Source organism: Podarcis gaigeae (genome assembly GCF_964106915.1).
Source record: "Podarcis gaigeae genome assembly, chromosome: 12".
Lineage (NCBI taxonomy): Eukaryota > Metazoa > Chordata > Lepidosauria > Squamata > Lacertidae > Podarcis > Podarcis gaigeae.
In genome coordinates this window covers 6,486,433-7,639,865 of record NC_139688.1, presented here as the reverse complement: position 1 = coordinate 7,639,865, position 1,153,433 = coordinate 6,486,433, and the positions used below count along the sequence as shown (strand labels likewise).

The window sequence follows — 1,153,433 nt, the reverse complement described above, 5'->3', positions numbered from 1 at the left end:
AGAGAGGACCCCGTAAGGAGTCTCGCCACGGCATTCTGCACCCGCTGGAGTTGCTGGGTCAGTCTCAAGGGCAGCCCCACGTAGAGCGAGTTACAGTAATCCAGTCTGGAGGTGACCGTTGCGTGGATCATAGTGGCTAGGTCAGGGCGAGAGAGGTAAGGATCCAACTGCTTAACACCCTAAAAGGGCCCTGCTTCCCCCATAGCTGCAGCCTTGGACTCAAACAGAAATCAAACATTGCCCGGTCTTTCTCAGTTCCCAGTTTTGCTGCTCTGCTTCCAGCTTGCATCACTCCAAACTCTCTGGTCTCAGCTCTGTCTTTGTCCATCTGCAGGTTTGCTGTCTCACACAGAGCCTCTTTCCTTTGTTCTCTTCATGGACCATCACCCAGGCGATCGGCTCAAGAGGAAGCTGGCCTGGCTTATATTTTAAGACTTGCTGGATCCAGAGGTTAAAAGGGTGTTCGGCATACAGTCTACTCCCCCACCCCAAACTCAAAGCAATACGAAAGGGAGATCTTTTACTACTTCTATATTAGGGCTGCCATATGTCCTCTTTTTCCAGGACATGTCCTCTTTTTCACAGGTAAGTATAATGGCAATGGTCATAGTGATCCATAGTTAAAAGTAGAAGTCAGCAAATGTGTCCTCTGTTTTGCTCTTCAAAATATGGCAAGACTACAGGAAGGGGGTTGCCAGATCAGATCAAAGGTCCATCTAAGCCAGCATCCAATTCCACATAGTGCCCAATCCTGCACCTCCAGGAAGTCCAAAAATGGGACATGGGTGCAATAGTTTTCTCCTGCTGTTTGATCTGAGCAGCTGCTATTCAGGGGCATGTGGTGTCAGGCTGTGGCAGTTCCTAATAGCATGGCTGACAACATGAGCTGTCAACTATGGAGACTCGAGTTCAAATCCTACCTTGACTGTGAACAGTGTAATAATAATAATAATAATAATAATAATAATAATAATAATAATAATAATAATAATAATATTTATACCGCACCCATCTGGCTGGGTTTCCCCAGCCACTCTGGGCGGCTCCCAACCGAATATTAAAAACACAATACAGCATCAAACATTAAAAACTTCCCTAAACAGGGCTGCCTTCAGATGTCTTTTAAAAGTAAGATAGTAAGATAGTTGTTTATTTCCTTGACTTCTGATGGGAGGGCGTTCCACGGGGCAGGCGCCACTACCGAGAAGGCCCTTGGGCGCCACTACTGAGAAGGCCCTCTGCCTGGTTCCCTGTAACCTCACTTCTCGCAGTGAGGGAACTGCCAGAAGGCCCTTGGCGCTGGACCTCAGTGTCCGGGCAGAATGATGGGGGTGGAGATGCTCCTTCAGGTATACTGGGCCGAGGCCATTTAGGTTTTTAAAGGTCAGCACCAACATTTTGAATTGTGCTCAGAAAGGTACCGGGAACCAATGCAGATCTCTCAGGACCGGTATTATATTGTTTCTGTGGCGGCTCCCAGTTGCCAGTCTAGCTGCCACAGTCTGGATTAATTGCAGTTTCTGAGTCACTTTCTACAGTAGCCCCACGTAGAGCACAATGCAGTACAGTGGTACCTTGGGTTAAGTACTTAATTTGTTCCGCAGGTCCATTCTTAGCCTGAAACTGTTCTTAACCTGAAGCACCACTTTAGCTAATGGGGCCTTCCACCGCCGGAGCATGATTTCTGCTCTCATCCTGAAGCAAAGTTCTTAACCCGAGGTACTATTTCTGGGTTAGCGGAGTCTGTAACCTGAAGTGTCTATAACCTGAAGCGTCTGTAACTCGAGGTACCACCGTAGTCCAAGTGGGAGAAAAATCACTGCCCAATATCCTTAATCGCAGAACCTGAAGTCTCTGCATAATGCTTGCTTAACTGAGAGCAGTGGTTCCCAACTGGTGGTCCGCAGACCCCAGGGGGTCCGCGTAACCCACCCAGAGGTTCTGTGGCACCATTCCCGTAAAGAAAACTACCATATAGATATCAGGTGGTTGTTGTTGTTGTTTTCCAAAAGTAGGGGGTCTGTGGCTGTGTGAGGCTGAGATTGCTTTCTTCCTCCATTGACAGCCCACTGTGAGTAACTGAGAAGGAGGTGGTGAGAGAGAGAAAAAAGAGGGAGAAGAAGGGAGAGGGAGCAGGAAGAAGGAAGGAGGAGGGTGGAGAGAGATGGAAAAAGGGGAAGGAGAGGGAGAAGGGGAGAAGGGAGGAGATGTAAGTTTAATGTGCTTGCCAAAGCATAGAAGCACAAGCAATTTCAAACACAAAATATAAATCAAGGCATCTACTAAAACAAACAGAACCATCAATTTCCAGCGAGACTATAGCTAGGGAGCCTCCACTTCTACACAAAGTGTATTTCAGATTTAGACCTCCAAATTTTCCTTGCAGTTCACGGTCCAATTCCTTCTTCCTAATCCTCATTGCCGCCAACGCGAAAAGGGCCATCTTGTGAATCACCAAGTGTTGGAGTCACTCAGGAAAAACGGGACCCTCTTCGGTGGATAACTGCTTTCTTGAACAAACAAGATTTCTTGAAAGCGACCCCTTGGGTCAGTGTACAAGGGGCAATGTAACAAATAATGAATAATACCTTCTACCTGCGATTGCCCGCATATGCATAGTCTATCTGTGTATGAAATCTTGTCCAGCATTGCGTGAAATCCCAACTCAACGAAGGTGGATCTTAATGGTACAGGCAGAAGTTTAGACAAGTAACTAGCTCTAAAATGCTCCGATTTCACTAGAGGGAAGCACGGGGAACATTAAGATGATTTAATCGCTTGTGGGTCCCTCCTGGATTCTGTCCAGTAGAGTCGATTCCTTAGTTAGCCCTCGTCCGTCTTCAGAACCTCATTCAGCTCCTGCAAACGATAATAATCAAGGCTACATTGAATGCTTAATTTCCCCCAGTGTGTGCTCCTCAGTTCCATATAGCAATTGGATGGAAAGTGTCCATTGGGCAAGGATGTCTTTCATTTCAGGTAATTAACTCATGCACAGTCGACTCTCACCTTGACCGTTGTCCAACCAGCTTCTGTTCATCAAAGAGCCACTGAAGTCCCATTGGGTGAAGAGAACAATCTCCAAAGAAATGGATTCTGAACCGTTTCTAACCCTTTGATAGCATTTGGGTCATCTCCCCAAATTTCAGCTCCATTCGGGGGATCTCTTCACTACCAAAAAAATTAAATATGGGATCAAACAACTGTTCCCCCTCCTTGGAATAAAGCTTCATCAATGTCCCTGTCACCTTCTGCGTCTTGGCCTGGGTGGTGAGGGAGAGAGGGGAGAGGACTATAATTGTGCAGGCCCAAATCCAACAGGTGCAAATGCAGCCAAGAGGAAAGCTGCACCTGCAGAATTTTGGCCCGCTGGTGCATAAGAAACAAGAATCAACTTTGGTGGCCTTGCATGTGTGTGGTTCCTTAGCTCTTTAAATCCGGGACTTCCCTGCTCCACTTTTCTCACCGCTGTCATCTGATAATGACAAATCACTCTTTGTTTGACCATTGTCGATATTGCGGCTAGAGTAAATATTTTCTATGCGTCGCCTCTGACATCATTTCCTCAGGTTTATGAGATCTGGGTGTTGAATTGGCAGCAGTCTGGCTCGGGCTAAGGGGCCGAAAATGCCTGGAGCCGTGCGATTGGCTGCTCTCTGCGGAAATCCGATCAGGCTCTAGAGGGGTTATGGACACATTTGTGTTTCCAAACATTTAGACTGGGATTATAGCAGCCGAAGGAACAATCATCAAGGGAAGGCAGAGAAGGATGTGTCAACCTTGTTAGACAGCTCTAAGCGAGAAAGCAATCAAATAAGTGACGTGGGCTGGAGATAACTTTACCTTCCCGCTGGTAAGCCGTTCCTATTTATCTACTTGCACCCGGAGGTGCTTTCGAACTGCTAGGTTGGCAGGCACTGGGACCGAGCAGCGGGAGCGCACCCCGCCGCAGGGATTCGAACTGCCGACCTTTCGATCGGCAAGTCCTAGGCGCTGAGGCTTTAACCCACAGCGCCACCTGCGTCCCTGATAGCCAGGTGCAAAACACATCTGGCGGATTCCAAAACATTGCAGACAGGGAGTCTCTCTCCCAACTTAATATGGTGGTGCGAGGGACTGATCCTGGCCCCTTCTGCATGCAAAGAAGATTCTCTACCGCCAATCCGCAGCCTGGCTCCTACAAGATTAATTGAATTATAAAGGCACAAATCTGGGAGAAACCGCAAGGCCATTCAGAGGATAAAGTCCAAATTCCAAGCAACGGCGATAAACTAGACTCTGGTTACCCGAGAGACAGCAAAGTATGTGTGTGTTTTACAGTAGAGTTTATGGACAAACCCAGTGTAAGCGAGCTCTAACTTTATAGGCACTGTTACAAGCTGGTAAGCCCAGATTTGTTATGTTCCATTTCAGACAAGATGGTCTCCCAATACTATACTTTCTTCAGCTTTCAGTTTATGCCAGCAGCATGAGCTTGCAAAGTTAGTGTGCGCTTTGCCCCTGCAGGCTGATTTCTGTGCTAAGATGTGCACAAAACTCAGGATAGTAAGAGGGTGGAGGACTGGGTATCTGCGTGTTTGGCTTATCTGATGAATGGGGAGGAATAGTGAGAAAGTGGCTGCAAGGAGGAAACCAGGGGTCAGCAAACTTTTTCAGCAGGGGGCCAGTCCCTCAGACCTTGTGGGGGGGCCGGACTATATTTTTGGGGGGGAAATAATGAATGAATTCCTATGCCCCACATAGAACCCAGAGATGCATTTTAAATAAAAGCACACATTACATACTCATATAAAAACACCAGGCAGCCCCCACAAATAACCTAAAAATGCATTATAAATCTCAATTTCTTATTCTTCCAGTAAGTTTCGCCGTTTCTGCAGATTCTATAAGTTTTTGTATCCATTCTTCCTTTGCTGGGACTTCTTCTTTCCATTTTGGGGCAAGTAACATTCTTGCCGCTGTAAGGTAAAGGTAAAGGTAAAAGTAAAGGGACCCCTGACCATTAGGTCCAGTCGTGACCGACTCTGGGGTTGCGACGCTCATCTCGCTTTATTGGCCGATGGAGCCGGCGTACAGCTTCCGGGTCATGTGTCCAGCATGACTAAGCCGCTTCTGGCAAACCAGAGCATCGCACGGAAACGCCGTTTACCTTCCCGCTGGAGTGATACCTATTTATCTACTTGCACTTTGATGTGCTTTCGAACTGCTAGGTTGGCAGGAGCAGGGACCGAGCAACGGGAGCTCACCCCATCACGGGGATTCGAACCGCCAACCTTCTGATCGGCAAGTCCTAAGCTCTGTGGTTTAACCCACAGTGCCACCCACGTCCACCCACGTCTTGCCGCTGTACTTGCATACATAAATAAATTTCTATATGATTTACATTGATAGTTCTATCCCTATAGCAACCTAAGTTGTATCGGTCTAATCCAGGCTTCCTCAGACTTGGCCCTCCAGATGTTTCGAGACTACAGTTCCCATCATCCCTAACCACTGGTCCTGCTAGCTAGGGATCATGGAAGTTGTAGGCCAAAAACATCTGGAGGGCCAAGGTTGAGGAAGCCTGGTCTAAATGGATAGTCTGGGAATCTGGAGGTTCCTCAATCTCACCTACTGTGCTGGTTCTGAGGGTTAACCATGAGACAAGGTCCAAGGTCGAGGGTGCGGTATGGAGGCAGTCTGTCAAAGCTGAAGCTGGGTCCAAGGCAGGGAGTCAGGTGAGGTCAGCAGCTCCGGCAGAAGAGCAGGACAGGATGCAGGCAGGAACAGGCTACCAAGAATGTTGCTCCCACAACTTGGGACTGGGGCTGGCTGAATTTTATCTCCCCCGAGGCATAGGGCGGCCCTGGTTCACAGGTGCCTCGCCTCTCCTGGCCTGGAGATGAGCACTCCTCCTGCAGGAACTTAGTTCCCTCCGCCTCTCTGCCCTGAGCCTCTGCATCTCAGGAGAGGCTGGAGGGTTACTGGACGCAGAGGCAACCTCACCTTCCCCTGACAGGGCTAGGAGAGGAGCACCTGCAGGCAATGGGTCCTCCATCACCTCAGGAGCCAGAGCAGACTCAGCTGGTGCCTGCGCCTGAGGATCCAGCACAGGTGAGGACCCTTCAGGCTCACGCCCCAGCCCCGGCTCAGCTGGTTCTGGAGGCGGGGACTCCTGTGCAGGCTGGGATCCTCAGGTTCAGCCTCCGAGTCCGAATCTCAGGCCATCACACTTCCATGCTAGCCCCTCTTTTGCAAACTAAGTTGCACCCAAGCCTCCAATAGATTGGCATTCTGGTTCTTCTGACTGCAGTGTTTTTCTTCTCGTTCTACATGCATGTCCACTGATTCAGAAGAAGTCCAAACAGCCACTGTGAGCGGTAGGCACACAGGCTTGCGATGACCTTCACAGCAAAAGCCAGGGGGAACAGGGCAAACCCACCCTTTGTATATGATAGTGTGTCTCCTTTATATTCCCCAATCCAGCTGTAGCCACATTTCCAAAAATATTTTTATTTTATTTTAAGTTGTGCCAGAATGTAGGTGGGAATGTGTGTTTCAACGTGCATCAGAATGTGCCCTGCGTTGTTTTTTCCAAAGGCATTCAGAGTTAGATGTGTTTTCCAAGGTGCACTGAGATGCAAAAACCAATCTGTGTCTGGAATTCCTGATGTAGCCACTGCTGACACCCACAAAAACCTTGCTGACCTACATAGATCTCCTTGTCTGGTTTGCAGCAACAGGTCTCTTGCATCAGATCAAGAGTCTGCAGTGGTACCTCAGGTTACAGATGCTTCAGGTTACATACACTTCAGGTTACAGACTCCGCTAACCCAGAAATAGTGCTTCAGGTTAAGAACTTTGCTTCAGGATAAGAACAGAAATCGGGCTCCAGCGGCACAGCAGCAGCAGGAGGCCCCATTAGCTAAAGTGGTGCTTCAGGTTAAGAACAGTTTCAGGTTAAGAACGGACCTCCGGAACAAATTAAGTACTTAACCTGAGGTACCACCGTATTTTGCCAGTTTTTCATAGCACCAAGAGTATTGCTAGCAGTCTCCTCCAGGCCGCACCGGGCGCAACATCTGGGGGTTACGGGGTGCAAATCCATGGGTTAGGGGACACAAATTACTTGCCTTGCCCCGGGTGCTGACAACCCACGCTACGCCACTGCCTCCAGGAAATATTACTTGAGTACAGGAATAACGCTTGGGGTTTGCTTGCTTCTCAATCTTTTCTGCAAATCCGGTCTGGTATATTTCCATTCTGACTGAGCATTGCACAGGTATTTCATTTAAGTAAATCATTCCAAAAGTAGGTAAAATGCCGGCATCGTCTTAAAAACCCTTCTTCCCTGAAGACATGATATAAAAAAACGCAGTACCAGTCTGTTTGATGTGGTTAGTCCAAACCTTCCCTTTCCGTCCGTATAAGGGAGCTTCTCAATCTTTCATTTATTCAAATGTATTTACTGCCTTTTGAGCTCTCAAGGCAGTTTGCAGGGTGGTGATGTACTTAAAATGCTTAAGATCAAAGCTGAAGGAAAGTGAAAAGAGGCCGGATGATAATATCACCTGAAACAAGCCACAGCATCAGCGATGCACATAGTGTTTTGTAGAATAACATCAGTGCTTTTTTTCTGGGGGTATTAAGGTAAGGTTACCAGATTTTTTTTTCAATGAATCCAGGGACACTACAAATAAATAAATAAATAAATAAATAAATAAATAAATAAATGCTACAGGTTGAGGAGCAGCCCCATCCCAACTCCTACTTGCGTGTAAGCAGGAAGGGGCGGGGATCCCTCAGCTGGGAAGAGAGGCTTCCCAATGCCTAACTGAGAGATCCGTGCCCCGGGAGGCTGCTCCAATAGACAGCATGAAGCCTCCCTTCACAGCTTAGTTGCTGGGGTCAGGGAAGGTGGAGGCAGCCTGGAAGCTGCATCTGAGACCCCCTGCACCACCATCTTATGGGGACTTCCGAGCAGCTCCTGAAGCCAGCCAGAGCCAACTGCTCCAGGCTGCTGAGACTGCTGCTGCTGTGTTTCCCGGGGACATGAGATGAAATCTGGGGACATTCCAGGGATGGAATTTGTCTGGAGACTTATTTGCAAATCCGGGGACTGTCCCAGGGAAACGGGGATGTCTGGTAACCCTATATTAAGGGTACACAACACTGGCACTTTGTCTTTAAGAAAAGCACTGGTTAAAAGTATGGCACTTACTGTAAGAACTGTATGTTGAATACCAGCACCTATTTTTCTAGAACTTCTGGGTCATGTGGCCAGCAGGACTAAGCCGCTTCTGGTAAACCAGAGCAGCACACGGAAATGCCGTTTACCTTCCCACCAGAGTGGTATCCAATTGATCTGCTTGAACTGTGTGCTTTCGAACTGCTAGGTTGGCAGGAGCTGGGACCGAGCGACGGGAGCTCACCCGTCGTGGGGATTCGAACCGCCGACCTTCTGATTGGCAAGTCCTAGGCTTTGTGGTTTAACCCACAGCGCCACCCGCGTAGCATTCTGAAAATCGATCACAACCCAGCCAAACATTAGCCCTCCTATTGACTTCCCAAAGAGAGAGAAAACCCTAGGCTCTATCAGTTATGCTGGCCACATGACCCTGAAGCTGTACGTCGGCTCCCTCGGCCAGTAAAGTGAGATGAGCGCCACAACCCCAGAGTCGTCTGCAACTGGACCTAATGGTCAAGGGTCCCTTTACCCTTTACCTAACAATTTTGCTCCTGGGCAACCACCCCAATGCTCGCGTACACACACACACACACACACACACACACACACACAGCATGCTATACCACTGCTCATGGGCCTTATCTACATTTAAGTTTCCTCTGATTTTTTTTCTTTGATAACATTTTATTAATTTTCCAAAAATAACAATACATTACAAGAAAAGGAAGGAAAAAAACATCGTGTACAAATTTTAAAACCATAATTTTTTGCTTGACTTCCTGCCGCTCTCCCTTTTGGCTCCATTGATTAGTACGTCCATAAAATCGTATATTCTGAACTATCCAATTTTAAACCTTCTTTGTGTTATTACAAGTGACTTCTTGACATCTGGTGGGAGGGCGTTCCACAGGGCGGGCGCCATTACCGAGAAGGCACTCTGCCTGGTTCCCTGTAACCTCACTTCTCGCAGGGAGGGAACCACCAGAAGGCCCTCGGAGCTGGACCTCAGTGTCTGGGCTGAATGATGGAGGTGGTAATGCTCCTTCAGGTATTCTGGGCTGAGGCTGTTTAGGGCTTTCAAGGTCAGCACCAACACTTTGAATTGTGCCCAGAAATGTACTGGGAGCCAATGTAGGTCTTTCAGGACCGGTGTTATATGGTCTCGGTGGCCACTCCCAGTCACCAGTCTAGCTGCCACTAGTTATACTTATGTAAAAAAATCTATACACAAAGCTTAAAGAGTATGCATTAAACATTTGCCTATATATATATATATATATATATATATATATTAAAAAAATACAAATTCCTCTTTCTTGGGTTTCAAGATAACTACTTTGTCCTACATAGTTCAATAAACACATTTAAGTTTCCTCTGATCTTTCCAGAGACAGGATTCTTGCATTGTAGGGGGCTGGACTAAATGTCCTTTGGGTTCCCTTCCAACTCTTTGATTCTAGGTCTGTGCATTTAGGCTCCACATCCGAGCACTCTTTCTTTCTTTGCTCCGGAGCTTTCCTCATGAAAACATGCTCTTTAAAGCTCATTCGGAGCAAACGTCTGCTGAAAACCCAAATTCCCATTTGCTCTGACTGAGTGCTTAAAAAGTGGGGGTTTTCCGGGGAAAGCTGTGGGGTGGGGAGACCCACTCAGACACGGAGCTTTTAAGTGCAGGCCTGTGCCTGGAAAGCGTGGGGCCAAAGTTAACTGAATGTGTGAACGTGTGAACATGGCAGTTCCAAAGTCCTGGGTCAGTTAAGGTCAGCTCCAGTACGGCGAGTCTTTTTTATATGATCCTGCTGTTTTAACACAGGAGTTTTATTGTGAGTGTTTTATTTTCCTGACTCTAGCTGCCCTGAGAATTTTTTAATGGAAGGACAGCTTGTTTTAAACAAACAGACTTTATCCATGGATGGGGGTTAAAAAAAGTAATCTCTTTTTCTCTCTGGCCTTCCTGCAGGTGTCAAGCATGTCTCCCGAATGCTCCATCATGCTGATCATCGAATCCGAGAGGGACAAATGTTTTGAGCACTCAGACTTTGATAACCAAACTTTAGGTAAGAATTGGGGTTTTAGAATTTTAAACAACCCTTCTGCTTTCTCTGTATCCTCTCCGACTCAGTCTGGTTTGTTTGTTTATTGATTTACTGTATTTTTCGCTCTATAAGACGCACCTAGTTTTTGGAGGAGGAAAACAAGAAAAAAAGTATTCTGAATCTCAGAAGCCAGAACAGCGAGAGGGTTCGCTGCGCAGTGAAAGCAGCAATCCCTCTTGCTGTTCTGGCTTCTGGGATAGCTGCGCAGCCTGCATTCGCTCCATAAGACGCACACACATTTCCCCTTACTTTTTAGGAGGGAAAAAGTGAGTCTTACAGAGCAAAAAATACAGTAATCTGTTGCATTTTTATCCCAACTTTTTCTCCAAGAGGCTCGTAAGTGGCGTAAATCCTTTTGGAAGGAGGTTGCTGGAGGCTTAGTGTGGTGTTTTGCAACATTCGGGTTTATTTGCGAATACTGAGGCAGAAGCGCAGCTTAAACAGACACCCAAAGCCCGTGTCAGACCTTGAGAGAGAGAGGTAGCACTCTGAAAAACCACTAATCAAAAACTCAGGTTTTCTGAGTCTTAGTCTCACTCAAACAGCAATCTGTTGTCAGCTTTCGCCCCATTCAGAAGACTTAAAGAGGAGGTCTAGCAGTTAGTTTCCATGGAAACTCATCACCTATAGCTTCACTAACAAAAGGATGCATCTGACCAAAGGCTAGGCAGTAGTTTGACCAATTTTAAGCAATTCTTCTGGTCCTATTAACTCTCTCCTGCCCAAACCTTCAATAGCATTATTAGGCTAAAGAGCCAGACCAAGAACAGGAAAACTACAAAAACACCTAGTTCCAACTGAGGTGGTCAGTTGATGTCACACACGGATCCCCCACAATATAGAAAACAAGCATGTCAGAAAGAAATTACAGTGGTACCTCAGGTTACAGATGCTTCAGGTTACAGACTCCGCTAACCCAGAAATAGTACCTTGGGTTAAGAACTTTGCTTCAGGATGAGAACAGAAATCACGCTGCGGCAGCGGGAGGCCCCATTAGCTAAAGTGGTACCTCAGGTTAAGAACAGTTTCAGGTTAAGAACAGACCTCCAGAACAAATTAAGTTCTTAACCTGAGGTACCACTGTATTCTCTCTGCCAGGCTTGTCTTCTCTGCATAGAGGGAATTTTTTAAATTTTTTTTTATGAAGGCATTTGGTCATGTGAGCCACCCACCACTACAGTCTGAAGCGGCGCATCCCAGATATAGCTTTGCCACCTCACTGAGAACTAGCCCCTTGCGGGGCTTTAATGTTCCTCTGGCTAAAAATGGCTGCCGCGGCTCCGAAACCAGTGTCATGGGATTCAGTCACGTTTGAAATCCAGGATGGAGGTTCAGGAGAGGGTGGGCCCCAGGTGTGAGCTCCTCAGACAGAGGGGACTTTTCAGGTCCAATTGTTGAGGCAGGTGTGTTTAATTTGCCTTCCTCGTGTTCCCCTTCGGAGTCACCGAACGAGTTCTTTCTGTTTAAAGGAGGCTTAAGGAACGGGGCAGGTTTGAATGCGGCGTAAACAATCGGCTCTGTGAGTTGGCCTCAGCTAACAGGGAGCATTCACCCTTTCTTGTAGTGCAGAGATTCATTTCACTTGAGGGGGAAAGCAGATAACCTTTCTGAATTTAGCAGCTTTAGGAATATCTCTTTCCAGAACACTCTCCAGATCTGGTCTTCCTTTGTGTGGTGTCTGGAGAGAGTTGGGAAGGTGGAATTGGGACCAATTAGCAAATCTCCCTCCAACTAAAAATAAAAATGTTCCTACTCAGGAATCTCCTTGACTCTGAGGCTGGCTATTGGTCCACTTAGCCCAGTCTTCTACAACCTTGGGTTCTCAGTGGTTAGACTACATCACCCATCATCCACAGCCATCTTAGCCCAGTGGTCCAGGATAATGGGAGTTCTGGTCCAACACTTGGGGTCCAAATCTGTAGTCCAACGCTGTTGCAGTCCAGTGTTATCTCCTCTGACTTATAGTGGTTCATCAAGATCTCATGCGAAGGGCTTCCTCAGATCCAAACGAGGTCATTCAGCATCCAAAGCAAATGCTCGACTTTGGGGTGGAGGGACTAGTCCAGGGGTCAGCAAAACTTTTCAGCAGGGGGCCGGTCCACAATACCTCAGACCTTATGGGGGGGGCTGGACTATATATTTTTTTTGGGGGGGGGAGAACGAATTCCTATGTAGAGCCAGTGTGGTATAGTGGTTAAGAGCAGTGGACTCGTAATCTGGTGAACTGGGTTAGATTCCCCACTCCTCCACATGCAGCTGCTGGGTGACCTTGGGCCAGTCACACTTCTCTGAAGTCTCTCAGCCTCATTCACCCCACAGAGTGTTTGTTGTGGGGGAGGAGGGGAAAGGAGATTGTTGGCCGCTTTGAGACTCCTTAGGGTAGTGATAAAGCGGGATATCAAATCCAAACTCTTCTTCTTCTATGCCCCACAAATAACCCAGAGATGCATTTTAAATAAAAGGACACATTCTACTCATGTAAAAGCATACTGATTCCCGGACCGTCCACGGGCCAGATTTAGAAGGCGATCCAGCCCCCGGGCGTTCGTTTGCCTACTCATGGGTAGTCTGTTTCCATCCCATATCAGCTGCTGCGTCTTCTGCACGTTAAACACACACACACAAATACACAATTGCGTCGTACACAGTTTCCCCAGAAAAATGTGCATTTCTCTCTCTCTGTATATTTAACTGAAACTGTATTGCAAAAACTAGAGGTGTGCGTTCAATCTTTCTGTGTATATCAGTGAAGGAACCACAAATTGGGTCAGTTGTCTTTAAATAGTCGCTCTGTGTAGACGGTAGCTACCTAGTAGAACGGTCTGACCTCGTATAAGGAAGTTTCCTTTGTTCCTATTTAAAGCAGTCCCTTTGCTTGGAAGTCATGAGGGCTGGAATATTATGCTGTTTTTAGAAGAGCAGCTACAGTTCAATGGTAGAGCATCAGAATAATTTATTTGTTTACGCTGTTTATAGGCCCCCGGACATCATGTGCCATGTACAAAACCCCCTTGTACTTCCGCTGTCCCTTCACAGAATCATAGAAGCTTAGATTTGGAAGGGGCCCTGGGGGTCATCTAGTCCAACCCCCTGCAATTCTGGATTATCAACTAAAGCAGCCATGACAGATGCCCAGCCAATCTCTGCTAAAAGCATCTGAGGAAGGAGAGTCTACCCAGGCCCGTCTTAAGCATATGCAGCGGCAAGGTGCAAAGATCCTAGGTTGCCCAAAGTTGTCAACCTTTTTTTAGGAAATACCGTATTTTTCGCTCTATAAGACGCACCAGACCAAAAGACGGACCTAGTTTTTGGAGGAGGAAAACAAGAAAAAAAAATTTCTGAATCTCAGAAGCCAGAACAGCAAGAGGGATCACTGCGCAATGAAAGCAGCAATCCCTCTTGCTGTTTTGGCTTCTGTGATAGCTGCGCAGCCTGCATTCGCTCCATAAGACACACATTTTCCCCTTACTTTTTAGGAGGGAAAAAAGTGAGTCTTATAGAGCAAAAAATACGGTAGATGTTTACCTTTGGAACGGTTGTGGGATGCATGGACTCACAGCGCCAACCAACGGGGGTGCCAGCACTCCACACACAGGCGTGTATGAAGGTGGAGGGTAAGGGTTCCATGCTGGGGGGGGGGGGCAAAATGTCAACGTGCTTTCCACCCACTCCCTCTCCCCCTGCACTGCTGCATGGTGGCAAACTGTGTCAGCTGCGCGCGCAGCGCCCAGAGCGCTGTGTAATGTTGTGGGCGCTGTGCAACACATCCTGTTGTGTCCGCCAAGCTGCGGGTTCCTTTATTGGCTTTTCCGCTTTCGGCGCATGCTCCCAGCACCACCCAACATGGGGTGCCAGTGCAGAAAGATTTCCGGATGAGATCAGCACGCTCCTATTTGTCGGGTTTCGTTGTGGCTGTCGGTGCATGGCGGATCCCGCCCGGAGATCTGCTGCCGCTTGCATTCCCCATCATTCTGCGCTGGCACCCCAAGTTGGGCGGCGCTGGGAGCGTGCACCGATAGCGGAAAAGCCAGCAAAGGAACCCACAGCGTGGCGCACACAACAGGCTGCGTCGCGCAGTGCCCACAACATTACACGGTGCACCGAAACACTTAGCCTCTATGCAGCTGGGGCAAGAGCTGGCAGCAGAGTGGAGCAGAGCCCATTGGAGTGCCGCGGGCTCTGTTGCAGGCAGCTCGGTGCAAGTTCGGGGGTGAGCGTTGGAATCCGGGGAAGAGTCGGCCACAACAGAAGAGCCTGTGGCGCTCCAACGGGCTCTGCTTCGCTCGGCTGTTGGCGGCTCTTCTCCAGACTCCATCGCTCAGCCCCGGACTCTCAGCCTGGCGCCCCCAAGAGCCTGGCGCCTGGGTGCCATGCACCCCTAGCGCCAATGGTTAAGACGGCCCCACCACCACCCTAGGGAGTCCCGTCCACTGCCGAACAGCTCTGACTATCAGAAAGTTCTTCCCAATGTTGTTGGAATGAAGTAATGTGGTATTAGCAGAAATGATACAAAAGATTAGGTAAAAATTGTTTTTTTTAATTGTTGAAAGAGCAGAATATAATATTATAATATATTAAGATAAACTATTAGGATAAAAACCAAGTTGGAAAGGATTTGCTAGAATACTTAAGTGAACTAGAATACAAAAAAGGGAGGTGTGAGGAGGTCAGGGAAATAAGTTAATGAAAGATAAGACATGGAAAGCGAGAAATGTTTTTAACTGTCTATATTTTTCTGTATTTTGTATCTTTTTTGTCTTTTTTTTCTTTTCTTTTTCATTTTTGTAACTTTTTTGAAACTTTAATAAATATTTTTTTTTATAAAAAAAAGAAAGTTCTTCCCAATGTTGAGTCAGAATCTCTTTCCTTGTAACTTGAATCCATTGCCTTGAGTCCCGCTCTCCCTCAGCCTTCTGCAAAGCTCCATGTGGCCTGCCATCCAGGCATCTCTGATCAGTTCCAACATGCCTGTCCTTTGCACATACAATGCCCCTTTGCCATGGCAGCGAGCACAAAAATCCTTGCAGTCCCAAATCTAATAGAACAGCTTTGTAGGCAGATACGTGTATTAACTGCTGCAGCCGCTTGCATCCTGTGGCCAGGTGGGAATATCGGTCATTGTTTAAAAAGCAATTTGTTGCCTTTGGCTAATGAAATGAAGGGTGTCTTTTTTAAAAAAAAGAAGGAAAGAGTCAGACATAATCAGTACAAACTGAAAAGAACATTGGATTTAGAAGCCCTTTTATCACTTGCATTGATTAAAGGTGATTAATCTGCTTGGACATGTTTGATTAGGCCGCTGACTAGTCATTACTCAAGACCAGCCCTCTGCAATGCCTCATCCATCATTCCTTTACCTCTGGACACTAAATATACAAGCTGTTTCCTTCTATGAAGCAGGAAGAGCTGGCTGCGATTGGTGGCTTGCAAAAAGCAAACGGGGAAATCATCGGTTTGGCTCAGTTTATTGCTAAGGGCGAAGACAGACGAAATTGTTTAGGCGTGGTAGTTTGGTGGTGTTGTCACTGCCCTCCAAGAAAACCTGTTGCCTGTGCCTTGCAGTGAGTGCTAGCTGCAGGATCTGTGCTCCTTCAAATGTTCTCGGATTCCAACTCTCATTGACCCCAGTCAGCACAGCCAATAATCTAGAAATGTAGTTCATCAGGACGTGGAAAGCTGCAGAGTCCACTTCCCCATGCGGAAAAGGAAGCCAACTCCTGGGGTTTTCAGCTGCCATTTTAAAATGTGCTGTATTAGAGGAAACGGTTTGTTTAAAAAAGCATTTCTGAGAGAATATGGTGGTGCTGACAGGTGTGGGCACCCTCGGTCCAGTATACCTAAAGGAGTGTCTCCACCCCCATCGTTCTGCCCGGACACTGAGGTCCAGCACCAAGGGCCTTCTGGCTGTTCCCTCGCTGCCAGAAGCCAAGTTACAGGGAACCAGGCAGAGGGCCTTCTTGGTAGTGGTGCCCGCCCTGTGGAACGCCCTCCCACCAGATGTCAAAGAGAAGAACAGCTACCAAACTTTTAGAAGACATCTAAAGGCAGCCCTGTTTAGGGAAGCTTTTAATGTTTAAGAGGTTATTGTATTTTAGTGTTTTGTTGGAAGCCGCCCAGAGTGGCTGGGGAAACCCAGCCAGATGGATGGGGTATAAATAATAAATTTATTATTATTATTATTATTATTATTATTATTATTATTATTATTATTATCATCATAATCTGTCCTCACAAATACTGACTGCAGCGGAGATGGCCAACATGGTGCTTTCAAAGCATTGTAAGAACTACAATTCCCATCATCCCCATTTAGAAAGTCATGCATGTTGGGAGCTGTAGTCCAGTGGTAAATGACGTAATGGTTAGCGTGTTGGACTGTGAACTGGGAGATCAGGGGCAGCAGAAAACAAGCTTGCTCCATCTTCCATGTGACTTCCCTTCAGATATTTGAGGACAGCTACCCTATCTCCCTCTCAGTATTCTCTTCTCCAGGCTAAGTATTCCCAACTCCCTCAACCGTTCCACATATGGCTTGGTTTTGAGACCTTGGTTCCCCTCATCTGCACATGTCCCAGCTTGTTAGTATCCCTTCTTGAACTGTAGGGACGCGGGTGGCGCTGTGGGTTAAACCACAGAGCCTAGGACTTCTGATTGGAAGGTCGGCGGTTTGAATCCCCACGACGGAGTGAGCTCCCGTTGCTCGGTCCCAGCTCCTGCCAACCTAGCAGTTCAAAAGCACGTCAAAGCGCAAGTAGATAAATAGGTACCGCTCTGGCGGGAAGGTAAACGGCGTTTCCGTGCGCTGCTCTGGTTCTCCAGAAGCGGCTTAGTCATGCTGGCCACATGACCCGGAAGCTGTACGCCGGCTCCCTCGGCCAATAAAGTGAGATGAGCGCCGCAACCCCAGAGTCGGTCACGACTGGACCTAATGGTCAGGGGTCCCTTTACCTTTACCCTATCTCCCTCTCAGTCTTCTCTTCTCCAGGTTAAGCATTCCCAACTCCCTCAACCGTTCCACATATGGCTTGGTTTCCAGACGTTGGTTGCCCTCCTCTGCACACATTCCAGCTTGTCAATATCCCTTCTTGAACTGTGGTGGCCATAAATGGACACAGTACTCCAAATACTGGCAGAAGAGAACAGTATTATTATACTCCTGTTCATGCAGCCTGGAATAGCATTATTGAGGGGAGAGCATATCAAAGCCAGATAAACAATATGGCAGCTCCTCATCCACATGGATGTAATCTGATTATCTCATTTTAGCTAATCAATTTCCTTCCTAATCACTCATTCTGTTAATACACACACAAACCATAACAAGCTTTTTCAATCTGTTCTGGCTCATTTGCTGGGCTGCTGGCTGCTCAGGCAAAGTGTCCCCCCACTCTGCATGTTTCCACAAGCACAAAACCACCCAGAATGGCACTGAGAAGTAAAGTGGAGACAACGGATCAGAAAGCGACTGGGGTCTTGGGCAGCCTGGTCTGATTCTTTGAAAGCTCTGATTGCTTTAACAAATTGGATGAAGAAAAACCTCTAGGGGGTAAATATTAGAGCAATCAGGATGATCACTGCAGCTCAGGAGAAGCGAAAGGAATTGGGGGCGCGAGGTGGGGTGGGTCACAAATGAAGCAAAAGGGAGCACAGTTTCCGTAGCTTCTCAGCATTGCTCCTACAGTAGTGAGGCGGTAGAAGCGGCTGGTTCTGAAGGTTTGGGATTTTCTCATTAAAACATTAAAGCAGGGGTCAGCAAATTTTTCAGCAGGGGGCCAGTCCATGTCACTCAGACCTTGTGGGGGGCCGGACTATATTTTTTGGGAGGGGGAAACGAATTTCTATGCCCCACAAATAACCCAGAGATGCATTTTAGATAAAAGCACACATTCTACTCATGGAAAAGCATGCTGATTCCCAGACCGTCCGCGGTCCGGATTTAAAAAGCAATGGGCCCAATTCGGCCCCCAGGCCTTAGTTTGCCAACCCGTGCGTTAAGGCGATGGAGGGCTGCCAAGGATGTTTTATGACAGTATTGCAGAATAGAGTTGTCATGCAGAGACATTGCCAGTGTTCAAGGGCATGAGCCATCAGGCAGAATCCAGTGGATTCCCGCTCACCACTGAATCATAGAATCGTAGAACTGTAGAGCTGGAAAGCATCCCCAAGAGTTATCTAGTCCAACCCCCTGCAATGTAGGAATCTTCTACCCAATGTGAACCAATGTGGTGTAGTGGTTAAGAGCAGCAGACTCGTAATCTGGTGAACCGGGTTCGCTTCCCTGCTCCTCCACATGCAGCTGCTGGGTGACCTTGGGCCAGTCACACTTCTCTGAAGTCTCTCAGCCTCACTCACCTCACAGAGTGTTTGTTGTGGGGGAGGAAGGGAAAGGAGAATGTTAGCCGCTTTGAGACTCCTTCGGGTAGTGATAAAGTGGGATATCAAATCCAAACTCTTCTTCTCTTCCTGAACCCATGAGCCTGGGATTAAGAGTATCGTGCTCTACCGACTGAGCCATCCTCATTCAAATCTCAATAAATGGTCATCGTGTTATTCCAAAATGTGTACTCAGTGGTTTTCTTCCTTGGTCTTCTCCCCTCATGTATTCGATAAACAGTATTATAAAAAGAGAAAGGATTAGATTTATCCTTGGGCTGCTCTGAGTTGACATGTTAGCTTTCCAACTAATGCTACCAGGGCCGTCTTAATTGTTGGCGCTAGGGGTGCACCGCACCCGGGCACCAGGCTCTCAGAGGTACCAGGCCAAGAATCTGGGACCTAGCATTGGAGTCTGGGCAAGAGCTGCCGACAGCCGAGTGGAGCAGAGCCTGTTGGAACGCCGTGGGCTCTTCTGCTGCGGGCAACTCTTCCCTGGACTCCAAAGTTTGCCCCGAACTTGCAACAAGCCACCCGCAGCAGAAGAGCCTGCAGCGCTCCAGCGTTGGGTGGCGCTGGGAGCATGCGCCAACAGCGGAAAAGCCACTAAAGGAACCTGCAGCTTGTGCATGCAACAGGATGCATCATGCAGTGCCCACAATATTATACACCACTCCGAAACAGTTAGCCGCCATGCAGCTGGGGGGGGAGAGAGTGGGCGGACAGCATGGTGACTGTGCCACCCGGCATTTCTCCCCAGCATGGAACCCCCACCCACCTTCCTACGCCCCGCAACCATTCTATAGGTAAACAGCTACAGTCATACCTCATGTTACGTCCGCTTCATGTTACATTCTTTTAGGTTATGTCCCGCGGCGACTCGGAAGTACCAGAAAGGGTTACTTCCGGGTTTCGCGGCTTGCGCAGACGTGCAAAATGCCGTCATGCTCATGCGCAGAAGTGGTGAATCGCAACCCGACGCGTCACTACGGGTTGCGTTCCTTTCATGTTGCGAATGAGCCTCCAGAACGGATTCCGTTTGCAACCAGAGGTACCACTGTATTTCCTTTAAAAAGGGTCAACAACTTTGGGGTCCCCCCCAAAAAAGGTCGACAACTCTGGTAAAGCTGGGAGCACCGGGCGGATCTTTGCACCTGGCGCCACATATGCTTAAGATGGCCCTGAATGCTACTCTCCAGCCTTGAACATGCCATGATTCGTTATTCAAACTTTCTGCTGACTTCTGGCATGTGGCTATCTCTAACAGTGCAAGAAGGCTAATCTTTATCAGTCATCTTTTGGTTAAGATAATCCCCAAACCCCAATAATGCAAGTGCAGGAAAAATGCTAGCCATTGCATTGTAGATTGAACCTATTTCAATTGAAACCTTTGACTTGTTGTTGTTGTTTAGTCGTTTAGTCGTGTCCGACTCTTCGTGACCCCATGGACCAGAGCATGCCAGGCACTCCTGTCTTCCACTGCCTCCCGCAGTTTGGTCAAACGCATGCTGGTAGCTTCGAGAACACTGTCCCACCATCTCGTCCTCTGTCATCCCCTTCTCCTTGTGCCCTCCATCTTTTCCAACATCAGGGTCTTTTTCAGGGAGTCTTCTCTTCTCATGAGGTGGCCAAAGTATTGGAGCCTCAGCTTCAGGATCTGTCCTTCCAGGGAGCACTCAGGGCTGATTTCCTTCAGAATGGATAGGTTTGATCTTCTTGCAGTCCATGGGACTCTCAAGAGTCTCCTCCACCTTTGACTAGAAAGACCAAATAAGATTACAGTTCCATTTTCAATCCCTCATCTAGTCATATCTAACGTGGAATTCGCTTTTTTCACAGCTGTCGCACTCTGGCATGACATCTTCATCCAACTTTATTCACTGTAGCGCTTGAGAGAGGCTCTGTCTCCCCAAGCTGTAACACACAGCAAAGGTGTATAAATCCAAAACATTTGATCATTTCCTTCCGACAATGATTTGCAGAAATGTATTCTTGAAAGGGTCTTGTCTTGGAGATCCCAGCAAAGATTTCTTTGTTGTGATTTCCTTTCTGCCAGTCTTTGTCAAAAACACACCATGTGGTGCCTTTCAGGAGGGGAGGTTTAGCAAAGCAGAGAAAATTGTTAAAATAATAATAATAAAAGCTGTCAAGAAAGGTTAATGAGTTTTCAAATGTGGCATCTGCTCTATTCTTCAGCTAGTAGCGTGGCAAGATAAGAAATTAATTAATGCATCCTATTGCTTCCTCTGAGAGGGTAAATTCTTGCCCTTTCAGTCTGGATGACGACAAAACCGCCTGCTGGGGAACCGAAAAATAAATCTTTGAAACTTTTGTGGAAGTTGCATTTGAAGTTCAGAAATGCCATTTCCAGAACCTAGAACTTGATCAATTTGATTTTAATTAATTTTTATAATGAAATGTTTTTAGAATCGTTGGATTATTTTGATTGTTGTTAGCCGCCCTAAGCCCAGCTTCAGCTGGGGAGGGCGGGATATAAATAAAATTTATTATTTATTATTAACTTTGGAAGGAAGGAAGGAAGGAAGGAAGGAAGGAAGGAAGGAAAGCTATTAAATAAAAGTTTCTATATTTGGAGTCAGATACAGAGCCTTCACTATGCAGGTAACTTCCATCTTATAGGAGGGTTTGGTTCCAGGGTCCACACATAAATGCAAAAATGCATAAAGGCAGGAAACAGCCCCCCAATACCTCCCCCCCCCCCCCCGCAAGGTGGAGGGCTGCTTGCCTGGCTTCGGGAAGACAGCATCCCAGAGCCCTCCTTCCACCTTCACAAGGTCCAGTAAAGGAGGCCCTAAGCCAGGCACCCCCAAACTCGGCCCTCCAGATGTTTTTGGGACTACAACTCCCATCATCCCTGGCTAACAGGTCAGGGATGGTGGGAATTGTAGTCCTCAAAACATCTGGAGGGTCAAGTTTGGGGGTGCCTGCGCTAAGCCCTCACACAGCTTTCCCAGTGCCAAGTAAGCCTGTGATCACAGCCGTGTGCAGGGGAGAAGGGATAAAGAAATGGGGACTGGTGAATGGTGGGTTTCCTCCACTCCACATTTGTTTATTTATCCCCCCATCACATACACATACACGTGCAAAGCTACGATCACGTAAAGATAATAAGCGAAAGATGCGAATTACCTGTACAGTGGTACCTCTGGTTAAGAATTTAATTCATTCTGGAGGTCCGTTCTTAACCTGAAACTGTTCTTAACCTGAGGTACCACTTTAGCTAACGGGGCCTCCTGCTGCCGCCACACGATTTCTGTTTTTATCCTGAAGCGAAGTTCTTTACCCGAGGTACTATTTCTGGGTTAGCGGAGTCTGTAACCTGAAGCATCTGTAACCCGAGGTACCACTGTATTTACACCTGTTGGAAATTAACTTGGGGATACCAGTTAATCCTGAGTCCTGGAGTGGGCAAACTGCAAAAGAAAAGAAAAAAAGGCAGACTGCCTGAATTCAAAAAGTACATGGAGTTTCGGTCACTCCCTAGCCAAAAGAGCCTCCAACAGAGATTTATACAAAAGTAGGTGCAGTGTTTGCAAAGCACAGTAAAATACAAGTTGTCAGACCTTTGCATGTCCTAGTACAGTGGTACCTCAGGTTACATACGCTTCAGGTTACAGACTCCGCTAACCCAGAAATATTACCTCGGGTTAAGAACTTTGCTTCAGGATGAGAACAGAAATCGTGTTCCGGCGGTGCAGTGGCAGTGGGAGGCCCCATTAGCTAAAGTGGTACCTCAGGTTAAGAACAGTTTCAGGTTAAGAACTGAACTCCAGAACAAATTAAGTTCTTAACCTGAGGTACCATTGTATTAAGTGCTCGCAATTGTGCTTTCCCCCAACCCCCCACCCCTCTCGGAGTAAATAGACCACAACCTTAAGTAAGTTTAAATGCTTTACTTACAGGAATCAGAGATCTCACTCATGTATCATTCAACACTGCAGCAGAAACAACACAGGCAAGGTATTATTGGTTACAAAATACGGACGTTAGTCTCAAACATACAGTCTGAGATGTCTGCTCAGTTACATAGTTCAAAGAGAAGATGGGAGGACAGGAAACAACAACAAATCACAGCAATTTACAGCTGCCTGGTCCTTAACCCCATCATTTATTAACTAGCATAGGCGTGCATTGTTAGGTTTGAATGCAAAATCTCCCACAATACAGGCAGAGAGCATAATATATAGCGAAATGTCCGACACGATTTTAAGCGCTGATCCATACATGACAGGCCCCAAGTGAGATTTCATTTGGCTGTTACCACTTCTCCCTGAGAGTAAGGTAAAGGTAAAGGTACCCCTGCCCATACGGGCCAGTCTTGCCAGACTCTGGGGTTGTGCGCCCATCTCACTCAAGAGGCCAGGGGCCAGCGCTCTCCGAAGACACTTCCGGGTCACGTGGCCAGCGTGACATCGCTGCTCTGGCGAGCCAGAGCTGCACACGGAAACGCCGTTTACCTTCCCGCTAGAAAGCAGTCCCTATTTATCTACTTGCACCTGAGGGTGCTTTCGAACTGCTAGGTTGGCAGGCGCTGGGACCGAGCAACGGGAGCGCACCCCGCTGCGGGGATTCGAACCGCCGACCTTTCGATCGGCAAGCCCTAGGCGCTGAGGCTTTTACCCACAGCGCCACCCGCGTCCCTTTCTCCCTGAGAGTAGACTTAGCAAAATATTTCTCACTTCCTTCCCCATTTTCCACCTAGTTGCTTTGTTTAGCTTCGGGTTTGCAACCTCGTTCCAGAACCGCATGACATTTTGTTTGCTCAGTGACTGCAGCACGAACACTTTTTGTCTCTCTGCCGTGAAGGCAGAGGCATGCAAGCCAAAGAGTTTGTTTGACTTATAGCTGGAGAGAAAAACAGCTGTCCTCTATCTTCTGGGATTAAGCAGCCTTTTAGCAGCAAATCACCTTGTGCTGTGAAGGAAGAGACATTTTAAATTTGGAACAGCTTCCTCTCCTCTCTCCCACCACATCTTTAGAAAATAGATGCAAATATGCTCAGGATTAGCTCTCCTAACAACTGTCGCAATAAACACAAGGATGCAATTGTTGCTGTGATTAACAGCAATGAGTTGGAGTCATTCATTTGCTATCCCTGGGCCCCTTTTCGCACTCTTTGTCTTCTTTATTTTGTAGGGTGTTTACTCTGGCTCAGATAGGGGGAACATTCTTCAGACTGAGGTCCATATTTCCTCATGGGAAAAGGTTAGAGTTGTATAGACAGTGAAGAGAGCAGAAACCAACAGTATAGATGCAAACACACACCTGTCTCCATCTTCCACCCAGGCAAGCAAGGACCTTGGAGCCAGTGATGGACATGGCTTAGAAATAGGGGATATTGCTCCGTGAAAGTCCTGAGGGCCAGATAGAAAGGCCTTGGGGGCCATATCTGGAGGTGCACACCTCATTTGTCACTTGCAGAAACCTGGTTGCTGTCTTCTTCTTTGGTAGCCAAGTAAGATTGTCTTCCATAAACACGGTTTTAACAGTGAGTCCGTAAGTGACTGTGGAGGCCAGTTCTGGATCCACACATCCTTCCACAGTGGGGACATTAGTTTCTGGGTGGGAGTTGATCACGGTGTGGATTTGCCAAGTGTGTCTCCCTCTTAGCACGTTTCTCCCTTGTGTCCTGAGTTCAAGTGTCCTCAAAGCCCATGACACCTTTGGTCAAGGTTGTGCTTCAACTGGAGCGCTTGCAGACCAGTGTTTCCCAGTTATCAGTGTGTATACTACATTTTTTAGATTTGCCTTGAGGCAGTCTTTAAACCTCTTTTGTTGACCACCAACCTTACACTTTCCATTTTTAAGTTCGGAATAGAGTAATTGCTTTGGTAGACGACAATCAGGCATCCGCACAACATGACCAGTCCAACAAAGTTGATGTTGAAGGATCATTGCTTCGACACTGGTGATCTTTGCCTCTTCCACTACACTGGCATTAGTTTGCCTGTCTTCCCAAGTGATGTGTAGCTGTAATTGTTGGAGGATGGATGGCAGCTAACAGATTGAGGTTGAATCCTGATAAGACAGAAGTACTGTTTTGGGGGGGACAGGGGGCAGGCAGGGGCGGGGGACTCCCTGGTCCTGAATGGGGTAACTGTGCCCCTGAAGGACCAGGTGTGCAGCCTGGGAGTCATTTTGGACTTACAGCTGTCCATGGAGGTGCAGGTTAATTCTGTGTCCAGGGCGGCTGTCTACCAGCTCCACCTGGTACGCAGGATGAGACCCTACCTGCCTGCGGACTGTCCTGCCAGGGTGGTGCATGCTCTAGTTATTTCCCGCTTGGACTACTGCAATGCGCTCTACGTGGGGCTACCTTTGAAGGTGACCCGGAAACTGCAATTAATCCAGAATGCGGAAGCTAGACTGGTGACTGGGAGTGGCCGCTGGCACCACATAACACCAGTCCTGAGATATCTGCATTGGCTCCCAGTACGTTTCCGAGCACAATTCAAAGTGTTGGTGCTGACCTTTAAAGCCCTAAACGGCCTCGGTCCTGTATACCTGAAGAAGCGTCTCCACCCCCATCGTTCAGCCCGGACATTGAGATCCAGGGCCTTCTGGCGGTTCCCTAATTGCAAGAAGTGAGGTTACAGGGAACCAGGCATAGGGCCTTCTCGGTGTTGGCACCCACCCTGTGGAATATCCTCCCTTCAGATGTGAAGGAAATAAGCAGCTATCTTCTCTTTAAAAGACATCTGAAGGCAGCCCTGTTTAGGGAAGTTGTTAATATTTAATGCTGTATTGTTTTTAACACTCGATTGAAAGCCGCCCACAGTGGCTGGGGAAACCCAGCCAGATGGGCGGGATATAAATTATTATTATTATTATTATTATTATTATTATTATTATTATTATTATTATTTTATTATATTAACGGAGCAGTGGACATATTGCAGGCTGGATAGAGTGTTAATAATAAATACTTGGGTTTGGCTAGCAACATGCGCAACAGCATATAGAGGCCCAGAGCTTGGTGGTAGAGATTCTGCCTCGGATGCAGAAGGTCGCAGGTTCAATCCCTGGCGTCTCTCGGCAGGCCTGGCAGAGATGTCCTGTCTGCAACCCCAGAGATTTATTACTTATTTGTAAAAATATTTGCATACCATAAAATATATGTCATTTTAAAAAATCTACCCAAGTGGTTTACAGCAATAAAAACATAAACCATACAGCAAAACTACAAAAAGGAATTTTAAAAGGCACCGGTGGTGTGGGGCTGGCAACACGAGAACAGACCTTTTCTACAGTGGTTCCCCATTTGTGGAATGCTCTCCCTACAAAGGTTTGGCTAGCGACTTTATTATAAACCTTTAGGCACCTGGCAAAAACGTTCCTCTTTACCCATTGACATCCAGTGCCCTTTTAAAAGGTGTTGGGGCAGGATTGTTGAGTTTTCCTTCTTATTTTTATTATGTATTTTGTGTTTTTATACTGTGATTTTATGTTGTAACCCTCTGAGACCTGCAGGTACAGTGGTGCCCCACAAGACGAATGCCTCGCTAGACGAAAAACGCGCAAGTTGAAAGGGTTTTTCGTTTCTTGAGTTGCTTCGCAAGACGAATTTCCCTATGGGCTTGCTTTGCAAGACGAAAACATCTTGCGAGTTTGCTTCCTTTTTCTTAAAGCCGTTAATACCCGGGGAATCCGCGCTCCGCAAGGCGAAAAAATCGCAAGACGAAGCAACTCGCGGAACGAATTAATTTCGTCTTGCAAGGCACCACTATATAGGGCAGTATACAAATTTAATTAATCATCATCATCATAGAATCTTATAGTTGGAAGGGACCCTAGGGTCATCTAGTCCAACCCCCCTGTGATGCTGGAATCTCATAATAATCCTTCAACAACCTGGTGATGTTACTGGACTCCAACTCCCATCATCCTTGACCAATGCCTGGGCCACCAGGGGAAGTGCGGCACTCAATATTTGGAGGGCACCACTTGGGGAATCCTGCTTCGTTTCGTATTTCATCATTTTGCATTTCCCTCTTGGATCCAACATTGGGGGGGAAACCTGACACTTGTCTCTTCAGAAGGGGAACCAGTTGTTGCAACAGCCACTTCATGGAAACATTCCTGTGTCGTTATGCAACCTGATGGATGTGCTGGTCCTCAGCCCGACGAAAATATTTGACTTTTGAGAAAGAAAAGCTTGCGATTTTGGCTGGGAGATGTTGCCTTGCACATACACACACCCTTTGCTTGAACAGCGGCAAGCATTGAGTTTCTGAGCATCATCTGGACCGCAGGATTGTTCCTGTTGTGCTTGCCAAACTTCTCTGGCTATGAGCGGATCCAGCCGCCTCCTCCTTGATCTCGGAAGGAATCGATAGCCGGGTGAGCTGGTCCCAAACAAGAGAGCTATTTATTATGTATTACAAGGAACAAACCTGTATGTGTCGGGTTATTACTGGTGTCCTGTAATAATATTTGCATGCTCAAATATTGATTGGGTGAGGGTTTGCAAAACTGTTGCCTAGATATGTGCTATCCCAAAGCCTTCAGGTTGGTAGCAATGTTTTTCTGCCTTGTTGGTTCTGAATAGCCAAGTTAGTAATGGGAGGCAGCGGTGGTGTAGTGGTTAGAGCGTCAGAAAAGGAGCTGGGAGACGTAAGGTTTGAATGCCCACTTGGCCATGAAACTCACTGGGTGACCTTCGGCCAGTCACTGCCTCGCAGCCTGACCTACTTTGCAGGGTTGTTGTGGGGATTAAAATGAGGGAGGGGGGACTGTACCACCTTGAGCTCCTTAGAGGAAAAGCAACGATATAAATGTTGCCAGTCAGTCAATAACAGAGACCGCTGTCACTTCGCATGCAGAAAATGACCAGTGGGGCAGATCAACTTACCTATGAGGAAAAGTTGGCAATGTTTGGGGTGTTGTGGTTTGGGCGAAAGGAAAGTGGGGTAAAGGAGGGCTCAGTAGACGTGTACAGTGGTACCTCGGGTTACATATGCTTCAGGTTACAGACTCCGCTAACCCAGAAATATTACCTCGGGTTAAGAACTTTGCTTCAGGATGAGAACAGAAATCGTGCTCTGGTGGCACGGCGGCAGCAGGAGGCCCCATTAGCTAAATTGGTGCTTCAGGTTAAGAACAGTTTCAGGTTAAGAACAGACCTCCAGAACGAATTAAGTTCTTAACCCGAGGTACCACTGTATAAGCATATGGACAAAGAAAGTGGTTCAGGAGACTAGTGACGTCATCCAATGAAGCTTAACAGGCAAAACAATGGACTCCTCTACACAGCACTTCTTTAAACTACGGGACTCATTGCCACAAGATGTAGAGATGGCCACCAACTTGGGTGGCTTTAAATGAGGATTGGATAAATTTATGGAGTGTGAGGCTATCAATGGCCGCCAGTCAGTGCTTTCCGTTTGTGTTTTTGTAAAAGAGAATTAGGTGCTGGGACTTACATTTTCATTTAAAAAAAAATCCCAGTCACCAGCCTAGCGGCCACATTTTGGATTAGTTGTAGTTTCCGAGTCACCTTCAAAGGTAGCCCCATGTAGAGCGCATTGCAGTAGTCCAAGTGGGAGATAACCAGAGCATGCACCACTCTGGTGAGACAGTCTGTGGGCAGGTAGGGTCTCAGCCTGCGTACCAGGTGGAGCTAGATTGTAACCTAGAAAACCACATAGAGCTGAAAGAGGAAGTGGGAAAGATGGCCACTCTTGGGCTCCATGATCACTGCAGATGGTGACAGCAGTCACGAAATTAAAAGACCCCTGCTTCTTGGGAGAAAAGCAATGACAAACCTAGACAGCATCTTAAAAAGCAGAGACATCACCTTCCCAACAAAGGTCCGCATAGTTAAAGCTCTGGTTTCCCCAGTAGTGATGTATGGAAGTGAGAGCTGGACCATAAAAAAGGCTGATCGACGAAGAATGGATGCTTTTGAATTATGGTGCTGGAGGAGACTCTTGAGAGAGTGCATTGCAGTAGTCCAAGCAGGAGATAACCAGAGCATGCACCACTCTGGCGAGACAGTCCGCAGGCAGGTAGGGTCTCAGACTGCGTACCAGATGGAGTTGGTAGACAGCTGCCCTGGACACAGAATTGACCTGCGCCTCTATGGACAGCTGTGAGTCCAGAATGACCCCCAGGCTGCATACCTGGTCCTTCAGGGGCACAGTTACCCCATTCAGGACCAGGGAGTCCCCCGCCCCCGCCCGCCCCCTGTCCCCATCCATCCTCCAACCGTTACAGCTACACATCACTTGGGAACACAGGCAAACTAATATCAGTGTACTAGAAGAGGCAAAGATCACCAGTGTTGAAGGACCAGGGAGTCCCCCACACTTGCCCACCCTCTGTGCCCCAGAAACAATACAGTGGACGCTCAGGTTGCGAACATGATCTGTGTGGGATGCACATTCGCAACCCGCCGAGTTCGCAACCTGCAGCGGCGCGTCTGTGCACGCACAGGTTGTGATTTGGTCTTCTGCGCATGCGCAAAGCATGATTTAGTGCTTCTGCGCATGCGCGACCCCGAAACCTGGAGGTAACCCATTCCGGTACTTCCAGGTTTTGGCAGGTCCGTAACCCCCCCCCAAAAAAAAGCAACCTGAAGAGTCTGTAACCCAAGGTATGACTGTACAGTGGTACCTTGGGTTACACACGCTTCAGGTTACATAAGCTTCAGGTTACAGACTCCGCTAACCCAGAAATAGTACCTCGGGTTAAGAACTTTGCTTCAGGATGAGAACAGAAATCGTGCTCCGGTGGCACGGCGGCAGCGGGAGGCCCCATTAGCTAAAGTGGTGCTTCAGGTTAAGAACAGTTTCAGGTTAAGAATGGACCTCCGGAACGAATTAAGTACTTAACCCGAGGTACCACTATACTTGTCAGGATTCAACTTCAATCCATTATCTGCCATCCATCCTTAAAAGCATTAGAAGAGTCCTGCTGGATCAGGACCAGTGGTCCACCTTGCCCAGCATCCTATTCTCGCAGTGTCCAACCGGGAGAGATCAGTTGAGTTGGCAGGTGTGCATTGGCAGCCCCTCAAGCATGGGCTGTTCCCTTCTGCCAGCGCATATTATAAGAGAGGTTTATGGTAGCAAGTCCTCTGCCCAGAGACCAGGCAAGCACAGATCAATTTGCTTTGGAGCACTCTGCCCGGCCTGTTGTTTGCACAGGAACTTGGGCGAGTGCGAAACAGGTTCGGCCACAGCAATGTGCACAAGCAGAGATATTCTAAGAATATAGCGCCAACCCCACTCCCACTAGCAAATAGGAACAAGTCAGGCATTTAAAAATAAGCATGACTGACAACACCGAAAGAAAAGGGTTTCAAAACCAAACAAGAGCTCTCGAGCTTGCATTTAAAGAAACGTCATTATAGGATGAATATGTGAGCAGGATTTGAACTATGAGCAACAGGAGAACTTAAAGGTAGTGTTGCTAAGATATGAAGTAGAAGGCAGTGTGCTGCAGAGGGAGGGAAATCAAAACATCATGGAAAAGGGGATGGGAAGTTGCCAAAAATAACAAGGAAAAAAAATGCTTTACTGTGTATTGAAGTGTATGTGTTAAATTTTTGGAAAGCTTAATAAAAATTTGAGTTAAAAAGGGCTCTCGAGCTTGCGCCTTATCTTGCATGCATCCAGGGGCACAATGCAATTCAATGTCAGAAGGCAAAGCGCTGGATCTTGAGCAGGAAACAGAGAGTGAGAGAGAGTTTCCTGGCAAAGCTAGCTGGGAACCGAAGGAGCCTTGAATGGTGTGACTGGAAAACAGGGGTATACCTAGGGGTAAGGAAAAAGGTAAAGGGACCCCTGACCATTAGTTCCAGTCGTGACCGACTCTGGGGTTGCGGCGCTCATCTCGCTTTATTGGCCAAGGGAGCCGGCGTACAGCTTCCGGGTCATGTGGCCATTATGACTATGACGCCTCTGGCGAACCAGAGCAGAGCACAGAAACGCCATTTACCTTCCCGCCGGAGTGGTACCTATTTATCTACTTGCACTTTGATGTGCTTTTGAACTGCTAGGTTGGCAGGAGCAGGGACTGAGCAACGGGAGCTCACCCCATCGCGGGGATTCAAACCACCGACCTTCCAATCGGCAAGCCCTAAGCTGTGTGGTTTAACCCACAGCGCCACCCACGTCCCTTTACCTAGGGGTATAACTACTCTATTCCGAACTTAAAAATAGAAAGCGTAATGCTGGTGGTCAACAAAAGATGCTTGAAGACTCTCTCAAGGCAAATAAAAAAAAAGTAGTATAAACACCAATATCAGGGGACTGCCGTCGGAACAGGGGAGGTAGGCAGGGGGGCCGTTGGGATACAGAGAGCCTCCGAAACACCTGAGGAGCAGCTCTTCTTCCAGCGGTGGGAAAAGCCACACCTCCAGTGGAGAAGAGAGGGAAGGGGCCAGCCAGGCGAGGAGAGGGCTTGAGGATGCTGCTGAGAGTCCCAGCGCCTCACCTAGCCAGGCTAGCCAGGAGGGACACAATCCACTTCTGTCACCCACCTTGCACAGAGGTGTGAGACGCAAGGAGGGAAGGCGGAGGCTTGGGGTGCCAAAGTTCTTATGTTGGGGGAGAAGCCGGAAGAGGCCACTCCCGGATTCTGCAAGTGACTGAAATGGACATGAGTTTTGTAGATCTGCACTGTAAATAGTTTGCACAATAAAACTTGTAAAAGTCAGGTTGGAGTCCTGCCTGCTTACTCACGAGCAACTGCCAGCAACATCTGACAACCAACAAGTGAGAAACACTGGCCTGCGAGTGCTCCATTTGGAGAACACCCAAAGCTGCCGTGGGTTTTGAAGACTCAGGACGCAAGGGAGAAATGTGCTAAGAGGAAGGCACGCATGGCAAATTCACACCATTATGGAGCTGACTCCACCAGGAGGCAGTGATGGTCATCCAATCATCTTTGGATTGGAGAAATCCAAAGAGGAGTAGACTCTCAATGGCTACTAGTCAGGAGGAGCTACCTCCACAGTTGAGGCAGTAAAGATCCTAAATACCAGCTGCTGTAAACCAACAGGAAGCAAGGCTGCATTTGTGCTCAGGTCCCGCTTGCAGATTTCCCCCAGGCATCCGATTGGCTGCTGTGAAAACAGAACGTTGGTCTAGGTGGGCCATTGGCTTGGTCCAGCAAGCTCTTCCGATGTTCTCAATGTTCAGTCCCTGGAATCTCCAGGTTGGACTGGGAATGTTCCCTGCTTGAAATCCTGGAGGGGCAACATCGGTCAACCCTGAACAAGCTGCACCAATGGTTTAACCCTCTATAAAAGGTAAAGGTAAAGGGACCCCTGACCATTAGGTCCAGTCTTGGCCGACTCTGGGGTTGCGGCGCTCATCTCGCTTTATTGGCCGAGGGAGCCGGCGTACAGCTTCCAGGTCATGTGGCCAGCATGACTAAGCCGCTTCTGGCGAACCAGAGCAGCGCACGGAAACGCCGTTTACCTTCCCTCCGGAGCGGTACCTATTTATCTACTTGCACTTTGACATGCTTTCGAACTGCTAGGTTGGCAGGAGCAGGGACCGAGCAACGGGAGCTCACCCCATCGTGGGGATTCAAACCACTGACCTTCTGATCGGCAAGTCCTAGACTCTGTGGTCTAACCACAGTGCCACCCGCGTCCCTTTAACCCTGTATAAGGCACTCCTAAGTGTCCCACAATGCAACACCCAAGTGAGAGAGGATCGCTCTCTATCATCAAGGGGCACATTTCAAACATCACCTATTTTAAAAGAGGGCTACTTCCATTAAAAGAGTTCTTCAGAACCCTTTCTTTTTGCACTCCATCCCTGTTGAGGGATTAAGATGCTGATAAAATCTAGACTAAAGGCTGAGCGTTCACAGCAAGAGGCTGGCTATATTGCATTCGTGGGCAGACTTCGCAAGTTTTCTAGTTAATAGCAGGCATTTGAAAACAGGCGTTACTAGTCTTTTCAGCAGAGTTTATAAAGGTAAAGGTACTCCTGCCCGTACAGGCCAGTTGTGACCGACTCTAGGGTTGCGAGCTCATCTCGCTCAAGAGGCCGGGAGCGGCACCGTCCGAAGACACTTCCGGGTCACGTGGCCAGCGTGACGAAGCTGCAACTGGCGAGCCAGCACCAGCGCCGCACACGGAAACGCCGTTTACCTTCCTGCTATAAAGCGGTACCTATTTATCTACTTGCACTTAGAGGTGCTTTTGAACTGCTAGGTGGGCAGGAGCTGGGACCGAACAACGGGAGCTCACCCTGCCGCAGGGATTCGAACCACCGACCTTACGATCAGCAAGTCCTAGGCACTGAGGTTTTACCCACAGCACCACCCGCGTTCCAGCAGAGTTTATACATACAGCTATTATTCCATTAGGGACACGGATGGCGCTGTGGGTTAAACCACAGAGCCTAGGGCTTGCCGATCAAAAGGTCAGCGGTTCGAATCCCCGCAATGGGGTGCGGTCCCGTTGCTCGGTCCCTGCTCCTGCCAACCTAGCAGTTCGAAAGCACAAAGTGCAAGTAGATAGGTACCGCTCTGGCGGGAAGGTAAACGGCGTTTCCATGCACTGCTCTGGTTCTCCAGAAGTGGCTTAGTCATGCTGGCTACATGACCTGGAAGCTCCCTCGGCCAATAAAACGAGAAGAGTGCCGCAACCCCAGAGTCATCCACGACTGGACCTAACGGTCAGGGGTCCCTTTACCTTTACCTGTTATTCCATTGCGGGGAGAAAAACCTTAAGTAGCTGAGAGAGTTTTGCTTAGTGGTTGCTACAGTGCCTTTACATGAGAGTTGGTGGAACTGAAAATAGGGTGGTTTCCAGATTTCCTCTTGTACTAAATTAGAATTGCACTTCCGGGCATCGGTTTGGCTTTCGTTCCTGATGAGTGTCCATGAAGGGATACTTCCATGTACGGAAAATCATGTGAATGGGGAACCCTTGAAGATAGGGTGCTGGTTGTCCTCCATGTGTCCTGCAATGGATTATGGCAGGGTCACCAACCATATTGATGGATGAGTGAGTGCTGTGGACACCCTTCTTTGACCTTTCTCTCCCAAAATTTCTCTTCATGGCCACTTTTGATCTCCAGGGGCTGTTCCAAGCCACTGCCCCCCCTTCCATCTCCCTGAATGGTTCTGGTCAGGGGAAGCTCTAACATGCGGAGACTCGCAGCTTTCCAGTTGCACTGTAAGCTCCTCATTTATTTTTTTCTGTTGGCAGATGAAACACAGGGAGAAATTAAGACGCCTCTGCGCTTATCAGATGAACCAAGTTAAAATACTCCCACAGTGGGGAAAGTGGGTCTCTTCCTCTCCCAGCCCCCATACTTCTTTGAAAATGACTCACATCATCAACTCCATGTTTACTTTTCTCGCCCGAGGAGCAAAGATAACCCTCAAGTATTCATGCTGCTTCAACTCTTGCATATGTATAAGTTGTGCTTGAGATCCAAGGACTCTGGAGTTCCTTAGTGCAATTGGGTGCGATCTTCATTCTGCAGTGCAGCTCTGTCAAAAGACAGAAAATGGAGCATGGCCTTTCAGGTGTCGATACCTTTTGAGGAATTGCTGGGCCGCTTGCTCTTTGGTGGTTTGAACTGGCCATCTTGATGCCTGGTTGAAGAGGAATGCTTTAAAAATCCTCGGGCACTGGATGCCTCCTAGTTTTTACCGAGTGGCAGGGAAACTGCAACTCCCATCACCCCAAACTCCTGGCCACGCTAGGAGTTGCAGTTCAGCAATATATAATATATAATATAATTTTTTATTTATACCCCGCCCTCCCTGGCTCAGGGCGCCTAACACCAGTAAAATTACAATAAAATTAAAAAAAAAACAATTTAAAATACAGGTAAAAATATAATTTAAAATGCAGCCTCATTTTAATAGTAGCCCATAGATCAAAAGCATAAGGGGAGGGAAACATAAGGGTCAGACTGAGTTCAAACCAAAGGCCAGGCAGAACAGCTCTGTCTTGCAGGCCCTGCGGAAAGATGTCAAGTCCCGCAGTCTCTTGACCAAGTCAGGGTCAGTACTGAAAAGGCCCTGGCCTTAGTTGAGATCAATCTAACCACCTTGCAACTTGGGACCTCCAAGGTGTTGTCATTTGTGGACCTTAAGGTCCTCCGTGGGGCATACCAGGAGAGGCGGTCCCGTAGGTATGTGGGTCCTAGGCCGCGGCTGGACGGCTGCAGATACCCTATGTTGGAAGGCGGACTTTAGAGGAGCAACACATTCCCCAAACTCTTGTGGGGTATTTCATTCCAAACTCTCCAGAAGAGATCAAAAGTCACCAGGAGACTTTCTCTCCTATCATTGACTCTTATTGGCAAAATATCAACTGGTTACCCTGAGTTACTGTTCAGCGCTCAGCCTAACCAAGGAATAGATTGTCATCAGCTTAGCACCATGAAGGCAAACATACACAACACAGCTTGCCCATTCCATGCCCTCCCAGCTGGTCCTTCTAGTCTCTGTTGTCGCCAGCATGGTGCCCATGGGTACGACAGTTGTGCTTGAGGTCTTCTGGCACATGCAAAGCCTCTTTGGTTGTGAGGTGGTACGGATGGGTGCATTTTTCCTCCCTTGAAAAGTTGTTGTTGTTTAGTCATTTAGTCATGTCCGACTCTTCGTGACCCCATGGACCAGAGCACACCAGGCACTCCCGTCTTCCACTGCCTCCCGCAGTTTGGTCAAACTCATGCTGGTAGCTTCGAGAACACTGTCCTACCATCTCGTCCTCTGTCATCCCCTTCTCCTTGTGCCCTCCATCATTGAGCAACATCAGGGTCTTTTCCAGGGAGTCTTCTCTTCTCATGAGCCTCAGCTTCAGGATCTGTCCTTCCAGTGAGTACTCAGGGCTGGTTTCCTTCAGAATGGAGAGGTTTGATCTTCTTGCAGTCCATGGGACTCTCAAGAGTCTCCTCCAGCACCATAATTCAAAAGCATCAATTCTTTGGCGATCAGCCTTCTTTATGGTCCAGCTCTCACTTCCATACATCACTGCTGGGAAAACCATAGCTTTAACTATGCGGACCTTTGTTGGAAAGGTGATGTCTCTGCTTTTTAAGATGCTGTCTAGGTTTGTCATTGCTTTTCTCCCAAGAAGCAGGCGTCTTTTAATTTCGTGACTGCTGTCACCATCTGCAGTGATCATGGAGCCCAAGAGTGGCCCTCTTGCCCACTTCCTCTTTCAGCTCTATGTGGTTTTCTAGGTTACAATCTAGTTCCATCTGGTATGCAGGCTGAGACCCTACCTGCCCACAGACTGTCTCACCAGAATGGTGCATGCTCTAGTTATCTCCTGCTTGGACTACTGCAATGCGCTCCATGTGGGGCTACCTTTGAAGGTGACCCAGCTACTACAACTAATCCAGAATGTGACAGCTAGACAGGTGAGTGGGAGTGGCCACCGAGACCATATAACACCAGTCCTGAAAGACCTACATTGGCTCTCAGTACATTTCTGAGCACAATTCAAAGTATTTCTGCTGATCTTCAAAGCCTTAAACGGCCTCGGCCCAGTATATCTGAAGGAGCGTCTCCACATCCATCATTCTGCCTGAACACTGAGGTCCAGCGCTGAGGGCCTTCTGGCGGTTCCCTCTGTGAGAAGTGAGGTTACAGGAAACAGGCAGAGGGGCTTCTTGGTGGTGGCGCCCGCTCTGTGGATCACCCTCCCGTCAGATGTCAAGGAAATAAACAACTATCTGACTTTCAGAAGACATATGAAGGCAGCCCTGTTTAGGGAAGTTTTTAATGTTTGATGTTCTATTGTGTTTTTTATATTCTGTTGGGTGCTGCCCAGAGTGGCTGGAGAAACCCAGCCAGATGGGTGGGGTATAAATATGATGATGATGATGATGATGATGATGATGATGATTTCTGCTGGATCCATTGGAAAAGTGAAGTGTTTTGTCTTCCTTTCTGCTTCAGGGTGGGTAATGGTGATCCAGGGAGGGGGATAAAAAGGGTGTGTGGAGCCAGTGTGTGGAACCAGTGTGGTGTAGTGGGTAAGAGCGGTGGACTCGTAATCTGGTGAACCGGGTTCGCGTCTCCACTCCTCCACATGCAGCAGCTGGGTGACCTTGGGATAGTCACACTTCTCTGAGGTCTCTCAGCCCCACTCACCTCAGAGAGTGTTTGTTGTGGGGAAGGAAGGGAAAGGAGATTGTTAGCCACTTTGAGACTCCTTAGGGTAGGGATAAAGTGGGATATCAAATCCAAACTCCTCCTCTTCTTCTTCTTCTTCTTTGACTTCTTCAACACTCACTCAAAAATCCAAATGTTCCCAAAGGCTTGCAGTTGCTGAGTATGATCGTATCAGTTAAATTAGCAGAATCCCCTGCTGCACAAATGAAGTTTGAACTCTCAATCAGAATCAGTTTTGCTTTGCTCTGTCTTTTGCCTTTCGGTAGCCTGACTCACTCCATCCCTTGGGGTTTTAACAAAAATGCCCAGCTGGACTTGTCCCTCCCTAAAGCAGCTTTCTAATACACTTTCTAATGTCACCTCTAGAGAGCAAAACAAGAGGAGATCAGCATTAAATAAATAACAAAGTCAAACAAAATTTATTTAGGGTGCATTGGACCCCTCTGGCAGAGGAGTGCCAAAATGCTGGTGCCACAGATTAGCTCACGTTTCTTTAGCTCAGATGTTGTGTGGGATTGTTGTACAGTAATACCATTCCACGAAGGCATCAGGGGTTTGTTTTTTTCATAGAGCAGAGTGAAAATAGCTTCCTGGAATTGTCTATATTCATGGCTGGTGAAATGTCGAGGGCAAGGAACATTTGCATTGCTATCTCACCCTTTTCTCCAGTGGGCTCAAGGTGGTGGTATACAATACAGCCAGTGTGGTGTAGTGGTTAGAGTGTCGGACTAGGACCTGTGACACCAGGGTTCGAATCCCCACTCTGCCATGATGTTCTCCCAGTGATTTTGGACTGGTCACTCACTCTCTGCCTAATCTACCTCCCAGGGTAGTTGTGAGGATAAAATGTGGAAGGTTGGAACTATTTACACCACCTTGAGCTCCCCGGGAAGCAAGGCGGGATATAAATAAAAGAAATGAAATCGTGAAATGAAATAGGTTCTTCACATTTAAACCCTGCAGCAACCTTGCGAGGCAGGATAGATTCTTATTGCTTGTAGGGGAGAGGAATTCCCCATCAGTTTGCAAACTCTACAATGCATTGTTCTAGCCTCATGCATGCAGAGCAGAAAAACTTTTTGGGAAACAGGAGAGGGATGATTTTGACACCCATTGCTGCTTCCGTGTGCTGCTTCACCTGTGCAAATCACACCCCACTGTTTCACCATATGGAACAGGCAACTGAAGACTCTGGATCAGCAGTTCTCAACCTGTGGGTCCCCAGATGTTGTTGGACTACAACTCCCATCATCCCTGACCACTGGTCTTGCTAGCTAGGGGTGATGGGAGTTGTGGTCCAAAAACAGCTGGAGGCCCAAGGTTGGGAAACACTGGATCCTGCTCAATCACCTTCTAAATTAAGCCCATGGACAGTCTGGGAATCAGCGTGTTTTTACATGAGTAGAATGTGTGCTTTTATTTAAAATGCTTCTCTGGGTTATTTGTGGGGCATAGGAATTCGTTCTTCTACTTCTTTTTCAAAATACAGTCTGGCCCCCGACAAGGTCTGAGGGACAGTGGACCAGCCCCCTGCTGAAAAAGTTTGCTGACTCTAGATGTATGTGGCCCGCCATGCAGTGCTGCCCCCCATGAAGCGTGCAAAGCTTGTCTCGGTTTTGCTGTTTCCATTGAAGTTTCCATTTCTCTTTCTTCTTAGGCTGCGGGAGCATGTGGGATAACCTTACTTGCTGGCCTGCAGGAAGTCTGGGCGAAGTCAAAGTCCTGCCCTGCCCTGCCTATTTCACCTTCTTTTCAAGGACTGCAGGTAAGTGATTTTCCCAATTCAGAGTGTACATGAAGATGGTTTTGTCTATGGGTTTATATCTGCGAGTCTTTCTGATTGAAGGTGAACAGCTATGATAAACCACTTTATAAACGGGCGCCAAGTCTGATGGCAGATGACATCTTGTCATCCTGAGGTGCCCGCCTCTCATTATGGAGAAAGCGGGTAGAGAAAGGTTTTACTCCTTCTAACCTAGAGCCAGCGTGGTGTAGTGGTTAAGAGCAGTGGACTCGTAATCTGGTGAACCAGGTTTGATTCCCTGCTCCTCCACATGCAGCTGCTGGGTGACCTTGGGCCAGTCACACTTCTCTGAAGTCTCTCAGCCCCACTCACCTCACAGAGTGTTTGTTGTGGGGGAGGAAGGGAAGGGAGATTGTTAGCTGCTTTGAGACTCCTCAGGGTAGTGATAAAGTGGGATATCAAATCCAAACCTAGCACCAGAACTCGTGTATATACAATAGAACAGAATGTTGGAAGATTCAGGACAGAGTGGCTGGGGAAACTCAGCCAGACGGGTGGGGTATAAATAATACATTATTATTATAAACTATTATTATAAAAGGAAATGATTCTTCACATAGTGCATTGTTAAACTATGGAACTGCCTCCCACAAAACAGCCATCAGCATGGAGAGGTTGATGTTCCCAGCCTTCGTGTCGTGTTTGCAGACATTTTTGCAACACAGAGTTGGCCTGCCAATGGCCCTGGTGCCTGAAGCCAGCTCCCCATAGAGCACGTCCTTGGGGATTACACCTAAAGTCTTCAAAGGAGGGGGTGCAAAACATTATATCCCAAGAGAGTCTGTCCTTGCCCCTCTCATAGCTTCAGCAAGGTTGATTCCAAAGCAGCAGTCAGTCAGGAGAGCCAGTGTGGTGTAGTGGTTAGGAGCAATGGACTCGTAATCTGGGGAACCGGGTTCGCTTCCCCGCTCCTCCACATGCAGCTGCTGGGTGACCTTGGGCTAATCACACTTCTCAGCCAGCGCCAAGATAGTTCTTCCTACTTGTTCCCAGAACACCTTCAGCTTTCAGAAAGGATACATTTTCCTGTGACATCACACACACCACCACCACCTTGTCACCCTCCCAAATCTCCTGTCTCTGTCCTCTCCTCGAATAAGAGGGGAAGGATAACTTTTTGCATAGCCAGTGGCCCTCAATGACCCAGAACCTGGTTCCCCGTTGTTTCTTAATGGCTCTGCACTTAGCTAGCCCAGCCAGGCTGGTTTTCATAAACTAAACCAAGGAATTTCCTCTCTGGCCCAGTTCTGCAGCTTGTATTTTCCTTTCATATCCCAAACATTAGCTAAATACTACTGTTTATTGCTTTCTACCACTCACGAACAGACTCTGCTACCTTAGATCTATGACAATAAGTTCAGTAAAAGTGGCGCACAGTGAATATTTTTGTAGGGGAACAGTTAGGGCCAGAGCTGCCAGCTTGTGAGGTCAACTGCAGGGGGTGGGGCTGACATTGCGCACATGACATTGCGACGTCCCAAAGTTGCACACGTGAGTTGCAAGCTGGGCACAAGCTGGATGCTGGAGCCCTGAGGCCTCCTGCCCAAAGCCGAACAAGCTTTGGCAAGGTGGCAGAAGGGCTCTTGGACCCTTTAGGAGACTACCCTGGTCCCCCTAGTTTACGAACCACACACAACTGTTCAGTGAGTTCCATAGTTAACTAGGCACTGTGTGAAGAGTAGCTAGTTAAACTATGCCCTTTGCCTTCCTCAATCTCCCAACACTTAAGTTTCATTGAGTAGCCCCAACCTCTAGCATTGTGTTTGAGTCTGCCATCTTAAATGCACCAGGTACAGTGGTACCTCGGTTCTCGAATGTAACCCGATCCGGAAGACTGTTTGAGTTCTGAAATGTTTGAAAACCGAGGTGCAAAGGGCTGTCTACAAATTAAATTGAGAAAATTGAAAAACAAGTAGCAGAAGCCATTCGACTTCCAAGGCATGTTCGAAAACAGAAGCATTCGGGTTCCAAAACATTAGTTAACAGAGACGTTCGAGAACCGAAGTACCACTGTATTTAGTAGTTACTGATTGCAGTGGAACTTGCTTCTAAGGTATCCCTGCCCGTACGGGCCAGTCGTGTCCGACTCTAGGGTTGCGCGCTCATCTTGCTTAATAGGCCGGGAGCCGGCGCCGTCCGAAGACACTTCTGGGTCACGTGGCCAGCGTGACAAAGCTGCAGCTGGCGAGCCAGCACCAGCGCCGCACACAGAAACGCCGTTTACCTTCCCACTATAAAGCGGTACCTATTTATCTACTTGCACTTTGGGGTGCTTTCGAACTGCTAGGTGGGCAGGAGCTGGGACCGAACGATGGGAGCTCACCCCGCCGTGGGAATTCGAACCGCTGACCTTACAATCGGCAAGTCCTAGGCACTGAGATTTTACCCACAGCGCCACCCGCGTCCCTTGCTTCTAAGTAGATGCCCATTAATTGGCTCATGCTGCCTGACCAGTCAAGATATTCCTCAGGAGAGCTTTGACATTGTCTTTTTCTTTTATTTTTATTTTCTTGACACCATGCCAAGAGTTATTTTGAGCACATCTCTCCCAGTTGTGCCTCCATCATGTCAGGAACCCTGTAAATGAAACGGTGATTTTTTAGAATTTTTATTTCTGTTCTGAGGTCCCCTGACTTAAGAGCTTTTTTGGCAAGCGCAGCTAATTTGATGGGCAGGATCGGATCTGTCAAAATGCCTTCACTGGAGATGGGCTGAGATCCAGAAAGCTCATCCCCTGTTCCCCGTCGCCTCCACTCAAACTTTTGTCAGGGCTGGTTGTAAAGAGCCTGTCCATTTCTAAATTCCAGACTTCATGACAGCCCCTTGTTCTGTGGCAGTCGCTGAATGCAGTGAGGCAAGGGCAGAAGAAATAGATCTGTTGATTGCGAAACACTCGCCCTGAACAGCTGATTCACTAAACAGTTCAACTTTCCCCAAGAGTTTACTCACTGCAGTTATCACATCTGTCTTCTGCAGCCTTTTGAAATGTCATCATAAAACTCTGGGCATTTTTTAACTCTACCTCTGATGATATTTGGTAGGGTTGGTGGTGGTCAGATCATAGTATCATCATCATCATCATCATTTATTACTTATACCCCGCCCATCTGGCCAGGCCTCTCCAGCCACTCTGGGCGGCTTCCAACAGGATATTAAAAACACAATAAAGCAGGCTTCCTCAACCTCGGCCCTCCAGATGTTTTGGCCTACAACTCCCATGATCCCTAGCTAGCAGGACCAGTGGTCAGGGATGATGGGAATTGTAGTCTCAAAACATCTGGAGGGCCGAGGTTGAGGAAGCCTGCGATAAAACATCAAACATTAAAAAGCTTCCCTAAACAGGGCTGCCTTCAGATGTCTTCTACAAGTCAGATAGTTAGTTCCTTGACATCTGATGGGAGGGCATTCGACAGGGCAGGTGCCACTACCAAGAAGGCCCTCTGCCTGGTTCCCTGTAACCTCACTTCTCGCAGGAAGGGAACTGCCAGAAGGCCTTCGGAGCTGGGCCTCAGTGTCCGGGCTGAACGATGGGGTGGAGACACTCCTTCAGGTATACTCTAGAATTGTAGAGTTGAAGGGGACCCCGATGATTATTGATCCCAAAAGGGGGATCAAACCTGCAATCTTGGCGTTATCAGCACCATGCTAACCCAGGCTTCCTCAACCTCGGCCCTCCAGATGTTTTGAGACTACAATTCCCAGCCTCCCTGACCACTGGTCCTGCTAGCTAGGGATCATGGGAGTTGTAGGCCCAAAACATCTGGAGGGCCGAGGTTGAAGAAGCCTGCTCTAACCAACTGAGATATCGCTGGCCCCTGCATTGCCAGTTGGTTGTTGCTGTCAGGGCAAGCCTTGGGGTGTGGGCAGCTATCTCCAAATCTATGTGCTAAAAGGGTGTTTTTCAGGTCCAGCTGTCTGGCTCTGTACTGCTGGATCTGGAGTCACTGAAGTGCTACAGGAATGAGATGCTTCTTGATGCACCACACAAGGGCAGCTCCTGGAATGGATAGCAGGCCTGGCCAATCCAGAGGCTTCAAACATCCTGTCAATCGCACAGACAGACACTGCACAACCCTGTTCTGTGCCCAAAGAGGGAACCGGTGCAAAGAGGTTTAGCTAGGATGCAAGCTTAACGTTCTGGGCCAAACTCTACATGGCATTAAATTGCAAGTCTCCCAAAGCCTTGCTTGAAGGAGTTTGGTGCCCTCTAACAGCCTGACTGGGACACGGGTGGCGCTGTGGGTTAAACCACAGAGCCTAGGACTTGCCGATCAGAAGGTCAGCGGTTCGAATCCCCACGACGGGGTGAGCTCCCGTTCCTCAGTCCCAGCTCCTGCCAACCCAGCAGTTCGAAAGCATATCAAAGTGCAAGTAGATAAATAGGTACCGCTCCAGCAGGAAGGTAAACGGCGTTTACGTGCGCTGCTCTGGTTCACCAGAAGCGGCTTAGTCATGCTGGCCACATGACCCGGAAGCTGTACACGGGCTCCCTCGGCCAATAAAGCGAGATGAGCGCCGCAACCCCAGAGTCGTCCGCGGCTGGACCTAATGGTCAGGGGTCCCTTTACCTTTAACAGCCTGACTGCAAGCATGTGGTTCTCCTTAGCTAGCCAGGATAAATGCAGGGGCCAGGGCAGAATTGAGAAAGATCTAGCTGAATCATGTAACTGCTGAGCTGTTTGTCTCCCCCCTCACTGCAGCTGACATCTTGTCCACATCACCAGCTCAGTTTTCCAGGCTTTTTTCTTTCTTTCTGTTTTCCATTCTCCAAGGCACCAGGATTCCTACCATCTTTCCCATGTTTGCCTGCCAAATCCAATTCCAGTAAATCGTTTTGCACTTGCTGTATCCTCTTTTTGCAGACAGGGAAGTCCACTGGCTTCAGATAGTGTCATTTCCCCCACCCCCAAAAAACCCCACGCATTGACTCCAGGCTATGTTTCTACACCTAGAAATTGAATGAGATGCCTTTTCACCCTGGAAGCCCTCTCTAAGTAGTGGTAACAGGAACCAGCAAGTTAACTCCCACAGCTTCCTCTGCAGATCAAGTTCTCCTATTTAGCTTCCTCTTATGGCATGATTTTCCTCTTGTGGCAAGCTAGAGGCTTCTGGAATTATGCCTCAGTATATATATATATAGGGACACAGGTGGCACTGTGGGCTAAAGCCTCAGCGCCTAGGACTTGCCGATCAAAAGGTCGGTGGTTCGAATCCCTGCGGCGGGGTGCGCTCCCGCTGCTCGGTCCCAGCGCCTGCCAACCTAGCAGTTCGAAAGCACCTCCGGGTGCAAGTAGATAAATAGGGACCGCTTACCAGCGGGAAGGTAAACGGCGTTTCCTTGTGCGGCTCTGGCTCGCCAGAGCAGCGATGTCACGCTGGCCACGTGACCCGGAAGTGTCTCCGGACAGCGCTGGCCCCTGGCCTCTTAAGTGAGATGGGCGCACAACCCCAGAGTCTGTCAAGACTGGCCCGTACGGGCAGGGGTACCTTTACCTTTACCTTTATATATATATGTGTGTGTGTGTGTGTGTGTGTGTGTAAGGGTCTCACCCCATCACCATATACATTGGTACCTTGGGTTAAGAACTTAATTTGTTCTGGAGGTCTGTTCTTAACCTGAAACTGTTCTTAACCTGAGGTAGCACTTTAGCTAATGGGACCTCCCGCTGGAAAGGCAGTCCTTTAAGGTCCAAACAGTATTTGACTTGAAAGGTCCAAACCAGCATTTTGAATTGGGTCCAGAAATTACTTGGCAGGCAATGCATTCAGGTCAGTTTATATCATCCAGATGATCTGTTCGTGCTTAATTTTCATAGCCAACATGTTACACACCGGCTATAGTTTCCAACAGTCTTCAAAGGTAGCCCCACGTGCAATGCATTGCAGTAGTCTAACTTGGAGGGTCCCATCTCCCCTGATCATTGGCCATTCCAGCTGGGGATGATGGGAGTTGGGAGTCTGTCCAGAGGGCAGCACAAAAACTACCCCTGAGCTTAGTGACAGAGAGGACTACTTGCGGAGGGTCCCTGATTGAGTCCCTGACATCTCCAGTTAAAATGGGATCAGATGGTGGAAAACATCTGGTGAAGATCTGGAGAGCCAAACAGAGCAGATAAGTCTGATCTAGAGATCAGGGGTGCCCAAACTTTTTTCAAAGAGGGCCAGGTTTGATTAAGTGATTAAGGATTTTTAGGATTGAAGTTGTAGAGCTTTTTTTAGGATTTTACCCCAGGAGATAAACAGATTAGGCCCCCGAGACGGACTTTGGACATTCCTGATCTCGATGGACCAGTGATCTGACCATTTGGCTTAGTATAAGACAGATTCCTGTCTTCATATTACCAAAACACTCTCCAGCATTAATTCTTTTCCATGGAAAAAAATGTGACATGCCAAGCAGAGACTTTTTATTTTTATTTTTTCGACCAAATCAAGGTTTTGGTCTTGTTTCTTGGCCAGGAACATTTATTCTGAAATTGATTGCTGTCTCTTTAGCTCCATTTCTATGTTGGACCACGTACAGGAGAGGGGTTTTTTCCCCCCTTCTCTTTCCTGGATCATTTTGTCCTCTTTTCTGCTTTTTGCCCCGGCAGAATCAATCACACCGCCTCCCAGAAACGAGGCAGCAAACATAAACAGTCCCTTACAATTTCACCGCCGTCTCCTTCATCCGTTGAGCCGTTCCCGGGGAGAAAAACTGATGCATTTTGGACTCTTGCTTACATTTTTAAGGGGAATTCTGGGTAAACACGGAACTCGGAGTGTCGCCAAGTGAAGCAAGCCAACAATTCCATGGAGAATAGAGCACTTGGAATATGAAAGTAATTTTCTTTTCTTTTTTTAATATATAATTTTTATTAATTTCAACATACCAATTATTATACATTCCACAGGACTTCACATCTTATACAATCTTTTTGGACTTCCATCAGCACCTCTGATGATTTTTTTATCATTTATCATTTTACCATTTTTATCATTTCTTCTGCATTTCTTAAATTCCTATTGCCTTTAATTATCTTAACTCACAATCCACCTCTTTAACCATTTTTGCAATAATTCAAATAATTTACCTCACAAAACTTCTTGCAAACCTACAAATGTAATCTGGTCATCACAATTACTTTTCAAATATGAAAGTCATTTTCATCCCATTCAGCTGCGGTGTCAGGCAACATGAACTGTACTCAGTCATTCCTTCACAACAGGGTTAATGAAACTCAGTCTGGTGCTCAAATGTGGCCCTCCAGGCCACTTGTATTTGGCCCTTGAGAATTTCTCCAGGCCACATACCTTCCTGAGCCACACCATTCTGCCCCCCCAGGCCACTCCCCTCACAAGTCCGACTTCATGGCTTCCTTGAGTGTTGGAATATTTCCTTGATGCTTCTTGAATTTCCAGGTGGAGGATATGTTGGAATGTTGGAAGATTCATGACCGATAAAAGAAAGCATGCTACGCATAGTCAGACTATGGAACTCTCTGCCACAAGAGGCAGTAATGGCCACCAACTTAGATGGCTTTGAAAGAGAATTGGACAAGTTCATAAAAGAGGCAACTATCTGTGGCTTCTAGTCATCAAATTTGCAGATGACACCAAACTGGGAAGGGTAGCTAATGCTGCAGATGACAGAATCAGAATTCGAAATGACCTTAATGGATTGGAGAACTGGGCACAAGCTAACAAAATGAATTTCAATAGGGACAAATAAAAGGTTCTGCACTTAGGCAGGAAGAACCAGATGCACAGATATAGGATTGGGGGCACCTGGCTTGCTAGCAGTACATGTGAAAAAGATCTAGGGGTCTTGGTGGACCAAAAGCTTAACATGAGTCAACAGTGTCTTGCAGCAGCAAAAAAAAGCTAACATTATTCTAGGCTGCATCAACAGAAGTCTAGTGTCCAGATCAAGGGAGGTTATTTGTTGTTGTTGTTTAGTCGTGTCTGACTCTTCGTGACCCCATGTGCCAGAGCACACCAGGCACTCTTGTCTTCTACTGTCTCTCGCAGTTTGGTCAAACTCATGCTGATAGCTTTGAGAACACTGTCCCACCATCTCGTCCTTTGTCGTCCCCTTCTCCTTGTGCCCTCCATCTTTCCCAGCATCAGGGACTTTTCCAGGGAGTCTTCTCTACTCCTGAGGTGGCCAAGGTATTGGAGCCTCAGCTTCAGGATCTGTCCTTCCAGTGAGCACTCAGGGCTGGTTTCCTTCAGAATGGAGAGGTTGGATCTTCTTGCAGTCCATGGGACTCTCAAGAGTCTCCTCCAGCACCATAATTCAAAAGCATCCATTCTTCGGCGATCAGCCTTCTTTATGGTCCAGCTCTCACTTCCACACATCACTACTTGGAAAACCATAGCTTGAACTATACGGATCTTTTTCGGCAAGGTGATGTCTCTGCTTTTTAAGATGCTGTCTAAGTTTGTCAGGGAAGTTATAGTCCCACTCTATTCTGCCTTAGTCAGACCACACTTGGAATACTGTCTCCAATTCTGGGCACCACAATTTAAGAAGGATGTTGACAAGCTGGAATGTGTGCAGAGGAAGGCAGCTGAGATTATCAAGGGTCTGGAAACTAAGCCTTGAAGGAGCTGGGTATGTTTAGCCTGGAAAAGAGGAGACTGAGAGGAGATAGGATACCCATCTTCAGGTATCTTAAGGGCTGTCACATGGAGCATGCTTGTTTTCCCCTGCTCTTGAGGGTAGGACTCAAGGCAATGGCTTCAAGTTACAAGAAAGGAGATGCTGACTTAACATTTAGAAAAGCTTTCTGACAGTCAGAGGTGTTCAGCAGTGGAACAGACTTCCATGAGAGGTGGTAGACTCACCATTCTTGAAGGTTTTGAAGCAGAAGTCAACTGTCCAACTGTCATGTATGCTTTAGCTGAGATTCCTGCATTGCAGGGGGTTGGACTAGATGACTCCTTCCAACTCTAAGATTCTATGATTTATAACCTGCCTTTTCCCCTGATGGGGCTCCAGGCAGCTTACAGGTAAAAATAAGAACCACTAAAAACATGGGGAGAGGGGGGAAACCATTAATTTTTAAAAAATAAAAATGAAACAAGTGATAGAAGTAAAACTATTGTTGTTGTTTAGCTGTTTAGTCGTGTCCGACAAGATGAATTTTAACAGGGAGAAATGTAAAGTATTGCACTTGGGCAAAAAAAATGAGAGGCACAAATACAAGATGGGTGACACCTGGCTTGAGAGCAGTACATGTGAAAAGGATCTAGGAGTCTTGGTTGACCACAAACTTGACATGAGCCAACAGTGGGACGCGGCAGCTAAAAAAGCCAATGCAATTCTGGGCTGCATCAATAGGAGTATAGCATCTAGATCAAGGGAAGTAATAGTGCCACTGTATTCTGCTCTGGTCAGACCTCACCTGGAGTACTGTGTCCAGTTCTGGGCACCACAGTTCAAGAAGGACACTGACAAACTGGAACGTGTCCAGAGGAGGGCAACCAAAATGGTCAAAGGCCTGGAAACGATGCCTTATGAGGAACGGCTAAGGGAGCTGGGCATGTTTAGCCTGGAGAAGAGGAGGTTAAGGGGTGATGTGATAGCCATGTTCAAATATATAAAAGGATGTCACATAGAGGTGGGAGAAAGGTTGTTTTCTGCTGCTCCAGAGAAGCGGACACGGAGCAATGGATCCAAACTACAAGAAAGAAGATTCCACCTAAACCTTAGGAAGAACTTCCTGACAGTAAGAGCTGTTTGACAGTGGAATTTGCTGCCAAGGAGTGTGGTGGAGTCTCCTTCTTTGGAGGTCTTTAAGCAGAGGCTTGACAACCATATGTCAGGAGTGCTCTGATGGTGTTTCCTGCTTGGCAGGGGGTTGGACTCGATGGCCCTTGTGGTCTCTTCCAACTGCATGATTCTATGATTCTATGATTCTTCTTAAAGGTAAAGGTAAAGGTACCCCTGCCCGTACGGGCCAGTCTTGACAGACTCTGGGGTTGTGCGCCCACCCCATGTAAAATCTATTAAGCACCAGCTTAATGTGAAGAAAGGCAAACTGATGTCAGTGTACTGGAGGAAGCAAAGATCACCAGTGCCAAAGCAATGATTCTTCAACATCAACTTTGTTGGACTGGTCATGTTGTTTGAATGCCTGATTATCGTCTTTCCAAAGCAACTACAGTGGTACCTCGGGTTACATACGCTTCAGGTTACAGACTCCGCTAACCCAGAAATAGTACCTCGGGTTAAGAACTTTGCTTCAGGATGAGAACCGAAATCGTGCTCCAGCGGCGCGGCAGCAGCAGGAGGCCCCATTAGCTAAAGTGGTGCTTCAGGTTAAGAACAGTTTCAGGTTAAGAACAGACCTCTAGAACGAATTAAGTACTTAACCCAAGGTACCACTGTACTCTATTCCCAACTTAAGAATGGAAAGCAAAATACCGGTTGTCAACAAAAGAGGCTTACAGAGGCTCTCAAGGCAAATCTTTAAAAATGCAGTATATGCGCTGATAATTAGGAAACACTGGCCTGCGAGTGCTTCAGTTGAAGAATAGCCTCTAGCAAAGGCATTGTGGACTTTGAAGAACTACTAACTCAGAACGAAAGGGAGACAGGAGCTAAGAGGAAGGCATGTTTGGCAAACCCTCACAGTGATCAACTCCCACCCGGAAACCTATGTCCCCTCTGTGGAAGGATGTGTGGATCCAGAATTGGCCTCCACAGTCCCTTAAGGACTCACTGCTAAGACCATATTCATGGAAGATGATCTTACTTGGCTGCGAGTGATTGGCAGGGAGAGAAGAGAAGCTCTGCCTCCAAAGCTGGAGACAGTGATGCTAACCCTCTGACGCCTTTCCCCTCTTCCTCCCAATTAGCACCAGTGCCCCTGCTGGTGGGAAGCTAGTACTGCAGCTCTGCCCCTCCAGTCGAACCACGTCTGCTCTGCGCATGTTCCAACCATTCCCAAGGTGTCAGGGAACTGACATCAGAGCGAGAGGTGGAGGCAAGGCTCCCGAGCGATGCAGGAGAGGGGACCAGCAGAGGGGAAGGAAATCAGCACAACACCAGTAGAGAAGGGAGGGAGATGGAGGAGTCGGAAAGGGGTCTCCGAGACTCTTCACCCGAAACTAGTGGGGAAAGCACAGGCACGCCTCTGCCCACTCCTTCCCTGCGCAGAAGATTTCCGCGCAGGGAGAGTAGGCGGAGACTTGGCGTCAAACAACTTCTTTGCTGGAAGAGGTTCAAGAAACGCCCACTGACGGATTCTGCAAGCGACTGAACGGCCACGGAGCGAAGGGCTGTCAGCCGAGGCAAGGTTAACCAGGCGATCTAACCAGCAGTAACGGCAACTTACACACAAGTAACCCCCTTATAACCATTACACATGGTTATTCCTTCATGGCATTCCAGAGTTTGGGGTATGGGAAGATTCTGGGGTTCCAACAAAGCCCTGGGTAAGAAAGGCAGACAAATCCCAAAAGGAAGCAGAATCTGTTTCAAATCTCCCATCAATGTGAGTGGAAGGGGCGCGAAACTTTTTGTCAATGGGAGGGCACTTCAGTCAAGTGTAAGGAACAGGAGAACAAAAGCATCATGGAGAGGATGAGCTTTAAGAAGAGGCAGAAATTGCATTTAGGCGAGTTGCCTATTGATAGCCAAACCCACGCAGCAGAGCTAATGCGCCAAGCACTTAGAGAAACAAAGCGCAGCACGGCTGAATACTTGTTACAGTGCTGTCAAAATGTGGGCAGTTCGTATAACCCAGCAGGAGTTTCTGGGGATTCAACGTTATTAAGAATTAAGAAATACGCCTGAGCTGCGCAGAAAGTTTGGCCGTGTTTGCAAACTTTGGCATTTGGGAGCGTCTTTGGACAGAAAGGCGGGTTGCAAATTTAAGTCGCACAAGCGCAGATAAATAATACAAATGGCTTTGCAGATAATACAGGTATACAAATGACTACCACGGTGCATAAGGGATGCGGGTGGCGCTGTGGATTCAACCACAGAGCCTAGGGCTTGCCGATCAGAAGGTCAGCGTTTCGAATCCCCGCAACAGTGTGAGATCCCGTTGCTCGGTCTGGCTTCTTAATAAATGTATTTTTCAACATATTTTTTCAACTCATTATAAATCTTTTCCCAGAGGTCTTTCACCTTAGGACACGTCCACCACATGCTTTTTGAACTTTCAATAAAGATGTCTGGGGTGGGGAAAAACATCCCCACATTTCACTGCATTGAACCCCTGCTCTTCCTTCAGTTATGAGGAGAGGAGAGGGGCAAGAATCTTCTCTCTTTGTGGTAGATATCACTCCCCCCCCCACACACACATGATTGATGGAGGGTGGGGCACGCCCGCACCTCTTTGGGCCCTGTGTCTTTATTTGTTCCTTTGGATACAGCAGCCATTTTGTAACTGACACCCACAGACTTTTCTTCACATCCCAAAAGGGTCAACTGGCCCAGAGAGGTTGGTGGCCACTGCTGCATCCCATAATGAGTGAGATATAGAGCAATAAGGTTTGGCAAATTGCCCTTCTTGAAAAGGTATCTCATAAACTAGAGCTCGAATGGCCGTATAGACCGGGGTTTCCCAAAGTTGGGCCTCCAGTTGTTTTTGAACTACAATTCCCATCCTCCCTGACCGCTAGCTAGGGCTGATGGGAGTTGTAATCCAAAAACAGCTGGAGATCCAAGTTTGGGAAACTCTGGCAGAGATAGAGAGATAGAAGGCATGATTTTATTTCTTATAAGAACACTGAGGTACATAGTCGCTCACTGCCACCAGTAAATGCAAATGCCTGGCAGGTTTAAGACTATACAGAACCTTTATTCTCAGTAATGATGGAACTCACAAGTGGACAATGCTTTCATTTTTGTATATCTTTATTATTTGTAAAGGGATTTTTTGTATGAGTCAATACTTTATTTGGAGCTGTGTTGCATCTTTGTACTTTTGTCCTTCCAAGCTGTGACGCTTTGTGGTTTTAAGTTTTTTAGTCTTTCTTTTTGTTACATTTGCACTTTTTTATTTTTTTATTTTTTTGGTTAACAAATCAATAAAATACCCTTTTAAAAGATGGAGAAATGCCTCTGAGAAGCTGGGAAGTGGTAACTTGTTGCTTTCCCCCATCCCTCACAAGACTCTGGAGCTGAATAAGCTCTCTCTCCTACTCTCCACCCCCACCACCCCCAAGTTGAACACTCAGGCCATATTCACACCCTGCACTTAAAGCACTTTGATGCCACTTTAAACCGTCATGGCTTCCCCCAAAGGATTCTGGGAACTGTCGCTTCTTAATGGTGCTAAGAGTTGTTAGAAGCCCCCTGTTCCCCTCACAAGGCTACAGTTTGCAAAGAGGCTGAACAATCTTTTCTTCAGCACAGGGAACTCTGCTGAGGTAATTTCTAGCACAGCAAATGCATTCGGTGTTACAGGTCCAATTTTTGGAACTCCCTCCTGAAGGAGGCACCCACTTTCTGAATTTGGGGCACATGGCAGAAACTGTCTCATTCCAGCACAGATGATAGATAGATAGATAGATAGATAGATAGATAGATGATATAGATGATAGATAGATAGATAGATAGATAGATAGATAGATAGATAGATAGATGATAGATAGATGATAGATAGATAGATAGATATAGATAGATAGATAGATGATAGATGATAGATAGATAGATAGATGATAGATAGATAGATAGATAGATAGAGAGAGAGAGAGAGAGAGATAGATAGATAGATAGATAGATAGATAGATAGATAGATAGATGATAGATAGATAGATAGATGATAGATACTTTTCTGTTTTTACGACCTTTTGTTGTTTCAGACTCTGTGGGGTTTATTTTAGGTACACCTGTCAAAAAGGCAAGCGATCAAGTAGAATATGTAATCCCCAGAGATTCTTACCCAACTCTGTAGCCGTCAAGCCTTGCAACCCTCTTGCTTTCTTCCCTTCTAGGTAATGTGAGCAGGAACTGTACCAGCGAAGGCTGGTCTGAAATGTACCCTCCATACATCGCAGCGTGTGGGTATGATCCCAATGCCACAAACGTGGTGGAACAGGTCAGTAAACTCGAAGCAAGGTCGGGTTTGGTAGGCTTGCTGAGAGAAGCCAAATATTCGGTTTCCAGAAGCTTTTTGGCACAACGCTGCATTTGATGCTATGAGAGCGACAAACCACTGGTGGCTTGGGCTGGGAAATGGCTTCAGTTCCACACCTCCTTCAGATGCATTTGCCTTGTTGGCATGTGTCCTAGAACTGTGCCGATGCTTCTTTCTTGCCTTGAAGGAGGACAGGAGAAAGGGGTGTGTTTGTCTAGAAACCACTGGCTTTTGTGCAGCTGGAACTCAACCCACTGTACAGTGGTACCTCTGGTTGCGAACAGGATCCGTTCCGGTGGCCCGTTTGCAACCTGAAAGGAACGCAGCCCACGTGTGCACATGCGTGCGTCACAATTCGCCGCTTCTGCGCATGCGCGTGACATCATTTTGCACGTCTGCGCATGTGCGAGCAGCGAAACCTGGAAGCAACCCTTTCCGGTACTTCCAGGTCACACAACCTGAAAACGCTCAACCTGAAGCAAACGTAGCATGAGGTATGAATGTACAAAGAAAACAGTCACATCCTTTGTTCTTCCCACAGATACCTCGGCCTTATCTGCTTTTGCACTTTCTACAAACAGGCCCCAGAACGTTCTCCATGAACAACTGTGGCCCTCAGGCTGCAATAGGTTATCCACCCCGACTTAGAGACCAGTAGCATGGAGTTTCTTTAACTGACTCACAAAATACTGAGGGCGATATAGGTTGTACGATCTGTTGAGCGATAGGTAATAGCAGCTGACGTCCTGAAGTGAAGGCTGAGGTACTGGGATTGGGAGAAGTTGAAGTAAGCTGGGAGATGAGGGAAGATGGAAGAAGAACTTGAATTTTAATTGAACATCAAAAACTGCCTCAGACCATTGGTCCATCTACCTCAGTGTACCATCAGCTCTCCTGGGTTTCCTACAGGGATGTTTCCAACCATACCTGGAGAGCATGGAGAGGAGATTGTCAGGTAAAGTCACTGCCTCAGGTGGCAGGATCCACAGGAGACCAGATCCCAATGTTTATTCCTCCCTTGTTCCTAACGTAGCTCTTCACTCACCCCTTCTTCCCTGGTGGTTTGCCTCAGGCACCAAAATGTATTGGGCTGATCCTTGGGATCAGATCTGGAATGTTCTTCAAGAAAAGCAGGTGTTCTGCCCCTGAGCCGCAGCCCTGCGATTGAAAACATTGTAAGCTTCTTTGAGGGCCTGTTGGCAGACAAGCGGGTTACAAACTGAACGAACGAATAGGTAAACACGCTGTTATTCACTTCTCTTTTCTGTGTTGACAGAACACATTCTACGGCACTGTGAAGACTGGGTACACCATTGGGCACAGTTTGTCTCTCGTTGCTCTCACGGCGGCCATGGTGGTTCTGTGTCTCTTCAGGTAAGAGACTGTGGCGATCACACAGGGTCCCCGGATGTTTCACCGTCTATTGATCCCTGTGCCACCACTTTATTTCTCACTGCCACCACCCAGGCCCTACCTGGTACAATACTGAGTCCAGTCAGGGTTAAATTGGAACATAAACTTCGGTTTATTTATTGCAGTTTAACAAGCGTGTGGTTTCATAAACGGTATTGGACAATTACAATCATGGGGTGCCTATCCAGACCTATAACTTCCGCTACCTGCTCTCCCTCACTAATCCACCTCTCAGATATTTACTTGTCTTCCTAGCTCCTAACTGTTCCTGACTCAGCTTATTTCGCTACACTAACACAACCTACCCACAGACTATCCCAATTCACTCCCACGCCAACCAACTCCCAACAAACATCTTCCCTTTGTCCCTCCCAGAGCTGGTTTTATAGTCCCTCTGACTCCACCCCCTGGGTTCTGATTGGGTAACCTGTTTAACTATTTCACCTCCAGCACTCTCACATGTTTACGTCACAGAGACACACACGGGAAACTTGAGGGAGGGGAAGAGAGTTGGCTTACCTCTTGGCTCTTAAACCAGTTTCAGTTGGGCTCTCTGTGTGGTGGGCCCCTTTGGAAAGACTCCTTTCTCTCTTTCTCTCATCCAGGAAACTCCACTGCACTCGGAATTACATTCACATGCATCTCTTCATGTCCTTCATCATGAGAGCCATTGCCGTCTTCATCAAGGACGTCATCCTCTTTGAGAGAGGGGAGTCGGACCACTGCTCCATTGGCTCGGTCAGTTGTGCCTTCTGCTGGGAGCGCTCAGGGACGGGTGGAGGGTCTCCTCTGTGCTAGTCTTGCATGTTCCATTTTGCCTCTCTCGTAACTTGACTGGGAATGGCCACCGAGACCATATAACACCGGTCCTGAAAGACCTACATTTAAAGCCCTAAACGGCCTCGGCCCTGTAGACCTAAAGGAGCATCTCCACCCCCATCGTTCAACCTGGACACTGAGGTCCAGCGCCAAGGGCCTTCTGGCGGTTCCCTCCCTGAGAGAAGCAAGGTTACGGGGAACCAGGCAGAGGGCCTTCTTGGTGGTGGCACCCGCCCTGTGGAACACCCTCAGATGTCAAGGAAATAAACTTTTAGAAGACATCTGAAGGCAGCCCTGTTTAAGGACGTTTTAATGTTTGATGTTTTTTAATATTCTGTTGGGAGCCACCCAGAGTGACTGGGGAAACCCAGCCAGATGGGTGGGGTATAAATAAATTATTAGTATTAGTATTATTAACTGTATGCTTGCCTGAAAAGGGCTGCAGAGGCAGATTTAAGGCAACATGACTGGTTCCCCCTCACAGGGGCCAAGGGAGGGTCTCTTTCCTCCTCCTTTCCAAAGCCTAGAAAGTGCTGGGCTTTGGGGAAGAAGGCATGAGGGCTCTTGCATGGTCCTAGAGTCCTCCTTCTTCCTTCCCAAAGCCTAGTTAACCCTTTCCTAGCTTTGGGAAGGAGCTGGGAGGGCTCTAGGACCTGCCAGAGCCTCCTTCCCAAAGCCCAACAATTTGCTTACCCGCTTCTGGGAAGGTGGTAAAAGGGTCGGAGGAGTGTCAAATTTTGGCCTCACACAGGGCTGCCGCTATGGGCTGCTGCTCCTGGTGTCTTCCTTCCCCTGCAGTTACTGGCTTTGGATAGCTCAACTGGTTAAAGCGTGGTGCCGATAATGCCAAGGTCGCAGGTTCGATCCCCGTATGGGACAGCTGCACATTCCTGCATTGCTGAGGGTTGGGCTAGATGATCTTCAGGGTCCCCTTTCAATTCTATGCTTCTATGATGCTTGGGTTTCCTGCTCCTGTTCGGCCGCTGCAATGCACAACTGCTGCAAGGATTCCTCTGGCTGGCTGACAATTTTAATTGGGGCCATATTTTGCAAAACCCACATGTCGCTGAAAAGAACATACAAAATTTGTTATATTAGGGATGCTGTTTTGCAAAAGGGGAAAAAACGTGCACAAGGCAAAATTGCATACGAGGGGAAATTCACATTGCAATCCACGGTTGGAAGGCTGTAACACTTCTGAACGGAAGCAGCTGGAAACTGCAGGGGGGGGGAGCACTTTTGTGATTGGATCCTGCTTGCAGGTTTCTGTTTTGGGGGATCTGGTTAGGCAATGTGCGAGCAGGATGCTGGCCTGATCCTGAAGGCTATCTTTATGTTCTTAAAATGCTGGCGACTTTTTAAAAGCACAGGCTAATGTAGAGTTGTAGAGCACGGCAGCGAAGACTGGGCAAGCGATTGGGCACACTAAGCAACCTTTTCACCCCAAGAAGTGTGCATAGCATGTTTTGCTGCGGTGTCACGTAGCACTCCTAAGGGCTTTTCCCCCGCCTTGATGGTCTCCTAGGAGAATGCGGCTGTTTTGAAAGCGGTCTTGTAAAAGTCATCTGTATAAATTGCTATAAAAAAGAACGATTATATTAATAAAGTCCGTGCTGATTCATATTACGGGCTTCTCATCTTCCTCCTCCTGCCCCCTCTGCCTTCACAACGGCAGCAAGCTGGAAGAAATCATATACAAAAGATGGCAAGGAAGGAGGGGGGGGTCTCCCACACACACACACACACACACACACACACAGTTAGAAAAAGAAGGCCCCAAAATAAATCCCTGTATCTTCCTCACTACCTACACTGCCTCTAGACCATCATTTACTCTATTTAGTGCAGGCTTCCTCAACCTCTGGGTCGCTGGTGGTGCTGTGGTCTAAACCACAGAGCCTAGGACTTGCCGATCAAAAGGTCGGCGGTTCAAATCCCTGCAACGGGGTGAGCTCCCGTTGCTCGGTCCCTGCTCCTGCCAACCTAGCAGTTCGAAAGCATGTCAAAGTGCAAGTAGATAAATAGGTACCACTCCAGCGGGAAGGTAAACGGCGTTTCCGTGCGCTGCTCTGGTTCGCCAGAAGCGGCTTGGTCATGCTGGCCACATGACCCGGAAGCTGTATGCCAGCTCCCTCGGCCAGTAAAGCGAGATGAGCCCCGCAACCCCAGAGTCGTCCGCGACTGGACCTAACAGTCAGGGGTCCCTTTACCTTTAATTCCTCAACCTCTGCCCTCCAGATATTTTGAGACTGCAGTCATCCCTGACTACTGGTCCTGCTAGCTAGGGATCATGGGAGATGTAGCCCAAAAACATCTGGAGGGCCGAGGTTGAGGAAGCCTGATTTAGTACATAGCTATACTACAAGATTTCATTCACAGGAAAACAGTCGTTGATCCCTCAAGCAATGGAAGGTGGAAGGCCCCACAAATCTCAGTCTGCCCTCAGCCAGCCCCCACCTGCCCACTTTCCTACTTGCAACCAGTCTAGGGTTTGGGTCAGCTTCCTTTTCCTTAGTACTAGTGTTGTCCTTGCAGAATCCAGCAGGGAAGAGGATGGAGACGAAAGTAGGAGGAGTTGGTTCTGCCTTGTCCTTGGCTCTAGCGCCACCTACTGTTGGCTCCTCCCAGCTTTCCAATCCACAATTCCCACTGGGCACCAGCCATCACTGCCCCCCCCCAAATAATTGGAAATGTTATTTGTTGAGGGCCAAACCATCTGAGTATTGTTGTAGAATCTGAATACACTCTCACACCTAACTTTGGGAACAGTTCCAGGTGAAACAAATCCATTTTCCATCGCCACACTTTTCCTGGCCCTGATTTTTATTTCCTAAAATTTAATCTTTTTTTTAGAAAATGGTTTGCAGAAAGGATAAGGCAATGAAGTTATTGGGGGGAACCGGTATACAACACAGATATTTAAAACCTTCAAAAAAGGATGAAAATCAGCAATAAGCTGGAAACATACATATCTGTCCCAGATAGATGTCTGGAAACAAAAAAAATGCATTTAGCAGGTGCCAGAAAGAGTACAGCTCAGGCATCTGCTTGATTTCAATAGGCAAGGAGTTCCAGAGTCCACACTAGAAGATAGATTTCTTACAAATGCGGAATGAGTGTCACGTGGAGCCTGTAGCAATGCCAGTTCTGCAGATCAAAACAGCCAAGTGGGCATTTATGGGATGGTGTGATTTTGCAGGTAGGCACATCTCTTTGTGAGTAAGACCCAATGAGAGCTCCAGTTTTGGATGCTCCTCCTCTGTGCAGCAGATGCAGAGAACTCTTGCCAGTGGGTGTGGATGTTTCACCCCTCCCATTGCAAGAATCTACTGACAATGTTTCCAGAAAGGAGGGGGCGGAATCTGCTCATCGCTTCTTCCACTCCAGCCTGACTCTGACAGAGTCTGAGTGTTATCTGTGTAGAGATCATAGGCGCCGACTCCATGGGGCCTGAGGGGGCCCAAGCCCCCTCAAAAATTCGTTTGGGGGGGCTCCGCCCCCCCAATAATTTAAGAAAATTATTAGTTATATTATGCTTTGTAAAATCACAAAATTATGTTGGTATTTTTTATTTTCCTTGTTTGACGATAGTTACCTTTTAAAATACATTCAGTAATGAGTTAAAACAAATAATTATTACGGTAGTAAAACAGGCAGCGCGAGTAGTTTTGCTCGGTGCGTGCGACTGGCCCAGCCCCTCTTTCCTTTTCCTCTCTTCTGCTCTCCCGCCGGGCGCCTGAGGGAGAGTTACTTAGTGGTTCTGAGGAGCCGCTGTTGTTTCGGCAGGGGAAAAACCGCCGCCCGCGAACCGCCGAGCTCCCTCTCTCTTTCCAGCCTCTCTCTCTCTCTCTCGCTATGGCCAAGGAGGAGAAGAAGCCCTTCAGCCAGTCTATGGCCAAGTGGCGGAGGTTCATCTACAACCCCAACAGCGGCGAGTTCCTGGGGCGAACGGCCAAGAGCTGGGGTGAGGAGGGCGAGCGAGCGAGCGTGCGTGCGCGGGGAAGGGAGGGGAGGGGGCGGCGGGCACGAGGGGCGGTGGGAGGCACTTGTCTTGCCCACCACGCATCTCTCTCCTTCTTGGTCTCTCTCCCTCCCTCAGCTGGCGAGGGGGCCACGAGGCGGGTGGCAGCAGCAGCAACAGGGCCGGGAGCGGCTCTTAGAAAACGTCCCAGGGCAGGACCCCGGTATGGGCCCCCCCAATATTTTTTATAAGTCGGCGCCCCTGGTAGAGATAAGATGACTGCTTGTTGTTGGCTTCTTCCACTCCAGCCTGACTCTGAGAGAGTCTGAGTGTTATCTGTGTAGAGATAAGATGACTGCTTGTTGTTGTTTAGTCATTTAGTCGTGTCCGACTCTTCGTGACCCCATGGACCAGAGCAGGCCAGGCACTCCTGTCTTCCACTGCCTCCCGCAGTTTGGTCAAACTCATGCTTCACCTTCAAGAACACTGTCCAACCATCTCGTCCTCTGTCATCCCCTTCTCCTTGTGCCCTCCATCTTTCCCAACATCAGGGTCTTTTGCAGGGAATCTTCTCTTCTCATAAGGTGGCCAAAGTATTGGAGTCTCAGCTTCAGGATCTGTCCTTCCAGTGAGCACTCAGGGCTGATTTCCTTCAGAATGGTTAGGTTTGATCTTCTTGCAGTCCATGGGACTCTCAAGAGTCTCCTCCAACACCATAATTTAAAAGCATCAATTCTTCAAGATGACTGCTTAAGCAACTTTAACACTCATGCAGTCCAGTAGTCTCCATTAGTCTTTAGTTTATTTTAGTTTGCAGTAGCTGTAAAAGAATAAAGAAGTTATGCTTCAGAGCTGGCGTCCGTGTAGTTCATACTCTGCTGTGCTCTGCTGACTTTGACACTGAGTTTGGTGCTCACGGCTCAAAGTTGTGAGTCAATTGCACTTAGACCTGCTTCCCTGCAATGGAAGGTCTCTAGAAGTGCTTTTCCAGCTCTCCTAGCCCAGTCAGGGCTGAAGAGGTTGAGCCCAGTCGTTGGCACCGGCTCAAAGGCGAAGCTGACAGTGGGCCCCCTATTCAGATGTGGGCCCCCCCCCCTGCACAAGCCCCCTAAGCATGCCTAGCCACAACGCTGGTTCCTGGCGATGCCCCCTCCAACTCAGAGGCCTTCTTCCGAGAAAATCCGCATTGGATCACGCCAGCTACGCCACATTTGTTTTCTGATCTGCTTCTTCCCCCCCCCCCCCACCGGCTTGTCCACCCAAGTTACAACAGCTGCTGCCAGCATTGAGTAAATGTGTATTATTGAGCTGGGAAGCATAAGGTCGATTTATCACGTTTGCCCATTTTTATTTTGCAACAGTTAGTCTGAGCCATGACAGCCTGGGTGGCCCAGCCTTATTTTCTAAGAAACAAACAGAGAAGTGTAACAGGCTAAATTGAGTATGAACCACATTATCCATCTGGTCTGCGCCTCTCCCCTCGGTTGCCTGCTTAGGCGCTCCAGAAGTGAAAGGTTTGCAACTCTTTGACTCCCTTTCCTCCCCTTTTTCACCAGCTGCCAGGGGTTTTGAAGCATAGAAATTGGTGTGTGTCCCTTAGCATGTTGTTGTTCGCATCCGTCAGTCTCGAGAGACATTGGAGTGCGCCTCTGGGGTGAATTCAAAACTCTGCATTAACAGCACCAAAGTAGCCTTCCCGGGGTGCAAGCCTGGGGCAGTGTGTATGGAGGTCCTGGGCTGTCCAGGCAACAAAATCCCCTTCTTGGCCTTGCTGATGCGATGCAGAAGAAAGTTGGGCAGCTTGCACTCAACTCTCACCTGTGGCTCACCTGTCAGCATGCGAAAGCAGCCACCTGGTCTCCCAGGTCTAAGTCCACTGGCTCTGTATTCCTATATTGTGTTCCTACGTTTATAAAAACATTATTATTATTATTATTATTATTATTATTATTATTATTATTATTATTATTATTATTATTTATACCTCACCCACTCTGGGCGGCTTCCAACAAAATATTAAAATACAGTACAGTGATACCTCGGGTTACAGACACTTCAGGTTACAGACTCCACCAACCTAGAATTAGTACTTCAGGTTAAGAGCTTTGCTTCAAGATAAGAACTGAAATTGTGGGGCAGTGGCGTGGCAGCAGCTGGAGGCCCCATTAGCTAAAGTGGTACCTCAGGTTAAGAACAGTTTCAGGTTAAGAACGGACCTCCAGAACGAATTAAGTTCTTAACCCGAGGTACCACTGTAATGCATCAAACATTAAAAGCTTCCCTAAACAGGGCTGCCTTCAGATGTCTTCTAAAAGTCTGGTAGTTGTTGTTCTCTTTGACATCTGGTGGGAGGGCGTTCCACAGGGCGGACGACACTACCGAAAAGGCCCTCTGCCTGGTTCCCTGTAACTTGGCTTCTCGCAGGGAGAGAACCGCCAGAAGGCCCTCAGAGCTGAACCTCAGTGTCCAGGTAGAACGATGGGGGTGGAGATGCTCCTTCAGATATACTGGACCGAGGCTGTATAGGTCTGTAAAGGCCAAAACTGACTTCTCAGATTGAGGTTGTTGTTTTTCGTCCAGCTGGATCACTGAGACTCATTGCCCGTGATGTTTGGGAAAGTGCCGCAGCTTATTTATTTTTAATCAGAGTTCATGATGGAACTAAATTTCTGGCACATAAACGCCTTCCCTCAAGGCCCTCGTTTGATTCCCTTAATTTGTTTCTTGCGTGACAAATGATCGGATACAATCACGCTATCATGAGTAAGGACCAATTTGCTCTTAATGCCTCATGAATTTGGCAAGATATAAAACTGATTTACACGAAGCGTCAAAACTTGTTAGTATTCCGTACCAGTCCCAAAAGTCTTGTTTTTAAAAAAATAAAAAATAGTAAAGAACTTGGGAGGCTGGGAGTTGAATGGGGAAAAACCCTGACCCATTTACTTGTGAGTAAGTCCCACCAAATTCAATAGGATTTGCTTCTGAGTAAACACAGCAGATTAACCTTGCTATTCTGAGGTAAAGGGTCCCCTGACCATTAGGTCCAGTCGCAGACGACTCTGGGGTTGCGGCGCTCATCTCGCTTTATTGGCTGAGGGAGCCGGCGTACAACTTCCAGGTCATGTGGCCAGCATGATTAAGCCGCTTCTGGCAAACCAGAGCAGTGCACAGAAATGCCATTTACCTTCCCGCCAAAGCGGTACCTATTTATCTGCTTGCATTTTGACGTACTTTCAAACTGCTAGGTTGGCAGGAGCAGGGACTGAGCAATGGGAGCTCACCCCGTTGCGGGGATTCGAACCACCGACCTTCTGATCGGCAAGCCCAAGGCTCTGTGGTTTAACCCACAGTGCCACCCGTGTCCCAAAGGTAAAGGTCCAGTCACTGACGACTCTGGGGTCGCATGCTCATCTCGCTCTATAGGTCCAGCGTTTGTCCGCAGACAGCTTCCAGGTCTTGCGGCCAGCATGATTAAGTTGCTTCTGGCGAACCATAGCAGCACATGGAAACACCGTTTACCTTCCCGCTGGAGTGGTACCTATTTATCTACTTGCACTTTAATGTGCTCTTGAACTGCTAGGTTGGCAGGAACAGGGATCAAGCAACGGGAGCTCACCCCGTTGCGGGGATTCGAACCACCGACCCTCTGATCGGCAAGCCCAAGGCTCTGTGGTTCAAACCACAGCGCCACCCACATCCCCATTCTGAGGTAGGGATCCCCATTAAAGAAAATGAATACAGTGGTGCCCTGCAAGACGAATGCCTTGCAAGACGGAAAACCCACAAGACGAAAGGGTTTTCCGTTTGCGAGTTGCTTCGCAAGACGAATTTCCCTATGGGCTTGCTTCGCAAGAAGAAAGCCCATAGGGAAATCTCCGGGGACCTCTTTTAAATGCTGGCGGTGGGGAGCAAAGCCTTCCCCCCCCCCTCCAGCCTTCAGAAGAGGTCCAGGAAGGCCGGGGGGGCCGAAAGGCTTTGCTCCCCACCGCCAGCATTTTAAAAGCAGTCCGGGATAGCAGGGAAGCGCTTCCCGCTATCCCGGACGGCTTTTGAAGGCAGATGGGGGGGAGCAAAAACCTTTGCCCCCCACCGGCCTTCAGAAGAGGTCCAGGATCTCTTCTGAAGGCTGGCAGGAGGCAAAAGTCTTTGCTTCGGCAGGGCTGGGGGAAAAAAAGACTTTTGCCCCCCGCCAGCCTTCAGAAGAGGTCCTGGACCTCTTCTGAAGGCCGGTGGGGAGCGAAAGTCTTTGCTCCCCCCCGCCTGCCTTCAAAAGCCGTCCGGGATAGCGGAGAAACACGCTGTGTTTCTCCACTCTCCCGGGAAGGCAGGCAGGGGGGAGCAAAGACTTTTGCCCCCCGCCGGCCTTCAGAAGAGGTCCCGGGGGTTTTTAAAATGCTGGCGGGCGGCAGCGCTGCTGCCCGCCAACATTTTAAAATCGCCCCGGACAGCGGAGAAGTCCTCCGCTGTCCCGGGGTTTTTTAAAATGCTGGGGGCGGGAAGAAAAGCCCTTGTCCCCCCCCCCAGCCTTCAGAAGAGGTCGGAGGACAGACTGTCCCCGGACCTGGTCTGAAGGCGGTTTTCATAGGAACGCATTGATTGATTTTCAATGCATTCCTATGGGAAACCGTGCTTCGCAAGACGAAAAACTCGCAAGACGAAAAAACTTGCGGAACGAATTAATTTCGTCTTGCGAGGCACCACTGTATCCACCTCCAGCTCAGCTATTGGCTTCACTTTCAAATAGCAGTTCAATTGGCATTCAGGCCTTTGAACATAAGAACTCTTTTGTGTCCGTCCAAAGGTCCATCTAGCCCAGAGGCCACTGGTATGTTCAGATTAATTCTGCTCAGATCCCTTGGAAAAGCAAAATAAAGGCATATTTTTCTCTCGCTTTCCCATCCCAGGGAAGGGGGCACAAATCCACACTAGGGGGTGGGAGAAGTGACCAGATGGGGTGGCACACTTGGTCGAAATTCCAAATCTGCCCATGGGCCTAAAAAGATCGGGGATCCCTGATCTACTGCAATGTCCTTTTTGCAAGACCTCTAGGGTTCTCTTTCAAAGCCATCTGAACCAGTGACCCTCACTATTTGCTATGGGCAGTGAGTTCCATAAGTGAATTAGATGCTTAAGAACAGAACGCAGAACTGAGCAAATGACAAACGCCCCTTAATCTTACATCTTCTTCTGGTGGTTCTTTTAAAAAACTAACTTCACATATTACCCCACCCCTTCTAAGGAGCTTAGAGCAGTTGACACAGGTTCTTCCCCAGGAAGTCTTCAATCAAAGCTTCCTCCATGTTGTTTCTACTCGTCTCCTGCCCAGGTACTTAGAATTCTGCCTTTGTAGCTCAAAGCACATTTTCTTAGACTGCAAAACAACACCGGCAGACACACAACTCCCCCTTTGATGTTGGTGACTTGGCCTAGTTCCACTTGGCAAACAGACAGCAGCGTCAGAAAAGGGGCTAAAAAAAAAAAACTGTGAGTGATTTGCAGGAATAACACCGTGAACAGGACAATAGCTTCCATTCAGGGCAGCTGAAAAAAAGGGATTAATTCTATTTTTATCTGGTTTTCGAAAACTGATTTGACACGTGAGCCCAGCAGGTCAACTTTGGCTGACATCAACCAGCCAAGTTCACAGAGGGTAGAAAAAGCCTGGGCTCAGCAGGTGTGATGAAGGGTGGAAAGGAGGGGTGGAATTGGGGCATAGGAGTGGGTCTTAAAATATGAACATTGTGGGATGTTAGGGGAGGGGTACTACATAATGCTCCTTCTGGGGTAGTTTGTCCACCTTTGAGCCCCACCTTGTACTCAGCTCTCACCTGTGATTTCTCGAAGCTGTCAGCATGCAATAGCAGCCACACCCCAGAACGACTTCGACTGGCTGGCTAAACCAGGTGAGGGTAGCTGATGGGTCTCAAACCCTTGGTGGGTTAGGGACCTTCCCCTGCATGTGAAGACAGACTGTCAGATTGAGCAGACGAGACGGATAGTAGGTCCAATGGTCAAGAAGGCGATTTCTTCAGATGTCTGTGCGGATGGCGCTGTGGTCTAAACCACTGAGCCTCTTGGGCTTGCTGATCAGAAGGTCAGCGGTTTGAATCCCCGTGACGGAGTGAGTTCCTGGCGCTCTGTCCCAGTTCCTGCCAACCTAGCAGTTTGAAAGTACACCAGTGCATTTAGATAAATAGGTACCGCTGTGGCGGGAAGGTAAACAATGTTTCCATGCGCTTCCGTCACAGTGTTCTGTTGTGCCAGAAGTGGTTTAGTCCTGCTGGCCACAGGCCTCGGAAAGCTGTCTGTGGACGAACGCCGGCTCCCTCGGCCTGAAAGTGAGATAAGCACCACAACCCCAGAGTCGTTCACGACTGGACTTAACTGTCAGGGGTCCTTTACCTTTTAAAAATCTCTTAGCACCCATAACAAACTACAGCTCCCAGAATCTTAACAAACTACAGGATTTCTTTTTGGGGAAAGTCACATGCCTTAAATGTGCTTTGGATGTGCTTTAAACGTGCGGTGTGGATCTGCCTGAAATGTTTGCGTTGTAAACAAAATATTTAGAGAACAAATGAGGTGGGGAGGGAATAAATAACCCAAAAATAGATAAAACTCTTTGAAGAAAAAATGAATATTTGGGGGAGATGGTTGTTTTTCATGCATGACATCCGTTCAGCATCCTCCACAGATTTGGGGTGAGCGCTGTTGAAAGAGTGACATATTAGGGGCGGGTACATGTCTGTGGTTCATGTAGCCTGCCTGTTCGGAGAGATGGATTTTTAAATGTCTTGACATTTCCTTACCGTCAGAAGAAATTATTGAGGCCAGATACAAGCGAATGGCTAAGAGTGAGTGAATGGGACTGGAAACCCTTTGGGGGCAGGCAGTGGAGGGGTGTGTGGAGAAACTGTTGCCTAAATAAATCTTGCAATTTCACCCAAGATGAATCCCATAAACAAAAAGCTAACCTTCCAGTCACCTGAATAGGATTAGGAGTCTGCCATATAAACAAAACACACACACACACACACAGGCAACCCACCCACCTAAAATTCATTCTGGGTCCTGTTTGGTTGGTCGCTGGTTATTTGATCCTGGTTTTTTTCTATATAAAATAAATAACCCTGCTCTCCTGTACAAACACATCCAATGCACAGTTTCATTTTGCTTCCTGGTAGCTGAGACTTTTCTGGCTTTTCTCTAGAGACACAAAAGTCAGTCATGTACCTGTATTTATTGATTGACTTAAGCTGCCACTGTGAATCTTGGGCAGCTGGAAGTGGCTTGAAGATGTCAAAAATAAGGAACACTTTCCTGATGAAAAAGATGCCCCGAGTCGAAAACGTAGGATTCCAAATTTTACGGTGCCTGATTTCACTCCCAATATTGAAAGCTCAAATGGTTTTAACAGTGGAATAGACAAAGAAAGCAGAGACATCACCTTGCCAACAAAGGTCCGTATAGTTCAAGCTATGGTTTTCCCAGTAGTGATGTATGGAAGTGAGAGCTGGACCATAAAGAAGGCTGATCGCCGAAGAATGAATGCTTTTGAATTATGGTGCTGGAGGAGATTCTTGAGAGTCCCATGGACTGCAAGAAGATCAAACCTCTCCATTCTGAAGGAAATCAGCCCTGAGTGCTCACTGGAAGGACAGATCCTGAAGCTGAGGCTTTGGCCACCTCATGAGAAGAAAAGACTCCCTGGAAAAGACTATGATGTTGGGAAAGATGGAGGGCACAATGAGAAGGGGACGACAGAGGACGAGATGGTTGGACAGTGTTCTTGAAGCTACTAACATGAGTTTGACGAAACTGTGGGAGGCAGTGGAAGACAGGAGTGCCTGGCATGCTCTGGTCCATGGGGTCACGAAGAGTTGGACACAACTAAACAACTAAACAACAAAGAAAAAATGTTGTGCATGATACATACGTGAATAATTGTTAGTTTTTATTTATCTATTTGTAAAAATAATAATCTGTGTGCTGCTGTGTCATGAAGAATATATCGAAACAGTTCACAGCAATAAAAGCATTAAAACCAGACTATAAAAACCATAAACAATTAACCATTGCGGAATGATGTATTCTTAATTGCCTGCATAAGCTTGGCAGAATAGAAAAGCTGTCGGCAGGTGTTCAAAGGTTGGCACAGACGTGACACCTTAGTGGAACATCCATTTTCAGTGAATGTATACCTCTGGATGCAATTCTGCAGTTAAAACTTTGGCCGACTCTATAACCAATAATGCAAGATTGTGAGGCAACAGTGATGGCAGGAGGACTTGGGAAAGAAGAGGTTACGTTCTGCTCTGTTCTGATGAGATGCTAATGTCAGGAGCAACACCTTAGCAACTCAGAAGCCTTTGCCTCATGGCCAATGACTGTCCTCAAATGTCCTCACAAACTCTTGCCTTTGGTGCCATCTGAAAACCCGGCTGACTTGGCATATGAGAGCTTTGAGCCAAACACAGACTGAGAGCTTCTCGGTTTGATTTCAGGCGAACTCGGCCGTTTTGCAATATATCTCCTCCTTCTGTGCCCCGGACAGTGTTCTCTGAGTTTGCTATAATCTCCTGCAGGGGGTTAGAAACTGCAAAGGTTAAGAAACGGCCATTCTTGTCTGCAGGAGGAGATGTAACTAGACCTTTTTGGCCTTTTCTATTTCACTGGGCCACCCAAAGGGGCTGCACTTTTATAACCCCCAAGTTATTTGTTGCTGATGCCGTCACTGAATACAGCACCATCGATGAATCTTTAGAGAGCAAAGCAGGCAAGGAAAGAAAAAAGGAGCTCTCTGCTTTTAGAAGATTGCAATCTAAATGTTAACAGCAGGGAAGAGAGACAGAAATGGGAGGAAAGGAAAGTCAAGAATAGCAGGTGGGGTGAAGGGTCAAGAAAGGAAAAGGCATCCTATACTGGAAGGCATTTGTCCCCAGCACCCTTGAGCTCAGCAACATCTCATGCCCTTGACTTCTCTAGTGCTGGGCAGAAGATGGTATCGTCATGCCCGGTTCACATCAGCAAGTGGAAAAGAAAACAGAATGGAAGCAAGATTGTTTCCCACCCCCCTCAAGAAAAACTGCCCCCCTGGTTTCCCCCAGGTAATTTGTGCAAAGGCAGCTGCTGTGTTGCCATTTAGACCTGCTCTGCTTGTTCGGCACTGCAGTGGGGGAAATCCGGTAGGCGAATCAACACCGGTCGCTTATAGCGTTAGAAATGCATTATGGAAATGTCACACCAGAGGGCGCTGCAGAGCAGCAATCTGTCGGCAATGGGAAATTCCATTGAGAGCTACATAACTTTTTTTTAGAGGCTTTGATAGCGTTTTTACAGGTCAGTGGAGATCCAGCTCTCTCCACAGCCTATTACGTCCATCCTTGGGGAAGGATCACAGCTCAGCAATAAAGAAAATCCCCTGGTGTCTCCAGGTAGAGCAGGGGAAGGCTGCTTCCTAAAATCCTGCAGAGCTGCTGCCAGTCTGGGTAGACAATACTGAGGTAGATGGGCCAAGAGTCTGACTCTTTTACAAGAAAGGAGATTCCAACTAAACATCAGAAAGAACTTCGTGATAGTAAGAGCTGTTTGACAGTGGAACAGACTCCCTTCCTTGGAGGTTTTGAAGCAAAGGTTGGATGGCCATCTGTCATGGATGCTATAGTTGAGAATCCTGCATTGCATACATTTTTTGGGGGGGGAAACAGAGTCTATGCAAACAGCAGAAAGAATATTATTGGCCCAAAAATGGAAGCAAGAAGAGTTACCAACGATTGAAGAATCGAGGATGAAGTTAATGGACTATGCAGAATTAGATAAACTAACAGGAAGGATTTGAAACCAGCGAGACCAGAAATTCAAGGAGGACTGGAGTAAATTTACGGACTATTTGAAAAGTAATTGTGAAGAACAATGTTTGTAGGGTTGCAAGAAGTTTTGTGAGGAGTATTACTGGAAGTATTGTGAAAATGGGGAAGGGGGAGGATGATTTGTTAAGAGATGTAAAGGCAATATAAAGTTAAGAAATGCATACCAAAAATTTGAATCTATTTAAAGATAATTATGAAAAATGTTGGTCAGAAATTAAGAAAGATTTAGAGATCTGGTCAAGATTGAAACTTTCCTTGTTGGGTCGAATTGCAGCTATAAAGATGAATGTATTGCCGAAGATGTTATTTTTGTTTCAGACCCTACAGATCGTGGACAGAGTGGAATGTTTTGGGAAGTGGCAGAAGGATATTTCTAGGTTTGTCTGGCAGGGCAGAAAGCCCCGAATAAAATTTAAAATACTAACTGATGCAAAAGAGAGAGGGGGGTTTGCCCTGCCAGATTTAAGGTTAAATTATGAAGCTGCGGCTTTCTGCTGGATGAAAGATTGGTTACTTCTTGAGAACACTGATGTCCTAGATCTGGAAGGGTACAATAACGCCTTTGGATGGCATGCATATTTATGGTACGACAAGGTTCATAAAATGTTTAAAAGCCATATTGTCAGGAAAGCTATATTTATGGTCTGGACAAAATATAAAGACTTATTAGAAGGTAAGACCCCGAGATGGTTATCACCAGTGGAGGCCAAGGTTCGAAAAAGACCCAATATGGAGGCCGGATGGCCGAAATACTGGGAAATAATAGAAAAAATTGGAGACAACTGGAGGCTGCAGAGCTTTGAAAAATTAAAGAATAGGGTGCAAGACTGGTTTCATTATGCCCAAATTCAAGAGGTTTTTAAGTCGGATAAAAAAATAGGATTCCAGGTGGAAAAATCGAAATTAGAGACAGAACTGTTAGAACCTAAGACCAAGGTACTCTCGAGAATGTATAACTTGCTGCTTAAATGGAACACTCAGGATGAGACAGTCAAATCAGCCATGATAAAATGGGCTCAAGATATTGGGTACAACATTATGTTTGAAGACTGGGAAAGGTTATGGACCACCGGAATGAAATTCACGGCATGTAATGCCCTGAAGGAAAATATTATGAAAATGATATATAGGTGGTACATGACCCCAGTTAAACTTGCAAAAATATATCATCGGTCCGATAATAAATGTTGGAAATGTAAGGGGGCTGAAGGGACATTCTTTCACCTTTGGTGGACTTGTCCAAAAGTGAAGGCCTACTGGGAAATGATCTATAATGAGTTAAAAAAGGTGTTTAGGTACACCTTTCCTAAGAAACCAGAGGCCTTCCTCCTGGGCATTGTGGACCAAAAGGTGTTAAAGAAGGATAGAACTTTCTTTATGTATGCAACTACAGCAGCAAGAATACTCATAGCAAAATATTGGAAGATACAAGATCTCCCCACGCTGGAAGAGTGGCAGACGCAATTGATGGACTATATGGAACTGGCTGAAATGACGGGCAGAATCCGAGATTTGGGAGAAGAAACAATGGAAGAGGACTGGAAAAAATTTAAGGACTATTTACAAAAACATTATAAGTTGTATGAATGTTAAGAACCCGCATGATTTGGAAACTCTAGCTCCTGCAACTAGACTGAGAAAACAGAAGACTAAGTTATAAGTAAGAAAAAGCTGAAATTTAAAGTTTTTTTTTCTTTTTATGTATCATTTTAAGGTATAAATGGCTGATAAAAGGAACTTTAGATTTAGAAGTATAATATTTTGAAAGATATAAATAAGGTACGAAACAAGGTAATAATTTGCTGATATGTTTTATTGTAAAGAACGCAGGGTGAGGGAGATGTGGGGAAGTCCAGTTAGTAATGTAAAAATGTATTTGAAAGTTGGATTATTTCTTTTTCTGTCTTTTTTTTTGTTGTTGTTGTTTGTTCTTTTTCTTTTTTTCTTTTCTAAGTCTCTATATTTCTGATCTTGTAAATTGAAAATGCAATAAAAAAAATTATAAAAATAAAAATAAAGTTAAGAAATGCATAAGAAGTGGTTAAAATGGTAGATCATGGAACTGTGCTGATGGAAGTCTAAAAAGATTGTATAAGTGATAAGTTTTGTGGTACATTTTATAATTTATATGTTAAAATGAATAAAAAATATTATAAAAAAAGGAAATGGCCAAAAAAAGAAAAGAAAAGAAAAAACCAGAGTCATTCCTGTTGGGAATGGCCGGAGAAGACATTGACAAGAATGACCAGAAACTGTTCTTATACACAACAACGGCGGCGAGGTTATTGCTGGCTCAGGTATGGAAACAGCAAAAATTGCCTACAATAGAAGAATGGCAGTACAAGGTTATGGGGTCCGCAAAAATAGCCAAATTAACAGCAAAAATTCGACATCAGGGGGATGAAACACATCAAAAAGTATGGGGGGAATTTATGTTATATAGAGAGAAGATGATGTGAAATAGGGAAACCGGTAGAATCAAAATAATATCTCACAACGGGAAAATACAAGAAATTTACTGGATAATAATATCCAAATGAATTAAAAATGTATATTAGGACTACTATTGAACAATATTTGTAAATGAATATAGACAACAAGAATTTGTGTATATAGAAAGATTTCTTTGTTTACGGACATTTAATGGAAAAAATGAAGAAGAACAATCCTATTGAAAATGGACAGAGACAATGCGAAAAGTCAAAGAGGACACAAAAAAGCCAGAAGGAGGAAGGAGGGAAGTCAGCTCAGGAGAGCAAGAACAAATGTGAAATATAATATATGTGTATGTACAGTATGTAACTAAAAATTCAATAAAGATCATCTGGGGGGGGGGAGAATCCTGCATTGCAAGGGGTTGGACTAGATGACCCTTGGGGTCCCTTCCAACTCTACAATTTTTTGATTCTGTGAATCATAGAATCATAGAGTTGGAAGAGACCACCAGGGCCATCGAGTCCAACCCCCTGCCAAGCAGGAAACACCATCAGAGCACTCCTGACATATGGTTGTCAAGCCTCTGCTTAAAGACCTCCAAAGAAGGAGACTCCACCACACTCCTTGGCAGCAAATTCCACTGTCGAACAGCTCTTACTGTCAGGAAGTTCTTCCTAAGGTTTAGGTGGAATCTTCTTTCTTGTAGTTTGGATCCATTGCTCCGTGTCCGCTTCTCTGGAGCAGCAGAAAACAACCTTTCTCCCTCCTCTATGTGACATCCTTTTATATATTTGAACATGGTTATCATATCACCCCTTAACCTCCTCTTCTCCAGGCTAAACATGCCCAGTGCCCTTAGCTGTTCCTCATAAGGCATCGTTTCCAGGCCTTTGACCATTTTGGTTGCCCTCCTCTGGACACATTCCAGTTTGTCAGTGTCCTTCTTGAACTGTGGTGCCCAGAACTGGACAAAGTACTCCAGGTGAGGTCTGACCAGAGCAGAATACAGTGGCACTATTACTTCCCTTGATCTAGATGCTATACTCCTATTGATGCAGCCCAGAATTGCATCTTGTTTGTTTTGGCCCAGTTCTCTAATCTGTCAAGGTCGTTTTGAAGTGTGATCCTGTCCTCTAGGGTGTTAGCCACCCCTCCCAGTTTGTCAAATTTGTCATCTGCAAATTTGATCAGGATGCCCTTGAGTCCATCATCCAAGTCGTTGATAAAGATGTTGAATAAGGCCGGGCCCAAGACAGAACCCTGTGGCACCCCACTAGTCACTCTTCTCCAGGATGAAGAGGAACCATTGATGAGCACCCTTTGGGTTCAGTCAGTCAGCCAGTTACAAATCCACTGAGTGGTAGCATAGTCAAGACAGCATTTTACCAGCTTCTTTACAAGAATATCATGGGGCACCTTGTCAAATGCCTTGCTGAAATCAAGGTAGGCTACATCCACTGCGTTCCCTTCATCTACCAGGGTTGTAATTCTGTCAAAAAACGAGATCAGGTTAGTCTGACATGACTTATTTTTCAGAAATCCATGCTGACTATTGGTGATCACAGCATTCCTTTCTAGGTGCTCACAGACTGTTTGCTTAATGATCTGCTCCAGAATCTTCCCTGGTATTGATGTAAGACTGACTGGGCGGTAATTATTTGGGTCCTCTCTTTTCCCCTTTTTGAAGGGACAACAGAAGTACAAAGGGGTTTGTGGATGGTACATGATGTCAGGGGGCTACAAAAAACAACAACCCATGCTTGTCAGGTCATGTTGAAAGAGACTCATTATGTGCTTCAACATCCCTAACCTAGGTTTGCTTACAAAGCAGAAACGACCGACCCGTTAAATTTCTCGTTCTCATCTTTCCATTTCAGGTTGGCTGCAAGGCTGCGATGGTCTTCTTCCAGTACTGCATCATGGCCAACTTCTTCTGGCTCCTAGTTGAAGGCTTATACCTCCACACACTTCTGGTCATCTCCTTCTTCTCAGAGAAAAAATATTTCTGGTGGTACATCCTGATTGGCTGGGGTAGGCAACCTCTTTGGTCATCAGGCCTTTTTTCTGATATAGAAAAATGTTGCTGTGTTTTTGCAAGAACAGAAATAGTCCGTAGCAGAGGGTGAGGAACCTGTGGTCGGTCCGTCCCGACCCCCCAATGTTGCCAGACTACAACTTCCATTATCCCTTTTTATTTTAATCCTTCTTTTTCTTGTATGTATGCAATACATCACCATTTAAGAACACACCAGAACAAAACAAAACAAAAGAATATCCAGGGCTGAAAACAAACAACAGGTTTTTTTTTAATGAAACAAATTGAAATTGTAATATTCCAAGTGGTTTTAAATTGTTTTTAGTGTTGTTTTAAATGTTGTAAAGCACCCTGGGGCTTTAGGGTGAAGGGCGGGAAAGAAAGAAAGAAAGAAAGAAAGAGAGAGAGAGAGAGAGAGAGAGAGAGAGAGAGAGAGAGAGAGAGAATATTGTAATACAAATGCAACTTTCAGATTGAAAGCAGAACTTTGAAATCTAATCAAAATCTGATCCTCACTTGGCAGGTGCACCCAGCTTGTTTATCTCTGCCTGGACTATCACTCGGATCCACTTTGAGGATGTTGGGTAAGCAGGCAAAATTCATCCACAAGACTTCCTGGTGTCAGGAGAAAATGTTGGCTTGATGAGGAGGGCTCTGTAGGTGGTAAAATTGGGCTTTAACGCCTAGGCAGGGGCTGCAAAAGTACTGACTCTCTCCATTCATTTGCCAGCTTTTTGTTTGTGTTGAAGAGATGCTCAGTTCCTGTTTTCCAAGAAGAGCTGGCAACTTCAGTGTCTGTTGATTTCCAAGTCTCGCTCCTTCCTTGGACCCTCTCGGGCTCCGAACTGGCATTATGCAGAGTGAGGCAGCAACCTCAGGCAGTGGTATTTAGACAACAGTGCTGAGTATGTCACACAGGAAGATAGATACATCCACTTCTGTTTGCATTTAAAGGGAAAACCTGCCTAATTTTCACTTTCTGAAACAAGATCCAAACTGAGGCATAGCCATCCTTCGAAATCCACACTCCTTCAAATTTTCAAATGATGTTCTCTAGCCATCTGATAAGTACAAAAATGCATATACTAGGGTCAAGTGTTGCTCCTGAAAATAACATACGAGAATGCATTGTATTTGGGAGAACTGCTTTGCAAAAAAAGTGTGTAGCAGGAAATATTTGCACCGAAATACTGGGGGTGTTTCATGAGGACGAGTCTCCTGTTTGGGCTGTTTATCCAATACTACTCAGAAAGGGCCGTGACTCAATGGTTGGACACCTGCTTTGCATGTAGAAGGCACCAGGTTCAATCCAGAGGTAGAAAAGAACCTTTCTGAATTCCTGGAGAGATAGACCAGGATTGGGGAATCATTCTCAGACCATATTCCCTCACAGGGAGCACGTGTGGCTACGTTTGAAGGTAACTCAGAAACTACAACTAATCCAGAATCTGGCAGCTAGATAGGTGACTGGGAGCGGCCGCCGAGACCACATAACACCAGTCATGAAAGACCTACATTGGCTCCCAGTACGTTTCTGAGCACAATTCAAAGTGTTGGTGCTGACCTTTCAAGCCCTAAATGGCCTCAGTCCTGTATACCTGAAGGAGCGTCTCCACCCCCATCGTCCAGCCTGAGCACTGAGGTCCAGCTCCGAGGGCCTTCTGGCGGGTCCCTCCCTGCGAGAAGTGAAGTTATAGGGAACCAGGCAGAGGGCCTTCTTGGTAGAGGCGCCCACCCTGTGGAATGCCCTCCCATCAGATGTCAAACAAATAAACAACTTTCTGACTTTGAGAAGACATTCGAAGGCAGCTATGTATAGGGAAGTTTTTAATGTTTGTTGTTTTATTGTGCTTTTATATTTGCTGGAAGCTGCCCCGGGTGGCTGGGGCAACCTAGTCAGATGGGCAGGGTACAAATATTAAAATTACTGTTACCATTATTATTGTGGGGGTCACTTGCCACTGCTGGACAGAGCCAGGGAGAAAACGGGTGAAGGAACAGATGCAACCTTTAGCATTGTACAGTACAGTCATACCTTGGTTGCCAAATGCCTTGGAACTCGTACGTTTCGGCTCCCAAACAATCAAAAACCGGAAATGAGTGTTCCGGTTTCTGAACAATTTTCAGAAGCCGAACATCTGGCATGGCTTCTATGGCTTCCGATTGGCTGCAGGAGTTTCCTGCAGCCAATCAGAAGCCATGCTTTGGTTTCTGAATGTTTTGGAAGTCGAATGGACTTCTGGAATGGATTCCATCTGACTTCCAAGGTACGACTGTAGCTAGATTCCAGCCCTGTGAAAGCCTGAGTTTACTGAGTATACACACCACAGCTCTATATCCAGGCACATTCAAGCGAGAGACCATGGCCTCAGGTATTGCCTAAGGATGAGATGTGGCCTAGAGAGGCCTGAGGGCCACCTGAAGAGACCTGGAGAGCCACATTTGGCTCCTGGGTTCTGAGGTTCCCCCACCTTGGCCCCGATATAGACATTACAGAGCAAGACGGGCCATGGCAGCTTCCGGTATTCCTCTCTTTCCCTGCACTGTGCAGCAATTGGGAAGTGTTAGATGTGGTCTGGGGCCCCTTTTCAGTTCCTGTGGGGCCCCACAGGCCTCGTCACTGCTGCACTGGGTCCATCTAACCCACGATAGTCCGTTCCAGTTGACAACAGCTTCCTGTGGTCTCAGCTGAAGGCCAAAGATGCTTTTGCAGAGATACCAGCATGTGATTCCACCTCTGAGCTGTGGTCCCATGAACTGTGTGTGCCTCTTTAAGATACAGACATCCTCCTTCTACATTGTCTGGAACTGAAGGGTATCATTTACTTCCTCAACTGCTTCCTCCGTACCCAAGAAGAAGCTCTTGATCTATTCGTATTCTTTTACAGTTGTTGGGACTTAATCGAATCTCCCTTTTGGTGGATCATCAAGGCTCCCATTTTGGTTTCCATATTGGTAACGTATCCATGGATATATATGTATTTTCCCCCATCATTCCTTCGCTGGCCTTCTCATGCATCGCTGTTGCTTCTGGGGAGGCAGAAATCGCCTCCGGTGTTTTGTTACTGGATTCTAGAGAGGAGTTTTGCTAAGAATATGCTTTGCTTAGCAGGAACAGAACCCGGATGTATCAGTTCTGATTCACATCCTTCACAAGTCCAGTTCATGCTGACTTTCTGCTCCAGGCAGTTGTCTCAGCCAGGAGAGGGAGGGGTTCTAGAACACATAGGTACATGTTCTAGGCTCAGATTTTAAGACACGTTCTGCTAGACCCAGCTGAGGGTCCATTAAGCAACATGTGGTCAAGCAGGTTTCTGGGTCCTGGACACTAACCTTAGGTACTTCTCCATCTCCTCTGATTTCCTGACTAACCGAAAAAGCTCTTGACCTGCCATGGCATCGACATGTGCATAGCTGTGCTCTGTGGGCTTGACATCATCATACTTGGGATGTCATAACACAAAAGTCCCAAGCAGGCTGATGTCAGGCCCAAGATGGCTGCCGTCCTGTCTTGCTTTAACTTGTCCCTCTCTGATCGGTGTCTGGTCTTTGTTGTCTTCCGATTATGCTGCGCACACCCAAAAAATGAAGTTGTGGTGGGCAAAATAATCCTTCAGAAGCAGGGCCGTTCAACGAGCTCGTACACACGACTGTTTTACCACACATTACCTCACACGCCTGCACCGAATGTGTGACAAAATCTTAGCGCACCACGTGGCAAGATAACGAAGAGGACAGGAGCTAACCCCTTATCACCCCGTGGCGGTTTAGTCATGTTTGTTGACTCCGTTTGGCAGAAAGGGAACTTACCTGTCCCCTTTTTCTAATTTTGTTTCTCGATTTCTCTCCCCCACAGATAAATTTCGTCCTCTTTATTTGCATCATCCGAATCCTGGTTCAGAAACTTCACTCTCCAGATGTCGGACGAAATGATACAAGCCAGTATTCGTAAGTCTGAATTTACTTTGCAGCTCAAAAAATGATTTATTTATTTTGTTGCGTTTCCTGAGGTTAGATAGATAGATTGTTAATATTTATACCCTCCATCTCCTCCTAGGAGCCTCAATGTGGCATTCATGGTTCACCTCTCTCCCTGTTTTATCCTCACAACTTTAGGGACGTTTATAGATGCTAGGTAGAGGGTACATTTAGTAGATATTATCCTTCCTTCCTCACATTTGTGAGTTCAGCAGAGTGCATCCCTTTGCAGCTTAAAAAGGGAAGCTTTGGAAGGCTAGTTTTAGCCTTTTCATTTAAGTAATCCAGCTTGCTTTGAGGCTCAACAGATTCTCCCGATATTTCCCCCTCCCCTCCCCCCCCCGAAAACAATAATCACACAGACAACCTTGCAAAAAGTAACAATAATATTTATTCACTCAGAATACTCGTTGAAGAGTAACAGATGCAGCCACTTTGTTCAGGCAGGCTTAAAATGGCAATCCAGTTACAAAGGCATACTTTAGTCCAGTTTAAAATGGAGTCTGAGCTATGGAGCAATGGCGCTCAGAAATGCATTGTCCTATCAACTTAGATGGCTTCGAAAGAGAATGAGATCAATCCATGGAGGAGAGGGTTGCCATGTTGGAATATTCTAAAAAAAAACTTGGAAACGGTCTTGAACAAGTTGCTAGGCGACGGAAAATTTCCCCAGCAACAGGTGTCCTTATTAGGGCATGTGGTCAACTAAGTCTGGGTCAGTGTAAATGAGCATCTGAATGAGTCAGCATTAGGTCCCTCTGGCCTGGATGGCTGGAAGAGGAAAAAATTATGTTGTGTTATTTATTTATTTATTTATTTATTTAGGACCAGTGTAAAGTTTTGTAAACACCGTATTTTTCCATGTATAAGACTAGGGTATAAGACCCCCCCTTAAAAAATAATGTCCAAATTTTGGGGACGTCTTATACACGAGGGCCATCTCCCCCCCCCCCATTTTCTTAAATCAGAGTCCCCCCCCCAAAAAAATGTTGTTGTTGTTTAGTCGTTTAGTCATGTCCGACTCTTCGTGACCCCCTGGACCAGAGCACGCCAGGCACTCCTGTCTTCCACTGCCTCCCGCAGTTTGGTCAAACTCATGCTGGTAGCTTCGAGAACACTGTCCAACCATCTCGTCCTCTGTCGTCCCCTTCTCCTTGTGCCCTCCATCTTTCCCAACATCAGGGTCTTTTCCAGGGAGTCTTCTCTTCTCATGAGGTGGCCAAAGTATTGGAGCCTCGGCTTCAGGATCTGTCCTTCCAGTAAGCACTCAGGACTGATTTCCTTCAGAATGGAGAGGTTTCTTCTTCTTGCAGTCCATGGGACTCTCAAGAGTCTCCTCCAGCACCATAATTAAAAAGCATCCATTCTTCAGCGATCAGCCTTCTTTATGGTCCAGCTCTCACTTCCATACATCACTACTGGGAAAACCATAGCTTTTACTATATGGACCTTTGTTGGCAAAATAATAATAATAAAAAAAAGAATAGGGGGCATCTTATACACGAGGGCATCTTATAGATGGGAAAATACGGCAATAAAGATTCTGAGAAACAGAACCAAATGGTGTGTATTCCTGTAGTGGGAATTTCACTAAGAGATAGCTGGGATGCTGCTGATGTTGTAAAGATGCAGGAAAGCTTTTCTGTAAAAGGAATTCTGCTGCAGAATGAAATGGAAACCCAAAATTAGATGCTCACACACCAACATACCAGGGGCTACAGTGCCGGATTTACGTATAAGCTAAACAAGCTATACCTTAGGGCCCCACTCTCTTGGGGGCCCCCAAAAAATTAAAGGAAAAACAACTGGATGTACATTTCCAAAATATAAGGTAAAAGACAAATAAAATAAAACCTACATCCAGCAACCGTGTTTTGTGTTGTGTAGGCTCCTATGATGTAAGTTATAGGCCCCGCCTGCTAGATTCCTCCCTAAAATATCACTGGTTTGCTCACCTATATATAGGGTGCCTACATTCTGCTATGTGCAAATGGCATTAGGTCCATAAATTACCATATAGCATATCTTAAAAAGCAGAGACATCACCTTGCCAACAACAATCGGTATAGTTAAAGCTATGGTTTTCCCAGTAGTGATGTATGGAAGTGAGAGCTGGACCATAAAGAAGGCTGATTGCCAAAGAATTGATGCTTTTGAATTATGGTGCTGGAGGAGACTCTTGAGAGTCCCATCGACTGCAAGAAGAAGAAACCTCTCCATACTGAAGGAAATCAACCCTGAGTGCTCACTGGAAGGACAGATCCTGAAGCTGAGGCTCCAATACTTTGGCCACCTCATGAGAAGAGAAGACTCCCTGGAAAAGACCCTGATGTTGGGAAAGATGGAGGGCACAAGGAGAAGGGGATGACAGAGGATGAGATGGTGGGACAGTGTTCTTGAAGCTACCAGCATGAGTTTGACCAAAGTGAGGGAGGCAGTGGAAGACAGGAGTGCCTGGCGTGCTCTGGTCCAGGGGGTCACGAAGAGTCAGACACCACTAAACGACTAAACAACAACAACATATATTCAAGACAAAAAACAGCGACAATTTGTTGTTGACAAAGGACAGCTGGACATATAAAGGGCCCCATTAGTAGCTTAGGGCCTCATCAAATCTAAATACGGCCCTGAGTGGCTACTACTCATGATGGCTATGTTGGACACAGCAATGCTTCTGTATTCTAGTTGCTTGAAACCACAGGAAGGAAGAGTGTTGCCGTACCCCCGTCCTGCTTGTGGGTTTCGCCCAGGCATTTGGTGGCCCCTGTGAGAACAGGTCTGCTGGACCAGATGGGACCAAGGATCTTCTTACATTCACAACTTCACTTAATAACAAGTTTCCAGGAAGTGGAAGCCAAGACGGTTCTGTTCAGTTCTGGCACTTTGCTGGAAGCGCCAGGCTGATCTTAAGCCATCGCACCTGCAGAAATTAGAGTAAGCAGCTCCTGGAATCCATTGCCAGTTCCTGAAACGAGGACTTCGGGGAACTGCCGCGCTGAGTGTTTCCTTGCCAGGCTGCCGCTTGTGTTGTTCTGCTCCAGAGTCTTGGTACCAAGAATATTGGCAAGCAATGTGGGCTGTCTGAAGACAGCTCCTATTGCAAAAGAAAGAGACGCTTCATTTTGTCAGTTATCACAGAGACGAGTTAAGAGGCTCGCTACATTATTGCATCAGTAACAGTGTCCCCAAAACAGTCATACCTCGTTCTGCATTCCGCTCTTGTTACAGGTGCAGGTCCAATGAGGGCTTAATAATAATATATATAATAATAATAATTTATTATTTATACCCCACCCATCTGGCTGGGTTTCCCCAGGCAAGCTGGGCGGCTTCCAACAAAACATTAAAATACAATAGCCTATTAAACATTAAAAGCTTCCCTAAACAGGGCTGCCTTCAGATGTCTTCTAAAAGTTTGGTAGTTATTTTTCTCTTTGACATCTGGTGGGAGGGCGTTCCACAGGGCGGGTGCCACTACCAAGAAGGCCCTCTGCCTGGTTCCCTGTAACTTGGCTTCTCGCAATGAGGGAACTGCCAGAAGGCCCTCTGCACTGGACCTCAGTATCCGGGCATAACGATGGAGGTGGAGACGCTCCTTCAGGTATACTGGACCAAGGCCGTTTAGGGCTTTAAAGGTCAGCACCAACACTTTGAATTGCAGACTCCCAGAAGCCACACAGGGTGGGGCTGTGGGTTAAACCACAGAGCCTAGCACTTGCCGATCAGAAGGTCAGCAGTTCGAATCCCCGCAACGGGGTGAGCTCCCGTTGCTTGGTCCAGCTCCTGCCAACCTAGCAGTTCGAAAGCACGTCAAAGTGCAAGTAGATAAATAGGTACCGCTCTGGCGGGAAGGTAAACGGCGTTTCCATGCGCTGCTCTGGTTCGCCAGAAGCGGCTTAGTCATGCTGGCCACATGACCCGGAAGCTGTACGCACCTCCCTCGGCCAGTAAAGCGAGATAAGTGCCACAACCCCAGAGTCGGCCATGACTGGACCTAATGGTCAGGGGTCCCTTTACCTTAGGAGCCACACAGAGGGACCTAGAGGGCTGTATCCAGCCCCTCAGCCATTGTTTGAGCATCACGGTTGCATCTGAGCCCCAATCCCCGTGAACCTTTTCTGACAGCCTCAGTGCTACACTATTCTGCCCCCTCTGTCTTCTCTTACGCCCTGCTGAACATTTGCAGCTTCCTCTCATTTCCAATTCAAAATGTCCCTGCTCCAAGGAGCTCTGATTAAATCAGCATATGGAAAGATGTCCCCAATCAGGGCAGCGTCATAGTGGATTTGAATGCTGCTCTCTTGACAGAGCTCATCGGGAACTCTGCAAGTCTAACTAGACCAGCATTAGATATTCATCAGCCAAGCACCTTTACAAATTAAGTAGTGCTGGTGGAAGGAACTTGTCCTCAGCTAATCCTCAGGACTACAAATAATTCAGCCAGAGACAGAACAGAGGTGCATTCTCAGCCCCAGATCTGCCAGAATGACAAAAAAGAGGTGTTTTATGAAGGAGGGCTGGAGTCCGTTGACCGCAAGTAGCAAGAGATGGCGGAAGAATGGAATCATAGAATTGTAGGGCTGGAAGGGACCACAAAGGACATCTAGTCCAATCCCCTGCAATGCAGGAATCTTTTGCCCAGTGTGGTTCTCAAACCCATGACCCTGAGATTAAGGCATCCTAGGCCCTACCAACTGAGCTAAATGCAAAATATTGTGAAGTCACAACGCAAAGTACATTCATGGATGAGGAGCTAAATATGTGGCTGCCATTTTTCCGACACCCAGCCACATCCAGCATTAACTTGCAGTTAGTCTATTGTTTTTATAGCAGTCTTGGATAAAATGCTGTACCTCTGGGTGTAATAAGAGCATGAAAACTATATATATATATATATATATATATATATATATATATATATATATATCAGCTCCCTGCCCCGAAGAGCTTACAGTCAGCACCACTCCCCATCAAATGTTTTCTGTCTGTCATGACCTCATGATCTAGCTCTCCATCTTTGGGGGACTGAGACCATGGACTGAGAGGAGTTATCACTTTCATAATAATAATAATAATAATAATAATAATAATAATAATAATAATTTTTATTTATACCCCGCCCTCCCCAGCCAAGGCCGGGCTCAGGGCGGCTAACAAGCAAAAATAAAAACAAGTTGAATGAATACAACTTAAAAACAAGATTAAAATACAATTAAAATATTGAAACATTAAAATACTAAAATGCAGCCTCATCACAGGAGGAGAAAGGAAAAAGAAAAAAGAAAGAGGGCGAGGGAATCAAATTGGCTCCAAGCCAAAGGCCAGGTGGAACAACTCTGTCTTACAGGCCCTGCGGAAAGAAATCAGATCCTGCAGGGCCCTGGTCTCCTGAGACAGAGCGTTCCACCAGACTGGGGCCAGTGTTGAAAAAGCCCTGGCTCTGGTTGAGGCTAATCTAACTTCCTTAGGGCCCGGGACCACTAGGGTGTTGCTATTTATGGACCTTGAGGCTCTCTGTGATGTCCCCACTGCTCAAGGTACCCCAGGTCAAAGTGGTGCATGTTCTACTAGATCTCTCCCTGCCTACCTAAGGCGATCACATTGTCTTCCTCTGACTTAGAAGACTCCAGCCCAGAAGCTCCATCCAAGTCAGTGGCCGTTGAGGCAAGCTCTGTCCCTTTAGCTGACTAAACATTAGGAAGAACGTTCTGACAGTAAGTTCTGTTTGACAGTGGAACGAACTGCATCGGAAGGTGGTGGACTTTCCTTCCTTGGAGGTTTTTAAGCAGAGGTTGGATGGCCACCTGTCATGGATGCTCTAGCTGAGATCCCTGCATTGCAGTGGGTTGGACTAGATAACTCACTGGGTCCCTTCCATCTCTATGATTCTGGATGTGACTTCTCACTGAATATGGTGCCAACCCCCCTGGTGGAGTTGCAGTTCTTCTTAAGGCTCAGCCTGGGATTGCTTCTAGTTGGTGAGGTGTTCTGGGGCCAGACCGAAAGGCAGGTCTCTAGCCAGTGTGGTGTAGTGGTTAAGAGCGGTAGACTCGTAATCTGGTGAACCGGGTTTGCTTCCCCGCTCCTCCACATGCAGCTGCAGGGTGACCCTGGGCTAGTCACACTTCTCTGAAGTCTCTCAGCCCCACTCACCTCATAGAGTGTTTGTTGTGGGGGAGGAAGGGAAAGGAGATTGTTAGCTGCTTTGAGACTCCTTAGGGTAGTGATAAAGCCGGATATCAAATCCAAAATCATCTTCTTCTTCTTCTTCCACTCTGACTCTCTGGCCGCATCCCTTGCAGAAGGGGAATCTTTGTGGGAATGTTGTGGATAGTAGGAGAGGATATATTGATTAAATGTTATCCTGCCTCACTCACGCTAGTGAGCTGGTAGCAGAGTACATTCCCCTGAATATCGCAGGAAGCTAGCTGGTAGATTTGTTAGAATCTCTTGAGTTCAGCAATCCAGTCTGGCTTGTCCAGATTGGATTTGTTCCTGGTAAATTCCCCTTTAATTCCCTCTTAAAAAGAATAAAGACACAACAGTCTTCTCTTAAAAGTAATAAGAAGTTGACTTACGTTCAGTTCACAGTATGATCCCCAAGGCAGGCTTTAACAGGAGAGAGTGTGGGTTTATCCCGGGGATTGAGCCCATGTGCTGCTGGCTGAGGACCAGCAGACAGCATAAGAGCACCAGGAAGAGTCAAAAGAGAGAAGGGAGAAGGGAAGATGGCTGTGTGACTGGCCCTTTTGTAGGGTCTGCCAGGGTCACGTCCATCTACCTGGTCACATGCAGGGGCAGGATGCTCCAGGCCAGGTGTGACAGGAAGTCCTCCTGGCGGGAGTAACATGTCCCTGTGTGTCCACTCTGGGCAAACAGGAAATGTCATACTTGACTGCTACAGTGATGTCACATCCCACAATCTGATCCCAGGTTCATGTCAGCAGCAAGAGTGAAGTCACCCTTGGCGTGCTCACTTGCTAGAACAATTTTTTGCATTCAAATATGCTGTCATCTTAGGGATGCAGGTGGCACTGTGGTGTAAGCCACTGAGCCTCTTGGGCTTGCCGATCAGAAGATTGGTGGTTCGAATCCCCGCGACGGAGTGAGCTCCCGTTGTTCGGTCCCAGCTCCTGCCAACCTAGCAGTTCTAAAGCACGTCAAAGTGCAAGTAGATAAATAGGTACCACTCTGGTGGGAAGGTAAATGGCGTTTCCATGCACTGCTCTGGTTTGCCAGAAGCAGCTTAGTCATGTTGGCCACATGACCTGGAAAAATTGTCTGCGGACAAATGCCGGCTCCCTCGGCCAGTAAAGCGAGATGAGTGCCGCAACCTCAGAGTTGTTTGCGACTGGACTTAACTGTCAGGGGTCCCTTTACCTTTATGCTGTCATCTTACGTACAGTTTGATGTGCAGTCCATATGCTTGGACTGTGCATCATGATTTTTTATCGCTGGGCATGCAGATCAGCTCTAGATCTTCAGGTCTTCCTCCATCCTGTGCACCAATCCCTTTCTGTTCTTCTCCCTCCTGCCAGGAGACTTGCAAAATCCACCTTGCTGCTGATCCCGCTCTTCGGCATCCACTACACCATCTTCGCCCTCTTCCCCGACAAATCAAAGCTGCTGGAGATGAAACTGGTCTTCGAACTTGTTCTGGGATCCTTTCAGGTAAGCCACTTCCCCCTGCTGCAAGGCTGGATCTCACAGGAACGATCGCAATTTCATTCCTACTCCGCGTCTGTCCCTACCTGGACATTGGTGAGTTCCAAGGGTGCCTTTGGCTGTTTCCTGGACCACCTCCTTCTGCTTAGTGTGGCCTCAGTGTGGGACAGTGGCTTCCCAATGTCTTTATCAGCTTACTGTCTGCCACAGAACCATGACGCATTGCAGGGGATTCTGCGGCACAGTCTTCAGAAAGGCCTGTCTGGTCTAGCGACTCACTTACCATAGTGGTCAACCAAATGCCCATTATGGGAAACCCGTAAGCAGGACATGTGGGAAACTGGCTTATTGTTGCCCCATTTCTGGTGGTGCCCCCTAGACCAGTCTCTTGCAACTGTGCATTGGGGAAGAAGATGGTTAGCAGGATTGGTGATATGCGGAAGTGGGAGTTTTTTTGCATTATTTTCATGGAGGGGAATTTTTCACCATGCCTCTTGTGGAAGAGATCTCACCATTAGCAACAAAATAGCTTCTTCTTTATTCTAAGATATATTTTTTACTGCATCTGCATCAGCAGTTGTCATCCTGGCCGCCATTTTGTATCTCCCACAATGCCATAGCTGTCAACTTACGGATTTGAAAATAAGGGAGCAGCAGCCTCGAAAATAAAGGATCAGCAGCCAAAATAAGGGATCAACAATTACTTTGATAAAATACATATTTTGTTGCGTGCAAATGGCTTTAGATACCTATTAGGTCCATAAATCACCATATAGCATATATTCAACACAAAAAAGCAACAATTTGTTTTTGACAAAGCACAGCTAGACATAGAAAGGACCCCATTACCTTCAGTAGCTTATTTAAGGGACATCATCAATAAGGGACAGCAGCAGGACATGGCGCTGGGATAAGGGACTGTCCCGCCAAATAAGGGACACTTGACAGCTATGCACAATGCCCAAGATTGGATGTCTTTGTGGGTAATGCTGGGGTGATCCAGTAGAGATCCACTTAGAAAACTCCTGTTGTGCTTGTATTAAGCAAGAGATTCTGCTCTCTTCTTGACATGAAACTTTGACTTTTTTTGCTCTTTCTTTCTTGTCTGGGAAGAATTTGAACAGAATATTCCATTGGGGTTGATACAAACTTTTACCTAGCCTTTGGGATGTGGGGGTGAGGCTACACATTTAAATATGTCCTTAAAACAAAGACAATGGAATAAAAATCTATGTTGTCTCTTCTTTTCTATTCCCCCTTCCCCCTTTTCTAGGGCTTTGTGGTGGCTGTCTTGTACTGCTTCCTCAATGGAGAGGTAAGATCAGCCATGATATTTGCAAAGGGAACAAGCATTACTGGGGCTGCCAGGCGATTAAATAACGTTTAGTTCATTAATGACCTGCCTTTTTGCTGCTCCGCCAACTAATTCATCGATCAAATCTAATTGAATTTGCTCCTTATTCTTGCACCGCAATGCATAACGCAGAGCTTAACAAATTATGATGCACCGTTTAACAATGGAAAAATAAGTATTTCTCAGATGTTGGAACGAAATATACATCAGAGCCAAAGCCAAACTGAGGTCAGATATTCATCACTACAAGGGAATCCCCACCCCCAAAGAGCCGCTGAGACAAGTTGCAATGGCTCTCCAAACCTCTGAGGACTTTTAATAATTACTGCTGTCTTTTGATATGTGGTTCGTTTAAGAAATTTTAGTTTCACAGAACAAGGAACGTAGACAGAATGAGAGCAACATTGCCGTTGTTTCGTAAAAGCCCCTAGAATTTACTGGATGCTATACACAGATTTACATGACTCGGAAGTGTCTTCAGACAGCGCTGGCTCCCGGCCTCTTGAGCGAGATGAGTGCACAACCCTAGAGTCGGTCACAACTGGCCCTGATGGGCAGGGGTACCTTTACCTTTTATACACAGATTTAAAACAAAACAAGCCCATTCCTGTAGATTTATGATCTAAAAGGCACAGCAGAGAAGGAAAAAGGGAGTAGGAGGGAAGAGTAAAATAAGCAAACCCAGGCAGCAGTTCTTAAAGTCACATGAGCCCTTTTGGGTGTTCACTCCCAAGATTAAGAATTGCATGATGGAGAAGGAGGAGCTGCACCTGCTGGCCTCCACCCACCATACATTGGAGAGGCCTTCAATAGATAGATATTTCTGCTAAATGCAGAGGCTCCCCATGTGAACTGGAACTCAGGCCAGCTGTTCATTCAGGGTTCTATACGTTAAAGGAGACTTACCTGCATACGGCAGGTTCCCCTCTACTGACGTTCCTCCTAATGCATGAATATGGAGATGTTCAGTGGGGCAGGGCTGTCAGATGCTGCCCCAGCTTACCCCCTGTGCAATTATTATTATTATTATTATTATTATTATTATTATTATTATTATATTACCCCGCCCATCTGGCAGGGTTTCCCCAGGCACTCTCAGCATCTCCCAACAGAATATTAACACAATAAAACATCAAACATTAAAAACTTCCTTAAACAGGGCTGCCTTCAGATGTCTTCTAAACATCAGATACAGTGGTAGCTCGGGTTACAGATGCTTTGGGTTACAGACCCTTCAGGTTACAGATTCCACTAACCCAGAAATAGTACCTTGGGTTAAGAACTTTGCTTCAGGGTGAGAACAGAAATTGCGTGGCAGCAGCAGGAGGCTCCATTAGCTAAAGTGATGCTTCAGGTTAAGAACAGTTTCAGGTTAAGAACAGACCTCCAGAACGTATTAAGTTCTTAACCCAAGGTACCACTGTAGTTGTTTATTTCCTTGACATCTGATGGAAGGGCATTCCACAGGGCGGGTGCCACCACCGAGAAGGCCCTCTGCCTGGTTCCCTGTAACTTCGCTTCTCACAGAGAGAGGACTGCCAGAAGGCCCTCGGCGCTGGACCTCAGTGTCTGGGCTGAAAGATGGGGTTGAGATGCTCCTTCAGGTATACTGGGCCAAGGCCGTTTAGGGCTTTAAAGGTCAGCACCAACACTTTGAATTGTGCTCAGAAATGTACTGGGAGCCAATGTTGGTCTTTCAAGACCGGTGTTATATGGTTTCAGCGGCCACCCCTAGTCACCCGTCTAGCTGCCGCATTCTGGATTAATTGTGGTTTCCGAGTCACCTTCAATGGTAGCCCCACGTAAAGCGGGAGATAACTAGAGCATGCACCACTCTGGCGAGGCAGTTTGTGGGCAGGTAGGATCTCAGGCTGCATACCAGATGGAGACAGCTGCCCTGAACACAGAATTGACCTGCCCCTCCATGGACAGCTGTGAGTCCAGAATGACTCCCAGGTTGCGCACCTGGTCCTTCAGGGGCACAGTTACCCCATTCAGGACCAGGGAGTCCTCTGTTAGAATTCCTGCTCCATGATTGCAGTCATGGGACTTTTGTCTATCAAATGACAGTGTATGTTTTAACTCCACAGAGTGGGAAGTGACGGAGACAGGATGTTTGTGTTACTGTGTTCCGTGAAGTTGGACTATTGTCCTTTGTTCTTTTTCTCTTTGCTGTCTGATGCTAGAGAGAGAGGGAGCCATGTTGCAGTGCTCTGTGTGTGGAGATTAGCCAAAATGCTGAGTTGCTGAGGTCTGTTACGCAAGCTGCGAAGACTCTGCAGATCCCTAAGTGTGCCGATGTCTGTTGGCATCGGTCGCTGTGATGTTCAGGGAGAAGAAAGCTTTTGAAGCTCCTGAACGATCGACCAAGAGGGAGGGAACATGCCAGTCAGGCATGTGTCTCTGCCAGGGTCCTACTTGAGAGTAGGACGAGCTCCTGACATACTCCACACCTGCCTGTCCCCTGTCCCCCCAAAACTTCAATTCTTAACTGTTTGAGTGAATACCCCAATAGGGTTTATTGTGCTTAAAGTTAGCATCTTGAATGGAAACTGTTCAGAAGAGGGGATGAGCCACATGGCAGCTGCTCCCTCAACTGAACTGTTAGGTTGGGCACTGCTATGCCATTTCCCCTTCTGCTTCAAATAATCCTTTGGGTGTTTTAAACCCCCTCTCTTAATGAATACTCTCCATCATTGAGCAAGTTCCCCTGCCTTTACTCCATGGCTTAAGAGGTCTCTACTTCTATCCTGCCCTTTGTCTGAAGGCCCCAGGGCAAGTTACGGCAATAGGCAAATAAAAGAATCAATAATAAAAGAGAGATTTAGAACCAGCAAATAAAAGAGAGATTTAAAACCAGCAAAATAATAGATTTTTTTTAAAAAAAAGAAATACCTGTCAGTTTTCTGCAGTCTACATTTGAAAGCCAGGCAGAAGACTGCAGAAAACTAATAGGTAGTCTTTTAAAAAAACACCATTATTTTGCTGGTTTTAAATCTCTCTTTTATTATTGATGGTTTTATTTACCTATTGCTGTAACTTGCCCTGGAGCCTTCCGACGAAGGGCAGGATATATTTAGAAGGGAGGAAAGAAGGAAAGTAAGTAATGTAGAAAAAGAAAGAAGAAAAGAGTGGGTGGGGGAGAATGAAAAAGGAAAAAAGAGGGAATGAGAGGGGGGGAGAGAGGAAGGAAGGAAGGAAGGAAGGAAGGAAGGAAGGAAGGAAGGAAGGAAGGAAGGGCTGGAGATTTAGAGAAAGACAGATATTTTGGGTGGTGAAATGCAATTTGTGGTAAGCAAGATTCACATGGCTGCAAAATGCAGCAAGGATTTTCATCATCCCCATGATGAATGCAATTGCAGTCATGCCTTGGAAGTCAAACGGAATCTGTTCCAGAAGTCCATTCGACTTCCAAAACATTCAGAAACCAAAGCGCAGCTTCTGATTGTCTTCAGAAGTCTCATCGGACATTTGGCTTCCAAAAATAGTTCGCAAACCACATAAGTGGAAGGACTTGCAAGTACTAAATTGGCTTAGGATTTAAGTATGTTGAATTGTATAATACTATGGATTGAGATTATGATGTAAAGAAAGGAAGTTAGTAATTTGAACTAGTTAATTATATTAGAAAGTGAATATTGGAAAATTGCTAAAATGAGATTTAATGAAAATCAGTTAGGAAGGATACGAGGAAGTCATTTAATAATGGAAATCAATTTGGATTTTTGATTGGAAGAAATCTTATATGTTTGTTTGTTCTTTTTATATGTTTTGTTTTTCGTGTTGTGTTGTATTTGTTATAAATTTGGAAAATTAATTTTAAAAAAAATGGGGATGAATAGTTCACAAACCGGAACAGTCACTTCCGGGTTTGTGGTGTTCAGGAGCCAAAACATTCAAGAACTAAGCTGTTCAAAAACCAAGGTACAGCTGTATTTGTTTTATCAATTGCATTTATATCCCACCTTTTTCTGCAAGGAGCTCAAGGAGCAACAATCCTGTGAGGTAGGTTAAGCTGAGAGGCAGCAACTGGCCCCCAAGGTCACCCAGTGACCTTCATGGGTGATTGGGGACTCGAACCCTGGTATTCCAAGTCCTGGTCCAGCCCTTGACCCACCACACCACCCTGGCTCTCAGCCTAGAAGAGCTCCACTGTAGCCTCTCAGACCTTTCACATTGGTTAGGTCTGCGTTGCTCCCAGAAGGGAGGAAGGAGTCATTCAGACACCGAGGTTGGGTCAGAGAAAGAGATTATTATTTCTGCTTTCCGGAGCAGCAGAAAGGCACTGCATGATCAGTTCACAGCAAGCACCCTGAAAAAGAAGTTACATACAGTATATATCCCCTTTAGCCCCCCCTTTCCCCCCCTCCCCAGGAATCCAGCCTCATGAGTTTGTACACATAAGTTGACATCCTTGAGCATAAACAGATATTCCTGTTCCTGTGTGCTTATCTTGGGGCAAGAAGGTCACCCAACTATAGGGGTACTCCTGGCGCTGTCTCCGGGAGCAGGGGCTGACAGCTTGTCTTGCAAGGTCTGTGCGTCAGAGTGGTGAGGCCCCAGATCTGCCATCCCGTCTCCACTCAGAACTGACAAGGCCATCCATCATTAAGCCTTCATGGACTGATAAAGGAGACGGCTTTGTTTGCACAGCTGGGTCCTGTTTTATACAGCTCAAGTTAATGGATTTTAGCTAATGGATCCTTGAAAAAGGAATTTGGGAGTTATTGGGGGCTGGTTCAGGTAGCTGCACATTCAGGTTTGGGAGCTGCACATTCAGGTTTGGGTAACCTGTCCCTTCACCACGAAGCACATCCAAAAATCCACTAGACCTCCTTCTTTCTCCCTTCCCCAGTTCATCTGCCCTCTCCCTCTCCTTGCTCCCTTCTTTAGGTCCAAGCCGAGCTGAAGCGGAAGTGGCGAAGGTGGCACATGGAGAGGTTCCTGGGCTCTGACATGAAATATCACCACCCCTCCATGGGCAGCAACGGGACCAACTTCAGCACCCAAATCTCCATGCTGACCAAGTGCAGCCCCAAGAGCAGGCGCTGCTCTAGCTTCCAAGCCGACTTGTCTCTGGTTTGAGACCCAGACGCGAATGACCAAGGGACCAAATGGGTGGGGCACAAAGCAATGGGAGAGGAAAGATGATACCAGCCAGGACCTTGGATTAAGAGTGACAGGTGTGAAGTTGTGTGTGTGCATTCATTTTTTTAAGACAGAACACTCTTCTGTCAACCAAAGCAAGACAAAACACTGGAATAGCGGAAGGATGAGAAGAAGCCTGATTGGGTGGTGGAGTCTCCCTTTGGTTCTTCTCAAGTCTTTAAGTTCTGGGTGTTGTTGGAGCGCTTGTGAATGCAGCGGAATCTCAGTGCATGGTGGATAAGAAAGAGCCCGCCTTTGCAGCTCTCAACCAACAGATGCAGAATGAGCCAATGGGGGAAAGGAGCAGGTGTGGTGACCTCATCTGCCAAGATCTTTCATGGGAGAGAAGGAATCATTTGATCAGAGAGATACTCCCTGGGCGTGACGCAGCCGACTAAGCCTCTGTCTCCGGATAAACTTCAGAAGCCAAAAGACCATCTCAACTCCAGAGACAGCATGGGGTCATCCTGAATGCTCTGTTGGTTATATATCGGAAGCTTTAACTGGGTCCCCAAAGGCACTCCTGGAAAAGGTTGTCTTCTATTCTGTTTGGGGGAGGAAACCATCGGTCCAGGAAGTGCAATAATTGACAACTCTGATGGGCAGAAACTCTTCAGGGTCTCAGCAAGAGGCTTCTGGGCTTTGCTGCCTAGGGGCACTTTCAACTAGAGATACCAGGGATTGATTTTCTGCATGCAGAACACATGCGCTCCCAGTAAGCTGTGACCCCTCCTGAAGTGACAAGCAGTGGTTTGCACGCTGCTTTTGAATCAGCTACATCTCATGCGCTCTCTCCCCACCTTCAACCATCAAGCAATCCCTCCCATCAAAAAACAGAAAGGAGAGATGTTCCATTTCTGGGTGTTGGGAGCATCTGCTGGTTGGAGAAAACACAATTCACCAGGTTCTTTGACTTGGGATGGGTGAATAATATGCCCTTCCTAACTAGGCTTGTGCTTTCCAGGCTGGGTGGTGACATCCCCAGGGGGTCTTCTGAGCAGCTTGGACAGGGCGACTCCACTGCCAGGGTCTGTTGACGCATACCCAGATGCTACAAGCTGGTGGAAGGACCTCTGTTTTCATGTTACCTCCATTGTTGATATTGCAAACCCTGTAAGGATGTGGATTCTGAAAAGGACAGAAAGCGTGCAAGGGGGAATGAGACTTGTGCGCTCTTGATAACTCATGGACTCTCAGTTCAGGAGCCTGTTATGTGTGTGGTTCAGATGGAGAGCAGGGAGAAGACCAACTTGTTTGATGTTCATCCTGCCCTTGGCTGCTTCCCCTTGAGGTGCCAGAGTCTTTAATTCCGCCCTCTTGTAAATATTCCGGAACTTTCTGGGCCTGCTCTTCAGAGAGCAGCACAGACTGTGTGTGCACAGAAGCCCTCCCTCTTTCCACCGACGACCATTCCTCAGTGTGACGATGCTCACCATCTCCTCTTGGCCAGTGCAGACACGGAGCCTGCCTTGTTCCTTACGAACTTTGATCGCGTGTTATTTATTTTGCCAGACTTGGAACTGTAAATAGTTTGGATCCTTAGCCTTTCAATGGTTCATCTTGAAGGTGTCTCTTTTTTCCCATTTCAAAATGGTGGGGGTGGGAGAGGGAGGGAGGAAGAATCTCTTCATTTGTGGCTGCCATTGCGTTGAGGAAATAATAAACCGGTAAGGGGGGGAAAGTGCTGTGCTTAAACTCTACTTATAGGAAAGTGGGAACCAGACTCTTCCCAGTACAGTGGTACCTCGGGTTACAAACGCTTCAGGTAACAGACGCTTCAGGTGACAGACTCCTCTAACCCCGAAATAGTACCTCAGGTTAAGAACTTTGCTTCAGGATGAGAACAGAAATTGTGCTCCAGCAGCAGAAGGCCCCATTAGCTAAAGTGGTACCTCAGGTTAAGAACAGTTTCAGGTTAAGGATGGACCTCCGGAACGAATTAAGTTCTTAACCCGAGGTACCACTGTACGGCTACTGCAAAGCATTTATGTACTAGCAACTTCATACCCAGCCTTGCTGAGGAATTCCAAGAAACTAAAAAATTGGTATGACTTTGAAAGGTTCGCTCCACCATCTTGATTCAAAATGGCGCCCAACTCACTTCCCCATCTATGGGAAATGAGAGGAGAGCCTTCTGTTGATATACCAAGAGCAGGAATGGGGGATTTTATTCAGCCTGGGGGGCAATTTTCTTTCATGGGTGACCTTCCAGGGTGGGTGAGGCCAGAGGTGGCAGTAGGTGGAACAACTGGCATGATTCCTAGCTTTGTACAGTAAAAGGCAGGAGCTTCGACATACACCTGGACCCATCACTCTGTCCTTTACGCCACCCAGACAAGCAAGGTACCCTATCAGTGTCCAAGGACACGTTCAGGCATGCCAAAAGCACAGTGAGAAGTGGAAGAACTGGACCAGTTTGAGGTGTGGACTGGGGATAGGGGATGCAGACTGGAAAGGGCCAGAGAAGGAGAACTGGAGGGCCACATTATGCTTCTCGCTCATCACTAGATGCTTGGGGGGGGGAATCAACTCATCATTTAAGAAAAGAAAAAGAGCTTCCATGAGATGTTTATAGGGGACTCAGAAATAAATCCCATTTCAGTGGCACAGCCCCTAGAGAGGCTGCAGCAGGGCTGTGTTGTTTTCAAAAGAAAAATAATAATTATCTTATTTTATTATTTTTTAATAATTTTTTATTGGGAATTTTATTTACAACGTAACATAAACCCCCCACCCTCTCAATACCGAAATCCACCCTCATTAAACGGGAAGATAACATACAATAAGCATAACATACAACAAGACAAACAGCCAAATAAAAGACGATAAAAGTTATAATTAGAAAAATCTTAATAATTATTCGTAAAGGAAACAGCTTAGAAGAAGTAAATAAGGAGGCCAGATACAGGATAAAGGAAGTCAAAAGAAGAAGAAGAAGAACCCATCTCTAACCCTTTGCCTGATTAAGAATTTATACCAAGGGGCCCAGTTTCTAAGGCACTAAAGTCAATAAAATCCAAGAAAAGAAACAAGGATCATCTTCTGCAGATGAACAGGTGGCAGCTGCCTCCGCCTGCTTTAGTTAATCTCCTTTTGCTGCTAACCCATGGAGCTGAAAGTTCATCTCTGGCAGTGAAAACAGTGTACCTCAAGGCTGTGGCAAAACTCTCTTCTTTGGATCCCATTGGGCATGGCTAAATCACCAAACAAACCCCTGTTTTGCAAAGAGAACATCAACAATGTCTAGGCAACACAATGACCATATACTTACGTAATATACAATCTTCATAGAATTCCTTCATAATCATAAAAAGTTCAAAAGGAAATCTTTATTCTCAAAGTCTCTGAAAATCTTTAAATGAAGCAAGGCACCAAACTTTGTACGGTGGAAGGCAAGCTGCGAATTGATATAAATGAAAATATCAAAATACATTATTACATGAGCACTGTTCCACAGCATTTGATATTTTCATTTATATACATTCATTTGAAATAAGATGGGTTTATGAAGCATTCTATATCCACCCACCAAGGTGACAAAGAACTCTACGAAACAGTAGTCAATATCTGGAATTACCGTTCAGTGTTGGACATCATTGTTGATTACACAAAGCTTCACAGCTTGTCTCCCACCGTACTATGTTTGGCACTCCTGTCTTCCACTGCCTCCCGCAGTTTGGTCAAACTCATGCTGGTAGCTTCGAGAACACTGCCCAACCATCTCGTCCTCTGTCGTCCCCTTCTCCTTGTGCCCTTCATCTTTCCCAGCATCAGGGTCTTTTCCAGGGAGTCTTCTCTTCTCATGAGGTGGCCAAAGTATTGGAGCCTCAGCTTCACGATCTGTCCTTCCAGTGAGCACTCAGGACTGATTTCCTTCAGAATGGATCGGTTTGATCTTTTTGCAGTCCATGGGACTCTCAAGAGTCCCCTCCAGCACCATAATTCAAAAGCACCAATTCTTTGGCGATCAGCCTTCTTTATAGTCCAGCTCTCACTTCCATACATCACTACTGGGGAAACCATAGCTTTAACTATACGGACCTTGTTAGGTAGGTTCACCTTAAATGCAAAGTGAACTAATTCATCCCCATCCCTGCTGTATGGCTCATCTTGTTTTGCCACCTGAGGCAAGATGGAAATGGCTGTCTCCTCCCCTCCCAGCACCCCAACCCACTCACAACCACTTCCACAGCTGGAACACCCCGTCTCTCGCTGAAATCAACAGGACCTGGGGCATTCTGCAAAGTGTTGCTGCTTGGAAGCCGAGGGTCAAAGCCATGCCCCAGACCACCTTCCTCTCAGCAGCAAAAGGGGGTTCTGCTGGCAGTGGGGCTGATTCTGACAGGCAAACCTAGGGGGGTGCTCTCTAATGTCCTGCAAATAACCTGTCTGATGCCTCCCGCTATAGCAGGCATGTCCAAAGTCTGTTTCGGGGCCTGGTTTTGACCTTTAAAGCCCTTTGCGGCCTAGGACCCTCGTACCTACGGGACCGCCTCTCCTGGTATGCCCCACGGAGGACCTTAAGGTCCACAAATGACAACACTTTGGAGGTCCCAGGTCGCAAGGTGGTTAGATTGGTCTCAACTAGTGCTAGGGCCTTTTCAGTACTGGCCCCAACTTGGTGGAACGCTCTATCACAGGAGACCAGGGCCCTGCAGGACTTGATATCTTTCCGCAGGGTCTGCAAGACGGAGCTGTTCCGCCTGGCCTTTGGTTTGGACTCAGTCTGACCCTTATGTTTCCCTCCCCTTATGGTTTTGATGAGGCTGCATTTTAAATTGCATTTTAACCTGTATTTTAAATTGGTGTTTATTCCCCCCCCCCTATTATGTTTTTTCTGTAATTTTACTGTTGTTAGCTGCTCTCAGCCCAGTTCTGGCCAGGAAGGGTGGGGTATAAATAAAATTTATTATTATTATTATTATTATTATTATTATTATTATTATTATCATTATCATTATTCCAACCCGATGGTTGATTTAATCCAGCCCCTGTGGCAGTATATCCTGGGGTAAAATCCTAAATCAGTAACTCCAGTCCTGAAAAAAAGCTCTACAACTTTGTTTGACGCATGTTCAGTTCTTCAAATCTGGCCCTCTTTGAAAAAAGTTTGGGCACCCCTGCGCTATAGCCATCCCTGAATTAAAGCAGCATGCATTCTCTAGCCAGCTGAAAATTGGCTTGTATTTGCTAAATTCCTCAAGGTTATTCATCTATAATGGGTTTGGAATGTGCATTGCTATTTGCTTTCTGTTTTAAGTTCCTTGAATCTGCAACATACAATGCGAGCGGCTCAATTGGCTCCTGGTGATTTAGAATGGTTTCTCATTGCTTCCAATGCGCTACCCATCTCGCTGCATTGGCCATGACCTATTTAGCATGAAACGAGGTGCTTCAAATCAGATCGCTATTGGCAGTAAGAAATGTCACACGTCTCCAGCAGGCTGCACTGGAAGGCAATTTGGACTTCCACGTGAGCTAACGAAAGAGGCAAAAATTGGGGCAGATTCCTTGCTGCAACTTTTGAGGAGACTTCGGGGAGGAGGGTCACTTTTTCACAACAACCTTGCAACAAGGTGCTGGTTTGGGCCGCTGGTGGTCTAAATCAGGAGCAGCAGACTTCAAACTCGGGCCATACCCATCGCTGACTCTTGATTTGCACCCTGAGTGTTCCTGCCAGGCTGGGAATAGGTCCGCAAACTCTGATCCTGTGTCACGGAAATGACAGGCAGAGCAGGTCATTCACAGGTCTGAGAGAGAGAGAGGCAGAGCAGAGCCATTGTGGCTGGTAGAAGAAGAAGAGTTTGGATTTGATATCCCGCTTTATCACTACCCGAAGGAGTCTCAAAGCAGCTAACAATCTCCTTTCCCTTCCTCTACCACAACAAACACTCTGTGAGGTGAGGGGGGCTGAGAGGCTTCAGAGAAGTGTGACTAGCCCAAGGTCACCCAACAGCTGCATGTGGAGGAGCGGGGAAGCGAACCCGGTTCACCAGATTACGAGTCCACCGCTCTTAACCACTACACCACGCTGGCTCTCACTGGTAGCCATTGATTGCCTTGTCCGTCAGGAAGCTAAATCCTCTTTTAAAGCCATTTAGGTTGTCTCTTGGAGGAGCAAGTTCTTGTCAGGAATTCAGTCTACACTCAGGTAGGACCCTAGTAGAGACACATGCCCGACTGGCATGTTCTCTCCCTCCTGGTCAATGGTTCGGGAGCTTCAAAAGCTTTCTTCAGCCCGAACATCACAACGACCGATGCCAACCGACACTGGCACACTTAGGGATCTGCAGAGTTTGCGCATCATGCACGTGACAGACCTCAGCAACTCAGCATTTTGGCTAATCTACTTTATTTACATATAAACACACACGGAGCACTGCAACATGGCTCCCTCTCTCTCTAGCATCAGACAGCAAAGAGGAAAAGAAATAAGGACAATAGTCCCACTTCACAGAACACAGTAACACAAACATCCTGCCTCTGTCACTTCCCACTCTGTGGAGTCAAAACATGCACCATCATGTGATGGACAACGATCCCATGACTGCAATCATGGAGCAGGAATTCTAACAGTTTGCCATGAAGAAACCCTTTATTTTCTCTGTCCTGACTCTTCCAATCTTCAGTTTTGTTGAATGCCCATTGTTCTTGTGTTAGGAGAGAGGAAGGAGCTTTTCTCTCTATCTGCTTCCTCCACATAATTGTATAAGCTTCTGTCATGTCACCCTTTACTCGCCATCTTTCTAACTGACAACGCTGCCTCCAACAGTGGCGATAAAACACAGCCATTGTAGCCACTGGGAGCCTAAAGAGGTAAAGGTAAAGGGACCCCTGACAATTAAATCCAGTCGTGAACGACTCTGGCGTTGCGGCGCTCATCTCGCTTTACAGGCCAAGGGAGCCGGTGTTTGTCTGCTTCCGCAGGCAGTTTTTCCGGGTCATGTGGCCAGCATGACTGAGCCGCTTCTGGTGAAACCAGAGCAGCATACGGAAACAGAAACTGAAAGCCTATAGCTCCACAAATTACAGTCATACCTCGGGTTAAATGTGCTTCAGGTTGAGCACTTTCAGCTTGCACTCCGTGGCAACCTGAAAGTAATGGAACACGTTACTTCCGGGTTTTGCCACTCGCGCATGTGCAGACGGTCAAAATGACGTCACACGCATGCGCAGAAGTGGCGAATCGCCACCCGTGCATGTGCAGACGCACAAACGAGGGTTGCGTTCGCTTCTGGATGTGAACGGGGCTCCAGAACGGATCCTGCTCATATCCAGAGGTACCACTGTAGTCTACTCTTCTTTTTAAGTCATCCAGGTTGGTGGCCCTCACTGCCTCGTGGAGTTCCATAGTTTAACTTGGCACTGCACAGAAGGCAGCTTCTTAGATGGCAGCACAGAACGTTAAGGCAATTCCAGCTTCCTCTGCACTGGGTAACTCCATCAAACAGTTCCCCGTGAGCAAATATGATTAAGGGGAAAATGCTTCTCACTAATGAGAAGCGTCATTACATTGGCTCCCAGCAGCTGCATCCCAGATTCCCGCAGAGTGCCATTTCATTCATGCTTCAAAGGGTGACAATTAAGTGGTCTCCTGGGGTATTGAGGTTCTCAAAACAGAGCCCTGAGAACACCAGCTTGGCTGATGGGAACGTCTCTACCTGTTGGTCAGTAGCGAATGTGCGACCTTGAGTGCTGGCCTGCTGTGTCAATTTGTATTCCTCCAAGCCTCCGTCTCTGACCACTGAGTGACCCTCTAATAGAAGGAGATTGCCAAAATCACTGGCTCCTAGGGGTCTCCTGCCCAGCTGTCCCGCTGCCCCTTGCCGCTTTAAATCTGCAAAGTTGCTGTAGAGACAAGCTTAGAAGCCAGCTTCAATCACTGGGCATTTTTAACACCCAATTGGCACCCGCTGGGAGTTTTGCAAGTCGAGCTTCATGCAAAGGGCAGAACAACAGAAAGGGAATTTCTTCTGTAGTTTAAAGGCAAGAGGCAGTGAACCCTATTATTATTATTGCGACTATTATTAGCACTTATGAATCACTTCCTGTGAGGCATTTTAAAGCAAATCACAACAGAATAACAGCCTATATAAAACAATCACATCTATAAAAACCATTAAAATAATGGCATATATAAAAACAGTTTAAGAACAATAATGCAATAAATACAACAATTGCATATAGAAAATTAATTTCAAAAACAAGCAGAGGCCAAGTGTGACAAGTTTCTCCAGTTTGAAGGATAGTTACTAGTTCCCTGTGAAGATGGATGGATTGTTTATCCACTCTGGGAACTGTAGGTCTGTGAGGGGAATAGTGGTCTAAAAACACTCATCAACCTTAACGAACTACAGTTCCCAGAATCCTTTGGAGGAAGTTTAATGTGGTATCATAGTGCTTTAAATGTATAGTGTGATCTCTGAATGTGGGGAGGGAAAGAGTTATTCATTTGCACACTGCTCATCTAAATTCATTCTTCAGGCGTTTTTTTTTTTTTCTTGTTTTTAATAAAAGGATAACTTCCCATGTAAACAAGGGTGGGCAACCTGCAATCCTCAACCGAATTTCATGCAGCCCTCAATCTAATGTTCATGTGGGGAAGAGAGGAAAAATTTGGACAGGGGCTAGCAGAAGGAGAGAAAAGGGTTTGGCTCCATACACCTTGGTCCCCAGCTCTACCCATGGCCAGTACATGGCCCCCAAGTAAAATTCCCTGAGTGAATGTGGCCCTCAGCAATGGGGAGGCAGGGTTTTCCTTCCCCATTGTAAAGATAACCCTAAGTAAAGGAACCTAAGTTTTGATCCATTTCTATCACAAGTTGTCCATGGGGTTTTCTTGGCAGGCATACTGGAGTGGCTTGCCGGTTCCTGCTCCAGGTGGATCATGTTTGGTCAAAACTCTCCACTATGACCTGTCCATCTTGGGTGCCCTACTCGGCATAGTTCATAGCTTCTCTGAGTTATTCAAGCTCCTTCGCCACAGCAAGGCAGTGATCCATGAAGGGGACTGCAAGAAGACCAAACCTATCCATTCTGAAGGAAATCAGCCCTGAGTGCTCACTGGAAGGACAGATCCTGAAGCTGAGGCTCCAATACTTTGGCCACCTCACGAGAAGAGAAGACTCCCTGGAAAAGACCCTGATGTTGGGAAAGATGGAGGGCACAAGGAGAAGGGGACGACAGAGGACGAGATGGTTGGACAGTGTTCTCGAAGCTACCAGCATGAGTTTGACCAAACTGCGGGAGGCAGTGGAAGACAGGAGTGCCTGGCGTGCTCTGGTCCAGGGGGTCACGAAGAGTCGGACACGACTAAACAACTAAACAACATCATCACAAGTTGATAAGATGATGTCTTTTGTTGCTATAACCCCCTCGCAATTTACAAGACAAACGGTCCTTGGACTTTCTGACACTCCTTTATTTATTTTTTATTTATTTTTGCTTACCGCATCTTCTGGCTGAGTCACTCAAAGACGTTGCACAGATTGTGAGAACTCCTGACCCCAACCTTTCCTTGCCTGGCTGGTTTTCTTCGCTCCTCCCTTCCCACCAAGAACTGAGGAGTCTCGAGCACATTGCCATGAAGATTCACCTTTCCCGGGTCATTTCTTGCTAACAGCAACATCTCTCAGCCATTTGGGGCTTGGTTGCTGAAGAAAGTTGGTAAATGCTATGCTTTGCAGGGGCAAAGATTTGGCATTTTAGGGAGACCATCGACAGGCTTTTCGCCATGAAAACCTTTAAAGAATGCTCACAACGGCTCGTGAATCAGCCTGGGTGGGGTTTGGAACTCTCTGCTGTTTCTAAAGATGTCCAGTAACCTTTGAAAAATATACTAGAAAAAGACTGGATGTGGCCTCCTATCGAGGCCAAAGAAATGAGAGCTTTGTTGATGTTTTCCAGACCTGAGAAGTTTTAGCTTTTAAAATGTCGAGCAGAAGACAGACTCAAACCGGAGGCCAGAAGGCAGGAATGTTGACTTTGTGTTGTTCATTCTGGATCTCTGGGAGCTGTGGGTTCTCACCATTGTAGAATCACATCTCATCATCAGCTGCAGGAGTTGCAGAATAGGAACTTAGGAACTGACCCATCAGAGGACCTTTTTCATATGCCTCCTCCATGAGAGGTCCAGAGGGTGGCAACACAAGAACTGGCCTGTTCTGCATTGGCTTCCCATTGGTGGAATGCTCTCCCCAGGGAAGCCCGCCTGGTGCCTTCATTTTATAATTTTAGGTGTCAGGTGAAAACTGTCAGGAGTTCAGCCTGCACTCAAGTAGGACCCTGGCAGAGACACATGCCCGAATGGCATGTTCTCTCCCTCCTGGTTGATCATTCGGGAGCTTCATATGCTTTCTTCAGCCCAAACATCACATTGACTGATGCCAACAGACATCGGCACACTTAGGGATCCACAGAGTTTGCGCATCATGCACGTGACAGACCTCAGTAACTCAGCATTTTGGCTAATCTACTTTATTTACATATAAACACACACGGAGCACTGCAACATGGCTCCCTCTCTAGCATCAAAGAGGAAAAGAACAAAGGACAATAGTCCCACTTCACGGAACACAGAAATGCAAACATCCTGTCTCCGTCACTTCCCACTCTGTGGAGTCAAAACATATACCGTCATGTGAAAGACAACAATCCCATGACTGCAATCACGGAGCAGGAATTCTAACATTCCTCTTTAACCAGGCCTTTGGCCGAATGACATCCTGTATCCTTTTTAATTGGGGGGAGGTGTTATTGGTTTGGTTTGTTCTTGTTTTTATTATTTACTTTGTGTTTTTTATCTTGTATCTTCATGCTGTGAACTGCCCTGAGGTCTTCAGATGAAGGATGGCATGCAAATTTAATAAAAAATAAAATAAAATAACACAGGAAGCTTTCTGCCAGGGCGTGGAGAATCCTTCCCCCCCCCCCCCTTCGGTAACTTCACAGACAAGAATTAACGAGCAGCTTATATTTTATAGTCCTTTTTATTCAGTCATGTGGTTGCAAGCAAAATTCCACACCTCTCCCACAAGGAGAGCAGTTGGCTACTCTAACTCCTCCTCCCCCTTCCATCTCCTGCAAGATCCTGAACACCTACGGGAAGTTCCTTCTCCTCCTTTCTGCATTCTTTGTTCTCTAATATGGACGGACTTCCTACTTCTTAGGGAGGGAGGGTCCCGTAAACTCTCTAATGACGTCTCTGCTGGCTGTTCCCTCCATCCTGTTTCTCTTTTCAATTTCCCATAAATAAGCAGAGACATCACCTTGCCAACAAAGGTCCATATAGTGAAAGCTATGGTGAGGTATGGAAGTGAGAGATGGACCATAAAGAAGGCTGATCGCCGAAGAATTGATGCTTCTGAATTATGGAGCTGGAGGAGACTCTTGAGAGTCCCATGGACTGCAAGAAGATCAAACCTCTCCATTCTTAAGGAAATCAGCCCTGAGTGCTCACTGGAAGGACAGATCATGAAGCTGAGGCTCCAAGACTTTGGCCACCTCATAAGAAGAGAAGACTCCCTGGAAAAGACCCTGATGTTGGGAAAGATGGAGGGCACAAGGAGAAGGGGACGACAGAGGACGAGATGGTGGGAAAGTGTTCTTGAAGCTACCAGCCTGAGTTTGGCCAAACTGCAGGAGGCAGTGGAAGACAGGAGTGCCTGGCGTGCTCTGGTCCAGGGGGTCACAAAGAGTCGGACACGATTAAACAACAACAGGTCATTCCTGCCTGAGCTGTTCAGTGTCTGTGTCTCTCTCTGCTCTTGAAATCACTGGATCTGGGGGGGGGGGCACACAAATCTTCCCCCTCCTGCTCCTCTTCAGAGAGGAGCTGATCTTCCCACTCCTCTGATTCAGACCATTCCCTGGCACTTTCTTACACTGTTGGTCCACCTAGCTCAAAACTGTAAACACTGGCAGCAGCTCCTCCAATGTTTTTGACAGAGAACACACTCATTCCCACCTGGAGGTGGAGGGACTGAACCTGAGACCTTTTACATGTGAAGCTGAAACACTGCAACTGAGCTGAAGTCCTTCCCCATACATACATACATACATACATAATTTTATTCGTAGGTTGCCTTTCCATAGCTCAAATCATGCTCAACGTGGCCTATAACCTGGAGGGGGGGGGGGGAAGACATAACCACAACATAACAAAAGAAGTCACGACCAATAAAGAAAACATGGTACACAGCCAAATTAAATAATTTCCATATAAACCATAAGATATAAAATAAAGATGCAAAAGATTAATATCCAAAAGAAGAAGAAAAAGAGTTTGGAGTTGATATCCCGCCTTTCACTCCCCTTCAGGAGTCTCAAAGCGGCTAACATTCTCCTTTCCCTTCCTGCCCCACAACAAACACTCCGTGAGGTGAGTGGGGCTGAGAGACTTCAGAGAAGTGTGACTGGCCCAAGGTCACCCAGCAGCTGCATGTGGAGTAGCGGGGAAGCGAACCCGGTTCACCAGATTACGAGTCTATCGCTCTTAACCACTACACCACACTGGCTCTCTGCAATGCAGGAATCTTTTGCCCATCTTGGGGGCTCGAACCCACAGCCTTGAGAATTAGATTCTCGTGCCCTACCAACTGAGCCACTGTAGCTAAGTTGCAAAGCTGTAGCATCACTATCCAGACTTTTCTTTATCTTAATATCATGGACAGATTCCAACTCTAATATCAGAAGTGCCCAGGAATGCCAAGATTTGGATTTGCAAGGGTGTCAATAATAATAATATTTATTATTATTATTATTATTATTATTATTAATAATAATAATAATAATAATAATAATAATAATACAGATTTTAAGAAAAGCAGATGACTTTGGAATAAAGCAATGCATGCCAACCCTCCTGCAAGAAAGCAGCTTTCATGTTCAAACTGCTGCTTCTTTCGTGTTTCCCCTTTAAGTACAATTCTTCAGCGACTGATCCTTCCTGTGAGCGATTCTCTCTGAAGTCAGTAATAGCACCCGTCGTCGTTTTACTCTCAAAGACTGCTTTGCAGCATTTTTTCTTATTTTATTCTTTCTTTTAAAAAATAGTCTTTTACTTTGAAAAGACAAAAGCACTAGAGTTTGTCCAGAAGCCAATTTCTTTGATCCAAGAGCCAGCTTCCCTGATTGCTAATTGCTAGCATAATGTCTGTTATTTTGACGGACAGGAAGCGGGGGGATGGGGGTGGGGGGAGGACAGATAGAGAGGCTCAGGCTGAGAGAAGGCATTGTCAATCAAAGTCAGAGAGCTGGAGGTCTCCCTGGGGTGGCATATTGGGGTAAGCACCAAGTTTTTCCTTCCTTTCTTTCTTTCTTTCTTTCTTTCTTTCTTTCTTTTATTGTATTCTTAAGGAAGAAGAAGAACTTAAGACCTGGATGTGGGATCCCATGGACTGGTAACATGTTCCCATGTAATCTGTGACGAGTTTTATGGAGGGCTGTTTATTTGCGATAGGAACATACTGGGGGGGGGGGTCAATCTGGACAATGCCATGACTCACTTCTAATTCCTGCTTCCAGTGAGGGCTGGAATCTACTGGAGGATGTTTCTGGACTGGTTATTGTGAGTCGAGGACCCGGCACCCACATAGGAGTATAATAATAACAAGAAGAATTTGGCTTTGATATCCCGCTTTATCACTACCCGAAGGAGTCTCAAAGCGGCTAACATTCTCCTTTCCCTTCCTCCCTCACAACAAACACTCTGTGAGGTGAGGGGGGCTGAGAGACTTCAAAGAAGTGTGACTAGCCCAAGGTCACCCAGCAGCTGCATGTGGAGGAGCGGGGAAGCGAACCCGGTTCACCAGATTATGAGTCTACCACTCTTAACCACTACACCACACTGGTGTTATTTTAGGTTAATGGGCAAAATTAGGCCACAACTTTTATTGGTTACAGCATGTGAGTAGTATTGGTTTGGCACTGGATGAAACAGCAATACCAGACTCCACTCTGCACAGCCGGGTGTCATATCAGGGTTAACAACCAGTGGGAGGAGCTTGTTGATGCAAATACAACTGGAAGCTTCCCCATGACGTCACCGGGGGTCGTGCCATGGCCCTAGCCACCAGCAGGGCATCAGACAGGATCCACGACCGCCGGATTCCTTCAACGGAATACCCAAAAGAGGAGGGGTAGATGTTGCCACATACCCAATCCTCCAACACAGCACACATATTCCAATAAACAGACTGGGAGCAGAGCGCTGCAATGGCTGTTTAAATGCAGCTAGCCCCGCCCACCAGCCGGCCTTATTGGTCGGCTGAAAGGCTTGGCCGTGGCAGCAGAAGCAATCAGGGGCAGGGAGCTGAGCACGCCTCCCTGCCCTAGTGGGAAGCTGCTCCCGCTCACAACCCCTCCCCTCTGGGAGGAGGAGAGGCCTTCTAAGATAAGGACCTTAGCCGGCCACTTCAAGAGTTCTCATCAGCATCTCAAAAGAATGAGCCAACAATAGAAGAATGGCAGATGAAGATGATGGATTTTTCGGAGCTAGCCAACCTAACTGGAAGAGTCCGCGACCAGAAGGAGGAGGAGTATCAGGAAGAGTGGATTGAATTTAATGATTTAGTTAAATATGTTAAGTTAAATTAACTGAAAACAGCTTGCAGATACTTAATTGGCTTAGACCACAGAGCCTAGGACTTGCCGATCAGAAGGTCAGCGGTTTGAATCCCCGCAATGGGGTGAGCTCCCATTGCTCAGTCCCTGCTCCTGCCCACCTAGCAGTTCAAAAGCTCATCAAAGTGCAAGTAGATAAATAGGTACCGCTCCGGCGGGAAGGTAAATGGCATTTCTGTGTGCTGCTCTGATTCGCCAGAAGCGGCTTAGTCATGCTGGCCACATGACCCGGAAGCTGTACACCGGCTCCCTCGGCCAATAAAGCGAGATGAGCGCTGCATCCCCAGAGTCAGCCACGACTGGACCTAATGGTCAGGGGTTCCTTAACCTTAGTTAAATATGTTTAGTTAAATTAACTGAAAACAGCTTGCAGATACTTAATTGGCTTAGGGTTTTATTTATGTTAAGTGATGAATTAATATGTTTAATTCCATAAGTTGCAGATTTAAGGATGTTAATGTTTAAGTTAAATTTCATAAGAATTGGGATTTGGAAAACTGTTAAAAGGACATGCAATGAAATTCAACCAAGGCGAAGCGAGGAAACAAAGTTAATAAGTGTAATTTTCAATAAGGCTATGATTTATGTTTGTTTGTCTTGTGTGTGTGTGTGTGTGTGTGTGTGTGTGTGTGTTTATAATATTGTGAAAACCAATAGAAAAAATTTGGAAACCCCCCCCCCCCAAAAAAATGAGCCAAGCTACTGAGAGGTGATATGATAGCCAACCCCTCATATCTAAAGGGCTGTCGCAGGGAAGATGGCGGAAACTTGTTTTCTGCTGCTGGAGAGGGAAGGACCCACTCCAACAGATTCAAATTACAAGAAAGGAAAGCCTAACTTAACATTAGGAAGAACCTTTTTGCAGGAAGAGCTGTTCGAGAGTGGAATGGACTCTCTCGGAAGGTGGACTCTCCTTCACTGGAGGTTGTTAAGCAGAGGTTGGGTGGGCATCTGTCAGGATTTCTGTAGCTGTGATTCCTGCACTTCAAGGGGTTGGACTAGATGACCCTTGGAGGTCCCTTCCAACTCTACAGTTCCATGACACTGAATGCACGCCCTGCATCTGAGCCATAGGGGACCACTACCGCAAATTGGCCTGAAGACCTCAGCGATTGGCCAGGGACAATCCCACATTTATGGGGGCTATCTGCTCAAGGGTTAGGAAGAAGGCACTCTGCAAATGCTTTGAGGAAGTCTTTTTATCATAATTTCCACTCTTCCATTTTCTTGAGGCCGAAGCCTGGATATGTTGTACTGAAGTCTTGTTTAGCAGCTGAAAGGTTGCGTTCAAGGCACAAGGCTGGTTAATATGTTGGCTGAGTTTCTCATCTCTGCTAAAATCCATGGGCAAGGGCTGCAGAATATAGGCCATTATTTATTAGACATAATAACCATTCTTTGGCAGTTGCCTTTTCTCCCCTCGGGGCTCTTAAAGTCCTCCACGCGGAGGGGGGAGAAAGTGGTCTTTCGCACTGCAGAACTTGCCTTTGGTTTGGCATTTAGAGGCTTTGAACAATTCATTCCTTGCATCTTTTGAAAAGATAAAAGGGAAAGGGCTGCTGGGGGGGTGGAGCAAGAAGGCTCTTGAGGGAAATAATCTAACAAGAGAAGAGTGCTTGGCAAAAGCGTTTGGGGAGGGGGAAATCTGAAAGAAAAATGGGGGCAGGGCAAAAGAAGAGCCTGTTCACCCACAAAGCACTCAGAGATCTAGCCTGCCATCTACACCCTGTGCTTAAAGCACAGTTAAGTCGTATTTAAAGCACATGACCTCCCCCAAGAAACATGGAAACTGTAGTTTGTTCAGGGTGCTGGGACCTGCAGCCCAGTGATGGGGTAAACCATGGTTTCCAAAATTTTGAGGAAAATAAGGTCACATCTGAAGGAAATCAGCCCTGAGTGCTCACTGGAAGGACAGATCCTGAAGCTGAGGCTCCAATCCTTTGGCCACCTCATGAGAAGAGAAGACTCCCTGGAAAAGACCCTGATGTTGGGGAAGATGGAGGGCACAAGGAGAAGGGGACGACAGAGGACAAGATGGTTGGACAGTGTTCTCAAAGCTACCAGCATGAGTTTGACCAAACTGCGGGAGGCAGTGGAAGACAGGAGTGCCTGGCGTGCTCTGGTCCATGGGGTCACAAAGAGTCGGACACGACTAAACGACTAAACAACAAGGTCACATCTACACTGTACATTGACAGTACATGACTTCCCAACAGATTCATCCAACACTTACTCTTTTACTGGCTTGTTACAGCAGTCAGAAGGTGAGGCTTCGGCCTTGAGCCTCCAGGCTAGACTATAGGGCTCTGGGAACTGCAACAAACCAGTGCTGAAGCATCTTCTTCCACCTGCTCTCAGTTGCATGTTCGCTGATCATGGTCCTGAACCTCCTATATGCTGACAGGGCACCATTGTTCCTGTCCAGGGTCCTGAACTCACTCCAGCATTTAACTAGTCCAGAAAGTCTTAGATCAGGGGTCAGCAAACTTTTTCAGCAGGGGGGCAGTCCAATGTCCCTCAGACCTTGTGGGGGACTGGACTATATTTTTTTCGGGGGGAAACAATGAACGGATTCCTATGCCCCACAAATAACCCAGAGATGCATTTTAAATAAAAGGGCACATTCTACTCATGTAAAAACACGCTGATTCCTGGACTGTCCGTGGGCCGGAATTAGAAGGCGATTGGGCTGGATCCGACCCCCAGACCTTAGTTTGCCTACCCATGTCTTAGACCTCTCTCTCACTGAGCCATTTCTTGCTGGCAGAGATTTCTAATGGATCAGGACAGACATGCTCAAGATTAATTTTTTAAAACAGTGCACATTTGTTTCTTGTTTTGTATCTCAAGGCAATGCTGCATTAACTCACCCACCATGAGTCTGCCAGGTGCAGGTAATGCAGGGTTCAGGAGATTTCCAGGAGAGAAAGGACAGGCAGGACGGACTGCTTGAGCTTATTGGAAGCAGCCAAAGAGCAAAACTGATAATCCTCTCTCAGTCCTTCCCAAGAGCCGTATCTGCAGCCCTGCTGTGCTACATTCTGTTTTCAGTCCAACCCAATGCAAACTCACAGTTCCTCTCTCTGAGCCAAAATCCGAAACAAAAACAACAAAGCCCGCTTTGTTTCTGGCATGCAAACCAAGCTGGATGTTATATGGTAGATGTTTGCAATAACCTCCCAATTTTTATTTTTATTTTAATGAAAAGCCATTATGAGAAGCTGCCAGTTTCAATAGAATAGGATTGTCGGACCTGAATGGACACCTCCAATTCTTTCTGTGTCTCTCTCACTCTTGTCCTCTGGATTCTCCTCAAGACACACCCTTTCCCTAGGTCCCCCCCCATCCCCCCATCCGCCCTTGGGTGTTTGGAATGTATATTGAACTGCGATTATGCTTCCTGGTTCCTTGGATGGAGGGATGGTGTGAGTATTTATAAACCTCTTTCTCTTGTGTGATTGAAATACAGTAAACACAGTACAGTAAGCCCACAACTTATGCAGAGGTTATTTTCCAGGCATTATTATTATTATTATTATTATTATTATTATTATTATTATTATTTGTATACTGCCCTATACCTGCAGGTCTCAGGGCAGCTCACAGCATAAAATCACAATATAAAAGCTGTATGGTTTCATGTTTTTATTGCTGTAAACCACTTCGGTAGATTTTTAAAAGGATATATATTTTTTATGGTATGCCACCCTCCGGATCTCTCGAGGAGGAGACACACAAAGAAGGGCCTCAGAAGATGATCTCAGGGTCCGGGTAGGTTCATATGGGGAGAGACAGTCCAACATATCGAATTCAATTTCCAAAATCAGTTTTCCCCAAACCCTGCCTCCTTTGCACCTCCTTTTCAGTGTTTTTTCAATTGTTTTCCACATGCACAAAGCTGGATGCGCACCAGTTAAATGTGCATAAATTGCAGGCTTACTGTATAAAGCAGATATGAGGAATTTTCAGTCCTCTCCAACTTGCCATCATAATTCTCTCTGTCCACAACCCTTCTTAGACCACACCCCTCACACCCCTGTTTTGCTACATCCTTAAATCTTTTGGCTGGCAAAAATATGCCCTTGAACTCTGAAAACTCTCAGAATGATCCTCTCTTTCTTGGCTGCAGGGGTGTTTGGGCAAATTAATATCTCTCCATCCTCTTTCCCTGCACACCTTAAGAATTCCTAAAAACATTTCAAAATAGTTGCACACACACATAGCCAGCTAATCATTTCAAGGCGGAACATTATCTTTCAGGCATCAGAACCCTGAGTAAACAGGAAGGCTATATTTTATTCTTGCTTCCCTCCGTCGCGGTGCAGTGGTGTTGCATTCATCAATCCACAACTGACAGGGGAGTTTAATTATAAGCCGCTGCTGTCATTTGCTATGACAAGCTTGCCAGGGTTTCTTCCTCAAATTAAAAGGAGGGGCAGAAAGTCTGCATTTAATTGCAGACCAAACTGATTTGGCGACGGCAAGGTGGGCTAAACACGACAAGCTCCCTTCACCCGTAAAAACCTCTTCATCAGGAATCAGCTAATAGAGGGAAATGCAGTCAGCTCGCAGCTCTGGGCATCTCCAGCTCACAAGCGTAGAGAGAGGCTTTTGGAGTGTGTGCCATTAAGTGGGTCATAGCCCCAGCGAATCAGCAGCAGGAATATAACCTGTGTGCTTCTGCCTGCAGCCTTGTCAATGGGACAGCCAAAGGGTTGTATAACTGAAGGCAAGGGAGGGGCGTGGCTGGGGTGTGAATGTTTGAAAGTGAGAGGTGAAAAAGAGAGAATGAGAGAGGCTGGGAGGTGAGAGGAAGAGAGAGAGAGAATTTAGAACTAAGGATGAGAGTTGTAAATTGGGTAGAAGAGTTTGGATTGGATATCCCACTTTATCACTACCCGAAGAAGTCTCAAAGCGGCTAACATTCTCTTTTCCCTTCCTTCCCCACAACAAACACTCTGTGAGGTGAGTGGGGCTGAGAGACTTCAGAGAAGTGTGACTGGCCCAAGGTCACCCAGCAGCTGCATGTGGAGGAGCGGGGAAGCGAACCCGGTTCACCAGATTACAAGATTACTGCTCTTAGCCACTACACCACACTGGCTAAAGGTAAAAGGACCCCTGACCATTAGGTCCAGTCACGGACGATTCTGGGGTTGCAGCACTCATTTCGCTTTACTGGCCAAGGGAGCCAGTGTACAGCTTCCGGGTCATGTGGCCTGCATGACTAAGCCGATTCTGGCAAACCAGAGCAGCGCACGGAAACGCCGTTTACCTTCCCTCCGGAGCGGTACCTATTTATCTACTTGCACTTTGATGTGCTTTCGAACTGCTAGGTTGGCAGGAGCAGGGACCGAGCAACAGGAGTCCACCCCGTCGCAGGGATTTGAACTGCCAACCTTCTGATCAGCATGCCCTAGGTTCTGTGGTTTAACCCACAGCGCCACCCGCGTCCTGTAAATTGGGTATAAATGTGTTTTTGGAATGATAGGTCTCTCTCTCTGCAGATTTAATCTGGGGATAGGTCTCAGACCCACTTCTCTGGAGGACTGCCAGCTATTTGCCTCCACATTTAGAATCACTGTATTATAGAGTTGGAAGGAATCTAACTTTTCCCTGCGCTGATAATGGGATAATGTTCTCCACTGTGCCTGAGGCAGTCATTTGGTTAGAGGTGGGTCAGCTCAGCCCTCCAACAGAGGGGAATGTGGGGGGGGGCTTAGGGGCAGCAGCCTTCAACTACGTTTCTTGCTCACTTTGCCTAAGGGGGGTGGGCAGACCTGTTTATATGTGCCCATGCTGCTTTCTGTAGCAGACACACACCTCCCATAAAATCTTGTTCTGTTCAAAGCAGTGCAATTTTTTTGTTTAAGGAAAGAAATATCCAGACAAAAGCATCTTTCTTCCTGGCTGGTGGACCAATTTTCGTTCTTTTTCAACAGGTTTATCTTAGCTAAAAACAAAGGAGAGGAAGAAGAAAGGAAAATGTTATGTTGTCTCTCTGTGTGACGACATCCCTTGACATTAAACACCATTCACAGGTCCCCTGGAGAACTTAGAGTGTCTTGTTGAGGAAGGCCTTTTTTTAAAATAAACCAGCTAATCTTTGACAAAAGGTCTCTGACATTCCAAATATTGTTATAAATCCAAAGGAACCAGGCAAATAAATCACAGCCTGAGTCTGCACAGGCAGTCTTTATAAATAAAGACTACAGCTCGACCTCCTACGAGACTGTACATCGTTGGTGTCAGAGGTGGCAATATTTCACTTTGTTATATTAGCATGAATATTCCGCTCACAATCAGCATTAAAAACCTCAATAAACTCCCCTCTGAGAATCTCATTTGCAAACACCATCCTCACACTTGGTATTCCGGTTCTGTTCCGTGACCTCCCTGAGGGAAATCTAGTGATATTAAATCAACAATAACCATTAAGAGTCAGGCATCACCTCAGAATGGATGATTTACTCAGAGGCAGCCTCAAGCTTGAGCCGCAGCCAGAACCTATTAAGGTAACCGATCGCAGCCACCCTGACGCTTTCGGCTGCTGTATTTATCGCCTTTTGATGCAGAAATGGTGTAGGGGGAGGGATGAAAATATGGTTTCTTCTTCTCCTGTTCCTTTCCTAGAAAAATGAGTGTAGTCACGAGCTGCCCACTGGGTTGACAAATGTAAAGATTTCTCTTTAGGGATGGCCACATCTGTCAATTTCAGTTTCTCCCTGTTTCTCCATTTTTTTCAGTCTTAATGTCAGGGGTGTGTGCAGGAGCCAGGCCCTGTGACCAATAGGACTCTGCGGAACTGGGGCTTTCCTAAGTTTGTTCTGGAGAGGCAAGGCGTGGCTGCACAGATGAGGCCGATTGGTAACTCACAGCACCTGGTGGCAAGAGCCAGGAAGGGATATAAGGTCAGCATTTTCCCTTCGGCTCTTTGCCACAGCAACACGCTTCCTGCTTGCTGAGTTTGGCTTCTTGACTCCTTGCTTCTTCATCCTTGGACCCCTGACTTTGTGACTCCTTGCTTCTTCATCCTTGGACCCCTGACTTCTTGACTCCTTGCTTCTTCATCCTCGGACCCCTGACTTCTTGACTCCTTGCTTCTTCATCCTTGGACCCCTGACTTTGTGACTCCTTGCTTCCTGACCCTCTGACCCTTGACTTCTTGACTCCTTGCTTCTTGATCCTCAGACCGCTGACTTTGTGACTCCTTGTTTCTTGATCCCCAGACCCTTGACCGTGACTCCTTGCTTCCTGACCCTCAGACCCTTGGCTTCTTGACACCTGGCTTCTGGACCCCCGTTCCTGCTCCCACCCCGCCATCTTGCCCCCGGTCCTGACATCCCCTGCCGGGACTTCAATCGCCTGTGAACCAGACTGTGACACTTGAGTTCAATTCTCTACATTGAAAAAAAAAGTCCTCATGAAAATTCACCAGTGCTTTTCTCCTAATATTCACACTTATTGGCACCCATCTATCTTGAGTGGCTGTCCATGATTTCTAGTGTTATGTGAGTGGAAGAAAAGCTTTCCTCTGTCCTATTATTTAACATCCCATGCATAATTCTGTAAACATCTATCATGTCACTTGCCTTCGCATTGCTGAGCAAAGTGGCTGTAAAACAGCAGCTTGATGTGTGCAAAATGGGCACCGCAACCCTTCCCAGCAGGTCGTAACAGAATCCCTGCGTGCAACACAGCTAATGACTGCTAGTGAGACCCTGAGGTCCCCTGGTTCAAATCTCATTCCTAATCATCATCCACCTTTGCTAAAGCAGCATCTGACAGGCTCAAGCCCTGAAACCACAGAATAGGTAATAGTTGCTTTTGCCATCATCACCATGAGCTGCATGGTCAGGGAAAAAACAATGCTGTCCAGGGTTGTAAAGACTATGGAGAGAATAATTGGGTGCACTCTTCCCACCTTGGATCAAATCTATGCTTTCAGGTGCCATAAGAAAGCTGCAGAGATAGCGCAGGATAGTGCGCACCCCGGAAATGATCTCTTTCAGCTTCTGCCTTCTGGAAGAAGGTAAAAAGGTAAAGGGACCCCTGACCATTAGGTCCAGTCATGACTGACTCTGGGGTTGCGGCGCTCATCTCACTTTATTGGCCGAGTGTTATGTACTGAATTGAATAGGATCCAAACTGCAGCAGTCTGATTGGTCCTAGAACAATAGGATCCAAAAGGCAGCAGTCTGATTGGTCCTAGAACAATGCAGCAGTATGATTGGTTGGCAGGAACCACCCAATCACGCTCCAGATAGAAGTGAATCCACAACCTGATTGGCTTACAGTAGAATTCTGGAATTAGCCAATCATGTGCAGCCCATTGTGTAAATAATGTATATAAAGCAGATACTTTGAGGGGACTTTCATTGATTCCTCCTGACCACTATGAGCTGAATAAAGAGCATGAAATCACCTTGTGACTCTTGAGTATATTTCACCGAGGGAGCCAGCATACAGCTTCCGGGTCATGTGGCCAGCATGGCTAAGTCGCTTCTGGCTAACCACAGGGTTATAAAGACTAGGGCTAGCCGCCTGAGAAACAGTTTCGACCCTAATGTGATTTTGGTTTTAAACACAGTGTAAGGGACGCAGGTGGCGCTGTGGGTTAAAGCCTCAGTGCCTAGGACTTGCCGATCGAAAGGTCGGCGGTTCGAATCCCTGCGGCGGGGTGCGCTCCCGCTACTCGGTCCCAGCGCCTGCCAACCTAGCAGTTCGAAAGCACCTCCGGGTGCAAGTAGATAAATAGGGACCGCTTACCAGCGGGAAGGTAAACGGCATTTCCGTGTGCGGCTCTGGCTCGCCAGATGCAGCTTTGTCACGCTGGCCACGTGACCCGGAAGTGTCTCCGGACAGCGCTGGCCCCTGGCCTCTTAAGTGAGATGGGCGCACAACCCCAGAGTCTGTCAAGACTGGCCCGTACGGGCAGGGGTACCTTTACCTTTACCTTTAAGGAGTCTCTATGGTAGTATATTGTATTTTAAAATGGGGTATCAGAGTTTTTAGGGGGCTAACCAGGCTGGGATAGCTGAGATGGCAGGCTTGTTGGGTTTTGAATGTTTTATGTAGATTTTTCAATTTCGTTGTTCTTTATGGGTCAATGACAATAAAGATTATCGTATTGTATCATTGGCATGCTGCGGTCAGGCTACAGCAGCTTCGGTGATGCTTTTGCAATTCTTGGAAGCAGAAAGCTCACAACAAAAGGGAGCTCACATTTCCGAAGCAGAATCTTGGGGCCTTATTTCCTCTTAGTTTTCGCTGTGTCAGAATAATTCATCATAAGCCTTTCTGCACACGGCACCACATGCTCTCCTTGGGGTGAGAGCCCAACACGATTCAAAGCGACAGGAAAGGAAGCTTTCCTTCCTTCTCTCCTGCGTTCCTTGTCTGATCATCCTCAGAACACAAACCCCTTCACTCATCTTCCTCTGAAGCTCCGGGAAGCAGCAAGAGTCATGTCAAACAACCTGGGCCGCCCTGGGGGGAGGCAGTTAAGAAGAGCTATTTCAATGTAATAGACACTAGAAGACCAAGGCCCTGTGCTCCCTTACCTGGGAGCAAGTCTCACTGAACTCAATGGCCTCTGCTTAATTGTGTGGGCGATGGCTTTCTTCGCTTTTCACCGCTGTTTGCTGGCTTCCGTTGGTCTCTTCGCAGAAACAAGCACCAAGAGACAATGCTCTGAACATCATTTGCAGGCAAGGAGGTTTCAGACAGTTTTTCAGGATTAGCGTCTTGGGCATGGGTCGGCAAACTAAGGTCCGCGAGCAGGATCAGGCCCAATTGGCTTCTGGATCTGGCCCACAGATGCTGCATGGATCGCCAGCGCGCATGCATTCTTTCCCTCTCCCTCCCTCTCCCTCACACAATGGCGGCGCTGGTCGTGCCTCCTTCCTCCCCATAGCTGTCAACATTTCCCTGTTTTAAAGGGAAATTCCCTTATTCCAAATAGGATTCCTCTCAAGAAAAGGGGAAAGTTGACAGCTTTGCTCCCTCCTCCTGGCTTCTCCCCACCCTGTCTAGAGGAGGAAGGGGGCTGGGCTTTGTTGCTTGAGCGGCCGCCATTTTAAGCAGCCCCTCTCCGGAGCCCTTTCATGCGCTGCACATCGTCCAGCCACTGCCGCCACTGCCAGCCCTGCCACTTGCAAGACGCAGGTAAGCAGCCACCGGGGCTCTTGCATCATTTTATTTTTTTTAAAAAATATAGTCCGGCCCCCACAAGCTCTGAGGGACAGTGGACTGGCCCCTGCTGAGAAAGTTTTACTGCCCCCCTGTAAACTCTCCATAACAACTACAGTGGTACCTCGGGTTAAGTACTTAATTCGTTCCGGAGGTCTGTACTTAACCCGAAACTGTTCTTAACCTGAAGCATCACTTTAGCTAATGCGGCCTCCTGCTGTTCGCCGCACCGCCGGAGCACGATTTCTGTTCTCATCCTGAAGCAAAGTTCTTAACCTGAAGCACTATTTCTGGGTTAGCGGAGTCTGTAACCTGAAGCGTATGTAACCCCAGGTACCACTGTTCTGTATTGGCCCGAATATAAGCCGCACCTTTAAAATTTAAGGGGGGGGGGAGAGACAATGCCTAAATATAAGCCACTCCCTTGAAATTCTGCAGACACTCACACCCGTTCCGTTTTACTGTATGTCTGTTTCAGCAGCGATATCGTAAAAGCCATTTTTTTTGTAAGTGGATTTAAGCCACACTTTAACTTTTCACGGTCAGAATGGGGGGGGGGGGGAGTGAGGCTTATATTCAGGCCAATATGGTATTACAAGGAGATTCCAACATCCAGGAATTCCCTTGCCAGTTGCAATCACAACTCTCCAGAGTCGAAACCGAGCAGCGGTGTCCTTTCCGTGAGGAGACGGGCCCAGCTGCTCTGTTGGAGCTGGCAAGGAGACACGTTCTTCCTAACAGCACCCATTAATGCCTGCAAAATTGTGCACTGCCAGAGTCATCAGGACATGCAATTAATGATGGCAAAAACTCCACTGCTCGGCCCCTAAAACTGTCACTCGCAGGTCTCGCAATTGCCAGCTGGTGGTAGCTCTCATAAACACAGCTCCTGTTTTGTGTAAATCAAGGCAGCAATAAACGTTGGTGATTACAGGCAATGGAGCTGGGATGCATTAATTCATGGCAAGCTGGGCCCAGAAAGGATGGAAAAGAGGCAAACCTTATTTATTTTGCATTGTTTTCTGGCTCTTGCCTTCCTCTTTATATCGCAAACTCCCTGTGATCCTCGGATGAAAGGCAGTATAGAAATTTAATGGATAACAACAATAGGGCTGATTCTGCCTCTCTCTTTTTGCAATGTTTTAAGTTGAGAGCCTCTCCTACAATCTCTGGGTTCCGTAAAGGGGTTAGAATTTAGGCAAAACCCATAATTCCTGGCTCTAGCAAATGTTGCGTTTAATCAATGGCTACAGCAAAATAACAAACCTAGACAACATCTTAAAAATCAGAGACATCACCTTGCCAACAAAGGTCCGTATAGTTCAAGCTATGTTTTCCCAGTAGTGATGTATGGAAGTGAGAGCTGGACCATAAAGAAGGCTAATTGCCGAAGAATGGATGCTTTTGAATTCTGGTGCTGGAGGAGACTCTTGAGAGTCCCATGGACTGCAAGAAGATCAGACCTATCCATTCTGGTGGAAATCAGCCCTGAGTGCTCACTGGAAGGACAGATCCTGAAGCTGAGGCTCCCATACTTAGGCCACATCATGAGAAGAGAAGACTCCCTGGAAAAGACCCTGATGTTGGGAAAGATGGAGGGCACAAGGAGAAGGGGACGACAGAGGACGAGATGGTTGGACAGTGTTCTCAAAGCTACCAGCATGAGTTTGACCAAACTGCGGGAGGCAGTGGTGTAGCACCCTGCTTGTGGTTAACGCTTAGCTGGAATGAAATATTCAACGCAGCAATAGAGAAATTAAAATAATAATTTATTTGTCAGACAAATAAATGAGAGGCTCAGTGGTATATGGTTACCAAGCTCTGGCCTGGCCTCTTGCCATCCTGGCCAGCACTTATATTCCCTTAATCCAGCCCCCTTTGCTCCTCCTGTGGCTGCCTCTGTCCAATCAGCCTGGTTGAAATTCCTATTGGCTGTTTGGTAGAACCAATCACAAAAGATACACCCACAAAAGATACACCCACTTCCTTGCCCTTATAAGGGAGACAAAGAGCTATATATAAATGACAAATAAGTAATAATATATCTTACATGGAATCTTAATTACCAGCTCACCTCTTGCCCTCCTTGCCCTATTGCCTTCTAAAACAAATGTTTAATCTTACATTTTTATGTTCAACAGATGTCAAGGATCTTGAGTTTCACATCAATATTGAAAGATTTCCTTCATTTGAAAGTTTCTAAACAAATGCCTGACAACCATATATATCAAGAGTGCTTAGATGGCGTCTTCTGTCTAGCAGGGGGGCTAGGCTGGTGGCTGACTTAATTTCAGGATAAATACAACTCTTACAACCATATGAAATAAGAATCTAGCATTCCTTAAATCCTTTGCATAATTACATTTAAGCCAATATATTTAAGCTAATATATTTCATTCACTTATCATAGGTAGCCTTTTAAAAGAATAAAGCCTTTGTAAAGTAAAAAGGAACTCAGTAAAAAACAGCTTTTAAAAAGAAGCCTCTTCAGTTTACACCTCCCCCCTTTCCCCCTCCTTTCCCAGCCAGCTAGATGCTTCTCCCATTAGCTCTTCCCAACAGCTTTAGAAAATTTCCCAAAAATGCTCTCTTTTCTTCTAGCCAAGCCAGTTGCCTTTTTCACTGCTCTTGGCCTTTCAACCTTGGAAAGAAGATCTGGCTCATTTTACTGAGAGGCACATTGGTATTATTTTACTATTTACCCTTGCCTTTAATTGTGTTTTTTCAGCCTTGGGGCAGCATATGTAATTCTCCCTTTTTTATGACTTTGAGAATTGTTTTTCTGCTATAAATCAGTGGGGCCCCCTTGTCTTAGGAGAAAAACCTCTTGCCAAGGTTCTTTCTGCCTGGCATGAAACATTTGAAAATCTAAGCCCATTTAATTTAGGAACCTGATCAAGATATAAGCCAATATAAGTCTTGATTAAAAATGCAGTCTATATTCAGATGCCACATTCCCCCCTTTCAAGCTCAAGGACCTTCATCCCAAATGTCCTTGATAGCTTGACCTTCATCATATTCCTGAGGTAAAGCTCTGTATAGGGCCATGATATGAGGTAGAGTTTCATTTCAAACCATCTTGCTAATTGTACTTCTAAAACATGAAATGATACATGGCATCATACACAAAACCATTACCACTACTGTCAAGAAAAACAAGCAAGACAATAGTATCCCTTTGAGTCCTGTGACATTAGGTAACCAATTGGTGAGCCATCCCATATCCCATCCTTCCCATGTTTGTACTGGGACATGTGCTATATTCTCCATCTTTGTGGCCAACACACGGATTGCCTCACCATTATCTGAAATGTTAAAGCAACAGGCATTCCCTGTCAAGTTCAAGACTCCACATAGGCCTCCCTGCCTGGCAAGTACATAATCCATTCCCATTTTCAGCTGCAAAATGGCGGCTCTACTTTCATCCAACTGTTGTGCAATAAGTCTCAAACTCTGGGCCGTTGCATTGGTTACAAGTTCCACTACTGCTTGCAATCGAATTATTCTGTTTAGATTATAAATAGGATCCCGTGCCCCTTGTATGAGCTCACCAGGATTCCAGGAGGCAGGATCATAATAGGCTATAATGCGCTCTGGCGGCCAATCATCAGTACCGCTCCAACTTTGGGTACTTCCTCCTGCTATATGAGAAATATCAGCATTCCTTCGTGTTCGCCTGGCCGAACTAGTGGGCATAATCCACATTGGTGGTAATACCCAACCCAAGAAACAAGTCCCACTCCATTTGGAAGGGAGCTTTTTGTATGCCCATTCTCCACATATCCACCACAACCATCGGGTCTGAGGTTTTTGGTACGTGGAGTACAGAAGGCGAAATACCAAAAGAGGTAGAGAGTTCACAGTGCAGTATGTTAGATTGCCTTTTTCTGTCACAGTTATGTTCCACACCACTTTCCATGCGTGAATAAAAGGAGGTGCACAGGGCAAGGTATTCCGAGTTCGATAGGTAGTACCGTGTGCCCAGGTATGACTATTCTTAATATAATCCCAAGTATAGTGACAATGAGAAGAGCCTATCATGGGAGAATCAGCTGCATCTGATGATTTATGTACACAGAATTCCCCTTGTACAGGTATAACTCGTAATGGTTTAGTTGAGTTCCATCCGGGGAAATTCTGTATTTCTGTTTGGTGTGGCATTTCGCTTACCATACCAATGGCATCTAATGGTATCGGTAATAAGGGCATACCTCCCTCTGAATCATCTGGCCCAAGAGAGCAAACAAGGCAATTGGTCCTATTTGCAACATTGGCTACCATCTCAGCTAAGCCTACCCACATATTGTGGTCATGGCTGAATCCATATTTAGCCAATTTGGTCAGATTCAAGGACCCTTCCCCTTCCCAAGGGATCAGGATTAATAATAAAATCATGTTGATGTCTAGTATATGCATTCCTTCCACAAAAGATTACCTTATTGTGATAGCAAATAATTATTAGCCCCAATATAATTCCCCCAGTGACAGAAATGGGGAACCACCAAGACCAAAACATATATCCCGAGGATCCCCAATGAGTAATATCTCTGATAATTGTTCCACAAGGGGGCAGTCAATCAATTGTATTAGAGAATCTTTCCGTTCACAGTCGCTGGTTCAGACGCTCCTCAAGCTTCAGGCGTGCGCAGGTCAGCCAGCTTCCAGGTTGTGGCTGCAGCAGGCCGGTCGTCAAATGTTGCCCGTGACCTAGCCCGTTCCCGGTAGGGCTAGATACAGGGGTTTTTGGAGAGAGTTAGTTTTAAAGGATTAGAGGGGTCACCTTTGCACGTCCAACTGCCTTCGGACTTCTTCAAACGAGAGTGATGAATCCAGGGGGTCACCTCAGCTACCTTCACCGAATTGTGCCTGCTAGATGATGAGGTACATAAATCCTATTGTCCGGCAGGATCATCCAACCGTTCTTCATAACCGCTCCTTCCTGTTCAGCCCACTTCCTCTCTTCTGGGGTATAGTGAGGTTTAACTTCTTCTGGAACTACCTCTGGTATGAGGGCTGCTATAAATCCTCCCACAGGCTTTTGGGCTGCCTCTCGGGCTGCTTTGTCAGCAGCATGATTTCCTCTGGTTATTGGATCCCTTCCTCGTCCATGACCTTTGCAGTGCATTACAGCAATCTGTTCTGGAGCCCATACTGCTTCTAACAGGATTTCTACTTCAGGTCCATATTTCAAGGCCTTCCCGTGGGCTCCTATTAGACCTCTTTCTTTCCATAGAGCTCCATGTGCATGCAGGGTTAAGAAGGCATATTTAGAATCAGTATAGATGTTTGCCTTACATCCAGCTGCCAATTGCAGAGCTCTAGTTAAGCCTATAAGTTCAGCTTTTTGTGCTGATGTGCCAGCAGGCAAAGCTTCAGCTTCCACAACTTCCTCATTGGTGACCACAGCATATCCTGCTCGTCTGGCACCTTCATGCAGGTAACTGCTACCATCCGTATAATATACAACATCTGGATTTTTCAATGGCTCATCTTTCAGATCAGGTCTACTGGAATAAACTTCATCCATTATTTGGAGACAATCATGTGATTCCTCATCATCTACCTCTGGTAGGGGCAGCAAAGTCGCTGGATTGAGCATATTCACTACTCGTAGATGAATCCTGGGATTTTCACACAATAGGCCTTGGTATCTAGCCATCCTTGGGTTCGTTAGCCAATAACTACCCTTATATTCCATGAGTGTCAGAACAGCATGAGGTACATTCACATACATCGTCTGGCCGAAGGTAAATTTATCAGCTTCTTTGACAAGGCTTGCAGTGGCCGCTACTGCCCTTAGGCATGGAGGCCATCCTTTTGCTACTGAGTCCAATTGTTTAGACAAATAAGCTACTGGGCGGTTCCAACTTCCTAATCTCTGGGTCAGGACTGCAGCTGCAATCCCATTCTGTTCATGTACATACAGCTGAAAGGGTTTTTCCGAATTAGGCAATCCAAGGGCTGGGGCCTCCATAAGTCGTTGTTTGATAACTAAAAAGGCTTGTTTCTGCTCAGGTCCCCATACGAATGGGTCCTTTTCTGCACCTCGAGTGCTTTCATGTAAGGGCTTGGCCAGACTGCTGAAATCAGATATCCATAGTCTACAAAACCCTGCTGTTCCCAGGAATCCTCTAAGTTGTTTTCTTGTGGTAGGTTCCTTGATAAGGCAAATAGCTTCTTTCCTCTCTGGTCTCAATGCTCGTTGTTGGTGTGAGATGTCAAAGCCCAAATATTTGACCTTTTCTAAACATAACTGTGCCTTTTTCTGGGAAACTCGGTAGCCAGCTTCCCAGAGCAAGTGGAGCAGTTCCTCTGTCCCTTCTTTACAGGTATTAAAATCCTTTGCCGCTAATATAAGGTCATCTACATATTGCAGAACCACCTTTTCTCCCGGTATTGAGGGGTAACTTGTTAGATCCCTCGCCAAGGCAGTGCCAAATAAAGTTGGGGAATTTTTAAATCCCTGGGGCAATCTTGTCCAGGTTAGCTGGCCTTTTGTTCCTGTCAAAGGGTCTTCCCACTGGAAGGCAAATATAGGTTGGCTCTGTGGTGCCAGCCGGCAACAGAAGAATGCATCTTTCAAGTCCAATACAGTAAAAAATGTTGCTTCTGGTGGGATCAAACTCAACAAGGTATATGGGTTTGGTACATTTGGGTGCAAGGTCTCGATAGCCTGGTTTACGAGCCTCAAGTCCTGCACTGGCCTGTATTCATCTGTCCCAGGTTTTCGAACAGGCAAAAGGGGTGTGTTCCATTCTGATTGGCAAGGCTTAAGCAGACCATATTTTAATAGGCGGTCCAAATGTTTCTGGATGCCCTCTGCTGCTCGCCGGGGTAAGGGATATTGCTTTACAGATACGGGGGTAGCCATAGGTTTTAGGGTTACTACAATTGGAGCTATATTCTTAGCCATTCCTGGTGGGCTATTTTCGGCCCATACTCCTGGTGGCACCTGTAGAGTTCGGAGGAGCTTGTTTAATTCTGTATCCAATGTGGGTTGGACTTGCAGGGCTGACATTAGGCGCCATGATTGTTCCTTAGGTACTGAGAGGGTAATTATTCCTGCTGCTTTTGATGGCAGTTTCATTTCTGGACCTCGAGGAGTGAAGGTGATTTGGGCCTGCAATTTGGACAGCATATCTCTGCCTAAGAGAGGTATTGGACACTCAGGTATATACAAAAACTGATGGGTTAAACGATGTCCCCCAATCTGGCATTCCAAAGGTTGGAGGAAAGACCTCTTAGCTGACTGTCCAGTGGCACTTTTAATGACTACACTTTTGGATGCCTTTTTCTGCAATAGTTCTGGGAGTACTGAGTATTCAGCCCCAGTATCAATCATAAAGTCTATTAAATGGCTCCCTAATTGAATCGTGACCGTGGGCTCCTGGAAGCCTAACTTTATGGAGTCCGGTCGTTCCTAGTCTTGAGTAAAATCCTCTTCTGCCAGTCCAATGAAATTGTCTCTATTCTGTCCTTGTCCTGGTCTCTGATATCTTCCATTTCGGATCATTCCCCGTCCCCGTCCCTGGTTTCTTGGGCCGGAGCCTGGGCCTGGGCCTGGGCCTGGGCCTGGGCGTACTTCTTCCAACCTCAGGGGTTCAGGACACTCCCGCTTCCAATGACCCTCCTTCTTGCAATTTGCACATTGATTCCTTCCCAGTGGTGGATTCCTTCCTCGCCCTCTCCCTCCATTTAAGGGGCGGTGGTCTTGCTTCACTGCTGTGGCTAGCATTACCATCTTTTCCTTCTGCCACTTCTTCTTCTCTTGCTTCTCAGCCTCATCCCTATTCCGATAAACTCGGCGTGCAATGGCCATAATTTGGCTCATCAGCATCCCTTCCCATCCTTCTGATTTCTGAATTTTCTTACGAATATCAGAAGCGCACTGGGCCACAAATGTAGCAGTAATCATTCTGCTGTTTTCAGGGGCTTCAGGGTCAAAAGGAGTCCATATACGATAGGCTTCTTGCAGCCTCTCTAAAAAGTCTCCTGGACTCTCATTTGGTTTCTGTTCTACTTCTGAGACTTTAGACATATTAGTGGGCTTCTGGCATGCCCTGCGGATACCTTGCACAAGTGTCTGGCGGTAGGTGGTAAGTCTGGCCAGATGAATTCCATTGTTTGGATCCCAATTAGGATCTTCCAAGGGAAAGTTATCTTGGAGATGACGGTCAATATTAAAAATATTTCCCACTCTGGCCTGCTCACGCAAATATATCTGTGCCTTTTCAATTATGTCTCTCCTTTCCTCAGTGGTGAAAAGAGTATTTAGGAGCTGGCGACAATCTGTCCAAGTAGGGCTATGAGTATTTACTATTGAAGTCACCAAGTCCATCATAGCCTGAGGTTTTTCTGCAAAAGATGGGGTGTGTGTTTTCCAATTCATCAAATCTGTAGTTGTGAATGGAATATATTGCAGGGTCGAAGTTCGAGGTGGCCGTGGTCCGGGTTGCCCGTTAACCAGCGCAGGCTCCTCAAGTGCATCAAATACTCTTCTAAGAGGGGCTACTACGTGATCTTTCTCTTCGCTTTGCTCTAGGGGCCTCAAATCATAGGGGATGGTATTTGTCCCAAGGCGTTCTTTTAGCAGCTTTATACGCCTGGCTGTATTGCTTGCTGACCGATTAAGGTCTCCCTGTAACTTCTGTAATAATTCTCTAGGACTTGGATGTACAGGGGTTTGGGGTGGGCAATCAGTTGTTCCACTAAAGGAGACTGTAGATGCAGGTCTATTAGGAGTCACAGGTGGAATAACCACTTCTGCTTGGGCTTTATTATAGGACTCCAATGCCTCCTGAAGATATTTATCATAATCTATCAAGGAATCAAGCTCTGTGACTCCACTCCCATTATTCATTCCACTTTCTTGCCTTGGGGTTACAACTGGCGGAGTGTTTGAATTAAGCTCCCTTCGATGTGGAGCATAGGGTGGAGGTGGAAGCACCTCTTCCTCTGGTCCCTCAAAAATGGGTTTAAGTTTATTTGGCAAGATTCCTTTCCTAGCTTCAGCTTTTATAGCCAATAATTTGCATCGTTTGACTTTGCATTCCCTTATCCATGGAGGATTTTTATTTAATGTGCTCAGCCAGGAATCTATATATGGAAATTGTTCTGGGCACCCTCCAGTTTCTTTGGCGATGTTAGACCAAAGTTTGCTTACTAAATTTATATCAAAAGTTCCCTGAGATGGCCATTCAGTATCTTGTTTCGGCCATTCTAGTTCACATAACGTTCTCAAGCGCTCTGGCGTCATTTTGACTCCATATGCCCCTGAGAAGGCTTTCTTAAAATTATTTAACATACACTCAAGAGGTGTATTTTCCCCCTTTGAACCCCCAACTCCCATTGTATGGCCCTGTGAAGTATCCACTCAGTCACTCACACACACGCTTTGTGGGTTTCCTTGCCTAGTGAAGTCGCCTTACTAGGAACCGAAGTACTGCCCACTCCACACTCAGGTCAGCTACAGATTGCTCTGTACTTTCTCACACATACAATGCGCTAGATACTTCACCACACTCTACCTCCCAATTTTCCCTTTTCCTCCACCAGACCAACATCTGATGTACCCAACCACCTAGCGTACTCAGTTTCCCCTTACTGAGACGCAGAAGTTTGATCAAGACTTCTCTTCCTCCCAATTAATTGGAGGGCCAAAAATCCCTTTGTGCACTTACCCTTGGTTGGTTCCCTGTTTCCCCCGGTCCGTCGCCGCCAGTGAGCAGGATATCAGACAGACGAGTCTTCTGCGTTCCCCCTGGAAAAATTTACCAGTGCGCGCTGGGTAAGCAGTGGTCCTCTCTCTTGTACCCTGCCCAGTAGGGCGAAGGGGCTGCGTTCCAGCAGACCACTTATCCGAGTCACAGAGGCACCATAAAATGTAGCACCCTGCTTGTGGTTAACGCTTAGCTGGAATGAAATATTCAACGCAGCAATAGAGAAATTAAAATAATAATTTATTTGTCAGACAAATAAATGAGAGGCTCAGTGGTATATGGTTACCAAGCTCTGGCCTGGCCTCTTGCCATCCTGGCCAGCACTTATATTCCCTTAATCCAGCCCCCTTTGCTCCTCCTGTGGCTGCCTCTGTCCAATCAGCCTGGTTGAAATTCCTATTGGCTGTTTGGTAGAACCAATCACAAAAGATACACCCACAAAAGATACACCCACTTCCTTGCCCTTATAAGGGAGACAAAGAGCTATATATAAATGACAAATAAGTAATAATATATCTTACATGGAATCTTAATTACCAGCTCACCTCTTGCCCTCCTTGCCCTATTGCCTTCTAAAACAAATGTTTAATCTTACATTTTTATGTTCAACAGATGTCAAGGATCTTGAGTTTCACATCAATATTGAAAGATTTCCTTCATTTGAAAGTTTCTAAACAAATGCCTGACAACCATATATATCAAGAGTGCTTAGATGGCGTCTTCTGTCTAGCAGGGGGGCTAGGCTGGTGGCTGACTTAATTTCAGGATAAATACAACTCTTACAACCATATGAAATAAGAATCTAGCATTCCTTAAATCCTTTGCATAATTACATTTAAGCCAATATATTTAAGCTAATATATTTCATTCACTTATCATAGGTAGCCTTTTAAAAGAATAAAGCCTTTGTAAAGTAAAAAGGAACTCAGTAAAAAACAGCTTTTAAAAAGAAGCCTCTTCAGTTTACACCTCCCCCCTTTCCCCCTCCTTTCCCAGCCAGCTAGATGCTTCTCCCATTAGCTCTTCCCAACAGCTTTAGAAAATTTCCCAAAAATGCTCTCTTTTCTTCTAGCCAAGCCAGTTGCCTTTTTCACTGCTCTTGGCCTTTCAACCTTGGAAAGAAGATCTGGCTCATTTTACTGAGAGGCACATTGGTATTATTTTACTATTTACCCTTGCCTTTAATTGTGTTTTTTCAGCCTTGGGGCAGCATATGTAATTCTCCCTTTTTTATGACTTTGAGAATTGTTTTTCTGCTATAAATCAGTGGGGCCCCCTTGTCTTAGGAGAAAAACCTCTTGCCAAGGTTCTTTCTGCCTGGCATGAAACATTTGAAAATCTAAGCCCATTTAATTTAGGAACCTGATCAAGATATAAGCCAATATAAGTCTTGATTAAAAATGCAGTCTATATTCAGATGCCACAGTGGAAGACAGGAGTGCCTGGCGTGCTCTGGTCCATGGGGTCACGAAAAGTTGGACACGACTGAACGACTAAACAACAACAACAATAGCAAAATATAGGCTGGACTTGTTCTCCTGACCAGGGAATCGCTGGGAGATGGACCATTATGAAACAAAGGCAAAGTCATTAACCCATCAAGAAAGCCATCAACAAGGCAGACTCTTGCAGGAATATAGGGAAGGGAGAGACCCTGCCCTGAGCTCTGGGTAATTAGCAAAAGACAATCCCAGAGTTGAGAGTGGGAAGCTCATACGTGTTTGGGATCTCTTGGAATCGGAGGCTGCAGCAATGGGAGGAACAGGACCCTCTTGGGATGTGAACGCTTTGTGCTCTCTCCATCCAGACACAGGTCGCATATATGTGTCAATAAGCCACATATCATTATCCCAGAAAGGAACAGAGACTCCCATAAGCATGTCAGCAACCCCTGGAATCCACACCACTCGAAGGGATTGGGGTGGCGTGTAACTGCAACTTAATAAAAGCAGCTAACCAAAGAAGTACAGACTAGTGAAAGTAGCCTTCTACTTTTTCCTGGACCTTTTAAATCATGGGTAGGCAAACTAAGGCCCGGGGGCCGGATCCAGCCCAATCACCTTCTCAATCCAGCCCATGGACGGTCTGGGAATCAGCATGTTTTTCCATGAGTAGAATGTGTCTTTTTATTTAAAATGCATCTCTGGGTGATTTGTGGGGCATAGGAATTCGTCCCCCCCCCCCCAAATATAGACTTTTAGAAGACATCTAAATCCAGACTTTTAGAAGACATCTGAAGGCAGTCCTGTTTAGGGAAGCTTTTAATGTTTAATAGAGTATTGTATGTTAATATTTTGTTGGAAGCCACACAGAGTGGCTGGGGAAACCCAGCCAGATGGGCGGGGTATAAATAATAAATTATTGTGATTATTATTTATTACTGCTACTACTACTACATGAGTAGAATGTGTGCTTTTATTTAAAATGCATCTCTAGGTTATTTGTGTGGCATAGGAATTAATTCATTTCCCCCAAAAAAATATAGTCCGGCCCAACACAAGGTTTGAAGGACAGTGGACCGGCCCCCTGCTGAAAAAGTTTGCTGACCCCTGTTTTAAATAATATTAAATGGTGGGAATGTCCACTTGCAGGGGAGTTTAGGTCCAAAGTGTTTCTTGAAATTATTATCATCATTATTTATTGAATTTATATCCCACCTATTCTTCAAAGGAGCTAAAGGCAGTATACATGGTTCTCCCTCTCCCCATTTAATCCCCACAATAACTCTGTGAGGTAGGTCAGGCTGAGGGGCAGTGACTGGACCAAGGTCACCCAACGAGCTCCTTGGCCAAGATTTGAACCCTGGTCTCCCAGGTTCCTAGTCTGACATTCTAACCACTGCACCACACTGGCTCTCCTATAGAGAACCTGTTCAAGTTACACCTCAGTTGTTGCTATTGTCTTTATTCAAAGACATGCATGTGAATTTCAAGGAACTCTTTATTGCTTTCTTACTTGCCTCGAATGACTGTCCAATGTACAGAAATGGAAAACGTGAAAGGACTCAAATTTATCATTGTCGTGTAGGATATGGCTATCTCTGAGAAAATGACACAGCAGTTAAGAGGCTTACAAGGAAATGAATTGTTACAGATCTTGCATACAGTTTGGTGGAACTTGATTACATATGTCAATAGCGATAATCTACAACATCAATTACATTCCATATCTCTAGAGGTCTAGAATACTTAAATTACCCTCAACTTCTTGTGCTTTGATTTTTGTTCTGCACTGCTACTTTTGGAGTGTGTCCCTTGATTCTTCCTATTGTCCGCTGATATCTCATGTTCCATTTTTGCATTCTTTCATTGAGTTGTTCATCTAATCTTTTTTTTTAAAAAAAAAAAAAAAGCATGGCCGTCAATGCCCCTTCCCTCAAAAAACTCTACGATTCTATCATCTCCTACCTGGGCAGTACCCTAGAAAAACAAAACACAGCAAAAGAAAAAAGCAGAGCTTTCGACAGGCAAATCCTACAGCTGACATTGCCCCCGGTCTTAGCTGATGGCATGTTCCTATTACCTTCCCACTTTGCAGCTGTTTCGTATCACGGCTTGCAAAACTCGAAAGGATGAGTGTTGCTCCATCAATGATACATATCGTGGTGAATTATTAAAGTGTACAGGAGGCGCTGAAACCTTCTTATGAGATGTCAGCCTCATTAGCTATCTTGAAGGACTTGGCGGCTGCATTCAGCACTGTAACATATACAGGAAGCCAATAGGATTCCACTTGCTGTATATCAGGCACATCCAACAGGTAGATCATGATCTATCGGTAGGTCACTTGATGTCTGTGGTGGTAGATCACTGGTAGATCACTGGCTCCCCCCAAAACAAGCTCAACAACTTTGGCTCCCCTAAAAAAAGTTCAACAGTGTTGGCCTGTACCCCCGAAAAGGGGGTAGATCACTGCCAGTTTTTAACTCTATGAGGTAGATCACAGTTTCTTGGGAGTTGGCCACCCCGTCGTATAATAATAATAATAATAATAATAATAATAATAATAATAATAATAATTTATTTATACCCTGCCCTCCCCAGCCAGAACCAGGCTCAGGGTGGCTAACACCAATAAAATTACAATAAAACATAGGGGGGGGGGGCAAACAAACAAAACAAAAAAACAAAACCAGTTTATTAAAATACGAGTTAAAATACAATTTAAAATGCAGCCTCATTTTAATAGCAGCTGCCTGGTTTTCCTTGGTTAGCCCTGTGTGCCCCTTATGACAATTGATGGGATTTCAGGTGTCCTGGATCAGGACTGCAGCAGAATCATTGTGGGAATGTTGTGGATAGGAGGAGAGGATATATTGATTAAATATTATCCTTCCTAACTCAAGCTAGTGAGTCATGCAGCAAAGTTCATTCCCTTCTGTATTGCAGAAAGCTAGTTGGCAAATTCGTTTGAATCTCTTTACTTAAGCAATCTAATCTGGTTTGCCCAGATTGGCTTGATCCTGCTAACTCCCCTTTTTATTCCCTCTTAAAAAGAATAAAGACACAACAGTCTTCTCTTAAAAGTAATAAGAAGTTTACTTACATTCAGTTCACAGTATGATCCTTGAAGGCAGGCTTTAAGCTTGTAGTTACAGAAGATGGGATTCGTCCCATATGGGGATTCATCCCATGTGCTTCTGGCAGAGCCAGCAGACAGCATCAGATGCATCAGGAGCAGTGGCCAAAATGGGAGAGAGAAAGATGGCTGCGTGACAGGCCCCTTTGTTGTTTAGTCGTTTAGTCGTGTCCGACTTTTCGTGACCCGATGGACCAGAACACACCAGGCACTCCTGTCTTCCACTGCCTCCCGCAGTTTGGTCAAACTCATGCTGGTAGCTTCGAGAACACTGTCCAACCATCTCGCCCTCTGTCGTCCCCTTCTCCTTGTGCCCTCCATCTTTCCCAACATCAGGGTCTTTTCCAGGGAGTCTTCTCATGAGGTGGCCAAAGTATTGGAGCCTCAGCTTCACGATCTGTCCTTCCAGTGAGCACTCAGGGCTGATTTCCTTCAGAATGGAGAGGTTTGATTTTCTTGCAGTCCATGGGACTCTCAAGAGTCTCCTCCAACACCATAATTCAAAAGCATCAATTCTTTGGCGATCAGCCTTCTTTATGATCCAGCTCTCACTTCCATACATCACTACTGGGAAAACCATAGCTTGAACTATACGGACCTTTGTCGGCAAGGTAATGTCTCTGCTTTTTAAGATGCTGTCTAAATTTGTCATTGCTTTTCTCCCAAGAAGCAGGCATCTTTTAATTTCGTGACTGCTGTCACCATCTGCAGTGATCATGGAGCCCAAGAAAGTGAAATCTCTCGCTGCCTCCATTTCTTCCCCTTCTATTCGCCAGGAGGTGATGGAACCAGTGGCCATGATCTTAGGTGTTTTTGATGTTGGGCTTCAGACCATATTTTGCGCTCTCTTCTTTCACCCTCATTAAAGGGTTCTTTAATTCCTCCTCACTTTCTGCCACTAAGGTTGTGTCATCTGCATATCTGAGGTTCTTGATATTTCTTCCGGCAATCCTTCATGGATCACTGCCTTGTCGTGGCGAAGGGGCTTGAATAACTCAGAGAAGCTATGAGCTATGCCGTGCAAGGCCACCCAAGATGGACAAGGTCATAGTGGAGAGTTTTGACCAAACGTGATCCACCTGGAGCGGGAACTCCAGTATACCTGCCAAGAAAACTCCATGGACAAAGACAACAGGCCCCTCTGTAGAGTCTGCAAAAGTCAAGCCCACCTACCTGGTCACATGCAAAGGAAGGGTGCTCCAGACCAGGTGTAACAGGAAGTTCAACTGGTTGGATCAACATCCCCTTGTCTGTGTCCACTCTAGGCAAACAAGAAATGTTCTATATGACTGCTACAAGGATTAGGTAAAGGTAAAGGGACCCCTGACCATTAGGTCCAGTCGTGACCGACTCTGGGGTTGCGGCGCTCATCTCGCTTTATTGGCCGAGGGAGCTGGCGTACAGCTTCCGGGTCATGTGGCCAGCATGACTAAGCCGCTTCTGGCGAACCAGAGCAGCGTACAGAAACGCCGTTTACCTTCCCGCCGGAGCGGTACCTATTTATCTACTTGCACTTTGACATGCTTTCGAACTGCTAGGTTGGCAGGAGCAGGGACCGAGCAACGGGAGCTCACCCCGTCGCAGGGATTCGAACCGCCAACCTTCTGATCGGCAAGCCCTGGGCTCTGTTTAACCCACAGCACCACCCGTGTCCCACAAGGATTACGTCCCACAGTTATTACTCTGGCCTAGATGGGAGGTGGAATCCAGACCACTGCAAAGTGCTCAGTTCCTTCCCAGGAACTTTTGTGTAGACAAGGGGCAGATCTCCTGTGAAACTAAGGAAATTTAAGCTTCAGGGGCTCTAAGCCCAAGGGTCCCCAGAAGCAACTTCAGCCCACATTGCTTACATTTTTTGCAACTAGTAGACCTAATCAGAGTCACACTGATTTGAGTCAAATTGATTCATTTGTGTGTTTTTTAACAAATATTTATTAAACTTTTTCAAAAGAAATACATTGTAAAACATAAAGAAAAAACAACAAAAATACATAATACATAAAGTACAAAAACAGAAAAAATAAAAACACATAAAATTTCCATTTACTTATTTTCTTTTAACTTATTTTCCAGACCTCCTCATACCTCCCTTCCTTATATTCCAGTTCAAATTATTAACTCAGCAAATTATTAGTTCTCACCATTAATTTTGCTTATTTCAAAATCTTATTTTTCATATCTCTTAAAACATTACAGCTGGAAACCCAAATTGATTCATTTGTTGTAGTATACATTTCAACAATCACAAAGTTTGAGTGTAATTCTATATCTCTGAAATTTTATGCATAGATTAAAGAATTCTGACAAATTACAAATTCCAACCAGGCTAAACAAAACACTTGCTTTATGCAGAAACAAATGGATAGCTCCTGTAAAATTTATATTCCCTTAAGCTGAGAAGATCCCTTTACACTGTCTTTCTTCATCGCAAAGATCTACTTCCAACACAGCTCATTAAATAAGATAGTCTTGCTCCTGGCTTCTCTTGTTTACAATGGCTTTCCATGGTTGGACACGAGTTCATTCGTTCATGGTTGTCTTTGGCTTCATTGAAATTGTTCCAGGGTTTCTCATGGTATAAATACAGATTGGAGCAGACAAGGTTCTGGCCATCTCTTTAAAATGCTTGTTAAACTGTTTCGAGCTGGAGGCTACCAGCTTGGAGAAGACTGCTCCCAAAGGCATAACAGCTCTATGAATAGGTCTGGTCTCAGTGTAAGTAAAAAGTGTGGCATGTTCCCCTGGAATTAAATACACCTTGAAACATCAGCAAAAGGAATAGGCACCCCCACACACAAACCTGTTAGGTTAAAGAGCAAAAGAACTCTGAGGCAAGCAGTATGGTGGGGATAGAGATCTGACTGGGGTACTGAGTTAAAATCCTGCCAGCCCCTAACCACCCTACTCCTTTAGAGTTCCCTGTGGAGAGGGATTAATTCGTTCTGGAGGTCCGTTCTTAACCTGAAACTGTTCTTAACCTGAAGCACCACTTTAGCTAATGGGGCCTCCCGCTGCCACCGCAGTGCCAGAGTATGATTTCTATTCTCATCCTGAACAAAGTTCTTAACCAAGGTACTATTTCTGGGTTAGCGGAGTCTGCAGTCTGAAGTGTCTGTAACCTGAAGCATCTGCAACCCAAGTTACCACTGTATTAGTCATTCCCCAGTGTTTCCCCAATGTGTGAGCAGTCCAGCACAGATTCACCGCTAACACACTATTATTGCGCCAATGACAGGTTGCAGAATTCTTCTACCCGCACATACACAAAGCACCAGTCTGGAGGCGCCCTTGGTGTAGAATAAACCTTTGACATGGGGATAAGTGCTTGCAGAATTGCAATGGGGATATGGGGATGGGTTAAGTGCTGCACAGGATCACAGTGACAGGCTAAGGAAGAGCAATCGCTCCACAGCAGTAAAGGACTCTCCCAGAGAAAGGAGAATAATTTCCATCTGCTTCTGTCTCTCCATCTGAACTGCTTTCTCTGTCTCTTCATCGCAGCACAATTGCCTGTGCTTTATCACAGAGGATTTCCCCAGAGTTCTTTTTTTAAAAAAGACACAAAAGAGGAGCCCACTTCACAGGGGAAGCTCTTCCAAGTGGGCACTTATCAGCACTTATCAGCTTGGAGCAGCGAAACGCTGAGGACACTTCTCTCATTAGTCTGACAAAAGGCTCTCATTTCCTCCACCCTTTACTCTAGGTAACAATTTCCCGTGGCCAATTTTGCAGGCGCAGCCGTGAAGTTCAAACCACAGCATCAAAAGGCAAAATTCAGGTGCCTCTTCGTCCTCAAAGAGAGGCTTGGGAGAATCCTTGAGAGCCGCTACAGAACAGGCATCAACAAGGGGCATTAGGGTCTTCTTCTTCTTTGACGATCCCTCATAGCGGAGTCAGATTGTCTTCCATAAACACGGTTTTAACAATGAGTCTGTAAGTGACTGTGGAGGCTAATTCTGGATCCACACATCCTTCCACAGTGAGAACATTGGTTTCCATGCAGATGTGATCTCAGAACCACTGACAGTCATCTTTGAGAATTCCTGGAGAACAGGCGAAGTCCCGGCAGACTGGAGAAGGGCAAATGTTGTCCCTATTTTCAAAAAGGGGAAAAGAGAGGACCCAAATAATTACCGCCCAGTCAGTCTGACATCAATACCAGGGAAGATTCTGGAGCAGATCATTAAGCAAACAGTCTGTGAGCACCTAGAAAGGAATGCTGTGATCACCAATAGTCAGCATGGATTTATGAAAAATAAGTCATGTCAGACTAACCTGATCTCGTTTTTTGACAGAATTACAAGCCTGGTAGATGAAGGGAACGCAGTGGATGTAGCCTACCTTGATTTCAGCAAGGCATTTGACAAGGTGCCCCATGATATTCTTGTAAAGAAGCTGGTAAAATGCGGTCTTGACTATGCTACCACTCAGTGGATTTGTAACTGGCTGACTGACCGAACCCAAAGGGTGCTCATCAATGGTTCCTCTTCATCCTGGAGAAGAGTGACTAGTGGGGTGCCACAGGGTTCTGTCTTGGGCCCGGTCTTATTCAACATCTTTATCAACGACTTGGATGATGGACTCAAGGGCATCCTGATCAAATTTGCAGATGACACCAAACTGGGAAGGGTGGCTAACACCCCAGAGGACAGGATCACACTTCAAAACGACCTTGACAGATTAGAGAACTGGGCCAAAACAAACAAGATGAATTTTAACAGGGAGAAATGTAAAGTATTGCACTTGGGCAAAAAAAATGAGAGGCACAAATACAAGATGGGTGACAGCTGGCTTGAGAGCAGTAAATGTGAAAAGGATCTAGGAGTCTTAGTCGACCACAAACTTGACATGAGCCAACAGTGTGACGTGGCAGCTAAAAAAGTCAATGCAATTCTGGGCTGCATCAATAGGAGTATAGCATCTAGATCAAGGGAAGTAATAGTGCCACTGTATTCTGCTCTGGTCAGACCTCACCTGGAGTACAGTGTCCAGTTCTGGGCACCACAGTTCAAGAAGGACACTGACAAACTGGAACGTGTCCAGAGGAGGGCAACCAAAATGGTCAAAGGCCTGGAAACGATGCCTTATGAGGAACGGCTAAGGGAGCTGGGCATGTTTAGCCTGGAGAAGAGGAGGTTAAGGGGTGATATGATAGCCATGTTCAAATATATAAAAGGATGTCACATAGAGGAGGGAGAAAGGTTGTTTCCTGCTGCTCCAGAGAAGCATACACGGAGCAATGGTTCCAAACTACAAGAAAAAAGATTCCACCTAAACATTAGGAAGAACTTCCTGACAGTAAGAGCTGTTTGACAGTGGAATTTGCTGCCAAGGAGTGTGGTGGAGTCTCCTTCTTTGGAGGTCTTTAAGCAGAGGCTTGACAACCATATGTCAGGAGTGCTCTGATGGTGTTTCCTGCTTGGCAGGGGGTTGGACTCGATGGCCCTTGTGGTCTCTTCCAACTCTATGATTCTATGATTCTATGATTCTATGTTCTTGGAAATTCCCTTGAATCCCTCTTAAAAAGGATAAAGACGCCACAATCTTATTTAAAGTGAATACAGTGGTACCTCGGGTTACATACGCTTCAAGTTACATACGCTTCAGGTTACAGACTCTGCTAATGCAGAAATAGTGCTTCAGGTTAAGAACTTTCCTTCAGGATGAGAACAGAAATCGTGCTCTGGCGGCACGGTGGCAGCAGGAGGCCCCATTAGCTAAAATGGTGCTTCAGGTTAAGAACAGTTTCAGGTTAAGTATGGACCTCCAGAACGAATTAAGTACTTAACCCGAGGTACCACTGTAAAAAGAAGTTTACTTACATCAGTCCACAGCTGGATCTCTGAAGGCAGACTTAGTTACAAATATGTACATGTGGATCTACCCCATATGGGGGGATAATCGCAGTGCTTCTGCTAGCTGAGAGCTAGCAGGGCAGTCCTAGCTAAAAGCTGGTCAAACGAAGAAGGAAGTAAGAGAGAGAGGGGGGGTACTGCATGACTTGTCCTTTTGTTACCTGGACAGGTGAGGTCACGCCCACCTCCTATCACATGCCCCAGCCAGGAGGAACAGAAACAGGAAGTTTCAACTGGCTGGACCAAACATTCCCTCACATGTCTTCTCTAGCAATGCAAGGAATGTTGTACTTGACTGCTCTCAGTGAGTTACATAGACAATAGTGAGCTAGATAGACCAACAATCTAGCTCAGTGAAAGGCAGCTTTCTGGGTTCCTATGAAGGCAAAGGCCTTAGCAAACTGGCAGAACATCTCTTTTCAACCCCAGACAGCTCCAGATACACTTAAGAGAAACCTTGGCCCAAACTCCTGGAGAGCCACTGCCAGTCAGTGTAGACGTTACTGAGCTGGATGCACCACTGGACTCAGTATAAAGTGTTAGAATTCCTGCTCCATGATTGCAGTCATGGGATTGTTGTCTATCACATATCGGTGTATGTTTTGACTCCACAGAGTGGGAAGTGACGGAGACAGGATGTTTGTGTTCCTGTGTTCCTTGAAGTGGGACTATTGTCCTTTGTTCTTTTTTCTCTTTGCTGACTGATGCTAGAGAGAGAGGGAGCCATGTTGCAGTGCGCCGTGTGTGTTTATATGTAAATAAAGTAGATTAGCCAAAATGCTGAGTTGCTGAGGTCTGTCACGCACATGATGCGCAAAGTCTGTGGATCCCTAAGTGTGCCGGTGTTGGTTGGCATCGGTCGCTGTGATGTTCGGGCACAAGAAAGCTTTTGAAGCTCCCAAAGGATCGACCAGGAGGGAGGGAACATGCCAGTTGGGCATGTATCTCTGCCAGGGTCTACTCAAGTGTAGGACGCGCTCCTGACATAAAGTGGCACATCTTATTGAAACTGTTGGAGATAAGCAGTGTCCAGTGCACAGCGGAATGATGAAAAGTACGTGCCAACATGCTCTACATTACTTTATTTACACTTCAAAGCTGGTAATTTACAGAAAAACATCTTCCCTCTGCCGGAGCAGAGAAAGGCATCCTCTCTCCTCTAAAGCACGGAGAGAATCAGACTGAACTGCAAAGAACAGTGAAAAACAGGAAACCAGTGTACGTCACATCCAGTCTCCTTTCCCGTGAGAAAACCCAACAGCACTTGACTGTGGAATGTAAACATTGTCTTGTGACAAGCACTTCGCTGCTCAGTGAAGGAAGCAGAAACCAACATCCTCCCCCTTTCTGTGAACATCACTGGGCAGCGTGTTCGTACAATATCAGTACAAACCCAACTTCTGCACATAGGTACAGTGTTGATCCCTTGATACAATCTTGGACAATACATCAGCAGGAATTTCATTACCTGGCATATAGGACACCGTTACGAGTCCATTCTGAATACGTTCCCTAGCATGTTGCAACTTCAATTGCAAGTGCTTCGTGCTTTGCTTACAACCTTCAGAATTCAGCAAAGCCAAACATGCTTTGTTGTCCTGGTAAACCTGGATTGGACATTTGACAGGAATTTTCATGTCTTTGCACAATTGTAACAACCATTCACAATCCTTAAGTGAATAAGACAGTGCATTCAGTTCAGCTTCACAAGTACTTAAGCTAACTGTTGTTTGCTTCTTGCATGACCAATCAAATAGACCCTGATTGTACTTATAGCAAACTCCAGACGTACTTTTCCTGTCTGTAGTGTCACTTCCAAAACTTGCATCTGCAAATATCTCAAGACCACCAGACTTCTGATTGTTAAATCTCAGTCTGTAATGCATAGTGCCTTTCAAATACCGCGCTATGCGTTTCAGAGCTTTCCAATCCTTAACAGTAGGATTGTTGACTTGTCTGCTTAGCAAATTACAGCTAACAGCAATGTCAGGTCTTGAACATCTGGCAATGAAGTTTAGCTTGCCTAGCACACTTCTGTACAGTGTAGTATCAGAAAATGCTTCTTCAGTGTCATCTACCTGATAACCTGTTATCATCGGTGTGTCCACAGGGTTAGCATCCATCAGGTTTAGTTTGCTTAACACATCAGCAATTTTACGTGACTGGTGTACTAGAATGTTACCATCTTGATCTCTCTCTATTTCCAGAGATAGGTAGTTGTTTACCTCACCAAGATCTTTCATGTCAAAGTGCTCTTTCAATTGAGCTAGGGCATTATTGTACATTGTGATATCCTTCCAAAAGAATAAAAGATCATCAACATAAAACAAACAATACAGTTTCTTTTGCCCCTCCTCTTTGACAAATACACATGGATCAGCTTTCCCTTGCTTAAAACCTAGAGAAAACAATACTTCAGTGAGTTTTGTGTGCCAACACCGTGCACTTTGTTTGAGACCATAAAGGGACTTCTTCAGAGCACAAACAAATCCCTGTTTTACCTGTACGCCATCAGGTGGAAGCATATAAAGTGATTCATCTAGAGATCCGTACAGAAAAGCTGTATTCACATCATGGTGACTAATGTGTAGATTCTCTTCTGCAGCTAGCTTGAGCATAAGCCTAATGCTCTCATACCTCACGGTGAGTGAGTAGGTCTCGTGATAGTCTTCACCTGGTACCTGTGCAAAACCTCTGGCTACCAATCTGGCTTTGTGTCTGACTATCTTGCCATTTTGATCTGTCTTCGCTTTGAAGACCCATTTGCTTCCAAGCAGATTCATTCCTGGAACTACTGGAACAAGGTCCCATGTTTTGTTCCTTTCCAAGGAATCAAGCTCAGCCTTCATGGCATTTAACCATGGCTCAGCTTCCTTTGAATCCAAATCCTGGATTTCTTGGAAACTTGAAGGTTCAAACACCTTCTTGGAGCTTTTAACAGCTGTTACTGCTATCTTAGCAAACTCATCAGCAAATCTCTTTGGAGGTCTGCCTTTTGTGGCTCTCTGTGACCTACGAATTAGCCTTAAATCTTCAATACTCTCCTCTTCCTTCTTAGGAGAAAAGTGACCTATTGTGAACAATGGTTCCTCCAATTCTTGATCAGAGCTTTCAGAGGGTCGCATAGAGGCTTTCGCACTCTTGAAATCCTCTGAATCACCCGATTCAGTTTCAGACTCAGAATCAGAACCTTCATCAGTGGGTGTGGGTTGTTGCGGTTGCTTTTGACTATCCTCAGTTTCATCACTGTCATCAGGATAACATTGGAAAATTCCCACATTCTCCCCCACTTGGCATTGTACTCAACACTTCTTGTGAGCTTAATTGTCTTAGAGTCAGTCATCATTATTCTGTAAGACCCTTTCTGATAACCTAGAAAGATACCATGCAATCCACGCTTGTCTAACTTGGAGCTTTGTGGTGAGTGAACCCACATGTCAGAACCAAAAATTTTCATGTGTTTGATGTATGGCTTCTTGCCAAACATCTTCTCATAGGGGGTACAACCAATCGCTGAAGATAACCTGCGATTATAACTGTAAGTGAAACATGAGAGAGCTTCGGCCCAATAACTCTCTGGAAGATTGGCATCATGCAGCAAGGTTTTTAACCCTTGAAGCAATGTCTGATTTGCTCGTTCCGCAAGTCCATTCTGCCATGGCGAGCGAGGACTAGACAAATCGTGTTGAATTCCTTTCTCAGTCAGAAAAGCTTCAAACTGCTGAGAAGTGAATTCTCCCCCGCGATCACTGAAAAGAATTTTTATCTTCTTACCATGCACATTTTCCAACCAAGCACAGAATTCCTTGAACCTTGGAAAAGCCTCTGATTTCTGCTTGAGATTGTACACATAAATATACCTGGAAAATGCATCAATGAGAACCATGAAGTACCTGTTTCCACCCAAAGAGGGCGCTAGTGGTCCAACCAAATCAGCATGAACAACCTGGTATGGTTCTGTAGCTTGCCTACTAGACACCTTACCTTTCGCAGCCATTTTCACTTTGTTTGCTGCGCATGCCTTGCACTTCATGTGGTATCTGCAGGGTTTAATAGTCATACCTTCAACCAAGGCAGGCATTTTAGATACTGCCTCAAAATGCAAATGACCAAATTTTCGATGAAAATCGTGAATACATTCTGCATGCAAACTTTTGTTAGAACCTGCAATGCAACAAGTGTCATCCTGCACAACATCATCAAAATACAAAACATACAAACGATCAACATATTCAGCATGCAATACATAATCATTTTTCTTTGTGATGATGCACCTTTTGTTCTTAAAGGAAACGTCAATTTTCCGCTCATTCAGCTGTCCAACGCTGAGCAGATTATGCTTGGCATCTGGCACATAAAGCACATCCTGTATCGATAAGTCCAAACTGTGAAGAACAACAGTTCCGTAGCCTTTACTGGGGATTGTGTGGTCATCCGCCTGGTGAATCGCACCTTCCTGCGGTGTAAAAGACACGAACAGTCGCTTATCGTTGCACATGTGGTGGGTCGCCGCTGAATCAACAACGAAGAAAGATCTAGATGTCTTCTGGACCTCTGCAACCTTTGGAGTGAAGCGTGAGACCATTGCCTTGTGCTGCGTTGTCCTGGACACCGGACCTTTGCCTTTGCCTCGGCCTTTTCCACGCGATGAGCTTTCGCTGCGCTGCTCTGTCTTGGCCCTGGGATATCTGCATTCCCTCTTCATATGGCCTAGACGTCCACACGAGTAGCATTTCACTGCCTTCAAAGCTTTGGCGCCATCTGGTGGTTCCACTGCACTCTGGGATGACGTCTGTGAAGACTCCCCCTTGTTGATGCAGCTAGCACCCCGGCGATCCGCTTCATTCAGAATCATGGCAGTATCACAGGCTACTGTGAGTTGAGCATTTGGCTGATCAGCATCAAATTCCCCACTTGCCTCATCCAGCCTTCTGCAGCTAGCCATCATGACTTTGGCATTAGCCTTTAGCGTCATCTTTGCTGCTTTAAATCAGGCTGCTTTATACATGCTGCGTCTGTGTACAGCTGCTTCAATCCAAAAGCAAATTCAAAACAGCCTCTGCCTGTGAACCTGTGCCTTTCTGCTTAACTGCTTTGCTTATCTGCAGCTGCTTCAAACCGCACTCCAAAGGCAAGTTCAAAAGTGAAAGTTCTCTCTGCTGTCTTAAATTCATGCTGCGACACTGCTGCAGCTGCTTTACTTTCGATTTCCCCCAGCATAGGAAAAATTTATCCTTCTAGCCTTTTGCCTGTGCCACGGCAAAACCGGCTATAAAAGTTCAAAGTCCAGCCATAAAGCCATTAATTAGAAGCTGGCAGGCTGCCCGGAGCTGTAGCACATACCTCATCAAATCATCTTGACGCGCAGAGATATCGTCCGATCCGGCCCTCTGCATTCCGATCCTTTGCCGGCACTCCAATTCTTTGCTCCTTTGTTCCTTTGCCAGGAGCCCGACTTCTGGAGTCCATTCTCAAAACACTGCGTTTTTCTGGGCCCGGAACCAAATGTTGGAGATAAGCAGTGTCCAGTGCACAGCGGAATGATGAAAAGTACGTGCCAACATGCTCTACATTACTTTATTTACACTTCAAAGCTGGTAATTTACAGAAAAACATCTTCCCTCTGCCGGAGCAGAGAAAGGCATCCTCTCTCCTCTAAAGCACGGAGAGAATCAGACTGAACTGCAAAGAACAGTGAAAAACAGGAAACCAGTGTACGTCACATCCAGTCTCCTTTCCCGTGAGAAAACCCAACAGCACTTGACTGTGGAATGTAAACATTGTCTTGTGACAAGCACTTCGCTGCTCAGTGAAGGAAGCAGAAACCAACAGAAACTGTACTGTAAATATGAAAAGAGACAGAGTATTCTCTATTTTTTTCCCCCTTGGTTATATGTATTTGCTTTTTCTTTTGTATTTTCTTTTGTTGTAAATATGTATGTTTCCTAATTTGTACTTAATAAAAATTAAAAATTTAAAACAACAAAAAACTGTACTGGTACCACGAGCAGCAAGGGTTTCAAGCAAGTGAGGTCTCCTTCCCTGTATCTCTTTTGAACCCTTGCTATTTTCCAATATCCATAAGTGCTCTCACTCACTCTGCTTATCTCCTGCTCTTTCCATCTGCCTGATAATTAGGTCAGGAGCTGACGAGTTTTGCTCATCTTTCATCTCAATTAGTTCCACTTAGCTGAATGCTATTAATCCTGGCTTTCTCTCCCTGGCCTCCCATTCCATTCCACCACCACCACCCCTAATCAGTCCCTCAGATGTGCGGTCCCATTGGAAAATGTTTTTCCTTTTAAAAAATCGCCATACCTGGAGAAAAGGCATAAGAGGAGTCCTATCCGATTCTCAGGTCTCTGCAGAGGAAACTAAAAATGGTCCCCTCAAGGTAACCTCATTTTGTTTTCGCTTGGTGCCACACACTGGCCAATAAATAAACTACACTCTTCAGATAGTTCTTTTCACCTAAACTTACTAAACCACTGAGCCTCTTGGGCTCACCGATGGGAAAATCAGTGGTTCGAATCCCCACGACAGGGTGAGCTCCTGTTGCTCTGTCCCAGCTCCTGCCAACCTAGCAGTCTGAAAGCACACCAGTGCGAGTAGATAAATAAGTATCGCTGCAGCGGGAAGGTAAACAGCATTTCCGTGTGCTCTGGTTTCCATCACGGTGTCTCATTGCGCCAGAAGAGGTTTAGTCATGCTGGCCACAGGACCCGGAAAGCTCTCTGTGGAAAAATGCTGTCTCTCTCGGCCTGAAAGCGAGCTGAGCACCAAAACTCCATAGTCACCTTTGACTGGATTTAACAATCCAAGGGTCCTTTACCTTTTACTCTACCCAGGTGTAAATTGAGAGTCACCTGCATTGAGGGGTATAGGACTTGGAAAATACCTTGAAATGGATCAATCTCTGACTATCCTTGGGTTCAATTAGTCTTCCTTTTGAAGGAAAGCTAATTGCTTTGTTGTTGTTGTTTAGTCGTTTAGTGGTGTCTGACTCTTCGTGACCCCATGGACCAGAGCACGCCAGGCACTCCTGTCTTCCACTGCCTTCTACAGTTTGGACAAACTCATTTTAGTAGCTTCGAGAACACTGTCCAACCATCTCGTCCTCTGTCATCCCCTTCTCCTTGTGCCCTCCCTCTTTCCCAACATCAGGGTCTTTTCCAGGGAGTCTTCTCTTCTCATGAGGTGGCCAAAGTATTGGAGCCTCAGCTTCACAATCTGTCCTTCCAGTGAGCACTCAGGGCTGATTTCCTTCAGAATGAATAGGTTTGATCCTTCAGTTCATGGGACTCTCAAGAGTCTCCTCCAGCACCAGAATTCAAAGAGCAGCAACTCTTTGGCAATCAGTCCAGCTCTCACTTCCATACATCACTACTGGGAAAACCATAGCTTTAACTATACGGACCTTTGTCGGCAAGGTGATGTCTCTGCTTTTTAAGATGCTGTCTAGGTTTGTCATTGCTTTTCTCCCAAGAAGCAGGCGTCTTTTAATTTCGTGGCTGCTGTCACCATCTTCAATGATCATGGAGCCCAAGAAAGTAAAATCTCTCACTGCCTCCATTTCTTCCCCTTCTATTTGCCAGGAGGTGATGGGACCAGTGGCCATGATCTTAGTTTTTTGATGCTGAGCTTCAGACCAACAGCTGCTTTATGATGATTTTTTTCCATTTATTTTTTTTAAACCTAACCTTACAGCATCTCCTTTTCCCCAAAAACCAATTAGTGCAATTATATTGTCTAGTAGCACCTTAGAGACCAACTAAGTTTGTTCTTGGTATAAGCTTTCGTGTGCATGCACACTTCTTCAGATATCTTCAGGTATCTGAAGAAGTGTGCATGCACATGAAAGCTTATACCAAGAAAAAACTTAGTTGGTCTCTAAGGTGCTACTAGACAATTTTTTAAATTTTATTTTTCTTTGAACTGCGTCAGACCAAGATGGCTACCTTCCTGAATCCACAATTATATGGACAGCTTACAATTAGAGCACAAGCCCTATGGAACGAGGAGATGCCCCGTTAGTCAACAGCAGCCTGAACTGATGTCAAGCCTTACCCCAGTTTCCACGCACAGATACATGCTGTAGAAACAAAGGCAAACGTTTAGGACAATGTTTCAGCAAAAAGCATTCATCTGATCTAAATCAATGCTAATTGTCCTTTAATTTGTGGGTGGGAGTATTCAGAGCTATCTAATTTGTTCCAAAAGCTGTGGCAAATGAATTTCAAGCTGTACCCATTTTACAGATGGGAATCACAGAGTCTCCTCCCAATGGTAGTCAGGGAATCCATGGCAGGGAACTAAGGATGGGTGACCCCATCAATTTTGTTTTTCAAGGCTCAGGTCAAGTTAGCAACATTTTCACATCAGTCTGCCATTTTTAAAATAAATAAAAACTCATCAGGAAAATGCACAAGCATTATAATATGCATTCCCCCAACATACACATTTTCATTCAGTTTGCATCTAATATACACACTTGTACAAACAATGTTCACTAATGTATGCAAATTTTTAGCCCATTTTCTCTTAACATTTGCAATTTTGTGCATATTTTTTTGGTTGCAGAACTACATCACAAATTGAGATGTGATCATTTGAAGGACAGCTGCATTTTTGGTTTGCATGTTTGTTTTAGGAATTGTGAATTAGGCTCACACTAAAATGTTCAAACCAGATTTCTCCTACACTCCTACAGACAAACACACATATACGCACCCCAGCAAGATTTTGTCGCTTCCTGCAGCAGTACTCTATTTCCAGCTTTCAAACATCAGAGCAGCAAGGAAACTGGGCCATTTTTGAGAAGATAAAAATCAGGACAACGCTGTCAGAATCAATACTTTCGCATTCTGGTTCCTGCCAAGGCAGCAGATGGACTTTATTTGGCAAGCAAATCATCATTTCCCTCCAATATGCATTATAGCACCGCAGGCTATCTGGACTTGAATCATGAACTGTGCTGGGGGAATGAGCTAATGAATTCCATTTTGCAAACCCGCACTGATATCTGGGAACTACTCCTGGAGAATTTCAATACCCGGGCTTCCGTTTTCTTTGTGACTCTGACACTAGCCAAGAACAGAGCAGAAGTAATAGCCCAAGCACATACATTGCTGTTGGTCTTGAATGCAGGTATTCTCGTATTCTCAGCATTTGTTCTTTGACGCTTCTTGATAGCTGACTAGGTAGTACCAGACAATTGGCAGCATGCAGCAGTGTTTTAGGATTTTAGCAGGCAACATGCAACCGTGTTAGGCATTTGACATTTCATAGCTGACATGCAATAGTGTCTAGAATCCGACAGCTAAACTTGTACTTAAAGCTAAAGGGACCCCTGACCATTAAGTCAAGTCGTGGTCGACTCTGGGGTTGCTGCACTCATCTCACTTTGTTGGCCGAGGGAGCCGGCGTACAGCTTCCAGGTCATGTGTCCAGCATGACTAAGCCGCTTCTGGAGAGCCAGAGCAGTGCACAGAAACGCCATTTACCTTCCTGCCGGAGTGGTACCTATTTATCTACTTGCACTTCGAAGTGCATTCGAACTGCTAGGTTAGCAGGAGCAGGGACCGAGCAATGGGAGCTCACCCCGTCGCGGGGATTCAAACCATCGACTTTCTGATCGGCAAGTCCTAGGCTCTGTGATTTAACCCACAGCGCCACCCGTGTCCCTAACTTGTACTTAGGAATGAATAAAAAGCACGTTACAAAAGTTGTCAACTCTCTGTGATTTCAAACAAGGGTCTCCCCCAGGTCCATACCACCACAATTCCCCATATCTCATAGGTGGTGCAATGGGTCCATGCATCTGGCTGCTAACCAGAAGGTTGGTGGTTCTAGCCCACCCAGGGACAGCTGTGGGCAAAATATTCCTGCATTGCATGATAGACTTTCTGGAGCTGGCCGACCTGACTGGAAGAATCCGCGAACAGAAAGAGGAAGAGCACCAAGAAGAACGGAAGAAATTTAAGGACTATTTAGTTAAATATGCTAAGGTAACATAAGTAGAACTATCTGTAAGTACCAAATTGGCCTAGGAGTTGAATATGTTAAATTGTATAACATTATGGATAGAGGATAATATGAAAAGAAAGGATGATGTTAATTGACTAAGTTAATTTTATTTGAAAGTAGTATTGGAAAACTGCTACAATGAGTTATATGGAAACTCAGCTAGGGGGATTTGAGGAAGTCACCTAACAATGATAACAAAATTGGGATTTTAACAGTTAGGATAAATGTTTGTTTGTTTGTTTGTTTGTTTGTTTGTTTGTTTGTTTGTTTTTACTGTGATGTTTTTCTTCTATGTTTGTTATAAATTTGGAAAACTAATAAAAAATTTGGAAAAATATATATTCCTGCATTGCAGGGGGTTGGACTAGATAACCCTTGGGGTCCTGTCTAATGCTACAGTTCTATGAGTCTAGCTTGAACTAGTGCTGTCCAGAATTCGGCCTCCTCATTCTGCATGAAGTATAGAGGGACTCCTCAAAACGTGGAGCCAGGATGCCTTCTTAAAATGGCAAAAGTGATGCTGAGAAATGTTGTGTTGTTGTTGTTGTTGTTGTTGTTTAGTCATTTAATCATGTCCGACTCTTCGTGACCCCATGGACCAGAGCACGCCAAGCACTCCTGTCTTCCACTGCCTCCCGCAGTTTGGTCAAACTCATGCTGGTAGCTTCGCGAACACTATCCAAGCATCTCGTCCTCTGCCGTCCCTTTCTCCTTGTGCCCTCCATTTTCCAGGGAGTCTTCTCTTCTCATGAGGTGGCCAAAGTATTGGAGCCTCAGCTTCAGGATCTGTGAGCACTCAGGGCTGATTTCCTTCAGAATGGATAGGTTTGATCTTCTTGCAGTCCATGGGACTCTCAAGAATCTCCTCCAGCACCGTAATTAAAAACAACATCAATTCTTCGGCGATCAGCCTTCTTTATGGTCCAGCTCTCACTTCCATACATCACTACTGGGAAAACCATAGCTTTAACTATACAGACCTTTGTTGGCAAGATGATGTCTCTGCTTTTTAAGATGAGAAATGTTGTAAATACCAAGAATGAACGCAGCTTGTCTCTTAAACAATCTGCAGCGTCGCACACAGCCCCCAATGCAAGGCGCAAATGCCGCTGGAGAAATGTCACAGGCTTTTCCTGGGATTTCCGAACAGATACCTCCCTTATCTGCAGTAGCCAATTGACAAATGACTTTAATCTCACAGCTGAGCATCTCTCGCAATGGATACGGGCTGGAGGCTTGCCAGAGGCTTCTGACTCTGAATTTCTGAATCCACAGTACACAGAGGGAGAACACGCAAAACAAGATGGCGAGTTGTTCAAATATAGGGAGGGGCTGCAGCTCGGAGGCAGAGCCCCTGCTTGGCATGCAGAAGGTTCCGGGTTCGGTTCCTGGCATCTCCTGTTGAAAGAGGAGCATTTTGGCCCACAGGACCAGATCCTTCCTTGTCCCTGTCTCCACATGGGCTGACAGAAGCCTTGTGTCTAGATCAAGAGAAGTCATAGGCCCTTTCCATTCTGCCTCGTTGAGACCACACCTGGAGTATTGTGTCCAATTCTGGGCACCACAATTTAGGAAGGATGTTGAGAAGCTGGAAGGTGTGCAGATGAATGTGACCAAGATGATCCAGGGTCTGGAAACCAAGCCTGATGAGGAACGGTCGAGGGGGCTGGGTATGTTGAGCCTGAAAAAGAGGAGAGTGAGAGGAGATATGATAGCCATCTTCAAATATCTAAAGGACTGTTACATTGAAGGTGGAGCAAGCCTGTTTTCTCCTGCTCTGGAGGGTAGGACTCAAGCTAATTGCTTCAAGATACAAGAAAGGAGATTCCCACTCAAGGTCAGGAAAACTTTCTGACAGTAAGAGCTGTTCGACTGTGGAATGGACTCCCTTGGGAGGTGGTGGACTCTACTTCCCTGGAGATTTTTAAGCAGAGGTTGGGTGGTCATCTGTCATGGGTGCTTTATGGGAATGTTCGGGGATGCAGGAGAGGCTATATTGTTTGATTATAGCCTTTCCAACTTGTATAACAAGTTCACAATTTAGCAGAGTAACATTCCCGTTTTAAAACTTGCAGCGGATGCATTTGCTCAGGCTCACTGAAGCCTGTATAATAACTGTTCTGGCATTTCCCCCTTATTCCCTCATAAAAGATAAGACACGGCACAGTCGTCTATAAAAGTATAAAAAGAGTTTACTCACACATCATTCTGTTCACAATAGGATCCCAGAAGGCAGACTTAGCTTAGAAAAGTAACATACACATGGAAACTATCTCATAAGGAGACAGTCCCTTTGTCCTCTCTTGGCTGGAGGCCAAGAGAGCATCTTTGGCTAAGCAGATGTTGCTTCTTCGATGCATGTAGTCAAAGAGAGAGAGATGGCTGCCCTGCCTTGTGCTTTTGTCGTTACCTGCACAGGTGAGGCCACACCCACCTCTAGTCACATGCAGAGGAAGTCTGTTCCAGCCCAGAAGGAAACAGGAAGTTTACCTGCTGGCTGGACAAACATTCCTCCCCATGTGTAAACATGTTCACTCTAGGAATGTTGTACTTGGCTGCTCTTGTGTTTCACATCCCACATGCTTTAGCTGAGATTCCTGCATTGCAAAGGGTTGGATGAGATTTCCCTTGGGTCCTTTACAACTCTACAACTCTATGAACTTTGACAGGTGGGTGAGACAAGTCACCAACCAATCACCTGCCATTATTAGGACATCTAATGATCGATACATGGGTTGTACTGCCCAGCAGTCAAACTTCCTTGCGCAGTCCCACACACTTCCACCATTGACCTACATGGAGTGGTTGAATTAACCATATGACCCACCGGCTGGATCCAATTCCCCACCTCTGATGTAGCAAAGGACCCAATTTATTAGGAACAGCACGATAAGCTTCGTTGCATTGAGCAGTGTTTCCATCTGACTGCACAGATTCAACCTGCAAAATCCTTTAACGAAAGCTCTTCAGCCAGCTAAAATGCAGACCTTAGCTTTTCATTAGAAATGTGGAACAATCTCACAAAGAAGTGCAACATTTAAACTGCTACTGTGAAGCAGGAACTCCATCAAAGAAAAGGAGAGACGTAGCCAGTCATTTCGTGATTATCTTCCATGTTTTCTGCCTTTCTTAATACTAACTCTAAGAGGACCTGCCAATTACCATGGGGCAGATGATATCTGGGCACTTGGTCTGAAGAAAGCCCCAGAGTCAAGGTCTCCCCAAATTCCCCCATCACTGCAACAATGCATGTACCGTATTTTTTGCTCTATAAGACTCACTTTTCCCCTCCTAAAAAGTAAGAGGAAATGTGTGTGCGTCTTATGGAGCGAATGCAGGCTGCACAGCTATCCCAGAAGCCAGAACAACAAGAGGGATCGCTGCTTTCGCTGCACAGCAATCCCTATTGTTGTTCTGGATTCTGAGATTCAGAATATTTTTTTTCTTGTTTTCCTCTTCCAAAAACTAGGTGCGTCTCATGGTCTGGTGCGTCTTATAGAGCAAAAAATACGGTACTTAGTTTTCCTTAAAGTGGCTGAGAAGGGTGGCAGTAATTTTGTGATGTGTAACACACAAATAGGGACGCAGGTGGCACTGTGGGTTAAACCACAGAGACCAGGACTTGCTGACCAGAAGGTCAGCGGTTCGAATCCCCGCGACGGGGTGAGCTCCCGTTGCTCGGTCCCTGCTCCTGCCAACCTAGCAGTTCGAAAACACCTCAAAGTGCAAGTAGATAAATAGGTACCGCTCTGGCGGGAAGGTAAACGGCGTTTCCGTGCGCTGCTCTGGTTTGCCAGAAGCCGCTTAGTCCTGCTGGCCACATGACCCGGAAGCTGTGCGCTGGCTCCCTCGGCTAATAAAGCAAGATGAGCGCCGCAACCCCAGAGTTGGTCACGACTGGACCTAATGGTCAGGGGTCCCTTTAACTTTACCTTTAACACACAAATGGGGGTTTTCACAGTGCCTGTGGCTGTAAAAGAAAATCTGAAATACACAAAGCAAATTGCAGCCATTGCCCTTTTGCATAATTCAGCAGTCGAAAGACGAAAAGGTGAAAGCCAAGAAACCGAATATCTGAGCATGAACTGATCTGATAACCTCCGTGGAGGGTAGGATACAAACTGCCATCCATCATTGTTTATGAGCCATATGTCACATGCCCCAATGTAATTTGGTATTTGTCTTACCAGTTTGACAGATGGATATTCTTAGAAGCAGAAGGAAAGGGTTTGAACACACAAATTTGCAGATGGCAGGGAAAAAACGGTGAGGGGTTGCAAAACCTTTGTTCTCATCATCAAATGTGTCTGATAGGAAAAATAGCAGCTGGTGTTGCACCTCTATAGGAAATAATTCCCTGAACATAGAAAAGAAGCAGGTCAGGGTTCTAAACTAGCCATCTGCTGACACACAGAACCAATGTGGTGTAGTGGTTAAGAGCAGTAGATTTGTAATCTGGGGAACTGGGTTTGCGTCTCCGCTCCTCCACATGCAGCTGCCTGGGTGACCTTGGGCCAGTCACACTTCTCTGAAGTCTCTCAGCCTCACTCACCTCACAGAGTGTTTGTTGTGGGGGAGGAAGGGAAAGGAGTTGTTAGCCGCTTTGAGACTCCTTCGGGTAGTGATAAAGCGGGATATCAAATCCAAACTCTTCTTCTTCACACTAGGTGTCAAATGATGATGATGATTCTGCTTTTCCACCAGTCGGTGGCACCCTAAAAGTGGCTTAAAGATAAAGATAAAGGGACCCCTGACTATTAGGTCCAGTTGTGGCCGACTGTGGGGTTGCAGTGCTCATCTCGCTTTATTGGCCAAGGGAGCCGGCGTACAGCTTCCAGGTCATGTGGCCAGCAGGACTAAGCCACTTCTGGCGAACCAGAGCAGTGCACGGAAACACCATTTACCTTCCCGCCGGAGTGGTACCTATTTATCTACTTGCACTTTGACGTGCTTTCGAACTGCTAGGTTGGCAGGAGCAGGGACCGAGCAACGGGAGCTCACCCCGTCATGGGGATTCAAACCACCGACCTTCTGATCAGCAAGCCCTAGGCTCTGCGGTTTAGACTACAGCACCACCCATGTCCAAAAGTGGCTTACAACCAATAAAATTAATAAGAGCATCATGCCCATTGATTAAATTTCAAGGCACCTCTAATGAGAGGTACCTGCAACAAAATGTTGCAGGGTGGAGGCCTGCGTGTTTAGGATTCCAGGCTCTCCCTTCCATTTTCCCATCCCTCTCTTTTCCCGCCCCTTCCTTGCACCTGATTTTAAACTGATATTATTGTAACCCAACCTGGGTTCTAGCAAGGGGAAGGTACATCTGATCATAAACTATTTGGCAATAACAGCAGCAAGATTAGCCCAAAAATGGAAGCAAGAAGAACTACCGACGACTGAAGAATGAAGGATGAAGTTAATGGACTATGCAGAATTAGATAAATTAACAGGAAGAATTCTAAACCGGTGGGACCAGAAATTCACGGAAGACTGGAGTAAATTTACGGACTATTTGAAAAGTATTTGTGAAGACCAGACGACGTTTGTTGGTTTGCAAGAAGTTCTGTGAGGAGTATTATTGGAAGTATTACAAAAATAGATAAGGGAAAGGATAATTTGTTAAGAGGCTTAAAGGCAATATAAAGTTAAGAAATGTATAAGAAGTGGACAAAACGGTGGATTATCAGAGGTGCTGATGGAAGTCTAAAAAGATTGTTTAAGTGATAAGTTTCATGGTGCATTCTATAATTTATATGTTAAAATAAATATTTTTTAAAAAATAAATCATAAACTATTTGATTCACCCAGTTGGGCAGCTTACATGCTGCCCTGAATTGGGTCCTTGATGCAAAAAATGAAAATCTTGCAGGGAAGGAGGCCTTTGAGCAACCTTTTTTTGGTCACTGAATTATTCAAGGTTTGCCGCCAAACGAACATTTAAAGCAGAAGCCGTTGATCTGGAATGAGGGCAGAAATCCTGTTGGCTGCACTGTAACAAATTTCCAAGGATACTGAGGGGGTGGGGCGGAAACAGATACAAAAATAAAAGTTGACAGTGAAAAACATTGAACCCTGTGGAATTTGATGAGGAAGATGGACGACATTGTCTCTCAAAACCTAATCTTCATCATTCTTATTGGGGGGGCCCTCTTTCTCCTTCCTCAAATATGTAATGTCTACAGCAGGCAGAAGAAATCCATCCATCCGAAAGAGGAACCAATTTTTCATTTTTCTAGGCATGCCCTAACAGGCATTTCTTGTCCATATGAGAATCTCTCTTAAAGCAACGGGTTGTTTTTTCTCTTTCTCTCTCAGAAAAGAAGACGGAAGGATCTTCATTCTGCCATCGCAGGTTTTCCTTGACAAATGGTTTTCCAAAGAGCAAAGCTACAGGTTATGCCAAAAGGAGTTTGCTCTGCCCTCTCTCGGAATCCATCTCTCAGTGTGGCATCTCTGCAACTCACTGCCCATTGATGTTTGGCAGTCACCTTCCCCATACTGTTTAATAATAATAATAATAATAATAATAATAATAATAATAATAATTTATTATTATTTATATCCCGCCCATCTGGCTGGGCTTCCCCAGCCACTCTGGGCGGCTTCCAGCAAAATATTAAAATACAGTAGTCTGTTATACCTTAAAAGCTTCCCTAAACAGGGCTGCCTTCAGATGTCTTCTAAAAGTCTGGTAGTTGTTTTTCTCTTTGACATCTGGTGGGAGGGCGTTCCACAGGGCGGGTGCCACCACCGAGAAGGCCCTCTGCCTGGTTCCCTGTAACTTGGCTTATAGCTGCGAGGGAACCGCCAGAAGGCCCTGGAGCTGGACCTCAGCGTCTGGGCAGAACGATGGGGGTGGAGATGCTCCTTCAGGTATACTGGAACCAAGGCCATTTGAACATCTTACACCAGGGGTCAACAAACATTTTCAGCAGGGGGCCGGTCCACTGTCCCTCAGACCTTGTGGGGGGCCGGACTGTATTGGGGGGGGGGGAATGAATGCATTCCTATGCCCAACAAATAACCCAGAGATGTATTTTAAATAAAAGCACACATTCTACTCATGTAAAAACACCAGGTGGGCCCCACAAATCACTCAGAGATGCATTTTAAATAAAAGGACACATTATACTCATGTAAAAACACACTGATTCCTGGACCATCCGTGGGCCGGATTTAGAAGGTGATTGGGCTGGATCCAGCCCCCGGGCCTTAGTTTGCCTACCCATGTCTTAAACACCGATCCTGGCCCAACTGCACTGGATATCACTTAGTCTCCATGCCCAATTCAAAGTGCTAGTCTTGACCTATAAAGCCTTAAATACCTCAAGGGCCACCTCTCTCCATATAAACCTTTATGAACCTTCCCCATAAAAACCTTTAAAGAATGCTCGCAACGGCTCGTAAATCAGCCTGGGTGGGGTTTGGAACTCTCTGCTGTTTCTAAAGCTGTCCAGTAACCTTTGAAAAATATACTAGAAAAAGACTGGATGTGGCCTCCTCCTATCGAGGCCAAAAAAACTAAGGGCTTTGTTGATGTTTTCCAGACCTGAAAAGTTTTAGCTTTTAAAATGTCAGGCGGAAGACAGACTCAAACTGGAGGCCAGAAGGCAGGAATGTTGACCTTGTGTTGTTCATTCTGGATCTCTGGGAGCTGTGGGTTCTCACCATTGTAGAATCGCATCTCATCATCAGCTGCAGGAGTTGCAGAATAGGAACTTAGGAAGTGACCCATCAGAGGACCTTTTTCATATGCCTCCTCCACGAGAGGTCCAGAGGGGGGCAACACAAGAGCCGTCCTTTTCTGCATTGGCTCCCCGTTGGTGGAATGCTCTCCCCCGGGGAAGCCCTCCTGGTGCCTTCGTTTCACATCTTTAGGTGTCAGGCGAAAACATTCCTCTTCAACCAGGGCTTGGGCAGGTTGACATTTGATGCCCTTTTAAGTGTGGTGTGGGTGGGAGAGTTTTTGGTTTGCTTCGTTCTTATTTTGGTTATGTACCGTATTTTCCGCTCCATAAGACTCACCTAGTTTTTAGAGGAGGAATGCAAGGGAAAAAAATATTCTTTAAAGGGAGCACTGAGCAAAGCCTGTATGCATCCCAGGCCCTGCTCAGCGCTCCCTTTCACAAGCCGTGTGGAGCATGTGTGCGGCGCTTGCAGGCTTTTCCCTCCTCTGGGAAAAGCCCCCCCAAACTGCACACACGCTCCGTGTGGCTCGTGAAAGGGAGCATGGCTCTTGGGGGCTTTTCCCGCCTGCATTCGCTCCACACATTTCCCCTTACTTTTTAGGAGGGGAAAAGTGCATCTTATGGAGCGAAAAATAAGGTATCTTGCGTGTTTTTATACAGTGGAACCTTGGTTCTTGAAAGGCTTAGTTGACTAACAAATCGGCTCCCGAACGCCATAACCCTGGAAGAAGAAGAAGAAGAAGAAGAAGAAGAGGAGGAGGAGGAGGAGGAGGAGGAGGAGGAGGAGGAGGAGGAGGAGGAGTTTGCATTTGATATCCCACTTTATCACTACCCATAGGAGTCTCAAAGCGGCTAACATTCTCCTTTCCCTTCCTCCTCCACAACAAACACTCTGTGAGGTGAGTGAGGCTGAGAGACTTCAGAGAAGTGTGACTAGCCCAAGGTCACCCAGCAGCTGCATGTGGAAGAGTGGGGAATCGAACCCGGTTCATCAAATTACGAGTCCACTGCTCTTAACCACTACACCACACTGGCACTGGAAGTAAGTGTTCCGGTTTACGGACATTTTTTGGAAGCTGAACGTCCGACACTGCTTCCGCTTGAGTGCAGCAAGCTCCTGCAGCCAATCGGAAGCCGCACCTCAGTTTATGAACGGTTTCAGGATTTGAACAGACATCTGGAATGGATTACGTTTGAGAACCAAGGTACCGCTATACTGTCATTTCACATTGAGATCTACAGATGTAGGGCAATATACAAATTTTTAAAATAATAATAGTAGAATAAAACACGACCACCATAGCCAGTCGCTACTGATAGCCTTTGCCTCCACGAATTAGTCTAATCCTCTGGCAAAGCTATCTAAGTGGGTGCTTCTTGTGGAAGTGAGTTCCACTGTTTAACGATGTGCTGTGTGACTTAGGGGTTTATTTTGTCTCTCCTAAATCTTCTAACCTCCTTCATGGATCACTCCCTTGTCATGGCGAAGGGGCTTGAATAACTCAGAGAAGCTATGAGTTATGCCACCCAAGACGGACAGGTCATAGTGGAGAGTTTTAACTAAACATGATCCACCTGGAGCAGGAACCGGCAAGCCACTCCAGTATCCCTGCCAAGAAAACTCCCTGGACAAAGACAACAGGTATATAAAAGTTCCATGATCACTGCAGATGGTGACAGCAGTCACAAAATTAAAAGAAGCCTGCTTCTTGGGAGAAAAGCAATGACAAACCTAGACAGCATCTTAAAAAGCAGAGACATCACCTTGCCGACAAAGGTCCGTATAGTTCAAGCAATGGTTTTCCCAGTAGTGATGTATGGAAGTGAGAGCTGGACCATAAAGAAGGCTGATCCCCAAAGAATGGATGCTATTTAATTATGGTGCTGAAGGAGACTCTTGAGAGTCCCATGGACTGCAAGAAGATCAAACCTCTCCATTCTGAAGGAAATCAGCCCTGAGTGCTTACTGGAAGGACAGATCCTGAAGCTGAGGCTTTGGCCACCTCATGAGAAGAGAAGACTCCCTGGAAAAGACCCTGATGTTGGGAAAGATGGAGGGCACAAGGAGAAGGGGACAACAGAGGACGAGATGGTTAGACAGTGTTCTTGAAGCTACCAGCATGAGTTTGACCAAACTGAGGGAGGCAGTGGAAGACAGGAGTGCCTGGTGTGCTCTGGTCCAGGGGGTCGCGAAGAGTCGGACACGACTAAACAACAACAAAATCTTCTAACGCTCGCCCTCTTCAGATGTGCACAAGCTCTAGAGTTAGGAGGAAAAATTCCTCTATCTGCTTTCTCCCCACCACGCCTAATTCTAGGCACTTCATTCATGCCCCTCACTCACCTTGCAAACCACAACAGTGCCCGAAAGACACCTTCTGATATCCGTAGCCCAGAAGCCTAACTAAATTTACGGTATATTATTGTTATTAACTAACAGGGCCATCTGCCAATATGGAAAGTGAGTTTCAAATATCATAAATGGAGAGAGAGAGGGACCCAGCCTTGACAAAAAAGAATTGCCATGCCAGTTAAGATTGGGTATGTGTGAATTTTATTAAATTCTAGAGCACAGACTTTTAATATGTTCTGCACAGCTTGGGAGAATGGGGGGAGAACTCGGCTTTTTAAGCTAATGAAAATAGAATTTGTCTCAAGAGCCCTAGAAGAAAGCAATATTACTTCTGAGGCTCATGGGGTGTACATTGCTTTTTTTAATCTTTCCCCAGACATAAACGAAATCTTTTTCTACCCTCAGTCTCTCTCTCTCACTCACTCACTCGCTCTCTCTTTTCAAAAGAGAACTTCTGTAACAGAATTTAGAGATAAATGGAGCTGGTTGAAACAGGATGCAGGTCAGCATGGGTTGCCAACATTTCCACTGGCTCTGCTCCTGTGCCTTTGCTAGCACCCTAGGGAGCTGGGGGTAGTTGAACACCATCGGTTAACATCAGGAGAATATCCCTTGCGAGAATCATGGGAATTATAGTTTGTTAAGGGCGCTGAGAATTGTTTGGACACACACACCCAATTTTGTTACCGCTGGGGCAGATGGTGGTGTCTGGTTGTACTGCTGCAGTTGCAACCAGGCCTTCTCGGTGGTGGCGCCTGCCCTGTGGAATGCCCTCCCATCAGATGTCAAGGAAATAAACAACTATCTGACTTTTAGAAGACATGTGAAGGCAGCCCTGTTTAGGGAAGCTTTTAATGTTTGATGCATTATTGTATTTTAATATTGTGTTGGAAGCTGCCCAGAGTGGCTGGGGAAACCCGGCCAGATGGGCGGGGTATAAATAATAAATTGTTGTTGTTGTTGTTGTTGTTATCTGAAGGCAGCCCTGTTTAGGGAAGTTTTTAATGTTTGATGCTCTATTGTGCTTTTAATTCTGTTGGGAGCAGCGCAGAGTGGCTGAGGAAACCCAGCCAGATGGGCAGGGTATAATAATAATAATAATAATAATAATAATAATAATAATAATAATAATAAATAATAATTTCATAGGGGGTATTATTATTATTAGGGGACGCGGGTGGCGCTGTGGGTAAAACCTCAGCACCTAGGACTTGCCGATCGCATGGTTGGTGGTTCGAATCCCCGCAACGGGGTGAGCTCCCGTCTTTCGGTCCCAGCTCCTGCCCACCTAGCAGTTCAAAAGCACAATTAAGTGCAAGTAGATAAATAGGTACCGCTTTCTAGCGGGAAGGTAAACGGCGTTCCGTGTGCTGCTCTGGTGCCGGTTCGTCGGAGCAGCTTCATCACGCTGGCCACGTGACCCGGAAGTGTCTGCGGACAGCGCTGGCTCCCGGCCTCTAGAGTGAGAAGAGCGCACAACCCTAGAGTCTGTCAAGACTGGCCTGTACGGGCAGGGGTACCTTTACCTTTATTATTATTATTATTATTATTATTATTATTATTATTATTATGGCGTTTCTTCTCTCTGCGCTTCCTCCTCTGGCCACTGTCTGTCTCCAGGCACTGCAACGAAATGTCTGCAAGGAATTCATTTATTAATCAATAAAATTTATACACCGCTTAATCGGACCTGCTAGGGACGGGTGAGTAATAAATGTAACAGGCATCAGCAAGCATCATCATCCCCAACGTCATATTAATAGCACAAAGACAAAGCAGAGATCAGCTGGATAATTCTCCATCCCTTCTCTGCCCTACTTGCCCGTGTGTTGATGGTTGGTGTATCACTGCCCTCTGCTGCCCAAGAGGATATTATGCAGAAAAGAGTTTCCCCAGGTTCTTTTGCACCAAGAAGGCTGTTTATTTTAATCACATGTCACGGCTGAAGAGTTGAGAGTAGAAAGAGTGGCTTTCCTACCTTTTAGCCCATGCTTGTGGACAGGGTGGATAAAAAGCAATGATTAATAATAATAATGATGATGATGATGATGATGATGATGACATTTTTTTAAATTTAAAACAGATTTTTTTAAAATTTAAATCGGCTTTTTAAAATTTAAATAGGATTTTTAAAATTAAATGCTTTTGGAGGGAAAATCTTTCTAAGGATCATTTTCTATTTAAGTTACATTATAGACCAAAGGCTATTCATCAGGAAATAAGGATTTAAGTTTTTCATGCGTGGTAAAACTCAGTCTAAGGTGTGTGTGTTGTTGCTGTTTTTTAAAAAAATCATTTAACCACATCAGTTAACAAACATGGATTCTATAATGGATGCTATAATGTTATTGTTTTAGTTAAATAAATTGCTTAAATTGTTATTAAGGAAATGGTTGTTTTTCTCCTTCCAATAAAGTACAGCAGAAAGGCTGTCCAAATATAAACAGTTAACTTATTAAACCTCACAATAATTTCATAATTATCTGTCAATGTATTTCTAATAGTATAACCAAATCAGTAATTTTTGATATAACGGTAAAAACTACTCTGAAAATTTGTTATTCCAAAAATGAAACCTTCACCTGGTTGTAAATACAGCGGTACCTTGGGTTACATACGCTTCAGGTTACAGACTCCACTAACCCAGAAATAGTACCCTGGGTTAAGGACTTTGCTTCAGGATGAGAACAGAAATTACTTGGCGGCAGTGCAGCGGCAGCGGGAGGCCCCATTAGCTAAAGTGGTGCTTCAGGTTAAGAACAGTTTCAGGTTAAGAACAGACCTCCAGAATGAATTACTGTATGTTCTTAACCCGAGGTACCACTGTATTAAGATTATTCTGGCAAGAATTAGTCTTTCTGTAAAAAAAAGAGAGGATTTAAATTGTGATTTAAATCAATTTGATTTAAATCAAATCCACCCTGCTCGTGGGTGGCACTGGAATGCACAGGTCTTTAACTGGTGGGTTGGAGCCCGCCAGCGTGTCACGGCCTGATCCCCAAAGGTGGGTCGCAAGAGGAGCACTTTCCCCCCATGAAAAAAGGGGGAATGTTTGGGTTAAAAGTGGGTCCTGGGTGGAGTTCACTGAAATAGCATTATTATATCATTCTGTCGCCTCCCAAGCTCTTTCCTCAGTAGCCAGTAACATCTAATAAGAATAATAAAAATTTCATTTATACGCCGCCCTCCCCAGCCAGAGTCAGGCTCAGGGCGACTAACACCAGTAAAATTACATTAAAAAATTATAGGGGGGAACCAATTTAAAATACAGGTTAAAATACAATTTAAAATGCAGCCTCATTTTAAAAGTAGCCCATAGATCAAAACCATAAGGGGAGAGAAACATAAGGGTCAGACTGAGTCCAAACCAAAGGCCAGGTGGAACAGCTGTCTTGCAGGCCCTGCGGAAAGATGTCAAGTCACGCAGGGCCCTGGTCTCTTGGGACAGAGCTTTCCACCAAGTTGGGGCCAGTACTGAAAAGGCCCTGGCCCTGGGTGAGACCAATCTAACCACCTTGCGACCTGGGACCTCCAAAGTGTTGTCATTTGTGGACCTTAAGGTCCTCTGCGGGGCATACCAGGAGAGGCGGTCCCATAGGTACATGTGTCCTAAGCCGCATAGGGCTTTAAAGGTCAAAACCAGCACCTTAAACCTGACCCTGTGCTCCACCGGGAGCCAGTGCAGCTGGTAAAGCACTGGATGAATGTGATCCCGCAGCAAGGACCCCGTAAGGAGCCTTGCCACGGCATTCTGCACCCGCTGGAGTTTCTGGGTCAGCTTCAAGGGCAGCCCCACGTAGAGCTAGTTACAATAACCAAGCCTGGAGGTGACCGTCGCGTGGATCACTGTAGCCAGATCAGGGCGAGAAAGGTAAGGGACCAACTGCTTAATGTGCCTTTTAATTTCAAAGCGGTGCAGCGTGCTTCAAAATTTCCAACCGTCCTCAGAAATGTTTTAATCTCCCCATTTCCCTCTGCGTGTGGCGCTCCACTTCTGACGGTTGGAACACGCCCAGGTCGCTTTTATCCACAACTTCAAAAGGGAAAGCTGCTCCTAATTGCTTCCTCTGCTGACATCAACCGATGTCCCTGTTTCACAAGCTCAAACAAGAGAAGCGACAGGAGTGTTGTACATACAGATATCTGGAAGAACAAACCATTGAACACATCCAGGCCTTGCTTTCTTTTTCAGAGTGACGGGAGGTGCAGGGCCAAGAGGGAAACAGATCAAACGCACGAAGGGCTTTGGACCAATTCATTCAGGATCTCATAAAGGAAAACTGGGGAGCGATGGTAGCTTAGTGGAAAACACATGCTTTGTGTGGGAATGTTCAGGAAGGCAGGAGAGGGTATATTGTTTATTAATATCCTTCCTAACTTGCACTAGCAAGTTCTATAGACCTACAGATCTTTCAGGACCCTGAAGAGTTGCAAGAGGACTTAGGAAAGAGGCAGGACTTACCAGTCCTATGCTGGAGAAATCACACGTCACAAGTAATTACAAAAAGGTCATTTATTCTTTGACTTTTAATTGTCCGTTAGTTTATATACATATGTACACCCATGCAAAAAAAATGACTTCGACAGCGACGAAAGATCAGTCTTTTTATAATACAGTGCAAAAACATCTCCAGAAAAATGGTACCTCTTTTTCCACACGCAAAAAAAGTATGAAGAATCTCTTTGGTTTGAAAATAAAAAAGGGATGGGAGCTTGCTTAAAATCCTAACCTGCCTGTTAATTTTACAAATTAAAATGTGGCATTAGTTGGCTGTTACTAAAACAAAGCTCAAGTGTGAAATGAGGAAGCAGGAATGGGCATCGTTTACTAAAGCAGCACAAAACCATCCTTTTCAAAATACATTCTTAACTCTGCCCCTTTTCAGCATGGTTTTAAATAATCAATTTGTTGGATTGAGTTGTATACAGTACCCAATGAAATTAATGGGCACGGCTAACTTAGTTCCATTCAATTCAATGGATCTACTTTGAGTAAAACTTGGTTGGGTATAATCCCGTTACATAAACGAGATATTGTAATGGCACAGCAGTTAACACAGGAAAATTCTTCTAAACACTGCTGTAAAGAGTCAGCGTTCAGTAACGTGATCTACTCAACATCTGGGTTCTGCTGCTTCAGACCGTAGGTTGTGGGGCTCACAGGATAAAACATTTCATTAAGCAAAAGAAACCATCTTATCAAGTTGTTAGGAGAAGGGTTCTACTCTAGCCTTCTCCCTTACACGCTGGTTTTCCATGAGCAGGGAATTTATTTAGCATTGGGGGAATTTCCACCCTGAAAGCCCCCACCCATAGACAAACTCAGGGACAGACCACCTCAGTGAGACCTAGGCTCATAGAATCAAAGAACTGTAGAGCTGGAAGGGGCCTCGAGGGTCATCTAGTCCAACCCTGGGCAATGCAGGAATCTTTTCCCCCAGTGTGGGTTTCGAACCCACAACCCTGAGATCCTCATGCTGTCTCATTAATTTTCCCAATCAGCCTAGCACATGCCCTTTTTATTTTGAGCTGTCTCATTAATTTCCCCAATCAGCCTAGCACATGCCCTTTTTTATTTTATTTTTTTAAAACTCAAAATATGTGAAAACAGCGTATCAAACTTGCACTTCTCCTTTGTAAATGACACAGTATCAAAATAATGGTGGCCGTTATGGTCAAGAGGATGGGGCTGTGGGTTTCGGCCTGGCAATCCTTGGCTCGCCTTGAGGTTGGTTTGGGCAGCCTGGTAAAGGTAAAGGGACCCCTGACCCTTAGGTCCAGTTGTGACCGACTCTGGGGTTGTGGCGCTCATCTTGCTTTATTGGCTGAGGGAGCTGGCATACAGCTTCCGGGTCATGTGGCCAGCATGACTAAGCCGCTTCTGGCGAACCAGAGCAGTGCACGGAAACACCGTTTACCTTCCCGCCAGAGTGGTACCTATTTATCTACTTGCACTTTTGACGTGCTTTCGAACTGCTAGGTTGGCAGGAGCAGGGACCGAGCAACGGGAGCTCACCCCGTCGTGGGGATTTGAACGGCCGACCTTCTGATCAGCAAGTCCTAGGCTCTGTGGTTTAACCCACAGCGCCACGCGCGTCCCGGGCAGCCTGTTACCCCATCTGTAAAACCAGGAGGCACTAAGCACACTGGGCTAAGAGGTTGCAGGGGAAAGCAAGACCATAAAGCACTTTGCACTGTGTATGTGGCTTCCCTGCAGGTTGCAGACCACCAAAATGAAAGTGGCTGACCGACAGCAGTGCCAGCTTTGAACCAGCCAAGGGGGCCCAGGTGGAAGCACAGAACTAGCTGCGCAGTTGGTTACCCACAAACTTCTGCCCTGCATTTGTCCCTCTGGATTCCCCTATGTCCTGTGAAAATCTGTACAGGGATTGGCACTGCTGCTCAGCCTCATCAAAAACCTGAACGCCAAATACGTCGGCTTGAAAAGAAATCTTGCTGATTTCATGCGACGTTTCTGTGCGTGACGTAATTAGACAATTGGAGAAGGAAGCGTGCGCGTGTGTGAATGCCCCACAGGTGAAAAGAAGAAGGAAAAAAGCGCGTTCCTAAAAAGAAGAGAAGTGCACTTTCTGGCATACTAGTTTTCTATGCTGAAGGGAGTTTGTGCGTTGGTTCATTCAAAAACGCCATCCCCACCCAATCGCTGTACCAAGAGATTTTTCTGACTCTTTGGATAATCTCTAAGCTTGCTGAGGGTCACAGGCTAAGTTTTGAAGAACTCTCCTTTTAAGGAAAAAAAAATGAAAACACAGAGTGGACGCATTCCACTGATATGCTGAAATCTGAAGGGGAACAAGATGTATTTGGGAAAGCAGGCAAAGGAGAGGCAGTGGTTTTGGTAGCGAAGGGGAAGCAGGAGATGATGTGAGTTGCTTTTGTGACTTGAGGTCAGCTATTAAACAATGAAGTCTCAGTGTGAGCTACCAGCAGATTTTAGAGAATTCTTAGTTTCTTCAGTTCGCACCTCAAGCGGTCTGCAGACTAAGAAAGTTAATTCCCTTCATCCTTTCCCCACCACTCTCATAGTCGAGAGAAAATACAAAATCCTGAGTAAGGGGATGAGTCCTGCAGGACATGCAGTAAGGATGAATGTGAGAATGGTTTGAAGTCCAACAAATAACTCTAACCCCAAACTATCACAAGTAAGAGACTGTCCTGTAAAACATCTTAATCCGTCACCGAGAAAAACTGCATCAAAACTTTACACAACAAACTTTGTTCCAAAAGTTATCAAAAAGGGTTCACAAATGGTGTAAACGCTGGCATATTTCTACACATTAAATACCGGACTGTACAGTGCAGCAGAGGCTGAAAGGAGCACAGGTTCTAGTTACTACTTTCAAAAGTGCATGCTCTTAAATTAAACTCTGTTCACAAATCTTAAATACATCGAATGAGCTGCAATAAGAGTATCAGGAGAGAGAGAACCTGCTCTAGTCTCAGTTACAGGGCAATAGCTTCCATTAATATGAATCATATATTCTTACAAAAGTTAAGAAATGTGCCTGAATTGTATCAGGGCGGACCAGGAAAGGGAGATTGAAAGTTCCTTCGGGAAATTTTCTGCACACGGAAAGCTGCATTAGGGAGGCTATTGGGAGCCCCTGCCATAGAGCAAGTTGCTTTTTCTTTTCAAAAGGTGTGGGCTGCAAGACAGGAAAGCAGAGAAGCTGGAACTGGAGTCCAGGCTTGTTTCCCTTCTCTATAGACTTGTCAGAAGACTATCTCTCTCTCTCTTTTAGTCTCATTTCCTTAGCCCACACGACTAGAAACATTTTCGTTTAGTTAAGTGAAAGCTTGAACTCTTTAAGAATCACAACAGATGCACCAGTTGCCAGAGGCCACGCTAAACCAGTGTTGTTGCTGGCAGACAACTTGCACCCTGGTTGCTATTTAAAAGCTGTTCAGTTCAGCTGAAATGTTTTAATCTGCATAGGGAGCAAATGCGGGGGGCTTTTTTGTGTTGCCTGATCCCCATCAGTGAGACAATGCCTAGTACTGATATCTCCCACTTGTCTGTTCTGCCAACAGACCTCTTTTTTTTTACCCTGTTCTACCTTCAGTGCCTTTGTACAAACAACACACAGGCCAGGAAGAAAAAGTGCTGAATAGGATGTGCAAGGAACGTCCGCCTGGATGATTTGCAAAGGAACATCAACACCGGTGATGGGGGGGTGCATGTTGGGACTGGTAGGGCAGAAGGCAGGGAGCCCAACAGCAGGTGGCGCCAGAGCCAATGACAGGCAGAACCAATCAACTCTAATTTTGCCCCCATCCTCCTTCCTGTTGACTTACACAAGAGCAACACTGAGACGAAAGAGGAGGAGGAGGAGGAAGCTGACAGAGCCAGTTTCTGGACAGCTTGCGAGCAAGAAAGCAGGCAGGTGAGGCCTGGCTGAGAGCACACCTGGGCTGGTGGGGCAGTGCCTATTTGCCCCAATGGACCACCTTCTACTGATAAACCTCCTATTCAGCTCTTTAGCCTTTTCCTCCTGTTACCTCTAATACATACAAAGCATTTGCCCAACAACTCGTTCATTACTATTAATCTAAATGCATGCAAACGGCATCTATAATCTGCATTCGAGATTATATCAGTTGCTACTCCCCTAGCGTAGTCACAATAAGCTGCCTACCATTTAAAGCCATCTTTGCCATAAAAAAGCCACAAACCATTCTATTAGCTCTACCTGTGTCTTAAACTTGTAGGAGTCGAAAGCCTGGCCTTTGTGGTGCCGTGTGGGTATTTAACTGACTGGAACGTATTTAGGGGGTGTTTCAGCGTGAAAGCAACAATCACCATCCCTGTATGGCTTGCCTTCTCCAGTTGGACATGGACTGATGCTCTGGGGTTGTCTAGAGCTCTCCTGCTCTCTGCTTGCAGGACACTACAGATCAGATTATTTGTTTTATTTGTGGTTGCTGGAAACTGCAGCCTATCTTTCTCCCGGAATCCCAGAACAGCAAGGACCCATCAGGCCCTCGGCTCTGCTTCACTCCGGCAAGGGCATCCAGATCATTCTCTAGATTATGTGCGTTGATCTGAAAAGGAATGGTGCTCGAAGGACCCTGCCTTGAGTTGGACACCGTGTATGCCTGTTCCCTTGAGCTTCTATAAACCCACAACAGTGGGCTAAAACCCATTCTTCTGGGAAAGGCTGGGTGACAAAAAAAAACGCTCGCCATTTTACACAAGCTGGTTTTGACCAGCGTTAAACACCCCCTTTCCCAAACCAAACATTTTTTTTAAAAAAAACAACAACAACCCGCAGCTGGTATTCCACGATTGTTTTCATACTCCAAAGTCTGGCGGTTTCTCCACAACTTGCCGTGTCAGTATCTGATGGGAAGAAAGGGATGCCACTCCTATGTGGAAAAGTATCTGCCAGATGTTCCTTAACCCATACAGGTAGATGTTGCATAGACAGATTGTGACGAAAAGTACAAAGACCTTTATCTTCCTGGCTGAACTGTAGAATAGGTAAAGGCAGCACTGGAAAAGGAAGAAAACCAGAGAGAAGTTTAGCAACCAGGCTATGAAAGGAAGGGACATATCTTCATATGCAAGAGCTCCTAGTTCCAATCTCTGGCTTCTCCAGGTAGGGCTGAGAATTTCTCCTGTCTGAACCTTCATCTGGTTGTAAATATTAAGATTATATCAGCAAGAATGAGTCTTTCTGTAACAAAAAGATTTAAATCTAATCTTACTGACTAGTGATTTAAATCAAGTCTTACTGGCAAGTGATTTAAGTCGATTTGATTTAAATCAAATCCACCCTGATTTCACTCAGGTCAAATTAACAAGCCCTTATACAACAACTGCAGTTTTAACGACTTCCATTCGTATTGACACATTAAACGATTTATCAAGCTACAGGTGAACTATATCCTTGTTCTTCCTGTCTGTGGCAATTATTCTGTCCATGATGCTTCTTCCTGTCCTTGTTAGATATTATGCCTATCTTTTCCCAGTGGTTGCTGTTTACCATCATGCCCTGAGCTAGATAACTCGGCTGGTTAGAGCGCTGTGCTGATAACGCCAAGGTTGCAGGTTCGATCCCCATTTGGGACAGCTGCGTATTCCTGCATTGCAGGGGGGTTGGACTAGTCCAGGGGTGGGCCAACTCCCAAGAGAATGGGATCTACAGTGGTGCCCCGCAAGACGAATGCCTCGCAAGACGGAAAACCCGCTAGACAAAAGGGTTTTCCGTTTTGGAGGCGCTTCGCAAAACGAATTTCCTATGGGCTTGCTTCGCAAGACGAAAATGTCTTGCGAGTTCCTGCTGGGTTTTTTTCTCCCCCCCCCCTTTTTCCCAAGCCGCTAAGCCGCTTATCAGCTGATCCGCTAAGCCGCTTAACAGCTGATCTGCTAAGCCACTTATCAGCTGATCCGCTAAGCCGCTTAACAGCTGATCCGCTAAGCCGCTTATCAGCTGATACGCTAAGCCCGCTAATCCGCTAATAGCGCTAATCCGCTAATGGGCTTGCTTCGCAAGACAAAAAAACCGCAAGACGAAGAGACTCGTGGAACGGATTCTTTTTGTCTTGTGAGGCACCACTGTAATGGTAAAGGTAAAGGGACCCCTGACCATTAGGTCCAGTCGTGACCGCCTCTGGGGTTGCGGTGCTCATCTCGCTTTATTGGCCGAGGGAGCCGGCATACAGCCTCCAGGTCATGTGGCCAGCATGACTAAGCCGCTTCTGGCGAACCAGAGCAGCACACGGAAACGCCGTTTACCTTCCCGCCAGAGTGGTCCCTATTTACCTACTTGCACTTTGACGTGCTTTCGAACTGCTAGGTTGGCAGGAGCAGGGACCGAGCAACGGGAGCTCACCCCATCACGGGGATTCAAACCGCCGACCTTCTGATCAGCAAGTCCAAGGCTCTGCAGTTTAACCCACAGTGCCACCCGTGTCCCATGAATGAGATCTACTCACAGTTAAAAACTGGCAGTGAGCTACCCCCTTTTGGGGGGTTCAGGTCAAAGGTGTTCAGCTTTTCTTAGGGAGGAGGAAAGCCCTCTACCTGTTGGCGTGCCTGGACTAAATGATCCTTAGGGTCCCTTAGGACTCTATATTCTATGCAAGACTGTAAATCATGGCACGTCTGGTTTTCGTGGGGAAAAAATAATATACTTACCAACAAAAAGCAGGCTACAAAGGGCAGGAGAAATGCTATCACATTTCCAATTCCTTTGTGGTCTTCCTGTTGGAAGATGACATTTGAAGGCCAAATTAACTCAGTCGGTGCAAATAAGTCCACAAAGTTATTAGACCATAGGGGGGGAAATACTCTCTTGCCTGCCGATCTATATCTGTGTTAAGTCATGTGCATCTAAAAGGAGGGGGCACAAAGCATTTGGAAAGCCTCCCTGACTGTGTGCAAGCCTGAATGAATTTGTTTCAAGAAGGTACACAGTGGTCTTTATTTTATTACTTCAGCACTCAAAACAACAGAATCAGGAAGGAACTAAACCGGTATTTAACTTACAATTAAGACTGTGTACACAGTGAGTCATGCCACTGGAGAAACAAATGTAAACCAAAGTACTCATCTGGTTCAAAATTATTCCACAGCATATTTTTTTTAAAAAAAGAGTTTGTAAAACAATATATTTTTATAGCTCTGAACAAACAACAGCCCCATTTAGGGGGAAATGGTGTTTGCACTCTCGTCAAACCCATCAAAGATGTCAAGAGCTCTTCAGAGATAGAACAGTTCATCTGTTTTGCATGCAGTCAGGTTTAATTGGTTCACATTTTACTAGCTTTCAACTTGCACAGAACACTTTGCAATATCTAAGTTACCCTTGCTCTGTTAAAAAGATGGAGAAGGGGCCCCCACTGGGCAAAACATGTAAAATAAGCCTGGATATTTATTTAACTCTCTGGTTTCGTTACTTTCTTGGACATTGATTCTGCAGTTGTTTCCCAGTCGAAATTTATCCGTGGCCAATTTGCAGGTATTAATTTATTATTTTAATCTGTATGTCCCACATAAGGTAAAGGTAAAGGTACCCCTGCCCGTACGGGCCAGTCTTGACAGACTCTGGGGTTGTGCGCCCATCTCACTCAAGAGGCCAGGGGCCAGCGCTGTCCGGAGACACTTCCGGGTCACATGGCCAGCGTGACATCGCTGCTCTGGCGAGCCAGAGCCACACATGGAAACGCCGTTTACCTTCCCGCCGGAGTGGTACCTATTTATCTACTTGCACCCGGAGGTGCTTTCGAACTGCTAGGTTGGCAGGCGCTGGGACCGAGCAGCGGGAGCGCACCCCGCCGCGGGGATTCGAACCGCCGACCTTTCAATCGGCAAGTCCTAGGCGCTGAGGCTTTAACCCACAGCGCCACCTGCGTCCCATAAATGTGCCCAAAGTGGCTAATGACATGAAAGCAAAAATTGCAAATCAACGCATCGTTTCAATTAAGGTCTAAATGCCCGATAATGTCATATCATGATCCAAATAAATAACTCATGTTGAAAATATGGATATTATAACATTTTAAATTTATAATAAACTATCAGAAAACGTATCCACTGATATTGGCAGGTTAAAATATAGAAAGCAGAGTCAAATATAAGTGTTTCTGCTGCAATCAGATAATAACGAAAGTATAAACAGCAGCCAATGAATGAAAAACAAATAAAGTGCTTACAATTTCTTTTCATAGAGGCTTAACATGCACACAGTTCCTAGAGGGTTCACTGTGTACTAGAAAGTCTCAAAAATTGAAGTGGCTAACCTTGACATCTGATCTTAAGTAATTATATTTACAGTCACATGGCTGTTGTATAAGCAACTAATGTTCCCTTAACAAAGTTCACAACATTAACCCAGCAAGGTTAAATTATATTGTGTTGTTGTTGTTGTTGTTGTTTGGCTGGGTTTCCCCAGCTACTCTGGGCGGCTTCCAGCAGAATAGAAAAAATTATCATGTCAATCATGACTGTGGAAATCAACCCTGCTTGTGGGTTTCCATTAAGATATATATCTTGGCCGCTGTGAAAACAGGATACTGCATAGATGAGCCACCAGCCTGATCTCGCAGGGGTCTGGACAGGTACCAAAGAAATTACCAGCCTCCTCGTCCCCATGTCATCTCCCCAGTTACCTGAAATGAATACTCTGCAAGGTGAACGCCTCGGATGAGATTCAGTGCTCCACACATTATGTTGAGAACAAGAGATAAGATTCCCAAAGCAGACACAGGTTGCATTCTGTGAGCAGGAGCTTCAGGCCAGTTCAAGAAGGAAGGGAATGAGAAAGAGAGAGTGAGACTGGTGAGCACTGCTATGTCGTTCACAGCCATTTCTCATGTTTCTTACGTACCCTGGTGTCTGAATTAGTTCCACACAGCATCATTTGCAAAGCATTTATTCCTGTATCCCCTCTTGAGAGATCAAGATCTGGGTAACAATACTGATCTACCCAGCAGGGTTATTTAACAAAGCAAGTCACGTGAACCACTTTTAGTGTGTTTAAAGTTTCACGTAAAGTTCTGATAGTACTATAAAGTAAAGTGACCCCTGACCATTAGGTCCAGTCGTGACCGACTCTGGGGTTGCGGCGATTATCTCACTTTATTGGCCGAGGGAGCCAGCGTAAAGCTTCCAGGTCATGTGGCCAGCATGACTAAGCCGCTTCTGGTGAACCAGAGCAGCACACGGAAGCGCCGTTTACCTTCCCACCGGAGCGGTACCTATTTATCTACTTGCACTTTGACGTGCTTTCGAACTGCTAGGTTGGCAGGAGCTGGGACCGAGCAACAGGAGCTCACCCCGTCGCAGGGATTCAAACTGCTGACCTTCTGATCGGCAAGTCCTAGACTCTGTGGTTTAACCCACAGCGCCACCCATGTCCCGATAGTACTATAGCATCCAAATAATATGCCACAACTATTACAGAAGTGAATAGAATGCCTTTGAAAGCTCTTATTTGTTCTTGTATTTTTGGCTGTGACTATGGCCGATCAGCTGGAACTATTAGTGAAATGCAGTAAAGTTAACTAGCAAGTAAATGTAGCCAACCAGCTCCTGAGTATGGCTAGCAAAGAATCCACCTTTGCGGACTGCGACTCACCAGATTCCATGTGGAGCTCCGTGTGGCCGTTCACAATCCCATTCCTCAGCTCCGCATCTTCCAACTTCACAAGTGCAGGAGGCCGCAAGAGGAGCTCTTCCTGGATCTTTTCCAAGTTGAACTTCATCTGTGCGCAGTTTGTGTAATTGAAACGGCCTTTGACTTTTTGGATGACATTGTCTGCATCAGAGAAGCCAGAAAAGTAATCACTGAAAGTAAGAGAATTGCCATGGGACTGGCTGGATGCAGAGGGGTGGCAGGAGGCACACACTGGGGAACCGCGTCCACCTTCCCCAAAAGAAGAAGGCTCAGAGCAAGGGAAGAGGTGGTGGGAGTAAGATGGGAGAGAGAGAGAAGAGGGAGCAGACTGAGATGAGGAGGTATTGGGAGCTGAAGAGGTAACAGGGTTTAGAGAGCAGGGAGAGTCTGCAGTAGAAAGCAGCCCAGAATCAGAGGCAGAAGTGGAGGCTGGAGTGGGGCAGGCAAGAGGCAAAAATCAGGCAGGCTGCTGAAAAAGCCAGGAGGGTCTCCCCCTCCTGTGCAACCAGCTCTCCTCCCCGCTGGTCTCCCAGAACCAGAAGAGGTGTGAAGAAGGCAGAGCAAAAGGCAAGGTGGCAAAGTCTCAGATTGCTTGGGAAGGACCCAGGGTTGGAGGAGACTTAGGGAACGGTGGGGAGGCAGGACCTTCCGTCCTCACAACTGCCTCATTGGGGCAAGATCTACCAGAAAGGGTTGCTGTGCTCACTAGGCTTGGCCTCCTCAGCTGTTTTGTTTCTTTGGACAAAGAGTTAACTTCACTGACGCCACGTGAGTCACGCCTGACCTGCTCCTGACAAAATGCATGCAAATATGCTCCCTTGGTGAAACATATGCAGCCCGTGGAACTAAACTTTTCCAAGTGCCAGATTTGTACAGAATTGGTATTCGGTGCAGAATAGATGCGGCCTGGTCAAATGTGCCACAGCTTCCATGGAATAAGTACTGGCTTGCAAGAGAAAGCAATAAGGAATGTACCTTCCCAGGGGCTGGCCGGGGTGGGGGGAGAAGCACTGACTGCTTGATGCTACTATAGGGCTACTGGAAGTACACAAGTACATCCATCAGAAATCACTGGGAGAGGGTCTTGTCTGCATGGTGGCAATGGCCTACCGTATTTTTTGCTCTGTAAGACGCACTTTTTCCCTCCTAAAAAGTATGGGGAAATGTGTGTGCGTCTTATGGAGCAAATGCAGGCTGCGCAGCTATCCCAGAAGCCAGAACAGCAAGAGGGATCGCTGCACAGTGATCCCTCTTGCTGTTCTGGCTTCTGGGATTCAGAATATTTTTTCTTGTTTTCCTCCTCCAAAAACTAGGTGTGTCTTATGGTCTGGTGCGTCTTATAGAGCAAAAAATACGGTACTTCCACCATTGGAAGCAGTAGGCCTCTGAATACCAGTTCCTAGGAATCACAAGTGGGGAGAAAGGGCTGTTGCACTCAGGTCCTGCTTGCAGGCCTCCCATGGGCGTTTGGTTAACCACTGTGAGAACAGGATGCCAGACTAGGTGGGCCGCTGGTCTGATCCAGCAGGGATCTTCTTATGTTATTATGCAAGGGAGAAGGACACACAAGGAGTTTCTACAAAATTAAGAACTGCTGCTTTCACTGAACAAGTACAGTGGTGCCTCGCAAGACGAAATTAATTCGTTCCGCAAGTTTTTTCTTCTTGCGAGTTTTTCGTCTTGCGAAGCACGGTTTCCCATAGGAATGCATTGAAAATCAATCAATGCGTTCCTATGGAGACCGTCCGGGGACAGAGGGGAAGCGCCGCGCGCCTTCCCCTCTGTACCCGGAGATTGCGGGGCTGGCAACGGGGAGAAGATCGCTTCTCCCTGTTGCCGCCCCTTGCTTCAAAAGAGGTCCGGGGACAGTGGGGAAGACGCGCTGCGCTTCCCCGCTATCCCCGGAGCTTGCAGGGCAAGCTTCGTTTTGCGAAGCAAGCCCATAGGGAAATGCGTCTTGCGAAGCGGCTAAGAAAACGAAAAACTCCTTCGTCTAGTGAGTTTTTCGTCTTCCGAGGCGTTCGTCTTGCGGGGTACCACTGTAGCTCATCTGAAGCAAATGGTCCTCATCCATAACCTAACTTGGATGGGCTTAAGACTCCAGCACCACATATGTGGGCAAAATGTTCAAACCCTTCTACTTCTTTTACCATCAGCAGTCTCCAAGGGCAACCCCAAATAAGTATTACAAATACAGTGGTGCCTCGCTAGACGAAAAGAATTCGTTCCGCGATTCTCTTCGTCTAGCGGTTTATTCGTCTTGCGAAGCAAGCCCATTGACAGCTTAGCGGATTAGCGCTACAGCTGCCAAGCGGCTTCCAGCGATCAGCTGTTAAGCGGCTTATCAGCGGAACAGTTGATAAGCGGCTTAGCGGCTTAAGAAAAGGGCGAAAAAAGCGAAAAAAACCCGCGGGGGGATGCAAGATTTTTTTCGTCTTGCGAAGCAACCCCATAGGGAAATTCGTTTTGCGAAGCGCCTCCAAAATGGAAAACCCTTTCGTCTAGCGGGTTTTTCGTCTTGCGAGGCGTTCGTCTTGCGGGGCACCACTGTAAAGAGATTATTTCACTGTTTGGGCAGGATGGTTATCGCTGTGCTTCCTCTCTGGCAGATACTATCAATTAAGGTTAGGGCCATTAAGATGTATCAGCAAGTATAAGGCAGAATGTTAGCCGGGCTTCTTGATTTATTTGAAATGTGATGATTGCTACCGATTCCTGAAGAGGTGGTGGAGGAGGAGGAGGAGGAGGAAGAAACAGAGCAAGCATGGTACGCACCGAATTCTAGAAAAGCATACGGTCTGGTAGCCAGGCCCACACTGGTGGCATCATAGGTAGTGGCAAACTCCCACTGGAGCTCTTCCAGAAAGCAGAACGCCATGGCAGCTGGGAAACTGCTGGTGCAAATCCCCAGGCAGGCCACGTCTCCAGAAGAATGAAAGCTGAGAAGAAGAAAAATCCAGGATTCACTATGCGCACCAGACACAAACTTAACTAAGGGACCAGAGCAGCAAAAAACAAACAAACACCCAATAGCTGCAGTCACAGCTCCGCACCTAGAATCCCCACACAGGAGTCAGCAACCTTTTCCAGCCGTGGGCCGGTCCACCGTCCCTCAGACCATGTGGTGGGCCAGACTATATTTTGAAAAATAATATGAACAAATTCCTATGCCTCACAAATAACCCAGAGATGCATTTTAAATAAAAGGACACATTCTACTCATGTAAAAACACGCTCATTCCCGGACCGTCCGCAGGTTGGATTGAGAAAGGAACTGAGCCGCATCCGGCCCCCGGGCCTTAGGTTGCCTACCCCTGATGTAGGAGATGGGGTTGTTTGCTGTTCAAGCACAGAACTGCATCCCTTACCTGAAACAGCCCAGAGCTGTAAAAACAGCCCAGAGCTGTAAAAACACTACCCTTTGCTGAGCTTGCTGGTATCAGAAACCACAGCTATGGATGTGTGCTTAACTTGCATGTTATCAGGAAGTAACCTTGGACAAAGCAGAAAGATGTTACAGAGAGGCTTGGCCAGACATTCTACTTGACTTTTGCACCCCTCATTTTTGGAATCTGAAAAATCCAATATGCTCTACGAGTCTTACATGTCATCTAAGAGGCATCAACCGTGGCATGTTCATCCACCTAAAAAAAGATTGTTTGTTTATTCAGGCTTTCCCTGATGGCTGTAGGTTGTTTTGTTTTGTTTTGTTTTTCAGATTGTGACAGTATGCATCTCTTAAATTTTAGCTGGGATTTTATTACCATACCTTTTCTAGTAACTATAGATACATACTTTAATGAACCAGAGTACAAATTGTGTAAATACATAAATAAAATGTTACTATCGAGGGAACACACATGAAGGTACCCATCAAGGCAATTTCAGGGAAAACATTTCTGCCAAGCTGAAACATGACTTACTGTATACTGAGGTCACGTTCTCTGGCTGTCCCGCGCTCTGGATACTGTGTCAGAATGGATGACAAGGTCTTGAGCCTCTTCCTGCATTCCAAGAAGTCCTGGTCTAGGTGGAAGTCCGTGGAGGCAGAGAGTGGAAGTCCATCCCTCACCCGAACCACACAGGCAAAGAGGATCATGGACATCCTCCACAGGAGAACTCATGGGGGCAACCTGGAAAAAATATTTCGTTTACTCAATGTATTCATTTGTAGCAGAGACATCACCTTGCCAACAAAGGTCCGTATAGTTAAAGCTATGTTTTTTCCCAGTAGTGATGGATGGGAGTGAGAGCTGGACTATAAAGAAGGCTGATCGCCGAAGTATGGATGCTTTTGAATTCTGGTGCTGGAGGAGACTCTTGAGAGTCCCATGGACTGCAAGAAGATCAAACCTCTCCATTCTTAAGGAAATCAGCCCTGAGTGCTCACTGTAACAACAGATCCTGAATCTGAGGCTCCAATACTTTGGCCACCTCATGAGAAGAGAAGACTCCCTGGAAAAGACCCTGATGTTGGGAAAGATGGAGGGCACAAGGAGAAAGGGACGACAGAGGACGAGATGGTTGGACAGTGTTCTCGAAGCTACCAGCATGAGTTTGACCAAACTGCGGGAGGCAGTGGAAGACAGAAGTTCCTGGCGTGCTCTGGTCCATGGGGTCACGAAGAGTCGGACACAACTAAACAACATTCATTTGCTCCTCTTTGAGCAAAACCTCCCACCACGGCCAACACGGTTTAAAATGAAGAGTTACAATACATAAACCCACATACACAATATATATAACAGCATAAAACAACAGCAGCAATGTGTTGTTGTTTTTCCCCCAGCCTGACTAAAAGTGGAACTGTCTCTCTCAGGAGGTTGTGAATTCTTTTTCCTTGGAGGTTTTTAAGCAGAGGTTGGATGGCCATCTGTCATGGATGCTTTAGCTGAGATTCCTGCATTGCAGGGGGTTGGACTAGATGACCCTTGGGTCCCTTCCAACTCTACAATTCTATGATTCTACAGAAAGCAATAAAGAGCTCAACACTGGAGAACCACGCATGGCTCCTTGGACTATAAGAGGAACAATAGATAAAATAACTAATGGATTTTTGAACGCCACGTGGCAGCGAGAAAACATCACCAAGCTGTGCAGAGCATTCCCGAGTCGGTGTAACACAACTGAAAAGGGGTGTTTTAAGTAAGCAGAGGGATTCAGTGAAGGACCCGTGAATATATTCTATTTAGTTACTTTTACACATCAAATTTAAGAAAATATATCGAAAGGGAAAGAAAGTTCAGTGACAATAAGCGCGGTGCGCTCACACTGAAAAATAATTTAAAAAGCGAAGATCTTTATCACCAGGGAAGTTCAGGAAGTAGTGTCTTTTCTGAAAGTGCAACAGGGGTGGGTTTGATTTTGTTTTTAAATTCAAGTAGGCTGTCATTTCAAGTGAGAATAATACTCTGTTGGGAGCTGCCCAGAGTGGCTGGAACAACCTAGTCAGATGGGTAGCATACAAATAATAAAAGTATTTATTATTATTATTATTATTATTATTATTATTATTATTATTAGATCTATCTACTCCTCTCTGCAAGTGTCCTAAGGCTAAAGAACACAAGCAGTACTGTCAGTGGGTTGGGTTTCTCATATTTTGTAAATATATATAAACCACATTATTTAATCACACATCACAGTCTATAGAACAGAAGCATAACTGTCTAATCTTAAAAGATAAATAATCCACCACGTTGCACAAGACTTCAGCCAGGTTCCAAAGGATAATTCCAACTATGAACTTGCCTCAATGAATCTCAGTTGTCTGCAGCGCTGTGTTCAGGTTGAACAGGCTGTTCCTAACAACTTAACATGTTAATGTTCTGTTTAGAGCTCAATAAGCTCTTTAATCCTGCAGACATTGAAAAGCTCTTTAATCCCAGCAAGTTCATATATATCCAGTTCTAAATGGGCACCGAATGCATTGTTATGAATACCAGGGCATACAGGTAGCACTAAACTAACTCATTGCTTGCCCGCCCTTTCCTTCCAAACATAAGTAGTTCTGCAGCAACAGGATCCCTCCTCAAAACTGGATTTCTACACACACTTTATCCAGAACAAGCTAAGCTACACCTTAAACCAATACATTTTTCCCCATTTTAAGCCACTCTTTCCCCACCTACAGTTCAAAACTATCTAAATACCCTTTCCATAGCTTTGTCTTGATACTGTAAACCAACCCATGAGCTACTGAAAGTAATGGGGCCCTTTATATACCCAGCTGTCCTTTTTCAAAAACGAATTGTCAGTGTTTTTTGTGTTGAATGTATGCTATCTGGTAATTTGCGGACCTGATAGGTATCGAAAGCCATTTGCACATAACAAAATATGTATTTTATCAAAGTAATCGTTGAACTGAATTACAATTAAGAAGTTTATCTTATAGTCTGGAAATGCACATTCAGGTGTGTTTTTTCCTTTAAATTTTTTTGGGGCCCCCAAGAGAGTGGGGCCCTAAGCTGTCGCTTGTTTAGCATAAATCCGGCACTGCATTTGCTACACGTGCAGAGTGTGCGTGAGAGGGATTTATTCATGCAATTGGTTTCACAGCCTTCACCCAGGGCGGGATTTAGGTTTGAGGAGGCCCTACAGAGCCTAGGACTTGCCAATCAGAAGGTCGGCTGTTTGAATCCCCGTGACGGGGTGAGCTCCCATTGCTCGGTCCCTGCTCCTGCCAACCTAGCAGTACGAAAGCACATCAAAGTGCAAGTAGATAAATAGGTACCGATCCAGCGGGAAGGTAAACGGCGTTTCCGTGCGCTGCTCTGGTTCGCCAGAAGCGGCTTAGTCATGCTGGCCACATGACCCGGAAGCTGTATGCCGGCTCCGTCAGCCAATAAAACAAGATGAGCGCTGCAACCCCAGAGTTGGTCACGACTGAACCTAATGGTCAGGGGTCCCTTTACCTTTACGCTACTGAAGGTAATGGGACCCTTTATATGTGATATTTGAGGGAGCAGGCTAGCAGGCAGGGCCCATGACTTACATGGGCCGACACAACACAAAACACTGCTGCTGTATGTAGGTTTTATTTTATTTGTTTTTCATCTTATATTTTGGAAATGTACATCCAGGTTATTTTTCCTTTAATTTTTTTTTTGGGGGGGGGGGGGCAAGAGAATGGGGCCCTAAGCTGTAGCTTGTTCAGGATAAATCCGGCACTGCATTTGCTACACGTGCAGAGAGAAGAGTGTGGGAGGGATTTTAATACTTTGTTGGAAGCCGCCCAGAGTAGCTGGGGAAGCCCAGCCAGATGGGTGGGGTACAAATAATAAATTATTATTATTATTATTATTATTATTATTATTATTATTATTATTATTATTATTAATTCATGCAATTTGTTTCACGCCTTCCACCCCCAGAGTGGCGCACGCGGCCCCTTCCTTTCTCCCATTCAGTCTCACAACAGCCCCGTGAGGTAGGCTTCGCGGGGACAGAGAGCCACCCGGAGGACTCTGTGGCCCAGAATTGCGCCCATTCCCCCTTCAGTCCCAACAAGGTCCCTCTCTCTCTCTCTGCGTGACCAACACCCCTGCTGCGTGACCAACACGCTTCCTTCAGCCAACGGCCTCTGCCCTCCCCCCCCCCATTCCCCGAGGCCTCCCTCCCCTGACCCTCCCGGGGCTCCCGCCTCACCTCGCCCTCTCCCCTCGGGGCCTGGCCGTCACAGCGGCCGCGCAGGCAGCGGAGGAAGCGGCGTCCACCACAACAAACGCGCCCGGCCCGTCCATTTCCGGCTACAGAGATGGAGGCGGCCGGAGCGGATCGCCATAGAGGCGCCGGCGGGAGAGCGTCGCGCGGCGGCAGCCTCCCGATACAAGTCCCGCGTGCCCTAAGAGGTAGAATGCGCAACCTGAACTTCCGGTTGTGAGTCGAGGACCCTCCACTCTCCATAGGATTATAATAAGACGCGTTATTTTAGGTTAATGGGCAAAATTAGGCCACAACTTTTATTGGCCACAGCATGTGAGTAGTATTGGCTTAGGCCGCCGTGGCGGCAGCCGCCTCCCGTTGCAAGCCCCGCGTTCCTAAGAGGTAGAAGCCCAATGCACAACGTGAACTTCCGGTTCCGAAACGGAGGGGCGCCTCCGTGCGAAGAGTACCTGCGTAGACAGAGGAGCGGCGCCGCTCCACATGTTGAACTACAACTCCCATCAGCCTTGGCCGTTGGCCGTACTTGTTGGAGCTGATGGGAGCTGGGGGTGGGGGGAGTGTCATCGAATCAGGGTTGGAAGGCATCCCGAGGGTCATCTAGGGTAGGGCAAACTCCGGCCCTCCAGATGTTTGGGACTACAATTCCCATCATCACTGACCACTGGTCCTGTCAGCTAGGGATCATGGAAGTTGTAGTCCCAAAACATCTGGAGGGCTGGAGTTTGCCTGTGCCTGATCTAGCCCAACCCCTTGATGCTCCAACTCTTGCCAATCTCTCTGATGGAAAACAGCAAAATTAGGAAAGGCTGCTAGCTATTTTGTGGCATTTTGATTGGACCTCATAAAGGCAATGCGCCACTGAGGATTTCGTCGTCGTCCTCCCTCTCCCGCTCTTATGAATCAACCTTTGTTTCCTATGGGCAAATTAAGGAAAGGCCAGGGCTGTAAGCGAGGCTGCACATTTTGGACAGCGCCCAAGAAATGAAAAAGCCAGGATCAAAGGGGAACGGGTCAAGACCATTGCAAGGGTTCAGATACTCTCATCCCCGCCAATATTTCTCTGATGAAAACTGGGATATCCTAAGGAAAACTGGGACATTGCGGGATCAAATAAAAAACCTGGACGGCTTCTCTAGGGTCACCATCATTTCTGGAGCTGATCTCTGCTCCTCCCAGTATTTCCCTGTGGTCACCATGGACACCTGGTGGTACTGGAAAGGAGGAACAATCCAGGGCCTGGGAGTGAAGATCCAACTGAGGAGAACTCCAGAGAAGCAACCTCCCACCCACCCATCTTAACTTCAACACAGAATAAATAAATAGCATACTTGAAACCACAGTTCTTAAATATCATCATGTCAGGGTAGCAATATTAAGTAGGGTTTCACATGCTGTAGTTGAAAGACTTGCTGCAAGAGTCAGGCTCCTTATGGAATAAGGACAAAGTGAAAACAAAGGTATCAAACTCTCAGCGTTGTCTTCTCAAATTTTGTTATATTGTGTGATCAGGTGCAGAAATCTACTAAAATTGTTGGGGAGTCATGGAATCAAATGGCTTTGTTTAATTTTGTGGGTTAAACACCAAATGAAACGTGAAGCATTCTAGTGGAGAGATGCCAGAAATTAAGACTTCTCTGGCTATCCTGTGCTTGTGAAGTTCCCCATGTATAAGGATGTTCATAGCAGGTTTCTGGTCTAAACATCTGTCAAAATTAGGGCACTAAACGGGGTATTTGGAATTACCGGTAGATCTTGCCTTTAAAAAAAACAAACCCATTGCCTCTCTGTCTTTTTTACATTGAGCAGCTGCAAAGCAGTATTGCCAAGCTGGCAGGGCTGATGGGAGTTGATGTCCAAAACATCTGGAGGACACCAGGTTGGTGAAGTCTGAAGTGATGCAATGCCACATATACTTCTTAAGCCAGCTGCTGCCTTTTTTATCTCTATAAAACAAAGCAGTGATTAAAGGGGAAAGGCAATGACCTTGGTTGCCTAAGCCTTTGAGAGTCTCCTGTAGCGCAGCTAACACATATAAAAGCATTCATTGGGAATAGTCTTTCTTTGTCTCTCTCTTTTTCCTGGCTTGCAATACCGTTTCTCTTGGCTTCCACCAAGTGTCACTCCATATGACACTAATCCTCCTCCATCTGCAGTCAGAACAACAATAACAGTACTTAACATTTATTTAGCTTATCTGAAATGTTCAAAGTGCTTCTCATCTGTTATCTCTTAATGGATCCACCTGCAGCAAAGTACTCACTATACAAAGTATAGCCAGGCACTACGTTACAGCCGTATCTGTTCCAATTCTACAGACAGAGACTCTCACCTAAGAGATCTACAGCAAACCTTTTTAGAACTAAAATACCCAGCAGATGAAGTTAGACAACAGATCAACAGAGCCAGACTGATACCCAGAGAGAACTTTCTGCAAGACAGACCCAAAAAAGAAAATAACAGAACACCTCTAGTCATCACATACAGCTCCCAAGTTAAAACAGTACAACGCATCATCAGAGATCTACAACCTCTCCTGGACAATGACAGTTCTCTTTCTCAAGCTCTGGGAGGAAGACCTTTCATTGCCTACAGACAGCCACCCAATCTTAAACAACTCCTAACCCACAATAATACTACAACCAGACTTAACACGGACACTGGCACCAGAGCCTGCAATAAACCCAGATGCCAGCTTTGCTGCCACATACACCCGGACAACACTGGCCCCAACAACATCACACATACCATCTCGGGACTATTTAATTGCTCATCGTCTAACATTGTGTATGCCATCAAATGCCAACAGTGTCCTTCAGCTCACTATATTGGACAAACAGGCCGAACCTTATGCCAAAGAATAAACGGACATAAATCTGACATCAGGAATCACAAGACAGAGAAACCAGTAGGAGAACACTTCAATCTCCCAGGACATTCTATACAAGATCTCAAAGTAGCTGTTTTACTACAAAGGAATTTCAGAAATAGACTGGAAAGAGAAGCTGCTGAATTGCAACTTATTACCAAACTTAAAACCATGGAGAGACCTGGTCTGAACAAAGACATTGGATTCTTATCTCATTATACATGACAAAGCCATTTTTCACCTTCTCACCCCTTGCTTTTTCCTGGAAGACCTATTGCAGTCGTTAAGAGTCGTCAACAGGCTCATCACAGCTATCTGCCAATCACCCATTCCCACCACCCTCCTGAGTAATACCCCTCCCCACCTTCTCACTATACAGAAGGGTCTGGTAACTTCTGTTTCAGTGTATCTGAAGAAGTGTGCATGCACACGAAAGCTCATACCAAGAACTAACTTAGTTGGTCTTTAAGGTGCTACTGGAAGGAATTTTTGTTTTTGTTTTGACTATGGCAGACCAACACGGCTACCTATCTGTAACAAAGTACTCAAGCTCGCTTTGCAAAACAGAAGGCCAATGCTTTTCCTTGCAAGGCACTTGCAAGGAAACTACACTGAGTTTTTTTCCTTATAAGTGATTCCTTTTAGAAAGGGGCGGATTTGCCCTGCCAGACCTCAAACTTTACTATGAATCAGCAGCTTTCTGCTGGTTGAAAGACTGGCTACTTCTGGAGAACACTGACATTTTGGACTTAGAAGGTTTTAACAGTATTTTGGGGTGGCATGCATATCTGTGGTACGACAAGGCCAAAGCTCATAAGGGTTTTAAAAACCATATTGTCAGGAAAGCACCATATAATGTCTGGATTAGATACAAAGACTTGTTGGAAAGTAAAACTCCAAGGTGGTTGTTGCCAATGGAGGCAAAGGCTGTTAAAAAACTTAATATGGAGGCTAAATGGCCGAGATATTGGGAAATTTTAGAACAAGAAGGGGACAGATTGAAATTGCAAAGTTTTGAGAAATTAAAAGGGAAAGTGAGAGATTGGCTTCATTATTATCAAATAATGGAAGTTTTCAAGATGGACAGGAAAATTGGCTTCCAGGTGGAAAAATCAAAATTGGAGATTGAACTGTTAGAATCCAGTACTAAGAATTTGTCAAGAATGTATAACTTGCTGTTGAAATGGAATACACAAGATGAAACGGTTAAATCTGCAATGATTAAGTGGGCACAGGATATTGGTCATAATATTATGTTTGCTGACTGGGAAAAGTTGTGGACCACCGGGATGAAATTTACGGCATGTAATGCTTTAAGAGAAAATATTATGAAAATGATTTATAGGTGGTACATGACCCCAGCCAAGCTTGCAAAAATTTATCATTTGCCTGACAATAAATGTTGGAAATGTAAAGAAAATGAAGGTACATTTTTTCACCTTTGGTGGACATGCCCAAGGATTAAGGTGTTCTGGGAAATGATCTATAATGAATTGAAAAAGGTATTTAAATATACTTTCCTGAAGAAACCAGAGGCCTTTCTCCTGGGTATCGTCGGCCAAGAGGTGTTAAAGAAGGACAGAACATTTTTTATGTATGCTACAACAGCAGCAAGAATACTCATCGCAAAGTATTGGAAGACACAAGATCTGCCCACCTTGGAAGAATGGCAGATGAAGGTGATAGACTATATGGGTTTGGCAGAGATGACGAGCAGAATCCGAAACCAGGGAAGAGAAACGGCGGAAGAAGATTGGAAAAAATTTAAGGACTATCTAAAGAAATATTGCAAAATTAATGAATGCTAAAATGACGTTGGATTAGAAAATATGTGGTTATTAGTGGTAAGGGTTAAGTTAAAGAAAATGAGTAACATTAAAATTAAGCTAAAGGTAAGGGAAGGATTTGCTGAAAAATTAATCAGAAATTGGAATACAGAAAGGGGAGGTACGAGGAAGTCGGGAAAGTAAGTTATAAGAAATTAAGGGTTGAACTTATATGTGCTTTTCTTTTTTATATTGTGTTTTTTTTTGTTCGTTATTGTTCGTTATTGTTCTTGCTTTGTTTTGATAAAAATTTGTTGAAACTTTAATAAAAATTTTATAAATATATATATATATAAGTGATTCCTTTTCTGCTTTACACATATGCAAAGAAATGGGCAGGAACATACTGTACAATAAGAGGGTTTAGAAGAAGAATTCCTTCTCCCAATCAGATCTTCGTTGAAATGTCCATGTTCTCTTCTTCAAGAGGTTTAGAGGAATACAGTGGTACCTCAGGTTAAGTACTTAATTCGTTCCGGAGGTCCATACTTAACCTGAAACTGTTCTTAACCTGAAGCACCACTTTAGCTAATGGGGGCTCCTGCTGCCGCCGCACCGCCGGAGCCTGATTACTGTTCTCATCCTGAAGCGAAGTTCTTAACCCAAGGTACTATTTCTGGGTTAGCAGAGTCTGTAACCTGAAGCGTATGTAACCCGAGGTACCACTGTACTCCACTCATGTTGGATGGTACAGCATGGGATAGTCCAGCTTCTAACAGTCATAAGATTTCTTTTAAATTTTATGCAATTTTTACAGGCGTAGCCAATGTGGTGCCCTTCAGATGTTGTTTGATTCTAACTTCCATAATCCTTTACTATTGGTGATGCTGGCTGAGGTTGATGGGAGTTGTAGTTCAAGAATGTCTTGGGACAGCCGTGTTGGCTACCCATTTTACAAGGTAGACTCACAAAATACTGCAAGCATATGTGTGTGTGTGTGCGCGCTAGTTGTGTTGATTCTATGAAACAATACCAGTCACAGTTCTGAAGAGGCCTGTGATACTCATGAAAACATTGTACAGTGTCCACACAACAGTAGAAGTTCCAGCAAGGGGAAAGAATATATTTCCTGATTGCAAAAAAAAAATAATACTTATTATGGTTTGAGTTGCAAGCCTTTCTTCCAAAAAGAGACACAATCTCGAATGAAGTCATCTGGCAATGCCAGCATCACTAGAGGGCAGTAAGTTCTGCTGCTACTGCAGAAGCGGAATAAAAAATACGGGAAGGTCTTCGGGTGCGTGTTGGGGGCCAACTAGCAACAATGGGCTTGGGGCCCCCGGAATTCTGGCATCAGTCAAGCTGGATCCCCTGCAACAAGTTGCAGAGTTGCACAGAAGGCCAATAACAAAGTAGTGGCAGTGCAGTTTTTCAGAAAAAAACCACAATTTTCGGAAAAAGCTGTGATAGGAATTTTATGGTCTTAGATATATGGCAACGTTCATAACCACACGTACATAGATCAGCACAGGAAAGCCAACCTGGAACCATTTTGATTACTAAACTGAGCAAATGTTTCTCTGCATGGTCAAAATGGAAAAGTCTCCCCATTGTCTCTTTCCTCACAAATCCTGTCTTAAGGACACATTTAAGATACAAGGTGTGAGCCTGCAACCTGGCTCAGGAAATAAGTATTTTACCACTACAAAAGAATGGCCAGGCTCCCCAGGAAATCCAATCAAGTAACCTGCCAGACAGGAGATAAACAAGGACAAGAGAAAAACAACATTTAAATTTCTGTGATGTAGGTGGGATGTATCTGAGGGGTGGTCTTAGGTTACACCCCTTCTGTGATGTATGCATAATGTTTCTGGGGTTGGTCTTGATCTAGGTAAAGGTAAAGGTACCCCTGCCCGTATGGGCCAGTCTTGACAGACTCTGGGGTTGTGCGCCCATCTCACTCAAGAGGCCAGGGGCCAGCGCTGTCCGGAGACACTTCCGGGTCACGTGGCCAGCGTGACATCGCTGCTCTGGCGAGCCAGAGCCGCACACGGAAACGCCGTTTACCTTCCCGCTGGTAAGCGGTCCCTATTTATCTACTTGCACCCGGAGGTGCTTTCGAACTGCTAGGTTGGCAGGCGCTGGGACCGAGCAGCGGGAGCGCACCCCGCCGCAGGGATTCAAACCGCAGACCTTTCGATCGGCAAGTCCTAGGCGCTGAGGCTTTAACCCACAGCGCCACCTGCGTCCCGGGCGGTCTTGATCTACATGGTGGCAATTTCAATAGTCTTTATAAGGCCTTGCAGGCCATTGTTCTGGGTCCTCTTCCTCTCCTGCGTGTGAGGGGAGCACCCTGTTGCAACAGATCAATAAAGATCAAGCTTACTAGCTGCTTTGCTTCTCAATATTCTCTGGTTGGCCTCTGTTATTTTCTCCTACCAATAGGGAACCTATGTAAGGACTCTATATGGGCTCTTGGATACCCCATAAGGGAAAAGGGCATATTTTTATTTACAACAAAGCCTTGCCACTTTACTTTCACCCTCCCTATTTGTCAGCAATGCGCAACAGTCACCTGGTGTCTGCATTTGTACCAATGTAAATCCATGAGATGAATGGTTTAGTTTCCGTTTCCACTGAGTTGCCATTTCCCCAGGCTATTAGTGTCCTTTTGAGATTACAAAACTCTCAAGAGATGGCAAGGAAATGTTTTAAGTCCTCTTCACCTTTTCAAGATATCTTCAAGAGATGCCTGGAGGCTTTTTGCTCTGACCTGTCTGTTTCACAGCACTGAGCTTCATAATCAAATTAAGATAAGATGTGCTTCATATATACCATAGTACAGTAGCTGTTTTAGTAAGCTAGTATTATATACTAACTGAAGTTTCTGAGATGTCTTCAAAGGCAATAGCACGTGCATTTTAAGGATGCCACGTCTTCACCTAGAAATGGCAGCTGCTCATTTAAAGCTGCAATCCTGTGCACAATTACTTGGGAATAACTCCCATTAACCTGCAGCTGGAATTCTGAGGGTGCATCTAAGATGGTTGCTCATTATGGGGTGGGAGCAGGTTTTTTGCAGTGTCCTGTATTTTTCATAAAATGTGTACCCCACTTAACTGGGGGACAACCCTCAAAGCAGGGTAAGAACAAGAATATTTTAACATTTCCAGGAACAGAGGTTTCGTGGCCTAGCTTGGAATTTCATTGGAAAGATATAAAGCCAGCACTTTTTTTTTGCATTTATCATTAATGCAGCAAGGGCGTAAAGCCATGACCAGAAGTTTGCACCTAAGCCTTGCTCTTTATGTTGAGAGCAGGAGGGGGCATTTTGCACATGCTCAGAGGCACACAGGCCGCAGAATGCTTTTTCCTCCCCAAATAAGACTTTTGACCTGCGCAACTTCCACAACGTTCAGAGATAACTGACATTTTTAAAAAATCTTCCTGAAGGGCACTCTGCACACGCCCAGAAGCAATGACACAGAGGAAACAGTTTGCACGCATGTGTGAGGGGGAGAGAGGCTTGTAGGAAACAAAACATGCCAACCACTCTGGCGACCCTAATTTTAAGCATCTGGTTTCCTAAAGAAGACAGCATTTGAAAAACGAAATATAATTTTCAAAGCTATTCCCCCACCCCCTTTGACGTATTTGCCACATCCCCAAAAAAAGGCGGGAGGGGGACAACCGCGAGACTAGACTTTTTCTCGCGATATTACAACGTGGCCGCCGCCGCCGCCGCTTGCTTATTTATTTATTTACTCCTCGCGCGCTCCCGCCCGCTCTCTCTGCTAATAGGGAGAGCAAGGTGGGCGAGGCTTGTCAACGTCACCTCGCGGGGCGCTGCTGCTACTGCTGCTGGAAGAGAAATAGAGCGGGCGCCACCGATTGGAACCCAGGAGGGAAAGGGGCGTGAACCTTTTGCAGCGGGCCAATGGGATTGCGAGAGGTTGGGTTCGTGAGGAAGGCGGGCGCGCGGCCTAGAGGCGGAGTGGGCGGGGCCGCTCCGTTCCCTCAGAGAAGTCCGTTAATGGCGTCCGGCGGGTAGCAGGGCTGCTGCTGCTGCGTCTCCTTGTGGAGTTTCTCCCCCTCCCACCGGGTGGTGAGGGGAGACGGGCAGAAAGGGTCGGGGCAGGGGGGGCGTTTTGGGGTGGGGAGCGGGAAAACAAAGAGCAGGTTCCGTCAACGCCAGCGCGGCCAGGTAAGAAACGCCGCCCTGACTCCGCGGCGAGGGGCGGTTGACTTCCCGGGTGCCTTGAATCTCCACACCACCCGCTTTTGCACAATGGCTTCCCGCCCCGCCCCCCCTTTTTTTTGCTATTTACTCCCCAGGCCTTATCTAGGCTAGTGTTGTCGGCTCTGGCTGGCAGCAGCTCCCCAAGGCCTCGGGTTATTGTGGTTTTGGTGGCAGGTTTGGGGAGCTGGTCTGGTAAAGGCCTTCTGCCTGGTTTCTCTTTGCCTTGCTTTGGAAACGCCCCATGGTTCGTTCCGTCCCCCCCCCCCCCCAGGATGTTGGGCAGCCCAAAATATAAACATTTAGCGGAAACAGGTCCCCTTTGAAACGATAGGGTTTCCTCTCCTCCCCCACTGGTATGTGGTTTTGTCTGTTTAATAAAAAATTATGCGCTGCTTGAGGGCTAGAAACAAAAGCAAATTCAAACAGTAAGATCAAGGGGGTGGGGAAGGACAAACATACTTTAAAACATGCAGAAATGTTAAAACATAAGATTAAAACTGCTCAAGAAAATCGAATTCTGGACATTCTGAATGGTATTTATAGAGGAGGAAGCCTTTTTGGGCTTACAGTAACCCATTTCCGTGTGATCTTGAAAGAGTACAGTATTTAGTCCTTGGGAACAAACCGCATCCTCCTCAGGATTGAGAAATCAAAGTTTTGCTACTGTGTATAAATTAATTCGGCTCTCATGGGGTTCATAGTATGCCAAGCAGTGAGACATATGTTTCCTTCATATGCCCCAGAAATGTGCTGTGTGTTATTAAGAAATGTGCTGTGTGTTATTAAGTATGTTAAGTGTGAATCACCTTAAAATGCTTGTAGGAATAGGTTGTAAATAGTTGTGGTAGCATATTGAAGGACTAGGAAGGGCCTCTGTCATATGCAGATTCCAAAGAGAGGAGAGTAGTATTTTTTTATCATCCTCTTTCTAAGGTGATGCAGATCAGAAAGGAAATATAATTTGCCTTGCAAACTCCCTCCTCAAACAAAGTTGGGGGTGCAAGTGTTCGCTCTTCCCTTTAGCAGATGAGGAAAGCTAAAATAGTACATATCCGCTCATAAATTCCTTAAGGGGCTTGAGTGCTTGATACTCTGTTTCAAAAGCTGAATGAAGTCCATTGTTCTCTACCCTGGAATCCTTAGTGCTAGAATTAGCAGGCTCTTCTTTCTACTTCCTAACAGAATGTGGGAGCTTGTCTCCTCCCTTGTTCAATTTTTCATTAAAAATAGAAAATGTAATTTCCATGTGGCTCCTGTGAAATCTGCGGTACCACTTATCATTGGCTGCTACGTCATGTGGGTGGAGGATTGTTTTCAACCTTCAGCTTCTCTGTGACGTTATATACAACTATCCTTGAGCAGCTTGAATTCTGAAATGCTTCTCTTTTTCTCAAGGTGGTGAGGAGGAGAGGTGCTTGGGCTTCCTGCTGCCATGGGGGCACAGGATCGGCCTCAGTGCTTCTTCGACATAGAAATAAATCGGGAACCAGGTAAGAGTTGGAGGGGCTCAGAGATTGCTGTATGATTGAAAAGATGTTTGAATTAGGTCAAGCCCTGAAGCAGAAGTATGTGCAGCCAGTGTGTTCCTTTAGGTTAAATGTCTAGATAGATGATTGCCATATTTCACATTACTGTGGAATTGTCTTTCCCCCCTCTGTGCAGCACTTTGAATATGTAACAGACATTGTTAATTTTTAGCTGTGTGAATTGTTTCAATAGTCATATGTGGTGTCTTAAGCATTTTAATATCAATAGATAAACTGAACCAGTGTTATAGGGTGGTGTAGTAAAAACCTGTCTGTAATCCCTGTGACATGAGAGAGCTTTGTACAAATGAGTGGCTGGGTGGGGGATAAAAATATACATCGGGATACGGAAGGATTTGAATTTGAGAAGGGTTGATATGGTAGGGTTTAAACACTTGTATGTTAAAAACTCTGCGTATATTGTGAGAGGCAGGAGTTAATTTAGAGATCCGCTGGGGGTAAACTCCAGAGCCTCTCAGTGTGATAGGATGAACAAATATTGTAAATTGATGTATAGGCGACTCCCCACTTAAACGGGTACCGAAAGTGTACATGAAATTGCGTATAGTGGGTTCAGTGGTGGGTGAGATTGAAAAAACCAAATTTCCTGGATACCTGTTTCTGTTCCACCTGCTTTTATTTATTTATTATTATTTTGCAAAGCACATAACGCTGAACACACCCAAGTTGAACGCAGTGGGGGATTCTTGTATACGTAATTTTGAGGATGCATGCTACTCCCTAAAGAGTATGTGTTTGCTCTCATGGCCAGAAAGGAAAGCAGAATCATGAAAACATTGACAAGTGATTCTTCACTATATTTATACTCCATTTCTCAGGCAAAGGTCACAAAAGTAAAGTTTCTTAAGGATATGTGGTCATGTTCTCTTCTGGTCTCTGGCAGTCAAGTTTCTAGGTTGTTCCCTCTTGGTGGGAGGCGACAGGGGAAGGTGCTGATATTCCATCAGGTGGAATATATTAAAAGCACACAACCGGTACTGTGATATTTATGGTTTTCTAACCGCAGGAATCTCCATCCAGGAACTTTGATTTTAATTCTTCTGGCATGCACTTCTTCACATCTGTCATTTTTCCTTATTAATGGGAACTGGGATTTTACTGTTTTTAAATAAATGCTGGGATTGTCATGATTCTGACAAAAACCCAAAATGCTAACTATAAAGCTACCTTTTTCATTTTGTATGTCATCTTATCTTACTTGCCAGTAGCTATTGTACCAGAGAAATTATTCAGTGTTTTCTATCCCTAGAACATGCTTACCTGTAAGACCTGGTATGATAAATCACTTGTAAGAGATTATATGGCCCCCTCACAAATAGTTTAATGAAGAGGCGATGCCGAGGAATTTCATTTCAATAGGCTATTGATAGTATAGTGTGGTTTTTTTAAAACTTGGTCTTTCTAACACTTGTCCTTTACCTATCTGCAGATTCCGAATTTGCAATTTCCTTTCATTTTTCAGGCAGAGAAGAAATTAGTGAGGTTCAATACCACCCCAAATGTGTGGTAATTCTGTACTATTCATTCTCCTTCACACAGAGTGCTATAGGAATGGATGAATGATCTGTTCTTAGTCAAGATCTTTTGGACTCTGCTTGAGCTGTCCCTGTTGAGCAGCTGAAGTTAGTAGTGTAGCTTAGGGAAATGGTGATAACCAGTATGTGGGGAAAGTGGGGGTCATTATTTTGTATTGGTGACCCCCAACTATAGACACCTCAGCTTGCTAGACTGCCGAGATTTCACAGTAGTGAAAGTGGTATGTGCAGTATGGATTAATGATCTATACAGATGTCTGAAACATTCTTGCTAATCTTTAAAAGACAAGTGAAAATTTACCAGAAATATCAGGCCTTCAGAAACATCTATGCTGCTCAGTGTCTTGTTTTATTGTTATTACTTTTAAAGTATTTGTGTAGTTGCAGTAGTGCTTCATGCACTTTTAATGGATCAAACATTATACATTAGAATAATAAAACAGGGACTCAGCACTTTTTGTGTTTGGTGATAACCTTCTTTCAGAAAACATTGGTAAGTTCTTCAGTATGTAGTGATTTAGGGTGGAAAGCGAAGCATCCTGCTTGAGGAGCAAGAAGCATTTGAGGGTAAGAAACAATATTTAGTGTTGTATACCTAACAGGAAATCTAAGTAGGGAAAGGGATGGATTTCAGATGAGACTGTCCATCTCTCCACTTTGACTTGCCTACAGTAGAAGATAAATGGATTTTATTGGCATGTACGCAGTGGGTGGCGCTGTGTGTTAAACCACAGAGCCTAGGACTTGCCGATCAGAAGGTTGGCTGTTCGAATCCCTGCGACGGGGTGAGCTCCCATTGCTCGGTCCCTGCTCCTGCCAACCTAGCAATTCGAAAGCACGTCAAAGTGCAAGTAGATAAATAGGTTCCGCTCTGGCAGGAAGGTAAATGGCGTTTCCATGCGCTGCTCTGGTTCACCAGAAGTGGCTTAGTCCTGCTGGCCACATGACCCGGAAGCTGTACGCCAGCTCCCTCAGCCAATAAAGCGAGATGAGTGCCGCAACCCCAGATTCGGTCACTACTGGACCTAATGGTCAGGGGTCCCTTTACCTTTTTAAGATGTTCTAATTACCATAGTGCTAAATTAGAACCTTTAGGAGTAATCCTAGTGGTGGTAGTACCTCATGCCATCTGCATGTCATTGTAAGAAAATTAAAAGATATAAAAGGCTACTTCTGAATTGTGTGTTCTCAGACTTCGTGTGGGTGCCTAGTATAATAGCAGCTGAGGGACGTGGCAGAGTGTACAGGGATATTCATATTTCGGAGTTGTAGAAGCAATTAGGTGATCAGGGTTTTCTTAAAGACCCTCATGTGCTTCATAGTCATTCTACAGAACACTGTTCTGAGCAGTGGCGTAGCGTGGGTTGTCAGCACCCGGGGCAAGGCAAGTAATTTGCGCCCCCTAACCCGTGGATTTGCGCCCCCTAACCCTAACCCCCAGATGTTGCGCCTGGTGCGGCCGGCCCCCCCTGCACCCCCCACGCTACGCCACTGGTTCTGAGTCTGTTCTAAAAGTATGCCACATGAACTGATTAGAACATGTATTAAATCTTTTCTTTTTTTAAAAAAAGGAAAGGACACTTGTATTTGGTGCATAGTACTGAGGAATAAAATATTGCTGAGTGGAAACTTCCTGATCTTCGTTGGTGGGGAAGAATGATATGAGATGGGCAACACCCAGGCTTAGTTCGCACAAGCGTCAGATGAAAAAAAATGAGGCAAAATACCTTGTCCCTGACGTGTGTTTTCTGTATGAGTGGAATTTGTTTGTCATTTGTTCTTGGTGTGGAGAATATTCAGTCTTGCAGTCTGAAGTGTTACAACTTTAAAGAAGTTACCTCTGCATCAGGAAGGACTAAGCTTTACTTTTCTCTTCACGTGGAGGTCTTTTTTGTGAACAACTTACCTTTTTAATATACACTTGATAGGTCTATAATTCAGATTTTTTAAAAACCCTACCTTTACTATACACCTGAGATAGTAGGTATTTTTTCCACTTGCTTTCTCCAGTTGAAAATGCCTATGATGTTACTCAAATCATAGGGGGGGGGTATTTCACTTCCACATAGGTGAATGTTTGAAGCTGTAAGCCTGCCTTCCTGCCTCTTTGAAAATCCTTTAACCCTCCTCTCCTTGCTGCCAGGAATCTGCACAACTGGGAAGACATAGAAGGGTAGAATGAGTGTAAGCTAATGCCTGCTGTAGGGGACAGCAACACAGAATCATCCCACTCTTCACAGGTTTATCCAAAGCTCCACTGCAGAGTAGCAGTATGAGAAGTCATAAGTGTCTTTCCCCTTTTAATGCCATTATGCTTACTGGCAGGGAGGGGAGGTTATAGAGGAACCAATAAAGGCAGGTCCTAGGTCACGAATCCTACTCATTCTTATTGTGCCCTAACTCGCAGGACACACGAAGGCTATAGCAGGCTGTGCTGTTAATAACCTACTGTTATTAGCATTCGCTGAAGCACTTACATTTGCATTTTTTCAAGCTTCAGGTAATGCGCAAATGAAAACGTTGCTTTGCTGATAAGTACTAAAGTACCAAGGGTGCTTGAAGGCAACCTATATATTAGTGAGTTCTAAAGGAAGTGAAGATGACTTTGTAGTAAGTGCTTACCTAGGCTCCTTTTCCCTCCACTGCCTAAGCCTGTTGTGTACTAAAGGATAACAGATAATAACTTGGATCAATATTAGCCCTGTATAAGAATCAGGCTTCCTTGATCACCTGTGGAAAATAAAAATGGTAATCAAGCACATCATTACTCTCTGGTGGTACATTCCACACAGACACACACACTCCGGCTATTCCTGACAGAGACAGAATAGGTGTCCATTCAGTCTTCTGTTTTTGCCAGTACATTTAAACTTTCCAAGTAATTACCTTTTAAATAATTACAATAAACTTGTATTGTATTTTGTTTATCTCTAGCAAGAATATATGGAAGTACAATCACTGAAGAAATGTGACTGTTTTATCCTGGGTATTACAAAATTGCAAAGTAACTATATGTTTATTCTTATTACAGTTGGTCGTATCATATTTCAACTTTTTTCTGATGTGTGTCCAAGGACTTGCAAAAACTTTCTCTGCCTATGTACAGGTAATCTTTTCTTCCATAATTGAATAATTTCCATCATTGAATAATTGTTACTATGTTCAGGTAACTTGTGGCTTCTTCATTCCAGTGCCCACAATTGCTGACAGAGGTGCATTTGACAGGAGGCTTCTTTGCATGTTTTGTTGCCCCTTTTTACTGTCTACTACTCCTTGCACTGAAAACCAGAGATCGGCCAAATGGGAGTTGTTGTGGTAATGCGAATGTGATATCTCTCTTGAGCCCAGGAGATTAAATCCTATTTAAACTCTCCTAATCTTTCTGAAAACAACCCTGGAGGGAAACAACATCTGTGATAGAAGAAGAAAATGCTGATGTGATCATTAAAAGCCTAGAAGTTGGCCACATCTCATTTGCAGTGTTAAAGCTTGAGGGAAGAGTGGAAGAAGAATTGGCAAATCTCTAAATATCTTGGTGTATATAGTAGAAAAGTGCCAGTGTTCCTTTTATCTGTAAACCCGGTTATTTTGCAGTGTGTTAATGCTTGGCTCTGTATTTCTGTTCAACTTTAGAACAAGATTCTTACTTTGGGAATTTTTAAGATAGTAGCTTATATATGTTTCCTCCCTGCAGGGGAAAAAGGAATTGGAAAAACAACTGGGAAAAAGCTCTGCTACAAAGGCTCCACATTCCACCGTGTGGTTAAAAACTTCATGATACAAGGAGGAGACTTCAGTGAAGGTAGAGTCTGAGAGAGATTATGATCCCCCCACCTACCCTGCCCCACACAAGTAGTGAGGAAATTTGCCTTGTAGTGTTTTTTTTAGAATTAGGTGTTTTTGTTTTTTTATTGGAAGTTTTACTACTGAAGTGTTTGCTGCAATGGGCTCCTTTGGGAGGAAGAGTGGTATACAAATTAAAGAAATAAAATTAATCCATCTTCAAAGCAATATAATAGTAAGATGAGATGTTAATCGTTAATAATAACAATAATAATGATGATTATGATAATAATTTATTATTTATACCCCACCCATCTGGCTGGGCTTCCCCAGCCTCTCTGGACAGCTTCCAACAAAATACTAAAATACAGTAATCCATCCAACATTAAAAGCTTCCCTAAACAGGGCTGTTACATTTATCTGAAATTTAAAACATTGGCATGTCAGTCATCTATGCCCATACATGATAAAATTCCTTCATGGAAGTCACAGGTGTAAGAACTTTATTGCTCCTGAATGTTATCATGTAGCATTCTTCATGCATCAAGAAGTTCAGATTAGAATTTGGGCACAGATGTGTTTTGACTGACAAGACAATTTCTTTAATTTAAAATGTCACCAGAAATATTCATATGGTTGTGTATAATCTGCTGAGTGTAGATTTATTGGATTACATACGTGCAGTAATCATATGTGCCATCTCACAGAAAGTGCACACAAGTGAGATGTGAAGAAATCTTGTTAGGCGAAGTGACCTTAATATGTTCAGAATTGGAGTGTGAATGTCCACTACTGCTCTGTTCATTAAACTGCACTTTGGTTGCTGTGGGTTTCTTCACCCCTGCTTCAAAATGCCTTTATCCTTTATCCTGCCCTTTAGGCTTACTTGGAAAGTAAATGTCAAGTCCACCCATGCCAGACGGAAAATATAGGCCCCATTTCAATAATATTTACAAAGGTTCCCCCTTTGCCTCTTCCAGGGGGACTTGTAGTACTTCCCCATAAAACTGTAGGCTCATGCCAGTTAGCACACTGGCTGCTCTTCTGTTCTGACCTGAATCCACCACTGCTGAGAGTTTGCTTGGTGTCAAATGAATTTAGGGCAGGGGTGGAGAATCTGTGGCCCCTTCAGGTGTTAGATTCCATCAGTCTCCGTCAGCATGGCTAGTGGTCAGGGGTATAATTGGGCAACATCTGGATGGAGGTTCCCCTGCAACAGCAAGCTGTGAAATACATGGTTCTGAACAAAGTGTTGGGGCAACTTTTCATCCTTGTGTGTTAGCTTTGTTTTGGACAGTCAGTTTAGCTGTAAGCTTTCTGTAATTGAGCTTTACCATGAGGTTGAATGATCCACTATGCAATTAAAACATTTAATTAAGCAGGTCCTATTTAATCTTTTGCACATCAAGAGTTCAGAATTATACCTGTACACAGACCTATCACTATACTAACCATGTGAATATTTCCAAGTTGACATGGTTTAATGCATACTTTTTAAATAACTAGGTAATGGAAAAGGAGGTGAATCTGTTTATGGAGGATATTTTAAAGGTAAGGTCTAATAATTCTTGATCTCTTGCTTCAGTTTTGAGAATTTTTATTCATGATGCATTTAATGAGAAGGTCTACTTAGATCACCTTTGCATGAAAGTAACGTTGCATGGATACTATCTATGTGCATGACTTGTAAATGAATATATTGTAATGTTAGCTTTAACTGTCAAAACTTATTGCGGCTAATGTAGTGGTTAAACATGACTTCAGCATGGAGGCTAGGCAACTTGATTCATGACAACTCCTATCTTCCTGCCTAAAACTGTCAACATATTCTTTTGTTTATAGAGAATGTGGTCTTTTGCAAAATGAAAAGGTAAGAGACAAATGCTCAACACAAATTCAAACTGTTCCCCTGCCCCCTTCCTAATAAACATTTGGACCACTGATAATGAATTTGTGGCTGGGTAACTATAGTTTGGAGAAAAACCTAAAGATAGCTTGAGAGACTCTAAGGTGGTCTTCTCCTTGGCAAAAGAAATAATTGGGATTCGAAATACTTGTCTTGAAACATTTCCCCTTCCCCTATCCCCCACCCTTTCAAGGTTTGTATGTATATTGAATTCTCAAAATATTTTTCAGCATGTAGCTGTTTTTCATAGGAGCAATACATTTATGTTTGTTCTTTACTAAACCTGTGAATGAACTGTTTCCAAGAGCTTCCTATTATTAGTCATTGATTCTTAAACAGAAACTGGATGGTTCTGGTTGTAATATTGGTTGCAAACTTGTGTTGAAAGTGGTTGGTTGGAATATGCACCAAATCAAAACATGCTTACCAAAGCTATACTCTAAGGATGCTTAAATATAATTAGGTGGCAACAGATACTGGTCTTTAATAGTAGTGCATCGACAAATCCTTATTCTAAAGGTTTTTGGTTCTTTTTCTCTAAGATTTTATGATGGGTAAGTACAAATATTATGGTACTGTGTATTTGCAGCTTTGCTGTTTTTAACAGTTCAGCCATAATTATACTTTTGTGTGCATATGAAAGGGATTATCTGACTAAAATTAGTTTTGCTCGGCTCCTCTATACCCTTCATCAGATTAACGTTTTACTCCTAACGACGTACTCAGACCAAAGCTTGAAAGGAGAGGGCACAGGGCTTTCTCTTCTGTTTTGTGGAAATTATTTTCATATGCTTTTGCAGTTGGTGGAAAAAACTGTATTGAAGTGGGTTTTGAGAGATAATATGTTTTGGGTGTTGTTTTCTCTGTAGATAGTCAGTATTGCACTCAAGGCAGGTTTTATAAACAAAAGTATCCAACCCTCACTGTAATTATGCAGTTCAGCCTTTTAATATGCTGGTCATTAATAGTCTGTGAATTACTACCACCCAGCACTATTCTTACTCTGTTGCTAATATATTGCTAATTTATTAGTACTCCAGGGGGGCTATCATCATTTTAAGTCCTGGAATGGAAGAGGGCTATACTTAAGAGCCAGCCAAATATGTTGTCTTATTTCACAAAGGAAAGGGGGCCCATTGAATTTCTTAAATTGTGGAAAGCCACCCTATGGTATTTCCCAGCCCCCTTCTCCATAGTCAGTAGAGTTGGACTGAACAATCCAGGTATAGTTTGGTGATAGTGTGCATAGTTTGCATGTCCAAGATACCAGTATTTGCAAGAGATCTGTTTCCTGTTAGAGCAAACAGACCTAGACTGAATGGACCAATGTGCAGGCTAACAGTCGAAGGCAGCTTGATAAAATCTATTTGTTTGTTTGTTTAATTGTAAAGCTGTTATGACTAACAACAAAACTCCTAAGTATTATTTAACGAATTTGTTGATTGTACAACTTATATCTGCTCTTACTATGTAGTTTTCGAATTTCCCTGGTGAACAGCTGGAGAATTCCTCCTTGTTAAGCTGCTGATCTTTTTTGAAGTACTTCATTCAGCCCAGAGAAGCTAACTAGCCTGTTTTTTCTTCTTTCTTGAAACAGATGAAAACTTTATTCTGAAACATGATAGAGCATTCCTTTTGTCGATGGCAAACAGAGGGAAACATACCAATGGTTCCCAGTTTTTCATGTAAGTAGATGTAATGTGAGAGCTGAGTTTTCTTAAATGAAGAAGCGCTGTTCATGAGAAAGATGGTATTGCTAAAACCAACCATCAAAAGTATTTGTTGCAGGAAAAAGCAAAGGGCAGTCAAAAACTCATTCATCTCACAAATTACAGAAAAGAATTCTTTTTTAGATATATTTTTTCTAGAATAATTTAATTTGTTTGGCATTTTTGTAGCATAAAAAGAGTATTTTTTAAAAAATAATTCAAGTAAATTATCTTTTTAATCCCACTTCTGTGACAAACTTTGTCCCAGTTCAGCTCAGAACTGTTAAAAAGCCTGTATTAGAAGTATCCCTCCATTCTCTCATTTGCCAAAGGTCTAAAGGGGGAGTCTAGATACACAGAGGCTCTTTTTGAGACCTTTGTTTGACACCCATAGAGGCGAGCTGGATTAGATGATTCTATATAATCAGGAGCACAGCAAGCAGGAATGTTCATACTGGGCATGGGAACAGAGGGTCCTGCTCCCTTCCATGGATTCCCTGAATGCATAGGGAGAAACATCCAAAGCAGACTGTACTCAATACAATATACATGTATACTAGCTGACTGATCATCTTGATGACAGTTTTTACAATCATTTTATTGCATTCTGAAGATAACAATAAAAGGGAAGAGAAGACAAAACAAAGCATCTTATTGACCAGAGTTAATTGCAAAACGTAAAATAAATTTTCGAAGGGATTTTTTCTTTTGGCAGTACTTTAGGTTTGTCATAAAAGCTTCCGATATCATAACATAGTACAGACATTCCAAATGGGTTATCCTGCACATCTTAAATCGCTTTAAGCTTGGACAGATAAACTGAACGGCAAAGTAATGTACTTCACAAGTTTTCGTCAACAAAAGTTCATCCCTGATTCATAAAAATATTGTGAGTACCGCACAGCTCTTAAGCTGAAGTGACTTCCCAGTCATTCTGTTTTCAATGTGCCCCTTTTGGTATTAAAAATATCTTCCATTATTTTATATTAACATTTTAAAAAACGCAAGTTTTATTCACTGTAGACTTGTGTTTAGGAGGATCTGGGTTTTTTGTTTTGTTTTCAAGCTGGAGTGTTTTCAGAAGTGCTTTAGAAGAATTGCAATCCAGGTTGCGCTATTCAGAACTTTGCCATCTTTCTTGTTGGGTAAGAATGAATGGCGCTTCACAGCCGAGTTAAAGGCGTATCTTGTCCAGGACTAGACTCTTCTTGTTTCAAGATATCTCTGCCTTCATGAAGTTCAGATAAGAGGCATATTTAGGTTGTTTCCTTTTTTAAAAAAAGTCTGAAAAATGGAAATTGAATATAACCAGAAGAATTGGAAATGGATTTCCTTCATACTTCATTGGGCAAAGAGATGTAGGTTTGTTGCGAATTCTGTTTATCTAGTATGGCAGAAAGATGGCTTCTCTTGAAACTTAACACTTGGATTAATCGTATATTTAGTCATGAGCACAAGCAGTTTGTTCACTATCCTTGCTACCTTCTCTCTTGCTCACACTTTTTCCATTTTTATGCTTATCTGAACTAGAGAAATAACAACTGATAGTACATTGATCAAGAAGCTACCAATGGGCTCTAAAGTTTCTTTCATATTACCTGCAAGATTGTTTGATTAATAGGCAAACTATTAGGAGTTGGATCTTATAGACCAGCTTTTAATAACAGCCAACTCCAGAGTTTAAATTGTCTTAATTCTGTAAAATGCTGTTAATAAATAGGTTTATATTTTACTTTAATCCATGAGTTCAGGGAAAATTAAATTTTATTTAGACACGCTTCTCAGGTTCATACATATAGAAACTGGTCCCAGTAGCTGTCATATTTCTAGGACTGTAATCATTTGCCATCTTTTCTGGGGGCTCCTTTCACATTATTGTTATTTGAACTGGAAAGGGTTGAGTGGCTTAGGCTTTATGAGTTTAAAAAAGATGGATGCAGCTCTGGCACGCTGTGCAGCTATTGAAAGCTGTTAACTTCAAAATCAGGAGTTGAGTGCTCTGGTGTTGAACACATTGCATCCACAGGGAAAGAGCAAGTAGTTGGTGCAGATGAGGTACAGAGAGGATTTCCCAAGAAGCCTGCTGCATCAGGGTCAGCAGTGTTGCTCTGAGCAGAAAGACAGCATAGAGTTACAACAGCTCCTGTACATCTTGAGTTCCATGTGCACAGAATTGCAGCTGAAGCTCCTAGCCTTCATGGATGCAAATGATTATAGTTTAGAGGTGATGCGGGTGGCGCTGTGGGCTAAACCACAGAGCCTAGGGCTTGCCGATCAGAAGGTCGGCAGTTTGAATCCCCGTGACAGGGTGAGCTCCCATTGTTCAGTCCCAGCCTCCTGCCCACCTAGCAATTCAAAAGCATGTCAAAGTGCAAGTAGAATAATAGGTACTGCTCCAACGAGAAGGTAAACAGCGTTTCCGTGCGCTGCTCTGGTTTGCCAGAAGCGGCTTAGACATGCTGGCCACATGACCCAGAAAAACTGTTTGAGGACAAAGGCCGGCTCCCGCGGCCTATAGAGCGAGATGACCGCCAACTCCAGGGTCGTCCGCGACTGGACCTAACGGTCAGGGGTACCTTTACCTTTTAAGCGCAGTATGCGAACATTATTTTTAGGTGATTCCCTCTAAGTAGCTACCTCCAATGAACTCCCCAAACAGTATTTTTGTGTGTGTGCGCACACGCACCAGAAATCTCTCTTTTAAATTCTGGTTTTTTAAAAAATAATAATAATAATCACTCTTTTTGGAAATTTAGGAAGCTTCTAGGAAACACTCTGAAATATCTTCATGTGTTCACACCTCTCCTCCGTGCCCAAAGAATTAACACCCCTGCTTTGCAGCCTGAAAGGACTATGTAGGTGGATCCAGGCTGACTTTCAGCACATACTAGATTGTGCATTGACTCTGTGTAGTTATTGAATTATGAGATGAATAGGGATGATTCAGGTTAGGTTTTAAAACACCTGAGTTGTATTAAGGCGTTAACAAGATGTTTCAAGTTGGATCAGAGATCCCTAATTCTTGAGTTGCTGTGTAAACTTTCAGTGCCCCCAAATCCTGCAGTTTTAAAACAGTGCCCCCCCTCTCGTGTGTGTGTGTGTGTGTGTGTGAGAGAGAGAGAGAGAGAGAGAGAGAGAGAAACCACGCTGAATAGGTTAACACTCTGAAGTCAAGAGGAGAATTGGACAGGTTGGAGGATATTGTTGACTGACAAGTCTAGTTCTTAAAAATTGAAATATTTTCGTAGGGCATTCCAATGGCCTTGGGGTAACAGACCTCCAGAACAGATCAGGCTGCTTCCAAAAGCTATGGATAAAAAGTTGACTCTTGTGACCAGTGCACAGCCCTACTAAATGATCAGTCTTAGGCTATTAACAAAACTACTTTTTATACCAGGAGCCCCACAGATTTTGTGGCTTTGGTTTTTTAAATACAGTAAAGATATATTTTATGAGAATTAAAGGAGCACGTGTGGAACTCCTGCATACAAAAGGGGGATTTTACAGTGCTTTGTGGAAACACCCCTCGAAAATCTCTTGCTGAAGATCAGGAACACAGAATGAAGGACTGTAGTTGGAACAAAAAATCAGCAAGCTGCCCCTATGAGTGGAAGGTTTGCTGTTTACACTATGAGCTGTTAGGATCCTGGCCCAATGTTTTGTAAATATTTTCACGAGTTACTAGTCTCATAAGGATGTGTTTAAGTGTTGTATACTGAGCTACAATGTTTTCAATCAGGCCAGGAAGTACAGCTTTTAAGCCATATTGTCCAGGTTCCACAGTACCTTGCAGTTCTGGAATTGAGTCGAGTTCCAAAAGACGTTTTGTGATATGCCCTAGAGGAAGATCTGCTGTTAAAAGGGAGGTGGTGGAGGGTGTTAGAATATTCAGCTGGGTGCACACAAGCTCAGGGGATACCTAAAATAGATTATAGCATGAGTATGTGAATGCACATTTTTCCTTACCACTTGTGCATGCATGCACACACAAAATAATAATAATAATAATAATAATAATAATAATAATAATAATAATAATAAAAATTATTTATATCCGGCCCTCCCAAGCCGAAGCCGGGGAGGTAAATATTTGGCCTTTAAACACTGTTTTAAGAATTCAGTGTTTGTTCAAACATGCAACTGGCATGCAGTTAAATCTGCTGAAGCTTAGTTTATGAACAGCTGCAAGTATTTGGAACAGTTCTACAGCTTTTTCTAAAACATAGCTGGAGGGTGGGGAGGTAAAATATTTAGATGCTAGAGCTATGGTAGACAGGGATTGTGTTTTGGGAGCGGAGGCTAGGGGGTGTTCAACCTTGTGACTTCTACTTTGTGCTTTCATTTGTGGACGGTGGCATTCTACTAAGAGAAATCTAAAGCAATGGATTTTACGGCTGGTGTACCTGGTGATGAAAGTTTCTGTGTATGTATAGTAGTGCATTTCTTGGAGCAGTTAATTTCACGGTACAAGGTCTTTTAGTGTAGCTCTCCTACAGTATTTTTCACACCATTAAGAAATGATTGATTCCTACTTTCTTAAACTGTTTCTTAACATCTAAACAGTTCTGTTCAGCTCAACTTGAATATGAATAACACAGCTGAATTGCTGTAATGAGTAAATTCAAATAATACTGACCCAGTGTGTTTGGTGTAACACATGGGCCGATACACACATCACAATAAACCATGGTTTGTGGCTTAATGCCTTTCTGTGAATAAGCAGTCTGCTAGTACATACTTCTGAATCACTCCTGTTTTGTTTTGCTCTGCCTCGACTGGAGACCAGAAGAACAAACCACAAGCCTTGGCTTAACATTACATGCAGACCAGCTCTCATTCTCCCCACCCCAAAGAATCAATGAGTGCTGGTTCACAACACTGCTTATTCACAGGAAGTCGTTAAGAAGGACTTCCAGCCCTGTAAGTCTTAATGAATTGTATTTCAGGTAAACCGCTTAGAAGTTTGTACAATTAAGCGGTATATAAATTATTTTAAATAAATAGGAGTGATAAACGATCTCTTCAAAAATGCTTGCTGATAATCTTTGACGTATTGAAAGAATAACAGTAACACCTACAGTGCAAAAGTATTGAAACTGCAATATCACCACATGGTTCATTTTATATCCTGGCAAAAAAGTTTTTAAGACTGGATCATCCGTTACTGTTTTTCTGACCCATCACTCCTGACTATGTTAAGTTTAGGGAATGCTGTCTCTTTCATATGATTGGCTTTTTTGTATGTTAAAGCTTTACTGCCTTTAATGTTTTCTGTACTGCTAGAGTTTCTGTGAGGTGAAAAAGACTTTAAAATTAGTGTCCATAGTTACTCAAGAAAGTATGGACTTTTGTGTTTTTAATGTTCTCCATTAGCTTATCTTCCTTTCAATGGTCCCTTATAACAGGGGTATAGGGTTGCAGCTAACTTAAATTTAGTAGACCTAAGGTAGTCGTGTATATTAATTTCAGTGGGTCTACTTGGAGTCTGACTTGCATATACTGTAACCCATAATATACTGTACAATACAAATTCATCCTCAGATGCCAGAATCACTTACACTGAATTCTACACATGTGCAGTTGCATACTCTTGAAAATTTTCAGTAAAAAGTTCTTTTCTAGGCAAAGGTTTAATAGAGTGCGTTGTTTGTAGTGACACTTCAAAGCAGGACATATAAGCAGGACATATCTTTACTGGTATAACTCTCAACTTACTTCAACCTTCTAAATGTGAACATGAAGAAAATTTAGAGCCCTTCTTTTTAAAGTTTTCTTGGTTTTGCATACACTTTGAAAACTGCATTCACTTGAAAAATATTTTAAATTTGTATTAAACATAGACTCAATTTTGTCTGGAATTGTACTACAATTTATTTCTTGCCATTTTTGTGTAAAATTTACAGAAACAGTGTTACATCGTGCGCTCCAAAGGTAATGTCTCATTCCTCTAAGGCTGTGTTCTTTCTCTTCTCTTTTTTTCTGTCTTTCTTGTCCTTTTCTGATCATATGTGCATTAAATCTTGTGGTATTGAAGTTCTTCTTGGGGGGGAAGTACCTGTTTTGAGCAGAGCAGTTTGGTCTATATGACAACACTATTTTAACCCCTAAATAAGTATTCATTCTCTCGGCTTGGGGGGGGGGGGAACCCAAGGTGTTATTTTGTGGTAGAATATCAAAATATATTAATTACTTGTAGAAAGCTAGTTGCTTTGCTTTTTGGGGGAAGAGGAGCAAGCAAGATTCGATATGCAGTGCTTTTCACTAGGATGAAATTATGCTTACACCTTTGAAAATGTGTGGCATGGGTATGTCACCAGCTTGTGTTCTTAAACTGTAATTCTATAATGGACTTCCAGAGGGAGGAAGGAAGGAAGGAACGCTGGTTAAAACATTGTATTTACAGGCACCTGCCATCTTATTTAACAACATGCAAATACAAAGTTTAAAGTTTATCAGAATATTTAAAGCACGGGGAGGGGGATAAATAAACAAATAAAAATTATTCAAATTGTTGGTCAGAGCACTTCTGCCTTCCTCAATACCTTCCTGAAAATGTTAATAATGTCTGTGTAGTGAAAATATTCTAAAATCCCTTAAACATTTAGATAAGAAATACCATTTTATGGTGAAATATTCAAACCCTTAATAGTTAATTATCAGACTTCCATTTGAAAGCTGGTGGTGTTTGGACTGTAGTTTCTGGTAACTATTTTATGAATTGTAATCAGACTTGTCTTAAACTTTTGTTTTAATTCATAGAATGTGGATTGTTTCACAGTGTGCATTATTCATCCTTGCAGCAGCTCTGCTAGATTGGTTCCATTTTATTGATAAGGGAACCGAGACCGAGTGACTTGCCAGTAGCTACCCAGTGCATCCATTGATGCAGTAAAACTTGAACTTGCAATTCAAGTTCCTGTATATCACATACTGCACCATGTGAGCTCTGTAAAGAATCAGATTATCAAAATGATCATCCCTTTTACTGAAGGGCGGTTCATACATACATAATCTTGGTGGGATGTTGGCTGTGCATTACCAACATAGTTGGAACAACAGTAATCATAACAGGATGCCCAAAGCCAAGTACCAGCAAGGTAATACTTGGTAGCGCATTGCGCTCCTTCACTAGTTTTTCAATGTTCTTTGGTGTCAGGAACACTTAACCACCTGCTTAATATTCACTGTTCCGGATAGTTCTCTGAAAGGTAAGCATTTGCCTCAGGTGTGATGCTCAGGGATAGCTAGATGTCTTTCAGGACGTATAGCAAATCACAGGTTTCCCACGTTTAGGTTTGTGCGGTGCAAAACTTTCTGTCCTTCCACATTTCTGCTCACTATGTTGTATGTATACCACTGCTGTCTGGCCACTGAGGGTCCCAGTATTGCTGTACAGCAGTCTTGCCACACCTCCCACAGTGCAGGGCCAGGCAGTAAGTCTGCCACCCTTTCTTAATCCAGAACAAATGGGAAGAGTCCTTGGCTGCTACTTGGTAATAGTGCCTTGAGCACCCTGGTCAAACAGAGACCAGATGGGCAAGCTCCGAACCTCACTTTCCCATAGGGAGGCAGGGGGCTCCTTGGGCTGCTGTTCAGGCAAGGCACTCAAACAAGCATTGCTTTTTGACTTGGTTACCAAAGCCAGCCAAGAACAGTGGACCCTGATAATGAACTTGCTGGTTTATAGGAAACTTTCAACAGGAATATTTGATTATCTTGAAGACTGGAACGTAGGTTAAGAGGACTTAGGAGGAGGACTCTTAATCAAAATAATGAACTCAGTGGTGGTTCTTGCTTTTTGTGACCAAAATTCTCTGCGTGGTATACAGAAGGGGTGTGTGCTATACTTGGGTTATAACTTTTCCCCTGAAATCTGTTGTATCATCCTCTTCTTGAGCCGTTGACAGATGGGAACTGTTGGAATGTATGACTTGAAAGGGTTTAGTAGTGACCGGTACGGTGTTTAGAGGAACGAAATTTCAAATACAGCATTTACCTCCTGGTTATTATTTTTTAATCTCTTTAAAATACAAGCCATTGTAGGAGTAGACAGAAACAGGACTTGGAGTTCAATAAATTAAGAGTCTCAGCTAAGGCTGCAGTCTTACGCAAACTTACCTGGATGGAAGCCCCATTGAATTCAATGGGACATAGTTGTGATTAGATGTCAACAAGATTTCAGTGCTAGCCTTTGGTGTTACTTGACCGTCTATAAATTTTACCGATACTTTTCTAGAACAGTGGCTGTAGACCAGTCTCTAGTGAAAAGGTTTGAATCTGATTTGCAGACCCAGAAGAATAGCGGGAAACCAATTTGTTTTGCAGAAACTGATTTTATCCCCTTTTTTGTCTAATAATTAAAGTTTTGTGTAGCATACGGTGTTGATACAAGCACCTAAATTATTATTGCCGCATTTTAGTGTTATTGGTAAGAACCAGATGGCAATGCTGTTCAGTAGAGCAGTATGAATCTTGTTGCAACAGATGAAATTTGTGCACATGTACAATTATTTGCCCAATATCAGCCACAGTGAAACTGAGTTATTCATGTATGTGCTCTGTCTGCATGCATATCGCCTGAACTGGAGGAATAACTGAAGTGTGGCTTTATGCTGTAGTAATAGTAATTATTGAAATATATTCCATTTCCTGAATTTCATATGAATCTTAAGCATTGTATGCAAAAATTATTAACTTGGCCCTGTTTTTTTCCTTCCTTTTTTGTTTTATGTGCCACTCTGCCTTTTTACCTCCTCATCTGAACAACTGATTTTTTCCACACACACAAAAAAAAAATCACCTTATGTTGATGCTAAGCAGAACTACAAAGCCTGCTCCTCATCTTGATGGGTAAGATACAGATATTTGTATTCTTGCACTTTAGGGCCATTTGGGCCAAATCAATGGGAAATTTCTCTTGGACATGCACTTTTAAACCAGGAAGGCTCAAATCTCTGCTCAGTCCCAAAGTTCAGTGCATTCTGTAAATTATACATGGTTGTTCTGTTCTTCCACCCCACTTTTTATCCTTGTATCATATAAGATCATTTAGAGTTGTTCTTCTAAAAGTAAAAGGGCAATAATGTGTCTCCTATTCTCTTTATGATATGCACATGAGATACATATTGGTTGCTGTAGGAACACATAAAGAAATTGAACAGGAAAGGCAAAAACTGCTTTTTAAAAAGCCCAATTTACTTCACCTTAAAAACAACCTATGTGTGTAATTAAAAGTGTGTAATGTGTGACTCCATATGTGTCTGACATAAAACATGTAACAGGACATAGCATATTGGCTCTGCATTTTGCCAATAATTTTAAAGCTTTCTTAACACAACCTCTTTTTAAATGAATTTTCTGTGTTAAGGAGAACATTTGTTGCATGAAGTCACTCCAAGCAATTACTGCTGGCATATAAACCAGTGCACTTTTTTGCATCTTCTGTTTCTGCAGTGTACATGTTGTCTTTGGATTGGTTATTTCTGGTTTTGAAGTAATAGAACAAATAGAAAATCTGAAAACTGATACTGCCAGTAGGCCATATGCAGATGTGCGAGTTATTGACTGTGGGTTGCTGGTTACAAAATCGGCAAAGGATGGTAAGCCATTGCATACTTCCTCGAAATCTATGAGTTAATATCATAATTTGTATTGGATCTAGGTATTCTGCAACTCAGAGAAACCCCCTTTTATGTGCTTTTACTATGTTTCCATTTTGTAACATTATACTGAGTTTGGTCATATTGTGTTGCTACATTTGGGAGAATGTGGGCTGCACATTGGAAAATACTCATTTGTTAAACCTAGGATAATATAGGAATATTAGAAGTGTGCTTCCTTATTAAATTTTAAGTGTTTAAATAATGGATCAAATTTTCTAAGCTTAAATCATAGTAAAACGGGACATTTTCATGATAAAGTTGACTACGTAGAATGAGTTTACTCTCTAACATGAGTGGCTAACCATTTTCAGGCCAAGAGCTTCATTGGCCCATGGTCAGTCCTCTTGCGGGCCAAAGTGTAGAGGGGTGTGTGGTCATTTTATTTTTAACAGTTGAAGACAAACCTTGGAGTATCTTGGGGCCATAAACCTTTTGGCATCATAGAATAAGAGCATGGGACCTGTTGGAAGGGGTCAGTTTGTGTGTGTGTGTGTGTGTGTGTGTGTGTGTGTGTGTGTGGCACATGACAAAATGGACTAGGGGCACATCCTTAAGGGGCTACAACAAACCTTAGGGCATCATGACAGGGGACCCATAGGAGCAGTAATAATAACAATAAGACAGATTGGAGTAGGGGACCACAGAAAATCTCTTGGAGGCTGGGTGGAGCCTCTGGGTGTGCATTAGCCACCCTTGCTATAACACAATGCATCTGTCAGCACCCTGCTCTTTATGATTTTGTTTTTTAAGATGGCCTATTATTTTTTACTCTGCATAAGACTATGATCTATCCAGATGTAGGCATCACTTTTCCCACAGGAGAGTGTGGTGCTCATTTTCTCTCCAGTTTGCCCTTGGCCTCATCTGTACCACAGCCATCACTACCAGTGGCATAACTTGTGGACCAGGTTGCTAGACAGAAGAGGGGGGCTGGCTGTGTTGGAGGTGCACACTGATGTTATGGAGGGCCTTGGAAAGAAAAAGACTTCATTGATGCCTGTGCAGAAACTATCCAGTGGGCACTGTTGGACTAGCAAGTGCAGATAAGTTGCATCCCAGAGTCTTTTATATTGTGTGTGCGTACCCTCAGCAGCTGCAGTTTTTACATTAAACAATAAAGCACTATGAGTATCCATTCTTATGTCATCTTTAAGACAGGAAAATGAAAGCAGGAAGGAAAAGTTAAGAACCTGGATGAAAGAAGTCTTCAGGGCTATTTAAAAAACAAGGCAGGAATTAAGATGTATATTTGCTGGGGGTGACATTGAGAGTTAAATACTTTTACAATATCAGTTGCTGACATATAGCACAATACCTGTCTTCCCACAGATAACCAGCACGTTGATTTTATATGAATGTATCTGGATGCATTTTCTCAAGGCAAATGGCAGTAAACCATGGCTGCATTGTCCAGCATTAAATTGTCTAGCATTTGGTTAATGCCAAATTGCCAGTGTAGCCTTTTTATGTCTGCCCAGTGGTCACTCAGTATGGCTAGAACTAGCATACTATCTCAAATATTTAGAAACAAACAAAAAAGTGTAATGATCTAATCATGATCCCCAGAGTTCATTGCGTTTGTGGTTTTACCAACCATGCTGAATGTGAATCCATATGTTCCCAGTGTGAATTACAAGAATGTATTAACTTTCCCATCCTAAGCATTGGAGAAGAGGAGAAAGGTGTCTGCTCACTCAAAAGCTTCAGATACTTCCACCAGCAGCTCATCTACTTCATCAGAATCATCATCTGACAGTGAATCTGAAAGTGAGAGAAGTAGGAAAAGGAAACGCAAGCGGAGAATGAAAGCTAAACAGTCAAGGAAGCGACGAAGGGAAGAGAAGAAAAAGGAGGAACCCAAGAACAAACGGGCATCAAGCCAAAGAAGGTATCTAATACATTATCACAAGAAGAGATGAATAAGCTGTTTTATCAAGTTTTTAATGTTTTATTCACTTCTGTTCATAGACCTGTAAGCTTCTCTTGAGCACCAAATTTTAAGATTCTTGGCTTGCAGTGAAGATAACTGTCTCACTGTCAGACTTTCTGCATTTGGAAATAATATTCCAGGGCATAATCTGTGAAGTTGACTTTGACATGTTACATAAATTGATGCTGACATTTATTAACCAGCCCTAACCATTTAAGCTAAAGCACATCACAGTAAAATGAGTAGGGGTATTCATGGGTCCCAATATTTGCCTTGTAGCTGTGCATTCTTAAATTCTTATCTCTTTCTGAGTTGCTCTGTGTTCTTCTGCTTTGACCTATGTGTGAGTTTCCAAGCTACCCTGTGTAAAATCAAACACTTGTGTTCTCCCATTTGCTATAATGGAGAATCTAAAAACAGCCAGCCCCAAAGCTTTTACATGCCTACAAATAGGTCTTACAACATGAAGCTCTTTTGAATGTGGCTGCTGAATTCTGAAGGGCTCTGGTTTTGTTTTGCTTTTTTGTAAAAGCGGAGCATTGTGAGGTTTTAAAAACAAAAATGAAGCTTTCAGCTCTTAAAAACAACAACACCCATTTCCACCAACACTCTGAGCTCTTCTGTGCTCCACAGTCATTATTTTGGACAGCCTCGCTTCTTGCTAAGCCCATGAACTTGGAGCAGGAGGGAAGACCATAGCTCTAAGGGCTGAGTATGGCCCCCTGACCCCCATATATAGCTTCTGTAACTCTTCCCCAGGCCACACCCTTCACTGAACCTGCACCATAGTGTTTATTGCTTGGCTGCAAAGCATGCTTAAACCCTGATTATTCCTTTCACTTGTCTGAATGAAAAATAGAGAGGGATATGTGAAGATACTATATTTTTCGCTCTATAAGACATACTTTTCCCCTCCTAAAAAGTAAGGGGAAATGTGTGTGCGTCTTATGGAGTGAATGCAGGCTTTGCGGGCTACCCCAGAAGCCAGAACAGCTAGAGGGAGCACTGCGCAGCGCTCCCTCTGGCTGTTCTAGCTTCTGGCTTAGCCGCGCAAAGCCGCTGCAGGGCAGCGGGGAGCCTTCATCCCGCTGCCCTGTGGAGGTTTCACGCGGCTATCCCTGGCTTTTGCAGGAGGTGGGGGAAGGGACAGAGGTGGGGGAAGCTCTCTCACTTCCTCCACCTCCCGCAAAAGCCCCCAAGAGCCGCACTCCTTTTAAAGAGCTGCGCGGAGTGTGTGTGGTTCTTGGGGGCTTTTCCCCAAGGGCTGCCCTTCTCCCTTCTCTGGGAAAAGCCTGCAAGCGCCGCACACATGCTCCACGCGGCTCGTGAAAAGGAGCGCTGAGCAGAGCCTGGGATGCATACAGGCTCTGCTCAGCGCTCCCTTTCAATAATATTTTTTTTCTTGCATTCCCACTCTAAAAACTAGGTGCGCCTTATGGTCAGGTGTGTCTTATGGAGCGAAAAATACGGTACATCCCTACAGTACAAAACTCTCATTCATTCCTCCACCCACTTTTGCCCTCTGGTCCTGCTCACCATGGGCATTGGCCCTTGGGGCAAAAAAGCTTCCTCATCCCTGACCTATAGAAATAGAGGAGAAACAGCAGTATGTGACACAGAGTAACATAGAAACAGAGTGGGGAGCGGGGGAGAGTTATTAACACCACACTTTGATAAGAGGGAGCCCCTCAGATTGCCTAGTTCTTTAACCTACATACAGAGCCATTGCATACCCTGCCATATGCAAATCTATGTCACTACTGGAGCTCTTTGAATTCCACTTTTTGCCCTCAAGTAAATTAATGCAGCTTATCTAAAGGAATAGAAGCAGATAACCTGCAGGCCTTAATTCTCTGCTTGTCTGGAGAAGTAAATTGTGCTGACTTAAAAGAAATTCAGGAAGTAAAAAGTTTAGGAGTTTGATTCATCGTCAGGCTATTTAAGTTTGAGAAAAGCTTCTTACAATGCAAGGAAAATTGATGTAGAAAGTTGTCACATACAGAATACAGTCTGACACATGCAGTTCTCATTTGGGTTTCAAAAATTGTGTGTGTGTATTCTAAATTGCTCTTTCTATTCAGCCATCCTGACAGAAGCGAAGAAAATGAAAAAGCAGTGGACTCAAATGCGAAGAGGGACAAGCCCGTTGTCCGTCCTGAAGAAATTCCACCAGTACCGGAAAACAGATTTTTGCTCAGAAGAGACGCACCAGTTATAAATACAGAGCCTGAGCCGTATGCAGCAATTTTCTTCTTGTTGTATTTGTTCCTTCTCTGTGGGACTGCTCCTTTTAAGCAGTCCTTGAGCCAATTGTGTATTTGCAGTTAGGGAGTTAGTGGAGGATTGTTGTAACTTGCAATAATACCTCAGCAGTTATGCAGTTCATATGCTTGAATTTTGATGGGATGCTTGCGTACTCCCATGGCTGGAAAAAAAATATGTATTTTACATGTAGGAAACCAAGGTCTTTATTTTTTGATGGAAGAAATGTCTCATCTAGCCAGCTATTGTACCAGTTGCCGTTAAAAAAAAATATGGGACAAGGGTGCAGAATAGTCACAAAGTATTGGATTCCAGTTTTTGTTTTCTCTAAATGTTAGCCAGCTTTTGGTTTAGAAAGATCCTCAGCATGAACTCTCTATGTCCTGACCATTATAACCCCTGATGTTTCCAAAGGAGTAATTCCTGGTCCCCAGATACTTCTCTCATACCTAGTGGGGTATATGCAGCAAAGGGTGGAGGAATCCTACATGCCCATTTCATTCTTGGACCATGTGGTGTAGACCCTTGGTCAGGTTAGTCTCATAGCTATTCAGCATCTTTGGGGAAACTCGTTTCAGGAAGAGTCAGATTCTTCTCTATTGGATTCCTTAAAGAGGCGTCTTTCTTGGGGACACCCCAGTGAAAACTTTGATGTCCAGGTGATCCAGCAGGGGAGCCACATGAAGGAATGCTTTTACAGTATGTGATTCCACCTCTCAGCTAGGAACTGTAGAGACTCGTTTGCCTTGGGTGAAAATTCTGTAACTTTTGGGGAGGGGAGGGAGTGCCATCCAGATGGTTCTGAACTGTGTCTTAGCAAAGAAAAATCTATGCAATTAAGTGTGTGGCCATTTGAGTCACTTGCTCAGTTTGGACTGTCTTTAACATTTGACTGTAAGAAACATATATTATTGCCAGTGCTGTTTTCCTTATACCTGTATAATTCTTAATATTTAAGGAAGCTGCTTGATGTAGCCCCGGTTTTGAATGACCAGAAGCCTTCAGTATCTAAATCTGGAAGAAAAATCAGAGGGAGAGGCACAATAGTATGTTTTCCATATTTCCCCCCGCCCTTCAAGATTTGTAACTTACATGAGAGCTTTATTTTGGCCAGTGTTTGAAAGCTACCTCTGTTTGCTGACCACTTGCATACAAAAATTCATACTTGTCCCTGGATGCAGAAGCAGGAATGAAGAGGTTAATTACAAAGTATTCTTTATTCTATTTCTCCAAGTGCGGGATCCAGGACAGCTCCCAACATGAATAAAAAATGAGTGGAGCTAAAAACACACCAAATGGTTATATTTTTTTTAAAAAAATAAACAAGTTACCTTATAAAAATAGCACTGAATGAAAAATAGTGATAATAGGTTTCTCTTCTAAATGGAGATGGGGATTGATAGTAAGGCATTATAAATTGGCTGAGAATGTGAGACCTCAAAAGGTCGAGTAGCAATAATCAACTGAAAACTATTATCAAAATGTATTGCAGTGTTTGCCTGTTGCTTGCAGAACCTTTATATGGCAAAGAACAGAAAGAGTAGAAGTAGAGATGATTTTTTAAAGCCCACTAGCCAGATGCTGTATTTTAGCTTCTTGTGGGCTCTCTGTTCTCCTGTCACAAAAGATCTTTCTCCAAGTTGAACAATCTCTCCTCTCGTACCTTCATTTTCTCTTCCTGCAGAGTTCCTCTGGCAAGGTTTGCTTACCTGCACAGAAAATCTGCAAGTAATCTCCAGATTTGGGTGTAACATATGCTCAGTATATGGTTGCCCCCAGACATTTGTCTTTAATCGTAGATAAGCCTTGATGATTGTGTACGAGTGCTATTGTATTATGGATTTTGTATACAATTTTGCTTGTGCTGTTGTATTTTTCTAGCGGTACCATACACCACCTCGTTCTCGCTCGTGTTCAGAATCTGATAATGATGAGAGCAGTGAAACTCCGCCACACTGGAAAGAAGAAATGCAGAGGTTAAGAGCCTATAGGCCACCCAGTGGAGAAAAATGGAGTAAAGGAGACAAGTAAGACTAGCTCTCTTAAATTATTCTTGCCCCATAAAATAGTAAGTTGATTACATATAGGCACAAGATGAATAAAGAGAGTGGTAATAGCAGATTCTGTAAAGCATCTATTGCACTGCAGTTTAGATAGACTTTGTACCTGGTAAGAGAGTTTATTTTTAGATGGCTACAAATAAGAGAGTAGGGCTGATTGGGTAGGGAAATTTTACTTGGGTGCTTTGCGTCTAGTTTACATCCTGTTACCTGGAACAGGGTGACATATGCTAATCTTACTCGCTTGCAGAAACTTCTTGTATTAAAGCAATTCGGGGCTGCATTGTAAAAAAACCTATATGAACAAGGTTAAAACAAATTCTAACATGGAACGATTTTTGTTTATGAAAATCTGTTGAGTTTGCCCCCAAAATATGTTTCATGAAACTTTACTTATTTGCATTTTGTGAAGCTCCTTTGCCCCACCCTCCGCCCCCTGGGCTGTTTTCATTCCCAGTGAACAACCATCATAGCTTTAACAATCCCCCCCCCCCCCCATGGGATTGCTTTTGGAATGAATTCCATGGGTACACACTTATGCAAAAAAACTATTCATCTGAACAGTCAGCCAAGTTAGTTGCTCTGAGGACGTGTTCCTGAGTATTAACACAATTTTGTTGGATCATATTTGAGCAACTCCTTTGAGGCTTTGTTTATCCACTCAGATGTAGTTCTGTCATTTTGGTTTTCTTTACTTGAGGTAGAGATACTGCTCTCAGTTTCATGTGTGCTAATTGTTGAGGGCCTTTTTAGGAAGATGCCTTTTTAGGAAGATACCAGCCCAGTACTTCCAGGCATCTGCAGATCATGTATCCAGGTCTTTAGACCCATGCTGTATGGCTCCTGAAAACTCTGCTAGAGAACTTTAGAAGCTAAGCAAGCATAGTCAAGGAAATGCTTATTAATGAATTAATTAATTAATTAAATTTATATTTCATCCAAAGATCTCAGGGTGCTCACAAGATACAGATAAACATTTTATTCATTTTTTTCTTAGGTTGAGTGACCCAGGAAGGTGGGATGAAAGAAGTCTATCTCAGAGGTCAAGGTCATGGTCACATAATGGTTATTCTGACCTAAGTAGTGCTAAATACGGTCGCCACCACAAGAAACACCGGAAAGAGAAAAAAGCAAAGCACAAAAAGAAGGCCAAAAAGCAAAAACACTTAAAGAAGCAGAAGCAAATTAAAAAGAAGAGGTTATCTACTTCAACAGAGAAAGAATCTTCTCGTTCTTCTGCTAGAAGGACAAAATCGCCTTGTGATCGGGACAGGGTGTCCCGCTCTTCCTCACTTTCTTCTAGAGATGACTCCTCCAGAAGGGACTGGTCCAAATCTGATAGAGATAAGCAGAGCTCATTGTCCCCGTCAAGCAGGGACTCCCAGTCATACTACAGGTCTAGAACCAGATCCAGAACCAGATCCAGATCTTATTCCAGAAGAAGTTCTAGGTCAAGAATGGCTTTTAAGTCTTCTCAGTCTAGGAGCAGATCAAGATCTAGGTCCAGTTCCAAGCATCTGAAGATGGTGTCCAGTTCTCCAAAAAATGTCACAGCTCGTTTAAATGAATTCAAGCCTGTTGCAGTCGAACCTGTCATGGCAGCATTGCCACAAAATGACAAAGTTGTGATACAGCCCGTTGTTGCCGAAAGCATTCCGGTCATATCACTTAGTGACAGTCCTCCGCCTTCTAGATGGAAACCTGGGCAAAAGCCTTGGAAACCATCCTATGAGCGAATTCAGGAAATGAAAGCAAAGACCACTCACTTGATGCCTACCCAGACTGCCTACAGTTTAGTAAGTGTCAAAGATGCAAGCACATCCTCTTCATACCGTAAGCGACGGAAAAGTTCAGATAGTGACCGCAGTGATTATTCAAAAAACCACAGTGATAGAAGTTCAGAGAGTTGGCGAAGGTCGAGGAGCAGGACATCTCGAAGTAGATCCTACTCCAAGTCTTACTCCAGATCAAGAAGTCCATCCAGCTCAAGATCTCGATCAACGGTTAGATCCCATTCAGTTCATAAATTCCCCAGTGACCGGTCGTGCTATAGTGGGTCGTCATCTTATTTTTCTCTAAGTGAGGATGACCGACAGAAAAGCAAAACGAAAGAAAGTGGGCACTTGTCCAAGAAGAGACAAAGCAGCTCTGAAAGTACTCTTCTATATGCAAAAGATGCGGCTTCTCAGAAGCACAGGGAGAGCGTGAGTAGATCTTCTCTGGACTTCTCCACAGATAGTGAGCAGGTGACAAAACCACAGCCAGTGCAGGAAAAAGGGCCATTGCAGCAAGAAAAAGCAAGCCGGAAGCGAAAGAAAAGCAGCACCGCTTGCGATGGGAATGAAGAAAAGCCCGGGTCTGAGTGGGGCAGTGACTATTCAAAAAAAAGACTTTTGGAGGAGAAACTGAACTCCCCAAGAAGCGGTCGAAAAGCAAAAAGGAAAATGCGTGCCGATAGTAAGTGGGACTCAGAATCAAATTCAGAAAGAGGCGGAAACAGGAACTCTAAGGAAGATTCAAGATTGTCTTCTAGCAAGGAAGAAGGTGAAGCCACATCGGACTCTGACACAGATCTCAGCCTCAGCAAGTGCAAGACAAAGTTGGATTCTTCCTCAGGTACACTAAAGACGAGCAAGCAGTTCTCCCCTTCTGAGACGGAGAGCTCCCATTCCAATTCAGGGGCCAGGGGGAAATCCAGAAAGCAAAAACACGGCTCCAAAAAGAACCTCAAAAAGACACATTCCAAAAAAGCGAAGGAGAAATCCAAGGTCAAAAAAGAAAAGAAGCATAAGGCCCAAAAGCGAAAGGAAACATTTCACTGGCAGCCGCCTCTGGAGTTTGGAGAAGAGGAGGAGGAAGAAGAAGAAGACATTCCTGTAAAGCCACGCACCAAGGGTGAGAGAGAGAAGCCAGTCGTGACAAAAACAGATAAAAAGCAAGATCAGGATTCTGAAAATGATAAAATCCTCCAAGAGCAAACGGGGAATGACAAAAAGCTCAGTGAAGAGAATAAAACTGTGGGCCATACATCACCTGCCGTTAAGAATGTTTGTAAAGTTAATGGGGAAGAGGCAACATCAGCACATGCTCTGAATTCAGAAAAAAATACGGAAATTTCGGAAGGCGCTGGTGCTGCCAAAGTAAATAATGAAAATGAGGTGGATGTTACCCAGATGGATGACATGGAGATTTGTACCCCTGAGCATAATTCGCCCTTGAAGGTTGATGTGGAACTTTCTCCAGTAAGTCTGAAGGTGAACCTGCAGGACATTAAAGTTAGTAAGAGCACAGATGTGCCAAGCAGCTCTGAAGCGGAGAGTGCAAAACCAGGACTTGATGCTAGAGAATTGATTGGTAGCAAAGAAGGCAACACACAGACAGAGAAACAAAGATCTAAGCCCGTCACAACCATTGCTGCTGTGGAAAGTGTGCTGAAGACTGAGCTGGTGGAAAATCCTCAGAGCAGCGTGGCTGATAATAAATGGAAACCGTTACAGGGAGTAGGGAACCTGCAGCCTGCAGCTCCGGCAGCTGCTAGTAATCCTTCCGAAGCCAAAAGTGTGGCCTCGTCGTCTGAGTCAAAGCCACAAGGTTTAAGAATAGAAATTAAAAGCAAAAACAAAATTAGACCAGGCTCCCTGTTTGATGAAGTTAGGAAGACTGCCCGGCTGAATCGGAGACCGAGGAACCACGAGAGCTCTAGCGAGGAGGATTCTCCCACACGGGAAAACAGCCAGTCAAGGAGCCATAGCCGGTCACGAAGCAAGTCGGACCCCAAATCCAGGCACAGAGCAAGATCCCATTCCTACAGTCACTCCAGAAGTCGATCGGGAAGTTCCACCTCTTCTTACAGGTAAGTAAAATTACTTGCATTTTACAAATAGGCATAGCTATTTCTTTATGGGCAGTCATTGGGATGCACACATGCCTGTTCCGTCCCTGTTTCTCCTCCCCCTTTGTGTCAAAAACGGCATGCGTGTCAGTGGTTGTGTGTGCCTTAAGCACACACAAACACTTGGTTGCCTGTATTTCTTTCATGAAATGTATATGCCGCTTGATGGCAAAGAATAAAACATAACAATTGTTAGTAAAAACAATTAAATCATTCAGAAAACTAGACCCTGCAAGAAACCGAAACCATATCAGCATTGTAGGTATCTGTGTTGTTGTTGATTGGTCGTCTTAGACTCTCCGTAACCCCATGAACCAGAACATGCCTTGGAAACTCTCACTTTCTTCTCAAAGCTTCTCCTTTTTTATGTCCATGGAGTTTTCTTGGCAAAGTACAGTGGTACCTCGGGTTAAGAACTTAATTCGTTCTGGAGGTCCGTTCTTAACCTGAAACTATTCTTAACCTGAAGCACCACTTTAGCTAATGGGGCCTCCTGCTGCCGCCGTGCGATTTCTGTTCTCATCCTGAAGCAAAATTCTTAACCCGAGGTACTGTTTCTGGGTTAGCAGAGTCTGTAACCTGAAGCAGCTGTAACCCGAGGTACCACTGTACTGGAGTGGTTTGCCAGTTCCTTCTGCAGGTGGATCACATTTAGTCTAAGCTCTTGGCTATGACCTGCCTGTCTTTGGTGGCCCTGCACGGCATAGCTCATAGCTTCTCTGAGTTACTCAAGCCCCTTCGCCATGACAGGGCAGTGATCCATGAAGGGGAGGCATCTGTGTAGGCTTGTGCAAACAAAAATGTTTTTCGCATGTGCCGAAAAGAGTGTGGTGAAGGCTCCTTCCTGATACCCATAGGCCATTTCAGTGTTCTTTGTCAATGGGGCTAGCCTATTGGTCACTATGTGCTCTGAAAACCATAAAACGAACCCCTGTGATTAGCTGGACCTTACTTGGCACAGCTTTTAAGTACATCCACTTGAAATCTCTAGGTCACGGAGTTACACACGAAGCCGGAGCAGAGGATGGTACAGCAGAGGCCACTCAAGAAGTCGAAGTAGTTCTTACGACAGTTGCAGGAGTCACAGGTTAGTACCAGCAAAAGGGATGGGGAAGTGCTGGAGAGGAGAGAATAAATTCCTGCAAAAATCTGCTTGAAGCCTCGTTTGGTTTCTTACCAGAGGCACTCTGTAGATTTAGTATGGTTTAAAAATACAGTGGTGTCTCGCAAGACGAAATTAATCCGTTCCGTGAGGCTCTTCGTATAGCGGTTTTTTCGTCTTGCGAAGCAAGCCCATTGACAGCTTAGTGGATTAGCGCTATTAGCGGTTTAGCAGCTTTTAGCGGATCAGCTGATTAGCGGCTTAGGAAAAGGGGGGGGAAGGGGGGAAAACCCGCAGGAACTCACAAGACATTTCGTTTTGGGAAGCAAGCCCATAGGGAAATTCGTTTTGTGAAGCGCCTCCAAAACGGAAAACCCTTTCGTCTAGCGGGTTTTCCGTCTTGCGAGGCGTTCGTCTTGCGGGGCACCACTGTAAACACATATTTTGTCACTTGGGGAAATAGTTATAACTGGCTTTAATGCAAAATAAGCAAGCACAATATTGGGATATCTTTCTTACAGTTTAAAAATGTCATGTCATTCTTTTCTTGTTTAATAGTCGCACTTATAGTAGAAGTCGGTCCAGAAGCAGCTCTTATGATCACCACAGTCGATCAAGGTATGCTAAGAGATCATTTTTGAAATATGACTCTAGTAGATAGGTTAATAACATCAAATTTAAATGATGCATTGAAGGTGCTGTGGCTTACTTTTCTAAACAGGCTTATTTTACTTCAAAATTGAAAGAGAATAATGGAAACATAGCTACACTGAATGGGTGCCTTTTATAGATATTTTTTTCCATTTGAGTTTAGTTTTTAATTCTCTAGCATATTGTATTTAATCCAGATATATTTTCTGTGAATAAGAAAGCTTTGATGTCTCTAAGTTTATTGAGGCAGATTCAGTGTTAAACAAAGTAAGTCATTGCTTGGTTTTTCACCCATAAAAGCAGGTCCTATACCTATGACAGTTACTACAGCAGGAGCCGGAGCCGAAGTAGAAGCAAGAGGAGTGACAGTTACCACAGATCTCGCAGTTATGACAGACGGTCCAGGTATGTGGTTTTTGGCAGCTAGACAGAGGAACTTAGTATAGACAAATGCAAATGACATTTGCCTTTCACCTTCTCTGTTCGAATTACTTGTGTCCCTAGCAGTAATGCAAATCGTTTACGAATGTTGTGCAGTTGCCAAAATTCCACAAAAATAGGAGCGTACCAAGGGCTCCAAACATTATATAGCTTATAATAGAAAACAAAACAATATAAATCAGAGTACAGTAAAACATTAAATGTCCAAAACCATTAACAGTAGAGCAGAACAAAAAAAATTCCTTCCAGTAGCACCTTAAAGACCAACTAAGTCAGTTCTTGGTATGAGCTTTCGTGTGCATGCACACTTCTTCAGATACACTGAAACAGAAGTTACCAGACCCTTCTATATAGTGAGAAGGTGGGGAGGGGGTATTACTCAGAAGGGTGGTGGGAATGGGTGGTTGGCAGATAGCTGTGATGAGCCTGTTGACGACTCTTAACGACTGCAATAGGTCTTATAGTTGGTCTTTAAGGTGCTACTGGAAGGAATTTTTTTTGTTTTGACTATGGCAGACCAACACGGCTACCTATCTGTAACAGTAGAGCAGTAGAGCAAAAGTAAAATGTCAAGGCTACATAGTTACCCAATACCAAAAGCCTGGTAGTGCCACATCTTGTGTGTCACAGCGGAAAAGTTCTGTGTTCCATGCAAGCTTCAGCTGCACGTGTGACGACAACAGAATACAAAGCAAGATCATTTCTAATTACCTTAACAGGTGAGCTGTTTCCTATTAGAAGAGGTGTTCCTTGTCATCTGAACTCAAGTCATTTAGGGCTTTGATGGTAATAAGCGCCTCAGACTGTACCCAAAAACTACAGTGATGCCTCAAGTTACAAATGCTTCAGGTTACAAACTCCACTAACCTGGAAGAGTTACCTCGAGTTGAGAACTTTGCCCCAGGATGAGAACGGAAATCGTGTGCTGGCGGCACGGCGGCAGCAAGAGGCCCCATTAGCGAAAGCATGCCTCTAGTTAAAATACGTTTCAGGTTAAGAATGGACCTCTGGAATGAATTAAGTTCGGAACTAGAGGTACCGCAGTAATGTGATCACATGTTCCACTGTGAAGCCAGTGTGATCACATACAGTGGTACCTCGGGTTAAGAACTTAATTCGTTCTGGAGCTCCGTTCTTAACCTGAAACTGTTCTTAACCTGAGGTACCACTTTAGCTAATGGGGCCTCCTGCTGCTGCTGCTGCTGCCGTGCCGCCGCCGCACAGTTTCTGTTCTCATCCTGAAGCAAAGTTCTTAACCCGAGGTACTGTTTCTGGCTTAGCGGAGTCTGTAACCTGAAGTGTCTAACCCGAGATACCACTGTATTCCAGTGACAACAGTTTGAAGTGTCCAAACACTTTTCAGAATGCCTCACCTAGTAGATCGCATTATAAGTAAGTCACTCTGGATCTGACCAAGGCTTGTGCAGCAGTGGCCAGATCTACTTTCTCCAGAAACCATAGTGGTGGAAGGGTGCTTCGAGCTACAACTACCACGTTGCACCCCAGGGGATCCCAGGCTACACACGTGATCAAAATAGTCAAAACAGATCAACTCTCCTATTGAACAAAGGCACATTTGTCTTGTCTCAATTAGATTTCAGTTTGTTAGCTCACATCTAATCCATAACTGATTCAGAACTTACTCTGCCTAACTGGTCTCATAGAGGAACAAAGAACTAGGTTATTACATTTGATTTTTATTGGTAGCTAGAACAAGCAGCTGTTGAACTTGAGAAGTGACACAAACGTCTCTTCATATTCTGTTTAAATGTTTCTGAGAACACCTGATCACTGCTTTTTATTCCCTGTAGTGGTCCTGATGTGTAGTTTTCCATTAACAACCTTGATAACTGTTAGATCTCATTACGGTGCCAAGGCATCAGCTTTCCACCACATTGCCTGAAAAGGTGTAATTGCCCCATGTTTGGGTGTTGAAGAAAATCAATATTTTAAAAATTGTCCCTTCTTACTGTCTTACGCCAGACTTTTTGTTCTATTACCTCTTTTTTATGATGCTTTGAATCAAAGTAGGTGTTGTCTGTGTACCAAGTTAGGTGGTAGGTTCAAAATTGGCAAAAGGCAACCTAGGTGGAGGGAATCCTGAAATATACCTCTAATTAGAGTAGTTGAACTTTCATCCATTTGAGTGTTTGAGAAAATCCATGCTTGAAATAAGCAAGCCTTTGGCGGGGGCTGGAAAGCATATTTAACATAATGAAATGTATTTCATTTCTTTGCCATGCCACTCTGCTCACAATGGGGACTGCTGCAGAATTTTGTACTTGAAAATGTGACACTTCAGCAGTGTAGACCTTCACTTGTTTCTTGGCTTTCCCCCCCTAGATCCTACGGCTCAGACAGTGAAAGTGACCGCAGTTATTCTAACAACCGAAGTCCCAGTGAAAGCAGCAGATACAGCTGAAAGCCATAACCATTGGAAATACGGATTGTATTTAACAGGGGTTTCCCCCCATCAGTACTGTGCAGACCCTTGTTTCTCAGTATTCCCAAGTAAAAACTGGCAGATGCCTAGTGAGGTGAGGCCTTACAACTTCTGAGCACAACTTTTTCATATGCTGTCTTCTGAATTCTGGAGTTAGATTTATCAGTCATGAGAGATTTGGATTTGCAGATATCCTTATGTATTGAGAGAGGCCTAATGTGCCAGAATTACCTCTTGGGACTAACAAATGGCTTCTAGCCTTTTCTCAAAAATACGCTGGCAGCCATGAGACTGTGAAGGAGAAGGAGGAGAATACTGTTCCAAGACTACCTTCTTTGTAGTTACCTAAAAAGCTTGTATTATTTCAGTGGTGACCTGGTATAAGCCTTTATACGAGCGGAGGCGGATAAAAAGATTTAAGACAGGTATTTCTGTCTTTCTGCAGTACAATATGTAATACTTAGGTTCAGGTGAAAGCTTCACAGCCCTTTCTTGGAAAAAGTTAAAAAATGTAAAAAGGTGTATGTTAAGCCTCAAAAGATGGTAGTCTAGAGTTCTATTTCAATTCTGTATCCATGCTATAAGAATGTAGGAATAATGTTGCACCCTGGGTTTGTAAAAGCTGATCTAAAGAGCCTTTGACATTCTTAGTCATGTCTTCAAACACTGGGAATAGTTTCAGTGGGGACTTTCTGACCATCCACCCTTCAGTGAATGAGACTTGTACAAGATAATTTGGTGTTTGATTTTTCCCACTGGCTTCAGAATACCACCAGGTATTTATACTGTTAAGATTTTATACTGTAGCAAAGGAAGACATGGGAGTTCATTTTCAGTGTTCAGCACCAAAAAGAGTCTCAAAAGTGACAGCAAACTGTTTGTAAATGGGTTTACAAACACTCATTTTCAATTCAAAAGCACTGTATTTCTTCCAGTGCTTTGATTCAGCAGTTAAAGAATTGTTTGTAAATGAACATTTCAGTGTAAACAAATTTTCATATGAAATAGCGATGTTTTCTAACAGCAGAACTAGCCCTTCTGATAACTGGGTGTGACAGCAGAGGGGAAAATGCTGTCTGTAACTGTAGTCGTGATACTGAATTTAACTTTCTATTATTTTGAAATGCTGTAAATTTCTTAAATGTTATCAAATCCGGATGTTTTTTGTCAAGAGCAAACAGCTGTACATTTGAAAATGTGATTCTCTCCCCCCCCCCCCAATTGCAATTAAAACTATAAACCATTTAAGTATATTGGATATTGGTTATTCGGTGCTCATCAAACTCATGGCATCCTCCATTACCTCAAATGCAAACCTGGGTTGATAGAACTGAGATTGTTTTCAAGCTTTTTCGACTTAGAGATAGGGTTACATCAGTTATTTAATTCAGTCATTTAATTCAAACCAACTATTTAATATATTTAAAAAATAATTGTCAACTTGGCCTATATGTCAATGGCAAAACAACTATTTTATTTATTATTTTGTAGGCTGCAAACGTGTTTTAATTGCTATAAATCCCTATACTAATACTCATGTTGAGCATACTGAAAAGGTAAGTATCTAATTGTCCCAGTTAGCCTCCACATATCTTGAGCAATCACTGAGTATGGTGTTGCTTCTCGCTGTAAACCATTATCTGCAAGACTTAGCTCAGTGCAGATCCTGGGAGCTCGCGAACAGGGGGGTTTGTGAGGGCATTTAGCAAGGGAGGCCCAGATTTCTGTCTCTTGGTTGTCCATTGCAAGAGTCTAACCGCCGGAGGAATGTGATGCACAGAAGTAGCATCAGGCCCATGGGCCTTAGTTTGCCTACCCACGTCTTAGAAGCAGCATAAGGATATGTGGTCAGAAGGGAAATGGGGAGACTCCCAGCATTTTTGCCCGTAACTGAATGCACCAAAGGTGTACTTTAGATCCTAGCTCTTCATCATGAGATCTCGGGGTTCTTCACAGGATAAAATGCAAGATGCAAACACAAATAATTAAAACAAAACATCAAAATGCTAACAGCAGATTCCAGTCTTGTCCTTCCGAGTACAGTGGTACCTCGGGTTAAGTACTTAATTCTTTCCGGAGGTCCATACTTAACCTGAAACTGTTCTTAACCTGAAGCACCACTTTAGCTAATGGGGCCTCCTGCTGCTGCCACGCCACCGGAGCACAATTTCTGTTCTCATCCTGAAGCAAAGTTCTTAACCTGAAGCAATATTTCTGGGTTAACGGAGTAACCTGAAGCGTATGTAACCTGAAGCATATGTAACCCGAGGTACCACTGTACCCACTTTCCCCATTGCTAGATCTAGTAATCCTGCTATCAGTGGCTGCCGTCCTCCAACAGCAAGCTAGATAAGGAACCACACTATAAGCAACAGCACTAGAAAGGCAGAGCTGTTTCATATGCCATGTGGAACAGGATGTTAGGCCAAGGTGGTTGAATTCTGGTGGTACCACTTCAGTCCCCAGCTGGAGGGTTGTATTTTTGAATGCTCCCATCATCATCAACATCGGAAAATGGGGTTCGTCTAGCCCAGGAGTGGGGAACCTGTGACCTGACGAAATTGTTAGACTCCTGACTCTCATCAGCCCCAGTCAGCATGGCTCCAAACCTTTTCCTAATGTGCTAGATGATTGCAGCTGGTGTTTTTTTAAATGATAATAAAAACCTGCAGAAGTAAAACCCACCACCACAATCTGTCCTGAATGCCAGGTTTTCCAAGTTCTCAGCTGATGTTTACAAGCACAGTGTGGCAGAACTTTAAGCTTTCAGCCAGGGTTCCACATGGTTGGCTTGCTTTAATAATTCTGTACCTGGTTGCCTTAGTCTTTTGCTCTTTTATTCTGAATGTAGCCTGGTGGATCCGATCGTGAGGGTGGAAAAATGTGTATGCTCCATATGGCACGTCCCTCATAACTCCAAAGCACTTCTCAAATCCGTTGAAAGCTTCTGCCCGCAAATGAAATATTGAGGGAGGATTCGAGCAAGCCTTGTTATGCTGTTCAATAACCAAGCAGCACTGTACAATGTCTCCTCTGCATTTGTTTGTTGAGGTTTGGGGCCTTTCTGCTTTTCCCAAGAGCAGCCCATATGCTAGCTGAAGCTATTTAACATGCATTCTCCTTCCCAGAGTGGTTATGTGGAGAGCCTGTATGGTGTAAGTGTTCAAGAGTGCTTGGACAAGGTCCAAGGAAACTGAGATTAAAATCCCAACACAGGCACAAAACTTCCTGGGTGACCTTGGGTCGAATGCCATTTCTCAACACATCTCCAGGATGTTTTGCATGCAATAGATCCCAGGTTCAGTCCCTGGCATCTTAAAGTAGGATTGGGAAAGATTCTTATCTGAATCTTAGAGGTAACCGCCTGTCAGCGTACAGCAGGGCTGAGGAGCTTGTGTCCCTCCAGATATTGCTGGATTACAACGCCACAATGCCTTCCACACGTGCTGCGTCAGGAAGATTTTGAGCATCACGTAGCAGGACAGAGTCTCAAACACAGATGTGCTCCCCAAAGCCCATATTCCCAGCATGTTTGCACTCCTCTCTCAGCGACACCTATGTTGGCTTGGTCACGTTCACAGAATGGAAGACAGCAGGATCCCCCAAGTATGTGCTCTATGGGGAGCTGGCTTCGGGCACCAGGCCCATTGGCAGACCAACTCAGTTTTACATAGATGTCTGCAAATGTATGGGACGCGGGTGGTGCTGTGGGTTAAACTACAGAACCTAGGACTTGCCGATCAGAAGGTCAGCGGTTCGAATCCCCACGACAGGGTGAGCTCCCATTGCTCGGTCCCTGCTCCTGCCAACCTAGCCGTTTGAAAGCACGTCAAAGTGCAAGTAGATAAATAGGTACCGCTCTGGCGGGAAGGTAAACGGTGTTTCCGTGCGCTGCTCTGGTTCGCCAGAAGCGGCTTAGTCATGTTGGGCACATGACCCGGAAGCTGTATGCCGGCTCCCTCGGCCAATAAAACGAGATGAGCACCGCAACCCCAGAGTCGGTCACAACTGGACCTAATGGTCAGGGGTCCCTTTACCTTTACTGCAAATGTGATGTTCATCCCCCCATGTGGGAATCCCTTGCAGACGACCGCCTGGAGACAAGACAATCAGGTTGTGTATCCATAGCAGTGATATTAGAATTCCTGCTCCATGATTGCAGTCATGGGATTTTTGTCTATCACATGACGGTGTATGTTTTGACTCCACAAAGTGGGAAGTGACGGAGACAGGATGTTTGTGTTACTGTGTTCCGTGAAGTGGGACTATTGTCCTTTGTTCTTTTTTTTCTTTGCTGTCTGATGCTAGAGAGAAAGGGAGCCATATTGCAGTGCTCCATGTGCTGAGCTCCTGAGGTCTGTTACGCAAGCTGCGAAGACTCTGCGGATCCCTAAGTGTGCCGATGTCTGTTGGCATCAGATGCTGTGATGTTCGGGCAGAAGAAAGCTTTTGAAGCTCCCGAACGATTGACCAGGAGGGAGGGAACATGTCAGTCGGGCATGTGTCTCTGCCAGGGTCCTACTCGAGAGTAGGACGAGCACCTGACAGTGACCAGAGGACGAATTACCACTGGGAGGAGCGCAGAGAAGAAACGCCATGGTCCATTTCATCTGCCCCAAGTGCAACAAAACATGTCTCTCCCATATAGACCTCTAAAACCACAGCAGGAGCTCTAAATCCACGGGTTGATGGATGCCAACGACTCTCTCATCCTTCAGTATTTGTGAAGCTGGCTAGATCAGGTCCATAGCCTGTGGCGAGGGATTGCAGGTAGAGGAGGTCACGGCAAACCACGTTGCTTGTCTGAAAAAATATGTGTTCTTTTTTTAAAAACCAAGCACAGTATGCTTGCATGAGGTATGTATGTAACCAACAACAAACTGGCCAGAAAGTGGAACAGTCCCTTCTCTGTGCACCTTTAGTGAGCCTCGAGAGAACTGGAAGTAAATAAAATTCCCTGCAAGATCAAAGTACCTCCCTTGCCCACAGGCGAAGGTGCTACTCTCGTCTTCTGCCTTCCCATCACCTGCCATAATTGTACTGGGTCTGTGTGTCTTGAATATCGGCAGTTTCGCAAGCATAGATAATAAGGATTTAGGAAAATAAATTAGGCAGTGGAGGGAGCTCTGGAACTTGTGTTCGCTTCTAGGACAATGTCTTGGCTGCGTACCTGGAGCCTGCTGTTTCCAGCAACTGGTTGGTACATCTCCGTATAGCTGCCAAAAGTAATGTGTACAGTAACTAGGACGCAGGCTGTTGTTTTTCCTGAATGTGGGAAATGAAATGAAACTCCTTACATGATCGTTTTATCTGTTGTGAGCAAAGGGTGGCTTTCGTGCAGACAATTGCTTTATTGTGCTAGGAGTGCTCAATTACGGAGAGTTCCCAGTAGCATGTGTGTTGCTTAGAAAAGGCATTGTCCTCCGTGTTTCACCTGCAATATTCGTCTCGATTAGGAGACTATAGTAAACGAAAGTGGCTGGAGGGACAAACCAAATCAAATCCCATCTCTCTCCTCCACTGCCTCTGGGTTGTAGAGTGGTTGCCTTTCTTTAAAAGTTGCCTGGCGCAGGTAAGGCCTGGAGAATATAAATAAAAATATAATAAAATAATTTTTATTTATATCCCGCCCTCCCCAGCCAAGATCGGGCTCAGTGCGGCTAACACCCGATATAAAAACAAATGGATTGAAATACAACTTAAAAACAAGATTAAAATACAACATTAAAGCAATAAAACATTAAAACACAGCCTCATTTCAATGGAAACTCAAATCAAAAACTTTTGGGGGGATGAAAACTTCAAGTCTTCACCAAGGCTAACATGGTACCCTCCCGGGATTTTTCATCATCCCATTGACCATTGGCCATGCTGACTGGGACTGATGAGAGTTGTTCCAAATACACCTGGAGGGATATAGGTTTCTCCATCCCTCACTTAATTTGTTCCCTCCATTTGCCTGTCTCCAGTCAGTGCTGCTCAGGGTTTTTCACGCACCAAAGATGTGGAACATTTGTTGTTGTTTAGTCGTTTAGTCGTGTCCGACTCTTCGTGACCCCCTGGACCAGAGCACGCCAGGCACTTCTGTCTTCCACTGCCACGGGCGGTTTGGTCAAACTCATGCTGGTACCTTCGAGAACACTGTACTGTCCAACCATCTCGTCCACTGTCGTCCCCTTCTCCTTGTGCCCTCCATCTTTCCCAACATCAGGGTCTTTTCCAGGGAGTCTTCTCTTCTCATGAGGTGGCCAAAGTCTTGGAGCCTCAGCTTCAGGATCTGTCCTTCCAGTGAGCACTCAGGGCTGATTTCCTTCAGAATGGAGAGGTTTGATCTTCTTGCAGTCCATGGGACTCTCAAGAGTCTCCTCCAGCACCATAATTCAAAAGCATCAATTCTTCGGCGATCAGCCTTCTTGATGGTCCAGCTCTCACTTCCATACATCACTACTGGGAAAACCATGGCCTGAACTATACGGACCTTTGTTGGCAAGGTGATGTCTCTGCTTTTTAAGATGCTGTCTAGATTTGTCATTGCTTTTCTCCCAAGAAGCAGGCGTCTTTTAATTTCGTGACTGCTGTCACCATCTGCAGTGATCATGGAGCCCAAGAAATTAAAATCTCTCACTGCCTCCATTTCTTCCCCTTCTATTTGCCAGAAGGTGATGGGCCCAGTGGCCATGATCTTCGTTTTTTTGATGTTGAGCTTCAGACCATATTTTGCGCTCTCCTCTTTCACCCTCATTAAAAGGTTCTTTAATTCCTCCTCACTTTCTGCCATCAAGGTTGTGTCATCTGCATATCTGAGGTTGTTGATCAGGAACATGCAGTCTCCCGAATGTTCTTGAACTCCATTTCCAGTCAGCATTTATTTATTCTTCTTTGTTTTGTTTTGTTTCTACCCCACCGTTTGCACCAAGGAGCTCAAGATAGAGCACATAGTTCATTTAATCCCCACAACAACCCTGTGAGGTAGGTCAGCCCAGGACCACCCAGTGAGCTTCATGGAGAAGTGGAGAATTGAACCCTGGTCTCCCAGGTGGAGTTAGGGATGGTAAAAGTCACAGTCCAACAACATCCAAATACCACCAGGTTCCACATCCTTAGGCTACACCACATGCAGGCAAACTATGGCCCAGGGGCTGGATCCAGCCCAATCGCCTTCTAAATACGGCCCGCGGACGGTCTGGGAATCAGTGTGTTTTCACATGAGTAGAATGTGTCCTTTTCTTTAAAATGCATCTCTGGATTATTTGTGGGGCATAGGAATTCGTTCATTTTATTTATTTTTTCAAAATATAGTCCGGCCCTCCACAAGGTCTGAGGGACGGTGGACCGGCCCCCTGCTGAAAAAGTTTGCTGGCCCTTGGGCTACACCATCCCTTTCCAGCCCAACCTGTCGGTCTGCGATTTCCTTGCCCCTCAAGCGTGGGACCTGTGTGGTTTCACAACGCCAGCCAAACTGGCAGTTTCCCCTTGCTTCGTGTGGGGATGCCTTGTGGACATTCTGGTTTTGCTCCCTGAGTGGCTGCCAGCTGGAGCGTTGGCAAGCATTAAATGCCACACCACCGGTTCAGCCGATCTGTGTCAAATGCTTAACCGCCACGAGTGCAATGCAATAGAGAACGATGATGCCCAACGAATGCGTGGCATGTGCCCGTAAGTATTTAGGGCAGGCTATGGCCTGTTAAGACAAAACTGGTTCCTCTGGATGATTCTGAGGGAGGAATTGGGAAGAGGAAAGAGCCCATGGCCTTTCTTGCTCAGAGACATCTAAAAGCAGCGCACACTGATTACATCATCAGCATGTGACAGAACCTGGAGACCCCTGCGCAGGCCTACCAAGGTACGCAGAGGGTATTGTGGAATTACATACCCTCCAAGATTTCTCTGATGAAAATAGGGATGTCCTGTTCCATTATTGTTGTTGTTGTTGTTAATGCCCCAGCCACTCTGAGCAACTTCCAAAATATATAAAACTATAATTAAACATTAAACATCGAAAAGCTTCCCTATACAAAACTGCCTTCAGATGTCTTCTAAAGCAGGCATAGGCAAACTCGGCTCTCCAGGTGTTTTGGGACTACAATCCCCATCATCCCTGACCACTGGTCCTGTTAGCTAGGGATGATGGGAATTGTAGTCCCAAACATCTGGAGGGCTGGAGTTTGCCTATGCCTGATCTAGCCCAACCCCTTGATGTTTTGGGACCACAATTCCCATCATCCCTGACCACTGGTCCTGTTAGCTAGGGATGATGGGAGTTGTAGTCCCAAAACATCTGGAGGGCCGAGTTTGCCTATGCCTGTTCTAAAAGTTGTATACAGTGGTGCCTCGCTAGACGAAATTAATCCGTTCCGCGATTCTCTTCGTCTAGCGGTTTTTTCGTCTTGCGAAGCAAGCCCATTGACAGCTTAGCGGATTAGTGCTAGAGCTGTCAAGCGGCTTCTAGCGATCAGCTGTTAAGCGGCTTATCAGCGGAACAGCTGATAAGCGGCTTAGCGGCTTAGGAAAAGGGCAAAAAAACAAAAAAAAAACCGCTGGGGGACGCAAGATTTTTTCGTCTTGTGAAGCAACCCCATAGGGAAATTCGTTTTGCGAAGCGCCTCCAAAACAGAAAAACCCTTTCGTCTAGCGGGTTTTTCGTCTTGCGAGGCGTTCGTCTTGCGGGGCACCACTGTATCTGCTTCTCTCAGGGAGGGTTTCTGAAATACTTTCCCCCTCAAATCAGAAAAGCCTGCCTTCTCTGTATTTGGACAGGAGGTTGGGAGGGCCATTCTGATCCAACAGATCAGTAGGGATGGGGAAGAAATCCAATTTGCTCATTTTCAAAGGCGAATCTAGCTAATTTGCACTTCCCAGAACAACGCATGAAGCGAAACATCCATCTTTCAAAGTGCAGACTTCCCAGAATTTTGCAATGCAGTTCTCCAGTCAAGTAACTGGTATAAAAAAATGCATATATACTAAAGTGAAGCATGTGTAGAAATGTTTACTAAATTTTGCCCAGTATTAGATATTTTTGCAAAGCTATTTGCCCATTAGAACACATTTTGGGTGTTATTTTTACTAGTGCACCAAAAACGTGTCATATTGGGGAAATTGCTTTGCAAACACGATTGCGTCAGGCAAAGCTGCATACAAAAAAAGTATGTCTTACCTGGGGAAACTTGCACAAAATGAGTGGTGATTTTTATTATTATTATTATTGCAAACTGATGTGGAAAATGAGGAGCTGAATTTAGGATTAGGAAAACGAGAAACTGAATTTGACAGGTTGGCCCATCCCTAGTCATCAGAAGAAAATCTCCAGATACACAACAATATTGTATTTGAATACTGTGCCATAAGCACTCTCTGAATTTTTGTTTCCAGTGCCCACGGAAGTTTTGACAGCAGCAGGTCATGAGGCTGGCTGGCTTCCCTGCCAAGTATTTAGAAGAACTATTGTTTGTTTCTTTACTCTTTTTTTAAAAAAATTGAGACAGGCATCTGAAAAGCTGGTGGAGCTTTTCAGCCCCCGAGGAAAGACAACAAGGATAGAATTTTAAGCGTGGGGAGGTGGAAACGGGAGGCAGGATAAATACCGGGCTTGTGTCAAATGCCTTTGCAGAGGGCAGCAAACATCTGGAACGGGTTACTGCACAAGGCAGCTGAAGCTGAATGGAAATGAGGACCAGATGTCAAGCAGTTCTCTTTATGGATGGACAGCGATTCCAAAGTGCTCAATACTGACCTCTGACGGGGCTGTGCAGAGGGTGAATTAAGACCTACCTGGTGGGAAGGGGCTAGAAAGAGGCCCTAGGGGTGGGAAAAGTGGTTTACAAGGTCTACTGCAAAAATCATACAGCTACCCCCACCCTAAAAAAAACCCACCAGTTTGGAGGAAGCTGTCATCTAGCAATCGAGGCACCCTGTGGCAATCACACAGGGTCCCCGGACGTTTGACGGTCTATTGATCCCTGTGCTGCCACAGTGATTGCCTCTTCGCTGCCACCAACCCGTTTCTCATGGGTACACATGGAGTCCAGACAGTTGTTAACAAATAATCAAGTTTATTTTATAGGCATGAACAGGCTTATGGTTTCAGTTAATTTTTCTTGTCAGTTTCTTAATCTTAGTTTCTTTACTGTCCTATACGTTCCTAACAACTTCAAACTGATTATCCCAACTACCTATCTGACTCCACCTAACAGTTCCTCTCACTCTCCACACAACTCGACCAACCCACAGACTTATATCCTCTCTTTTCCTTCTTCAACTCCCAACACTCAACTGACTTTCACACAACTCTACCTCTCACTCTAACTCCTCGCCTCGGGTCCCACTGGCCAATCACTTCACACTCATTTAACCCTTTCCTTATGACCCACCTGTAGGGACGCAGGTGGCGCTGTGGGTTAAAGCCTCAGCGCCTAGGACTTGCCGATCGAAAGGTCGGCGGTTCGAATCCCTGCGGCGGGGTGCGCTCCCGCTGCTCGGTCCCAGCGCCTGCCAACCTAGCAGTTCGAAAGCACCTCCGGGTGCAAATAGATAAATAGGGACCGCTTACCAGCGGGAAGGTAAACGGCGTTTCCGTGTGCGGCTCTGGCTCGCCAGAGCAGCGATGTCACGCTGGCCACGTGACCCGGAAGTGTCTCCGGACAGCGCTGGCCCCTGGCCTCTTGAGTGAGATGGGCGCACAACCCCAGAGTCTGTCAAGACTGGCCCGTACGGGCAGGGGTACCTTTACCTTTACCTTTATGACCCACCTAGGAGGCAAACACCACACACCCTGACCTATAAAGATGGCAGACATGAGAAACAGCTGACCCATTTGTGGTCCCCGCAGGCTCTTAAACAACAGAGTCACCCTCACACACACAGCTACTCATCCTGCAAATGGCTGTATAAGCAGGTTCTGCAAAAGGAGATTTTCCAGGAGAGGCAGTTGACCTCCAGCCCTCCAGCTGATGTTGGGCTCTCATCTCTCATCAGGGATGATAGGAGTTGTAGTCTAGCAATTGCATGAAAAGACAGGCTCTGGCTAGAATGTCATAATTCTTCCAGCCACCTTGTCCCGGGTCTGTCTGGCTTTTATTTTTAAGTATTGTTTATTATCATTAGACTAGTTGGGTTGCCATTGTATCATATGTTGAAAACACTCTCTCTCTCTCTCTCTCTCTCTCTCTCTCTCTCTCTCTCACACACACACACACACACACACACAGTTGTCTCCCCCCAAAAGTCCAGCCACATACATTATGATTCAGAAATCGGGCAAATGTCCTGGAAAACCAGCAACAGAGGTTAAATAGTGCCAAAAAAAAAAAAGCCTTTTAAAAAGCTCAAAAACTCAAAAATTCCTCAATAACTTTGGGGTTTGTCAGGGGGGAAAAGCTCAACAATTTGGGGGGGGTTCCCTATAAAGTACTCAGCTACTTTCAGTGTGTCCTGGTTTTTCCTTTTTGAAATATAGCAACCCTTTTAAACCCTTTTAAATGCAGTGTAAGGTAGTCTCTATGGGAGTATATTGTATTTAATTATGGGGTATCAGAGTGTGTAGGGGGCTAAACAGGCTGTGACGTGGGTGGCGCTGTGGTCTAAACCACAGAGCCTAGGACTTGCCGATCAAAAGGTTGGCGGTTTGAACTCCCGTTGCTCTGTCCCAGCTCCTGCCAACCTAGCAGTTCAAAAGCACGTCAAAGTGCAAGTATATAAATAGGTACCACTCCAGCGGGAAGGTAAACGGTGTTTCCGTGCACTGCTCTGGTTCGCCAGAAGCGGCTTAGTCATGCTGGCCACATGACCCGGAAGCTGTACGCCGGCTCCCTTGGCCAATAAAGCGAGATGAGCGCCGCAACCCCAGAGTCGGCCATGACGGGACCTAATGGTCAGGGGTCCCTTTACCTTTATCTAAACAGGCTGGTATAGCTGGGATAGCAGGCTTGTTGGTTTTGGATGTCTGGTGTAGATTTTTTCAATTTCGTTGTTCTGTATGGGACAATGACAATAAAGATTATCGTATCGTATCCTAGTGTGTGCTCGCTGTGCTGCCCACAGTCAGATTACTTGTGTGCTCCCACCCACCCACCCACAAAGGACACCGGCCACCCTCGCCCCAGATAGATTTCTGCCGTCCATATTAAACTCCCATTCAACAAACGGGCTTTTTTATGGGGGTTGGGGTGGGGGCACAGTGCAGCCCTGGTTAGAAGACAGCCAAAACGTCCTCCAGTCCACCTACTACAGAAAGGGGGGGTGGTCTCCCACACAACAGGAAAAAGCAACCAGCCCTCCATCGGCAAGCCAAGTTCAGTGGGAGCAAGCGCCGTGTCTGCCTCTGCAAAAAAAAAAGACAGTCATACCTCATGTTACTTTTGCTTCAGGTTGGCATTTTCAGGTTGTGTGGCTATTCCCTCCCCCCCACAGGTGGAATAAATGAAGACAACGGACACAGAGTTTTAGGTTAATGGGCGAAAATGGCCACAACTTTATTGATTACAGGAAAGAAGGGTATTGGCTTTAGGCATTGGCCCTAACTGACTATCCGGTCTGACCGGGAAGGGTTAAACACCAACAGGGGGAGCCACCCGAGATGCATATCCCTAGGCGCTGCCCGAGGGGTTACCGCTCGGGGGCGCGCTTTAGGCCCTAGCCTCCGTAGGTTTCGGACGAGGCGTCGCCCCTCGGAGTCCTTTAACGAACTACCCTTCAAGCATTGGGGGAGGTGATGGCGTTCCTCCCCCCCAACCTCATCTGCATGACAATACCCCGGCCAATGCCTACCGCCAAAACCGAGGGAGTTGTGACGATTTGCTACGAGGTAGGCGAAAAAACCAAGTGGCTCACAAAACCAGCCAATTAGCCAAATGGAAAAACTCCTACCAGGCCCCTTGCGGCGACCAGCCGAAGCCCATAGCAAGGTCAGTGGCAAAACCTAAAGGGCGGGTGGGTGGGAAACCGCGTCGTCTCCAGGGAAGAAAGGGGGCGAGCCAGGGGCTGCCCTGACCTTAAGTGGCCCTACGAAGGCCCGCCCCTGCCGCCAGCCGATTGGCTGGCGCCACAGGGTATGCTAATTGGGGGAATCCCTGTCTCCCGCGAGGCTGACGCCAGCCTCGCGAGAGCGAGTGTGGGCGGGGTCGTGATCCCACAACCTCCCCTCCTCCTGAAGATCGGAAGGGGCATTGTGTCCTGTGGCGACCCAAAAGTACCGGAAAGGGTTACATCTGGGTTTCGCTGCTCACACATGCGCAGATGCACAAAATGACATCATGTGCATGTGCAGCAGCAGTGAATCACGACATGTGCACTTGCAGACGTGCAGATGTGAGAGCCAGTGTGGTGTAGTGGTTAAGAGCGGTAGTCTTGTAATCTGGTGAACCGGGTTCGTGTCTCCGCTCCTCCACACGCAGCTGCTGGGTGATCTTGGGCTAGTCACACTTCTTTGAGGTCTCTCAGCCCCACTCACCTCACAGAGTGTTTGTTGTGGGGGAGGAAGGGAAAGGAGAATGTTAGCCGCTTTGAGACTCCTGAAGGGGAGTGAAAGGCGGGATATCAAATCCAAAACTCCTCCTCCTCCTGTTGTGAACGGGCCTCTGGAATGGATCCTGTTCGCAACCAGAGGTACCACTGTAAATAAATGTGGACCTGAACAGGCTTCTCACGTGCAACCCGACTACTTCCATGCTGACTCGGTCACAAGCCCTGCACACCCCTGGGCTTCCTCTTAGGTTAAATTTGCAAGGCATGCTCTTGCAGCCTTAAGAGGGACTGAGCTTTCCCATCCAGGCACGAAATAAAAGGAGCAAGCCAGGGCCGGATTTAGGTTTGATGAGGCCCTAAGCTACTGAAGGTAGTGGGGCCCTTTATATGCCCAGCTGTCCTTTGTCAACAACAAATTGTTGCTGGTTTGTGTGTGTGTGTGTGTGTGTGTGTGTGTGTGTGTTGAATATATGCTATATGGTAATTTATGGACCCAATAGGTATCTCAAGCCATTTGCACGTAACAAAATACGTATTTTATCAAAGTAATTGTTGAACAGAAATACCATTAAGAAGAAGCATACAGTGGTACCACGTGTTAAGTACTTAATTCGTTCCGGAGGTCTGTTCTTAACCTGAAACTGTTCTTAACCTGAAGCACCTCTTTAGCTAATGGGGCCTCCCGCTGCTGCTGCACAATATCTGTTCTCATCCTGAAGCAAAGTTCTTAACCCAAGGTAATATTTCTGGGTCAGCAGAGTCTGTAACCTGAAGCGTCTGTAACCTGAAGCGTACATAATCCCAAGTACAACTGTATCAGTAGTGAAATACAGCCATGTTTAGGGAAGCTTTTGATGTTTGATGCATTACTGTATTATAATATTTTGTTGGAAGAAGTCCAGAGTGGCTGGGGAAGCCCAGCCAGTTGGGTGGGGTAATAATAATAATAATAATAATAATAATAATAATAATAATAGTTGTTGTTGTTATTATTATATACAATTAAGGAGGAGTATATTAATAGTGAAATAATTATTAAGTTCTAACTTAAAATGATTGGGGCCCATTACTTACAATGTAGGAGCCTACACAACACAAAACACTGTTGCTGTATGTAGGTTTTATTTTGTAAATGCACATCCAGGTGTACTTTTCCCTTTAATTTTTTTTGCCCCCCCCCCCCAGCGAGTGCAGCCCTAAGCTATAGCATAGCTGTCAACTTTTCCCTTTTCTTGCAAGGAATCCTATTCGGAATAAGGGAATTTCCCTTAAAAGGGGGGGGGGGGACGTTGACAGCTACATGCTATAGCTTGTTTAGTTTATACATAAACCCGGCCCTGGACGGGGCAGCCACCCCTTTGCAGGCCGGCTATTTGCTTGGGTGGGAGCGCGCCTTGCAAAAGTCCCTTTAAATTGGAGCGAGAGAGAGAGAGAGGGAGGGAGGAAAGGTCCGCGCGCAGGCGCACGGGAGGCGGCGCCTCCAATCAGCTGGGCCCGGCTTCTGGCATTGGCAGCGCGCTGCCAGGCTCGCCTGCCTCTTCCTCCGGGGCTGACAGGGCGATGGGGGGGCCGGAGTGAAGCAGCCGCCAAAGGGGCGGGCGGCGGGAGGGGAGGAGGAGCGGCAGCAGCAAGCCAGAGGCAGCCGCGGCGGCGGAGGGGAGACGAGAGCGCAGGAGGCCCCCGCGCTGCAGCCGAGCAGAAGGAAGCACTGCAGAGGAAAAGGGGGAAGGAGAAAGAAAAAAAAGGGAGGAGGAGGAGAAAACCTTGAAAAAGAAAAGGAAAAGAAAGATCTAATCTGTCACATTCCAACATTTTCATGGAGATCACAACCCCCCAGCAAGCAGAGGAGCACCGGGGCTCAATTGACCGGAGACCCTCGCACCAAAATGGTACAGGATCCGATACTTCATTTCTCTCTCTTTTTCTGCCTTATTTCATTATTTATTTGGGGTCGACACAGTTGCTCTCCTTGCAAACTTGCCCCTCGATCGCTGCGATTATTCTCTCTCTCTTTCTCCCCATCTGCCCACCCCCCGTTAGCATTTTTCTTACTTCTGTGTGTCCACATTGCACAGCGCAGATGTGCGTGCGTGCAAGCCAAGGTGGATCAGAAGGGGGGGGGTAGGGCTCTTTTTAAATATTATTTATTTGCATGCATAATTATATATCTAATATCTCCCCTGCATCTATAGGCTCTCTCCCCCCCTTTTTTTTGCAAGTGGGGGGCAGCCGAGATATGCAGAGAGATGCTGGAAGAACGTACAATAGCTGTCTTGTTGCATGCGAAGAGTTAAAATTCCTTCATAGCTGGGCCGACGCTGTTGCGATGGATTAGCTCAAGCCCCAAAATGCAATCGTTACAAGTTGACGGGGCCGCTTGCAGTCGTATATAGCCGTCGGAAGCCTCGCCGGCTTGTTTTGCCTTTCTGGTGAACTCGGAATGACATTCGTGTTTAGATGCATTGTCTAGGAGCAAAGTGTGGCTTCCGATGGGGTGGTGTCTGTTTAGGAAGAGAGAGGGGGGAAAAAAACCCCATCTGCTTGGAGGTATTGATTTGCAAGAGGGTCGCTATGGGATTTGTGACAGTTTCCTCTCCCAGCAAGTCTGCTCAAGTTTGCATTGGTTTCGAAGGGGGGATTCCGCCCCTTCCCCCATGCGACACTTCTCCCTTTTCTCCTTTTGCAGAAATGAAGGTGTGTTTCTGTGCTGGAAAGGTGGGAGACCTTGCGTTTGCAATTGCGAGAAGGTGCCAGCTTCAAAGAGGGAGGGCTGGAGCCTTACAACACACACACACACACACACACAGCTCAAGGGCAGGGACAAGATCAGGAATATACATTTTATTGGAAGTGACACCATCTAGATGCTTGGGATGAGGGGCGCTGAAAGGGTTATTTGGCCATGAGAAGCCCTGAATTGCAAAGAAGGCCTACAGCCCTTCAGCAGTGCAGATCTTCTCAAGGAAGAAATCTTAACCATGGGTAGGATCCGGAACCAAAAAGTTGTATATGGATTTCTGGATTTCGGTTGTCTGTGTGTAAGTTCTACATCTGGTTTGCAAATAGGGGTGGTGTTGTGGGTTTTTTTTGGTGTGGAAAAGCTGTAATCCAAAACTCCCGATCTTCAGTCTTTGCATAGTTTGGCCTGCATCGTAGAGCTTGCTCCTCACGCAAACGCTTGTTCGCTCCACAGTTGCAGCACTGTCAGGCTGGCTGGCATGTGTGAATGGACCATTGCAGGGCAGACAGAATTCTTGGGTTGTCTGGTGTCACTCAAAATAGCCTCAGTGGTTTAACCTCCTGAATTCAGCTTTCTAAGGTGCTAAAGACACACCTTTTTCTGCCCTGCCCTTGTGACACTTGAGGTGTGTGTTTTCAGGACCTGTTCCTGCGGCTGTGATTTGTTTTAGCTGGTTCTTAATGCAGGGTTTCAAACTGTTCCAACCCGCCCTGGTATGCGCTGGTGAAGGAATAATGGTAATAGGAATAATGGGTGGGATTCGGCTAGCTAGTCCTGTCAGCAGAAACTCACAGAAAGGCTTCTGTGTGAGCAGGGCTTCCCCTCTGCTATGCGCCCCTGAAATTGACTTGTGGGGGTAGAAAACAGCATATGGAGAGAGGACAGTGGTTCAAATTCGCTAGGCGCATTTTGCACCTGGTGCGGGTGGCGCTGTGGGTTAAACCACACAGCCTAGGACTTGCTGATCAGAAGGTCGGTGGTTCGATTCCGCGCAACGGGGTGAGCTCCCGTTGCTCGGTCCCAGCTCCTGCCAACCTTGCAGTTCGAAAGCACGTCAAAGTGCAAGTAGATAAATAGGTACCGCTTCGGCGGGAAAGTAAACGGTGTTTCCATGCGCTGCTCTGGTCCGCCAGAAGCGGCTTAGTCATGCTGGCCACATGACCCGGAAGCTGTACGCCGTCTCCCTCAGCCAATAAAGCGAGATGAGCGCTGCAACCCCAGAGTCGGTCACGACTGGACCTAATGGTCAGGGGTCCCTTTACCTTTACCTTTATTGGCCACTTGCGACCAAGTGAAGGTACCTGGGAGACAGGATGACACCTGATGTCTCCACGCTCTGGAGGTGCATGCCTGGGGAGCCCTGGATGTTGGCTTTTCCCCACACACGAATACCCCATCCTGTAGAATTCCATCTGTTCTATTTTATCTGCACTATCAGGAATGAATTCCAGGAACCGAAACGCTTTTTCCGTGCAGCCTGAGCAGGAGCAGTGAAAGATGTTATAGTTAATTGCTGTGGCTTGTCTTCACCCCAATCACCCTTCCGAATGGTCTGTGTCACCGTTAAGAAAAAGAGGCAGGAATAGACTAATATATATGTGGACAGTTCCTGGGTAAAAGTGATTTTTCTTCTTTTAAGTTCTCGAAGTTCTTCACCTGGCTAAGGGTTGTCCTCTGAACTAGCCAGATGTTTAACTGAGAATCAATCAGTCCATCACTTGAAAAATAAGATTTTAGAGCCGCCTTGCCACAAAATGGCAACTAGGCATTCCATGTTGGCAACCGTAACATTGGTTTAAGGTAAACAGGTAAAGGACGCCTGGACGGTTGAGTCCAGTCAAAGGCGACTATGGGGTTGCGGCGCTCATCTCACTTTCAGGCCGAGGGAGCCAGCGTTTGTCCACAGACAGCTTTCCGGGTCATGTGGCCAGCAGGACTAAACCGCTTCTGGCACAGTGGAACACCGTGACAGAAACCAGAGCGCACGGAAACGCCGTTTACCTTCCTGCTGCAGCGGTACCTATTTATCTACTTGCACTGGCGTGCTTTCGAACTCCTAGGTTGGCAGGAGCTGGGACATAGAGCCAGTGTGGTGTAGTGGTTAAGAGCGGTGGACTCTTAATCTGGTGAACTGGGTTCGCTTCCCCGCTCCTCCACATGCAGCTGCTGGGTGACCTTGGGCCAGTCACACTTCTGTGAAGTCTCTCAGCCCCACTCACCTCACAGAGTGTTTGTTGTGGGGGAGGAAGGGAAAAGACAATGTTAGCCGCTTTGAGACTCCTTCGAGTAGCGGGATATCAAATCCAAACTCCTCCTCCTCTTCTTCTTCTTCTTCTTCTTCTTCTTCAATGGGAGCTCACCCCGTCGTGGGGATTCGAACCGCCGACCTTCCGATCAGCAAGCCCAAGAGGCTCAGTGGTTTAGACCACAGAGCCACCTTTGTCCTGTAGCTTATATATCTGAGTTTCTAACACTGGGAGGAGATGGAGGATTGTTTTGTCTAGATGGAAACAGCAGCATAATGTGACATTGAATTTCTCATCATCATCATAATTATTATTATTATTATAATGTGTGCTTTTGAATCACCCTGTAGAGCAGGGGTGAGAATCTCAGGCACAGGGGCCGAATGCATTCTCTGTGTCTGACCCTCGATACTCTGCCTGGGTTCTGCTTCATCTCCCAAGCTGTGTCCTTGAAGTCGGATAAGGCCTCTTGCTTGTTTGGGCGGGAGGTGAAAGAGATGTGTGAAATAACTTCTTGTTTAGTCGTGTCTGACTCTTCGTGACCCCCTGGACCAGAGCACGCCAGGCACTCCTGTCTTCCACTGCTTCCCGCAGTTTGGTCAAACTCATGCTGGTAGCTTCGAGAACACTGTCCCACCATCTCGTCCTCTGTCGTCCCCTTCTCCTTGTGCCCTCCATCTTTCCCAACATCAGGGTCTTTTCCAGGGAGTCTTCTCTTCTCATGAGGTGGCCAAGGTATTGGACCCTCAGCTTCAGGATCCGTCCTTCCAGTGAGCACTCAGGGCTGATTTCCTTAAGAATGGAGAGGTTTGATGTTCTTGCAGTCCATGGGACTCTCAAGAGTCTCCTCCAGCACCATAATTCAAAAGCATCAATTCTTTGGCGATCAGCCTTCTTTATGGTCCAGCTCTCACTTCCATACATCACTACTGGGAAAACCATAGCTTTAACTATATGGACCTTTGTTGGCAAGGTGATGTCTCTGCTTTTTAAGATGCTGTCTAGGTGAAATAACTAGCTGACTGTGAAAAAGGTAAATTTTACATTTGCTGCCCCACCCATTTCCACCTCTGTCCTTGTCCACCACTTCCATGTGGCCCTTGAAACATTGCCTGGGAATGAATGTGGCCCTCTGGTTGAAACAGGTTCCCCATACGTGCTGTAGAATCATGGATCCGGGAAGTATCTGAGTGTCTATACATGATTGAACTTTCCTTGGCTATGAGATGGAACCTCCCTCTGCAGAGATAGTATATTTTTGAATATATGGAGGTGCTGGAGGCCAAACAACAGGGAAATGTTCTTGACTTCCTGCCTGGCTTCAACACTGGCATCCAAAAAACTGGGTGGTGGCTAGGGCCCCTGTGCCTGTACTTGCTGTGGGATTTAATCCAACAGGTGAAACCTTTCTGGGCTTGGAGAGTTAGTGATGGGGAAGATCGCCACCTGTTAGGTCCCTTCCTGACACACCGTGGTTAACAGGAATTATGTCAGGAAAACAGGTGGCAACTCCACCTGGTTTCAGTAACACAGAAAAAAAGGATTGTCTATGCAGCATTAAGATTTAGAAAAAAAAATAGTGGTTACAGCGGATAACAGTCTTAGCGTGACTCAGCTGTGGTTTTTCAGGGGGAAACTGATTGAAGCCGTGGTAGGTCATATTGTGTGGGTGCTGACTTTTAGAACCCTAAACCGCCTTGGCCCTATATACCTGAAGGTGCGTCTCCACCCCCATCGTTCAGCCCGGACACTGAGGTCCAGCTCTGAGGACCTTTTGGCAGTTCCCTCACTGCAAGAAGTGAAGTTACAGGGAACCAGGCAGAGGGCCTTCTCGGTAGTAGCACCCATTCTGTGGAATGCCCTCCCATCAGCTGTCAAGGGGATGAATAATTATACAATTTTTAGAAGACATCTTAAGGCGGCCCTGTACATGGAAGTTTTTATATGTTTGATGTTTTATTTCCGGCCTAGAAGACAAAACCTGTAAGGAAGATCAGGGAAGAAGGAAGATTGGGCTGGCGTTAAAGCTTATCGATCACATTTGCCCAGGATAGGAAAAGCAGCAGATATAAACAAGACTTGGGCATTTCTGTTTCTCCAGTGCTTAACTTTGCTCTGCCTCTGTTCAGCTAGATTTTTAGGAAGACTTAGGACATCTCCTTCTCTTCAAGCCACTATTGGACAGACATCTGTTGGGGATCCTTTATGGGCCTTGACTTGGAAGAGATGAGGACTATTCGTATTGAGATGGAACCCCCATGGACACTAATGGAAAATTTCCTCCCAGTGTAAATAAGTTTGGATGAGGGATTTTCTTCAGCACCACTGCTTTTAACTGCCCCTTCTGACTGCTGGGGTCCCAATAATTATCAGGGGGCCCCTCCCAGTCTGATGCTATTCGCAGTTTTTTTAAATGTGTGCATTCAATCAAGTTTACTTTCCATTGTAAAATGGATCCTCTGTATAGAAGGTGCAACAGTTGAGAGGGAAACCCAGTCTAAAGAAATAAGATTTAAGGCCCTAAATGGCCTGGGAGCAAGCTGCCTCGGAGGAGTCTCAGATGTAGTTGGACTCCAGCCAGGATGGCCAGGGACAATGAGAGTTATAGTCCAACGCCATCTTGGAGGACCACGTCTAGGTTCTAAAAAGAACCCCCACCTTGGAAAGACCACTTAAGTCCTGAGTGTAAATTACTTAACCGCATTGCTGATTTTCATATCTGGGCCATGAGCAGCAGTCTGAGGTGAGCCAGGAACGAAGACCCATTGAACAAATGGGTCTAAGGGAGCTGGGCATGTTTAGCCTGGAGAAGAGGAGCTTAAGGGGTGATATGATAGCCATGTTCAAATATATAAAAGGATGTCACATAGAGGAGGGAGAAAGGTTGTTTTCTGCTGCTCCAGAGAAGCGGACACGGAGCAATGGATCCAAACTACAAGAAAGAAGATTCCACCTAAACATTAGGAAGAACTTCCTGACAGTAAGAGCTGTTCGACAGTGGAATTTGCTGCCAAGGAGTGTGGTGGAGTCTCCTTCTTTGGAGGTCTTTAAGCAGAGGCTTGACAACCATATGTCAGGAGTGCTCTGATGGTGTTTCCTGCTTGGCAGGGGGTTGGACTCTATGGCCCTTGTGGTCTCTTCCAACTCTATGATTCTATGATTCTAAGTCACTAGTCAGGAGCCAAGGATATAGAACCACATCAGAGTTCAGGAAGACCTTTTGGCTCAAGCAAGGCTCAGTTCATACAGGAAGCCCTCTTATTCTACTTCCTGTCTTGGAAGATCCAGTGGCCAGCCTGGGTGGGTGAAATCAGCCCAGGACCTGAAGGTCCTGAGAAGCTACCTCTTGTCATTCAGTGGTTTGTCATGTAGGGTAGTTGTCCACAAATCCTAGTAGCTCATGGCAAGTGTGTATATATACAGGTAAAAGTATAGCATGTGGGGGAAGAGCCTCAGGGATGAATCTGGTCCTCTAGGTTTCTCTGGCCTCTGGGCATGTCCACACACCATGTTGCTTGCCCTCCTTGAGTGCTTTGGTCTGGCTAGGATGTGCTGGGATAGAGACCTGCGTAGGAACCACCAATGTGTGTGGCTAGAAAATTAGCCTACTGAGCAAAGGTTGGAGTTCCATGCATTGCTGTGCCCACTTTCGTCTCTGCCTGGGCCTACTGTGGACACGTGACCCTTGGAGGTTTGCCTGTAAAAGGATGAGGCCCTCAAGGTAGATTCCTGAATCCAACAAGCAAGCAGTTGTGTTGTAGAGGCCTGCTCATCAGAGAGCCAAGATTGGCTGCTGTTCCCCATTGAATGCACACCCAGTGGTGAATCCAGGTTAGGTGACGCACCCATTTAGGTCTCATTCAGAGAGTTTGATTTGACTGAATCCCCAAGTCTTGTTTGTGGTCAAAAATGGCACGTGTTTATTGGGCTGTGTGGGAATTTGAGCATATAGAACAAGGACCTGCCTTCATAACTATGGCTGTGGAAGACTTCTCATCATCCCATGCTCTTTTGGGTCACTGCATAAGTTGGTTTTGATTGTCCCTAGAAGGAGAACAAAAGATTGGCAATGTTTAGGTTTTATTGATAAGGAGGCTTCTTCTACTTTACTCATCCCTGTTTCATTGAGCGTCCGTCGCTCAAAAAACAAGACTTCACCAATGCTGACTTGCTTCTTCATTAGGCCTGATGTAGAGTAATGTGGTGGGACGTGGGTGGCGCTGTGGGTTAAACCACAGAGCCTAGGACTTGCCAATCAGAAGGTCGGCGGTTCGAATCCCCGTGATGGGGTGAGCTGCCGTTGTTCGGTCCCTGCTCCTGCTAACCTAGCAGTTTGAAAGCACGTCAAAGTGCAAGTAGATAAATAGGTACCGCTCTGGTGGGAAGGTAAACGGCGTTTCTGTGCGCTGCTCTGGTTCGCCAGAAGCGGCTTAGTCATGCTGGCCACATGACCCGGAAGCTGTATGCTGGCTCCCTCGGCCAATAAAGCGAGATGAGCGCCACAACCCGAGTCGGCCACGACTGGACCTAATGGTAAGGGGTCCCTTTACCTTTAATTAGAGTAATGTGGTATTTTATTTTCTGGCTTTGCTGTTGTTGTTTTTTTATGGGGTGCAGTGGCTTCTTGGCTAGGAAATAGAGGGGTATTTTTGGCCCTGGCCAAAAGTCTTCCCTCTTTGGGTTTTTCCTTTTTCTTTCTTTATGTTGATGTCAAAAGGTGCCAAATGTGTTCGTCCATTCAGAGCGAGAGTCAAGCATTGCAGGAAACATGTCTGTCCACTGGGCTGGCTGTTTCATATCCCCCATCCTTCCCAGGTCAGATCTGATTGGCTGCCCTATACCATGATGTCATCCTGTCCGCTAAGTGATCCCTGATTGGCTTAGGAGCACTGTTCCGAGGAGGAAGCCCACCCCACTTTTTAAAAGCTGCCGGACCCCTGGCCCGTCAGAGAAAGAGCAGGCAGCAAATGATGGATTTGGGGCAGCATTTCTTCAATGTCTCTCCGCCCCCCCACCAAAATCTCACAGGGCTCCAAATGAGTGAACACTAATGCAACCTACTAAAAAATGCCAACAAAAAGCATTTGGTGAACATCAAACAATTACTTGCTTCATTGTGGGCGCCAGCTATAACCAACAGAGCATTTATGCTGAATCTCACATTTAATTTTAGCAATAAAGGAGTTCTGTACTCTGTGGAACGAGGCATTAAGCTATGGCTGCCCTCTCCCTTTTACTTGGAAGATAGAGAAAATGTGATTGTCTTGCTTCGCAATCACGTAGTGCTCAAAGCAGAGCCCAGACGTGATCTAGTATAATCTTTGCACCTGCCCTGTTAGGTTAGTATTGTCCCTGTATTGCAGGGGAGGGGACTTTCTCGATCCACAACCCCTTCTTTCCCATGCTACCTCCAGATTTATTTTTTACAGGCTTGACCACAGTGCGTATACCTCTTTGCAGCTCCTGCTAGGACTGGGGGACACAAGGCCGTGGGCAGAAGTGGCAAGGGGAGCTCCAGTAGAGCCATTGCGGATGCACGAGCACATCAAGGGAGGATGGCGGCTGCCTGCGTGGTGGAGACAGTGTGGCCTAGTGGTGAGAGCATTGCACTAAGATCTGGGAGATTTGAGGGTTTGAACCATAGCTGTCAAGTGTCCCTTATTTGAAGGGACAGTCCCTTATTCCAGCGCCATGTCCCGCTGCTGTCCCTTATTGATGGATGTCCCTTAAATGATGTCTCTTAAATTTCAAAGGAAGCAGCTCCTCTCCCTCCCCCCTGCCGGCCAGGGAGGAGGGAGGCTCCAACTGTATTGCTTGGCTGTGTTGCTCACCCAATAAGAAGTCTAAGAATGACTGGGGGGGGTGGAGCTTGCATGCCTTGTGTGTGGCTAGTTAATGCAAGCTGAGGGGTTTTTTGAATGCTGGACACCATTTTGTTGCACGTGCTGCTGCAAACTTTGCAGTGCAAAGCCAGGCCGGGGAGCCATCTTAAGTTGAGGCTGCATAGGCCTTGTGGTGCATGTGATTCAGATTCTGTTCAGTTGAACCTCTGGTTACAAAGTTGGTTGGACAGTGTTCTCGAAGCTACCCAGCATGGGTTTGACCAGACTGCAGGAGGACAGGAAGACTGGAGTGCCTGGAACAGGTGAGGCTGCAGGTCCCTTATTTTGGCTGCTGGTCCCTTATTTTCAAGGCTGCTGGTCCCTTATTTTCAAATCTGTAAGTTGACAGCTATGGTTTGAACCTCTACTGGGCCACAAAGCTCACTGCCTCTCAGCCTAGCTGTTGTTGTTGTTGTTGTTGTTGTTGATGATGATGATGATTTATTACGGTCGGAGACCAGCTTATAAAACACACTTGGTACAATCCCAGAAGGAAAACAAACATTGAAAACGATGTACAATAATAAATTTATAATTTATAAATGTGATAAGCATATGGACACTTAAAACTTTAAGAAAAGCTACCGCAGAGAGATGACCCAGAGTCACCCATGGAACTGAGTTTGGGGATTTTCTTAACAAACTAATTTGATTGTGTTAATTAAATGAGGAGCTGGAGAGCCGTCTCTGCCTCCTTCAGAGAAAAGTTGGAATGCCGTAAATAAACAGCTTGTGTGTTTGCAATTGTGCCACCACATGGAGACCAGCTCTGCAACGAGTTATAGAGGCGACTGGTACAGAGGTGCATTTAGGAAGACTGTTTTTGTGTGTGTGTGTGGTGCTGTACAGCCGCTGCTTTGACGGTGAGCCAAAAAGAGTTGCTGCGCTTCTGCATATTCCATCCCATTCCCAATCAAGTGACAGCTTTGTGTTTGCACTGGGATTTTCTCTTCCCAAGGCAGGCAAGCTTAATGTGTAGGATTCTGTGTTCTTCAAGGTCCCCGGGTGTTACTGGACTACAACTCCCATCATCCCCAGCCAGCTTACCCAGTGGCCAGGGGGATGATGGGAACTGTAGTCCATCAACATCCGGGGGACCCAAGGCTCACCCAGACAGTCTCTGTCCCTTCCTTCACAAAGGGGAAGGTGCTAAGTTAGGCACTCGGACCAGAGGTCTCTCGGGGGGACAAGGGACTGAAGAGTAACTCTGTGCATGCTCTGATGTGCTCAACCCTGGGGTGACAAAACTTTTGATAACGGTGATCATCCTGGGCGTTCTCCTCTGAGCAACCCGTCCCCCATCAGTCATGCTGAAAGGCTTCTTTCCAGCTGCCACTCAGGCCTAACTTTTGCAAACAACAGATATAATAATAATAATAATAATAATAATAATAATAATAAATTTATTATTTATACCCTGTCCATCTGACTGAGTTTCCCCAGCCACTCTGGGCGGCTCCCAATCAAGTCTTAAAAACAGTACAGCGTTAAATATTAAATATTAAAAACTTCCCTGAACAGGGCTGCCTTCAGATCTCTTTTAAAAAGAAGATAGCTGCTTATTTCCTTCACATCTGAAGGGAGGGCGTTCCACGGGGCGGGCGCCACCACCGAGAAGGCCCTCTGTCTGGTTCCCTGTAACCTCACTTCTTGCAATGAGGGATCCGCCAGAAGGCCCTCGGCGCTGGATCTCAGTGTCCGGGCTGAATCATGGGGGTGGAGACGCTCCTTCAGATAATATCGTAGGTGTGTTTCTGGACTGTACCATTCCCAAGTTCCAAGTGCTGTTGAGCAATTCCATGTGGGAAGGAGGTCCCCATGTGCAGAAAACCAGCATGTCAGGGAAAAGACCGGGCTAGCCCCTTCTTCCAGATACGCTTCTTCTCCCCCCCCCCCAATTTTTTAAAATTAATTTTCACAAAATTATAAATGAACAAAACAAACAAGCAAACAAACATAAATCATAATCTTCTTCAAAATTATAGTCTTTTAGGTGCTACTGGAAGGAATTTTTTTGTTTTGACTATGGCAGACCAACACGGCTACCTATCTGTAACTTCAAAATTATACTTATTAACATTGTTAAGTGACTTCTTCGCTTCCCCTTGGTTGAATTTCCATGTATATCCATTTAACGGTTTTCCAAATCACAGTTCTTATAAAATTTAACTTAAGCGTTAACACCTTTAAATCTTTTCATTTTAAAAGTATACAAATTGATTCGTCACTTAACTTATATAAAATCCTAAGCCAATTAGTTATCTGCAAGTTATTTCCAACAGATACGCTTCTTTTCTGTGCTCTGGAATTCTTATTTTTTTGTATTTGGCCATGTGAACTATCTAACCTTAGAAACAGGTCTGTTACTTCACCTGCTGTTAGGCCTTCGTGGTTGTATCTTGGAAGCTGAGTGCACACACAGAGACACACACATCCCTACTGAGGTCCCAGCTGCTGCTGGTGGAGTAGTAGAAATTGCACCCTTCTTCCAAGAGTAGCAGTCACACTGGAGACCTCTTTTCAGGCTAAAGAAAAAGGGGGGGAAATGGTTTGCAGTGCCTCTGGACTCCGGCGTCTCTTGCAACTGTTCCTTCCAGCCTCCAGCGCAGGCCTCGCATTCCTAGCATAACCTTGGCACTCACATCCAGCCGGTGGGAGCTTTTGGCGTTCAAGGCTGGGCCCCGTGAGGCTAACATGCTTTTCAGGGCGAACCGTGGGATTAACGGCACTTGGAGAATGCAAGCAAGCCTTTCTCCTGCGGTTCTGCCTGTGTGTGCGTGGCGACGAGCAAAAGCCCTGTTATGTAAAAAGGGAATTTATTTTTCCCCCCTAATTTTTTTTTTTAAAGTAATCTGGGCTCTCTAGGAAAGCTGTTCCGGATGGCGGAACCCAGATCCACCGATCTCACAATGATGGTGCAAAGCTCTCCTCGCTCTCTGCTTCTCTCTCTCTCTCTCTCTCCACTCTGATCCTCCTGCTCTTTTAATAAAAGTGTGCCATTATGCGATTGCGAGAGCCGTGGCATTGTGCCCTTAATAACGCAGCTAGTAATTTGAGCACTTTTCTGGAAATGGCAGTCAAGTGCCAGGCTTTTGAAGGAGGGGAGGGCAATCATCATTTTGCTCGAATTAGCACGGCGCTGAGCTCGGGAGCGCGAGAGATTGCCGCTGTCAGGGATGAGCTAAGGAGAGCCCAAAGCAGCGTCACCCTGCAAAGGAACATGGCTAGGGAGCCCTTGGCTCAAGGCATCGTGCAGAAAGGGGGCTGCCCCCCAAAAATAGATTTGCTGGAGCAGTGGCTTCTTCCTGGAGAGAGCAAGAGTCAAGGGAGACGTAAAATACTCTGGTTCCTTTTGGCTGGACCCTTATAAGTTTTGGACTCTTAACTTTGGCTGCATACACACCGTACAGTGGTACCTCAGGTTACATACGCTTCAGGTTACAGATTCCGCTAACCCAGAAATAGTGCTTCAGGTTAAGAACTTTGCTTCAGGATGAGAACAGAAATTGTGCTCCAGCGGTGCAGCGGCAGCAGGAGGCCCCATTAGCTAAAGTGGTGCTTCAGGTTAAGAACAGTTTCAGGTTAAGTACAGACCTCCGGAACGAATTAAGGACATAACCTGAGGTACCACTGTACATTAAAAACCCGTTCCCAGCCTCCCCCTGAATTCTGGGGTGCTCATGTGGCCCGGAATGCCTTCCATCAGCTTCGGCTGGTAGCCCAACTGCAGCCTTACCTTGACAGGGACAGCCTAACTACTGTTGTCTAAGGTAAAGGTAAAGGTACCCCTGACCATTAGGTCCAGTCGTGACCGACTCTGGGGTTGCACGCTAATCTCGTTCTGTAGGCCGAGGGAGCTGGCGTTTGCCTGCAGACAGCTTCCGGGTCATGTGGCCAGCATGACTAAGCCGCTTCTGGCAAACCAGAGCAGCGCATGGAAACGCCGTTTACCTTCCCGCCGGAGTGGTACCTATTTATCTACTTGTACTTGACGTGCTTTCGAACTGCTAGGTTGGCAGGAGCAGGGACAGAGCAACGGGAACTCACCCCATCGCGGGGATTCGAACTGCCGAACACCCGATTGGCAAGCCCCAGACTCTGTGGTTTAACCCACAGTGCCAACCACGTCCCTGTTGTCTATGCTCTGGTAAACTCCAGGTTAGATCGCTGCAATGTGTTATACGGAGGGTTGCTTCTGAAGATGGCTCAGAGCATATAACACCGATCCTGGTCCAACTGCATTGGCTACCAATTAGTTTCTGGGCCCAATTCAAAGTCCTGGTTTTGACCTATAAAGCCTTAAACGACTCAGGACCACAATGCCTCAAGAACCCCTCTTTCCATAAATCTACCTGGACCCTGAGATCATCTTCTGAGGTCCTTTTTCATGTGCCTTCTCCATGAGAGGTCCGGACCGGGGCAGCAACACAAGAACAGGCTTTCTTTCTTTCTTTCTTTCTTTCTTTCTTTCTTTCTTTCTTCTTCTTCTTCTTCTTCTTCTTTTAGTAATTTTTATTTTGCTTTAAACAAATACAGATAAATACAAACAACCAAAATTACAAAAGAAAAATCCTTAATAATAATGTAAAAGGCTAAAAAAACTACAAAAAATATCAAAGTACATGGCGTAGAACATAAGCCATTATAGGAAAGAAAAAAGGAAAGGAGAAGGAAGAAAAGGGGGGGAAGGGGGGAAAATACAGCGGAATGCTCTCCCCAGAAAAGTTCATCTGACGCCTTCATTATACACCTTTAGGCGCCAGGCAAAAATGTTCCATTCCAACCAGGTCTTTGGCTAATTGACGTCCAATGCCCTTTTAAATGTATTGTGGAAGGAGGGGGTTATTGGGTCATTTTTGTTTTTGTTATGTATTTTATGTCTTGTAATATTGCAGTTTTATGTTGAGATCTATGGGTATAGGGTGGTATATACAAATCTTAATAATAATAATAATAATAATTAATACGGGGGTCATCTTGTGATCTTTCAAGGCCTAGTGGGAATTTGAAACCCAGTGTCCCCAGTCCAGTCCTTTGCTTCAGTCTCTATATCACACTGACTCTCAAGGCAAATGTACTCTGTGCAAGCTCAGAGGTATGGCTTCATTAAAAAAAATTGAGCTAAGCTGCTAAGGAACTCGTGAGGGATGCGGATGGCGCTGTGGGTTAAACCACAGAGCCTAGGACTTGCCGATCAGGTTGGCGGTTTGAATCCCCACGACGGGGTGAGCTCCCGTTGCTCGGTCCCTGCTCCTGCCCACCTAGCAGTTTGAAAGCACGTCAAAGTGCAAGTAGATAAATAAGTACCACTCCGGCGGGAAGGTAAACAGTGTTCCATGCACTGCTCTGGTTCGCCAGAAGCGGCTTAGTCATGCTGGCCACATGAGCCGGAGGCTGTACGCCGGCTTCCTCGGCCAATAAAGCGAGATGAGCGCCGCAACCCCAGAGTCAGCCATGACTGGACCTAATGGTCAGGGGTCCCTTTACTAAGGAACTCTGCCCCCATGGTGATGGAACTTTTGAAACCCAAAGGCGGCAACTCTTATTTGTAGCTTCTTGGTTGCCCATCTGACTTCTCCGATGAGAAAAACAGGAGTTTTGGCCGTGCTGTGGCTGAGCTGATAAGGTTTTGTTTGAAAGATCCCAGCTTGTCATGCTGTACATCTGCGGCAACAGGATACAAGGCAAACCCTCTTTCCCTGTGAACTCAATGTGTCAAAACATTAGGCGTTCTTCAAATGTTTTTCACTGAATGCTTCGCTGCGATTTCCCCCACAGCTCTGAAGGATGAAGGCTCTGTCACTTCGACGTTTGCTTGTCTGCATGGAAAAAGAAAATGTTGTTGGTGTTTTTTTTCTTCTTCTTCTCAGTTCTTTCCCCTGTTAGCTGGCATCTCTCTTTTCTAATCTAGACCACATTTACAAGTGCAAGTCACCCAGTAAAGGGAAACTAGACTTAAAAACTTGAGCTAGTATTCTGCGGTGACAAAAGTGTTGGGCTTGAGCCGGGAAGAGCCGAGTTCGAATTCGCAGTTGGCCAAGAGTTGCCTCAGGTTACTGATGTTGGGTCTGTTCAGATGTTATGCCTGCCTGGTTTGATGTTTCACAAACGGGCGTGAGGAGCTTCAGCTTTGTATATATACTGCCTCCTCCTTCAGCTCAGGAGCCACAGTTCTGGGCTTCTGACTTCTGTTTGCGGCAATCTGGTTTCCGGGTACGTCCGCATGGGCAAACAATGCTTTGCCCTTGCCTATAATTTTGCGGTGTGTGGTTGCATTCTACTCCAAAATAGCAGAAGCACCTAAAGCAGCCTTTCTTAACCTGTGGGTCCCCAGATGTTGTTGAACTACAACTCCCATCACCCCTAGCTAGCAAGGCCAGAGCTCAGGGATGATGGGAGTTGTAGTCCAACAACATCTGGGGACCCACAGGTTGAGAACTGCTGACCTGGAGGAAGGGGAACAGACAGACTCCTTTTGGGCTGGTTCACGTAACACTAAACCATGGTTTGCAATTGTGTCTCGTTTCCACCTCCTGGGACGGGAATGTGTCCTTGAACTCTGGCGAACGCCTCTTGTCAGCGAGGGGTGTGGCCAGAGGATGGTTATGAGGGCCGGGCAGAGGGTCCTGAGGGCCACATTTGGCCCCTGACCTTGAGTCTCCCCATCTCTGGTTCGCAGCTACCTGTTACGTGGAGAAGGCGGTTGCAATCTGAGGCTTTTTTTTTGTCGGCTACCTCCTTTTTTGGAGGTCCCGAGCCTCAAGGAGGTTAGATTGGTTTCAACTAGGGCCAGGGCCTTTTCAGCACTGGCCCCGATGTGGTGGAACGCTTGGTCACAAGAGACTGGGGCCTTGAGGGACTTGACATCTTTCCGCAGGACCTGCAAGACAGTGCTGTTCCTCCTGGCTTTTGGTTTCGACTAGGTCTGACCCATATGTTTCCCTCCCCTTATGGTCTTGATTTATCGGCTACTTTAAAATGAGGCTGCATTTTAAATTGCATTTTGACCTGTATTTTAAATTGCCCCCCCCCTTTCCATTATTATTTTTTACTGCAATTTTATTGGTGTTTGTCGCCCTGAGCCCGACTCTGGCCGGGGAGGGTGGGGTATAAATAAATTATTATTATTATTATTATTATTATTTATTTATTTATTTATTTATTTATTTATTTATTTTCTCCACCCTGTCTGGTTCTGTCCTCCATCTGGTTTCCCCCCTTCCTTTTTCGCTCCTGCCATGCTCCCCCTTTAAAAAGAAAAAGAAAAAAAGCCCCCCAAGCACTTTGCACATAGTGAACGCGCTGTAACCCCTCATGCATCTCCCCCTTGTAAAACTCTGTTGATGGAGACGGGATGAGGCCGGCCAGCCTGCCTCAAAAATCTCTTCGCGCTGACCTTCACTCGGCCTCGCTGGAGAGCCTGGACCGCAGCCGACCCTGGATAAGCAAGGCTGGCTGCCTTCCCTCGCAGGCCCCTTCAAGGCCTCTGGGCTTTGGGGGGACGCCAAGAGGAGAGCTGCAGGCCTCCGGTGTCTTCCTTCGGAGCTGGTGGGCCGCAGAAAGGGAGAGTTTTGCAGAGTGCATAAAAGCGAGGTGCCCTCAGAAAGGTTGCAGCCCCTTGTTGTTGTTGTTTAGTCGTTTAGTCGTGTCCGACTCTTTGTGACCCCCTGGACCAGAGCACACCAGGCACTCCTGTCTTCCACTGCCTCCTGCAGTTTGGTCAAACTCATGCTGGTAGCTTTGAGAACACTGTCCAACCATCTCGTCCTCTGTCGTCCCCTTCTCCTTGTGCCCTCCATCTTTCCCAACATCGGGGTCTTTTCCAGGGAGTCTTCTCTTCTCATGAGGTGGCCAAAGTATTGGAGCCTCAGCTTCAGGATCTGTCCTTCCAGTGAACACTCAGGGCTGATTTCCTTCAGAATGGAGAGGTTTGATCTTCTTGCAGTCCATGGGACTCTCAAGAGTCTCCTCCAGCACCATAATTCAAAAGCATCCATTCTTTGGCGACCAGCCTTCTTTATGGTCCAGCTCTCACTTCCATACATCACTACTGGGAAAACCATAGCTTGAACTATACGGACCTTTGTTGGCAAGGTGATGTCTCTGCTTTTTAAGATGCTGTCTAGGTTTGTCATTGCTTTTCTCCCAAGAAGCAGGCGTCTTTTAATTTCGTGGCTGCTGTCACCATCTGCAGTGATCATGGAGCCCAAGAAAGTAAAATCTCTCACTGCATCCATTTCTTCCCCTTCTATTTGCCAGGAGGTGATGGGCCCAGTGGCCACGATCTTCGGTTTTTTAATGTTGAGCTTCAGACCATATTTGGCGCTCTCCTCTTTCACCCTCATTAAGAGGTTCTTTAATTCCTTCTCACTTTCTGCCATCAAGATTGTGTCATCTGCATATCTGAGGTTGTTGATATTTCTTCCGGCAATCTTAATTCCGGCTAAGGATTCATCCAGCCCATCCTTTCGCATGATGAATTCTGTATATAAGTTAAATAAGCAGGGAGACAATATACAGCCTTATTGTACTCCTTTCCCAATTTTGAACCAATCATTTGTTCCATATCCAGTTCTAACTGTAGCTTCTTGTCCCACGTTAAATGTGCTTCAGGTTGAGCGTTTTCAAGTTACGCTCCGCGGCGACTCAGAAGTAAAGGAATGCGTTACATCCGGGTTTCGCTGCTCACGCATGCACAGACGCTCAAAATGACGTCACACACATGCGCGGAAGCGGCAAATCACGACCTGCGCACGCGCAGACACGGGTTGTGTTCACTTCAGGATGCGAACGGAGCTCCGGAACGGATCCCGTTCGCATCCAGAGGTACCACTGTATTTTCTCCTCAAAGCAATTTCCCTCAATATTATCATTTTTGGTAGGCTCTTTTCAACCCGATCAGATGAGCGGGGTACAGATTTTTGTGGGTGCCTGTGCAATTTTGTTCCCGAATCGCGACATTCAGAGAAGTACGGATTTCGAAGGATGGCTCTTTCTTCCCTCGCACATGGTTTCAGAAAGTGCGGTTTCAGGAGATTCAGCTTTCAAACTGAATTTCCACCCATCGGTGGGTTATGAGAAAGGGCTGTGAAGTGAGAACTCTGCTTTCAGATTTGTGTTGCTATGGACAGAGTGGCCAGCTGTGGTGCATTTTGGGCTTTCAGATTTCAGCAGCGCCCTGTGCGTTCGTACCCATAAGTTGCATTATTTGGAGCTCTGTATTCTGAGATCTCACTGGCATCCAGCATGGAAATCTGCTTCGTGAGAATCTCAGTTTGTGCCTTTTAAAAATGAGTCTGGTTCTCATGGCCAGAGTGCCTGCCAGCAGTACTGACTGGAGGAATCTCAGAAGTTTGTGTGTATGTGTGATTACTAGATTTCCAAGAATTGGGTTGTGGGGGAGGGGAGGAAGAGATTTCACTGCCCTTCAAAGTTCTCTGTCATTCTCTGAACCTGGCAAAAGAATGTGTAATCGGTACATGTATCTGAAGAAGTGTGCCTACACACGAAAGCTCCGACCAATAACAAACTTAGCTGGTCTCTAAGGTGCTACTGGAAGGAATTTTTTAATTTTCTTTCGACTATGGCAGACCAACACAGCTACCTACCTGTACCTGGTACATTTTAAGCAGATTTGCTTAATTTGCATCAGCCTTCCCCCCCTCCCGTTAAATTAAAACTACCTTCTCCTATAGAAGTAAAGGTAAAGGGACCCCTGACCTTTAGGTCCAGTTGCGGGTGACTCAGGTTGCGGCGCTCATCTTGCTTTATTGGCCGACGGAGCCGGCGTACGGCTTCTGGGTCATGTGGCCCAGAAGCTATTTATCTACTTGCTAGGTTGGCAGGAGCAGGGACCGAGCAACGGGAGCTCACCCTGTCTTGGGGATTCGAACCGCCGACCTTCTGATTGGCAAGTCCTAGGCTCTGTGGTTTAACTCACAGCGCCACCCGTGTCCCTCTACAGAAGTAATCTCCCCAAATTACTGGTTTGCTCAGCGTGAGCAAGGATCAAAGCCGGCTTGCTGGCAATGGTTCAAATACCCATGTTCTTAATTTATTCGAGCAAAAGAAAGCAACAAATTCCTGAACAGTTACCATAGATAAGCTCTCTCCCAAAACAACAACAACAACAACAACCACAGGTTGCTATGACTTCTTTCTTGTTAACAGCGGATCGTCTGAAATAGCCCAGACTGCCTTTATGAATACGAGGTGATATGTAATAGTTAGGTCTGTCTTGTTGATTTTGGGGAACGGTGAGCAGTTTTCATTGCTCTCCTCTAGACACCCCATAACACTACCTCTCCATTTTTATTTTTGCTTTTGCATTGCATCTTTTAATTTGCAAGAAATGGACCCGTTTGCCGTGACACGAACAAGCTGCTGTAAACCTTGAATATATGTACAAAGCCATGAACAACTTGAGTCCAGGGTACCTTAAGGACTTGCGTTCCAAGCTCAGTTATTGATATCATCCGAAGAAGCACTGTTAGTTGTTCCCCATGTTACAGAAGCCCTATTGTCTTCCTCTAAAAGCAAGGCATTTAGCATCACCAGTTCCATGCAGTGGAACTCTCTTCCAGCAGAGATACAGCAGGCACCCTCACTTTTGACCTTCCAGCATCTCTCGAAAAAAACACACGTTTTTGTGCTGACAGACCTAAGTGGTTTTGTGTTTTTTTTAAATGTCCCGCGTGTAGCCAGTCATTTTAATGATTTGTTCTGTACTGATTTTAATGGGATTTTTCTGTTTGGTTTTCGAATCGCTGTACACCACTCTGATATAGTTAATAAACGAGTAAGTTGTCAGAAATGAGAAACCCAATGCTAATCAAAAGAGAGTGCAGCATCAGCTAAAAAACAAAACAAAAGATAAATCAGGCTTCCTCAACCTCGGCCCTCCAGATATTTCAAGACTACAATTCCCATCATCCCTGACCACTGGTCCTGCTAGCTAGGGATCATGGGAGTTGTAGGCCAAAAACATTGTGAGGGCTGAGGTTGAGGAAGCCTGGACTAAGAAAATGCAGCCTGAGATAAATTCAGCAGGACAGATTGAAACAGGAACCCAAGTCAACCTCATGCTAGATGATGATGAAAAGCCTGGGCAGATGATAAAAAGGCCTTCATCTGGTGTCCCAGTAAGTGGGTGTCCAGGAAGAGTGTTCCCCAGGGAGGTGGTTATCATGCCTGAGAATGGCCCCTCTCTGGTCGTCGTCTTCCTGACTTGAGATGGCTGGGGGAGAAGGGGCACATGGCAAAATGCCTCAAATGAAGACTGCAAAGTTTGGGGAGACTCAAGTGATGGAAGGCAGCCTTTGGGCACAAAAGCTACCCACTTGCCCCGAAAGTGTGAGCAATGCAGTTAAGCTGCAGCCCTTTTCAGTCCCCCCCCCCTCATTTGAATGGAAGGAGACAGCTTTGCGAGCGTCCCATCACACCTGCATCGGTATGTCTGCGAAAGGGGTGCTTGGTGTATTCTCAAAGGCTTTCCCCGTTAATTGGATATCTGGTCATGCAAGGCTCCAAATCATGGAGGCAGCCTATGTACGAACCGCAAGTGTCCACTTTGCAGCAGTCCAACTACAGCTCCCATCCACCCCAGTGAGCAGAGTCAGTGGCCAGGGATGATGGGAGTTGTAGTTCAGCAACATCTGGAGGGTCAGAGGTTGCCCACACCTGGTTTACACTTAACTTGGGTTTCAGAGAATGGGCATTCTCTGAGCTACATAGAGACACCTGGACTTGAACCTGGGACCCTCCCCATGCGATCTGCCACTGCGCTATTTCCCCCACTAATTTATGTTTTTGTGCGTTTTTCATTAGAACAGTCAGTTTCACTGGTTGCAGCTGTTAGTAATAATTTTATTATTTGTACCTCACATGTTTGGGTAGGTTGCCCCAGTCAATCTGGGTGGCTCCCAACAGATATAAAAACATAATCAAACACAAAAAACCTCCCTAAACAGGGCTGCTTTCAGATGTCTTCTAAAAGTTGTATCCTTGACATCTCATGGGAGGGTGTTCCACAGGACGGGCGCCGCCACTGAGAAGGCCCTCTGCCTGGTTCCCTGTAACCTCACTTCTCGCAGGGAGGGAACCGCCAGAAGGCCCCTCGGAGCTGGACCTCAGTGTCTGGGCAGAACGATGAGGGTGGAGGTGCTCCTACTGGGCTGAAGCCATTTAGGGCTTCAAAGGTCAGCACCAACACTTTGAATCGTGCTCGGAAACGTACTGGGAACCAGTTGATAGTCTTCTCCCTGAAATAATCGCCTGCTTGACTTCTGCTTGCTTTTCCACCTCTTTGCAAAGGAGATGCCAGGATGTACAGTGGGCACTCGGGTTGCGAATGTGACCCATGCGAGAGGCATGCTCGCAACCCGCAGCGCCGCATCTGCGCACACGCGGTTTGCGATTTGGCGCTTCTGCGCATGCTCAAAGCGCAATTTCGCTCAAAGCGCAATTTAGGGTTCTGCGCATGCGCGAGAGTCAAAACCCAGATGTAACCCGTTTCAGTACTTCCGGGTTCGCCACGGTGCGCAACCCGAAAAGTTTCAACCTGAGATGTCTGTGACCCGAGGTGTGACTGTACTTTGAACTTTCTGTAATGCAAACCCCTTTGAGTAAAGAGCCTACTTCTCCTCTTCATGCGATGGCTGGCTGTGAATATGCAGGCAGGGAGCTTACAAGTTTGTGCTTCTGTCACTCTGGGCAGCTGTTCAGCTGTGACAATGGCCTTCTCTGGGAAATGAGAGAGGGAGGGGAAGTCTCTGGGATCAGAGTGACCTTGAATGCCTCTTGAGGGCGGTGAAAGGCGGCACCAACAGGATTTTTGCACCCGAACGGGGGCTTCCTCCTCCTTCTGTGATGAGCTCCGTCATGGGCTGCTCTCATGCCCCACAGCGCTGCCGGGAAGCGCTTGGATCAGCTATGATTAATTTGACTCCCTCGGGGGAAGTGTTTGCTAAGACAGCGCAGGCGAAGACCTGGAATGGGGTCTTCCGTCTCGCCTCGTCAGGCTCGGAGCCATATATAGCGTGCCTCAAAGCAGCAGAATCTTTTGCACGAGCAAAATGCCACAAGGCTGCGTGTTTTTTCAGGGGTGGTGCAAAAACGAGGGTCACGATATTGCAAGGACTCGTTTCCACTGGACAGTGGGGATCTTACGGGGGACGTCGCTTAGTGGTGGAGGGTCTGCTTCACTGCCAGAAGGTCCCAGGACCTGAATTGAATCCTGCCTGAAATGCTGGAGAGAAGCTGCCAGCCAGTGTGGACAACATGGAGCTACTGCCCACCCTAGCAACATGGGTTCTTAATTCTTATTTATTTAGACCCTTTAGTAGCCCGTTTCTCCTCCTCTGACTAAGGAAGGACCCAAAGCAGCTTAATAAGAGCAGAAATTACTAGAAAATAAAATGCAGAAAATAACACAAGCAGCAATTAAAAAGAATTAAAAGCTGGGAAGAGTCTTGGGAAAGAAACCTTTTTAAGGTGATTGGTGGATTGAGTAGCAAGACCAATGGTGGATGCAATGGTCAAGAAGGCAGTTTTTGCGTGTGTTATAGAGGGAAGTGTGGGGCAGACGAGGCTTGTCCCCCTGGGAAGGGAGCCCATCTAGGAGAAGGAAAACTCTCATCCTAAACCTCCACAGCCTTGTGGGATATCTTGGGAGGAAACCCTACACAAATCCGAAGTGGATCCCCTAAGACAGTTGGATGAAGAAGAAAAAGAAGAGTTTGGATTTGATATCCCGCTTTATCACTACCTTAAGGAGTCTCAATCCTGCCAACCTAGCAGTTCAAAAGCACATCAAAGTGCAAGTAGATACATAGGTACTGCTCCGGCGGGAAGGTAAACGGCGTTTCCATGCGCTGCTCTGTTTCGCCAGAAGCGGCTTTGTCATGCTGGCCACATGACCCGGAAGCTGTACGCCGGCTCCCTTGGCCAATAAAGCGAGATGAGCGCTGCAACCCCAGAGTCGGCCATGACTGGACCTAATGGTCAGGGGTCCCTTTACCTTTAAGGAGTTTCAAAGCAGCTAACATTCTCCTTTCCCTTCAGTGTGCTCCTAACACAGAGGTTTGACCTTACCCCCGGAGACACACTCCATTGCTTCTTGAGACAGATGGAGGCCAGCAACAACAGCAGTAATAATAATAATAATAATAATAATAATAATAATAATAATAATAATTTATTATTTATACCCCGCCCATCTGGCTGGGTCCCCCCAGCCACTCTGGGCAGCTTCCAACAAAACACTAAAATACAATAACCTATTAAACATTAAAAGCTTCCCTAAACAAGGCTGCCTTCAGATGTCTTCTAAAAGTCTGGTAGTTATTTTTCTCTTTGACATCTGGTGGGAGGGCGTTCCACAGGGCGGGCGCCACCACCGAGAAGGCCCTCTGCCTGGTTCCCTGTAACTTGGCTTCTTTCAGTGAAGGAACCGCCAGAAGGCCCTCGGAGCTGGACCTCAGTATCCGGGGTGGAGACGCTCCTTCAGGTATACTGGGCCGAGGCCGTTTAGTGCTTTAAAGGTCAGCTCAATGTGTGTGCATTGATCAGGGCTGGGGAGCGTATGGCCTTATAGATATTGAGGGACCACAACTCCCAATATCTCTGACCATTGTTTATGCTGGCTGGGGCTGATGAGAGCTGGAGTCCAGCAGCATCTGGAGGGCCGCATGTTCCTTAGCTGTGGGGCATTCGATGGATAGGTTAGTTTCTTTTACAATCTCATGCTGATATATTTCCCCCTTGCTGGTTTTCTGAGCTGCAGAGACGGAAGAAAAGTAAACGAAGCCATAATAATTGCCTTTCCCCTGTTGCTTAAACCCACAAAGTGCCTTTGTCTGCGAAAGCTACACCTAACCGGTGCCAGAATAGCTTGTTTGGTTAGAGCGTGGTGCTGATAATGCCAAGGTTGCAGGTTCAATCCCTGTAAGGAACAACGGCATATTTCTGCATTGCAAAGGGTTGGTCTAGATGGCACCTTAGGGTCTCTTCCTACTCTACAGTTCTATGAGCTATTGCAGCCAACTGAGTGTGGATTTGCCCACTCTGTTCGGACCAGCGGTTTCACTTGCCCACCCAGAATTTGCTCCTGAGGAGCAAGGTCTTTCATTTCAGCCTGACCACAGGCACCTATTGCACACTGGCGATCCTCTCTTGCTATTTAATCTGGCTCGTTTTCATAATAGTGCGCTGGCAAGGGGCACCCGAGTTCCCCTCAGATGGCTTTAATAACTCTCTTTCTCCCTCTCTACGCTATCTGGTCATGATCAGCTCAGGATCTTTCTCCCCGAAGCATTGAAAAAGCAAGTGGATTGCGCAATTAAAAAGAAGAAGACGATAATAAAGCGTCCCCTTGTCGCGTTCCAACGCAGCTCAGCTGCAAAACTGTCAACTGCAGAATCAAGTCAGACTGAGGGAGGGGAAAGGAGGGAGGAATAAACTCCAAAGAGGCATTAGTGTGTGTGTGTGTGCGCGCGCTCAGATCAGGGTCGGATTATGCAATGATTTTTTTTGAGGAAGGCAGCTGCCAAGGAGGAGATGCCAAAAATCCACTCGCTCGGCTTTGGCCGATTATTTTGCTGTCGTCCCGAAGAAGCTCAGAAGGCAGCTCGGGGCTTATTTCTGTAATGAACTTTCAGCCGTTTATTTATCTTTCTTGTTCTCAGGAGGCAACCACCCAGAGGGGAGGCTTCTCTGCCCGACCCTCTCCTCCCAGGCCACAGATCACACCAGCCTCGCTTTGCACCTTCCTTTATTCTGTTTGGCAGACTGAAATGCGTCCTTGAAGCCTGATCTCGCCTCTTGCCTTCCTGGATAGAGAGGGTGTGTGTGTGTCTGTGTGTGTTTGAGTGTGTTTAGAAACTAGAATACTATACAAAGGTAACATTTGCATTCGTCGCTACGTCCGCTTTTGCCTGCAGCACGTGGCCCCCAGAAGACTGCCTCAAAAGGAATTCGGCCCTCAGGCTCCTAAGCGTCCCTTCCCTCGTTATGCAACGAAGAACATTCGTCCTGATATCCTTTCGTTGCAGTGTTACAGCCTCCCACTGATCATTTCTTCACGTTCATCGCATTTCTCCTTTACTTAAAGGTAATGGGACCCCTGACCATTAGGTCCCATTGTGGCCAACTCTGGGGTTGTGGCGCTCATCTCACTTTACTGGCCAAGGGAGCCGGAATACAGCTTCCGGGTCATGTGGCCAGCATGACTAAACCGCTTCTGGTGAACCAGAGCAGCGCACGGAAATGCCGTTGACATTCCCGCCGGAGTGGTACCTATTTATCTACTTGCACTTTGTGCTTTTGAACTGCCAGGTTGGCAGGAGCAGGGACCGAGCAATGGGAGCTCACCCCATCGCGGGGATTTGAACCGCCGACCTTCTGATCGGCAAGTCCTAGGCTCTGTGGTTTAACCCACAGTGCCACCCGTGTCTCTCAGCCTCACCCACGGCACCCGCATCCCTTTACTTGCCTAACTGCAAACCCTCTTTTCTATTGTTGGTCAGTGAGTTGTTGTTTTGCACCGGAACACTTTAATCTACCCTAATTGTTCAATCCCAGATTTGGGGGGGGGGGGGGAAGGGGACTGACTCCCTCATGCAAAATACTGTCAGTCTGCAGGTGACTCACGATGCCTCGGCCTCTTTCTCCAGCTGCTTCCCCCTACCTGTCTGCAATCGAAACCCTAGAGAGCGTCTTTCTTTTGAGCAGATTTACGGCTCTGCATCAAAGAACTTTTTCATCCCGGAACGGCTGTTCTTTACCAGTTGCAAGTTGCAACCAAGAGCTTCTTCAATGTGACTTTAAAGTTTTAGAGGTGATGCTTTGCCCCCGGCAATAATTTATTATTATTTTTAAAGCCCACTGGAGTGTGTGCCTTAACTCATCCTAATGAGGTCTCTTAATGAAGGAAACGAGTCACTGTTTTTAATGGGCTGTAATTACCTTGGAGAAGGTGTGCAAGGATCTTCTGAGTGATAGCTGACAGGATCCCTGTGTGACGGTCAGTGGTGCGGCTGTGTGTTTGCTTTTGGCTAACTTCAGGTGTGATTCTCCCTCCCCTTGCCTCCCCCCTGGGAAATCTGGGTCCGTTCAAGGTAAGATAGGGGTGGGGATCTTGCAGCCAGCAGACCTAATTTGGCTGACCCCAATTTATTTATTTACTGAATTTCTCTACAGTTTCCAAGACTCTCTGCAAGAGGTGATGTGGTTTAAGCAAATAATAATAATAATTTTATTTATACCCCACCCATCTGGCTGGGTTTCCTCAGCCACTCTGGGTGGCTTCCAACAAAATATTAAAATACAGTAATTCATCAAATATTAAAAGCTTCCCTAAACAGGGCTGCCTTCAGGTGTCTTCTAAAAGTCAGATAGTTGTTTATGTCCTTGACATCTGATGGGAAGGAATTCCACAGGGCGGGTGCCACCACCGAGAAGGCCCTGTGCCTGGTTCCCTGTAACCTCACTTCTCGCAGGGAGGGAACTGCCAGAAGGCCCTCGTAGCTGGAACTCAGTGTCTGGGCTGAACACTGGGTATGGAGACGCTCCTTCAGGTATACTTGACCAAGGCCATTTAGGGCTTTAAAGGTCAGCATCAACACTTTGAATTGTGCCCGGAAATGTACTGGGAGCCAATGTAGGTCTTTCAAGATTGGTGTTATGTGGTCTTGGCGGCCACGTTCAGTCACTAAATGTATGGTGTGTTCACAGCTGTGGTCACTGTGGCTAGTACCTATTGATAGCGTGGTTAGGTGGACTACAGTGTCAGGCTGGGACCCGGGGGACCAGGGTTCAAACCTGCACAAAGCACCCTGGGTGACCTTTGACCAGTCACAGTATCTCAGCCTCACCCGCCTCACAGGGTCGTTGTGAAGATGAAATGGAGTGGACAGGGTAGAAGGGTGTTCACCACTTTGAGCCGAGTGGTTTGTGGGGACCTGTACCTGTCAGGAGGCAGGAAACAGAGGAAGGGGTAGCTTCAGAGTTGGAGGAAGAGGCAGGCCAGGCCAAGTGGCTTTCCCTCCCTTCCCTGCACCACTGTCCCCCAGAACCAGGAGGGGATTGAAGAGGGATGAGCAGAGGACGTTTCCACATAGGCGTAGTCTCTGGCTGCAAGTACGCAGCCCATTGGGGGGAAGGTACATGAACTGGTGGAGTGATCCCCTGCTGCTGCAATTTCTCCAGACCTGGGAATAGCTGCCTAGACCCTAGATTGGTGGGGTTAGTGAGGAAATGTCCATAGAACAGGCATGGCCAAACTTGGTCCTCCAGATGTTTTGGGACTACAATTCCCATCATCCCTGACCGCTGGTCCTGTTAGCTAGGGATCATGGGAGTTGTAGTCCCAAAAACGTCTGGAGGGCAAAGGTTGGCCATGCCTGCTATAGAACTACTTGATAATGGTTTACAGATGGTATGTAACTCAAGCAGACTTGTTAAGATGTATTTTTTTAAAATAAATATTTTTAATTAGATTTTCCATTTAAAAAAAACATTTTTACAAAATTATACATCCATTTTTAACTTAAATCCTTTTTTCCAGAACTTCCCTCAGCTTGTCTGATAATTTTCCGTTTATTTTTTTTATCCTCGTCTCACATTTCCCAATAATATTGCACTCAGATACTCTTAATCACATCATATTTTTTAAACAATATTTCTAACAGTAATTTCACAGAGCTTCTTGAAAGCCAACGAACGTTATTTGCTCATCACAGAAATTTTTGATATACTCTGTAAATTTCTTCCAGTCCTCGGAGAATCTCTGGTCACTTTGGTTCCTAATTCTCCCCGTCAATCTGTCCATTTCTGCGTATTCCATCAATTTCATCCTCCATTCTTCTTTCGTGGGCATCTCTTCCTGTTTCCATTTCTGTGCCAGCAAAATTCTGGCTGCTGTTACTGCATACAAATTTCACATCTTTTTTACTAATTTCATTATCCAGTATTCCCAATAAGAGAGCTTCTGGTTTTTTAACAAAAGTATATTTCAACATTTTCTTTAAGTCATTATAGATCATCTCCCAGAAGCTTTTTACCTTCTTACATTCCCACCACATATGGTAAAATGTTCCTTCTGTCTCCTTACACTCCCAACATTTATTACACACTTTATACATTTGACCCAGTTTTACTGGTGTTATATACCATCTATATAACATCTTCATAACATTTTCCTTAATCGTTGTACAAGCTGTAAACTTTAACCCATCCTTCCATAATTTAGTCCATTTCTCAAATTCAATATTATATCCGAAATCTCTAGCCCAACTAATCATTACAGATTTAACCTCTTCGTCCACAGTATTCCATTCCAACAATATTTTATACATTTTAGATAAAATGTTCACTTCATTGTTTAAGATTTCTTGTTGAAATCTAGATTCTTTTTCAGAATATCCCCTCTCTAAAAACTCTTTTTAAAACATTTCATTTACCTGAAAATAATGCAGCCAATCCTTAACATATTCTTTTTCTTCTTCATATGGACTTGTTAAGATGTATAAGACTGAATCAGATAAGTGCTGGAGATGCAATGAGACTGAGGGTACGTTCTTTCATATGTGGTGGACCTGTAAAAGGGTAAAAGAGTATTGGGAAATAATTTATAATGAATTGAAAAAAAAATGTTTTAAAGCGCCTTTCCAAAAAACAAACAAACACCCAACGTCCTTTTTGTTGGAGATAATCAGATGGGAATTTCCAGGTGTCAAAAAAGGTGTCAAAAAAGGCCTGTGTTTCGTTAGCCCAAAAATGGAGAACGAGTGAGGTGGAATATGTGCAGCTTGCAGATCTAACTTATAGAATGAGAGAACAAGAAGAACATACGTTTGAAGAAGATTGGAAAATGTTTATTGAATATATGGGGAATAATTGTGTGCACTTGTTGGCAGCCTTAAGATAAATTCGACAGCATAAATAAGTTTTGATGGAAGTAACAATGGAATACTGAATGGTTTGGTATGCAGGGATTTATGCTGTACAAAACGAACCATGGAAAGAGAAGAAGGGAAGTCATTGATATTTTAAGGTTGTCTGAATGAATAGTGTAAATTGTAAAACTGAAATTTTAATAAAAAGAGAGAGAGAGAGAGAGAGAGAGAGAGAGAGGAAATGTCTGCTTGCCCTAATAAGCAAGCCAGCCTGCTTATATAGAGCTCCAGAACAATGTAACTGTAACAACCTTCTGTAACTATCCAATCACTGAACGTCACTTTCGATCCCTTATTTGCATATGTGGACCTGAACTATCTACAGTATCCCCCCGCTGGCCCAGGGTGAGAGCTTCCGTACATAACATTAACCTCCTTCTCATTTCTTCCCACAGCTGATAGTCGAAAAGACAACTGACTACCCGGCCGCCGAATACTCTTTGGTGGAGGATGTAGCCCTCCACTTCACGTGTTTGATGGACAGACTGAACGAGCAGCGCCTCTTTCAACCGGACCTGTGCGACGTGGACATCGTCCTGCTGCAGCAGAGGAACGTCTTCCCGGCTCACAAGGGAGTCCTCGCCGCCTATAGCCACTTCTTCCACTCCCTATTCACCCAGAACAAGCAGTTGCAGAGGGTGGAGCTCTCCTTGGAGGCCTTGACCTCCCAGGGCCTCCAGCAGATCCTCAACTTCATCTACACCTCCAAGCTCCTGGTCAATGCCTGCAACGTGCAGGACGTCCTGAACGCGGCCGCCGTCCTGCAGATGAGTGACATTGCGTCCTCCTGCCAGGAGCTGATCAGCACCAGGTCCCTCGGCCTAGCGATGGCCAGCAACATGGCGCTGCCTCCGGACAGCTGCGGCAAGGGCGTCCCGTCCCAGTACTACTGCAACATCAAGCAGGAAATGGACCCGGCGCCGCACCCCAAGATCTACGCCCGGGAAGGGAACGACCCCTACTCGGTGCGGGTTGAGGACGGCGCGGCGTGCGGGGGCAACCAGAACCTCCCCGCCGTGGCTGGCAAGAAGTATTACAAGGAGGAGAAAGATGGCGGCCCGCCCATCTGCAAGGTGGAGGGCGAAGAGCCCGACGTGGCCCTGGGCAGCCAAAGCTCTTACAACCGGGGAGATCAGATCATCGTGGAGGTCAACCTCAACAATCAAACCCTCAACGTCTCGAAAGGGACGGAGGGGAAGTCTCCGGCCGCTGACCAGACGGCCGGCATCGCCGCGGTGATTGGGCGGCCCGAAGGGGAAGGGCGCGGCGCGGACGAGGATGGCGAGGAGGAAGAGAACGGGGAAGGAGAGGAGGAGGAGGAGGAGGATGGCGAGGTGGGGGAGGAGGAGGAAGAGGAGGAGCACAGCGAGGAGGAAGAGCTGGAGGAGACCACCGAGGAGGAGGACGAGGAGGAGGAGGAAGACGGCGAGGTGGCTGAGATCAAGAGGGAGAGGTCCGGGCTGCCCCACAAGGCCAGCAGGCCCTCCAAGGCTGCCCAGGCCGCTGTGTCCACCAGGTCCCAGGAGGCGGTTGCCGTGGCGATGGAAGACGAGGAGGTGGAGGAAGCGGAGGAGGAAGGGGAGGACCAGAGAGGCAGGAAGAGGAAGAAGGAGCCGGACGGGGTGGGCCAGAAGGTGAAGCTGGAGGAGAAGCAGCACTACCCCTGCAAGAAGTGCCCCCGAGTTTTCAACAACCGCTGGTACCTGGAGAAGCACATGAACGTCACCCACAGCCGCATGCAGATCTGCGACAAGTGTGGCAAGCGGTTCCTGCTGGAGAGCGAGCTGCTGCTGCACCATCAGACGGACTGTGAGAAGAATATCCAGGTGAGAGGGAGCCCACGGCCCCTTGAGGTGCTACATTGCAGCCAGGCTGCCCTTCACACGCATGGGGCGCCCTCTGTGAAACTAGTATACCTGAAGGAGCGTCTCCACCCCCATCGTTCTACCCGGACACGGAGGTCCAGCTCCGAGGGCCTTCTGGCGGTTCCCTCATTGCGAGAAGCAAAGCTACAGGGAACCAGGCAGAGGGCCTTCTCAGTAGTGGCACCCTCCCTGTGGAACGCCCTCCCATCAGATGTCAACGAAATAAACAACTACCTGACATTCAGAAGGCATCTGAAGGCAGCCCTGTTTAGGGAAGTTTTTAATGTATGACATATTAGTGTATTTTTGGTATTTGTGGAAGCCGCCCAGAGTGGCTGGGAACAAATAATAAATTATTATTATTATTATTATTATTATTATTATTATTATTATTATTATTATTATAGAACGGACAGGAGTCATGACGTAGGATGCTGCCTTATGCAGAGACAGACCCACTGACTGGGCTCAGCCATCCTGGGTTTCAGGCAGGGGAATCTCCCATCCCTGGAGAGACTAATAATAATAATAACAATAATAATAATAATATTTTCACACAGGAAAAAGCAAAAACAAACAAAAAACACAACAAAGACAATAAAGTAAACACAAAAGAAAATGTGGAAAATTAATAATTTTTTTTGAAAATAATAATAATAATAATAATAATAATAATAATAATTTATTTATTTATTTATTTATTTATACATGAATGCATGCATACATACATACATACATACATACTGGCTCCCTCGGCCAAAGGGACCCCTGACCATTAGGTCCAGTCGTGACCGATTCTGGGGTTGTGGCGCTCATCTTGCTTTATTGGCCGAGGGAGCCGGCGTACAGCTTCCGGGTCATGTGGCCAGCATGACTAAGCCGCTTCTGGCGAACCAGAGCAGCGCATGGAAACGCCATTTACCTTCCCGCCAGAGTGGTACCTATTTATCTACTTGCGCTTTGATGTGCTTTCGAACTGCTAGGTTAGCAGGAGCAGGGACCGAGCAACGGGAGCTCACCCCGTCACGGGGATTCGAACCACCGACCTTCTGATCGGCAAGTCCTCATCAAACCTAAATCCTGCCTTGTAGATTATCCTCAAGGTCCTTTCCAACTCTATGAATTGCACATATGTTTTTGCTAGGCTCAGGTTCTCCTGACTTTCCCCATCTCCTTTGCAGTGTATCACTTGCGGGAAAGCCTTCAAGAAGCTGTGGTCTCTCCATGAGCACAACAAGATCGTCCACGGCTACGCGGAGAAGAAGTTCTCCTGCGAGATCTGCGAGAAGAAGTTCTACACGATGGCGCATGTCCGGAAGCACATGGTCGGTGAGTGGGGAGGGGGCCCTGTGTGCAGCAGTAGGTTTGCCACCCCCTGAGGAGCACTCAGCACCAGGCAGCGTTTCAGCGCTGTGCAAGATGGCCGACCTTCCCGGGCACAAATCAGGGTGCTAGGCTTTGCCCCACGAAACCTTGCAAGCCTGGCTTCATCTTACCTTCTAACGATTTCACATAACCTCTTTTCAAGTGTTTGCTTTTATCGGTGCCTTTAAAAGAATGGTTCAGTCCAGACCAGCAGTTCTCGACCTGTGAGTCCCCAGATGCTGTTGGACTACAACTCCCATCATCCATGAGCTCTGGCCTTGCTTGATGGGAGTTGTAGTCCTTGATGGGAGTTGTAGTCCAACAACATCTGGGGACCCACAGGTTGAGAAAGGCTGGTCCACACACACACACACACACACACACACACACACACACACCCCAACCTGGTGGCCTGCAGATGTTTTTGGACTACAACTCCCATCATCCCTAGCTAGCGAGACCAGTGGTCAGGGATGATGGGAGTTGTAGTCTGAAAAAGAGATGGAGACCAAAGATTGGGAAAAACTGGTTTGGATTACCTTTGGTGAAACACTTTGGGGGTCTTTTGTGAGTTGCACAGTCGGAATAGCACCATGCCACTCTTGCTGAGCTGTGCCGCTCCAGATTGCAGAAAGGAGAGAGAGAGGCCACGCTTTACCTGTCTATCCACCATATTTACTTGAATCTAATACTCACCATGGGACGCAGGTGGCGCTGTGGGTTAAAGCCTCAGCGCCTAGGACTTGCCGATCGAAAGGTCAGCGGTTCGAATCCCTGCGGCGGGGTGCGCTCCCGCTGCTCGGTCCCAGCGCCTGCCAACCTAGCAGTTCGAAAGCACCTCCGGGTGCAAGTAGATAAATAGGGACCGCTTACCAGCGGGAAGGTAAACGGCGTTTCCGTGTGCGGCTCTGGCTCGCCAGAGCAGCGATGTCACGCTGGCCACGTGACCCGGAAGTGTCTCCGGACAGCGCTGGCCCCTGGCCTCTTGAGTGAGATGGGCGCACAACCCCAGAGTCTGGCAAGACTGGCCCGTACGGGCAGGGGTACCTTTACCTTAATACTCACCATATTGGGCCAAATTACGTTGCGAAAATTTAGGTGCACGTTAGATTCGATGGGACATTTACATTCACCAGTGAATACTTTTTTTGGTTTCCAGGTTCTGAAAATGGAGGCATATGTTAGATTCGATGGTGTATTAGACTCTAGTAAATACGGTTTCCCCCACAGATAGAAAGCTACTTCTAGTCTATTTTTTTTTTACTGTATTACGGCCAGTATTGTTTTCCTTTGCAGTCCTTGCTGTATTTTCAGTCATGGATCCTGTATTGCTTGTGACATTATTAAAACCATTAAAAAAAACCAAAAACATTTTTTTAAGAGTAAGGAACAACATTTCTAGTTCCAAGTGTCTAATAAGATCCGAGACTACGCATTATAATTTCGCTTCACCGAAGAAAAATATCTAAACATTTCTAACATGGGGTTTCTCAAACTTGGGTCTCCAGCTGTTTTTGGACTACAACTCCCATCATCCCTATCTAGCAGGGCCAGCGGTCAGGGATGATGGGAACTGTAGTCCAAAAACAGATGGAGACCCAAGTTTGGGAAACACTGTACATTCTCTTCCCTGACCTGCTAGTTTTCTAAGTGCAGGTTTTGGAGGCCGTTCAGATTTTGCAGCCACTCAGCAGCTTGCACGACCGGACCTTGGCAGCTCTTAGTTCCGGCAGGAGCTGAACCCGTACGATTTTGCTGTCCGTGTGTTTTGGCTCATTCCTAACCGTACCAATTTCCCAGGTAACCACGATTCTCCCTTGCTTTGCAGCCCACACCAAGGACATGCCGTTCACCTGTGAAACGTGTGGGAAATCGTTCAAGCGAAGTATGTCTTTGAAGGTCCACTCTCTGCAGCACTCGGGGGAGAAGCCTTTCAAATGTGAGGTGAGGACCTGGGAATGTAAAAAGGTGAAATGCTTCTGGGAGATGGTATATACCGTATTTTTCGCCCTATAGGACGCACCGGCCCATAGGGCGCACCTAGATTTTGGGGAGGGAAAATAAAGAGCTTGTGGGGCTGGCGGTGGGGCTCTCCTGAAGTGCGCACCGACCCCTCTCGCTCTCCAGGCTTCAGAGAAAGCCTGCATTCGCCCCATAGGACGCACACACATTTCCCCTTCCTTTTTGGAGGGGGAAAAGTGCGTCCTATAGGGTGAAAAATACGGTAATGAGTTGAAAAAAATGTTGAAATATACATTTATAAAGAAACCAGAAGCATTTTTATTGGACACTGTGGGGAGTGACATAAATAGAAAGGAATGTAAGCTCTTTTTATACACAATAACAGCAGCAAGAATATTATTGGCCCAAAAATGGAAGCAAGAAGAGTTACCGACAATTGAAGAATGGAGGATGAAGTTAATGGATTATGCAGAATTAGATAAACTAACAGGAAGGATTCGAAACCGGTGAGACCAGAAATTCACAGAAGATTGGAGTACATTTCCGGACTATTTGAAAAGTATTTGTGAAGAACAGACGACGTTTGTAGGGTTGCAAGAAGTTTTGTGAGGAGTATTATTAGAAATATTGTAAAAATGGACAAAGGGGAGGATGATTTGTTAAGAGATGTAAAGGCAATATAAAGTTAAGAAATGCATAAGAAGTGGTTAAAATGGTGGATCATCAGAGGTGCGGATGGAAGTCTAAAAAAGAAGAAGATAAGTTTTGTGGTACATTTTATAATTTATATGTTAAAATTAATAACAAATATTATATAAAAAAAGACAAATGTGAGGTGAGAACCAGTTTCAGCCCATCTTCCCTCCTTCCGCTTTCCAGTTTGCAGCGTGAACTTGGACTGATGGATCTGTATTCGAGTCCTCTTCTTCTGCAGCCCATAGCCATCCTGCTTCCACGCAGAAAGGTTGAGTGTTTGGAACTCCATGCGTGAATTTGGGCTGGCTGCATTTTCTTAGTCCAGGCTTCCTCAACCTCAGCCCTCCCGGTGTTTTTGGCCTACAACTCCCATGATTCCTAGCTAGCAGGACCCAGTGGTCAGGGATGATGTGAATTGTAGTCTCAAAACATCTGGAGGGTTGAGGTTGAGGAAGCCTGCTCTAGATGTTTTGAGACTACAGTGGTACCTCGCAAGACGAAATTAATTCATTCTGCGAGTTTTTCGTCTTGCGAAGCACGGATTCCAACCCAAAATCCAAAACCCCCAAAAAAAGTTTTAAACGTTTAACTTACCAAATGGCTGCAAAAGAAGTTTTGGAAAAGCTTCAAAAATCACCAAAGTCTTCAAAAACCTCAAAAAAGGAAACAAACTTGCAAGACGTTTTCGTCTTGCGAAGCAAGCCCATAGGGAAATTCGTCTTGCGAAGCAACTCAAAAAACGAAAAACTCTTTCATCTTGCGAGTTTTTCGTCTTACAAGGCATTTGTCTTGCGAGGTACCACTGTACAATTCCCATCTGAGGAATTCCCACTGAGGTCCAGCGCCGAGGGCTTTCTGGCGGTTCCCTCACTGTGAGAATCCAAGTTACAGGGAACCAGGCAGAGGGCCTTCTCGGTGGTGGCACCCACCCTGTGGAATGCCCTCCCATCAGATGTCAAAGAGAAGAACAACTACCAGACTTTTAGAAGACATCTGAAGGCAGCCCTGTTTAGGGAAGCTTTTAATGTTTGATGCATTACTGTATTTTAATATTTTGTTGAAAGCCGCCCAGAGTGGCTGGGGAAGCCCAGCCAGATGCCTGGTGTATAAATAATAAATTATTATTATTATTATTATTATAATATATTATTATTATTATTAAGGAAGCCTGTAGTAACACTTGTTCTGTTTTGGTTTATAAAAGTGCAGGATGTTTTCACTTGCTGGTAATTGCAATTTTATTGCAACAGAGCTCATGATTTGAACTGGGCTTTCTAAACACAGTTAAAAAAACATTCTGTTATGCACAGTGTTATTTTTAAAGTATATATTTACAGATGTGTTCATATTCTATGGCAGGTTGAGGAACCCTACCTCGCAGGGTTGTTTTGTGGGTAAAATGCTGTGGGAAGCATAGGAGCATAATATGTCATTTTTGAGCCCCTGGGAGGAAAGACAGGATATAAATAAAACTTCTGAATGAAATGGACCTTTTGGTTTAATACAACAGAGATCTTTCCTTTATGCAAGCTTCCTGCCTTTCCATATTCCATACCTCCATTCTCTCCCTGCCCAGAACTGCAATGAGAGGTTCCAGTATAAGTACCAACTCCGTTCTCACATGAGCATCCACATCGGTCACAAGCAGTTCATGTGCCAGTGGTGCGGGAAGGACTTCAACATGAAGCAGTACTTTGACGAGCACATGAAAACACACACAGGTAAGGGATCCGTGGCTCGGGGTGGACAAACCAGCCAAGTTTCTGTTTCTTGCCTTCCAGCCCCATTTCCACAGCTGCGCACAGTACTGACTGACCAGTGCCTGTAACGTCACGAACCTACCTCTTCTGTCCTGTCCCATATTCCAAGCGGTTTCACAAAACTTCTCTTTACAATTTCGAATCCTTTCTTGTTCCAACAGGTTTGGGGGAAATCGACTGCTTTTAATTAATGGGCTGTTGCTGTGCTGTTTTTATTACAATTATTTTCAACAGATTTTATATACGCATGTACAGTGGTACCTGGGGTTACATACGCTTCAGGTTACACACTCTGCTAACCCAGAAATAGTGCTTCAGGTTAAGAACTTTGCTTCAGGATAAGAACAGAAATTGGGCTCTGGCGACACGGCGGCAGCGGGAGGCCCCATTAGCTAAAGTGGTGCTTCAAGTTAAGAGCAGTTTCAGGTTAAGTACGGACCTCCAGAACAAATTAAGTACTTAACCTGAGGTACCACTCAGGACACTCCAAAGTTGGGGGCGGCCTAATTGATCGTTGGCCACTGATACGATTGGGGCTTCCCTTGTTGTTGGGAAGAAGTTAATGTTGCCATTTGTTGATTGACAGCCAGAAATGCTAAAACTCCTTGCACAAGGCTAGGGCTTCCTCTTTTCGCCTGTGCATCGGATTGCCCCCCTCCCCGAATTAGTGTTGTTCGCTTTGACCTTGCTATGCCTGTCATGGGGTCGTCTGCTCTTGGGGCAGGGGCCCGGTGGGAATTTTGTCCATCTGGCTGATTGGCTGAGGCCATTTGGTTTTTGCCTACTGCGTAGCAAATCGTCACAACTTGTAAGGTTGCGGTTAGGCATTGGTTTATGGTTTGGTTGGTTGAGGGGCATGGATTGGCTGTGCCTGCCCCTCTAATGCTGCTGCTGCAAGGGATTCCGTTAAAGGAATCGGGGGCCAACTATTGCTTGTCCACTCTGTCAAGGGGGCTCAGGCCATAGCAATGAGCTCTTGGTTGTATTTGGGGTGAGGGCAGGTTCCCTGCTCCATAGCTACCCCCAAGTGTATTCCCCTTTTCTGACTTTCGCATCATGCGGAATGTCAGACTGCCCCCCATGGTGGGGGCAGATAGTCGCAACCAATGCCTAAGCAACCACTCACAAATTTGTATTTTATTAAAGTTGTGGCCAAAATTATGCCAAAAATCTGAAACAAAAAATTCTGTCTGGTGTGTGAGTTATTGGGGTGGCCCTGGGGACCTCGACACGCAACAAACCTGTGAGGCAGATTATTCTGAGAAGCGGTGAGTGGCCCCAAATCACCCAGTAAGCTTCATGGGCAAGTGGGGATTCGAACCCTGGCCTCCTGGGTCATTTTGCCTTTTTATGTTGCGAACTACACTGTGATTTTTGGGGGAAGGACAGTAGTATACAACTTTAATCAATAATCAGAATAACGATAATAGTCCTGTACTCTAACCGCTTTGCTAAACTGGCTCTACCAGTCATCGAATATATATAATTACCGTATTTTTCGTCCCATAGGACACTCCGTCCCATAGGACGCACCTATGAATCAGGTCGAGGAACAGCTGGATGGCGGCGCTGCGCCTCCCTGCTGTCCCCCGAGCTTGTGGGGCTGGCCGATGTCTGTCCGGCCGCAGGGTGCTCTGCTTCAGGGCGTCCCGCCCGCCGGGCGGCAGACTGCTATCCGCAGCGTTGGGAGCCCTGCCTAGGCTGCGGATGTGTTCCCGAAGCGCCGGGCGCTCTGCTTTCAGCGCGCCCGGCGCTCTGGGAAGCAGGCTACTATCCGCAGCCTAGACCAGTGTTTTTCAACCTTTTTTGGGCAAAGGCACACTTGTTTCATGAAAAAAATCACGAGGCACACCACCATTAGAAAATGTTAAAAAAAATTAACTCTGTGCCTATATTGACTATATATAAAGTAATTCTCTTGAATAGGAATCAAATAAACACAAAGAAAGTATTTTATAATTACTTTATTATGAAATAGTAAGTAAACAGAAATATGAAAAATTATAAAATACCTTATTTTTAAATCTTTCGAATTTTTCAATTTTCCCCACGGCACACCAGGCAACATCTTGCGGCACACTAGTGTGCCGCGGAACAGTGGTTGAAAAACACTGGCCTAGACAGCCCTGCGGGAACTCTCGCAGGGCTGCCTGGGCTGCGGATGTCTTCCTGAAGCCTGGAGAGCGAGTGGCGTTGGTGCGCACCAACCCCTCTCGCTCTCCACGCTTCAGCGAAAGCCTGCATTCGCCCCATAGGACGCACCCAGATTTCCCCTTCATTTTTGGAGGGGGAAAAGTGCGTCTTATAGGGCGAAAAATACGGTATATTAAATTACCCAACTTTGAACAAGTTTCTAGGCCTCAGCTTTCCCAAAGACCCCATTGGCATCATCACTCCCCCCCCCCATTCCTTTTAATCCCAGTGTGTCAGTTTGCATTTCTTAGTACAGAAAGTACTTCTGATATGTAGAGGTCTTTCCTATTCCTATTCCTATTCCTATTCCTTTCCTATTCTACTTAACTCTTCTGCAAGCTTCTCTGTGCGAAAGAAACAGCAGAAGGTTCCTTCAGAGGAGCCGAGTGCAGCTGCCTTAAACTGCTTCTCTTATCTCTTTCAGTCAAGATCACTCTGACTAGAATCTTGTTTTCCCTTTCTCTTTCCCTTCTAGTGTGGTGTTCTGTACACCAGGCATGCCCAAAGTCCATTTTTGGGGGCCTAATCCGGCCCTCTGGTCGTTTTAATCTGGCCCCTGTGGCAGTTTATCTCCTGGAGTGAAATCCTTAAAAAAGCTGAACAACTTCAATCCTAAAAAAAAGGATTCGGTTGGCTCTTTGGTCGGCCCTCAGGGCTCTTCACTTCATCAAATCTGGCCCTCTCTGAAAAACGTTTGGACACCACTGCTGTACATAGAATGCTTAGCATTAAGGTTTAGACTTATTATAAGTTATTGTAAGTTTAAGTCAAGTCTGCTGCAACTGGATTTCTTACGGACAGGGCCAATCCTGAATGTATTGGATTTGCGACCATTTTGCTCATTTGCCTTCAGTTAAATAAGTTGGGGTTCTTGTTATTAAATATACCAATATATCTGACTATGGACTAACATGAACTTATCTCTAGTCATAAACTCGTATTTCTAATTCTGTAATGAATTATTGTGTTATACATATCCTTATGAGTTTGAGAGTGTAATCAGAATACATACTTTTGAATGGATTAGTTTTTGTTACAATTGACTATTGATTTGCGAGTAGGGACCACTCCCACGACTGAAATTTATATTGGCCCAGAGTTCTGGGTGTGCTTTTTTCTTGGCATATGCTTTCAGTAGCAGGAAAGCTCTGCTGGATGAAATACAATTGCCTCTGGCCTATTTTGGGGGGGAATCCTGCAACGTGTTGAAGTTGTTACTCTGCTAACTATACGTTGGAGCTGCGTGGCGAGTCCCCCCCCCCTCCCACCAGTAGAAATAAAGACACCGGACAACATTATTTAGGTTAATGGGCTAAAATTGGCCACAACTTTATTGGTTACAGGTGATGAGCGGTATTGGCTTAGGCATTGGTCCTAATCAACTATCCGGCTTCAGTCTGTCTGTCTGAGAGGCCGGGAAGGGTTAATACCAGCAGGAGAGCCCAGCTGATGCACATCAGCTAGGGACTCCCCCGGGGTCACTGCTTGGGGGTGTGCCTTGGGCCCTCACCTCCATAGGCTTCGGATGGGGCCACGCCCCCCAGAGTCCTCTACCGGACTACCCTTCAGTAACCGGGGTGGGGGTGGGGTAATGGCACTCCTCCTCCCCATTCATCTGCATAACAATACCCCAACCAATGCCTAATCGCCAAACCGTAGAAGTTGTGACTATTTGCTACGAGGTAGGCGAAGAAACCAAATGGCTGGTGCCAATTTGCCAAGTGGAAAAATTCCTACCAGGCCCCTTAACGGCAACCAACCGAAGTCCATAGCAAGGTCAAATGAGAAACCTTGAAGGGTGGGTGGGTGGGAAATTCCCCAGCTGATTGGCGGCAAAAGAGGACGCCCCTCTGCCACGCTTGCCCTTAAATGGGGCGAGCCACACCCCCTGAGCCAGCCGATTGGCTGGCCAGGGAATGACACGTCAGAGGATTCCCCTGGTCGTGCAGGGCTGGGAGTCAGCCACCGCATGAGTGTTGAGGGTGGGAAGCCCGCAACACCACCTCCTCCTTAGGTCGGAAGTAGCTTTCTGCTCCTCCCTTTCCATGGAGGCGCAGATTAGAGCTATAACAAAGGCGGCAATTTTCCATCTCCACCAAGCTAAGCAGTTGGCTCCTTACCTCTCTCGCCCTGACCTAGCCACTGTGATCCATGCGACGGTCACCTCCAGACTGGATTATTGTAACTCGCTCTACATGGGGCTACCCATGAGACTGACCCAGAAACTCCAGCGGGTGCAGAATGCTGCGGCGAGACTCCTTACGGGGTCCTTGCTGCGTGACCACATTCACCTGGTGCTATACCAGCTGCACTGGCTCCCGGTGGAGTACAGGATCAGGTTTAAGGTGCTGATTTTAACCTTTAAAGCCCTATACGGCCTAGGACCCTCGTACCTACGGGACCGCCTCTCCTGGTATGTCCTACAGAGAAACTTACGGTCTTCAAATAAAAACATCTTGAAGGTCCCAGGCCACAGAGAAGTTAGGCTGGCCTCAACTAGAGCCAGGGCTTTTTCAGCCGTGGCCCCAATCTGGTGGAACGCTTTGTCCCAAGAGACTAGGGCCCTGCGGGACTTGACATCTTTCTGCAGGGCCTGCAAGACAGAGCTGTTCCACCAGGCCTTTGGCCAAGGCACAGCCTGACTCCCTCCTTTGGCAATCTTCGCGGAGCTCTGGCCCAATGGTTGCCATTGGTTTGATTTGAATTAATTTTATAATGAATGATTTTAGAGTGTTGTGTTGTGTTGTACTATTTTATTGTAGTTAGCCGCCCTGAGCCCGGCTGGGGGAGGCTGGATATAAATAAATTTTATTATTATTATTATTATTAGTAGTAGTAGTAGTAGTAGTATGGAGTAGGATTTCAATGACACAGCCTCTCCCACCATCTTTCTTCTCCCTTCTCCTCAGGCGAAAAGCCATATATCTGCGAGATCTGTGGGAAGAGCTTCACCAGCCGGCCCAACATGAAGCGCCACCGCCGGACGCACACGGGCGAGAAGCCCTACCCTTGTGACGTCTGCGGCCAGCGCTTCCGCTTCTCCAACATGCTGAAAGCCCACAAGGAGAAGTGCTTCCGGGTGAGCAACCCCGTGGCCTCGGACCCCAACGGCAACAGCGCCATCGGCCTCGCCGCTCCCCAGGCCGCCGGCTCGCCTCAAGTGACCACGGGCGTCCCGCTGCACGGCACGCCGCATTCCCATGCTCTCCCTTTGCCCCTCATGCATGTGCACGCACAGAGCATCCCTCCTCCTCCGCTCTTGCCGCCACCACCGCCTCTATTCCCGGGCAGCAGAGTGAACTTGAACAACTAGGCCCTCGCCCAGCGGTTGAGCGTGCGGGCACAGAACCGGCCTGTAATTCAGTAAGTGCCCAGCAGGTGTCAGTCACGAATTTCGTGGGCAGCCGTTGGTTTGGGTTTTTCTTCTTCGACAGGGCCTGGTCTTTTGCCTCCAGCTTGAAGAGGTTGAAGTTCTCAACTCCGAGCAGGAGGACCAAGCCATCTTTGCTGCTTGAGTTGCGTAGAATTTGAAGGTCACCTTATGCTTTCTTCATGCGTGGAAGGCTGTAGACCAAATGCCGCTGCTGTCCATTTTTTGGGGCTCTGAAGATCTTGGGGTGTGCTAAAGGCTGTTCGACAGACCTTGCCGGTTTTGATGGCTCAAATGAGAGCATTCTCTTCTTTAGCTTATCCTGCCACGTCTAGTGGAGAGCAGAGGTTGAGCACATAACAAGAGTCCTTCTAGATCAGTCTATCTGTACGAGCATCATGTTCTCACAGTGGCCAACCAGATTCCCTAAGGTGAAGCCCCTGAGTAGCACTCTCTCCCCATTAACACTGGTCTTGAAAGACCTACATTGGCTCCCAGTACGTTTCAGAGCACAATTCACAGTGTTGGTGCCGACCTTTAAAGCCCTAAACGGCCTCGGTCCAGTATACCTGAAGGAGCGTCTCCACCCCCATCATTCAGCCCGGACACTGAGATCCTGCCCCGAGGGCCTTCTGGCGGTTCCCTCATTGCGAGAAGTGAGGTTACAGGGAACCAGACAGAGGGCCTTCTCGGTAGTGGTGCCCGCCCTGTGGAACGCCCTCCCATCAGATGTCAAGGAAATAAGTAGCTCTCTTATCTTTAAAAGACATCTGAAGGCAGCCCTGTTTAGGGAAGTTTTTAATATTTAATGCTGTACTGTTTTTAACATTCGACTGGAAGCCACCCAGAGTGGCTGGAGAAACTCAGCCAGATGGGCGGGGTATAAATAACAAATTATAATTATTATTATTATACTTGCCATTCCCAACAACCACTTTGCAGAGGCATATGGCGTCGCTCCCTGGAAGTGTTTACGTTTCCCTTGAACCTGTGGCCTTGTGGGTGTTGCTGGGCAACCACCTCCCTTCACTCCTGACCCACTATGGGCCATCAGCACTTGGGGGGCCAGAAGGTCCCTTGTCCCCCACCTTGGAGCTTGGTTGGGACTGAGAAGCTTTCACGCAAGCCAACGAGCTTGGAAGAGATCCATTGCGGCTTCTCGGTCCTCTCTCTAAAGCATCGGTTCTCAACCTGTGGGTCCCCAGATGTTGTTGGACCACAACTCCCATCATCCCTGAGCTCTGGCCTTGCTAGCTAGGGGTGATGGGAGTTGTAGTTCTATTTCCCCCCTCCAAAAAAATTATTAGTTTTCTCTTATAACACACAAAAACACAAAAGAAAAACATTACATTTGACACAACATAAAAACTTAACAACAATAAAAACACACAAAATAAAAGAAGAATTTTTCCTTCTTGTTCCCTGGTGTATTTACATTGCTAAAAGACTTCCTCGACACCCTCCAGTCTGGATTTCATCATATCACATATTTGGCAGTTCCCAATTTCATATTTATAACATCAATATCTTCTTTCATTACATACTTCTTACCCTTTCTTCCAATTGTAATCCATAATAACCTTTATTATTAATCTTTTTCTATCCCTTAGCCTAATCTGTTACTTCTAGGGATTTCTTAATTATCTTATATTACAATATCTCACTAAATATTCTTTAAATTTCTTCCAGTCTTCTTGTGTTTCCTCCTCTTTCTGGTCGCGGATTCTTCCAGTCAGGCCAGCCAGCTCCGAAAAGTCCACCATCTTCATCTGCCATTCTTCTATTGTCGGTATTTCTTGCAATTTCCAATTTTTGGCTAATGAAAGTCTTCCTGCTGTAGTGGCATACAAAAACAGTCTAACATCCTTCTTGGGCCATTCTGGTCCTGTTATTCCAAGTAGAAAGGCTTCTGGTTTCTTAATAAACGTATTTTTCAACATTTTAAAAAATTCATTATAAGTCTTTCACCTTGGGAGGTGAAAAAGAAAGAGATGGGAGTTGTAGTTCGACAACATCTGGGGACCTACAGGTTGAGAAAGGCTGCTCTAAAGGAATGGGGGAATGTGAAACCTCCTCTGGCAGATGAGCTGCGGGGAAATATCAAGTCCAGGGTGTGGTTGATGCCATGATTTGTGGAAGTGGCTGGATGTTGTGTCTCCCAGAGGCCAGCTTTCCATTCCTTAAGAGCCCAGGAAGCTGCCTTCATACCAAAACAAGACCTGTGTCCATCTAGTTCAATATTGTCTACACTGAATGGTAGCAGCTGCCTAGAATTTCAGGAGGGGAGTTTCTCCCAGCCCCACCAGAAGATGACTTGGGGGATTGACCTGGGACCTTCTGGTTGCAAAGTAAGTGCTCTAACCATTGAGCCTACGGCCCTTCCTCCCCTTCCTCCATCTTTCGGTATCATCACGACTTGTGACTTCTCATTCTCTGACACTCGAGGGACCCGTTCCTCCCTGCACAATGGGAGAGACGAGGCTGAACCTCGGTGGTGGTCCATGAAATTGCACCAGAGGAGTACAGATCCCCTCTCACCCTTGCCGGTTTGCATGGCTTTAAGACAAGCAGGCTCTACGGAAGAGTCTTTGTGTACCCGAGAAATGGAAATAAGGGCACAGGGACTTGATCTACAGCCTTCTGTTAATTCCAGTAATTTGTCAGTGGGCTAATGCACTAAGCAAGCTCCGTACCTGCCTACTTTCTCCTCTGCCAAATGCTTCTGAGCTGGCCTGGGCAAGGATCTCTGGCCTCTTTTTTTTTTTTGGTAACATAAAGAATTTATTATTTTAACCTTTTTGCACTTTATTAATCCATCATAGTAACTCTTCCTCGTTTGGGTGCTGGGAAGGTATTCCGGAGACTCTGTTGCGGGCTAATGAAATCAGCAGGCCAGTTCGCTCACCTGCCACCGCTAAGCCGGTTCTGTTCATTTCAAAGACAAGACGCCTCATTCAAGCCCCACGGAAAACAGGCAGAACTTGAGCAGCTGCAGCGCATAGGCGGATTTGCCCCATCGGCATGCAAAAAAACAACAACACAACCCCACATGCGCACGGACAGGTCCGTGTGCAATGGGCGACTTACGAGTCTCGTTGGGTAGTCAATTCGGCAGTTTCTCCACCTTTGCCTGAAACTTCACGGCTCCTCTTCAGCTAAGACGCCCAGACCACTTTGCCTCTCTATGTACTTGGTTTTTTTTTTTCCTGTGTGTGTGTATGTGTGTGTCTTTAGTGTGAACTGAAGCAGGGCTGGTCCCTGGAACAACAGCCATAACGAACGGACAGGAAAAGATGGATCGAGAAAGTTGTGGCTTGGGCGGGTGGGGGAAAAGGTCGAGACGGTGCAATAATTGCTAGGTGTGTCGGGACAGAACGCCGCGGCGCCGAACCCTTTGGGAAGAAGACGTCGCGGGCCTCTTCGTAAGAGAGGCTTCCTGGTTTGACTGTCTGTGGCAACCTCTTCCAGAGACTTTACAGAGTGATGGCTAGCGTCGGGGAGAGGGGGTGTCTTTCCTGCACCCCTCAAAATAACCCCAACAACCTCGTGTTACTTTGGAGAAAGAGAAAAGGCAACGTAACTTGACTCCACATCCCTCAAAGGTAATATTCTGAACGCGTTGCTTTCTACAGCGTTTGAAACCCGTTGCCCGAATATGCCAAGAACGAAGCAAAACTAAAAAAGATGCGTGTATCGTGGACTCTCTTTTAGCGTTACAAACAAAAAAATATTTACAATAAAGCACTTTATTCTATATAGATCTGGGGTGGGTGGGGTTGGGGGGCGGGGAGAAGGAGGATCTGAGTTCTGAGAACATTAGTTTAAAAAAAGAAAGAAGCGGCGTCAGAAACGTTCTGCAAAATATATTGCAAACTTTTCGTTTTAACAGTCGTGTGAATAACCTACATATGCTTTTACTTTCTAACTTGCAAGGGAAGCAGCACTCCGTGGTCAATGATCGCAGCCACTTCTTGCGTTTCTCCTGTTTCTCCTCAAATTGAAGGGCGGGGGACGGACGACAGAGGAGTTTTGGCACCGTTGGCCAGTGGCGTTTAGTTCCCATTGGGTCTGGTAGGGCGGAAGGTGGGGAGCCCACCAGTAGGTGGCGCCAGAGCCAGCAGCAGACAGAGCAGATTCTCACTAGGCGGCCATCTTGTCCCCCGCTGAGTTGTATGAGGGCAAAACTGAGCCTAAAAAGAAGGAGGCAGGGCCATTCTCCCCACACGCAACTCTTTTGGCCACGTAATGCTAGTCTGTGCATGTAGGGAAGGTGCTATTGGCTGCGAAGGATCCGTGTGTGTGAGGGGCAAGCTTAATCGTTCCCTGGGGGGGAATAGGTAGGGGGAGTGTGCCCAATTTTCTCCCCTTAAAATCAAACCACCTGCATGTGCAGCACCGTCAACCCACAAGGGTGTTCACTGAGGTAACATGGAGCATTGTTCCAGAAGCTTCCAGAGAGTTGTGTTGAATTTGCGGCTGTAACCCCCAGAGAGAGGAGGACCCCTGGAAGTGCCAGGGACCATTGCTGGTATGCCAGGCTGCTTCCCACCCCACCCCAAATTATCCAGAAGCGAGTCCCTCTCTGAATAAACCAGGAGACCCCCCACCCACCCAAAGTTTCGGATCTCACCGTTGCCGTAAAAATGACTCCCGTTGCCCTTATGCAAGCCATTCCTTCTCAGCTTCAGCCCTCTCATTCCCTCCCCTCTCAATAATCACACTGACCTTGTAGGGTTGTTGAAAGGTTTGCGAGCTAGGGGAAGCTGAGCGTTTAGGACTGTGTTTCAGAGCTGACATCCCACATCACTAGGAAGACACTTTCAACCTTTCCTTGGTTGGTTGAGTGGGTGGGTTTGTTTCCATCAATATAGTACACCCCACATTTATCACTTGTGGGGAGCTTCCAGCCTGCGGGCCAGTCTCGGCCAGCCAGGGTTTCAGTTTGGTCCGTGAGGTCGTCCGCATGAAACCATATCAACTTGGCCATCAGATGACGTTACCTCAGTGGGCAGTTGACATCAGATGGTGGGTGGGTTCGGCGGGTGCTGTTGGCCCCTGCAGAAGACAGGCTTTAGCTGATTTGTAAGCGGGGGCTCAATCCTAGGTTTGGCTGCCCCCCAGGGAACTGCCCTCTGCAGTCGCTCCCTGCAGAATATCCCATCAGCAGCTGAGCAGCGAGTTCATTCCTGCTTGGCCACTATCTCCCCACACCCCTGCGGACCATTGGGCAGGTCTGCAGGACCAGCCAATCACTGCAACATCAGCCAACCAAAATGCAGGTGTTCCCATCCTCCTGTCGAAAGTTGGCCCATGGTGGCTTGGTGAAATAAAGAGCCGGCCTGTTCTATATAAGGCAAACACATTGCTGGAAAAAGTGGCATATGAGAGGTTGGACTCTCCCAGGTCCAACGCCTGGGCGTCTTAAGCTGTGGTTCTGCAGGAGTATCCACGAGATCCTTCGCTTTTCAAAAGTGCTGTTCCAAAACCAAGCCAGGCACACGGAGACCTGCCTTGTTGCAGCTTGGGTTACCTGCCCAGAGCCCAGAATTGCTTAGGCCAGGGGTGTGAGGTGCCTGTTCCTTCCTCCAGGTGCAGTAGGACTACAACTCCCATCATCCCTTGCCACGGGCCATGCTGGCTGGGGATGATGGGAGCTGGAGTCCAACCGAACCTGGAAGGGCTGACGATTCCTGAACCCTACTCTGCCCTGACTAGGAGCAGCTTTTGCAGGGTCTCAGGTAGGTCTCCTGCTAACCAGTGGCTGCCTAACTATTTCCTGTGTGGCTGTCTCAATCCTGGAAAGGGGAAGGAGAGTTTCTGCACCCTTTCTAGGCTCCAGTGAGTGAATGGACGATTGTGTACAGGATGCTGGTATTCCCTTTTCTCCTCCTGATTTAGGGAGGCTGGACACTTGGGCAATGCTGCATGCAACACTCTTTTTATCCCTGACACACCAAAAGGAAGTGTGTTATCACAAAGAACGTCAGGAGAACAGTTCAGGGAGTTGGGCATGTTTAGCCTGGAAAAGAGGAGATGAGATAGCCATCTTCAAATATATCAAGGGCTATGGAAGAGAGAAAGACCCGGAAGCTGTACGCCGGCTCTCTCGGCCAATAAAGTGAGATGAGCGCCACAACGACTGGACCTAATGATCAGGGGTCCCTTTACCTTTATGGAAGAGAGAACAAGCTTGTTTTCTCCTGCTCCTTCCTCAGAGGTTTTTAAGCAGAGGTTAGGTGGCCTTCTGTTATGTATGCTTTCATTGAGATTCCTGCATTTTTAGGGGTTTGGGCCCCTCCCAACTTTATGAAGAGTCCTGTTGGATCAGGTCAAAGGCCCATCTAGTCCAGCGTCCTGTTCCCATGGTGGCCAACAAGACGCTTGCCCAAAGCTTCCAAGCAGGACCCAATCGCAACACCTCTCTCCCACTTTGTGATTTCCAACAGCCTCCATTCAGAGACATCTGGCAGTGTTGGCAGAGCACAGCTGCCATGTCTAGTAGCTCTCAGTAGCCCTTTCCTCCATCAGTTTGCCGAATCCTCCTTCAAAGCCATCTAAGGCCATTATTGCCTCTTGTGGGAGTGAAGCCCCTAGTCCAGGGGTGGCCAACTCCCAAGAGACTGCGATCTACAGTGGTACCTCGGGTTACAGACGCTTCAGGTTACAGATGCTTCAGATTACAGATGCCGCTAACCCAGAAATAGTACCTCAGGTTAAGAACTTTGCTTCAGGATGAGAACAGAATTTGTGCAGTGGCGGCGGGAGGCCCCATTAGCTAAAGTGGAGCTTCAGGTTAAGAACGGACTTCTGGAATGAATTACCGTATTTTTTGCACCATGACACTCACTTTTTTCCTCCTAGAAAGTAAAGGGAAATGTCTGTGTTATGGAGGGAATGCCTACGGATGGCGGGGGGATCTGCTGCAGTCGTGAGCAGAGGATCCATGGTTCCCCTTCCTTCCCTCCTCCGTGACTCGCTTTGTATATGTGCTGCCGAAGCGAGCACGTCCGTGACTCGCTTTGAAACAGCAAAGCGGGAGAAGAGCTGCTGAGTGGGGAGGAGAGAGGGACAGAGAGCCTGCTTCTTTAAAGGAGCAAAGCGGGAGAGGAGTGTAAGTGGCTCCTGTCCGGTTGGTTCCTTTAAAGCAAGCAGGCTCTCTGTCCCTCTCTCCTCCCCACTCAGCTAGCTAAATAGCAGCAAAGTTTTTCAGCTCGCTAAGCCAGGGATGAGCGGGGAGGAGGGAGTAAAGCAGAGCCTGCTTGCTTTAAAGGAGCAAAGTGGGAGAGGAGAGGAGCCTTCTCCCCTTATACCCCTCTTCTACATTATTAGCAGCATCCTTCTCCACCCACCCCACGTGTGCTCCTTGTCCCTTGAGTGCTTTTCCTTCCCTCCCCACTTAAAACGTGGTTACAAAGCACGGATCCACATGGATCCTCAGGATTTTTGCATTGGGCTACTCCAAACTCACTGTCAGATCACATGTCTGTGGCCAGAGCAAGAACCACAAAAATCATACATCCACTGTTTCGTTTAGAATATTTTTCTTCTTGTTTTCCTCCTCTAAAAACTACGTGCGTGTTATGGTCGGGTGCGTGTTATAGAGCAAAAAATACGGTAAGTTCTTAACCCGAGGTACCACTGTAGAGGAAAGAGTGACCTGTTTTCACATTCAGCTCGTGGGCTTCCCAGGGGTGTGGCCATAGCCATAGCCCCAGGAATATGATTTTGAGGTGGTGCGAACCAAGCACGGATTCTCGTCCAGTGATCTACTGATCTTCCAATAGGTCACGGTCTACCTGTTGGATGTGCCTGCCCTAGTCTAATAACCTCTGTGTGGGTTTGGAGAAGCACTATGTCTCTCCTGAATCCTGACCGCAGCGTTAGGAAGAAAGCATGCTAGGAATTCCTGCCCCGGGAAATGGAAAAGGAGGTTTTCCTGCACGACTCTCTCCACGTCCACTGTCTGCGTTCTGACAACAACCCTGTAAGGTAGGCCAATTTAAAAATGGAGAGTTGAGGAGGCAGTGAGTGAGAAAGAGTGGCTTGGCTAATAGACCCTACGTCTAATAAAGCTGATTGGGAAACGTGAAGCCAGTTCACAACTTGGGTGTTTTACTACTTTGCGAGTACACCACTCTACAAAAGTTTGAAGGAAACATTAGAAGGAAATGCCCAAGCTTCCTATGAATAGATTATTTGAGGCTTCTTAGAGCAGCTTGCTAGAGAGAGGCAAAGCCATTTCTATAGGGGTTTGGGGAGACCAGGCTGGCCCCGTCTCTCCTGCAACATTACAGAAAAGACAGGTGAGCGTGAGTGCAAAACATCCTTCAGAACTTGGGCTGACTACAAAATTGAGCCTGGGTTTTCCCCCCCTGGCATATCACACCAGCCTGCTAACTTTCTTAAGGTTTCATTATGAAAAGCTCCTTGGTAACAGCTCATTTACTACGACAGCCTCCTTGTTAACAATGTCGTCGTCATCTTCTTTTAGGGAATTGAAAATGAGCATTGAGGGTCTCTGATCTGTCATGTGAACCGTAAAACATTCCTAATGCTTTTTTTTAATTAAAAAGTATATATACATATATTATTTAGGCCCTGCTTCTTCCAGTTAATATCAAACACTCAACGGACAGTGGGACCTTGCTTAATCATCACCAAAACGTTCTGTTTTGTTGAGGAACATTTTTTGAGGGGAGTGGGGAGGTATTGGAGAGCTGTTTCCAAATCTTACACCTAAATAAAACGGAACTTTCTTGATCTGAGTACGCGTGCCGTTTTTTTTCCAGGAGGAAAATCTCTTGTGTGTATAGTTGTTTGTGAGCTTCAGCGCCTATTGTCGAGATGTTCAGGGGAAAGTTGGGAATATAAGACGGAACAAGCGATTTGAGAATGAGGTTACTGGAACACACGGTTTGACCCAAGGGTTTAGCTACCCCAGGAGAAAGAGAGGGGAATCTGTGGGAGAAGGGGCAGAGTCAAGAGCATGGGTAGGCAAACTAAGGACCGAGGGCCGGATCAGGCCCAATCGCCTTCTAAATCTGGCTTGCGGATGGTCCAGGAATCAGCATGTTTTTACATCAGTAGAATGATTCCTTTTACTTAAAATGCATCTCTAGGGTATTTGTGGAGCCTGCCTGGTGTTTTTACATGAGTAGAATGTGTCCTTTTCTTTAAAATGCATCTCTGGGTTATTTATAAAGGTAAAGGTAAAGGGACCCCGACCATTAGGTCCAGTCGTGGCTGACTCTGGGGTTGCGGCGCTCATCTCGCTTTACTGGCCGAGGGAGCCGGCATACAGCTTCCGGGTCATGTTGCCATGTTGCCGGCATACAGCTTCCGGGTCATGGTGAACCAGAGCAGCGCACAGAAATGCCGTTTACCCTCCCACTGGAGTGGTACCTATTTATCTACTTGCACTTTGACGTGCTTTCGAACTGCTAGGTTGGCAGGAGCAGGGACCGAGCAACGGGAGCTCGCCCCTTCACGGGGATTTGAACCGCCGACCTTTTGATTGGCAAGTCCTAGGCTCTGTGGTTTAACCCACAGCGCCACCTGTGTCCCAATGGGTTATTTATGGGGCATAGGAATTCATATATTTTTTTCAATATATAGTCCGGCCCCCCACAAGGTCTGAGGGACAGTGGACCGGCCCCCTGCTTAAAAAGTTTGCTGACCCCTGGTCAAGAGGGCCAGTGCCTTTCCATTTCCAGAACATCTTCAGATTGTTCCATCTTCCATGGGCTACCAGACAAAGAGCTGCAGAGCTGGAGGGGGCCCTGAGGGGACCCTGAGGGAACCCTGGAGCTGGTGGGGTGGTGGGCACGGCAGCTAGTAGGAGGCAGAACCAAAGAATCAATGGAGGCCCAGAAAACCTGTTCCTCTCTTCCTCTCTTGCAAAGACACAGTGGGCACTTAAGCAAGCATCAGGCGCAAGTGTCAGATACTGTCATGCCCAGCCGCTGAGCCAGGTAAGTCACCTACAGATTTCAGATTCCTAGGCATCGACATCAAATACAGTGGTACCTTGGGTTACATACGCTTCAGGTTGCCATCGCTTCAGGTTACAGACTCCACTAACCCAGAAATAGTACCTCGGGTTAAGAACTTTGCTTCAGGATGAGAACAGAAATCGTACAGCGGCAGCAGAAGGAGGCCCCATTAGCTAAAGTGGTGCATCAGGTTAAGAACAGACCTCCAGAACGAATTAAGTTCTTAACCCGAGGTACCACTGTACCTAGATATACCTAAGGTTTTTTTCCCCTGTCCATCTTTCTGGGTAGAAGCAGAAAAGACTCTGGGGAGTCCTTCAGTAATAGGAAATTGGTGACTATGTCTTCAGGGTACAGAGAACAGCTGGGCTACGTAGCTTTGGGTTTTGGCAAGATTGCAAGGTCTCGCCTGCCTTCCCTGAGCGACTCGCCTGGTGTAGTGGTTAAGAGCGAAGTCCATTCTTAAACCAAAAGCAGAAGTCCATTCTTAAACCAAAGTGTTCTTAAACCACGGTGTGCTTTCCCAGAGCAGCAGGGGACTCAATTTACAAATGGGACACACTCAACAGGAAGCGAAACATGTTCTGCTTCCAAGGCAAAGTTCACAAACCAAAACACCTACTTCCGGGTTTGCAGCGTTCTTAATCCAAGTTGTTCATAAACTAAGCTGTTCTTAAACCAATGTACCACTGTATAACATTTTCCAATTAACAGTCAATTATGTAGTGTAGTGGTTAAGAGCGATAGACTCGTAATATGGGGAACCGGGTTCGCGTCTCTGCTCCTCCACATGCAGCTGCTGGGTGACCTTGGGCCAGTCACACTTCTCTGAAGTCTCTCAGCCCCACTCACCTCACAGAGTGTTTGTTGTGGGGGAGGAAGGGAAAGGAGAATTTTAGCCGCTTTGAGACTCCTTTGGGTAGTGATAAATCAGGATATCAAATCCAAACTCCTCTTCTTCTCTGTAGCTGCTGCTCCCTCCCAGGTCAGTAGATAAAAGAGGATGAAGTTGTGCTAAGATTTAGGGAACTGCATATGTTGTGCTAGGATTTAGGGAACAGCCCACCAGTTCCTGCCTACCAGCTCCTGCCCAACTTGATTTGTGCCTGCTTGCACAAATTTCCTTCCACAAATTTCTTGCACAAATGCCAGCCCGTCTATTACGGCCTTTCATTATTCCAGTGCTCATTAGCGAAACTGAGTAAATAAGACAGGAAGCAGCAAATGTAGCAGTTTTTCAAAATGTTTTACCTAACCAAAAAAAAGTGACACCCATCAAAACAGACTTACAAAAGAAAGAGAATTTGGGGAGGCAGGGAGAAAAAGAGATCTTGGTAGCAGGAAGTTAAAAGTGATGTTGGGGTGCAATCACATCTTTGTTAATCGCAGAACGTTGAGCCGCACGGGCAGAAAAGTCGCGCCTGACGCGTACTGGATCTCTCGGAGAACACCTTCCCACTTCTTCCCTTCTTCGTCGTACCTGGAAAAGTCAGGAACAGAACTGGATGAGACCAAGATGGGGGGAATGGACCTATATCAACTGGTGTAAAATACACAGGCGCCAGGACGTTTGTTTACTGATTTTCATAAACTCTTAGGCACTTGATTCCTTGATTGTAAAAGAAAAAGGGGGAGGGGACGCTCAAAGTTCTTCACAAAAAATATAAAACAATAAAATGTTGTGACCGACTCTGGGGTTACGGCGCTCATCTCGCTTTATTGGCCAAGGGAGCCGGCGTACAGCTTCTGGGTCATGTGGCCAGCATGACTAAGCCGCTTCTGATGAACCAGAGCAGTGCATGGAAACACCGTTTACCTTCCCGCCGGAGTGGTACCTATTTATCTACTTGCACTTTGACGTGCTTTCGAGCTGCTAGGTGGGCAGGAGGATTCAAACTGCTGACCTTCTGATCAACAAGTCCTAGGCTCTGTGGTTTAACCCACAGTGCCACCCGCGTCCCTTTTAAGCCCCTGGGTTGTTGTTGTTGTTGTTGTTGTTTAGTCGTTTAGTCGTGTCCGACTCTTTGTGACCCCATGGACTAGAGCACGCCAGACACTACTGTCTTCCACTGCCTGGGTAGGCTTGTCTAAACAGGAATGGTTTTAGCAGGCGCCAAAAAGTGCAGCGACAGAGCCTGCTTGATATCACAAGGCAGGGAGTTCCCAAGTTCCACACTAAAATTCTATTACATCAAAATGTTCTTTTAACTCCCTCCATGTTTTAGATAGATAGTTTTTGTTCTTTGAAATGTATTGAGACTGGTGCTTTTTAATTTGTGCATCACTGATCTGGAGAAAGGATGTAAGACTGCGTGGTTCTCTGTTCTGCACTGTATTTACTCCATGCAGCACTGATCCCATCACGCTGCTGCTCGCCTGCCACTCAAAACTGCATTATTGTTCTCTGTGGCGGAATTGTGCAATTTGCATAATTGCATAAATGACGTTGCCATTTAGATTCTTCCACCCCATTTGCAAAGGAAACACAGCGCAGGTGTGGGAGGGGGATGCAATTACCGGTAGTTATGTATCATTTGCAGCCTGATACTCTAAATAAAAAAATTCCTTCCAGTAACACTTCAGAGACCAGCTAAGTTAGTTATTGGTATGAGCTTTCGTGTGCATGCACACTTCTTCAGATACTGGATTCTTCAGGTATCTGAAGAAGTGTGCATGCACATGAAAAGCTCATACCTAAATTGATTTTTGGTTTTATTGTTATTTACGCTTTATACTGTATTTTATGCTGGTTTTTTTGTAGCATCAATTTAAGTGTTTTAAATTTGTTGTTAGCAGCCCTGAGCCCGGTTTCTTGAACCGGGAAGGGCAGGGTATAAATAAAGATGATGATGATGATGATGATGATGATGATGATGATGATTATACCAATAACTAACTTAGTTGGTCTCTAAGGTGCTACTGGAAGGATTTTTTAAATTTTGTTTTGACTACGAGAGACCAACACGGCTACCTCCCTGTAACTTGGAATACTCTGACAGCCCCAATCTGCCATGAAGTAGCTGAGTTTTCAGGCAACTCCAAATTCTAACGAGCCGAGAAAACAGGGTCAGATTCGACGGCTCCAAAAAGAGCTCTCCAAATGGGGAGATGGTTGATGCAGCGGCAAAGGAGAGCTGCACTATAAAAAATGATCCACGTTGCTGAAAAACCAAGGACTCCCACGTAAAGCTGCACAAAATTAATCTGCAGAATTCCTTGCCACAAGATGGCCAAGGTGGCTCTAAAAGGGGATTGAACGCTTCCATGGAGCAGGGTGTGTGTGTGTGTGTTTCTATCAATGGCAACTCATCATCGTGGCTCTGAGGCATCACCTACTGTTCAGAGCTAGTAGGGATAGCTCAGTTGGTTAGAGTGTGGTGCTAATAGCGGCAAGGTTGCAGGTTCCATCCCCGTATGGGACAGCTGAATATTCCTGCATTGGAGTGGGTTGGGCTAGATGATCCTCAGGGTCCCTTCCGACTCTGCAATTCTACAGTTCTATGTAGCACAGCTAAAAGTCATCTCCTGGTATAATAGGCACTAGCATAAAAACCCACAATCACAACAAAACCTTTCATAAATGAGAAATCTCCCATTTGCATTTGCTTCCTTCCCGTGAATGCCAGCAAGGCTGAACCATGTCGGCATGTCGCGGCAGCCAGACTGGTGACTGGGAGCGGCCACCGAGACCACATAACACCGGTCTTGAAAGACCTACATTGGCTCCCAGTATGTTTCCGAGAACAATTCAAAGTGTTGGTGCTGACCTTGAAAGCCCTAAACGGCCTCGACCCAGTATATCTGAAGGATCGTCTCCACCCCCATCGTTCTACCCAGACACTGAGGTCCAGCACCGAGGGCCTTCTGGCGGTTCCCTCACTGCAAGAAGCCAAGTTACAGGGAAACAGGCAGAGGGCCTTCTCAGTGGTGGCGCCCTCCCTGTGGAACACCCTCCCACCAGTTGTCAAAGAGAACAACAACTACCAGACTTTTAGAAGACATCTGAAGGCAGCCCTGTTTAGGGAAGCTTTTAATGTTTGATTTATTACAGTATTTTAATATTTTTTTGGAAGCCGCCCAGAGTGGCTGGGGTATAAATTATTATTATTATTATTATTATTATTATTATTATTATTATTATTATTATGTCTTACCTCCAAACGTCATTGAGCTCTGTTGGCACCAGTTCCCCCGACTCTGTCTCCACGGTGGCAAAGCCTCCAATCAGGTAGAGAGTACCTGCCAAGCTGACCAGGCTGACCGAGCTACGCTCCTGGGGGAATTCCGGGAAGGTTTCCCACCTGACATGGCACAGAAGAAAACCAGATGAGCGTGAGGATGCAGACCTCTCTGCCTGCATCTTCCCTGGCTGACATCCCTATGTGCATAAGATATGGGGCATGCAGTGGGGCACAAGCACAAAGCAATGGCCACCAAACTCCTACTGCCACTCTGGTCCAGATTCCTTACATCGAGACTCTCCTCTGGACAGGGAATTCTGGGTGGGATTGAACTATCCTGTCTAGTCCTAATGCAGAGGTACCTGGCCAAAGGTTTGTATACCTGCTGCATCTCTGTGTGAGTAGTTGCGCAGAATAGGCCTCTTTCTATCTGTAAGCATCACACAGATCAGTGACTCACGCGGAGTGCAACGGGGAACCTCCTCTGTATGATAATTCTGATTCTTGCACAATTTGCAAATAAGCTTTTGCAGCACAGAAATTTCAGCGGTGGTGTGAGAAACCTGCTTCGGGGTTCAATAGTTCTGGGAAGTCCTGGTCATTCGGACCAAAAGATTTAAATTACCAGAAAGGAGATTCCAGCTAAACATTAGGAAACACTTCCTGAGGGTTAAGAACGATTCAACAGTGGAACAAACTTAACTCGGAAGGCTGGTGGACTCTCCTTCATTGGAGGTTTATAAACAGAGATTGGATGGGATTCTGTGATTCCTGCATTTGCAGGGGGTTGGTCTAGATGACCGCTGGGTCCCTTCCAACTCGACAATTCTGTGATTCTGTGTGCTGCCAAGCAAGGCACTTACTTATTGGCTGCAATGTCATAAACTTCCACTGAGCTGGTCAAGCCGGAATCGGTCACTCCGGCCACCACGTAAATTTTCCCGTTGTGTATCGTCGTCCCGAACAGTGATCGCGCCGTTTTCATGGGAGCCAATTCCTTCCACTCAAACTTCTTTGGGTTGTAGACAAGGAGTGTGTTCAGGCACTTCCTGGCATAGAAGGGGCAGGGGTGAGGTTTGTATAGTTTATGTAATGTTTTTATAATCCCACCTCCCTCTCAAGCTGAGGGTCAAGGCGGTTTATGACCTTTAAAAACAACATTATAAAATACAGAGCAGTAAAAACAAACGGTTGAAAAGCAATAGCTAAAATGCACCAAACCACATTTGGAACCAGTGATGAAAATGCAGGCTTCCCTGAGAGTAGCCCAGTAGTCAGAACCATCTTTCAGCTGTCTGAACAGGGAGATCTTAGTCTAGGGCTTGCCAATCAGAAGGTCGGCGGTTCCAATCCCTGTGACAGAAGCTGTACGCCGGCTCCCTCAGCCAATAAAGCGAGATGAGCGTCGCAACCCCACAGTCGGCCACGACTGGACCTAATGGTCAGGGGTCCCTTTACCTTTACCTAGTCTGCCAGCAGAGGGAGGAGAAGGAGGGAGCCAGTCTTAACTTCCCTGGGGAGCAAATTCCACTATATGGGAGCAGCCACAGAAAAGGCTCTCTCTTCTGTCACCACCAGCTGTGCTTCTGATGGTGAATGGACCGATAGAAGGTCTCTATAGCCACAGCAGGCGCTGTAGCTCTCCCAACAATTTGACTGCACCCCCAAAGGCTCACTCCTCCAATGTCTCCCGAGACAGACGGATGCCAGCCAACCAGATGTAAACAGCTCCTCTTGTGTCCAATTCGTGCCATTTTTCTAGAAAAAGAGGTACCTGAACTCACCATGAACACTGAAATAAATATACTCAGAGTCGAGTGCAAATTTCATGCTCTTTATTCAGCTCATAGTAGAAATGAATGAAACTTTCCCCAAAACGTCTAGCTATATATACATTATTTACACAATGGTCCCCGTGTGATTGGCTGATTCCAGGCTGCTCCTGTAGGCCAATCAGGTCGCTGATTCACTTCCACCTGGAGCTGGATTGGGTGGCTCCTGCGGACCAATCAGACTGCTGCATTCTGGATCCTATTGTTCTAGGATCAGTATATAACAAAGATGCCTAAGATAAAACTGCAAAGTGGAAGGAAAGGAGGACCTTTTTCTGCCTCACCGCTTCCAGCTACTCTCTGAAGACTGGAGAAGAGACCCTCTTAAGAATATTAGGGGGGCGGGGAAAGGACTACTAGAGCAGGACTATTATGAAAAATGAACATAATATTTTAGCTGCAATTCATTCAGTTTCAGCTTTGTATTATTGTTATTTTTTTAAAATCGCGCCTAGACAGTCTGTCGTTGCACCCATAACCTCAGTTTAAGGTGCCATTTAGCTCCTAGCTTTCATATTTCTGTTTCTAACACTTCTCTCACTTACTTGTCATTTCCTTTGCCTCCGATGGCGTAGATGAGGTCGTTCTGGGATACCACGCTGTGGCCATAGACTGGGTAAGGAAGGGAGTCCGCTTCTCCCCATTTAAAGGACCTGGTGGACAGAAGAATGATATTCTTTCAGGCAGGTTTCAGCTTTCTTCCCAGGCCCCCAGGCCGTATGAAAATAACATCCAGAAATGTGTTGCATTAGGGGGAATCTCTGGGCAAAAATTGTGTATATTACACCAAAAAAAAACCTGCATATAAATGTGCCCATTAGGAGAACACGCTGATGAATTTTCTTTAAAAAAAGATCTGCAAACTAACGTCAAGAACTGAAGAAAAGGAGACAATGTGGGAATTCTGACATATTTGCTTCTTTGTCCTCCCAGGAAAATGGCTCTAGGCTTGCAGTCTCCCCTTCACCCCTCTTTTCTGCATTTCTTTGCCCCTTTCACAGCAGCATAGTAAAATATCTCTTCACTTCCATGAATGCCTTTTAGGCACTAAGCAAATATCTCCCTGTTTTCCCAGGCTTTTAACCTCAGACATGCTTTAAATAAATAAATAAATCCATTGCAATCATTTCTACTGCTGCCTTTTGCTGTGATTAACTATTTTAACGGATGGCTTTTGTATCTATTTTCTGCGCAATCCGAATTCTCTGGGTGGCTCACAAGGAACAAATTAAATGCAGACATAGTATAGAACAATAAAAGCGGTGACACAATTAAAGCATAATTGTAAAGTAAGTTATGGGTTGTTGTCTGCTGCTGCAAACTACCCAGACGTCGTTTCGTTTTTAATGTTTTAGTGTTATGGAAATGTTTTCAATAAATAAAGATACTAATCCCAGGGGTGACAAATTATTACCCTGAGGCCCTTGCTGATTTCGACAGGCACAACTGAGGCTGATTCGACCTCCATTTTCATATAATCATAGAACTGTAGAGTAGGAAATAGGAATACTTTACTATGACTCTGAGGGTCATGGTTCAACTTCTTGCGACGCAGAATCTCAACTAAAGCATCTTTGACAGATGGACATCCAAATTCTCCTTAAAAAGGTCCAAGATGTGTCACCTCTCTAGGGAGACTGTTCCACTCTTCAACATCTCTCACTACCAAAACGTTCTTCCTAATGTTTAGACGGAATCTCCTTTCTCGTAACTTGAATCCATTGGTTCGGGTCCTAGCCTCCAGAGCAAGAGAAAACAAGCTCCATTCGAAAGCCCTTGAGATATTTGAAGATGGCTCTCATATCTCCTCTCAGTCTCCTCTTTTCCAGGCTAAACATTCCCAACTCCCTCAACCGTTCCTCATAAGGCCCTTGGTCATCTTGGTTGCCCTTCTCTCCACACCTTGCAGCTTGTCAGCATCCTCCAACCCACAGTTTTGCCTGTCAAAATTTGAACAATGGTCTCAGGGTCATAACGTGGACTGTCCCTCGCCAAAATCTGCTTAGGAGTCTGTATTGGCTGGCTCAAGTTTTCACACTCACAGTCGATCGTAGCACAGGACTGAGTCCAGGGTTTCTTCTCCTTCCTTCAGCTCTTTCCCGCCAACTACAAAGATGGAGTTTTCGGCCTCACCGAGGCCAAACAGGCAGCGGGGAGACGGCAGGGGAGGCATCCCGAGCCAGTCTGAGTCCAAGTGGTCATACTGCAGAGAAGCAGATAAGGCAGAGAAGCATCATGACAAAGCTGAGGACCACAGTCCCACCTGCACAACTTTCTGAGGGCTGCAGGCCAGAGGCAAAAACAGCTTGTTTTTGCACACCTCTTTATCCTCCATCCAGGAAGCCAAGAGGTTCCATCAGATATTGAGGACATTTTCCAGCCAGGCCAAAGCACTCAAGTGGGGTGAGGCCTGGGGAAAGTCCAAAAGGTTGGATAGAAAGGCCTGGAAGGTCACATTTTGACCGTGGGTCTGAAGTCTCCCACTCCTGTTATACAGGAAGAAGAAGACTCCAAAGAGTGTGGACCTATATCATACCCCTCAGCCATCAAGATTTGAGCAGGACATCTTGGAATTACAGAAGCCAACCTTTGCTTCTGATTGGATCCCAGAATGTCCCATTTTTTGGCCTCTCGCTCTCACCCAAGTCAACTGACTCCCGCATGGTAAAGGTAAAGGGACCCCTGACCATTAGGTCCAGTCGTGGCTGACTCTGGGGTTGCGGTGCTCATCTCGCTTTATTGGTCGAGGGAGCCGGCGTACAGCTTCCAGGTAATGTGGCCAGCATGACTAAGCCACTTCTGGCGAACCAGAGCAGCACACGGAAACGTCGTTCCCCTTCCCGCCAGAGCGGTACCTATTTATCTACTTGCACTTTTGACGTGCTTTCGAACTGCTAGGTTAGCAGGAGCAGGGACCGAGCAACGGGAGCTCACCCTCTTGCAGGGATTCGAACCGCCAAGTCCTAGGCTCTGTGGTTTAACCCAGAGTGCCACCCAACTCCCGCAAGAGTTTTGGGCCAAAAAAACAAGCATCCCATTTTTGATCAGTGGGATGTTGGAGGGGATGCTGTATAGATTTACTCAGAAGTACATCACACTGCGTTGAGCAGGGTTTACGCTCACCCTGCTGCTAGGGTTTTTAGGACTGAGATATAGCTCTGGTTGTTGTCGGGCAGCAGAACATAGAACGATGGAGTTGACAGGTCCCCCAGAGGTTATCTGGCCCAATCCCACTGGATCTACAATGCAGGATGTAGCTACAGCTTCCCCAATAGAGAACCATCCAGCCTCTGCTTCTATACCTCCAGGGGACAAGGAGAGCCTGGGGCAGCCCTCCTCCACGGTTCAACAAATCTCATCATTTGGATGTTCCTCTGAATGCAGGGGCGAGAAACTTGTGGCCTTCCAGATGTGTTTGGGGCTGATGGGAAACAGTCCAACCGCATTTGCCATTTCCACCCAGTGGTTCTAGTCCTGCCCTCTGGAACAATGGAGAACTAGGCCATGTTTACACCCTGCTCTCAAAGCACTATACTATTTTAAACAGTCATAAAAAAAGGTAAAGCGACCCCTGACCATTAGGTCCAGTCGTGTCCGACTCTAGGGTTGCAGCGCTCATCTCACTTTATTGGCCGAGGGAGCCGGCATACAGCTTCCGGGTCATGTGGCCAGCATGAATAAGCCGCTTCTGGTGAACCAGAGCAGCGCATGGAAACACTGTTTACCTTCCCGCCAGAGCGGTACCTATTTATCTATTTGCACTTTTGACATGCTTTTGAACTGCTAGGTTGGCAGGAGCAGGGACCAAGCAACGGGAGCTCACCCCATCGCAGGGATTTGAACCGCCGACCTTCTGATCGGCAAGTCCTAGGCTCTGTGGTTTAACTGAGCAGAAGCACTTCATACTGCAAGTTTTTGTTGCAGGGCCCACTTGTGTTCGGATAAAGGGGAAGCGGTACCCCCTGGCTATGTGGATCTCCTGCCTCATCTAGCCAGACAACTGTGAGATTATGAAGAAAGCAATAACTATCTAGGTAATGCAATATAAGGTGATGCAATGCCATTGCTCTGAACTCACCACCATCCCTGCTGAGACACACACTTGAAACAGAGCGTCAGGCCAGTTTGAACCAGGGCATATCTGAAACTGGACCTAAACCACCCTGGAGTTGGCTCCGCACGCCAAGGGGAATCTAGCACTGCATGACTCTTGGCGTGCGGAGCAGCAAGCTGCATACACCATTCACAAGCCAGGAGGAAGAAAACAACAAGTGGTACCTGCAAGAAATAGGAGTTCATTGGGTCCTCTTTATTGTCCTCGTTGTAGTAAATTCCACCTGCTATGAAGATCTGGTTCTCACGGGTGACCAGGCTGACATGATTCTTTGGGATCTGAGCGGAGACGGAGGCGAAATAGCACTCGTTGGCTCCCGGATCGTAGGCCACTGCCCCTGAGTCACTGATCATGAAAATAAGGTCTTGTAGAAACATCCCGAAGCGCATTGTGTCGTTCAAGATCCCTGGGAGAGCCTCCTCCTCTTCCTCTTCCTCTCCTGCTTCTTGCTCTACCTCTCCGTTGATGACATTGTCACCAGTTTTCTTCTCCCCCTTTTTCTTCCCCGTCGTCTTCCTCACCACCGTCAACTTCCCGTCATGGGCATCCTTGACCATCTGGACCTTCTTGAGGAGCTCTGGGCTGGATTTGACCAAGGCGTGCTTCTCCACATGGTCCTTGAAGTAAGCTTTGTCCATGAGTCGGAAGCGGATGCTCTCAAAGACCACTGGGAGTGCTTTCGCCCGGGCCTCGCGGTCCCTCGCTGTGGCCCACTTCATCACCACCTCGAAGACGGTCTCCTCCTTCTCTACGTTGAGCGAGTCGGTGGAGATGATGGCGATGAGCTCGTCGGGAGAGAGCTGGTTGAACTCCTCGTCCCGGGAGATGAGGGTGAAGCGGTCGCTTATGAAGTCCCTCGCCGCTATGGCTAGGCGTGCACAGTCCAGCATCAAGCCCAGCCTGAAGATGGCCAGGCAGTTGCTGAGGCAAAGCCTCTTTTGCAGAAAGGAGACACAGACGGTGAAGATGGAAGGAATCTGGAACATGTTGGCCACCGTGAAGATGTCCTGCACGTTCTGCTCAGTGATGTCAAGCTCTGAAGTGTAGATGTAGTGGAGAATCTTCCCCATGACTTCTGGGTCGACGTCCTCCAAGTCGATCTCCTTTTTCTTGCTTTCTTCCATGTCCGACAGGAACATAGCCCTGAAGTAGGGGCTGCAGGCGGCGAGGACCAGGCGGTGGCACGGGAATTCTCTCCCTTTGACCTTCAAGACGCAGTCGAGGAACTTGTTGTGGTCTAGCATGTCTTTCAGACCATCCTGGAGGAGGGTTTGCTGGTAGAGACGCAACTCCTCGGCTTGTTCCATCGGCAAGGCCATGACTCCGGTCGCTTCTTCCCACTCGGTCTTCTCTTCCCACTCCTTTGAACCCGTGAGCGTCTGAGGTCCCCCCTTTTTTTGCTCCCAGATGGAGCTCAGAGAATATGAGAGTCTTGCTGCCAGCACAGCTGACTGTGTGGCTCAGTTTCCACAGCAAGAGGGGCTTTTTATATATAGCTACAGCATTACGGAGCTTAGGGAATCCATTCGGCAACATATGTAAGCCGATCACCTTTTAATATGACAAACTGGCCTGCCGGGGAGGGGTAGCTGTTGTTGGCGGGTGGGGTGGCACGAGGGGGGCTGAGTAACAGCTGTAAGTGTAATTCTAGATCCATGGCAGACGCTTTCGTGATTCACTATCGGGGAAGCCTTTTCCTGAAGGACTTTCGGCAGAAAAGCTGGTGACCGGCTGCCTTAGGAACTGTGTGTGTGTGTGTGTGAAACAGATTCTGCCTCGGAGTGACTCAAAGTCCCTAAAACCAGGCTCAGGAGCCGTGGGGATAGTCTTGACTGCACACACACACCATATCCCTGGTCTCCTTTGCTAAATCCGGAGCAAAGATTAATGCGCTAAAAATATACTGCAAAGTCAGAGTTGAGTAAACAGCGAAGAAATGCATCTGACGTTTGGTACGAAAGAAGGAAATCCGTCCAAGTCACAAATGCCCCAGGGATGGTTTATCTGATTTGATTTATTGATTTATTCACATGTACGTCGTTGTTTGTGCCGTGTTCCCTCAAGTGACTGGCTGTTCCGTGGGCAGCCGTGACGAGGATTCGTTTCCTCGTCAGGAGCAAGTGCGGTTGTGTTATGGGGCCCTTGGAAACAAACAGATGGGGAAACAGGCAAGCTGCTAGGCCCTAAGGTGAGGACCACCATACCCATCACGCCAAGCTAGAAACCTTTTAGCAGCCTATTCCAGACAGCTTCGAACAGAAGATGAGTTTCATTTTGTTCAGATTTCATTCCCCATCCTGCTCCTGGCTTCATATTGCCCCCCCCCCCCGGAACACTGAGATCATATGCCTTATTTCTGGCATTTCCACCATATTAGCAGGATTTGACTGCTCGTTTTGTTGCTGGGAACAGCAACAAAATGTTGCAGTGTGAAGCGCTTCTGCTTAGTATTCCGGTCAGCCACCATGCCCTGCCTCAGGATACTCCACTCCATAAGAATAATTTATTATTTATACCCCGCCCATCTGGCTGGGCTTCCCCAGCCACTCTGGGTGGCTTCCAACAAAATATTAAAATACAGGAATGGATCAAACATTAGAAGCTTCCCTAAACAGGGCTGCCTTCTAAAAGCCTGGTAGTTCTTCTCTTTGACATCTGGTGGGAGGGCGTTCCACAGGGCGGGTGCCACTACTAAAAAGGCCCTCTGCCTATTTCCCTGTAACTTGGCTTCTCGCAGTGAGGGAACCGCCAGAAGGCCCTCGGTGCTGGACCTCAGTATCCGGGCAGAACGATGGGGGTGGAGACGCTCCTTCAGATTACCTGTCCTTCTTGCTTTTACACACCCTGCCCCCCAAATAGCCAGTCAGTATTCCCTTTATGTACTTCAGCGGACTTTGAGGATACCTGCAAAGCTGCAGGTGTATCCCTCTTGCTTGTTGATGGTACCATTTTGGACACATAAGCACTGGCAATACCCTCTGTTTTCAGAAATATGTGGAATGATTGTTAGTGGCCAACTGACGCTAAAGGAAAAAAGTCCTACTGGGACTATAATATTTATATCGCTTTGTCCCAAGCATTCACAGCAGCCTATATACTATAGCTTATTCAATATCCACTCAGGCATGGTGCTCGCTTGGGTCTTGGGCTCCCATCCTGCTTCACCCAAACCTACCTCACAAGGTTGTTGTGAAGATCATGGAGAGGATGAACTCTCAGCGCTGCCTTGAGCTCCGTAGAGCAAAGGCAAGATGCAAATCCAAGAATACCATAAAGATTTATGGATTTGAGAGTCTGAAATGCTGAAAATCCAGCCAAAATTTTAATGCTTGGGTAATACCGTTCCCAGCATCTTAAAAAGCAGAGACATCACCTTGCCAGCAAAGGTCCGTATAGTTAAAGCTATGGTTTTCCCAGTAGTGATGTATGGAAGTGAGAGCTGGACCATAAAGAAGGCTGATTGCCGAAGAATGGATGCTTTTGAATTATGGTGCTGGAGAAGAGTCTTGAGAGTCCCATGGACTGCAATAAGATAAAACCTCTCCATTCTGAAGGAAACCAGCCCTGAGTGCTCACTGGAAGGACAGATCCTGAAGCTGAGGCTCCAATACTTTGGCCACCTCATGAGAAGAGAAGACTCCCTGGAAAAGACCCTGATGTTGGGAAAGATGGAGGGCACAAGGAGAAGGGGACGACAGAGGACGAGATGGTTGGACAATGTTCTTGAAGCTACAAACATGCGTTTGACCAAACTGTGGGAGGCAGTGGAAGACAGGAGTGCCTGGCATGCTCGGGTCCGTGGGGTCATGAAGAGTCGGACACGACTAAACAACTAAACAACAACAACAATACTGTTCCACTAATAGCTTAGGATATCTTTCAGCTTTTATGGCATTAATTAATGGGAAACTTTACTAGACATTTACATATTGCATTATGGTGGTGATGTGTAGTACAATATGCTGATGACACCCGTGCCGGTTTGGCAGTCAGAATTTGAGGCTAACATCTGACATGGCAGATAGCTAAATAAGATGGTTGTTTTCAAAATCCCAGGGGCTTGGGGTTTGTTGGCTTTTTTAAAGCTGAATGTCAAAAGATGTTTTGCAAGGAAATTAAATATATGTACACACCTCCCTCAGACTTGGGGACATTATTTCAGTGGAGCGGATTTGACACAGAGTATTATTTATTTTATTGCATTTATATCTCACCTTTTTTCTCCAAAAGGGTTCACCCCCTCCCCATTTAAACCCCACAAGAGTCCTGCGAAGTAGATTAAGTCTGAGAGGCAGTGACTGGTCCCCAATATTGCCCAGCAAGCTTTGTGGCCAAGTGGGGATTTGAACCCTGTTCTCCCAGGTCCTAGTCCAACACTTTAACCACTGCACCACATTGGCTCTCAGTAAACAGATGCCCTGATTAGTCAAGTGTAGTCTGGGGCTAGTCATAATCCAGCCTGTCCTCCCTTGCCTTTTTTATTTTTTGGCAAACAAAGGGTTAGCAGGTCTTTCCAGAGCAGCACATTGTCTCGGCTCCAAGCCATGTTCTTAATCCTCTCTGTGGATTATATTTTCCCATCTGCATTAATTTGCCCCTTTTCAAGGGGACTTAACATCTGATGAGCTCTTTAATCTCTCGAGTGTCTCTGTCACCCCATCAGCTGCACAGGATGGCAAATTAATGTGTCAGATCCACACTGCACAGCTACGAGGGTGCGATGGGACTCCTTCATTCCTCTTTGTCGATTAACCACTGTTCAGCGCCATTTAGGGCCTTCTCGGTGGTGGCTTCTCCTAGACTTTGGAACTCTCTGCCTAGAGAAACCAGACTGGCTCCCACCTTGCTGTCTTTCTGCCACCTGGTGAAGAACTTCTTCCAACAGGCTTTTGAGAAGCAACTGTACTCAATGAAAGGGCTGGTGCCATGTTGTTTTTATTACAATTATCCATTTGATTCTAAGAGATCTTTTATATTTGTGCTCTGCATGGGGCTACCTTTGAAGGTGACCCAGAAACTACAACTAATCCAGAATGCGGCAGCTAGGCTGGAGTGGCTGCCGAGACAACATAACACCGCTTCTACATTGGCTCCCTACATTGGCTCCCGGTACGTTTCCAAGCACAATTCAATGTGTTGATGCTGACCTTTAAAGCCCTAAACAGCCTCAGCCCAGTATACCTGAAAGAATGCTTTCACCCCCATTCAGCCCAGATACTGAGATCCTCCTCAGAGGGCCTTCTGGCAGTTACCTCACTGTGAGAAGTGAAGTAACAGGGAACCAGGCAGAGGGCCTTCTTGATGGTGGCCCCAGCCCTGTGGAACGCCAGCCCACCAGATGTCAAGGAAATAAACAACTATCTGACTTTTCGAAGACATCTGAAAGCAGCCCTGTTTGTTGTTTAGTCATTTAGTCGTTTCCGACACTTCGTGACCCCCTGGACCAGAGCACGCCAGGCACTCCTGTCTTCCACTGCCTCCTGCAGTTTGGTCAAACTCATGTTGGTAGTTTCGAGAACACTGTCCAACCATCTCGTCCTCTGTCGTCCCCTTCTCCTTGTGCCCTCCATCTTTCCCAACATCAGGGTGTTTTCCAGGGAGTCTTCTCTTCTCATGAGGTGGCCAAAGTCTTGGAGCCTCAGCTTTAGGATCTGTCCTTCCAGTGAGCACTCAGGGCTGATTTCCTTCAGAATGGAGAGGTTTGATCTTCTTGCAGTCCATAGGACTCTCAAGAGTCTCCTCCAGCACTATTTAGGGAAATGTTTAGGGAAGCTTTTAATGTTTGATCTTTTATCGTGTTTGTAATATTTTGTTGGAAGCTGCCCAGAGTGGCTGGTGAAACCCAGCCAGATTGGTGGGGTATAAATAATAAAGTATTATTATTGTATGGTTTTAATTATATTAATGTTTAATTGTTTTTCCCCTGCCCCTATGTTTTTGGCTGTTTTTAGCTGATCTGAAAGCTGCCTTGAGTCCCTGTCAGGGAAAAAGGGCAGGGAATAAATCGATAAATCAATAATGAAAAATAATGTATTAGTAGTATAGTTGAACCCTAAAGAAGAAGAAGAGTTTGGATTTGATATCCCGCTTTATCACTACTCGAAGGAGTCTCAAAGCAGCTAACAATCTCCTTTCCTTTCCTCCCCCACAATAAACACTCTGTGAGGTGAGTGGGACTGAAAGACTTCAAAGAAGTGTGACTGGCCCAAGGTCACCCAGCAGCTGCATGTGGAGGAGCGGGGAAGCGAACCCAGTTCACCAGATTATGTGTCTACCACTCTTAACCACTACACCACCCATGGCTAGTAGAAACAAACCAGTTTGACATCTCATGGTTCGAAGTTGGAGTGTTTAGATAAAGCACAATTATTTCCTAATTAGCTGGGCTAACCCCAACGAAGACCTTTAATCTCTGTTGCCGGGAAGAGGCTGCAACTGTGTGAGATGGAAGACTTGCCCGCCCAATCGTTCATTCTGCCTGTTCAGTGAGTTGCACTTCTTTCTGATGGTATCTAACTTTAGATCCTTCTGTAGCATTCCAGAAAGCTCAGCTCCCTGTTTAAATTTAGCCAGATTGTGGAGGGACGGCTAATTCTTCTGGAACAGGGCGTGGAATCCATTCGTCATCGCCGGGCTTTTATTGATGCGTCATGGCAGAGGCCACCAAGTGGTCCCATGACTTCAGCACCAGGGACTGGATGACCCAGTTTCCCTGATGGGTGAAACGACCATTCGACTCTGAAGGTTTGGGAGAAGGGGCAGCGCAGCCTTCAGTGTCATCATCTTCATGGTGAAGGCAGTCAAGGAGACCGACAGTAGGTGGCATCAGAGCCAAGGACAGACAGTGGCAAATTATCTCTGCCACCACTCATGGGTCAAGTTTGACAGATGAGAGGATGCGTGTGAGAGCTTTCTTCATACACCCCTCCCCAAACAATACTTCTTTGCAGTGTTATTTTTCTAGAAAAAGAGGAGCACATGCCCTGTTCTCTTATAAACAGCCTCGGTCAAGTATACCTGAAGGAGTGTCTCCACCCCTATCATTCTGCCCGGACACTGAGGTCCAGCTCCAAGGGGCCTTCTGGCGGTTCCCTCGCTGTGAGAAGCCAAGTTACAGGGAACCAGGCAGAGGGCCTTCTCGATAGTGGCACCCACCCTGTAGAACAACCTCCCATCAGATGTCAAAGAGGAAAACAATTATCAGACTTGTAGAGGACATCTGATGGCCGCCCTGCTTAGGGAAGCTTTTAATGTTTAACAGACTATTGCATTTTAATATTTTGTTGGAAGCCGCCCAGAGTGGGCAGGGTATAAATAAATTATGATGATGATGATGATGATGATTATTATTTTATGGCAATGAGTCCCACCTGAGCACTGCTGGAACTGAGTTCTGGCTGATAAAAAGCTCTGAATCTTCGTTCAATAAGAACATAAAAATAGCCTGCTGGATCAACCCAGAGGCCCATCTAGTCCAGCATCCTCATCTCAAAGTAGCTAACCCGATGCTTCTATGGGAAGTCCCAGTGGCATTGCATCCTTTGTTGGTGCCCGGGGCAGGGCACAGAGAGTGAACAAAACCTGTCGCACCAGCCCAGGCCTTGCCGCTTATGCTACCAGGCACACACAGGTCAGAGAGGGTTTATGGGGCCACGCTATGCCACCTGCCCACGCAGTGGGGAGCTCAGTCAGCCAACCAGCCCTTGATACATCCCCCAACACTGGCCCATACGCTCCAACATTTCTCCGATGAAAACAGGGGCGTCCCATTCCATAATGATAAGTTTCCTATTTATACGTGGGGCTGCCCTTGAGACTGACCCAGTAACTCCAGCGGGTGCAGAATGCCCCGGCGAGACTCCTTACGGGGTCTTCGTTGCGAGATCATATTCATCCGGTGCTATACCAGCTGCACTGGCTCCCGGTGGAGTACAGGATCAGGTTTAAGGTGCTGGTTTTAACCTTTAAAGCCCTATACGGCCTAGGACCCTCATACCTACGGGACCGCCTCTCCTGGTATGTCCCACAGAGAAATTTACGGTCTGCAAATAAAAACATCTTGAAGGTCCCAGGCCACAGAGAGGTTAGGCTGGCCTCAACTAGAGCCAGGGCTTTCTCGGCCGCAGCTCCAATCTGGTGGAACTCTCTGTCACAAGAGACTAGGGCCCTGCGGGACCTGACATCTTTCCGCAGGGCCTGCAAGACAGAGCTGTTCCACCAGGCCTTTGGTCAGGGCGCAGCCTGACCCCCCTCCTCTGGCAATCTGCACAGAATTTTGCTTGGTGGTTGCCATCAATTTGATTTTAATTTGATTTTAATTAATTTTATAATGAATGTTTTTAGAATGTTGGATTATTTTGATTGTTGTTAGCCGCCCTGAGCCCAGCTTTGGCTGGGGAGAGCAGGATATAAATAAAATTTATTATTATTATTATACCCCACACACCTTACTGGGTTGCCCCAGCCACTCTGGGCGGCTTCCAACATATATAAAAACATAACAAAACAAAACATTAAACGTCCTTATACAAGGATTGCCTTCAGACGGCTCCGGGGTCGGATAACTCCACACCCTCCAACATTTCTCTGATGGAAATAGAGACATCCTAAGGAAAAGCAGGACATTCCGGGATCAAATCAGAAACCGGCGTGGCTTCTCTGGAATATAGGGGCACTTGGAGGGTCTGGTGGCCAGGAGGCCATTCGGCAAGGGGACCTGGAGTGTGGTAGCAAGGCCAGGCCAGGCTTTGGGGCCACAGGCCCCCGACAGCAGACAAGGTGGGACGGGGATCCGTGCATAGTTCGCACCACCTCAAAATCATGTTCCTGGGGCTATGGCTACACCCCTGGGAAGCCCACGATTTGAACCTAAACACAACAGGTTGCTCTTTCCTCTATATTTGGTAAAGGGACTCGTGACCATTAGGTCCAGTCGTGGCTGACTCTGGGATTGCGGCGCTCATCTCACTTTATTGGCCGAGGGAGCCGGCATACGGCATACATATGGCCAGCATGACTAAGCTGCTTCTGGCGAACCAGAGCAGCGCACGGAAACGCCGTCTACCCTCTTGCCGGAGCGGTACCTATTTATCTATTTGCACTGGCGTGCTTTTGAACTGCTAAGTGGGCAGGAGCTGGGACCGAGAAACGGGAGCTCACCCCGTCACGGGGATTCGAACAGCTGACCTTCCAATCAGCAAGTCCAAGAAGCTCAGTGGTTTAAACCACAGTGCCACCCATGTCCCTATTATTCAGGTCTTATAGATACCTATGTAAAGGTAAAGGGACCCCTAACCGTTAGGTCCAGTTGCGGACGACTCTGGGGTTGCGGTGCTCATCTTGCTTTACAGGCCGAGGGAGCCGGCGTTTGTCCCCTTATGCAGACAGTTTTTCCGGGTCATGTGGCCAGCATGACTAAGCCGCTTCTGGTGAACCAGAGCAGCTCACAGAAATGCCATTTACCTTTCCGCCGGAGCGGTATCTATTTATCTACTTGCACTTTGACATGCTTTTGAACTCTGGGTTGGCAGGAGCAGGGACTGAGCAACAGGAGCTCACCCCATTGCGGTGATCAGCAAGGCTCTGTAGTTTGACCCACAGCGCCACCCACGTCCCAGATTTCCTCTATATTACCTACTATTTAATGGTTTATGACAATATGCAACCTTCCTGCAGAGCCAGAAGCTGGCCATAGATTAGAGGAGCTCCCAAAGAACAGCGAGGTCTGAATCACGGCACACTCACAACATAGCGGCTCTTTACAGAAATAACTTGGCAGCCCTTGTGTTTGAGTCTTATAGAAAATATATTTTTTAATTTAAATGGGGAAAGGAGTTCATTACACAGGTGAGCTTGTACGTGGCTACAGGAGGTCTTCGTGGCAGCATACAGGCCCTCAGGGCTGAGGGGTCAGGCACTTTGGCCTAGCGTGTCAAAAAGCCGCAGCGGCCATTTTGCGGGCTGGCCTCTCTCCCTCTCCTTTACTCTGTCTTGTCCTTGTCTCCTTTCTCCTCCTGGAGAGCCAGGACACGTTCTCTCTCCTTGATCAGCTGCACACCGCAGTAAGTGATGAACCAGATGGATAATGTGCTGAGGGGGAAACCTGAGGAGGAGAGCGAAGGAGAAGAGATCAACATGGCCACAGGACAGATATTTCGTAGCTGGCCAGATTTGAGGAACGGGAATGTTATGAGAGAATGAGCATAACTGGGCCACAGTTTTAGACTGGTTTAGCAGTCATTCCCTCTCTGTACATGCTCACGTGCACCCTCTACCCTTGGCCCAAAAGGCATGCTCAGAGTTCAAGGACAAATTCCAGATAGGCAAAAACAGTGAGAGGTGTGGCTGGGGGGAAGTCCTGAGGGACAGACAGAGCCTGAGGTTCCCCACCTCTCCCCTTCTATTAGCCCCACCTTTCTCATACTTGGGCCACGAGATGTTGTTGGACTACAAATCCCATCATCCCTTGCTACCAGGACCAGTGGTCAGGGATGATGGGACTTGTAGTCCAACAACATCTGGGGGCCCAAGGTTGAGGAAGGGTATGTTAGCCTGAGGTCCCTCATACTCTTTACCCAGTTCTGAGGCAGAGTTTTATGGGGAGGATGAAAGGGCCTAGGACACCCCATACAGGGACCAGGGACAGAAGAAGTTACCGGTATGTGTGCTACTGGAGAGAAGTAAGGAGGGCAAGAGGCCGAGGAGCCTCAGAAACAGCAGGTGTTCAATTCCAAATATTGATCCGCCTCTCTAGTGGGTTTGTCATGTAAGCTGGCTAACGGGTACAGCCTCCTCTGCTGGAGGAACGTTACCTGTTTGGAGAATTCTCGTGGCAACGAGAATGGCAAATTCGAGGCTATTGAGGGCAAGAATGTTGTACAGGACGATAGCCCAGAAGTTGGCTGCCCCAAAGAAGCCTCTAATCCGCCGAGACATTGCCTCCGACATTCTGGCCTGCCAGGGAGAAGATACTTGTGTAAGAGTTTCTCATGGGCATAAGGTTAAGGGTTAACACACATCCATAACAAGTATATCCACTTATAAATGTCATCTCCAACTCCTCGAAAGATTCCATCAACAGTGTCTCCGAAAAATGTTACACATCACTTGGGAAGACATGTGAGCTAATGCCAGTGTACTGGAAAAAGCGAAGATCACCAGTGTCGAAGCAAGGATTCTTCAACATCAACTTCGTTGGACTGGTCATGTTGTGCGGATGCCTGGTTATGGTCTTCCAAAGCAACTACTCTATTCCAAACTTTAAAATGGAAAGCGTAATGCTGGTGGTCAACAAAAAAGGTTTAAAGACTCCCTCAAGGCAAATCTTTAAAAATGTAGCATAAACACCGCCAACTGGGAAAAACTGGCCTTCGAGCGCTCCAGTTGGAGAACAGCCTTTACCAAAGGTGTCGTGGGCTTTGAAAATGCTTGAACTTGAGACAAAAGGGAGAAATGTGCTAAGAAGAAGGCATGCTTGGCAAACCATGATCAACTCTCACCCGGAAACCAATGTCCCCACTGTGGAAGGACATGTGGATCCAGAACTGGCCTCCACCGTCACTTACGGACTCACTATTAAAACTGTGTTTATGGAAGACAATCTTACTTGGCTATGAGTGATCGCCAAAGAGAAAGATGACAAGAGTATGCCGTAACGCCAGTAAAAGATCCTTAACCTCTCTGCAATGTGTCTACAAACATATGCTAGTGTTGGCTGCACACATGCAACACAATAACATCTGGAGGGATCCCCACCCTCAGCCCAGCCTTAAGAGTCTTGCAATGCATTAAGGACCAAGGCTTATACCTCTATGGCGGCAAACGGCTTCAGCTGAAAGAACTGCTGCACCCACAGCTCGAAATTGAGGCCAAAGCAGTTGCAGATGGACCAGATGTAAACTATTTCGCAAGGACCAAGCCAGAGGGTGGTCACAAGAAAGGTGGCGATGGTGGCCACCAGCTCCTTCAGGATGTTGTCGTGATTGCCCCCGATATAATCGTAGACGTACCTAGGAGTCAAAGCACACACACAGTGAGAAGGTTGGCTAGAGATTTCATGTCCCCAAGACGCAACAAGCTTCTTTTCTGCTGCCCCAGAGGGTAGAACCTGAACTTGACAATTCTATGATTTGATAAGGACCTGAAGGACCAGGTGCGCAGCCTGGGAGTCATTGTGTAATCACAGCTGTCCATGGAGGCTCAGGTCAATTCTGTGTCCAGGACAGCTGTTTATCAGCTCCATCTGGTACGCAGGCTGAGACCCTACCTGTCCGCAGACTGTCTCGCCAGAGTGGTGCATGCTCTATTTATCTCTCGCTTGGTCTACTACAATGCGCTGTATGTGGGGTTACCTTTGAAGGTGACCCGGAAACTACAACTAATCCAGAATGCGGCAGCTAGACTGGTCACTGGGAGCGGCCGTCGGGACCATATAACACCGGTCTTGAAAGACCTACAGTGGCTCCCAGTACATTTCCGAGCACAATTCAAAGTGTTGGTGCTGACCTTTAAAGCCCTAAACGGCCTCGGCCCAGTATACCTGAAGGAGCGTTTCCATCGTTCTGCTCAGACACTGAGGTCCAGCTCCGGGGCCTTCTGGCGGTTCCCTCGCTGAGAGAAGCCAAGTTACAGGGAACCAGGCAGAGGGCCTTCTCAGTAGTGGTGCCCGCCCTGTGGAACGCCCTCCCCTCAGATGTCAAAGAGAAGAACAACTACTAGACTTTTAGAAGATATCTGAAGGCAACCCTGTTTAGGGAAGCTTTTAATGTTTAATGTTGTTGTTTAGTCGTTTAGTCGTGTCCGACTCTTCATGACCCCATGGACCAGAGCACGCCTATTAATGTTTAATAGGTTTAATTAACCTATTAATGTTTAATAGGTTTAATTAACCTATTAATGTTTAATAGGTTATTGTATTTTAGTGTTCTGTTGGAAGCCCCCCAGAGTGGCTGGGGAAACCCAGCCAGATGGGTGGGGTATAAATAATAAATTATTATTATTATTATTATTATTATTAGGTGGAAATGGCGGGCACTAGATGAATATTCCCTTATTTCTCCACCACCGACTGTGAATAGTTTGTTATGAGAGCAGGAAATCTCCCCGGGACCCCAAGAAACATTAAGTGCCATCGCCGGAAAGGGAACTTACTTGCATAGCCAGTCGTTAATCCCTCTGTCAAAGTGCCTGCGAGACAAATGCAAAAGTTGGATTAAAAAACAGAAGCTTTTACTTTATTTGTTGCCCCTGGTTCCACATCTATTCCCTCCAGGGCACATGGCTGCTGAAAAGTGCTCTAAGCCCATGGGTGAAGTAACACAACCAGATTTTATTTTATTTACCAATTTAGAATTCACGCTTTCATTTTTTAAAAAAATCCAGGCGCCACACGGCATGCAAGAAGAATATCAGCAAAAGGCCTCTGTAAAAACATCGTTGAAAACCTCAATAAATACTGATTGGTTAAGAAAGAGAAATTTCCATGTTTCAAAGGCCTGTCTAAACAATATATACGGCAAGGAATCTTTCATGGTTCTCAAGTGTGCCTTTAAATGCTGCCTCCTCCACAGTTCAAGGTGCCTTTGAAAGCCAGTCAGAAGAATATAAAAATACCAAAGGCAATGAAAAGCCCACAATACCATAGAAACAAACAGTGGATTTAGAGTTATTGGAGAAATGAGATTTTTATTTTCAAGAGGCAAGCTTTGAACTGCCCCTCTTAGAAACAAGGTTTGTGTGTGTGTTCATGCAAGGGGTTCGATAGTCTATTTATTTTTCCGATGGCTGTTCAATGGCTTTGTTTAATTGACTGTTGCTGCTGCATTTTCATTGACTAATTTTTTTTGGTGGGGGGGGGCTGGAAATAGTTTTACATTTTCCATAGTGTTTGGATTCCCTTGAAAGCAAAGAGCACAAGCTCAGTCGGCAGAGAATGAGACTCTTACTCTCAGGGTCCTGGGTTCGAGTGCCACATTGGATGGGATTCCTGTGTTGCAAGGGGTTGGACTAAATTAGGGCCTTTTCAGTGATGGCTCCGACCTGGTGGAATGCTCTGTCCCAGGAGACTAAATCCCTTCAGGATTTAACCTCCTTCCACTGAGCCTGTAAGACAGAGCTATTCCGCCTGGCCTTTAATTTGAATTCAGCTTGATCTTTTATTTCCCTTCTCTTCCCTCCCCCACCCCTTTTTATGAAGATTACCCACTCTGAGACCCCACAGCTAATTCTCCCCTGGCCTCCTTGCTGGCCCAAGTAGGACTAATTCAGCCAGCTAGTTCTGGTGACTATATAATGCTTATTGGATGGATTTCCCCCAAATTGATTTTTGAAGTTTGAATTTTATTGTTATTCATGATTATATTGTCTTTTATGCTGCTTCTATGTAGTACAGTCATACCTTGGGATACATACACTTTGGGATGAGTATTTTTGGGTTGTGCTCTGTGGTGACCTGGAAGTAACGGAGCGTGTTACTTCTGGGTTTCGCCGCGCACACATGCGCAGACGCTCAAAATGATGTCATGTGCATGCATGGAAGCGCCGAAACATGACCTGCGCACACGAAGACGCGTGGACACAGGTTACGTTCACTTCGGGATGCGAATGGGGCTCCAGAACGGATCCCGTTCGCATCCACAGGTACCACTGTATTACAATTAAGTGTTTTAATTGATGAGCTTTCGAACTGCTAGGTTGGCAGGAGCAGGGACCGAGCAACGGGAGCTCACCCCATGGCGGGGATTTGAACCACCGACCTTCTGATCGGCAAGTCCTAGGCTCTGTGGTTTAACCCACAGCGCCACCCACATCCATTTGTGTGGGACATAGTTAACTCTTTATTAGCAAAGACAGATTCTGTGCAGGAGTGGGCAGCTCATCTCTGGCACAGCAGCTCATCTCTGGCAGGTCTTGCCCCACGAAGCAGTTTCTAAGGCTGAAAGTCTCCTCCCGCCTTTCCACAGCTGCCCAAGTCCTCTCCAGGGCAATCTCCCAAGCAACCGGAGACTGTGAAGATATCGGTGGGTATACTCACGTTTCTGCAAAGACGTAGAGCATGGTGATGCATTTGGGCGGCTGAGGGGGGTCCAGGTGATCCAGCCTGGCGATGGTGTTGATGACCCCAAACATCACTGCAGCTTTCACCCAGTCGTAGACCAGGTTGGAGTAAGCCAGGCCAGCTGCGGAACAGAAGAGGAAGGAGAGGGGCAGCAGGTTGATGTACAAGGAAGCAAGGGCACAGGACTACGCGCAGCATTTTGGGGAACTGGTTTGGATGCAGAAGGTCCCAGGTTCGGTCCTCAGCATCTCCAGGTAAGACAGAGGAAGACTCCCTATATGAAAACTGCCCATCAGGGTAGACAGGACTAAGCTATATGGGTCAATGTCCTTACTCAGTATAACTTTCCATGTACCTATGGATGGACAAAACAATCCATTTCTGTCGTCCGTGTTTCATGTTTTCCCAATGTTAAATCCAGTCTTCCACATCTGCTCAGAAATTTAAGATATTTTGTTGTTGTTTTTAAAAAATCGTCCTGCAAATGCATTTCAATTTCATTCTAATGCAAATTTCTCCTAATGTATGCAATTTTGACGAATATACATACCTTTCTTTGCATGCTAATGTATGCATTTTTGCACATGTTATCTGGCGTGAGGACTGCATTGCAAAATTTGGAGAAGTGCAAATTTCAAAGGAAAATTTTGCTTTGCTTTGCTGATTGGTTTGAGAAGTGGGAATTGGTGTCTCATTAAAACGCAAACCACTTCCAACATCTTTCCCCATCCCTGGATTTGACTGGAATGTCTCCTCTGAAAGTAATCTTAAGAGCACGTGGGAATGATCTATGTGGAAAACACACCGGAAAGAAAATAAGAAAGGGGCTTCCTTTACTCCCCGAACACAGAACTGAGGACTCACTCACCCAACGCCCAATCTGAGAGGTGGTTGACAAACTTCATGTCCGAAGGAAGGGTCAGGATATAGAAGAAGTGGAAAAAGACATCCACTGCCATGATGGCCACAAGATGGACGAAAGCATGGACACAGATGTGCCACATCTCATAGTCTTTGCGCCGCAACTCACTGACGTGCACCTGTGGTCAGGGAAAAAGGGGAAGATGGAAGAACATGTGCTTTGTTCATGGACACAGAGAGAACATCACATAGCATGAGTGACTGTATCGGGGAGAAGAGGGTTGCCCAACAGCCCCCCCCCATCCAAGAAAGGAGCAGTGAATCCAGCCCACCTGGTCATGGAACCGGTCAAAGGTCATGACAGGTCCGAAGAAAAAGAAGGGGAGGTAGAAATTGTATTTCAGAAGGGTGAAGATGGAGTAATTGCCTTCCTTCCTCTCACAGTTCTCCAGGGCAAAACTCATGGCACGCATGATGCTGAAGCCGGTTCCTCCGTAAAAGAGAACATCTTGAAGATCAAAATTTCCTGTTACAAACCCATTCTGGACAAAAGAGAATAGTTACCACATATACCAAGGAAACGAGGTTGCTTCAGAGTCTCGTCTGGTGCAGAGAAACCTCTCAATTCGCCCTGTGCACTAGATCTTTCAGGCAGCCCTGATCTGAACATATTTTTGAACAATCTATATTATAATATAAAAGGGATGCGGGTGGTGCTGTGGGTTAAACCACGGAGCCTAGGGCTTGCCGATCAGAAGGTTGTCGGTTCAAATCTCCGCGACAGGGTGAGCTCCCTTGCTCAGTCCCTGCTCCTGCCAACCTAGCAGTTCAAAAGCACGTCAAAGTGCAAGTAGATAAATAGGTACCATTCCAGCGGGAAGATAAACGGCGTTTCCGTGCACTGCTCTGGTTCGCCAGAAGCGGCTTAGTCATGCTGGCCACATGACCCGGAAGCTGTACGCCGGCTCCCTCGGCCAATAAAGCAAGATGAGCGCCGCAACCCCAGAGTCGGCCACGACTGGTCAGGGGTCCCTTTACCTTTACCTTTTATATTATAATATATCCCTTATTAACACCATCCCATTGGCAGGTTGAGCAGACAAGACCAAGTGTGGGTCCAACAGTCAAGAAGGCGGTTTCTGCCTGAGCTGTGGAGGGAAGTCAGGGGCAGATGGGGGCTTGTCCACCCGGGAAGGGAGCCCATCTAGGAGAAAGAAAACTCTGATCCTGAACCTCTTGTGATTATACTCATTCACAAGAAAGGCTTCAGAAGTAAACCCCAAAGAACAATTGATATCTGCAGCCTTGTAGGACATCTTCGGGAGAAGAAAAGCTCAAGGAGGAAAGCCTACACAAATCTGGAGTGAAGTCCCTAAGACAGTTGGATGGTGCCCTGTTTGCCTCCTTCCAGCAACTCCAATAGCCAAACTGGGAGTGGCTCTGCTTTTCTTTGGCTATATCAGCAAAGCTGAGAGAGGGGTCTTGTCACCCGCGCCCCAGGGGAGGTCACTTTGGTGCTACTAAAGCAACAAAAACAACGCAGGAGGCAGCAGTTGTGAGTTACTGGTGTCTGCAGCCACAGCTGGTGCTGTGATTCTCCAGCGATGTGGCTTCACCCCTGGAGGCACACTCCACCGTCTCTTGAGGCAGACAGATGCCAACAAGAGGTCCGGAGGGTGGCAACACAAGGGCCTTCTCTGCAGTGGCTCCCCTTCTGTGGAATGTTCTCCCCAAAGAAATTGGCCTGGCACTTCATTATACACCTTTAGGCACCAGGCAAAAACATTGCTTCTTAACCAGGCCTTTGGTTCTGATCAGCATCCCATACCCTTTTAAAATGTGGCTCTCTTTTGGGGGGGGGGCGTGCGTAATTATTGGGTTATTGCTTTTTATTTTATATGCCGTGATCCTTTTATGTGAACTGCCCTAAGACCTCCAAGTATAGGGCAATATATACGGTAAATTCTTTTTTTTTTAATAGTTTTTATTAAGAATTTCAACATAACAAATTATCAAAACATATCATCTCCTTTTCATCCCCCCAAATTTCCACCTTCCCCCTCCCCAAAAAGAAGCCATCCCTCCCCTCCGAGACTTCCCTCAATTCCTCTCTCTGATTTTTCAACACATATTATTCTCTGCATATTATCAAATTGTCAAGATCCTTAAATCATCTGTCTATTATGTTAACAATCAATAAATTTGTGTATGTTTCTTCAGAACCTGCCAAGGAGTCCAATTCATTTTGGTTTTTTTTAAAGTAATTTGTAAAAAGTTCCCATTCTTCTTTAAAGTCACAGTTGTCCTTATCTCGAAGGCAATACAGTGGTACCTCGGGTTAAGTACTTAATTCGTTCCGGAGGTCCATTCCAGAGGTCCTGAAACTGTTCTTAACCTGAAGCACCACTTTAGCTAATGGGGCCTCCTGCTGCTGCCGCGCCGCCGGAGCAAGATTTCTGTTCTTATCCTGAAGCAAAGTTCTTAACCTGAAGCACTATTTCTGGGTTAGTGGAGTCTGTAACCTGAATCGTATGTCACGCGAGGTACTACTGTATATAAATTCAATAAACAACAACAACAAAATTGTCCCTCAATGCCAGCCCCATTGGTAAGGCTAGGCTGAAAGACAATAATAACCTGCTTAGCCTCCCCCAGTGAGTTCCATGGCCGAGTGAGCAATTTGGACCCTGCCTTGGATCTGGACCCTCTTGAACCCCATAACCCAGAGATAGCCAATGTGCTTCCTTCCAGAGACTGTTGGGTTCCAGCTCCCCTTGGCCCCAGCCAGCATGACCAATGGTCAGGGATGATGGGAACCCAAGAAGATTTGGAGGCCACCACATGGACCATGTCTGGTCTGGTTCTGAGGACTCGGCCAGCCAAGTCCCTCTTTGGCAGGTGAGGTAGCTGCACACGGACATACCTGCCAGCTGCTGAACGGCTCCACCTTGAAGGAGGCCAAGCTGCAAAGGCCCGCGATGAAACACAGCCACTTCTGCTTAACGAGCGAGACGGTGTAGATGACCAAGCAGTGGGACAGGACGATCATCAGGAAAGTGCTGCCCATTGTTCCCAGCACAGCCAGTAGCCCGTACACCATGTAAACCACAGACCTGTGCTGTGAGAGAATGAAATAACCTTTTGTCTACTTTTATCACAGGCCTTTGTGGTCCGTGGGGCTAGAATACCTTCCTCCGCAGACGTCCGTCTAAGCAGCACCTTCAGATCTCATCTCACATTCCTGGCTGCGCGGAAACCTCCCTTCCCATGGGGAGTTTCCCTTTCTCCCCCAAAAACAGATTTCCAAGGGAGGGGGGAAACCACACATTTCTGGAGATGGAGGAGAAATTGGGCTTGGTCTGCACTGGAATGCAGTCTGACCTTGTTTTCACTCCCCCAAAACAACTGTCCTTCAAAAGTTGAACTCCTTCAAGTTCTCCAACCAAAAATGTATACAAAATTAAGCGTACATATTAGTGAAAATAGTGTGAAAACACACACACACTCTTCCAGTATACCTCCATTGTTCAGCCTAGACACTGAGGTCCAGTGCTGTGGGCCTTCTGGCGGTTCCCTCACTGTGAGAAGTGAGGTTACAGGGAACCAGGCAGAGGGCCTTCTAAGTGGTGGCACCTGCCCTGTGGAATACCCTCCCGTCAGATGTCAAGGAAATAAACAACTATCTGACTTTTAGAAGACATCTGAAGGCATCCCTGTTTAGGGAAGTTTTTAATGTTTGATGTTTTATCTTGTTTTTAATATTCTGTTGGGAGCTGCCCAGAGTAGTTGGGGAAACCCAGCCAGATGGGCGGGGTATAAATAATAAACTGTTATTCTTCCAAGTGCTCCAAATACCAGGTTGCAAACCTAGGATTCTGGGATAAAGAAGCATGGCTTTTTCATTTGTCCTGGTTCCCCTCAACCTCTGCTTCAGGGGTCTGGAATCTTTGCCTCCTCCCAGATCATGCTCGGCTGCAGCTCCCATCTGCCCCAGCCAACATGGGGATGCTGGCAGCAGCACCTAGGAAGTCAGAGGTTCTGCACGCCTGCTCTGATTTCTGTAGCATCTTTCCTGGTGGAGAGTTCTGGAGAGCTTGGGAAGCCTGCCACACTTTGGGGACATTGGTGTATTAACTTATGGTCTGTGTGTGTGGTTTGGGAGCTGCACGGTCAGGGGAAAAACAATGTTGTCCAGGGTTGTAAAGACTGTGGAGAGAATAATTGGGTACACTCTTCCCACCTTGGATCAAATCTATGCTTTCAGGTGCCATAAGAAAGCTGCAGAGATAGCGCAGGATAGTGCGCACTCCGGAAATGATCTCTTTCAGCTTCTGCCTTCTGGAAGAAGGTACAGGGTTATCAAGACTAGGACTAGCCGCCTGAGAAACAGTTTCTACCCAAATGCAATTTTGGTTTTAAACTCAGTGTAAGGTAGTCTCTGTGGGAGTATATTGTATTTAATTATGGGGTATCAGAGTTTTTAGGGGGCTAACCATAGCTGGGATAGCAGGCTTGTTGGTTTCTGAATGTCTGATGTAGATTTTCAATTTTGTTGTTCTGTATGGGACAATGACAATAAAGATTATCATATCGTATCATTTAGGTCCCTCCACTGCCCAGATATGAACATCTATGGTTTATAGTTTTTTGCCTGGATCAGATTGGCTACATTTTGCATGCCTTGAAGTAATACAGGAGAATCTGTACACAGCAATGATGCATCATGTCAAAGTCAGGGCTTCCGGTGGAATCTCAACCATCTCTACTCAGAAATAAACCCCAATGAATTCACAGGGGCTTTCTCCCTGGTAAGTTGAGTTAGGACTGCAGCCTTATTCCCCGGGATCTTGACTCCCTCAAGGCTTCCTATTCACCACCCACCTCAAATTGCTCACTATATAACAAGTTTCTAGGTGTATTCAGTGCGATGATCTTCAGGTCCATTTCTGCCACTGATCACACTGCTTGTTTAATTGCTGCTAAAGTAAATTTATTTTGGCTGCTCGAAATTAATTCACTAGATAGCTCTGGTGTATGTGTGCCTATTTAACAATCACAGGAGAGTTTAAGCTGACCCGTTTTGATCAACATGTTCAACACATTTAGACATGCTTGAGTCAACAATAGTATATTTACATGAATATATTTATATGTTGTTTCTACAGAATCCATCATTATTCTAACCCATGCCCTTTTTTCCAGTTCTTATTTCCATCCCCCTCATTTCCAGCTTTCTTTTAATTTCCACTGATGAGTCTTCATATAATTTTTGTTGACCTTGGTCACGATCCAGCCACAGATGAAACACTTTTCAGACTTAAACATTTGATCCAATTGTTTGTAACAAAACCCTGCCAGCAGGTGGTGCTGTAAGCTTTACTTAAGGTTGTACTTGCTTACTTGAGGAGTCGTCATGGAGCAGATCTTGGCGAAGAGAACATGCCCAGAGAGGGCAAAGATGATGAAGTTTCTGAAGGAAGTGAACCACATGGCCCATTCAAAGTCAGCTGCATCCTGCAAGGACAGAGAACTGAACCAGTAAGATCACAGAAGCTCAGATTTTCTGCTTTCACAAGCCCTGCCTCACACACAATCAACACAGCAGCCGGTCCTGTTTGCCGGAGAAAAAGTTGACACAACTTTCTGGATAATTCCAGATAGTTATTTCGGGATCGGTGCAGTTTTTCTGGTCATTCACACGGCATCACAAGCATCAAAATGTGATCCTCTAACCCACCCGTCCTGTCCATTTTCTCTCGATTTACCCTTCCCCTGTCTGGAAGAAGCAACCATATCCCTGGTTGCTGTGGAGCTGCATGGAAATATGTAAACAAGGGTTCAAATGGCAGGCAAAACTAAGTGCATTGCATAGGCTTAATAGGGCCAGCCCAGTCATTGGGCAGAGTGAGGTTGCTGCCTCAGGCAGGTCTGGCGGCAGCTTAACCACCACTCATGTTTTTAATATTCTGTTGGGAGCCACCCAGAGTGGCTGGGGAAACCCAGCTAGGTGGGTGGGGTATAAATAACATATTATTACTATTATTATTATTATTAGATAAGGGCCCCAGGGTGTGGAAAGACCTTCCGCCAGTACATGATAGGGCTTGCCAATCAGAAGGTCGGCGGTTCGAATCCCCGCGACGGGATGAGCTCCCGTCGCTCGGTCCCTGCTCCTGCCAACCTAGCAGTTCAAAAGCATGTCAAAGTGCAAGTAGATAAATAGGTACCGCTCCGGCGGGAAGGTAAACAGTGTTTCCGTGCGCTGCTCTGGTTCGCCAGAAGCGGCTTAGTCATGCTGGCCACGTGATCCGGAAGCTGTATGCCGGCTCCCTCGGTCTATAGAGTCAGCCAGAGTCGGCCACGACTGGACCTAACTGTCAGGGGTCCCTTTACCTTTTACCTGCATATTTATTAATACCAGTATCATAGGCGCCAAGCGTGTGGGGCTGTGTGTGTTCCAGCCCCCACAACATTCCCCATGAAGGGGCCATGCACAATGTCAGCACACCCAACGGCAGAACATAACCTTCCACCAAGCGTGCCCCTGAGGGAGCCCGTTGCACCCGGCCCGGCCAGGCACGCTGCCCAACTGAGGAGATGAGTGGAAATGCTGCCCCGACTTTTTTTCTTCTCTCCACCTCCCGGGTCAGACCTGACACAGGAGTGGAGCTGAGGCTGGGATGATGGAGCTGGCTTCTCCCTCGTGGGGGCAGCCTCTCCTCCGCTCTGTCCACCCCCGGATCATATTTGATCCGAGAGCTCCAGTTGCGTGCCAGAACCAGACTCCAATGAGAAGAAGAAGAAGAGTTTGGATTTGATACCCCGCTTTATCACTACCCAAAGAAGTCTCAAAGCGGCTAACATTCTCCTTTCCCCTCCTCCCCCACAACAAACACTCTGTGAGGTGAGTGGGGCTGAGAGACTTCAGAGAAGTGTGACTGGCCCAAGGTCACCCAGCAGCTGCATGTGGGGGAGCAGGGAATTGAACCCGGTTCACCAGATTATGAGTCTACCACTCCTAACCACTACACCACACTGGCTGAGGGAGCCCGTGTGGGGGCACCCAGTCAAACTCCCTCTCAAAAATGTGCCCTGGCCATGACAAGCATGCTGACATCAGACGCATGCATGCATACGATCCTGGGCACCCACTGTCCTGGGTCCAAGCCAGCAGGCCTGGCCAGTTTTCACTGCCCTCCATGCTGGGTTTTTGGATGTTTTTCAGTGAAAGGAAGCAATGCTGCTTTTGAACAAGAGTGAACATCTGTAGTAGCTGTGGCCCCATAGATCACGGGAAGTTATTGACTTCATAGATGCCCTGGCCCATAGATCTATGATTTCATAGATCTGCAGTCGTGGCAGGATCCTGCACCCAGTCATATTTTGTACGCCCACCCAGATGCACTTACCCATATGCCCTGGCCCATAGATCTATGATTTCATAGATCTGCAGTCGTGGCAGGATCCTGCACCCAGTCATATTTTGTACGCCCACCCAGATGCACTTACCCATATGCCCTGGCCCATAGATCTATGATTTCATAGATCTGCAGTCGTGGCAGGATCCTGCACCCAGTCATATTTTGTACGCCCACCCAGATGCACTTACCCATATGCCCTGGCCCATAGATCTATGATTTCATAGATCTGCAGTCGTGGCAGGATCCTGCACCCAGTCATATTTTGTACGCCCACCCAGATGCACTTACCCATATGCCCTGGCCCATAGATCTATGATTTCATAGATCTGCAGTCATGGCAGGATCCTGCACCCAGTCATATTTTTTACGCCCACCCAGATGCACTTACCCATATGTCTCCCAGTCTTCCTCTCTGCCTACACAATTCACACATACTCCACCCACATCCCTCCTCCATGCAAATTCACTGAACAGCCCCTCCGACAGCTCTGGAGGCAACGGGAAATTTTGGCAAATTTTAAACAGGTGTGAATATTCATTGCAGCCTGGACCGACCCAGCCCCCTTCTAAGCAGCGACTGGCCAAAGATGGCCCCCAAAATTGTACCGCTCACCATTTTCCTGCCAAAGTAATGCCATCCTGGTTTAATGTTCTCCCGGAAAGCTTTTCGGTTCATGCTTTCTGAAAGAGAAAATGTGTTACTTGTTGGGGAAAGCACCGGGTCACATCGAGGAAATACCTTGGCCCGGCCAATCTAGTGCCCTCCAGGCATTCTGAACTACAAATCTGTTATGTACTGAGCTGAATCCTAGAACAATAGGATCCAGAATGCAGCAGTCTAATTGGTCTGCAGGAGCCACCCAATCCAGCTGCAGGTGGAAGTGAATCAGCAACGTTATTGGCCTGCAGGAGCAGCCAATCAGGCTCCTGGATGAAATGAATCAGCAACCTGATTGGCCTGCGGGAGCAGCCAATCCAGCTTCAGGTGGAAGTGAATAAGCAACCTGATTGGCCTGCAGGAGCAGCCAATTAGGCTCCTGGATGGAGTGAATCAGCAACCGGATTGGCTTGCAGGAGCAGCCCGGAATTAGCCAATCACGCAGGGCCCATTGTGTAAATAATGTATATGTAGCTAGACGTTTTGGGGAAAATTTCATTCATTGCTACTATGAGCTGAATAAAGAGCATGAAATTCACACTCAACTCCGAGTACAATGGTAACTCGGGTTACATACGCTTCAGGTTACATACGCTTCAGGTTACAGACTCCGCTAACCCAGAAATAGTACCTCGGGTTAAGAACTTTGCTTCAGGGTGAGAACAGAAATTGTGCTCTGGCTGTGCGGCGGCAGTGGGAGGCCCCATTAGCTAAAGTGGTGCTTCAGGTTAAGAACAGTTTTAGGTTAAGAATGGACCTCCGGAATGAATTAAGTACTTAACCCGAGGTACCACTGTATATTTTAAACTCCCACCAGCCCCAGGGAACTGCATCAATCACCTGGCGTCCTCCTGATCAGAGTTACTGCACCATGCCAGGGTGGAGGGGAGGGCAAAGGCAAGGCAGTGGCAAGGTTGGTGCAAACACCTTGGCAGGACCACCAGATTGGCTCCGCAGGCGTGTGTGCACCATGCCTGTCTCTCTCCACTGTGCCCTTCCCTTTCCCCATGTTGGTATGCTGCAGCAACTCAGCCAGATGATATACTGCGGTGACTCGGTGACTCGCCACACTGTACGCTGCCCTTATTTGGTCACCGGGGGAAAGAGCCATGTCCACACTCTGTTAAGGTCATTTTGTAGTGCACAATTGCATGCTCTGGGTAGCTTCTGGTACCTGGCACAGACAAAGGGTGGAACCAGGGGCAAGTCAGGGGGTGAGCTGTACAGTTACGAAAGTGGCACATCGGCATGTTGCTACGGCAACACGCCATCAACTCCAACTCACCTTGGTACAACAGAGGCGATGGGGTGGTGGGGAATGAGCCACACACAGAGACCTGTACCCTCATATGCAACATCTGTGCAATGGAGCACTGGGGCTGAGCTTAGGAACCCGCCACCCTACTGCGCATGCCCTGGCGATTCCAGGGAGCCTACACAGGTGCCAAAATGCTGACCTTTACTCCAAGCGTTATGGAGCAACTTCAAAACTTCTGGCCAAGATTGATATTAGATGAAAATTCGAAGTTATAATATGTGAAGATAAGAAATTAAGGGAAACAAAGAGGGTATGGATTTGCTGAACTAATTATTAAATGGAATACAAAAAAGGGAGGTGTGAGGAAGTCATGAAAATAAGCAAATGAGTGGTAAGAAAATAGAAAGAGGGATTTACTTTTAACTGCTTTTATTTTTCTTTACTATTTTTACTTTTCTGGTTTTTGTATTTTCTGTATTCTTTTTTTTTTTTACTATTTTTGTAACTTTGTTCCTGTTGAAAATTTAATAAATATTATATTAAAAAAAAATATAACTTCTGGCCAAATGCTTGGCTTTTGCTCAACAGGCTCTTTCCTTCCGTTTTACCCTCTTAATCCCCCTTCCCAAATGCAGCTAAACTTTAAGTTGGCGTGACAGCACTGCCCTCCCAGCCTCTCTGTATGATTGCACCACTGTCTGTGTTAAATCCCAAGGCTCATGTAGCTCTTTAAGGAGCACAGGGTGCTAACAGCACAGTGTAACTAATTATACAATGAAAACTATTGGTTTTCATTGAAACGATGAAATAATTTTAGAATGTTGTTTTATTTTACTGTTGTTAGCCGCTCTGAGCCTGGCTTTGGCTGGGGAGGGCGGGATATAAATAAAATTTTATTAATTTATGTTGTTGTTGAAAAGCAAGGGGCTATATTTTCCCTTGCAGTGGGCAGGCTTAAGGCTTCTCCAGACTGGGGCTGAGGGTGTCCCCCCCGCTACAAGTCATTGATGCAACCAGTGTCATTAATTGTTATTATTATTATTATTATTTATTATTTATACCCCGCCCATCTGGCTGGGCTTCCCCAGCCACTCTAGGCGGCTTACAACAGAATATTAAAATACAATAATCTATTAAACATTAAAAGCTTCCCTAAACAGGGCTGTCTTCAGATGTCTTCTAAAAGTCTGGTAGTTGTTTTTCTCTTTGACATCTGGTGGGAGGGCATTCCACAGGGCGGGCACCACTACTGAGAAGGCCCTCTGCCTGGTTCCCTGTAACTTGGCTTCTCGCAGGGAGGGAACCGCCAGAAGGCCCTCGGCGCTGGACCTCAGTGTCCGGACTGGACAATGGGGGTGGAGACGCTCCTTCAGGTATACTGGACCGAGGCCGTTTAGGGCTTTCAAGGTCAGCACCAGCACTTTGAATTGTGCTCGGAAACGTACTGGGAGCCAATGCTGATCTCTCAGAACCGATGTTATATGGTCTCGGTGGCCGCTTCCAGTCACCAGTCTGGCTGCCGCATTCTGGATTAGTTGTAGTTTCCGGGTCACCTTCAAAGGTAGCCCCACGTAGAGCACATTGCAGTAGTCCAAGCGAGAGATCCATCTCAGTGGTGGACTTGATCAGATCGTCCACACACTGTTCAGCTTTATTTGCGGTTCTGCAATGCTTCCCTGGTGCTACTGTGTTCTTTCTGCCTGGAGGGGCACTTATTCTTTAGCACAAGGAAAGTACGAACCCACCCCCACCCTGAAAAAAAAAGAAAAAGCTTGTGGCACAAAATTATACAGGATTTCAGCAGGAAGTCAAAGGGCATGAGCTGATGGGGAACAAAGCTGTCCCCTAAACCTTTGCAGGGGCAGGCAGAATCGAAAGTGTGTTTGCATATATCTGCCTCAATATGCTTATAAGAGCCTAAGATGAGCTGGATCAGGCCAATGGCACATCTAGTTCGGCATCCTGGCTACATTTGAGCCTTTTGAGAGGCTCATTTCTTTGAATTTGCCTTCTTTCACTGGATGGAAGCTTGAATATTATTGTGATACCAGAGCTCTGAATCTTTTCCATTTTCGTTTCTGTTTATTCACATTATTTCATTTGCAGTAGTACCTCTGGTTAAGAACTTAATTCATTCCGGAGGTCCGTTCTTAACCTGAAACTGTTCTTAACCTAAAGCACCACTTTAGCTAATGGGGCCTCCTGCTGCTGCCACCGTGCCGCCGGAGCACGATTTCTGTTTTCATCCTGAAGCAAAGTTCTTAACCCAAGGTACTACTTCTGGGTTAGCGGAGTCTGTAACCCGAAGCGTTTGTAACCCGAGGTACCACTGTATATATCCCACCTTTCTTTCGAGGAACTCAAGGCAGCCTACAGAGTTCTCCTCTTTCCCATTTTATCCTTTCAGCAACCCTTTGAAATAAGTTAGGCTGAGAGTAAATATCTCTCCAACGGTCCCCCAGCTAGCTTCATGGCTGAGTGGGGATTCTATGTTACGAAAAAGGAGCAATGCAGCAGCGAGCTGCAGCTGGCTGGAAAGCCAAACAGGATGTTGATGTTTGGGACTGTACCGTGGGAACGAAGGGACAGTCTATTCACTGTACTGAGCACCGGATGTTAGCTCAGAGTGTCATCTGACCGGTACTGGAAGTACAGGGGTGGAGTTTCTCTCTCTACTGTTGGTGTTTGGAGAGTGCAGATGTGTTTCTCTGTACTGCTGCATAGACAGAAATAAAGGCATGTAAATACATTTCTGTCTGTCTCTTTTCCCCTTCCTTGGGAAGGCAGGGAGGAGGGAAGAGTGGTGTGTTCTTCTCACGTTTGAGGAGGATCGCCGATAGAGACCTCGCCTGTCTCCTGCCGGGAGTCGCAGACAGGGAGGTCAACAAGTAACTCAAGCCAGGTGCCTGGAGAGTGGCAAATTCCTCTGACAAGGCTTGAGATTACAACATTCTAACCCGGGTCTCCCAGGTCCTGGTCTAGCACTCTAACTGCTGCACCACACTGACTCCCAATATGTTTTGTTTATATGTTTATTCATAAAATCATCTCTCTGCCTGGTTCTCAGGAGTCTATCCAGGCCACACCCTTTCTCAGGCCACACCCACACCCTGCCTTGCACCCTCGTTGGCTGTTTTTGCCTAGCTATAATGCACCCTTCAAGCCTGCTTGGATGGACAACAGAGAGGGAGGTGGAAGCAAATTAGCATTTGTTGCTCCACCCACTTTGGCTTATGGCTCTGCCCACCCTGGCATGTGGCCCCAAGAAGCTTGCCCAGGAGAGAATGTGGCCCTCAGCTGCAGAAGAAGAAAAGGCTCTCTGCCCTTGTTTTATAGGACAAGTGGAAAAATGGAGATGTCCTCTCCTCTAGCCCAACTGAGTCAAAGTCCCATTCTCTTGGCCTTGACTGGACAGAAAGAGTTACCTCTGGAGCTTTCGAAGATCTCCTGTCCGCTGTAAACGATGGCACCTGCCACGACCAGAGCGTAGAGCCCCAGCTCGTAAGTGGGCAACTGCGCTTTAATGCCCATGTTGGAGGGTCGCTGCTGCCACAGAAGCCAACTCCAAGGAGATCCAGATCTGCAGAGGGAAGGAAGCAGGGGGAGATACCTTCACATTTCATGGAGTTGGTTGTGGGCTCCAAGGGATCGCGGGAGTTATTCTGCCCGCAGAGCTGTCTTCATTCATACATGTGCAGGGTGAATATTCCCAGCACAATATTCAGCTGTCCCTAGTCTAATGGGTATTGGTGGCGCTGTGGATTAAACCACAGAGCCTAGGGCTTGCCGATCGGAAGGTCGGCGGTTCGAATCCCTGCGATGGGGTGAGCTCCCGTTGCTCGGTCCCTGCTCCTGCCAACGTTCGAAAGCACGTCAAAGTGCAAGTAGATAACTAGGTACCACTCCAGCGGGAAGGTAAACGGTGTTTCTGTGCGCTGCTCTGGTTTGCCAGAAGCTGCTTAGTCATGCTGGCCACATGACCCGGAAGCTGTACGCCGGCTCCCTCGGTCAATAAAGCGAGATGAGCGCCGCAACCCCAGAGTTGTCCGCAACTGGACCTAATGGTCAGGGGTCCCTTTACCTTTACTTTACTACACCCACCCAGCCACCCCTTGGCCAGTTCCTGCACCCTTAACAGAAGCTTTTTCAGCCTTGGCCCCGATCTGGTGGAACTCTCTGTCACAAGAAACTAGGGCCCTGTGGGACTTGACATCTTTCTGCAGGGCTTGCAAGACAGAGCTGTTCCACCAGGCCTTTGGCCAAGGCACAGTCTGACGCCCTCTTTCTGTAATCCTCATAGAACTCTAGCCCGAGGGTTGCCATTAATTTGACTCTGAATTGATTTTAGAATGAATTGATTTTAGAATGTGTTTCAATTAATTGATTGTGATTTTATGTAAACTGTGTTACTTTTACTGTTGTTAGCTGCTCTGAGCCTGGCTTCAGCTGGGGAGAGCAGAATATAAATAAAATGTTGTTGTTGTTAGGCTGACATGCAAAAATTCAAGAAGTGAAGCTTTTTCCAGCAGAAAGATAAGTAGTGGGGGGTATTCCACTCCAACTTATTTTTGTGAATGTATATATGTTTGTAGATAGTGTGCGTTCTACCCACAATGCACTGTGAACTGCCACCTATACACTCCCAGCTAAGATATCATCCTACCACAACTGTATCAGGCCTCGAACTCGCTGCTATCAGCTGCTCACAGTAGCCCCGGCTGCTATTATCTTCCCATGGGTCATATTCCCACAGAGTTAATAACTTAATGGAAGTCCACACCCAGCCCAAGCCCCCAAGCAGACAGGCAACCTCCCAAAGTATGACCAAGCAGATGTTGTTCTTGAGGTGTCCTACAAACTTCATGCGCCCAAGGGAGCCAGCCCTGTTGGGTTCTGCTCGTTCTTTGGACTGAACAGCACAGTCAGCACAGAAAGGAATAGATAGGAATAACATGGGAGTGACTCCAGAGCAGAACTGGCCCTGGACTGCAAAAAGCAACGATATTGGTGATCAGGGCCGGCCCGCCCATGAGACAGACTGAGGCAGCTGCCTCAGGTGGCAAAATCTCAAGGGGAGGCTCCTGCCACCACCATTGGAAAAGCAAGGAGAAGCAGCAGTGGCTTCCAGGCAGATCTCGCGGTGCTATAGTGAGATCTCACCACCACTTCTCCAGGGCTGAGCCTAGTAAGTGAGGTTTCAGCAGGTGTGGGGCAGCAGGGAGGGGGGAATGGCAAAATGGGATGGGCCACCCCTGCTATGAATGCAGCTCAGAATGGGAATCACTGCCTTCTTGAGCCTGCAGTTATTTTTCAGGATATTAAAAAATAAATAAATTATAAGTTGTGTGTCCCATGTTTCTCAATTTGACCCTTTTACATGGTTTTGTATGTTTTGTGGAATTTTGTGCATGGTGATTTGCTGTTGTTTTTTTATTGATTATAGGTTGGCAATTCTTTATTTCAATTGATAAGTGTAAACTGTTTAATTATTATTTGCCGTCCTTTAATTTTACTGTTTACTATTAGACTCTAATGGATTATTGAATGTTGCTTTATTTGATATGTTGTTTATTTTAAAGTTATTGTGAGGTTTTTTATATACAGTGGTACCTCGGTTTAAGAACAGCCCTGTTTACGAACTATTCGGTATACGAACTCTGCAAAACCGGAAGTAGTGTTCCGGTTAGCGAAATTTACCTCGGTCTACGAACGGAATCCGAACAGTGGAAGGGTACTGGTGGCAGGGAGCCTCATTAGGGAAAGCACACCTCAGTTTGAGAACAGCTTTGGTTTAAGAACGGACTTAAGTTCGTAAACCAAGGTACCACTGTATATTGAATCAGATTGTTACTATTAATGTTTGATTTTTATGATGTTTTTATATGTATTGGAAGCTGCCAAGAGTGTCTGGGGCAACCCAGCCAGATGGCGGGGTACAAATATATTATATAGTAGTAGTAGTATTTGCACACTAGGCAGTTGCCTTCCAGTACAGTGGCATCTGTTAGAATTCCTGCTCCATGATTGCAGTCATGGGATCGTTGTCCATCACATGATGGTGTATGTTTTGACTCCACAGAGTGGGAAGTGACGGAGACAGGATGTTTGTGTTACTGTGTTCCGTGAAGTGGGACTATTCTCCTTTGTTCTTTTTCTCTTTGCTGTCTGATGCTAGAGAGAGAAGGAGCCACGTTGCAGTGCTCTCTGTGTGTTTATATGTAAATAAAGTACGTGTGAAACCAACCACCTGTCTCCTTGATCCTTGCCCATCCTGGCTAATAAAAGCAAGCCAGGAAGGGCTAGGCGATGGGCTCTGCGGGGTAGTGAATGCTTCCCTCTGTGAGGGAACATTCCCAGATCTGCTGAAAGAGGCGGTCATTAAACCGCTTCTTAAAAAAAACCATCTTTAGACCTGGCCAGTATGGCCAACTATCGCCCAGTCTCAAATCTTCTATTCTTGGGCAAGGTGATTGAGCGCGTGGTTGCTGAACAACTCCAGGCATGCCTGGAGGATGCGGACCATTTGGATCCCTTCCAATCGGGATTCAGGCCTCATCATGGGACTGAAACTGCCTTGCTCACGCTGGTTGATGATCTCTGGCGAGCTAGGGACAAAGGTGAGAGTTGTTTCCTAGTTCTGCTGGATCTCTCAGCAGCCTTTGATACAATTGACCATAACATCCTTCTGGACGGTCTAGAGGGGCTGGGAGCTGGGGGCACTGTCATACAGTGGTTTCGCTCCTTCCTCCTGGGCCGTGTTCAGAAAGTGGTGGTGGGTGCCTCAGGGTTCTGTCCTCTCCCCCATGCTTTTTAACATCTATATGAAGCCACTGGGAGAGATCATCAGGAGGTTTGGGCTGGGTGTCCATCAATATGCAGATGATACCCAGCTCTACCTCTCTTTTAGATCAGAACCAGTGAAGGCGGTGAAGGTCCTGTGTGAGTGCCTGGAGGCGGTTGCAGGATGGATGGCAGCTAACAGATTGAGGTTGAATCCTGACAAGACAGAAGTACTGTTTTTGGGGGACAGGGCTGGTGTGGAGGAGACTCCCTGGTCCTGAATGGGGTAACTGTGCCCCTGAAGGACCAGGTGCGCAGCCTGGGAGTCATTCTGGACTCACAGCTGTCCATGGAGGCACAGGTCAGTTCTGTATCCAGGGCAGCTGTCTACCAACTCCACCTGGTACACAGGTTGAGACCCTACCTGCCCATGGACTGTCTCGCCAGAGTGGTGCATGCTCTAGTTATCTCCCGCTTGGACTACTGCAATGCGCTCTATGTGGGGCTACCTTTGAAGGTGACTCAGAAACTACAGCTAGACTGGTGACTGGGGCCGGCCGCCGAGACCACATAACACCGATCTTGAAAGACCTACATTGGCTCCCAGTACGTTTCCGAGCACAATTCAAAGTGCTGGTGTTGACCTTTAAAGCCCTAAATAGCCTCGGCCCAGTATACCTGAAGGAGCGTCTCCACCCCCATCGTTCTGCCCGGACGCTGAGGTCCAGCTCCGAGGGCCTTCTGGCGGTTCCCTCGCTGCAAGAAGCAAAGCTACAGGAACCAGGCAGAGGGCCTTCTCGGTAGTAGCGCCTGCCCTGTGGAACGCCCTCCCATCAGATGTCAAAGCGATAAATAACTACCTGACATTCAGAAGACATCTTAAGGCAGCCCTGTTCAGGGAAGTTTTTAATCTGTGATATTTTAGTATATTTTTGGTTTCTATGGAAGCCACCCAGAGTGGCTGGGGAAACCCAGCCAGATGGGCGGGGTACAAATAATAAATTATTATTATTATTATTAGCCAAAATGCTGACCTGCTGAGGTCTGTCACGCAAGCTACGAAGACTCTGTGGATCCCTAAGTGTGCTGGTGTCTGTTGGCATTGGTCGCTGTGATGTTCGGGCTGAAGAAAGCTTTAGAAGCTCCCAAATGATTGATCAGGAGGGAGACAACATGCCAGTCGGGCATATGTCTCTGCCAGGGTCCTACTTGAGTGTAGGGACAAGCTCTTCTGCCAGCTGGGGCCGCTCTTTGTACTGTATAATTGCAACAGTATTTTAATATTTTTTTGGAAGCCCCAGCCAGCAGGACCAGTGGTTTGACTTTGGAATGATGGGAGTTATAGTTTGGTAACATCTGGACCCCCACAGGTCCCCCATCCCTGGGACACAGCCAGCCATGCACTCGGTTCTTTGACTGAACTCAATGCTGCTATTTAAGGGTGCTTTAACTTCTGGCTGGATTGGGGCCGTATTTTTTTTTTTTTTAAGCAGGCCCTTGCAACCACGCACACAACATTTTGTCATGCCTTCACAGATATGGTATAATGTAGTGTGCAGAGGATGAAGCTGGAATAATAATAATAATAATAATAATAATAATAATAATAATAATAATAATTTTATTATTTATACCCGGCCCATCTGGCTGAGCTTCCCCAGCCACTCTGGGCAGCTCCCAATTGAGTGTTAAAAACAATACAGCATTAAATATTAAAAACTTCCCTAAACAGGGCTGCCTTCAGATGTCTTTTAAAGATAGGATAGCGGCTTATTTCCTACACATCTGAAGGGAGGGCGTTCCACAGGATGGGTGCCACTACTGAGAAGGCCCTCTGTCTGGTAACCTCACTTTTCACAATAAGGGAACTGCCAGAAGGCCCTCGGCGCTGGATCTCAGTGTCCGGGTAGAATGATGGGGGTGGAGATGCTCCTTCAGGTATATTGGGCCAGGGCCGTTTAGGGCTTTAAATGTCAACACCAACACTTTGAATTGTGCTCGGAAACTATCTGGGAGCCAATGCAGATCTCTCAGGACTGGTATTATGTGGTCCCAGCGGCCGCTCCCAGTCACCAGTCTAGCTGTCGCATTCTGGATTTATGGCTGTTTCCGGGACACCTTCAAAGGTAGCCCCACGTAGAACACATTGCAGTAGTCCAAGTGGGAGATAACTTGGCCATGCACACTCTGGCGAGACAGTCCGCGGACAGGTAGGGTCTCAGCCTGCGTACTAGATGGAGCTGATAAACAGCTGCCCTGGACACAGAATTGACCTGCGCCTCCATGGACAGCTGTGAGTCCAGAATGACTCCCAGGCTGCACACCTGGTCCTTCAGGGGCACAGTTACCCCATTCAGGACCAGGGTATCCCCCACACCCACCCGCCCCCTGTCCCCCAAAAACAATACTTCTGTCTTGTCAGGATTCAACCTCAATCTGTTAACAGGAAGCTCACAATGGTTAGAGCTACGTGTTGTTGCAGCTCCTAGTCTTTGCGGTTAATTTCTGCTTCTGCATATGGGTTACCATCAGGGAATATCTTTGAAGCAGGGAAGGTCCCTGCTTAGCAGAACGACAGCCCCTCCAAGTGTCCCTATTATCCAGGGACAGTCCAGTATTTACAGAAGCCGTCCCGGTTTCTGATCTGATCCTGGAATGTCCCACTTTTCCTTAGGACGTCTCTATTTTTGCCAGATATATTTTGGAGGGTATGGAGTTATGTGGCTCCTGAGCCAAGGAGATAAGTAACTAGACAAGCTTTAGAAGATATCTGAAGGCAGCCCTGTATCGGGAAGTTTTGTAATGTTTAATGCTTTATGTTTTTATATATGTTGGAAGCCGCCCAGAGTGGCTGGGGCAACCCTGTCAGATATGTGGAGTCATAGTAGCAGTAGTAAAGGTAAAGGGACCCCTAACCATTAGGTCCAGTCGTCATCATCGTCGTTGTAATAATAATAATAATAATAATAATACTACAGTGGGTGCTCAGGTTGTGAATGTGATCTGTGCATGATGCACATTCGCAACCCGCAGTGTTCGCAACCCATCCCTGCGCACGTGCGGGTTACAATTCAGCACTTCTGCACATGCGCAAAGGGCAGTTTAGCGCTTCTGCGCATGCTCGACCGCCGAAACCTGGAAGTAACCCATTACTTACAGGTATGACTGTATTGAAAATGAGGCACCTAATTTCATCAGAGGAAAACTTGAGGGTGTGGAACAAGTTAGAAGGTGCCCTCAATGCAACAATTTTAAAGTCAAATGATTCTGTCCAAAGAGGGCTAACCCTCCCCCCCACTGCCTGCACAGACACATATACGGCCCCAGTAAGGCCAGAGGTCAGAATGACCTAATTGCACCCCTGGCTCTGCATCAATTAAAAAAACAACAACCCAATGTTCTTTGGTCCTGGAATAAACGATCAGGTGTGTTAATTCTACTGGCTCTATCCTGCATCGATAATGCCGTATGTTTTTTTAAAGGGAAGCTGCATTATTGATCACGGTGGTGAGGGAGGGAGACAGCTAATGGAGCCGGGGACTTAAATAGCATAAGGCAGGCAATGGCACTGTAGCTGGGGTGAGGCGGGGTGGAGAGGGAAATCATCGGCAAAGCAGCCATCCTGTCCAATTTTAGCTTAGTAATTGCTCTATCTGCAGCCGGCGGTGCAATGTGATAGCAGAGGCGATCGTTTTCCTGGGGCAGTCTCTGACAGGCGCTCGGAGATGCACCAAGCGTGGAAGTTTTACGGCCCTTTTGAACGAGCTTTCTTTGCCTGACTCTTTTGTTGTTGCTGTTGCTCCAGTGCACACACCTGCATGTGACGTCCCAAGGACCTCTCACCGTTGCAATGTGCCAGTATATCGATATCGGAGCTTCTGCACTGTGGACGAATGCCATGGCCAGAAGCGGTTCCCTCCGACTTGCCCTCCGCACACCTCTCTCCTTCCAGCTGAGCGCACATGCTGTTTAACCCTTCGCTAGCCGGCAGCTGTGCCACTAGCAAATCCCACACAGAAGCAGCGGCGGCAGCTGCAGGGGACAACCGGCTGGCGACTTAAACCACACGCCAGATTTTGCCCTACCCAAACCCCCTTGGCAGCATGCAGATTCCCCTCTCACTGACCTTGAGAAACAAGCTGGCCGAGTTCAGCACCACCACCGGCCTGGAGAATAAAGGGGAGGTCTGGGATAAGAGGAGGCAGAGGATGAGGCCGGGGTAACCTCTGTTTGAAAGTCCCAAGTTTAGATAGACATGAATGAAGGAGAGAGAGAGATAAAAAAAGTCCTTCTGTAAAAAGCACCTGTTCCAGTGGTTTTTGTTTGTGTGTTTTAAAGGAGTGATCGGCCAGTGGGTGCCCCCCCCTCCTTGGCAGGTCCCTGGTGTCAGTTTAGCAAAGAGTGGAAGGTGGCCGGCTGCAGATATTTTTATTTTGGAGGACCACTGCAGAGAGAGGGGCTGGCCCAGGAGCTGCCTATCAAAAGGACTGCTGAAGACAGCCCAAAACAGCAGCAGGAGCTGGAGCGGGAGCAGCCAAAGTTAATTCAGGACAATGTGAGAGAGGAGGACAGAGGAGCAAGGCGAAGCCAGCAGCCCCAAGGTGCACAGATATTGGCTCGCTCACAGCGCTGCTACCTGGCTGCTGCTGCTGCAAGTCCCGGGCCAGCAGGATTGAGTTGCTTCCCTGGGGTGCGCTTTGCTGCTGCCCGTAAGTGTCGGAGGGCGGCTCTGGCGCAGTAAATCAGGGCCACTCGACACCATCCCTGAATATGCAGCTAGGGAAATGCAGGAGGGAGCTTGTCTCCAGTGTGACTGTCATTATTTTGCAGGAGGGGCTCAGGCGCATATGCCAGAACCTTAGCCATGCGCAGCTGAATTGGATGAAAGGGTTTTGCTGCACTAGCGCAACGAATCCACTTTACAATAAACCCTGGGGCTTTTTGTGGTTCAGAAATGCACCGAAGCAGGACGCACAACAGGATGAATGGTTCAGTGTCTCCCCATTAACTAACTGGAAGAATTTATGTTATTTTATTTATTAATATCCCACCTCCTCTTCCCCCCTCGTCTGGGGCTCAAGGCAGCTTAAGCAGATTAATAATAATAATAATAATAATAATAATAATAATAATAATAATAAATTTATACCGTGCCCTCCCTGGCCAGAGCTGGGCTCAGGGCGGCTAACACCAGTAAAATTACAGTTAAAACATAATAGGGGGGGGGGGCAATTTAAAATACAGGTTAAAATGCAGCCTCATTTTAAAAGTAGTTCAAAGATCAAGACCATAAGGAGAAGGAAACATAACGGTCAGACTGAGTCCACACCAAAGGCCAGGCGGAACAGCTCTGTTTTGCAGGCCCTGTGGAAAGATGTCAAGTCCCGCAGGGCCCTAGTCTCTTGGGACAGAGTGTTCCACCAAGTCAGGGCCAGTACTGAAAAGGCCCTGGCCCTAGTTGAGACCAATCTAACCACCTTGCGACTTGGGACCTCCAAAGTGTTGTCATTTGTGGACCTTAAGGTCCTCCACGGGGCATACCAGGGGAGGCGGTCCTGTAGGTATATGGGTCCTAGGCCGCATGTGAAACAAGCTAGTGAAACAAGCTAAGAAACACAGAGAAGACCATCATTAAAATGTCATTAAACACTGATAGAATTGAAATAGTATAAAAAAAGATCCATTCGAAACGCAGACAATAAGAATAACGACATGACAGCACCAGCCCTTTCCTAAAAAAGGAAAAGGAAAACATCAGTTTCCAAAGGCCTGTTGGCAAAGAAAGGTCTTCACCTGCTGGCAGAAGGACAGAAAGGAGGGAGCCAGCCTAGCTTCTCTAGCAGGGAGTTCCAAAGTCTGGGAGCAGCCACCACCGAGAAGGCCCCATCTTGCATCCCCCCCAGCGTGGCTGTGAGAGTGGTGGAACTGAAAGAAAGGCCTCCCCCAGAGATCTCAGAGCCTGGGCAGGTTTGTATGAGGAAATAGGAACTTTCAGATAGTCTCCTAACAACTCTCAGCACCCTTTATAAACTACACTTCCCATTATTCTTTAGGAGAAGCCATGGGTGTTTAAAGTGGTATTACAGTGCTTTAAAGGGCGCTGTGGGTTAAACCACTGAGCCTCTTGGGCTTGCCGATCAGAAGGTCGGCGGTTTGAATCTCTGCGACGGGGTGAGCTCCTGTTGCGCGGTCCCTGCTCCTGCCAACCTAGCAGTTCGAAAGCACGTCAAAGTGCAAGTAGATAAATAGGTACCACTCCAGTGGGAAGGTAAACGGTGTTTCCATGTGCTGCTCTGGTTCGCCAGAAGCGGCTTGGTCATGCTGGCCACATGACCTGGAAGCTGTATCCCGGGTCCCTCAGCCAATAAAGCGAGATGAGCGCTGCAACCCCAGAGTCGGCCACGACTGGACCTAATGGTCAGGGGTACCTTTACCTTTACCTTTACAGCGCTTTAAATGCATGAGGTGAATGTGCTCATAGTCTAAAAGCTTTGTGGGAGAAAATGAAGCTTCGCAAAGTTCAGCTTTGTGGATGAATGCTGAATCAAGAGGTCATGCGGTGGAGCTTTGACATATGATATATAAAATCTACTAGATCTACTAAAAACATACAATCACAACAAAAACGGCATGGCAGTAGCCCCCTCATTAAAAGCAGTTGGTTCCCAAAAGTCTGTTGGGACAAGAAGGTCTTCTCCTGCCAGCAGAATTACAGCAAGGAGAGAACCAGCCACCAGCTTCTCCAGGGAGGGAGTTCCAAAGTCTGGGAGCCACCACCAAGAAGGCCCTCTCCTGCGTGCCCACCTAGCATGCCCTCGAGGGTGGCAGGACCTCCCTGAATGTGACCTTAAGCCTGCAAAAGGCTCTCCAGCCTTAGATTTAATTCTGAGCTATGGCTTTTAGACACAGGCAGCCACTGACCTACTGTATCTAAGCCAGTTTGGGACCTGGGTGGAAGAAAGGTGCAAAGGCGTAAAATTTAAACAATGCGCTTTGGAATGGGGAAACGGTGAGCACTTACCCTCAAGTTCCTGCTGTTGTTAAAGCTCCCCCAGGAAGAGAGAATGAAAACTCATTTCTCCTTCTTTAAAGGGAAGATCTGGTCCTTGGCTCTGCAGTGCAGCAAAGAGAGGCCTGGGGGGTGGCGAGGAACCCATGCAGGGACGTGAGCAAAATGGGCAGCAGAAAACTCTTGGCTCGCTCCCTCTGTCTTTCTGCCAGCCGAAGGCTGAGGTAGAAGCTGGTGCAGAGCCTGAGTGAACCCAAAAGACTCTAAAGGCTTAAAGGGAAAGCATGTAGTTTGTTTCTGATTGTTCAGAACAGCCTTCGCCCTCCCATCAAATCCCAGCCAGGATCCCCAAACATTTGGAGGAGGGCACCAGGTGTGGGGGGGAATGTGGGTGGCGCTGTGGTCTAAACCACAGAGCCTAGGACTTGCCGATCATAAGGTCGGCGGTTCGAATCCCCACGACGGGGTGAGCTCCCGTTGCTCAGTCCCTGCTCCTGCCAACCTAGCAGTTCGAAAGCACGTCAAAGTGCAAGTAGATAAATAGGTACCACTCTGGCGGGAAGGTAAACGGCATTTCCGTGCTCTGCTCTGGTTCGCCAGAAGCGGCTTAGTCATGCTGGCCACATGACCCAGAAGCTGTACGCCGGCTCCCTCGGACAATAAAGCGAGATGAGTGCCGCAACCCGAGAGTCGCCCGCGACTGGTCCTAATGGTCAGGAGTCCCTTTACCTTTACCAGGTTGGGGGGTGGTGGCTTAGAAAAATTATAGCCTGCTTCTCTCATAAAGTGGCATATTATACTGTACCTTTCCATGTATAAGACTAGGTTTTGTTTTGGGTTTTTTGCTTTAAAATAAGGTTAAAAATCTGGAGGCGTCTTATACACGGATAGTGCATATGCCCATTTTCTAAATTTGGGGTCCCCAAAAGTAGGGGGTGTCTTATACATGGGGGCATCTTATACATGGAAAAATACAGTAACTACAACAAATGAAATAATAATAATAATAATAATAATAATAATAATAATAATAATAATAATAATTATGAACCACAGTTCAAGAAGGACACTGACAAACTGGAACGTTTCCAGAGGAGGGCAACCAAAATGGTCAAAGTCCTGGAAACGATGCCTTATGAGGAACGGCTAAGGGAGCTGGGCATGTTTAGCCTGGAGAAGAGGAGGTTAAGGGGTGATATGATAGCCATGTTCAAATATATAAAAGAATGTCACATAGAGGAGGGAGAAAGGTTGTTTTCTGCTGCTCCCGAGAAGCGGACACGGAGCAATGGATCCAAACTACAAGAAAGAAGATTCCACCTAAACATTAGGAAGAACTTCCTGACAGTAAGAGCTGTTCGACAGTGGAATTTGCTGCCAAGGAGTGTGGTGGAGTCTCCTTCTTTGGAGGTCTTTAAGCAGAGGCTTGACAGCCATATGTCAGGAGTGCTCTGATGGTGTTTCCTGCTTGGCAGGGGGTTGGACTCGATGGCCCTTGTGGTCTCTTCCAACTCTAGGATTCTATGATTTATACTCCGCCCTCACCAGCCAAGACCGGGCTCAGGGCGGCTAACACCTGATATAAAACAATTGATCGAAATACAACTTAAAAAACAAGATTAAAATACAATAGTAAAACATTAAAATCCAGGCTCCTTTCAGTGGAAACTCAAATCAAAAACTTTTGGGGGGATAAAAACATCAAGTCTTCACCAAGGCTCAGAATGAACCTCTTCATTTAAAATCTACAGCTAGGGATTATCCTATTGGAACATTTTTGAATGTGAGAAATACTCTACAGTTGGTATTTAGTGAAATGCAAGCTGCGACTTATCTTGATGGATACCTTAACATGTTGATGGATTACAAAGTTGTTGCATATGCTTCGCTCTGCAGATGAATTCATTTTTATACACCACGACCGCAGCAAGAATATTAAAATGCGCAAAAATGGCGAGATGTGGTGGTACCTACTAAAGAGGATCGGCAGCTGAAATTGATGGAACAGGCTGAATTGGCAAGTTTAACAGGTAAAATTAGAGAGCAGGATGAGGCTGACTTTAAGAAGGAGTGGGAAATGTTTGTAGACTGGTTTAAAAAAACACTATTGCAAACATGTTAAAACGTGTGGGCTTTGAATGAGAACAGCAGCAAAATCGCATCTGAGAAAATTGTGGTGGGATTAACTATAATATGCAGCAATATTTGAAAATTTGAGGAAACTGTGGAAGGGAAGTCCAATGATAATTGACTATTAATTGGAAAATGTTGTACAGTCGTACCTTGGTTTAAGAACGGCTTAGTTTATGAACAACTTGGATTAAGAACACTGCAAACCCAGAAGTCAGTGTTTTGGTTTGTGAACTTGGCCTTGGAAACAGAACATGTTTCGTGTTAAGTTGTGTGGGTGAACATATCAGACGACACAGCGATTCTTCAAACAGCTCTTGTTTATTCACAGGCCAGAACAGAACTGGGCTGAAGGGTTCAGCCAGCCTGCTTATACAGAGCTCCACTACAAAGCAACAGTAACAACTTTCTGTAACTATCCAATCACTGAACATCACTTTCAATTCCTTATTTGCATATGTGGACCTGAGTGAAAACTATCTACAGTATACCCCTGCTGGCCCAGGGTGAGAACTTCAGTACATAACGTTTCACTTCCTGTTGAGTGTGTTCCATTTGTAAATCGAGCCCCCCGCTGCTATGGGAAAGCACGCCTTGGTTTAAGAATGCTTTGGTTTAAGAACGGACTTCCGGAACTGATTAACTTTGTAAACTAAGGTACCACTGTATTAATTATTTTTGTTTGAAATTTATAAGTGAGTCCGAGGTATGCGGTGCCTTGGAACGTAACCCATGTGTAACCTGCCTGTATTGTTTGCAATGATATTGATTTAGATATTGATTCTCACTTTACTGTGATATTCAGGGCCCACCCATGAGGCAAGATGAGGCGACTGTCTCAGGCAGCAGGATCCAAGCAGAAAAAACAGCTGAACTACCCTTTGGGATTTATTAGTTAAATGTATAAGATTGAGAGTGAAGGAAGCATTAAGTTTCAGGTGCTGAGCAGGTGAGAAATTAACCATTCGTAGATATTAAGTTGAGATTCTGGCTGATGTCTCCCCAGAAATAGAGATGGATGACTATCTCATTTTTAAATTTTCCTCAGTTTCTTAATGTTCCAAGCTTAAGTTCATTTCTCCACATTTCCACATCAATTTGCATTAAAAAAAGAGCTCTCACGAAAATTCAACAGTGAATTTCTCTCAGTATTCATTGTGTGTGTATGCAATTTTGCCTATGATGAACATATTTGCGAAAACATCCCCCTAAAATAATACATTTTATGTCACTTTCACCAATAGATGCATTTCCATGCACACTTTACCACAGTATATGGATGTTTGTACACATTACTTGGCTGGAGAATGACATTGCAAAATTCAGAGAGGCGTGAATTTTGAAGAATGGCTGTTTTTCAGTTCGCACACTGTTTTTTTTTTTTTGAAAGTGTGAATTGTTGAGCCTGCCTTTAAATGCAAACTGGATCAAATTTCTCCCCAGTCCTTACCCCAGACACATTAGTCAAGAAAATGGAACTCAAATTTCAAACACAAACCCTGGGACACATGAAAATGGGGGAGGGGGAGGGGAGATACTGTTAAAAAATGGTATGTCAAATAATACGAGCAATAGTGGGAAGCATTGTGGTCAAAATGGGGAACCAGAATAAAGAACTATTAGATGAAAGTTCACACACTGAAACTCAACAAAGGGATTCCATCAAAGTGTGGAAATGGAGGTAGCTACTGAGAAGAATAACTTATCACCATTGCAGAGAAGAAACCACAAAATAAAGGGGAATTTTGTGAACCATGGAACGGCTTTCTAGTTTTGTCAGATAATGTTAATTTTTCAGAAGCTAAATGCAAAGGGATTGAACTCTCCATGTAGGCAGTGGAAATGCACAAGAGGTCTAAGAGGAGAAATCACAGGCTTCGTACACTAATACTGGCAATAGTGGGAAGCTTCTGAAAAGCTTTTAAAAACTCACCAGGGGTTTGCATTTGGCAGGACTCTCAAGACGTAAACACAAGCAAACAAACAAAGATGTGACTATATCCCTACATATCTGTTCATAACTCCTGTTTCAGAATGGACTCCTATTCAGCCTCTCCTGGTTTAGCATTGCTAGACTAGATGGGCCTTTGGTTCCATCCGGCAGAACTTGTTTCCATAAATGTCTGGCGAGACACAATACATGGCTTGGTGGGTCTGCTCAAAGTGCTCTCAAACATACCTTGAAATCTCCAAATCAGTCTTGCCTCCTGGTTTGACCCAATCCCTTTTCCTTCTTCTCCTCTTGACTCTGTTGCCTCCCAAGTCTTGCTTTGCTTCCAAAGCTAACGGACCAGATATCTGTTTGGTGACTAACTGAGCTCAGGTGAGCCTCCCGTCTCGACTCTGGTTTCAACCTGCCTTTTAGCTTCCGGCCCATCCACAACCTATTTTGGCAAGGATGTCACAGGTGGGGTCTTTGTGGGTCTGGAGCAGGTCAGCACATTTCCCCCTCCTGCTAAATGTTCGGGACGGAATTGCCTTCGCAGGTACGTTACATAGCAAGGCCACTTGTGGAATAGCAGGTGAATTTAAGCAGGGCCTGGGGGAGCTGGAGGAAAACAGGATGAACAGTGTTGTTGTAACCCAACCGAGCTGGTTCTTCAGCAGCCAAAAGACACAATTGGGTGCATTGTGAAGACGGGGACATCTGGAAGATGATACAAATGCAAGGAACAGCCAGAGTGGGAGCAACGCGGCCAAGAACTGCCTTGGAAATCAATGGCAAATCAGACCTTTTGTCTCGAAAGAAAGGACCCTAATTGTGGCTGCAAAAGTGGGGATCACGGTCCTGCCGAACTTCTGGAGTTCACTGCTTGTTTGGAGCAAAGAACAACAAGGAATTCACCTTGGATCCTGCCCTCTCCCCTATCCTTCCTATGTTAGAACTCAGGCCTAGAACTTTGTGGTTTTTCTTGAGACAATGGACAGGAGGGGAAAAGTTCACTAGGGCACAGCAGTTGATCTATTGATTTACTGATTTAATTGCAGTGAGCCTGTAACTAATACGCGATTGCAGCTTTGCGTGGGTGGCAGGAAAATAGCTAACACTGGGAAACAAATTTTTTGTTGCATTGACACCTGCAGTTGTTCTAACCTAATTTCGACGTGCTGATTTCATATCGGAAGTTGGTTTTGTTCTGTAAGCTCTAGGTTTTTTTGCAATTCATGTTTTTCATGGTCCGATCTGAAAAATACAAATATTTAGGTTACGAAACTATAAAAAAATAAGAAAAATTAAGTTTGCAAAACAATAATTACCATGTGGTTAGGGTAGATCAACTTGTCAGTGTCCACTTAAAAGGTAAAGGTACCCCTGACCATTAGGTCCAGTCGTGGATGACTCTGGGGTTGCGCGCTCATCTCAATTTATTGGCCAAGGGAGCTGGCGTTTGTCCTCAGACAGCTTCGGGTCATGTGGCCAGCATGACTAAGCTGCTTCTGGTGAACCAGAGCAGTGCACGGAAACGCCATTCACCTTCCCGCCGGAGTGGTACCTATTTATCTACTTCAGTTTGACGTGCTTTCGAACTGCTAGGTTAGCAAGAGCAGGGACCAAGCAACGAGAGCTCACCCTGTCGCGGGGATTCGAACCGCCGACCTTCTGATCGGCAAGCCCTAGGCTCGGTGGTTTAGACCACAGCGCCACCCGCGCCCCAGTGTCCACTTATCCCCAGTGTAAATATGACATATCGGCAAAAGTTGGAAATTGAAAGATAACTATAGCATGTACACGAAAATTGATTTCAGATTTGAAATCAGCATTGAAGGAACATATAAGAACAGTTGAAAAATCTCATGCAACAGAAAATGAAAAAAAAAAATTGTTCGCCAGTGTAAATGGGGAGCCGGGGGAAAACAGTCAAGGGGGGGGGGGCACCTGAGATCTCAAGAGACCTTCCCAGAGCCCAGTAAGCAAGGCTTAGAAAGCTCTTTCTGCGCTGAGTTTTCCTGCCACAGGACAGCGGCAGTGCCTGAAAGGGGAAGGGTAAAGGCGGCTTTGGAATCTGCTCCTCCACATATTCCCACCCTTTGCTTGCATTTGCCCTGTGCCATTCTTGTTAAAATAAGGAGGTATAAATAGGTGTCCAGGCAGATCACCCGCTGGGCACAGGATTGCGACCACAGCTGCTCTCTCAATCCCTTGTTTGCAAGGATGGCATTCTTTCCTTCGAAAAGGCACAGGCTGCGCTGGGGTCCGGTTTCAAAGGCTTAAGAGGGTGCTGCTCAGAGGCAGACAGCCTGCGCACGTTTCCAGCAATGCTCAGTGTTCAGGGACTTTGCCTGCTCTCTGCAGACCTCGCCCAATGCTGCGCCTGCAGGCATTTCCATGATGGCAATGTGGTTGCCGGGTTCAGTTTTCACACATCTAACATATCACACTTGTGTTTCAGACACCCTGCACCAGATACTTGTCTTGTTTTTAAAAAAAAAAAATTTTTTTTTACTTTTCAAATTTATACATTTCACCAATTTTACAATCGTCTTTAACATTTCAAAACTTGACTTCCTCTCCCCTCTTCCCACTGTTCCTTAAATTTATTTTTAATGTCTCTTGCATATCCAAATCAACTTAATTTGCTTATTTATTCATCCACTTTAAATACAGTGGTACCTCGGGTTAAATACTTAATTCATTCCGGAGGTCCGTTCTTAACCTGAAACTGTTCTTAACCTGAAGCACCACTTTAGCTAATGGGGCCTCCTGCTGCCACCGCTGTTCTCATCCTGAAGCAAAGTTCGTAACCCAAGGTACTATTTCTGGGTTAGCGGAGTCTGTAACCTGAAGCATCTGTAACCTGAAGCATTTGTAACCTAAGGTACCACTGTATAGGCTCTTACAATACAGCAGGTTATTAAAATAATCCTACCAATTTTCTTTTCTGTTTACAATTTATATGTAAATATTAACTAAACCATTTCCATTGTTTTATAAAAAGTTTGTTATCTTGATTTATCAGGTCCTCCCTTAAAGAGGGAATGTGTTGCAGTGAGACCTAGCAACCAAACCCTGCATTGTGGGTGGGTAAGATTGCTCAGCCACAACACCCGATTGGTAGGTCCCTTGATGCAGGGTTTAATCAGGCCAATGGGATGCAGGCTAAATGGATCAAGGGACCTATGCACGTGACCCAGAGCTTCCTCTTTCGGAGCTTGCATTCAGAACACCCACCCACCTCTCCCTGCTTTTAGGGCTTTGCGCTTGACCTTGCTATGCCGTCGTGTGTCGTTTGTCATTGGGACAGGGGCAGGAATTTTCCCCACTTGGCTGATGGTTTGCACAAAATTTGGGGTGTTCAAAGTTACACAGGGATGGCCCTTGCTTTCACCTACTGTGATGGCCTGGGAATTGGATTCAGAGGCTGAACCTGAGGATTCCCAGCCTGCACAGGAGTCCCCGCCTCCAGGGGCTTGAACCTGAAGGGCCCTCACCTGTGCCGGATCCTCAGGAGCAGACACCAGCTGAGTCTGCTCTGGCTCCTGAGGTGATGGAGGACCCATTGACTGCAGGTGCTCCACTCTCAGCCCTGTCAGGGGAAGCTGAGGTTGCCTCTGGGTCCGGTAACCCTCCAGCCTCTCCTGAGCTGCGGAGGCTCAGGGCAGAGAGGCGGAGGGAACTAAGTTCCCGCAGGAGGAGTGCTCGCCTCCAGGCCAGGAGGGGTGAGTCACCTGTGGGCCGGGACCGCCCTAAGCCTCAGAGGAGATAAAGGCCAGTCAGCCCAGGCCCAGGTTGCAGGAGCAACATCGTTGGAAACCTATTCCTGCCTGCACCCTGACCTGCTCTCCCTGAGTTCCTGACCACACCCAGCCCCTTGCCTTGGACCCTGCTTCACCCTCAACGGTCAGCCTCCAGACCCTTGACCCAGGACCAGACTCAGACCACGGCACACAGTAACCCCCCCCCCCAGGACCAGCACACCTACGAAACGATGGACAGTCTGAGATCCGCCCACATCAAAGCATCTGGCACATAAATAGGATGGATAGAGGGGAAGTCTTCTGTTGTGCTTTTGCCATACCCAAACCGAACACCCAAATCGCGGCCTCTGATAACTCTCAGAGAGAGGTATGTCATCTCTTTGATGGGCCGCACTTTGAGGTCTCGCCAACACGAGAAACTTTGCTGCGATGTCAACATAGAGGGTCATTTGTTCCCATCAGCAGAAAGTCAGAGGGGTTGTCGCCCTTCCAAAGCCCCTGGGGAGGGATGTGGGATCCAGGCAGTGCTAAACGAAGCTGGGCGAAGGTGCCCCCTGGGAGGTAAAAAAAAAAGGCTGTCACGGCAAAAGGCAGAGAGCAGAGAAATATGATCTGCCTCTTGGCCTGGCTGTGGCTTAATTTAGAGCTCCAGCAGAAGTCGCTGCACTCTTCCAGTTGGCTCTCCCCAAAAGGAGCTGCTATCGTAGCAGCACTGGGTGGAGGGGGGCAGAAAGTGCTGCCAGAATCTTGCTGCTAAAAACCACAGGTGTTTGTAGCTGTGCACATGGGGCGTGGGTGGTGCTGTGGTCTAAACCACTGAGCCTCTTGGGCTTGCTGATCAGAAGGTCGGCGGTTTGAATCCCAGCTTCTGCCAACCTAGCAGTTCCGAAGCACGCCGATGCAAGTAGATAAATAGGTACCACTCTGGTGGGAAGGTAAACGGTGTTTCCTTGCGCTGCTCTGGTTCTGCAGAAGTGGCTTAGTCATGCTGGCCACATGACTCGGAAACTGTACGCCGGCTCCCTCGGCCAATAAAGCGAGATGAGTGCCGCAACCCGAGAGTCGGCCATGACTGGACCTAATGGTCAGGGGTCCCTTTACCTTTACCTATGTTCGAAAGCATGCCAGTGCAAGTAGATAAATAGGTACTGTTTTGGCAGGAAGGTAAATGGCGTTTCTGTGCGCTCTGGTTTCTGTCACAGTGTCCCGTTGCGCCAGAAATGGTTTAGTCATGCTGGCCACATGACATGGAGAGCTGTCTGTGGACAAATGCCGGCTCCCTCGGCCTGAAAGTGAGATGAGCGTCACAACCCCAGAGTCGCCTTTGACTGGACTTAACCGTCCTTTAGACCAGTGTTTCCCAACCTTGTGCCTCCAGATGTTTTTGGCCTACAACTCCCATCATCCCTGACCACTGGTCTTGCTAGCTAGGGATGATGGGAGTTGTAGGCCAAAAACATCTGGAGGCACAAGGTTGGGAAACACTGCTTAGACCCATAGAATTGTAGAGTTGGAAGGGACCCAAAGGTCCAGCCCCCTGCAATGAAGCAATCACATCTAAAGCATCCATGGCAGATGGCCACCCAACCGCTGCTTAAAAACCTCCAAGGAAGGAGAGTCCACAACCTTCCATTCTACTGTCTAATAACTCTTACTGCCAGAAAGTATTTCCTAATGATTAGGAAGTTTATTGGAAGTTTATTTACAACAAAACACAACCCCTCCATACACAAATCCACCCTCATTAAACGTGAACATAACATACAGTGAGCATAACATACAACAATACAAACAAACCAAATAAAAGACTTCCTCTATCCTGAACCTGGCCTCCTTATTTACTTCTTATACGCTGCTTCCTTTATGAATAATGATTAAGATTTTTCTAATTATAACTTAAATATCCACAAAGTCTCCTGCAGGCATTAATCGAAACAAGTCCAGGTATGTATTTTAGGGCACTGTTTTGTGAAGTATTCTCTGCATTTTCCCCATGCTTTTTGAAACTCTTGTCTAATTGCCTCTGTTAATCTAGCCAGTTCAATATACTCTAACAGTTTGCCTTGCCATTCCTTTTTTGTTGGCACAATTTCTTTTCCCCCCAGTTTTTAGCATTTAGGATCCTTGCCTCTCCTGTGGCATAGAGGAATATTTTCTGATCTTCTCTTGCTATACCTGTGACCGTTATCCCTAGTAGAAAAGCTGCTGTATTTTTCATAGAGTTATACTTAAACATTTTTTTAAGCTCGTCATATACTGTGTTCCAGAAGCTTTTGCCTTTTTCACAGGTCCACCAAACATGTATAAGTGCCCCTTCTGTTTTACCACACCTCCAGCACAGATTTGTTTTTGTCTTACGCATTTTAGCTATTTTGGTAGGTGTTAAGTACCACCTAAAAGGGGCGCGGGTGGCGCTGTGGGTTAAACCACAGAGCCTAGGGCTTGCCGATCAGAAGGTCAGCAGTTTGAATCCCCGCGATGGGGTGAGCTCCCGTTGCTCAGTCCCTGCTCCTGCCAACCTAGCAGCTCGAAAGCATGTCAAAGTGCAAGTAGATAAATAGGTACCACTCCGGCGGGAAGGTAAATGGCATTTCTGTGCGGTGCTCTGGTTCGCCAGAAGCGGCTTAGTCATGCTGGCCACATGACCCGGAAGCTGTACGCCGGCTCCCTCGGCCAATAAAGCGAGATGAGCGTCGCAACCCCAGAGTCCGTCATGACTGGACCTAATGGTCAGGGGTCCCCTTTACCCTTTACCTTTTAAGTACCATCTATAAAACATCTTGATTAGTTTTCCCCTCAATAATTCAGTGTTGCCTCTGTCAGACTCAACAGGGAAGAGTAGAGAGGCAAAACCAGAATGAGTTAGCTGTGTCTCTCATCGACTCTCTGACACCACCACCTGGTGGCCACCCTACCTTTCGCCCCAGGAAGAAAGAACGAAACAAGTATTGTTAGCCCAGAAATGGAAGCAAGAAGAAATTCTGACGAAAGAAGAATGGCAGAGAAAATTAATGGACTATGCAGAATTACATAAAATGACAGGAAGGATTCAAAACCTCCAGGACCAGAGATTCACAGAAGACTGGAAAAAATATACCAACTATTTGAAGAGCAACTGTAATCAACAAATTGCGCTAGTAGGACGACAAGAAGTTTTGTAAGGAGGAATATATGAAACATTGCAAAATAGAGAAAGATGAGAGATATCATCATCAATTTCCTTTATTCGACCGATAGTCAGAAATAAAACACAATACAGAATTATGAACTAAAACATCATAGGGGTACATGAATAAGGTAGGGCCACAGCACTAAACCTCTCACAGATAACCCACATCAAGGCATTCAATTGTACGTTTCCGACGCTTGAGTGCCAGGAAAAGGAATTTAGCCACTGACAAAGTTGTTTTCCTAGAAGACTTATTTAGCAGATATGCTGTCTGCTTTCCTCTTTGTCGGGGACTAAGCTGGGGTAAGTATGGGGTTATAAGGTACTGTCTTAAATCGTTGTAGAAGGGACAGCTCATTAAAATGTGCTCTGTGGATTCTACCTCACCCAACGCACAATGGCATAATCTCTGGTCATATGGGACTCCTCCATATCTTCCCTTCAGAACCGCTGAGTCAAGAACATTCAGCCTAGCTGCGGTAAATAGTCTGCGGTATTCCACGTAGTGGATATCCGCCAGGTAGCGAGCTGGAGCAGCTCGGTACAACTGCTCCCCCAGAAACAGCCCAGGTTTCACACGGGCTATGTCCTCCTGTCTCGCAATATCCCTTAATCTTTGGGCGATCACCGCCTTTGCGTGGCTATACGTCATGGACTCTATATAAAGGGAGGACAACCCGCACTTCTGCACTTCCTCCACTATCTCCCCTTCCCATGGAGATTTAAAGTTAGATGAGAGATATTAGTTATGAGATTTAAATGTAATAGCGAAAGTAAGAAATGTATATTAAGTGATTAGATTGGAAAATTTTCAGATGTGATTGATGGAAGTCTAAAAAATTGTATAAGGTGTAAAGGTATGTTTAATTAGGCTGTGGATATAGGCTGTAGGGTTAGAAGTAGAAGATAGTGTATTTTAAAATAATATTATTTGTAAGCGATAAAACATGAAGTTATTTTAAATGTGGGGAAAAAAGATGGGTTAGAAACTATGATATATGTAAACTGCTAAAGATGAAGTAAAATGAAAATCAGATAGGTGGGACTTGGGGAAGCCCACTTAACAATAAGGATAAGACAAGAATTTGTTTGTATTGTTTGTTTTTCTGTTTGTGTTGTTCATTTGTGTTATAAAATGAATTAAAAATTTTTTTGGGGAAATTGTTATACATAATTTTCCCGTAAAAAAACCCTTGTTTTATACACTGGAAAATATGGTGCATTTCTCGAGTTGCTCTAAAACAACTTCCAGCGTACGATTCCTCGCCACACTCTCTCTTTCTGTTGCACACACCGCTTGACAAACGTCCAAATCTGCTGAAGTGGTTGGAGGAAACAGTTGAGCTAGACAAAGGGGTCCCTTGGCATTTTCTCTGGCAATTCAGCGCCTTTTGGCTTTGCTGAGTTCGGTGTTGGCATCCTGCCCTGCCTGGAGCCACGGCCTGAATGGCAAGGGCCAATTGGTTTGCAGCAGACGTCACCTGCTTTGTTCACCAAGGAGCTAGGTCTCATCAGGACGGGCTACACATTACAAGCAAAAGCGTGGCACAAAGAGGCCCAGCAGAATGATTTCAATTCATGTTTTTCTTATTTATTTTTTCCTTCAAATTTTTTTTATTCATTTTATAACATAAATAAAGAACACAAACAGCAAAACAAACAAATTCTTCTCATATCCTTATTTTTGTAAACATTGTTAAGTGGGCTTCCCCAAGTCCCCCCTATCTGATTTTCATTTTACTTCGTCGTTAGCAGTTTACATATATCATAGTTTCTAACCATCTTTTTTAAAAATCACATTTAAAATAACTTCACATTTTATTGCTTACAAGTATTATTATTTTTAAAATACACCATCTTCTACTTCTAACCCTACAGCCTATATCCACTTCCAAAGCTATTCTAAGATTTAAATATTAACATCGCTCTTAACCGCTACACCACTCTGTAAACATCATCTGAATTGCCCCTCATTGTGCTGGTGGTTGAAGTTTTAAAACAACACAGTTGCTGCCCTCTAGCGGAAAGCACCTTCTGACCAACGCAAACAGAAGAGCTTCCTCATAATTATCTGTTTCTCCGAATCCCTTCTCAGACTCTGAATTATTTGATTATAATCTTGTGGATTCGTGGCCAAGGTGAGTTTTGAACCAGGGCCTTTAGACTTGAGACACACGGCCACTTTTGCTAGCTCATCTAATCCTTTTTTAAAAGATCGTAGCTATTTACAATGCACTAATACCTCCCATGTGGTTGGTAACCAACAGACTGAAATTGGCAAAAGGCAGGCCCAGTACGCCAGGGTGGATTTTGACTGGGAGAGGAAGAGGCAAAAGGGAACTGAAAATGCAGCTGGATTTGGGGTCAGAAATACATGTAACGATGCAAGCACAGGGTTCTCAGCTCCATAACGCTAATTGGGGGCAGAGAACTGGCAGACAGGCTTAATAGGCTGATCGCCGAAGAACGGATGCTTTTGGATTCTGGTGCTGGAGGAGACTCTTGAGAGTCCCATGGACTGCAAGAAGATCAAACCTCTCCATTCTGAAGGAAATCAGCCCTGAGTGCTCACTGGAAGGACAGATCCTGAAGCTGAGGCTCCAATACTTTGGCCACATCGTGAGAAGAAAAGACTCCCTGGAAAAGACCCTGATGTTGGGAAAGATGGAGGGCACAAGGAGAAGTGGACGACAGAGGATGAGATGGTTGGACAGTGTTCTCGAAGCTACCAGCATGAGTTTGACCAAACTGTGGGAGGCAGTAGAAGACAGGAGTGCCTGGCATGCTCTGGTCCATGGGGTCACGAAGAGTTGGACACGACTAAACGACTAAACAACAACAACAATAAGAAAAAAAGAATGTGAAAATGCAGGTCAAAAAGCAAAAAAGGAGTGGTCTGAGACTTTCTCACAGCGTTTGTATATAAAACCAATCATATATATGTATAATACTTGCAGTTGAATCAAGAGATGTTTGCTACCATCAAAACATAATAAAAAGACGATGTTGGTTATATGTTTAATAAAAGTAGAATCATTGGGTTAGATTTATACTGTGCCGATCAATATCACTCAGAACACCATGATAAAGCCAAGGAACGAAAGAATTTTACAGATTTGAAATTCCAGTTTGGTCACAGCCGTAAGGTTATGTCTATTAGTTGCGAACAACAGGATAGGAACATTTATTGACACATATGGGCAGGTTGCTGCAAAATCAGCAGCTGGAGGCCTGCTGCCTTTTTGAAACATTTTGTCTTTTTGGTTTTTAATTCAGTTCCATTCCAAGGACTTCTAAACCTTTTTAACTTATTGTTGTTTCAACAGTGCTTCACATCATCGCCTGCCAACAGACAACAATTCAAACTAGACTAATTCCTTGCTTAGGAAAAGAGGCAGCAGGCCTGAAAAGCTGGAAGATAATAGCTGTTGCCCAACCAGAGATTTGAAGAAGGCTGATTTAATTGCTGCTCATTATTGGGTTGAATTTTTGGCTGGTGATTACAAGCGTAGAACAGGATATAACCAGCACCCCCTGGCCACTAACAGATCCATTTTCCTCCTGGAGGGAGGCAAGTGATCTCCCAACATCATGATGAGGTTCAGGAAGTGGTGAGACCATCTCCAGAAAATTCCTCTCCAGGCTTCGAGCCGGACAGGAAGCCAGGGGCTTCCTTTCAGATAGAGTTCGGTATGGTGTCACAGTCAAGAACTGCCCCACTCAGGGGAAGCTCAGAATTGGTGGCAATGACAAATTTTGGTTCGCTACCAGGGGGAATCCGAATGTATGGAGGACCTTGCTGCACTGCTAAGGCAGTTTCTGTGACCGTGGGTGGCTCTGTGGTCTAAACCACTGAGCCTCTTGGGCTTGCTGATTGGAAGGTTGGTGGTTCGAATCCCAGCAACAGAGTGAGCTCCCGTTGCTCTGTCCCAGCTTCTGCCAACCTAACAGTTCAAAAGCACACCAGTGCAAGCAGATAAATAGGTACCACTGCAGTTGGAAGGTAAAGGGCGTTTCCATACGCTCTGGCTTCCATCACGGTGTTCTGTTGCACAAGAAGCGGTTTAGTCATGCTGGCCACAGGACCCTGAAAGCTGTCTGTGGACAAATGCCAGCTCCCTCGGCCTGAAAGCAAGATGAGCGCCACAATCCCATAGTCGCCTTTGATGGGACTTAACCGTCCAGGGGTCCTTTACCTTTTTATTCTGTGTTTAATTCTGTGCTACCAAAAAAAGTGTGTTTTTTGGCAATTGCGAGAGAGAGAGAGAGAGAGAGAGAGAGAGAGAAGAATTCAAGATGCTGTAGAGTGAAAAGAATTGTAGCATTTTTTCTGAGGACTTTAAAAAAAACAAAACAAAAATAGATCACGAAAAAGAAGAAGTGGAAGTTTTAGAATTTAATGTTGGGTAATAAATCATCAATGGGACGTGGGTAGCGCTGTGGTCTAAACCACAGAGCCTAGGGCTTGCCGATCAGAAGGTCGGCGGTTTGAATCCCCGCGACAGGGTGAGCTCCCGTTGTTCGGTCCCAGCTTCTGCCAACCTAGCAGTTCGGAAGCACATCAGAGCCGCAACCCCAGAGTCGGCCACAACTGGACCTAATGGTCAGGGGTCCCTTTACTTTTAATAAATCATCATCGTCATTTTCATTATAATCACCATCGTAATTTTATTATTTATACCACGCCCATCTGGCTGGGTTTCCCCAGCCACTCTGGGCAGCTTAAAGCATATACAAAAACACAGTAAAGCATCAAACATAAAAAACTAAATAAAGATTAAACTATTTACAATCTGCTATTTAAGGCTCACATCATAAGAGTTAATCTTCCACCACAATTGTTTCTAATTCAGAGCTAAGAGAGGCTGACCACCTATCTCTTGAACAGGCAAGGCACCAACACAGGAGTATCCCTCACTTTGTTGCTTTGATAGTTCACAAGCCAGAGGAGCAACCTCTGAAGAGGAAACGCTGGACTTCTAAGCCACAGAGTGCCTTACGTGTTGGGTAGTGTCAGGGAACTGCCATCGGAAGAGCAGGTGGTGGAAGGGGTCAAGGAGGTTAGGAGAGACTTAACAGCAGAGGAGGGAACCAGCAGGGGGAGAGAAGGAGCTCGGAGGGAAAGGGAGTCGGAGGGATGGCTCTGGGACACTTCTAGCGAAAACAGTGAGGAGGTTTCAGGACCTCCTATAGGGACACCCACACCTCGCCGGAAACTGTCACGCCGAGAGTCCAGAAGACGCGTTTCCGTTAAGGAGCTTTTATGTTGGAAGAGATTCCGCAAACGCCCACTGTCGGATTCTGCCAGCGATTGAGGGAGCCATGCTTAAGGGGCTCCGCTACAGACAGAGCTTTGCTAATCTGGGCAAACTCTGAGGGACTAAGCTTTTACGCACAAGCAGCTCATCATCCCATCACAGGGAGGCTTAGTGAAAAAGGGTTGCATGTTGTGAAAATTTATCAGTTGATGGTCTCACTCAAGAGAGAGAGAGAGGAACCACTTTTGCTGCCAACAACCTAATGCATAGCCACACTGGCAGCGTAGAGTTTAACACTGTGCATGAGATTGTGCAAAGTTCTTATTATTGCAGCGCCATTTCCGAGGGAGGTCTTTCTCTAGGGTACATAAGAACTCCGGCAGGCTTCAATTGATTGCTTCCTAGGGCTTGGGCTTCACCCAGTATTCTTGATACATGGAATAAATGACACCTGGAAGAGAGAGAGAAAAATGTGTGTTAGATAGGAGGGTTTGAGTTCAAAGCAATCTTTCTTTGACTGGGGAAAGAGACGGCAACAAAAACTACATCCTTGCTGGAAGACCTATCCCAAACAGTGGGCCCAAGGAAGTCAGATTTAACAGTGTGATCTGTTGCGTATTCTTACTATGTGGGACACACATTTTGTAAGGTAAAATCAGAGCAGGGTGGGGGTGGGGGGGAGAGGAGGTCCAGAACACTTTGCCAGGGATCAGTTTGCCTGTTTCTATTTCTGTGTAATGGGTGCAGAGGAACCAGCTTGGGAACCATCATGGGAAGAAGGCTCAGAGCTCGGGGAGTGATGGTGGGGCAGTGTTGAGTGGTCAGAGGGAGCAGAGGGAGAATACTGGGATTGGAGGAGGAGGTGTTGAAAGCTGAAGAGGTAATGGGGCTTAGTGAGCAGGGGGAATTTGTGGTAGAGAGAAGTCCAGAACCAGAGGCAGAGGCGGAGGCAGGAGAGGAGGGAGGCCAAGAGGCCGAGATAAATTAGGCTTGTGAAGAGTCATGGGTGTTTCTACCTCCTGCTGCAACAAGCTCCCCTCCCCTCTGACTCCCAGAACCAGAAGCAGCATGAAAAGGGCGGAGGAGAGCTTGGCTGCACAGAGGCATAGTCTCCGATTGCTTGGGGAAAGCCCTGGAGGGGAGGGAACTTTCAGAGGCAGAGACTTTCAGTCTCAGCAGCTGATTCATGGGGCCAGACCTACCGAGGGTGAGCTTCTGTGCTCATTAGACCTGACAGCCAAGTCTGTGAATATTATGTTTTTGCTAATGGAGAGTTAACTCCAACTTTGAACGTTGATCCTCCACCTGATAGAAGGCTCTTGCCACTTAGATCACAGGAAACAAGTCTGCACAGCAGAAGAGCAGCCCAGATCAATCCACCTTCTCAGGTACCTTGGGAAGCTGAAACAAAGGTTTTCAGGGAAAGGCTATTTGCCGCTTATCAGACCAAGGGACAGGAGTCTCCCGTTTCAGTACGTACCGCAGGTCATGGCCCCCACAACGAATCCCTGCGCTGCGACACGCATATGAATCAGGTGGACGGACATTTTGGTGTCCCCTCTGTGCTTCAGCTTGTACAGCCCGTAGGCCACCACGGCTGCAAAACCCGAAATGCCTAGAAAAGGGGAACAGACGGTGAGAAGGTTTTTGAATTCCTTGTTTGCCAGCCATGGCAACACCCTCAACAGAACTCTTGATAAAAGTGTGTGTGAGAGAAAGAGAGAGACAGGGAGCTAGCCGCGCCTGGGATCCCAAATGTTGCTAAGGTTCATGGAAGTTGCTTGCACTGAACACCTGAAAACCCTCAAGCGCCACACAGCGCCACAAAGTGCTTTGTAAGCGCCTCTGTTTCAATTGTAGATGTCAGGGAACTGCCATCAGAGCCAGAGGGAGAGGGAGGGCTCCAGAGGGGTTCCGGAGAGCGTCCCGGGAGGGAGAGAGGCAGCCCATCTTCTGGGGAAGGAATTCAGCGTAGCACCAGTGGAGAAGGGGGGCAGATGGGGGAATTGGAGAGGAGGCTCCATGACTCCTCGCCGGAGACCAGCGGGGAGAGCACAGGTCCTCCGCTGCCCACAGCCTCCCTGTGCAGAAGACTTCCGTGCAGGGAGAGTAGGAGGAGACTGGGCGTCAAAGAGCTTCTTTGCTGGAAGAAGTTCAAGAAACGCCCACTGACGGATTCTGCCAGCGATTGAGACAGCCACGGGTGAGTGGCTGTCCAGACAGAAAGGGTTCACCCAGGTAACCCAGCCAGGTGTGGCGTCGATTTATGCACGAGCAACCCCTAGAACCATTACAGTAGAGTTGGAGGGAAACGCTAGTTTCTTCTCTCTTTTTTGCAATTTAATCTTTATTGATTTTTAAAAAAATATTAGGTCCCTTCACCACAAAACGAACAAAATAAAAAAAGAGATCACATCAGTTACAAAGAAAATGTTACATATACAGTGGCAACTCTGGTTGCGAACGGGATCCGTTCCAGAGGCCCATTTGCAACATGAAAAGAATGCAACCAGCAGTGGCGCGTCTGCACACGCACAGGTTGCAATTCGCCGCTTCTGCACATGCGTGTGATGTCATTTTGTGCATCTGTGCATGCGCGAGTGGCGAAACCCGGAAGTAACCCTTTCCGGTACTTCCGGGTCGCTGCAGGACGTAACCTGAAAGAACGTAACATGAAGCGGATGTAACATGAGGTATGACTGTAAAATAAAGTTCCTCCATATGTTGAGACTTCCATCACCCTCAGTATGGGTCCTTTGTTTACTTGTTGACTGCATATTTGTTTATCATTTGACTTACCATAAACCTTTGAAGCGTATTACATTGCCGAAGTTAATCAAAGCATGTCAAAGTCAAAACAAAAAAAATTCCTTCCAGTAGCACCTTAAAGACCAACTAAGTTTAAAAAATTTTTGTTTTGACTATGGCAGACCAACACGGCTACCTATCTGTAAAGCATGTCAAAGATTTCATATGAGAACAATGTTCTTTTAAATATAGGCTAAATAAATCCCATTCTTTGTTGAACTTTTGGTTTGCCTGCTTCCTAATTTTTCCTGTCATCTTTGCCTCTTCTACATATTCAAATAATTTCTCCTGCCCCTCCATTTCAGTTGGTATTTATCTCCTTTCCACCATTTAGCTATTAACATCGCAGCGGTAATTGCATACATGAATACCTTTCTCAGTTCCTTCAGAATATTTGCATCAATGATGCCTAAAAGAAAGGCTTGTGGGCTTTAGATAAAAGTTAAGCTGAACTTGTTTTTTAAACTCATTAGAAATAATTTCCAAAATTTTTCTTTCCTTTTAACATTTCCACCACATGGTGGTACATTAGATGATGATGATAATTGATAACCCGCCCATCTGACTGAGCTTCCCCAGCTACTCCAGTAATGCATCAAACATTAAAAACTTCCCTTAACAGGGCTGCCTTCATATGTCTTCTAAAAGTCTGGTCAGAGTATTGCGGAAGAATGATGTCAAACAACATTTGATGATCTCCTTCTACTGGTCCACAATAGAAAGTGTCCTTTCTTACTGCATCACGGTGTGGGACGCTGGTTGGACACCAACTGATAGGAAGTGCCTACAGAGGGTGGTGAATACAGCACAAGATATTATGGGCTGTCCCGTGAATCCGCTGAATGACATCGTGGAAGAATGTTGCCTCAGGAGAGTGAGGAAAATTCTCAGGGATGATTCACACCCTGGCCGGCACTTTCTTGATCTCCTGCCCTGGGGCAGAAGATATAGAAGCAGGATTAGTCGCACCAACAGGGTAAAGAACAGCTTCTATCCCTGGGCTGTTAGGCTGCTGAAGGAAAAGATAATAACAGAGCAACTGACTTTCGGGTTTGATGGGTGTGCGTCAGTAAACGAGGGGAATTAAGACTAAGAGAGCTGAGTGGGGGGTGCTCGTGTAATCTCACTGTATACAAGTTGTACAAGTGACAATAAAGTACTTCATTCAGTTCTACTGTACTGGGTACAACAAGGAAGCAACATCTCAAGGGAATTTCCTGACTGTCCAAGACTTTGTTTATACCCATTGCCTAAGAGGGAAATTGTGTTTCTTCCATAGATCGCAAAAGGAGGGCAATGGCGAAATGTTTCTGTGTCAGAGCAACTTACCAATTGGGACAAATGGAGATTCCCGGGACTTTCTGATCAGCTTTGAGGTTTGGCTGTCGTCTGTCTCATAGCTAGGGAGAGGATTTTCTGAACCGGACGCCATGCTAACTGCAAGGAAGGAAGCGAGAAAAGATGAAAGATACTCATTCCTAACCTACCTGAAAAAAATTCCAGATTTCCCCCTGAAGAAGGTATCATAGAAGGGACCACTAGGGTCATCTAGTCCAACCCCCTGCAATGCAGAAATTTTTTGCCCCATGTGGGGCTCGAACCCATGACCTTCAGATTAAGAGTCTCACGCTCTGCTGACTGAGCTATCCCAGCTACGTTTACTTTCTAATTTTGTTGTAATAAACTACACAAATGCATGAACACTTCACATGGTATTTCAAACTTAGACAGACAGAACAATAATACAAATATTGATACCAGAAATCCAGGAAATAATATCGCAGGTCAAAGATGCAGTCTAACAAGACAAAAGCATTAAAGGAGAGCAGTGAGAGGGTGTTGCCTAGGGAGTTCCAAGGGCCAAATGGAGAGGTGTTGGGGGCCACCAGGCCTGAGGTTCCTCAGCTCCACTATAGAAGGAACATTATTTTAACCGCTCCCAATACACTAGGTGAATTATATTCCTGCTACAGAGAAGTTACTTGGACTGTGGGGAAAAGTTTAGAGGAAGAAATTTGTTTGCAGAACCAAACATGTCCCTCAATCTAGTCATACAACACCTGATCCATAGATCTGCTTGCCTAATTCTTCCAGGGATTTGCAAGACCATGGTTATCATAAAAGGTAAAGGTAAAGGGACCCCTGACCATTAGGTCCACTTGTGGCCGACTCTGGGGTTGTGGCGCTCATTTTAGTTTATTGTACAGCTTCCAGGTCATGTGGCCAGCATGACTAAGCCGCTTCTGGTGAACCAGAGCAGCGCACGGAAACACCGTTTACCTTCCCGCCGGAGTGGTACGTATTTATCTACTTGCACTTTGACGTGCTTTTGAACTGCTAGGTGGGCAGGAGCAGGGACCGAGCCACGGGAGCTCACCCCGTTGCGGGGATTTGAACCGCCGACCTTCTGATCGGCAAGCCCTAGGCTCTGTGGTTTAACCCACAGCGCCACCCGCGTCTATGGGTTACCATAGAAGATACCAAATCTGTGACTATTTTATAGGGATGCCTTATTGCATACCAGGCCCCCTCATCTCAGCCTATCCTCTCACAAGAAGAAAGCTTGCGTAGCTCCATGGAGTGCTTGAAAATGGAACGCAAATGTCTGTATGAATGGGGAGGGGCAGTATGGCGCCCACAATATTTAATTCATAAGCGGAAACTGGGCAGAGTTAATTTGAATACAATACTAGCTATTGGGTAGGATTAATGAAGCAGGCAGCGCCAGATTTAGGGCAGTTCCCCAGCGGAGGGTGCTGAGTCGAGGAGGCACAAAATTGAGAAGACCAGTAATTGAGAAGATCCATGTGGGGGCGCCCAATTTTGGGCACCATATTGCGAAAGATTGCTGGGCTCCAAGGGAAACCAGATTGTTCCTGGTCCCTCGGTCACCTCAGTGCTCAGGGAAACAGCATGAGAAGAAGCAGAGGGATTTTTTTTTGAGGGGGGGGGGGGACACAAGTGAGGTCACGGCAGCAGAGGAGTCAAGGTGAATGTGGAACATCAAAGAGCAAGGGTTCCCAAACTCATCCCCCTACCCTACTAAAAAAATTCTTTTATCCACAACAGCATCCTGCACAACCTGCTAAGGAAGATAACAACCCAATAAAATTCAAGGCAGTAGCAATTAATTGCACATTTATTCAAAACCCAGCTGGAATTGTGTACTTAGTTTAATCAATTCAGCAAAAATTTGGGAACTTGATTCAGTGGCACCGGCTTGTCGAAGCCGGATAGACATTTATACCTCCACTGCCTCACTTTTCTCTTAGTGACCTCCTGGGTCAGGCATGTCCAAAGTCCGTTTCGGGGGCCTAATCCGGCCTGCCGGTCGATTTAATCCGGCCCCCGTGGCAGTATAGGGGTAAAATCCTAAATAAAAATCCCCTGGCAGTTTACAATATACACCTTGCAATATAAATCTTTTTTTTTATTATTGATAAGTGGCTAGGAGTACAACTCCATCGAATGCTTTAGGACTTTATTTTTTCAGCAAACTCTCTCCTTCCTCCAACCAGTTTGCCTGAGGATATAAATGCGCCATTGCACTGTTCTGCTATAGACGGCTTCCCTTCCTATGCATTTCACATAATATAAAACATTTCCCAAGAGGAATGGAGCCAAGCCGTCGCATCGAAGAATGATCTAACGAAAGGAACGTTTAAAAATAATAATACTTTCTTGGTCCAGAGGGTGGCATAAGGAGAAAAGAGGCTGGAAAAATAATAATACTTTCTTGGTCCAGAGGGTGGCATAAGGAGAAAAGAGGCTGGAAAAATAATAATTCTTGGGCCAGAGGGTGGCATAAGGAGAAAAGAGGCTGGACTCTGCCTTTCATACAACAGCAGCGAGTCAAAGAGAAACCCTTCCATTGCGCCATCAAGCGCAGCTGTCAAGCGGCTGGAGGGCAGGACACGGGTTCAAATCCGTGCAATGGCCAGGACGCTCCCTGGGCGACCAGGAACACCTCGCCTACCTTGCAGGGCCGTTTTGCGAGGATTAAGGTGCAGATCCACATGCACGCAGCCTTGCGCAAAGGAGGACATACGCGTAAAATAGGGATGCAATTCACGGAGTTTCCCCCAGCCAGGTAATCCCTGTTTAAAAAGCACCTGCCCGTTCTCTTTAAAACCTGCTTAAAAGGTATTTCCCCCCAAAAAACCCCACTCACTTCTCCTTGGGGTTTAATTTCCCCCTTTGCACCCGGGTCTCACCCCAGCAGCCGTCCCGGTGCTCGGACGACGGAGCCCCCGGAGCTACTGCGCGCAGCGGTTCCCAACCTGCGGGTCCCCAGATGTTGTTGGACTACAACTCCCATCATCCCCGAGCTCTGGCCTTGCTCGCTAGGGATGATGGGAGTTGTAGTCCAACAAACATCTGGGGATCCACGGGTTGAGAAAGGCTGCTCCTGCCCTTCTCACCTTGAACGATGCAGAGGCTCCAGAAATGAAACGAAATGAAATACTTTATTGTCATTGTGGAAACTACAACTCCCAGAAAGCATTGCGCTGCTAGAGAGCTTCCCCCTATTGGTGGGCCGGACGGGGTTTTCCTCCCTCCCCCGCTGCGCTTTTCAAATGTCGATCACCCTATCCTGGCCAATCATAGGGAAGGAACCTAGACAGCTGCCTTTTTTTCTGAATGAAATCGTTGGTCTGTCTAGCCAAGTGTTGCCTACACGGACTGGCAGCATCTCTCCAGGCGGTTTTAGGCAGCGAGTCTTTCCCCGCCCCGCCTGGAGATGCCAGCAGGGCATGCCCGCTGGGCTATGGGCTTACCCCACTCCTCTTCTGGGTTTAAGGAAGGCTAGCTCTGCTGTTTTATTGGAAGTGAAATATTTATTAAGAAGGTGCAAGCCTTATGTGAGAATAGGAGGCCTGCTCTGCACGTGTAGCGTGAGCTAGTGCCGTGCAAGACTTTGATGTTGTGCAGAGTTGTGAAGGCAGCAGAGAGCATTGTTGGCTGCCCACTCTCCACCTTAGAGCAGATTTATGCCACAAGGTGCCAGAGGAAGGCACTGGACATAGTAAAAGATCCATCGCATCCTGGTCACTGTCTCTTCGAGCTCCTGCCGTCGGGACGGAGATACAGGACGATGAAGACAAGAACGAGCCGTCTCAAGAACAGCTTCTTCTCCAGAGCGATCTCGGCCCTGAATGGGAAACCTGGGCTTGAAAGTCATCTAATCTTCCTTGCTGTATTATACTGTATTGTTTTAATTAGTGTTTTTATAGTTGTTCTGATTTTGAGTGGAGTGCCCTACCTGGGTGGATGGAGCAGCCAAGTAATTTCGTTGTCCCCGAGAGGGGGCAATGACAATAAAGATATTATTATTATTATTATTATTATTATTATTATTATTATTATGGCCAGGGTTCAAAATCTATCCGGTTTGTACACTGTTGGTGGATTATTGTCGTTGTCTTGTTGGGCTGTGTATGTGATAAAGGGGAGCCATACCGGGGTAAAGGCGTCTTCTTCTGTTTGTCCCCGTGTCAGTTTCAGTTTATTGGTTAATTTTTCTAGTAGGGCTGTTTCCCATACTATTTGGTACCATTGGTCCATGCTTACTCCTGACAGGTCTCTCCAGTGTCTGGTTATGGTGTTTCTGGCTGCTGAAAGTAGGTGGGTTATGAATTCTTTGTGATCCAAAACACCCACCCACCCCACTCACACACGAAAACAAAGATCACCACAGCCAATCACAAACAAACAACCACACCCTAGGCCAGGGGTCTGCAATCTTTAAGACAAAAAGAGCCACTTGGACCTGTTTCCGCAGAAAAAAAAACTGGGAGCCACAAAACCATTGCAACATTTAAAACAAATAGATCTCCGGAGCCACGATCTGACAGCGGGCGGAAAGGTGACGCCGGGACGGTGCGTGACTAATGCACGCACCGCCCCTATGTGACGTCACAGCCAGTACAGCGCCCGCCACAGTGGGGAGTGTCGGGGCACACAATGCGCCTCCTCCCCTCGCTAGTATCTGCCCCGGAGCCGCGGCAAAGGTGTAAAAGAGCCACATGCGGCTCCGGAGCCGCGGGTTGCAGACCCCTGCCCTAGGCCAACCCCAACCTCTCTCACCACCAAAGGAACGCAAGTGAACATCACAAGCAACGCTGACACCAAACCCCACGTACATTAAGCATAACAGAAACATCACCACCCGACCCTACCCTCGCCCATCTTCCCTCCCTCCACCCCTTTCTCTTTCTCTCTCTCTCTCTGGTCTAACCTACCTTGCAGGGTTGTTGTGTGTGGGAGGTGATGGGATGGGGGGGACAACCACATATGTTTCCTTGAGTTTCTTGTAGGGCAGGTAGGGTATAAATGTGCTTTGTGATGCAGCAGAGCCACGTTCAAGTTACAAGAAATGAGATTCCAACTAAACACCAGGAATAACTTTCTGGCAGTAAGAGCTGCCTGCCTTGGAGGTTTTTAAGCACAGGGTGGATGGCCATCTGCCATGGATGCTTTTGTTGTTTAGTCCATAGCTGTCAACTTTCAGATTTGAAAATAAGGGATCAGCGGCCTTACCTGTCTTGGGGACAGTCTAGAGGATATCTCACAATCCGGGATAGCAGCGGGAAACAGCTCTGGAATAAGGGAATTTCCCGCAAAAAAAGGGGAAGGTTGACAGCTATGGTTTAGTCGTGTCTGACTCTTCGTGACCCCATGGACCAGAGCACGCCAGGCACTCCTGTCTTCCACTGCCTCTTGCAGTTTGCTCAAACTCAAGTTAGTAGCCTTGAGAACACTGTCCAACCATCTCGTCCTCTGTCGTCACCTTCTCCTCCATGGGACTCTCAAGAGTCTTCAACCTTTTTGAATCCACGGCTCCTACATTCTTTCTGTGGCACCCAGCTGGGGCTCAGGAGCCCAGTTATATGACCCCTTGCCTGCAGAGCTGGCGGCCTCACACCTTTTTTTGAACACCCTCCATTGTGGAGTGTCCCCTTACCCTCCTCTCCCCTCTCCTTTGGAGAGTGTAGCCGCAGCTGCCGCCCCTGATCTTTAAGCTGCCACCCCCTGTCCCAGAGGGACAGAGGCCAGTGTTGCCCACGGCACCCCTGAATATCATTTAAGGCACCCCAGGGTGCCACGGCACACTGGAATAAAACCACTGCTTTAGCTGATAATTCCTGCGTTGCAAAGGGTTGAATTAGATGACCTCCAGGGTCCATTCCATCTCTACAATTCTATTTATTTATTTACTTCTAAAGTTAATTAATTTTAAGTAAAAAGAACCTCCAGGGTTCCTTACATAAACACACCAGTTTTGTGGCAAAAAAACCCCAACAACAACCAGTGAGAAACAGGATTGTGGGAAAAGAATGTTTAATTCTAATTATGCTTTAGCTGATAATTCCTGCATGGCAGGGGGTTGGACTGGATCAGGCACACCCAAACTCAGCCCTCCAGCTGTTTTGAGACTACAACTCCCGTCATCCCTAGCTAACAGGACCAGTGGTCAGGGATGATGGGAATTGTAGTCCCAAAAAATCTGGAGGGCCGAGTTTGGGGATGCCTGGACTGGATGATCCTTGGAGTCTACAATTCTATGATTCAAAGCAGTTTGCAAAAAAAGAAGAAGTAAACATTAAAATTCTCAATAAAAGATGGATTTGAGAGCCGGAAATTTTATAAATATAAGCATGGAGTTGAGGGAAGAAGCAGTCTGTTTCTGTTACAAAGACTGCTGCTTTACTGCTGACTGAGAAAAGCTGCTTGGCCTCAGTGCCAGGAGAAGGTGGCGAAACGTTGCCTTGAAGTGAGAGCTTTTGGGGAAGGCAGTACCTCGCGGCTCAGATAAGCAGTGTTATCATCGTGCGATATCGGCGGCGCCTTGAAATCGGCTGGCCTGCTCTCACTCGCGCAAGGAGCAATATATTGCTGTGTATTGCCCGGTCAAAATCCTTACAGTCATATCTCATGGTTACAGACGCTTCATGTTGCGATTTTTCGAGTTACGGACTGCCGAAACCTGGAAGTACTGGAACGGGTTACTTCCGGGTTTCGGCGGTCGTGCATGCGCAGAAGCGCTAAAATTGCGCTTTGCACATGAGCAGAAGCGCCAAATCTCAACCTGTGTGTGCGCAGGCATGGGCTGAGAACGTGCCTCCCACAAGGACATAGCTGTCAATGTTTCCCTTTTTCCAAGGGAAATTCCCTTATTCCAAATAGGATTCCTCGCAAGAAAAGGGGAAAGTTGACAGCTATGCGCATGGATCACATTCGCAACCCGAGCGCCCAGTGTATCACGGTGTGATTTTAGAACCGATTTTGGCCGCTATATTGAAAAAAATCACACAGCGATAAAACAGACCATAAAATGTGCGATCTTACCACGCAAAAATGACAGAAAATTAGTGGGGGGGGGGCAAGGGATGCAGCTGCGGACCCCCTGAGTGCATTCCTCAGACCCCCCCCAGTGGTCCCCAGACCCTTAATTGGGAACCACTGATCTAAGAAGTTTCCATCCTAATCCCAACTCTGATTTGTGCCAGTGCACAGACTATGGAGGACGCAACCATATGCTCTCTGATCTTCCCTCCTCTGGAATCGCATTCTAATTGGTAATCAGTGTTTACTTAGGTAGCCACCCCTATAAGCAAAGAGGCCGAACCATCTCCCTTCCCCAAATTGATTCCCCCCCCCCCATCTGATGCTTGTTCTTCAGCAAACTGTTACCCAACTAGGGAAACAGGATGATGGGAAAAGCTGTCTGTGATTGCTTCACCTCACCTAGGTGACTGAACTCTTACCTTTTCCTTGCCCCCAAAGGTTATGTCCATTCGGACACCGGCAAAAAGTTTTGCAAAAGAAATTCTGTATGCCAGAGGTGACTGAAAGCCTTTCCCAGATGATTTTTTTTGGGGGGGGGATTGGGGGAGGAGAAGGAGAAAGCCTGAAAGTTTATTTTCAGCAGCAAACAACAAAATATTCGAGTCTTGTGTCGTGTGTGTTGGGAGAACAAGGTAAATGAGTAAAGTGGTACCTCGGGTTACATACGCTTCAGGTTACAGACGCTTCAGGTTACAGACGCTTCAGGTTACGGACTCCGCTAACCCAGAAATATTACCTCAGGTTAAGAACTTTGCTTCAGGATGAGAACAGAAATCGTCCGGCGGCGCGGCGGCAGCAGGAGGCCCCATTAGCTAAAGTCGTGCTTCAGGTTAAGAACAGTTTCAGGTTAAGAACGGACCTCTGGAACGAATTAAGTACTTAACCAGAGGTACCACTGTGCTGCAAAGCTGCGAGGGGAAATGGGGCGAGGGGAAAATAGAACAATTCACTGCATGAGGTGGTTCTGCAATAAAGTAGAAATGCAATTAGTGTTCACTGGGCTACCCCCTCCCCAAAAGTGATAAAATATTGCTGCAACAAGTGATGAAAAATTGACAAGTTTTACACTTAGAATCCATCCATGGGTTGTATCCCAGAATAGCCCTTCTCAAAGTATAGCTCAGTCAGTAGAGCATCTTAATCTCAAGGCCGTGGGTTCAAGATTCCTGCATTGCAGGGGGTTGGACTAAATGATCCTTGGGACCCATTGATTCTATGATTCTGTGAAATTAACAGGCCTAAGTTAGCCATGTCCATTCATTTCAAGGAGTCTACCCAGAGCAGAGCCAGTTCTGGATTTAGATAAAGGTAAAGCGACCTTGATCATTAGGTCCAGTCGTGGCCGACTCTGGGGTTGCGGCGCTCATCTCGCTTTGTTGGCCGAGGGAGTCCGCATACAGCTTCCGGGTCATGTGGCCAGCATGACTAAGCCACTTCTGGCGAACCAGAGCAGTACACAGAAATGTCGTTTACCTTCCCGCTGGAGTGGTACCTATTTATCTACTTGCACTTTTGAGTGTGCTTTCAAACTGCTAGGTTGGCAGGAGCTGGGACCGAGCAACGGGAGCTCACCCCGTCGTGGGGATTCGAACCGCCAACCTTCTGATCGGCAAGTCCTAGGCTTTGTGGTTTAACCCACAGCGCCACCCACGTCCCTCATGTATAAGCTAAACAAGCTATAACTTAGGGCCCCACTCCCTTGAGGGCCCCCAAAAAATTTAAAGGAAAAACACCTGGATGTACATTTCCAAAATATAAGATAAAAGACAAATAAAATAAAACCTACATACAGCAACAGTGTCTTGTGTTGTGCAGTCTCCTATTAGGTCCATAAATTACCATATAGCATATATTCAACACACAAAAAAACCAGCAACAATTTGTTGTTGACAAAGGACAGCTGGACATATAAAGGGCCCCATTACTTTCGGTAGCTTAGGACCTCATCAAACCTAAACCTGGCCCTGAGCACAACTAGCGTTACGTGCCACAGATTGTCATCATAAATTTACTTCTGGGTATTTGTGATTGTTTATCTCTGCAGTGCAATTATCATTTCACCCCAAAGGCGCTCCCTGCTTTACAGGTTGTAACTTTCTGCAGTGCTTTCAAGGTCAGTCTACAGAAGATAGCAAGAGATTAAAGACGAAAGGACAGAGTTCAAAGCTGTGGCAGTTCGCTCTGTGCTCTTGTGAAATGTTACAAGGTTCAGACAATATGTTATTTGCAGTTGCTTTCCTTTTCTTTTTTAAACTGAATCCAGTTTGTGGGAGGCTGCAAGTTTGACTGGCAGAATGTCAGCGAGAAAAGAACGTAATGTTGCAAGCCGAGCGGTGCAAGATTCCAGGAGTTCCTGGCGCTTTGCAGGGGTTCATTTTCCTTGGAACGAGGGTCAGCAGAGACTGTGGTGTCTTTATGATATATGGTTTACTTAAACATCTATACAACTTGAGCCTGAGACGCTCACAGCATTAACACCCCAAGAAGCTTTTGTTTCCTCTCAGCCTTGAATTCCAGGAGAAATCAAACATGTCTCTCCCTCTTAGACATCCGCCTGCAGCCTGCTTCCAGCCCAGCATTCACATATCACAACTCAACCTTTTGTCCTGGGCACCCATTTGCCCTCTGGCACAGAGCCACTTCCTTTGTTACCCTGGTCCTGAATGGGGCAACTGTGCCCCTGAAGGACCAGGTGCGCAGCCTGGGAGTCATTCTGGACTCACAGCTGTCCATGGAGGCGCAGGTCAATTCTGTGTCCAGGGCAGCTATTTATCAGCTCCATCTGGTACGAAGGCTGAGACCCTCCTTGCCCACAGACTGTCTCGCCAGAGTGGTGCATGCTCTGGTTATCTCCCACTTAGACTACTGCCATGCGTTTTACGTGGGGCTACCTTGTAAGGTGACTCAGAAACTGCAATTAATCCAGAATGCAGCAGCTAGACTGGTGACTGGGAGTGGCCACTGAGACCATATAATACTCGTCTTGAAAGACCTACACTGCTCCCAGTACATTTCTGAGCACAATTCAAAGTGTTGGTCCTGACCTTTAAAGCCCTAAATGGCCTCAGTCCTGTATACCTGAAGGAGCGTCTCCACACCCATCATTCTGCCCGGACACTGAGGTCCAGTGCCGATGGCCTTCTTGCGGTTCTCTTGCTGTGAGAAGCCAAGTTACAGGGAACCAGGCAGAGGGCCTTCTCGGTAGTGGCGCCCGCCCTGTGGAACGCCCTCCCACCAGATGTCAAAGAGAAAAATACTTACCAACTTTTTAGAAGACATCTAAAGGCAGCCCAGTTTAGGGAAGCTTTTAATGTTTAATAGGTTATTGTATTTTAGTGTTCTGTTGGAAGCTGCCCAGAGTGGCTGGGGAAACCCAGCCAAATGGGCAGGGTATAAATAATAAATTATTATTATTATTTGTGGCTCCGATCTGGTGGAACACTCTGTCACAAGAGACTAGGGTCGTGCGGGACTTGACATCTTTCCGCAGGGCCTGCAAGACAGAGCTGTTCCACCAGGCCTTTGGTCAGGGCGCAGCCTGACTCCCTCCCTTGGCAATCTTCGTGGAGCTCTGGCCCAATGGTTGCCAGTGGCTTGATACGAATTAATTTTATAATGAATGATTTTAGAGTGTTGTTTGTGCTGTACTTTTGTACTGTTTTATTGTTGTTAGCTGCCCTGAGCCCGGCTTCGGCTGGGGAGGGCGGGATATAAATAAAATTTTTTATTATTATTATTACCACCCATACTTAGGCCATAAAAAAGAAGCTGAGCTGGGTATTCAAGCAATTGAACCCTGTTCTGCTTGCGTTCCCCCAACAACTGATATTCTAAGACAGGGGAGACATACAAAAAAATCAGTATTAAGACGGTCCCTGCTCACAGGCTCACAAGCGAAAAAGGCATGACACACGAGGAAAGAAGGAATGGGAGGGAGGTGGGGAATTCAAGCTCAATGTATATCTATATGTATGATTTTTTAGTTATATGTGGGTTTGTCTTGCACAGCCATCTCTGGTTTTACTCATCCATTTAGCTACTCTGTGCACAGCCTCTGACTTTTGGCCTGAGACACATCTGTAATCTCTCTCTCAAACAGCATTATTGCACATTATTACAGCAATGCAAGCTTGGGTTTATCTGGAGGTGGTTTCTACAACCTCAGCAATAGCATCTCTCACCAGTAGGTGGTGTTGCTGTTGTTGTTTAGTCATTTAGTCGTGTCCGCCTCTTCGTGACCCCATGGACCAGAGCACACCAGGCATTCCTGTGTTCCACTGCCTCCTGCAGTTTGGTCAAACTCATGTTGGTACCTTCGAGAACAATGTCCAACCATCCTGTCCTCTGTCATCCCCTTCTCCTTGTGCCCTCCATCATTGAGCAACATCAGGGTCTTTTCCAGGGAGTCTTCTCTTCTCATGAGGTGGCCAAAGTATTGGAGCCTCAGCTTCAGGATCTGTCCTTCCAGTGAGCACTCAGGGCTGATTTCCTTCAGAATGGAGAGGGTTGATCTACTTGCAGTCCGGTAAAAAGGTAAAGGACTCCTGGATGGTTAAGTCCAGTCAAAGGCGACTATGGGGTTGAGGCGCTCATCTCGCTTTCAGGCTGAGGGAGCTGGTCTTTGTCCACAGACAGCTTTCCAGGTCCTGTGGCCAGCATGACTAAACCACTTCTGGTGCAACAGAACACCAAGAACAGAAGCCAGAGGGCATGGAAACGCCGTTTACCTTCCTGCCACATTAGTACCTATTTATCTACTTTCACTGGTGTGCTTTCGAACTGCTAGGTTGGCAGGAGCTGGAACAGAACAACGGGAGCTTACCCCGTTGCGGGGATTCGAACCGCCAACCTTCCGATCAGCAAGCCCAAGAGGCTCAGTGGTTTAGACCACAGCTCATTTGCGTCCCTGTTATTATATACTTGCCAGGGATACATCACTGAAAATGTGAACTAGGAACATAGCTGTCAACTTACAGATCTGAAAATAAGGGGCCAGTAGCCTTGAAAATAAGGGACCAGCAGCCAAAATAAGGGACCTGCAGCCTCACCTGTTCCAGGCACTCCAGTCTTCCTGTCCTCCTGCAGTCTGGTCAAACTCATGCTGGTAGCTTCGAGAACACTGTCCAACCAACTTTGTAACCAGAGGTTCAACTGACTAGAATCTGAATCACATGCACCACAAGGCCTATGCAGCCTCAGCTTAAGATGGCTCCCCGGTCTGGCTTTGCACTGCAAAGTTTGCAGCAGCACATGCAACAAAATGGCGTCCAGCATGCAAAAACCTCCTCAGCTTGCATTAACTAGCCACACACAAGGCATGCAAGCTCCACCCCCCGGTCGTTCTTAGACTCCTTATTGGGTGAGCAACACAGCCAAGCAACACAGTTGGAGCCTCCCTCCTCCCTGGCCGGCAGGGAGGGAGGGAGAGGAGCTGCTTCCTTTGAAATTTAAGGGACATCATTTAAGGGACATTTAAGGGACATCCATCAATAAGGGACAGCAGCGGGACATGGCGCTGGAATAAGGGACTGTCCCTTCAAATAAGGGACACTTGACAGCTATGACTAGGAACCTATAGACATTTTAAACAGTACCATGCCACTTTATACAGTCACGGCTTCGTCCTGCATATAATCTTGGGAACTGTGGTTTGTTCAGGGTGCTGAGAGTTGTTCGGAGACCCCTATTCTGCAATTTCCAGAGTGATTTAAGAATCCATCCCTTTCCCCAGGGATTATAGGGGAATAGGGGTCTCCTAACAACCCTTATCACAGTTCCCTGGATTCTTGGGGGGAAGTGATGGCTGTTTAAAGTGTTGTGATATGACGGGGCTTCAATTTAACACCTTTAAAGGAAGCCCACATCAACTGCTTCTCATAATTTGGTTCTTCCCCTTAATGAAGTTCTTCCCCATCCCTTCATTTCTCCCTCTTTTAGCATTTTTAAAACTTAAGAAAACAGAACCAGGAAAAGCCACATCTGATTGATAAACAAGTCTGCACAAACTGCAATAACAACAACAACAACAACAACAACAACAATATATCCCACTACAGCGCAGAATCAAATACAGGCCAGTGATGAGGGTAAGGAATCCAGTCCCACTGGTATGGATCCATTCTGAACCACTAATGAGCTGACAAAGTTCAATCTACGCATGCTCCAACTAGGGACGTAAAAAAAGCCACCAATTTCTTCTCCACCCCGTATTTGTCACATGTACCGTCGTTTCTGTTCGACTGCAATTCAGCTATTCTGACAGAAACTACGTTATTCATCCTGCTGCCACTATGGCAAAATTTCATGTAACATTATTCCATGCAAAGCAAACACAGTGCAAAGTGTGGAAAGAAGAAATTGATTATGTACCGTTTGTGGACTGAAAACAATAGCAGCAGCAAATACAGTCCTGATTTCAATTGCTGGGTTGGTTTCCGTTCTGACATGGGGCAAATAAACAAACACCAGCAATCTCTGCCCATGTTTTAATCTGTGATATACGGAAACCCAGAGAGAGAGAGAAAAAGTGTACAGTTAAGCTCTCTCCCGTGCTCAAAGAAGATGTGTAGATCTTCCAAGGGCCCCTTGTGATTATGAATGAAAGGAGTCCGAGACCAAAACATCAGAAGCAGTATTTTCTTTATTAGGAAATACAGTTACAACAGGGTTCCCCCCGTGCGTGAAGCCGACAGGTAAGAGAACCCTGAACAAAGGACACGCTGTATCTTATCTACCCCTTTGGTGAAAGTGTTAGGTTTCCCTTACTCCCCTTGCCTTGGTGTTGGACCAACAGGTAAGGACGGTAAGTCATGAATCGCCTGAGGCTTTGCAGATGGATGTTGGCATTACATGGGAGTGAGAGATTGCGCCCTCTGGGTATGTCAAAGGTGACCACAATCAAGGTGATCAAGCTAACATATCACTTAATCCTTTCCCAGGAATGGGGATAGAAAAGGGATTACCAGAGGTGAATATTGCACAATACTGTTCTGAATTTTAACATGCTAACAGGATTGGGTAATTTGGAATTGGGCACTTGGGAATCATATTTTTGCGCAAGAAGGTTACATTTCCAGGGAAGGTTACATTTCAACATAGGATATTCATTGTACACAAGGTAGCAGAAATGCATATAAAATGGTGCACGTGGCTTGATGTATCTGAGACTTCAGATAAAGTTTCATTAACTATATCCACTACTTTTCTTTTAACACCCCACCAAAATGAAGTTCTTTATTAGTTACATTGAGCTGTATGAGTGAAAATTTGTTGCTTCATATTTCGCGAGTGGGAAAAATTCCTATATTGGTCAGTATTCTCTGACATCCTTAGTCAGCAGCTTCACACTGGAAAAAAACAAAACAAAAGGCAGCATCTGAGAGTGTCGCCGCAGGTGTCATTTCATAGAATCATAGAATCATAGAGTTGGAAAAGACCACAAGGGCCATCGAGTCCAACCCCCTGCCAAGCAGGAAACACCATCAGAGCACTCCTGACATATGGTTGTCAAGCCTCTGCTTAAAGACCTCCAAAGAAGGAGACTCCACCACACTCCTTGGCAGCAAATTCCACTGTCAAACAGCTCTTACTGTCAGGAAGTTCCTCCTAATGTTTAGGTGGAATTTTCTTTCTTGTAGTTTGGATCCATTGCTCCGTGTCCGCTTCTCTGGAGCAGCAGAAAACAACCTTTCTCCCTCCTCTATGTGACATCCTTTTATATATTTGAACATGGCTATCATATCACCCCTTAACCTCCTCTTCTCCAGGCTAAACATGCCCAGCACCCTTAGCCGTTCCTCATAAGGCATCGTTTCCAGGCCTTTGACCATTTTGGTTGCCCTCCTCTGGACACGTTCCAGTTTGTCAGTGTTCTTCTTGAACTGTGGTGCCCAGAACTGGACACAGTACTCCAGGTGAGGTCTGACCAGAGCAGAATACAGTGGCACTATTACTTCCCTTGATCTAGATGCTATACTCCTATTGATGCAGCCCAGAATTGCATTGGCTTTTTTAGCTGCCGCGTCACACTGTTGGCTCATGTCAAGTTTGTGGTCAACCAAGACTCCTAGATCCTTTTCACATGTACTGCTCTCAAGCCAGGTGTCACCCATCTCATTTTTTTTTGCCCAAGTGCATTACTTTACATTTCTCCCTGTTAAAATTCATCTTGTTTGTTTTGGCCCAGTTCTCTAATCTGTCAAGGTCGTTTTGAAGTGTGATCCTGTCCTCTGGGGTGTTAGCCACCCCTCCCAGTTTGGTGTCATCTGCAAATTTGATCAGGATGCCCTTGAGTCCATCATCCAAGTCGTTGATAAAGATGTTCAAAGCAGGCAATGTATTTGCCTGCCATGTTCAAAGCAGGCAATGTATTTGCCTGCTTTGAACATGGTTAAATTGCTTGAGTTCACTTGCCAAAGCAGGAAAAATTCCCCAATCAGCCTGTAATGGGAAAAGGGGGCTGCTCGTGCGTAAGCGTTTAAAGCCTCCAAGCTTTACCATCAGTTCCTAAACTTTCCCAGTCTGAGGAGCCATGGGTGCGTGGCTACCTCAATCGCTGGCAGAATCCGTCAGTGGGCGTTTCCGGAATTTACTCCAACATAAGAGTTCCTTGATGGAAACTCTTCTTCTGGATTCTCTGCGTGACAGTTTCCTCCGCGGAGTGGGCGTCCCCAGCGGAGGTCCTGAGCCCTCCCTGCTATTCTCACTGGAAACATCTTGGAGCCCTTCCTCCGATTGAGTTTCTGCAGGAACTCTCCCTCTCCCCCTACTGGTTCCTTCCTCCGCATCCGAGGCTCTCCGAGCCTCCTTGAGCCCTTCCACCACCTGACTCTCCGATGGCAGTTCCCTGACACAGCCTGATCCAAGTTCTTCCATTTTCTCTGTGCCTATGTGCTGATTCCCAAGTTGACGGAACCACCATCTGCATTGCACATCAATGGCTTCCCCCTGCAAGGAATCCTGGGAACTGTAGTTTGTTAAGAGTGCTGAGAGTAGTTCCCACAGAAAGCTACAGTTTCCAGGATTTCCTAGGAAGAAGAGGGATTGTGTGTCAAGCCATTGCGGGAAATGTATGGAAAGTAAGCAAAGTTTTACCTATATGGGCATACTGGGTTGTTGTTGTTGTTTTAAACAAATAGGAACCAGTTAGTTTACCTGCATGTATGGGTTATTTCTTTTCTTTCCTTTTTTGTATATAATTTTTATTAGTTTTCCATTTAATAATATACAATCATATCATTGTTGTCCACTTTACCTCTCTGGCTCTTTAGAGTCCATAGACTTCCTTCCCTCCCGCCTCATGGCTTTCAAAATCAGCCTTCATATCATTGCATTTTATATACGTTTTCCAATTCTAGATTCACTCATTACAAAAAGGAATTAAAATTTAGGTTAATATAAAAAAGGAGAGAGCTTCTGGTTATGAGTCTTCAGACAACCCTGCTAGTGATGTTAATTGCTTGCAAGAATCTTTCAAATATCGTATAAATTTACGCCAGCCCTTTTGGAATACTCGATCACGCTGGTTTCGGATTTTTCCTGCCAGCTTTGCCAGTTCCGCAAAGTCCATCATTTTCATCTGCCACTCTTATTTCATTGGTACTTCTTGCTGTTTCCATTTTGGGGCTAAAAGGATTCTTGCCACTTTTGTGGCATACATAAACAGTCTTTTATCTTCCCTTGGTATCTCATCACCCACTATACCCAATAAAAAGGCTTCTGGTTTCTTAACAAAAGTAACACCTATGGGTTATTTCGCCTCTATTATGTGTTTCATCACAGTATCCTATGATTTTAGAAGCATGTGCCTTGCAATTGCAGGACATAATGCTCCAGGCAGCAGAACTAAACAGCATTGGCCACAGGAGACCTGCTAATTAAAGAGCGGTGGTATAAGTGCTGGCTGATGCAATTTAAGAATGTAGCTAAGATGACACATATACTCCTAATTAGTGCTTACATAGACCAGTTGATCATGTTTAGTGTCTTCTATGAAAACGATGTGGCACAGGATTGAGGCCAATGCATAAAACTTCCAATAAACTGCTTCCTTAATTTCCTGATAAGGTTTGGCTGGGATTTTTAGGATAAAACTAAAACTAAAATATGTCTCTGGGCAGGAACAGGAAAACAAGAGGCCCATGGTGATCCATGTTGTCTGCCACATTTGCAGCCAGTTCACTTCAATCAAAGCCCAGAGGAAGACATCATGAGGCAGCTCCTCCTTTGGGATGAAAACAGGGACAACATTTCAGTATCAAACCAGATCCTGCCTGAGATCCTGTAGCTGTCCTTGCCTGGTTTCCTGCCTCGGCCCTGTTGGACTGACTCCTAGCGGAACCTTCAGATTCTGGACCGGACCTGAACTGCGGTTCTTGGGTTACCCCCGGGCCCAGCACACTTTAGTTGAAATTCCTGCATTGTAAGGGATTGGACTAGATGAATCTTGGAATCCCTTCCAACGCCACAATTCTATGATGGTGCCACTGGACTAAAGGGGGGGGGGCTTTCCTCCACCTCCCTCACTTAGCTGCTGGGTAAAACAATAGCCAGAGTAGTGGGCATGAGCTGAGCTGGAAGCAGGCTGGAAGCTGGAGACACAGAGACAAGCTTGCTCTGTGCTGGATCCACAGCTACGACCAGACCCGCCCCACTGAGGAGGCAAGCTGAAGCGGCTGCCTCAAGTGGCAGAACCGAAGGATGCAGCGCCCGTCTCATCTCTGCTGCCCGCAGCACTGGCAAAGCACCAGTTTCAGGTGAGATCTTGCCAAAATCTCTCAAGACATCCCAGAGCACATGAGATCTTGTGAGATTTTGGCGAGAGAGCTCCAGATCTCACTGGATGCCGGTGCTCTCTGGGCGCCACGATGAAATGCAAATTAGAGAGGCGTGGCACCAGTGGTGAGGCCGCAGAGATGGCGGGCAGCATGTTCCTGTTTCACTGCAAACAGCAAAACGGGATACGCTGCCCCTGACTGTGACTAATGGATAAGCAGGATATTTTAGGGTGCTAATTCTATGAGTCTTTCCATCCTATGCTGAGGTTGTATGGTGTTATAGATTTAAGGGGCGACCCTCTCTAAACCCTAGAAATTACTGTATTTTTTGCTCCACAAGACACATTTTTTCCCTCCTAAAAATAAGGGAAAATGTCTGTGCGTCTTATGGAGCGAATGTGTGGTCCCTGGAGCCAAATTGCCCGAGTGTGGCGTGTGGCGTGTGCCGTTGCCCTGTCCTCCCGGGTTGCTGGCGGCCTCCCCTTTTCCCTGAAGCCCCGGGAAGGTTTGGGAGTGGCGGGCAGGCTGTGCGCCATTGCCCCGCACTCCTGGACTGCTATTTGGGGGTGGGGATACTGCCGGGGAGACGGGGGCATCAGGCAGACCCCCAGCCACTGGCCGGCAGCCGGGCGATCACTGGTCTCCCTTAGAACAGCATCAAACAGCGACACAAGCCTCAGATATGCTCTATCAGCAGAGTGAATAAATCTTCTCACAACGGAAATGGTGGACAGAGCCATGTGTAAGCATTATTTACAGGCATTTATTCAGCAATGATCTTGAAATGATCATGCTGTGAGATCTGGACTCCCTCCATGCAGATTGAAAGTGTAAATAGGTCACTAAACTATATTTCTTAAAGCCACGTCTTCCATTCTCCAAAAGAACACAGACCTTGTGGGGGTGTCCAGGACCCCATGGGCTCTTGCCACCGGAGGTGCAGGCACCCGACTTTTGGACCAATATATATGTAAGCAAAACCGTATTCCCTAAAGTCACAACACCTTCCTTCCATGGAAACAGAACCCCGAGAAAGCGCTGGTATCTCACAGTGCTCTGAGATTGGGGTTGCACTTAACAATAAGGTTACCATATTCTTTTTTCAATGAATCTGGGGACACTTTTCAACTTCCTACTAAATAGATGTATTTTGTCAGGGGACTGATTTGTAAATCAGGGGACTGTCCCCGGGAAACGGGGACGTCTGGTAACCTTAGGTAATGGCATAGGTCCATTAGGTCCAGTCGTGGCCAACTCTGGGGTTGCGGCGCTCATCTCACTTTACTGGCCGAGGGAGCCGGCGAACAGCTTCCGGGTCACGTGGCCAGCATGACTAAGCCGCTTCTGGCGAACCAGAGCAGCTCACGGAAATGTCATTTACCATCCCGCCAGAGCGGTACCTATTTATATACTTGCACTTTGACATGCTTTCGAAGTGCTAGGTTGGCAGGAGCAGGGACCGAGCAACGGGAGCTCACCCCGTTGTGGGGATTTGAACCGCCGACCTTCTGATCGGCAAGTCCTAGGCTCAGTGGTTTAACCCACAGTGCCACCCGCATCCCTCTGGTAACCTTACTTAACAATATATTCTGCCCTGGCAGCAGAAAACCTCGTTGCTGGTAGAAAAGGATTCCAATAGGAGAATTCCAACCAATTGCTGTTACGGTTGTGGAGGCTGGGTGGTTCCTGTCCTCAAGGTGTTTACAACTATTTCCCCATGAACTTTGGTTTGTGGAATGTCATGTGCCAGCCCCGTCCTGACCTTGCTCTTTGTGACAGAGAGGCTGTGTACTATTCAAATGATTTATGCAACGCAATGTGCACTGTGTACTCAAAATAAGGACCTTTCACAAAGAAAAGGTGGTTCCAGACCATTGTTCTCAGATCACACACTGGAAAATTAAGATTGCACAAATATTTTTGATCAGGAGGTCTTGTGTAACAAACCTGCTTCCCCACGCTCAAATCAGACTTTTTCAAAAAGAAAAGCGCTGGGAAATGTGCTGGGAAATGAAGGACTACACTTAGCCTGTGTACATACCATAAGGTAAAGGGTAAAGGGACCCCTGACCATTAGGTCCAGTCGTGGCTGACTCTGGGGTTGCGGCGCTCATCTCGCTTTATTGGCTAAGGGTGCCGGTGTACAGCTTCCGGGTCATGTTGGCCAGCATGACTAAGCCACTTTGGCGAACCAGAGCAGCACACAGAAATGCTGTTTACCTTCCCACTGGAGCGGTACCTATTTATCTACTTGCACTTTGACATGCTTTCGAACTGCTAGGTTGGCAGGAGCAGGGACCGAGCAACAGGAGCTCACCCCGTGGCAGGGATTCAAACCGCTGACCTTCTGATCGGCAAGTCCTAGGCTCTGTGGTTCAACCCACAGTGCCACCCGTGTCCCATGTAAGTGAGTAGTTGCCAAGAAAACCTAACATGATAACAGAATCACAGAATTGTAGAGCTGGAAGGGCTCCCAGCCCCTGCAAGGCAGAAATCTCAATGGAAGCATCCTCAGGCTTAACTTCAGTTTCAGAAGGGATTAAAGGGATAGAGCAACTCTCCTGCCAGGAAAGGTTGCAACATTTGAGGATTTTAGATTAGAGGAAAGATGCGCTAGGGCTTGCCCACTTGTCCTGTGTCATGGGTCCAAGCAGTTTTCCACATGACCAGCACTTCTCAGAATGCGGCAGCTAGACTGGTGACTGGGAGCGGCCACCGAGACCACATAACACCGGTCGTGAAAGATCTACACTGGCTCCCAGTACGTTTCCGAGCACAATTCAAAGTGTTGGTGTTGATACCCGCGTCCCTGTGTATGCTTATATCACCCCAAATATCACTGCCAGACGTCATCCACCCCATCGCCAGCCGTGAAAGGCCCTACTCTCTCTGTTGTCTGCTGTGTTTGTTTACTAGGCAATGACCTGTGCTTCACTGAAAGATGACAAAGAGTGATTGCTATGTTGGGTAAACACTTACTTGAAAGGAAGAAAAAAAAATCCCTTATAGCTACTCCCTATAAGGTTATGAACAATTTTGGTGGCAGGGCGCACAAATCATTTTTCTACCAGAGTGAGAGCAGCTGAAATCAGGCAGAAGGGTGCTAACTTCAACCCCCAGAAACCAGCACTCTGAACAAGACATATTTTCTGAGCCAAAGCCTAGCTCTGATCTAGGACTGAACTGGATTGATTCACATCTAGCGGAAAACCTTAATTATTCAACCACAATGTCTTAACTCTCTCTGCTCCTCCTATTATCTTTGCAATTAGCTAGCAAGCAGAGCCGAACTGAAGTAACCGGGAGTTACCTTTTGAGTTCATATAGATAAGATCTTGCTCAATTAGATTAGATTTATGAAAGCATCATAGACAATGTTTCTTAGTGTTTGCTATACCAGTTACCGTAATCCACAAGAGAGGAGTGTGCTCTTGTGTTGAAATCCGGCTCCCTGGTTTCCCATAGGCACCTAGTCCATAGCTGTCAATGTTTCCCTTTTTAAAAGGGAAATCCCCTTATTCTGAATAGGATTCCTCGCAAGAAAATGGAAAAGTTGACAGCCTGGGAGTCATTTTGGACTCACAGCTCTCCGTGGAGGTGCAGGTTAATTCTGTGTCCAGGGCGGCTGTCTACCAGCTCCACCTGGTACGCAGGCTAAGACCCTACCTGCCCGCGGACTGTCTCGCCAGAGTGGTGCATGCTCTGGTTATCTCCCGCTTGGACTACTGCAACGCGCTCTACGTGGGGCTACCTTTGAAGTTGACCCGGAAACTACAATTAATCCAGAATGCAGCAGCTAGACTGGTGACTGGGAGTGGCCGCCGGAACCACTTAACACCAGTCCTGAGAGATCTGCATTGGCTCCCAGTACGTTTCCGAGCACAATTCAAAGTGTTGGTGCTGACCTTGAAAGCCCTAAATGGCCTCAGCCCAGTAGACCTGAAGGAACGTCTCCACCCCCATCTTTCAGCCCAGACACTGAGATCCAGCGCCGAGGGCCTTCTGGCAGTTCCCTCATTGCGAGAAGTGAGGTTACAGGGAACCAGACAGAGGGCCTTCTCGGTAGTGGCACCCACCCTGTGGAACACCCTCCCTTCAGATGTGAAGGAAATAAGCAGCTATCCTATCTTTAAAAGACATCTGAAGGCAGCCCTATTCAGGGAAGTTTTTAATATTTAATGCTGTACTGTTTTTAACACTTGATTGGGAGCCGCCCAGAGGGGCTGGGGAAACTCAGCCAGATGGGCGGGGTATAAATAATAAATGATGATGATGATGACAACCGAGTCAGCCTCTGTGAGAAAAGGATGCTGTACTAAATGGGCCATTGGCCTGATTCTTCTTACGTTGTATCCAGGGGCGTCTTACCCATAGACGTTAGCAACACAGGACGCCAGGGTGCCAGATTTTGGAGGGTGCCACCGGCTGAGTGTCCGGGAAGGAGAGTCAGGGTGTGCTCTTTTCCCCACTCTGGGGCAGCCTGCTCCTCTCCTCTCAGTCACCCATCGGAGCATGCTGTGTCTGGCTCAGGGAAGCCCCTTTGCATCCCCTCCTGCCGGGGCTGCCTGGGTGCCTGACGGGCATGATCGGAGGCGGGCGTGGGGTGCCCCCTCTGGCAGCGAGTAGAGCAGGGAAGTGCCCTGTGCAATCCCGGTGCCAAGCGAGGATGGCACAGCTGGCAAGCCACCTGATCTGCTTGCTGGCCCTCCTGTGGCACAGACTTCCCCGGACGGGGGCAGGTAAGGGGCACAGGGCGCTAAGAGGGAGGCTTCGCGGGAGGCCATCTGGGCTGCGATCCGGTCACCTCTTACTCAGGTGCAGCGCTGAGCGTGATGTAAACAAGCCGGACCAAAGTCCCCCCCATTTAAAAAGGTCAACAATTCTGGGAAACTGGAGGGGGGGGGCGCCTGTTAGAAATTTGCACCATGGCGCGGATATGCTTCAGCTACCAAATGCCTTCGTAAAAAAGGAATGTTTCCCATTTCCCCTTCGTTAACAGTCGTCAACAGGTTTACCACACCTATCAGCCAATCACCCATTCCCACCACCCTTCTGAGTAATACCCCTCCCCTCCCTCTCACTATCAATCAATCAATCAATCAATCAATCAATCAATCTTTATTACGGTCCAGAGACCCAACAAATCATTACAAAGCAATACACAATTCAGACAGCCTACCTCTAAGCGCCCTGTGCAAGTATTTTGTTCAGACTTAAAGATAGGGATCATTGGTTCTTGCAACCACCGATAAAAACTTCGCCACTGCAAATGTTCTAGTGTTTGTCTGGTCTTCCAATAGGAACCTGACATAGTGAGCCTCTGATTTTCCCGGGAAAGGTACCAGGAAGAGTAATAATATATAAAGGTCTGGTGACTTCTGTTTCAGTGTATCTGAAGAAGTGTGCATGCACATGAAAGCTCATACCAAGAACAATCTTAGCTGGTCTCTAAGGTGCTACTGGACATTTTTAATATATATTTGTATTTCCCCCTGAAAGTCAGTAATAATGGAGACAGAAGCACCTCTCCGGGGAGGGCATTCTCCTCATAGTAAGAATTCATGCATGACAAAGCATTGCGTAAGGCATTGCTAGTGATCTGTCTTTATTGTTTATTAAGCATTTATCTGGATTTGTTTGCAGAAACTGTGGGAGGAAATTAGGCAACCTTGTTCAAGAAACAGCCATTCATTCCAATTTGTTTGTGAGCCCTTTATACAACTATTGCGTCAAGCATGTTATTCCACATTTCCCTGTAACTTTTCTTGTTGCTAAGTTGTCTCATATGGGGAGCAGCTTTGTTGCTCGAAAGCTCCAAACTAACTTCAATTGCACAACTTGAAATTGCCAGGATATTACTGAATCCCAATGGAAAAATCCCAATAGGCTGTAAGTGCCCTGGAGAGCATTCTATGTGAAATGGTGGGGGCATTTGAGCAAAGTGCTGAATTGTGGTGTTTTGCCCTTTGTGTACTTGGAAAAGGACTGAGGTCGGCATTTGCGTAGACAGGCGGAGTCCCCCAAACCCTGGGCAGCCCCCGTGTGGAATGACGACTCAAGACAACATGCTATGGGATTAAAACTGGCCACAACTTCATTATGTTTCAGATGTGGGTAGACCTTGGCTCAGGCATTGGGGGTTTATCCCTCCCAGTCCCCCGCTGGGGATCTGGGGAACACCAGGGTTATCCAGAATGTGTGTCTCTGGAGAACATATGTTCAAGCAGAGAGCCTGTCCCCGTTACACCGCCGTCACAGGGGAGAGCAACGATGACCTCTAGGCGTATGGCCAGACCCTCCCCTCAAACAACCCCTTTAATGGGGAACCCTGGTATCGCCGCCGCAAAGAGGAAGGGGGCGTGGGTCACTGCTGCAGGACCAACCCCATTTAGGGAAGATAAAGGATTCCGCCCAAGGCCTGAAACCGCCAAAGTTGTGACGTTTTGCTATGGGAAAGGCAAAGCTACCAATGCAGGAGAATTCCTTTCCGGCCCTTTAACAGCAACCTTGACGTAGCAGCGCCCACGTACCTGTGGAGAAAAGGTTAACCTGCAAAAGAAGTCTTAACTGAGGGTGGGTAGGACGGGAGAAGCTCTGGAGCCAAGTGATGATTCCTAGGTAAGATCCTCCCCCTATTGTATGGGCAGGTGGTCCCTCCCCCTACTTGGCCTGGTCACCTTGGCAACGCCTGCCCAGGTGGGATTGGACAACTGACTGAGGGAGGCGGAGACCTCCAGGCATCCCACCTGTGGAAGGCAAAACCAAGCCTGTGCTAATGATGCTGCATAGGGTCCAGGGAGGGCTTAAGTCCCTAAGTCCTTATCTGGCCCATGGCCCTTAATTTGGGGACCCCTAATTTAAACTTTCCCCATCCTGGTGCTGTTTGCCCAGCGCTCCTGGCTGCATACCGTAAGGTCGCGAATATAAGCCGCACTTTAACTTTTCATGGTCAGAATTCGGGGGGAAAGAGAGGCTTATATTCAATGCTGACATGGCCTCACTCCTGTCAGCAATCGGGCTGCAGCATTCTGCACTAACTCCAGCTCCTGGATCAGATGCAAGGGAAGTCCCACGTAGAGCACATTGCAGCAATCAAGACTTGAAGTAGCCAATGCATGAACTCAAATCCATTCATTTTCCGTTCTACCAAAAGTTCATACGGGGTTCTCTAGTTCTTATTATTAGTGAATGTCAACAATAATTTCTCTCCAATCAAACCTAACAGCTTTACCCCCAGTAACTTAAATTTCTCCATATTAAACCATAATATTGTTTTTCTTTGTTCACACAAGAGTCTGTCTTCTGTGGTCATATGTTAAAACAGTATTCCATAGTTGTTTACTTATTGTGTATGCATTAATTCATATCCAGCTCCATATCTTCTTAGCCTCCCAACATAAGGTAAAGGTAAAGGGACCCCTGACCATTAGGTCCAGTCATGACCGACTCTGGGGTTGCGGCGCTCATCTCGCTTTATTGGCCGAGGGAGCCGGCGTACAGCTTCCGGGTCACGTGGCCAGCATGACTAAGCCACTTCTGGTGAACCAGAGCAGCGCACGGAAACACCGTTTACCTTCCCGCTGGAGCGGTACCTATTTATCTACTTGCACTTTGATGTGCTTTCAAACTGCTAGGTCGGCAGGAGCTGGGAACGAGCAACGGGAGCTCACCCCATCGTGGGGATTGGAACTGCCTACATTCTGATTGGCAAGTCCTAGGCTCCGTGGTTTAACCCACAGCACCACCCGCATCCCCTTCCTCCCAACATAGAAAGCAGCTTTTTCAGATCTGTGTCACGAGCCCATTATTTATTGATTTTAAACACACACATTTTTGCCATTTTGTCGCCCCCCTCAGTGATGACACCCGGGGCGGCCTGCACCCACTGCACCCCCACTCCTACGCCACTGAGAGGAGGATTAGACAAAATCATAAAAGGCAAGATTATGTTCTGCTTCCACTGTTGGAGGCAGTGGTGCTTCTGAATACCAGTTGCTGGACAACGCAGGAGGGCAGAGAGTTGTGCTGTACTCTGATCCTACTTCCAGGCTTCCCATAGTGATCTGGTTGTAAGAAGAAGACTGTAAGAACAAGACTTTGCACTAGACAGGTCAGTGACCCGATCCAGTTTGTGCAATCCAGGCTGTGTGAGATGAGTAAGGCTAGCGTTGCATTATTGACTGTAATTAATTCTGGAAAGAAATAAAACTCAGATGAACGCTGGCATGGATCAGCTTGTTGTGGAACACCAACCATATCTTAGTGCTTTTGTTACCATACTGAAGAACGCTTTCGGCAAGCGTTATCTGATATGTACAAACTGGGTGTCCACAAGTTCCAATATTATGAGAAAGCAAAGCTTTTTCTCTGTCCACACCATATATAATCTATCATACTGCTTCTTAGGGCTTCTCCACACTTCCTGTTGTTCAACTGCTTTCCCCCACGGAAAAGGGCTGTTTAGAACTCAGCTGAAGCAAAGGGCAACCACATTTCCCATTGGTTCCCTCCCCAGCCACCCTGGGCGGCTTCAAACAAAGTATTAAAATACAGTGGTCTGTTAAACATTAAAAGCTTCCCTAAAGAGGGCTGCCTTCAGATGTCTTCTAAAAGTCTGGTAGTTGTTCTTCTCTTTGACATCTGGTGGGAGGGTGTTCCACAGGACGGGTGCCACTACCGAGAAGGCCCTTTGCCTGGTTCCCTGTAACTTGGCTTCTCTGAGTGAGGGAACCACCAGGAGGCCCTCGGAGCTGGACCTCAGTGCGAGGAATCCTATTCAGAATAAGGGAATTTCCCTTTAAAAAAGGGAAACATTGACAGCTATGGACTAGGTGCCTATGGGAAACCAGGGAGCCGGATTTCAACACAAGAGCACACTCCTCTCTTGTGGATTACGGTAACTGGTATAGCAAACATTAAGAAACATTGTCTATGATGCTTTCATAAATCTAATTTATGGTGTTGAGCAAGATCTTATCTATATGAACTCAAAAGGTAACTCCCGGTTACTTCAGTTCGGCTCTGCTTGCTAGCTAATTGCAAAGATAATAGGAGGAGCAGAGAGAGTTAAGACATTGTGGTTGAATAATTAAGGTTTTCCGCTAGATGTGAATCAATCCAGTTCAGTCCTAGATCAGAGCTAGGCTTTGGCTCAGAAAATATGTCTTGTTCAGAGTGCTGGTTTCTGGGGGTTGAAGTTAGCACCCTTCTGCCTGATTTCAGCTGCTCTCACTCTGGTAGAAAAATGATTTGTGCGCCCTGCCACCAAAATTGTTCATAACCTTATAGGGAGTAGCTATAAGGGATTTTTTTTTCTTCCTTTCAAGTAAGTGTTTACCCAACATAGCAATCACTCTTTGTCATCTTTCAGTGAAGCACAGGTCATTGCCTAGTAAACAAACACAGCAGACAACAGAGAGAGTAGGGCCTTTCATGGCTGGCGATGGGGTGGATGACGTCTGGCAGTGATATTTGGGGTGATATAAGCATACACAGGGACGCGGGTGTCAACACCAACACTTTGAATTGTGCTCGGAAACGTACTGGGAGCCAGTGTAGATCTTTCACGACCGGTGTTATGTGGTCTCGGTGGCCGCTCCCAGTCACCAGTCTAGCTGCCGCATTCTGAGAAGTGCTGGTCATGTGGAAAACTGCTTGGACCCATGACACAGGACAAGTGGGCAAGCCCTAGTGCATCTTTCCTCTAATCTAAAATCCTCAAATGTTGCAACCTTTCCTCTGTTGCAGGAAAGTCCGAGGGCTCTCTTGGACAAATGAAGACACCGACCAGAGCAATTCAGAGCAAAACAGCAGCCAGTAGGCTCGGTCTTTATTTAAGAAAAGACTGTCGCGACAGGACTCCCACCGCCCACGAAGTGAAGCAAGATGGAAGCCCCGAACAAAGGAAGACCCTAACTTTTATTAGTTGCTAATCCCCGAAGCTACACCCCCAGAATTACATCATATTTACATCATGATTACATTAAAATTAGGAGGAGTCGAGGAGGGGCTTCACAGGTAATCTGAGTGCCCTGACACCTGGCCGGAGTCTCCTCTCCCCTCCCCACATGAGTCATTTTAAAGACAAAAGAGAAGGGCGAAGTTTCCTGCCCCCTGAGGGGAATCTGGTCAGAGTCCTTTGTGAAAGTCCGTGCGGAATACACTAAAATATGCAAGTTATTGTGTCACTGATAGCCTTCTGTCTGAGCCCATCACGATGGTAATCAAGGTTGTCACGTCCGCCGCAGAGTACGTGACCGCTCGGTCGAAGGATTATGGTTGCCATGTGTCAGGTTACCCCCCTTTGATAGTCCTTGTAATATGTAGTCAAATAAAAGTGGTCCGATGAAAATCCGATGTACGGCTGATTTTTGGTGAATTTATAAAGAGTATGGTCCTTGAAGTTCAAAGTACTTTCACTTTTCGGAAGCAACTTGCTACATTTTGATTAGATCAGTCACGGTCAATTGAACTCGGAAACATTGTATTGAGAGCTGTCAAAAGGAGAGGGAACAGACGCTTGCGGCTTGCAGTACCAGCGTGGCCGCCGCAAGGGGCGCTGTTTGATAATGGTGATTGGCTGAGGCTGCCGCTGTTTGACCTAGAGTTCAGGCGCCCGGTCTACTCATAGTAAAAATAGAGCGAAGCGGAGCGCTATGGCGAAAGACTGTCAGTCGAGCGCTTCCTTATCTACGGAAGGCTTTTAAGAGATGACTCTCTAAAGGGGCATCTCTAGGGTCAGGGAGGGGAGATGCGTGTATGTGTGTGGTGCTTGTGCAGTACACGTGTAAATGAGGGGGGGGGTGATTTCCGGCGACACCTGGCAGGAGAGTTGCTCTATCCCTTTAATCCCATCTGAAACTGAAGTTAAGCCTGAGGATGCTTCCATTGAGATTTCTGCCTTGCAGGGGCTGGGAGCCCTTCCAGCTCTACAATTCTGTGATTCTGTTATCATGTTAGGTTTTCTTGGCAACTACTCACTTACATGGGACGCGGGTGGCACTGTGGGTTGAACCACAGAGCCTAGGACTTGCCAATCAGAAGGTCGGCAGTTTGAATCCCCACCACGGGGTGAGCTCCCGTTGCTCGGTCCCTGCTCCTGCCAACCTAGCAGTTTGAAAGCACATCAAAGTGCAAGTAGATAAATAGGTACCACTCCGGCGGGAAGGGCAACGGCGTTTCCGTGCGCTGCTCTGGTTCGCCAGAAGTGGCTTAGTCATGCTGGCCACATGACCTGAAAGCTGTACGCCGGCTCCCTCGGCCAATAAAGCAAGATAAGCATCGCAACCCCAGAGTCGGTCACGACTGGACCTAATGGTCAGGGGTCCCTTTACCTTTACCCACTTAGATATGTTTCGCACTTGGCAATGCTATGGACGCAGTTGCCAATGGGTTCAACAACACTTATGTCTTGCACCCAGCAGTGGGTGCCATTTAAGATGAGGTCTAGGGTTGTTCCCCTCTGGTCCAACACTCCTAGGGCACAGTCATTTAGGGAATCTAGGAATGTTACCTCTTTGTTGTTGTGAATAGAAAGTAATAAGTAATAAAAAAGCTGAATTCCAAAAGCTTGCATAATGTAGATGGTACTCTGAAAGAAGTTCAAAAGTGATGGGACAAAGCAAATGAAAACTGAGCGTTAAAAGAGGCTGCCCAACAACCCAAGCCATATGTAGGACGGACACAATGGACAGATAGGTGTTCAGATGCAATTTGTGTTGTTGTTTAGTCGTTTAGTGGTGTCTGACTCTTCGTGACCCCCTGGACCAGAGCACGCCAAGCACTCCTGTCTTCCACTGCCTTCTACAGTTTGGTCAAGCTCATCCTGGTAGCTTCGAGAACACTGTCCCACCATCTCGTCCTCTGTCGTCCCCTTCTCCTTGTGCCCTCCATCTTTCCCAACATCAGGGTCTTTTCCAGGGAGTCTTCTCTTCTCATGAGGTGGCCAAAGTATTGGAGCCTCAGCTTCAGGATCTGTCCTTCCAGTGAGCACTCAGGGCTGATTTCCTTCAGAATGGAGAGGGTTGTTCTTCTGTCAGATGCGATTATCAGAAAGCAAACACCTGGAACCCCACCCCTGCCAAATAATGGAAATGCTCTTGCTGCTCTGGAATGACTTTGTTGTTGTTTAGTCATTTAGTCGCGTCCGACTCTTCGTGACCGCATGGACCAGAGCACGCCAGGCACTCCTGGAATGACTTAATAAGGAGCATTTTCATTCAGTCTCCTGCAAGGGACTTCTGTCTAAACCATATACAGAGTCTGCTTGGGATTGCTCACCTGCACTCCAAGGCAAATCGCTCCCCCGGGTCTGGTGGTAGGATAAATTGTGCTTAGGCAACAGTTCCTTTGGAGCTGCTCCCACACCTGTCAACTTTTCCCTTTTCTTGCCAGGAATCCTATTCGGAATAAGGGAATTTCCATTAAAAAAAGGGAAAAGTTGACAGCTATGGCTGCTGCCCGCTTCAAGTTCATTTTGCAGTGTTGCTAAATTGCATGGCTCAGGTAGGGCTGCAAACCTTGGCAGTATAACAGGCCCTATTGATCTCGGTAATTTGCTGCCAATGCTCTCCTGAAACACGCCACCCCCCCCCCCACTTTCTGACACGCTGTAGCTTGTCCTTCAGGCTTCTTCCCTCCAGTTATTTGCTTCCATCTCTGCCCCCTCCCTTCTCTCACTCAGCTCTTTTAGAAAAAAACCCCTCTGTTCTAGGTCAGCAGAGTTGTTTGGCTGTAGGCTAGGTTCCCTTCCTAATCCCCGATTATGTTAAGAAAGCACAGCAAAGAAAGGCTTTGAAGGTTCCTCACAGCGTGGGAATTGACTCTGTGGGTTTTCCTTTCTCAGGATCATGCCCTCTCCTTGTCTTCTTTTCTCATGGTGTCTTCACCCCAGAGGTCCACCGCGTTCTCTTTCCTTGTACTCAGTCTCTGTTTTACTTTTCCCAGCTGTTTTGGTTACATCTGATATGCTTATTTGATTTCCTGGAGGTTTCCGTAAACGCCTACTCTGAAAATCACTCTTACCTTGAAACAGCAGAGAATAGAATAGAATTTATTATTTATACCCCGTCCATCTGGCTGGGTTTCCCCAGCCACTCTGGGCGGCTTCCAACAGAGTATTAAAATACAGTGGTCTGTTAAACATTAAAAGCTTCCCTAAAGAGGGCTGCCTTCAGGTGTCTTCTGAAAGTCTGGTAGTTGTTCTTCTCTTTGACATCTGGTGGAAGGGCAGGTGCCACTACCGAGAAGGCCCTCTGCCTCGTTCCCTGCAACTTGGCTTCTCTTAGTGAGGGAACCGCCAGAAGGCCCTCGGCGCTGGACCTCAGTGTCCGGGCAGAACGATGGGGGTGGAGATGCTCCTTCAGGTATACTGGACCAGAGGCGCAGCAAGCATCTGACAAATCCTTGTACCTGGCATTCGTGACAACCAATACAGTAGTACAGGTGAGGCCAACACCACCTATTGCAGCAGTGTATGGTTGCAGGTCAACCCTGTCTCCTGAGTCTATGAGGGAGGGGCTTGCAGCATTAACGTCCCAAGAGGGTCTTGCTTCTTCCATTCCCAACAGGAACCAGGCATGGTTCTGTCTCTCCCAGCTGCTCAGCCTGCAGCCTGGCTTCTAGGTCACACAGCTTGACCCTCAACTCTGGCCTTTGTCCTTCTAACAATGAGCGAGTTTGAGAGAGGTTACGCCCTCCCATTTGGTATCTGGCACATAACGACTTCCTTTGCTACCTTAATGGCCTATACTTAGAGGGCCAACCAGGAAGCTAGCCTGGCTGTTCCCAGAATTGAATTTGTGCTAGGTCCACCCCACTGCCCAAAGTCATAACACTATGCAAGATTTAAGACAGGTGTACAGTAGGTGCTCGGGTTGTGAACGTGATCCATGCGGGATGCATGTTTGCAACCCGCGTTCGCAACCCGCAGTGGCGCATCTGTGCACACGCGGGTTGCGATTTGGTGCTTCTGCTCACGCGCAAAATGTGATTTAGCGCTTCTGCGCATGTGCAGCTGCTGAAACCCGTAAGTAACCCGTTCCAATACTTCCGTGTTTCGGCAGTCCGTAACCCGAAAAAACGCAACCTGAAGCGTCTGTAAACCAAGGTTTGACTGTATTTACAGAAACATCTTTGGAAAATCTGTCTGGGGCTCAAAACAGAAAACGCAAAGCAGAGCAACAGACCCAACTGCAGAAAAGTTATGATGGTGTGACGATGTTCCTTCGGCCTGTTGGAGCAGCAGGTTCTTCATGCAGTTATAATGGGGATGCTCAACGACGACAGCACAGACCAGCCTTCATCAATGTGTTGGTGTTATACTGCAGTACACCTATCATCAGCCCAAGCCAGCCTGGGAATGAAAAAACAGGGTTGGGTGTGCCAGCTAACCCCCCCCTCCAAATTTGAGGCAGGGAGAGGAGTCTAGCAGGAGCATCCATTTAAGGGCTGCAGTGACAACCAGTTGCGTGGCGAGTTCCCGCCCCACCCCCAGTGGAAATAAAGACACATGACACAATTATTTAAGGTTAATGGGCTAAAATGGCCACAACTTTATTGGTTTCAGGTGATGAGCAGTATTGGCTTAGGCATTGGTCCTAACCGACTATATCTGACTTCAGCCTGTCCGCTTGAAGTCCGGGAAGGGTTAACCATCAGTAGGGGAGTCCTGCTGATGTACATCAACTAGGACCTCCCCCGGGGTCACCGATAGGGGGCGTGCCTTAGGCCCTCGCCTCCCCAGGCTTCGGACAGGGCCACGACCCCAGAATCCTTTAAAGGACTACCATTCAATATGCAGGGCAGGTGATGGCACTACCTCCCCTCTTCCATCTACAGAACAATACCAATGCCTATACCAAGGAAGTTGTGATGATTTGCTACGAGGTAGGTGAAAAACCAAGTGGCTGGTGCCAATTTGCCAAGTGGAAGAAATTCCTACCAGGCCCCTTAATGGTGACCAACCGAGGTCCATAGCAAGGTCAAAGACGAGACCATCCAAGGTCCATAGCAAGGTCAAAGAAAGAAAACATTAAAGGGCGGGAGGGTGGGAAACCGGAGCAGCTGGAGGTGGCAAAAGAGGGAGATCCCTGGCCGTGCCTGAGTTAAATAGGGCAGGCCACGTCTCCCGAGCCAGCCGATTAGCTGCCTAGGGGATGACACGACCGGGGATTCCCTCAATCGCACGGAGGCTGAGAGCCAGCCACCGTGTGCGTGGTGGGGGCGTGAAGCCCGCAACACCCACCTTCTCTGAAGGCGGAAGTGGCTCTGCCACACAGCCCAAACATATCTACTCAACAAGCACAAACGTCTCCATTAGGTAACTGTCAAGGACTGGCTGGATGCAGAGGAATGGCATCAGCTGGGGAAACCCCTAGGGAACCCCCAGGAGAAGAAGGCTCAGAGCCAGGGGATTGGGTTGTGGGATGGTGATGAGTGGTCAGAGGGAGAAGGAGCAGACTGGAGGGGAGGAGAAGCTATCAGAAGTGGAAAAGGTGACAGGGTTTAATGAACAGGAAGAGGCTGCAGCAGAGCACAGTTCGGACCTGTGCCTGGCTCCAGCCCTGACAGCAATGCAGATATGGGCCAAAGGGCTAATCGTTCTGAACATAATAATAATAATAATAATAATAATAATAATAATAATAATAATTGGTTATTTATACCCCACCCATCTGGCTGAGTTTCCCCAGCCACTCTGGGCAGCTCCCAATCGAGTGTTAAAAACCATACAGCATTCAATATTAAAAACTTCCCTAAACAGGGCTGCCTTCAGATGTCTTTTAAAGAGAAGATAGCTGCTTATTTCCTTCACATCTGGTGGGAGGGTGTTCCACAGGGCGGACGGCACTACCGAGAAGGCCCTCTGTCTGGTTCCCTGTAGCCTCACTTCTCGCAAAGAGGGAACCACCAGAAGGCCCTCGGAGCTGGACCTCAGTGTCCGGGCAGAACGATGGGAGTGGAGACGCTCCTTCAGGTCTATTGGGCTGAGGCCATTTAGGGCTTTCAAGGTCAGCAGCAGCACTTTGAATTGTGCTCAGAAACATACTGGAAGCCAATGCAGATCTCTCAAGACCGGTGTTATGTGGTCCCGGCGGCCGCTCCCAGTCACCAGTCTAGCTGCCGCGTTCTGGATTAATTGCAGTTTCTGGGTCACCTTCAAAGGTAGCCCCACGTAGAGCACATTGCAGTAGTCCAAGTGGGAGATAACTAGAGCGTGCACCACTCTGGCGAGACAGTCTGTGGGCAGATAGTGTCTCAGCCTGCGTACCAGATGGAGCTGGTAGACAGCCGCCCTGGACACAGAATTAACCTGCACCTCCATGGACAGCTGTGAGTCCAAAATGACTCCCAGGCTGCGCACCTGGTCCTTCAGGTGCACAGTTACCCCATTAAGGACCAGGGAATCCCCCCCACTCGCCCGCCCCCTGTCCCCCCAAAACAGTACTTCTGTCTCGTCAGGATTCAACCTCAATCATGAAATTTTTCAAGCCCAAAGAGTGGATGAGCTTCTGCCTTCTGGAAGAAGGTATATGGTTATAAAGACTAGGACTAGCTGTCTGAGAAACAGTTTCTACCCAAATGCAATTCTGGTTTTAAACACAGCATAAGGAGTCTCTATAGGAGAATATTGTATTTTAAAATGGGGTTTCAGAGTTTTTAGGGGTGTTTGAATGTCTTGTGTAGATTTTTCAATTTCATTGTTCTGTATGGGACAATGACAATAAAGATATCGTATTGTATCGTAGTATGCTTTGATGCAAACATGAACAGACACATCACAACACACTATGTATGTTTGTGTTTGCAAGGGGGATGTGTAGTGCTAGGGCACAGAGGGAAAAATGGTGGATAATGTTTAAGCACAAAGCCGCCACCGTTCCCCTCTCTCCTTGGCCTATGAGAAAGACTGCTGCATGTATGTTATATGAGACATGCTAGGGAAAGCCCTTTTGATAAACCCTGCGACAGAACCCCATTAATAAAGCAGTTAAATTATCAAGACCTGAACGAAACCTGGACACTAAAGTCAAAAGTTCAACAGGCAGCACAGCAAACCTATCTGGTGTAAATTCAAGGTGCAAAATTCCCTTCAAATACTGTACATTCTCCTGAAAAGACCCATTCTCATGTCGCTACCATCCAGATCTATCATGAAAAGCCTCTGATGTTCATATGGGGAGAGGCAGTCTTTGAGGTACTATGATCCTGAGCTGTTTAAGGCTTTGTAAGTCAAAACCAGAGACACGGGTGGCACTGTGGCCTAAACCACTGAGCCTAGGGTTTGCCAATCGGAAGAGCGGCGGTTTGAATCCCCGCGACGGGGTGAGCTCCCATTGTTCGGTCCCAGCTTCTGCCAACCTAGTTGTTTGAAAGCACGTCAAAGTGCAAGTAGATAAATAGGTACCACTCCGGTGGGAAGGTAAACGGCGTTTCTGTGTGCTTCTCTGGTTTCGCCAAAAGCTGCTTAGTCATGCTGGCCACATGACCCAGAAAAACTGTCTGCGGAGAAACGTCAGCTCCCTCGGCCAGTAAAGTGAGATGAGCGCCGCAACCCCAGAGTTGTTTGCGACTGGACTTAACTGTCAGGGGTCCTTTACCTTTACCTTTTAAGTCAAAACCAACCCTTTGAATTGGGCCTGGAAACTAATAATAATAATAATAATAATAATAATAATAATAATAATAATAATAATAATAATAATTTATTATTTATACCCCGCCCATCTGGCTGGGTTTCACCAGCCACTCTGTGGCTTTTTAGATGGCCCTTTAATAGGCTTTGTTGGCAGCCAGTGCAGTTGGGTAAAGTGAGAACATGAAGGAACATGTGATAAGGTAAAGGTAAAGGTACTCCTGCCCGTACGGGCCAGTCTTGACAGACTCTGGGGTTGTGCGCCCATCTCACTCAAGAGGCCAGGGGCCAGCGCTGTCCGGAGACACTTCCGGGTCACGTGGCCAGCGTGACATCGCTGCATCTGGTGAGCCAGAGCTGCACACGGAAACGCCGTTTACCTTCCCGCTGGTAAGCGGTCCCTATTTATCTACTTGCACCCGGAGGTGCTTTCGAACTGCTAGGTTGGCAGGCGCTGGGACCGAGCAGCGGGAGCGCACCCCACCGCAGGGATTCGAACTGCCGACCTTTCGATCGGCAAGTCCTAGGCGCTGAGGCTTTAACCCACAGCGCCACCTGCGTCCGGTGTGACATGTGATAGGAAAGCAATTAACATCTCTTCACATAGGAACAAGTCAAATCTCAATCACACTGGCTTGATTTACACTGCTACACGCCAGCCACAGAAGTGCAAGGTTCCAGGGGTCTGTGTTTCCTGTGGGACAATAACGCACAGTGGAGTAAGTGGTGTCTTTATGATATATGGTTTATTTACACATTAATACAACCTGAGCTTGGATTGGGGGTGGGGTGGGAGAATACCAGCATTACACACAGTAGAGGGTCTCTTGCTCTTTCCAAAGGTGCAGCAGGCTTGCTGCTAACCCAGCAAAACTATCTCCAAACCTGAATTCCTAAACCCTTCTTGTCTGGCCCCTCTCCACAGCTGGTACCTCTTAATGGCTTCCTTGATGGGCTAATAATGGCTAGCCATCATCGGCCTTCTGTTCCTCCAATGACCTCAGCTACATCTGCCAAGCTGACCTGTTGTTGTTGTTGTTGTTTATTCGTTTAGTTGTGTCCGACTCTTCGTGACCCCATGGACCAGAGCACGTCAGGCACCTCTGTCCTCCACTGTCTCCTGCATTTTGGTCAAACTCATGCTGGTAGCTTCGAGAACACTGTCCAACCATCTCGTCCTCTGTCGTCCCCTTCTCCTTGTGCCCTCCATCTTTCCCAACATCAGGTCTTTTCCAGGGAGTCTTCTCTTCTCATGAGGTGGCCAAAGTACTGGAGCCTCAGCTTCACGATCTGTCCTTCCAGTGAGCACTCAGGGCTGATTTCCTTCAGAATGGATAGGTTTGATCTTCTTGCAGTCCATGGGACTCTCAAGAGTCTCCTCCAGCATCATAATTCAAAAGCAGCAATTCTTCGGTGATCAGCCTTCTTTATGGTCCAGCTCTCATCTTTTGCTGATGAGTCAAGCTGACCTGACTCATCAGCAAAAGCTGAATCAAGGGCTTTCTGTGTTTGGCATAGTTTAGTCAAACCTCAATTAATTCTAACTTTTGCTAAACCTAAGAAATACGAGGGGGATCTGGCTCTGAGGAATTTAGGAGAACCTATAACAATGTACTACGGAACATAATTGCCATGCTACTGGGCTAATACTGAAAGTGAATCACAGGCTGAGTGGTTCTGTACCACAGCTGCTGACCCAGGAAGCTGGTAACCATATAATTCAGTTAACAGAATCTTACTCCCCTAGCTAGCAAGCTGTCGTAACATACTTCCAGTAATAATTTCCACTTCATGTGCTTCAGTGGTTTTTCAGCTCTTGAACAAGCAGAACATAAATCTGAGTGAATAGTGCAATGCTGTAATGATGTAACAATGGTGAGGAGAGCTTGCCAACTCAAATGAGCTGAGGCAGTTTTACGCAGGACAGCCAAACAGGTGCATTATAAGTAGAGCTGAGGATTCGTTTTTTTGGGTTGGCTGAGCAGCTTGGCTTCTGAACACCAGTCATGGATTCCTGGGAGACCGTGCTTTGTGTTTTCTTCGCATCCTTCCTAGCAACTCTATTTGGTGGGCTCTATGCAGTAGGAGCATTTCGCCAAAGGAAACCCAAGGAACCTCCTCTGGACAAAGGCTTCATTCCATGGCTAGGACATGGGATGCATTTCAAGAAGAAACCTGTAGAATTTTTGGAATGCATGCAGAAGAAACACGGGGATATTTTCACGGTTCTGGTTGGGGGCAATTACTTACATTTTGTGCTGGACCCTTGCACTTACCGGGATATAATAAAGAAGTCCAAAGACAAGCTGGATTTTGATACGTTTGGATTGAAAATAGTTTTTAATGCTTTTAGGTTCCACGCATCCGAATCTCATCACAAAATTGTGCAGCAAAACAGCAAGAAGTATCTGAGAGGCAAGAGTCTAGCTGCCCTGAATCAGGTGATGATGGAGAAGTTGAAGACCGTGATGCTTCATAGCTGGGATTCAGGTGAGAATAAGAGACACTGGCAGCAGGATGGGGTTTTGCACTTTAGCTACAATACAATATTCCAGGCTGCCTTTTTAGCTTTGTTTGGAACTGACCCAGACAAAGATGTCGAGTGTGAAATAAACGCTAAGGAGAATAAACTAACACAACGTGGAGATTTCTTTGGGAATTTTCAGAAATTTGATCACTTATTTCCCCAAATGGTTTTTGGTATTCTGGACCCTCAGGGCAAAATGGAGACAGAAAGATTGAGGAAATTCTTATGGGACATACTGTCGGTAGAAAAGATCTATCAGAAGGATAACATCAGCAATTGGATAGTTGAGCAAGATCAGCAAATGGCTGAGATTGGGATGACTGAAAAGATGAGGACACAATTTATGTTTCTTCTCCTCTGGGCATCTCAAGCCAACACGGGTCCAGCTGCCTTCTGGGTTCTTGTGCATCTCCTGAAGTATCCAGAAGCGAAGAGGGCAGTGTGGGAAGAAGTGGACCGAGTACTGAGAAAGACTGGCCAGGAAGTGAATCCAGGGAGCCCCACCATCGATGTGTCCCTGGAAACAATAAAGACTCCTCTTCTGGACAGTACAATAGAAGAAACACTGCGCTTGAAAGCGAATCCCTTCCTGTTCAGAAGTGTGATGCAGGATACAGATCTGAAAATGTCTGATGGGAGAGAATACATCCTTCGTAAAGGAGACCATCTACTTCTGTTCCCCTTCCTTGGACTGCATATGGACCCAGAAATCCACCCTGATCCTCACACGTTCAAATACGACAGGTTCTTGAACCCAGATGGCACCAAAAGAGAGTTCTATAAGAATGGGAAAAAGCTCAAGCAATACACTATGCCTTTTGGCGGAGGGCCGTCTATTTGCCCTGGGCGATTCTTTGCTGTTAGTGAACTGAAGATGTTTGTGATCCTGATGCTCACCTGTTTTGACATGGAACTGGTTAATGCAGAAGAGGAAATCCCACCAGTAGATGGAAGCCGCTGTGGCTTTGGAATTGTGCATCCTTCTCGAGATATTCAGTTTAGGTATCGATTGCGCTCCTAAACTTAAACCTGACTTTTATACATTGGCTTGCAGCAATTAGCTGTTGTATACCCCAAACTGAAAACTAAACTGGTTAATCTTCCAAAAGTCCTTTCGCTAGGGAGTAGTATAATTACAGAGAGTGTCTGTGGTATTTAGTATTGGCAAAGGACAAAATGTACATTGGCATCTCTAGCTAATTACTGGTAAGTAGGACAGGTTTCCACAGGTTACAACCTCTTTCATCAGATAAAGTGAAGTTGGGAGGTGTGCAGCCTCTAGAATAGGGAGAGAAAGAATAATGCAGTTCTTGTTGGCTCACAGTCAACCTTCTCTGACCAATTCATGAATTCCTGGAAGTCTGTCAGTCAGGCCCATGGACGGTGGCAGGCCAGGAATAGCCTTTTTTTTGGTTTGGAATAGGCTTTTTTGGTTTGAATTTATAACTTTATTCTAACAAGACTTCTGCCCCGGGCCACAGACAAGCTCTGCGTGGGCCTGCTGTCTGCTGTGAAAGTAGTGGTCTAAGGTCAATTTATAGATTCATGGCAGAGGCATGATTTAAAGCTGGGGAAAGGTGACTTCCTGATTTCTAGTTTAGTTTCTTAGTCTCTCCCTCAGGGATAGCCAATTTAGTATCTTCCAGACTGCAACATCCCTTATCCTCTTACCATTGACCATGCCGGCTGGGGCTGATAGAAGTTGTAGTCCACAACAGCGGGAGCACATTACCTGATACCAGCACTTTAAATGTTTCAAACTCTAATGTACACTATTTTAAGACAACTAAGCTACATGTTTTTGCCTTACAACATGGGCAGCTGGCCTGTGGTGCTCCAGATCTTGTTGGACTGCCACTCCCATGAGCCCCAGCTAACATGGTGAGTGGTTAGGGATGATGGGAGTTGGAGTCCTACAACATCAAGAGGGGTCCAGATTTCTTACCGCTGCTTTACAACGTAGTCTTGCACACCTGTGATTGCTAAGCCTCTAAGGCAGTGATGGCCAAACTTGGCCCTCCAGCTATTTTTGGATTACAACGCCCATCATCCCTATCTAACAGGACCAGTGGTCAGGGATGATGGGAACTGTAGTCCCCAAACAGCTGGAGGGCTGAGTTTGGTCATCACTGCTCTAAGGCAACATCTTTTGCCCAGCACTGCTCTCGCCTTATTAGCAATTACCACTGTTTGTTGCCTTGGTAAGTAGTGCTTAGGTATAAAGCACATGTCTTGTGCATATTCCTAACTGCTATGGGAGAGCAAAAGAGTTTGTGACATCTTGTGTTTGATTAGTACAGCGTACACTGGAATAATAGGTGAGGGAGTTGACGAAGCCAGAAACTGGGCAACAACAACAACAACAACAACAACAACAACAACAATAATAATAATAATATATTTATACCCCGCCCATCTAGCTGGGTTTCCCCAGCCACTCTGGGTAGCTTCCAACAGAACACTAAAATAAAATAACCTATAAGTCTGTTACTATGAGGAGATAAACTGAACTAAATTGTAGAAGAACATGCTTAAGGATATTTGTGCAAACTTATTTTCCTGCATTTGTGGAGTGTTTAGATCTTGTGTGATTTACTGGAGCCAAACAGAAGCATCAATAGAACTGGGTGTTAACTTTGGAATGGCTGTGCTTTTTTTACACACTTTCTTATGAGACATTGGCAAAACACTGTGAATATAGCATTCCTTACATGAATCGTGATTGCCCTGTTCAGTTTCTGTTTGCTATTTTTAAAGCTCCGAAAATCCAACTTTTATATATATATATATATATATATAAAAATTGCTGTGCAATTTTTCTAGTTTTGCTGTCTTTCTTTTAGTCTCTTCACCACTCTGGGTACTGGGTTATTTTCCTTTGGTATCTTCAACAAGAGGTTCCTCCCTTATCTTTTAGTTACATGCTTTTAAAACTGTGTTATGAATTTATATAGTTCAAAAGGCAAGCTTGCTTCACATGCTGTGATGTTTAAACTATTTTGCATTGTGCTATTTAATCAGCAACTGAATAACTTATCCAGAGGTACATGGTCCTCTTTTCCCACTTTCAGATAAAACTGTTGTAGCCACTTTTGCTACAATCTGTATATACTTAGGTAGCCAAACCCAGAAAGAGATTCAGTGTCATAACTGCTGAGGACGCAGGGGGCGTTGTAGTCTAAACCACTGAGCCTTTTGGGCTTGCTGATGAAAAGGTTGGCGGTTCAAATCCATGCGACGGTGGTGAGCTTCCATTGCTCTGTCCCAGCTTCTGCCAACCCAGCAGTTCAAAAGCACGCCAGTGCAAGTAGATAAAGAGGTACTGCTGCAGCAGGGAGGTAAATGGTGTTTCTGTGTGCTCTGGTTTCTGTCACGGTGTCCCATTGTGCCAGAAGCGGTTTAGTCATGCTGGCCACATGACCTGGAAAGCTATCTGTGGACCAATGCTGGCTACCTTGGCCTGAAAAGTGAGATGAGCACCGTACCCCATAGTCGCCTTTGACGGACATAACCATCCAGGGGTCCTTTACCTTTACCTTTACTTAAATGCTGAGGAATTAGTTAAAAATAGGAAAATTAGAGCAAATAATATAGCCAAGGTAGCCACCATCTAAAGGAGATGAATTTATTTGACCCTATCTACATCAAGCTATATTCTATCTTTATCACCAAACTCCGAATATAATTGCACACTGTATTAATTGACATTATTTTTTTTAATATATTAGAGGCCATGTGATAATTTTAGCTTATAAATGTTATTGTTTAATGTCTTAATTTGTATATTAAGGTACTTTTATAGCTCTGTTTAGAGTAGGTAATGTCTTGATAACATAAACGTTTTAAGTTTTTTGTATCAATCCAGTATATTTTCTTTTAATTGTTGAATGATTCTGTGTACATTGCGGCAGCCTTTGGCTACATGCAATAAAACTGTCTGACTGGCTGAGTTAAAAATAGTTAGGCTACATAACTCTGGTACATATAGCTATTTTAAACACCATAAAAATAAATGCCACCATCCATAATAGTTGAATCATGCCGTAAGCATCATCTGACACACCTTCAATACAAAGATGAGCAAAACCTACGCATGACCTGTGTTCAGTTATAGCACAGTCAATTACTTACCTGATTAAACTTACCTCAGTGTGCTAAAATAGGACACCTAGTCAATTAGCTAAAGCTGCAATGAGGATGACTGTAGCCAATACCAGCCGCAGCTGAGCACGCTGAGGAATTAATTCTTATTAAAAGCACAAGGAGATAGTATGGCTTTTAAAATATTGCAGATAATAGAGCTGAAACTGGGGCAGTGGGAATCCTAACCACTGGCTCCACTGGCTGGAGGAGCTCGAGAACAAGCGAAGGAGGAGCCTCTCCACTGGCAAAAGGGCAAATTGAACCATCATTTACTGTGGATACCCTGCTATTCATGCTGATTAACTCTGCATGTGTAAACAACAAAATGAACTGGACTCCTTGGCATGAACTGGACTCCTTGGCATAAAAATGAACTGGACTCACAAACTTTTTATTTTATTTTGTTGAAATTCCTAATAAAAAATATTGCAAAAAAACCTCTTCATGTGTAGAGCCTCTGAACCTGGTATGTGAATTTGGCCCCTTGCCTTGCAGGCACATACACAATGCTTTGTTGTTGTTGTTTAGTCATTTATTTGTGTCCGACTCTTCGTGACCCCATGGCATAGCTGTCAACGTCCAGATTTGAAAATAAGGGACCAGCAGCCTCGAAAATAAGGGATCAGCAGCCAAAATAAGGGATTTTGCTGTTGTAAAGAGTTACATACATTGGTAGGATTAACAGATGCTGTCAATCCGGCATGAAGCAGTTGTGGCACGGCGGCGGCCGCTGAAGCGCTGCCCTTCTGCGTCCCTCCCCATCTCCTCCTCTTCCTCCTCCCTCAGGCCACCTCCTCAGCTGCCACCGCCGCCTCCGGGCTCGCGGGTGGCGTGGGTGAGAGTCTCTCTCCCCCCCCCTCGGGCGGGGAAGGGCCAATGGAACTCCTCGTGCCAAGACGACAGCGCCAGCGCACGCTCTCTCTCACGTCGGAGGATCCCGAGCCGGGCGAGCATGAAACCTGGGAAATTTAAGGGACATCATCAATAAGGGACAGCAGCGGGACACGGCGCTGGGATAAGGGAGTTTCCCGCTAAATAAAGGATGGTTGACAGCTATGCCCCACGGACCAGAGCACGTCAGGCACTCATACACACTGCTACGAATTAGCAATAACTGTGGTGTAGTGGTTAAGAGCGGTGGACTCGTAATCTGGTGAACCGGGTTTGATTCCCTGCTCCTCCACATGCAGCTGCTGGGTGACCTTGGGCTAGTCACACTTCTCTGAAGCCTCTCAGCCCCCCTCACCTCACAGAGTGTTTGTTGTGAGGGAGGAAGGGAAAGAAGAATGTTAGCCGCTTTGAGACTCCTTAGGGTAGTGATAAAGCGGGATATCAAATCCAAACTCCTCTTCCTTGTGTATATAAATTAACTTAACCTACCTAACCCATAGGTGTGCTGCAAAGATAAAAAGGGACAGCAGAGGGCACCGTACACAACCTTGAGCAATTGGGTGGAAAAGCAAAATACAGTGGTGCCCCGCAAGACGAATGCCTCGCAAAACGAAAAACGCGCAAGACAAAAGGGTTTTTCGGTTTTTGCGTCGCTTCACTAGACGAATTTCCCTATGGGCTTGCTTCGCAAGACGAAACGTCTTGAGAGTTCTTGCAAGTTTTTTTTCCTTTTTCTTAAAGCCGCTAAGCCGTTAATAGCCGCTAAGCCACTAAGCCGCTAATAGCCGCTAAGCCGCTAAGCCGCTAAGCCGTTAATAGCCGCTAAGCCGTTAATAGCCGCTAAGCCGCTAATAGCCGCTAAGCCGCTAATAGGGTTGCTTCGCAAGACGAAAAAACCGCTAGACGAAGAGACTCGCGGAATGGATTAATTTCGTCTTGCGAGGCACCACTGTACAAATATATAATGGCATTCATAGCATCACAGTATTGTAGAGCTGGAAGGGACTTTGAGGGTAATCTAGGCCAATGCCCTGCAATGCAGAATCCTACCCACAGCTGTCCCTGCGGAGGCTCGAACCACCCTCAACCGTCTAGTTAACAGCCAGACCCATTGCACTACAGGCTTCTGCAAAGAAAGAGAATCACACAAAGCCGGAAAAGTAGCCTTCCTTGTTTTAACTACATTTAATAGTCCTGATATTTACAATGAAACAACTCTGCCAACTCTGATAAATAAAAGCAAGCAAATGTGCTCTCCCGTGTGTGCAGTTTCACAACTTTGGTGTCTGAACTACCATCAGCCTAGCCTACCTCACAGGGCTGTTGTTAAGGTAAAAAGAGTTGTTTTTAAATTTATGGTTGTACATTGTTTTAATTGTTTGTTTTTCTTCTCCGACTATACCCCCAAGTGTGTTTTATAAGCTGGTCTCCGACCGTAATAAATTATCTATCTATCTATCTATCTATCTAAAAAGAGGGGAGGGGGAACAATATACACAGCCTTGAACTTCTGTGAGGAAAATATACAAGCAATTAAAAAACATGTGGAGTTTCACACACATGATAAAGCATTCTTGTGTTAAAAGTACTGTCTATAGGGATTTTTGTTACCTGCTGCAGCTGTAATATTTTTGATTATTTTATGCTTATATTAGCCAATTCATTTTTGTATTTTTATTCATGGTCACTGTGTGTATTAATAAATAACAGCCTGGTGATGACAAACAGACCAGTAGTGGCTGTGTGGACACATGGAAAATGGGGTGGGTGCTACTGAAAGCTCACCATTTTTTTATTAGTAGGAGGGAAGCCTTATTTAGTTAAAGTATCTTTACTTCCAAGCAGAATATAGCAAATAGAAAATATGCCAAAGTTAGCCAGTTGTGCTTCATCCTGTAAAAGCAGCATACTTGGGAGAGAGGGTGAAATAACGAGGGTTTGGAAGAAAGTTTTGAACGTAAACCCCACTACACAGGAAGGCCATGGTTTTAAGTTTGGTGATGAGAAACCTGGTCTGAACAAAGACCTTGGATTCTTATCTCATTATACATGACAAAGCCATTTTTCACCTTTTCACCCCTTGCTTTTTCCTGTAAGACCTATTGCAGTCGTTAAGAGTCGTCAACAGGCTCATCACAGCTATCTGCCAACCACCCATTCCCACCACCCTTCTGAGTAATACCCCTCCCCACCTTCTCACTATATAGAAGGGTCTGGAAACTTCTGTTTCAGTGTATCTGAAGAAGTGTGCATGCACACGAAAGCTCATACCAAGAACTGACTTAGCTGGTTGCCAGGGAACTGCCATCGGAAAGGCAGGAGGTGGAGGGGCTCTCAGAAGCCAGAAGAGACTCAGCAGCGGAGGAAGGCACCAGCAGGGGGAGAGTGGGAGATCAGAGAGAGAGGGAGGCGAAGGAATGGCTCAGGGAGTCTTCTAGCGATAACAGCGGAGAAGTCTCAGGACCTCCCATAGGTACACCCACTCCTCGCCGGAAACTGTCGCGCCGAGAATCCAGACGACGCGTTTCCGTCAAGGAGCTTTTATGCTGGAGTAGATTCCGTAAACGCCCACTGTCGGATTCTGCCAGCGACTGAGGGAGCCATGCTTAAGGGGCTCCGCTATAGACAGAGCTTTGCTAATCTGGGCAAACTCTGAGGGACTACGCTTTTATGCACAAGCAGCTCATCATCCCATCACACTGGTCTTTAAGGTGCTACTGGAAGGAATTTTTTTTGTTTTGACTATGGCAGACCAACACGGCTACCTATCTGTACCTTGAGAATGGATAGGTTTGATCTTCTTGCAGTCCGTGGGACTCTCAAGAGTCTCCTCCAGCACCATAATTTAAAAGCATAAATTCTTTGTCAATCAGCCTTCTTTATGGTCCAGCTCTCGGGAAGTAAACCCCATTAAGCTTAAAGAGACTTACTTCTGAAGCAGAGAATTGTACAGGTGTCCCCTCACTTATGCACAATCGACTTGTGTGCGAACACGTATATGCATGGGAAATAATTCAATTTGTACCCAGAAATGGGGGGAGACAGCTAGAGAATCGTCGTGGCTCACGAGGAAACCCTCCCTGGAGCTGAAAAGGACATTGGTAAGGGTGGAGGACCAGAGGCACAGCAGGGCTTTGTTTATGCTGCTCAGTTTCCCCGCCTAGCAGCTGATGTTCGGGGTAGCGCAGCTACCTCTGCTTTCTTGAGGGTCCTCCAGTCTCCAGCCAGCCTCAGAGCTTCAATTCTAGTTGTGGATATTTTCTGGTATTTTTGCGAGAGCCGCAGAGAGGGCGTTTAAAGGGTGTTTAGAGGGTGCTCCCCACTCTACACAATTTTACATGTGAAATTAAGCCCTGCATAAGTGGGGGGATGCCTGTACTGCAAATTAACTACTGTACACAGTGAATTCTCAGTGAGTGCCTGGTCTTTAGCTCCTGCACAGCAAAAGACATGCCTAAATCTCTTTGCAAAGTCTTCACATTTTGCATTTGCTATTTCGCACACACACACTGCCACCTACTGCCACTGACTAGGGTTGTCAAGGCAGGACCATCTCAGACCTCAAGGTTTCAGGGCCCAACCCTAAAACCTAGGGGCAGCCCCAGTGATGCGATGTCATTAAGTACAACACATTAAGTACTACAGTGGTACCTCGGTTTCAGAACAGCCCTGTTTAAGAACTATTTGGTTTACGAACTCTGCAAAACCGAAGTAGTGTCCCAGTTTGTGAACTTTACCTCGGTCTAAGAACGGAATCCGAACGGTGGGAGGGCACTGGCGGCGGGAAGCCTCATTAGGGAAAGCGCGCCTCGGTTTAAGAATGGTTTTGGTTATGAACGGACTTCCGGAACGGATTAAGTTCATAAACTGAGGTACCACTGTTAAGCTGTGGGCTCAGACGACACAGCGATTCTCCAAACAGCTCTTGTTTATTCACAGGTCAGAACAGAACTGAACTGAAGGGTTCAGCCAGCCTGCTTATATAGAGCTCCAGTACAACGTAACTGTAACAAATTTCTGTAACTATCCAATCACTGAACGTCACTTTCGATCCCTTATTTGCACATGTGGACCTGAACTATCTACAGTATCCCCCTGCTGGCTCAGGGTGAGAACTTCAGTACATACCACCGTATTTACTTTTACCTTACCTTAAGTCGGCAACATTTTTTGAGGCTGGTCCGGTCCACTCCCTGGCAGACTTCTCGGTGTAGTGCCGGAAATAGTATGCACCCATGCTATTTCTGGTGTTTTTCCGACCCGGATTTTGGTCCCTGTGGCAAGAAAAAAAATGGCGCCGTAGAAAAAAAGCACGAATCCTCACGCTGATCCACAGAACAGCCTTGGGCCGGTTCCAGGAAGCTCATGGGCTTTAACCAGCCCATGGGCCTTAGATTGCTGACCTCTGCCTTAAATATTAATCACAGTCACTTGAGACCATGCTTGTTGTGAACAGCTGGTATTAACACCACTGCTGATGCTTATCACACCCTTTCTTGCTCCTTAAGGTGCCACAACGCATTCTTGCTTGTTCAGGAAAAACAAAACACATTTAAGAGTTCATCCTGAAATTCATACCTTCATTCTGCACCCTGCCTAATAATATCTATTAATTATTTTAGCGACGTCGTGTTCTAAATCTTCCTAAGCTGCAGCTGACAGAAAGACTAGGTAAAGGTAAAGGGACCCCTGACCATTAGGTCCAGTCGTGACCGACTCTGGGGTTGCAGCGCTCATCTCGCTTTATTGGCCGAGGGAGCCGATGTACAGCTTCCGGGTCATGTCGCCAGCATGACTAAGCCACTTCTGGTGAACCAGAGCAGTGCACGGAAACGCTGTTTACCTTCCCGCCAGAGTGGTACCTATTTATCTACTTGCACTTTGACGTGCTTTCAAACTGCTAGGTTGGCAGGAGCAGGGACCGAGCAACGAGAGCTCACCCTGTCGCGGGGATCCGAACCGCCAACCTTCTGATCGGCAAGTCCTAGGCTCTGTGGTTTAACCCACAGCACCACCCACGTCCCACGACAGAAAGACTACTAGACTTATATTTAGCTGTTCTGTCTGAACCAGCTCTCCTTCCCCTGCCCACGTTTACTCAGAAGTAAGCCCCACTATATTCAGTGAGGTTTATTCTCAGGTCACATATCTAGGATTGCAGCCTCATTCTTCCAGGGAGATGGGAATGCTTCGCTGGCTACATTTCTGCTTATTAGCTTTTAACTTTCGAGCTTGAAGGATCTCCTCCCTCCCCAGGTTTATCCTCTCAGCAACCCTGTGAGGTAGGCTGGGCTGAGAGACAGTGGACTGGCCCAAGGTTGCCCAGTGAGGTTTATGGCCTGGTGAGGACTTGAACCCCGGTTCACACAGGTTCTGAAGCCCACTGAATAGGCTCATATGCCACATTCCATGTCAAGACCCCGCAGCCACCCCTTGTTGAGAAATAATACACACAAGGACACGGATATTAGATTTGTGTTATTGGGCAAATTTGGCCACAACTTTATTGAATTACAGAATGTGAGCGGTATTGGCTTAGGCATTTATTGGACCTGACAACAACAACAACAACAACAACAACAACAACAACAACAACAACAACAATGTATTATTTATACCCCGCCCAATATTTATATTTATACCCCGCCAATAAAATACAATAACCTATTAAACATTAAAAGCTTCCCTAAAAAGGGCTGCCTTTAGATGTCTTCTAAAAGACTATATCTGACTCCTGCCCAATATGCAGGAAGTCCGGTAAGGGTAAACCACTGGATGGAGTTTACGGCAGTTGGGGGATGGATGGCGGCTAACAGATTGAGGTTGAATCCTGACAAGACAGAAGTACTGTTTTTGGGAGACAGGAGGCGGGCAGGTGTGGAGGACTCCCTGGTCTTGAATGGGGTAACTGTGCCCCTGAAGGACCATGTGTGCAGCCTGGGAATCATTCTGGACTCACAGCTGTCCATTGAGGCGCAGGTCAATTTTGTGTCCAGGGCAGATGTTTATCAGCTCCATCTGGTACGCGGGCTGAGACCCTCCCTGCCCACGAACTGTCTCGCCAGAGTGGTGCATGCTCTGGTTATCTCTTGCTTGGACTACTGCAATGCACTCTACGTGGGTCTACCTTTGAAGTTGACCCGGAAACTACAACTAATCCAGAATGAGGCAGCTAGACTGGTGACTGGGAGAGGCCGCCGAGACCACATAACACCGGTCTTGAAAGACCTACACTGGCTCCCAGTATGTTTCCGAGCACAATTCAAAGTGTTGGTGCTGAACCTTTAAAGCCCTAAACGGCCTCGGTCCAGTATACCTGAAGGAGCGTCTCCGCCTCCATCGTTCTGCCTGCACACTGAGGTCCAGCACCGAGGGCCTTCTGGCAGTTCCCTCGCTGCGAGAAGCCAAGTTACAGGGAACCAGGCAGAGGGCCTTCTCGGTGGTGGCACTCGCCCTGTGGAACGCCCTCCCACCGGATGTCAAAGAGAAAAATAACTACCAAACTTTTAGAAGACATCTGAAGGCAGCCCTGTTTAGGTAAGCTTTTAATGTTTGGTAGGTTATTGTAATTTAGTGTTTTGTTGGAAGCTGTCCAGAGTGGCTGGGGAAACCCAGCCAGATAGGCTGGGTATAAATAATAAATTATTATTATATTATGGAGGAAGCCTGTCGATGCAGACCAACTTGAGCCCCCCGGGATGTTCCCGTCGGGGTTGTGTCATGGCCCTAGCCCCTGACCCAGACTTCGGACAAGATCAACACCCCCAGATTCCTTTAACGGAATACCCTTAAGCTTGGAGGGGCAGGTGATGGCCGCACTTCCCCTCCCCCACACAAGGTCAAACAATGCCTAACCGCCACAAGAGCCCAAAGGCTCCCTGCCAAATACCCTCACACCTGTAACCAATGCCTCAAGCCATCTGCAATATTGGCCAGTCATATATAATTCCCCCAATCGGAAAGGTGCACGCCATCGTCACGAAGAAGAAGAAGAGTTTGGATTTGATATCCCACCTTATCACTACCTGAAGGAGTCTCAAAGCGGCTAACATTCTCCTTTCCCTTCCTCCCCCACAACAAACACTCTGTGAGGTGAGGGGGGCTGAGAGACTTCAGAGAAGTGTGACTGGCCCAAGGTCACCCAGCAGCTGCAGGTGGAGGAGCAGGGAAGCGAACACGGTTCACCAGATTACGAGTCCACCACTCTTAACCACTACACCACACTGGGTCTCACGAACCCCGGTTCACACAGGTTCTGGAGCTCACTGAATAGGCTTCCATCTTACGCCACATTCTTGAAAAAAAGACAAGCTGGCAAGGTGAATGGGGTACTCTTCCTGCTCCCCTCAGTTTGGAAGCTTGACACAATCCATTAATGCAAAAATAGAGATGCAGGGGGCATGGCCGCAGCTATAATACCTCTGTTTTTGCTTTAAAGTCAGCAGAATGACTACCTCAGAGCCTAGGCCGGGCGAAAGACACCAGGCCCTCAGACATGGAGCTTTCAAGTGCCAACTGTGACTGGAAAGGAATAAGGTAAAGTTAAGTGTGGATAAGCTGCAAGAGAGAGCTAGAAATTCTGGGCTTATCCACTTCTTGTCCCGCTGCGTTCCCTTGGAGAAAACTGCTCTTTAAGCATCAGTTGGAGCAAATGGCAACCGGGATTTCTGCAGATTACCATCTGTTCCTATTCAGAGTCTCTTAAAAATAATTGGAACAACCTTCTACAATAGCTGTTGTCTAAATGTTGGGGTTAGCAAATACCAGTGTGAACCAGTTGGGTGTGTGCGCACTCCTAACACTCCTCGCCCATAAGAAAGTTGTTAAAAAAATAATGATATCTTGTGCTGCATCATGGAGTGACAGTAGGCAATAGACTTGGCATGTGCCTGTGAATTTTATTATCCTAAATCTTTGCCACCCTAGGCAGCCACCTAGTGGTTAAATCAGCTCTGAGTGTGAATCAACAAAACTCCACCCTCTGATTGAGGTTGCAGAATTTCACTGAAGCAGCCTGAGGAAAAGTACTGACTTAACTTTGTCAGAACTTCAACTGTGGTGGCAAATAAAGTTGCAGTCCACAACCTACTGAGCTGGCAATAGCTTTGAAATAGTTTAAAGAGAATCACTGGCAGATTCTACTTGGGAGAATTGTTGTTGTTTAGTCGTTTAGTCGTGTCCGACTCTTTGTGACCCCCTGGACCAGAGCACGCCAGGCACTCCTGTCTTCCACTGCCTCCCGCAGTTTGGTCAAACTCATGCTGGTAGCTTCGAGAACAATGTCCAACCATCTCGTCCTCTGTCGTCCCCTTCGCCTTGTGCCCTCCATCTTTCCCAACATCAGGGTCTTTCCCAGGGAGTCTTCTCTCCTCATGAGGTGGCCAAAGTCTTGGAGCCTCAGCTTCAGGATCTGTCCTTCCAGTGAGCACTCAGGGCTGATTTCCTTCAGAATGGAGAGGTTTGATCTTCTTGCAGTCCATGGGACTCTCAAGAGTCTCCTCCAGCACCAGAATTCAAAAGCATCCATTCTTCTGTGATCAGCCTTCTTTATGGTCCAGCTCTCACTTCCATACATCACTACTGGGAAAACCATAGCTTTAACTATACAGACCTTCTTGGGAGAATTAGTATTCCTGTATTCTGACTTGCATCCGGGTCTTGTACTGTTTTTAGGGACACAAAATTTGCTACCCAATCACCACAGGATTAGCAATGTCTCAATGAATTTTCCTTCTCCTTCCCTGGAGAAAAGGGCATTGGAATCTCTAAAAACTCCAGTGGAGGCAATATGTGAGCTCTGTGGCAGCTGCATGTGTACACTTGCCTGCAAGTGCCCCTGTTGGAGAACAGCCTTTGCCAAAGGTGTCATGGGCTTTAAATACACTCGAACTCAGGACGTAAGGGAGAAACATGCTAGGAGGAAGGCATGCCTGGCAAATCCACACCGTGATCAACTCCCACCAGAAACCAATGTCCCCACTATAGAAGGATGTGTGGATCCAGAATTGGCCTCCACAATCACTTATGGGCTCATTGTTAAAACCGTGTTTATGGAAGACAATCTTACTCGACTACGAGTGATCGCCAAAGAAGATTATATCTTAAAACACTACATCATATTCTCTTAACTGTTTTTTTTTTTTTGGTTTAAATTTATATTCAGTTTGATTGTAAAGAGCAAAACCTCAAAGTAATTTACAAAAGATAAAACAATAAAATTAGTAAAATTAATTAGTTAATCTGCGAAAACATTTACAATCTATAAAACACGATTAACAAAGCAACTAAAAAGTAAGCTAAACAGCACAATTATGGCAAAAGTCACATTACAGGGTTCATAACCTAGAAAACAATATTGTCAACATTAGCAAAACAGCAACCCAAAAATAAACTAAGCACTGATGAATTCATACACTCCCTCCCCACCCCCATGACTCTTAATCAACTCTTAATCAAGGCACGCTTGGCAAATCCACACCGTGATCAACTCCCGCCCGGAAACCAATGTCCCCACTGTGGAAGGACATTTGGTCCCAGAATTGGCCTCCACAGTCACTTATGGATTCATTGTTAAAACCCTGTTTATGGAAGACAATTTTACACGGCTACAAGGGATGGCCAAAGAAGAAGAAGACCTTTTTGGCCCTTTCCCCAGCTGCAACCAATAAGCTATCCTTCCTTCATTCTCTCATGAGACAAGTTCTGCCTGGCCTAGAGTTGTTGCTGTGTGCCGCCGCCGCCACCACCAGTATTTGTGGAAGGTGACGTGTTTTCTCAAGTGGAACTTTGTTTTGTGGCTTTTCTTCCACTAAGATCAGACTGCCTTAACCTTAGTGTCTAAGGTTAGCCACTGATCTGTCCTCTGTTGAGCTTTGATCTCTGCTTGCTCTCTCTTGTGTTGTAGAGTCAGGTGCTTTCCAGTAGTAACTTGTCTTCATCAACGTCTCAGCCAGTTATAGTACAATGCGGTTGACTGGAGCAGCCATAAAGCAGCAAAAGGCTTTGTTCTGCTTGGCTCGGTGTTATTAGCCACAATGAAATGGGGAAACTGGAGATCTTTTTTTCCCTATGACACACTCTCTTAAACTATATATACACAAAAAGTGCTTGAAAATTAAGTTTGTTTCCCTGGAGTTACAGGGCAAAGTAAGTGGTAAGCCACAAAAGAGATATGTGCACATTTTCAATGACTACCGTATTTTTCGCTCCACAAGGCACACTTTCCCCCCCCAAAAAAGTAAGGGGAAATGTCTGTGCATCTTATGGATCCTCATGATTTTTGCATTGGGTCACCCCAAATTCACCATCAGATCACATAGCATGTCCATGGCTACAGCCTGGCCCCCCCAAAATCACCCACCCACTGTTGCCTGGGGCCGCAATGGTGCAAAAACATGGTTACAAAGCATGGATCCACATGGATCCTCAGTATTTTTGCTTTGGGTCACCCCAAATTCACCATTAGATCACATAGCATGTCCATGGCTACAGCCTGCACCCAAGAACACACACATCCACTGTTTCGTGGGGCCACAATGGCACAAAAACGTGGTTACAAAGCATGGATCCACATGGATCCTCAGGATTTTTGCATTGGGCTACCCCAAACTCACCGTCAAATCACATGTCTGTGGCCACACCATGAACCACAAAAATCATACATCCACTGTTTCGTTCAGAATATTTTTTCCCTTGTTTTCCTCCTCTAAAAACTAGGTGCGTCTTATGGAGCGAAAAATATGGTAAATTGGAATGGGCTGTCTTCTGCTGAACCCAAGCAAGAAGTAAAATAAGAAACAAGACGCGTGAAGGATGTGTAGGGATGTGAGTGAGCTCGGGTTCTGATATTTTCTCTACCTTACCTGGTGTGCTAGGAGGTGCCAAGAATGGAAGAACCTTTAAAATAGGAAGCTCATACTCTATCACTGAATAGCAAAGGTGAGAATGTGAATTTGAACTGTCAAATGCTAGAAAGGAAATAGGTTACATTAGTCTATACCTTGGCCCCAATTGTTAATTACAGGTTCAGCAGGAAAGGCGTTTTGGCTCTATAAATATTTTGTTGGATGATGTTGACATCACAAGAGACCTAAAATGGTTAGGGAATGCTGAGGTCAGTAATTGTAATCTAAGAATTTTGGGAATGGGGACGTCCTATGACTCAGTCCCCCCCAGTGAAGCCTCCAGGGGGCGCCATTGAGGCTCCCAGCTTGTGTGTGTATAAGTATGCAAATGCGGGTGGTTTTTTTGTTTTTGCCAAACTGGGTCTTTGACTTGGGTGGAATAAAGCCTAGTTTCGCCCCTGTGAAAGGGAGATCTGGGAAGACATTCCCATCTGAAATTCTGGAGAGCCACAGATATTCAGTATTAACAATGCTGCCAAACGACCAGGGGTAATATTGCAGGCCAGGTGATGGTAGGGCCATCATTTATGAAAGGCCACCCACTACTGGGCACCCAACAACTGCAAGGCTTGCTGGGACCTCCTTAATGATAAACTGTGGCTGGATTAATGGGCTCCTGCATTAATAAGAAGGCTGGGAGTAAGAGGCAATCTTTCCACTTGGAATGAGTGGTGTGTCTGGTTTGGCACTTTGCCTTGGAATGCCTGGAAGCTAGCATCACCTTTTCAACATCTCACATTCCAGGGATCAACAACAACATTGCCAACACACCCTCTTTTTTCAGGAGGAGAATTTTTGCGGCATTACACCAGCCGTGGTGCGCAACTTGGAACCATTGCCATGAGCACCCGTAGGAACTTGCTCCACATTCAATTCTATTTGGGCAAGAATATGTAATAACATAGGGACGCGGGTGGTGCTGTGGGTTAAATCACAGAGCCTAGGACTTGCTGATCAGAAGGTCAGCAGTTCAAATCCCCGCAACAGGGTGAGCTCCCGTTGCTCGGTCCCATTGCTCCTGCCAACCTAGCAGTTCGAAAGCACATCAAAGTGCAAGTAGATAAATAGGTACTGCTCCAGCGGGAAGGTAAACGGCGTCTCCGTGCGCTGCTCTGGTTCGCCAGAACCGGCTTAGTCATGCTGGCCACATGACCTGGAGGCTGTACACCGGCTCCCTCGGCCAATAAAGCGAGATGAGCGCCACAACCCCAGAGTCGGCCACGACTGGACCTAATAGTCAGGGGTCCCTTTACCTATGTAATAACATATAGTTTTCTACAGTGATATCTAATGTGGCTCAGGGTTGTTGTTTTTTTCAAACAGTGGGAGCAGTGGACATAAGGAAGGAGGGAAACATGAATACTGGAATGTCAGGAGCAAAAGCACAACTCCCTTTGACAGCCCAGAAATGGAATTAGACAGTTGCACAACCTGATCTGCCATCTATTTGACTGCTTTATAAGTACGCCTCTTGTTCCATTTAACTTTACAGTGTTTCTTCCAGAGCACCAGGGATGAATTTCTGGGAGACTGTGCTTTGTGCTTTCTTTGCTTCCCTCTTTGCAATCCTACTTGGTTGGCTCTATACAGTTGGAGCATTTCGCAAGAGGAGACCCAAAGAACCTCCGCTGGACAAAGGCTTCATTCCATGGCTAGGACATGCGATTAAATTCAAGAAAAAGCCTGCTGAATTTTTGGAAGTGATGCGGAAGAAACATGGGGATATCTTCACACTGCTGGTTGGCGGCAATTATATACATTTTCTGGCGGATGCTGATTCCTATGAACCAATACTGAAAGAATCACCCGACAAATTGGATTTTGATAAGTTTGGATCAATGATAGTTTTAAATGTTTTTGCTTTTCAACCGACTGACTCTCATCACCATATTTTGAAAAAAATAAGCAAGGAATATCTGAGCGGTAAGGGTCTGGCTGCCCTAAATCAGGTGATGATGGAGAAATTGAAGACTGTGATGTTCCACAGCCAGGATTCAGGTGAGAATAAGAGACACTGGCAGCAGGATGGACTCCTGTACTTTAGCTACAAAACAATATTCCAGGCTGCTTTTCTGGCTTTGTTTGGAACTGAGCTAGACAAGGAAAATGCTAAGGAGAATACATTAACACAATGTGGAGAGTTCTTTGGGAATTTTCAGAAATTTGATCACTTATTTCCCCAAATGGCCCTCGGGATCCTGGAACCTCAGGGCAAAAAGGAAATGGAAAGGCTGAGGAACTTCTTCTGGGACAAATTATCGGTAGAAAAGATATGCAAGAAGGATAATATCAGCAAGTGGATAGCTGTGCAAGATCAACAAATGGCTGAGATTGGGATGACTGAAAAGATGAGGACACAATTTATGTTTCTTCTCCTCTGGGCATCTCAAGCCAACACTGGTCCAGCTGCCTTCTGGGTTCTTGTGCATCTCCTGAAGTATCCAGAAGCAAAGAAGGCAGTGAGAGAAGAAGTGGACCGAGTACTGAGAGAGACTGGTCAGGAAGTGAATCCAGGAAGCCCCACCATCGATGTGTCCCTGGAAACAATAAAGACTCCTCTTCTGGACAGTACAATAGAAGAAACACTGCGCTTGAAAGTGAGTCCGTTCCTATTCAGAAGTGTGATGCAGGATACAGATCTTAAAATGTCTGATGGGAGGGAATATATTTTTCGCAAAGGAGACCAACTTCTTCTTTTCCCTTTCCTTGGACTGCATATGGACCCAGAAATCCACCCTGATCCTCACACGTTCAAATACGACAGGTTCTTGAACCCAGATGGCACCAAAAGAGAGTTCTATAAGAATGGGAAAAAGCTCAAGCAATACACTATGCCTTTTGGCGGAGGGCCGTCTATTTGCCCTGGGCGATTCTTTGCTGTTAGTGAACTGAAGATGTTTGTGATCCTGATGCTCACCTGCTTTGACATGGAACTGGTCAATGCAGAAGAGGAAATCCCACCAGTAGATGGAAGCCGCTGTGGCTTTGGAGCTACACATCCTTCTCATGATATCAAGTTCAGATATCGGCTGCGGTTGTAAAGTGAAATACAGTGGTACCTCTGGTTACAGATGCTTCAGGTTACAGTCACTTCAGGTTACAGACTCCGCTAACCCAGAAATAGTACCTCGGGTTAAGAACTTTGCTTCAGGATGAGAACAGAAATTGTGTACAGCTTCTGGGTCAGGTGGCCAGCATGACTAAGCCACTTCTGGTGAACCAGAGCAGCACACGGAAACACTGTTTACCTTCCCGCTGGAGTGGTACCTATTTATCTACTTGCACTTTGACGTGCTTTCAAACTGCTAGGTTGGCAGGAGCTGGGACCGAGCAACGGGAGCTCACCCCATCATGGGGATTCAAACCGCTGACCTTTCGATCAGCAAGCCCTAGGCTCTCTGATTGCTTCCATCTTCCTTGAATATTTGAGGAGGGAGGGTGGCAGCTAATACGCTATGGAGTTCCCTGCCCAAACAGCTATGCTTTTCCAAACAGAACTTAAAAGTAGTGATCGCTGATCCATGGCTATTTGATGTACCTGTGGGGACAATTAATTTGCTGATGAAGAATTATCATTGAAACAGTTCATTATCCTGGAAGAACTATTCTGTTTGCTGCTGGGCTAAGAGCATCCTTTTGCGTCGTCTAGAGCACCCATCATCTCAGGATATTGACTGTGGAAAGGCATTTTGCCTCCATTGTAGTGATTTTGGATAGTGATTTATCACTCCTACTATTCCTGTTTATGTAACATTTATTTGATTCTTAATTTGTGACTCCATGCACATATTACCGTATTTTTCGCTCTATAAGACGCACCGGACCACAAGACGCACCTAGTTTTTGGTGGAGGAAAACAAGAAAAAAATATTCTCAATCTCAGAAGCCAGAACAGCAAGAGGGATCGCTGCACAGCGAAAGCAGCAATCCCTCTTGCTGTTCTGTCTTCTGGGAGAGCTGCGCAGCCTGCATTCGCTCCATAAGACGCACACACATTTCCCCTTACTTCTTAGGAGGGAAAAAGTGAGTCTTATAGAGCAAAAAATACGGTATATGTTTTCTGTGTACGAACTTTGAAACAGTATAGTAAAGTGGTACCTCTGGTTGTGAACAGGATCTGTTCCGGAGGCCCGTTCCCAACATGAATAGAATGCAACCCGCAGTGCGGCATCTGCGCACACGCAGGTTGTGATTTGCCACTTCTGCGCATGCGCGTGACATCATTTTGCGCATCTGTGCATGCACAAGCGGCAAAACCCAGAAGTAACCCTTTCTGGTACTTCTGGGTTGTCGCAGGACGCAACCTGAAAAAACGTATCATGAAGCAAATGTAACATGAGGTATGACTGTATTATAAAAATATTGTCAGTATATTAATAACCGACGTGTAGCTTGTTGTTGTTCAGAGTGTTCTATTTTGCAACACAGGCGGTTTTCTTTGGTGTACAAAGAAGTATGCTTGACATCTTCATTATATAGTTTTCACTGGATGCCCTAGGCTCTGTGGTTTAGACCACAGCACCACCTGCATCCCTCTGTAGGATAATCTGCAATCCTATGCTGAGTAGACATGTCTAGGATTGAATTCTACCAGGATATATTTCATCATTTTAAGGACTGCACTCTTGGTTCCCGAGACTACACTATCAGTGACAACCCACAAACATGCTCATTGTGACTTAATTTTACATGGATAGAAGTGAGTTTGTCTGCAATAACTGTGCACATCTACATGTCTGCTCAGAATTAAGCCACACTGAATTCCATGCAGCTTACTCCCTGACTTTGGCAAAAATTAATTAGTCTTAAAGGTGCTATGCAGGTCTCTGAACAAAGTACCTAATAAGCTTCCAGCCCACCTCCCAGCTTGTTCACGTCTACATCTTCTTTTTCAAGGGTGTGGACTAAGGTAGAAGGGTATGAAATGGATTAGGACTTGGGAGGCCTAAAATATATATAATATTTTTGCTCTATAAGACGCACCAGACCATAAGATGCACCTGGTTTTTGGAGGAGGAAAACAAGAAAAAAAATATTCTGAATCCCAGAAGCCAGAACAGCAAGATGGATCGCTGGGCAGTGAAAGCAGCAATCCCTCTTGTTGTTCTGGCTTCTGGGATAGCTGCGCAGCCTGCATTCACTCCATAAGATGCACACACATTTCCCCTTACTTTTTAGGAGGGAAAAAGTGTGTCTTATAGAGCAAAAAATATAGTATATTGGGAAGCTGTTTGTCCATTTCTTCTTGATGTGTTCAGATGCTTCTTGTGAGATGGTTGCCAAATGGCATGAGGGTTCTCAATGTGGGGGCAGCAGTCTCTGTTTATGTTTGGCCCTTTTGAATCAAGGTGGTGGACCAAAACGACACTTGGATGTGACTTCACATTTTCTAGGCATAGGTTTAGCCACCCCTCAATATATCATCAGGGATGCGGGTGGCGCTGTGGGTTAAAACACAGAGACTAGGACTTGCCGATCAGAAGGTTGGTGGTTCGAATCTCCGCGACGGGGTGAGCTCCCGTTGCTCGGTCCCTGCTCCTGCCAACCAAGCAGTTCGAAAGCACATCAAAGTGCAAGTAGATAAATAGGTACCGCTCCAGTGGGAAGGTAAACGGCATTTCCGTGCGCTGCTCTGGTTCGCCAGAAGCAGCTTAGTCATGCTGGCCACATGACCCGGAAGCTGTATGCCGGCTCCCTCGGCCAGTAAAGCAAGATGAGTGCCACAACCCCAGAGTCAGCCACGACTGGACCTAATGGTCTGGGGTCCCTTTACCTTTACTGATGAGGAATTATTTATGCAGCTTTATTCTATCCCCACATGAATGCATCCTCCCATATACATACATACTGCCATAATTTTATTTTTATGCCGCCTTTCCACAGTTCAAACCATACTGAAAGCGTCTTATAACATAGAAAATATGTAACTGCAACATAGCAAAAGTAGTCATAAAGACTAAATAAAACATTAAAAAATACACAACCAAACTGGATAATTTCCACAGGAATCACAAGAAGAGCTAAAATAAAGAAAAAAGAAATGAGATTCACCTGGCATGACTAGTTTTTTAGAAATCCGTGCTGTGTTTTAATAATCACATCATCCATTTCTAAGTACTTTTCAAAGTGCCATGTGGTCCCATATACATGGATGCTTTTAGTTAAACCTGCCTCTTTTAAATGCCGCTATTTTAGCAATTTATTGTAGGGAGCATTCATTTTGCACAAATGATCAAGAAGGGGGCACAATAGGAGGGAAACAGGTGTTTATCTCCCTTATCCAGCTTTGGGGAGGGAGTAGAAACTGCAAAACTGGTTCTCCTTTTGGAATTTCATTAGCTTAGAAACCCGTAATCAGAAATCCATGATAACGTCTTTCTAAGGATTGTCATTTTGTGTTGCAAGAGACTTCGGATCCTCTTGAAGCTGGTGATGCCTCAAAACTTCTCATGGTTATCATTAACTCATATTCATGATATTAATATGAGCCCTGATATGAATCTGGCTGTTGTTGCTTTTGCATTAGTCACGCCTTGAAGTTTTCAGCACTCACACACATAAACAAGATAGTTAAAATCAACCTCTAGTTGCTTTAGTAATTGTTGTAGTAATGATTATAGTAATTGTGATCATGATATCTGCTGCTTGTCATCCATGAAATTTGTCTGCCCCCCACCCCCGCAATTTGCATTTTTTACAACTTGTTCAGTTGGGGAAGTGCAGTCCAAAATTCAGAGAATTTTGAAGGATAACCACATTTCAGTTTGCAGTACAAATTACAGTGGTACCTCCACTTGCGAACGGGATCCATTTCGCAGCTCCGGTCAGATCCCAAGGGATTTGCAATTGGAGATGCTGCTTCTGCCCATGCGCGCAGTGCAGTTTAGCTCTTCTGCACATGCGTGTGGTGTGTAGAGCACTTCTGCGCATGCACGAGGGGCAAAACCCGGCAAATCCCAAAGAATACATAACCAGAGGTGAACCTAAGTACAGTGGTGCCTTAGGTTACATATGCTTCAGATTACATATGCTTCAGGTTACAGACTCCGCTAACCCAGAAATAGTGCTTCAGGTTAAGAGCTTTGCTTCAGGATGAGAACAGAAATTGTGCTCCGGCGGCGCGGCAGCACTGGCAGGCCCCATTAGCTAAAGTGATGCTTCAGTTTAAGAACAGTTTCAGGTTAAATACGGACCTCCGGAATGAATTAAGTACTTAACCTGAGGTACCACTGTAGAGGAACCATTGTACCGACCTAAATTGCTCCACTACCCCTAGTTTCAGAGTCTTCCTAGGTTAGTTGTACACCCTAGCTAATATTAATTTCTTCCTGAGATTATATTTTCTTGGCTAAGATCTTCTCTCAGGTCAGCGTTTTTCTTCTTCTTAATCCTTTTATTGCAACACTGATATTAGCTTCCCACAGTCCTTTTGTCTTGCCGTGCTTTGAAGTTCTCGTGATGCACCCACATAAACAAGAGACTGGTTGACGCTTGTTTGGTATCCTATAGAATAGCATACAGTTTCTCCCTGTAAAGGTGATGGGCCAAATCAGATGACCTGTGCTCAGAAACTGATGAACCCTGGTGTGTTCTTGAATGCTCTTGGGGACTTTCCGGGGAGAACAGTGAGATGAAACAGGCTATTGAGTCCGAGCAACTTCTTGGCTCTCTGAAGAGCTCCAGGCTACGAAACAAGCTGAATGAAAGCTAGAGCGTAGGTGGCACAAGTCCTGCCCTGAAGCCAACCGAACGTTGGTGAGAATTGGTAGGAATATGCTGATCAGTGCGGGCAGCAGAAAAGGCTCGTTTTACAAGGGCTGTTCCTCATCAAGGAATGCACACAGCTGAGAATTAAGTCCTTATTGTCAGGATATGAAGTTCACAGCATGTGTTGGACTCTGAGAAAATATGGAAAAAATGATGTACCGACGGTACATCACCCCTGTGGAATTGGAAAAAAATGTATAAGACCGGGGACAAAACATGCTGGAAATCCAAAACAAAAGAGGGTGATTTCCACCACATGTGGTGGACTTGTGAAGAAGTGAAAAGGTTTTGGGGACTTATTTATGATGAATTAAAAAAAAAAATTGAAATATACTTTCCCCCCAAACTCCGAAGCCTTCCTCCTAGGAATGGTCGGAGAGGAGATCAAGAAAGAAGACCAAATAATGTTCCAATACGCAAGGGTAGCCGCCAGGATATTGCTAGCGCAAAATTGGAAAACCCCTAATATCCCAACTGTTAGAGAATGGCAAATTAAGTTATTCGAATATATAGAATTAGCAAAGATGACACAAAAAATCAGGCATAAAAAAAATGCAAAATTTATTAACGATTGGAACAAATTCATAACATACATAGAAGCAAATTTAGGAAATATTAAAATCACAGTAGGTGTAACATAAAGCCTGCGATGTATAGAGAGAGGTTGTAAAAAGATACCGCAGAAAGGTATTGTGGTTATATAGCCCAAAACTGAGATGGAGGGAAGTCAATCAATGTTACGTTATAAATTGATGTTGGTTTTGTTTTCTGTTTGTTTTCTTTTTTTAGGGGTTGCTTTGTCTTTTTTCTGGTTTTCTTTTTCGTTGTTGTTCGTTTGTATGTTTTTGTTCCTTCATTCTGTATGTTTTTGTTTTTTTAAAAAAGGAACTTAATAAAAATATTTTTTTTTTTTTTAAAAAAAGAGAATTAAGTCCTTATTGTCAAAGTTGTAGGAGTGCAAATATCTAGAGTGTGGGGTCAGGTGGGATTACTATGAGGAATTATAAAATATGCATCAAGCCATTGTGTCCACAAAGAATGCATTGTGTTGACTGGGTTTGATCCATTGACAATAATTTCTGACCAAATCCCACAACCCTCTGCATCTCTGGCCATTTCCTCTACTGCCCATTTCTCTTTCTACACCAGTCACATACACAGCCCAGTTGCTTCGCTAGGCAGGCTTCTGGGCCATAAAAATAGTGGGCAAGCTTCTTTGAAGCAGCCTTTCTGATATGTTAATCCCAGGATGTTAATCTTAGGGCCAAGAAACAGATCTCACATAAAGGTGATAATGATCGCTGTCTTCCTGGCAATCCAATATCATGTATATTGCTTGATTATCACCTCCCAGGGTTGCCAAATGTACTCCTTTGTAGTTCTGTTCTTTGTTTACCCCGTGCTTAATTAATTTTGGTAGTTTGTCCCCACCTGGGTTTGTTGAAATGCTCAGAAGAAATCTGATTGGTTCTTACGAACACTCTGTAAAAAGTTCTTTTGTGAATAAAATGACCTGGGCCGAGGGGTAGAGGGGCAGATTTTATTATACGCACCCCTCCCAGAGTCTTGCTGGTTCAAGCCTCTGTGTGTATTCTTATTAATCAGAGTCCAATCCTTCCTTTACTTTGGGAATGCCTCAAAAGTCACTTCTGCAGCTCTGATGACCCATGCCCACCAATCAGGCATCTAGGCACCTATTCCCAGGTCTACAACATGGGACCCCTCCCCTTCCTCCAGTTTCTTCACCTTCTCCCAATGGGCTGCATGCATGGAGCCAGAGGCTACGCTATCATGGAAGCTGCCCCTGCTCTTCCTGCTTCACTTTTCTCTTGGTTCTTGGAGCCAGTGGTAGAGGAGAGGTTGGGGAAGCAGCTGGCCCTTCACTTGACCTGCCCTGCCTCTTCCTCCAGCTCTGAATCTTCACCTGCCTCTGGACACAAGATCTACCCACTCTGGAAGAATGGCAGATGAAGATGATCGACTATATGGGACTGGCAGAAATGACCAGCAGAATCCGAGACCAGGGAAAAGAGTCGGCGGAAGAAGATTGGAAGAAGTTTAAAGACTATTTGCAGAAATATTGTAAAATTAATGAATGTTAGAATGATGTTGGACAGAAATTAAGTGGTTTCCAGCTGTAATGCTTAAGAGATATGGAGAATAAGGTTTTGAAATAAGTAAAAAAAACTAACGGTGAGGATTTGCTGAACAAATAATCTAAATTGGAATACAAGAAAGGGAGGTATGAGGAGGTTGGGAAAATAAGTTAAAAGAAAATAAGTAAATGGAAACTCTATGTGTTTTTAGTTGTTTTTATTTTTTCTATTTTTGTATTTTTGTTGTTTCTTTTCTTTTTGTTTTACAATGTATTATTTTTGAAAATCTCAATAAATATCTTATAAAAAAAATTAAGTAAAAAAAAAAAAAGAATCTTCACCTGCCTCTGATTCTTGCCTCCTGGTTAGTACAGGTCCTCACAAACCACTGCTCATCTCTCCCAAGTTGGACTCCGGTCCGTTCCCCCCTCCCCGGTCCATACTCATCAGCATCCTGCCAGTCCCTGACACTCCAGAAGCTGGATGGTGGAGTTATCTCAGACAGTTCGGAGGTTACTGCCTCCCATTGTTGGGGAGGGACCTCTTGCGGATGTTTTGTGGGCTCAGTATGCAATCACGTGATGTGGACAAGGTTTTGCCTGACCTTGACCCTTGTCCATCCAGGCTTATTGAATTTAGCAGAGGAAGGCTGTTAATGCATCATTGGCAAAGAGGATGGGTCCCTGCTGCATTGAAAGAGGCAGTGGTGTGATTGCTTCTAATGAAACCAGCTCTGGACCCATTGTACTGGCCACCAGGCAATGGCTTTTCCCACCTGCCTTGCCCTACCCTATAGCCCTAGAAGCCTTCATAGGGGAGTTGTTTCCAGTGGAAGAACTGTGAGGGGAGAGAGACTTTGTCTGTCATCATGGGGCGGGTGGTTTCACCTGTGCTGCCCATCCAAGAAACCAGAAGGGAACTGCTGCTGCAGTGTGTATGTGTCTTTAAAGGGGACCCCTGACCATTAGGTCCAGCTGTGGCTGACTCTGGGGTTGTGGCGCTCATCTCGCTTTATTGGCCTAGGAAGCCGGTGTACAGCTTTCGGTGAAGCAGAGCAGCGCACGGAAACACTGTTTACCTTCCTGCCAGAGCGGTACCTATTTATCTACTTGCACTTTGATGTGCTTTCGAACTGCTAGGTTGGCAGGAGCAGGGACCGAGCAACAGGAGCTCACCCCATCGCAGGGATTCGAACCGCTGACCTTCTGATCGGCAAGTCCTAGGCTCTGTGGTTTAACCCACAGCGTCACCCACGTCCCGTATGTGTCTTTACGTGAATTAAATAGAGTGAAAGATATGAGTCATGGGGGTGGGATGGGAGTGTATGAATTCAACAATGCTTAGTTTATTTTTTGGCTGCTGTTTTGTTTATGTCGACAATATTGTTTTATAGATTATGAACCCTGTAATATGACTTTTGCCATAACTGTGCTGTTTAGCTTACTTGTTAGTTGTTTTGTTAATCGTGTTTTATAGATTGTAATATTTTTCACAGATTAACTAATTAATTTTACTAATTTTATTGTTTTATCTTTTGTAAATTACTTTGAGGTTTGCTCTTTACAATCAAACTGAATATAAATTTAAACAAACAAACAAACAAACAAACAAACAAACAAATAAAACAGTCAAGAAAATGTGATGGAGTGTTTTAAGATATATTCTTCTTTGGCGATCACTCGTAGCCGAGTAAGATTGTCTTCCATAAACATGGTTCTAATAATGATCCTGTAAGTGACTGTGGATACCAATTCTGGATCCACATGTCCTTTCACAGTGGGGACATTGGTTTCCGGGCGGGAGCTGATCGGTGTGGATTTGCCAAGCATGCCTTCCTCCTAGTATGTTTCTCCCTTGCGTCCTGAGTTTGAGTGTCTTCAAAGCCCATGACACCTTTGGTAAAGGGTGTTCTCCAACTGGAGCGCTCGCAGACCAGTGTTTCCCAGTTGTCAGTGTGTATACTACATTTTCTTAGATTTGCCTTGAGATGGTCTTTAAACCTCTTTTGTTGACCACCAGCACTACGTTTTCCATTTTTAAGTTCGGAATAGAGTTGTTGCTTTGGAAGATGATGATCAGGCATCCACACAACATGACCAGTCCAATGAAGTTGATGTTGAAGAATCATTGCTTCAACATTGGTGATCTTTGCTTCTTCCAGTACACTGATATCAATGGTGTCAAAGGCCAGGGTATAGAGGTGCATATTTAGCATCCAGTGAAAACTATATAATGAAGATGTCAAGCATACTTCTTTGTACACCAAAGAAAATCGTCTGTGTTGCAAAACAGAACACTGAACCACAACAAGCAACACGTCGGCTACTAATATACTGACAGTAGGAATGTGGATGTCACAGGGATCAGGGAAAGTACAGTGGTACCTCAGGATGCGAACGGGATCCGTTCCGGAGCCCTGTTCACATCCTGAACAGAACGTAAGACACCACTACGCATCAGCGCGGGTCGCGTTTTGTTGCTTTCGCGCATGCACGTATCGTCATTTTGACCGTCTGTGCATGCATGAGCGGCGAAACCTGGAAGTAACGTGCTCCGTTACTTCTGGAGCACCGCGGAGCACAACCCGAAAATACTTATCCTGAAGCATATTTATCCCGAGGTATGACCGAACAGCCCTGTGGGGAAGATGATTCCATTACAGTGGTACCTTGGGTTACATATGCTTCAGGTTACAAACTCCGATAACCCAGAAATAATACCTCGGGTTAAGAACTTTGCTTCAGGATGAGAACAGAAATTGTGCTCTGGCGGCGCGGCAGCAGCAAGAGGCCCCATTAGCTAAAGTGGTGCTTCAGGTTAAGAACAGACCTCCATAACGAATTAAGTATGTAACCAGAGGTACCACTGAAATAAGGTTTCACTCATTGATGTTTCAATAGTGGATGAGGGAGATGACCTGACATTTATCACATGGACCTGTTCCAGTAACCTGGGAAGACTAGATATCAAAATGTCTACACCATAGAATAATAGGCTTGGAAGGGGTCCTAAGGCTCATCTAGTCCAACTCCCTGCAGTGCAGGAATATGCAGCTGTTCCTTAAGGGGACCATACCTGCAACCTTGGCATTAGCAGCAACCAACTGAGCTATCATCTTGTATGTGTTTATCATTGTGTGCACGCATATCACATTCCTGGATAATGTGCAAGAAAGACCACGCAGTAAGACCTCTGTCTCTGCAATAAAGCTAGTAAAATTTATGGTTGACAGGCAGTAACACCAGCACGATTGGACTTTGCTTCCATTCTCTTGGTGCACACTTTCCCTTCTGTAGGGTGGGACAGTAAATCAACCGCTAACTCTCCCCCTCAATTCCTATCTTCCTGGAAACAAAGTTCTCAAGGTGCTGAAGACTGCATAATAGAGCCATCATTGCTCTCAGCTACTGCTGGTTAGCTGGGACGCGGGTGGCGTTGTGGGTTAAACCACAGAGTCTAGGACTTGCCGATCAGAAGGTCGGCGGTTCAAATCCCTGCGACAGGGTTGAGCTCCCGTTGCTTGGTCCCTGCTCCTGCCAACCTAGCAGTTCGAAAGCATGTCAAAGTGCAAGTAGGTAAATAGGTACCACTCCGGCAGAAAGGTAAATGGCACTGCTCTGGTTCGCCAGAGGCGGCTTAGTCCTGCTGGCCACATGACCCGGAAGCTGTACGCTGGCTCCTTCAGCCAATAAAGCGAGATGAGTGCCGCAACCCCAGAGTCGGCCACGACTGGACCTAATGGTCAGGGGTCCCTTTACCTTTACCTTACTGCTGGTTAGCAAGCTTTTGAAGAAAAGCAAAAACTTGTACAATCAGTGGAGATGATTGCAGAACACAAAGCATGAGCAGCGCTGGTTCTATCATGTCTCTTTGAAATAAATATTTGGCTGTCTCTATCCCTTGCCTCCCACAGGGGCAGAACGAGCCACGAAACTAGTGTCAATTGGAACAGCTCCCAGTGCCTTTTGGTTTTACTTTAATGGTACTGAGTGTGCAGTTTCATAGAATCATAGAATCATAGAGTTTCATTGGATTAGGTTTGATTGATTTAGTTTCTGAAGTGACTGCAAACTTTTGTAATCTGAAATTGTTTTTCAATTAATCCCCAAACAGCTTTCCTTTGATTGCTTAACACTCCTGTTGCAAGGAATAGTTTTTATTAGCAGGGCATGTCAACGACAATAAAGTTGAAATGACTTAATGAAGTCAACTGCAGGAAGGTATAAGGGATGCGGGTGGCACTGTGGGTTAAACCAGCCTAGGACTTGCCGATCAGAAGGTCGGCGGTTTGAATCCCCGCGACGGGCTGAGCTTCCGTTGCTCGGTCCCTGTGCAAGTAGATAAATAGGTACCGCTCCAGAGGGAAGGTAAATGGCGTTTCCATGCTCCATGTTTCCAGTCATGGATGAATCTGGGGTTGCTGCGCTCATCTCGCTTTATTGGCCAAGGGAGCCAGCATACAGCTTCTGGGTCATGTGGCCAGCATGACTAAGCCGCTTCTGGCGAACCAGAGCAGTGCACAGAAATGCCATTTACCTTCCCGCCAGAGTGGTACCTATTTATCTACTTGCACTTTGACGTGCTTTCGAACTGCTAGGTTGCCAGGAGCAGGGACCGAGCAACGGGAGCTCACCCCGTCGCGGGGATTTGAACCGCTGACCTTCTGATCGGCAAGTCCTAGGCTCTGTGGTTTAACCCACAGCGCCACCCACGTCCCTTGGTTTAGAGGTATAGTGCTTACTTAAGCTCATGTGTCCCTGTTCCCACCCCCACACCAAACAGGTAACTATTAGTGCTTCAACCCTTCTGTTGCTACCTATTACATTTCCCTGAACCAGCGCACCAGCGCACAACCATTTTATTCATGGTGGAATTGATGGCAGAAATTCCCCCTAGTACAGGGGTCAGCAACCTTTTTCGGCCATGGGTCAGTCCACTGTCCCTCAGACAATGTGGTAGGCTGGACTATTATTATTTTTTTGGGGGGGGAATGAACAAATTCCTATGCCCCAGAAATAACCCAGAGATGCATTTTAAATAAAAGCTCACATTCTGCTCGTGTAAAAACACCAGGCAGGCCCAACAAATAACCCAGAAATGCATTTAAAATAAAAGGACACATTCTACTCATGTGAAAACACACTGATTCCTGGACCATTCGCAGGCCGGATTGAGAAGACTATTGGGCCCCATCCGGCCCCTGGGCCTTAGGTTGCTTACCCCTGCCCTAGTACTTTCCTCCTGGTATCACTCCCTCCCTCCCTCCCTCCCTCCCTCCCTCCCTCCCTCCCTCCCTCATTCTTACATTTAGATGCCACCTCTCCTCCCAGGAGCTCATAGTGGCATACATATGTAGTTATCTCTCCTCCATGTCACATTGTTGAATGGAGACTAGAACCTGGGTTTCCCACATCCTAGTCTGACACCCTACCATACCACATTTTTGTATGTTACTTTTGTGAATATATGCATTTTTATGCACACTACCCCAGTGTACACATTTTTTTCTACACATTAGCCGCCAGAAAACCTGCATTGCAAACTTTGGAAAAATGCGAGTTCCCAAGGATGGCTGTTTCTGTGTATATATAGCTTCAGGACCTTCAAATTAAGTACCGTTTTTTTGCTCTATAAGATGCACCAGACCATAAGACGCACCTAGTTTTTGGAGGAGGAAAACAAGAAAAAAAATATTCTGAATCCCAGAAGCCAGAACAGCAAGAGGGATCTGGCTTCTGGGATAGCCTCTTGCTGTTCTGGCTTCTGGGATAGTCACGCGAAGCCTCTCCCAGGCAGCGGGATGAAGCCTCCCTCAAGGGCCACGCTCCCTTTAAAGAGCGTGCAGAGCGCTGAGCAGAGACCCCTGCCTTCATTCGCTCCATAAGATGCACACACATTTCCCCTTTCTTTTCAGAAGGGGAAAAGTGTGTCTTATAGAGCGAAAAATATGGTAACTTAGCTTCCCCCTCCTTTATTTACAGCACCACCAGTCACTTCCAGATCTCCCTTTGCCGTGAACTTCTTACCTTATGTTTGATTCCATCCTGCAAAGTCATCCACATTTCCCTCCTCCCCTTGTTGCTCCCCCTTTTGTTCCAAAGTCAGATCCATCTATTACAGAGTTAAATGTGCATTTCTATTGATTAAAAACAAAGAAATATTTAAAAGCTGTATACTTTCAATCTACATTCAAAAAACATAAACCACAACTGGAATTAAAAACACTTCCGTCTCTTACAAGCTCTAGTTCAGATATTATTTTAGTGCAAATAAATTAACCTTAGCAAGGGTTAACCTTTGCTTGCTCTGCTTACTGGCTCCACCTAGATTAATGATATGTGAAGCAACTTGTTATAACCACTTGCTTTTTCTGCAAGAGCTTGTGCTTGTGCTTTTGTGTCACAGACCTCCGAGAGATGGCTTTCTGGGTGATGGTCCTATGTGCCGTCCTGGCCTGCATATTGGGGGGGCTCTATCTGGTGGGGGCGTTCCGCCAGAGGGGAGCCCAAGAGCCCCCTTTAGATAAAGGCCTCATTCCATGGCTAGGACATGCACTGCGCTACCGAAAGGACGGCGTGGCCTTCTTGCAAAGGATGCAGAAGAAGCATGGGGATATCTTCACGGTACTGCTTGGAGGATACTATTTCACTTTTGTGATGGACCCCCTTTCCTATGGAGCTATTGTGAAAGAAGCAAGAAGCAAGCTGGATTTCAACGCATATGCATCACAACTTGTGGTCCAAGTGTTTGGTTTTCAACCAGAAATGAGCACTCATAAGATAATAGAGACCGCCAGCGTGAAGCACCTCAAGGGCAATGGGCTCGTGGTGATGACCCAGGCCATGGTGGACAGCTTGCACAGAGTGATGGGCCATAGCCTGAGTTCAGCTGGAGGGGAGAAGTCCTGGAAACAGGATGGGTTGTTCCACTTCAGCTACAACATGGTCTTTAGGGCTGGATACCTAGCCCTGTTTGGAAATACAACCAGCAAAGGCGAAAAGAACAAAGAAGATGCTGAGAGGTGTGACGTAACCCGCTCTGAAGATGTGTTTGTAGAGTTTCGCAAATATGATAAGCTCTTCCCAGGTTTTGCTTCCTCCACACTGTCTCATGGAGAGAGAAAAGAGGCTGAGTCTCTGAAGAGACTGTTCTGGAAACTCATGTCTGTGAAGGATGTATATGAGAGGAGCAACATCAGTGGTTGGATAACTGACCAGCAAGAGCAACTGGCTGAGTCTGGAATGCCTGAATACATGAGGGATAGATTTCTGTTTCTGCTCCTATGGGCAGCTCAAGGGAATACTGGACCAGCTTCCTTCTGGCTTCTTGCCTACCTGATGAAAAATCCCAAGGCGATGGATGAGGTGAGGAAAGAGGTGGACAGAGTGGTGGGAGAATCTGGCCAGGAAGTGAGGGCAGGGGGTCCAGTGCTTAATGTCACCAAGGAGATGCTAGACAAGACTCCCATCTTGGACAGTGCTGTGCAAGAGACTCTGAGACTGGCAGCAGCCCCTATGCTGATCAGGGCTGTGTTAGTGGATCTAGAACTCAAGATGAACGATGGGAGAAAATATCTCCTGCGTAAAGGAGACAGAGTTGCCCTTTTCCCCTTTGTGGCAGCACATATGGATCCAGAAATCCACCCAGATCCCCATGTTTTCAAATATGACCGGTTCCTCAGCCTAGACGGCAGAAAAAAAGAATTCTATAAGAATGGGGAAAAGGTGAAATATTTCACCATGCCATGGGGGGCAGGGACTTCCATGTGCCCTGGGCGATACTTTGCTACCAATGAGGTGAAACTCTTTGCCTTCCTGATGCTGACATACTTTGATATGCAGCTGGTTAACGTGGAGGAGGAAATCCCTCCCGTAATCAAGAACCGCTATGGGTTTGGTGTGATGCAGCCCACACACGATGTTCAGTTCAGGTATCGACTTCGTCACTGAAGGTAGGAGGCAGAGGAAGGAACCTGGTATCACGTGCCTGTGAATCTTCAGGCCAAAATAAGTTTTAAAAGAGATCAAATGTATGTTTCTGGATGTGGCTAAAAGCTCGGGGGAGAACGTAGCGCTTGCACAGAATGTTTGGTAGAAGCCATTATCATTTAACAAGTCATTTTATCCTACAGTTTTATTTTCCCATTGTTATGGAATGAAGTGGAGACTGTGGGCCTTATAACTTTTTAAAGGTGGTAGAACTGATAGCATGTAAGCTAATATTCTGTGCTAACATTATTCTATCAAAGGCACCAAGCTCAGGCCTTCAGTGGAGTTAAGGGTTAGCAGAAAAGTAGTATTGGGTGGCGGTGGGCTGCTTGATCATTCTCACACTAAGATACTTTCATCTGCAACTTCTTCTTCCGGCTAAGGACTTTTAATCCTTAGCGCTGAAAGCTGAGGACCCCAGTTAGAATCTCATCTCAGCTATGAACTCACTAGGTGGTCTTTGGCAAGCCAGGTGTATCTCATTGTCTTTGGACTTGTACACAATTCCATTTGTCCCATGCCTAGAAAGCATGGGTCTGAATTGTTTCCCCATTTTTCCACTTATTTCCCAGGGAAAACCCACTCCTTGGCTGTAAATCAGAACAAACATCAATCTGCAGAAAACCCAATTGCCGTTTGCTCCAATTGAGCACTAAAGAGTGGCTTTCCCCAGGGGAAGCAGCAGGACAAGACAAAGTGTGGATAAGCCCTCTGTCTCTAACCCCAATCTCTAACCCCAAGTGTGTGTGTAGAACTAGGCACTGTGTTCCTCCCTTGCTCTGTGCACTATGAACCCCATGGAATGTCCTAACTTTAGAATTCAAAAGCTTCACCGGGACACTTTTTCCTGCCCAGCACACAACACACATCCTGCCTAGTAAGCACACTTACAGGAGATTTCATCTAAAAGACCAAGCATACAAGTAAAAAACCCACAAACCTTTACTGCTCCCTCCCTCCCGCCACACAAACGTTTAGGTCCTAAACTGTTCTTCTTCCCATTTAATGGTACTATGCAATGTCAGCCTTTTCCCTCAGAAAGGCTTGAACTGAATTGAATTGCCCTTTGCTCCAGTTCAACAGCAAAGAACAGGTTTTTGTGGGGAAAGCATGGGGGGGGGGAAGAGAGAGAGAAATGCTCAGACACGATGCTTTAGAGTGCAGAACTGAGCCTAGAAACGCGGCACAAAAGGAAGTCTGGATGAGCCCTAAGACAGGAATATAGAGGAAACTGCTGTCATCCCAAGCAGCTCATTTTCCAGTAGTTTCACTCTGCAGTTGACATTAGCAAGCGGAATGGGCCTGCACCAAATAAGGGCACAAGCTATTTTGTACACTAGGTACCTTTCATAACATGTACAGGACTTTGCCTCGTTATTTGCAAGGTGCAAGAGTTCCAGGTATGTGTCAACATTCATCTTTGCACCTGCAGTCAACTTTATCTCTTTTATTTATTGTTGTGCAAGGCAATGTCCCTGGGACAAGCTGTGATTCTGTCTCCGATATCTTGAGTATCTTGAATATCTATTGATGTCATGAGTACTCTTAGGTGTAAAGGCTTAAGCGTAATTAAGAATGCATGCTTTTAACTGCTTTTATTTTCCCATCATCTGCTCTCAACTTGTAGGGAAAATACCACCTATGTTTTGTAATTTTGATTGCTGTTATTTTGTTTGTCTGTACCTTTGTTTCTACACAAATGTAAAACCTTTAAAACTGAAAAGAAATACTTACGGGAAATGAATGGAATATGAGGAAACAATAAAGTTAAAGCAACGGTGTTGGGCAGGTTGCTTAGACATGTAATAAAAGGAGCTGTGTCGTGCAAAGTGATTTGCTAACTGGTTATTTCAACTGTGTGCATTAATTTTCATCTTAAGAAACCTTTTCAATCTCTCATATTCAGCACCAACAACTCTGGCATAAAATCTTTATTAAAATAATTTATTTAACAAAACAGCTCAATATTCATAAATATCTTTAGTTGTGCTCAAAATACATGCAAATAGGAAAAAAAGGTAAGTCACTTCATTCACATCATATACATAAGAAAATATGCTGTTAGTCCAGATGCTGCTAGTAGAGTAAAAGTACAAACGCTACATTAAAATACCTTCCTCCTCAAATGATGTTTACCTCCACAGATCAACTAAAACTTCAAACCGATTAAAGCCATGACAACTTCAAAAAAGGAGCCAGCTCACAAGCCAAGACCTTTCCTCCCTGTGAACTCTTAGGTCAGCTCACCTTGCATGTAGGTTATTTTACAGAAGAAAACTTATGACAGCAGAAATAATTTTCTTCGTGTATTCTCAACATTCAGACTCTCTGCACTAACACTTCAGAATTTAAAGCTCAGTGGTCTGTTCTTGTTGGCTTGATTAAAGTTCCTCTAAAGACATTAAGGCAAAGTGGCTTGCTCAAGAAAAGTTCTTCGTTTGTTATCTTAAGGCCTAGTTCTTTCACCCGAGACCATGGATTTCTGCTAGTACTTAACAGCTCACAATGGTTAAGAATCAGTCTGGTTCACAACCAGTTACATTTTTACAGCCTTGGTAAAGGTAAAAGCAGTGGCGTAGCGTGGGGGGGTGCAGGGGGTGCCGGCCGCACCGGGCGCAACATCTGGGGGTTAGGGTTAGGGGGCACAAATCCACGGCTTAGGGGGCGCAAATTACTTGCCTTGCCCTGGGTGCTGACAACCCACGCTACGCCACTGGGTAAAGGACCCCCTGGACAGTTAGGTTTGGCCTCTTGAATGTGCGTGCGGAATCAAAAGGTCAGAAATAATTCAGCTTCTTTGTTCCAGTGGCATATTCAAAAATTTCAACAATATAAGGCATATAGATTGCCAATCAAACGGGCTGAAAACAACAGGTTTCCAAGGCAGCACATAAATTTGGTTGTTCCAGAAGAAATACCACATCAAGTCTAGCTAGCACAGCAAAAGAGGGAATATATTGGTGGCAACTGAGATTACAATTGTGCCAAACAAGGAATAACTTAGCCAGATAACAGAAACTTATGTCTTTGCTTGGAAGTCATCCTGGACTGCAAGGCTGCATGCAGCCCACTACTTGTGCTACAGTAAAAGACCGCAAATACACTCTCAGATAAGACTATGAAATATTCTCATATATGGACAAAACTCTTTGCATGCGAAAATGATGCACATATGTGACATCTTTGACTCTCCAGCTGCTTATAATTAATGGGATCATCAAGCAATGATTCATAGCCAATAGGGTGCTAGAATTACTTCTGCGGACCTGCTGGGCATCCCTAGAAAAGTACAAGGTGATCTGCATTAACATATCTTATTATATTGTATCCACAGCAGATTAACACCTGTGTTTCAGTGATAGGTTCCATTATTCCTGCAGGCTAGCACATTTCTCTCACAAATCTGGTCACGATCACCATATTTGTTCTGCTAGGTTATCATTCAGGGACTAACTACACCCTCACCAAACCTGAAGTTAATTAACCACAGAGAACAAGCTAATGGTTCCATTACTGCAGAGCTTTCCAAACTGTGTGTTGCAACATGTTAGTGTGTCAGCTGCAGTGTGTAGGTGTGTAGCATGAAGACTTCCAGCACTCCTCCTAGGGCTGGAAAAGGGTTAGTTAAACCTCCAGTTTGCTAGTAAAACTTTGTTGTGAAATGATGCTTATCTAAAAACTGTCAACAACATTAAATGTTTGGAAAGGTCTGCTTTACTGAAATGGTGTTTCTCTGAAATGTAGCACAGGTAGCTTGTAACAGAGAGCTATAGGGACCCCTGACCATTAGGTCCAGTCGTGTCCGACTCCGGGGTTGTGGCGCTCATCTCGCTTTACTGGCCGAGGGAGCCAGCGTACAGCTTCCGGATCATGTGGCCAGCATGACTAAACTGCTTCTGGTGAACCAGAGCAGTGCACGGAAACACTGTTTACCTTTCCGCCGGAGCGGTACCTATTTATCTACTTGCACTTTTGATGTGCTTTCGAATTGCTAGGTTAGCAGGAGCAGGGACTGAGCAACGGGAGGTCACCCCGTCGCGGGGATTCGAACCACCGACCTTCTGATCGGCAAGTCCTAGGCTTCTGTGGTTTAACCCACAGCGCCACCTAGAGAGCTATACAAAGTACTATAAAGGCCATAAAGACTGACAACCCAATCAGTTGAAAACAGCAGGTTTTGAATGAAGTTTGAAGCAGCACAGTATGAAGTCAGGCTTCCACAGCAAAATGGGAGGGGGATTTGATTACAGTTTAGATTATAATAACATTCAGTAAGAAATCCATTTCCTGAACTGTCAAAACAAGTTTCTTAGCTAGGCAGTCATTCTGGCCAACATTACTCCAAGCCCCAAAGGACGTTCTTGGTTGCATCGAAGGATCACAGATTGCTCGTATTTTACAGACTCCTGTTGACAAATCAATTGTATGTTTTGCGACATTATCTCTCTTTTTTAGCTGCTGAGTACCAGTGTTCTGCGTAGCTCAGAGAGTTTATAAAATTGGGTTCCTAGGAACCCATGAGTTACCATTTTTCAAGACCTTTCTTACATTTTCAGATTGGAGCATCCAAACCTGACAAGTACACAATCACCAAAGAAGGAGATTCCAGAAGTTAGTCATCGATTCCAACACTGAACTGTTCTGGAGAGACAGGAAATTTTCCATAATGTTTCATCTAACCCATTATTATTGCTTCCCACCACAATTGTTCCACTCCATAATGACATCTTCAGATAAACAATATTGTAGGATAAATGAGAGATATGCATGACCCGCGACTTGGTATCCATTCATGAAAATACAGATTATGATTACTGTGGATACATAAATATGCAGGTGAGCAGCAATCCTTTGACTCACACCTACTTGTGACCATTCCTTTTCAGTCCAGAAGCCAGAAATTATAATAAAACATTCCTAGGTGTGAGTAGGATCATGTGGAGATGGAAGCCTGAGAGTGATTCTCTCTGAAAGTATTTCACTACACGGTCATCACGCCATACTTGGAACAGAGTAGAGCCCTTTTTCTTTCTCGATCAGCTAGAAAGTTCCTCAGTTTAGTGGTGGAGAAAGTAACTGTTGCTTGTTGCCTCTCATCCAAACCTGTTTCCTGCAGCCATGGAGATTGAAGGCATTCAGATGCTGTTGGCCGTCTCCTAAGTATAGAAAAAGAATGACAAGTCCTAGGATCAGTTGTTTTGCTATCTCCAAGTGGAGGGAACTAATTTTGCTAGTTTCTCACCTGCTCGTAGTCATGTGAGCCCAAATAGGCTCACCACCCAAGTGGGGTGGGCGTCGATAGTCAGTCCTTGCTTTCAGAACGTTGTGATCAGACCATGGCACTTCCACAAGTGAGGACATGATCACATCTCTACCCGCACCAAAAATCAAATCCAGCGTGTGGCCTGCTTGGTGTGTGGGACCCAAAACAAACTCATGTCACCATGGAAGACACCAGGTCCAGAGCCTGTGAGGAGGAGGTGGCATCAGCATGGACATTGAAGTCCCCCAAAACCAATAGGTTAGGGAACTCCAAGGCCCAGCCTGCCACCACATCCAACAGGCCTGACAGGGTGGCTGCTGGTGCACTAGGTGGTCAGTACACCAGCCAGACAGCCAAGCTCTCCTTGGTGCCCCACACTAGGCCAACACATTCCATGCCGGAGATCGAACTCTTGCTTAGTAGCAGAGCGATTATTCCACCATGCTTGGGGAGCGGCCTCAGCTCAGCAGAAGTACATAGTCGAAAGGGGGTGGGGAAAGAGAAGTCAAATCTCTCACTTCTCCGTTTAAAAGCATTTCAGGTAGATCTTGGGGAGGGGCAGACTCTTGCCTGAGGCATTAAAGAACTACTGCCGGTTGAGTGGGATGGACAGAAGGATGTTGTGATGTATTGGAAGCGTGCTGGCCTGTAAGTGCAGTGCACCCAACTAGTGATGTGCTACAGACAAGTGACGTCGGCTCTTAGCTACCTGCAGAATTCAGCAGAGCCAAGTAGCTGGAGAACAGGCCAGTGCCTACCACCATTCTTTTGGGACACTAGGTTTTTGCTAGTGGTCCATTGTAGCCTAGTCTCACAATACAGTGGTACCTCGGGTTACGGATGCTTCAGGTTACAGACGCTTCAGGTTACAGACTCCGCTAACCCAGAAATAGTACCTTGGGTTAAGAACTTTGTTTCAGGATGAGAACAGAAATTGTGCTCCGGCGGTGCGAGGTACCCCTGTATTCCAACCACACACCAATATTGTTCTCTTCCACCTGGCTCTAAAAGGAGCCCAGGTGGGAGTGTGTTTGCAAAGTGGAGGAAAATGGGGCATACTGGCAATTACCAGCACAGAGGAGAGGGTGGAAGATCTAAAAGGTTTTCCTGCCTTCTCCTTCTCTTCCTTTTCCACAATGCGCCCAGTCCTTCCTCCCCTGTATTCATGGTGATATTGGCTGGGTGATACCAGCTGGGATTGACTAGGAATTTTTGTCTTCTTCTGTGATGGGATGGCAGAAGGAGATTTTCTTTGCCTGCTCTATACTGCATGACAACCTTAGAGTGGTGGGCGCTGAATAAGAAGGTTGATTGCTTTTATTGACTTTTGGTCACTTAGCAGGTGTTGCGCAGGAAAGAGGTGGGCACAAATGGTGAGAACACAGAGGCTTTTTCTGTTGAACTGTGATTCTAGAGATGAATGCAGAGCTTGGTAACTCATGGGGCTTTTGAAGTTAACCATCACTTTGAGTTATGTGGCTTGACGGGGGCGTGAATCACAAACACCTCTCTCCTCGCCTTAAGGGTGTGGCAGGGGGAAAGGTTCTGGGAATAAGGCTAGCTTGACTTCCCACAGGGTAGACTCACACACTGTCTAATTTCCATTACACAGTTTGGAAGTTTTATAAATTACTAAGTGGCTGCTGTGGCACAGTGGATCAGTGTTTCAGGCTGTTAACCAGAAGGCTGGTGGTTCAAGCTCCCCCAGGGATGGCTGTGGGCAGAATTCTTTCATTGCAGGAAGTTGGACTAGATGACCCTTGATTCAAGCTCCAATGTTCTCAAGCGCTTAAGCTATTGGTTAATAAACTAGGCCTAGTTTACCCCATAACCTGTGTCTTGCCTCTTTATTACTGAAGAAGAAGAAGAAGAAGAAGAGGAGTTTGGATTTGATATCCCGCCTTTCACTCCCCTTCAGGAGTCTCAAAGCGGCTAACATTCTCCTTTCCCTTCCTCCCCCACAACAAACACTCTGTGAGGTGAGTGGGGCTGAGAGACTTCAGAGAAGTGTGACCCAGCAGCTGCATGGGGAGGAGTGGAGATGCGAACCCGGTTCACCAGATTACGAGACTACCGCTCTTAACCACTACACCACACTGATCTCCTAGCACAACTGCTTTTGGGGGGTTCATTAGTTAAACTGAAATCACTTGAACAAGACTCTCTTTTTGTGTGAGATACAGTGGAGGGACACACACACACACACACACACACTATATAATAATTAACTAATTCTTGAGAAAGTCTGCCTTAGATAAAGAGCGACCTTCGCACCATGGATTAGAGGACAGTGTGCTTTGTAGGAACGAAACGGCTCCTCCTGAAAGGCCCGCATAGCATTTGTTGAACTTGATTTTCTCTCTCTTCACAAGCCTCCCAAAGTCACAGGCAGCCTCAGAGCTGATCGGGTACTCAGCGCTCAGCCTGAGGACAGAGGAGAAGAGTATTAGAAATGGTTCTTTTTGCCCTTGGGCAGAAGCAAAGCAGCACAGAAAAACACCTCACAGTCTCCAACACTAATCCAGGGAATCACACAGATACTGATTTAAATATCTTTCATCGATGCTTTATTTACTAGACTTGTGCTCAGTCCAGATGACCCCTGCCATCGTCAAGTAAGTTCTTCTGGGAGAGATCTCCTCCTTGGTCCAGTTCCACACAGGGTGCCTGGAAAAGTGGAAGTAGCCACAGGCCCACTCACCACTTAGTCTTTAAGGGCTTCTCCAAGGCTTCCCATTCCTCCTCCTCTATTGGTTCTCTCCCACCACCAGCACCACCACCAGGAAGTGGAGTTGTCACTCTGCCTGGGCTTGTATCATAGCCATCCCACACTCCATCATGCTCTCATGGCCAACCCACAGCCTCCCCTCACTTGCCTTCTCTTCTAGCTCCAGTCTCAACCAGGGCTTGACTAGCCTGCCTCCTATTCCAAGGAGTGGCAGCATTCTCTCTCTTTCTCCATTCCATCTCTTTCCCTCTCTTCCCTTTTTTCCTTCTGACTCAGTGCAGCCTTAAAACTCCATGCCCTTTCTCTGCTTCCCGTCCAGCTCTTGCCTCCTTCTGACTTGCCTTATGGGCTCCTTTCACCTCTCCCTCCTCTATCCCACTGCCCCTTTGTCTCCTGCCACACACTTGGGGTCCTTTCACTTACTCCTGTACCTCTTCTACCCATTTCTGTTCTTTATCTCTCCATTTCTCTCTTCTTTGGACGGCTCCTGACTGCCTGGCAGATGCCCACCAGGCAGCTTGCCTCTACCCCAGCCGATTTCTTTGGTTGTTTGCTGATCTTCAGTTTGGCCCACAAACTTGCAGTTGCCTACAGCTACTCTAGATGACGCTTCTACGGCAGGTGAGAAAAGGAGCCACCACCGCAAGCTCTGTTATCATGTTATTCATCTCCACCCAACTTTTCACAAGCATCTGATTCTCACTCCCATTTCACAGAAGAGGCCTTCCAGTCTCCCTAGGGAGCTATGAAGAGCAAGATTTCTAAGGGCTTGTGGCTAATTGGGTTTAGATAAGCACATCTGCCCCACCTCAGGTATTGTCAGGGACTGGCAGGAGTGGTGACGCGATTCTGATGATTGGGCACAGAGAGAAGGGGGCTTGGAGATACATGAGCTATGGAAAGCTGTAGCAGCCAGGAGATGAGAGGCAGAGGCACATAGCTGTCAACTGCACTGGCTCCCGGTGGAGTACAGGATCAGGTTTAAGGTGCTGGTTTTAACCTTTAAAGCACTATATGGCCTAGGACCCTCGTACCTACGGGACCGCCTCTCCTGGTATGTCCCACGAAGGACCTTACGGTCTCCAAACAATAACATCTTGGAGATCCCGGGCCACAGGGAGGTTAGGCTGGCCTCAAGCAGAGCCAGGGCTTTTTCGGCTGTGGCCCCAATCTGGTGGAACGCTCTGTCACAAGAGACTAGGGCCCTGCAGGACTTGACATCTTTCCGCAGGGCCTGCAAGACAGAGCTTTTCTGCCAGGCCTTTGGCCAGGGCACAGCCTGACCCCTTCCTTTGGCAATCCTCTCAGAACTCTAGCCCAATGGTTGCCATTACTCTGATCTGAATAGATTTTATAATAAAATGATTTTAGAATGTTGTATCATTTTAATGTTGTTGGCCGCTCAGAGCCCGGCTTCAGCTGGGGAGGGTGGGATATAAATATAAATATTATTATTATTTCCCCTTTTTTAAAGGGAAACTCCCTTATTGTGAATAGGATTCCCAGCAAGAAAAGGGAAAAGTTGACAGCTAAGCAGAGGCAGGAGAACATGCAGGATTGGAGAGTGAAGAACAGGTGCAGGAGGAGGGGGAGATAGGTTAAGCCGGTGTAGAGTCAATGGCTTCCACACCTCCTCTTCCTGCCCCCACCTCTCCTGCTCCACTGTCTCCCAGGACCAGAAGAGGACTGAAGCAGGAGCAGCAGGAGCTTACACAGAGGCGTACTCTTTGCTTGCTTGCATGCACCTTGGATGGGGGAGATACATAAGACAAGGTTGGGGGCGGCAGCTCTCAGTTGCAGCAAATGCCTCTTCAGGTGCACATCTAGGAGTAGCTGAGAGACGTAGGACTGATGGACATGCCTTCCCTAATTTATAAGTGTAAGGTAAAGGTAAAGGGACCCCTGACCATTAGGTCCAGTCGCAAACGACTCTGGGGTTGCGGCGCTCATCTCGCTTTATTGGTGAGGGGTCCTTTACCTTTACCTATTATTGTGTGAAGTAACAGTATCCTGGTGAATTTCTGCTCCAAGCCTCCTTTGCATGTTTTCTCCAGATCCACTGTGCTTTGGTAGATTTTTAAGTTAATTATCCCTTTCCCAAACAGCCACGCACCCAAGAAAACAAAACTTGAAAAGACTTACATGATGAAAGCTGTTACTCCAACAGCCCAGATGTCTGTCTGTGGAACAGCTCCTTTATCTGCCAGGAGTTCTGAAGCTAAGAAGACACATTTGCATTAGGGAAGCTTCCTTAGAAATGCAAACGTTGATACTTACCATGATGATCTCCTCCTCTGTAGGAAGAGGATCCTGTGTGGGCTGTTGGCACCCACCTCTCCACTGGCAGGAAGTCAAACTTTTGAGAGGGTACACCTGGTGGACAGGGTGATCCCCTCGCTAGTTCAATTTGTGCATAAGCTAGTAAACCAATAGCCAAAAAATAAACAACTTATCAGAAAAAGGAAAGAAAAGAGCACAACCTGTTAAGGGAAAAGAACTCAGTGTGATGGCCTGGGACTCGGGCTCGGACACAGAGCCAAAGGAAACTCAGTCCGCACCAGACCCTTTGCCTCAGGTGGCATCTGAACCTAGTCTGGGGCCTGATTCTGAAGAGCCCCAGTCTGCACAGGTTCCCCTGCAACAAACACCAGCTGGGCCGAGTCAGGGGCCTAAGTCTGCCCTGGCTCCAGATGTGGGGATTACCTCGTTGCCTTCAGCTGGGCCTCTGTGTCTAGTAACCCACCGACATCTCCTGAGCTGCAGAGACTAAGGTCTGAGAGAAGGAGAGACCTGAGTACTCGCAGGAGGAGTGCTCTTCTTTGGGCGAGACAGGGAGGTAAGTCGCTGGGGGCTCAGGACCGGCTGCTACCCCGACAGAGATAAAAGGCTGTCGGACCCCGCCCTAGGTTGCGGGAGCAACATTGCCATTTGCTGGAACCTGCCTGTGATCCTGTGCCTGACCTAGCCTGGTTTCCTGCCTCATGTCCTGCCTTGGCCCTGTCGGACTGACTCCTCGCGGAACCCTTGGATTTGGACCTGGACCGTGTTGCTCGGGTTACCCCCAGGCCCAGCACATCAATGGTCCCACAGTGGGAACATAACATTCTGTGTCAGCCAGTCCCTGGGCCTCAGTCCCCAAAAGCTGTAATGACCCATGTAACGTAGCACAGGTGAAGAAGAGAAGAAAACCCTGGTATGGGCTGAAGAGTAAGAGAAGAGGGAAGGGAAAACACGGGGTAGGGGAGATCCCTGAACATTGTTGGTGTGAGTGCTTTATGCTCCCAGGGAAAGCTCAACTGTCTGCATCTCATGGTCTCCCCTGCAATGCGGTCACTTGGTAGGGCCTGGTGCTCTTCCTCCCTATAGAGAAGGAACTTATCACGGTAAGTTCCAACGTTCGCGTCACCTGTAGTGGAGGAAGGGAATCCTGTGTAGGATGTGTCTCTGTGGGCTCTTACCTAAGTGGTGTTCACCACCTGTCAAAGCACTCGGCTTCCAAAGGAGACCTTGGCTGAGGTGTGTCTAGCTTGCAATGCCTCTCAAAGCCGGACAGTGAGGACCAGGTGGTTACCCTGCATATGCCACCCACCCAGAGGGGATTGGATCCCAAACAGTGCTTCTGGTGGAATAGACTCTGCATCCCAAAGAGGGTTCCCCTCTCATAGCATCTGGCACGCTGTATAAAATGCCAGCTTTTATACAGCGTGCCAGTGGAGTGTCTGCAGGAAGCTAGGATGGTAGAGATTACCATCCTAATTCTCTTAGGCCCTCCCTCTCTACAACAGGTATGGAGTTGTAACCAATCTGACTCTGGGTGGTGGACTAATCGCTGTGACACCAGGGTCCACCCTGGAGGGTAGGGGCAAAGGGTCTGCTACTGATAAGGCCATGAGTTTTGTGAACCAGCCCTTGGCCCCGGCAAGAAAAGAGTCACTACAATAATCTCATCTGGTGCAAATCTAACATCCCTGAGAAGTCTCAATTAGAGCAGTGGGAGGAAAGGTGTATAGAAGCCCCATACCCAGCCAGGCAGAGGTCAGGGAATCCATGCCCAGCACTCCCTGAGTCCTGAATCAGAAGAAGAGCTCCACCTTTTGGTCTTCTGAGTTTGTGAACTGCTCTGTGTCCTGGACAGCTGTTTACCAGCTCCATCTGTTACGCAGGCTGAGACCCCAACTGCCCACAGACTGTCTCGCCAGAGTGGTGCATGCTCTGGTTATCTCCTGCTTGGACTACTGCAATGTGCTCTATGTGGGACTACCTCTATGAAGGTGACCCGGAAACTACAACTAATCCAGAATGTGGCAGTTGACTGGTGACTGGTACTGGCTGCCAAGACCACATAACACCAGTCTGGAAAGACCTACATTGGCTCCCAGTACGTTTCCGAGCACAATTCAAAGTGTTGGTGCTGACATTTAAACCCTAAACGGCCTCGGCCCAGTATATCTGAAGGAGCGTCTCCACCCCATCGTTCTACCCGGAAACAGAGGTCCAGTGCTGAGGGCCTTCTGGTGGTTCCCTCACTGCAAGAAGCCAAGTTACAGGGAACTAGGCAAAAGGCCTTCTTAGTAGTGGCACCCACCCTGTGGAATGCCCTCCCACCACATGTCAAAGAGAACAACAACTACCAGACTTTTAGATGACATCTGAAGGCAGCCCTGTTTAGGGAAGCTTTTAATGTTTGAGGCATTACTGTATTTTAATATTGTGTTGGAAGCCACCCAGAGTGGCTGGGGTATAAATAATAGTGGCGGTAGTGGCGCCCGCACTGTGGAACGCCCTCCCTTCAGATGTGAAGGAAATAAGCAGCTATCCTATCTTTAAAAGACATCTGAAGGCAGCCCTGTTTAGGGAAGTTTTTAATATTTAATGCTGTATTGTTTTTAACACTCGATTGGGAGCCGCCCAGAGTGGCTGGGGAAACTCAGCCAGATGGGCAGGGTATAAATAATAAATGATGATGATGGTGATGATGATGATGATGATGATGATGATGAACAGGTCTACTCTTGGAAGACCACAGCGACCCACTATTTGCTGGAACACCTGTGGAAAAAAGCTCCACACTAGCTTGGGAGACCTGTTGGCGGCTGAACATGTCTTTTCAGACGTTGGAAGCGCCTGATACATGCTCTACTGATAGAGATTCTGGATACCGTTCTGCCCTAGACAGGAGATTGGTGGCCTTCTGTTCCACCTTCTTTGCATGTATATGCTTTGGTAGCAGTGTTGTCTAGGGTCTCTCAGCCTGTTGGTGATCTGAGCTGATCTGAGCTGATCAAGATGTTGTTCCTTAGATGGTCCACCACAGCTACCAGCAACTTCAAGAACGTCCTGGGGCTGAGGACCAATCCAAGGTGAGGCATTTGTGGCGCTGTGGGTTAAAGCCTCAGCGCCTAGGACTTGCCGATCGAAAGATCGGCGGTTCGAATCCCTGCGGCGGGGTGCGCTCCCGCTGCTCGGTCCCAGCGCCTGCCAACCTAGCAGTTCGAAAGCACCTCCGGGTGCAAGTAGATAAATAGGGACCGCTTACCAGCGGGAAGGTAAACGGCGTTTCCGTGTGCGGCTCTGGCTCGCCAGAGCAGCGATGTCACGCTGGCCACGTGACCCGGAAGTGTCTCCGGACAGCGCTGGCCCCTGGCCTCTTGAGTGAGATGGGCGCACAACCCCAGAGTCTGGCAAGACTGGCCCGTACGGGCAGGGGTACCTTTACCTTTTTTATGCAAAATGCAGAAATCAGCAAAGAGATGGGTAAACTGGTAGGTGGAGGTAGGTATTGATCAGGTCCAGGGAAGCAATGCAGTCCCCAGACATGAGGCCTTCTAGGATGCTCTTCAAGGTCTACATTCTGAATTTCTTTTGGCTCAGCTATCAATTGACCCTCTTGAGATCCAGGATGGCCCTCCATTTCCCCAACTTCTTTGGAACCATAACGACAGTGGCGTAGCGTGGGTTGTCAGCACCCGGGGCAAGGCAAGTAATTTGCGCCCCCTAACCTGTGGATTTGCGCCCCCTAACCCTAACCCCCAGATGTTGCACCCGGTGCGGCCGGCCTCCCTCTGCACCCCCCCACGCTACGCCACTGCATAATGAGAGTAGCGTAGCAGCCAGATTCCACCTTATGGTTCTGGGACAGGCTCTATTGCCCTGATATCCAGCAAATGTTGGATCTCCTGAAACATCAGGAGATGTTTCTGCGATTTCTTGGAGTGAGCAGAGGAAATGAAATGGTGGTGGTGGAGAGAGCTGCTCAAACTCTATCCTGTAATGCTCCTTGTCATGATTTCCCAGTAATTGAGGAAGTGCTTGCAGCTTCCCCTACATCAGAAGCTGGTCTGAGTCAGGGCTGTTGCTGGGACAGCCTCCTGCCTCCCCTGTTGTTACTACCCTGAGGCTGCTTGAGGAAGGTGTTCTGCCTATGCTGGCTTCTTGTTTATATTGCACAAATTGCATTTTTAAAGAAACAAAACAACTTCTTTCTTAAAGGAAATGTGTTTTCTTGGAAAAATGTGAGTGCATCAAATATGTTGGTTACAGAAATGCTTACTGTAAGTAAATGATTAATTGTTTTCATTCTTCTCTTACATGTTTTGCAATAATATTCAGGCTGGCTTCTCCTAGTATAGTATTGATCCATGCAGTGAATTATTTTCCTTCAAAGGAAAAGTTAAGATAGCAAGCTTTACAAACCCTTTGAGCAACTACTACAAAGAGGCAGCATCACCAAAAGCAATAAACAAAAACCAGTCAGGACCCACAACACAATTGAGGATCAATTCATGAGTAAACTTTAATAAGAGCCAAAAAGTAAAGCAAAGTACTAACTCTCTTTCTCCCCAATCTACCACCAATTATTTGGGCTTCTTATTTTCAAGATGCCACAAGACAGACAAATGGCAATATCCCTGGAGACATGAACATTGATACTTGTTGATGGGCATTGATCAACAGTAACAAAACTGAAAATACCAAAATGTATTGAATAAGCATCTTTCGCGAGAAAGCCAGGAGAATTGCAAGCGATTATGAAATGTTCACAAACCAGATTGGACAGGACATTCTTTTTACAGAATGTAGATTACAACAGACCAGATAAAGGCAAGGGTATGTGGTGAAAATGTGACCAGGAGCAGGGCAGTGAACTCCGCCCCTAGTAGCAAGCATGAGTTTTATGCCTTAGAGAGACAACATTTATAACACGTAAGACAGGGAGAGAGTTTGTGGCAATCATCTTATAGGAAAGAGAGGACCAATATTCCGATCTAATGCACATAAAATATTCCACAAAAGAGCCCTCAAAAGTTGAAAGGCCATCTGTCTCCACTTTATTTCTTAACAATGGTAAAAAAAGGGGGTGAGATAACAGAATCATAGAATGGTAGAGTCAGAAGGGAGTCCAAGGGTCATCTAGTCCAACCCCCAGCAATGCAGGAATCTCAACTAAAGCATTCAGGACAGATGGATAGATAAAATGCACCACTGAGTGATACTTGCATCTACCAAACAAAGAGCACATTCTTCTACAAGTTTTGACCCAGAAATAGAAACATACGATTGATTTTTTTAAAACTTAATTTAGCATGAAGATTCAAAGGCACGTGATACCAGATTCCTTCCTCTGCCTCCTACCTTCAGTGGCGAAGTCGATACCTGAACTGAACATCGTGTGTGGGCTGCATCACACCAAACCCACAGCGGTTCTTGTTTACGGGAGGGATTTCCTCCTCCACGTTAACCAGCTGCATATCAAAGTATGTCAGCATCAGGAAGGCAATGAGTTTTAGCTCATTGGTAGCAAAGAAACGGCCAGGGCACATGGCCCCTGCACCCCAAGGCATGGAGAAATATTTCACCCTTTCCCCATTCTTATAGAATTTCTTTTTTCTGCCGTCTAGGCTGAGGAACCGGTCATATTTGAAAACATGGGGATCTGGGTGGATTTCTGGATCCATATGTGCTGCCACAAAGGGGAAAATTGCAACTCTGTCTCCTTTACGCAGGAGATATTTTCTCCCATCGTTCATCTGGATTTCTAGATCCACCATCACAATCCTGATCACCAGTGGTGTTGTGGCCAGTCTCAAAGTCTCTTGCACAGCACTGTCCAAGATGGGGGTCTTGTCTAACATCTCCTTGGTGATATTAAGCACTGGACCCCCTGCCCTCACTTCCTGGCCAGATTCTCCCACCACTCTGTCCACCTCTTTCCTCACCTCATCCATCGCCTTGGGATTTTTCATCAGGTAGGCAAGAAGCCAGAAGGAAGCTGGGCCAGAATTAGCTTGAAGTGCCCAGAGCAACGTGAAAAAAAGCCGCCCCTGCATGTATTCAGGCATCCCTGCCTCTTCCAGGTGTTTTTGCAGGTCAGTTATCCAGCCACTGATATTTTCCTTCTTATATACTTCCTTTACAGATGTGATGTTCCAGAAGTGTCTCTTCAGAGACTCTGCTTCCATTTTATCTCTGGGAGACAGCGTAGAAGAAACTAATCCCGGGAAAAAATTATCAAATTTGCAAAACTCTGCGAATAAATCTTCAGAGTCAGGTAGGTCACGCCTCTCAGCATCTTCTTTGTTCTTTTCACCTTTGCTGGTTGTATTTCCAAACACAGCAAGATATCCGGCCTTAAAGACCATGTTGTAGCTGAAGTGGAACAATCCGTCCTGTTTCCAGGAATTCTGCCCTCCTGCTGAACTCAGGTGATGGCGCATCACTCTATTCAAGCTGTCCATCATGGCCTGGGTCATCACCATGAGCCCATCGCCCCTGAGGTGCTTTGTGTTGACTGCCTCTAGTACCTTATGAGTCATTTCTGAATGCTGAAACCCAAACGCTTGATACACAATTTGTGTTACATGTAAAGTGAAATCCAGCTTGCTTCTTGCTTCCTTCACAATAGCTCCATAGGAGAGGGGGTCCATCACAAAAGTGAAATAGTATCCCCCAAGCAGTACCGTGAAGATATCCCCATGCTTCTTCTGCATTCTTTGCAGGAAGGCAACGCTGTCCTTTTGGAAGTGCAATCCATGTCCAAGCCACGGAATAAGTCCTTTATCTAAAGGGGGCTCTTGGGCTCTCCTCTGGCGGAACGCCCCCACCAGATAGAGCCCCCCCAATATGCATGCCAGGAGGGTGCATAGGACCATCACCCAGAGAGCCATCTCTCGGAGCTCTGGGACACAAAAGCACAAGCACAAGCTCTTGCAGAAAAAACAAGCGGTTATAAAAAGTTGCTCCACTTACCATGAATCTAGGTGGAGCTAGGAAGCAGAGCAAGCAAAGGTTAACCCTTGCTATGGTTAATTTATTTGCACTAAAATAATATCCAGTGTACCTTATGCAAAGAAAACCATCAAGATAATTAACAAACTGGGATTTGGAATGAATGGAAGTATGTCTTTTTAATCCCTATTGTAGTTAATTTAATTTTTTTTAAATAAAAAGCCCTATAAATTGGAAGTACTCAGCTTTTAAGCATCTATCTCCTTCGTTCTTTTTAAGCAACATAGATTTATATTAATAGATCTAACTTGTGAACAAAAGAAGGGAGGCAATAAAATGAGGAAGGGGAGGAGAGGGGGAATGTGGCTGACCAAAGGGGGAGGGGAAAATCAAATATAGGACAAGAATTCCATGTGGCAAAGGAGGATACGGAAGTGGGGGGTTAGTGATTCAGTTGTGGGAAGGGGAAGCAAAGTTACTTACCGTATTTTTCGCCCTATAGGATGCACTTTTTCGCCTCCAAAAATGAAGGGGAAATGCGTGTGCGTCCTATGGGGCGAATGCAGGCTTTCGCTGAAGCCTGGAGAGCGAGAGGCGTCGGTGCGCACCAACCCCTCTCGCTCTCCAGGCTTCAGGAAGCTATCCGCAAGCCTCGCACGCCCGGCAGGAGGTTCCGCAGGGCGTGCAAGGCTTGGGGCGGCAGTCTGCAGCCCGAAGAACGGGGCGCGCTGCGGAGCACGCTCCGTGCTTTGGGCAGATGTCCGCAAGTCTCGCGTGCACGGCGGGAGGTCCCGCCGGGCTCGCAAGGCTTGCAGGCAGCAGCCTGTTCTGGGGGCTGGGGTCGGGGGAAGCTCAGCCCCGCGCCTGGGGGGGGGGAAATAATTTTTTTTCTTTATTTCCCCCCCCAAAAAAATTAGGTGTGTCCTATGGGGCGGTGCGTCCTGTGGGGCGAAAAATACGGTAATTCACACTACCTGAAGCAATATGCAAACCAAAACAAAAGCTGATGTACTGCACACATTCCCTCCTCCAAAACTATAAACAGCCACGGTGCACTGTATAGAAACATATGGTCTTTCCTTCTCCCTTCTCTCTGCTCTTTGTCCTGCTCCCAAGGAGTGGAGTTGCTGTCATTCACTGCAAGTGTCTCCTGCCTCTTAAGGTCAGCAGTTCTTTGTTGCTTTTGACTTTCTGGCTCCACAGCCCTGGCTTTTGCCACAGAGAATGTGAGGAGAGAAAATTCCATCTATAATCATGACTAACTGGCTGAACTGGAGCTAGGGTCATTGAGCTAAGTGCAATCCTGAAGTTAAGCTATTTGCGATGTGGGGCTACAACTGACAACACAATAGTTTTGATAAGTGGCTCTGTAATCTTGCTCTGAGTTGGGGGAAGACGGAGCGATAGGTGGAACACAAGCTCTACAAGTGGAAAGACCCAGCTCAAAACCCTTGCTTTTCTAGTCAAAGAATCTTAGGTAGCAGGGCTTTGAAGAAACCCCATCTGAAGCTTTAGATTGCCACAGCCAAACAGAATAGACTGGGGTACATGGCCCAACTGTCCAACTCAAGACATGGCTTCTTCATTTGTCCCCGTGATCACCAGGCCTTTCAGACCCTTGACCCAAGAAAAGGCACCTAAGAAATCACTGATTACTCACCCATAGTTTCTACATAGTCCGTGCACCCATCGAGGGTAATGATTCTGTCGGGTTCATAGAACTGTGCGTTGCCAAAGTCCAGGAGTTTGAGCAGGTTTGGTTCAGTGATGATCATATTTTCAGACCTCAGATCCAAGTGCAGGATATTCTGAGCATGGAGGTATTCAACAGCACTAAGAATCTGCCACAGATAGTCTCTGACTTCCACCTCTGAATAGGATGACCTACAAAAGAGAACCTGGTAACACAACAACACGTTCTTCATTCTTCATAAGACTATAATCAGTTGGTGCTAAGCAAGGAATGCACATAACTACTTACTGAAAGCAAACTCAAAGGGCATTTTTGCTAGATAGTGTTGGATGGGTGTTAGTGTGAGCACGGCACTAAAGAAAGGCAGAGATTATTTTAAAAACTACATTTCTCAGACCTTTCTTACTGTGTGTGTCTCTGTGTGGATAATGCATAAATATGCACATGTAGTGTAGACACACACACGCAGAGAGATGTATATAATCTGCCAGATTTCTGGGGATTTTCAGGTTTTGGTAACCAATCTTGTAAAAAACAACAACACTATACTTAAGTAATGTAAAATAAAGAAGTAGTTTTCCAGCCAAAGCCAGGGGTCATTGCAACAGGAGACCCCTCCCCCTTCTGTGACTACCACTTCTTGTTTTAAAGGTGGGCCCTGCTTTGGAAAATGTTGAAGACCACTGGTCTATACTGGTCTTCTTCATCTGGCACCTTCACACTGGGTTGCCTATGGAAATTTTACAATGGAACCTCTGAAAACTGTATTCTGAGGAGGAGGAGAAAAGAGGCTTCCGCAGCTTTTGTGGCTGATGCATATTTAGTTTGTTGGACAAGCAGGCTTACCTTCCAGCTAAAGCATTGAGAAGCTCAGGGCCAACACAGAGTTCTGTGATCAGCACCAGGTGGCGTGGGCTCACGTAGGCCCCCTGCAGCTGCCCAATGTTGGTGTGGTGAAGCTTCCTCAGGATCTGATACTCCTGGAGCACATCTTCCTTGTCTTCTTGCCTATAGGGAATGATCTTGGCAGCCAAAGCATTTCCACTGAGCTTTTCTCTGCACTGTTTGATGATGCTGAAGCGCCCTCTGTCCCGAGGTAGAGCAGAAAAGAAGGGGAAGAAACGGAACAGAAGTTGGAGCTGAATGTTATTCCTTAACCTGGTGATACCCCACCCACCCTCGTTCTGCCATGCTTTGAGAAGACTGTCCTACTGGATGGCACCGAACCATGTTTAGGAGTGGCTAATGGGAAGAGCTGTTGCTGCAGGACCACGAAAAAGGACTCACAATAGTCGACACAAACTGTTGCCTGCAGGTGAGACGTCAGCACAATGAGCAACCGGCCCAGCAGCCTTCTCGGGAGATATTGTTTGCGGTGTCATGTGATGCTGATTATCATGTGATACAGAGCCCCCTGCAAGGGACTCTGCATTCTTTCCCTCTGTCACTCACCTGGCCTTCCTTGAAGGAAATTGCAAGCAACAAAAACTCTACCCTCTAACCCACACTGCATCTAAGTTGAATCTTTGATTTCCTTGTATATTTTCTGTTGCTGTCAATGAGTTTTGTAAACCACACATTCCCACTGATAAAAACCAGGCACAGCCAGGCAATGAAAGACATCCTGGGAGTGTTTGGCAGCACAAGGTCAGATTTATCTTCTACCCTCCCCCTTAAAAAAAAAGAGGTGTGGAAGGTTTTATGGCTATTTCTTCCCTTCTCCAGCTCTGACTCCTTCTCAGTCTGCATTCCCCTCTATCAGCAGTTCAGATACAGATGCAGTACTGCATATCCAGGCAAGCTATTACCATTGTACATAGGGTGAAATTCACATCCCCTTATTTACTTAATTTATTACCAGCCTTTCTGGCCTATAAGGTAAAGGTAAAGGGACTCCTGACCATTAGGTCCAGTCGTGATCGACTCTGGGGTTGCGGCGCTCATCTTGCTTTATTGGCCGAGGGAGCCGGCGTACAGCTTCCGGGTCATGTGGCCAGCATGACTAAGCTGCGTCTGGCGAACCAGAGCAGCGTGCAGAAACGCCGTTTTCCTTCCCGCCGGAGTGGTATCTTTTTATCTACTTGCACTTTGACGTGCTTTCGAACTCCTAGGTTGGCAGGAGCAGGGACTGAGCAACGGGAGCTCACCCCGTCGCGGGGATTCGAACCGCCGACCTTCTGATCGGCAAGTCCTAGGCTATGTGGTTTAACCCACAGCGCCACCCGCGTCCCTCAGGTCCTTAACCACAACTGGGGTGGGATTTGGTGCTGCTGCAGGGGGGTCTTTTAGAGAGCAAAGAGGGGCAGTTCTTAAGGCCACATTATTCCTCAGCAACACCTATACACACTGAGTGGACCATGCCTGCCAGGAGACCATTTTCCTTTCTTAAAAAGCTTGCTTCCTGCTTAGCAGGCTAAATTTCTGCACATATAGAACTTGGAGGAATCCAAGTGGTTACTAAGGAGCAGTGAGCCAATGGAAATTTGTACCTTTTAATTTCCGTCTGGAAGGCATACGTCTGGTGTGTTGGCTGAGCAGGAGCTGTCATTTGGCTGTCCTCTGGGTCCACAGACTGGAATGCTGCATGGTGGGGGGAGGAGTGGGATGGGGGAAGCAGAGACAGAAGTCGGAAAACGCCAAAGCACGCAATTGGTGTTGAAAGAGGTAAATAGCAGTTGATGCAATGCAAGTTTCCAAGGCTGCTTTCAGTTAATTAAGCCCTAGACAATCAAGGGTGTTGTTTGTTCCCCAAATATCCCATGACCATGGAAGGACGTTCTGACATTCCAGGGGCATTCCAGGAAGGGTGCCAGCTGGAGGGGTGTTTTGCAGAGATGCCAGAAAGCAATGCAAGGTTGTTGTTTTTCAAAGTGAAAAAGGAAGAACGCCCCTTAGCCACCCCATGACCACTGATTATTAAAGTGAAGTTCCAAACACTCATAAACCACCCCTCAAAATGTCACCAAAAAGTTTTGGAAAAATGATGACCTCTTTTGAGGGGCTAGGAAATGAGGAGGGGTTCTGTGAAACTGTTGGATGGAGCTTGGCTCAGCATTCATGTGCAGTTATTTTAAAGAAATTATAAAGTCTTTCTAGTGATGTATGGAAGTGAGAGCTGGACCATAAAGAAGGCTGATCGCCAAAGAATGGATGCTTTTGAATTATGGTGCTGGAGGAGACTCTTGAGAGTCCCATGGACTGCAAGAAGATCAAACCTCTCCATTCTGAAGGAAATCAGCCCTCACTGGAAGGACAGATCCTGAAGCTGAGGCTCCAATCCTTTGGCCACCTCATGAGAAGAGAAGACTCCCTGGAAAAGACCCTGATGTTGGGAAAGATGGAGGGCACAAGGAGAAGGGGACGACAGAGGATGAGATGGTTGGACAGTGTTCTCAAAGCTACAAACATGAGTTTGACCAAACTGCAGGAGGCAGTGGAAGACAGGAGTGCCTGGCGTGCTCTGGTCCATGGGGTCAGGAAGAGTCAGACACGACTAGACTAAACAACAACATAAAGGCTTTCATGCATCCTGGGCTATCTATGCTATGTCTATTTTATTGTTCTAAGCCACCCTAGGTAAAGGTTGAGTAAGAAATCTAATAATGCTAATAATAAAAGCAGCAGTGGCCCCCAGGAAGTAACTGTCATGCCAAATGGCAGGTCTGAGGCCTATGCTGCTATTATAATATACCGTGTATATTCGTGTATAAGCCGACTTTTTCAGCACATTTTTTATGCTGAAAAAGCCCCCCTCGGCTAACCTGATCCAAAACACCCACCCACCCCACTCTCACACGAAAACAAAGATCACCACAGCCAATCACAAGCAAACAATCACACCCTAAGCCAACCCCAACCTCTCTCACCACCAAAGGAACACAAGTGAACAACACAAGCAACGCTGACACCAAACTCTACATACATTAAACATAATAGAAACACCGCCACCCGACCCCACCCCCATCCATCCTCCCTCTCCCCACCCCCCCTTTCTTTTTTCTTTCTGTTTTCTTCTCCCCCTAATGCCTCAACAAATGAAATGGATTTGTAAAAACGTTACATGGAAGAAGAAGGAGAAGGGAAAAAAAATACGAGGCACTACACTTCTGTAAAACAAGAAAATCCTTAATAAAAAATATTTTTTTTAAAAAAATGAAAAAGCCCCCCTCGGCTTATAGTCGAGTGAGGGTCCCTTTCAGGCTGCTCCTTCCTCCTCCTCCGCCTTTGCCGCTGTTGGCGACGGAGGAATGAGCAGCCTGAAAACAACACTTTCGGGCTGCTTGCTCTTCCTCCTCCACTGCCGCCACCAGGCAGGTAGGCAGGGGGGTGGGAGGGGCAGGGGGGAGAGCGCTGTGTCGTTTGATATGTTCACCCACAACTTAACACTGGCGACGAGGATCAAGGCTAAAGAAGATGGGTGTACCTGTATATTGACCCAAAGTGCCGTCAAAAACCTCGGCAAAGTCTTTGACCAGACCCTCAGTCTCTGCGTTAGAGATGCAGTTGATGCCAGTGACCTCCAGGCCGAGGGCATCAAACCAGCCTAGCCCCAGCCTAGCCCAAGACACGATGGACAGGGCAGACCTAGTGTCGATCTCCATGTCACATGGAGCTCCTTCAATGAGCACCATCAAAAGACTGGTACCCAGAGTGTCCAAAAGGCTACTCGACTCACTGCGTACACCTGAGAGACTACCAGGGAAACGACATTCCTGTGGTAGGCGTTGGCCGGTTCTGGATCGCTTTCAAGGATTTTTCGGGCCTGCTCTGACTGGTGGTGATTGAAGGTCAGCGGCCAAGCCTCCTAGGGCTAGACTGGTTTGATGCCCTCGGCCTGGAAGTCACCAGCATCAACTGCATCTCTAACACAGAGACTGAGGGCCTGGGCAAAGACTTTGCTGAGGTTTTTGACGGCACTTTGGGTCAATATACAGGTACGCCCATCTCCTTTAGCCTTGATCCTCGTTGCCAGTGTTAAGTTGTGGGTGAACATCTCAGACGACACAGCAATTCTTCAAACAGCTCTTGTTTATTCACAGGCCAGAACAGAACTGAACTGAAGGGTTCAGCCAGCCTGCTTATATAGAGCTCCAATAGAACGCAACAGTAACCATTTTCTGTAACCATCCAATCACTGAACATCACTTTCAATCCCTTATTTGCATATGTGAACCTGAGTGAAAACTATCTACATTATCCCCCTGCTGCCCCAGGGTGAGAACTTCAGTACATAACAGAGAGAGAAGCCCCCTCTGCTGCGCTCACACACGCACTCCAGCCCACCAGGAGGTTTGTGGTGTGGTGAACTGGCTTATACGCGAGTCAGTAAGTTTTCCCAGTTTTCTGTGATAAAATTTGGTGCCTCAGCTTATATTTGGGTCAGCTTATACTTGAGTATATACGGTGATTGTAATCATCACTATTACTCTTACTGAATTTATTGTGCACCCATCACCAGCAGGTCCCAGGGTGGGTTACACCTATTCAAAATTCAGAACAGTTAAAACAAATGACGGGAATAGGGTGGGCTCTGAAGACACGCATCTCAGGTGTAAAAGATCAGGGTAAAGAGGAGTGTCTTCAGCATTCTCCGTAAGCTGTGTAGCGAAGAAGTCACACACATCTCTGCGTGGAGGGAATCCCACAACTTAGGGGCTGCCACATAGGAGAAGGCATACCACTCAAACTTCTGAGGGAGGTGGAACTACCAAGAGGCCCCCTCTGTCTGTCTTAGCACCTGGGAGGATCAATGGGGAATGAAGGTCCAGAGCTCACTGCGTGATGTTTAAAATAGTGAGCTCTCAGGCACGGCTGGAAGAGTTCCTGCATACGCTCTAAAAATTCTAAGTTGCCTGTTCCTGTGGCAGTATCTCCTAGCAAATCTGTTAATTTCAGTTTCTCTTGTTTTCTCATTTTTCCAGTCTTAGGTTGTGATTTTAAACAAGATAAAAGGTCCTCATGAAAATTCAATAGTATTTTAGTGGAAATTTCTCCTAATACACATTCTCCTAATATATTCTTGCATATAATTGCATTATATGCATTGTTTTGCAAAGCATTCCCCCCTCAAAAAATAATGCATTTCTGCATGTTATTTTCATTAATTTATGCATTTATATGTCCACTCAACCCTATTATATGCCTTTTTCTACACATTACTTGCAAAATTCGGAAAAGTGCGTCAAAGCACAGCTGGGTTCCCATTTGTGTATTGTTTCATAAAGTGTGAAATATGTAAATCTGGGGGACTTCCGGTGGAGCGCGGAACCGACTGCAGGCGAGGGTTCTTTCTGCGGAGGAAACCCCAGCTTTTTCGCCAGAATTCGGAGGTTTTTAGGGTGCCAAAACCCCCCGTCAAGCCTCTGGAGGGTGTCCAGAGGTCTAGGTGACCGGCGGTGCCAGGCAGCCGCTCGTTTGGTCGTCAGGTAGTCTTTGGAAAAAGGCGAAGAGTACGACGGAACGGGCGGTAGGCAGTCGGGCTGCCATTACAGCGGCGTTTTACGGCGAATTAGCAAAGCCCCGAGCCTGCAAGGGATAGCGCTCCGCTCTCAAAATGATGAAACTCGGATTCGTAAATGAATTGGACATAGTAAACAACAAGGAAGTCTCCGAGTAATAAGGGAGAAAGTTCGAGTTCAGTGCTGGTTTTTGACTTCATTGAAAAAAAAGACGCAGTGTTACGAGCAGAGCCTAAAGAGAAAGTAAGTTACCGCTAGCGGATACTGTATCCGTCTCCCTCGGGTAGATAAAGTTAAAAAGTTAAAAAGAAACCCCCTTTATTTCAAAGGGAGGAAACTAAGAGGGAGCAGAAAAGAGGCGTGATAGAAAGAAAGCCCAGTCAGGAGGGCATCTGTTCAACTGGAATTACAGACAGGACTGTCGCTAAAAATTTTCTTTTCGGGAAGAGGCAAAGTAGCGAGAAGACGCTCTGACGCCATTTTCAGTGGGAGAAGCAAGGAGAAGCGCCCCAGATGACATTTTAAAGGACTTCAAAAAACCAAATGTTTAATGTGGGGATTAAGGTATTAAAAAGTACTGTGGTCTGATGCTGGAGGGGCCACGTACCTACTCCCCTACCCTACCCACTATATCCCCGTTGTGCTTTCTTCCCCGCTACCCCCGATTGAGAAGTTGGAAATAGACTGAATAGATAGGTCGCTACTGAGGCGCGTGCATAGCACCACACTGGGACACTTAAAACTTCAGTATTAACGCTAGAAACCCCAGCTGTTCCTCTCTCGTGGTTTCGGACTTAGTGAAAGATATCAGCTCGGGAAAGATATCAGCTCAGGAAAGAATTTATCCACCCACCTTTCAGGACTAAACTTTTGGATCAATTTAACGTGAACGTTTTTCGTTGGGGGTGCATGGTTTGGTACCCGGGCTCAGCTCAGACTGGAGGTTCCGGGAGCGGCTTTTCACAATTGTATTCGATCTTCACTTGGACTGTATGGTCTTACAAGTTCATAAATCAGGTCCACGAACACTAAGCCACCGATTGGATTAGCCCGAATAGGGGCAGGAAGATCTCAAACTGACCACTCTGACAACCAACGGGTAACCTACCCCCCTCGAGATTTGGGGGGAAAGGGACATTAGCCAAATCAACTAAGTGGAGAGAAACTGCGAACGAAGTCGGCTACTACCGTATTTATCTATATTTTGGGTTTGTTATCTGACAATTGTAGTTCCGCTTCGGTTACCGCTATTTGCTGCTCACCTATTTGAACCTGTATATATTTTTTGTGGCGAATAATTCTGGTATTGGTTCAGGGGATTTGGTCTACCCCAAGAGTTGGTTTTTGAGTAAGAATAAGAGCTCTAAAATACAGAAAGAAGGGATAGACCAGTAAAAACTAGTGGAATATTTGATACATAAAGATTAGTGATAATGTCATCTAACCAGAAAAAAGGGGCGGAGGGGGGTACACCAACAGAGAGGAAAGCCTCAAAACAAGAAACGGAATTTAGAACAGAAATATTGAGGATGTTTGCAGAAATAAAGCAAAGTGAGAAAAACCTGGAGACAAAATTAGAGCAGTTAGATAATAAAATTGGAAAAATGGACAAAAGGATTGAAGAGACAGTGAGCGAACTTAAAGGACAGATTAAGGAGGTATCAAAAAGAGTAGATGAGGGGCTAAAAAAGACCAAACAGGAAATGAAAGAAATGAGACGGGAAGAAGAAAAAATGAAAGATGAGATAGCAGACTTACATAAAATACAGGAAGAATTAAAAGACTCCATCGCGATGAACGAACTCAAACAAAGGGAAGTGAATTTAAGAATGAGACAGGTCCCGGAATTACAAAACGAAAATATAAAAGAAAGATTAACAAAGGAAATAGCACAGTGGATGGAGTTAGCAGAGGAGGAAGTGGCAGGAACAATTCTAAATGCATACAGAATGAAAACTAAAGCAAGTAAAGTAAGGAAACTTCCAGGCGACTGTTTAGTTACATTTAAAGATAAAGAGATGAGGAACCTGATTCTACAAAGGAATAGAGAGAAGAGATTGTACATTGATGGGAACTATATAATTGTATTTAAAGATATTCCTATAAGACTGCTGAAACGTAGAGAATCATATAAACCACTGGTGCAACTACTAAAAAAAAATAGAATAGACTTTCGTTGGGAATTCCCGGAGGGTGTTTCCTTCTTTTATAAAGGAGTTAAAAGAAGGCTGACAAGCCCCGAAGAAGTAGGAAAGTTTACAAGAAGATACAAAGAACTTCAGCAAGGAGAGGAGGAGTCGAAAGGAGCTGAAGGCGGAAGAAGTCCGAGGGTGGAATCAGAGCTGGGAGAAGAGGAAGATCGGAGCGAAAGGAAAACAGAGGAAGAGGAAGAAGACGAAGAAGGAGAAGAACCAGAGAGACTTTAGGTAAAACAAAAAAACAAAACAAAAAACTAAATTCAATAAAAATGACATTAAAATTATGTAGTTGGAATGTTAATGGGATGAACGATAAGAAAAAACGGAATGGAATTGAGCGTTTCTTAAAAAAGAAGAACCTGGATGTCACATGTTTACAAGAAACGCATGTGGCGAAGAAACAAAGAAAAATCCTGATTAATAAGAGGTTAGGGAACGAATTCATCTCCTCAGACAAAGAGAAAAAAAGGGGAGTTGTATTATATATTAAAAGCAAAATTGAGGCACACGAATTATTTAAGGATGAGGAAGGAAGAATAATTGCGGTACGTATAAATTGGCAAGGCGAAGTATTGATAATAGTGGGGATTTATGCCCCTAATGGGAATAAAACAGAATTTTTTAGCTCATTGGAAGAAAAGTTATTTGAATACATGGACCAAAAAATCATACTAATGGGAGACCTGAATGATGTGGTTTCAAATGAAATGGACCGACTAAGAAACTCAAAAAATAGAGATGGTAAATTACCTAAGACATTTTTCACATTGACTAAGACTTGCAACCTTATCGACATATGGAGACTGAAACACCCTTTAGAGAAACAATTCACATATCATTCAGAGCCGAACCAGTCATTCTCAAGATTAGACCAAATATGGATATCGAATGAACTGTCACCAAGAGTTAAAAAAGTCGAAATCCAGGCTAAAGTTATATCAGATCATAATCTAATCGAAATGGAGATGAAGGGAGTGGAAGAACGAACCTTTAGATGGAGATTAAATGATAACCTATGGGATGACCAAAAATTTGTTGAAAGAATTCGGAAAAAACTAGGGGAATACTTCCTAGACAATCTCGACAAAGGGGTGAAAACAAGTACGGTATGGGACACAAGTAAGGCTGTAATGAGGGGCCTCTTTATCCAACAAAATGTCTTGAAAAAAAAGAACAAGGAAAAGAGGTTAAAAGAGATTTTGAGACAGATTATGGATAATGAGCAGAAACTGATCAAAAAGCCGAATAATGAAAGAATAATGCAGGAAATAAAGTCCCTCCAAACACAGGTTGCAATTATAATAAATAAGGAGGTTGAGTGGAATATTAAATGGTTAAGACAAAAAAACTTTGAATTCGCCAATAAGTCAGGCAAATGGCTTGCGTGGCAAGTCAAAAAGAGGAAGGAGCAAAATACAATCAACAAAATAGTAATAAACGGAGAAGAAACAACTGACCCGAAAGAAATTAGAAAAGAGTTCTTGGATTTTTATGAGCATCTTTACAGAAATAAAGAAAGGAATAACAAGAAAAAGATAGAAAGATATTTAAAAGAAAAGATGGTGAAGAAGATGTCATCAGAGGAAAAAGATCAGCTAAATGCCCCAATCTGCAGAACAGAGATAGAACAGGTGATAAAAGAACTGAAAAGAGGAAAGGCACCGGGTCCAGACGGGTTCACACCGAGTTACTATAAGGAAATGAAAGATACATTGATAACACCACTAATGGAAGTAATGAACAACATTTTAAAAGAAAGAGACATGCCCGGTTCGTGGAAAGAGGCCTTTATAACAATTATCCCCAAACAAGACTCGGATCTAACTCAAGTTAGGAACTACAGACCCATCTCCTTATTAAACACGGACTACAAGATCTTTGCCGGTATTCTAGCCAAAAGACTAAAAAAGATATTAACAAGGATGATACATGAAGATCAGACGGGCTTTCTCCCGGGTAGGTTAATAAGAAACAATACAAGATTCATAATTAACCTTATCGAATACCTATCAGATAGTCGCGATAAACCAGCTAGCCTAATCTTCATAGACGCGGAGAAAGCCTTCGATAATATAATTTGGGACTTTATGTTTAAAAATTTGGAGGTAATGGAAGTGGGACAGGAGTTCTTAAATGGTATAGGGGCAATTTACACTGAGCAGAAGGCGAGACTCATAGTCAATGGAGTTATTACTGAGGAAATAAAAATTTCTAAGGGAACGAGGCAGGGCTGCCCGCTCTCACCGTTGCTCTTTATAGTAGTCCTAGAAGTGCTGCTGAATGCAATAAGACAAAACAAGCAAATTAAAGGGATAACATTAGGTTCAAATGAGTACAAAGTTAAAGCTTATGCAGACGATGTGGTTTTAACGGTGGAAGAACCTATAGAAAGTATAAGGGTGATTCTGGACGAGATGGAGGAATTTGGGAAACTTGCAGGATTCAAATTGAATAAGAGTAAGACAAAAATGATCGTTAAAAACTTGGATCAGGATAAGGCTGCAATAGTACAACAACAAACTGGAATTGAGGTTGTTAAAAAGATAAAATACTTAGGAATCTGGATTACCGACAAAAATATTGACCTATATCAAAACAATTACATTCCGGTCTGGAATAAAATTAAAAAAAATTTAGAGGTTTGGGCCAGAATGAAACTATCATTCTGGGGAAGAATATCTATGGTGAAAATGATGTTGTTACCCAAGCTGTTATTTCTATTCCAAACATTACCCATACTAAAAGGAACAAAAAATTTTAAAGAATGGCAAAAAGCCATCTCTAGATATGTTTGGGAAGGGAAGAAACCCAGAATTAAATTTAAGTTGTTGACGGATGCTACAGAAAGAGGGGGCTTCGCCCTACCAGACATGAGACTTTATTACGAAGCGACATGTTTGTGTTGGATGAAAGAATGGGTTAAGCTGGAAAACAGAGAGTTATTAGACCTTGAAGGGTACAACAACAAATTTGGGTGGCACGCATACCTATGGAAGGATAAAAAAAGGGCGCACAAGGGGTTCACCAGTCACATCTTTAAGGGCCCACTAATAGAGGTCTGGGACAGATATAAGAACATATTAGAGCCGAGAACACCACACTGGCTTTCTCCCCAGGATTTAACAAGCGTTAAGAAAGTTAATATGGAAGAAAAGAGGGGGATGTATGGAGAAATGGTCATAAATGAAGGAGGGAAGTGGAAAGTTAAACCATACGACCAGGTTAAAACGCTCACACAGGGGTGGCTCCACTACTTCCAGATAAATGAGATGTTTAAAGCAGAGGTGAAGGAAAGGGGCTATGAGGAAAAAGAATCAATATTTCAAAAAGAGATAATAAACAGTGAACATAAAAACCTCTCTAAAATGTATAAAATACTTTTGGAGTGGCACACGAAGGAGGAGGTGGTGAAGTCAGTGATGGTACAGTGGGCGAGGGATATCGGGTATAATATTCAAATGGAAGACTGGGAAAAGCTTTGGAGAGTGAATATAAAATTTACGGCCTGTATGTTACTCAGGGAAAATGTGATGAAAATGCAATACAGGTGGTATATGACACCCGTGAAATTGGCCAAGATGTACAAGGTAGACAACAAATGTTGGAAATGCAAACAAAAGGAAGGGACATTTTACCATCTATGGTGGGAATGCAAGAAAGTTAAAAGCTTCTGGGAGGAAGTATACAATGAACTGAAAAAGATGTTAGGCTATACTTTTGTCAAAAAACCAGAAGCTTTCTTACTTTGCATTATGGGAAAGGATATTAGGAAAAAGGATTACAAACTCTTCCAGTACGCGGTCACGGCAGCCAGAATTGTGTTAGCTCAGAGATGGAAGCAGGAAGAAATCCCAATGGTGGCAGAGTGGAGAGCAAAATTAACAGAATACGCCGAGCTGGACAAACTGACAGGGAAAATAAGATACTTAAAAGATCAAAACTTTATTGAAGACTGGGGGAAATTCGTGGGTTATCTGGAGAACAAATGTTTTGTAAATACAACGTTAGTGGCATTTAAAGAGGCTTTGTAAAGAGCTAACAAGTATTGTTTAATTGAAACAATGTAAAAAAGGAGGTACGAATGGCAATATGAAAGGAGGGGATGTGATTCTAAGACTCAAACACGAATGAATGTCAACATCGCTGAAGGAAGCCCAAAATGATAAGAAACGCCGAAATTCGAATATAATGTATATAATGTATATTTAATCAAACTCAATAAAATTTTAAAATGCAAAAAAAAAAAAAAAAGAAATATGTAAATCTGTCTTTAAATGTCAACTGAATGGACTTTCTCCCTAGTTCCTCCTGCCCCATAGAAAGCTGCTCCTGAAAACAAAATGATGCTGAGACTTGACCTCCAATGGAGAACAAGGAGCTGCAACTAGGACAGCAGCCACCACAACAACATGAAGAGAAGGCCTGGGCCTAGTACATGCAGTTGGGTTTGTAGGCATGGCTAAGTCTCCTGGATTACAGTGAAATGGCATAAGTCATGAGACCTGTTCATCCCCCTGTGGTGTTTTGGAGAGTTCTTTCCATGGAGGAGAAAAGGCAGAAATGCAAAGATAAGGATTCCAGCTTGAATGAGAAGGACGGAGGAAAGTAAGGAACCCTGTCTGCTCACGTGGCTATAAATGGCATTTCCAGGCTTATGCTGCTGGAGAGGAAAAGTACAGGAACTCTATTCAGAGTGGATTATGTTGTTACCTGCTGGATCCGTGTCACCAATTCTCACTTTGGCAGTTGGGTTGCTATACGGCCCTACACCACTTTTGCTGACGCAGGCAAACCGGAAGGATAACACCAAACCCCGAGGGAGATGCTCAGCAGTGTAGCAGCACTCCGAGATGTCACTGGCCAGAGTCTTCCATTCACCGTCTGGGCCAACAAAAGAGAAGAATAAAGTTTAGTGTAACAATGTCGTATTTTGACCAGATGGGCTTGGATTAGGACGCACAGGGAGGGAGATTTCCAGCTATTGCAGAAATGAATATTCTGTCTTCTACCACTTTAGACAGGTGCACCATTAAAGAGATGTGTGCAATCTCTCAAAAGCACAATAATCAGTCCTGCATCCACCCTTCTCCCCTCTCTATGGGATTTCAGTTTTTAAAATGAATTTTATGTTACTTCAAGCTGTTTCCTTGAAAGCAGCCTCATACTTTCTCAAGATTCAGAAAGGAACCAGATTGTTTTTAAAAGCCCCTCTCTGCCGAAGAGAACTGAAAAAGCTTAGATGCAAATCCAGATTTCTCAGGAGTGCAGAGCTTTCATTATGGAAAGCATTTCAGAGAGAATCCAGAGCAAAATGATTGCACCACATTCACTCTCGCTTGTCCTGCTGTAGTCTCTTGTGCAACGTATTTTATAGGATTTGAAGCAACAAACACCCCACCCTCAATTACTATTTGTTAGTAGAAGGGGGGTGGGGGAGCTATTGGCAAGGCTGACTCTATCATGTTTCGCTTTTATCTAAAGAGTTGTCTCGTGGGAGATGGAGCAAGCTTGTTTTCTCCAGCTCTGGAAGGTAGGACTCAAACCAAAGTTTGAGTTACTAAACTTCAAGTTACAAGAAAGGAGATTCCGACTAAATACAGCTGATAGTAAGAGCTGTTCAACAGTGGAACAGTCTCCCTCGGGAGGTTATGGAGTCTCCTTCATAGCAATTTTATTTTTCATTCCCCCCCCCAAAAAATTATTCATTTTATAAGACAAATAAACAACACAAACAGGGAAAACAAACAATGCAAACAAATTCTTGTCTTATCCTTGTTTTTTCTAAACATTGTTAGGTGAGCTTCCCCAAGTCCCCCCGTCTGATTTTCATTTTACCTCATCTTTAGCAGTTTACACATGTCATAATTTTTAATTTTTTATCACACTTACTTTTACCATAAAAGTCTTCACATTTTATCCCTCACATATAATACTATTTTAAAATACACTATCTTCTACTTCTAACCCTACAGCCTATATCCACTTCCAAAGCTATTCTAAGATTTAAATATTAACATATTCCCCCCCCCCAAATATTCTTTAAACTTTTCCCAATCTTCTTCCACTGTCTCTTCTCTCTGGTCTCGGAGTCTCCCAGTCAGTTCGGCAAGTTCCATATAGTTTCTTCATTGGAATTTTAAGGCAGAGGTTGGCTGGCCATCTGTCATGGATGCTTTAGCTGAGATTCCTGCATTGCAGAGGGTTAAGACTTGAAGACCCTTGTGTCCCTTCCAACTCTAAGATTATATGATTTTATGGCTTGACCTTATGATACCTGAGTTGTGGGAGTGGATTAGACTGCTCCAGGTGATTTTATGATTTAGTAGTTGTGGTGGGGCCTGAGAGATGCCTCAGCAATGTTTCTAGTAAAGGTAAAGGTAGCCCTGACCATTAGGTCCAGACGCGGACGGCTCTGGGGTTGCGGCACTCATCTCGCTCTATAGGCCGAGGGAGCCGGTATTTGTCTGCAGACAGCTTCCGGGTTATGTCGCTAGCATGACTAAGCTGCTTCTGGCGAACCAGAGCAGCACACGGAAACACCGTTTACCTTCCCGACGGAGCGGTACCTATTTATCTACGTGCACTTTGACGTGCTTTCAAACTGCTAGGTTGGCAGGAGCTGGGATCAAACAATGGGAGCTCACCCCGTTGCGGGGATTCGAACCGCCAACCTTCTGATCACCAAGCTCTAGGCTCTGTGGTTTAGACCACATCGCCACCCTGACAATGCAGGAGATTCCTTCCACCAGAAACCACAGGCTGGATCCTAGAATCATAGCTGGAAGGGTCAGTTTGTACAAGGAAGCAGTTCTCATTTATTTACCTTCTTTTTTGCAAAGTACAGAGTAAGTAACGGGAGTGTTCAGTTCCACAGGCTTCCAGGCCAACTCCACTCCATCTTCAAGAACCTCAACAATATCAGGAGATGGTGGGTTCGAAGGTGTCTCTGTCAAAGTGGAAGACAAAATTTAAGTCTGTGACTGGTAGAATGAAGCCATCCACAATGTAAACTTAGGACCAAACTTTAGCTCTTGTGCTTGATGCTGTAAAGCACCCTGTGATATTCGGATGAAGGGTGGTATATCAGTTTAGTAAACAAACATCAACATCATAGATATTTAAAGCATACATAGCTGCCAAGAGGAAGGGAACTGAGTTTGATGCCCCATGCCACAAACCCAATGAAAATGCTCCCCTTACAACTACTATTTGCCCAAAGAAATTTCTCCCACCAGCAGAAGCTACCCTACTGTGTGACTACTGCTTTCAGTGAGGGGGCAATTTTCATCAGGATTTTGTCATAGGGAAAAGAGCTAACCCCATTTTCAATCACATGGTGCTGATAATGCTTGGATTGCCTCAGCCGCAGATCACAGCTCCTATTTGTATTGCAGAAACTAGATGTGCTGATTGCATGCCAATTAGTGGTAAGTCCAATTTGACTATCCTATGCCGGCACCTGTTGTTTGTCAGTTATTTAGCAGGTAACAACCCCAAACACCCCAGGACTTGACAAACACCTTGCTCAAGCCCATCTGATGTGCCGCCTCTTTCTCCTTGCTGCAAGAGTCATACTAATTGCCTGAAAGTTCTCAGAGTCTTTATGGAGGTATAGACATGGACCTCCGGTCATAGCTTGTAGCGAAGCCTCCCATTTTGTTTTACTGGAGCTACCGGGAGGCTGGGGCCAGTGAGAACAGGGGAGTTTTAGAGGTGTCACCAGCTTGCATTCCAAGATGGGACAAGGCTTTTGTGAATGATTCCTGATAGACTGTATTGATTCAGAGAAAGCAGAAAGGCTCTACAGTGGTACCTCGGGTTACATACGCTTCAGGTTAAATACGCTTCAGGTTACAGACTCTGCTACCCCAGAAATAGTACCTCAGGTTAAGAACTTTGCTTCAGGATGAGAACAGAAATCGTGCTCCGGCAGCGCGGCGGCAGCGGGAGGCCCCATTAACTAAAGTGGTGCTTCAGGTTAAGAACAGTTTCAGGTTAAGAACAGACCTCTGGAACCAATTAAGTACTTAACCCGAGGTACCACTGTATTTCTGAATGCTGTCCTGCACAAAAAATATTGCTGCACATGGAAAGTTGGCCTGTCAGAGAGAAAGCCGTGCTAGGATTTTCCTGCCAAAGATCATTTGGGAAATGCTATGCTACATGTTCAAAGGATCAAAGGGGAAATAATTTGTTCCTTTACCTGCTTTCCTTATTACACAGGAGGTGGAAACTGTGCCCTGGGCGTTGGTGGCTACACATGTATAAGTGCCAAAATCATTGGATGTGGCTGCTAATATTGTTAAAAGCTGGAAGTGTTTGAGCGTAGAGGAGATCAGGATCCTGTCCGTACTACGAATGGCTGCTCCATCTGGAAGGTGGAAATGAAATACAAAAATAATATATATGAATGGGTCAAGGTTATGAAATCTTATGAAATCACAGAAAGAGGTACGTGAAGAATCTTGAGTAGAGGCATTATGTCAGCCCTAGAATGTAGGGTGCAGAGGGTGGGAGCGACTCTCCTCTAGAGTAGACCTGGAAGCCACGAGGCTTGAAAAGAAATGGGAATCCTTCCTATTCCCTCTTGGTTCCTGGGTTCAGAATAATGGCTGATTTTCTTTCCCCTGGATGGGATGGATGACAGTGCCTATGTCCACTTGATAACAAAACAGCTATCCTTTTGAACAGCCTTTCCTTTTATAGGCTCTAGATTTATTTAAATAGGAAATTTATAAGCTACTCGATCAAGCAGTTTTTCAAGTGTTGTACAAATAAAATTGGAAGATTAATAACGGCTAAGATTCAGTTTAAGCGAAAACAAATATATGCATAAAACTAAAATTAAAAACGAATAAAAATAAATCAAGAAGAAGAAGAAGAAGAAAAAGAAACCAGCAAACTTTTAAAAGACATATAGGTAATTATATTATAAGCCTGGGTAGGTTGGCCAAAACAAAAAGTTCAGGAGGTATCTAAAACAATATAGCAAAGGTGCCTGCCTAATTGTGCATATTTCAGGTAGGGAAATTCTGGCTTCCGCTCCCACCTCATTCATTCACTACCCTCTTTCTCCCACATGTTTATGCACATGTTAAAGTGTGGGAAGGGATTTGTTGAAGAAAAGGGTCTAACAAATAGAGAAATGGTTCTGCCGTTGCTTTGTTACAGATTCATCGCAGGTGGCCAGGTGTAGAGGTTACATCACCTTTGAACCATTCGACGTTGGGTGATGAATGGGCAGATGTCCGGCAGGACAGCGTCAGAGACTGCCCCAAGGCAATGGTCTGGTCAGTGAGCTCTTCAGCAAAAGAAGGTGCTGAAAAGGAAGAGAACTTTAGAGAACACAGGTCAGTGAGGCAGGAAGCAGATATCTGAAATGCGTTGGGTTTTACCTTCTCTAGCACACATTTCTAAATCAACAGAGAGAACCAGAGGAGTAAGCCGCATTTTCTCCCATTTCCAGATCTCCAGGTTGCAATCTAGCAATCCTAGCTGGTCCTTTGTATTGGTGCAATTTGTACGATGGCTAATTTAATAAAAGGGGGCGCGGGTGGCGCTGTGGTCTAAACCACTGAGCCTAGGGATTACCAATCAGAAGGTCGGAGGCTCGAATCCCCGCGACGGGGTGAGCTCCCTTTGCTCGGTCCCTGCTCCTGCCAACCTAGCAGTTCAAAAGCACGTCAAAGTGCAAGTAGATAACTAGGTACCGCTCTGGCGGGAAGGTAAATGGTGTTTCCGTGTGCTGCTCTGGTTTTGCCAGAAGCGGCTTAGTCATGCTGGCCGCATGACCCGGAAAAACTGTCTGTGGACAAACGCCGGCTCCCTCGGCCAGTAAAGCGAGATGAGCACCACAACTCCAGAGTCGTTCACGACTGGACTTAACTGTCAGGGCTCCTTTAACTTTTACCTTTTTAATTTAATAAGGAAGCTTCAATCGTACAACGTTTCTACAGTTTTCAAGCTGTGCTTTCCCAGGGTCTAGTTGTAATGCAACAAACAAACAATGTGATAGTACCTTTCTCCTTTGTTTTGAGGCTTGGAAGAGTAAATGAAGGGAACCCTGTTTTCTTTTTCAAGCCTCCAGAAGCCTCTGTCAAAGATGCTCTTTCTTGTAGCTCACCCTTCCGCTCCTCTGAGCCTGTTGAAAATGAAATGAACCACTGTAAAGACAACCCAGTGATGGGTGCCTTAGGCATTAGTGATTTAACTAGATATTTATATATACAGTGGATGTTCGGGTTGAGAATGTGATCCGTGCGGGATGCATGTTTGCAACCCGCAGCAGCGCACCTGCGCACATGCGGGTTGCGATTGAGAGCTTCTGCGCATGCGCAAAGCGCGATTTAGCACTTATGTGCATGTGCGACCACTGAAACCTGGAAGTAACCAGTCCGATATTTCCGGATTTCGGCAGTCCATAACCCCAAAAAATGCAACATGAAGTGTCTGTAACCCGAGGTATGACTGTATATACATTTTTAGGACAGCCTGGATAGCTCAGTTGGTTAGAGCATGGTGCTGATAACACCAAGGTTGCAGGTTTGATTCCTGTATGGCTCAGCTGCATTGCAGGTGTTTGGACTTTGATCAGGATCCCTTTCAGCTCTACAGTTCTATTATTCTGTGATTCTACATCATTGGTACCTGCCCTGAACTCATACAATGAGGCAGCCAAAAAAACCCAATAGGGCCACTTAAGCCTTTGGGAAAGCCATGTAAAATAGTGTACATAATTGCATGCTCGAGAGAAGAAATTGTCCTACTCCAGCCGCTGCCTTCTCAGTTACTGTGCTTAATCACAAGGTGTGTTTGGGTCTTTGTAGGATATAGTTAAGTATCTAGTGAAGGCGGTCTTCAGAGCAACATTTTAGGGTTGCTATAGCAGGTTCTCAGATACCTGGTAACTTCTCATGGTCACCTCTCACTGAGCCAGGTCTTCAGACCTCCTTTACCCTGAGCCTAAGAAAAGAAACATGCACACATATAAAATTATTACCTTCCCTGCTTTCCTGATCAGAAGATGACTTTCTCGTCAACATTCTTGAGAGGTGGGTGACGGATGCTTTTACCTTCTTCTTTAGACTTTGCTCCACCAACTCCACGGACTGAGATCTGACAAAGGGCTTGAAGAGCCCCACTTTGTCTTGTAAAGAGCTCCTCCGCTGTTTGGCCGGGTCTTCCAGGAGACCATAGATTTGTTGAGACCCAGCTGGTATGTTACCTTCTGAATCAGACCTATTTCCTAGCCGGGGTGCTTTGGCTTCTTTTGGCTCTACGTCCAACTCAGGTGGAGTTTTCTCTTCATCTCTGGGAGCTTCCTGTGCAGCCTCACCTTTCAAGTTATTATCCCTGGCACATATTTTTTTATCCTGATGTGCATGAGATTTCATTCCCGGTAGCAACTTTGCTTTTTCGCCCATAGGCAAACGTCTTTTGCTGGGTAGATTCTCGGGGGCTTTTCTGAAGCTGAGGAACTCAAATGGGAAGTACACAATGTCATAGAGTTCGTACAGGTTGAGAAAGGCAGGCTCTACTTCAGAGATGTCAAATTTTGCTGTCTTGCTATCAGGACGAGGCATGTCCTCTGAGAGGTCCTGAATCTGTACTAAGCGGATTTCGCACATTTGGTCACTTCTTTGGCTGTCACAGTAATAGGAGAATCTGTCCCCAAACCCAGAACTACCAAAATGAGATACCATGGGCATTTCTGCGCCTACATAACCCATGCCTTCAAAAGGGGGAGAGATCCTGGGTTTCTTGCCCATGGATGGTAGCACACTGAAATACTCTTCTTCTCCAGGATATATGATATCTGCTTCTGAGGGGTCTGCTAAGCCAATGCCCCCTTCTCTTTTTCCTCTCCGAACAAGGTATCTGGTGGCCGGTCTTACTGCTTGCCCAGGTGAGCCTGGGTAGAACACCTCCCTGGATGGAGAAATGTGTCTCCTGGATCCCTCTGGGTCAGAAACAGACTCTGCTAAAGCAGTCATCTCTTTTGACAGGCAAACCATCTCATCAACTAAGTACTCCAGGGCTTCAGCCTCTGTGTCACTATAAATAGCAGGTTTCTGATGATGAACATGTCCTCTGGTTCTTCCTTGTCCAATGGAATATGGGGTTTCCTTTTGAGTAGCCGGGATTTCTCCCCCAGAGGCGGAAAACGGCACAACTCTTGCTTGGAAGAAACCTGAAACAGATGGCCCTTGGTCTTTCTGGAATACAGACTCGTCCTCACTGGAAGCAAGTTGTGTACGATAAACGAGTTCTCGTTCTTCCGGTTCAGAGAGAGAAATTGGAATAGCTTTGCCTTGTGAAGCTGTTAAAATTTGCCTCTCTCCAGGAAAGGCATCAAGCTTTCTCTTTCCTGGGGCAAAATGTCTCTGCTGTAGACGTTTATGGTGTTCCCGCTCATGGATCAATGCTTGGGCGGTATCTGCTTGTTGAGAAGGCTTCCTCATCTCACCAGGAGCAGGAGCTGCTTTGCTGTGAATGAAGGACTTAGGAGGCTTTTGACTTTCTCCATGAGAGACTGATATAGAAGTAGGCAAAGTCTCTAAGCCAGCAGAAACATCACCTTCTCTAACAGGAACTTTCATCTCACTGTGCATGGGAGGTGTTTGGTATGAATGCTTAGGCTCAGCGTTTGAAACTGGGGCAGCTTTTGCTTGAGAAATAGCTAAACTAGCTGTGCCTTTGCCCTTTAATGCAGCTGATTTTGCCTGGCCAGGTGCTGATGGTTTCTGTGGTAGAATCTGCTGCTCTTTCCCTCCAGCTGCCTGCGAGCCCGGAAGACTTGAGCTTTTACTCTCCAGGAGAACTTCTGAAGGCTTCTGATGTAAAACCAAAGAGCCTTCCACCACTGGCATAGTCTGCAGGGCCCCTGGGCTTTTGCCCTTTGTCTTAACAACTTGCTGAATTTGCTGACCCTGAAGAGAAGGAACTTGAGGCAACTGGTCTCCACTTTTAAATGCCCCCTGAAGAACGGCAGGTCCTTCTTTGCCCTGGACAGAAGACAGCATTGTATTATCAGGGAGGCCTTTCCCCTTCCCACTGTCTTGGGAGACCAGTGGGGCTGTTTCTGGCGGAGTGACTCTCAAATCTGAGATCTCTCCCTTTGGAAGAATAGGAACCGTGTCCTTGCAAAGAGGAGCTTTGAATGTCTGAGGTAATAGCCTTTCCTCACTTTCACCCTTTGGGTGCTGAGCAGTTAAAACCAAGTCTTCCCTTCCTAGGGTAGATGTTCCCGGCTTTGTCGCAAGAGGTAGCCCTGGTTTCTGAAGCAGACCCTCCCCTTTTTCAGTTGAAATCAACGCCTTCTCCTGCTGCTGAGCAGCCAAAGACGAGCTGTGCGTCTCACCAAGTTGTGCGAATGGCACTTCACCCTTCACAATTTTCTTTGAGCCTTCCTTTGCAGAAGTCTTTTCTGAGGCCTTTTCGCTGCAAGCCTCAAAAGCACTGCCCTCGGGAATTAAGTCGCTCTCTTCTTCTTCAATGTATTGCTCCTCAGCAAAGCTTGTCGCTCTCATCTTGTAGTCATCCAGTGAACGGCTTCTGCTGGAAACTTGAAAAGTAACTCGCGGCGATTTCTGCGCAGTATCAAAAGAAGCCGATTTGGTCATCGGAGGACCAGCTCCGCCTTCTCTGCCCCACTCCGTTTCTTCATCCCCAGACAATCCTCCCTCTCCCAATTCGAACTGTTCTAGAAGGGGTTCACGGAGGCCACTTAAAGCTGATTTTGAATAACCGGCTTTCCTATACGTTCTCTTTGCTCTTTCTAAATGCTTCCTGTGCTCTTTGCCTGGTGATGAAGGCACATCGGCAAGACTCTCTGAAGGCTGGCTGTAGAAAGTACTTTTTATGACACTATGTCTGGGGACGCATCCAGGGGACCTTCCTGCTTCGGTGCTTTCAATTTCCCCTTCTCCGGGTACCAGTAAACCAGCTTTATCTTGCGAAGAAGCTGTGTCAAATGTTGGTCCCCGAGGCATTAATTCTTCACTTTCTTGGCGTGTTTGATCACCCTGTTGCCTCTTCGCTGAAGCCTGTTTAGGTCTTGTAAGCAGCAGTGGCAGCGAGGATTCAGAATTCTTAGCCTCTGCTATGAACTCCTGGTATTCTGGGTAATCCGATCCCTCAAGCACAGATAAGTGAAGTCCTGGCGTAGGGCCAAAGTGCCTTCTTCCTGTGGAGGCCGAAATCTCATTGTCTGAAGATGATCCACTGGTGCTCGATGAGCTGCTCTCTTCCAACAGGTGTCGGGAGATGCCAAGAGAGGTGGTCTTATGAGTTTTCTCCAGGATTTCTGGGATGGGTCTCATCACCAGCACAGATTTATAGCTCATAAGAGAACGCTGAGCAGTGGAATAAAACACAAGGCAAAGGGGTTAAAACAACTGAGAGGAGAAAACCAGTTAAGGCACAACAAGAGGCGCTAATGGATGCCCAGATGAGCTTCTTGGGAAACAGAATTTCTGATCAGTGCACATTAGCCTGCAGCAGTTTTAATGGGTGTGATGGTTCTAGGGGTTGCTCGTGCGTAAGTTGCCGCCACTCCTGGCTAGGTTACCTGGTTGAACCCTTTCTGTCTGGACAGCCTTTCACTTCATGGCTGTCTCAGTCGCTGGCAGAATCTGTCAATGGGCGTTTCTTGAACTTCTTCCAGCAAAGAAGTTCTTTGACGCCAAGTCTCTTCCTACCCTCCCTGCACGGAAGTCTTCTGCGCAGGGAGGGTGTGGGCAGCGGAGGACCCGTGCTCTCCCCGCTGGTCTCCAGCGAGAAGTCCTGGAGCCTCCTCTCCGATTCCCCCATCTGCCCCCCTTCTCCACTGGTGTTACGCTGATTTCCTTCCCCAGCAGATGGGCTGCCTCTCTCCCTACTGGGACCCTCTCCGGCATCCCTCTGGAGCCTTCCCTCCGCCTCTAGCTCCGATGGCAGTTTCCTGACAATGGGTTTGGTGTTTGCTTTGTAAATAAGGAAACTATATAGTGAACCCAATGGCAATGAAAGTCTGTTATTTGCAATCTCATATTGAGCCCCTTTTGCATATAATATTCTCTGATGGCTCCCCGTTTGTGGAATGCTCTCCCCCTAGAACGCTCACCTGGCAACTTCATTAGATATATTTAGGCGCTAGGAGAAAACGTTTCTTTTTAACCTAGCCATTGGCCGATTAACATTCTATGTCCTTTTAAATGTGCTTGGGGGAGGAGGGTTTTTGTTTTGTTTTTGTTTTTATTACATATTTTGTGTTCTCATTTTATATTTTTGTGTTGTGAACCACCCTGTGATCTCTGGATGACGAGCGGTATACAAATATAAAATAATAATAATGTGTTTTTAGGTGTGCAGCTAACATTTTTTAACATGTACTGCTAAAGTTGTATTGCGTAAATATGACAAATGGGCAGTTGAAAACACATACCACAGATTCTGGCGTATTAGGCAACTGGGAGTATAAGCTGCCAATTTGGGGGTTCATCTTATACACTTCGGCAGCTTCGCTGGGCAGCGGCAGTGGGCCGCGGGCTCCACGCCGGGAGGAAGCTGCCCAGCGATGCTAAGCCGGCTTTGCTGGGCGGCTTCCTCCTGGTTCGGAGTGGAGCGGAGCCCGCCGCCCAATGCAGCCATACCCGGCGTATAAGACGACCCCCAACTTTTCAACCTCTTTTTCGGGGTTAAAAAGTCGTCTTATACGCCAGAATCTACGGTATGTTAGAGAGAAAAACAGATCTCCTGAACTGCAGGTTCTGCAATTCTCTAGAAACTGAATAAGGAACAAAAACATGTTGAAGCACAGTCCAGTGTCTGGGCTGGAGCCTACTAACCTGCCATTTGCTTCGGGACACAAAAAATTTGAGCTGCTTTGTATCTATGAAGTGAGCTTCTTCTAGTGGGAGGTTATGCTGTAAAGGGGAGGGAAGGAATAAATTAACATAAATATAAACATTAAAATGTCAATTTAAAAAGAACCTGGCATCACGTGTTTCAGAGAAGTGACTTTCATTTGCCAGAAAACACTAGCACTGATGGTTAAGGGTGCATCTATTGAATGGGGAACTTATGAGGGCTTACCATAAACCATGTGTGGGAGAGACACTCCATAGCACTAGGCCTTGCCCTGGGAAGAAAGAAAAACAGGTTTTAGTTTGTGTGTCATGGTATGGTCCTGTCTACCAACAATATTTTCCAATATGCTAAACAGCCAAGAATCCTGGTTTGCTTAGATGAATTGTTCTAGTGTGGCAGCTGGTGAGCCTAACTGTGCTACTCTGCAGCTACTTGTTGTGTCTGAATGGCTATGATTCTAAGAACTGACACACACACACCCTTGAATTATATCACTGGGGGGGGGGGCGCCGCTAGGGGCGCCTTGGAAGATGGCCAACAATACCATCTCTCCAGCTCACACGAGGTAATTAAGGGGCTGATATGGGAGTAAATCAGTCTCCCAAAATTCTTCCCAGTGGAAGGGAAGATGCAGCCTCGTCCGCGGTTGCCCATAAATCACCCCCGAGTTCAAAAGAAGGAGGGGGTGAGGGCACTGGACGGAAAGCCCTCGAGCGAGCTCGGATCTCCCTGACGCCGTCTCTGAGAGCAAATCTAGTTGCAATACTTAAGATAAAAAACTGGATATAAAAGTTATTGCACATGCTTTGAGTGAAGAAAAGGGTATGTTAGCTGCTAATTAAGCCTGCCACTGAGACGTTAAGAGTGATGGAATGGAATGGACAGAAGATACATCAAAGAATAACATCTATTCATCATCTATGTTGAAACGGAATGGAAGGGGGGGGGGACTTTTTCTTTTTTTTATTACGATATACCTAACAATCCCCACCCCCAGAAGAATCATCATACAACTTATAGCAAGTGAGACTGGAAAATAAACTGTGTGGAAATAAAATTATCAACTAAAGCCTTTGTTTTGGAAAGATTTGGAAAGAAAATAAAAGGCTCTCTTGTGACGCAGTTTTTAATCGGGATCCACCATTATGAGACAGATTATGTTGCGAGATTAATAGTCAGAGGGGGAGGCGAGCCATTGCTCTGTTATCATGATTGTATTCTAAGTTCGACTTGGCAAATCCTCCCCTGGAAAGACTGATTTATGGTGCAACCTGTCTGGGAAAATTAATGAGCAGACACTTAGATTTTATTTCATCGGAACTGAGAAAGGTGGTGTCTGCCACCCGAGCAGGACTTTTGGATCAAGGTGTGAAGATTTATTGCAAACAAAAGACTTACCAGCTTTTTAAAAAAAAGTTCACAGAGAAGCATAACAATGCTTACTTTAACTCTCCTGTGGAAACAACTCAGACGCTATTAAGAAGAAAAAGGACAACAACAGGAAGATCCAAAGATGGGACTGGTGAACACTAAAAGCAGCAGAAATATGAGATGACTGGACCCTTACTGAACTCAAAGCATGGGAACCCCTCCCCCCAAAAAAATTATAATTTGGCAAAATATTTGGACTTTATGATATGTATTGGTATAATTTGGAATAATTAATGTGATATGATTGGATTGTTAAATGGAAAACTTAATAAAAAATATTTTTTTAAAAAAAGAATTATGTCTCTGGGAAAATTTAAAAGAATACTCACTCTGGAGACGGTTGCAGTATCGTTCTGATAAAATCCTGTGCTTCTTTGCTCAGATGCACAAAATCAGGAATATCCCATGAAACTGTTCCATTCTGAATATTTAGGAGGGTTGCTCTGTCATTTTCCCCAGCAAATGGAGACTTGCATGTCAAGCTAATTGTTTGAAATGAAATATAGACATTTTAAACATTGATCCCCACCTTACGGGTAATAACAACAGAGGAGAAACAGTACAGCCCTGATCCACAGATTTGTACATGTGTGTATGTATCACCCTTGTATTTAATCCCCTTTGCGGTTAAAAATCAAACTTCCTTGATGAACTAGAAACACTCTGGGACCTTCGTTGACTTTGGAATTCATTTATGTTCACAGTGGCCAGATAGGACACAGGTCATGCCACATCAAAACAACACAAAAAACAAGGCTTTTGTCACCCACCATCTTGGATTTCAATGAAACTTGGTGTACACCCTTCCCTTATGGTTGAAAGAAACTCCCTTAATTTTTTTCCCTCTATCTCAAACGGTTTTAATTTTATAGCACTTCAAAGTTTCGTGAAATTTGCGTTTCTGTCCCTCTTGAGAACCTCAGCCTTGTGTACATTTCCCCCACTCCATAACCAATGATCAGATCTCTTTGAAATTTTACACAGAGCTCAATAACATGATGAGGATTTCTGCTGGCCTAGCCATGATGATTCTTGAGCAATACCATTTCCTCATATGCTTGGTATTGTAGAACTCCCACAGACAATAACTGGCAGAAGATACGTCTTTCCCAACGAGTGTATGGCGTTGATGAAAGAAAAAATGAAAAACTTACAGGTGATACTGAGGCTACACCTGTAGAGGTTTCTTTCTACCATAAGGGAAGGGTGTACACCAAGTTTCATCAAAATCCAAGATGGTGGGTGACATGACCACGCTGAACTGACATGGAATGACCCACATAACCACAGGTTAGGTACCAACAAACCATCCAAATATGATGTTGCTCACATAGTATAGGATTCAATTCTGGGTCACTTATTTTCAGCATAAAAGTATCCAGAATTTTTAGCTAGCTTTTCAATTCCCAACTACTTATTTATAAATAAAGAAAATAAAAAGAAACAAAAGTGTCATTTTCACTGCTTCAAGTTCCAACTAATCACAATGACTTAATTTTCACCCACCTTCCAATACCAGATTGTATGTTTAGTTCTGAAATAATTAATTTTTGCAATATTGCTTGTGTCCAGACACCAATTTTATTCCAAGATACCTGACTAGGTTCCTAGATGAATTTATATTAAAATTCAATTCTATATTCCTTTAATAAAGAAGATCACTTAATGGTAACAAGCTCTGACTTTGGCCAATTTATTTTATATTCTGATATAAGACCATATTTTTCTATACTATTCTATACTATCAAAGATGTATCTGCATATAATGCTATTTTAATTTGAAGTGCTTACCTTAAATAGCAAATAACACCAACAGGCCTGAAAGGGGGGGGGGGGAAGGTGTGTATTAGCAAAAGATTTTCATTTGCATAAAATATGTGTCGACAATTTCATTATGTTAATGTGGTGATCATCTAAATGACCATCTGGGTTGAACCTGCAGCAATCACATTAATGGTTGACCTGACAACAGCTATGTCACGATCTTAGAACTTTCTTGATAACAAATCCAATACATATGGGTTGAGCCAATAATTTGGGACACAACCATGAATGTAATGTAGGTCCAGAAACAGCTTGGCAAGCCGTACAGAAGCCCTTTAAGGAATTCAGACAGTATATTATTGAGATGAGGCTGGCATATGAAGAACGGTGTTGTTTGACATGGGTGGGCGGTTTCACAGCGAAATCCTTATTTTGCTTATTTTCTTATTTTGGAGGGTGGGTGGACTCCAGCCCCCTGGTCACTCTGATTGCCTCTTTCTTCAATTTCCCCACTTCTGCGCATGCTTCCTGGATGCAGAAACCAGACATGGGCACAATATTCCAAGTGTGGTTGCATCTCAGGAAACATTGCCCTGAATAGGCTTAGCTTGCCCTTCCCTTCCTAACTGGCCAGGATCACCATGGTGACCAGTACAGGGGTACCTCAGGTCCAGAAATGAATTTGTTCTGGAGGTCCGTTCTCAACTTGAAACTGTTCTTAACCTGAGGTACCACTTTAGCTAATGGGGCCTCCCGCTGCCGCCGTGCGATTTCTGTTCTCATCCTGAAGCAAAGTTCTTAACCCAAGGTACTATTTAGGGGTTAGTGAAGTCTGTAACCTGAAGCGTCTGTAACCTGAAGCATCTGTAAACCCGAGGTACCACTGTACAGGAAACTTCGCCCTCCATCTAGATTAGCTTTGTTTGCCCTCAGTGACATCAACATGTGGCCCAGTCTACAAAGCCCCATCACATCTCCCTAGTCCCCATCTATCTGGCTAGGAGCATGTACTGAAGGGGATGGAACATTTAAGCAAGGAGAATTAAATGTCACTAAAATAGCAACAGATTCAGGAAGTGACTTCAACAGTCATGGCAAATGTTGGATGCTTTCTGGCATAGAATTTTTTTCAGGGAATACTCTGGACTCCCTCAAGACACAACTTTCACCTCTAAGACCTAAGGAGTCTTCACAGACTGACAGCACCCTGTTCTTTCTTCTACCCCACTGTGCTGGTCCTAGTAGCCAGGAGAAGCCCAAGAGAGCCAGTGTGGTGTAGTGGTTAAGAGCGGTGGACTCATAATCTGGTGAACCGGGTTTGATTCCCTGCTCCTCCACATGCAGCTGCTGGGTGACCTTGGGCTAGTCACACTTCTCTGAAGTCTCTCAGCCTCACTCACCTCACAGAGTGTTTGTTGTGGGGGAGGAAGGGAAAGGAGAATGTTAGTCGCTTTGAGACTCCTTAGGGTAGTGATAAAGCGGGGTATCAAATCCAAACTCCTCCTCTTCTTCTTCAAGGGCCAACTGCAACCTGCTCCGTCATACAGAAAAATCCATGCTCTTGACCTAAGCCAAACAACCGCTTTCCCTTTGGGATTCAGAGTTTGCCCGTCTCTTGTGCCCTACCTGCTATGCTGTCTCTTGTCCAAGGTGCCTTATTCTAAGAAACCATTCTCACCCAGCAGAAACAAAACGTAGAAGCAGAATGAGCCCCACCCCTACAATCTGCCCAATAACAGGCAGGGTCCTTAGACAACTCCACCCTCCTCTGCCCACCACCAGCACAGCCAAGCACCGGGAGTTTCAGGCAACTCAATGAGCCTGGTTGCTACAAATCAGACACGGTACCACTTAAACTAGAACAGCCATTTTGTTGTCTCAGGTCTGCTCCATGAGGCAAGAGACAGGGCCTAATTTTTTTTTACACCAGAGGAGCATATACAAGCGGGGAGGGCTGAGCTCTCTCTGTTCCTTGGCCTTACTCTGTGCCTTCAGTCACCTTCCTGGTACCAGAGCCAGGCTAGAAGAAAAAGTGCCTGAGGTGCTTGAGTGTGAGGTGAGAGAAAGTTCAGTTCTCCTCATCCACACAAGCCTCTTTGGGGAAGGGGGGATAACTAGATGCAACTAGATAATGCAAGTGCAGCAATCTGAACATTTGACAGTGCTATAAAAATGCTCAATGGCTGCTAGTCATTCCACTACCTCCAGTTTGTTCTTCAACTGCCTTAGAGCCCTACATATATTTCCATTTAAAAGCAAGCAAACAAAGAAACAGCCCAAGGGGGAAAATATATTTTACCAGATGTCAGATGCTGTCGATACGGGTGACTGGGAGAGAATTTCAGGTGAGACAAATTCCGGAGACCCATATTTACTGTACTGAGGCTCAGATGGGTTTATCTTTTGAGCGAATCCAAAATCACAGATCTTAATGTCATCTCTGTCGTCATAAACCATCAAGATGTTTGCAGGCTGTTGAAGAAGAGAAGAGTGTTTTATGCAGAGGAGTCTAGGAGATACCACCTGTAAACCAAGCAAGGATCCTCCCTCTTGTGGTATCAACCCATACTTGAAAGAGCACCCCAAATGACTTCCTGTTCTGACCCTAGTCTTCAGCTGAGTGGGGTCCCATCCTTCTTAAGATGAGCCAATGGCCCTGCCCAGCTGCAGGAATTCTGAGGTGTCAGCAGGCTTCCAGGAATAAGCCCCCCAACAATGATAGAGTGGGATCTCAGTTAGCATGGGGTGAGGCTCTGTGTGTGTTTCCTTAGAGGTGTCTTAGAGGTGTGTAGTCCAGGGAATCTGAAACTCTTGGCTGAACCTCCGGAATACAAGGAAGGAGGGTGTGGAGAGGCCCTGAACCCCTGGGATCTCACTCATAGGAATAAGGGAATACAGTTATACCGTGGGTTACAGACGCTTCAAGTTGTGTTTTTTCGGGTTACGGACCCGCCAAAATCCGGAAGTACCAGAACGGGTTACTTCTGGGTTTCCGGATTTCGCCCATGTGCAGAAGCACCGAATTGCAACCTGCACGTGCGCAGATGTGCCGCTGCGGGTTGTGAATGTGCATCCTGCATGGATCACGTTTGCAACCCAAGCGTCCACTGTATGCCTTATACTGAGGTTTAGGTCGTTGGTCCATCTAGCGGAGAATCAACTGCATGGATTGGCAGCAGCTCTCCAGAGTTTCATTCTTCTGCAGCCCTCCCTGGAGATGCCAGGAACTGAATCTGAGACCTTTTGCATGAAGAGCAGGTGCCCTCTCACTGAATTACGGTCCTTCTCCTCCCTGCCTACCCTTCAGGCCCTTGGCAGAACCCAAGGACTTTATCCTGCCTTTGCAGCTTCTGGGAAAATATCAAACCCAAATGTTATAATGTGCTTGTTTTTCAGCGGGAATCTACAGGTGAAACTCGGAAAATTAGAATATCATGGAAAAGTTCATTTATTTCAGTAATTCAACTTAAAAGGTGAAACTAACATATGAGATAGACTCATGACATGCAAAGTGAGATATGTCAAGCCTTTATTTGTTATAATTGTGATATTTATAGCGTACAGCTGATGAAAACCCCAAATTAACAATCTCAGAAAATTAGAATATTAAATGAAATCAGCAAAACAAGGACTGCAAATAGAGCAATATTGGACCTCTGAGAAGTAGAAGCGTGTTTCACCTGTATACGCAGAGCAGAGAATCCCCACACAGGTCAAAATAACCAATATCCAAACTTGGCTTCATAGAAAACTTCCCAGATTCTCCGAAGCAATTCATAAATGATGCAGCAAACTGAACATGCAGCTCTTTTTAAACGTTACCTTAATATCCAAATGAAGCACTTTGTTCTTATGGAGATATTCAATCCCTTCTAAAAGTTGTCTGAAGTAGAACTTGACCTGTAAGTGGGAGAGAGGGGAAAATATATGGTTATCAGTGGATTTATCCAGATGCCACAAGTATATCTCTGATTTCAGAACTGTTGTGGGATACGACAATAGTATCTTGACTAAAAACCCTACATCCCTCCCAAAAGAAACTCAAGGAAGGAGCATCACCTCTGCTTCAGTCACCACATTCTTCTTGAACAACCGGTCCAAAAGTTCTTCATTGGAGCATCTAACACATTAAGGAACACAACATCCTTTTTGTTATGGAGCAATAAAAAGCAACTGATCAATTATTCTCTGGCCCCAAACATCTCTTAAGTTTCTAGTACAAATATACCGTATTTTCCGCTCTATAAGACACACCAGACCACAAGACGGACCTAGTTTTTGGAGGAGGAAAACAAGAAAAAAAAAATTCTGAATCTCAGAAGCCAGAACAGCAAGAGGGATGACTGTGCAGTGAAAGCAGCAATCCCTCTTGCTGTTCTGGCTTCTGGGATAGCTGCAGAGCCTGCATTCGCTCCATAAGACGCACACACATCTCCCCTTACTTTTTAAGAGGGAAAAAGTGAGTCTTATAGAGCAAAAAATACGGTACTTATTTTGTGTGTGTGTGTGTGTGTGTGTGTGTGTGAGAGAGAGAGAGAGAGAGAGAGAGAGAGGTGTCAATGGAATTATTATGCTATTAACCTACAAATAATGTGTAGCTGATAACAGAACAATTCTAGAAATAATTAGTGGGTGGGAATTAATCATAATTATAATCATAATAATTTATTTTTTGTACCCCACCCATCTGACTGGGTCGCCCCATCCATGCTGAGCAGCTTCCAACAGAATAAACGGAAACACAACAACAAAAACAACAGAACAGAACATGATACATTAAAAGCGTACAGAACTGCTTCCAGACGTCTATAGGTAAAGGTAAAGGTACCCCTGCCCGTACGGGCCAGTCTTGACAGACTCTGGGGTTGTGCGCCCATCTCACTTAAGAGGCCGGGGGCCAGCGCTGTCCGGAGACACTTCCGGGTCACGTGGCCAGCGTGACATCGCTGCTCTGGCGAGCCAGAGCCGCACACGGAAACGCCGTTTACCTTCCCGCTGGTAAGCGGTCCCTATTTATCTACTTGCACCCGGAGGTGCTTTCGAACTGCTAGGTTGGCAGGCGCTGGGACCGAGCAACGGGAGCGCACCCCGCCGCAGGGATTCGAACCGCCGACCTTTTGATCGGCAAGTCCTAGTCGCTGAGGCTTTAACCCACAGCGCCACCTGCGTCCCTCCAGACGTCTATAGAAGGTGTCATATAATTATTTATCTCTTTGACATCTGACGGGAGCGCATTCCACAGGGTGGGCGCCACTACCGAGAAGGCCCTCTGCCTGGTTCCCTGTAACCTCACTTCTTGCAGTGAGGGAACTGCCAGAAGGCCCTCGGAGGTGGACCTCGGTGTCTGGGTTGAACGATGGGGGTGGAGACGCTCCTTCAGGTATACAGGGCCAAAGCCGTTTAGGGCTTGAAAGGTCAACACCAACACGTTGAAATGTGCTTGGAAATGTACTGGGAGCCAAGTCGTTTATTGTTAGAATATTGCTAAGGTTGTTTTACTGTTTATGAGGCTGATGTGTTGTTTTCATTCTTCCATAAGTTTTATGTTATATGAAATATTATATGACTCCCACCTTTTTTCTGTGGCACCATGTATGTGCAGACTACATGTGCTAACTGCGGGATTGTGAAGGGTCACGGTGCCTGGTCACAATGCCACCTACCCAATTGAGGGGTAAGCAGACTTCTCAAATAAAAACACCTCAGAGGGAGTATGAAATGTAATCTGAAGCCTCAAAATCACAACTTAGCACAGAGTTCTGTTCTATCATCTCTAGCTTGAACTGGAATAGTTGTTTGTTTGTTTGTTTTTTTAAAAAAAACAACCACCACAATACATATCAATGCTGGAAGTTTGCATTATCTGCTACACATTATTTGTGAATGTTCACTGCAAATAACATAACTGCCACGGTCTCTACCTCCTGCAATTTCATTTCACTTTGACACCAACACATGTGCTTATAGTACCATACATGTGATGCAAAGGATTCTTCCATAATAAATGTGTTAGTTTCTAAGTTGCCTTGCTTAAAAATAATTAATTAATTAGTAATGCTTAAAAAAACAAGTAAACAATGCCAAAGCATATTTGGCAATGACACAAATGTTCTGTGCATTTTTTGTTTTGATTCTTGGTTTGACGTTCAGGTTTACAGTGGTGCCCTGCAAGACGAACGCCTCGCAAGACGGAAAACCCGCTAGACGAAAGGGTTTTCCGTTTTGGAGGCGCTTCGCAAAACGAATTTCCCTATGGGCTTGCTTCACAAGACGAAAATGTCTTGGGAGTTCCTGCGGGGGTTTTTCCCTTCCCCCTTTTTCTAAGCCACTAAGCCGCTTATCAGCTGATCCGCTAAGCCGCTAAGCCGCTAAAAGCCGTCTAACCATAAGCCGCTAATAGCGCTAATCCGCTAAGCTGTCAATGGGCTTGCTTCTCAAGACGAAAAAACCGCTAGGCGAAGAGAACCGCGGAACGGATTAATTTCGTCTTGCGAGGCACCATTGTATTACACTGTCTTCAAAACCTGGACCAGTGCTGAACACCAGCTCTCTTCATCATCTTACACAACCACAAGCAGGGTTAACATACATTCCCCCTCCAGGATTCAGCAAAAAGAAAAAGAAAAAAAAGATACAGCTCCAAAATCAGAATCAAGGTTTTCCGTGTTTCAAACTGATCCAGCAGCTGGGTGATCCTGTCATGGGACAGTGTGGCTAGGGTATCCCTCTCCTGATAGGCTTGATCCCTTGTTTTGCTTCGTAGGGCGATAAATTTGGCTGCGCATGACACTCGGTTGCCTTTGTGAACCACTCTTTTAATCAATCCAAAGGAACCCCTGTGATAAAAAACAAACAAGACAGGCTGATTCAAAATTCCAATCTCTGGCAGAAGCAACTTTCCCACTGAGTTCTTTCCCATGCCTCAGACACCCACACAAAGCCATAATTATGATCCGAGTGGAATATCAAGTGAAAAATAGTTTTTACCTTCCTATTTCTTGCTTAACCTCATAGAAAGAATGAAGCTTTCTTCTATGGCTCTGTTTCTTTGCCTCTTGGGTTTTCTTATCTGTAGCAATTCAAACAACAAGAACATGTAAAGTAACGGGCACGATCACACTCTTGCATCATGTGTCAATATACTTCTCCTTTGCTGAACACATTCCACACATCATACATTCCATCACTTTTGTGAGGGGTGGTATCCAAAGCACTGCATTTTATATGTGGGAAAGGGGCACCTTTCTTTGGAGTTATGTTGATTGTGAAAAACAAAACACTTAAACAATCAGATCTATTTTAATAACCCTACAAGCAAGAATAATTCTATGAAATAGGACAACATGATTATCTCCATATTTCAGATGGTCACAAGACATTTGGGAGGAGGCAATTTGAGGCAGAAGAATTGAGTGCGAGCTAGGTCAAGGTCTGTTGAGACACTGCATGCCAACAATTAGTAGGTAAGAACTAATGAGAAAGGCAAATGTAAGTAGTGCAAGGACCAGTTCACACTTCTATACAGTGGTACCTCTGGTTGCGAACGGGATCCGTTCCAGAGGCCTGTTCGCAACATGAGCAGAACGCAACCCGCGTCTGCGTGTGCGTGGGTTGCGATTCGCTGCTTCTGCGCATGCGTGTGATGTCATTTTGGGTGTCTGCGCATGTGCGAGCGTCAAAACCTGGAAGTATCCCTTTCCCGTACTTCCGGGTTGCCGTGGGATGCAACCTGAAAACCCTCAACCTGAATCAAACATAACATGAGGTATGACTGTAGTTACCTTCTTGGACAATGAGTTCAGCTTTGCATAAGACCTCCCCTCCTGTATTTTTAGCGATGCAAGTGTAGACACCACCATCTTCAGTTCTAGCGTTGTACAGAATCAAAGAGTATCTTGTGCCTTCACTGAGCTGATGGACTCTTTCACTGTCTGTCAACAATGAAATACCCTGGAAGGATGAGAGAAATATAGCACATGAAGGCCACTGAGGAAGGCAGATAAAACTAAACCAAGACTACCTAGGTATATAAAATCTTGTACACGATCCATCAAGTCCAGGACGATCTCCTGGACAACCCCATTCAAAAATGTTTTTAATTCTTTTCTTTTTTTTAAGGATTAATTTATAAAAATACATCTCCAGAAGAATCACGAATTCCAACATTTTGAACTCCAATCCGGCGAAATGGAACTTCAGAATCCAGTGCATAGCTGTCAAGCGTCCCTTATTTGGAGGGACAGTCCCTTATCCCAGCGCCATATCCTGCTGCTGTCCCTTATTGATGGATGTCCCTTAAATTTCCTGGGTTTCAAAGGAAGCAGCTCCTCTCCCTCCCTCCCTGCTGGCAAGGGAGGAGGGAGGCTCCAACTGTGTTGCTTGGTTGCCCAGCCCGCCCCCCTCAGGCCTCCTCTCACCAGCCTTGGCCCCCGGGAACCCCTCCCCGCTGGGACTGGTGGGAGCCTCGGGCCCTTCCACCACCATCCTCATCGCGGCCACCGAACTGGGTGTCTCTGCCTGGGGCCTCCCCTCTGCCCGTCACCGCCGCTCCCGCTAGGCCGTACTGCGGCTGTGCTGCTGAAGGACCCGAATGAGATGGGCAGCCTGGCATGGCCTATGAATTGCTGAGGAGCCTTGAGAGGAGAGCGAGGGCAACCACAGAGAAAGCAGTTCAGAGAGAGGAGGAAGAGGAGGAGGAGGAGGCACGGGCAGGTGTTCCAAGGGCTACAAGGGAAGGACAGCAAGTGCTTTTCCCATAGATTTTTAGTGGTAGACTAGCATAGATGGTCTGATCTGTGGGCTTACTTTGGGCGCTATTCCCCCCCCCTCCTCCCGCCCCACCTGATGGAATTGAGAGCTGCAGATGGAGCACAAGAGAAAAGATACAGAACTGCAGCAGCATCTTTGTAGCTTGGACTTCGTTTTGCGCAAAAAGTGGTTGCTGCTTGTAGTTATTTAATTGCAGTGTTTCATCGGCTGGTGTCTTGAGCAGCAACCTCTGGAAACAAAGGGCTAAAAACCGGCCCTGCTCTCCAAAATTACCTGGTCCCTTTTAATTGGTTGACTAAAATCCCTTATTTTGGCTGCTGGTCCCTTATTTTCAAGGCTGCTGGTCCCTTGTTTTCAAATCTGTAAGTTGACAGCTATGATCCAGTGAGGGTTCTGGCAGAGGGGAAAACTGTTACTTGGTGATTCCCAATGCACCACTGAAATGTATCTTCATGCTTTCAGTACATCCATGGAGTATCATTTTTCTGTCCACAAATGCAAAAGTGGAGACTGTACATGAACTCATCTCTTATCCCATGCCCATTTTACTACTCTGTAGATTTATTCAGTCTCCTTTCCCTTTATTCACACTTCTGTCTGGGAATGTCTGCTGCCTACCTTAAACCACGCAATGGTTGGCTGTGGGTCTCCTTCAATAATAGCATGAAACTTTGCCATCTCCCCACACCGAACCTGCACATCTTCAATTGTCACCTGCATGTACGGTGGGCCTGATGAAACAAAAGTGTTATGTTCCAGCTGTTTAAAAAAAGAATGATATTGGAAACAAGGGCAGATGAGAAACAAATCGCAGTTGTGACCAAATTTTGCACAGTTCTTGGAAGATGACTTCCAGCACATTTGTGCTCAGAGATCATAGAGCTAACTCCCTAAACCTCTTCTTCTTACACTTGCTAGCTATTGCAATTTCTCTCTTCTGGATGGCTGCAGAGGTGCTTTTAGCTGCTACAATGCCTTCTAGAGCCTGGACTTTAGTGTTTCTGAAGCTTTTGAGCTCAGTTCCCCCACTTCTAAAACCATTCCTGCTCTGGTAAGAAGTCTCTGGTAAATAACCCAGCAATATCTGTTTTACAGCTGAACTTTGAATTCAAAGCATACTGGTAGATTGTGCAACTGGAAGAGAATTGCTGTTTGCCTCAAGCACTGTCGACAGTTGGGCAACCACATTATACTAACTGAAGCTTCGGCACCATTTTCAATGGCGGCCCCACATAAAGCACATTGGAGTACAGTGGTGCCTCGCAAGACGAAATAAATTCGTTCCGCAAGTTTTTTCTTCTTGCGAGTTTTTCGTCTTGCGAAGCACGGTTTCCCATAGGAATGCATTAAAAATCAATTAATGCATTCCTATGGAGACCGCTTGCCAGGCTGGCGGTGCGGAGAAGGGCTTTTCTCCCCACCGCAAGCCTTCAGCACAGGTACGGGAACAGAGGGGAAGGCGCGCAGCGCTTCACCTCTATTCTCGGGGCTTGCGGTGGGAGGAGGGTTTTTCCTCCCCACCACCAACATTCAGAACAGCATTCTGAATGTTGGCGGTGGGAAGGAAAACCCTCCTCCCACCGCAAGTCTTCAGGACAGCCATCCGAAGGCTGGCGCGGGGAGAAGGTCTCTCCGCCCCACCGCCAGCCTTCGGAGGAGCCTTCCGAAGCCTGGCGGGGGGAGGAGGTCTCTCCGCCCCACCGCCAGCCTTCGGAGGAGCCTTCCGAAGCCTGGCGGGGGGAGGAGGTCTCTCCGCCCCACCGCCAGCCTTCGGAGGAGCCTTCCGAAGCCTGGCGGGGGGAGGAGGTCTCTCCGCCCCACCGCCAGCCTTCGGAGGAGCCTTCCGAAGCCTGGCGGGGGGAGGAGGTCTCTCCGCCCCACCGCCAGCCTTCGGAGCAGCCTTTCGAAGGCTAGCGGGGGGAGGAGGTCTCTCCGCCCCACCGCCAGCCTTCGGAGGAGCCTTCCGAAGCCTTTAGGAGGAGGTCTCTCCGCCCCACCGCCAGCCTTCGGAGGAGCCTTCCGAAGCCTTTAGGAGGAGGTCTCTCCGCCCCACTGCCAGCCTTCGGAGGAGGTCCGAGGACAGTGGGGAAGACGCGCTGCGCTTCCCCGCTGTCCCAGAGATTTCCCTATGGGCTTTCGTCTTGCGAAGGAAGCCCATAGGGAAATTCGTTTTGCGAAGCGCCTCCAAAACGGAAAACCCTTTCGTCTAGCGGGTTTTCCATCTTGCGAGGCGTTCGTCTTGCGGGGCACCACTGTAGTCCAGTCTAAAAGTTACCAGAGCTTAGATGACTGTAGCCAAGAGATCCCTGTCCAGATAGGGTTGTAGTTGGGCCGCCAGCCTAAATTGGTGGAAGGCACACTACAGTACCAACACTGCCCCTGCCTCAAGCTCCTTCAGAGGAGGTGTGGTCCCCATCTACAGCCAACTGCATACCACTCAGCTGGAACCTCCCACAAATAGCATCTCAGTATTACCTGGTTTAAGTTTCAGTTTATTGGCCCCCATCCAAACCCTTATTGCAACCAAGCACTGTTAAATCACATGTGCCATGAGATCAGATAAGAAGTTCCTAAATAAATTTTAGTTAATGAGTTTTGGTTAAGGGTGGTGCTGTGGGTTAAACCACAGAGCCTAGGACTTGCCGATCAGAAGGTTGGAGGTTCAAATCCCCGCGACGGGGTGAGTTCCCATTGCTCGGTCCCTGCTCCTGCCCACCTAGCAGTTCAAAAGCAGGTCAAAGTGCAAGTAGATAAATAGGTACCACTCCAGCGGGAAGGTAAACGGCGTTTCCGTGCGCTGCTCTGGTTTCCCAGAAGCAGCTTAGTCATGGTGGACACATGACCTGGAAGCTGTATGCTGGCTCCCTCGGCCAATAAAGTGAGATGAGCACCGCAACCCCAGAGTCGGCCATGACTGGACCTAATGGTCAGGGGTCCTTTTACCTTTAATGAGGCAAGTAGGGCATACAAACCTAACAAGGACCCTCCAATAGAAAGTATTCAAACTATGTGTCTTGAGGGATTGTGGAAGGAAGGCTCCAACTGCCTCAGGATTCCAATTCTTCTTCAAATCTTGTACAGCTCACCATTTTCCCCCACAGTGCACCAGTGTTTACATGCTCAATTTCACAAGGCATTTGTACCTCTCAAGTGTAAGAGTCAAAAGATGCAGCAATCATTTTGGAGCTGGAAAGCCTGGAACTGATGCCTGGCTCACACATGAGCTCACAGGCTGGCCAGAACAGTCACAGGCAGCGATCAAAGTAATGAGAGATAATTGTGTCCAAGGTTGAAGCTGGAAGGCCATTGAGACTTGGCCAAATTGGCAGGGAAGGGGGCCCTTTCCCCAAACTTTCCCCAGAGTGTCTCAAGTTTTTTTGTTTTCTGAATGTAGCTTGCTTTGTTCCATACATACAATGGGAGTTAAAGAACTCCATTGACCTAAGGACTTGATGGCCAAAGTCAAAAACTCCTGAATGCTGTGTTTGGGAAGAAGAAACTTGGTATAATAACGTTTCAGATTCCGAAGACAAAATGCAAACTAAAAATTGAAGCCCCACTAAAGTTTTGACAAAACTCATTTGTCGTGACTCCAGGCAAGATCATGCAATAAGCTGGCTTACTTGCTGCACTCTTCTCTGCTGTTTTATAGACGCAGGTTCTCTCCGTGGTCTCAATATAAACTTCCCTCTGTACATCCAAGATGACACCTGCCCCGTCGCTCTTGGGCCACTCTGCTCCAGCCATGATTTGAGGGGTTCTTAAGCATTAAAGCAGGAAGGAAAGTCACAATGGACACAAGAGTTTTTGGGACACAGTCGACAAACTGTAAGCAGGCCACAATGTTGCTGTTTATCCCACATACTACAGGTGAGTAGGGAAGCCTGAGGAAATATTCTTCTCCACTTGCCCCACACCAATGAAATGGAAGCAATCTAGTAAATTAAGGCTTGGAAATTCCATCAGTTTCTAGACTGATCTATTTCTCCACTCACAATTAAGTTTCCTTAAATCTATCCGGAATGATCCGGAAGCTGTACGCCCGCTTCCTCAGCCAATAAAGCGAGATGAGCGCCGCAACCCCAGAGCCGTCCACAACTGGACTTAATGGTCAGGGGTCCCTTTACCTTTACCTTTACCTTTAAGCCTCATGTAGGATTGACTTCCGAAGAACTGAATCCCATCAGAATGCAGGTTGGGGACTGAACGTATAAAAGTTAATGTAACCCATTTCCTCTTCACACCAAAAAACACCCACCCTCCCGATATATAGACACTAGGATATTAGGAAGAATACTAGACTACAGCTGTTCTCCCAGACAACCTGGTTTCCACAGGTGGGGAATTTTAATGCTGGTGTGAATTAAACTATATGATGTACCGCCTGCATTTTGAAATAGTGATGAAGGAAAATTAGTAACACAATAATTTTTCGTGTGTATAGTAGGCAAACCATCCAGATATAAAAGAGGAACAGAAATGCAGGATACTTTACCTGCATGGCTTTCAGTGGTACAGTATCTGAATTGGTCAAGGAAGTTACCTTGTAATAGGAACAGCCCGTTCTTGAATCCCATCACCTTGAAGAATTGTGTCCTTTTGAGTGGTGCTTGGCTTTTCCTCTGGAATTTTACCAATAGCTTCCTGCTGTTCGGCTAGCAGTGAAAACATAGGTGGTTAGGTTGTGCATACAGGCATGAGACAGAGGAAAAACAAGAGACCAGCAGCAGCAGTACTGTCTACCCCCTCGAACCATGAATAGATAGGCTAGAAATGTTTTAAATAAATTTATTTTAAACAAATGTTAAATCGGGTCCTCCCTTAAAGAGGGCACGTATTGTGATGAGACCCGGAAACCGACACCCTGTGTTGTGGGTGGGTGCGATTGGTCAGCCACAACACACGATTGGTAGGTCCCTTATAGCTGGGTACAATCTGGCCAATGGGACGCAGCCCAAACGGTTCGAGGGACCTATTTATGCCCATGCATGTGACCCAGAGCTTCCTCTTTCAGCGCATGCATTCGGAACACCCGCCCACCTCTCCCTAATTTTAGGGCTTTGCACTTGACCTTGCTATGCCGTTGTGTGTCGTCTGTCGTTGGGACAGGGGCACGGCAGGGATTTCCCCCACTTGGCTGATTGGTTGTTGCCATTTGGGTTTCGCCTGCCGCGTAGCAAATCGTCACAACTTGTAAGGTTGCGGATAGGCTCTGGTTCAGGTGATAGGGATGGGAGAACGCTCTCGCCACCCCTATGTGAAGGGTATTCTGGTAAAGGAATCCAGGGACTCGATGGTGTGGTCAACCCTGTGAGGGGGTTGTGCCCGTGCCGGAGTCCAGGGGGGACATTTGGGTGGCGGGGATAGCCTGTTCCTGGCTTTCCGCTTATCCAGGTGTTCACCCTTGGCTGACCTAGGCTGGAACCCTGGGTCAGCACTACCTGCATGGCAGGGAGCTAGTCGAACCAGAGCCTATGCAACCAGTCACTTTCTGTAATCCATAAAGTTGTGGCCTAAATTCTGCCAAAAACTAAAACCAAAATTTGAGTCAAGTATGAATTTATTTAGGGGGGAGGTTTCTGGGTCTGAACACACAAAAATTGGCTTCTTCCAAAAAGCAGTAGCAAAATTTATATGAAAGAAAGATACTGCAACCTATTACATTTTACCAGGCTCACAGGTGCATCGTATAGCACCCAGCCTGGAATCTAGCATTTCTTAGTTATCAGCAGAACATTTTGCTGCCCAGACTGATACAGTCTGAGAAATGTGCCCCATTCCCTCTCCACAAGGTGTGCTGACTGGGTCATAGCTCTCAGATCATGGTCAAATGTGCATTATTCAAGCTGAAATCCAAGTATCCTCTGTGACTTTCCAAAGGATCACAACTTCAAATTGCCCATGTTGCTTATGGATTTTGACTGCCCTAATAATTCTAACCACAGAGGGATATATCTGGGAATAGCAGCTTGAAAGTGAGCCTAGTGGCAGATCAGTAGCTTGGTAGGGGCTTCAGAACTGTGAAACTGGGCAGGTCTAAAAAAATAATAATAATGAAAATGTATTTGAGAGTTTATAGGGATGTGAACAATGGAAGAGTGAAACCATGCAATTTCTTCAAAAACCGAGATAAAAGGCTGTTGGATATTTCCTCAAAGAAAAATAAAAGCTGGTCTTCATAATCAACTAAAGAAATCAAATCAACACACCCAGAGTAATGATCATTGGAGCTGCATTTTTCGTACAGCGATTAATGCCATCTCCTAGGAGTTGTCAATAAATAAATTAAGAGAAGTATTGCTCCTGTTTTTCGTTATGTATATTAAGCAATTATCTGTTGCAAGTTTGGACAAGAATACCATTAGGCTATTTTCAAGCACTGATGTGTTGCAAAAAGAAAGAAAGAAAGAAAGAAAGAAAGAAAGCGCATTCACACAAGCCTATATGATTTCAGCATTTGCCAGGGCTGCCCAATACATTTTGGAACCTGAGGCAAACCACAAAATGACGCCACCCCCAACCAAGGAATAATGGGGGTGGGGCACTGAGGAGACGGCAGATCCGGCATCCAAGGAGTGTGCTGTAGTTGCAGTGGCAGCGATGCATTCCTGCCACCTGAGGCGGTCACCTCACCTTGCCTCATGAAAGGGCTGGACCTGGCATTTGCACGCCAGCAGTCTACTGCCCCAGAGAACGTGTTCCAAATGCTATATAGATTTGGGTTGGGGCAGAGAGTGAGTGCCTTTTAAAAATGTTTCCAATGCCTTTCGTTAGGAAGAGCATGCATGACTGGATTAACCAAGATACACTGAATTCAGTTTAGCTGCTATACCGTATGGCATACCCTCAGAAGGGGACAGACTCTCCAACAGAGGCTTTTAAATGGAGGTTGGGTGGCCATCTCTCAGGGACTCTTTAGCTGTATGGCAGGGGATTGACATTTGGAGGCCCTCCCTGTTAGGATATTGATGTTCCATTCCACCTTAAAACAGATGTGTGGATTGTTGTATGTCACATGTCTGTTTACTCTCCAGCACAGCTTGCTGGGAACTCCCGTTTGTGTATAGCTTTTGCTTATGCTCCTTTTTTGCTTGGACACAAAAGGAGAGAAGACATGTTTTGCACTTTGTCCTGATGCTGAATAAAATGCCTGTAAATATGCTTTACACAGCCTCTCTCTGCCCTTCTATTTGAGAAGAGCTATTTTCTCTGCTGGCTTGCGTGCTCAGCCTCTGAAGAAGAAGAAGAAGAGTTTGGATTTGATATCCCGCTTTATCACTACCCTAAGGAGTCTGAAAGCGGCTAACAAGCTCCTTTCTCTTCCTCCCCCACAACAAACACTCTGTGAGGTGAGTGGGGCTGAGAGACTTCAGAGAAGTGTGACTGGCCCAAGGTCACCCAGCAGCTGCATGTGGAGGAGCGGGGAAGCGGGGAAGCGAACCCGGTTCACCAGATTACGAGTCCACTGCTCTTAACCACTACACCACTCTGGCTCTCTGAAGGTTTCTGAGGCTCGAGTCGCAGTTTACATGCTGGTCCAAGGACCGGAGATCCAAGGACTGGGCTGGAGCCAGCTGGGGGCCTGCCAATTGCCCCCATTCCCTTAGCTGCATCCCAATACTCCCAACTCTACAGTTCTAAAACATTGGCAGCTAAATACCACAAAGTGTGAAAAGGGGATCTACATCTTCAAAACTTGGGGCAATGTGCTGGGTTGTAGCCCATACCTTCTTGGCACATGTTGTCAACTACTTTGAGACATGCATGCTTTATTTGTATTTTATAGTGACTATATGGAGGACTGGGAGAATCCGAAACCAGGGAGAGGAGTTGATGGAAGAAGATTGGAAAATTTAAAGTTTATATATAGAAATATCGCCAAATTAATGAGTGATAGAAAAATGGTGGATTGATATTTTATGGATTTAGCAGAAATGTTATAAGTATATAAGTATTTTAGTTTTAATGTTAAAATAAGGTTAAAAAATATGTTATTTATAATATGATAGAGAATAGAGAAAGATGGAAAGGATTTGCTGAAATAACTAGTAGAAGTGGAATACAAAAAGGGAGGTGAGAGGAGGTCGAGGAAACAGGGGAATGAAAGAAAGAGTATTGAAAAGGGGAGATGTATTTTTTTAAAATTGTTTTTGTTTTGTTTTGTTTAGGGTTAGGGTTAGGGAGTGGGTTTTGTTTAGTTTAGTTTAGTGTGTTTGGTTTGATGGGTTTGGGTTGTGATTTGTATTGTTTGTGCATTGTGTTGTGTTGTCTTTTTTTTCTTTTTTTCTTATGTTTTTTCTCTTCTGTCTTCTTTCCTTTTAAAAGTAATAAATATTATTTACAAAAAAATAATAATTGTATTTTATAGTGCCGAGTCCTAGTGTGTTTTTCCACAGACCAATGTCAGTCCAAATGGAGGGAAAGGACAACATAGCTGTGTTTCACACTGGTAGTATGTGCACAGCCTTCGTGCCTAGCTTAGGAAATGGAGAGCAACTTGCTAATGTCCCTATAACATCCCTTTGAACTAAGAAAATTAGGAGATGATGACAGAGGCTAGATGCAACTGCTATTAACAGGCTAAAGAATGAAAGGAACACATTGTACGTTAACCTCTTCATGCTTCATTCATAAATTGTTTTCTTTGGAAAGCACACCTCAGCGTGGTTTTATGAGAAGTAATCCCTTTGTCCTTTAAAGTCGCCTATTAAGTGCAAGTGAAATCTTAACAAAATCACAGATCCAAAAAACTGCAGTGGAAAGCTGAGTTCAGAAAGTGCTGTGGAATCAAAATCCTATTTCATTACAGTGGTGCCTTGGGTTAAGAACTTAATTCGTTCTGGAGGTCCATTCTTAACCTGAAACTGTTCTTAACCTGAGGTACCATTTTAGCTTATGGGGCCTCCCACTGCCGCTGCACGATTTCTGTTCTCATCCTGAAGCAAAGTTCTTAACCTGAGGTACTATTTATGGGTTAGCGGAGTCTGTAACCTGAAGCGTCTGTAACCTGAGGTACCACTGTATATCTATGAAAGATTTATTTGGACCATAAGCAGTATTGCAACTTTGCTAGATAGAACCCACAGGCAATCAAGTGCAAGGGTTATTGCCATCACACTCTGAGAAAACCTTAAGACCTCCACTGCACCCTTGGTCATGATAGAGTGGCAAGAGGAATTTGAAAGAGTGACACTCTTTCCCATTTCCTCTTTCTTCTTTGTGTTTATCAAGCCTCAGATTAATTCCAACTTTTACCCAGTTCCCTTGAGAAAGTGTAAGAGAAGTGTGTTTGTGTATGTGTGTACACATTTCTCTTTCTGCCTCTCTTGGCGAGTGGTTGATGATCCAGGGGAAGAGAAGTGATTGGTGTATGTGCCCATGGCACTCACTAAAAAATCCAAATGTGGCCCCTAAAACAGTGGCCTCTGATGCAACACTGTGTCTCTCAGGAATGAATGATTTGATGCAGGAGTGGGGAATGTCTCCAGACATTGTTGGACTACAACTCCCTCAGCCTTGACGATTGTCCATGCTGGCTGGGATTGGTGCGAGATGTCCCTAGTATTCTGCAACAAGCAGTGCCTCTAGCTGGCTTGAAAATAGGTATTGTCAGGCAGAACTAATCAAACATAATGTGGACACATTTGAGCTGGTGTCCGTACAGATTCACTAATTCAAAATCAAAGGTGGAACCAAGTTAACCACAATTCCAGGCACAAAACCTTTCATGTTTTGATCTCTGCTTTCGTTTTTCATTTTAACCACAGAAATGCCTGCAACATGCTTGGTGGTCTTTGGGGTCTTGTGGTTTTCTTCCAACCCCAGCTCAGGACTGGGAGACCCAACATGGCTAGCAGAGCTTTGAACTGATGTTGGCTTTGTGAGCTACCATAAGCAAGCCTAGTGGGTAGCCTTGAAGGCAACAAATCAAAGCTACTGATTTGCTGGCTTTCCCTCTTGTGACTGGAGGAAGCGATGCTGCTGGTGACACAGAGTCCATGGGTTTCTGCAGAGCCACCTTTACCTCCTTATCTGCATGTTCGAGTGAGGCCCCGACACAATCCTCCAGCTCTGATCGTGACAAAACCATCCCCTACAGCTTTTCTCTCTTCAGTGTGAAAAGAAAAGGGTTAGCATCAAAGTCAACCCACTTCACGTCATTCAGATCACAAGATGATACCTAGAGATGTGCCAGTCACTCATAACAGTGAACTGGTAGACATAGACCCTTCTAAAATTTGGACCCAGATTGCAGTGAGCTTAATTCACTGCCACCAAGTGCACCTTTTACAAGGTTGTCCTTATGGAGGGGGGATGTTGAGGCAGCACTGTTCTTATAAAATGACCATTGACACTGAGAAGCACAGGAGAGAGATTTGCAACTGCCAAGAAAGGGGCACAGGTAATAATGAATCCCTTTTGAAATTTATCTCTGTAAAATCAAAGAAAAAACCATTTCAAAAGAAAGAAAAGAAATCAGTCAGATATGAGCGTGGGGAGGAAGGCGGTTCTCTCTTAATTTTGATCTGCCTTGCTGTTGACGCCGTTGTGGTTGCGGTTATTGTGCTTTCTACCTATGGTGAAACCCTGTGATTTAGAAAGCCATTTCTGACCTGGGAGGAGAGGGGGTTGAGGGCAAAAACCCTCCTCCCACTCACGCGGGGGCGGGACCTTGCCCCCGCGTGAAGAGGGAATCCCCGGGCATGCCTTCTGCCCCACCCGCCAATCGGCGGGCCGGGGAGGCGTGGCCTAGCCCATTTAAGGCCAGGCATGCCCAGGGACCGCCCTCTTTTGCCTTCCTCGGCCGAACAGTTTTCCCATCCCGCCCACCCTTAGGTTAGGTAGCTATGACCTTGCTATGGACTTCGGTTGGTCGCCGCAAGGGGCCTGGTAGGAATTTTTCCAATTTGGCGCACTTCGAGCCTTTTGGTTTTTTCGCCTACCTCGTAGTAATCGTCACAACTTCCACAGTATTGGCGGTTAGGCATTGGCAGGGGACTATTGTTATGCAAATAAATGGGGGGAAGGTAGCGCCATCACCTTCCCCAAAGGAAAGGGTAGTCCGGTAGAGGACTCTGGGGGGTGTTGCCTTGTCCGAAGCCTAGGGAGGTCAGGGCCCCCGGCACGCCCCCGAGTGGTGACACCCGTGGGATCCTAGTTGGCGTACTTCAACAGGACTCCCACGGCTTGTGGACTACCCTTCCCGGTTTCCATGACGGGTAGTCGTTAGGAGCCAATGCCTAAGGCCAATACCTTCAAATTCTGTAATCAATAAAGTTGTGGCCTTTTTATGCCCATTAACCTTACATAATGTGTCCTGTGTCCTTATTTCTCTTGGGGGAGGGGACTTGCCACACAATACAGTTCAGCTAACAGCATCTCCAGGAGGGTTCCCAAAACTGCTGGGCGTTCTCTACTCCACCTGCTGCACCAAAATCGCAGGTACCTTCTTAAGCCTGGGAAGACCTCTGTCCCAGAACCAAGAGTGTTGAGTGTGGCGCATAACCGTATGGTGCACCTACTTCCCACTGACACCTTTTCACTGTAATGATCCACCATGTTACAATTAGGTACCCCAGTTATGAATTGCTTACACGTTCCCTAAGGAAGGTGAAAAACATGCCCACCCTCAGCCAATCTGAACAGCATGGAAAATTCCTTCCTGCTCTCAATTCATTATATAGTCATACCTCGGGTTAAGTACTTAATTCGTTCCGGAGGTCCATTCTTAACCTGAAATGCTTTTTAACCTGAGGTACCACTTTAGCTAATGGGGCCTACTGCCGCCGCCGCACCGCTGCTGCACGATTTCTGTTCTCATCCTGAAGCAAAGTTCTTAACCCGAGGTACTATTTCTGGGTTAGCAGAGTCTGTAACCTGAAGCGTCTGTAACCCGAGGTACCACTGTAATCCTGGCTGGCATAGAGGATGGGTGGCCTCTGCTTCTGCTAAGTGCTGAGTCAAACTGGAAACAAGCTATGTTGGACGAAGCCTGGTGTCAGCATCTCCAAGATTACGTCACGCAAATCTCACAAGGCTGAAAAATTCCATATTGGAAGATTTTGTCTCCCTGTTCGGGGAGCTCCCAGTCATTCTCAGGTGCTGTGAACTGTGGTTACCCTTCAGAGAGAGCAATCGGATGGGGGAACTGTGTCACTTCTGTCTGCTTGCAGCCATCATCCGCTTTACAGGCACTGTCTGCTACCGTGAGGTCTCTATTGCAGGGATAAATTTGGGGAATAGGGTTGTCTAGTGGCAGGGAGCTCCCCTGGATCTGATTCTACAGGCCTAAATGTAAACAAGTTAATCTAAGCACAAGCCAAATTACCTGTCTCGAGTTGAGACCATGGTGGAATCTACACACATATAAAAAACACTGTGAAAATGCTTTTTAAAAAAAGTGTTTTGAAAAAAATACATTGAATTTGGCATAGCTCCCTGGTGCCATCTGGTGTCACGTTTGTGTATTGCACTTTACATCACATTGAAAACATTTTATTTGCAGCTGTATAGCTAAATCCCATTAGACGTCAAGCCTGCAGGAGCTTGTCTCTTGTTACTGCCCCTTCTCCCTCCTTACCACTCTTCTCTAAAGTTATTTGCAGAAGAGTTTTAGAGAGGTACCCTATTCAAGCTGTAAGAACACACCTGCCATCGGACGCAAAATCCAGAAAACTGAAATACCAAAAACCTATTGTGTGAGGGAACTACACGAAAGCAACACACAAGAGAGTGAATAGTATGTCAGCTAATATTAGACATTTATTGATATGAATCTGAGGCTCTAACAGCACAATATGACTTTAATTATGCCTGAGGTTTGTCTCATCTCTCAAACTGGTTTCTACTTTATATCCTTCCTTCCATGGGAATATGCAGTCAACCCAAAAAAACTGTTAATCATGTACAAGCAAATGCTCTTTTAATTTCTAGGAAAATACTTTGAAAATACAAATATAGGACTCTCCATCGTCTTAAAAATGTTGGATAGGATGCATCATTCTGCCAAATTACTTTTTGGTTATTTATTTTTTAAAGAAAATGTAAACTGATGGAGGGGGTTGCGTCAAAAGAAATGCAGTTATTCCCTGGAGAAAACTACTGTTCAGTTAGCAAACCATTACTCAGCAAAATAAAACTGCAAGATTAGCATTTCTGCACGTTTTATAGAAATAACACTCTTAGAATTTCTGCATGTAAGATTACAAATGCACACTTCTCTTGTTTCTTAATGACAATTCTCTAGATTTCCACAAGTAGTATCTAAAACAAAAACCTGGCCCTAATAATAAAAGAATCTTGCGCAGAGAGGTATTTTCATCTTTAGCAGTGTCTATAACTTTCCAACATAAAATGCATAGTGCAATAGACACTGACATATCCATGTACCTTAATTATATACAGCATAGACCAATGAGGTTGTGAAAACTGAAAGTTACAACATGAACGAGGTTCATCGAAGAAAACCGCTGAGAAATGTCTAACCTTCTACAGTAGTACACAGGTACCGTACGCAGCTTACAAAAATTAAAACTGGAGTTGTAACTACTAAATGAAGCCGCAATGTTTAAGTGCCATTCTTGAGACGAACATTTATGTGGATTATTTTTTAAAGCTGTGTTCAGAGATTGTCTTGGTAGGGTGTCCATTTTGGGAATCTCAAGCAGCAAAGTGATGGGCCAAATTATTTCTCCAGTATAAAGTAATAATAAAAGGGCAGTAACTACTGCTAGCCCTCCTCAAAGTAGATCCATTGAAGATAATGACCATTTCTATGGTCTGCTCTGAGGATAACTTGGTTGGCTACAAGTCAACCCAACATCTTTAAGATGTGCTGAACTGTCTTAGTTTATCTGTAACTGTATTGTTATTTCTTAATATTCATACGACAGGCTTGACTTCTGCAAATATGTTTTCAAGCAGCTGTTGCTTCCCTGGTGGAGTTGTAGACCCAAACATCTGGCGGCCACCAGGTGAGAGGAAGGCTGTTTCAGAGCAACAGCCAATGTACTAGTTTCATCCTAAGGCTTGGTTCACACTAACTAGGCAAGGTTGGATATTGCTATCCCCTATAACACCACATCTGTATGCGAAGGTTTTTTTAAAATGGATGCAAAATTTGCTCCTTCTCGGCAATTTGGGGGTGCAGGACATGGGAATGGAAGGGAGTGAGGTAATTACTCATGAGCAACCCTTACGGAAAAATTCATTGGGGTTCCCCGTTACAAATGGAGCAAATGGTTGGACTGAGAAGTCATTTCAGATCATTCTCGATGTGCTGTACCCCCAAGATTTAGCCAGCAGCCAGCAATTTCCCCCCAGTTGCTTTGTCCAAGGGAGTTGCTACTGAAAATATCTGTGAGTGCCCATTTCGTTTGTCCAGTTGTGTGTGTTTGAGGTTCATAAGGATGGCTCTTGTGGACGAAAAGCATCATTTGAACGAGCCCAAAATATTATGGAATACAAGGGATGCAATCCACCACATTCAGGCTTTTGCCATAGATACCACATGAAGAGAATTTAGTACAACTAGAATAGCAGTCGTTGTAATACTGCAAATACAAAGTTTTGGGCTCCTGATTAGGAGCAAATGAAAATAATGTAAATGCAACCACAACAATGTTGATTATTAAGGATGATCTCTAGATGCAAATTGAATTATTTACGCAGAATTCACACATGAGAAAATTTATAGTATTTGACATGTTTAAGTTTGGTTTAGCACTACCTCTGTTAATAAGCTGCCCATTCCTTTCACTGAATAGTATTTTGGGTGCAATGCTGCAAAGGTAAGATTCCTTCAATGCCTCAGCATATATTTATTTCTTAAATAATGCAGATTGCACAGCCTGAGATCTTAGGCATCCACTGTAGTAACAGGTTAAAAGAAAAGTATATATGTATTCATGACAGTTATCAATCCAACACAGAGGTCTTGGAGAGGGTACACGGTTCTGCCAAAAACTTATGATGCTATATTGCCACTGCAGAGGACTTATGCTGGCAGTAGAAATGTTGAAGATTAAGGTACAAGCCGCAAACAGCTCAAATCGGCTTATGATTTGCACTTAATCGAAATTAGGACCGTGAGTACCACATTAGTCACTGAGCTAAAACTGGATTAACAACAAATGCCGCTTTAATTAATTTTTTTTTATCACATATAATCTTGTTTCCTCTGAATTCAATGTCAAAAACAGCACTGAATTTCTATAGAATCAAGGCTGGACAGTCTTGTCAATTGTACCTACTGTATTAAACTCCACCACTAAGAAAAGAACATAAATTGTACATTCTGAAAGGCATGCGTGGCATCTGTGTTGTCCACACACACAAGGTGGAAGTAAATCATTTTTTAAAGCACACTTAAATGTGCAGAAGCAGTTTGTGGTCATTAAGTTGTTTACTAAAAGTGTCAGCTCAGCTATTTCATGAGAGCCTGGCATATACAAACAGCAACTTGAAACACGCTTAGATGAAAAGCTTTCCTTTAGTTGCTGCCAAAGAGCAATTGTGTAAACTTCCTTCTTTATGCGTTTGGCAGCCCCGTGTTAACATTTGAAAACATAAACGCAAACTTAATTAGATCTTGTCACTAATTATGCCCTAGGTCTACGCTACCTGCTCCTTATTGTTTCACAATGGAATGGTGTGCTTTTAAAAAAAAACACCACAAATCAAAGGTTGCATTATATATACTGAACTGACAGAAGTGTTCCCTTTAAGACTAGAAAATCTCCACGTTTAATTGCAATGCACGGTATTTCACTTGAAACAGTTTTCTTCTAGCTTCTCCTTTATTATTCCCATCACAGTTTTCTTGCTAAGGTTCTTGGTGTTGCTTATGGCTGTTGCTTACAGTGAGGTTTATAACTGCTAGAGAAATAGAGAGTTCACTTCCGCTCAACTTTGGGAGGAGTCTTCCTTCTTGATGCACAGTGTAACGGTTTCTCCGACTGCGCCATAGATGCGGGTTCTTGTGGAAACCTCAGTTTTGAAGCTGGATTGTCCGTTGTCTGCGGACAGCTGGACTTCGGTACAGAAAGATGGTGTGGGCTTGAATGCAGCCCCTGTGGCAGAGGTGTGCGATTGTGGTGTTGCCATTGCTGCTGTGCAGGACTCGCTGACATGGAATGAAATATTCGATGGGCCCCTGGACTGCATTCCGGCCACTCTGGAGGCTGACATGAAGACCTCTCCTGGGTGATGCCCTTCAAACTGGCTAAAATAGGTCTGCCTTGGCTTAGAAGCCACTGGCCTGCCCACATTCAGTAAGACAGGTTTCCCAATGGTTGGTTTGTTGATTTCGGTCTGGAGCACAGCTATTTCACAAGGTTTGTCTTCTGCAGAGTTAGGATTCCTGTATGTCTCCCCTTCCTGAGGGACATAGTCTTCAAGGTCCTCCAAAGTTAATGCTTTCCCATTACGAGTCAGGATTTTAAGATCTCGCTTTTTAAGGTCATCCAGCTCCTCCGCTTCTGGTTCATCAATTATAACGTTCTCCTCTGGAAGACCTTCATCTTGCATGGGACCTGAGGTTTCATCCTTGGTAGCATGCTCTTTAAACTCTAGATCTCTGTGTGAATGCAGACAATAATCCTTGTCTCCTCCACTTGCCTCAAGTGGTTCATCCACAAAAGTAATCACAGATGGGGTAGCCAATGAGTCACCCTTACTAACAGATTCCTGAGGGCAACTCTTTCTTTCCAACCCATCACGAGAAGTTTCATTTTCATTGCTGATTATTGCTTCTTTGCAATCATCTCCAGACATTTCAGCATCTTGGGGCAGGGAAGACTTGTCCTGCTCCACTAGTTTGTTGTTTGAGTTATTTGTGTTCGGGTCATCTTCAGGTGAACGCCTGGGTCTTGGGCCAGACAGACTATAGCCTGACACTGAGTCATCTTTATCTGATCTTGCAGGAGATGCCCCTCTTTTCCTTGTGGTTTGGGTGGGCTTCTTCACATTGAACTCAATTATTTCCTCTACTTCAACCCATTTGGGCTTCTGTTCCTCCACAGTGGTTTCTACAATGATACCTCTGACTGCTGCTCCTTGCCTCTCGTCTGGCTCTGTCACAAAGAGTGTAGGAATGGCTGGTCTTTGCATTACCTCTGGGTCTAGCCTATGGACAGGCTGCCTAATCTTGGTCACAAAAATGGGCTCGGGTGTCGAGTACTCCGATCTTGGAGAGCGAGGAGAATACCCTGAGGATGGGCGGGCAGGAGATAGTCTTCGCTTTACCCTTGGGGTCTTCACCACTGTTGTTATAGTTTCCTCTCTGATGATGAAAAGTTTGAAAATTGTGTTTGTGTGTGCAGCGACATGCTCCCTGCCCGCATCCCACCCTTTTAGGAGGCACACTTTGTTGCATGCGAACACCGGAGAGGTGAGGGAAGCACAGCAGTGTTAGTTTTGTGAGCTTTTCAGCGGTGTGTGGGTTCTACTGTTTGAAAGTGGCCATGCACACCCTGCAAATCCACCTCATATTCAGAAACAGAATCTCTAGTCAACCAGAACATTATCCAGTGTCCTTCTGGTTTTGTACTTTTCTTGAAGGTACACAAATGGCCCAATCCATATCAGGTTTTAGTTGACTATACAGAAACATTGGCTTTCAAACACTGTCATTCCTCAGATATATTGAACATGTTGCTATTCCAACCCCCTCACTCCTCCCATGTTTTAAAATGGGAAAAAAATATTTAATTAACTTATTGTCACCCTAAGTTACTAGTGGCCCACTAGAATAAACAGTGTTAAGTACTCTGAATGTAATATAAACAGCTGATAGCAATGTTGCTTCATTTATAATTATCTTTGCTCATATAGCATTACTTCCAAAAGCAAACATGAGGTTTAAATTATTCCAAGGTATTATAATAACGTTGCATCCTTTTAGTTAATTGTTTTTGATGTTACTTAAGAAGGTTGCATTTGTATGTGCAGGCAAGCAAGCAAGACTGTGCAAGATCAATCGGTTAGAATACAACATCAAGAAATTAAAGTAAAGCCAAGTATTACAAAAGAGATGGGTGTTGTGTCCAGGAGACTGAAGCATATGCAAGATGTGTTTTATATGGCATTTAAATACAAGAAAGAGTTTCAACAACCCTTTCCAACTAGCATGTTCAGACCTTGGATTAATATTATTTGAGAGCACAGTCTGATCAGCAGAAACTGTTGGGATAAAGAGAAGAGATCCCTTTTCCTTCATGGGATCTTGGTGTACCAGAGAGAATATGAAGTAGAGCTTTGCTCAATCAGGGGTCTGTTGTACTCAGTTTCTACACATTCCTTTGTTTTCACCAATGCGGGGCATGAAGGGGCACAAAGCTCTTTCCACACTTGGCTAGAGCGTGGTGCTGATAACACCAAGGTTGCAGGTTTGATCTCTGTATGGGACAGCTGCATATTCTGCATTGAAGGGGTTGCACTAGGCAATCCTCAGGGCGCCTTCCAATTCTACAATTCTAAGGGGAATATATAAGCTTGTAATGAAGCAACTGAGGCAGCGCTACCCGTTTTGCCATAGTGTGCTAGCAGGGAATGACGCTTCCAAGAGTGCAGCGAGGCAGAGCGCTGGCCTCAGCAATGGACTAACACGCTCCTTCTCCCCTTCATCGCAATTCACGGTGACCTCTGTGGCATTCCCAAGTAGGTAATCTTGACTGGCTACATGGCTAGGGAATGTCACTGTGCTGGCTATGCGGTCCTTTGGTTACCTGCCATCACACAACCAACAGCAAGATTTATAAATGATGTTGAGGTAGCTAGCATAGGCAGGTGTGGAAAAGGTAACCGGAAGGGTGAATTTAGGAAACACGTGAAGTTCCCCCCGTGTCCTTCTATCGTGCTGAATCTCCACTGTCGCCCAGTTCTGGTACAGTACCAACATGAAGCAGTTGTGTGCCAAGAACGAAAACCAGGTTACAATGCCAAATTTTACTAAATCCTTCATTTGAAAAACCCAAACCAACCCCAAAATCATTTTGGGTAGATTTAATAGTGGAGGGTGCGAACGAGGAAGAAATACTGCAAGTTAAATGGCATGTTAGTACGCTTTAGCACATTGTTTGAAGTAGTAGTGTTCAGAGATGGATTCCTGATGTTCCTAATGGCTTGCTGGAACTCCAGTTGACTTGCAAACGGAACGTATCGCAGGAAGAGTTAGACAAAAGCTGTGCCTATGCGCTACTGCTGTTGGTTTTTGCAATGTGGGATGGGCTACAGGTTTGTTTTGCTCATCCATAAAACCTATTGCTTCCTTTTCTCATAACACAAAAATACCACAAGATCTGATGGGATGGGAAAGAGTCACACTTGCATGGCCAATAAACACAGGCTTGTTATTGGGACATGCAGAGGCAGCACATCACAACACGAATGTTAAAAAATATCAGCACTTACATGATGATGGTTTTCTTGGGTACTTTAGTCTCTTGCTCAGTGACTACAAAGAAAACAGTATGAACAGCATGGGGTTAAAGAAAGGCAAAAAGCTGAAAAGATTACATTAACTTTGTTAAGTGAATCAAGGAGGAAAAAAACTTGATTGGAAAGAATAATAATTTAGGTAAAAAGAAAAAACTGAAAACAACATACACCATCCCATCACTGATTTCTGTGGTTATTTCAAGTGTTATTTCTAGTATCTCTAATCCTTACTGGTTCTGAGAGCCAGATCCACAAATCACTTAAATTGGCAATGCACTTTACACTTAAAAAACTGGCTTAACTCATTGGAAACCAGTGGGGCCAACATCCTGTGCATTGTTGGCGTGCCATGCCAATTTATAGAGCCCAATACACTACGCGTAAGCCAGACTCCAAGCGGGTGATCTAACGTGGTATGCAAAATATAGATGCTAGTTCCTATTCCCCACTCCACTCCTACAACCCATGCTGGTGGTTTTCTCATTTTTAATGTCGGTCCTTCTTGTGGACAAAGCATGGGGTGGGAATAGGGATGGGAAGAAACACAAGGAGATGAGGCGTTTGGTCTTAGATTGGAGGATGAACAATGCTACAGGTTAAATTTGGGCTTATCCACACTTAGCTTTCCTCCATGCTTTCCTGGCATATTCTGTGCTTTAAAGCTCAGTCAGTAGCACATGAGATTCTTAATCATGGGTTAGAGCCCCACATAGGGCGAAAGATTCCTGCATCGCAGGGGGTTGGACTAAATGCCCTTTGTGGTCCCTTCCAACTTTACGATTCAATGTCCGAGTGCTTTTCTTTCTTTCTTTTTTTGCCCCAGAGCTTTCCCCTCGAAAAGCTGCTCTATAAGCTGAATTGGAGCAAACACCAATCCGCAGAAAACCCGAACTGCCATTTGTTGCTCTTCTGATTTAAAGAACAGTTTTTTGTGGGGAAAGCTCTGGGACATTAAAAAAAGGGCACTTGGGACACAGAGCTTAAAGGACAGACCTGTGCCTGGGAAGAACGGGACAAAAGTGTAGTGTGCATAAGCCCTTATTCAATGTATATGCAATTGCAGCAATTTAACTGATTTGTGGATCACAACCTAAAACTCCTTAACCAGTCAACAGTTTTGGCTGGCAGTGAATGTATGGTGGTTTGTTGATTTAGCACATTTATATCCCATGTTTCTTCCACACTGGAACTTAAGATGGCATAGGCAGGGCTCAAAAGTGCCCCCAATTCAGGCACTGACCAGACCTAGACCTCCTTAATTGCATCATGGTTGCTGCATCATGAGCCTTCAGAACCTGCACAAATAATTTTAAGTTCAATCTTTCCCCATATTGTTCTGAGTCTTCTTTTTTTGTATTTTGAATTGGGGCAAGGAAATGAAATTAAAACCCTTACACAACTTCTCATTTTGAATAAGAGGAAAGGGAACTTATTGCATAGCTTAAAGGATGAGGGTAATTTTATTACTGAAGGGTGAGCTCCTCAAATCATTTACACTGAAGTAAGGCCACAGGATTCCTACAGGGGGAGTTACAGATCACAAGCAAAAGCCTTTCAAGAAAAAGGAGGAATGCATAAGAAAATAAGTCCAAGACAATGTGTGTGGGGTTTTTTGGGAGGGAGGGGAGATTGGTTTTTTAAGCAGAAACTCAAAACGAATCTCTTTCTCTGAAGGTAAAATGTATTCATTTGTGGGGGTAGGGTGGCTTTTCTCCACACACACACAATCCTCTATATCTGCTGGCCAAAATAAAATTTACTGCTCTAGCAGAACTTAAAAAAATGTCTGTCAAAACCACTTTTTATTTTAGCTGAAAGGTAGAAAGGGGAATATGTTTTAAATGCATAACTAAATGGAGGTATGTCATTTTTTTCTCACTCTCTTTTTAAAAAAGGGTGATTTTTTAACTTACTTATGTCTATATACTGGCTTTTTATTAAGAAACAAATGTGTACAATGTTTTTGAAGCAGGAATTAAGCAAAGCAGGAACACCACATCAAAGGATTTAATGAGTTAGTAAGCTCTGTAGGGTTATTAAGTTTCTTAATTTGTCTTAAATAATCCACTCAGGGTATTTATCATGTTACCCCGTTCCTATATTTGCAAAGCACATGTACACACCTTGCCATAACCGGCGTCTCCAACACCGAACTGCTGAGCGCAGGCAGATCTGTGTGCCAAAGAGGCAAATTCAAGACATTTGTACGTGTCTTTGCAAAGACAGGTATTTGGGGTGGAATTTGTTGTATGCTTTAAAAGCATAAGACAATAAACAGCTGTGCACATAGTTTTAGGCAAACTTCCAGATGTTAGAAATGAGCACCCAGAATTAAGTGAAATTTAAGCACGTTGGTGTTTCACGTGTGAATTCAGCAAGCTGGGAAACTGTTGGTGAGCATGACTGGGTTACAAAGCCCATGTGGCAACTTTAACTATGATCTTGGCCACCAATATAATCAACAATGGATTATTCAGGCCCTCTCTAGCTTGATATTCATTTAATGTGATTAAATGGTACCAGCATTACTCCTGGAGATACAATATGACTGACCCAATCCTATTTTCAGAAAGAAAAACAGGAAATTAACACCAAGAAGCCAACATTCTCTTCTAGGGTTTTCCGAACTACCTTCAAATGTTTGGTTGTGATATTGCAGCAACATTTAGCTTTGCAAAGCAGAAGATCCTGATAAGCACATTAAGAGCTGTTAGGTGTGAAGACTAGCCCCCGGAATCTATATTTCAGGCTTTCCTTGTTAAAATGTTAAGCCAGCTAATTCACACAATGTAGGGCAATACAATGGATGTGTATGAAGAAAAATAAAACTCTCAGAATTCTTTGAGCTGCACAGAAGGTGGTTTTCAAACAGACTTTATTATATATCCTCTGGATGACCTAGAGAAACAAAATGTCAGCTCCATTGTACATTCCACCAGTTTGTTACGCCAAGAGAACTAAAAGAATTGTGATTTCTGTTTTGAATAGGTGACAAATAATATACTTTTAGGCATAAACTTCCAAATTAATTCAACTGTTGGGTACTAGCCGAGGGGTAGAAAACATTTTCCAATAAGCATAATATGAAATTTACAGTAATTTTGTATTTTAAAAGATAGTCATAGCTGAAAAAGTAAGGTAAGTTATGCCTCCAGGAAACAATCTTTCATTTCATTTATCCGTTTACAATGAATCAACAGCTTTGAAGACCGGCACTGCTAAAATAGTCAAACACCAAAAGCCTGTTATTTTAAACATCCTGACCAACAGAAAATCTAAACAGATCCTCATGCATTTGTATTTTGAAAACAACCACTACCATGGTCACTAAAACAACAAATCAACCGTCAGGAATTGCAACCCAAAGCTCCAGTCCTTGCATCTGGATAAATGGCTGACACGTATGTTATAACAGTATCTGCAATTCTGGATAGACCACAGGAAAATGCGTTCAAAATTAACTGTGTGGGAAGGCAAAGTGTGATTACCTTAACCAAACTTCCTTTAAAGAGCCACCAAAGCATATCTAATGCCCATCGTCTGCCAATACGCTTATGAAGAACCAATTAAAGAACAACCAGTACTAAGAAGAAACACAGAGCTAGTGAGATGAGACAAAAACAAAGCTTTCTGTCATAATAATGAAGTAGGCGCATTTGCTTGCCAATGAAAACCACAGTATGTTTCTAGAGTTTATTCGGACAACCAGTCAAAGCATGTTGCGACTGTGCTTTAGCCTTTGCAGGGTAGACCTGTAAGTTCTGATCCAAAGGTTAGCATGCAATATACAGATTGCATGCTTATGTATAAATAAGCATTTAGTTTTAAGTTTTAAGGTATTGTACGGTAAGATAAGGTTAAATAAAGTAAGGCAAATTGAATAACAAAATATGGTGAAAGATGGAAAGGATTTGCTGAGTTAATTAATAGGTTAGATTGTCAAGATAAATTATTCAATAATAATTGAAAAAGAGGGAAAGAATTTGCTGAAATAATTAATTAAGCTAGAATACAAAAAGGGAGGTGTGAGGAGGTCAAGGAAACAAGCAAATGAAAGATATGTAATATGGGATTTGTATTTTTTCTTTTTTGTCGTGTTGTTGTATTGGTTTTTATGTATCTTTTTTCTTCTTCTTTTTTTCCTCTTTTTCTTTTTCTTCTCTTTTTTGTAATTTTGAAAATTCTTAATAAATATTATTTAAAAATATATATATACAGATTGCATGCAGTGGGTGGGTGCAGCCTTGCTGCAGAGGGAATTGCATGCTGCTGTTTTTGAAATCAGGACAGATGCGAGCCGCCAAGCACACATCATACAACTGAAAATAAGATTAAAAATCACAAAATAATCACAAAATGGCAAGGCATTCTTCTATGGAAAGGAGGGAGATCTGCTGTTCATAGGCACTTTTTAACAGGCTACAAATTCTACATTTTGAAGAAAAGGCAGCCATGAAGCTCTGGTCTAGAATGTGTTCCTGTCGAAAAGCACGTTCAGCGGCACCATAGGAGCCATACAGACGGCTGGCTTTCAGAAAGGTGCTGTGGGGTCCTCATCCCGGTCAGAAACATGTTCTGGATTGGGACATCACAACAAATTCCCTGCCCTGTAATACGTGCTGTGGAAAGCCAGCCCAATCAGGCAAGTGAGCAAAGTCCTGTTGAGAATTCTGAAGTCTCCTGCACCAAGAGGCAGAGAAAGCTGGACAGAAATCACAGAGAGAGTATAGAGCAGTTTCTGAGCACTCCAGTCTGCTAGCAATGGTGGTGGCCCAAGAGGAAGAAGAGGCTTCATTGGAAGGTCAGTGGAGGTCATATGCTGCTCTCAACCTAATTGGTGCTCTTGCAGGTCTTCAGCAGTGGCTCTCACTACATAAGCCCACTAAGCTTGCAGATACGGAGCCCTAGCCCCCAGTGTAAAATGTTATTGCAGCCATGAGATGGTCCTAGGCAAGCTATTCTCCTCCAGAGGAAGCCTAATCAGTAATATGGGGATAATACAGAGGTATCTTGGACGTGGGTGGTGTTGTGGGTTAAACCACAGAGCCTAGGACTTGCCAATCAGAAGGTGAGCAGTTTGAATCCCCACGACGGGGTGAGCTCCCGTTGCTTGGCCCTTGCTCCTGCCAACCTAGCAGTTCGAAAGCACGTCAAAGTGCAAGTAGATAAGTAGGTACCGCTCTGGCGGGAAGGTAAACGGCATTTCCGTGTGCTGCTCTGGTTCGCCAGAAGCAGCTTAGTCATGCTGGCCACATGACCCAGAAGCTGTACGCCGGCTCCCTCGGCCAATAAAGCGAGATGAGTGCCGCAACTCCAGAGTCGGTCACGACTGGACCTAATGGTCAGGGGTCGCTTTACCTTTTTACAGAGGTGTCTTATGGGGTGCCCCACTGCCTCCACCACTGAGAGCTGTTCTGGTGCAGTGTTGCTACTCATCTTCCCCACTCTCGGGCAGAGAAGCCAAGCGAGGGGCAACACTTTGCAGGAGCATCCCAGCTCCTGCTGAATTCTGCAAGAACCAGAGTGTGGCAGCAGCAGCAGTGGGCAGGGCAGGGTAGGAATTCCCATTTCACCTCAAGCAGTGAATCAGGGTGGGCTTTTGAAAATTCACTTCACATATGAGAACTTCAGATATGAGCCAAACCTCTCACAAGGAACATGGCACACTAACGGATGGATATTACAATCATTCCTTATTTGCTAAGTTGGCACATGTTGACTGCACTTGAGGACACATTCATATTGTGCCGTGTAGGAGTTTGGTGGAGCAAGAATTTTCGTTATTGCTTTACCACCTGGATGAACAGGTCTCTGCCACTTTGCATTGCTTTTTAATTTCGCCTTCTGTTATTTTTTCACACCGGTTCTAAACAGGCTTTTCGCTGTTTTCATTATATGTTGTACATCACCTTAGAAATATGTCAAAGGCAGCAGCAACAACAACAGCACATCCAGGGGATTCTCAGAGTTGAGAGTCACAAGTCTCAATCATGTACGACAGAAGTTGAGTAAGATTCTCTAGGATGTACTGTACGTAGCTAATAAGAATGATGTCAGTGACAACATACTGGGCCAATGGTGACACTCTTTCAACTTGGAGTAGCCAAAGCAATTTCCTCCAGATGTTCCAACTTCCATAATCTGTGACCATTGGTCAAGCTAGCTAAGGCTGATGGGAGTTGTCGTTCAGCAACCTCTGGAGGCTGCTACTTTGGCCACCCTGTTCTAACTTCTGTTGACTTTCCTCAATGGTTCTGACACAGCAATCTACCTTCAGAGCTGACACACCATAGATTCCGAGCTCTTCCACGTTAATCTAAACCTGTCACTTTCCCCTGTTCCCACCTCAAACAGCCCTCTGTGCTCAATGCGCAGAGCAACAACAAGGTGAAATGCTTCACAGAGAACAGTTATGCTATCAAGAAAATCTGTGCACTCAGGCAAGTAATGTGAACATATCTGCTTCTGAGGTAAGACAGTACATTCATTCAGTACTTCTGAGCATGACTTCATGGCAACAGGGATTTAATGGCATTATCACAGAGCGGAAAAACAAACAAACCCAGCCATACCTTCAATTGTAATGGCTTGATCCGGCCTCCTCTCCTGAGCCAATGCTGCTGCACTCTGGTGGTAAAGCTGAGCACCGCTCTTTGCTGTCCCTAATCTGTTTACCAGCTAAAGGAAAGTGTGCAAGATCAGTTAGAATGCGTGAGAATTTCTGGATAAAGAAGATAAACTAACTCCTGTGTGTCGGGGCACCATATTACCAAAATCCATCCCTGGGGGTGGAGAGATTAGGGCCATGGAATTGGAAGAAGAGGTTTAAACTCCTTTTCTCTGTCCTATATTTTGATGTACGGGACTTTTCTATGTTTTCCTCAACAGAGCACACGTTTTAATTGGGAATAATAGAATGGGGGGGGGGGGACCAAAACAAACAAAAAAAATCCTGTAGTGCTACAATCTCATCCAACCCCCCAGGTGACTTAACTTTTTTTAAAAAATGAAAGAAATCAGATTAGGCATCTCCCAATGGATCTTTAATTTTGGCCCTAAATCCCACTGACTTCAGTGTGGCTCACTCCCAAATAAGTCTACAGGAGGTCATTTTTACCCGCGCCATCTGAATTAAATTCCTGCATTGCAACAATAATGCAAACAAGAAAGCTGTGAGATGCTCACCTCACATTCATAGAAGCCCATGTCATCCTTACAGGCGTTTTTGATTACAAGAACTATGACGCCACTCCGGGGTTCGCTAAAGCTTTGGTGTTTATTTGGGTCTGTCAACAGATCTCCATCTTTATACCATCTGTTGGGGAAAGAAAGATTTCGAGCTAGTAGACCGTAATAAGACATCGGATGACATCCCAGAAGTAGAGGTGTCAGGGAATTCCATTGGAAGTAGGAACCGAAATTCCTACAACCCACATGCTCAATAGAGGCCAGAAATGGAAATCGCACCATCAGTTGCAGAGAAGGAACTGAATGTGGTTTCTTTCCTTACCTTATCTGTGGATAAGGTGCTCCTTCAATGGTGCATGTAAACTGCGCATCTTCGCCATCAGCGTAGTACGCGTGCCTAACTTTGTTTACAAACCGAGGAGGCACTAGAAAGAAAAAAGAAACCTGATGAAGTCTGAAACCACATGATGGACACCTGATGTCCTGAATTGCATCATGAAGCCTAGCCAATCACAGGCAGCCATGGCTACACGGGTTTAGACTAAAAGTGCAATCTGTCTACCTAGAAGTAAACCCCATGAACTCAGCAGGGCTTGCTCCCATGTAAATGGGGTTATAGCACCGCTGCCAAATTCGGGAGAACATGGTTTTCAAATGTCAAAAACCTCAAAAGCTTCCCTGCCAGGGGGAAGATAATGTTAGCAGACTGGTGCCATGATGCTAAAAGAATGTGCTTGAGTAACAGTTCCCCTTATCACAGGGTTAAAAAAAAAGAGAGAGGGGGGGATATATGGGGAAAGGCAGCTTCTCAGAAAACCTGATCCTGAAGGCACATACTGAGTTAGGAACAGGTACGGGTGTAAATTAGTTAAGAACACTGCAGTTAAGAACGAGTTAAGAACACTGTCTGTGTTGAGAATGATTGGAAGACTCGTTTTTTCAGAAGTCTTTTTTATTTAAGTGTTTATTTAAGTATTAATTAGGAAGATTATTTTTTTATGCATGTAAATCTGCTTTTTCTTCTTTCTTTTTTCTGTATTTTCTTCTTTTCTTTTTTCTTAATTTTCTTTTTGTGGTATGAGATTGTAAATTCTTTGTATATGTGTGTAATTTAAATTAATAAAGATTATTTAAAAAAACACTGTCTATCATCTATCTATCTATCTATCTATCTATCTATCTATCTATCATCTATCTATCTATCTATCTATCTATCTATCTATCATCTATCTATCATCTATCTATCTGTATATGAAAAGCTGTGGTCCATAGCTCAGCTCATCCATGGTACAACCCTGGTTACTGAGGAAAGACCTTAACCACACATCCTCGTTAGGACAACATGCTAAGATGAAACTTGGCTTAGCACAGAGTGATACCAGAGCAAAAAAGAACCAGACAAGAGCAAAGCAACTGTAAGCTCCACTCTGGGAACCCACACCTTTCTGCGAAGACTAAGGTTTGCTGTCATGTGCCATGGAAACCAGGCCAAAGAGCAAAGCCAATGGGAGATCCATGGGTAAAGGTAATAAGGCAAATGTACTAAATAAGGACTGGGACGCGGGTGGCGCTGTGGGTTAAACCACAGAGCCTAGGACTTGCCGATCAGAAGGTCGGTGGTTCGAATCCCCGCGACAGGGTGAGCTCCTGTTGCTCGGTCACAGCTCCTGCCAACCTAGCAGTTCTAAAGCACATCAAAATGCAAGTAGATAAATAGGTACCGCTCTGGCGGAAAGGTGAAGGGCGTTTCCGTGCGCTGCTCTGGTTCGCCAGAAGCAGCTTAGTCATGCTGGCCACATGACCTGGAAGCTGTACGCCGGCTCACTCGGCCAATAAAGCGAGATGAGCGCCGCAACCCAAGAGTCGGACACAACTGGACCTAATGGTCAGGGTTCCCTTTACCTTTACCTTAATAAATAAGGACAACAATATCTCTCTGCTGCTCTGTGGTTTAGTGCGTAGTGCTCAACAGGCATTTAGTCCTATTTGAAACTGAAAGACCTTTTACCTTGGACAAGGATCTTTCCCAGGGTGCTGGCATTGCCAGCTGGGCTTGCAGCAAAGCACATGTATTGCCCTGAGTCAACACCCATCAGGTTGTCAAGGATCAATGTGCAGGAGCCGTCAGGATCTTCAATGATGATGTGATGGGGATCCACCTCCACAGGTTTGCCATCTTCAAAATTAAGCAAAGAAAAAGGCCTTCAGCAATCATAGTTGCTGCATTTAGGGTAGTAGTAGTAGTAGTAGTAGTAATAATAATAATAATAATAATAATAATAATAATAATAATAATGTATTTATACCCCACCCATCTGGCTGAGTTTCCCCAGCCACTCTGGGCAGCTTCCAATCAAGTGTTAAAAACAGTACAGCATTAAATATTAAATACTGCCCTGAAGAGGACTGCCTTCAGATATCTTTTAAAGATAGGATAGCTGCTTATTTCCTTCATATCTGATGGGAGGGCGTTCCACAGGACAGGCACCACTACCGAGAAGACCCTCTGCCTGGTTCCCTGTAACCTCACTTCTTGCAATGAGGGAACCACCAGAAGGCCCTCAGCGCTGGATCTCAGTGTCAGGGCTGAACAATGGGGGTGGAGATGCTCCTTTAGGTATACAGGACCGAGGCCATATAGGGCTTTAAAGGTCAGCACCAACACTTTGAATTGTGCTCGGAAACGTACTGGGAGCCAATGTGGGTCTTTCAAGACCGGTGTTATGTGGTCTCGGCGGCTGCTCCAAGTCACCAGTCTAGCTGCCACATCCTGGATTAATTGCAGTTTCTGGGTCACCTTCAAAGGTAGCCCCACGTAGAGCGGATTGCAGTAGTCCAAGCGGGAGATAACTAGAGCATGCACCACTCTGGCAAGACAGTCCGCAGGCAGGTAAGGTCTCAGCCAGGGTAGGAAACTGATTCACTGACCACTTTAATATTGTTGCTGAACGGTTAAACCAAATAAAATCTGGAGATCGATTTTGACCTATATTACAGGAAGCTAAGAATGCTTATACCTTTATACCAGCTGACACCTGGCTTGGGTGTGCCTGTTACTCTACAGGCTAATTTGACAGTTTCACCAAGTTCAGCAGTACAGTCAGCCAGTTCTTCCTCAAACTCTGGCGGATCTGGAAGTGAACAGATTTAAAATAAGTGCTACTCACTGGAAAGCTGGATAAGGAAAAGCTGAAGAAGGGGAATATCAGCCAGTGCAGATGTGGGACACAGTCAGTTGTACATACCCCATACAGGGAGGCTGATGCGTTGCTGAATGCCACAGATTTCCTTCACCCAGGAGTTCTTGATGATGACGGTCCTGGCTTGAAACAGATACTTGCGGACTGAGTCTTCCCGCTCATGCCAAATCTCAAAGGCCCGGTCATCTCCTTCCACAAGGTCATTCACGTCTATGTTTGGTAGCTGGGTAGTCAGAGGGCGATGTTAAAAGCCATTTAAAATACCTTCTCATTTATTGCAGAACGTATAGAGATATACCGTATTTTTCGCTCTATAGGATGCACCTTGTTTTAGAGGGGAAGAACAAGAAGAAAAAACTCCCCCTCTCTGCTCAGCGCTCCCCGAGCTTGTGGGGCTGGTGGTGGGGGAAGCCTCAAAGACCAGGTCGGGGAGCTGCACAAAGGCTGCGTGCAGCCTCCCCACTGCCCCCCAGCTTGTGGGGCTGGCAGTGGGGAGAAGCGCTTCTTTCCCTCACTGCCAGCCTCAAATACCAGGTCAGGGAGCAGTGCAAAGGCTGCGTGCAGCCTTCCCGCTGCCCCCCGAGCTTGTGGGGCTGGCGGTGGGGGGAAGCGCTGCTTTCCCCCACCGCCAGCCTCAAAGATCCCTGAAGCCTTCAGAGCGCAGTGCGAGTTCCCGCTGTGCTCTGCAGGCTTCGGGTTCCTTTTGCTGAAGCTGGGAGAGCAAGACATTGCTATCGCTGAAGCCAAGGAGCCTGCCTTCGCTCCATAGGATGCACACACATTTCCCCTTAATTTTTGGAGGGGAAAAAGTGTGTCCTATAGAGCGAACAATACGGTATCATCTATGAGGCTCGAGCTCAATCTATGCACTAAGGACCTAGAGGCGCATTAGTTTAAAAGTGTTGTTTGAAGAAATGTCACTGTGTTTTGTTTTGTTTTTAATATTAAATCAAGTCAGGGAAGTGATTAGGACTGAGACCACAGCATATAGGAGTGGAGTTTTAATCCTTCCTTATTTGCAGTGGTCCTCTCCCTTATGATAGTAAAATGATAGCAAAAAACAAATGAGCAAAAAAACAACCCTGTTTGTATCAATTAGATCTTTCTCTCTCTTTTACTATTGTAATTTTTACTATTGCTGTAGAGGGACTTTTTCTGTTTTCTTTTTGAAGGATTGTATCAGGAGAGGGAAAGGGAGGGAAATTTTCACAAAAAGGCCAATAGTATTGTACTGCAAATTCCTCCTAATACAGTGGTACCTTGGGTTACAAACACCTCGGGTTACAAACTCTTCAGGTTACAGACTTCGCTAACCCTCAGGATGAGAACAGAAATCATGCGGTGGCAGTGGGAGGCCCATTACCTAAAGCGGTACCTCAGGTTAAGAACGGTTTCAGGTTAAGAAAGGACCTCTGGAACGAATTAAGTTCGTAACCAGAGGTACCACTGTATACATGTTTGTTTGCAGTTTTGCCTAAATACATTTCTTTGCAAAGCAATTTCCCCTGAAACAAGGCATTTTGGTATGCTGTTTTCACTGATATATGCATTTTAATGCACAATTTACCTTAGTATTACATTTTTTCCTTCTTGCTTTTTTCTTTCTTGCTACTATGATATTTGAAATTAAATGCTACTGTAAAGAGCAATGCAATGTTTTCCTGGCAGACAACTTGACCTGGGCAGGTAAAGGGAGAGGAAGAGGGGATCTTGTTGTCAAACAAAGAACCTAAGGGTCAAACCTTCATCATATTCTTGAAGATGTAGCTGTAAGTATCTGTCTTGGTGTCTCGTTTGGGCTTGCAAACCAAGATATAATTCTTGAAGAGGAAGACATGTCTCTTGTGACCCTTCCAGGCCATTCTGGCACCAGGAGCACCTTCCCAGACAATGAACTGGCCCTGGAACGAAAAGCAAAATTTAGCCAAGTTGGTCTTTGGCAGACCAGAACCCTCCTTCTCTGGGCAATTCTACTTGTGTTCCATATAATGTTTTGTTTTGTTTTGTTTTGTTTTTTTAATAATATTTATTACTTTTAAAAGTTACAAAAAAGGAGAAGAAAGAAAAAGAAAGACAAAAAAGAAAGAAAACAAATGAGAAGAAAAGCAAAAACAATACAATACAATATATAAACAATACAAAACCCAACCTAAACCCATTAAACTAAACACATAAATAAAGCAAAACAAAAACAATTTAAAAACATCCCTCCTTTTCCATACTCTATCCTTCATTCCCTTGTTTCCTTGACTTCCTCACACCTCCCTTTTTGTATCCCACTTCTAGTACTTGTTTCAGCAAATCCTTTCCATCTTTCTCTATTTTCTATCATATTATAAATAACATATTTTTTAACCTTATTTCCCATTAAGACTAAATTACTTATATGTACTTAACTTCTTGCCATATAATGTTTTGTTTTGGTGCTTCGTTTTGTTCTCCCAAACTCCACCCTACTCCTACATTCTGCAGCAGAGGCAAAACCCATTGTCACCCTGGATACTATTCAGAAGCCACAAGAAAAGTAGCAACCCAAAAAGTTAGGGTTCCAGGTGGAGAAATCGAAATTGGAAACAGAACTGTTAGAACCTAAGACTAAGGTACTTTCAAGAATGTATAACTTGCTGTTAAAATGGAACACACAAGATGAAATGGTTAAATCGGCTATGATAAAGTGGGCACAGGATATTGGGTATAATATCATGTTTGAGGACTGGGAAAGGTTGTGGATCACTGGGTTGAACTTCACTGCATGTAATGCTTTGAAGGAAAATGTAATGAAAATGATATATAGATGGTACATGACCCCAGTTAAACTTGCCAAAATATACCATTTGTCTGATAACAAATGCTGGAAATGTAAAGGAAATGAAGGAACTTTCTTTCACCTCTGGTGGACGTGCCCTAGAGTGAAGGCTTTCTGGGAAATGATATATAATGAGTTGAAAAAGGTATTTAAGTATACCTTCCCTAAGAAACCAGAGGCCTTCCTCCTGGGTATTGTCGGCCAGAGGGTGATAAAGAAGGACAGAACTTTTTTCCTGTATGCAACAACGGCAGCAAGGATACTCATCGCTAAGCATTGGAAAACTCAAGATCTACCCACACTGGAAGAATGGCAGATGCAACTGATAGATTATATGGAACTGGCTGAGATGACCGGCAGAATCCGAGACCTGGGAGAGGAGAAGGTTGAAGAAGACTGGAAGAAATTTAAGACTTATTTACAAAAATACTGTAATTTGGCTGAATGTTAAGAAGGATGCTAGATCATAAATAATTGAGCACCACTAAATTAGATGGAATTAGGAGGATTATATTCTCTTTTGGAGAATTATTAGATTATATTTAAATGAGCGGGACATAAGAACGCAAACAAGATGATAAATTGCTGGTAAAAGTCTACAATGGTGTAAGTGGGAGCAGGAGACGTGAGGGAGCCCAAAGAAGCTATGAAACTATGTTATGATACATGTTATATTGTTTATTATTTTTGCATTTGTATTTAAAAATCTTAATAAATATTTTTTTTTTAAAAAAAGAAAAGTAGCAACCAACTCAGTTTGAAAAAGATGAAAAGCTCTATGTCTTAAACTCAAGCAGGAACATGTGAGGTTCCCCTTATATACTCATGGTTACCTTGGCGCTGTGGGTTAAACCACAGAGCCTAGAACTTGCCGATCAGAAGGTCGGCGGTTCGAATCCCCGCGACGGGGTGAGCTCCCGTTGCTTGGCCCTTGCTCCTGCCAACCTAGCAGTTCGAAAGCACGTCAAAGTGCAAGTAGATAAATAGGTACGGCTCTGGCGGGAAGGAAAACGGCGTTTCCGTGTGCTACTCTGGTTCTCCAGAAGCAGCTTAGTCATGCTGGCCACATGACCCGGAAGCTGTACGCCAGCTCCCTTGACCAATAAAGTGAGATGAGCACTGCAATCCCAGAGTCGGCCACAACTGGACCTAATGGTCAGGGGTCCCTTTACCTTTACCTTCCACAAGACATTTTTCCTGTGTGAGCATAGACAGAAAATATATGCACTGTCTATATCATTAGGTGTCTGAATAGCACTCGGACATTTATTTTTAAATGTTAAATCAATTTGAGACCCAAAAATGTAGTGACAAATAGATATAATGCATACATACTGATGCACATGCATGTGTTAGAAACAACACCATCAGTTGCGCTAATTTCAAAAATATAATGCTTTGGGTAAATAATGAAGTGTATGTTATAAAAAGCAGAGCTCAGCTAAAAGGAGGGGGAAATTTTTTTGTTACAAAAGTATTGTTTTCGTTCAGCAATTTTCGAGCGATTGCTTCATAAGTCACATTTTCAGGAAGCACACACTTTCAGTTGATTTTGCTGGCCTCAGTGACTACCTCCTATCACCAGAACTGATTGGCTATGTAGATTAGTGATATCATGACAGTCACTATATGATCCCTGATTGGCTGGAATTACCCCTAAGACGAATCCAGTGGTTTTCAACCGGTGTGCTGTGGCACCCTGGGGTGCCTTGAATGGTGGTCAGGGGTGCCGCGGGAAATACTGGCCTCTGTCCCTCTTTCCTTCCCTCTCTCGTCTGATGCCCTCTTGCATTTCTGCCTCCCAAAGGCTTGTACACCTGTTTCCTGCAGCAGCCCTGGCTACAAGCTCACCAGGCGAATGGTGCCTCTGGGGCTGGTCAGGGGGTGCTGGTTACCAGGAGATGAGACGGTCTCGGAGTAAGAAAGCAAGCAGGCGAGGAAGCCGCAGCCAGCCCTTGCTGTTGGGAATGGACAGACATGCCCCAGGCCCCTGTGGGGCAGTGTGAGGAGGCACCTCTCTCTGGGGTGCGGTTGGGTGGCTCAGAGACCAAGGGTGGCAACAGTGGCTGCCCAAAGGACTCCCAAGGAGAGGGGAAATGAGAGGAGGCTGAGAGAACACTCAACAAGTGTGATGGCCTGGGACTCGGGCTCAGACTCGGAACCAGAGGAGTCTCAGTCTGCACCAGATCCTTTGCCTCAGGCATCACCTGAACCAAGTCTGGGGCTTGATCCTGAAGAGTCCCAGTCTGCACAGGTTCCCCTGCAACAAACACCAGCTGGGCCGAGTCAGGGGCCTGAGCCTGCCCTGGCTCCAGATGCAGGGATGACCTTGTTGCCTCCAGCTGGAACATCACTTACAGCTGATCCACTACCGGTTGGGTCAGGGGAGGCTGAGGTGGCCCCTGGGACTAGTCACCCACCAACATCTCCCGAGCTGCGGAGACTGAGGTCTGAGAGAAGGAGAGACCTGAGTACTTGCAGGAGGAGTGCTCGCCTTCGGGCGAGACAGGGAGGTGAGTCACCGGGGGATCAGGACCGGCTGCTACCCCGACAAAGATAAAAGGCTGTCGGACCACGCCACAGGTTGCGGGAGCAACATTGCTGTATGCCAGATCCTGCCTGAGGTCCTGTACCTGTCCGTGCCTGGTTTCCTGCCTCGTGTCCTGCCTTGGCCCTGCTGGACTGACTGCTAGCAGAACCTTCGGATTCTGGTCCGGTCCTGGACTGCGTTTCTCGGGTTACCCCCGGGCCCAGCACAACAAGGGAGGGTGTTCGAAAAAGGGTGAGAAGCTGCCAGCTCTGCAGGCGAGGGTTGACATAACTGGGCACCTGAGCCCCCATGGGTGCCACAGAAAGATTGTAGTTGGTCAAGGGAGCCATGGACTCAAAAAGGTTCAAAACCTCTGCACTAATCCAACCAGAAGCAATAAGAAGAAGAGGGGGAATGGTGCGAAAGCAGCAGCAGATAGAGGAAGCAATAGTAGCAAGCGGGATTGAGAAAAAATGTGAACTTTCACATAATCTAGGAAATAACTGAAAAATACTTGTTTGATACAGGGTTGATTCACAAAGCAATGGGCATGAACCTCGTCAAAGCAAAGTGCTTAGAGCAATAATTAATGTAAATCCAGCGTCTCTGGTGGCTCAATGTGAGGAGCCAAAATATATCATAAACACAACTCTCTGATATCTATTAGACAAGATCAGAATGAGACTCTTTGCCTTCCAGTACCTGTCGGATGGGCTCCCCTAGGATTTCTAGGGTGCCTGGATAGTTCTCAATGAGCGACACGTGTAGGTTGTTTTCTGCTCGTCTGTTGAGGGCAGACACAATGGCATACGCCTGCTCCAACAGCGCACAGTTTTGACTGTTCCTTGCTTTGTTTCGAATTAGATCCTGCAAATACATAAAATTACACCGCTGGCATGATCTGTGTCTACCAATTTATGAATACTTTCAACAAAGACATCTTCTAACAAATCACTATTATTATTTATTTAACTGGGGGGGAAAGAATTCTAGGAAATCCCAATGAATGTGAAAGAATAACTTGCACTTTTTCAGGAGCACACCCCATCTACTCTCATCTCTGATGGATATTATGTTTGCTGGGATAACTCAAGTGTTTAGAGCAATTGGCTCCCAAACTGAGCTCTGTGGAGCACTTGGAACTCTGTGAAGCATCTCCAAGTTCTCCACGAAGAGATTGAAACGAAAAATAAATAAAATAGATGTGACAAGATCTCAAAATTGTGAATTTGTGTGGCCTTGAACTGTGTATAGGTAAATATTGGGTAGAAATTATTTATCTCCAGCAGTATGCTGTGAAGCAGGGTAGATAGCAAGTACAGTGGTACCTTGGGTTACAGACGCTTCAGATTACAGACTCCGCTAACCCAGAAATAGTACCTTGGGTTAAGAACTTTGCTTCAGGATGAGAACAGAAATTGTGCAGCAGTGGCAGCGGGAGGCCCCATTAGCTAAAGTGGTACCTCAGGTTAAGAACAGTTTCATGTTAAGAAAGGACCTCCGGAACGAATTAAGTTTTTAATCCAAGGTACCACTGTATTAGGGACGCGGGTGGCATTGTGGGTTAAACCACAGAGCCTAGGACTTGCCGATCATAAGGTTGGTGGTTCGAATCCCCGCAACGGGGTCAGCTCTCGTTGCTCAGTCCCTGCTCCTGCCAACCTAGCAGTTTGAAAACACGTCAAAGTGCAAGTAGATAAATAGGTACCGCTCCGGCAGGAAAGTAAACGGCATTTCTGTGCCCTGCTCTGTTTCGCTAGAAGCGGCTTAGTCCTGCTGGCCACATGACCCGGAAGCTGTACGCCGGCTCCCTCGGCAAATAAAGCGAGAAGAGCGCCGCAACCCCAGAATCGGCCACGACTGGACCTAACGGTCAGGGGTCCCTTTACCTTTACCACTGTATTATAGACCAAAGTGCATGTCATTCATCACCTCAGTTTTGCCCACCAGCACCTTCTCGGAACCCCACAAAACATCAAGAACATCATTGAAGCAGACAGACAGAGAAACACACTAGCACCACGCTAACCTTGTCTCCTCTGTGAGAACTTTGCCACTCTTTCAGTTCTGATTGTTAGCTTTGACGCTTTTCCAGAATTATCTGGGAAGTTTCTATTGCTTATTAAAAGCTCGTGTTTCTTGCCACCTAATGCCTTTGGCATAACAGTGCTCCGCGACAAATTTTTCTCCTGAAAAGTGCTCTGTGACTCAAAAAGTTTGGGAACAGCTGGGTCAGAGTCTGGTGCTGGTAATGCCAAGGTTTCAGGTTCAATCCCCAGATGAGACAGTTGCAAAGCCTCAGGGTCCCTCCCAACTCTACAAATCTATGATTCCATGAATTGACTGGTGCAGATTTGTTTGCTAGCTTTCCCTGTGGCAAAGGGAAAGCTTGCCACTTTGTGATGCTATAAGAATGTAAGACAAGCCTGCTTAATCAGGCCAATGGTCCATCTAATTCAGCATCCTGATTGCACAGTGACCAACCTGATGCCTATGGGAAGCCCAGAAACAGGTTCTGAGCATGAACAAACTTTGCCCTCTTGTGGTTTCCAGCAACTGGTATTTAGAAGCAACTGTGGAGGCAGAGCATAGTCATCATGGCTAGTGGTCATCAATATCCTTTTCCTCCATTAATCTGTCTAATTTGTAAGGTTTCATTAATCTTACTGGTTTGCCCCTGGGAGTTGTTCAGGCCTCAGGAATTTGGTAAACTGACTTAGATTGTGATCAATGCTGAACCAGAAACAAGCTGGCGAGGACTAAATTATGAATAATCTCGGTGAAACCAAAATAACAAACAGGTGTCAAGTCAAGCTAAGAGAGAGAAATATTTGCCTACCCACACCCACACCCACCCAAAACAATGACACCAAGAATTAAAAGGAAATGCTCCTGACCTTAATTACAGTTTGATACTTCTGGATCCTGTTTATCGGTCTCTCTAGATAGTGCTGCAGAGGAAGCACTGGGGGCTGAGATGAGTCAGCAGAATATGTTCCCTCTATATATCGCTGCGCAAGGAAAAAAAACAACGGTCAAGATTTTTCAGGCTGTCAGAACTCATATCGCCATTTAAAAGTCTTGGCTGCTTTGCAAACATCTGGCAAGCAGGGAGCGAGAGAGAAAATGAATAAGATTAAGTAGGTATAAGCTTCAGCAGAGAAACAGATATCTAATTTGAATTCAAGTTTGTTCTTTCATATCCCTGTATATTTTTTTATGCTATGCTGCAATATTTGAAATTTTAAGCTTCTGTACTAATGTACTGATCAATTGCAGTATGTATCTGTCAGGGCCTTTGGTGTGAACAAAGAAACAATAAGTTTACCGGCTTGTTTTTAGGAGGTGGAACACTCTCCTTTGCAATAACGTGCAAGTGAAAATGAGCATACACATAGGTCAGTGGTGTCCAAACTTTTTTCAAAGAGGGCCAGATTTGATGAAGTGAAGGGTCGTGAGGGCCAACTAAAGGGCCAACCAAAGTTGTTGTTGAGCTTTTTTTAGGATTGAAGTTATTGAGGGTTTTTTAGGATTTTACCCCAGGAAATGAACTGCCACAGGAGCCAGATTACACCAACCGGCAGGCTAGATTAGGCCCCCAAAATGGACTTTGGACATGCTTGACATATGTGAAGAATCCAGGCTGGTTTTAATGCAAAGGTTAGTTGTTGTTGTTGTTTAGTCATTTAGTTGTGTCCGACTCTTCGTGACCCCATAGACCAGAGCACACCAGGCACTCCTGTCTTCCACTGCCTCCTGCAGTTTGGTCAAACTCATGTTGGTAGCTTCGAGAACACTGTCCAACCACCTCGTCCTCTGTCGTTCCCTTCTCCTTGTGCCCTCCATCTTTCCCAACATCAGGGTCTTTTCCAGGGAGTCTTCTCTTCTCATGAGGTGGCCAAAGTATTGGAGCCTCAGCTTCAGGATCTGTCCTTCCAGTGAGCACTCAGGGCTGATTTCCTTAAGAATGGAGAGGTACTCAAGCCTAAATCTGGTTTGAAGAATCTCTTGCCTGACAATTAAATTAATCCACCAATACTGTTATAATAGAGTTGTGCAGCGAATGGAGTTAATGGTACTGGACAGGGGACAGCTATCCCAGCCAGGAAGCTGAGTGGAGCTGAATAGGTCTACTGAACTACTCAAAAACATGACCCAGAAGTTAATCCCTATATATTCAACAGACGATACAATCAAATACTCAAATGTGTTTCCCAGAGGGAATGGCATGCATTATAGTAGCCAGCAATACTTACCTTATAAAACTCCTGAACAGTTTTGCTGACAACGACAGATTCAGCCTGTATACGGCCCACCAGGTACTGGATGTACCTGTCAAATTCCCCCTCATTCTTGATGAAGCACATAGCTACGTCATCATCAGTGTCACATTTCTGAAGCTCTGGGAAGAATGTCCTGTGGGGGCAAAAGTCATGAGAGGCGGAAGGCCAAGGCCATAACAACTTAACTCTGGTTGGAATCATCCCAACCAACAGAATACGCAGTTGTTTTTTTACAGCAGTGCTGACATAAGCACAACACAGCTGCAAATTTAGTCACTAATAAAATACTATTCTGCTTTTATTTCCAAAAGAAAACTCAAAGTTTCCAAAAGGAAACACAACAATTACAATATTCATAAAAATCCAGCCTTAAACTAACAGTACTTCTCGCCTGGAGAAGAGAAGGTTAAGGGGTGATATGATAGCCATGTTCAAATATATAAAAGGATGTCATATAGAGGAGGGAGAAAGGTTGTTTTCTGCTGCTCCAGAGAAGCGGACACGGAGCAATGGTTCCAAACTACAAGAAAGAAGATTCCACCTAAACATTAGGAAGAACGTCCTGACAGTAAGAGCTGTTCGACAGTGGAGTTTGCTGCCAAGGAGTGTGGTGGAGTCTCCTTCTTTGGAGGTCTTTAAGCAGAGGCTTGACAACCATATGTCAGGAGTGCTCTGATGGTGTTTCCTGCTTGGCAGGGGGTTGGACTCGATGGCCCTTGTGGTCTCTTCCAACTCTATGATTCTATGGTTCTATGACAAGAGCGTAAGAAAAACCTGGCTGGTGGATCAGGCAAAAGGTCCACGTAGTTCAGCATCCTTTTCCCACAGTGGCCAACCATATGCCTACAAGTATGACCTGAGCACATAGGAGTCAACTCCTAGGGGCAGAGGGGCCTTCACCCCCTGCCCCAATAAAATATTTGAAGGGGCCGGGGCCCCCCAAAAGGTTGATGGTCATTACCATTAAATGGTATGTGTGCACTGTGTCATGTGATCAATTATACAGGGTGGGGCTTACTTGCCCCCCCATATTTTATTCAAGTTGCCATCCCCGCTTGAGCACAACTGCACTGAGCCACAATGTGCTGGTCCCGAGGGTTAACTGTGCGGTGAGGACAGAGTCCAGTCTGAGGTTGAGGGTGCGGTATGGAGGCCGTCCATAAAAGCTGAAGCTGGGTGCAGGGCAGGGAGTCGGGTGAGGTCAGGAGCTCCGGCAGAAGAGCAGGACAGGGTGCAGGCAGGAACAGGCTACCAACAATGTTGCTCCCACAACCTGGGACTGGGGCTGGCTGGCTTTTATCTGCCCCGGGGCATAGGGTGGCCCCGGTCCACAGGTGACTCGCCTCTCCTGGCCTGAAGGCGAGCACTCCTCCTGAGGGAACTTAGTTCCCTCTGCCTCTCTGCCCTGAGCCTCTGCAGCTCAGGAGAGGCTGGAGGGTTACCGGACCCAGATGCAACCTCAGCTTCCCCTGACGGGGCTGAGAGTGGAGCACCTGCAGGCAATGGGTCCTCCATCACCTCAGGAGCCAGAGTGGATTCAGCTGGTGTCTGCTCCTGAGGATCCAGCACAGGTGAGGACCCTTCAGGCTCAAGCCCCAGCCCCGGCTCAGCTGGTTCTGGAGGCAGGGACTCCTGTGCAGGCTGGGAATCCTCAGGTTCAGCCTCCGAGTCTGAATCCCAGGCCATCACACGCAAAAGTTTCCTTCACTCCCCTCCAATATAGCAATGGATAAAACACTTTGCTTGGCTGGAAAGCATGGACCCCGAGTGGTTTTCTGTTTGTCCAGCTGCTTGCCCCAGAGAAAATGCACTCTTTACCACTCTTCACCTCTGAATCAGAGCAAACATCAATCCATAGAAAACCCAATTGACGTTTGCTCCAATTCAGCAGTAAAAAGCGAGTTTTCCTGGGGGGAGGCAGCTGGACAAGCAGAAGTGTGGAAGAACCCATAATCTAGTCCAGTGTTTCCAACCTTGTGCCTCCAGCTGTTTTTGAACTACAACTCCCATCATCCCTGACTAGCAAGACCAGTGGCAAGGGATGATGGGAATTGTAGTCCAAAAACAGCTGGAGGCACAAGGTTGGGAAACACTGGTCTAGTCAGCCTCCACCTGAAGCCTGCCTTAAAAAGCCAAGTCTTCCCAGAGCAATAAAAAACAGAGAAGGAAGCTGCAGGGTTTCACAGGAAAGAGTCCCATCACTGTATTGATTTGGTTTTTTAAAAATCATATGTAGCATTTCCCTTAGTCTCCAAATTGCCTCCTCCCAAAGTGGCTGGTCCTCTAGAAAAAGGCCTATCAGTTCAGACATTCACTGCTAGCTGGGCCTCTGTCTCACTGACCATGCAGTCCCCCCAGTTATACATACATGGAATGGAAGTGGGTAATGTCTGTGATGTTCCTGAAGATGATGAGCTTCTGACTGGAAAGAGCCACAGGGACGACAGGGCAGGTCTCGGTGAACTGAATGTGGTGTGTCTGGAGGAACTCTAGGTCCTTGACAAACTCCTCCTCAGTGTTCAGCAAGTCCTGAATAATGAGGCTGGTGGAAAGAGAAAATAGGTGAATACATTAGGGAAGTAGCTCCAGTTCCAGCCCATAAAATGGTTTCTTCCATGATAACTAAAATCTGGGAAGTAGAGTTGGCAGGAAACTGGTGTAGTGCCCCAGTCTGGATTGAGAGCACAATCTGGGTTGTATCCAGCACTAGTCAGAGTAGACCCACTGAAATTAATGGGCATGACTGGTTTAGGTCCATTCATTTCAAAGGGTGTTAGAACTTAGTTGGGCGCAGCCCTCTGGAATGGCTCCAAAACTGGTTTTTAATTCAGAGTAAAAGTGGAGAGTTCATGGATAACATAACCCCACCCGTAGAGACAAATGGAATTGGACCTCTCTTAGAGGAAGGACCTTCATGAAGTGCTCACCTCAGCTTCTTTTTATATTCATCCTCTGAAACTGATTCTCCATGGAACTCTGGAACCTCTGGAATGCCCCACTCAGCAGACAGCTACAAATAATAAAGGGAATAAAATTTAAGATCTGGTCATTTCTGCATCTACTGGGAGCACGTTTGTGGAGTTACTTCAGGCCGTGTGCTTCTCCGATATCCTGAATGAAGGAGAAGCTAGAACTGCTTTTATTTATTATATTTATATATTGAAATTGAAATACTTTATTGTCACTTGTACATAGTGCGATTACACGAGCACTCCCCACTCAACTCTCTTAGTCTTAATTCCCCTCCTTTACTGACGCACACCCACCAAACCCGAAAGTCAGTTGTTATCTTTTCATTCAGCAGCCTAACAGCCCACAGATAGAAGCTGTTCTTTACCCTGGTGGTGCGACTAATCATGTTTCTATATCTTCTGCCCGAGGGCAGGAGATCAAGAAATTGCCGGCCAGGGTGTGAATCATCCCTGAGAATTTTCCTCACTCTCCTGAGGCAACGTTCTTCCGCTATTTCATCCAGCAGATTCACAGGACAGCCCATGATATCTTGTGCTGTATTCACCACCCTCTGTAGGCACTTCCTATCAGTTGATGTCAAACCAGCGTCCCACACCGCGATGCAGTATGAAAGGACACTTTCTATTGTTGACCGGTAGAAGGAGATCATCAAATGTTGATTGACATCGTTCTTCTGCAATACTCTGAGGAGATGGAGTCTCTGTTGGGCTTTCTTAACCACCTGGGTTGTTATTTATTTTCCAAGTAAGGTCTTCACTGAGATAAACTCCTAGGAATTTAAAGGAAGAGACTCTCCACACAGCCCTCTCCGATGTACAGCGGGGCTAGTTCTTCTCTCTTCCTCCGAAAGTCCAACACTATATCACCCTTCCTCCTCAAAGAGGTTGGGGCGATGTACAATACAGTCAGATAAATTGTTTACACAACTTTGGCTTGTCTGCATGTCCCTGAGGAAATCTCAAGCAAAAGGAATCTGATGCTGGAGAACCCAAACATGGATGATTCTCACCTTTAACCTCTTATCCAGATAGGCAGGAGAAACCCAACCTTGCCTGGATGGGTTGGACTTGGTGGGCTTGGTCCTCACTAGCCATTTCAGAGGATGAGCCGAATCCAGGACTTCCACGTATTGTCCTTCCTTCAAGCTGATGGTTTCACGATCAGCACCCATGGGCAGGTAGTCTGCTGTAACCATGTAGATGTCAAAAATCTGTAGGAAGACGGTATATATTTCAGTATGTATTTTTATAGGAAAAGGACACCAATTTGAAGAAAGCCTACTTGATATTCAGATCACATCCACACCATACATTTAAACTACATGGCTCCCCCCGCCAAAGAGTCCTGGGAACTATAGTTTGCCCTCCACAGGGCTACAGTTCCCAGCAGCTTTTACAAACTACAGGTGCCAGGATTCTTTGGGAGAAGCCATGTGCTATCAATGTGCAGTGTTGGTGTGACGTTAGAGAGACTGACTGCCACAACCAGCTGCTTCTAGCTGCATCTAGAAATACAGAGAGCATTAGTTTGGTCTACTGGACTCAGCCCTTGATTAAATCCCACCCAGGCAAGGATTGGCTAGATCAGCGGTTCCCAACCTTTTCCCTCAACTGAAAATTACTGGTGGCCTTTGTGGACCACTTATCAATGTTTCTGCTTGTTGCAGCAATGTGCAGCGCCAGATGCTGTAAAAAATAAGTAGGAACATTTAATACAAACCCTTCTACTAGATGGTAATTTGGCTAATCCCAAATTTGCTTTTACTGGAATGAAATACATGGCAGTGCGAGAGGGTTACCAAAAGCAATAGTGGTCTGAATGTCCGTAGGCTGCCTACTTCTAGTCAAAACGGTATCTATTTTCCAGCCACAGAGCAACATCACCTAAAATTTACTATCTCATGATTGGGAGCTCTTTCTATTGTGAATCAATTTTCACCTCAAACGTGTTCCTTCCAACCAGTTTCTCAAGCCCAAAACCAGTCTTCCAAATTACCTCACTGCATGAAAAACACACCTTTATGAACTGGTGGTAGAAAGTCTGTACTAGGAATGTACACCTGTAAGGCAAACTGGCTTCATTTGGGATTGGTGGGGAAGGGAGGCATTTGGTTGACCCATTATATTATTCCTGTGGAGCAGTCAAAAGGTCTCAACTCTCTGGGCCCAACACCAATTGCAATGCTAGTTTGAGTTACAATGCTGTAGTTGCCTTTCTATATTCTGGGGAACTCATGGAATGTTCTGTGCTGAATCACTCTTCCTTGGGCATGTATCCAGTTCACTTATGCAAATATTATACCTCTCCCCTTGCATCCCCCTCATCTGATTCAGAGGAAGACTCCTGAGCAGTTGAGGAAGGCCTGGACCTGCCGTGTCGTGGGGATGGAGACGGCGTTTTTGATTCATCATCACTGTCGGCTCCAGGTACTTGAAGTGTGGCTGAAGTGGAAACATAAACAATTAAAATACGTTCCTAGCAAATAATTGCTTTGTTTTGTGAAATAGCATGCTTTTGTTCATTCATTTAGTTCATACCCTACTTCTTAACTTAGAACCAAGTCCTCAAGGGAACTTGCACTATAAAAGCAATCAAATGCCTTTAAATCAATTAAAAACCCAAACTAGCCACAGTGAAATCAAATCCAGAAACAGCAACGTAAAGACTAGTCTAAACCTTCCAGTCTGAATACTTGGCTGATGTTGGATGTGACTGTTAATTATTGTTGTGACTAGTCCCAGCCTCCTCTTTCCTCAATGCCAATTCTGAGATTTCCACACTAGCATTTTGAAATTTGCGTAGGAAAGTGTCTGAAAAAGGTCCAATAAGACGCCTTTGATAGTGACCAATAAACATGAGCTAGTCTGGCATGTATGCTTCTGTCTCAGACTGAAAACTGACTGTCAACATGCTCAGACAAGCTGTTACCTTGACTAATCTTTGCAGAAACCATTTCTGTGATCTGCGATGTCAGTTTCTGGAGGAATTCCTCAGTCCCAACCTCAGCAAGTGAAATGTGGCTCCAACCAGCTTCACCTTCCATAAGTTCCCCTGTCAAAGAAGAGTGAGGTACTTAAGTGGTAAAGTCATAAGAACATAGGAAGCTGTTTATACCCATCTCGATCAGTAGTGTCTGCTATGACTAGGGCTCAACAACTTTAACATTCCCCCCCCCCAAAAAAATACGCTCAATAACTTTTTTCGGATTTTCACTTCTGGGGACCCTAGCAATGAATACCAGAGACTCTATAAAGGAGGGGAGCCAACACAGACACAATTCATGACTGACATAATTGCGTGGCAAGTTCCCGCCCCCCCCAGTGGAAATAAAGACACATGACACAGTTATTAAGGTTAATGGGCTAAATAAGGCCATAACTTTGTTGGTTACAGATGATGAGCGGTATTGGCTTAGGCATTGGTCCTAACCGACTATATCCGACTTCAGCCCGTCCGCTTGAAGTCCGGGAAGGGTTAACCATCAGTAGGGGGAGTCCTGCTCATGCACATCAACTAGGACCTCTCCCGGGGTCACCGGTAGGGGGTGTGCCTTAGGCCCTCACCTCCCCAGGCTTCGGACAGGGCCACACCCCCCAGAATCTTTTATTGGACTACCCTTCAATATATGGGGCAGCTGACGGCGCTACCTCCCCTCTTCTCCAGACATAATCCAACGCCCAACCTCCAAACCTTACAAAGTTGTGACAAAGTTGTGACAAAGTTGCTACAAGGTAGGTGAAAACCAAGTGGCTGGTGCCAATTTGCCAAGTGGAAAAATTCCTACCAGGCCCCTCAATGGCGACCAACCGAGGTCCATAGCAAGGTCAAGGAACGAAAACCTTAAAGGGCGGGAGGGTGGGAAACAGGAACAGCTGGAAGCGGCAAAAGAGGGAGATCCCCGGCCGCACCTGCCTTAAATAGAACAGGCCACGCCCCCCAGAACCAGCAGATTGGCTGGCCAGGGGATGACGTGGCTGGGAATTCCCCCAATAGTGCAGGGGCTGGGCTCCAGCCGCCCCACACGTAGTGGAGCTGTGAAGCCCGCAACCCCACCTCCTCTGTAGGGCAGAAGTGGCTTTCTGTGTCCAGGGCAGCTGTCTACCAGCAACATCTGGGACGCCAGCTGAAATCCTACCAGACTGTGCACTGCCTCGCCAGAGTGCTACATGTTCTGGTTAGCTCCCGCTTGGACTACTGCAATGCACTCTGCGTGGGGCTACCTTTGAAGGTGACTCAGAAATTACAACTAATCCAGAATGTGGCAGCTAGACTGGTGACTGGGAACAGCTGTTGGGACCAGTCATAAAGGATATACTTTGGTTCCCAGTACTTTTTTGAGCACAATTCAAAGCATTGGTGTTGACCTTTAAAGCTCTAAACAGCCTCAGCCCTGTATACCTAAAGAAGTATCTCCACCTGCATCATTCAGGCCGGACACTAAGGACCAGCTCTGAGGGCCTTCTGGGATTCTCTCACTGTGAGATGTGAAGCTACAGGGAACCAGGCAGAGGGCCTTCTCGGTAGTGGCGCCTGCCCTGTGGAACGCCCTCCCATCAGATGTCAAGGAAATAAACAACTATCTGACTTTTAGAAGACATCTGAAGGCAGCCCTGTTTAGGGAAGTTTTTAATGTTTGATGTCTTACTGTGTATTTATATTCTGTCAGAAGCTGTCGAGAGTGGCTTGGGCAACCCGGTCAGATGGGTGGCATACAGATATTATTATTATTATTATTATTATTATTATTATTATTCATGCAAAACCACGAGAAAAATAGCCCAAGCTCTTGCTACAGAGATGAGCAGCCAATAAACATATTCCAAGTGAGGAGGCCAGCACTGGATTACACATACGGGGAAAGATATATATAGCATGAAAACATTTTTACCATCCTTCCCACCTTTTATGGCCTATTTTTCCTAAGACATATGTACTTCAGTATAGATGCCAGGATACAAGCCTTGCAAGAGGTATGAATGGTGCATAAATCAAAGCAATCGCTTCAAAATACTTGCAAGCAGGAATCAGAAAGGGTGGAGTCCTGCAGGGTGGTATTTTTAAACGAGAATCCCTATTTGAAAGGCATGAAACCCTCCCATGGTTGACATGATGTGTACACATTTAGTAGTTTAGTATCTGTTACCCTAAGTGTCAACCAGTACAACTGACATGATGCCTTGCCTGAGAGATACAATTCCTGGTTGAAGGGGAAGGTAGCTAGTTGCAGATTTAAAGCATCTGTAGGCAAACTAAGGCCCAGGGGCCAGATCCGGCCCAATCGCCTTCTAAATCCGGCCCACAGATGGTTCCGGAATCAGCGTGTTTTTACATGAGTAGAATGTGCCCTTTTATTTAAAATGCATCTCTGGGTTATTTGTGGGGCATAGGAATTTGTTCATTTTTTTTTTTTTTCCAAAATATAGTCCGGCCCCCCACAAGGTCTGAGGGACAGTGGACCGGCCCCCTGCTGAAAAAGTTCACTGACCCCTGATTTAAAGCAATGAATTTAATTTGCATGTGAACCGCATGAACCTGGCAACATTTATTTGATAAAGAAATCAAAGACTACAGCTGCAAACTATGTAATTCATATTAGAGAACGTTATATGGAACAGCAAACTGTGATCTAAATGAGTAACATTTTGAAGTTAAAGCACAGGCAGAACTTTTCATACCTTTTCTGCTTTCTGGAGGATGTACAGAAACCCCGACTCTAAGGAAGAGAAAAGGGAAGGCATAAATATATGAGAATTTATAAAGCGCTTAATAATTAAAAAAAAAAAAACCCTAAGCAGCATACATCAAAACTATTTAGAATGATTATCAATGATACACAGATAAAATGAGCAAATTTTAAAGTAACAGATGGATTATATGCCCCGACAGGCTGGTTTAGTGGTTGCTTGAAACACTAAAATGAGGGTGCCTGCCTAATATTAATATAAGTGCAGCCACACTAAATGTTCAACTCCTCACATAAATGGAGCAAGTGTCATATAATACTTTTAAAACTGCAAGTTCCATAGATTGAAGTGGTCGAGGAGGCATACAGAGGCCAGGCAATCTCAAGTGCACTGGTCCCAAGCTGTGATAAAATTTAAAAATTCATAAAACTTATACACCATAGGATTGCCCTCCGCCTCCAAACAAAATCCCTCAGAGTGGTTTGCAAAAAGAAGAAGACAATAAAATTATCAGTGAAAACGGTTTTTAAAAATCTGCTTAAAACATTCACAAAAATTATAAAATCAGTGATCAACTGAAAACAGATTAAAATGCAAACCAACACTCTACATTTCTGGGAAGGTTTCCCTGAAGAAAAATGTTTTTAGCAGGGGCCAAAGACTGCAGTGAGTTCAATACGCAGGGAGTTGCAGGGTGTGGGTTCTGCTACATCATCTTTACAGGGGGAAATGCATTTTAAAGGATACCAAAATTAGAATTCAGTAACTGAACAACACAAAGTTTAAAACATCGCCAATATCACTACGTGTTAACAAGAACTTTCAGACATTACCCATGTTCTTTCTTTTCCTTTTCTTCATACCTGCAACAAAAACAAAAAGGGAAGAAGGAGGTGAGGAGAACGGGATCTCCAGTGAGTTTCCAGTCTGAAAATCTTAAGACGCGTTCAGTTTTTTTCTAGTCTCTCTGTGCAGCATCCCAACCTCCAGGCACACAGCCTCCCACTTACCCAAGTGATGTCATGATGGCCTCTGTCACCATCACACGCTCCTGGGTCAGAACTTCGGCCTCTTTCACTGCAAGGGAATGAAGGACAGCAAACCTATCAGCAGGTGTGTCTCAGGCGGGGGAATATTTCTCATCCTTCCCAAGCTTTGTTGGGGTTATGGGTGAGGGAGATGCTGGAACTCAACTACCCTGCCTTGGCTCAAGTTAGATGTCACCATTTGAATTGAAAGCAATTTTGCCTTATAATGACGGGGTGGCCTATAAGGTACCCCTGACTGTTAGGTCCAGTTGCGGACGACTCTGGGGTTGTGGCGCTCATCTCACTCTATAGGCCAAGGGAGCCAGCGTTTGTCCAGACAGCTTCCGGGTCATGTGGCCAGCATGACTAAGCCGCTTCTGGTGAATCAGAGCAGAACATGGAAATGCCGTTTACCTTCCCTCCAGAGCAGTACCTATTTATCTACTTGCACTTGACATGCTTTCGAACTGCTAGGTTGGCAGGAGCTGGGACTGAGCGACGGGAGCTCACCCCGTTGCAGGGATTCGAATCGCCAACCTTCTGATCAACCAGCCCTAGGCTCTATGGTTTAGACCACAGTGCCACCCACGTCCCATTGGGGTGACCTGTAGTGCTCCCTTATTTCCAGGCCTTTTGTGTTCAGTGTCCCCAGCAGGACCAGAACTGACTTCTTGTTGGTGGCATCTGTCTCAAGAGACAATGGAGGGAGCCTCCAGGGGTAAAGTCAATGCACTCCATTAGCAGCACTGCAGTGACTTCCCCAGTGCTCAAGTCTGGCCAGTGTGTCTGGAGGTCCTGGGCCGCCCAGACGACAAGACTCAGCCTGGCTGGTGTGGTCCAAAGGAAAGCAGAGCAATACATTTGATGCCAGCTTGGCTGCAGAAGTTGCTGGAAGGAGGCGTACAAAGCGCCAGCCAACCATCTTAGGGATTCCACTCCAGATGTGCGTAGGGCTTACTCCTTAACCTTTCCTTCTCATGAACATGTATAGAACTTGCACATAAAGTAAGCGCAGAGCTCTGGGCTGCTGTGATATCAAAGCAGTTCAGCTTGTGGCAAGGGAGAACTCAAAACCTCAGTAGAAGCTCATTTGCATCAGATTTTATCCTTCTTCCAAGATCCTGTGACTTTTTCACAAGTTGGGGAAAGCAGTATTGTTTTTATTTGTGGGGTGATGGGGGAGTGTACAGGCTCTGTACATGTAAATTGTATTTCCATGGCCACTGGTGACCACACAGAAACCCAGAGATTATGACTAGCGTGATGCCAATTTTAATGAAACAGCCAGCACATATAAATATGGAAATAGAGGAGAAGTTGGTGAAGTGCTTACCATCCAGAACTTCTAAGGAGGAGCTACAGATAGACTGCCCAGCCTGATTGGACGCAATGCAGGTGTAGTTTCCGCTGAATTCCTTCTTCACATCCAGCAAGATGAGACTATGGTGCATGTTGGAGCTGGCAAGTTTATAGCCTGGGGTATCCGGCTTGATCCAAAGGATGTCTTCTCCATGGTACTCTTCCTTCAGCCAAGTCACTGAGGGAGGTGGACATCCTAAAAAGAGGGGAAATGAGGGTGCTATTAGTGTATCATTTCTTCTGATCTCCCAGATAACCTCCCTTCCCAAGTCCTGCCATTTGTGCAAAGTCTTTGCTTAGCACCCCGGTGCTAAGCCGGTGCTAAGCTTCATCCACAACTCTGGAAACCTCACCTGGCCAGAACAGAGAAAAGATGGTGAGATTGACAGTACTTTCTCAACACTGTAGGTCGTGTTGCATGGCTGTTCATGATTAGACTTGTTAATTCCGACACTGAACAAACCTCTGGCATGCTAATGAGCTATGCCACCCCCATACAGTCTGCATTTTTAGACATATCCTAAAAACGGTGTTATTCAAACAAACCTTTGCACTATGAAATCCTTTTTACCAGCCAGTTTCTATTCATGTTTTGGCTGATGCTGTTATTGATTTTTCTTTCCTTCTTTATCCCACTGTAGTTTTATGTGCTGTATTCTTATGAAAGTGTGGTCTATAAATATTTCAACAAATTATTATTATTATTTATTAAATTTGTATACCACCCTTCATCCATAGACCTTTGGGTGGTTCACAACCTAAAAATACACGGAAAAAAAAAATGCTGCACAGTCTTCTTGTTGTTTAGGCATTTAGTCGTGTCGAACTCTTGGTGACCCCCTGGACCAGAGCACGCCAGGCACTCCTGTCTTCCACTGCCTCCCGCAGTTTGGTCAAACTCATGCTGGTAGCTTCGAGAACACTGTCCAACCATCTCGTCCTCTGCTGTCCCCTTCTCCTTGTGCCCTCCATCTTTCCCAACATCAGGGTCTTTTCCAGGGAGTCTTCTCTTCTCATGAGGTGGCCAAAATATTGGAGCCTCAGCTTCACGATCTGTCCTTCCGGTGAGCACTCAGGGCTGATTTCCTTCAGACTAAATACGTTTGATCTTCTTGCAGTCGATGGGACTCTCCAGAGTCTCCTCCAGCACCATAATTCAAAAGCATCCATTCTTTGGCTATCAGCCTTCTTTATGGTCCAGCTCTTACACAGTCTTAATTCATTAAAATGAATCTACTCATATTAATTCCTTGCTAAAACATTGCCCCTTTCCTTCCCTTCCTCTTCCCAGTGTCAAACTTTAGAGGCAAGATCCTTGGGGCAAGGACCTCTCATTGTGCATGCTGGAAAGCAAAGCATGCATTGACTCCACTACAACCTTTGTCTCCCCTGGAAGGGCAAATTCAATCATGGAGGAGGGTAGTTGGAGTAGTGGGCATGCCTCTAAATTCATTTACCTTCAACTTTCACTGAAAGGGTAATGCTGGCACCTTCCCTCACTTTTTTGTTGGTATATCGTTCCAGGAACCTTGGTGGCACCAGCTGCTCATGAACATCTGAAAATTAAGTTGTTCAGAGAAAAACATAAAAATGTGACGTTGCAATAGTCAGGTAGGACTAAGCTTCATGGAGCTGGGGCTGCTCTAAAGTTCGCAGCTTTGAAAGCCTCAAAGCAAAGGCAGCCAAGACCTTTGTTCCCACCAACTCCTCCTGTTTCTTTTCTCACCTCTTCTGGGTTTCTCTTCTTCCTCACCAGGCCCTGCAAAAATGAAAGAACAGCAGCACCATCAGGTGATAGATCACGTGAGCCCACATCTGCAATCCAAAATGGCATAGCAAGTGCTAGGCCTCAATTTCCACCAAAGGGGCTTTCATACTGTTGCAAATTTTGAGTGGGATTCGGTCACATACCAGCAAATTCAGGCTGTACAATTATAGCTGTCTGAGAGGTCCTGTGCAAGAAGCCTGCTTCTGCAAAATATTGGCCTTTTTGTGATTAGGAGAGTGGCAGGAAAATGCACTTGAAAGTGTGGGGTCAACACTTGTTTTGACACAACATCACCTAACCTCTTCACAACCAAATCAGGACGAAAGTTCATTAAATAACCAACATTGTTTAATCTCCCTTTTGAAATAGGGCAACCCTAGCCTGGAAGTGATCAACGTGTCTAACAAAGATGCTCATTTCTTTTTTTGGCACCACATTAGACATCCAGCAAACCCACCAACGATTTGATGGGTTGTGTCCATCTGCTCTCAAGTTGGCATGGCCAACTTTTGAATTCTTGGATGGTAGGGCTGTTCTCTTCTTTAGACAGAAGTCTGTGGGTCCATTTTGCTACAAATTCAAAGCACTTCATAGGTGGTCAGATTCTTTAAATGGTCCCAGTTACCAATAAGGGTTCAAAGCAATAGGACACAAAGATTTGCATTAACTACAAAACCCAAATAAAATCCAATAAAATGTGGAAATTTTAGCTTCTTGGGTTGGGGGGGAAATCCCCTTGTAGGAAAATTGTGGATCCACTTTTTACCAAAAAACAATTAAAATTAGAGTAGAATTAAAACTATTACATTTTTTTGGGAGGGTGACCATTTCATATAAAAAAGACTTCCTTTTCACACTGATTTTTTAAATGTGTGCCTTGAGAAAATGTCTACTTAATTCATTTTCATTGCCTTTGCCTGGTAGGGTCTTCATTCATCTTTGTGACATCAACACACAGCCAAATCCAGTGGGCCATGGAGACTTGTTCCATGATTAGATGGATCACCCTTGACTAAATTATGTAGGAAGAAGATGCGGCTACAAAGTGAAACCATGGCATTTAAGAAGGAGAATATTAGCAAACAATAATGTGAGTGGGGTGTGGGAGACAAACTACTACCCTACCATTTTGCTAATTTCTAGCTCAAAAATAAAACTAGATATTTGGTGCACCTCCTACTAACATTTATTAATGTGCCCAGGAGCCAGAGAAATTGTTCTGCCGGTTAGCTATCCCTTGTTTTAATTTTAAATTTTGTTTTGCAGGCTGCTTGGTACTGGGAAAGCAATATATCATGATTTTGTTATTCTCGTTGAGAGCAGTAGGCCTCACACACACTTCTGGGCACAACATAAGCCACCATTTCAACATCACACAGCTAACCTTTGACAAGCAACCTGGCCGCTGAATACGCTGAACCAGCCGAGTTCCTAATAAATACAGAATATTGACCAGCGTCCTGCTTTGTAACGTTGAGAACTTCAAGGGCATGAAACTCCCTCTTGTCTGTCTTCAAGAGTCGGTCTGATGCATGCAGCGGCTGACCATCTTTGAACCAGTAGAGGCGAGGCTGTGGGTAACCTATGCAGAATAAAGAAAGGTAGGAATAGATAAGGCATATCAAAAAGAAAAGTGAGAAGAGATTGGTTAAATTTCCTAGCCCCATGCTTAGCTCTTTTGAACAATCTTTACAGAACTTTAGCTTATGGTTGCCATCAATTTGATTTTAATTAATTTTTATAATGTTTTTAGAATGTTGCACTATTTTATTGTTGTTAGCCACCCTGAGCCCGGCTTCGGCTGGGGAGGGCGGGATATAAATTAAATTCATTATTATTATTATTATTATTATTATAACACACATGTACCCCCCCCCCAGGAAAGAGTAGTAACAATAGGCGCTATTCAGCTAAACAGATTTGCTAACGGAAGGTTAAGCAAAATAGCTCCCCCTCCCCAAGCACCTTCTTTTTTAAAAAGTTTTTATTGGTTATTTTCACATAACAAATTATTTCAACAATTGTATTTCCCCCCATTTTCCCCCTCCCACCCCCAGATACCCCTTTCCCCCCTACGACTTCCCTCAGTTCCTCTTTCTGATTTATTTACATATATTGTTCTCTGCATGTTATAAAAATGTAAAAATCTCTGTTTTCTATCTATTATGTTAACAAATAAATTGTGAATGTTTGTTGTTTTTTTAAGCACTTTGTAAAAGGTTCCCATTCCTCTTTAAAGTCACAGTTGTCCTTGTCATGTAGTTTGTGCGTCAGAATCCTCGCGACGGGGTGAGCTCCCGTTGCTCGGTCCCTGCTCCTACCAACCTAGCAGTTCAAAAGCACGTCAAAGTGCAAGTAGATAAAAAGGTACCACTCCAGCGGGAAGGTAAACGGCGTTTCCGTGCGCTGCTCTGGTTTGCCAGAAGCGGCTTAGTCATGCTGGCCACATGACCCGGCTCCCTTGGCCAATAAAGCAAGATGAGTGCCGCAACCCCAGAGTCGGTCACGACTGGACCTAATGGTCAGGGGTCCCTTTACCTTTATTTTTGCCAATTCCGCATAGTCCATCAATTTCTTTTGCCACTGTTCTTTTGTTGGGCCTCCCCAATCACCTTCTGATCTGAGCCCCCCCCCCAACTCTCCAGAGCAGATTTGGGGAGGACACAGGAGGCATGGAAAGGAGAAATTTTGTTGTGCAAGCAGAAATCCTTGAACTAGAGTATCTATCTAGCTAGTTGACACCCACTGGGTCAGAAATTCATCTTTAGAAAATGAACGTACTGAAGAAATGTACTGTAACCTAGAATCATAGAATCATAGAGTTGGAAGAGACCACAAGGGCCATCGAGTCCAACCCCCTGCCAAGCAGGAAACACCATCAGAGCACACCTCCTCTTCTCCAGGCTAAACATGCCCAGCTCCCTTAGCCGTTACTCATAAGGCATCGTTTCCAGGCCTTTGACCATTTTGGTTGCCCTCCTCTGGACACGTTCCAGTTTGTCAGTGTCCTTCTTGAACTGTGGTGCCCAGAACTGGACACAGTACTCCAGGTGAGGTCTGACCAGAGCAGAATACAGTGGCACTATTACTTCCCTTGATCTAGATCTATACTCCTAACCTGCTGGTGAAGGGTGGGTAATAAATATAATAATAATAATCATAAATTGTAGATACGTGTTATGAAAAAGTAAGTGGGTTCTGCCAAAAGTTGACACACAGCAGAGGTGGGGAGTTTTGGTTACCTTTCACCTTCAGGTGGAATTTGGCCAAAGCTGCTCCAGGAGCTACATGGATGTCGTGAAGTTCATCTAGAATCTGTGGCAGCTGCTCCTCTTCAGTCATAGATTCCACCCCTTCTTGTTCACGGCTGGTTCAGGCAGGGAGGAATAAATGAAACGTTTGACATACAACCCAAAGCTCTGGTGAAAAAACAGCTCCCCATGAGCTGTGGCCAACACAGAAGGTTCCTGTGACCACAACAAGCTGCTGGATAGCTCAGTAAGTAGAGCATTAAATTCTTAATCTCAGGGTTGTGGGTTCAAGCCCCATATCAGGCAAAAGATTCCTTGCAGTGAGTTGGGCTAAATAACCCTCGTGGCCCCTTCCAACTCTTTTATATACCAATATTGGTTTTATGTACTAATATTGTGATGACATCATGGCCACTGGGCCCACCACCTCCTGGCAAATAGGAGGGGAAGAAATTGAGGCAGTGAGAGATTTTACTTTCTTGGGCTCCATGATCACTGCAGATGGTGACAGCAGCCACTAAATTAAAAGAAGCCTGCTTCTTGGGAGAAAAGCAATGACAAACCTAGACAGCATCTTAAAAAGCAGAGACATCACCTTGCCAACAAAGGTCTGTATAGTTAAAGCTATGGTTTTCCCAGTAGTGATGTATGGAAGTGAGAGCTGGATCATAAAGGAGGCTGATCGCCGAAGAATGGATGCTTTTGAATTCTGGTGCTGGAGGAGACTCTTGAGAGTCCCGTGGACTGCAAGAAGATCAAACATATCCATTCTTAAGGAAATCAGCCCTGAGTGCCTGGCGTGCTCTGGTCCATGGCATCATGCAGAGTCGGACACGAGTAAATAACAACAACATTGTGATGACAGTGTAACGTTTTCCACTGTGCAGGTGGCGCTTACCTGGAGAGATACCCTTTGGCGCTGTAGTAGGATGACGTTTCCGTTGCATCTGCTGCTGTATCATAGTCTGTACTGGTCACTAAGAAATGGAAAAGAAAAAAATCCAAACATTGTGGGTTGCTTCATGTCAGGAGGACAAACAGAGGCAACGCAGGGGAGGCCCAGACAGTTGTGCAGAAAGGAGGTTGTGCACCAGTCCTCTGGCAGCATCAATGGTTTACTCTCAAATTGTACTCCCTGCTGCTTACGCAGCAAAGCAGAAGAAGTGCAAGTGGAGTTACTGAGAGCCCCAGAAGGTGTTGTTCAAAAGACCTTTTAGACTGTTCCAACACATTGCAGACAGGGGTTAGGATCCATCTTCTAGGGAGGCTCACAAGAGCACAGGGAGAAAATGTTTGCCATCCACAAGTTTTTAAAATCCTGCACTGAAAGACAGTTGCATGTAGGAATCAGGGTGTGTATGCAGCCATATGTTGAACACTGGGGTCCCTTCAATTCTGATTCTATGGCCCCTTCCAACTTTACAATTCTATGATTTTGTGACTCTATCATAACATTTTATGTGGGGAGGGGTTGCTGATGATATTTAAGCTGGAAAACTGTGATTGACTGCGGCTTCCCAGTACAGTGGTACCTCGGGTTACATACGCTTCAGGTTACATACACTTCAGGTTACAGACTCCATTAACCCAGAAATATTACCTCGGGTTAAGAACTTTGCTTCAGGATGAGAACAGAAATCGTGCAGCAGCAGTGCAGCAGCAGGAGGAGGCCCCATTAGCTAAAATGGTGCTTCAGGTTAAGAACAGTTTCAGGTTAAGAACGGACCTCCGGAATGAATTAAGTACTTAACCCAAGGTACGACTGTACTTGTTGTTTACAATGATCTGCATACCAGGAGCTTGTTCATGCCTCTCACACAGGAATTTTGTGGTGCGTGGAGTGCTCTGAATGCATAGCAAACTAGGGATGGATTCACCCACAACGAGTATTTGCCTATTTCTAAACTGACAATGATCTCACCATCCTCTTTGAATTTGACAGCCCCCTATTCACTTAGTCATGTGTGATAGGACACACTGGTTGTGATGCATTTCACACTTCCTATGTGGGGCTGCCCTTGAAACTCCAGCGGGTGCAGAATGCTATGGCGAGACTCCTTACGGGGTCCTCGCTGCGGGATCACAGTCACCCGGTGCTATACCAGCTGCACTGACTCCCGGTGGAGTACAGGATCAGGTTCAAGGTGCTGGTTTTAACCTTTAAAGCCCTATAAGGCCTAGGACCCTTGTACCTACGGGACCGCCTCTCCTGGTATGTCCCACGGAGAACCTTAAGGTCTTCAACTAAAAACATCTTGGAGATCCCGGGCGTCAGGGAGGTTAGGTTGGCCTTGACCAGAGCCAGGGCTTTTTTGGCTGTGGCCCCGATCTGGTGGAACGCTCTGTCACAAGAGACTAGGGCCCTGTGGGACTTGACAATTTTCCGCAGGGCCTGCAAGACCTTTGGCCAAGGCACAGTCTGACCCCCTCTCTCCTTCTGTAATCCTCATAGAACTTTAACCCAATGGTTGCCATTAATTTGATTCTGAATTGATTTTAGAATGTATTTTAATTAATTGACTGTGTGATTTTATGTACTCTGTGCTATTCTTACTTGTTGTTAGCCGCTCTGAGCCCAGCTTTGGCCAGGAAGGGCGGGATACAAATAAATTTTTCATTTATTATTATTATTATTATTATTATTATTATTATTATTATTCCAGGTCATAATTATTAAACTTGAGTATTTCTGTGTCTCTGGGTAATACTCACAGTCCACTCTCAGCTCGGCTTTAGTTGAAGACACGCCCATGCTGTTTTCAGCCAGACAGCGGTAGACGCCCATGTCGAGAGGGACCACAGCAGTAATGATCAGCTGATGGCAGCCTTCCTGGTCCTCGTTGATCATGTAGTGATCGTCCTCTTCAATAACCCTCCCATCCTTGAACCACCGGATGGTGGGGGTTGGCTTGCCGATAACAACACAGTCAAAACTGACTGGATAACCATCCTGTACCTCTTGATTTTGAAGTTCAGTTATGAAGATGGGAGCTGGAATTGTTTTGAGGATAATTACAAAAACAGAAATGTACATATTTATGTGGCAATAAAGTATCTGTAGGGACACGGGTGGCGCTGTGGGTTAAACCACAGAGCCTAGGACTTATTGATCAAAAGGTCGGTGGTTCGAATCCCCGTGACGGGGTAAGCTCTTGTTGCTCAGTCCCTGCTCCTGCCAACCTAGCAGTTCGAAAGCACGTCAAAGTGCAAGTAGATAAATAGGTACCGCTCCAGCGGGAAGGTAAACAGTGTTTCCGTGCACTGCTCTGGTTCGTCAGAAGTGGCTTAGTCATGCTGGCCACATGACCCGGAAGCTGTACGCCGGCTCCCTCGGCCAATAAAGCGAGATGAGTGCTGCAACCCCAGAGTCGGCCACGGCTGGACCTAATGGTCAGGGGTCCCTTTACCTTTACCTTTAAAGTATCTGTAGCTCCCTCCACGCCTCGCTCTATACATGGTGCCTTTTTTGGTTTTGGTGCCATGCTAAATTCAAACTGCAATCTTCTTGTAATCCCAGGTACATGTGTGACAAGATAAGCACTTCTGCTGTAACTAGACTTCTAATTTTTGGGAAAGGTTCTGGGGTTAAAGACGGGCAACGTCTAACCTAACCTACTTCAAAAAGGTGATATGATGATAGCCACCAACTTGGGTGGCTGTAAAAGAGGATTAGGGGGGGGGGGAATCATGTAGGATCCATAGAGACTATTGGAGGCAGCATACACTGCATACCAGATGATGGGAATCACAGGGGGGGAGACACCACTGTTGCACTCAGGTTCTCCAAGGCGTGGAGCATATAGTGCATTTTCAGAAGTATCTTTTGGGTTCAATACTTGGGAGAGAGGTTTATTATTATAAATTTTAATAAAAGCAAAGAAGAGCCCATGGGTTTGTGTATTTCCAAGTCCTGTAGCTAGGCAATTTTGGGAAATCCAATGAGAATTTAATGCATATTGCTCTGAGCTCCTTTGAGGAAGAGCGGAATGCAAATATTACCAAGCTGTAAATGAATTAAACAATTCTGATCTCATTCATCTTTAAACCACCATTTCAGGTGGTACCTGGTTATGTCAGGATTTACAGATCTTTGATACTATGGGTGGTATTTGACTAAGCATTACTCAGAGTAGGTCTATTGGAATTAATTGACCTAACATAATTTCAGTGGGTCTACTCAGGGTATAACTTTGTTGACTACCACTCTGAGATTTCAGGTGTGGATAAAAAAAGGCTGGTCAATTGGGCCCCACCTGAGCTGACCTGCATGCGTCACTTACCAGTGTCAGATGTAAGCAAAGGAGGCGGTGGTCTTTTCACCAGGGTTCTCAGTTGCCCTGGGGCAGGAGGTGTGACTTTCCCAATACGCAGCTCTATCTTCTTGGAGCCTTGATCTAGGATGTCAATCTCAACAGCAATACCCATAGCAGCAAACATTTCTCTAAACCGGCTAGCAGCCGTCTTCGCCTCAGCCATCACTTCAAACTTGATGTAGATGTACCTCGCATCTTCACGGTAGGTCTGGTGGTCCACCACCTCTATCTCTCCCTCATCAGCACTAACAAAGAGTTCCTCATCCACGTCCGAAATCTCCGTGGATATTTTTGACTTGAACAGCTTGTGAAGCCTCCTCCCGGCTTTACGGAAAGCATCATCCAACTCGCTGCCAGAAGAGCTCTCCTCACTCTCGGGGATCTTTTTGGCAGCCTTGTGTTTCCGTACGGGGGCTTGAGGTGGGACGCCCACTGTCACCTTGGCGCTGTGGGAGGCCTTGCCAAACTTATTGGATACCTCGCAGGTGTACTTGCCGACGTCATTCATTTCGAGGCCAGTGATGATCAAGGAGCAGGTGCCGTCGCTGTAATTGTCTATGTGGCAATGGCGCCCGTCCAAAACTTCAACGCCGTCCTTCAGCCAACGGACCTTCATGTCGGTTTTGCTTTGAGCCACACACTCAAGGTGGAGGGTGCTTCCTGGTTCTCCAAAGAAGTCCTTAAAGGTCTCGGCAAACATGGGACATTCTTGCTGCTTGATCTCTTTCCGCACTTTGTACCCTTTGAAAGCAGCCTGGATCTTCACGGCTGCGTGAGACAACGAAGGGTCATCCAGATCTCCTTCTACAGCTTCTGGTTCAACAGGCTTAGCAAGAGCAGCTGGCTCAGGACCTGCTTTCTCCCACTGTTTAGAGACTTTCCCTGCAGAGACAGTCTGGACTTGACCACTAACGCTGGTTGTGCTCGCCTTTTTGAGGTAGTTAATAAGGGAAGGAGTCCCGGCCCTCGACTCGTCGTCTGAACTGGTGACAGAGAAGTCTGCTTCTCCTGCTTTAGCCGACTCATCACAAGTAGAGTATTCCTCCGAGTAGTACTGGATGATCTCAGCTTCTTCCTTCCTCTGTTTCTGACGTTTGTCATCCTCTTCTGGCAATTCACTGATCGAATCCAGAGTTGGCTCCCGACTCATCCTGCGCTTTTTGGCAAGAGCCTCCCATAGGAGGTGGAGGTCACCCTCCTGAGCAGCTTCAGGTGGTAAACTGGGTTGCATCTGGTCATCTGCTATCTCGCCAAGCTCGTCAGGCTTGAGGGTTTTCTCAGTGGCCTCTTTTAACATGGACACAGTTGACACTAAGAGAAACAGAATAGTACAGTTTCACGGTTACACCAAGGAGCAGCAGGATAACCAGATTAACATGAAGATACAATCCTGTGTCTTTGAGAGCTAGATAATGTCATATTATATAGCATGCAAACATCTTAGAAGGTTGATGGAGCAGTTCCCAAAAAATTACATTTTGGGAGACAACGCATGCCCATAAGTTCAGCAAAACCAATTGTTCTTTCTATTGCTATGTCTTACTGCAAATTAATAAAAAAAAGCAAAGAATAAAATTACCAAGAACGGGGGAAGAAATTTGATTCAGGCCTCATTTGAAGCAGAATCACATTCACACTTTCTGAAATGATATGTGGGCTGAGCCACAGCTATCCTTTGAAATTTGCACTTTCCCTATGCAGTTCACCAACCAAACAATGTTTATCAAAATGCATATATTAGGAGAAATTGCTTACAAAAGGTGTGCACATTAGTCAAAACTGCATATAAAAATGTGTTTATTAGGAGAAATTCACACTGAAAATCTGATGAATTTTCAAGAGGATTTTCCCTCCCTGGAAAAAATGCAAATGACTGTAAAATGTAGAGAGCTGTCACTTGAAAAATGAGAAATTAAGAAATTTTCTGTTTCGACAGATCCTTCCATCCCTAGCATGGATAATGCAATTATGTGCCAGACACACCCCTTAGTATGATTTGTGAACATTTTATTATGTCCATATATTTATACATGGATATAACTGCTCTGGTGTTAGATGATGTGTGGTTTAGAAACACTTTCAATAATTAAAATAAAATAAATTTCAAAAGCAGTGTTGGCATTGGGGTGTTGCAGAGAACATGGCAACTGCTTAGGCAAGTGCATCCTCACTTTCCCCCACAGCTATATTCATTGACACAACTTTATATAGGGGGTGGGGTTTTATGCTGAGCTGAAACTACTCAGTATTTGTGTCAAAACACGCCCGCTTTCACAGTTATTTTTCAGCACTCTTTGAGAAAATCTTCACCCAATAAGTTTATGCTGCCTTTGCTCTCCATTTCCCTACCTTGTGTTCAGTGACATACAGTGGTACCTCGGGTTAAGTACTTAATTCATTCCAGAGGTCCGTTCTTAACCTGAAACTGTTCTTAACCTGAAGCACCACTTTAGATAATGGGGCCTCCCGCTGCCGCCGCACCACCGGAGGACGATTTCTGTTCTCATCCTGAAGCAAAGTTCTTAACCCGAGGTACTATTTCTGGGTTAGCGGAGTCTGTAACCTGAAGCGTATGTAACCCGAGGTACCACTGTATTCACAAAGTAACATCCGAGAGGCTAACACAGCATTATGATAGAGTCGGACACGACTGGTCCGTACGGGCAGGGGTACCTTTACCTTTACCTTAAACAAACATAGTTTTCCCAGTACTGATGTATGGAAGTGAGAGCTGGACCATAAAGAAGGCTGATCGCCGAAGAATTGATGCTTTTGAATTCTGGTGCTGGAGGAGACTCTTGAGAGTCCCATGGACTGCAAGAAGATCAAACCTCTCCATTCTGAAGGAAAACAGCCCTGAGTGCTCACTGGCAGGACAGATCGTGAAGCTGAGGCTCCAATACTTTGGCCACCTCATGAGAAGAGAAGACTCCCTGGAAAAGACCCTGATGTTGGGAAAGATGGAGGGCACAAGGAGAAGGGGACAACAGAGGACGAGATTGTTGGACAGTGTTCTCGAAGCTACCAACATGAGTCTGACCAAACTGTGGGAGGCAGTGGAAGACAGGAGTGCCTGGCGTGCTCTGGTCCAGGGGGTCATGAAGAGTTGGACACGACTAAATGACTAAACAACAACAACAACAACAACAAACCTGAACACTGAAATGGTTTTCAGAATAAATTCCAAGACCACTTTTAGGCTGGGATGGTTACTAAAGCAGTGAAAGTGATGGTGCAAATGTACCTTCGACAGAAAGTTTGGCAGATGTTTTGACGTCAGGAGAGGCCATGCAGGTGTATGACCCTTGATCCTCAGCTTTGAAGCCATGAATGATGAGGGTCTGTTTTTTGCCCTCTGAAATGAGTTCGTACTTCCCACCAGGTTGGATTGGTTTTTCTTCTTTGAGCCAAACAACCTCTTTGGTTTCTTTGGACAATTCGCACTCCAAACGAGTCTTCTCCCCTTCAATGGCAGACTTATCGGCCAAAGGTCGAGTGATTGCAGTCACTGCAGCCGGCTCTGGAATGGGAGACATCAAGACCAATGGGCTTACGTCATACAATTCTCCTTTTGTGCTTCAACAAGGAAAGCGACAAAGAAGAATGGATAACCAGCAAAAAAAAAAAAAGTGAGACAAATGTCTGAATGTTCCCTTGTTTCCAGAACTAGGTTTTACGTAGACCACGAATGCAGTTTCTTAGCGTGGGACTGGAAATATAACAGAGTGTTTCAATTGTAATAATCTCTCACTTTTGCATCCTTCATCTCTGACCCCACAGAAGTTTATACCAAAGAGGGACTAAAATGCTAACATTGCTTTGCAGAAGAATGTGCAGTAGCTGTGATGATGGCAGCGGTTTCACAAGTGTGCAATACAGAACCTACAGAAATCTGGACTTCCATAGGGTTTTAGAAGCAGCCATGGAGTTCAGCATCCCATAGTCACCAATGTACCAATGTCTTATATTGCTTCATTGGTAACATAAGGGGGGAAATGGCTTATCACTTATACTTAATCTGAGCACACCACAAGGGCTTCTGATTAGGCGTTTGGCTATGCAATGTTGAATGTTATCTATTAAATCTGTTCCACTCTAACTCCCCTTTATTATTGCTTTTGTTTAAACCCATTCAAGAACTTGTACAATGACCACAAACAATGAACCATATGTTGCAGATAATACTGCAAATTTATTGTTCTATTTTTGTGATATACTACTACTACTAATAATAATAATTTTATTATTTGTAAAGGTAAAGGGACCCCTGACCAGTCGTGGCCGACTCTGGGGTTGCGGCGCTCATCTCGCTTTACTGGCCGAGGGAGCCGGCGTACAGCTTCCGGGTCATGTGGCCAGCATGACTAAGCCACTTCTGGCGAACCAGAGCAGTGCACGGAAACACTGTTTACCTTCCCGCTGGAGCAGTACCTATTTATCTACTTGTACTTTGACATGCTTTCGAACTGCTAGGCTGGCAGGAGCAGGGACCGAGCAACAGGAGCTCACCCCGTCGTGGGGATCCGAACCGCTGACCTTCTGATTGGCAAGTCCTAGGTTCTGTGGTTTAACCCACAGCGCCACCCGCGTCCCTTTATTATTTGTACCCTGCCCATTTGACTGGGGTGCCCCAGCCACCTCTGGGCAGCCTCCAACATATATAAAAGCATCATAAAACATTAAACATTTAAAAAACTTCCCTATACAGGGCTGCTTTCAGATGTCTTCTAAAGGTTGTATAGTTACATGCTTATCTCTTTGACAAGACATGAGAAGACTTGGTCTATTTATTTGTATCATTCATCATCCTTATGATCCTTGTTTATAAAACCCAATAAAAAGAAGAAGTAGCCATGAAAGCCATGAAAACATATAACCAATTTTATCTTTGAAGTCTTCATTAGAAGAGATAAATAGATGTTGCAGAAATTGGTTATATGAAGACAGTGTCACAGCCCCACTAAGTTGTGAAGGATCAGGCTTTGACTTCACAGTGGTGTGTTAGTCTTTTAGCACACTGCTGCCAAAATGTTGCATGTAGCTTTGGTTAGGGAAAATACACATGCAGCCTTGTGCAGATGAGACAGTCATAAGCATGGGGAGGCAATAGAGGCCACAATACAGAAATGAGTTCAAATTGGGCATGAACTTAGAATGTGAGACATTGTGTGTGTGTGTGTGTGTGTGTGTGTGTGTGTATTTCCCCCCCACCATGAATTTTCAGGAGTACTGTACAGTCAAACCTCGGCTCTCGAACAGCTCAGTTTTTGAACGATTCAGCTCCTGAACGCTGAAAACCCGGAAGTAAATGCTCTGGTTTTCGAACATTTTTTGGAAGCCGAACATCTGATGCAGCTTCTGCTTGAGTGCAGGAAGCTCCTGCAACCAATCAGATGCCGCGCCTTGGTTGTCAAAAGTTTTGGAAGCTGAATGGGCTTCCGAAATGGATTACATTTGACAACTGAGGTTTGACTGTAACAAGCTATAGCCAGAATATGGTAGAGCGGGGAGCAGAGGGCTCATCCTTCACATCTAATTCAATTGATGCATAAGTGCCTGGCTTGCCCACGACATTTACATAATGCAGAACCTGAGCGTGGAGCTTGCCTGCAAATTGCTGAAAAGTAAACAGATCCTTCGGGCAAAGCTCACATGCCATGCAAGATGCTGAGCTGTAGAGCTACTCTCGGGACAGCAGAGGGGTCCTCTAATTCTCACCTAGCTGCACGCTTTGAGGCAAATGCACTGGCTCCCCAGCACCCGCTTTGCTGACAGCTGAAATGCGGAATCTGTACGTCTTGCCTGCTGTGAGATTGTCCACTACAAACTCTGTGCTTGGGATAACTCCGGTGCCGCATGGCTGCCAGTCACTGCCTGGGCTTTTCATTTCGACACGGTAGCCTATGAGGTCAGCACCCCCGTTGTTGAGCGGCTTGAACCAGGACAAGGTCACCGAGTGGCTGGTCTTACTTATGATCTCCGGTTCCTCAGGAGGGTCAGGGAGGGCTGAAGGCACAACAGAGTTCCAGGCATGTATAAAAGTCGTGCTGCATCTTAGAAGTATGGCAACACATTCAAGACAGTCCCGGGGCCGTAAGAGCCAACTGCTAGGGGCTGAGGTCCCTTCGCACACACCCAATAAAATATTTGATGGGACCACCCGCTGCCCAAGTTGATGCGCATTGCCATTCAAATGGTCACGCACACCATGTCTCATGATTGATTATGCAAGGCGGGATTTACCTGCCTCCCCACATATTTTTTTTCGAGTTGGTACCCCTGCCCAGTGCTGAGTGGGAGGCAGGTCAGACTAGGGACCACCGACCTTCTGATCGGCAAATCCTAGGCTCTGTGGTTTAACCCACAGTGCCACCTGCGTCCCTAGAGCCCTAGACCTGGCCAATTGTTAACACCAGGCCTGCTTATGATAGGTACATTGTCACACCTACATCCAAGATGCTCCAGCCCTATAAAAGCTAGCCCAGACCTCATTTACAGAATGCTGCTGAAAATAATCATTTCTGACATATTGTTCAACAGGGAGTGCTGGGTGATCAATGCCAAAACATGGCTTAAGCCAGAACATCATTCTACAGGGGTTGCAGCTCAGCAGGGAATCTCAGAAATGCTCTGCATCTTACCGCAAACATGGGGCAGCAAACCAAGTCCTCAACAGCCACAAGTGCTTGAGAACTTTTCAAATCAAACAGCGGCATCGTGTCAAGTCTAATGATGCTCCAGAGAAAATATCACCAGAAGTGTTTTTTTTAATATATATATCAACATCATTATTCTACTAAATATAATTCTGGCTTTGTTAGGATGTCAGCAAACCAAGGCACAATCGAATTTTCAAACTGATTTGTTGGAATTGGAACAAATCTTTTGAAAAGCGATATAACGCGTGAGCCACTGTGGTGCTTTGGTGGATGATCAGAACAGCGAAAGTTCTGAATTTACAGCAGTACTTATCATGCAGAAAGTTACACTCAGGACAACAAGATTAAAAATCTCATTGATGTGACATTCCACCAAGCATAGAAAGAGTGGCACTATTGTCAGGCCTCACAATAAAGCTCAATGATGCTAAATCAGAACTAGAATCATTAGGAACTTGGATTCTCCCAACCTACCTATGACAGATAACTTAGCTGACACAATGGCATCCCTTGCAGCAAAGGTCACCTCTCCAGAGTGATGTAGTTGAGCTTTCTTCAGTATGAGTTTGTAGCTATTTCCTTCTGCTTGGATCCTCCAGTTTTCATCTGCTTGGATATCCACATCGTTAATATACCAAGCAATTTCATTGACTGGAACTGCTTCACTTAAAACACAGGTGAAGGTGGCCTGGTCCCCAGCAGTAACTGTGGTGTCAGTGATTGGCTCCAAGAATTCCAGACGCCATCCTGAAATTATGACGAAATGCATGAGTAATGCCTTCAAAGCAAGGAAGGAAAAGTTGTGAGTTAAGTGCACCACAGGGGTGGGAAAACTGTGACCTTCAGATGTTGGTGACTCCAATTCCCAGCAGCCCAACCATCATGGTGATTGTCATCAGGGATGATGGGGTTTGTTGTCCAACAACATCTTGGAGGTCCACAGATTTCCCAGCCCTGCCCTTTTGAGTTTCTTAGTGTCCAGATCACTTGCTCAGCTCTTGGCTCAGCACACTTCGCCTCAGCTCCTGCTCCCACACTCTAGCTCATGGAAACAGGGTTATGTGGCTGGAGCCCATAACATTGCTTCATCTCACACCTGTTTCCAGGATGAGTGAGATCTGTGTGAATAACTGGGATTCCTTCTACAAGATGCTTCTACATTCTGGAGAAAATGGAAAGCGGAAAATCAATCCACAGAATGCAATCGGTACTCAGTGTTGGTGCTAGTGCTTTCAGTGTGTGTATGATACACAATTATTTGAATTATGGTGCTGGATGAGTCTCTTGAGAGTCCAATGGATTGCAAGAAGATCAAACCTATCCATTCTGAAGGAAAACAGCCCTGATTGCTCATTGGAAGGGCAGATCCTGAAGCTGAGGCTCCAATACTTTGGCCACCTCATGAGAAGAGAAGAGAAGACTTCCTGGGAAAGACCCTGATGTTGGGAAAGATGGAGGGCACAAGGAGAAGGGGACAACAGAGGACGAGATGGTTGGACAGTGTTCTCGAAGCTACCAGCATGAGTTTGACCAAACTGCGGGAGGCAGTAGAAGACAGGAGTGTCTGGCGTGCTCTGGTCCATGGGGTCACAAACAGTCGGGCACGACTAAACGACTAAACAACAACATGATGCACAATAGATTATGCCCCATTTGAATTGTGTCTTCTTTACATTGAAATGAACCCACCCACCCCCAACAACATAAAAAACATGGGATAACTTGACCCAACAACCCCCTCCTCCTTAAACGCACAACCAAAACTCACTGCAACCAACTGTGCTCTGGGCTCTCCAACCTCTTGTACCACCAACAGAAACAAACAAACAAACAAACAAACAAACAAACAAACAAACAAACAACCTATCTGCCTGACACTCACACAAAACTCTGCATGTACACTGTGCAGAAGAATGAAATATCATTACCTCCCTTCTCTCTCCCCACAACCTCACAATCCCTATGACAGCAGCGTCTCACACCGAATGCAATTGACCTGTAGAAAGGACTCTATGAACTGAAAACAGAGACCTACATTATATGCACCTCTGTTATCCATGGAAATCTTTCAATAAAAACAAATTTAAAAAGAAAAATAAAAGAACGGGATGGAATAACATAACAACGATATAATGTAGGACATTTCATTACAGCAGACAGCAAGTTTTTGGCAGAAGGTGAACTGCAGCAGAACTAAAGCAGAGCCGCATGAGACAAATACAGGGAAGGATGCAAAAAGATGCCTTCTTACATCCCTACCCAGGGCTCCAACGTTACTTGCAGAGCACAGGGAAGAGTGGTCCTATAGTAGCTCCCATATTGAAAAGTTACTACCAGAGGAGTCCAGTTGCATACATCTCATTCGTTCATTACTCTGAGTCTAGTAACTTTCAGAAAAAGGACAGAGGATGACAGAGAATGGGAGGAACAATGATATGTTATCTGGGTCAGTAGGCTTGTGGTTATGGTGCAATAGTATGATACTACCTTTTACAGTTAGGAATGCAGACGAAGCCACATCACCGGTTTGGAAAGTCACTTGGCAGCTGTCATGGGGCGTGAGGTTCTTCAGGAGAAGGAGATGACGGAGACCATTTTCAAAATAAACCATCTCAATGTTTTCAGAAGTTTTGGCTGGCTCATCATCAATCAGCCAGTTATAATTGTAGCACTCAGGTTTCGAAAGGTAGCACTCAAACAGAGCTTCACCCCCTTCCATTGCATCAACGTTCTCTAAGCCCTGGACGATGGTGTTCTTGGCTGTTGGAAAGGTTTTTTAAAAAATAAATAAATTCACAATTAATCACTGAGTTTACACATCTGAACATTACGTAGAAAATCAAAATAGGCGATCACATATCGGTTGAATGCAATTCCTTAGATCAGAGGTTCTTAAACAGTGGTCTTCAGACCACAGGTGGTCTACTAGTTCTGTACAAGTGGTCTATATCTCTTCCATTACTGAAGAAGCTAACAAAGCTTTGACCTCGATCCTGTGATTTTCATAAACAGCAATGATGTTAGCACCGAAGGAAAAATGTTAAAATGTGAGTTATGTATGTGCTTTGATTTGTCAAGCAACAAAACTTTACAAACTGGTCCACTGAGGGCCACCCCCCCCCCCAGCAATTTGGTCAATCGAGGGGGGTGAAATTTGAGAGCCACTAACTTAGACTTTCAATACAATCTTCATTTGAAACGCAGCGGTCATTGTGCAGTGGCTGAAGAGCTCTAAAACGATGGAATGTTCTGTTTGATGACCCAGCAAAGAGTTCCATAATCAACTGATCTGTAATGTCAACATAAGGGCAGTGCAACTCAGGAAGAGCATAAGAAGCTGCATCAGGCCAAAGGACCATCTAGTCCAGGAAGAGACACCATGAGCCTGGCAGCTCTGAAGCCATCAACCTGGATGGCTTTAAAGGAAGATTAGACAAATTCATGAATTACAAGGCTCTCAGTGGCTACTACTCATGGTGGCTCTGGTCTGCCTCCATAGCTGGAGGCAGCAATGGTTCTGAATACCAGTCGCTGGAGACCACAAGAAGGAAGAGTTGCCGTTATGTTCACGTGCTGCTTGAGGATTTCCCCACAGGCATCTGGTTGGTCACTGTGAGAACAGGATGCTGGACTAGATGGGCCATTGGCCTCATCTAGCAGTCTCTCGAGCCAGTGTGGTGTAGTGGTTAAGAGTGGTGGACTCGTAATCTGGTGAACCAGGTTCGATTCCCCGCTCCTCCACATGCAGCTGCTGGGTGACCTTGGGCTAGTCACACTTCTCTGAAGTCTCTCAGCCTCACCCACCTCACAGAGTGTTTGTTGTGGGGGAGGAAGGGAAAGGAGATTGTTAGCCGCTTTGAGACTCCTTCGGGTAGTGATAAAGCGGGATATCAAATCCAAACTCTTCTTCTTCTTCTTATGTCAAGCATTCTGTTCTCACTGTGGCCAAGCAGATGGCCAAGGCAAGCCAACAAGTAGGACCTGAGTGCAGCAACAGCACTCTCCACTTCCAGGAACTGGTATAACAGAGGCATACTGCTTTGATGAGGCAGGGTGAGGCGCCCACCTCAAACAGAGGAAGCCCAAGAGATGCCACCCGCCTCATCTCCACAGCCCAGCCCACCAGCAGAGAAGTGGCATTGGCAGCGGTTTCCTGTGAGATCTCGCTGAAATCTTGCAAGATCTCACAGCGGCAAGGGAGGAAGGGATGGAGTCCAGTTTCGCCAGAAGCGGGTAAAGAGGATGTACCATCTCTGGGCAAGTAGAATATAGCCATCATGACTCATAGGCATTGAAAGCCTTCTCCTCTGGGAATTTATCTCCCGGTAATCCTTCTTTAAAGCCTTCCAAGCCTGTGGGCTTCACAACTGCCAGGCTCATGGTGCCTCCTGCTTTTTTAAAAATGTGCTTTATTGATTTTAAGTTACCAACGAATTAGCTGTAAAGTCAAGAGAAACTAATAATGTCAGCAATAATCCATAATAATGTCATCATCAACAACAAGAAGTCAGAGTACAGAGCCATCCCAAAAAAGGGAAAATATAACAGTAATGATTCAATAAAAGCTTGTGAAAACACTTTAAAAATGGTGCACTGGAGGTACATGCAACCTGCAAAATTGCATAAAATCAGTCAAAATATCTCTCCATTATGATGGCAAGATTGCAGACTTCCTGGTGCCTCCTCCTTAATTCAGCCCAGGGCAAACTTGGTTTCAGAAATTTAAAGGGGACAGAAACTGTCAGGATTGCACACTGCCATTGCTAAAGGTGGCCCAATTGTCAAGGAAGAGCCTGGGCAGCTTGTGAACCATCTCAGGGCAGGACTACTGAAAGACGAAATGACAACATCAAAATAAATGAGATACTGTTTTTTTCCCTTTTGCAATATGAAACATGTGAAACAATTCCATATCTCCTCCTAACCCTCACCAAAGTTTATGCATCGACCTGCGGTAGCTGACAGTAGAAACCCTTCTTCTCCCAATACGGAGATTTCCCAAATTGATCCTATGATGTCAAAAGCAATAAACATGGGTAATGTGAACTGCACCATTGTGGATTGCATAATTCCAAGTAGTTGTTAATGCACAGAATAGCACAAAATATATTGTCCCCTCTCTTGTCATTATGGACACCTCACTTTTACTGATTTTTAAAATGTTATGACCCACTTTCCCACAGGCTCAAAGCAATCAACAGGCACCCAATAGAACATAGCTAAACAAACAAATACAAGATGGGTGACACCTGGCTTGAGAGCAGTACATTTGAAAAGGATCTAGGAGTCTTAGTTGACCACAAACTTGACATGAGCCAACAGTGTGACGCGGCAGCTAAAAAAGCCAATGCAATTCTGGGCTGCATCAATAGGAGTATAGCATCTAGATCAAGGGAAGTAATAGTGCCACTGTATTCTGCTCTGGTCAGACCTCACCTGGAGTACTGTGTCCAGTTCTGGGCACCACAGTTCAAGAAGGACACTGACAAACTGGAACGTGTCCAGAGGAGGGCAACCAAAATGGTCAAAGGCCTGGAAACGATGCCTTATGAGGAACGGCTAAGGGAGCTGGGCATGTTTAGCCTGGAGAAGAGGAGGTTAAGGGGTGATATGATAGCCATGTTCAAATATATAAAAGGATGTCACATAGAGGAGGGAGAAAGGTTGTTTTCTGCTACTCCAGAGAAGCGGACATGGAGCAATGGATCTAAACTACAAGAAAGAAGATTCCACCTAAACATTAGGAAGAACTTCCTGACAGTAAGAGCTGTTCGACAGTGGAATTTGCTGCCAAGGAGTGTGGTGGAGTCTCCTTCTTTGGAGGTCTTTAAGCAGAGGCTTGACAACCATATGTCAGGAGTGCTCTGATGGTGTTTCCTGCTTGGCAGCGGGTTGGACTCGATGGCCCTTGTGGTCTCTTCCAACTCTATGATTCTATGATTCTATGATTCTAACTATAAAAACAAAATCGGAATAATAATAATAATACCACCACATTGCTAATAGCAACCAAATAAGAATAAGCAAAGAGCAATATAAGTGTATTAAGCAACAGTATCAGAAGTCTGAGCTCTGGGTAAATGCTGACTAATATAATCAAAGGCAGTATTTATATTTAGCATTTACGAAACACTTTAGGGTACTCAAAGCATTTCAAATTTATTTTATTTTCAGTTATCCTTACAACAGCCCTGTAAGGTAGGCCAGTATTACTTTCCCCCTTTTGCAGTTGGGGAGGTTTAAGTTCAGGCAGTGACTTACCTACGCCCACCCTAGCAAAGTTCATAACTGATGTGAGAATTAAAATAGCCGGGTGGCTCCTCAGCTCTCAGCTTACACTCAGAGCCACAACATTACAACAGACCTTTAATTATCCAAAACGACTTTAATTAGATTTTGCATGAAGAGGCAGCCCTAAATTAAAGACAGTATGTGGAAACGAAAAAAGGCATGTTGGGAAAGTGTTGGGAAGAGGTGCCCTGGGATATTGTTTCAAAGCTTTTGCAAAGACCATGTTTCACAGCATCCCTGCAGCAGGTAAGACTCAGTCCCGGGGGCCACATAAAATTGCTAACTAGGGAGGGAGGAGAAATTTGGCTTGGTTTCCATTTTCATGCAAACCTACCTAATATGTGCTTCCTGGGGGGGGGGGACCCACATGAACCAAAATATAGCTATCCTTTAAATTTTGCACTTCTCCAAATTTTCTGATGCAGTTCTCCAGCCAAATATTGTGTGTCAAAAATCTGTACATTATGGGGGAGGGGATAAGCATAAAAATAGTGAAAATAATATACTCAGCTAAGTTATATTAAAGTAAACTGCTTGCAAAAATGTGCACATTGCAGAAAACTGTTTTAAATGTGTGTGTGTGCTGGGGGAAATTTCCACCATCAAGCCAGATTTGTTTAATAGTAAAAATTCCAAGCTGATGCGAAACTTTGGAGAACAGAACTGAAGGACTAGAAAAATGTGAAACTGAGAGGAAACAAAACTGAAAGGTTTGCTCAGCCCTATAGCTATAACCCCCATTTTTTTAAAAAAGGAGTGGGGTCTTTCCCCCATGCTCTATAATCTGGAAGAGTCAACAGCTCCTCACAGAATCACAGAACTGTAGAGTTGGAAGGGATCCCAGCTCAACCCCAGCAATGCAGGAATCACAGCTACAGAACCCCTGAGAGGTTGTCATCCAGCCTCTGTTCAGACACCACAGGCTGCAGCTGGAAAACAGAGCTAGGCCATGGCAAAAGAAGTAGCGCTGCTCATGGGTGGTTGCTGCTGTGAACGCTCCCTGCACTCCCTCGAGCGTCTTCTTTCCATCGTGGAAGACCTCACCTTGAACATCAAGCATAGCCACCACTTTAGTGCCGCCAACTTCGCAAGAATAGATGCCGGTGTCCCCTGGGAGAGCAGGCTTAATCTTCAGTTTGGCCACATTCCAGTCTTGCTCAATGACAATTCGCTGGCCGTCTGCATGAACCACCTGCTCGTTCTTCATCCACGTGGCCTGCACAGGCCTGGAATACTGGCAGATGAATTCTGCTGTGCCATCTTCGTCCACCGTAATGTCCTGCATGGGACTGACCACTTCAATGGTTGGATCTGTCAACCGACACGTCAGGAGGGACATGTATTAGTGCATCCTTCGGGGAACATTTAGGGGCGCTCATTTTGTTTAAGCACAGTGCTCTCGGTGTAAGTGAGATGCATGAAAAGCTGATGAGAAGCATCACTTAGTTTGATGAGTTTTGTGTTTGCTTGTGACATCAGCAACGAGCAGAATAGAAGCAGGTGGATTAGCTGTTAGGGAAGCTGTCGTGTTGTGTGTCCCTGGGACATTACAGTTATATCTCTGTAGGTGTGTTACTAGAGAACGGGCTCACATTCTGATCTATAAAGGTAAAGGTACCCCTGACCGTTAGGTCCAGTCACAGACAACGCTGGGGTTGCGGTGCTCATCTCGCTCTATAGGCTGAATATAGGGAATATTTCTCATCCTTGCCAAGTTTTGTTGGGGTTATGGGTGAGGGAGATGTTGGAATTCAACTACCCTGCCTTGGGCTCAAGTTAGATGTTACCATTTTAATTGAAAGCAGTTTTGCCTTATAATGCCGGGGTGGCCTGTAAGATAAAGGTAAAGGTACCCCTGACTGTTAGGTCCAGTTGTGGATGACTCTGGGGTTGCGGCGCTCATCTCACTCTATAGGCCGAGGGAGCCAGCGTTTGTCCAGACAGCTTCCAGGTCATGTGGCCAGCATGACTTAGCCGCTTCTGGTGAAGCAGAGCAGCACACGGAAATGCCATTTACCTTCCCACTGGAGTGGTACCTATTTATCTACTTGCACTTGATGTGCTTTCAGACTGCTAGGTGGGCAGGAGCAGGGACCGAGCAACGGGAGCTCACCCCGTCGTGGGGATTTGAACCGCTGCCCTTCTGATAAGCAAGCCCTAGGCTCTGTGGTTTGGACCACAGCGCCACCCGCATCCCATTTTCTGATCTATAGACCTGCCCAAACCAAGACCTTTAATCCCACTCACCCAATTATTGGGTCTGCTGGAGTTAAGGGCTGACATAGCATGGGATTGGCAAGAATGAAGCAGCGTTGACCTGAAGTGGCAACAGCCCCAGTGGTCAGATTAGACCTCTTTTGATGGCCCCCTTTGCTGATGTCTTACAAGACAATTGAGTGGGGCATAATGTTGGCTAAAAACTGAGTCCAAGATTGAGATCAGAGTGAGGCAAGTTGTGTCCTGGGTGAAAATGTTTCAGAAGTGACATTGGTGTGAAAAACAGTCAGGGCTCCTCAGAGAAGAGGTGAGGTGACTCAGGCTGCACTAATTAAGAGGTCCTTGTTTTTAAATTTAAGACTTGTGCATTTCCTTGCACACTTAGAGCTGGACTTGGAATTGTGCCGGAATTGGACTAAGATGCAACAGCTTACATTAATGCACAAAAACCAAACTAGAATTGTAATGTTGTGAGTTCCACGGAGGGACCAGTGCATCACCAAATAAGCATCATTTGTGCACATGTAAGGACGCAGGTGGCGCTGTGGGTTAAAGCCTCAGCACCTAGGACTTGCCGATCGAAAGGTCGGCGGTTCGAATCCCTGCGGCGGGGTGCGCTCCCGCTGCTCGGTCCCAGCGCCTGCCAACCTAGCAGTTCGAAAGCACCTCCGGGTGCAAGTAGATAAATAGGGACCGCTTACCAGCGGGAAGGTAAACGGCGTTTCCGTGTGCAGCTCTGGCTCGCCAGATGCAGCTTTGTCACGCTGGCCACGTGACCCGGAAGTGTCTCCGGACAGCGCTGGCCCCTGGCCTCTTAAGTGAGATGGGCGCACAACCCCAGAGTCTGTCAAGACTGGCCCCTACGGGCAGGGGTACCTTTACCTTTACCTTTAAGCCTGTTTATTGTTGGAAAATAGTGAATGAGAAGGAAAGAATATCCTCCTGACATCTTCTGGGAAGATCTGGCCTGGACAGAAAAGACAGGCTGATATAAAGAGAAAAGGCAAAAAGCACAGAGATAGCATTACCAGCTGAAATATAAAGGAAGTGTCCGTTAAGGGCATTAACGTAAGCATGGTTAGAATTTCACTAGTATTTTATTTTCCTGGTGAATTAAGCATGGTGCCACCCTTGGATTCTTCATATATTGTTCTTATTTCAAACTGGATCTATCCCTTTCTACCTATTTTGCTTGATGAATGAAGAATGCAGTGTAACTTGAAAGCCTGGGTTCTCTTACATCAACACAATTTGGTATAATAAAGGGAATTACTTTACTGCTTGTTCATGCCGATTATTCTCTGAAAATATCTTGGGAAGCTGCCTATGATTTCACAGGAACTCTACGTGATTTCTGACTATAAACGAATTCCAGTGGGATTATTGAACTGAGACACACAACCGCTCAAATTCTGCAACCTTCGTCATGTTCCCTACAGGTAGCAGCCATAGCCTTAAGGACCAAGGTGGTTCATGTGCGAGAGAGAGGTGTCAACTTTCCTAGTGTTTACAGCCATAAACCTCAGTGGGAGTGAAATATTTAGAACTAGTAACCATAACCCTTTGTCCAGTTCCAATTTCAGCATGAGGGGGAAATGTTTGGGGGGCTCACTATGCAAACACTTATACAAGCCCCCAAATTTCCACCCCAAATTAAACTGGAGGACAGCAGCTGCACCTGCATGCACATTCAGAACATAGCTGTCAACTTTTCCCTTTTCTTGTGAGGAATCCTATTCGGAATAAGGGAATTCCCCTTTAAAAAAAAGGGAAACGTTGACAGCTATGATTCAGAAGTGCATGTAACTTCCAGCAGCAGTTCCTAAAAGCAAGGGCATCTGAGACACACTGTGAAATATATTGTAAACCACCCTGGGATCTTCATATGAAGAGTGGCATACAAAATAATAATTTCCCCATGTTTCCAAGACTGGGGCTGGTAAGACGAACAGGGCGGGTTTCGTATATTCTTATTAAGGATTATTTGCCCCAGTAAGCAATGTTGCACCTGTTTTGGTTATATGGACGTGTCTTTTGCAAGAAAATTTCTAATTCAATATGTACACTGCCAGCATTCACCTCTGAAAATCTCACATTTTAATTCCCTTTTCAAGCAGTATCTTTCTGCCTAGCTGTCTACGCTATGCTTATGAGAGTCTGCAAACAACCTGGAGCTTAAAAGGGGGTTCATACTTTTCTCCTGGCCCATGGAAGGCTTTGGGAGCAACCTCCGTTGTCTCTCTGTGTGTGCATGTAAGTTATACCTTATCATGAACTAGTACTGGAAAGAACACCTGCAGTGGAACATCTTGTAAGAGGCCGGCGGATAAGCTAGTAAGATGGTGCTTGCTGGTTAATGCATGCCTTCCAGTAGCCATTTTGCAGAAAGTTGTTAAGGCCACCTGAAGCCAGAAGCGTAAGCAGCGTGGTTTGTGGGGTGGCCCATTGGGCAACTGCATCCAAAGCCAAAATACCTTTGATTAATAATTTAGCGGAGGAAATGAGGGGGCCCGCTCTGAAGGTCACAATTCCTGAATCATTGGGCCCCAGGTCCTTTAGGGTCAAAGTATACACTTTCCCATCTTGCACAGAGATTTCGTTCACAGGGCTGCTTTGGAGGGGAGATCCATCCAGCCACCACTGTACGTTTTGCATGCCCGGGCGCGAGAGCTCGCAAGTGAAAGTGGCTGATTCGCCCGCAAAGACGTCCGTGTTCTTTAAACCAGAAACTATCTGCACTTCCTCTTCTGCGTAACAAAGTGAGAGAATGCATACCAAGGGAGAATACATGTGTAAACATACTGGCTTTTACGAAACTGACAACACCCACCACTTAAGAGACGAACATCATTAAGGGACTTACAAACCTAGCAATCAAGATTGATACCGAAGAACATATCACAATTACACATAGACACACTCAAGGCCAACGGTCGAAACTCATTTATCCTGGAGAAATGGTTACGGGTTGGCACCTCCTGCCATGCCCACTTGTGATGTTGCCATGGGATAGTGGTCTTTGAGAATGACCTGCTATGATTGCAACTGATCACATTCTTAAAAATACTTTGGAAACTAGGTACAATCGAGACGTTGGTGAGCTGTAATTTGGTCTAATGTTGGCATCAAAATACCACGAGCCTGTGCCAGAACTTCAAGAAAATTCAACTTGCTGGACCCTCCATCATGTTAAGATGGAACAGATATGGGAATCCACCATTTTGGTAGGCACAGGACATGCATTCATAGGACAACACCATGGCATCTATGAGATTGCAGAGATCAGTTAACATGGATTTTTAATAAAGAATCGTTCTCTTGTCACATTGACTAACTTTCTAACATGCTTCCTTGAAGGTTTTTAAGCAGAGGTTGGGTGGCCATCTGTCAGGAAAATTTTAGTTGAGATTTCTGCATTGCAGGGGGTGGACGAGATGAGCTTTGGGGTCCTTTCCAACAATACAATTCTTTTATTCTATGGCTGTATAAGGAAGCTAATCTGCCCCAAACTTAAACAAGACAGATGGGGTTTTGCTTTCACACAATCAAGCAATTGATACTTTTTGTCATAATATTGCACCCTGATATGCAAACAAGGTAGATGTGCCAACTCTCTCGGGTGTCGCCTTTGATAGGCATGCCTTAGATACACAACAAAACCTTCCTCAAATGATAAGAGAATGAGTGCTCAACTATTCATCCCAATGTACATTTGTAAAAACCTTTTGACGGTTTCTTGGAACCAAGCCAGATGGTAATTGTGGGAGATGCATAAACAGTTTCTTGAAACAAGCTGAAAAGTAGCTGTAGGAAGCTGTTATTTTCATGCTGTGCATGGCATACTTAACCCTTTCTCCTTCCACTGTTACCCACTCAAAATCACACTTCTCTGCAGCTTTTCTCCCTGCAGGGGAAAAGGCACAGGCAGTGGCGTAGCGTGGGTTGTCAGCACCCGTGGCAAGGCAAGTAATTTGTGCCCCCTAACCCGTGGATTTGCGCCCCCTAACCCGTGGATTTGCGACCCCTAGCCCGTGGATTTGCGACCCCTAACCCTAACTCCCAGATGTTGCGCCCGGTGCGGCCGGCCCCCCCTGCACCTCCCACGCTACGCCATTGGGCACAGGGACCTTGTAACTTCTCTCCCACAGGTGAGAAAGCAGCCTGGTGTGTGTTGATTTTGAATGGGGAAATGGCAGGAAGCAAATAGGCTATATAGTCCCTTCTCCTCTCCCCCTCCCCTCAAAAAAAACTCCTAATCACAACCTCCAATTGCCAGGAGACCATTCACATGAGTATCATGTAGCATAAAATGATGCCTAGTAGTAAACTAAAAGGAGCGCTCTGGCTTTTTGGCTTATATATGCTTGAAATGTTCTGCCAGTACAGAGTGGCAGTGACTACTGCTTTCATACACCTGGGACTATGCATGTGTCGTTCACACATACAGGTTTGTTACTCAATGAGCGAAACATTGTGACAGAAACTTGCATGTGTGAATGAGATCTCACACATCGAGAGCCGTAGACAGAACTTTCATAGCACCTCACATTAATGCATGTCAACAAAGCTAGGACACACCCAACCGAACGGCATCAGGTGCTGAGTAGCCAGGTAGTGAGAGATAAAAGTGATGTGAATACTGTACGTGTGTGAACCAGCTCTACCTCTCTTTCAAATCAGAACCAGTGAAGGCGGTGAAGGTCCTGTGTGAGTGTCTGGAGGCAGTTGGAGGATGGATGGCGGCTAACAGATTGAGGTTGAATCTTGACAAGACAGAAGTACTGTTCTTGGGGGACAGGGGGCGGGTGGATGTGGGGGATTCCCTGGTCCTGAATGGGGTAACTGTGACCCTGAAGGACCAGGTGCACAGCCTAGGAGTCATTCTGGACTCACAGCTGTCCATGGAGGCACAGGTCAATTCTGTGTCCAGGGCAGCTGTTTACCAGCTCCATCTGGTACGCAGGATGAGACCCTCCCTACCCGCAGACTGCCTCGCCAAAGTGGTGCATGCTCTAGTTATCTCCAGCTTGGACTACTGCAATGCGCTCTACGTGGGGCTACCTTTGAAGGTGACCTGGAAACTACAATTAATCCAGAATGAGGCAGCTATATTGGTGACTGCGAGCAGCCACCGAGACCACATAACACCGGTCTTGAAAGACCTACACTGGCTCCCAGTACGTTTCCAAGCACAATTCAAAGTGTTGAGCTTTAAAACCCTAAATGGCCTCGGCCCAGTATACCTGAAGGAGTGTCTCCACCCCCATCGTTCTGCCCGGACGCTGAGGTCCAGCGCTGAGGGCCTTCTGGCAGTTCCCTCACTGCGAGAAGCCAAGTTACAGGGAACCAGGCAGAGGGCTTTCTTGGTAGTGGCACCCGCTCTGTGGAATGCCCTCCCACCAGATGTCAAAGAGAAGAACAACTACCTGACTTTTAGAAGACATCTGAAGGCAGCCCTCTTTAGGGAAGCTTTTAATGTTTAACAGACCACTGTATTTTAATACTCTGTTGGAAGCTGCCCAGAGTGGCTGGGGAAACCCAGCCAAATGGGTGGGGTATAAATAATAAATTCTAAATTCTAGACTCAGGGATTTAAGCAAAGCACCACCAAACCACTTTACGCACAGAATTACAATACTGTGTCTCAGCCCATATGCTTTGGTGTTGGGTGAATGTGCTGCTCTGGAAGCAGTGTGGTTTTGCACCGCCATATGGTACGTGTAAGTTTTGGGTTACAAAATCCAGCCGTATTATGGTGAACGCACCTTGTACATAAACGGAGCCTGTCGACAGCTCGTCTCCTGTGCTACAAGTGTAGGGGCCGCAATCTTCGGGCTCCAGATTGTGAATGATCAGCTCAATACTTGTGCCTCTCTGCCGCATCTCATACTTGGCACTAGGCTGAAGGACGATGGCTCCTTTCCTCCACTCCACAGGAGCATCGGGTTTTGAGATCTCACAGCGCAGGACGGCCTTTCCACCAGCTTCTGATTCCACATTCTGCAATTCTTCTTTGAAGAGCACTGGCAGAACTGCAGGGAAGAGAAGATCAGGGCAGTGATAACCCTAACCCTATCAAAATGGAGGGTGTGGACGCTCAAGTGGACTGAGAAAGATTTGTGGTCAAAGATCACGGCTTTAATTAATGTAGGATAAGGAACTCTGGCAAGATGCGCCCACACCAGCTTCTGCTGGACTTTGGAGTGATGCCATCTATGGCAACAATGTCAGAGATGAGATAGGTAAAGGTATATGGATATATATTTAAAAACAGGGTGTGGCATGGCCAATTCTGGTTGTGCCCACGGGACTATGAGCACTGCCCAGCTACCACTGATTTCAAAATCCATACTAAGATCCCAGAGGTTGTTAAGACTGGGAGAAGAAGGTAAGGAATGAGGTACCTGTGGCCAAACCATTATCTAGCTTCTGGCAGTTGTTCCAAGTTTTAATCAGAGTATGCTAAAAGGTTTCCCCAGAATTTCATTCATATGGAAAATGAAATTGTTACACCAGCCGTTAGCCACAGACATGGCAGAATTGGTCTGTAGGCGGCAGCGGAAGGGGGCGGCAGGAGGGGGCACTGGGACAGTTGCAAGCCTCCTCCCAATGAATCATAACCCTACAGAGTCCCAGTTTTCACTTATTTTTTTTTCTTTCTGCTGTCCCACTTTTGGTTGTTAGTACCTCTATAAGTACTACACGGGTGGCGCTGTGGGTTAAACCACAGAGCCTAGGACTTGCCGATCAGAAGGTCGGCGGTTCAAATCCCCGCGACGGGGTGAGCTCCCGTTGCTCAGTCCCTGCTCCTGCTAACCTAGCAGTTCGAAAGCACGTCAAAGTGCAAGTAGATAAATAGGTATCGCTCCGGCGGGAAGGTAAACGGCGTTTCCGTGCGCTGCTCTGGTTCGCCAGAAGCGGCTTAGTCATGCTGGCCACATGACCCGGAAGCTGTACGCCAGCTCCCTTGGCCAGTAAAGTGAGATGAGCACCGCAACCCCAGAGTCGGTCATGACTGGACCTAATGGTCAGGGGTCCCTTTACCTTTATAAGAGTTTTCCTGCTTGTTTTTCCTGATTTTACATTGTAGATTTTGTATGTTCTTTTTCTCACGGTCTCTCTCTCTCTATATACATATATAAATAGCATTTGTAGAACCTAGGATATGAGGCAACATGTATAGGCACTATTCTGACCATTTTTCTGTGAGTCAGTAGCCTTCTCCCTGCAGGATACGCTCCCACTGTAGCTTTCCTACCATTCCTACCAATGATGGCAGTGATGCAAGACAAACACTTGTTACATCTCTGGAGTGGAACGATTGATTAAAAAATGCAGACCGACTCCAGGCCGCAAAGGCAAGCATGCAGAAGGACTGGGAACGAGTCCAAGCTTATCCTACCTTTGACTTTCACTGTGGCTGTTGTCTGTTGGTCTCCTGAATCGCAGGTGTACTCCCCAGCATCCTGAGCTTCCACATCATAGATGAGGAGCTCTGCAAAGTTCCCTTCCTGCCTGAGCTCATACTTGTCACTGGACTGTAGCACCGCTTTCCCTTTCTTCCAGGCCACCGGGGCCAAAGGCTTGGACAGCTCACAGCGCAAGGACACTGTGTTCCCCGTCTCAACCTCTTTGTTTTGGAGACCACGTTTGAAAAGGACAGGGAGAGCTGGAAGGCAAGAGAACTCGTATCTGAGAGTCATTATGATCAAAATACTCTTTCTTAATCATGCCTCCTTCTGGCTCGGAATAGGAATAGCAGTCGAGTTTCATTTTTTAAAAAAATGATTTGTTGATGTGTTTCTGTTTGTAATGGGACGCGGGTGGCGCTGTGGGTTAAACATAGAGCCTAGGACTTGCCAATCAGAAGGTTGGCGGTTTGAATCCCTGTGACGGGGTGAGCTCCCATTGCTCGGTCGCTGCTCCTGCCCACCTAGCAGTTCAAAATCACGTCAAAGTGCAAGTAGATAAATAGGTACCGCTTCGGCGGGAAGGTAAACGGCGTTTCCGTGCGCTGCTCTGGTTCGCCAGAAGCGGCTTAGTCATGCTGGCCACATGACCTGGAAGCTGTACGCCGGCTCCCTTGGCCAATAAAGCGAGATGAGCGCCACAACCCCAGAGTCGGTCACGACTGGACCTAATGGTCAGGAGTCCCTTTACCTTCTGTTTTAATAGCATTTGCCATAGCTGTTCTTAGTTTATATAAGTGATGGCTTTTGGGGCTGCCTAGAAAACATATCTCATGGGGCAAGCTATATAAATGCAGTATAGGGATAAATAAATGCCCCGATTGCACTAGCACTTTGAGATTCAAAAGGGGGGTGTGCTCAGTCAAGAACCCTTGGGCCAAATGCTCTCAACACCCCTAAAGCCCTACTACACATAAGTACAAAACATAACGGTTGCTCTCTTTCCTCCCATCTCTGTAAAAGACTAGCTTAAAGGGAAAAGCTGTCTGGAGCAACCTCCAAAAGTCATGATGCCACCCCCAAAAAATTGTCTAAGCTGAAATTTTATGCCGGTCTGGAGGTTCTTTCCCAGGCAAAGCACCTGCAGGCTTTCAGAAGAAGCCTAAAGTGTTGTTGTAAGATTAGAATAAAATTCTGGGGAGAGACCTGAACATTCCTCAGTTGCAGCCAGATTGCGATCGAGGCAAAATTTGCTATGAATTTTGTGGTTTGTCTGCAGGCAAGATATCTGAGGAACTTCAAGGGTAAATCATAAAGGGTTTGGTGAGCCCAGAGTCCAGGCATAAAAGTTACTGTAATCATTTTCAGTAGTGCTTTCCTGTGTGCAATATACTTCACAATTATTATTTTCATTTCTCCCAGCAACCTGAGGACAACTTCACACTTTTATGCTGTTACACTGAAGCAGAGGTGGGCAACCTCTGGCCCGTGGGTTAATTTTTGCCCGCCAGGGGTTCCAGTTTGGCTCATGAGGCCAGATTCTCAGCTGGTGGGCAGGATATGGGGTCCAATCCTGTGCTGGTTGCATGCAACAGTTCTCCGTAGGGAACTGGCGCACACAGTGAATGCAGAGGAATTCAGCTCCCCCTCATCAGCTCAGTCTGGCAAGATTCAATACAGAGATACGATATCTTTATTGTCATCGTCCCATGCAGAACAATGAAATCGAAAAACTACATAAAACATTCAAAACCCCCTAAAAACTCTGAAACCTCATTTTAAAATACACTATACTATAGAGACTCCTTATGCTACGTTTAGAACCGGAATTGCATTTGCGTAGAAACTGTTTCTCAGACGGCTAGTCCTGGCCTTTATAACCCTGTACCTTCTTCCAGAAGGCAGAAGCTGAAAGAGATCATTTCCGGGGTGCACACTATCCTGCGCTATCTCTGCCGCTTTCTTATGGCACCTGGAAGCGTAGATTTGATCCAAGGTGGGAAGAGTGCACCCAGTTATTCTCTCTGCAGTCTTTACAACCCTGGACAGCATTGTTTTTTCCCTGGCTGTGCAGCTCCCAAACCACACACAGAGACCATAAGTTAATGGTCTGTGTGTGTGGTTTGGGAGCTGCACGGCCAGGGAAAAGGAAAAAAAAAAACCAATGCTGTCCAGGGTTGTAAAAACTGCAGAGATAATAATTGGGTGCACTTATCCCTGATCAGGAAAGGTTTTGTACTGTACTCACTGCTGTAACAAAACTTAGCTTTTTCAGGGAGTTCAGGCCAAACTCCTTCCTGGTGTCAAAAGGATTTTCACTGAACCCCCTTTAAAAATCAAGGCTGCGAGCTGCTTAGAAGTGAGATGCTTCAGGATTTCAGAGCACTAAATCACCCAATGCCATTTTGTCCTCAGATGATTGACAGGTGGACAGTCCCACCCACCTGTTAAATTTGGCCCAATCCTTATAAAGATCTGCTCCATGGAGCAAAAAAAAAGGTTCCCCACGCCTGTTAGTCATAAACTCCAAAGAGAGGTTCTCACCTTTAACCTTTAACCTAGCTGTGGTCTTCCTGTCAGCTGTGCTGCAGCTGTATTCTCCTGAATCTTCAGGGACCGCGGTACGGATGATCAAACTGTGGGCAGTTCCTTCTACTTTAATTTCAATCTTCTGGCTGGGCTGGACTGTGGACGAACCCTTCTTCCATTCCACACGGACATTGGGTTTGGATAGGTCGCAGCGGAAGATAGCTGTGGCGTTCTCATCTACTTCCATATTCTCCAGCTGCTTTATGAAGATTATTGGAGCAGCTGTACAGAGGGGAAAACAAAGCCTTTGCTGGAATGGTATGTATATACGTGTGTGTGTGTGTGTGTGTGTGTGTGTGTGTGTGTGTACACACAAACAAATACAATTTGAACCCATGTTTCATTCTTAATGCAGCCTCAGAGTGAGGAACAGCATTCAAATACAATAAAACAATATTCGTTTAAATGCAACTTAAGCCAGTAAGATACTAATATAACCACTTCAGCTAAATGAGGGGTACCACTTTAGTCAAATGCTTGGATGAATAATCATGCTTTTACCTGGTGTCAAAATTCCATTACCATAGATACCAATGATGCCTGATAAGGGTGGTCATTCTAAAGTACGGGTGCCACTACTGAGAATGTCCCGCCAGGGGTTATCACATACCATTATTTCAGAGAAATGTGACACAGTGAGAAGGGCTTCATCCCCTGATGGGCTGCTTAATTGTTCAGCAAGCATAAAAAATTAATTACTTTTGCACTATTCCCGGGGGGGGGGGATATTTTTTTGCAAAAAATAATAGAGGACTCACACTGTCCAACATCTAATTAGGACATCTTCCCTGGCTGTAAAACCTTTTATCTAATCAATCCTCTGTGGGTGCTGTAATGATTATTTTGTTTGGTTGCATTGTTTTGTACATATTTTTAAAATAGAGAGATTTGGGAAATAAATATATTTATTTCCCAAATCTCTCTATTTGTAAAATAACGTATTTTTCCAGGTATAACACCCCACCATGTATAAGATAACCCGTATTTTTTAAAACCCAAAATTAAGAAAATAAGTTGTTTAGCTTTGGGGGGGGGTGACGCAGGTCACTTCTGCCAATCGCTCACCCGCCTGCCCGCCACTGCTGATCGCTTGCCACAGCCACTGCCGATGGCACAACTCACCGCAGCCAATTCTCTGCCCACTCACTGCCACCAACAGCCCACCTGCCCACTTCCCACAGCCACCAATCGCCTGCCTGCCTCACCACAGCTGCCAATCGCCTGCCCAATTGCCACAGCCACAGCCAATTGCCAGCAGGCTTTGCCACAGCCACCAACCACCTGCCCAATCACGGCTGCCAATCTCCTGCTTGCTGCTGCCATTAATCGCACGTCCCCTCTCTGCATTCACTATCCATGTATAAGACGACACCCAATTTTTGTCTAATTTTTTTAGCAAAAAGCATCGTCTTATACACAGAAAAATACGGTATGTACAAAATAATGCAACCAAATACACACACACACACACACACACACAAAATAATCATTAAAATAATTCTTAAAAAACATCACTACCCACAGAGGTTTCATTAGATAAAATCATTATAGTAGCCTCACTTAAGCACAGTAGTCCTGGGACCTTACATTGCTGCTTCTCACCCCCAATATTCACCTCAAAGGAACCCCAGGTTTTCACTTAGAATACAGAGATCTGTGATTTGAGTAGACAAGCACATTTTTTGATCAACAGAGCTAAGTTTCTTCTGACAGACACAACAGGGTATTGCAGGATCCAGATTATTTTGACAGAAGGGAGAGCTCGCCCTCTAAAGGACTGGCTTACTTGTGCTGCTCAATTTGCTGGGCCTCATTTACAGAAAAATGGTGGACCAGTTTGAGGGTCAATAACATAGATTCGCCTACAAAGAGTTAGCTCACTTACGCTGCACGGTCAGCTGGGCCTCAGAAGAATTCTGTCCCACTTTGAAAGTGACGGAGCCGGAGTCTTCGAGCGTCACCTTCCGGAGGGTGAGCGTGTGAACTTTCCCTAGAACCTCAATCTCGTTCATTTCGTTGGACTGGAGAGGCACCCCACTCAGACTCCATTCCACGTCCTTTGCCTTCTCCCGAGACACCTTGCACTGGAACACGGCATCTTCATTTTCGTACAAGGTGATATCTTTCAATGCCTCCACTATGGTGGCTGGCGCTTCTAAAATTAAGAAGAAGAAGAGTTTGGATTTGATATCCCGCCTTTCACTCCCTTTAGAATCATAGAATCATAGAGTTGGAAGAGACCACAAGGGCCATCGAGTCCAACCCCCTGCCAAGCAGGAAACACCATCAGAGCACTCCTGACATATGGTTGTCAAGTCTCTGCTTAAAGACCTCCAAAGAAGGAGACTCCACCACACTCCTTGGCAGCAAATTCCACTGTCAAACAGCTCTTACTGTCAGGAAGTTCTTCCTAATGTTTAGGTGGAATCTTCTTTCTTGTAGTTTGGATCCATTGCTCCGTGTCCGCTTCTCTGGAGCAGCAGAAAACAACCTTTCTCCCTCCTCTATGTGACATCCTTTTATATATTTGAACATGGCTATCCTATCACCCCTTAACCTCCTCTTCTCCAGGCTAAACATGCCCAGCTCCCTTAGCCGTTCCTCATAAGGCATCGTTTCCAGGCCTTTGACCATTTTGGTTGCCCTCCTCTGGACACGTTCCAGTTTGTCAGTGTCCTTCTTGAACTGTGGTGCCCAGAACTGGACACAGTAGTCCAGGTGAGGTCTGACCAGAGCAGAATACAATGGCACTATTACTTCCCTTGATCTAGATGCTATACTCCTATTTATGCAGCCCAGAATTGCATTGGCTTTTTTAGCTGCCGCGTCACACTGTTGGCTCATGTCAAGTTTGTGGTCAACCAAGACTCCTAGATCCTTTTCACATGTACTGTTCTCAAGCCAGGTGTCACCCATCTTGTATTTGTGCCTCTCATTTTTTTTGCCCAAGTGCAATACTTTACATTTCTCCCTGTTAAAATTCATCTTGTTTGTTTTGGCCCAGTTCTCTAATCTGTCAAGGTCGTTTTGAAGTGTGATCCTGTCCTCTGGGGTGTTAGCCACCCCTCCCAGTTTGTTAGTTTAAGGAGTCTCAAAGCGGCTAACATTCTCCTTTCCCTTCCTCCCCACAACAAACACTCTGTGAGGTGAGTGGGGCTGAGAGACTTCAAAGAAGTGTGACTGGCCCAAGGTCACCCAGCAGCTGCATGTGGAGGAGCGGAGACGCGAACCCAGTTCCCCAGATTACGAGACTACCGCTCTTAACCACTACACCACACTGGGAAAAATATATCTTTAAAGCAGAAAGATATATTTTTTCCCCAGTTCCCTTTTTCTTTCCATATCTCTTGCTACAGTATTCACAAGCACCTGTTAAATGTGGTCTCTGATATTCATCAGCTGCAGGCAAAGGATGAATAACCACGACTTGGCTGTTTAGTGCACCCCTTGGTCATTAAAACTGAAAAAAGAACCCATGGAAACAATAGGAATGGGTGGATCTGTCTATTTCAGTATCACTTTCTCATTTTTCCTGAAAAGTAGGTGGGTTCCCGTGAGGCAAGACACAGCAAGAACATTTATTGAACTACATAACTGGGAAACAGGGGGAAAGCAACTGCTTAAATATATTCCTGAAAGCCTGGGCCACTCCCACTCCCAACGTGATTGGCTATCTTAACTTCCAAGCTGCAAATCACGACTCAGAGTTCAAGGGCCAATGGCAGAGGCCCAAATCCTGAAATATTCTGTGACTGGACATCATGTATCAAATCAGAACACAGAAGCTCAGAATCCTTAGTCCAGACTCAAACTCAGGCACTGACCACCAAATACATAACATTTCCCATCTTACGTTCAGTTCCCCTCATTAGTTTGTGCTTTTTAAAAAGGTTCTTGTGAAAATAAAGCAGCATTTTAATGTGAATTTCTCCTAATAGATACATTTTGTATGTGACTTTGCCTGCTTTACATGTATCTGCAAAGCCATTCCACAAATGTAATCAAATTTTGCATGTTATTTTCACCATGCTTGATCCTATTAGATGTATTTTTGAACAAATTACATGGCTGGGGAACTGCATTGCCAAATTAAGAGCATGCATTTTAAAGAATGAAGTGTTCCAGTTTGCATATTGTTTCTGAAAGTGAGAATTAGTTAAGTCTGCCTTTAAATGTGAACTGAATTGAGCTTCTCCCCCACCTCTATTTTGTTATAATGCCTTGTTCTTCTTTTCCCTTTTCGATTTTATGTTACACTCTGTGTATTTAAAGATTTGTAAGAGGCTTTTTGCATAGTAAGCAACCAATAAGTCAGCAAGTGACAAATAAGTCATCCTCTCTCAGGAGACTGAGGAGATCTGGGAATGGGTGATTGGCTGATAGGTTTGATTGGCTGATTTGGCATAAAGGATAAATGGACATAAATCTGATATCAGGAATCACAAGACAGAGAAACCAGTAGGAGAACACTTCAATTTCCCAGGACATTCTATACAAGATCTCAAAGTAGCTGTCTTATTACAAAAGAATTTCAGAAATAGACTGTTAAGAGAAGTTGCTGAATTGCAACTTATTACCAAACTTAAAACCATGGAGAGACCTGGTCTGAATAGAGACATTGGACTCTTATCTCATTAGACATGATAAAGCTATTTTTAGCCACTTCACCCCTTGCTTTTTCCTGTAAGACCAATTGCAGTTGTTAACAGTCGTCAACAGGTTTACCACACCTATTAGCCAATCACCCATTCCCACCGCCCTTCTGAGTAATACCCCTCCCCACCCACTCATTATATATAAGGGTCTGGTGACTCCTGTTTCAGTGTATCTGAAGAAGCTCATACCTAGAACAAACTTAGTTGGTCTCTAAGGTGCTACTGGAAGGAATTTTCCTTTTTTTGTTTTTTTTTGTTTTTGTTTAGAGGAGATATGAGAGCCATCTTCAAATATCTCAAGGGCTGTTTCATGGAAGATGGAGCAAGCTTGTTTTCTCCTGCTCTGGAGAGTAGGTCTCGAACCAATGGATTCAAGTTACAAGAAAGTTACTAAACATCGGGGGGGGGGGGAATTCTGGCAGTAAGAACTGTTTGAGAGCGGAATGGACTCCTTCAGAAGGTGGTGGATTCTCCTTCCTTGGAGGTTTTGAAGCAGAGGTTGGCTGGCCACCTGTCATGGTCGCTTTAGCTGAGATTCCTGCATTGCAGAGGGCTGGAACTAGATGACCCTTGAGATACCTTCCAACAATTCTATGATTCTCCAAAAGAACGTCTGAGGCCTTACCGTTCACCAGCAGTGAAGCAGTGGTCTCCTGGTCTCCTGTGTCACAGCTGTATACTCCTGCATCATCGGCAGTCAGCTCAGAAACAATCAGCTCCACCACGGTGCCTACTTGCTTCATGGTGTACTTGTCACTGGACCTCAGGAGGGACCTATCCTTTTTCCACTTCACAGGTGCACCACCTTTCGAGATCTCGCAGCGCAAGGTGACTGTGCCGCCCTCTATCGCCTCCTGATTCTCAAGCAGGTTAACAAAAAGTACTGGCAAAGCTATAAAAGGACAGAAATAGGAAAGACAGAGAAAATGATGCAGGGTGGTTCATAACAGTAACCAAAGGCGCCTCAAAAGTAACACATTTATGGCAGCTAAACCTTGTTACCTGTGTCATTTTTTGTTTTGTTTTATACATATAGATGAAATTATAAAAATTAAAATCTTGAGAAAATTAATGGGGTGGGTTTCCAATGTGGATATTTAATGTTCCAGGCCAAGGGGAGTGGATTGCGTAACACTTTGGTAATTTTTTGCCTTATGTGTAGAAGTGGTGCTTCTGAATTCACCAGCCCATAGTTTGTTCGTTGAACATTAATTAATGTCGGGGAGTAGGGACAGAGTTACAAGAGACAGTAGAGGCACAGGCTGTGTGTGCTGGAATGTACTAGCCAAAATATTGGTTGCAGACCTCTAATTTATTTGAATTAACTGTTGTATCAGTTGCTTCTTCATTTATTGAAAACACACATAGAAATGTATAGAACATTTTAAAGAAAGACCCAGATATTTAAAACTAGAAGGACATGGGGGTACAATTAACCAGCCCAAGCTAAACTTAAGTTCCAATGATATCACTGCACTTAACTCTCCCACTTGGGGCCAGTGGGACAGAGATGGCTTAAGAGTTTGGTTGGGTTGTATCCAGCAGATGGAGACCCTGCACTTTTATGAGGAAGTATCTGGTTATTAGGGATGCAGGTGGCGCTGTGGGTTAAACCACAGAGCCTAGGGCTTGCCGATCAGAAGGTGAGCGGTTCGAATCCCCATGATGGGGATAGCTCCCGTTGTTCAGTCCCAGCTCCTGCCAACCTAGCAGTTCGAAAGCACATCAAAGTGCAAGTAGATAAATAGGTACCGCTCTGGTGGGAAGGTAAACGGCGTTTCCATGCACTGCTCTGGTTTAGCAGAAGCGGCTTAGTCATGCTGGCCACATGACCCGGAAGCTGTATGCCGGCTCCCTCGGCCAGTAAAGCGAGATGAGCACTGCAACCCCAGAGTCGTCCACGACTGGACCTAATGGTCAGGGGTCCCTGTACCTTTACCTATTTGGTTATTAAAACACCTTGCCAGTGTTCACTAAGCAAAGGCATAGCCTAGCAAGTCCCACTGGGTGGGGAATTCCACAGTAGAGGAACTGGCTGCCCTCAGCAAAGGCCAACCCCAATCCCTCCTTTGGTGGACAAGGGTACACATGTGGCCCAAGGCATTCAGGATTTGAAAGAAAATAACCATCACCTTGTGCTGAGCCCAGGAACCAATGCAGTCAAGCTAACCTTGGCACAATATGCTCTCCAGGGTCTGCTCATTGATATTCCAATAATAATAATAATAATAATAATAATAATAATAATAATAATAATAATAATAAGTTTTATTTATACCCAGCCAATTGTATAAAACGATTGATTAAAATACAACTTAAAAACAAGATTAAAATACAACATTAAAATGCAGCCTCATTTCAGTAGAAACTCAAATCAAAAACTTTTTGGGGATGAAAACGTCAAATCTTTGTCAAGGCCAGCTATCCAGACTGATCCTACATGGGCCTGAAAAAAGCCAGGGAAGTCCCCAAATAGGAGTTCCATCACAGAAGAAGAAAGGAAAAAGGAAAGAGGGGAAGGGGATCAAGTTGATTCCAAGCCAAAGGCCAGGCAGAACAACTCTGTCTTACAGGCCCTGCGGAAAGAAATCAGACCCTGCAAGACCAGTCCCAGCAGCAGCAAAATTTAAGGAAATGGGCTCCTCCTCACCTTTGATAAGCACTGACGCTGTGGTCTGCTGGTCCCCAGAGTCACAGGTGTAGTTCCCAGAGTCCTCTGGCTGCGCATTGTGAATGAGAAGCTCAACAGTGGAGCCCTTTTGCCTCATCTCGTACTTGTCGCTGGCTCGCAGTCGGACTGAGCCTCTGCTCCACTTCACGGGCACGTCAGGTTTGGAGAGCTTGGCAAGGAGGGTGACCACTGAGCCTTCCTCGACCTCCTGGCTCTCAAGCTGGGCTTCAAAAAGGGCTGGGAGAGCTGAGGACCACATGGGAGGAATGAGATGATTGTGAGTTGAAGGCAAATGGTTATTTGGGGATTTGTGATGCAGACCATCAGCTACAGATCAGGAGAGGCAGACAGGCAATTGCTCTTGAGCCTAATGTTCTTGAAAAAAGTTTTCAACAAATGCCCAAAAACTAAGAATGGGCCTTGCTTCATTTGTAGAGGAAGTGAATTCTATAGAACTCGGTGCTGCTCAAAGCACATGCTCACATTCGTTTATTTCATTACATGTATAGAAAAATTATTATTATTTCTTACATTTGTATAACACCCATCATTTGCAGATCTCAGGGTGGTTCACAACATAAAATTGCAATATAAAAACTGTTATGTACTGAGTTGAATAGGATCTAAATTGCAGCAGTCTGATTGGTCCTAGAACAATAGGATCCAGAATGCAGCAGTCTGATTGGTCCGCAGGAGCCACCCAATCCAACTCCAGGTGGAAGTGAATCCGCAACCTGATTGGCCTACAGGAGAATCCTGGAATCAGCCAATCACATGGGGCGCATTGTGTAAATAATGTATATAAAGCAGACAGTTCGGGAAAACTTCCATTCCTCAATACTATGAGCTGAATAAAGAGCATGAAATCCACACTCGACTCCGAGCATTTTTCAAAAACCATATTTATCTTCCAGTGAGCTCAAGAAGATGGGTGCATGGTTCTCCACCTTCCCATTTAATCCTCACAACAACCCTGTGAGGTAGGTTAGGCTAAGAAATGGTGACTGGCCTAAGGTCACCCTGTGAGCTTTGTGGCTGGGTGGGGATTTGAACCCTGGTCTCCCAGTTCATAGTCCAACACTCTAACCAATACACCACACTGGCTCCTAAATGACAGTGCAATGTTGCTTCAGGGTAAGCTATGCTACATCCATAGATCTAAATGACAAGGGTAGGATGCAGTGGTAAGAAGAGGCTTCTCAGAAACTATGTACTAAGAGTTTAGTACATGTAGATGTGTTTACATTGACTAGCCCTTTATATTTATTCATACACTATAAAGCTTATAGGAGCGCAGGTGGCGCTGTGAGTTAAACCACAGAGCCTAGGACTTGCCGATCAGAAGGTTGGCAGTTTGAATCCCCGTGACGGGCTGAGCTCCCGTTGCTCAGTCCCTGCTCCTGCCAACCTAGCAGTTCGAAAGCACATCAAAGTGCAAGTAGATAAATAGGTACCACTCCGGCGGGAAGGTAAACAGTGTTTCCGTGCGCTGCTCTGGCTCGCCAGAAGTGGCTTAGTCATGCTGGCCACATGACCCGGAAGCTGTACTCCGGCTCCCTCAGCCAGTAAAGCGAGATGAGCATCGCAACCCCAGAGTCGGTCACGACTGGACCTAATGGTCAGGTGTCCCTTTGCCTTTACCTTTATAAAGCTTATAGCTAACAGGTTCTCATCAGCGCAGGGCTCTGATAACCAGAATGTTAACGGTTAAGAATAATAACTAGCATCCAAGGCCAGTTAAGGCCTTTTAGTCTAGAAAGAAAGACAGCCAGGGATGAATAATTTGCGGTACAGCTCCTAGGACCTGTTGACTTAATAAAACCCCTACCTTCAACGGAGATGGTTGCTGTGGTTTTCTGGTTCCCAATGTCACAGGTGTATTTGCCAGAGTCCTCTGGTTTTAAATTGTAAATCTTTAAGGTGAGAACTGTTCCTTCTTGCTGGATTTCATACTTGGAACTTGAAGAAATCACTTGGGCTCCCTTCTTCCATGTCGCCGATACGCCAGGCTGGGAGACTTCGCATTTCAAGATGGCTGTACTGTCCTCTTGCAACTCTTTGTTGGCCAGCTCCTCTTTAAATGTGGGAAGTGGTGCTAAAAAGAACAAATATGAATGGTATTTTAGAAAACTGCTAGAGGGGCTAGCAGAAAATATGTCCCAGTTGCCTCATACTGCCTTAAAGCAGGTTCCAGACTCGTGTGATGAATTTTGCAGATTCAGAAATCATTTCATGTTCTTCTTAGTCTGTTTTATTTAAACTTAAGGTAAAGGTAAAGGGATCCCTGACCATTAGGTCCAGTTGTGGCCGACTCTGGGGTTGCGGCGCTCATCTCGCTTTACTGGCCGAGGGAGCCGGCGTACAGCTTCTGGGTCATGTGGCCAGCATGACTAAGCCGCTTCTGGCGAACCAGAGCAGCGCATGGAAACACCATTTACTTTCCCACCGGAGCGGTACCTATTTATCTACTTGCACTTTGACGTGCTTTTGAACTGCTAGGTTGGCAGGAGCAGGGACCGAGCAATGGGAGCTCACCCCCTCATGGGGATTCAAACCTCCGACCTTATGATCGGCAAGTCCTAGGCTCTGTGGTTTAACCCACAGCACCACCCACATCCCTTTTATTTAAACTTATTGCACAACAAATACATTCAGCCTTGTGTGATCACAATGCTCATTAGAATATAAAATATTTTTCTCCCACTTCTTTCACATGTACTGATCTGTTTCTTTTTCCTTAGTCATATTCAGCCTGTCTTGTGGAATTATGAGTTCCTGTCTCACAACATTTTACAGCAGTAACCGGAAGCCGATTATGCTAAAAAATATTGATATATTTTCTCCCTTCTGCCAATCACAAGGACAGGCTCCAGATATGCCGTATTTTTCGCTCTATAGGACACACTTTTCCCTTCCAAAAATTACGGGGAAATGTGTGTGCATCCTATGGAGCAAATGCAGGCTGCTTGGCTCCAGCGATAGCACCACGAAGCCTCCGAAGCGCAGAGGGAGTGTTCCCTCCACGCTCCGGAGGCTTCGCGTTGCTTTTGCTGAAGCCTGGAGAGCGAAAGGGGTCGGCGCACACCGACCCCTCTTGGTCTCCAGGCTTCAGGGATAGCCGCTTGAAGCCTTCAGAGCTCAGCGCAAGTTCCCGCTGTGTTCTGGAGGCTTCAGGTTCCCTTCGCTGAAGCCAGGAGAGTCTTGCTCTCCCGGTTTCAGCAAAAGGAACCCGAAGCATAAGGAGTGTACGAGTTCTGCGCTCAGAAGGCTTCAGGGATAGCCACACGCAGCCCCTCCGGCAGGGAGAGGCTGCGTGCTGCTATGGCTTCTTTAGCCACACACAGCCTCTCCCGGCTGGAGAGGTTGCGCGCAGCTAAAGAGGTAGCCAAGATAGCCAGCGGGATGGATCCCCCTCGCTGTCTGGGCTTCTTTGCTCTTTGGGGCTGGGGGGGGGTTACCCAGGCTTCCCCCGGCAGCCCCAGCAGCTCTGGGAGAAGCGGACAGGCTGTGCACTCTTTGGGGCTGGGGGGGGAATAAGATTTTTTTTCTTGATTCCCCCCTCTAAAAACTAGGTGCGCCTTATGGTCCGGTGCGTCTTATGGGGCGAAAAATATGGTAACATAGTTGGCTTGCCTAATAGTTTTGTCACAACGGCCCTTGTGGGATTACCTTTCACTTTGAGCTGTGCTGTGGAGGTATATGGTCCAACCCGGAAGGTGACGGTGCCGGAATCTTGCTGGGTCACCTTCCTCAACTGCAATATGTGGACCCTGCCTTTTTCAACGGAGATCTTGTTCATCTCATTGCTCTGGAGGGAGGCCTCCTGAAGCTTCCACTCCACATCCTTCGCATTGTCATGGGAGACCTTGCACTCAAAGGTCGCATCTTCATCCTCAAAGACCTTCATGTTCTTCAGCCCCCTAATGATGGTGATGTCAAGTCCTGCAAGTGTCAGCGATGGTGGAAAGTGAGGGAACAAAGTTCTTATAGGTTAGACCATCACAATTTGATCCAGCCAGTGCTTGGTTCTCTGTAACTATCCTACAAGCCAGGCATGCATATTTCTTTTATTAAACAATACAGTGGTACCTCTGGTTACGAACTTCTTTCATTCCGGAGGTCCAGTCATAACTTGAAACGGTTCTTAACCTGAGGTACCACTTTAGCTAATGGGGCCTCCTGTTGCCGCTGCACCGCCAGCGCACGATTTCTGTTCTCATCCTGAGGTAAAGTTCTTAAGCTGAGGTACTACTTCCGGGTTAGCTGAGCTGTAACCTGAAGTGTTTGTAACCCGAGGTACCACTGTATTGATATATTGACGGAGTGTAGGGAAACCTCTAAGTGCTTTATAAGAAATATTTAAATTAACAATTGAAAAAGCAGTTGAAAACAATTTAAAATGCTTTAAAATAATTAGCAGTACAGTGGTACCTCAGGTTAAGGACTTAATTCGTTCCGGAGGTCCGTTCTTAACCTGAAACTGTTCTTAACCTGAAGCACCACTCTAGCTAATGGGGCCTCTGCTGCCGCCACGCTGCCTGCCAGAGCACGATTTCTGTTCTCATCCTGAAGCAAAGTTTTTAACCTGAAGCACTATTTCTGGGTTAGCAGAGTCTGTAACCTGAAGCATATGTAACCCAAGGTACCACTGTAAAAAAAGATTATAATGCGTCAAAATCTACATGTCTGGATATTATTTATTTATTTATTTATTTATTTATTTATTTATAAATAACCCTGACGGGACTCAAGTCAGATAAAAGCTTGTCTAATAAAAAATGTCGTAAGCAGGTGCCAAAGAGAGTACATCAAAGTTTCCTGCTTGGCAGGGGGTTGGACTCGATGGCCCTTGTGGTCTCTTCCAACTCTATGATTCTATGAAAGCTGGTTGCCTAATGTCAATAGGCAGGGAGTTCCAAAGTGTGGGTGCTGCTGCCACACTAAAAGAGCTGGTTTTCCGGAAGGGCAGAACAAGTATCAGGTGGCGTCTGCAACAGTGCCACTTCCACAGATCTAAGCAGTTGAGTGAGAACCCATGGGGTAATTGTGAATATTCTACCATTCAAGAAGGAACACAGAATTTACTACTATGCCACAGAAAACAGCATGTGGAGAATATAAAGCTTCCATTTCTCTTACTTTTTAAATTGTGTGCATTGCATCTATTTTTTGAAAATTAAATTGGACCATTCCATGATCTAGCTAAATCCTACCCTGGATCCGTTGTCTAATGCATTTTGGACCATGCATTTTGAGTTATACATTCTTGGTATACAAAAAGATAGGGTTACCATATGTCTAGGAATTCCCAGACATGTCCTCTTTTGGGGGTCCTACATGTCCATCCAAGGGGAATTTAAAATGTCCTGGATTTTTGGTTTTTATTTTTTTATCTTTTTTGTTGAGGGGGGGGCGACTCTGGTTCAGGTTCTGGTGCAGGTGACCTGGGCTCTGGCGGAGGGACTATCAGACAATTGCCCTGAAAAAGCTCAACAACTTTTTGTGTCTTGATTTATACCTCTTGAAATATGGCAACCCTAATTAAGAGAGGTAAAAGTAAAGGACCCCTGGACGGTTAAGTCAAGTCAAAGGAGACTATGGGGTTGCGGCGCTCATCTCGCTTTCAGGTCGAGGGAGCCAGCATTTGTCCACAGACAGCTTTCTGGGTCCTGTGGCCAGCATGACTAAACTGCTTCTGGCACAATGGAACACCGTGACAGAAACCAGAGCAAACAGAAACCCAATTACCTTCCTGCCACAACTGTACCTATTTATCTACTTGCACTGGCGTGCTTTCGAACTGCTAGCCCAATGGTTGCCATTAATTTGATTCTGAATTGATTTTAGAATGAATTGATTTTAGGATGCATTTCAATGAATTGATTGTGGTTTTATGTAAACTGTGTTACTTTTATTGTTGTTAGCTGATCTGAGCCCGGCTTCGGCTGTGGAGAGCGGGATATAAATAAAAAATTATTATGATTATTATTATTATTATTATTAGGTTGGCAGGAGCTGGGACAGAGCAACGGGAGCTTATCCCGTCGCAAAGGATTAGACTGCCAAATTGTAATGGCAACAATTGCCAGGTGTCAGGGAACTGACATCAGAGCAAGAGGTGGAGGCAGGGCTCCCGAGCGATGCTGGAGAGGGGACCAGCAGGGGGGAAGGAATTCAGCGTAACACCAGTAGAGAAGAGAGGGAGATGGAGGAATTGGAGACAGGTCTCCAAGACCCTTCACCAGAGACTAGTGGAGAGAGTGCTGACACGCCCCTGCCTTCCCCTTACTTGCGCAGACGTGTTCCGCGCAGGGAAAGTAGGAGGAGACTTGGCGTCAAACAGCTCTTATGCTGGAAGAGGTTCAAGAAACGCTCACTAACGGATTCTGCAAGTGACTGACCGGTCACGGAGTGTGAGCTGTCAGCCAAAGCATGGTTGGCCAGGCAATATAACTAAAACTGAAGGCAACTTACGCACAAGTAACCCCCTTACAACCATTACACCAGGAACGCTGCCTCCTACCTTTAACTTCCAGCTTTGCCGACGTGGTTTGATCCCCAGTGATACAGGAATACTCTCCACTGTCCTTGGTTTCCAAATCGCGAACAACTAGCTCGTGCTTGGCACCTTCCTGTTTCATTTCGTATTTGGGACCGGGATGAAGCACCGCGCCGTCTTTCCTCCACTCCACCGATGCCTTAACCACCGTCACCTCACAGCGCAGCCTGGCTGTTCCTCCTTCTTCCCCTTTCTCATTCTTCAGCCGTTGCTTGAATTCAGGCTTGAGGGCTGTGGAGCCAACAACAAGAGATGAAGACAAAACATGGGCCATAATGCTCATAGGTGCAAGAAGGGGAACTGTTTCGGGAAGGCGAAACCCCGGCGGAGGCTCCTTCCATGTGCAAAAAAAGAAAAGAAAGAAAAAGCTGTTTGGAGGAAAGAAGCAATTGGTGGAAACAATGGAGAAGAGCGTCATTCACAACATTAGAGATTTTGCTGCAATGTGGGGAACTGTTACAATTAACCATATGTAAGGGCATGTTCAGTGTCCATGGTGAATACCTGGTTTTTCCCTAGTAAGTGTGCTTTTGCTAGGCTGGCTTTAAGGAGTTATACTTAGTTTGTATCAACTTTCCTCGTGGGACAGTGGGAAGAACAGTAGTCAATCAGGACTTATATTTAGCAATAATAATAAGTGTTTCAGACAGTAAACACATGGCATTCACTGCAACGGAATGCAAATGACTATGATGACCAAAACAATAAACTATATTTACTGCATGGCTGTGAATAGCTCCTAGTTTCACATTTCAGTGTTTTGAAAATTGCCAGTCTTAACAACGTACAAGACCCCAAATTTCAAAATGTTGACACAAGGCATCTCAAATCTTTATGGTTTAAAAATTCTGTGAAAGTACCAGAAAGAAAATATAAATTGCCAGAAACCAGTCTTATGGTGTTATAAGTTATTATTACTATTACCACCACCTCCACCACTACTATAGGCCTGGTTCACTGCAGGTACACATATGTTCATTAATTGATGACTGCAACATCTAAGTAACAACTTTCATGGGCAAATAAGTCATTCCAGATGAAACCTTGAAGGCTGAACTTTCAAGTCACCCAGTGTCCTCTCCTGCACAATGCTGACCACTAGTTCAAACATTCAGCTGCCAGTTATCACTTGTAAATCAATCAAGTGCAAGGGAATTAAGTCATGTGTATACATTAGCAAGTAGGGACGCGGGTGGCGCTGTGGTCTAAACCACAGAGCCTAGGACTTGCCAATCTGAAGGTCGGTTTGAATCCCCGCAACGGGGTGAGCTCCCGTTGTTCGGTCCCAGCTCCTGCCAACCTAGCAGCAGTTCAAAGTGCAAGTAGATAAATAGGTACCACTCCAGCGGGAAGGTAAACGCCATTTCCGTGCGCTGCTCTGGTTTTGCCAGAAGTGGCTTAGTCATACTGGCCACATGACCCAGAAGCTGTCTGCGGACAAACGCCAGCTCCCTCGGCCAGTAGAGCGAGATGAGTGCCGCAACCCCAGAGTCATCCATGACTGTACATGAGCAAACCATTCCACAGAATGAGACTGAAATATTTACTTTGCAGCCCTACCATAATCCCGAACTTATTTATAATTCTAGAATTTGACTATCGATACATTCATTGGCTGGATCAATTTCATACACTTTACCGTTAACTGTTAAGACGGCAGTGGTCTTCTGGTCTCCACATGTGCAGGTGTAGCGCCCAGCATCCTCCATGTCTAAATCGTGGATCTCCAGCTCTGTGACAGTTTCTTCCTGCCTGATTCGGTACTTGTTGCTTTCTGCTAGTTTCTTTTCTTCCTTCATCCACTCCACCGGAGCGGCTTTGGTGAGCTCACAGCGTAGTGTGGCGGTTTCATTTTCAGTGGCTTTTACATCCTTCAGTTCCATTTTGAACTGTGCTGGGAGAGCTGCAGAACACAGATTTATAAATGTATGATGACCCAACACTAGTAGCTGGGTGATATGAGACGAGGGAAGGTTGTAGATAATATAAGGTGGAATGGGGAATCTATACAAAGTCCAAGTCCAATGCCAGTTGATTTTCAATGGAAATGCCTCCACTGGCTTCACCAGGCATTGGCACACGACCTTGAAAGGGAGACAGCACTTTGGGATGGTGGGAGGTCATCTCTACACACTCCTTCTCGACAAACGAGACACTGACATGGATGTATGCTACCGAAACGCAATGGAACACAGAGACAAGAGAACAGAACGACCAGGAACAGGAACACAGGAGGATTTACAATGTATTTCAGGAACAACTTGCAATGGAATGATGAAGTTCAAGTTCAGAGATCAATGGGCAATAAAATACTCATCCCACAGTACTTGCACAATGCAGTTTTACTATTGACTGTCAAGGAGACTGTCTTCTTCTGGTCTTCATGGTTGCAAGTATATTCTTCACCACTCTTTGAATCTACGTCGGAAACAAATGGGTCTCCCTGCCTAATGAAGCACTTGTTGCTGGGTCTGAGACTTCTAGGCGCCTTCCTTTTCTCCACCAAACCATCAGCCTTTGTCACCTCAAGTAGCAGAGTCAATCTTCCACCTTTTGTGACTTCCTGACTGTGGAGCTCTTGTGTGAAAAAAGGCTTTTCTTCATGCCATTCAAAATTCAATCTGTAATTACTACTACAGTGGTACCTTGGTTTACGAACTTAATCCGTTCCGGAAGTCCGTTCTTAAACCAAAGCGTTCTTTAACCAAGGTGTGCTTTCCCATAGCAGCGGGGGACTCGATTTACAAATGGAACACACTCAACAGGAAGCGGAACATGTTCTGTTTCCAAGGCAAAGTTCACAAACCAAAACACTGACTTCTGGGTTTGCAGCATTCTTAATCCAAGCTGTTCATAAACTAAGCTGTTCTTAAACCAAGGTACCACTGTATGCAGCAGCCCTTGATTTGACAACAATGGTTTCCCATCATATGATGGATTCCTTTGGGCAACATAATTCCACCTGATTCCCATTCGCTTGGTGGCTGCAGAAGACATTGCTTGCTTGGCATATGTGTGATAAATCTTCTATGGTGCTCAACAATAAGACATAAACAAACAGAGACGTGTGATACACATAAGGTGCACAATAGCTGAACACGGACACATGTCGCAGCCAGAACTGCTCCATGCATTACCAGTGGAACACACACACACACACACACACACACAGTTTAAACAGGGATGGAAGCCATTGGAAGACAGCAACACAAAAGTAGTTGACGCAAGGACATCAAAAGCCGAAATGGTAATGATGAAGGGGTCTTCTTGCGTATACACAGCCACCAGTTCAACAGAGACAGAGGATGGTATTCCAAAGGAAAAAGAGGTGGAAAGGGACAGTAGGAACAGAGGCAAACAGAGAAGGTGGAGTTTGCTTCCCAAATTGTGATGTTACAAGGCAGCGTGAAAAGCCCGTTGTTTGTCAAGTAGCATTGTTTACCATTGACTCTTAGGGTCGCAGTGGTCTGGTGGTCTCCACAAACACAGGTGTATTCTCCTGCATCCTGTTCATCCGGGCTTTGGATCAGCAGCTCTGAAATGGCGCCTTCCTGCTTTAGTGTGTATTTCTCACTTGGTCTGAGGACCAGCTGCCCCTTCCTCCACTCGACTGGGGCCACCTTGCTCAGCTGACACCGAAGAACAGCAGATTCGCCTTCGGTGGTTTCCTGGTTCCTTAGTTCACCTTTGAAATAGGCAGGTAAAGCTGAGGATGCAACAGATTAGGCATTTATGCAGTTGGCTACTCAGGGCCACAGAAGAAGAAGAGATGAAGAATAAAACTGAAAACCAGGCAAATTAGACATGCAACAGTAACTTCCCATTATTATTTTACGCTTTTATTTTAATTCAGAGTAGAATCCCTACTAAAGAAACCAACAATCACGGCAACAAGGAGCAATTTTAATTCAGGATTCAGGCTTGCCGCAGACATTGGTGTTTCAAGCTCCTACAAATCCACCCCACTCCCTGCCCAGTCCACCAGTTTTCTATTGGTTTTAGAATGGTCTCATCAAAGTAAGAGGGACTTTGTAAGTCCAGAAGTACTAGGAGAAAATCTTGTCTTGTCCCATTCCTACTTGGTAGGGGCAGAAGGGGGAAGATAAAATAATTTAAAAATAAAAAAAAAAAAAAATTATAAAAGAATATTAAAGAGTTGAGATAGGTATTGCACAAAACTTAAGTTTTGGAAGTGATACTAGGAAGTCATCTAATCAAGCTTGGCCTTTTGCTTTTACCATGGACAGTTAAAGCAGCTGTTGTCTGCTGGTCTCCGCATACACAGGTATAATCTCCTACATCCTGCATTTCTGCATGATCAATAGTCAGCTCTGCGGTAGTCCCTTGCTGCATCATGATGTACTTGCCACCTGCATTCAGCAGGTTGCGCCCTTTCTTCCACGCCACTGGGGCATCTTTGCTCAACCTGCAGCGCAGTGTTACTGAGCCTTCTTCTGCAACCTGCTCACTCTTTAACTCTTCCTTGAAAAATGCAGGGAGAGCTACGGGACATAAAAGAAGCAGAGCGCGTGAACATCTCCAAAAGTTTGGACCAGTGGTGAGCTGTGCTAAATGCATTATGAATCAAGCTTTGGAAGTCCATGGCACTTGGAAGTGCATGCTCACTATGCTGCAGACTAGAGTGGGCACTGCCTTACGCCTTGTGTCTTCCAGATATTTCAGACTACAATTCCCACCATCCCCAGCCAGCGCTGATGGGAGCTGTAGCCTGAAGCATCTGGAGGGCACTAGGTTAGGAAAGGCAGATATAGCTATTTCAGGGTGAAATTAGCAAATTTTCTGAGAAGTTAATTTGCAACCCATAGTTTACCATTGACTGTCAAAGACGCTGTAGTTTGTTGGTCTCCACACACACAGCTATAGTTTCCCAAATCCTGAAGATCTAGTTGATGGATCTCCAGCTCTACAGTGCCACTATCTTGTCTCATGATCCACTTTTCACTAGCTTGGAGCACTTGGCCGTCCTTCTTCCATTCCACGGGTGCAACCTTGGTCAGCTGACACTGCAGTGTGGCCACACCACCTTCTGTTGCTTCCACGTTCTTTAGGTTGCGTTTGAACCTTGCAGGCAAGGCTGAGGGTCACAGAACAAAATCATTGCACTTAAAACAACAAGTGACCACTTGGGAGGAGCACTGTGGACCACACAACATGAGCGAACAACAATCAAAACACATAGGAAGGCTTTGAAGGCAGGAAGCTGATAACAACTTGTTGTGATTGCAAATACAGCTTCCTGTCTTCACCATTTATGGGAAGCCAGTGGAAAATTTAACAAGACAGAGAATGTTATCTTGAGGAAACACCATTGAAATGAATTGGGAACAGGTAACTTATTTCAACGACGATTGCTCCTAGACAAATGTTGACAGGCCATGCCCAACAATCAGAGACGAAGTCACAGAAATGACATAGATACAGATGACGAACACAAACATGTGGAAGTTACATCCAACTCCAGATAATGTACAGTTAGTGGGATGGTAGGTGACCACGCATTTAACTTCTTTACCATGCACGGTCAAGGAAGCTGCTGTCTTCTGGTCTCCACAGACGCAGGTATATTCGGCAGCATCTGTCAGTTCCAGATCTTGAATCAGCAGCTTAACAACAGAGCCTTCCTGTCTCATTTTGTACTTATCACCTTCCTTGAGTAAATGCTGCCCCTTCATCCACTCCACCAGAGCGGCCTTAGTTAATTCACAGCATAGAGTGGCTGTTCCTTCTTCGGTAGCTTTCACATTCCTTAGGGGCTCTTTGAAGAGGGCCGGTGGAACTGAGGGATACAACACGTAGAGCCTGTTAAAGCACACTTACCCAGATGCCCACTGCGATGGACATGACAAGTCCAAAATGGGTGTTCTTCAAAGACAAGCAACATACAAAAAAAAAAAATGGGTGAAGGGATGGTGGAAATCATTATGGTTCTTTAAAAATATATGGCATTACCATGTACTGCTAAGGCAGCTGTGGTTTGCCTGTTGCCACACACACAGGTATAATCGCCGGAATCCTCCTCTTCTAGGTGATGAATCAGCAGTTCCACTATGGTGTCCTTCTGCCTCATCGTGTATTTTTCACCGTGCTTCAGTGACTGGCTGCCCTTCTTCCATTCGACCGAAGCAGGCTTGCTGAGCTTGCAGCGTAGGGTGGCCACCTCGCCTTCCACAGCTTCCACACCCTTCAGTTCTTCTTTGAAAACTATGGGCAAGGCTAAGAAAACAAGGAAGCAGCAAATACTCTCAGCAACCTTGTGTTCTCTCAGTGTGGGTGAAATGAACAGATCTCCACAGCTGCTACTGTTTAATGCAGGTTCATGCCAGTATCCTTTCCAGCTGAAGTGAGACCACAACACACCACAGATGTGGACATGCCACAGAGATATCATTAATGTGCATTAGCCAGACGACGGAACACTCCATGTCAAAACAAAGCAATGGGAATGCATGAGGTCTTTTGAGGAGAACAATAATGCAAGGATGCTCTAGAATTATGGTTTTCAAACTTTTTAACTTTGGGGAACCTTTTCTATATCTATTTGTCTACTTGTTGGTTTGCTAGGGAATTCTTACTCGTAGCAAAGGTTACGGGAAATGTTCTAGAGGAACACACAGTCCTGAAAAGACCCAAGAGTAAAAATTCTCCTGCAGCTGCTGCTGGCGGGCAAGCTGTCTATCAGGGAAGCTCACCTTCCATTGCAGATCTTCTAACTGAGGAACCCTCAACAGCCTTCTGAAGAGTTCTGGGTTCCCCCAGAACAGAGTCTGAAAATCACCACTCTAGAATAGAGGGGAAACAGTAGATAGACCAAGGGGGTGATCAGTGCAGGAACATGCACTGGGATATCCAGTGAGTTAGGAAGTTATGACAAAACAGAGGAGAATGCGACGTCAACACACACAGAGGACCGGAAGGGAAGAACGACCAGGGTTTTCCAGACTTCCTGGACATTTAGGACACGCTGATTTACCGTGCACTGTCAGAGCCGCAGTTGTTGTCTGGTTGCCGCACACACAGGAATACTCTCCAGCATCCTTAAGTTCTAGGCTGACTATCACAAGCTCTGAGACAGCACCTTCCTGCCTCATTTTGTACTTGTCGCTCGGTTTGAGTGACTTATGCTTCCTCTTCCACTCCACTGGAGATGCTTTCGTCAGCTCACACTGGAAAGCAACCGTCCCATCTTCCAAGGCCTCTTGATCCTCCATGCCTTTCTTGAAAAGGGCAGGGAGGGCTAAGAAGTTTAGAATGAATATATTGAGTGACTATCAACATCTGAAAAACGTTTCTTACATGCATTGAGAGTCTGGGAGATTTAAAGACACTCCTCCACAATTCTATGCAATTCCCCACAACAGAATCAGCACACCAGTAAAATCAGTATCAGTTGTATATTACCAAGATTACTCCATGGCCACCTGGTTATGTTAACTATGGAGGATAGGAGAAGTGACAATGCAGCAGAACCTTCATTATGCTGGATGTCCATTCAGCCCAAACCTACTGTGTGCCTCTTTTATATACTTCTATATTACCTACATCCTTGAGAATACAGCACTCTTGTTTCCCTGGTTTCTGTTAGAATTCCTGCTCCATGATTGCAGTCATGGGATTGTTGTCATTCACATGACGGTATATGTTTTGACTCCACAGAGTGGGAAGTGACGGAGACAGGATGTTTGCATTACTGTGTTCCGTGAAGTGGGACTATTGTCCTTTGTTCTTTTTCTCTTTGCTGTCTGATGCTAGAGAGAGAGGGAGCCATGTTGCAGTGCTCCATGTGTGTTTAAACGTAAATAAAAGTAGATTAGCCAAAATGCTGAGTTGCTGAGGTCTGTTATGCAACTGCGCAAACTCTGCGGATCCCTAAGTGTGCAGATGTCTGTTGGCATCGGTGGCTGTAATGTTCGGGCAGAAGAAAGCTTTTGAAGCTCCCGAACGATCGACCAGGAGGGAGGGAACATGCCAGTCAGGCATGTCTCTCTGCCAGGGTCCTACTCGAGTGTAGGCTGAACTCCTGACAGTTTCTGCATGTTTTGGTTGTTGCCCTGGGTCTCAAAATACAAGCAATAATACTCAGCCTATCAGTGTTGTAAACCTCTTTAGATCTCTACATGGGAGAGATAGCTACATGGGGAGAGTCCAGGAGGACAGACAGATAAGGATGCCTACTTTTCCTGAGGTTACTCATGTTGCATTTGACAAACAGGAAATAGAACCATTAAATGTACCATTCACTCTCAAGGAAGCCAAGGTCTTCTGGTCACCAAAGGTGCAGCTGTAATCTCCAGCATCTCCCAGTTCCAAACTGTGGATGACAAGCTGAGCAACAGCACCTTCTAGCTTCATTTCGTATTTGTCATTTGACTTGAGCACCTCATTGCCCTTCCTCCACTCCACTGGAGCCGCTGCCTTGGTCAGCTCACACTGCAAAGTAGCTGTTCCGCATTCTGCAACCTCCAGGTTGCTCAGCTCTGTTTTGAAGCGTGGAGGCAAGGCTGGAGATCACAAAGAGCACATTAAAACTCACAGCAGTTGGGAGATTCCAGGAGATTCCTCTTATCCACCACTTACCCTAGTATTTATAGGGTGACTTTTCTGATTTCCAAGAAGGTATCAACATGTGGTGGGCAAATGATACACCCATACATGGAACCTTAAGTACGTCATGCCACTGAGAAGAAAGAAGAGCTTATAGCTGTCCCCAATTTTTGGCCATGGTTCTTGAAGACAGATAGTTGCCTGCTCCTTGGACTTCTCATGCTCATATTGCTAGAATTGCCCAATGAGCTGCAGCATGAGGGTTCCCTGCACAAAATAAGCCTTGTGGCTCTGGGTTCACTTGCACTGTACACCTCTGTGTTTTGCATGGTCTCCATGGCATAATTCACCAACCGAGGTGGGTCTTAACTGTTTCTGTAAGTTGAAGGAGTTCCGAGAATTTGGGGAGACTGTCCAAGCCAGTCAGGAGAAACAGTACAGTGGTACCTCACAAGACAAAATTAATTCGTTCTGCGAGTTTTTTCGTCTTGCGAATTTTTACTCTTGCGAAGCACCGGTTCCCATAGGAATGCATTGAAGGCATTCCCATAGGAATGCATTGAAGACGTTTTCGTCTTGCGAAGCAAGCCCATAGGGAAATTCGTCTTGCGAAGCAACTCACGAAAAGCTCTTTCGTCTTGTGAATTTTTCATCTTGCGAGGCATTCGTCTTGCGAGGTACCACTGTATTGCAAATGATAACTGACAGAAACTGCATAGAGGACAGTCATGTCATAAACACAAGTCAATATTAGGTTAAAGAAATGAATGTCTATGCTATCTTGTGTCTGCGATGATTAGTTGTAAAACACAGTGCAATCTTCTAAAACAGGCTCAGGGCTGCTTCAGGTTTTTTAGCAACGAGAGCCACTATTATGCCTCCCCCACTAGCCCTGCAAAATGCCTTTCGCTCCATATCATCTAGCCTATAGGCTCCTCTCCTTTCCTCTACATTCCTCTTCTACCCAAGCCCCAGAGAAAAGCACACCCAATACTATATGCCCCCTTATGCCCCTCCTTCTGTTGGAAAGCTCTAGCTAGCTTGAAAACTCTGCAACCATGTAGAATTAAATGCTCCTAATACAGCCACCTCTGCCCCAGCTTCACATTTAAATGCTTTATTGTCACTTGTACAACTTGTATACAGTGAGATTACACGAGCACCCCCCCCCACTCAGCTCTCTTAGTCTTAATTCCCCTCGTTTACTGACACACACACACCAAACCCGAAAGTCAGTTGCCCTGTTGTTATCTTTTCATTCAGCAGCCTAACAGCCCACGGATAGAAGCTGTTCTTTACCCTGTTGGTACGACTAATCCTGCTTCTATATCTTCTGCCCGAGGGCAGGAGATCAAGAAAGTGCCGGCCAGGCTGTGAATCATCCCTGAGAATTTTCCTCACTCTCCTGAGGCAACGTTCTACCAGTTTTGTGTACAGACATCTATACAGTAACAGCAAAACAGGCCAGAAGGAAGCCAGTTCCTCCACTCCCACCTCCACCAAACATCCATGCACACATCTGTTGGCAGCATGCACCCAGCGCACTAAACCAAACCTTGGGTTGGCAAGACTCCACAAATGCGTGAGCTCCCAGAGAGGAGAACGCAGCCTCTCTGCTCCCTTTTCTAGGCCAGCGGTTCTCAACCTGTGGGTCCCCAGATGGTGTTGGACTACAACTCCCATCATCCTTGAGCTCTGGCCTTGCTAGCTAGGGGTGGTGGGAGTTGTAGTCCAACAACATCTGGGGACCCACAGGTTGAGAACCGCTGTTCTAGGCTTAGCATGCCATCCAGACTGGGACTTGTGGTCCAACTTTCTCATCACTAAGCACAAGCTCTAACCAAAGTTTGACTTACCTTGTCACGTGAACCTGGCCACAGAGCATCTGGGCTGAGGATCTAGTGGGCGGTATTGAGAACCTGTAGCTGCTTTGAGGAAAACCTCCTCTCCTCCCTCCACCATTCCCAGTATACAAAGTGTATCAGGGCCAATGAGAGACTTGTGCCCAAAAATGGATTATGTACCAGCCCATGCTACAACTCAGAGAACTATAGGGGGAGACTATGGTTGGAATGATTCAAGTTGCTTAGATAAATGTTATTATCCATATATACACAGAGCATGGTTAAATATCCCGCCTGCTGATGTCTGGGCCATGGGAACCTCAACACTGACTAAGTTGCTCCCAAACGCTACGAGTAAATTATAGCTAGAGCATTTGCATCAATTTTGGTACACTTAGTCAGAGAAACAACAAAATGTGACTTGGGAAAAAGAAACAGGATAATTACTACTATCAACAGAAACCCGGTGTAGAATGGTCTGAGGAGAATCTAGGTATAAAACGCATCTTGTAGAATGTTGTCAATGCCACATGTGTATAATATTTACCATGCACAGTTAGAGAGGCAGATGTTTTTTGATCTCCGCACACACAAGAGTAATCGCCAGCATCTTGCTCCGTGACGTCTTGGATGATCAGCTCGGCAACATTATCCTTCTGTTTGATTTTGTATTTATCACTCGGTTTGAGCAACCGCTCACCCTTCCTCCACTCCACTAGGGCAGCCTTGCTCAGCTCACAGCGCAGAGTGGCCGTCCCACTTTCCGTGACTTCCTGGCTTTTAAGTTCTTCTTGGAAACGTGCAGGCACAGCTGAGGGGAATAATATTGATAGAGAGTGTGTCATGTGACCCAGATATTCCAAGAACCACTTGAGCTGTTCACCTGCATCCATTAGAAGGGTCTTTTGAGAGAGCAGTGCTTTGTTGATGGCAGATTCTGGCTTCTTTCCACCAACAACAGAACCATATAGAAAGCATTTAAAACTCTTTTGAAAGAGCAATGCTGTTTCATTATATGCCAAAAACAAACAAAAAATATGAAAAGGTTCTGGGAATTTTAAATGTCAGCCATTTCCTAGCTTTCAGGTTTTTCAACAGCATTTTGGACATGAAATGAAATGGAAATGTGGACCTGATGATTGGTTGAAATGAGGTCACAAGTAATGATTTCATTTCATCCAACTTCAGAACACAAACTCTTACAGACAGATGATAAGCACCACAAATAATTTGTTTGTGGGTAGCATTCACCATCCCCACAAATGAGACATAAATGTACAGACACCCACACACACACACAAATGAAATGTAAATATGAACATCGTGCAAACAAAACAAGCAAACAAACAAACAAACAAACAAACAAACAAAAAGGACGGTAAAAGCAGTAAACACTGCCAGACATCAAAGACATTTCACCTACCCCTTAAAATGGGGAAAAATATGAACTCATTAGAATTTTCCATGGGGGAAAAACTTGCTAGGAAGGATGAAAAAGGAATGCAATAAGCAGAACTGAAAATAAGAAATAGAAGCAGGAAGCCTAAACAGTGAGTTTTAAAGACGAATGAACAGAAGTTGGGGGGGGGGGGACACACCAAAATGGTGAGTCTTCATCTGCAGTGGTGAGAACACTTGGAAGTGATTTCTGCTAAAATTAATGCCATTGGCTTCTCCAGAAGAAGATTTGACATGATTTTGACACATGGAACCTGCAGATTCCCCTGGGTTTTGCATGTTAGATAAGGATCTTCCAGCCTGACATGCACCAAGAGCCATTTTTTCATCGATGTGCATCTTGTTCTGCGCAACCCCAGAAGTTACTCAGAATTATGTCCCATTTGGACTAACTTCCTAGCTACAAGGGCTTAGGGTTTCAGCCTAGGACAGCAATGCAGGGACTGAAAGCTAGAACCAGCCCTGAAAAAGCCTCATAACGAAGCTGATGTACCAGCCTCCTCAAGTTCTTCAAAATATTATGGAAGTTGAACAGTTGCATAATTGTGCCAAGGGCTCCTCTGAAGCACCTGAAACCAGCTATTTTTAGGCAGAGCTACAGAAGATAAGAGACATGCCCTGCAGGTCTATAGATCCAGATTATTACCAAGTTTACTACCAAGCAACCATTAGTAACCATGCCCCATGATGTCCTACAGTTGTGATATTTAGCAACTTAAAGCCGGATCCTAACATTATTATGTCCGCAAACAAGCATTTCTAATGGGAAATAGCAACCATTAGACCAATAGACTTTCACAGCCATTGGGTTAATGCCCAACAGCATGACAAAGGAAAAAGGAGAGAGTGTAAGTTGCCTTATTTGGGAAACAGATACCATCAGAAATGTCTGTCATAAAAGACTTTAAAGAAAAGTAGATTAAAACGGATGAAATAAAGTAAGATAAATGCCACCCGGGGACATGGGTGGCACTGTCGGGACACGGATGGCACTGTGGGTTAAACCACAGAGCCTAGGACTTGCCGATCAGAAAGTCGGCGGTTCGAATCCCCACGATGGGGTGAGCTCCCGTTGCTTGGTCCCTGCTCCTGCCCACCTAGCAGTTCGAAAGCACGTCAAAGTGCAAGTAGATAAATAGGTACCACTCCAGCGGGAAGGTAAACGGCATTTCCGTGCGCTGCTATGGTTCGCCAGAAGCGGCTTAGTTATGCTGGCCACATGACCCGGAAGCTGTACACCGGCTCCCTCGGCCAATAAAGTGAGATGAGCGCCGCAACCTCAGAGTCGGTCACGACTGGACCTAATGGTCAGGGGTCCCTTTACCTTTACATGCCACCCGAGGACTTTGCAGTCATCATGGAGCCACTGGCATGGGACTAAACATCCCAACAAGAATCTCAGAGAGTCCCTTGCTAGTATATAGCCAGCACCCAATAAACTTTTGGAAGTTTCCAAGTAAAAGACTCTCAGATATATTTCATTCCAGGGAATGTCTTATTTCAGATGTGGAACTTTTGTGGCTTTTTAATAGTTTTGATCCAGAAATCATAACACAGGAGGTAGGTTATGAGGAAACCGAGAAGATTTCAAAGATGAAGAATGTAGTTTGGTTAGCAGGAGGGGAAAGGATGAACAAAAGCCATGGATGAGAAGCTAAAAGACGTGGTCCAAGGCAGTTGGACTATATTGCAAAAGGAAGGCGACCTTTTCGATTGACTGGTAGGCAAGTAGGTTGAAAATATATTTGGGGGGGGGGAGAAAGCACTTTATCAGGTCACACAGAAGTGCATTATCCAAGTCACCAAGCTTAAAACAAGATGTTAACTATCAGTGAAAGCTTCCCAATGCTAATGAGCAAAATAGAATATTGTTATAAATTTGTGGGGAGGCAAGACTCCCCTAAAATACCTGGATTCAGTAAGGGGGCTGGAATTTAACCAAACCTCATAATTCCTGGCTTTCATAAATGTTGATGTTTAATCAATGGATTTAGCAGTGTAAAAATACGGACTGGACTTGTTCTCTTGACCAGGGAATCGCCTGGAGATGGGCCATTATGAAACAAAGGCAGAGTCATTAACCCATCAAGAAATCCATCAACAAGGCAGAAGACTCTCTTCCAGAAATATAGGGGGGAGACCCCACCCTGAGCTCTGGGTAATTAGCAAAAGACAATCCCAGAGTTGGGAGCAGGAAGGTCATACATGATGTTTGGGGTCCTTTGGAATCGGAGGCTGTAGCAATGGGAGGAACAGGACGCTCTTGGTCTGTGAATGCTTTGCGCTCTCTCCATCCAGACGCAGGTCGTATATATGTATTAAAAAACCACATATCATTGTCCCAAAAGGGAACACAGACTCCGGTAATTACGCTTGCAACACCTAGAATCTCGTACTACATAGAGATTGGTGTGGCATGAAACAATATTATAAAATCAGTTGTAACTGAATTTTCAAGAAGTGTCCTGTTAAAAATCTTCCAGAGATGGTTTCAGGCCGTAGGAAACTACCTTGTTGATGTGAAAGAACAGCACGGCTCCCGATTTCCAGTACTTATATCATAGCTTCTTATTGTAGGGTAATTTCCAACAACACATAAATGACAGACGCACTGTAAACAAGAAGTGTGTAGGAGGAAGCATTCAAAGTCCTTTATTGACACACCCTCCACAGTTCTCCAGAACTGCAGAGATTCTACTCCAGTGCTACCAACAGATAATGAAGACACACATTTTTACAACTGGGATTTCAGTGCAAACCACTCACTGCAACATTAAAGATCTATTTGTGACACAGAGCTTATCCACACTTCTGCTCGTCCCACTGCTTCCCCCCAGGAAAACCACTCTTCAATGCACAATCAGAGCAGGCAGCCATTCAAGTTTTCAGCGGATAGCTGTTTGTTCTGATTGAGAACTAAAGAGCAAGCTTTCCCTGGTAAAAGAGTGGGACAAGCAGAAAACTGCTGGGATCTGAGCTTTCTAGGCAGAGGACACGCAGAAGTGTGGACGAGCCCACACTCACTCATGCCGGAGACAATACAAGGTATGTTAACAAGCAACCGACAGAGAAACAGACAGAACGAGAGGAACAAAGGAGGGAAACAACAAACAAAGGCAACACAAAGTCAGTAAATCTACAGAGAGAAGGCAGATTCTGAGACATCACCATTGCAGCATGGAACGTTTGGTTACCATGAACAGTCAAGACAGCCGTTGTCTTTTGGTCTCCACAAACACAGGTATAATCTCCTGTATCCTCCACCTGCAGGTCTCGAATCAAGAGTTCAGCCGCAGCACCATCCTGCCTCATTCTGTACTTGTCACTTGGCTTGAGAGATTCAGGCCCCTTCCTCCACTTCACCTCAACACCAGCTTTGGTCATGGCACAACGCAGGGTGGCAGTGGTGCCTTCCACGGCTTCCCTGTTCTTCAGTCCTTCTTTGAAAAGCACCGGGAGGGCTGAGAAGGTGGTAATAGAGGGCAAAAGTAAGCAGCGGAGGGGAAAAAAGAAATTGATCCTTACCCCTGTATGCAACCACTGAAGTCCCATCACTCAGAGGCAGAGAAAGGCACCACCCATTCAGGGAAATATTGGCTGTCTCAACCTACCTAAAAAATCCATTTCCTCTGAAAGACAGGAAATAGAGGAATGGGTAGGTATATGTGGAATTAAAAAGGGCTGTGGCCTTAGAAGAAGCAGCCAAAACATCTGGATTCCAACCTATCTAAGAAGACTCCCTCCCACACACACACAAGAAAATATTGAGTTCTATCAGTCATGCAATGTTCTGCCCCGTAACAGTAGCTCTGGACTCCAAAAATAAGCCAGGAAGGATAACGGTAACACCTTTGACAATAGAATGGGTAGAAAAGGTAGAAACTAGGTTGGTGAGTGAGTTGCGAGCTTGTTTTCTTTACCCTTGACTTCCAAAGATGCCACTGTCTGCTGCTCTCCACACACACAGCTGTAAGTCCCAGAATCTGTTAGCTCCAGGCCTTGGATTATAAGTTCAGCAATGGTGCCATCCTGCCTCATTTTGTACTTGCTGCCTTGCTTAAGGGTCTTGTGTCCTTTCTTCCACTCCACGGTGGCAGAGGCCTTGTTCAGCTCGCACCGCAGAGTGGCGGCTTTGCCTTCCGTAGCTTCTTCGTCCTTCAAGGCTTTCGTGAAAAGTGTAGGCAGGACTGCAGGGTGGAGGTAACAACAGGACAGGAGTCCATCAAAACTGAGACCCTCGAGATTGCGAACTACCCTCCTCTTAGCAAACAATTATAAGTGTGCTACCGGTGTCAATGCAGCGATTTACTTGGGCTTGTTTTTTCATCACACTAAATTACGCTCATCCTGGAGAATCAAATTACAAACTTCAACCTTTTGTGGCCTTGACCTAAAGTGCCTCCTTGGTTTTGCTTGCACTGTTCTATCCCAGTAGCTTGCAATTAATCCTACACTGAAAACGGCCCAACTCCCAGTGAAGTTCTGTTCCTTTAACAATTAACATATTTGGAGATGGGAAGGAATTTAATACCCCCTAGCAATTCTTCGTGACAAGTCCTAACAAAAGGCCCTCTTCCCGCAGCTCCAACCAATGCAGAAATTCTCTGGATCTCACTGAATGAAGACTGAGTGAAAACATCATGACTTGTTTTCTTAGGTAAACCAAGTGTGGTGAAGACCCAGGGAAGCTTTTCAACATTTCTGAGCCTGTAAATTTGTAACTGTAAATGTTACATTCACTTGAGAGGGTCTATGCATCTGCTAGGAGGAAGAAGTTCCAGAATCCACACCAAAGGGGTGTTTTATAGAGGAAGAGGAGGAAAGTAACATGTGTGCATTAGGAAGAGCGCTGTTGGGTTTAATTTCAGAAGAAAAACCGCAAGAGAAGTCTGACTATATATAAGGTACACGTTATATCTCTACATTTCTTTTCTTTACCATTCACTGTCAAGCTAGCTGTAGTCTTCTGTCCTCCACATTTGCAAGTGTAGTCTCCAGAATCTGCTACATCCAAGTCATGGATCACCAGCTCAGCACAAGGACCCTCCTGCTTAATTTCGTACTTGCCACCTGGTTTGAGTGCCCTTTGCCCCTTCCGCCATTCCACGGGGGCAGCCTTGCTCAGCGTGCAGAGCAGTGTGGTTGTCTCACCCTCTGTAACCTCCTTGCTTTTTAGTTCTTCTTGGAAAAATACAGGCAGTGCTAAAGAATGCAATATGGATAGAGAGAAAGGGTCAGATCACTGGGGGACCTCTGACATTTTGATGCTTTAGCACACTGAGGTCCATGTTGCTAGGTAGCAACTGATGTCAAGACCAACCGACACAAAGGTTTAGCTGTGCCGCAACCATCACCAGACCCCTATGCAGCAGGAACACGGGGGCATTTTGCAGGGAGAGGTATAACTGCATTATTTTATGTATCAAAATATGGGGGGGGAGGACAGGGAAGAAAAAGAAGCCCTGGGAGACCAGCCACAAGAGATCCACAAAACCACTTCCGAATTCGAGAGGAGGTGGAGTTGCGGGCTTCACACCCTCTCCACGTGCACGAGGGCTGGCTCTCAGCCTCCACGCGATTGAGGGGATCCCTGGCAGCATCATCCCCTGGCCAGCCAATCAGCTGGCCTAGGGGGGCGTGGCTTGCACAATATCACACTGGCGCGGCCAGGGACCTCCCACTTTTGCCACCTCAGCTCATCGGCAAGACCAATAGCAAGAGATCCACAAAGACATGTTGCAAGAGCGGCTAGAGCTGGATTAAGCATGTTTGTTAACAGGCTTTAACTGTGGGCATAAGGTCCATTACCATTCACTTTCACGGCTGCAGTAGTCTTCTGATCTCCACACACGCAGGTGTAGCTTCCAGCATCCGTCAGTTCCAGATCTTGGATGGTCAGCTCAGCAAAGCGACCTTCTAGCCTCATTCTGTATTTTTCACTCGGTTTCAGCACCTTTTGATCCTTCAGCCACTCAACGGAGTCAACGGCCTTGGTCAACTCACAATGCAGAGTGGCTGTTCCGCTCTCTGTTGCTTCCTCATTCTTTAGTCCCATTTTGAACTGTGCTGCCAAGGCTGAAGGACGCAGAATGAACAGATACTGTGTCAACAACCACAAGTTATGCGGAGCCTCTCTCACTCTCTCTCTGGCATGCTGCTGAATTGTGCAATTCACCCCCCAGTTATGGGGAACCATCCTGGACATGCTTCCAGCAAATCCTGCCAATTTCCAACTTGGGGGACAGAAAAGAACTTCTGAATGGGATAATCCTTAGGAATGAAGGGGTGCCCCATTAAGAGGAGGCTGGCCAGAGAATTGAAATAAAAACTCAGATATGAAACGGCCAACCTTTTCTTAATGAGGATGACAGAACCACACAGTATATCTCATACCTTGTGCAAGTCATGCCATGTCATTTGCGAGAGGAACTTTGCAAATCACGTAAACATGCAACAGCAACACCTTACATCCTGCAAAACTGGAGAAGAGTAAAGCAGGGAGGCTGCATGCCGGCATGACAGCGAAGGACAAGACGGAGGAAAAGTAGAGCTGAAGACAGCTTTGCAAGAACATAAATTAAGCGGGCTGGGGGAGATGGCAGAATCACTCCAAAAGGCTGGTAGCGTTGTTGTGTTTTTACCATTCACTGTTAAGGCAGCTGTTGTCTTTTGGTCTCCAGAAGAACATGTGTAATCCCCAGCATCCTTGAGGTCTAGATCGTGGATCGTCAATTCAGCCACAGTTCCTTCTTTCTTCATCCTGTATTTGCTGCTGGGCCTCAGACCTTTCTGCCCCTTCATCCACTCCACTGGAGCAGACTTGTTCAGCTCACAGTGCAGAGTAACTATCCCACCTTGTGTGGCTTCCATGTTCTTTAGCGGTTCTTTGAAGCGGGTAGGTATGGCTGGAGGATGAAGGGATTTCAAATGTATATACACACACACATGAGGATGACTTGCCAACATTAGCATCTGATTCAGTTATACATGACACTGCCTCCAACCCAAGATTTCATATGGTCATTTCAAATCAAACATCTAAACTTTTCTCACCTCTACAGCCCCTGGGAAGTTATGCTTCTCTACTCTGACCTTTCTTTCCCCTGGTCTTCATTCCCCTCTCAGACTCATCCCCCACTCTGTCCCTCTCTTCTTCCTATCATTCTTTTGAATTCTTCTATGTCCCAACCCTCCTTCCCTTGAGCCTTATCTAGTCTACGCCTCTTTTCCTAGACCCAAAGGCTCTCCATAAACCACTGAAACTCCCAAGCAGTTCAGGCGTATTATGGCTGCCATCACAAAATTGCCTAGCTCATTATGATAAAGATTTAGGGCGCTTCCAGACTATTGCTATTGCCAGGTGGGATTCAACACATACTGGCAAATTGAGGTTGTTCAGCTGTAGTTAACTAGGCAGTCTTGCACACACACAAAAATCACCTCCCTCAAAGACTGGACTTTCTTACAATAAGGAAAGTTATGGGGAAGTATGGGATAACACCTTTCAGGAAACATTGTCTAACAAATCGGAATGGTTGCTCATTAAATTGCTGATGTCATCTAATCTCCGCACAAACAAATCAGGATGAATGCTCAATAATGACCGCTCTCCCATCAACCGGAGGGCACCCTTTTCGTGGCCGCGGGCAGCCGTGGCCGTTGTCCCTGAGACAACGACAGAAGTTCCTGGTCCGCCTCCCCACATCACAGCCCTTTGAGGTTCCCGACAAACCTCAGTTCTAATGAACCTATCTGTGGCGAGGGAGGCGGAGCTCTTTGAGTAGTTAAAAGGGGCGGAGCCTGAGAGCACGCAGAAGCCAGGATACTAATCTTCCAAACATGCAAAGGCTCCTCCAGATGTGCTTTTTATTGTGCATTCATGGTGAATTGTGCTCATGATGGTATCAAGGCAGTTATACACAATCCCACTTTCAATGTTTTTTGCGCCTGCAAATATTTCGTGGTTGGCATGCTGCTTTGTTTGCAAGCATGTCCTTCAACTAATTCCTGAAATCCTATAATGTTTCATACCCCCCCCCCCAATGATCTGGGCTTTGCTTTTTTGTCCCACTCTTGTAGTGCAAAAGTCCCCCTCCAGGCAGCAATAATGCAGGAACGCTGCAGATGCATTGCAGAACAGTCCAGTGTGGACAGTCCAGTATAAATCCATCACTATTATTGCATCAATGGACATGTTGCGGAATAGGCCCACGCACCAAAGAAAAAACCCTAGGAGATAAACTCCCCAATTTGGAGGCGCCCTCTGTAATAAACACAGCATGGAAAACCCCAATGAACTGTTACGATATGGATGCAATGCAGCTGCAAAGTGCTAGCTTGAAAAGTAAACATGATGGGAATGTTGGGACTGCCTGTGGGAAACAGAGGGACAGTCATTTCACAGTGCGAAGCACCGGAATTAGCTCAGAGTGTAATATGAGCTCTTCCGTTTATTCCTGTCTAGGAAGTACAGGAAGTGTTTGTCTCTAGACTGCTGGAGCTTGAAGAGGTAAAGGTAAAGGTAAAGGTACCCCTGCCCGTACGGGCCAGTCTTGACAGACTCTGGGGTTGTGCGCCCATCTCACTTAAGAGGCCAGGGGCCAGCGCTGTCCGGAGACACTTCCGGGTCACGTGGCCAGCGTGACAAAGCTGCATCTGGCGAGCCAGAGCTGCACACGGAAACGCCGTTTACCTTCCCGCTGGTAAGCGGTCCCTATTTATCTACTTGCACCCGGAGGTGCTTTCGAACTGCTAGGTTGGCAGGCGCTGGGACCAAGCAGCGGGAGCGCACCCCGCCGCAGGGATTCGAACCGCCGACCTTTCAATCGGCAAGTCCTAGGCGCTGAGGCTTTAACCCACAGCGCCACCTGCGTCCCCACGGAGCTTGAAGAGAGCAGTCATGTTTTTTGTAATGCTGCAAAGACAGAAAAAAAAAAGGCATGTAAATACGTTTCTGTCTATCTCTTTCCCCTGCCCGGGGGGGGGGGCAGGAAAGAAGGGGGGGTGTTCTTCTCACGCTGAGAAGGATCGCCTATTGAGACCTAGCCTGGATCTTGCTGGGGAATGCAGCCAGGGAGGTCAACAGGAGATCAAGCCGGGTGCCTGGGAGAGTTGCCAGTTTCTCCTGATATGGGCTTGATTTCCGACATGAACTTCCTAAAAATATCAAGCTGGTAGGATTGTATACCACATATTTGCTCAGCAAGCTAAAACTCAGAGAAGATACATATAAAATGGGAATAAATGCAATAATGAGATGGATGCACCCCCATTACCCTACCATGGATTTTGACCTGAGCTGTGCTCTGCTTATCTCCGGCATCACAGGTGTATCTCCCACCATCCTCTGGCTCTGAATTGTGGATGAACAGCTCAGCCACACACCCCTCCAGCTTCATCTTATATTTGTCACTGGCCCGAAGGACCGTCGTTCCCTTCTTCCAGGCCACAGGCGCGTCTGGCTTGTTGAGCACACAGCGCAAAGCTACGGTGTCTCCTTCTTCCTTTTCCACATCTTTAAGCTCTTGCTTAAAAAGAACTGGCAGGGCTAAAATGTACAACCAGGGTGGAGGGGAAATGGCAAAAGTTAAGCACTGTGGGGGAAACTCCATGTAACAGCCACACGCAGCAAGGACCACTCCCACCCCACTCCGCTCCAATACGCAGGAACAGATGGAAAACTCAAATTTTGTCAATGGTTTTGGCTTCAGGGAGGTAGTGTCTAAATCAGGGGTTGTCAACCTGGTCTCTACTGCCCACTAGTGGGTGTTTCAGGATTCTAGGTGGGTGGTAGTGGCTTCTACGGCACAAGCTGAATCCTCCTTCTATCGAGCACTGGTGGGCGGTAAGGAAATTTTACCATCATTAGTGGGCGGTAGGTATAAACAGGTTGACTAAGGTAAAGGAAAAGGGACCCCTGACCATTAGGTCCAGTCATGGCCGACTCTGGGGTTGCGGCACTCATCTCGCTTTATTGGCTGAGGGAGCCGGCGTACAGCTTCCGGGTCATGTGGCCAGCATGACTAAGCCGCTTCTGGCAAACCAGAACAGCGCACGGAAACACCGTTTACCTTCCCGCCAGAGCGGTTCCTATTTATCTACTTGCACTTTGACGTGCTTTTAAACTGCTAGGTTGGCAGGAGCTGGGACTGAGCAACGGGAGCTCACCCCGCCGTGGGGATTCAAACCGCTGACCTTCTGATCGGCAAGCCCTAGGCTCATTGGTTTAACCCACAGCACCACTACCCCTGGTCTAAATCCTAGTTCTCCCTGCCAACAGAAAACTAGCATTTCAGGGAGAAGGTCCAGCTACAACCCATCTCCCCGACACTTGCTGTTTTCATATGTAGGAGCGTTCTGTCCTGTGAGCCCCCTAACCCAACTGCAGTGGTACAGCCTGGAGCAGCTCAGAAAGGAAATGGCTTGCTTGGGAGTCTGGCAAAAAAGACCTCATCATCAGAGCCATCACTTTGAATCAGGGGTGGAGAAGCTCAGATCCAGAGGCCAAATGTGGCCCTCAAAGCCTCTCCATGTGGCCCTTGGGACTCTCCACAAGCCACAAACCCTTTCCTTAGTTATGCCCCTCAGAGGCCCATTTTGCACCCTCTTTGGGTGTTTCTGCCTGGCTGGAATGTGTCCGTGCGCTGCTCTGGTTCTCCAGAAGTGGCTTAGTCATGCTGGCCACATGAACCAGAAGCTGTACGCCGGCTCCCTCGGCCAATAAAGCGAGATGACCCCAGAGTCGGCCATGACTGGACCTAATGGTCAGGGGTCCCTTTACCTTTACCTACTGCAGTGAGCAAATTTTGCATGCATGGCATTTCCGTGAAGGCCCACTATTAAATTATGGCATAGATAACTGAGCACCGTGAAACTAGTGGCTCTTCCTACCCGTCACTTGCACTCGAGCCGAGGTCCTTAGCTCGCCAGTGCTGCAGGTATAATCCCCAGCATCAGAACTCTTTACATCCCGGATCACTAGCTCTGCCACAGCGCCACGCTGCTTCAACTCATACTTGTCACCAGCCTGCAGGACTTGGTTTCCTTTCAACCACTGCACCGGCAGGTCTGCCTTGTTAAGCTCACAGGTAAGCCGCACCTTCCTTCCTTCCTCAGCTTCCCTGTTCTGCAGTTCTTGTTGGAAAAGAACTGGAAGAGCTAAAATGCAGAATTGAAGAAGAAGAAGAGTTTGGATTTGATATCCCGCTTTATCACTACCCGAAGGAGTCTCAAAGCGGCTAACATTCTCCTTTCCCATCCTCCCCCACAACAAACACTCTGTGAGGTAAGTGAGGCTGAGAAACTTCAAAAAAGTGTGAGTGGCCCAACGTCACGCAGCAGCTGCATGCAGAGGAGCGGGGAATCGAACCCGGTTCACCAGATTGCAAGACTACTGCTCTTAACCACTACACCACACTGGCTCCAGTGTGAACATGGTGAACATGGGCCAGAAGGAGAGGCTTAAGAAAAGTTGTGGGTTCTTTGCTTCCCCAACAGCTTTTGCAAGAAGGAATTTGAAGCAAATAATAATAATAAAATTCAACTGATGGAAAGGTCATTTAACTACTGTTCTAACCACCTATGCTCCACATGGGGGAAAAGCTTAAGAATATTACAGTTACCAGCTTGATAACTTAATGCTTTTTAAAAAGGGGGGGGGGATAATACAATTAGGTTCACCTGAACTGTAATGTTTACATTCCCCACCCATTGATTTAAACATATGGTAAAGATCAAAGCAGGTAATATCTTATTAACACATAGCACATAACATAAGATACACATCTAGGTATCTATGCGGACTTTGGCAAAATAAAGACAGGTGGATTTTGGCATAACAGACAACAGTGAATATGTAGATACTCTGATAGTTCAAAAATAGTTTCTGTTGGTAGACAGTGAGGTGGAGTTATAGTACATCTGTAGTCAAAGGACTGGGATGAAGCTTATGAGTTATGTATCTTTCTTTTAAAAAAAAGAAGGTAGGATTTGCTATTTGGTAATTTCACATCACATTTCAAACTCCCTTCTAGCATAAGATTATTGAGGCGGGACAACTCTTCTGAAGCAGACACTTGCATCTAAGCCAAAGGACTATTTTTCTCCCTTCCTGCTAGTCCACCCTTTCTGTAGACAGGTCACACGAACACAGATGGGCATCTTCATCCTCTGTGATTTTATTAGTCCAGGTTCTTGGATGTAGTCGTCCATAGCTGCCAGTACAGGAAGGGAATGCCAATGAAATATTGATGATTGCCGCAATAGCTCAGTTGGTAGAGGCTCTTAATCTCGGATTGTGAGTTCGAGTCCTGTGTTGGGCAAAATATTCCTGCACTGCAGGGGGTTGGAGTAGATTACTCTCGTGGTCCCTTCCAACTCTGCAATTCTATTCTATAATTCTATGAGAATTAATTCTATAATTCTATGAGAACCCTTCTGTTCTATAATCCTATGAGAAGCCTTCTCAACATGATCCCATCATGATCTACTCTTCTAGCACCGTTTACCATCTTCCATTTCTAGAAACTTGCCATCCTTCTGTAACTTCGTTTAGAGGAAAACTGTTTCCAAGCAAATAAAACTGGATATGTAGTGGGTGGGAGTGTGGGTGGGAAAAGCTGCTGTCTCTCAGCAAATTTTCAGTTTGTTGACTCTCCCCTTTCGCACCTTCAGAAACAGGAGTTTGCCCCAGAACAACAGAAAAAGATCTTTAAACAACAGAACAGGTGGAAATTAACGTTGATCAGATATCCATAGTATATCAACAGGACAGCTTTAGGTTGGAAAGATAGAGAAAAATGGACAGTAGAGGCATGGAATAGTTATTTGTTTGAACTTATTCAGTCGGACATTGTCACAGTCATGTCACAGGAAACAACGTGGAAGGTCAAGTTCACCACGATAAGGATAAAAATTACTGGAACAAAAGACATTCGGTATAAACTAAATTTGCTATGCCCCTGGCTGAGGATAATAGTTTGAACCCTTCCAATGGATATGGGGGGGGGGGGGGAATTGTACAGTAAATTTAAAATGGGAAGGAGATAATAGTATGTAAAAATCCCAAACTTGAATAAACTTTTTTAAAAAAGTATACCAACATTAGCAACAATCCTTCTTTTGATTATGGAGGCAACATCCCATGTACCATGTGAATTCTTTCCAGGCATATGGAGCTACTGATTATATTCTTCAGAGATCTGTATAAGCTGATAAAGTGCATCCATTCTACGTACTCAAGGAGGATAATTTCTTTCAAGTAGAATACTCTGGATCCTGTTGACACCTGGAGTGCTCTCTGGTCCAAAGAGAAACACGTCAGTTGATTTCATATTCAACTATGAAGTCCACTGATGAAGTCCCGTAGAATAGACTAAACCAGTAAGAGATCATTTTCAACCCAGTTGCAAACTTAGCATTGATAATCAGAGTGCTTAATACAACGCAACTAACATTTATTTCCATTGTAATGAGAATATTTGCTCTCCTGGCTTGACAGTGAATCATAGAATTGTAGAGCTGGAAGGTACGTAAGGGTCATCTAGTCCAATTCATTGCAATGCAGAAATCTCAACAGGTGGTCCCCCATCCAATTTGAAACCATAGCAGACCCTTCTTAGCTTTGCAAATGTGCTAGCAGTTTTATTGCTGCACCACTGGGAGACTCCCGTTTCTTTGTATCACCTTCTATATCTCACTTTCCATTTTATACACGAGAAGGGGTTTCAAATCTTGACAGGGTATTCCGGAAGTTAAAGATGCACCTCCCAAAATGGTTTAGAATTTACAGATTATTTGCAGAGGCAGGTCAATAATAAACTTGGAGGATAACAACTACTACCCATAATGGTCATGTTTTACCTCCACTGTTGGAGACAGTATGCACCTGAAGAGGAGAGGCTGGTCAACTAGGGTGAATGGCACACTGCCCCACCAATCCCAGTCTGCTCTCAGTCAGCTCTTGCCTGTCTGCCTTCTTACTTGCATCCAGTTCAGGGATGGCACTGCCTGTCAGTTTCTTCACCCTTGGTCTCTGTTTTGCCTTGTAGAACTCAAGAGGGAGAAGGATGGGGACAAGACTAAAACTATCTGGCTCTGCTTGTCATTGGCTCCAGCCCATGAGTTCCAATGGGCACTCACCACCACTGATCCTTCTTTATATTTGCAAGTAACAGTAACATCCAAAGGCACTTTCTGGGGCAGTACAACAATTGCTGGAATGGAGGCTGTATGCTTCTGAATGGCAGCTGCTGGGAATCACAGGTGGAGAGAGTGATGTTGTGCTCATGTCCTGCTTGTGGGTTAGGCACATGCAATTGGTTGGCAACTGTGGGAAACAGGATGTTGGACTAAATGGGCCTTTGGCCTGATCCAGCAGGGCTCTTCTTATGTTCTTTTCAGGACCTTGGAAAGCTCCAAGGTAATGCAGACGTTGCTCCAATCTAAAGCCTAAAATTGGTCTGTTGAGACCATACAGGGAAGCCAAGAAGTTTTTTGGTAGCTAGTATGACACAGAGCAGAATTGAGTTTGCTTGCTTGAGTGGTCCAAGCTGCTGGTCTCCAGGTCAGAATCCAACATCAAATCCAGACAGAAATGAGCTGTAGCACCAAGTGAAAAGCATCTCACCTCCGATGGGGTGAGCTTTGAACTGCAAACCTCCTCACCCTTTTGCTTCCACCATCATACAAATTAGAAGAATCTAGTGCTTGCCTTCATCTAGTTTACCCTCTATTGCAGTCTTCATGCCTGGATCATTTTCCATGAGTGGCTTCCTCATTAAATGCCTCAAAGTAGCAGATCCTTTGAGTGACGATTGCATCAGAAAGTAGCATCCCCCGATACAACCCATTGTCACCTGATTCAGCTTTATTCCAAACCTACTGTGCATCGTATATTATGTTGTAGGGATCAACCACTTGCATATACCAGACACCTTTAAATCAAACATGCATGTTCCAGGCCTTTGGTTATTGGCCTGGAAAAAGGAACACGAGCACAAAATAAAACATCAAGAAGTTTCCATTGTAAGACATAGTTCAAAGAGAAGTGCCTCTCACTTATCACGAGCCTGTAATATAAAGAGACTTAGATACACGTCCATGATTGCTGATAAAGGAAAGAATATGAAAAAGTTACATGTTGTAATAAATACAGATTTCATCGTGCAGGAGACTAGTTTAATTAGACAAGTCATGGTTACAATCTACAACAGCCTTCCTCCAACATGGTGCCCTACAAATGTTGTACAAATTATAAATTATTGTTGTTGGACTACAACTCCCCTCATCCCTGACCACTGGCTATGATCGCTGTGGTTGATGGGAAGTGAAGTCCAGCATCATCAGGAAGGCATGAGGTTGGGAATGGCTGGTCTGCAGTGGCTTGGGCTATTTGTTGCACCAACTCCATCTTAGGGAAAATTACATTAATGTAAGAACTGCTCCAGTATTCTGGTTTCCTTACATGCTCTGGAGAAAACACAGGAAGCTGCTTTATATCAAGTGAATTCATTCATCTGTCGAGAACCCTAACCCTAACCCTAACCCTAACCCTAACCCTAACCCTCCCCCATCGTTCTGCCCGGACACTGAGGTCCAGCTCCGAGGGCCTTCTGGCGGTTCCCTCACTGCGAGAGGCCAAGTTACAGGGAACCAGGCAGAGGGCCTTCTCGGTAGTGGCGCCCTCCCTGTGGAGTGCCCTCCCATCAGATGTCAAAGCGATAAACAACTACCTGACATTCAGAAGACATCTGAAGGCAGCCCTGTTCAGGGAAGTTTTTAATATGTGACATTTTAGTGTATTTTTCATCTCTGTTGGAAGCCGCCCAGAGTGGCTGGGGAAACCCAGCCAGATGGGCGGGGTACAAATAATAAATTATTATTATTATTATTATTGCAACACTGAACTGTAGAGTCGGAAGGGACTGTGAGGGTCATCTAGTCCAGCCCCCCAACAGGGGTCTCGAACCCACAAACTTGAGATTAAGGGTCTCATGTTCTACTGACTGAGCTATCCCAGGATTTCAGGCAGGAGACCTTTTCAGCTGCACTGGAGACACCAAGGTTTGGGCCTTGGATCTTTTGAATGCACATCATGTGCTCTAGCACCAAACTATGGCCTTTTCCATTTATTTGACAAAATCTAAATGCTGGGACTACAGGCTGAATTCCCCCTCCCCCATGGCAATTTACTAACTAATGCAACAAACCACACAGCGTTCGTACCTTGCACTGCCACCTTTGCACTCGACTGGGTCTCGCCAATGTCACAGGTATAAATGTCACTGTCGTCTTCCTGTAAGTCGTTCACTGTGAGTTGCAGGACTGTCCCCTTCTGGCTGATCTCGTATTTTTTGCTCGCCTTGAGGTCCGTAATCCCTTTCCTCCAGGTCACAGCAGAAGCCGGCTTCTTGGTTTCGCAAGTAAGAACTGCTTTCTTATTTTCCTCCAGCTTCAGGTCCGTAAGGTCTTTGATGAAGCAGTTTCCTGCTTCTGAAAGGAAATGCAATAAAGTGATAGGTAAGTGAGCACTCAAATCAAACACAGCAACAGAGATAAATGAAACAACGGCTCAAGGATGGTGGCTACATGCTTCTCTCGTACTTCTCAGAGGTGAAGATTCTCACGCCACAACCCAAACACACAGCACCACCTTGGAGCAATTTACAAGGCTCGCAATAGACAGGGAAGAATGTTCACCACCACTTGGAACTTAAAGGATATAAATGGAATGAGGCTGAATCCTGACAAGACAGAAGTACTGTTCTTGGGGGATAGGGGGTGGGCTGGTATGGAGGACTCCCTGGTCCTGAATGGGGAAACTGTGCCCCTGAAGGACCAGCTGTCCATGGAGGTGCAGGTTAATTCTGTGTCCAGGGCAGCTGTCTACCAGCTCCACCTGGTACACAGGCTGAGACCCAACCTGCCCACAGACTGTCTCACCAGAGTGGTGCATGCTCTGGTTATCTCCTGCTTGGACTACTGCAATGTGCTCTATGTGGGGCTACCTTTGAAGCTGACCCGGAAGCTACAACTAATCCAGAATGCGGCAGCTAGACTGGTGACTGGGGGCGGCCGCCGAGACCACATAACACCGGTCTTGAAAGACCTACATTGGCTCCCAGTATGTCTCCGAGCATAATTCAAAGTGTTGGTGCTGAACTTTAAAGCCCTAAATGGCCTCGGCCCAGTATACCTGAAGGAGCATCTCCACCCCTATCATTCAGCCCAGACACTAAGATCCAGCGCCGAGGGTCTTCTGGCAGTTCCCTCATTGTGAGAAGTGAGGTTACAGGGAACCAGACAGAGGGGCTTCTCAGTGGTGGCGCCCACCCTGTGGAATGCCCTCCCACCCGATGTCAAAGAGAACAACAACTACCTGACATTTAGAAGACATCTGAAGGCAGCCCTGTTCAGGGAAGTTTTTAATGTGTGACATTTTAATGTATTTCTATTCTTTGTTCGAAGCCGCCCAGAGTGGCTGGGGAAACTCAGCCAGATGGACAGGGTACAATTAATTAATTAATTAATTAATTATGATGAAAGAGAGTGAGATGCTATTCATCTAGCCTGGTGAGAAGACCCCTCTCTTCTGAACTGTATTTAAGACAGGCTGCTGGAGCACAGTGAGGTCATTGCCAGCAACTGGACCATTTCTGCCTTATTTTATACTTCCTTTTTGCTTGCTGCTTTTATATTTAAGTCTAGATTATTTATTTCTGTAATGTGGAATACCCCCCCCCCATATTTGGCAAACTGTTGGTGGTTGTGCTTTGAATTGCACACTGTTTCAGAAACTGCAGATTTGGTGAAAGGTAAAGGTAAAGGGACTTTCTGATCGGCAAGTCCTAGGCTCTGTGGTTTAACCCACAGTGATAGGTTTGCCTTTAAATGCAAATTGAATCTAGTTTCTCTCCCACCGTTGTGGAACCAAACTGCATTTCAGAAAATTTCCTTTCCGATTGCTGACTGGATCTACTCTTTGCAAGGCACCACCACTGACCTTCCACAGTAAGCGTTGCTTTTGTTTTAGAGATTTCGGTCTCGCATGTGTATTCCCCACTGTCCTTGACTGAGGCATCGTGGATGATCAGTATGACGCGGGTCCCCTCCTCGCGCAGGTCGTACTTTTGGCTCCTCCGAATCTCTTTGCCATCCTTGCGCCACTTAATGTTGCCATCCCACTTGGACAAATCACAACTCAAGCTAGTCTCCTGCCCCACCAACGCGGTCTTGTCCTCCAGCTCACGTACAAATTCTGCTGGCTTTTCTAAAGGGAAAGGAAGCAAAAGATGACTGGCAGAATCCGAGACCAGGGAGAAGAGTCGGTGGAAGAAGATTGGAAGAAATTTAAAATCTACTTACAGAAATATTGTAAAATTTAATGTAAAAGTTAATGGCATTGAAATGAACTGAAGGGGTTCTAGCAACGAGGTTAAAAATAAGATTGGATGGATAATTAGACAAATAAATTGGATATGAATTTGCTGAATTAATTTTCAACAGGGATACAAAAAAGGGAGGTGTGAGGAAGTCAAGAAAATAAGTGAATCAAAGATGAGAGGTAAAAAGAGGGATTTTTGTGTTTTTTCTTCTTCTTTTTTCTTAAAATGTGTTTTTTCTTTTCTTTTTTGAAACTATTTTCTCTTTTTTCTTATGTATTTTCTAATTTTGTATTTTTGTGTATTTGTTCTTGTTTTTTCTTATGCTTGTTGTCTTTTCTAAAACTTAATAAAATATTTATATATTAAAAAAGGAAGCAAAAGAATCTTTCAATTAAGAAGAAAAATAACTCCTCAGGTTTATCATCTTTTTTACTATGTTGGAGAATTTTTTTTTGGGGGGGGGGATCTGTAGTAAAGGAGCAACAAGACAAGGAACTGAGATTCAGCAGGCATTTCATCTTATAAACATGTGCTGAAAATGTTTCTGTTCCATCATGCTTATGCAATTAGGAATAAATCTTTCCAAAGCAGGTACCTGTTTTCTGATTTTAACATGTTTATATTTTTGTATGATTTTATGAACAGTTGTTGCAAACCACTCTGATTTTTCAAAAACAAATAGTGGTATAAAAGGTAAAGGGACCCCTGACCATTAGATCCAGTCATGGCCGACTCTGGGGTTGAGGCGCTCATCTCGCTTTACTGGCCGAGGGAGCCGGCGTACAGCTTCCAGGTCATGTGGCCAGCATGACTAAGCCGCTTCTGGCAAACCAGAGCAGCGCACAGAAACTCCGTTTACCTTCCCGCCAGAGTGGTATCTATTTATCTACTTGCACTTTGAGGTGCTTTCAAACTGCTAGGTTGGCAGGAGCAGTGACCAAGCAACGGGAGCTCACCCCGTCGTGGGGATATATTTTCATAAATAAATAAACTAAATAGTGCCATTTTATAATCTGTCGAGACTGTCCATGTACCAAACAGATGTTCCTGCTTAAGATGCACACCCAAATTTCCTCTACGCACCTTTCACGACTAGAGTGGCTTTGGAGCTTAAGTCACCAAGTGAGAAAACAACCTCTCCAGCATCAGTGGCCATTGCTTTTTTAATATTGAGAGTGTATTTCCTCCCTTTGTTGAATGCTCGAACCCGTCCCTCGCGGCCCACTTCGGTTCCGTTGATGAGCCAGCGGCAATCTTCAGCGCTTTCATGGGAGAGAACACATTCAAAGCTACAACTCTCCCCTTCCAGGACCTCCGTGTTCTTGAGGCGTTTGGTGACGCCGATGTTCAGTTCTAAGAACAGAGATAAAAGGGTTATCAGAGAGGCTTTGGCACCCTACACAAGGCAAGTGCAATGCAAGAATTAGAGCAGTGGAACCCCTGTGCAAACAGAGAGCATGGCTAAGGAATCCCCAGGGCATTTCCACAGAGGAAGTATGAACAGAAAAAAGCTTGTTTGGATGCATTTGAATGCATTTGTTATTTAAAAAGAGTATTGTCTTTGGGTCATTTCTCTAAGGTGGTCTTTTTAAAAAGTTTTTATGTGTTTATATGCCTATCACACTTTTAAACTTAAAATCCATTGTTGTATATTGTTTTAAATGTTTGTTTTGCTATTGGGATTGTAGCTCCATTTGTGTTTCTCAAGCTGGTCTCTGACAGTAATAAATTTCATGTTCATGAGTACAGTGGTACCTCTGTTAAGTACTTAATTCGTTCCGGAGGTCCGTTCTTAACCTGAAACTGTTCTTAACCTGAAGCACCATGTGGCGTTTGCCTCCTAGGTGGGTCATAAGGAAAGGGTTAAATGAGTGTGATGTGATTGGCCAGAGAGAAACTGATAGGAGGAGTTAGAGTGAGAGTTGGAGCTGTGTGGAAGTCCGTTGAGAATTGGGAGTTGGAGAAGGAAGAGAGAGGTTAAGTCTGTGGGCTGGTGGAGTTGTGTGGTGAGTGAGTGAGAGGAATTGTTAGGTGGAGTCAGATAGATAGTTGAAATAATCAGTTTGAAGTTGTTAGGAATGCACAGGGCAGTTAAGGAACTAAGATTAAGAAACTGCCAAGGAAAATTAACTGAAACCATAAGCTTGTTCTGCATTTTTAAATAAACGTGATTATTTGTTAATGTTAACAACTGTCTGGTCTCTGTGTGTCCCCATGAGAAACGGGTTGGTGACAGCGAAGAAAGCAATCACAGTGGTGGCACAGGGTCAATAGACCATCAAACGTCCGGGGGCCCTGTGTGATCGCCATACACCACTTTAGCTAATGGGGCCTCCTACTGCCGCCGCACTGCTGGAGCACGATTTCTGTTCTCATCCTGAAGCAAAGTTTTTAACCTGAAGCACTATTTCTGGGTTAGCGGAGTCTGTAACCTGAAGCGTATGTAACCTAAGGCACCACTGTATTGTCTTCCGTAACATTCTGGTGTGTTAGAACCCTAGGAAGGACAAGAAAAGATGGCAAAAGATGCACAAAGCTGGCGCACATTTGTTTTGGCCCTCCGCTTGTGGGGCTTCGTGGGAGTGCATGTTTACACCTTGCAACTCTACAGTTCCGGACTTCATAATGCAGCAGCCCCTACCTTGGACGCTGACTCTAGACTTGGCCACCTCTGTACCAAGGTCGCATGTATACAAGCCGGCATCAGCCTTGTCGAGGTCATGGATAATGAGACCCAGCGTCTTCCCAGCCTGAAGCATCTCGTACTTATCGCTTGGGGTCAGTTCCACACCCTCCTTCTTCCAGATGGGCTTGACCTTTGCCTTGGAGACCTCACACTCCAGGCTGACTGTGCTGCGCTCCTCTGCAGCAACATCATCCAGGGACTTCATGAAGACGGCAGGCTTCTCTGAAGAACGGTGCAACAAGGAAAGGAAACCGCAATGTTTAGATCCAACTTTCCGGGTGTTACTTATTTGACAAAACTCATACAGCAGCTTGATTGTAAGGAAAGCGAGGACCAAGGCCCTTAGGTGAAAAAAGGAAACTCACCTTTCACCTTCAGCCGAGCACTCTCGGTGACTTTCTTCTGAACCTTGATAGTCACCGAGCCAGCATCTTCTGGCATGACGTGTTTGAGCATCAGGCTATGAGAGGTCCCCAGTTTCTTGATCTCATTGAAGTTGTTGGGGAAGAGGTGTGTGTCATTGAGGAACCATTCCACATCGTCAATGTCTTCAGACAGCTCACAGGAGAAGAAGGCACAGTTCTCTTCCTCAATTTCCACATCTTCCAGATGCTTCGTTATCTCCACTTTGCGTTCTGTTTGAGGGGAGGGATTAGGCACACAATGAGGTTCCACAGTACAAGATGCTAACTTACCAGAACCATCTCCAGCTCTGCAAACAGCATGTTGCAAACTTCTTGCGGCCTCCATTCTATATGCAAAGGCAGTTTCCCATATAGCATTTTCAGAGGATCCAAAGGGCCACGATAGCAAATAAAATATTTTTTCTGAACATCTCAGATTCTCCATCTGCTGCCTAAGAAATGTCCTCCCCTGTCTTATGGCTTCTTCCACCCCACACTCCAAATAAGCAAGCTCATTCCATCCTCCTGTGGGAAGTACCATTCCCCAATACATTACAGGTTGTCACAACACACTCTGCATTGTAAATTCCCTTTCTAACCAGCAACCGGAGCACGTAGCAGCAACCTTCTCAGGCCAGTGGGCACACTTGGAATTTTGAGAACATTCCATGGGTGCCAGTAGCAAAACGGCTGCTGTGGGGTTGTGGTATATGACAGATGGCCTGACATGGAGGTGTGTCATAGTGGCTTCAACTTAGGAGAGGCTGAATGTGCTGGGCCCGGGGGTAAACCCGAGCAATGCAGTCCAGATCTGGTCCCAAATCCAAGGGTTCCGCGAAGAGTCAGTCCAACAGGGTCAAGGCAGGAAACCAGGCTAGGTCAGGCACAGGGTCACAGGCAGGTTCTAGCAAACAGCAATGTTGCTCCCGCAACCTGGGGCGGGGTCCGACAGCCTTTTATCTCTGTCGGGGCAATGGCTGGTCCTGATCCCCCAGTGACTCACCTCCCTGTCTCGCCCAAAGGCGAGCACTCCTCCTGCGAGTACTCAGGTCTCTCCTTCTCTCAGCCTTTGTAGCTCGGGAGATGTTGGTGGGTTACTAGACCCAGAGCCTGCCTCAGCCTCTCCTGACCCAACGGGTAGTGGAGCAGCTGTAAGTGATTGCCCAGCTGAGGGCAACGAGGTCATCCCCACATCTGGAGCCAGGGCCCAGCTGGTGTTTGTTGCAGGGGAACCTGTGCAGAGTGGGGCTCTTCAGAATCAGGACCCAGACTTGGTTCAGATGCCGCCTGAGGCAGAGGTTCTGAGTCCGAGCCCAAGTCCCAGGCCATCACACTGAGTCAAGGCAAACAGGAACTGGGCAAAAAGAGACAACAGTCTCTCTTGCATTTGAGTGGGCATTTCTTGACATCTTTCAAAGGTACCAGAGAATGGTGCCTTTTCTACGCATTATTGCTGCCTTAATGCGGCATATAGACATGTCACTAAAAATTATTCACTTATCGGATTTCACCCAATTTCTAATAGTAAGTATACACATGAGAAAATTGCTAATTTCTTTCCCTGCACATAAAGCAAGGCTGGACTCCCCTCACCTTCCCTCCATTGTTTCACCTACGTACCCAGAATGGTCAGTGAGGCCTTGGTCTCTGAAGTCCCAGCTTTGCATTTGTAAACACCAGAATCTCCAACAGACAACTTCAGGATTTTTAGCTCTGCTGTGTTCTTATCCCTCTTGAGCTTAAACCTCTCTGAGGGCTCGATGAGGGTGTGGTCTTTGTACCATTCTACAACCTTTGGAGAAGGCTTGAACTCACAAGAAAGGACAACCGAGTGGGTTTCCTGGACAACCTTGTCTTCTAGGTGCCTGGTAATAGTCACTTGAAGATCTACAAAGAGAAGCAGCAAGGAGGGTCATGATGGACAAAGAAGAAGTTGCAATGAATTAGATCTAGGAGAAACTATGGGAGTGGCATTGAATTAGAACTAGGGGAACTATGCACAACTGCTAGTTAATGCATGAAGGAGGGACACTGGTGGCGCTGTGGTCTAAACCACTGAGCCTCTTGGGCTTGCCAATTGAAAGGTCAACAGTTCGAATCCCTGCAACAGAGTGAGCTTCCATTGCTCTGTCCCAACCTAGCAGTTTGAAAGCACGCCAGTGCAAGTAGATAGGTACTGCTGTGGCAGAAAGGTAAACGGTGTTTCCGTGCGCTCTGGTTTCCGTCACGGTCACCCATTGAGCCAGAAGCGGTTTAGTTCTGCTGGCCACATGACCCGGAAAGCTGTCTGAGGACAACCACTGGCTCCCTCAGCCTGAAAGTGAGATGAGCGCCGCAACCCCATAGTCACCTTTGACTGGACTTAAGCGTCCAGGGTTCCTTTACCTTTACCAATGCATGAAGAGGTAAAGAACCCCAGAATTGTATTGCTAGGTAGACTCATACTGGTGCTGGGCCCGGGGGTTAACCTAAGCAACACGGTCCAGGTCCAGTCCCGAGTCCAAGGATTTCACGAGGAGTCAGTCCAACAGGGCCAAGGCAGGAAACCAGGCACAGGGTAACAGGCAGGTAGCAGCAATGTTGTTCCCGCAACCTGGGGCAGGGTCTGGCAGCCTTTTATCTCTGATGGGGTATGACCGGTCCTAATCCCCCAGTGACTCACCTCCCTGTCTCGCCCAAAGTGAGCACTCCTCCTGCGAGTACTCAGGTCTCTCCTTCTCTCAGACCTCAGTCTCTGCAGCTCGGGAGATGTCGGTGGGTTACTAGACCCAGGGACCGCCTCAGCCTCCCCTGACCCAACTGGTAGTGGATCAGCTGTAAGTGATGGCCCAGCTGGAGGCAACGAGGTCATCCCCACATCTGGAGCCAGGGCAGGCTCAGGCCCCTGACTCGGCCCAGCTGGTGCTTGTTGCAGGGGAACCTGTGCAGACTGGGGCTCTTCAGAATCAGGACCCAGACTTGGTTCAGATGCCGCCTGAGGCAGAGGATCCGGTGCGGACCGAGACTCCTCTGGTTCTGAGTCTGAGCCCGAGTCCCAGGCCATCACAATAGTATCCTTGACTGAGGTATCGTGGATGATCAATATGGAGTGGGTCCCCCCCTCGCAGAGGTCGTACTTTTGGCTCCTCTGAATCACTCTGCCATCCTTGCGCCGCTGAACGTTGCTCATCTAAAAGCCCCCCTGCCTTCTCCTCAAGAACCACCCTGAACAGACCTGCTGCTGCTGCTGCTGTTTCAAGTTCTGAGGAAGAAGTGACTTACCTTTCACCACCAAGTTCGCTGTGGACTTTGCTTTGCCAATGGCAAACTGAATGGTGCCTGTCATCTCTACGTCAGTCTTCCTCAGGATCAGGCGGTGGAGCCTCCTCTCCTGTTCTATCACAACATCCTTGCCGGCCTGCAGGAGTTCTCCGCGGAGAGACCATTTAGGGGGCTTGACAGACTCAATGGAGATTTCGCACTCAAACCTGGCTTCCGCTGGCTCGCTGACCTCCACATCCCTCAGCTCCTTCACAATATTGATGGATTGCTCTGAGGACAAGGAGGAGCCAAAGAGAAAAAGGTCAAATGTCCATCCTGCTGCCTCCACGCAGACCATGTAGTGGTGGCCTTATTAACAGCTATTTAAAATCATCATAATGTTGAGATTTGAACATCGCTGGGCTCCTTGGTCCAGCTTAGGACAAAAGGAGCAGGAAATAAATATTAATATGCAGTAGCATATTTTTAAACCCTTCAGCTTATCCACTAAGAGCAAAACTAGCCAAGTTCTGACTCCTCTTCCTGCTGTTTTTGTAGGCCCAGAGTGGGTAGCCTGTGGCTTCCACGTCAATGTTGCTGGACTACAAATCCCATCACCCCTGACCATTGGCCATACTGGCTGGGCTGATGGAAGCTATAGTCCAGAAACAGCTGGAAGTCCACAAGTTCTTTATCCATATTGCGGGCAGACTTTATTCGTTGGTTCTCTTTATTTCCCCACCTCTGACCGTGGCAGCAAATTATGCAACACAAGGATACATGCAAATATTGGGGCAGGCAGGGGGGGGGAGTTGACCCATAGCTGTCATTTTCAGTGGCAACCCCATGTCAATCATCAAGCCCAGCTCTCTTGTGGGGTTGCAATTCTAAACACATTTAACCTGACACATCTTTTGCCATTAAAAGTGCACAGGCTTAGATTGTAAGGACAATTCTTATATACTATGATATGTTCTTCTGGAATCTTTTGGGTTATACTGACACTTTATTGGTACGCTCTTTGTTGTAGCTAGGAAGTTAGGGCAATCAAGATGTCTGATGATTTGAATTTTGTTGACAAAAGTTGATATTATGCAGATCTCCAATGGACTGATTCCTTTACTCAATCTGCTCAGTTCCTTCCATAAAAAAGGGCGTAGATCCCAAAACACAATTCATGTATGTGGCAGAGAGAAGTACAAAGTACATGGGGAAGTCCTTTTAAGAAATGTCAGTTCCTACATTTCAAGTTGTGTGACTAACATTCTGGATCAACAGCAGGAGAAACTGCCATGTAAAGCTATCCTAATGTTCTGGGGTAACTACACTTGATCTTAGCCAAAAGGCCGCGAAGCATTGTAAAATATATGAATGTTGAAAATGAAACGAAGGGGTTCTAGTGATTAAGATAAATAAGAGTACAAAGGGAGGGATAAAGGATGAAAATTAATAACGAATGATCTTGCTGAATTAATTTTTAAGTGGAATACAAGAAAGGGAGGCGGGTGGAAGTAAGGGAAATAAGGTCTTGAAGGTTACAAATTTGAAAGAGAGTTTGCTAAATTTGCTTTTTTATGTGTTTTTTTCTTTTGTTCTTTTTGTGACATTTGTCATTTGTTGATTTTTGTTGATTTGTTAACTTTTTTCTTTTGTAAAACTTAATAAAATATTATATATATATATAAAAAATAATGTTCTGGGGTAAGGTTCAGCGATAGTAGCATTTTTACCATCAAATCTACTTCAACCTCAGTTCAGAACCAGCAATGCGATGAACCTGGCTCTAGTTCTGTAATGACTATTTGGTAACCTGCAGGTAGAACCCAACGTGACCCGGAAGTGTCTCCGGACAGCGCTGGCCCCTGGCCTCTTGAGTGAGATGGGCGCACAACCCCAGAGTCTGTCAAGACTGGCCCGTACGGGCAGGGGTACCTTTACCTTTACCTTTAGGTAGAACCCAAAACTGCAGACCAATATTTATGTATGCAACTATGGCAGGAAGCTTATTGATTGCCAAAAATTGGAAAAGCAGCAGCGTCCCAACTAAAACAGACTGGCTATCTAAAATGATGGGATACTTCCATATTGCCAAACTAACAGGGAGGATAAGAGGAGATATGGTACAAAAAGTAAAAAAGGAGTGGGCTATCTTTAAGGAATACCTCAACATTTATGTGGAAAAGTAGAATTTCTGACAGATATTGAATGAATCCAGAAAATGATTAGAGTGAAAGGAGAGTAAAGTCAAGATAGAAGAAGAGATTAAAGAAATAATGAAATGCGTTTAAGCTGGCTGGAAAAATAAAATAGCATAACAAGAACAGCTGGAAGTCAAATCACTTAGTAGGTGTCCTTGTGGGGTAGGTGTTTAGTTATGTTGATATGTACAGTATAGGTAGGTATTATATAGAGTAATGTAGGTATGTTTTAAGTTATGAAAATAAGGTAGTGTGTTGTGTATGTGTATTGTGCAAATGTAAATCTACATGTTTTATATGTTAATAAAATTAAATAAATTAATTAAAAAAAAAACAACTGAGCAAATATTTTGCCTGCATTTCCACAACACCTTGTCGGGAAAGAAGGGTAGGGGTGGCAGGAACAAGGCTGAAATCTAAATGATGCTCTTCTTGGCTATGGGGATACCACCCATCTTGCGATATTTAGATAAATGGCATGACTACTCAGTTTCATGGCTTCCCTCCACATATTCCAGCTGAGAACAAGTTAGTACCTTCCACATAAAACTGAGCACTGCTTTTGTCATCGATGGCATCACAGGTGTAAATGCCTTCATCAGCAAACTCTGTTTCGTTGATTATGAGCTTCCTGTAGACCCCGTCGCTGACAATCTCGTACTTTTCGCCGGGTTGGATCAGTTTGTTGTCCTTGTACCACTTGACCTCAGCATTGCGGCGAGACACTTGGCACTCCAGAAAGCCCCGGTGCTTCTCAATTGCAATCTTTACGCGGAGAGGTTTCACAAACCTTACAGGCAGTTCTAAAGGACGACAAAGAAACATCATTACTAGCACTAACTACTGCTTTGAATTGATATAGTGCTTTGGGAAGTTCAAAACATTTGATATTCATTTTCACCTGGCGCCTAAAAACGTATAATGAAGGTGCAAGACAAGCCTCCCTGGGGAGAGCATTTTGCAAACAGGGAGCCACTGCAGAAAAGGCTCCATTCTCGTGTTGCCACCTTCCCGAACTCTCATGGAGGTGGCACACAAGGGCATCAGATTATGATCACTGGGTCTGGGTCGGTTTATATGGGGAGAGGCGGTCATTAGGTATTATGGTCCTGAGCTGTTTAGGAAATTAACCAAACTGAAGGTGCGTTTTTGATAAAAAGACTAAGGTGGTCCCATCACCTCCTGGCAAATAGTTTGACCAAACTGCAGGAGGCAGTAAAAGACAGGAGTGCCTGGTGTGTTCTGGTCCAGGGGGTCACAAAGAGTCGGACACGACTAAACGACTAAACAGTAACAACAACAAATAAGCCACACTGCAATACAATGCCATCGTAATTACCTTTTACTTTAAGTTTTGCCCGGGATTCTGCTTTTTCAGCAACAAATTTGATTTCTGCTGAATCCTCCATCTCCACGCTTCTGTAGACTAGCGCGTAGCTTTTCCCTGTGAACAGAGACACAAACTCACAGTTATGGGCCATCAGTTTTGAGATCTGCTGAGTGTACCACACCTTAGGCACCTGCTCCTTAATCCCATTGTAGCCTCTCGTACTGCCCAAGAGGACACAGAAAGCACATTTTTAGCAGTAAATCCCACAACACAAGAATCCCCTCACCCCTAGAGGACATGGTGTAACATCCATTTCCTTAGCCCAGAGAATCATGGAGTTTATAGCTCTGTAAGTAATAATAATAATAATAATAACAATTTTTTATTTATACCCCGCCCTCCCCAGCCAAGGCCGTGCTCAGAGCGGCTTACAAGCAATAATAAAAACAAGATGAATGATTACAAACTTAAAAACAAAAATAAAACACAACAATTAAAATAATGGAACATTAAAATATTAAAATGTAGCCTCATCGCAGGAGGAGAAGGAAAAGAAGGGGAAAAAAGAGAGAGAGGGGGGGGGAGGGAGGGAATCAAACTGGCTCCAAGCCAAAGGCCAGGCGGAACAACTCTGTCTTACAGGCCCTGCGGAAAGAAATCAGATCCTGCAGGGCCCTGGTCTCATGAGGCAGAGCGTTCCACCAGGCCGGAGCCAGAGTTGAAAAGGCCCTGGCTCTGGTCGAAGCCAATCTAACTTCCTTAGGGCCCGGGACCAGTAGGGTGTTGTTATTTATGGACCTTGAGGCTCTCCGTGGGGCATACCAGGAGAGGCGGTCCCGGAGGTACGAGGGTCCTAGGCTAGACTAGGTATATCCATCTGAGAATTCTTAGCACCTTTGTCAAACAACTCTTCCCATAATTATTTGGGGAAAGCCACAACATTCAAACTGGTATATAGTCCTACCTCGGGTTACAGTCATTTTAGGTTGCATTTTTTCTGGTTATGGAGCCTCTGAAACCCGGAAGTACCGGAACGGGTTACTTCCAGGTTTTGGGGGTCGTGCATGTGCAGAAGCGCCAAATTGCAACCCATGCCACTGCGGGTTGCGAACATGCATCCTACACAGATCACATTTGCAACCCGAACTGTTATGTTGTGGGTGAACATATCAGACGACACAGCGATTCTTCAAACAGCTCTTGTTTATTCACAGGCCAGAACAGAACTGAACTGAAGGGTTCAGCCAGCCTGCTTATATAGAGCTCCAGTACAACGCAACTGTAACCATTTTCTGTAACTATCCAATCACTGAACGTCACTTTCAATCCCTTTTTTGCATATGTGGACCTGAGTGAAAACTATCTACAGTATCCCCCTGCTGGCCCAGGGTGAGAACTTCAGTACATAACACGAACGTCCACTGTATAACTGATATGCATGTGATCTGAAGGTCTGCTATCAAGCTTTAGTTATGCAAGAGACCTAAACAACTGAGACTTGCTTTCCACTGGTCTTCCCCCACGTGCCATTCCAACAAGAAAACAAACCCAATGTTTCCACTCATCGGCTGTCCCCTTTCCTACCGTCCTGACGCAACCTGATGTTTTCTCCGGCCCGGATCTTGTTTTCGTTGCTGAACCACTGGGTTTCAACCTCGTCATGTGAAATCTCGCAGGTGAAGGAAGCACTCTCTTTCTCGCTCACCTCCACGTCTTCCAGTGGCTTCACTATCTTGATATCTCGGGCTAAGGGGTTACAAAGAGGTATTTTACTGGAAGATATTTGCTCCTACTGACTTCTGGTATAAGTTGCACCCAGGCGAAACATGTTCCTTTTGACCTGCTCCTCTGTCCTTCCTCTTTTTATTGCAAATATGTACAAATCAAAACTTACAAACTTGAAAAAGAAAAAAGAAATGAAGAAAGGTTACAAAAAAAAAGAAGAAAAGAGAAAAAGAAAAACGGAAACATAAATAAATATCATACACCGATACAGTTAAGTCTTAATAAAGAAAAAAGAAAATAATAAATAAAACAACATTAAGTCATTCATTATTAAACTAATACTTTACAGATCAAACACATACATTTTAAAAAATTACCTCTTCCGTGTCATCCATTTTCCTAATAAACTGACATTTCTTAAATATTTCATTTTTTCATGTTTTTTGTTCTTTGGGCTTCCGTCAGTCTCACAACAGTTTGTTATTCCTAATTGAAACTAACTTATCTGTATTTCAGTGCATCCCTCATCTTGGTATCAGGGAGGTTTTTTTTTTACTTTTGCAGAGTTATTCTAGACACAACCAGGTCTTTACTTCTGAACCTTGACTTATCAAATATTTACTTAGGTACTCCCATTCTTTCCTAACTGTCTAATTAGACTTGTCTCTTATTATATCTGCCAGCCCTTCCTCTTTTTTCTTTTAGCTATGAGTAGGGAGGCACTGTGAGTCGGGACACGGGTGGTGCTGTTTAAACCACAGAGCCTAGGGCTTGCCGATCAGAAGGTCGGCGGTTCGAATCCCCGTGACGGGGTGAACTCCAGTTGCTCGGTCCCTGCTCCTGCCAACCTAGCAGTTCAAAAGCACGTCAAAGTGCAAGTAGATAAATAGGTACCACTCCAGCGTTTCCGTGAGCTGCTCTGGTTCGCCAGAAGTGGCTTAGTCATGCTGGCCACATGACCCGGAAGCTGTACGTCGGCTCCCTCGGCCAATAAAGCGAGATGAGCACTGCAACCCTAGAGTACCAGGTCACTGAGCAACACAAACATTCTACCTGTGACCTTTATCCGTCCTCCTTCTCACTTGCAAGGCACCACCTGATGCAGCAGTAATGAAATCTTAATAAATACACATGTGAATCGGCCTGATGACTGGGCAGCGTTTTAGGCAAAATTATTTGGAAAGCAAAAGATTGTTGTTCCTCTCCCTGAAACATACCATGGACCACCAAAGTAGCTGAGCTCTTGTCATCAACAGCATCGCACATATATGTCCCTTTGTCTTCAAATTCACATTTGTGAATTGTGAGGCTTCTCGTGGTCCCTCGTGCAAAGACTGCAATTTTTTTATTTGGCCGAAGCTCGATTCCATCCTAAAAGGAAGAAGTCCAAATCAGGTTTTAACAGACTCACCAAGTTTCTTAACGACAGTGGTTTTGTCTCACCAAAATCAGTGTGGAACAAGAAAGTATTCCGCTGTTTGAAGGTACTATAATACTTTCATTCAAGATCCACAAAACTCTATTTGGACAGGATATAATTCACACCTGAGGCCCCATTGGAGATTTGCCAGAATTTAATAACTGCCATTGTGTTCCTAAGAAAGATGCCACTGACTCTAGAAAGTCAATGTCAGATTTGAGAACGAGCAGCGCTTGTCATGTGAATATGCCAACAAGAACAAAGCGTGTTCTCCTTCGTGTTGCGGTGGGGGCTAACAAGACACTGGGCAGGAATAGAATTGGCCACCATTTCACTGAATTTGCTGTTGCTGGGGAGATTTAAATGTTGCCATTTCGTGATTGACAGCCATAGCTTTTAAATACCCTGCGCACAGTGTTGAGCTTCCTCGTTTCGCTGCATGCATCGGATCACCCTCCCTCCCTATTTTCAGGTTGTTCGCTTGACCTTGCTATCCCAGTCATGGGGTCATCTGCTTTTGGGGCAGGGGCCCAGTAGGAATTTTGTCCATCTGATTGATTGGCTGGTGCCATTTGGTTTTTGCCTACTGCGTAGCAAATTATCACAACTTGTAAGGTTGCAGTTAGGCATTGATTTAGGAGTTGGTTGGTGGAGGGGCATGGATTGGCTGTGCCTGCCCCTCCAAAATGCTGCTGCTGCAAGGGTTTTCCATTAAAGGAGCCCAGGGGCTCGCCGTACTTCTGTCCAAACCCCTGTCAAGGGGCTAGGGCCATGCAAGAGCCCCTGGGAGCATTTGGGGAGAGGTGAGGCATGGTTCCCAGTCCTGTCTCTCTCCCCAAAATGTTTACTGACTTCGCAAGCGGGCGAATGGTTGGGATATGAGTACAACGCAGCTGCAAACTAGTAGCTCGATGTTTACATCACATGATTTGGCTAGTCCTGGGAAAGAATTCGCAGGGCGGTTCACAGGGCTTTGTTCTGTGTGTAATATGAGACCTTCCTGTTGCGCATGTGAAGAAAGTCTTACTGAGTTGCTTGGAGGAGACTGAATGAAACGGACATGTTTTTGTACAGCTGTAAAGTCAGAAATAAACCGTAGAAATGTAATAGACTTTCTGGCTATTTTCTTTCTCCTGCTGGTATGCAAGGAGCAAAGGGGGTGTGCATCTTCCACGCTGGGAGATGTCGCCTATCAAGATCTCCCTGGATTTGCGGGGATGCCAGCCAGGGTAGATCACCGGTAAACAAGCCCTGGGAACCTGAGAGGGGGGCCAGCCTCTCCTGAGGGGGCTAGTTTTCCAACACGAATGTCAGTCTGTCCCCAGATAGTCGCAACCAACGCCTAAGCAACCACTCACATCACTTGTAATTTTAATAAAGTTGTGGCCAAAATTATGCCCAAAACTTTAAAACTAAAATCTTGTGTCAACTGTGTTTTATTGGGGGTGTCTTGGGGACCTTGACACGCAAGAGGAGAAACTGTGTCATACATTTCCAAGAGGAATGAGGTTCTTGTAATACAATTTAGTGCAATGTTTCAGTGCTTCTGAATGTCCAGTCTTGCTCTGATTATTACTGTTGTGGGATGGTGAGCTTGAGCTGAAAGACGTTTGGGGGTCTCTTAATGAATCAGTGATTCCCAGTTCTGCATTTTTTGCAGATGGGTTTTCCATCTATGTATGTTGCTTGATGCATATCAGGTATGCGTGGACTTGTAATTTTTTCTGGCTAAGTTGCTCCCTATTTTATGAAGATTGGCTGCCTTTGACAATAGCTAGCAGCTGTTCTAGAAGCGAGTGTGTCTTTCGCCATCCCTTGGCTGGGTGGGAAATCATCAAGCTGTCTGTGTAAAAATGCTTAAACAGGCAGCTCAAACTGAGAAAGATTGAGGGTCAGAAAGCTGAGTTGGAGCTTTGCAATATTTTTGGATATCTGTTGGGGTGCTAAGCACCTATGTTCAAGCTACATATTTGTAAGTAAACACAAATACTACACAACACCCTGAACTTTCTGCAACGGAACAGTCCATGTGACACATCAGACCCCATTTCCTTAAGGTAGGAAAAATCACATGACAAGTAAATTCAGCACCTTACGCCACTTGACATCTGCATTAGGCCTGGAAAGTTCACATTCGAAGGTTACTTCATCCTTGTTCTGAGCATTAATGTCTTGCAAAGGTTTAATTATTTTCACGGGCCGTTCTGCCAAAAATAAAAACAACAATGGTAGTAGTAGCAGATAATAATAATAATAATAATAATAATAATAATAATAATAATAATAATAATAATAATTCTGCCAGTGAAAGAGAACCACACCACACCACAATCAGGCATAATAATAATAATAATAATAATAATAAAATGTCCTTCATCCAAGGATCCCAGGGCAGATTATTATTATTATTATTATTATTATTATTATTATTATTATTATTTCATCCAAAAATCTCGGGGTGGTTCACAACAGAAAAATAGAAAACACATAGTGAAACAAACACAAACCAATAACCCCTGCCAGCACATTTTAAAACCCAATAGATTGTTAATCAGCCAAATGCTTGGTTGAAGAGAAATGTTTTTATCTGACACCTAAAGATATGTAAGGAAGGCACTAGGCAGGTCTCCCTGGAGAGAGCATTCCACAAATGGGGAGCCACCGCAGAACAGGCCTGTTCTCACGTTGATACCCTCTGGACCTCTTGAGGAGGAGGCACACAAAGAAGGGTCTCAGATTATGATTGCAGAGCCCGGGACAGTTCATATGGGAAGAAGCAGTCCCAGAGGTATTGCAGTATTGCAGTTACCTAGCTATCACAAGGAAGGGTGAAATATACTCAGAGTTGAGTGTTGATTTCATGCTCTTTATTTCAGCTCATGGTAAACAGTGAGTGAGTGCTTTCCCCTAAAACCTCTGGCTATATATACATTATTTACACAATGGGTCCCGTGAGATTGGCTGATTCAATTCCCCTCCTGGAGCCTGATTGGGCTGTTCCTGCAGGCCAATCAGGTTGCTGATTCACTTCCTCCTGGAACCTGATTGGGCTGTTCCTGCAGGCCAATCAGGTTGCTGCCTTCTAGGATCCAAGCTCAGTACATAACAAAGGGTTTGCCAGCAACCTCTGGGCTGACCTGGGGATGGGACTCCTGTGGTTGCTAGGCACACCCTACCGCATGCTTCTATTGGCGGTTCATGTTGTGGTCAGCAAAATGTTTGAATGGAACTGATGCTCAATAAAAAGCCAGTAGGCCCTGTGCTTTGGAGATGTGTCTCATGCACCCAACGAACAGGATTGCACAACCAAGACATCCAAGATCTGAATGCCTACCTTTCACATTAAGTCTGCCGGTTGTGTGAAGACTTTCAGCCTTGAAGGCAACAAGGCCCGAGTCCTCAATTTCAAGGGATGAAAGAGTCAGTGAATGCTTCTTCCCCTGGACACTAATGCAACAGTTGTCCTTGGCTTTCAGCCTCATGCCATCCTTCATCCAGGTAACTTCCACGTTCTCGTGTGACAGCTCCACCTCGAATGTAGCAGACTGCCCCTCATGGGTATCTATTGGCTGAAGGCCTTTCACCAGTTTGATGGGTCTCGCTTGGGAACAAAGCAGTATCACAAAGAATTAGATGTGTCTGGGCCAAAGTAAGATTCCCAGGCTTATCATTCTTCCCATTTAAGTGGCGTGCCCATCTGGAAACTGCACCAAGGATTCAACTAGCAAGTGATTCAAAATTTCCAGAGGCATTTGACTGCTAGAGTGCTGGACTGGGTAGGCAGGAGAAAATTAAGCACACCAGTTTTCTTGTGTGCTTATGTTCTTACTGTCGGGACAAAATAAAGAATATTCTGTCTTTTACCTAAGCATACATGATTAACCTTTCTTGGAAAATACCCATAAACCTTCCTGGATTAATAATTAAGCTAAATACACCACTGAGCAAGACTCCCATGGGAGATTCCCACCTTGCTTCTCTGCAAGCAAAGAAAGTATGGTATAGTGGTGTTGTTTTATTTTGAAACCTCTCACAGTCTAGACTTCATAATTTCTAATGTCTCTGTTTCCAAATATTCAGAAGTCTATTATCTAGGTTCTGTGGTATTTGATATTTGGATCCCTAACATTCTGGAAACCTATTGGAATGGGGCATTTCATAATTCTGAACTTCCAAAATGCATACGATGAATGCTTTCAAAACACCCCAAAATAATATGCACATTTTTGCTCAAGGTAAGTCAAACAGATTCAAAGGGTAAACCTAATACTTCTAATCTATGTCTCCCTCTTCTATAAAAGTGAGTGTGACTTATACCCATAGGCTGTTGACTCGCATTGGGCACTACAATAGGACTTCTGCAGACACAGGTATTGCTGCTTTCTGGTGGTCTATTATTAGTGATGAGCAGCATGTATTGAGGCATTCAATTATATACATAACAAACAGCACAGATGGAAATCATCCTCACGAACAAACACAGTCAACACCCAGGTAAGAGTTCTTGCAAATGCTTAATGGCTGATTCACACACTTACGTGTGTTAGATGTACACCTAAGTCGCTACAACTAGGCCGAAAAACACAACCGTGTAAATGGAAGAAATATGTGCATCACACAGGTATACTCACTGGGGAACCAGGTATGATGTCATGTGATGTGTGGAACAGGTCTAGAAATCTTTTGACCAAATGTACACCTGTCAGTTCAGGGCCCCTTTTCTGATATTCTACTCCCTTAAGCTTCAGAGTTTGCAGGACAACTCTTCCCCTCCCCACCCCGCCACCAAAAAAATTCCATCATACCAGTTATAGGGATGACCTTTGGACTGGGTCAGTGGATATTCCATCACTCAGGGCTGGGGAATGTGCTTGTAGGCATACTAAGGTTATTTTGAGGAAGAGCTGCTGGGGAAGGGATTAGCAAAAGCACCAACTCCACACACAAGCACTGCCCAAGTGAATGTTTGCCCTGCAGTACAGCAGGGAAACAGAGGCAAAAAAAAAAAAAAGCTTTTTGTTAAGGAACCCAGTCTGATTCACTGAGATTGGTGGAACAGTTAACATGACCAAACTCACATAATGAAAATATGGAGGGCGTGGACCATGCAGTGATGTGGAAGGATCGGCAAATCTGTCAGTTCCAGCCTCTTTCCTTTCCTCATTTTTCCAGTCTTAAGTTCAGTTCTCTACATTGGTTTGCAATTTTATTGAATGATATTTTTGAAAAAGGTCATGCGGATTTCTCCAGATGGGCACATGTCTGTGTGCAATTTCCCCTAATGTACACATTTTGCAAAGCAATTTCCCCTAATATAACAGATTTTGAAATATTTTCACCCATATATACATTTTTATGCACATGTTATCCTAGTTATCCATGTTATCCTTTTTTGTGTGCATTTCTTGGCTGGAGAACTGGACTGTAAAAGCCAGAGAAGTGTGAATTTCCCAAATGACAGCTGTGTTTGGTTTCAGAAACGGTAGATTTTGTAGGTTTACCTTTAAATGTGAACGTAATCGAATTTCTCTCCCATCCCTAGTCATGTGACTGCTTTTACCATGAATTAAGGAACCACCTTATACTGAAGGAGCCTGTGGAGCTGGAGATTTTGTGGTTTTTTCCACCAAATCCCAGGCAGACTCATGGCTAGGTTATCTTTTGTGTCTCTGCTTTGGATACTTTTCTGTCTCATTTTAAAAGCTTCCTTTAATTGTTTTTTTTGTTCCAGTGCTCATTGCATTTGAGGAGGTAAGCGCTGCATTTGCAAAAAAGCAAACACCCACAAGTGAAGGCATCTAACCATCCCTGACTCACTTTCCACAGCTATTTTTGCCTGGGTCTTGTCATGGAGAGTCTCGCAGGAGTAATAGCCACGGTCCCCGCAGGCAGCACTCTTAATCACCAGGCTGTGCTTTGTCCCTTCGGCCTTGATCTCCATGTTGTCACCTGGATGGAGCAAGCTGCCGTTCTTCATCCATTTCACCTCTGTGGTTGGCTTTGATAGCTCTACTTCCAGAGTCACCATCTCCTTCTCCTCAACAATTCTGGCTTCCAGTTTCTTCACGAATGATACTGGCGTCTCTACAGGCAACAAAGACACAAATGCAAAATTGTTGGGAGAGCTTTGGAAATGGCTACAATTAGGCACGGTTATAGTGGGACGTGGGTGGCGCTGTGGTCTAAGCCACTGAGCCTAGGACTTGCCAATCAGAAGGTTGGAGGTTCGAATCCCCGCGACGGGGTAAGCGTCCGTTGTTCAGTCCCAGCTCCTGCCCACCTAGAAGTTCGAAAGCACATCAAAGTGCAAGTAGATAAATAGGTACCACTCCGGTGGGAAGGTAAACGGCGTTTCCGTGCGCTGCTCTGGTTCGCCAGAAGTGGCTTAGTCATGCTGGCCACATGACCCGGAAGCTGTACACCGGCTCCCTCGGCCAATAAAGTGAGATGAGTGCCGCAACCCCAGAGTCGTCTGCAACTGGACCTAACAGTCAGGGGTCCCTTTACCTTGTAGACACGGTTAAGCAGAAGGGGGGGAACGTTTGACATAAGCTCCTTTGTATATTACCTACTAAGTAATGTAAGGGTTGCTGCTCCCCATCCCCCAACAACTTTTGTGTCTGGATTTTCACTTTTTGAAATATGGCAACCCTATGTTATGTTTATCTAGCGGAATGAAAAATGCAACATTCTATTGACGCACACCCACCAAACCCAAAAGTCAGTTGCCCTGTTGTTATCTTTTCATTCAGCAGCCTAACAGCCCACGGATAGAAGCTGTTCTTTACCCTCTTGGTGTGTCTAATCCTGCTTCTATATCTTCTGCCCGAGGGCAGGAGATCAAGAAAGTGCCGGCCAGGGTGTGAATCATCCCTGAGAATTTTCCTCACTCTCCTGAGGCAACGTTCTTCCGCTATTTCATCCAGCGGATTCACGGGACAGCCCATAATATCTTGTGCTGTATTCACCACCCTCTGTAAGCATCTATCAGATGATGTCAAACCAGCACCGTGATGCAGTATGAAAGGACACTTTCTATTGTTGACCGGTAGAAGGAGATCACCAAAGGGGACAGAATGGACAATACCATTTCAGACTGCAGGTCTGGAATGCTATTTTTAATTTTTCTCCTGCATAAAACCTCCCTACAAGTAGGAAACTGCCACCACAGGGAAAGGGCTTGCTAGAACTTCTTTTCCTGGTGTACTAGATTTCCACTTGCAAATCGTGTTTTCCCTCTCCCCCACCCACCCCCCGTTCTCTTTTACATCCAGAAACAGAACACAGAAGTCCATTCTGTCTCCATCTGCTACATGCTTAGTTGCAGCCTTGTAAAATCCACCTAGTGGTGGACATTCTTTGCTACTTTCCACCTCTCACCTTCCACTTTGAGGGTTGCTTTGCTCTCTACTCCTTCTGCTTCTGCTGAGATTGCAGCGGAGTCTTTCAGAGTCAAGTCAGTGATGGTGAGGCTATGGTTTGAGTCCTCCTGGGATATGACATATTTTTTACTGGCTTCGATTTTGGTTCCGTTCCGACTCCACGTGACAGCGGCGTCGCTGGGGGAGACAACGCATTTGAAAACGGCCTCTTTGCCTTCTTCAGCTACTATGTTGTGGAGGCCTTTGACAAACTTCACCAGCCTAGGAACTGGGGGAGGAGATGGTGATTAATTGTCATAATAATGCAGCGCATTCAGCTATGCATATAGAATAAAGGCACATTGGACATCCTCTTATCCTGGGGTCAGTGCACTGATCCATCTAGCTAGACATTGTGCATCCTGGACGGCAGCAGGACTTCAGGGTTTCAGACTCATATGACATTCCTAATCCTGCCTACAGAAGGAATGAACCTGGGATCTTCTGCATGCAAAGCAAACGCCCTACAGCCCTTCATAATTGAACATTCACCTCTTCTTCTCATCTGTGTCAAAGTTCCCCTAAATAGGCACCCCTTATTAATGTCATCTTGGCCAACTTGAGGTGGGAAACATGTGCTTGCTCAGCTGGCATGTAGCTCTGGACCACGCCTTCCCATACTTGAACATACATATGGTCCTCATGCAGGACCATAACATGCCTCTTGCACCACCGCCTACTATGCTTCTTCTTTACCATTGCAATGCCATCCTCCCTTGTAGGTGGTCTGAGCAGATCCAGAACCCCTTGAGAGACACAGCTTTGCTTTCAGAACATCCCCCAAGCCAGGGGTAGCCAACATGATGCCCTCCATATGGTTTAGGACTACAACCCCCATCAACCTCAGCTAGCATAGGGTTGATGGGAGTTGTAGTCCAAAACTCCTAGAGGCCACCACATTGGGTAGCCCTACCCTCAGCAGACTCCCATCCCTGACAATGGACCTTTGGGTGCCCATCTCTGGATCAGCTACTGACAACACCTTGGAATGTATGTTCCTGCCACAAAGACCTGAACCCAGAGCCATACATTTCCGAGCACAATTCAAAGTGTTGGTGCTGACCTTTAAAGCCCTAAACAGCCTTGGTCCAGTATACCTGAAGGAGTGTCTCCACCCCCATCGTTCTGCCCGGACACTGAGGTCCAGCGCCGAGGGCCTTCTGGCGGTTCCCTCTCTGCAAGAAGCCAAGTTACAGGGAACCAGGCAGAGGGCCTTCTCGGTGGTGGCGCCCGCCCTGTGGAATGCCCTCCCACCAGATGTCAAAGAGAAAAACAACTACCAGACTTTTAGAAGACATCTGAAGGCAGCCCTGTTTAGGGAAGTTTTTAATGTTTAATAGGTTATTGTATTTTAATATTCTGTTGGAAGCCGCCCAGAGTGGCTGGGGAAACCCAACCAGATGGGTGGGGGATAAATAATAAATTTATTATTATTATTATGAATTATTATTATTATTATTATTATTATTATTATTATTATTATTATTATTATACCTGTGGGGCTGACATGAATGCTGCACTTGTCATCCTTGGTTTCACAGCAATAATCCCCCTTGTCTTCTGCCCGGAGGCCAGTTATGACCAGGATACGCTTTTCGCCCGTCTCACGCAACTGGTAGTGCTTGCTTGCTTTGAGCTCCACTCCATCCTTGCGCCAGACAACTTTGCCCCCAGCTTGGCTTAGTTCACAACTCAGAGTCAGGGTCCCTCCAATCTCAGCTTTAACGGGTTCCAGCTTCTTTGCAAACTTCACTGGGACTTCTGCAGTTAAATTGAGTGGAACAGAAAATACGTCAGCACACATACATGTATGAGAAAATGGGTGTGAGGTTTGGGTCAAGAAATAACCAGGAAACAATGGAACTGGATTTGGGACAACTTCCACTCTGATATTATTTCAGCAGGCCTAAAGGATAACAATTTAAAAACCTAATGTCAATGGTATTTAACAACTTGTAAATTGAATTTAACATATCAGTTAGGAACAACTCCTTCAGTTTTGGCATCTTCCCTTGCGTGTTATGCTTAACAAGCAGTTCTCAAAGTATCAGGTTCCGCAGCTCAGCAAGTCCACACTAAGCAATAGGAGGAGTAGGGTACCAAGTCTGTGAACTGTTTAAGAAAGATATAGGAAGTGGGTTTTTTTTAAAAGAGCAAAGCTCTAATTTTTAAAGGGAGTCTTCAGAAGATTTCTGAGTTGATTTCTAAGATGCATAAACTAATTCTGGAATGGGAAACTGAGGATGAAATGGTGAAAGCAGCCACGATTCATTGGGCAAAAGATGTGGGGTTTGGGTTGGGGTAGACTCAGAGCTGATGAAGCGGCTGGGCCAAAGCCAAAAGGTCACTCAGTTGCGGATATGCCTGGAAGGGAAAGGAAAGTCCAATGCTGTAAAGAAAAACACAGTGTTCTCGAAGCTACCAGCATGAGTCTGACCAAACTGCGGGAGGCAGTGGAAGACAGGAGTTCCTGGCGTGCTCTGGTCCAGGGGGTCATGAAGAGTCGGACACGACTAAACAACAACAAGCCTGGCTTTCATTGCCGTCAAGTTTAGATTGAGCTGGGCTTGCAAACTGCAGAACATTTAAATAGGTTGGGTTCGGCTTGTAAGGCATAGCATTTGGCGCCCGGGAGGGCAAAATCTTTTCTGGCTAATACTGAGATGTGTTCCTCACCTTGGACCTGGAGTTGGAACTGTTGCTGATCACTCTTGGTTTCACACATGTACACACCAGTATCTTTGACATCGGCCACCTTCACAGTCAAGGTCCTAGAAGCCCCGTCTTTTTTCATCTCATACTTCTTGCTGGCTTTGATCTCAATTCCGTCTTTGAGCCATTTGACTTCGGCATCTTCAGGCACCACTGAAGTTGACAGAGTGATGCTCTTTTCCTCCTGAACAACGATCGGCTTCTCTTGGGGAACTTTCCTTTCGAATTTTGCCTCGGGCTCTGCAATTGGTAAATGCCATGCATAAGAACTTCCAGGTTCTCCAAAACTCTACAGCATGGGTAGGCAAACTAAGGCCCGGGGGCCGGATCCAGCCTAATCACCTTCTAAATCCGGCCCGCAGACGGTCTGGGAATCAGTGTGTTTTTACATGAGTAGAATGTGTCCTTTTATTTAAAATGCATCTCTGGGTTATTTGTGGGGCATAGGAATTCATTCTCTCCCCCTCCAAATATAGTCCGGCCCCCCACAAGGTCTGAGGGACAGTGGACCGGCCCCCTGCTGAAAAAGTTTGCTGACCCCTGCTCTAGAAAAATGGGTAGGCAAACTAAGGCCTGGGTGCCAGATCCTGCCCAATCGCCTTCTAAATCTGACCCGCAGACGGTCCAGGAATCAGTGTGTTTTTACATGAGTAGAATGTGTCCTTTTATTTAAAATGCATCTCTGGGTTATTTGTGGGGCATAGGAATTTGTTCATTTTTTTCCCCTTCAAAATATAGTCTGGCCCCCCACAAGGTCTGAGGGACAGTGGACCGGCCCCCTGCTGAAAAAGTTTGCTGACCCCTGCTCTAGAGAACCTCAAATGAAATTTAAATTAGGTAGGTTCACCTTTAGAGATGAACTGAGTTAAAATTCTCCCCCATTCCAACAATCATATCACTTTAGGATTGCATCCTGTTACTGTTTTTTTCCTCCTGCAGAGGGAAAGGGAGCTTACCTACTGCTTCAACCTTGAAAATCAGTTTCTGGCCAGAAGCTTCACATGTGTAGTTCCCTGCATCATTCTTCTCCACCTGCTCCAATACCAGCTTCCGGGAGGTGCCATCAGAGACCACCTTGATTTTTTTGCTAGTACTGAGGGGCTTCCCATCTTTGTACCACTTCACCTGGGTATCGGAAGTGGCCACCTCACAGACCAAAGCAGCACTCTCCTTCAGGACAGCCTTGACCTCCTTCTGCACCTTCTCCTTTTTGACAAATATATCTGCAACCTCTGGAACATAGAGGAAAAGTAACTGAGCATCTGTCGGCGAGGAATTAGCGTCAGCAGGGGCTGCCAGATTGTTGCTGTTTGGGGTGGGATTCAATCACATACCAACAAATTTAGGGAGTGCAATTAAAGATTGAACTTTTTGTGCTAAGAGAAATGACCACATTTCTCGCCAGGACCACATAACACTGGTCCTGAGAAATCTGCATTGGCTCCCAGTAAGTTTCTGAGCACAATTCAAAATGTTGGTGCTGACCTTTAAAGCCCTAAACGGCCTCGGTCCTGTATACCTGAAGGAGCATCTCCACCCCCATTGTTCAGCCCGGACACTGAGATCCAGCGCAGAGGGCCTTCTGGCGGTTCCCTCATTGCGAGAAGTGAGGTTACAGGGAACCAGACAGAGGGCCTTTTCGGTAGTGGCGCCCGCCCTGTGGAACACCCTCCCTTCGGATGTGAAGGAAATAAGCAGCTATCCTATCTTTAAAAGACATCTGAAGGCAGCCCTGTTTAGGGAAGTTTTTAATATTTAATGCTGTATTGTTTTTAACACTCGATTAGGAGCCGCCCAGAATGGCTAGGGAAACTCAGCCAGATGGGCGGGGTATAAATAATAAATTGATGATGATGATGATGATGATGATGATGATGATGATGATGAAATGAGCTGGAAAGTGTGGGATTAACACTTGCTTTGATGCAACACCATCTAACCTCCACACAGACAAATCAGAATGAATGCTCATTAAAAAGCCAGTATCATCTAACCTCCCTGAAAACAAACCAGGATGAATGCTCAATAAACATGTTGTCTAGAGGTGCCCAACATTACCACTTCAAACTGCTCTGTGAGCTCTGAGAGGCCATTGCACATGGCTGTTTTCACTTAGACAGGTAATATAGGTTGTGCAGGCCTGTAGCAGAAATTATTGTGTCGCCTTCCTGCTAAGAATTCTGGAAAATGTAGTCTGAGATGGCATTAAAAGTTCATTTGCCAGACCCTTCATGAAACCTCCAATACTGATGTTATTTCTGGTTTATTTTCGGTCCCTCTTTTGTTGAGGTAGAGTGCAAGCGTGCCCCTACAGAAGGCATCAATGCAATAACACTGAGGAACCATCACAGACAAACTAGTAAGTTGACATTAATTACTATGACCGTCACTTGTTTTAACTATTTTTTATATCAAATTTTAAATTGTTGTAACCCGACCTGAGCTCCAATGGTGAAGAGCAGCTAATAAACTGAAATAATAATACAAAATGATATAGTATGTGGATGGTTCAGTAGTTATCTACTACTAATGTTCTATTAGTGCATTAATAATATGTTGTAGAATACACCCTCAATAAACCACCAGCCTGTAGGGATCCTGGTCTTGGGAAGACCATCTCTCATTCTTACCTGGAACATTAAGTTTGAAGGCCAGTTTCTGGTTTCCGGCCTCACAGGTGTACTCGCCAGCATCCTCTTTCTCCACCTGCTGCACAATTAGCCGCCGGGTCTTGCCTTCAGCTTCTACCTTGAATTTCTTGCTGGAGGTGATCTGCTTCCCATCCTTGAACCACTTCACTTCTGTCTTGGCCTGGGCTACCTCACAGGTGATGGAGGCGTTCTCTGAAACAACAGCCTTGATCTCCTTCTGGACCCTCTCCTTGTTGACAAATGCGTCCTCAACTTCTGCAAATGTGGCAAGGTGGAGGGTAGAGGGTGGGAGAATATAGGATAAGCAAAGATCAATAACTCTAAGCTCCATTTTATATGGGAACTCAGTAAAACACTAACAGCAGGGATATCACACAGAAGACCCACCTGCAGTTTCAGCCACTCTGTGCCTGCAGCAATATTCACACTCTCCCAAAATAATTTGTAAGTCACCTTTAGACAAGTAAGTGGTGCCCAAGCAAGACAGAGATGATGAGTACAGTGGTACCTTGGGTTAAGTACTTAATTTGTTCTGGAGGTTCGTTCTTAACCTGAAACTGTTCTTAACCTGATGCAACATTTTAGCTAACGGGGCCTCCTGCTGCTGCCGCGCCGCCAGAGCCCAATTTCTGTTCTCATCCTGAAGCAAAGTTCTTAACCTGAAGCACTATTTCTGGGTTAGCGGAGTCTGTAACCTGAAGCGTATGTAACCCAAAGCGTATGTAACCCGAGGTACCACTGTATCAAGAACTACCCCTTCATGCCCAACATGAGCTTCTCTCCTATTCCATCTCAGCTAGCAGAATTTGGAGTGCAAGGTGTGCATTTTTTCAACATAGGCAGGCAAGGTGAGAGGAGAACGTCATGGGTGGGGGGTGGCCTTTGGTCAGTGGAAAAGGCAGCCCCAAATGTAAAGCAGTAAGGTATAAAAGGGGAGAAGGCAAACCTTTAGCAGCTGTCGCAATGACTTTGAAGGTGAGCTTTTGACCAGCGGCCTCACAAGTATATTCACCAGCATCCTCTTTCTCCACCTGTTGCACAGTCAGCCGCCGGGTCTTGCCTTCAGCTTCTACCTTGAATTTCTTGCTGGAGGTGATCTGCTTCCCCTCCTTGAACCACTTCACTTCTGTCTTGGTCTGGGCTACCTCACAGGTGATGGAGGCGTTCTGTGAAACAGCAGCCTTGATCTCCTTCTGGACCTTCTCCTTGTTGACAAAGGCATCCTCAACTTCTGCAACTGTGGCGAGGGGAGGGAGAAAAGGGTGCAAGCAAAGACAGATGACTTCAAGCTCTCCTTTTATGGCACTTTAAGGCTTTCTATTAACATCTCATCAGGACCATAGTTTCGCGTGTCATAGAATCCAGGGCTCATCAATTTTTTTGAAGGGTCAGGTAAAGGGACCCCTGACCTGGCCGACTCTGGGGTTGCGGCCCTCATCTTGCTTTAATGGCCAAGAGAGCCGGTGTACAGCTACTGGGTCATGTGGCCAGCATGACCAGAACAGCATGAACCAGAACAGCGCACGGAAACACCATTTACCTTCCCCCCAGAGTGGTTCCTATTTATCTCCTTGCACTTTGACGTGCTTTTGAACTGCTAGGTTGGCAAGAGCAGGGACCGAGCAATGGGAGCTCACCCCGTTGCGGGGATTCGAACCGCCAACCTTCTGATCGGCAGGTCCTAGGCTCTGGTTTAACCCACAGTGCCATCCGCGTCCCGGTCAGCAGGATAGGCAGCCCTAAATATAAAGTAATAGGGCATAAAGAGAGGCATGCAAACCTTTTGCATCCGTTGCAATGACTTTGAAGGTGAGTTTTTGGCCAGAGGCCTCACAGGTGTACTCGCCAGCATCCTTCTTCTCCACCTGTTGTACAATCAGCCTCCGGGTCTTGCCTTCAGCTTCTAGCTTGACTTTTTTGCTGGAGGTGATCTGCTTCCCGTCTTTGAACCACTTCACTTCTGCGTTGGCCTGGGCCACCTCACAGGTGATGGAGGCAGTCTCCGAAACAGCAGCCTTGATCTCTTTCTGAACCTTCTCCTTGTTGACGAACACATCCTCAGCTTTTGCATCTGGGAGGGAGGGGAAGAGAGCAAGAAACATACAGTAACTCCACCTCCCCTTTCAAGGCTCTCCAAGGCTTTCCACTAACATCTGGCTCATAGATGAGTCAGAAAGAGAAAAACACATGACAAAAGCTCCATGAAGCAGCGTCTTCCTAGATTGGCTTCCTACAAAATCAGCAGAGGAGCCAAATAATTCTAGTTTTTTCTCCATCCTCTTCCCTTCTGACTTCCATAAAGGGAGCACTTAGAGTGAGAATGAAGATGACAAGCAGTGTCACCTCTTAGAAAGGTTGTGAGTAAGGAGGCAGGCTGGTTGGGTTGGTTGGTGGGTCTACCATCCCATTTGCCCTAATTAGACCATCCTCCACTGCAAAAGAGGCATGATATCACCAAAGGGGGGAATCCCCCTTTGGAGGATAGATAGTGGCACTTGAGAAAGGGGCTTAGATAATACAGAGCTAAGAGTTTTAGAGGATCAGGTTTGGAGCTGGCCAATGGAACAGAGGTGGATTTAGGGCAGAGCGTACAGTTCTGCCACACTGGGTGCCAAGCTTAGGACATGAGGATCTCAGTACAGACAGCAACCCAAGGAAGATTGGAGTTCAACAGTTTGCTGAATTATGGTGCTGGAGGAGACTCTTGAGAGTCCCATGGACTGCAAGAAGATCAAACCTCCCCATTGTGAAGAAAATCAGCCCTGAGTGCTCACTGGAAGGACAGATCCTGAAGCTGAGGCTCCAATACTTTGGCCACCTCAGGAGAAGAGAAGACTCCCTGGAAAAGACCCTGATGTTGAGAAAGATGGAGGGCACAAGGAGAAGGGAACGACAAGGATGAGATGGTTGGACAGTGTTCTCGAAGCTACCAGCATGAGTTTGACCAAACTGCGGGAGGCAGTGGAACACAGGAGTGCCTGGTGTGCTCTGGTCCATGGGGTCACGAAGAGTCGGACACAACTAAACGACTAAACAACAACAACAATATGCCTGAGGAGACACAGGTGAAGGGTGAGAAGGGAAAGAGGAGACTGAACCTTCTGAACCCCCGTGGCAGGAACAAGTCTCACAGTACCTGCTGCAATGACTTTGAAGGTGAGTTTTTGGCCAGCGGCCTCACAGGTGTACTCGCCAGCATCCTTCTTCTCCACCTGTTGCACAATCAGCTTCCGTGTCTTGCCTTCAGCTTCTACCTTGAATTTCTTGCTGGTGGTGATCTGCTTCCCATCTTTGAACCACTTCACTTCTGTCTTGGCCTGGTCCACCTCGCAGGTGATGGAGGCGTTCTGTGAAACAACAGCCTTGATCTCTTTCTGGACCTTCTCCTTGTTGACAAACACATCCTCAGCTTTTCCATCTGGTGGTAGGGTAGAGAAATAAGCCAAGCAAAGATTCAGTACTCTACTTCCCCTCTTAAGGCACTTATTACTTCTGGTTAACATCTGGCTCATAGAAGAATGAGTACCACAGAACCATAAAGCAAATGCTCCATATCCTGGCCCCATGCTGTATAGGGCTTTGTACACCAGAAGCAGCACCTTGAACTCAGTCCAGTAGATAATTAGTAGACAATGAAATTATTTCAGCAGTGGCAAAATATAATGTGAATATTCTGCCCCAGAGTGCAGTTGAAGCACTGAATTTTGTACTACCTGAAGCTTCCTGGTCAGCCTCAGGGGCAGCCCCACATAGAGCACGTTGCAGTAATCCAATGTGTAGGTTAAAGGTAAAGGGTAAAGGGACCCCTGACCATTAGGTCCAGTCGTGACCGACTCTGGGGTTGTGGCGCTCATCTCGCTTTATTGGCCAAGGGAGCCAGTGTTTGTCCGCAGACAGCTTCTGGTCCATGTGGCCAGCATGATTAAGCCACTTCTGGTGAACCAGAGCAGCGCACGGAAATGCCGCTTACCTTCCCACTGGAGTGGTACCTATTTATCTACTTGCACTTTGACGTGCTTTTGAACTTCTAGGTTGGCAGGACCAGGGACCGAGCAACGGGAGCTCACCCTGTCGTGGGGATTCAAACCGCCAACCTTCTGATCGGCAAGCCCTAGGGTCTGTGGTTTAACCCACAGCGCCACCCGTGTCCCAATGTGCATGAATTACAATTCTCAGGCTTCCTGATCCAGAAATAGCTGCATTTTTCCACCAGCTGAACCTCGTAATATGTAGGGATTGTAGCTCATCTGCAACCAGATGCGTCATGTGAGAATTGGGAGTTATGTTTCATGGCTATGTAATGAATTTTGTGCCTTTCCCCCGCAAGACCTATGCTTACAATAAATTCACTGACTGCAATCCCCTGCCGACTGACATCAGGCAGGTGTCTTTGCTGTACCATTTGCAGTGCATGCTTAAAACATTTTATTATAGGCACGATCATCTGGGCATGTAGATGCTGATGCATTTTAATCTCCTTTACAGTTCATTTTAGTTATTTTTCAATGCTTTTAATCATTTTAAACTTTTTATTTATATTTTTGAGATTTCATGTAAACTGCTAAGACATTTTACTACTACGTAGCAGTATATAAATATTCTTAGTTAAGTAAACGAATAAATGCCAACTGATCGATTTGAGTCACTTCAGATGCATGCAGGGTAAGTAACAAAACTTTCCTTTAACACTATTTTAAATCATCAGTTAAGCTGAGAGCTAATGTATACACGGGACGCGGGTGGCGCTGTGGGTTAAACCACAGAGCCTAGGACTTGCTGATCAGAAGGTTGGCGGTTCAAATCCCCGCGGCGGGGTGAGCTCCTGTTGCTCGGTCCCTGCTCCTGCCAACCTAGCAGTTTGAAAGCACGTCAAAGCGCAAGTAGATAAATAGGTACCACTCCAGCGGGAAGGTAAATGGCGTTTCTGTGCACTGCTCTGGTTCGCCTTAAGTGGCTTAGTCATGCTGGCCACATGAGGCAGAAGCTGTATGCGGACAAACGCCAGCTCCCTTGGCCCATAGAGCGAGATGAGCACCGCAACCCCAGAGTTGGTCACGACTGGACCTAATGGTCAGGGGTACCTTTACCTTTACCTTAATGTATACACAGCAGGCATAAAATACAGATCCTCTGTTGCCACTTTCAGTCCCAAATATGGTAGGGTATAATATATTATAATGAAATACCTGTTGCAGTGACTTTGAAGGCTAGTTTCTGGTTTCCGGACTCACAGGTGTACTCGCCAGCATCCTTCTTCTCCACCTGCTGCACAATCAGCCTCCGGGTTTTGCCGTCAGCTTCTACCTTGAATTTCTTGCTGGAGGTGATCTGCTTTCCCTCCTTGAACCACTTCACTTCTGTCTTGGCCTGGGCCACCTCACAGGTGATGGAGGCGTTCTCTGAAACAACAGCCTTGATCTCTTTCTGGACCTTCTCCTTGTTGACAAACACATCCTCAATTTCTGCAGCTGAAGGAGAGAGAAGAGGACAAGCAAAGATAGGTAACTCCAAACTCCTTTTTTATGGCACTTTCAGGTCTTCCAGTAACATCTGTTCAGGGTAATAGATGCACATATCATTTAATCCACAAGGATGGATCTTCCAGCGTCAAACTCTTGTTTTTTTGTGTGTTTTTAAAAATAATATTTATTAAAGTTTTAAATGTTACAAAAAGAGAAAGAGATAACTCCAAGTTAAACAAAAACTTGACAACACATCACAATAAAGAAAGAAGAGAATAGAAAAAAAAAATTATAAAAAAGAGAAAAACAGAAAAATAGAAACAATTAAAAAACACAACAAACCTTCCCATAACTTATCTTTCATTTGCTTGTTTCCTTGACCTCCTCGCACCTCCCTTTTTTGTATTCTAGTTCGGTTAGCTATTTCAGCAAATCCTTTCCATCTTTCCCAATTTTTATCCTATAATTTATCTTAATATAATGTAACTTTACCTTTCCTCCTTTCATCCATTAACAATCTATTTTTACTTAATCCTTTATAATATTTCTGCTTAAGCCACATAACATCATTCCAGCCTCCTTCTAACATTCCTTAATTTTACAATGTTTCTGTAGATAAACTTTAAATTTCTTCCAATCTTCTTCCACCGACTCTTCTCCCTGGTCTCGGATTCTGCCAGTCATTTCCACCAGTTCCATGAAGTCCATCACCTTCATCTGCCATTCTTCCCGGGTGGGTAAATCTTGTGTCTTCCAGTACTTTGCAATAAGTATTATTGCTGCTGTTGTAGGATACATAAAGAAAGTTCTATCCTTCTTTGGCACCAATTGGCCGACCATGCCCAGGAGAACTTCCAGCCTTCAAAATCTTGAAGGTTAATCCACAACATTCATACTACAACACGGGCTGCAGCCGCAAGCAGTAGGACAGCCAGCTTTCTGTGTTCATAGAGAATAAATCCCCCCCCCCTTTTTATTACATCTATATCCCGCCCTTCATCATAAGATCTCAGGCTGGATCTTGAGGCCTGGGTTGCAGCTAGAAGGAATAATAGATCTTGTATGGCGGCTGCTTTGAAGGCTCTAAATAGTGGGGCTATCAAATCTAAGGAATCTGGGATTTTTCAAGCCCTCGGCCTAGCACATGCAAATTATTATTATTATTATTATTATTATTATTATTATTATTATTATTACAGTCATTCCGCGGTTACAGACGCTTTGTGTTGCATGATTTTGGGTTGCGCACCCTGCTGAACTTGGAAGTACCGGACCAGATTTCTTCCAGGTTTTGGCGCTTGCGCATGCACAGAAGTGCTAAATCGCGCTTTGCACATGTGCAGAAGCACCAAATCGCAACCCACATGTGCGCAGACGCGGTGCTGCGGGTTGCTGATGCAGCGGGTTGCAAATGTGCTTCCCGCACAGATCACGTTGGCAACCCGAGTGTCCACTGTATTATTAATATTATTATTAAACCACCTTCAGAGCAAATAAGTGATGCCCAAATAAGTGATGGGGTGAAACTGCCAATTCCTCAATACCAGTTATTCCATATATGTTTGCTACTTCCAATAAAAGGATATTTCCCCTTGGAACTGAAAGCAGGTCAGGGGTGTCCCACTCTGATTGGGACAGCAGCAGTAGGGCCAATTCTCTCTCTCTCTCTCTCTCTCTCTCTCTCTCTCTCTCTCTCACACACACACACACACACACACACACACACACACATACCAATGCTCACTTTTTTTAAAAAAGTGCAGATGTGAAAACTCTGGGACAGCTGTTGTGGCTATTTGCCCTTTAGTGGCACAAGTATCTAGGACTTTGGGACATGCAATCTTTGAGCACTGGCCGCTGAGGAGAAAGGAATTGTGTGGAGGGGTTTGATAGTCTTTGGTCATAGGAAAATGCAGCCCCAAATATAAAGCAGCAGGGTATACAGGAAAACATGCGAACCTTTTGCAGGTGTCACAGTGATACGGAATGTCAGTTTCTGGTTTCCAGCCTCACAGGTGTACTCGCCAGCATCCTCCTTCTCCACCTGCTGTACAATCAGCCTCCGGGTTTTGCCGTCAGCTTCTACCTTGAATTTCTTGCTGGAGGTGATCTGCTTCCCATTCTTGAACCACTTCACTTCTGTCTTGGCCTGGGCCACCTCACAGGTGATGGAGGCAGTCTCCGAAACAGCAGCCTTGATCTCCTTCTGGACCTTCTCTTTGTTGATAAACACATCCTCAGCTTCTGCAACTGAGAGAGAGCACAAGCAAAAATCAGTAACTCTAAGCTTACGTTTTATGGCTCTTGAAGGTTCCCCATTAATAACATTAGAAACCCATAGCTCACAGAACAATGTGGACTACAGATTCAGGTATCAAATGACATCCATCTGTGTTAAAGAGGAAACCATCCTGTTCAGGTCGCCTGCCTAAAGTGCAAGGAATACTTACATTTTGTACAGGAGTGAAGCAAAACACTAACAGCGGAGCTGTGAAATGTAAGGTCCACCCCCATCATTCTGCCCGGACACTGAGGTCCAGCGCAGAGGGCCTTCTGGCGGTTCCCTCATTGCGAGAAGCAAAGCTACAGGGAACCAGGCAGAGGGCCTTCTCGGTAGTGGCGCCCGCCCTGTGGAATGCCCTTCCAGCAGATGTCAAAGCGATAAACAACTACCTGACATTCAGAAGTTTTTAACGTGTGATATTTTACTGTATTTTTGGTTTCTATGGAAGCCGCCCAGAGTGGCTGGGGAGGCCCAGCCAGATGGGCGGGGTATAAATAATAAATAATTATTATTATTATTATTATTATTATTATTATTATTATTATTATTATTATCATCTCCTTTTTCAGCCCATCTGTTGATTAAAAGATGGCCTGCAGTAGTATTCACACCTTGCATAAATTATGCATGATTCATCTTTGGAACAAATAAGTCATACCCGGGTAAGGCTGAGGGGCTGAATACCAAGAATTACTACTATATACTTCAACATCAGCTTCTCTCCTATTACTTAACACTGAAGGGTAGCTCATGAGACTGTTCAAAACCCACATTGGGAGAAAGATTCTTGCATTGCTGGAGATTGAACTAAATCATTCTTGTGGTCCCTTCCCACTCTGATTCTATGATTTTAATGAATAGAATACGGAGTGTAGGGTGTGATATTTTTCAGCAGCAGCAGCAAAGGGGAAAGGAAAAAGTTATGAATGGGAATGTAATATAGTGGGGTATCAAGGGGAACTTGCAAACCTTTTGCAGCTGTCGCAGTAACTTTGAAGGTGAGCTTTTGGCCAGCGGCCTCACAAGTGTATTCACCAGCGTCCTCTTTCTCCACCTGTTGCACAGTCAGCCGCCGGGTCTTGCCTTCGGCTTCTACCTTGAATTTCTTGCTGGAGGTGATCTGCTTCCCCTCCTTGAACCACTTCACTTCTGTCTTGGCCTGGGCCACCTCACAGGTGATGGAGGCGTCCTCTGAAACAGCAGCCTTGATTTCCTTCTGGACCTTCTCCTTGTTGACGAATGCCTCCTCAACATCTGCAACTGTGGCAAGGTGGAGGGTGGGAGAAAATAGGATAAGCAAAGATCAATAACTCTAAGCTCCATTTTATAGCTTACGAATTCTTTCATTTTGCATGGGAACTAAGTAAAACACTAACAGCAGGGATATCACACAGAAGACCCACCTGCCGTTTCAGCCACTCTGTGCCTGCAGCAATATTCACACCCTCCCAAAATAATTTGTAAGTCACCTTTGGACAAATAAGTGGTGCCCAAGCAAGACAGAGAGGATGAGTACCAAGAACTACCACTTCATGCCCCAACATGAGCTTCTCTCCTATTCCATCTCAGTTAGCAGAATTTGGAGTGCAGGGTGTGCATTTTTTCAACATAGGCAGCCAAGGTGAGAGGAGAACGTCATGGGTGGGGGGTGGCCTTTGGTCAGTGGAAAAGGCAGCCCCAAATGTAAAGCAGTAAGGTATAAAAGGAGAGAAGGCAAACCTTTAGCAGCTGTCGCAATGACTTTGAAGGTGAGCTTTTGGCCAGCGGCCTCACAAGTATATTCACCAGCATCCTCTTTCTCCACCTGTTGCACAGTCAGCCGCCGGGTCTTGCCTTCGGCTTCTACCTTGAATTTCTTGCTGGAGGTGATCTGCTTTCCCTCCTTGAACCACTTCACTTCTGTCTTGGCCTGGGCCACCTCACAGGTGATGGAGGCGTTCTCTGAAACAGCAGCCTTGATCTCCTTCTGGACCTTCTCCTTGTTGACAAAGGCATCCTCAACTTCTGCAACTGTGGCGAGGGGAGGGGGAAAAGAGGACAAGGACTGTAACTCTAAACTCTCAATTTACAGCACATCAAGGTTTCCCCATCGTTATGCACTGAGTTGAATAGGATCCAAAATGCAGCAGTCTGATTGGTCTGCAGGAGCCACCCAATCCAGCTCCAGGTGGAAGTGAATCCGCAACCTGATTGGCCTACAGGAGCATCCCAGAATTAGCCAATCACGTGGGGCCCATTGTGTAAATAATGTATATAAAGCAGACAGGCTAAGATCAGGCTAAGAGCATGAAATCCACTTTTGACTCCAAGTATATTTCACCCATTAACCTATAATCACTTTTAATATACCCCATAAAAGGCAGCTTCTCCTCTAGCACTAGTCTCCTACAGATTAACACACAAAATTCAGGTTGCAGCACAACACAGCAATAGGATCTATAAACTCTGTAGGCAACAGTCCCCTTTTCAAATCTTGGAGACAGAGTCTGCTTAAGGACTTGTTCACTATAGTAAAAAAGGAAGAAAACTTCTAAAATGATGCCCAACAGGGCAGTCAGTGGGGTTGACATTCCAGTGGCTGCTACATTATATCTCAACATTATCTGTTCTCCATTTCCATTCAAATTAGCAGCAGACCATCAAGGAATGTGGGATGTGCAAATTTTCATGGTTGGTAGCACAGGAGATAAGAGTGTGTGTTTTGGGGGGGTGGACTCTGGTTAGCAGAAAAGGCAGTCCCAAATATAGATAGAACCATATAAAGGAAAACATCCAAACCTTTTGCAGCTTCTGCAATGACTTTGAAGGTGAGTTTTTGGCCAGCAGCCTCACAGGTGTAATCACCGACATCCTCTTTTTCTACCTGCTGCACGATCAGCCGCCGGGTCTTTCCTTCAGCTTCGATCTTGAATTTCTTGCTAGAGATTATCTGCTTCCCATTCTTCAGCCACCTCACTTCTGTGTTTTCCTGGGCCACCTCGCAGAGAAGAGATGCATTCTCTAAAAAGGTAACCTTGATCTCTTTCTGTACCTTCTCCTTGTTGGCAAACACAGGCACAGGCTCTGCAGCAGGGAAAATAAAACACATGACAAAGCAGAGCAGTTAATTGCTGATTTCTTTTTTTTTTCTTTCTTTTTTTTTGAAGTATGTGTAATATTTCTCGTATTTTTTCCATGTAACATTTTTACAAATCAGTTTCATTTGTTGAGACATTGGGGGGGAGGGGGGGAGATGGGGGTTGGGTGGGTATGTTTCTATTTTGCTTAATGTATGTAGGGTTTGGTGTCAGTGTTGCTCGTGCCAGTTCTCTGCTGTTCATTTGTGTTTCTTTGGTGGTGAGAGAGGTTGGGGTTGGCCTAGGGTGTGGTTGGCTGTGGTGATCTTTGTTTTCGTGTGTGAGTGGGAGGTGTGTGTGTGTTTTGTTTTTGTTTTTTTATATTTTTTTTAATTAAAGTTTATCATACCAACACAATACAATAATACAAACAAACAAGAAAAACAGAAAAAATAAAGAAAAAAAACATGTATAATTTCCGTGCCTTATTTTCTTATAACTTACTTCCCCGACTTCCCCATACCTCCCCTCTCTGTATTCCAATTTCTATTTTATTGCTTCAGCAAATCCTTACGTGTGTGTGTTTTGGATCAGGTTAGCCATATTGATTTGTACGCTGTTGGTGGGTTATTGTCATTGTCTTGTTGGGCTGTGTATGTGATAAAGGGGGGCCATACCGGGGTAAAGGCTTCTTCAGTCTTCTTCTGTTTGTCCCCGTGTCAGTTTCAGTTTATTGGTTAATTTTTCTAGTAGGGCTGTTTCCCCTACTATTTGGTACCATTGGTCCATGCTTATTAATTACTGATTTCTAACACACATACACACACAAACTTAAGAACTTAAAACTCAATATAACCTACACAGAATAAAGTACAAAAATTAAACAGTAAACCAACTTCAGCCGTACACACACATGGCTGGGAAACACACTAGAGAAAAAGGCAACCAGCTAAAAGATAATACTGTAGGGAGCTTGCCTAAAATCCAAAGGGATGGAATTCTAAGAACTGGTGCAGCAGTGCTAGAGGCCTTGCTCCTGGTGGTCATGGAGAAGACCTCGGGAATGTATGGCCAATAGTCCCTCTGCCGAAGACGGCAGTGACAAGGAAGCAACTTACAGAGCAAGGTGCTTTGCTTTGGCCCTGTCCACCCCTGAAATGCAGCCCCTGGAAAGGTTGCCTTATATCCTGTGTCCTGCCATGGCCAGCCAGGTGTGTGTGCATTGTGTTAAGTTGTGGGTGACCATATCAGACAACACAGTGATTCTCCAATCAGCTCTTGTTTATTCACAGGCCAGAACAGAACTGAACTGAAGGGTTCAGCCAGCCTGCTTATATAGAGCTCCACTACAATGCAACTGTAACACTTTCTGTAACTATCCAATCACTGAACGTCACTTTCAATCCCTTTTTTGCATATGTGGACCTGAGTGAAAACTATCTACAGTATCCCCCTGCTGGCCCAGGGTGAGAACTTCAGTACATAACAGATTGTATTCCAGAGGGAGGCGGTGGAATATCTCTTACAACAAGTTTCCTTGCTATCAGTCCTATATTTACAAAGTAGACCATAAAGTGTTGGTAAAATATGGCCTAGCTGCTTCAATGCAACTGAAATTTAAAAAATTAAGGTCTTATATATATATATAAAATAAATGTCCATAACTGCATATATAAACCACATGTCTGAAACCCCACAGAAAAAGTCCTGAAACCGTTTTGTCACTCCCAAATTGACCTCAAATATTTCTCTGCAAGGTCGAAGGAAACTGGAAAAGCTTCCCCATTGTCTTTTTGTTCACAAATCCTGTCTTAAACCTATGTCAGTGTATGAATAGGGTGAGCCTGTGACCTGGCTCAGGAGCTAATTATTTATCATTACAAAAGACTGGCCAGGCTCCCCAGGTAATCCAGTCAAGTGACCATTAACAGGTAACCTGCCAGACAGGAGATAAACAACATACTCAGATTTCTGTTGTAGACCGCCCTTTCTGTGATGTAGGTATGATGTATCTGGGGGGTGGTCTTGAGCTACACCCCTTCTGTGATGTATGTATGATGTTTCTGGGGGTGGTCTTGGACTATATAAGGGCGGGCACACCTTTGTTCTGGGTCCTCCTCCTTTCTCCTGCATGTGAGGGGAGCACCCTGTTGCAACAGTTCAATAATGATCAAGCTTACAAGCTGCTTTGCTTTTCCATATTCTCTGGTTGGCCTCTGTTATTTTCTCCGACCGATGGAGAACCTACAAAGGACTCTATAAGGGCTCTTGTGTCCCCCATAAGGGAAGAAGGTCAGATTTTTGTTTATTACACAACACAGCTCCCTTGAAAGCACAGCTATTGACATGCCACTCCTAGATCTTCTGCTGTCGGATTCCCTGTACCTGAACATATACATCTGCTTTCAGTCCTGAACAACCAGTCACCTTACTGTGAGCACTAGAATAACAAAAGTGCCAGTTCAACTACCAGAAATATATTGTCAGCAAGACTTTTGTGAAAGAAGAATGACTACATGGCGAAAAGGAAGCAACCAGATTCCCCTGCTCACCTTCGACCTCAACGTGGAATGTTAACTTGTCGTCCTTTGTTTCACAGGTGTAAATCCCTTCATCTTCTTTCACTGCATTGTGGACAATGAGCTTTCTGTTAACTCCCTGAGAGGTAAATGTCACTCTCTGGTCCAGCCTGATAGGTTTTTTACCCTTCTTCCATATGACGGGCTCGTTCTCTGATGAGACCTCGCACACCAGCTCAAATTTCTCTGAGAGCTTGACCTTGATTCCGGGGGTTGATTCATTGACGAACTTTGCCACTTCGTCTAGAAAAGTAAGTTGAGGTGCAAAACAGAGTTGGCAGCAAAGGGCGCAGATGGATTGAGTATACAACTGAAACAACATTTTGCATGAACTGGGAAAGCAGGCGATTTTTTCCAAATCTGAAGCAGAGGGAGGTTTTATTTCATTTTTTAAAAAAAGTTGGACTTTGAGATTTGCATTGTAGATTTGCAACGCTGACATTGTAATAAAGGCATTAGAGCTTTCATGGGGTGAGGGGGAGAACATGAGGAACGAACTCAAAGAAATTCCACAGCAGCAGCAATGTAAAGGGGAGAAAGAGACTTGCCAGGAGACATTTTGCTGCTGAAGACATTTTAACACCTGAGGCAAAAGTCAAGATGGTGCCCACTCCCATTCCATGCATAGAAGTTATACATACAGTGGTGCCCCGCAAGACGGAAAACCCGCTAGACGAAAGGGTTTTCCGTTTTGGAGGCGCTTCGCAAAACGAATTTCCCTATGGGCTTGCTTTGCAAGACGAAATGTCTTGCGAGTTCTTGCGGGTTTTTTCCCCTTTCCCCCCCTTTTCCTAAGCCGCTAAGCCGCTTATCAGCTGATCCGCTATAAACCGCTAAGCCGCTAATAGCGCTAATCCGCTAAGCTGTCAATGGGCTTGCTTCGCAAGACGAAAAAACCGCTAGACGAAGAGAATCGCGGAACGGATTAATTTCGTCTTGCGAGGCACCACTGTAATCTTATTATTCAATGGTTTGAAAAGGGCTGAGAGAACAAGTCTTCACTGGTGATATATATATATATATAATATATATATATATATATATATATATACACACACACACACACACACACACACACACATTGGCTTGTTTAAATATTTTGTTGTTATTCTATAATATTTAAACATCCCATTTATTATTATTATTATTATTATTATTATTGTCTATACTTCTCTTCATCCAAGCATCACAAGGTGATTTACAATATAAAAACACAAAAATGCTACCATAGTAACAAACAAAAACAATAACCCTCCCCTGCCACACACACAGTTTTTGCAGTTGTCGTTACTCAGATTATGCTTTATATCCCCCCCCCCATGTTTAATTTTACAGAGTATTTTGAATTGATATATAATTGTGATGGATTAACTCTGAGTAAAACTTAGTTGACTACCACCTACTGTTTATATTAGACCACTGCAGGCGGCCTAAGGCTGAAAGGCATTTGGTTTATTGGCTATTCAAAGGCCTTGTAGATTTTAATTTGGTCATATTTGTGATACAGTTTTATAAAACATTTTATACGGTGTTTTGGAAGTTCAGATTCCAATATTGTTTGCAGCTATTTATTCAGTCAGCCATTTGTACTTAGGCCTTCTTGGTGGCTACATCCTGATTATAAATAAATTAAATAAATAAATTTTTATTTATACCCCGCCCTTCCTGGTTCAGGGCGGCTAACAACAAATTTAAAACAATTAATGCAACAAAAAAACCAGCATCAAATACAGTATAAAACATGAATAACAATAAATTCAGAATTAAAAAAATCAATTTAGGGGGGAAAGCCATCCAATAAACGTTATATGATTTAGCTGGCTAAATTAGTCCTATTTGGGCGAGCGAGGAGACCAGGGGAGAATTAGCTGTGGGGTCCCAGAGCGGGTAATCTTTATAAAAAGGGGAATGAGGGAAGGAAGGGGAATAAAAGATCAGGCTAAGTTCAAATTGAAAGTCAGGCAGAATAGCTCTGTCTTACAGGCCCTGAGGAAGGAGGTTAAATCCTGCAGGGCCCTGGTCTCATGGGGCAGAGCATTCCACCAGGTCGGAGCCACCACTGAGAAGGCCCTGGCCCTGGTGGAGGATAATCTGACTTCCTTAGGGCCCGGGACCTCTAAACTATAATTATTCATGGACCTTAAGGTCCTCTGTGGGGCATACCAGGAGAGGCGGTCCCGTAAATACGAGTGTCCTAAGCCACAAAGGAATGGAATGGAATTGCCTCCCCAGTGCAGCTTGCCTGGTGCTTGCATTAAGATCTTTTTGGTCCCAAGTGAGGACCCCTGTATTCTTTCAATGTGCTAGCGAGAACAACTGAACCTCCACTTTCTCACACATTTAGGTGGTTAAGGCAGCTTGCAAGCTCTGAAACACAGCTCTTTGCTTCTGGATTCCCCCCCCCCCCCAGCAAATAAAAGAAATCCTAAGAAATATGCATATAAAAATACCTTTCAAACTTATCTTGGCAGTGCTTTCAAGATTATTGGCGACAAATTTCACCTCTGCTTCTTTGAAAACACTTGTGACCCTTTTGACGGTGAGGCTGTGCGACGTTTTGGTTCTTGTAATGATGTACTTATCGCTGTTCTGCACGATGTTGCCATTAACATACCACGAGCCGGAACAGGTATTAGTGAGCTCAACAGTGAAGATTGCATCCCTGCCTGGCGCTACTTCTACATTTCTCAGATGGCTTCTCACAGCCAGGACTGGTTCTGTGGAACAGAAGACGAAAATGCAGTTGAAATGACCAACTATTAGACAACGAAGGTAATGCAACTCAGAAAACACGTCATCCTTAGGTAGATTGCTACTGTATTGAGATTACAGTATTTTTTGCTCTATAAGGTTCACTTTTTCCCTCCTAAAAAGTAAGGGGAAGCAAGAGGGATTGCTGCTTTCACTGTGCAGTGATCCCTCTTGCTGTTCTGGCTTCTGAGATTCAGAATATTTTTTTTCTTGTTTTCCTCCTCCAAAAACTAGGTGTGTGTGATGGCCTGGGAATCTGATTCAGAGGCTGAATCGGAGGAATCCCAGCCTGCACAGGAGTCCCCGCCTCCAGGGCTGGCTGAGCCGGGGCAGGGCCTTGCATCTGAAGCGCCTGCACCTGTGCCGGATCCTCAGGAGCAGGCACCAGGTGAATCCACTCTGGCTCCAGAGGTGATGGAAGACCCATTGTCTACAGGTGCACCTCTCTCAGCCCTGTCAGGGGAAGGTGATCTCCCCCTGGGTCCAGTAACCCTCCAGCCTCTCCTGAGCTGCAAAGGCTCAGGGCAGAGAGGCGGAGGGAACTGGCTTCTCCCAGGAGGAGTGCTCGCCTTAAGGCAGTGGCGTAGCGTGGGGGTGCAGGGGGGCCGGCCGCACCGGGCGCAACATCTGAGGGGGGGGGCGCTCGCCGCCTCCGGAGTCGCCGAAGAGCCTCGGGTGCAGGCTGTAGCAGAGCCCCATGTCTCACGGAACCAACGAGCTGTGCGCGCGTCCGGGCTGAAGGCGTCCAGCAGGCAGTGGCTCTCAGCACTCGCCGCGGAGGGTGTGCCAGGCAGTGCCTCCTCACAGCCCTGCCGCCGCTGCTGCTGCTGCAGCTGCTAGGCCATGTTGCATTTTCCTCGCCTCTCTGCCCTCCTCCTCCAGGCAAGCGGCGTCGTTTGGGCGCCAGCGCCAGCAGCAACTCGCCTCAGATCACCTGACACGGACCCGCCACCGCCGCTGTGGCTACCTTACTGTAAATACCCCAGCCCAGGCAGCAGCAAGAAGAAGCTGTCAGCGGCGGCAGGTTAGGGGCGCAAATTACTTGCCTTGCCCCGGGTTAGGGGGCGCAAATTACTTGCCTTGCCCCGGGTGCTGACAACCCACGCTACGCTGCTGCCTTAAGGCCAGGAGAGGCGAGTCACCTGGGGGCCGGGACCGCCCCTGGCCTCAGAGAAGATAAAGGCCAGTCAGCCCGGTCCCAGGTTGCAGGAGCAACATTGTTGAAGACCTGTTTCGGCCAGCACCCAGACCTGTTCTTCCAGAGTTCCCGTCCTTGCCAGGCTCCTCGCTTTGGATCCCGCTTCACCCTTGGAGGACAGTCTACAGACCCTCGACCCAGGCCCCTGACCACGCCTCACAGTAACCTCCCCCCGGGACCAGCACAGTGTGTTTTGTGGTCTGGTGCATCTTATAGAGCGAAAAATACGGTACATTTGTGAGATAACCAGTCTCATATAATCAACATGCTTAAGTATGCATGAAGAGGTTAATGCCATAGAGTAAGCTGTCCTGCCAGGCTTAGCTAGGTCACTTCCCCTCACCTTGGAAGGAAGGTAATCAATTCTATTGTTGTACATCAGCCTACATGAGAAGCTCATCTTGAGTTCCTGCAGAAATAATTTAGGAACTTTCACCACTGTAACTAAGCCAAGTTTTACTGCCTGTGTTTTCTGACTGATGTATGAAAAAGCACATGAACCTGACCTTTGAAGAGTTTGTAAGTAAACCATTTTTTAACTTACCAAATGTGTGGTCTTTTTCTATGCTGGGAAACAGGGGAACTTTGGTAGGAACTTAGAAGGGCATATTTTAAAGGTCTGCCAACCTGTATTTCCATGCTTTACTTTGCTGAATATTTCTGGTTTTAAATCTCTGCTGGGGTTCTCTCCCTTAACCCTACAGGGTAAGGTATTCCCCCTTCATGGGCTTCAGGGCCAACATAAAACTGGATGACCAGAGAAATTATTATTGGCTCACATTTTTTGAGCCGAGAACTGTCTTGCAAAAATAGGAGAAATGCAAACTCTAAAGAATAATTATATTTCAATCCACCCTTTAGCCCAGGAGGTGAGAAGCAGGATTCACAAAAAATAAATTCCTCCATCGTTCCTACCCTCCACAATACTCTCAATCTAACTTGTTCTTCCTCAGTGGCTCTTAGCCTAACCAACTTCTCAGAGATCCTGCGAGACCAGCCTGAGGAGGTTAATCCTAAATCATATCAGAACCTTACTAAATCATACCAAGAACCTTGAATAAGTTATTGCTGAATATTAGGTTCACCTCTGAATAGTCTGTGGGATGTGAAACACAAGAGCAGTCAAGTACAACATCCTAGAGTGAACATGTTTACACATGGGGAGGAATGTTTGTCCAGCCAGCAGGTAAACTTCCTGTTTCCTTCTGGGCTGGGACAGACTTATTCTTCATGTGACTAGAGGTGGGCGTGGCCTCACCTGTGCAGGTAACGACAAAAGCACAGGGCAGGGCAGCCATCTCTCTCTCTCTGACTACATTCATCAAAGAAGCAACATCTGCTTGGCCAAAGATGCTCTCTTGGCCTCCAGCCAAGAGAGGACAAAGGGACTGTCTCCTTATGAGATAGTTTCCAGGTGTATGTTACTTTCCTAAGCTAAGTCTGCCTTCTGGGATCCGATTGTGAACAGAATGTGAGTAAACTCTTTTTATACTTTTATAGAAGATTGTGTCATATCTTATCTTTTATGAGGAAATAAGGGGAAAATACCAGAGCAGTTATTATAGAGGCTTTAGCAAGCCTGAGCAAACACATCCGCTGTGAGTTTAAAAAGGGGACTGTTACTCTGCTAAATTGTAAACTTGTTTACAAAAGTTGGAAAGGCTATAATCAAACAACATATATCCTCTCCTGCATCCCTGAACATTCCCACATAGTCAACCCAACACAGCAATCACTTTTGATGCTCTAAAGCTCACATCCAGCTCACTAGCTTCCAATAGTTTCTTCATTTCATGAAATGTAGCAGCTCTATGCACCCAACCTCAAGGACTGCAAACACCTCCTCTTTTCATACTCACCAAGGTGCAAGGTTCCTGGGAAGTCAAGGTAGCCGCTCTGGCCATAGTTGTTGACTGCAGACACTCGGAATTGGTAGTCAGCGTCTTCAGCAAGGTTGCTCACAGTGAACTCGGTTTCAGGAACGGGGGATTCATGGCATCTCAGCCAAGTGAATCCAGTCAGTTTCTTACGCTCCACTACATATCCATCGATAGGGATGGGGCGCTCCATCTTAGGCGGGGACCAGGATAGCATCACTGAGGTTTCTGTTTTATTTTTCACCACTGGGTCAACTGGCGGATGCGATGGAGGCTTCTTTGGAGCTGGGTAGTATGAAAAAAGAGGGGGAAATAAGTTGATCTGTTTGAAAAGCCATGATAATAATAATAATAATAATAATAATAATAATAATAATAATAATAATAATAAATTATTTGTACTCCCACATTGTTGTGCACATCATTTGGTTGGAAAAGTGCGCTACAAAATTCAGAGATGTGAATTCCAAAGAAGAGCTGCGTTTTGGTTCAAGAAGTTTCAAGAAGTATGAATTTGGGATGTTCATATTAGAAAGTGAAATGAATCAAAATTCTCTCCCATTTCTAGCCCCTGTCAGCATGGCCAGTGATCAGGAATGAGTTATAGTCCACAGCACTTGGAATAATAGAATAATAATAATAATTTATTATTTGTACCCCGCCCATCTGGCTGGGTTTCCCCAGCCACTATGGGTGGCTTCCAACAAAGATTAAAAATGCATTAAAATGTCACACATTAAAAACTTCCCTGAACAGGGCTGCCTTTAGATGTCTTCTAAATGTCAGGTAGTTGTTTATCTCTTTGACATCTGATGGGAGGGCGTTCCACAGGGCGGGCGCCACTACCGAGAAGGCCCTCTGCCTGGTTCCCTGTAACCTCACTTCTTGCAGTGAGGGAACCACCAGAAGGCCCTTGGATCTCAGTGTCCGGGCAGAACGATGGGGGTGGAGACACTCCTTCAGATATACTGGGCCGAGGCCGTTTAGGGCTTTAAAGGTCAACGCCAACACTTTGAATTGTGCTCGGAAACGCACTGGGAGCCAATGCAGATCTTTCAAGACCAGATCATTTAGGGATACACACACATCAATGCCAGAGGCAACAAGCTAAAAGTCATGCTGCACCAGACATCAATCCTTGTCTCCAGCTACCACAAAATTCCACAGCCTTCTTCACCCTTGCTTCAGGGAAGACCAGCCCTACAATACATTGCAGCTATTTTAATACATCCAAATTTAAGTTTGCTCCCTTTTAGCCTAAGAGTTCATCCAGACTTCCACTTTTCCAGCCGCTTCCCCCCCAGGAAACCCAATCTTTACTGCTGAATCAGTTTTGAGTTCCATGCTCTCAGCAGGTTGCCCCAAAATGTGTGAGATTGTAGAGGTCATTTCTGGGCTCCACAAAATTGCACAGGTCATGAGGAACAAGGGCTGGGAAGACAAGCGTCCCAGTTTCCCAAGTCAACACGTTGGAGGGTCTGCCTGTCACCAGCCTGTCTGCTGCCATCCCTGTTGTCTAATACGGTGATTGCAGAGTACAGCACAGTTCACTTTTCGGCGAGAAAGGTCCTTCTTGCAGATGCTGACAAAAAGCCAAATTACACTAAGCTCATTGTGTTCCACTGTGATTGACACAGCCATGCTAGCACATGGGATCCACAACCAAACGCCAGAGTCATGGCTGGTGAGTGGAGCAGTGGCTGCAAAAACGGCTCCAAGTTTTCTACCTAAATGCAGGGCCGGATTTAGGTTTGATGAGGCCCTAAGCTACTGAAGGTAAGGGGGCCCTTTCTATGTCCAGCTGTCCTTTGTCAACAACAAATTGTCGCTGTTTTTTTGTGTTGAATATATGCTATGTGATAATTTATGGTCCTAATAGGTATCTAAAGCCATTTGCACATGCAGAATGTAGGCACCCTATATATAGAAATGAGCAAACCAGTGATATTTTAGGGAGCAGGCTAGCAGGCGGGGCCCATGACTTACATCATAGGAGCCTACACAACACAAAACACTGTTGCTGTATGCAGGTTTTATTTTATTTGTTTTTTATCTTATATTTTGGAAATGTACATCCAGTTGTTTTTTCCTTTATTTTTTGGGGGGGCCCCAAGAGAGTGGAGCCCTAAGCTATAGCTTGTTTAGCTTATACAGTCATACCTCATGTTGAGTCCACTTCAGGTTGCATTTTTTTCGGGTTGCGGACTGCCGAAACCCAGAAGTACCGGAACGGTTACTTCCAGGTTTCAGCAGTCGCGCATGCGCAGAAGCACTAAATTGTGCTTTGCACATGCACAGAAGCACTGAATCGCAACCCGCACATGCACAGACGTGGGTTACGAACTCCGCGGGTTGCAAACGTGCATCCCGCACAGATCACGTTTGCAACCCAAGCGTCCACTGTACATAAATCCGGCACTGCCTAAATGTGACCAGCATGTTGAAATGGAACCACCAGGATTTTCCATGGAGCAAACAAGGTGCTTTTCTAATAGAGCCATTAGACTTTATAAGACACAGAATATAAATAGGGAACCTTCGCCTGATACACCCTCCTTCCTTAGCTATCTACATAAATATATATATCAGTGTCACAGGATATACTGTCATCCCCCCCTGAAGTTTAATGGGAAGGCCAAAGCTGCAAAGTGCCGGACTGTTTAGCATCCAGCTCAGGTTCAGTAGGTTGGCTACATACTGAAATCAGATATTAGGTACTGACCCTTGACTCATTAAGCTTAGTAACATTTAGTCAGATCCCCACCTCCTCTGAAAGAGCATTCTCAGGTGCAAGATCGTTTTGTTCAGCATGAGAGGGAAGCAACATGCAACTGTCGGGTCACTGTTGTCTAGGGTGTCAACAGCTTCTGGGTTTGCTTAGGAATCGCAGCAATTTGCATTTTTTTCAAAATCCTCATTAAAATTCAGCAGCAATTCATTGCAAATTTCTCATAAGAAATATTTGGAAGCAGTTCTGACTACTATGCATGTTTTGCAAGCAATTTCCCATAATGCATTTTTATATATTCTTTTCACAAATATATTAAACAGATGGAGAAGTGCTCCACCCTGCTGCTTCAAACAGCTGGCTGAAACTTTTATTATTCAGGAGATCTGCTTGTGTTCCAGTCCTCCACAAGAGGGCCAGCTTCTTCCCTTGAGAAGCCCTGGAACCTAAGACTTAAAGCTAACCATAGCCACTTTCCTCATCCTAAAGGTAAAGGTAAAGGGACCCCTGACCATTAGGTCCAGTCGTGGCCGACTCTGGGGTTGCGGCGCTCATCTCGCTTTATTGGCCGAGGGAGCCGGCATACAGCTTCCGGGTCATGTGGCCAGCATGGCTAAGCCGCTTCTGGCGAACCAAAGCAGCGCACGGAAACGCCGTTTACCTTCCCGCCAGAGCGGTACCTATTTATCTACTAGCACTTGATGTGCTTTCGAACTGCTAGGTTGGCAGGAGCTGGGACCGAGCAGCAGGAGCTCACCCCGTCGTGGGGATTTGAACCGCCGACCTTCTGATCGGCAAGTTCTAGGCTCTGTGGTTTAACCCACAGCGCCACCCGCATCCCACTTTCCTCATCCTAGTGCTGGCCTATACCATAAGCTGCAGAGCAACCATATCCTGTGGGTTTCACATAGAGGAAGAGAAAACAGCTCACCGGACACAGTAAACTGGGTGGATGTTCTGCACTCATCGGCCACAAACACAATCTCTGCTGAGTCCTCCATTTTACAATCTCGGATTATCATGCTGTACTCTTTGCCGGATGAAGTGATGGCAATTCTGCTGTTGGGCTTCAGTTCTTCCTTGTTCTTTAGCCACCGAAATTTCTGGCACTTGTTTTCCAGCTCCACGCAGAATATCGCCGTGTCATTTATGCTGACTGCGGTCTTCCTTGGCAGTTTCTTGATAATATTCCCTTTGGTGGGGTGGAGATTTTTAAAGAAATTATTTTTAATAATAGTAATAAAAAAAACATTAGCGGATCATTTAAATACAAGGACCTAAAAGATATAACATTGCTTAAATCACTTTCTCTAATTCGTAGAGATTTAAAACCCTGTGCACATAAATTACAGAGGTGAATCCTACATAACTATTTGTATTATTACTAGTGTAGTGGCAGAGGGAGATTTTGTGAGAAATGCAGGGAATAACCAAGACCACAATGACATGAGGATTTGCAATTTAAAATACAGGTGAAACTCGAAAAATTAGAATATGGTGGAAAAGTTCCTTTATTTCAGTAATTCAACTTAAAAGGTGAAACTAATATATGAGATTGACTCATGACATGCAAGAGAGGTATGCTTCTACTTCTCAGAGGTGGAATCTTGCTCGATTTGCAATCCTTGTTTTGCTGATTTTCTTGAATATTCTAATTTTCTGAGATTGTTCATTTGGGGTTTTCATAAGCTGTACACCATGATCAACGCAATGATAACACATCAAGGCTTGACATATCTCGCTTTGCATGTCAGGAGTCTATCGCATATATTAGTTTCACCTTTCAAGTTGAATTACGGAAATAAAGGAACTTTTGTACGATATTCTAATTTTTCGAGTTTCACCTGTATATGGAAAATGTTAATTGTGTATCCTATGTAGTTTATGTCAATAACGCCAATACTGTACACATATTTGTGTCTTTGTTTCATACATAGATGCATACACACACACGTCTATAGCTTTCACAAACACAGACTAGGTTCACGGTATCAAGTACTACTTCAAAGGTGGTTTGGAAAGCCTGGTCTTATTTCTAGTAATGGGTGAGATTCACCTGCCTCTGTGATGATTGAGCTTTCTTTACAAGTTCTTAAACTTTCTACACATCTAATCAGAAGCAAGTCCTACTGATTTCAATGGGGCTTACTCGCCAGGTAAGTGGATGTAGGATTGGCTTAGGTTTGATTTGCACTCAAATCACCCAGTTGTAAAGCTAGCCCATTGCATGGTGAGTTTCCTCCTCCCCCCAGTGGAAATAAAAACACATGACACAGATATTTAAGGTTAGTGGGCTAAATACGGCCACAACTTTATTGGTTACAGGTGATGAGCGGTATTGGCTTAGGTATTGGTCCTGGAGCCGCTGGAAGCAGCAAAGAGGGAGATCCCCTCGTTAAATGGACCATAAAGAAGGCTGATCGCCGAAGAATGGATGCTTTTGAATTATGGTGTTGGAGGAGACTCTTGAGAGTCCCATGGACTGCAAGAAGATCATACCTCTCCATTCTTAAGGAAATCAGCCCTGAGTGCTGACTGGAAGGACAGATCCTGAAGCTGAGGCTCCAAGACTTTGGCCACCTCATGAGAAGAGAAGACTCCCTGGAAAAGACCCTCATGTTGGGAAAGATGGAGGGCACAAGGAGAAGGGGAGGACAGAGGACGAGATGGTTGGACAGTGTTCTGGAAGCTACCAGCATGAGTTTGACCAAACTGCGGGAGGCAGTGGAAGACAGGAGTGCCTGGCGTGCTCTGGTCCATGGGATCACAAACAGTTGGACACAACTAAATGACTAAACAACAATGCCTCTTGCTTGTCAGGGTGCAGGACACGGAGAGACATCTCTCTCTGTGTGTAGAAAATAACCTACTGTACAAGAGTTAAATTTACATGTGTCTCTCTGCACACTTTTGCCTCTGGCCTCACCCACCACTGGTATGTGGCTCCTGGAAGGCTGCCTAGATCAGAATGTGGCCCTTGATGCAGAAAAGTTCCCCCACCTTCCTTTTTTAGAGGAAGGGGGGGGATGAAAATGAAATAAATTAATGAAGGTGTGTACTGTGGCTGTCTCTCACTCCAGAACCGAGCAAACTCTCTGTAAGCAACAGCTGGAAGAAGGAGCTGTTCCGTTCTTGCCGTACAGGCCAGTGCATAAAGCAGCCAGCCAACTCCACGTCTGTTACAGCAGAGAGAGGTAGCAGCTGCTTGCGAAAGTGGCCATGTTGTTCTTGTTCGCGAAGAAGTCTCTGGGGGTAGAAATGCAACGACCATCCTATCAGTTGCTTGCTAAGGCAAGCTGGGTGCGATACAGAAACTATGCAGGCAACTGTACACTGGATTACCCCTCTGCTCTTAATATACTCAGCAAATAGTGCAATCAATATCAAGGCTAGCATTACAAAAAATTGCTTTAGAAGACCCTGCCTGACCTTTGGCTGGAGCAAACAAGCCATTGGCATTAACTTGGGGCTTGCAGGACAGATTGTGTATTTCTGTCCAACGTTCCCCTGCCTCCCTTCCTTCCGCCATTTCCTCAGCTGCATCTTGCACCCAGGGTAGCCAACTTGTGGCCCTTCTGTTGCTGCTGGGCTCCAACTTCCATTGGAAGTCTGAATATCCAACAGTCAGAGGTGGTGGGAGCTGCAACCAAACAACATCTAGAAAGCCACAAGTTCTCCGTCCCTATCTAAGATGTGGTGTTCCCTACTGCATGCACAAGATGGAAGAAGGTCTCTGTTTAGAAGAGCCCACATCTCATGAAAGAGGGGGGTGCCCCTTCTAAGATCACGAGTAGGGAATCTGTAACTCTCTAGGTGCTGCTGGACTCCAGCTCCCACTGGCCCCCATGGGAACAGCCAACAGTCTGAGATGATGGGGGCTGTAATGCAGAAACATCTGGAGTGCCAAAAGCTAAGCACCCCACCCTACAGATTCAGGAGGTACAAAATGCAGTTTATCTGAAGGAGCGTCTCCACCTCCATCGTTCTACCCAGACACTGAGGTCCAGCGCCGAGGGCCTTCTGGCAGTTCCCTCACTGTGAGAAGCCAAGTTACAGGGAACCAGGCAGAGGGCCTTCTCGGTGGTGGCACCTGCCCTGTGGAACGCCCTCCCACCAGATGTCGAAGAGAACAACAACTACCAGACTTTTAGAAGACATCTGAAGGCAGCCCTCTTTAGGGAAGCTTTTAATGTTTGATGCATTACAGTATTTTAATATTTTGTTGGAAGCCGCCCAGAGTGGCTGGGGAAGCCCAGCCAGATGGGTGGGGTATAAATAATAAATTATTATTATTATTAAGAAGGTGCAGCAGGTATCCTAGAAGGCTTTGCAACTAGACTAGGCCCCACTCCCTTACACACCCTCATCAACACTCCCTGTGCTGGGCTCTAAAGATCATTTGAGAAAAGGCAGAGCAACAACACACATGTGTTTGTTAGTCTCCACCTGCAGTCATAGCTAGGGACATCTGAGAATTTCAAGGGGCATGGAAGGGGAAGCTGCCTGTGTTTCCACCTGGCCAATATGTCAAAATCCTGTTTGTTTGTTTGTTTGTTTGTTTGTTTGTTTGTTTCTTAGCAGTGGGTTAACAGTTGTGAAATGTTGGAAGAACTCCAAAGATCTATCATTAGAAGCATGGTGTAACAAAGTATTGGCAATCAATTATATCAGCAGAAAAACTAGTCAAATTCAGGCACAAATACAAAAGAGTCTCAAGGGCCATTTAGAGCTACCTTTGGCCCCCAGACTGGAGCACTCTCCACCCATTGTCTGCGGAAGCCAAACCAAGAGCTACCAGGCTCACCACTGCTGCCCTCCTAGTGCTCCACTAATGACCAGCTTTGTACCTCAGGAACTGGCTTTTATTGGTCCTGCTCAGCTGCTCGTGCAACAGTTTTACATAGAAGAGCCATAAATCCCTTCCTACGCCCCCACAGCATCCGCTTCGTATTCTCTCTCCAAGTGCAAGGCCTGGAAACATTTGTCTAGCCACTCCCAGCATGTAGGATGGTGGAAGTTTTCACATTTCAAAGAGGAGGAGGAGGCATGAGAAGCACTCAATGTGACAACATGGACTCTTGAGGGTGCGAAAGGAGAGATAGTGGAACAACACACTGCTAGTTTTGCCGATGCAAGTGGCCCAGAGCTTCCTCTTTCGGTGCGTGTATTCGGAACACCCGCCCACCTCTCCCTACTTTTAGAGCTTGTTGCGCTTGACCTTGCTATGCCGTCGTGTGGGAATTTTCCCCACTTGGCTGATTGGCTGTTGCCATTTGGGTTTCGCCTGCCGCATAGCAAATCATCACAACTTGTAAGGTTGCAGATAGGCTTGGAAGCCACAAGATTTACCCACCCGGGAAGAATTGCAGATGAAGTTGATGGACTATATGGAACTGGCGGAAATGACTGGCAGAATATGAGACCAGGGAGAAGAGTCGGTGGAAGAAGACTGGAAAAAGTTTAAAGACTACAGAAATACTGTAAAATTAATGAATGTTAGAAAAATGTTGGAATGAAGTTATATGGCATTAGCAGAAATGTTATAAGGAATTAAGTACAAATAGATTTTTAATGTATTAAAGGGAAAAAATAAGGTTAGAATAAGTTAAGATAAATTACAGGACAGAAAACAGAGGAAGATGGAAAGGAATTGCTGAAACAGTTAATTGAAGTGGAATACAAAAAGGGAGGTGTGAGGAGGTCGTTGAAACAAGTGAATGAAAGATAAGATATTGAAACTATTGGATGTGTTTTAAACTGTTGTTGTTTTGTTATGTTAATTCAATGTTTTAGTGTAATTGTTATGTAGTGTCTTTTTGTATTGTATGGTATTGTTTTGTTTAATTCTTTTGCTTTCTTCTGTAATCTTTAAACTGTTAATAAATATCTTTTTTTTTTAAAAAAAAAGGTTGCAGATAGTTCAGGTGACAGGGATGGGAGAACGCTGTCGCCACCCCTATGTGAAGTGTATTCCATTAAAGGAATCCAGGGACTCGATGGTTTGGTCAACCCCTGTGAGGGGGTTGTGCCCGTGCCGGAGTCCAGGGGGACATTTGGGTGATGGGGATAGCCTGTTCCCAGCTTTCTGCTTATCCAGGTGTTCACCCTTGGCTGACCTATGCTGGAATCCTGGGTCAGCGCTACCTGCAGGGCAGGTAGCTAGTCGAACCAGAGCCTATGCAACCAGTCACTTTCTGTAATCAATAAAGCTGTGGGCTAAATTTTGCCCAAAACCAAAACCAAAATTTGAGTCAAGTGTGAATTTATTTAGGGGGGAGGTTTCTGGGTCTGAACACGCAATGCAGGAATTTCAACACAAGGCTCCCCATTCAACCTGAAACCATACTGGACCCTGCTTAACTTTGCAAATGAGCTAGCCGCTTTATTGGTGCACCACTAGCTCCTTGTCACCACAGTTTTCGATTTTTGTCAAACCCAGCCTACCACTAAAAAGCAGTAAGGTTTCCATCTAAAAGCTCATTCAGACATGGGCATTCATGACTTGATAGCTCTTGATGGCTCTTATCTGAATGTGTGTGAATAGATTTCTCTGTAAAGTGTTGTGTCTGTGGGGATCGTAAAGGTTAAGGTAAACCTGACCATTAGGTCCAGTTGCAGACGACTCTGGGGTTGCGCGCTCATCTCACTCTATAGGCTGAGGGAGCTGGCGTTTGTCTGCAGACAGCTTCCGGATCATGTGGCCAGCATGACTAAGCCACTTCTGGTGAACCAGAGCAGCGCACGGAAACGCCATTTACCTTCCCGCCGGAGCGGTACCTATTTATCTACTTGCACTTTGAGGTGCTTTCGAACTGCTAGGTTGGCAGGAGCTGGGACTGAACAACGGGAGCTCACCCCGTCGTGGGGATTCGAACCACTGACCTTCTGATAGGCAAGCCCTAGGCTCTGTGGTTTAGACCACAGCGCCACCCGCGTCGTAGGGAATGTCAAATGTGATTGCAAACACTAGACTGGTTATGGCAGTGCACGATAGCAGAAACCAATATTCACTCTTAAAATGAAGGACCAGTTAGATAAATCATGGGAAATGAATTTGAATAAATTATCAGCAGCAAAACAATTATGAAAGGCAGGATGCCACAAGATAATAGTTTGGAATAGAATTGGGGGTTATTCTTTAGATTCTGGAATAAGACATACTGAAATAAGACAGAATAATATTATCTGAGCTGAACGCATTATGCTCATTCAGAGAGTGCAAGAGTGCTCAGAGCTATCTTAAAATTGGGGAATATATATTGAAGACTAGAAAAAGGGGTTAGCGCTTCATGACCAAATACAATGTGAAGGCAGAACATTACATGGCATGTGTGCTACAGCCCTCAAGGGCACTTGAAACAGGCAAATGTGCTTGGGGAGAGGGTGATTTCAGTGGAAAAAAGTCAGTGGGATGGGAGATTAACCCTTCCTCTGCTGCTGCTTCCTCTCTACAAGCTGCAGCTTCTCCTGCAAGATTCAGCATGTGTGAAATGAGATAAACATGTATTTCATACCTTGTAGCTGAGGAAGGCAGGGGAAGAGTTACCCACCACACAGAGAGACTTCTCTACCGCACTTTCTGTGGTGCAAGGCACACCCTCTCAAAACGTTTTGGTTTGAGAAAGCTTTCCCTGAGGTGTGACCAAGTCATTTTAATAAAATTTCAATTGTACAATTGTACCTGTAGGAATGGTTTAAATGTTTTTAGAATTTGTAGAAATGATTTTAATTGTTTTCAGAATTCACATTATTTGCAATGTGTGTGTATATATACTATGATGGCCGCAGGCTGTTTATGAATTTGTAAAATAAATAAATAAAAGTGTATTTGCCTATCAGAAGTGCTCCCTGGGGTTTTATTATGTATGTACATGTTATTGCATGTCTTCAACCTGCAGGATGCAATGTATTTGTAAGGCATGCTTCATACCCTCCAACATTTCTCCAAGGAAAATGGAGACATCCTAAGGAAAAGTGGGACATTCCAGAATCAAATCAGAAACTGGGGCGGCTTCTCTAAACCAGGGGTGTCCCTGGAAAACAGGGACACTTGGAGGGTCTGTTGCTTTTCCACATGGGCCTTCTTCACAAACATTTCTGACTCCTTATTGCCAACTTTTCTCTACTATGAATGTTCTTAGATGGTTTGTGGACCATCCTCCTTTGGGATGAAGGGCAGGATACAAATTTATACGAATCATGAATGAGTGCTGCCAGATTCACAACTTGCCTTAGAACAGGCATCCCCAACCTTCGGCCCTCCAGATGTTTTGGACTACAATTCCCATCATCCCTGACCACTGGTCCTGTTAGCTAGGGATCATGGGAGTTGTAGGCCAAAACATCTGTTTGTTTGTTTTTAATCCTCTTTATTAAGTTTCAGTTACAACATCAAAGAAAGAGAAAAAAGAAAACCAAAAAAGAACACAAAAGACAAAACAACAATTTCAAAAAGAAAAAGGGAAAACAAGAAGAAAAAAATATCCACACCTAACACCAGAAAACATCAATCTCTGTTACAATTCTATATCTTATTCTTTAAAACTTTATATATTTAGGTATTTAGATCTTTCTTCTACATCCCTGCTGACCTCCTTCCCTCCCGATTTCGGGCTTCTTGATGAAAGGAAATTTTCCATTTTCTGCAGCTAATAATTGTTGGTGGTTTGCGCATCGTAAGTTTTATAACAGACCTGCTATAGTTTTTAAATTTCTATAGTTTCCTTCAATGTATACCATAAATTTATTCCAATCACTAATAAACTTTGTATTTTTTTGGTTTCTAATTTTTTGCGTCATTTTTGCTAATTCAACATATTCAAATAATTTTGATTGCCAATCCCTAATCGTTGGTGTATTTGTACTTTTCCAATTTTGTGCAATTAGTATTCTGGCCGCTGCTGTCGAATATTGGAATAAAATCTTATCTTCTTTTTTGATTTCGTCCCCAATTATTCCTAGTAAAAAGGCCTCTGGTCTTTTAGGGAAAGTATATTAAAAACATTTTTTTAACTCATTATAAATCAAATCCCAAAATTTCTTCTTTTCCTCGCAGGTCCACCACATATGGTAGAACTTGCCTTCTTTGATTTTACACTTCCAGCAGGCCTTATTTCCTGTTTTGTACATTTTTCCTAATTTTGCTGGTATGATGTACCACCTATACATCATCTTCTCCAAATTTTCTCTAAGTGTGACACTTGCCGTAAATTTTATTCCATTGTAGGCCAAAACATCTGGAGGGCCGCAGGCTGGGGATGCCTGCTTTAGAAGCACCCTAAGGGGAAAAAAACATTTCATGTGCTTCATTTCCACTTACCTTGGACACTTAATTCTGCAATGGTTCTGCTTCCCTCTTTCATTTCGCATATATAGACAGCATCGTCATCCATGGTAACGTTCTGGACTGTAAGCTTCCGATACGTGCCTTCTTCCTCAATGTTGTACTTTTGGCTCTGCTGGAGTTTTGTCTCCTCTTTGAACCAGGTGGTTTCTGTACTTGGAACGGGCACCTCACACTGGAAGGAAGCAGATTCCTTCTCCCGAACTTCCAGGTCTCTAAGTTTCATCTTGAAAGGTATTCTCGGTTCTTGGGAGCAAGGAAAAAAAGCAATAAGTATGGGATCACAAAAGCATAACGGAGCCAGATAAGGATTGCTCTGAATACACTATGATGAAATAGTTAACAACAGGGGAGGGAGACTTGGGCGCAGGTGCTGAAGGTGGCCCTTCAAGCCTCTCTATGTGGCCCTTAGAATGCTCCCAAGGCCACACCTTCTCTCCTGCCACGCTGCTCCAAGCCTTGCTTTGTGTCCTCTTTGAGTGTTTTTGCCTGGCTGGACTGTGTCCCTGAACACTGATAATGCATTTTGATTGGGACTTTTTACCATGTGTGGTGGGACTGCAGTAAAATCAAAATGTTTTGGGAAATGATATACAATGAGCTAAAGCCATTTCCGAGCTTAGGGAGGAGAGGGGGTTGCAGGTTAACCCCTCCCACACACGCGGGGGCTGGCCTTTTGCCCCCGCGAGAACAGGGAATCCCCGGGCGTGCCTTCGACCCTGCCCGCCAATCAGCGGGCTGGGGAGGCGGGGCCTAGCCTATTTAAGGCCAGGCACGCCCAGGGACCGCCCTCTTTCCACCTAGGGAGGTAAGGGCCTCCGGCACGCCCCCGAGCGGGGATACCCGTGGGATCCTAGTTGGCGTACTTCAACAGGACTCCCACGGCTTGTGGATAACCTTTCCCGGTCTCCATGCCGGGTAGTCGATAGGAGCCAATGCCTAAGGCCAATACCTTTCAATTCTGCAATCAATAAAGTTGTGGCCTTTTTATGCCCATTAACCTTAAATAATGTGTCCAGTGTCTTCATTTCACATGGGGGAGGGGACTTGCCACGCAAAGAAAATGTTCCATTTAACATTTGTGAAAAAGCTTGAAGCTTTCTTATTAGGGATAGTGGGGAAAGACCTGCCAAAGAAACTAAAAAATATCAATATGTACGCGACAACAGCGGCAAGAGTCTTAAAAGCACACGGATAGAAGAATGAGGAAATCCCGATGAAAGAACTGTGGCAAGAAAAACTGATAGATTATTCGGAATTGGCAAAACTGACACACAAACTATGTGATAAAGATAACTGTCACTTCAAAGACGAATGGGAACCTTTTATGAAATATTTGAAGAAGCAACAAAATGAACTGGACTCTTTGGCAGGTTTTGAATAAACATTCACAAACTGTTTATTGTAATATATATAGATAGACAACTTGAGGATCTTTACAATTTTATAACATGCAGATAGAAATATGTGTTGAGAAACCAGAGAAAGGAGTTGAGGAAAGTCCGGGGGAGGGAGGTTGGGGTTTTTGGTTTACAGAGGAGGGGGGAAAATAGAGGGGGGGGAATAATGTGGATGCTGTATTTTTGAACTGTGTTGAAATTTCCAACAAAAAAATTATTTAAAAAAAATGCATTTTGCTTGCCGAGATGGAGTAAGGAGTGGTGAGATTGTGTGCAGATATCAGCCTATTGCAGAAAGGTAAGATTTGTATTTCTTTCGCCATTCATTTTTTCTTCTGGCCCTGCCCACCAGTGAGGTGTGGCCCCTGCAGAAGTTTGTCCAGAAGGGAGTGTAGCCCTCAGGTTGAAACCTCACCCTTGGTTTATAATGTACAGTGGTACCTCAGGTTACATACGCTTCAGGTTACATACGCTTCAGGTTACAGACTCCGCTAACCCAGAAATAGTACCTCAGGTTAAGAACTTTGCTTCAGGATGAGAACAGAAATCGTGCTCTGGCGGCGCAGCAGCAGCAGGAGGAGGCCCCATTAGCTAAAGTGGTGCTTCAGGTTAAGAACAGTTGCAGGTTAAGAACAGACCTCCGGAACGAATTAAGTACTTAACCTGAAGGTACCACGGTGCAGCCTGATTCTGTAAACTGATGCAGCGCTTTTGTAGAACTGTTATGCCAATGTACAACAAGCTAGTAAAGGTAAAGGTACCCCTGACCATTAGGTCCAGTCGTGACCGACTCTGGGGTTGCGGTGATTATCTCACTTTATTGGCCGAGGGAGCCGGCGTACAGCTTCCGGGTCATGTGGCCAGCATGACTAAGCCACTTCTGGCAAACCAGAGCAGCGCATGGAAATGCCATTTACCTTCCCACCAGAGCAGTACCTATTTATCTACTTGCACTTTGACGTGCTTTCGAACTGCTAGGTTGGCAGGAGCAGGGACCGAACAACGGGAGCTCACCCCATCGCGGGGATTCGAACCGCTGACCTTCTGATCGGCAAGCCCTAGGCTCTGTGCTTTAGACCACAGCTCCACCCACGTCCCTAACAAGCTAGTACAGTGGTGCCCCGCAAGACGAACGCCTCGCAAGACGAAAAACCCGCTAGACGAAAGGGTTTTCCATTTTGGAGGCGCTTCGCAAAACGAAATCCCCTATGGGGTTGCTTCGCAAGACGAAAAAAATCTTGCATCCCCCCGTGGGTTTTTTTCGCTTTTTTCGCCCTTTTCTTAAGCCGCTAAGCCGCTTATCAGCTGTTCTGCTGATAAGCCGCTTAACAGCTGATCGCTGGAAGCCGCTTGACAGCTGTAGCGCTAATCCGCTAAGCTGTCAATGGGCTTGCTTCGCAAGACGAAAAAACCGCTAGACGAAGAGAATCGCGGAACGGATTAATTTTGTCTTGCGAGGCACCACTGTACTGGACCACAACAAACATGACATTTGGCTAAGGCAGCCTCCTCACCAACACTATTTTCATTTCATTATTGTTACATAGATATCCCACCTTTCCTGCGAGGAGTTGATGGTTCTCCCCTCCCTTTCCATGTTATCCTCACAACCACCTTATGAGGTCAGTTAGGCTGAGAATTGGTGACTAGCCCAAGGTCACCCAGTGAGCATCATAGCCAAGTGGAGATTTAGACCACATCCTAATCCAGCACTCCTACCACTGTGCTACACTGCTTCCCAGTTATCACCACCTCCTCCTGCTCCTCTTTTTCCATATCATTGCTACTGTTATTCTAAAGCAGCAATGCTGCAGCAAGCAAAGGCTCTAGCAGCTCAGTCTGCTGCTTGTGGCTGGAAAGCCAAACAGGAAGTATGTGACTGTTGCCATGAAAACGAAGGGGCAGTCCATTCTCCTTATTGAGCACAGGATGTGAGCTCAGTGTGTGTCATGTGACCTGTACAGGATGTACGTGGGTGGAGTTTGGAGTTTCTCTCTGTTTGTTGAAGAGAGCAGACATCTTTTACTGTATGACTGCTAAAGACAGGAATAAAAGCATGTAGTTACGTTTCTGTCTGTGTCTGATTCCCCTCCCTGGGGATATGCAGGGAGCAGGGAGGAGGAGAAGCAGTTGGTGTGTTTTTCTCACAGCCTGAGGAAAATCGCCGGACGGACCTCGTATGTTTTTCCTGCCGGGAGTCGCCGGAGGGAGGTCAAAGGAATTCAGCCGGTGCCTGAACAGATAGGCACACACCTCTGACCGGGCTAGAATTCCAACAGCTACCACCTGCTTGTTTGCCAGGCAGAGAGCCTATGAGCAAGAAGGCAAAGGCATCTTCTAGTCCTCCTCACCACCTTCTTCTTTGGAGATCCCTTGTAGCTGAGTAAGATTGTCATCCCTAAACACAGTCTTAACAGTGAGTCCGTAAGTGATTGTGGAGGACAATTCTGGATCCACAGGTCCTTCCACAGTGGGGACATTGGTTCCCGGGCGGGAGTTGATCACAGTGTGGATTTACCAAGCGTGCCTTCCTCTTAGCACGTTTCTCCCTTGCGTCCTGAGTTTGAGTGTCTTCAAAGCCCATGACACCTTTGGTCAAGGTTGTTCTCCAACTGGAGCGCTCACAGGCCAGTGTTTGCCAGTTGTCAGTGTTTATACATTTTTTTTAGATTTGCCTTGAGACAGTCTTTAAATCTCTTTTGTTAACCACCAGCATTACGCTTTCCATTTTTAAGTCCGGAATAGAGTAGTTGCTTTGGAAGACGATTATCAGGCATCCGCACAACATGACCAGTCCAACAAAGTTGATGTTGAAGAATTATTGCTTCGACACTGGTGATCTTTGCTTCATCCAGTACACTGATATTAGTTTGGCTGCCTTCCCAAGTGATGTGTAAGATTTTTTGGAGACACCGTTGATGGAAATTTTCAAGGAGCTGGAAATGGCGTTTATAAGTGTCCATGTTTCACAAGCATATAGTAAGGTTGGTAGTACAATAGCTTTGTAAACAAGTTTCCCTGTGAATGTCCCGGTCCTCAAACTCTCTGCACTTCAATCGGGAGAAAGCCGCACTCACAGAGCTCAGGTGATGATGGATTTCGGCATCATTGTTGACCCTTGTGGAAAAATAACTGCCTAGGTAGGATACGTGATTGACATTTTTCAATGTTACACCATTGATATGGATTTGTGGCACTGCAGAGGGGTTATTTTGTATTTGTTGGTGTGCACTTTGGTTTTTTGGATGTTGAGCGACAGGCCAAGCTTTTTGTAAGCTTCTGTGAAGATATTTAGGATAGTTTGGAGGTCATCCTCTGAGCGTGCACACACTACGTTGTCATAGTGGATGAACGTTTGCAGACTGCAAACTCATACAGATAATCAACTGAGGATGCATCTGCACTATGCATTTAAAGCATTATGGTACCACTTTAAACAGTCATGGTTGTCCCCAAGAATCCTGAGAACTGCAATTTGTTAAAGGTCCTGAGAGTTGTTGGGAGACCCCTGTTACCCTCACAGAACTACAATTCCCACAGTTCTCTAGGAAGCAGGGTAGACTGGTAAACCATTCTGGAAAGTGTAGCTTGGCTGTAAAAGTTACAGATAGGTAGCCGTGTTGGTCTGCCATAGTCAAAACAAAAAAAATTCCTTCCAGTAGCACCTTAAAGACCAACTAAGTCAGTTCTTGGTATGAGCTTTCGTGTGCATGCACGAAAGAATCTGAAGAAGTGTGCATGCACACGAAAGCTCATACCAAGAACTGACTTAGTTGGTCTTTAAGGTGCTACTGGAAGGAATTTTTTTTGTTTTGGCTGTAAAAGTTATTGTGTGTATGCAGCCTCAGTGTCAACTTGCAGTTCTACTTCTTTTTTTTTTAAAAAAAAGCTTTTATTTTCAATGCAAAATCGTAACAAAAATTACAAACATTGAGTCCAAAATAGTACTATACAGACAAAAATCCCTGGCACATAAAAAACAAAACAAAACAAACAAACAAACAAAAGAAAAAAACAGAAAAAAAGGGAAAAAAGGGGGGCAAAGGAAACAAGACTAAACAAAAACGAAAAAACACACATCTACAAAGCAAAACCATATCATAACATACATAAACACAAATTGACTTCCTTCCTTTGTTCTAAGACCTCCAAAAATATTTACTCTTACTGTATTGTTGTGTCTAATTAGATTACTTCCATCTTTATGCTTTTTTACATCATTTTTCTTGTTATTTAACCCTGTAAAGCATCATTCATTACATACCAATATACTGACTCCAGAACAATGTTTTTTCATATACTCTTTAGCACAACCCCATTCTTTTAATAGTTTCTGGTCCGATTGTCCCCTTATGTAAGCTGTAAGTCTTGCCAGATTTATGTATTCACAAAATTTAATTTGCCAATCTTTCACTGATGGAATTTTTCTGCTTTTCCAGTTTTTAGCTATAGGCATCCTGGCAGCTGTTGTTGCATAAAGGAATATTTTCCTTTGATTTTCGGGGATATCATTTGTAATTAAACCTAAAAGGAATGCCTCCGGTTTTTTACTAAAAGATATTTTAAACATCCTTTTGAGTTCTTCATAGATTTCATTCCAGAATTGTTTAATGGGTCGGCATTCCCACCACATGTGGAACATTGTTCCTATTTCTTTTTTACATCTCCAACAGGTATTTGATTTTAATTTGTAAATTTTAGCCAATTTTACTGGAGTTAAGTACCATTGGTACACCATTTTCATAAAATTTTCTCTTATTGTATAACATGCCGTGAATTTGATGTCATATTTCCATAATTTCTCCCATTGATCCAGCCGAATTACATATCCTATATCACATGCCCATTTGATCATAACTTCTTTTATTTCTTCATCCTTTAATTCCCATTCCAATAATAAATTATACATTCTGGATATATATTTTTTTGAGTTTTGTAATAATACTTTTTGTAATTTTGATTCTTCTTTTTCAAATCCTATTACTTTATCCTCTTGCAGTTCTACTTCTTTGGGGTTTATTCTCTCTCCCCCCATCCCCAATTTCCTCCTTCTGAATGTTTAAAGGTCAGAAGCGAGTTGTGCCACTCCTGATGCCCTCCAAGAGGGTTGGTAGTGGGCGTGAAGGTTACAATCATTGCCAACTGCATGACAAGAACACCTGTTTGGAACAGCACACAGGACTGCCAGCATGACAAATGACATTCCTTTGTTCTTCCCTCTGTTTGGAATACTTTGAGTATTCAAACAGTCAGTTACTTCAGAGATGAATGCGCTGCATTCTAAATCGAGGCTTGGTCTACACATCCCCAAAAGATCATGTGGTACCGTGATCGTGGAACAGGACCATTTGAAGCTTCTTGGCAGATCACATCCCTGAATGCTTTCCTACAGAATATGCCCTTGCATGTGGAAAAATACGTTCTCCTAAGATACATGCCCTGCAAACATGGCTCAACTGCACTAGTGGTGCCAAAATCCCTTCCCTTCCACATCACTGGATTCCTGTCACTAAAGTATGTTTTTCTTTCAGAGTTTTACTGTAGCTTGTACACCTAGAAATATACTTTGCCTGTTTTGTGACTCCCCGATTATTTTTCCTGGTGCTTTCCCTTCTCCACCGAGGCTAAACACTTTACCGTAAGAACCAACAAAACCATATCAATTTATCATGCAAAACAGAACTGGGAGAAAAATAGTTTACAACTTTTTTTCCTATGGATGTCTTGCTTTCTACAAGCTTGCAGTTAAAATATATATATTATTATGGTTTGGAATTGGATGGCACCCCAGCTGTGGATCTTTTTCCACTTGGAGGTCTAAGTGACCACAACCCTGGTGGAGTTTTGCTACAAACCTGTCCATCTGGTGGGCCACTCTTGCTTTTGAGTAGCTTCCTCAAGTTGTGGGGCTGTAAGCAAGAAAGACCTTTCTCCTAAGGCCTGCCTGCAAGATGGAAGGATAACTGATGATTCACTGGAGACGTCTTGGCTGAGAGCCGTGGGAAATACGTGCTGTTCTCTGACTTCCTCTGCTAGGTCTGCTTCATCATACATAGGTCTTCAATTGGCGACTCATACTCTGAGCCTATTCCAGTGTCTGCTAATGTGGTGCACATAGGGCCACAGGTGGAGCTGTGGTCTTGGGCTTGCCAATCGGAAGATTGACAGTTCAAATCCGCTCAAAGGGATGAGCTTCCGTTGCTCTGTCCAAGCTTCTGCCAACCTAACAGTTCTAAAGCATACCAGTGCAAGTAGATAAATAGATGCCGCTGTGGTGGGAAGGTACATGGCATTTCCGTGTGTTCTGGCACTCGTCCCGGTGTCCCGTTACACCAGTAGCATTTTAGTCATGCTGACCACATGACCTGGAAAGCTGTCTGTGGACGAACACCGGCTCCCTCAGCCTGAAGCGAGATGAGTGCCATACCCCATAGTCGCCTTTGACTGGACTTAACCGTCCAGGGGTCCTTTACCTTTACCTAATGTGGTACCCATTGTCACAGTGGTGGTCTGTGATATCCTACAGTGAACAGGAGTGCTAGCAGCATGACAATAAGGACTACATAGCTAGTTGACTCCCCTGTGAGAGTTATGGTGTCCAAGACAATGGTTTGCTCCGAATAACCCAGTTTGCAAATTTGTGATAGCATATAGAATACTCCTGGAGTGTCTCTGCCTGGAAACGATGCCTTATGAGGAACGGCTAAGGGAGCTAGGCATGTTTAGCCTGGAGAGGAGGAGGTTAAGGGGTGATATGATAGCCATGTTCAAATATATAAAAGGATGTCACATAGAGGAGGGAGAAAGGTTGTTTTCTGCTGCTCCAGAGAAGCGGACACAGAGCAATGGATCCAAACTACAAGAAAGAAGATTCCACCTAAACATTAGGAAGAACTTCCTGACAGTAAGAGCTGTTCGACAGTGGAATGTGCTGCCAAGGAGTGTGGTGGAGTCTCCTTCTTTGGAGGTCTTTAAGCAGAGGCTTGACAACCATATGTCAGGAGTGCTCTGATGGTGTTTCCTGCTTGGCAAGGGGTTGGACTCGATGGCCCTTGTGGTCTCTTCCAACTCTATGATTCTATGAATAACCCAGTTTGCAAATTTGTGATAGCAGATAGAATACTCCTGGAGTGTCTCTGGATAGTTTTTGCTGCTGCACTCCTTTAAGGTGGTTCTGCAGCAGGTTCTACAGTTCCCTTTGGCAGTCCATAGCTGGGCCTAAGGATACTGGTTTGCAGAATGATGGTGGTGCTGGAAAGTTGCCTATTAACCTCCCATATGTAATCCAACTAGCACATGACGATGACAGCTCCTCCTTTGTAAAGCTCTTTGACTGTGATGTCAAAACTGTTTCTGGAGGTAGATGGCATTATGTTCTTCCTGGTTAAGCAATGCTGTTTGTTGACAATGATCTCGGCACAAGGACAGAAGCACTCTAGGCAAAAGTCCAATCTTGTACAGCAGCCATCAGGAGGGATCCATGCAGAATTTATCTCTTGGAAGCACTGTGAGGAATGCTATTGAGTGTTGTTGCACTCTTTAATTGGGCGGTGGGTCATAAACTAAGTTTTGGATGATAAACGATAGGGAAAATCTTCCAGGTTGCCAGAAACCACATCATATTTGTGAAATTCTGGTGGATCAAATAGAGAACTGAGTTCTTGCCAGGTTTATGGTGCTTTATAAACTGGGCAAAGCACTGGTGCAATTGAGGAGAATGGTATCATGTTTCCCCCAACAGCAGACTTGGGTGGCATGAGGATAGTTTTAATTATGGAAAGGCAGCATACAGATAAAATGGCGGTGTTAGTGATGATCAAATCACTACGTTTGATTATCCACATCTGAGCAAATCCATTTGATCAAATCAATTATTCCTTCAATTCCTATTCATTTAATTTACAGTCCACTTGTGATTTCACAGCTCATTACCTTCTCCATTTCCAAAGTAGCTGAGCGTTTGATTTGAAGGAATGGCATCAAAACATTACATGTTTTAAAACTACTCTGACATCTGTAAGCTATTGGAACACATTTTCAGCATTTGAAACTGGCAGGAGTCACTCCCACACTCCCAGTTTTCCAGTTTGTGATAGCCTCACAACCTATGCCAGGGGTCAGCAAACTTTTTCAGCAGGGAGCCGGTCCACTGTCCCTCAGACCTTGTGGGGGGCCAAACTATATTGGGGGGGGGGAATGAATGAATTCCTATGCCCCACAAATAACCCAGATATGCATTTTAAATAAAAGGGCACATTCTACTCATGTAAAAACACGCTGATTCTCGGACTGTCCGCGGACCGGATTGAGAAGGCGATTGGGCTGGATCCGGCCCCCAGGCCTTAGTTTGCCTACCCATGACCTATGCAAACACTTTTTCCAGATTTCTAAGCCGAGCAATACGAAACCAGGTTACATGGCCACTGTTTTTGACTTGAGCTTCACATTCTCATCTTTGCTAAAATAACCACGCTCGTTAAGCCAGTCCTGTCAGCCCTTTACTGCACTGTCTCACAGCTACTGAGATCTATCCTAAATGAAAGGCAGGATATTTTATTTCTCTCTCAGCCGAAGGGAAACTTCATTGCCAGCGGAAACACCCCAACCTTTCCAGACTACAGCATACTTCTGTCATTAACACCCCTATTTCTGCTGAGGCTTTTGAAAGTTACTGTCAGATGTGGGAAAATATTTAAGGTCGGCGATAGTGCTGAAGGGACCTGCCGCAATCCCTTGTAGACCTATACTTGTGTGTTGTGGGTTAGTGGTTTTCATTAAGCTATCATGCTTTTTGGGGTACTACAATGTTTTAAAGGGGTTCCTAGGATATACAGTAGCTCAGGGCTCATCCAGGCTTCCTTTTGTGCCACATTCCTAGGCACAGGTCTGGGATTTAAAGCCCTGTTACTGAGTGGTTTGCTTTGTTTTTGTCTCAGCCCTTTCCCCAAGAAAAGCTGCATTTTATTGCTGAATCACAGCAAATGGCAGCTGAGTTTTCTGAAGATTGCCATTTGCTCCAATTCAGCAGTAAAATGTGGTTTTCCCAGAGAGAGCACCGGGACCAAAAAAACCCCACATGCTTGGACATGGGGCTTTAAATCCAGGACCTGTGCATGGAAAGCATGGTGCTACAGTAAATCTTGATGAGCTTTATGTGGCAAAGGATCTGCATCACATGCAAAGGTCCCAGGTTCAGTCCTCTGCAGTATACCTGAAGGAGCGTCTCCACCTCCATCATTCAACCCGGACAGAGGTCCAGCGCAGAGGGCCTTCTGGCGGTTCCCTCACTGCGAGAAGACAAGTTACAGGGAACCAGGCAGAGGGCCTTCTCGGTGGTGGTACCCACCCTGTGGAACACCCTCCCACCAGATGTCAAAGAGAGAAACAACTACCATACTTTTAGAAGACATCTAAAGGCAACCCTGTTTAGGGAAGCTCTTAATGTTTAACAGACTACTGTATTTAATACTTTGTTGGAAGTTGCCCAGTGTGGCTGGGGAAACCCAGCCAGATGGGCGGGGTATTATTATTATTATTATTATTATTATTATTATTATTATTATTAAGCTGGGAATCTCCCCTGTTTAGACAATACTGAGCTAGATATGCTGATGCTCTAACTCAATACAAGACAACTTTTGATGTTCCCAGGCATTCCTTTATGTAGAATGACACAAAGGATCCCCGCAGTACAGTTCTCTGACTGGCAGCACCCCTCCAAAGTCAGTAGTCTTCCCCATCCTGGCTACCCAAAGCTCTCCAACTGCAAATGGAAAGCGCTCGACAATAAGGTACAAAGCATGCACACGGCCCCTAGGCTAATTTGCCACAGGTATCCTTGCTAAAACTCAGCTCTCTGGATCTCTTAAGAGCAAACTACACGTGCAGACTTTTTTTAAAAAAGTATGTCCTTAAACTGGACAATTTTACTTCTAAGAAAAAAGAAGCTGTGGGGCTCTGATCTGAAACATGCTCCAAATCCAGTGCGATGGCCTGGGATTCGGACTTGGATGCTGAACCTGAGGGATCCCAGCCCTCACAGGATTCCCCACCTCCAGAACCAGCTGAGCCGGGGCTGGGGCTTGAGCCTGAAGGGTCCTCACCTGTGCTGGATCCTCAGGTGCCAGGTACCAGCTGAGTCTGCTCTGGCTCCTGAGGTGATGGAGGACCCATTGCCTGCAGGTGCTCCACTCTCAGCCCTGTCAGGGGAATCTAAGGTTGCCTCTGGGTCTGGTAGCCCTCCAGCCTCTCCTGAGCTGCAGAGGCTCAGGGCAGAGAGGCGGAGGGAAGTAAGTTCTCACAGGAGGAGTGCTCACCTCCAGGCCAGGAGAGGCGAGTCACCTGAGGATCGGGGCCGCCCTATGCCTCGGGGCAGATAAAAGCCAGCCAGCCCCAGTCCCAAGTTGCGGGAGCAACACTGTTGGATGCCAGTTCCAGCTTGAACCCTGTCCTGCTTTCCTGCCGGAGCTCCTGACCTCACCCGACTCCCTGCCCTGCACCCAGCTTCGACTTCTACGGACTGCCTCCATATTGCGCCTTCAACCTCGGACTGGACTTGGACCTCGCCACTCGGATAACCCACAGGACCAGCACATCCAGACTTGGTCTCTCAAGCAGTTCCTGCTGAAAATCCACAGCCATGCATTTGAAACACCTGATTTCCACACACACACACACACAAATCCTGGGGACCATAGGTTGTTAAGGGTTCTAGGGACTGTAGGTTATTAAGGGTTCTGTGAATTATAGCTCTGTGAGAGATAAAAACTATAGCTCCCATTATTCATAGAATCATAGAGTTGGAAGAGACCACCAGGGCCATCGAGTCCAACCCCCTGCCTAGCAGGAAACACCATCAGAGCACTCCTGACATATGGTTGTCAAGCCTCTGCTTAAAGACCTCCAAAGAAGGAGACTCCACCACACTCCTTGGCAGCAAATTCCACTGTCAAACAGCTCTTACTGTCAGGAAGTTCTTCCTAATGTTTAGGTGGAATCTTCTTTCTTGTAGTTTGGATCCATTGCTCCGTGTCCCCTTCTCTGGAGCAGCAGAAAACAACCTTTCTCCCTCCTCTATGTGACATCCTTTTATATATTTGAACATGGCTATCATATCACCCCTTAACCTCCTCTTCTGCAGGCTAAACATGCCCAGCTCCCTTAGCCGTTCCTCATAAGGCATCGTTTATTCTTTTGGGTGCATGTTGTAGATGTGACCACAGGACACACTGTCCTTATCAGAGGACCCTGGAGGATCTAGATGTGTTTTCTGAGGTGAAGCAGAAGAGAGTTGAGGCCTCCTGTACTGTTTTTCAGCTCAGGCTGAGTGCACTTAGTGAGGGGACGGCTTCAAGTGCTGTTGCTCTTTGGGGCTGTATTTGTGCCTGGAGACACCTGTTGCCATGGAAGGCGAGGGAGGCCCTGCGGCTCGTGGCTCACAGGCTGCCAAACAGCTGCCGGACCATTGCAGCCCTTCTGCCACTGCCTGCCCAATACCTGATGGACATCGACAGGCTGGATTTAAGTATCGGACATTTGCTTGCCAGCTCTCAGAGGAGCAAACCCACAGCAACTGTATGCCTTAATCCTTCAGCACCCTAATGCTTTAATCTTTGCAGATGAGCAGTAAAACCACTTCACTGCTGAGACGTCCCATTGATAGACGTACTGTGCCGGAATGCCTTATTAAGCCATGCCCGCTCTCAATTCTAAGGTGGCTTTAGAAGGCAATGGAGTTAAGACCTGCCAAGGAAGCTGGAAAATATCTTCATGTAAGTGACAACGGCGCCAAGAGTCTTAATAGAACAAGGATGGAAGAATGAGGAAATCCCAACTAAAGAACTATGGTGAGAGAAACTGATGGACTACGCAGAATTGGCAAAACTGACACATAAACTACAGGACAAGGATAACTGTGACTTTAAAGATGAATGGGAACCTTTTACAAAGTACTTAAAGAGACAACAAAGTGAACTGGACTCCTTGGCAGGTTTTAAATAAACACTCCTATTTATCTACTTGCACTTTGATGTGCTTTCGAACTGCTAGGTTGGCAGGAGCAGGGACCGAGCGATGGGAGCTCACCCCAATTTACCCCAAATGGAACGGGGACAAGAGAAGATGGCGTCTGCCAGCAGCGAAATGACTTTTGGATTGATTCGGCATAAACACCAGCGTGTGAGGAGATACTGCAACAACAGCGGAGAGTCATACACCTAAAATCCACACAGAAACACATCATTGCTTATTTCAACTCGCTTGTGGAAACAACTCAGAGGCCATGAAAGAAGGAAGGTTAACAACAGGAAGATTTAAAGGAACTGTTGGAAAGACTATTCAAGGCAGCAGAGATATGAGATGATCAGAGTCCCATCCCCCCGAACCTGAAGCATGGGAAGTCCCAACAAAAAAATTATAATTTAGGCAGAATATTTGGACTATTTGATATGTACTTGTATAATTTGGAACATTCAATGTGATTCGATTGGATTGTTAAAATGGGAAACTTAATAAAAATGAATTAAAAATAAAAAACAACAATAAATGGAACTGGGACATGCCATTAGCCCAAGCCATTGTGAAACACAGCTACTCACCTTTGACTGTGACCAGCACAGAGCTGTATGTTTGCCCTGCCAGGTTGGAAGCCGTGCATGTGTAGAGGCCGTTGTCAACCTGTTTGCAGAAGAGGATCTTCAGCACAAAATTCTCCTGCTCATCCTCGTAGATGATGTGCCTCCGCCCTTCGAGGATGACCTCGCCATCCTTCTTCCAAACAGTCTCTGGCTTGGGTTCTCCCGTCACGTAGCAGCTCATCTTGGCGTGTTTCCCCTCTGTGACGGTGAAAGTACGCGTTGTCACCCCGTAGTAAGGACCACCATCGCCCCGGAAGCTCTTTGCTGTCAAACTGGCGGCCCTCTCGTAGTCAAGGGAGAGGCTCAGGCCGAGTTTCGACCGCCCTTCCATGGAGGTGTATGCCGTGGAGATGAGAGAGTCGGCAGTGGTTAGGTCTGTCTTCCTGATTTCTTCTCGCCTTTTTTGCAAGTGTGAGAGCAAAGGGGAAGTGTTGCTGCTGTCTGTGTCTATAGTGTGCCTTGTGCCACCTGGGCTGTAAGAATCTGGCGTGTCCACCACCAACGCAGCTGCTGCGCTGGTGGCCCCAACAGGGTTCTCTGCACGGCAAGTGTACGTCCCGCTGTCCACCAAACGAGTGCTTTGGATCTTGAGGGCATTTTTCTCCCCCTGGGTCTCAATCTGGATGCGGTTGGACTCTGACCGCCCGCCCAGGTGCCTCCCGTCTTTCTCCCAGTTCACCGAAAGGGGTGGGCTACCCTGGACAATGCATTTGAACATGGCGTCTTCTCCCATGATGACTCGGATAGAAGTGGGCTTCTGGATGAAATAAGGTGCCGATTCTGTCACAGTCGTCTGCTCCCCAACTTTGATGCTAACTGCGGCAAAAGCTTCCCCAATCGAGTTCTTGGCCCTGCAGATATATTGACCGCTGTCGTCCAGGCTCAAGTCATAAATGGTTAAACGATAGAGGTCGCCATCTTCCACCATTTTAAATCTTCCCCCTGTCTGGATAGGAAGTTTATCCTTCTCCCAGCTGACCAGCGGGATGGGATTTCCAATGATCTGGCAACTGAGTGTGGCATCTTTCCCCATGGATACCACAAAGGCCTTCGGCCTGGTCAGGAACCTGGGGACTCCACTGTAAGAGCTGAAATCCATCTTGATGGCCTGGAAAGAAAAAAAGAGGGGGGAAAGCAACTGTAAGAGCAATGGCAGGTTGTCGTTTTTTAACCCTTCATAGCATTAAAGTATCTGACAGCAGCCACAAAAAGCCTGAATTTCTGGACCATAATGTTTCCAGCTTTGAAGAGCACAACGTCTGACCTTCAGGTTGGTCTATCATTATAGACAATCCTCACCTGATTGCTTCAGGCACTTAAGCCTGAACACATTCAAAGCCAATCTGTCAAGAATCTGAGCGGAATTGCAAAACTTCATACACTTGCAGAGGATATACATATACATCAAAGAATCATAGAATCATAGAATCATAGAGTTGGAAGAGACCACAAGGGCCATCGAGTCCAACCCCCTGCCAAGCAGGAAAAACCATCAGAGCACTCCTGACATATGGTTATCAAGCATCTGCTTAAAGACCTCCAAAGAAGGAGACTCCACCACACTCCTTGGCAGCAAATTCCACTGTCGAACAGCTCTCACTGTCAGGAAGTTCTTCCTAATGTTTAGGTGGAATCTTCTTTCTTGTAGTTTGGAACCATTGCTCCGTGTATGCTTCTCTGGAGCAGCAGAAAACAACCTTTCTCCCTCCTCTATGTGACATCCTTTTATATATTTGAACATGGCTATCATATCACCCCTTAACCTCCTCTTCTCCAGGCTAAACATGCCCAGCTCCCTTAGCCGTTCCTCATAAGGCATCGTTTCCAGGCCTTTGACCATTTTGGTTGCCCTCCTCTGGACACGTTCCAGTTTGTCAGTGTCCTTCTTGAACTGTGGTGCCCAGAACTGGACACAGTACTCCAGGTGAGGTCTGACCAGAGCAGAATACAGTGGCACTATTACTTCCCTTGATCTAGATGCTATACTCCTATTGATGCAGCCCAGAATTGCATTGGCTTTTTTAGCTGCCGCGTCACACTGTTGGCTCATGTCAAGTTTGTGGTCAACCAAGACTCCTAGATCATATACATATACACATACAGTCATACCTCATGTTACGTTTGCTTCAGGTTGCGCGTTTTCAGGTTGCGTCCCGTGGCAACCCAGAAGTAACGAAATGGGTTACTTCTGGGTTTCACCCCTCGTGCATGCGCAAACACACAAAATGACATCATGCACATGTGCAGAAGCAGCGAATCGCGACCCATGCATGCGCAGACGCGCAGATGCGGGTTGCGTTCTTTTCAGGTTGTGAACGGGTCTCCGGAACAGATCCCGTTCGCAACCAGAGGTACCACTGTACAGTTGGATGCTAAAGCATTTACCCTCTCCAAGCTAATTACCATTTCACCATAATTGGAAATAGGAAACATTCATCCATCTCATATAAGGTATACCTGAAGGAGCATTTCCACCCCCAGTGTTCAGCTCCAAGGGCGTTCTGGCGGCTCCCTCACTGCGAGAAGTGAAGTTACAGTGAACTTGGCAGAGGGACTCCTCAGCACCCACCCTGTGGGGAATGCCTTCCCATCAGATGTCAAAGAGATAAACAATTATATGACTTTCCAAAGACATCTGAAGAAAGCTCTATCGGGAGGTTTTTAAGGGAAGTTTTTAATGTCTGATGTTTCATTATGTTTTTTATATTCTCATAGAATCATAGAGTTGGAAGAGACCACAAGGGCCATCGAGTCCAACCCCCTGCCAAGCAGGAAACACCATCAGAGCACTCCTGACATATGGTTGTCAAGCCTCTGCTTAAAGACCTCCAAAGAAGGAGACTCCACCACACTCCTTGGCAGCAAATTCCACTGTCGAACAGCTCTTACTGTCAGGAAGTTCTTCCTAATGTTTAGGTGGAATCTTCTTTCTTGTAGTTTGGAAACATTGCTCCGTGTCCGCTTCTCTGGAGCAGCAGAAAACAACAAAAAAATTATGTTGGAAGCTGCCCAGAGTGGCTGGGGCAACCCAGGCAGATGGTCAAGGTATAAGCAATAAATTATAATAATATTATTATTAAGCAAGTGAAGGCATGCTCTGGATTTCTTTTTGGGTAAATCATTTTTTAAATAACTTTTTGTTAATACAGTTGGAAATTGACCACTGAAATGAAAATTGCAGGATAAGACATTGCAAGGCCAGCATATGTTATGATGACCAGTCCTGTTATGACCAATCCAGAGGCTGCCCAAACAAGATTGGTTCAGGTGTTGCCTACAGACCATCGGCTGGCGATCTAGGCAATGGGGTGTCCTACAACTAATCCAGAATGCGGCAGCTAGACTGGTGACTGGGGGCGGCTGCCGAGACCACATAACACCGGTCTTGAAAGACCTACATTGGGCTCCCAGTACGTTTCCAAGCACAATTCAAAGTGTTGGTGTTGACCTTTAAAGCCCTAAATGGCCTCGGCCCAGTATACCTGAAGGAGCGTCTCCACCACCATCGTTCAGCCACTGAGGTCCAGCGCCGAGGGCCTTCTGGCGGTTCCCTCATTGTGAAATGTGAGGTTACAGGGAACCAGGCAGAGGGCCTTCTCAGTAGTGGCACCCGCCCTGTGGCACCCGTGGAACGCCCTCCCATCAGATGTCAAAGAGATAAACAACTACCTGACATTCAGAAGACATCTTAATACCTGACATTCAGAAGACATCTTAAGGCAGCCCGGTTCAGGGAAGTTTTTAATGTATGACATATTAGTGTATTTTTTGTCTTTGTGGAAGCCGCCCAGAGTGGCTGGGGAAACCCAGCCAGATGGGCGGGGTACAAATAATAAATTATTATTATTATTCTATTATTCCAAGTGCTGTGGACTATAACTCATCCCTGACCACTGGCCATGCTGACAGGGGCTAGAAATGGGAGAGAATTTTGGTTCAGTTCACTTTCTAATATGAACATCCCAAATTCATACTTCTTGAAACTTCTTGAACCAAAATGCAGTTCTTCTTTGGAATTCACATCTCTGAATTTTGTAGCGCACTTCTCCAACCAAATGATGTGTACAACAATGTGGGAGTGTGCCTGTTTCTGAAAATAACATACAAAAATGCATTACACTTGGGGAAACCTCATACAAAAATGTGTATATATTCGGCAAAATTTGAACTAAAATGTTGGTGAATATTCGTGAGGAATTCTAAAAAAATTCAAATTGATGCAGAAATTAATTAATAATAATAATAATAATAATAATAATAATAATAATAATAATAATAATTTATTATTTATACCCCACCTATCTGGCTGAGTTTCCCCAGCCACTCTGGGCGGCTCCCAATCAAGTGTTAAAAACAATACAGCATTAAATATTAAAAACTTCCCTAAACTGGGCTGCCTTCAGATGTCTTTTAAAAAGAAGACAGCTGCTTATATCCTTCACATCTGAAGGGAGGGCATTCCACAGGGCGGGCGCCACTACCAAAAAGACCCTGCTGAGAAATGGGATGAACTTAAGAATAGAAAAATTGGAAACTGAGAAAATGCCAAAATCTGCCCATACCTAGCTGAGGCTGATGGGAGTTATAGTACAAAACATCCGGTGGGCACCACAGTGCTTTATATATTCAGCTCTTTGTATTTTCCCAACCAAGTCCACTAAAATTGCAGTGTAAAGCCTCATCCCCACACTGAAAAACCACAAGCACAAACACCACTTGTATGCACATCTCTCAAAAAGACTGAGACAAGTCATCATACCACCAAAAATAGACTATAAAGCAAGTACATACCCCAAAAGTCTGACTAACCCTCCCAAATTAGGAGTTTGCACCAGTTGATTAACTCAGTGGGAAACTGATATCATTGGGTCCAAATATGTGTCTCTGATGATGTTACTGAAAGTCCATTCATCATTTCAACCCAGTTATATCAGTTCATGAATCACAATGCGAAATGATGCCTTTATTTAGACTATCTGGTGCTGGAGATACAAAACCCAGCTACTAGCTTTTTGTATCTCCATAAGATGGTTAAATTCTTAGCAACTGAAAAACGTATGAGGAGCCCTAATGGATCAGGCCATAAGTCCATCTAGTTCAGCATGGTGTTTCCCACAATGGCCAAAACCTCACAAGCAAGACATGAGAATCGTGGTCCTCTCTTTTGGGTCCTAGGACCCTCGTACCTACAGACCGCCTCTCCTGGTATGTCCCATGGAGGACCTTACGGTCTTCAAACAAAAACACCTTGGAGGTCCCAGGCCACAGAGAAGTTAGGCTGGCCTCAACCAGAGCCAGGGCTTTTTCGGCTGTGGCCCTGATCTGGTGGAACGCTCTGTCCCAAGAGACTAGGGCCCTGCGGGACTGGACATCTTTCTGCAGGGCCTGCAAGACAGAGCTGTTCCACCAGGCCTTTGGCCAAGGCACAGCCTGACCCCCTCCTTTGGTAATCCTCACAGAACTCTAGGGCAATGGTTGCCATTAATTTGATTTTGAATTGATTTTAGAATGAATTGATTTTAGAATGAATTGATTTTAGAATTAATTAGAATTAATTTAGAATTAATTTAATTAGAATTAATTTAGAATTGTTAGTTTTATTGATGTTAGCTGCTCTGAGCCCGGCTTTGGCTGGGGAGGGTGGAATATAAATAAAAAATTATTATTATTATTATTATTATTATTATTATTATTATTATTTCTTATCCCGCAGCAACTGGTGCTCAGAGGCATACTTTTCCTGAAGCTGGAGTTTGAATATAGCCATCATATATTAGTTACCGTGCCATGTTCAAGATTCTTGTATTAATTTGCACATTCCTTAACAGCTCAGATCTAGAACACCCCATATTCTTGCCTGATCACTGGGTGGTTATCAGCAGCTCCTAGTGATGATTTATTTATTTTAAAATATTTTAAAATAAGTAAATCACCACTAGAAGCCCCTGAGAGTACCTGGATTTGAAAAGTCAACTAAGGGCTCATCCAGACTTCCTTTTGTTGCCATGTTTCTAGGAACAGGTCTGGACTTTAAATCACCATGTCCAAACATGGTTTTGTCATCGCAGCTGTTTATCTGCTTTGTCCTGGTGGTTTAGTAGGGAAAAGCTGATTTTTTCTTGGATTGGGTTTTCCACTGACTGCTGTTTGCTCCTTTTCAGCAGCAAAACACAGGTTTTCCTGGGGAAAGTACCAGGGCAAAACAAACACACACACACCTTGGTTACAGAGCTTTAAAGTGCACTCCTGGGCCTGGAAAGAACCAGCGCCTGATTTGGGACGGTCCAGGCAGTTCCCTAGCACAGGTCGTCGAGCCAAAGGGGTGCAAAATTGAGAAGATCCATAACTGAGAAGATCCCTTTTGGGCTGGCAAGTTTTGGCCTCGCACAGGGCGCCATATTACAAAATATTACCAAAGCCCACCCCTGAAAGCACAGCACAAAAGGAAGTCTGGATGTGGCCTGAGTCGGCGGTCAGCACTGTGTGTTGTAGCAGCATATTTCATAAACGAATTATGTGCATCTTGAAGATTTCACTTTTGCCTCACCTGAAATTCTTGGCAAGTCACTTTCACTAGTACCACGAAGGAGAAATTCTTATCCTTCTTTATCTCCACACCTTGCATGATATTATAAACCTGTATCCCATCCCCTTTCTCACCATTTTTCTCAACTAAAAATCCCCAAATAAATTTTGAGGTGAAAAGTCCTTCCAGATTTTATTTTATTCTATTCTATTCTATTTTATTCTATTCTATTATTTCTATTCTAATTCATTTTATTTTATTTTATTTATTTATTTTATTTTTTATCACCCTTCCCTCCACACAAGGAGCTCATTTTGTGTCCGTGGTTCTTCCCCTCCCCATTTTTATCCTCACAACCACCCTGAGGCGCCAGTTAGGCAGTGGCAGGCCCAAGAGAGCTTCATGGCTGAGCAGTGAATTCGAACCATGGCCTCCCAAGGCCATAGCCCCAACACAGTAACTCTTACCTCACACTGGCATGAGGCGACTGTGTGAAAATTTCCCCCCTCACGTCACACAGCTTGTTTGTATCTTGAGTAATTCAAAAAGCGGTACAGTGGACGCCTGGGTTGCGAACGTGATCTGTGCAGGGTGCACGTTCGCAACTCAAAGCGTTCGCAACCCACAGCGGCACGTCTGCGCACACGCGGGTGGCAATTCGGCGCTTTGGCCCATGTGCAAAGCGTGATTTAGCGTTTCTGAGCATGTGCAACCCCCGAAACCCAGAAGTAACCCATTCCGGTGCTTCCGGGTTTCGGCGGGTCCGTAACCCAAAAAAACGCACCCTGAAGCATCTGTAACCGTGGTACCTTGCTTTACAACCATAATGCATTCCGGAGGTCCGTTTGTAAACCAAAACAGGTTGTAACCCAAGGTGCGCTTTCGCCAATGGGGCCTCCAAAAAAACATTGTTCGTAATCCAAAAAAAGGGGGGGTTGTAATCCAAAAAAAGGTTGCAAACCAGGAAATGCACTTCCAGGTTTGAAGGTGTTTGTAATCCAAAACGTATGCAAACCAAGACATATGCAAACCAAGGTACCACTGTCCCTTTTCTAATCATGGCTCCCCCACCCCACCCCCACAAAAATTTGAGGCCCAGAAAAGCTTCCGTTGAAGAGGGTAGCTTCCTTCTTCTGCCATGTTGGGGGGGGGGGGGCTGGGTGAGAGAAAGTTACCTCAGAAATTGGTTTTCAAAAACTACAAACTGATCTAGCACCTGGGATCAATAAGCTAATTTCACGTTCAGCATCTGAAAGCACTGAATAATGCCTTTTCAAAAGGCCAGGTTGTTAGGAGAGACTCCAGAAAATGTTATTCAAAATGCCTGCCCTCAGAAGGCTGACAGTTGCCTACAGTATATACAGGTGAAACTTGAAAAATTAAAATACCGTGGAAAAGTTCCTTTATTTCACTAATTCACCTTCAAAGGTGAAACTAAGATATGAGATAGACTCATGACATGCAAAGCAAGATATGTCAAGCCTTGATTTGTTATCATTGCGATGATCATGGCATACAGTTTATGAAAACCCCAAATTAATAATCTCAGAAAATTAGAATATTCAAGAAAATCCAGGGAAAGCAAAAATTTGGCCTTTTCCTGTTAGGCAAAGATCATAAGACAACCCGGATGGTCACCAGATTCTGTGTACAGATCTGTAGGCGCAGACCATCCCCCGACCTAAACTAGTTCATTAAGAAAATCACCAAACTCGGTTCCATGGGTGATTCTGGGTCATCTCTCTGCGGTAGCTTATCTAAAAGTTTTAAGTGTCTATACGCTTTTCACACTTATAAATTTTAAATTTATTGTTGTACATTGTTTCATATGTTTGTTTTCCTTCTGGGATTGGACCCCCCAAATGTGTTTTATAAGCTGGTCTCTGACCATAATATATCTATTTATCATCTATCTATCTATCTATCTATCTATCTATCTATCTATCTATTATCTATCATCTATCTATCTATCTATCTATCTATCTATCTATCTATCTATCTATCATCTATCTATCTATCATCTATCTATCTATATCTATCATCTATCATCTATCTAGCTATATCTATATCTATATCATCTATCTATCTATCTATCATCTATCTATCATCTATCATCTATCATCTATCATCTATCTAACTATCTATCTATCATCTATCTATCATCTATCTATCTATCTATCTATCTATATCTATCTATCTATCTATCTATCTATCTATCTATCTATCATCTATCATCTATCTATCTACTAATTATACCATGTATGGTCTTTCCTTCATTACCTATTCATTGAGCAAGCGAACAAAGAACTCTCTCTAAGCCGCACGATGCTGCATGTGTTCTCTTTGCATTCCTTTCTACCTGAGAGGGTTGGGACAATTGAGCAGAGCTCGTCTCCTTTTCAAATGTAGACACTTAGGAATGTGTTTACAACCTTGGGAGTAAAGATGCTCCTAGCACAAGATTAGGCGTTACAAAAAAACAATAGGCACAAGGCCTCTAGCCTGGCTAGTTAGCTGAGCTTATAGGTCTCTATGCGCACCAATAGATTTTGCTTTATTAATCTGTAAAGCGCTTTGAGGTTTTTTGCAATCAAGCAGTGAATAATTTTATGAAATAGGCTCACACTCTGTTTTCACAGTGGCCAACAAGATGCCCATGAGAAACCTTCAAGCAGGTCCTGGGTGCAACAGCGCTTTCCTCACTTGTGATTTTGCACAACTTGCATACCGACTCCAACAGTGGAGATAGAACATAACTATTGTGTCTAGAAGCAATAATCATGTTGAGAAGCAAGTAGCTTTATCCTCCCTTTCAAAAAATCATCAAAGTTGCTGCTGTTGTTGTTGTTGTTTAGTCGTTTAGTCGTGTCCGACTCTTCGTGACCCCATGGACCAGAGAACGCCAGGCACCTCTGTCCTCCACTGCCTCCCGCAGTTTGGTCAAAAGTTGCTAGCCATCACTATCTCTTGTAAGAGTGAATACCACAGATTAACTGTCTTCTGCAGTGGAAATAACTAAATTAATGGTTCTTATTAGCCTGAGTAGTGCCGAGTTAAAAACAAAAGAGGAATGCAAATGGGTAAAATTGATGGTAATTGCAGCCAGATAGGTTATAGCGAGTAATTGGAAAAATGCAGAAGGAGGAAAAAACTGAATAATATAATTTTAGAATACCTAACTGTGAAGATACACAGAATGAAAGGGTTTAAGGTCAGTAAGAAAGAGGAGGATTGCTTTGAGAAGAGATTGAACTATTTGAGTAGGTTTGAACAATTTGGGGCAATTAAAATGTTAAAAGTTAAATAAACCTTGTGGTAGGAGGAGTGTTAAGGTATATAGAAGTGTACATATGGTTGTTTTGAATATGTTATTATTGAATATGTGTATTGTTGAATATTGTATACCCAATGTATCATCCACCTGGGGGGTTACACTGCTTGTGTTTTGGTGGTTGGTAAAAAAATAAAATATTTTTTTAAAAAAAACCAAAACTGTCTTCTGCAAGAAGAAGTCCTTTTTTGTTACAATATTATCTACATTTCCACAAAATACACAATTTTATCCACTTCTATCATGTCACACCTTATTTGTCTTTTTTCTAAACTAAAAAAAAAAAGAAGGAATGCTGTAACCTTTCATCGTAGCAGAGTCGCTCCAACCTCTTGATGATTTAGATTTGCTGTTTTCCGAACCCTTGCCAACTCTATAACTTTCTTTTCTGAGGGTGAGGTGGACAGAACTGCGCACAGTATTCCAAGCGTGTACCATCAGTTTGTATGATGACATAACGATATTGGCAGTTTTGTGTTTCGTAATTATCTCTGCCATGGAATTTGCATTTTTCATAGCTGCTGCACACTAGACTGACATCTTCATAAAACTATACATTATAACCCCAAGGTCTCATTCCTGGTCGGTCACCAACAGTTCAGACCCTCCCCGCATAAGTGTATATGTGAGATTTATTAATTTTTTTAATTGCCCCATTGTGAATCATTTTACTGCCCATTCACCAAATCTGGAGAGATATTTTTTGACGCTCCTTGGAATTCCTAGTTGCTTTAACTACCCTGAACAATTTTTTAATCAGCAAACTTGACTACATCACTGCTCACCCCTAGGCGTAGAGCATTTACACAGAAGTAGGAAAAAGTGGATCCCAATTCTAATCTTTGGGGAATTCCCATTTTCTACATCCCTCTGCTGAAAACGTCTTGCTCTACTTCTCCCTAGCTCCTGATGCCGCCATGTTGCTGGGAAACAAATCAATTTTGTTGACCAAAACCACAAACAGTAACCATGGTTTGTTCTTGGCTTACAGCTCATGGATTGTTTGGAAGATGCAAACCATGAGCCAAGGTTCAGGTATCACAGCAAACTGGACTCTGGCTTATTTCCTAGTCAGAATGGGAAGGTTGGGGAGACGATTAGCACACTGCATAGTTTGCTTTTAACTATGGTTTAACATTATGTGTGAAGTAGGTTGTGGAACTGGAAAGCTCCTGGTTTCATTTCATTTCATTGAGAATAGCATCTGCTCACTTCCCCTGCGATTTCAGGTTCTCCAAATGTTAGAAACCTATTCCCTTTTTAAAATGAAAGCAGGGAAATCTAGAATTTATAGTTCATTCTTCAGACGGGGGTGACACCCTGTAGACACCCACCCATGTGTTTAACCCTAAGAAAACCTGGAATGCACTGCTAATGGGGCAAAGGAGAAGGAAAACTCCAGGTGGCTGAAAATAGAGGCCCGACGCATTTTGGAATTATCCTTCTTTAGGAGTATGTTTTAAGTAGCAACTCCAACCAAGTGCACGAACCCATTAATTTATTAATTTTCCATTTCAAGGACCTCCTGACTGTGTCACCCACCAGGAAGAAAAGTCAAGTGGAAGGCCTGGAAGGAAGGGTTAAGGCACTGTTGGCCAAACTTGGCCCTCCAGCTATTTTGGGACTACAATTCCAATAATCCCTGACCACTGGTCCTGTTAGCTAGGGATGATGGGAGTTGTAGTCCAAAAACAGCTGGAGGGCCAAGTTTGGCCAACACTGGGTTAAGGGCTTCATGCCACTGCCTGTCCTTTATAATGATTTTCCCTCCCCACCTCTTTATTGCTGTTAACCAGAAGACGTATTTGCTGTCAGCACATAGAGTTCCACACCACCCTTAATCAATACGGGGACACCCGATTCTGGCAAGTGTTGACCTTGTGCCCCAAAGTTAGGCCGTATGCTCATGCCACCCATGCCAGACCTCATACTAAAAGCCTAGAGCTGAGTTGAGTCAGCCATTTCTGCCCCAGATTGCTCATCAGCAAGCACAGATGCCTATCACCTGATCAGTTTTCGACTTCCTCTAATCCTTATATAAAACACTGTCAGCTCTTCTCCTCTCTTGAGCAAACGGCGCTACTTCTCTGATGTTACAACGCCCTACCCTTCAGAAACACACTACTGACCTCACTCTGTCACTTACTTCTTTCTGCCTGCAAACCTCCTTGGGTCATTTTCTTGGCCATTTTCCTATGTTGTGAAGGCCAAAATTTCAATTCAGTGGAGCAGGGTCAAGATATTAACTGATATGCATGAAATTTCAGATATATCTATAGACAGAAAGAAGATTCCACCTAAACATTAGGAAGAACTTCCTGACAGTGAGAGCTGTTCGACAGTGGAATTTGCTGCCAAGGAGTGTGGTGGAGTCTCCTTCTTTGGAGGTCTTTAAGCAGAGGCTTGACAACCATATGTCAGGAGTGCTCTGATGGTGTTTCCTGCTTGGCAGGGGGTTGGACTCGATGGCCCTTGTGGTCTCTTCCAACTCTATGATTCTATGATTCAGTGGTACCTCGGGTTAAGTACTTAATTTGTTCTGAAGGTCCGTTCTTAACCTGAAACTGTTCTTAACCTGAAGCACCACTTTAGCTAATGGGGCCTCCTGCTGCTGCTGTGCCACAAGAGCATGATTTCTGTTCTCATCCTGAGGCAAAGTTCTTAACCTGAAGTAATATTTCTGGGTTAGCGGAGTCTGCAACCTGAAGCATCTGTAATCTGAAGCGTATGTAACCCGAGGTACCCCTGTAATCCCTAGTGTAGTAAGTTAAGTACTTTGGAGCAGGCATTTTCCAAAAAAAGGTTTTTTATCAACCGCCCTATTAGGCAATAATCTCTCCCCCCCCCCGCCCCAGTGTATCTCCCAACAAAAGTAAGACAATAAATAAATCTTGATTTCAGTGCAATCATATGGCATTTACACTGTGCACACGCCATTCATTTAAAGCTCAATCCCACCCACAATAAACCTGAAACCTGTATTTGTTAAGGGTGCTCAGAACTGCAGCCCCGAGAAGGGTAAACTTCCCAAGGTGTTTTGGAGGGGGTGCTTTAAACGTATAGTTGTGCGAACAGCCTTATTTCCCAGAAAGTGGGCATAGGCATGCAGCTTTAGCAAAAGCCACATTTGCTATAACTCCTGTGTGTCCTGTTGAAAAAAGTGCATACCTTCTATATGGAACTGCATTCTGCATAAATGCAATAAAACCAGGCATCGTGTGCCATCACAGACACTCCATGTCACTGAGCTACTGCTCTTAAAATAGACGCAGCTGTCACTCCCCATCTTTTTTCAGAAGCCCATCTGTAGAAATGCAAGCTGAGAGCATGGGAGGAGGCTCTGGCAAGGCCAAATACTAGCAGAAGAAGAGTGGCGAGGTCAGACAATTAACCGAACACAAAACTTTTTGTGAGTCTTAGCACTTAGGTTGAAAACAAGAATGGTGGTGGGAGGGAACCCTCAACATCACTCCTTCGAGCACGTCCACTCCAAAAGAATTATCTCCCTCTCTTGGGCAGACACTGGCAACCCACACAGGTCACAAAATCAAAATCAAAAATTAAATCTCCTGTTCGTTCCTTCAATCCTCCTACCCATCTTTTCTCTGTGCAAATCGCTCTGCCAGTGAAACCACAGCCGACCACAGCCACAAGTCGTACTAAGCCTAGAGGATAACTCTCATGTCTTGACCTTCATCTGTACTGTTAGCCCCAGGGCTAAGAAAACCACAAATAACATAGGAACAAGACACACACAGAAAGAGAGCTGGCTCCTGGCCAGCTTTTCTGGCCACCCAGATTCAGACTGAAATTCAGGTTCTTACCTGGAAGTCCTGTTAAATCTGGAAGTAGTAAGCCACTTTCATCGGGAGAGCAGATCTTTACTGAGTTTGCACAAAGCGGGTGAAGCAGGTGCAAGCGGGCATGGGGAGACCAACAGAATTTGGGTCGTGTCCCCCCCTACCCAGCGTGAGAATAAAACAGAAACCCCAGTGAGGTAGGGGACGTGCTAAAGGTGATCCCCTAGTCCCACAGCAGAAGCTCCAGCACTTCGAGTTTAGCCTGTGAGCAGCCCCTCCCTTGGGCTGCCGTCCTCCAGTCAAGTTGGATTGCTGACGTTCCTGCTCCTCTCCCCGCCCTGCCTCCGATTTCCAAAATAGCCTTGGGTGTCATTTACCAGGGAGATTAAATTTCATGCGGTGGAGAGACGAAAGGGCATCGCTTTAGGAAACCCACCGGGGGCAGACCGAAAAGCCCATCTCCAGAGAGCTTGCGTGCAGATGAGCCCTGTCCGTGGGGCTGGACCTAGTGCTGTTTCTCAAGTGCTTTCCCCGGAGCCAAGTGACAGGTGTCAAACTGGGATATGACGAGGGAGTGTTACAAGCCTGTTGGCAAAAGTTGATCAGGCTTCTTGCCTACGTCAACTTCAGAAGGGGAAGAAAGAGGGGAGGCTGGGGGTGTCGTTCCAAGGGGCATTTCTGCTCCTTGAAAATATTATTGACTGAACCTTATTTTTGGACTCCTATAGGCTGTAAGGGACGCGGGTGGTGCTGTGGGTTAAACCACAGAGCCTAGGACTTGCCGATCAGAAGGTTACGGTTTGAATCCCCGCGACGGGGTGAGCTCCCATTGTTCGGTCCTTGCTCCTGCCAACCAGCAGTTCGAAAACACGTCAAAGTGCAAGTAGATAAATAGGTACCGCTTTGGTGGGAAGGTAAACGGCATTTCCATGCACTGCTCTGGTTTGCCAGAAGTGGCTTAGTCATGCTGGCCACATGGACCAGAAGCTGTCTGCAGACAAACGCCGGATCCCTCGGCCTATAGAGCGAGATGAACACGCAACCCCAGAGTCATCCGCGACTGGACCTAATGGTCAGGGGTACCTTTACTTTTAATCACAACAATACAAACACAACACGTAGGCTAATAGTTAGTAGAAAATATATAATAGAATAATGCTATCATTCAAATTATAGGAGTAAGCCGATCAAAGTTCTTATATACAATATAACAGAGTGGTAGCGAGGACCGTCAAGCCGTGTGTTTAAAACAGATGTCTAAGGACAGTCTCACAATAGTCTTTCAAAAGTATCAACAGAAGACGTCCCAAAAGTAAAGTTTCTCAATAGTTTTTTTAAAAAGTTTCAGTGGAAGATGTCTCAAAAGCCTCAAAAGGACAGTGTCTCCGGAACGATGCCACTGTTTTTGGCTCATAAATCATCCCTCTGGCAGCCTGCACTCTGCAGCCTTCCTGGGTGCTCTCCTTTCCTGGAACCCTGATGACCTCCTGAGCTAGGATTCGTGAAGCCCTTTTGCCTTTCAAGAAATGGACATGGAGGGGTTAAAAACATGGAAAGATTTTAAAAACAAAATTGTGGCAGCTGGTGTTCCAGCAACATCTGGGTGCATTCTACCAAAATGAAGACAATGGGGGGTAGGTGTTCTGATCTGACCTCTTTCAAGGACGTATGGATAAAAATGAAATAATTACATGTATGACCACAATGACTAAAATAAAATAAAAAATCCCTTAAAGCACAGTAAGGATATCAAAGGGTTTGCAGCATCAGGGGACAGGGTTTCTGTGAGTAAACATCCCTCTCATTTTGGCCAACGTGCTAGCAATCCAATGGGTAATAAGAGTATAACAATAAGAATAACACTGTACTTATTTAGTGTGCAGGGAGAAATGTACACTCAGGAGCCTTAGTTGAATATTTCAGAACCCCCACCCCCCAGTTTTACTAGCAAAGACCACAAATATTTATTTATTCATTGCCTTGACATACTGCCTTTCCGCCAAGGCAGCTTACAGGTTTTTCTTTAGGATACTAAAACGAATAAATTATATGTAAAGGTGGCCCTAAGGGACACGGGTGGCACTGTGGGTTAAACCACAGAGCCTAGGACTTGCCGATCGGAAGGTTGGCAGTTCGAATCCCTGAAACAGGGTGAGCTCCCGTTGTTCGGTCCCAGCTCCTGCCAATCTAACAGTTCGAAAGCACAAAGTGCAAGTAGATAAATATGTACCACTCCAGAGGGAAGGTAAATGGCGTTTCCGTGTGCTGCTCTGGTTCTCCAGAAGCGGCTTAGTCATGCTGGCCACATGACCGGAAGCTGTACGCCGGCTCCCTCGGCCAATAAAGCGAGATGAGCACCGCAACCCCAGAGTCGGTCACGACTGGACCTAATGGTCAGGGGTCCCTTTAACTTTAAAGTTGGCCCTGGAAGTAGGGTGTTGCCTCTGCCTGCTTCCTTCCTTGATCTTTGTCTTTCATCCATGACGTCATGATGCTCCCTGCTTAGTAAAGCCCAACAAAAGGCAAGCATTCAGCAAAAAGCGGAACTAAAGAAGGGGAATTGCTTGTGCAGATATAATCTGATGTTTTGTGCCATACCTGCTGTGCGCTGTTGCTGTGAAGGCCTAGAAATCCAGCTGGGAGAAACTTGCATGCTACTTTGTGATGCTTCTCTTGGTCCTAATAAAGCTATTGTTTTACTGTTCTCTTATGGGATTTTCCTGCACAGAACCACTTCCATTACATGAACGGCAGGCAGAACATAGCTCTTGACTCCATCAGAAACTTGCTTCTCCTTCCATACTGTCAATCACTGGAGCAACCACCTGTCTTCTTCACACGCATATATAGGGAGCCCAAAAGCTTTAGTAGAAGCAAGTCGGGGGTTTTTTTTTTTTTTGATACTTTGACCTTCGCTTTCCAGCTAGGCCTTCTGACACTCTTCTCTATTGCAAGGGAGAAAGATATGCCAAAGAAGTGTGCTGCATTATTGCACTAATGAAACACAGTAGCTTAAGCATACTGCTTCCATGTTTTTTTTTTAAAAAAAAAATCACACCAGAGGCCTTTCTCCTGGGCATAGTTGGCCAATTGGTGTCAAAAAAGGATAGATCTTTCTTTATGTATGCAACAACAGCAGCAAGAATACTTATCGCAAAGTATTGGAAGACACAAGATTTACCCACCCTGGAAGAGTGGCAGATGAAGATGATGGACTATATGGAATTGGCGGAAATGACTGGCAGAATCCGAGACCTGGGAGAAGAGCTGGTGGAAGAAGACTGGAATAAATTTAAAGACTATCTACAGAAATATTGTAAAATTAATGAATGTTAAAATGATGTTGGATTGAAAATAAGTGGCATTAGCAACAAAGTTAACAAGAATACGCAAAAATGGATTGATAATATATGAACATATATAGTTATAATATGTTAAGATTTAGAGTTAAGATAAATGAAAGAGGGTAAGGATTTGCTGATTTGATTATGTAAATGGGAATACAAAAAGGGGAGGTGTGAGGAGGTCAACGAAACAAGCACATGAGTTTAAAGATACTAAAAAATGGATTTGTTTTCTTTTTATCTTGTAATCTTTATTTTTATATTTTTTTATTTTTCCTTTTTATTTTTGTAATTTTTGTATTTTTTTCTTATTTTTTCTTTCTTACATGCTTTTTTTCTTTCATTCTGTAAACTTTTGTTCTTTGTAAAATCTCAATAAATATTTAAAACAAACAAACAAACAAAAATCACTTGCTGAAACAAAGGGAAGGAAATCCAGGAGCAACAGAGCCTGTGTTGTTGCTCAAAGTGCCAGTGGTCCAGGCTCTTAGAAGATACTGGGACACACACTGTTACTGGATTAGGGCTCATCTCTGCTGGATCAGAAAAAGGTCCATCTTTCTGCATTTCTTGTTTCCAACAGTTTGCTGCCAGATAGAATTTTCTGGGATGTTCGCAGAAGGGCATGGAGGAGAAAAGCCCTTGCCCACGGGATCAGTGGCGGAGGAAACTGCTGGGGCACCCGGAAAGGCAAATATGATGTGCACCCAGGGGCGATCCTCCTGGGGTGCCAGCACCGCTCATCAATCGTGCAAATACGCCCAGGGCATGGAGCTGGCTGCCAGGGATGCAAGCATCACCCACTGCAGGGGGCGTGTTTGCAAACACCACTCGCTGGAGGGTGCATCCCTGTCGGCCAGCACCATGCCCTGGGCGTATTTGCATGATCGGTAGGCAGCAGTGGCACCTCCAGGAGGATCAGCGTGCCAGGGATGCGGGCGCTGCCTGCCAGGGGGTGTGAACACTGCCCGCTGGGGGGGGGGCATCCCCAGTGGCCAGCGCTGCACGATGATCAGCGGGCGGATTTTGACTATGATAACGAAAATCTGCTTGCTGGGGGTGAGCGCCACCACGCCAATCCACCATGGGGAATTTTGGCACACACACACACTCAAGCATGGCACCCGGGGCAGATCTTTTCCCCTGTCCCCTTCGTCTGTCAGTGCACAGGACATCTCACCAGCAACAGGAATGCACTTCTTTTTATGCCTCTTGCATCTTCCAACTTTCAGCTTCATGTCTGCAGTTGCAGGAGTACAATGCCCTTGAACCTGTCAAGGTCAGCTGAATTGCCCCTTTGCATGTCACACAGATGGCACAAGGATTAACATTCAGGCAGAGAAGATGCAACCAGCTTTTACCACCTCTACAGATTAGAAGACTCTTGGAGACGACATGGAGACTCTTGAGAGTCCCATGGACTGCAAGAAGATCAAACCTCTCCATTCTTAAGGAAATCAGCCCTGAGTGCTCACTGGAAGGACAGATCCTGAAGCTGAGACTCGAATACTTAGGCCATCTCATGAGAAGACTCCCTGGAAAAGACCCTGATGTTGGGAAAGATGGAGGGCACAAGGAGAAGGGGACCACAGAGGATGAGATGCTTCTACAGTGTTCTCGAAGCTACCAGCTTGAGTTTGACCAAACTGCGGGAGGCAGTGGAAGACAGGAGTGCCTGGCGTGCTCTGGTCCATGGGGTCACGAAGAGTCGGACACAACTAAACGACTAAACAACAACAACAGAATAGAAGACTGGAAGAGAATACATTAGATTTTCTTTCAGTGTTTGCCTTCCCCCATCCCTCACTGAGTTTGTACAGCTCGTGTACCCCTGGAGGCTTCCAGCGCCAAGTGGAGCAGCAGGCAAGGAGAAGAATTCTTTCGTCTATGACCTGGTAACCTCCATGTTAGATTACTGCAACGTGGTATTATGTAGGACTGCATCTGCAGATGGTTTGGAAACACCAGCTGGTGTAGAATTCAGCAGCCGGCAAGACGGTTTGAGCATATTACATTGATCCTCGTCCAACTGCACTGTCAATTAGTTTCTGGGACCAATACAAAATGCTAGTTTTGACCTATAAAGCCCTAAATGGCTCAGGACCACAATACTTCAAGGAACACTTCTCCCCATATGAACAAACCTGGACCCTGCAGTCATAAACTGAGGCCCTTCTTTGTGTGCCCTTCTGCGAGAAACATGACGACAGGCATTTTCTGCAGTGGCTCCCCATTTGTGGAACGTTCTCTCTGTGGAGGCTTGCCTGGCGCCTTCATTACATATCTTTAGGCACCAGGAGAAAAGAGTTCTCTTCGACCAGGCATTTGGCTGATGAACATTCTATGGATTTAAAAATGTGTTTGTGGGAAGAGGGTTGTTTTTGCTGTATACTATATTCTCATTTTTTATGTTTATGTTGTGAACCGAACTGGGATGAAGGGCAGTATGCAAAATCGATTGATTGATTTATTGACTGATTGATTAATAATTATGCGTCCGGTATGCAAATGTTCCTGCTATAAAGGACTAGCCTTGTCAAACACCTGCAATGACTTCATAAAGGCCAAGGCAATATGCCAAGTTTCTGCTGCTTAGCCCAGGATGAATGCATAGCTGGAAGCCAAACATTTAAACGCTGCTGCGTTCCAGACTTGCTGCCTCCAGCAGTATAGAACACAGAGGTCATGTTTCCAAAAGCTGGCAACAAAAAGTTCTGCTTTATTCCACTGAGTGGGCATGGGAACTTGTGCTGGCTCTAAAGGCAGGTAAGCAAGTCATATCAGAAGCCACAGAGATAATAAACAACAACAACAACAACAATTTATTTATTATTTATACCCCACCATCCGGCTGGGTTTCCCCAGCCACTCTGGGTATCTTCCAACAAAAGATTAAAATACAATAATTCATCAAATATTAAAAATTTCCCTAAACAGGGCTGTCTTCAGATGTCTTCTAAAAAGTCAGATAGTTGTTTATTTCTTTGACATCTGATGGGAGGGCGTTCCACAGGGCGGGGGCCACCACCAGGAAGGCCCTCTGCCTGGTTCCCTGTAACTTGGCTTCTCACAATGAGAGAACCGCCAGAAGGCCCTTGGCGCTGGACCTCAGGGTCCGGGCTGAACAATGAGGGTGAAGACACTCCTTCAGGTACACTGGGCCAAGGCCATTTAGGGCTCTAAAGGTCAGCACCAACACTTTGAATTGTGCTCGGACATGTCCTGGGAGCCAGTGACTATCTTTTAGGACTGGTGTTAGGTGGTCCTGGCGGCCGCTCCCAGTCACCAGTCTAGCTGCCACATTCTGAATTAGTTGCAGTTTCCAGGTCACCTTCAAAGGTAGCCCCACGTAGAGCGTGTTGCAGTAGTCCAAGTGAGAGATAACCAGAGCATGCACCATTCTGGCCAGACAGTCCACGGGCAGGTAGGGTCTCAGCTGGAGATCCATAAAACCCCACATGAAACATTGTGGACACTCTCCCAAACTCTATAATGCAAGAGTATTTTTGCAGGTCTCACGTAAGAATGTAAGAAAAGCCCTGCTGGGATGCACTTATGAATCCCAGGAATGGGTAATTAGAAGACTATTGTCTCTGACACAAGTAGCTAGAACATAGCCATTACTGATTCATAGAGTCCTCTAGTCCAACCCCCTGCAATGCAGGAATCTCAGCAAAAGCATCAATAACTAGCAGCCATTGGTAGTCTCACCTTCCATGAATTTGTCCAATCCTCTTCTAATGCCATCCAAGTTGGTGGCCATCATTGCACCCTGTGGGGTAAAATTCTCTTGTAAACGTTGTTATGAAAGAGCAGCAGTAAAAACCATTCACAAAACAAGATTGGGAAATATTAAAACAATTTTTAAACAAATGGACCCCACTGTGCTGGGCCCGGGGGTTAACCCGAGCAACGCGGTCCAAGTCCAGTCCCGAATCCAAGGATTCCACGAGGAGTCAGACCAACAGGGCCAAGGCAAGACACAAGGCACAGGGTCTCAGGCAGGTTCCAGCAAGCAGCAATGTTGCTCCCGCAACCTGGGGCAGGGCCCGACAGCCTTTTATCTTTGCCAGGGTAACAGCCAGTGACTCACCTTCCTGTCTCGCCCGAAGGCCAGCACTCCTCCTGTGAGTACTCAGGTCTCTCCTTCTCTCAGACCTCAGTCTCTGCAGCTCGGGAGATGTTGGCGGGTTACTAGACCTAGAGGCCGCCTCAGCCTCCCCTGACCAAACCGGTAGTGGAGCAGCTGTAAGTGATGGCCCAGCTGAAGGCAATTAGGTCATCCCCGCATCTGGAGCCAAGGCAGGCTCAGGCTCCTAACGCGGCCCAGCTGGTGTTTGTTGGGGAACCTGTGCAGACTGGAGCTCTTCAGAATCAGGCCCCAGACTTGGTTCAGATGCCGCCTGAGGCAGAGGATCCAGTGCGGACTGAGATGCCTCTGGTTCTGAGTCCGAGCCCGAGTCCCAAGCCATCCCTCCCACATATCTACTGATTTCCCCCCTCAGATAGATGGGGGGGTCAAGAATCCCTCAAAGAGTTTTTTAAGAGGCACTGTGAGATGGGGAGGGATAAGCAAAATATAAATATCGTCTCCGTATTGAAGATTGGATGCCTCCCACTGGATCAAAAGTCCATGTGTTTGCATAAGGCACCAGTTGAATATTACAAGTAGTGGGAAATAGAACAGGTTGTAGATTCTCTTAATCTGGGTAAACCTCTATTGAGAATTAAGGTAGGGTGCCCATGTTCTCCCATCACATCTGGAGGGGACTCCTTAGATAAAGTTGTCTGGGGTTTGTGACTAGGTCTCCCACTTTCCAGTAGATGGTTTCACACTGCTTCTTCAGAAGGAATATTACCTACCAAACTGTACAGCTACTTCTATGGCAAAAATGACTTAATCAAGCGTATGATTAGAATTACTATGCAGACTCTGTACTCTCCAACACTGTTACTCGGCTTCAATTCGCCAAATGGAGAAGGAAGCAACTTTTGGTAATTTCTCTTCTTTGCAGTCCTCAAAGCCCCCTAAATCTTTTCCAGAAGACTGTGGCAGATGTAGAGGTGATACATGGAAGAGTGGGAATGCTCAAAAATCTCTTCCCTCCCTCTTCTGCTGGCAAAAGGCTTACCATCAGCAAAGCAGTTAGATGCAACCGTACACCTGCAGTCCGAAAGACACTTAACATTAAACCTACCGTATTTTTCGCTCTATAGGACGCACTTTTCCCCCTCCAAAAATGAAGGGGAAATCTGGGTGCGTCCTATGGGGCGAATGCAGGCTTTCGCTGAAGCTTGGAGAGCGAGAGGGGTCGGTGCACACCGACCCCTCTCGCTCTCCAGGCTTCAGGAAGACATCCCGCAGCCTAGGCAGCCCTGCGGGAGGTCCTGCAGGGATGTCTAGGCTGCGGATAGCAGCCTGCTTCCCGGAGCGTCGGGTGCTCTGCTTTCAGGGCGCCCGGCGCTTCGGGAACACATCTGCAGCCTAGGCAGCCCTGCGGGAGGTCCCGCAGGGATGTCTACGCTGCGGATAGCAGCCTGCTTCCCGGAGCGCCGGGTGCCCTGTAAGCAGAGTGCCCGGCACTTCGGGAACACATCCGCAGCGTGGGGAGCACTGCGGATAGCAGCCTGCCGCCCGGCGGGCAGGGCGCCCGAAGCAGGGCGCCCCGCGCACCGGACAGACATCCGCAGCATGGGGAGCTCTGCAGGAGTTCCCCGCAGGGCTCCCCACACTGCGGATAGCAGCCTGCCACCCGGCAGGCAGGGCGCCCTGAAGCAGAGCGCCCCTCACGCCGGGCAGACATCGGCCAGCCCAACAAGCTCGGGGGACAGCAGGGAGGTGCAGCGCCGCCATCCCGCTGTTCCTCGACCTGGTTCGGTTTCCCCGACCTGCTTTTTTTTGGGGGGGGGAAATAAAGGAATTTCCCCCCCTTTATTTCCCCCCCAAAAAACTAGGTGCGTCCTATGGGACGGAGCGTCCCATGGGACGAACAATACGGTATCTCACTGAAGAGTAGGGCTTGCTTCCAAGCACACATATGTAGGATATTAAGGGCTTCTTCCCACTTTGATTTCCCTTATTTCTTCCTAATGGGTCATTTCTCTTCACTGATTTCTTGAAATCACACAACCAGAGTCATTTAAATATTAAATACTTTAATTGTTTAAGTGTTAGCAAGCACACATAATAAGCACTGAGTGAAAATTACAAAAAGAGAAAATAGTATATCTTATATGGGAACCAGCAGCAGATAATGAAACATAGATAGAACTGAATACTTGTAGCAATCAAGCTCATACCAAGTTAACATTATATATAAAAACAATGCTAGAACAGGTCACTCACCATGATTTTTATAGGATTCACCAAAACTCTTAACAAACCTTTTTCAAGACATCACAACTTTTTGTGCCTTTCTACAAACAAACCATTTTCTTAACATAATGGACAAGTGCACACATGTTAAGTGACTTCACACAAGTGATGGTTTAGCCATGGCTACACGGCATCCCATTTCACTTAAAGTAATACCACAGGTCAGTGTAGAACAAACATCATCACCATCACCATCGCCATCATCATCAACCAGAAAGTTACAGGAGAGGTAGAAGTGAGATTTTTGCAGGTTTCAGACCCACAATTGTTTCCAGATACAACGAATTAGCACCTGAACTGACCAGCGGTAAAGTATCTTACAGCAACTGACCTCTCTGTCAACATGTTTCAGTTCAAACTAGCCAATCGATCAAATCACAATAGTTTTTTCAATTATGTAAGCAAAGTGTACACATTTTTATCATTCAACAAGATCGGCTGAAGATGCAACAAGGTATTAAACAGCATAGTAAAATAGTATGTCTTCACATTATGATAAAAACAAATTTAAGCTTCTCTTCCAAAATGCACTGGAAATGGGTCTCATTTGAAAGAAAAGGCTCATGTTTCTGCACACCACAGACATTCTGTACTCACTTGTTTTGAGATGACCTCCTGCCCAGTATACAGTCATCTCTTTTTCTTATCAATTTTGCTAATAAGTACAATAATTTATAGTTTATTTGGCAAAGCAGGCAAGATATATTACCTGCAACTAATTGTTGCAGTTTTGTTAAATGTTTCTCACCAACCAGCTAAACCTATCCATAAGCTGAATAAGTAACTTAACACTTTTTTCCACTCAAAACTGTAGTATTGCTATTAAGTTTAACAAAACAAAAAAACCACCCACATTTTTCTTTAAAAAAATGAAACCTAGAGCAAAAAAAATGACTTTTTAAATTACTTACAAGATGCTACGAAATTCTGTTGTAAAAGCACTTACAAGTACAACTATTCATTTTCGTAATTTTATATAAATGTTTACCAAAAGTTTAAGTGTGCTGGTGATTAAGACCCATAAAACCATGCAGGGTACAATTTCAAGCTGGGTTTCCAGACAGGCAAGTAAACACACACACACACACACACACACACACAATCTCAAAAACTTGTAAATTTGCAGGCTGACTAGGTGTCTACAGTAGAATATTTAGGCTTAAATGAAAGCAGTCTGTTTTCCTCATTCTAAAGGTGCATTGTTGTTGTTTTACAGATAATCCTGTTTCTAGCATTTATTGGTGCAAAACATTAAAGGAAAACCAAACACCATCAAACATAAAAATAGGAAACTAAAACAATGGTCAGTAAGAACCATTAAAACCAAAATAATGTTGTCTATGCAAAGTATTCCATATGCTTGGTAGAGCTCTGTTCAAAGCAGCAGCCCCGTGACAGCCCCATGGGAGACTGTGAATTTTAAAACTAGTTCACAACAAAGCGTTGAGAGTGTTGCTCCAAAGAGGAGGAACAAAAAGCACAAGTGCTTCTGGGCACATGCAAAGCAACCTTTGCCTGGTGAATTCTGTAGCTTTAGGTAACAGAAGATCAAGGTATTCTTTTAAAAAAGGGGAAATGGATCCAGATACTGGTCGGTGGTCTTCTGTTTACAGAATTAAACACTTTCCTGCTATAAAGGATCTGCAGAGTTGGGCGATCCTTTGGAGCAGCTAGGGTGGGAGCAGATGGGATGGAAGGAGAACACCTCCCCGCTATTGAATTTCAATTTGCAGAAGGGCTCCTCTGGAGCCAAGCCATTAATGTACTACTCACTTTGTATCTCATCCTAAGACTGAAGGCTGCAACATTCTAGTAGCATTTTGTCTACAAATAAACAAGTCCTACATAAACAAAATGCCAAATAATAAACCAAACTAGACTCACATTTAGTTTTATGGTCATCTGGTTACTATAAGGTTCCTCCCGTCTTTGCTACTCTTCTCAGTTTCCAACATCCCAGCATAAGAAAACAACAGAACTCATCTTCACAAAAACACACACACATGCACACACTTTCAGACAAATCTCTTATTTTAGATTAGGAACCTCTAAATTTTGCATATCTAAACTGCATAATAATTTAACACTCCTGATATCTGAGTGCTCACAGGGCAAGTTCAGCAGGAGTTGTTAGCTGGGACATCACAGTGTGCTTTATTTGGAACATTGGTACATATTGACATGAGTCAGAGAGGGAAAGAACTGCATTGGTCCTGAGCATGCCTTATCTTCCAGCTTAATGTGTATAGGCGAAGTTCAGGATTCAAAGCAATGCAACTGTTCTGTATCTCCATGTGAAGAGCCCATGTATTGATTCTACAACACATGTAAGTGCATGTCCTATGTGGCATTAGTACCATGTGGCCACCAGCCAGCTGAACTTAATACTGCTAGAAAAACATCCTGCACAAATCAATGCAAGTGCAATAGAACTCCCCCCCCCCCCCCGTTCCAAAGCAGAAAACTGAATTTCAGTTCACACGAATTAAATTTAATTTTATCTTTTGGTGGGCATATGTTATAGCCGTTTTCTACTTAAAAAAAAAAGCCAGCACAAAAGAAAATTAAATGAGAATGGATGCCTTCATAGGCAATATAACTAAAACAGGCACGTTTTATATATTCTAAAGCTAGGGAAACCATTGCTGGAAACTGATTATGAAACATTCATACTGTAAACTACAGCTATCAAATGCAGCTTATTATAATCCCTTTAAATATATTGCTTGGTTGCAACAAAAAGTGAGTACACAGTTATATTTTATCTTTTAAGACTTTGAAAGGCACATTACTTATAACCACCAATTATAACCACAGTTTTAAACAGTTTTCACAAATTAATTACTCGGGAGTGTCTAATACACCCATTACTACAAAGCAGTCCTGGAGAAGTACTATGATTTGGTCAACAGAAAAAAAGTAAAGACTACCAAACCACTGTTTCTAAACACAGTAAGATTGGTAAGAGTTAAATATGATCAACTCCTCACACTGTAGACTAATTCTAATCCACAAAGCATATATGACCTCATGACATTTAGTGCAAAATGCACAAAGCATAATTTCTCAGCATTAAGCAATACAAAGGCTGAACATACCAAACTAAGTAAGAAAATGGCACTCCGATTATTGTGCCTTTCAATGATTCCTTTGTTTTTTAAAATGAAGAGAAAGAGCATGAGGTATCTGCAAGTTCCTGCTACACACACCTTACAGTCCTTTTACTCATTATTACATTTACTCTAAACATTCACAAAGCCAGGCTCCTATTTGCTTTACTGCTCCTTTTGTGCCAGCATTTGGTGGGAGGGAGACTGGGTGAAGATCGCGCTACGCATTGTCACCACAGCTATAGGTGGCTGCCTAGCACTGCCTGTCTCTGCTCCCTTCTCAGCTAATCAGGAAGTGGCTGGGAGGGGGCAGAGTTTGACCTAGACAGGCCAGAGGTAGAACTTCTTCATTACCTGTACACAATAGGGCTCAAAGCTGGGCCTGGGGTGTGGGGAGAGAGATTAAGTACATTTATGACGAATCCATTAATTATGCTTCTGGGAGCAGTAACCAATTTAAAAACTTAGTAAGCAAATAAAATCCGTTCCAAGCATTCAAACTAGGTTTCTTCTACCAGGATCCCTCACATTTCCAAAATGATTCTTTGAACTGAGACAACTGTTCTCCAGAATCTACCACGGACTTATAAAACACACACACACATTACTTGTTTATCAGTACACAGAGGTATTCTCACGTTTTACAAGATTGTTAAAACATTAATACTCCTAAGTGACAAGAACTCAAACATTAACGCTCCAATCCAGAGATTCCTGTCACACACTGATGCTCAGGAACATACACACCACTTCCTATATGGACTAGGGTCTCCTCTTGCCCAATTTGTCAGGGACCAATTTATGTGTGTGCACCCCTTACGCTGTCCCCAACATTACAGTGAAAGTTTTGGACTGGTGCCTCATCTGTTCCAGTTCTTGCCTTATACATTCACAATGGCCATATAATATATCTGATTGTCCGAGACACAGTATGAAGCCTAATAATGATGGTGATTAAACATACAAAATTTCCTCATGCTAAAAATAAATCAGCCAGCTTTGGTAACCTAGTACAGATTAGTTTTATATAGCTCTTCCTACAAACACCCCATCTCTACAAACATTATATACTGTGTATATTTATAGGTTATATATACACACACATACAGACCCTGAGCAAACGTAAGCCTGATTATTAGGTCTTGCAATAGATCAAAACATATATTAAAATAAAGTAAAAATAATATATTAACCATTAAAATAAATACTCAAATCATTAATAGCCATATGTTCATTAAGTGCATAACAAGTTAAATAGTAGTTTTAAGCCACTAAGGCATAGATATATTCCATTTCTAAATCTAAACAATTTAATCTCACTGGCTAATGCTCACTATAATGCAATACTTAATGCTACACATTTATAACTCCTTTTGATTTTCTTTCAGAATCAACAGATTCTGTTGTTCTACCACACTTAGGGAAGCTGAAGTTTTGATTAGAGCAGCTTGACACCTTTGTTGCTAATACACCTTCCAACACTCCTTCCAGATTTAACGCAACTAACATGAGCTGCTGATTTAATGTAACTACTGTGAGCCAGACCATTGACAATTTCTTCCTCAGCTCCTGACAATACCATAATAAATGTGCATTATTAATTATCAGTGTGAAACAAACAGTATTCAGTAATGACTTTGGCACTTAAAATATTAGCATTACAAAACCGAGGAATGAAGTGGAACTATGTGTTTGATTGGTATCACAATTAGCTTCGCCACTTGCTAGTTTCCTAGTTAATGGCTTGAGTTACAGCTTTGGATTGGTGGCCAAGAATATGAACTACTATTGCTTGTCTCCACTTAAGCTGACCCTTTCTGTTTTACACGCTAGACATACATCACCAATATTAAGACTGCTGCAATACTACTACAGAAATGCATGTTATCTAGGCTTGAATCTCAGCAGTGGAAACGCAGCACAGATCCACTAGACTTGCTGGAAGCCTGGCGTATTTTCTACACTGCTGCAATTATTTGGATGCATTCACTGTATGACCTGTGGAGACAGTTTGTGGTTATCTCTCTTGTTTTCTTTGTCATCATGCTCCACGATGCTCTTCACTTGCAAGCTACCAATGACAGGGCAGAGCTCTTGCAAGGCCCTTTCCACTTCTTCTTTTTTTGCTGGCGTGTTCATTGAAGTTTTCGACAGGGTCATCTGAAGAGCACACCATAAAGCTGTACGTGTTTTTCGTGTGAAGAAAGCCAAATCTTTAATGGCAACCGCCAGAGCAAGGACATCTATAACAAAACCACCATAGCATCATTTACAATTTCAAGAGAGTTATTTCTCCCCAATACTGTAATATAGAGTCTGCTAACTTTTTCAAAGAACCAGCCTCCAGATGTGAATACTTTATTTATTTTGATTTCATAAAATTTATATTGCTTGATGGTAAAAAAACAAGCAAACCTCAAAGTGGTTTACAAAAAGATAAAACAAGAAAATCAAGAAAGAATTGCAACAGTACTTTAAACATATGAAAGTTAAAATGCTAAAACAGATTAAAATTACCTCAATTTCTTACGCATCTGGGTAGGCTTGTCTAAATAAGAATGTATTTAGCTGACAAGAGTGCGGTGAAGTATTTCACTGCCAAAAGTATGCATTAAGGACTTTCCAAATCCATATCACATCATTAAATAGATGCACAGTCAGTCCGTTAGTGATATTTTCATGCATTTACAGCATAGGACTTAAGGCGCAGGTTTCTGCAGGAGACTGTGTTGTAAGCAACACTACAAATGAACATTTCAAGATTCTGCTGAAGGGCTGAGGAAACTTTTCATCCTGGCAGCTGAATCTAAAGTATGCTGCAGAAAATGATCCTGGGCAATCCAATTGGCTTCAATTGGAAGCTACTGAGTGGAATCAACCTCAGTGAGGTTTGCATTTGACATCAAATTTAAAAAGCAGTGAATTACAAGCCCCACTTGCCAATGAACAATCAGGGGTTGCAGCCTTGCCTTTACCTGCCTCACATCTGAGCGGGGATTTGGGAAAAACAGTCTTGCAGGCCAAAGTAGACCCCCTTTCAGGTTTAATTAGGCCTTTGGGCCAGAGGTTCCTCTCTGCTTTACTTTTGCATTCAGCATCAACACTTACATCAGCAGGATTGAGACCTCAGTTACTGAGTCTTACTTGAATATTTAATGCTTGGACATATAATAACACTGAAGTTTTACAATTATATAACAGAATGAACCACCCGTTTTCCATTTGCTATTTGAACACACCTGTCACAAGTTTTGACTCAGGATCTCTTGTAAACACAAACAAAATGCCTCTCTGGAGCAACCTACTTTTCTCATGCATCTTGATAATTTTAATATGAAAACCTAGGTATCAGATAATGTTAAGAAGTCAAAGAACTATTGGATAATAAATATGACGTGTCTAATCACAATATTGGCATTTACATGTCATAAAGCAAAGACCTCTGTGGTAATCTGTGTCTCAGTCCTAGAAGGACCTTCTTCATGATTTTTGTTGACTTAGAAGAAGACTCTGATGAAACTCCAGATATGAGTGCTGTACTAAAATACACTACAAATACAAAATATAATCCAGACACTTTGCACCCAACCAACTAAACCTGACAGTAAACATGCAGCAGCCTCTCAAAGCAGAAAGTTGCCACTTCAGCAGCTTTCCTTGTACTGTATCATGATGTTACATGTTTTCTCTTTGACCAACCACCACAAGCAAGAAGATGCATAATGTTGCAACATTATGAGATGAAACAAGTTATATTAGAAAAGAAGGAACGGCAACAAAATGTATTCCTGCTTGCAGCGAGTTGGACTTAGATGACCCTTGTGGTCCCTTCCAACTCTATAATTCTATGATCCTACCACTAAGCCTAAAAAAGAATTATCCTAGATCATGGGTAGGCAACCTAAGACCCGGGGGCCGGATCCAGCCCAATCACCTTCTCAATCCGGCCCGCGGACGATCCGGGAATCATGCATGTTTTTACATGAGTAGAATATGTCCTTTTATTTAAAATGCATCTCTGGGTTATTTGTGGGGCAAAGGCATTCGTTTGTGTGTTTTTTTCAAAATATAGCCTGGCCCTCCCACAAGGTCTGAGGGGACAGTGGACCGGCCCCCTGCTGAAAAGGTTTGCTGACCCCTGTCCTAGATCCAGCCACCTGGCAGAGGGCTTTGAGGCCTCTTGTAGGAGGCAGTGGGATGGGTGGGGAAATGTCCACTCTAACATAACAGGAACATAGCAAGCCTTATACAGAGCCAGAAGAATGGCAGACAAAAATAATGGACTATGCAGAATTGGACAAAATGACAGGAAGGATTCGAAACCTGCGGGACCAGAGATTTATAGAACATTGGAAGAAGTATATGAACTATTTGAAAAGCAATTGTAACCAACAAATTACGCTAGCAGGACTACAAGAAGTTTTGTAAGGAGGAATATATGAAGTGCTACAAAGTAGATAAAGAATAAAGATATTGGTTATGAGTTTTAAATGTAACAGGAAAAATAAGAAATGTATAATAAGAGATTAGATTGGAAAATTTTCAGACAGGACTGATGGAAGTCAAAAAAATTGAATACGATGTAAAAATATGTTTAACTACGGCTGAAAATGGTATGTTAGAAAAACTTTTATATATATATATATATATATATATATATATATATATATATATATATTTGCTTTATATATATATATATTTGCTGTATAATGATGTATTATACAGAGCCAGACCACTGTTGCAGCTTAGTACTGCCTACTCTGATGGGCAGCAGCTCTCAAGGGTTTCAGACAGATGACATTTCCAGTCATACCTGGAGATGCTGAGGACTGATCTTGGGATCTTCCGCATGCAAAACAGCTGCTCCACCAGTGAACTATGACTCTGCCCCCTATTGCCTGCTGTAACAATGTGATCATTACGATCATTACATAAAACAGATTAGGCTTTTCACTCCAGAATGCAGATTTAACCTAAACCCGTATTAAGATTTTGCTCTCTGAATGGGAACATTAATACAAAAGTCTGTTTTGCAGGTGCCTCAAAGAAATACCTCAGGTACCTCAGGTTAAGTACTTAATTCGTTCCAGAGGTCCGTTCTTAACCTGAAACTGTTCTTAACCTGAAGCACCACTTTAGCTAATGGGGCCTCCTGCTGCCGCCACACCGCCGGAGCACGATTTCTGTTCTCATCCTGAAGCAAAGTTCTTAACCTGAAGCACTATTTCTGGGTTAGCGGAGTCTGTAACCTGAAGCGTATGTAACCTGAGGTACCACTGTACTTGCCTTTTTCATTGTTGTAACGAGCTATTCCTTGCCTCTGATGATTAGCAGCGTTAACAATCTCATCCTTGCGTCTCGCTCGGGTAGCATAGATGGCTTCCAAATGACATCTCAAAGTGGCAGATATGTTACCATGGGCAGGATTACCACAAAGCCGTTCCATTTTCCCAACTAAAGTGTGTACCTAAAAAAGAAGAATACTTCATTAGGGTTTTTAATACTTAAAAACAATCAGATAGCCAAAATCACGTGACAGCAGCTAGGCACTTCACGCTAAATGTGAGACCACAGCTAATCTAAATTTAGTAGAAAATAGTTTGGAGGAGAAGCAGTTAAAAGCGATTCAGCCATGAATAGAAGCGACACTCCTCGTTGCAGCATGAGAAACATAAAACTATGTTATGAAATTACTGGCAGGCAGGCAGGGAAAGCAGAGGAAGCAAGGAAAACAGTGAAGTGGCCCTTCAGGGTTCAAGCATCCAGCCATCCTCATTTGTATTGTACATTCATTTATATTTCTATCCCACCTCGCCTAAGCTTGAAGGAACACACAAGACACAAAACAGCCACTTTAAACCAGAACCCCAACAGTTCCCAAACTCCTTTTTAAGATGAGTCTTCCAACCCCTTCTAAAGGCCATCACAGTTTTTCTTCCTCTGGAAGGCTGCTGCCCGCCTCAGACTGGGCTAACATAATTTCTCAAAAACGTGACGAAGCAAAGCATCAACCAGATCTGGGGTGAATGTGCTTACTCTCGCCTGCTCTCGGAATTGGTCCACAATCAGACGATCCACTCGGGAAGGCTTGTCGGGAAGCCGGGAGAAGGGAGCATTATTTGAGCTGGATACCTGCTTCCCTGGGAAGTTTCTGGCCAGATCTGCCTCTGCCTGAAGAGAAAGCCAGAGAATTAATGGAATATGTTCCTCTCTATTGCTCTTTCCCATCCTCTCCACCCGTTTGTAGCTGGCGAAAAAAAAAGTAAAAATGCTCCCCCATTTCCTACCATCAACCCAAAAAAGCCTACAGACAAAAAAACACACGGGTAGAACAGGCACTATGCAGTTTAATCATTCTTGGCCATATAAGAAGGCAATTTCAGTCTTGCCCCAGTCCTCCTGGAAACTGGGGATAACGAAGAAGCCATGCAGATTATGTTATCCAAACTTGGAAAAAGATTTGTCAGGCTAGATATAGTCCCCAGTCTTAAGTTTTCCCACCTCTCCACAATGTCACCAGTAATGATATTAACATAAAAGCTAATGTCACTGTTAACTTCCCCTAGGTTTCACCTTACTAGAGACCACATTACCTTTTTCCGTTCCCTCTCTAGTGCTCTCCACTGTTCATAACAATCTTCTAGATGACTATGAAGCTCATTTGCAGCTCCACTGCGATGCTTTGGAGGTCTGTAGTGGTTAAGAGGTGGTGGAAAGGCAAAGTATTGTGCAGGCAAATCTCCACAGAAGAGTTTGTTAAAGAAAGGACTCAAATAGGGTAGGTCCTCATAGTGAAGGAGGTCAGCAAGTTCAGACAACGGAAATGGCAATGGAGAAAATGCAACATTAGCTGGTGATGAAAATGTGGGAGGATTAAATGGAGGAAAATTAGGCATATGTTTATAACCAGGCATTAATGGGAAGAGAGGTAGGAAAGAAGGATTGATGAAATCAGACAAATTGCTGCCGTTCTGTTCTTCTGTTCTTCTGAATATATCAGGCTGCGTTTGATTTGGGCTTGCATAGCCTGGGTGTGGAATCCAATTATTTTTATGTCTTCTCTCATTCTGCCTAGTTCTCTCATCAGTACTGAGCTGGCTTTGCTTTTTATGAAAACTATAGTGTTTCGCAGACTCATGTACGGAATGCTTTTGTGACAGCCACCTGGAGGAAGCATTTGTGGATACTTCACCACAGTATCCCTCTCTAGTAGCTAAGGAATCCCTCTGGGCGTGTCCAATAGGGTTAGGTTGCTTCCTATTTTCATTGCAGTTTGAAAACCCTGAGCTGTTAGGAATGTTAGCAGAGATGTGTTTCCCATCTGTTCTTGAGTTCAACATTGGTGCCACCTGTGAATAAGAAGGCTGGGCTATAGATTGACTGGTGCAACATCCAACAGACTGAGTTGAACACCTTGAAGACAACTGAGAACTCATTTGCTTTTGCTTCTCATAAGTTGCAAACGATGTAGCCACTGGATTTAGTATCTTACTATCCAGCCATGTATATCCATTGTAAGATGAATTCATATTCTGCAGTGCTGGCTTAAGAGGCAAGTGATTGCAGGATGCTTTCTGATGATGTAAGGACATCTTACATTCAGTATTGCCGAAGTCCCCCTCTGTAGTGATGCAACTGTGGTTATTTTGTGGGTGGTTTTCCTGCAATTTTGCATTCCTTCCTTCTGGAAAGCTATTCTCTTTATTAAATGGACTGAGAAGGTATGGAGATGAGCAACTAAACTGTTGAGAGTCATAAATAGCTGGAAAACCTGTATATCTTATATTCTGCTGGATCACTGGATCCCATATTCCATCAGCGGCAGAATTAGACAATTGAGTGAAATATTTGCTTGATCCTTCTGTGTCATTTTTCCCAAGCACGCCTCTTGCATGGCCAGCTTTCTGGAGTTCTTTAGCAGTATTCGTGCTATCTTTTATTCTAGTATGAGATGAGAAAGTGCTAAAATCAGTATGGCTCTTCCCATTGCCACTGTTTAACTGATTTTTGTTATAATTGGGTATATTCTGATATGCAAGTCCACCTTGGTGATTGATTCCCTTACTCTTGTTTTCTGAATCAGCATTCTTCAAAATCTCATCAGGTGACCGACTGCAAGGATCAGAAGTCACAAGCCAGGATCCTATAACATGGAGATCTTCAAGTTCTTTCTTTAGTAATTCTACAGATGATGTCTTTTGCAAGTTTTCTTCATAAATATTTTGAGTACCAACAAGGTTTGTAGGATCTCCATTTTCCAAGCATTTTGTAGGAAAAAGCCCTGAGAAGTTTTCAGTTTTTTCAATGTCGGATGACCACACGGGTGGAAATAATCTTGATAGAGAATTCCTGTAACAAACCAACAATTTAATGCTAAAGACATTTTGTTTCTACAACATAACAGATGAAGCTGCTTTATACATTCACATTAATGAACCACTTGCCACTGTATTATCTACATTTAACAGGCAAGAGGTATTTTCCAGCCCACTGGTTGAGATCCTTTTTCAACTGGAAATGTCAGAGACTGAACCCCATTTGCCTCCTCTAACAATCTTTGTTTTCATAAATTCTGAAAAAACATGCCATTTATGCTAAAAACATTAAAATGTGAGGATTAATATACTCTTTTGCTGAGCTGACTGTCATCTTAGGAGTTTTATTATGGTGAAAGAGCAGAACAGCTTGACCTATATAGATCTGGGGGATGAGATGAAGCAATCTTAGCCTGATATAGAATTGTAGAGTTGGAAGGGACAACAAGGGTCATCTAGTCCAACCCCCTGCCATGCAAGAATCCCAACTAAAGCATCCATGACAGATAGCCACCCAACCTCTGCTTAAAACCTCCAAGGAAGGAGAGTCCACAACCTCCATAGGGAGACCATTCCACTGTCAAACAGCTCTTACTGTCAGAAAGTTCTTGCTGATGTTTAGTTGGAATCTGCTTTCTTGTAACTTGAAGCCTTTGGTTTGAGTCCCACCCTCCAGAGTATATATGCTTAGATTACCTAGGAGACCTTTCCTGTCAGCTAAGGCCAACTGCAGAACCAGGGGAAGATTATTATTATTTTTGTAATCATGGCTGAACAAGGAAGGGTTAAATCTCCACTCCCCAAAAGCTAGTTTGATTAAAATTACCCTCTGTGCCTTATATTACATTTTTTAAACCCTGTTGTGTGTAGTTGCTAAGAACTAACTCTGACCCTTAGAAGCAGACCAAATAGGCTGATTTTAGAGGAATGTTATTAGTTATTCTACAGGGTATTAATTGTTTTATTAGGAATAGCAGGCCATAGAGGGCTGCCCTATGTGATCAGTGAAAGATTTCTTTTCTTTCTTTCTTTCTTTTTTGAGCTCTGAAGGAATCTCACTCCTAGTTCTGAACTAGTTAGCATTTTAGGTGCCATCTGCTGGTAGAGATAGGTATTTGTTTACCAGTTTAGAGTGCTACAGAAAGAACCATTTAAACAAGTCCAACCTGCTTCTTTTCCTACAATTGTCTAGACCGAATAAGGCTCTCGCTGCCATCCTTGAATGCTATTGAATTCAATCTGATATTCTGATGGACTCCTCTAGACAACCTGTTTAGCAAGGCCAAGAGGGGGGTCTTATCAGATGGGCAGCCCAGGACCTCCATACACACTGTCCAGGCTTGTGTCCAGGGGAGGTCTCTTCCGACAGATGGATGCCAACCTCCTGGTCTGCTCACACCCAACTTACAGAGAATTTAGACTATATCTGGGCTTCATTGAGCATTTGTTCTGATTTGTCTGTGAGGCTATATGACAATGAGTGTTCATCCTGATTCAGTGGCGTAGCGTGGGGGGTGCAGGGGGGCCCGGCCGCACCGGGCGCAACATCTGGGGGTTAGGGTTAGGGGGCGCAAATCCACGGGTTAGGGGACGCAAATTACTTGCCTTGCCCTGAGTGCTGACAACCCACGCTACGCCACTGTCCTGATTTGCTTGCAAGGTGTTTACATGTCTTCCCATTAACCATCTGTTAATCTCCTACTTTTCAAACCAGTTTCCCATCACCTTATAAAAAGCAAAAGTCTGGCCTTTTTAAAGTGGATTGGTTGTGCTATGTCAACAGAGCCTTTAATTCATTTTGATTGTGCAAACTTAGGGCTTGTTCACACTTCTGCTTGTCCAGCCACTTTCCCCTAGGAAAACCCGTTGCTGATCGTTGAACCAAAATGTACGTCCATCGTTTTTCCTTTAGCTTGATGTTTGTTCTGATTCAGTGGTAAACTGCAGGTTTTCCCAGGGAAAGTGTCAGGGCAAATGAAAAAATGCTCTGAAAGCACGGGACAAATGAAAAACCTCTTGGATCCACGGAACCAGGAGAAGCGTGGACAAGCCCTTAAAGTTTTGATATGCCCTTGAATTCCTTCCGCTAAAGACTTTAATGTGCTTAGGATCAAGAGTTAGCAAAGGTAAGGAGAGAACAGTTTTCGTGAAGCTTATAGGTGACCTTAAAATAGATATTTATATAAATAGTCATCAGCTTACCAGCCTGTAACAGGTTCTTGCTTGTTTGGCTCTTCTAAGATGCTTGTCACTAAGCCAAACATATCAGGGCCATTGCCAGAATAAGATAAATTTACCTGTGTTCTGAAAAGAGAGGTATTTGAGTATCACCTGTACCAAGAATCTAAGAAGAATGAGCCTTCTAAATGAAGTACCTTGAGTTTGGGGTTTTTTTCAGAGCAATATTTTCATGTTACTGAATAGTTCCGTATGCCACCTCAACCTTGGTGGAGGCAACATAAAATAAATAAGGTAAGCAGAATAAATACCATAATTAATAAAAGCATTTGGGAAACTGAGAAGAAATATTTATTGAAATTAATAAGCACTTCAGATATGAAAAAGTTAAAGTATTACCCCGCTTGGCCTTATCAAGAAGATCAGAGAGCCACTAATGCATGGGAAATAAGAAACACTGTGTGTAGCAGTGAGGTAATAGGATGAGATGTAAGAATGTAACTAAAACAGGACAAGTTAACTGTCTTCCATTGTATCTTCCCACCACTTTTAAAGCAGGAGAGAACAACATGACCAAATAAAGAATCATGTTCTGTTTTTAATTTTATACATACTAATCCCAGCATAATCACACCCCCAAATGACATGAACGAAGAAAGGGTATGTGCAGAAATTCTAAGCCAAACAAGCCATAGAGTAATCTTGATTTTAGAAAATGCATATAAATGGAAAGAAGCGAAAGAAAACCAGACCAAAATCAGCAAATTAGAGCTTGCAATCATTTCATAAGCAAACAAGCTGAAGTCAGACATGGTGAAGTAAATTCAGCACCAGTCTGACAGCAGAGCTTTGGAGCAAGAGACAAAATGCAGATATTACAGAAAATATCAGTAAATGAAAAAAGACAGAAAAGGAAGCAAAAGTGAGCATTGTGCATAGTGTACTATGAAGACTCACAATCTGGTAAAATGAAAATGAACTCTCTTCTTAACCTGGCTTCTCTCCAACTTATTACTTCATTAGGCAAAAAGCCAATATAAAGGTAAAGGGACCCCTGACCATTAGGTCCAGTTGTGATCGACTCTGGGGTTGCGGCGCTCATCTCACTTTATTGGCCGAGGGAGCCGGCATACAAGATGATCATGTGGCCAGCATGACTAAGCTGCTTCTGGCGAACCAGAGCAGCACATGGAAACACCGTTTACCTTCCCGCCGGAGTGGTACCTATTTATCTACTTGCACTTTGACGTGCTTTCAAACTGCTAGGTGGGCAGGAGCAGTGACCGAGCAACGGGAGCTCACCCCATCGCGAGGATTCGAACCGCCGACCTAGAATCATAGAATCCTAGAGTTGGAAGAGACCACAAGGGCCATCGAGTCCAACCCCGTGCCAAGCAGGAAACACCATCAGAGCACTCCTGACATATGGTTGTCAAGCCTCTGCTTAAAGACCTCCAAAGAAGGAGACTCCACCACACTCCTTGGCAGCAAATTCCACTGTCGAACAGCTCTTACTGTCTTACCTTCTGATCGGCAAGTCCTAGGCTCTGTGGTTTAACCCACAGTGCCACCCACGTCCCAAAAGCCAATATAGCTCCTGCTAATTGCTTTAATATGGCATTTTAACAATGTCACCAAGCAATATTAAAACTGGGATACAAACATCAAGCAAAGAGACTTGATTCATCAGAACAGCACATGGAAATAGGTAACTTCACTGTATCACTTATATCAAAATATTGCTCACAGCAAATTTATGAGACATACAACTACTGCAAAAGGGGGAGAAATCTAAATATAATGGATTAGTTCTGAAAATCGAGAGGATGTTTCCTAAGTCACTCTACTTACTGCATTAAGCTGTATTCTCATGCACTGTCTGAATTACAACTGCAACAAAGTTGGCCATACATTACAGGAGTTTTATTCTGTAACAATATCTTCACTGCAAACAATTGAGTAATGTTAAGGAAGAGTACTATATAAAACTTTGCTGAAAGGTGTATCCAGTAGTGTAAAAAGGCAGGGGAAGTGGGGGGGGGGGTACCCAGGGCTCATCCATACTTCTTGTCCCACTCCTTTCCCTCAGGGAAAACCACTCTTTAGAAGCTCAGTTGGAGCAAACAGCAATTCGAGATTTTCCTGGGAAAGGAGCAGGGCAAGGGGAAAACTGCTCAGATCAGTGCTTTCTAGGCACAGGACAAGCACAAGTGTGGACCAGCCCTCTATCAATTCATTTGTAGATTTCTAGAAAGAACCACAAGGTGGCAATCACTTCATACCTTTTTTTGGTGCAGCCATGTAATGGGGCAATAGCGTTGGCATCATCTCCACATGTTGACCAGCTACTGTAAAACTGCGGAGACTCCACAGTGGAAGGTGTGTTAGTTATTCCTCCAAACAAAGGAGAGAAGAGCTGTGTGTCCATTTCTTGCTTAGTGCGGTTTACCTGAGTTGAAATTGAAGAGGGAGACATTTTAAGGGGAAAGAGCTTTTTACAGACCAAATGACCAGACAAACTCACTTTGTTGCTTTCCCTTTTGATATTAGAAAATGCAACAAAAGAAAATTATTCTTGTCATTACTGTTTTACAATAATGAAGCATGGGGGAAAGGTACAAGTTCTGGAAGTTATGACATGCAATGCCTTGCTTTAGAAGTGTACTCACAGATCAACATACTCACACCACATTTTGGTAAAGCATGTATGTTCCTACAGAACTATTAACTGCATATATGGCAGTCTTCTGAGCAACAGCAGAAAGAAAGTAATAGAGCACAAATGAGACATAGAGGAATACTATATTCACCAGTGGGCACTGGGAGAGTGTCAGGTCAACACAGCCCTCCCTCCCAAGACAAAATTTAAGATTAGTACTGCATTCTCTACACAGCTACCGTTGTTCAAGAGAGTGTGACTTACTTTGGTAGTATTCATACATGCTTAAAAGGGGGAACATGTAATGCTGTCCCCTGCCTTACCCTATTGTCAGAGAATACAGAGTACTCTGTGCAAACTACAATAAATAACCAGTTGGTAAACAGGACTGCATTTATGCTTCATGTAAAACGTTCAGCAGAGTTAAGATGTTGAATTGCATGGAATGAAGCAAACTAACATTTATTTGATTTTTGCCTAGAAGGACTTCTTACTGTTCAGGGAGAGCCTGCAAAATGCATTTGGGCACCAGAAGGGAACCTCCAGGCTGCAGGCCTAATTAGGCTTTCCCAATGTGGTTTTTTTAAAAAACACTCTCACCTGTTGATTACCTGACATCAGGCACTAGACTGGTGAATCTGTGGCACTAAACTACAATAGAATTAGGAGCACACTTTAAGTTCACTCCCAAGTCTTCCTTTTTCTGCTGCCCCCGCCTCCAAGACAGAAAAAGGTGGCAAACTCAAAAAAACAACAACAATGGATTCAAGCTGAAAGAAATAATCAGGAAAGCACTTAGTGCATTCCCGGTTTGTCATTTTCAGTTGCTGCGAGTGAAGCCGAGTCATCAGACACCCATCCCATGACACCAAGTGAACAACAGGTGAGTGGTCCTGCTCACTTGTCAAGCTGGAATGCAGAGTGAGCCAGTTCCAGACCCGGCACACCAGCTGGATCCAACCCCACACCTCTGAATTAGAGTGAAAATAAAAATATACCCTAAGAATTAACAAATAGGGCCTGCAACTAAAGGTTGCAGCCTACCCCATTTTCCTAAAGAAGGATGTTCCTCTTCAGAATTCCAGGTGTCCAAGAACAGTAGCCTTGTAGTTAGGTCTGAGGGTGCTGGAGGGGCAAGGCATTTCCTCTGCTACACTACATAATTTTAGGGGGCTCAGGTTTAGATACTTTACGGGGCTCAGGTTTAGATATTCAGGCCAGCACTATACTTGAGGAGTTTCCTTGCTTGGCTTCCATGTTAGGCATGAATGATTTGACTTCCTCAGTGGCCAGCACACCCAGTGGGTGGCATAGGACAGAGAGAATTATCAGTTCCTCTTTAGTCAGCCTACTGCATTTCACTGCTGGCTCCTTCGGGATCCGACATGGAAACAAAGCAGACTGGTGGAGGAAGAGGGACATAATGGCCTGTGCCTCTTCCACCAACCTCTTTACTTGCCTGCATGAATTCCTAATTCATTCAGGCATAATTCATTGCCTGCATGAATTCCTAATTCATTCAGGCAACTAATTAAGCACAAGGCTGATTTGCAAACCTATATACATCTATACCTAGCAAGTCATCAGAGCATGTCTATACTACCACACTCTTCCGGGATAGTCCTGCTTCATTTCTGAACTGCTACACACATACACACAACACACCCTGCATTTGCCAGGAGGGCGAATGATTCCTAATAAAATTCTATTTGCTGTGGACTCACCTGTGGCTCATAATGACTGAATGTGGTGCTTTGCCTAACCATATCCTCATTTTCAGTGTGCAGATTCTTGTTTCTAAAATGAGTAGCATTTCCAAACAGACAGAGGCTTGAAGTCTTAACCACAGGTCTCACCTGTTCAAAAATAATCCAGCATTACACTTAATAGTAGCTTGCAAAACATTTAATAAAGCTAAACATTATTAAAAGTGAAGTGGCATTCTCCCCAATATTTTGATGAAAAAATCTGCAAAAGTTGAACCAAAAAATGAGAAAACATTCAATATACCGGTACTATTGTCCTCTTTTCTAAGGCTCAGTTGCTTTCCAACTCAGTAAGAAACATTCCTTGACAGGTACAAATACTTGCTGCTAAATGTGCACCTTGAATTCCAAAACAATCTGTGAAATGCTGTACTAAAGTCTGCAGACTAGCAGATTGATTAAAGACTAAATTATGTGTGATGCCTGGCTGTGTGGAGCCTGTCCCAGCCTTTGTACTTTTTACACACACACAATGCAGTTGCATAGGCTTCAAATCAAAGTGCAGGGCCAACATGTTTTAAACCCCTTCCCTTTGCGCTGTTTTGGGAACTAAAACCGAATCCCTCCATTTCCCTTTTGCCCTGCAGGAGAAACAATATGGCTACCTTCATTTTTCCAATACAGCAACACAAAGCAGCTGAAGTGGTGCTGAAAAGTTCTGCATCATAACTTTGTACCTTGCCAATGGTAAGCCATCTATTTCTTCTTCCTTTCTTCAAATTTATATCACTTACCTACTTGAATTAAACTCTCTTCTTTTATTATATTGTTAGCTTCGTATTTATATATTTTCCTAGTGGCAATGCCTCTACTTGCATTGTTCACTGACACCTACCTACCCACCCACCGACCTCTTAAACTTCACTAAGCCCTGTTCCCCTTACAACTCACCCCCTGCCCCCTCCTATCACAGCTCACCAAACCCCCACTCCCTCTATTTACACTGAAGTAGCTTGCCTGACTTGCCACTTCTTTCCTCTTCACCCTCTGCTGCTGAAGGTTTCTTTTCTTCTTTCTGTTTTTGAGGGTGTGAGCTATCATTGAGCTGCAGTTCGCAATGTCAGCTGTCTATGGCTAAGCGAACTACAGTGTGACAATATCCTTATGCAAATCTCAGAATATATTGTTCCGCACCATCCCAATCTCCAAGCGATTCCAGGGGTTCCAGGCTCCTACCCAAGGTTTGGTTTACTTGGAATGAGGAACAGCAGACTGTGGTGTCTTTAGGCTGTATGGCTTACAACCTGAGTCTACGATGCAGGGGCTCACAGCATTAACATCCCAGAAGACCTTGCTTCTCCCATAGTCGCAGTCTTGGAATCATGCAGACATCAAACATGGCTCTCATTCTCTGGCTTCTGCCAGTAGCCTGCTTCTAGCCCAGCTCTCACACACTCAACTCTGGCTCTTGTCCTTCTAGCCTCCAGGTGAGCGAGGGGGACCCTCTGACACAAAACCACATCCTTTGTTAATGTATTTTTAATCTTTTGTTGGAAGCTGCCCAGAGTGGCTGGGGAAACCCAGACAGATGGGCAGGGTAGAAATGATAAATTATTATTATTATTTCTTTGTTATTCTAAGGACCATACTTAGGTGATAACTAGATGTTGCTATTATTTAGGAACACCATCTCTTTGACCAGGAAGCCTCTTGACATGGCCTAAAAGGGCCTGTATCTGCTGCTAAGTGAGAGAGACAGATTGGGGATGCACAGGCCAGATTTTAAAACTTATATTACTTTCCTGTATTAGCAAACTGTAACCTTTCTCTCCACACCCCACTAAGGCAGACAGAAAATTTTCTGCTTCCAAATAAGAGTTTTATGGACGGATATAATGGTAGTCAAATTGGGCAGTTTTGAAATCATACAGGAATCATGGGTGCCTATATAATAAATATAAATGCAAAATTATTTGGGCGTGTTAAAATTAGTATCTTAACAGTTTTCAGTTTTAATTTTCTCTCTTGGAATTTCTTAGAACATATGTTGTTAAGTTATCATGGCCTTAAAATATCTACAAGCATTCCTTTAAAAATAATTTCAAATAAAGCTTTGAATTCATTTGAGTATTTTGGGAAGATGAAGCAACATTCATGCTGCAATCCTATACACACATACCTGAGAGTAAGGTCCATTGAACTCAACAGTTCTTACTTCTGAGTAGACATGTCTAGGATTGTGCCATAAGTGCAGTTTATTTGAGCAGGGAGCAAAATCAAAATTTCAGTTCAAATACTTGCAGCTACTTGGGGGGGGGAATAGAAATTATAAGGCATATAAAACTAACATAGTGTATATTTTTAGTTTTATAAAAAATAGTCAAACATGCTAAATTAGAGCCAAATCTATTTAGGGCATTGCAAACTTTTCACATTAAAAGTTTTCCAGAAAATCCACATCACTTCCCCACTGAAAAGTGGTTTCAAGTATCTGGTTAACATACCCCTTGAGAGATTAAATGTCAGCATTTTGAGTAAAGAAACTCAGAAACTCCCTGTTTAGAGACATGACAACACCACCACCTTTCTAACCGTACAGCAAATTCAGCTTCTTTAAATGCAACTTTGCAGAAGTTACTCTCTATATTTTACAACTTCCCTCCCCAAATTCAAAGTGCAGGAAGGGGTAGAAATTTAATTCCCCACCCCACTTAAATGTCCAAACAAACCTGCACAGGGTTTATATTACAGTAGTTGCTTCTTGCATATACACCTTAGCATGAACACAAACCCGAGACAGAAAGTCAGGCACAGGCTTTACATGCATTCAGCTCTGGTGCAAAATTCAATCTAACAGCTATACTGTGTTACATCGCACCTTGTCCAACTGCCCTCAGTGCTGCTATGTGACGCCTAGACATGACAACTCCGTTACTACTCAGATATAGAAACTGTTGCCAGGCTATTGTGTTTCTTCTCCACCCACTGGAGAAGCAGGATAAACAAAGCGAGGAGAATGCAGGGTTGGGTCTAAACACTGACACAGATTCAGAATAAAAACTAACAGCATTATCAAGTACTGTACTCATATGCTCCAAGAACCACATTTAATATGCACACAACCAACCCACAGGAAGCCTGATGGTACTATAAAGCCACAATGCATTTTCTAAACATAAATTGCTTTTTGGACAGATCTGAAGTGATATGCCTCCCCACAAAGATTTTAGAATGCCAAAGGCTCTGTCTGCCTTTGCAAAAACAAGAGAAACTCCGAGCTTACGTTTTTGGCCTTCTTCCTTTACAGCCAGCCTCAGCTGTGACTGATGTCACTGGAATACCAGTATGTGAAAGTATTATGGGAATTGTAGTTTTCAGACTATTGTGAAATAGCTATAAAGTACAAGGCTCTATTACTGCAGTAACTCCCCAGAAACCTGCAAGAGCTATTGTACGTACAGAATGAACTGGGAAGGGACATAAATTAACTATTCTGTTCTCTATGTGTGGCTAGAATGCAGTTTCTATGCGAAAAGAGCTCTCTTCTGCTTTCTATCCTTTTAACATTCATAAGAAACAATACAGTACAGTGCAATACAATACAATACTGAGCTAGTACCTAGAGGAACCAATGGTATGATGGTGTAAGGCAGTTTCCTACATTCTTAGGAAACTGAAAGACTGGAAAGTGACTGTGGTAGCTGGCCCAAAAGTCAAAATTACTTTGGAACTGAAGTACCATGTCTTCCTATTAGAAGTAGACTCAAATTGCTGCACCCATGCTAGTCCCATAAAAAAACAAAATCAAAAGTAACAGTTGTATAATACCTTTATTGAGATAATAAAACAAGTAGGTTTTTAAATTTCTCTCTAGCCCACAGGTCCCATATAATGCAGAGGTGAAAGTGAACAACAAATGTGGTTGCTGATGCACTGTATTACTGAAGGAGACTAATTTTAGGTGGTAGAAGTAGATATAAAATCAACAGAAGCTGAATTTGGGTAGTGTCATCTACTGGCTAGAGGGTACTAAACCAGTTCTTTATTTCACTTTGTGTTTTCTGCCTCATGGGTTACCTGAGTGTCCCAGCTAGAACTGGAGACACAATCCAGTTAACTGTTGACTGTCAAATTTTCAAAGGGAGAGCAGCTATGCTTCTGTCCTATATAACCTTATACACCAAGCGTTCTCCAGCCCAGCTAAATCTGCATTAGCAGTTCCCTCATTCCATCTTATTATTAAACTACATTCTGGGATTTCCCCCCCCCCCCCCATCTAGCAGACAACAGCTTTTATTCCTTTTTAACGTCTCATTCATAACCCAAATGAAGTTTTAACGAACCCAAAGCTTGCTTACTTTTGCTTTCTTCATACAGCCCCAATGAAGGCACTCCCCTACTTTTCCTTTCTTTTCTTGGAGGAGAGAAGGCAGTAATACAAAGCCACCCTTTGGAATGACAGGTGCGCCGTGTGAGAAGTTAGCAATCCACAAGTCACTGGAAGGCCGTGGCTGATTTAAACGCAAATCCACCTGCTCAAGGACTGCAATTTTAAAGACAGGCCAATTTATTCACTGTGCCAGATTTAGATTTTTATCAGCCTGGCGGCAAGATGCTTTGCTGTGCATCGCTAGTAAGGTAAAGGTAAAGGGACCCCTGACCATAAGGTCCACTCTGGGGTTGTGGCGCTCATCTTACTTTAGTGGCCGAGGGAGCCGGTGTTTGTCCGCAGACAGCTTCCGGGTCATGTGGCCAGCATGACTAAGCTGCTTCTGGTGAACCAGAGCAGCGCATGGAAATGCCGTTTACCTTCCAGCATTTCTTGCTGGAAATGCTGGAGTGGTACCTATTTATCTACTTGCACTTTGAGGTGCTTTCGAACTGCTAGCTTGGCAGGAGCAGGGACCGAGCAACCGGAGCTCACCCCGTCGTGGGGATTCGAACCACCAACCTTCTGATCGGCAAGTCCTAGGCTCTGTGATTTAACCCACAGCACCACCCGCATCCCATGCATCGCTAGTAGACAACGTTACATGAGATTGGGGGTGGGCCACATACACCACCCTGGAGCTCCTTGGAGAAGTGGTATAAAAATGTAAGAAGCAAATGAATCAATGAATAAATAAAGAGATATATGAGGGGAGTAGCAAAAGACATGTGATTACCTGGGCTGGCCCAAGACATTCTGGCCCCAGAGTCGAACCACCGAAACAGGCATAGGCAACCTTCGGCCCTCCAGATGTTTTGGACTACAATTCCCATCATCCCTGACCGCTGGTCCTGTTAGCTAGGGATCATGGGAGCTGTAGGCCAAAACATCTGGAGGCCGCTGTTCTCAAGCTGCGGGTCCCCAGATGTTGTTGGACTACAACTCCCATCATCCCTGACCACTGGTCACGCTGGCTAGGGATGATGGGAGTTGTAGTCCAACAATGAGAAACACTGTCTGGAGGGCCGAAGGTTGCCTATGCCTGCACCAGAACGACACCCCGCTAGGGAAGGAGGAAGGAGTGGAGAGCGACACCAGGACCTGTGGGTTCTGCCGCCTGAGGCGCTCGCCTCACGGGTGGGCCGGCCCTGACTTCCACTCTCCCGCCCCACGTCCCCCCTAGACCCTGCCACAGGCGCAAATAGGGTCGCCCCTCTTTCCCTTCCCCGCCGCGCCTCCCGCAGGGCCCCACCTCTGGCCGCCGGTTCCCTCCTGAGAGGCGAAGAGCCAGAGCACGGGCGCCGTCCGCCACCATCTCCTCCTCCTCCTCCTCCTCCTCCTTTTCCTTCCCGCCTCAGCAACAGGGGCGGGCGCTGGTTGGTTGGACGGGGGGAAGTGGGCGGGGCCTGCCGCCAAATTCTTCTCTTTCGCCGCCGCCGCCGGCTCCAGCAAATAGATGGCGAGGGGGCGGGGCCGCCTGCGTGCGTGCGTCTCTAGCAACTCCGCCCACTTTGACACCCAGCCGGGAACAGGCCAGGTGGCTGCTGCGCGCGCTCCGCCCCGCCAAATGAGAACGTTCGAAGCGCCTTTTTCGAACGGCTTGCGCGCGCGCGCGCCGCTGCCCCCGCCCGCGGCACGCGACTGAAAAGTCGTTAACGGCCGTTAGGCTAAAACTGATAGGGTTGGGAGAAACCATTTTGGTCGCGGGGGAGGAGGAGGAGAAGGGAAAACGGGAATGTAGATGGGGAAGAGAGATCATTTTATAAGTTTATACGCATTAATAACAGTCCTTCCTTTCCGTTTTTTTGGTTCCCACAAGCTTTTTGGGAACTGCTTTTAATGAGGGGGGCTGCTGCCCTACTTTTTTTTATTGTAGCTATTCAAATGGTTTTAATTGATTTATATCAATTAATATACAGTGATATAAGACTATACATTTATATAGTCTTATTTCTATGAATGTTCAATTGTTTTGAATGATGGTTTTTTAATTTAAAAAGAAAAAGTTTTAGCGGTTCTTATTTTTATATGTATGCCCTCTTGAGTCCTGTCCGGGGAGGAGGGAGCGAGGTATAAAATAATAATAATAATAATTCTCTTATCTTATTCCACCTGCCCTTTCTATTTCAAATTGAAACCAAATCAAAATGTGAAATATACTCAGAGTCCAGAGTGGATTTCATGCTCTTTATTCATCTCATAGTAGTGAGGAAGGAAAGTTCCCCCAGAATGTCTGCTTTATATACATTATTTACACAATGGGCCCCACGTGATTGGCTAATTCCGGGATTCACCTGTAGGCCAATCAGGTTGCGGATTCACTTCCACCTAGAGCTGGATTGGGTGGCTCCTGGATCCTATTGTTCTAGGATCAATCAGACTGCTGCATTCTGGATCCTATTGTTCTAGGGCCAATCAGACTGCTGCATTCTGGATCCTATTGTTCTAGGGCCAATCAGACTGCTGCATTCTGGATCCTATTGTTCTAGGACCAATCTGACTGCTGCATTCTGGATCCTATTGTTCTAGGGCCAATCAGACTGCTGCATTCTGGATCCTATTGTTCTAGGACCAATCTGACTGCTGCATTCTGGATCCTATTTTTCTAGGGCCGATCAGACTGCTGCATTCTGAATCCTATTCTAGGGCCAATCAGACTGCTGCATTCTGGATCCTATTGTTCTAGGGCCAATCAGACTGCTGCATTCTGGATCCTATTCAACTCAGTACATAACAAAATGAAAAACAAATAAATAGAAGAAATAGAGAAACAACCAAGGTTGTTATTTTGTGGAATGTTAAGATGGAGAAAGGGATGGTGAGGAAGGAAACTTCCAAAAGTAGCAACTGGGTGGAAACTGAAGTATCACAAGGCTTGTTTGCATGTGATACTTTTAAGTAAAAACACTCATTGAAGTTTTTTTGAGGGGGAGTGCAGAGCAGAGATATTAATGAAAAATTAAAAAATTTAAATTGTAAGACATTTGTGCACATATGAATATATCAATTATATCATTGGTGTTCACAGAGCTTGCAGACTCCCTCATGAACCATAATCCCCAGATTCCTTTTCTTTTTAAAAAAACTTTCTAGCATTTGTAATAACTCAAGTTGTTTAATGTGGCAGCGCCTACACTTTGGAACGCCCTGCCTATTGAGATCAAGCAGCTTGCCTTCACTGCGCTTTTTTCAGCACCTGCTAAAAACATTCTTGCATAGAGGAGGCCCATTGACAAATTGCAGCACCGGGTGGAAAGACCGGGCAAAGTTGTTGCAGTATGCACAGCTGTAATCTTCCTCCAAAAAAAGGAGGCAGGGTGGCCAAAAGCAGGAGGAGAAGAAAGAGTAACTGAAGAGAGAACGCCATTCACAGTACACGGGGCAGGAAGCCACAGGTCTTGGGAGCAGCTGGGCTGGCACTACCCCTGACTTGCCCTCTAATATCAATGCCACTTTGGCTCCAAGGTGTTCCTTCCACCAGCCTTGTTTTTATATGTGCAAGGTTTCTTTGGTCGCTGAGGACAGCCTGCCGAGTCCAGTTTGTTCACATCCTGCAGAAATGCACTTGTGTCTGGCTTTCCAGACACAGAGATCCAGCGCCGAGTGCCTTCTGGCGGTTCCCTCATTGCGAGAAGTGAGGTTACAGGGAACCAGACAGGGGGCCTTCTCGGTAGTGGCGCCCGCCCTGTGGAACGCCCTCCCATCAGATGGGAAGGAAATAAGTAGCTATCTTGTCTTTAAAAGACATCTGAAGGCAGCCACGTTTAGGGAAGTTTTTAATATTTAATGCTGTATTGTTTTTAACACTCGATTGGGAGCCGCCCAGAGTGGCTGGGGAAACTCAGCCAGATGGGCGGGATATAAATAAATTATTATTATTATTATTATTATTATTATTATTATTATTATTATTCCATGTGAGACCTTTAAATCACTTGAGACACTTTCCAGAAGCTGCTTCAGTTTCTTCCCAATAACGTGGACCTTCTCGTGAGCATAATCTCCTCCGCCTGATTTGACCAGCGAGTGAGTGGAAATCTCCTTCAGAGTGTTGACTTGCGGCTGCCGTTCCAGAAGCTCTGTCCCCAGTTGCATTAATTCTCTTCGGCCAAGGTGGAGAGGACCATTTGTCATTCTGCTCTCCACCCTGGTCAAATAGAAAGGCTTGCTCCATGGACCCACCACACGCGTGTCAGGTTACAGGGGAGTCTGTAACCTGAAGTGTCTGTAACCCCAGGAGTTTGTAACCCGAGGTACCACTTTACAGCTAATATGTGAATCACAAAGATGCAGCTCAAAGCAGGAACATAAATTGCTACATGGTGCAAATGGCTACACGTAACACAGGTTCCCAACATGCATGCTAACACAATGTAACAGATCACTGTGAGAAACCACACCGAATCAGCAAAATTGCCAGTGCTTATTGCACATGTGTATTAAACATAAAATGAAGTCATGATGTACATGACTGGTGAAAACTGGAATCCTTTGTTTGAAACTTTATAAAAACCATTGCTTAAACCATTGGGTGTGGTTGCAGTTCTGCGGAATGATTCGACTGTAACCTATTGCTTTGCAATAAGCATTGGACTCAACTCCTCAAGCTTCTGGGTTGGCATAAACTCAGGAGATAAGTCATTTTTGGCTTACAACAGTGGCACAAACTTTCATGGCCTCTTGCTCACAAAAAGCTCATACCACAATAAACATGTTTCTTAAAGGTGCAAGAATATTTTTTTGCTACACCATTGGTGGAGCTGCCCTTATAGTTTTCCTGAGAGGGCAGATTTTCTGACTTCCGGGACTGTTGGAAGTGAAGCAAACTGCCGCTTCTACACCTACTATTTGATGAAGCTGTTTCAAGTACAATATGGATCGAGTAATGTTATTTTAACTGCTCTGAGTAGGTTGGCAGAGATACAGTAAATAAACACAAAGCTGGAAGTAGTGATTGAAAGCCACCGGTCTACATAGCTGAAGTGCAGGCTAAACATAAAAGCTGAATTACAAAAGACCAGACAGCATTAATTGACATGTAGAGCATTTAATCAAAGAATTGTAAAGTTGAAAATAATATCTAGTATGACCCCCCTACTACAGGAATTTTGGAACCCCCGACAGTCAAGTATATGACTCAACTATTTTCACTGGCACTTACATTTTATAGCAATAGTTCACAGCAGAATGGAAGTGCTTTATGCACAGATGTTCCTGTCAGTTTGTTAAGACTTGGCCCTTTTAAAGAGCAACTTTATTCCTACAGACATATATTGCATAATTCTGCTTAAAACCCTGAGTCGTATTTCCAAAAGCGCTGGCTCAGATGCACTCTCCTTGAACAGGGTAACCCAGTTCCCATGCTCTGATCGGCCTCATCCATCAGCTTGTGGCAAAGGGGAAATTCTATGCCAGCAATGCTCCAATTCAAGCTGCCATTATTTTCTCAGGTTAACAAATATGATAGCATCATGTGGATTGAACATGAAATGACCATTGTTAAGATGCCATACTGAAAGGAGATAGGATGGCTAAATAGTCACGGATGTAGCTAAGAAAGGTTCATTGGCAGAGACCAAGGCAGGGGCTTGGCAGGTAAGTCACACCATCCCTATCTATTGCAGAACAAGCACCATCTATTGAATGAGAATTATGAACAGATTCCTTTAAAAAGTGACCTACAACTTGTAGGCCAGCCTGAGGCTTAAAATTAGAATCTAGGTATTTGGGTATTTATGCCATATTGAACACATCTTCTCACATACCATCATGCTTGTTTCAAGCAGGAGCCAAAAGCTACCAGATAAGCGAGGGTAAGGGTTTTTAGGTAGCTGCAGCAACTATCAAATGCTAGCTGCTATAGTCACCTGGAGGCTTCTCGGCACTTGATGTCACATTCATTGGCTCCTGTGATATCTGGTGAACACACTCTTTCCCAGCGCCCCAGAAGTTTCCATAGTTGCATGCACCTCTATGGAACAACACACCACCACCTAACTTGTGCATGAAAGGTATTGCACAAGCATTAAAAGTTGTGGAAGTGTCTCTGCGATTTTATATCTTAAATTGAATTTTTTTCTAAAGTGGCTTAAATCCTTTCCCCCTCCTAACTAACCACAAAGGCAAATTATGCAATAGGACTCTGATTCAACATCTTTGAACTTCTTATTTGAAAAGCAAATCCACAATTTTGGTAGGGTTTTATGAGCTGCAACTAGAGTTCTGTAAATTTAAACCAACATTTGTTTCCTCTAATTAACAGCAGCAACGGGCTGCGGAGAATAAACCAGCAGTCAATGAATTCTAATTTTAAAGTATTTGCAACCCTAGTGATAAACAGAAACATGTTTGTAGAAGAAAATTACACAGCGCTTCACTGTTGGGATTTTCACGGTGGCAACAGTTATTCTCTTTAATGTTATTCCGTATATCATAGATTAATATAATTCCTTATGTCATACATTGTTACATTTTTTATATTGATAAATTATAATAAATACTTTTATCACACCCCAAAAGCTGCTGTGCAGTTCTGTAAAAACACTGGGTTGTATCCAACATTAGTTATGCTTATAGCATACCCACTGAGATTAATGGACCCAAGTGAATCATGACCATTCACTTCAATAGGTCTGCTCCAAGTTTGATGATTGGAAACAATCCAGTGTTGCCCAAAGTAGTAATGGCACCATTCAGAAATCTCTCCGTAGCTACAGCACACTTCTCATCACTCTAATTAAATAATAAATCACTATTAATCATACTGCACACGTTTTTTTCTCCATCAGCAACTTCCCCATCTCAGACCTCTTCCAACTGCAGCAAGAGCAGCTGCTGCAAGAGAGAAACCCAAAGAGCTGTTCAATCATTTCTTTTTCTTTTGACTAGGAAGTTGTGACTGTTCTGAGGGTGAATCACCACCAAGGGCAGGGATTCTCAGCTTGCTTGGAGCTGGAGCAAGGCACAGCTTTGAAATACACTCTCCACGTGCAAATCTGTACGCTGGCTGTTGCAATGGGAAGCCAGCACAAGTAGACAGAAGCTTCCGTAAATGTGGTACTACTTTAGGAGGCTAACATGTGAATCGAGGTTTTAGCAACGTTCCCTGTTTATCCGTTTGCTTTGTAACATGAAAAACCTTAATATAAACTTTTTTCTTTTTGGTAAAAGTGGCCTGGGGTTTTAAGAACTCAGTTCCACTTTCACATATTGTACAGAACCTTTCTGGAAGGAAGGCATGGATAAAAGTGAAGGTTGTTTGGCTAATTTAGAAAAATATATATATAGTCCTAATAGGAAACCTAATAGAGCCAATGCAAACTTACTTTAGTCTTCCCTGCTGACCAATGTAAAAAATGAGTGCAACTGGCCAGGAAGCCCTCCTTGACAAGCTACACTGAAATGAATTAAGCTGTGTAACATGAATTGATCCATCGTGAAAAGGAAACACCATAATTCTGGATGAACTGTATGTAAGCTCTTTGGGCATCTTCAAGACACAAAGCAGAGGATCCGCAGCGCAAAGCTCCTCTACTTATTGGCAGGCTTGGGCCACCATTTTGGGATGGAGGCAGTGACTCTCACATGCGAATCTCCTGATATTTTTAGATGCAGCGGTTCATTTATGTTAGCCAACCGCAGTAATGCCATTCCAAGTTCATCTACTCCAGCACGGTACTTTCCGGCCGGCTTTCCTGATTCCAATACAATTTCAGTTCCTTCAGGGATGCTCTCGGAAGACATGGGAGTTGAAAGCTGTATGGGCAAAAGGCGTTTACGGATGACACCCATATGATGGGTCCTAGCTGTTAACTCCTGGCCGATGTAACAGCCTTTGGTAAAACTGATGCCATTCATGTAAGTCAAGTTGGATTCCAAAGGGAGGGCTATTCCAGAAGGGAGGTCTTTAATTCCTTCTGGGACACCTGGAAAAGGGAGAAAATAAAGAGGTAAGTGTTGAACAACACTCATACCTTGAGTAGGAGTTTGAATGGCACTTGGTGCTGCTACTGGTGAGTAGCTAAGTGGATTATGGGGTAAAACATTATGATCCAATTCCTAAAGACGATAAGTCAGTGGGAACAGCACCTTCGTTCTGGCACCTGCACTGATTCTCAACTGGTTCTACACACAACAGATTTCTAACAATGCTTGTCCTTAGGTTACTATCACTTCCTCTGCCAGTCACTGTAGGTATGATCCTATTGTGGGCTGGATACTATTTACCAGTGAGTACTGAACGGCAGTATTTTCAATTACAACCTGTTGTTATCTCTTGATGGCCCATCTGCTTTGAGTGCTTCAGCCTTCCCAAATGTGGAATGTTTATTGGAAGCTTGTAAAGTAGAAGATCAGCAACTTAGGGAAGACTGGGACAGGAAATTAGAATGAACTACACAATAGAGAAAATGAATACAGGTCTTTATTAAAAGAAGAACATATACAGTGGTGCCCCGCAAGACGAATGCCTCGCTAAACGAAAAACCCGCAAGACGAAAGGGTTTTCCAATTTTTAGCGGCTTCGCAAGACGAATTTCCCTATGGGCTTGCTTCGCAAGACGAAAGCCCATAGGGAAATCTCTGGGGACAGCGGGGAAACGCAGCACGCCTTCTCCTCTGTTCCCGGACCTGTCCTAAGGCTTCGCTGCTGCCCGCCAGCATTTTAAGATCGCCCTGGGACAGCGGAGAAGTCTCCGCTGCCCCGGGAAGGCAGGCGGGGGGAAGCAAAGACTTTCGCCCCCCGCCGGCCTTCAGAAGAGGTCAGGGGACAGACTGTCCCCGGACCTGGTCTGAAGGCGGTTTCCATAGGAACGCATTGATTGATTTTCAATGCATTCCTATGGGAAACCGTGCTTCGCAAGACGAAAAACTCGCAAGACGAAAAGACTTGCGGAACGAATTAATTTCGTCTTGCGAGGCACCACTGTACCTTCCCAACTTCAGAACTGCTTGTTCATGAGAATGTTACCGAACTCCCTTCAGGCCTTTCCAACAATTTCTCTGTTTGCCAGAAAAGCAGATCTTTTCTGGGACATAGAATCATAGAACTGGAAGGGACTCAAAAGGGTCCTCTAGTCCAGGCATCCCCAAACTCGGCCCTCCAGATGTTTTTGGGACTACAACTCCCATCATCCCTAGCTAACAGGACCAGTGGTCAGGGATGGTGGGAATTGTAGTCCCAAAGCATCTGGAGGGCTGAGTTGGGGGGTGCCTGCTCTAGTCCAACCCCCTGCAATGCAGGAATCTCAGCTAAAGCATCCATGGCTTCACTGAACATGGTCCTCCTTCATGGCGAAGATACTTCTGTTCTGTGTGAACCAGTACTGAGGGACACCACGCCCTCCAGAATAACAGCTGAAGAAATAGCTAAATTGTCTTTTGTTCACATTTATGCCATGATAGTGATTATTTCCAAAATAATGTGTTTATTTGGAAAGTACATGAGGTCATGAATGAAGCTGTGTTTCCTTTGAATCCAGAGACTCACAATTCTTTTTTTAAAATTATGTTTTGGAGAACTGGCGATTATGGAAATTGTGCACAAATACCAGCAGATCACCACCAAGGAGGTTCACACAATTTACATTAAATTCTATATGGGCCAGGGTAAGAACAAATCGGATCCAAATTTAGCAAGCTGTCACCACTACCCCACACTCAAGCGTCAGTCTCAATGTCAGCTTAATTGTTTACAAACATTCCATTCACAAGGTGGATAGCTGATGAATGTCACTTTAAATACAGTGGTGCCCCGCAAGACGAATGCCTCGCAAGAAGGAAAACCCACTAGACAAAAGGGTTTTCCGTTTTGGAGGTGCTTCGCAAAACGAATTTCCTATGGGCTTGCTTTGCAAGACGAAAATGTCTTGCGAGTTCCTGCAGGGTTTTTTTCCTCCCCCCCCCCTTTTCCCCAAGCCACTAAGCCGCTTATCAGCTGATCCGCTAAGCCGCTAAACAGCTGATCCGCTAAACCGCTTATCAGCTGATCCGCTAAGCCCACTAAGCCGTTAATAGCGCTAATCCGCTAATGGGCTTGCTTCGCAAGACGAAAAAACCGCAAGACGAAGAGACTCGCGGAAGGGATTCTTTTCGTCTTGCGAGGCACCACTGTAATGTTCAGGAAAGTTGAGTCCTTAGGTTTTGTTTCATCCTATAGGCATGTAGCCATTCCCACCAACAAACTATTTTTACAACTTAGTGGGGAAAAGCCACAGCCCGGTGGTCATATTATGTTGCAATTTATAAAACAAAACTTAAAATCAGATTTGGTATGGTTCTCTCTATGCCCATTACAGGGTTGGCAATGTGGAGAAAGCCTTTCATAATATATATCAGCCTTCCCCAACATGATACCCTCCTAATGTTTTCGACTACAGCTCCCATCATGTAACTTATTGTTTGTAGGTTGCTTTGAGATTCACTTGAATGGGAAGTGGCATCAGTATCCGAACTGATGTTTTGAAGGTGTTATTATTGCTTTATTATATGCTTGCTGCCCTTGGACTCCTTTGGGAGAAGGGGCAAGATATAAACCTAATGTTGGTGGAAGAAGATTGGGAAAAAAATTAAAGTTTATTTACAGAAACATTGTAAAATTAAGGAATGTTAGAAGGATGTTGGAATGAAGTAATGTGGTTTTAGCAGAAATGATATAAAGGATTAGGTAAAAATTTATTTTTTTTAATTGGTGAAAGACGAGAATGTAAAATTACAGTATATTAAGATAAATGATTAGGATAAAAACAAAGCTGGAAAGGATTTGCTGAAATATCTAATTGAACTAGAATACAAAAAAGGGAGGTGTGAGGAGGTCAAGGAAATAAGCAAAGGAAAGAAAGTTATGTAAAGGTTTGAGCTGTTGTTGTTCTTTCTAACTGTATTTTTTCTGTATTTTTTCTATTTTTCTTTTTTTCTTTTTTTCTAATTTTCTTTTTCTAATTTTTAAAATTTGAATAAATATTATTATTTTTTAAAAAAAAGATATAAACTTAATGAATACAATAATAAATACCATAATCATTCAATTGATGCGCTAAGTGTTAATTCTGCAAACCTTCATGTGTTTAGTTATCATTGTGCAATGTCTACATAAAGCCAAACCTCTGCTTCCAGAACAGCTGTTCAAAGATGGGGGCAGTTTTACCTTGTTTATACCTGTGCCTATGATAATCCTTAACGTTCCCAATCTGGCATCCAGGAACAACCTCCAGTGGTTCTGTGCCTTTGCTGGTTATCAGCCTCCAACCCATAACACCCACTCTGGGGTCAGGCGTTGCAACCACTGCTTTGTCGGCACACTGTTGGAGTTTACAAGCCCCCTCCTGAGACAGTTCCTTTGGGATGACAGCCCACAAGGAGAGGTCAAGGCAGGGGGTGATGTTTACTTTCCTCCGGATTTTATACAGTTTCAAATGCTTTTGAAGGGACTCCAAGACGCCGGCATCACACTCCAACAGGATGTGAGGCTCTTCTTGCTGGCTTTTGTGAATTCTGAAAAAGAGCCAAGATCAGGAGAAAACCAGAGTCGTTAATAGGAAGACTTGATCCCAGTCCTCTCCCTTTCCTTTGCTGCAAAGAACCTCAAACTTTATAAAGCTCTTCTTCCTTATATTGTGCCAGATTGTTTCCGGTGGCAGAAAACAAAGCAAATTAAGGCTGCACCTATAGATGCTTACTAAGTACAGTGGTGCCCCACAAGACGAACGCCTCGCAAGACGGAAAACCCGCTAGACGAAAGGGTTTTCCGTTTTGGAGGCGCTTCGCAAAACGAATTTCCCTATGGGCTTGCTTCCTGCAGGTTTTTTTTCCCTGCCCCCCCTTTTTCAAAGCCGCTAACCCGCTTATCAGCTGATCTGCTAAGCTGATAAGCAGCTAAAAGCCGCTAATAGCGCTAATCCGCTAAGCCGTCAATGGGCTTGCTTCGCAAGATGAAAACACCGCTAGACGAAGAGAATCGCGGAACGGATTCTTTTCGTCTTGCGAGGCACCACTGTACCTCTGAGTAAATACGGGTGGAATTCACCAACATGGATGGTTTTAAAAGAAGATTAGACAAACTCATGGAGGAGAGAGCTCTTAATGGCTACTAGCCATGATGGCTATTGCTCTGCCTGGAGGCAGAAATGTTTCCGAATACCAGTTGCTGGACACTATGGGAAAAGAGACTGCTCCTGTGTTCATATTCTGTTCCCTGGTTTCCCACAGGAATCTGCTTGGCCACTGTGAGAACCGCATGCTGGACTAGATGGGCTAGTGCCCTGATCCAGGAGGCTGTCTGTAGACTTTCGCTGTCCCACGCTGCGTACCTTATGCAGCCCTGTGTTTAGAGGGAGGCCAACATAAGCTAGAGACAGTTGCCTGGACGAGTTTTCTTTTATGCTGTCTAAACATTTGTTTTTCAGCAGACAAAGATACTTTACTTAGTGAAGTTCTGTCAGACTCCTTCCCTTCCCCAGGGCTACAACTGTTTTGAACAAAGAAACGGCGACTTGGGCTTTCAGGGATCTCCTGGGTGCTGTGGATTTCCCAATCGCCAAGGCCATGTTAAAAACTAGGCTGTGGGACATAAATCGCCAGGAACTAATCTCAGCTGCGGAGAAAACATGTTCCCCTCTTTATTTTCGACTCTCTTGGGTGCAGGAATTTAGAATAATAGAATCATAGAGTTGGAAGAGACCACAAGGGCCATCGAGTCCAACCCCCTGCCAAGCAGGAAACAACATCAGAGCACTCCTGACATATGGTTGTCAAGCCTCTGCTTAAAGACCTCCCAAGAAGGAGACTCCACCACACTCCTTGGCAGCAAATTCCACTGTCAAACAGCTCTTACTGTCAGGAAGTTCTTCCTAATGTTTAGGTGGAATCTTCTTTCTTGTAGTTTGGAACCATTGCTCCGTGTCCGCTTCTCTGGAGCAGCAGAAAACAACCTTTCTCCCTCCTCTATGTGACATCCTTTTATATATTTGAACATGGCTATCATATCACCCCTTAACCTCCTCTTCTCCAGGCCAAACATGCCCAGCTCCCTTAACCTTAATTATTTACCATTAAGGGCTTTTTCGCTGGCTAGGTTAAATTCTAATCCTTCTAACCTCCTTTGGGGTAGGTTTGAGGGTATGGCAGAAGGAGATAGGCTCTGCCCATGCGATGCCCACCTGGTGGAAACTCTAGCTCACATGGCCCTTAAATGTAAAATGTATGATCTCCACCAACAATTTCTAGACCATCTATGTATTCCAACATGGAAACCAGAGACAGAGGTCATATGCTTCTTATTACAGGGGAGAGACCAGGATCTCACCAAGACAGTAGCTAAGTTCCTCTATTTGATTTTTTTGTCGCTGAACTATGCTACAGGATTCTGCCCTTGCTGGAGACCCACAGAGATGAAATAGATTGCTCGCCTCTTCTTCCCTTTGGCAAATGACTGTACTGTTGAAATGGTGATGAGATCGCACTGGCCTATTCATTCTGAATGTTTGTATGTGATGCCAATAAAGGTTTGATGATGTAAAAGTTTTAAGAAGCAAGAAACAAGCTTTCCTTGGTTGGGCTGAAATCAGAGCTACAAAGTGCTAATGATGAATTAAGATGACAATGATAATGTTTGGCAATCTGCTACACTTCAATAGTTTCTTCTTGTTTGTTGCCTATGTCAGCACAATCTTAACCATATCTATTCAGAAGTAAGTTCTACTGAATTCAATTGGGCTTGCTCACAGGAAAGTGGGGTTAAGAATTGGCCTCCACAGTCACTTACGGACAGATTGTTAAAAATGTGTTTTTGGAAGACAATCTTACTCTTCCACGAGTGATCACCAAAGAAGAAGCATTCATCAGCCTTTGCAATAACTGTTCCTGACTAAAAAATGACAAATATCTGCACTGCTGAAGGCATTTTTTTCATACTGCATAAAATAATACTATACCGTTGTTGCTATTTTATGCATCTTTTTTAAATACAGTGGTGCCCCGCAAGACGAATGCCTCGCAAGACGAAAAACCCGCTAGACGAAAGGGTTTTCCGTTTTTCGAGGCGCTTGGCAAGACGAATTTCCCTATGGGCTTGCTTCGCAAGACGTTTTCGTCTTGCGAGTCTTTTCGCTTTCTCCCCTTTTTCTAAGCCGCTAATAGCCGCTAAGCCGCTTAGCACCGCTAATAGCGCTAATCTGCTAATGAGGGTGCTTCGCAAGACAAAAAAAAGCAAGACGAAGAGACTCGCGGAACAAATTATTTTCGTCTTTCGAGGCACCACTGTATACTGTAAACCGAACCTGTGATTTTCGGATTAAGGGCCGTATATAAATTTATAACTATTATAATAATAATAAAAAAATTAAAACAACAACACTAATTTTTATTATAAATAAAAATAAAAATACACAGCAGCAATTATTATGCCTATGAGGGGCTAGAAAATCGCGTCCCCTACTTTGCATTCACTCATGCACCCAGGCAGATGCAAAGCAGGGAATGCGTCGACTGACCTGTACAGAATGACGTCATAGAGGCACCTCCCCTGGACGTTGAGGGCATGCGCGTAGATGGCGCGAGGCGCGTCCGCAGCCCCGCCCTCCGCCGCCGCCAAACGCGTCACGTCATTGGTCAGCAAGCCCTGGAGGAAGGTCACCGCCTCCGGGCCTTGGAAACGGAGCAGGGCGCGGCTCAGCGGAAAGCAGCCGGCGGTCGCTTCCTCACCTCGTCCGCCGCTCAGCCTCCTTCCTTCGCTGCCGAAGCGCAGCCTGCCAGGGAGGCCCCTCCGCAGCGCTGCGCACGCCCTCACCAGCATGGCGGCCTGAGGAAAAGTGCCGAGGGTAGAGGCGCCGGCCTCCCTACCGCCATATTGTGTGTGGCGGAGAGTCTGAGGGCGGGAAGCGAGGCCGAGTGCGCAGGCGCACAGGCCTCCTTTGCTGCCTTGGGCGCACCCTCCTGGCCGTTCCTTGTTACTGCAGCGTGGAGCGCAGCACCGAGAGGGGGCGGGGCTGTCGCTTCAAACCCCGCCTCCCATTGGCCAAAGCGCTGCTGCTGCTGCTGCTGCTACAATATTGTGCTGCATGTGCTCCATTTGTAGGCAAACTAGAGCCCGGGGGCCAGATCTTTCTAGATCCGGCCCGCGGACGGTGCGGGAAACAGCATGTTTTTATATGAGTGGAATGTGCCCTTTTATTTAAAATGCATCTCTGGGTTATTTGTGGGGTCTGCCTGGTGTTTTTACATGAGTAGAATGTGTGTTTTTATTTAAAATGCATCTCTGGGTTATTGGTGGGGCATAGGAATTCGTTCATATTTTTCCCCAAAATATATTCCAGCCCCCCACAAGGTCTGAGGGACAGTGGACTGAAAAAGTTTGCTGACCCCTGTCCTAAGGTCTCTCTGCACCTCCAGGGAAGCAAACCTTTCCCACTGAGTGAGATGGCGTTACTCCCAAGTAAGCATGCATAGGACTGCAAGCGGATTGGTCGCAACCATTTGGGGAACGTTTCCCTGTACCTGTATGTGCACTAATTCCACACCCTATTCAATCTGCTGGTCTGTCTCCACAGGGAATCAATGAAGCGCTGTACTCAGACACTTTATTCTCTATTCCTACAGTGATAGGTCCAAATTACACAGCATACAGTGGTACCTCAGGTTAAGTACTTACCGGTAATTCGTTCCAGAGGCCCGTACTTAACCTGAAACTGTTCTTAACCTGAAGCACCACTTTAACTAATGGGGCCTCCTGCTGCTGCTGTGCCACCGGAGCCTGATTTCTGTTCTTATCCTGAAGCAAAGTTCTTAACCTGAAGCACTATTTCTGGGTTAGCGGGGTCTGTAACCTGAAGCGTATGTAACCCGAGGTACCACTGTATTGCTATCTGAGTCATTATTACTTGGACAGTCCTACTGAAAGCTGCCCTGAGCCATGCTTGATTCTCTTATAATATGCTTCCTAAGTTTAATTATTTCAGAAGATTTGTTTATTGTTGCTTGGATAATGTGCAGCGTACAAGTATCTAGCATGCAGTATGAAATCTCTGGCATAGAATTTTAGAGTTGGAAGGGACGCAAGGGTCATCTAATCCAACCCCCTGTGATGCAGAAATCTCAGCTAAATGTAAAATGAGATGGCCAACAGTTCTGCTGTGACAGGCCAGCCCCACCAGGCCCCCTCTCCCTCACCTCTCATCTGAGGGGCAGCCATTCCATCAGACTGCCTCAGTGGGAGAAGATAAAAGGGCAGGCACCTTCTGCCCCTGAATTGTTCCAGCTGGCCATTAAAGAAACAATTGTTTAGAAACTGGTTGCCCTGAGTTTTCCTCTTCTTGCCATCATGGGCTTTGAAGACACTCGAACTCAGGACGCAAGGGAGAAAAGTGCTAAGAGGAAGGCACGCTTGGCAAATCCACACCGTGATCAACTCCCACCCAGAAACCAATGTTCCCACTGTGGAAGGACGTGTGGATCCAGAGTTCGCCTCCACAGTCACTTATGGACTCATTGTTAAAACCGTGTTTATGGAAGACAATCATACTTGGCTACGAGGGATCGCCGAAGAAGAAGAAGATGTCTTGCATTTTCTTTTTAGATTGCTAGCCTTCATATAGGGACTGTCTTGTTTTGACTGTATTGTAAGTTACTCGGGCAGCCTTTTTGGCTGAAGACCAGGGTACAAATGCTCCATTGTGGCCCCAAGCCTGTGTATGTGTGTGTAGATACGTAAATGTGCATGGGGGGTGATGCAAAACTGGGTCTTTGACTCGGATGAAATAAAGCCTAATTTCATCAGCATTGATTGGCAGCAGCTCCTCTGTGTGTCAGGCAGGCGGCATTCCCAGCTGTACATGCCATGGATTGAACCTGGAACCTTCTACATGCCAAGCAATTGTTCCGCACCCAGATTTGAGCAGTTGGTGAAACATCCCAGCATGTTCCAGATTCATTCCGGACCCCTTCGAACATAGGTACCTGCATTATGCAGAGCCAGACTATTGTTCCATCTAGTTCATCGTTTATAGGCTGAATGGCAGTGGCTCTCCAGGATTCCAGACAAGGGGACATTCCCAGCCCTTACCTGGAGATACTGGGATTTGAACCTGGGACATTATGCATCCCAATCAGATGCTTTGCCCCTGAGCCACAACCCTTCCCTTCTTCCCCCTCTGTAGGAGGAAAGAGCTTGGATTTTGGATTCTTCCAGGGACCAGATGGCTGCCATTCATAGCCTCTTAGCCTAACCTACCTCACAAGGTTGTTGTTAGGATGAAATGGGGAGGATGAGAACCATGCACACCAGGGCTTGAGCTCATTAGAAGAAAAACGTGGCATATTTGTTGTTTAGTCGTTTAGTCGTGTCCGACTCTTCATGACCCCCTGGACCAGAGCACGCCAGGCACTCCTGTCTTCCACTGTCTCCCGCAGTTTGGTCAAACTCATGCTGGTAGCTTCGAAAACACTGTCCAACCATCTGGTCCTCTGTCGTCCCCTTCTCCTTGTGCCCTCCATCTTTCCCAACATCAGGGTCTTTTCCAGGGAGTCTTCTCTTCTCATGAGGCGGCCAGAGTCTTGGAGCCTCAGCTTCAGGATCTGTCCTTCCAGTGAGCACTCAGGGCTGATTTCCTTAAGAATGGATACATTTGATCTTCTTGCAGTCCATGGGACTCTCAAGAGTCTCCTCCAGCACCATAACTCAAAAGCATCCATTCTTCGGCAATCAGCCTTCTTTATCGTCCAACTCTCACTTCCATACATCACTACTGGGAAAACCATAGCTTGAACTATACGGACCTTGTATATAAATTCAATCAATCAATCAGTAGTCCCAGGCACCTCTCTTAGAATGCATTTTGATTGTGATCTACATTAACAGCCAACATTTACTGGAAAATGTGAGGTATAACTATCATAAATAGACACCCCATGCAGACTAAGCCTACATGTGTTTATTTACATATTAAGTGCTGCTTTCATGTGGGCTTTTCCCCTTACAAACATCTTCCAAGGACCACCGTTTTAAAGAATGTAGAGTAGGATTTTTCAGACATCTCAGTGTGCGTTCTATTTTGATGGGTGGGTGTGCGTTCCAACATACAGAGGAGTAGCTGTGTTATGTCTGCAACTGCAAAGTGTCTTGTGGTACCTTAAAAACTTTTTAAAAACAAAGTTTATGAAAGCTTATGTTGTTGTGCTTATCACAGGGCTCGGTGATTCAAGATGGGAGTGATAATCCAATGCCATTGAGTCAGAAAGTCTCTATGAAAAGCATTTTTGCTCCACTGTTCTGCCAAAATGACTCCCAGAGGAGCTCACGTATTAGGGCTGTGCACAGGATGTTGCTAAAAAGCCCAAACTGAATTGGGTCTATTCAGGGGAATCTGGGCTTCGGCCAGTTCAGGCTCTGGTAAGCAGAGGCTGCAGGGGTCTCTGTTCTTCCTGTGTGTTCCCCACAAGGGAAGCAGGTTACAGCAGACTTCAATCCTTTGCATGTGCTTTCCCTGTGGGGCATCGGCCTTGGCAATGGCACCTGGGGAATGGGTCACCAGAATCCTGCCTTGGGGCAGGGAGGGAACTTGGGATCCCATGAGGCATTGCAGGCAAGCGCTTGCAAAGGCGTGTCCTGCACCCCGCAAGACTGAATTCTCCACTCTCCCATGATTAAGGTTTTAAATGACAATTTTAGGTTATATTTTAGTGATCAAGATTTAATATATATTTTTAATTGCCGCTATATTGTCTCTGTTATACCCAATTGCAATTCAATGTATTCCTGTTGTGCTTTATGATTTTCCTGATATTGTAAGTGAGCTGGAACTGGTCTGTGACCGTAATAATAAAATTCAACTCAATCCACTCTCCTGCTGCTGGGAGGAGGGTTCAGTCCAGTCGAGGCCTGTCTCCCCAGCACGTTTTCTGTGGAGAACACACTAGCATAACCAGGGTTAGCCCAAGTGTTATATACTGAGTTGAATATGATCCAAAATGCAGCCGTCCGATTGGTCCTAGAACAATAGGATTCAGAATGCAGCAGTCTGATATTTCACCAAGACATTCTGGTACCTGGGGCAAACCACAAAATGGTACACACACACCTTGCCACCAGGGAAGAAGGGTGAGTGCAGATCTACCTCAGGAACTAGGAGGAAATAAAGATCTACATTGGGATCTACTGCCTCAGTGGATCCTGCTCCCTGAGCAAAGCAGACCCCTTAAGGCTTTCTGCTGGCCCCTTGACAGTCCCAGATTGCTGTGGACATGCAGAGCGATCCAGGAATCTCACCACCCATATTGGGCCCAATGCAGTTCTATATTTCAGGTTTTGGCCGGATCTGATGCACAGCCTTAGAAGTTGAGGAGGGGAAGTTTGGGGGTTCGATCCTGCGGGTTGCTGCTTTGCAAGAGCCTTCTCAACTTAGCGTTCTTATCTACTACACTATTATGAACTGAGCCTTCTCTAGTCAGTTAATTCAGAAGAAGAGTAAATTTTGTAAAGCAGTTATTCAAGGCTGAAGTTAAGAGTGGGCCCAGTCCTATGCATAGAATCATAGAAGAGTTGGAAGAGACCACAAGGGCCATCGAGTCCAACCCCCTGCCAAGCAGGAAACACCATCAGAGCACTCCTGACATATGGTTGTCAAGCCTCTGCTTAAAGACCTCCAAAGAAGGAGACTCCACCACACTCCTTGGCAGCAAATTCCACTGTCGAACAGCTCTTACTGTCAGGAAGTTCTTCCTAATGTTTAGGTGGAATCTTCTTTCTTGTAGTTTGGATCCATTGCTCCGTGTCCGCTTCTCTGGAGCAGCAGAAAACAACCTTTCTCCCTCCTCTATGTGACATCCTTTTATATATTTGAACATGGCTATCATCTCATGTTTATTCAAAAGTAATATCTGCTGGTTTCTGTGGGGCACATTGACATGCAGGTACATAGGTGTGCAGTATAGTCATATCTGTGTTTTCTTGGCAGATGTTTTAATGGCACTTCCTCTCATTTTCTTCTAATGAGGCTTAATCCCTAGCCTTTTCACTTCTCACTGCAAGAACAATGAGAGTCAAACTAAAATGTGCTACCCCAAAGGAGCACTGGTGCAAAAATGCCCAAGGTTTCCTGTGTAACTCCAAAGCTTGCATCCAACATCCTTCAGCACTATTTGGACCAAATAAAAGGTATTTCCTCATGTGTTCTATTTATGAGGACACATGCAACTTCCCTAGAGCAGTGGGACTCATTTAGAACTGCTGCATCTGCTGCAACTTTTGCCCCCAGGACAGAACCTGAGAAGGAATCATTCTTCAGCTTTGCAACAAGAATTAGTGAGCTCAGCACTGATTGACTAGCGCCTGTGTAGTCTCTAAGAAGCCTCTAAAATTTTCTGAGCAGTTTTGTGATGTTCAGATATTCCCTTTTGTTTTTAATAAGTTAATGAACATGCAGAGCTTTTGAGAAGGGATGGGGAGAGGGCAGCCTTTCTGAAGGGTAACCACAACAGGGAAGATTGACAGGTGAGCCAGTGTTCCATGTGCTGGTATTTTAGCTGTTGTGATTGACATCAGGAGGAAGCTTGGCTGATGGATGGCAGCAATCTTTACATCAAGTATGTCTTTACCCTGCATTTTATTGTTAGGAGTTATAATGTAGCAAACATGGAAACATGTCCTCCTGGCTGCATTAAAAAAAACAACCTTTGAAGGACACATTAACCCTTCTACATAATTGCATTGCACTTCTCATACAACAAACCAGATCAAAAGTTTGATTCCATTTTATTAGTATTGAACAACGAACATCCAACAGTTTTGTGCTGTTGCTTTTTTAAATGTCCTATCATTCTAAATACAATCCAACGGTAACAATTTACATGAAAAATATTTACAGAGAAAAGAGTCAGTTTTGCACTCGAAACGTTTCTCATACAACTTGCAAGTTAGTACAAAAAAATAGTAATATAACAGCATTGATTTGTTATGGCCTTTCAGTTAATTTCAAGTATTTTCCAGTGGAATGGAATGTGAGTGACAGCATAATCTGGCTTCTGTTCTGGTTTTTAAACTTGAAACCTTTTAAAAACCATATTAACTGTTAGAGCTTCCCACATGACCGCCTGGGAACTGCAGGGAATGTGTTGCAATTTCTTTGTGGCAGATCTCAGCCTCCTTCATAAAACTACAATTCCCAGGGTGCCTTGTGAGGAAGTGTTGACTTTTATAGTTAAAACGATGGGTTCTTAAAAACTTTCTCTACTGCAGATCATTATTGTATGTATGTTGCTTATTCTTTGCAGGGAGTCGCATTTTTAAAAATGCAATGGATACCACAAGACAGAGTCCCTTGAAAGGCTTCTGAACGAAAATTCACGATAACTTCTGCGTTCCAAAGTGAAGTAGCGTATGCACAAATCTGGCAACACCTGCCACTTTCTATGAACGCTTGCTATTTTCCTTCTCCCACTTGGGGTCATTGCAGTAACACTGGAGTGTAGAAGGAGTTGACTAAATTTGCATCTATTTATCTAGCAGTTCGAAAGCACAAAGTGTAAGTAGATAAATAGGTACCACTCCAGCGGGAAGGTAAACTGCATTTCCGTGCGCTGCTCTGGTTCGCCAGAAGTGGCTTAGTCATGCTGCCCACATGACCCAGAAGCTGTACGCCAGCTCCCTCGGCCAGTAAAGCGATATGAGCGCCGCGACCCCAAAGTCGGCCATGACTGGCCCTAATGATCAGGGGTCCCTTTACCTTTACCTTTATCTTCATTGGGGCAAGAATCGGAAATGATAGTTCCTCCATCACCCTTACGTAAACCTACAGGAAGTTCATGGCCACTAGCCAGAATTTTCCTGTAATTTCTGATTTGCTCTCTTCTCCTCATTTTGGGAACAAGCGATTAGCCAGCGGCCACAGACTTGGAGGAAACGGATGGGAAAGGTTTGAAGAAACTCAAGAAGCCTCTCTGTTTGCTAGGACGAAGTCTGAAAAGCGATGTGGGATATTCACACAGCCATTGAAGTCATTGCTGCAAAGTGCCCCCCCCCCCGGTTCCACTGTTTTTGTTTTTGCTTCATTCTTTCAAAAGCAGAAGCTTGGTGGACTGTTTTCTATAGTGATATTGTGCTGCTGCTGACCACAATGCTGTTCACCAGGACAAAGATAAAAATGGTTGAGGCTTCAGGGACTAATCTACACTGGGGAGTTATAACTTTAAAAATGTGTTATACAAATGTGACACCAGAGGGCGCTGTAGAGCAGCAATCTGTCGCCAAAGAGAAATTGCATTGGAAGCTATATATTTTTACACCGTTTTCCTTGATTACAGTATCAAAATGGTCACGTGAATTGAAACTTTGAAAGGGTATTTTATAATGACACCCAGTATTTGTGCCTGGTATGATTTACATCTCCGACAGGAACAGGGAGCTTGTGGACCTTGAGAGGTTGTTGGACTTGGAATTCCCAACAGTTCCAAACAGCCCAGCCGATGGACAGGGGATGATGGGAGTTGTAGTCCCATTACAAATGGAGGCCCCCTGATCTAGGACAACCTATTTCCCTAGGGAAGGTTGCATTGTGGAGCAAGGAGTCTCCTTGCCAGGAAAAATGGCAAATATGTTTATTTTTCTCTCACCTTCTGAATTTTTTTAAAAATATACCTCCCAGTGCTTTATTCCCACCCACCCTCCAACACTTTTGGAAAAAGAGCAGAGGTTCAAATATACCTGCATTCACTGCATCCAGAATTGTAAGCCTTTCTTCCTAACACCTGAATGAGAAACTACAGGGGCTCCTCAGTGGCAACAAAGAGGAGCAGGGAGTGCACTCTGTGTGTGCTCAGGGGTAATCTGTTCAAATCTCTAGAGCTCCTTATATCAAAGTTTAAGCAAGAAAACAGCCCGATGGCAGCTGATTCGCTGATCCCCATATTTCAGTATGGGGATGCCACCATGAAAAGCTGCCCTCCTGCTTCTCAGCGCCACAATTTCCACTGGTGATCAGCCAAAAGGCTCCGAAACTGTCTGCTTGAGTTTTGAATTTGAAAGAGTGCTAAAATCAGCAAATTGCAGAGGTATGGGGATTTTTTTGTTGGTTGTGGAGAGACTTGTAGCTACAGCCAGTGGCGTAGCGTGGGTTGTCAGCACCCGGGGCAAGGCAAGTAATTTGCGCCCCCTAACCCGTGGATTTGTGCCCCCTAACCCTAACCCCCAGATGTTGCGCCCGGTGCGGCCGGGGCCCCCCCTGCACCCCCCACGCTACGCCACTGGCTGCAGATCCTCTGGGCAGCCCCCAATGTTTTTCTCCCCAGTAACCCAGGAGTGATATTCAGAGAAGAGAGAAAGAAACTGGAAGACTTCCATGCCGGCAGTGGATACGAACATAACATAAGGAGAGTCTGCTGCGTCAAGTCAATAACCCATCTAATCCACAATCCTGTTCTCACAATGGCTGACCTGTGGGAAACCTGTAAGCAGGTATCTGAGCCCAAGAGCCCTCTCCCCTCCTGCGTTTTCCAGGAGCTGGAAGCAGAGGACAGCCATCATGGTCAGTAGCCACCAAAAGCCCTCTCTTCCATGAAGCCCTCACTTCACGACCCACAGATTTGCCATGATGTTAATGTCTGCTCCATCATCCCTTCAAAATATAGGCCGAGCTATCAGCTTTCACTGAAGGTAGGTGCTGGGGCTCAGACCTGGTGAATCCCGGAACAGATTGAGCCCTGCTTCATCCCTGGGATACTGATTTCCTTCTACCCCAAATTGGAAATGGAGCCCTGATGTTGTCCCTGTTCTGTGTTCTGTTCCCTGAGATTAAAGAGCCCTTGCCTGATGGGAAAGCAACTGACTTTTATTTTACTGTTTCCTTGATTACATATGTAATTTTCCCTCTTCCAACTAACTGCTTGTTGACAAGTTAGCTAGGGTTGCCTCCTTTTCCAAGACATACTTCCAGCAGCCACACAACAGACAGAAATTCAACAGTGTTCGCGCTCCCCATCATTTTGGGGAGGACTGCACCTGACAAATTTTTGCCTGCCACACAACTGCTCAAACCACAGCCTCCGATTGGAAAAGGGTAGTTGGCAACACCTACATTTACAAGCCCCCTTGTTATGTTAGCGAAGAGACACTCTTCCTCCAAAATGAATCCCAATTTATCATAAATATTGACCACGATTTTGGCTTGCCCATTGTATGGCAAGGACACTACCCCAACCTCAGTTCCTGAGGCAAACTGGTCTCTCCCTGTATCTGATGTTTGCAGTCTCTAGACTCTGAGGACCAAATGGAGCAGGGACAAGCGACCGGGGTCATCCATTTGTTGCAGGACTCCCAGTCTGTCCAGCTATCATGGTCAGTGGTCAAGGATGCTGAATATTATAGTCTGGCACTGAGAGCTATAGGTTCCCCATGCCTGAAACAGAGGTTTGGTTTCAACCACACAGAGATCTATTGTAATTTGGCAAGGGGAGACCCAGCTCAATATTTCATTTTGAAAATATAATACATATTGCCTGAGTGCTTTTCCACACGCAGATGTGTAAGTGCTTGCAAATGCAACACCGTGATCAATTTCCCTGCAAATTATGGGTACTCCTCAGATGCTGGCTTTGTCCAGATGCCTGAGCAACTGGTATGCTGATTATCTGCAACATCCATGCTCAGGTGGAGGAAGGTGAGGGCGGCCACAACTGGGAGGTGGGCACACTGACCTCTGGAGTCCCAGAAGATCTGCAGAGCCACAGGTTCCCCCCCCCCCACATCCCCACTCTACACAGAGACGCAACAAAGATATCACAAGTGTTCAGGTGTTCCGTCTTTGCAGCATTACTTAAGGCACTTTTGGTTAGGGTGTGGTACAAGCAGTGGTTAAAAATCCTCAGTGACAGTGGCCGAAGGGAATGCTCCATTTTCCACTGCAAAGGAAGAAAATGTCCTTGTCTGCTTCTCAGCTCACTGCCGAGGATCAAGGGAGTAAACGCCGCACATCTCTGAAGCAGATGACTCCACTGAAGTCAACAGTGAAAATCCCACAGACATGCTAGATTTGGGGTTTCAGCCTCATCTTGGAAAACTGACTCCTGCTTTGCGGAAGCCATTAAACAGTTCAGAGGAGGGCATGGCTACGTATATGGATTAGTAAACCTTTAGCGAGTGCGGCGGTGGTCTTCCTGCAAACCTGATCAACCACTCAGAGCAGCGTTGTAAGATGTTGCGGCAGCTTCTGCAGGTGGGCAGGTTGTGTTCCACCAACGAGGTTAGAAATTAAAAGGGTTATTTCAGTCATTTAAAGCAGAATAGAAGGAGGAAAGGGGAGGCATGGTTTGGACTGACAGTTGCTTAGCACAGACAACCCCCTATGGAGGAACAGTGGTCTTGATGCAATAAAGCCATGGGTGCAGAATTCTCACACTTTTTCCTCCGTAAACCCAGGCCCTGACCACAAACTTGCAAGCTGGTGTGGGCTGCCGTTGGAATCGATGCAGCCAGAAGTGACACGATTTCCAGTTCATGCACAACCTAATCAGGTACCAAACTTAAGGAGAAAATGTAAGAGGCAGCAATGGATAGATTGGCAAGTGTGGAACGCAGAAAAGGACGGATTGGCAAGGAGGAAAGCAAAGGAACGGGGAAAGCAGAGGAAGGGAAGGCATCCCAAATGCAACCAGCACAGCAAGGGAGGTGATACCTGAGAGCCATACTGAGCAAATCTGGAGTCCCAGGCCCTCTACATCACGGGGATAAGCCATTTAACTGGAGGGCAGGCCTTGCAGCCAGCACACGCTCTCCCCATTCCATCTGACAGGGGACACTGCCCAGGAATATACTCTGAAAGCATCATGGCACAACCTCGGGACTTCTCTTTAGGAGTAACAAGACATGTGCAAAGGGTTCTGCCACTTCCAGGTAGCTGATTCGTGCATCGAGGGGACAGGCTTGGTGAAGGATGGCGGAGAGAGGCTTCTTGCCAACCCACTAGATGGTCCTGAAATGCATTGCTCATTTGGCAAGACCCCAAAAAAGAACCCCATTGCTAGCGCCATCTTGGGGCCGGTTCCATTCCCGACAGAGAAGCCACCCTCACCTCATCGTCATCAGGCTATATACCTTGTTAGATCCACACGGAGTTCTTCCCATCCTTGCCGTTTGAGCTACCTTTCTCTGAGCTGGCTTTGGGCTTGGCGCCTTGCTTCTCCTGTGCGGTGTTGGCCCGGTTCTGCTCTGCCACCATCCCGCCAGAAGCCGAGCTGCTGGTTCTGGACGGCTGCCCGTTCGCCTGCGTGTGGTTGTAGCTCTGGAAAGCAATGTCCAGCTGCTCCTGAGCCACCCGCAAGTGTTTGTGGAGCGTGGACAAGTCTGGCGGGAGGTTCTCGTCGGGGCTGGTGCACTGCTGCTCCTGGGCCACGTTGGCCAAGTTCTGCTCATGAGCCATCAGGCTGTTGGGGACCTTGGCCTGCTTGTCCGACTTGACCACCAGGTTGTATTCCGGGGGGCAGGAGATGTTCTTCGGGTAGGCGGCGTAATTGTAGGGCGGCTGGCGGAAGCTGTGCACCTTCCGGTCGCGGATGGCGTCGCGGATGGTGCCGATGCCCAGATGACACATCTCGGCCACGTTGAGCAGCAGGCAGAGGCAGCTGACCACATACATCACCAGGAGGAAGATGGTCTTCTCCGTCGGCCTCGAGACAAAGCAGTCGACGTCGTGGGGGCACGGCTGCCGGGTGCAAAGGTAGTAGGGCGTGACCTCGAAGCCGTAGAGCATGTACTGCCCTATCAAGAAGCAGATTTCGAAAGAGGCTCTGGTGAGGAGCTGGAAGACGTAGATCTTCATCAAGCCCTCCTCTTGAATGTGTCTCCTGCCGTCGTGCTTCTTCTGTTGCTGCTCTTTTTTCTTCTCCTCCTTAGTCTTGACCTTCTCTTCGCTTTCCGCCACATCGTCCACAATCATGGGCTCTTCCTCCTCGGCTCCCAGGGGGTCCTCCAGGTTACGGACGGCTTGCCAGTTGAGCGCAAACTGCTTCTTCTTCTTGAAGCCCCGGAACCTCTTCTTCTCCTCCTCAGAGGACCTGGCGATCCTGTGGATGGCGTAGCCCAAGTAGATGACGGAAGGGGTGGAGATCATGATGATCTGGAAGACCCAGAAGCGGACGTGCGACAGCGGGGCGAAGGCATCGTAGCAGACGTTGTCGCAGCCGGGCTGCTTGGTGTTGCAGGTGAACTTGCTCTGCTCATCCGAGTAGATGGACTCGCCCCCGACGGCCGTCAGGACGATGCGGAAGACGATCAGGACCGTCAGCCAGATCTTCCCCACGAAAGTGGAGTGATTGTGGATTTCTTCCAGCAGGCGGGTGAGGAAACTCCAGCTCATGTTTGTCATAGGGGCTAATCATTTATAACCTGCAAGAAAAGGACAAAGGAGGGCGAAGAACAGTTAATGCCGGTCTGTCCCACAGAAGATGCTGCTGCTACACCATAAAAAGGTAAAGGGACCCCTGACCATTAGGTCCGGTCGTGGCCGACTCTGGGGTTGCGGCGCTCATCTCGTTGTATTGGCCGAGAGATCCGGCGTACAGCTTCCGGGTCACGTGGCCAGCATGACTAAGCTGCCTCTGGCGAACCAGAGCAGCGCACGGAAATGCCGTTTACCTTCCCGCCAGAGTGGTACCTATTTATTTACTTGCACTTTGATGTGCTTTCGAACTGCTAGGTTGGCAGGAGTAGGGACCGAGCACCCCGTCATGGGGATTCGAACCGCCGACCTTCTGATCGGCAAGTCCTAGGCTCTGTGGTTTAACCCACAGCGCCACCCGCGTCCTTTATCTGCTACACCATAGAGTCATCTAGTCCAACCCCCTGCAATGCAGGAATCCTTTTGCCCAACATAGGGCTCGAACCCACAACCCTGAGATTAAGAGTCTCATGCTCTGCCGACTGAGCTATCCCACCTGCTTCCTATGGAGAGTTTTCCAAGGCTTATATATGCTCTGCCACCCCTGTTTCTGCATAAGAGTAACCTAAATAATGGATAAAAAATGACAATAAATCATATGCAGCAGGTACTGCATAAAGGTAAAGGGACCCCTGACCATTAGGTCCAGTCATGGCCGACTCTGGGGTTCCAGCGCTCATCTCACTTTATTGCCTGAGGGAGCCAGCGTACAGCTTCCGGGTCATAATAATAATAAATAATAAAAATTTATTATTTCTACCCCGCAAATCTGGCTGGGCTTCCCCAGCCACTCTGGGTGGCTTCCCAAAAAATATTAAAATACTGTAATACATCAAAATATTAAAATACTGTAATACGTCATGTGGCCAGCATGACTAAGCCGCTTCTGGCGAACCAGAGCAGCGCACGGAAACGCCGTTTACCTTCCCTCCAAAGTGGTACCTATTTATCTACTTGCACTTTGACGTGCTTTCGAACTGCTAGGTTGGCAGGAGCAGGGACCGAGCAACGGGAGCTCACCCCGTCGCAGAGATTCGAACCGCCGACCTTCTGATCGGCAAGTCCTAGGCTCTGTGGTTTAACCCACAGCGCCACCCGCGTCCCTGCGCCACAGACCTTTGCATAGGTATGCTCCCTCCCCTCACCCTTCTGCCAGGGTGGATGGGCAGAAAAAGAGCTGCAGCTGCGGTATTGCATCTGCTTTGCATGCAGAAGTACCCGGGTTCAATCCCAGACATTTCCAGGCAGGGTTGGGATCTGACCCACTCTGAAATCCTGGAGAGCTGCTGGCAGTCAGTGCAAACCTCACTGAGCTAGATGGACCATCAGTCTGACTCGGTACAGTGGTACCTCGGGTTACAAACACTTCGGGTTACACGCAGTGGTTCTCAACCTGTGGGTCCCCAGATGTTGTTGGACTACAACTCCCATCACCCCTGAGCTCTGGCCTTGCTAGCTAGGAGTGACGGGAGTTGTAGTTCAACAACATCTGGGGACCCACAGATTGAGAAAGGCAGGGTTACAGACTCCACTAACTCTGAAGTAGTACCTCGGGTTAAGAACTTTACCTCAGGATGAGAACAGAAATCATGCGGCAGCAGCGGGAGGCCCCTTTAGCTAAAGTGGTACCTCAGGTTAAGAACAGTTTCAGGTTAAGAACGGACCTCCAGAATGAATTAAGTTCTTAACCCGAGGTACCACTGTATAAGGCAGCTTTCTACAATTCTAAAAATAGAGGCACTGAGTCAGAGAGGGATGTCACACCGAGGTATGAAATCTCCCTGTGACACACAAGAACTTTGTACACACTTTTTCCTTACAAGAGGAAACCCAGGACACAGCCTGGACTTCCCTCTTGATAAAGACTGGGCAGAGTCATTAGAGGCTGGGTAAAATTGCTTCGCAGGCTGTGGAGCCAAGTGCCATTGGCGAACCCTATTCTGAGACCCTCTGGCAGTTTTGGGCTGTGTTTTCATATCTCAAATAACATTTACAGTCGTACCTTGGGTTACATACACTTCAGGTTACATACACTTCAGGTTACAGACTCCGCTAACCCAGAAATAGTACCTCGGGTTAAGAACTTTGCTTCAGGATGAGAACAGAAATCGTGCTGCGGTGGCACAGAGGCAGCAGGAAGCCCCATTAGCTAAAGTGGTGCCTCAGGTTAAGAACAGTTTCAGGTTAAGAACAGACCTCCAGGACGAATTAAGTTCTTAAGCAGAGGTACCACTGCACTTAGCATTTCCGCAGTGCTTACCACATCTCAGTAATTCTTACAACAACAGCTCTGTAAGGTAGGGCAGCATTATTCTAAACCGGTGTTTCTCAAAAGGTGTGGCAGGAGAGGATGGTAAGTGCTGTGGGAAGATTCAAGGACCATCAAAGAAGCATTTAAACATTTCAGTGTAGTATAGCATAGCATAGCATGTGGTACCTCTGAAAGGAAACAGTGCATAGCATGTGGTACCTCTGAAAGGTACAGTGGTACCTCTGGTTGCGAACAGGATCCGTTCCGGAGGCCCGTTCACAACATGAAAAGAACACAACCCGCAGCAGTGCATCTGCGCACGTTGTGATTCACCACTTCTGTGCATGCGTGTGCTGTCATTTTGCGCTTCTGCGCATGCGCAAGCGGCAAAACCCAGAAGTAACCCTTTCCGGTACTTCCGGGTCGCCACAGGACGTAACCTGAAAGAACGTAACATGAAGTGGACGGAACATGAGGTATGACTGTATAGTATAGTGTGTGCACACACACACAACCAAGAACAGTATCCACACCTTTCTTCCAGAGCACTGGCTTTTCTCCTACAGGCATATTTTTATGAACAGGAATTTTCCATTCTAACCAATAAGAAAGAGCAGGAAAGAAAAAGGCAGCTTCTTTGCATTGATCAGGAGACGAGAGTTAGTTTGTATCTAATTAGACCCAATATAAATGAGATTATCTGGCAAAAGAAAGCTAAGGGGTGATATGATAGCCATGTTCAAATATATAAAAGGATGTCAGAAGGAGGAGGGAGAAAGGTTGTTTTCTGCTGCTCCAGAGAAGCGGACACGGAGCAATGGTTCCAAACTACAAGAAAGAAGATTCCACCTAAACATTAGGAAGAACTTCCTGACAGTAAGAGCTGTTTGACAGTGGAATTTGCTGCCAAGGAGTGTGGTGGAGTCTCCTTCTTGGGAGGTCTTTAAGCAGAGGCTTGACAACCATATGTCAGGAGTGCTCTGATGGTGTTTCCTGCTTGGCAGGGGGTTGGACTCGATGGCCCTTGTGGTCTCTTCCAACTCTATGATTCTATGATTCTATGATTCTAATCACACCTCTCACTGACTTTGCATACATACTTAAAAGTACATATGGAAGAGGCTCGTTTATAATTGTATTTTGGGAAATGATTCGCTTTCTTATGTACAGTAGCTGCATTGTTTTATACCTTCGGCATCTCCCATGATCGTTTTATAGTAGCTGTGTTCTATGTCATAAATCAAGCACTGCTGGGAGCCGACTCTTTATTATTATTATTTTCAAATAAAGAATTCACTGTGGCATTGAGCACATTTTTATTCTAAAGGCGTGGCCCAGAGAGAAAAAAATTAGAGAACCTCTGTTCTAAGCATATTGTAAGGTTGTGACCAAGAGAACAGGGGAAAGGGGTTGCCTAATGTCCCCTAGTGAGGTCAAACCGGAAGTGGATCTCAAGCCCATCAAGCAATTCCTGGTTTGTGCGCCATGATACCTAGCGTTCCTTAGTATTATTTTTTTTTGCCTTACTTAAAGTTTATTTAGAACAAACACATTTTTCCAAATGACAGTCTAACATGTGCAATCCAGAGGTCTGCCAGCTATCTACCCTCTGCAGAACCTATTTGGGGCTTTCTCAGTCGCAGTGACTTCTTCAGAGGGACTTCAGAGCTGTAGTAACTCAACAGGCCAGATTGCTGTTGAACTGCAAGATGCTGCTCCTGTTGTGAGAGCACCACAGTTTCCTCACAGTTAAAGCTGCTAGCTGTCTTTTTTGGGACAACTGAGACCTCCAGGTATGGGGCAGTATATAAAATCAGCTAACAACAACAACAACTGTGTTTCTTGTCAAAACAAAAAATTCCTTCCAGTAGCACCTTAAAGACCAACTAAGTTAGTTCTAGGTATGAGCTTTCGTGTGCATGCACACTTCTTCAGATACACTGAAACAGAAGTCACCAGACCCTTCTATACAAAGCCATTTTTCACCTTCTCACCCCTTGCTTTTTCCTGTAAGACCTATTGCAGTCGTTAAGAGTCGTCAACAGGCTCATCACAGCTATCTGCCAATCACCCATTCCCACCACCCTTCTGAGTAATACCCCTCCCCACCTTCCCACTATATAGAAGGGTCTGGTGACTTCTGTTTCAGTGTATCTGAAGAAGTGTGCATGCACACGAAAGCTCATACCTAGAACTAACTTAGTTGGTCTTAGTTGGTGCTACTGGAAGGAATTTTTTTGTTTTGACTATGGCAGACCAACACGGCTACCTATCTGTAACTGTGTTTCTTGTGCCCCTGAAGGACCAGGTGCTCAGCCTGGGAGTCATTTTGGACTCACAGGTGTCCATGGAGACGCAGGTCAATTCTGTGTTGAGGGCAGCTGTCTACCAGCTCCATCTGGTACGCAGGCTGAGACCCTACCTGCCCGTGGACTGTGAGCGTTCCTTAGTATAAGAAGTCCAGGCTTCTAGTATGGGGTGGGCGGGCTGGGGGCAGAGCCCAGAGCAGGCCTCAGGAGAAGCTCCACGATTTGGGACAGGTTCAGGGATGGATTCTCCTGACCTGGCACAGAGCCCAGCACAAATGCTGTCTCTTGTTGGCATCCGTTGCTGCGATATTTGTCAACTCCTCTCCAAATGGTTCCATTCCAGGTGGCCATTATGGGAATTTTGGAGCTCAAGCCCAAGTGCCCGAGCGTCCTTTTTTCCTCCTCCCTCTCAATTCCCTTTTCCTTTCATGCTGTGTCTTCGACGTGGTAAACCTGATGGCAGGTACTGTCTTCACACTGATACAGTGGTACCTCAGGTTACAGACGCTTCAGGTTACAAACACTTCAGGTTACAGACTCCGCTAACCCAGAAATAGTATCTCAGGTTAAGAACTGTGCTTCAGGATGAGAACAGAAATTGCGCGGCCGCGGCGGGAGGCCCCATTAGCTAAAGTGGTACCTCAGGTTAAGAACAGCTTCAGGTTAAGAACGGACCTCCAGAATGAATTAAGTTCTTACCCCAAGGTACCACTGTACTTGTAAAACTTTTTCAGTGGAAGAGTGATCTTAAAATGCTAATAATAATAATAATAATTAATAATAATAATAATAATCACAAATAGCAGTTTTCTGAGGAAGACAGAATGGTTCATTGCCAGAAGGAAACTCTCCTTTCTATATCCTCTTCAGTCTTTATTCAGCTAGCAGGAGAAACATCAATTAAACTTCCCACAAGACTTCCAATGTGAATGGATAGCCTGCATTACAGCTCTGCCTCTGACTGTTAACAAAGGACTCAGCTACACAGCTGCGAATAAAACGTTTCAAATGTGTTGTAAAGTGTAATATACAAATGTGACACACGAATGGAGACAGTGATCGATGCAAAATTCAATGTATTTTTCAAAAAAGCATTTCCCCAGCTTTTTATATATATGTGTGTGTGTGTGTGTGTAGATTCCACCAAACTATGTTTGGTCAGAGGGCCTGGCTTGGTACAAACTCAGGGTGGAAAATGGGACTGATAATAGCTCAGCTTCTAAGTAGGACTGCCATAAAGACTTCCTTGTGTAACGAATAATTATGCATTGTAAAAACCATGAGTCATGACCATTGACTGACTTCCTTCTATCTCCCCCCTCAATTTTTTTGTTAAAGCATGACTTCATTGGGCCTGGGTTCAGGGATGGAGAAAGGGGGGTTGCGGTGGGTGTCGGTCGCCCCGGGTGTCACCACTGAGGGGGTGACAAAATGCCGGGCGGCACTCACCGCAGGGCCTGCAGCGTGCCTGAGCCACACATCTCTCCTGGGAGTGACGCGGTGGCTTGGGCATGAGCAGGCTCTGCGCTGCCCAAATGGTCCGCCCGCTGCCTCTCCCCCCCCCCCAGCTGTAGGGTGGCTGAGTGGGAGGAGGCAGGCAAAATCCAGAAGCCCTGCGGTGTGCCCTTTCCCTATGGGCGGCTCACCCCATCTCTATGGGCAGCTTGCCCCACCCCTGGGCACACCGCCCCAAGCGCCCAAGCAGCTTCCTTCGCCGCTGCCTGGGTGGCCAAGTGCTGCCATGTTGTTTTCAAAGACTCTGTTGTTTTCGTAAGCTGTGCTGATTCACAGGGTACATATGTGAGGCCTGGGGATACGGGATTATTCTATTTACGCATTTATTTATTACTAAAATGTGGGTCCAGATATTTTATGCTCTGGGGGTGCAGGGACAATTGTGATAAGAACAGATTAGGGTTGTCATACGTTCAGGTGGAAGTAAGGCTATGTACATACAGTGGTACCTCGGGTTACAGACGCTTCAGGTTACGGACTCCGCTAACCCAGAAATAGTACCTCGGGTTAAGAACTTTGCTACAGGATGAGAACAGAAATCACACGGCGGTAGCGGGAGGCCCCATTAGCTAAAGTGGTACCTCAGGTTAAGAACAGTTTCAGGTTAAGAACAGACCTCTGGAATGAATTAAGTTCTTAACCCGAGGTACCACTGTATTAGCAAATTACAACACAGTGTAGTTCTTCCCTCCTCCCATTTTAAGTGCCATTTGCATGGTGCTGTACAAGCAGTAGAGAAGGAGCAGGAATGTCATCGCCCGAGAGCACAGAGGAACCAGTGTACAGTGGTACCTCGGGTTACAGATGCTTCAGGTTACAGATTCCGCTAACCCAGAAATAGTACCTCGGGTTAAGAACTTTGCTTCAGGATGAGAACAGAAATTGTGCGGTGGCGGCGCAGCAGCAGGAGGAGGCCCCATTAGCTAAAGTGGTGCTTCAGGTTAAGAACAATTTCATGTTAAGAACAGACCTACGGAACGAATTAAGTACTTAACCTGAGGTACCACTGTAAACAAGAATACGTACAAAGCCTTGGGCTTTTAGTCTGTTGCATTAAAACAACTAAGGATCCTGCTGTAGCCCATTAAAGAATAACAAATTATGGGATGCACTTCTGCAGGCCCAAGAACACAAACACACTGCTATCTATCTTTTAGACTTCAAAATACAGACTTTAAGAGAGATGCAGGACTCGTTGCAGTTGGAGCTTGGGTTGTAAGAAGACCGCAAACTGTATTCGCTAGGCAGCCCCATTAAACTGAGGATGCTACCAGAGTGTTGCTATTCAATCAAATGCCGGCAGATTCAGGTTGTGCAGTTGAAGTGCATTGGGGGGAGAGGTGTCTTGTGGAAGAAACCCACTTCCCCCCAAAATAAGTCCTTTTACAATAAGAAATGCACTGGGAGGTGTAAGATAATGCTTTGCTTTGATGCAATGCTATCCGAGTTCCCTGCAGATAAATCAGGATGAATGCTCAACAAACCACTCTGGGAGGCTTACTGAAGAGTAAATAGGATTGCCCTGGAACTTTAGGAGCGGGGTGTGGCTGGACGGAAGCTCGATACATTTGGGAAAGTGCCTTAAGAACTGTGCATCGTGGCCTGAGCGCTCAAAGGCAACAGACCTTTTCTTTGACTAGACGCCATAGGTCTTCCTCACCCTTACATGAGCTCCAAAGGCCGGCACATAATGCAAGGAATGTGTTCTACAGATAACAGGGAAAGAGAGACGTGGGATAGGCAGCTCAGGAGAAGTCCACACCCTCCAACATTTCTCCGGTGAAAATAGGGACATCCTAAGGAAACGCGGGACAATCAGAGTCCGGGACGGCGTCTGTAAATCTGGAAAACAGGGACACATGGTGGGTCTGGAAAACTCCTGTATGATGAGGATTAAGGAAAAGTGGGTTTTGAGGCGGTGGGAAAGAAAGCAGGAGAACTAAAATGCAGTGGTTTGGTAGCATTTCATTTTTATATCACGTTCTCACCCACCCTGTTTTGGGAAATCTCCTCCATACTTCCCCCGATTCTCACGCCGTGAGACGAAAACAGAGAGAAATTGATAGGAATAAGCTACTCACAAAGGCATGGCTGAAGGCTCCCTTGCCATCCAGATCTCCCCAAGGAAGTTTTTCCACAACCACCGTTTCTTCAGGAAGGCAGGGGGGAATATGCATCCCCATCAGGAAAATGTCTTGTGAAACTAACGCCCTGCCAGCTTGAGAAGGAGACTTTTCAGCGAACTTTTAAACACATCCTGCCGGACTCCGCCTTTCTGACAACGAAGCTGCCACCCCCCTTCTCCACCTCTATTCCCCCCCCCCAAAAAAAAAATCCCAACAACCCCAGGATCATCGGCTAAGAGCAAAAGCCACGTTTTCCTTCGCAGGAGGAAAAGGAGAAGCGTTCGAACAAAAGTTTCATGGGAGTGGACGGGAAGGTATTCCAGTCTTTGCTCTCACTGGGTCCATCCATGCTTCCTGGGCTGGAAAAAGCTGACTAAGCAGGGATTTTATAAAAGGGGGGGGGAAGGAAAGGGGAAAAAGACCTCACTCTGAAACTCTCCTTAAAATCTTTCTGGTGTAACATTGCTGTGTTTTGCTTTCCCTTTATTGGGCGAAAGTTAAGAGCGCCAGTCTAGGGCATCAGTAACGGATTTGGAGGAGGGAAAGCGTGACTAATGAGAAACATCTGGGAAGCACATGGGCTGGGATCTGGAGGGGAGTCACTGGCAGGAAAGAAAGACTAGACTCCTCAAGGAAGGAGTAGGAAAGCCATTTCTACGCTTAAACACTGAGAAGCTATTGGCAACTTCCAGGGCAAGAAGGTGGCTTCAACCTGAAACTCAGAAAGCCAGTTCATAAAGTAAGAATTTGTGATGCCTGAAATTCTGCATGGGTTTCCCCCCAAATATCCACATTTCTGCAACTGGAGGAAGGCTTTTTGAAATATACTAAGAGTCGAGTAGTGATTTCATGCTCTTTATTTCAGCTCATAGGAACAGTGATTGATTTCCTCCCCAAAAACCTCAGGCTTTATATACATTATTTACACAATGGGTCCCGTGTGATTGGCTGACTCTACTTCCTTCCTGGAGCCTGATTGGTCTGCTCCTGCAGGCCAATCAGGTTGTTGCATTTTAGGAACCTACCTGTTATGTACTGAGCTGAATCCTAGAACAGTAGGATCCAGAATGCAGCAGTCTGATTGGTCCGCAGGAGCCACCCAATCCAGGTGGAAGTGAATCAGCAACCTGATTGGCCTGCAGGAGCAGCCCGGAATTAGCCAATCTTGCGGGGCCCATTGTGTAAATAACAGGGAAAGTTTCATTCATTGCTACTATGAGCTGAATAAAGAGCATGAAATTCACACTCGACTCTGAGTATATTTCACTCAGTGGCGTAGCGTGGGGGGTGCCAGGGGTGCCGGCCGCACCGGGCGCAATATCTGGGGGGGCGCAAGTCCAGAGGGAAGGGACAAGTTCCTTCCTCCGCCGGGCTCCCCGCCGCCACCGCCAGCCTTGCGCCCTAGCGCGCGCGCGCACGCCCGCCGCCGCTGCCGCGGCTGCGCTCCACTCACTGCTCGCAGGAGGAGCAGCCGCTGCAGCAGCGCCGACGCCGCCACCAACGCCTGGCCGGGCACGGGCAGCCTCCACACACCCCCGCCGCCGCCATCCCCTCGGCCCAGCCACAGGCGGCGGCTGCTTCTGCCGACTGGGAGGGAGGAGCCAAACCCTCCGAGAGGAAGCCGGCGGGCGGGCGAGGGTCTCCCGGCGGAAGGGGGCGCCGCTGGCTCCGGCTCTCAGTGCAAGCCTCAGCCGCGGGGGGGGGGGCGGGGGCGGCGGGCGAGGACGGAGCGCGGCTGGAAGCCCCCGGACCAGGCTGGGGGGAGGAGAGGCGCTCGGCAAGCCCGGATCTGGAGCGCCTCAGAGCGCCCAAGGAGAGGAGAGGGCGGGGAGGCGCCCGAGGGGAGGGGGCTTCGGCTGCCTCGGCCCACGGGGGCTCCACAAATAATAAATTTAATAAATTCCTGCTGAGCCTTAAGGGGGGGGGTCCTTGGTTCCTTCACTCGCCCCCAGCCCCAATGGCGTAGCGTGGGAGGGTGCAGGGGGGCCGGCCACAACATCTGGGGGGGCGCGCGCTCACATTCGAGTGCTAAAATCCAGGGGTTAGGGGGCGCAAATTACTTGCCTTGCCCCGGGTGCTGACAACCCATGCTACGCCACTGATTTCACTACCTGTCTATTGTTCTAGGATCCAAGCTCAGTAAATAACACTTTTTGGGGGGGAGGGCATTACCCACTTTGCTTAGTCTGCAAATAAATTAAATGCATCGATTGGCAATGCGCTGCATTCACAGCAGTCTGTGCAATTAGCGGGAAAATAATTCAATACTTTGCCCTGTGTTCAGGGATAACGTTTGAGATTTCCAAGACCTTGAAGCTAGAGAAAAGGGGTGTGAGTGTGCCTTTCAAACTCTTGGTTGGAGCCTTCTTCAACCCCAGATGTTAGTCTATTAACTGCCATCATCCTCTGACCAGAACTGATAGGAATTGGAGTCCAACATCTGGAAGTCACCATGTTATAGGAAATTGATTTATACCAGGTCAACTATCTGCCCATTTGCCCCCAGTACTGCACACTCTGGCTTGCAGGAGCTCTCCAGGGTCTCAGACAGAGGTCTTTGCCATAATTTGATTCCTGACCCGATTGCTAGGGATGAGACCTGAGACCTCTGTACACAAGTGCAAACTCTCTACCAGTGAATTACAGTCCCTCCCTCTTGAGATACTAACAGCCCAGTCTGCCGCACATCTACTCAGAAGTAAACCCAGCAGAGTTCAATGGGGTTTACTCACTGATAAGTGCACAAGACAGCAGCCCCAAAAAAATCTGCAGGCATTTATTATTTGTCTTTCTAAGACACCTCATTAAAAAAGTTATCTAGGCACTGCACAATAAAATGCAGCAATAAAACCAAGATGCAATAAAAAAAAACCCGCAATGAACTTTTAAAACTCCAACCACCATAAAAAAACAAACACAAAATAAAAAGCAATTTTTGAAAAGTACAGTAGTGAAAACCAACTGTCAAATACAAGGGCTAAAACCCAGCAAACAGAAGCTAGCTCCCCCACTCACCAAATATCTTAAAAGCTCTGGTAAAACCACTATGTGGGCACCAAGTGAGCTTTCCTGGGGAAATTCTACATCCAGGGGGGCCACCACTGAAAAGGCCCTTCCTCTGCCATTTTCTGAACTTCAGACCAAAAGGGCACACTGAGAACAGCCTTTGTGGACGATGCTAAGGTAAGGGTAGGGGCATATGGGAGAAGGAGAGATGTACCAAGTGCTTTTATCAGTCCTTGAACTGGACCCAGAGATGAATTGCAAGCCAGATAGAAAATGTTAAGAATAAAATTGGCGTACTATGGTTCAGAAAGGCAGGGAGGACCTGGAAGTTGCCCATTAGCTGTTAGCATCTGAACAGCAGGCTGAGCAGGCAAACCAATTACCTGGTCACAGTATCCCTAGTATACTAAGAGCTCCATCTGATATGATGGCTGAGATTCTACCTGCCTGCGCACAGTCTCACCAGAGTGGTACATGCTCTGGTTATCTCCCACTTAGACTACTGCAATGCACTCTCTGTGGGGCTGCCTTTGAAGGTGGCTCAGAATCTACAACTAATCCAGAATGCAGCAGTTAGACTAATGACTGGGAGCAACCACTGGGACCATATAACACTGGTCCTAAGAGATCTACATTGACTCCCAGTATGTTTCCAAGCACAATTCAAAGTGTTGGTGCTGACCTTTAAAGCCCTAAATGGCCTAGGCCCAGTATACCTGAAGGAGCATCTCTACCCACATTGTTCTGCCCAGACACTGAGGTCCAGCGCCAAGGGCCTTCTAGCGGTTCCCTCCCTGCGAGAAGTGAAGTTGCAGGGAACCAGGCAGAGGGCCTTCTCGGTGGTGGCGCCCGCCCCGTGGAACGCCCTCCCATCAGATGTCAAGGAAACAAACAACTATCTGACTTTTAGAAGACATCTTGTAATGGATGTATGGGGGTTGCTCGTGCGTAAGTTGCCACCACTCCTGGCTAGGTAGCCTGGTTCAACCTTTCCTGACTGGACAGCCCTTCACTTCGTGGCTGTTCAGTCGCTAGCAGAATCCGTCAGTGGGCGTTTCTTAAACTTCTTCCAGCACAGAAGCTCTTTGACGCCAAGTCTCCGCCTACTCTCCCTGCGCGGAAGTCTTCTGCACAGGGTGGGTGTGGGCAGAGGAGGACCTGTGCTCTCCCCGCTGGTCTCCAGCGAAGAGTCCTGGAGACCCCTCTCCGATTCCCCCAACCGCCCCCTTTATCCCTGGTGTTACGCTGATTTCCTTCCCCAGCCAATGAGTTCCCTCTCTCCCTGCTTGGCCCTTCTCCGGCATCGCTTGGGAGCCCTGCCTCCACTTCTGGCTCCAATGTCAGTTCCCTGACACATCTGAAGGCAGCCCTGTTTAGGGAAGTTTTTAATGTTTGACTTTTCACTATGTTTTTATATTCTGTTGGAAGAGTGGCTTAGGCAACGCAGTCAAAGTGGGTGGGGTACAAATAAATGATGATGATGATATGAATTGTGTTTCTTCCTAAGTTATGGCAATTGTTTCTATAATCCTCTCTCTCTATACATGCAAATGTTATACAAATCTCTTGTCCTTTCTTTTTTGTGGGGACGCCTAAGCGGCCACTGTAAAATTGCATGCATGTGTATTATGTAATTTAAGAAAGAACTAGGCTCTGGTGCTGGTCTGATTTCCAGCAGCAAGAGAGATCTAGACATTTCCTCTGAAACCTAAAATGAGAGACTGACCAAGAGTCTACCAGAACCTCCAGGAAGTTTTGCCATGTTGCAATTTCAAGACGGACGGAAGTTTCATCCCAGGGAACAATGGGATGCAAGGGAGAAACAGGACTGGTGCAAGTTTAGAAACAAGAAAATAAATACAAAGAAGGGAGGAAGCTTCAAGGACCGAGAAGATTTTTTTTAAAAAAAGAAAAGAATAGAGACAATAATGTTTACGTGGGGAAAGACAACGGGAGGATGTCATGCTAGACAGCTAGGAAGAGAGTAAGGGCAGATTTTATTGTTTTAACCAAGGGTTGTGATGGTGTTAGATAGGAAGATAATAAGCCTCTGGGAGAGATCATCTGCCTTGCAGTACTGATAAAGAGATGTACAATTTGGGGTGGATGAGAATTTAATTTGCAAACCTGCCTAATTTGCAATAGAGAACCAGAATACAGCCATCCTATGAGTTTTGGGTTAAACCACAGAGCCTAGGGCTTGCCGATCAGAAGGTCAGCTGTTCGAATCCCTGCAACGGGGTGAGCTCCCGTTGTTTGGTCCCTGCTCCTGCCAACCTAGCAGTTCAAAAGCACGTCAAAGTGCAAGTAGATAAATAGGTACCGCTCCGGCGGGAAGGTAAACAGAGTTTCAGTGCGCCGCTCTGGTTCACCAGAAGCAGCTTAGTCATGCTGGCCACATGATCCGGAAGCTGTACGTCAGCTCCCTCAGCCAATAAAGCGAGATGAGCGCTGCAACCCCAGAGTCAGCCATGACTGGACCTAATGGTCAGGGGTCCCTTTACCATTTATGAGTTTTGCAAGGGTATTCTCCAGCCAAGTGCACAAATACCGGGGTAAAGTTTGCATTAAAAAATGCATGCATTTGTGAAAACAACATACAAAAATGCATGATTTGGGGGGGGCAAATGCTTTGCAGAAATGAGACAAAATTTGCATTAAAAATGTGCAACGCAGGCAAAATTCACACTGCAATGCCAATTAATTTTCTAAGCCTGGAAAAGTAGCTCTGTATCTGCCAGCTGGAGACTCGCTCCTGCAGCTGCTGGACTGTAGTTTGTGGCCGCAGCCCTTTATCAAGGCCATCATTGTCACCGCGGAGTCCTAAAATGGTTTTTAAACAAGATATTGTTCAGGCATAAACATGTGCTTAGGAGATGGGCACCCTCCTCCTTAAATAACTTCTTGCGTTTCCTGAACTCACCTCTTCCTGGCGGCCGATATCTTGGAGAGGGGGAGCACAAAGCTGCTGTGAACTTGAGGCAGACATAGGAAGGTGAAAAAGAAATGGACACACCGCAGATAGGGCACGCTGTGTTGGAAAGGTTAAAATTCCAACTTTCCTTGAACACAATCCAAGGGAACTCTCTGGTGCACGAGCTCCCCTGAAAGGGAGGTCCATGGTATATAATAATAATAATAATAATAATAATAATAATAATAATAATAATAATTTATTTATACCCCGCCCATCTGGCTGAGTTTCCCCAGCCACTCTGGGTGGCTCCCAATCAAGTGTTAAAAACAGTACAGTGTTAAATATTAAAAGCTTCCCTGAACAGGGCTGCCTTCAGATGTCTTTTAAAGGTAAGATAGCTACTTATTTCCTTCACATCTGAAGGGAGGGCGTTCCACAGGGTGGGCGCCACTACCGAGAAGGCCCTCTATCTGGTTCCCTGTAACATCACTTCTCGCAATGAGGGAACCGCCAGAAGGCCCTTGGTGCTGGATCTCAGTGTCCGGGCTGAACAATGGGGGTGGACACACTCCTTCAGGCAGTGGTGTAGCATGGGGGGTGCAGGGGGGGCCGGCCACACTGGGCGCAACATCTGGGGGTTAGGGTTAGGGGGCGCAAATCCATGGGTTAGGGGGCGCAAATTACTTGCCTTGCCCCGGGTGCTGACAACCCATGCTACGCCACTGCCTTCAGATATACACGTATGAATTTAAAAAGATCTTATAATATAATTTAAATAAAAAAACCAGAGACGTTTTTGTTAGGTTTAATTGGAGATGAAATTCAAAAAAAATAAAATAGATGTGAATCTGTTTATGTATGCCACAACGGCCGCAAGGGTACTTCTGGCTCAGAAATGGAAATCACAGGAGCTTCCAACATTGGAAGAATGGTGGACTAAAGATGGTGGAAAACGTAGAGTTAGCAAAGTTGGCGGGGGAGATCCGGAATCAGCATGACGAACTGTTTCAAAAGGACTGGAGCAAATTTATATTATATATGAAAGAACATTGTAAACATTTGTAGTGTTGATTTGAAATGTTTTGTAATGGGAATATAAGGAACTGATTTACATTTAATGGGGTGAAATATAAAAATAAGAGAGAAGGTAAAAAAGTGATTATGGAAATGCTAAGAATAAAGTAAATATAAACAGAAGTCAGAAAGAGGGGCAGGAGGAGGTTGATACTCAGATAGGGTTGATGTTTGAGTTTACTGAATTATGTATGGAAACTGATTATGTTAAAATTGAAAATGCAATAAAAATTGTTATATATATATATATATATATAACAAAGCAAATATATATATATATATATATATATAAAAAGGAGGTCCATGGAAACATCTAGCCTTGTGTGCAGCAGCTCCATGTTATTGTGATCTACACGCCATACATTTTGGACAACCTGTTACAGGATTTAAGGATTTATCTGGTAGGTGAATGCGAACGTTGTGCGCCTGTATGGGGTTGCAATGGAGCCTGCTGGTCTCAGTGGTCCAGTTACTTGTGGGGGACAGGTAATTGTGCTCTGCCTTCAGTCCGGTTGGAGCAATTCAATGAACGGAATTACTATTGCAGAAATTAATACTGCACAGCTTGAAGCAACTGGGTGCTTAAAAATAGACCCCTTTGGGGATGAAGCATTGTCCAGACCATAGGTAGGCAAACTAAGGCCTGAGGTTCAGATCCGGCCCAATCGCCCTCCGGCCTAGTCCAAGAATCAGCGTGTTTTTACATGAGTAGAATGTGTCCTTTTATTTAAAATGCATCTCTGGGTTATTTGTGGGGCATAGGAATTCATTCTTTTTTCTTCTTCTTCAAAATATAGTCCAGCCCCCCACAATGTCTGAGGGACATCACCGAGGGACAGTGCTGAAAAAGTTTGCTGACCCCTGGTCCAGACCCATTAGACATTATTCAAAACTTTACTTGCAGAACTTTCTTCACAACAGAGCAAAAACATCAAAGATACATCCAAATAATTCCATAAGACATCTTGTGCTGTCCGGCATAGGGTCAGCATCTTAGAAAATATGAAATACTCTGAACAGACCTATAAGCAAAGGTATTTCTCTCTTTACAGCCCTCATTAGCCTTGAGTGAGCTCCATTAGACATCCTTATTTCCACGGAGCTTGGGAACAATGACTAAAGGCATCCTTTCAAAATGGAGATTTGCAACCAAATACCTTTGTCACCTGATCTAAGGTTAAACACTCACATGTTAGCTAGCAGAATACAGCAGCAGTTAATTATCAACCCATCTAGGAGTTCAGAGACCGCTTACTATACTGCAGTGGAATTTCCACTGTCAAACCTTTCAGCGATGCACACAGGCATGTTCCATTCCGGTGTCAATCAAACAATTATACTTAACAATTACCAGCTGTCAAAAGAGCCTGCCTTTTGGATTTTTGTCTGAGACCCCACTCTGGGCTCACATCCTTTGAATCAGAAGGCATACAGGGAAACAGCAAATAAGTTCCATTAGAGTAAACCTGCTCTGGCGTAAGCTTGAAGTCTATGTCCAGTTTTAATTCAGAATAAAAAGGGTTCCTCTGCGGTCAAAAATTTCGGAAGCACTTATCCAAATGTCTAGGTATTGTTTGGAAAGCTTTTGCCAAAGCACAAATAATGGAAACACATAAACAGCCCCCCTCCAGCCCTGAACAAAGGTTTATTACACTAACTAGATATGGACCACAAAAACATAGCATTTCTGGTACAGTGTTTGTGTATGGAGTAACAAAAAATAGCAGGGAAGTCATAAACACTGGCCAAATATTTGGTCTGGCAGGCAGCTAACCATGTATTTCAGGGAGAAGCTCAGAAGCTCAGATAAACACTAATTAGATACGGAAGGTTAAGCTGTCAGCAAGAGTTTAACAAGGGAAACCTTCACCCAGCAGGACAACAGCTCTGAGAATAGAAAACAGGGTCAGATTCTCTCTTGGATATCAGATCCACCTCTTCTTAAGTATCAACACTGTGCAAGTTTCCCTTTCTCCAACACCAGCTGGATTCCTCATTTTGCATGACTGACATCTGGCTACATATCAATGCAAATTCACTGCACATAAAAAGCTAGGCAAAAGTTCCGACAAGTAGAAAAAAACAACAGACTGAGCAGTTCCCTGCCAGCATAGTAGCCTATTTTAAGGCTTAAAATGTTGTGAGGTTTCTTTGAAGCGCCTTTGCTGATTAATCTCTCCTTCTTGCTTCAATTCCTTGTCTCCTCTGCCCTTTAATCTTATTTCCAGTTCATTTTTCTCAGCTAACAAGTCTACTACACACCCTTCCTTTAGACAGTTTGCCCATCTCTGCCCCATGTTCCAAACAGTCTCCCAGTTAGCTGCCCATGTGATATTTTTATCCCAGCCAAACTGACAACTTTCCCTTTCCTCACAGAACTTGGACTTCAAACTGCTGGGTTCCTGGAGAAACTAAGCATTCCATTCCACAATGTCAGCTCAGCCAATATCAGTGTCCAGGGCTTCTGCCACAAGCACAACACAGAACAGACTAAGCTTTTTTCTGAGCAGCAATGTAGTAGAATCTTCCCTTGGAAACAATGCAAGGCAAAGGGAAATCATATTTTGGGGATTAGAAAAGAACTACACGCAAATGCAGTTCACAAGGGGAAGGACAGTAAGGAGAGGTCAGAGGAACAGCAAGCCTGGCTATGAACAAAGCTCAATTTAACATAATGCAAGGAATGAGTGCAAGTATAATACAGAAGTGGTTACATCTTCTTAAGACCTATGCCATTGGTAGTCAAGCTGAAGGTCAGGACCATGGCTGGGTACAAGATTTGGGACACAGGTTCATATCCACAAATCTCCCCGTTTTTGCCTATGCTAATTTATATGTGCAGATGCATATGTAAAGGTAAAGGAAAGGTACCCTGACCATTAGGTCCAGTCATGACCGACTCTGGGGTTGCGGTGCTCATCTCGCTTTATTGGCCGAGGGAGCCAGCGTACAGCTTCTGGGTCATGTGAGCAACATGACTAAGCCGCTTCTGGTGATCCAGAGCAGTGCACGGAAACACCGTTTACCTTCCCGCCGGAACGGTACCTATTTATCTACTTGCACTTTGACGTGCTTTTGAACTGCTAGGTTGGCAGGAGCTGGGACCAAGCAACGGGAGCTCACCCCGTCGCAGGATTCGAACCGCCAACCTTCTGATCAGCAAGTCCTAGGCTCTGTGGTTTAACCCACAGCGCCACCCGCATCCCACATATGCATATGTACATGCCACTAAAAACAAGGCAACAAATGTCCCATCTAAGTCATATATTTCCACACACCCCAACCAGGATTCGTCTAGCTCAAGTGTTCATTCAGCAGTCATCCTGACTTGCTTTCAAAAAGCTTACATGGAGGTTAGACTATGTTTGGTTTTAGTTGAGTATTCATTCTGATTCGTTTATGGGGATGTTTTACAGCCTCTCTCATGGGTGTTGGTGTTGTTGTTGTTTAGTCGTTTATTCGTGTCCGACTCTTTGTGACCCCATGGACCAGAGCACGCCAGGCACTTCTGTCTTCCACTGCCTCCCGCAGTTTGGTCAAACTCATGCTGGTACCTTCGAGAACACTGTCCCACCATCTCATCCTCTGTCATCCCCTTCTCCTTGTGCCCTCCATCTTTCCCAACATCAGGGTCTTTTCCAGGGAGTCTTCTCTTCTCATGAGGTGGCCAAAGTATTGGAGCCTCAGCTTCAGGATCTGTCCTTCCAGTGAGCACTCAGGGCTGATTTTCTTCAGAATGAAGAGGTTTGATCTTCTTGCAGTCCATGGGACTCTCAAGAGCCTCCTCCAGACCAGAATTCAAAAGCATCCATTCTTTGGCAATCTTTATGGTCCAGCTCTCACTTCCATACATCACTACTGGGAAAACCATAGCTTGAACTATACGGACCTTTGTTGGCAAGGTGATGTCTCTGCTTTTTTTGCTTTTTCATGGGTGTAGCCAGGATTTATGTTGCGGGGGGGGGGGGCAGAACCGAGCTATCTGCAATGTGATTTTGTCAGTTAGTTAATTATTTTTTATATATTTACTTGATTTAGGGCGGGCAGCTATGCACATGGCCGCTCTCTGCACCCCTCCATTCTACATGGAAGTTAAAATGCCATTCTGTGTCCAGAAGAGGTTGACAAAGATGACAAGGGTCCTTCTGCCCAAGTCCAATGAGGGAAACGTTGAAGGACTTGGGTATATTTAGACTTGTGAAGAAGGGACGACTAAGAGGTTATCTGGTTGTTCTCTCTGAATATGGCTTTCACAAAGATGGTGGAGCAAATCTGTTCTCTCTTTGCTCCAAGACCCAAACTGATGGGTTCAAATTGTAATACAACCCAGGTTGTTAAGAAAGCCCAACAGAGACTCCATCTCCTCAGAATATTGCGGAAGAACAATGTCAATCAACATTTGAATGAGAGCCAGTGTGGTGTAGTGGTTAAGAGCGGTGGACTCGTAATCTGGGGAACCGGGTTCGCGTCTCCGCTCCTCCACCTGCAGCTGCTGGGTGACCTTGGGCCAGTCACACTTCTCTGAAGTCTCTCAGCCCCACTCACCTCACAGAGTGTTTGTTGTGGGGGAGGAAGGGAAAGGAGAATGTTAGCCACTTTGAGACTCCTTAAAGGGAGTGAAAGGCGGGATATCAAATCTAAACTCTTCTTCTTCTTGATGATCTCCTTCTACCGGTCAACAATAGAAAGTGTCCTTTCATACTGCATCATGGTGTGGGACGCTGGTTTGACATCAACAGATAGGAAGTGCCTACAGAGGGTGGTGAATACAGCACAAGATATTATGGGCTGTCCTGTGAATCCGCTGGATGAAACAGCGGAAGAACGTTGCCTCAGGAGAGTGAGGAAAATTCTCAGGGATGATTCACACCCTGGCCGGCACTTTCTTGATCTCCTGCCCTCAGGCAGAAGATATAGAAGCAGGATTAGTCGTACTAACAGGGTAAAGAACAGCTTCTATCCATGGGCTGTTAGGCTGCTGAATGAAAATATAACAACAGGGCAACTGACTTTCAGGTTTGGTGGGTGTGCGTCAGTAAACGAGGGGAATTAAGACTAAGAGAGCTGAGTGGGGGGTGCTCATGTAATCTCACTGTATACAAGTTGTACAAGTGACAATGAAGTATTTCAATTTCAATTTATAAGAAAGGGGGTGGACTTTGAGTAAATATTATTAAGCCAGTATTAGCCATTTGATGGTGGAACAGACTGACTCTTCTTCCTTTGAGGCTTTTAAGCAGAGGCTGAATATCCATCTATCGTCGGTGCTGTAGCAGGGAGACTGGACTTGAGGTCCCTGCCAACTCTGTGATCTTCCTCTCTCACATGGCTCCAGTTCACCCCAACTCCACCCCTTGAGTTTCAGGGTCCCCCTCCTGCCGCCTCATATGACTCCATGTTTTGCACTCTGCTATCAAACTCAAGTACAAAGAAATCTTTTATGACGCTGACCTTGGCTCTCCGTGATTTATTTGCGGCTAGGTTTTTCCCTTCTCTGAGCAATCTGGGCTCCTTCCCAAGACAAGGACAAAATGCTCCAGCTTGTTTTCCACCCAAACAGTTGCCCCCAAGGAAAGAAAGCCCCTGCCACACTTTGAGTTGTTGCACGGCAAAGCCGCTCGCTGGCGGAGCTCACACACAAGTTGTGATGGGAAAGACAGACACTGCCCTTACACAACCGGCCTCTATTTTTGAGCTGCTTTTGAACGGCAACTCAGGGGGAGAAGAATGAGGGCTGCATCTCTCAAAGCTAGCCAGCGGAGCTGGAAAGGGAACGATCCTCTCCATCTGTCCCACACGCAGAGGCTTCTTAAGGCATTTGGTGGAATGAACATCAACTACATCAGAAGGAGGACTTTCAGTTCTCTGGGGCAGATAAGAGATTTGGGTCTATCAGCAGTAATGCTTAACAGCATTTTCAGTTGCAGCCCTGGAAGGAAATACTGTATTTTTTGCTCTATAAGACTCACTTTTTCCTTCCTAAAAAGGAAGGGGAAATGCGTCTGTGTCTTATGGAGCGAATGCAGGCTGTGCAGCTATCCCAGAAGCCACAACAGCAAGAGGGATCGCTGCTTTCACTTTGCAGCGATCCCTCTTGCTCTTCTGGCTTCTGAGATTCAGAATATTTTTTTTCTTGTTTTCCTCCTCCAAAAACTAGGTGCGTCTTGTGGTCTGGTGTGTCTTATAGAGCGAAAAATACTATACTTTATTATAGCGATGGAAGAAATGATCAGGAGCACAAGTCTGGGACTGGGTGTAGGGCAGGCTTCCTCAACCTCAGCCCTCCAGATGTTTTGGGACTACAACTCCCATTGTCCCTGACCACTGGTCCTGCTAGCTAGGGATCATGGGAGTTGTAGGCCAAAAACATCTGGAGGGCCGAGGTTGAGGGAGCCTGGTGTAGGGGCACAGATTCTCACATGCTGAGAGTCTCAGCTTTTCTTGTTTTCCTCTCTCTTTTCTTTAAATAAAAAAATACTGATATAAACACATGCAAAATACAGTAAAAGTAATAAGTGTAACCAATTGAAATGCTTGCAGAGATAGAAAAAAAATGAAAATACAAGAGGGAGGAAAACCTCAATCCTTGCTGGCATTTCCAGGTGGGGTTGGGAAAGGTTCACAGCCACAAACCCTGGAGCGAGAGCTGTTGCCAGTCAGTGTAGACAGCACTGAACTAGACCATTTGTCTGACTTAGGCTGCATACACATTACTGGCTTATGATGCAGCTAGTTGTTCTTTTTCTTAGTTTGGATTGAATCTGGTTTGGGGGACGATGCATCAAAATGCAGTATTTCCTAAGAAAAAATGGGATAACTACAGGGTGTGCATGCTTCTCAAACCAGCAGTGGAAGCATAGTAAATGGGAGCATGCAAAAAGCCTCCAACATTTCTCCGATGAAAATAGAGGTGTCGCCTCCTACATTTCTGTAGGGACACCCCACCATACCCTTCAACATTTCTCTGGTGAAAATCGGGATGTCCTAAGGAAAAGAAGGGTGAAAGAGGATTTCATGCTCTTTATTCAGCTCATAGTGTTGAGGAGGAATGGAAGTTCCCCCAGAATGTCTGCTTTATATACATTATTTACACAATGGGCCCCATGTGATTGGCTAATTCCGGGATTCTCCTGTAGGCCAATCAGGTTGCAGATTCACTTCTACCTGGAGCTGGATTGGGTGGCTCCTGTGGACCAATCAGACTGCTGCATTCTGAATCCTATTGTTCTAGGACCAATCAGACTGCTGCATTTTAGATCCTATTCAACTCAGTACATAACAAAGGGCATTCCAGGATCAGCATTCCAGGACCGTCCCTGGAAGAATACGGGCATTTTGAGGGTCTGGAGCATGTACAAAGTGTAAGTATCAAACACATATTATAAAGCACATTCCTTTCCAGCACATCAGCACACCTCAAAGCACAGTGAGAGAGGAAAACAGGACATGAAGGAAGATTCTGGGCGCATTGATGGTGACGGCCTTGGCACGCTCTTTAAAAGTTCCCCTCTCCTTTTCGTCTCTTCTCTCTCCAAAAACAGCAGAGCTGGGATAAAAATGTCTGCGGCCTTCTGGTAAGAGGCGATGTCAATTAATTAGCTGCTTTGCTATTTGCTTCCCTTTCCTGAGATTATAGGGATCATTGAGGAGATGTAGAGCCATTGGGGAGCTGTTGGAACAAGGGCTGGTTCTGGGTCTCTCTCTCTGAAGCATCCATCACAGCTCCTGAAACCTTCATAACAGGAAGCAATCATGTTTCCCATATTTTCATTTGACCATATCCCCCTCTTTTTCAAATGAAGTGGAGCCAGAGACCATATAACTGGAATCCCTTTCTGAATGGAAGGAAACGGGATTCCCCCCCCCTTGTAGTCCTTGCCAAAGTCCACGCAGAACTGCCGTCCGCTCCACCTTCCATATTCACATGCAAAAAAGGGCTCCGCTTGGAGTTCAAAGGCGAGAAAGCCTTTATAATAGCGAGAAAAAGAGGGGAAAGGAAAGACAATGGGCCGAGGGGAAAGGGAGGGGCTGGCACTGTTCAATGAGAGAGAGGGGGTGTCTTTTTCGCCACCTGTGCAAAGGGGGGGGTGGCCAAGGGTCATGGCTGCTGGACCAGGGCTCTGGGCAGCCAGTGAGAAAAGGAAGCAGAGGTGTAAAGAGAACAAAGCCATGGAAAGATCTGTGCAGCAAGAGCACCGGCGGGAAAGGGAAGCCAGCCCCTTTCGGAAGGTAGCTTTTGCAACAACAACGAAAAGGAAGGGACCTCTCTGGTCCCTGGCCTTTGCAAACCTGCCCACTTTGCACGGTGGGAAAGGAGATCAGCCAGGTGTCCACCGTGCATTCCCGAGAGCGCATTTGTTCCCAAATGTTTCGTGGAGGGAACAGAATCCGGAGCAAACCTGCCGGTTACATCACCAGCTCAGGCGTCATCCATCCGGTGCAGTTCCAGGTGAATTTAGATGATCAAGAGCTTCAAGGCGCTTCTACTGCAGGGTCTATGCACCATGTGAACCAGTGAAGAAATTGCAGCAAACACCATTTAGCAAACAATGTTGTTTTTTTTTTAAATGGGAGCAATTGCAGAAGTCTGCTTCAAGCAGTGGTCCAGCCAGAAAGCTCATGAGCTTGATGTGCCGATTCTGAGTCAAGATCAAGTTCCAGCACCATAATTCAAAAGCCGAAGAATGGATGCTTTTGAATTCTGGTGCTGGAGGAGACTCTTGAGAGTCCCATGGACTGCAAGAAGATCAAACCTCTCCATTCTGAAGGAAATCAGTCCTGAGTGCTCACTGGAAGGACAGATCCTGAAGCTGAGGCTCCAATACTTTGGCCACCCCATGAGAAGAGAAGACTCCCTGGAAAAGACCCTGATGTTGGGAAAGATGGAGGGCACAAGGAGAAGGGGACGACAGAGGACGAGATGGTGGGACAGTGTTCTGGAAGCTACAAACATGAGTTTGACCAAACTGCGGGAGGCAGTGGAAGACAGGAGGGCCTGGCGTGCTCTGGTCCAGGGGGTCACAAAGAGTCGGACATGACTAAATGGCTAAACAACAACAACATGTGTGAGAGAGGCGTGTGCCGATATGTATGTGTCCAGCACGAGCACACATTGCACGTGTGTGCTGTTCGTGTGTTTCCTGTGTGCAGAAGCAGGTCCCCGGGCGAGCAGAGACACCACTCTAGCATCGCAGCTTACTGGGAGAACAGTGAGGAGGTCAGTGTGAGTGCTGGATGGGTTCTGCTGTTGCATTTGCACCCTGTCAACCTCCTTGCTACCTTACCCCTCCCTGTCCTGGTAAACAACAGTGGCTCGCCTGCTGGGCAGCTGGTGTAGTGGCTCCCCCCAGTGGAAGTCCACTGTGGAACAGTACAGTGGTACCTCAGGTTACAGACGCTTCAGGTTACAGACTCCACTAACCCAGAAATAGTACCTCGGGTTAAGAACTTTGCTTCAGGATGAGAACAGAAATCGCACGGCAGCAGCGGGGAGGCTGTGTTAGCTACAGTGGTGCTTCCGGTTAAGAACAGTTTCAGGTTAAGAACGGACCTCCGGAACAAATTAAGTATGTAACCAGAGGTACCGCTGTTTATGTTCTGCATGCAAGAAGCCCATCACTCCCGGTTCAACACCTGCAAATTGTGCATGCCCTACTACCAGCTGATTGTCAGGGCTTGCATAGTTCCATGCCCAACGCTTTGTAAGGTCCGATGATCAGCTGGGCAAAATTAGGGTCGCCTGGAGTCAGCAGAGCTTATCTTTTCTGGCTCTTGAGCTGTATTTATTTACCTTTGGTCAAGCCTCCAGAGGCCACATGGCAGGGAAGGGGGATGTCAATGCATTTTTAAGTGCAGGAGAGTCATTGTGGAGCAGTGGTTAGAGTGCTGGACTAGGACCTGGGAGATCAGGGTTCAAATCCCCACTCAGCAAGTGACCTTGGGGAGCAGTAAGTAATTCTCAGCTTAACCTACCCTACAGGGTTGTTGTGAGGATGAAATGGAGCTGGGAGGAGAAAAGCTCCTTAGGAGAAAAGGGTGGGGTGTGAATGTGGTAATAAAATAAAATAAACATATAAGGTCCGTATAGTAAAAGCTATGGTTTTCCCAGCAGTGATGTATGGAAGTGAGAGCTGGACCATAAAGAAGGCTGATCGCCGAAGAATGGATGGTTTTGAATTATGGTGCTGGAGGAGACTCTTGAGAGTCCCATGGACTGCAAGAAGATCAAACCTCTCCATTCTGAAGGAAATCAGCCCTGAGTGCTCACTGGAAGGACAGATCCTGAAGCTGAGGCTCCAAGACTTTGGCCACCTCATGAGAAGAGAAGACTCCCTGGAAAAGACCCTGATGTTGGGAAAGATGGAGGGCACAAGGAGAAGAGGACAGCAGAGGACGAGATGGTTGGACAGTGTTCTCGAAGCTACCAGCATGAGTTTGACCAAGCTGCAGGAGGCAGTGGAAGACAGGAGCACCTGGCATGCTCTGGTCCATGGGGTCACGAAGAGTCGGACACGACTAAATGACTAAACAACAACAACAACAACAAAACATATAAGCACAGACAAAAGATGCACACACAGAGGCACACAACCCTCTGCTTGCCTGATCTCTGCAGAGCACTTAAGGAGGGAGGATTATTGCCAAATGGATCGATCTGATTACCGGAGAGGTGGCAATTTGCGCCCACATTTTGGCACTGAGCTCTGCCCACCCCCACAGCGCTGTACCTTCTATCATTTTGTAAATGTTTTTGCCACCGCCAAAATCGGCATCGTCTTCACGGGTCAGAATAATTTGCTTGATGGAGAGTGGGATTGAAGAAGAAGAGGAGTTTGGATTTGATATCCCCCTTTATCACTACCCTAAGGAGTCTCAAAGCAGCTAGCATTCTCCTTTCCCTTCTTCCCCCACAACAAACACCCTGTGAGGTGAGTGAGGCAGAGAGACTACAAAGAAGTGTGACTAGCCCAGCAGCTGCATGTGGAGGAGCAGGGAATCGAACCCGGTTCCCCAGATTACGAGTCCACCACTCTTAACCACTACACCACACTGGCTCTCAAACTGGGCCCACAAACTGGGGGTCAGCTTTAAAAGCTGGCCATCAGAAGCAGACCAGCATCCAGCGGAATTGGCAAAGTGTGGCTTGGTGTAATTTGAGCCAACTTGCTGGCCGCAGACAAAACCTCACAATCACCTTCTGGATCAACTCAATTCAAGGGCAGCCCCACCCAAAACACACCTAGATGGCTATATCTGCCTGCAGAGCCCGAATAACTGCATATGTCTTGCACAATGTGTGAATAATTAGCAATACAATCATCTGTAGCACCATGTTAGCTTCAAGTTATACCATATCGCCTGAATTATATATAAATATATATAATCATCCCCCTCCATGTTTGCAATCAACACCTGTTTCTAACACAGAAAACTGTTGTGTCCGCAGTAAATTAAAAAATAAATCCATTCTTCATAGTTTATAAGCCCCAAAATTAATGATTAGACTGTTTTTAAAATACTGCAAGCCTTTTGTTAATCTTCATTCCCAGCATAAGCAAGCTAATAATAATAATAACAACAACAACAACAATAATAACAATAATAATAATAATAATAGAATCATATATTTGTAGAATTGGAAGGAATCCCGCAAGTCATCTGGTCTAACTCCCTGCAATGCAAGAATCACTTCACTGCTGGAAAATCCTTGAAAGACAGCCATCCAATCTCTGCCCCGTGATCCTCAGAAGGGTGGTAGAAAAATTCAATAACTAATCACTAATAATGACAGTCTGTTTCGCAGTTGAGCAGCTCTCACTATCAGTAAGACTGTGCATCAAATCTCATTCAATATATGTGTGTGTTTGAATGCGCACATGCATTATATATGCACAATCAGGTGCGCACACACCCAGAATTTCCTCCTCAAAACTGTAATTTATGGGAAACAAAGTTCATAAAAACTCCTTCAAATCTCAGACTTCAAGGGAAAATAAATAAATCATATAATCAGGAGCAGGAAGGTTTCAGTGGGCTGCAGACATGCAAAGAGAACTTATTCAGAATTACCGTATTTTTTTGCTCTATAAGACACACCAGACCACAAGACGCACCTAGTTTTTGGAGGAGGAAAACAGGAAAAAAAAAATTATTCTGAATCTCAGAAGCCAGAAGAGGAAGAGGGATTGCTGCACAGTGAAAGCAGCGATCCCTCTTGCTGTTCTGGCTTCTGGGATAGCTGCGCAGCCTGATTTCGCTCCATAAGACGCACACATTTCCCCTTACTTTTTGGGAGAGAAAAAGTGCGTCTAATAGAGCAAAAAATACGGTATTTTCTTTCCCACTCAAGCTTAGGGATTATTAGCATTGGCATGATTATTCCCGAAAACAAGCATTCCCTAAGCTTGCATTGAGAAGAAAATAGCTTTTAGAAATGCATTTGCTCCTTGCTGAAGCCCCAGTACCTTTTCCAGAGAGCTGGTGGGGCAGGCAGCTCTGAGCAGAGCAGGAGAGACGCCTCTTCTTCCGAAGCTCAGGTCCCGCTCGCTCACAGCTGGATGGTAACAAGGCTGATGTGCCAGCGGCAGCAGGATGCTGGAGAAAGTGAGCTGGAGTGGCTTCCTGGAAGTGTTTACATAGGTGTCTCCAATCTCCACCCCCCACCCCTCCAAATGAGACCCAGGAGAGCTGGCTCTGTTCGTGCAGGCAGGCAGGAGGGGGGCCCTTGTCCATCACCGCTCCCAGGTGTGGACGACTGACGGTTTCCTTGCAGGCAAATAGGTCCCAGGTTCGTTCCCTGGTGCCTCCAGGTAGGGCCGGGGGTGTCGCTGCCTGAAACCCTGGAGAGCTGGAATTTTCAGATTGGGAAAGGTTATGGAAAACTGACCTGAAATTCTCGCCATGCTGTACGTTGAAAGAAAACTATATGAAAAAGATGTACTGGTGATATTTGACTCCTAGTAAGTTAGCGAATAGGGGACGCAGGTAGCACTGTGGGTTAAACCACAGAGCCTAGGATTTGCCGATCAGAAGGTCAGCGGTTCGAATCCCCGCGACAGGGTGAGCTCCCGTTGCTCGGTCCCAGCTCGTGCCAACCTAGCAGTTCGAAAGCATGTCAAAGTGCAAGTAGATAAATAGGTACCACTCCGGTGGGAAGGTAAACGGCGTTTCCGTGCGCTGCTCTGGTTCACCAGAAGCGGCTTAGTCATGCTGGCCACATGATCTGGAAGCTTTCCCTCGGCCAGGGAAGCGAGATGAGCGCTGCAACCCCAGAGTCGGCCACGACTGGACCTAATGGTCAGGGGTCCCTTTGCCTTTAAGTTAGCGAAAATGTATAAGGCAGGTACTAAAATCTACTGGAAATGTAAAGAAAAAGAAGGCACCTTTTATCCTATGTAAGGTAATAAAAGCATTCTGGGAAATGATATATAAGGGAATGAAAAAAAGTTTAAAATAATGTTTATTGGGGGGGATGGGACCAGAAGCCTTTTTATTAGGAATTGTAGGTGCTGATATTCAAAAGGAGCAGAAAATACTTTTTAGTATGCAACAGCAGCTGCCTGGATGCTATTAGCCCAGGGATGGAAAGAAGGCAAAGTATCTAGCAGAGAAGAATGGCAAATTAAATGGTTGGACTATGCCGAAATGGCAAAACGACTGGAAAGCTCAGGAACCAAAACTTTAACAAAGAATGGGGGAAATTTATAATTTATCTTAGGGACCACTGTAAGCAGATGAAAACATTAGCAGGATTGCAATAACACTTGTGATTTAGCAAGTACTATGGAGATAATGGATTTATATAAAATATGGACTAGTGAAAAAGATGCAGTAGAAAAGGTTTAATAATAGGACCCACAGAGGGGAAGGTGGGAAGTCCAGAAATTTGGAGGAATCTATAAATGTGGATATGTATGGTCGTATTGTTATAATTTTATATTTTAAAAATCAAATAAAAATTATTTCAAAAAGCGGAAATGACTGGCAGAATCCGAGACCAGGGAGAAGAGTTGGTGGAAGAAGATTGGAAGAAATTTAAAATCTATCTACAGAAATACTGTAAAATTATTGAATGTTAATGACGTTGGAATGAAACGAAGTGGTTCTAGTAATAAGGCAAAATAAGAATATGTAAGAATGGATTGATTAGACAAAAATTTGAAGTTATAATATGTGAGGATAAACAATTAAGGGTAAACTAAGAGGGTACGGATTTGCTGAACAAATTTTTAAATGGAATACAAAAAAGGAAGGTGTGAGGAAGTCATGAAAATAAGTAAATGAGTGGTAAGATACCAGAAAGAGGGATTCTCTCTTTTTTTTTCTTTTTTCTTTTTATGTCTACTTTTGGTTTTTGTATTTTTTGTGTTTTCCTTTTACTGTTTTGTAACCTTTTTCTTGTTGAAAACTTAATAAATATTATTTTTTTAAAAAAAATTATTTCAAAAAGAAAGAAAGAAACCCTGGAGAGCTGCTGCAAGTCAGGGGGGAGGGAACCTTTTCAGCCTGTGCTGCAGCCCTGGACCCACACAATGATGGTGAGGTCCAGCTTGTGGTCTCTCTGGACTTTGCTCCCAGGCGCTGATCAGATCCCAAGAAACCTGCTCAAGTCTCCATTAAAAAATAGATAAAGCTGCCATTTGTAGGCCACAACATTATGATGGAAGATTGGGGGAAATTATGGAAAACTGATTTAAAATTTACAGATTGAAGGAGAATTACAAGAAGATGATGTAAAGATGGTATACGACACCAGTGCAGTTAGGGGGGAAATGTACAAAACTAGTTCAAATATATGTTGGAAGTGTAAGGAAAAGGAAGGGACATTTTACCATATGTGGTGGGATTGTAATGTAATTAAAAAAATTTGGGAAATGATATACAGTGGTGCCCCGCAAGACGAACGCCTCACAAGACGGAAAACCCGCTAGACGAAAGGTTTTTCCGTTTTGGAGGCGCTTCGCAAAACGAATTTCCCTATGCGCTTGCTTCGCAAGACGAAATGTCTTGCGAGTTCCTGCGGGTTTCCCCCCCTTTCTCCCCCCTTTTCCTAAGCCGCTAAGCCGCTTATCAGCTGATCCGCTAAAAGCCGCTAAACTGCTAAATCGCTAATCCGCTAAGCTGTCAATGTGCTTGCTTCGCAAGACGAAAAAACCGCTATACAAAGAGCCTCACGGAACGGATTAATTTCGTCTTGCGAGGCACCACTGGATAATGAATTGAAGAAAATGTTTCATTTAACATTTGTTAAAAAACCTGAAGCATTTTTGTTAGGGATTGTAGGGAAAGATCTGCCAAAAGAACTGAAAAACATCTTCATGTATGCGACAACGGCTGTGAGAGTTCTGGTAGCACAAGGATGGAAGGCTGAAGAAACCCCAACTAAAGAATCATGGCAAGAAAAATTGACGGACTATGCAGAACTGGCAAAACTGACATACAAGCTACGGGACAAGGATAACTGTGACTTTAAGGATGAATGGGAACCCTTTACAAAGTATCTGAAGATGCAACAAAGAGAACTGGACTCCTTGGCTGGCTTTGAATAAACATTCACAAACTTTTCTATTGATGACAATCAGCTAAATAGATTGAAGATCTATACAACTGTGTAACATGCAGAAAACAGCATTCTTAGAGAAACCAAAGACTGGAACTGAGGAAAGCCGGTGGTGGGGGTGGGTGGGTTTTGTGTGGGAGGATGGGGGGAGGGAGGAAAAATGGGGGGGGGGAAATAAGGATGATATGTTTCTGGTTAATGTTTTGTTTTAATTTTGAATTAAAAAGTTTTTTTTAAAAAAAAAAAAAAGATAAAGCTGCCGTCCAAACAAAGCACATTAGCATTTCACATGCCTGTTCTGGTTACAGCCCATTTTCCTCTGAGGAGTTCAAGGGGGGGTTCTCCTCCTCCCCCCCTCCCAACCCATTTTATCCTCACAACAGCCCTGTGACATAGAGACATAGAGACCAAGGTCACCCAGTGAGTTTCATGGCTGAGCGGAGTTTTCCCTCTAGTCTCCCAGATCCTAGACTAAGACTTGATCCACATTTTGTATTTTCTGAGAGTGTGGAAATAGCTGAGGCCTGGATGGTCAGTCCTGTCTCGTTGCAATATAATCCCCCATAAAGGAAGCTGCCTTGCACCATTGTTCTAGGTAGCTCAGAAATGGCTACACCAGGAGTGGGAGATCTCAGGGATCATGTGTGGCCCTCAGAGTCTCTCTCTCTGGCCTTGGGCCCTGCCCTCTGGCCACACACCTTCTCCCCAGGCCACACTCTTCAGCAGCCCTCCCTCACACCCTCCTTGAGTGTTTTGGCCTGGCTAGAGGGGGTCCTTGAATTCTGGACGTGCTTCAGCCTCGGTTCAGTATACCTGAAGGAGCGTCTCCACCTCCATCATTCAGCCCAGACACTGAGGTCCAGCGCCGAGGGCCTTCTGGCGGTTCCCTCGCTGCGAGAAGTCAAGTTACAGGGAACCAGGCAGAGGGCCTTCTCGGTAGTGGCACCTGCCCTGTGGAACGCCCTCCCACCAGACGTCAAAGAGAAAAATAACTACCAAACTTTTAGAAGACATCTGAAGGCAGCCCTGTTTAGGGAAGCTTTTAATGTTTAATAGGTTATTGTATTTTAGTGTTCTGTTGGAAGCCACCCAGAGTGGCTGTGGAAACCCAGCCAGATGGGCGGGGTATAAATAATAAATTATTATTATTCTTTGCTTGGACAGAGGTTAAACAAAAGTGATATCACAGACAGGTTGAACACAGAGGAATAGTGGGAGGAACCAGCTGGGGAACCCCAAGGCAAGAAGGCTCACAGCCCGGGGAGCAGTGGTGGGGTGACGACGAGCGGTCATAGGGAGAAAACAAGTAAGAGAAGGTGTTGGAAGCTGAAGAGGTAACAGGGCTTAGTGAGCTGGAAGTGTCTGGGGCAGAGAGAAGCCCAGAATCAGAGACAGAAGCTAAGGCCGGAGAGGAAGACAAGGCAGAGATGAGTCAGGCTGGTGAAGAGTCGCAGGTGTCTCCCCCTCCTGCTGCGAGAACCTCCCCTCCCCACTGGTCTCCCAGAACCAGGAGAGGCATGAAAAGGGCAGATATGTTTGCTTCATGCAGGCTCAGTCTCAGATTGCTTGGGGAAAACCCTGGAGAGGAGGGGACTTAGGCAGCTGTGGGGAGCCGGGGACCTTCAGCCTCAGCAACTGCAAGACCTACCGGAGATGAGTTGCTGTGTTCATTATTCCTGACACTCCTGTGCAGATCCTAAAGATAAAGAGTTAACTCCAACTGGTTTACTGCTGGCTGGCTCCTGACAGATGTACACAGAAACAAGTCCACTGTATGAAGGCAAAATTAACATTTGCTGCACTCTCCACTTTTGCCTCTGGTCTCAGCCACCACTGGCCATGTGGCCCCTGGAAGACTGAGCAGAAGGGAATGTGTGTCATGGTCCGGATCACGGGTGATCGAAGTCTCGGCAGGGGACGTCAGGACCGGGAGCAAGATGGCAGGGTGGGACCAGGAACAGGGATCTAGAAGATATGAAGCCAAGAGTCCGAGGGTCAGAGAGCCGGGAGTCAAGAAGCCAAGGGTCCGAGGGTTGAGAAGCAAGGAGTCATGGAGTCAAGGTGCAAGGATCAGGAAGCAAGAAGCCAAACGCTGTGGCAAAGAGCCGAAGGGAAATGCTGACTTTATATCCCTTCCTAGCACTTGCCACCTGGTGCTGTGAGTTACCAATCCGCCTCACCTGTGAGGCCACGCCTTGCTTCTTCAGAACAAACTTAGGAAGGTCCTGCAAAGTCCTATTGGCCACAGGGCCTGTCTCCTGCACGCACACCTGACAATGTGGCTCTCAGGATGAAGAAAGTTTCCCATGCCTCTCTACTACAGTTTTTAATCTGGGTGCATATTTAATGGGGGGGGTGGCGCAATGACAATAAAGTATCCTTCGGCCGCAGTCTGAAGTGGTGTAGTCCTCGTCTGCACAAGACCAGGCCGCAAGCAAGTCCTTTTTCCTCCCACAACTGGAATCTGGCGTTGGGTTGTGCACGTTTCATCCCAATATAGAAATATGAGCACATATAACCTTGCTGTTAACAAGCCACTCCAGAGAACGAGGAGTAATAAAGAGCCCCCGAAAGAGAGGAGAGGGGGAGAGAAGCAGCTGTAAAAACAAAGATTAAAATGAGCTGAACTCCAACAACGTTCGAGTCAGCGGCTTCCACATGGCAACAAAACCTCCACCTGGTTCAACGCTGGGTTTTTCCTTCCTTCGTGGGGTGGCATGATTTTCATGAATGAACGAGCATCTATGAATGGTGGAAGTTGTGTGCTCAATCTGGGTTTAACCCCCCCCCCAACTCCTATTAAAAAAACGGAGGTAGGGCCCAAAGCTGGCTGCCTAAGGCAGGCACAACGAGGTGACAGTCTGTGAGGATGGAACAACGATGCCAGGAGCAGCAGGCAAGTCTAATTTATTTTAGCACTGTTTCTAGCATGGACCCCTCCTGTGAATGGAAATCCACCCCAGAATTCTCTGGCTGTCGGGAACTCCAGAGCTTGAATCAGGAACCTGACGGGAGTGAGGCTGCCTGCCTGGGAAGGCAGTATCAGTCGCAACAGTTAGCAGGCCATTCAAAAACTCAATTGACCAGGCCTAGGGTTAAAGGTAAAGGTAAAGGGACCCCTGACCATTAGGTCCAGTCATGGCTGACTCTGGGGTTGCAGCGCTCATCTCGCTTTATTGGCCAAGGGAGCCGGCGTACAGCTTCTGGGTCATGTGGCCAGCATGACTAAGCCGCTTCTGGCGAACCAGAGCAGCGCACAGAAACGCCGTTTACCTTCCCACCAGAGTGGTACCTATTTATCTACTTGCACTTTGACGTGCTTTCAAACTGCTAGGTTGGCAGGAGCAGGGACTGAGCAACAGGAGCTCACCCCGTAGTAGGGATTCGAACCGCCGACCTTCTGATCGGCAAGTCCTGGGCTCTGTGGTTTAACCCACAGCGCCACCCACGTCCCAGGCCTAGGGTTAGGTGTGAGCAAATTTGCCAATTTCAGTTTTCTCATTTTTCAGCTCTGAAGTTACTGTAAGTTCTCCACATTTTCACATCAGTTTGCAATTTTAAAAGCACCCGTGAACATTCGTCAGCAAATTTGTCCTAATATGCAATTTTGCCCAATCTAAGTCATTTTGCAAGCCATAGGCACCATCCACCACGGACCTGGTATAAACCCGCTTTATACCAGGTCCTAATAAGATACGCGGGTGGTGCTGTGAGTTAAACCACAGAGCCTAGGACTTGCCGATCAGAAGGTTGGCGGTTCAAATCCCCGTGCGACAGGGTGAGCCAGTGTGGTGTAGTGGTTAAGAGCAGCAGTCACATAATCTGGGGAACCGGGTTCGTGTCTCCGCTCCTCCACATGCAGCTGCTGGGTGACCTTCGGCCAGTCACACTTCTGTGAAGTCTCTCAGCCCCACTCACCTCACAGAGTGTTTGTTGTGGGGGAGGAAGGGAAAGGAGGTTGTTAGCCGCTTTGAGACTCCTGAAGGGGAGTGAAAGGCGGGATATCAAATCCAAACTCTTCTTCTTCTTCTTCTCCCGTTGCTCGGTCCCTGCTCCTGCCAACCTAGCAGTTCAAAAGCACGTCAAAGTGCAAGTAGATAAATAGGTACCGCTCTGGCGGGAAGGTAAACAGCGTTTCCGTGTGCTGCTCTGGTTCGCCAGAAGCAGCTTAGTCATGCTGGCCACATGACCCGGAAGCTGTACGCCGGCTCCCTTGGCCAATAAAGCGAGATGAGCGTCACAACCCCAGAGTCAGCCACAACTGGACCTAATGGTCCGGGGTCCCTTTACCTTTACCTAATAAGATGGTATGACCACCGGTGCAGGAAGGTGGGGGTGGTCTGTCCCAGGTGTCATCCCTGAGTGGGGGTGACATCGTTGCCCCATCCCCCTGGGACGCTTGCAGTGGACGGCGTCCTCCTGGGATGCTCGCCACTCACCCTGGGCGACTAGCTCTGCCTCTGTGTAGGACCCTGAGATTTAAAAAATGAAACGCATACCCAAGTCACCCCAAAGGGAAATTCAAGGAAGGTTCCAAGGCCCAACACAAGCTCCCTTGCGGAACCAGAACCTCCAGCAGGCAAGCAGATGTGGAACGTGGTTCTCCAGTTGTTTTTGGACTACAACTCCCATCATCTCTAGCTAGCAGGACCAGTGGTCAGGGAGGATGGGAACTGTAGTCCCAAAACAGCTGGAGACCCAAGTTTGGGAAACTCTGAACTGGAGGCCGCTGAGGAACCGCACATGAAAACCCAGGAGGAACGATTGCTTTTTTCCAGCAAATGCACGGAAGACAGTGGGCGATTTTGCAAGATGGGTTTGGGGGGTCTGGCAGCCCCAGGACTTCACTTGGGGTGAGCAGATCCTGGAGGTGAAATGGCAGCTCATCATTCTCCATCCCCAACTAACCTTTGCATTCCTCGGCTAAGGCGAGTCTTCCCGACCTATCCCCAGACAGCTGCCCCAGCCCACTGGAATTCCAGCCTCAACGCGCACACACATGGACAGAAAGAATAGGTAATAAACCCTGTATGTCATCGCAGCTTCCTCCAACAATGGAAGGGTCAGTTCCTGTGAGCCAGGGACGGCTGCCGGCATTTCAATAGCTGGAACTAGGTGTAGCTCAGCTCCCAAATCCATGAGTCAAATATACAAGCAATTCAGGGTCTGAAGCTCTCTACCGGTCCGTATCTTAATGCTCTGGCAAGGGAGCAGGAAATGAACAAGGCATTCCTAAAGGCCACAATATTGCTGTTTCAATCCTCGAATTTTCCACCTCTCGTGAAACTCCTCTCTTGGCCACCGCCAAGGGGTAATTAAGAGCAGGATGGCAGTGCTTTTGCCAAGGGGTGAGGTCAACCTCATGTTGAATCCAGTTCCACCTGGATTTTTCACGGGAAGCCAGTGGTAGAGTGCAAGCATGGCGCTACAGATGCAGAGCAACTCTGGGCGCAAAGTCCACAGGTTCAACCCCTGCTGTCCTACACTAGTGTAGTTGTGATGGCCTGGGAATCGGATTCAGAGGCTGAACCTGAGGAATCCCAGCCTGCACAGGATTCCCCACCTCCAGAACCAGCTGAGCCGGGGCTGGGGCTTGAACCTGAAGGGTCCTCACCTGTGCCGGTTCCTCAGGAGCAGACACGAGCTGAATCCGCTCTGGCTCCTGAGGTGATGGAGGACTCATTGCCTGCAGGTGCTCCACTCTCAGCCCCGTCAGGGGAAGCTGAGGTTGCCTCTGGGTCCAGTAACCCTCCAGCCTCTCCTGAGCTGCAGAGGCTCAGGGCAGAGAGGCGGAGGGAACTAAGTTCTCGCAGGAGGAGTGCTCGCCTCCAGGCCAGGAGAGGCGAGTCACCTGTGGACCGGGGCCGCCCTATGCCTCAGAGGAGATAAAGGCCAGTCAGCCCAGTCCCAGGTTGCAGGAGCAACATCGTTGGTAACCTGTTCCTGCCAGACCCTGTCCTGCTCTTCCAGAGTTCCTGACCACGTCCGGCTCCTTGCCTTGGACCCCGCTTCGCCCTTGATGGACAGCCTCCATACCCTCGATCTAGGACCGGACTCAGACCACACCGCACGGCAACCCCCCCTCTCCGGGACCAGCACAGTAGTGGTTAGATCAGGGTGGGGTAGGGGACTGGTGGGCCAGATTACTACATTCCCCCACCCATTGCGGGGTGGCCATTTGTCAATCATGTGGTGTCACGATAAAATCAGGTGGTCTTTCTTGCCCACTGAGGTCCTCAGGTTATACACCACTGTCCCATTATACACCACTGTATAAACCACCCCCTAAATGAATCAGAACAAGAGTGCACACAGTCTACCCTCCTAGTAAGCTTCCTGCAAGAAAATCAGGACAAACACTCAGGAAACGGGTCGTCTGGAACAGCCCTCTGTCTCTTGAAACTAGGAAAGTCTAGCTCCGGGGGAGTTATACTGGGATGTGGGGAACTGGAACAGGCTAAGCAACAAGAGTGTGAATGGAGGGGAAGGAGGAAACAGCCATTCTCCCCAGGCCCAATCTCCAGTATCTCCTGCCTGACACCCTCAAGGGCTGCTGCCGGTCAGTGTCAACAATACTGTGCTAGATGGACCAATGGTCTGGCTCTGAATAAGGCACTTTGCGGTGTGCCCCTTGTTAGGGCTTGAAGCAGAGAGCCAGTTCTTGCCAATGACCCTTAGCACACTCTCAGCACCAGTCGCTGAATGAAGCCAGCATCCCTTTCCACGGCCATCAGAGCACACGCCTGCATCCTGCAACCCCTCCTTCGGCCAATCTCAGCCCGTGCTGCAAATATTTGCTTTGGCTCCCCTTGGCGGAGCTCCCTCCTCATCAGGAGCTACAACAATGCGGATTTAAAAATAATAATAATCATTATCATTATTATAAAGGGGAAATGCCTCTCTCCACATTCCTCAGGTCGAAATCTCCTCCCGGGCCAAAGCTTTGCCTGGTTTTATACACGCGTGAACATGGAAGTGGTTTCGTTCCAGGGCGGCCCATCCAACCATCTGGAACAGATATCCCTCCAAAAACAGGACCTGCTTCCCACTGGTTTGCCAAGTTGGAAAGCCAAAAATCCTAGAAAGAGGAATAAAAAAAATAACTGGAAGAATAAAGGGGTTCTTCTTTTATTGCTTCATGTTTCGAGCATGATTATGCGCAGGAACATAGTCCTACTATTAGGCTGACTGAGATGGTGCTGGGGGTTGAATCTGGCACCGTCTGCATTCAAGGGAAGTGCTACTGTATTTTCCGGCGTATAAGACGACTGGGCGTATAAGACGACTCACCAACTTTTCCAGTTCAAATATAGAGTTTGGGATATACTCGCTGTATAAGACTACTCCTCTTCTAACGCACACCAAATAAAAATTTTAAAAAACCAGTCTCCAGTGCAGCTCGGAAATCCGCTCCACTTCCCAGTGGCCGGGGGCTTCTGGGGCCAATATTCAAGCGTATTTCTGCTTCATCTAGAGAGCTTGGTGTTCTCTGATTTAATTTGCTGTCGTTTTATCCTTTGGTGGGGAGTTGCTGCAGGAGCTGCTTCTGTAGCTGGCGTATAAGACGACCCCCGACTTTTGAGAAGATTTTCCTGGGTTAAAAAGTAGTCTTATACGCCAGAAAATACAGTAATTCACTGAGATTTGGCCCTAATAGGAACATAGGTAAAGGTAAAGGGACCCCTGACCATTAGGTCCAGTTGTGACCGACTCTGGGGTTGCGGCGCTCATCTCGCTTTATTGGCCGAGGGAGGCAGCGTACAGCTTCCGGGTCTTGTGGCCAGCATGACTAAGCCGCTTCTGGCGAACCAGAGCAGCGCACAGAAACGCCGTTTACCTTCCCGCCGGAACGGTACCTATTTATCTACTTGCACTTTGATGTGCTTTCGAACTGCTTGGTTGGCAGGAGCAGGGACCGAGCAACGGGAGCTCACCCCGTCGCAGGGATTCGAACCACCGACCTTCTGATCTAACCCACAGCGCCACCCGCGTCCCAATAGGAACATAGGGAGCTACATAGTGGCGGACTTTGTGCTCTCTAATTAAATTGGTTCCCTGTGCAAAATATGGCACACACACCCCTCCACCTCTTGCACTCCATTCTATAGCATTGTTTTGGTGCCCCCCTACGGCATGGTACCCAACGCGGCTGAACCGGTTGTGCTACCCTAAAACCCCCTCTGAGCTACCTTATGAAGAGTCGGACCACTGCAGTATTGTCAACACTGACTGGCAGCTCTCTGGGGCTTCAAGCAGCATTCTCTCGAAGCTGCACCTGGAGATTGCAGGGATTGAACATGTGACCTTCTGCCATGGCCCTTCCCCAAACATCTGATGCATTTGGATAAACCAATGCAGTGGTCTGCAAAGCATTCTTGAGGGGGAAAGCCAGTGTGCCCCCCACCAAGTGACCTTTGAACCTGGAGCCGGCTTCACAAGGCAGGGAGATAAAAGTTGTCTTGGACCAGATTCCACAGGGCAGCCTGTGTCTTCGATATCCAAGACATGGTTTGCAAAGTCAGAAGGGCAGAAGGTGAATAGTTAATTGGGAACAGGCCACACAAACATTGCAAGAGCATTTATTACAGATTGCAGAGAGAATAATTGGGTGCACTCTTCCCACCTTAGATCAAATCTATGCTTCCAGGTATCACAAGAAAGCTGCAGAGATAGCGCAGGATAGTGCGCACCCCGGAAATGATCTCTTTCAGCTTCTGCCTTCTGGAAGAAGGTACAGTACAGGGTTATAAAGACCAGGACTAGCCGCCTGAGAAACAGTTTCTATCCAAATGCGATTTTGGTTTTAAACACAGTGTAAGGTAGTCTCTGTGGGAATATATTGTATTTAATTATGGGGTACCAGAGTTTTTAGGGGGTTAACCAGGCTGGGATAGCATGCTTGCTGGTTTTTGAATGTCTGGTGTAGATTTTTTCAATTTCGTTGTTCTGCATGGGACAATGACAATAAAGATTATCGTATTGTATTTTGAACCGTGCGCTTGGACTTCTTTTAAAGATTGATGTAAGACTTTTTCTATCTGAAATGACCCTCCTAATAATAATAATAATAATAAAAGGAACAAGGAACCCAGATGTCTCTGCTGCTCAGGGCTAGACACTCGCCTCCTCCCGTATTTAACAAATCTGAATAGTCACTTACTCAGAGTTGCCAAAACTTCTGTCTCTTGCAGTTTCCATTTGACAAACGGTCTTTCAGCAGCATCTGGACTGCAGCGCAGCCAGTGGCACACGCAGGACAGCGGATGGCAAATATATATTTGAGAACCTAGCAACGCTTCACCGCTAAGGCAAGAACGACCCCCGCAAAGGAAAACAGAGTCCCCAATTACCAGGACCTAACCACGGCTGGAACATCCATCTCATCGGCTCGGTTCCTCTTTCTGTTTTCGGCTTGGCATCAGGCAGGCACATCTGGAATCCTTAAGCTCCAAAGCCAGATCCTCTGACCAGGGGCGGGTGGTGGCAATTTCACAGATGTTTATATTAGACAATCCCCAGTCCATGTTAACAGCATCTGGAAACATGGCAGAACACGAGTTCTCCTCCTGAGAAAACCTTCCCACCAGGATCTACGGCCAGGGATCATCCCTGCAGCTCTGGAGAGAGCAAGGCAGGCATCAAATCGTAGCTGAGCAACCAGAGGCAAGTTTGCAGAACGTTCCGCTTTGTTCTGGGATGGCTAGCAAATTTCAGCTGCCAAATGCGCTCCTATTCTTCCTCCATCCCTTTTCTAAGAAAATAGTTTATGCCCTCTGCTCCATGGTCAGATTGTTCAGGGACCTTTGGCCACAGCCCATCCGTGTCAAGGGAGTCTTTATCTGAACTCCACAATTGGCCCATTGAAAGCGTAATCTCTGGAGGCCGTGTGCTTTGGAGAGTCTGCAGCCGGTGCAAAACTGATACATCACTGGAGGTGGTGTGTGTGTGTGTGTGTGTGTGTGTGTGCATAAAGACAGTCATCTTCCTCTCTGCGGTGCGGGGATGCGCAGAGGAACGAGCTGCAACTGCAGAATGCGCCCATTGTCTTTTTGACCACAGACCCTGAGCTTTAACCCCAGAGTCGCCGTTTGATGCTCACGTATGCGCAGAATCCGGGAATCAGGGCAGGACGTTCCCCACACAAACTTATTAAGTTATGGGATATGCCACACACAATGCTCAATTAACGTAAGGCATGTCTTGCTGCAAGATGGCCCAACACCCACCAGCTAATTAGATTCCATTTTTAAAAGAAAAAGAAAATTAAAATAAAAGGTTGAGACAAATTTGAAGGAGGTGTGTCGATAGCTATTGATTGCGATAGGTATGTCGAACCTTCATGTTCAGAAGCAGAAAACCTCCGAACACCAGGCGATGGTGCAGAGGAAACAACAGCAGGGTGTGGAATAAAGAAGAGCCTTTGTGTTCTTCCCCTGTGTGTGATACAACTGCACGCGATCCTGCAAAACTGTTCTTTCTTACAAGTCTGGGGCGCAGAATATGAGAAGGCAAGACACTAAGTTTCTAAACCACACGACGAGAGAAAAGACTGAAAATGTGCCGGCAAAGTTTTTCTTGATAAGGTTCCAAGGATCTTCAGCCAGGGAACCTTTAAGCGGGTCCCATTTGCCTTATTCTGAGCCACCGTGGTGAACTTGTCAACGTAGAAAGTCTCACCAGCTCACTGTTGTACTTCAGCGACACTACTGCAAACAGCCAGAGGGTGGCACTGTGTCCAGGGACTGGCAGGACTCTGAGGAGTGTGGACCGGGGGAAAGGAGCCTGGAGTCTGACTTGGGAGAGGGGGGGGGCAGTGGTTTCTGGGGACCTGTACCAGCCAGGAGGCAAGAATCAGGAGGCAGGGGAAGCTCCAGAGCTGGAGGGAGAGGCAGGAGAGGCTAGCGATCGGCCAGGTGCTTTCCTTCGCTTCCCTGCACCACTGTCTCCCAGAGCAGAGGAAGCTTCCGCTCAGGCATAGTCTCTGGCTATGTCAGGGGAAGGTGCATAAACTGGTGGAGGGGGAGTGGCCCCCAGTTGCTGCAATTGCTCCATAGAGCACAGAGCTGGGAACAGCTGCCTAGATTCTAGACAGGTGTGAGTATCTCCGGCAATAAGAGTTACCGTATTTTTGGCCCCATAAGACGCACCTAGTTTTTAGAGAAGAAAAACAAGAAAAAAATATATATTCTGAACGAAACAGTGGATGTATGATTTTTGTGGTGCAGGCTGTAGCCATGGACATGCTATTTGATCAGATGGTGAATTTGGGGTGACCCAATGCAAAAATCCTGAGGATCCATGGGCTTTTACCTCCCCCCTCCCAAGCAGCCTCCTTTATCTGTAGCGTCCCTTATCTCCCTGCCCGATCGCTTGCCGATCAGCTGCTTCCTTTCAACACCCAGTTCCCGCTTTCAAAAAAAAAAAAAAAAGCATGATCTGCTTTTCACCCCTGGGCAATTCGGCTCCAGGGACCACACATTCGCACAGACATTTCCCCTTACTTTTTAGGAAGAAAAAAGTGTGTCTTATGGAGTGGAAAATACAGTAACTCTTGGCTCTTTCTTTGGCTGAGAAGCTCCCAGGATTCACTGCAGCTACCAGCTCAGTAGAAGCCAGCCCCTGCCCCTCTAGTCTTATAAAGTCACAGTCTCTGGCCTGGCTCATTATGCGCTGAGCATCGTGCACAGAATGAGGTCAATGGACTGCAATGGCCCCCCTTGGCTCGAGACCGTGAGCCCCCATGTTGCATAAGGATCAGATCTGGGAATCCCTAATACGGTTACCAGATTTTTTTCAATGAATCCAGGGACACTTTATTTTATTTTTGAAGCTGAGTAGCAACAGGGAGTCAGTAGTGGGGATGGTGAGGCAAAAGACCCTGGGCCCAAGCAAACATGCACAGTGTATAAAGGTGCAAAGTCCTTCTTTCGCACCCTGTGAAACATAAATGTGCAGAGTTTTTTTAAAAAACGGCAATGGCGCGCCACCCACCCGTGACTCCCAAGCCTCCCCTGATATCCTCTCTCCTCGCCCCTTTGTTTTGACTGATAGGGGCAGGCTCAGGAGTTGTGGATGGGCAGCTGTTGCCCAGTTTTTTTAAAAAACTCTGTGCATTTATGTTTCACAGAGTGTGAAAGAAGGGCTTTGCACCTTGCCTGGCAGAGAAACTGTGCGCCTTGCGTCCCTCCTGGGTAATGGCCACCCACTCGTGTCTTCCAAAGGGGGAAGAGGGCAGGAGATCTGTACCGCCGGACGTCCCCGGTTCCCCTTTGGCAGTGGCGGCGGCAGCGAGGAGTTCCTGAAGCCAGCCAGAGCCAACTGTTCTACCAGGCTGGCTCTGGGCTGCTGAGGCTGCCACTGCCACATTTCCCGGGGACAGATTTGCAAATCCGGGGACATTCCGGGGATGGAATTTGTCCGGGGACAAATTTGCAAAACTGAGGACTGTCCCCAGGAACCAGGGACGTCTGGTAACCCTACTATAGAAGAGTGGTGATAAAACATCTGCTTCTGCGAGTGGTGGGCGGGGCCAGGGGCCAGAGCGGGTGGGGCAGCAATGTAAATTTGGCCTTCATACACAAGAGACACAGGTGGCGCTGTGGGTTAAACCACAGAGCCTAGGACCTGCATATCAGAAGGTCGGCGGTTCGAATCCCCGTGACGGGGTGAGCTCCCGTTGCTCGGTCCCTGCTCCTGCCAACCTAGCAGTTCGAAAGCACATCAAAGTGCAAGTAGATAAATAGGTACCACTCCGGCGGGAAGGTAAACAGTGCTTACGTGTGCTGCTCTGGTTCACCAGAAGCGGTTTAGTCATGCTGGTCACATGACCCGGAACCTGTACGCCGGCTCCCTTGGCCAATAAAGTGAAATGAGCGCCGCAACCCCAGAGTCATCCGCGACTGGACCTAATGGTCAGGGGTCCCTTTACCTTTACAGCAGGCTGGTTTCTACATGCAACACGCCTCTCTGGCCTCCATGCTGGCAATTATCATTTCACTGACATCCCGGTTCTCCTCCAGGAAGCTCAGAGGAGCTTGTGTGCGGCCTCCAGGCAGCATCATGTCCAGATGTTTGCCAGGATGAAACCACTTTGCTATAGGAATGTAAGAGTGCCACTCGGGCCAATGCAGATGTGACAAGCAAAGCAGGCGAATACTGTCCACCTACTTGCAAGCGCTTCAGCAAAGGAAGCTGAAATTTGTCGCCCCCTTGAAGAGGGCACGACTGAACGGTTTCTCCCTGCAGAGCGCAGAGGAAATAACTAGGCAGAACAACAAACGGCTCCATTGTCCTAGACGGGAAGGACAACGGCAGCCATAAAAGTAGATCAGAAAAGGGGTCCGCTGAAATTGCTCTCTGGGCAGGAGTCAGATCGGCAGGCGCTCAGAAAGAGGAGCCACCTCCACCGGCCAGACTCCATGCACAGATGCAAGAAGACACTGTATGGTAGCATAGCCTATTGTGGCACAGAGCACAACAGCATCATTGTGCAACTCGGTGTGATCTTTCAAAAGCCAATGAAACATGCTTGACATCTGCACTATACATTTAAAGTACTCCTGCACTGCTTTAGCAGTCATGGCTTCCCCACCAAACAAGAACCCTGGGAACTTTGGTTTGTTAAGGGTGCTGGGAACTGTAGCTCTGAGAAGCAGTCTCCTAACAACTTTCAGCACCCTTAACAAACTACAGTTCCCGGGTTTGTTTGGTTTTTTTTGTAGGGGAGCTGGGACTGTTTAAAGTGGTAAAATAGTGCTTTAAACGGATAGTGCAACTCATCCTCATGAACAAAAGCATATATTTGATAAACTGCTTTTGGGTGACCTAAAAGCGTTGAAGCGAATTTCAACAATGCCTTGTGTCAGGGTTTTGTGTGGAATTTAGCTTCAAACACAGGAGCTATTCTCTAAGCAGAAACATGAGAAACCCTGTTTTCATTTTCATTTTATTTTTAGAAGGGCGGTTTTCAAGACCTCCAGGTTCTAGGCAAGGTTTTTCGCCGTATTCTTATTATTTTATTTAAACAGATTTCTACTCCGCCTTTCTTTCTTTTTCTTTCCTTTTCTTTTTTTTAAAAGAATATTTATTAAAGTTTTCAATAGTGATACAATAAAAGGCAAAAAGAAAAAATAACAAAAATACAAAAATGAAAATAATTAAAAACATACAAAGTTTCCATTACATATTTTCCATTAACTTATTTCCCAGACCTCCTCATACCTCCCTTTTTTGTATTCCAATTCAAATTGTTAGTTCAGCAAATCCTTATCAATAAATTTTAACCTATTTCTAAACCTTTTTTTCCATATTCTCCTAAAGCATTACAGCTGGAAACCTCTCTAATCCGCCTTTCAGGGCACAATGCCCACGCAATGTGGGCTACAGTTTTATTCATTTATTTTGTAAGGGCGTTAGAACAAATTACAATTTTAAAAGCCATCAAGAGAGAGAGAGAGAGAGAGAGAGAGAGCGCGCAAGCATGGCACATTAATGAAATGCAGGCTGGGGTTAAAAATGGGAGATGAGAAAGCTTAAGTATGGATGAGTTATTCGAATAGCAAGCCCTTCATTTAGCACAGCGACTTAACAGCTCCTCACGACACCACATTCTCTGACCTCCCTCCTTTGCAAGTTTAGGACATGATCCAGCACTTTAAAGCTGCAATCTACACAGAACAAAAAGCTAAATTGATAGTAAACAATGTGGTGACAGAGGAGTTTAAAATTGAAAAAGGGACACGCCAGGGGTGCCCTCTATCCCCCCTATTGTTCATTTCAGTTCTGGAGGTATTGCTAAATATGATTAGAAAGGACCGGTTGGTTCAGGGAATCGAGGTCGGAGTGAAACAATACAAATTGAAAGCATTTGCAGATGACTTGGTATTAACACTTCAGGAACCAGTCTCTAGCACTAAAAGAGTGTTAGAATTAATTTCTGATTTTGGTCGGGTGGCGGGGTTTAAGTTAAATAAGCAAAAAACTAAGGTTTTAGCAAAAAATTTGACAGTTACAGAAACAGATGAGTTTTCTAAAGAAATGGAGCTGAATGTGGTTAAAAAAGTAAAATACCTAGGGGTGTACTTGACCTCCAAAAATTTGAATTTGTTTAAAGACAATTATGAGAAATGTTGGTCAGAAATCAAAAGAGACTTGGAAATATGGTCAAGATTGAAACTTTCCTTGTTAGGCCGAATAGCTGCTGTAAAGATGAATGTATTGCCGAAAATGTTATTTTTGTTTCAGGCCCTACAGATCGTGGACAAGGTGGAATGTTTTGGAAAGTGGCAGAAGGATATTTCTAAGTTTGTTTGGCAGGGCAAAAAGCCCCGAATAAAGTTTAAAATATTAACTGATGTGAAAGAAAGAGGGGGATTTGCCCTGCCGGACTTGAGGTTATATTATGAATCTGCAGCCTTCTGCTGGTTGAAAGATTGGATTTTATTGGAGAACACTGACGTCCTGGATCTGGAAGGGTTTGACAATGCGTTTGGTTGGCATGCATATTTGTGGTATGACAAGGTTAAAGTGCACAAATTGTTTAAAAACCATATTGTCAGAAGAGCAATTTGGAGGGTCTGGATAAAATACAAAGACTTATTAGAGAGTAAAACTCCGAGGTGGCTCTCACCGGTGGAGGCCAAGGCACGTAAGAGACCCAACATGGAGGCCCATTGGCCTAAATATTGGGAAATAATTGAAAAAATTGGAGACAATTGGAGGCTGCTAAGTTTGGAGAAATTGAAAACTAAGGTACGAGATTGGCTGCACTACGCGCAAATTCAAGAGGTATTCAAAATAGATAAAAAAGTTGGATTCCAGGTGGAAAAATCGAAACTGGAGATTGAATTGTTAGAGCCAAAAAGTAAACTACTTTCGAGAATGTATAACTTGCTGCTTAAGTGGAATACACAGGATGAGACAGTCAAATCCGCCATGATAAAATGGGCTAAGGATGTGGGGCATAACATTATGTTTGCAGACTGGGAAAGGTTATGGAACACCGGTTTGAAATTCACGGCTTGCACTGCCTTGAAGGAAAATATTATGAAAATGGTATACCGGTGGTACATGACCCCAGTCAAGTTAGCTAAGATATATCATCTGTCTGACAACAAATGTTGGAAATGTGGAGAGGCGGAAGGGACATTCTTTCATCTCTGGTGGACCTGCCCGAAAGTGAAGGCCTTCTGGGAAATGATCCACAATGAACTAAAAAAGGTACTGAGATTTACCTTACCTAAAAAACCAGAGGCCTTCCTTCTGGGCATGGTGGACCAGAGAGTGTTTAAGAAGGACAGAATCTTTTTTATGTATGCTACCACAGCAGCAAGGATCCTGATTGCAAAATATTGGAAGACACAAGATTTACCCACGCTGGAGGAATGGCAATCGCAGTTGATGGACTATATGGAACTGGCTGAAATGACTGGCAGAATCCGAGACGCGGGAGAAGAAACAACTGAGGAGGACTGGGAAAAGTTTAAGGACTATTTGAAAAAACATTATAAGCTGTATGAATGTTAAAAAATGCACCTTTCAGGAAATTCTAGCTTCAGCAAATGTAAGTTAATGATATGAAAATTAAGACACAAGAATTCAGAGGTAAAATAATGAAACAACTTTATTGTGTTTAATACAAAATATATAAGAACTGAGCTACAGTAAAATTGAAAATAGGGAACATGATAAAATGGAAGTTACAATAAGTTTTGAAATAAGTTAACAAATTGCTGATGCTTTATAAGACAGAGAACGCAGGGTTCGGAGGATGTGGGGAAGTGCTATAGAATAGATGGAAAAAGAATATGGAAACTTGTTACTTATACCCTATCTTCTTATAACCACTCTTTATTCTTTTTTCTGTATTTCTAAAAAAGCAATAAAAAATGTTTATAAAAAAAAAAAAAAATAAAGCTGCCGTTCAAGTCAGTCGAACTCTGGCTTCAGTTAGTGGAAAAGAAAACGCCCGATTTAGCTGCTGACTTGAACTCTGGTCTCCCAAGGTCTAGTTGCCCCCTCTAACCACGACGTCACATGCACCGATTCAAAATGATTTGCAATCAGTATTGAGATCATTTAGAACTGCCCTGACACCAGCCTGAGCACAAATAATCATAAAAGCACAATAAAAATGATGTTGGGAGGACCTCTGAGAATAAAGAGGGGGCTCTCTTAAGATCAGACTGCCTTGCAAAGCTCCAAGACCCTCCTTCAGTGCCCCCCCCATTCAATTTGCTATGACTCACTCCAATTCTGCGCGATTTTGATTCACTGCCATAGTTTCCATTTGAGTCACTTGCAGAATCAGATTTTCCTCTGACCAAGGAATGCTCTGGTTCCCTGGGCAGCTATGCCGTTAAGAGAAGAGGGGTGCTCCCCCTAGTGGTGCTTAAAAAGAAGTTTTTTGGGGGGGACAGTACTGGCTCAGAAGAGGACATGCACAGTAATATCTCAAGTGGTGGCCGCACCATTGATATGCATAAGAACAATATGACATTGGCAAAAATCCACAGCAGAGAGTCCTGTGACATCTTATAGACAATATGAGTTGCAGCCCAACAACATCAAGGGCACTGCACTGGCTATTTTTATTTTACATTGGTCAGGCTCTCCAACTAGTACGGTGTTGTCTACTCTGATAATGCTGAAGGTCTCCAAAGGCTGAAGGAGAAAAGACCTCTTTCACATCACCTGGTACCTGAGACCCCTTTTCCATAACAGGAGACACCAGGGATTCAACCTGGGAACTCCCACAGGCGATTGCTCTTCCACTGAGGAATGGTTTCCAATAAGGCCACAGTACGGAGGGGGTGTACAAATTTGCTCGTTTTCTCAGTCTCTCCTTTGTACAACCTTCAATTCAGTTTGTTACATTTCTTTATCACTTTGTGATTTTTTTTAAAACAAGGGCTCATGAAAACCCATCCGCATATTCCCCCGCCCCAATATACACAAATTGGTATGCCATTTTGCCTAACATACACACTTTTGAAATCAATCCCCCCCAATGTAATGCATTTCTGTATGCAATTTTTCACTAATATATGCAATTTCACGCACACTTTCGCCAAATTGTACAAATGTGCCTAATTTCAGCAGGGGAATGGGACCCCGTGGGCAAATTTATTGCGGTGAAAGCTGATGCCGTAATCCATGAAAGGTTATGCTGTAATAAATAAATTTGTTTTCCCCGACCATTGTCCATGCTGGGTGGGAATTTGCACTCCAAGGGTGGTTGGCCCGTAGTCCTCCAGAAAGTTATTGGACTACAACTCCCATCATCAGCCCCAGGCAGCATGGTCATGGATGATGGGAACTGTAGTCCAGCAAATTGGTTTTCCTAGGCAGGGACAAAATAAATGAATGCCTTCATCATTGCACCTTTTAACTCCACTTAATAACTGGTCTGCACACACCAGCATGCTGGCAGATCTGTTGCAAGGCCTACCCTTTTCCAGACCCATCGCCAGTTCAGAGGTGGGGTGGAGTCCTTTGAGGAGCTTAACAGCTTCCAGATGCAACTCTGCTACGTCGAGGCCTCTCAGAACCACTTCAATTCCTCCTCTTCAGCCATCTCGCGGGCAGTCTGTTTGACAGGTTGCCCTGGGCTATCCGTTTCCCTCCTCTCTTGTCGTTTTAACAGGGTCGTGAGGTTCCTTTCCAGCTGTAAATCAAGGAGATTCTTTCCTTGGCAAACACCAAACGCCGGGGACCTTCTGCATTCAAGTCATGCTTTGCCACTAAGCTACGGCCTCTCCCCGTATATCACATCTGCACAGTGATCAAGCTATTGAGATGTCACTGGAGGCACAGAAATACTTGCATTTACACAGCCTTGAGAACACTGCACTGCTGAGTACCTGTGAAGCTCCAGAGGTGGGTCGGGTACTGGACACCTGTAAAACGAGCATCATCCCTGCTTTCTTCCTACCTGGTTAAGGGGAAGGGATGCAGCTCAGTGGGTGAGCGCCTCCTCGCCTCCAGGAGGTCCCAGGTTCAATCCCAGGCTCTTCCAAGGAAGGCTTGGAATGCCCCCTGTTCTGGAGAGCAGCTGCCAGTCCGTGTAAACAATACTGACCTAGATGCACTAGTGACCCGGCTCTGAATGAAGCCATTTCTGATGTCCCGATGTACAATCTAAAGCTTGCTATTTTGCCCACAGGGCTGGTACAAAAAGAAATAAGGAAATCCCTTAGAAAATCACATTTATTAAATCCCAGTCAGCTTCATCGCAGTGTCTAGGGCAGAAAAAAACTACCCATGTGTAGGGGGTGAAAAATAATAGAAATGGAAGGAGCCACAAGGGTCATCTAGTCCAACCCTCTGCAATGCAGGAATCTTTTGCCCATTGTGGGGTTCGAACCCATGACCTTGAGATGAGATCCATGCTCTTTCAACTGAGATATCCCAGGTCCAGCTGTGTATCATTATTATCAACATCATCATCATCGTCATCATCATTATTCTCCTGCCCTTCAATCTAATGTCCCGGTGGTGGGCTAAAACATTAAAACACGATGCTAAAAACAGTTTAAAGCAACTTACTATCACAGAAATGCAATGACAAACCTAGACAGCATCTTAAAAAGCAGAGACATCACCTTGCCAAGAAAGGTCCGTATAGTAAAAGCTATGGTTTTCCCAGTAGTGATGTATGGCAGTGAAAGCTGGACCATAAAGAAGACTGATCGCCGAAGGATGGATGCTTTTGAATTCTGGTGCTGGAGGAGACTCTTGAGAGTCCCATGGACTGCAAGAAGATCAAACCTATCCATTCTGAAGGAAATCAGCCCTGAGTGCTCACTGGAAGGACAGATCCTGAAGCTGAGGCTCCAATCCTTTGGCCACCTCATGAGAAGAGAAGACTCCCTGGAAAAGACCCTGATGTTGGGAAAGATGGAGGGCACAAGGAGAAGGGGACAACAGAGGACGAGATGGTGGGACAGTGTTCTCGAAGCTACCGGCATGAGTTTGACCAAACTGTGGGAGGCAGTGGAAGACAGGAGTGCCTGGCGTGCTCTGGTCCAGGGGGTCAAGAAGAGTCGGACACGACTAAACGACTAAACAACAACATCACAGAAATAAGGTGGGTGCTAAAAAAAATAGACACCTCAAGTGTCCAAGATAAATGGCCCAAATACACCCACACCTGCTTCCTGTCATTTAAACCAAAGCGATGACATTTCCTGTTCACACAGTTAAGAGAAACCCTGCTTCACCCATAGATTTGCACTGTGATACATGAGAAGCATCCAAGTTGCTCTGTCTTTAGACTGCACGTACGACTGAGGACTTCAGGGATATTAAGACGAGGGAGTGGATCTGCACTAAGGGACCTTGACTCTACCGCACCCTGCCTACAGCATAAAGGGTAGATCAAAGTTGGCTAAGTAGCGTAATTGATCCTTACAAAGCATAATTCATCCTCTTGCACGCAAGCACACATTTTAGGATTGGGGCTGGGGGCTGACGCAGCTTGCCTCTGAATCTCAACCACCACCACTCCCATCTCAAGACCGAAGTTTAAAATGGAAGGGGAATTATCAAATTTGCAAACAACATTCCGAGGTACGCTGCTTATTTGCAAAGCATTCTGAGAAGGTAGCAGTAGCAACATTTAAGCAGCTTAGAAATGCAAGGAAAGGAAGAAAACAGACATACTAGGAATTCCTGGCCTTATCCCTTTGCAAAAGCATCCCATCGTCTTTCCGGAGCTTGTGAAATAAGTTCCAGTCTCCAAACGGCAGCCTCTCTTGGGTTCAAACTCAGTTTCCTTTTGGCACAGAGGGTCCTGGCTCTCCAGAAGGCTTTTGACAAGAGTGCGCAGTCAGAGCAGACCTCTGAGCTCCCGGCTTGCTCCCCGTCGTCCCCTCCCACCCCCCCTTCCATCCAATCTCCCTTCCCGCTGCAGATGTCTTGGAGAGTCTGGCAGCAAAGTTTGGCTTCCTGAGTGAGTGAGCTGGGATGGGATAGGAGAGGGAGAGGGGATGTTTGGCTCCCTCCAATAGGAAGTTGAGACTGTGAGACCGACTCAAGACACAAATGGGCTGCACGTTTTCTCCTGCTCTGCTTCCTTCACACAAATGCACAGGCAGGAGTGTGCATCTGTATGCCTCAAAGGCTGCAACGTTTGGAACTTTTCAGAGACAAGACAAGTTGATAGAAGTTTATAGAACCATGCACGGCATAGAGAAAGCTTTCCTCTTCTCAAAACACTAGAACATCAAACAAAGCTGGATGTTGGAAGATTCAGGACAGGGGAAAGAAAGTACTTCTTCACATGGTGTGTAGTTAGACTGTGGAACTCCCTCCCACTGGAAGCAGTCATGGCCAATGACTTGGAAGGCATTGAAAGAGGGCTGGTCATATTCATAGAGGAGAAGGCTATCTACTAGCTACGATGGCTATGCAGTCAGAGGCAGCAATGCTTCTGAATACTAGTTGCTGAAAACCACTGGAGAATAGAGAGCAGGCCCTTGTGTTCGAATCCTGCTTGTGGTTTTCCCACAGGCGTCTTGTTGGCCCCTGTGAGACTAGGATGCTGTACTAGATGAGTCGCTGGTTTGGTCCAGCAGGCTCTTATGTGTATACGTATACACACACACAAACACACTATGCCAAAGTCCCATAGTGTTGTAAGAACCTGAAATATACTCGGAGTCAAGAGTGGATTTCGTGCTCTTTATTCAGCTCATTGTGGTGAGGAGGAATGGAAGTTCCCCCAGAATACATTATTTACACAATGGGCCTCACGTGATTGGCTAATTCTTCTGTAGCCAATCAGGTTGCGGATTCACTTCCACCTGGAGCTGGATTGGTTGGCTCCTGTGGACCAATCAGACTGCTGCATTCTGGATCCTATTGTTCTAGGACCAATCAGACTGCTGCATTCTGAATCCTATTGTTCTAGGACCAATCAGACTGCTGCATTCTGAATCCTATTGTTCTAGGGAGGGAAGTCATAAGCTCAGCGGAGCAAATGCGATTGATTTGTTATTGTAATATTGTTATATTATATGTGTTTTGTTTTTATTAAAGAAAATAATAAAAATTATATTTTTTTTAAAGGACTAATATCCACATTGGACAACAGTATGGATGATCCCCAAGAGGTAGCTATTGGGCTATTAGTAACTCAAAGAGCTTCACATCAGAGGGGAGATTAGATGGTTCTCTCTGCTTTAAGTGCAAAGCTTTAGCCACGGATTCAACCATTTCCAAACATTTGAGTTCCTTGGAAATGGATTGGAGACTTATCCATGAGAAGCTCACTGATAATTTATATTGAATTGTAGTTTTCTGTGGTACCTTTTGCATTTCTAGCATTCGTCTTTCTTGATAACAAAGATTTTTGCAAGTAAAGAAAACACACACATATTGCCATGGACGGATCTATCAATTCTACTTCTCTTGGTTTCTCACTTAAATTCTGTTCTCCACATTTCTGCAGCAATTCTTTTTTTATATAAAGAAGAAGAAAATATCATGAATATTCGTCAGTGCGAATTTCTCCTAACAACATTTTTTGCACGCCTTCTTGATTAATGCAGGCATCTTTGAAAGCGATTTCCCCTAATAAGGATGCCTTTCCCCACGCAAACCATCAACAGCCATCATCCAGGCTAGCCATTACAGTGGAACATCGGTTTTCGAACGTAATCCGTTCTGGAAGACCGTTCGACTTCCAAAACATTTGAAAACTGAGGCGCAAAGGGCTGTTGGTGAATTCAGTTGAGAAAATTGAGAAACGCGCTTCGGAAGCCATTCAACATCTGAGGCGCATTTGAAAATGGAAGCATTTACTTCCGGGTTTTTGGCTTTTGGGTTCTGAAACATTCATCAACAGAGACGTTCAAGAACCGAGATTCCACCATTAAAGATGCGAGACATTCAAAACTCAGCTGAAGTGGCCCTGCCTATTCTCTACGTGCTTGCTTCTGCTTTTAGCAATTCAGCTTCAAAGTTCTCTGGACCTGTTTAGTTCTTCCCAGCTGTGATATCTCCCTGTGCAATGGATTCCAAACTCTGAGAGGATTTAAAACCACAACAACAACAAACCTGCCAGGATGTTGTTTCGTTACTATGCAAAAGTTTGGGTTTATGGTCTGGAACAGGGGCAGGGAAGCAGCTAGAGTCTGTCACACAGCTGCTGTCAAAACGCCTCCACGTTCAACTCTCCTCGGTTAAGAAACTAATGGCGCAGTCTTAAATTGCTCCATGCGGCAGGCTCTGTTGCTTGCAGTGGCAACAAAATGGCGGTGCCACTGCAGTCACTGTGAGGTGTGACCTAGCTCCACAGAGGGATGGGTGAGTCATATTATTCAGCTTATGTTTAAAGGTAAGCCTACCTTGTTCGTGTTTTCTGGAAGAATATGAAAAGTGCAACAGCCACCCTTCAAAATTCACACCTCTCCGAATTTTGCGATGTAGTTCTCCAAGCAAACAATGTTTACAAAAATGCATTATGCTTGCTGGAAGTGTACATAAAATGCATACGCTCGTGAAAATAACATTCGGAAATCTTGGGGAATTGCTATTCAAAAATTTGTATATCAGGCCAAACTACCTGTGCCCATATATATTTGGAGAAAGCTACCCTAGACAGCATCTTAAAAAGCAGAGACATCACCTTGCCAACAAAGGTCTGTATAGTTAAAGCTATGGTTTTCCCAGTAGTGATGTATGGAAGTGAGAGCTGGACCATAAAGAAGACTGATCCCCGAAGGATGGATGGTGCTGGAGGAGACTCCTGAGAGTCCCATGGACTGCAAGAAGATCAAACCTCTCCATTCTGAAGGAAATCAGCCCTGAGTGCTCACTGGAAGGACAGATCCTGAAGCTGAGGCTCCAATCCTTTGGCCACCTCATGAGAAGAGAAGACTCCCTGGAAAAGACCCTGATGTTGGGAAAGATGGAGGGCACAAGGAGAAGGGGACAACAGAGGACGAGATGGTTGGAGAGTGTTCTTGAAGCTACCAGCATGAGTTTGACCAAACTGCTGGAGGCAGTAGAAGATAGGAGTGCCTGGCGTGCTCTGGTCCATGGGGTCACGAAGAGTCAGACACGACTAAACGACTAAACAACAACAACAACAAGGGAAGACTTTATATGAGTCATTGCACCCACAGATGCCATATTAGGGACGCCTGACATGCACTTTTGAAGAGGGAGGACCTTAGAGAGATGATAACCAACCCTCTCTTCTCTGGGTTCATTACTATTGGCAATCACGATGCAGCGAAACAGTTTGTCATCCTGACTGCAGTTTCTGAGAAGCAGACAAAGTGATTCTTCTGATTTCTCCCACGCTATCTGCCCTGCTGAGACTCAGCCAATGTCGCAATTGCTAAGTTCTTCACAGTTTTGGGGAGGAGAAGCCAGGGAATTAGAAGGAAAACGAGGTTGTGTAAATAAATGATGCAAAGATTCCATTGTTTCTGCTTAAGAAGGCAGAGGTAGAAAGAAAAGAAAAATACAATTCCTGATATCCTTATTCAGGCTTGATTCCCAGTTCACTTGGACGGTGCAAAACTGGTCCTTATATTTCCATAGGTACCTCTATGTTCCCACACACTGGCATTATACGTTTGGGACACTTATCTCCAAGAGTAGAAATTACGTTCCTGCAACAGAGGTGTAAACCACTATCGCCCGTCACCCAGTAAAGATTACCCACATCTGTAGACCTTACAACATCTCCCAGCCACTGATTTTTATTCATGTGTTTATTGGCAGATACAACAACATTTCTCAAACCACACGGCTGTTCAGGAACCCTTTTCTGCCACAGTAAGAATGCAGTTTTTGCAATAGGAAGGGAAAACCACAGATATTAACCAAATCCCAACTGTTACCTCACTGAACTAAACCTCCAAATTCAGCCTGAGTGTAAATTAAAGGGATGTGCGTGTTTGTTTGTTTGTTTGTTTGTTTAATTTACATTCCATCTTCCTCCAAGGTGCCTAAGGAAACCTCCACAGTGCTGCCCCTCTTCAAATTATCTTCACACCAACCTTGTGATGTAGGCCCAGGATACTAAACCAGCTTCATGATTGTGTGGGGATTTGAACGCTGGTCTGTCTCCTAGATCCTAGGCAGAATCTACACACAGATAAAAAAACGCTGTGGAAATGCTTTTAAAAAAATAATACATTGAAATGGCCATAACTCACTGTTTCCATCTAGTGTTATATTTGTTTATTGCACTTTACAACACACTTAAAACGTTTTATTTGCAGCTGTATAGCTGAGTCCCTAGTCCTATACTCTAATCCAGGCATGGCCAAACTTGGCCCTCCAGATGTTTTGGGACTACAATTCCCATCATCCCTGACCCCTGGTCCTGTTAGCTAGGGTTGATGGGAGTTGTAGTCCCAAAACATCTGGAGGGGCAAGTTTGCCTATGCCTGCACTCATCACTACACGACATTGACTCTTGACTGGTTCCTAACTTTCCCCTTTAGGATAAGAAGGAAAGCAGCTGTTGACACAGCAACATAAAGATGGAAGATCTGAGAACAGATGTATTTATTCTATACAGTTAACAAAATTTAAATACCACTTGATGGCAAGGAAAGCTCTAGGTGGGTTGCAAAAATATACAGTGGTACCTCGCAAGATGAATGCCTCGTAAGACGAAAAACTCGCAAGACGAAAGAGTTTTTTGTTTTTTGAGTTGCTTCGCAAGACGAATTTCCCTATGGGCTTGCTTTGCAAGACGAAAACGTCTAGCTAGTTTGTTTCCTTTTTCTTAAAACTGTTAATACCCAGGGTGCATTCAGGGGGTGCAGTTGCGACTTGACTTTGAGGAGCCTTTTTTGAGGTTTTTGAAGACTTTGGTGATTTTTGAAGCTTTTCCAAAATCCGTGCTTTGCAAGACGAAAAATTCGCAAGACGAAAAAACTCGCAGAACGAATTAATTTCGTCTTGCGAGGTACCTCTGTAAACCAAAACATTAAGGTTATTGATAAATCGGTTAAAAACGAGTATTTAAAGACATTTGAAGGATGATTAAAATCAGCAGGAGCTAAGAAGAAGGAACCTCCAACTGCAGCTTGACTGCAAACTGAAAAGGCACAGAATCTGAATTATTTTCCTTTCCTGATAAGAAGCAACGCCGGCGAGGACCAGCAGTTGTTGATGCAGCGCCCATTAAAGACAACACAAGAGAAAGTCCAGGCTCAGGACAGCCTGACAGCACATCAAAACATCCACGAAGGATGCATGCAAAGATTCGGAGCTAAGCGCCGCTTTGAATAAACACAGCGTCAAAATTTGCCAGCTCTTCTGCCTTTGTAAGGTGCACATGAGAAGGCCTGAAAGATCAGGAGGGGGAAAGTATGCGCAGGACGATGCCAAGTTGCCCAGAATAAACGGGACTTTGGCGTGTTAATGAAGTGGGTGGCATATTTGTTATGCAAAACCTATTTCTCCTAAGGTGATTTGAGAGTTCATATGTCATTACAGTGGTACCTCGGGTTACATATGCTTCAGGTTACATACGCTTCAGGTTACAGACTCTGCTAACCCAGAAATATTCCCTCAGGTTAAGAACTTTGCTTCAGGATAAGAACAGAAATCGTGCTCCGGTGGTGCAGCAGCAGCAGGAGGCCCCATTAGCTAAAGTGGTGCTTCAGGTTAAGAACAGTTGCAGGTTAAGAACGGACCTCCAGAACGAATTAAGTACTTAACCCGAGGTACCACTGTATTGTTAACTGGAAAATAATGATATGGGTTTTTAAAATACACATATACATGAAAAAGTAATGTGACAAGTACGAAACAACAGCACAATGGATCTCCTGGCTGCAAAATAAGGCTTCTTTGCAACCCAGCAGACACAAGGAATCTTCCATTATTAAGAAACATTCCATACCTTTCACAGACAGGAAAAATGGGTGGTTCTTAGCTGCGAATCTTCCTTCTTTTTCCCCACAGAGGGTTCGTGCTGCACAGCTTCACCGCCTTCACCTCTGACACAAAAGAGAAGAGAAAAGGAAAAACAATCCCTCATTATCTGAGAAGGGTATCAACAGGCTCACGCCACCAAGCACAACGAGGCATCGTTCCACAGCCCTCTTTGAAAGGGCCCCATTGTTGCAGGGAAGCCAAGGCTCGTGCGCATGGAACCGCACTCAGCAGTTCTAGGATCCCGCCGTTGTGCTGATTCGCGCCTCGCTTTGGAAACGGGTGGCCTTCGTGGGCGCATGGTGGTGCTTCAACAAAGCTTTTGGGAAGGGGGACAGACAACTTTCCAGAAAAGTATGACACAAGTCTGGTCCAGAGCATGATATGACGAAGCCCTAGCCGTGTGTAGCGCATAAGGGGGAAAAAAGCAGCCCAGTGCCGTAAAGGCAGGCGAGAGCGTAAGGCAGCGGTTCTCAACCTGTGGGTCCCCAGATGTTGTTGGACTACAACTCCCATCATCCCTGACCAAGGGTCATGCTGGCTAGGCATGATGGGAGTTGTAGTCCAACAACATCTGGGGACCCACAGGTTGAGAAACACTGGCGTAAGGTATAGAATCCAGCACCCTCCAGATTTGGTTGGACTACAACACCCATCATTCCTGACACACTGGATCTGCTGGTTGGGGGTGATGGGAGTTAGAGACCCTACCTGTTGGTAGACTGTCTCGCCAGAGTGGTCCGTGCTCTGGTTATCTCCTGCTTGGACTACTGCAATGCGCTCTACGTGGGGCTGCCTTTGAAGGTGACTCAGAAACTACAACTACCGCATTTTTCCGTGTATAAGACTAGGTTTCTTTCCTAAAAGGTAATGTCAAAAATTTGTTGTTGTTTAGTCGTTTAGTCGTGTCCGACTCCTCGTGACCCCCTGGACCAGAGCACGCCAGGCACTCCTGTTCTCCACTGCCTCCCACAGTTTGATCAAACTCATGCTGGTAGCTTCGAGAACACCATCCAACATCTCATCCTCTGTCGTCCCCTTCTCCTTGTGCCCTCCGTCTTTCCCAACATCAGGGTCTTTTCCAGGGAGTCTTCTCTTCTCATGAGGTGGCCAAAGTATTGGAGCCTCAGCTTCAGGATCTGTCCTTCCAGCGAGCACTCAGGGCTGATTTCCTTCAGAATGGAGAGGTTTGATCTTCTTGCAGTCCATGGGACTCTCAAGAGTCTCCTCCAGCACCAGAATTCAAAAGCATCCATTCTTCGGCGATCAGCCTTCTTTATGGTCCAGCTCTCACTTCCATACATCACTACTGGGAAAACCATAGCTTTTACTATACGGACCTTTGTTGGCAAGGTGATGTCTCTACTTGTCAAAAATTAGGGGGTGTCTTATACATGGATAGTGTCAAGGATGGACTGGAAAGTGGTTGTTGCCGCAAAAATAGGGGGCGTCTCATAGACGGAAAAATAAGGTGATCCAGAATGTGGCACCTAGACTGGTGACTTGGAGTGGCCACAAAGACCATATAACACCGCTCCTGAAAGACCTACATAGGCTCCCAGTATGTTTCCAAGCACAATTCAAAGTGTTGGTGCTGACCTTTAAAGCCCTAAACGGCCTCGGCCCAGTATACCTGAAGGAGCGTCTCCACCCCCCATCGTTCTGCCTGGACACTGAGATCCAGCTCTGAGGGCCTTCTGGCGGTTCCCTCCCTGTGAGAAGTGAGGTTACAGGGAACCAGGCAGAGGGCCTTCTCGGTGGTGGCGCCCGCCCTGTGGAATGCCCTCCTGTCAGATGTCAAGGAAATAAACAACTCTCCAACTTTTAGAAGACATCTGAAGGCAGCCCTGTTCAGGGAAGTGTTTAATGCCTGATGTTTTATTCTGCTTTTAATTTTGTTGGGAGCCACCCAGAGTGGCTAGGAAGGCCCGGCCAGATGGGTGGGGTATAAATATTATAGTATTATTATTATTATTATTATTATTATTATTATTATTAGAGTCCGGATAGCTACAGGTTTTGCATCCCTGCTGCCCCCCCCCCTTCAGAGAGCACTTCAGAGCCTCTCTTCCACCTGTGGCACATTTTCTGCAAAGCAATTCTGCCAGATATAATGCATACTTGTACAGTCATACCTTGGGTTACAGCCACTTCAGGTCGATTTTTTTTGGGTTACGGACCGGTGAAACCCAGAAGTACCGGAACAGGTTGCTTCCAGGTTTCAGCAGTTGCGCATGCACAGAAGCACTAAATTGCACTTTGCGCATGCGCAGAAGCGCGAATCGCAACCCACAAATGTGCGGGTTGTGAACGCTGCAGGTTGCGAATGTGCATCCCGCACAGATCACGTTCGCAACCCAAGCGTCCGCCGTATACTGTTTCCTCTTTTCTGTGCATTTGCACATGCACGTCAACCTAGCGCAGTTGTGTGTGCGCACATTACGAGGCTTTCTAAAGTCGAAGAAGTGCGGATCTCAAAGGAGGCCTGTGTTTCTGTCCACATGGCGTCTCTGAAAGTGCGTATTAGGGACGTTTGCCTGCAGATGAAAACCAAATCCAACGTCACCCTCATCCAAGCCGCTAAGCTATTGGGTTTAGTAAAGAACCAGAAATAACACTGTCTCACCCGAAATCTGCACTAGATTTGCGAAAACAAAGGAGACAAGCTCTCTAAGGGTACATGCATACCAGCTGTTGTTCTTGGACTACTCCCTGGACACATGGAGTCTGTCCCCAGCCTCTGGAGAAGAGGTAGGGTCAGGGTTTTCGCAAAAACACCAAACTACCTTCATTGCAACACTGCTCAGCTGCAGTTGGTTTCCTCTGCGAAACTGTTGCTCTGTATATAAACACACACACACACACTTCATGTCCTTTGTCCTACGGTTCCCCTTTAACCTCATCAACCTCACCACGTACTCTATTGGCTACGTGATGCCCCAGAGTCATGTTTCAGTTCTTCCATGACCTACTTCAGCCATAACCCCATCTGCATCAGCTCCATTGAGCAAAGGCCTGCCTCTTTATAGACTTCTGCTGTCATGTAAATTGGGAGTTCGGGGACGGGTTTAAGACGAAGCAACTTATTACAAGACCGCAAACGGAGGCAGGGTGCTTTTTTAAAAGGTCCTGAAGATGGTCTTTAAAAGCATGTGTGGAGCATGAGGCTAGCAATTGCCACAAGGGCTGGGCTCTGCTTGCACTATCGGAATCCCTTTAAATTCCAGTTGCTTGGGAATCCCACTAGTAGGTGAAACACTCAGGTCTTCCTTGTGGGTTTCCCGTAATAGGTTGGTCACCGTGAGAACCAATTGCTGGACTAGATGGGCACCATTTGGACCTGATCCACCAGGGCTCTTTTTCTGCACTTACGCATGCTGAAGTATCTGAAAGCAGAGCTGTAGGATTGGCAAAATATAAGGTGGGGGACACTTGGATTGCCAGGAGTACACGTGAAAAGGATCTAGTGGTCTTGGTGGACCATACGCTCAACATGAGTCAACAGCGTGATCCAGCAGCAAAAGAAACTACATGCTCTTCTAGGCTGCGTCAACAGAAGTCTAGTGTCCAGATCAAGGGAAGGAATAGTCCCGCTCTATACTGCCTTGGTTAGACCATGCGGGTGGCGCTGTGGGTTAAACAGAGCTTAGGACTTGCCAATCAGAAGATCGCGGTTCGAATCCCCGTGATGGGGTGAGCTCCTGTTGCTTGGTCCCTGCTCCTGCCAACCTAGCAGTTCGAAAGCACGTCAAAGTGCAAGTAGATAAATAGGTACCACTCCGGCGGGAAGGTAAACGGCATTTCTGTGTGCTGCTCTGGTTCGCCAGAAGCAGTTTAGTTATGCTGGCCACATGACCCGGAAGCTGTCTGCGGACAAACGCCAGCTCCCTCGGCCTATAGAGCGAGATGAGCGTGCAACCCCCGAGTCGGTCATGACTGGACCTAATGGTCAGGGGTCCCTTTACTCCCTGGACCTAATGGTCAGGGGTCCCTTTACAGGTCCCTTTATACTGCCTTGGTTAGACCACACATGGAGTCCTGTGTCCAGTTCTGGGCGCCACAATTTAAGAAGGAGATTGGCAAGATGGAAGCTGTGCAGGGGAAGGTGACCAGGATCGTCATGGGTCTGGGAAACCAAGCCTTATGAGGAAGAGTTGGGTATGTTCAGCCTGGAAAAGAAGAGACTGAGAGGAGATATCTTCAAATATCTCAAGGGCTGTCACAAGGAAGATGGAGCGAGCTTGTTTTATCCTGCTCTGGTGGGTAGGACTCGAACCAATGGCTTCAAGTTACAAAAAAGGAGATTCCGACTAAAAATTAGGAAGACCTTTCTGACAGGAAGAGCTGTTACAGGGAACCAGGCAGAGGGCCTTCTCGGTAGTGGTGCCCACCCTGTGGAACGCCCTCCCATCAGATGTCAAAGAAATTAACAACTATCTGACGTTTAGAAGACACCTGAAGGCAGCCCTGTTTAGGGAAGTTTTTAATGACTGATATTTTAATGTATTTTTAATCTTTTGTTGAAAGCCGCCTAGAGTGACTGGGGAAACCCAGCCAAATGGGCAGGGTATAAACAATAAATGATTCTTATTCTTATTCTTATTCAGCAGTGGAACAGACTCCTTTCATTGAATGTTTTTAAGCAGAGGTTGGCTGGCCATCTGTCATGGATGCTTTACCTGAGATTCCTGCATTGTAGGGTGTGGACTAGATGATCCTCGGGATCCCAGCTCTATAATTCTATGTAACATGTGCCTCTGCCAATCAAGTGTAAACAATGGTGAGTTAGATGGGCCAATGATATTACTCAGTACAAGGTAGTTTCCTGTATTCCTGTATTGGCCTTGGCACAGCAGCTTTCTCTAGCAATAAATAATAGTAATAGTAAATCTAATTAGCAATTGGATTTCGATCCATAAAGTCTCTGGGCTTGCTTTCCTAGCTAAAAGGGAGGCAGCCTCAGATTGCACTGTGGATAGCTGGCAAACAATCCCTTCATTTGCAATCCATTCAGGAGTGCCGTGATTTGTAAAGTACCGTATTTTTCGCTCTATAGGACACACTTTTTCCCCTCCAAAAATTAAGGGAGAATGTGTGTGCATCCTATGGAGTGAATGCAGGCTCCCTGGCTTCAGCGATAGCAACGCGAAGCCAGGAGAGTCTGGTCTTTGAGGCTGGCGGTGGGGGAAAGCAGCATTTCGCTCTTGGGGGCTTTTCCCCGAGGAGGGAGAAGGGACTGACTGACCGAGTCCGTCCCTTCTCCCTCCTGTGGGCTTTTGCGGGAGATGAGGGAATTCCTCCACCTCCCGCAATAGCAGGGAGAAGGTCTGGGAGAAGTGCACAGGCTGCGTGCAACCTGTCCGCTGCTCCCAGAGCTGGGGGGGGGGGGGAATCATATTTTTTCCTTGATTTCCCCCTCTGAAAACTAGGTGCGCCCTATAGAGTGAAAAATACAGTAATTGAGCAGGCCTTTCATCTATGTAAAAAGCTGCTTTACCTATCCAATTGCAAGCTCGTCTTTAACCCACAAAGGTGCTCTAAATTTGATTTAACATTTGTATTCTGTTTTTCCAGTGACAGGTGCCCAGCTGAAAGCGGCTCACAACAATCACAACAGCATTAAAAACAGCAACCAACAATGTCACAATCACTATACTATCAAACACAACAGAAAATAAATAAAGCAAATAATAACAAATTCATCAAAGTGATCAATGCAAGTCAAGCAAAGTCATAGGAATTCAAAATATCAAAAAAACAACAAAACCAGAAATCAAAATGATTTATACAATTCAACAAAGTCATAGCAACTCAAACTCAAATTGCTCAGATGCCCTCCTCACGTTGCGTCATGCATATTCCAATGAAGGTCTACTTTGAAGTAAGTCCCGCAGTGCTCAGTGGGGCTCATTCCCACACACCCTGCCTTCAGCTCCTTGGAGGAATGGAGGGATAGCAATTCAAAATAAATAATAATAATAATAATAATAATAATAATAATGATAATAATAATAATAATACATTTTATTTATAATCCGCCTGCCCTGGCCCAGAGGCTCAGGGCAGCTAACGCCAATAAAATAAAATCACAGTAAAAACATAATAGAGGAAAAAGAGAGGGGGGGGGGAACAATTTAAAAAACAGGTTAATATGCAATTTAAAATGCAGCCTCATTTTAAAATAGCTGATAAATCAAGACCATGAGGGAAACATAAGGGTCAGACCGAGTCCAAACCAAAGGCCAGGTGGAACAGCTCTTTGTGATAATATTTTTTATTCACTTTCCAATAAAAAATTATACAATAAACAGATCTTAATTACATCCAATTTCTCCTTGTTGACTTCCCTCAACCCGCCTGGTAAACCTTCATATCCTTTATCTTAATTTTATCTTAATTTATCTTAATTTTAACATTTCTAATCTTCTTTTCACAGAGCTTCGTTGAAATTTATCTGATTATCACTTATTTTTTGGATATACTCTGTAAATTTCTTCCAATCTGCTGTAAATCTCTGATCTCGTCGATTCCGGATCCGTCCTATTAGTCTATCCGGTTCGGCATAGTCCATCATTTTCATTCTCCATTCTTCTTTCGTAGGTAGCTCTTCTTGTTTCCATTTCTGGGCCATCAATATTCTTGCTGCTGTTACTGCATATAAAATTAACTTCTTTTCTTTCTTGTTTATCTCATTTTCTTTTCTTTCTTGTTTATCTCATTTCCTCAGGTGGAACAGCTCTGTCTTGCAGGCCCTGTGGAATGATGTCAAGTCCCGCAGGGCCCTGGTCTCTTGTGACAGAGCATTCCACCACATTGGGGCCAGTGCTGAAAAGGCCCTGTCCTAGTTGAAACCTTATATGGACTGCTTTGCAAGGCTAGTCTTCACTCCCATGGTTGCCAGCTTTCCTGCTGTGTCTGGACCAGCAAGCAGCCCCTAAACACCAAGAATCTGAACAAGCTGGAGAAAAGCTGGCTAAGCAACGACCAGAGCCTGGCAAATGGTAGCCCTTCATCGCAGAAGCTTCTGGGTCTCAGCTCAATACCCCCACATGGTGAGCCACTGAACTGCAGGTGGGCAGATTCTCCACGAAGGACCTGACACTTTCCACCCAGTATGAGAGGACTTCCTGTTCCACTAGGGTCCAGCTTGAGCAACAAGTTCTTCCTGAGCTCTGGCTCTCTGGTTATTCTTTGGTGGTGGTTTCTGGCCTGCTCCTTGACCCTGCCTGTGGTTCCAACTTGTCTTTGGTCCCGACCCCTAGCTTGCCCCACAACCTCTGGCTCTTGGCTGGCCGCAGGCAGCTGCCCATGACCTTCCTCAGCTCAGCTCGAGCTTCTGAGCCAAGCGCCGTCGATGCATTTCCAAACTCACTTCAGGGAGCTGAAAACATTTTTGTTTTCTATAAAGTAGACGTTCTCCAGATGCTGAATTCTGGAGGAGACACCAAATTCTGAACATGTGCTGCTGCAAGCACATGGGAGCAGGCTATGAATAGCAGGGATGGGGGAACCTTGCAATACCAGAATCCGGTAGGGCCATCCAAGAAAGCTGAATGTTGGAAGATTCAGGCACCAGCTAGGATGGCTTGGAAAATGGATTAGACAAAACTATGGTGGACAACTGGGACATGGGTGGAGCTGTGGGTTAAACCACAAAGCCTAGGACTTGCCAATCAGAAGGTCGGCGGTTCGAATCCCTGCGATGGGGTGAACCCCCGTTGCTCGGTGCCAGCTTCTGCCAACGTAGCAGTTCGAAAGCACACCAGTCCAAGTAGATAAATAGATACAGCTCCGGCAGGAAGGTAAATGGTGTTTCCATGTGCTGCTCTGGTTCGCCAGAAGCGGCTCAGTCATGCTGCCCACATGACCTCGAAGCTGTCTGTGGACAAACGCTGGCTCCCTCGGCTTATAGAGCAAGATGAGCACCACAACCCCAGAGTCATCCGTGACTGGACCTAAAGGTCAGGGGTTATTGTTGTTTAGTCGTTTAGTCGTGTCTGACTCTTTGTGACCCCATGGACCAGAACACGCCAGGCCTTCCTGTCTTCCACTGCCTCCCATAGTTTGGTCAAACTCATGCTGGTAGCTTCGAGAACACTGTCCAGCCATCTCGTCCTCTGTCGTCCCCTTCTCCTTGTGCCCTCCATCTTTCTCAACATCAGGGTCTTTTCCAGGGAGTTTTCTCTTCTCATGAGGTGGCCAAAGTATTGGAGCCTCAGCTTCAGGATCTTTCCTTCCAGTGAGCACTCAGGGCTGATTTCCTTAAGAACGGATACGTTTGATCTTCTTGCAGTCCATGGGACTCTCAAGAGTCTCCTCCAGCACCATAATTCAAAAGCATCCATTCTTCGGCGATCAGCCTTCTTTATGGTCCAGCTCTCACTTCCATACATCACTACTGGGAAACCATAGCTTTTAGTATATGGGCCTTTGTTGGCAAGGTGATAGGCAAGGCTCTCAATGGCTGTTAGCCACTATGGCTATTATACCTCCAGTGTCAAAGGTGGCATGCCTCTGAACACCAGTTGCTGGGAATCACAAACTGGGAGAGCGCTGTGGTGTCCAGGGCCTGCTTGCAGGCTTCGCAGATACATCTGGTTGGCTCCTGTGAGAAAATATTCTGGACTAGGTGGGCTTTTGGTCTGATACCATCAGCCACACTGTTCTTACATTCTTTTGAAACGACTTGGTTCCCTAGGAAGCAAAAATAAAATCTCCATGGAATGGGTGTAGGTAATGAAGGGGAGAAATAAAGAGATGGACTGCCCCATAAAAATTACTCGGCAGTCCTGGTTATGACTACATAAAATCTGGATCTCAAACAGTTCGTGTTCTGCCACAATATTTATGGAAGTGTAGACACGTACCAGACAAACAGGAGTCACAGAACCTCCAGTTTGATGCTCTGCATTCATTTTTTTTCCGTTCCTGGATTCCAAGTGTTTGTATACTGTTATAACAAAACGTCTATTGTCAGGGCGCAAACAGATTTCAGTTGATGTTCTCGCTTTTTCCGCCGGTGGCGAAGAAAGAGACAGAGACGGAAAGTTCCAAAATCTAAACTAAACTCACAAGAAAGTCCACTTGGCAGCGTTAAGCTAGAAGGTGGAAATACCATAATTCTGCACAATCACATCCCAAATTTTGGAATATTGCTCACGGCACGGGGTCCACCAAGCAGTTCCAAATCCTAAGCAGTCTTGGATCAGGCCAGCTGCCCCCCACCCAACCCCTGCCCTCATGTGTGGAGATGCTGACCTCCTGTTGGGTTGTTGAAATTCTGGTGTGCCTTCAGCATGTGGCAAGGGGTGGAAATAGGAATGCTCAAAGTGTTTGGGCCACCGGAAGCAAAAGGATGAGGTTGTGGCTCAGCTGAGATGCAAACGGAAGGAGCGTGGCCGTGGCAGTAGCGGCTCATCCACCAAAACATTGCCACAAAGGACAGGTGGAAAAGAAAGTACTTCTTCACACAGAGTGTAGTGTGGACTATGGAACTCACTTCCACAAGAGGCAGCAATAGCCATCAACTTGGATGGTTTAGACAAATTAATGGAGAAGAGGGCTATCGAAAGCTACTAGCCATGATGGCCATGTTCTGCCTCCACAGTCGGGGACATAAATGCTTACAAAATCCAGTTGTTGGAAACCACAGGATGCGGATCGCTCTTTTCTCATATCTCATAAAATCGTAGAGTTGGGAGGGACCCATGGACAATCTAGTCCAACCCCCTGCAATTCAGGAATATACAGATGTCTCTTACCAGGGATCGAACCTGCAACCCTGGCGTTGCCAGCACCACACTCTAACCAACTGAGCTGTGACAGAATCCTCCTTCCTGGTTTCCCACAGGCATCTTGCCACTGTGAGAACAGGATACTGGACTAGATGAGCCATTGGAGCGTCTCCACCCCCATCGTTCTGCCTGGACACTGAGGTCCGGTGCCGAGGGCCTTCTGGCAGTTCCCTCCCTGCAAAAAGAGAAGTTACAGGGAACCAGGCAGAGGGCCTTCTCGGTAGTGGCGCCCGCCCTGTGGAACGCCCTCCCACCAGATGTCAAAGAGAAAAACAACTACCAGACTTTTAGAAGACATCTGAAGGCAGCCCTGTTTAGGGAAGTTTTTAATGTTTAATAGGTTATTGTATTTTAATATTCTGTTGGAAGCCGCTCAGAGTGGCTGGAGAAACCCAGCCAGAAGGGCGGGGTATAAATAATAAATTATTATTATTATTATCCAGCAGGCCCTTATTGTGTTCTTGCGTTCACACATGTTACAAAGCTCCTACCAAAAATAATGCACGCGAATGTCCACACCGGTGGGGACTGTGGATATAGAATGGGTTATTTTTAACAGATTTTTCCATGAAAAGGGGAACTCTGAATTAAAGCGGTGTTGTATTTTTTAAAAAAGAATCAGCTCCCAGTTTGATAACATCATGTGGGCAATGCAAAGAACTTGTGTACATAAACAGCACCGATTCCGCAATAAACTTCTACGTCTGGGAGTAACTGTAGTTGGACTAGCTTTTTTAAAAGGGAAGGGAGGGGCTTCTGCATAGCTCCAGGTTGTCCCCCAAATTTCCCATAAAGGCAGTTTTAAAACAAATGACGAACTTGAGATTATTTGGTGCCTCCTCCTCAGGCAATTCATTCAGGAAGTTTTAAGAAAAGCTGAAGGGGTTTAGACAAGGCTGGAGACACTGGTAATTTTCAATCTCAAGACTCGTTTGAGATGCAAGCGACCCGCTAGAGGTTGCCGTGCAAGGGGGAGTGAAAGAGAATGATGAAAGGAGAATTTGGGGGCAAAGTGGACCTCAGGGGCATCCCAAGACTGTTTGGGATTCAATCACATAAAAGCAAACTTGGTTTGCACAAGTAACGTTCATCTGCAGCTCTTGCACAAAAAACCTGCTTCCCTAAAAGTTCTGCCTTTTTTTTTTTTTGCAATGAGGAAAGTGACAGGAAAACATGCTAGAAAGTTGGGAATAATACCTGCATGGTGCAGCAGTATCTAACCTCCCTGAGAACGAGCCAGGATAAATGTTCAGTAAGAAGGTTGCCCAGAAGCGGCCCAGAATCGTAGCTTTCCTGCGCTAAACAGACAAAGCAAGACCCTCCCATATCACAGCTGGCAAAGGAATTGCTCTCTGCACGTGGGGAGGTGGCAGCAAACACAGCAGGGTGCCCTGTTCCCTCACCCCCCCAGGGATCATTCCCACACTGTGACCTGACAGCCGTCCCAGAGAGCCGTCCAGCAGGCAAACAAATTGAGACAGGCTTTGATTGATCCTTTGATTGAGGGAGGAACAAAGCGCACTCTGATTCTGCTCACAGCAAGCAAACAGCCTACCCAGGAGCCGAGTCTCCCGGTTTGTCCAGGAAAAATTGATGCAGGCAGAGGGTCGGGGGACAACAGGGACTTTTAGACAGCTTAAATGCTGTGGGATACCCAGCTTCATACAGTATAACCAACATAAAAAGGTAAAGGGACCCCTGACCATTAGGTCCAGTCGTGACCGACTCTGGGGTTGCGGCGCTCATCTCACTTTATTGGCCAAGGGAGCCGGCATACAGCTTCCGGGTCATGTGGCCAGCATGACTAAACCGCTTCTGGCGAACCAGAGCAGCGCACGGAAACGCCGTTTACCTTCCCAACGGAGTGGTACCTATTTATCTACTTGCACTTTGACGTGCTTTTGAACTGCTAGGTTGGCAGGAGCTGGGACCGAGCAACGGGAGCTCACCCCGTGTGGGGATTTGAACTGCCAACCTTCCGATCGGCAAGTCCTAGGCTCCTACAGTGCCACCCGCGTCCATAACCAACATACCTAAGTCTATTTAATGCGTGAAGGGGTTAAGACTTTCGTGTCCAGAAAGTGGTGTTGGGGGGTGAGTGTTCAGACCCCTGGGCTCTCACTTGTGGGGTGCCTCAGGGCTCCGTCCTCTCCCCCATGCTTTTTGACATCTATATGAAGCTGCTAGGAGGGATCATCAGGGGGTTTGGGCTGGGTGTACATCAGAATGCGGATGATACCCAGCTCTACCTCTCTTTTAGATCAGAACCAGTGAAGGCAGTGAAGGTCCTGTGTGAGTGTCTGGAGGCGGTTGGAGGATGGATGGTGGCTAACAGATTGAGGTTGAATCCTGACAAGACAGAAGTACTGTTTTGGGGGGACAGGGGGCGGGCGGGTGTGGAGGACTCCCTGGTCCTGAATGGGGTAATTGTGCCCCTGAAGGACCAGGTGCACAGCCTGGGAGACATTTTGGACTCGCAGCTCTCCATGGAGGTGGAGGTCAATTCTATGTCCAGGGCAGCTGTCTACCAGCTCCATCTGGTACGCAGGATGAGACCCTACCTGCCCACAGACTGTCTCGCCAGAGTGGTGCATGCTCTGGTTATGTCCCGCTTGGACTACTGCAATGCGCTCTACGTGGGGCTACCTTTGAAGGTGACCCAGAAACTACAACTAATTCAGAATGCAGCAGCTAGACTGGTGACTGGGAGTGGCCACCAGGACCACATAACACCGGTCCTGAGAGATCTGCATTGGCTTCCAGTACGTTTCCGAGCACAATTCAAAGTGTTGGTGCTGACCTTTAAAGCCCTAAATGGCCTTGGTCCAGTATACCTGAAGGAGCGTCTCCACCCCCATCGTTCAGCCTGGACACTGAGATCCAGCACCGAGGGCCTTCTGGCGGTTCCCTCCCTGCGAGAAGTGAGGTTGCAGGGAACCAGACAGAGGGCCTTCTCGGTAGTGGCGCCCGCCCTGTGGAACGCCCTCCCATCAGATGTCAAGGAAATAAGCGGCTATCTTATTTTTAAAAGACATCTGAAGGCAGCCCTGTTTAGGGAAGTTTTTAATATTTAATGCTGTATTATTTTTAACACTCGATTGGGAGCTGCCCAGAGTGGCTGGGGAAACTCAGCTAGATGGGCTGGGTATAAATTATTATTATTATTACTATTATTATTATTATTATTAATAATAATAATAATAATAATAATAATAATAATAATAATAAATAAGACCATAGATTCAGCTGCCCTGACAGGCTTAGCTCACCTTGGGAGGAGCTATGTGTGCATGTGCACATTGCATGGCCCCGGCCCCCTCAATAGCGGAGGCAAGCCGTTGTGCTTGGCAGGGGGTTGGACTAGATGGCCTTTAGGGTCCCTTCCAACTCTACAATTCTATGACTTGAGACACAATATGTTCTACCTCCACAGTTGGAGGCAGCAATGCTTGCTTCTGAATACCAGTTTCTGGAAACAGCAATAGGAGCAGAAGCTCTTGTGTTCGAATCTTGCTTGTGGGCATCTTGCTGGCCCCTGTGAGAACAGGATGCTAGACTAGATGGGGCAGTGGCAGGATCCTGCAGGCCCCCTTTCTCTGGGGGCTGCCAAGTCCTACCACCCCAATCCTGACCTGGCGAAAATCAGTGATTTTCACAAAGATGCCAGACCCAAGCAAAGAGCTAAATGCCAAGTGAAGCCAGATGCAAAATTAAGCAGATGGGACCCTCACCTGCGTGTGAACTGAGGCAGCCATAGCTGCAGCTGCCTCCCTCCATCCCCGGCGCTCTGACACGGCGGAGACCGTCTGCAATCAATTCTGCGCACACTTAGAGAACCTTCAAGTGCTTCAAGAGGGCGAGAGAAGTACGATGTTTAGAAAAGGCACCCAGAAATGGAAGGGGCATGTGGGCTTTGCTCCTGCTCTCATAATACCACAGCTTGCGGCCATTCGATGACGCTTAATGCTGGGATATTTGAGGCACAGGAAAGAAAGGGAATATTTTTAAACTACAGTCGTACCTTGGTTTTTGAACAGCTTAGTTCTCAAATGTTTTGACTCTTGAACGCTGCAAACCTGGAAGTGACTGTTCCAGTTTGCAAACTATTTTTGGAAGCCGAATGTCCAATGGTGAAATATATTTGTAGTCGAGAGTGGATTTCATGCTCTTTATTCAGCTCATAGTGGCGAGGAGGAATGAAAGTTCCCCCAAAATATCTGCTTTATATACATTATTTACACAATGGGCCCCACGTGATTGGCTAATTCCAGGATTCTCCTGTAGGCCAATCAGGTTGTGGATTCACTTCCACCTGGAGCTGGATTGGGTGGCTCCTGAGGACCAATCATACTGCTGCATTGTTCTAGGACCAATCAGACTGCTGCATTCTGAATCCTATTGTTCTAGGACCAATCAGACTGCTGCATTTTTGGATCCTATTCAACTCAGTACATAACAATGGGGCTTCCGCAGCTTCTGATTGGCTGCAGGAGCTTCCTACAGCCAATCAGAAGCCGCGCTTTGGTTTCCGAATGTTTTGGAAGTCGTACCGACTTCCGGAACGGATTCTGTTTGACTTCCAAGGTGCGACTATAGGTAATTCACTTCCACAAGAATCAGTGGTCCCAGCCCAACTTGGATGGATGAGACAGATTCTTAGGCTGTTCTCCTTCTGGGAATCCCATAGGGATCTGGTTGGCCAATGGGAGACCAGGGTGCATTTGGCCTGATCCACAAGGTCCCTTCTTATGTCCTTAAACCCAGGGGTGGGAAGAGGGAAGTTCGAGATCTTCTGCTAGATCTCTGGATGGTTTGCAGAAGATTGGCAAGGGCTTCTGACTTCCGTTGGTTTAACAATAGCAATATCAAAACTATTTTACCCTCCTAAATTAAGCTGATGAAATGAAGATAACCAGGAGCAGGGATAGTCATGAAGTTGGTTAAAAGCAAGCTCAGAACTGAACAGTTGGCTCCACCCTGCACAGGGAAGATCTCGCAAATGGCCTGTGATACTGATCTCTCCATAATATTTTAACCTCAAACTATCTTTTTTACACCTAGGTAAGACGGTGTAGGATTGGCCTCATGCCCTCAGAGAGTAGGAGAAGCGAGAGGGAGGGATGAGGGGTGATTCAAGTCCTCTCTCCACAGAGGATGAACTCATATGAAGTTTTCTGAACCAGAACAAAACAGCTGCAAAGTGAAGAACTTTGAACAGCTATGGACTGGGATCCAATGTACAGCCAATGAACAAAGAATGAACAGGTATAGTGTCACATTGCATCCCTAACTAGGTGTTGACTTTTGTATGAATGAACCCCAAACTCAGATCAGGTACTGGAAGCAAATTCCTAAGCTTAGAGAACAGGAATTCTTTAAACAGCTTGGATGCGCTCCTAGTTTAGCCTCTCCCAACTGGGTGCTCTCCAGATGTTTTGGACTTCAGCTCCCATTACCCAGCAGAAACATCTGGAGTGCACACTTTGGAGAATGCTGACATAGTTCCCTTGCTTGCACCTCAATCCTAAACACCCATTTATTTGGCAAACTCCCTTTAAATTTGGTAGAACATTTCTCTCTATATAAGAAAAACGTAAGAATGTCGTCACACGGCACTCCATTGGAGGATCTGTTGTCTCACATCACAATCCTGGATTTGCAGGAAGCCACAGCACAGCTCCCATTGAAGGATTTGTCCTGCCTTATTACAATCCTTGATTCGCAAAAAGTCCGGTTGGAATAGGGGAGAAAATGTGAAGGCAAGTTGTTGCACAACAGCAGTGCCCATGGCATGGCAGCAGGATGACAGAAACACTGAGGGGGAGACAGTGGTTTAAAACAATGGCAAAAGTTTGAGTAAAGCAGGAATGGAGGAAACTGAGTGGAAAATTGTGGTTTCAAACAATGGCAGAAGTTTGAGTAAAGCACTACAGAATACTTTACTCAAATATTCTGTAGTGCTTTACTCAAACCTCTGCCATTGTTTGTACTATGGAATACCCCTTCATGGATCACAGCCTTGCCATGGAGAAGGGGCTTGAATAACTCAAAGAAGCTATGAGTTATGCCATGCAGGGCCACCCAAGATGGACAGATCATAGTGGAGAGTTTTGACCAAATGTGATCCACCTGGAGCAGGAACTGGCAAGCCACTCCAGTATTCCCATCAAGAAAACTCCATGGACAAAGACAACAGGCATATAAAAGTTATGACGCTGGAAGATGAGCCCCTCAGGTCGGAAGGCGTCCAACATGCTACTGAGGAAGAGCGGAGGACAAGTACAAGTAGATTCAGAGCTGATGAAGCGGCTGGGCCAAAGCCGAAAGGACGCTCAGTTGTGGATATGCCTGGAAGCGAAAGGAAAGTCCAATGCTGTAAAGAAAAATATTGCATAGGAACCTGGCATGTAAGAACCATGAACTTTGGTAAGTTGGATATGGTCAAAAATGAGATGGCAAGATGGTGCTGGAAGAGACTCTTGAGAGTCCCATGGACTGCAAGAAGATCAAACCTCTCCATTCTGAAGGAAATCAGCCCTGAGTGCTCACTGGAAGGACAGATCCTGAAGCTGAGGCTCCAATACTTTGGCCACCTCACGAGAAGAGAAGACTCCCTGGAAAAGACCCTGATGTTGGGAAAGATGGAGGGCACAAGGAGAAGGGGACGACAGAGGACGAGATGGTGGGACAGTGTTCTCGAAGCTACCAGCATGAGTTTGACCAAACTGCGGGAGGCAGTGGAAGACAGGAGTGCCTGGCGTGCTCTGGTCCAGGGGGTCACGAAGAGTCAGACATGACTAAACGACTAAACAACAACTATGGAATATTTGAGGGCTCTGCATACTTTATCTCTCTCACATAAGGCAGCTGAAGAATAGAAGAGGGAAACATCTGAATACAGTGAGAAAGGGTGAAACTGAAAGGAGAAAAGTGGTTGTTTCAACAATGGCATAAGTTTGAGTGAGGATAGAGAGACACTAAGAGGAAAATGGTGGCTTTAAGCAACAGCAGAGGTCTGAGTAAAGCAGGGGTGGGATAGAGTTATTTCATTTTATTTATATATATATTGAATTTATATAAAACGCATGCACATACATCAATCCCTGATTAGAGCCATAGGAAGCTTAGGCAGCACACAATCAGCATCACCACCAAAAACATTTCATAGAATCATAGAATCATAGAGTTGGAAGAGACCACAAGGGCCATCGAATCCAACCCCCTGCCAAGCAGGAAACACCATCAGAGCACTCCTGACATATGGTTGTCAAGCCTCTGCTTAAAGACCTCCAAAGAAGGAGACTCCACCACACTCCTTGGCAGCAAATTCCACTGTCGAACAGCTCTTACTGTCAGGATGTTCTTCCTAATGTTTAGGTGGAATCTTCTTTCTTGTAGTTTGGATCCATTGCTCCGTGTCCGCTTCTCTGGAGCAGCAGAAAACAACCTTTCTCCCTCCTCTATGTGACATCCTTTTATATATTTGAACATGGCTATCATATCACCCCTTAACCTCCTCTTCTCCAGGCTAAACATGCCCAGCTCCCTTAGCCGTTCCTCATAAGGCATCGTTTCCAGGCCTTTGACCATTTTGGTTGCCCTCCTCTGGACACGTTCCAGTTTGTCAGTGTCCTTCTTGAACTGTGGTGCCCAGAACTGGACACTGTACTCCAGGTGAGGTCTGACCGGAGCAGAATACAGTGGCACTATTACTTCCCTTGATCTAGATGCTATACTCCTATTGATGCAGCCCAGAATTGCATTGACTTACTTATGACCCTGGAGGTCAACTTTGGGAGAAATTTCCTATCCCACCACTAAAGGGTGTCAGCACCACAACGAAACACCTCAAAGTCATTTGTGGAGATACAACTGGACTGTTTTAAAAGCTCTCCTGTGAATGTGACAGAGAAATACAATTACCAGTCTTCTAGTAGAGAAGGGGCCACCTCATCTCTAGGTATGGCTGAGAGAGTGTCAGGAGTGCGTGCAGGAGCCAGGCCCTGTGACCAGTAGGGCTTCGCAGGACTGGGGCCTTCCTAAGTTTGTTTTGAAGAGGCAAGGCGCGGCCGCACAGGTGAGGCAGCTTGGTAACTCACAGCACCTGGTGGCAAAAGCTGGGAAGGGATATAAGGTCAGCATTTCCCTTCTGCTCTTTGCCACAGCAACATGTTTCCTGCCTTGCTGGGTTTGGCTTCTTGCTTCCTGATCCTCGGACCCTTGACTTTGTGACTCCTTGCTTCTGGACCCTTGGACCCTTGACTTTGTGACTCCTTGCTTCTCAACCCTCAGACCCTTGACTTCATGACTCCCTGCTTCTCAGCGCCGTAGCGTGGGTTGTCAGCACCCGGGGCAACGCAAGTAATTTGCACCCCCTAACCCGGGGCAAGGACGCAGGTGGCGCTGTGGGTTAAAGCCTCAGCGCCTAGGACTTGCCGATCGAAAGGTCGGCAGTTCGAATCCCTGCGGCGGGGTGCGCTCCCGCTGCTCGGTCCCAGCGCCTGCCAACCTAGCAGTTCGAAAGCACCTCCGGGTGCAAGTAGATAAATAGGGACCGCTTACCAGCGGGAAGGTAAACAGCGTTTCCGTGTGCAGCTCTGGCTCGCCAGATGCAGCGATGTCACGCTGGCCACGTGACCCGGAAGTGTCTCCGGACAGCGCTGGCCCCTGGCCTCTTAAGTGAGATGGGCGCACAACCCCAGAGTCTGTCAAGACTGGCTCGTACGGGCAGGGGTACCTTTACCTTTACCTTTAACCCGGGGCAAGGCAAGTAATTTGCACCCTCTAACCCCTAACCTGCCGTCGCTGCCAGCTTCTTCTTGCTGCTGCCTGGGCTGGGGTATTTACGGTAAGGTAGCCACGGCGGTGGCGGCGGGTCCGTGTCAGGTGATCTGAGGTGAGTTCCCGCTGGCGCTGCCGCCCAAACGACGCTGCTTGCCCGGAGGAGGGCAGAGAGGCGAGGAAAATGCAACATGGCCCAGCAGCTGCGGCTGCGGGGCTGTGAGGAGGGGCTGCCTGGTGCGCGGGGACCGCGGCGAGCGCTGAGAGCCGCTGCCTGCCGGACGCCTTCAGCCCGGATGCGCGCACAGCTCGTCGGTTCTGCGAGACATGGGGCTCTGCTACAGCCTGCGCCCGAGGCTCTTCGGCGACTCCGGAGGCGGCGAGCACCCCCCCAGATGTTGTGTCCGGTGCGGCCTGCACCCCCCACACTATGCCACTGCTGCTTCTTGACCCCTTGGCTTCTGGACTCTCGTTCCTGCTCCCACTCCTCCATCATGCCCCTGGTCCCGACGTCCTCAGCCCGGATTTTGATCGCCCTTATACCGGATCGTGACAGAGAGACTCGCTGTCTGAAACCCTGGAGAGCCATTGGAAGTCAGCACAAACCATACTGAGCTAGATGAACCAAATGCCTGACTCTACACAAGGCAGATTCCATTGTCCAAACATGGCTGGTTACTAACCTGGAGCATGCTGGGAAGTTTCAGCAACTGCTCAATCTGGGTGCAGGAGAATGCTGGCTTTCAGTTTCTGAAAAAGGAAAAAACACAGCGTCAGATCATGTTTAACTTAGGGTTATTTTTGTTTCTTTTGCCTTGCAGGCACCATTGTTCTCCGGCATAGTTCAATACCCTTTTAAAGCCATCATGGTCATCACCGCATCTTATGGGAGTTTAACTATGCGCTGTGTGAAGGACAACTTTCATTCGTCTGCCTTGAACCATTCAACATTCAAAGCACCATGGCTTTTACTCCATGAGAAGTTGTTAGGAGACCCTAACCCAGAATGGCTTAACAACCGATCACTCTTCCAAGAAAACTCTGGGAACTGTACTTCTGTGAGGGGAATGGGGGTCTCCTAGCAAACCTCAGCACCTTTAACAAACTTCAAGTCCCGGGATTCTTTGAGGAAGCCGTAACTCTTTAAAGTGGTTTGATACTGCTTTAAATAGTACGGATGCAGACAGAGTCTGGTCTAAGTCCTGATTGCAAGGGCAGAAAGGTTGCTTGAGAGATTCTTTCTCCTACATACACAGAGCATGTTCTGAGGGGTTTGTTTCCTCTGAAGGCCATACCCCAATCCCTGTACTCACGGGCCTTGCTAAAAATAATTTTTGAAACACTCCTCCGTTTTAACCCTGCCCTTACATAATTTTCGCAGCGTCTAATATCTACTGCTGGAGGCGACGAGTGAACCACTTTAAAACAATTTGCTGAACATTTTCCTGGCAGTGATTTTGGGAGGGCGAGCGGCCCAATAAATAACACAGGCACTGGGTCAATAATGCAGGGAGGGAGCCAAATCTGTGTTGGGTTTGCCACTGTAGCAGAATGAACACAGGGAACGCGGAGAATCAATGCCTCCCCAAACCTCTTACACTGAGGAAGCAACTCACGAGCAGGACTAGCTGCGCATTTCTCCATTGTATAAAGAAAGCCAGAATAAATTTATTAATTGCAGGGAGGGAGAGTGCTTAATTTGGACGCCCGGGCAAACTATATTGTTTTTTCAGGATTCCCCCCCCACACACACACACACAAACAATTAATTTTATGAATTAATAAATACTAAAAGCCTTGTTCACATTATTCTGAACACAGGTACAAGTTCTCTCTACACATGTGCAACTATATATTGTTGAGTTGTGGGTGAACATATCAGATGACACAGTGATACTTCAAACAGCTCTTGTTTGTTTGTTTGTTTGTTTGTTCACAGACCAGAACAGAACTGAACTGAAGGGTTCAGCCAACCTGCCTATATAGAGCTCAACTACAACGCAACAGTAACAACTTTCTGTAACTATCCAATCACTGAACGTCACTTTCAATTCCTTATTTGCATATGTGGACCTGAGTGAAAACTATCTACAGTATCCCCCTGCTGGCCCAGGGTGAGAACTTCAGGACTTAACATATATGTTGAAGAGGTTGCACTTGAAGATTTGTACATTTCAAATATTGTGTACACAGACTGTACACTCGTTGAATGTTACGTGTGAATAACTGCCTCTCCCCATATGAACCAACCCAGACCCCGAGATCAACATTGCAGGCCCTGCTTCATGTGCCTCCTCAAGAGGTCTGGAGGGCAGCAATACAAGAAGGGGCCTTTTCTGCATTGGCTCCTTGTATGTGTAATCCTCTCCCCAGAGAGGCCTGCCTGGTGCCTTCATTCCACATCTTTAGGAGTCAGGAAAAGGCATGCCTCTTCTCCCAGGCTTTTGGCAGACTGAACAACCTATTGTCTTTTAAAATGTGGGACGGTGGAAATTATTGATTTGTTTATTATGTACTCTTGTGTTTTTATAGTGAAAACTGCACTGTGATCCTCGTATGAAAGGCGGTATATAAATTTCACAAAGAAATAACTAGAATATTTTATTATTACAGCCCAACTGTTTGTACATTCATTGAATGTAATGTGTGACACCACTCTTAAATTTGTTTCCTTAGGGCTGGGCGGTGGGCAACAGTCTGCAGTGAGCCAGAAGTCCTGGAAAGAAGCCAATAGTCAAGGCTGAAGAACAACAAAGGGGACAAGAGCACACCACCACTCAAGAAGGTCGTGTTGCTCAGGCAAGGCTCAGCTGGCCACAAGAAGCTCCCTTATACTCCTTCCTGTTGAGGCAGATCCAATGGCCAGCCCCAAGTGGGCGGAGTCAGTCCAGGACCTGAAGGTCCTTCACTAAGAAGGCTGCCACCTGCAGTTCAATGGTTCACCACATGGTGGCGCTGCAGAAGATGGTGGACTCTCATTTGGAAGACCATCTATCAGGGATTCTTTAGCTGTATTGCGGGGGGTTGGACTAGATGACCCTGGGGCTCCCTTCCAACTCTCCAATTCGGTGATCCCTGTGTAGGGTTGTTTACAAAGGGCTTTAGAAGAACAGCTTTCCACACTTTGAAGTTTGAAGCAGAAATGTGGGTAGGGCCGCCATATGTCTGGATTTTACTGGGATTTCAAAGGCGGAATTGATGTCCGGTGGGGATTTCCGAAATGCAGCGCTTTGTCCTGGATCTTAGGCAAGTCAATAGAAAAAAAATTGTAGGTTTTTTTGGTGTCTTTGTTTTAAAAAAGCTCAATAACTTTGGGGGTTGCCTAAAAAAAAAACCCTCAACATTTTTTGGGGTCTTCCTAAAACAAGCTCAACAATTTTGGAGGTGTTTTTCCACTTTTTGATATTTTGGGGGTGTTTTTCCACTTTTTGGGGGTGTTTTTCCACAATTTTGGGAGTGTTTTTCCACTTTTTGGTTACCTTAAAGGGGGGGAATTAAGGCACAGTCCCCTCCTCACATCAGGAGGGAGGGAGGCATACTTTGCTGGATCTAAGAAGGAAGAAGAAGTGAAGAAAAGTTTGGATTTGATATCCTGCTTTATCACTACCCTACGGAGTCCCAAAGCAGCTAACAATCTCCTTTCCCTTCCTCCCTTACAACAAACACTCTGTGAGGTGAGTGGGGCTGAGAGACTTCAGAGAAGTGTGACTAGCCCAAGGTCACCCAGCAGCTGCATGTGGAGGAGCAGGGAAGCGAACCTGGTTCACCAGATTACGAGTCCACCGCTCTTAACCACTACACCACACTGGCTTGAAGCTCCCAATGCTTCCTTAGAAATCCGGCCCTTTCCTGCCCCACACCTGAGCATGGCACAGGTGGGTATAGCTTCCTAAAAATGGCCTGGCAAGCAAAATGAAGACACCTGGGCAGACCGTGTTGGGTACAGGCTCAGTAGCAAACACAGTGCTCAGGAGTCACGATGCAGGAGTTCAGGAGCAGACCAAGATGCTCAGGACTGGATGGAAGCGACAACAATGTCCCAACAAAAACAACCCCTCCATGTGGCCAGCAGCTGCGCAACTCACCTGACCTCACCTGAATCACTGCAGCACACTGAGATAGGGAGAGAAAGTGGCACAGCAGCAGGGAGGTGCAAACACTCCGGCAGAAGAGCTGAATTTCGCCCGCCCTTGCATTTGCACCATGCCGGCCTTGCTGGCACTGTGCCCCTCCTCCACTTTCTCCTGATGTTGAAGCAACTCAACCGAATGGAGATTCAGTGAGCAGCACAGCCCTGAGACGCCGCTCTGTGTGTCCATGTGGCAACAACTTTGCGTGCTCACCGACGCAAATCCAGCCATTTCCTCTGTGCAAAAGGAAAAGAGTTTATCTTTCGCCTGAGGCACCCACTGTCCCAGGAATAAAATAAAATGCAGCCCTGGTTGAGGACGCCTCAGAGATAAGGTGCCAACGTTTCTGGGGATGTATCTCAGGAAAAGGGATGCGGGTGGCGCTGTGGGTTAAACCACAGAGCCTAGGACTTGCCGATCAGAAGGTTGGCGGTTCGAATCCCCGCGACGGGGTGAGCTCCCGTTGCTCGGTCCCAGCTCCTGCCAACCTAGCAGTACGAAAGCACGTCAAAGTGCAAATAGATAAATAGGTACCGCTCCGACGGGAAGGTAAACGGCGTTTCCATGCACTGCTCTGGTTCGCCAGAAGCGGCTTAGTCATGCTGGCCATATGACCCGGTAGCTGCACACCGGCTCCCTCAGCCAATAAAGCGAGATGAGCGCCGCAACCCCAGAGTCGGCCACGACTGGACCTAATGGTCAGGGGTCCCTTTACCCTTTACCTATCTCAGGAAATGCGACAGGTACCGCTGTCTCCTTCCTCATATCGTGTGCTCATCTTGTTGAAGTAAAAACATTGCCTGAATTAATGTAAGGTATTCTTTTCACTTTTATTCCCCTCCCTCTTATGCAATCTAATTTTTCTCCACTCTCCTCTGCATCAGTATGTTTGGTGTTGTACGTATTTTGTCTTTATTAAAACAACAACACCAACAAAGTTTATTCCCCCACCCCCAGAGAGTGCTTTCTGATTACACTCCAGAGGCCACCAACCCATAAATTCACCCCTGGCTTCTCAACAGCACACAGGCAGACCTTGGCAGTGGTAGTTTTCTCTGTAGATTGAGATTTTCAATACAGAGCAAAGGTTTATCATTGTTTTAAGAGCTCCAGAACAGGGCAATTTCCAGTTCTTCCACCAAAAATCCCTCAAACATTGCTTTGTGGGATGTCTGCCTTCCTCCAAGTTCTTACTGAGTCCATCAGCAACTCCTGTCTACACAGCAAACGAAGCAGTGAGCTCCAACCAATGGCCAGAGAAGTTTTCTCCCTGCCATGAAATCTATGCGCAAAACATGCAGCATGGCTCTCTGTCGCCCCCTGTTGGTTTCTTGTGGCAGCTCCCAGACAGAGGCATTTATCCCCATTCACACTCTCTCTCTGCAAATATTCCTCTCTAGCCGTTGCTGATTTCACAGCCCAAGAAAACTCATGTTTTGCATAAAAAGTAGGCGGTGCTCATGTTAGAAATACGTAGTTTTTTTCCTTCCTTTTGCTTTCTAGAGAAAGCAAGCAGGCTCTCTGCTGCAACCATCAGCGTTCTTCTTCTGTGTCCCCCATAACGGAGAACAAATGTCCTGCCTAATTAAGGGTGTTGAAGAAGTGCAGGATAAATAAACCATCCTCTCTGTACCATCGCACAGCACAGTGTTGAACTATGGAAGTCGCTCCCACAAGATGCAGGGCTGATGGCTGCCAACGTGGGAGACAGCTTCAAAGGAGGGGAGGGCAAGGCAGATCAATGGAGGGAAAAGCTGTGTTTCACTCAGGCCCTCAATGGAGGGAAAAGCTGTGTTTCACTCAGGCTCTGCTTGTAAACTGCCTATTGGGATATCTATTCTCCTGTGAGAACAGGAGGCTGGACTGCATGGACCACTGGCCTGATCCAGCAGGCTGCTCTTATCACAGAAGGATCATAGAATCATCAAGTCAGAAGGGGTCACGAGGGTCATCCAGCTCAACCCCCTGCAATGAAGGAATCTTTTGCCCCATGTGGGGCTCAAACCCATGACTCTCAGATTAAGATCCTCATGCTCTACTGACTGAGCTATCATGTTCTTATCAAAAGTCGTGCTGCAGAGAACAAGGAAAAGTCAGAGTCCCCCCCCCAAAAAAATAACTATTCCATCTTTCCCTTGCAGAATATTAGCATTTCTATTTATATGAGGTGAGCTACGTGCTGGTGGGGATGCGGGTGGCACTGTGGGTTAAACCACAGAGCCTAGAACTTGCTGATCAGAAGGTCAGCGGTTCGAATCTCCGCGACGGGGTGAGCTCCTGTTGCTCAGTCCCTGCTCCTGCCAACCTAGCAGTTCGAAAGCACGTCAAAGTGCAAGTAGATAAATAGGTACCACTCCGGCGGGAAGGTAAACAGCGTTTCCGTGCGCTGCTCTGGTTTGCCAGAAGCGGCTTAGTCATGCTGGCCACATGACCCGGAAGCTGTACGCCGGCTCCCTCAGCCAAGGAAGCGAGATGAGTGCCGCAACCCCAGAGTCGGCCACGACTGGACCTAATGGTTAGGGGTCCCTTTACCCTTTACCTATCTCAGGAAATGCGACAGGTACCACTGTCTCCTTCCTCATATCGTGTGCTCATCTTGTTGAAGTAAAAACATTGCCCGCGACGGGGTGAGCTCCCGTTGCTCAGTCCCAGCTCCTGCCAACCTAGCAGTACGAAAGCACGTCAAAGTGCAAATAGATAAATAGGTACCGCTCCGACGGGAAGGTAAACGGCGTTTCCATGCACTGCTCTGGTTCGCCAGAAGCGGCTTTGTCATGCTGGCCACATGACCCGGAAGCTGCACACCGGCTCCCTCAGCCAATAAAGCGAGATGAGCGCCGCAACCCCAGAGTCGGCCACGACTGGACCTAATGGTCAGGGGTCCCTTTACCTTTACCTATGTGCTGGTAGGGGGCTTATTCTTAGGCCCCATCCGCATCAGGTTTTTAAAGTGGTGTCATACCACTTTAAACTGACATGGCTTCTCCCCCCCCCCCCCGAATAATAATAATTCTGGGAACTGTAGTTTAAGGGTGCTGAGAGTTCTTAGGAGACCTCCATCCTGCCTCAGAGAGCTACAATTTCCAGAAGGGTTGAACAATCAATCCCTCTTCCCAGGGAATTGTAGCTCTGTGAGGGGAACAGGAGTCTCCCTTGGCAGCACCCTTAACAAACTACAGCTCCCAGGATTATTTTGAGGAAGCCATGACTGTTTAAAGTGATATCACAGTGCTTTAAGTGCATGGCGCAGATGTGGCTAAAATTAAACACAGTGGAAATAGAAGGGTGCAACAATGGAAAAGGGGATAAACAGGGAAAGAATATACATTTGTTTCAGTTACATGGACTAATTAATGTGTGTGGTTACAGAAGGCATAGCTGCAGAAACAGGCTGAGACGTTGCTAACTCTAATGGGTTTGTGGAGGGTGCATTTGAACACACAACACACAGCATAGATCTGAATCCTACACACAGCATCATACACTCCGTTCACACTTCTTGTTGTTGTTATGTATTCATGTGCACTCCACCTTTTCCCCTGACAGGGATCCAAGGCAGCTTACAGATAAAAATAAGAGCTAAAAACAATTTTAAAAATGAACATTGATAGAGCTAAAACAATGTGTGTGTGTGTGTGTGTGTGTGTGTAGTTTTAGCTCTATCAATGTTCATATATATAAATTTGCACACACTTAAAACATCACCCACACGTTGTATATGCTGTAGTCATCTGCACACACAGAAATCACATATTACACGTTAACAGTTTCATATAACACACTCGAGGTTCATCTATGGCAGCACACACTGTCCATGCATCTAAATTCATTAAATATTACACGTGCACTAAATTTTCCTATCATGGATGTGCATGCCTTAGTCGAGTGTGCATTTCACCCACACATACACACACAGACGGATGCTCTCAAACGTAGTGGGTGGCTATCCGCCTCCCTCCATCTCACGTTTCCTTTATTGTACCCAAGGTGCACCATGCAGATTTGCAGGACCAGCCCCTCCTGTTCACTCAGACCCGAATCTCCCTGTGTCCCGGGAGAGCGCGCCAGCCTCGGGCACCTGGAAGAAGCCCCTTGCTTTCAAAGGAGATCGCTAAGGCTTAACTCTCTCATTCTCTCTCTCTCTCTCTCTCTCTCTCTCTCTCTCTCACACACACACACACACACACACACACACACACGTTGCGCTGCCCTCTCACTCCAAGCTCGTCTCCCGCCCCCTTCCCAAGCTGAGCTCGGTTTCCCTAGCCAGAATTTCACGGAGGGGAAAACCACGCGCTCAGACGTGTCAGGGGGAGCCTTTCTCGCGTGGACCACCACCCTGTCCTTCCACCGTCTCCATCCCGTTACGGACGCATCTCAGCGCGTGTGCTTTGCGCGCTAGTACAATTCCAGGTTCAGTCCTCGGTGGCGTCTCCGTGTAGGGCTAAGCGTGCCCGCCACCCCTCCTGCCAGTCAGTGTCGACACCACTGAACTGTTGGGTCGATGGTCTGACTCAGCACGAGGCGGCTTCCTCTGTTGCTGAGAAAGATCGGTCCACTCACCTCTTTGGTCCTGTGCTGGCGGTCCTTTCTCCAGAGAGCATCCCAGGGTTAGAGGCAGGAAGAGGGGCGCGTGTGCGCGTGTCAGGGGGGGAGCGTTGCTGCGCAGGGAAACCCACTGGTGCGAGAGAGAGAGAGAGAGAGAGAGAGAGAGAGAGAGAGAGAGAGAGAGGAGTTTCAGTCTAGCAGCAGCTCAGCTGTAGATTTCGCCAGGCGAGGCATAGGCTCGCTAACCTCCCTCGGCGCAACAGCAAGGCGCAACTGCGCAAAAGTGCAAAGCAATCCAAACTTTGCGCGCTTCGGACGCGTCTTTCACCCGGAGCCTAACAACGCCGGCCAATCGTCCTGCGGGGTGGGACTACGGAAAGGGTGGATCTACAGATCCACGGATCCTGAGCTGAAGATCTGAGGAGGGGGCGGAGGAGCTAGACTTGGAGACACTTCCCTCCCCCAAACCAATGAGGGGGTTGTTCTGCTTTCTGTCCGAGCAAAATATTTGAGCTGATTAATTACTGGGAAAGTGGGGATTTTCCTTCGTTCTAACCTTGATCCCTTTTGAATCTATGGAGAGCACGTGTCTGAGAGCGGAGGGAGGAGGTGCGAGCAGCTGTCCGTTTTCCCTGCCTGTACCCCCCACCCCGAGTTAAAGTTTTCAGAGTTTTGCCCTTATAAAGACTTAGCTGCAAGGAGACGTTTCTAGGCATTTCTGGGTTTTCCTCCCCTCCCTTTCTCTTTAGGCAAAGGAGACGCATCTAAGAAGGTCTGGCAGGATTTATTTGCACCGAAGAATTTGCACCGATGAGCATTCCCTCTCCTGGGAGGGGCTACTAAAACAGAAGCGACTGCAGCTGGGTTAGAGGATAGGGGTAACAAAACAAAAGAACAGCCACCTGGGCAGGTAACAACAGGTGCTTCCCTAGGGACTCCTCGCAGTAACAGATCCCACTCCATGAAAGAGAGCAAGGCCTTTGAACTATTGGTGCTGCCTTTAGAAACATCCTAGAAACATTAGGATCTCAGCCGTGTTCTTAACTAGAAGGGGGCATTTTGATCCTGTTGTTGTTTATTGATTTCACACATCGCTGTATACAGAAAGTCTCAAAGTGGCGCTGTGGTCTAAACCACAGAGTCTAGGGCTTGCCAATCGGAAGGTCGGCAGTTCGAATCCCAGCGACGGGGTGAGTTCCCATTGCTCGGTCCCTGCTCCTGCCAACCTAGCAGTTCAAAAGCACATCAAGTGCAAGTAGATAAATAGGTACCACTCCGGCGGGAAGGTAAACGGCGTTTCCGTGCGCTGCTCTGGTTCGCCAGAAGCTGATTAGTCATGCTGGCCACATGACCTGGAAAAACTGTGGACAAACACCAGCTCCCTCGGCTCATAGAGCGAGATGAGCACACAACCCCAGAGTGGTCCGCGACTGGACCTAATGGTCAGGGGTCCTTTACCTTTTACCTTTAAATTGCAAAAGCAGGCGGAATAGATTAAAAAGCAAAGAACACAACACAATTCCCTAAAGTGCAGAGATGCTGTAAGAAAGGACCATCACAATAAGAGGTGCATAAATAGCTTGCTGAGTGAGACACACAAGGCTAGCCCCGAGGCTGGGTGATAGTTGCTCATCAGGAGAGGGAGAGCTTGAAATGGCAGAGAAGTGAGTGCAGTGCACTAGCAGAGAGCCTAACTGGCACTCCTAATTTGTTTGTGCTACCCAGCCTCTGGGCTGCCTGGTGAGCAGCTTCTGATAAGAAAGGTGCCACCCCAGAGGCTGAAACCATACCAAAGTGTGAATCAAAATGAGCAAGTCAAAGCCTGGCTGAGCTGGAATGTCTTAGCCAAAGCGGGCAAGAATGGCATCATTCTGTGTCCAGGGGAGCTGTTTCTTAGCTCCATCTGGTACGCAGGCTGAGACCCTACCTGCCCACGGACTGTCTCACCAGAGTGGTGCATGCTCTGGTTATCTCTCGCTACTGCAATGTGCTCTACATGGGGCTACCTTTGAAGGTGACCCGGAAACTACAATTAATCCAGAATGCGGCAGCTAGACTGGGGACGGCTGCCGAGACCACATAACACCGGTCTTGAAAGACCTACACTGGTTCCCAGTACGTTTCCGAGCACAATTCAAAGTGTTGGTGTTGACCTTTAAAGCCCTAAACGCCCTCGGTCCAGTATACCTGAAGGAGCGTCTCCACCCCCATCGTTCTGCCCTGAAACTGAGGTCCAGTGCTGAGGGCCTTCTGGCGGTTCCCTCACTGCGAGAAGCCAAGTTACAGGGAACCAGGCAGAGGGCCTTCTCGGTGGTGGCACCCGCCCTGTGGAACGCCCTCCCACCAGATGTCAAAGAGAAAAATAACTACCAAACTTTTAGAAGACATCTGAAGGCAGCCCTGTTTAGGTAAGCTTTTAATGTTTAATAGGTTATTGTATTTTAGTGTTTTGTTGGAAGCTGCCCAGAGTGGCTGAGGGGACCCAGCCAGATGGGCGGGGTATATTATTATTATTATTATTATTATTATTATTATTATTATTATCGGGTGTGTTTCCTTTGGGAGAGCATTCCACTGACAGGAAGGAACCACAGAAGTCCGTTCTCTCATTGCCACCCATCTCACCCCTCTCAGAGGAGGCGCATGGAGAAGAGCCCCAGCTTTAACAGCTGCTCTAGTTCCCAGTCTCGTTCCAGACCCAGTTGTTATCATCATAATTAATATTGTGAATTGCACTTAGAATCACAGAACTGTAGAGTTAGAAGGGACCACAAAGATTATTTAGTGCAGCCTCTCTGTAATGCAGGTGTGTTGATCCCGGGGGCTATGCGAGAGGCGAGGTCCGAGTCCAGTCCGAGGTTGATGGTGCAATATTAAGGCAGTCCGTAGAAGTCGAAGCTGGGTGCAGGGCAGGGAGTCGGGTGAGGTCAGGAGCAAGAAAGCAGGACAGGGATCAGGCTGGAACTGACAACCATTGATGTTGCTCCCACAACTTGGGACTGGGGCTGGCTGGCTTTTATCTCCCCTGAGGCATAGGGTGGACCTGATCCTCAGGTGACTCACCTCTCCTGGCCTGGAGGTGAGCACTCCTCCTGCGGGAACTTAGTTCCCTCTGCCTCTCTGCCCTGAGCCTCTGCAGCTCAGGAGAGGCTGGAGTGTTACCGAACCCAGAGGCAACCTCAGCTTCCTCTGACGGGGCTGAGAGTGGAGCAGCTGCAGGCAATGGGTCCTCCATCACCTCAGGAGCCAGAGCAGATTCCACTGTTGCCTGCACCTGAGGACCCAGCACAGGTGAGGACCCTTCAGGCTCAGGCCCCAGCCCCGGCTCAGCTGGTTCTGGAGGTGGGGGATCCTGTGCAGGCTGGGATTCCTCAGGTTCAGCATCCAAATCCGATTCCCAGGCCATCACAGCAGGACTCTTTTGCCCAACATGGGGCTCGAACCCATAACCTTGAGATTAAGAGTCGCCTACTCTACTGACTGAGCCACATGTTAGTCATTTGTTGTCCAAGGTTTCAAAACATTACGCACACACAAACAAACAAGCTCCACAACAGAACAGCCCCAGGGAGTTTACAGTATCAACGGTAACAACAAAACAGTATCAGCTCAGCTGATATTGGGGGCTAGTTTATATCTGGTACCAAAAAGATGTCAGTGAACGTGCCAAGCAGACTTTGCAGGGGATGGATGATGGGGAGCCACAACTGAAAAGGCCCTTTCTGTTGTCATCACCATCCAAGCCTCCCTCAGAGGGGTGACTCAGAGAAGGGCCTCAGATTAAGTTCCAAGTGCCTGCTTAAAGCCCTAAAGAGCTTGGGACCAGGTTAGCTGAAAGATCACTTCCTCCCACATATACCTGTCTGAATCTTAAGATCCTGTTTGGAAGCCTTGCTTCGGTTGCCCCACCAAAGTCAAGTGAGGCTGCCAGGGTCTTCTCAGTAGTGGCACCCCTGTCATCAACTAGCTTCTCTGGAAAGGATTTCCTGGTGCCCTCTTTGAGGTTCTTTCCTGTGACACCTGAAGACCCAGGCTTTTAAACTGAATTTCAAACTGACCTTGAGCTGTTGTGGCCCAACATGGTTTTAACCAGAGCTGTGTGATGTTTGTGATGCTGTCTCAGGGGTCTTCAAAACAACCTATTTGTTGAGCATTCGTCTCAATTCACTTGCCCAAAGCTTACATGGAGTTTCGATGATGTGCAATGTTTATATGAAACACCGGTTTTGCTTTGTCCGTGGAGAAGTTAAAACATCAGTGAGCAGCCATCATGCATTCATCCTTACATGCCTTTCCCTCATTCATTCATTCATTCATCCACACTTTTCAATGCATTTCAAACTGCAGAAGGTCCAGGTTTTGCAGATTTTAATATATATATTTTAACCAGAGTGCTTTATTCCACTTTAATTGCACAAACTTTATTTTTTGGTATGTTACTAAATCGCTCCTGCGAAATGCTGACAGTCTACAATACAGTACAGTGGTACCTCGGGTTAAGTACTTAATTCGTTCCGGATGTCCATTCTTAACCTGAAACTGTTCTTAACCTGAAGCACCACTTTAGCTAATGGGGCCTCCTGCTGCTGCCGCACCGCTGGAGCCCGATTTCTGTTCTTATCCTGAAGCAAAGTTCTTAACCTGAAGCACTATTTCTTGGTTAGCGGAGTGTGTAACCTAAAGCATATGTAACCTGAAGCGTATGTAACCCAAGGTACCACTGTATGTGCAAAGCATCATGTGTATAGAGTTTGATGTAAATAAGCAAACCTCTCATCTTCTGATGCAGTTGTTGTCAGGGGGTGGACGACAGATTTATTGCAAGGGATACATGCCACTCGTGCGTGACCTTAAAAATCATCTTCATTGGAAATGTATACCTTAGACTTGGAAAGAGGGAATGCACAACTTTTTAAAAATAAATTGAAAATGAAAACCAATTCTAAAAAAAATAAAAAGGAACAGTCCTGAAAATGATGGGTCTATGCAATTGTGTGGGGGTGGAGGTAACAAGGCAAACCTCACACCAGACATGCAACAGTATGTCAAGGAGCATTGCGCCTGCTTTCCCTGACCTTTTGCTTTCTTGGCTAGAAAACAGAGTTTTCCCCCTGACCTTTTGTCCTCTCACAATTTGTTTGTGAGACATATCGCTTGGCTGGAGCATGACCGGGGACGCAGACGTAATCAAGTATCGGGGGTAAACACCTGCTGACACGTGTATTTGCTAATGCTGGAAATGTGCGTAGATGGAAATACGTTAAGTTCAGGGTGGTTTCACTACTGTTTCCAATTGTTGACTTCTGATAATAAAAGGAGCCTCAGCAGAGCTGGCCGGCAGCTTGCTTGGAGCATGCTTGTCAGTGTTCTTCTGCACAGCTCACCTGCATTCAACTTCTTGTCATCTCCATTATTCCTACAGGGTGAAGGCAGAATTGTCAGTTGTAAAGGGTACGTGAGTGATCCTGCGCTCCAGCAGCAGAGCAAAGAAGGTTAATCCATCCCAGCATTCTATCCCAACATCAACTGTAGCCTTATTAGACTTTACCAATTGGTGGGCTCTGCGTTGCTCCCGGACGGGAGGAAGGAAGTCAAATGACACCGAGGGTTGGTTCAGAGAAAGAGTTCTTTATTTCTGCTCTCCGGAGCAGCAGAAAGGCACTTGCGTGGTCAGTCCACAGCAAGTCCAAAGAAATGAGAGATTTCATGCAGTATATATATCCTCCAGGCACCCTCTCCCCCTTCCCAAGGAATCCAGCCACGTCAGCTTGTACACGCAGGTTGACATCACAGATGTTCCTGCTCCGGTACTCTTAACCATAAAAGGGTTTTCCTTCCTGTACTTCTGACCATAATAGGGTATTCCTGTTCCTATACTCTTATCTTGGAGCAAGAGGTCACCAACTCCAAGAACACACTCTGGCACTGTTCCCGGACTAGGTCTGTGCATCAGAGTGTGTTCAGGATGTAAGATAAGACCTAGACGTGTCATCCCTACTCCACTGGAACAGCCAAGGTCATCCATTGTCATGACTGATAAATGAGAGAGCTTTGTTTATACAGCTGTGTTCTTGTTATGCATTTGCTCAACAGCTCAAGTTAAAGCATTTTAGAAATGCTCCCTTGGAGAAAGAAGAAAAGGGGGGTTTTGGGTCCCGTTTCAAACTGACTGCACAGAAACCCATTCCTTCACAACCAACCGGATGCTTCTGAAAGCTCAAATGACGCAGGGCATGAAGGTGCCAGGCTTCCCTTGCCATTTGGTCGCCAGCTCCTGGCATTTGCAAGTGGAGGTTCCATCATTAAGCTCTAGAAGTGATTGTGGCTCAGGGAGAGATCTTCAGTAACATGGGCTTCCCGTTGTGGTTGTACTCAAACCCCCATCAGGCCCCCGGTCAGCATGGCCAGTGCTCACGGACAGTGGGAGTGGCACTCCGTCAGTAGAGCATGAGACTTTTAACCTCAGGGTTGTGGATTTGAGTCTCACGTTGGGCAAAAAGTCTCCTGCATTGCAAGGGGGTTGGAGTAGATGAGCCCTGTGGTCCCTTCCAATTCTATGATTCTATAGAATTCACGGTCTAGGACCCTCATACCTATAGGACTGCCTCTCCCAGTATGCCCCACAGAGGACCTTAAGGTCCATAAATATGAACACCCTAGAGGTCCCGGGCCCTAAGGAAGTTAGATTAGCCTCAACCAGAGCCAGGGCCTTTTCAGTGATGGCTCCAGTCTGGTGGAAAGCTCTGTCTCATGAGACCAGGGCCCTGCAGGATCTGATTTCTTTCCGCAGGGCCTGCAAGACAGAGTTGTTCCGCCTGGCCTTTGGCTTGGAGCCAATTTGATTCCCTCGCCCTCTTTCTTTTTCCTTTCTCCTCCTGTGAGGAGGCTGCATTTTAATTGTTTTAATGTTGTATCTTGTTTTTAAGTTGTATTCATTCAACTCGTTTTTATTATTGGTGTTTAGCTGCACTGAGCCTGGCCTTGGCTGGGGAGGGCAGGGTATAAATTATTATTATTATTATTATTATTGGAAACACCCTTGTTCTTCCTGCCTCTTTTGTCTACTCCAGGGCTGGGGGACCCTCAGGCAGGGGTCCCAAATGCCAAACCTCTCCACCTGGCCCTTGGAGTTCTCCCTCGGCCCCTCACTGACTCTCAAACTGGGACGTGTCCAGAGGAGGGCAACCAACATGGTCAAAGGCCTGGAAACGATGCCTTATGAGGAACGGCTAAGGGAGCTGGGCATGTTTAGCCTGGAGAAGAGGAGGTTAAGGGGTGATATGATAGCCATGTTCAAATATATAAAAGGATGTCACATAGAGGAGGGAGAAAGGTTGTTTTCTGCTGCTCCAGAGAAGCGGACACGGAGCAATGGTTCCAAACTACAAGAAAGAAGATTCCACCTAAACATTAGGAAGAACTTCCTGACAGTAAGAGCTGTTCGACAGTGGAATTTGCTGCCCAGGAGTGTGGTGGAGTCTCCTTCTTTGGAGGTCTTTAAGCAGAGGCTTGACAACCATATGTCAGGAGTGCTCTGATGGTGTTTCCTGCTTGGCAGGGGGTTGGACTCGATGGCCCTTGTGGTCTCTTCCAACTCTATGATTCTAGGATTCTATGATAAGTCTCATGCTTGCCTGAAAAGAGAAGACAGAGGGGCATGTGTGAGGATTAGACAGCTTTGCGGTCATCCTCTTGCTTATCCCTAATATCTGGTAACAAGAGAGATAGGCTCCCTATTAGGATACCTTAGCCAACCCCTTCTCCTCCCCCCGCTGCCTCGACCAAAATTGCCATTCTGCATCTGGATTGTCTTTCCAATATTCAAAACATTGCATTCCTCGGCTGGGATGCAGTCATCCCAAAGCAAAAAAGAACATTTTGTCTCTTTCTGGTAAGCCTTCCTTGCTGAAGATGTGATATTAGGAGCTGATGAGCTGGTCGTTCACCCTGCAGTCGTTTGCTGCCAAAGGCTGTTTGCTGTGCTCGGCAACATGAGAGCATTGGGGGAAACCAGCTATGTCATGCCAGCAAGGCGAAAGGTGACCTCTGACCTTCCCTCGGGGGATCGAACACCAGGGCAGGCTTGTCTCTTGTGCTCACCCGAGATTTCAGCGGTGGTGGTGGGGTTTTTGTTGTTGTTTTTAAAGCAAATTCTAAAATAAGCCGACTTCCTTGCGTCTGCCTAAAAGCTTCTTGGCTGCTCAAGGCATGTGCCTCGAAGTGCTTCCCAATTTTTTATTTTTATTTTAAGACGGATATTAGCAAGAACATGCCGCTAGTCCTGATCGTGCAAGCGCTAATGAACCCATGTGCCAGAAGTAAGAACAGACATGGTGCAGGAACAGCGGAAACCCCCGGAGTGTTGTGACCTCGGATTCCTCTTCTTCCAGGGGTGAGGCAAGGACTCAGAGGCAGGAGGGGTCAGCCCCAGAAGCACTTCTGCCAGAGGAGCCTGGGGTGCCAATGTCAGGGAAGGTCCGTAGCTTAGTGACAGATCATCTGCTTTGCATGCAGGGGGTTCCAAGTTCAATTCCCAGTATCTCCAGGTACGGCTGAGACAGACTGCCTACCTGAGATCCTGGAGAGCAGCTGCCAGATATGGAGCAAGATGGTCCATTATTATTATTAATAATAATAATAATAATAATAATAATAATAATAATAATAAATTTTATTTACATCCCGCCCTCCCCAGCCAAAGCCGGGCTCAGGGCGGTTAACAACAATAAAATAGTACAACATTTTAAAATCATTTCATTATAAAATTAATTCAACTCAAATTGATGGCAACCATTAGGCTAAAGTTCTGTGAGGATTACCAAAGGAGGGGGTCAGACTGTGCCTTGGCCAAAGGCTTGGTGGAACAGCTCTGTCTTGCAGGCCCTGCAGAAAGATGTCAAGTCCCACAGGGCCCTAGTCTCTTGTGACAGAGCGTTCCAACAGATTGGGGCCACGGCTGAAAAGGCCCTGGCTCTAGTTGAGGCCAGCCTAACCTCTCTGTGGCCTGGGACCTCCAAGGTGTTTTTGTTTGAAGACCGTAAGGTCCTCCATGGGACATACCAGGAGAGGCGGTCCCATAGGTACGAGAGTCCTAGGCCGTATAGGGCTTTAAAGGTTAAAACCAGCACCTTGAACCTGATCCTGTACCCCACGGGAGCCAGTGTAGCTGGTATAGCACCGGGTGAATGTCAGTGGTATAGCACCGGGTGAATTTCATTTGCTTTAGAAAATGTGCACCCCGCCTGTTTGTAATGGAACTTATAAACAGTTTACAAAAAAATAAAAATAAGGTTATATCATATTCCAAAATCTGGAAGTAAGAATTGTTGGAGGAAATGTGGAGTGATAGGAATGTACAATCATATGTGGTGGGATTGTCCGTTAGTTAATGAATTCTGGAAACAGATTGGCACAGAAATATTGGGAATTGTGGGTAGGAAGGTGGAACTAAATTAATGGTTCTTATTAGCCTGAGTAGCACCGAGTTAGAAACAAAAGAAGAATGTAAATGGGTAAAATTGATGGTAATTGCAGCCAGACAGGTTATAGCGAGTAATTGGGGAAAATGCAGAAGAGCTAGGGGTGAACCAATGGAGGAAAAAACTGAATATTATAATTTTAGAATACCTAACTGTGAAGATACATAAAATGAAAGGATTTAAGGTCAGTGAGAAAGAGGAGGATTGATATCAGGATCACACTTCAAAACGACCTTGACAGATTAGAGAACTGGGCCAAAACAAACAAGATGAATTTTAACAGGGAGAAATGTAAAGTATTGCACTTGGGCAAAAAAAATGAGAGGCACAAATACAAGATGGGTGACACCTGGCTTGAGAGCAGTACATGTGAAAAGGATCTAGGAGTCTTGGTTGACCACAAACTTGACATGAGCCAACAGTGTGACGCGGCAGCTAAAAAAGCCAATGCAATTCTGGGCTGCATAAATAGGAGTATAGCATCTAGATCAAGGGAAGTAATAGTGCCACTGTATTCTGCTCTGGTCAGACCTCACCTGGAGTACTGTGTCCAGTTCTGGGCACCACAGTTCAAGAAGGACACTGACAAACTGGAACGTGTCCAGAGGAGGGCAACCAAAATGGTCAAAGGCCTGGAAACGATGCCTTATGAGGAACGGCTAAGGGAGCTGGGCATGTTTAGCCTGGAGAAGAGGAGGTTAAGGGGTGATATGATAGCCATGTTCAAATATATAAAAGGATGTCACATAGAGGAGGGAGAAAGGTTGTTTTCTGCTGCTCCAGAGAAGCGGACACGGAGCAATGGATCCGAACTACAAGAAAGAAGATTCCACCTAAACATTAGGAAGAACTTCCTGACAGTAAGAGCTGTTCGACAGTGGAGTTTGCTGCCAAGGAGTGTGGTGGAGTCTCCTTCTTTGGAGGTCTTTAAGCAGAGGCTTGACAACCGTATGTCAGGAGTGCTCTGATGGTGTTTCCTGCTTGGCAGGGGGTTGGACTCGATGGCCCTTGTGGTCTCTTTCAACTCTATGATTCTATGATTCTATTCTATGATATGAGAAGATATTGAATTATTTGAGTAGGTTTGAACAATTTGGGGCAACTAAAACGTTAAAAGTTAAATAAGCCTTGTGGAGGGAGGAGTGTTAAGGTATATATATAGAATTGTATGTATGGTTGATTTTAATATGTTATTATTGATTATGTATACCCAATGTTTCAGCCGCCTGGGGGGTTTCACTGTTTGTATTCACTGTGTTTTGGTTGTTGGTAAAAAAATAAAATAAAAATAGTAAAAATTAACCATAAAAGAATATTGAAACACGTGAATAGGCTTGTCAAACAAATACCTGGAACACAGTGCCAATTCTGTAGATCAAAGTGGTCGAGTGGGGCATTTATGGGGTAAGGCGACCCCACAAGTGAATCGGTCCCAAGCTGTTAAGAGCTCTGGTTGACTGGAAGTGGCTGTCTACATTTTGCTTGGAGGAATATTTCCATAGCTTAAACGCCCCTCTCGCCCACTGTTCTTCGCCCAGCTGCGGTGCTTTCCTGCAGCTTGGTACTAAAATAAGAGAGTCGTCATTGTGGTGTAAAAGACTGGGAAAGCATTGTGTGAGAATCGCCCTGGCTGTGGGTGGCCGATTTGAGCAGCTAAGCAACTGGGAAATTGATGGAGAGCAAGATCCGAGTGTAAACAGCAAAACCAGCTTCCTGAACAGGCTTTGCCTTTGGGAGACTTGCCATTGTTGTAAACCTTTGACTCGGGGGTCCCGCAATGTTGACATCTCATGAGGAGGGGGATCTGGCTGGCCACTGCGAGAACACGATGCTGGACCAAATGGGCCTTTGGCCTGATCCATCAGGATGCAACTCTCCATTGGTACCAAACGATGTGCTTTTGCAGACACTCTGTGTGCCATTTGCCCCTGTCATCTCTGCTGCTTAGGAGCATAGGGAGCTGTGCTTCACCAAGTCAGACCACTGGTCCACCTAGCTCAATACTGCCCACACTGACTGGCAGCAGCTCTCCAGGATTGATGACAGGGCTCTCTCCCAGCCCAGACAAGGAATCAAACCAGGTATTTTCTGAATGTAAAGCACATTCCGCTAAGCTTCGATCCTTCCTCCTTGCCTGCGCTGATGCTCCTGCCCTGGGATTGCCCTGTTCAGCCTTCTCTTCCCGTTCCCCAGCTGTCAACAGCCTGTCAGTTTTCCTTTGATCTCTTCCTCAAGGTCCTTCCTGGTCTCCAACTTGCCTGTTCTCCCTCTGGTCAAGGCTGTCTGTCCGCTACATTGCCTTGGAGGCAGGTGCTGAGAAGCAGCTTGGCAAAAGAATGAATCAAGTGCGTTCCCTGGCCTGTACGACTGCAGGACTGTGTATTGCACATTTTAATGTGGCTGGAGATTGCTGTTCTAATGCTGGCTGGAGATTGTTGTTCTAATTTTGAGGCTTTTGCTTGGCAATTGTGATGCATTTTGCTTTAATGGCTATTGTATTCTTCCCCAGTGTGACTTACAAGATGCATTGAAGTTCTTTTGAGGATATATTATTATTAAATAATAAATTCCACCCACCCACCTCCTTACATGCAGAAAACTAGCAGATTAGGGAGATGGGTTTAGTCTGTTGTCCTTCCCAAGGTATTCTCCCCTGCCCCATGTACACAGCCTTCCACCCAGAAGCATTTAAAATTGTGATCCCACCTATACCTGCAGCCAAAACAAGTACAGTCCAGGAAAAGCTATGCCTCTCACTGGCATCTGTCTGCCTCGAGAGACAATGGAGTGCATCTCCAGGGGGAGGTCAAACTGCTATGTTAGCAGCATTGAAATAACCTCCCAGGGGCGAAAGCCTGGACATTGTGTATGGAGGTCCTGGGTTGCCTAGGCAACAATATCCCCCTCTTGTTCTCGCTGATGTGGCACAAAGGAAAGCAGAGCAACACGTTTTTGACACCACCTTGGTCGACCTTCTCTGCACATGTTCCAGCTTCTCAATATCCTCCTTAAATTGTGGCACCCAGAACTGGACACAGTATTCCAGGTGTGGCTTGACCAAGGCAGAATAGAGTGGGGCTATACCTTCCCTTAGGGAAGGTCGGCGGTTCGAATCCCCGACGGAGCGAGCTCCCGTTGCTCGGTCCCTGCTCCTGCCCACCTAGCAGTTCGAAAGCACACCATTGCAAGCAGATAAATAGGTACAGTTGCGGCAGGAAGGTAAACAGCGTTTCCGTGCACTGCTCTGGTTTGCCAGAAGCAGCTTCGTCATGCTGGCCACATGACCCGGAGGCTGTACGCCGGCTCCCTTGGCCAGTAAAGCGAGATGAGCACCGCAATCCCAGAGTCGTCCACAACTGGACCTAACAGTCAGAGGTCCCTTTACCTTTATTCCTTCCCTTGATCTGGACACTATCCTTCTCTTGCTGCTGCCTAGAGTTAGCTTTCCTTTTTGCTGCTGCACCACACTGTTGATTTAAGTATATAAACTGTTGATTGAATGTATAAACTGAAGCCTGGATCTGGCAGCGATCACTTGGGTTTCAACTTAAAACAGCAGCGTGGAAACGGGGGTTTAGAATCACACCAGGGCAGCCACAGGCTCAGCCGTGGATGTGGGAAAACTGAAGAGCCGCTGCTTTTGAACATCTGCAAGGTTGTATCTGGAATTAGGAGGAAGCGGCTTCCAGTAATTTGAGCACTGATGAGGTCAGCGCCATCAGCCACCCACTCCCTTGGGTCTTCCCCCGCCTATTTTGGACATTAGCATCTGCCTCCCCTTCCTCCTCACAGCACCTAAAGTGAAAGGCTGTCGAGTCAGACGCCAAGCCCCAGCTGGCTTCCTTCTTCCTTTGTGCTGCATCACCCTGGTGCTGAAACTGTCGTTTCCAATTAGCGCAAGACACTGAAAGCGTCCAAAGTTTGCTAAAAATAACTTACTTAGCTGGGGCGACTTCAAGGAGATCTTGGCACAAGAGGCGGCGTTTGATGCCGCCTGCTGATAGATCAATTAGCAGAATTTCCCTTTTAGCTCCTGCGATGTGGAACAGCCTTCTTATGACTGACTTGTTAGACAACTCAGTGTTGTCTAAGCACAAAATTGCCTGCCCGCCCCGTAAGTGACTTCCTGGATCATGCAAGGCAAAGCTTTTCTACTCTATAGTCTGTTAAGGACAAACCTAAGAACATAAACCCAGCTTGATGCACGGGGTGGTCAGTGGCCCACCTGGTCCAGTATTCTATTATTATTATTATTATTATTATTATTATTATTATTATTATTACTATTATTATTAAAGATTTTCTTGTTTTACAGAAGTGTAATGTCTCTCGTATTTTTTCCATGTATTTTTACAAATCCGTTTCATTTGTTGAGACATTAGGGGGAGGAGGAAAAAAAAGGGGGGTGGAGGGACGGAAGATGGGTGGGGGTGGGGCCGGGTGGCGATGTTTCTATTATGCTTAATGTACATAGGGTTTGGTGTCAGCGTTGCTTGTGATGTTCACTTGTGTTTCTTTGGTGGTGAGAGAGGTTGGGGTTGGCCTAGGGTGTGGTTGTTTGTTTGTGATGGGCTGTGGTGATCTTTGTTTTCGTGTGTGAGTGGGGTGGATGGGTGTTTTGGATCAGGTTAGCCATATTGATTTGTACGCTGTTGGTGGGTTATTGTCATTGTCTTGTTGGGCTGTGCATGTGATAAAGATAAACTGTGTGTTCATGTGATAAACTGTGTATCTGAAGAAGTGTGCATGCACACGAAAGCTCATACCAAGAACTAACATAGTTGGTCTTTAAGGTGCTACTGGAAGGAATTTTTTTGTTTTGACATGTGATAAAGGGGAGCCATACCGGGGTGAAGGCGTCTTCTTCTATTTGTCCCCGTGTCCGTTTCAGTTTATTAGTTAATTTTTCCAGTAGGGCTGTTTCCCATACTATTTGGTACCATTGGTCCGTGCTTACTCCTGACAGGTCTCTCCAGTGTCTGGTTATGGTGTTTCTGGCTGCTGAAAGTCCAGTATTCTGATCTCACAGCGGCCAAACAAATGCCTCTGGGAAGCCTGCAAGCTGGACGTGAGTGCGAGAGCATTTTGCTCACCTGTGATTCCTGGCAAGGGGAATTCAGGAAGCATTGATGCCTCTGACAGTGGAGGCAGAACACAGTCATTGTGGCGCACCAATCTTTGCTACTATTTTCAGAGTAGTGGTTCATGTTGCAGACTTGGAAGCTTGTCTAGATCACACACGGGAAGTATGAAAACGCACAAAGATCAGGTTTCATATTTTCTTCTTTAATAGAAAGTGCCCTAAAAGAATTCCATTATCAGGCTAAAAGGGAATGTGTGCGCGTCTGTTTCTAACACAGAAGAACAAGCAGCAAAAAGACATCGGGAATGGTCTGCAAAGGTTCCAGCGGCTATTCATGATTTCTTGGATCCCTGCGCCTTCTGGATTTCCTATGAGGAGAACGAGGAGAAATGGTTACACAGTGATTTGTATGAAACTGCCCTGGCCCTGTGATCATCTTCTCAGGCCTTTCTTCATGTGCCTCCTCCATGAGAGGTCCGGAGGGTGGCAACAGGAGAACAGGGCCTTTTCTGCAGTGGCTCCCCGTTTGTGGGATGCTCTCCCCAGAAAGGTTTGTCTGGCACCTTCATTATACATCTTTAGGTGCCAGGTGAAAACGTTCCTCTTCAACTAGGCCTTGGGCTGATTGACATCCAATGCCTTTTAAAAATTGGTTGGGGAGGAGTGGGACAATTGGGCTGTTCTTCTTACTTTTATTATGTATTTTGTGTTTTTATATTGTGATTTTATGCTGTACAGTGGTGCCTCGCAAGACGAAATTAATCCGTTCCGTGAGGCTCTTCGTATAGCGGTTTTTTCGTCTTGCGAAGCAAGCCCATTGACAGCTTAGCGGATTAGCGTTATTAGCGGTTTAGCGGCTTATCAGCGGATCAGCTGATAAGCGGCTTAGCGGTTTAGGAAAAGGGGGAAAAAAGGGGGGAACCGCAGGAACTCGCAAGACATAGGGAAATTCGTTTTGCGAAGCACCTCCAAAACGGAAAACCCTTTCGTCTAGCGGGTTTTCCGCCTTGCGAGGCATTCGTCTTGTGGGGCACCACTGTAAATTGCACACTGCCCTGAGACTTGCAGGCATAGGCAGTACAATTTATAATAATAATAATAATAATAATAATAATAATAATAATAATATTCAAATGCCTTTATCACTTTGGTCAAGGGACATAAAATAGGGAGAAGCATAAAGTACTGCAGCCATCACATGCTTCAAGCTAAAAGCAGCTGACCCTGCAGAGAAAATAGCCACTGTGAAGGAGGATGTTGGTTTGGCTGGTGAAGGGGTGGAGAACCTCACACAGGACTTTAAAGCAAGTGAACCAGGAACTGCAACAAGGAAACGCTTTCCAAAGGAGTAGGCAGTGTTTTGTCTCTGGCAGCTAAAACAGAAGAGAATCTTGCGGCGCCTTAAATACCTAAAAAACGTACAAAAGGTTTAGTGGACTATAGCTGATTTCATCAGTTGCGTGGACAACAAACAAGGAAACGGATCGTTCCATGACCCAGGAAATATCTGTGCAATTCAGACAGAGAACTGTGTTTCCAGGAAGTGAAATAGCTTACCTCTGCAAGAATATTTTTCAGCTCGGTATATGCTTCCTCCAAATCATTGTTAATGATGATCAAGTCGAAAAGCCCAGGCTCCTTACCTGGCAAATCGAAGCAGATGCACAGACACACACCGTTAAACCAGAAGTCAGAAGATCAGAGACGTGCGAACCACACAGACACTCTTCTGTCTTTGCTCCCTTCCAGATGCAATAACAAGAGTGACTAAGAAAGGCCAGAATCTCAGGAGTGCCCTTTTCCCAGACACTGGGCAGTATAGATTCTGCCTCTTTGAGAATCAGAGACTGACTTCTTGCAGCCAACTCCCATGGACTGCTTTCACCGTTTGGCATTTTCCTGAGGAAAGGCACTGCTGTTGCCTAGCGAGACAATTCCAAATCACTTCTGGTGGACCTGTGTTAAGATGTTAAGTCCTTGCAAGGCATCCCCGGTTCCCCTCCAGCAGATCCCGTAAAAATGTACAGGGGAGGGAGGGATCTGGGGCACAAAAGCAGCAACTGGTGAGGTAGGCCCTACCCACCAAACACAGCTCAGCTCCACCCTTATGCCTTCATTAATCTCCCTCTTGCAATCTCTCTCCGCCGTATATGAGCACCGCTGGTTCAGACTAAAGGCCCATCTAGATCAGCATCCAATTTCCCACATTGGTCAACCAAAGACGCTGATGGAAAGCACACAAACAGGACACCAGACTAGGACAACAACGCACACAAAACTCTAGTGTACTCACTAAGTTCCATGTCGATGCGAGCTGCGTTCAGCCGCTTCTGTAAGCTATCCTCCGTTTCTGTCTGTCTGTCCCGTAACCGTTTTTCCTAAAGGTTTCCAGAGGGGGAGAAGCGAGAACGAAATTCATACCCCCAACATGAACAGGGTGGGTCCCATTCTTCTCGCCTCTCAGTGCTCCGTATTGGCAAAAACCCCTCTAGGTCTTAGGCAGGGAAGAAACAGTGTCACGGACCCGCTGTTTAAATGCCCTATGGTGCATTTCACTGCCCCGTACGGAGCACTTTGGTCCTGCCTTCTGTTGACAGCAGTGACCTGACGAGTGCTTCCAGGAACCTTGCAGAGTACGGAGGCAGCAGACTCCCCCATTGTTGGCTTCCAGTGTCCAGTGATCTTTAGAAGCCCAGAGACAAGGAGGTCACTGTCTTAAATCAGTGACCAGTGACGGTTCAGCTGGTTGTGGGTTAATTTAACAGCTTATGAAAGCTCCTCAAGACAGCAGCCCTCACCACATTTTGTCTTTCTTACAGAATTCATAAAAAGGTAAAGGGACCCCTGACCGTTAGGTCCAGTTGCGGACGACTCTGGGGTTGCGGCGCTCATCTCGCTTTACTGGCCGAGGGAGCTGGCGTACAGCTTCCGGGTCATGTGGCCAGCATGACTAAGCCGCTTCTGGTTTATGAATGGCGCAATGAATGGAAATGCCATTTACCTTCCCGCCGGAGTGGTACCTATTTATCTACTTGCACTTTGACGTGCTTTCGAACGGCTAGCTTAGAAGGAGCAGGGACTGAGCAACGGGAGCTCACCCCGTCGCAGGGATTCAAACCACCGACCTTCTGATCAGCAAGACCTACGCTCTGTGGCTTAGACCACAGCGCCACCCGCGTCCCTACTACAGAATTCATATTAGGATATAAAACCAGAATTCAGAGCCGGCCCTACTATTAGACTGACTGCTCTGCTTCACTTAACGTTCAATCTCATGCAGAATTCTATGGAGTGGGCTGCTATTTAGTGACGTTTCGCCTGGCCCTAGTAAAGGTACTGGCCAAATGTGGATTTTGGAATTGTTTTGTTGTTGCTTATTTTACTATATAAAACTCTGTGCACGCAGACATTACATCACATCAGGGGTCACCACTGCAGGGCCTGCCAAATGCCGCTGGACTCCAGCTCCCATCAGCCCCAGCCAGAATTGGCAACACTAAAAGATGGTGGGAGCTGCAGTTTGGAGCGCATCCTATTGCCGACTCCCTACCATGTATCAGTTGCACAGAACTGTAGCTCACCCCCAAGCCACACTCACCAAGACTTCTATGGACGGAGCTTGGACAGAGACGTAGATGGGATTAAGGTCAGTTTTCTTGATGTTCTTCACACCCTGCATGTCTATGTCCAAAATGCAGATCTGGTTCTGCGCTTGCACAGCCTGAATAGCGGCTTTGCTGAGAGGGAGAGAAGGTGGTTAATGCTCACAAAGTGGAGGTGCTTTTTTTATCCAAGAACGGTCTCGCAACAAAAGAGGCGGCTTTGAGGACCAGCACCTTGAGCTCGTCGGTGTGTTTCAACCATCTCTAAGAGTCTCAAGGACATCTTGCTGCAACGACCAGCCTCACATACATTATACAGGGTTCTTGTGGGGATTAAATGGGATGGGGAAGGAGCTATTTGAAGAATATGGCGGGATATAAATGCAACTGCAACAACAACAACGACAACAGCAGCAGCAGCAAGTAGTAGTAGTAGTAGTAGTGGTAGTAGTGAGGGAATAAACATATGGAAGGTGGGGTAATGGGTGGGAGACCCTGTTCACAGCTTACCCTTCCTCTCACGACACTAGTTTAAAGCTTTAGCTCCAAATAATTACCATATTTTTCGTCCCATAGGACGCACCTAGTTTTTTGGGGGGAAATAAAGGAAAAAATTTTTTCCTTTATTTCCCCCCCAAAAGCAGGTCAGGGATACCAAACCAGGTCGAGGAACAGCGGGATGGCAGCGCTGCGCCTGCCTGCTGTCCCCCGAGCTTGTGGGGCTGCCTGATGTCTGCCCGGTGCGAGGGGCGCTCTGCTTCAGGGTGCCCCGCCCGCCGGGCAGCAGGCTGCTATCCGCAGCGTGGGGAGCCCTGCGGGGAAGTCCCGCAGGGCTGCCTAGGCTGCGGGTGTCTTCCTGAAGCCTGCATTCGCCCCATAGGACGCACCCAGATTTCGCCTTCATTTTTGGAGGGGGAAAGGTGCATCCTATAGGGCAAAAAATATGGTAAATCTGGTTCTTTTCATCATCAGTGCAGGGCAGCCTTCTCCATCTTGCTGCGCCGGGGCTGATGGGAGTTGTAGTCCAAAACATCTGGTGGGCATCAAGTTGGGGAAGGCTGGTAAAGGTCCTCAGAAATTAGATGACCCTTGGGTGGAGTTTCAGACAGGGGGATTTTGTCACAGCTCATGGTCCTAATCTTTGCTTTCTGTCTCAACCCACTGGGGACAAGGCATGACGCAGCATTTGACGCATGTGGGATGTCTCCAAAGCCAAACAGATTCCCATCACCATCAGTTTGGACAAGCTGTGAATATCCATCTTGTCCAACAAAAACACTGGTTACAAGGTTCATTGAGCCCCTCCAGACAAGCTACTTGCACTAGGAATGTGAAAAATAGGCAACAGCAATGGGGGGTTTGTGTTGAGGACACTTGGATCCTTTTTTTTGGTAGCAATTCATAGCTTCTTGTTTTGTTTCTAGCCATTGTGGTTGCAGAAATGCATTGGAAAATAGGATAGCAAAGAAGAACGAAAGAGCGAAATCTGACAACAGCTCCTGCCCAACCCAAATCACATACCTTGTTCCATACATGTTCCCAGAAAATTCTGCATTTTCAATGAATCCTCCAGCGTCAATTTGCTTCTGCATCTCTTCCCTGGTCACAAAATGGTAATCTGCGGGCGAGGAGGGGAGAGGAAAATGAGCTTTCTACATGCCTTTGTGTTAGTGCATGCATGCCTGCCCCCAGAGACGCCACACCCCAAGCAGTGTTAGAAATTAGCCAGGCGCATTTTGTGACTGGCATGGGTCCAGTTGCAACCACATGGAAATCTCTGGGTGGCAGGTTTGCGACTGGGGGAAGCAAAACGTCACTTAGAGAAGGATCTAACGTATTTGTTTTATTCTGAATTGTTTTATTTGAGGTTTCAATGTGTTGCAAACCGTTTTGAGATTTGTTCTCTGAAATATAAAGTGGTATAAACATGAAAATAATCATTGTCCTCATTCCATGGCGGGGGGGGGGGGAACGGCACTTAGACCTTCCATTGTGGCACCCGCAACCTAGGTTTAAGGTGCCATTTGGTGATTGAACTATATATATGAGTTTCTAATACTGACCCCAAAGTGTTCCAAAGATACACTACAGTGGTACCTCGCAAGACGAATGCCTCGCAAGACGAAAAACGCGCAAGACGAAAGAGTTTTCCGGTTTTTTGAATCGTTCCGCAAGACAAATTTCCCTACGAAACGTCTTGCGAGTTCTTGCGAGCTTGTTTCCTTTTTCTTAAAGCCGCTAAGCCGTTAATAGCCGCTAAGCCGTTAATAGCCGCTAAGCCGCTAATAGCCGTGCTTTGCAAGACGAAAAAACCGCAAGATGAAGAGACTCGCGGAACGGATTAATTTCGTCTTGCGAGGCACCACTGTACAAACACCTAACAGTGCATCCATCCATTTGGTGATTGAACTATATATCTGAGTTTCTAATACTGACCCCAAAGTGTTCAAAGATACACGACAAACACCTAACCGTGCATCCATGCACTCACCAACATAACCACCCCTAACTAAGCAGATGTTGCTGGACTACAACTCCCATCATCCTTTGCCATGCTGGCTGGTGCTGATGGGAGCTGGAGTCCAACAACCTCTGGTAGGCCTAAACCCATCCAGCCCCACCCCTAACTAGCCTAGAACCAGTTGTTTCGTTAGAGAAACACTTTTGCTAATCTCCCATGGTAGCTAGGACCTGGACACTGACCTTTTCCGTTCACTTCTCCAGGTCTTGGTTGCCTTGTGGTATCTGCAAGCAACAAATACTTTTAAAACGCACCATTAACACACGTTGCATGTTTTGGCAAGTGGTTGGGAAATCCAAAAAGAAAGGAACGTGCTTCTCCTTCTCTGGCCCCTGCAATGATCGAAAGAGCCTTCTCTGTTTAACTGAAGGCTTTGACTTCTTTGCAGAATACAAACAGCCAGGCCAAGGGACTGATGTTGCTAGTTCCTCTGCCCTACTTTGAGAAGCAGATAAACAGGCAAGAGAGCTTCAAAGGAGAAGGCGGTGGGCTCTTTTCATCGGAGATTTTTAAACAGAGGTTGGATGGCCATCTGTCAGGGATTCTTTAGCTACAATTCCTGGTTTGGAGGGGTTAGAAAAGCTTCCGCTGAAGCACAAAGTGGTATATAAATTAATTAGCTTTATATTAATCATAATAAGCTCTGGCTTAATTTAGGGGGCAAGGACGCGGGTGGCGCTGTGGGTTAAACCACAGAGCCTAGGACTTGCCAATCAGAAGGTCGGCGGTTCGAATCCCCGCGACGGAGTGAGCTCCCGTTGCTCAGTCCCTGCTCCTGCCAACCTAGCAGTTCGAAAGCACATCAAAGTGCAAGTAGATAAATAGGTACCACTCCAGCGGGAAGGTAAACGGCGTTTCCATGCGCTGCTCTGGTTCGCCTGAAGCGGCTTAGTCATGCTGGCCACATGACCCGGAAGCTGTACGCCGGCTCCCTTGGCCAGTAAAGCGAGATGAGCGCCGCAACCCCCAGAGTCAGCCACGACGGGACATAATGGTCAGGGGTCCCTTCACCTTTACCTAATTTAGGGGGCAAAGCTCAAGGACATGCCAGCCTTCTTTGTGACAATCCTGAGGCGAACACACTGCTTCACCACCAGCCCAGCAGAAATGAACTCACTCACGGGAGACGCTGAAGCCAAAGACGTTCTCATAATCCTTCAGGAGTTTCTTCAGCAGAGTGCTTTTCCCCGCACCGGACGGCCCGCTCAGGACAACTGGCCTTGGTCCCGTCATAACTGGGGGAAAGTCGTTTCATCGTTAGAAATGCATGCTGTCTTGGGAGATTGCTTACAGATGCATAAGGAACTCCTTCTTCACACAGCCAATGAACTAGGGAACTAAGCAATGGCCACCATCTCAATGGCTTTGAAAGAGGACTGGACAAATTCCTGGTGGACAAGGCTATCAGGGGCTATCAGCCTTGATGGCTAAGCTGTCTCCATGGCATCTTGGTTGGCCATTGTGAGAAAAGGATGCTGAATTGGGGGGCCGTTGGCCTGATCCTGCAGGCTCTTCTTACCTTCTTATGTATTCCTGCAGCCTCCCGAATGATTACGTAGAAACGTGGGATTATGATGCGCTCTGCGTGGGTCTACCTTTGAAGGTGACTCGGAAGCTACAACTAATCCAGAACGCAGCTGCCAGACTGGCAATTGGGAGCGGCTGCCGGGACCATGTAACACTGAATCTACTTGGGCTCCCAGTACGTTTCCAAGCACAATTCAAAGTGTTAGTGTTGACCTTTAAAGCCCTAAATGGCCTCGGCCCTATATACCTGAAGGAGCGTCCCTACCCCGTTATTAAGCCTGGACACTGAAGTCCAGCTCTGAGGGCCTTCTGGTAGTTCCCTCACTGTGAGAAGTGAAGATACAGGGAACCAGGCAGAGGGCCTTCTCGGTGGTGGCACCCGCCCTGTATAATGTCCTCCCCTCAGAGATATCAAAGAGTTAAGCAACTATATACTTTTCCGCGGACATCTGAAGGGAGCTCTGTTTTGAGAAGCTTTCAATGTTTGAAGCTGTATTTTTTTGGAAGCTGCTGGGGCTGGAGAAACCCAGTCAGATGGTTGGGGTAGAATCATCATAATCATAGTTTATTAAAGATAAGTGCGTAGTAATAATAATTGATAACTTATTGTAACACCTCACATCTCTCCATGTCTAAGTTCTTCTGCACAACAGACAGCCCTTCTAAAGAGGTACCACCTAAATCAGCTTTCCCCAACCTGGTGCTCTCTGGGTGTTTGAGCGCTACAGCTCCCACCAGCTGCAGTCAATGCAGAGGGAGGGGAAAGTAATGAAATATTTTTTGAATACTGGGGAGATTTCCCCCACCCCACCCTGGCCATCTCCCTAGGAACTGCTCTGGGGAATATCAACATGTTATCCAGGTTTTGGAGAGCCCGCCAGCGCCTTTGTGACCTCAGCAGCCAGTACTCCAACCCCTGCCATCCCCTCAGACCTATTCTCATGCTTAGCAACCACCAAACTTCATATTCGGGGCAGGAGCAAAAAGGGGAGGGTGGAAGAAATGGGCGATTGAGAGGCGTGTTCTGACCAGAACAGTTAGCATCTGGTGAAACACAGCCAAGTGGAAAAGAAGCCTGAAGAAGAGGTGAGATGGTCTTGCTCTCTCACACATGCACATACAACTCCTTTTGCAAGGCAACTCTCAGTCAGGAAAATATAGGAGCTCAAGAACATATGAGCCCGGCTTCTGCATCAGACCAAAGGCCTATCTCATCTGTCATTCTAATCTCACAGTGGCTAGCCAGATGCAGACATGATCCCCCCACAACTGGTGGTACCCAGGGGCCAAACGACTGAGCATATATAGACTGTGTTTGTGCTCTTAATTTACCATTGTACTATCCATCCATGCTCTACAGCCCTTTGATTACCTGGTGCATTTTTAAAGGAAACACAGATGTCCCAAGAGCTATAGCTTAGCTGATGGAGCTTAAAGTCAAAGTGCATTAGCCTGAACGTTTCATCCCTAAAGAATGCCCGTCCAGCGCACTCCCCATGCAAAGCCGAAGTCGGAAAGCAAAAAAACAACAACCTCACAGTGCTGCTTTCTGCCTTGTGGACAAACTGGATATTTTAATCTAGCATTTCCAAGGCTTTATTGCCACCCCCTTGCTTCACTACAAAACTCCCGTGAAACAGATTATTAGTACCATTAGCGAGATGAGCGAGCAACCCCAGAGACGTCTACCACTGGACCTAATGATCAGGGGTCCCTTTACATGTACACTGCCCAAGCGAAAACTGGGATTGGGTTTTTAGCCAACCAATTTTTAAAAACTGCTGTATGAGGACATCTCTACGGTATTACAGGTATTTCTACGAGCCTCATTACACTGTAAAGTCTTAACAAATTTATTACAACGCAAGCTTTCGTGGATTCAAGACCAGCATATGCCGCAATAAAATCTGTTAGTCCTTCAAGGAACCACAAGATTCTGTTGCTTTTGCGACAACAGGCTAGCACAGTTACCCCTCTCTCTATATTTTTATAGCTTGCAACCTGTAAGCAGAACATGGCAGCATTAAGTAACAGGCACAATATACCGTATTTTTTGCTCTATAAGACTCACTTTTTCCCTCCTAAAAAGTAAGGGGAAATGTGTGTGCATCTTATGGAGTGAATGCAGGCTGTGCAGCTATCCCAGAAGCCAGAACAGCAAGAGGGATTGCTGCTTTCACTGTGCAGCGATCCCTCTTGCTGTTCTGGCTTCTGAGATTCAGATATTTTTTTTCTTGTTTTCCTCCTCCAAAAACTAGGTGTGTCTTGTGTGCGTCTTATAGAGTGAAAAATACGGTACTCTTATAGCAGAATGTCAATTTCCTAAGCACAAAATTCAGATTGGGGCATTAGGGGGATGGGGGCTCCGAATACAGACTGCAAAAAACCAGAGTGGGACTGTGCCCTGTATCAGAGCACACCCTTTGCACGTTAACTCTCTTCCCACTGTCGCAAAGAAAGAGGTGTTATCTGCCTTTTCACCCATTTGCTGCAGTTTCGTATGCATTTAACTGCACGCAGGTGTCCTAATGCTTTCAGAACAGAAAGACAACCTCCCCACAAACAACATTCAGCAAACAGAACTAAGGCTTTACAGCTACCACAATATGGAATATCCGTTTTAATAGTCTTTCCCAACCTGGTGGCCTCCGGACATTTTGGACTACAATTCCCATCAGCCAGCCAGAGCTTCTCTCGATCCCATTTTACCACACCAAACATACTTTTATAGACCTCTGTCATATCCTTTCCTGGGTAATCTTTCCTAATTTTGTTTAACCCACAAACAAATGCGTTAGCAATTCCTCTTAAAGGGTATGCTCCACATCCTCAATCTTTTTGTCGCTTGAGATCAAAGCTATAGGAAAGAGGAAGCACTCGCCTCAACCCCCATCGTTCTGGATTATTAATATTTTTTAAGAATTCTGTCTTTTAAACTTCAAATTGGCCCTTTACTCAGAAGCCAGACAAAGGTGAATGAAAGGGGGTCAGATGCTATTTTTTGGGTAGCAGCTGCAGTCATCCACACCACACCAGCACTCCCAGAGTTTTCTCACATCTTACCTTTTTGCTTTTCTGGGGTCCTCCTAAAATTCCCTGATAGGCGTTTGCTGTTCTTTTTTCTTTTTTTCTTTTTTTTGAGTGCCTAACAAACCGATCCCGACAACACAGGGAAAGGGCAGCACAGGTAGAACACCTGTCTATTTGTGAGCGTCTAAAGTCTTACTAATTTCCAGATCTTTCACCTTGAGATAGCCAATGAGAAGCCACCGCCCCCCAAATCCCTAATCACCTCCTGTGGTTTCCTCCACACTCCCTCCTCCTGCTTTACATAGCTTAGAAGATTCAGCCACACCCTGAGCTTAACTCCGTGGAGCGCACCTTCTGCTTCAAAGCAAATGCTGCCTTCGGAAAGAAGGAGTTTTAATTGAATGCATATTTGTCTAATTATTTATAATATTTCCACCCCACTTTTTCCACAGCCAGGGGAAAGCAGTAGATGAAGAGCACAAAGCATTCACTTAAACACACACACACAAACCTACAATAAACACTGCATTCATTTAGAATCACAAGTGAGAAACGGTACCCACAAGGGTGCTACTTACATATTGCTCAACTGTCCTTATTTATCAGGGATAAGACAGCCTCAATGTCATGGGGTCCCTGCCCCCCAATACACTGTCATCCCTGTTTTGGCTACTGAGGAAAGTCAGAGATGATAGAATTGACTGCAACACTTCAGTTTGCAGGTGGGAGAACTATAGTTTTAAACTCTCCTCCACATTTAAAAGCAGCAACAACGAAAACATAACCAACTCCCTGAGAAACAGAAATCTAGCACAGCAGGGAGAAAGGTTCTGTTCCAGCCCTTCGCCAGATGCACTTGCTTTCTAGGTACAGGGAGATAGAATCACAGAATCCTAGAGTTGGAAGAGACCACAAGGGCCATCGAGTCCAACCCCCTGCCAAGCAGGAAACACCATCAGAGCACTCCTGACATATGGTTGTCAAGCCTCTGCTTAAAGACCTCCAAAGAAGGAGACTCCACCACACTCCTTGGCAGCAAGGAGTGTCTCCAAAATGCAGCACAAGGCCAAAGGCAGTCTCTTGCTCTATCCTGCACCCTGTGAGGTGGAGAAGCATTCTAGAAATGCATCTGAAGATTAGTCTTAAGCACCATGCAAAACAAGCCCCAGCCCTCCTCTCCATCTTCAGGATCAGAGATAATATACAAATAAATGTGCAGTGCTGTGTTGGACACCATAGGGTGGTAGTTAGAGTGCTGGACTAGGACCTGAGAGATCAGGGTTCAAATCCCCACTTAGCCATGAAGCTCTTTGGGTGTCCTTGGGTCAGTCACTCTTTCTCAGCCTAAGATACCTCACAGGGTTGTTGTGAAGATCAAATGAAGAGAGGGAACACCTCGTGTGCCACCCTGAGAGCTTTGGAGGAATGGTGGGATATAAATGTAATTAATAATAATAGTCCATATAATAATAATATACCATTCCCCACAATTGTGCTGGGCATCTGAGGCCCTCTGTGCACCTTAAAAGCCCTGCACAACTGAAGGATCCATCTTGAGATTTTGCAAAAAGAAAAGAAAGCTCAACAACTTTTTAAATATGGCAACCATCCCAATCAGATGTGCAGAAGATTTTCTCCACAGCTAAAGTGACAACCACCCTTTCCCACAGAAGCTGGACTCCAGGCATTCTGCCACCAGGAGCTTGTCCCAAGAGGTCAAAATTTTTGCAGATAATCAGTGTAGGATGCTTCCCTGTTGCAAGTCCAACAGAATGCAGACTGAATAAATTCATCCAAGCTGCTTCTAAGACCCACATTTCCGCATATGTTCTAGGAAGTGACAGAGAGAAAGGGAAAATGGATGGGGAGATAGCAAGAATTTTGGATGGAGATTGCAAAATTGACCCATCCGGCTCAATACTGTCTGCACTGACTGGCAGAGTTTCAGGCACGGGCCTCTTCCAGCCCCACCTGGAAAAGCTGGAAGTTGAATCTGAGACCATTTGCATGCAAGGCAGATGTTCTACCACCAAGCTCTGGCCTTCCTCATAGATTACACTGGAAGGACAGCAAAGAAGGCAAAATATAAACATCGGGAGAAATCAACAAAGCACGTTCTGGGCATCACGCAAGCTTAGAGGAAGAAAAGACGGAGCAGCTTGGCATTGGGAGAAAAGAAGATTAGAGGGTGGTTCTCAAGAAAGGTTGCGTGATTAGGCACTTTTAATCGCCGGTCCTATTTATAGCCTTGTCCTTTTTGTAAAGAGCACCTTCCCCAGAATTTCATAACGTGGGACCAAAGGGCAGCAAAAAAGCACATTCGCTGGTTGAAAGGTTAAAGCCAAACGACAAGAAGAGTAAGAAACCAATGGTTATTTTGAAACTCAGTTTGCAAGAAGCCACCACTGGCCTTCTAAAGGACTTTGCTCCTCTTTGATCTTGTAACAGGAAAACAGTGCATATGAATCAGGCCTGTGAACAATTGCAGGAAGGCCTGCATCTACTGGTATATATCTCTATATGATTTCAGCAAGGATTTCCAACTCACAAATGCTTAACAGCAGCAGCCGGGTACACTTGCTGTGGCCTGCAGAGGGCTAAGCCAGCTGGGGAACCCTGCCAGGGGCCTGATGGACTTATGCTGCCATGCCAAGAATGCCCCATGTCTCCCAGCCAACCAGGGACTCCTGCCCCAAGCTTCAGACAAGCTCTGTACAGTCCTGGAGTGGGCACATGCGAGTAGTGGGATAGACCAGAGGCAGGAATGGGTGTGGCAGCAAGTGCATCATAGAATTGTAGAGTTGGAAGGGATCCTGAGGATCATCTAGTCCAGGCTGCCTCAGCCTCGGCCCTCCAGATGTTTTGGCCTACAACTCCCATGATCCCTAGCCAGCAGGACCAGTGGTCAGGGATGATGGGAATTGTAGTCTCGAAACATCTGGAGGGCCAAGGTTGAGGAAGCCTGATCTAGCCCAAGCCCCTGAAATGAAGGAATATGAAACTGTTCCATATGGGGATCAAACCTGCAACCTTTGCGTTATCAGCACCCACTGAGTTATGCAGGCTTAGTATAATTGGCTGCTTTCTACACACATTCCTCTCTATCCTCCATTTAGGAAAGATTCTTTAGATCTCCCCCCACCCTGGTTTGAAGCAGGAGGTTTCTAATCCTCATGGCTTTCTAAGGGAAGCTTAGGTGAAGGCAAAACATGACAAAAAGGATAAATTCCATGGTTTTAAACTTACAATGCATAAGAAGGTGTCGTGCTTATGTATTCATACTGGTCAGCATACCCAAGGGATGCTTTTGCAATCAGATGCTCCCTCCACAGCAAGCAATAATCTCTTCCTGTCACCACACAGCTAAGCCACTCAAGAACACTGCTGGACGTTTCCATAACTGGCTGCCTAAATTTAGTTATCCAAACACAGGTGAGAAGACAAACCAAATCCTGATGAATGGAAGACAGGAGACTCTCAGTTCTTCTTTGGGAGGTTTTTCATTGGTAAAAGGTATGGAAGAAGCAAGACACAACAGGAGTCTATCCTGCTGCTCAGAAAGGACTCTGGTCATTTATTACCTGCTCAAAAACTGCAGTGGACAGTGGAAATGACAACCCAGAGTAAAACTCTGTGTGGTGCTGGACTCAGTTGCCCCTGGTATGTGGATATGCAGATGCCTAGTCATTATTACTGACACATCTGGCTACAAATCTATCTTATTGCCTTTCTGCCAGCTTTTCTCTTTCATCTTCAGTCTCAGCCACTAGCTGAGTTACAGTGACATAATGGAATATTCACAAACATTCCAATGTGAAGAGAGGAAGCGATAATCAGTTATGGAATGCTTCACATCTGATGTAAGTGAAGAAAAAGAAGCCTGGCTGGAGGGCTGCATGTTGGTAAGGCTTCAAGATCTTAGAATTATAAAAGGTCAGAAAAGCCAAAAGCCAAATGGTGAAGATTCATAAGTCATACATGATTAATTATATCCCTGGCAGACAGAAGGGCTGAGAACGAGGGAAGCAAAGGAACTGAGAGATGAAAGCCAACTCTATACCAATTTGAAGCAAACAGCCAAATAATCAGTTCTCTAGTTATACACAAAACTGTTAAGCGTTTTAAAGTTGTGTAAAGATCGGGACAGTGAAGACTACACATTTAAGTAAATTAAGAAGCAGTGAAAACTTGTCTGTTTTTCTACTTGAACTAACTCCCAGTGGCACACCGCCACGGCTCTAGTAATAAATTTGTTCCAGCTTACAAAGGCTGCACATGTTTATAAGCTATGAAGTAGCTGCTAAGGGAGCAGGTCGTGTGTATTCCCAGCAGAGGGCAGTGGTAATTGGACATTTCCTGCTTCAGTTGTTTTCGTGTGGTGCTTAATGGAGAGTTATATGGAAATAAAAGTCATCGTGCTCAAATCACCAGACATGTGAGTATTAACCACCAACGGCATGCATAAGATGCTCCACTCAGTTAAGTTTGAAATACGCACTAATTATTCTAAACTTCTATGTGATTTCTTGAAGATAACAGCAGATGCACAAACCTGCAGAAGTACTAATTAATATGCAGATTCACCTCTGAGGGGGGCGGGGGGGGGAGGCTTTTGGTGTTGTTAGCTTTGTTATTTCCTTCCAGGATTCAGTTTATTATGAGCTACTTTGAGCACATGCCAATTTTGTAGATTGGATTCTGTTACCTCCACAACCCTTAGAAGTTTCATTTTCATTATTTGTGCTATACATAGCAGAACTTCTGTTTAAGGAGAAACCAAGTACACAATAATTCCTCTGGATATAGCACAAACTTGAAGATTAGTGACACCCAAGGAAGGCAGATTGCTTCTTCTTCTTTAATTAATTTCAAAACTCTGACCAATAACCAAGGCCATTCTGAAAGCTGTCAGGGGCAGAGAGTCCATGCCTCCAGCTTCTACACCAAGAAGTCTGTTACTTCCAAATCCTAATGCCATAAATATAAACCAATTCATCACAACTCTTCTTTGCTCCCTGAATAGTATTAGAGGTAAGGAGATGCAACGTCATGCCAAGGAGCAGATTTGACAAGGAAGTCTATCCCCTGGTCTGTTATTTCAAATATTTAAATACCACTTTAATTCTATTTTTAAGTGATGGTTTGCACAGGAAAATCTTGCGGCTGATTTGAACAACTCCAAAACCAGGAGGCTGACAGGGCAAAACGCTAGCAGGGATAGGCACCCTCACCCCTGAATCGTCTTGCTAATTATGCGGTTTAAAACGTGCATTTTGCAATGTTTTATTTGGAAAGATTTAAGATATCTTAAGTTCCCTGTTAATTATGTTGCTTCGAATGGATACTGCACTTGACTTTCTTCAGTAACGCTTTTATTCTGGGTTGTTTTATTTGATGATTTAATGTCAGCTGCAAACCGCTTTGAGGTTTTTTCCCCCCTTAAGAACAGAAAGCGGTGCAGAAATGAAACGAATGATAACAACACACGGTGGTGATAGTGCAAAGGCAGGGAGAGGAGAAGGGGGTTTCTTTGCAGCAGCCAAGTCCTTGCAGGGGCAGGAAAGCGGCGGGAGCAGCCGCGCGGAGCTCTCCAAAGAGGACCGCAAGGAGGAAGGCGGGCGGGGAACACTTTAGGGGTGACACCGGGGGTGAAAAGGGATGGGGGTGCCCGACAGCGAGGCCCAGCCGCTCAAGCGACCCCGACACCAAGGAGGCTTTGAAGAGGGGAGAGGAGGCGGCTTGAGGGGCGACGCCCGCGAAGCGCCGGGGAGCGGGAGCGGAGGGAGGAACCAAGGCGAAGGGTCGCGGGAGCAGGAGGGGAAGCTTTCGGTGAAACACCGCTGAGGACAACGGTTGGGGCGCGTGCGGGGGGGGGAGGGGGAGGCCGAGAACCGCGCGCCGCACTCACCTGACAGCGCGCGGCAGAGGAAGCGCCGCCAGCGCATGGGGAGACGGAGCGGAGCCGAATGGTGACTCAAGGAGGGCGGGCCGGGGCAGGGCCGGGCCCTGCCGCCGCCGCCGCGAACAAACCCCGCCCCTTTACTCGGAGCTCGCTTACGTCATCCCCGCGCCGCCGCCCGCGCCGAGTTTCTCGATGTCGCTGGGTGATGACGCAAGAAAAGGAAGGGTTCTCAGATCTGCAGGTCACGTGGGCGGGACTCTTCGGAGCCGGTAAGGAGGAGCAATCCATTGGGGACAGAGTAGCGGGGGGGGGGCTGTTAAAGTATCAATAGGTCAAACCATTCGGAAAGAGGGAGCCGTGGTTTTGGCGAGGAGAGAGAGGCGCGCGAAGGCAAGTCTGGGAAACATCGAGGATCGAACCATCTGCAGGCGGAGGCGCGGGGAGAGCAGGGCTAAACCATTCTTGGACCTAATGGGGGGGGAAGGGAAGCAGTTGAGATTGGGGGCGAACCATTATCGCGAAGTAGGGGTGTTCTGAGGGCCAAACCATTTGTGGAGTGGAGGGGGGAGGCATGGTCTTGTTTGATGTCTGACCTGATGCTCACGTCTAGTCTCCTTTTCCTGCATTTTCCCTCTCCAATAGTGTGCATTTATGTGTACCTGCCTATTCTATCTATTGTACCTGCATCGCAGGGGGTTGGGCTAAATGACGGGGGGGGGGATTCCTTCCAGTTCTACAATTCTGTAATTCGGGCTCCAGTCGTTGCAAGCACTTGCAGTGGCAGCTGCATGCTCTGTCTCTGCAAATACCGTATTTTTGCTCCATAAGACACACCTAGTTTTTAGGAGGAAAACAAGGGGGAAAAAATATTCTGGACGAAGCAGCGGATGTATGATTATTGTGGTTCATGGTGTTGCCACAGACATGTGACTTGACGGTGAGTTTGGGGTGGCCCAATGCAAAAATCCTGAGGATCCATGTGGATCCGTGCTTTGCAACCACATTTTTGCACCATTGCAGCCCCAGGCAACAGTGTGTGCGTGATTCTTTTGGTGCAGGCTGTAGCCATGGACATGCTATGTGATCTGATGGTGAATTTGAGGTGACCCAATGCAAAAATCCTGAGGATCCATGGGCTTTTACCTCCCCCCTCCCAGGCAGCCTCCTTTATCTCTAGAGTCCCTTATCTCCCTCCCGATCGCTTGCCGATCAGCTGCTCAGTGGCTTTGTTTCAACACCGCCTTCCCTCTTGTTTGCCTTAGTGTCTTTTCCTTAGCTGAAGCAGGTTTTAGCTCCTCCTTTTCTTCTAATTTCTCTCCTCATTGCTTGTTTTAGTATTCTTGTCTCCTCTCCTTGCAAGTTCGCTGTCTTTACCTCCCCACTCCCAGGCTGCCTCCTTTATCGCTAGAGTCCCTTATCTCCCTCCTGATCGCTTGCCGATCAGCTGCTCAGCGGCTTTGCTTCAACACCCCCTTCCCTCTTTCTAAAAAAAAAGCACGATCTGCTTTTTGCCCCTGGGCAATTCGGTTCCAGGGACCACGCATTCGCTCCATAAGACGCACAGACCTTTCCCCTTACTTTTTAGGAGGAGAAAAGTGTGTCTTATGGAGCGAAAAATACGGTACTTCCATCCCTCGATCCAGGAGGAAAACCCCACCCAGGCTTTGAAGGGGGAAGTGCTGGGCATTTGGAAGGCACCTAGGCTGTGTTTCCAAAGCACAGTGAGAAGACCAAAAGTATCTTAATTGCTAACAGCATAAGAACTTTCTTGTTGGATCGGATGCTTTTGGAACACCTACCTCCAAAACACGATGGTTTTGACAGGAGGCCACATGCTAGATATTTCCTCCCACCTTAAGCACACACCTGTTGTTCAGGTGTTTACTGCTATCTGTTCTAGATTGTCTCTTTTTAGCCATCTCTGCTAAATCTATATACAGTGGTACCTCGGGTTACATACACTTCAGGTTACATACGCTTCATGTTACAGACTCCGCTAACCCAGAAATAGTGCCTCGGGTTAAGAACTTTGCTTCAGGATGAGAACAGAAATCGTGCTCTATTAGCTAAATCCATTAGCCAATTGAAGCCCCATTAGCTAAAGTGGTGCTTCAGGTTAAGAACAGTTTCAGGTTAAGAGCGGACCTCCGGAATGAATGAAGTACTTAACCCGAAGTACCACTGTATTTAATATTGCCTTCCTACTTTGATTCAATTTTTTATCAATTAAGCGATATATAAACTTGTCAAATAAGAATAAACTTTTCTCCCTTCATTCGTTTCCATAAAGAGCAACTGTGGCCCCTTGGATGATGCTCCGTAAAGATCATTGCGGTCTTTGCTCATCATAAAAGCCAAATCCTGTGCCTCGGAATCGCTGGAGATTGGCGTTTGTTTGCTTGGCTTCAGGGACTGTAAATGAGCTCAGAATGACGACCGTAATCCGGACATTAAGGTATAACTCTGTTTATTTAGTGGGATCATTGTGCCTTGTGCTGTCCAGGATCTAGAACTGATATGGCCCTTTTCCACAGTTCTTCTTCCGTTCTTGTACATGTTCCATGAAAGTACATTGCATTGTTTTTCAGCAGATCAACAGTAAGCCTGCAGTCTCATGCATGCTTCTGAATACCTTTTGCTGGAAAGTAAAAGGTAAAGGTGTCAGGAGCTCAGCCTACACTCGAGTAGGACCCTGGCAGAGACACATGCCTGACTGGCATGTTCTCTCCCTCCTGGTCAATCGTTCGGGAGCTTCAAAAGCTTTCTTCTGCCCAAGCATCACAGCGACCGATGCCAACCGATACCGGCACACTTAGGGATCCGCAGAGTTTGCGCATCATGTGTAACAGACCTCAGCAACTCAGCATTTTGGCTAATCTACTTTATTTACATATAAACACACACGGAGCACTGCAACATGGCTCCCTTTCTCTCTAGCATTAGCAAAGAGAAAAAGAACAAAGGACAATAGTCCCACTTCACGGAACACAGTAACAGAAACATCCTGTCTCCATCACTTCCCACTCTGTGGAGTCAAAACATACGCCGTCATGTGATAGACAAAAATCCCATGACTGCAATCATGGGGCAGGAATTCGTAACAAAAGGACCCCTGGAAGGTTAGGTCCAGTCAGATTTGACTATGGAGTGCGGTGCTCATCTCCTCTTTTAGGTTGAGGGAGCCGGCGTTTGTCCACAGACAGCTTTTCGGGGTCATGTGGCCAGCATGACTAAACTGCTTCTGGTGCAACAGGACACCATGATGAGTGCCAGAGCGCACAGAAATGCACGGAAACAGCAGGAGGGAAGTGTGTTCTTTGCACTTGAGTCCTGCTTGTGGGCTTCTGGTTGGCAGATTCTGGATTAGATGAGCCATTGGCCTTACACAGCAGGGCACTTCTTATGTTCTTATGCTTTTCTTATGCTATGAACCAACCTGCATCATCTGAGGCCCTTCTTCCTGCACCTCCATGAGAAGTCCAGAGGGTGGCAACACAAGAACGCCTTTTCTGTGGTGGCTCCCATTTTTCGGAATGCTCTCCTCAGAGAGGCTTGCCTGGCACCTTCACTACATATCTTTATATGCCAGGCAACAGCATTCCTCTTCTCTCAGGCATTTGGCTAATTAAACAACCCATGGCCTTTAAAACTCTGTGGAGGCCTTACTGTTTTTGTTTGTTGCTGCGGTATTTTGTATTTTGGTGTTTTTATATTGTAAATCACCCAGTGTTCCTTGGATGAAGGGCTGTATAGAAATTTAATAAATAAAATAACAAGTAGAGAGTAATTAAGTGCTGCACAGGTGTTAATCTGACTAAAACAGCAGTTCGTTTGCACATGTTTGATCCCAGGATCTAAGAACCCTCTTAGGGAAAAAAAGAGGCTGAGCTTTGTTTTCCTCTGTTACATCAAACAAAACGTGATCCAGAGTGAATTCGGATAGGTATTGAACCAGCTTCAAAGCCAGGATTAAATCTTCAAAGCTGTGTCCTCTAAGAGCTTTTAATATATATGACTAGAAATTGGCTCCCTTTCTTGTTACTGAATCATCACCTTAAAATGCCAGCCAGGTGCCTGGAAAGCACATTCAATAATAATAATAATAATAATAATAATAATAATAATAATATTTATACCCCACCCATCTGGCTGGGTTTCCCCAGCCACTCTGAGCCCTGCTGTGTTAGGGCAGGTGGTTGCCAGCTGATAGAGACAGCCCCAGAGCTAGGTATTAATTCATATCGTAGCTTATATCTTTTTCCAGGGTGCATTAAAAAAAAACAAAAAAACACTTATTTTGGTAACCTGCATGAGAGGCTGAATGAGTACCAGGCCAGCTTTCAGTGGAGAGCGAAACTAAATCTTGACACAGCTTTGCCTTACCCTTAAGTACCAAATTCTATCCGAAGACACCCTGCAACCCCAAATCCAAAGTCTGCTTGCATCTGTTTTGTAAGATACGTATATTGTAAGATACATTCATATTGTAATCGCAGAATGACAGTAAATGTAATTAAATAAATAAAGAGGGAAGGGGGAAGAGTACAGCTTATATAAATGAGGCATCTACCCACCCACCCTTTCTGTTGTTATTATTTCAACAGTATTTGCTGGCATTGTGATATTTTCTGGCTTTCTACACTCCCTCCTGATACCTGGACTAGCAATCTTAAGAGCTAGCAACTCACTGCATTTTAAAATGAAAGCTGGGACGTCAGAGACGCTGAAATCTGCGGCCGATATAAATTTCATGTTCCTTATGGTGCTACTCCTTGCTGCTTGAGGCTAAGCCAAACTGCCTGTTTACTAAATCACAGTCTTTTTCTTACCAGAGTTGGGTTCTACTCAGATATATATATATACAGTGGTGCCTCGCAAGACGAAAAGAATCCGTTCCGCAAGTCTCTTCGTCTAGCGGTTTTTTCGTCTTGCGAAGCAAGCCCATTGACAGCTTAGTGGATTAGCGCTATTAGCGGCTTAGCAGCTTAGAAAAAGGGGGGGAAGGGGGGGAAGTCGGAAAAACTCGCAAGACATTTTCGTCTTGCGACGCAAGCCCATAGGGAAATTTGTCTTGCGAAGCACCTCCAAAACGGAAAACCCTTTCGTCTAGCGGGTTTTTCGTCTTGCGAGGCATTCGTCTTGTGGGGCACCACTGTATTGTTATTTCTGGTATGTATATGTGTCCTTAAAGGGTCTATCTGTGTGTCAAGTTTTGCATGGATTTTACAAGTTCTTCTCTGCATCGGTTTCAGGGCTTTGCGGTTAGAGGCCTTCTCCGGACTCCTTCCCAGGACTTGTGGCCTCCACATATCCACCGGGCAGTCCAACTCCAACCGGACATCCATCGCTTGCGTGGGCCGGCAGAAGTATGCCCGGCTCTATCCAGTGTTGCTGGTCAGGCCTGACGGTTCTACATTCTATATCCGTTACAAGGAGCCAAGGCAAATCCTTTCGGTTAGAGTTGCTGTTTAATATTCAATTTATAGTCCCACTGTTTATGAGACGGTCCCAGGGCAGGTTACACAGTGGCAGGATAGAACATTAAATACAAGAACATTAGAAGCGGGATCAGGCCAATCGCCCCTCAAGCACATTTAAAAAGTATACAACTTAATATAAAAAAATCTCTAAGCATTTTACATAAAAACAATAACAAAAAATCCCGTTAAAATTCCTCAAAACTAGATAAGAGCAAAACACAACTATATATCACAAATGAAACTGAATAATGTGATAAATAAAAATTAAGAGTCAATAAAGTCCAGACACTAGGACACATCTTCACACACTGCGAGAGGAGATCACTAGAGATGTGTAAACTCTGTTCAAGGAAAACCTTTTGACTGTTGCATATGTGTCCAAGAAGCTTTATACAGCTTGAAAACAACAGGCATTGATCCTGACCATCCATGAGGGGGCTGAATTGATTGCGCACCAGGACTAGTAACTTAATAATAGAATAGTCTTTTGGTTTCTAAAGGGATTTCTCAATGTCTTTCCCACAAGCTGCAGACTTAACATTTGAAGCAGCGGGCATTAAATACTGTATTTTTTGTTCTATAAGACTCACTTTTCCCCTCCTAAAAAGTAAGGGGAAATGTGTGTGCATCTTATGGAGCGAATGCAGGCTACGCAGCTATCCCATAAACCAGAATAGCAAGAGGGCTTGCTGCAGCGATGCCTCTTGCTGTTCTGGCTTCTGAGATTCAGAATATTTTTTCTCTTCTTTTCCTCCTCCCAAAACTAGGTGCGTCTTGTGGTTTGGTGCGTCTTATAGAGCGAAAAATACGGTACTTCCCTTTCAGTAGCACCCTGAGGCACTTGCCTCAGTAAGGGTATCCCTGCTGGATTTCTAGAGCTGGTAAAAGGAACAAGACCCTGCCTGCGGGGGAAACATGGTGATTCTAGGGGTGTTTACAAGTTTCTATGTATGCATAATCCCGTTTCCAGATACCTGTGGACATCAACACGCTCCCTGACGCCGAGAGGAGAGCCCGCTTGCGGAAACGAGATACCACCAAACTTAAACCCAAAGAGGAGACACGTTTCGAAGATGACTTTAAAGTGGACGATTACAGAAAGTTTTGGAAAAAGAAATGAGATCCGCCACCCGGGGTGGAAAATCAGTCACAATCAGAGACTTAATTTTACATTTTAAGTTGTAAAAATGTCCACAAATAAAGAGATGTCTTCTGTTTTCTTTGTGTTCCTGTTTTATTTTCTGGGCTGGGGATCCGTAACTGGCTAAGTGTGATTATTACCGTGTCTTGTCACCCAGTGGAAGAAATCTTAAGTTGATTGATTAAGGCTGGCTTCAATCTTATGCACAGTTACCTGGGAGAAAATCCCATTGATCTCAGGGCTGGCTTCTGAACGGACATGTATAGGATTTTATTTGTTAATGTACATTTGAATGAGGGTTTTGACTAGGATTCAGAAGAAAAAGTAAGCACCATCATGCAAGAGGCATCTCCTGTGCGGAAGAGAAAGGGGAAAGCTTATTCTCAAAGAACGTTGCTACTGCTCTTGGCTTTTGCAAATATATCCTTGAAAATCATTAGCAGTGCAATCCTGTGTATGTTTACCCAGATTATGAATTTCCACCAGGGTTATTCTTTAGTAAGCGCATTTATAACTGCAGCCTAAGATTACCCTAAAGTCTGCTGCCCAGTTAATTGGGGACATCTTAATCAAAAGGCTTTGAATCAATACACATTAAGTTATTCCTTATTATTATTATTATTATTATTATTATTATTACCATTCATTTAAATGCTTCAATTTTTTCTCCCCCTCAGTATGTACAGTCACTTAAAAAAAAAATGGGCAGAGGGTCCTTGAATAACTTTCTCAACACCTTACCATTCTTTATGGCTGGACTTCACCTGTTGAGTTTGCCTGTAGTGCATCTGTTAAAAACATTAAACTTCTTCATAAGGCTTAGGCAAGCATCTGGCTTGTCTGTAAACAAGAATGTTTCTAGCAGGCCTGATTGAAATCAATAGCAGGGAGTTCCAAAGAGCAGGCTTTCTTTCCCAAGAATGAGGGTTACCCCCCCCCCCCCCCATTTCCCCAGTGCAGGGCTCCTGAGCCTCGACAGACCTGCAACAAAGGCAGACTTTGAGCCACTGAAGTTTCCCACACCATCACCACATCCCCATGCCCAGAGAGGCTCATCTTAAGTAGTTACGATGACTGCACAACCCATCCACAACAGGTCGCAAGGTGGTTAAATTTGTCTCAACTAGGGCCAGGGCCTTTTCAGCACTGGCCCCGACATGGTGGAATGCTCTGTCCCAAGAGACCAGGGCCCTGCGGGACTTGACATCTTTCTGCGAGGCCTGCAAGGCAGAGCTGTTCCGCCTGGCCTTTGGTTTGGACTCAGTCTGACCCTTATGTTTCCCTCATGGTCTTGATTTATCAGCTATTTTAAAATGAGGCTGCATTTTAAATTGCATTTTAACCTGTATTTTAAATTGGGGTTTGTTTTTCCCCCCTATTATGTTGTTGTAAACAAAAATTGCCCTTTTCCCTTATGGGGTATCCAAGAGCCCATATAGAGTCCTTACATAGGTTCTCTATTGGTAGGAGAGAATAACAGAGGCCAACCAGAGAATATTGAGAAGCAAAGCAGCTAGTAAGCCTGATCTTTATTGATCTGTTGCAACAGGGTGCTCCCCTTGCACGCAGGAGAGAGGAAGAACCCAGAAAAATGGCATGCAAGGCTTTATAAAGACTTTTGAAATTGCCACCCTGTAGATCAAGACCACCCCCAGATACATCATACCTACATCACAGAAAAGGCGGTCTAAAACAGAAATTTCGAATGTTGCTTTTCTCTTTTTTTAAAAAAAATAATATTTATTAATTTTCACAACTAACAAAAGACAAAAAAGAAAACAACAACACACACGAAAAAAAGAAAGAAAAGAAATAAACATATACAAAACACAAAAGGTGTGACTTCCCCATACCTCCCTTACACTGCATCCTTGTTTTGCAATTTTTTAGCAACCCTTTGGTCCTTTTTTCTATTTGTATCTCTCTCCAATTTCTTAATATTATTATTTACAGCTGTAATTCTCTGTTTCTTACCCCCTGACATCTTAACAGTCCACAATCTTACAACAGTTTTTAAGATATAATTTAATTTTTTTCCAGTCCTCCTCCACTGTCTCTTTCCTCTGGTCGCGGATTCTGCCGGTCATCTCCGCCAGTCCCATAAATTCCATCACCTTCATCTGCCATTCTTCCAGAGTGGGTAGTTCTTGCGTCTTCCAATACTTTGCCAGAAGAATTCTTGCCACTGTAGTTGCATACATAAAAAATGTCCTATCCTTTTTTGGTACCAGTTGGCCAACCATGCCCAGGAGAAAGGCCTCTGGCTTCTTTGAAAAGGTCCACTTAAGGACTTTCTTAAGTTCATTATAGATCATTTCCCAGTAGGCCTTAATCCTTGGGCAGGTCCACCAAAGGTGGTAAAAGGTTCCTTCAGACTCATTACATTTCCAGCATTTGTTATTGGGCAAGTGATAGATTTTTGCAAGCTTGACTGGTGTCATGTACCACCTATAGATCATTTTCATTATGTTCTCTTTTAAGGCACTACATGCCGTAAATTTTATACCAGTGGTCGAATGTTGCTTTTCTCCTGTTGTTGTTTATCTCCTGTCTGGCAGGTTACTTGATTGGATACCCTGCTTACTTGATTGGATTGCTTGGGAGCCTGGCCAGTCTTTTGTAATGATAAATACTTATTTCCTGGGCCAGGTCGCAGGCTCACACCTTATTCAAACACAGACATACCCTTAAGACAGGATTTGTGAAGGATAAGACTATGGGGAGGCTTTTCCATTTTCCTTTGACCTTGCAGAGAAAACATTTGCTCAGTTTGGGAATAAGAAATGGTTCCAGGTGGGTCTTCCTGTGCTGATCTATGTACGTGCTTGGTTGGTACACTTATGAACATTACCATATGTCTAAGACCATAAAATTCCTATCACAATATTTTTACTGTAATTTTACTGTTGTTAGCCGCCCTGAGGGCGGGATATTATTATTATTATTATTATTATTATTATTATTATTATTATTATTATTATGCGGTTGCTAATATTTTAGTTACAGAGTGTGCATGCACACGAAAGCTCATACCAAGAACTAACTTAGTTGGTCTTTAAGGTGCTACTGGAAGGAATTTTTTTATTTTGTTTTGGCTAATATTTTAATGTTCCATTATTTTAATGTTGTATTTTATTTTTGTTTTTAAGTTGTAATCATTCATCTTGTTTTTATTATTGCTTGTAAGCCGCTCTGGGGAGGGCGGGGTATAAATAAAAAAAATTATTATTATTATTAAAGAGAGTTGGCCACCCCCCTCCCAACAACTTGGTGCGGCCCGTATCCCCCCCACGGGCACGAGGCGCGATGGTGTCTCCCGAAGCTTGCGGAAGTTGCTGCAGGAAGCCGGTTCTGCAGGCAGCACGTGAGTCGCAAAGTGGGGGAGGCTTTGGCTGGGGGGGCGGGGAGTTGCTCTGCTTGCAGAAGTGGGGGGGGGGAGGCTGACATTTAAGAGGAGCCTCCCCCAAGGACAGAATGGCCGGGGTGTGGAAAGGTACGGGGGGGGCGTGCATTTATGTACATTTCTCTTACCTGTTACGCCCATAGCTGTCAACTTTTCCCTTTTCTTGCGAGGAATCCTATTCGGAATAAGGGAGTTTCCCCTAAAAAAAGGGAAACGTTGACAGCTATGGTTACGCCTGCGTTGCTGGGGGGTTGGGCTAGATGACCCCAGGGTCCCTTCCAACTGTACTGTCTGTCTGTCTGTCTATCTATCCAGGGGTTTTTTATTATAAAAAAATGTTTAGGGGTACTCTCATTTCGACTCAAGAAAATCACAGTTTTGTAGTTCAGATCGGGAAAAATAAATACAGTAAATGGACAAAAGTACAAGATTCACAAAATGTTTAGGGGTATGCATACCCCCCAGAAAAAAGCGCTCTATCTATCTATCCATGCAATCTGCCCAAAAGCAAACCTTGCTGAGTTCAGTGGGACTTACTCCCAGGGAAGGCATGCTGTTAGGTTGCAATGCTACGGATACCGACTTGAGCAGGGACCAGCAAACATTTTCAGCAGCGGGCTGGTCCACTGTCCCTCAGACCTTTTGTGGGGCCGGACTATATTTTTTTTGGGGGGGGGAGAGAATTAATTCCTATGCCCCACAAATAACCCACAGATGCATTTTAAATAAAAGGACACATTCCACTTATGTAAAAACACGCTGATTTCCTGACCGTCCGCGGGCCGGATTTAGAAAGCGGTTGGGCCGTATCTGGCCCCCGGGCCTTAGATTGCCTACCCACAGACTTGAGAGTACTTACCTGTCAAAACTTGGTGGGACTTATTTCCGAGTAAATAAGCACAGGCTTTCCTTCGTTAAGACACTTGGGTATCTTAGATCGTAGCTTTTGAAAAATTACCCCCACCCGCCTTCTTGGCCTTGAGAAACTCTGCTTTGTCCCACTGGGTTGTCTGTGATAATTGACAAACACGGTAGAGATGGAGGGAAGTGCTTTGGAAGTGAAGACGGTGAAACCTCTGCATTGTTTCTTGGTGTGGAGCCCTAGTGAACACACTCCAGAACGTAAGTTCTGAATAAAGATGCACAAGAGAGGGCTGACAAATTATTTTGGAAATCACACCCACCCACCCTGGTGCTCTCCAGATGGTTTGGGCTGCAATACCTACAACGTTTTTTTGAAGCCTGCTGTCAGAAACAGGACACTGGGGTTTCCAAGCTGCCAGATTTGTACTAGCCTGCCCAGATTGTTGTCATTTAAGTCAGGCATCGAAGTCACGTATTTGATGTTTTTTACCTTCGGAGTTGTTGCTGTATTTAATATTTGTTGTTGTTGTTTTAAATAGACTTCAGAGAGAGTCACTCTTGCTTCTATCTGGAAAAAGAATATATCTTTGCAAGTATGAAGTACAGCTAAAGCATCTTCTTTTCATCTTAGGAAAAAGGCACTCTGTGCTCATAAACACTCTACGCTTCATTTCTTAAAACAAAGCCTTTTCTCTTCAGAAAGGGACTACCTGTGGTCATATTGGTTTTGCTACAAGGGCTCTTTGTAAAGGTTTGCTAAAGACACAAGATCCGTCTTACATCATCATTAGCTGTGGCATGTAGCTTGGCACTTTGTGACTTGTGTTGGGGGTTGTATGGCTCTTCTAAGGCATGGAATGCCTGTTGTGTTAATTTATCCAGAGTAAGCATGTTTTGATTATTGGCCTTCTTGGAAAAACAAACCAACCCAGTTCTTATATTGATATGTTATTTCATTTACATCATAGAATTGTAGAGTTGGAAGGGACCCAAGGGTCCTCTAGACTCACCCCCTGCAATGCAGGAATCCTGGCCAAAGCCGTTTCTGGTGGGCTTAAACTACCAGCCTTCTAGTTAACAGCCATGAATGTATGCAAGGTGTCCTGAACTATCCAAAGATGGGATATGCACACTGAAGCTATTTTTCTTAAGAGTAGTATTCAGCCAAGTGAACGGATCTCTGGCCTGAGGGGAAGGGGCACAAGAGGCTCCCTGGGTCTCTGGATCTGACCCATGAGACCCTCCAAGGCTGCACCCCCTCACCAGATCCACTTGGCACCTTCCTTGGGCATGTGGGTCTGGCTGAAATTTGCCCTTGAACTCTGAAGACGCCTCTGGCTCGCATGGATGGAGGAGGGTTAAGCACATGGGAGCGAACTAACTTTGGCTGCTCCTCCCATTTTTGCATCTGGTACGCCTAACCACTGGTATACCTGAAGGAGCATCTCCACCCCCATCGTTCTCCCTGGACACTGAGGTCCAGTGTCGAGGGCCTTCTGCCGGTTCCCTCACTGCGAGAAGCCAACCAGGCAGAGGGTCTTCTCGGTGGTGGCACCCGCCCTGTGGAATGCCCTCCCACCAGATGTCAAAGAGAACAATAACTACCAGACTTGTAGAAGACATCTGAAGGCAGACTTGTTTAGGGAAGCTTTTAATGTTTAATAGGTTATTGTATTTTAATATTCTGTTGGAAGCCGCCCAATTATTATTGTTATTATTATTATTATTATTATTATTATTATGTGACCTCCACTTCTGAAAGATTACTTAGAAAGGAATGTGGCCTTTGGGCTGTCTCTTCCCACCCAGGCAGTATAGAAGTTTTGCAGCTTAGAATTCACATCTCCCTGGGCTCTGTCACTTAAGTCCACACAAATACAATGAGCAAAGTCACAGCCACTTTTGAGAGCACAACAGAATACTAAAACTTTAACATTTCTTAAGCCTGTTGCTTTCTCTGTTTTCCACATCCAGGCGCCTGAGGATTGGAATCTTGAGCTCCCTGAGGATTGGCATTCTACTTTAAAAGAAAGGAAGGAAAGAAGACGTTCCGGGCTCATTCTCTCCTGTCTTTCACCATGTTTGGCTCGTCCCGAGGGGGCGTGAGAGGAGGGCAGGACCAGTTTAACTGGGAAGATGTAAAGACCGACAAACAAAGGGAAAACTACCTAGGTAGGGAGATGACCCTCTGCTGTCTTTTGACTGCTGAAGGCTGAGTTTCAGCTATGTGCTGAAATGACTATGAGTCTGTTTGAGAAGTCCTGAGTTTGAATCTCGCCCTCCGTGGCCTTTGGCAGGGCATTCTGTCTCTCCCCTCTTTCCTCCTCTGCAATGCAGAGGAGATGAAATTCAGTCCCACAATCTGAAGGGTTTTGGTGTGGCAGAGGTGCCGGGAGAGGACACTCATTGCAAAACAGCCAAAATGTGAACAGAGGCAGCCTGGGTTTTGGACCTTTGCATCATCTGGAGCCAGCATGATGTAGTGGTTAAGATCAGTAGACTCGTAATCTGGTGAATCGTGTTCGCTTCCCCGCTCCTCCACATGCAGCTGCTAGGTGACCTTGGGCCAGTCACACTTCTCTGAAGTCTCTCAGCCCCACTCACCTCACAGAGTGTTTGTTGTGGGGAAGGAAGGGAAAGGAGAATGTTAGCTGCTTTGAGACTCCTTTGGGTAGTGATAAAGTGGGATATCAAATCCAAATTCCTCCATCTTGTTAGAGGTCTCTCAGCAGTCACGCACTCTAGTCCTGCTCTGAGTTTTGTTTTCATTTGTCTTTCTCCTTTTAATGTTCAGGGAACTCCTTGATGGCACCCGTAGGCCGGTGGCAGAAGGGGAAGGATCTCACGTGGTACGCCAAGGGAAAGAAAGGCAACGCACCTCTCTCCCGGGAAGATGAGCTGGCTGCTGTCCGGCGGGCAGAAGAGGAGGCCATGATGGCAGCCTTGTAAGTCTTAGACACAGTCGCCTGGCTATGTTTGCTGCCCACGGGTGTAACAGCAGCTGGGTGTGACATCAACATCCCCTTACCCAGTTGAGAAGAGCTGTCCTTTCTTCTATCCCCGTGATCATCAAAGCCGAGAGAATGTTTTCCCATTTTATACTGATGTATATATTTATCCAAATAATTTTTACTGGTTTTCTAGTCCACCTCTGCCAGATTTTGTAACTCTCATTTGTATTTCTTTTAAGGGGTTATAAGAACGTGAAGAAGCAGCCAACAGGACTCAGCAAAGAGGTATTTTTATATATATATTTAAAATATTTGTTTGTGTGGAAAATATATATATGTATGTGTGTGTGCATATAAACACAGTTGATCCCAAAGCTCAGAGTATACATACATGAAAACGAGGGTTGTTAACTTATTTAAGTCCTTTCGGTTAATTAGTCAATAGCTAGTTAATCAGTTAATGGATTGTATTTCAATAAAAGTGCTTATTACTAAAACCTCAGTATGTTCCTTTGAAGACGATGAAGGAAGGGCATGTTACAAAATCTAGAGAGCGATAATATTTATAATTTAAAAAACAAAAATATAAAAGGAATAGTGTCTTTTGATATATCGCATCAACTTGGAAATTTGGAAAAGGAAAAAAAAAAAAGAATGATGGTGTTTACTCATTAGAATGGATGGGCTTTATTGGTGTAAGGTTTCGTTAACCAGGTGGCAGTTCTAATTAAAGCAGAGTGACTTAACAATGAGGAAACGGTCCAAGCATCTTCTCCCTATCTTTGCCCTCTTCCCAAAGCAGCTTAACTCCTGGCATTAAACGCCAGCCTCTTGGCTCTCTCCGATATTTTGCAGGTCAGAAGAGGGGTTTTGGGGAGGAGTCTGCTTGAGGTTCTCCCACAGGCACTCTCCCTATAGCAGAGGTTCTCAAGCTTTTTTCTTTGGGCCGCACTTTCAGAATAAAAGTTTGCTCGTGCCACACCGAATTTCTGATGAGAAACACAATGGAAAACAAAAAGAAACCGCTCCCAGCAGTTCTTGGATTTACAGCACAGAACACAACTACTTTATAATATGATCGTGGGACATCCTTAAAACAATGCAGCTGCATAAGAGCGTGAATCATTCCCAAAATATAACTACAAACGAGCCTCTTACATACGTACCTTAAATATGCATCCAAAGTCAGTGAGAGGTGTGAGCTTGCTTTTGCCAAATAATCTAATTTATATTACGTCTAATTTGAGATTTGAAACAAACCAACTTTCATCTCATCAACGCAAAGACCTTTAGCAACTCCATGGCAGTGCGCAAATTTGTGCTCTTGCTTCATTAGTGTTTTATTTATATTATTCATTAGATTTGTACTCCACCGTTCACCCAGAGATGCCAGGGCGTTTCACGAGGTGTCCTCTAATACCTTGTCTGCAAATATCTTTGCAGGATCTTGCCGAGGTCTGCAAACGGGATGGAGCAGAGCGTGACGAGAAGGCGGTGGATCGTGTGTTGGGCCTGGGGAGTTCGAGGTAGCTGCTGCTGCTGCTGCAATAGACTCAAGTGGCCCTCCCAAAGGAACAATTATTTGTCTGTCTTGTGTTTAGAAGCATACTCAATAAACACACGAGACGTAACCGGCTGCGTTCTTAGATAAATAAGGTATACTATTCATAGTATCAAATTATAAATTTCTTTTTTTATATATAAGATATTTATTAAAGTTTTCCAAAAATAATACATTGTAAAACAAAAAGGAAAAAAACAACAGAAATACAAAAGTACAAAAATAAAAAACAACTAAAAACACATAGAGTTTCCATTTACTTATTTTCTTTTAACTTATTTTCCCGACCTCCTCATACCTCCCTTTCTTGTATTCCAATTTAGATTATTTGTTCAGCAAATTCTCACCGTTAGTTTTTAAACTTATTTCAAAACCTTATTCTCCATATCTCTTAAGCATTACAGCTGGAAACCACTTAATTTCTGTCCAACATCATTCTAACATTCATTAATTTTCAAATTATAAATTTCAACGGAAGTAACTCATAAAGTTCAACAAACGAACAAAGCAGAAGACCCAGTGGATCAGATCATTCTTTAGTCAGTTCATGCGTAAGGTCCATCCGGGTAATGGTTTCTATTCCATCTGTCTGTTCGTAAAGTCCAAAAAATCCACATGAAAGGTTGTTACAGTTCCACAAAATCCTTACACAGAGTCTAGACAAGGATTTCTGGAAAATTGTCCTTGTTTCGCTGTCCTGGGCTTCATCAGTACTTAAAGCTCATATGTGATATTACAGGATAGTGGTAGCTGCTACTATTATGCCATAAGATCCACTGTCCTGTAATCCTTGTCTAGACTCTGTAAGGATTTTGTGGAACTGTAACAACTTTTCATGAGGGACCACAGAGCCTAGGACTTGCCAATCAGAAGGTTGGTGGTTCGAATCCCCGCCACAAGGTGAGCTCCCGTTGTTTGGTCCCTGCTCCTGTCCACCTAGCAGATCGAAAGCACATCAAAGTGCAAGTAGATAAATAGGTACCACTCCAGTGGGAAGGTAAACGGCGTTTCCGTGCGCTGCTCTGGCTTCGCTAGAAGTGGCTTAGTCATGCTGGCCACATGACCCGGAAGCTGTACGCCGGCTCCCTCGGCCAATAAAGCAAGATGAGCGCTGCAACCCCAGAGTCAGCCACAACTGGACCTAATGGTCAGGGGTCCCTTTACCTTTACCTAACAACCTTTCATGTAGATTTTACGAACAGACAGATGGAATAGACACCATTACACAGATGGACCTTATACATGAACTGACTAAAGAATGATCTGATCCACTGGGTCTTCTGCTTTGTTTGTTTGTTGAACTTTATGAGTTACTTCCGTTGAAATTTATAATCTGATACTATGAATAGTATACCTTATTTATCTAAGAACACAGCCGGTTACGTCTCGTGTGTTTATTGTGTTTGGAAGTGGCATGGCTATTCCTGCAGACTTTACGCCGTATGCATGTCTTGTTCTGTGTACATCTCCATTAGTCTTTAAACCAGAGCTTTCCAAACTGTGTGTCGCGACACGTTAGTGTGTCAGCTGCAGTGTGTAGGTTTGTTATGCAAACGCTCCCCGCGCTTTTCCCGGGCTGGAAAGGGGCTGGTTTAACCTCTGGTTTGATAGTAAAACTGAATCCCTGTGTGATGCATGCCTAAAAGGTGTGAAAAATTTGGAAAGCTCCATTTTAAACCCTTGAGGTCCCTTCCGACTCTCCAATTCTATGATTCTGTTTACAGTGGTACCTTGGTTCTCAAACTTAATCCATTCCGGAAGTCCGTTCCAAAACCAAAGTGTTCCAAAACCAAGGCGCGCTTTCCCATAGAAAGTAATGCAAAACTGATTAATCCATTCCAGACTTTTAAAAACAACCCCTAAAACAGCAATTTAACATGAATTTTACTATTTAACGAGACCACTGATCCATAAAATGAAAGCAATAATCAATGGACTGTGCTAGAAAATAAATAATACAGTATTGTAGATGATAAAAATTAATTAATTTATTTTTTCTTACCTGCACTGATGATAGTCATTGTTTGGATGGGGGGCTTTTGACCATTTCTGCAGTCAAACAATCAGTCAGTAGCTGAACTGGGTTCCACACAGTCACAAAAACAAATTAACCGAAAAAGCCTCAAAAACAAAAACGCAAATTAAATAGGAAAAACAAAAGCGTCAAACTTAATCCGTTCCAGACGTCGTTTTGACTTCTGAAATCTTCAAAAACCAAGGCGCAGCTTCTGATTGGTGCAGGCACCCCGGAAACAATAGCCGACAGCCACACTGGATGTTTGGCTTCTGAAAAATGTTAGAAAACTGGAACACTTATTTCTGGGTTTTCAGCGTTTGGGAACCAAGGTACCACTGTATTTATTTTTTATTTATTAGAGTTATTACCCTGCAGCTCCCTCTAAAGTCGCCCAGTTACGTGTAGAAGTCTCAAGAGGTTTACCCCCTTTTTAGCTACTGTTGATTTCAATCTTTTGAATGCATTTAAGTAATCAGTTTTTAACTTTTATATATATACAGAGAGAGAGAGTTTTAATGTTTTTTTAAAAAATATTTTTTGTAAACCACTTAGCAGTTTTCTTAACATTAGAGCGATATATAAATTTTGTTAAATAAATGAAATTATATTGCTTCTTAGGAACCGATTAAGGAGCGAGAAACAACGATAATATCCCAGTCTTAACTTTTCCTTCCAGGTGTGACGCGAGCAGGATGATGTTTTCCAAAGAAGACAAAGAAGCTGCCAAGATGGGCCTTTCAGTCTTCACGGTAAGTTATTGACATTCCTTCTCCACCTCCGGAAAGTGAGGCAGGCCTTAAAGGTGTCAGATGCCGCTGGTCAGCACTCCAGTCTACATTTGTCTGTGTATTCCTAAAATATACCAGTTTTCCCTTTCCATTGACAAATGCCAACTGTGGTGTACAGAAGATTAAGAAATCTAAATCATGCAGCTTGAAAACCAAGTTTAAAGATAAAGGGACCCCTGACAGTTAGGTCCAGTCGTGGCCGACTCTGGGGTTGTGGCGCTCATCTCACTTTATTGGCCGAGGGAGCAAGCATACAGCTTCCGGGTCATGTGGCCAGCATGACTAAGCCGCTTCTGGCGAACCAGAGCAGCGCACGGAAACGCCGTTGACCTTCCCGCCAGAGTGGTACCTATTGTTCTACTTGCACTTTGACGTGCTTTCGAACTGCTAGGTTGGCAGGAGCTGGGACTGAGCAACGGGAGCTCACCCCGTCGCGGGGATTCGAACCGCCGACCTTCTGATCGGCAAATCCTAGGCTCTGTGGTTTAACCCACAGCGCCACCCGTGTCCCATAACACACATGTATAGGAATCACAAAATACTGTTGTATCTGCTGGGAGATCACATTTTTTGTTCCCTTTGTCATTTGTAGATTCTCGACTACTTTTCAGGGCATATTACGCCCCACGAGGAAGTCCACAAATTCCAAAGCTAAATATAACATATGCAAACTGCCATATGTTCACAATAATGGTCATTTGCTGTGATACCCAAATAGATAGAAGTTACTGCAAACCACGGTTTCCTTCTGCACCCGAACTGGATACCATGGGCTGCATCACTTCAGGCTAGTTGGGTGTCAGATTGAATGTTTGAATTCTCCCTTTTAACTTAGGAAAAAGAAGCTGAGTGTGTTGTGGAGCTTGCTAAGCTGACCTCGTTTTCGCGGGCACGCCACTTTTCTGAGTGTATCATGCCCGAGGGAGTTTTGAAACATGCATCTCTTCCCCCTCCAGCCTGAAATTATGATATAGTCCAGCAAAAGCTTTGCTGCTTGACTTTCCAGATAGCATTAACTGAGCAGAAGGGCTCTTCCCATCAGAAAAGCTTCTCTCTCCAGCGATAAGCATCTGTCTAGGTTTGGCCAAGATTCCTTCATTCTTGTGTCTTGTTTTCTCTCTGAAACCCCAGCACCATCGAACAGCAAGCAGTCCAGAGGCTTCGGCTACCAAAAAGAAACCGGATAAAGAAGAGGAAACGGGAGCTGCAGAGTAAGAAACCTCCCAGGCGTCCTCTTGTCTCTCGGGTCTAGGGAGATCATAGAATTGTAGAGCTGGAAGAGACCCCCAAGGGCCTTCTCGGTGGCCCTGTGGAACTCCCTCCCACCAGATAATCTAATACTGGCCTCGATCCAGTATACCTGAAGGAGCATCTCCATCGTTGTGCCTGGACACTGAGGTCCAGCTCCGAGGGCCTTCTGGCAGTTCCCTCCCTGCGAGAAGTGAGGTTACAAGGAATCAGGCAGAGGGCCTTCTCGGTGGTGGCGCCCGCCCTGTGGAACGCCCTCCCACCAGATGTCAAAGAGAAAAACAACTACCAGACTTTTAGAAGACATCTGAAGGCAGCCCTGTTTAGGGGAGCTTTTAATGTTTAATAGGTTATTGTATTTTAGTGTTCTGTTGGAAGCTGCCCAGAGTGGCTGAGGGAAACCCAGCCAGATGGGTGGGGTATAAATAATAAATTATTATTATTATTATTTAGTCCAACCCCCTGCAATTCAGGAAGGGCAGCTGTTTTTCTGAATTCAAGGAGGAGGCCCTCAAACTGGGTAGGATTCTGAGGAGAATGAAAGATGGGGTTATATCCAATGTAAAAAGAGGAGGCTGAACTCCAGACCTCCCCCCTAGCATAGTAACTTTCCATGGGGTAGCTCAGTTGGTAAAGCATGAGACTCGTAATCTCATGAGTCACGAGTTCAAGTCCCACATTGGGCAAAACATTCCTCTATTGCAGGGGGGTTGGACTACAACCATACCTCAGGTTGAAGTTGCTTCAGGTTGAGCTTTTTCGGGTTGCGCTCCGCTGTGACCTGGAAGTAACCCAATGTGTTACTTCCGGGTTTCACCACTCAGGCATGCGCAGACGCTCAAAATGACATCACGCACATGCGCAGAAGCGGCGAATTGCGACACGCGCAGATGCGGGTTGTGTTCGCTTCAGGATGCGAACGGGGCTCCGGAACGGATCCCGTTCGCATCCAGAGGTACCACTGTAGATGGCTCTTGAGGGCCTTCCAGCTCTACAATTCTATGATTCATGCGCAAGGAGCTTTTGGCATGTAAATGGGTATCAAATGGGTGGTATAGCCCTATCGGGAGTGTACCATGAACTCACCTGCCGCCGAGTGAGGATTGGAGCGTGTTCCAGTTCTGGAAGCTGCTCAAATTCTGTATCTTGAGCTGGTTGGGGGCGGGGGGAGAGGGAGATATTCTGTCTATTACTCTCTTGCCATGCAGGCCCGAGCCCAGCAAGAAACCCAAAAAGAAGAAAGAGAAGAAGAAGAAGAAGCACAAGAAAGAGAAGAAAAAAGAGAAGGGGAAGCATCGTAGAAGAAGAGAAGATTCTTCCTCCTCCGCCTCCTCTTCTCCAGACGACAGAGAGAGGTAACTCAGTGGGTCTCGTTGGCAACAGCTGTGAGTTCCATAAACTGCTAGGTTAGGAGAAGTTGGCAACACATAGAAGAAGAAGAGGAGGAGTTTGGATTTGATATCCCGCTTTATCACTACCCAAAGGAGACTCAAAGCGGCTAACATTCTCCTTTCCCTTCCTCCCCCACAACAAACACTCTGTGAGGTGAGTGGGGCTGAGAGATTTCAGAGAAGTGTGACTGGCCCAAGGTCACCCAGCAGCTGCATGTGGAGGAGCGGGGAAGTGAACCCGGTTACTCAGATTACGAGTCCACCGCTCTTAACCACTACACCACACTGGCTCTCAACATAGGAAGTTGCCCTTTTCTGAATCAGGTGCCTGGTCCGCCTTGCTCAGTGTTGACAGGATTTCAGGCAGGGTATCTTTGCCCAAGGGACTCGGGTGGTGCTGTGGGAGCCTAGGACTTGCCGATCAGAAGGTCAGCGGTTCAAATCCCCACGATGGGGTGAGCTCCCATTGCTCGGTCCCTGCTCCTGCCAGCAGTTCGAAAGCACGTCAAAGTGCAAGTAGATAAATAGGTATCACTCCAGCGGGAAGGTAAACGGTGTTTCCGTGCACCTGAAGCGGCTTAGTCATGCTGGCCACATGACCCGGAAGCTGTACGCCGGCTCCCTCGGCCAATAAAGCGAGATGAGCGCCGCAACCCCAGAGTCGGCCACGACTGGACCTAATGGTCAGGGGTCCCTTTACCTTTACCTTATCTTTGCCCAGCCCTACCTGGAGATGGCTTCAGCAGGCGCTCTACCCACTGAGCTGCACTCTTCCCCTTTACTGATAAATCTTGGAGGAGGAATTTGGGCCACCCCCAATGGCTAGAAAGCTACAAGGAAGATCTGGGGAGCTAGCGTGCGATAACTCTTCTTTTTTTTGCCACTGTGTTGTCGCACTTTTATAAAAAAAAACAGTGGCTGGCTCAAGGTCACCCAGCGAGCTTGTTGGCTGAGCAGGGATTCAAACCCTGGCCTCCCAGTTCCTGGCCCAACACCTTAACCACTGCACCACCCCGGCTTTTTCCTTGAAAGGTGTGTTGGTAAGCATTTTTCCATTGCAGAATCGACATGGCCCATGGCATGAGATATTCTGCTTTAGTACAGGTTGTAAGAGCAGGAGAACATCTGGGATAACTTCCTCTTCAGAGGGAAGGGCCATAGCTCAGGGGTTGGAGCATCTGCTTTGCATGCAGAGGGTCACAGGTTCGATCCCCGGCCTCTCTAAGTAGGGCTCGGAATGTCCTCTTCCTGAAACCCTGGAGAGATGCTGCCAGTCAGTGTGGGCAGTACTAAGCTACTTGACTCAGTTTAATAATAATAATAATAATAATAATAATAATAATTATTATTATTAATTTATACCCCACCCATCTGGCTGAGTTCCCCCAGGCACTCTGGGCGGCTCCCAGTTGAGTGTTTAAAACAATACAGCATTAAATATTAAAATTTTCCCTAAACAGTGCTGCTTTCCGATGTCTTTTAAAAATAAGATAGCTGCTTATTTTCTTTCATCTGATGGGAGGGCGTTCCACAGGGCGAGAAGGCCTTCTGCCTGGTTCCCTGTAACCTCACTTCTCGCAATGAGGGAACTGCCAGAAGGCCCTCGGAGCTGGGTCCGGGCTGAACGGTGGGGGTGGAGACACTCCTTCAGGTATACAGGACAAAGGCCGTTTAGGGCTTTAAAGGTCAGCACCAACACTTTGAATTGTGCTCAGAAACGTACTGGGAGCCAATGCAGATCTCTCAGGACCGGTGTTATGTGGTCCCAGCAGCCACTCCCAGTCACCAGTCTAGCTGCCGCATTCTGGATTAATTTCCGGGTCACCTTCAAAGGTAGCCCCACATAGAGCGCATTGCAGTAGTCCAGGTGGGAGATAGCTAGAGCATGCACCACTCTGGCGAGACAGTCTGCGGGCAGGGAGGGTCTCAGCCTGTGTACGAGATGGAGCTGGTAGACAGCTGCCCTGGACACAGAACTGACTTGCGCCTCCATGGACCGCTGTGAGTCCAAAATGACTCCCAGGCTGCACATCTGGTCCTTCAGGGGCACAGTTACCCCATTCAGGACCAGGGAGTCCTCCTGTCCCTTGTCCAATAAAAACAGTACTTTTGTCTTGTCAGGATTCAACCTCAATCTGTTAGCCGTCATCCATCCCCCAATCACCTCCAGTCACTCACACAGGACCTTCACTGCCTTCACTGGTTCTGATTTAAAAGAGAGGTAGAGCTGGGTATTATCCACATACTGTTGAACACCCAGCCCAAACCCCCTGATGATCTCTCTCAGCGGCTTCATATAGATATTAAAAAGCATGGGGGAGAGGACGGAGCCCTGAGGCACCCCACAAGTGAGAGCCCAGGGGTCTGAACACTCATCCCCCAACGCCGCTTTCTGGACATGGCCCAGGAGGAAGGAGCGGAACCACTGTATCACAGTGCCCCCAAGTTTAAGGCAGCTTCCTGTTTTTCTTGCAACCTAGGAAGCAGAGGTGCATACTTTTAATTCATTGCAAATAGTACCAGCAAGCATGCTGCTTGCAGACTAGAGTTTTTCTCCTTCTCCCTCTCTTGCTCCTGACCCTTTCTGTGCTTCCTTGGGAACTGCTGGGTGTCCTGATGATCTGACCTGGCTCCTGTGCTCCTCTTTCTGTGCTTGCAGAAAGAGACGACCTGCCTCGCCTCCCGAGCGCCATCCATCATCCTCCCGGCAGTCTGGAGCCAGCCACCGTGACAGCCATTCATCACCCGCCCAGGAAGAACAGAAGCCACCCAGCAGGTGGCGCCGCAGCCCAGCCTCCTCCAGCAGCATCAAGGAAGGGACCCCCGGCAGCCGACCAGCCACAAAGACACAGGTCCCCAGCCGCGGAAGGAGGGAGTGTCGAAGTGGCAGCCGGTCCCCGTCTCCTAGGGGCAAAAGCACCGGGCCCCACAAGCGGCGGAGGAGCAGGTCCCCCACATCTCGGGGAGCCAAGAGGAGGCACGACACGGATTCCGACGACTGAGCCTTCATCTGAAACCAAAGAGGCTGCGGCCTTTGTTTTTGGCCCCCTCTCCTCGGCTGCTAACTGGATCGACGTCACGGCTATTGCAAATGTCCCAGAGGTCCTTCTGGAGTCTAGCAGGAAGTCAGGAACCCCCCCCCCCCAAATAAACATTTGTACCTTAAATGGCTTTGTGAGAAACGCACCTCAGAGTTTAGGCAGCTGCCTAAACTTTGAAAAAAGTAGCGCACTTGAATTGATAACTCTTCCGACAAGGGTTTTAAAACGCTAGGAGCGAAACTTTTGAGTTGCGCAGAGCTCTTTTTAGGGCATTGTTTTTTTCAAAAGGGGGGCGATAAATGTCCAGAGCAGCTCATGTCTGCCCATAGGAGAAATGTAAAAAGCAGACATTATATTGATGTGTTGACACACACATACACTCAGTCCAAAACAACAACAATTGTTAGGAAGGTTGTGTGGGGTAGATCAGAATGCTTTATCAAAGTAAGAAGAATTAAGTACATCTCAGAGGCTGTACTGCTGCAGAAACACCCCTCTCAAGTTCATGAAGCCTAGTTTGCAGTGTTTTTATTATGTTGGAAGCAGACCAGAGTGGCTGGGGCAGCCCAGTAAGAAGGGCAGGGTATAAGTAATAAAATTATTATTATTAGTAGTAGTAGTAGTATATGACATAAAAAAGTAGGATTCTATGCCACCCAGGTTCCTTTTTGTTGATGCATATGGATCGCTTCCTTATGCATCAGCAACAAAGAATCTTGTGCTGGCTTGAAGACTAAATGCATTTATTGTGGCTGAAACCTTTGTCAGGTGCATGAAATGGCCCCCTCGGCATGTGGGCTATGTACCTGCATCTGAAAAAGGCACACCCACTGATGTGATCCCTTCGTATAACTTGATAAAGGGGGCTCTGGCCCACGAGCCCCCAATACGCCCCACAAGGTGTTAACAGCAGATCCACATCCTGCCTTTAAAGTGCATGCGATGCGCATTTAAAGCGCATGTCTTCCCGCCAAAGAATCCTGGGAACTAGCTTGTTAAGGATGCCGGGAATTGTAGCAGCTCTGTGAGTGGGGGAAACTACGATTCCCAGGAGTCGAGGGGCAAAGACATGTACAGTAGTTATTTATAATAAAAACAAATAGACATGTACAGTACTTTAAATGTGCATTGGGTGTCCTTTAAATGTTTGGTGTGGATCTGCAGTTAGTCTTTAAAGGAGCAGGTAGTCCTTCGTTCATCACGTAGAGGGACGCGGGTGGCGCTGTGGGTAAAAGCCTCAGCGCCTAGGGCTTGCCGATCGAAAGGTCGGCGGTTCGAATCCCTGCGGCGGGGTGCGCTCCCGCTGCTCGGTCCCAGCGCCTGCCAACCTAGCAGTTCAAAAGCACCCCCGGGTGCAAGTAGATAAATAGGTACCACTCCGGCGGGAAGGTAAACGGCGTTTCCGTGTGCAGCTCTGGCTCGCCAGAGCAGCGATGTCACGCTGGCCACGTGACCCGGAAGTGTCTTCGGACAGCGCTGGCCCCTGGCCTCTTGAGTGAGATGGGCGCACAACCCCAGAGTCTGGCAAGACTGGCCCGTACGGGCAGGGGTACCTTTACCTTTACCTTTAGTCCTTCGTTTTGCTGCAGGAGGGTTACTCGGTTACCTGCCCCAGCCCAAAGCGTGTTGTCTCCTTTCACTTACGCGGCAAAGAACTCTAAAGAGGGTCTGGCCTAATGTTCGTTCCCTAAGGTTTGCAAAAGATCACTGGATCGCCAGCTCCCGCAGCCGTGCTTGCATTGGGGCTGAGCCACCCTCCCACACTGCCGTAATGACCGCATAACCTGGGCAGAGCTGTGGCGCTAGCAAGGTGGACGCCTTGCATGTGCCAGTGGATTCACCTCTGCCAGTCCAGCCCTCACCTCGGTGTAACCACACAGCCTTGCCATTCTCTCCTGCCAGCAACAAGATGGCAGAGATTGGGAGAGGGCTGCTCTGTGGCTTTGCCCCAACACTAGCCGGGTCTCAACACACACAAGCAGGAGCATCTAGAACTGGCTGCTTGCATTTCTCTCTGCCAAGAGGAGAAGGGACTGGACCATTTCCTTAGCGTTTGTAAAACCGGTTTTTTAAAATCGCCCTGCCGTGCCACCAGCTGTTTGTATCTTGCCATTGGTGTTCTTTCTATCTCTACAGTATTTTTAGGTTTATATAATGTTCTGCCAAGTATTGTAAAATGAATGAAACCATTTTTTAAAGAGAGAGGAAGACAGTTGCGTGTAACGCCCGGACTTCTTTCCAGCTTCTCAAAACCTCGTTTTACTTGGTGAAATTAATTTGTTCCGTTGCTTTGTGTCCCGGATGACCTCTGTCCCCCACTAAGCTTTGCTCACCTGGGTATCCAGGATGTGGTAAGCAGGGTGTGTCTCCCTGCAAGTGTCTCGTATTCCTCCTTTGGAGTTGCAGTGCACTACAAAATGTGAAAAAGCAGGGAGGGGGCGGCTGCTCATTGCCTTTTGCAGGTAGCGAGTGGGTAGCCATGTGATCTCTCACGCTATTGCCGCTTGCACAGGGCAAGCAGAAGACGAGTTTGGATTGGATATCCCGCTTTATCACTACCCTAAGGAGTCTCAAAGCGGCTAACATTTTCCTTCCCCTTCCTCCCCCACAACAAACACTCTGTGAGGTGAGTGGGGCTGAGAGACTTCAGAGAAGTGTGACTGGCCCAAGGTCATCCTGCAGGTGGAGGAGCAGGGAAGCGAACCCGGTTCCCCAGATTACAAGTCCACCGCTCTTAACCACTACACCACACTGCTTTCCCCCTTGCTGTAGCTGGTGGAGAGCAGTAGTCAGGGAGGGGCAATCTCAGGCCAGGGTCCAGCCAGGCCTCTTTGGCCCTTGGAAATCTCTCTAGGCCGCACACCCCACAAATGCCTGCTTCACCCTTCGAGGGTCTTTGCCTTGCTGGAATGTTTCCTTGGGCTCTGGTTCCTGCACTGTGGGGCTTGGACTAGATGAGCCTCGCAGTCCCTTCCAACTCTATGATTCTGTTCTTAGTCTCTTGCTAGCCTGGATGGAGACATTTCGGGACACTTGCCTCAAAGCAGGCTCAGGGTTTTTTGTCTTTGTTATTACAGTGGTACCTCTGGTTAAGTACTTAATTCGTTCTGGAGGTCCGTTTTTAACCCAAAACTGTTCTTAACCTGAAGCACCACTTTAGCTAATGGGGCCTCCTGCCGCCATTGCGTGATTTCTGTTCTCATCCTGAAGCAAAGTTCTTAACCTGAGGTACTATTTTTGGGTTAGCAGAGTCTGTAACCTGGAGCATCTGTAACCCGAGGTACCACTGTATTTGAAGCTTAGATTTAAAAAAAAGAAGAAGATTGCAGCCTTCTGGAGAAAAGTAAAAAGAAAAACATTTCTCTGCCATTATTGCCTCTGGTTCTGCCTGCTACTGGTATGTGTGGCTGCTCAGAAGGAAACGTGGTCCTTGGGCACAAAAAATATCCCCATCTCTGTGGTAAAGGTAAAGGTACCCCTGACCGTTAGGTCCAGTCGTGGACGACGGGTTGCGCGCTCATCTTGCTCTATAGGCCGAGGGAGCCGGTGTTTGTCCGCAGACAGCTTCCGGGTCTTGTGGCCAGCATGACTAAGCTGCTTCTGGCGAACCAGAGCAGTGCACGGAAACGCTGTTTACCTTCCCGCCGGAGTGGTACCTATTTATCTACTTGCACTTTGACATGCTTTTGAACTGCTAGGTTGGCAGGAGCTGGGACCAAACAACGGGCGAGCCCTAGGCTCTGTGGTTTAGACCACAGCGCCACCCACATCCCGTAGTAGTAGTGGACTGCAGCTCGCATCAGGCCCAGCCAGCATGGAAACCAGCCAGAGATACTGGGAGTTGCAAACCAATTAACTTTGGAGGAGCCCCACATTGGCTAACCTTGAGTTAGAGTTTCTAGGTTGGAAGTTGTGACTTCAAACTACATTGAGGCTGCTGCCCTTTACCTGCTTAAGGTAGAGGTAAAGGGACATCCTGACCGTTAGGTCCAGTCGCGAATGACTCTGGGGTTGCGGCGCTCGTCTCGCTTTATTGGCCGAGGGAGCCGGCGTGCAGCTTCTGGGTCATGTGGCCAGCATGACTAAGCCGCTTCTGGCGAACCAGAGCAGCGCACAGAAATGCTGTTTACCTTCCCGCCAGAGCGGTACCTTTTTATCTACTTGCACTTTGAGGTGCTTTCGAACTGCTAGGTTGGCAGGAGCAGGGACCAAGCAACGGGAGCTCACCCCGTCGCGGGGAATCGAACCGCCGACCTTCTGATCGGCAAGTCCTAGGCTCTGGGGTTTAACCCACAGACCACCTGTGTCCCTATTGCCTGCTTAATTGGGAGTAAATCCTATTGAGCTCTGTGGACTTGTATAGGATTGTACTGGCAACCTCCTTGTGAGCCCCGGCCACACCCTGCATTTTGAAGCACTCTCGCGCCACTTTGGCACTCGTGGATTTCCCCAAAGAATTGTGGGAAGTGATTTGTTGAGGGTGCTGGGAAGTGTAGCTCTGTAAGGCGTCTCATAACAACTCTCAGCACTGCAGTTCTCATCAGGATTCTTTGCGGGGAAGCCGTTAACCCTAAACTTTCCCCAACTCGGCACAGAGCCTGGGAAAAGGTGAGGTGGGTGGTGGGAACGATTTGAAAAGGACAAGACATATTTACTGGGAAGGTCTGTATAGTTCAAGCTATGGTTATCCCAGTAGTGATGTATGGAAGTGAGAGCTGGACCATGAAGAAGGCTGATTGCCAAAGAATTGGTGCTTTTGAATTCTGGTGCTGGAGGAGACTCTTGAGAGTCCCATGGACTGCAAGAAGATCAAACCTCTCCATTCTGAAGGAAATCAGCCCTGAGTGCTCACTGGAAGGACAGATCCTGAAGCTGAGGCTCCAATACTTTGGCCACCTCACGAGAAGAGAAGACTCCCTGGAAAAGACCCTGATGTTGGGAAAGATGGAGGGCACAAGGAGAAGGGGACGACAGAGGACGAGATGGTGGGACAGTGTTCTCGAAGCTACCAGCATGAGTTTGACCAAACTGCGGGAGGCAGTGGAAGACAGGAGTGCCTGGCGTGCTCTGGTCCAGGGGGTCACGAAGAGGCGGACACGACTAAACAACTAAACAACAACAACAACATATTTACTGGGGCAGGGTGGTGGATGGATAGAAATAGCCCTGCTTTTTGAGCCTCCATGAAATTGGTACCTATTTTCATTGCTCAGTCTCGGGTACCTTCTGCAGTTTAGTTAGCATGCACTTTTGAGGAACAGAATGTATTTTTTAAAAAACAAACTGCCCAATTACTTTACAAGGGGATGCTTGCAGGGCTGTAAATGCATGGAATGGGCTTCTCTCTTAAAAACATATTTCTTTGGCTTCACTCTGGGTGTGTTTGGGGCCTGAGTTTCCTGAGAAAGGAAATGGGGGCGAGGTGGAAAAACCCTCTTGAAGGACGAACAATAGCTCAATAAACTCTAACCCTGCATAACAAAAGCGGGGTGAAGGGAGGATCCCTCTCACCTATGTGTTAAGTAGCGGGGTCACCAGTGGGAAACAAGCTTTATGGGCCCTGCCTGGGGGTTATAAGCCCCTGGGCAGAGAGAGAAAGAAGCCGAGCCTTTAGCTGCGGGAAAAGAAACAGCCACTGTGAAATCACAGCCCTTGTAAAAGTGCAAAAACGGAAGCAGCACACACATTTTGGAAGTTGGGCGATGAGGGCTGAACTGAGATCACAGAACTGGAGAGTTGGAAGGGAACCCAAAGGTCATCTAGCCCGACCCCTACAATGCAGGAATCTCAGTGTCGATTTCTGCTTTCTAGTCTAACCAGAGCAGGTAGATTCAGGTAGGTAGCCGTGTTGGTCTGACGCAGTCGAAATAAATAGAAAATTAAAAAATTGTCCAGTAGCACCTTAGATACCAACTAAATTTGTTCTGGGTACAGTGGACGCTCGGGTTGTGAACGTGATCCGTGCGGGATGCACGTTCACAACCCGCAGCATTCGCAACCCGCAGCAGCGCATCTGTGCACGCGCAGGTTGCGATTTGGCACTTCTGTGCATGCGCAAAGCGCAATTTAGCACTTCTGCGCATGTGTGACCGCCGAAACCCGGAAGTAACCCGTTCCAGTACTTCTGGGTTTTGGTGGGTCTGTAACCCGAAAAACGCAACCTGAGGTATGACTGTATAAGCTTTCATGTGCATGCACACTTCTTCAGGCACATGAAAGCTTATACCCAGAACAAACCTAGTTGGTCTCTAAGGTGCTACTGGACAATTTTTTATTTTTTTAGAATCATAGAGTTGGAAGAGACCACAAGGGCCATCGAGTCCAACCCCCTGCCAAGCAGGAAACACCATCAGAGCACTCCTGACATAATGGTTGTCAAGCCTCTGCTTAAAGACCTCCAAAGAAGGAGACTCCACCACACTCCTTGGCAGCAAATTCCACTGTCGAACAGCTCTTACTGTCAGGAAGTTCTTCCTAATGTTTAGGTGGAATCTTCTTTCTTGTAGTTTGGATCCATTGCTCCGTGTCCGCTTCTCTGGAGCAGCAGAAAACAACCTTTCTCCCTCCTCTATGTGACATCCTTTTATATATTTGAACATGGCTATCATATCACCCCTTAACCTCCTCTTCTCCAGGCTAAACATGCCCAGCTCCCTTAGCCGTTCCTCATAAGGCATCGTTTCCAGGCCTTTGACCATTTTGGTTGCCCTCCTCTGGACACGTTCCAGTTTGTCAGTGTCCTTCTTGAACTGTGGTGCCCAGAACTGGACACAGTACTCCAGGTGAGGTCTGACCAGAGCAGAATACAGTGGCACTATTACTTCCCTTGATCTAGATGCTATACTCCTATTGATGCAGCCCAGAATTGCATTGGCTTTTTTAGCTGCCGCGTCACACTGTTGGCTCATGTCAAGTTTGTGGTCAACCAAGACTCCTAGATCCTTTTCACATGTACTGCTCTCAAGCCAGGTGCTCTCAAGCCATTTATTCAGAGCAGGGTAGTTCACAATCATTTCAGAGTTTGGGTAGTTGCGAAGTGAATTGACTTCTGCAATTGAGAGTTACCCAGCTCGGTGTTCTTCAGATGCTGCTCGACTCACAGTCCCTGACCATTGGCCACGCTGTCTGGGGCCAATGGCAGCTGGAGTCCAGTCACATCTGCAGGATCAAAAGTTCCCCATCCCTGGTCTAGAGGTGTACTGACTGGAAAGCAGCCTCCTACATCCCTAAGTCTCTGAATGTTTGGGAATGCCAACTCCCGTCAGCTCCAACCAGCATTATATAGTTGAGCGTTGTCATTACGTCGCAGGGAAAGGGCTGTGGACCAGCGGTAGAGTAACTGCTTTGCATGCTGAAGGTCGTAGGTTCAATCCACATTATTAATCAATTGTTTTTATACCTGGTGTTAGCCGTCCTGAGCCCGGTCTTGGCTGGGGAGGGTGGGGTATAAATACAATTTATCATCATCATCATCATCATCATCATCATCTCCATATAGAGCTGGGAATGTCCCCTGCTGGAAATCGTGGGAGGGCTGTTGCCAGTCAGGGTTGACAAAACTAAGCTAGATGGACCAGTCCTTCCTTGGATGTTTATAAGCAGAGGTTGGATGGCCGTCTGTCATGGATTCTGAGATTCCTGCATTGCAGGGGGTTGGACTAGATGACCCTCAGGGTCCCAACTCTATAATTCTATTATTTGATGACTCACTATAAGGAAACTTCCTACCGTTCCTATATCACAACAACCCAATAAAATCAATTTCCTCATTAATCATCACCATCAATCTTTATTACGGTCCAGAGACCCAACAAATCGTTACAAAGCAATGCACAGTTCAGACAGCCTACCTCCGGGTTAAACAAGCATTTTGTTCAGACTTAAAGTTAGGGATCATTGGTTCTTGCAACCACCGATGAAAACTTCGCCACTGCTAATGTTCTAGCGTTTGTCTGGTCTTCCAATAGGAACCTGACTTAGTGAGCCTCTGATTTTCCTGGGAAAGGTACCAGCAAGGGAAATATCAGTTCAGCCCTGGCTTGCTCGTATTTCACACAGCGCAGCAAAATATGTTTTATAGAATCGATGCATTAAAGAATTAACCTGTTTTCCCTGCTTCTTCCACTATAATAATAATAATAATAATAATAATAATAATAATAATAATAATTTATTTATACCCCGCCCATCTGGCTGGGTTTCCCCAGCCACTCTGGGCAGCTTCCAATAAAACACTAAAATACTACTAATCACTTTAACAGCTTTCCAAAGTTTCTTTGGTTGCAGAGAGTCCTCAAGAGAAGGCAAATTTGTCTTTTTCTATTTTGCTCCAATGCTCCTCCAACGCGCTGCCTAACCTGCTGCAGATCGCCATGCTGTGGTTTATGATACTTGAACCATGCCTTCCCACTGATGACTTCTTTGGCTGGTGTAAGCAAGCTTGCAGAAAACATTATTGTACTGCTACACTGATAGGCAAAGCACTCTGGCCTCCACTCAGTTTACAAGAAGTAATGATTTAACCCTCCCTCCCTCCCTCCCCCTCCCACCCACCCAACCCCATCCCATTCTCAGTTCATGCATAAATCAATGCCGAGATACTTTATGCAGCTCAAAGGTCAGGAAGTGATTCTGACGGGTCTCTGTTCGGACAAAGACCTCAGCTTGGAAGGGTGAGAGTCCCTGCAGCCCTTGAGCTTGTGAGTGATGGGTTCACAAGCCCACCTTCCCAGCCCCCAGCCCCCACTCCATTGTTGGAGGTTGAAAGGAAGCTATACGCTGTCAGAAAACCAGACCCACTTCCTTGGGGCACATTGGGGCTAGGAGTTCACAGAACTGCTTTGGAGAGAATTGAGACGGGTGACACACACACACACTCCCTGCCAGTTTGTCCTGTCATCTCATCCGCAACTTGCGACATTTGCAACAGTCCTGATCACAAAATGTGTATGTATATTTTCCTGATGGGCATATGGGTTGTCTGCTATGCTCATCCCATTCAGACTAGACCCACTGGAATTCACAAACCTACCTAGGTTAGTAATGATCATTTCAATGGGTCTGCTACTCCTTTAAGATCTACATCTACATGTGCTAAAAGGTAAAGGTAAACGTACCCCTGCCCGTACGGGCCAGTCTTGACAGACTCTAGGGTTGTGCGCCCATCTCACTTAAGAGGCCGAGGGCCAGCGCTGTCCGGAGACACTTCCGGGTCACGTGGCCAGCGTGACAAAGCTGCATCTGGCGAGCCAGCCCAGCACACGGAAACGCCGTTTACCTTCCCGCCAGTAAGCGGTCCCTATTTATCTACTTGCACCCGGGGGTGCTTTTGAACTGCTAGGTTGGCAGGCGCTGGGACCGAGCAGCGGGAGCGCACCCCGCCGCGGGGATTCGAACCGCCGACCTTTCGATCGGCAAGCCCTAGGCGCTGAGGCTTTTACCCACAGCGCCACCCGCGTCCCCTACATGTGTTGGGTGCAGCTTAATGTACTGGTGTGACCTGCAAAACAAAGCCAGAGTTATCCAGCTTGGTGTCCTAGCCAGCCACATCCTTCTGCGAGATGCTCTGTTCCACTCCTTCTCCCACCTGGTTTTCCATTTCCCCTCCACTAAGCATGCTCGGTCCTCGCTGAGTTATTTCGGGGGTTCCCCACACACCCCAGAGTTTGCCCCCTAACATTAGGGAAAGCATTAGGACCTTGGGATGCTCCCAGCCCAGACTACAACTCCCATCGGCACTGGCCAGCATGAGCTGGTGGGAGTTGTAGTCCAAAGCAGGTGGAGGACCCCAGGTTATGGAAGACTGGCCCAGGCTATTGTTGGCTTTGTCAACCTTTGCTCAGCTTATGAGTATTATTATTATTACTATTATTATTAAATTTGTATACTGCCCTATATCCTTGGGTCCCAGGACAGTTCATAAGATAAAATCACAATATAAAAACACAAAATGCATAATCAACCCAATAATGTCCCCCATTTTAAAAGGGCATTGGATGTCAATCAGCCAAAGGCCTGGTAAAAGAGGAACGTTTTTGCCTGGTGCCTGAAGGTGTATAATGAAGGCGCCAGGCGAACTTCCCTGGGGAGAGCATCCCACAAATGGGGAGCCACTGCAGAGAAGGCCCCGCTCTCATGTTGCCATGCTCCAGACTTCTCATGGTAGTTCCCATCATCCTTGGCTGTTATGTATGCTGGCTAGCGATGTTGGGAGTTGTAGCCCAAAAAATCTGGAAGGCACCAGGTTAGGGAAAACTGCAATACAGAATGATAGAGGCAGGGCCGTCACCACTAACAGCTGGCTTCTTTTGGTTCCCATCCACAAGAAAAACTTGTGAGAGTCCAGTCTTGCATGGCAGGCAGTGCGGGCGATTCTGAGTTAGATGGAACAATTGTCTGACTCCGTATATGGGCTCCTCCAGAGTGGTGGTTTTTTGGATGGTTGTATTCTGCAAAGTGTCGCTGATGCAACAGTGGCAGATATAAACTGGACCATCCACACATCATTCTATGGCATTAGTTGCTCTGTGATGCTTCCCCAGTGTTACTACTGTACATTATTGCCACCTGGAGAGCTGCTCTTGCGCTATATCAAAACAAAAGCAGAGCACAAAACTAAATAAACATGGAACATTTGTGGAATAAAAAGTTACAGCCTCCTGGCAGGAAGCTATGGGCTATAGCACTGATTGGAAACAAAGCAGTATGTTGCGTACCCTCCAACATTTCTCCAATGAAAATAGGGATGGGATATTCCAGGATTAAATCAGAAACTGGGACGCCTTCTGAAAAACCAGGGCTGTCCCTAGAAAATAGGGACACTTGGAGGGTCTGTATGCCAGCCCCAAAACAGCTACAGACACAATGGATACTGGAAGTGGGACTGTAGAGTAACTGCCCCAATACCATCATAAGTAGGCTCCTCTTCTTCTTTGGTGATCAATCGTAGCCGAGTAAGATTGTGTTCCATAAACACGGTTTTAACAATGAGTCCGTAAGTGACTGTGGAGGCCAATTCTGGATCCACACGTCCTTCCATGGTGTGGACATTGGTTCCCTGGTGGGAGTTGATCACAGTGTGGATTTGCTAAGCATGCCTTCCTCTTAGCACATTTCTCCCTTGCGTCCTGAGTTCAGGTGTCTTCAAAGCCCATGACACCTTTGGTAAAGGCTGTTCTCCAACTGGAGCGCTCGCAGGCCAGTGTTTCCCAGTTGTCAGTGTTTATACTACATTTTTTTAGATTTGCCTTGAGACAGTCTTTAAACCTCTTTTGTTGACCACCAGCATTACACTTTCCATTTTTAAGTTCAGAATAGAGTAATTGCTTTGGAAGACGACAATCAGGCATCCGCACAACATGACCAGTCCAACAAAGTTGATGTTGAAGAATCCTTGCTTCCACACTGGTGATCTTTGCTTCTTCCAGTACACTGGTATCAGTTCGCCTGTCTTCCCAAGTGATGTGTACAAAAATTTCGGAGACACCGTTGATGGAATCTTTTGAGGAGTTGGAGACGGCGTTTATAAGTGGTCCATGTTTCACAAGCATACAGTAAGGTTGGTAGTACAATAGCTTTGTAAACAAGCATTTTGGTTTCCCTGCGAATGTCCCAGTCCTCAAACACGCTGCATTTCTGTTGGGAGAAAGCTGCACTTGCAGAGCTCAGGCGATGCTGGATTTCAGCCTTACACTGAGTCAGACCACTGGTCTACCTAGCTTAGTATTGTCTACACTGACTGGAAGCAGTTCTCCAGGGTTACAGGTGAGGGACATGCTAAGGAATGAACCTGGGACATTCTGCCAGAAAGGTGGTATAATGATATAACCCAGTAAGAAGTAATGCGCAATAGGTGTCCTATCCTTCTGCTGTCTCTTTAAATAGCTGTCTGAAGGTAGGGGAGTCGCATTAATGTTGGGGGAACAGGGAGCCCCAATAGCCACAGGCAAAGTCTCTTCCTTGCTCCGTCCTGCCTTGAACGGCAGCCAGATGGCTTAATTTGGAGTGTCTCCCGAGCTCCGACAACCCCTAATTATCTTCATTTCCTTTTCTCTCGCTCTACCCCAACAGGTCACTCCTCAGGCAGAGAGGATTAACCTGTGATCATACATCATTAATGCGTGAAGAAAATCCAACCTTTGCCTTTTTTTCCTTCTTCCAATTGGCATCAGTGGATCAGGCTACAGTTATGTGTATACATAGGGCTGTCACTTATTTTTATCTTTAGGCAGAACATAGGAAGGTGCCTCAACTAATAGCATGGAATGATTTTTTTTTTCTGGGGAGGGGGAAGAGGGACTCTGCCAATATCATGATGCCATTATACAAACATTTGGCGTGACCGCATTTGGAACACTGCAGGATATTGCAGAGCTGGAAGAAGTTTAGAAAATGGCAAGTAAAATGAAGAAGGGCCGTGCAGCAACTCTCCTATGAGGAACAGTTGCAATATCTTTAGCTGAGATTCTTGAATTGTGGGGGTTGGACTAGATGATCCCTGGGGTCCCTTCCAATTCTACCATTCTATGATCTGGGTTTATTAGTGGTATGGAAAAAATGTGTGTATACGTAATGGAGGTATATAAAATTAAGGATGGGTAAAGAGAATAGGAAATTAAAAGACGCCTGGTTCTTGGGAGAAAAGCAATGACAAACCTAGACAGCATCTTAATAAGCAGAGACATCACCTTGCCATTAAAGGCCCGTATAGTTAAAGCTATGGTTTTTCCAGTACAGTGATATATGGAAGTGAGAGCTGGATCATCAAGAAGGCTGATTGCTGAAGAATTGATGCTTTTGAATTCTGGTGCTGGAGGAGACGCTTGAGAGTCCCGTGGACTGCAAGAAGATCTAACCTATCCATCCTGAAGGAAATCAGCCCTGAGTGCTCACTGTAAGGACAGATCCTGAAGCTGAGGCTCCAATACTTTGGCCACCTCATGAGAAGACTCCCTGGAAAAGACCCTGATGTTGGGAAAGATGGAGGGCACAAGGAGAAGGGGACAACAGAGGACGAGATGGTTGGACAGTGTTCTCGAAGCTACCCGCATGAGTTTCACCAAACTGCGGGAGGCAGTGGAAGACAGGAGTGCCTGGCATGCTCTGGTCCAGGGGGTCACAAACAGTCAGACACGACTAAATGACTAAGCAACAACAAAAAGAGGATACCAGTGCATAAAGCCATCCATTGAGGCTGAATGCTGGAAGATTAAGGACAGGCAAAAGAAAGCCCCTTTCCAACACACCCTATAGGTATGGAATTCACTGCCATGAGAAACAGCGACAGCTACCACTTTGGCTTTAAGAAAGAACCAAAGTCATGGAGGATATCAATGGCTACTAGCCACCAATGCCCATTCTCTGCCTCAACAATGCTTCTGAAAACCAGTTGCTGGAAATCGCGAGAGGAGAGCATTCATGTCCTGTTTGCAGGCTTCCCATGGGCTACTAGCTGACCACAGCGAGAAGACTGTGTCGGACTATACAGGCCACTGGCCTGGTCCAGCCGGGGCTCTTAGGTTTTCTCTCAAAAGGCATTCTGCTTCCTTGATGAAGTTATGACACAGTTGTGTCTGAAGATGGCACTGTGGAGTTGCACCCACTGAAACCTTCTATTGCAAAGGCATCCCGGTTTAAATGGCCTTGCCAGTTTTAACAAAGCACCTTGCTAAAACCCTGAGGACCAACAGCTTTTGTTGCAGACTACAGTCCACTTCATCATACTTTAGTCTACGGAAGCTTATGCTGTAAGAATGTATTCATCTGGGCAGTGCCACAATAGTCTTGTCCCCCACCCCCGCAAGATGAATAGGAAATTGTCAAATTTAGTGACTTTGGGGAAAACCCTTTATTATGGCATTAGCAGTCCTCCCTGGCCTAAATGGATGTGCAGTAGTGACAGGGTGGGAAAGGTTCTCTCCTGATGGATGATAATAATAATAATAATAATAATAATAATAATAATAATAATAATTATAATTATAATTATAATTATACCCCCACCCATCTGGCTGGACTTCCCCAGCAACTCTGGGCGGCTTCCAACAAAATATTAAAATACAGTAATGCACCAAACATGAAAAGCTTCCCTAAACAGGGCTGCCTTCAGGTGTCTTCTAAAAGTCCGGTAGTTGTTTTTCTCTTTGACATCTGGTGGGAGGGCGTTCCACAGGGCGGGGGCCACTACCGAGAAGGCCCTCTGCCTGGTTCCTTGTAACTTCGCTTCTCGCAGGGAGGGAACCGCCAGAAGGCCCTCGGAGCTGGACCTCAGTGTCCAGGCTGAACGATGGAGGTGGAGACGCTCCTTCAGGTATACTGGATCGAGAATCCTTGCTCTTGTGGAGGTGGGGAGAACAGGCAGGGGTGGAATCCTGCCCCCTCCCGTTAAATCCCACACAATGTCAGAGGCTGGGGGGGCTAAGCATGTACATCACCCTCATGCCCCCAGGGAATGTGTGACCAGTGTTGGGAAGCAGATTGTTTTGGCAATAAGAGACGGAGTTTTCACTGCTGAAGCGATTGTAGGGCTGTGTTGGAGGGGAGAATTGAGGGTCACTGGGTGTGCTTCTTCTGATCCCATTCCCTTCTACTCTCTCTCTCCCCCTCCCCACTGGTGAATCTTAAGATTGTAAGGAAGAGCCCAATTGAACAAGAAAAAGCTTGTCCCAGGCCTCAGAGAGCTTAGGCTGGCCTCAACCAGAGCCAGGGCTTTCTCGGCCACAGCTCCAATCTGGTGGAACGCTCTGTCACAAGAGACTAGGGCCCTGCGGGACCTGACATCCTTCCGCAGGGCCTACAAGACAGAGTTGTTCCACCAGGCCTTTGGTCAGGGCGCAGCCTGACTCCCTCCTCTGGCAACCTGCACAGAATCTTGCTTAATTAGTTGCCATTAATTCGATTTTAATTGATTTTTATAATGAAATATTTTTAGAATGTATGAATATCTGATAGTTTGATTGTTTGATTGTTGTTAGCCGCCCTGAGCCCGGCTTCGGCTGGGGAGGGCGGGATATAAATAAAATTATTATTATTATTATTATTATTATTATTATTATTATTATTATTATCTAGTCCAGCATTTTGCTAAATTAAACTTAAGCAAGGAGGCATGCCATCTGCTACTGTGTCACTCCAAAACCGAAAGGATAATGCCATTTTACAATAAAATTATTTTGATAATTGTTAACTATGGCTTTCTTCTAATCCTTTGTTCTTTTGCTGTTGCTGAGACTTTTGTAAATGTAGGAATCCCGTAACAAGATTTGTCCTTCACAGAAATATCTGTAGTGGACCACTCACAAAACCATACACACACACACACACACACACACACACACACACACACATACACAGTGGTACCTCGGGTTAAGAACTTAATTCGTTCCAGAGGTCCGTTCTTAACCTGAAACTGTTCTTAACCTGAGGTACCACTTTAGCTAATGGGGCCTCCCGCTGCCACCGCCGCGCAATTTCTGTTCTCATCCTGAAGCAAAGTTCTTAACCTGAGGTACTATTTCTGGGTTAGCGGAGTTGTCTGTAACGTGAAGTGTCTGTAACCTGAGGTACCACTGTATACACAGGGATGCAAGTGGTGCTGTGGTCTAAACCACCGAGACTCTTGGGCTTGCTGATCAGAAAGTTGGCAGTTCAAATCCCCATGACATTGTGAGCTCCCATTGCTCTGTCCCAGCTCTTGACAACCTAGCAATTCGAAAAGACACCAGTGGAAGTAGATAAATAGGTACCACTGTGGTGGGAAGGTAAACAGCATTTCTGTGCGCTCTGGTTTCCATCGCGATGTTCTGTTGCGCCAGAAGCGGTTTAGTCATGCTGGCCACATGACCCAGAAAGCTGTCTGTGGACAAACGCCGGCTGCCTCGGCCTGAAAGCGACATGAGCGCCGCAACCCGTCGCCTTTGACTGGACTTAACCATCCAGGGGTCCTTTACCTTTACCTACACACACACACTTACAGGCTGGCTTCCTCCAATAAAGTGAACAGGGAAGCCACTGCAGATCAGGAATCATTCAATTTTTCAAGTGGACTACGTTGGGGGAAAAACACCTGCTAGCACATTTGCAAAGCTAAGCAGGGCCCAATAAGGTTTCAAACTGGAGGACCACATGTTGAGATTCCTTCATTGTAGGGGGTTGTACTACTAGATGACCCTCAAGTTCCCTCCTAACTCTGCAATTCTACAACTCTTACGTAGCTTTGCTTCACATCCCAGGGCAGCATGGTGGATAGAAGCATGAGCAGTGCTTTGGCAGTCCCTGGTTCAAGCAAATCACTCTCACCCTCTGAATTGCAATGTGAGAACGATTTGGGACCTGTGAAAGTCCAACTTCAAATTTCTCCAGAAAGGATCCATCCGAACTGGGTGTGTCAAAGGCAGCAGAATGGCAGCTGTTCAATGTAAATAAGGCGAGAGCATGTTGCATACACTGACAAGGTCTGACCTACTTAGACCTCTGGACTAGCCAATGAAGCTGAATGTCTGAAAGCCCCTGGGGGATCTGGTTCACCACTTTGAGAAGAGGATGTTGTACTGAACTTAAGCTCTTAAGTTCTTTCACGTCAAATGACTTTTAAGAGTTTTAATCAACCCCTTGAAGAAATGAAACAAGTGTGTTATTCCAAACACCTGGTTCACTGGGCGAAGAGGGGAAAATTAATCACTTTCTGAATGGCTTCCTCCCAAAGCCAGTTTGGACTTAATGGATGAGAAACACGTAAGCAAATGTACTTGGCTTTTGTATCAGCAAGCTGTTGGGAACATACCCTCAAATAAGGGGGGGGGGGGAATGGGTTTATGCTAATTTCCCATGCTGCAATGCCACATGGGGTATATCTTATAGAATGACTTGAAACACCCTTTCCAAGGGCTGAGTTAGTGGGGGATTGTGCGGTTATCAAATAGTTGTCAACACTCAAGACATCACAGCAGCCTCAGGCAATAGCCCAGAATGGACAATCAGTTTTTAACTGTATGTAACTGAGAACTAAGGAAATTGCCTTTTGCCCATGAACACCAGAAAAGGACATCGCCACTGTGCATGTTTCACATTTTATCCCACTTCTGCCAAGCCAAATTATGTAGGACCCCAACTCACAGGAGTCCTCTGGGTCAGTTGCTGCTGTAACGGCCCCTCCCTTCATGCTTCAGAGATTTTGCAAGGTCCTCCTCCCGGATGAAGAATCCCTTTAACAAAGGTTGCTGTATTTCAGAAAGTGAAAGTCTGGACATTAAAGTTGTTTCTTCTTTTTTGCCAAAGCTGTTGTTATGCCCAAAGTTATTGAGCTTTCTCTTTGCAATATTGAGTGTCTGAGCTATTTTTAATGAAATTCGCCAAAATCTACACTTCCCAACATGGGCTGCTGTAATTCTGAATTTTCTCAGATTTGTGCGATTTCCACCTGGAAGCTGTTTATGAGGGCCGAATACCAGCTATGTCCAGGAAATTCCAGACGTATGGCAACCCTACTTTTAAGTGTTGCAAACGTGTTTACCTAGCTGAAAGCAGGTTTTTGGGGAGCCCCTGCTGGAGGAAGACAATTCCCTAATTCAGTTATCTACATAAAGTGTAGGGTCACTCTTGAAGGGTGGCTAAATAACATAACTTTAAAATTACCCATAGTGTATATGCCTCATTTGCTTTTTTAACAGTTCTGGCCCACTAGCCTGTTCCTGCCAATACTCTGCCCACAACCCGTATGGTAACTCACTATAACCCACAATATGTTCCCAAGTAAGAGCTGAACTGGTATGTGGCAGATTACAAGAGGGGCAAGTTCCATAGCATTCACAAGTCTGCTTTAACATGATATATACACGAGAGATAAAACAGCTTTACTCTAACTTTGTGGATTTCTTCTTTACTTCAATATGCAGGAGCTCAAGGAGGCAGGAAGGGAACTCGCCTAGTCCAAGCGGCTACTCAAAAGCAGAAACTGACGAGCGCAAAGACCATGAAAGGCTTTATTCAGTATGTATTTGGTTATGGAGCCCAGCAAGATGGAACAGGCAAAGCATGAAAACCCCAGGAAATAGTTAAGAGATTTTTATTCTAATAGCTTTAATTACAGTGCTTGTTTGTCGAAATGAAAACTGAAAACAAGTATACAAAACAGTTGATTACTGTGTATTGAAAGCAAATAAAGAGATTTTCCACAACACTAAACAAACCAGTTCTGATAGTTCCTCAAGTTAAAGTTTAAACAGCTCCAGCTTCTTCAGTGTTTTATCAAAATACAAAAGAAAAAAAAAAGTTAAGAGGTCTTCTTGATGGCAAATCTGAACCTTGCAGTATGAGGGATGTGAAGGGGTTTCCACACATATACAGATATGGGAGTGTTCCAAAAAATGGCATCAAACACTTCTAGAATGGAATGAAACTCCAAACTCTCATGCTTTTAGTATTTCCCCCCCTAAACATTACATTAGGTGGCTTGGATGGCATTTCTTACTTAAGTACAGTACTTGCTGATGACAGAGCTGAGCACTGCTATGGGCTGCTGTACTCTGTGGAAATAATTTGTCTTCTGGAGTACTGTAGTTCTACATGAGAAAAGTCCAAAACACTTGGGGAGGGGGCGACAACAGAACAGGTAAAGGATGGCATCCAAATTAGACGCAAGAGGAGAAAAACGTTCTTGCCCAAATCTGAGAGAGCACTAGAGGGTCATAGTGTTTTACACGTGCGCCAATTTCTCTTAAGTCTGTGGCCTGAACTGAACTGAACTCTGACTTTAGGAGATCTCACATTCACAAAAAACACAAAAGAGGTTGTCAAGCACAGGAAGATCCAGGATACTGCTCATTCCATGGACCTATAACATGTTAAATTGCTGGTATTCAAGTTGTTGCAGAACTCACAATGGACATTTTGTTCAAGTGTTTCAGCTTTCCTTCTTTTCTAAAAAAGAAACTGACATCTCCAGGCTAAAAAATAGCCACCAAATCTGGCCTCCCCACAGACCTCGCAAGCCAAGAGGGATTGTATTCAGCTCTAGCGTACAACCAGACAACTGGCAACTTTTCTCTGAATCCACTTCAAATCCCTTCCCCAGTACTAAACAGCGAGTTGATTTTCTTTATAATAAAAAAGCTGAGTAATATTGCATAGGAGTACCAGAAACTGTCTCATTGGAAACAAGAACTATTTACATTAAATAAGAAACCTAAACTGTTTTCAGGCTTGGATTTGCCACATGTACAGCATGGTGAAGGACATCCTGTGACAAGAGAAATGAAAACAGCTTCCGGCACTCAATACCACAAAGTAGCATGGTTTGCCACGTTAGAGTAAAGCGAAGGGTGAAGGAGGAGGAGGAGAAGGAAGAGGAGGAGGAAATAAGGAGGGGTGGAGAAAAGAGGGAAAAGAAGAGTATTTTTAGGGCTTCATTTCTGGTTTCGGAGCTGATTGGACAACCAGTCCAGTCCTTCATAGAGACCGTCTCCACTAGTGGCACAGGTGGCCTGGATATACCAGTTCCTGTGGCGAAGAGAATGCAGTCCTAGTTTGTCTGTGATTTCTGCTGCATTCATCGCATTAGGCAGGTCCTGAAAAATGGAAGCAATTCACTTTAGAAAGTGGATTTTTGTTTCCTTTAGAGAATTCATAGGAAGAATCCGCAACATACAGTTCAAATGCGGCAGATGTTGCATTGACCATTAATAACGATAACAATATCTTTATTGTCATTGTCCCTTGCGGAACAATGAAATTGAAATCTGTGTGATCTGGACTACAGTGGGATATAGACAGAACCAGATCTGGTTCCCTGGGGCCAAAGACATCCTTGTGCTCTCACATGGCTTGCAAAAGTAGCAACCCACCCTTCTCAACCCAGTGAGAACACAGAAGGCCCATAGTACAGATCATGATGAGAGTGGAAATTTTGAATCTGGCTGTATACGTAGCATGCAAAATTCCTAAATTGTTTGAAGTGTGGTGGAGAAAAGGTGATGGAAAAGTGAGACTTGTAAAGGCAACAGATGCTCTGGGATATTCATATATTCATACTCTTGACAGATATTTTTGGTACTTTTAAACCCCTACATAATGGCATTGTGGTGCCACAATTTGTTTGGAGGTGCAGCAGATCAGGAAAATCAATAAAGAAGCACTTTTAGTGTGGTAAAATCGTATGTTTTGTGTTGCAAGGGAAGTCGCGGAGGCTCCTTAATGCAACTGTGCCATGCAAGAAACCATATATTTTACTTCTGAAATCTGTCAGTAATATTATTTCCAGCCCACTGCCGGCAGCAAAGCCCATAGACATAGGCATAACCAACAGAGGGTGACTGGAAGGTGAGGACTCTTACAGCCCACCATCACAACTGGAGGCAAAGGGAACCCTGGGGTACCATTCTGGCTGTGCTGTTCACGATCACTTACCTGTTTGTTAGCAAACACTAAAAGGACAGCATCTCTGAGCTCATCTTCTGCCAACATTCTCATAAGTTCTTCTCGGGCCTCATTGACTCTCTCTCTGTCATTACTATCAACCACAAAGATCAAACCTACAAAGGAAACAACCGTTGTTTACATGGACAGGCATGGAGACATAGTGCCTTTCTGAAAGGAAGTTTTAAGTATGGAACTAGGTTTATTGTCATAAAAATGTGTCTATACCCATAGGCAATGGCAATGTATAATGTAATTTAAATCAAATTCACTAGTTACGGGGCTAAAGCTAGCCACACAGCAACCAAGTAATAGTGAACTATGTGAAGAAGCCATTTACTCAAGTATTGCTTTTGATCAGGCCAATGGAGGTATATAATCTTCTGGAATCTGCTCAAAATCCAATGCTATAACAATATCAAAATGATGAGATAATTCTGGGCATTTGCAAACAAGGTAGGAAAGAATGAGCAGGAACCCTTTAAATCAGATTCTTGGGCTCTTAGAAAGAAAGCTGTAAGAAGCGCCTACCAAAATTCTGCATGCTAAAGCCACAGATGAAAGAAAAAAAGACCAATATTTAGAGAATTGTTTAACATGATGGGATTTGCGTATTTTTTTACCTCCATCTGTCAGTCAACATATCCTAAGGTGGTGCTATCTAACCAAGTGTTCAAGAGAAGCCATCCTACAGCTAAGATCAGCGCTATTGCTGATGTTTCCAACAGTAACATGCTGATGCAGCCAAATTACCACAAACTGGAAAAGCTACTTAAAATAGCTCACCTTGAAAGTGCTTTGATATCTATATGGGAAAAAGTCGCAAACTTGAGACCTTGCACAGCTTCATTTACAGAATAGGTATGGAGAAGCTATATGACATTACAGTGGTACCTCGCAAGACGAAATTAATTCGTTCTGCGAGTTTTTTCGTCTTGCGAAGCACGGATTCCCATAGGAACGCATTGAAAATCATTCCCATAGGAATGCATTGAACGTTTTCGTCTTGCAAAGCAAGCCCATAGGGAAGCAACTCAAAAAACGAAAAACTCTTTCATCTTGCGAGTTTTTCGTCTTATGAGGCATTCGTCTTGTGAGGTACCACTGTACTACATAGGAATACCTCAACAATCTCCTCTTAATACCCAGATTACTCAAGAAGGACAGCAAAATGCCGGTTGAATGCTTGAGATGCTACCAAAATGACTGACTTTCTTACTTACCAGGATAAAAGCCAATGTCTAGTATTTTACTTATGAAAAGCAGCCAGTAGACGAGGTACAAACGACCACCTGAATTCATGTCTGAGAAAACATCTGACTCTTGTCAGGATTTTGTCAGCCCTACCTAGATACTCCAGGAAACGTAACCTGGAACCTTCTGCATGCAAGGCATGTCTCTACTACTAAGCTATGGCTCCAACCAAAACCATGAAGGATTCATAGACACAGCAAGTATGGTGAGATGGTTTTCTGTGCAGAAACAAGTATATCATATTGTTTTTCCAGTGATTCTGAAACTTTAGCTCTTGGATCACAACATCATTGACACCATAAGACAAAGCAACCTCAGCAAGGATTTCAAAAGCAGTGAGACAACAGCCAACAATGTCAAGTTATGCGTCTTCATCACCGATGCAGCAGCTCCTGTGCTTAAAGGTAAACTGTGACACATGCTGATCTGTCACAGCCTTTGCTAAGTCAGCCCCGAGGGCTAAAAAGAGACACTCATAAAACAGATCCAAGATTTAATGCACACAGCAATAACTTTGCTAAAACATCATGAAGCTAACAATCAATAGGCCACCAAGTGATCTGAAAGTGGTTTTCATTATACAAATTACATACCCTTAGTTACAACATGCTAGCAGGTTTAGAGAGCTGCCTTCAGTTTTCCCTGGACTTGTTCCATTCAAAAGAAGGGACACTTGGCTAGTGTTGCTGACATGAACACCCAAATGGGTCCATGGGTTCAATTTGGCCCACAAAAGGCCTTCAATTGTTCCCTGGGGTGATATGGAGGAGTTACACACAGGTGCACAGCTACTTTAAACCAATGTATGGCCAAAACTACTGCAGAAGATAGAGAGGGGACAATTGGGCAAGCTTGCTAGGCACTCCTTTTGTTTGGCTGCCAAACACTGACACAAAACCTGAAGCCAACACTGAAGGTACTTGTACTGACCATGGCATACTACTGGAGCTTGTTTTTGTACATCCTGTGGAAAAGAATCATATAGAATCTTGAGATTTATTTTTGGGAACAAAGAAGCTGTCTTTTGCAGAAAGAATCAGAAGACTGGCCTATGTATCTAGCTCTTTACAGTCTGACAACAGCTCTCCAGGTTTCCAGACAGCAGTGTCTCTTGATCTCCATTGGAGATGCTAGGGACTGAACCTATATTTTTTTTGCAGGCAAAAAAATGGTTAGGGGAATGCAATTGTTGGCATACTTGCAAAGAAAACACTCAAAATGCAATTGCAACGATTATGTCACATATGTGAATGAACTAAGATAAACTAAGCTGGCGCACAATGGAGATGTCCTATCTTAATACTTGCACTAAGAAAAGACTGTCCCTACTGCAAGTTTCACATTCTGAATGACAAAGGTCTGTGGGACAGAAAGACCTAAAGACATATCCCATCACACTCAGTACTAGACAGGTAGCTGATACGTTTACTTCATGCTATCAACATAGTTATGGAAGATGCCTGAGTGGGTCTCTATAAATACAAAAAATAAAAAAGGATATGGTCAGTTACAGAAAATAGCTCACCTTGTGTATTCTGGAAATAATGGCGCCAGAGTGGTCTGATCTTATCCTGACCACCTACATCCCACACTGTGAAGCTAATGTTCTTGTATTCTACAGTTTCTACATTGAAACCTGAAACAAAAAAGTGGGAGAAAAGTTGAGCAGTTAACAAGTGAAACAACATGCTCATCCATATTACCCAAACTAAGGTAGAGAAGGAAATGAAGGAAATTCAATTACCGGTATATGTTACCCCACACACAATCTCCTGACCAACTGGTCCACATTTTAAAAGCCAGTCTTAAAATGTATGTTCAGAATATACACTAATAGGTAAAGGTAAAGGTACCCCTGCCCGTACGGGCCAGTCTTGCCAGACTCTGGGGTTGTGCGCCCATCTCACTCAAGAGGCCAGGGGCCAGCGCTGTCCGGAGACACTTCCGGGTCACGTGGCCAGCGTGACATCGCTGCTCTGGCGAGCCAGAGCCACACACGGAAACGCCGTTTACCTTCCCGCTGGTAAGCGGTCCCTATTTATCTACTTGCACCCGGAGGTGCTTTCGAACTGCTAGGTTGGCAGGCGCTGGGACCGAGCAGCGGGAGCGCACCCCACCGCAGGGATTCGAACCGCTGACCTTTCGATCGGCAAGTCCTAGGCGCTGAGGCTTTAACCCACAGCGCCACCTGCGTCCCACGATATACACTAATACCTCCCATCAAATATATACTTCATAAGGAGCAAACAGCTTATTTAACACAGATTTTTGCATTTGAAATGGCAAGTCAGTGAGCTACTATAGTCCAAAGAGCTGAATTGTATTGAAGGCCACACTGAAAACATATTGCCAAGTGAAGAGCCACTAGTAAGTTAGAATACGTAATTGCACCTAAATATTATTCACTTGTCATTTTCAAAAGCATACAGGCCAAGCTTCACGTATTACAGTGGTATCTCCAGTTGCGGATGGGATCCGTTCTGGAGCTCCGGCCAGATCCCGAGGTTTCCACACCCAGAGGTGCCTGTTCTGCACATGTGCACAACTCGATAGAGCGCTTCTGCACATGCATGAGCGGCGAAACCTGGAAAAATACTTCCAGGTTTGCCGCTTTTGCAACCCGAAGTTTACGTTGCCCAAGGGTAACGTAAGCCGAGGTTCTACTATATTTTGCAATGTTTCTTCTTTCAAATGTTTGCCACAGGTTTTTAAAGGATTTACAGGATGACACCTCTCCTATGGCTAGTTTCTCAATTTTAAAAAGGAAATACAACCGACCAATGAGATAACATATTATATATCACAGCAGATATTAACCAAAGCAACAAAAATGGCTGTAGCAACATCTTAACATTCATAGACATTGTCAACATTTTCCTCCCTCTACTATTCCAGCATTAGTCAAATCCTTTCTTGAAGAGAAGCAAATTAAGAAATATTGGAGCTGTATCTTGTGCTCTCTAAGCAATGAGTTCTAATGGATCTATAAACATGGTTAGAGCGACCAAATGCTTATTTCACCTGGGTAACAAATGCATCATCAGACATATGCAGACCAACCATATGCGAGTTTACTCAACAGTACTGTCAGTCTGTGTACAATTCCAATCTTTATCTACTTTTAAATATGTTTAAAACAGTCACATATTTGTAAAGGGAAGCTGCTTAATATCTTACCTATAGTAGGGATGGTAGTTACTATTTCACCGAGCTTAAGTTTGTACAATATAGTAGTCTTTCCTGCAGCATCCAGCCCGACCATAAGTATGCGCATCTCTTTTTTGCCAAAAAGGCCTTTGAAGAGGTTAGCGAAAATATTTCCCATGCTTAAGTCTGGTGCTCACTCACTGGCCAAAGAAATCTAGGAGAAAATAAATTCAAAACAGTTAGTTCTGTACAGTGTGTGATGATCACACCCAGCTCAATCCTTAGGAGTAAAAGCCCCTGGAACCCAGTGAGATTTATTTCCAAGTGTTAAGTGTGAAAAACCACTTCACAACAATGGAGGCTCAATGCAGAGCAGAAGTTTTAAGAGTGTGAACAGATAATAGATCGGAAAGGCCATTTTCAGTGGTGGGTTCTCAGCTTTGGATACTGCAAAAAGACCAACAGTAACAGATACTTTTAGCACAAGACACACAAAATGGGTTTTGTAGGAGACTGCAAGTAGTATGACTATCTTGGCCACTTTGGGGGAGGGGGGGAGAGAGAAGAAAGAAGCTTGAGGAATCCCCACCATTCAGCTTGAATGGTAGCCCCTCCTTCTCCCATCACAGGGCCTTCTGCAGAAGCATTTTGTTTTGAATGAAGCAGTCTTCTAAACAAATGGTCTTTTCCATTCTACTGTTTTGTTTTGAATCAATGATTGTTGTTCGAGAATCTTACATAAACTTTGTGAGGTCTGCCTGAAAAGGGTTGTATGGATACCTTAAATGAAAAGTTTGCTGCTTTTCATATTCTTCAGTATATAGTATTCTAGAGAAACCATTCAAAGTGTACAAGAAACATTTGTTTATACTACTGCTTCTCACAGATGTGAACATGCAATCTTTATTACATCAAAACAAAGAAAATGACCACTGGAGTTGGATTCAGATAAAGTCATGCCTATTTCACAACTTATTCCTATTGATTTTCAAGCACTTTTTATTTTGTAACCAAACCTTGCAACAAGCAAGGCAAAGCACCAAAAAGGAGCAGTAGGGCGAGGACACCTCCAAGTTACTCTGAGATAGCATAACAAGACTGCATTGACAGTATTGTCAGCTACCATGGAAGTCTTACAACTCAAAATACATTGTGAACCTAAATATACTGGATTGTATCAAACCAAGCAGTCCCATTAGCACAAGGACTTCCACTTGTGCACTAGATCTCCCCCCCCCATCCTTGTGCCCCCACCATGACAGATGCAGAATAAATTTGGGGACCACACAGGGGGAGGAGAGGTTGTGTTGCAAAGCCCTAGTGCTAAAATGACTAGCATTCAGGTTCCAAAATGTCTAAGTAAAAGCATAATGCTACCAATTTCCAGCATTTTGAAAATGGTCATAAATATGCTACAGTAACAAGGAAGTTAGTATCATTAGCAGGAATGTCATAATAAAAGATTATTCCACTTTCCTTAATGAAAAAAAATATCAAATGTGCCTCACTAATCCACAGCACACTAGGCACCACTTCCCCAAAATTAGGATTGACTTGATAATTAAGAGGTGGAAAAATCAGATTCCAGCAGAGCCATTCTTATAAAAGGGTAAAACACTGTTTCGAAATTTCTAAAAAACAAACCCCAACCCATCATCAGCAGAGACTTAGGCAACTAAGCTCCTGGGGTTCTCACTCCACTCCAAATACTAAAAAGGCTTAAAAAAGCTAAGGGGGGAAAAGATGATGGCTATTTGGGGGCACAGCTTCTACTTAGCGACACTTGGCAGACATATCGACAGCTAGCACCACGGTTCAGGCACATGAGAAAGAAAAAGGAATTATATATTGGTAGCCATGTGGATTTTAAAGCACTTTCTTAGAACAGGATCACTGCTTGTCTTAAAAAAAACCATTACCTTTATTTAGCAACAGATTTCACTGTGGCAGCCAAAAAGAACATTTTATATACAGTGAGTCAACACATGGTTCACACCTTTATTACACTTACACACACAAAGATCAGGAGTAACATCGTGACTAGCTCATATTAGCAAAGCAGCTTTTTCCTACAGTTTCAGTCATTTTCTCTGTCACCAGAGGAACAAACAACAATCCTTATTTGGTTAGAGGAAGGGCCTTGTAGGAGTAAAAAACAAGTCCTGCTTTCTGGCCACGGTTTCTACATGACAGCTTTTAACTCTCTGCCTGCACCTTGTGAAGGTGCACAGCCGTTCCAATGCTCTGCACTTATACGCAAATTCACCCATTTTCTCTTTTGCTCCACAACTGAATACTAACCTAGCAGAAAATGCAATTATCCATATTATTGTAGTAAGTATGTATCAATGTTCTTAGATCACTGGGAAGTGGCTTTAAATCAAACTCAACTATGTTATTCTGGGACATCGCTTTTCTTTTGAAGATGATGCCCTGCTAATAGCGTGTCTTTCAGAAATTAACACAGATGCCAAGAATATTCCATGTTTTCTTACAAAACATATTCCACATGCTTGCTAGGAGTGCTCCAAAGATAATCAATCCATACATTTCACATTTCAGCTTTGCAAATTAACACATCCTATCAACTTTGTTAGGACAAGCTGACAGTATAACATGGTAGTCACACAATGCTCGGTTTCCTGCAGATCACTGTCAACACCACTCAACAGCTGCTAATTGCATTTCCAAAAGTATGACTCTCAAGAATGCTTCAGGAAACAAAGACACCTCAAAAATAACAAAGAAAAGACTGATGGCCAAAATTTAAGAAACTGCATTATCGTCACAGTTTTCTGCTAGAAGCTTAAATATTTTGAGATTAAACCCCTGCTTTTAAACATGCCAGACACTAAGCACGTGATATGAAACTCACAAGAAAACTGCACATACCAGGGGCTCAGTTACCTTTGCTTCAAATACCACCAAAGATATTAACTTTATGCAGCAACAAAACTGAGAGGGCACCACTTACCTGGTGCCATGATCGATGGCATAAATCAACTACAAACATTTAGGTGAGTAGAGTACAGTGTGGGAATCTTTCCTAGGAACTTCTATTCACTGCCACACAGTGAATTCTAACTGCATGTACCCATGCTTAGATCAGAGGAGGGGAACCTGCAGCACTCCAGGTTCCATCAGCTCTAGCCAGCATGGCTGTATGATAGAGCTCAACATTTAGAAGCCAATAGGTTCCCCAGCCCATGGTTCAGGAAGAAGGTGCATACAACACTCTTTAATACCTGACTATTGTGTGCCCATAATAGCTTATTTCACACAGTCCATACATATCATAGCATAGTTGTGTCTAAGCTACACATGAAATCTTTGTAGCTCAATTGCCTCTGGCTGTTTACAGTACAGTGGTGCCTCGCAAGACGAAATTAATCCGTTCCGTGATTCTCTTCGTCTAGCGGTTTTTTCGTCTTGCGAAGCAAGCCCATTGACAGCTTAGCGGATTAGCGCTATTAGCGGTCTAGCGGCTTTTAGCGATCAGCTGAGAAGCGGCTTATCAGCGGAACAGCTGATAAGCAGCTTAGCGCTTAGGGAAAGGGCAGAAAAAAGCGAGAAAAAAACGCGGGAACTCGCAAGATTTTTTCGTCTTGCGAAGCAACCCCATAGAGAAATTCGTTTAGCGAAGCGCCTCCAAAAACGGAAAACCCTTTCGTCTAGCGGGTTTTTCGTCTTGCGAGGCGTTCGTCTTGCGGGGCACCACTGTATTTAAGATAACATCAAAACTAAAATATTTATGCATCACAGCTGTGTGTATGTTTATACTTAAAATCTCAACCCATAAACTCTTGAGTAATTCTACAGACTTCAGTAAGACTACTCTGGAGTTGGAAAAGACTAATTTTCAGGTTCCACTAGAACAGGATTAAATAAAAATCATTATTATGCAAGTTCATTGCTGCATTTCTTGACCATTTTGGAACTTTACAAAACTATAAATTAAGTGTTAAAATAGTGCCATGGAGATACTGGAGTACAATATACAACTATTTCTGCCTTTCCCCAAACATTTCCACTGCTCTTTCACCTTTCTTCCTACAGATCCAAGTAACCATTTCTCCTACTTATTCTATACTTTGTCTCCCACCCCCTCACACACCTCATGACTACCAACAGCTTTCATTCCCCGACAGAATGTGCAGAGATTTTTGGGTGCAGTTGTGTACCTCCAGCCTGTATGGGCTACAAATACAAGATGAGCACAAGAAAAGGAATACCTTAACTTTAAAACTACACAAACTCACTAGCTAGCCAAGCTAGGCAAACCAATGTTTTCAGTATCACGTGCTGCTTGCTACAGAACAATTCCCTTGTGGTCAAGACTGTCTGCACACATTAATCCCCAACTGAGACTTACAGGTTCTCCCCACAATTATAGTTGTGCTTTTCAAAAAATAAACTAAAGAGTGCTTCAAGATACTAGCAGTGTCCTGGCTATTCATGTAAGAAGTGTAGACTGGTAATGTGCATGGATGCAGCATAAGCATTTGTCCTATTTAGAGTTGGCCATTTAGCATCCCTTCCAAGTCCCTTCATGACGAGGCAACAGCCACCAACACATATACCGTATTTTTCGCTCTATAACACGCACCAGACCATAACACGCATGTAGTTTTTAGAGGAGGAAAATCCATAGGCATGCCACCCGTAGGCATTCCCTCCATAACACGCACAGACATTTCCCCTTACTTTTTAGGAGGAAAAAAGTGAGTGTTATGGTGCAAAAAATACGGTACTTTATTCACTATACCTTATGGACTGCAGGCTGGTGTGAACTTCATAGAGGGAAATGTTATTTCATATTCAGCACTCCCTGTAATAGCAGACGTGAATGTATATCCATTGTATCCAAAGGAAAAGTGGGGTGAGGAGTCTTGTTCAATGGTACAGAGCCTTTTATTCTTAAAGAAAATACAGCAGCAGGGTCTTTTAACACCCCTTGCCTCCCCTCAAACATCAGTCCTGGTTGCCTATGTGTACTGGCAGCATGCTGGCATAAGGAGCTCCCTGGCAGTAAGTCTCTGGGTCTCAAACATGTTCTGCTTTCAAAGTCATAACAATTAGTAAAAGAGAACACACTGTGATATCACTGTGTGGTTGCGTTTCCTATTACTGCTTCACTTGCTCATTTGCAGGGACAGGGAAACCATCCAATGACTCCACATTCTGCAGTCTTTACTAGCTGTTACAGGAAGAGGAAGATATTTCATAGGGCTGTTGCTTCTGGAAGCATCTACCTATCCTGCATAATGTCTAGTTTAGTTCCAAATATATATTTCAATAATTCTATAGCTCTTTTAACACAAGTTTTGGGCTCTTGCACAGGAAGGCAGATTGCTAGATACAGATACATGGTGCAACTCTCCACATTAAAAAAAACCCTGCATGTTCCTTGAACATGCCTTCATTTGTGATCAGCAATGAAACCTAAATGGATTGCACCTAGACAAGCAAAGAGCATAAACAGCACACAGGCCTAGAGCAAAATACCTTTTCACAGTAAATGGCTTAAATATTAAGCTGCATTAATTGTTACTCAGCACGGAAAGGTACTGAACTGTTTTTACACTCTAGCAAGATTATAAATAAGAGGAGGAAGCAAACAATAGTGTGTAACACTACTGGACTGTGATGCCTATGAAAAAAGAATTTGAGAATGGAAATATTAGCATGTGGTATTTCACTTCTCCAAAAAATTACTTAGAAGTAATATTGTTGGATTTTTGCATACTGCAAGAAAAACTGCTGAAAAAAATTAAAAAGTTGCAAAAGCTGGAAGCTTACTAAAACTCCTTGCCTAAAACTTGCAAAAAGGGGCTCAAGTGACATTTCAAGGCTGGACAGCTGGCATAGCAAAATATTCAAGTTAGTAAGAGGAATTCCTGCAGATCAGTTTAATGGAACTTCACTTTCACATTCTATTCCGACAGTGGCCACAAGGCATAATCACAGTTACTCTGATTAGATAATGTTAATACTGTACTGAATTTTTGTCCTGCAGAAATGAAGGCAAGATCCATTCATTGATATGTCTTCCCGATCTTATGCATGGTACATTATAGGTAACACCCAGGGAACAACACTCACTGCATTTAAAGCCCCATTTACCTTCAGTGCAATTCTATACATGTTTACTCAGAACTATGTCAGACTGAGTTACATGGTGCTCATTCCAAGCTAACTAGGTATCAGATTGTAGCAATTCAGAAAAGAAGAATATCCAGCTGTTCGCCAATCCTATAAAATAACCATGTTTTAAAATTAATCCTAATTAGACCATATATGATTCAAAGTCTTAATGAAAACACAATTAAGTCATAAAATATGGTAAAATACATTTGAATTTGAAACAAATAGGACAATGATAGAGACTCTTACCATATCAGGGTATAAGAAAAGCAAATGATTGCTAACTGCTCAGACAATAAATGCCCCTGAGCTAGGGTATCAAGATTACCCCATAAGACTATTTCCCAGTTTCAAATGGGAAGCAAGCAGCACTTAGCACCAGCTATTTTAGGTATGATAGTAACACAGGCATTCATATTTTGTTTTCAAATGATCTCTTTCTACAGCACTAGATCTCTCATAGCATGAGCATATTATATCTTGCTTACTCAAATAAGTCACGGAGCAGGTCAAAGAGAAGATTAATTGAACACTTTCATGACAAATTATTTTTGTCATGGAAGAATTTGAACTTTCAATATTACCCAGTCAGTGGGAAAATGTACTAGCTTCAATACCTAAGGTGTTATTAGATTTAAAATTAAGACTAATACAACAGAAAATAATACTTAAGAGTTTATTGGACCCTTTATGGTTGTATAAAAAAGGTTAGCTAAGATAGCTCAGTGTTGAAATGTGGCAAGGAAAACATATTTGTACAGTGTTCTTTACTTAAGAAGTTTTGGGAGAAAGTGCTAGACTGTGTAACTATGACTGTGCAGAAAAAGTTAAATCAGAGGAGAATATTTTATTGAACTATATACCTGCAGTATGGAAATTATCAATGGGACAACAGAAATTGATTTTCTGTGCCCTAATGTTGGCCAAGAGATTGATATTGAGGAATTGGAAAAATAAAGATATGATACCCTTCACTCAATGGACTGATATGACATAACTGGCAATTTATGAACAGACTGCTTACAGGCGCAGACTCTGTATGGATAAATACAATAACATTTTGATTTAATAAAATATAAATATTAAAAAAGACAAATTATTTTTGGAAAAGTAGTGCTTAGAGTAGCCGAGATTCCCTCCAAAGGTAGGCTAATCTGCAAAAAAATTAAAATGGTTAGTTATACATTATTTGAATGCTTCCTTTTGTCCAAAGGATGGACTTCACCCAATGCATACATACCTTACCTGGTTGGGGCAATAAGTCACTACCTTAAAAGTGGTTGAAAAAAGGATTAGAAAAAACTCATGAAAAGCAAGTTTAGCAATGACTAATAGCTCTGACTGCTAAATAGGACCTCAACGTTTTCAAAGGCAGCATACCTTTGACCCTAGGACTCAACAAGCAGCAGCTCATATGGTCAGTTTGTAATCTTCCCAGAGATCTCTGGCTGTTCCACTAGTGAAAACAGAATGCTGAAGAGATGGACATTGGCCTCATCCAGCAGTGCAATAATTGTATGGATTCTGCTTGGAGAATTAGAGGCACAATGAACATGATTTCCCCCCATACAAGTTTATCATACATGAGCTATAAAGAAAGAAACCTCATTACAACAAAGGGGTATTTAATGCTTATACTTCCAACCATACAACATGCTTTTTCTATAAAGTCTAAAATAAGACTAACATGTATTAAAAGTGCAATTCTGGTGCACATTATCTTAGAAACTAGGCAATAAATAAATAGAAACTTCACTGAATTACATCATAATCTGAGATTAATGATACCTGTAAGAGATAGCACTGCTTTATAACAGGGCTGATTAACCCCAGGAACAAAGGTCTGATAAAGTTTCTCAGCAATTATTTTTGCACCACCTCCCAAACCACATGGATTTTGGAAACAATGGGAAAAGCAAAAGAAAAGACAGCATGTGTGGGGTAGAGAAGTTACTGTCTAGAGCAGAGGTAGTCAACCTTTTTATACCTACCGCCCACTAATGCATCTTTCTTGATGGTAAAATTTCCTTGCCACCCACCAGTGCTTGATGGAAGGAGGATTCAGCTTGTGCCGTAGAACCCACTAGCGCGGACCAGGTTGACAACCCTTGGTCTAGAGGGAAGCTTGTGTGGTGCCGAATTGTCATGTCTTCAGCATATTTGTTTCCCCAAGGAATTTGGATAGCACCAGAGGTCTGGCACTTGGTGGCTATTACATGTCCATTTATGTGTTGGATGTGGTGTGTGTCAAACTTAAAAAAATAATAATGGGATAAGCACTGCAGTATATCTGTTCTGTACTGCTTTTCATCATTCTTTTGATAATATTTTTATATTTAGATCACCTTTCCACCTAGAAGCTGAAGGTGGCATATATGGCTCTCCTCCTTCAATCCCCCCCCCCCCCAGCAACCCTGTAGGGTAGATTAGGTGGAGACAATGTCTGGCTCAAGGTCACCCAGTCAGCTTTATAGCTGAGTGACAATTTGAACCCTGGTCTCCTAGATTTAGTGCTTTGGGACTTCTACCTGTTTTGTGAATAAACTGACACATGTAATTTAAAGTAAACTAATAAACACCTTAGTCACCAGATTGATAAGTGATGCAATGATGACAACTCCTCCTCTTTTGATTTGTGTGTCTGCAAGTGTACATGCATACTGTGAATGTGTGTGCAGAATATGAGGGTGGAGTGGCCACATCCACCACTGGCATGTGGCCAAGGGTTGGAAACATGTGAATGCCTTGGGCCAAAAAAGATCACCTACACTCACTTTTTGAGGAGTGTAGAGTACCTTGGTAAGAACTCCACAACCACTTCAACAGTTAACTTTTTTCTAACTTCAGAAATAATGAGTGTTTCCAGTTAAGGCTTCTTGGTGTGCCCAACCCAAGTAAGAAACTTGAAGTTGAAGACGACAACCGACAAGGTCAAAGATAAACAATGAAGCTGGCTGATTTTATGGCCCACAAAGTTTTAATACAATGATAAGTACAACCTCATGCTACGGTGTAAGCTGATACTTCCCTGAAGGAGTTTGCGCAACAGACAGTGCCTGTTCCCTTGTGGTCGAAAGGACAGCAAAGTTCTTATGGCTGACTAATCCAACCTCCCATATGACAATGTAATCAGTGTTAGAAACTAAGTTATGAAAGTTAGGAGCTAAATGGCAGGTTAAAGGTGCAACAAGGGAATGTCAGGCCACAGTTTTTAAATAACAAGAATACAAAGCTGAAAATGAATGAACTGCAGCTAAAATATTATGTTCATTTTTCACAGGCTCTAGTCCTTCCCCTGCCCACCCCCCTAATACAGTGGTACCTTTGGTTACGAACTTAATTCATTCCGGAGGTCCGTTCTTAACCTGAGGTACCACTTTAGCTAATGGGGCCTCCTGCTGCTGCCGCGTGATTTCTGTTCTCATCCTGAGGTAAAGTTCTTAACCCGAGGTACTACTTTGGGGTTAGTGGAGTCTGTAACCTGAAGTGTTTGTAACCCGAGGGGTTTGTAACCCGAGGTACCACTGTATTCTTAAGATGGTCTCTTCCCAGTCTTCAGAGAGTAGCCGGAAGCGGGGAGGCAGAAAAAGGTCCTCCTGTCCTTCCACTCTGCAGTTTTAATCTGAAATCTAAGGTGCGGGACTGCTCCCAGAGCTCAGAAACTGCTTGCGCTAATAAAATTCCGTCGCAAAATGCGGCTAGAACAATGGGAGTTTCGAACACAAGAACAATTCTGTTCTAACCCTGCTCCAGCCAATTAACCACTGAATCCCCCAACACAAGGACTGTTATGTAAAACAACCTGTAAAGTGTTTTCCATGGTCCTCTTTCACAGAGCTGCTTAGAAGCTGCATCTAAAGTAGTCAGTCAGAAGAAAATGAGAGAGAGAGGAAGGAAAAGTCTGCCTTGTTCTTACACATATTCCTTGGAATGAGCCAGCACCACATCAACCTCCTATCAATGTTCATTCTGGAATATATACTATTTGTTCACTGAAGATGTACAGCCAATTTTCCTCAACAAGCACCAAAGTAATTACCTGCACCTCCCCTACACACTGCTCACAAGCCGTGGAGGCCTTCAACACTCTCTTACAGCCTTAATCCTTTAAATATAGAAAATTAAGCACCACAGTACAGGTGAATACAGGAGTGTGGGTAATATTCCCCTAAATGTTTGCACAATATACCCTTAAGTTCAGATACAGGGGCAAGAGTGGATAGATATACACTAGAAAAGGACGGAGAAACAAAACTGAATGGTTGGGAAAGCTGAACTTCTCTAATCTGGATCCTTCCTTATTCTGTAGGTTTGACCCAACATACCCAAAGAATGCACAGAAACACTTCCTGGATTTTCACACACTTCTAAGCTATAGAGTTTAAGCTAAAAACATAAGCTAAACAATGTTTTTCAAGGAAGGGAAGAGGTCTGTAGAGAACTAAATAATTTAAACAGTATTCATGAATGGAAGACTAAATGCATTGATATAGTTTATTAAGAAATAAAAACACCACCAAACACCTAATGTTTCATTACCAATTACAAGGCATACATAATTAAGAAAGGATATTGACCAGCATTTGGCTGGTATTCCTTCACAGCCAACTTGGAGCTACTTATTCAAAGGGGCCAAGGAGAAAGACATGGGTACCAAACCCCTTCACTGGAGAAACCTATTGCCCTTCCTCATTCCCTCACAGACACACTGCGGTTCTGTCACTACCATAGAAGCTGGCAAAAAACCCAAGTAACTCAATGAGAAATATTTCAACTGAAATTGTTTTAGCTAAAAATATAAGAGGATGGATTGTTGCCAGCAGAGTGCATCTGGCTGCATAGACGAGCTGTGCCAATGAGCTCAAGACTGCCAATGTTGTAGTGTATTTCGGGGAGGGGGGGCCTATGAAATAATTCTATGGAGAAATGAGACTGCTTTATGTGTCTGCTGCATAAAGCCTCAAATCTCAACCCTGGAAATGGTATCATAACCATTTCTCCCCTGGAAATGGGGGACGAAGAGGAGCTTTCTGTTCTGCCATTTCACACTTTTTCTGCACTTGCGTAACTTTCTGTCCTGCTGATGAAGTCACCAGTGAGTGACTAAGTGATCAAAATCTGCTTCCCCACCCCATACCCAGAAACCTCGGGATCTACTACAGGAGACGAAATAAAGGGAGGGGAGCCCTGTCCACCTATCCTCTACGTACCCTAAATGTTGAGATCACAAACTTATTGGGGGGATGGGATGGGGGTATTGCACTCAAACAACAACTCCAGGGACTCGAACTAAGCAGCAGGTCACGATGGGGCGTGTCCTCATACTTATGGGGGTTCCCCCCCTTCTAAGTCCAGCTAAAACTAAGTAGACATGCCTGTCAATCCTCAACTGTTCAGTCAAAGAGGGGTTTTTAATTTTAATTTTAAAGCTGCTACTTTAGGAAGTAAAGGAAAGCAACGTGAAAGCGAGTCGGGGAGGAGGGTGGGGCGAAACATTCCTATACATTTCTTCAAAGACATAATAATAATAGTAATAATTCTTAAAGTGTTTGAAGGAAGTGCCCGGCGTAGATTGGGGCGGGGGGGGGGGAGAAGAGAGGAGATCTGACCACAAGGATAAACAACTGGCTGTTTACAACATTTAAAAAAATAATAATACAAAGAGAGGGTATTTTTGGGGGGGGGGAGCAAGAAGGGCGGGCGAAGGAGGCCTGGTTGCTTCCTCGCCGTGAGCCCTTAAGGTTCGATGGTTGGCGAGGACGGCGTTCAAGGGTGGGCCGTTCGGCTGCGTCTCGCTTCCCGCGACTATCCAAGGAAGTCTCCCCTCCCCGCTTCAGTATTTTTCAGCCTCAGAAGGGCCTCTTCTCCCCCGCCCCGCCCGCTTCCTCCGCCGAGGCCAAGCCTGCAGTGCGGCCTGCGGCTCCGCTCCCCTACCCGGCCTGGCGCTAAAGGCCAAACGGAGGAATGGCAAGAGGAGGGCCGAACCTCCGGGTGGAATTCCTCGCCATTATTACCACCCTCCCTCGCCCGCCGGCCGACCCTGAGCTAGGCCCAAGCGCCGGCACCGCCCGGCCTCTCGCCGCTTCCCCGCCCGCCCTCAGCCCAAAAAAACGAAGCGTTGAGGGTTAGCGCTGCTTACCGGGCGGCGTCTCGGTCTGCCTCGCTGCTTTGAACCCGGGGCTGCTCCTTCCCTGCGTTTTTCTCCTCTCTCTCTCTTTTTTTGGCTCTTTTCCTTCCCCCCCTCCTCCCCGCCTTCCTTCTTTCTTCCTCCCTTTTCCCTCCCTTCTCTTTCCCTCACTGCGCCCAGGCACACAAGATGGCGGCTCCCGGCGGCCACGTCAGTGCCAGGGAACTTCGCAATGCACGACGGGTAAGCAGGGAACGGCTCCCTCTTTCTCTCGGCCTCACTCGCTCGCTCTGTGCGTGCGCGTGGGTGTCCACCACCCCTCCCTCCCTTCTTTACCTCACGCCGCAGAAAGGGGGGGGGGGGGCGAGAGAAGAGAGAGGAGCGCCGGAGAGCAGGAAGGTTGAAGGAGGCAGGGGGCGGGGCTTTGGGAGGGGCGGCCAAAGGAAGAGCGTCGCGCGTGCGCCAAAGGGAGGGGGGAAAGGCAGAGCGGGCGAAGAGGGCGGAGTCACACACGCACAAAAACCACAGGGGAGCAAGTGGTGGTGGGGAAGTGTAGTCAAGGGGAAGCTCTAGGGGAGCATGCGCGCTCGTACCCATGTAGACCGTTAGAACGCCGGCTGGGTAAAGCGCGCGCCTCTTCAAAATGCCGTTGACGGCGCGCGGCGGTGGAGGTCGCCCGGCGACGCGCTTTCTCACGCAGAACGGCGGTTAGCCTCGCGCTCGAGAAAAGAGGCAAGGCCAGAACGCGGACAAGGGGGCGGAGCCTTGTTGGCCCAGGCGGTTCTCTTTGCCCCGCCCCGTCGTCGTGAGGCGACCGGGGAACGTGGTTTCCCTCAGAATATATGCAATACTGTAGTTCCTCGCGGAGAAATAAGCTTTCTGCTTACTCTTTAAAAACAAAACAAAACGTGTTCTGTCAGTTTTAAGCACGTGGGCCCAATGCACGCCTCTTAGGAAGCATGTCCCCATTGAATTCAGCGGAGTTTCTGAGTCAAGTAACAGCCCCACCGCGTCCCCTTGGACGAGTGTGAGGGAATTTATTGAAGATTTCAATACAGGCTGCCAGGGCCATAATGCAGAACAACAAACCCGCGTGTTGCAAACTAAACACAACAAACAATACAAGCAACACGCGGACCAGTATACTAGATATACTGTATACTAGATGTGCCATAATGCAGACTGCCATAAAACACACAGGAAGTAACGCCATAAGGATAAAGCAACAAAAGTAGAATATGTGAATATGCCATAGTTGTGTAGTTGGGGTTGTTTAAAACCACAGCATTAGAAACTCCGCTAGAAAGTACAGTTTTACCTCAGACCAACAAAGGATGCCAGCCAGGTTAACGAGTAGAGTCAAAAACGTTGCTGAGGGCAGGAAGCCTTTCTGTAGAAAACAAGTCCAAATGAGAACATAAAGATCTTATGTCCTTTTTTACAGTACCAGCCATTCAAGTAAATCGGGCCCATTTTAAGACCGGTGCCCCCTGGTTTAACTTAAAGTGCAAACAAGCTAGACGACATCTATCTATCCTGAGAACATAAAGGTACACAAACTTAAAAGAAGTGTAAGCAGACAGCAACAGGGATGCTAAAAAAGAAAAATTTGAAGAGCACATTCAAAACCATGAAAATATTACTTAAATGCATTGGTAGCAGAAGGTGATCTAGTGAGGTAAATGGATTACAGGTGTACTAAGGAAGGAGAAGCTGAATGAATGTGTCTTTGCAGCAAAAGAGTCTGAGGAACTGAGGCAGATAGTGGTGTTGAGGTGTTTATTCTACCTTATTGGCTGACAAGTTGCTGAGTCTGGAAGGCATCCACAAGACAGTTCCTAAAAGAACTCAAATGTGAAATCTAGGACTGGGGAGTGGCCAATGCAACACCAATTTTTAGAAAGAGACCCCAGGCGATCCTGGAAAACAGGCCAGTTTGCTTAACAGAAAACTGGTGGAAATCTCTTGCCAAAAACAAGTCTTGCTGAGGTTGAACCAGCATGGCTTCTGCAAGGGTAAGTGCTGCCTCACTTAAGTTCTTTGAGAGTGTCGTCAAGCGTATACGTAGATAGAAGTGATTCAGTTGACTGCTAAGTAAGCTTAGCAGTCACAGAATAAGAGGAAAGGTTATCTCACGGATTGGTTATGTTACGAAACAGGAAGCAGGACTATATCTTGGCTCAGAGGCTTCTAAGATTAGCAAACAAATAAACACCTATGCTTCTTCCTACTTCCTTGCAGTATTTGCAAAACTCCTTTTTGGTATGAGGTTTTCTGTGTGCACACCCCACTATATTCCATTCACAGCAATGGACATGACATAGTCTTTATCAACGACTTGGATGATGGACTCAAGGGCATCCTGATCAAATTTGCAGATGACACCAAACTGGCAGGGGTGGCTAACACCCCAGAGGACAGGATCACACTTCAAAACGACTTTGACAGATTAGAGAACTGGGCCAAAACAAACAAGATGATTTTTAACAGGGAGAAATGTAAAGTATTGCACTTGGGCAAAAAAAATGAGAGGCACAAATACAAAATGGGTGACACCTGGCTTGCGAGCAGTACATGTGAAAAGGATCTAGGAGTCTTGGTTGACCACAAACTTGACATGAGCCAACAGTGTGACGCAGCAGCTAAAAAAGCTAATGCAATTCTGGGCTGCATCAATAGGAGTATAGCATCTAGATCAAGGGAAGTAATAGTGCCACTGTATTCTGCTCTGGTCAGACCTCACCTGGAGTACTGTGTCCAGTTCTGGGCACCACAGTTCAAGAAGGACACTGACAAACTGGAACGTGTCCAGAGGAGGGCAACCAAAATGGTCAAAGGCCTGGAAACGATGCCTTATGAGCAACGGCTAAGGGAGCTGGGCATGTTTAGCCTGGAGAAGAGGAGGTTAAGGGGTGATATGATAGCCATGTTCAAATATATAAAAGGATGTCACATAGAGGAGGGAGAAAGGTTGTTTTCTGCTGCTCCAGAGAAGCGGACACGGAGCAATGGTTCTAAACTACAAGAAAGAAGATTCCACCTAAACATTAGGAAGAACTTCCTGACAGTAAGAGCTGTTCGACAGTGGAATTTGCTGCCAAGGAGCGTGGTGGAGTCTCCTCCTTTGGAGGTATTTAAGCAGAGGCTTGACAGCCATATGTCAGGAGTGCTCTGATGGTGTTTCCTGCTTGGCAGGGGGTTGGACTCGATGGCCCTTGGGGTCTCTTCCAACTCTATGATTCTATGATTCTAGGTGCTGTGTTTGAGTAGGATCATTTGAAGTTCTGTACACATTCACTGTTTCATAACCTGTTCAGAATGAGACATTTTAAGTAAACAAAAAGACACATTTTTAACATAAAGAACATACAAGCGCAGCCAAACTTCTTGTACTTGCTTTATCAGCTGTAGCACACGGGTAAGTTAGATCCCACACGGTGTCATCAGAACCACTATGTAGGTATAGGTTAGAAATCAAAGGTCGTTCATGCTGACTTTCGGTCAAAAGAGGCAAGATGGAATCCATGGAGCATAGCTTTCTTTGCCTAACCCTAAAGACCCTAAACACTAAACTTGATAGAATAGGGCTTTGTCAGTAAAACTGTCACAGTGCCATAATTGGAATTGTGCTTACATCAAATTCATACACTTCTTGACCATAAAAACCCTCAAAGCATTTTATAAAAAGGAAGAAAAAGAACAACCCTTATTGAAAACTATTAATGAGCCTATACAGTTAAAAGTGATACATAAACCATGGAATGAGACAAACTTACAACTGATCCTCTAAGTTTATTGAAAGATGGATTTTATCCCCAGTAGTTTGGAATAGGTAAGTAACTATTTCCCTCTTTGTTATAAAAGAATTTTCCTTATACTTTATTATTCTTTGCTTACTAATTGATTCCTTGTGTAAATGAGTTATAGATTTTAGATTTTGTGATTGTGCAACAATGTATAATTGGTTGTGTGTGTGTATGAAAAAAGAAGATGATAAGGATACACAGAGAAGAAAGACAGTAAAAAAAAAGCACTTGCTTAATTTCTTCACAACAAATTTCTGCACTATTATATAAGCAAAATAACTTAGCAAGAATATGTTTGTTGGGAAATTATTTTGCATTCTTGCACATTTTTCTTTATAATTTGCTTGAGAACCTCCCCTGTCAGCAGTTATGCAGTTATCCATGAGATTTTAAAACATTTTTTAAAGAGAGAGAGAGATGATCAATTATAATGGTGGATACTCTAAAATTACATTTTCAAGCTTTTCAGTTCTGTGAATCAGACACATCATTTATTATACAAAGAAACTCACAATAAACTCGCACTAACAGTCAACCCATGGGAGCACATGAAGCAATCTGTTCTGGAGTCTGAGAGAGGGAATCTGTCTTTATTACAAAGTATAATTTATGTGGATTTTATATTTATGGGATTGGAGTCTGAGCACTTCAGTTTTATCTTCTTATTCTTAAGTTGATAAGCGACACATTCTAGGAAGACTCCTGCCTTAAAACCCTTAATCCCTTCTAATATTTAAGGAAAAAATTCATTTGCCTTGTGTCTCATTTTATGCTGGGACATGCATTTCTCATATTTTTTCTTTGATGTCTGGTTAATGTGACTTATTTTTTAATTATTTAAAATTCAAAAGCTTGCCATCTCAATATTGGGAAAAGCTGTTTGCGAATATGTATCAGTATTGTGTCTGATGCTGTGACTTTGCATTGCGGTTTGTAATATCTAATGCATTGGGTTTGGCTCTTTCAAAGCTAAGAAGCAGCGTGATATATTTTAATATGTATTATATACCTGTGGAGATTATAGTCTGTCGTCCTTCCCCTAAGGGGAACAGATTTTATGGTTTAGTAGGTCATTGACATCTTTAACCTCAGTGACTCTACACAACACAGTGGGAGAAGATTTTTAAATGTCAACACCAGGAGTGGGTCACTCAACTTCCACTGACTAATTCCTGGAAGTTAATTGTACAGTGTTCTACTGTTAGCCTTTACCCTTCTGCAAACATAATTTTAGGTTCTGGCTCTAATCATAATGCAATGGACTCTGTTCTGTATACCTTAGAGAACAAATGGCCAAAGTCTCTCTTACCCTGCATAACTCTGTTTCCAAGCAGCAGTCTGTGGACCTGAAACAATACACCCCATATACCTGTATTTACTCAGATTTACTCTCACCCTGCCTCCAGCCCGCTCACCACCTTCCTGTGCATCTCATGCTGGAAACTTTGAGTGCAATCGCCCCCAAAAAGATCAACAACTTGTCGCCACCAATCATCCAGATTTTCACTTCTATTTTAAGATTCCATTTTCTTAATTTTGGATTTTAAAAAATAGGGGTTGTCTTGTACATGGAAAAATACAGTTTGTGCAAAGGAATTTCCACAAAATTAGATCTACTTAAACATTTTGTAGGTCTAGCCATTCCTCTCCAGTTTTTAAGACAGAGCTGCTTTCTGGGATCATTAGCTACTGTATTTCCGGCCTTTGCAATTGAAATAGCTGTGGTAAGGGACCAAAACATATTCCAGTTGTTTTTAAATGTCCATTGTACTTAACGTATGTTGGCCTACCTTTGGCACAAATACAGATACTGCCAGGAACAGGGCAGGTGGTCCAGATTCCAAAGTTATGTTGTCTACCACAGTGGTTCTGAGTACTGGGGACAGGGGCCTGAAATGCAGTGGAACAGCATACCAAACTTCATGGATAGGGTTCTTCTAATGAGTTGAATCAGCTGAAGCCCTGCGTGAGAGCTTCTGCTTGCACAATAGGGCTTTCCCACCTCTCCTTTCCCTAGCACCCCCAAAACAATTGGCTGGGGGTAGGTCAGGAAAACCCCTAGAACACCACACAGAGGGAGGAGAGGAGGTTTCTTCTATCTGCAGGCTGCAGTGCTTGTGCTGTTAGGATGTTCACCAGAGCACATTGTTGAATTCTGCCCCATAGTTCGGTCCTAGATTACAACCCTGATTTGGACGAGTTATAACTTCTTTGGAGAGAGAAACATTACTGAAGACCTCACAGTTCTGAAAACTACAATCAGAGTTTTAAAATGCTTTCAAGGTGGTGAATTTTTAGCTGACGTGTGGATGCCGCCCTTAGTAATTAATTATATTAGTGGTTTGTATGTTTGTTAATTCCTTATGGGGAATATTTTTGCAGCTATCATCTGAGAAAGTTATTCAAAATGGGACCTTATCTGGAAGTCTGTTGTCAGCTGCTTAGAGGATTCTTCAACGATTTTTGTGCTATATGGTTCTTTACAAGCCTTGCACTTGTCATAATATTTTGTCTATTGTAAACTCTACAACTATAAAATCAACAAACAATTAAAATACATAATACAGTGGTACCTCGGGATGCGAATGGGATCCGTTCCGGAGCCCCGTTCGCATCCAGAAGCAAACGTAACTAGTGACGGCACGTCTGCGCACGCACGTGTCACTTTTCGCCGCTTCTGCGCATGCGCGTGATGTCATTTTGAGCGTCTGCACATGCGTGAGTGGTGAAACCCGGAAGTAACGCGCTCCGTTACTTCCAGGTTGCTGCGGAGCGCAACTCGAACACGCTCAACATGAAGCATGTACATAAAATACATAATAACAATTATACCAGGGCATTGATACTTCCTTAATTAAAATATGTAATAAAATGAATGATTAAAAAGCATGTCAGTTAAAACAGTTAAAAACAGTTAAAACAAAACAAAAAAAAGAAACCAAAACAACAACAACCCAGAGAATTCAGGGAAATGTTTGCCTAAACAAATGTGCCTTCAGGGGCCTCCCGTACTGCAGCAGAGAGGACATTCCACAACACCAGTGCCACTAGTGAAAAGACCCATCGCCACATTACTGCATCTCAGTAATCAGCAGATTGTGGTAAAACTAACTGGGTTCCATTAGCTGATCACAATGTACTTACTGGAAAGTGAAGAGGAAGATGGTTTTTCAAGTCACATGGTCCGAAGTTGTTTAGGGTTTTTTATTTAAGTAACAAAACTTTAAAACTGGCTCAGTGGGTTATAGGCAACCAGTGCAGATCTCTCAGCACTGTGCCCAACAAGGTGCACCACTCACCACCTAGGCTGTGGCATTCTGCAACAGCTGCATGCAGCCTCTGGATCAACTGAAAGGGAAGCCCTATATAAAGCACATTACAACAGTCCAGACATGAAGTTAACAACACATATGTCACATTGGTCAGGATATTCCTGTCAAGCACAGTGTGCATTTGACGCACCAGCCAAACTTGATGGTAGGTCCTCCTGGGACGACTCCTAAACTATGTACCTGTTCTTTTCAGAGGCAGTGCAGTCCCATTTAGAACAGGCAACCCCCCCCCCCAATTTCCAGACCTGGGGACCACTTCCACACTGTTCAAAATTAGCCAGAAGCAGGCATGTTTTGCTACTGGCACAGGTCCAGTTGTGACCACGTGAAGATCTCTGGATGCCAGGTTGGCAACTAGGGAAAGCAAAATGTCACTTAGAGAAGTATCTGAAATATTTTCCTTGAAGCTTGAATTTGTTTTATTTGATGTTTTAATTTGTTGTAAACTCCTTTGAGAGTTGTTCTTTAAAATGTAAAGCAGTATAGAAATAACAACAACAATTTCAATTGCAAAAAACCCCAAAAAAGACCTGGTGCCTAGATATTCCATTGTGGCAATTGTAACCTAGGTTTAAGATGCCATTTGGCTATTAATTTATATATCTGAATTTCCCACAGTGTCTCTCTTTTAGCAGATTTCAGTTTCAATTGATCCTCATCTACTCTACCACTACTTCTAGACACTAGTTAAGCTTATGCATGACCTCTCCTGACTCAGATTTAATGTGAAAGTAGAACTGATTGTCATCAGCATCCTGATCACATAGCGCTCCAAATCTCCTGACGATGCTCCCAACAGATTCATATTGATGTTAAACAGCATTGACAGTCTCATGCCATGTGGCACCTACAGCTAAAATTCCAAGATGTAGACTTGTAGTCCCCCAATGCTATTCTTTGGTACCAGTTATGTAGGAAAGACCCACAGAGACAACCCAGGAGAATACCATGGTCAATGTTATCAAAAGCCACTGAGAGATCCAACAGCAACAGCAGGATTGCACTCCCCTTGACTTCTTCTGAGTCATCTGCCATGGCGATCAGGGTTGATTCCATTCCAAACCCAGGCCTGAACCAAGACTGGAATTGGCCACCACCTTCTTGAGAACCTTACCCTCAAAACAGGTATTAGAGACTTGATGGCAGTTGTCAAATACCCCAGGATTCAAGAAGGGCTATTTCAGTAGCTGGCCTACCACCACCTCCTTCAAGGCAGTTAGGAAAATCCCACTCAGATTTGTTAGCTGCCAACTGGACCCACTCAGTCAACCTCTCTGACTTGCACAAACAATCCAGCATGGGCAAGGGTCAAGATGGCAAGTGGTGCAGCAGGTGGCCAGAAGCACCCTACCGACATCCTTAAGCCTCAATAGCTGGAACTAATCCCTCAGAACTGGATAAGACAGTATGTTGGACATTTCTTCAGAGACTATATTAGCAGGGGAAAGATCAGTATGAAGGTGAACAATTTTGTCTTCAAAGTGCCTAGCAAACTTAATTACAGTAGGCATTTGATGGTCTGAATGTCCCATTGACTGGAACAGGTAGAATAAACTTTTTCACCACTTTAAAGAGCTCTGCTAGGTGGCTACCTGAGAATGCAATGGAGGCAGAAATGTGGACCTTGATGGGAAAGATTTCATAACGTAGGCTCCTTTTTTAGGACTAGCAGAAAACACATAAAGTAAGAAAAATAATGAAATATATGCTAAGTCTGGAGCTTCTTGAATCGTCAAACCAATTCCTGCTCCTCTTGGTTTAATAATAATTAAAGTGAAAATGAGTAAACTAGTAACATATGCTGTTGATCTCAAGCATGACCACTGGCAAATAAATTAATGTGTAATGCCAGATGAATCAAGCTTATTCTCTCAATTCTTTTTCCTAGAGAGGAATAAAGTTCCATCAACAGAACCTCATTAGGTTGTGCAGCTTATACTAATTTGAGGAGCACATAGCTTGACAGTAAGCATAAGAAGAGAAGACAGAAACCCAAACCAAAGCTGCCAATCTACATCATACAAGAAGTGAACTTTGACCTCTCATAAGAAGGATGGTGATTGTTTCAGGTGCAAGAAGAAAAATGGAAGCTTGTCTGCTTATAAACATCAATGTCAAGGCACATTCCCTAATGGGACACCTGTGTGAGCGAGGAAAGAAAGGAAAAAACCCAATCATGTTTGTAAAAAATGGCAATGGCAAATGATAAACTCCCATGTCTTTATTGCACAGTCGTCATCATCATCAGCTGCCTCCTTCAATAAAATTCCCAGGGCAACTGGTAAAATTTCAAAATACAATAAAAACAAAACACATACAGATTTAATATGTGTATAAAATACTAAGAAAAGTAAAATAAAATAAATGGGAACAGCATGAAAACTGTAAAAACAACAAACTCAGTCCAGATTAAAAGGGTTTTGCTTGGTGCCAAAATTAGAGTTGGCACCCGGCAACCCTCTTTTGGGAGAGCAACTGGGGCACTACCACTGAGAAGGCTCTTTCCCCAATAGCTTCTGCCATGCCTCTGGTGGCAAGGAATTCAGAGAAAGGTCTCTGATGACATGCAAGTACATTTTGTTTTGAATAGTTAGCACTACACATGCTTTATGCCATAAGAAAAGCCGGTCTCTGCCCGAAGGGGCTTTAGATTCAAAGTTCGACAGTGGGGAGACACATCAGGAGAAGCAAGAGTAGGAAGGGATGGTTGTGAGCAAATATTGTTCATATCCTTAGACTTAAGAACCTAAGAAGAACTTGCGGTATCAGGGTAAAGGCCCATCTAGTCCAACATCCTTAACTAGATGCCTCTGGAAGCCCACAAGCAGGGTATGAGGGTAGTTTTCAACTGAGGGATCCTGCTTCCAGCCTTGCTGGTTCCTGATACCCATCTAGATTGTTCTGTTTTACTGTGACTATTTGAGGTTGACTTCTGGCAACACAGTAATCTGCCTTATACTGAGCCATCTCATTGGTCCATCTAGCTCAGTATTGTCTACACTGACTGGCAGCAATTCCTCTGGGTTTCAGACAGGGTACACTATCATTCCCACCTGGAGCTGTGAGGGATTGCTCATGAGACCTTCTGCAATGAAAGCAGATGCTCAACTAGTGAGCTATGGCCTTCCCCCTGATGCCCCATGTTGAAAGAACTACAAGGCTATTCAACAAGGTGGCCTTTTCTCAAAGATGTGGTTAAAGTTGTCTAAATAAGCTTAAAATGTTGATAGATCAGCCTTAGCACTGCTATACATGATTTTAAAATCCTTTTTGAAGCATAAGGAGGAGGGGAATTAGTCTCAACTAGTATTTTCTATACTGAAGTTGTTGGTTTTTTTTAAATAAAAAAGCCTCCTTCTTAATTAACCTAAACACAAATGTTGCTTAAGAATTTCCAGCAGGCCCTACTTATTTCAGAGTAACACTGTCTTACATTCCTATTTTAGCTTGGCCCTTGTGTGGCTTCACCTCTCATCTATTTCAATTATTCATTTGCATTGACAGCTGATATATGCGATGTCCTTATCTCCAGGGAAACAGATCGGCTGTTGCCGTTTGATTTATCCTACTGGAATGCATTTCAATTACCATCTTAAGCCTGCGTCCATGATGTGGGGGCTAAGGCAATGATGTGAATCACCCTATTTAATATGCTCTGTTACTTTGCTGAAATCCATTGCGATGGGCGTTCAATGTCTGTAGATAATGGTGTGGGGGGGTGTGTGTGTGTGTGTGTGTGTGTGTGTACAGATGCATTTGTCAGTTTGTGGTGAGGAGGGAGAGTCACAGTTTATGCTTTCTCCTTGACACAAATCTTTAGTTGCAATTCCAGCAATATTATAGATATGGAGCGGAAAGCAACCCAAAATAACAGAAAAGTGCAAAGGGGAGCGTAGAAAGGCTCTGCTGCTTGGACTGTATAATAAATCCAATTCATATGTTTATATGAATACATTCATCATTTTATTATTATTTTAAAAAGTATAATTCACTTTTGAAAGAGGTGCAGAATTGTTCCAGAGATGATAGTGGGACAACAGGTTTGTGATGTCACTAATACCAGCCAGTCAGGCCTGTGCTGAAACACAGAACTGGTTTTAATTGAGCTTGAGTCTTGACAGAGAATTTTGTATGACTATATACAGTTTGGTATGTGTACTTCTGTAGTAGTGTGACCACTCTAACAGTGGGTTTCTTTCTTTCTAGCAGATTTTTAGACATTGAGGATATGCTTGGAAGTGTGCATAAAATCTAGGATGCCAAATAAATTGTTGAGTAAGATTCCCAGTGGGTGAATGTGGGATGGGGGTTTAGTGTCCTGCATTAGTTCCTATTCCCTCTAATAACTATACAAAATAGGTTAAATCATCCAAACTGGACCCTGTGCTATAATAATTCAGTATTTATGTAAAGCTAAATTCTGTGCCAATAAAAATTGAAATGCAGAAAGTACTTTATAAAGATTTAGTTTTAAAATATTTCATCACAGGTTTGAGAGTGGGAGAAACTGGCAAATAATGTTCTAGAGGTAATTCATGAAACAAACTGAAATTTGACTAGAGGCCTCTGAGGCAGTGTCTCTGGAGGTGTGAAATGGTGTGAAATCAGTAATTAGGAAGCAGCTAATTAGCTCATGCTCACCAAGAGTGCACAATGAGAGAGAGTTATATATAGCTAGAGGCAAAGTGGTGCTCCTTAGGATCACACCACTACACAAGCATATTGTGCATGAAACCGAGTCTCCAAAGCTGAGTCTTGCCATGAAGTGATATAAAGCAGTGTTTGTGGGCTTCCTGGGGCCCCCCCCAGACATCCTGTTTATTGGATGATTTGTCATAAGTCATGATGATTTGTGCTCATTATAGTTTGAGGCAGTTATATGCAATTCCACTTTCAATACTGTTCACACCTGCAAAAGTTTCAGGGCAGACATATTGCTTCCTTTCCTGTTGGTGCATGTTCTTGCTGAAATGAAGGGCCAGAACCAAAGTGGGATTGGTCATTAGCTCCACCCCATATCATCAGGCCCAACCCCTAAAGCTGGCATGGGGGACCTCTGGACTGTAGGCCAAATTACGTAGGCCCATCTGGGGTTCTAGTTAGGCCTGCAACAGTTTCTCCTCATGCCACCTGCCCCATACCTGATATCCTACCTGTCACACCCACCTGCCAGTGGCCTGCAGAGGGCATAGGAACTCAGGATCCAGCTTGCTGGCTGGATCTTAGTTCCCACCCTTGCCCATATAGCCATTAGGAACAGCCTGGTGTTGCCTGATCCATCAGATGATATCCCTTGTCATATTCTACAAAGCTCTACCCCTACAAAGCTGCATCACTCAGCTCCAAGCTTCCACCCTATGGATCTCAGAATCTGAGCCTCAAGAGATCTGGCAGTCCTGGGCAGAAACTCAACTGGAGAAGCTTTCTCCATGCCAGGATGTTGCACTTGTAGATTTTTCTTTGCTTGCCTTGAAGTTACTAGAGACCGGAGTGGGTGGGGATGAGCCGGTCCTCTTTTTAGGAAGGGTTCCATGTGATTAACCAGCAGGAAAACTGCGGAAGAGTGGAGGGATGTATGTGTGTGCTACCATGGCCACATCAGAACTATATGTTTCAAGCAGTATCATGCCACTTCAAAGAGTCATGACCCCCCCCCACCCGAAACAAACCCTGGGAAGTATAGTTAGTTACATGTGCCAACAGTTCTTAACCTAGGTAGGTAGCCGTATTGATCTGACGCAGTCGGGGGGAAAAATAAAAAATTGTCCAGTAGCACCTAAGTTTGTTCTGGTGTAAGCTTCCATGTGCATGCGCACGGAAGCTTATACCAGAACAGACTTAGTTGGTCTATAAGGTGCTACTGGACAAGTTCTTAACCTATCTCACTCACAGTGCTTCAGTTTCTAGAGTAGTTTAACAATCAGTCCCTTTTCCCAGTAAATTTTGGGAACTGTAGCTCTGTGAGGGGAATAGGGATCTTCTTATAACTCTCAGCATCCTTAGCAAGGATTTCCAGGATTCTTTGGTGGAAAGCCATGGCTGTGGTATGATGCTGCTTTATATGTATAGTATAGATAGGCCCCTATGTTGGGATTTTCACTAAAGGAATGGGGATGTCACGCCATCTTGTCCTTTGCCTCAAAGCAAAATGTCTTGAGCGGGCCCCACAGACATATTCCGGATGACATATATTCTTTCATCAGGGCATCCTGACCTGTTGTGATTTCCCTGCAAATCTGAGCATTTGCCACTATATAATACTACTAATTTTATATTAGTTTTTAGGTTTCTTGTGGGTGGCTGTGACGCTAGCAGCTGAGTCATTTTCATGGGGGGATTTTGTTGCTGCCAGGGTATTCAGAGTTCTGTGTGGGAGGCTGATTGAGAGGTGGAATTTTTCTTCACCCTGTGGCATAGTTCTGGAACGAAGAGAAAATGATTTGCCATTGATGTGACAAGTTGCTGTTAGTAAGGTGATTCACTTCAAATTACTCATCACCCAGAGGCTTGAAAGCAGACCATATAGTGTCCCACAAGTGGATCAATCTGCTTCAGGGTTTTTTGTTGGGTTGCCCTTGAGTAGAGGTGGGACTGACTGTTAAGGATCATCCTTGACCACTGGGCATGTTAGCTGGGGATGATGGGAGTTGTAGACCCAAAACATCTGGAGAGCCGAGTTTGCCTATGCCTGCTTAAGAGGATAAAGCCAAGTAGCTCTCGGTGATAAAGACTTTGCATACCTGCCAGAAAATTTGGAACCCCCCCCCCCCGCTCCACAACCAGTCCTGTGGTGAGTGTAGACAGCAGCAGCAGCCTACCTGTATTTGCTGGGTGCATTTAAGGGATGCCTTCATGTCTGTTTTGGGGCAAGAGTCTCATAAGAGAAAATGGAAGTGGAGGTCTTCTCTGTTGTAATACATTCTTTTATTTCATTTCAATTTATTACCTGCCCTTTGCCCTAAGATCCTGGAGTGGGCTACAGCAATTTAAAAGACACTAAAAACAATTTAAAACAACTTACAACACCAAAATATGGTGGGTCCTAAAAATACACATGTCAGCTGTATATTAAAGGTCAGGGTAAAGAAGTACATATTCAGCATATGATAGAAACTATGTAATGAACTTGCCAGTTGCACCTCTGTGGGAAAAGAGCTCCCCAATTAGGGGCTGCAACGCAGCCATCACCCCCTCACTGAACTTCAGAGGGCCAAGAACTACCAAAAGGGTCCATTTGCTGATCTTAACACCCAATAGGGTCTGTAGGGAATTGGGCTGTCTCAGTCATTTAAGGGCTTTTGGCGCTGTGGGTTAAAGCCTCAGCGCCTAGGACTTGCCAATCGAAAGGTCGGCGGTTCGAATCCCTGCGGCGGGGTGCGCTCCCGCTGCTCGGTCCCAGCGCCTGCTAACCTAGCAGTTCCAAAGCACCTCCGGGTGCAAGTAGATAAATAGGGACCGCTTACCAGCGGGAAGGTAAACGGCGTTTCCGTGTGCGGCTCTGGCTCGCCAGAGCAGCGATGTCACGCTGGCCACGTGACCTGGAAGTGTCTCCGGACAGCGCTGGCCCCTGGCCTCTTGAGTGAGATGGGCGCACAACCCCAGAGTCTGGCAAGACTGGCCCGTACGGGCAGGGGTACCTTTACCTTTACCTTAACACTAATGTGAGGACCTTGAATTAGGCCTGGAAACTAACTGGCAATGCAACTGTTTTAAAATGGGTTATGTGAGACCTAATGGAACCCCAGTCATTTGGATGTTGCATTTTGGACCCATTGAAGTTTCCAAGTCATCTTTAAGGGCAGCCTCACACAGAGTATGTACATTGCAATAATGCAATCTGAAACATACTAGAGTATGGTATGCAATGGCCAAATAATTTTTGTTCAAAACAGGCCACAATTGGCACATCAGCTATAGCTATAAAAATGTATACCTAGCCACTGAGGTCATTTGAGCCTCTACTGACCTTTAAACCTTTGCACTTCTAATCTGTGGACCTGTTCCTTTCAATGAAGTGCACCAAACTGTCTTCAGTCTGATGAGGTATTAACTCTTTTGAATGGAAATTCTTGATGCAGGCACATTTACTGGCATTTACTGCATTTCTTTCTGCAGTAAGTATCAGCAAATGCCGCCCCAACATAACAAAACCTTGTATTTTATGTTGAAATGACTTCACTGGTTTAACTGGTTGCTGTCAATTTCCCCCTGTTCAAACATCTTTACTTTTGGACAACTGCACAGCAGAGGGCAGCAGTAAGTTTGAGCGGAAATCTGGACTCTGTTGAAGCAGCTAGTAGTACAATGCAAAGGGAATCTAGCCCCAGCAAAATCCTTACCAGCATTCCAAGGGCTCACTCTAGCTGCCAGTATGAAGTCCCTACAACTCTCTCTTTCCTTAACAAAAAATTAAAAAGCAGCACTACTGACTTAGATTGCTTCCATGTGACTTGTTTATTGATCATTCAGTCTCATTTGTTTTCACAAAGTTTGCATGGAGTTTAGATAATGTTAGCTATGTTCTGAACATTCATTCCAGTTTGTTTCTGCGGAAGTTATAAGACACTGATTGCATCAAGAAATTGTCATCCCATACTTTCCAGTGCATTTTCTCATCACTTTCCTTATTGCAAATTTGATTCTTCTGGGGAAAGCTGGTTTGAAGTGCAATAGCTCCAAATCAGCTTTCACTGCACAATCTGAATTTTCTAGTATGAGACTAACTTCAAAAATAATGACATACTGGTAGTTTCCTTTGGATTAGAGAACACTGAAGATTTTACGTTATCTTGCAGTATTGGATTTCTGTCTAAATACACTAGTAGAACATCAGTGGAGGCAATCCGGCTTTTTTAAAAAATAAAAAGCAGACAATAAATCTGTTGCTGCCTCAGAAAAATCCACAAACCTTTTTTTTTTTTTTTTTTAAATCCATTTTCCATAGTCATAACAAATTATATTGTACAATAATAATAAAAATCCACAAACCTGGCTCCCCTTCCCTGGGAAGACCAATTGTATCTGGGACCAATTCTTTATTAGATCCCCTATCCAGATACCTTGAATCGTTTATTAAACCTTTTGTTATGAAGTCTACTACTTTTCTAAAGACTACCATGCATTTCATTAAAGAAGTGGAAGGTATTTCAGTACCTTTTAGGCTCCTGTCTAATAACAATGAGTGTCTCCTCCGCTAAACATGGTCATTTCACACAATGAAGCTTGTGCTGTTGTAGCCATTACATTAGATGAAAGATCTCACTTGAATTCCCCCCCCCCATTTTCTTTTGGATATTTTTTATTTATGTATTGAAAATATTTCCCCCCCCCAAATTTGAACAGAGATTCTATTTACAAACAAAAGGAGTGGCAATGGGGAGTGCTCTCACCCCAGTATAGCTGGTTTTTATACATGGCTAACTTTGAAATTGACACTATTCAGAGTATGAACAACCCTTAAGCATCTGATATTTTATTTTACAGATGTTATATTGATGATTTGATTTTCTTTATGAGGAATAGGCAAAGTGCCACTTACTTACACACTTGGTTAAATTCCTTAAATTCCTTAAAGGATCATCTTAAGTTTTCCCTTAATACTGATGAACGTTCCATTGCAGTTTTAGACACTGAGGTTTACTTTAATGAAAATAACTGTATCCAAGTCTATTTAAAAAACAACAACAGACAGAAATGCTTTATTACATTTTATGTCCTGTCATCCCAGACATTTAAAAACCAATTTGCCTTATGGTATCTTTTTAAGGCTTAAATGTAACACATCTAACTCTGAGGAATATAAGGATTTTGCTCATAATTTTGAAGGGAGATCTTGGAGATCGTGGTTACCCTCAGGCAGTAATTCAACAGGCAAGAGAAAGAACCACATGGGTATAAAGGAGCAGTTTATTGGAAACTAAGGAAAAATCTGCACAACATATAGTTCTTTCAAATTTTATTTGTTGGATGAACACTTCAGACACTGGCATCTTTTGGGTGACATCCTGGGATGCAATCTTAAACCACTCATTGGATATTTTTAGGGCTACCACCTTAAGGGACATGTTAGTACATAGTGATCTTGCACCACCTAAAAAATTACCTAATACCAGGGGATTTATAGGTGCAATAGATGTAACTGTTGTCCCTTGGCTATTCAAACAAAAACAGTTGATTGTCCAGAAGTTGGTTTTAAATAAGTTATTCACCTTTTTTTCCAATTGTTTTAGTTCAGCGGTTGTACCCCTCATCTGTTGTCCCTGCAAAAAGAAATATAAAGAAAAAACGACTAGAGTTGTGAAAATTAGGATTAATGAACATAGATCCATAATTAGACAAGGAAACCAAGACGCTCCCTTAGTAGAACATTTTAAGCTTGGGACTTAAGGACACAGATCTTAGATTTTGTGTTATTGAAGGAGCACACGCCCCTAATGATATTGAATGTAGATTGATGCAAATAGAAGCTTTTTACATTCATCATTTAAAGACAATTATTCCATCAGGTCTAAATTCACATCTTGACCTGAGTCCTTATATTCAAAGGTTGTTTAATAAGATCAATATATCATAATTTGCATTGCTAATATCCTGTTTAAGAAAAACTCCCTCCATGGGTATTTGCATAGTAACATCTTGGCTATGCAGTATTTGGCAACATTCTTGGTATGAATGGCAACAGTATACCTTTAAGTTATGTTTCAGGTGCAACTAATTAACTTTGTGCACTGAGATACAGTAGGATTTGGTATTAAGATCAGGGCACCAGGAAAGATTTTTTTCAGTGAGGCTTGTATGATCATAAGATTGATAATTGATAATAAGACTGATAATTGCAGATGACACCAAACTGGGAGGGGTGGCTAACACCCCAGAGGACAGGATCACACTTCAAAACGACCTTGACAGATTAGAGAACTGGGCCAAAACAAACAAGATGAATTTTAACCGGGAGAAATGTAAAGTATTGCACTTGGGTAAGAAAAATGAGAGGCACAAATACAAGATGGGTGACACCTGGCTTGAGAGCAGTACAAGTGAAAAGGATCTAGGAGTCTTGGTTGACCACAAACTTGACATGAGCCAACAGTGTGACGCGGCAGCTAAAAAAGCCAATGCAATTCTGGGCTGCATCAACAGGAGTATAGCATCTAGATCAAGGGAAGTAATAGTGCCACTGTATTCTGCTCTGGTCAGACCTCACCTGGAGTACTGTGTCCAGTTCTGGGCACCACAGTTCAAGAAGGACACTGACAAACTGGAACGTGTCCAGAGGAGGGCAACCAAAATGGTCAAAGGCCTGGAAACGATGCCTTATGAGGAACGGCTAAGGGAGCTGGGCATGTTTAGCCTGGAGAAGAGGAGGTTAAGGGGTGATATGATAGCCATGTTCAAATATATAAAAGGATGTCACATAGAGGAGGGAGAAAGGTTGTTTTCTGCTGCTCCAGAGAAGCAGACACGGAGCAATGGCTCCAAACTACAAGAAAGAAGATTCCACCTAAACATTAGGAAGAACTTCCTGACAGTAAGAGCTGTTTGACAGTGGAATTTGCTGCCAAGGAGTGTGGTGGAGTCTCCTTCCTTGGAGGTCTTTAAGCAGAGGCTTGACAACCATATGTCAGGAGTGCTCTGATGGTGTTTCCTGCTTGGCAGGGGGTTGGACTCGATGGCCCTTGTGGTCTCTTCCAACTTAGGATTCTATGATTCTATTCTGTTCTATGATAAACAACAATTATTTCTGTGCTTTATTATCTCAAGGGATTATGTCTATAGTAGCTTTTGGAGTATTTTTGATATCATTTTTATTGTATTAATAGAATTGATTATTTATATCAGCATAGCCTTGTGGTTTTAAAATGTCTATAGATGGCATATTGAACAGATATTAATTATTGCTTTGTGTGTTTTGACTTTATATCAATATGTATATACATTGATGGATGTATTTGGAAATGGGTGTTTTATGCTACCCCGTCTGTTTTTTGCTCATTAGCATTTTATGCTGAATACAGTATTATTCACATAAATTCAATTTTCAAATTAGCCTTTTAGTGCCCTTTTTTGTTGTTGTTTTTTTGCTTTAGCCTCAGAAGCCTAGACAAGCCTTTGCCAACCTGGTACTCTTCACTTGTTTTGAATTATGACTCCCATCATCCCTCACTATTTGCTGTGCAAGCCGGGGCTGATAGGAGTTGTAGGAGTTGCATTTTAGAACATCTGTAGGTAACCAGCTTGGCAAAGGCTGGGCTACAGAGTTGTTGTGGCTAACTCCATGCCAGTATATCCATTCTAGCTAATTATAGCTAAATTCTAATCCTGCTCAGCCACAATGAAACTCTGGGTGATCTTGATCTCATCGCTCTCAGTTTAAACCACCTCACACTGCTGTATATATTTCCTTTGGTAGCTGTCTGGTGGATAGACCTATGTTAGGGGGTGGAGAAGTTGTTTTTATGGTTTGATTACCTTGTAATGTGCTTTGTTTTCAATTAGTTTTAAATGTTGGTTTTTTTGTGTTTTACTATTATTTGTAAGTAACCTTGAGATGTAATGTGAGTAATAACTTTAATTAATTAATAGTGAAAACAAGCAAACCTCTTTGTTCTCTGTCTGTCTCTGTCTGAACCCTGGTTTTCATTTGCAGGGGTAGTAAGATTATGTGGTAGTGGAATGGACTGTACCATTTTAGGCTGCAAGTGGAGGATTCCAATATTGAATGTTCCCATAGTTGGCAAAGCAGCAGGGGCAAAAGAGGGTGGAGCAATGAATGTAAATTTAACCTTTGTACACTAGGCTAGTTTCCACACACACTTACCTACCCATCTCTCATCCATATAGGCAACCAAAAAGCATTATCAGGATTCTTTCTGATACTTTCCTGCCAGGCAAAAACACTTGAGGAGGGTGTAAAGCTGAGTGGGTAGCTGGTGGTTAGCTGGGGAAAGGGTGAGGCTTGAGAGTACCAAGGATTAGACAGAGGCTTGGTGTGTCACATTCATATCTGGGTCTGCAACACTGCTGTATTTCATGTGCTAATTCAATAACTCCCTAATGGTACACTGCAACAAATACATGTAAAATCCCCCGGGAAGCCTCAAATACCACTCTTCCTTCCACTATCAGTGGAGGCTACCCATTGCGTCTTTGGGACTTGCTTCCATATCCAATCACTGTTTTTTTAGGGATGTTAAAATGTGAGTTATTTCCTCTTCTGAGTGCTGCTTTTTGAGCCATCCTGTGCAGTGTGAAGGGGCATGCTTGTAAATGGGCTTTCTGCTTGGCTTCACCAGACAATGAAATGAGACTGCCCCCCTCCCTGGAAACTGAACTGAAACTATGCAAAAGGCAAAGATGTCATATGAGAATTGGAAAAGGTCAGGGGCCTCACTAGTTGTGTGTGTGCCTCTTGTCTGTCTCTAAATTCGACTCTCATGCATGGATTATGGGAATGGGGGTGGTGAGGGGAAATAGAACAAAAATGTAATCCCTTTTTAACATTATTAAGGGGAAGAGGACAATATGAATGTGGGTTTGTAACCAGGCTGAAGGCCGTAGCATTCCTGGGCATCCTCTGTCTCCATCTAATTGCCTTTGACCTACAGTGATGAATGGGGTGGATGGGTAGGTGAGGGAGCAGAAGGCCTATTAATATGTCCCATCATGATCCAATTGCTATTGACCCCCATGTGGCCGGCAGCCTTGCATGTGGTTCTGGTCATGTGATTCCCAAACCCTCTCAGCTTGTGGGAGACCCGCTTTGTTCAAATGGAGCCTGGGTGGTCCCTCCCGGCACCAGTAACTGAAAAGGTTCATCAGAATTGTTGCATAGCTTTATAGCCATAACTGCAGGGAGTTATTCTTTCCAGAATTAAGTCCGTGACCATTGGAAAAGCATTAAGGTGGGGTTTCTAAATTCCAATTATCTTGGTCTCTTGAACAAAAAAACAGATTAGGTCTCACCAGACAAAGGAATCTCCCCCCTCCCATGTCACTTTTTGTCTTGTGGAACTTTCCTGATGTGTAATGCCCGTATAACTACCCCTGTAGTGAGGCCATCTTATGTTTTTTGGTCAAATCTCCTATTTACAAGGAAGGGGCAGATCCATTCAAGGAAGAGGGGGGTGGGGAGGAAAAGCCACAAATGCACATTCAGTTCTTCTCATTAACCAGACCCGAGTGAATGCAGCGTCTTGAAGATATGATCTGAACACAATCCTTGGTGACCACATTAACAGAGATGAATGGAGGAGAGCTTGTCTTTCTGTTCATACCTCAAAAGCCAGGATGTCCTATTCTTCAGTCTGGCCTCTGCCTTTTGATGCGCCAAAGACCTTCCCTTGCCACCATCCCCAGGACCAAGGCCTTTCTCCCACTCTCCAGCTGCTCACTCCAATTGCATAATTTGGAGCGTATTCATGTTAGTTAAGAAGCTGGTAACTCAGGCAAAGAACTTCATGACTGGTTTGTGGTATATATTTTGGCATCCAGTTGCCACCACATTAGAAAATTTAAAAGCTGCCTTATACAGAGTCATGGAGGATAAGGCTATCAATGGCTACTAACCATGATGACTATGATCTGTCTCCACTGTTGGAGGCAGTATGTCACTGAATACCAATTGCTGGAAATCAAGTGGGGATAGTGCTGCTGTTGCATTCAGGTCCACCTTGCAGGCTTCCCTTAGTCATCTGGCTGGCCACTGTGAAAACAGAATGCTAAACAGGTTGGATCCTTGATAGGATCCATCAGGCTCTTGGGTTCTTTTGTTGACCATTGGTCCATCTAGTTCAGTATTGACTGGCAGTGGCTCCTCAGCATTTCAGTCAGGGGGCTTTGCCATTCTCACCCAGAGATTCTGTGAATGAGGGAAAGGGTTGTAACTCATCTGCTTTGCACAATGATCTTCCCTATGTGAGTAATTATTCAGTTTCTCTATTCTTTTCCATGTGCCATTTTCAGCCAGTGGGACTTTAACTCCTGGGGCTTTGCTAATTAGCGCTGTGGCAAAATTTCAAGTGTTCCTCCTCTGCAAAAGAGGCTTCCATATTTCTGTCTTATTTTCAGGCCACTTTAGAAGAGTTGCTTGCCTGTAAGAATCTGAACAATTTTTTTTACATATATCTATACATTTGTCATTTCTGTTAGCTTTTAAAATAAATTTTAAAGGATTTCTTTAGAATTTTGACCTTATGTTGTGAGATGACCAGGGACTGTGTGCTTCCGCCACTCCCCCTTCCAGTAAACATTTATCTAGCACTCTGCAGCCTCCCTGGCTGCCTGCAGTTTCTAATCTGAAAAAGGCCCATGGAGGCATTACCCCATGATGCCTTTCCCCGGGCTTTGATTGAAGCATGGGCATTTGGGAAGGCTGTACAGTACAGACTAGTAGTGAGATGACTTGCAGAAATAATGAAAGAAAGACATCCACAAATAGGGATGGACAAATCTGTCAGATTCAGCTTATCTTTATTTCTCATCTTTCCGATCTTAAACTGAGTTAACCACATTTTCATATTCATTCATGATTCTTCTAAAAAACTTGAAAAAATGTCAGTACATTTATCTTAATATACTCATGGAATTTTATCTAATATACACATTTTTGAAAGCAATTTTCTTTACTATAAGAACTTTTATATGCATTTTCATAAATGCATGCATTTTTATCCATATTTTCTCCTAATATATACATTTTTGTATACAGTGGTGCCTCGCAAGATGAAAAGAATCCGTTCCGGGAGTCTCTTCATCTAGCGGTTTTTTTGTCTTGCGAAGCAAGCCCATTAGCGGCTTAGCGGATTAGCGCTATTAGCGGCTTAGCGGCTTTTAGCGGCTTTTAGCGGCTTAGCGGATAAGCAGATAAGCGGCTTAGCGGCTTAGAAAAAGGGGGGGAAAGGGGGGGGAAGTCGGAAAAACTCGCAAGACATTTTCGTCTTGCGAAGCAAGCCCATAGGGAAATTCGTCTTGCGAAGCATCTCCAAAACGGAAAACCCTTTCGTCTAGCGGGTTTTTGTCTTGCGAGGCATTCGTCTTGCGGGGCACCACTGTACATTTTTTGGCTGGATAAGTATGTCGCAAAATTCAGAGAAGTGTGAATTTCAAGGGTAGCTGTGTTTCAGTTCCTGTAATGCTTTTGGAAGTGCCAGGTCAAATTTTGTAACCATCCTTCTGCACAAAATACCCCTCCACTACATCAAATGTAATGTAAGCACAACAAAAGCTCTATATCTTTGGGAATTTCATCAATATTCCACCTTGTAATTTTTGAATGCTATTTCTTTTGTTATTAATTGATTGAGAATTTTTTAAAAAATAAAAAAACCAGAGGAGAAGTTTTTGGCACAGCACTAGTGCTAGTGTTCCATGCACTAATGCACACATGTAGAAAGTGTAGGATGCAGGCAGAAATAGTGAGTAGCATCTAAACCAGTCTTCCCTAACCTGGTGCCCTTCAGATGTTGGACTACGACTCTCATCACCCCCAGCCATCATGGCCAATGGTCAGGGATTATGGGAGCTGGAGTCCTAAACATCTGGAGGGCTTCAGGTTGGGAAAGGCTGATCTGAATTATTCTGAAGTGCTTTCAAGATTGATTGATTGGTTGGTTGCCTGTTGAATGAGATTGTATGAGAGCTAAAAAAAGGACAACTGATCAGGCAGTCATTGAACAACAACAAAACAAAACAGAACATAATGTCTAATATGTTATGTAAACAGAGTGCTTCCAGAGATATATGATGGTACTAAGTTTTAAGTTGTGTTGCACCTTATAGACTTAACAAATTTTACTGTGATAAAAGTATAAACTTACATAGCATCTCCTGTGTTGGAATTTGCTTTATGCTGGATGGTGTGGGTCATCCTACCTGATTGGCAGGCTGATTTTTTAAAAAACCAAATTCAATGGGCTGCATCTGTGGTTTCTAAAAGATTAATTAATAACCACCACAGTAGGTGGTAGTGGTGGGATCTAACTGGGTTAAGTCAGTGGTTCTCAAACATTTTTTCTCTGGGCCACACTTTCAGAATAAAAATTTGCTCTCGCCACACTTAATTGATAAGAAATACATTTTTTTTAAAAACTCCTAGCAATGCTTGATTTATAACATAAAACACAACTAGTTTATAATATAATCATAGGACATCAAGAAAGTATAAAACAATGCTACATAAGAACACGAATCATTCCCAAAATATAATTATAAACGAGTCTTCTCCAGCACTCTGTTCGAACAGCAATTCTCAGCAACAACTCAGATTCTCTTTGGTATCATTTGATACTCTTAGTCTTGTTTTGAAAAGATGCATATCAATATTCTGCAAATAATTTTTTTATACTCTACTCTACTAAAATGTTTAAACGTTTCTTTGAATGAATCTTCCCTCCACACTTACCATCCTTTCCTGCCACACTAGTGTGGTGCACCAGACCCTTTGAGAACCACTGGGTTAAGATGTGTTTGGCATCCTGTATTTAAACCCTAAGTGTATCTAACACGAGAGAGGCACACTTCCCTCCTCATAGTTGTTACCACAATCCCCTTAAATCTGGGATGCAGAGGCCCAAGGGTGTTTCTTGTCTGAAGGTGTGGTTTCTAGATAAGCTCCAGTGCCTCTTTCTCTTTTGGAAATAAATCACAGGAAAGAGCATTCCAGTCTAGCAAACCACATTTACCAAATTACAGATAACTGAAAGAATGGAAGCTAAGAAAAAGAAAGGGAGGGGAGCTAATTTGTGCAGATCTGAGTAGCACTGCTGGCAGCAAGAGAATCATTAATGCTGCAGACAGATAAAGTCCTTCCTTCTTCCATATATGGCTTCTGGTTGATGAATCTTTTGAAGCACAAAATTACAGTGGAAAATTATTGCTTCTGCTTCAATTGCAGCAGATCTGTGGGCTGGTTCATACATGCAGGTTCAGTACCTCATGACTGTAACATCAAGCAACAACCTGCATGTGTGAACGACTCTTCACAGATAGAGAAATAATGTTTGGATCTCCTTACATCACTTCTAGTGCAATGATTTTCTGTTAGACATCCCCCCTCCAGCCCAGTTTATTTTTTCTATTGTGACTTCATTTTTCATCCAAGGACTAGGACCTAGGAGGTAAAGGTAAAGGTAAAGGTACCCCTGCCTGTACGGGCCAGTCATGTCCGACTCTAGGGTTGTGCGCTCATCTCACTTAAGAGGCCGGGAGCCAGCGCTGTCCGCAGACACTTCCGGGTCACGTGGCCAGCGTGACGAAGCTGCTCTGGCAAGCCAGCACTCAGCCTGGTTTGCCTTATTCCAGCGATGGGTTGAGAAAGAGTAACTGCCCCAAGATAATCAGACTCCCTTCACTGCTGAGCAGAGGTTTGAAACTGGATCTCACCAGTCCACATTCATGCAGTCCAGTCTTGCCAACCTGGCACCCTCCAGATGTTTTGAAGTATAAGGGAGCCAGCACAGCCATGATCACAGGATCGGGGGCCCCAAAGGTCAGAAGGAAGCAAGTCATCAACCAGCTGTGAACCAGAGGCAAATGGTGCAGTCCAAGATAGGTGAAACGGCAGGTAATAGGCAGGTAGTAGGTCAATAATGTAACATGGGATGCGGGTGGCGCTGTGGGTTAAACCACAGAGCCTAGGACTTGCCGATCAGAAAGTTGGCGGTTCGAATCCCCGCGACGGGGTGAGCTCCCGTTGCTCGGTCCCTGCTCCTGCCAACCTAGCAGTTTGAAAGTACGTCAAAGTGCAAGTAGATAAATAGGTACCGCTCTGGTGGGAAGGTTTCCGTGCGCTGCTTTGGTTCGCCAGAAGCAGCTTAGTCCTGCTGGCCACATGACCCGGAAGCTGTACGCCGGCTCCCTTGGCCAATAAAGCGAGATGAGCGCCACTACCCCAGAGTCGGCCACAACTGGACCTAATGGTCATGGGTCCCTTTACCAAGGCCAATAATGTAGTGTAGTGGTTAGAGTGCTGGGCTATGGCCATGGTTCGGATTCCAACTCAGCCGTAAGCCTCACTGGATGATAATGATAATGATAATTTATTTATACCCCACCCATTTGGCTGGGTTTCCCCAGCCACTCTGGGCAGCTCCCAACAGAATATTAAAAACACAATAAAACATCAAACATTAAAAACTTCCCTAAACTGAGTCAGTCAAGGTCTTCCAGTCTAATCTACCTCACAGGGTTGCTGTGAGAGTAAAACTGGAGAGGAGAACTGTATATGGCACCGTGAACTCCTTGGAGGGAAAATTGGATTTAAATGTAATAATCAACAAATAAGCAAGGAAATAAATATGAGGCCAAATGTATGCTGCAATGTCTAGGCAGTCAAAGGGTCAAGTTTAGGATGGGAGGAGATTGGGGTTTATAGTTGTTTGATTGTAAAAACTGTCTGAGGAATTTGAAAGAGAATACAGAAATGCCTATAAATGATTTTTTTTTAAAGCAAGTAGGTTACTTTTAAGTCAGACATACTGATCTGAGCTATGGGGCAGAAAACATTGGGGATTGTGTATATGAACCCCTATTAAAGAGCTCCATTAATGTGCCCCATACATTTTAGCATGGCTTCTGTAGGCAGCAATCTCAGCAGAGCATGTTTCATGTTCACTAGCTTGTGTGTGCATGTGTGTATGTAGGCAAGGCAGGTGATACTACTGTATATGGATTTGTATCTCTGGCACCAAAATGTCTTGGGACAGTCCTACCTTTCCATCCCTCTCTGAAGCAGCTCCTGTTTGAAAGTAATAATCCATGGCGGATTCATGGAAAGTGGAGCTAGGCAAGGACCACACAGAACTCAGCTCAACTCCACAGCCACCCTGTAGTTCACCCCTGCAGGGAAACACTGCGGTTTTTGCCTGACTAGATTTGGAAAAGGCTTCTGGAAAAGTATTTTTGCCTCCACATGCAGCTCTGCATCATAGGAGGTTTTTGGACAATTTTTTTTGCATATTTTCAACAGTAAAATGTTTGAGAGTATGCAATTCAGATTCTTCAGCAGCGATGGCCAAATCTGTCAACTTCAGTTTCTCTCAGTTTCTCATTTTTCTAATCTTAAACTCAGTTTTCCACATTCCCACAGTAATTTGTGGTTTCTTTGGGGGTGGGGGTGGGGTAGAATCCTCATGAAAATTAGTCAACAGTTTAGTGTGAATTTCTCCTAGTAAACACATTTTTCCTTGCAGTTTTAACTAATATACACATTTTAAAACAAAAAAAATCCTTCCAGTAGCACCTTAAAGACCAACTAAGTTAGTTCTTGGTATGAGCTTTTGTGTGCATGCACACTTCTTCAGATACACATTTTAGTAAGCAATTTCTCTTAACATACAATGTTTTAAAATGTGCTTTCCCCTAATATATCAGTTTTGATGCATTTCCTCCTAAAATATGTATGCTCTTACACATTTGTTGTGCTGCATCACAAAGTTTGGAGGAGTGAGAATTTCGAAAGATAGCTAGCTGTATTTTGGTTTGATGAGTGCAACTTAGGTAGTTTCACGTTAAAATGCAAACAAAATCAAATCACCTCCCCGGTGTTAGCCAGACCAGCACGGGACAATTACTTACCTTATATTGTGGGCTGAATGAGATCCACTCGTTCAGCCGCAAAGGACTATCAAGAAAGTGACACCTGGTATGACCCTGGGGAAGAACAAGTATGAGGGGAGGAAAATCTCTGCTTGAACAATCCTGGTTCCATTTGGACACCATGTAATTGCTTTTGCTGTTCCTGTACTAGATTTAGGGATGGTTTTGTTTAGATAATCCTTTGCAAGCTGCTTTGAGAGACCCCTGAGGCTATAAAACAGAATATTTATCTTTATGTATTTATTAAATTTCTATCCCTCCCTCCATTCATGAAAAGGAGCCAAGTGCAGTAAACAGATAAGTAGTAAAGCAATACAATTAAAAATAAAATAAAACATTAAGAAAAATTAATAACATTAATAACATCCAATAACATTTTAACACAACCACTTACACTTGCAGCTAATAATTTCAAGGTTAGCTGGGAACAGTATCTTTCAACCATGAAATGTCTGGGTGAACAGGAATCTTTTTAATATTCCCCCCGATTGTTAATATTGAAGGTATCAGACATATCTCATCAGGGTGGACATTCCATGAATGGGAAGCCATCACAGAGAAGCTGTGTCATGGGGCAGCCCCCAGTGGAGGCAGCACCAACAAGAAGGTCCCTATGCCAATTGTAGGACCTGAGATGGTGGATAATGGAAAAGGTACTCTTTTAGGTACTTGGGTCTCAATTTGTTTAGGGCCTTGTATGCTAGTACTAGGGACACGGGTGGTGCTGTGGGTTAAACCACAGAGCCTAGGACTTGCCGATCAGAAGGTCTGCGGTTTGAATCCCCGTTATGGGGTGAGCTCCCATTGCTCGGTCCCTGCTTCTGCCAACCTAGCAGTTCGAAAGTACGTCACATTAAAAAATTAACACAACTCAATCAAAAGTCTTTGGGCAGGGGGAGAGAATATAGCACAACACAAATGACCGAAATGAAAACTGGCAGGAATTGCCAGCAATCAATGTAAGTCTGGGAGACCAAACCAGAAGTGAAAAATAAATCCCAATTTCCGTTTACCCAGCGTTGAGCTAGAAAAGTCAGGATTTCATGTGGTGTCTGAATTCTCTGCTCGTAGTCAGCCTTACACCTGGTAGATGCTGGTCCTATCTCATCTGGCAGAGTCACCCAGAACAAAGCATGAGGGAAGACATACAGAAGATAGTTCCTTAGGTATTCAGGTACCAAGTCATGGCACTCCTAAAACAGAGGTAACATTCTGAAAGCCAAGTTTAAATGAAGGTATCAGGCATCACCAGGCTTTGATGATAAGCCTTGTGGGTCAGACACCAACTCCACACTTCAAACTGCAATGCAAGGAATAGGAAGCAGCAGGCAGTTTGAGCCATGATGCTAAAACCATAGACCACAAACCTCTCAGTCTAAGAACCATGATAATCCAGAAGGCCAGTAATGTGCCACTGCCTTCTATATAGCTCCAGTTTTTTGAGAGCCCGGGTAGGCTGTCTTCAATGGACCCCCCTGTATCAACAGGCCTCCTAATCAGAGTCTGGGCCATGGGTCTTCCGCAACCATGCAAGAGGGCTTACCTGATTGCAGCAGCCCATTATAAGGGACTTAACATAAAGCCACATAATATAATAAATATAAGAAGAATCCTGCAGCTAGATTGTCCAGCACCTCGTTCTCACAGTGGCTAACTACATGCCTATGAGAAGCCCAGCACTCTCCCCTCTGGCATTCAAAGGCATACTGGCTCTGATGCTGGAGGTAATATATATACCGTATTTTTCGCCCCATAGGACACACCGGCCCATAGGACGCACCTAGTTTTTTTGGGGGGAATTTGCGCTAAGCCCGAAGCTTGGGGCATGCTGAGCTCAGCGCGCCCCAAGCATCTCGGCGCAGGCAAGCTCTCCACTAGCCCTGGGAGAGCTGGGTCTCCCACAGCTAGCGGATAGCTTCCTGAAGCCTGGAGAGCGAGAGGGGTCGGTGCGCACCGACCCCCCTCGCTCTCCAGGCTTCAGCGAAAGCCTGCATTCGCCCCATAGGACGCACACACATTTCCCCTTCATTTTTGGAGGGGGGAAAGTGTGTCCTATAGGGCGAAAAATACGGTAGCTAATATGCCTAGCAAATGGGAAGATAGCCCATCTAGGAGAAGGAAAATTCTAATCCTAAACCTCTGCTGCCTTGCAGAATATCTTTGGAAGAAGAAAAGGCTAAGGAGTAACCCTACACAAATCCAAAGTGTAGTCCCTAAACCAGTGGGATCGCGCTTTGTTCACCTCCTTCCAGCAATTCCAGCAACCAAGCTGGTGCCAAACATACCATATTGGCCCAAATATAAGCTGCACCTGAATATAAGCTGCACCTTTAAAATTGGAGGGGGGGAGAAAAAATACCTGAATATAATATAGGATGAGGCTCTAAACCACCACATTGAGAGTGTGAGCAGCTCTTGGGACTGCAAGAATAGGTATTAATTTAAGATGCTAATATTCTACTGGCTGCTAGGTTGGTGAGTGGAGCAGCCCAATGAGACCATATTACTGATCTTGAAAGCTCTGCACTAGTGCTACACCTGTTGAGCTACCAGGCCTAATTCAAGGTGTTAGTACTAGCATAAAGGTCATGTGGGCAGCATGACTAAGCCGCTTCTGGTGAACCAGAGCAGTTCACGGAAACGCTGTTTACCTTCCCGCCGGAATTGCTGGCAATTCCTGCCAGTTTTCATTTCTGTCATTTGTGTTGTGCTATATTCTCTCCCCCTGCCCAAAGACTTTTGATTGAGTTGTGTTAATTTTTTAATGTGACGTTGTCAAGTACCTTAAGTTGTTCTGCATCCCTATATATGGGATATATGTAAATATGTACATAAATAATGAATAGGAAATCTTCTGCATTATCTAGTCATTCACCATATTTACACCTTGCTTTGCAACCAGGGTCGGGCCATTGGGCCATGAAGTCCAGCATCCTGTTATCACAGATGCCTGTAGGAAACCCATAAATAGGAGCCAAGCACAAGAGCACTTCTAACTTGTGATTCTCAGAAACTTGCATTTAGAGACTTAGTGCCTCCAGGAGTGGAGATATAACATAGCCATCCTGGCTGGTAGCCAATGGTAGTCTTATCCTTGATGCCATCTAAGAGAGCTTATCGACACTTCCTCATGCCCAACTGCTTTCGGGGTGGGGTGGGGGTGAGACAGCTCTTTAGCACTCAGTCGGAGCAAATGGCAATTCCCCCCCCCCCATTGCCATTTGTTCTGATCTATTGCTAAAGAGCGGGCTTTTCCTGGGAAAGTGGATTTGAAGCATATTTAGATATACATGCCTGTATTCTGTAGCTTACTTGATTGGGCAAGGAAGTTTTCAGAGCACTGAAAGTGTTGCCCTCAAATTTCTGAAAATGCTGCTCAATTCCTCCCCAGCTTCTGTATTTTTTTCCAGGAACTGTCAATGTGTCACGAGAGCTAGAGATTTCTGAGTCACTTGTGCAGTACTGTCACTGTCACCCTACTCTAGTAGCTTGACCTTGTTTTTATTTTCTTTTTGCATTTTGATTTGTTCTCTTCCCTGGCTGCAACTCATGAAAATTAAGGCTGGCGAAGGGGCTTGTGGAGTGTTTCCAACACTAGATGGAGCAGCAGGCCTAAAGAAAAGAAAATAGGAATACTTTCCCTGCATGATGAACACCTTTTCTGTTTCCAGAACCGTGGGGTGTGTGTGTGTGGGGTGTGGAACACTAGAACTTGAATATCTCCTGCTTACATAAATGTAATATGTAGACAAAGGCAAAACTTAGGTAATATATTCACATATGTCCTTTGACCCAGTATGATAAGCAGAGCCACAGCAGGAACATAGGAAGCTGCCTACTTAGTCGGACCATTGGCACACCAAGCTCAGTATTCTCCAAACTGACTGGTAGTGGCTTTCCAGGATTTTAGGACATTCCTTGTTCTACCTGAAGATGCCAAGACTTGAACCTTGGACTTTCTGCATGCAAGGCGGTTGTTTTACCACTAATCTTGATGGACAGGGGATACGAGATTTTGCTTTCCTAGTAGGTATTGAGCAATATACTTTGTTGAGCGCTGGTCAGTGGGCCAGAGAATGGTAGTTAAGAAAAAAGTTCTCAGAGGAACTTAGGAACCTCTCTTATAGTCAGACAATTAGACAATTAGACACTTCCTAGTTGCCAAGTATATCTTCCTGTTTGTCCTGGACTTTGGTTGCCCTGTCTGCTTCTTTATTTATTTTAGATTTAAATGAATGTCGGGGGTTTTTCTGCTAGAAGGAACTCAGCCCTTTCAGATCAATAACAGTAAAAACAAATAAAAAATGTATAGTAAAATTAAAAGTCCACTCTGTTTGGTGTCCTATGATCCCAGCTTTCAAGACATCCCAGTAATATCACCACAGGGCTAGTGGTATTGTTATCTCTGTTGCATTCATTCATTCATTGAAAAGTATTTCTAAACCACTTAATAGTTTTTTAAATGTAAATAGCTAATATAAAAACAAACATTTTAATTAAAACAAAAATACAGTATAAAACCAATAAAACATGTAAAAACATATAAAAGCAAATAAAGTAAAAATGCTTAGTTTTACTCATCTCAGTAACTGGAGTCCAATAAATCTGAACCATTGCACAAGACCACCAGAAATGTAAAATCCCAGCACCCTCAATTCCATTTTTCCAGCAAAGTGCGCTTATAAATCTATATTCTAACGATATACTGTATTTGTAAACTTTAGAGGTTGCTGCCACACTAGCTGTTTCCCTGGAGTTGCTGGGGATGAATCCAGGACCTAGCTGCTCTACCCCTGAGCTCTGGTCCTTTCCCACCATTTGCCCACTCCGAGAATATAGAAAACATCATTTCCAATGTATTACAGTCCAGTGTTTCCTATGCCATCCTGCCATTTCCCTCAATGCCTGATTTGTGATGATTTTTCTGACCTGTTCACTGTGTGTCTGCAGAATTCTGAATGGAATGCTGGACTTGCAAAGCACTATTGATGTAAAGGTAAAGGTAAAGGTACCCCTGCCCCTACGGGCCAGTCGTGTCCGACTCTAGGGTTGTGCGCTCATCTCACTTAAGAGGCTGGGAGCCAGCGCTGTCCGCAGACACTTCCGGGTCACGTGGCCAGCGTGACAAAGCTGCTCTGGCGAGCCAGCACCAGAGCAGCACACGGAAACGCTGTTTACCTTCCCGCTATAAAGCGGTACCTATTTATCTACTTGCACTTAGGGGTGCTTTCGAACTGCTAGGTGGGCAGGAGCTGGGACCGAAAGACGGGAGCTCACCCCGCCGCGGGGATTCGAACCGCCGACCATGCAATCGGCAAGTCCTAGGCACTGAGGTTTTACCCACAGCACCACCTGCGTCCCAACTATTGATGTACCTGGTAGGATAAGTGGCCCATTAAGTAATTGGTGATGTGCTTACTGCTACCTGGTGTCCTTTCTGGATTGCTTGCCCTCATTTCCTGGTTTCACTGCCGTTGGATGTCCTACCATGTGATTGGAACATAGGAAGCTGCCAGCTAACTCAGTCTTGTCACTTACTGATAGTGACTCTGCAGGGTTTTAGGCAGAAGTTTCCCCAGCCCTAGCTGGAGACATTGGGGATTGAACCTAGGCTCTACATCTAAGGCAGATGTTCCACCACTGAACTACATCCTTCCCCCATTAAATGTTCACAGATTGCTTTCTTGGCGTTCCCCCTCATGTTATGGCAGCAACCCAAGAGCTGGAAAACTCACCTACTATAAATGCTCCACAGAAAGCTGACCTCAGCTCTAAAACATCACTGTCCTGCTCTTCATAGAATCCTAAGTTGGAAGAGACCACAAGGGCCATCGAGTCCAACCTCCTGCCAAGCAGGAAATACCATCAGAGCACTCCTGACATATGGTTGTCAAGCCTCTGCTTAAAGACCTCCAAAGAAGGAGACTCCACCACACTCCTTGGCAGCAAAGTCCACTGTCAAACAGCTCTTACTGTCAGGAAGTTCTTCCTAATGTTTAGGTGGAATCTTCTTTCTTGTAGTTTGGAGCCATTGCTCCGTGTCCGCTTCTCTGGAGCAGCAGAAAACAACCTTTCTCCCTCCTCTATGTGACATCCTTTTATATATTTGAACATGGCTATCATATCACCCCTTAACCTCCTCTTCTCCAGGCTAAACATGCCCAGCTCCCTTAGCCGTTCCTCATAAGGCATCGTTTCCAGGCCTTTGACCATTTTGGTTGCCCTCCTCTGGACACGTTCCAGTTTGTCTGTGTCCTTCTTGAACTGTGGTGCCCAGAACTGGACACAGTACTCCAGGTGAGGTCTGACCAGAGTAGAATACAGTGGCACTATTACTTCCCTTGATCTAGATGCTATACTCCTATTGATGCAGCCCAGAATTGCATTGGCTTTTTTAGCTGCCGCGTCACACTGTTGGCTCATGTCAAGTTTGTGGTCAACCAAGACTCCTAGATGCTTCAAAGGAGCATGTCGGGTGTATGCTTGGTGCACATGTACAGGTGCATAGCTGGATAGCTTGGCCCCCACCAAGGGTGCAGGCCCAGGGGCTAATTTGAGCCCAGAAGGACAACAGCTCAGTGGTAGAACATTTGTTTTGCATGCAGAAGGTTGCTGGTCCAATCCCTGGCAACTTTAGGTAGGGCTGTTTGAAACCTTAAAGAGCCACTGCCAGTCATTGTTAACAATACTGAGCTACATGGATCAACTTAGAATAAGTTGTGTTCATAATTTCTGTTTCTCCATCACCATTGACATGGTGCTACTATTGGTGTTTTGTCATTCTCTACATCCCATGTTAAGTAGGCGGTTTCCTCCTTTTTTGTTTCTCAGGGCTAGTAATAGATTCCTCAGCCTTAATAACGACAGTGATGTTGGATGAGGCAGTAGGATTAACCTCTGCTCAAAGAGTTTCTCTTGCTCTCGGATGTTAACTAGCCCAAGGGGTGGTGATTCCCCCTCCCTTCCCCTTCAATTGATTCAGGCCCACCCTTTGGAGATGCAATGGCTATTGCTCGATGGTGGCGGGGAATAAAATGAGTCACAAGGATCAGGAAAGTTCAAGATCCAGGTCATTTCCTTTTTGCCTTGACATGTGAATTTCTGCCTCTCTGCACAATAGGGCTCTGACCAAAGGTCAAAGGCTGGGGATTAAACACACAAATGATGATGAAGACCAATACATACATGAAGCTGCTACTGGTATGTCTGGCCCAGCTCTTTCTTTTCCTGGCAGTGGCTTTCCAGGAACTCAGGCAGGGGGTCTCTCCTATCTCTATCCCTGGAGCCCCTTTAAGCCACAAATGCCAGGGGTTGAACCTGTGACATTCCACATGCAAAGCATGTGCTCTTACTACCAAGCTACGGAGCTTTCTCAAAGGTTTGGCAATAGCCAGTGGATGATGATTGATGATTCATTCTGCATCAGGAGATGCCAGTGGTATGGTTACACATTACACATTTAAACCAGCTTCAAACCTGTATAATTTGCACAACTCTTTACTTGGTGTTAGAGATCAGCGCTGCCCGGACAGACCTCAGCCCTGAGGTCTCCTCAAATGAGGAGCAAGGAATAGAAGCAGGACCCTCCAGCAGATCTCCACACTGCCAGTGACCTTGAAGACCCATCTGATCTGGACTTGGCTGTCCCAGAACTGGAGGTTCACACACCAGCTGCCTAGATTCCTAGCTGGCTCTCAGAACACACCCTGCTGTCCCAATCTCTCACAGGACAACAGGAGTAGAGGAGATGGTGAGCCAGGCAGAAACTTCAGATTGGTGCATGTCCACAGGTTTCTGCTGGAATCCCGTTAACTTGTCATACCACAAATGTTCCAGGAGTTGTTTGTTTTATTTTATTCTGCTTTTGTTGTGCTATAGCACAGGAGTAGCTCTCTTGATGGCAATAATGCAGTAACATTGGGGAAACATCACAGAAAAGCTAATTAACATGGGATGATGTGTGGATGATCCAATTTAAATCCACCACTAATGTACTATGATTGCCAAATACACCTTTATCCACTATTCCCCGTTCATATTAGACCAGAGTCATTCACGCCTGCAGGCATTTGAATTTGTATATAGGGAACAACCTCAGTGTTTCATGTTTATACCAGTTGGCATTCCATTTGGTGTTTGCCCTTGCCTTCTACTGTAATTTGTTGATTTTATTAACACCAAAGACAAGCATGCAGATAGCTGAGCCTGCACCTTGTTGTTGTTTAATTCCCCAACTAGGAAGTGTGCAAAAGCACACAGTCAGGCAACTTTTGCGGTTTTCTGGTTTTGTGCAAATACGTGGGATCAAAAGAAAAAACATTTAAAGCGTAGTCTCATGGGCATAGCCATGGGGGGGGGGGTTTGCAGGGGATACATAAAGCCCGCCTCCCCAAATAAATCCTGGCTATGCACAGGCTGAGCCCCTCTGTTCAGGAGCATGCTAGAAATAGTTGTGAGCATGGCAAGAAAAGAAATGAAAACTTTGAAGAAGTAGTGGGCATGGAAAGGGCAGTAGCAGAAAGTGATAACTGATCCACCTTACCGAAAGTACTGAAACAAATTATCTGCCACTCCAAGGGAAGCTTGATTTCCCCATATTTGTTGGATTATCCCCCTATTTGGTAAACCCAGATTTACTGGGGGCAGGGAGCGGGGATTGAGTCTGCTGTTGTTTGTGGGTAGCGCCTTATGGACTACACAGATTAAATGGAAATGCAAACAGCTACAAAGAAACAGTAAATTTTAGTGTGGACAAGCCCAGTGACACATTGCAGAATACACTTGCAACAGCCTCACCCCACCAGTTTTGAAGGCCCTGAGAATATCTGTGACTGTGAAATTGTACATTCTTTAGAATATAATAATAATTATAATATTGCATTCATTCAGTCTGGATTATCCCTTAATCAATGACATGGTGCATAATCCACCTGCAAAAAACCCCACCAGTCCAGATTGGCCCTCAGCCATTGCCAGTGCTGAAGCAACAGCCCTCATCTTTCTGTCCTGGGAAACTGGACCCTTGGAACTGCAGTTCTCTGGACTTGTACAACTGGGCTGGGAATCTCTAGGAACAAGTTTTCAGTTCATTCATAAAGTCATAGCAACCTGTTTTAAATTTGTAGTGCTGATCTATCCTGATGCTTCTCTGCAGTAAATTTTAACTCCTGATGCTTCTTTGTTGTAAATTCATTCTCCTAAAGAGGACTGCAATATCAACAAGCAATATTCATTTTTAACAAGTTAGTTTTTTGTTAAACTCTTAGAAATGGTATTAGCAAATGTTAACAAACACATAAATGGAGTGGTTGTTGTGGCAATGGTTTTATTTATTCTATTGCACAGACACAGTGTTGAAGCAAGGATCAGGATTCAGTTAGAAAACATTGTATCCCACAATCCTAAGCACCCACCCTTGAAAATCCCATTAAAACTAAAAGGGTAGTATTGATTTTACATATTGTTGGTTGTTTTGTAACTGCTGGGTGTGACCTTGGGGTTCCTTTAGTGAAGAGAAAGGAAGGTGGAAAGATTTTAATTAATACATAAAGGCTGCTAAACACAGGCAAGAAGATAGTCTTTACAAACTGGTACCAGCTGCATCAATGTTTATTCTGATTTTTAATTCTGTGTCCCTGGCCCCATTTGAATAGGGGCTGCCACCCCTTAACAGCCCAACCTTTGCTGCTAAGGCTGACAGCTTTGAAGATGCCACAACTTTGTAAGGTGTTTAGCTAGCCAAACCTTCTGCTTCTTATGAGGTCATTATCTTTGCATGGGATCTTGGACTATTAAGTTGGAGTTGCCATAAATCTCCAAGAGAAGAACAATTTGCTGAGGGCATTGTTCCATGCTGGGCAAAATGTATACTGAGCTTCTTCATGCAATTGGCATTGAAATGATGATGCATTCAAGATAGATGGTGCTTGAGAAAGTTTGCTTGAGAAAGTTCTGGGAAATTATTTGGGCTTCAGGCAGTATCTTTTATACATTTTCTCCTTCGGGAGTTTTATCTCGATTTATGCAAATATCAATAGTCATGCAACAGCATGAGATTGTTTGTGTCATGTACTACAAGAAAATATTTTATTGCACTATGCAGTGAATGTAGATTTGAGGGACACCCCCGCCCCCTCGCTGCTATATTTACAGTGCAGCAGAGCGAATAGGACTCCGACCCCCTGCGGTGATTCTGTATTTTCCATATTATCTACTCAACTGCAGGCAGGAAGAAGATGTGTGATGCTCTTTTACATGTAGATTGAATTTAGCACCTATTTTCAAAACGTTCAAGATTAACCATTTCCCTATCACTTTTGTTTAGAATGATGTTATTTTTGCAGCCTCTGCTTCATATTGCTGCAGGCCTCAATCCAGGGCTGAGCATCCAGATGTACAGTCTATCTGAAGGCCAAAAGTTTGCTTATTTATTTATTTAGATGATTTATAGACCACCCTTTGCACAAGCCACAGGGCAGTTTGCAACTAAATTCAACAAAAGAAAAAGAATTTAAAAAAAAAATCCATAAAAGACATAACTTTTAAAAGCAACAGCACAGCAACTCATAACAAATAACTATCAATTTATCAATATCAGCAGGAACCACAAATCCATTTGTATGGTCAGCATTCTCACCCTCCAAAAGGCTGCCAAAAATGGTGCATCTTAGCAAGGCACCTAAAGCTATAAAGAGATGAAGCCAAATGCACCTCAGTAGGGAAGGACTTCCACTTGCAAGGAGATGCCAGTGAAAAAGTCCTGGTACTGACCTGTGATAGGGCCTTCTCAGTAGTGGCCCCACACTTTCGAATATAATAAGAGACTGCTGGATCATCTACTCCAGCTTTCTGTTCTCACAGGGTCAGACCAGATTTTCATGGGAAGCCCGCAAGTGGGACATGGGTTCAATGGCACCCTCCCCACCTGCAATTCCCAGTGATTGGCAGATTGCCTCAAACAGTGGTGAGAGAACATGGCCATGGTGGCTAGTAGTTATTGATACATGGTGGCCATGGTGGCTAGTAGTCATTGATAACCTTATCCTCCATAAATGCACTCACCTATCTCTCTTCTTGTGTTTCCTTTAGCTCTTGTTTCATGCTCAACTGCTGTGAAATTTAAGATGTATCAATTGATATTTGTGTATACTGTATTCATATGTTCCTCAACCCCCCTCTACTTTCTTTGTTCTCTCCCCCATTGTCAAAATTTGCATTGCAAACTCATAGGAACATTGAGAAGTGTCATAGCTCAGTTGTACAGTACCTGCTTTGCCTGCAGATAATCCCAGGTTCAATCCTCAGCAGCTCCAGCTAGGACTGGGAGTGATTCCAGTCTGAAACTGCAGGAGCTGCTTTCAGTCAGTGTAGACAGTACAGTGCTACCTCTGGTTACGTACTTAATTCGTTACGGAGGTCCGTTCTTAACCTGAAACTGTTCTTAACTTGAAGCACCATTTTAACTCCCGCTGCTGTTGCGCCGCCGCTGCTGCCCAATTTCTGTTCTCATCCTGAAGCAAAGTTCTTAACCCGAGGTACTATTTCTGGGTTAGCGGAGTCTGTAACCTGAAGCATATGTAACCTGAAGCGTATGTAAGCTGAGGTACCACTGTACTGGACTACATGGGCCAATGGGTCTGACTCAATATAAGGCAACATCCAATACTGCTATATTTCTTATTCTTTGGGACAGGCTCCTCTTTCTTTTCTCATGCTACTCAGTAAGTAACATATACATTTGTGGTACTGTATATAGAGTTGTATTTATATCAGTAATTTAGATCAGGCATGTTGTTGTTGTTGTTGTTTAGTCGTTTAGTCGTGTCCGACTCTTCGTGACCCCATGGACCAGAACGCCAGGCACCTCTGTCCTCCACTGCCTCCCGCAGTTTGGTCAAACTCATGCTGGTAACCTCGAAAACACTATCCAACCATCTCGTCCTCTGTCGCCCCCTTCTCCTTGTGCCCTCCATCTTTCCCAACATCAGGGTCTTTTCCAGGGAGTCTTCTCTTCTCATGAGGTGGCCAAAGTACTGGAACCTCAGCTTCACAATCTGTCCTTCCAGTGAGCACTCAGGGCTGATTTCCTTCAGTATGGAGAGGTTTGATCTTCTTGCAGTCCATGGGACTCTCAAGAGTCTCCTCCAGCACCATAATTCAAAAGCATCCATTCTTCGGCGATCAGCCTTCTTTATGGTCCAGCTCTCACTTCCATACATCACTACTGGGAAAACCATAGCTTTAACTATACGAACCTTTGTTGGCAAGGTGATGTCTCTACTTCTCAAGATGCTGAGATCAGGCATGGGGAACCATTTTCAGTTTGAGGGCTGTGTAGCATTGTGGACAACCTTCAAAGCACTGTATGCCAGTGGTAGGCCAGAAGCAAAGTGGGTGGAGCACCCCTTACGCTTGTACAGCAGGCTACATTTCAGTCATGCAAGTAGCAGTTTTCTACAACCCTCCCCACATCTCTCCATTCAGAAAAGTGTGAGGCATTGTCTCAGTTCAATGACATATTGCAGCTAGACAAAAATACTGAAAGATATTGTGGAACATGGCTGTGCAGGGCCATGGCATGAGGAAAGTCCCACGGGCCAGGTACAGAAGATGGACCTCTTGGGCCAGAGGTTCCACACACTTGTTTTAGATAAAACGTTTAAAGAGACAAAGGAGCATGCACACACATACCTGTGGTCAAATCTAGTTTGGCTCTAAGTCAGAGCTTTCCAAACTGTGTGTCACGACATGTTAGTGTGTTGGCTGCAGTGTGAAGGTGTGCTGCCGCTTGCGTGAATGCTTTTTATGTCCCTCCCGGGACTGGAAAGGGTTCGTTTAACCTCCGGTTTGCTAGTAAAACTGAAGTACTGTGTTGCAAAATGATACATGTTTAAAAAGTGTGCTACCAACATGAAAAGTTTGGAAAGCTCTGCTCTAAGTGGTTAAGGCACAAAAGCTGATTTGGAAGTACAAAAGATGAGGGAGCAGGAAAGCAAACTTGATCTTGCTGTAGCAGAAAATCTGAGATCAGAACACTAATGTTTTGCATGTCTCATGTAGAATGTGGGAGCGTTAAGGGATTTTCATCTTGCAGTCTTGGAAGAACGACTGTTCCATGCCACATAAGCCCAAATGCTGCCTGGGGCATCATACATTTTGGGGTGGGGTGCGGAGCAAAAGAAACCCAGGACTCCTCTCTCCAGTTGCCCAAGGCGGTGTTAGAATTCTGTTGTCTTGTGTTCAGGAAGTTTTCAGTTACTGACTTGGCAAAATTCTTGGCACTAAGTAAATATTCCTCAGGTCTGACCACTTTTAGAATATCTGGAGTCATGATTCAGAGAAGAGCATGCCTAAATTAAGCAGCGAGCTGGGAGGTAGACAAGGGCATGCTTTTAAAAAGATTACTTGCTGTCTGCATGAAACAAGGCAGAAATTATACCCGACAGTCATCAGACCTTGTTCTCACCTCACCAGCCTTGTAGCATCTGGCCCTATCACTGGCAGGCAAGAAACCTCCTAAGCTGCTTCCCAGGATCTATAAAAGATACTGGCTGACATTCTAAGGTTCCCTATTTATTAAGGAAAGTCCAATCTTAGAGATAATATTTCCTGTCCCCACTGCCTCTCATGCCACTCATTCAGGGATAGGGAACGTGTGGCTCTCCAGTTGTTGTTGGACTTCCAACTGTTCTCACAACTGTTCGAGTCAGAATGGCCTGATAAGGTAGTCCATGTGTGGGCACCCCAAGCCTTGATGTGGCTCTCCAAGCTTCTCCATCTGGCCCCCAGGAACTCTCTCTAGGCTGCACTCCTCACCAACCCTTCTTTGCACCCTACCTGAGTGTTTCTACTTGGCTGGAGTGTGTCCTTGAACTCAGTGGCGTAGCGTGGGTTGTCAGCACCCGGGGCAAGGCAAGTAATTTGCACCCCCTAACCCGTGAATTTGCGCCCCCTAACCCATGTGTTTGCGCCCCCTAACCCTAACCCCCAGATGTTGCGCCCGGTGCGGCCGGCCCCCCTGCACCCCCCACGCTACGCCACTGCTTGAACTCTGATTATGCTGCTTGTTTGTCTGGGATGTCTGAGAGAGTGAAAAAGCCTAGCCTACAAAGGCAAAATTTACATTTGTTGCTGCACCCACTTTTGTCTCAGGCCCCACTCAACAGTGGCATGTGGTCCCTGGAAAGTTGTCCATAAGGGAATGTGGCCCTTGGGCTAAAAAAGATTTTTCATTGCTCCTTGTACCTCTCTGTTCTTTCCTTAGGTGACCCCACTCATCCGCCTTTCTTGGTACCCTTCTTGTGTCTTTTTTATGTGGAAGGATTGAATCTAGTACCTTCTGCATGCAAAGCAGATGCTCCACCACTGAGCTATGGTGCTTCTGTAGTGTGTATGCATGGTGTATATACACGTACAGATTGGTTGCAAGAGCGTGGGAGTGACAACTGAACTGGGATTTTAATTTAGCCTCCCCTAGTCCAGTGTTTCCCAACCTTGGGCCTCCAGCTGTTTTTGAACTACAATTCCCATCATCCCTGACCACTGGTCTTGCTAGCTAGGGATGATGGGAGTTGTAGTCCAAAAACAGCTGGAGGCCCAAGGTTGGGAAACACTGCTAGTCAAAACAAAAAATTCCTTCCAGTAGCACCTTAAAGACCAACTAAGTTAGTTCTAGGTATGAGCTTTCGTGTGCATGCTTAACTTAACTTAGTTGGTCTTTAAGGTGCTACTGGAAGGAATTTTTTGTTTTGACTATGGCAGACCAACACGGCTACCTATCTATAACTTAGCCTCCCCTAGTTCTGCTTCCCACCTGCATTGCCTGCCCCCATTTTTTTGCCCAGCTTTCAGGTAACAAATCCACCTTGTTCATGGTTGCTTAAGTACCAACTCCCATCCGGCAGGCAAGCATAGCTTGAAGGCTTCAAGTACTTGTGCAGCTAGCAAGGAATGTTTCTTATCTGTATCTCTGCGTTTTCCAGCTTCCTTGTGCCACACCCTGGCTAAGGGAGGTAGATGGATTGTCACTGGTAAACTGCATTTAAGTAAAGAGCGTTATCAGCCCGGCCATGCGATAAATTCCATATCTGCAGATCAAGTGGATTTGTACCATGCTGGTCAAACAGAAGCTGCAACAGTTATAAGTGTCAATCTCAATACGCACTCTATGGAATGTGCCTTATCTGATTCACCATCTGTGTTCCCCCTGCCCCTTGCCACAAACACACACTTTTTTTCTTGAAGCAGACAGTGAGTCCAGGGCCCCTCCAGGCTGGTGTTTGTGTGGGGTTATGTATATTCTGCAACATGTAATTGTTGCAATAATAGTGCTTGATGGTGGATTTATACTGGACCATTCACACATCATTCTGCTTTATTAGTTCTTTGGTGCTTTCCCAATTATTACCTAATTATTGCTGTATGGAGGGGCACTCTTTTGCTATGGGGCAACAAAAGTGGGACTAAACAACATAACCCCGAAACATTTGTGGTCTTAAAAAGTTACAGGACTTCAGCAAGAAGTTACATGACATGCACCAATTTGAAGCAGAACAGTATGCCCGTCGACCCCAAACCTTTTGCAGGCACAAACAGTACTGAAAGCAGGATTGCTTATAACCATTCCAGTACCATCATGAGCACAAATAATCTAGGGTTGCCATAAAGTGGGGGAAAAGTTCAAAAAGTGAAAATCTGGATAGAAAATTTGTTGAGCTTTTATGAGCAAAGTTGTTGAGCTTTTTAATTGCAAAGAAATTGGATGTTTTTGAGCTATTTCTGAGGAAAGTCCGCAAAAATGACACTGCCGACATATGTCCAGATTTTCCTGGACATTTCACCGTTTTCTGTCTGGGCCTTTTGGATATGTCCGTATGTCTGGGAAATTCAGAATGTATGGCAATCCTAAAATAATCATGTTGAACAATAAAAAGGACATGTGGCAGGCCTGCAAAAGATACTTTTGGATCTGCATAGGCTGTAAGGCTGTAAGGTGGGATAGAAGTAGGGGGACACATTCTGTAGCCATGCCTGCTAAAGGAGGGTGGCTAATACTTTAATCCTTGCCCTTTCCGTCCACCTTCTCCACACCATGCATACATAAATAAACTTTGGTTATGCCTCTCTCCTCCATCACTGTATTTCACCCCTAAACTAAGAGGAAAACAGTTTAGCATTTCCTCACTATTAAAATAAGCCCCAATTTTTAAACATACCTGCCCGGAAAATGAATGGTAATAGAGGTGAGCCGAAAGTGATCTAGACAGGAAAACCTTTGCTGTGTGGTGAGCAAAGCTTCTGTGGAATGCAGCATGCCTGTCCTTTGTATGACTGAGTTGAGTCTCACCCTTTGCCTTAATCTTAGAGTCCACATTTTCAGGCTTTTTGCAAAGCAAATTTATTTTTCCAGAGCACGGGGTGAGCTATGCAGCAGCCATATACTGACTCACTGTGGAGATGTTTTCTCTTGAAGTGATGTATTGCAAAGAGTCACCAGACTTGCAGATCCATCAGCAAAATGGTTACAACAAAATGATTTGGGTGGAAGGCAGCTTATTTGTTTTATTTGTTATTGTATTTATATTCCATCCTTCTTCCCAAAGGGATCCTGCTTAGCTAGGCAGGATAGCTCAGCTTTTGGGCAAAAGGGATATGTATCCAGGTCACAAGAAACTGCAGGGAGCATGATTTAGGGCTGCCAGGCTGTGACCTAGTGAAGATCTTGGACCATTAAAAATGGCCCACCTCCTCATCTTCTCCCCATCACTATTGCAGGGGAAGAGAGATGATAAAAGAGACAGCTGATCTCAGTTCTTTCCATGCAGAGGTAGCCAGTGGCCTGCACAACCATAAACCTCATACACTGCACTGTCTATTGAATGTTGCTGCACAGGCAATGGGTTCTGATGGAAAGAACTATACTTTGGTGTCTCCTTGGTTGGTTGACTAGCTCAGCTGGTCAGAGCATGGTGTATATAGTGCTGTTGATGTGAGCCATCCTTGCTGCATGACTTCTCTACATATGAGGTACCACAGCTCAGCAGTAGAACAGATCCTCTGTGTGCACAAGGCCCCAGGTTCAGACCCTAGCATCCCAAGTTAAAAGGAGCTTAGGTCAGAGGTCAGTCTCAGTAAATCTTATAGAAGGCTTTAAAATAGGACCAGATTAAATTCATAGAGCACTGGTCAATCAATGGCTTTTCGCTATTTGGGCTACATTCAACTTCTGTGTTTAGAGGTAAAGGTAAAGGGACCCCTGACCATTAGGTCCAGTTGTGGCCGACTCTGGGGTTGCGGCGCTCATCTTGCTTTACTGGCCGAGGGAGCTGGCGTACAGCTTCCTGGTCATGTGGCCAGCATGACTAAGCTGCTTCTGGTGAACCAGAGCAGCGCACAGAAACGCTGTTTACCTTCCCGCCAGAGTGGTACCTATTCATCTACTTGCACTTTGACGTGCTTTCGAACTTCTAGGTTGGCAGGAGCAGGGACCGAGCAACGGGAGCTCACCCCGTCGCAGGGATTCGAACCGCCGACCTTCTGATCGGCAAGTCCTAGGCTCTGTGGTTTAACCCACAGCACCACCCGCGTCCCGTGTTTAGAGGTAGTATACCACTAATGCAGGGCTGGGGAACCTCAGGCACAGAGACCTAATGAGGCCCTTGGAACTCTTCCCAAGCCACACTCTTCACTGACACCCTGAGGGTTTTTGCTTGGCTGAACTGTGTCCTTGAACTCTGATAATGCCTCTTGCTTGTCTGGATTAATTACTGAGAGAGATATGTTTGAGCGTGTGTAGAAACTAGCTTTTTACATTCATTGCGCTGTCCACTTTTGCCTCTGGCTCTGCTTACTTTTGCCTCTGTGATAGCTCTGGCATGTGGCCCACAGAAGGTGGCACAGAAGGGAATTCAGCCCTTGGGCTGACAATGGTTCCTTGCCATTTTGGGGCTAATGCCTTCATGCCCTGCCTCTTTAGAAGCGTTTGGTTGGAAGCACTCTCTATGAAGCAAGATGCTGGACTAGATGGAACTTTCGTTGTCTGGCAGGGTTCTTGGTATGTTCTAGAAAATAATATTCCTCCTCGATGATGGGATCTTTGAAAAAATGTGAAGCCCCTTTCCATAGATAGTAAGAGTTGGGTGCTTAAATGTACAGTGACTTTTACTGGTTAGGAATCTGGTGACCCTAAGCATAATCCAGCTCTCTGCAGGGTGTTGCAGTTTTGAAGTTATCAGTTTTGAAACTTACAATATCTCCAGAAGTAGATAGTTTTGGTGAGCACAAATCCTATCAATACCTATCATTTATTGTGCTCCCACAGTTTGTAAGGAAGATAAGAACATTAAGAACTTGTATAAATTAGTATTTTAACAGTCTCAACATTAAGTATTATTAACGTTAGTTAATAATCCAGAGGACTGGAAGGCAGCCAATGCAACATCATTTTTGTTTAAAAGAACACTAAATGGAACTCAAAAAATTAAAGACTGATTAACTTAATGTCTGTTTGGGGAATATTAGTAGAAATCATTATTAAAGATAACATCACCAAGCATATTAAAAGAACATGTCTAGCTGACTAAGAATTAACAAGGCTTCTGCAAAGGTTAAGTCTGGTTTCACTCACTATTTAAGTATGTGGATAGTGATCTGATAGAAGAAGAAGAAGAAGAGTTTGGATTTGATATCCCGCCTTTCACTCCCCTTCAGGAGTCTCAAAGCGGCTAACATTCTCCTTTCCCTTCTTCCCCCACAACAAACACTCTGTGAGGTGAGTGGGGCTGAGAGACTTCAAAGAAGTGTGACTGGCCCAAGGTCACTCAGCAGCTGCAGGTGGACGAGCGGGGAAGCGAACCCAGTTCACCAGATTACGAGTCCACCGCTCTTAACCACTACACCGACCACCCAGCACACCTGCAGCCACCCTGTCAGACCTGCTGGAGGTGGTGGCGGGCTGGGCCTTGGAGTTCCCAAACCTACTGGTTTTGGGAGACTTCAGCGTCCATGCCGATGCCGCTCCCTCCTCACAGGCTCTGGACCTAGTGACTTCCATGGCAACACTAGGGCTCTCCCAGGTTGTTTTGGGCCCCACACATCAAGCAGGCCACAGGTTGGATCTGATCTTTGGGGCTGGCATAGATGTGATCATGCTCCCTGCTGTGGAAGTGCCATGGTCTGATCACTACGCTCTGAAAGCCAAGATAGACTTCCCGCTCCTCCCCAGCTCGGGTGGCGAACCCATTTGGGCTCGTCCACGAAAACTGATGGATCCTGATAGATTCTGACAAGCCTTGCGGAACCCTGCTCCTCCTGGCGACTCATTAGATGACCTTGTTGAGGACTGGAATAACCGGCTCTTGGCAGCCATTGATGAGATCGCGCCTAAGCGCCCTCTGCGACCCCGTCGAAACCGGGCCCCTTGGTTTACTGAGGAGCTCCGGAAAATGAAGCGGAATCTCAGACGGCTAGAGTGAGTATGGCGACCGACTCATGACGGAGCCTCAAGAACATCTTATAGGACGCTTATGAAAGCCTATGAGATGGCTATGAAAGCTGCTAAGAAATCTTACTTTGCAGCTTCCATTGCATCCGCTAGCTCTCACCCGGTGGGGTATAAATAAAAAATTATTATTATTATTATTATTACACCACACTGGCTCTCATGGTATACTTGGACTTTCAGAAAACCTTTGACAGAGTTCCTCAACAAAGCCTCCTGAGTAAACTTAGCAGTCATGAGGTAAGAGGACTGTAGGAGCTTGAAGGGGCATAAAGTCTATACAGAAAAACATAGATATTAACCATAAAATGATTGATGTAGTTTATATAGGTATAGTCTAAGAATATAGATATAAGGCATAGGACATAGGTTATGAAGGCATACCACCAATATTGTATGACAGTAATAGAAATTTAAGTTAGCATACATAGAATGACTGATAAGTTGTTTGTTTGTTTGTTTGTTTTTAAACAAAACAAAACAGGAACTTGAGGGTGCACCAAAAAAGGGAAATAGGTTGCCTAATAGCTACTGAGCCAAATTCAAAGTTTTGTTGTTAACATTTAAAGCCCTAAGCAACTTGGAACCAGGGTACCTAGCAGACTGCCACCCAAAGGAAAGACCAAAATGATCTTTAAGATATTCTGAGGAGAACCTGCTAGTTGTTCCATGATAATTCAGAAGATCCTGTGTTGAGGAATGCCCTCCTACAGGTAATTCATGAAGTGAAGATAGTCATGAATTACCTTTAATCACCTCTTAAAACCTTAAAATGTTTACCCAAGCTTTCCTTGACTCTGACTCTAATACAAATGTTTAGCTTATGATTACTGATGTTTTATGAACAATCGTTATTTCAAATGAATTATGTGTGGGATGTAAACACAGGAGCAGTCAATGACAACATTCCTAGAATGTTAGAACATGGGGAGGGATGTCTGTCCAGCAAGCAGGTAAACTTCCTGGGGACGGACTTCCTCCGCATGTGACCAGAGGTGGGTGTGGCCTCACCTGTGCAGATAATGATAAAAGCACAGGGCAGGCAGCCATTCTCTCTCTTGCCTCTCTCTCATCTTCATCTTCTGAAGGAGCAACATGCCCTCTTGGCTCTCAGCCAAGAGAGGACAGTACTATCTTCCTATAAGACAGATTCAATTCACTCATTGAAAAGAGGCAGTGGTGGAATAATTCTTAATGTGCACTATTCCCTTATATACAGCTCTTCTTTCAGACTCCTCTTCCTTATCCTTCCACTTCTGATACCATGTGTTGTCTGCTGAAGCTTCACTGTTGAATTCAGGCTCTGCACAAATGTAGGTCACTTGATTGTGCACAGTGCAAGGTGAGGAATCTGTCTGCCACTCACCTCCCAACAATTAAAGGCATTTCATGCACAAGCTTGTGGATGAGGCTTCACAAAGCAAGAAGCCTCCAAATAACCAGCTTCATTCCAGCCCTCACTCACTGCCATTTGGCCACCATCTAGCAACAACTGACTTTGCTTTTGCAGCAAATGGGGAAGTCACAGTCTTCTTAATACTGCAAGCAGAAACCAGATACAGTGGTATCTCGGGTTACAGATTCTGCGAAACCAGAAATAGTACCTCGGGTTAAGAACTTTGCTTCAGGATGAGAACAGAAATCGTGACCCAGCGGCGCAGTGGCAGCAGGAGGCCCCATTAGCTAAAGTGGTGCTTCAGGTTAAGAACAGTTTCAGGTTAAGAACGGACCTCTGGAACGAATTAAGTACTTAACCCGAGGTACCACTGTACTGCTGAATGACAAGCAGGAGAGAAGGCTGGAAGGAGCCTCTCAGTAGGTGGCTGTAGTAGCTGTCAGAACTGTAACAGTAACCCAGAGACTTCTGACTAGGCAGAAGCTCTATTTAAGGCTCCCATCTGACCTGGGACTAAAGTGGATTAGTATTTCAACCTCACCAATAACTATGCCTTAAAAGGCTGGAAAAAATCCACTCTATAAATCACATGCATCTTGAGCATGACAGTGTGGTTTAGGGATGGTAAAGGGTAACTAATCTGCATTATGCAATCTGCAGCAGTTCATGATAGTCCTGGGGTTTATGCATTTTCCTGAAGAGTCTCTCTTCAAGGCATCAAGCTAAGGAGATATTCAATTTAAACCCAAGCGTGTGGCTAGTAAGGCAGCTTGCCATGACCTGCCGAGCTGTCAAATTTCCCTTCCTCTATGCGCCTGTCCTCACACTGGAGCTTCCGTGCCAAATGGGATGTGACATTTCATTTAAAATCTACTGATTCTCTGGCCGACTTTGCTTTGCTATGGTGAAAGGAACTGAACAGCAGGCCTTCCACTCCTCTTGCACAGGCTCTTAGCAGCAAGAATGAATCAGAAGGGCTTACTTCTCTCCCAGTTGCTTAATAATTCACAGCAATCCATCCATGAGACAACATTCCACCCAGATTGATGCATGATTTTTCTTTGAAAAAATAATAGCTGAAATGCTGCCAACTTAGGGATGGGCACCTCTCCTATCCAGGAAACAAGGTGACTTTTTCCTTCGTGCATACACACCTTGGAGAAACTATGACAGTTTGGGTTACTTGGGGCTGAGGGATAGAGGGGGGCACTGAAAAAACATGATTCCCAGGACTACCACTCAGTTAATCAGGATGCCTGAAAGAGACCAGAGAAATTTTGAAGTCAGCCAGAAACAGGGCTGAACTGTTACTATTTAATACAAATGAACAAACAAAAAACATCCACATTTTTTATGGCAATGCTGAGATAAAAACCAATTCCCTTTTCAGCAATTCATAGCTTGCCTTGCAAAAATGTTTCTTTATTTGTTGACACTTCATGTATCAGATGGCATGGGCTCCAGTCCAGGAAAGTGCATGCCACAATAAATTTGTTTCTCTGTAAAGGGCCACAAGATTATAAAAGATTAAGATGCTGCATATCTAGAAATATTAATTTAAGTTGCCAAATCTGATCAGGTGGGGCTTCAGTTATTAGCAGACAGGGGCAGCATCACAACAAGCTATGAGCATCATGATGCTATCATATTCACTACATGACCAAGGATGAACTAGGGTCACCTAACTGACTAATTCAAGAAAGAAGGAGGGAAGGAGGGGGCATGGCATCAGAAAAAGCTGGCATAAAATACACACAAGTGGATATGCACACAACCTAAGTTCTTTTGCAGAACGATTTCTACCTGGTAAAATTTTAAATCTGAAAGTAAAAATTGGTGACTGCTCAGTTGCACCTCAGTCAGAAACATCTATGAGCTTATCTGTCCTGCTGTGAGCACAGACCACCACCACAAGACTATAAGACTAAACTTTATTGTGCAGACATCATTAGGAGTGTTATAGGAGACCAGAGCTCAGATGTTGCTTCATCAATAGTCAACCCTAGACTGAGGGCTTGTTCACACTTCCATTTGCCACACTGTTTCCCCCTGGGAAAACCCACTCTTTACTACTGAATCAGAGAAAATAACTGTTGGGGTTTTCACAGATTGGGGTTTGCTCTGATTCAGCGTTAAAGAACAGGCTTTCCTGGGGAAAGTGGCAGGGCAAATGGAAAACTGTTCAGACCTATGCGTAGAAAGCATGGGACAAGTGGAAAACGTCTCAGTTCCGTGCTTTCTAGGAACAGGAGAAGCAGAAGCATGGACAAGCCCTCAGGCTGTGTGCCCACTAAGGTGTTTGTAGCTTTTCCTCAATTTGGAATTGTCCATGCTCATCCTCAACCTGCTGCTTACAATCTATATATTCCGGATCCCTCCATTCACAAGAGTGGGTGTGGTCACTTGACATATGTTTGAAACTTCTCCCCTTGATTCAGCTATCCACACATCTTCCTCCCTGTACATACTCCAGGTGAATGAAGAAGGAAGTATTATAGTATTATTATTATTATTATTATTATTATTAGTAGTAGTAGTAGTAGTAGTAGTAGTGTTAATAATAATTGTATACCACCCTTCATCCGCTGATCTCAGGGCGGTTCACAACATAGTAGTGATTGTGATCTTGGTATATGCCCACCCCAGAATATCATTGGGCATGTGAGGAAACACCCACCGCCACCCTATTGCTGAAACCATCTACCCCTGTTTTCAAAAATGGACATACTACAGGGTAATTGCAGAATCAAATATTCAATGAGCTCTTGCTTTTGGAATGAAACTAGTTTTTCAAGAAGCACTTTCCAGGGGCAAGAAAAAGATATGCAGTAGATCTTGACTGTGTGTGGACTGAGTCGAAAAAACTGAGTCTCAACTGATTTTAGAATAAACTCTCATGTGTATGCAGCCTGAGCCCTATATAGGAGCAGCAGTTCTAACCAAATTGGAACCCCTGCCTTCAGTGAAAGGTGTCCCTGCCTTCAGTTAAAAGAGCCCAGCTTACTCAGCTGCCTTTTACTCAAAAGGAGCAGGAAAGACTCTGGCCATACTGTGACATCTTGGATATAGATTTCTTGAGTCAGAAAATGGCAGTGTCTTGTCTTGCAGAAATTCAAAAGAGGTGGGGCAGGTTCATACCCTGACTTGTGTGGCTGGAATGTACAGAGGTAACAGTCACCATAACTTTAGCTCTGGCCCTGTCCAGATTGTTGCTTATGAAAATGTGGCATTTGTGCTGAAAAAGGTCCAGAGATACCCAAGGACTCCATCTTTGCTGAGCCTCTTTCATAGGGATATAGGAAGCTGCCTTGTATTAAGTCAGACACATTGATTCATCGATGTGTACTGTCTCCACTGATTGGCAGTGGCTCTCCAGGGTTTCAGGCAGGAGTCTTTCCTGGCCCTTCTTGGAGATACTGGGGATTGGATCTTGGACCTTCTGCATGCCAAGCAGATGCTCTTCCTCTGAGCTTCAGCCCTTCATTTTGCAGAATGGAGATGTTGGCTGCCCTGGTTCTAGAATCATGTCTAACAACAAAACTTGCTACCTTTCTCAAATCTTTGCCTCTCCTGTTGGGGTCAGGCCAATTAAAAACTTGCAACCCTACTTTTCCTGGCAGCATGCAAAACCCCCTGTTTAGTAACCATCTTGCTGATGTGGATTTTCATCACTGTGAACTCGGATGGTCAACAGCTGTTGCTACTGTGTAATGAAGTCAGAGGAGGGGGACCCTCCACTGGCCTGGGTGATGCTTATCACCATCTCGTTATAATCCTCCCATTGTCCTCTCCCTTTTCTCACCCATCCTGGGCTGGCCGGTCCCCATGTTCCTTACACTTGCTTCACCTTTCTCTTGTTTTTTTTTAAGGAACAGAGGAAGCTGCAGCACGTGTGGGACTGCGTTTCGGAGGCTATGGCAGGGCTGATGATTAAATTTGGTACAAGGGGCTCCAGAGTCAGTGGGTGATGACAAGCTGATTGGACACAATATGACCCCAGAGTCTAAGCATCTGTTCTTTAGCAGCAGTGCTCAGAGATTGTAAATACAGCTGACTGGGGATGTGCTTTTTTTAAAGGGGGAATGCTGTATGGAACATTGGGCCCTTCAGACCAACCCAGTTTGGGGATGGGATTCAGTCATATAGGAAAAACAGAGGAATTTGCCTTATACTGAGTCAGTCCATCTAACTCAGTACTGTCGACACTAACAGCAACTCTCTATTGTTTCAGGCAGCATTCTGTTCATCTTATGTTCTTTAAAGAAAGTGGCAGGATAATGCACTGGAAAGTGTGGGGCATAGCTTGCTTGTGGTAGTGCTGTCTAACCACCTTGTAAACAAATCAGAATGAATGCTCAGTAAAAAAAAGTTGTCTGGAAGCAGTGCTTTTTCTGGGGGGTACTCAGGGGTATGCAGTACCAGCACTTTTTTCTAACTGTGTGGGGCACAGTTGCTATGTTGGCTAGCTGGCCTCCAAATCTGTAGAGTTTCTGCTCTCAAGCTGCTATACAGGCAGTGGCTGCGTATTCTCCAACTGCCATATTCACTGGGCACAGCATCTATTTTCCAGCATGTGTTCCTGGAAAATGATCACCCTTATTTTGTATTTTGAGGAAGGTATTGACTTGATAGTCTTATTTACTTATGATGACATTTTTCTCCCACCTCTCCTCCAAGCTGAAGATGGCAAACATGGTTCTCCCATTCTCCATATTGTCCTCACAATAACCCTGCCCCTTGCCCCTCTCTGTAGAAGCCCATGCTGATACCCTTAACTTCCATTAATTTGTCAAATTCTCTTTTTAAGCAGTCAAAGTTGGTCTGGTCATTGCAGTATCTTATGGTAGAGGGTCCACCCCCGAGTTTTCCTTCTACCACCCTTTCTTTTGTGTGTCTAGTATTTTAATTCATATGCCTGATGGCAGGGTATGTCTATCTATCTCTCCACGCTGCAGCATCACAAATACAACTTAAAGGTGTAACGTTGGAAAATGTTGAGCACTTTTCTTATCTGGGCAGTTATCTTTCTAAAAGGGCCAACATTGATGCTGAAATCCTGCATCACCTGAGCTCTGCGAGTGAAGCTTTCTCCTAATTGAAGAGCAGAGTGTTTGAGGACCGTTCCGGGAAACCAAAATGCTTGTTTACATAGCTATTGTACTACCAACCTTACTGTACGCTTGTGAAACATGTACCACTTATAAACACCATCTCCCTCAAAAGATTCCATCAACTGTGTCTCTGTAAATTTTTACATATCACTTGGGAAGGCAGGTGAACTAATGTCAGTGTACTGGAAGAAGCAAAGATCACCAGTGTCAAAGCAATGATTCTACAACATCAACTTTGTTGGACTGGTCATGTTGTTAGGATGCCTGATTATCATCTTCCAAAGCAACTACAGTCGTACCTTGGAAGTCAAACGGAATCCGTTCCAGAAGTCCGTTTGACTTCCAAAATGTTTGGAAACCAAAGTGCGGCTTCTGTTTGGCTGCAGGAAGCTCCACCAGACATTCAGAAGTCATGGAAGCCCCATCGGACATTCAGCTTCCAAAAAAACATTCGAAAGCCTGAACACTCAATTCCAGGTTTCGATCGTTGGGGAGCTGAAACATACAAGTACCAAGGCGTTCGACAACCAAGGTATGACTGTACTCTATTCCAAACTTAAAAATGGAAAGAGTAATGCTGGTGGTCTTAAAGACTCTCTCAAGGCAAATCTTTTTAAAAAATGTAATATAAACACCGACAATTGGGAGACACTGGCTTGCGAGTGCCCCAGTTGGAGAACAGCCTTTACCAAAGGTGTCATGTACTTTGAAGATCGACTCCTGCCCCGAAACCTATGTCCCCACTGTGGAAGGACATGTGGATCCAGGATTGTCCTCCACAGTCACCTACGGACACAGCTTTAAGACTGTGTTCATGGAAGACAATCTTACTCAGTTACAAGTGATCACCAGAGAAAAAGAGGAAGATCTCTCTCTCTAGTTACCTTTGTATTTTTTTAATCATGTGAGCTGCTTTGGGTGATAATAATTTTCTGGAAAGTGGGATTAAAATATAGTCAATAAAATTAATAGCAAATAAATGAGAGGGGGGGAATCAAAACGGGGGTCCAGCAATTTATTTACATCCTACTTTCAGCTGTGAAATACTAGCTCATTGCTTTTGGAGTGAAGCTGGATCCAAATTAGGCATGTAAGGGTGGACTGAGTTTGTCATGGTGAAAATTGTTGGCTCATTGTTCCAAATTTTGGTTTTTTGCAATGCTGTTTGTTTTTTTCTTGGTTTTGCTGACATGCAAAAATGTTAGGCCAGGATTTTCTCTCTCCCACCCCCACCTTTTTTCCTGATCTACAAGAGGCACATTCATAGGTCTGCCTGAGGCAAATATCCAGACATGTTAGGTTAGTGCTACCTGTGTTGTAACAGAGAATGACCAGAGTCTGCTCCCCCTCCTCTGCCCCCCTCCCAAACTGTCAATTCTTTGAGAAAGATTAAATAGTGACATCTGAACTCAGACATCTGAACTCCCCCCTCACATGCACCCAGGTGAAGAGGCTGCTAGAGCGAAGAGATTACTTCTCTGCTAATGAAGTAGTCTGCAAACTGTTTAGTTTTATTTATGTGTGCTTTTGAGGTGTGTGTGTGTGTCAAAATAAACAATGCATGCAAATAAAACATATGCATTTTTAAAATATAAAAGCCACTAAAATTAATAAACTACTGCAGCCCTAGAATATTGCAATTAATATAAAGTTGCAAACATGTTGTAACGGTGTTGAATTGTCAATCAGGACTATCTGCCCCTAGTTTTATTTGAAGTTTTTTGATGAGTTCTTTCTTGAGGCTAATTTAGCTTTATGTGTTTTTCAACAAGCTGTTTCTTTTCCTTATTGTAGAATCATGTGGTACACATGGGAAAAGTATAAAATTGTTTTTTACTTTTTTTTTTAAGTGCCCCCTACAGATGTCATTTTTATTGGGCATTCATGATTATTTGTGCTCATGATGGTATGGGGACAATTATATGCACATCTGCTTTGACAATCCTGTTCGTGCCTGCAAAAGTTTCAGTTGGAGCTGGCTGGAATGGTAGTCCAAAACAAATGGAGGGTGCCAGAGTGCCAAAGGCTGCCCTATAATATGGCCCAGCTTCCTTTGCAACACATGGGTCTTTTTATGGCAGTGGTTTTCCAGTAGATGAGTCAACGTGAAGGAAGAAGTTACAGTAGAATATTTTTGTAGGGTGCTGTCAGGACTGCCGCTAGGTCCCAGCTCACAGAGGACCAACGCCCAGTGGATATTATATACAAAAGTCTTTATTGAAGTTTAGTTTCCATTTCCAAGCTCTGGGCGCGCAGGCCCACGTCTCTACGCTAGACCGGCTAAGTCCCCTCTGACTCACTGCTCCACCCACACCAGTTTAAGATTCTAGCCCGGCTCCACCTCTTGCGCTGCTCTTTCCTGCGTTGGGTCCTTCTGCCCTCTGGGGTTCCCTCCTTCCTGGACTCCTCTGACGCGGAGCCTCCTGAGTCTTGCCCCTCCCTCCGGCGGGCTTTAGGACCTGGCTCCCTTCCCGGGCTCCCCGCTGTGCCGCGCTCCTGTACATTTGAACTTGGCGCGCGCGCCCAGCCGGTGACTTTCCTTCTGACCGTTTCCCCGCTTCCTGATGTGGGTGTTGCCAAACCTGACTCCTCTCCTCCCTCTGGTGGTGAGGACACTGGTCCCGACTCCTGGGACTCCCCCTCCCCACTGCGCTCTGGTGGAGACGCTGGTCCTGATCAACTGCTGCTGCTCAGGGACTCCCCGCTGGCCCCTTCCTCCTGGGGCTTCCCCCCTGGAATCTCCCTTGCTCTGGCCACCGGCGCTCCCTTCTGTGAGTCCTCCGATTCGCTAGAGAGGCTTGTGGAATAACTCTGGCCACTGTCACTGCCTGCGCCCCCCTCGTACTCCTCCTCCTCACTCTCCATTTGCTCCCCCTCCTGTGTCTCTCCTTCTGAACCCCTGACAGGTGCCAATAAGGTTTGTCCTTGAAGAAGAAAATCCTTGTTTCCCAAATGCAATGAGTAATAATAAACTATTTCTGAGTATTTTCCCCATTCCACCCCCACCAAATCTAATCTGGATTAGCCATTGCCATATTTAGTCATCTTTTACTTTCTGGGTTTTCCATGGAAATGGTAAATCCTAAATCAAAAGGGAAAATGTCATAGGGCTGCATTTTGGGGAGGGCAATGTAATGTGGACACTGCTCAGAGCTTGCCTGAGCCCCCAGTAAACTGCAATGTGAGAGTGACCCTTAGTGAGCAGTTGCATAAACTTTTGCCTGTGCAAAAGTTTTCTCTACGTGCTTTCAAGTAAAATGTGGAGGGGCTGTCAGGTTTAAAAGTGGGCAGAAAAATCAGAGATGGGATATACAATATCCTTCAAGGTGGCCCAGGCTCATGTCAATTTCTATATTTTAATGTGGCAACTAAGGGGTTTGCTGTGGATGATGACTGTGATTGGTCGAATTGCCTGTTATCTGACAGAGGATCGAGGTTAGGCAGCAGAGTGTCTGGCTGCTACTGGTTAGAATTTGCCCAGATCCTAAAGAGGGGGAGTTGGGTAGGCAGTGGGCTTGAGAGAAGGGCAAACTGAAGAAATGGGATGCAATGAGGAGAGAAGATGGTCAAGCAGTGCAAGTTGGTGGTGGGAAGAAGACTTGAAGATTGGGTGGTCCAGAGAGAGGACTGAGGAAAAACAGAGAAGGCCAGAGGCAAGAAGGTTGAGAGAAAGAAGACAACTGGGAAAAAGAAATGGGCAGAAAGGAAAGGAGCACAGGCCCACTAATACTGCATGGCATGCATAGTGGTTAGAAACTGGGACCCAAACCTAGAGACCAGGGTTCAAAACCTACTCAACCATGAAGCTCAATGGATTAGCAGCCAGTCTCTTGGCCTACCGTACCTCACAGAGATGTTGTGAGGATCAAATGGAGATGGGTGGGATGGGAAAACCATATACACCATGCTGAGTTCTTTAGAGGAAAGGTGAGATAGAAATGGGATAATAAATGCATAAAGTAAGTCACAAATTGGAGGGAGACTTTAGTCCAGACATGACTGTTTTGAAATACCCAGCCCAATTAAGTTTGGCTGCAGCAGGACTTGGAGTGAGTTTTTAAAGCCTTCATTATGGCATAAAGTGACTGAGGCATCCAACTTGGAGGCCTCTGTGTCAGAACAAGTTGAAATTATTAATTGCTCAGTGATCCTGTGCATCGTAATGGCGATTTGGACCTCTCTTGTGGCTGTCTGCCATTTCCCTTTGTATCATTTACATTTGAGTGACAACAGCTTTGTTCTTCATGTGACTGCTTCATTCCTGACATCTCGCTTTGGGGCACTTCAGAGCATTAACCTGAGATTTCTGGAGCCTCTCCTCTCTCAAGTCCTGGAGAGGCCCCATACCTTTCCTGCTGTTGAGTTGCTGGACTCTTGGTAGAACTTTGTTAGGTGGCCACTTATGCGTTGCCAAAAAAGAGGACAGATTTGCATAAAGATTTAAAAATGTATGTTACACATATTGATGCAAATTTAGAAATCATTACTAGACATGAAATAGAAACACATCTCACCATAGTAAGGTAGGCTGAGACCAGGTGACCTGTGCACCTGCCCATTTTGCTATCCAGGTGCTAACTGTTGATGAGCAACTTTGAGGCCCCCTTTGCTCTCCCTTCTTAGGGTTCCTTATCTTTAAACCAGATTTGGACCATGCAGCCCTTCGAAAAGAGGACTGTCCTCTGTAAAACAGGATACACAGCCTATTTCAAGTTCATACCTGGGGGCCAAATGCAGCCTTCCAGGGCTTTCTGTCTGGCCCTAGGGACTCTCCCCAGGGCACACACTATTCTGAACCACTCCTCTTACCAGCCGTGCTCCTCACCAGTGTTTTTGGCTGGCTGGCATGTGCCCTTGGACTCCAAAAACGCTTCTTGCTTGTCTGGTTAGAGAGGGGTGTGTGCAGATACTAGACCAGTATGCCAAAGTGAAATTTTCATTTGCTGCTCTGCCTGCTTTTGCCACTTGCAGCCAGGCCACAGCATATGATTGTGATGAAAGGACAGAATTTAAATTAGGGTGACTGAGAATCCCTACTCATAGATAACTAGCATGCCTGTACCCCCCTTTTTTTAAAAAAATGTAGGAACTTTCAGTCATGCGAGTCCCTACAGTCCTGTGAGTTCAATCCAGACATAGATTGACCTCTTCACCTGGTGCTGTTGAGTACAGTATTAGACAGAAAAAAAAGTTTCAGGCAGGCATGGGGATATTATGTGGGGTGGGGGCAGTTGTTGATGCTTCCAGCATAAAGGGATGCTCCGGAGACATCTGAAATGGGCTTTTCTGCAGGTGAGTAAATTATTCTTAAACCATCTCAAACGGAATCTTTTGGAGATGTAAGGCTGAATTGTGCTTCCCATTTTAATATGGTGTGTGTGCATGCATGCTGTAGGCTTGGGACTCAAGTACCTAAAAGGGAACCTTTCTGCAATATCAACCATCAAGGGCCCTATGTTGGTGCTGCCCAGCTGACAATGACCTATGATAGGGCCTTCTTGGTGGTGATTCCTCATTTCAGGAATGCCGTCCCTGGTGAGGTGCATCTGTCTGTCTCATCATTCACTTCCAGCAGGAATTAAAAACATTTCTGTTTACCCAGGCATCTGATGACTGAAAGATACTGTTCCTGATAACCTTGGAATAATTCGCTAGCTGTGGGGATATGTGATGGTTGTGCATATTTTAGATGTTCTAAATTAGATGTTTTAAAATATGGGCTGGATTCAACTCATGAGTCCTGCTAGCAGACGCCAGCGCAATAACTTCTGCTGGTGCAACAGGGATTTCCCCACTTTCCTCCCCCTACACACCCCTTTCCCCAAATTCTTCTCAGGGGTGGGGTGGGGTTTAGGAGAACCCCCAGAACAATGAATAGGGGAAGAGAGGGGGGAACATTCCATCTGGCAAGATGAAATGCTTGTGCTGACAGAATTAGAAGAGTGCTACATTGAATTCCTTCTGTTTTAATATTATTTTTAATTGTATTGTTTTATCACTTTTGTGTTTGCTACTCTGAGCTACTTTGGGAGGAAGGGCAGAATAATAAGTAAGTAAGTAAGTAAGTAAATGCTATCAAAAGTTTGTATTGATGCTTTGAAAAGGAGTCATGCAAACAGGTGCCCTTCTCCTCTTTTCAATCCAGTAGCAATTAAGAGGAAAAGTTCCCGATCCTCTTGCCTTGTCTAGTGAGTTTTCATTACGATCCAATCAAGATGTTTGACATTCCTTTGGAAGCCTCTAGCTCCCCGTAGCATTAGTCAGTTAAGAAACAGATGACTGCCAGCTATGGGAGTATTTGATTTAGCCCCAAGCCAGACAGGTGTGATCAAAACAGGGGAGAGAGGGAAATATATAAGCAGAGTCCTTTCAGTAGCAATACAGGTGTCTACTGCAATAAAGTATTTTCTTTTATTTTTAAAGCAGACAATAAAGGCGTACTAGGGAGTGATACCCAACGCAGGTGGCGCTGTGGGTTAAAGCCTCAGCGCCTAGGACTTGCCAATCGAAAGGTCGGCGGTTCGAATCCCTGCAGCGGGGTGCGCTCCCGCTGCTCGGTCCCAGCGCCTGCCAACCTAGCAGTTCGAAAGCACCTCCGGGTGCAAGTAGATAAATAGGGACCGCTTACCAGCGGGAAGGTAAACGGCGTTTCCGTGTGCGGCTCTGGCTCGCCAGAGCAGCGATGTCACGCTGGCCACGTGACCCGGAAGTGTCTCCGGACAGCGCTGGCCCCTGGCCTCTTGAGTGAGATGGGCGCACCAACCCCAGAGTCTGTCAAGACTGGCCCGTACGGGCAGGGGTACCTTTACCTTTAGGGAGTGATACAACATTAAAATATAGAACACAGGAAGCTGTGTTGTACTGAGTCAGACCATTGGTCCATGTAGCTCAGTATTGCCTACACTGACTGGCAGCTGCTTTCCAGGGTTTCAGACTAGCATCTCTCCCAATCCTACTTGGAGGTGCTAGGAATAGAACTTGAGAACTTCTGCATGCAAAGCATGTGGTCTGCTGCTGATCTACAGCTCTTCCATTTAATAGGAGCATAGGAAGCTGCCTCATACTGAGACAGAACAGGGGTCCATCTAGTTTGGTATTGTCTACACCATGGGTAGGCAAACTAAGGCCCGGGGGCCAGATCCAGCCCAATTGCCTTCTCAATCCAGCCCGCAGACAGTCCAGGAAGCGGGGTGTCTTTACATGAGTAGAATGTGGCCTTTTATTTAAAATGTATCTCTGCGTTATTTATGGGGCCTGCCTGGTGTTTTTACATGAGTAGAATGTGTGCTTTTATTTAAAATGCATCTCTGGGTTATTTGTGGGGCATAGAAATTCATTCATTCCCCCCCCCCAATAGTCTGGCCCCCCACAAGGTCTGAGGGACAGTGGATCGGCCCCCTGCTAAAAAAGTTTGCTGACCCCTGGTCTACACCAACTCTCTAAGATTTCAGGCAGAGGAAATTCCCAACCATAGGTGGGGATTGAACCTGAGACCTTCTACATGCAAGGCAGATGCTCTATCACTGAGCTGCAGCTGAAACATTCCTCCAGTGTGGTGTAGTGGTTAAGAGCGGTAGACTCATAATCCGGTGAACCAGGTTCGTGTCTCCGCTCCTCCACATGCAGCTGCTGGGTGACCCTGGGCTAGTCACACATCTCTGAAGTCTCTCAGCCCCACTCACCTCACAGAGTGTTTGTTGTGGAGGAGGAAGGGAAAGGAGAACGTTAGCCGCTTTGAGACTCCTTCGGGTAGTGATAAAGCGGGATATCAAATCCAAACTCTTCCATTCAAACTGGATCCCACTTTGCTCCCAGTCAGTTGGCCCTTCTAATTTGGATTATTATTTTTCAAGTCAAGTTTTTCAAGGCACAGGAGCCCAGACAATAAAATAAAGATTGCTTGTTGGTAAAGGTTTGCAGGCCATCAACTCAGAAAAAAGAGATGGAGAGGGGGTCAATTCAATGGTAGATTATCCAATATTCTTTGGGGCTTGGTCAAACAGGTTGTGTCGGGTATAAGTAATCTGTTATTAAGATCCCACATGGCATTTCAGCAGGTAGTATCCACAGCACTCAAAGTTCTTCCAAAGCCTTCATTGAATGATCAACTTAATGTTAACCAGATCACCAAATCAACCAGTTGCTTCTGAGGCTGATTAATGAAGGTGGAAGTTCTCTAGACTCCCTGGGATGGGGTTTAGGTTTAGGGGTTTACACTGGCAATGAGCCAGTTGCCTGGTGGGAGGCTGTGGGTAGGGAGGGGTGTGGCCTGAGGAGAGTCCCGAGGGCCTGATAGAGAGGCCTAGAGGACTGCATTTGTGTTTTTTTTTTAAAGAAATGTTTATTAAAATTTTACAGAAACATAAGTACAAAAATACATAAAAATACATAAAAAAGAAAAATGAACAATGAAAATACAACATACAAAAGACAAAAAGAAAATAAGAAAAAATTAAAAACAAATCCATTTTTTATAACTTTAGACTCATTTGCTTGTTTCCTTGACCTCCTCTCACCTCCCCTTTTTGTATCCCATTTACATAATCAAATCAGCAAATCCTTGCCCTCTTTCATTCATCTTAACTCTATATCTTAACATATTATAACTCTGTATTTCCATCTATTATCAATTCATTTTTGCATATTCTTATTAACTTTGTTGCTAATGCCACTTATTTTCAATCCAACATCATTTTAACATTCATTAATTTTACAGTGTTTCTGCAGATAGTCTTTAAATTTCTTCCAGTCTTCTTCCACCAACTCTTCTCCCTGGTCTCGGATTCTGCCAGTCATTTCCGCCAATTCCATGTAGTGCACTGGAGACTGCACTTGGCCCCTGGACTGAGGTTCCCCACCCCTGGCTTAAAAGGACTAGGAAGCAGGTGATATGGGAGACCCTCTGCCTGAGATTCCAGGGAGTCATTGTCAGTCAAGATAGATTCTGAGCAAGCTCCACTGCCATCAGGTGATAGCATTGGGTCAAATAACTGTACCAGCTTCAGGCTGTCACAGCAATTTCCTGCTCCCACCTTCTGCCCTGGACACAGCACAGCAGGGCTGTGGATTTCATGGTTGCCCCTTTGTGGTATAAAGGCTTGCTGGGTAGCAGCCCAGGCTAGGATTGCCCCCAAAGTTTCTCATACGTGTTATCAGTGGCGTAGCGTGGGTTGTCAGCACCCGGGGCAAGGCGAGTAATTTGTGCTCCCTAACCCGTGGATTTTAGCAGGGGGCAGAGAGCTGCGAGTGCGACCGCGCCCCCCCAGATGTTGTGCCCGGTGTGGCCGGCCCCCCTGCACCCCCCACGCTACGCCACTGGGTGTTATGGAGGGGTGTGAGAGGAAGCAGGACATGAGACTGCCATTTTTGGTGGCAGCCACACACTCAGCAAGGGACGCAGGTGGCGCTGTGGGTTAAAGCCTCAGCGCCTAGGACTTGCCGATCGAAAGGTCGGCGGTTCGAATCCCTGCGGCGGGGTGCGCTCCTGTCGTTCGGTCCCAGCGCCTGCCAACCTAGCAGTTCGAAAGCACCTCCGGGTGCAAGTAGATAAATAGGGACCGCTTACCAGCGGGAAGGTAAACGGCGTTTCCGTGTGCGGCTCTGGCTCGCCAGATGCAGCTTTGTCACGCTGGCCACGTGACCCGGAAGTGTCTCCGGACAGCGCTGGCCCCTGGCCTCTTAAGTGAGATGGGCGCACAACCCCAGAGTCTGGCAAGACTGGCCCGTACGGGCAGGGGTACCTTTACCTTTACCTTTACACACTCAGCATCACATCTAGGTTGACCTCCAAGTTCACTTTAAACTTTGGCAGTCAACAGCTCCTTTCAGCTCTTCAAGCACTGTGATGTTTAGCTCAGGGTACATGCCTCTTGAGAGCCTTTAACATAGTTGGAAAGGAAGTCCTTCAGGTGAGAGGATGGGTTTTTTCAGGAAGGGGATAAAAGGGCAATTGGCAGGGAGCTTTGGAATTTGATAGAAAACTTTCTCCAGATAAGCTCTTGTTGCTCTTGCTGCTATTGATGCTGAGCACAGTGATGTGATTTAAACGTGGAAGGACTGGCTGGCTTTGGATCAGATCATTGTACCTTTGTGGTTGGCACTTTTCTGAGCTATGTTGCTGCAGAAGCCAGAGTGTGAGCAATAGAGAACTTCCAAGAAAAAAGGTGTCAGATTTTAAAAACAGTTTGAGCTTTTCCTGTTAACTTGCCCTTCAATGCCGGAAGTAAATAGGCAAGCTATGGTCACTTGATACATGGCTTGTGCATGTGTGAAAGAGATCCGTTAAATTATACCCTTTATACTATGGGATGGGGGGACGCAGCTGGCGCTGTGGGTTAAACCACAAAGCCTAGGACTTGTGGATCAGAAGGTCGGCAGTTCGAATCCCCGCGACGGGGTGAGCTCCCATCGCTCGGTCCCTGCTCCTGCCAACCTAGCAGTTTGAAAGCATGTCAAAGTGCAAGTAGATAAATAGGTACCGCTCCGGCGGGAAGGTAAACGGTGTTTCCATGTGCTGCTCTGGTTCGCCAGAAGAGGCTAAGTCATGCCAGCCACATGTACGCCGGCTCCCTCGGCCAATAAAGTGAGATGAGTGTCACAACCCCAGAGTCGGTCACGACTGGACCTAATGGTCAGGGGTCCCTTTACCTTTACCTTACTATGGGATGGGAAATCTCAGGCCTGGGGGTTGAATGAGGTTCTCCGGGTCTTTATATCTGGCCCTTACAATCTCCTTAGGCCATGCCCTTAACATCCCTTCCCTGTGAACTTCTCCAGTGATTTTGTCTGGGTAGAACATGTCTTTGAATTATAATAATGCACCTTGTTTGCCTGGATGGAAGATGGAGAGGTGTGCATATGTGTATAGAAACCTCTGACTTCTGTGCAGTTTTTAATGTAGCCTGCTGTCAAAATATAAGACTCACATCTGTTGCTCTGTCCACTTTTTCCACTGATTTTCTCTACTTTGGGCTCTGCCCCCTCCCACATCGTGGGTGGGGAGTACAAAAATTAAAACGGCACATGAACGAAAAGTGGTTAAAATATATTTTAGGGGCATTAGTTGATAGTACTCATGTGTCGAGGGTATATCTGTAACTGCACTATTTGTTCAGATTAGGTCATTTGGGCAGACATTGTCTTTGTGGAAAAAAAACATACCTGCAGTCAGTTATCCTGTGAGCATGCATAAGTTCTTAATTTTCACCTACTGACCAGAATCCCCTTAAAGAGTAACCTGTGATTTATGTAAAGGTAAGGTAAGGGACGCGGGTGGCGCTGTGGGTAAAAGCCTCAGCGCCTAGGGCTTGCCGATCGAAAGGTCGGTGGTTCGAATCCCCGCGGCGGGGTGCGCTCCCGCTGTTCGGTCCCAGCGCCTGCCAACCTAGCAGTTCGAAAGCACCCCCGGGTGCAAGTAGATAAATAGGGACCGCTTACTGGAGGGAAGGTAAACGGCGTTTCCCTGTGCTGCGCTGGCTCACCAGATGCAGCTTTGTCATGCTGGCCACGTGACCCGGAAGTGTCTCCGGACAGCGCTGGCCCCCGGCCTCTTGAGTGAGATGGGCGCACCAACCCCAGAGTCTGTCAAGACTGGCCCATACGGGCAGGGGTACCTTTACCTTTACCTTTACCTAAAGGTAAGGTAAAGGACCCTTGGACAGTTAAGTCCAGTCAAATTCAACTATGGGGGTGCGACGCTTATTTCCGCTTTCAGGCCGAGGGAGCCAGCATTTGTCCACAGACAGTTTTCCGGGTCATGCAGCCAGCAAGACTAAACCTCTTCTGGCACATGGAACACTGTGTCGAGTGCCAGAGCGCATGGAAACTCTGTTTACCATGGTAGTACCTACTTACCTTCTCACACTGGTATGCTGGTCTCAGTCTAAGAAATAGAGGCCAGAATATTGGTGGAATAAGGCAGTGAAATAAATTAGTAAGCATGAAGTCATTTCTGTATTGACAGGACAAATTTCATTTATCTGTAATGTGAAAGAACCATTAGCAGACAGGAAATAGTTATGTACAATGAGTTGTATCCAACATGTAGGGACACAGATGGCACTGTGATCTAAACCACTGAGCCTCATGAGCTTAGTGATCATAAGGTCAGCTGTTCAAATCCGCATGATGGGGTGAGGTCTTGTTGCTTTGTCTGAGCTCCTGCCAACCTAGCAGTTCGAAAGCATACCAGCATGAGTAGATAAATAAGTACCACTGCAGCGGGAAGGTAAATGGTGTTTCCATGTGCTTTGGCTTCCGTTACGGTGTTCCATTGTGCTAGAAGCAGTTTAGTCATGCTGGCCACATGCCCTGGAAAGCTGTCTGCAGACAAACACTGACTCCCTTGGCCTGAAAGCAGATTTTAGTGTTGCAGCCCATAGTAAAATTTGACTGGACTTAACTGTCCAGGGGTCCTTTACCTTACCTTTACCTTCACCTACCCCAACAAGAGGTCCGGAGGGCAGCAACACAAAATGGGACTTTTCTGTGGTGGCTCCCCGTTTGTGGGATGCTCTCCCCAGGGAGGCTTGCCGGGCTCCTTCATTGTACCTCTTTATTTATTTATTTTTATAATGATATTTATTAAAATTTTGTTTTAAGCAATAAAAGACATACATAATAACATAGCATTTTCCAATATCCACATTTCATTCTCATCTTTGGACTTCCTCACATCTCTTGTTCCTGCATTCTAAACTCATAGAATTTGCTAGCAAATTATTAACTTGTTTCCATTCCTATAATGTGATTTTCCAGTATTAAATCTCAAATTTTAGAATTTAAATCACTCTTTTAAAAACTTAATTTTAACATATTATTTATCCACAATTTGTCTTTTCTTTCAATTGCATTTAGATTTATATTCCTTATAACTAATTTATTGGAGCCATGCTATTACTAATCTTACATCTTTCTTAACATTCATACAATTTACAATGTTTTTGTAAATAGTCCTTAAATTTCTTCCAGTCCTCCTCCACCAGTTCTTCTCCCAGGTCTCGGATTCTGCCAGTCATCTCCGCCAGTTCCATATAGTCCATCAGTTGCATCTGCCATTCTTCCAGTGTGGGCAAATCTTGAGTTTTCCAGCATTTGGCGATGAGTATCCTTGCTGCCCTTCATTATACATCTTTAGGCACCAGGTGAAAACATTCCTCTTCAGCCAGGCCTTTGGTTGAAGGACATTGTATGTCCTTTTAAATGTGTTTGTGGGAGGGGGTTATTGGTTTGTTTTTGTTTTTATTATTCATTTTTGGTTCTCATTTTGTATATTTATGTAGTGAACCATCCTGTGAGCTTCAGATGAAGGGTAGTTTACAAATTTAATAAATAAAACAAATTATGTAGGGGATATAAGGCACCCCTATACCAGTAGAATGACCACTGTTCACCTGGGAGTGGAATGCATATAGTAAATTAGAAAATAGCACAAAATGGCAAGATATTCCCCCAGCATCCCAGGAAACACTGACAATCAGAGAGATTGATGGCAACAACACCTACACACTGACAATGCATGGAGTCTGCTAGTCATAGGAAGGGGGAATCCAGTTCACCACCCCTGACCACTGGAAGCCTTTCATGGTCTCTGGCTTCCAAGAGTTCACCAGGAATTATTAGCATGCTCTGCAGCAATAAGGACTAGCAGCTTGTTTTTGTGAAAAGGCAAATAAAAACTGAAGTTCCCAGAATGTGCAATTCTGTGCCCGAGATTACATTACGCAAGCGCATACCAACTTCAGCAGTTAAGTGTCCTATTTGGGCATATGACACCCCGAATGTAAGGGAGCTAGAGTACTTACTATCCATGACATTTTATTCTTTCTTATATTCCCTGAAAGGAATTCCCCCTGCACCTCTGTTTTATAAGCCTTTTGGCATGCCAGGCCAACAATCTGTCTCAGGAGATGGAGGGAAAATGCACACACAGCGCCTCCCCAGATTAATGAAATTAAACCAATTCATGTCACTTCATGCATTAAGGAACCTGTCACAGAGAGCAAAACAAAACCAGCCAGGCCAACCACAGCGATTTCCAAGAAGGGCAGCTCCCTCGCAAGTCAGTGGCAGAGGGCCTGTTTTGCATGCAGAATCCCTTGGGTTCAGTTCCTGGCAACTGCAGTTGCAAGCAGGAGCAGAGGTTCTTGTGCTTGAAAAGACCTCCTTAACTGGAGCTGATGAAAACACCTGGGAAACACTGAGGTTCTAAGATGCACAACATGCCCATAGACTAGACTGCAGTATTTTCATGGATAGGTACTCTCATGCATGCAGGGGATTTTTGATTGGTTTTTTGTTTGTTTTTTTGCAGCATCTACGCACATCATTTGCATCAAAATGCCAACCCATATTCCTCACCCCCACAAATTTAATCAGAATTTACCCTTTCTGTGGAAAATCTGGTCAGCTAAAACAGCAACACACATTTTCCGTTGGCCCATTTGCAGTAGCTCTATCACCTGTTTGCAAATTAAGTGCCTGTCTGGAAGCACCTAGAAACCTTTGCTGACCTATGGCAAATGGCCCAGAGAGATCTCCCAGTAGATCTCAATCTTCATGCTGCCTGATGTGGTTGTAGAACCAACAAAGTTTGTCCTGTGCTTAAATAAAAGTGTGTGTAGGATTGCGGCCTCAGGCTTCTTGTAGTACATCTTTTACCAAACCAACAAGCACTCTCTTAGCTTTTAAATCAACAGGGCGGAGTGACAGGGTAAGAGATGCTTTTGCGGAGTAAATGAATATAGCAGGAGTTATGAAGACTTTGGGCAATGTGAAATTGTGTGTGCGGTGTGTGTATGCACATGTGCAGTGTGGGTCGGAAGGGGTGTTACTTGGTATGGGTATATGATAGCTGCACTACCCTGCTAGAACTGCCAAACAAGGAAATCAAAGTGTTATAAATTTCAGAGGGCATCATGAGGATGGTCACTTGGCTAGTAAAATACAGTGGCCCAGGCACTTGGTATATTCTGAGTCCCTAATTCCAGCCCTCAAATGAGTGGCATTGCTACAGAAGTCAAGTCAAGAAGGCTACTGAACTCAAGGAGGGCTAGGTGAAGAAGAGGGGAGGGGGTATAAAAATTGGTGGCCCAAACTGATGAAGCTTTGATCTTTGATTTGATGTCAGCAGAGATGAAAAGAGAATATTGAGGCTTTTACCCCCTTAGAAGAAAAAAACCAGCTGCCACTTGAAACAGAATAATTGGATAATTAAAAGGTCTTCCCTTATGTCAAGTTTTATTTAGATGCCTTGATTCAGCACTGGAATGTGTCACACAGAGGGTTTTTGAAGAACATTTACCTTAAAAATTTTGTTGGAAAAATCTGCAAGACCAGCCTCTCAACCCCTTTTCAGGCAGCTCTGTTGCTTCTGAAGCATGGAGGATTTTTTTTGCTGGGTTACAAGTAAACATACCAATACAAATGGTCATGTTTGCAATCACTAAAAGCAATAAATTTGGGCTCTCTAGACTGATGTATTTTTTTTTTGCAGGTTTATTCTGCAGTATGTTATTGATGCATTTGATTAGTGCATTTGTTGCATACTGACACCAGACAATCCATGTACCATTTAGTAGTTGTTCTATGATTCCTTCCCATTGTTGCAACATTGTTGTCAACTGAAAGAGAGATGTTGTGCTGTAGTGCAACAGAAGTGGGACCAACCCGCTCATCGAAACATTTGTGGTATGAAAAGCTACAGGATTGCAGCAGAAAGCTACGAAACATAAACGGATTGGAAATAAAGCTTTGGGATGTATTCTAAGCAAAATAGCTCTAAGCAAAATTGTGCAATGTGGCTCCCTAAATCTTTTTCGGGGCTTCCCTTAACCCTCCAGAGCAGATTTGGGGACTGTGCGTGTTTGTGGGGGGCATAATCCCATTGCGCTAGCACTAATCCTTGCACTATTTGTTGCACTGGTATGTCTACTCCAAAACTTTTGCTAGTGTAAACAGTATTAAAAATGGGATTTTGTATAACTACCCTGATACCATCACGAACACAAACCATCATTAATGCACAATAAAAAGGATGTATTGAGGGGTTATAAATTTGTCTCAGAGCAGAGAAGTGATGTATTGGTGCATTTATAGGGAAGAATCAGCAAACATCACCTTCATATCCTGTCCAAGGCTGGCTTCCCTCAGACAAGCATTCTGAGCCCAGCTGATTTCTGAGTGCTACAGGAGGACCTGCAAAAGGAGGTACTTTGTCCTTCCCTCCTCCCACCCACAGATTCTCCCCTGCAAGCGTTTTCTTCCTAAATTGTAAATACAAAAAGAAAGAAAAAAGGGAGCGGTCATGTGGTCATTGAGTCCTCCAGCCAGTGCTGTTTTTAATAATCTCATTAGAAACTAATTAAAGCAAGAGTGTCTTGGTAGAGCCTTTGCTTCTCAGGCAGAAGGTCCCAGGTTCAGTCACCAGCAACTGCAGCTAGGCCTGGGAATGTCCCCAATCTGAAATTATGGAGAGCGCCTGCCAGTCTTTGTAGACCGTCCTGAGCTAAATGACCTGACTAAGTAGAAGGCAGTCTCCTATGTTCTTGTGGGGCAGGAGTGGGGAATCTGAATTCATGGAGAGCTGCTGCTAGTCGTTGTACACTATACTGAGCTAGATGTACTAATGGCCTGACACTCTGAGGAAGCTTCCTCTGTTCCTAAGAACCTCTTGTGAAAATGCCTCCTAAACTAACAGACAGTTTGTAGGTAATAAATGGTAGATCTCGTCGCCCAGGAGAAATACAAATTGCTAAGTCAATGATTTTATCAGTGAAGGGTCTGAAAACACCAAGAATCTGCTCTGTCCCTGGATTTTCCTCTAACTTGTGCTGGAAGAGCAAGCTGAGTCAGAAAAGTGCATGGCTCTTTTCTCAGATTCCCACTGAGGAAGCCATCATGTCCTCGGGCCTCTCCGTTTAATTAGGGTCTTTGGCACAAGATCCACCTCGCACCTGCGTTTTGTCTGCATATCGGTTTCACAGACCTTTTTGCAGATGACTCAGCAAATGACTACAGCAGGAATGGATGAAAAGTTCAGGGCTCATTCCAGAGAATCCAACAATGAAGGCAAATTTCCAGAATGACAAGAGTTGCTGGTCACTTAAGCACTACTCTCACCTTCAGGCTGAGGAGGGGTGGGGTTCATGTGAAAAGTCAGTCCAGGCTATAGGATGCTATGCTGGTGTTAATTTAGAGCTCCTCCAGGTGGTCTGTTTATTGAGAATTCATCCTGATTTGCTTGCACAGTGCTTAAGTGGAGTATATACAATGCCTCATCTGGATTGAGCACCCATTCTGATTTGTTTCCATGGAAGTTATATATCTCCCTGTCAACTGATTATTTCCCACATGCGTCAGCATATTTCCTCATCACTTTCCAGATGGATGGGATGGATACTCTTCATGCATAGATCCCCCCCCCCCCCCAGCACCCATACAATGTTGTTGGTGTCTAAATGTCAGCCTGTATTCCCACTCCACTTCCAATTTAATCTAGATTTACCCTTTCAAGGGTGGCGGTGCAGTCTGATAAATAAATAAAATCTGTTACCAAAGACTCATTTGTGATATGTCGGGAAGAGAACCCTTTTGCACATCAAGCCTCTGTCTGGAGGCACCGGGCATGGTACATGGGTTTTCATGCATAAAACATGTCAGTAATAAGTAACTTCTAAACTTCTTTGTCCCCAGGGCTCAGGATTAGTATCAAAGCATAGGGTTGCCCTTGGGATAAGAACTGGGGTATTAAAAGGCAAAGACACACTCTGTTGGCACCTGTGAACTATAGGAAGGCATGATTTCTGGAAGTGATAGCTTACCTATCATTGCCAGTCTTTGTCTCAATGCACAGATATATACGAACGTATGAGGAACCTGGCTGCTGGATCAGGCCAAAGGCCCATCTAGTTTAGCATTCTGTTCTCACAAATGCATATGGAAGGCTTGCAAGCAGTACCTGGGGAAACAGCAGCCTTCCCATTTGTGATTTCTAACAACTGGCATTCAGAGTGGCATGCTACCTACAACAAAGGAGATATAGAATCATAGAACTGTAGGGTTGGAAGGGACCTCAAGGGAATCACAACTAAATCAATGCAGGAATCACAACTAAAGCATCCGTGACAGGTGGCTATCCAACTGCACACCACACCAATTTTTTAAATTGATAAATACATTGGAAAACAAAAGGAAAACACTTCTAGCAGTGCTGGATTTATATCATAGAGCACAACTACTTTATAATATGACCATGGGACATCCAGAAAGTATAAAATAATGCAGCTACATAAGAACATGAATCAATCTCAAAATATAATATTGAATCTTCCTGCCACACTTGCCATCCTCTCCTGCCACACCAATGTGATGCACTATACCCTTTGAGAACCCCTGAACTAATGTTATGTGCTCCTCATGTGTGTGCTCTACAATATACCTCAGAATGCTACCATCAGGGCACAACTTTGGGGCGGATGCCCAGAGCCTCACTCAGGAGAATGAGCAAAAGGACTCATAAATGCAGCAGGTTTGAGTCACAAAATTTTGAAGTACTGTAAAGCAATATTGCCATCTAAAGAGCGCCCCCAGAGTCTAAAATGATCTAACTGGCCCACTGCCCTGCAATGCCACTGTCTCCTTGACTAGACCAGGGAATATAGAAAGGATTATATGAATGTCTGCAACCCTTCAATATTATCAAGGAAGTGTCTCTGAAGAGCAGTCAATCCTGTGCCAATATGTACCAAACCATGAGAATATCTGGGCAGCCAAACCCGCTATTCACTGTCAGGATTTGAACCTGAAGCCTTTTGCACACTGACTATTATCCCTGCAACAATTCTGCTAACACGAGTCTTTCAGCAGGGCTCAGGAAAGCCTGCGATTTGAAAACCTCAAGGAACGCACGCCTCTGTTTTCTGCCTTGCTGCCCTCATCCTTCGAAGGCCTCTTCCCTCAACATGACTCATGTCAATACTGAAGGTTAATTAAGGTTAATTATCTTCCCCGCTTAGCAGCACATGCAAGTTCAAAAGAGGACCGGGGGAATCTAACACCCCTCCTGTTGCCATGAATCATTTTTCTTCTTCATTTACTGTAAGTGGCAGGCAGCCAGGATCTCTGGCATCAAAGCGAATGCTTCTCCACACGAACAGTCAACTTGTGAACCTGGTAATTTCAGATGTGCTTATAGTGAATGCCTTTGCCAAACATTTTAGATTTTTCTTTGGTTGGGGGGAAGAATGAGATGGAGCGAAAGAGGCTGTTTGATGTCTCCAAGACTAGAATTAGCATATTAGATCATGCATCACTTTGTCTTCCTTTTAATAAAAGAAGGATCCGGGCATATTGAAAAGAAGCACAAATATTATTAAAGACTCATGAGCTGCATTTGAATCCAGTGATCTGACTTCGAAGTGGAAGAGGGTAGATGACCTGAAGAAATTTAGCATGCGGTAACCACGTGATGGTGTAATAAATCAAGTCGTGGACATTCAGCCAACCAGATTCCCAACATTTGGTGACTACAAATCATGTTTGTGTTTGGGACAGTTCTTAGAGCTGAGCAAAAATGTCATCCTGAAATTCTGCACTCTGTTTGCAGATGGGAAAACTGGGGATGGGGTGTCCTTTTGCAGAATATCTGTGCTTGTTTGTGTGAAATTCTCCAGCAATTTCTTGGGTGGAGCTTAGCAACTGGGGAAGGGGCATAGCTCAGTTGCAGAGCGCATGTTTTGCATGCAGAAAGTCCCAGTTTCAATCTCCAGTGGCATCTCCAGGTAGGGATAGGATAAATCCCAGAGAGCCACTGCCAGTCAGTGCTGACAACACTGAGCTAAATGGAGCAGTGCTCTTGCTCAGTCCAAGGCAGCTTTCCAATGTTTCTGTTAGTAGTGGCACTACTTTTATTGGGATTGAGGGGGGGGGGGTTGTGTGTGGAGCATCAGCGGCAATAGCAATAGCATTATCAGAGCTCTTGTGTTGGCAGTCTGGCTGCCATTTTGTCCCCTCCACATTTCATTTGCCAGTTGCTGCTCTTGTTTCCCAAAGTAGCAGGTGGGAAATCATAGAATCATAGAATTGTAGAGTTGGAAGGGAGTCATTTAGTCCAACCACTGCAAAGCAGGAATCCTGCCCACAGCCATCCCTGGGTGGGCTCAAACCATCAACCTTTGGGTTAAAAGTCAGACGCACTTACCTATTGCTCCACAGAGATTCACAGGTTACAGAGCGCACTAGGAGAAAAACAGGGGAAAGACTGTAGCTCAATGGCAGAGCATCTGCTAGGCCTGCAGAAGGTCTGAGGTTAAATTTCCCTCAGCTCTAGGTAAGACTAGGAGAGACTCCTTGTCTGAAACCCTGGAGAGTCAGGGTATTGAGCTGAGTATTTTAAATTTTGAGCTATGTAAACTGAGCTATGTATTTTAAATTTTATCACTTGCATTTGGGTTCAAGGGCAGAATATATATTTAATAAAATGAATAAATAAACAGTGTATGTGTGTGTGTGTGTGTATTACAGAACACACTAGAAAACACAAGGGGCAAAGAAAAAAGGGAGAGTCCCTGAGGCACTTGGATCCCATCTCCCTAGCACCATTGGGGCTGTTTATGTTCTTGCAACCCATTCAGTTTGGTGTCAGTTCCTGCTTGACTTGTCAATTCTCACACCTCCCTATCTGCGAAGCTCTGCATGCAAGCTGATGCTCTTCACACCTCTGCAACCTCACTGGATGGAAACTTTTGATATATGCCCCACAGGAACGGCTAAATGCGCCTTTGCCTTTGTCGGTCTGAAGACTTCATTGTGAAGCTTATTTATGACTTTTCTATATGGCACTTTTCCTTCAGGGAAGCTCAGAGCTGCTTTGGTGTGAAGCTACCAGGCAGTCTCTCCAAAGACACTTGAAGAGGGAGACTGTATGCAAGTTTACGTGGCAATGCTAGAAGCCTCCAAGATGAGTAAATTGGAGTGATTGGTCTTCAGAGGATGGCGCTGGTATATAGGCATAAGAGAAACTTAAAGGAACAGAGAACCAGTGGAACATGGTTCTCTTCAGATATAAACTGTATAGGATGGACAGGGAAGGACCTACTGGAGGTGGTATTACTCTGTATATCAAAGAGGGCACTGAGTCCAGCAACCTAGAAATCCCAAAGGGGACTCCATAGAACTGTTGTGGGTGGTGATACCAGGCTGTAAGAGTAATTTAGTACTGGGAGTGTACTATCACCCCACTGTTCAAAATGCTAAGGAAGATCTTGAGATGAAGAATGAAAGCAAGGAAGCAACCAAAAGATGGAGCGTTGTACTTGTAGGTGACTTTAACTACCTTTGCTTAGTCATATGTGTTCCAGTAACGAGGAGATGTCCTCTTGTGGATCAATAATTGTTTAAGTAGCAGGAAAGAGAGTAGGGGGAAAAATCTCCAAATGGAGGGATGCAGAGTCCCCTAAGGTTTGTCATTGAGACCTGCACTTTTTTTACCTGTCCCTGAACGAGTGAGGGGTGAGCTATGAAGTTGCCAAATTTGCTGATGATTCAGGATTATCAAAACAGAAAGAGATTGTGAATAGCCCCAAAAGGACCTCTCCAAACTGAGTGAATAGGAGATAAATGACAGCTATAATTCAGTGTGAAGAAGTGTAAAGTGATGGATGTCAGGGCAAAAAAATCTTAATTTCACATATGCACTTGTGGGGTCTGAACTGTCTGTGACTTAACAGGAATGAGACCTTGGGGTCATAGTGGATAGCTCAATGACCCAGTATGCAGCAGCTGTGAAAAAGGCAAATTCCATGCTAGGAATAATTAGGAAAAGAACTGAAATAAAACTGTTGATATCATAATGCTATTAGACAAACCAGTGGTATGACTGCAGTTGGAATATTTCATACAGTTCTGGTCACCTCACCTCAAAAGGGATGTTGTAGAGGCGGAGAAGATTCAGAAAAGGTCAACTAAAATGAGCAAGGAGATGGAGCAACTCCCCTAGGAAGAAAGGTTGCATCATTCAGACTTTTTAGTTTAGAGAAAAGGCGAATAAGAGGTGACATGACAGAAGTTTATAAAGTTATGCATGCTATGGAGAAAGTGGATACAGTCAAACCTCAGTTCCTGAATGGCTGCGTTTTTTAATGTTTCAGCTCCCAAACGCCGAAAACCCGGAAGTAAATGCTCCGGTTTTCGAACATTTTTTGGAACCCGAACATCCGACGCAGCTTCCGCATGAGTGCAAGAAGCTCTGGAGACTAATCAGAAGCTGCACCTCAGTTGTTGAACGTTTTGGAAGTCGAACCGTCTTCCAGAACGGATTTGTGCTGGTCCCGGGGGAGTTACCGTGCGGCGTGGTCTAAGTCCGGTCCTAGGTCGAGGGTACAGAGGCTGTCCGTCAGAGGCGAAGCAAGGTCCAACTTGGAAGGCTTCAAAAGAGGATTAGACAAATTCATGGAGGACAAGGTTATCCATGGTTACTAGCCACAATGACTAGGTTCTGCCTCTACTGTCAAAGACTGTATGTTGTTGTGAATTACAAATTAGCATAGTACTGGGGTGCTTGTGTCCCGTTTACAGGCTCCCTAGAGGCATTTGGTTGGACACTGTGAGTACACGATACTGGGCTAGTTGGACTGATCCAACAGGGCTCCTCTTATTTTCTCATGTTCTTGCCTCTGGACCAAGGCTAAGCTCCACTCAGCTGCAGCAATACATGCTGTGCACTGCGACTGAGCCCAGAGCTGTGAGAAAGAGGATGACTTGGGAAGGAGTTCCCAGCTCTTAGTGTGAGAGCACACAACTGAGACTTTCTATAGTTGAAATTATGGTGTAGGATCAAGGCCAGCCATAGATATTCTGCTGCTTGGTGCAAAAGCCAAGCTGGTACTCTCTGATTCCACATTTGACCAGACTGGCAAATGATTCTTACTCAGTGGAGGCTGGTTGTTGTTGTTTACTTGTTTAGTCATGTCTGACTCTTCGTGACTCCCTGGACCAGAGCACGCCAGGCACTTCTGTCTTCCACGGCCTCCCGCAGTTTGGTAAAACTCATGCTGGTAGCTTCAAGAACACTGTCCAACCATCTTGTCCTCTGTCGTCCCCTTCTCCTTGTGCCCTCCATCTTTCCAGGGAGTCTTCTCTTCTCATGAGGTGGCCAAAGTATTGGAGTCTCAGTTTCAGGATCTGTCCTTCCAGTGAGCACTCAGGGCTGATTTCCTTCAGAATGGATAGGTTTGATCTTCTTGCAGTCCATGGGACTCCCAAGAGTCTCCTCCAGCACCAGAATTCAAAAGCATCAATTCTTCGGCGATCAGTCTTCTTTATGGTCCAGCTTTCACTTCCATACATCACTACTGGGAAAACCATAGCTTTAACTATACGGACCTTTGTTGGCAAGGTGATTTCTCTACTTTTTAAGATGCTGTCTGGTACAGATGGAGGCTGGTACACTAGGTCAAATGTGGCACTGTCCCACCAAAATCACTCAGGCATTCTCCACCTGCCTGCCTTCTTTCTTACATCCAGTCAGTCCAGAAGGTGGCCTTGAATATCGGCTTCCTCCACCTTAATCTGAGTGTTACCCTGATAGAACTAAATGAGATGGGGGCAAAACTGGAATTAGTTTACGTCGCCTGTCATTGGCTTTGTCTTTACCTACTATTGGTCTCTCTGCCTTCTGCCTCAACAGTTCTAACGGGCACCAGACCCAGCCACCACTGATCTTACTTCAACATTGGTGATGAGATAGCATCTTCACCACAGGCTAGGGCAGGCTTTTGTGTGGCAACAAGGGGATGGCTGGAGGTGGGGCTTAGAAGGAACAGCTGGGAGCTGCTGCCCCCCCCCCCCGGTATCTGTTATTGAAAGTAGTTACTTCTATTTTCCTAATGTTAAAGCTGGCCCTTATCCCCTCACTTTCAGGCGTATCGTTGCAACCAGAAGCTCTTTGCCCCCACAAATAGGAGCCTGGGAGGGAAGTTGCCGCTGTCCAGACTTGCCTCTGTGATGACCACCATGGCCGCCGCCCCCCCACATATGTGTGCACCGCAAATAGCTACTCTGAGAGCTGGGGCAAGGGCACCTTGCTTAGCTAGCACATCTGATGCTACCAGCTTGCGTTCCACTCCGGCTATAAACACTAATTTGAAGCCTGGCACAAGGCAAATAATTGTTTACCATGGGGCTGATGTCAAAGAGCATCATTATGCGGCTTGCACCAACTGCACCATTTGGGTTGCCCTTTGTGCCGTAGATGAGGAAAGGCCTCTTTCCCAGATGCACGCCGGGGGAGGGGGGGGAGTAAGGTGTTAAGAAGTCAGTTCATCTAGTCTGGTGTTGCCTTTTCTGACCAGTATCGGCTCTGGAGAGAGAGAGAACACCATGTCTGTTAAGGGCTATCACCAAAACCATAGAATCATAGAATCCTAGAGTTGGAAGAGACCACAAGGGCCATCGAGTCCAACCCCCTGCCAAGCAGGAAACACCATCAGAGCACTCCTGACATATGGTTGTCAAGCCAAACCAGCATTATATGGGCATATGAAGCTGCCATATATTGATCCATCTAGCTCAGTTTTGTCTACTTGGCCTGGCAGTGACTTTTCACAGTCTTAGGATCAGGTCCATCCCATCTGAGATCCGTTTTAGTGGAGATATTCAGGACTGGAACTAGTATATTCTTCATGCAAAGCATGTCTGTACAGAGCTGTGAAATCTCTGTGGCATGATCTCTCCCCTGTAATGTTTCAGAATGCTCCCCACATGTTATGGCATTATTTCATGAGCTTTTACATCCCACCAGCGTTAGCCAATAATGTGGAGCAGGAAGAACCATACTAGGATGAAGTGGCAAGCTTTCCTAAGTCTTTCAGAGCGGAAACACGTACATGGGAATGTCATGTGCTCTACCCAATTAGGGTTGGAGGAGGAATTTGTTTGGTCTGATTTTCACAGCAGAGCAACCCAATCCAATGTTCCAAACTTGCTGGCAGATTGGAACACAACTCCCAATGTACTTCTCTGGATTTTGCAGTGCAGTTGTAATGGGAATTGGGGTTGCTCGTGCGTAAGTTGCCGCTACTCTAGGCAAGGTTGCCTGGTTGAACCTTTCCCTGACTGCACAGCCCTTACTCCACGGCTGTGTCAGTCACTGGCAGAATCCGTCAGTGGGTGTTTCCTGAACTTCTTCCAGCATAAAAGTTCTTTGATGCCAAGTCTCCGCCTAGCCTCCCTGCGCGGACGTCATCTGCGCAGGGTGGGGGTGGCCAGCGGAGGACCTGTGCTCTCCCCGCTGGTCTCTGTGGAAGAGTCCTGGAGCCATCTCTCCGAAGCCCTCCCCTGCTCCCCTTTCTTCCTGGTGTCACGCTGATTTCCTTCCTCAGCAGCTGAGTTCCCTCTATCCCTGCTGGGCCCTTCTCCGGCATCGCTGGGGAGCCTTACCTCCACTCCTGGCTCCGATGGCAGTTCCCTGACAGCAGTCTAGTGTGCAAATATACATGTGTGTTTGTATGTGTGAGTGTGTGTGTGTGTGTGCGCGCGCCATAGCCTGTCATGACTGTTCCACTGTGGCTTACCTAGGCTGCCCATCACAGTCTTCTAATTCTGCTGCTATGGCCTGGCAGCACTTTGAAGTCTTTTATCACTTAGTAAAAGGCGAAAGATTTATACGATCTGAAGAGAAACCAGAGTATTTGAATCTGTTTAAGGACAACTATGAGAAATGTTGGTTAGAAATCAAAAGAGATTTGGAAACATGGTCAAGATTGAAACTTTCCTTGTTGGGCCGAATAGCAGCTATAAAGATGAATGTATTGCCAAAAATGTTATTTTTGTTTCAGACCCTACAGGTCGTGGACAAGGTGGAATGCTTTGGAAAGTGGCAGAGGGATATTTCTAAGTTTGTTTGGCAGGGCAAAAAGCCCCGAATAAAGTTTAAGATACTAACTGATGCGAAAGAAAGAGGGGGATTTGCCCTGCCAGACTTAAGGTTATATTATGAAGCTGCAGCCTTCTGCTGGTTGAAAGATTGGATTTTACTGGAAAACACTGATGTCCTAGATCTGGAAGGGTTTGACAATGCTTTTGGGTGGCATGCATATTTGTGGTATGACAAGGTTAAAGTGCACAAATTGTTTAAAAACCACATTGTCAGGAGAGCAATTTTAATGGTCTGGACAAAATATAAAGACTTATTGGAGAGTAAGACTCCGAGGTGGCTCTCACCGGTGGAAGCCAAGGCACGTAAGAGACCTAATATGGAAGCCAATTGGCCTAAATATGGGGAAATTATTGAAAAGATTGGAGACAATTGGAGGCTGCAGAGCTTGGAAAAACTAAAAAACAAGGTGCGAGATTGGTTGCATTATGCACAAATTCAAGAGGTTTTTAAAGTAGACAAGAAGGTTGGATTCCAGGTGGAAAAATCGAAACTAGAGACAGAATTGTTAGAACCAAAAAGTAAACTACTTTCGAGAATGTATAACCTGCTGCTTAAATGGAATACTCAGGATGAGACAGTCAAATCCGCCATGATAAAGTGGGCGCAGGATTTGGGGCATAACATCATGTTCGAAGACTGGGAAAGGTTATGGAACACCGGAATGAAATTTACGGCATGTAGTGCCTTGAAGGAAAACATTATGAAAATGATATACCGGTGGTACATGACCCCAGTCAAGCTTGCTAAGATATATCACCTGTCTGATAATAAATGCTGGAAATGTAAAGAGGCGGAAGGGACATTCTTTCACCTCTGGTGGACCTGCCCGAAAGTGAAGGCCTTCTGGGAAATGATTCATAATGAATTAAAAAAGGTACTGAGATTTACCTTACCTAAGAAACCAGAGGCCTTCCTTCTGGGCATGGTGGACCGGAGAGTGTTTAAGAAGGACAGAACTTTTTTTATGTATGCCACTACAGCAGCAAGGATTTTGATTGCAAAATACTGGAAGACACAAGATTTACCCACACTGGAGGAATGGCACACGCAGTTGATGGATTATATGGAACTGGCCGAAATGACTGGCAGAATCCGAGACTTGGGAGAAGAAACATTTGAGGAAGATTGGAGAAAATTTAAAGACTATTTGGAAAAACATTATAAGTTGTATGAATGTTAAAAAATGCACCTTTTAGGAAATTCTAGCTTCAGTAATGTTAAATTCAAGAAATGGAAATTAAGGTACAAGGAGCCAGAGATAGAAAAATGAAACAACTTTATTGTGTTAAAATGAAAATGTACATGATTTGGGTTATAATACATTTGAAATTGGGCAACATGATAAAAAGGAAGATACAATAAGTATTGAAATAAGTTAACAAATTGCAGACGTTATGTATCACAGAGAATGCAGGGTTGGGAGGATGTGGGGAAGTCCAACAGATTTGGAAAAAAGGGTAAGAAAAATTTGTAACTTTTCTTTTTGGCTTTTATAACACGTTCTTTATTCTTTTTTCTGTACTTTATAAAACTAATAAAAAATATTATATATATAAAAAAATGAAGTCTTTTATCACACTGTTGTCCGCAGTGCCGACTATCTGTGGCCAAGTGAACTGAAGCATGCTGGCACAAAAATGGAAACAAAATGTGTACCTTAAAAAACATGCTTTGGAAAAATATGCACTTTTTGTAGAAGTGAAGAAGTGTGCATGCACACAAAAGCTCATCCCAACTAACCTAGTTGGTCTCTAAGGGGCTACTGGAAGGAATTTTAAAATTTTATTTTATTTTATTTATTTTGTTTCAACTACGGCAGACCAACACTACCTACCTGTAACTACAATTTAAACGTGGACCTTTTGTTCATTCTTTTAAACAGTCCACACAATCGGGAAAGAATGGACCTAAGACTGAGTGGCAGTGAAACTGAAAAGGGACAGAATTAGGTTGCTCAGTCCATCTCTACACCCAATATGCATTCATAGAAGATTATAACATCTGCAGCAGACTTCTTTGTCATATATACACACGGGGCTTCTGAGAAGTGAACTTTTGAGACAGCTGGCAATGCTTTTCCAAACATTGCCCTAGCCATATGCACTAGGAACTTGCTTTTGAATAAACAAAAACAGAGATCCTCAGAATTTGGATCCCAATATAGGCGTCCCCCCATTTACAAGTGATCAACTCATGTGCAACCATGTATATGTGCAGAGCCATGAAATAAATAGATTCAAACCAGGAAATGATGGGACAGAGCTGGAGAATCCATGTGGCTCGTGAGGAGGCCCTTTCTGGAGCCCAAAGAGGAGATGGAAGAAGCCCCAAAGAGACTGGAGGTGCACTGGGGCTTTATTTAGGTTGCTCAGCCCCCTGCCCAGCAGTTGACATGGATGGTAGTGCAGGAGCAGCCGCCATTTTCCCGTACATCCTCCAGCCTCCAGCTGGCTCCCTAGTTGAAGAGATACTTGTGTGGAGACAGTAGGAGAGAGAACTGGAGAGCAGGGAAAACTGAGCATTTAGAGGCTTTTTGGAGGGTGTTCCCCACTTACACAGTTTTCCCTTACGCGCTTGGGGGCCTGGAAAGTAACTCCTGTGTAAGTGGGGGGATGCCTGTACTGAATGTTTTTGCTTGTGAGACCTTGTTGATGTTCTAGCTCACACTGCCTTGTCTATTGTAGGACATCTCTCTCCATTCTTGCCTTCCGGGAGCCTCCTCTCTAGTACTCCTCTTAATTAACTGGATGCATATTTTTTGCAACAACTCTGTTCCCTTTATACCATCCTAAATTATGCCCTCCTCAACATATATGGCTTTCACATACACCACAGTAACATTAGCATCTTCTGCTAGTCATCGTTTCTCCAGGCTAAACATCTTTAATTCTTTTCATCTTTCCTCATGAATTAAGGATCTTTCTACAACTTCCAAATAACTTCATTGAAAGTTTCTTCTCCCACCCTTCCTCCCCAAATGCCTCTTGGCTCAAAAGTTGGGTTTGGAACTGATGTGTCATGATAAACGTGGGTGGGTAGAACATGGCTGAAAAGAAATGGCTGGTGTCTCTAACCCACTCCATCCTGTGCCACCAGCAAAGTGCTGAGATGTGTGTGGTTAGAAAATGGGAAGTGAGGAAACTGTTAGCCAGTCCTATTGAAGGAGAACACCTTCCTGCCCTAAAATGTTGTACTCTAGCCTTCTCCAACCGGGTGCCTTCCAGGTGTTTGGGGCTATAGTTGTACTCAATTACAGTGCAATCCTATGGTTCATTTGTGTCAGCTGGAAACCTCTGGGCTGGCACCAAAGGTTGGCAATGGTGGGCACCTGCCCAGGCCTATTGTCCACCGGGGGGCCTACTGCCGGCACCCAGACCCTGTTCACCTGCCCTCTCCAAACATGCCGAAAGTGAAAAGAGCGAAGAGAAGGACCAGTGGCTTCCATTTACTTTGCTGTCTTCTTATAGGCAGTGGCATGGATTAAGATGAGAATGAGAGTAAAAGTGAAGCAGTGATGACAGTGGTAAGATGGGGGGGGGGGCCTACTCAGGCACAAGGGCTCACCAAGGGCACCTTGAATGCCCCTGCCTCAAATCTGGAACCAACACCAGTTGTAGTGGCTTTGTGATTATGATAGTAACTTCCGGGACCGTTGGATTATGCTACTGCCTAATTCTAAAACATGAGGGAAGATGAATCACAGTCTTTCTTGAAATAATTTTTTAGGACACTTTGAGAGGACCTGTTTATTCATCCTGATTAATTTGCAGAGGGATTAGATGACAGTGAGGTTTGACAATGTTGCATAAAAACAAATGTTATCCCACATTTTCCAGTGCATTTTCATGTCAGTTTCCTTAACATGAATAATAATAATAATAATAATAATAATAATAATAATAATAATAATTTATTATTTATACCCCGCCCATGTGGCTGGGCCTCCCCAGCCACTCTGGGTGGTTTCCATAAAAACCAAAAATACAGTAAAATCACACGTTAAAAACTTCCCTGAACAGGGCTGCCTTAAGATGTCTGGACAGTCTGGAAACACCCTTAGAGCAGTTTAAGCACTAAACCTCTATTTCTAATCTGTTTGTCCATACATTCTCTGTTTCTTTCTCTCTCTCTCCCAACAGTCTGGGTCTAGAGTATCTCAAGGTCGCATGTGCCTACCTGACTTAAAATCTTCTTTGGAGGCTACCTGAAATATACTCGGAGTTGAGAGTGGATTTCATGCTCTTTATTCAGCTCATAGTGGTGAGGAGGAATGAAAGTTCCCCCAAAATATCTGCTTTATATACATTATTTACACAATGGGCTGCACGTGATTGGTGTAGTGGTTAAGAGCGATAGACTCGTAATCTGGGGAACCGGGTTCGCGTCTCCGCTCCTCCACATGCAGCTGCTGGGTGACCTTGGGCTAGTCACACTTCTCTGAAGTCTCTCAGCCCCACTCACCTCACAGAGTGTTTGTTGTGGGGGAGGAAGGGAAAGGAGAATGTTAGCCACTTTGAGGCTCCCTAGGGTAGTGATAAAGCGGGATATCAAATCCAAACTCCTCTTCTTCTTCTAATTCTGGGATTCTCCTTTAGGCCAATCATTTTGTGGATTCACTTCCACCTGGAGCTGGATCAGGTGGCTCCTGCAGACCAATCATACCGCTGCATTGTTCTAGGACTAATCAGACTGCTGCATTTTGGATCCTATTGTTCTAGGACCAATCAGACGGCTGTATTTTGGATCCTATTCAACTCAGTACATAACATTACCTTTGGAAGAGAGATAGCTGGCTGGTTCTCAGGCAAGCAATCTGCTCTGTGATAGCACCCCAACTCTGGAATTTCCTACAAAGAACAATTAATCAAATCAAATATTGCCACATTTAGGCACCAGCCTAGAACGTTTCCTTCCTCCCAGGCATATAAGAGTGTTTGGGTTAAGAATTTGATTACATTGATATCTACACTGACTCTTCTTTAGCAGTCTTTAAGTGTATTTTTTGTGACAACATTAATCATAGACTCATAGAGTTGGAAAGGTTCATGGGCTCCTCTAGTCCACCCCCTGCAATGCAAGAATCTTTCTCCCAATGTGGGGCTCAAACCCATGACCCTAGGATTAAGAGTCTCACGCTGTACTGACTGAACTATGTTTTATTTCATAAGCCAATTTGGAGACCTCTTGGTCAAAAGAGGGGATAAAATGTTTTGTTTGCTTGTTTTAATTTTTCACATTTCATTGAATATAACAATACATTCATAATCTTCAAATTCCCTTCCCCCTTTCCATGGTTCTGTTTATTTATCAATTAACACTGCATATTCTAATTACCCCAAATGTTCATATTTCTCCCTTCCCCCTATATGTCTTCAATACTTTCAACTGCTGAATTTATACTAACCCTGCTAACAGGGAATAAAATATTTTGAACCAATAATATCTATCTGTCCATCTCATCTCATGTTACAGATGGTAACAGCAGAGAATTGGAAGCATGAGATCCTAGGCGGGTACTGCTGTTTAGAAAGCTGTTTAGAAACTTAGAGGCATTACAGCTCAAAGTCAGTACTTACTGTAGAACACCAAGCAGCAGGAGCCATCTATCATAGTAAGAACTTGGAAGTCTGGCATGAAGAAAAATAAAGGCCCATTCTTGACTCAGCCAGATTTTATTAATTATTTCCCACAGCAGTTAATCCAGGGATAATTGCTGTTTTATTACAGGGTTAGCCCCTGTCTTGCACTTTAGCTTCTTAATACAGTTTCCAGAAAGTAAAGAACTCTTCTGAATTTCTGTGATGGCAGGGAGAGGGTGGTATTGGGGAAATGAAAGATTGCCCCAGGCATAAAAGCTACTAGCTAATGGAACTAGGTATAGTCACCTATACATTGTAAAATGACACGATCATCTTTATGGAAAATAAAAGAATAATCCTATCCAAACACAGCTGACTAAAACACAGACAACTAAAATAGCAAGTTGAAAACATCACCTATTCAACTGTGTGTTTGTGTGTGCGCGCGTGATATGTGTTGAATTTTTTTACAGAGTCTGAAAGGGAACTGTCCAGTTTAGAATTTTAATACACGTTCAGTGGGACATTGTGAAATTAAATTGCTTAGACTTCAGAATGCCTTGTCGGGGACATCTCAAGATTTATCTGGTGGGGTAAAAACCCAGGATTAAGCACAAACTATTAATTGATGTTAAAGAGAGGGGTTTTTCTGAAACTATCATGAGGCGGCTTGTCTCTCCTAGATCCGGGAATGGCTGATGTTACAAAATACTGACTTGCTGGATCTAGAGGGATTTAATAATAGATATGGCTGGCATGCCTACCTAGGATACGAGAAGGTCAAAGTCCACAAAGGCTTCTTGAACCACGTGGTTAGGAAATCGTTATATATGGTGTGGGCTAAGTATAAGCACTTATTAGAACCCAATATGCCATGGCGACTATCCCCAACAGAAGCATTCTCTGTTAAAACAAAACATGAGAGGTAATTGGGCAACTTACAAAGATCTATTGGAAGAAAAAGAAAATAGGCTAAAATTATTATTTTTTGAAGAAATTTGGACCCATTTGACTGATTGGTTGCAATATTTCCAACAATATGAAACATTTCAAAAGGACAAACAAAAAAGGCTTTTCCACAGAAATTTCAAGACTTGAGAAAGATCTAATTCAAACACACACAAAATGGCTCTCTAAAATGTACAGACTTCTCCTTGACTGGGAAGTCAAGGAGGAAGAAGTAAAATCTGTTATGGTACAATGGGCCAGAGATTTTAGTTGCAATATTCAAACGGAAACATGGGAAAGGTTATGGAAGGAGGACCTGGAATTCACCGTGTGCTATGATTTGAAAGAGAATTTCATGGAAATGCTCTACAGATGGTACTTAACACCTGTAAAATTGCCCAAAATGTATAAATCTAGGTTAAGTGCCTGTTGGAGATGCAGGGAGGTAGAAGGTACGGTGATCCACATGTGGTGGAATTGCAAAAAAAAAAAAAAGGAATTTTGGGAAACAATATATATCAAACTTTAAAAAAATGTTTAAATGTTCCTTTCCTAAGGAGACAGAAGCCTTCCTGCTGGGCATAATGAATAATGAAATTCTGAAAAATTTATGGAGAATTTTCATGTATGCAGTAGCAGCAGCAAGAATTCTAATTGCAAAGGTATGGAATGGAGATTCTATTCCCTCTGAATTGCTTGCAGAGCTAGCAAGATTGACAGCAGGGTTCTGAGACCATACAGACCAAATATTCAATAGATAGTGGAACATTTACAGAGAATACCTAAAAGAATATTGTAAAAATCTAAATTTTTTTGGCAGACCTGTATTGACCTCTGCATGAAATAAGAGAACTTTACAAAACTAACACTACCGAATAACCTAGAAGAGATAAAGTTAAGTGCACAGTCGAAAATTGTAATTTAGGAATCACAATGGGGGGGGGGGTTGTAAGTCGTGTTGGAATTAGCTATGTGTGAACTTAATTTTTTTTTTGTAATGCGTCTCGATTTTGGATTGTTTTTGCTGACTGTTTTGTTTTGTATTTGTTTTGATTTTAAAACCAATAAAGCCTTAAAAAAAATTCCCAAACCAAACAAAATCAGAATGCCTTCTCAGGCATCAAACATGCAAGTGTGTAAACCACCAGCTTCTCTGAACTGTAAATATCATTACATGTGCTCTGAATATTGGAACACGGGAAGCTGCCTCGTATTGTCTACACTGACTAGCAACAGCTCTCCAAAGTTTTCAGTCAAGGGGCCAGCTGTACTTGGAGATGCTGGTGATTGAACCAAAATCCTTTTGTATGCAGTGGTGGAGCTTCATGCTCCTGCACCGGGGGGGGGGGGGGGGCGGAGAGCAGGTGGGGGTGGAGCTGGTGTGAGTCCTGGAGGTGTGACACGTGTTCTGGGGGCGGGGCACGCTGCCTGCAGGGGTGTGACATGTGTCCTGGGGGTGGGGCACACCGCCTGCAGGGGCGTGGTGTCCACCGCCGGAGGGGGGGCAGCCGCAATGGGACCACACTGGGATCGTGCTGCTGGGGGTGGTGTGCTCCCCCCGCACTCCTCTTCCTCCCCCAGTGTTTGTATGCAAGGTATGTGCTCTACGACTGAGCTAGGGCCCTTACCTCAGAATTTAGCATTACAGTGGTACCTCGGGTTAAGTACTTAATTCATTCCAGAGGTCTGTTCTTAACCTGAAACTGTTCTTAACCTGAAGCCCCACTTTAGCTAATGGGGCTTCCCGCTGCCGCCGGGCCACAATTTTTGTTATCATCCTGAAGCAAAGTTCTTAACTATTTCTGGGTTAGCGGAGTCTGTAACCTGAAGTGTCTGTAACCTGAAGTGTATGTAACCCAAGGTACATTGCATTCTAGATACTATTGCATTGCATCTATCAAATACTATAAAGAGCAGGAGGTAGCAGTTACGAGTTATTGGTCTTCAGCCACAGCAGGCACTGCGATTCTCCAGTGGTTTGACTTAACCCCTAGAGCTGCACCCCATTGTCTCTTGAGAGAGACAGATGCCAACAATTTCTAAATTTGCATCTGGACACACCACTCACCATATGCTAATTTTATGCAAATTGATGTCATATTTTGTCCCCCCCCACCCCGCTTTTCTTTTGGTTTTGCAAATCCTCTTTTTTTTTTTTTTTTGGCAATGTATAACTGGCCACCCTGTGGTAGAGCCAGCAAGGCCTCTGTCACTAACGATCAACGAATGTTACGTCATACCAGCAAAAGTCTCTCCTCTGTTATTCGCTCTCCAATGTTTAAGGATACATTGCATTTGAACATGGAAGCTCCATTTAGCTTATCGTAGCTAATTTATGTCTTGAGGTTGGCAGGGAGGGAGAGTGAGCATATCACATTGTCATGAAACCCAACGAAAACCCCATCTTCCTGATGCTGCCCTTTCAGATTAAAATGCCCTCTTCAATTATAGGGGTCACCGCTTCCTTAATAAAAAAAAAGAGAGAGACTGAGTCATTATTTCCATAATAGCATGGAAAATACATTTCTCAGGCCTGCCTTCTCGGTACTGTATCAAAGCCTTGTTTTCTACTTCACCATCCCTCTCCTGGTTGCAGTCCCCCCTCCCTCTCCCTCCACTGCAGTGAAGTGAACAGGTCTATTTTGTCGTATGGCTTCTTACCTGTGATTAACACTCTGACCTTGCAATTACGCACATCTGGACGGGGCTTAGTTCCGCTTTGATGTTTTTTCAATAACTTTTCTTCTTTCATTCCTCCCTCCCCCACCCTGCAACCTGGCTCTCCAGTATATGTCCCCCCACCAAACCCCAGTAATCTGCCACATTGCCTCTGAGCTCCCAAAAGCCCCAGTGGGCTCTGAAATGATATGAACTGTAGTGGCATTCCTGCTTAATGGTTTCAGGTGAGCTGTGGACTTGCTCTGATGGGAAGTCTTGGACCTCTGAGATGACCCTTTTCAAAGTGTGGGGGAAATTGACAACAGGCTCTTGTCCCATCCTCTTGTTCCCTGTCCTTTTATGATTGACAGGGGCTACTATTTTGCTTCATTGTCTTTCAAATCTAAAATCTAACAAGAAATGAACAAAATTTGGATAATATGCTGGGTAATGAGATAATGGGCATTCTGCATCTCTCTGAGGGCTGATTCATGGCCAAACAGTGCTGTACAGCTTAACTGTCTCTAACATTCCTCTTCATTATTTGTTTTTTAAAAAACTGCACATAGAAAGCTAGTGCCTCTACCTCAGCATTCTCCCCTTGTTCTAGTTTTCTCTGTGCCTGAATATTTCCCTTGTAGAGGAACATTCAGTCAGAAAGCCCCCACCCCAGTACTGTAGTCTGAAGTGATACACTCCAAAAACAGCTTGACCATGTGGCAAAATGTTTGACTATGCTGCGGCTGTATGTAAGTTCTCCTCAACATAGATTCTCATAGGGGCATTAGTTTGTCTGAAATGCGGCCCCATATGAACTTCATAGAATTTGCCATGTGAAAGAGAGCACCTCCTCATTTCAAACAGAATCTCAGGGTGTAGGGTGGTGGTGGTTGTTTACTCGTTTAGTCATGTCCGACTCTTTGTGACCCCATGGACCAGATCACACCAGGCACTCCTGTCTTCCACTGCCTCCCGCAGTTTGGCCAAACTCATGCTGGTAGCTTTGAGAACACTGTCCAACCATCTCGTCCTCTGCCGTCCCCTTCTCCTTGTGCCCTCCATCTTTCCCAACATCAGGGTCTTTCCCAGGGAGTCTTCTCTTCTCATGAAGTGGCCAAAGTACTGGAGCCTCAGCTTCAGGATCTGTCCTTCCAGTGAGCACTCAGGGCTGAATTCATTCAGAATGGAGAGGTTTGATCTTTTTGCAGTCCATGGGACTCTCAAGAGTCTCCTCCAGCACCATAATTCAAAAGCACCCATTCTTTGGCTTTTGAATTATGGTGCTGGAACTTGATCTTGACTCAGAATCAGCACATCAAGCTCATGTTTTGACACCAATTCATTGTTGTTGTTTAGTCATGTCCGACTCTTCGTGACCCCATTGACCAGAGCATGCCAGGCACTCCTGTCTTCCGCTGCCTCCCGCAGTTTGGTCAAATAGGGTGGTATATAAATTCAATTAACAACAACAACAACAACAACAACCAAACCACAACATCTTCAATGACGCACCACCTCAGAAAAGGCCTGGGTCCTTTTTTCCTGTAGAGGACAGAGTAGCCACTCTTTGTTTCAGTCTTGTGGGTGCACCAGTGCTGCCATGTTTTGTGTTAAGATGTTCCTGCATCTTAAGCTGAGTGCCTCTGTGAAAGTTTAAACGTGCCTTTCTCTTTATGTTTTGTTGTTTCTTTTTCTTCTATCAGAGGGTTTCTTTTCCCCTCTGATAATTAAAGGCATGGGCTATGTCTGAGCATATGCAGAGTGCTATCTGAAGAGCGTCATCTTCTTTCTAAACACCTTAAATCAGTGATGGGGAACCTGTGGCCCTCATTGTTAGGCCTCCAGCCAGCATGGGCAATGGTCAAAAATGATGGGAGTTGTAGTCCGGCAACATCTGAAGGGCCACAGGTTCCCGACCTTTGCCTTAAATGATGTAGGGAATAACAAAACATTAAATACATCTTTCTGTTCTGGTAACTGACCACAAGGGTATTACCAGTGGCTATCAGCCAGGTGCTGGAGGAGACTCTTGAGAGTCCCATGGACTGCAAGAAGATCAAACCCATCTATTCTTACGGAAATCAGCCCTGAGTGCTCACTGGAAGGACAGATCCTGAAACTGAGACTCCAATACTTTGGCCACCTCAGGAGAAGAGAAGACTCCCTGGAAAAGACCCTGATGTTGGGAAAGAAGGAGGGCACAAGGAGAAGGGGACGACAGAGGATGAGATGGTTGGATAGTTCTTGAAGCTACCAGCATGAGTTTGACCAAACTGCGGGAGGCAGTGGAAGACAGGAGTGCCTGGCGTGCTCTGGTCCATGGGGTCATGAAGAGTTGGACACGACTAAACAACAACAATTAGCCAGGACAGCTTAATCATTCCTCCATGTTGAGATGCAACATATCTTTGAATAGCAAATGCTGGGGGCAAGCGATTGGAGTGTCGCCATCACCTACACGCTATTCTTGTTCATCACCAGAGGCACCAGCCTTGTCCTTCAGGACAAAGTTGCTCAAGCTAAGCAGATGGGATGGGTGACTGAGTGGGAATTCATGTTCACCACCTGGAATTTCATCACAGAAGGAAAGGGGGATATACAAATAAATGTTACATAAGATCTGAGAATGCTATTTTTATGTGAAAACCTAGGTGTTTGACACCCCAAGGAAAACCTTCAGATTCTGAAACACTCTAAGGCTGAAAGCATATTGCTAAGGACTGGCGAAGAAGAAAGCTAAAGAAGATGTTGTGGGGGCTCAGGAGTCCGGGAATCCCCTGAACTTTTAGAAGATTAACTTTTCCAGGTGAAAGAAAGCACAGGGGGATAGTCTTTCAAACTGCCTTCCAGCCACAACAGGCAATGGCTGTGTTGATTAGATTACAAATGCTCTTTTATATTTGGCAGATAGCTTAGGAGGGCCAAGGTGGGGCAATGACAGGAGGGGCACTGCTTAAAACACACACAAACACCTGTAGTTCCACCTTCTAACTGGTTCATTGGCTACTCTAGTATTACGAGGCCTTATTTGCAGTGCTATTTTTCTAGAAGAAAAGGTGCAGGAACTCACTGTGAACACCTCTCTTGTTCTCCTATAACAGCAATGGCAAGAAGACACCACATTGGCTATTCCTGATGTGGAGAGAACTGATCAAACACTGATTAACACTAATTCTACAGTGGAAGAAATTACATTCTGCTAGGATTCACCATACATTCTGTTAACTGATATTCATGAATTATAAAAAAGGTCCAATAGCACCTTAGAGACCAACTAAGTTTGTTCTGGGTACAATACCTTGGGTTAAGAACTTAATTCGTTCCGGAGGTCCGTTCTTAACCTGAAACTGTTCTAAACCTGAAGCACCACTTTAGCTAATGGGGCCTCCTGCTGCCGCCGCTGCCGCATGATTTCTGTTCTCATCCTGAAGCAAAGTTCTTAACCCGAGGTAATATTTATGGGTTAGCGGAGTCTGTAACCTGAAGCGTCTATAACCCGAGATACCACTGTATAAGCTTTCGTGTGCAGCTTATACCCAGAACAAACTTAGTTGGTCTCTAAGGTGCTACTGGACAATTTTTTTATTTATTTCAACTGCGTCAGACCAACAGGGCTACCTACCTGAATCTGATATTCATGAGTTAACCAAGCTGTTACTCAGTGTTTTCCAGGATCTATGAATCTATGAGGTGGCTTTGAATCTGTTTTTGGTGTTGGAGGTAATGCACCTCTGAACGCCTGTTCTTGGGATATCTGGTTGGCCTCTGTGACAACAGAAAGCTGGACTACATGGACCTTTGGTGGGATCCAGCAAGACTTGTCTTATATTCTTATTTCCTCCTTTTAAAGCAGAGGTGGGGACCCTCTAGCCCATGGACCATCCCCATATGACCCATAGTCTCCCCACATTGCCCAGCACCCCTACTAATGCTCTGTAGTGTGATTGGGGGTATGTTTGTCACAGTTCAGAAGAGAAGGGTTAACCTCACCACACAACTCTAACCTTTTTTAAAAAATCTAAATGTGCATAGCAGAAGCCATTTGTTTTGTTATATGTCAATCAGAATATTCGCACTTTCTTAGAAACTTGATAGCTTTTACATTTGATTTTTTGTTTAAAATAAAAAACTCACTTGTTATATAATTTCTCTAGCAATAGCAATGCAATGCTTGATTTGATTTTTAAAACAAAATAAAAATGTATAGACTGCTTAATCGACATCATCCAAAATGGTGGCTGCTATTTCATGACCATTATCAATTATTTTAATGTATTACATTATTTTAAAAAACTAATTGTATTATGCTGATTGACATGAGTATATTTTTTTCAAAACATGAAGGGCATTTATGTAAATCTGGCTGTTTACAACTGGCACTAGTACCCGGTTTCCCACTCTTCTTTCTTTCTTGCCCTGTGTAAAAACAAAAAACCTGTTTCTCACTTTCTGTCACCCTCTTTTGTGACCAAGAAACAGAATTCTGGTGAACACTATGTAAATGAGGAGTTGGGACTATGCAGTTATGAACCAACTTGATTCTTAATGGATTCCATTAAGTTCTGTGAGACAAAATAAACAATTTGAGTTGAATCCAACCAAGTCATTGCATGAATGGAATAAATTCTGCTCATGCAATGAAATTTCACTGTCTCTCCTCCCCTTTGGTGTACCCCCCTGTACCAGGTTTGGAGGAACTACTAGAGTAGATGGGAGGCTGCAGGAGCATGCAGGCTGCATGCGCAGCCTGGGAGTCATTTTGGACTCACAGCTGTCCATGGAGGCGCAGGTCAATTCTGTGTCCAGGACGGCTGTTTACCAGCTCCATCTGGTACGTAGGCTGAGACCCTATCTGCCTGCAGACTGTCTCGCCAGAGTGGTGCATGCTCTGGTTATCTCCCACTGGTGACTACTGCAATGCGCTCTACGTGGGGCTACCTTTGAAGGTGACTCGGAAACTACAACTAATCCAGAATGCGGCAGCTAGACTGGTTACTGGGGGCGGCCGCCGAGACCATATAACACCGGTCTTGAAAGACCTACATTGGCTCCCAGTACGTTTCCGAGCACAATTCAAAGTGTTGGTGCTGACCTTTAAAGCCCTAAATGGCCTCGGTCCAGTATACCTGAAGGAGCGTCTCCACCCCAATCGTTCTGCCCGGACGCTGAGGTCCAGCGCCGAGGGCCTTCTGGCGGTTCCCTCATTGCGAGAAGCAAAGCTACAGGGAACCAGGCAGAGGGCCTGCCCTGTGGAACGCCCTTCCAGCAGATGTCAAAGCAATAAACAACTACCTGACATTCAGAAGACATCTTAAGGCAGCCCTGTTCAGGGAAGTTTTTAACGTGTGATATTCTACTGTATTTTTGGTTTCTATGGAAGCCGCCCAGAGTGGCTGGGGAGGCCCAGCCAGATGGGCGGGGTATAAATAATAAATTATTATTATTATTATTATTATTATTATTATTATTAAAGGAGAGGGAGGGGAAGTTCTGTTGTGCAAGCATAAGTCATCCACAGCAACTTAGTGGAATACAATCATTTGCAATCTGAAATATAGATGAGAGGGGGAATCCCTAATTCTCCTCCCTGGGAGCACCCTCAGGCAAGGTGCAGACTTAGGGTAAGGTGGGAGTCCCATCCAATGATGTCCCCTAGTGATGAACATTTGGCTAGTCCATCCTTTTGGATTTTTCAATGCTGGCAGGAATGTGTTATGGTACTGCAAAGTCTCTTTCTTCTGTATATTCGAACCAAAAGAGAGCAACCTTTTGCCAATGCCAGTGGTTCATGCAGTTAAGAAATCTACTTTTGGATTGCAGTTTTCAAGAGCAAAGTTGGACGTGGTCGAGAGCAAGGGTTTTCTGTTTAATGTTGACAACAAACGGAGCTCCAAGCTGATGTTTATTTTTCTTTTTTTAAGATGCAGCAGTTGTGGGGGGAATAGATGAAGGAAACATTTTGAGGGCATTCCATTCCTCTATTTGCGTTTTCTGACTACTAAACAGAGCAAAACAATGTATTTCCTTGGGAACCGAAGGCATTCACCAATGTTGAGAGTGTCGGAAGTCGTGCTTGTTTATTCCATGCCTGCGATCTTGTGTTGGAAATGCACAATTGTCTAACTCATTCAGATCATGCTGTTGTGTACATGCATGATCTTCAGCTGCAAGCTTCTCCAAACAATTATCTAGGAAGTGTAGCTTCAATCTCCAGACTGGTTAGCAAATGTACACAGCCTGGGAGACGATAGAGTTGCCAGATTTTCACTTGGAGATGTGCTCTGAACATTTAAAGTTTCCCGATGCATCAGGAAATGAGTCATCAGGGGATTCTGTGACCTGTTCCTCCTCTAATCTTGTCCTCTACTGTAGCTGTCACACCCAGCAACTGTAATGAGCAGTAATTGTGTTCACAGAACTGATATGCTCCTCGTATGATTCCCCCGCATAAAAAATACTAGGTTTATGTATTTTTACAAAAGTAACACATGAAGTATTGTTAGAGCTTGCTGGTGGTCAAAACACGTGAACTGGGGGATGTCAGGAAAGGATTGAACCTATGAAGCTGCCTTCCTAGGCTATCGGTCTGTCTCACTTTCTACAGGCTTACAGTGGCTCTCCACGGTGTTTAGTTAGTGGCTGCCTGAGCCTACCAAGAGAGGCTAAGGAGTGACCCTGAAAAGGGAAGGTTGATTCTCAGCAGTACTTTATTTTTCGAATCCTAAACTGAGCTCACCACATTTTCACACCAGTTTGCAAATTAAAAACAGCTATTTACCGAAATTTGCTAGCATTTTCGTACGCATTTAATCTAATATACACATTTTTGTATGCATTTTTGCCTAATATACACATTTTGCAAGCAGGTTTTCCAAGTATAATGCATTTTAATGCCCACTCCCCCCCCAATGCTCATTTCCCCCCTTTTTATTGATTGGTGAACTGCATCACAAAATTTTGAGAAGTTTAATTTTCAAGGTTGGCTGCTACATTTTTGTGCCTTGTTTCTGGAAGTGCAAATTGGGCACGCTTGCATGTGAACAGAACCAAATTTTTTCCTTGTCTCTGTCCTTGGATCTTCTGCATTTAAAACATATGTTCTATTAATGAACTGCAGTACTGCCCCTCAAGTGCCACCCATAATCCCACCCACATGCCACCACTCAGGGACCTTTAGGGAACCAATCACATGGCCAAGGAAGCTTCCTTGTACCAATAGGCCAGAATGGGTCAGGTGATTATTCCAGGTAAGTCTGGCTTGGTGGTGTGAGCAACTGGCACACCTGTTCTTGCTGTTACCCCCTACAGAAAACTGGTTAATCAAAATTAATCAAGGGAAGATTTGGGGGATAGTGGGGGAGGTTGTGTTTTTTGAACCCTGGGGTTTGAAACTTGAGATTTGAAAACGCTGAACCTTGTTGCTTGCAGAATTGTCTACAACCAAGCAAGCTATGTGGAATAGCCAAATTATTTTATTTTATTTAGGTAATCTATATCTCACCCTTTGCACAGGCCATGGTATAGCATTTGAGAGATGACCTGCAATCTTTTAGTATCTGACACCATTTGAGAAAGAACATGCAACCGTAATTAGCATTTGACTATTGACAGTTTTTCAGATTTCATGTAGAAGTTTGCCAAAATATTCTTTCCCAACATTAGTATTTATTTAGCAATATCTAGATGGATATCTGTTAATATTCGTGAATATTATTTTCCAGAGACATAATCAGATGCATGTAATGCAGCTATAAAATAGCTATCCTCGGGGGCAGCAGTGTAACTTGGGGCAAATGTTGGAGCACAGAGATTAGGGTTGCAATACTAGGGTTGTTTGGCCAGCACCTGCACCCGTACTTTTAACAGCATCTTGATCTGCAGGCATTAGCAATTGATGTTGTTCATAATCATGCCATGAAGAGTTTCAGCTGCTGATTTCTGCTGACCTCACTTCTAAAGTACATGCTACCACCACAGGAGGGCAGCTTAGCCATAGACATCCTAGATGACAGGGAACCTTTTTCAATTCAAATGTTGCATTCCCTTGAGGGCACCCTTCTGGAGGCTGCATCCCATTAGTGGGTGGAGTCAGGAGCAGAAATGGGCGAAGCAACAGCTGCATTTCTTAATATTGCACAGTGAACAGCAGCCACAGGTTGCTGTACAACCGCCACTACCCACCCCAAACAAGGAAGGAAGAGGCATTATCACAGTTCAAGGACACATTCCAGCCAGGCAAAAACACTCAACTAGGATGCAGAGCAGGATGGGGGGTGGGCATGGTCTGAAGGGAGTCTATCCTTTTGGGTAGACAGAGGGGTCTGAAAGGCCACATTCTGAAACTGGACTGGAATTTCCTCGTCCATTCTCTCTTTTTTTTTATAAGATATTTATTAAAGTTTTCAGAAATAATACATCACAAAACAGAAAAAACAGAAAAACAGAAAAACAGAAAAACAGAAAAACAAAAATACAAAAAATAAAAACCATTTAAAAAACACAAAGAGTTTCCATTTACTTATTTTCCTTTAACCTCTTTTCCAGACCTCCTCATACCTCCTTTTCTTATATTCCAGTTCAGGTTGTTTGTTCAGCAAATCCTCACTATTAATTCTCTTACTTATTTCAAAACCTTATTTTCCATATCTCTTAAGCATTACAGCTGAAAGCCACTTAATTTCTATCCAGCATCATTCTAGCATTCCTTAATTTTACAATATTTCTGCAAATAGTCTTTAAACTTCTTCCAGTCTTCTTCCGCCGACTCTTTTCCCTGGTCTCAGATTCTGCCGGTCATTTCTGCCATTCCTCGTCCATTCTCTAGATGTTGCCAAATGTTGAAAAAAGCACGTGGTACAGGCCCTCTGAGATTCTAGTACTTCAGGATACATGTGGATCTATTGCTGCCCATGAGTAAGCACTTAGACATCATTAGCTACTTAAGATACGCAGCCACTTCATATATTTATCTATCAAAAGCCAAATATTAGGTTGGAACTCCTTGTTTCTTCTCTTACAGCCACATATTCTAGAGAGCATAATGCTATATTGGGAATGACATGTTGGAATACAGCCCAAGATCAAAGACTCCATGCATGTGGAAATCTGGAACCTTAGGGACATGGGTTCTGGACATAGAATCATAGAGTTGGAAGAGACCACAAGGGCCATCGAGTCCAACCCCCTGCCAAGCAGGAAACACCATCAGAGCACTCCTGACATATGGTTGTCAAGCCTCTGCTTAAAGACCTCCAAAGAAGGAGACTCCACCACACTCCTTGGCAGCAAATTCCGCGGTCGAACAGCTCTTACTGTCAGGAAGTTCTTCCTAATGTACTAGTTGTCTATGTGCAGAGAATTTGGGTGGAGGGAAGCATTAAAACCACGTGCCATGGATGGCCTGTATTTGTTCCGAACCAATGTTGTATATCAATTGATTTGACTTTATCAATTTCATTTCTACTTTTGAGGCTTCAGACTGTTGCTGCATGAGGATATTATCACCTGGAAAAGCTACCCTGAGAAAATGCCATAGCAAAGTCCAGCTTCGGTGACTTTGCTACACAGGCAAAGTACCACAAGAGAGACCACTGAGCTTCTGTGTAACCCAGGGAACTTATTTCAGTTTCTGAATAAGAGTGTTAGAGGTGTCAAGGGAAGCTTTGGTTTGAGGAAGGATAGCTGTATTCCTTTTAAGAAATCAAAACAGACGGAGGAAGATTACAGCAATTAAACCAGCAGTTAGCCATTAATATGACAGATGTGGTGTTAAAAATATCTTCCTAATCCCTCACTTTATTATTATTGCACCAAACCCCCTCTCTCTCGTTTCTTTTTCTTTCATTCTTTCTGTTGTTGTTGAACGTATTGCCTGCGGTTAGCGCAAAGCACACACCTTAGCTGGTTTTTTAATCCTCTCATACTTTGAATAGATGAGTTGTTGTCAGAGGGTTTGCTTTGGACTATGGCTTCAAGCTGACAGAAAGCTGCTGTCCCAGGTCAATGAGAGTGTCTTTCACCCTCTTCCCTGATCTGGGAACTCCATGCAAAATCAACAATTTGTCCTGATAAATTGCATTCAAACTCTACCTAACTGGGGACTGGAAGTATGGTTGCTATTCATCCAGAATTTCCTGGACATACATGGAATACTGCAGTCAGAAGCAGTGTCTGGGTAAGGTAAAGGGACCCCTGACCATTAGGTCCAATCATGACCAACTTTTTTTTTAAAAAAATAATATTTATTACTTTTGAAGCTTACAAAAAGAAAAAGAAAGAGATGAGAAAAGACGAAGAAAAAAGGCAGAAAAAAAATGAAGAATAAAAAGATACAATACAACAGTCATGACCGACTTTGGGGTTGCAGCGCTCATCTCGCTTTATTGGCTGAGGGAGCCAGCGTACAGCTTCCGGGTCATGTGGCCAGCATGACTAAGCTGCTTCTGGCGAACCAGAGCAACGCACGGAAACGCCGTTTATTTTCCCGCCGGAGCAGTACCTAGTTATCTACTTGCACTTTGATGTGCTTTCGAACTGCTAGGTTGGCAGGAGCAGGGACCGAGCAATGGGAGCTCACCCCATCACGGGGATTCGAACCGCCGACCTTCTGATCGGCAAGCCCTAGGCTCTGTGGTTTAACCCACAGTGCCACCTGCGTCCCATAGCGTCTGGGTAGATATTGGCAAAAATAAAAATAAAAATGCCTGGGAAAATCCGGATGTATGGCAACGCATGTCAGCAATGTTGTTTTTGCCCATTTCCTTAAAAATAGCTCAAAACCATCATTTTTTAAATGCTATTTTGCCAAAAAAGCTCAACAACTTTTGAAATATGGCAACCCTGCTGGAAGAGACCTCTGCCTACAACCCTGGAGAACTGCTTCTGATCAGTATAGACAGTAGTGTTAGATGAACCAATGGTCTGACTCAGTACAGCATAAGGCGGTTTCCTGTGTTTATTTTCTTACAAAAATGATTGAACATATATTCTCATGAATTCAAATTTCCTTTTACTACCCCCTCACTGCTGAGGATGTGATAAATTTTAGGAGAAAACATTATGTACAAAATATTAAATGGGTTAAGTTTATGCCAGATGTCATTTACAGTGGTACCTCGGGTTAAGTACTTAATTCGTTCAGGAGGTCCGTTCTTAACCTGAAGCTGTTCTTAACCTGAAGCACCACTTTAGCTAATGGGGCCTCCTGCTGCTGCCGTGCTGCTCAAGCACAATTTCTGTTCTCATCCTGAAACAAAGTTCTTAACCCGAGATACTATTTCTGGGTTAGGGGAGTCTGTAACCTGAAGCGTATGTAACCTGAAGCGTATGTAACCCAAGGTACCACTGTACTTTAAAATGCACCAAGTATTCTTATGTGAGGTTTACAAAGTGGAGCAATTTAAATTTGAGAACTTCAAAACACAGAATTTCTCAGGACAGGCCCGCTCCAGATTTTGTTTCAGTTGTAGATACTGCTGGCAAGGAGAGTGAGTGATTACAAACAGTTCGAGGATATGTGTAATGGTTATAGGGGTTGCTCGTGCGTAAGTTGCCGCCACTCTTGGCTAGGTTACCTGGTTGAACCCTTTCTGTCTGGACAGCCCTTCACTTTGTGGCTGTTTCAGTCGCTGGCAGAATCCGTCAGTGGGCATTTCTTGAACTTCTTCCAGCAAAGAAGTTCTTTGACGCCAAGTCTCCTCCTACTCTCCCTGCACGGAAGTCTTCTGCGCAGGGAGGGTGTGGGCAGCGGAGGACCCGTGCTCTCCCCGCTGGTCTCTGGCGAGGAGTCCTGGAGCCTTCTCTCCGATTCCCCCACCTGCCCCCCTTCACCCTTGGTGTTGCGCTGATTTCCTTCCCCAGCGGATGAGCTTCCTCTCTCCCTGCTGGGCCCCTCTCCAGCATCGCTCTGGAGCCTTGCCTCTCCCTCTGGCTCCGATGGCAGTTCCCTGACAATATGTGAACTGTTACTATGAGCTAGTAAATGTAAGATCATCCAGTGATGTTGGTTTGGACAAACAAAAGGAAGTACCTCTTTGGTAGTTACAGCAGGGATGTGGAAGCTCAGGTGTGGAGGCCAACTGTGGCCCTCCAGGACTCTCATTTTGGGCCTTGGAACTCCCCCCCACCAGGGCTCACCAATTCCCCAATATGAGCCCTGCTTTGTACCATATTTCATTGTTTTTTCTGCTTGGAATGTATCCTTAAACTCTAATACTGCCTTTTTCTTGCCTGGATTGAAGATAGAGAGGACTGTGCAAGTGCCCTCTTTTCCAATTAGGAAGTGAAACTGGCTAATTGCTCAAATATTTACATTAATTGCTCCACCCATTTTTGCCTCTGGCTCCACCCACCACTGGCATAAGGTTTGCTCAGTCAGTTGTACAGATGCTACCAGTTGATTGGCAACTTCAAGGTTCCCTCTTGCTCACCCTTCTTACTGCACTTTAACCTTAAACTGGACTTGGACTGGCAGCCCTTCAAAAGAAGAATGCCCTATGCAGAGCGGAACAGATGGCCACCATATCTTCAATATGGTATGCAGAGGGGAAGAGAAAGGACTTTCCCCACATGTTTTATAACTTGATGGCCACTTTCTATTGGACTCCTATGGTACTGAGTTCAGTTTTTGTGGGTGCTTCTAGACATGGATGATTTACCACAAGGGTCACCAAAAATAATTTGTGGGCACCACATGTGTGTTGCAACTCTTCTGTTCCCCAGCCGTAACCCCCACCCTGAAATCACTCTCATGCTGCAAATAGGTTTGGAAAAAGACCTTCTATAGGTCAAAGGCTAATCTCAGTGGGTCAATGCAACTCTGTAGGCACCAAGCAAGGCTTCTGTGAGCCAGCGTGGTGTAGTGGTTAAGAGCGGTAGTCTTGCAATCTGGGGAACCGGGTTTGCATCTCCGCTACTCCACATGCAGCTGCTGGGTGACCTTGGGTCAGTCACACTTCTCTGAAGTCTCTCAGCCCCACTCACCTCACAGAGTGTCTGTTGTGGGGGAGGAAGGGAAAGGAGAATGTTAGCTGCTTTGAGACTCCTTAAAGGGATTGAAAGGCGGGATATCAAATCCAAACTCCTCCTCCTCCTCTTCTTCTTCTTCTTCTTCTTCGGGCACACATGACACTTGCAGGTGCAACATTGGTGACATATGATATAGCAGCATCCAATTGTCGCTGTTCTGCTTCAACCTAGAAGTGGAATAGCAACTTCAGACTTCCCTAGTAGACTTCTCACAGTAACCAAACAGATTTCCCAGTGGGAAGACCGCAAGCAGAATCTGAGTGCAACAGCAACACTCTCCACACCTGTGATTCCCATAAACTGGTATTCAAAAGTTTTCTGTAGACTGCTGTTTGCTCATATTCAATGGTAAACAGCGGGTTTTCCTGGGGAAAGCTGCAGGACGAAACAAAAAACTCTCAGACACAGACCTGTGTCTCGAAAGCAAAGCGCAAAAGCAAGTCTGGATGAGCCCTTACTTAGAAGCCAGTCCTACTGAATCATAGAATAGAATAGAATCATAGAATCATAGAATCGGAAGAGACCACAAGGGCCATCGAGTCCAACCCCCTGCCAAGCAGGAAACACCATCAGAGCACTCCTGACATATGGTTGTCAAGCCTCTGCTTAAAGACCTCCAAAGAAGGAGACTCCACCACACTCCTTGGCAGCAAATTCCACTGTCAAACAGTTCTTACTGTCAGGAAGTTCTTCCTAATGTTTAGGTGGAATATTCTTTCTTGTAGTTTGGAACCATTGCTCCGTGTCCGCTTCTCTGGAGCAACAGAAAACAACCTTTCTCCCTCCTCTATGTGACATCCTTTTATATATTTGAACATGGCTATCATATCACCCCTTAACCTCCTCTTCTCCAGGCTAAACATGCCCAGCTCCCTTAGCCGTTCCTCATAAGGCATCGTTTCCAGGCCTTTGACCATTTTGGTTGCCCTCCTCTGGACACGTTCCAGTTTGTCAGTGTCCTTCTTGAACTGTGGTGCCCAGAACTGGACACAGTACTCCAGGTGAGGTCTGACCAGAGCAGAATAAAGTGAGACTATTACTTCCACTATTACTACAAAAGGGACACCTAGGGTCATCTAGTCCAACCCCCTGCAATGCAGGAATCTCAACTAAAGCATCCATGGCAGATGGCCATCCACCCTCTGCTTAAAAACCTCCAAAGACAGAGAGTCCACCACCTCCTAAGGGAGACCATTCCACTGTTGAACAGCTCTTGCTGTCAGAAAGTTTTTCTTGATGTTTAGTTGGAAACTCCTTTCTTGTAACTTAAAGCCATTCGTTCAGGTCCTAACCCCTAGAGCAAGAGAAAACAAGCTTGTTCCCTCTTCCATGTGACAGCCCTTGAGATATTTCAAGATGGCTATCATATCTCCTCGCAGTCTCCTCTTTTCCAGGCTAAACAAACCCAGCTCCTTCAACCGTTCCTCATAAGGCTTGGTTTCCAAACCTTTGATCATTTGTGCATCTGATTCTTCCTGCCTAAGTGCAGAACCCTACATTTGTCCCTATTGAAATTTTGTTTTTTGTAAGCCAATTTTGTTAGCTTGGGCCCAGTTCTCTAATCTTTTAAGGTAATTTTGAACCCTGATTTTGTCTTCTGGGGCATTAGCTACCCCACCCAGTTTGGTGTCAACTGCAAATTTGATGAGCATCCCCTCAATTCCTTCATCCAAGTCATTTATAAAGATGCTGAACAACAAAGAGTCCAGGACAGAAACCTGCAGAACCTCCCCTTGTCAGTTTTCCCCCAGCATGATGAGGAACCATTAATGAGTACTCTTTAGGTTTGGTCAGCCAACCAGCTACAAATCCACCTAACAGTTACCTCATTTAACCCACATTTTACCAGCCTCCTCACAAGAATATCACAGGGGACTTTGTCAAAAGCCTTACTGATATCAAAGATACACTATATCCACAGCATTCCCCTAATCTACCAAGCTTGTAAATCCATAAAAAAGAGAGATTTGTCTGGCATGACTTATTTTTGAGAAACCCATATTGGGTCTTATTAATCCCACCATCCTTTTCTAAGCGCTCAAAGACCAACTGTTGAATTATGTGTTCTGGGACATTTTGTGAACTCAAGCTCACAGTTGGTAGTTACCTGGGTCCCCTCGCCCTTTTGAAGATGGGGACAACATCTGCCTGCCTCCAGTCTGCAGGGACCTTACCTGTTCGCCAATAATTCTCAAAGATCTTAGACAAAGGCTCTGAGATTACATCTGCAAGCTCCTTTAGTACCCTTGAGGGCAGCTCATCAGGTGCTGGAGATTTGAATTATTTAAAGTAGCTAGGTGTTCCCTTACTATCTCTTTTTCTATCTTGGGATGCAGCTCACTCCTTGCATCATTCTGTTATCACCTGGTTGGGCTACATTTTTATTTTGGGTGAATACAGAAGAAAATAGGTGTTGAGTCGTTCTGCCTTCTCTCTGTCACCCATCTTCTCCATACAGATGATCTACCACTTGCTTCTTCATCATCTTGCTTCTAACACAGCCAAAAAAACTTTAGAAATTATTTTTAACCTCTCTTGCAAACCTGACTTCCTTCTGAACTTCCTTTGTGTTTTCCCCTTTCTTCCATTTTTATACACGCCCTTCTTAAATCTCAGATCATCTGTAAGCTCCTTATTTCAGCTCATCTGTCAGTCCTGCTTTACCCAGCCTCCCATGTTGCCCCCCCCCAATTTTCATTGGGACCATTGTGAGGGAGGAAAGGGTTAAACACTGCTCCCACCTCCCACTGCAACCATGCTTTCTCCCATGCTGCAGTTAGGACTTGGGAATCACAGATAACAGCCATTGCATTCGGAAAGGGAAGGGTTAAAGTGATAGAGCTGATTCTTAGAGAGGAGAGACAGACTATTATGATCATTATTATATAAAGAAGAAGTATAACTAGAAAAACTGAAGGGCAATCCTATTGGCTAGAATAGCTGCACAATAGGCCGTTTATGCCTGAATAAATTATGCAGCTATTCCAAGCAGTTAAAAAAGTTGTATTTTTTTAGCTCGGGGGGGAACAGACATTGAACAGGGAAAACACGAGAGAATGATGTTTTGTTCACAACGTCATGCAGATGCCCTGTGAATGAAACAAGTATGGCTATTCCATGGTAAATGCCCAGTTTGGAAGCAGCCTCTCTCACACATTTCACACTGTCTCTGAAATAAATAACAAACATGTCCATTCTCTTCCTGGCACAAAACTACCCAGTGTGTCCTGGATGTTTTCCCAGTCCTTCCCCCCCTCCCACTTTAAAACATTCCAGGCTTCATTGCTGAACTTGGCTGGGACTTGGAAACATGAATAAGCTTTGCCTGTCTGGAAGCCAACTGGCAAAAGTGCCACCCACAATGGTACCCTCCCATGTGTTATGAGGGAAATGGCTGGTCCGGATTCCCCTTGTAAAGCAATGTGCTGCTTCCAGGCTGGATAAAAGAGACAGAAGATCTTTTTGTTGCAATGCTCCCACCCCAAAGGGTGAGAGAGACACGAGAGACATATTGGGCCTGCAGGAAACTGACCCTATTGACCAGCATGACCTACTTCCATTGTCACTAACTAATGGTTGCCAGCACGTTGGCATGTGTGCATCTGTCTGGCAGAAGTGAAACAAGTGACTGAAAAATGTTCTATTCCATAGGTAAAGGTAAAGGGACCCCTGACCATTAGGTCCAGTCGTGGACGACTCTAGGGTTGCAGCGCTCATCTCCCTTTATTGGCTGAGGGAGCCGGCGTACAGCTTCCAGGTCATATGGCCAGCGTGACTAAGCCGCTTCTGGCGAACCAGAGCAGTGCATGGAAACGCCGTTTACTTTCCTGCCGGAGTGGTACCTATTTATCTACTTGCACTCTGACATGCTTTTCAACTCCTAGGTTGGCAGGAGCTGGAACAGAGCAACGGGAGCTCACCCTGTCACGTGGATTCGAACCGCCAACCTTCTGATAGGCAAGTCCTAGGCTGCTGAGGCTCCAATACTTTGGCCACCTCATGAGAAGAAAAGACCCCCTGGAAAAGACCCTGATGTTGGGAAAGATGGAGGGCACAAGGAGAAGGGGACGACAGAGGACGAGATGGTTGGACAGTGTTCTCGAAGCTACCAGCATGAGTTTGACCAAACTGCGGGAGGCAGTGGAAGACAGGAGTGCCTGGCGTGCTCTGGTCCAGGGGGTCACGAAGAGTCGGACATGACTAAATGACTAAACAACAACAACAGGCTCTGTGGTTTAACCCACAGCGCCACCCTTGTCCCTATTCCATAGGTGTGGTCAGGTAAATTCAGGGCTGTCTCTGTTATGAGACAGGGTGGGATTTGGTGGGAATCTGGTGGGATTTTTGGGGTCCCCATAAAATAATCATCTTCATGCTGCGTTTTAAATAAGAACTGCTGCTGTGTCTCGGGTGCTTCCAGGGTGCTTCCACAATTCAAAGTGTTGGTGCTGACCTTTAAAGCCCTAAACGGCCTCGGTCCAGTATATCTGAAGGAGCGTCTCCTCCCCCTTCGTTCTGCCCGGACACTGAGGTCCAGCTCTGAGGGCCTTCTGGCGGTTCCCTCACTGCGAGAGGCCAAGTTACAGGGAACCAGGCAGAGGGCCTTCTCGGTAGTGGCGCCCGCCCTGTGAAACACCCTCCCACCAGATGTCAAAGAGAAAAACATCTACCTGACATTCAGAAGACATCTGAAGGCAGCCCTGTTCAGGAAAGTTTTTAATATGTGATATTTCAGTGTATCTTTTATCTTTGTTGGAAGCCGCCCAGAGTGGCTGGGGAAACCCAACCAGATGGGCGGGGTACAAATAATAAATTATTATTATTATATCCAGAGAACCTGTTTATTGAGCATTTGTTTTCATTTATTTGCAGGAAGATTAGATATTACATCAATCAAGGGTGACCTAACACTTTCCAGTGCGTTTCCCTATCACTTTCTTTATTGCAAAAAGTCTGACCTTTGTGGGAACTTCCTTACACAAAATGAGGGATACTGAGATAACTGCTGCCTATCTTCTTGGTGCAGCAAAGAGGAGCAGCAAAAGGGGCAACCCAATCAGATGGGTGGCATAATAATAAAATAAAAAACAAAAACAAAACAGCATTTATTAGAAATGAATTAAAGGTATACAATACTCACTTAAACTTTCAAAATAGTCTTTTACACTTCATTGCAGGAGCAAGCTTCTTCACTTCTGTGTGATTTGCATAGCCTCTTGAAATTGATGTTGTTGTTGTTGTTGCTAAGCATGAGGTTGCAATCTGTGTTTGTTTGTTTGTTTGTTTGTTTGTTTGTTTTATTATGCATTAGGAAACCGGTAAATGCTGTTTGGAAAACATGATGGGTCTGTATGAAATCCCTGCCCCCATTGCCTGATGCAAATAGACCTGTGCTTTGTTATGGCATGTCTGCTCCCCTCCATCCCGCCTAGCCAACAATTGCAGCCCATGAAATTGTGTTGCCCACAGCATAAAGAACATCGAAGCTGGTCTTGCAGTCCCTATAATTTCCATCAAAATCCACAGGAATTCTGTATAGGGCCAAGCACAGCTTATTAACTGATGTTAACATGTTGTTATCTGCTCACCATGTGGGAAAGCTCAGCATTGTTCTAGCTGACAGTAGGATTTTAAAGACGGAAGGGGACAATGGCGCCAGCAATGGCATATGAGATGTCTTGTGAACACTCTGGTGCCTAAGCTAAAAAGCCCACCTCTTTAGGAACATAGAAACACAAGAAGCTGCCACATACTGACTGAGTCAGAGTATTGGTCCATCTGTCTCAATACTGTCTACACTGACAGGCAGCAGATCTCCTGGGGGCATTCCCAGCCCTGCCTGGAGATGCCAGGTATTGAACCTGTGACATTCTGCACACAAAGCACTACCACTAAGCTATGGTTCTTCTAACTGGTAAATGTGTATCTTTAAGAAAGGAGTGTGGCCTTGATTTCAAAACCTTCTGTGTAAGCAGCTCATCCTCCTTCGCTGGGCATCTTCACACATCTTGCCAAGATGGTTGCACCAAATGAGAATCCAGCGTCATGTTTAGCAATACAGTGCTAGCCCAAGGAATGAGTGGTACTGGAAGCCGTCTGGGGCAGAAGTCCATGATCCCACTCAGCCTCATGAGCAGGGGGCCCCTCCAAATGCAGCTTTGACACATTTTGAAACAAATGATGTACTACACATTATCATCTAAAGTGGGAGTCCTTTATACCATTAGCTCCAGAGTGTAAGGGACCCCTGACCATTAGGTCCAGTCGTGACCGACTCTGGGGTTGCGGCGCTCATCTCGCTTTACTGGCCGAGGGAGCCGGCATACAGCTTCCGGGTCATGTGGCCAGCATGACTAAGCCGCTTCTGGCGAACCAGAGCAGCGCACGGAAACGCCGTTTACCTTCCCGCCGGAGTGGTACCTATTTATCTACTTGTACTTGACGTGCTTTTGAACTGCTAGGTTGGCAGGAGCAGGGACCGAGCAACGGGAGCTCACCCCGTCGCGGGGATTCGAACCGCCGACCTTCCGATCGGCAAGTCCTGGGCTCTGTGGTTTAACCCACAGCACCACCCGCGTCCCTGCTCCAGAGTGTAACATTAAGTAAATTTGCATCCTTCTTACATAACAGTGTCGGCACTTGTGAAGTGCTCACAGTCATAGGAGCATAGGAATCTGCCTTACAATCTGGAGCCAGACAATTGGTGCATCTAGATCAGTATTATCTCTAAACTGATTGGTTGCATCTCTCCAGAGTTCTCTCCCAGCCCTACCTGAAGTTGCTGTGGATTGAATCTGCAACCTTCTGAATGCAAAGCGGATGCTCTGCAACTGAGCTATGGGCCTTCATGGGGTTCCCAACAAGCACATGAAACCACCTTGTAACTAACCCTATTCAGGCATTTCGATATACATGTATGGGCTTAAAGTGGCCCTAGTTCCAACCTCTGAAGTGTGTGCGTTTCAGAGATGGTTCTTGCATGTGAACCCCGCTCATATGAAGCCCACACATGTTCACCAATGTTCACTGAGGCTTACAGCGGTGAACTTTACCCATAACGGTTAAATTAAACAATGCATAATACCCAAATATAACTACTTAACTCTGTGTTGGATGGTGGCTGTAAAAGTCTCTCTCTTTTGTTTTTGATGTGCCCCCCCCCCCCATCTAGATACCTCTGTATTGTCTGGTTGCAGGTTTAATTATTCATTTTACATACTAATTAACAAGTAGTGCTTTCCTGATAACAGATAGCCCTCCAGCCAAATGCTCGGGAAAGCAGAATGTATAGAATATATAAATCTATTTTGGGAGAGTAGCCAAAAAAGGGAGGGTTGGAGGGGATAAGGGGTGGGAAAAAAACCCTTAAAGGATTAGAAATAAAAAAGAAGGTATTTTGTGCTAAGCTAAATATTATTTTGTTTCTATTGAAAGGGTTAAGAAAACAAAGGCAGACTTGACAATTTCTCCCCAGTGGAAGCTGGGAATGGTCCACAGTGGCACAATGCTATCATTATTACATGGCCCTATTCTCACTGGATTTTCCACAAAATCTTTAATAATTTGATTCTTTTCAGCCCCAGCAGCCAGCTGAGCTCTTTAAGAAACAGTAACAAAACCCAGAGAAAAACCTACTACTGAGAAGGGAGCTTTGGTGTAGAGAAGAAATGAATCAGATTAGGCCTGGGCTGAATAGAACCAGGCAGGGCCTAGCAGTATGGCGCAGCCTGAAGCCCACAGTTTCATTCATTCCAGTACAATATCACCACCAGAGTCCAGGCCTACCTACTAAATTACACCATTATAGGCCTAGATTGATACACAACTTTCCCTCCCAGGCGGAGTTGGTAGCTGGAAGCCGGGGAGGTGGGTGGGTGGGGGGGTGTCTAGGGGGAAGTGGACTCCCCCCCCCCCCAGTGTTTCGGGAGTTGCTGTCTCTATTCAGCACAAGTATTTCCATTCATATTAAGCATATCAGTTCTTAATTGTGCCACACACACAAATTACAAAACATGGACAAAGCAACAGCCACATTCCTCAGGAGGCAGAGTTCGGGGGGGGGGGCGTTTGCACAAGTTCATTAAAAACTTGTAAGGTGGTGTTTTTTTTGAGGTTGTTTCCCAGAAGCCTTAGCAGCCTGGAAGCCTTTCATAATCTCAGTGCCTCTTGTATTTGTTCCTCGGTGACTCACTTTCACGTAACAGTTGGGTCTCATGTATTAAGTTGAGATAACATAGGCTTTTTGACCTGCATCTCAGTGGTTATAGTTGGGGACCCCAACCCCCCCTCTCTCAGCCCCTAGTCCTGCCATCTAGTCTATTATATTAAACTACTTCAGAAAAGTTAAAAGACTGTTCGTGTTGGGTAGTTTATGGTGCACAATATTAAAAATGGGTGAATGTTTACATTTAATTTTCTATATACAAAGACATATACATGTTGCTCGTATTTATCTGCATGGAACCAAGCTCATCGTTCGGTATTCCTGTATTTCAGACAGAGTGGATATGAACTGGCTGGATAAAGGTTTAACTGTCTCTCCTCCCTGCCCCCTGTTATGGTTTTGCTCTTTAAAGATCCATACACCAGACTATATATAGTCCATAGATACTGTAGTTTGTTTGTTTGTTTTTGTTTGTTTGTTTAGTATGTGTTAAAATGGCTTGTTTTTTTTATGCTGACTGTATTACAAAAGGTACGTGGAAATTAATTAGACTGTAAAAATAATTTGGGGAAAAACAATTATCAAGAAAAACAATTCTGATGATGTTTGGCAATGTTGCACCCTTTAGAACCATTGAAACCATGTCAGAGCTCTGTCAACACGCTGGCTGACAACCAAACCCCTAACGCTGTTTCATTTTTCATTTCAAGATGAGATTGGGAGTTTTAACAGAGATGCTTGTGTAGCTCCAGGCTTGGAAGAAGAAATGAAATGGGAATATGTTGGAAAGTGGCAATTTTGGCTGGAGTTCTCTGGAGGATTGGAAAGAACTTGATAGTCATGAGTTGATGCCTATTGTGAATTCTTGTTAACCAAATCTCTGTGCCTATCCAACATACTCCTAATAGACTGGTCCAAGTAATGGACACAATCCATATAAAATGCTTTTACTTCTAATTTATTTCAGCAGCAGGGATTTAAGTACACACTTTTTTTCATTATAATTTTTATTAAATATCCAAAAATATTCTGTAACATTTATCATCATATACAAATTAAACCCTTCCAAAAAAACAAGCATTTCTGCAACTCTACAGAGGAAGTAGAGACGTGTCGTGTTGGTAGATGACTCCCTACTGAGAAGGATAGAGGTGGTAGTGTGCGGAAATAACGCGATGTCCTGGGAGGTGCAAAGAATCACAACATGACAGAGATGTTGCCAAGTCTTATAAAGTCCACTGGCCACAAACCCTTCTTTTTGATTCATGTGGGTACAAACGATATTGCCATACACATTTGACATATACAAGGGACTATAAGACTCTGGACAGGAAACTGAAGAGCGTTGGGGAAAAGTTGTTTTTTCCGTCACTCCTTCCTGCTGAAGGTTGTGGCCCTGGAAGACAGGGGAAAATACTGGATGTAAACCACTATCTGCACAGGTGGTGTTGTCAGGAAGAGTTTGGCTTCTTGGACCATGGTCTGCACTTCCTTGAGGAAGGACTTCTGGCAAGATATGGGCAGCATCTCAGAGCGGTTGGCAACAATGTGTTTGATAAGAGTCTTGCGAACCTGATCAGGACAGCTGGACAGCTTTAAACTAAATCTTGAAGGGGAGGGAGACAACATTCCAGACAACAAGAGAACACCTGGTACTGGGGATAATAGCTTCATTGATGGTGCCCCCAAACCTGCTAAAGAGCAGAAAACTACACGAAAGAAGCAGGTGGAGGGAATCTCATGGTTTCAGTTGTCCCTATACTAATGCACAGGGTATGGGAAACAAGCAAGACAAATTGTAGCTTTGAACACAGGATGGTAAACACAGTATAACCTAATAGGCATTGTTGAAACCTGGTGGGATGAGGCTTATAGCTGGAATGTAGAAATTGAGGGGTAAGTAGGAAGGAAGAAGGAGTAGCATTATATGTAAAGGATTTGTACTTGTGAAGAGATTCTTGACCTGTTGTACTGAAGGCAAATTGAACATAAGAAGGGCATGTATAAGAAATGGAAGAAGGGGGAAATTATGAAGGAGGAGTATACATGAGGAGCCAACATGTGCAGGGTGAAGGTCAGGCCAAAAACAGGAGATTGAGAGGAGATATTTTAGCTATCTTCAAATATCTAAAGTGCTGTAATGTGGAAGATGGTGCAAGCTTGTTTTCTCCTGCTCTGGAGGGTAGGACCCGAACCAATGGATTCAAGTTACAAGAAATAACATTCCAACTAAACATCAGGAAGACCTTTCTGATGGTAAGTTGTGTTTGACAGTGGAACGGACTCCCTTGGAAGGTTGTGGACTCTTCTTCATTGGAGGTTTTTAAGCAGAGGTTGGATGGCTATCTGTCATGGATGCTTTAGGTGAGATTTCTGCATTACAGGGGGTTGGACTAGATGACTCTAGATGTCCCTTCCAACTCTACTAAAGTTTCACTTTGTTCAGTAGGACTAGCTTCTAAGTAAGGGCTCATCCAGACTTTCTTTTGTGCTTTGCTTTCCAGACACAGGTCTGTGTCTGAGTGCTTTTTGTTTCGTCCTGCAGCTTTCCCCAGTAAAAACCTGCTGTTTACCATTGAATCTGAGCAAACAGCAGTCTACAGAAAACTTCTGAATACCAGTTTATGGGAATCACAGGTGTGGAGAGTGCTGCTATTGCACTCAGATTCTGCTTGCAGTCTTCCCATTGGGACATCTGTTTGGTTCCTGTGAGAATAGGGTTAGGGTTAGGGCCTGCTACAGCAGAGATCTTATGTTTTTAAGCTCACCAGGTGATCCCAGATCAATAACTTATATATCACTCACTCTTTCTCAGCCTGCTACTGCAGAGGGCTGTTGTGAGGAAGAAGAAGGATAACCCACAATCTTGTAGATCACTCTGACTTCAATGGAAGGAGACTTCAATGGAAGGAGAGTGGAATGCTATACTAATTATCGTTATTGTAGTAGCAATAATAATAATAATAATAATAATAATAATAAACATAATAAACAATCCTTTTCTCCCCTCAAAAGTGCCACCAGCATACAGAGAGCCTGTATCACTTACCAGGGTAGCGTAAAAGGTCAGGGGGTGGTTGCAATGTCGGGGGGGGGGGGGGGGAGGTGGCACTTCTAAGGTCAGTGAAGAGGAACTAATATCTCATACATCGCACATTCCAAAATTTTATGTCTATCTCCATATCAGCTGGAAACACTGTTGCCCACAGCTAACTGCTAATGAAGGTTCTACATTTTTACGTCCCCCATCTTCTCACCGTATGTGTGTGTGTGTGTGTGTGTATTTGGTGCACTGCATTTTTCTGGCATTTCTTGACGTGTTTTTTCTTGTGCTGCATTGCTCCCAGAGAGCAGTGTGGTGAGCAGCAAATCATTATTAAGTCCTTTGGCATTCAGTCTACTGGCGTTTAACCCTCTGTGTGCAGCAGCAGCAGCAGCCAGACTCACGCCTCTCGCGTTGAAGTTGCCCTCCAGACATAATGGACAGGCAGGATGGCATGTGGAACTCCTCAGGACTGGGCCATCCGAGGCTGATCTTGGAATATACAGAATTTGCCTCTAAAGGTGAAGGGCACCTACTTACCTTCTAACCTGTATGGAACAGTGGTAATTGTCATCTTCCAATAATCACCTGTGGGTCCAAACACGATCTCTGCTATGAAGATTAGACCCCATAGCACAGTTCTGCACTGTACTGAACTCCCTCAGTTAGCTGGTTAAGCTATTGTCTAAGGGTGGGGAACCTTTCTCAGTCTGGGGGTTCCTAGTGGTCAGCCTTCTGGGAGGCCACATGCTAGCGGTGGGCAGAGCTAGAGGCAGCGGCGTAGCGTGGGTTGTCAGCACCCGGGGCAAGGCAAATAATTTGCGCCCCCTAACCCGGGGCAAGGCAAGTAATTTGCGCCCCTAACCCCTAACCTGCCGCTGCTGCCAGCTTCTTCTTGCTGCTGCCTGGGCTGGGGTATTTACTGTAAGGTAGCCACGGCGGCGGTGGCGGGTCCGTGTCAGGTGATCTGAGGCGAGTTGCCGCTGGCGCTGCCGCCCAAACGACGCCGCTTGCCTGGAGGAGGAGGGCAGAGAGGCGAGGAAAATGCAACATGGCCTAGCAGCTGCAGCAGCAGCAGCGGTGGCGGAGCTGTGAGGAGGGGCTGCCTGGCGCGCCCTCTGACTCACGGGGACCGCGGCGAGCGCTGAGAGCCGCTGCCTGCCGGACGCCTTCAGCCCGGACGCGCGCACAGCTCGTCAGTTCCACGAGACATGGGGCTCTGCTACAGCCTGTGCCCGAGGCTCTTCGGCGACTCCGGAGGCGGCGAGCGCGCCCCCCCGATGTTGTGCCCGGTGCGGCCGGCCCCCCCTGCCCCCCCACGCTACGCCACTGGCTAGAGGCAAAAGTGTGTGGAGTGATTGATATGACTCCTACCTTTGTACAGTAGGCTACATTCCAGCTAAGCAGAAGTCTGAAGATTTCCACATCCTCCCATAAAAAACACCTCTCCAGCTTTCATTCAGGCTAGCAAGACATGTTATCACAGTTTAAGGACACATTCCAGGCAGACAAAAAGCAATTGAGGAAGGTGTAGATCAGGCCAGAGATGGATGTGGCCTGGGAAGAGAGGAACATAGGAATTCTGAGTCAAACAATTGGCCCATCCAGTGGCTTGGGGGAGGTCGGGTTAGGGAGGCCATGGCCCTGGGTGCAGAATATTGGGGCGTGCAAATCAGACATCCCCATGTGCCCAGCATGAGCCCCCCTGTCAGCTGATGGGTGCTGGGTGAACGTAGAGGGTGTTTTTCACCCCCCCTCACAGTGACGAGTGCTGGGGTAGTGCACTTCTGCGGGTATTTGTGAACAACAAACTCCAGCTTGTCTATACTGACCATCGAGGCTGAGGGGTCTTCGCCCCTCTCCATAAAATATTTGTGGGGGTGCTCCCCCAAGTTGATTGTGATTTCCATTCAAATGGTGTGCATGTACTGTGTCATGTGATTGATTGTGCGGGGCAGTGCTTACCTGCCCTCCCCATATTTTATTCAAGTTGGCACCTCTGATACTAACCATCAGCAGATCTCCTGGGTTTCAGAGAGGTGTCCTTCTGCAACCCTACCTGAAGAGGCCATCAAGTGAACCTGGGACCTTCTGAATGCAAGACAGACACTCTGCCACTGAGCTATGGCCATGAACAGGCCCTGGACCTGAGTATTCTGGTTTTCCAGAATACTCCTGCCAAGGAGCCAACCTAGGGCAGAGGTGACTTGAAGATGAGAAAATGCCCATTTAGAAGAAGAAGAAGAGTTTGGATTTGATATCCCGCCTTTCACTCCCTTTAAGGAGTCTCAAAGCGGCTAACATTCTCCTTTCCCTTCCTCCCCCACAACAAACACTCTGTGGGGTGAGTGGGGCAGAGAGACTTCAAAGAAGTGTGACTGGCCCAAGGTCACCCAGCAGCTGCAGGTGGAGGAGCAGAGACACGAACCCGGTTCCCCAGATTACGAGACTACCGCTCTTAACCACTACACCATACTGGCTCTTCTGGGTTTTAGTGGTTTAGTGGTTCTTCTGGGCAGTGGTTTTAGCTGCCTCTTTCGGAAAACTGATATTCCCCAGCATTCCTGCAGTTTTGCCAAAAGTGAGGCATTTCATCAGCCTGATATTACTTAAAGCCCCACCTTGAGATCAGAAGAGACTGGCACAACAATCCTCTCTGTACCATCTCTACTCGTAGATGTCCAGTTGTTTCCCAAAGCTTCTTGTCCTGGGACAGCGGGTAGCTTTGCTCCTGACAGCCCTGAGAACAGGCCATGACTGAATGGGATGGCACTAATTTAGGATTTCCTAGGAATCTATCTATCAGCAGAAGAGTTGTATCACGGTGGCAGAACATCTGTTTGGCATGCAGAAGGTCCCACATTCAATCCCTGTTGTCTCCAGCTATGGCTGAGAGGGAACCCTTCTTGAAAACCTGGAGAGCAGCTGATGGTCAGAGCTGACAGTACTGAGCTAGATGGACCAATGGTTTGACTCGATGGAAGGTCATCCTGTGTTCCTGGAGCAAAAAGGCAAGCAGGCTTGATAGCCAAGGATGCGAGGTGGGGGAAGTTTGGGTCTGGTTGCCCCAGTCACTCTTTCAGATGACTCAGGGCTTAGATAACACCATACCCTCCAACATTGCTCCAATGAAAATAGGGATGTCCTAGACCTAAGGACAAGTGGGACCGGGACGGCTTCTGTAAATCTGGTGGTGCTGCATGTAGCACATATTAGGTCCCTGCTGTGTGCAAGCTACTGTAAAGGGGTCAAGATATTGTCAGGCCCTGCTACCACACTCCTGGATTCAAGACATTTGGAGCCTTACAGTGGGAGGCTTTGTTTTCATTCTGGGAGAACATTGCAAACTGGAGTAATATAGAGCAGTTCATGACTGTCATTATTTTCAAGCAGGATTCAATAACATACCAGCAAATTCAGGTAATTACAGTTAATTGGGAGGTTTTGCGCAACTAACCTGCTTCTCCGAAAGATCAGACCTTTTGCGATAAGGAAAGTGGGGAATAACACTTGCGTCATGCAACATCATCAGATCTTCTCCTCATAAATAGATCAGGATGAATGCTCAATAAACAGGTCATCTAGAGTTGCCCATAGTCCCAGCTCTCGATGAGGTGGTAAGCTTACTTCTGGGCCTGTACCGCTTTAAGCTGTAAGGAGTAGGGCTGGGGCTCATGGGATTGAATGGGATTCCATACAAAACCAAAACGTTGTGTGTAGAAAACTAGCATGTTAAAGAGATGTCCAGACCAGAATTCTTATTCCTGACATGATAGTTTTCCATTTTGTACAGAAAACCAATCATGTAAGCTCCCATCTAGAGTTTGAAGCAGTACCACTCACTGGCAGTCTTACTATGATCCTAAGAACCAGCACACAGCTTGAGATGTTTAGCTATTTTGACAATGGTGTTCCTGGTCAGGGGTAGACAGGTGGAGAGCCTAAAGAACTAAGAGTTGAGAACTGAAATATGAATGTATAAATAGATTGGAGAGTGATAAGGAGCTAATCTTGTGGTCCTATTCTGTATGATGTGCTTTGAGTAAACATTAAGGGTAATGGTAGTGTGTGTTGCTGTTCTCTGCACAAATAAAACTTTTAAGCACTCTCTCCCTAAGGTTAAGCTTGAGAGAAGCTGCAGTTACCTCTGCAGATGACTTTATAATGAAGGAAATGAAAAAGAGCCTAAGTGATGGAAGATTATTCATGAAGAGGGTGGCATACAATGATTTATAGTAACTGAGATTCAATTATCTTGATTTATTGTTGTTTACAGCAGAGGATAATTTAGAATGTCAAAGCGAAATTAGTAGATGAAGCTTTGTCTTCAAGGTAAGACCACATATAAATAGGCTGGTAGCTATAGTAAAGCATAATGCTTTAGATGCCTTGCTTCACAATAAGAGCTCGTCCTCACTTCCATTTGTCCCGTGTCTTGAAAGCACAGGTCTGAGCAGTTTTCTGCTTTATAGGCACAGGTCCAAGTGGTTATGCCTTTGCCCTGCTGCTTTCCCCCAGAAAACATGCTTTTTAGTGCTAAATTGGAACAAACAGCTATCTATGGAAAACCTGGTTGCCATTTGTTCTGATTTGGCGCTAAAGCGTGGCTTTTCCTGGAGCAAATGGAAATGTGGATGAACCTTAAGTGGTTGTGTGGGAAATGGCACATGTATGCATGTATGGTTTTCCCAGTAGTGATGTATGGAAGTGAGAGCTGGACCATAAAGAAGGCTGACCGCCGAAGAATTGATGCTTTTGAATTATGGTGCTGGAAGAGACTCTTGAGAGTCCCATGGACTGCAAGAAGATCAAACCTATCCATTCTTAAGGAAATCAGCCCTGAGTGCTCACTGGAAGGACAGATCCTGAAGCTGAGACTCCAATACTTTGGCCACCTCATGAGAAGAAAAGACCCCCTGGAAAAGACCCTGATGTTGGGAAAGATGGAGGGCACAAGGAGAAGGGGACGACAGAGGACGAGATGGTTGGACAGTGTTCTCGAAGGTACCAGCATGAGTTTGACCAAACTGCGGGAGGCAGTGGAAGACAGAAGTGCCTGGCGTGCTCTGGTCCATGGGGTCACGAAGAGTTGGACACGACTAAACGACTAAACAACAACAACAACAACAACATGCATGTGTATTTGTATGGTGACAAGATAATGTTTCACAAATTTTGCCAACCAACATTCACTATGATCTCTCCACACTCAAGAGGCAAAATATTATTATGTGTTTTTCTCCCCCCCCCCCTCGGCCCCTTGAAAATGGCTGTACATCCACCAAGTGACTCACAGAGGGCTGGTCGCTTGTGCATCCATCCCTCCTATTGGGCCCACTTCCCCACCCTGGAAATCCAATGTGAGCTCTGCCAAGCATCGCTAACAATGGCAGGCAATCAATGGGAGAAATGGGTGCTGGGAGCCCCCAGGGTTCCAGCAGGTGTACACCAGATGTCGTAATCAAAGTATGTCATGCCAAATCTATGAGAGGAAACTCCCAGCAGCAAGAAAATACTTCGAGGTCTTGATGGGCCACAGCTCAGTGGGTGAACATCTGCTTTGACTACAGAAAGTCCCAGGTTCAATCCCTGGCATCTCCAGGTAGGGCTGGTAGAGAACTCTGCTTGAAAACTTGAGGAGCCACTGCCAGTCTAGAGAATGGAGAGCCAGTTGGACCAGTGTGCTGATTCAGTATAAGGCAACTTCCTATGATCCTAGGAAGCTCATACACATCTAATGCCTTTTCCTTATCCCCTATAGTCTTCTTGGTGTGAAGCCTGCATTGTATCATAGGGCTCTTTCTAGGTCTAGCTTCCCCAACCTCTTGCTCTCCAGATGTTTTGGGCTACAGCTGTGATCAGCCCCAGCTAGCACAGCAAGAACTTGCAGGGGCTTCATGCCTTCTGGGTCCTACCTGTGTGAAAAACAGGCGAAAAGTCTGATTATAGCTGTGCTGGCTGGAGCTAATGGGAGTTATAAACATCTAGAGGGCACCAAGTTTTGGGAAGACTGCTCTAGGTGAAAAATTCCTCTTCCTCTCTGCCCCTCCCTTTCCTATCCTGCCCCAAACCTGCTGAAGCCCACAAAAGCAGTTGGAAATTGCAACTGAAAAGACAGCATCAATTGGTGCCTTGCTGCCTTTGAAAGGGTTTATGGCTTTGGGTTTCAATAGAGCCCTGAACTCATCCCCATTTCCCTGGATTCTCTATTCATTGAGGATATAGGCTCTTGGGCCTGCCACTTTGGCCAAAGGGAAATGGAAGTTAGCAAGTACTTGAGAGGGTGTGAAATGGAGGGTGAAGCCATGGGGGAGGTTGCTGGCAGAGGCGTGAGAACCATTTGCGAAGCTGGTCCCTCCACTAATGACCCCTGTAAATGCAACCCACCCCCAATAGTCAGAACTACTCTAACCCTCTCATCATCTCCACCTGAGAGAAGATCCCTAGGCTAATGTGGATAATGCCTGAGGGCCAGAAGAAATGTTTGCATTACTATAACCTGCCCCGCCCCAGTTGGCTCCTAGCGGCCCACCCCCTCAAATATCACACCATAGGGCGAATAAGGAGGGTGTTTCCCCTCTGCCTTTGATGTGGGCCCATGACATTTGCTGGGAACCAGTAGTGCATAATGTGGTTTTGTAATAATTTATTATTTTGCGCCTAAAGTATAAATCTTGTGAAAATATATGTAGCATGTAGGAGAGGTCAAACACACACACACAAAGGGAAGAAAAAGGGAGAAGCATGCAAATGATAACAAAGCTTTCTGATGCATCCAAATAATATGTTCCATATTGCAGAAATGAAAATTAGAAATGGCCTGACTGCATCAGGCCACAAGTCCATCACGCTTAGCGTTCTGTCTCCAGGCATCTCGAGAAGCTCACAAGCATGGTGGTGTCAGACGTGCCTCCCGTGTTTCTTCCTTGGCAGCTGGAAATAAGAAGTACCATGCCCCTGAACAAGCAACTTTTTTTCAGCCGCTAAAACCCTCTGAATTTCCCTACTCTTCTTTTAATGCTGTTTAAGCTAATAGTCGTCACATCCTATGGAACTGAATCCCATAAAATCAAGGAAGCCTTGCGCCATGAAAAACCTACATTTGGTTTGCTTTTGCTTCCGGTCAGTTTCATTGGTTGATGCTACATCGTTTGTTTGTTTGTTTGTTTGATTGATTATTACTTTTATATCCCACCTTTTATATCCGCCAAGTAGCTCAAGGTGTCTTCCATGGTTCTTCTCCCCTCCCATTTTTATCCTTGCAATAATTGTGTGAGGTAGGTTAGGCTAAGAGACTGACGGGGTCACCCAGTGAGCTTCTTTGGCTGAATGGGGATCTGAACCCTGGTCTCTTGGGTTGTGTCTTTCTCTCTAAATCAGCTGTCATTTTATAAACATTTGCTCCCTCCTTGAATGTCCTTCTCTTTCTTATTCAGGAGCTGCAAAGCTCCTTTCCTCACAAGGCAGTGTGCTCAGGCTCCTGAGCATTTTAATCACTATTCTCTGAACCTTCTCCAGCCTTTGATACTGTTGACCATGACATCCATCTGGTCCATCTAGAGGAGCTGGGAGCTGAGGGCACTGTGATACAGTGGTTCCACTCCTTCCTCCTGGGCCATGTCCAGGAAGTGGTGTTGGGGGATGAGTGTTCAGACCCCTGGGCTCTCACTTGTGGGGTGCCTCAGGGCTCCGTCCTCTCCCCCATGCTTTTTGACATCTATATGAAGCTGCTGGGAGGGATCATAGGGGGGTTTGGGCTGGGTGTTCATCAGTATGCGGATGATACCCAGCTCTACCTCTCTTTTAAATCAGAAGCAGTGAAGGCGGTGAAGGTCCTGTGTGAGTGACTGGAGGTGATTGGGGGATGGATGGTGAGTAGCAGATTGAGGTTGAATCCTGACAAGTCAGAAGTACTGTTTTTGGGGGACAGAGGGCGGCAGGTGTGGGGGACTCCCTGGTCCTGAATGGGGTAACTGTGCCCCTGAAGGACTAGGTGCACAGCCTGGGAGTCATACCAGCTCTATCTGGTATGCAGGCTGAAACCTTACCTGCTTGCACACTGTCTCGCCAGAGTGGTGCATGCTCTAGTTATCTTGTGCTTAGACTACTGCAATGTGCTCTGTGTGGGGCTACCTTTGAAGGTGATTTGGCAACTACAACTAATCCAGAATGCACCAGCTAGACTGGTGACTGGGAGTGGCTACCGAGACCATATAACACCGGTCCTGAAAGACCTACATTGGCTCCCAGAATATTTCAATCAATCAAAGTGTTGGTGCTGACCTTTAAAGCCCTAAACGGCCTTGGCCCAGTATACCTGAAGGAGTGTCTCCACCACCATTGTTCAGCCTGGATACTGAGGTCCAGCTCCGAGGGCCTTCTGGCAGTTCCTTCGCTGCGAGAAGTGAGGTTACTGGGAACCAGGTAGAAGGCCTTCTCTGTAGTGGTGCCCACCCTGTGGAACACCCTCCCATCAGATCTGAAGGAAATAAACAACTATCTGACTTTTAGAAGACATCTGAAGGCAGCCCTGTATTGGGAAATTTTTAGTGTCTGATGATTTACAACTTTTTATGTGCTGTAAGGTAGATGGGGTATAAATAATAAAATTATTATTATTATTATTATTATTATTATTATTATTATTATTATTATTTCTTGTCTACAGCAGTGGGACCTTGCTCTTGCATGTCTCTCGCTCTTTCTGCCCCCTGGAAAAAGGTCTGCCAATGTTTTGTTTCTCAGTGTTCAAAACAAGAGTAGCAGTCAGGATCTCTTTACAGGTGTGGCATTACTAATAAATGCCAAGTGATAATTACTTTCTTAACAACTGCTGATGACTCCAGCAATCTTCTCAAGATTCCCAGCAGCCACAGGATATTCTGGAAACTGGCCAATGGTCCAGTAGGCCACAACCTATCTTCTTCCTGCCACTTCTCTACAAGAGGAGTGTGCAGACTTCAGCCTTGTTGGAACGACAGTGGTACCTCGGGTTAAGAACTTAATTTGTTCCGGAGGTCCGTTCTTAACTCTGGCTTCTCCTCAGATCGTATAAATCTTTCGCCTTTTACTGAAGCACCACTTTAGCTAATGGTGCCTCCTGCTGCCGCCGCGCTGCTGCTGTGCGATTTCTGTTCTCATCCTGAAGCAAAGTTCTTAACCCGAGGTACTATTCCTGGGTTAGCAGAGTCTGTAACCTGAAGCGTCTATAACCTGAAGCATCTGTAACCCGAGGTACCATTGTACTTTGCTTTATACTACAGCCCCAAGATCTACAAAGCAGAGCCAGGTGGGAAAGACAAACAGTTATAATGAACGAACAGGGTACTTCTGAGCACATTCTGTGCTTAAGAAGCTTTGTTCAGTATCAGAACTCACATTCCCGTGCCTTTCAAATGTATGCAGTGATGTGCCTTTTCCATTCTGAGTTCACATATTTCTGTGGGAAGCACCAGGGTGATCCAGCTCAGTTGGTAGGGCATGAGACTCTTCATCTCTGGGTTGTCGGTTTGAGCCCCACTTTGGGCAAAATGTTCCTGCATTGCAGGGGGCTAGACTAGACTCTTGAGAGTCCCATGGACTGCAAGAAGATCAAACGTATCCATTCTGAAGGAAATCAGCCCTGAGTGCTCACTGGAAGGACAGATCCTGAAGCTGAGGCTCCAAGACTTTGGCCCCATCATGAGAAGAGAAGACTCCCTGGAAAAGACCCTGATGTTGGGGAAGATGGAGGGCACAAGGAGAAGGGGACAATAGAGGATGAGGTGGTTGGACAGTGTTCTCAAAGCTACCAGCATGAGTTTGACCAAACTGCGGGAGGCAGTGGAAGACAGGAGTGCCTGGCGTGCTCTGTTCCAGGGGGTCACGAAGAGTCGGACACGACTAAATGACTAAACAACAACAACAAAGATAGACGACTCTTGTGATCCTTTACAATTCTATAATTCTTTGACACATGTGTGATGTAGCCCTTTATGTGAAACCTTCCAGTTTTCTTTGCACCAAAACAGTCACCGAACTGTCCACAAAAGGGCATTGTGCAGATACCAGCTTATCAGGAGATCCATCCTGGAAATATTGGAATTGGGCCTTTAGTGGAGTGGTACCTAACCTTTGGAACTCCTTCACATTACATAGCAGGCAGATCCTTATCCCAGCTGATACCTGTCTTGGATTTGAATTTTTTATAGATATATACAGTATGTTTTGTTTTAACTGTTTTTAATATGAGTAATGCTCACAAATTTGTTTTTTATAGACGCAGCTGTTTTATGTTTTTATTGCATTGTGAAATCACTTTGTGATGCTTCACAGGAAGTGATTCCTTAATTAATTAATTAATTAATTATTTAATTAGTAATATGTCCATCCCTCCTGATCGCCGAAGAATTGATGCTTTTGAATTATGGTGCTGGAGGAGACTCTTGAGAGTCCCATGGACTGCAAGAAGATCAAACCTCTCCATACTGAAGGAAATCAACCCTGAGTGCTCACTGGAAGGACAGATTGTGAAGCTGAGGCTCCAGTACTTTGGCCACCTCATGAGAAGAGAAGACTCCCTGGAGAAGACCCTGATGTTGGGAAAGATGGAGGGCACAAGGAGAAGGGGGCGACAGAGGACGAGATGGTTGGATAGTGTTTTCGAGGTTACCAGCATGAGTTTGACCAAACTGCGGGAGGCAGTGGAGGACAGAGGTGCCTGGCGTTCTCTGGTCCATGGGGTCACGAAGAGTCGGACACGACTAAACGACTAAACAACAACAACAACAATGTCCATCCCTCATTGGCTACACCACTCCACAGGCCACATATCAGTGTCAGATTTGGATGGGAAAGAAATGAGTTCATAAAAATCATTAGAACATAAGAATACAGTGGTGCCTCGCTAGACCAAAAGAATTCGTTCCGCGATTCTCTTCGTCTAGCGGTTTTTTCGTCTTGCGAAGCAAGCCCATTGACAGCTTAGCGGATTAGCGCTACAGCTGTCTAGCGGCTTCTAGCGATCAGCTGTTAAGCGGCTTATCAGCGGAACAGCTGATAAGCGGCTTAGCGGCTTAGGAAAAGGGTGGAAAAAGCGGAAAAAACCCGCGGGGGGACGCAAGATTTTTTCGTCTTGCGAAGCAACCCCATAGGGGAATTCGTTTTGCAAAGCGCCTCCAAAACAGAAAACCCTTTCGTCTAGCGGGTTTTCCGTCTTGCGAGGCGTTCCTCTTGCGGGGCACCACTGTAGCCTGGCTCATCTAGTCTAGCATCCTTTTCTCATAGTAGCCAACCAGATAACCATAGGAAACTTACAAGCAGGACACAAGCACAAAAGTACTCTTCCCAGCAAGTGGTATTCAGAAGCATTACTGCATTGACCGTGGAGGCAGAGGACAGCTATCATGGCTAGTAGCCATTAATAGTATTTTCCTCTATGAGTTTGAATCCCTGGCTGTCCGTGAAGGTCCCTGGGTACCAATATAAGCAATTAAAAAGTCAGATATGTTGAGGATGTTCAACAGCTACAAGCTGGCTGTAGTGATAAGTCAAGACAAGATAAACTAGAAGTGGGGGTGGAGCTGGAACTGATGCTATGCCCACCCAGGTGAGGTTCAAGGAGGCCACAGAAGGGATGTGTGTCAATGCTCTGGTCTGTTGTGACTGTTTTCGACTAGAGGCAGGAGTCTTGGCCTGCCACACTCTCCTTGCTCTGAGCCAGCCATCTGATGGACGGCACTGACCTTTCCTTAACTCCCGCCACAGAGTTCATTGCTTAACACTTTTCACCTGCTGACACACACAGGTAAGCCCCAGAGTAGCTTGTAGCCCCAAGGAATGCATTCTGGCTGAGTGCCTAAGAGTGCATTTATAATGGAACACACACATTGACTCTCCACCTGCCAATAAAGGGTAAGGTATCCCTAGCAAGCAAATTCCAGAGCCAGGGCACGGAGACGTCCAGTTGCTGATTATGTTCTAAGACTGGGTTCACGCAGGCAAAGTCAAATAGTGTTTGGTGTTTCTGTAGAGGATGGGGCTCTGCGGGAGAATCAATGGGGCAATTAATTAATTAATTATCATTAAATTTATATCCCACTTTTCCTCCAAGAAGCTCAAGGTGATATGCATGTCCCCCCCACCCTGATTTTTTATCCACAGAACCGCCTTGTAAGGTAGATTAGGCTGAGAGATTGTTAGGATGCATTTCAGTTTCTCATTTTTCCAATCTTCAGTTTTCCACATTTCAGTATGTATGTTTTAAAAAAGCCAAAGTCCTCATCGAAACTCATCAGAATTTTAGTCCAGATTTCTCCTAATATGCACAATTTTGCAGGTAATTTTGTGTAATGTAGGACGCAGGTGGCGCTGTGGGTTAAAACTACAGAGCCTAGGACTTGCCAATCAAAAGGTCGGCGGTTCGAATCCCTGTGATGGGGTGAGCTCCCGTTGCTCGGTCGCTGCTCCTGCCAACCTAGCAGTTCGAAAGCACGTCAGAGTGCAAGTAGATAAATAGGTACCGCTCTGGCGGGAAGGTAAACAGAGTTTCCATGCACTGATCTGGTTCGCCAGAAGCGGCTTAGTCATGCAGGCCGCATGACTGTATGCCGGCTCCCTCGGCCAGTAAAGCGAGATGAGCGCCGCAACCCCAGAGTCGGCCACGACTGAACCTAATGATCAGGGGTCCTTGTCTAATCTACACATTTTGTATAGCATTTCCCCCTAATATAATGTATTTTTATATGGTTTTTTTTTTACTAATGAATGCATTCCATGCACACTTCATCCAGGTATATGCATTCTTGTGCATATTACATGGCTCGAGAACTGCACTGCAAAATTTGGAGAAGTGTGACTTTTGAAGGGGACCAAGGGTAGGAGAGGACTATTGGCCCTGCTTAGGGGTTTCCCAGAGGCATCTGGTTGATGATGGTAAGATATTGGACTAGTGGGAAAGACCCCTGTCTACCTGAGACCCCGAACAGCTGCTGCCAGTCAAAGGGCTAGATGGGACAAATAGTCTGCCCTCATATGTCAGCTTCTTAGTTGACTTTAATTGGCTGCTTGCATCAATTAATGGCGATGACAAACCTAGACAGCATCTTAAAAAGCAGAGACATTACCTTGCCGACAAAGGTCCGTATAGTTAAAGCTATGGTTTTCCTAGTAGTGATGTATGGAAGTGAGAGCTGGACCATAAAGAAGGCTGATCACCAAAGAATTGATGCTTTTGAATTATGGTGCGGGAGGAAACTCTTGAGAGTCCCATGGACTGCAAGATGATGAAACCTCTCCATTCTGAGTGCTCACTGAGTGCTCACTGGAAGGACAGATCGTGAAGCTGAGGCTCCAAGACTTTGGCCCCCTCATGAGAAGAGAAGACTCCCTGGAAAAGACCCTGATGTTGGGAAAGATGGAGGGCACAAGGAGAAGGGGACGACAGAGGACGAGATGATTGGACAGTGTTCTTGAAGCTACCAGCATGAGTTTGACCAAACTGCGGGAGGCAGTGGAAGACAGGAGTGCCTGGCGTGCTCTGGTCCATGGGGTCAGGAAGAGTCGGACATAACTAAGCGACTAAGCAACATCAATGGCTACTAGCCATAACTTGAGAGAATGCACAAGAGGCGAGAGTGCTGTTGAGCTCAGGTCCTGCTTGCCAACTTCCCATGGGGCATGTGGCTGGTGAGTGAGAGAACAGATTGCTGTGCCAGATGGGCCTTTGGACGGATTCAGCAGACAGGCTCTTCATATGCTCTTATGTTCTTAACAGGGAGACTGTTGAGCAACAATAAGGACCATTGATCTACTTCAGCATGGCAGTGGGCAGATTTCAAGGCCCAAATGACATGTGACACTAATCACACGGTTCCTCCTTGAATGGAATGGGATGAGACATCGGTGGTGGTATGATTTAACTCTTTGCTCCTGCTGTGAGTCAGATCCAGATTGGGGTCCTGCTGTTCCTACAAATGCATTGTGTGTGTGGGGGGGGGGAGCATCTCAGTAGATCAAAGGGGAGTCCCTCATCCAATGCAAATTACAGGTTTGAGGAGGGGGCCTGATCCAGATAAGAACCACAGCAGGGTGCAACCCCCTCCCTGCAGACCCTCCAAGTGTGCCTATTTTCCAGGGAAAGTTCCAGATTTACAGAAGCTACCCGTTTCTGATTTGCTCCTGGAATGTCCTGCTTTCCCTTAGGATGTCCCTATTTTCATTGGAGAAATGTTGAAGGGCATGGTAGGAAATCCCTGTTTTCATTGGAGGAATTTTGGAGGGGACATCTCTATTTTCATCAGAGAAATGTTGGAGAATATGCAGTGTCCTGTTGTGAACTGGGCTCCAACACTGGCACTCGAGGCAAAGTTAAATGATAAACACCAAGTGTATAGTTTGGCCTTTGAAAACAATACAACTCCTTTGTCCCCCCCCCCCCCCTCAGTACAATAACTTTTAAGGCAACAAAATTAAAATTAATGCATATTTTTTAATTTTCATTATAAAGTTAAACACATCTATGAAACATAACTGGTAAAAAAAAAAAATACAAGACATTGCTAGCAGGTTGTCGGTAAAAAACAGGATAAAAAGACAAGGGGCCACGATCCAGGACTCTGCAGACTGCAACACACAAATGGAAGGGATCCACTTGAGCAAAGGGTGGCCCATCCCATTTTCAACAGCATTGTACAAGCATCTCCAAAGTGTGTGCAGGATATTTCTAAACACAGGGAGATAGTAGCAGGCCCTGTTCAGGCTGAGTTTCATGTGATCTACTAGATCGCTCCTTACTTAGATGACAAGAGAAGTAGCAGATTGACAACACTGTTCCCAAGGAGTTATTTCTGCAAATATATACTCTTACTAATATATACATTTATTCATAAAATAAATAATCATAAAAAACCCATCAGACTTAACAAAATACCAAAGAGGGGGAGGAAGATAAAGAGAGAAAGGTGGCGACTCTTCTTTTGTACAATAGCTTTGGAATTTCAGGGTTTGCTTTGTTTTTGATAATACATGGGTTCATTATAAAGGGTGACTGAGCAGGAAATAGGGGCAACTGCTAAGATGTTCAGAGTTGGGCCAGTCATGAAGCAATGTGAAGCAGCTGCTAGTGGCCACAGATTCCAGATGGGGGCGCCATTTCCCGGCTCCAATTTCTAGATATACAGTATAGATATATATATGTGGTGGGTGGGTTTCAGGATTACAGTACATGGAGAAAGTGTTAAACCCCACTGTTCCGTTCACCATGGTCCCATTCCTCGTCCATTGTGGCTGCTAATTTACAGCAACAAAATAGCCAGCACTCCTCCATTCATCTTGATTTGCTCGCACAAACTTCATGAGGAAGTTAGATTTTATCTGGTCTTTATTCAGTGTTGATTCTGATTTGTTTGCAGGGAGGCTATACAATAATGACCATTCATCCTGCTTTACTTGTATGGTGTTCATGTGTCTTCCCATTAGTCATTTGTTTCTCTCACACTTTTTAGTGCATTTAACCATTGCTTTCCTAACTGCACATTTCAAGCTCATGACTTCCCCCAAAGAAACCTGGGAGCTATAGTTTACCCTTCACTGAGCTACCATTCTCAGCACCCTTAACAAGCCACAGTTCCCATGATTCCTTTTGGGGGATGGGAGGTGTATGGTGTGGATTCAGCTCTAGGACAACAAAACTCTTTAATCCCCTTTAATTGTAAAAATCTAAATTTGCTGGTATGGACATGAATCCCTCCCACAAAATACTGACTGGAGACACCCTACATGCATTCTATATAATCTGTCACTAAAAATGGTAGATTCTTAAAACTGTGACCTCATTATTTTCACACAGGCAGAAAATTTTTGTTCGGGGACTACCACCTCAGGCTTGACTATAGTATTACCCCATATCAGCCCATGCACAACACGCATACAAACTAGATGTTAAGAGGGCATTTTGTGACCCACCCCACCCTTGCAGTTGCAATACAGCTTTACCCCCTCAATCTAAACCAGGTCTGTGACAGTCCATGTCAGAAATGGAGAACCTGTGTTGTTGCCCCATAATCCCTGACCATTTGCCATTCTCTTGTGGGGCAACAAAAAAAATAGCTTCTGGAGAATCACAGTTTTCTGGTCTTTGTGCTGTCCAGATGTTGTGGACTACAACCCCCTTCTGCCTTGATTATTGAATATGCTGGAAGAAGCTGATGGGAGTTGGGCATCTGCAACACTTGGAAGGCACAATGTTGGCTACTCTGTCATAGATTGTGACTGTGTGGGCTTAGAGTGGCTGCTAAGCACAAGAGATTTGGTTTATAAAGTTGCAGAATCAAGGTAGTTCTGCCCATGGTTGCCTGGGAACAGGGTAGGGGTTTCCTGGGAGCTCCTCATGACCTACAAAAGGCCCCACAAGATTGGTGCTACATTAAGGCTCCTCATATTCACCCTGAGATGTCTTTCCAGCTAAAGAATGAGGAGCTACTGACTGGGAAAGGCCATTTGTAACAGTGAGAGATGATTCCAAGAGGTCAGTCACAATCACAAATAAATACGAATAAATAGAGTTGAGAATTCTGGAAAAATGGAAACAAAAGGATTTAAAAATGTTTCTCAGCAGGGCTGTTGAGCCTTCTCCAGGGTCCTTTGAAAGCCTCCTGGGACGCTGGAATGAGAGGGAGAGAGATGTCTAATCAAAAGTAAAAGAAACAACCTCACTGAAGAGGACCTCATTCATTTTGAGACTCGACATATCATATTTCCACTATGATTGCAGCTGTGTTTCTGCCCTGGGGTGAATACAGAGGGATTCTTAAGCTCTCTACCATTTAAACTATCTGTGATCACTGGAAGAGCAGAGAAAATTCATTTCAAGTACGTTGAGGTCACTGAAAAGATCTATGCCTATTTAGCGCACAGTCCAGCATATATCTACACTTGTATTGGGGCACAATCCTGCTGACACTGAGAAACTTGTAAAGTCTTATTTCAGTAGGAGAGAATTAAGTGTGTGCTTAACTTTGTCATAGTTGCAATTTTGACTGGATTCAACTTGTCATATTCCCCCATCCCCGACTTATATCAAACCATTACAGCTAAGAACTTAATTTGTTCTGGAGGTTTGTTCTTAACCTGAAACTGTTCTTAACCTGAGGTACCACTTTAGCTAATAGGGCCTCCCACTGCCACCGCGCTGCCACCGTGCGATTTCTGTTTTCATCCTGAAGCAAAGTTCTTAAGCCGAGGTACTATTTCTGGGTTAGCGGAGTGTGTAACCTGAAGTGTCTGTAACCCGAGGTACCACTGTAGTTGAGATTATCGAAGATGTGTCAACACCCTCCCCAATAATGCTTTCCCTCCCCTTCTCTGCCTCCCTTTACATGAACTGTAGCTCAGTGGTGGAACTGGCTGGGGTTCCTAGGGGCTGGAGTTTAATAACATTTGGAGACACCAAGCTGGCCCTCCCTGCCACACATGAGAAATCCAGAAATGTGTGGGAAGGCCAGTCAGCATATTTTCAATGGGTTTTTCTGGACATCTTTGTAAGGCTAAGGTAAATGGCTATCTGTATTCACCCTCAAGTACATCTCCACAGCCAACACATCATTCCATCTTGAAAGGGCTTCCAGAACGTTTGCTTGCGTGTTGCAGGGCACACTAGGAACTTGGGGAGTGTGCCAGGGAAAGAAACGTACTTCTGCCCCCCTCCGAGATCTATGTCCACAATGTGGCAGGCCAGCTTTGTTGACTGGAATGACTTCTGTTGACCCCTGTATATATCAACAAGGAAAATACCCCCAACAAGGTATTTGCTGAGGAAATTGAACCATCTGGGGTGTGTGTGTGTGTGTTTGCAATGTCTGAAATTTCAGCTGTCTGATCACACAAATAGTCATGTGATGAAAAAAAGAGGAAATATGCATCTTTGCCCTGGAAAATTGAAATGGTACGAAACTCCCTAGGTTAGCTTTGAAGGATTTTCTTCTGAAAACATGACCTACATAAAAAAGGAGTCAGTTACCAAGTTTTTGATTTTGTGGGAACTGCAGATATGCCATTCTGGGGTTATGCTTGAGGGGGTATGTCTAGATAAAGGACAATTTGCACATATCAGTTGCGAAACTCTGGCTGAAATGGTTTCATTGATCAGAAACCTGCCTGAACATTCATGATGGCTCCAAAGAATGCCCATTCAACATTTCACTTCTCATATTGCATGGCTTGGATGAAGACCCAGGGTATGAAGGCGAAAGGGTGTAATTTCCTATCCTATTGATTACTGTGATTTAATGCCATTTAACAATCTACTGCAGTAAGGCCTGGCAGCCATTTTGTCCTCAGAGGCCTGCTGTTGATCCTGAGGGAGCCAACTGTTTAAGCCACAATGTTATATTCCCGGTAGACAGCCCACAACTGTGACATTATTTCCTATGGTAAAATCCCACCCAGTACAAGTGGGCTAATAAGCAGTGCCCACTTGAAACTGTGAGATGGTATACATATGTATGTATATATGTAACAGTGTGTGTGTGTGTGTGTGTGTGTGTGTGTGTGTGTGTGTTTGTGTGGGATTTTTACCATATGAAATAATGCCACAGTTGTGGGCTGTCTATTACATTGTTTAACAAGAATAACACACAAGTGCCACCTCACTTCCTGTTTCCTTCTCCCATAGTAGAAGCATTGTCTGAATCGTCAGTCAGTTCAGGATTTGAATATATTACAAAGTTTGGCAGTTCCACAGAGTGAAGAGTCATTTGCAAGTTCCTCCAGTTCCTGTGAGAGGTTGAACAAGGGCCTTTAAAAACAACAACACACCACCTGTTGTTAATTCTATACATAGAAACTTAGCTACAGGCTGCGCTGGAACATTAAGAGTCATTGCGCTAGAAGCTTCTTCCATGCTCATAATGCACAAATAGGCCATGTTTCAGGAAGACACACAACATTCAAAGGACACTTAATAGCACGAGTTTTGCCATGTGAGTTGAAAGGAAAGAGCAGGCACTCCAGAACCTTCTGGAAACCTGCTCACCATCCACTATCCAGCTTAATGTTCTTGACTAGTTAAAGAAACCTGTGGGGCAAAAGGTCAAAAACAGCTGGTTGGTTGGCATCTCGGTTTGTCAGGAATTGCAAGGTTAACATCCAGATGTGATGGTCGAGAAGAAATGATACCTATTCTAGCCAACCAATGCTAGCTTCTGAGAGTGTGTTTGTGTTTGTGTGTGTATCTCAAGAAGTCAACTTTCTCCTATAGAAAAAAGTAATCTTTGATTCTTTTTCCGTGGCCATCCCATCTTACTTGCACGTGTGGACATCATAGACCCGTATGCACTCCTGACAGCTGACGTAGCAGCACCAGTGGAAGATACAATGGCACTTCTCCTTCCTCTTCTCAGTCCGTGTGTTGTGTCCTCGCCCGCAGCACAAGAGGTCACAACCATCAATCCCATGGGAAGTGACGTTGCAGATCCTGTCGCGGGTGCCAAAGGAGCCAGTCTCAGGGTTTGGCTCGCAGAAGTTGGGTGAGTTCTCATAATAGACCAAATCCCTCTCGGTTGGTGCTTTGAAGAAGTTATATTTGGGCCGCAGTGTCTCCACCCAGCCGCGGGACTCCCTATGCTTCTCCACCACCATTTCTGAAGCGCTGTCATATTTGTCCTTGAGGTAGTCGCCAATAACCCGGAAGTCAGGCTGGGACCACCAACAGGTCTTTACCTCACAGCTGCCTGACAATCCATGACACTTGCATTTGAGGTGCATGTGGTCAATAATGGACTGAAAAAGGAAAGGGGGGGGGGAAGAATGGCATGGAAGGCAGAAGAAGGAGAGACAACATTAGTTTGTAATATGAGGAAACATTCAATATGGCATTTTTAAACTCTGGAGGGTTGGCAGTTCCCAATTATCCAGTAGTGGTTGGTGGTGCAATGCTGCTTATCTAACCTCCTGTCTCTGTGGTTTACCTGGAGGGGGAGCAGAGAGGTGGCATCATGGTTGCCGTGGTGCAAATGCACCAGCTGGAATGACAGATTGGCTCCGCTGGTGCATTTGCACAGCACCCACCTCACCCCTTTCCCTCCTTGGTAAACAGCAACGACACTGGTGGCAGGAAGGCAGGCGTGTGGCGCAGCTCTGCCAATGGCTACAACAAATATCTCAGCATTTTAGGATGCTGGCACAGTACCAGTTTACAGTCTAATATTCATGCATTTGCTGGACCCAGAAATCTTCCCTCACTTTAGTACTTTTGTTATATCCATGTCCTGAGAGTTGCCAACTGATTTTAAGGTGCAAGGTCAGATTTTGAAGCTCAATCAGGCAGATTGGGGTAAAATTCCTTTCAGCTGCGCCAGGCTTTTACCTCCCCTACACCTGATGTCACATATGACATCAGGTGTAAGGCAGGTGGGTGTAGCTTGGACATAATGTACTCCTGGATGTGCCTAATTAGACCCACAGGACAGAGGTTCCTCCTTTCTGCTCTACAGAGCAATTTGAATGTTCCTGCCACCATTACTTGTTACTGTTGAAGTTGCCACCATGGGGATGTCTTTTCTGACATTTGAAAGAGCATGTGCTTTGCATGCAGAAGGTCCCATGGCATCTTCATATAGGGCTGGGGAAGACTTGTCTAAAATCCTTGAGAGCTGCTGCCAATGTAGACAATACTGAGCTAGAGGACAAGGGGCAGCTTCCAATATGTTTGACAGTAAAACCTTAGCTAGTTGTAGAGTAGAAGTATAGTGAGAGCAATGAGATTGTAGGTGACTATGCAACTTGCTTGTTTTTTTCCTTCTCTCCTCCTTTGACCATGGAGGAAAAGTTTGTCACCCAGACGATCGCCCCCTAGCAGCCTTAAATGGTGCAGTCAAGGAGAACAGGATCAACTGGATTCACAGATGGTGCAATTTGGTGCCTGCTTTTATATCTGAAGCAAGTTGCTAAATTATCATAGTGTTGTAGTCACCTCCGAGGGAATAGAACAAAACCACGGTTTTCCTTACCGTCCTTCCAGCTTCATTATTGTGTCTGTTCATGGCCGACCGAGCATCTGGCCTGTTCTCTCGTGCATCCGCAAACTCCCGAGACACCATGCTCCCAAACTCCACATCCTCGCTGCAGCCTCCCCATTTCCAACCTTCTCCTGGAGGACCCTTGTGCCGTGTGTCACAGCCACAGATGGTGGCCGATCCTTCCGCACAGGATCTGGTCACTGCAAAAGCCACACCAGCAGAGGCGATAGCATGAACGAAGGCTGACTCTCTGGTGGCTGTGGGGAGAAAATTAACATCATGCTCAGTATCCGTTACTCAAGGACAATGGGGTTACTTTCACAAATATAGCTCGGAGACTGGAAGGTTGGAGTAGAAAATTCATCAGCCACATTAATAGAAAATTATTTATTTATATTAATATTATACACAGGAGTTAAATGTACCAGTTAGAAATAATTATTTCCAGTGTGCTGCTGGTTTCAGCTCTGGATGAATTATTGCTCTGGGCTATTGTCCAATCAGAACCCACACTCAGATGTGGACCCTTAACCTTAACCTCCCCTTTAATATTGGAGGCCATTCATTAAAAACCTATAGCCATCCCAGGTTATAATTGTTTAAGACTCACTGAGCCCTTTTCATGTCTACGGTACAAATTGAATCCAATACCTAACCTGTTTAATAGCTATGACCTCCAATGAATGAATGAATGAATACCTTAACGCAAGGTGGTCCAACATCAGTTTGCATTTACTTAAAGAAAATAAAGTCCTCGGGAAAATTCACCAGCATATTAGTGCTAATTTATCTTTATTATACACATATTTTGTATGGAATTTTGCCTGATTTACACATTTTTGCAAGGAACTTCCCCTAACACAGTGCATTTTCACACATTATATTCATCTTCACACAATATAAGCATCTTGATATGTGCATTTTTGTCGTTATTGCGTTCCCAGGCTCTGCACTCCTACCTTCCCTGAGTGGTTATGAATGATGGACACAACAACTTAGATTGGATCAAATAATTTCATAGGTTTCCATGAAAATGTAAGCCAAACCAAATTTCTCTCCTACTCCTATCTCTGGAGCAAGCAATCTGGGTTCAGCTTTGACGCAGAGAAGGAGAAGGGGAGAGAGAAAAGGCCTCTGAGACTTGTGAATTGCTTCCTATGCCTGATAAAGGGTTTGGCTCTGTCTGTCTAACCCTCCCCTCCCCACACACCACCATCAATGGCTAATAGCTCGCCTGACCCTCTTTAGCTTTGGTGAGCTTACCTGAGGCGTCCTGGGCCTCAGGGCCAAGAGAAAGGCTGGCCTTGGAGATGAAGATAAACAGGAGGAAAAGCACGCACTTGTAATGGAAATGAGGGGTTATTTAGCTGCCATATAAAAATGTAAGAGCCTCAGCTGAGATAGGAGGAGGGAGAGGGAGAACGGCAGGGCTTGTTTTTGTCAGCCAGCCTGGGTGGTTCTTGGTAGCTGCAGAAGAGACAGGCAGCAGGTCGCGACTTGAGAGAGACGAGGCCTTTCTGGAAAGTCAGCTGTCAGTGAACAGAAGTACGGGGAGGAATCCTTACCTAGAGGGAACAGAGAGCATTCCTAACAGAGGAGCGCAAAAGGAAGCGAGAGAAAAGCCAGCCTACACCATTTCACACACCTTGGCAAATTCACAGAGGAAAAGGATGTGAGTGGTTACTAGCCACGATCTACCTCTACAGTCAAAGGCAATGTGCTTTCATATACCAGTTGCGAGGAACTGCAGGTGGGGAGAGCAGCTGTGGCACCCAATTCCTGCTTTTGAGCTTCTCATTGGGGCATCTGTTTGGCCACTTTGAGAATAGGATACTGGACTAGATGGACCTTTGACTTGATCAAGCAAGGCTCTTCTTTAATTCTCATGAAGCCTCCAAAGGCTCTGAGGAAATTTGGGGGGGGGGGGTGAACTGAACGTCTGTGGGGTGCACTTTATGAAGAGGCTTGGTTGTGGCGATGGAGGTTGAGGAGACAGGGAGGGGCCCTGAAAAGTACAGTCATACCTTGGAAGTTCCAAAACGTTTTGGAAGTTCCATACCTTGGAAGTTCCAAAATGTTCAAAAACCAAATCGTGGCTTCTGGTTGGCTGCAGGAAGCTTCCGCGGAAGCTCCGTTGGACGTACGGGTTCCAAAATACCATTTGCAACCCGGAACAACCCCTTCTGGGTTTGCGGCGTTCAGGAGCCAAAACATCTGAGTTCCAGGATGTTTGGGGTCCAAGGTATGACTGTACTGGTAACTTGCATCTTACACTAAGCACCTGGAAAAACTTTCTGACAGAGCTGTTCAACAGTGGAAAGGTCTTCTTCAGAAGGTTGTGGCCTCTCTTTCCTTGGAGGTTTTTAAGTAGAGGTTGGCTGGCCATCTGTCATGGATCCTTTAGCTGAGATTCCTGCACTGCAGGGGGTTGGCCCTCAGTGTCTCTTCCAACTCTACGATTCTACTTATTTTACTTACCGTATTTTTCGCTCTATAGGACGCACCTTTTCCCCTCCAAAAATGAAGGGGAAATGTGTGTGTGTCCTATGGAGCGAATGCAGGCTCCTTGGCTTCACTGCGACGCACCTGTCCAGCGAAGCCCGAGGAGGAACAGAAGGGTTCTCCAGCTTCGCTGAAGGGCGCTGCCCCTTCTCCCTCTCTGTGCAGCACCTCTCCTGTGAAGGAGGGGCGCTGCGCAGAGAGAGAGAAGGCGCAGTGCCCCTACAGTGACGCGTCTGTCCTGGCTTCTGCTTTAGCCCTGCGCAGCCTCTTTGGGCAGGGGGAGCCTTCATCCCTCTGTCCTGAAGAGTCTTGGTGTGGTTACCCCAGAAGCCAGAACAGCCACACGGTATCCCAGAAGCCAGATCCCTCTTGCTGTTCTGGCTTCTGGGGTTCAGAATAATTTTTTCTTGTTTTCCGCCTCCCAAAACTAGGTGCGCCCTATGGTCCGGTGCGCCCTATGGTGCGGAAAATATGGTACATGATTGCAGCTTTATGCGTGTTAGGGGAGGGCAAAGTACAAAGGCAGTGTGAGGGCTGTGGCCTCCACAAAGCCCAGTAAGTGAGGACCTGGGCTTTGGAAAGAAGAGGCAAGGTCTCTGACAGGGTCCTAGAGCGCTTCTGTCTCCTCCCCAAAGCCAGGCAACTGCTTACCAGGCTTTGGGAAGGAGGTGGGAAGGCTCTGGAACCATGCCAGAGCCCTTGCACCACCTTCCCAAAGCTGAGTAGGCATCCCTCCACCTGGCACGATGCCGGTTCTGGGAGCTTCCTGGCTTTATATGTTTTTGCATTTATGTGTGGACATCCGGAACAGAATCCTCCCGTGAGATGCAAGCTACCTGTATTACAGACCCAGTAGGCGGGCTAGGAGAAGTTAGGCTTGTGAAACTAGTTTGCTTTGGACTGGTAACTTCAGCACCTGGAATTTCTGGGTTGCTTGCTGTAGCCCCCAAACCCCAGTAGGGTCCACGGCAGATTTGGGGCTTGGCCTGGTCTCCAAGCAGCAGCGTTTAGGTGCCATTTTAAATTTTGCACAATGCTCCCAATGTGGCAGCACCACTCTGGAGCGCTGTGGACAATTCCAGTATCAGTGTTGCTGATCCCACTGCCTTTGCCAGAGAAACCTGACAAGGCCCAAGGACAGAGGAGGAGCCCCACCAGAGTGTACTTAGCACATATCCTTTCAAAAGAGTTTATCTATTCCCCTTTCAAAGCCAGCTGTGATAGGGTTGGGGGAACCCTGGGCCTGGAGGTCAAATGCAGCTCCCTGGGCCTCTATTTCCAGCCCTTTGGGCTGTCTGCAAGCAACACCACCAGGACAAGGAACAACCCTTCTTCTCAGATCCCCGTTCCTCACCTGTTCTGATCCTTGGTCTCCTTGAGTGCTTTTGCCTAGCTGAAAGTGTCCTTGAACTAGGATGATGCCTCTTGCTGGCCTGGATAGACAGAGGGGTGTATAGGAACCTCTGACTTTCCTGTGGCTGGGATGTAGCTTCTGGATAAAGGTAATAGTCAGATCTGTCGCTCCACCCACTTTTGCCTCTGGCCCCACCCATGCAGCTGCTGGAGAGTTTTCCATAAGATAATGTGGCCCTTAGGCTTAAAAAGGTTCCCCACCCCTGCTAAAAGCTAATGCTACAGAGAAACCATCCTGTATGCAATATCAATGTACCAAGGCTGACCTTGGTGTGCAATATAATATCCCTTGGATGTATTAGAGATGAGGAGAAAGTTTGATTCTGTTTGCATTTAAAGCTAAACCTTTCTAATTTGCATTTTCCAAAACAGCATGAAAATTTGCACTTCTTTGAGTTTTGCAAGGCAGTTTTCTAGTAATGTGTACAAAAATGTGTTACTAGGGTAAAGAGTGCATAAAAATGCATATATTCATGAAGATCACATAGAAAAATGCGTTATTTTGGGGAAATGGATTTGCAAAAATGTGTATATTAGGCAAAATTATATTCCAGAAACCCTGTATATTAGGAGAAATTTCTACTAAAATGCTGATGAATTTTCATGAGAATTAAAAAAGAAATCACAAACTGAACTTAAGACTGGAAAAATAAGAAACACAGAGAAACAAATATTAGCAGATTCGCCCATTCCTAGAAGTAACTCTCAAAAATATTTTTTTGAAAATTATTTTTAAAAGCAAGTCCTATGGTTTTCACATAATCAGTTTACAAGCAAAATCCACTAAACACACAAACAAAATTCCAGATATAGGACTGTTCATAAAGTATATAATGCCTTTGTTTACTTAAAGCAGCTCTTTTCTGACTCTGAACTCTTTGCTACCTGTGTTTGGAACTCCTTTTTTAATACCGATTTTATATAATATTTTTAAAATTGCCTTGTATTCATAAGCCATATCAAGTGGTCTTGTAGGACTGCTGTGCAGGATCTGACTACTTTTCACCTAACCAGCCAATCAGCAATAATCACATCTCATTTATTTAGGTATCCTGAGGCCTCATTCTTTGCCATTTGTACAGAATTCAAATGATAAAACCACCCAACTATAACCATCATAAACTAAAATGCCATATATAAAGTAGAAAACCCCAACTGTAAGAAAACTACATTACATCATCACTGCTTTAAAGCAAGCTTAAAGAAGATAAAATCAACCAATAGAGAACACTTTCAAAAAATAAGCTGCCTTTTAACTTGTTGGCAAAATTCCACCTGAGAATGAGGCTGGTACTCACCTTGAGAATGCATTTCCCTAAATGCTCATGATTAATTTCCCTGGGCCCCACTCACTGAGTCACTCCTATACTATGCGCCCTTTTCTGTTTTAGAAAACTAGAGGATTGATTGGTGTCCTATTGCTTCTTTAAGCCCCTTTGTTTAAGCTGTTTATGCATTTGGTTGCTTGATTTCAAGTTGGGCAGCCTCCCAAAAGTGCAAAGAGTGTGTACAAAATTTGCATTTGCATATATATACACACACACACCGTATACACACACACACACACAGATGCATATTTCAAACAATTTCTATAATTGAAATAGAAATACAACAAATATTATCCTAGTTGAAAAGACTGTAACCAGGTGACCTGCCTGCCTGCTGCTAACTGTTGATAGGCAACTTCAAGGCCCCTCCTGCCCCTTCTAGCAGTTCATTATCTTTAAACTGGACGTGGACCACGCAACTCTTCAAATATATTCAAATGAAGGACTGCCATAACAGCATAAGAGCCAATGGCCCATCCAGTCCAGTATCCTGTCCTCACAGCGGCCAACCAGATTCCGATGGGAAGCCCACAAACAGGACCCAAGTGCAAAAGGCCTTCCCCATTCATTGTGGTTCCCAGCAACTGGTTTTCAGAGGCACACTGCCTCTGAGCTTCATGTATTGAAGGTGTCTTGGGTTTGTAATGGTTAGTGCCCATGCCTCCTGTTGACCATACATGCATACATTTGACCATGCATTTGTGAAGGGACCATACATGCATATGCCCCCTACACACAACCAAAATGTGTGTGCAATGGGAAGGTGATGTCTGCAAAATTGCCTTGGCAAGGGTCTGGAGCTAATCAGTACAACCCTACAAACCTCTCACATGAGCTTGCAGTGTGTGAGGGGGTGAACCCCTTTCTGTCTCTCAGACTGCAAACTCTCTCTCTCTCTCTTGTACATGCACATCACATGTCTGCATGCTGTGGAGCAAGCAGATCTGGGTTCTGAATATTGTGTTTTCTGTTCAAAAGCAAATCTAGTAAGATCTGGACACTCCATATAATACAGAGTTCCAAGGGCCAGGTAGAGAGGCCTTGGGGGCAACATTTGGCTCGTGAGCCTGAGGTTCCTCACCCCATTCTACAGTTATGCCTTGGGTTTTCCCCCACCTCGTTATGGGCCTGCGGGCCCATGAAAAGCTCCACCTCCCCATCTTGGGTCCTGCATTTCTCACCAGGATTGTCACCATAGAAAAGGCACAGTTCTGAGACAAAGAAGAGAAGAGCTTTTTATGTGAGCACCCTCCACAATTTAGTAGAACTTTCCAGAGGCCCATGCAATCACTTATAATAGTGATGGGCAACCTGGTTCTCTCCAGATATCTGAACACCACTGCTCATCATTCCTGACCATTCTCCGTGTTGTCTGAGGCTGGTGGGAGTTGGAGTCAAACAATGTCTGGAGGTAACATTCCATATCCCTGATCTACAAGAAGTGGGATAGTATGTTATATGAACATTACATCTACAGGATTTATCTCCTTATTTTAACTTGGTCAACTTCAATGGAAGCCACAAGGTTTATGCCTTTAAAGAAAAACCTTTCTTCACTTTATTCCAGTTGAGTTCACTACCTCAGTTGAGTTCACCCTAAAAAGCAGCTTTGCGTCAATATTTGGTTTCCAACGTTCCCAATATTTTTGCCATAAGCGAAGTCAACTTCCCAACAGCTTGGATCTTCCTCTTTTTTTTTTTTATGGAAGCAACATATTACTCCCTTCCCGCCTTTGGGCACACCCTCCCACACATTCCCAGCATTCTCCATAAATTACATACATGCGAAAGACTTCCAGGTCTTTTCTAACTCTTTTTTTGTTTTGTTTTCTGGGATGATCTCCATCTCGGCTTGGTGCCCTGCCAAGGTTTAATAGTTTTGATTACCAAACTATCTGTTCCTGTGTAAGCATAAAAGCCTTTAAAAATACATGTATTCTCTATCTTTGCAATGCCCCAGGAAAAAAAGGTGCCTGGGTGAGGGAATTTCCCATGTACCTTCATGACTTCACAGCCAAATCAATAGGATGTGTACCAGCAAAATATAGCCTTGGGCCTATGAAGGGAGAAAAAAAATGGGGTGGTGTATTGACAGGTGGCTTTTAGCTGTAATTTTAGCCAGATCCAGGAAGGACTTCTATCAGATAGATAATCAGAGGTAAGGATGAAGGTTTATGATACTACCTCCGCTGTTGCAGGCAATATGCCCCTGAATACTAATTGCTAGGAGTTCTGTTGCATTCAGGTTCTACTTGCCTGACTCCCATAGGCATCTGATTGGACAGTGCGAGGAAAGGGTGCTGGACCTGATGGGCCACAAGTCTGATACAGCAGCCAGAGTCTTCTCATGCACCCCTCCCTGGTGTACATTCTGAACCAGATTTTGAGCCAAGAAGAAAATGAACCCAAGATTACATGTTTGTTCTCATGAGCTCACACTTCTTCTAAAATGTGCTGCACCTTGTGGTGGTGGTGTTGTTGTTTAGTCCTTTAGTTGTGTCTGCCTCTTCGTGACCCCATGGACCAGAGCATGCCAGGCACTCCTGTCTTCCACTGCCTCCCGCAGTTTGGTCAAACTCATGCTGGTAGCTTCAAGAACACTGTCCAGCCATCTCGTCCTCTGTCGTCCCTTTCTCCTTGTGCCCTCCATCTTTCCCAACATCAGGGTCTTTTCCAGGGAGTCTTCTGTCCTCATGAGGTGGCCAAAGTATTGGAGTCTCAGCTTCAGGATCTGTCCTTCCAGTGAGCACTCAGGGCTGATTTCCTTAAGAATGGAGAGGTTTGATCTTCTTGCAGTCCATGGGACTCTCAAGAGTCTCCTCCAGCATCATAATTCAAAAGCATCCATTCTTCGGCGATCAGCCTTCTTTATGGTCCAGCTCTCACTTCCATACATCACTACTGGGAAAACCATAGCTTGAACTATACGGACCTTTGTTGGCAAGGTGATGTCTCTGCTTTTTAAGATGCTGTCTAGGTTTGTACCTTTTGGTACTCTGACTCAAAGCAAGAGATGTTCTGCTGTGCCCGGGTGACAAATGCCCACTTCAGAGAGCAGTGGTGGGTGATGCCCTTGGGATTTGTAGGGTGAAAGGTAGGGAGATCGACAGTAGGTGGAACCTGAGCCAATGACAGGCAGAGCCACATCCCCCTGACAGCTTGTAGGGAAGAAGGCTGCTAGGGTGGGGGCTGCTTGAGGGCAGACTAAGCGTGGTGGAGCAGCTCTCCACGCATCCTAATGGACCAGCCATCACTATGAGACTTGTGTAGGATATTATGAAGATTTCTGCGGGTTTCCAAGTTCCACCTCTGATTTAGTGTCAGAGTACTGTCTGCAATTCTTGATAAGGCCTTGTTATGTCTGAAGTCTGAATGCACCAAATTACCCTCAGGAGGCATAATGCTTCCATCAGATAAACAGCCATGCAAATAATTAAGGAAAATTTATTAAGGGAGCAAATCATGCCAGGAATACCACACAGACAATTGACTAAAGATAAGACATATGGTTGGGTTAAAGAGATACCAGTATAAAACAGGGGTGGGGAACCCATGATGCTTCAGATGTAGCTGGGTGACAACTCCCATCATTCCTGACAGTTGGCCATGGTGGTTGAAGTTGGCCATGCTTGCTGGTCAGGGCATGCATCTTCCTGACCATCTGGTTCTCAAGCCCATCCCATTTTTAAAAACCATGCATGATAAAAGATCTGTTCAAGCTAAATAAATAAGAGCATCTTAAAAGGTAAAGGTAAAGGGACCGCTGACCATTAGGTCCAGACTCTGGGGTTGCGGTGCTCATCTCGCTTTATTGGCCGAGGGAGCCGGCGTACAGCTTCTGGGTCATGTGGGCAGCATGACTAAGCCGCTTCTGACGAACCAGAGCAGCGCACGGAAACGCCGTTTAGCTTCCTGCCGGAGCGGTACCTATTTATCTACTTGCACTTTGACGTGCTTTCGAAGTGCTAGGTTGGCAGGAGCAGGAACCGAGCAACGGGAGCTCAACCTGTTGCGGGCATTCGAACCGCCGACCTTCTGATCGGCAAGTCCTAGGCTCTGTGGTTTAACCCACAGCGCCACCCGCGTCCCTAAGAGCATCTTAAGCCACCTCATAACAATTTGCAGCATTGGTCCATTTAGCTCAGTATTTTTCCATTGACTAGGCAGAGGATCAGCGGAGTTTCAGGTAATCCTTCACAGCCTTACCCAGAGATTGAACCTGGGACCTTCTGCATGCAAAGTTTATGCTCTACCAGTGAGCCTTAGCATTTTCTGTGTCATGAATTTCCATATGTTTTGCAGGGAGGGGGTATGGGACAGCCAATGAAATTGCCAGGCTTTATGCCCTCGTAGCCCAAGTTAGTAGCCTTGGCAGATCTGAGAGATTGCAGCGGGATGTAAGGAATGCTTTGGTTCATGCACCATGCAGGGTCCAAATGGCTTAGGAGTTGTTTTTAAATACTGCTTAACATACAGTGGTGTTGTTGTTGTTTAGTCGTTTAGTTGTGTCCGACTCTTTGTGAGCCCATGGACCAGAGCATGCCAGGCACTCCTGTCTTCCACTGCCTCCCGCAGTTTAGTGAAACTCATGCTGGTAGCTTTGAGAACACTGTCCATCCATCTCATCCTCTGTCCTCCCCTTCTCCTTGTGCCCTCCATCTTTCCCAACATTAGGGTCTTTTCCAGGGAGTCTTCTCTTCTCATGAGGTGGCCAAAGTATTGGAGCCTCAGCTTCACGATCTGTCCTTCCAGTGAGCACTCAGGGCTGATTTCGTTAAGAATGGAGAGGTTTGATCTTCTTGCAGTCCATGGGACTCTCAAGAGTCTCCTCCAGCACCATAATTCAAAAGCATCAATTCTTCGGCGATCAGCCTTCTTTATGGTCCAGCTTTCACTTCCATACATCACTACTGGGAAAACCATAGCTTTTACTATACGGACCTTTGTTGGCAAGGTGATGTCTCTACTTTTTAAGATGCTGTCTAAGTTTGTCATTGCTTTTCTCCCAAGAAGCAGGCGTCATTTAATTTCATGGCTGCTGTCACCATCTGCAGTGATCATGGAGCCCAAGAAAGTAAAATCTCTCACTGCCTCCATTTCTTCCCTTTCTATTTGCCAGGAGGTGATGGGACCAGTTGCCATGATCTTTGTTTTTTTGATGTTGAGCTTCAGACCATATTTTGCGCTCTCCTCTTTCACCCTCATTAAAAGGTTCTTTAATTCCTCCTCATAATTCCTTCCTACATACAGTGGTACCTCGGGTTAATAACTTAATTCATTCTGGAGGTCCGTTCTTAACCTGAAACTGTTCTTAACCTGAGGTACCACTTTAGCTAATGGGGCCTCCCGCTGCTGCCGCGCCGCTACACGATTTCTGTTCTCATCCTGAAGCAAAGTTCTTAACCCAAGGTACTATTTCTGGGTTAGCGGAGTCTGTAACGTGAAACGTCTGTAACCTGTAGCGTCTGTAACCCGAGGTACCACTGTATTTACTTATGGCAGTAGAGAATGAAGTTTAATTTATGGGAAAAAATATATGATATTAGAAGCCTGTAACCAAAATTACTAGTTAGCTCATTCAATATGTGAAGTTCCTTTATTTGTCACCTCTGCCCATGTCCTTAAGCATACCTTACCACCACCTTACTTCTGGGTTTATTGCCCTTTAGGTCCCCTAACTCCTATAACCTCTTTACTTTGGCCTGTCCCAGTGCTGTCTCCCAACTAAACCACTATTTTCTTCCCTCACAGAAATCGGACTGCAAACATTCTTTGTTCACTGAGAAGTTAGAATGTTTGTGAATATTCTCTACCATCACACCAGCACAGCCAATCTGTATAAGAGACTTTACTGATCAAAATCACAATATAATATAAGTAACATTTGGGTCCACTTCCAAAGTCTAAGAGGTAGTTCAGCAATAGGACAGGCTACCTTGGGAGGTTAGAGAATATGCTCCCTGGGAGGTGTCAAAAGAAAAATCTGGACAAATAATTGTCAGGGAATACAAAGATAGTTGTGGGGAATGGCATGGGCTTCCTGCAGAACACAATTTCCCATGGGAAAACGTGGTGGGTGGGGTTGGTGAAGTTCAGAAACAGGCTCATCATCATATAGAAAATGTATTTGCTCTAAGGGTTTCATTTATATATTAATTTGTTTGCTTCCTATCATTGTGTGTGGCCTGGCTCACTCACTTGAGTCATCAGGATGTGTTTGCTGTGCTAGTGTTTTTCTGTGGCCCCTTTATTTTCGGGGGAGTAGGGAGCTGGTGTGGAGCTAAATATGCAGAAATATGCTGTGCTGAATCATACCAGGGTCCATCTGGCACAAAGGTGAGGAACCTTTTTCAGCCCAAAGGCTACGTTCTCTCCTGGGCAACCACCCAGAGGCAAAAGTGGGTGGAACAATGAATGCAAATGTTACTTTTATACGGTAGACTCTTTTCTACACACACACACACACACACACACACACACACACACACACGGGCACATTCCAGAAAGGCAAAAACACAGAAGAAGGGTACAAAGAAAGGGCTACTGAGGTGCTTAGTCTGGAGAGAGGGGGAGTGACCTGGGGAGCAGAGATTGAAGGGCCAGCTAGAGATGCCTGGAGGGCCACATACTGCCCCCATACCTGAGGTTCCCCACTCCTGGCCTAGCACAATGTTTTATTTCCAAAAGTAGCAGCTAGATGGCTTTGGGAAACGCACGAGAAGAGCATGCACAGAAGAGCCTTCAATGTACCCCCTGCCCCTGAATCTAATATTCAGAGACACAGTTCTCCTGTAGTGCAACCATTCCCTAGGCTTGGCCACAAAGCGTAGTGGTTGACCGTGAGCCCATCAGTTGCTTCCCTTTTTGCCTGCCACACAGGGTTGGAATGAAGGGAAGGGGGATAGTATATAGGAAGGACAGAATATATGGGTAATGAAGGTGGGAGAGAAATTTGGTTTGGTTCACATTTGAAAGTGAACCTATCTGATTTGCCGTTCTCTAAACAACATGCATATCAAAAGACTAGCAGATCTCCAAATTTTGTGATACAATCCTCCAACCAAATGTGTACAAAACTGCATATTTTAAGGGTAAGTGTGCATAAAAATACATCTATTAAGGAAACTTCCTTGCAAAATTACACACTAAAATGCTGATGATTTTTTTTTTAAATGCAGACCATTGTGGAAATGTGGCTGATTAAATTTAAGACTGGGAAAATGAGAAACTGAGAGGAACCTAAACTGACAGATTTGCCAATCCCTAGTGTCTAATCCTTTTTAAAAGCCGCTTAAGGTAGAAGCCGCCACCACAAGGCCATTTTGAAGCCCAATGATCCTTGTTCTCCCAACCCTTATGATTCTGAGTAGGGCAGCATTCTGTCCCAGGACAATCTTCCTCTGCAGTTCTTCTGGGGTCTGCACAATGACTTTAAAAACAAGAAAAAAACCCCAACAACCAACCAACCAAAACACACACCCCCTTCCCCCATCCATTCTACAGAAAATCATTTTCTGTGATCAGCAGACTCTGCTAGACAAAAGGATCGCCCTCAGCCCACCTGAGAACGGAATGCAAGAGCTCCCTCGCCCTTGGCAAGATCCCTCTTGACAGCCCAGCTTGGTTGGTATGGCAAGTCGTCCTTATTACCTGCTGGGGTGAATGAATCCCCTTTTGTGATGGAGGTGTCACGGCACGTTAGGCTAACAATGGCCCAAGATATTTTATATGAAGTTCGCCCTTGCACTGATTAGCAAGAACCAACCAAGTCATAGCAACCTAGAACTATGCGTTGGCCGGGCCCCGTCGCCGGCCGCAAGGGAAATCCCTATTCAAGTGGTTTAATAAAACAATCTAAAGGGCGTGTGAATCGTGAAAAGCACTTTCACTTTTTCTCTTTAGCTTAATCTCCTGGTCTCTGGGATATTGTGCTCCTAGCAGACCCCAGCAGGGTGTGGGCTAAGGTCCCCCATCAAGTCCTTTTACGGCCCCTTTTCTCTGCAAGTTAATGATATACTGGTGTGATTGCCTCCCACCGCCAGGAGAAACACGCATTTGATGAAAAGGATGGTCCTACTAACACATCCTAAAAGGCAACAATTTCTCATAGGAAGGTCACAGGTCATAACCTGTGTTTTTGGGGATGTCTACCAGCCCCCCTTTCAAAAGATGACTGAAGCTCAGAGTTGTTCCCAAGGACCTGGCTTAAACACCCCCCCCCTCCTGAAACTCATTTCCGACAATTTCCTTGATCTCCTTTGGATTGCTCTGTTCATTTCTGGCTTTCTGGTGGTGTTTTAATTTTTTCCTGGGGTGGACTGAATATTAAAGACCGCCAGCATCAGCAGCTTTTAGGCAAAATTATTGAGGATAGCAGTCACCTATGACTGTTGGCCCCAATCACTACAAATGGAGCCTCCAGGATCAGAGGCAGTGTACCTCCAATTACTAAATGGTAGAAGCAGGCAGCAGAGGATGCTCATCCCATTTCAAGCTCTGTTCAGACTTACATTGGAGACTGGTCTTTGTTCTGACTCACTAGAACTACTCTTATATTTTTATGGTTCAGTCTGAGGTAGCTGGGGACGCTATGGAATAGGGTAGGAAGGATTTGTGTAAAAATAACATTAGATGCATTCAAAATCAAATATCTTTAATACGGTCAATGACCAGAAAGCAATTTATAAAAAATATGACATTATAAGTAGTATTGTGCTACAAATAACAGTGGAAATATGGCCATTTCACTGAATTGGTGCTTATATTTATGACCAGGTTTTGACTTTTAAGGTTTTAAGAATTCAATTCAGGTGTCACTACTGTTTATTATCGTAATATTATCGTATTATTCGATGCATTAGATTTCACACCACCGAGGGATTCCTTGGCCTCTACTTGTTCAGCTTTATTGATTGATTGCTGTTGGTTTATTATGTTTCTTTTCTTTTTTTCCATTTCTTTTTGTATTATTTGATTGCTATATGGGAACCACTTTGGGGTCATTTTTTATGGAAGGTAGCCTATATGAATCACCAACAAACAAACAAATGCATATATTGAAAAGAAATATGGAAAAACACCTAACAGTCCAGTTATACTCTGCATTTTTATTCAAAGCCAAGTCCTGCTGAGCTCAGTGGAGCCCAATGGGGAAACATAGGGTTGCCTATTAAGCTTCCATGTGCATCCCCTCCCCTCCGATCATTAAGAATTTCTATGGAGTCTCTGAAGAGGGTGTTTCCTTTTTCCTATCCTGTTTACAGCACTCCTTATATATAAAAGCACAGCACTCATTTACTTTTCACAAATATCCTGTAGGGAAGGCCCCAATTGCATGCAGAAGGTCCCTGTTTAAAACTCTGGCATCCTCAGGTGGGACTGGGAAAGACTTCTGCCTGAGACCCTGAAGAACTGCTGCCACTAAGGGTAGATTACACTGAACTGGAGGAACGTGGATGGTGCTGTGGGTTAAACCACAGAGCCTAAGGCTTGCCAACCAGAAGGTTGGCGGTTCGAATCCCTGCGCTGGGGTGAGCTCCCATTGTTTGGTCCCAGCTCCTGCCAACCTAGCAGTTCGAAAGCACGTCAAAGTGCAAGTAGATAAATAGGTACCGTTGCGGCGGGAAGGTAAACGGCGTTTCCATGCGCTGCTCTGGTTCGCCAGAAGTGGCTTAATCATGCTGGCTACATGACCCGGAAGCTGTACGCCGGCTCCCTCGGCCAATAAAGCGAGATGAGCGCTGCAACCCCAGAGTCGGTCACGACTGGACCTAATGGTCAGGGGTTCCTTTACCTTTTACACTGAACTGGATGGCCCAATGGCTTTACACTGTACCTATGTGCCTATCTGATGAAGTAGGTGATTATTTATTATCATTTAAAACAGGGGTGAGGAACTGCAGGCCTGGGGAGGCGGGAAAGTGGGCCTCCAGGATTTTCATAAAAGCCCAGGTAAAGGGTTAGAACAGCTGTTGAAGCGGAAAAAATGGTTGTGTTAGCATAATACCCAGCATTAGTCATACTCAGAGCAGTCCCATGGCAATCAGTGGACTTAAGTTTATTAAGTTTATTACCCTTTGTTTTCTGCACTCATTGTTCTGAATGTTCTGTTCCCTAATTAGAATTAATGCTTATGTTTCAACAATAGGAATGGTTTCTGAAGTTAGTATAGCTCACCCCTTGCATATTGCGTGGATCTGTCCAAATAATCATATGTAAAGGGCACCCTGTTGCTCCCCGTAATTTAGTAGGTGGTAGCATTGTAAGGACCAGTGCTTTTTTCTGAGGGTATTTATACCCCTAAACATTTTGTGAATCTAAGTTTGACCTCCTTGAGGGGCATTATTTCAATATCGGTAGGAAAATGATACCTCTAAACATTATTTTTAAAGAAAAAAAGCACTGGTGATGATCATCCATGGAAAGCTGCCCTCAGTGCAGTAGTAGACCCAAGCAATTTCTCAAAAACCAATGCAATAAAGTACCATGAATGAGCATAGTTCAGGCATCAAGAAAGCCAGGAATACCCAAAACAGGCTGGTTTAATAAAATCTGGGACATTGCCCAAATGATCAACTTCATAAATATGTTTAGGGTTAGTGAGGGAAGACAAAGTGATAACACCTTGATTAAAGAATGGAGTTTGTTTCCTATTGGAATGAGAGAATGAAGCATGAATGAAACCCTTATTTGCTATTGAGGAGAAAACAAAAAAAATTCCTTCCAGTAGCACCTTAAAGACCAACTAAGTTAGTTCTTAAGTGGCATGCACACTTCTTGCTATTGAGGAAATAGTATAAATTGAATAATATTAGGAATCATTTGTAGTTTTCTTGTTTATCCTGTTAAATTGTATGTTTATATTATTTTTAACTTATTTATATATGCATACATGTTCTATATTTTTATTTGTATTCTGCATCTTCATATTTAAGGAATAAAAAAAATCCAGCCATCTACAACTCAAAAGCCGCTTTGAAAAGGAAAGTTTGGCTAAAAACCAGAAGCATTTTTACTAGGCATTGTAGGGGATGATATAAATACAAGTGACTGTAAGCTGTTTTTGTATGCAATGACGGCAGCAAGAATATTATTGGCACAAAAATGGAAGCAAGAAGAATTACCGACGAAAGAAGATTGGAGGATGAAATTGATGGACTATGCAGAATTAGACAAACTAACGGGAAGAATTCGAAACCGGCGGGTCCAGAGATTCACAGAAGACTGGTGTAAATTTACAGACTATTTGAAAAGTAGTTGTGATGACCAGATTACATTTGTAGCTTTGCAGGAGGTTTTGTAAGGGGAAAATTTCAACTATTGCATTATTGGACAAAAAGGATGATGATAGTTATGATAATTAAAGGCAATATGAATTTAAGAAATGCAGAAGAAATTATACAAATGGAAGATCACCAGAGGTGCTGATGGAAGTCCAAAAAGATTGTATAAGAGATGAAATTTTGTGGAATGTATGACAATTTTTATGTTTTAAAATTAATAAAAATTAATTTAAAAAAGGAAAAGGAAAGGAAAGTTCTGCTAACCCTCCTCTTATGGGATTATGCACACCTTTTCCTCTCTGCACATTCCCCAAGTTAATGAAGAAGGAAGTGGAGATTGTGATATTGGTATATGCCCACCCATACTATGAGGCAGGTGTGGATACAGCCCCCTCCTCAAATGCTGGGATCGCCTATATTTGTTTTCAAATAGACACACTGTGGAGTAATGCAGACTTAATCTGCAGCAAGCTTTAATTTTTTGAAAGAAACCAGTTTCTCAAGAATCATAGAACTGTAGAGTTAGACTAGATGAGGATCATCTGTAGAGTTAGACTAGATGAGGATCATCTAGTCCAATGCAGGAATATGCTGCTTTCCCATATGGGGACCACACCTGCAATCTTGGCAATATCCACACCACACTGTAATAGACTGGATTGTGTGTGGACTGTGCAGAAAAACAAGTACTCCATCTCCACTGATGCTAGACTAAAATGCTGTGTGTACACAACATTTGACTACTGGAGAGCATGCAATCAAGTTCAAGCTAAACACATATGTCTGGATTGGAGACACTTGTAAGCTGATCTCCTTAAAAGAAGAGTAGGATAAACCACACAGACCTTTGCATGTGCATCTCATAAATCCCACCGAGTTCAATGCTGAATGCCAAACTAGATATGAGTAGCAGACCTTAACCCAACTTAATATGGGAGACCTTAAGGGGGCGCAGGGAGGAGAGAGATGCTTCACTCCTTTCCCAGTGAATCCTTTTCACATTCAAAGCCACCATTGCCTCAACTGCTTTTATGGGAGAAAGGTGCCCATGTACCATCAGCTCCATGGAAAGCACCTGGAAGGATATTTTGATTGGGGAAAAACACCATGGAAAAGAGTTAAAACAAGCATCTTGCCTCTCCTCTGCTGCTCTGATACCATTCAGAACCCCATCCCACATACCTGCAGCCAAGTAAACCCCCAAAACCATATGTCACATGCATTTCTAGTTTGTTGGCCCTGAGTGAAAATAGTTACAAACCAGTGGTGGGGAACTCTTTTAGCCGTCCCGGACATCTTTAGGATGAAGAACAGGATAGAAATCCAATAAACAGAAAATGATGGGAGTTGTAATCCAACAACATATGTATTATTACTTAATGAAATTTATACACTGCTTGATTGAAAAAACAACAACCCTGAAAGCAGTTTACAAAAAAGATAAAACAATAAAATGATCAATAAGAAAAAATAACAACAATTGAAGTCAAAATTACAATAGACTAAGGGCACCAGAGTCCCCAGCCTTGCTGTAAGCAATTAACTGAATCATTGGGGATGTGGGTGGGTGGAAGAAAAGACTGATACAGTGCTCATTTGGCTGTATATACAGGTGCAATTTGAGTTGCAAAGGCAGGATCACACTGGTGCTGTACCAAGTGGTGATTAGCGCCCATTGGGTCTGGTCAGCCATAAGGCAGGGAGACCAACAGTAGATGGAGCCAAAGGCAATTGCAGGCAAAGCTGACTAATTTTAGTTTTGTTGCCATCCTCCTCCTTGTTAATTTTTGCACGTGCACCACTGACACCAAGGAGAAGCAGGCTGATAGGCATTGCCACCCCTTGGACGGGCTTTAAGCAAGACATCAGGCAAGTAGGGGCTGGCTGAGGTTAAAAGGTAAAGGTAAAGGTACCCCTGCCCGTATGGGCCAGTCTTGCCAGACTCTGGGGTTGTGCGCCCATCTCACTCAAGAGGCCAGGGGCCAGCGCTGTCCGGAGACACTTCCGGGTCACGTGGCCAGCATGACATCGCTGCTCTGGCGAGCCAGAGCCGCACACGGAAATGCCGTTTACCTTCCCGCTAGAAAGCGGTCCCTATTTATCTACTTGCACCCAAGGGTGCTTTCGAACTGCTAGGTTGGCAGGCGCTGGGACTGAGCAACGGGAGCGCACCCCACCGCGAGGATTCGAACCGCCGACCTTTCGATCGGCAAGCCCTAGGCGCTGAGGCATTTACCCACAGCGCCACCCGCGTCCCTGGCTGAGGTTAGTCTGAAGTTATTGGGCAGTGCCCCATTTGCCCTGATGGATCAGCCTCCACGGGCCGTACCCAGTGTTTAAATATGTCTGCCTTCACCCTAAAGGGGAAAGAAACAAAGATAGAGAGAGGGCTGGAGGCAATAGATAAATATAAACATCTTTAGCAGGGATGCCAACTAATTAAAAAACATCTTAGCTGATTAATCTTCTTTAACCTCAGAACACTCCTGATCCCCTGACCCAGTATGGGGCCATTTTTCTGCTGCTGGACCTGCATATCAACCTCAATTCATGTTAGAGCTAGCTCTAGCAATATCTCTTTTTAAGTGCAGAAAGCTTTCACTGAAGGATTCTGCAGCATCCTTTGTGGTTCTAAATGTTTCCTACTCAGACTTCCCTACACCCCTCAACACACACACGCTTTATCTCCTATCGTTTGTATCCATCTCCCATTTTAATTATTTGCCTTGCTTTTCCAGCATCCTCTACATCACCTTCAAAGGAAAGGGTGTTTCCTAAGCTCTGTTAATGTATGCTTGCTCGGACTGACTCACTTGTACGTGATTAATGCTTGTGCCATTTGCCTAACTATTTCTCCTGCTGCATGCTAAATATGTAAAAATTTAATTAAAGTGTTATTCATTAAAGACCATATCTGGGCCAATTTTCAAATATCCAAAGGGCATATTCCAATTAGGAAGTATATGCCAGCAAAGTATGTTGCAAAGTCTCTCTCTCGCGCTCTCTCTTCCACCCCCACCCTTTGCCAAAATCAAAGCCATCAGGTTCAGTATGATAAAGAATCTTGCTTTTAAAATAAAAATAAACCACAACCATATTTGCCGGAATGTATCATAAAGAAAGTGGGGACTGTTTCAGCAAGACACCAAATCTCTATCATTGTGCACACACAAACAGGAGTGCTCTGTTTGTCAGGAGTGCTCTGATGGTGTTTCCTGCTTGGCAGGGGGTTGGACTCGATGGCCCTTGTGGTCTCTTCCAACTCTATGATTCTATGATTCTATGACCCAGAAGTGGAACTACAGCTGGGCACGAGGGAGCTGGCAGCTTCCTCTCTTGTGCAGTCCTCCACAGGAGAGGGGTGCCACCACAGCAACGCTGCTGCCGCCGTGTCTCCTGCAGTCAGACGTGACTCGGGAAGAAGAAGAAGAAGAAGAAGAAGAAGAAGAAGAAGAAGAAGAAGAAGAAGAAGAAGAAGAAGAAGAAGAAGAAGAAGAGTTTGGATTTGATATCCCGCCTTTCACTCCCCTTCAGGAGTCTCAAAGCGGCTAACAGTCTCCTTTCCCTTCCTCCCCCACAACAAACACTCTGTGGGGTGAGTGGGGCTGAGAGACTTCAGAGAAATGTGACTGGCCCAAGGTCACTCAGCAGCTGCATGTGGAGGAGCGGAGACACGAACCCAGTTCCCCAGATTAGGAGACTACCGCTCTTAACCACTACACCACACTGGGAGCAGAACTGAAGCTAGGTGCGAGCACTTGCTCAGGGGCAGCAGGGGATGGTGACTCCCTAGATATGGGGGGGGGGCCCTCAGCTCCCTGCTTAGAAATTTTGAGGGAGCTGAAGGCCCTTCCGCCCCCTATAGCTGGTGCCCCTGAAGGTAGCCAATATGGTGCCTTTTAGATGCCACTGGACTCCAGCTCCCAGCAGCCTCAGTCAATGTGGCTAATGATAAGAGATCATGGGAGTTGGAGTCCAGAAACATCTGGAAGATGCCACATTAGCAACCTCTGTCTTAACCCAGCCTTCACCAACCTGGTGCCCCCATATGGTTTGGTGCAGGCTGAGGTGGATGGGAGTTGGAGCCCCAGACATCTGGAGGGACAAGGTTGGTGGAGCATTTCTGTTTATCCAGGCATTTGAAATATTGTGCTTTGGGTTCCCCTTTCTCTGCTGCTATCATTTTTGTTGTTTTCCTTGAATTGTCATAATTGACCTGCAATTCGTTGCCATGAAGTAGATGAATGGTTGCAGAATGACATATCCTCTGTAGTCCATGAAATTAAGCAGTGGCTCAAGAGTGGCTATTTGATACTTCTTCATATATTGCTTTGCAGCCAGTGGTGACTGAGGCCCATTGAGGCTGATGGGTCAGAAAGCAGGGAGCCCAACAGTAGGTGGCGCTAGAGCCAATGACAGACAGAACCAACTAATTCTAGTTTTGTCCGCTTCATCCTCCCTGTAGGGTTCTGCTAGGGCAACACTGAGATGGAGGAGGAGGAGGAGGAAGAAGACAGGCAGTGCCACCCGCAGGACTGTTTGTAAGTAGGAAGGCAAATTGATGGGGGCTGGCTGAGTTTGGTGGGGTAATGTCCCATTTGCAGAGGTGGATTTAGGAGAGCATGGCCGGTTTGGTCGCACTGGGCACAGAGCCTCAGGGACACCACAACTATTATGTAGACTGGAAGGTGAAAGGTGGAGAGACACCAAATTGTGGCATTGCACAGGATGCTGTTAAAATTTGAGACCCCAAAGTCAGCCGCTGCCATTTGCCATGATGGACCACCCAACAAGCTCTGCAGTCTGAAGTAACTAGTGTCATTAGTGAATGTCACCTAAAATGAAATTATTAGATATAATAATAATTTATTATTTATACCCCACCCATCTGGTTGGTTTTGGAGAACTTCTTTGAGCAAAACATCTCACTCAAAAATATTTGTCGAATGTAGGAAGGGGCTATCCTGTGTATTCTTATTTAAAGTCAAATGGTGACAAGCTGTTAAGTAAATAACCTGAGATTTTCCACAATCACCACCAGCAGCTTCTAGAATCCACGGGAAGGAGAAGTAGAAGCTCATGCGATATCTTCACGAAACCAATGGACCTAGCCCTAACTGGAGACGCTACTGAACCTTCTTGCAATTGATGAAATGCATAATTGGTCAATCCTTTTCTGAAATGAAATTGCTATTTAAAGAGCTCCAAAGTGTGCAATGCAATGATCTCATGGGGCTTTAATGCTGATGGTATCTGCACAGCTTGGTTTTTATTGTATCTTTCATCATCACCAAAGAAGCAAAGAAAAAGGAGCTGTTCAGCATTGGAAACCCAGTGCCTGATGAAGTCTCATTCCACCTCGTGCTGTTGTGTACAGTTATTGCCAACTTCCTTTTCCCCCGATCTGCTCCTATGATTTTTAACAGTAACCTGAGACAAACACATTTAGCAAGTGATTCAGGTAACCCTCCACCTGCATTAGTCATTTGTGCTCGTCTGCTAAAATGAAAAATGTGGGGCCAGGATACCAGTGATGGGCAGGACCAGAGGCCAAAATGCATAATGCAATTAATGTAAATTTTACCTTGGTGCCATAGGCTCATTTCTACATACAGTTGCACACCCCTATCCATCCTGCATCTATGTAACCAAGAGGCATTGTAAGGGTTGAAGGACACATTCCATCAAGGCAAAAACACTCAGTGTGAATGCAAAGAGGGGTCAGTGAGGATCATGCCTATAGGGAAAATATCATATTTATCAGAGGATCATGTTTATGGGAACAGAGAAAGCAGCCAGCCAGTCCATTCATAGAATCATAGAGTTGGAAGAGACCGCAAGGGCCATCAAGTCCAACCCCCTGCCAAGCAGGAAACACCATCAGAGCACTCCTGACATATGGTTGTCAAGCCTCTGCTTAAAGACCTCCAAAGAAGGAGACTCCACCACACTCCTTGGCAGCAAATTCCACTGTCGAACAGCTCTTACTGTCAGGAAGTTCTTCCTAATGTTTAGGTGGAATCTTCTTTCTTGTAGTTTGGATCCATTGCTCCGTGTCCGCTTCTCTGGAGCAGCAGAAAACAACCTTTCTCCCTCCTCTATGTGACATCCTGGCTATCATATCACCCCTTAACCTCCTCTTCTCCAGGCTAATTGGTCCATCTAGCTGAGTATTGTCCACCCTGATTGGCAGTAGCTCTCCAGGGTTTCAGACAGTCTTACCTGGAGATGCCAGGGATGGACTTGGGTCCTTTGCATGCAAGATGATAGGGGGTTGAGGAGGAGAACGCTAAGGGCCAGATAGAGAGGCCTGGAGGGTGATGAGTAGTGGGAGCAACCCTTGCTCCAAAAGCAAAAAACTTTCAGCATTCTCTAGGATAGTTTGGGAGGTGAGTGAGAAACAAGGACAATGTGTCCTTGGACCTTTATAATGCCTCTTGGTTAGATAGATGCAGGATGGATAGGGGTGTGCAACTGTATGTAGAAATTAGCCTATGGCACCAAGATAAAATTTACATTAATTGCATTATGCAGTTTGACCTCTGGTCCTGCCCATCACTAGTATCCTGGCCAGTGGCATAGCACCCGGGGCAAGGTAAGTAATTTGCGCCACCTAACCCGTGGATTTGCGCCCCCTAACCCGTGGATTTGAGCCCCCTAACCCTAACCCCCAGATGTTGCGCCGGTGCGGCCGGGCCCCCCTGCACCCCCCACGCTACGCCACTGATCCTGGCCCCACATTTTTCATTTTAGCAGACGAGCGCAAATGTGGGCTCCATTTTAGTAGCAGGAAAGTGAAGGAAACATTTGGTGTTTGATCTTCCTCCGTTTCCATTCCAGTAGCACAATTTGCTTTGGATATTGGGGGCCTGACTCAGCTATTATCCTGATTTTTGAGGAAGCTCCAAAGATTCTGGGGAACTGACTAGGGCAAAACTGGAGCGACTTGCGAATGATTAAGGCCCAGCCATGATTTATGGGAAGGGAAATTCCTGACAGTTAATGACCGGCTTGGGTTGACGGCCTGAGGCCTTTGGGAGGGTTCTCAATTATTTCATTGGTTTGTCTGTTGCCAGGAAAGGCCCAACCCCAAGAAATACAGATCCTTTATTAGAAACTTTGGCAATATGCATGCGAAGGATACCCTGCCCTCATTTGGCTGACTAAAGCTGTGGAAGGCACAGCCATTTTGAGACCAGGTTACCATACCTGAAGTATGTGAAATGATTCACCAAATATCACAGTGCCAACCGTTTCTCAGCCTTTTCGCCTTATACATGCCCTTACAATTAAACACAAATTTAGTGATGATTAATTGCCTGAACGCCTCTTTTTCTCCCATCCTTCTTTCATTTCCAGTTCATGAGAACATGACATTCCATGTCAATGGGACCAGTGGGAAAAGAACATTCTGGAAAATATTCATGCTAATGGGACAACTGAAAAAGAAAATTCTGGAAAACAGAAAAAAGCTCTGGTCTTCTAACACAATTTAACCAGTTGGCACAAGAAGAGGACCATCACTTTCTTTCTCAGTTATGTCTGGACTTTTACAACTACTGAAATAGTTCTAACCCAAAATATCCTTTTTGTGATATCTCCTAGGCATTTAGCATACAGCTTAATATCATTTCTTCCCATGTTCTTATCTGTCTGTCAGACACCATTATCTCCCATTTCTCTAAGACACATACTCCTCAGATGATCATCAATTTTCCTTCCCTCAGTCTACCATATTCAAGATGTTGCCAAGTCCTCCAGATTTTCCTTCAACATCTCAAACACGCTTTCTTCTACTAAGAAAATATTCCTCCAGTTCTGGCTGCCTCTCAGGGCTGGCCCAAGACATATTGCACTGTGTGTTGAGGGACAAGATGGTGCTTCCCCCATCTTCTACCGCACTGGTGGTGGATCTTACAAGGGGAGCAGGCTAGCTTAGTAGGTGTAGAAAAGAGCATATGGAAACACACAGCTCTATCTTCTAATAACTCACCACTGCTCACTGCCTCTCCCATTTTGCCACTTACAACCGAGCTGCTTAGGCACTAGAAATCCTGCCATTGCATCACTGCACCCGCACAATATGCACACACGTTCCCCAATGTGGAGCCGAGGACCATGAAGCGGTGTGGCTCATGCATAGCTCAGAACATTGTGGCACTGCGTATGAGCAGACCAGTGGAGGATGGTTCATTTGGACAAATGGGGCACTTGCTCTGCCAACCCCATTCTGTCCTCAGCCAGCTCTCAGTTGCCTGCCTTCTTACTTAACAACCAGGGCCGTTTTAAGCATATGCGGCACCAGGGTGCAAAGATCTGCCCGGTGCCCCACTCAGGTTGCCCATACCTTTTTTGAGGGGGGAACCCCAAAGTTGTTAACCTTTTTTTAGGGAGGAAGCTGATACCACGCTTATCTCTGCTCAGGAAAAGAAAATAGGAAACATAAGGAGCCCAGTGCAACAAACCAGCCTGAGGTGTCAGTGAGGCGCCTTGTGGTGTAAGCAGCATGCACTGGGCGGGCTTCTCCACAGCCCTACGCCAATCCCAGGCACATAAGAGGGCATAGTCGGCCGGCCACCTCAGCACCTCTCTGGCTCGCTCATCCCCAAACTCACGCTGCAGAGCCAACCTCAGCAGAAGAGCCCGTCACGGAGCTCCAGCCGATGGACGGGCTCTTCCCAGCCTGGCGCCCCTGAAAGCCCGGCGCCCAGGTGCCCCGCACCCCTGGCGCCTATGGTGAACAAGGCCCTGTTAACAACCAGTCAAGACTCTGTTATTCAATACAATGTGCCTTTCCACACAATTTTATTTCAACGGAGGATAATGATGAACATTAGTTACTCATAGGATCCCAGGGCGGAGTACATCTAAACAATATAAGACAGTCAACCAAATAAGAGAAGCCCATCCCAAAATACCTACCTCCCAACAAAGAAGTAGATATATAGGAGGAACACTAACAATACTTCAACTGTCAGAGGTCAAGGAGAAAGAGGTACATTTTCAGTGACTGTGTAAAACTTGTAAACCTATGGTGCCTGATGCCCCTTTATATAGGAGGAGTTCTACAGTTTTGAGGCCATTATGGAGAAGGCTCTCTAATGGGCCATCAAATTCATGGATAAATCCATAGCGGTGATTAGCCATCATTGCTCAGTGGTGCATCAATATTCAGAGGCATCTTACTTGTGAATATCAGCTGATGGGGGGACATAAAAGGGGGAAAGGCCTCGCTGCCTGCTTGTGGGCTATGCACATATAGGGTGGTCCCAGATTCAACCCACATCAACTGTAAATAGGGCTAGGAAAGATGCCTTGGAGAGCCAATCCCAGTTGACAAAGAGAAAAGTGAGCTAGATAGACCAAGGATCTGTTTCAGTATAAGACAGCTTCCCATGTTCTTGTGGACTGACCATCACTGGAGACAGAATACAGGACTAGTTGGCATCTTAGTCCATCCATGCAGGACTCTTATTAAATTAAAGTAAAGGTAAAGGTACCCCTGCCCGAAGGCCAGTCGTGTCCGACTCTAGGGTTGTGTGCTTATCTCACTCTAGAGGCTGGGAGCCGGCGCCATCCGAGGACACTTCCGGGTCACGTGGCCAGCGTGACGAAGCTGCAGCTGGCGAGCCAGCACCAGCGCAGCACACAGAAACGCCGTTTACCTTCCCGCTATAAAGCGGTACCTATTTATCTACTTGCACTTAAGGGTGCTTTCGAACTGCTAGGTGGGCAGGAGCTGGGACCAAACGACGGGAGCTCACCCCGCTGCGGGGATTCGAACCGCCAACCATACGATCGGCAAGTCCTAGGCACTGCGGTTTTACCCACAGCGCCACCCACATCCCTATTAAATTATTAAATTAGGAGCTATTAAAAATGGAATGCATGCTGGGAAAGGTCTAAAGGTGCACCACTGAGTCTCTCTTTTGTAGTGCTGTGTTCCTGAGGAGTTCCGAAGCTTATTAGTGGTTCCTCAATGAGGAGATCGGTGTACAAGCAGAGCTATTGGCAGCCTACCTATTGGTTTACTCTACTTAATCATGGGCCTTCTCTCCCTTTCAAACATTTACAAGTGACCCATTTTTAAATAGAGATAAGTACCAGGAGCTATGTTTTCTTATGAAAATAGCTAAATAAAGTTAGTCAAAGGTTGGGTGGAGCCTGTATTCCACCCTTGTCCCACAACCACAACCCTTAGCTCCAGGTTGGGTTTTTTAAAAATGATATTTAATTCATAAATTTGTATACTTTCCTATAGTAGAATAAGTGTGTGTGCATGCACTAACACACAAACCCATACACAGAGCATAGCAAAGAGTCCTGTGGGTTCAGGGCAAGAGTCCATTTATTCCAGCATCCTGTCTCTCACAGTGGTCAGCCAAATGTCACTAGGAAGCTCACAAGCAGAACTTGATGGTAATAAGCTGTTGCTCCCTTGCAACTGGTACACAGAGGGATAGGGGGTTCATAGTCAGCGTGACTAAAAGTCATTGACTGACTGACTGGCCTTTGGGATTTTTAAGGCCTTATGGAAAGTTTCCACCATGTGAACCTGTCTCAGAAAAAACACCATTCGATTCCACAATATGAAACCAATCGGCATAGGAACATAAGAAAAGACCTGCTGGATTAGACCAAAAGCCCCCATAGTCCAGCATCCCATTCTCCCAGCGGCTGGGAGATGCCTGTAGGAAGTCCACAAACATGAAATGGTATGCTAGTGTTTTTCAAACTTTCAACCACACATAGACCTTTCCCACATGTACTTGTTTGCTTAGGAAACCTCTGCATATCTGATATAGTGCCTCTCTATGTGTGTTGCGGGACATGGGTGGCGCTGTGGGTTAAACCACAGAGCCTAGGACTTGCCGATCAGAAGGTTGGTGGTTTGAATCCCCATGATGTGGTGAGCTCCCGTTGCTCAGTCCCTGCTCCTGCCAACCTAGCAGTTCGAAAGCACATCAAAGTGCAAGTAGATAAATAGGTACTGCTCTGGCGGGAAGGTAAATGGCATTTCCGTGCGCTGCTCTGGTTTACCAGAAGCAGCTTAGTCATGCTGGCCACATGACCCGGAAGCTGTACGCTGGCTCCCTCGGCCAATAAAGCGAGATGAGCGCCGCAACTCCAGAGTCGGTCACTAATGGTCAGGGGTCCCTTTACCTTTACCTATGTGTGTTGCAGAAGATCCTGGGAAAGCATTCTGGGGTACGCACACTATTTTTGACCAGGCCCATTAGGTCACTTCTGCATAAACAGAGGTGTGTTCTCAAATGCAGCCAACATCCCCCAGCCAATGTTCATTGTCAGGGAAGGTGATAGTGGTGGATGAGTGGTCCTCTGAGTTGGCTTGCCCATCATGACTGGTCTCAATCAAGAATCCTTGAAGCATTCCTAAGGACACAGTTTGAAAACCACTTCTGTAGGCCAAAGGGTATTCACACGCCTTGAATCTCCTGTTATGACTTTCTGGTGTGTTTGGTGTGCATCTGAGGTATGTGTTCTGAAGGCCAGCCTGAACACCTAAGTGTGGCGGACGTACAACCCTTCTCCCCTCCCTCCTCCTTTCCTCTCACATGGGCAAAGACATAAGGCCACAGAAAGGGACGCTGTTTCCCTCAAAGGTGGTGGGAGTGTTAAACGCTAATCAACAAGCTTCATCCCCAAGCGCTGAAAGGATACGGGCTACCTCTCAACAAAGCTTCTAATCCCATTGGGCACGACCTTTGACACTATTAGAGGTCGCAGTGACCCTAATCCAATCACATTGATTAACTGGAGCAGAGACCCTATAAGTTGACCCCCTTCTGTCCTCTCCTCTTCAACCCCGGCCAAACAGTAGGAGGGGCTGGGTTGCATTTACACCACAATAGCTCAAGACTGAGAACTGGTTTCTTTACCGGGGTGACTTCAACACCCATCACTGTATCCACTTTCCAATAGTTCATTAAAAGCTGCTTCTCCACAATGACTCCTGGCCATTTCTCAGTCCGTCTGGCAGGTTTAGAGCTCTGGCCAGTGTGTAGCGGAGCGAGAGGAGGCAAGCTGGGAGGGGCTGGAACAAGAGGAAACTGATGGAGAAGGCTTCCCTTTTGAAACATTTAAATGAATGGGCTGGGAAGGGGGTGAAAAGAAGGGGGCGTTTAAATACTCGGTGAGTAATTTACTCTGAGTGGAAAGGGGAGGGCTGAGGGGAAGGGGAACTTTTTTATTCTGGGTTAATTATCTGCTGTGAGGACTTTTAAAGGGCTGGAGTTTTCTGAGTGAAGGAATTTTCCAATAAAAGCTGTTTTAGGAGATCAGTGGTCATTTGAAAACACTGGAGCAGTTGGCATCTTGTAAATGGGTGGATGAGGGGATTTAATTGAATAATGAGAGTCTCTTTCTCTGAAGGAGGACCAGGATTGCTAGCGTAATGCAGTCGCTGAGGGCAGCTCTGTATGTCTTCCTGAAGCTGCCATGGAGAGAATGGTTGAAGAAGGGTATCAGCGGCTGGGACTTTTTAGTTTGTAGAAAAGGCAAGTGAGAGGCAACATGATAGAAGTTTATAAAATTATGCATGGCATGTATACAATTGATAGAGAAAAGTTCCCTCTCGGATAACACTAGAAAAAATGGACATCAGAAAAAGTACCTCTTCATGCAGCACATAGTTTAAGCTAAGGAACTTGTAGCTACAGAATGCAATAGTGGCCACCTGCTTAGATGCCTTAAGGAGGCTTAGACAAATTCAGGGAGGAGAAGGCTATTGACAGCAACAAGCCATGATGGCTGTGGTCTGCCTCCACAGTCAGAGGCAGCAATGCTTCTGAATACAGTTGCTGGAGGAATCACAGGAAGAGAGAGTTGCTTCCCTACTCAACATGTATAGGAAATGCACATTTTAACATAGGAAATAGAGGCACATTTTCACTCCCCCTTGTCTTGACATCAGTCAGCAGTGTGGGGGAAAGGCAAATTCCACGCTAGAGATATTTAGGACTGAAAATAGAATTGCCAAGATTATAATGCTGTTATACAAATCTATGGTGTGGCCACATATGGATTACTACCATGTACAGTTCTGGGTCCCACGCCTCGTGACAGATATTATAGCATTGTGAAAGGTTCAGAGATGAGCAACCTAAATGTCGGTTTAACCATCAATCCTTCTTCTGGAAATTGCTGCTCTTTGAGGGAAACAGGGGTCTCCTAATGATTCTCAGCACTCTTAACAAACTTTATCACCCAGAGTTTTCTGGGGGCAGCCATGACTGTTTAAAGTGGTATAGTGCTTTAAATGTATGGTGTGAATTTGGTCTTGGACCAGAGAAGCATCTTAGCTTCTGTGAGAGTGTTGGTGTTTGCTTTAAGCTCTGAAATCCAGCCCTTTCCTGGGTAGCTCAAGTATGTTTTTCCCCTGAGGGAGCTCTGAAGAAGGCGTCTGAGATGTTTATTTCTTTACCTTCCTCCCTTCCCCCTGCCGCCGCTGTATAATACTACTACAACCAGACTTAACACGGACACTGGCACCAGAGCCTGCAATAAACCCAGATGCCAACTTTGCTGCCACATACACCCGGACAACACCATTACTGGCCCCAACAACATCACACATACCATCTCGAGACTATTTAATTGCTCATCGTCTAACATTGTGTATGCCCTCAAATGCCAACAGTGTCCTTCAGCTCTCTATATTGGACAAACAGGCCAAACCTTACGCCAAAGAATAAACGGACATAAATCGGACATCAGGAATCACAAGACAGAGAAACCAGTAGGAGAACACTTCAATCTCCCAGGACATTCTATACAAGATCTCAAAGTAGCTGTTCTGTTACAAAGGAATTTCAGAAATAGACTGGAAAGAGAAGCTGCTGAATTGCAACTTATTACCAAACTTAAAACCATGGAGAGACCTGGTCTGAACAAAGACATTGGATTCTTATCTCATTATCTCATTATATAGCCATTTTTCACCTTTTCACCCCTTGCTTTTTCCTGTAAGACCTATTGCAGTCGTTAAGAGTCGTCAACAGGCTCATCACAGCTATCTGCCAATCACCCATTCCCACCACCCTTCTGAGTAATACCCCTCCCCACCTTCTCACTATATAGAAGGGTCTGGTGACTTCTGTTTCAGTCAAAACAAAACAAAATTCCTTCCAGTAGCACCTTAAAGACCAACTAAGTCAGTTGTTGGTATGAGCTTTCGTGTGCATGCACACTTCTTCAGATAAACTTCTTCAGATAAACTGTTTATCTGAAGAAGTGTGCATGCACACGAAAGCTCATACCAAGAACTGACTTAGTTGGTCTTTAAGGTGCTACTGGAAGGAATTTTGTTTTGTTTTGACTATGGCAGACCAACACGGCTACCTATCTGTTCTGTTTCAGTGTATCTGAAGAAGTGTGCATGCACACGAAAGCTCATACCAAGAACTGACTTAGTTGGTCTTTAAGGTGCTACTGGAAGGAATTTTGTTTTGTTTTGACTATGGCAGACCAACACGGCTACCTATCTGTTCTGTTTCAGTGTATCTGAAGAAGTGTGCATGCACACGAAAGCTCATACCAAGAACTGACTTAGTTGGTCTTTAAGGTGCTACTGGAAGGAATTTTTTTTATTTTGTTTTGTATATATTAGGGGAAATTACTTTGCAAAAATATGTAAATTAGGAGAAATGGACACTAAAATGCTAATGAATTTTCACAAATGTAATTTTTTAAATTGCAAACTGATGTGGAAGGGTGGGGGACTTAATTTTAGATTGGAAAAATGAAAAAAAAAAATGGAAGATATTAAAATGGGCAGATTTGCTCATCACTGGAGCCGGACCATGAAATCAAACCCTCATAAGCAAAGAAGCTGAGAGTCAGAGTGGGATGCTCTGTATATAGGAGGACAGCAGACGAGGCCCCACTGGTGTTGCTTGTTGTAAAGGGACCTGGAGTAGGGCCTTCTCTGCAGTGGCTCCCCTGTTGTGGAACGCCTCCCCTTGAAAGCATGCATGGCCACAACATCAATGTGCTTTCACTGGTTGGTGAAAGCTCATTTGTTTTTAAAAATCTCTGGAGGATGACTATTTTTATCTGTTGCTTCTGCTGTTAAATGTCATGAAATGGTTATAAAGTAAGGCGTGCATTTTGTATTTTATGAAATTTTGTTGATTTTGTAATTATAATTATATTTGTATGGAAACGGCCTTGAGGTCTGTGTGACACACAATGGTATCTAAGAACCTGGGACTTTTTGTCCCAGTTAGTCCTCAGAGCTACAGCCCTTCCCCATACTAGATCATAGGAAGCTGGCTTATACTAAATAAGACTGTTGGTCCCTCTAACTCAGTATTTGGGATTGGCAGGGACTGTTCTGGATTTCAGAGAAGATTCTTTCCCAACCCTACCTGCAGACACCAGGGATTGGACCTGAGACCTCTCATGTTCAAACTGGGTGCTCTGCCACTAAGTTTCCTTATTGGATATGTATGATTGGTTGCAAGAACAAGGTTGCTGCATCCGCTGAGCTACAACTATTTCGCTAGATTTTATCTAGGAAATTTGCAGAGCAGCTTCTTGTGTTCTTAAGGCTTGTTCTGGGATGCAGTCTGCGGGGCAGAGTCAGCCGATGGTGGAGATATATAATTTTGGGGTGGTTTAGGGCTTATTTTCAGGTACAGATGTGTCCAGGCTAGCACAGTTCCTCCACTACAACTGAATCAAAACTGGGAACTAGGAATTGCTATTAACGAATTGCTATAACCAACTTCATAGCCTCATTCAGTACACATAAATAAGGAAAGGAGAGTCCTTTCTACAATTTCCCTATATACTGTTTGCTAGTGAAACCCCTAGCCTTTTTCTCCCCCAAGGGTGAACTTAGAAGGTCAACCGTACAAATCACCATCAAGATGGACTCTCTTAAACATATTCTAAGGGTCGCCTTGCACTTCTGACGGGAGGTCAATTGGTGTTTGCTCTAGCATTAGGGTAAGCTAATCTTAACAGCAGTGTCAGTCCCTTGGGGAAGTGTATGAGGCTGCTATTTCCATAATTACACCCAGAGAGGCTTACGTTCAGTCCAGTTAAACCAGGCCTGTGTTTATGCTAAAGTTGCTTCCTTCCAAAGCAGGACTCTGGCTTTTGATCTCAACAGAGGTCATGTTCAAAAAATAAATTTGGGGATACGTATAACTGAATGGCGGGTGGTGCTGTGGGTTAAACCACAGGGCCTAGGACTTGCCGATCAGAAGGCCGGCGCTTTGAATCCCCGCGACGGGGTGAGCTCCCATTGCTCGGTCCCTGCTCCTGCCCACCTAGCAGTTCGAAAGCATGTCAAAGTGCAAGGAGATAAATAGGTACCGCTCCGGTGGGAAGGTAAACGGCGTTTCCGTGTGCTGCTCTGGTTCGCCGGAAGCGGCTTAGTCATGCTGGCCACATGACACGGAAGCTGTATGCCGGCTCCCTTGGCCAATAAAGTGAGATGAGCGCCACAACCCCAGAGTCGGCTACGACTGGGCCTATTGGTCAGGGGTCCCTTTACCTTTACCTATAACTGAATGCAGAGATGCTGCAATGCATTCTGTGGGCTTGTCCACACTTCCACTTGAATCATGCCTAAAAAGCACTAATTCGAGAGGATTTCCGCTTGTGCTGTGCTTTCTGGGCATGGGTCTGAGTGGTTCTCTGTTTGGCCATCTTTACCACTGGATACTTTAGTTGAGATTTCTGCATTGTAGGGGGTTTGACTAGATGACCCTTGGGATACCTTCCAACTCTACAATTCTATGATTCTGTGATTCTATGAGTTGGAGCAAACATCAATCTGCATAAAACCCGGTGGACGTTTGCTCTGAGTGGACTTTCCTGGCAGAAAATGGCAGAACAAGCAGCCCTATGTGGGGTTTCCTTTCACTTAGCCCAGGAAGTAGCAGTTAATGCAAAATGTTGTGGCACTATTCCTGACAGGAGTGAGACTCTGTCAGCATGTTGCATCTCAGCTCAGAGATCCTCACTGGCTGCTGTTTTGTTAGGGGGCAAAATTCAATGTATATAAAGCCTAAGTCCAGCTTGGAAACAGTTTACTTGAAGGGTTCCCTTAGCCCATAATATGGTCACTTGACTGCTCCCTGCCTGATGGTATTCAGCAGAGTCCTTCACTGGACTATTTTTAGCATCTGCTAAAAAAAAATTGTTTAAGCAAACCTACTCAGACATGTATTTTAATATGTAATTTCATTTTATAATCTCTCTCTCTCTCTCTCTCTCTCTCTCTGTGTGTGTGTGTGTGTGTGTGTACTGCTAACTTTATTTTGAAGAAAATTAGGCTAACTTCTTTTATTGGGAACTTTATATTCCATATTTCATGCAAATCACTAACTGGTAGATAAATGAATAAACTAAATCAACAAACAAATGCCAACATAAGGAAGTCTAAGTCCCATTTCATGCATTACACATCAGCAAACCTTATTATTGAGTGCACCTTTGAGAACAAATCCCGATTCCCCAACGAGCATCTCTGTATCTTGGGTGAGATTTTCAAAGCCATATAGAGCATTCAGCCTTCCAACCTGTGTTTTGGACACCATGTCCTTTGGTTTACTTCCACCTGAATTCACTTGGCACCCAGACTTCCTCAATATTTGTGCTTTGGTGCTTCCTTCCTATCAAAAAGACAGACATTCTTGACCCAACATCCTGTGGAAGGTTTACCTCCCATCCAAGCTGATCTTATATTTCTGTCACCAAATCTACACGTGGTCAAACATCTCTAATTGTCATCTTGCATCTAATCAGTGAGAGTGTTTGGGAACATTCCACAACATCATCCAAACTCAGCACTGTGAGTGCTGTATGTGCACACAGTGGTGGCAACCAGATGGTGATAGCCACCCTATCATCTTAGAACGAGTTCTGCCCTTGGCCATCTGCCCTTGGCCACTGCACTCCCCAGCTACCCTCCCTGGGCATAATACTCATCTCTTCAGGTACCAATGCCTGCTTATCATCGTCTTTGAAATTCTACTACTGCATTGTGACAGCAGCTGCACCCCAGGAAACTGTTTTGACTGCCTGACTAAACTAGGTGAGGATACTTGGTGGGTCTCGAAGCCTTGGTAAGTTAGGAACATCTCCTGCATGTAGGCCAATTGGTGCCAAAGAAGGATAGAACTTTCTTTATGTATGCAACAACAGCAGCAAGAATACTCATCGCGAAGTATTGGAAGACACGAGATCTACCCACCAGGGAAGAATGGCAGATGAAGGTGATGGAGTACATGGAACTGGCTGAGATGACTGGCAGAATCCGAGACCAGGGAGAAGAGTTGGTAAAAGAAGATTGGAAGAAATTTAAAGTCTATTTACAGAAACACTGTAAAATTAAGGAATGTTAGAAGGATGTTGGAACGAAGCTAAGTGGTTTTAGCAATAAGGTGGTTAAGAGGTACGTAAAAATGGATTGTTAACATGTAAAAATGTAAAGTTATAATATATTACGATAAAGTATCAAGATAAATGCAAAAAGGGTAAGGATTTGCTGAAACAACAATTGAACTAGAATACAAAAGAGGGAGGTGTGAGGAGGTCAGGGAAATAAGTAAAAGAAAGATAAGATATGGAAAGATTGAAATGTTTTTAATTGCTTTTTTACTTTTTCTGTATTTTGTATTTTTTGTTTTCTTTTTCTTCTTTCATTTTTGTAATTCTTTTGAAACTTTAATAAATATTATTATATTAAAAAAGGAACATCTCCTGCATGTGAAGACATGCTCTACCAACTTGAGTGGACGAGACCAATAGTGGGTCCAACGATCAAGAAGGTCGTTTCTGCATGTGCTGTAGAGGGAAGTGAGGGGCAGATGGGGCTCATCAACCTGGGAAAGTAGCCCGTGTAGGAGAAGGAAAGCTTTGATCCTAAACCTCTGCTGACTTCTTTGGGAGAAGAAAAGGCTAAGGAGAAAACCCTCCACAAAGCCAGAGTGGAGTCCCTAAGACAGTTGGATGGTGCCTTGCATGTCTCCTTCCACCAACTCCTGCAGCAAAGCTGATGCTAAACATATTGCTCTGCTTTTCCTTGAACCACATCAGTGAAGCCGAGAGGAGGGTTCTGTCGTCTGGGCAGCCGAGGCCCCATATACACACGCCCAGGCTTGCACACAAGGAGGTCACTTTGGTGCTGCTAACATAGCGCTTTGACTTTACCCTCAGAGGTGCACTCCATTGTATGTCAAGACAGATGGATGCCAACAACAACAACAACAACTGCATTGGAGCATAACTAAAACCACAAGCACAGTCTGACTCCCCAGACAGGAAAAAACACCACAGAGATTGTCTATTTCTCAAGAGATTTCATCAGCTAAACTCTCACCCCCCCCCCCAATTCCATTTTCTCAAATTGATCATCTATGTCATTCATTTTAGAACATTGTGTACTCACCTTTATCCAACACTGGCCCAAAGATAGCCAAGCTATCGTTTACAGTGGTGCAGTTCCACCTCCTACCGCGAAACTGGTGCTGGCATTCCTGGATGCCGATTTTCACCCCTTCGGCTACGCTGGGCATGATCTCCACGTAGTTCCGACAGAACCGTAGTTGCTTGGGCACCAAGCCAGGGATGCTGCCACAAAGGATGGGCTGAGTTCCCAAGGAGGAATATTGATGGCCAATCGCCAAGGACCTAAAAAGAGAAGGAGAACAGTTTGGTCTTTCCATTCTCAAGAGAAGTGATCAACTGACTAACAGAGAACCAAAACCCTTCCCCAAGCCCATTTGCCTCTCACATCCAGCCTGCCTATGCAGATCTGTAATTTCCCAGATACAACTCTTGAGAGATAGTTTGGTATGCATGGCCTAAAATGTGGCCCTCCAGATGTTGTTGGACTCTGATTCAGCGGCAAAGGGATGCTTTTCCACGGGGAGAAGTGGTGGGACAAGCAGAAGTATGGATGAGGCCTAAGAGGTGGTTTCAGATCCGTACTCAGTGACATATTTGTGGCAGATCTTGGCTGCACAATATGCAGACCACCATAAACTGTCCTAGGAACTTTCACCAAGTTTTGATAATTGTTTTATATTACATTTAAATTTTATGTAAACTGCTTGGAGTTTTTTTATGATTCAGTGGGATGCAAATTCTGTCAAATAAAATAAATTTTATTTTATGTACACTTTTTGATTGCACACTTTATAAAGTGTACACTTTAATAACATTAATAAAGGCACTGAGTGGACATGAGAGAGGGGATACCCTCTCAGGTATGGCCCCAGCTGACGGACCAGCTTGCAAGGGAGGTGCAGCTGGCTTCCACGTTGTCCCATTCCCCTGAGCATTGATTTAATCTGGCCTCTCTACTAATATTTTAATTGCTGAATGTTTACATCATTATTTTGTTGATCTGCTTTTACAATTTGTATTTAAGCTTCTTAGTTGTTGGTGTTTTGCTGCAAGACACCTTATGAACACTTCAGTGTAGAAAGGTGAGATATAAATGGTTGAAATGCAGTCACCCCCTGAACTCACTCCAAGCTCATTGTTGGTTTGTGTGTTCAAGTGGTGAGTCAGAGGTCGGAATGAGTTGGAAAAGAATCACCAGCCAACCCAAAAGGGTTTTGATTCACTTCTTCTTCCTCTTAGAATTTATGATCATGTAAAGCAGGGGTGGGTAACCTCTGGCCACAAGCCTAATTAGGCCCACCAGGCCTCTCCATTTGGCCTGTCCCAGCCAAGCCATACCCACCTGCCCCAAAGGAGGAAGGTTTGCTGTGCTTGAAAAGGGGCTGTGCTTGAAAAGAGGAGGATGCTTATTACGTTTTCAAAAAATTGTAAACTGTTTTGGGTATTGGGAGAACACAAATTAAATCAGCCACCATGATGAGAAATGGAATGTGTTGGTCCGGACACACTTTTAGACAGGCAGTTTCCCTATTTTTCACCCACCCTTCTGAAAGGCACTTCACTAGATAATGAGTAATGAGCCGATTAGTGATTTATTTCCCAAAGAAATGCAATGTGCTGCGGGGGGGGGGGGGGGGGGAGAGAGATGACACTTTGGGAGTAAGAGCTGCAAGGGACTGGCAATTCCATACTGGAGTCATCACCCTGCCTTTACAAAGCACATCTCTTCTAGACGAGCCTGGGGCAATTCACAAAGCGGGGTGGTAAGTCAAGATTAGTTGGCTTTTTCAGGGAAATGTTGGCATGTTTGGAGTCATTCCTCATCGTAGCTGCAGACCAGAACTTGCCACAGATTTGTGTCATAGACCAAGACGTCCCCCGCCCCACAACCCCCAGAGAAGAGCTCTAAGGACTCAGTGACTGTAGTCCTGAAACACTGCAGTGTGGTGCAGTGGTAGGTCTCTCTAACTGTTAGATGATCATCTTAGTACTGGGAAGATACACGTTTAAATCTCTACTCAGCCATGAATCTCATTGTGGGACCTTGAACCCATCACTCTCATTAGCCTAACCTTCCTGGGTGATCGTGAGGAAAAACCTGTGTGTAGGGGGGTGAGAATATACGCTGCTTCGAGCTCATTGAAGGAAAAGTAGGGCAGAAATGAAACGGATACTTATTTAAGTAAATGGGGTAATCAGTGAAGTAGCTGCCCCACTAGAAATGTCTACTGATGAAAAATTCCAGGGGGCAGTGAGACCTCTATCCTCTGCTTTGAAGGAGGTACCTGACTCTCCAACCGCCCCAGACCCACCTGCGGGCCAGGAAGACCCACCCACCCACCAAGCACATGGGCCATAAGCATCCCGGCAATGCTGGGATACAACCAGACCTGGTGTCAGCACCTGGTCTACTGAGGCAACTGCCAGGGCCACCAGGAATAATACCATCTTGGCAGGGCCCCTGCTGCCACCATTGCCATTGCCTGCCAACACTTGTCAATCCTGACAGTGTGGGTGATGATCCTGGTTGGTTCTGCACCTGCTAGGAACACACACACACTTTCATTGGCTGGGTATTGTATCATGGGTATAGTTCCTTATAAAGGAACAGACCATTGGTTCATCTAGTTCAATATTATCTACACCAACTGACAGCAGCTTTTCAGGGAATCTCTCCCAGCCTTATCTGGAAGTGCTGAGGTTTGAACTTTGAAACTTCTGTATGTTAAGTAGGTGATCTACCCTGCTTGGCTTCCAATAACAGTTTTGCTGCACCAGTTCAGGTATGCCTGCCCAGGGCTAGGGAGTTTCTAGTGCCTAGAGAATGCTGGCACTGGGCCCAAGTAATGGTGGACACTGGCATGTGATATGCCAGAGGAGTGGTCAGGACTAGGAGGGGAGCTATCAGCATCACTATGCCAAGAGTCCATTGAGACTATGCCCACACATGCTGCCATAATAGAGTACTGCCCCTTTAAATCATGGGCAGGTCCCTCAGGGGCAGTGGAGTTTTAAACACCCATACACACCTCTTAGGGGACGCGGGCGGCGCTGTGGGTTAAACCACAGAGCCTAGGGCTTGCCGATTAGAAGGTTGGCAGTTCGAATCCCCGTGACGGGGTGAGCTCCCGTTGCTCGGTCCCTGCTCCTAGCAGTTCGAAAGCACATCAAAATGCAAGTAGATAAATAGGTACCGCTCTGGTGGGAAGGTAAACGGCATTTCTGTGCGCTGCTCTGGTTCGCCAGAAGCGGCTTAGTCCTGCTGGCCACACGACCCGTAAGCTGTACGCCGGCTCCCTCGGCCAATAAAGCGAGATGAGCGCCGCAACCCCAGAGTTGGTCACGACTGGACCTAATGGTCAGGGGTCCCTTTACCTTTACCTTTTACACACCTCTTTCCCACACTTATTCAGTGCTCAGTCAACAGCAGACCAGTGGTTACCCTCTAAGCCCCTGGTTTTTCAGTTACAGTGGTACCTCTGGATGCGAACGGGATCCGTTCCAGAGCCCTGTTCGCATCCTGAAGCGAACGCAACCCGCATCTGCGTGTGTGCTGGTCGCAATTCGCCACTTCTGCGCATGCATGAGCGGCGTCATTTTGAGCGTCTGCGCATGCATGAGCGGCGAAACCCGGAAGTAACGCGCTCCATTACTTCCGGGTCACCGCTGAGCGCAACCCGAAAAGGCTTAACCTCAAGCGACTTCAACCCGAGGTATGACTGTATTCTGGTATCAAGTCTGTTTGTGCATCCAGATTCCCAGTGAGCTCTCCGTGGTTCTGATTAGTCACTTGCTAATCTCCCAGGGACCACATGACAATGGTGGGTGGGGCCAGATGCAAAAGTGGGTGGGGCATTTGATGCGATTCCCCCCCCTTTGTACTATAGGCTAATTTCGTTACACACCTGCCTAGCCTTCTCTAGCCATCTATGGACCTGTCCTTCCACCCAAGCAAGCAATAACTATTATGAAAGTCGAAAAATACCTTCCAGTCAGGCAAAAACATTCAAGGAGGGTGCAAAGCAAGGCAGGTGATGGGTGTGATCTTGGAAGAAGGGGTGTAGCTGAGGAAGAGCCCCAGAGGCCAGACTAGCCTGGGTGGCTGCATTTGCCCCCCATGCTTGAAGCCCCCATCTGTGCACTGACCTGAATCTTGGACATGCCTAGTCAGAATACCCCAATAGGACCCAGCCCAAAATGGGACACTTTGGGTTCAACAACACATGGTTTGCTAAATGACTCTATGTGCACCTCCAGACTGTCAGTAATTTTCAGGATGGATGAAAACTTGAGGTTTGCACAACTGTAGGGGGTTAAAGCATTCTGTCGTCCTACTTTTGCAGATTCAGATGTTGCTGAACTACAACTTCCATCTTCCCTGGCTACAGTTTCTGGGCTTGATGGGAGTTGTAGTTCAACAATGTCTAAGATTCCCCAAGCCTGGGGCAGAAGAACAAATCCTTTTCTCCCCACAAAACAACAACAACAACAACAACAAACATCAGACTCTTTGCAGTTTGGAAAGTGGGAAACGTATGGGATGAACAAACGACTCGTGGGAAGGCACGTAATCACCTTGCAAGCAAATCCGGATGAAGGAATTATGAGTGGTCATGACTGTATCGAATCACAGAACCGTAGAGTTGGAAGGGACCCTGGGGGTCATCTAGTTCGCCCCCCCCACCTGCAATGCAGGATTCATTTTGCCCAATGTGGGCCTGAAACCTATGACCCTGAAATTAAGAGTCTCATTCCCTCATAAGCAAATCATAAGGATGCTCAATGGATATTGGGCATAGTCTAATCACTGCGTAAGGCTTTTTGCAAGCAAATCAAGATGAAAGCAGAGTAACCCCTTCTGGAGGGGTCCTGTGAATCCCATGACTGGCTGACCATGCCATACACATGGGAGGGAGTGTTAACCCTTTCTCCTCCATGCCATTTTCCTGACGAGAATACCCCTCCTCCTCCCTTTAAGCTGCCAATAGCAGCAAATAGCTTCGGGGGCAATTTTCACCAGGAAAATGGTACAGAAGGAGAAGGGTCAGCTGTGTCTTAAGATCTTCAGGGAATCATCTCCATGCTTTGCTGCTAGATGAAATCTGTTGTGTGGTCATGTGGGACTGAGCCTTATTTGGTGGTGGCCCCTTTCTTGTGGGATGCCCTCTCCTCTCAAGCATAGCAGGCACTGTTATAACTCAGGCACCAAGTTTATGTCATTGCTACATTTATATCCCACATTTCTTTTAAGAAGCTTAGGGCTACTCCCCACCCTCCTCACTCTATCATCACAACAATCCTGTAGGTTAGGCTGAGAGACATTGACTAGGCCAAGGCCAACCATTCAGCTATGTTGGCTGAGTTGGGATTCAAACCCTGCTGAGACTCCAATACTTTGGCCACCTCATGAGAAGAGAAGACTCCCTGGAAAAGACCCTGATGTTGGGAAAGATGGAGAGCACAAGGAGAAGGGGACGACAGAGGACGAGGTGGTTGGACAGTGTTCTCGAAACTACCAGCATGAGTTTGACCATACTGTGGGAGGCAGTGGAAGACAGGAGTGCCTGGCATGCTCTGGTCCAGGGGGTCACAAAGAGTCAGACACGACTAAACGACTAAACAACAAAGCATGACATTCCAACTGCTACGCTACACTGGATCTCAAGTCAAAAGCTACCTCTTTGTTCCAACATTTTAAATGTTTCCGTCTGCTCGTGCTGTTTTGCAGTTGCCCCATTTGCATGTACTTTTAATGAGCTTTCTGGTTGTTTTATTATGTTTATGTATAAATTCAGCCGAGCAATTTATTTTATGTTGCATGGTATAGGTTTCTTTTAAAATTAATAATAATAACTCCCCTCTGGCCGTGGTCTAGATCCAGATAATTCCTTCTGTGGCTGTTCTTAGTTTTAAAAGAGGGAGAAGATGAGAATCTCATAAATCACAGGATTCATACAGAGTCTTCTCTGGTTTGCAGTGGGTTTCCCAGCCTTCAGAACTCCCCTCCATACTCTCATAACAAGAAATAAATAAATATACATAGCAAATTGATTTTTCTCTTGCAGGCCGGAGCATGCTGTATAATTGGAGGCATTGCCTTGTCAACGTAGACCGGTCAGACTCGACTCGAGACATACCTTACAGCTGTTTATGGAACCACAAATGTTATCCTCCTTGAATTTTTCCCTTGCCCTGTGCTTGAATTCAGAGGCTGATTTATATTGAACCAGACCAATGGTCTGTCCAGCTCAGTACTAGGCAGTGGCTCTCCAGGAGTTCAGGCAGGAGATATTCCCAGCCTTACCTGGAGATGCCAGGGATTGAACCCAGGACCTTCTTCATGCAAAGCAGATGCTCTTCCACTGAACTATTCCTTTTTCCAGTAGTATTCCCATATTTGGGGAGAGCGGCTTTGGACAGAATCTGCCCACTGGTCCCAAAAGATATGAAGCTGTGATTTTGCCTGCAGCTGGCACTGCAAAACTCTTGACCAAATAAGGCACAGCCAAATAGATCAATAGGGAAATGACAATAGATCCGAATGTGCTGTTATGTGGTTCCTACCTGACCCCTTCCAACAGCTTCCAACAGTTGCCAAGTCTCCAGTGATAGACTACCCTTGTCTCTGGTTGCCATCCCTGCCTCCAATGGAGCGAGTTCCATAGTTTAACTATGTGTTATGTGAAGAAGTACAGTGGTACCTCGGGTTACATATGCTTCAGGTTACATACGCTTCAGGTTACACACGCCACTAACGCATAAATAGTGCTTCAGGTTAAGAACCTTACTTCAGGACAAGAACAGAAATCGGGCTTTGGTGGCGCAGCGGCAGCAGGAGGCCCCATTAGCTAAAGTGGTGCTTCAGGTTAAGAACAGTTTCAGGTTAAGAACGAACCTCCGGAACGAATTAACCCAAGGTACCACTGTACTGTACTTTCTTTTATTTGCCCTGAATCTTCTGGGTTCACCACACCCTCCACTGTACTACACGACAACCCGTTAGGGATGGACTGGGAAGTAAGATTGCAAAATACAAAGGTATATGTGTTTTTGTGTATATATGCCATCCCCAGAACATAACCCTTGTGCAGGACATGATCATACGGTAGTTTGCTTTTATTACCTTGCACATACTTTTGTATTGCATCTGGGCTGGGAGGTCTGGAAAACCTGCTCCCTGCCTTGCAGGCCTATTTCCACCTGACCTGGGAGTATGGGGCCCGGATTGACTCCAGCTACAAAAGCTGAGGCTGCTGAACAGACTCTTGGGTTGAGGTATCGTTTGGAGGGTATTGTTGCTGTTTTTGATATTAATGTTTTGTATCTTTATTTTAGATCTCATTGTGATTTATGTGGAAATTGTTTATTGTACTTTTTGATTTTTTTTATGACTACTTTTGTTTTGTTCGTAATTTTGTATTTTTTATTTTATTTTGTAAGCCACCTTGAGCATGATTTTGTCTATGAAAAAGCAGCATACAAATAAAATTATGTATGTATGTATGTATGTATGTATGTATGTATGTTGTAGGCTACCTTGAATTCCAAATGCCATGGACGCAATAGGAGTGCATTAGTAGTATATTTTTACTGGATCATCCATACAGTGTTCTGCTTTATTCGTTGTTCTTCAATGCTACTGCATTATTGCCGTCTAGAGGGGCACTTTTGCACTATAGCACAACAAAAGCAGTATAATCCACCCACCCCTGCAGACAATTTGTGGTATAAAAAGTTACAAGATTCCAGCAGGAAATTATGCAGTGTGCACTGATTGAGAGCAAAGGACTATGCCCTTCCCAAAACCTTTACAGGCGGCAGTGGCGTAGCGTGGGTTGTCAGCACCCGGGGCAAGGCAAGTAATTTGTGCCCCCTAACCCGTGGATTTGCGCACCCTAACCCTAACCCCCAGATGTTGCGCCCGGTGCGGCCAGCCCCCCCTGCACCCCCCACGCTACGCCACTGACAGGTGGAAACACTATTAAAAGCAAGATCACATGTAACTGCTGCAATACCATCATGAGCACAAATCATCATATACGTGCAATAAAAATGATGTCTAGAAGTGCCCCTAGACGTTTTCCTGCATAAATGCACATGTACTGGATTATACATTGTGCAGGCATGATGAAAATCCACAGAAATCTCTAGATTTGCAAAACATATCTTACCCTGTGGACTGTGCAGAACACCACAAAACCGTCAGATTTTAACACGGTACTTAGGAGTACTTGCAATTTCTGTGGCATCTTAGCTTTCCAACTTTCTTCCCTTAATTGTTAGTTGGAAGAGCATTCATAAAAGGAAATGCTCAGTGACACAAATCCAGGATGGATTGCAAGCATTTTAGAGGACAAAATAAAATAGCAAGTTGCTTCAGATGTCCCAAAGAATGTGAAGGGCATCAGATTAGTTCTTTATTTTGAGGGGGAGTGGGCAGATGATTTTTTGGTCATCATGCCTCCTTCACTAATGTTTTAGTTAAAAACTAGATAGGTGGTGGGAACTGCGCCCAGTTCTTAAGACAATGATCTACAACCAGTGAAATGTGCCACCTTTTCAATTGGCAGAGAGGCAAGAGGAGGCTGTACATGCCTGTCCACCAGATTTATTCTTTTTTCTTCTCCTAAACAGCAGAATACATCACTTGGCACCTCGTGGGTGACTCAGCGGCCTGTTGTCTCTCATCACCACGGAGCTTTATCAGGATTGGATAAGTCTTAGTTCTGATGATGAGTCAGTACTTTGCAATACAGAAGGTTGGTGGTGAAGATTGATGGAGTACTGCTGAATCCTAACACTGGACAGGAACCCCAGTGGTGGATTCCCCAAGGGTGATGGTGAGTCAGAGCTGAGCATCTGAGGTGAGATGGACCAATATTTATTTTTTTATATGATTGATTGCTTGGCCTTCCCCGTTCAAGTTACAACAACGATAGAATCATGCAGTTTTTAAATTCAGTATCCCAGGCAAATGGCGCTGTGGGTAAAACCACAGTGCCTAGGACTTGCCAATCCTATGGTCGGCGGTTCGAATCCCCGCAGTGGGGTGAGCTCCCGTCGTTCGGTCCCAGCTCCTGCCCACCTAGCAGTTCGAAAGCACGCTTAAAGTGCAAGTAGATAAATAGGTACCGCTTTCTAGCAGGAAGGTAAACGGCGTTCCATGTGCTGCGCTGGTGCAGGCTCGCCAGAGCAGCAATGTCACACTGGCCATGTGACCCGGAAGCGTCTGCGGACGGCGCCGACTCCCGGCCTCTAGAGTGAGATGAGCGCACAACCCTAGAGTCTGTCAAGACTGGCCCGTACGGGCAGGGGTACCTTTACCTTTACCTTATCCCAGGCAAATAATTAGAGTAGCTAATAATAATAATACTAAGGTAAGAGCAGCGTGCTGGATCAGGCCAATGGCCCATCCAGTCCAGCATTCTGTTCTCACAGTGGCCAACCAGATGCCTGTAGGCGTCGCAAAGTATGACCTGAGCACAAGAGCCCTCTCTCCTCCTTTCTTCTGAAAGGATTGCTGCCTCTGACAGCGGCATAGCTGTTGTGGCTAGTATGCATTGGAAGCCTTCTCCTCCATGAATTTGTCCGGTCCTCTTCTAAAGGCACCCAAGATGGCCATCAGTGCCTCTTGTGGGAGCGAGTTTCATACCGTCATCATCAACAACAACATAACAACAACAACATATACCCTATGAGAGAGAGAGAGATAAAAAGGTAAAGGGACCCCTGACCATTAGGTCCAGTCGTGGCCGACTCTGGGGTTGCGGCGCTCATCTCGCTTTACTGGCCGAGGGAGCTGGCATACAGCTTCCGGGTCATGTGGCCAGCATGACTAAGCCACTTCTGGCGAACCAGAGCAGCGCACGGAAACGCCTTTTACCTTCCTGCCGGAGTGGTACCTATTTATCTACTTGCACTTTGACGTGCTTTCGAACTGCTAGGTTGGCAGGAGCAGGGACCGAGCAATGGGAGCTCACCCCGTTGCGGGGATTTGAACTGCCAACCTTTTGATCGGCAAGTCCTAGGCTCTGTGGTTTAACCCACAGCGCCACCCGCGTCCCTAAGAGAGAGAGAGAGATACTTGCTATTAAAATACTCTGACTAGGTATAAGGACGATTAGCAAATCTCTCTGAGAAAGCCATGGCCTTTGCTAGACAAGGTGCAAGGCAAGGCCATGAAAAAAGTGTGAAGAAAGAGAAAGGGTCAGGAAAGGAAAGGAAAGGAATGAGGTGATTCAATAAAATAGAATAAAAGGCGTATTGGAAGGGAAAGCACAGGACAAAAGATGCTTAGGGTCCTTGAGTCTGGGTGCTATTTTTTTGTGAGTATATTCTGCAATATATCATTGGCACTTCCACTTGTGCCATGCCTAGAAAGCACAGGTCCAAGCAGTTCTCCCCTCACCCTTCTCCTTTCCAAAGGAAAACCTGCTCTTTAGTGGTAGATTGGAACAAATGGCAATCTGGGGAAATCCCAAATTGCCATTTGCTCTGATTGAGCACTAAAGAGCAGGTCCCCCCCCCCAGGGGAGAGCAGCAGGGCAAGGGATGTGTGGATAAACTCATAGTGGTGGATTTATATTGGACTATCTACATATCATTCCGCTTTATTAGTTGTTCTTCATCGCTTCCCCATTAATGCCATATGGAGGGGCATTCTTTCATCATAGCACAACGTAAGTAGGGCAAACATACCCAACCTGGAACATTTGTGGTATGAAAAGTTTCAGAATTTCAGCATGGAATTTGGGGGCATAAGCTGGTTGGAAACAAAGCAGTATGTCCGCACCAAAACTTTTGCAGGCACAAATGGTATTAAAAGTGGGTTTGCATATAGCTGCTCCAATACAACCTAAGCACAAATCATCACGAATGCACCATATAAAGAAGACCCAGAGGGACCCTTACACAGGTTGTGGTTTTCCAAGCCAAATACTGTCCATTAACAAAAGAAGAGCCCTGACGGATCAGGCCAATGATTCATCTAGTCCAGCATCCTCTTCTCATAGTGGCCGACCAGATGCCTGTGGAAAACCCTCAAGCAAGACTCAAGCACAAGAACACTCTCCTCTTTTGTGGTTTCCAACAACTGGCACATTAGCTAAGCCCAAGGGTCCATCAGGAGATTGAGAAACATCCTGTTTTCCTATTCCCCCTGCCCACCCCAAAATCCCTCGCCAGGTTACAATATGTATAGCAATGGGAAAACTTTCCCTGTTGCTTTCATCCGGCTGGTCCATTTCTTACTTAGTCAAATCCCCCAATTGAGAGGGCTGGCTGCAGGACGTGTGAAAATTAGCACACAGCTATCAGCTTGGGAGACTCACAAACTGAGCAGAAGACTGGATAGATGTTGGATGTGACACTTCTTTGTCAATGGGTGCTTTTCACAACGCCTGCAAGGACGCCACCCACTCCTGCCTCCCCTGCTGGGGGCCTTCTGTGTCTGTGCAACACCCTGTTCACACACTTCATTTTGTTTACATTTTTTACCCCACCTAAGCTCCCAAAGAGCTTACAAAATAGAAAACAGTTTTTTTATATATAGAACAATATACAAAGATTAACAGGATTAAAACACCAGAGAAAGTATCAACATCTCTCTAAAATTTTGCATGGGTATTTTGAGGGACAAAATGACTGAGGTTCAAGCTAGGGATATTCCATTGGATGTGTGTAGATGGGGAGAAAACATCAAACATTCTAGGTTAAGAGGAGCACATAACGCATAAGAAGGACCTGGCTGCTGGATCTGGTGAATGGACCATATTGTCCAGCGCTTTGGACTACCAGATGCCTAGGAAGTTTGGAAGCAGAACCTGACCTGCACATCCCCACCCAAGCAAGCAAGAAGCATCGTTGGACTCCAGGAATACATTCCAGCCAGACAAAAAACATTTGAGGAGTGTGCAAAGCCAGGCCAATCATGGGTGCAGCCTGGGGAGAAGAGGTATAACAAGAAGACAAGAAGAGCCTGTTGGATCAGGCCAGTGTCCCATCTAGTCCACCATCCTGTTCTCAAAGTTGCCAAGCAGATGTCTGTGGGAAGCCTGCAAGCAAAACATGAGTCCGACAGCACTCTGCCCACCTGCATTTCCCAGCAACTGGTATTCAACATCATACTGCAGTCAGCAGTCAAGGTAAAACATAGCTATTGTGGCCATTAGCCATTGAAAGCCTTCTCCATGGCGACACAAGATCTACCCACCTTGGAAGAATGGCAGATGAAAGTGATAGACTATATGGAATTGGCTGAAATGACTGGCAGAATCCAAGACCAGGGAGAAGAGTTGGTGGAAGAAGATTGGAAGAAATTTAAAGACTATCTGCAGAAATATTGTAAAATTCATGAATGTTAAAATGATGTAGGATTGAAATGAGGTGGCCTTAGAAACAAAGTTAAAAGAATTGGTAAAAATTGGATTGATAATTAGATGAAAATAAGAAGTTCAAAATGTTATGATATTAAATTAAGATAAAAACAATGAGGGTAAGGATTTGCTGAACTATCATGTAAATTGGAATACAAAAAAGGGAGGCGTGAGGAGGTCAGGAAAATAAGTAAATGAACCTTAAGATTTGGAAAGATTGATTTGTTTTTAATTGTGTTTTTCAACTTATTATCTATTTTTTATGTATTTTGTATTTTTCATCTGTATTTTTGTATCTTTTCTATTGTTATTTTTTCTTCTTCTTTATTTTGTATTTTTTTTCTGTTTATAAAATTTTAATAAATATCTATAAAAAAAAAAGAAAGCCTTCTCCATGGCTTTGTCTAATTCTCTTTCAAGGCCATCCAACTTGGTGGCCACCGCTACCATTTGTGGCAGCAAATTCCATAGTTCTAAGTATGTGCTGCAGAAAGAAGTACTTTCTGTCTTCTGTCCTGAATCTTGCAACGCTCAGCTTCATGCAGCGTGCAGACTCCACAGCACCCAACTGTCTTTCAGCAGTGCAACTCCCATTAATGATTTCTTTCACACAGCACTGCAGAAGCTCTGGCTGGCCTCCAGCTAGTGATCTGCTAGCACACACAGCCACTTGCTCACGGTTTGCTAGAGATACCAGCTTTGACTTGCCAAAGGAGGGGAAGAAGCAGCCAGCCGGCATTGAGCGAATCCGCAAAGGCCTGTGCCAAGATCCCATGTGTGTTTGCTTTAGAAACCGGAGACAAACCCTCTTCTCCTCCTCCTTGTGATAAAAGTGGCAGGGTTATTGGGTTTGACAGATGGCTCCTTGTGTGTTACCTGTCAGTCTGATGGTACAATTGCCTTGGAGGATTATGCAATAAGGGCCATGATTAGACGACTTGAGTGAGAAGAATGGACAGAAAAGGAGCAGCTTCTAGGGCTTAGGGTGTCGATGTCCTGCTTTCATCTCACAAGTGCTGGAGATCTGAGTGGAACAGCCTTGGCCAACCCGGGGCCATACAACTCCCATCAGCCCCAGGTTGGCCAGGGCTGCAATGGAGGTTATTTAGAAAGGGACCTTAAGCGGTAGAGGTTCCTTTGGGGATTGGTGTGTTTCCATCTCCTGCTGGTTGCCTTTGTTGCAAAACTGGCTCCATTTCATCCCATATGTGGGCAGAATTTTTAAAAGGACTAAATCATTTTAAAATCTGCCGAAAGAAAGAAAGAAAGAAAGAAAGAAAGAAAGAAAGAAAGAAAGAAAAGTTCTTCAGAGGTGGTATGTGGACTGGCTATTTCTACCTTCAACGTTTTACAGCTGCTTAGAGCAGCTCTATGGTCATGTTGTTAATTTTCCCCAAAAATGTTCCAAGTAAGCAACTCTGATAAGAACAGATACTACACTTGATCTTGGCCAAAAGGCCAAGAAGGGATGCAAGCAAGCAACTCTGATGCTGTTTGGCTGCTGCTGACTTGGGGTGCATAATGGCGTATTTTTCGCACCATAGGGCGCACCGGACCATAGGGCGCACCTAGTTTTTAGCCATAGCCCTGTGCAGCCACTCCCTGCTGGAGGGTTGTGCGCGGCTATGGAACAAGCCTGCATTCACTCCATAGGACGCACACACATTTCCCCTCCATTTTTGGAGGGGAAAAACTGCGTCCAATAGAGCGAAAAATACGGTATATTATTCTAGAATCAATGGAGACTGGGTACTTGGGGTTTCACACCCCCCCACACACACAGTCCACACACAATCTAGATCCATTGCCCTTTTTTTGCTCTTGAAAAACGCTTCTTGAAAACCTGGTTTCCTTTTGAAAATAAAAGCTCGTTGCAGATTGTTTCCTCATTACCTTGCAGGGCATCCATTTCAAAAGAGGTGGAAACAGATATAGGTGGTCCTAGCAATGGAGGGTCCTAGCAATACAGATGGTCCTTATCCCTGCCCAGTGACTTTGATCACAATCCCCATTTCCTTCTTCATTCACCTGGGGCATGTTCAGGAGGAAAGACGTGGGGATAGCCTAATCAAGAGGAGGGTTTTCGGACATGTATCAAGCGCCACACCCACCCTTGTAGGAAGCAGCAACTAGAATCAATCTAGATCGAAAGCATGCTGAGGATGAGCATGAACAATTCCTGATTAAGAAAAAGTATATATTTTTTTGTGCTATAATGGGTTGGTATGTACACAGCCTTGGAGAGAGGGGGGAAATAGAGATGAATTTTGCACATGTTGACTGTTCTATTTTGTTGTAAGGTTTGCATTTTATATCACATAATGCTTTGGGGTGACTTTGGCCAAAACCCCTCTTTTAACCATAAATAAATGGAAATGCAATTATTTTTGCATCTTCCTCCTTAAAACTCTGCTCCTGACCCTAGTTGCTTATCGACAGCGGGAGGCACACAAATTAAGAGCTTGTTCAACTTTGGCCCAACTAAGGAAGGATCATCTCCACTGGAGCCCCACGTGGTTCCGTTGAGCGGTGGGAGATCTCCGTTAGGCAAGGAATCCATTGAGGAATCTCAGCTTGCAAAGAAGCCATTCTCTTGACCTGGGTCACAAATGAGTACTTGGAGGCAATTCTCCAGGAGGCCAAAGCTAATGCAAACATTGGTTCTCAAAAACAAATTGAGGAGACCTGTGCCTGTTCCGTTCCTTGAGATACCTGAACCTGTGCCAGCCTGACAGCTGCTAAACTAACATTTGTACCAGAGGAGGAGGAATTAAGACTCTTGGGAGGATGCCGTAAGACTTCCAGGATTGCGGAACAGAGCTTTGGAATCCAGAAGGAGAACAACAAACACTCCTTTCACAGCTCCAAAGCACTAGAGGATTAGGGATGGGGTGAAGAATGTTGTCAGGGGAAGATCTGGCAGGGTGGGGACATAAAAAAGTCAGGTGCAGATCTAAAGGTGCTTATGAAGGCCTAAGGGCGTGGAAGCCACCTTGGTAGGATGTACAGAGAGGATTGGACCCAAAAGAAACCTGCAGAACTCTGGTGAAGGAACTTTGTGAACTGAAGCTGGCCTAACGAGCTACTTTGGACAGTCGGGGTTCAAACCTCAGAGCCCCCTTCAAGCACAGAAAGGAACATGCATGCAGCATTTGGCTTCTATGATTGGTTGGCAAGATGAAGGCTTTGGGTTGGCCGTGCCTCATGCCACTAAGGACTAAGCTGTATGCAGCCATTAGAGCAGGGGCAGACAGGCTTTTTCACCCTGAGGACCACATTTCTTTCTGGGCAATCTTCTGAGGGCCACAGGTCAGTGGTAAGCAGGGCCAGAGGCAAAAGTGGGTAGAGTAATGGACGCAAATTTTTCCTTTGTACACTAGGCTAGTTTCTAACTCACACACCCCTCTCCGTCCCCCTTCCAGGTGAACAAGAGACATTATCAGAGTTCAACAACACATTCCAGCAAGAGAAAAAACACTCAGGTCATTGAGGGGATCTGGGCCCAGTACAGAGGTCTAGGGCAGCACATTCATTCCCCCCTGGCCTCAGAAGTAAGGTTGGGGCTGGAATTTAGAAGCCAAGGGCCTCTGCAAGGCTAAATCTTGATATCACACAGGAAGATGTCATATCATTCTCTGAGCATAACCAAACCAGCCTAACAAAATCCAGTTAGACATGCCCATGACTCTCAACCTCAACACAGGGAGCAACCGAAGACAGTATCAGAGTTCAGGGACACGTTTTACTTTGGCAAAATTGTCCAAGGATGGTCTTAAGAGGGAGGGTGTGTGGCCTGGGGACACAATCCTGAGATTCAGGCAGACAGGTTTGGAGGGCCGCATTTGAAGTTCCCCAGCCACGATCTAGCCCAGCATTTTCTACTCTGAATGCCGTTATGTTTAATGCCAGGGATTAAAGTTGGGAGACATGCAAGGCATGTGCTCCACCCACTGAGCTATGACTCGTCCCCTCTTTAGCATCCCCGTCATCGATGAAGATAAAGTCAAGAGGCTGTGCTCAGTTGATCCTGAAATCTACAATGGAATAAGTGCTCCCTCTGTTTTCTAGGCTTCCCCATTTCCCCATAGCCTTTTCCCATGGTACCACCACCACAGAAGCTATGGGCCGCAGGGGCGAGGCTGATCAGTTGGGCTCTTCCTACCAATCACCACCCTCTCTTTCAGTTGTGTGGCCTTCATGTGGGAAGGACCCACACAACTGGCTCCTTTCATCCTATGTGGTTCTGGGCTTTAAAACATCTGTGGGGTGACTCGAGACAATGTCATGGCGAAGTCAGAAGCATGTGTGATGTGGAAGGAGACCTAAGCCATATGCATATCTCTTCCAATGTACATAAAAATGTTAGGCTGTCATTGCACAGCTCTCATTGGAGGATTTGTACTGCTACATCAAACCTGGATTTGCAGGAAGAAATGGAGTTGGGAAAGTAAAAAGTGAACTTAAGAGTTGCTTAAGAGTGGGAGGAGAGAATCTCTAGGGGGTTAATATGGGAGGAATGGCGGGGGGCGGGGAGTTGGTGAACAGAGGCACAGCCCCAAGTATTATACACACACATATACAATGGTACCTCAGGTTAAGTACTTAATTCGTTCCGAAGGTCCGTTCTTAACCTGAAACTGTTCTTAACCTGAAGCACCACTTTAGCTAATGGAGCCTCCTGCTGCCACCGTGCCGCCGGAGCACAATTTCTGTTCTCATCCTGAAGCAAAGTTCTTAACCTGAAGCACTATTTCTGGGTTAGCGGAGTCTGTAACCTGAAGTGTATGTAACCTGAGGTATCACTGTACATTGGGAGCTCAGTTCATGATGCTGTGTAGTGCTTGAGCATGGATCCTGGAGATTTGAGCCGGGAAATATATATAAGACACACACACTTGGATTGCTATGTACTTAGGTGTGTTTAAGACTGTCCTGCTAAATGCCAGGCATGGCACCCCCATTCACCTCCCTACTGATCTGCTTGCTTGACCAAACTGGATGATTCTCTCCACCTCCCCCGCTTTCCTTCCAAGCAGAAGACAGCTACTTCGGCTGCTGTTGCTGCATATTTCAAACAAGCCCGTGCAAAGGATCGGAGACGCTTTCCTTTGCACATGGTGCCCCGGGCCACAGATTTTGCCTCCTTACTTTGACAGCATTTTTTCTTTTTGCTTAATAAAGAATGTACAGCAGCAGGCCTTCACCCCAAGCTATTTATCTGGAGCACACAGGAAAAAGCCACAGCGAGCAAAAAAAGGGAGAGACATCCAGCTGAGCGGTGGCTGTGCAGAGGTTGTAACATCCTTGCACAACGGGCCTGTGAAGGAAGCCCTATGGCGTTCTGGGCTTGGAAAGTGGTGGTTCCAGGGGCTTGGAGAACCTCAGCATCCTGGACTGAGCAAAGCCAGAATGAGATCAAGCCCAGTATCCTGCTCCCTATAGCAGCTAATGGTCATATGCCTCTAGGATGCTCTCAAAGCAGGGCATAAAGGAATAGATGTCTTCCGTTGTTTTGCTCCTAACATCAGGCCATCAGAAGTATCATGCCCCAAAACATGGAGGTTCTATTTCACAGCTAATAGCTGATAGTTGACCTTTCCTCCACCATTCATGTCTCTAAACCCCCTTTAAAAGCAACTAAGAGTCCCTCCAGGTGTCTTTTTAATTGCTCATTCATGATGATTTGTGCTCATGAAGCTATCAGGGCAATCATATGAATCCCACTTTCAATAATACTTGCAGGTTTGCGGCAGTCACATGGCTTCATTTCCAATCAGTGCACATCTCATAATTTCCTGTTGAAATCTCATCACTTTTTAGGCCACAGATTTTCTGGTTGATTTTCTGGTTTTATTTTTCTGATTTTTTCTGGTTATTTTTGTCCCACTTCTGGTTCTGAATCTGTTTCATCAGCTGATCCTCCTGAGTTCTAGCATTTTGGGACGTGAAGAAACACTCTTATCCATATCCCACACAGCATGCATCATTTCTTAAACCTCAATAATGTTTGGTGTCTTTTCAGTAGTGTTCCCACTTGTTATAGCTCTATTTGGATGCCCTTTCTTCCAGTTTTCCCACCTTCTTCGAGATACCAAAGGGTTGGAGAACCGTGGCAATCAGACTACATATCCCATATGTAGTCTCAGACTACATATCCCAGCAGCCACCAGCAGCCATCATGGTCAATGGTCAGGGATGATGGAAGTTGTACTCCAGTAACCTATGGAGGGCTACAGATTCCCCATCCTTGACAGGTCAACCACACTTGCCCATTTAGCATGTGTATGTCTGTCCCTTAAAGCTATGGTTTTCCCAGTAGTGATGTATGGAAGTGAGAGCTGGACCATCAAGAAGGCTGATCGCCGAAGAATTGATGCTTTTGAATTCTGGTGCTGGAGGAGACTCTTGAGAGTCCCATGGACTGCGAGAAGATCAAACCTCTCCATTCTGAAGGAAATCAGCCCTGAGTACTCACTGGAAGGACAGATTGTGAAGCTGAGGCTCCAATACTTTGGCCACCTCATGAGAAGAGAAGACTCCCTGGAAAAGACCCTGATGTTGGGAAAGATGGAGGGCACAAGGAGAAGGGGACGACAGAGGATGAGATGGTTGGACAGTGTTCTCGAAGCTACAAACATGAGCCTGACCAAACTGCGGGAGGCAGTGGAAGACAGGAGTGCCTGGCGTGCTCTGGTCCATGGGGTCACGAAGAGTTGGACACGACTAAACGACTAAACAACAACAACAACAATGTCTGTCCCTTAGGATATCCCTTGTAAACCACAACAGAAGAAGGGCACAATTCTATATTTATGCTCAAACAGTAGCTGGAGCCCTGTACCTGTTTTCCATAATGTGAGGACTTGACCATCTTAAAAACAAAACAAAACTGATGTGGAAATGTAAGGAACTGAAAAAGGAGGAATTGAGTGAAAGTGACAGATCTGCTGATCCTTACCTGGAACACACACAACATTCTGCTGGGTCTGCAGGAGAAAATGGGAGCTGTGGGCAAGCTGTTTCTCATGAACGTTTGCTCACTACTACCGATCTTCTGGCTATGATTCTATGAAAGCTGGGTCAGTGCTTCCAAACTCAGCAAGGAGGATCGGGGATTTGGATGGCCCTCCTAGTTCTCATGGAGGAGAACATCATTTGAGGGTCAATTACACCATTTCAGACTGCCGGGGGGGGGGGGGCGGACTCTATGCAAAATAAAATTTGAATGCACACACAGAGAGAAAGCAGTGCCCAACCTGGTGATAACAGAATAAACTAAGCAAGGATGAAGCTGCAGCCCAAGATAGAAAAAGAGATGGTAAAGGAACACCTAGCTACTTTAAATGAATTCAGATGTCCAGGGGCTGATGAGCTGCACCAAAAGGTACTAAAGGAGCTTGCGGATGTAATCTCAGATCCAGTGTCTATAATCTTTGAGATTTCTTGGAGAACATCCTAGTAGACTGGAGTGGGCAAATGTAGACCCCAGCTTCAGAAATGAGAAAAAGAAGACTCAGATAACCACTGACTAAAGCTTGACATTAATACGAGGAAGGGGTCTAGAACAGATAATTAAACTGTCAGTCTGTGAGCACTTAGAAAAGGATGCTGAGATTACTAAGATCCAGCATGGGTCAAAAATAAGTCATTCTTTTTTTGATAGAGTTACAAATTTGATGGATTGCAGGGGAATGCTGTGGATATAGTATACCTTGATTTCAGTAAGGCTTTTGATGAAGTACCCAAATGTTTTGTTGTTGTTTTTTGCATAGAATGGTAAAATGTTGGCTGGATGAGATAACTGTTAGCTGGTTGGTTGACTGACCAAACCCAAATAGTTCCTCATCATCCTGGAAAAAAAGAGATAAGTGTGGTGCTACAGGGTTCTGTCCTGGGCCTATTGCTGTTCAACACCTTTCTAAATGTGACAAAGGAATTCAGAGAATGCTCATCCAATTTGCAGATGACACCAAACTAGGAAGAGTAGCCAATGCTGCAGAAGACTGAATCAGGATTCAAAATTACCTTAACAGATTGGAGAACTGAGCCCAAACTAACAAATTCAGATATCTAAAAGACTGTCACATGGAACATGGACCAAACTTGTTTTCTCCTGATTCAGAGGGTAGAATGTGAACCAATGGCTTCAAGTTACAAGAACGGAGATGTCAACTAAACATCACAAAGAACTTTCTGATGGTAAGAGCTGTTTGACAGTGGAACAGATTCCCTTGGAAGGTGATGGACTCTCCTTCCTTGGAGGTTTTTAAGCAGAGGTTGGATGGCCATCTGTCGTGGATGCTTTAGTTGAGCTTCCTGCATTGCAGGGGGTTGGACTAGATGACCCTCAGGGTCTCTTCCAACTGTACAAGGGAAGTAATAGGGCCACTGTATTCTGCTCTGGTCAGACCTCACCTGGAGTACTGTGTCCAGTTCTGGGCACCACAGTTCAAGAAGGACACTGACAAACTGGAACGTGTCCAGAGGAGGGCAACCAAAATGGTCAAAGGCCTGGAAACGATGCCTTATGAGGAACGGCTAAGGGAGCTGGGCATGTTTAGCCTGGAGAAGAGGAGGTTAAGGGGTGATATGATAGCCATGTTCAAATATATAAAAGGATGTCAGATAGAGGAGGGAGAAAGGTTGTTTTCTGCTGCTCCAGAGAAGCGGACACGGAGCAATGGCTCCAAACTCCAAGAAAGAAGATTCCACCTAAACATTAGGAAGAACTTCCTGATAGTAAGAGCTGTTTGACAGTGGAATTTGCTGCCAAGGAGTGTGGTGGAGTCTCCTTCTTTGGAGGTCTTTAAGCAGAGGCTTGACAACCATATGTCAGGAGTGCTCTGATGGTGTTTCCTGCTTGGCAGGGGGTTGGACTCGATGGCCCTTGTGGTCTCTTCCAACTCTATGATTCTATGATTCTATGATTCTATGTACACTTCTCTGATTCCAAGAGAGAGAGATCTACCCTATAAGTGAGATGGATTCTAACCTAAAGGTTAAAGGTAAAGGACTCCTAGATGGTTAAATCCAGTCAAAGGCGACTATAGGCTGTGGCGCTCATCTCTCTTTCAGGCCAAGGGAGCTGGCGTTTGTCCGCAGACAGCTTTCCAAGTCATGTGGCCAGCATGACTAAACCGCTTCTGGCGCAACGGAACACAGTGATGGAAACCAGAGTGCACAGAAATGCCATTTACCTTCCCGCCACAGAGGTACCTATTTATCTACTTGCACTAGTGTGCTTTTGAACTGGTAGGTAGGCAGGAGCTGGGACAGAGCAACAGGAGCTCACTCCGTTGTGCAGATTCGAACCGCCAACCTTCTGACCGGCAAGCCCAAGAGGCTCAGTGGTTTAGACCACAGCGCCACCCGCATCCCTTATCTAACCTAACACTGGTCACATCTACACAAAGATTCCTGGGAACTGTAGTTTGTTAAGCGTGCTGGGGATTGTAGGTCTGTGAAGGATAAACTGCAGTGCATAGGATTATTTGAGAAGGGATGTGTTTCAAATGTGCCTTAAATATATGGTGTGCATGTGACCACTGAGCAGTAGGATTTACTTAGTAAATTGTAAGTTACAGGTGGGACAGTGTTCTGTGACCACTCAGCACTTTCACTTCTCACTGCTCTGTCTTGACAATCACCCACCCACTTAGGATTTTTAAAAAAAATTAAAAAAACTTCTTTTTGGTTTTTTACTTCTGTTCTCCTGAGTCTGCCGATTCCTTTCTCTTGTGCTTGAGATGGTGCTGTTTTGGCTCCATAATTATTGGCACTTACAGTCTGAATTTTGGAAATCAAGGGCAAGTTCCTATTCTTCTTTAGTTGTGCTTAAAAGACATGTTAATTGAAGTGCTGGCAGATATATTTCGATGTAATCAACTGAACAACTGATTATGCAGTTAATGGGCATATTAATCAACCATTCAGCCCAGATGTTGATTGAAATTAAGCAACTTGTGCAAATCATACATTTGCTGACATTGCTGGAACCCCATTGACATGGGTTTTGGAGGATTCCCTGCACCATCCGTTAGACTGCTTTATTTTCAGTTTCTAAACTTCAGTTCTTCATATTTCTTCATCAGTCTGCATTTTTAAAAAGTCCTCACGAAAATTCATCAGTATTTTAGTGTGGATTTCTCCTCATATGTACATGTTTGTATGCAGTTCTGCCTAATATTCACATTTATGCAAAGCAATTTCCTTAAAATAATGTTTCCTTTCAGTTACTCATTTTAACGGACACTTCTATATGCATTTTTGTACACATCACTTGCCTGGAGAACTGCATTGCAAAATTCAGCAAAGTGTGGAATTTGAAGGATGGCTCCTTTGGAAAGTGTGAATTAAGTAGGTTCACCTTTAAATGTAAACTGAATCATATTTCTCCTCACCCCTAGTTGCAGATTACCCCTGGCCTCAACAAAACCATTACTACTTTCTCCTGACCCAGGCTCCCTCTCTCCTCTTCCCGGCTCAAATCTCCAGGATCCATGCTCAAGCACTACACAGCATCATGAACTGAGCTCCCAATGTACAGTGAAACCTCAGGTTACATACGCTTCAGGTTACAGACTCCGCTAACCCAGAAATAGTGCTTCAGGTTAAGAACTTTGCTTCAGGATGAGAACAGAAATTGTGCTACGGCGGCAGCAGGAGGCCCCATTAGTTAAAGTGGTGCTTCAGGTTAAGAACAGTTTCAGGTTAAGAACGGACCTCCGGAATGAAATAAGTACTTAACCCGAGGTACCACTGTATGCAATCAACAATGCCCCCCCCCCCGCAAAACATCCTGGGGGCGGCGGCAAAGCGTTAAGATAGGAGGAATGGTCCAGTAAGCATGCCCTGTCATAAATAGCTGCCCAGATGAGCATTGGATAAGCGTCCCCATAGCTTCCAGCCATATAAGCCCTTTCCAGACTGTTTCTTTTTATATAAGGGCCACAGTCAGTGCTCAGCATTTAGAGTGAGACAAATCAATCCCACCCCATCATTATAATGTCCTCTTGCCAGACTTTCAGTGTAGGTAGAGGACTGCTCCTCTAATGAAGGACACATGGCCAGCCTACGGGTATTGCAGCTAACTAAAATAACACATGAGGGACGCGGGTGGCGCTGTGGTCTAAACCAGTGTTTCCCAACCTTGTGCCTCCAGCTGTTTTTAGACTACAATTCCCATCATCCCTTGCCACTGGTCTTGCTAGTCGGGGATGATGGGAGTTGTAGTTCAAAAACAGCTGGAGGCACAAGGTTGGGAAACACTGGTCTAAACCACAGAGCCTAGGGCTTGCCGATTGGAAGGTCGGCGGTTCGAATCCCCATGAAGGAGTGAGCTCCCATTGCTCGGTCCCAGCTCCTGTCAACCTAGCAGTTCAAAAGCACGTCAAAGTGCAAGTAGATCAATAGGTACTGCTCTGGCGGGAAGGTAAACAGCGTTTCTGTGCGCTGCTCTGGTTCACCAGAAGCGGCTTAGTCATGCTGGCCACATGACCCAGAAAAACTGTCTGCGGACAAATGCCGGCTCCCTCGGCCAGTAAAGCAAGATGAGCACTGCAACCCCAGAGTCGTTCGCGACTGGACTTAACTGTCAGGGGTCCTTTACCTTTTTAAAATAACACATGCTGAAAGATTCGAGAGAGGCAAGAGAAAGCATCTATTCACACAGCGCACAGTTAAACTCTGGAGTTCACTAAAAATAAGCCACTAAAAACACACACACATACATCCATAGCATGTTCAAAGCACTGCATCCCCGCAAAATCCTGGAAACTGTCATTTGCTAAAGGTGCTGGGAATTGTAGCTCTATGAAGAGTAAACTAGAGTTTGCAGGCTTCTTTTAGGGAACAACAAAACCTATACAATGAAGGTGCCAGACACACCTAGGTGGGAATGATCATGGACTTCATACGGTGAGCCAGAACATTTTAACTTCAGTTTGTTGTTGTGCCACATCCTTCTGAACAGAGAACAATCTCCCAACAGGAGTAGAGTTATAGATCTCAAGTCAGAAGAAGCTCTTCTGAGAATTTTACAGCAATTATTCCAAGTTTTAATTCTTCCCAAACTCAAGAAACACACTGGACTTATCTCCACCACCCTGAAAGCTAGAAGCCTAGTTACCAGCTTTTAGGAAGAAAGCTGCGGATGCCAAATCACACAACTCCATGTGTGATGGGCCCACAGACATGTGAAATACAGCCAGATAATTTGATAACCACCTGAACTGTAAGGCTGATCACCTGAGCTAAAATATGTGTCCTTTATTGTTATCTATCTGATATGGATTTTTGAAAAGGATAGAAACAGCCTGTAGCAAAATCTTGCCATTCATGAGAGTTTTCTGTCTTCTGTCAATGCAGTTATTTCTCCCTTTGGGTCCTTTTGCAAAGATCAAATGATGAAAGACAATGAAGTTTGGGGCATTTTGAGATAAGCACCCAAAATTATTCGGATGCTTCACTGAGAGACCAGGTCCCCAGGTGCTTTAAACTTTGGATTGGAAATTTCCAAAGAGCAACCTCTTGTGAAATTCCCTCTCTGCGGTGGCCTTGACGCTCTGCCTGGAGCTCATCTCCAGCGGCTCCCAAACTATGTCCATGATGGATACCTTGCTGGTTTTATTGTTTGAAATTAAAACTCCTGAGTTTCAAATCTGCCTGGAAATTGTACCTTCTCCAAGGAAACCCTTTCCCTGAGTTCCACACAGGAAGCTATTCACTGCTTGTGAATCCAGATGGACAAATCTGTCAGTTTCTGTTTCTCATTCTTACAATCTTAAGTTCCATGACATTTCTGCATCCGTCTGCAAATTTCCTAAACTTTGGGCTTATCCACACCTCCACTTGTCCTGCTGCTTTTCCCCAGGGGAAACTACTCTTTAGTGCTCAACTGGAGAAAATGGCAATTTAGATTGCCATTTGTTCCGATCTAATGCTAAAGAGTGGGTTTTCCCTTTGAAAGTAGCAGAGCAAGGGAGAAACTGCTTGGACCCATACTTTCTAGGCACAACACAAGTGGAAGTATGGATGAACTCTTTAAAAGCATGTTCAACTGATACAACCATGTGTTGCCTCCCCAATGTTTACCCCTGCCTCCCCTCCCCCTACCCCCATTTCGGTGTACACCTATAACCCTGTCTCTAATTTTAGATTGTAAGCTCATCGGGAAAGAGTATTACTACTTAAAAGATTCAGGGCATGGGCTGATAGATACAAATGTGCATACAACTGGCACATGCTTATAAACACACACACACACACACACACACACATTGATAATACAAATGTTACAGAAGCAACCCAAGTAATTTACCTCTCCAAATCAGGTAAATTCTTCAGTTTCATCCCGCCCTGATAGAATTCTTCCTCCGTTCATTTACTCCCAATTAATTGCCAATAGATACTGCCTCAAATCAATTCAATTCTTCTTTTCACCCCATTTCACTAGACCCCGAAAATCATCTTTTATTGTTGAAAGCTGCTTTGAGGCCTACATGATGAAAAGCAGGATATGAATTTTAAAATAAATAAATAAAATGATTTGGGTCCTGTGCCCCATAGGCATATTTCTACCAACCCCTTTGTCCTCACGGCAGGGACCTGTTGTATGTAAAGCACAATGAGCACGGATGGTGCTATATAAATAGTACAACAACAACATGATTCTCTCGTCCATTGATTTTTCCCTCCCTCCCCCACTATACTTGCACCCAGTGAAGCTGAATGTTGGAAGGAACAATCAAAGAAAGTACCTATTTACATAGTGCATAATTAAACTAGGGAGCTTACCCTCACAAGAGCTGTTGATGATGGCAATAAACATGGATGACTAGAGATGTAAGAAAGCAACATTTTCCATTCTGCCCTGCATTCACTGCATGTCTGCAGCGGGGTTTCTGTTCTCCTGCAATTCGCCTTTCATCAAAAAAACTAGGTCAATTCATTGTGCTGTCCCTTGCAGCATAATCATGTAACTTAACATTGTCATTACATTATTCCACTCCATTAGTTTCAAGGCAAGGGAAACCCAGTGTAAATGGAGCAGAGGATGTAATCAATTACATATTGTTTGTGGATGGAAAGCAACAACAACAGATTGATTTCCATTCCAGACATGGGATCAGTAACCAAACACTGGCAATTTGGGCTCCTGTTTTTCTGTTTCCTCTGGAATCCTCCCTACTCAACCCTACTCATAATGGATAAAATAAAAAGTCACAAAAGTGGCTACAGTTTAAAATGTGGTGGGCCTTAATTGGCCCAGCCATACTCCCCATACACAATCACCATGGTTCAAAGAACAAAGCAGTGGTGGAGAAGATGTTGCTGGAGGTCAGCTCCCAACATCCCTGGGACTGGCGAGTGTGAGCCGGAGGACCACAGATTCCCCATCCCTGCCACAGAGGAGAGCCTCCATTGTGGATTAAGGATCTTGTGCAGCATTAAATACAACAGCCCAGGTTTTTGCCCACCAGAATTCCCCCCTGCAGTTTCTAAGAGGCCCTTCATAGACCAGGACGGAGGCCTCCGAGCTTTGTAGTTAAGGATTTTTGCACCTGGGATGGTTGCATTTGACTCCGCGTTTGTGTTGTTGCCAGATAGGTGCAGACAGACTGGAGGGAGTTCAAGGTGCTGAAAGCAAGGCCAGAGGGGATGAGGAATTTCAAAGAGCAAAATATGTGTAGCTCGGCCAAACCATCACATGATAATAGATCACAAACACAGGTCGGGTGCAAGTTATACTGACTCTCTCACACACATTGGGAGAGAGTATAAACGGGATTTAGTTCCATGTAATATAGCACTGGGGGTGGCTTGCCTGTTGTTTACATGATCTCTGCATTGCGAGAAAATGCAGCAATGATCTCCTTGCAGAAATCTGTAAGGTAAAGGGACCCTAACTATTAGGTCCAGTCGTGGCCGACTCTGGGGTTGCGGCGCTCATCTCGCTTTACTGGCCAAGGGTGCCGGCATACAGCTTCTGGGTCATGTGGCCAGCATGACTAAGCTGCTTCTGGCGAACCAGAGCAGCGCATGGAAACGCCGTTTACCTTCCCGCTGGAGTGGTACCTAGTTATCTACTTGCCCTTTGACGTGCTTTCGAACTGCTAGGTTGGCAGGAGCAGGGACCAAGCAACGGGAGCTCACTCCGTCGCGGGGATTCGAACCGCTGACCTTCTGATCGGCGAGTCCTAGGCTCTGTGGTTTAACCCACAGCGCCACCCGCATCCTGCAGAAATCTGTATTCAGTCCAAAAACTGATTCACAAAAGATTCAGGATTCCCTGAAAATACATGCAGAGAAGCTATGAGGGCTGTGATTGGCTCCACAAATGGAGGCAGGAGAGCTTCTGAATCTCACTTGCTGGAAACCTCAGTTCCTGCCTGCAAGCTTCCCATAATTGGCATCTGGTTGGCCACTTTGAGAACAGGATGCTAGGCTTGGTGGGACACTGGCCTGATCCAGAAGGCTCTTCTTATGTTTCCTTATGCTTACTGTAAACTTCAAAGTGTATTGGCAATGGCTGGGATAGTCTCTGGAACCAGAGAGTGAGGTGCTTGGAAAATGAGGCTTCTGTGACCTGTGTTCCTTATTGCTCCCCAACCCCAACCCCCCCAAAAATCTACCAGAAGCTGCAGATATTACACAGGTTAAGGAAATGTGTGTAAATTGTTTAAGCTGCAGGATGTACACTGGTAGTAGAATTCAGGGACAGCCCAATCACAAAATGGGGGCCCCTTCCCACCAGGAATGAAGCAGTGTGTGAAGATCTACATCAGGAACAAGGGCAGGGGAAAATAAAAGAGATACATTAGATCTGATGCTCCTATGGATCCTGCTGCTTAAGGCAGTCAACTCATCTTGCCTCATGGGTGGCCTGGCCCTGATAGAATCCCACTTTTGGAGGGCACAGTATTATAATTAATAACACTTGGCATCTATCTAATACTTGAGAAGGGACGTGGGTGGTGCTGTGGGTTAAACCACAGAGCCAGGACTTGCCAATCAGAAGGTTGGTGGTTCAAATCCCCGTGACGGGTGAGCTCCCGTTGCTTGGTGCCTGCTCCTGCCAACCTAGCAGTTCGAAAGCATGTCAAAGGGCAAGTAGATAAATAGGTACCGCTCCGGTGGGAAGGTAAACGGCGTTTCCGTGCGCTGCTCTGGTTCGCCAGAAGTGGCTTAGTCATGCTGGCCACATGACCCGGAAGCTGTACGCCGGCTCCCTTGGCCAATAAAGTGAGAAGAGTGCCCCAGCCCCAGAGTCGGCCACAACTGGACCCAATGGTCAGGGGTCCCTTTACCTTTTACCTATCTAATACTTGAATGTTTTCAGAGAACTTCACAAATATTCTTTTGGTAATCCTTACAAACAGAATCTCCCTGGCAGGTCAGCCAGTAACATACTCCAGCTGGGAGGTTGAGGCTCAGCAATCAAGGTTGTTCTAAGACCATTGTCTGAGTCCCTGAGATTAGAATTCAGAATCTCTTAGCTTACTGTCTTTGCCACTATCTGCAGCAGCTCTAAGGAATCATACAGTTTATAGATCAGGTCGATTAAGCTTAGCCACTCAAATCCACATATCACCTCCCCTGTTCCAATCCTGTAGCCTATCTTCACCTGTGCTGATCTCTTTTTGTCCAGATAACAGCACAGATAACAGTATAGAGGTGTTAGAAAGTGATATGGAATAGAGAGTCCATATCACCCTTTTCTTCGACAGTGTCTTTGAGTTGAAGTGAAGATAGAAACCAAAGCCCAGCTATATAGAAGCAGTTTGGGGAAAGGTGGATAATCCAGCAGGAAACAGAAGGTGGAAAGTAAATCACTGAGGTCATGCAAGGTCACTCAAAGACCCTTGACCTCTACCAATCAAACTGGATTTTTGCCCACAGCAGATTGCTATATCTTTCATGAGACTCTTCTTTCTGGGAACATTTCATGGTTTTGGAGTGTCCTGAACACACACACACAAATTTATGCACCTGTATTATTGCACATGACTGGACATTAGACATCAACGAGAGTTGTTTTCACAACATTATAATGCACTCAAGTGCAGTGGTACCTTGGGTTACATACACCTCAGGTTACAGACTCCACTAACACAGAAATAGTGCTTCAGGTTAAGAACTTTGCTTCAGGATGAGAACAGAAATCGGGCTCCTGTGACGCAGCAGCAGCAGGAGTCTCCATTAGCTAAAGTGGTGCTTCAGGTTAAGAACAGTTTCAGGTTAAGTACAGACCTCAGGAACGAATTAAGTACCGTATTTTTTGCTCTATAAGACTCACTTTTTCCCTCCCAAAAAGTAAGGGGAAATGTGTGTGCATCTTATGGAGTGAATGCAGGCTGCGCAGCTATCCCAGAAGCCAGAACAGCAAGAGGGATTGCTGCTTTCACTGCGCAGCGATCCCTGTTGCTGTTCTGGCTTCTGAGATTCAGAATATTTTTTTCTTGTTTTCCTCCTCTAAAACCTAGGTGCGTCTTGTGGTCTGGTGCTTCTTATAGAGCGAAAAATACGGTACTTAAACTGAGGTACCACTGTACACATAGCACTCATGGAAATTGCCCTTACACCAGTAATGTTCTAGCTTCACAATTACAACAATTAGTATAGTTCACTGATCCTCATATCCACACTTGTGTGGATTGTTCAAGCTGTAGAGGATGTTCAGCAAACTTGAATTTTCCCTGATGCATGAAATTGCCTAGACCAAACTTGTCTGGTTAGTCAATTTCACCATTCCATTAACTTGCATGAGGTTGTGCTTTGGAGGTAACTGCACTTAGGAGGAGAGAAAGACAGAAGAGATACCCTCGGTGTGGATTTCAGCTTTCCTGATGTTGCTGAATTACAACCCCCATAATCCCTGGCTACTGATCATGCTTGCTGGGGCTGATGGGAATTGTAGTTCAGCGACAACTGGAGTCCTCACCACCTTCACCTTCTTTACATTTGTATCATTGCCACACTACCAATGTACTTGAATAGGGTTATGTTAATGATAGGGGTCAGTGTGTGTCTTCTTGTTGCTCCAGAGACCTAATGCAGCACAGTCCTGAAAAACTGGTCACTATTAAGTGCCAATGAAAGAAATGAGATATTTGTTAGGAACATAGGAAGCTACCTTATACCAAGTCAGACCATTGGTTCATCTAACTCACTGTTGTCTAATCATAGAATCCTAGAGTTGGAAGAGACCACAAGGGCCATTGAGTCCAACCCCCTGCCAAGCAGGAAACACCATCAGAGCACTCCTGGCATATGGTTGTCAAGCCTCTCCTTAAAGACCTCCAAAGAAGGAGACTCCACCACACTCCTTGGCAGCAAATTCCACTGTCGAACAGCTCTTACTGTCAGGAAGTTCTTCCTAATGTTTAGGTGGAATCTTCTTTCTTGTAGTTTGGAACTATTGCTCCGTGTCTGCTTCTCTGGAGCTGCAGAAAACAACCTTTCTCCCTCCTCTATGTGACATCCTTTTATATATTTGAACATGGCTATCATATCACCCCTTAACCTCCTCTTCTCCAGGCTAAACATGCCCAGCTCCCTTAGCCGTTCCTCACAAAGCATCGTTTCCAGGCCTTTGACCGTTTTGGTTGCCCTCCTCTGGACACGTTCCAGTTTGTCAGTGTCCTTCTTGAACTGTGGTGCCCAGAACTGGACACAGTACTCCAGGTGAGGTCTGACCAGAGCAGAATACAGTGGCACTATTACTTCCCTTGATCTAGATGCTATACTCCTATTGCTGCAGCCCAGAATTGCATTGGCTTTTTTTAGCTGCCGTGTCACACTGTTGGCTCATGTCAAGTTTGTGGTCAACCAAGACTCCTAGATCCTTTTCACATGTACTGCTCTCAAGCCAGGTGTCACCCATCTTTTATTTGTGTCTACACGGACATGCAGTGGCTCTCCAGGGTTTCAGGGAGCATTCTCCTTCAATCCTAGTTTGGAGATGTTGGGGATAGAACCTGTGACCATTCACAGCAGATGCTCTACCACTGAGCTATGGCACCAAATCATGGCTAAGTCCTCTACCCTGTCTTCAGCTCCATTCCATGGTTCATTCACACTTTGCTGGATTATGCCCAGTGTCCATATGCAACTTTGGTTTCCAGTTGGTGAAAATGTTCCATAATTGCTTGCGTTAAGAACATAAGCCTGCTTAGTTAGACGAATGGCCCATCAAGTCTACCATCCTGTTCTCCCAGTGACCAGCAGTGGGAATCCCACAAGTAGGATCCGATCACTCTTTTCCCCCTGTGGTTCCCAACAACTGTTATTCAGAAGCATTACTGCCTCTGCCAAGGAGGCGGAGCATAGCCATCATGTGTAGCAACCAGGGTCGGATTTAGATGAAGAGAGGCCCTAGGCTACTCCACTTGTGAGCCCCCCACCCCCACAACTAGAAGAAAATGGAAGTGTTATACACAAAATTGAGTGAAGCCAAGGATGATTGTGGGTATTTAAAATTCTGCAATTCACAATTTCTCCTCTAAAGGATATTAGAAAACTTCATCAAAATTTGTCTAAGTTTGTCACTTTCAGTGTACAGAATGCTCAGTGCGCACAACCTCTCTTGAGACACAGTTGCCCTTAATTCATTTTTCATTCTTTTGAGTCTTGAAAAACTCCTCTCTCCCGAGCAGTTAGTGACCATAAAATTAAGAAATAGCCGCAAGATTGCTTCCACATTAGGAAAGGCCACCTGAATTTTTTCCTTGTATATAATTTTATAAAGGTCTGTATGAGACAGAGAGCGGTCTGCTGTAAGCCTATGGCTTTGTGTCACGTACAGGTGAAAGCGCAAAGTTAAATAAGTTTTAGGTCCATATCTTCTGGGTATGCTTCCATCAACAGTTCAACACCTTGCTAAATTTCTTGCTTAGATGCTTTCAGAGGAGCAAGAATGGAAAACAATTGTGCAACATCACTGTACACAGCGCTTCTTTTTAAATTGGCTTCAAGTGCATCTAATATAAGAATATAGGAATAAAGGATTTTATCCTAAACTTATCTCTTAAAGAAAGTGCATCTAAGGCCCTAGGCTTCAGCCTACTTAGCCTATACATAAATCCAGCACTGCTAGCAACCTTGATAGATTTCTCCTCCATGAATTTGTCCAATCCTCTTTTAAAGCCTTCCAAATGCGTGCCCATCACTGCTTCTTCTGGAAGCAAGTTCCATAGTTTAAAAATGCACTGCATGAAGAAATACTTTCTTTTATATGTTCTGAATCTCCCAACATTCAGCTTCTCAATCATAAATGGTGGGGTGGGTTTGGTTTCCTCGTAGCATTTAATTTTTAATTTTTGTTTCTCTGCTTTGCTTCCTGGAGGGGACAGGAAGGTCCACCCACCCCATGTGGCAAACTGCTTTGTGGAGGCCCTTAGAAACACTAGGTCTCGGCAGCGCCAGAATGTAGAGGAAAACCCACAAATTAATGGCGTATATCAGTAGCTCGCTCCTTGGCACAGACACCTCCGTGCTGTAACTTAATATGACTTTGTTAGAGCTAAGCTGATATCATAATAGCGATGGAGGTGGCCCACTCTGTCTGCTTGCCAACATCAACTGAAGACAGCTATTAACCGCTTTTCATTCCACACTGGAAGATGATGCCAGCATTTAGCTCCACACTGTCGGAAAAGAGCAACACACAAAGCCTTCGTTGCAGTCATGCCTTTGCAGTTTCAGTTAGTGAAATGCCTGTCACACTGATGGGCAGGACTGTGTGATGCATACACCCCCTGGCATAGGATGCAAGGTGCCTGCTACACTCCATATTCAGAGGCAAATGGCAGCCTCTCCCCAAGGACAGGTTTTGTTCTCACTGCAATGTAGTATGTTTGTATAGCTCCATTCTGGGCCCCATAATATGGATGTGGGGTGTTTGTGAGTGTCCTTCCTTTCATTCTACAAATCATCTCACTATTTGTCTGCCCTCAGCAGCCTTACTGGGTGCCTGTACTTCCACTAAAGAACATGGAAAGACGTTACTAAATAACTCCTAAAGGTAAAGGGTAAAGGGACCCCTGACCATTAGGTCCAGTCGTGACCGACTCTGGGGTTGCAGTGCTCATCTCGCTTTATTGGCCAAGGGAGCCGGCATACAGCTTCCGGGTCATGTGGCCAGCATGACTAAGCCGCTTCTGGCAAAACAGAGCAGCACACGTTTACCTTCCCGCCAGAGTGGTACCTATTTATCTACTTGCACTTTGACGTGCTTTTGAACTGCTAGGTTGGCAGGAGCAGGGACCGAGCAACGGGAGCTCACCCCGTTGCAGGGATTCAAACCACCAACCTTCTGATCGGCAAGTCCTAGGCTCTGTGGTTTAACCCACAGCGCCACCCACTTCCCTAAATAACTCCTACCCTGAAGCTTTTCCAGATTAGGCAGGCAGGGAGGCTGCAGAGAGCTGGTGATTTTTTTTTTTTTTACAGGAGGAATGGAGAACCTGTGTCCCTCCAAACATTGCTGGACCACAATTCTGATCATCTCCTGGCTGGGCAGGTTGACCAAACATACACATTGGGAAGGACCGTAGCTCAGTGGTAGAGCATCTGACTTTCATGCAGAAGGTCCCAGGTTCAGACCCCAGCATCTCTGGGTAGCATTTGGAGGTACCGTTGTCTGGAACTCTGAAGAGTCACTGCCACTCAGTGAAAACAATACTGAGCTAGATGGATCAATAGTCTGAATTATTATAAGGCAGCTTATACTACACACCACTGCCAGTTGCCAGGTCAGGAGCAGCCCAGATCCTCAAATTTCAGGGCACAAACATGAGACCTAGGGGCATCTCCTAATGATATTATGGGGGTGAGCTGTAACGATTCTCCCTCTGTTCTCCCTCTCACCACTGAGCCCTGGAGATGGAGGTTAATTGGGAGAGGGGAGGAGGGAGCAGAAGAGGATAGATCCCACCTCCCCGAGACGATGGAATAATTGGCTGAAGCTTGCAAGTTGCATGCATAGCCTTCTTAATGTTTTTTTTAAACTTAAAGACATTCCTGTCCACCTCGAGATTCAAGCCCTCCCTCTGCCACCTGGTGGGTGCCAGGCAAATTTGGAAGCTTCAGGTCAACTCCAGATGTCTAGCAACCCTACCCCCAATTCGCCTTTTAATGATAAGGGGAACTCAAAACCATCTAAAGAAATTCTGAAGTGCCTGAAAAAGGAGGCCGAAAAATGGAAACCTCTTTGGGGGGAGGGAGGAAGCTTTCGACAAAACAGAGGCCAGGTTTCTGCAAAGCACAGGCCTAGCTTAAGGAACATCCCCGCGGTGTCTATGGACGGAGCGTGGAATGCCATCTTCTCATTCAGGTGCCCCAGCACCTGCACACCTGGTGGGAGTAAAAACCTCAGCCATCCAAACATGATGCAGTGTGACTCAGAGAGGATTTCCCCTTTGCGACACGTGCTTGTGAAATGTTTGGTAAATGCTATTATTATGGCTCATAAAGTCCTTTTCAGGTCAGCAGGCTTGTTACTCAAACCAGGCATTCTAGGAACAGGAACCAATGTAGAGACATCTCCAGAAAAGATGTTGTGTTCTTTCTTTTCCTGAGGATTGCTGTTCTCCTAAGGATGAGAGAAAAGCCTTGGTGGATCAGAGCAGTGGCCCGTCTAGTCCAGGATCCTGTTCTCACAGTGATGAACCAGATGCTCATGTGAAGCCTGCAAGCAGGACATGAATCATAGAATCCTAGAGTTGGAAGAGACCACAAGGGCCATCGAGTCCAACCCCCTGCCAAGCAGGAAACACCATCAGAGCACTCCTGACATATGGTTGTCAAGCCTCTGCTTAAAGACCTCCAAAGAAGGAGACTCCACCACACTCCTGGGCAGCAAATTCCACTGTCGAACAGCTCTCACTGTCAGGAAGTTCCTCCTAATGTTTAGGTGGAATCTTCTTTCTTGTAGTTTGGAACCATTGCTCCGTGTCCGCTTCTCTGGAGCAGCAGAAAACAACTTTTCTCCCTCCTCTATGTGACATCCTTTTATATATTTGAACATGGCTATCATATCACCCCTTAACCTCCTCTTCTCCAGGCTAAACATGCCCAGCTCCCTTAGCCATTCCTCATAAGGCATTGTTTCCAGGCCTTTGACCATTTTGGTTGCCCTCCTCTGGACACGTTCCAGTTTGTCAGTGTCCTTCTTGAACTGTGGTGCCCAGAACTGGACACAGTACTCCAGGTGAGGTCTGACCAGAGCAGAATACAGTGGCACTATTACTTCCCTTGATCTAGATGCTATACTCCTATTGATGAAGCCCAGAATTGCATTGGCTTTTTTAGCTGCCGCGTCACACTGTTGGCTCATGTCAAGTTTGTGGTCAACCAAGACTCCTAGATCCTTTTCACATGTACTGCTCTCAAGCCAGGTGTCACCCATCTTGCAAGCACACACACACACACCCCTCCTGCAGTTTCTTGCAACTGAAACTCAGAACTGCATTGCTGCCTCCAACAGTGGAGGCAGAACATAGCCATCACCCTTTACAAAGCTATGGCACTTGCAATGATCCCTACCTAGCCTGTGTTTTGTGACAACATTGCAGCTCCCATAAACATTTCCTTCCCTGACTCACATACCTGAGCGCAGAGTGTGGAAGGCTTACGATGAGCTCATGCGTTCCATTCTCCCCGGGGACGTGTTTCCTACTGTAAATTCTTTAGGGCTTTGTCCTATCCAGTTTTAAATAGTTCCAGAAAGAGTGATTCTAACTCCTTCAACTTCATGCATACCTTTGATGGGAATACTTCAGGTAAGGGCCGTTCAACCTCTGGCTTCTCCAGAGTGGGCTGGGAAAGACTCCTGTCCTGGGACCCTAGAGAATCTCTGCTGGTCAGTGCAGACCATACTGAGCAAGATGGACCAACATTCTGGTGGTGCAAGGCAGAACACTATGTTCCTTGTATGGAGAAGGGCTGTAGCTGAGTGGTACTGCAGCTGACTTGCATGCTGATGGTCCTGGGTTCAAGCAGTGGCATCTCCAGGTGGAGGGAAGAGACCCTTGTCCTGGAACCATGGAGAACCACTTCCAGTCATCTGGTTCCCTCAAGTCACCTTCATTTGCTCTTCCCCTGGCCCACATTCCGGGCCAAGGTAGAACCAGAGAAGGTTGTTTGAGGTGTCAGATCCTGGCTACAGAGTTGCCCATGCTACAGTCAAATCTGGAGGCTTTGACAAGAGCCTCCAGGACCACCCCTGCACCCAGCGACGGACTCAGTGCATGCAGCTCACACTGCTGGCTCCATTCAAAAGGTGGTAGGTAAGGTAAAGGGACCCCTGACCATCGTGGCCGACTCTGGGGTTGCAGTGCTCATCTCGCTTTACTGGCTGAGGGAGCCAGCGTACAGCTTCTGGGTCATGTGGCCAGCATGACTAAGCCGCTTCTGGCAAACCAGAGCAGCACACGTTTACCTTCCCGCCGGAGCGGTACCTATTTATCTACTTGCACTTTGACGTGCTTTCAAACTGCTAGGTTGGCAGGAGCAGGGACCGAGCAACTGGAGCTCACCCCATCGCGGGGATTCGAACCGCCGACCTTCAGATCGGCAAGTTCTAGGCTCTGTGGTTTAACCCACAGCGCCACCCGCGTCCCTTTTCAAAAGGTGGTACCCAGTTCAAATTGATAGTTTAGAAGAACTCTGTGCAGTCAGAGGTGGAATTCTCTGTGGATTTGTCAAGTTTTCTTTTAAAGCTACCCCAGTTGTTGGCAATCGCTTTAGCTTGTGGGAGTGAATCTAATAGATCAACTGCACTATTTAACTATTCCATTCAATATCCCATCAACCAGGGTTAACAAAATATCCATGGTGAACGGTTGGCCACTGTGAGAACAGGATGCTGGACTAGATGGGCTTTTGGCCTGAAGCTACAGGACTCTTATGCTTGCTTTCCCTTCCCTCCATCTTTTTTTTGGGGGGGGGGGAGGGGGAGCTTCTCACAAAATTCCTCAGATGTTTTGAAAGGGGAAAGGCCTCAGATTTCAATTCACAATTTTCACTTTGAGCAAAATCTCTTGACATGGCAGAGATGGCTGGTCCCTGGGGAGCTATCTGAGAAACTTGGCTACTTACTAGAACACTTGCTGGCCAATCCTAGAATCTCTCAGAGGAAAAATGTTTGAAGCTTTCTGGACAAAATGCTGGGGGGGGGGGGCAAACCGCTGATTGCCATAACAACATCCAGTGTGTTTCCTGGATCTACGGCTGCTGGATGAATAAATATTGGGTACAAAGCAGGTCTTAATTCTGCACTCAACGCTACTAATCCAGCTGTGCCAAAATAAAACCCTGTGCACAGCTGCTCTTCTCCCACTGAGTTTAATGCTAGTCTAAGGCTACCCCTGACCATTAGGTCTAGTCGTGGCCGACTCTGGGGTTGCGGCGCTCATCTCACTTTATTGGCCGAGGGAGCCAGCGTACAGCTTCCGGGTCATGTGGCCAGCATGGCTAAGCCACTTCTGGAGAACCAGAGCAGCGCACGGAAACACCATTTACCTTCCCGCCGGAGCGGTACCTATTTATCTACTTGCACTTTGATGTGCTTTCAAACTGCTAGGTTGGCAGGAGCAGGGACCGAGCAACGGGAGCTCACCCTGTCATGGGGATTCAAACCACTGACCTTCTGATTGGCAAGTCCTAGGCTCTGTGGTTTAACCCACAGCACCACCCACATCCCTACAAATCAGGACCTATGCAGCTTACTTCAAGGCAAAGGGGGGAGGGGCTAGGTACAGCCTTAGTTTCTAGGATTTGTGCAAAGGACTAAGCTTTCCACCAGCGTAGAGTTGAGAAGAACCTTCTCAGAGAATGTGTTTCTTGAGAACATTTATGATATTTTTACGCTCCCCCCAAAAGGGCCACTTTTCGGTTTTTACTCTGAATAGTCTCAACCATGTTTGGGTGACAGAGACCATTCCCCTCCACTTTCCATGCCAGGAATGAAGCCAGGGTCCTGGGCATTACAGATGATGCAAAATGATGGCCATGGGATGCCAACATGGTTGCAGCTGGAAGGGGAACATAAGAATATAAGACTAGCCTGCTGGATAATGCCAGTGTCTCATCCAGTCCACTATCCTGTTCTCACATTGGCCAAGCAGCTGCCCACTGTGGGAAGCCTGAAAACAGGATTTGGGCGCAAGAGCACTCTCCCCTTGGTCCATGAATTTGTCTAAATCCTCTTCTAAAAGCCATTCAAGTTGGTGGCCGTCCCTGCTCCATGTGAGAGCAAGTTCCACAATTTATGTGCTCTGTAAAAAGTACTTCCTGCTAAACCCAAAAATGGAAACTGTTGGGAAGGTTTCTCCTGCATTTCTGGAGAAAAATGGGGTGAACTGGTCCCCCAAGTTTCCATGCCCACAAAACAGGGTGAAGAATTCCAAGAGGCCGTGTGACCTGGGCTCCAACCCAACTCGCTAAGGCAGATGTGCACACACAGAGCTGAAATGGGGAAAGGGTAAAAGAAGCTGGATTAACTAACTGTCCAGGACAGTTTGCCTATTCACACAAGCACACACACCCAAAAATAATAATTAAATGTCATTAACTATCCAGAAACTAGTTTACACAAGGAAACAAATTAGGTGTGTGGGGGTGGCTGCTCAGCATTTTCCACAACATCCACCTCCAGACACGCCCCCTCCGCCCTTTGCAGTTCAAATCTTGGTCTGATGGAGAAGAAATATGCACACCAAGAGATGCAAAATTTGATGGCCTTCTCTCTCTCTCTCTCTCTCTCTCTCTCTCTCTGCTTTTTCTAGAAGAGAAAACGTCTTTGTTCTTAAAAAAAACACCCCACAAATTGTTCTTTAAAAAATAATAATTCAAAAGAGGCCTGACTCCAGATGCGTTAATAAAAATAGCACAGGTTTCTAGAGGCAGGCGCTACAGGGATTATTATATTATGATTGTGAAATTAATTTTTTTTTCGCTTTTTTGCGGGGTGGTGGCAGTGACGGAATAGCAGCCTTGGTTTTGCTGGCTTTTTCCCACTCAGGCCTGTTAAAACAAAAACAAAAAGCTGTTTGTGGATCTTGCTGCTGAAATGGTTTGGATAAGGTTCCTAAATCAAATGGAAATGGCTGGGTTTGGGGGGAGAGGAGGGTTTGGACAAAGGTAATGAGGGCTGCTAATGAGGGGTGTGACTTTTACAACCCCTTTCAGATAATATGGAACTGGGGTACGAAAGCGGAGGATTTCTGGGCTACAATCCTAGACCCATTCAATTCAATAAAACCTTATTCTGAGTCGAGATGCTTATGACGCTATGTTACTTCTGAACCCAGTGGGAATAAACGTGCATAGGATCAGGCTGGGTGTGAACAAAGGTACTCTCTAAAGGGATCCCATTATTTCAATTCTAATTTATAGACCAGCGGCTCACAGTGATGATGTCTACTCACAAGAAGAGTCTGCTGAATCAGACTAAGGGCCCACCTAGTCCATCACCCTCTTCTCACAGTGGCCAGTCAGATGATCAGAAGTTGTTGGTTCAATTCTTGAGATTTACTCCTGTGTAAGTGAACTAAGTGGAACTTATCGTGCTTCCCCCCAGAATGGTCCCCATCGCATTCCAAGAGTTTAGAACTCTTCTGAATGTGACATTTCACTGCAGATTCCAAAGGCAGACGCAGTCAGGTCTAGTGTGTGTTTACTCGAAAGTAAATCCCACTGTATTCATCCATGAGGGTTATTGACTCTCAAGGAAGTGTGCATGGCTAGAATTTTGTCCTAACTTGGAAATAAGTCTAGTAGGTTTCAATGGAGTGTAATCCTAAATGGGAACGTTTGGATCTGAACATTAAAACTGTGCCCTCCAGTCTACTTATTCCCAAGCAATCATGTTTAGGAGGATGAGGTATGAGATAAGCTCCCTGAATTTAATATGAGTGGTTACTTTACAAATCTGAGTTCCTCCCGTCCTTTGGTTTTTATTTTATTTTGAAACAGGGTTTTATTTATTACAGCAGGTCTGAGCCAGTTTTAAAAGGGCCAGACGGTAGTAAAGAAAAAACCGCAGTTCAATGAAATCTACTAGTCTTCTATCAAAAACAATAGCCAGGTTTCAACACCTGAAGTCTGCATTCCCACGTGCCCCCAAAAGGATATTGCCTGTTTACTACACGTGTGAATGGGATAGCACGTGATGAAAGGGAGCCTTTTCCTTCAGTCGGTCTGTAACGGAGTTGTAGAACCTTGGCTACAGTGTATAGCTTCGATACAACCACTCAGCTTTCTTGCTCGGATTAACAACATCCACACGTGCCACAAATAGCAGAGCTTCAAAGTCACTTTTAGCATAGGGTGTGAAAAGACTCTAAAATGTATGTTTTTGTTGACAATGGGTTTGCATTTGCAACGCACACGATTTTAAACAAGCAAACAGACGTCACGTGTGAAAAGGTGCAAATGTACTAAGGCTTCCAGACAGACCGTAAACTGGGGCACCTATTTCGCTGGTTTATACCTTAATGGAGAGCTTCGCCACGATACCCCAACCACCCCAGTTTGGAAGAACACTAGTTAAGATTTCAGAGCTCTCTTCCCCCATAAATAAAATTAATACACTGCGTGTTTGATGGCATGGCGGAGATGCTTAATATAAATTGTTCGCTATGTAACCTGTTTTGGACGGCGAGGAGCATAAAATAAACTTTGATTTCAGCATTTCAGTCTGATTTTAGTGCCTTTGAGCATGTGTAGAGCGCTTGCCGACTAAACCCTGCCATCTCATTTGCAGACTGGGAGCAAAGACGGCGAGTATCATTTCCAGGCAGGTTTGAACCCCCGCCTCAAGAAACAGAAGCTGCAGTTCTGAACATATTTATCTGGAAAATAAATCCCAGGATCCGAAAGATTTCCTTCTGAATAGATCTGATTAGGATTGCCCTGTAAAGATCACACTAGCACAGAAGATTCTGGTCTTGACTTGCAAGTGCAAGTCTAGCCATGCCTACTCAGAAGTAAGCCCACTGAGTTCAATGACACTTACTCCTAGATAAAAGTGTGCGTAGGATCGTAACCTATATTTTTTTAGGGCGGGATAGGGGGCGGGTTGAGCGAAAATATAAGGAAATTGCCCTCTTCTTCCTTGTCGCTTTCCACAGGGTTTTTTTTTTGGGGGGGGGCATTTATAGTGAAATTGAAGGGCTGCGCTTATTGGGGCTTTCTTCGAATTTGAATAAATGCGTAGCTACTTGTTTTCCCTCCCCCCACGTTGCTTGCAGCCCAGGTGTGCGAGGTAACCTGTCTTATCAAGGATTTAATATTTACATTTTATTATCTTGTGCCCTTTGTCATACCTGAACTATTTGGGGAATTCTGCCGTCGACGACGCCCGCCTCCCCCCCCCCCGAAAGAAAATGAGAGAGAGAGAGAGAGAGAGAGAGAGAGAGAGAGAGAGAGAGAGAATGTATGTTCAGAGACGTGTACATTATAGGAGTCCAGACAAAACAAACGCGCTTGACAGACACGGTGGCCTTTTCCTCAACCGCGTTCCCTCTTCACACGCCCGCCTTGCTACTTTCTCCCCGCAGCGCGTTCCTTTATGGGTCTACTCAGAAGCAAGCCCCATTGATCTCAGTGGCTATAGGATTGCAGCCTTAATCGATCTTATTTTCTAAAAGGAGAGATTCTCCCGCCTTTCCCCCTGCCCACCCAGTTTCCTATATATTAATTAAATATCGTTCTTTAAGGAATGGAAAAAAAACGAATGTTCTTTGGAATTCTTTCCGGAGGGGGGAGGGAATGTTTGTAAGCGATTTTTTAAGTAGAGTATTTTGGATTTTGGGTCGAAGTCGTATTTGCAATCTCTCACATATTGCTGATCATTTAGGCTGCAATCATATGCTTACTGACGCGGGAGCAATTCCTACTGAATTGAATGGATTTACTTCTGAGTAGACATGTAAAGGATTGCATTGCTAGTAAAGGGAGCCGCTTCTTTCAAATTGCTTTATACGTGCCTCTAAAACACACACACACAAACAATGTATAAAAAGCCCTCAAAATTCTGTAACCACTTTCGGACCTGCTATAAAAGGAGCCTTTGTAAGCTGATCCTCATAAACACGGTTACTTGCAAGGAATGGTCTGTTGTTTTCAATGAAATCTGAACGTGCAAGTCAAGTGTGCTTCTGTCTGCCACTGTCCTACACATATACAGAGCTGTAGAAGCAGTAATTCATTCTACACCTGAGTACTGAATTACTCTCAAGAAACTGTCTTAACTCCCTTCTGTTTCCTCTGGGAATCTGGGTGACCCCAGTTCTCCGCCCCGCATTTTGACATAAAGGCGAGTGGTGAGTACAAACACAGACACGAGCTTTTTAGGAGATGCCAGTTTTGTCCTTTCCTCCGGATTTTAAAAAGCAAGGTGGCTTAAGGAGACTAAAACGGCTTTTTTAAAAAAAAGTGTGTGCAAGGGAAATTGCGTTTTTGTACACCAGCAGATGCTCTTCTTGTATTTCCTACACAGACTTTTGCTAGGGTATCAGCTTGTTCGGCTTTATGACCGCATAAAAAAAGAGATTGATCGAGTGTATCACCCTTCTTCTGTCTTTAGATCACCCTAACGAAATGAACATCCATTCCTTATATTGTCCTGTGTTTCAGACAGTAGCCGGGCTTGATATTTTAATACGATGTGCATAGATGCTCTGCAAAAACCGTCTTCGTCAATGCCTATATCTGACACAAGGCATCACTCATGAGATCCAAATCTAATTTAATTTTTTTAAGTGTCCTAAAGGTTATCCCCAGAAGCAGAACACCGAGAAACCAGGAAACCATCCATGTATGTGTAAGCCAACTTTCGTTTAGACCTTGTACACACTTTTTAACATTTTAAGAAAGGGCATCTGAGCTACAAACAGGCAGGTGCATTTGCGCACAGAGGGCCTTTTTATGCGCAAACTGCGAGCAAGTGGTGAAGCTAACCCCGGACTGCACCACTTGGGCCTTGGGGAGGTTTGCACGCTCGGTTTGCGCTCTCTCCCTCTTACACACCCACCCACCCTTTTCTTGTACTCCCGAAGACGGTGCTGTTTTTCGATGTGCAAGGAAATTTGCCGGTGGGACGGCGGCCGTGCGGGTCCATTCCCCTTCCTCCCCTCCCCACGGCTGCCTAAAGTGTCCCAGTCCGTGAACCCTTATGCCGCTTTATTCTACCGAGTGCACCAACTGCTCCAGCGGAGCCTCTGCCGGGAGCACGTGCGTGTGTGGGGCTTCTGTATGCGGTTGCCTGCGGGGCGACTCGACACAAGACTCGGCTCAGCAGCTTGCTAGTCGGTGGCGCTCAGGCAATACCTCCGGGGATGGGGGTGGCGGAGGGCTATTAAAATTCCAGGAACGCCCCCAGCCTCTAGTAAGAACTTGCAGCGCTCGCCAAGGCCTCGATTCCCTCCTCTGCGCTCGTGGGAATGCGCGCCCCGGCGGGCGAAGAGCGCTACCCGCCCCCCTCGAAGCCTTCTCTCGGGTTCGCTCCTGCGGCGCTCGGCTCGGGGGCGCACTTTTCGCCCGGCTGAAGCCCGCGAACGACCGCGGTGGCTTCGCCGCCGCCGCCTCCTTCCTCCTTCCCGACTCCCTGGAGTCTGTAATTACCGCCGATCGGGCTGATGTGCCGCAACACGCCCGCGCGCCTAACTCTTCTCTCTCTCTCTCCAAGTCTCTCTCTCCTTTAGTCCCTTCACATTTGGCCGCAAAAAGACCCAAATCCGAGCTCTTAAAGGGGCAGGGCGCAGCGTCGGCTAGCCTTTCCCAGTTACCTTTCCCAGACTTTTTATCAGAAACATTAACACCAACTGGGCGAGCGCTCTGCGCTTTGATGGAGGAAGCGAGCGTCTGACAGCCATTCATTTAAGAGTCTTGATGGTTTCTCCATTCCGAGCGCAATCCTCCCCCCCCCCCACCAAACCCTAATCTTTGCCTAACCTTTCGCCACCACCCTCAATCAGATTTCCTTCTTGGTCGCGTTTCTCTTTGCTTCCAGGAATCATTGGGAATGGTTGCGGGACGGGGGCGGGGTGGGGTGGAGAGAGGAAAAAGAGGCTTTGCCTTCCGGACACCCGCGCAAGCCCCAGTCAATTTCGCCTCCCTTCCCGAAGTTTTTCGTTCGAGGCTGGTCAATTTCAAACGCCGCCGCCTACAGTCTCTGTGCAGCCTGGCGCGGCTCCCCCGGACAGAAAGAGAGAAAAGGGGATCCTTTTCCAGGAGTTGAGGACTCCCCAGACTGAACCAGCGAGACGCACAAGCCTCTCAGCCGTTTCCTTGGAGGAAGAGCCAGATCCGAAAGGCGCCTCGACCCAGGCGTAAAAGAGGGATCGAATAGCCTAAGAACCTAAGTAGGACCATCTCCGATATACCGAAGGAGAGAGGACGCCGGGTAGTTAGGGATCTAGATACAGAGTCCATATCTCTGCACTGAGTGCTTAAAGAACCTTCACTGTCTCAAATCGGAATAGAGGGTTTTTTTGGGGGGGTGGGGGGGGTGACGATGATGCCCTGTCCCACTGAATCTGCCTGCAGCCACTATAGAGACCAAGGAAAATCTGTGTATATTTTGGCGATAGGTATCTACAGACACACACCTCTCAGTTCTACCGAAAGAGCATTGACGCAGGTCCTGGCACCCACATGTTGACAGAATTTCATCCAGGCACAATATTTAGGAATTTCGTTCCAAGTTTCAAGATCCCCTGATTGTCGTTTTTGTTGTTATTTAAGAATCGGGCGGGGAGGCTCTCGCCTTACCAAGGGGAAAGCAAGTCCATCTCGGTCGCCACGAAAAAAAATATATATATTGCGCGCTTGTACAATATTTTGCTCGTGCTTTTAAAAAAACACACGTACACATTATTTTGCACGTCAATCTATACATATATATATTCCTCTTGTCGGAGAGCGTTTGCTTTCCTCCTCCTCTCCTTCCACATGACTAGCTTAAAATCACCTTGAAAAACTCGTGTCGACTTGTATCATTATCTGTTTAATTCACTCAGTACCTTTTGTTCTTGGCAGGAGAGGATCAAAGCAAGCTTTTTTTTAAAAAAAAAACACACAACCCAGCAACTCTGATCTCTCTCTCTCTCTCTCTCACCCCTCCCCACCTTTTCAGGTTTTGGGGTTTTTTTAACTTTACAGTAGGAGAACGGTAGATCAGGGCTAACACAGTCAAAATAAACATACAGCTTAAATAAATAAAAAGACTTTCGACAGGGGCTGGGGAGTGCGTTCTTAAAAAAACCCCACCCTTTTAGGAACCACAATCTCTTTCCCCTCCACATTCAACATATTCGGGAACGGGAGGGATCCAACATCTCTTTGAAAAGCGAGCGCTAGAGGGAGAAAAAGGGGTTCACCCTACCCCCCAAATAATCAATCAATAAGAAAGTCAACTTACCACCAGATGGGATAGCTTGAGAGACCTTGGGTCAGCCCACAAAGAAACAGGAAATATCCCAAAAGGGCCATCTCGCCCCCCAAAAGTTGGCAAAAAAAAAAGCCTTTTAATATCTGCCCCCTCTAAAACCAGCAAAACGTCCAACTTTCTCTTCTTGGATGCAGGGGAGGGGGGCGGAGAAAATACCCCCACCCCCCAGAAAAAATTAAAAACCAACCCAGCCCACGCAGGTAGCTAGTTCTCCCTGTATATATCTATCTATGGGTGTATATAGGTATATATAAATATCTATATAGAAATTATCTTCTTTCTCGTCTTCTCTCTCAAAGAAGACGAAAACGATAAATAAGAAAAAAATAAATATCGGAGAGGTGGGTTTTTTAAGGGGGGGGAAATCCCTCTTCTCGCAGCCAAGAGACACTAAAGGCAAACATTTAGCAGGGGAGAGAGGAGGGAGAAGAAGAAAAAAGTTTGGAGCAGGCTTTCTTGAGCGAGAGACCCAATCAGCACTTATCGCCAAAGGGGAAATTGCCGGGGCTTCTCCAGCTCCTTCTGCGCTGTGCGTCAATCCAGCAAGCCAGGCGAAGGAATGAGCTAATTGCGAAGAGATAGTGTTTTAATACTCATTAAGGACATGTTGGCCCACCAGCCCCCGGAGGGGTGGGGAGGATGGGAAGTAGAGAGGGGGGTTGGTTTAAGAAAAGGGGGGGGGCGGAGAAGAAGAAAAGGGGAAAGGAAGATTTAGGGGGTTTAAATAGACAGGGGGGACCCCTGTGGCTCAGGGTAGCTATAACAACCTGTCCGGACTTCACTCCCTGGGTAGAAGGAGCCACTAAAATGCTTTAAAAGAAGAGGGGTGGGGGAGGAAATCCACCTATAAAATATGGGGGAAAGTAGGATTGGGTCGTTATAAAGACCCGAGTCGCCGATCTTTTCCTTGCATGTGGGAGCGGGTGTGCTTATCACCACCCCCACCCGAAATAAATAAATAAATAAGTAAGTAAGTAAGTAAGTAAATAAATAAATAAATAAATATTATATCTGTTTTATCGCTCCCAAACACCAGCATCAGGCTCCTGCTCAATGTTAAG

At 45.6% G+C, this 1,153,433-nt stretch overlaps 18 protein-coding genes, 5 long non-coding RNA genes and 1 pseudogene across 94 annotated transcripts in view; 10 read left to right on the top strand and 14 right to left on the bottom strand.

The window, feature by feature from the left end:
- Positions 1-288,212, top strand: part of LOC310827797 (vasoactive intestinal polypeptide receptor-like) — a 306,828-nt gene extending 18,616 nt beyond the window's left edge. The window contains exons 2-14 of the mRNA XM_083704248.1: positions 10,128-10,224; positions 38,420-38,527; positions 52,502-52,605; positions 53,921-54,018; positions 54,663-54,795; positions 73,023-73,176; positions 73,704-73,764; positions 76,069-76,135; positions 77,037-77,128; positions 84,697-84,829; positions 86,097-86,138; positions 91,071-93,282; positions 287,080-288,212. Coding sequence (XP_083560374.1) covers positions 10,128-10,224; positions 38,420-38,527; positions 52,502-52,605; positions 53,921-54,018; positions 54,663-54,795; positions 73,023-73,176; positions 73,704-73,764; positions 76,069-76,135; positions 77,037-77,128; positions 84,697-84,829; positions 86,097-86,138; positions 91,071-91,262 — 1,281 coding nt within the window. The 3' untranslated portion in view covers positions 91,263-93,282; positions 287,080-288,212. The remainder of the gene's footprint in view (positions 1-10,127; positions 10,225-38,419; positions 38,528-52,501; positions 52,606-53,920; positions 54,019-54,662; positions 54,796-73,022; positions 73,177-73,703; positions 73,765-76,068; positions 76,136-77,036; positions 77,129-84,696; positions 84,830-86,096; positions 86,139-91,070; positions 93,283-287,079) is intronic.
- Positions 160,853-178,317, bottom strand: SEC22C (SEC22 homolog C, vesicle trafficking protein). 2 transcript variants are annotated; one of them, XM_083704324.1, is made up of 7 exons: positions 178,143-178,317; positions 174,419-174,628; positions 173,271-173,434; positions 170,457-170,636; positions 169,489-169,607; positions 167,516-167,581; positions 160,853-165,868 (listed from the first exon to the last, which is right to left on the bottom strand). In XM_083704324.1, exons 2-7 carry the CDS (start codon positions 174,598-174,600, stop codon positions 165,668-165,670), a joined length of 912 nt encoding a protein of 303 aa, XP_083560450.1. In that variant the 5' UTR covers positions 174,601-174,628; positions 178,143-178,317; the 3' UTR covers positions 160,853-165,667. The 2 variants fall into 2 exon arrangements, with proteins under 2 accessions (XP_083560450.1, XP_083560451.1); XM_083704325.1 differs by lacking the exon at positions 178,143-178,317 and adding an exon at positions 176,247-176,839.
- NKTR (natural killer cell triggering receptor) lies at positions 186,762-223,206 on the top strand. Of its 6 annotated transcripts, none has more exons than XM_083703924.1 (17): positions 186,762-186,996; positions 188,428-188,522; positions 193,146-193,220; positions 193,809-193,916; positions 195,404-195,448; positions 197,401-197,488; positions 206,333-206,362; positions 206,966-207,111; positions 208,837-209,062; positions 211,186-211,338; positions 212,325-212,412; positions 213,248-213,393; positions 214,424-217,279; positions 218,310-218,405; positions 218,979-219,038; positions 219,375-219,476; positions 221,856-223,206. In XM_083703924.1, exons 2-17 carry the CDS (start codon positions 188,465-188,467, stop codon positions 221,932-221,934), a joined length of 4,356 nt encoding a protein of 1,451 aa, XP_083560050.1. In that variant the 5' UTR covers positions 186,762-186,996; positions 188,428-188,464; the 3' UTR covers positions 221,935-223,206. The 6 variants fall into 6 exon arrangements, with proteins under 6 accessions (XP_083560050.1, XP_083560049.1, XP_083560051.1 ...); XM_083703923.1 differs by having other exon boundaries at positions 219,372-219,476; XM_083703925.1 differs by lacking the exons at positions 186,762-186,996; positions 188,428-188,522; positions 193,146-193,220 and adding an exon at positions 195,740-195,767 and having other exon boundaries at positions 193,855-193,916; positions 219,372-219,476.
- On the bottom strand, positions 190,502-191,689 carry LOC310827907. The gene is made up of 2 exons (XR_014556548.1): positions 191,607-191,689; positions 190,502-191,451 (listed from the first exon to the last, which is right to left on the bottom strand). It is a non-coding gene; the product is annotated as an uncharacterized lncRNA (long non-coding RNA).
- On the top strand, positions 236,887-288,212 carry ZBTB47 (zinc finger and BTB domain containing 47). The gene is made up of 8 exons (XM_083704085.1): positions 236,887-237,305; positions 266,632-268,062; positions 269,283-269,430; positions 271,295-271,410; positions 273,701-273,845; positions 278,987-280,657; positions 280,718-286,269; positions 287,049-288,212. Exons 1-6 carry the CDS (start codon positions 237,303-237,305, stop codon positions 279,388-279,390), a joined length of 2,247 nt encoding a protein of 748 aa, XP_083560211.1. The 5' UTR covers positions 236,887-237,302; the 3' UTR covers positions 279,391-280,657; positions 280,718-286,269; positions 287,049-288,212.
- Positions 288,213-290,666: 2,454 nt separating this feature from the next.
- Positions 290,667-301,122, bottom strand: KLHL40 (kelch like family member 40). The gene is made up of 6 exons (XM_083704133.1): positions 299,731-301,122; positions 297,495-297,655; positions 295,998-296,105; positions 294,484-294,669; positions 293,594-293,740; positions 290,667-290,919 (listed from the first exon to the last, which is right to left on the bottom strand). The coding sequence occupies exons 1-6, from the start codon at positions 300,883-300,885 to the stop codon at positions 290,808-290,810; spliced, it is 1,869 nt and encodes a 622-aa protein (XP_083560259.1). The 5' UTR covers positions 300,886-301,122; the 3' UTR covers positions 290,667-290,807.
- Positions 301,123-309,352: 8,230 nt separating this feature from the next.
- On the bottom strand, positions 309,353-336,012 carry HHATL (hedgehog acyltransferase like). Its single transcript, XM_083704236.1, has 13 exons — positions 335,904-336,012; positions 335,726-335,785; positions 328,245-328,399; positions 323,517-323,584; positions 320,883-320,996; positions 318,406-318,600; positions 315,815-316,024; positions 315,490-315,661; positions 314,598-314,742; positions 312,716-312,751; positions 311,373-311,574; positions 310,378-310,519; positions 309,353-309,668 (listed from the first exon to the last, which is right to left on the bottom strand). Exons 3-13 carry the CDS (start codon positions 328,348-328,350, stop codon positions 309,547-309,549), a joined length of 1,512 nt encoding a protein of 503 aa, XP_083560362.1. The 5' UTR covers positions 328,351-328,399; positions 335,726-335,785; positions 335,904-336,012; the 3' UTR covers positions 309,353-309,546.
- A 19,161-nt stretch (positions 336,013-355,173) lies between these two features.
- HIGD1A (HIG1 hypoxia inducible domain family member 1A) lies at positions 355,174-361,731 on the bottom strand. Of its 2 annotated transcripts, none has more exons than XM_083704394.1 (4): positions 361,647-361,731; positions 359,000-359,107; positions 356,343-356,477; positions 355,174-355,313 (listed from the first exon to the last, which is right to left on the bottom strand). In XM_083704394.1, the coding sequence occupies exons 1-4, from the start codon at positions 361,714-361,716 to the stop codon at positions 355,264-355,266; spliced, it is 363 nt and encodes a 120-aa protein (XP_083560520.1). In that variant the 5' UTR covers positions 361,717-361,731; the 3' UTR covers positions 355,174-355,263. The 2 variants fall into 2 exon arrangements, with proteins under 2 accessions (XP_083560520.1, XP_083560521.1); XM_083704395.1 differs by lacking the exon at positions 361,647-361,731 and adding an exon at positions 361,511-361,565.
- LOC310827885 lies at positions 356,476-357,251 on the top strand. The gene is made up of 2 exons (XR_014556522.1): positions 356,476-356,724; positions 357,164-357,251. It is a non-coding gene; the product is annotated as an uncharacterized lncRNA (long non-coding RNA).
- A 34,580-nt stretch (positions 361,732-396,311) lies between the features above and the next one.
- On the top strand, positions 396,312-416,059 carry LOC310827880 (7-alpha-hydroxycholest-4-en-3-one 12-alpha-hydroxylase-like). Its single transcript, XM_083704410.1, has 2 exons — positions 396,312-397,033; positions 414,992-416,059. The coding sequence occupies exons 1-2, from the start codon at positions 396,436-396,438 to the stop codon at positions 415,933-415,935; spliced, it is 1,542 nt and encodes a 513-aa protein (XP_083560536.1). The 5' UTR covers positions 396,312-396,435; the 3' UTR covers positions 415,936-416,059.
- Positions 416,060-429,123: 13,064 nt separating this feature from the next.
- On the top strand, positions 429,124-432,574 carry LOC310827785 (5-beta-cholestane-3-alpha,7-alpha-diol 12-alpha-hydroxylase-like). The gene has a single exon (XM_083704231.1). The coding sequence runs from the start codon at positions 429,174-429,176 to the stop codon at positions 430,704-430,706; it is 1,533 nt and encodes a 510-aa protein (XP_083560357.1). The 5' UTR covers positions 429,124-429,173; the 3' UTR covers positions 430,707-432,574.
- Positions 432,575-434,443: 1,869 nt separating this feature from the next.
- On the bottom strand, positions 434,444-700,337 carry OBSCN (obscurin, cytoskeletal calmodulin and titin-interacting RhoGEF). Of its 50 annotated transcripts, none has more exons than XM_083703814.1 (116): positions 700,022-700,337; positions 686,302-687,448; positions 672,282-672,551; positions 663,894-664,154; positions 660,217-660,519; positions 656,859-657,125; positions 654,382-654,651; positions 651,552-651,836; positions 650,493-650,783; positions 649,743-650,033; positions 648,449-648,739; positions 646,214-646,495; positions 644,164-644,445; positions 642,808-643,098; positions 641,974-642,264; positions 641,007-641,282; positions 639,333-639,608; positions 638,341-638,616; positions 637,159-637,425; positions 635,624-635,893; positions 634,061-634,327; positions 631,578-631,844; positions 630,335-630,447; positions 628,041-628,194; positions 626,683-626,844; positions 625,108-625,212; positions 624,305-624,571; positions 621,592-621,861; positions 619,951-620,217; positions 618,292-618,561; positions 617,882-618,148; positions 616,324-616,593; positions 614,859-615,125; positions 613,082-613,348; positions 607,748-608,014; positions 606,138-606,404; positions 603,499-603,762; positions 602,666-602,932; positions 601,796-602,059; positions 600,778-601,044; positions 600,052-600,318; positions 595,947-596,210; positions 593,246-593,512; positions 591,985-592,248; positions 590,964-591,227; positions 590,527-590,790; positions 589,825-590,088; positions 589,232-589,495; positions 588,436-588,699; positions 586,633-586,896; positions 584,958-585,224; positions 582,104-582,376; positions 580,263-580,529; positions 578,414-578,680; positions 576,389-576,655; positions 572,994-573,263; positions 571,064-571,330; positions 568,513-568,779; positions 566,876-567,142; positions 563,585-563,857; positions 559,938-560,204; positions 555,090-555,362; positions 553,077-553,349; positions 551,662-551,949; positions 549,188-549,463; positions 545,911-547,254; positions 544,343-544,621; positions 542,529-542,607; positions 541,622-541,746; positions 539,764-539,961; positions 538,338-538,370; positions 538,069-538,167; positions 536,586-536,807; positions 535,235-535,301; positions 535,058-535,087; positions 534,216-534,253; positions 531,469-531,591; positions 530,842-530,981; positions 529,550-529,750; positions 528,495-528,577; positions 527,936-528,109; positions 525,541-525,700; positions 524,182-524,295; positions 521,987-522,151; positions 517,691-517,849; positions 515,994-516,171; positions 515,766-515,879; positions 514,757-514,924; positions 513,071-513,173; positions 512,746-512,875; positions 512,133-512,238; positions 490,667-490,778; positions 489,747-489,883; positions 486,742-486,854; positions 485,136-485,304; positions 484,342-484,423; positions 483,990-484,190; positions 481,414-481,474; positions 481,177-481,254; positions 479,654-479,826; positions 477,382-477,408; positions 475,920-476,072; positions 474,385-474,430; positions 474,138-474,215; positions 469,310-472,664; positions 468,329-468,451; positions 467,519-467,629; positions 466,514-466,681; positions 465,134-465,256; positions 463,021-463,191; positions 452,144-452,234; positions 450,501-450,740; positions 449,622-449,845; positions 440,879-440,954; positions 438,283-438,432; positions 434,444-435,901 (listed from the first exon to the last, which is right to left on the bottom strand). In XM_083703814.1, the coding sequence occupies exons 2-116, from the start codon at positions 687,437-687,439 to the stop codon at positions 435,727-435,729; spliced, it is 28,764 nt and encodes a 9,587-aa protein (XP_083559940.1). In that variant the 5' UTR covers positions 687,440-687,448; positions 700,022-700,337; the 3' UTR covers positions 434,444-435,726. The 50 variants fall into 50 exon arrangements, with proteins under 50 accessions (XP_083559940.1, XP_083559951.1, XP_083559988.1 ...); XM_083703825.1 differs by having other exon boundaries at positions 650,493-650,777; positions 700,022-700,303; XM_083703862.1 differs by lacking the exon at positions 551,662-551,949.
- On the top strand, positions 436,804-437,839 carry LOC310827914. The gene is made up of 2 exons (XR_014556555.1): positions 436,804-437,037; positions 437,101-437,839. It is a non-coding gene; the product is annotated as an uncharacterized lncRNA (long non-coding RNA).
- On the bottom strand, positions 445,512-448,241 carry LOC310827786 (5-beta-cholestane-3-alpha,7-alpha-diol 12-alpha-hydroxylase pseudogene; annotated as a pseudogene). Its single transcript has one exon. The product of its transcript is annotated as a 5-beta-cholestane-3-alpha,7-alpha-diol 12-alpha-hydroxylase pseudogene (transcript).
- LOC310827915 lies at positions 482,061-483,964 on the top strand. The gene is made up of 3 exons (XR_014556556.1): positions 482,061-482,166; positions 482,542-483,498; positions 483,850-483,964. It is a non-coding gene; the product is annotated as an uncharacterized lncRNA (long non-coding RNA).
- A 9,143-nt stretch (positions 700,338-709,480) lies between the features above and the next one.
- On the bottom strand, positions 709,481-733,474 carry LOC310827693 (meiosis-specific coiled-coil domain-containing protein MEIOC-like). Of its 5 annotated transcripts, XM_083704039.1 has the most exons (10): positions 732,044-732,313; positions 730,969-731,017; positions 729,865-729,988; positions 727,704-727,835; positions 725,603-725,769; positions 723,345-723,446; positions 719,421-721,176; positions 718,864-718,998; positions 718,114-718,294; positions 709,481-715,070 (listed from the first exon to the last, which is right to left on the bottom strand). In XM_083704039.1, exons 4-10 carry the CDS (start codon positions 727,743-727,745, stop codon positions 714,814-714,816), a joined length of 2,640 nt encoding a protein of 879 aa, XP_083560165.1. In that variant the 5' UTR covers positions 727,746-727,835; positions 729,865-729,988; positions 730,969-731,017; positions 732,044-732,313; the 3' UTR covers positions 709,481-714,813. The 5 variants fall into 5 exon arrangements, with proteins under 5 accessions (XP_083560165.1, XP_083560163.1, XP_083560164.1 ...); XM_083704037.1 differs by lacking the exons at positions 729,865-729,988; positions 730,969-731,017; positions 732,044-732,313 and adding an exon at positions 733,367-733,474; XM_083704038.1 differs by having other exon boundaries at positions 729,865-733,468.
- A 3,667-nt stretch (positions 733,475-737,141) lies between these two features.
- Positions 737,142-747,054, bottom strand: IBA57 (iron-sulfur cluster assembly factor IBA57). The gene is made up of 3 exons (XM_083704299.1): positions 746,601-747,054; positions 743,258-743,604; positions 737,142-740,039 (listed from the first exon to the last, which is right to left on the bottom strand). The coding sequence occupies exons 1-3, from the start codon at positions 746,900-746,902 to the stop codon at positions 739,645-739,647; spliced, it is 1,044 nt and encodes a 347-aa protein (XP_083560425.1). The 5' UTR covers positions 746,903-747,054; the 3' UTR covers positions 737,142-739,644.
- A 5,783-nt stretch (positions 747,055-752,837) lies between these two features.
- On the bottom strand, positions 752,838-794,548 carry LOC310827896. Its single transcript, XR_014556536.1, has 2 exons — positions 794,348-794,548; positions 752,838-753,600 (listed from the first exon to the last, which is right to left on the bottom strand). It is a non-coding gene; the product is annotated as an uncharacterized lncRNA (long non-coding RNA).
- GJC2 (gap junction protein gamma 2) lies at positions 752,838-844,767 on the bottom strand. Of its 9 annotated transcripts, XM_083704281.1 has the most exons (5): positions 844,460-844,767; positions 836,450-836,516; positions 817,160-817,256; positions 755,342-759,475; positions 752,838-755,187 (listed from the first exon to the last, which is right to left on the bottom strand). In XM_083704281.1, the coding sequence occupies exon 4, from the start codon at positions 759,453-759,455 to the stop codon at positions 758,190-758,192; it is 1,266 nt and encodes a 421-aa protein (XP_083560407.1). In that variant the 5' UTR covers positions 759,456-759,475; positions 817,160-817,256; positions 836,450-836,516; positions 844,460-844,767; the 3' UTR covers positions 752,838-755,187; positions 755,342-758,189. The 9 variants fall into 9 exon arrangements, with proteins under 9 accessions (XP_083560407.1, XP_083560408.1, XP_083560404.1 ...); XM_083704282.1 differs by lacking the exons at positions 817,160-817,256; positions 836,450-836,516; positions 844,460-844,767 and adding an exon at positions 810,946-811,305; XM_083704278.1 differs by lacking the exons at positions 817,160-817,256; positions 836,450-836,516; positions 844,460-844,767 and adding an exon at positions 810,946-811,129 and having other exon boundaries at positions 752,838-755,180; positions 755,337-759,475.
- Positions 844,768-859,191: 14,424 nt separating this feature from the next.
- GUK1 (guanylate kinase 1) lies at positions 859,192-875,728 on the bottom strand. 3 transcript variants are annotated; one of them, XM_083704371.1, is made up of 8 exons: positions 875,595-875,728; positions 866,247-866,364; positions 865,312-865,353; positions 864,130-864,226; positions 862,605-862,743; positions 861,300-861,384; positions 860,564-860,649; positions 859,192-859,374 (listed from the first exon to the last, which is right to left on the bottom strand). In XM_083704371.1, the coding sequence occupies exons 2-8, from the start codon at positions 866,278-866,280 to the stop codon at positions 859,339-859,341; spliced, it is 519 nt and encodes a 172-aa protein (XP_083560497.1). In that variant the 5' UTR covers positions 866,281-866,364; positions 875,595-875,728; the 3' UTR covers positions 859,192-859,338. The 3 variants fall into 3 exon arrangements, with proteins under 3 accessions (XP_083560497.1, XP_083560495.1, XP_083560496.1); XM_083704369.1 differs by having other exon boundaries at positions 866,251-866,364; positions 875,595-875,722; XM_083704370.1 differs by lacking the exon at positions 875,595-875,728 and adding an exon at positions 871,658-871,745 and having other exon boundaries at positions 866,251-866,364.
- Positions 875,729-877,897: 2,169 nt separating this feature from the next.
- MRPL55 (mitochondrial ribosomal protein L55) lies at positions 877,898-882,285 on the top strand. Its single transcript, XM_083704393.1, has 3 exons — positions 877,898-878,043; positions 880,841-881,042; positions 882,039-882,285. Exons 1-3 carry the CDS (start codon positions 878,018-878,020, stop codon positions 882,186-882,188), a joined length of 378 nt encoding a protein of 125 aa, XP_083560519.1. The 5' UTR covers positions 877,898-878,017; the 3' UTR covers positions 882,189-882,285.
- A 3,277-nt stretch (positions 882,286-885,562) lies between these two features.
- On the top strand, positions 885,563-901,725 carry LOC310827820 (multiple myeloma tumor-associated protein 2). Its single transcript, XM_083704301.1, has 10 exons — positions 885,563-885,702; positions 888,451-888,648; positions 889,271-889,421; positions 889,667-889,712; positions 890,871-890,953; positions 893,682-893,754; positions 894,925-895,004; positions 896,250-896,396; positions 899,092-900,659; positions 901,045-901,725. Exons 2-9 carry the CDS (start codon positions 888,555-888,557, stop codon positions 899,432-899,434), a joined length of 1,017 nt encoding a protein of 338 aa, XP_083560427.1. The 5' UTR covers positions 885,563-885,702; positions 888,451-888,554; the 3' UTR covers positions 899,435-900,659; positions 901,045-901,725.
- Positions 901,726-917,437: 15,712 nt separating this feature from the next.
- ARF1 (ARF GTPase 1) lies at positions 917,438-937,013 on the bottom strand. The gene is made up of 5 exons (XM_083704379.1): positions 936,567-937,013; positions 924,314-924,497; positions 922,662-922,772; positions 919,874-919,998; positions 917,438-919,035 (listed from the first exon to the last, which is right to left on the bottom strand). The coding sequence occupies exons 2-5, from the start codon at positions 924,459-924,461 to the stop codon at positions 918,874-918,876; spliced, it is 546 nt and encodes a 181-aa protein (XP_083560505.1). The 5' UTR covers positions 924,462-924,497; positions 936,567-937,013; the 3' UTR covers positions 917,438-918,873.
- Positions 937,014-1,064,087: 127,074 nt separating this feature from the next.
- WNT3A (Wnt family member 3A) lies at positions 1,064,088-1,152,935 on the bottom strand. Its single transcript, XM_083704298.1, has 4 exons — positions 1,152,343-1,152,935; positions 1,106,585-1,106,826; positions 1,070,625-1,070,890; positions 1,064,088-1,069,395 (listed from the first exon to the last, which is right to left on the bottom strand). The coding sequence occupies exons 1-4, from the start codon at positions 1,152,411-1,152,413 to the stop codon at positions 1,068,916-1,068,918; spliced, it is 1,059 nt and encodes a 352-aa protein (XP_083560424.1). The 5' UTR covers positions 1,152,414-1,152,935; the 3' UTR covers positions 1,064,088-1,068,915.
- Positions 1,152,936-1,153,433: the final 498 nt, after the last annotated feature.

Bases quoted from the DNA above. Each gene is read 5' to 3' on its own strand.
- ZBTB47 (XM_083704085.1), top strand. The intron at 268,063-269,282 runs GTGAGAGGGAGC...TCTCCTTTGCAG, and splicing joins ACTGTGAGAAGAATATCCAG to TGTATCACTTGCGGGAAAGC. The intron at 273,846-278,986 runs GTAAGGGATCCG...CCTTCTCCTCAG, and splicing joins GCACATGAAAACACACACAG to GCGAAAAGCCATATATCTGC.
- HHATL (XM_083704236.1), bottom strand. From the start codon at position 328,350: ATGGGCATTAAAGCGCAGTTGCCCACTTACGAGCTGGGGCTCTACGCT. The intron at 323,585-328,244 runs GTAACTCTTTCT...TTTCTCTTTCAG, and splicing joins GATCTTCGAAAGCTCCAGAG to AAAGCATGAACCGAAAAGCT. The intron at 314,743-315,489 runs GTGAGTGAGTCC...TCTGTTCCGCAG, and splicing joins CCTCTCAGATTGGGCGTTGG to CTGGCCTGGCTTACTCCAAC.
- GJC2 (XM_083704281.1), bottom strand. From the start codon at position 759,455: ATGACAAACATGAGCTGGAGTTTCCTCACCCGCCTGCTGGAAGAAATC.
- NKTR (XM_083703923.1), top strand. From the start codon at position 188,465: ATGGGGGCACAGGATCGGCCTCAGTGCTTCTTCGACATAGAAATAAAT. The intron at 193,221-193,808 runs GTAATCTTTTCT...TCCTCCCTGCAG, and splicing joins CTTTCTCTGCCTATGTACAG to GGGAAAAAGGAATTGGAAAA. The intron at 219,039-219,371 runs GTATGCTAAGAG...CACCCATAAAAG, and splicing joins GATCACCACAGTCGATCAAG to CAGGTCCTATACCTATGACA.
- ARF1 (XM_083704379.1), bottom strand. From the start codon at position 924,461: ATGGGAAATATTTTCGCTAACCTCTTCAAAGGCCTTTTTGGCAAAAAA. The intron at 922,773-924,313 runs GTAAGATATTAA...TTTTTGTTTCAG, and splicing joins AACTACCATCCCTACTATAG to GTTTCAATGTAGAAACTGTA. The intron at 919,036-919,873 runs GTAAGTGATCGT...TCCATTTTTCAG, and splicing joins TAGTGTTTGCTAACAAACAG to GACCTGCCTAATGCGATGAA.
- LOC310827820 (XM_083704301.1), top strand. From the start codon at position 888,555: ATGTTTGGCTCGTCCCGAGGGGGCGTGAGAGGAGGGCAGGACCAGTTT. The intron at 889,713-890,870 runs GTATTTTTATAT...ATATCTTTGCAG, and splicing joins CAACAGGACTCAGCAAAGAG to GATCTTGCCGAGGTCTGCAA. The intron at 896,397-899,091 runs GTAACTCAGTGG...CTGTGCTTGCAG, and splicing joins TCTCCAGACGACAGAGAGAG to AAAGAGACGACCTGCCTCGC.
- GUK1 (XM_083704369.1), bottom strand. From the start codon at position 875,631: ATGCGCTGGCGGCGCTTCCTCTGCCGCGCGCTGTCAG. The intron at 866,365-875,594 runs GTGAGTGCGGCG...ACTTTCCCCCAG, and splicing joins CCTCTGCCGCGCGCTGTCAG to TTATGACGGGACCAAGGCCA. The intron at 861,385-862,604 runs GTGAGTGTGGCT...GGAAACCTTTAG, and splicing joins CTCCGTCCATAGAAGTCTTG to GAAAAACGGTTACGGGACAG.
- MRPL55 (XM_083704393.1), top strand. From the start codon at position 878,018: ATGACGACCGTAATCCGGACATTAAG. The intron at 878,044-880,840 runs GTATAACTCTGT...CATCGGTTTCAG, and splicing joins ACCGTAATCCGGACATTAAG to GGCTTTGCGGTTAGAGGCCT. The intron at 881,043-882,038 runs GTTAGAGTTGCT...TCCCGTTTCCAG, and splicing joins AGCCAAGGCAAATCCTTTCG to ATACCTGTGGACATCAACAC.
- HIGD1A (XM_083704394.1), bottom strand. From the start codon at position 361,716: ATGTCCTCCTTTGCGCAAGGCTGCGTGCATGTGGATCTGCACCTTAAT. The intron at 359,108-361,646 runs GTAGGCGAGGTG...CCTTCCTTGCAG, and splicing joins TCGCAAAACGGCCCTGCAAG to TTAGCATGGCGTCCGGTTCA. The intron at 356,478-358,999 runs GTAAGTTGCTCT...CCCCTTTTCTAG, and splicing joins ATCTCCATTTGTCCCAATTG to GCATTTCGGGTTTTGCAGCC.
- LOC310827880 (XM_083704410.1), top strand. From the start codon at position 396,436: ATGGATTCCTGGGAGACCGTGCTTTGTGTTTTCTTCGCATCCTTCCTA. The intron at 397,034-414,991 runs GTGAAATAAACG...GAACTGAGCTAG, and splicing joins CCCAGACAAAGATGTCGAGT to ACAAGGAAAATGCTAAGGAG.
- LOC310827693 (XM_083704037.1), bottom strand. From the start codon at position 733,429: ATGGTGGCGGACGGCGCCCGTGCTCTGGCTCTTCGCCTCTCAGGAGGG. The intron at 723,447-725,602 runs GTATGAAGTGAT...CTCTCTTTTCAG, and splicing joins CATGGCTGCACCAAAAAAAG to AACACAGGTAAATTTATCTT. The intron at 721,177-723,344 runs GTAAGCTGATGA...GGTTTGTTACAG, and splicing joins CAAGAACCTGTTACAGGCTG to GAATTCTCTATCAAGATTAT.
- SEC22C (XM_083704324.1), bottom strand. From the start codon at position 174,600: ATGTCCATGATCCTCTTTGCCTGTGTGGTTCGGGTGAGGGATGGACTT. The intron at 170,637-173,270 runs GTGCGTACCATG...TCTCTGATGCAG, and splicing joins GTATGCTTTTCTAGAATTCG to ACAATGTCATCCAAAAAGTC. The intron at 167,582-169,488 runs GTAACTGGGGAG...ATCTTCCAACAG, and splicing joins TTGCAGAGTATTCATTTCAG to GAAGACCACAAAGGAATTGG.
- LOC310827785 (XM_083704231.1), top strand. From the start codon at position 429,174: ATGGCTTTCTGGGTGATGGTCCTATGTGCCGTCCTGGCCTGCATATTG.
- KLHL40 (XM_083704133.1), bottom strand. From the start codon at position 300,885: ATGGCCTTGCCGATGGAACAAGCCGAGGAGTTGCGTCTCTACCAGCAA. The intron at 293,741-294,483 runs GTAAGTGCCTTG...GTGCCATGTCAG, and splicing joins TATGACATTGCAGCCAATAA to GTGGGAAACCTTCCCGGAAT. The intron at 290,920-293,593 runs GTAAGACATAAT...TGACTTTTCCAG, and splicing joins GAGCTCAATGACGTTTGGAG to GTACGACGAAGAAGGGAAGA.
- OBSCN (XM_083703814.1), bottom strand. From the start codon at position 687,439: ATGGATTTCAGCTCTTACAGTGGAGTCCCCAGGTTCCTGACCAGGCCG. The intron at 596,211-600,051 runs GTAACCAAACGT...TATTCCCCTCAG, and splicing joins GGCTGTCTTGACTGTTCATG to CTGTGCCTGCACGTTTCCAA. The intron at 588,700-589,231 runs GTAAAAGCAAAA...TTGCATCCTCAG, and splicing joins AGCTGCTTTAACTGTCCATG to CTTTACCTGCCTATTTCAAA.
- WNT3A (XM_083704298.1), bottom strand. From the start codon at position 1,152,413: ATGGCCCTTTTGGGATATTTCCTGTTTCTTTGTGGGCTGACCCAAGGT. The intron at 1,106,827-1,152,342 runs GTAAGTTGACTT...TTCTCTTTTTAG, and splicing joins TCAAGCTATCCCATCTGGTG to GTCCTTGGCGATTGGCCATC. The intron at 1,070,891-1,106,584 runs GTGAGTACACAA...TTCTCCCCACAG, and splicing joins TGGGCCAGTGTTGGATAAAG to CCACCAGAGAGTCAGCCTTC.
- IBA57 (XM_083704299.1), bottom strand. From the start codon at position 746,902: ATGCTGGTGAGGGCGTGCGCAGCGCTGCGGAGGGGCCTCCCTGGCAGG. The intron at 743,605-746,600 runs GTCAGTCGACGC...GCTCTTTTTCAG, and splicing joins TATGACGTCATTCTGTACAG to AATTCACAAAAGCCAGCAAG. The intron at 740,040-743,257 runs GTAAAACTGCCC...TCCCTTTTCCAG, and splicing joins TAGGCACAGGTATAAACAAG to GTGTCCCAGAAGGAATTAAA.